Source organism: Sus scrofa, chromosome 7, assembly GCF_054392235.1.
Source record: "Sus scrofa isolate SSC_HxYL_T2T_F1_AM1 chromosome 7, Sscrofa_HxYL_maternal_Yorkshire_Landrace_v2.0, whole genome shotgun sequence".
Classification (NCBI taxonomy): Eukaryota; Metazoa; Chordata; class Mammalia; order Artiodactyla; family Suidae; genus Sus; species Sus scrofa.
Window position 1 is genome coordinate 131,722,200 of NC_139389.1, and position 1,075,022 is coordinate 132,797,221.

The window sequence follows — 1,075,022 nt, forward strand, 5'->3', positions numbered from 1 at the left end:
CTGGTTTGGGTGCAAATGAGGAAACCAAGGTTCAGGAAGGGATTTCTCCAAGGTCAAGTTAGAAACCAAATGCAGATTTGAGCCCAGGACTGTAAGCAACTTTCCTCTCGGCATTGCACCCCTCGGCCTTCAGGTCGGTCCTTGAGCGCTTTAGACTAGAGAGAGGGTTGTTTATTCCTTGACCCGGGGGGTCCACTATCCAAGGGCTCAGCCCAACTGGTCCTGTCTACACAGTTGCCCACCCCGCTGGCACCAGCTCCCTGGATCACCTCTGCCTCAGGGCTCCAAGCTCAGCCCTGCATTAACATTCCACCAGGGCCACCAGCCCCTGCAGGTCCTGCACCCAGGCCACAGGCTAGAGGTGCTGCCCGGTGATGGCAGTGGGGGGGTGGGCAGGGCCTGAGAATCAGCCGACAGAACCCATTCCTAGGAGAGGGCTGGAGGCTGGCTGGACCCACGGCCAGCTCTGTGCTCTCCATTAAACAGCCTGCTTGGTCAAAGCCACAGGGGTGATGAGCAAGCCATGGCTGCCTCTCAGTCTGATTTATCAGCGGGAAGAGGAGAGAGTCCTGGAGTACCAAGGCTACACAGCTGGTGACAATTCAGAGGGAGGAGGCAGGCCCAGTATCGGCATCGGAGTCCGTGGCCCTCACGCTCAGGGCCTCAGGGAAGTGTCCTGACACAGAGCCCTGGCTTCGAGTCCTGACTCCTCTCCTCCCTGACCCCACTGAGATCCTTGTCCTCAGCATCCAGTGCCTCAATTTCTCCATCTGCATGTGGTGGGGACAGCAGGCAACCCAGGCTGGTGCAGGCAGGCAAGGAGGAGGTTACGGGGGTTGTGAGACACCAGCAAGCTTGCCTCTGAGTTCATGCCAGACCCCCAGAGACTCAAAATGATTGGGGAGCCCCAGGGGTCCTGTAGGCACAGGGGTGGCAGCAGGGGCAGCATCCTGGTCCGTGTGGCCCCCCAGGACCTGAGAACTGGTGGCAGACAGCTCAGGTGTGTAATCATGCTGGTATGAGGTCCGCACAAGGTGGCAGAGACAAATACCCATTGCCTGGTGGGTTTTCAATTCAATAAAGGTTTTTTTTGTTGCTTTTTTTGTTTTTTGTTTTTGTTTTTTATGGCTGCACCTGCAGCATGTGGAAGTTCCAGGGCCAGGGCTTGAATCCGAGCCCAAGCTGCAACCTACACCACAGCTGCGGCAACACCAGATCCTTTAACCCACTGCACCAAGCTGGGGATCAAACCCTTGCCTCTGCAACAACCCGAGTCAGACTGCAGTCAGGTTCTCAACCCACTGCGCCACAGCAGGAAGTCCAATAATGCTTTCTGTCTTCGGGTTGTTTTCATTTTTCCTGGTTTAAAAATAGAGCTTTTGAGGAGTTCCTGTTGTGGCTCAGCAGTAATGAACCCAACGAGTATCCATGAGGATGCAGGTTTGATCCCTGGCCTTGCTCAGTGGGTTAAGGATGTGGTGTTGCTGTGAGCTGTGGTGCAGGCCGGCAGCTATTGCTCTGATTTGACCCCTAGCTGGGAACTTCCATATGCCGAGGGTGTGGCCTTAAGAAAAACCAAAAAACAAATAAAAATAGAGGTTTTGAAAAGGGACCAGCAGATTGGCAGGAAAGCAGGTCCTTGGGGACGGTCTGAGCTGCCTTTTGGTGATAACTGAGGTGGCACCTCGCAGTCCCCAGAAAGCGGCTGGATGAGGGAGCTCCCTTACCCGCAGGACAAATCTCCAGCCCTGGGCGGAGGGAAAAGAGGCGACACCGGAGGAAAATACACAGCACGGGAGCGGCTGTACTGCATTTAAGAGGATGCAGGATGACGTTCTATATTCTTGTGGTGCCTGCTCTTCGGGAGCAGAGGAAAAGGCCACGAGGCTGATGTGAGGTGCAGGGCGTGGGAGCTGCCTGGGTCTGCGTTGAGCCAGGCACGCTTCTAACGGCCTCACCTACCAGCCCCATTTAACAGATGTGTAGACTGAGGCCCAGAGGGGTTAAGCGGCCTGTCCAAGATCACTCGGTTAGTAAGTGGCACAGCCAGGACTCAGACGCATGTTCCTGATTCCTGACCGGCCTCGCCTCTCACGCTGTGGCTCACAGCTCCTCGTGTTTTGAAAAAAGACTTCAGACATCTGAAGCAGGTGTGGTCAAATATTAACAGGGGTAGAGTCTTGCGGGGTGTCCTTGGGTGTTCTCTCTTCTGAGCTGGATAATTTCCTGTAGGTGGGACATGTTTACAAAAGCCTCCACTGGCCCCAGGCCCTTTGCCCAGCCGTGATCCACATCACACATGTGGTCTGGCTGCCAGGGTAGCTGAGCAATGACCAGCTCGCTCCCCAGCGCACAGGAAATGACCCCTAGCACATTCTCCTGCTGCGGCTGAATGGCCAGAGGAGGACTGGGCCCTGGGGAGGGAGGATTAGGCAACCCTTGGGCCGGCCCCTAGAGACACTGGGCAGACGTTCTGGCCCGGGGCCCTTTCCGTCACTCTGGAGAAGAAATTATGACTGTAATTAGCGGGAGTCTGGTGGGCAGGAGCTGCCCGCACTGACCTAGTCCAGCCAGAAGAGGCTTTGGTGTTTCTCTGCTCTGTGCATCCTGGTTCTGGCAGCGGACAGTGCCCACTGGGCTCCTGGAAATGTGGATGATGCTCCTGGATCCTCAGGCAATCCCCAGGACAGATGGGCTGGACCCGGAGAGGCCAGCCGTGGCCTGGTCTCACCCCCTCCCATCCCTGACACGAGCGGTAGAGAAATTGGGGCTGAGGATGGGGGAGGCTCCTGCATGGTGTCACCCATGTCCCTTTCATGCCAAGAGGGGCCTGGAGGGGCAAGAAGGCAGCTTCGGGGCCCCGACCCATCTGCAGACAGCACGCACACAGCCAGTGTTTGGGGAAGAAAGTTCCAAGGTTCTCTTAGCCACAGGCCTGGCTTCCACCGCTGTTTCCATCATCCGGTACCTGAGGGCCCATAGGCTCAAAGGACCCGCTTTGTTCCTGCTGTGCAGACAGTGTCCCCCCCCCCACCCCCCCCCAGGCAAATGTCCCTGGCCCCAGATGGCATTGGGTGGAACTGTCCAGGCCATGGTGCCCATGGCCACAGGCTCTGGCGGGAGCTCAGGCTTCACAGGCTGTGACATTCACAAGTGTTTCTCAGCTTGTCCCCCATTAGGTCAGACACACAGGTGAGAGGGCTGGAGTTGGGGGGGTGAGGCTCTGGGAACGCATTTAGTCCTGGAGAGTAGGGACGGAGCCCCCTGTGCGTTCACAGGGGCAACATCCCCTCCCCCTACATGAGCTGTGAGGGGGCTTGGGGGGGTGGGGGTTCCTAGAGGTCAAATCACAAACCTGGGCCCTCCTCCCTCTTCCTTTAGACTGTGACACCCCCCCTCCCACCACGCCCCGCGATTCCACACTGAGTCCCTGGGAATTTGTCACCATGACCTTCGAGGCTTTCTGACAGCAGCTTCTGCTCCAAGCGGGTAGATCAGCACTGGATTCAATTCATTTGTCTCCAGTCTTTGGGGTGGGGCTTGACCCTCGGACCTCAGTTCTTGAATGGGTCCAGGAAATGCCACTGATTTTCCGTTTGTCCAGCCCTCTTCTTTTTCTTTCTTTTTTTTTCGTTTTTGCTTTTTAGGGCCACACTTGTGGCCTATAGAGGTTCCCAGGCCAGGGGTCGAATCAGAGCTGCAGCTGTCAGCCTATGCCACAGCCACAGCCATGCAGGATCTGAGCCACATCTGCGACCTACACCATAGCTCATGGCAATGTCCGGTCCTTAACCCCTGAGCGAAACCAGGGAGTGAACCCACGTCCTCATGGATACTAGTCGGATTCGATTCCACTGAGCCACAACGGGAACTCCCCAGCCTTTTTCTTTCTTTCTTTTTTTTTGTCTTTTTGCCTTTTCTAGGGCCGCTCCCGTGGCATATGGAGGTTTCCAGGCTAGGGGTCGAATCGGAGCTGTTGCTTCCGGCCTACACCACAGCCACAGCAACAAGGGATCCAAGCCGCGTCTGCGGCTGACACCACAGCTCACGGCAATGCCAGATCCTTAACCCACTGAGCAAGGCCAGGGATCAAACCCACAACATCACGGTTCCTAGTCAGATTTGTTAAGCACTGAGCCATGACGGGAACTCTGAGAACTCCCCAGCCTTTTTTTTTATTAGTGAGACGGGAGTAACAACTCGCAGGCTCCTACGAGTCAGAGAGGAACTGACGCCAGGGGCTGTCAGGCGCCAGCTTGCTGTGCAATGCAGCCTGCGTTTCCTTGTCTGAGGAGTGGGCCTCTGCACGAAGACCCCACTGCCAAGACTTGTGAAGACCGGAGCCTTGGGGACCCTGGCAAATGTGACCCCGGGGCAGAGACACAGTCAGATGTGTCCAGGCCCCTGAGCCTCCATCCCCGTGACTTTAGGCAGCAGAACTTCTCCAAGGTCAGACAGCCCAGCATCCCAGACGTCAGCCCAGTGGAGACAGACACCCTGAGCCTAGTGCCCCATAGATGCTTGAGAAACATTTGTTGAATGGACAAATGAGCAAATCTCTAGGTTTTCCACCAGAGTGGGGATGGGGCCCTAGTGTGACCCTACAGAGCTGGTCTCAGATTGTGCCTGGGTACCTGGCCGTGTCCAGGTGTGTATGCTGATGGGGAAGGTGTCTACCTGGCCATCTCCAGAGACCCCTGTGGGAATGACACAGGTGAGGCTGTCCCCAAAGCTCAGGGCTATGGCCCAGGCTCAGTGAGTTAAATATTCAGCATTGCCAACAAGCTGCAGTGTAGGTTGTGGATGCAACTCATATTCAGTGTTGCTGTGACCGTGGTGTAGACCAGCAGCTGCAGCTCTGATTCGACCTCTAGCCTGGGAACTTCCATATGCTGCAGGTGCAGATCTAAAAAGAAAAAGAAAAAGACGAAAGGAAAACAGCCATTGGCAATGTGAAAGAGAGCCTTCAGCAGAATGCAACCATGCTGCCACCCTGATCTTGGACTTCCAGCTTCTAGAATTGTGAGGAATAAATTTCTGTTGCTTATTGCTCATAAGCCGCTTAGTCTGCGGTGTTTCGTTCTAGCAGCCCAAACAGACTGAGACAGGTATTACCAGCCTGGCTAATTCCAGGCCGGGAGGACAGGCCTCTACTGTGGCCATGCCCTGCCCAGACTGTGTGCAGGAGGGGCTCTTTGGGCTGCATTTCCCAGGCTGCAGCCCCAGCCACTCCCAGCTCAGGAGCCCAGTGAACGGAGCTGGAGGGCAGGAGGAAGGGGGAAGGCCTCATATTTCTCTCCCTCTATCTCAGGCAGAATCTCCGACAGCTCCACCAGACAGGTCCCCTGGGTGTCCAGCCTTGGCCCAGGGATATCTAGCTCCTGGACTTTAGTGACACTTCCTGCCGTCGTTCCTAGAGTCAGGCACTTGTGGAATCTTCCTGCTGTTGCTGGTCTCTAGGCTGCCTCACCGTCCCCCGTATGGTCATCAAGTCTCTGCATTAAACTTCCCGTTTTGGAGTTCCCACTGTGGCTCAGTGGGTTAAGAACCTGACTAGTATCCATGAGGATGTGGGCTTGATCCCTGGCCTTGATGGGTGGGTTAAGGATCTGGCATGGCCTAAAGCTGCAACGGAGGTCGCAGATGCAGCTCCGATTCGACTCCTAGCCTGGAAACTTCCATACGCTGCAGATGCGCCCTAAAAAAGAAAAAAAACAATTCCCCACTTTGTATTTATTCAGTTATTTATTTATTTAGGCTGCACTCACAGCCTATGGAAGTTCCTGGGCCAGGGATCAAATCAGAGCCACAGCTGTGACCTATACCACAGCCACAGCGATGCTGGATCCTTAACCCGATGTGCCAGAGTGGGAGCTCCAAATTCCCTCTGTTTTAAGTACTTGGAGATGTTTGATCTTCCGTGGACACCGTGACTCACACTGGCACCTGTTCAGGCCTAAATCACAGAACGCGGAGAGCTCACCGTCCGCAGGATCGAATTCACCCCAAGTCCTGCCATAAGGGCTGGCATAAAGACAGATCCAGTCCCCCAGGGCAGCCCAAAGAGACCTTCCCAGGGTGAGTGGGTGTGAGTTGGGGGCCATGAAGGTCAAGTAGGGGTTTGCCAGACAAAGCAGGTGGAGAAAGACAATCTCCATGGGAGAAGCAAGGGTCAAGGCCCACTTGGGAACGTGCCTAGGGGATTCTGGGGCTATGTGATTCTGGGGAGGGTGAGACTGTGTGTGTGTGTGTGTGTGTGTGTGTGCGCGCGCACGCGCGCACATGTAGGGGGTCATTATGACGCCTGGACAGTGGGGAGTTCCCGTTGTGGCTCATCAGGTTCAGAACCTGACTACTATTCATGAGGACTCGGGTTCGATCCTTGGGCTCACTCAGTGGATTAAGGACGGGGCACTGCTGTGAGCTGTGGTGTAGTTCAAAGAGGCAGCTCAGATCCCGAGGTGCTGTGGCTGTGGTGTAGGCCGGCAGCTGCAACTCCAATTTGACACCTAGCCTGGGAACTTCCATATGCCGAGGGTGTGGCCCTAAAAAAAGGAAAAGTCATATCTGGGCAGCGGAGCTGAGGCTGAGCCCCAGCCTGCTTTATGTGTTGCTCAGAGTGATCCCAGAATTTCTTTCTTTTTTGTTGTTGTTGTCTTTTTTTTAGGACCGCACCTGCGGCATATGGAGGTTCCCAGGCTAGGGGTCGAATCGGAGTTGCAGCTGCCGGCCTACGACACAGGCACAGCAATGCGGGATCCGAGCCGCGTCTGCGATCTACACCACAGCTCATGGCAATGCCGGATCCTTAACCCGCTGAGCGAGGCCAGGGATCAAACCCATATCCTCACAGATGCTAGTTGGGTTCATTAACCACTGAGCCACGATGAGAACTCCCCAGAATTTCTTGAATTAGAGTTTTTTTGGGGGGGGCTCAAAATCTCGCGACCTCAGAAGCTCCATTTTAGGGGGCTGGCTTGCTCAAGGGAGTTCCCAAACCACTGCCCTGAATTTGAGGCCTGGTCAGCAGGGAAAGGCCCCCGTTTTATTTGCCTTTCAGGAAAACCTCTCTGGCTCTGGGGAATGATAGTGATGCGGGCGGGTAGGAGAGCCTGGGGCTGCTGAGGAACCTGGTCCCCTCACCCAAGTGTGACCCAGGGCAGGGGGTAGGGCAGGGGGTGGGGCAGGAGCAGCAGGATGGAGCTGGCTGCCCACTCAGGGGGTATGCCTGGGTGGGAGGGGGCGGCCCAGCAATCCCAGGCTGAGTGGGAATCTGGAAGAAGCCTGAGCTGGGGGCCAAGAGTGCACTCTGGGGGCTGCCCTATCCCCACCGACCACACCCCATCCCCCACCCCATCCCCCCCGACCCCCGGACCTTGGTTTCCCTGCTCCTTGTGAGTCTCAGGGCAACACCACCAGCTCTTTACACAGCTGCACTCCCCCATCTGCCACACACAAACACACACACACACACACACACACTCTCTCTCTCTCTCCCCCCTCCCCCGCCTTTTTTTTGTCTTTTTAGGGCCGCATCTGTGGCATATGGAGGTTCCCAGGCTTGGGGTCAAATCAGAGCTGTAGCTGCCAGCCTACACCACAGCCACAGGATCGCGGGGTCTGCGCCTCCTCTGCGACCCACCGCACAACTCACAGCAACGCTGGATCCTTAACCCACTGAGCAAGGCCAGGGATCGAACCCGCGTCCTCATGGATACTATTTGGGTTCGTTAACCACTGTGCCACGACGGGAACTCCTGCACTCCCCCCCCCTTTTTTTGTTTTTTCTCTGCACTCCCATTTTTAAATGATTCTGTGAAAATCCCCAGCTTCTTGCTCCATCACATCCCTCCTCCCACCCCATCAGAGGTGACATTGGAACCAGGGGTCCAGGCCTCTGGCAGGGGGCTCCTGCACCTCCTGCGCTAAACGGGCAGCTGGTCGCGGGTGGACATGGAAAACACAGTCCGCACGCAGGTCCCGGGAGGCCAGGTCCCGGGAGGCCCGGTCACGGCCTCTGTATTTGGAAAGACTCCCGGTCCAGGAGGAAGAGGCTGCGGGAACAGAGGTTGCCCCGAGTTCCGAGTGCTGCGCCGCGTCCCGCTTCCTTCAGTCCCGCCGCCGCCGGGGCGTCCCTGACCAGAGGTGACCTCCTTGCAGAGGAGGTGCCCCAAACGCGAGGCCCTGCGGGGCGGGCGCCCCGGGAGCGTGCCGGCGGGGCGGGAGGCGGTGCTCAGGGCGCGGCCCGCGGCTCCTCGGGGGCTGCGCCGGGCCGGGGTGCCCTCCCTCCGCCTCTTCCTCCGCCGGCCGGGCCGGGCCGGGGCGGAGCGGGGCGGAGCGGGGCGGCGGCATGGCGGGCCGGCGGGCCGGGGCCGGGGCCGGGGCCGGGGCGCTGCTGGCGCTGCTGGCACTGCGGGCGCTCGGGGCATCGGCGCACCCGCAGTGCCTGGACTTCAGGCCGCCCTTCCGGCCGCCGCAGCCGCTGCACTTCTGCGCGCAGTACTCGGCCTTCGGCTGCTGTGCTCCCGAGCACGACGCGGCGCTGGCCCGGCGCTTCGGGGCCCTGGCGGCGCGCGTGGACCCCGCCCTGTGGGCCGAGTGCGCCGGCTACGCGCTGGACCTGTTGTGCCAGGTGAGCGGGCTCGCGGGCGGACGGGGCGCGCGGCGGGCGGGCGGGCGCGCGCCCGGGACCCTGGTCCCACATCCGAGAGCCGCGGGTGCAACCCTCCTCCGCGAGGATCGAGAGTGGGCAGGGGGCTTTGGAACCCGAGGCCCCCAGCGGGAGTGATTTGGCACAGGTCTGGGAGACGGGCATCCTGGGACGGCTCTGGGCTTTGCCATCTTTATATTTGTGACGTGGGCGTTCGCTGGGCCTCAGTTTCCCCTCCTAATGAGCTCATCACTCCCTCAGAGTTTGGGGGCTCCTCTGCCTGGGCACTGCCTAAAGACAACCCCCTAGTGCCCGGACCCCAGAGAGCCCGGCGCTTGTCTGAGTACCAGTGGGGGAGGGCTTTGTCCCGTTCAGGGCTCCCCTGCGCTGCCCCTGGGCAGGTGGAAGCCAAAGAGCCCTGTAGAGGGCGTGGTCAACACGCTTGGGTTTATGGTGGGGTTTGGGGGACCCCTGCTCCCAGTGAGGGCCCTTTCCCCTCCTGAAGGAGCAGTCTGAGAGCTCCTCCTTACTCTGGGAATCTGACATGCACTGGTGCTCGGATCCTGGGGGAGCCCGGGTCCTGAGATGCCCTAGGCGCTTCTGGACCCTACCTGGGTTGGTGCTGTGCCCTCTCCCTGGGGTGGCACCTCCACTCCGTGGAGACGCTGTCATCTTCCAAGACCACCTGAGTGACATCCCTTTGGTGAAACCTCTTTGCCCCATCTCCCCTCTGAGGGCTGAGCCCCTGCTTCTGTCCACACCAGCTTGGGCTTTAGCTGTTTCTTTTCCCCATTCGGGAGTGCCTGACCGGAACCCCTGGCCGGCAATGAGTCAAGGCTGAGATGTCCTAGGACCGGCCCTGGCCCAGCACGAGGCAGTGAAAGGATGGGTTGGTGGATGGGTCCTGTGTGGGCAGCGCAGAGGCGTAGCCTTCGGTCAGCAGGGGCAGGCGCTGATGGAGGGGTGGCTTGGAGTCAGATATACTGGGGTGGGCAAGTCATGACTGTACTTCGATCGTGTTATCTTTGCATTGGGGGCACCTTGGCCACCCCCGGTTGCCATGCAGGCTAAATGTCCATCCTCAGCGGTCAGTGGACGATCCCGGCTGGGTTTCTCTGCTGCATCCTTGGTCCCCACTGGCTGCCCAGCCCTGGACGGGGTCTGAGTCGGGGGCCTAGAGGCTGATTCAGGGAAGGCCCAGAGAAGCAAGGACTTGCTTAGCAGTCACGCAATCCAGTGCTGGTCATGGTGGCACGTGGGCCACGGTCATTGCCAAAGTGAGTGGGCCATCATTTGGCTGAGAAACAAGGGGCTGGGAGCAGACACCGGGGAGCTCCAGAACGCAAAGGTGGATGCCTCTGGTGGACGCTGCTGAACCCTCGAGCTGTGCCTCTCCAAGGAGCCAGTCTGGTCAAGCATCTACCTCGCTAAGGTGACTCCTGGGGACCAGGTCCTGTGATCGTCCCACCCCTGTCACATGGCAAGGTTCATGCATCCTCTCCAGTTTTTTTTTTTTTTTCTTATTTTTAGGGCCGCACCCACAGCATATGGAGGTTCCCAGGCTAGGGGTCGAATTGGAGCTACAGCCGCTGGCCTGCACCACAGCCACAGCAACATCAGATCCAAGCCACGTCTGCGACCCACACCATAGCTCATGGCAATGCTGGATCCTTAACCCACGGGGCAAGGCCAGGGATCGAACCCACAACCTCATGGTACCTAGTTGAATTTGTTTCTGCTGTACCACAATGGGAACTCCACCTCCCCCACAGTTTTTATTGAGCATTTACTATGTGCCAGGCTGAGCCGGGCAGAGAAGGTGGGCAGGTCCAAGGAGGAAGAAGGAAGGGTCAGTCTTGCTACCCCCTCATCTGGCAGGAGGCTCCCCCACTCTCCTTGGGAAGCTTCCCAGCGTGGCCTGGCCTTGAGCAGCCAGTGGTGGAATGGCCGCTAGCACCTCACCCCAGGCGTCTCTTGGAGTGACCTCATGTCTGGAATGAGCTCGGAGAGTCCAGCCGAGGCTGGACCGTGGCTTCTTTGGCGGGGCCTCGTGGGAGGGCGGGTGAGCGCTGGACGGAGGACCGTGTGCGTTGCAAGCCAAGGCTGTGTCTGGATCGAGCCCCTCCTGATTTCCACCCGGGGAGGTGGCTGAGGTGCCTTATTTACAAGTTTCAGTCAATGACGACATTCAGGCATTTACATCTGCCTGGACTCCAGACAGGGGAGAAAGACCATGCCTGCGCCCACAGTTTCCCCAGAACCTGCCCCCATCTGGCACCCATGACTCCTCCGGATGCCTGGGATGGCTCCTTAGCCAGAGGGCAATAATCTCTCCTGACCCCTTCAGACCCTTTCCTGGAGTTTTGTTCATCTGCTGCCTGTGTCATCCGGAGGAGAAAAAACAGCTAGTGACACATAGCAGCTCAGGTCCCAGGTTGATGGGAGCCGGTCCACCCAGCCACCTTCTCGTGTAGCTGAGATGGCCTCTTTAAGTAACTGAAGTCATCAAGGCCTGGTTTCTGATAGAAGTCTGATAGCCAAACATGCTCGGAAGGCTCAGGACCTGTGCAGACATTCCCCGGAGCCTGTTGGGAGTTGGCCCTGTGCTGGGTGCTGGGCGCTGGGTTCAGAGGCAGTTGCCCAGGCACAAGCCCAGTGTCAGATGTCCTCTTGTTCATTTCAGGAGAGAGACACACAGACCCTCACCAGACAGACAAAAGGCTTCTCGGGGGACTGAACGCTATGGGGGCATAGGGAGAAGGGCCACACTTTCCCTGGAAAAGTCAGGGAAGGCTTCCTGGAGGAAGGAATGTTGATGTGCCTCTTTCTTTTTTTTTTTACTGCCACCCCAGCGGCATATGGAAGTTCCCAGGCTAGGGGTCGAATCAGAGCTGCAGCTGCAGGGCTACACCACAGCCACAGCAACACTGGATGCGAGCCACATCTGTGACCTACACTGCAGCTTGCGGCGACATCCGGATCCTTAACCCACAGAGTGAAGGCAGGGATTGAACCTAAATCCTTACGACACTATGTTGGGTTCTTAACCTGCTGAGCCACAGCGGGAACTCCCTGTTTGCCTCTTGATAATCTGTATTGTTGGAGCATTTACTCAGCAAACACATGTCTCTCTTCAGTTTATCCCTCCCAATAACTCCATGAGGTTGGAATTTTTTTCCCTTTTATAGATGGGGCCATAGGCACGGAGAGGTTAAGGGATTTGCCCAAAGTCACTCAGGGAATGGCAGACTCAGTCTCCAGTGTGCGCTGACCCCAAAGCCCCTCTCTTAATCACTTTGCCATATTACCTGCCTTCCTGAGGCCCCATCCTGTGCTGGGCCCTGGGGTCCCTGCCCTGGAGGGCCCCGTAGTCTGTGGGGTGGACAGACATGCAAAGAGAGACTAAGTCCTAGTCAAGCAGACCAGCTGAACAGTGGGGAGGTGACAGCAGAAGTGGAGTGCTCCCCCTGCAAATGACAGAGTCACAATTTGGTGAAGGTTGTGGCTGAGATATGAACAGAGAGCTACAGGAGCAGCCACAGGGGCCAGGAGTGGGGTGGGGTCCAGGGCCCCAACAGAATAGAGGTAGAAGAGAAGATTGCTGAGTTGGGTTTTGAGTCACGAATAGGAGTTTGCCAGATGTGGAAGTGGGTGTTCCATCCTGGAAGAGAATATTGGTCTCTTCAGCAAGGGTGGTGGGATGAGAAGCCTTCGGGACTCAGGGCCTTGGGTCAGGGGTGTCAGGGACTGCACAGTGGCAGCCTCAGGGCAGTGACGTGGGCAGGCTGTTTGCCTCTGTGCTGAAGGCCCAGACAGCTGAGTCGTGTCACAGTGAGTGGGTTTTCCATGGGTTTTCCACTACCTCCTACCGCCAAGCCTGTGGGCTTGATGCATATGGATGCCAAAATACCAGCCTGGCTCCCTGAAGGCCCCCCTTGCCTCTCCCTAGTTCTGGGTTGGGCTTTGGTGAGTGAAGGCACTCAGCCTGGCTTCCAGAAGTCTGTTTTCCTCCCCGCTGTGTCTCTGGCGCCAAAGCCAGTGCCTGGCACAGAGTCAGCACTCAGTCAACACTCGTTGAATGAAACTGCTGAATAATCTGAAAAGAGCCCTGGTCTGGGCACCATGAGGCCTGGGTCTGAGCCCTGGCTTGGCCACTTCTTGGCACATGGCCTTTTTAAGCCTCAGTTTCTCATCGACACAGCAGGAATCACAATGACTCTACCTCACAAGGATTAAATGTGGAAGTTCCCGGGTGGCACAGCAGGTTAAGAATCCAGGTGTTCCCGTTGTAGCAAAGTGGGTGAAGAACCCCAATAATATCCGCATCCATGAGGTTGCAGTTTCGCTCCTTGGCCTTGCTCTGTGGGTTAAGGATCCGGTGTTGCTGTGAGCTGCCAGCTAGGGCGCAGACACGGCTCAGATCTGGTGTGGCTGTGGCTGTGGTGTAGGCCGGCAGCTGCAGCTCCAATTTGACTCCTAGCCTGGGAATGTCCATAGGCCACAGGTGCAGCCCTAAAAAGAAAAAAAAAAGAAAAAAAAAGAATCTGGTGTTGCCACAGCTGTGGTGCGGGTTGCAACTGTGGCACAGGTTCCATCCCTGGCCCAGGAACTTCCACAGGCCACAGGTGTGGCCAAAAAAAAAAAAAAAGAGAGAGATTAAAGGCATTGTGTATGCACGCCGACCCTCCCTGGTCCACCCAGGGTGGCTGGCCTGGACTCACATGAGGTTCCAGGGGGACCAGGGAGAGGTGGCACGTGTGGAGGCCAGGCCCTGGCCGGCTGGCCCACTGGCCTGGCTGAGAGGAGAAACACACATTCCTGTCTGGGCCTGGGGCAGTGTTGACCAGACCCACAAGCACGTCCCCAAGTGGCCCTCAGCCCCGCAGTAGTAGCTGAGGGGGCAGGATGACAGGCCGTGGTGTGACCAAAAGCCACAATCGTTTAACGAGAGGGTGAGGCCCCTGGCCCGGAGCCTGAGAACACAACCAAGAGGGCAGCCTGCCACCCGAGGCCCCTGGGGGCCTGTTCTTGGAACCTGGCCTCGCCCTGCCTGTGAGGGGGGAGCGTGTGTCTGGGTCCCCCCCACGTCCGGAAGAGCATCTCCTGAGGCCTCCAGGGGCCTGGGGCTGAGTCAGAGCAGGCCTTGGCCTGACGAGCTCATGGCCAAGGGGTTGTGTGTCCGACAACACAAATGATTCCGTGTGCTCAGGGCACGGGCTCTAACGGAGGGAGGTCCTCAGAGAGCCTGGGGTGCCTGGGCCTCCGTTCTGGGTGCGGTGAGGCTCTCAGCTCGCAGGCGGTGGGTGCGAGCACTTGGAGCAAGGAGAGGCCTGGTCATGCGTGTTGCCTCTGCCTGGATTCTCAGGAAGCAGAACCCGGGGCTGAGCTCTGGGTCTTTTTCCTTGTTAGGGTGAGTGGACCCTGTCAGCAGGAGGGATAAGGGACAGAGGAAGCATCTAGTCAAAGGTGCAGTTTCAGGAGTTCCTGTTGTGGCGCAGTGGACATGAATCCGACTAGGAACCATGAGGTTGCGTGTTCGATCTCTGGCCTCATTCAGTGGCTTAAGGATCAGGCGTTGCCGTGAGCTGTGGTGTTGGTCGCAGACTCAGCTCAGATCCCGCGTGGCTGTGGCTCTGGCGTAGGCCGGTGGCTGCAGCTCCATTTAGACTCCTAGCCTGGGAACCTCCATATGCCGCGGGTATGGACCTAAGAAGCGAAAAATGAAGTTAAATTAAAGATGCCATTTCAAGCGGGCTGCCACCACATGGGACTGCTGCTTGAACTGGTGAAACCATGGGTCCAAGAAACCCCGGAAACTGCCAACCAGGACTGTCCCAGGCGGGGAGGAAGGCAGAACAATTATCTATCAGCTTCCTGCTCCAGGGGTCAAAGTTTTGCCACATCAGGCATCAACTCCCCCCCTCCCCGCATTCTGGGATGTACCCACATGGGTACTGAGTGGGGTGCCGAGTCCTATCAATGGGGAAGCCCTCGGCGCGAGGCAAGGGGGGAGCCACAGCTGTTGGGTTCTGCCCCGTGAAGGTAGAGCCCAGCAGACCTAGAAAAGGGACCAGTGAGGTCAAGAGGAGCTGGAGAGGTGCCCAAGGGGGTCCAAATCCTGTGTCTCATAGCTGCAGGATCAGAGGACCGCCCAGGGCCCTGCCTGCCAGGGGCTGAGCCCATGGTGACTGAGGGATGGAGGAAGGGGGCCACGTGGTCAGGCAGACGTGTGGGCGTGAGTGTAATCCATGCACATGCACACACGTGTGCACGTGCCAGGCACCCTGGGGCTGGGGATGGGGTGGACCCGAGACCAGACCGGATCCTCCGTGCTGAGTGACAGTGGGGGGCCTGCACCTCACTCTCCCCACCTGTACCACTGCCCCCCTCCCTGCCCCCGTGGGCTCTTGTGGGGATTAAATAATAATGGGGGGAGGAGCACTTATTCTCTGTTAAGGGCTGGTCAGGGCGGGTTAGTATCAGCCTGGCCCCTAGGTATCCACTGCGGGCCTCCCTAGGCTAGACTTGGTCTCAGGCTCTGGGATGTGGCAGTGACCAGGGCAGACAAAGTTCCTGCCCTCGTGGGATTTATGTTTCGAGGAAGACAGACAATCAACATATAAACACATTGATTTTTATCATATTATCACAGAAGATTAAGGTTTTTTTTTTGTTTTGTTCTGTTTTGCTTTGCTTTTTAGGGCCACGCCCATGGCATACAGAAGTTTCCAGGCTAGGGGTTGAATCGGAGCTATCGCTATGAACTACACCACAGCTCACAGCCATGCCAGATCCTTAACCCATGAGCAAGGCCAGGGATTGAACCTGCATCCTCATGGATACTAGTCAGATTCGTTTCTGCTGAGCCACAATGGGAATGCCAAGATTTTTGTTTTTTTAAGCCGAGTCAGAGCCCAGGGGAAAAATAGGGGTGTTGGATGGGTGAGCAGGGAAGATCTCCCCGGAGGGGCCCCTTGAGTAGGAATATAAATACGACGAAGGAGTGGCTCTTGCAGCTCTAGGGCTGAGGAGCATATTAGAAAAGAATGTGTATTATGGATAAGCAATGAGCTCCTGCTGTCCAGCACAGAGAACGATAGCTAATCACTTGGGATGGAACATGATGGAGGATAATGTGAAAAAAAGAAGGTATATAAATGCATAACTGGGTCACTTTGCTGTACAGCAGAAACTGACAGAACACTGTGAATCAGTTAGAATAAACATTTTTTAAAAAGATCGTGTATTGGAGTTCCCATGGTGGCTCAGCAGGTTAAGGACCTGACTAGCATCCATGAATATTCAGGTTAGATCCCTGGCCTTGTTCAGTGGGTTAAGGACCCAGCATCTCTGAAAGCTGCAGCGTAGGTTGCAGATGCAGCTCAGATCTGACATTGCTGTGGCTGTGGCTTAGGCTGGCCAATTAGACTCCGCACTTGGAGACATCCGTGTGCTGGAGGTGTGGCCTTAAAAAGAAAAAAAGAAAAGAAAAAACGTGTACAAAGATGCCTCAGACCGTCTTTGGCACACAGTAAGTGCTCAATGCTGATGCCACTGTTTTTTTGTTGTTGTTTGTCTTTTGTCCTCTTAGGGCCGCACTTGCAGCATATGGAGGTTCCCAGGCGAGGGGTCGAGTCGGAGCTGTAGCGGCCGGCCTACACCACAGCCACTGCAGATCTGAGCCGCGTCTGCGACCTACACCACAGCTCACCGCAGTTCGGATCCTTAGCCCACTGAGCGAGGCCAGGGATCGAACCCACAACCTCATGGTTCCTAATTGGATTCATTTCTGCTGTGCCACGAGGGGAGCTCCCGATGCCACTGTCGGCAGAAGTGGCAGAAGTAGTAAGAGTGTGGTCATTCAGACAGATGCATCAAGGCAAGAACGAATGAAGGTTTGGCTGCTGCTCTAGTTGAGACAGTTGGTAGTTAATGGCCAGAAGGTGCCGTCCCCAATTTACAGATCAGCAGACTGAGGTTCTAGGAGGTGGGGAGACCTGCCCGAGGTCCCACAGCTGGTAAGCCCGCCCCGCACCGCCCCCCCAAAGCATCCGCGAGCCGGCCCTGTCTCTGCAGGAATGCTCGCCCTACGCTGCCCACCTCTACGACGCGGAGGACCCGGCCACGCCGCTGCGGACGGTGCCCGGCCTCTGCGAGGACTACTGCCTGGACATGTGGCAGACGTGCCGGGGCCTCATCCGCCACCTGTCGCCGGACCGCGAGCTCTGGGCTCTGGAGGGCAACCGTGCCAAGTTCTGCCGCTACCTGTCCCTGGACGACGTGGACTACTGCTTCCCGCGCCTGCTGGTCAACGAGAACCTCAACTCCAACCTGGGCCGCGTGGTCGCCGACGCCAAGGGCTGCCTGCAGCTGTGCCTGGAGGAGGTGGCCAATGGGCTGCGCAACCCCGTGGCCATGGTCCACGCCCGGGATGGCACCCACCGCTTCTTCGTGGCCGAGCAGCTGGGGCTGGTGTGGGCCTACCTGCCCGACCGCTCGCGGCTGGAGAAGCCCTTCCTGAACATCAGCCGGGCCGTGCTCACCTCGCCCTGGGAGGGCGACGAGCGGGGCTTCCTGGGCCTCGCCTTCCACCCCCGCTTCCGGCACAACGGCAAGCTCTACGTCTACTACTCAGTGGGCGTCGACTTCCACGAGTGGATCCGCATCAGCGAGTTCAGGGTCTCGGAGGATGACGTCAACACTGTGGACCACAACTCGGAGAGGTGCTTTCGCTGGGAGCGCAGGTGGGGCAGGGGCAGGGCTGCAATCTGGCGGCCAGCTGGGATCCGCCCCAAGGTGACCATGGAGGGCCAGTGGGAGTTGTGCCGCACGGGTTGTGACATAGGTTGAAGGGCAGGCCTCGGGAGGGGGCTGGACCCCATCTTCAGGGGTCAGCGGAGGGATGGTTGTCACAGGACATCGCAAGATCATGTCCAACTCCTGGATCAGGTGCTCTGGAGGCTTCTTTTCATTTGGTTCCCGTACAGCCCCATTTTGCAGATGAGAAAGTGGAGGCTCAGAGAGGTGAAGGCACTGCCAGGTCGCCCAGCTAGACAGCATCAGAGCTGGAGCCCTGGTCTGTCTGGCTCCCTCCGAGGCCCAAGCCACCGCCCCCGCCAGCCTGGCTTGGCCCCAAGGTGCCGTTCTCACCAGACCTGACCCCATCTCCCACTCCTCCCCTGAGCCTCACCCGTCAAGCAAACTGCTCTCCTCCCTGGCCCCCAACAGCTTTGTCCATTCCTCTCCTCCAGGCCTCTGCTCCTCTCAACACCCAGCCTGCTCTGGGTATTAGTTATGCCCCAACTATTTTCCAAATGGGTTTGACCTGGCTTGGGGTGAAGGGCCTACATCATCTGCCTCCAGCAGAAAAATCAATCCTGTACCAGGTCATTCGAACAGGCAGGTGTTAGAAATGATGAGTGGGGCAACAGCCAGGAAGAAGGGAAGCAGCGCTGAGTTTAGCACCTGAAGGGCACTGCCTCCCTCATTTGGGCTGCAAGGACAAAGTGAGAGGTGTGGTTAACGGAGCCCCTGAGCTGGGGCCACTTGGTGGAAGCTGGAAGCACAGTGGGCAAGGGCAGAGAGGCGCTGGAGCCAGGTAGGAGCTGCAGCTACTGCCAAGATGCTGCGGGAGGTGGGGGGCAAGGTCGGGGGGGGAGAGGGAGAAATACCCCTGTCTCTCCCTTACATGCTCCCGTGCCCTCCAGTTTCCTGCCAGTGCTTGCCATTGGCTGCACCTAGCTGGAGGCCAGCTAGCTGAGGAGCATGGGAAATGTAGTTTGCAGGGAATGGGAGGGTCAGGCCTGGATCTGAGGACAAATAAGCAAGCAACAGCCCATCGTGAATTTGGTAAAATTGTAAAATCTTGACATGGAAAGTATAAAAAGAAGGACTCATATATGCTGGCTCATGCGAGGTCCAATGTAGATCTTGTCTAGTAGCAAGAAAGGAGTTGTCTGAGGAGTGAGTGTGGAGTTGAGCACGACCCACCCCATCCAGCCCACCTCCTTAGAAGTTACAGCACAGAAGTTCCTGTCGTGGCTCAGCGGTAACGAACCCCACTAGTATCCATGAGGACATGGGTTCGATCCCTGGCCTTGCTCAGTGGGTTAAGGATCCAGCGTTGCCGTGAGCTGTGCTGTAGGTTGCAGTCTCAGCTTGGATCCCACATTGCTGTGGCTGTGGTGTCAGCCAGTAGCTGCAGCTCCAATTCGACCCCCAGCCTGGGAATTACCATATGCTGTGGGTGCGGCCCTAACAAGGCAAAAAAAAAAAAAAAAAGAAGTTGCAGCACGAAACAAATGAGAGTTAAGTGTAAGACGTGCTCAGCTTAAGTGGCTGGTATGTGGGCAGCTATGAGGATGAAGAAACCAGTTGTGCCCATCAACCGTTTCTCTTGACCGTAACAGGGCAGGTACTAGCAGTGGAGAGCAATGGAAAAAGCACTAGACACACACACACACACACACACACACACACACACACACGGGAGCTCCCACTGTGGCTCACTGGATTAAGAACCTGACAGAGGGTCTGTGAGGATACAGATTGAGCCCTGGCCTCCCGCAGTGGGTGAAGGATCCGGAGTTGCCGCAAGCTTCAGCATAGGTCAAGGATGTGGCTCAGATCTGGTGTCGCTGTGGCTGTGGTGTAAGCCAGCACCTGCAGCTCTGATTAGACCCCTACCCAGGGAACTTCTATATGCCACGGGTATGGCCCTAAAAAAGAAAAAGAAAAAGAAAAAGCACTAGACCAGAACTAGAGGACCTGAGTTCTAGTCCAGGCTCTGCCACCCATGGGCTTTGTGACTGTGAGCATGTTGCTCACCCTCTCTGAGCATCTCGGTTCCCACTGGCACAATGGCGTGAATGATACCTGCCCCGCCTGCCGAGCCTCCAAAAACCACCTGCTATAAAGGCTATGCAAAGCCTTTCCAACTGTGAAATGGCAATCAAGAGAAAGGAGACGTGATTGCTGTGATCTTGTTTTGTGGTTTTGGCTGAGGTTTTTTTTTGGGGGGGGGTATCTTCTTTTAGGATCATTCTGGAGATTGAAGAACCAGCCTCGAACCACAATGGGGGCCAGCTGCTCTTTGGGGACGATGGGTATCTCTACATCTTTACCGGAGATGGCGGGATGGCTGGAGACCCCTTTGGAAAATTTGGAAATGCCCAGAACAAGTACGTTCTGCTTCGGTGGGCTGCTGGGTTGGTTTCCATACTCTCCTGGAGGTGGGGTCACTTCCTCAGCCACGCCATGCAGAGCAATGGAAGTGGCTTTGGGCCCAGCTCCGTCCACGGCTCGCCAGCTGGGGAGGCCTGTCTCTTCCTCTTACAAAGAGGAATGAGAGTAATCTCCCCAGGGAGGCTTGCCATGGGGAAGAGAGGTGAGCCTGTTGTCATGGGCCCCTGAGAAGGGACATCACCCACCCTCTGGGAAGATGAAATTTTTCTCTGAAGTCCACCCAGCCCTGCTGGAGCTGGAGGAAGAAAGGGGGTCTGCTTCCCAGACCAAATGGGGGGGTGTGAGCTGGTTGGATGAGGCCTGGGTGCGTGGGCACGTGGGGTCTTTAGTGGCCTAGGATGGTCCAGAAATGGAAGTAGAGTCTTGCTCTCAGTGTCTCACTTTGGGGCTTGAGCAGATGGCCTGCCACCATTCCCGTTGTCACCCCCCCCCCACACACACACACGCGCACACACGAGTCTTGTGTGTGTACGTGAAGATATCCATGGGTCTCAGGGCAGCCTCCTCCGTTCTCTGAGCCAAAGTTACGAAACCTTCCTTAGCCCAGAAAGTAAAAATAGCGTGTATGATGTTGATTACAGTAATTAAAATGTTCACCATTTGTGATTTGTGCTTTCATATGTGACAGTGTAAGAATCATTGCAGCTTTCTCATGTTTGGGATCTATTTAGAGAGGAAGTGGAGAAAACAGGAATTAAGGATTTGTGGATAATTGGACAGAACTTAAAACACTATTTTGCTGCGATGAGTTTTGCCCACTTACATACCAAGCCTGGTGCGTGGTGTGTGGGCTCCAGGAAGCAATCGGCCCCTTGGTACTGAGCAGGCTGGAGCATATGAGAGGACCTCCCTGGGCCAAAACCTGAAAGTCCGCGGTAGGAGATTAACTGTGCAGCCTCTATTAGGAGAGAGCTTTTTATCATCAGGAAAGACGGTACTTGTGAGATGTCCTTAAGGATGAGGGGAAAGCTTGGGTGCTGATGCTGTGTGAGGATGATGGGCAGACCAACCAGTCCAGCCCTGAAAAGAAGCCCAGAGGGAGGGCACCAGCATGGTAGCAGCTAGTGGAAAGCCATGCAGGTAATAGGTGCATCGGAAATCACAGATGAGGAGTTCCCATGTGGCTCAGCAGGTTAAGAACCCAAGTGATATCCATGAGGATGCAGGTTTTCTTCCCAGCCTCGCTCAGTGGGTTAAGGATCTGGCATTGCCACAAGCCACAGTGTAGGTCGCACATGCGGCTCAGACCTCGCTTTGCTGTGGCTGTGGTGTAGGCTGGCAGCTGTAGCTCTGATTTAATCTCTAGTCCGGGAACTTCCATATGCCACATGTGCAGCCCTTAAAAAAAAAAAAAAAATCAAAGCGCAGATGAAAAGGGGTGTGTTCCTCACTGGACATCTGTGAGCACATTCCCCCGTCATGGGTCACGTGTCATACAAAGAATGAGCCCCCAAAGCTACTCACCCCCAGTAGCTGCGTGGAGGTGAAGGCTGCACCCTCTTCTCCATGGCTCTAGGGAGCACATTCTGAGGTCTCCTGGCTCCAAGGGCCCCAGAAACCGATGTTGCCTGGTGCCAGGGAGTGACCTCACTTCCGGCCCGGAGCTGCCAAATCGTCCCTCTCTCAGAACCTGGGCTGCCTCATTTTGAGATCAGGGTAGAGTGTGGGGTGAACTGAACCGATTCTGGGGCCTGTTTTGCTCTCACTTGTGCTGCCAGAGCCCTGGGCGAGGTGGGGGGCGGGGAGAGGCAAGAACCTCAGCCTCCCATCTCCTGCTAAGATCTGCAGTGGTCACCCTCCCTCTTCCTCACCCTGACCTGTACTCTTGAATGGTGCACTTGACTTTGGTGGCTGTCATTCGTTCATTCACTCAACAAACACTTAATGAGCACCTACTCCACGCTGGTCACTGTGCTGGGTGCCGGAAGGAAAGTGGAAATAGAGGTCATTTTACTAGTACCATTTTCATCCTGCAGCACAATGCGGTAAGTAGGCAGGAAATTGAGGGGCCACCCTGACATTCAAGTGGGGGCCACCAGGGCTTGGCTTGGTTAGCAAGTGTGGTAAAGAGCTTGAGTTTCTGAAGCCAGGCTGCCTAGGCTGGATGCCAGCCTTACCATGTACGGGTTTTGGCAATTGGAGACATTATAGGACCTTTCTGAGCTCAGCTGCCCCGTCTGTAAAATGCGGATCGCAATAGTACCCACTGCCTAAAAGATTTGTTGTGCGGATGCAAGAAAGCAATAGATGTTTGTATGTCCAATGCTTAGGACAGAGCCTGGCACAGGAAGATGCCCGATAAATGATAAATAAGGAATGAATGAATGAATGGGGTGACCAGTTGGTAGGCAGCTGAGAAAGACTTGAACCCCGGGGTCTCTGGGCCCACGCCGAAGCTCACCTGGTACCTGGGTTGGCCTTGATCCTGGGGCCCCAACACCCTCTTCCCCACACCCGGCCCTGGGTGCCCGAGCCCCCTGGCGCAGGGCGACCCCGAGCCGGCGCCTTCTCCCACCCGGCCCGCAGGTCGGCGCTGCTGGGCAAGGTGCTGCGCATCGACGTGGACCGCAACGAGCGCGGCCCGCTCTACCACATCCCGCCCGACAACCCGTTCGTGGGCGACCCCGCCGCTCGGCCCGAGGTCTACGCCTTCGGGGTGCGCAATATGTGGCGCTGCTCCTTCGACCGCGGCGACCCGGCGTCGGGCGCCGGCCGCGGGCGCCTCTTCTGCGGCGACGTGGGCCAGAACAAGTTCGAGGAGGTGGACCTGGTGGAGCGCGGCCGCAACTACGGCTGGCGCGCCCGCGAGGGCTTCGAGTGCTACGACCGCAAGCTGTGCGCCAACACCTCGCTCGGTGACCGCCACCCGCCCCGCCTCCGCGCGCCCGGGGTCTCCCCCCATCGGCCCCTACCCCCTTCCGTCGGTGCCCCTCTCCCAAGCCGAGCCTCACCCCTTGTCCTGCGCCCTTGGCGACCCCCCAATCCTAGACCTGACCTCCCCACCCTCAGTGGCCTGTGCGGATGTGCGCAAGCGCCTCCCTTGGTGGCCAACCATGCCCTCACTGGGGACTTCCCAGGCCGGGTGTCCCCGCTAGAACGCTCCTTGGCTCCTTCACGTCTGCCCCTGCCGCCCCCCCCATCACTCCATGCCGACGCAAATCCTCCCCCCACCTTATAAACTTTAAGCGTCACTTTTTCTGGGGCTCCATGTCGGGCCCTCTTGGGGACCTCACACCCCCTTGCCTGCGAGACTCAGGACCACCCACGAAGCTCTATTGTGAACCCGTAGGCTCACCCCAGCTTCTCCCCCCACCCTGCAGATGACGTGCTTCCGATTTTCGCCTACCCGCACAAACTGGGCAAATCTGTCACTGGGGGCTATGTGTACCGGGGCTGCGAGTACCCCAACCTCAACGGCCTCTACATCTTCGGAGATTTCATGAGCGGGTAAGTGGCCCGACTCAGTTCTAAGAGGAGCAGCGGGGAGGGGTCGGGGGTGGGGGGGATGAACCATACTCTTGACAGGCTCTGGGCGGTCTCACTCAGGGAAAAGCGGGGACCTGCCATAGCATCAACTGACCAGAGGAGTCGCCCTGCTGGAGAGAGGGGAACTGAGGCTCGAGCCCCATCTGACCTTGGGGCCCCGTGGCGCATTGCTGCAGGACCCTCACACTCTATAGTGACCGCCACTGACTCACTAGAGGGTGTGTGTTTTGGGGCAGGGGGCGGGTGTTGGGGTGAGTCGCACCCCAAACAGGTTTCTGAGGGGTGATGAGAGGGTATATCCCAAGCCTGCTCTGTCCCTGTGGCAGCTCATGGAGCCTCATGACCACCTTGTTCTCCCATTGTCCAGAGGGGAAAACTGAAGACCAGAGAGGCCCAGGGCAGATAGACACCTGGCATGATACTCAAAAGTGCAGCCGAGATGGCCTGTGTCTGAAGCCTGGTGCACTTATCAGCTATGTGACCCCGAGCTGCTATGTGCTTGAGTTTTTCCTCATCAGCAAATGGATAATAGCACCTGCTTCCTAGGGTTGTTTGAAGCCTGTTAATGCGTGTACAGCACTTAGAATCTAGAACGTGCTCCATATCTAGTGGCTCTTAATTATTGCCACCCTAGCCTCTCCGGGAGAGGACAGCTGAACGGGCTTCCTCAGGAGGGGGGCCAGGAAGCGGGAGGCTGGCAGAATTCTTTTTTTTTTTTTTTTCCTTTTCTAGGGCCGCTTCCACGGCATATGGAGGTTCCCAGGCTAGGGATCGAATCAGAGCTGTAGCTGCCGGCCTATGCCACAGCCTCAGCAATGCAGGATCCGAGCTGTGTCTGCGACCTGCACCACAGCTCACGGCAATGCCGGATCCTTAACCCACTGAGCAAGGTCAGGGATCGAACCCGCAACCTCATGGTTCCTAGTCGGATTCCTTAACCCTTGCGCCACGACGGGAACTCTGAATGCTGGCAGAATTCTTACTTCTCGTAGGCTGTTGACCTGGCCAGGCTTGTGACCAGTGTGTCTGCAGCTGGAGCTGACAGAGAACCCTGACCTGGGCCTCTGGTTGCCCGATCCTTCTCCCATCTGGGGGCTCTGCCTCTGGGATTCAGTTATCCCATCTGGAAAATGGGTCTAGATGGAGCCTCTGTTTTTACCCCAATTCTCCTTTTTCCCCTTCTGCTGTCCCCCAGGAGTGCCCGAGCCACCTGAACACACACAGTGTTGCAGACATTTCCCAGGCCCCTTTGCTGAATTAGAGGGACCAGAGCAAGAGAGTAGAAGAGAACCTCATACCCAAGTCAGGGAGTCAGATCCACGCACTCGGTGCCCCCCACTTTAGCTTCAGAGAACCTGTGAGCCATGCCAGGGAAGCCCAGCACAGGGGCAGTCAGGAGGGCTTCCCAGAGGAGGGGTCGACAGAGCAGGGCCTGAAAGTATTAGAAGGGAGTAAGGGACAAGATGAGCATGTTCTGAGGATGCAAATTCTCCATTTCATGCCCTAAAGTGGAGGCAGCTCCAAGGTAGGGGCACCATATTTGGCTGGGCACCAGCCTTGGAGGGGTATGAAACCACAGTCCACTCCTGATTGCCTCCTGCTGGTCGGTGGGTGGGGCCGAGCTGAGGGGTGGGAACCAAGCTGGTCTTGTTCACCCCTGTGCTTCTCCTGGTATGTAGCAAGGGCTTGGAAAGACTGCTTGCAGGAGTTCCCTGGTGGCTCAGCAGGTTAAGGACCTGGCATTGTCACTTCAGCGGCTCAGGTCACTGCTGTGGCACAGGTTTGATCCCTGCCCCAGGAACTTCCACATGCCATGGGTGCAGCCAAAATAAATAAATAAATATTAAGGGACTGCATGCAGGGCTGGCTTTGTGGGGTGTTCGGCCTGTGTCCCTTGCATGGGGTCCATGCTCAGAAGGGCCCACACTTCTGAGTTGAATACTCTGCTGTCACTGGTTGAATACTCTGCTGTCACTGTCTGGAAATTTTTAGGGCTTTTTGAACAAGGGGCTCCTGCATGCTCATTTTGCACTTGACCCACAAACTATGTATGAGCCTGGTTGCACGGATAAGAGACGAGTGGGCGGATGAATTGGTGGGTGGGTGGGGTTCCCCTGGGCACCCTGCCAGGCATGACCCCACAGTCCATCCTCCTTTGCAGGCGTCTCATGTCCCTCCGAGAGAACCTGGGGACAGGCCAGTGGCGGTACAGCGAGATCTGCATGGGCCGCGGCCAGACCTGCGCGTTCCCAGGCCTCATCAACAACTACTATCCACACGTCATCTCCTTCGCAGAGGACGAGGCCGGTGAGTGCTTCCGAGGCCTCTCCATGGGGGCTGCCCAGGCCTGGGACTGTCCCCCGCCCCGTGGGTCCTTCTGGCCTGGGATTCGAGGGGTGGCGTCTTGGGCCTGAAATCACCTTCAGGCTGGAGGGAGATGTGTTTAGGGGGCTCGAAACTAGCTTGGGCACCAGCCCTCACTCGTCTGAGCTTCCGCTTTGTCATCTGGAAGATGGGACTCGTGGTCCCCCTCCTCCCTGCCCCCTCCCCAACCCTGGGCAGGGTTGCTGGAAGGAAAAGCATGATACCATAGGGACGAGTCCAGGGCGGTTGTGGGACCAGGAGAGGACCTGGGATGATGCCGCTGCCGGCAGGTGGGGGAGAGCGCCTCCCTGGGCATCTCCAGCACCCAGGCTCCTGGCCGCACATGGATCAGGGCCTAAAACGAAACCGCCTTGTCTTCAGAAAGTGGTGGGCACCGCTTTCTTGCTGGTCGGCGGGTCCCTCATGCAGACACTTGTGTTTTCAATGCAAAGAACGGAGGGGGAGGGGAGAGGAAGAAGGGCCAGAGAGGCTGGATCCCGCCTTTGTCCTTGGCCCCAGGATTGTCCCTGGACAAAAGCCGAGGGGCCCCTGGTGGGGCCCGGTGGATGCTTGGCCAGGTTACTAGGCAACGCCCACCCGGGGGCCTTTCGAGAGGTGTCCCCTGCAGGGCCCAGTGCCCAGGGCCCCCAAGCCTGGGTCTGGGAAACCTTTGTTAAACCGACACCCGTCAGAATCTAAATTTTCCAAAGGGCAGCCCCAGCCCCTACTGCCCTCCCCAAGCCCAAGAGGCCCTTGAAAGCCCTTTCTCTTGGTCAGTAGGGGGTTAACATGTTTCGGAGGGAGAGGTGCCCTCCCTCCCGCCTCCGCCCCCTCCAGAGCCCAGGCTCAGAGGCAGGGCCTGGAAGGTACAGTAACCAAGGGGGCCCTTCCTCAGCCCTCTGAGTGACACTGAGGGATGGACAGCCAGGAGGAGGCCCCTGGAAGACAGACAGACAGACCAGGGACAGCATGTCAGTGAGCTTGGGCAGGCGGTCCCAGAAGGCACAGAGACCTGGGGGCCAATGCCAGCGAACCTCTCCCAGCTCCCAGCCTCTGCCCCTCTGCTCCATCTCTGCCACTTGCAAATTGCAACACCAGGGCCTTTGCTGTCCTGGTGTCCTCAAGACACAGTCCACACTGCAGGGACCAGGAGGGCTGCATGGCTCTGGCCAGGACTTGGCAGTACCCACAGGGGCTCCCTGCCTATGCCCGGCGTTGGAGCCATGGCTCCTCATAGATTAAGGCTGGATGGACAAAAGAAAAAAGAGTTCCCGTTGTGGCTCAGAGGTAACGAACCCAACGAGTATCCATAAAGATGTGGGTTCAATCCCTGGCCTCGCTCAGTGGGTTAAGGATCTGGTGTTGCCGTGAGCTGTGGTGTAGGACACAGATGCCACTCAGATCTGGTGTTGCTGTGGCTGTGGCATAGCTGGCAGCTGTAGCTCCAATCTGACCCCTTGCCTGGGAACTTCCCTATGCCTTGGGTGCTGCCCTGAAAAGTAGAAAAGAAGAAGAAAAAAAAAAGGCTGGATGGGGCCTTGGTGTGCGCCTGGTCCAACCCTGTCACTTTACAGGTGGGGAGACTGGAGCTGGTTTTCCTGCCCAGCCACAGCACAGGGGGCAGTGGACCCAGCCTGGCTCCTGGAGACCTCCCAGAGTAGGGCCTCAAGCTGGAGCTTGGTCAGCCAAAGGAAGACAATGGGGAAGGGCATTTGGGCCAAGGGAACAGCATGTGCAGGAAGCTTCGAGGTGTTCCAGGGGCTGGAGTGTGGGTTCAAGGAGGGCTGCACAGCCAGGGAGGGGACAGTGGCTGCACCAAAGGTCTTCTCTCCAGATAGAAGCCCAGAGAGGGAAGCGATGGCCCAGAGGTACAGGCAAATTCATGGCTGAGCCCATGGACTCTCCAGCAGGGACCTGCTTGCCAGGGTGCCCTCTCCTCCCACAGGCTGCACCATCATCTCGTTGGCCTATTGCCCACCCACCCACCTCCTCCTGCCAAGGCAGTGCTGGTCCTTTTGGAAGGAGGTCACGGGCCACTGGCCCCTCAGCACCTGCCCTCCCCAGCCCCCGGCAGCTGGCCACAGCTGGGTCTACCCCAGTTCCACAGGTTACCTCTTAAGTGTCTGCCCCTTCAAGAATTCCTGAGGTCTCCTGGGCCTTGATGCTTAGACACCGCCGTAGGCAGCCCTCCCTAACTGCACCAGTCACCAGGGACGTGCCTTCCTCCGAGTTCCCATCCTGGCTCAGAGCCTGAGGTGGGGGGCGTGGGGCTGGCTGGGATGGTCTTCCGGGCAGCGTTCTCACGCCTTGCCTTGTTCTTGTCCCAGGGGAGCTGTACTTCATGTCAACAGGTGTGCCGAGTGCCACAGTGGCACGTGGGGTTGTCTACAAAATGATCGACCCCTCCAGGTGAGTCCCAGCCCATGGCAGGGCCTGAACCATCCCTGGGGGTGCATGTTCTTTTTTTGTTGTTGTCCTTTTTTTTTTTTTTAGAGCTGCACCTGCAGCATATAGAGGTTCCCAGGCTAGGGGTCGAATCAGAGCTGTAACTGCTGGCCTACACCACAGCCAGAGCAACACCAGAACCTTAATCCACTGAGCGAGGCCAGGGATCGAACCTGTGTCCTCATGGATCCTAGTCAGATTCATCTCCACTGAGCCATGACAGGACCTCCCCTAGGGTGGGTGTTCTTAACATCCCCATTCTTCAGGTGGGAAAGCTGAGGCCCAGAGAGGGGCCATGACTAGCTCCAGCTCCTGCTCCTGCGGAGGGGCAGAGTTGGGATTCAAAACCAATCTGCCAGCCTCAGAGTCTAGCTCTATTCATGATAGGAGAAAGCCAAAGATATTGCTGGGGACCTAGAAGCATAGGCTCCATCATTACATTTTTTGAAAAAAAAAAAAAATCTCTTTTTTTTCTTTTTTGGCCACTCCATGGGCCATGGAGTTCCCAGGCCAGGGATCAGATCTGAGCCACAATTGTGATCTATGCTGCAGCGCGGGCTGGGGATGGAACCTGCATCCAGGCGCTACAGAGATGCTGCCGCTGATCCCATTGTACACAATAGAAACTCCGAAAATTCTTTTTAAAATTTTAGGACTGTGTTAGATTTACAGACTAGTTGCAAAGACAGTACAGCGTTTCCTATATACCCCTCATGCAGTGTCTGCTGTAATTAACGTCTTACATTATCATGGTATGTTTGTCACAACTAATAAATCAACATTGGTACATTACTATTAATTAATCATCACACTTTTTTTTTTTTTTGTCATTTTAGAGCCGTACTCATGGCATATGGAGGTTTCTAGGCTAGGGGTTGAACTGGAGCTGCAGCTGCCAGCCTACCCCACAGCCACAGCATTGCCAGATCCAAGCCACGTCTGCAACCTACACCCCAGCTCATGGCAGTGCTGGATCCTTAACCCACTGAGTGAGGCCAGGGATCGAACCCACAACCTCATGGATCCTAGCCAGGTTCGTTACCTCTGAGCTGCAATGAGAACTACAAACATAGCACTTTTTTTAAAAAGTTGAGATAACTCCATACTTTGAAAGAAAAGAACGTCTCTAGTTTTTCCCTTGTGCCCTCTTCTCCTGCATCGCGTCCAGAATCCCACACCACATTTAGTCATCACGTCTCGTTAGCTTCCTCTGGTCTGTGATGGCTTCTCGGATATTCCTTGTTTGCCACATTTTTTGTTGTTGAAAGCACAAAGCTATATTAATTATTGACAGGACTGTTTATCCAGGGAAACATAAGCGCTTGCTCCTTGCCTTTCCCTGAGGGCTCTGCCCTCTTCAGATTTATGTCATCGTGGAGGAATATGCTCCAACTGCATTTTTCTTCGATGGTCTACCCATATTTTGTTATAAACATTTCCACGTTGCAACATCCCCCTGAAGGCGCGGGTTTGATGCCTGCATAATCTGCTGTTGAGTCACCGGGCTGTAATTGCCTTATCCATCCCTTGGACATTAAGGTCATTTCCAATTTTTGAAAAAAGAGTGCTTCTCAAAGGACATGTCACCAAATTCATGCCAGCGGCTGCCTGAGACCCACCATCTCCTTTAGTTTGCCCAGCATCCTCCTGGCTCATATGCCACAGAGGGAACCAGAGACTTAGGGAATTCTGCGCTAGGTCTCATGGGTGGGAGGAGCCAGGAGTGGCTAGACTCCCCTCCCCTCCCTCCCGCCCCCCAGGCCCATTTTGTCCCTTTCATTTTTCTATTTTGGAATCCATGCAATTTTTGGCACCCACAGCCTACCGCATAGGAGCCCCATTCCAGAACCTTTTGAAAATGAAGAAATGGGGAGCAGAGGGGTGAGCAGGCTCATCCATTACCCCAAACATAACCACTGTGGCTTTTTTTTAAGGCTGAACCCATGGTATATGGAAGTTCCCAGGCTAGGGGTCAAATCGGAGCTGCAGCTGCCAGCCCACAGCACAGCCACAGCCATGTCAGATCCAAGCCACATCTGTGACCTACGCAGCAGCTCGCATCAATGCTGGATCCTTAACCCACTGAGGGAGGCCAGGGCTCAAACCCGCATCCTCATGGATACTAGTTGAGTTCTTAACCCGCTGAGCCACACAGGAACTCCCACTGTGGCTTTTTTTTTTTTTTTTTTTTTTTGGATGAATCTCTTACCCTTTGGAAAACAAAAATGTTTACATAATTTCCTTAAGGAACAAAACTCAGTCTGAAGCGGGTGGATAGTATCTGGAGTTAAGAGTAGCCAGAAAAGCCATCCTTTCTGCAGCTTGGAGAAGGGTGTGAGCTGGGGGATTTTGTTTCAACCTCTGCGGGGAAAGGCCCACGTCCCTCCTCCGTTTCCCTCTTTGGCCAAGGCTGCCTGAAAGCCATCGGGGGTCACGTGGCTGCTTCTGCCCTTGGGCGTGCCCCTTGTGCTGCTGGAACCCATTGAAGTCTCGGACCCACGTGGGCTGGTCCCAGAATAGGATCGGTCCCATTCAAAGACTCACAGATCATCGGCCAAAAGCTCATTAAAATGGGATTCCATTCCTTCCTTGTGCTCCTCAAAGATGTCCAAGGAAACCCAATTCATAACCCTGGCAACCCCACTCGGGCTCCTTTCTATCCCAGCCCTCTGCAGCCTCGCACGCCCAGGCTCCCAGGTCCCTCGGTCCGCTGCCAGCCCCGAGGCTTTCTCTCTCTCCCGCTTTATTCTTTTTTAGCTTGACTTAACCTTTCCTTCTGATTCTGTGAAATCCCGAACCAGAGGGCCAGAGAGAAACCCTCCTCCAAGGCTGTGGGGGTGGGGACCAGGCGGGTGCATGCATCAGGCTGCAGTTACCAGACCAGCGGGCTGGGGACGAGGGTGACATTTGAGCACATCCCAAGGACACTTCATGCTCTGCATTGCAAGTGGCTCGGGAAAGAGTGAGCCACTGGCCCTGGTGCTGTTCAGGCAGAGGCCAAGCGGGCACTGCGCAGGCCGCTATGGGGGGTTCCTGCCCTGGGGCTGGGCCCTCGGGGTCTGGGAGGCAGGGAGCAGCAGGGACGCCCAAAGCCCCTCAGTAGCTGCTCCATCAGCAGGCACTGTGGTTACTCTCTGCACTGGCCCATCCTTTCCTGCCTTGGCTGCAGGGGGAGGGTTGCACTCAGGACGGGCCCCCGGGTGGGACTCATGACCTTCTGTGTGTCGGCAGGCGGGCCCCGCCCGGCAAGTGTCAGATCCAGCCTGCCCACGTGAGGCTCAGGAGCCGCCTCGTCCCCTTCGTGCCCAAAGAAAGTAAGTGCCCGCCAACAGGGGACACAGTGGGAGTGCCTACAGCCGCTGGGCACAGCCGACACCCAAGGGAAGTGGGGGGAACTCCGTAAACACCTTTCCATTCATGCTGGGCATGCCAGTCCCAGGCCAACGGGGGTGGAGGGGTGGGGTGGGGGGCTCCCAGGGGCCACAGGCCTCACAGGAAGTAGGGCTCAGGGAGAAATAGCTGGTCCCAGAGAAGGTTCGCTAAGAGTTCTTGGGAGAGACAGAGGAAGAGGGAAGGCAGATTTATTTGTGAGCGAGATGGGAGTGATTCTAGCCTCAGGGGCTCCTGGGGAGGGGCCTCTTGGGCTGGGTCTGCTATGATGGCTCTGTTTTGACAAGTTTGGTGTGTGGGGGGGTACAAATCCTTATGACCCAAGGGCCTGGCAAGGCCACAATGACTGTCTGGGATCGAGGGCCACCTGAAGAGGGTATGCCCTCAGGAGGGGGCTGTGCCCCTTGGCCCAAACTAGGTGGGAACAGAGAGAAACCTGATGTTGTCAGAATTTCCAATTCTTTTTTTTTTTTCTTAATTAAATTTTTTTTTTTCTTTTTTTTGGCCACACCCACAGCATCAGGAAGTTCCCAGGTTAGGGGTTGAATCGGAGCTGCAGCTGCCGGCCTGCACCACGGCCTCGGCAATGCTAGATCCGACCTACACCACAGCTCGTGGCAGTGCCAGATCCTTAATCTACGGAGGGAGGCCAGGGTTTGAATCCTCATCCTCAAGGATACTAGTCAGATTCTTAACATGCTGAGCCACACGGGAACTCCCTCCACTCAAAAAAAATATTGTTTATGGCCATACCCTAGACAGATGGGTGTTCCCAGGCCAGGGATTGAATCCAAGCCACAGCTGTGACCTACGCTGCAGCAGCAACAATGCTGGATCCTGTAACCCACTGCCCAGGGCCAGGGTCTAAACCTGCACCTCTGCAATGACCCAAGCCTCTGCAGATGCATTCTTTTTTTTTTTTTTTTTCCTAGGGCTTCATCGTGCCATATGGAAGTTCCCAGGCTAGGGATTGAATCGGAGCTGCAACTGCCAGCCTACACCACAGCCACAACAATGTGGGGTCCAAGCCGAGTCTGCGACCTACACCAAAGCTCATGGCAATGCTGGATACTTAACCCATTGAGCAAGGCCAGGGTTGAACCTGCATCCTCATGGATACTAGTACGATTTGTTACTGCTGAGCCATGAGGGGAACTCCCTGTAGTCACATTCTCAGCCCTCTGTGCCACGGTGGGAACTCCCCAGCTCTTCCTTCTACCACCTATGCATGCTTCATCCTGGGGCTATAATGCTAAGCAAGCTCATGAGGTTCCTGCCTTCTTGGGTTGTTATGCACAGCCTCTCAAGTTGAAAATATTGGCAACTAATTCAAAATTTTAAAAACCACCCTGTGGGCCAAAGGAAATACTTCAATGGCCAAGTGGGCCCAGAAGGGCTCCAGTTGGCAGACTCTGGTGGGGGGAGGAGGCAGGAAGAGGAGGGGCTGGGCACCTGGGCGGGTGGGGGTGCCCAGCCCCAAGGAAGGGGTGCCCTGGTGGGGAGAGAGGAAGGTTGGGGGAAGGGTGAGCCGCGTGTTTGGGGAAGTTAATTCTGGCTGCGGTTGGTTTCGGGCCTTGGCAGAGTTTTCCATTCACTCATTCAGCAGTTTCTGCACTTTTGTTAGTTACCCGCATGCTCTGTGCAGAGTGCTGGGGCCACAGGAGAAGGCAGACCAGGCCCTGTCCTGGCTGGGGCAGACAGGGAAGTCATTTAGGGTCCCAGGCCTCCTGACGGAAGTTGTGTCGGGCGCCATGGGGACCCAGAGCAGGGCTGAGCTGGAGGTGGAGGGGCAGGGTGGGAAGGTGCTGGAGGGTTGAGCCTGTGTGGGAGGGGAGGGTTCATTCCAGATGGAGAGGAAGAGGCATCGCAGAGGTCGGGGAGGGGCAGTCTGGGCAGAGAAGACAGCAGGAGAAGCTAGCGCCCTGGGGAGCTGGAAGTCCTTACCTGCAGGCAGAGTGGGGCCAGGGGCCAGCGTGGGGGAGCGTCTGGCCCAGGTTCTGACCCCAGCCTCTGCTTGGTCTTGTATCCAGGCCCTTTCTCAGCCCCATTTTCATGGTTTTCAAAGTGAGACTGGGAGTTCCCAAATCTGACTTGTATCCATGAGGACGCAGGTTCCATCCCTAGCCTTGCTCAGTGGTTTAAGGATCTGGTATTGCCATGAGCTATGGTGTAGATTGCAGACGCGGCTCGGATCTGGCATCGCTGTGGCCCTGGCATAGCCGTGGCTCTGGCATAGCCGGCAGCTGTACCTCCGATTAGACCCCTAGCCTGGGAACCTCTATATGCCTCGGGTGCGGCCCTAAAAAGCAAAACAAAAACAAACAAACAAAAATCACACCAAAGTGAGACTGGCTGGAGCAGGGGGATTAAGGGACTGGTGGCCCAGGAATCCCTCCCCATAATATCCGAGTTGTCTAGGGGTTCCACCTCCCCCGAGGGGGGCAGTGCCTAGCAGAGTGAAGTTTATCCCTCTGGCTGACCTGCAGCAAGTGTGGGGGCCATGTCCTGCAAGGACAAAGAGGATCAGCCACCTCGGCTCCCTGTCACCTAATGTGTCCAGGCCCTGGGGTGGCTGGAAGTGTATGTGTGGGGGTCAGCAGGGGCCCAGCCAGGCATCTTGATAGCTCCAATTCACAGCCCCCCCATCCCGTCCCCATCCCCGTGTTGGGCAGGGGCCAGCAGCCTTGGGAGCCTAGAGGGGAGGCCTTCTCCCCACCTGAGGGGCCCTGGACAGGCTGGGTCCCATCCTGCTGGCCTGCCCTCCACCCGTAGCAGTTTCTCCCCATCAGTGGGCCTCAGCTTCCTTGCCCTTAAGCCAAAGAAGGAACCAGAAAGGCCAGCTTGCTCCAAGAAGCCCTCCCAGACGCCCGCTTCCTGCCACTGTGCTGGTGACCTTACAGCAGGAGGGCACTTCCCCCTGCCAGACCTGGGAGTGCCCGGAGGGGATGCGGGCTGGGGGTGGGAGAGAGACCCATCAGCAGAGGCACAGAGCAGCTGCCAGCAAGGGTTCAGAATGACTGAAGAAGCACCCGGTGCCCAGCTCCAGGTTGGCATCCTGTGGGGCCAGGGTGACCGGAGAAGCACCCTTGGTGCCCCCAAGAGGCAGCTCATTCTTAGGGTCTGAGTGGAGGGTAGACCAACGACATCTTTCCAGGGGTCTGCCCACCGGGGTGGAGGGCTGGGGTGGCCCGGGGCCCCCTCTGACCACAGGCTCTTCCTCTATGCAGAGTTCATTCGGAGGACAGAGAGCACCCCGCGGCCCACAGCGCGCGCGCCCACCACCAAGGCTCCCCGCCGCAGTCGCCCCACGGCCGCTCCGCTTGCGCCCACCCCGCGGCCTGCACGGCCCACGGGGCGGCCTGGACGGCGGCGGGGCGGCGGGCGGCGGCGGGGACGGCCGGGCACCGCCGACCCCGCGCCCTCCAACGGCGCCGTGCGTCTGGTGCGGCCGGCGGGCCTGAGCCCCGGCCGCGGGCGCGTGGAGGTGTTCGCGGGCGGACGCTGGGGCACCGTGTGCGACGACGCCTGGGACACCAAGGCCGCCACCGTCGTGTGCCGCCAGCTGGGCTTCGCGTACGCGGTGCGGGCCGCCAAGCGCGCCGAGTTCGGCGAGGGCCGCGCGCTGCCCATCCTGCTGGACGACGTGCGCTGCGAGGGCAGCGAGCGCAACCTGCTGGAGTGCGCCCACGCCGGCCTAGGCTCGCACAACTGCGGCCACCAGGAGGACGCCGGCGTCGTGTGTAGCCGCGAGGACCCCGATCTGTAGGCGAGCATCGTCTGCCCAGCCTGACCGTCCGTTGTTCATCCGGGGCTTGGGAGGCCCCTCCCTCCAGCCAGGGTGCGCCTGGCGCGCGCACTGGCGTCGCGGGTGGAGGGGGCTGAGGGGGGCGGCGTAGGCGCGGCCCATCTGTCATGCTCTCCTGTGGATGCGTGCGAGGTGTGTGCACTGCCCGTGCGATCTTTGTGTGTTCCTGCCCGTGTGTCTTCTGCAACCCGGAAGTTGTTGCGTGGTCCCTCGGGGTGTGGTCTGCAGCCCAAGTGTTGCTTTCTTACCTCCCAGCATCTCAGGGAGCAGCAGGAACACAGTCTGATGGGACTCTGAGCCCTGAGGGCAGCCACCCTTCACCAGCAGACCTGGCCCCTGGCTGCATTAACAGAGGCACAGCTGGTGCGCAGAGGGAGGGGACCAGGCCTGCCCTGCCCGTGGTGGGAGAGGAGTGTGGCCTGAGGCAAGTGGTCCAGAGGGCATGGACCAGCGACCTGGCAGTCAGAGTTGCTGAAGAGAATGCAAAGGCATCCAGTGGGGACAAGGGAAGCCATCAGACTGAGGATCCGGGGTGACCAGGAGGCCATGGCTGCCCCAGTGAGGGTCAGGCTGACAAGGAGGAAGGGAATGCCTGGGGGGAGGGGCTGCCAGGGGGCACTGGATGACTTCAGGGAGAAGCCTCCTGGCCATCATCATGCCGAGCCTGCATGGGCTGCTCTGGGGATTGTGCTGGGCTCCCCCCACCCTGCGGCCCGACTCCTCTGCTCCCTGGGACAGAAGCCACCACACTGGCTGGGCATAGCATCCACCAAGCACTCCTGGCACCATGGTCACTGGTGAGACTTCAAGTTTCTCCATTTTCAAGCCTGTGCCAGGGCCCCCTCTGTCATCTCTGTCCCCACGCCTGCTCAGTGAAAGCCTTGGGAAGCCTCTGATTCCTCCAGCCCAACGCCAGGGGCCAACCTGGCTATGGGCCCGCGAGACTACTGATGTTCTGTCACCCAGGGCTGTGCCAACAACGTGACTGTTTACAACCCCTTCCTGCCTCTTCTCTCTGACTCACACCTGCCTGGAAGCTGACAGTGGGGGCAGGGGAAGGGGGCTGGGCCTGCGGCCTCCCTCCTGCTCACAGTGGACAGTCCTCCGTCCATTAAAGGGCTCAGCCTTGCCAGATGCCAGGCCTGTCGAGGGGCCTCAGTATGGCTGGGCTCAGCCTCTGATAGGGAGCCAGGGAGGGTGAGTGGTGTCACCCGGCAGCAAGGACAGGACGTGGCGCATGTGGGGGTTGGGGGGCTGAGAGGGCTCTGGGTGGGACATCCCAACCTAACCTGGGTGCTGTCCTGGGAACTGAGCTGGTACCGGGGGCAGTGTACTTGGCAGAGGAAATGGAGCGGGCAGGGTCTCCCAGTATGGGGCTGCAGAAAAAAAGCTTTAGGGTCATTTTCTCTCTCTCTCTCTCTCTTTTTTTCCCCCCAGCCACACCTGCAGCATATGAAGTTCCCAAGCTAGGGGTTGAATCAGAGCTACATGCCAGCCTATACCACAGCCATGGCAATGCTAGATCCTTAAGCCACTGAGCCAGGCCAGGGATCAAACTCACATCCTCAAAAAAAAAAAAAGCAAAAAACCATTAGGTTGCAGGTCCGATCCCTGGCCTCTCTCAGTGGGTTAGGTATCCGGTGTTGCCATGAGCTGTGGTGTAGGTCGCAGACGCGGCTTGGATCTGTCATGGCTGTGGCTCTGGCGTAGGCCGGCAGCTGTAGCTCCAATTAGACCCCTAGCCTGGGAACCTCCATATGCCAGGAGTGAGGCCTTAAAAAAAAAAAGCAAAAAAAACCCCCAAAAAACCAAAAAACACATCCTCTTGGATCCTAGTCAGGTTCTTAACCCCCTTAACCACAACGGGAACTCCTAGGTTCATCCTCTCAAACTTTCCCTATCTCTGCCCTAAGTGGGATCGGTCAGGGGCCCAGATCCTGTGGCTCCTCCAGCCCTGCGGAGCCTCACATGTAAACCATAGTTAACCCTGCCCAGGAGTGTGGCCTGTGTGGTGGGCACCCTCGTAGGAACAGTACAGCCTGCCCAGATGCATTCTATCCTCAGAGAGCCCTCTTCTTCCCCTTTTACAGATGGGGAAACTGAGGCTCACATAGCTGCAATATCTTTGTTGAGATCACCCAGCCAGAGGGGGAGAAGCCAGGGAAATCTGAACACAAGCTGCCTAGGACCCTAACCACTGAGCTCCCTGAGAATCTAGGTGTGGCCCAGACCCCCTGCCCGCTGTGGGCTGCCAGCCTCACTGGGAAAGAGCTGATGGAGACCCCTGTCTCCTGTGGGTCCCTTCTGCCCAGTGGGTGGCTGTGCTGCCTCCCACTGCCCCAGAGGGGGTTGATGGGGCATCTTTCCAGGGTGCAGGGAAATTCTGAAATGTTAGGAGCTGGGAGGGCCCGTGGTGACCATCTAGGCAAACTCAACTGTGCCGGCGTGGCAGCGAAGCTGGGAGCCTGGGTGTCCCTGGCCTTTAGTCATATGCGGCTGAGCTGAGACTGGAGCCCAGGGAAGGTGGCCTCGGGGCGCTCAGAGCAGGGCAGCACCATGGCCCTACCCGGAGCTGGGGGTCCTTCTGGCCTGCAGGCCGGGGATGGGTCACAGCAGCCTCTGCTTCCCCTTCCTGGGGCTCCTCTGTGCTCTGCAGTGCTCCTACCCATTCAAGAGTTCCCCTCCCCTTTTCAAGGCCTGGAGGCCATGACTCCACAAGGTGGGGCCTGGGAGCTGGGTGGAAGTAACGAGGGCACCTCCCACTGCACCGCAGCACCCACAGCCCAGGGCCACCATCTGGGACCCTTGGTTCCTTCCCCACGTGGTCAGGTGGAGTGGTCCAGCCCCAGCTGGGCCCTGAGCATCACTGGTGTTGGCTGGGGCTACTGGGGGGAGATCCCGGGGCCATCAGTCCTCTGGGCCATGCTGGCCTTGGCTCGCCCATCCTGCCTCCCCTCCTCGCTCGACCCCTGACCCCGTCACCCTTCAGACTCCCAGTGAGGCTGAGGCTGCAGCCTGACCCCTGGGAATGAGAACCTGGCCCAGAGAGGGGCTGCTTCGGCCCAGTGTCACACAGCTTAGTTCTGGAGCCCTGGGAGCCAGTGCTGCACGGATGTCCCAGATGTGGCCCAGCGCCCAGGGCTGCATCCAGGGTATAGCCTGAGGTAATAACACTTCAGGTCCCTGGCTAGGCCTCATTTGTTCCCTATTCACCTGCACCCCTCTGGCAGCTGGGCTGGGCCCTGGATGGCCACCTTGTCCTCTGATGATAGGAAAGGCCCGCCGTCCTGGCAGCTCTGACAGCTGCAGTCAGTGGTTGAAGGGGAGCAAGCAAGGGGACAACCTCCAGCTACCCAAGGCATCCCGTGTGTACACCTTGCCAAGACTAGCCTGGGAGACAAAGCCTGGGGTGCTAGAGACTAGGTGTCTAGCCTTGGCTGTGTGACCTTGGGAAGGTCACTTAACCTCTCTGAGCTAGAAGTATACAGCAGGATTATTGGAAGAAAAATGAGGGAACACTAACAAATATGCCCAGCCTGTTACATGTTGCTTCCTGGCCAGAAAGCTCAATAGCTGGCGAGTGGAGTCCACACTGGCAGCTGCCAGCTGCTCAAGACAGGGTGGGGAGGGGACATGCCTCCTGGAGGGACCAGCCTGAGAATGACTTGATAGCAAATCCTCCAAATGGGAGGAAGATAAGCCCCTTCGGCTAACATGTAGAACCCACATCTTCCTGTGGGAGCATCTGTCCTTTCACCCCAATACCCACCCCTGCTAAGAATGAGCATTTATTGATCACTTACTGTATGCTCAAGTGTGCAGACTCATTTAATCCTCACAAGTACCCCACAAATGTCACCTGCCACCAAGCCATCAGCCACTGCACCCCCCTCATGGTGCACCCTGGGGGGAATTTAAGATGGAGAAAACATGGATACTGGCCCTAGGTAGTCACAATGCGTATTTAAGGAATAATTTCAATAAGCCCAGACTCTTACATCTTCCTATACATAGAAAAGCACTAAAATCATTAACTTGAGCTGTCTATTTTTTGTGATTAGCATAATCTTCTGATGTCTGACTACATGATTTTTTATTTTCAGCAAAAACTCCTGGAGTTCTCATTGTGGCTCGGCAGGTTAAGAACACAACTAGTATCCATGGGGATGCGGGTTTGATCCCTGGCCTCGCTCAGTGGGGTAAGGATCCGGTGTTGCCACAAGCTGTAGTGTAGGTCACAGATGCGGCTCAGATCAGGATCCGGTGGGGCTGTGGCTATGGTTCAGGCCAGCAGCCCTAGCTCTGACTCGACCCCTAGTCTGGGAACTTCCATATGCTGCAGGTGTGGTCCTAAAAGGAAAAAACAAACACACAAACAAAACCCCTCCTATACCCTGGCCCCTTCTTTACTTCTTTGGAGCAGTTTTTTGAAGCTGTCTGAGAGGCTGTCACCCAGGCTGTAGTCCTCAGTAAGCTCCCCGAATAAAACTTGTAGGTCATACAGTTTTCTTCAGCCAGCAACTCCCTGGGCTGATATCCAGGGTGACTATGTAACTGGTCTGGGGTCCCACATTCAGAGGGGGAGTTAGCTTTGAACCCAGAGGCCTGATCTTTCTCTCTCCCTGGGCTACTGGACCTGTGCCCTGCCAGGCCATTCAAGTGAGGACAGCGAATGCAGAGCCACCTCTTCTGCCTGCATCTCCCTCAGTGATGCCTGCTGGGAAACCACCTCCTGCATGGTGTGGGCTCCGCCAGTGTTCTCAGTCTGGACTAGCCGCATTGCAAGGGCTGATAGGCACTGGTGGGGAGCCAGCAGCAACCCTAGTGGAGAGCCTCTGTCCAGACCTTGCCCCAAGGGTCAGGTGGTTGGCCACGTGCTTCCAGGCAGCGCCCTCTGCTGGGGGCTGGCAGTTGCTGCCTGTCCAGGCAAAGGGCCTTCCACTGCCCCCCCTCCACCTGGGTGTGGGTTCTCCTTAGTCCCCACTGCTCACAGGAGAGCTGGGAGGCTCCGCTGAGGGACCCAGAGGTCTCGGGGCTGGAGCCAGAGGTCACTGGTGTTGACCAATGCACCAGAGAGTATTAACGTCCACTTCTTTGCCTGGCTTAGTTGGACAGGCTCACACTCACACATGTACCTGAGGCTGTCCCATGCCTGCTACAGACTGCGGCCAGAGCAGTTTAAGGTCTGGCTCTGCCCTCAAGGCACAATTGCTTGGCATTCTCCCTTCGAATTGTCCCCAACGCCTGGAGGTTTCACAGTCGAGGAGGAGCTGTCTGACCTGCCCCGCAGGGCCAGCCAGAGGTCCCCTGTGCGCGCCTGCGGCTGCTTCTCACCACCACAAGGGGGCACAGTAGCAAGTCACTGTCTCCTAGCCCTGTGGGGAGGCTGGGGTGGTCCCTGAGCCGGGATGGACGTGGTGGACAATCAGGTTGCCTGGTGGGGAGGGGGCGGGTCAGGGGGAGGGAGAAATCCTGTTAAAGCTTGGCCTTCTCCATCAGCCCGCAGCCCACACACCCCGAACTCCTACGCCCCTGGTGGGGACTGTCCCTAGTTGTAACCTGGTAAGGGGTACACAGGCCACCTCTGTTTTTCAGTCCCAACCCTCTCTGGATTCCAGGACTCTAGCCCACAAGTGGGGTGGGGCATATCCTTTTCTCAGAAACCCAGCAGCATTTAAACTTTCTGGGTATCCCTCCCTGGCCGCGAGGACCTTTATCTGAACTAGGAGGGGGCATACCTGGCCCTTCTCATCTGCTTTCATTCCGGGTCGCCCCTGAGTATAAGAATTGGGCAATAAAAAGCCCGGAGCTGGCCTCCACTGCCATACCTGGATTGGAAAGAAGCAGGTTATAAAAGAGAGGGAAGTCTTGGCTTATCAGTTCAAAAACACCCTTTGGGCGGCCACCCCAGGCATATTTCTCGCCTTCCCGCATGAGGGCGACTTTCTGTACCCAGATTTTCGCCCACTCCAACTCTAGCTCCTTTGAACTAGAGTCAACGCCTCGGACGTTGAGCCCACGGACCCCACTGGTGCTTCTCCTTGGTCTGGGTGACACCCTCGGGTCCAGCTATGTCCTCTTCATACGCAGACATAGGCCTGCTTGTGTTCCCAGGATCCTCTTTACCTGCTTGGGTAGACGGGTTGGGGAGGGGAAACCAGCATTGGAGGTTGGGGTTTTGGGGAGAGGTCTGGAAACAGTAGGCGTGATGCAGAAATGTGGAGTATAGGATGGGTTTAGGGAGACGGGAAGGGGTCTAGGACTGCGCGCAGAGGAATGCCCTTATTTGGAGGCGCCAAAGGGGGCGGACCAGCCATCAGGATTTTGCACCGCCGCCAGCGCAGCCAGGGCGGAGGAATTAGGGTTGCCAGGGACAACGCGTTCCGGGCGGAGCCGCTATTGGGGTGGAGCTTGAGGGTTGTGGGCGGAGCCCGGGGAGGCCGGAGTGGGCGGGGCTTAGCCTTAAGCGGAGTTGTGATTGGAGGAGACCACATGCTCTGGGCGGGGCCTTAGAACTGGGCGGGGCTGTGCTGATATTGGGGCGGAGCTTAAAGATGGGTGGGACCAAGCGGGGGCAGGCTCGGAGAGCTGGAGCTGGAGGCGGAGACGTGGTTGGCGGGGACAGAGCGCCCTGGGAGGGGTCGGAGCCGGCGGGGGCGGAGCCGAGCGGGCGGGGGCGGTGCTGGGTCGCGCCGGGCCTGGGGCCGAGGCGGCGCGCGGCGCTGACAGCTGAGTCGGCTCGCGGCCTCCCGCCCCCTCTGTGCCCGGCCGCGACCCTGGCCTGGCCTGTCCCGGAGCCATGAGCCCCGGGCTGCTGATGCTGCTCGGCAGCGCCGTCCTGGTCGTCTTCGGCCTCTGCTGCACCTTCGTGCACCGCGCTCGCAGCCGCTATGAGCACATCCCCGGGCCGCCGCGGCCCAGGTGAGCGGGGGGTGGGGGCGGGGGCCTGGATGGGGCGCTCGAATGGGGGGGGGCCAGGGGACTGCATCCAAGCCGGCATCGGGGCTGGGGGTCCAGCCTTGTCATTGCGCGCGGCCGATTGGAGACGGCGGCCGGGAGAGGGGCGCTAACTATTCTTAGTAACAAATTACTCACAGCCGCAGCAGCTGCTCGGCGCCCACCGCGCTCTGCTGGGCCCCGAAAACGCGATGGCAGCGACAACCCTGTTAGGTAGGCGCTATTGTTACCCCATCGTTCAGAGGAGGAGACTGAGGCGCGCAGAGGCAAAGTCACCTGCCCAAGGTCACACAGTTGGTAAGCCTAGATTTAAACTCAGGTCAGCCTGGCTCTAAAGTGGGTGCTCTTAACTTCGGGACTTGGACGGGGTCACTCAACCTGGGTTGGAATATACTGGCCTTTGGTCACATCCCCCTTTGTTTCTCTTTCTGTCCTGGTATCTTCTTTTTGTCTTCTCCTTAGTACTTCCATTCCATCCTTGGCCCTCACCCCCACTCACCTTACCCCCCCCCGCCCCCCCAAAGAAGCTTACCTTTCTGAAGCTTAAATCAGATGTGTCACTTCTCTGCTCTAAAGGCTTCCCATTGCTTTACAACAAAATCTAATCTAATTAAGTCCACTCCGTGGCCAGCAGGCCCCTGCTGAGCTCTCGGAACCCTCTCTGCACAGTTCTATGCCTCGCTCTCTGCTGCCCGCAGTCTTTCTGCACCCCCCACCCCCCTCCAGCTGAATCCCTCCTCCAGGTCTTGCTGTTGGCATCCACCCTGTATAAAGCCCACCTCCTAGCCCCAGACTCCTTCTGGGGCCCTCACTCCTGAAATTACCTTCTTTTCACCTGTTGACTGTCTGTTCACCTGTTGACTGTCTGTCTCCCCCCTTTAGAATGTGAGCCCCGGGAGGGCAGGGCTACTGTGTGTTCACTCATGTTCCCCCAGCACCTGGCACACTGCAGATGCTCAATAAATATTGGTTGAATGAATGAATAAACAATGGTATTAGACACGCTTTTTAAAACCTCAGGACACCAACATCCTGGAAGGCACCTACCTCCAACACAAGCCAGATGCCCTGGCATTAGAAGCCTGAGTCCCTGTTTGGTGGGTTCAGGAAAGATCTCTATGGCTGGGAACATTGGGAGGCAACTGTTTTCCCTGCTGGTTCTCTGTCCTCCCGGGTCCCTCCCCCACCCTGCGGTTTTTCTGACCCCTTGTCCCTTGTTTAGCTACTGTGTCTTCCACTCTACCCAGATAGTTCGTCCAGGCTTGACTTAAATGCCAGTTCCTCAGGGAGGGCCTATGGGCTCCCATATGCTATGTTCATTTTATAAACTCTAAGTCCCTAGGAATGGTAATTGGGTAACTATCTGTACAATCTCTTGTTGCGTGTCTGTCTCTCCCATAGGCCTGTGTCTGTCTCGCTCACTGCTGTGTCCCTGACACCTCTGGGGGCAGCACCTGGTCCATGCACAGGAGTCCCTGGATAGTCTCTGACCCAAGGTGGCTGGTCGGAGTCTCCTGCCAGTTCTGTTAGGCACACTGTCACCCTTCCCAGTTTTCAAATCAGCCATCAACAGCTTGGAACAGAATGCATTTTGTTCTTATCCTGGTAGGCCTCCTCATGACTTGGCCTTTTCGTGTAAACCCACGTGCTTTAGACCCTGCAGACCTGGGCCAGTCTCTGTGCCTTGAGAAAACAGAACTTAAATCCAGACCCTCTCTGCTCCTCTCCCCAACATCAGTTTTTAAAAATTGCATGTTTAAAATCAAATTATGTATGCCATAGCTCTTACCCCTTTAAAGTATACATGTCAGTGCTTTTTAGTGTAGTGACAGAGTTGTGTAACCATTGCCAGTAGTTCCAGAACATTACCGCAGAAAGAAATCCCATACCCGTAGCTGTCACTCCTCATTCCCCGCAAACCACTCTCCCCCCCTGCAGCCCCTGACAACCGCTGATCTGCCTTCTGTCTCTATAGATTTGCCTGTTCTGGACATTTTGTATAAATGGGCTCATATAACATGTGGCCTTTTGTGTCTGGCTTCTTTTACTTTACATAATGTTTTCAAAAGTCATCCATGTAGTAGCCTGTGTCTGTATCTCATTCCTTTTTACACCTGAATTCTCCCTCCAATCTCATATCACAGAATCCACATGTGACCTACAGGTGTGTGTGTGTGGGGAGGGGTGGGGGGGAACCCAAAGGTAATTTCGGTTGGGCTCTTTATGCTTTTTTTCTTTTTTTTTTTGTCTTTTTGCCATTTCTTGGACTGCTCCTGCGGCATGTGGAGGTTCCCAGGCTAGGGGTCGAATCAGAGCTGTAGCCTCCGGCCTACACCACAGCCACAGCCATGCAGGATCCGAGCTGCATCTGCAACCTGCACCACAGCTCACGGCCACACCGGATCCTTAACCCACTGAGCAAGGCCAGAGATTGAACCTGCAACCTCATGGTTCCTAGTCGGATTCGTTAACCACTGAGCCACGACAGGAACTCCGGGGCTCTTTCTTCTAAGAAGGCCAACACAACAATGCCCACACAAAAAGATTTTGGATGAAACATTGGTTAGCAATCAAATACAAAACTGCACTAAATGAAAGTTCTGGAACTTCTTCTATAGCACGAATCAGATGCTTTGGCATTTCAAGTTTGGATCCCCATACCATGACTGGCAACACCAGGGCTGACAAAAATGGATGTATTTGAGTCTCCAATAGTGCCATTCGCCCCTTGGTGCTTCAGGGCTTTGTCAGCTGTAGGCAGGGAACCCTCTGCCCTGCAAGAGGCAGCGGCTGTGCTCTCTCACCTGCAGTCTTCATCGTCTTTATCCTGCAGGAGCCACTAGGAGACGCCCTCCCTGAGTGTCCCACTTCCGGGGGCTTGTTACAGATCCTACTGCAACGACCCATACAACAGCTGGAAACTCAGACCCCACATTCAGATCCTACACAAACACTTGTAGCTTCCAGATTTCTCTGTCACCGCTCTGAACTTCCTCATCACCCCCCACTCCCATGGTAGCGTGGGATGGATGCCAACTTGACAACGGAAAGCCTCTCTCTCTCTCAGTTTTTATTTATTTTGTAATACATTTTTTCAGCACTCCTGCGCAGTGCTGGTTCTCTCTGCCCTCTCCTACTTGCCAAGCTGCCAGGCCTGGGGGCTGTTCAACAGTTGCCAATAATTCCCGGACCTGGGCTGGCTCTGTTGGGCCAGGCATGCCCAGGGGGCTTGGGGTGCCCAGCTGAGTGCTCACCACCCCCTCCTTCTGGCATGAGGCACATTCGGGATCCCTCACCCTCACTCCTAGTGGGTGGCCCACTCCTCAGCCATTTCGTGGGCTCCCTTCATCCCTCTGGGTGGCCCCACAGTGGGCTCTCTACATGACTTCTGCTCCAGGGTCTGTCCCAAACTTTCTCTGTCAAAACAGGAAACTTTGGATTCCCACGGTGCCCGTCACAAGGTTATAGAAAACTGTGATGCTGGGGACCAGGCAGGGAGGGGGGGTTTGTCCTCTCCTCTCTCCCAGGGCTGCTCTGCCATCTCCAGTCTACCACCAGGAAAACCTGGTGGGCTTCTCTCTGCCCAGCCCTGGCCCAGCAGTCTACCAGCCCCTCCATCCATCGTTGCTTACCTGCCTGTTTTTCACACCTGGTCTTCCAGCTCTGCCTTCACCTCCCCTGCGCCCCCTGCAGGAACCAGAAGGAACACGTTTAGGCTCCTTTCTCACCTGGCCATGGGGACCGCATGCCACTCACCTTCTTCCCCAGGTGGCTCTGGACTCCAGGGTTTAGAGTGGAGACTCTTAGGCAGGCCTGGACAGGGGGGGAGGGTCCAAACTCTGTTCCCACTCAGGTGACTCAAAACCGAGAATGTTCTCCACGAACGTGCAGCTTTGGGGAGGAACCATGAATACTGGATTATGCTGGAAACACAGCCAGTTGTGTGCAATGTCCACGGTCCATCTTTCTGCAGGGGGAGTGGTATAAGTTCAAAGCCACTCACCTCAAGTGGACCTCAGCTGCCCGGCACCCCACTGAGCTTCCTTCCGCTGGAAGCGCTCGCCCACTCTCGCAGCATCCTTGTCTGGCCCTCAGTCCCTCACCTCGCTCCTCCATCGCACGCTCAGCATTTATTCTTGCCTCCCACGCCCCTGAGCAAGTGGAACAGCCTGCAAGACACCCTTCCAGGGCTCTGCCCCCCAGCTTCCCCCCTCCCCTGCCCTGGGCCCCACGTGCACACTCTCCTGGGACTTCTGTGCTCCTGGCCAAGGACAACCGTCCCCCTCCTTGCTCAGCGACCCCAGTGCTGCCCCCTCCCTCCTCTGTCATCACTCCTCTGTCTCTTCTGCATCATTCCTATTTTTATATAATAGGCTGTGAAACAAAACTCTGCCTCCTCATTCCCCCCAGCTCCCCGCCCCATGGCTTTGCACCCCCACGGCCACACCCCTCGTTCTGCCTGCCTGACTGCCTGTGGCCCTTCTTTCTTGAATCCACTGCCTGTCCAGCTCTGGCCCCCCACCTCTCCACCCAATCTGCCTTGGTCAAGGCTCCAGTGACCTCCATGGAGCTAGAGGTGACTGGGTCAGCGCATGGTCCCCATCTGGCCCCCTCCCTCAGCTGCCTGGGCAGAGCCGATCCCTCCCCTTCCTTGAAGCCTTTCTTTGCAGGTCCCTCCAACCCCCCGCCAGCCCTCCTCCCGTCCCCTGGGCATCTGCTTCTCAGTTTCCCTAGCTGCTTGTCCCTTTACTCCCTTCCCCCACCAACAGCGACTCAGTCTTGGGGCCTCTTCTCTGTCCCACCTCCTTGTGGTCTAACCCACTGTGTCAACCCCACTTCCCTGCTGAGCCTCTCACATCTACGCTCTGGCTGGGAGCTCTCCCCTGAGCTGCCCGCTCCCCTTCCAGGTTAGATGAGCAGCCCACATCTAACAGGTCCAAAGTCTGGCTCCTCACTTCATCCGCTTGTCTTGGGTTGGTTCCCAGAAGCCAATCCTGAGACAAGAAGTGAAATGTAAGAGTTCCCATCATGGTGCAGCGGAAACGAATCCAATTAGGAAACATGGGGTTGTGGGTTCGATCCCTGGCCTCGCTTATTGGGTTAAGGATCTGACATTGCCGTGAGCTGTGGTGTAGATCACAGATGCGACTCGGATCCAGTGTTGCTGTGGCTGTGGCATAGGCCGGCAGCTACAGCTCTGATTCAGGAACCTCTGTTTCTGGGAACCTCCATATGCCGTGGGTGCGACTCTAGAAAAGGCAAAAAAAAAGAAAAAGGCAAAAAAAAAAAAAAAAAGAATTGAAGTGTAAGTAGTTTTTGGGGGGGTGGCCCCAGTAGGCGTGGACATTGGCTAGAGAGAGACAGAGGCCAATGACGCAAGTTACCTCTGGGGACAACAGAGATGAAACCCCCCTGGGGAGCTCTGGGACCTGATGGAGCACACGGTCCCCCCCCAACCTCAAGGTGGAGGGGGCAGGGGTCACTGTTGGAGAGCTGCTCTGGTGTATGGGGGGGCGCTGGTGAGCTGGAATTCCCAGCCTGCCTCTCCTGCCAGCAGGGCCAAGATACCGCAGGGCAAGGGCAGGGGGTGAGCACAGTGGGGTCTGCTGCCCCCACCAGGCCCCTTCTCAGTCCTCCTCGCCTTAGTGAATGGCAGCTCCATCCATCCTCCCGGTGCTCCAGGCCAGAAGCACCAGGACCATCACTGGCCCCTCGGTCAAGCCCCACGTCCAATCCATAGGCAGGTCCCTTTGGCACCGCCCACCTTCGAGTACATTCAGAGTCTGACTTCCCACCGCCATGGGTCAGAGTCCCCATCACCCTTCACAGTCCCCTCAGGGGTGCCCCCACTCCTACCCCTGCCCCCCACCTGCCCTGTTTACTCACAGCACTGCAGCAGCAAGGACGACGAGTCTTTAAAAATCCAAACCAGATCCTTTCTCTGTTCTGCTCAAAACCCTCCAGTGGCCCCCACTTCACCAAGGTCAAAGCAAAAGTTGGCTCACAGCCCTCAAGGCTGTACATGTGCTGCCCCCACCTTGGTGACCTCACCCTGTACCACATTCCCCTCCACTGCTCTGCTCCAGCCACACCGCCTCCTGGCTGTTCCTTGAACTAACCTAACATGCTCCTACCCCAGGCCCTTTGCACCTGCTATTCCCTTTGGCTGGAATGTTCTCCTCCCAGGTACCTGTGTGGCCGAGTTCCTCACTTCTTACAGCTCACATGTAAGCGGACCCGCTTATTTAAAATAATCCTCCTACGCCCATCCCTAGCTCTCCTTTTTCTGATTTTTCTCCCATCACTTTCTGACTTCCTATTTATTTCCCTATTTGTTTATTCACTCTGTCTCCCCCAAAGAGAGTCTGAGTTCCATGATCCAGCAAACCCCAACTGCAGTTTTGTGGTCCCCATTCTGGATGCCGTAGTGAGCTTGATGGGAATAAATTTAAATGGGAGAGAGTCCCAAGCACCCTGGGACATGCCTGAGGCAGCACCCAGCAGGCTTGCTTACAATCTGGTAATCATGTAGCCTGCATAACATGACCTGGGGCCAGGTGACTTCATCTTCCCAGCCTTGGTGGCCCTACCTTTTTTTTTTTTTTTTTTTTTTTTTGGTGTGTGTGTCTTTTTGCCTTTTCTAGGGCCGCTCCCTCAGCATATGGAAGTTCCCAGGCTAGGGGTCTAATCGGAGCTGCAGCCACCAGCCTACACCAGAGCCACAGCAATGCAAGATCCCAGCCGCATCTGCAACCTACATCACAGCTCATGGCAACTCGGGATCCTTAACCCACTGAGCAAGGCCAGGGATCAAACCAGCAACCTCATGGTTCCTAGTCGGATTCATTAACCACTGAGACACCACGGGAACTCCTCGGTGGCCCTACCTCTTAACCGGGTTAATAATAGACCTACCTCCAGGAGACTTCACAAGGCGTCAGCATGATGTCTGGCTTTTAGCACGTGCTCAGTGAATGTCTCAGGTCGCTCCATGCATCACTGAGCCCTTGCCTCCTGCTGGCCCCCAACCTCAGCCCCGGGGAGGTGGTTTCGTTCCTCTCCATCTCTCCAAGGAAACTTCTGGAGCCAGTCAGACCCGGATTCGCCTCCTGCCTGGTGACCCTGAGCCAGTGCCATGCCTCCTGCTCTGGGCGTCAGTCCTCCCATCCGGGAAGTGGGCATTAGCCGACCTCTCAGGGTCCCGTGGGGGAGGGAGTGCTCTCTGATGGTCGCTTCCGGGGATCTTACCATGTCCCGTCTCTTCTAGTTTCCTTCTAGGACACCTCCCCTACTTTTGGAAAAAGGACGAGGTTTGTGGCCGCGTGCTCCAAGATGTGTTTTTGGATTGGTGGGTCCTAACTTGTCATTTGTTGTCCCTGCTTCAGTCCCCATCCCTCGTGGGCCAGCTCCCCACAACCTCCAGCCCCGCACCCACACCCCCTCCTCAGTCCAGGTGGCTGCCACCCTCAGCAGCTCCTCCCCTGAGTGGAGAGGCACATGAGGTGGGTTCAGAAGGCAAGCTCTGCCTTTTGCCTACTGTGTGGCCTTAAACCAGCCATCGGAAGCTCTCTGAGCCTCAGTTTCTTCATCTGTAAGTTGGATGGGGTGTGACTCAGTTACAGGCATTGTTTGGGGGTAGTGCTTACACTTTTCAGAGATGTGACATCGCTTGATTCCTAGCAGAAGCTTTGGGGGCAAACGAGGAGCGTAGCAACCCTATTTCATGGATGTGGAAACGGAGGCCAGTGGGGGATGCGACTCAGCAATGGGTCGGCATCCAGGCAGAGCCTTGGCCTCAGGCTGTGCTGAGCCCCCACCCCCACCCCCACCCCCACCCAGGATGGGCTGCTGGGTTTCTCCCTCTGGGCCCGGGCTGAGCTGAGGATACTCGCCGCCCTGGTAGTCGACAGCCTCCTTTGCATCACTTTGTTTTCTAGGGCCAAGAAGTATGGACCCGTCGTGCGGGTCAACGTCTTCCACAAAACCTCGGTCATCGTCACGAGCCCCGAGTCGGTCAAGGTAGGAAGCAGAGTGGTTTCCAGAGTGAGAGCCCTCCCCTTCCCTGGGCTGGGTGCATGACATTCCTCTCCAGTAACTGTGGGAGAAACATTCCAGAGTCACACACATTTGTTCCCAGGATCCCAAAGGGAACAGCCTCTCTAACCACCCACCTTTGTGGGGGACCCTCTAGGCAAGGCCTTTGAATGTGGCAGTGAGTTATTGTGAGACCCTTTGGGTTGGGAGTTTTGCCCAACTGGTGTGCACGCATCTAGTTGGTTCGTCTTTCTTAGCCTCAGTTCCTCCATCTTTGTTGGAGCTGTAACTCTTCTCTTCTCAGGCTAGGATGAGAACGAAATATTGATCCATGCAGTTAACAAATAAAGGTCAAGAGATGCTTCAACATGCATTTTTGATGTATTTCACAATTATTAACCCATTTAATCCTCGTGGGTAGGAACTTTTTTTTTTGTCTTTTGTGTGTGTGTGTGCCTTTTCTAGGGCCGCTCCCGCGGCATATGGAGGTTCCCAGGCTAGGGGTCCAATTGGAGCTGTAGGCATTGGCCTACGCCAGAGCCACAGCAGCGTGGCATCCGAGCCACGTCTGCAACCTACACCACAGCTCACAAAAACACCAGATCTTTAACCCACTGAGCAAGGCCACAACCTCATGGTTCCTAGTAGGATTCGTTAACCACTGCGCCACGATGGGAACTCCCTAGGAACTCTTATTAGTTTCATTTTAGAGATGAAGAAATGGTGACAGGCAGCGTAGTGGACCCACAGTGTATGCAGAGTGGTGCCTACCACATGGGGTCTAAGAACGGCCATCAGCATGTCTACTGATGACAGCTGGCAGAACTGGGCTCAAATCTGGCTCTGCCACTAGCTGGCTGTAGGATCTTGGACAAGTTACTTTATTGCCCTGGGCTGTAGTTTCCTCCTCTATAAAATACGGATGATGCCTGTCTTACAGGTGGTTATAAGAATGGAACTGGGAGTTCCCGTCGTGGCTCAGTGGTTAACGAATCCGACTAGGAACCATGAGGTTGCGGGTTCGGTCCCTGCCCTTGCTCAGTGGGTTAAGGATCCGGTGTTGTTGTGAGCTGTGGTGTAGGTTGCAGACGCGGCTTGGATCCCGCGTTGCTGTGGCTCTGGCGTAGGCCGGTGGCTGCAGCTCCGATTCAACCCCTAGCCTGGGAACCTCCATATGCCTCAGGAGCGGCCCTAGAAAAGGCAAACACACACACACACACGCACACACACACACACACACACACACACACACACAAAGAATGGAACTGAAAGAATATACGTGAGCCATCTAGCCCATGCCTGGTACATAGCAAGTGTTCGATGAATGATGGTGCTCTTATTCTAAGAGTGGGTACCCAGCTGGTGTGTGGGGGTGATGCTGTGCTTGGAGAGTGGCTGTGGTGACATTGAGAGGGGCAAACTACAACTTAGAGTCTAGATCATGAGACAAGTTGAACGACTATGGTGTCTCTAACAGGATGTTAAAAGTCATCTTGTTAAAAAAATAGTTTCATTGAAAATACAGATATAGTTTAAGACTTTTTAAAGCATGCTCCCAAAAGTTATACACAAAGACCTTCATGATGCTCAGTGAGAAAAGAAGTCGAAAAAATAGATTAATATGATGAATTACATTGATTAGCATTCAAGTGTTAAACCAATTTGCATTCCTGGTCATGATACAATTTGTTCCTGGAAGCATGGACACATGGATGCAATTTGTTCATCTTTTGTTAAGAATTTTTGTTGCTATATTTATTCTTATGATGCCTTTGTCTGGCTTTGATATCAGATTAATAGGTCTCATAGGATGAGGAGGGAAATGGTTCCTCTGCTCCGTTTGTTGAGTTTGCTCAGGAGTAGTGTTATTTCTTCTTTAATGTTTGCTAGAATTTACCAGTGAAGGCTTCTGGACCTGGTGTTTTTTTTTTTTGGAGAGAAGTGTTTTTCTTTTGTTTAAATGACACATTCAATTTTTAAAATTGGTATATGGCTGTTCAGATTTTCTATTTTTTTCTTGAGTTTGGTATCTCAAGGAATTTGCCCATTTCGTATAAATTGTTGAAATTATTGGTATAAAGTTGTCCACAATATTTATTTTTTATCTTTACCATTTCTACTGGATCTATAGTGATGTCCTTTCTTTCATTCTAGGGAATAGTAATTTGGGTTTGTTTGTTTTTTTAATCTTCTTGAACAGGCAAGCAAAAGTGTTGTCAATCATTCATCTTTTCAAAGAATCAGCTTTTTGTTTCATTGGTTTTCTCCATTGTTTTTCTTCTATTTTACTGATTTCCACTCTTTATTATTTCCTTCCTCTACTCACTTTCAGTTTAATTCATTCTTGTTCTAATTTTTTAAGGTGGTTAACTTAGATAATTGAATTTAGACCTTGTTTCTTTTCTAATACAGGCCTTTAAAGCTATGCCTTTCCTTGTAAGCACTACTTTAGCATAAATATACCACACATTTCAATATGTTGTGCTTTGATTTTCATTCAGTTTAAAGTAGTTTCTTATTTCCCTTGTGATTTCTTCTGTGATCCATGGATCATGTAAATGTGTTATTCAATTTCTAAGAATTATAGGATTTTCCAGATATTTTTCTGTTATTGATGTATAATTTAATTCTGTAAGATCAGATAAATACTCTTCATGATTTCAGTCCTTTACGATTAATTGAAGCTTGTCATATGACCTAGCATATAGTCTATCTTTGTGAATGTTCATGAATACTTAAAAAAGAATATATGTTCTGTAATTGTTGGAGTATTTTAGAAATGTCAATTAGGTCAAGTTCATTGATAGTGTTGTTTGAATCTTATAAATCCTTACTAATTTTCTTTCTACCTGTTCTAGCAATTACTAAGAGAGGATTGTTAGACTCCTATCTCATCATGGATTTGTCTATTTCTACTTTAAGTTCTATTAATTTTGATTCATATATTTTGAAGTTCAGTTACTTGGTGGGTACACATTTAGCAAAGGAATTGATCTTTTTATCTTTAGGAATTTCACTTTATCCTTGGCAATATTCCACTCCCTGAAGTATATTTTATCTGGTATTAATTTAGCTACTCCAGCTGTCTTGTGTTCAGTGTTCCATGGTGTATCTTTTTCTGTCCTTTTATTTTTAATCTATCTGGAGTTTTGTATTTAAAGTGGGTTTTTTAGAGATAGGCATATAGTTGGGTCTTGCCAGTTTATTAAATCCTACAATCTCTGCCTTTTAATTAGAATGCTTAGGTAATTTACATTTAATGTAATTATTGATATGGTTAAATTTATATCTACCATTCTATTTGACCCACTTGCTGTTTGTTCCCTTTTTCTCCTTTCTTGCTTTCTCTTGGATTGAGTATGTTTTAGCATTCCATTTTATCTCCCCTATTGTCTTATTAGCACTCTCTCTCTCTCTTTCTCTCTATCTCGCTGTGGTTGTCCTGGGATTTACAGTATAATCTCTCTTTCTTTTTTTGTCTTTTTAGGGTTGCATGCACAGCATATGGATCTTCTCAGGTTAGGGGTCAAATCAGAGCTGTAGCCACTGGCCTATACCACCAGCCACAGCAATGCCAGATCTGAGCCACCTCTGTGATCTACACCAAAGCTCATGGCAACTCCAGATCCTTGACCCACTGAGAAAGACCAGGGATCAGACCTGTGTCCTCATGGATACTAGTCAGATTTGTTTCCACTGAGCCATGAAGGAAACTCCTATAGTATAATCTTTAACTTATATCAATCTGTCTTCAAATAATTATAGTACTTCATATCTTTACTTTTAAGATTTTCTCTTTATCACTGGTTTCAGAAATTTGATTATGTTCTACCTTGGTATACTTTTACTTGTATTAATTCTACGTAGGATTCTTTGAACTTCTTGGATGTGTGGGTTCCTTAAGCATATTTGTAAAATTGTAATAAATGTGTTAATGTTTTTGTATGTGAATTCCATCATTCTCTGTTATTTCTAGGCTTGGTTATAGATCAGATTTTCCTGCTCTTTGCCATGTCTAGTGATTTTATGTTGCATACCAGATATTGTGAATACTACATTGCTGAGTGCTTGATTTTGTTTAAAGAATACTAAACTTCATTCTGGGAGGTCAGTTTGATTCTCTCTGGGTTGCTTTAAGTCTTTTGAAGGTTGATCTAGAGTAGGTGTTTACGGAGTTCCCGTCGTGGCGCAGTGGTTAACAAATCCGACTAGGAACCATGAGGTTGCGGGTTCGATCCCTGCCCTTGCTCAGTGGGTTAACGATCCGGCGTTGCCATGAGCTGTGGTGTAGTTTGCAGACGCGGCTCGGATCCCGCATTGCTGTGGCTCTAGTGTAGGCCGGTGGCTGCAGCTCCGATTCAACCCCTAGCCTGGGAACCTCCATGTGCCGTGGGAGCGGCCCAAGAAATGGCAAAAATACAAAAAAAAAAAAAAAAATAGAGTAGGTGTTTACTCTAGAGCTAGTTTAGCCCACTACTGAGGAGTGACCCTTCTGAAGATTCTATTAAAGGCCTTGTGTCTAAGTTTTAACTCTGGCTGGTGGGAACTTGAGCAATCCTTGGCTTGTTTGAACCCTGAGAATTGTTTATCCTATAGTTACCCAGTAATTCTCCTTTTCCCAGAAGTTTTATACTTGGTCTTGTGGAGTTTCACTCTATACATGTCCAGATTGGTATCCATGCAAAGATACAGAAGGTCCCTATGCAGATTTCTGCACAGGACCCCTTTTGTTTTGTTTTGTTTTGTTTGCTTTTTAGGGCTTTGTTTGTGGCCTATGGAGCTTCCCAGGCTAGGGGTCAAATTGGAAAAACAGCTGCCAGTGTATGCCACAGCTGTAGCAATGTAGGATCCAAGCCACACCTGCAACCTACACCACAGCTCCAGGCAATGCCAGACCCTTAACCCACTGAGCAAGGCCAGGGATCGAACCTGCATCCTCATGGATACTGGTCGGATTCATTTCTGCTGCACCACAGTGGGAACTCCTACACAGAACCTCCTTCTATGCATAGCTCTCTCCTCTTGGGTCCTCTGCCTTACAAATTCTAGCTTTTTCTGGCTTACCTGGACTCTGACCTCTATCTCATCAATTTGGAAAGCCTGCTCAAAAAATGTTTGAGTTTATTTGTAAAATACCTTTGTCCTACAATTCCCTCTGGGCAGAAAGCTGGAATGATCCTGTTGTAGAGATCTCATCTTTTTTTTTCTTCTTTTTTTATCTTTTCCCTCTGTCAGGGTTCACAATCCTTTACCCATTGTCTAGACATTTCATATATTTTGCCTATTTTTCTGGTTGTTTATGGCAGAGGGCAAGTCCCTAGCAGTTACTCCACCCTGGGCAGAAATGGGCGGTCAGAGTGGGCAACAGAAGGCAGCAGGTGCTGGGGGTCCCCTGTGCACCCCTCAGGTCCCAGAGCCTGATTTACTGGGCCATCAAAAGAAGTCAGGGTCCAGGGACAGCAGGCATGGGGACCCTGGTCAGAGCCTGTTTTGAGGCTGTTCTGCCTCAGGAGGGGCTCCTCAGCTCAGGTTGGGAAGGGCTGGCATAGGCCTTGGACTACTCAGGGGTATTTGAGTGGGGTCTGGGTGGTAGGCCTTTACGTCCAAGGTCTTTTTGCTGGCAAGGAAGCCAGCAGGAGGGCCAGTGAGAGAAGTTGGCTTACGAATGTGTTTGGGTGGAGGTGGGGGTCTTGGGATGTGGCTCATGACCCAAAGTCAACCATTTCTGGGTTTCCTTTGAGCTGGAAATTTGATATTAGGTCCCCAGGAACTAAGCTCACAGACACCAGCAGCCTCTGGGTTAATGTCACCTTACTGCTCCCCTGTGCCCACAGGATAAAACTGAGGCTCCACAGGGCAGGATTCTGGGATCTGGCCCTGCAGCCTCTCCAGCTCCTCTGCTGCCGCCCCCTCCCCCCCCACACCTCCATTTCTCTGTCTGAATCATGTGACCTTGGCTTTTCCTGCCTGGATCCCATTCTTCGCTCCTGCACCCTTCCCCCCCAACAGCAAACTGCCTAGATTCAAATCCTGTGTCCACCGTTTACCATGTGTGTGACCTTGAGCCAACCTTAAATCTCAATTTCTTCATTTATATGTAGGATGAGCATAAAAATACCACCCACATCTTAGAGTTGTTCAGGCATTCAAGGAGCTACAGGATGCTGGTGTGCATCTGGCATTTATGGAGCACCTGCTGTGTGCCAGGTGCCATTCTCAGCACCTTTCCTGTAGAACTAATTTACTTTTCACAGCAACCCCACCAGGTAGACACTCTTTTTATTCCCATCCTGTAAGATAAAGAAACCGGGGCAGAAGAGGTAACTTGCCCAGGATCGTAGAGTTTGCAAGTGGCAGAGTGAAGATGTTTGAGCCCAGATTCAAATTTAAGCCAGGGAACTCCACAGCCTGAGCTACCAGCCCCTGGGCTCTGCTGTCTCAAAAGCTGTTATGTACTGTTACTGTTGATGCCATCCTGCTCTTGGGGGGGGAGTGGACTCTTCCTCCAGGAAGCCTTCCTTGACTTCCAGGCCTGGGTTGGCACTGACCCTGAATCTGTGCTGAGCGTCTCAGCACAGATTCAGGGTCAGTGCCAACCTCTCCTCTCCTCCACTCTGGTTGCACAGCAGTCCATGCCTTCTCTTGTTCTTGCCACTTTGTTTTTTTGGGGTTTGTTTTGTTTTGTTTTGTTTTTAGGGCTGCACCTGCAGCATTTGGAAGTTTGCAGGCTAGGGCTACCAAATCAGAGCTATCGCTACTGGCCAACACCACAGCCATGGCAACACTGGATCCGAGGTGTGTCTGCAACCCATACCACAGCTCACAGCAACATTGGATCCTTAACCCACTGAGTGAGGCCAGGGATCGAACCCGCATCCTCACGGATGCTCGTTGAGTTTGTTACCACTGAGCCACAATGGGAACTCCTCGCTGCTTTAGGAGGTGGCGCAGTGCAGGGTCCCATGTGGGCTTTAGAGTGAGGAAGCCCCCTGCACCCCTCCCCAGCTGGGTGACTGCAGGAAACTCACTTCACCCCTCTGTGCCCCGAATTCCTCATCCCTGAAGACAGGACTTCTAGAGGGATTAGGTGAGATCGCGTGTAGGGGTGTTCATACCACAGCAGACGCTCTGCTCAGGGCGATTTGGGGGTGCGGGGGGAGCGTGTTTCACAAGAGTCAAGAACACCACTGAGTCCTTTGCGGCCTCTCGTGGGTGCACACGCTCATGCTGTTTTTTGGGGATGTTTAGAGGTTCCTGATGTCCACCAAATACAACAAGGACTCCAAGATGTACCACGCGATCCAGACTGTGTTTGGTGAGAGGTAGGTGAGAGGAGGGTCCTGGGGGGAGGTGGGAAAGCCTCAGGCTGTGCGCGGAGGGCCGTGGGGTCCAGAGCGTTGGGTGTAGCGTTGGGGCCCGAGGCCCTGGCTGTGGGGCACGCAGCAGGCCTGACTGCAGGTGGCCCCTGCTCTTGTCACCGGTACCTTCGTTCTCCCCCTTCCCCCTCCAGATAGCAGGTGGGAATGCAGGAGTCCCTGAGGTCAGGGAACACAGTCACCCCGTTTCTTTTGTACCTGATTATACTTTATCTTAGTAAAATTCACATAGCGTAACAATTTACCGTTTTAACCGCACGGGAGTTACAATTCAGTGGCATTTGGCATATTTGCCCTATGGTGCCCCCATCCCCGTTGCCTGGTTCTAGAACATTCTCATCACCCCAAAGGGTGACCTGTCCCCCCTCGTTCCCTCCCTCACCCCGTTTCTCACGCCACGCATTTGTCTCCCGCAGGCTGTTTGGCCAAGGCTTGGTGTCCGAGTGTGACTATGAGCGCTGGCACAAACAGCGGAGAGTCATGGACCTGGCCTTCAGCCGGAGGTGAGTGTGGCTGCAGTCGGGCCCTGGGGGCTGGGCCGCCAGCATGGGTGGGCTTGAAAGGACCTGTCTTCATCAGAAGGGGCCTCCCTGGGCTCCAGGGAGAGAGAAAGGCCCCGGGATTACCAGCCAAAGAGCGAGCTGGGCAGGTGGGGGGGAAAGGGCTATCTCCGAGACGCCCCCACGTGGTTTGTGAATGTCAGGCGTGTGGGGGTCCTTGCCCCCAAGCCCCAGACCTCCTCTGGCTCAGACCTCATCACTCCCCAGCTGGGCTTTTTCATTTATTATAGTTTTCCTTTTTTGGGTAGCATTTCATTTTTTTTTAAATAATGCTTTTAATGAGACAGAATTCAAATAGTGTACAATTCACCTATTTACAGGTGGGAGCCAGGGGTTTTTTGTATATTCACAAACGTACAACCATCCTGACGGCTGACTTTAGAACATTCTCTTCCGCCCAAAGTCAGTCACCCCTCATTTCCTCGAAAAGCTCCCAGCTCCTGACAATCACTGTTTTACTTGCTCGCGAAGGAGTTTGGGATTTTCATGTTCTGCACATTTCTCATAGATAGAATCATACAACGCTTCTTTCCTGCCTGGCTTCTTCCATTTACCGTAATGTTTTCAAAGTTCATCCATGTTATAGCACGTATTAGAACTCCGTTCCCTCTTTTTTTTTTTTTTTTTGTTTTTTTTGATTTTTGCTGCACCTGTGGCATGCAGAAGTGCCTAGGCCAGAATTCACACCCTCGCCACAGCAGTGACAACACCAGATCCTTAACCCGCTGCATCACTAGAGAACTCTTTCTTTGCTTTGCTTTGGTTTTTTTTTTTTTTTAAGGGCTAGTTCTGCAGCATATGGAAGTTCCCAGATCAGGGGTTGAATTGGAGCTACAGGTGCCAGCCTATGCCACAGCCACAGCCACATGGGACCCCAGCTGCATCTGCAACTTACACCACAGCTCAAGGCAATGCGGGATCCATTACTCCACTGAGTGAGGCCAGGGTTCAAACCCACATCCCCAAGGATACCAGTTGGATTTGTTTCATCTGTGCCACAATGGAAACTCCTGAGAACTATTTTTTATTCCCAAATAAAATGCCATTGTATGAACATACCACAATTTGTTTATCCATTCATCAGTTGGTGGACAGTTACGTTGTTCCCACTTTTGGACTATTGTGAATAGGGCTGCTGTGAACATTGGTGAATGAGTTTTTTTATGGGGATGTATGTTTTCATTTCTCTTGGGTGTTTACCTAGGAATGGGAATCTATGTTCCCCAATAACCTGAAAACTTCCCAGGGCAGGGCCACGTCACCTTGACTGGCCTTCATAACCCTGGCACTTGGCACAACAGGTATTTATTAAATAAATGCCTCTTTCTTATCTAGTCCTTATTCTCACTCCTGGCAGATGTCTCAGACTAAGACCACATTATGCATTCATTCCCTCTATGGACATTCCTAGGGACTTGGGAAGTGCCTGGTGCTCTGCTGGGCACAGGTGTCCAGGGACAGGACGAGTCTTCTGCCTTTGAAGACATGAGGTCTACTGAGGCGGGCAGATTGAATGAGAATCATTGCAGTGGGTATGACAGGAGCTGCGATGGAGGCACGAGCCCAGTCTTGGAAGGTCAGGAAACGCTTCCCTAGGGAAGTGACATCTTAGCTGGGTATCAAAGAAGGCCCAGAAGTTCCCTGCAGTGGTACAGAAGGCGGAGGGAGTGGCAGGAACACAGGTAGAGATTCTAGAAAGAGCCCAGTGGTTCCTGGAAGGTGGAGGAGAGAGGGTTAAAAGGCTGGAGGAGTCCAGGAAGGGCAGATGGAGCAGGGGTGAGGTCTGACCTCCACCTTTCAGAGGATAGGGAGTCAGCAAAAGCCCAGGACCAGGAACAGATGTGGTCAGATCTGAGTTTCAGCAAGACCTCTCCAGGGCAGTGAGGTGGATGCACTGGAGGAGGGAGACTGCAGGCAGGCAGGGCAGGGAGGAGGCTGTGATCAAAGACTAGCTGAAAATGTTTAGATGGTCATCCACAGATTACACGTGAAATAGTAACTTCACAGGGGAGAAGCCTGGGGGCACCCCCTTAACCACATGAGCAAAGTGGCTCTAAAAAGCAAAAATAAAGAAATAAATAAAAGACAACTACAAAGAATTTTACAAATAAATCTACACTTGATAACCTTATGTTAAGAAGAGAAAGTCAAGCCTACTGTGGGAACATATACTGAGCCTACCTTTGTTTAAGGGGCATTTCCTTGAGGAAGTGGCTTTTGGCTGTTCATCTGGGGAGTGGGTAGGCATGAAGGGGTTTGGGGCATAGGGATGGAGGGTGGGAGGGCAGGGAGCCCAGGCCGAGGGGACAGCATGTGCAAAGGCCCTGAGGTGGGAAGGAGCACTGAGATGGGAGGAGAGAAAAGGCTGTTGGAGTTCCCACTGTGGCACAGTGGGTTAAGAATCCAACTGCAGCAGCTCAGGTCTCAGTGGGTTAAAGGCTCTGCTGTTGCCACAGCTGCAGTGCAGTTTGCAGTTGTGGCTCAGATTTAGTCTCTGGCCTGGGAACTTCCATATGCCATGGTGCAGCCAAAAAAAAGGGGGGGGGATTGAAACAGGAAGGTGATGCTGTGGAAGGAAAGTGAACAAGGGCAGCCAGGTGAGGATGGTCCCCTCCCTCCAGAGAGCGACAGGGACCAGAGTGATGCTTTCAGTAGAGGCCTGTGCTGCAGAGAATAAGATAAGCAGTCAGCATGGGGCGGCCACTGTAATCATGAGGATGTCAGGCCTGTGCCAAAGCTGGGAACCAGAGCAGGGCTGGCAGATTGGCCACGAAGAACTGATATTCTTTTCCAATTAAAAAGGGTACTCTTGGAGTTCCTGTTGTGGCTCAGCAGGTTAAGAACCTGACATAGTGTCCATGAAGATGAAGGTATGATCCCTGGCCTTGCTCAGTGGGTTAAGGATCTGGAGCTGCCACAAGCTGCAGCACAGGTCGCAGATGTGACTTGGATCCGGCGTTGCTGTGGCTGTGGTGCAGGCTGGCAGCTGCAGCTCTGTTTCGACCCCTAGCCTGGGAATTTCCATACGCTGTGGGTGTGGCCCTAAAAAGAAGAAGAAAAAAAAAAAAAAAAAAAAGGAAAGAAAGAAAAAAGTTGCTCTTGTAGTTTCCACTGTGGTGTAATGGGATTGGCAGTGTCTCTGCAACACCAAGATGCAGGTCCCATCCCCGGCCCCTCAGTGTAAAGGATCCATCATTGCCATAGCTACAGAGTAGTTCACCACTGCTCCTATCCGAGCCCTGACCCAGGGAACTCCCTATGCCATGGGGTGGCCAAAAAAGAAAACTGAGAAGTTCTTCTATTTTTCTCTTACACAATTTTCTGTTTACTATGTTTTTTTTTTTTTTTTTTTTTTGTCTTTCTGCCTTTTCTTGGGCCACTCCCACGGCATATGGAAGTTCCCAGACTAGGGGTCTGAGATAAGATAAGAACATCAAGGCTGGGGCCATACAGTCACCTGCCCAAGTCACAGGGCTTTTCCGGATAAGAGAGTGGTTATGAACACAGGGTTTTTTTTGTTTTTTTTGTTTTTGTCTTTTTGCCTTTTCTGGGGCTGCTCCCGCAGCATATGGAGATTCCCAGGCCAGGGGTCTAATTGGAGCTGTAGCCACTGGCCTACGCCAGAGCCACAGCAACGCGGGATCCAAGTTGCGTCTGCAACCTACACCACAGCTCACGGCAACGCTGGATCCTTAACCCACTGGTCAAGGTCAGGGATTGAACCTGCAACCTCATGGTTCCTAGGCAGATTCGTTAACCACTGTGCCACAACGGGAACTCCTGTTTACTATCTTTTAAAACCTCTTTTTTGGAAATAATTTCAAATTTCTAGATAAGGTTCAAGAATAAGGGTAGGAGAAAAAAACCCTCTTATACCCTTTACCCAGATTGCTAACATTCAAAATCACTTTGATTTCAAAAGCAGGACTTTTCTGTAAAAATTCAGAAATACGTAAGGCACAAAGGGGCAGTCTGCCCCCTTCCCGCTGCCTCAGGAATACTATTTTCGTGAGTTTGGAGCCCACCCCTCCATACCTCTTTCTAAACTATTTGACAGGCAGACAAACCAGGCAGGTAGCTGTCCCGGGTCAGGGCTGCTGCAGGTTTAGACCTCTGGGTCTCAAGACTCACGTCCACGTAGAGCTGGGCACTGTGATTGCTGAAGGGCAGGGAGCAACGTGGGATCACAAAAGGCTGCGGGGGGGGTGCAGCAGGGCAAGTAAGGAGAGTGGGCAGCGCGAACGGAGAGGTTGGAGGGGGACTCTATGGACTCTAGGTGGCCCCAGAGGCCTTTTGTCCCTCCCTCCCCGCTGTCCGCTGTTGTTCCTGCATTGCCACATCTCCTCGAGGTCGGAGTTGAAGGGCCCAGTGGCAGACGAAAGATCCGTGGAGCATTAAAATAAGGGTAACGGGACGGCAGCCATCCTGAGAGGAGGGGCGCGGTGAAAGTCAAATTTGATTCCTGTGTCCCCGACTCGTGAGCCGGGCCTTGAGGGGCGTCCAGAAAGGCTGGGAGGGGCCCGCAGCTCCTTGCTGCACCCTCCGGAGGGGGGCGGTGAGGGATGTCCCCAGGTCTGGGCTCGTCCCAGGGGCCACTGATGCGTGTGCTGTTTCCCAGCTCCTTGGTCAGCCTGATGGGGATCTTCAATGAGAAAGCGGAGCAGCTGGTGGAGATTCTGGAAGCCCAGGCGGATGGGCAGACCCCCGTGTCCATGCAGGACATGCTCACCTGCACCACCATGGACATTCTGGCCAAGGTGATGGGGGGTGGCAGCGGCGGGGGGGCGGGGGCACAAGGGCAGAGGGCTCTTCCCCCCCACCCCCGCTCTCCTTGCTTCGCTCCCCTCCCTCCTCCTGCGCCACCTATCAGCCTCGGGGCTCATCTGTTTTAGCTCCTTGAACGTACAGCGAAACCCAGCATGACTGGAGCTATCAAGTCAGTCTCTAGAAGTGGCCAGCGGGAGATGCGGGGACGGGCCCGCGGCTGGTCAGGGGCAGGACCAGGTCTGATCTCAGGTCTGCTTGACTCCCGGCCCAAGCCTTCCTCCCCTCTGCACGCCTGCCCCCAGTGGGTATGGCCTGGCTTTGCACACTGGCCAGAGCCCCCAAGCCCCAGGGAAGGGTGGAGCGAGTGAAGCATTGTCTTCATCCCACAGTCGCTGGGAAGCTGGGTGCCTGCATTTCAGGCGCAGGCATCTTGGCAAGGAAGGAAGTTAAGGTTTGTCGAGTGGCTACTATGTGCCACTTAGTCCTCGCACCGCCCACAGGGTCGGGGTTATCTTGGTTTGTTGTAAGGAGCTGATGACGCGCTGCACATAAACCCTCAGCCCAGGGCCTGGTCTCCACTGAACAGTGCCAGGCTCTGCCCGGGGTCTTCAATCCTCCCAGCCCCCGCCATGACCTTGCCCTTCTCCACCACCCCCGCCCCCCAGGCAGCTTTTGGAATCGAGACCAGCATGCTCCTGGGGGCCCAGAAGCCTCTGTCCCGGAAAGTGAAACTGATCCTGGAGGGTATCAGCTCATCTCGAAACACTCTGGCGAAGGTACGCCCACCCTCCCAGGGCAGCCCCATCACATGCGTTGTCCTCATTTGCTGGAGCAGGTCCTCTGGTGATTTTTTTTGGTCTTTTTGGGGCTGCAACCAAGGCATATGGGAGTTCCCAGGCTAGGGGTCGAATCAGCCACGCCAGATCCGAGCCGTGTTTGCAACCTACCCTACAGCTCACAGCCACGCCGCATCCTTAACCCACTAAGCGAGGCCAGGGATTGAACCCACATCCTCATGGTTCTTAGTTGAGTTTGTTACTGTGAGCCACGGCGGGAACTCCACCACCGTGGATTTCTGAGGTCATTTTGGAGCTGGGGGGAGGGGAGAGCGTGCGATCAGGCCCAGACTGAGCTGGGGCTCTGGGTCAGTTTATGCCAGGCAAGTGGAAGCAGCTTCGCGAGATCCGGGAGAGCGTCCGCTTCCTGCGCCAGGTCGGCAAGGACTGGGTCCAGCGGCGCCGGGAGGCCCTGCAGAGGGGGGAGGACGTCCCCGCCGACATCCTCACTCAGATTCTCAAAGGTGCTCCCTCGAGGGCCCTGGAGGGGGTGTCCGGGGGGGCCGGGGGGATCCCCCCCCATCGGGGTGGCCCAGCCCAGTGGCCTCCAGCTATCTCTGGCTGGCTTACCGGGAGCTGTGGGGAAAGCGGCAGGGATTCTGGGGGCGGCAGGTGGCTGCAGCCCAGGCCCTGAGACCTTCCCTGTCTTTCAGCTGAAGAAGGGGCCCAGGACGACGAGATCCTGCTGGACAACTTCGTCACCTTCTTCATCGCGGGTGTGTGGCACCAGCGGCCACAGAGGGCTCGGAGCTTGGCAGAAATGATGGGGCCTGTGGGTCGCTTCGCCCTGACTCAGAGATTTTGGGGGGCAGTCTGAGCCGAGTCCTGCTGTGGCACGAGGGGGCTGGGGTGAGGGAAGCAGACGCCCTCTCTCTTTGCTGGGGGGGGGTGGGCAGGAGGCACCCTCGGTGGCCCCCATCCTGGCCGTGGAACTGACCAGTGTGAGGATTCACGAAGCTGAGTTTTGGGGGCCCAGGAGAGCTTGGCCACGTGAATTCAAGGCTCTGCCTCACTCGGAATTGGTGCGGAGGCCTTCGTTAGACCGGCACCGAGAGCAGCGCTAAGCAGCTTCTTTCACTTGCTCATCACATACGTCTTGAGTGTTGTCCTTCCCCTGGAAAACTCCTCCTCGCCCTTCAGCGATCCTGCGGCTGTCTCTTCCTCAGGGAAGCCCTCAGGGATTGCCTGGACTCATCAGGCCCCCGTTAGAAGCTGTCCGTGGTGCCCAGAGCTCCTGTCTGCCCACACGCCCCACAGCATTAGGTCGTATAGTTACTTGTGTGATTTGATGAGGTCCGTCTCCCCAGCGTGCTCAGTAAGCCAGGGCTTGTGTTGTTTCGCTTGCCGGTGTGTTCCCAGGGCCCAGTGGGGGGACTCACAAAGATCGGATGGGATGAACCAAGACGAGGTACAGGGAGGACAGAGATGCGCGTGGTGGGGGACCCTTCGTGGTCTGATGGCGGTGGTGGACCATCAGATGGAGTTGGGTGGGAACCTTGCTGGGCGGTGGATTTCCAGAGGAGGAAGCTTGCATCCCCTGCAAGAGGGTCGTGGAGGGGGAAGGGATCTGCCGTGTGGGTGGGGTGGACGAGGGCCCTGCAGGTGGGGAGATGCACCCCCAGGAGCCCGGGGGAACCTGGGGCAGTGGGGCTGGAGCGGGACTTCGGGATACCCTTCCCCACCCGTGACAAAACGCTTGCTGGGTGGAGGCTGGCTGGTCTTCATCCCGTGAGCTGGGAGCCGGGCCCTGGATGTGGTTCCTCTGTCACTGGGGCCTCAGTTTTCTCATCTGTACAATGGGGCCTGGAGGTGCTCCCCACGCCTCCGTCCGGCCTTCCAGTGGGGTGTTAGTAACTCCCCTGCTGACCTCACAGCCCTCCCCTGAGTTCTGTGCCGACCCTGCAGGGGGCTGGGGAAGCGGACAGCTGTGTCTCCCTCCTGCTGTCCTGGGAGGAAACAGTCACAGCTGGCAGTGCAGAGCCAGGCCTAGGCTGGGACTCTGGCCCCTTCTGACCCCCCTCCCCAGCCCCTACCCAGTGGGGTCCCCTGGCTGTGACCCGCCCACCTTCCAGCCCTGGGGGCAGCCGGGCCTCCTGCCCACTCCCACCTACTTGCTGAGAGGTGTAGGCCCTCCTCTCACAATCAAGCAGCCCCTGGGCCCCAGGTTGGCTGTGGTTGCCGCCTGGTCCACGATCAGCCCCCTGCCCCTTTGGAGGAAATCTGGGCAGCTTGGTTTGCTCCCAGGCGTCTTGCATCATTGCGCTGGTGATGGCTAATGCGCTCAACTTGACCAGATCTAACCAGCATCCAGAACCCGGCCCTCTCCTGGGGAAGTCCATCCCTGTGACAGCAGGGGCACCCTCTCCAGACCTCGGGCTGGTACCTGCATCTGGGGGAGATCCCCGGCCTTGGGCTGGAAAGCCTTTCATTCCTCCTGCTGGGTGACCTAAGGGAGACACATTGCTCTTAGCCTCAGCTTGTTCTTCTGCAGACGGGGATGCTATCTCTCCAGGCCAGGCACAGCACAAGGAGGGGTGGAGGAAGGGGCTTTTAGCCTCTGAGACCCTGATGGGAGCAAAGGCCCTTGATGCGACGACACTGAGCGGCAGAGGGGTGCAGAGATGGACAGGTGTCTCCTTCGTACCTGTGCATCCAGCTTAGCTATGGCTCAGGGGCAGAAGTGAGGGCCCGAACTGCCACCAGGGGCTTGGGGTCCCAGAGGCCGGACGGGCTGGGCCAGCAGCAGCCCCGCAGGCCATGTGGAGCTGCCGCTCTCCCCCTTTCCCACAGGTCACGAGACCTCTGCCAATCACCTGGCCTTCACGGTGATGGAGCTGTCACGCCAGCCGGAGATCTTGGCGAGGTACCGAGGGGGAGATGGGGGTGCTTCCTTGAGGTGGTGAAGGGGTTTATGGGCTGTCTTGTTTCTAGAGGGCCCCCTGCTCCCACCTCCCATGGCTGAGCCCTCTCCAGTGGGGCCGGCTTCCCATCACCCCAGGGCCTTTGCACATGCTGTTCCCTCTTCTAGGAGCTCCTCTCCCTGCTTTTTCCCTAAAGAATTCCCCCTCCTCCTCCTCCACCTCTCTCTCCTCTTTCTTCCCTCCCTCCTCCCCCTTCCTCCCCCTCCCTCTTCTTCCCTTCCCCCTTCTTCCCCTCCTCCTCCTTCCCCTTCCTCCTCCTTCTCCTCCTCCCTCCCCGCTCCTTCCCTTCCCCTCCTCCTCCCTCTCCTCCTTCCCCTCTTCCCCCTCCTCCCCCCTTCCTCCCCTCCCCCTCGGAATCCTTCTCAGACCCTAAAGCAGCCCCCCTGATCCCCCTCCTGGCTCCTCCCAGCTCACCAATGCGTTTCCTCCTGGGACTCTTTGCTTTAAGCCTATTTCAGTCACAAAACCAGAAGCTCCAAGAGGGCAGAGTGGTGGCCCTCTCCTCCCAGAGCCTGGCCAGGGGCTGGCCCTGCGGAGGGGACAGAATTCCAGGCAAAGCGCTGAGGGGGCGCCTGTCTTCAGCTGGCAAGGCGGCCGGCCCCCCACCTCCCCGGCTCCGGGGAGGGTCTTGGAGCCCAGCCTCTGGTCTCTGTTCAGACAAACAGGCTCCCTCAAGGGCTGGGTGCAGACAGGCTGAGCCGAGGCCGAGAGCACCAGGCTGGGGCTGGGACTCTGGGGACACGGGCAGGGGCTGTCAGCACCAGCTTGGAAGGACAGGCACGGGCGGCTGCTCGGGAGTATGCAGTGCAGCGGCCCCTTGAACAACAAGAGTTTGAGCTGTGCGGGGTCCCTTCTACCTGGATGTTTTCACTGAATCCCCGCCTCGGCTCTACCCGCTCCGCAGTTGGATGTGCAACCACGGACCCAGCGGGCCAACTGTAAAGTTACACTTTCATGTTTTATTTCTTTTTAGGGTGTACCTGCGGTATAGGGAAGTTCCCAGGCTAGGGGTTAAGTCAGAGCTGCAGCCTTCGCCACAGCCACAGCAACGCCAGATCCAAACCGCATCTGAGACTTGCCGCAGTTTGTGGCAATGCAGGATCTTTAACCCACTGAGTGAGTCCAGGGATCCAACCGGCATCCTCATGGACGCCAGTCAGGTTCTTTACCTACTGAGCCATAACAGGAACTCCTATACTTGGATTTTTGACTTTGAGGAGGGTCCGTGCTCCCAACTCCTGTGTGGCTCAAGGGCCAGCTGTAGTTTATTGGGTTTTAAAAATATGTAGTAGTATTTATTAAAAATTTGGAAAAAAGCAGACAAGTTAAAATAATAGTAATAAAAATAAATCCACCTGTGGTGCCCCCATCCAGCCAGAGGCTGTTCATGATTAATAACTGAATTTCACCATGTGTCTTATCACAACATTGCCCCGCAGTCTTGCAACTTCCACTCTTCTGTTTAAAATATTGCAGCTAGGAGTTCCCTGGTGGCTCATTGGGTTAAGGACCTGGGGTTGCCACTGCTGTGGTGCGGGTTTGATCCCTGGACCAGAATTTCCACCTGCTGTGGGGGGCCAAAAACCGAAAAATAAAGTAAAATCTCATGTCTCTCTGTGTGTGTATATGTGTGTGTATCATATATATGTCATATACCTGCATATGACATATGTCACGTGTATAATAAAACTTACCATTTCAACTACTTTTGAGTGTGCTGTCAGTGCCATGAAGCACATCCACATTGTCGTGCGGCCATCACCACCACCCACCCCCAGAACATCTCCGCATCCCAACCGGAAACTGTCCCCATCAGACACAAACTCCCCCTCCCTGCCTCTCTTTCTCATCCCCGCCTTCTACTTCCTGTTTCTATAAAGCTGCCTCCCTAGGCACCTCATCGAAGTGAAGTCATATAGTAGCTGTCTATTTTTTTTATTTGTTCCCCTCAGCATCATGTCCTCCCGTCCGTGTGGCAGCAGGCCCTTCCCTTTCAAGTCTGGGTGGTTTTATTCCATTGCGTGGATAAATCACATTTATTTATCCACACATCGGTCCATGGACACTTGGGTGGCCTCCATCTTTTGTGAGTGGGGCTGCTATGGGCATGGGTGTGCAAATGTCTGAGATACCCTACAGGCCTTTTGGGCGTACACCCAGAAGTGGGATGGCTGTGTCACATGGTAAGTCTCTGTTGTGTTTTTGGAGGTGCCTCCACACTATTTTCCAGGGAGGCTGCGCCTTTGACCTCCCCACACCTTCACCAACACTTGCTAGTTTCTGCCTGTTGACATGAGCTCCCCTTATGTGTGGGAAGTGGTCCAAGTCTTTTACAGCCACCCATTTTTTTTTCTTTGCTTTTTAGGGCTGCACCTGAGGCCTATGGAAGTTCCCAGGCTAGGGGTTGAATCGGAGCTGCATCCGCCTGCCTACACCACAGCTCATGGCCACGTTGGATCCTTAACCCACTGAGTGAGGCCAGGGATTGAACCTGCGTCCTCATGGATGCTAGTCAGGTTCATGACCCGCTGAGCCACAACAGGAAATCCTGCTACTGCCTATTATATTATTCTGGCTGCACCTCCTAAGGCTCATGCAAGCAGCTTTCCTGCACAGCTTATTTTGCTGTTTTCAACTGCTGGGCACCAGACTGAACTAGGCATCTTTGTGCAAAGATCTTGCTCTGTGGTGGTTTATTTCCTACAGGTGATTCCAAGGAGCTCACACCAGGAGTGAAGGTTTTAGGGCCTGGAAACTAGTCCCCAGGTGCTTGGGTATCTGGTTTGGATGTGGCAGTTCTTTCAACACTGCAGTGAGCAGTGGGGGAGCCCCAGTCCTCTCTCGCTTCTGTTTTTTTGGTTTTTTTTTTCCTTGCTTTTTAGGGCTGTACCCATGGCATAGAGAAGTTCCCAGGTTAGGGGTCGAATCAGAGCCGCAGCTGCCAGCCTACACCACAGCCACAGCAATGCCAGATCCGAGCCGCATCTGTGACCTACGCCACAGCCACAGCCACAACCACGCGGGATCCTTAACCCACTGAGCGAGGCCAGGGATCAAACCTGAATCCTCATGGACACTAGTTGGATTCGTTTCCGCTGAGCCACAACAGGAGCTCCCTCTCGTCACGCTTCCTGCCACCCGCTCTTCTTAAAACTAACATGGGGACCGTCTCCTTGGAGATGAACTTGTCTTTGTCTGACCGACAGGCTGCAGGCCGAAGTGGACGAGGTCATCGGCTCCAAGAGGCACCTTGACTGCGAGGACCTGGGGAGACTGCAGTACCTGTCCCAGGTGTGGGGGTGGGAGAGAAGCTTCCGGGCAGAGGTGGGCTGGCTCCCTGAGCCATAGTACAGGGGTTCTCGCTGCCCATGGGGAATCCCCCCTGGGAAATTAAAAACTGCTCTGTCCAGGCTGCCCCGGATCAGCGACCTGGCGTCACTGGGGGACAGGACGCAGCAGCACCTTTGCTAACGCTTCCCAGGTGATTCCGGTGCAACGCCAGCCCCTTGGTGAAGGGGCTCCCCAGTCAGGCCTGGGTTCCACAAGCCTTGGGCTTCCCACCTGGGGCCCCAGGCCCAAGCAGGGCCCCCTCCAACCCTGACGCAGCACAGAAGAGGGTCTTCCCTGAGCTGCCCAGGGGCCCCTGGATGGTAGGAGCCCCGGTGTAGAAGGAGGCCCAGCTCCCGGCCTGGTCTCTGGCGCCCCCGGCTTTGCACAACCCCCTTCTCCTCTGGGCCTCAGTTTCTCTCTCTGTCACGTGAGGGATTGGGGACCAAGTCCTGGCTGTGGGTGCACACTAGATACCGGGAGCGGGAGCCAGGTTGGGTCCAGGACATGCTTCTGGCACATTCCACGGGGTCCCCTAACATCTCTCATTATCTCCCCATGTGGTGTCTGCAGGTCCTCAAAGAGTCGCTGAGGCTGTACCCGCCAGCGTGGGGCACCTTCCGTCTGCTGGAGGAGGAGACTTTGATCGACGGGGTCCGCGTCCCTGGCAACACCCCGCTCCTGGTGCGTGGGGGCCCTGCCTGCCCGCCCCTGGGTGGCCAGTTCGGGGCTGTCCTCTGAGGTCAGGGGCCCTATGAGGTCTGCAGCCCTGTTGTCCTCCTTGGCCACGCTGTGCAGTCTCAGCGGAGTCCCACCATAAGCCTGGGGTGGTCTTCCTTCCCCTACCCCCCAGTGTCCAGGGTAAGATTACAGCGGGTGACTCTAGAAGGGAGGTGCCTCATTTACAGCTGAAGAGGCTGAGGCTCAGAGAGGTTAGGTCACTTTCCTGAGGTCACACAGCAGCCAAGGGGCAGATATGGGATGGGCCCAGGTTCAGGTCCTTCTCTCTTAACATTTCCTCCTCCCACTGAGGTTGACGTGCAGGAGAGAAAGCTTTTGTTTCTCTGGCTGTCTCCCCATCACTCATTCATTCATTCATTCATTCAGGCTCCATACTCACACAATGACCTCCCCTAAGTCCACCCCCACCCCCTAAACTAGGTGACACCTAGGTGTGCATCACTCTCCTCCTTCTCCCCAGAAACAGTCACTCTCCCGAATTTGGTGCTTGCCATTCCCTTGCACGTGCGTGTGTGTGTGTGCACGTGTCCTAGAGCTAATATGTTCTAGAACTCACTTTGCAACCCAGTACAATGTCTATCAAGATTGAGAAGGAATCTGCAGAGTTCCCATCATGGTGAGGCAGAAACAAATCCAACTAGTATCCATGAAGATGTGGGTTCGATCCCTGGCCTCGCTTAGTGGCTAAGGATCCGGCGTTGCCGTGAGCTGTGGTGTAGGTCGCAGACACGGCTTGGATCCCGCTTTGCTGTGGCTGTGGTGTAGGCCAGAAGCTGTAGCTGCGATTCGACCCCGAGCCTGGGAACTTCCACATGTTGCAGGCGTGGCCCTAAAAATAAAATAAAATTGATGTTGTGTATAGTGAGGTAGGGGTCTGTTTGCCGAGGCTCCCCTTACAAAGCATGACAGAAATTTTTTTTTTTTTTTTTTTTTTTGCTTTTTGGGGTCGTACCTGCGGCATATGGAAGTGCACGGGCTAGGGGTCAAATCGAAGCTACAGTTTCTGGCCTACACCACAGCCACAGCAACAAGAGGTCCCCGACCCACTGAGCGAGGCCAGGGATCAAACCCGCATCTTCCTGGATACTAGTCGGGTTTGTTTCCACTGTGCTACAACGGGAACTCTAAGCATCACAGATTTGTTTTCCCATGGCCCTAAAGGCCAGACGTCCAAGGTCAAGGCGTCCAAGGTCAAGGCGTCAGCGGGTTGGGCTCTTCTGAGGCCCCTCTCCTTGGCTTACACTGAATGTCTGCATCCTTATCGCCTCTTCTCATAAGAACACGAATCATATTGGCTTAGGGGCACCAGTGAGCTCATTTTAACGTCATTGTCTGTTCCAAGCTCCTATTTCCAAATGCAGTCACATTCTGAAGTCAGGACGTCAACATATGAATTTTAAGGGGGACACAATTCAGCCCCAAACAGAACCCAATTTTTATTTTATGAAGGAGGGCGACATGCCGTGGTCCCACCTGGGGAGAGGCTTTCCCTTGCCCGGGGCTCCACCAGCCCCTCGCCAGCACGTATCAAAGCATCATCCACCTGCAGTTCTTAACTCTGTTTACCTGCTTTAAAAACACACATCAGCCTCATCAATACCACCTGCCCTCACCACCGGCTCTTCAGAATATACTCTCCCACCCGGCAGGGCGAGGTGCTGGGTTGACTCTTAGCCCATGTGTGCACCCGTGGACGTTGGGTGGGCCAACCCAGGCTCCAGGTCAGCCCTGCTCAGGTCATCTCAGGCAAGACCCCCAACCTCCAGGCCTCAGTGCCATCCTTGTACGATGAGGGTCATAGCCTGAGTCCCAGCCTGTCGGGAACCATCAACAGGATAGCGCACAGCACATGGTCTGGCAAGAATCCCAGGCACATAGTAGGTGCCCTTTGCTGACCTCAGACCCCGTCCCATCTTAGGCTCCTGCTCAGCTCCAGGCACTCCCACCAGCCCTGGCTGCCCCGAACCCTCGCACAGAGAACTAGGGGAAGCGCAGGCTTGGGGGGACCCTTTGCGTGGAGGCCAGCCCCCAAGGCCAAGCTAGGGGACAGGTATCACTCCTGGGGCAGGGCTTGAGAATCAACCCCCACTGCCCATGGGGAGGCACCTGTTGTGCAGGCGAAAGGCTAGTGGGGGGGGTCTGTGGCTTCCCGACCCCCACCCCACTGAAGCAGCCTTGTGTTGCAAACACACTTTGCATATAATAACAGCTCTCAGGGGCCTAGAGACCGTTGGACTTGAGCACACCCGAGTTTGCATCCAATTTGGCTGCTTACTTGCCAGGTGACTTCAGGCAGGTCATGAACCTCTGAGCCTCAGTTTCCTCGTTTGTACAATAGGGGTACTTGTGCGCTCCCTGTCGTCCCCTCGCCCCGCCGCCAGGGTTAGGCCAAGCGTGGGGTGGTGTCGCAAACCCAGCTGGTCACAGCACGGGGAGGGCGGGGGCTGTTCCCTTTCTTCCTCCAAGAGACTTTCTAGGGGCCCGTGGAAATGCACACTGGCCCAGAGGGGTGGGTGGGTGGGGAGATGGGCAGGGGCGGGGAATGCGGGAGGGGGAGGGGCTACCCCACTGGGGGACTGCGCGGGTGGGGGAGCTGCGAAGGGGCCCATCCTCGGAACCAGAGACAAGCGGATTCTCTGCCCCGCAGTTCAGCACCTACGTCATGGGGCGGATGGACACGTACTTTGAGGACCCGCTGACTTTCAACCCGGATCGCTTCAGTCCCAAAGCACCCAAGTAAGCCTCTGTTTAAGCCGTCACAGGCGCAGGCCTGGCGGGGGGGAGGGGTGGGCCTGGGAGTAGGGCGGGCCCCGTGGTCTCCGGTCTAAGCTGCCTGTGCCCACGGAGCCCACATAGCCTCCCGGATCACTGCGAGGGGGTCGTGATCCCCACTCTGCTCAAATTTACAGGGGGCAACTCACAGCTCAGAGGGGTGAGGTAACTTGCCTCAAGGACCCACAGCCAGGAAGGGGCAGAACGGGGCTTTGAGGCACACTCAGACTGTTTTTTTTGGGGGGGTGTTGTTTTTGTTTTTCTGTCTTTTTAGGGCCACACCCAGGACGTTCCCAGGCTATGGGCTGAATCGGAGCTGTAGCCGCTGGCCTACACCACAGCCACAGCAACACCAGATCCAAGCTGCATCTGCAACCTACACCACAGCTCATGACAACACCAGATCCTTTACCTTATGATCGAGGCCAGGTATCAAACCTGCATCCTCATGGATACTAGTCAGATTCGTTTCCGCTGAGCCATGATGGGAACTCCAAGCTCAGACTAGTTTTAAAGCCTGTGTTCATGAAGTTCCTGTCGTGGCGCAGTGGTTAACGAATCCGAATAGGAACCATGAGGTTGTAGGTTCAATCCCTGGCCTCGCTCAGTGGGTGAAGGATCCGGCGTTGCCGTGAGCTGTGGTGTAGGTTGCAGACGCAGCTCGGATCCCGCGTTGCTGTGGCTCTGGCGTCGTCGGGTGGCTACGGCTCTGATTAGACCCCTAGCCTGGGAATCTCCATATGCTGCGGGAATGGCCCAAGAAATGGCAAAAATACAAAAACAACAACAAAACCCTGTGTTCATAACCACTCCCTTATCCTGAAAAGCCCTGTGACTTGGGCAGGTGACTGTATGGCCCCAGCCTTGATGTTCTTATCTGAGAAATGGGAACCCCGATCGCTCCCTCTAGAGGTGGCTGTGGGAATGACTGCTCTCAAGTACCCAAGCCTCTTGGTGGGGAGGAGAGCCAGGCTCAGGGACAGACGCCCCTCTCCCCAAGTCCAGAGCTGGACATGCGACCAGCTGAATAAGTGGAGTTAGTGGCCTAGGACCTTGGGGGAGTCTCTTTGCCTCTCTGAGCCTCAGTTCTTTCATCTGTGAAATGGGAATAATAGCAGCTCAAAGGAGATGAAATGAGAAAATGCTGGCTCAGAAATGAGCAGAGTCAGCTATCAATAACCTCAGTGTGTATGGAAACCAGCCCTGGCCCACCGCTGGTCCTCATGGGGGCAGCTTTGTCACGACTGTCGAGGGTGCGTGGCCCCGGCCTTCTGACGCCTCTCTCCCACCCGCAGGCCCAAGTTTACCTACTTCCCCTTCTCCCTGGGGCCCCGCTCCTGCATCGGGCAGCAGTTTGCTCAGGTAGGAGGCAGCGCTGGGGTTTCTTCCCAGAAGGGATGGGGGTGGCATCTTGTCCAGGATGCATTTCAGAGCCCTGCCCCCGGGGGCCGGGGGGGGGGCGTTGCTGGAGACCCAGGAGGCTGTGGCATCTGTGCCCATTCCCTCACTCACACCACTGACTCTCCCCCCCACCGCCGGGCACAGATGGAGGTGAAGGTGGTCATGGCCAAGCTGCTGCAGAGGCTCGAGTTCCGGCTGGTGCCCGGGCAGAGTTTCGGGCTGCAGGAGCAGGTCACGCTCAAGCCGCTGGACCCCGTGCTGTGTACCCTGCAGCCCCGGGGCTGGCAGCCCGCCCCCCCGCCCCCACCCTGCTGAGGGGCTGAGGGCAGGACCAGACTCCTCAGCCAGGGCTGCGCCCACCCTGCTCCCTGCCCTCTTCCCCTGGAGCACCCTCCACGCCAGCTCCTAGGGGGCCCTCTGCCCACCACCGCCTGCTCCACACCCCTCGGACCTCCTCGTCCCCTCTGCTAACTCTGCCGCCCTTCCTGGAGCAGCCCCTGCCTAACTCCCAGCTGCCATCTAGATGTGCCATTGTCTCCCCCAACCTCTTTGCGTAGGCCACTCCCTCTGCCAGACACCCTAACTCTTGCTCACTCCCTAAAGCCCTCTTCAGGTGTCGCCTCCTCCAGGAAGCCCTCCCTGCCACCCCCGGCCGGGCCAGGGGCCCCTCCTCTGTGCTCCCTTGGTCACCTGTGCTACCTCTAACACCACACTGACCACACTGTATCGTGAGTGTCCTTTGACGTGACCTACTGCCCTGCCAGGCTATGAGTGCCTCGAGGGTGGGGTCTGCGTGTGATTCATCTCTGAGCCCCCCGTGCCCACCCAGGGCCCGGCACAGAGTCGATGCTCAATAAATAAATAAGTGTTGACTGCGTGAATGTACAGGCAGACCAAGCCTGCGCGCTCTGACCTCAGTTTGCTCATCTGTAAAATGGGGGGGGCATGTTGAGACCATCCTCCGTAAGGGCTGATGTAACTCTGGAAGCTGTCCCTGAGATGCCCAGACAATGCCCCATCTGGAGGTGGCCCAGATTCCCAGGAGGGCCCCGTTTTAGTAGACGTCTATTCCTTTGTCACATGCAGCACCAACTGGGTGTGCTGTGAGCTTGGGACGACAAGCCGTTTTATCCGTTTTTTAAAAAAATGTTTTATAGCCGCACCTGTGGTACATGGAAGTTCCCATGCTCGGGGTCGAATCAGAGCTGTAGCTGCCAGCCTACACCACAGCCACAGCAACGTGGGATCCGAACCATGTCTGCAACCTACCCCACAGCTCCTGGAAACACAGGATGCTTAACCCACTGAGTGAGGACAGAGATAAACCCGCATCCTCATGGATACTAGCTGGGTTCTTAACCCACTGAGCCACAATGGGAACTCCCAGAAACTTCTTTTTAACCCTCCAGGAGACCCCAAGGTGCACAGCGCTGGTACCAATCCCTGGGCCCAAGTAATATGGGAGAGATTAAGACCAAGGCCCTGCAGCCTCCTGGGGTCCAGTCCTAAACCCATCTGTCACTGCTTATGGGGCTTGGCCCCCAGTGTCCCCATCTGTAAGGGAGGACAAATAATAGGACTTACAGCCTGAAGTTTGTGATAGAATTAAGAATGTTCTACTAGGACTTTCAGCCTCAGTGCAGCACACCTACCAGCTCTGTCACTGGCAGTGGCATCAATAAAGATGTCACCTCCGGGGAAGGGAGGGCTTTCCTGGAGGCCCGGGCGTGCAGTTCCGAGAAGAGCCACACGGTGGCGTCCCGAACGGCGGTTTGCGCGTCCGCCTCCAGAAGGGTGGGCGGTGCCTCCCCTCCCATCCGAGGGCCCATAGGTCCGGAGAGGGAGGGACCCAAAGGGATGCGAGCCCAGCCTCCAGGAGGAGGGGTCAGGGCGAGAGGGTGCCGACCCCGGCCTCAGCTCTGGCGCCAGGCGTCTGGGGCATCCACGGACCACTGGGGTGGGGGTGGGGGTGGGGAGGCGATCACCGCCGTCCCTATTTCACCGATGGGACCACCGAGGCGCGGTGAGTGTCAGCGAGAGCGTCGGGCACCGCCAGGCAAGCAGGGGTGCGCGATCCCTCTGAGGTTCCCCCTACCCTCTCCGGGCGCTGGGCCCGGGTCTGGCGGTGAGACGCCCGCAGTTCCTGCCGTGGGACGAGCCGGGCGGCCCGCACTCACCAGGAAGGAGCGGCTTTAGCAAGAAAAGCCCCGCGGTGCAGAAACGCACAAAGATGAATCCGGAGTCGGGCTGTTTCCCGCTGCCTCACTAGGTGGCTCTGGTCGCTGTGCTGCCATTCCCTTCCGCGTGACTTTGGGCCGTGATGGCCCTTTCCCAAACGGTGCCCGCATCGGTAAATCTGGACCAGGTGAGGTGGGAAGGCCCTCGGGTCTACACCCTCCCACGGTTCCAGCCCGCACACTCCCCGGAGCCCCGCCCCGATTCCTCTGGGCCGGTCTGCTGCAACACTTCAAGTGCATTTCACGCTCCCCGCCCTTGCCCAGGGGCCTGCGGGCTGGTGATGGGGACCCCAGGGATGCCTCCTTCCCAGGCCCGGTTGGGGAGCGGCCTCAGGAGCCTTGTCTGCTGGCCCAGGGGTGAGCAGCTTGGCCCAGCTGTGGTCAGGTGGCACGTTTCCTTCCACCGAGCTCTGGGCGCTGGGTGGGGAGGCTGGCTCTGGAGATGCCTGTGGCCCTGCTGGGCCTCAGCAGCAGCCAACCTGGGTGGGCAGAGGACCACAACTAACTGCCCAGCTGGGAAGGTTCTGGAAGGGGCTCGGTCTTTTCTGGTTGTCTTGGTAAGCGGGCAGGGTATCCTGTACCCTGGCCCACAGTCAGGTCAGTCCAGCCAGGTGGACCCCACGGATACAGCTTGAGAAGGGTTTCCAGGGTGATTACCGGAGAGAGGACCGCCACCTGGTGGTGACCTCAGGGCAGAGGTGGGAGGGCACTGGTCCTGGATTCCACCCCCACCCCCACCCTCCTGGCGTGGAAGCTGCTTCTCCTCTGAGGTGAGAATCCTGAGTCCAAGGGCAGTTTCCCCAGGAGGATGGGACCCAGGGGAGGGGTCTCCACCCCTAAAGGCACATATCTGTCCAGACCTCACCCCGGGCTCCAGAAGCCTCGGCCTCTCTGCCCAGACACCCAAGAGTAACGGGCAGCGGGGCGGGGGGGGCGGGGACCCTCTGGGGCATTTCTGGCAGGCAGCAGGCCACCTCCTGCAGGCGGTCATCTCTGAGTCAGGGCTGGGGTAGGAACAGAGGGAGTCCAGGCCCTCCCCCAGTCTGGGCTTTAAAGACACTCACTTCTCCCAGAACACGTCCCCTGCTTCCTTCTCGCTGCTGGACGTCTCCTGGTGTGGCCCGCCTCAGGCACCCTCTGCAGTGGGCTGGACTGGCCAGCCAGGCAGGGTGGTCACCCCAGGGGAGCCCTAAGGGGCACTCCAGAGGGTGGGGGGTCAGAGGGGAACCCATGCCTCTCTCTCTGGGCTGGCCTGCGGGCAGCTCCCACCCTGCTGGCACCCCCCCACACACACCCACACACACACCTGCCAGGCCCAGCCTCTAGGCCTGTCCTGGGGGAAGCTCCACCGGCTTCCTCCCGGATGCTGACGCCAGGCAGGGGGTGAGGGGCCCGGGGCTTTTCCTTTGGGAGCCTGGCCTCTCAGGTGGGGTGTGCCAGGGTCAAGGCCAGGGTCAGTGCCAGGTGTGCAGGGTCAAAAGGCTCCGTCTCCCCTCCCCACTCCCTGTCTTCAGGCCCAGCTCTGCTGGTTGAGTTTTTAGCGTTCCAGGGGGGCCACGCAGCTGTGGCAGAGATCCTGCACCCCCAGCCCAGGACCCTGGCCAAGGAGGAGCCATGATGGGGGTCTCAGCTCCCCGCCGAGCACCTGCTGTCTGGCAGGCCCGGGACCCAGCTGTACTGTAGCCCTAGGTCCCTTTCTATAGACTAGGCCCCAAGAGGTTGGGCCTCACCCCTGCCGGGATCCCAAGAGCCTGAGGAGGGAGCCGGAGTCTCCCCACTAGCTGCCTGGCCCCCTGGGCCCCATCCCCACCCCTCATACACACCAAATGGCAGTGGCTCTTTGGCCCCCATCCAGAGGTGAAGGGCTTGCCCCAAGGAACCCAGGAGCCGCTTCCACCCTCACACCCCAGGGGCACCCAGTGTGGCTGGACCGGCCTCTTGGGCTTCTCTCCTGTCCAGGAGCCTGGAAGCCAGGAGGCTCTCCCAAGGCCATCCAGCAGCCATCAACTTAAGGTGCCTGGGTGGACAGGGGCCTGGGTGTGAAAGCAGCTCCCAGAGCTGCACTGGAGAGTGTGTGTGTGTATGTGTGTGTGAGTGTATCACATGTATGTGTCCCCTTGTGTCTCTCCATATATCTCTGTGGTTCTGTGATCTGCCCGTCTCTTGAGCGTAAGGCTGCGTGGGTGGGTCTCAGTGCCCACGTCTGCGTGTCTCAGGCTGCATGTATCTGGCAGTGCATCTGTGCCTTTGCTGTGCCTCACACGCCCCATCCTAACCCCACCAGGTTAGGTGACCTGTCTAAGGCCACACACCCAGGAGGTGTGCGTCCATCCAACCTGAATGTCCACTGTCCCTTTTCAAGTCCTGGCCACCAAGGCCCCAGGTGAGGCTCCTCATTCGAAACTTTCCTGCCGCCATTTATGGGGGGCCCAAGGCCCAGAAAGATGGGGGCTCTAGCAGGGAGGAAGTGCAGGGACCCCTGAGACCCAGCTGAGTCAGGGGAGGGGGGCAGGTGCCAGCAGGAAGCAGGGCCTCTGCCCTGACCCTCCCCTTCTCCTGGGACACTTCCCTCTGGCATCAGCACTGGCTGAGCTGTGGGAACTCAGATCTCGCCTTTCTCGGGATGGGTAGGGGAGCAGGGGGGGTACAGCAGGTGGGCCACGGCTTCCCCTGAGGCTGCACCACATCGGGGAGGGCCTGGGGGGGCCCAGGCTCAGGGCTGCCCCACTGACATCCAGCAAGTGTGTGCCCATATACTGCGTTCCCCTCCAAGCACCCAACTCCAGCCGACTGCCGAGGCCACTGCTCATCATGGGCACCTGCTGGGCGGTTGAAATGGCATCAGAGGATTTCCTGCTGGAGCTCAGTGGTAACAACCCAACTATCCATGAGGTATCCATGAGGACACAGGTTTGATCCCTGGCCTCACTCAGTGGGTTAAGGATCCAGCATTGCCGTGAGCTGTGGTGTGGGTCGCAGACATGGCTTGGATCTGGCATTGCTGTGGCTGTGGTGTAGGCCGGCAGCTGCAGCCCCGATTGGACCCCTAGCCTGGGAACTTCCATATGTTGCAGGTCCATCTCTTGAAAAAAAAAGAAAAAAAAAAAAAAAAGAAAAAAATGGCATCAGACCCTCGCTGTGAGCCAAAACCTCACCAGGCTTTGTGTCCACGACAGGGACACCAACGTCTGGCTGGAGAGTCAGAACTATAGAACGAGCTTGTAGGAACACAGGTATGCACGTACACAACGCACACGCACAGACGTGCACACGCACGTGCACGTGCCCGCCCCCACACAGGTGTGCACATGCCCACACAGGCACTGCACACATACACGTGCACACGTTTACATGCCCCACACACAGGTGCACACCCGCACACACTGCCATGCATGCTCAGGGATGCGCACGCAGTGGGCGCATGGCTGCTGTCGTGACCTCAGGAGCAGAGGAATCGTGTTGCTTTTTTTCCCAACACATGCTCCCACAGTAAAGAAAACAGGAAGAGTCTGGGGCGAAGGACAGGAAGAGGAAGCCGCCTGCACACAGGAGCCGGCTCCAGCCGGGTGGACACTGGGCGGCCGGTTTGGGTGGGACTCAGGGGCAGACAGACAGACAGACAGACAGACAGATGGCTGCAGGGTAGGGAGGTGGAAGGCCCACCACCCATGACATCTTGACTCTAGTGCTGACCGAAGCCCCCGCAGGCGTCACCCCTGTGTTTCCAGGTGAGAAACAGCTGGGGTTGGGCCGGTCCCAGTCACCAAGGAGGCTGCGGGGCTGGCGCTGGACCAGGCCCATCCGACGGCACTCTCGCCCAGCCCGGGACCTGCGGGGCCAAGGTGAGGCCTCTGCAGGACTCTTCCTGCAGCCCTGCTGTTTGTCCAGCCCTGGGCACACCTGTGGCACCTGACCTAGACTCTGGCAGGCTCAGAGGCGTGGATCCAGCCAGGAGCCTGGAGCACACCCTCCAGGAGACGACACTCGAGATGGATGGGGTTGCCCCGCGGGACCATGCGAGCCTGATGGCCGGGGCTGTGGGCGTCGCCCTGCCCCAAGCCTGGCTTGGCCTAGGTGCACCGGGGGCTCACAAATGCCCCACTGATGTGGAAATGGAGACACAGAGAGGGGCCAGGACCTGCCCAAGGCCACACAGCGCAGCAGGTCTGAACACACCCATGCCTTCCAGCTTCAATGATAGTGACCCCTCCTGGTCCCGCCCCCCTCCTGGGCTATAGCTGCCCCTACTGCCTTGTCCCCATTAGTCCTCCAGACCCAGCAGGTGAGACCCCTCCCCACTCTGCAGGTGGGGAGGCCCAGGGGAGCTGCTTGTCTCCTTGCTGACAGGCAGCCCTTCTTCCCTGCTGCCCTCCCAAGGCACAGGGCAGCGAGTTTCCACTCCCTCCCAGAATCCACGTCCTGGAATCATGTCCTGTGATGCGGAGGGAGGAGGGGGATTTCTGGGGTGGGGGTGGGGGATGGTTCCAGGGACGATTCCAGTCTTGCTTTGTCTTTTTTTTTTCTTACTTAAAATAAAAATCTCAGTTGAGGAGTTCCTGTCGTGGATAATGAATCCGACTAGGAACCATGAGATTATGGGTTCGATCCCTGCCCTTGCTCAGTGGGTTAACGATCTGGTGTTGCCGTGAGCTGTGGTGTAGGTTGCAGATGCGGCTCGGATCCCGCGTTGCTGTGGCTCTGGCGTAGGCCGGTGGCTACAGCTCCAATTTGACCCCTAGCCTGGAACCTCCATATGCCACGGGAGTGGCCCAAGAAATGGCAAAAAGACAAAAAAAAAAAAAAAAAAAAAAATCTCAGTTGGAGTTGCCATTGTGGTGCAGTGGTTAACGAATCCGACTAGGAACCATGAGGTTCCAGGTTCGATCCCTGGCCTTGCTCAGTGGGTTAAGGATCCGGTGTTGCTGTGACCTGTGGTGTAGGTCACAGATGCAGCTCAGGTCCCACATTGCCATGGCTGTGGTGTAGGCTGGCAGCAACAGCTCTGATGAGACCCCCAGCCTGGGAACCTCCATATGCCTCAGGTGCAGCTCTAGAAAAGGACAAAAAAAAAAAAAAAAAAACTTAGTTAAGAGGGGCCCAGGATGAACAACAGTCCTGTTTGGACTGGGACAGAGGGTCCCCAAGACACACGAGGACTTTCAGGGCCCAAACAGGGAAAGGCCCAGGAAAACGGTGAACAGGTGGTCACTCTAGAGGGACCCCAAACCATTTAATCTAATTGCCATCTGCTGCTTGAACTCTCCACTGTGTCCTCTGTCCGTGGCTGGCCAGCCCTGCTTACATACCTCCAGGGACAGTAAGCTCATTACCATTCAGAACAGCAAGAGCCAATCAAGGGGTAGACACGGCCAGGACCAGACACTGCCCACAGTAAGGTCAGAGTTTGCAAAGTGGCATGCAGGGGTCTGACCTCCTTCGGGGGCATCAGACATGCTTCCCCGAGGAGGAGATCCGGGAGGAGGTCAGGGAATTCCTGACCAAGGGAAGAACACGGGCAGAGGCCAAGAGGCTGGAGCCATCTCCCAGGGATTGAATTCCTTCGCTGTTCTCTCTGAACAGCTGGTGGACTCTATAGCCCTTCCCCAACCCCGTCTCTGGAAGGGGCCCCTCTTGCCTTCCGCCCCAGGTCTCCGAGGTGGGAAACGCCCCACTGCCATGGAAGAGCGGCTGGATGCATTGCAGGGCCATTCCCCTTCTTGTTTTATTGAGGCTCATGGGTGCTTCAGCATGAGCATCTGCCTCCTCCCTCAGGAAGCCTCTCCTGGCTTCCCCAGCCTGGGATGCCTCCTCTTCCACAGGCACCAGCTGTCTTCTTTCCTTGGGGTCACTCCACGTCCAGCCCCTGCCAGGGACCCTGGTCACTGTCCAGTCGAGCTTTCCCACCTCTTAACTTGGCACCTGCTGGCCTCTTCCTGGAGTGACTCCACTTCCCCAGAAAAGACATTCTTATCTGTCAAAGATGTAACTCAAACACCAGCTCCTCCAGGAAGCCCTCCAGTATCTCTCTAAGGTTGATACCAGCCTTCTCTTCTCTGCACACAGAGCCAGGTAGACCTGGAGGAGCCCCTGGCTCCCAGCCCTGGGACCTCAGCTCGGAGCCTCTACTTCAAATTGTCCAGGTCTCTGGTCCAGGCCTTTGTGGGGACCCAGGAAAGGGACCAAGTTAGCTCTTAGGCAAGCAGGCAGGGAGTGCTTACTAAGGGCTTACAGAGGTGTGTTCTCTCGATCCATGTTTCCTGAGCACCCACTCTGTGTCAGAGTCACATGGCCCCCCCATGGCTCCATCTCCATCCCCGCCCCTCAACCCAAAGCCACCACGGTACAGGCAGAGTGCTTGGAACCCAAGAGGCACTCCTAAATATGGACTCTCATCTGCCCATCAATCAAAGGCAAGGGGCGCAGCTTCCGGTCGCCTTGGAGACAGATAGCCTGGCTCCGGATCCCAGCTCCCGTCATGCGTCTAACTGGTCAAGTGGCCTTGGGTGGGTCACTTAACCCCCTCTGTGACATGGAGATGATAGGGGTGGCTGCCCTGGAGAGCTGAGCATGATGACAAGTGTGGCAGCTCTGGGCACAGCTCTGGCACCCAGCACATGCCCCTTGGGTGACATCCCTGTCACTCTCCTCTGACGCCCATAACTGCCCCTCACTGGGTAGAAGAGCTTGCAGGCATTCGGGGCCCTCCGCTGGGGCGGGGGTCTCGCATACTGACCAGGGCTGCAGCCGTTTCTCAGGCTGCATTCTCAGGCTGCCGGGAGAGGCCGGGGCAGGGGAGGGCAGTGCCCAGATTTATCCACCAATCCCGCCGGCTCCCAGCCCTGGAGCGCCTTCTTATCTGCCCGGCCCAGCGTCGGGGAAGGGGCGGGGGGGGGGGTGTTGGCTGGGGCTGCCGGGGCGGGACGCCGCCTGGGGACTGGACGCAGAGCAGGGCCAGCCGCTGCAAGCCCCACCAGGTGGGTGACAGCCGCTGAGGGCTCTGAGCGTCCCTGCAGGCTGTGGCCAGCTGCCCGCCCATCTCCTGCACCATGTCGGACGGCGAGGGCCCCTCGGCCGGTGAGTGGCAGCGCTATATTTACCCACCGTAGCTCTGGTTGCAGAGCCAAGGCCTCTGGTCATCGAGGGCACAGGGCCCCCACAGGCTGCAGGCAGCTGTGGGGCTGGTGCCCCTTCCTACGGGCCTGATGTTTGGGGGAGGGGGGCTGGGCTCCTGGAGAGTGGGGCGCGTGACTTTCAAAGCTCACTTGCATCTCCCCCCCCTCCCCCCCGCCCAGCTTCCCCATGGGGCTAGATCCGGAAGCTGAGCTGGTCACAAACCCCTCCTGGCTGTCAGCGGGGCGTCCAGAGCTGACCCGAAGTGCAGCAGGGGCCTGGGCTGCAGCTGGACCCCGGGGGGTGGGGGGTGGGGCGGCTCAGGGTGCCAGCCCCCGGAACTGCTTGGAGAAGAGTGTGCATGAACATTTACCTGGCAGTTGGGGAGCGGGAGCTCCCATCGGGCCCCCCAGAGGCCTAAGATTCCCCCCAGGGAAGTTCTGAGTTTCGGGTCTGAGAGCACAAGGCAGGCTGTCCATGGGCCCCCAAATGCTCTAGGTTGGAAATGGCCCAGGACGCAGGCAGGAGGGGGAGTGCTCAGAGGTTGGGCTCTGCCGGCACACCCTCTACCGGCACACCCTCTGCCCTGCCTGGGCAAGGGGCTGCGACAGGGACTGGTTGCCCGTGTCCCTGGCTGGTGGTCTCCAGCTCAGTCCAGTTGAAAACAAGCTCCGATGTGGAATCACCCCGAAACTGCCTGGGGGGCGGGGCTGGAAACAGCCTGATCCAGGGGCTCCACGGGGGACTCTGGAGTCAAGAACCCAGGTTCAAATCCCAATTCTTTCACTTCCAAGTTGGGTGACCTTGGAAGCAAGTGGCTTAACGGCGCTGAGCCTCGGCGTCCCCAGGTGAAAAGGAGATATTGATAACAGCACCTAATGCGCAGGTGGCCAAGATGGACTGTGATGACGCCTGACAGTGTCTGCAGGTGTGGGGTGAGGGCGCAGTGGTATTTCCATGGACACCACAAGGGAGGGGCCCCGGGCAGGAGCACAGAAGCACTGGGGGCCTGTGCATCCCGGTACAGCCCCCTCCGACCGGGCCTCGTCGCCAAAGCTGCCGCATGTCTGTGGCCCGCGGACGCCTTCTCTGTTACACAGCGCCGTGGAGAATCTTGGGCATGCCTGGCTGTCCTGGCGCCTCGGGGTGGGTTCTGGGCGACAGCGGTGTGGCCCCACCCTGCGTGGTGTCTGATGGACAGTTCCAGCGCCTGGGCCTGGCCGAGTCAGATATGGAACAGTGTGTGTGTGAGTGTGTGCGTTGGGGAGGGGGCCACTGACAAACTGGCCTGACCTCACCCTCTTCTGCTGGGTGCCAGTGGCGCTGGCTGCCAGAATTGTCCACTGTGGCTGCGAAGGAGCCAGCTTGGGGGGGCGGCGCAGACAGGCCCTTTCTGGCTGGCTCTGCCCACACCTGACACGGACCCGGAATAGCTCTCTCCCTCCACCGGGGACATGGCCCTGCTTTTAGCAGCTTGTAAAACCACCCGTGTGGGGAAGGGTATTTCAGGAAGGCCAGGGCAATATTTAGCCTGTCGGGGTGATGGAATGGGCACAGTGTGTGCGTGGCGGGGGGGCTTGGAGCCTGGGTGCAGACGGAGCCTTCCCTGTCGGGTTTAGGAGAAGGTCAGCTGGGTTGGAGGCTGGCGGGCAGTCGCCTGGTCCTGCCCACTCTGGCTGGGTGGGCACCTCCAGGGGAGCTTGGCCTTGGCTTCCCGCCTACCAAATACCAGGTGACGCTCTTTGGTCGCTGATGGGCTGGGCTTGCGCTCACACCTGGTTGGCAGCGGTAAAGACAGCACCTGGTCCAGGGGCGTGCGTTGTGTTTATGGGAGGGGGTCTCCTAACAGTGTGTGGCCTGAAATGCATGTCTTTCTTGGCCTCCTACTGGGTGGCAGGGATTGGGCCCAGGAGGCTGCTGGGAAAGAGTTACCTGCTCTCAGGAACCAATCTCTGGGCCCCGTGTCGACAGCGGAGAAAGTTCTCAGTTCTCTACCCACGACCTGTGTGACCTCGGGCAGATAATTTAAGGATGCTGTGCCTCAGTTTCCTCATCCATTAAATAGGGACAATGATAGGACATTCGCTCTTCAAGCCCCAGTGGGGATAAAGTGACGGAAAGCATGTAATACCCTGAAAATAAGGCTCTGTCTATTGTTAGCAGTTATAGCTGCTGTGTTTATTATTCAACCAGTAAATGAGCTGCAAAAACCAAAAAGGAAAAGGAAGGGACCAGATCATCTGCTGGGCCCTGTGTCCTGGCCACTGTGGACACACTATTTAATCCTGGAGGCACGGCAGCGTGAACTCGGCTGTATAACAAGGAAACTGATGCTCAGAGAGGCAAACTCGTCCAGAGTCACCCAGTGGGTCACTGGTGGAACTGGGTTTTGAACCCAACCTCCCAGACCCTGTTTGCGCAGAACTCAGCTCAGGGGCCCCTCCAGGAAGTCCCACCTGCTCACCCAGGGGACAGGGAGGCTGGCCGTCTTGTAGGCCTTTCTGGCTTTCCACTGAGCCATGGCCCTTCTCATTTCAGGGACGGCTGGTTCCACAGAGTCTCCAGACATTTGGAGCCTGTAAAAAAAAAAAAAAAAATATGTGGTACCTTGTTAGGGCATCAGGAAAGTTCCACAGTGCAGGAGGGCAGTGGCAGGTGGTCTGCTCTGGGATCTCTGGCCCTGTGCCTGGGCAGGGGAGCCTGGAGGCTAGGGTTACCGGGAGTCAGCATCATATTTATAGCAGGAAATTGCCTGCGCCGAGAACTGCCAGCCTGTGCACCACGTCCAGCGAAGGTGCTTCCCTTTGCGTCGCCTGGCTTCCAGGCCCAGCCCTACCCCTTAGGGAGCTGGAGGCTCAGATGGTTACTTCCTTCCTAAGACTCCGCTTCCACGTCTGTGAAGCGGGACTTTGCCGCACCCGCTCTGGGCCTGCAGACGGTGCCTGTAAGTACTGGCTCATGCCTGGATGGAGGGCTCCTTCTGTCCTGGGTCTGTGGATTACTATTTCTGCCTTTGACCTTGTGGTGCCTTTGACCTCTAGGCAAAACCCCGAAGGAGATCTGTGCTGTAAGGTCCCCCATGTTTGGGGAAGGTTCCAGCAAAGCGATTTCACAGTTCCAAGCACTAGAATGTAGGCCGTTGTATTCTCAGTGGAGCACCTGACGCAGGTCCATTAGGGCCCAGTGTTTGAATCTCTGCTCTGCCCTCCCTGGCTCTGTGGCCTTGGGCAAGTCACTTAACCTCTCTGAGCCTCAGTGACAGGTGGACATTTGCCTTGCCCTGGAGGGTGTGGTACGGATGGACACTCCTGACCTGGATAAGGACTCAGCCGGCAGAGTGACCTCCTTTGTCCTGTAAAACTTTCTACCCGACCCCTCTCCACCCCGGGGCTGCAGGGACATTGTTTTTATAGTGGGAAGTGGTTTTTCCAGGGAGAGTGGTTGACATTGGGGTGAGCCACCCCCTTTCTCTTAGTTCCTGGCATCCCAGAGCCCAGGGAGGGCCCTAGGGTCCTGCCCCTGGACCTCAAGCCAGACCCCGGCTACTCTGTGGAGCAGGGCAGCCTCCACTCTTATCTGCTTGGTGGGCTGGGTTCTGCCCTGCTTCACGGCGACAGCCCCCAGGGCCTGGGTCTGTAGGGAGCATCTCTGGGAGGAGATAGAAGCAAACACTCTATTAAGTCCAGCTCTTGGAGAGGCAGCATCTTCTCCCAGGAGAGCTGGGCATGGCCTCTAGGCCTTAGCATCTCCCTACGTGGCTCCCCACCTGTCGGTGAAGGCTGATCCCCCCCCATCCCAAGACACAGGTAACTGGGTTCTGTTTTTATCTCTTGAACAATAGGGAGACAGCGAAGCCTCCAGCCAGGGCAGTGCCTGGATAGCTTCAGCGGAGTGGGTGTAGGGACAGGAGAGGCCAGAAGGCCCGGGGCAGGCTGGGGAGATGGTTCTGAGCAGAGAGGGTGAGGCCCCCCCCCCCCGGGAGGCGGGGGTGGGAGGATTCGGTGACGGCAGGTGGTGGGGAGGGGGAGGGGCTGAGGCCGGGCGCAGCCTCCACCTTCAGGAAGGTCCAGATCACAGACGGCTCAGCCTCAGGGACGTGCAGGGGCTGCCCCAGCAAAGCCCCAGGAGTCGGTCTGCCCACCACGTAGGTGTAGACGGAGGTCAATTTCCAGGGTCCGGCAGACCCGTCTCCACCTGGACTTGGGCAGAGCCGCCTCTCTGACCCTCAGTCGGCTCATCTATAAGCCGAGGTGACACCACGACCTTGGGGGAGGTATGGGTGGCAGCCAGTGGTCCTCAGGAGTGACCCTAGGGGCCCCAGGTACCTGTGCTAGTGACGGCAGGAAGGGCGTAACCTGAGGAGCATCGAGCCTGGAACAGGAGGCTGGGGTCAGGGGCGGACATAGGACGCTCCAGGCTGGTCCCGACGCTGCCCCTCGTGGTTCCCAAGCCATGTCCACATGCCCCCCGTGGATGCTCATGTTATGGAGGGAAAACTGAAGCCCAAGAGAAAGAGAGACTGGCTCAGGGTCACAGCAAGAGGGATGAGCTGGGACTTGCCCTGATTCCCAAACCCAGGCCCCTGGGCACCTGCACTCAGGCTTCCTCCCTTGTCTCCTCCTGCGCAAAGCCAGCCTCCTCCACCGACACATCCCTGGATTCCATAGCCCCCAGGGACCTGCACCCCTGAAGTGCCCTCCTCCACCCCTCTTGCTCAGAAACAGCCTGACCGGTGCCGACCTGGACACCCCTGTCCCGCTCAGAGGAGGCTGGATGTCAGGACGTGTGTTGAGGGCTCATTGCTGTGTGACCCAGGACAAGCCTTCTTCCCTCTCTGGTCACAGAGAGGTTTTTTTGTTGGCATCCACCCCTGTAGTATCCTGCTGGCAAACACATAGCTCTGCACACGTGCCCTGTGTTCTGACAGCCCACAGGGTTCCAGGACCCCAGCTCTGCGTGGGCCCTCGTCATGGCCTGAGGACCTCGAAGCAGCAAATGAGCCAACCTGTGGGGCTCCTGTCCTCCTGCTCCAGTGTCTGCAGTGCCCTCGGGGGCTTTCACACCCCTGACTCAAAATATAGCTTAGAGGCTGTGGGGAATTCAGCCTGGAAATAAGTTACTGACTTCTGGGAGTTCTCTTATGGAGAAGCAGGTTAAGAATCTGGCGTTGTTACTGCAGCAGCTCAGGTTGCTGCTGTGGCCTATGTTTGGGAATTTCCATATGCCTTGGGCGCAGCCAAAAAAATTACCAAGTTCTCTTTTTTTTTGGTCTTTTCCGGGGGTGCCCCTGTGGCATATGGAGGTTCCCAGGCTAGGGGTCGAATCGGAGCTGCAGCCACCGGCCTAAGCCACAGCTACAGCAACACAGGATCCGAGCTGCATCTGCGACCTGCACCACAGCTCATGGCAACGCTGGGTTGTTAACCCACTGAGCAAGGCCAGGGATCGAACCCGAAACCCCGTGGTTCCCAGTCGGATTCGTTAACCACTGCGCCATGACAGGAACTCCACCAAGTTCTTCTTTTAATGTATTGGGTTCCTTCTAACTGAGCATTCTTGAGAGAGCATGATCACAAGCTGTGACCCATGCTTCTGCAGTCGTGAGGCAGATGAAAGAAGAGGCAGAGATGTCACAGTGGCAATTAAATGTTCCCACCCAGAAGTGACCAGTATTATCACTCCCAGCATTTCACTGACAGAGTAAATCATGTGTGCACACCTAAGGGCCAGGGGGCGTGAGCAGATCAGTGATACCTGCCCCCCCACCCCGCTAACTTCTTTCCCAAAATGATTTAAAAAAAAGTAATCCATTTTCATTATGACATGTTCAGGGTTCCCTGGTGGCCTAGTGGTTAAGGATTCAGGGTCGTCACTGCTGTGGCTCATTGTCACTGCTGTGGCTCGAGTTTGAGCCCTGGCCAGGGAACTTCCACCTGCCGGGGCCAAAGAAAAAAATGATGAAATGGTCAGAGCGTGTTTTGTGTACTGTGGTCAGCAAGCATCTGAAATGTGGATCACGAGTCTTTCCAACATGCTAATCCCAAAATCAGGGGCAAGATTTTTTTTTTTCAAAACGGGTTCTCTCCCATGGGTTTGCACGTGCGTTGAAGAGCCTGAAAACAAATCTCTGAAAGATGTGGTCATGACACCAGCAAGGAAAAGCATAATGAAGAGAAACGTGAGCTGCTTGTTGCCAAAGAGCTCTCCTGATTTATTCCCTTTTGCTAAGGCACCAAAGAGGAAGTTGAGATGGATAGTTCGTGAGTCTGTTTAATCAGCGAGATCAACAGACTAAAAAAAAGTGAGACATGAGATTAGAAGGAAATGGTCAGGGAAACATGCTGGAAAATAAAGACGGTGAGTCTAACCTGAGCCGTCTCATACCGACACCGTTTCCTGGATGCCACGATGTTAGGTAAAACGCATCATCGGTTTAGTAAGAGGCTTTTCCACCTGCCTTTACAGATCATGTAACTAAATGACTCTAAATGGAGATGCACAGCCTAACAGTGCATCGTGGCATTGAACACATGTTGCTCTGTTTAATGAGATCAGACCTGGTTTAAAAGAAATGTTTGCAAGAGACGATGGTGTTGCCCAAATCGCTAGAGGCGAAACTGCGGTTCAGGGTTGTTGGGCTCCGTGTTGGAGCCTAGACACTTGCGCAGTTCTGGGCCCCCTATTTCAACTTCTAAGCCGACATGTTTAGATAACTCCCTCTGAAGTTTAAATACATTTCTAGGAATCCCGCCTCATTTATTTCCGATGGAAAAACATGTCAAAGCCTCGGGGCAGCTGCAGAAAAAACACCTTTTGGGCCGCTTCTCGCTGGGGGAGTGAGCACGCGATCCGAGCAGACACAGCCCAGGGCTGCACTGCGCCCCTGCCCTGCTGCTGGCAGGTCCTCCTGGCACCTTCATGCCCAAGGAGTGTGGCTGGGGCTGGAACAGCATCCTGGCTGCAGCCCCCTCCCCCCTGCTCTGGGTGGACCCCCCCACCTAGAGTATTCACTACCCCATGCTTGTCACAGCTCTGTGAGTGACACTGTCCCCATGTCATAGGCCTGGGCACCGCTGGGTGAGGAATGACCATTGAGTTCCAACCGGCATCTTGGGTGCCTGCCCCAGCCCGTGCTCCTTCCTGACATCTGGGAGTCTGTCCTGTGACCCAGCACACTGTCACAGCACCCAGCGCTGCGGAAGCAGGCACAGGAAAACCCTGAAAAAACCCCATCCCTCTGCCCGCATGGAATTTCTTCGCTTTCTTTCCTTTTTAAGATGTGTTGGGGTCCTCAGTGTGGACCCCATCCTAGGAGGCAAGAGGCTATAAATAGGTGCCACCAGGACAAGCAGCTGTGCCATCATGAGACCGTGGGTCCTGGGTGCCTGGGAGGGGCCCACTCACCTCCAATCAGCATCCACAGGGCACATCTGGTGGGAGGAGTGGCCACAGCCGGGGTTTCTCTGGACCTGCAGGGTCCTGTGGGGCGGTCTTAGCTTAGAGTAGCAGGAGAGCGTGTCACTCAGAGCATGTGGGGCGCGGGGGGGGGTGTGCCTGGTTCCCAAGCCTGTGGCATCAGCTGGGGGCTAGCTGGCCAGGGCAGTGGTGCTTGGGTTCCTCTGAGCCCCACTGGGAGGCAAGGGAGTGTAGCCAGTGACCTTCAGGCTGTAGACTCCGTGGAGAGTCCTGGGTCATCACTTTTTTTGTTTTTTTTGGTAACAGCCCTCATCGAGATGTAATTTACATATCATATAACTCACCCATTTAAAGTAAATTATGCAGGAGTTCCCTTTGTGGGACAAGGGAAATGAATCCAACTAGAGTCCATAAAGATGCAGGTTTGATCCCTGGCCTCTCTCAGGCCGGGGATCCGCCGTTGATGTGAGCTGTGATGTAGGTCGCAGACACGGCTCGGATCCTGTTGTTGCTGTGGCTGTGTCTGTGGCAGTGGCGAAGGCCAGCAGCGGTGGCTCTGATTCACCTCGCAGCCTGGGAATGTCCATGTGCTGCAGGTGCAGCCCTATAATAGAAAAAAAAATTACAAAAGCCAAAAAATAAAGTGATGCAACCATCACTGCTGTCAGTTTTAGAACAATTCTGTCAACCCCCAACCCATTGGCTGTCAACCCCCAGCCCTTGGCAATGACCGCTCGCCCTCCGGCTTCTATGGATGTGCCTGTTCTGGACATTCCGCGGGAATGGAAGGGAACAATACTTGGCCTTTTGTGACCGGCTGCTTTCACTCGGGATAAGCTTTTCGGCTGCATTCATGCTGTGGTCCATACCCTGCTTCAGCCCTTTGTGTGGACAAGTGGTCCTCACGGGCATGGAAATAGACCAGCTCGTACTGATCCGCTCGTCAGCTGACGGACATCTAGCTTGTTTTGACTTTTTGGCTGTTAGGAAAGACGCCACTGTGATCGCCAGTTTCCATGTGAACATAGGTTTTCACCTCTCTTGGGTAGTTAGGTACCTGAAAGTGGAATGGCTGGATCCTATGGCAACCCCATGTTTCACTTTTTGAAAAACGGCCGGACTGTATTCCAAAGAGGCAGCACCATGTACGGTCTCACCAGCAGCACGTCAGGGCTCCGAGCACCCACATCCTCCCCGGCGCTCGTTGTGACTTTTCGGTTCCCGCCATCCTAGTGGGTGTGAAGCGGTGTCTCACTGTGGCTTAGATTCAGTTCCCCTCAATGGACTAACGGCATTGAGTCCCTTATTATTATTATTATTATTAAAGTAGAGTTGATTTACAGCATTTCTTCAAGTTCTGTTGTGGAGCAAAGCGACCCCTCACACAGCTCCCTGCGCTGTGCAGTAGCATTGGACATCATTACCCATCCTTTCCAAACCTAACCGTCTGCATCCCCCCAAAACCCCCAAAGGCCCATCCATCCCACTCCCTCCGCTCCCCCCACCCCACCCCGCCGGCCCAGAATCCCAAGTCTGCTCTCCTTGGCCATGACTCTGCTTTTTCAGATGGATCATCTGTTTCAAATTTTAGATTCGACAAGTAAGTAATATCATATGGTATTTGTCTTTCTCTTTCTGGCTTACTTCACTTAGTATGAGAATCTCTAGTTCCATTCATGCTGCAGCAAATGGCACTTCTTTGTCTTTATTATGGCTGAGTAATATTCCGTTGTGTATATGCACCACATCTTCTTAATTCACTCTTCTGTTGGTGGACATTTAGGTTGTTTCCAGGTCTTGGCTATTGTGAATAGTGCTGCAGTGACCATAGGGATGCATGTATCTCTTTCTTTCCTTCCTTCCTTTCTTTCTTTCTTTCTTTCTTTCTTTCTTTCTTTCGTCTTTTTAGGGCCACACCCAAGGCATATGGAGGTTCCCAGGCTAGGGGTCGAATTGGAGCTGTAGCTGCTGGCCTCCGCCACAGCCACAGCAACATGGGATCTGAGCCGTGTCTGCAATCTACACCATAGCTCATGGCAACTCTGGATCCTTAACCCACTGAGCGAGGCCAAGGATCGAACCTGCGTCCTCATGGATGCTAGTCAGATTCATTTCTGCTGAGCCATGATAGGAACTCCCACATATCTTTTTCAATGAAAGTTTTGTCCATATAAATGCCCAGCAGTGGGATTGCTGGTCATATGGTAGTTGTATATTTAGTTTTCTGCGGTGTCTCCATACTCTTTTCTACAGTGATTGTACCAATTTATATTCCCACCAACAGTGCAGGAGGGGGGCTTTTTCTCCCCCCCTCTAGCGTTTGTTGTTTGTTCCCTTTTCGGGGGCTCATTGGCCAACACCTCTTGGCCCTGAGACCTTATGCCTCAGTTTCCTCATCTGTAAGATGGGATAAAGACAGCACCCACCTCCCAGGCTGTGGTGAGGACTCGGTGGGATAAAATTCAAGCATCCGGGTCCAGAGTGGCTGCCAGCAAACACTTGCTGCTTGAAGCTCCAGGTCAAGCCCGGAGCCTCTTGTTGCGGGGCTGGAGGGAAGGAGGGACAGACACGGACAAAGCTGGAAATCTGGAGGTGTCTGCAAGTTCCAAACAAAGGCACAAACACCATGAGAGAGGATGTGACTGGCAGGGGCCCAGCCCTGGGTAATTTCTTCTTCAGCTTTGAAGCCCTGCTCAGCTGGCAGCCCAAGTGACCTGGCCGTGTCTACACAGCCCGGTGAAATGCAGGCAAGGCAGGTGTCGGGACCACATGTGCAGGGCAGACAAGGCCAGCCTGTCATCTGGGTTTCTGGGGAGAGGCACCTGCGGGTTTTCTTATCGTGAGTTATGTGGCCTCCTCCCCTTGACCGCTCCCAAGGGGGGTGACGTTGTCCTTCCTGGATCTGCAAGCTTGCATCTGTCAATAGAGGGTTCTGGAAATAGGCCAGAAACATCCTCCCATGAGGTTGGGCGCGAGCCTGGGGCCTGGCGGAGGTGCCGATGGTCAGGCTGATTGTGTAGCCGAAACCTGAACCAGGAGCCGGGCGGGAGGTGAGGGCAGCAGGCAGCTCATCACGGCTGGAAAACAAATCCACTTCAGGACAGCAGGCTCATTAGCCCTCCCAGAGGGGACAATCACGTTCTATTCCAGAGACGCCCCCTCCTGCCCGGCCCCAGCACCGGATGTTCATTGGATTCCATGATCTGGGGAAGGCAGGTTTCCTCTGAGAGCACTTCCAGCCTGTGGGTGGGGTGTGGATGCTGCAGCGGGCGGGAGCCTGGGCTTCTGTCCTCATCCTGCGCCTGTGTCCACAGTCACTAGGGGCAACAGGTGGGAAGCAGGGACAGGGGTGTGGCTGGGGAATCAGCTCTGCCACTTGGTGCTGTGTGGTCTCTGCTGGACACATAATCTCTCTGGGCCTTTGTCTCCTCGTTACCTTATAGGTGATAAGCATGAATGAACTAGCACCTGCGGTCAAGGGCAGGGTCGGGGGTGGGGGGGTCTATTTGATAGAAGCAGAGCTTTGAGCGTCTGTATGTGGCTTATTGGGAGAGGCTCTCAGGAGAAGGCGTGAGGAGGGAAGGAAGCAGGGTAGGGTTTCTGCTGAAGTCTAGCTTTCTTTTGTTCATTATCTGTACACCCTGTGCTGGCAGGGACCATGCCTTCCTTGTCTGCAGCTGATCAGTAAATGTTTGTTGAATGACTGACTGAATGTTGCTGTTACTCCTATGCCAGGTCACCCAGGACCTTCCCTGTGAAGCTCTGGGCTGTGACTCAAGTTATGAGGAAGAGACAGGGGAGGCTTTCTGGAGGAGGTGACCCTGAGCTGGGTCTTAAGGGATGAGTGGGAGGTGCCAAGGGAGGAAGGGTCCTGCGTATCAGATGCAGCATGAATGGCTCAGGGGCTCAGGAAAACAGGGCCATCCAGGGCCTGGGAGGAGCTGAGCCTCCAGGGTCCTGGAGACAACCTTGAAATGGGGTCTTCCTATTAGAAAGCAAGATTTGAAGTGAGGTCTGATGCATGGACGGTCCTGCATGACCTGGCACAGAAGCAGAGGCAGCAGCAGCAACATTTGGGTCAATGAGTCATTCAACAAACATTTATTGATCAGCTGTAAAAAAAAAAAGTGTGGTCCCTATTCACACAGGGCTGACCCTGGAATATACAGACAATGAGCAGTATAAATCACCAAAGGATGTCCAGTGGGGATGAGGTGACCGGGAGGGAGGGTGGTGAATCGGAGAAGAGAGAGCAGTGCTTTGGAGAGAGGCCGAAGAGGGTCCTTTGAAGAACGTGATAGTTGAGAAGAACCCGAGGGCCTTGAAGGGGCATATCTGAGTTGAGGGAGTTCCTGGCAGAAGCAGCAGCAGGGGCACAGGCCCTGAGGTGGGGCGGCGGTGCCTGCTCTTTTCAAAGAAGACCAGCAAGCTCAGTTTGTGCAGAGTGATGGGGGAGTGGGGCGAGATGAGCCCAGCGAGAAGGGCGGGGGAAGCTCGAGAAGGGCCTTTTGCTGTCCAGGGGGGACCCTTGGCTTTGAGCCTCAGGGAGATGGGAGCCATGGAAGGACGTGGAGCAAAGGAGGGACCAGACCTCCCTTGGGTTTTCCAAGCAAGCAGGGATGTTAATTTCCAGGGATGCTCAGCGTCCGGAAGATAAGAGGTGTCAAACCCAAGGCCTCTTGCCAGCCCGTGCTCACAGCGTCCCAGATGGAGCTGCTCCAGGGCACTCTGAAGTTTCAAATGCCACCAGCCACTCAGTTCAAACAAGCTGGGAGCTCCCGACCCTCTGCCTGGAGACAATGCAGACAGCACGACCCCCAGGAGAGGCACTTCTTATGTGCCCAGAAAGACCCTCCAAGTTCCAAGTCCTTGTCACTGGCCTCCCCCAGGACACATGTGGGGTCACACGTTATTATTCCTCAGAACTCCTGGGAGCAACACTGGGGCAGCCAAGTCGATCACGGGCGTCAGGCCCAATTTGAATTTCAGATCGACAGGTAATTTTTTTAGTACAAGTAAAACCTCAGTAGGGCTCCTTATTGGTCACTAAAGCACCCCCCCCCCCCCCGCCGATGACATTTCTGCCTCTTCCAGGCTCACAGGACTGAGGGCTGAGCTGGTCGGGACGCTCACTCCCAGCACGTCCCTGAGCCCTGCGGCTGGAGCTGGAGAGGATCAGGACTCAGAGGTCAGGCCTGCAGCAGCCGCAAAGCATCCCGGTCCCCCGGGTGCTGGGCGCAGACACGAGGGGCAGGGGCATTTTCCCAGGGAAGCGCTGCCTGCCTCAGGGCCCAGCGCCTCCTGGCTGCCCCTCTGGGCCTCCAGAGCGGAACCTTTTTGGCTGGTGAAAGGCAGCATGTCAAAGGGCAGTTATCTCCCTGTGGTCTCCCGGCCCCTTTAAGAAAGTGATTTAAGGCCCTGAGAAAAGGGGGCTTGGGGGAGGGGAGGGGGAGAAGGAAGGGGGGGCTGACTCCAGGAAGAATCGGCTGCTGTTTTTTAAAAATAGGCCTTATGGAGTTTTCTGATGGTCTAGTAGTTAAAGGACCTGGCCTTGTTACTGCTGTGGTCCTGGTCACTGCTGTGGCGTGGGTTCCACCCCTGGTCTGGGAAATTCCACATGCAGCCAAAAAATTAAAAAAAAAAAAAAATTAAATGCATTTAAAAAATGCACATTTTGAAAGAGCAATTTCTCATTAGTGAGTTAGGGAATAAACCCCCAAATGTCCGGATAATGGAGGAAACACTCCAGCAAGAGGAGAGCGAGCCCAGGCAGTGGAAGGAGCTCGGTCCTTGGGGGGAGGTGGCCCCTGACCCCCCCAATGCCTCCCCCAGTCCCACCCCCAGCGAGCCTCAGTTTCCCCACCTAGACCTCAAGGCCCCTCTCAGTACAGCCGTGATGGGGACAGGGTGGCTGCAGTGGCCCCCCCACTGGGCGGTCCTGCCGGTTGACTGCCTTGTCCCCCATGGAGGCACCCTGACCCCACCTGCCCTTTTCCAGAGGCCCCCTCTTGTCTCAGCCCAGTGGCTCGGGGGTCCCTGACACGTCGGCTAGGGAGCCCCTACAGGGCGAATTCCCTGATAGAGTTAAGTCCAAGCCCTTAGGGCCTGGCGCACGCTGACCTTCCCCAGGTGGCCTGACACCACAGGCCACCTGGCTCCCTGCCCAGCACTGCCAGAGCCCCACCCCCTCACACCCTAAGCAGCCAAGCAGAGGGAACTCTCCGTATGTTCCATGCTGTTTCCCACCCTCGGATCTGACCAGCGCTGGTCCCTCTCCCTGGAGGGCTTGTTATTCCTCGGGTTGCCTTCTTTCCCTCCCACCTTCCCTTCTCCAGCAGGGAGGGGGCTCTGAGCGCATCCATCACTCCACGTTTCTTGTTAGATGCTGATGGTCTCTTTGGGGGTTTGCCTTGTCTTTTTAGGACCACACCCGCGGCATATGGAAGTTCCCAGGCTAGGGGTCGAATCCAGGCTGCAGCTGCCAGCCTGTGCCACAGCCACAGCCACAGCAACGCGGGATCCAAGCCGCATCTGCGACCTGCACGACACCAGATCCTTAACCCGCTGAGCGAGGCCAAGGGTAGAACCTGCGTCCTCATGGATGCTCGTCAGATTCGTTTCTGCTGAGCCATAACGGGAACTCTGATGCTGATGGTCTCAAAGGCCGTGTCTGAGTCATCTTTGTGCCTGGTACCAGGCACAGACTAGATGCTCCACAAACCGTCTCCTTATTTCTCTGACCCCACGAGTCATTGTTCCTCCAACAGCCTTCACGAAGCACTTAGGGTTGAGAGGTCTCTGCAAGGCCTTTAACTGGCACTTTCTGTTATCTTTTCCCTGCAGCCCTATTAGTTCGGTGCTATTTTACAGACAGGGAAACTGAGGTTCGGAGGGTGTGGATCATCCCACGGCCAGCCCATGGAGGCATGCGGGTTCAAGTGCAGGGCTGCTGGGATGCAAAGCCAGAGAGCTGCAACAAGGGCCCCAACCCCTGTCCCCGACTCTATTTGAGACCGTTCTTGGCCCTGGGGGTTCAGGGGCACACCCCTTCCCCTCTCTGGTCCTCAGTTTCCCCATATGCAAAATGAGTGGTGCTGCAGTTGTGATGTGTGAGTGTCTTCCCAGGGGCGGGGGGACAGAAGACATTGCCGTGTTTTGCTCATGTCCAGGCGTCCCTGGAGGCCTGGCAGCCTCCTCGAGGACATCAACTTCTCCTGGCACCAAGCTGCTTCTTGTGACGTCGCCTTAATCCTTTTGTTGGCAGTGGTGTCATTGGCTTGGCGGGGTCCGCCAGGGTGGGGAGCCACCTTCCGGCCCCGGGTCCCCCCACAGTGGCACTTGTGACCTGCAGAGACAGAGGTCATCCCCTGGACCCAGGGACTCTGGGCTGGACTCTCCCCCAGGCCCACTGCCCAGCTCCCTGTGCCAGAGGAGGAGGAGGACAGGGCGGGCCGGGGCTGCAGGCTGACCTCTGGGGGGGCCCTTTCATGGTCTCTTGTTTTTGTTCTCTCCTTTCGATTTCTGATTGACGCAACTACCAAGTGAGACGTTGAGGTGTGGGCAGGCAGGGCTCGCGTCCACGAATTCACTTCTTCCGAGTCTTGTTTTAAGGACAGATGAGTCAGCTTGGCACCCAGCACAGGGCAGGGAGCCCTGGCAAAGCCAGCCCCCGACCGCGTGGTCTGGACGAGCCTCAGTTTCCTCCCCTCTAACTTGGGACCCGCAGCACCAACCTTGAGAAGCTCTGCGTGGGCTCCACCATACACAGGAGGCTGGGCACATGGGAGCCGCCACTGCCCCCAACTGAGACCCCGCCACAGGTGGGCACCGGCTCTCTGGCCCACACGGCGCTGCAGAGGGAACAGGTGGATGCAGGGAAACCCGTAACTCTAGCCCTGTAATCCTGCCTTTCACGAGAGGAAGGTCCGGCCCCCGCACTGGGCTGGGAACAAGAAGCCTTCGTGTTCTTTCGGGAAATTGAGATGGAGCGCAGCGCAGAAGAGGGCACGCCAGCTGTTGGCACCTTATCTTTCCTGGCAAAGCCGGGGCCTCTGGTCTGGGTCCCGGCTGGCAAACAAAGAGAGGCGTGAATAATAGAAGGGTTGGCACCGGGCTCCCAGCCACCTGGGCTGTGTTGGGGAGCTGAGGGGGGTGCTCACACAGCCTCGGGTGGCAGAGGGACCCAGAGGCCCAGAGGAGCTCGGGGCTGCGCGGATGCTCTCCGGAGAGGTGAGGTGAAGGCTTCAGGCCTCAGGTCTGGTCTCACAGGCTGTGTGTCCTTAGACAAGACTCCTAACCCCTCTGAGCCCTCATCGCCTATCTCTGACCTCCCTTCCCGACTCTCACCATCCTTGCAGGGGCTCCGGAAGAGAGCTATGGAAGAAAGCACCCAGTGTGTGGCGGGCACAGCTGCAGGCTGGCCGTGTGGCTCTGGGCTGGCCTCTTCCCCCTCCTGCGGGCCCCTTGGTTCCCCCCGCCCCCGAGCTCACAGAACTCTAAGTTGAATTCACACTGATGCTGGCAAGTGGTTCCATTCCCGAGCCCCCATGGGGCAGGGATGGGGAAACTGAGCTGTGTGTCCGGTGGCCAAGCAGGGGCCTGAGGGCGGCCGGAGGCTGAAGCCAGGCCCGGGGCCAAAGGCCAGCACAGGGAAGGGCTGATTCACAGATGAGGAAACCGAGCTTCAGGAGCTCAAGTAACTGCCCAGTGGTGATGTGCTGAGCGAGGGGACAGCATCTTGACTCTGGTACCTGGAGCCTGGGGATGGAGGTGTTCTGGGTGAGGTCAGCAGGTGCCAGCAATCTGAGGTTCAGTGCCTGCTAGGCTCCAGGAGGGCACAACGGGGACCTCCCCCTGTGCTTCTGGAGGTGGCACCCTCTGATGGCATCGGGGGTGGGGCTGCTGGCTGACCAAGAGACGAGTCCCTTGTGATTTAGGGTAAGTCTCGGTGTGGGGAGGTCAAGCCAGGCACACAGGCAAGGGCGGGCACTGGGCAGCAGGCCCCACTGTGCCACCCGCAGTGATAAATCAGAGAAGTCACAGCAGTGGCAGCCCTGGCCCTGCCCTGCTGATGCAGAGAAGTGGGCGGGGAGGGCTGGCTGTCAAGGCCACTCTGTCCTGTTCTGCTGTGAGTCACCGCCTGGCGTGGGGCCCGGGAAGCTGAGGGAGGCCGCTGGCCCCCGAGGTTAGCAGCCTCAGATCCTGGGGGGCAGCGGGTCCTCTGAGAACCTGAAGTCAGATGATGGAGTGGGTGGTGAGATGGCTTTGAGCTGCAGGAGGTTCTAAGCGCATCCTTAAAGAAAGGTCACGGCCTTGACTTTCAGTGCCTTAAACCTACGGCCAGTGGTGCTCAAACTCTTGAGAGAGGGGCTCGCTAAAATTGTGCGTCCCCGAGCCACACCCCAGCCTGTGGAATCTGCATTTGGGGGCTTCCTGAGAGGTCGGGGGTGGGGGGCCGCTGTCTCAGGCACCCTCTGGCACTCACATCCACTTTCTCCAGCCCCCCTCCCAACACGTCCTCACACACGCCTGCATCCCCATCTGGAGGGACTCACACCCACACTCCCGGGGACGTATGGGTGCCACTGCCCACGCCGACGTTCAGACACGCACACACCCCCCCCGACTACACAATTCGCAGGGCAAAATGAACACGCAGGCCCCCGTTCCAGAATTATGAAGAATTTCAAACAGAACATTAAACAGAGGCCAGGGCTTCCCTGTGTGACAGCACAGGTCACACATCCACGAAGCCAGCCCTGCAGAACCTCATGTCACACATCCTGGGACCCTCCTGGATGACCTGGATGAGCACACACATGCGCGCGCGCACACACACACACACACACACACACACACACACACACACACAGTATACACTTGTGGGCATATCGGCTCCCGTGCAGCATGGCTTTCATTGGGGTGAAGAAGTGTGTGGGTTCATGTTTAATAACTAAAATCAAGGTTGAGTCACATGTGAGCTGCTTGTAAGCAAGAAATGCCAGACGGAATCTTAAATGAATCATTGTCCTGGGGTTCATGAGTAACCTTCTAATGCAGCTGTGACTAGTTTGGGAAAACTTTTAAGCTCCCCTAACCCCACCCAAATCCAAATTAAACCGGTGCATAATTAATGCTTCCAATGCCACGTAGCTCCCTGAATAAAATGTGGACTTGAGGGGTTTCCTGAATCTGCATTTTGGGGCTACCAGACAAACGGTGATGAGCAGGCTGGCCCTTGCTTTCTAGGATGGAGAAGCGGGGGAGACTCACGTGGACTGAGCCCCTACTATGTGCTGGCCCCCGCATGCATGCAGTGATGGGCACAGCGCCTGGATATAGGAGGTGCTTCGTCAGTGGTAGCTCACTGCTGTATCTCATCAGAGCCCAGGATGTACCCATTGGAACACACACTTCTGGACCCCTACGAAAGAGGGGACCCTGCCCTTCCAACCCTGAACCAGCCAAGACATTGATGGGGGGAGGTGTTGGGAACGACACTCACGTCTCAAAGGGGCTTGAGTGTGAAAAGCATGTTTTAGCGTTGGTGGGAGGAGGGATCGGCCTCCCAGTCAACAGATGGGCAAGACTGAGGCCCAGAAAGGATGATAACCAGCCTGAGGGCCTTCGAGGTTCTCGCTAGTCTGCGATCAGAGGCTTAGGAGGGCTTAGTCCTGAGTTCCACCCTCTGGCCGTTCAGGGTTGCTCTGCAGCTGGGGACCCGCCTCAGTTTCCCCGAAATGCTGCTAGTGCTCCCTGATGTGTGCAGCCCGGAGGCTCGGGGCTTCCCCGGGGTGGAGGCTTCATTTTCTGCATCGTCTCCACCCTTGACCAAAGGCAGGCACACATGGGAGCGCTTTCTTCAAAGCACATTCCAGAGGCTGTGGTGATTTTAAGGACTGGAGACCTGCCCTCGGCTTCCACGGCTCCTTCATGCAATAATTCATTACGGAGGATTTTTCACAGACAGCAACTGGCCTTGGAAGGCAATGCGCTCATGAATATGCATAGGCTCATCCTCATAAATTATGCATTTGATACCGAGGCTTCCTGGGGAGGCCTCGGAGGGCTGGGAACGACAGAAGGCCTGCTCCCAAGGACGGCTTGTAAAGCACGTACTCCTGCCTCCCCCACCCCCGCCCCCCATCACAATGAACTTGCGGGCGCCTCTCTGGCTCTGTTAAGACACAGTGCCCTGGTTTGCACAGAATCCAGTTTCCTTGGCTGTTTCTTCTCTGACAGCAACACAGGCCAGTCTGCCGGGGCCGTCGGGGTCAGCGCAGGCCTGTGCTGGCCTGGAACACTTGCTTCAGGCTGATACATCTTGAAAGATGCTTGGCCTTACAGAGGCCCCAGCCGCTCAGAAGCTGACACCCGGATGTGTGACTGACCTGTCATTTAAAGAGCTGGCGACCCTCCAGATTGCAGCATGCAGGTGGCCCCAGCATCACACACAGCCCTGGGCCAGGAGTCAGGGTGGAGCCCAGGTTCTAGAAGGAAGGGAAGGAGGGGGCTTTGCTTCCCCCAGCGCACAGTGCCCTTCCCTCCCCAGAGCCAGCCTCTGCCTCCCAAGGGCAGAGTGGGAGCCCCGGAAGTCAGGGCTGCTCTTCCAGGCAAGCTCTTCAGGCCTGCTTGGCGGAAGTCACTGCTCCCTGGTCCCCCCGGCCCCCTGCCTCCTCCCCACCTTCCTGATCTCACCAACCCCATGGTTCTCGGATGGTTTGCCCACTCCTTGCCAGGCACGCCTCAGCCGGCCTTGCATGCACCCCTGAGCTGGGACGTTTCTCTTCCCGGCGGTGTCCTGTGCCGGCCAGCACCTTCCCTGCATCCACAGCCACCACGTGTGGCCACCTCACCCTTCCTTGCATTTAGCCTCCCAGAGCCTGGGCAGGAACCCGCTACACACCTTACAGTCCAGGTCTTGGCCAGAGAGGAAAGGGCCTGTCCTGGGCAGCAGCTGGGAGGTGGCACCGTGGGTTTGGAGGATGCGCGTCTAGGAAGATGCCCACCTAAACCCAGTCACTGCCTCCAGCTCAGCTGAGCCTCAACTGCCTTCCCCTGCAGCCCAGCCAGGTCTCTCCCCTCAAAAACACCACGGATGTTCAGGGGTCAGGAGCGAAGGGATTAGGCTTAAAACATCCCTTTTTTATAAGTTAGCTTCCAAATGTGTAAGACACAAAACCTTTACAGAGACAACTGGTTAAATGGAGAAAAAGAAAACGAATGCCCTATGGTCCCTTCATTTGGCAACCCAGCCCTGCCAGCCCCGTGGGCCCCCTTTCTCGCCCGGCCTGAGCAGAACTGCTGCATCAAGCCACCCATCAAATGGCATCTCCTGCACGCTTCCCGCATCGCTGTGCTATGTTCACCATGACGGCTTGTGACGACTACAGAACCTGATGTGTGGACGCAGTGCCTTACGCTGGGCATCACTGGGCAGGAATTTAAAAGTCGCTATTCGGAGGCAATGCCTTTCAGCCTCCCATTAATTTAATTTTATGTCACATTGCTACTGGAAGGTAGCCTGTCCCTCCTTCGTGCTGCTCACCTCCCGCCGCACGAAACACGTTTCTGTCCCCAGTCCCACTGTATGGGCTTTGAGGACAGGATCAGTGCCCGCTCAGCTCCCAAACCCACACTGACAGCTGCCAGTATCAATCTTGGTCTCACCAAGTAAGCACCTATCCTGGACCAGCGGTCCCTGCTTCCACCGTAGGCTATGCAAACGGGGTCTTGCTCAGCCAGGCCAAGGCTGACATGAACACGGCTTGACCCTGGGGGAACCAGGGAAAAAGAGAAACGAAGAACCCAAGATGGTCCAGAGGTAATGCCAGCCAAAGCTCAAAATCTCATTCGCTGTTGGAAGAGTTTACTATCAACTCCCTTAATCCTCACCACACCCCTAGGGGGCACTGTTATTAACAGATGAGGAAACAGAGGCTCAGAGAGACTGAGTAACTTGGGCAGAGTCACACAGCTTTTGAGTGGCAGAGCCAGGCAGGGTTTGAACTCGGGGGAGTCTGTCTGGCTCCATAGTTCATCTATAATCCAAACCACGTGCTCCTGTCAGCTCTATAGGAGCCAAGTTCAAGCCAGCTCCGTACCCCGCCAGGGCCTTCCTTTAGAAGGTGTGGAATCAATATTTGTCCAGTGGGGCACTGTTTGCCAGGCAGCATGCTTGTGGATAATTGGGGCGGAGGCAGGCTGGCAGGGCCCTGAAGAGGGGGTGTTGAACACAGACCAGCACAGATCGCTGAGCCCACGGCTCTCCTTGGGTGTAGCGGGGCCTGGCTGCCCCTTCCTAGATAGAGCCAACTTGTCCGGGGCTGTTTGTATCAGAGTCTGTGTGGGCGTGTACAGGTATGTTTATCCAACCTGTGAGCCCAGGTCAGGAGGGAGCCTGGGAGAGCGCAGAATGAGGGATCAAAATGATCCCACCTGGGCTGGAATTCAGGGCCAAGTTCACATGTAATTTGAAGGTGACACAATCCAGCCTGAGGAGTAACACAAACAGAAACTGGTGATCAATTCGAGAAATACCGTGGAAGCAGAGCTCAGTGACTGAACAGGTGTGGGAAAGGGACTTCACATACATTGACCCTGACCGTGAGCCCCACGCCAGGTCATGACCTTGACCTTCAGCATCTTCCTCTGTACCAGAGGGACAGTAACGGCACCTGTGCCCCTGGATTGTTTTACTTTTTTTCACAAGCTTTTAAATTGAAGTTCGCCATAGGGCACAGAGAAGGGCACAGGCTGTGAGTCTACTACCCGTGGACCCCAATCACGAGACAGAACACCCCAGCCCCGGAGCATCCCAAGCGCCCCCTCCCGTCACTGCCCCCAAAGGCAATCACTACGGGACTTCCCACCCTAGATTAGCTTTGCTTATTTTAGACCTTATCTAAGTGGAAATGCAAATGCTGGCCAAGGCCTGGCGCCCCTGGAACTCACGCATGGTGCTGGCGGAGTGTGAGTTGTTAGAAGCATTTCGGTTAGACTGAGATTATGGGCTAAAGCGGAATTGCATTCCTGGGTATGCATGTGCAAGTGTGTGCACACATGTAAATTGTGTGTGCATGCGTGTGAAGACAGACATAAATACATGAGTTTGGAGGTCCCGCTGTGGCTCAGTGGGGTAAGAACCAACTAGTATCCGTGAGTGTGTGGGTTTGATTCCTGGCCTCTCTCAGTGGGTTAAGGATCTGGTGTTGCCGTGAGCTGTGGTGTAGGTCGCAGATGTGGCTTGGATCTGGTCTTGCTGTGGCTGTGGTGTAGGGCGGCAGCAATAGCTCCGATTAGACCGCTAGCCTGGGAACTTCCATCTGCTGTTGGTGCAGCCCTAAAAAGAAAACAAAAAACAAAAAACAAAAAAACACACAACGCAACAAAAAAGAAACATGTATTCACTACAAGACTGTTCACGGCAGCACCTTCATGATGGCTTGAAACTGGGTACGGCCCAGATGTCCGTCCACGACAAAACTGAGAAATGGCCAGTCCACCCGAGCAGTAGAACGCCGTCCAGCAACAGGCAGGGAAGAAGGACAGACAGCAGGATGGGTCTCGAAGGTAAAGGAGGCAGAGCCCAGGAGCACCCCCAGAGGAAGCCCCGAGGCCACCCATGGGAAGTGCTCGGGAAGTGCCTAGTGGCCCCGTGGGGCCCCGGGAGCGGAGCTGGCGTCCTTGTCACTCTTGAGCCTGGAGTTTCTCTCTCGATCCTCCACTAAGCTGTGCGGAGATTTTGACTGATTTTAGTATTTACCATTCGCATTCCTTAACCTATCGGAGCCTCGGCACCGCTGCACAACACACGGGGGTGTGGATAGGGACGTGGGGGCCACTTGGGGCAGTGGGGGACCCCAGAGGACCCCAGATGTCACTGCTTGCCCTTCACACAAATCTGCCAGGTGAAGAGGCCTTGGCTCCAGAGGGCACTGACCAAGCAGGCCCCCCGGGAGAGGCAGGATCTGGTGTCAGGGCTGCGCTTCGAGCCCAGCTAACAGTACGGGCCTCCAGGAGGAGGCGAGGTGAGTCAGGGCTCTCGGGAGAAAAGGAACCAGGAGACATAGAGAGAGAGCAGTGAGAGGAGATTTGTTATAGGGCAGGCTCAAAAGTCCTGGTGGTGATCTGCCACCTGCAAGCTTCAAGCCAGGAGAGCCAAGTGTCACTTATCCCAGCCCAAAGGCCAGAGAACCAGAGGCTGATAAGCCCCGGGAGGAGTCAGTCCCAGTCTGAGTCAGGAGCACCCATGGCCAAGGGCAAAGAGCGATGTCCCAGCTCAAGAAGAGAGAATGAACTGGCCCTTCCCCCACTTCTGTTTCTATCAGGCCCTCCGCGGCTAGGGCGGTGCCCACCTGCACTGCAAAGACCAACTTCTTTTTTCTTTTTCGTCTTTTGTCTTTTTTTAGGGCTGCACCCACGGCATATGGAGGTTCCCAGGCTAGGTGTCAAATCGAAGCTGTAGCTGCCAGCCTACACCCCAGCCACAGCAACAGGGGATCTGAGCCGCATCTTTGACCTACACCACAGCTCGCGGCAACTCCAGATCCTTAACCCACTAAGTAAGGCCAGGGATTGAACCTGCGTCCTCATGGATACTAGGCAGATTCCTTTCCATTGAGCCACGATGGGAACTCTTTTTTTTCTTTTCTTTTTTTTAATATGGTAGATTGACAAGGTCATGTTAGTTTCAGGTATACAACAAAGCCATTCAGTTACACATACATACGGATCTGTTCGTCTTCAGATTCTCTTCCATGACAGGCTGTTATAAGATACTGACGATGATTCCCTGTCCTATGCAGTGGACCTTGTTGTCTATGTGTTATGTGCCGGAGTGTGTATCTGTTATTCCCAAGCTCCTCATTTATCCCTTCCAAGGTCAATTTCTTTACCCAGTCCACTGATTCAAATGCTCTTCCGGAAACCTGCTCACAGACACACCCAGAAATCACATTTTACCAGGGGTCTGGGCAGCTGAGTTGACACACCTATTGACCCATCACACCCACTAAAGTGTGCAGGGATGAGGGCAGCAGGTGACATTGCAAATGGTCCCACTAGTGTGTCACTCCCTTGGTTGAAAGAATCGAGGTGTTTGGGAAAGATAAAAAACCCATGTATGAGGAGTTCCAGCTGTAGTGCCATTGGATTGGTGGCGTCTCTGGAGCCCTGGGACGCAGGTTCAATCCCCGGCCCAGAGGGTGGGTTAAAGGATCCAGTGTTGCCGCAGCTGCATCCTAGGTCACTGCAGCAGCTTGGATCCCATCCCTGGCCTGGGAGTTCCACATGCCGAAGGGGCTGCCAAAAAAGAAAGAAAAAAATAACGCCTATAAAAGTGCACTGGCAGATACTAGGCAATAGTGTTTAACGCACACAATGAGAGACCCTACAGCCCCATGGTGCAAATATCAAAGAGCTGGTTGCTATGTATGTCAGGTGGGCTCCCCCAGAGCCATGCTCCCAGGAAAAACCAGTATAGCAGAGGGAGGAACAGGGCAGGGAAGGGAAAGAGGCCCAACTAGGTGGGACTGCATCCCCTCGGGGTGGTGGCGGCAGGAGGACGGGGGTGGGGTGGGGTGGGGGAGCTCTGCAGGGTGCATGGTACCTCAGAGTCTGCCCCCACCTGAGGCCAGGGGCCGGGCTCTCCCGCTCATCGCAGCTGTTGGTTAAGGGCCGCGGGGTGGGGGGCGGGGAGGGCTGGCGTGGGAGATGGAGGAGGAGCCCCTCCTCACCTGGCTTCCAGAGCCCACCCCCAAAGATTCCGACTCTCTGGGCAGATAATTAGCATTTCGAACCAGCTCGCAGGTGTGCCGATGCTGTGAGTCTAAGGTTGGATCCAAACCAGTGTTTAGGGATGCCAACCACTGCCTTGCTCATTCCTCAATTGTTTTGTTGTTGTTGTTCCTATCGTGATAAAATACCGGCAACAGAAAGTTTACCAGCTTCGCCATTTTTAAGTGTACATTCCAGGGGCATCGAGTACGTTCCCGTTGTTTCTGACCGTCAGCCCCATCCACCCTCAGAACCCGTCCTTGTGGAAAACAGAAACTCTACATCCTCGAAACATTAACTCTGAATCCCAGCCCCTGGAAACCTCCATTCTGCTTTCAGTCTCTAGGAATCTGATTCCTTAGGTATCTCATACAGGTGGAATCATGCAGTGTTTGTCTTTTTGTGACTGTCACTTAGCGTAATGTTCTCAAGATCCATTCACATTGTAGCGTGTCAGAACCTCCTTTCTGAGGCTGAATAATATTTCATTTTATGGGAGGGCCATTCATCCGTCAATGGACACTTGGGTGGTTCCCCCTTTCGGCTCTTGTGAATAATGCTGCTACGAGCACGGGTGTACAAGTATCTATTTGAGCCCCTGCTTTCAATGGTTTCGAGTGTCTAGCCGGCGGTGGAATTGCTGGATCTTATGGTAAGTCTATGTTTAATTTTGTAAAGAACTCAACCAGTATTTTGTAATCACATGGAGGTTTACTACAAATTTTCAGGAGGCTGACCAAGAATAGGATAAGTCCGTCACTACGTTCAAGCGATACTTGATGTTTGATGAATAGATCCATATCCTTCTAGACTTACAGACCAGGTTTGAACTCTGCACCCCCGAAAATCTATGGACAGTGTTAACTACCCACCCAAATCTACATCAATAATTTGTTCCACTTGGCAAGGAAAAATGTTTAAAATTTAATGAAGCCAGCAGATATCCAGAACCCCACGTTGCCAAGCAGCAATCATGCTAATAAATGGCCAGTGCTTTTCTTATAAAAAGGCGAGGAGCCCAGTGTTTGCAGGGAGACAGCGGGGCCGTCGCTAATGGAGTGAGGCTGGCCTTTGAGTTTCTATAGGAAGCACAGGGCAATTCGTCATCCTGGAGTGTTTACTTTGAAAATACGGCCTGTCCACTGGGAGTCACAGTTTTCCAAAGGTCCTTTTGCTGGATCTGCTGATTCATATTCCCATAATTCCTTCCCCACATAATATTTTCCCATCACCATAGCGACTGTGTGAGAAGAAGGCGAAGGGAGAGACTTCAGGATTTACCTCTTATTTCACAGAACTGAGCTTAGAAGCCCACTGAAGAGTGGGCCGCATGTTTGCATTTTAAAGAGAAGAGTCAGGTTCTACGAAGCAGTGTTTACTCTTGCCCAGAGAGGGGGGGCAGTCAGGAAATGGGACCGGCTGGGCGACTGGGCCTGGTTCTGGCCCTTTCTAGCTGTTGACTTTGGACGCTGTTTCTCTGAACCATCAAGGTTCCTCTCTCTGCAAAATGAAATGGAAAATGGGGATTAGGATTCTTTGTAGAACTGATTGAAAAATGCAAGACATTTACAGATTATGAAACCTTATCCCCACCCCGGCCTCCCGCAAAAAAAAAAAACCAAAAAAAACCCAAATACCCGCAAACAAAAACAAGACAAACCTCTGGTTAGTCCAGGTCAAGGTGGCATTGCAGGTGGTTTTATTCTGCATCAATGTCAATGGCATTCCTTAAGGCCTCCCCATCCCCCATCCCCCCCCCCCCCACACACACATCTGTGACTTCCTAGAGGGAGGAACTTTATTTTGTTTTGACCCTGAACCCTCCGCTTGGCAGAGCCCAGGACTTGACTTAGCGCAGGCCTCGAGAAATGCTTGAATTGAATTCAGATTTGGATCCAGCAAATGCTCGCCAAGTTCAATCTGCACAGGCTGTGGGGGCACAGAGATAATTTGGAGGGAGGGGCTGAGACCGGCCTTTGACTTCACAGCAGCTTCTCTGGGGTCGGGGAGAGCAGGGGAGCAGCACTGCTATGTGAAAGGGGTGCTTTGAAAGTAATCAGTCTTATTTTGGAAATCGCCAAGAGCCAAAGGGTGTGTCTTAGAGTTGAGAAAAGGCAATTACAAGGCCACGTGTTGAGTGGTACGTGGAACCACATCCTTCTCGGAAGGATGTGCCCTCGCAGGGGTACTAAGACAAGGGACGGATTTGTTCTGTGCGGCAAGCTGGGGTCTCAGAGTTTCAAGGAGCAGCCGTCTGGGCCCGAGGGGGACGTTTGGGCTGTGAGGGGGAAGGGCTGTGGAACTGACTGAGCTGCCACGGAGGATGAGACTTCCAGAGAGAGCAGGGTGAATGCGGGCAAAGGCACAGAGGCACAATGGCCCCATGCAATTCAAAGAACTCTCAGTAATTCCACATGGCTGGAGCGCAGAAAAGGGAGGAGGCGAGAGAAGGCGGACGGGCCCCACGCCAGCAATGACCGCATACACTGTAGCACTTGACTCGTGGGCACAGATCGTGTGTCAAATACACCAGAACAGCTGGTCAGAGGGGGAAGACCTGGACATGCACTTGGCCCAACCCTCAGAGTGGTTGTGTCTTCTTAGGCATCAGTTGAGGGCTCCAGGGTGGCTAGGTTGGTGGTTTTCGTGTGAACTCCAGTAGCCAAAAACCACAGACCCCTCTGGCATGGAGGGGATCCTGCCGGGGGATCCCTTTCAGGTCCTCTTTTATCAGCCAGGCTCCAGAGCCTCCATTTGCCAGCTACTGGCCTGAGAAGCAGAAAAGGGAGCAGCGGTAATCAGCTCCTTTGGCAAGTCAGCCCCGCAGGGGTGCCAGGCACTTGAGGAGTGGGAGGGTGTCAGCAGGCGGAGAGTACCCTGGTCACCTATGGGGACCCTTGGCCCAGGTTGAGGTCTTTCTGTGGGAAGAACTCATCCCTGAGACCTCAAGAAAAGCACTAGTCCTGGCCCGAGGGTCCCCCTACGAGCAGGAGAAGGCTCTGGGGAGCAGGGGCAGGTGGGGCCCCTTTGGCAGTCAGGGCACACAAGTCCCACAGCGCTCACCCGCCAGGCTGGCCCAGAACCTCAGTAGCCTTGGCCTCCCTGGCAGGGGAAGGGAAATAAGTGCCTTCTTATTTGTGGGCATCCCTCTCTCCCCGAACCATGCACTTAATGCTGATAGTCCAAGCTTCTTTAGTTTATGTGGTTCACCTGACAGCATCCCTTTGGGGGCCTCCTGGATAGGGATGGGGACTCTAAGAGTTGACATGTCCCATCCCCACCCTTTAAGACCTCAGTCTGGACTGAGGCCTGGAAATGTATGTGTCAGCCTCTGGACAATGTCCTGAGGCCTCTAGGTGTATCTGCCATTAAGGCTCAGGTTTTCTCGAGACATTACTTTGGGGACACTCAATTGAAGCATAGGGAAAATTCCTCTAAGGCTGCATCTTCCAGACACAGCCAGCCAAAGAGGGGCGATGTGTCCTCTTTATTTCATTATTGCCTCCCTTTCTCCCCTTGTCTGGGGATGGAAGTGGAGGCTCAGCCTGACCTCGACCTTGGAGACCCCTCCAGGCACATTTCCCACTGGTCCTTCCCAGCTCCTCCAAGGTCCAGCTCCCTGATCCAGGACCGTCACACAAACAGATTTACCCTCCTCCTCACCTTTGCTCACGCTCCTCCATTTCTCTCTTGCCCACCCCGTTCCGGGGGTACCCAGCCTTCACTGTACCCATTCTTCCCCACTTCCCCCAAAAGTAGAGCAATTACCTTCTCTGTCCTCCTATGGTTGTTTTGCAGGAGTCAGAGCCAGTTCAAATCAGTTCGGACACTCGCTTAGTAATTTCCCCTCCCCAGCCCTCAGTCTCCCCATCTGTAAACTGGGGGTCCTAACACACCTGGCCAAGTAGCAAGCATTCACTGTGTTGAGCACAGGGCCTGGCACATGGCGAATACTCAGTAAATATTAAACCCTTCCTTTTCCTGGTCTTTCTTATAGCAATTTCCACTGATCTGTGTCTGCCTTGCCCACTAGATGTTGAATTTTAAGGGTCTATAGTTCAGTCCTCTCTGTTGGCCCTGGCAGAGTGATTTTCAAATTTTTTGAAAGAAATTACTCATAGAAGAAATATATTTTTGGGAGTTCCTGTTGTGGCACAGCGGAAACGAATCTGACTAGGAACCTTGAGGTTGCAGGTTCAATCCCTAGTCTCGCTCGGTGGGTTAAGGATCTGGCATTGCTGTGAGCTGTGGTGTAGATGCGGCTTGAATCTGGTGTTGCTGTGGCTGTGGCGTAGGCCAGTGGCTATAGTTCCAATTAGACCCCTAGCCTGGGAACTTCCATATGCCATGGGTGTGGCCCTAAAAAGACAAAAGACAAATAAAAAAAAGAAATGTGTTTTATGTCATAAGCTATATGTATAATATCAATTAGCTCAGGCTGCTCTCTGTCATTACTGATTTTTTTTCCATCTATCTCGTCTATAAGTTGCTGAGAGATTAATGCAGTCTCATAGCATGATTGTGGAATTGTCTATTTCTCTGCTTTAAAGCTGTCAATATTTGCTTCGTGTATTTTGAAGCTCTGTTGTTTGACACTTACGTATTTATTATTGTTATATCTTCCTGAAGAGACATACTAACCTTTAAATCACTATAAAGCATTTCTCTTAAGCTCTAGTAATATTCTTTGTGCTGAAGCCTGTTCTCTATGATATTAATAGAACCACTCCAACCTTGTCACACTTACTGTTTACATGTTAGGTTAGTTTCTACCCCTTCGCTTTCAGTCTACACGTCTTAATATTGAAAGTGGGTTTTCTGCAGACAGCATAGAGTTGTGTCTGACCTGTTTTTCTGTTCTAGTAATTTCTGCCTTCTAATAGAGTGTTTAGCCTGGTGAGATTAAATATAACTATTGGCTTAGGTGGATGTGGGTCTGCCACTTTATTGCTTATTTTCTGTCTGTCACCTGTCTTTAATTTCTCTATTTTTCCTTCTTTTTGGGGGGACTAATTTGAAAATGGTTAAGAATTTCATTTTGGGAGTTCCCATTGTGGCACAGCAGAAACAAATCCAACTAATTTCCATGAGGATGTAGGTTTGATCCCTGGCCTCACTTAGTGGGCTGGGGACCCAGCATTGCTGTGAGCCGTGGTGTAGGCCAGCAGATGTAGCTCTGATTTGACCCCTAGCCTGGGAACTTCCATATGCCATGGGTGCAGCCCTAAACCGACAAAAAAAAAAAAAAAAAAAAAAAAAAAAAAGAATTCCATTTTAATTTACCTATGGCTTTTTCAGCTGTACCTCTGGGCACTGCCTTTTCAGTGGTTGCTACAATAGACCTCTCATTTTGTCCTATGTTACATAAAATGCAGAAACTGTGCAACCAAATAAGTCTATTTCTCCTCATTCCACCTTCCTTTACACGACAGTTGCCCTATGTACTATATCTTTATCTATTATGAATCCCACAAGAGAGTGTCATCATTTTTCCTCAAAACTTACAGGTAATTTTTTTAATTAAAAGGATTTTTTATTTTTACCCAAATATTTACTATTTCTGATGTCATTCATCCAGAAAGATCTGCATTTCCCTCCTGCATCGTTTTGCTCTCCCTCTCTCTCCTTTTTTTTTTTTTTTTTTTTTGGTCTTTTTAGGGCTGCACCTGTAGCATATGAAATTTCCCAGGCTAAGGGTCAAATCTGAGCTGTAGCCGCCAGCCTACACCATAGCCACAGCCATAGCCACACCAGATCTGGGCTGTGTCTGCAACCTGCAGTTCACAGCAATATAAGATCCTTAACCCACTGAGCAAGGCCAGGGATTGAACCCTCGTCCTCATGGATACTAGTTGGGTTCATTACCACTGAGCCACAGTGGAACGCCTGCATCATTTCTCTTTGATGGAAGAACTTCCTTTAGCATTTCTGACCAGCAGTGCAGGTCTGGTGGTGATGAAGTACCAAAGGTTCCTTAATTTTAAAATGTCTTGGCATTCCCTGGTGGCACAGCTGGTTAAGGATATGGCGTTGTCACTGCTTTGGCATGGGATCTGCATGCTGTGGGTGCAACCAAAAATGTCTTTATCTCACCTTCACTCTTGAAAGATACTTTACTGGAGATAGAATTCTGGGTTGACAGTATTTTTTTCTTTCAGCATTTTAAATATAAAGTTCTACTGTATTCTGGCCTCCATGGTTTCTGATGTGATGTCTGCAGTCATTCAAATCATCCATCCCCTTTAGGAAATGCATGGTTTTTCTCTCTTTTGATTTCAAAGTTTTGACTTTATATTTGGTTTTCAGCCATTTTTTTATTATGTGCCTAAGGCAGAAATTTCTTCATTTATTCTCTTCATATTTTGCTAGGCTTCTTAAAATTCTAATGTATGTTTTTCTCCAACTGTAGGAAGTTTTCAGCTATTATTTCTTCAAATCGTTTTCCTGCTACATTCTCTCTTCTCTGTCCTCTGGAGCTTTTAGACTTTTGATGTTGTTTTACATGTCCTTCAGGGTCATGTAATTTTATTCTATTTTCTCTCTCTCTCTTTCAGACTGGGAAATTTTTATTTATCTCTCCTTGAGTTTACCGATTTTTCCACTCTGTCATTCCATTCTCATTCTGAGTCCATCAAATGACTTTTTTATTTCAGATATTGTAGTTTTCAGTTCTGAAACATTCACTTAATTTGTTTTTAAGTATATAATTCAGTTATCTTTTTGCACATTCACAAAGTTGTACAATCATCACCACTTTGTAATTCCCAAATATTTCATTACTCTCAAAATTAATCCAATACCCATTAGCAATCAATCCCTAATCCCACCTTCTTCCAAGCTCCTGGCAATATCTAATCTATGTACCATCTTAACAGATTTTCCTATTCTGAAAATTTCCTATTAATGGAATCATACAGTATATGGTCTATATGATTGGCTTCTTTTACTTATCATGATGTTTTCAAGATTCATCCATATTGCAGTACACAACAGTATCTTATTCCTTGACATGGCTGTATAATATTCCATTGCATGTATACTGCATTTTGCTTCTTCATTCATCAGTTGATGGACATTTGGAATTTTTCTACTTTTTGGCTATTATGAATAATGCTACCAATTGGTTCATTTTTATATCTTAGATTTCCTGACTGAGATGTCATGTATTTTTCCTGACAGATAGGACATATTTGTCTTTATTTTCCTGAGTATAATAGCTGCCTAAAATTCTTACCTAATAATCCCAATTTCTTGGTCATCTTAACCTTGGTATCTATTAATTGACTTTGTTTTTAAAAATGGCTCTTCATATGTAGAGTAATTTTGGATTTTATCCTGGACATGCTGAATGTTCTGTGGTGGAAACTAGATTCTGTGATATTGTTTTGAAGAAAGCGGATATTTTTGTTTCAGTAGACAATGAACTTTGGCTAGACTCAAACATTACACCCTCTGTGGCATTTGTGATGGGTGGGTGTTCAGATCTCAGTTCAGACAGCTTTTTCTTTTTACAGCCATACCTACAGCATATGGAAGTTCCCAGGCTAGGGTGGAATTGGAGCTGCAGCTGCTGGCCTATATCACAGCCACAGCAACACTGTATCTGGGCCATAACTGTGATCTAAGCCACGGCTTGTGGCATCACCAAATCCTTAACCCACTGAGTGAGGCCAGGGACCTAACCCGCATCCTCCTGGATGCTACATTGGGTTCTTAACCCACTGAGCCACAACAGGAACTCCCAGACTGCTTTTGGTCTGCCATACAGGTGTGTGGTTTGGAAGTCAGCAGAGACTGGGACAGCATTTACACACAAAATCTGGGATTCTTATTCTCCATCAATCTCCATCAGGGGGTTCCACCCCACTTTCCTCTGACCCTTGATTTCCAAGGTTCTTTCTCCTGGCTCCTCTGTCCACAGAGACAACAAGTCTCCTACCGGAATTTAGCCATGTTGTGTCCTCACCGCAAGTGTAGCTGCCCTCAGGGCAAAGCCACAAAAATAGGAAACTTGCCCCTTGTGAGTTGATTCCTCTGGGTTTGACGCTGCTCCAAAATGTTTGCTCTCTAGGGCGCTATTGTTTTTGTTATAATGTCCATAGCTTGTAGATTTGTATGTTGCCTGCAGGAGGATTGGTTTGTGACCAATTTACTGCTTCATACAGAAGCAACATTTACATGTATATATTTGAATATATATTTATATTCAAAACAAAAGGTTTATAAATCAATACTCACCTACTATATGCCCACATAGGACATATTCTGATCATTTCTGTTCTATTCCAAAATCTTTCATTTAAAAAAGACTGGTCTCAGGAGTTCCCATTGTGGCTCAGTAAGTTAAGGACCTGCCATCATCTCTACGAAGATGCAAGTTTGATCCCTGGCCTCGTTCAGTGGGTTAAGGATCTGGTGTTGCCCCAAGCTGCAGCATAGGTCACAGATGCGGCTCCAATCTGGTGTTGCTGTGGCTGTGGCATAGGCTGGCAGCTGCAGCTCCCATTCGACCCCCTAGCCTGGGAACTTCCATATGCCGCAGGTGCAGCCCTTAAAAAGGAAAAAAAAAAAAAAAGAAAAGAAAAGCTGGTCTCAGTCTTCTGCTAAATTGATTTCATGACCCACAAGTGGGTCACGACCCCACTTGACTCACTGTGCTCTGAGGCCTGGCAGACAAGGAGCAGGTGTTCTCACTGTAAGAGCTTGTTGGACGAAGAAAAACCCAAGAGCTTCCCAGTCTGGTGCCCAAGGTTTAGAGGCTTTGCATCCTGAACATACTGGGAGCAGGGTGGTCTCAATGCTGCCCCCACAGACGGGGTGCACATCTGTGTCCCCACCCCCGCCCCCCCGGGGCTACAGTGACCAAGGCCCACAGTGAGAATCCTTCAGGACCCAGGCCTCCCCGCTCAGCGTGACCCACAGGCTTCCTACATCTCTGACCCTCCAGGGCAGAAACAGAAGCCTGCCAACTTTCTACTTTGCTAAATAAGGACAATTAAAAATCATGACTGTTGACTCTGGCCATCATTTCATAAACTAAAGTCTAGAAAAATGTGGAGTTCCGGAGGTGGCTCATCGGTTAATGAACCCAACTAGTATCCACGAGGATGCAAGTTCAACCCCTGGCCTCGCTCAGTGGGTTAAGGATCTGGTGTTGCTGTGAATTGCGGTGTAAGTCACAGACATGGCTCAGATCACAGCGGTGGCTATGGTGTGGGCCGGCAGCTACAGTTCCAATTCGACCCCTAGCCTGGGAACCTCCATATGCCGGGGTCGGGGGGGGGGGGGGCCTAAAAATTAAAAAAAAAAAAAAAGTTACAAAAAGCCAGATGGACAGCTGCAGAATAAGGCAAAGTCCTGAAATTCAATTCAGTTTGTGCCATGAAACACTGGCTCCATATTCTCCTCGCCAGTCCACAAACAGGTGTCTGGGTGCCTTCTGACCACAGGAGGCCTGGGCTGGGAGGCCACCAAGAGGTCCTGGAACCCACCTCCTTCCTGTGTCGGCCAGAGAGGGGTGGGCATCGCCAGGGCCCCATACCTGGAGAACAAACGTTCCTCGGTGTTTGCATGGGTATTTCTCCACTGAAATTCCAAGTTGCTCTGAGTGCAAAGACGCGGGCGCTTGTCCCCAGATTCCCTCTGCTCCATCGACTCCCCAGGCCACAGAGCTCATTTCACTGACGGCAGCCGTTCCCCTGGGGTGGCCTCCTCCGCCCTACTTGCCATCACCCAGATCCGCGAGAACAGAGCGTGGATGGGAAGCGGAGGCGGCCGGCCGCCGAGGTGGGCGCCACTCTCCCGCCCGCCCCTCTGCTCCGCGGAGCAGCGCAGGAGACCCGGAGATCCATTAGTGCCGCCTAATGGACACCTCCTCTCTTCTTGGAAACCGCTGGCCCGTCCTGCTTAATGACCACAAGAGAAATCAGGTGCAGGCCCCCTGCTCCTAAGGCCGTGACTCCCGTCTCCCTCGGAGGAGGGGCGGCCGGGCTGCGCGCACCGGGCGGGGCTGGCCCGGTGTGTCTTCCTTCTGCCCGCCGGAGGCTGGGTGAGCATCTCCCCAACTCCCACCCATTCCCACTCTCCGGGGGTCCTACCGAGGGCTGGGGAGCGGGGCCTGGGAACCAGACTCGCGAGTGGGCGGTGGAAGAGACCCTGGCAGGGTTCAAGGGGAGGCTGGATGGGTGGGCCGGAAGCAGAGTTCCAGGCAAAGAGCAGAGGGCTTGGAGGTGTGGGGTGGGGTTCTAGAGATGGGTGGTATTTTCTGGATCTCAGGGCCAGCGTGCAGGGGTGGCCTCGCGTCCTCTGCATGACCATGGTCACTGCGTGAACTTCTCGGGCAGCGTTGGGGCCCGGCAGGGCCCAGAGTCAGCAGCACACCCTGGATAGGCCATGGCACCTCTTTCTGTAGCACTCAGTCCTGCAATGCTGCCCCACCCCTTATCCTCCAAAGGGGGCGCCCTTTGCTCCTGCCACCCAGCCTCCTCTTCTGGGACCCCGGAGACCTCCCACGTCCAGCATTGAAAGAGCCCCTGCCTCATACGTGGGGGAGGGGGGAGGGCCTCCAGGCTCCTCCTGGCCATGGAGGGTGTGGCCTCTTGTCACCAACTCCTTTGGGGCCTGGTGCAGGACAGACATTCAGCTGTGTGACCAAGGCTGATCTGCAGCCATGAGCATGTGCCTTGTGAGGGTGACGACGCAGGGGTGTCAGCCATGCTCGCGGGTGACCAGCCAGCTGAGGGGTAAGGCGCCGTCTGGTTGGGTCCGTGGGAAGCTCTGGCTTGGGGAGAAGCTGAAAGGAGGAAGCACGGGAAGAGGGGGTCTATCACGAACCTCCCCCCTGAATGGGAATTGGGAGTGAACATTTTAATTGCAGATTCCCACTGACAGCTTGACGTTAAGGGAGAGGATGAGCTAAATTTAACCTAGGCAGTTAAGAGCCAAAAATGCAATTTACTAAAGAGTTTAAAATGGAAAGTAGTCCAATGATCAGAAAGAGCTTTTCTGGTTACAAAATGCCGAAAAAATTACAATATAAAGGTGGTTCTTCTTTCCACCCCGAGATGCTCTTCACGTTGCATGCAGTTATATAATTAGGAACGCGGCTTGCTGGCGCACTGCCCGAGACACAGAGGCAGGGTACCGTGGTCTTCTTGAAAAGTTACAGGACCCCAGTTTCCACGTCAGATCCATGTTCTAAATACGGGGCAGCAGGAGGGAGCGAGTCTGTCCTCGGGGAGGGCAGAGCCCACCAGGTGGTCTTGAGGGGTTAAAATGCCCTGGACTGTACTAGGTGCTGGGGCTTCAGAGGTGGGAGGAAGGGGCCCAGGACAGGTGCCATTTGAGCTGATGGCATTTGCTGAGCCTTGAGAGATGGAGAATTTTAGTCCCCTCCCGCTGCCCTAACAACCTGCCACAGACCAAGTGGCTTAAATATCAGACATGTCTTTTCTCACCGTTCTGGAGGCTGGAAGTTCAAGATCAGGGTGATGGCCAATGAGCTTTCTGGGGAGGAGTCCCTTCTGTCTCACAGATGCACCCCCTTTTCACTGTACCCTCATGTGGAGGGCGGGAGAGATCTGGAGGGTCTTCTTTTTTTCTAGAAGAACACGGATGCTCTCAGAGTAGGGCCTTGCGATATCCCATTTAACCCTCATTACCGCTTCGGCGCACGTGTCTCTGTATTTGGTCACTCAGGGCAGAGGGTGGGGAGGCTTCTACATACACATGGTGAAGGGGACACCATTCAGTCCCAAATGGGGAGCAATGGGAAGGGACAGCACAAAGTCTGTGACAGGGCAGAGTGCAGGTGTGCCCAGAGAAGAGCAAATGGTCCATTTCGCAGGCTGGTAAGCTGAGGCCTGAACAGATGTGACAGATCCCATGCTGGGAAGGCTGGCCTGGTCCCTGGCTCTTCACTCAGCAGGCCGCGGGGAATCATGGGGGAACCTCTGAGCTAGGCGGTGATAGGCTTAGAGCTGCAGGAGTTCCCTGGTGGCTCAGGGGGTTAAGGAATCCGGCATTTTCATTGCTGTGGTGCAGGATCAATTCCTGGCCCAGGAACTTCCACATGCCCAGGGTACAGGGCCCGCCCCCTTCTCCCGAAAAGAAAAAAAAAAAAAACAAAAACCAACCAACTGAAGGAAAGATTAGAGCCGCGCTTTAGCAGACCAATCTGGCCACCAGGTGGAAGAGACATTTTCACTACTGTGGGATGTATTTTCCTTAATATGATTTTTGTACCAATTTGAAAGGCATGCTTAATACACGAGGACAACTCGTTAGCCTCTTCTGTTTCCCACATAATGGCAGTCTTGGGATAGCAACAAGGACTTTGAATAAAACATGTTATAGCTTCAGCCAGGACATTATAAATAGAGCACAAAAGTAACATTTGGGAGAAAGAGCATTTTCACAGCAAATTTTCATGATACGGCTTATGAGAAGACTCCTCCAACTAAAACAGATGGTTTTTCCAAACGATGGTTATCTTTTAAGAATATTTTCCTGCTTCTCCAATTGGGTGCCACAGGATGTCCTACAGGCAAAAACAAGATCTTAGGAGGTAACACACCCATTCTGTATATTAAATATATGGAAGAAGCTCCCCTCCGTGACCCCATCAAGGAAACGGACAAGAGCAAGGACATCCGTCATAAAGGAGAGGACTGTACAAACCCGTGAAATTAATTCATGCCGAATTCCCAGCGATAGATCAGCGAACATGTTACTATTCCACTTATTGGCTACAGTTCATTTTTAATCACTAAATGACATCGTTAAGAATGCATATAATAATACCATTAAGTACTGCAGCTCGGTATACAGTATATAGAGGGATTCTCATTTGTTGTCATTAGTAATGGGTCTTAAGTGAATTCCCCTCTTCCCAAATGGCACTAACATTGCCCATAAATTTGTTCTCAAATTACCTTTCCTGCTGCCACATCTATTTCCCAGCAGAGTGGCCAACATATGAAAATATGAGTTTACACACATTTTATGCAGGAATCCTCCCAAGACTTCAACCGGTGTACAAATGCAGTGTTTAGAGTTCTTCAGAAACCCATCTTCCACGCAAAAAGAAGTGAAAAGGCACACAAATCTTTAACCTCCTTGAAGTTTTCCTTGTACAACAGGAAGGTCTTGGGGGGCCGGAATTGACTTCATCCTTTTCTGGCTCTGCACCTGACCTTCAGAAGAAGGCTCACGGCAAATGTCTGTAGAATAAATGAATGAATGTACGAACAAACGAACGAACTAAAGAGCAAATGAACAAATCGAAGCTCGAGAAGTTTGATTAAAATGTGCATATGATTTTAAACTTCATTTAAATTTATTCAAGTCTTACTGCACATGTTTTTAAAAAGCAAGTCGTTCTACAAGGTTTAACAGAAAAAAAATAGCAGTTATGATCCCTCATTCCCTATGTCATCCCCACACTCCCACTTGCCAGAGCAACTGCCTCTTCCAAATATTTCATTCTTTCCTTTAGGTATGCATTTATCTTTCTTTTGTTCTCCCCCCCCCCCTTTTTGACCTCCCCATGGCATGCAGACTTCCTGGGCCAGGGATCAGATCTGAGCCGAAGTTCCAACCTACGCCGCAGCTGCTGCAAAGCCAGGTCCTTTGACCCACTGCCCCCAGGCCAGGGGATCACACTTGCATCCAGCATTTATCTTTCTTGAAACAGCACGAGTGCACAGATGCTTCCAGATTTTTCCAGGCTCAGGACTTGTGTATCTTTTCGTGCCTCACCACAAAAGAGGAAGACTCTGTTTTCTTTCTCACTGCTCACCCTGCACCCACACCTGCACACACATTTCCCCCCATCTTTCCAAGGGAGTTATGTCAGAATTTTTATTTGATCATTATGCACTTCTATGGGGAGCACTATGGAATGCTATTCACAGTTAAGCTATATAGTGTATGAATTTTCTTTCTTCTGTAAGTTCTTGTTTTCCCGGAGTAAGTCCCTGTGTTCTGTTTTCCTGGTGCCTATCACCGAGTCATCCCCCATTCTCTGGCTTCTGTGTAAATTTCCAATATTCCAATTGGAAAATATAGTTTCCAATTTCATATTGGAAATATAGTTTCATATTGGAAATATAGTTTCCAATTTCATCTGCTTGGTGGCGTTTCTCTGGAGCCTTTGTCCTCTGGCTGCCACCTGACGTCTCCCCAGTTGCACCCGTGTTCACCGCCCAGGGCACAGTTGATGTCTTGGGACCTCCCAACCCACTGTCATGGGGCTGGCTTCTTTCCTCTCTCCCCTGGTTTCCCTGTTTCCTAGATCTTGTGTCTTCTGTTTTTGGCGACCCCCTCATTTTGGTGGAGCACATCCTGTAGTAGCTTCCTGAGAAAGGGGGCACTGGGGGCTACTTTTTTGAGAACTTAACCCACATGATCTTTCCACTCGCACACTTGATTTGATGGTTTCTCTGTGCCAGTGACTATAGATTGAAATTAACTTCCCCTCCCAAATTGACTTTCTGCATTTCCTTACTGTTTTCTAGGTCTTCTCATTCCTGCTAAGAAATCCAAGACCATTTTAATCATTTTTTAAAAAAAATTTCAGAGTTCCCATCGTAGCTCAGTGGTTAATGACTCCGACTAGGAACCATGAGGTTGCGGGTTTGATCCCTGGCCTTGCTCAGTGGGTTAAGGATCTGGCGTCGCTGTGAGCTGTGGTGTAGGTGGAAGACGCGGCTCGGATCTGGTGTGGCTGTGGCTGTGGCTGTGGACGGTGGCTACAGCTCCAATGGGACCCCTGGGCTGGGAACCTCCCTATGCCGTGGGAGCAGCCCAAGAAAAAAGAAAACTGCATGAAACTCTGAGCCCAAACGTGAGGTTTTTCCGCAGGAGGACTTGTCACCAACTGTGGTCCCTGACCTTCCGTGCCTCCGGGTCTTTTCCCACGTGCTCATCATGGTCCCTAGAGAAGGGCCTTCCACCCTCTGCCCGAAGGGGTGGGGGTCAGACCCTGGGCTGCCGAGATCTGGGAGCTGAGGGTGGGAAGGGGCTGGAGTGCGGTCTCACCATCCGGCACTTGGTCCTCAGAGCTTTCTCATCTTCAGACTGTCCCCCGCCTCCACCGTCCATTTGTGCAGAGAAACCCTTGGTTCACCTGTTTCAGAGATTAGGGGCGATTGGGAAGGGGTCCAACGGCTTCTCTATTAGTCACCCTGGGCAGCCGTCATCACAAAATACCACAAACCAGGTGGGGGGCTTAAACATTAGAAACGTATTTCTTGTAGTTCTGGAGGCTGGATGTCTGAGATCAGGGCAAGGGAGGAAGAGGGATCTCTTCTTCTTCTTCCCCCCTTTTGCTTTTTAGGGCCACACCCATGGCATATGGACGTTCCCAGGCTAGGGGTCAAATTGGAGCCACAGCTGCCAGCCTACACCACAGCCGTAGCAACTCAGGATCCAAGACGTGTCTGCGACCTACACCACAGCTCACAGCAACGCCGGATCCTTAACCCACTGAGGAGGCCAGGGATCACACCCTCGTCCTCATGGATACTAGCAAGGCTCGCTACTGCTGAGCCATGATGGGTACTCCCTCTTGCTCTTCTTAAGAGGCCACCAATCCTATCAGGTTAGGGCCCCACCCTTATGACCTCATTTAATCTTAATTAATGAAGTCCTACCTCCAAATACAGGTCCTACCTCCAAATGCAACTGCACTGCAAGTTAACACAGGGATTGGGGGAGGGGGTCGCACAGTTTGGTCCATGGCGGCTTCCTAAGCAGACTTTTGGTCCATCCTCCTGTTCTCTGCCTCCCCCTTCATAGCATTGCTGCCTGTTGCTGAACATTTGAGGTTCCATGGTGGGAAGTGGGGTGCTCCTTGGCTGCCCCCAGCTTGCTGGCTTCAGCGTCAGCGTCTTTGGGGGCAGATGAGACTGTCTCTCTCCTTTACCTGTTCCCCAGGCTGCAAAGCTGTACAGAGGTTGCCTCCTCTTCCATCCTCTTTTCCCGTGGGTGCGAGGCATGTCAGCAGGATGTGGAGTTAAGCTCTATCTGCTGCCTTTCCCTAAAAAGCCACTGTTAGGCTTTCCATACTAGGATGAAACTGTTGCCAACAAATTGAACAGGTGATTGAAACCTCACACTTTCTGTGACATCTCACCCATCTTATCCTTCTTACCCTCTTCCCAGAAGAGGTACCATCTCTCCCTCCTTCCCACTTGACACCTCCTGCCCCCCACAGTGTCCTCTGGCATCTGTTCCAGCAGCCAGGGCCCTTCTCCTTGAGTTGTCACCAACCCTTCTCTGCCCCTTTCCTCCAGTCACGTGCCTGTCCCTCCCACCCGGATGAAGCCACTCCTGCCAGGCTGCCCCACAAGTTGGGTTTTCCAGCTCTTTCCTCCCTTCCAGCCTGACTGCCTGTTTCCTGGCCACCCCGGACCCCAGGCCTTGCCACTGCTCATCTTTCTGTCCTCTGTGGCCCCAGACGTATCCTCATTGCCAAGGCCATGGCCTTCTCCCCCCACTCATCTCTCTTCTCAACGTCCCGCCGTGCCTGGACTCCTCTCCCTCTCAGAATGAGATCCTTCCTTGGTTTCTTCTGTATCAATTACCTGGTCTGACCTGCCAATTCCCCGCCCACCTGGGAGGATGGCTGCTGGCCACACCAGGTTCTCGCACCTCACCTGGAACTATGCCTGTGGCCCACTAGCATCCCCTGGTCCCACCTGTATACATGTCCCCATCAACCTTCCTGAAGCACAACCTAATGGTGAGGCTTCCAAGGGACTCTCCAAGGTCCATGGGCCAAGCCCAAGCCCTGAGTATGGGGTCCCAGGCCCTCTGCGATGGAGCCCACCTCCTTGATCCACCCTTGACTTGAACAGAGCTGGATGGCTCGTCATTTCCCAGACACACTTCCCATGCTTTTCTGGCCTCTTCCCTTGATGACTTTCCCTCGTCTCCTCCACTTATTTCATCTCTGAGGTCCCTCAAAGCTAGAGCTCTGGTCCCATCCACCACCCCTAACCCTGAATCCCTTCCCTCATCTGCCAGCCCCTGGGGGTTCAGTGATCCCCTGGCCCTCCTTTGTCCCAAGCCCAAGCAGCAAATATTTCTAAACAGGCACTGTTGATAAGATGAAGTTGGACCCGGGTCTGCCCCCCACAAGAAGAGGTCCGTGGCCCCACCCCATCCTGGGTATTCTTCCTTCCCGCAACTTGTCTTTATTTCTTGCAATTCCGATGCTGTGTGGCAGCTTAAGTTGGCATTGTAAATACAATTGTATGAACCTCAATAATTTTTTTCAATGCATGATATGGGTAGAGTCTACATCTCTCCATATTACAAGGTTACTATATAATTTGTCCTCCAAACTGGAGTATTTCAGGGTCAAAGGGGGACTCTTGGATGATCACCCAGGACTCAGGCACAACCCGGCTGCCCCAGAGCACTGAGGTGTGTAGTGACCTACTATTAGAATATTTACTCTATGGTTAGTCAGCGGTGTGCCAAGAACTGCCATAAAACCTCACAGGCGACACAAGGGAGCCGATGAACAAAAACTCCTGAAAATGACGTTGTTCAGTGGAGATGCTACGATGGAAATTTTGGGTTGTTTTTTGTTTTTGCCACCCTGCGTCACTGTATGGATAAGAGGCCATTGTAACACCTCGTTTCCTAAATGCGATGCCATTTTTAAAAAAGAAAACCAACCCACATTGCTTTTATTGTATTTGTTTACCTGCAGCATATGGAAGTTCCCAGGCTAGGGGTCAAATCAGCTGGTGGCCTACACCACAGCTCACGGCAACGCTGGATCCTTGATCCACTGAGCAAGGCCAGGGATCGAACCGGCATCCTCATGGATACTAGACAGATGCGTCTCCACTGCGCCGCCACAACAGGAACGCCCCCAACAATGCTGTTAATTTTCCACTTCAGACTCTTCAAAATGTGGAAATCCTTTTGACTGATGCCAATCGTTAAGAATGCTTTTGAGGAGTTCCTGTTATGGCTCAGTGAGTTAAGAACCTGACATAGTGTCCATGAGGAGGCCATCCCTGGCCTCAATCAGTGGGTTAAGGGTCCTGCATTGCTGCAAGTTGTGGCATAGGTTGCAGGTATGGTTTGGATCTGGCGTTGCTGTGGCTGTGGTGTAGGCCAGCAGCTACGACTCTGATTAGACCCCTAGCCTGGAAACTTCCATGTGTGGCAGATGCAGCCGTTAGAAAAATTAAATACATACATAAATAAATTGCTTTTTGGTGAATAACCCATGAGTTTCTTAGATAACAAGGAGGTTTCACATCTTTTGGAGTATTAGCAAATTAGGGTGGAAGGCTCAGAAGTTCATGGTTCTGCAGTGTCAACCTTTTTGTGATAGGATAATGCAAGGATAATGAATCAATAAAGCTGTATTTATTAAGTAGAGCTGTTTATCACCCACTCCAGCCCACCCAGGGCAGACAGAGCCCAGAGAATCAGGGAACTGGGTTCACCAGGCTGTGGATGTCTGGCCTTTATGAGATGAGCCCTAAGTTCTGTCCCCACCCGTGAGGATGAGGCTCCCAGCCCAGGGCAAGGCCAGGGACAGCACTGTGAAGGCTCCTACTGGGGGACGGTGAATAAATACAGAGCAGAGAGCAGCAGCCCTGCCCCCAGGGTGCCCCCACAGTATCAACAGCCCAGCGTCTGCAGAGCTTCAAAGAGCAGGCTGGTTTAGCCCAGATGAAAGGTACTGACAGCCGTTAGCCGCAGAGGAGGCAGGGACCCTGGCTTGACAGAGAGGAGGTAGCATGGGAACTGAGCTCCCGGTTGGTGGAAGGACATTGCCAAGAACAAGGTTCGTGCATGGGGAGCCCCGGGGCGGAGAGCGAAGGGTGTTTGGGGAAGGAACAGCAGAGTGGACTGAGTGGGGCGAAGGTGCCCAAACTGCAGGAAAGGGGCCCGTGACGGCCTCTGAGAGCCACTCTGCATATTTAGGACTTGGTTGCTCTCTTTGCCTCCAATAAGGAGAATCATCTTAAAACCAGAGGGAGCTGAAGACACCTCTCTTAGGAGAAATCATCAAGAGCCCAAGATTGGTAAGCGAGGGAGGGGGAACCGCTTCGTTATTGCGAATCCGTTCTCCAGAGGCTCCACAAACGGTCTTGGATTTGGCCAGATGGGAGTTGCAGAAAACTGGGAAGGGGAAAATGTCAGAATTTTCCAAAAAGTAGAAATCAGTTGGGTTCTGGAAAACAGAGATGAGAAATTGGATATCACTATTGGTTCTGAGCAAAAATTTTAACAGATTTTCGAAGAGCTGGTGTGAACACACTTGGAAATGTTAGGAAGAGGCAAACCAAATCCTCTCTCTCTTTTCACGGGGTTACCAGACTGCGTTCCCAAAGCCCTGGTGAACAGCCTTCCCCAAGCCCTGCGGAAGGTGTGAAAAACAGGCTGGTGAACCAGCGTTTGGGGTGACTTGAATTTGGTTGGACAAACACATCTAGAGTATTTATAAATAGATCGGTGGAGATGCAGCTGGTGAGGCGTGGCTGATCCTGAGAGCTCCCCCCACCCCCCATGCTGCTAATGTGTTTATCAATTATAAGGATGAAGAAGAAGACATTAATGGGTTTATTATGGCACACTCGCTGCTGTCACAGTGCTGATGTGTTAGATGCCAGATTTAAGAGTTTAAAAGATTTTGGTCGGTTCAAAGGCTGGATTGAAACCAATAAAACGACATTTAACAGGGGTAAAGATAAATCCTGTCTTTAGATTAAAAAAAAAAATCAATTAGCCCAGCACAAGTTGGAGAAGACCCAACAGTCATTCATTTGAAAAAGACTGATAGATTTATAATTGACCGGAAGTTCAATACGAGCCAACAGTATATGTCCTGGCTGCTCAAAAAAAAAAAAAAAAAAAAAAAAAAAATCAATACAAACTTCGATTAGATCAATAGGATCATAATATCCTAGTTATTTAAGGGAAAGGCCACTCAGATCCATCCTCTGAGCTTATTGGACCCAGTTCTGGGTACCAGGATTCAGAAGAGAGCCCAGTTAGGTAGGGGGGATATCTATGCACATGAGGGGTGCAGAAATTATGTCACGTGATGGACCAGGGGGAAGCAGAGAACTTCACCCTGGAGAAGATGAGAGCTCCTTTTGAAGCATGCGAAAGTCTATTGTGTGTAATGGGCAACTGATTTTGTCCAGAGGGGCCATTGATTCCTTCACTCGCTCAGCATTTACGCACTGCCAACTGCGTTCAATGTTTGTCAAGAATGATGGGGCATTAGAAGCATCTAATCTCCTGAGAGCAATGGACACGTGCGCGCACACACACACACACACACACTCACACACATACACATGCACGCACGTTCCTACAAGACGAGGCAAATTGACATAAGGAATGCCATCGAGTACCAGCAGATGTGGTGGGGGTTTAGCAGGCCTACCAAGGCCTCGCAGATGGGCCAGCTTCTGTGCCGGCAGGCAGGGAAGGTGGGCACTCAGCACTGGACTGGGGACCAGCCGGGTGGAGGACCAGAGCACCCAAGGGCATGGCATGGATAACAGTCATGATAGGGGTTGCCAACTGCATGGTGTGGCAGGAGTGCCTCAGATGCCAATGGCAGCATTTGTGGCAGGAACACAGAGAGAGGAGAAATCCACAGCAAGTTGTGTGCATTTAACATGGTAGGTGTCAGGGGATGAAATGACATCACTGACCCTCTTTGGGGAAGTTAAGCTTGCGGTAACCCAGCAGAGCTGAGACACGGGCTCCTAGTGCACCGTTTTGGAACCAACAGAAGCCTACATCCGGACAGAGGGAGATTAAATCAACCAGACAAAAGAAGGATCAGTGAAGGATGCTTTGGGAAGGGCGATTTGGGATAAAAATAACCAGCAGTCTTTTTTAATAATTCCAGCACTTCAACTTTGAAATGGGCGGAGTGACCATTTGTCAGGGTTGTTGTCAAAAATCACTGCTGCATCAGCAGGCAGGTTGGAGACCATGGGCTTTAATATTCTTTATTGATGTTAAGAAGCTGTAATAACACTCATTGTATGGAGTAAGTAACTGCATTTTTTTTTTTTCCAATGGCCAAACCCGAGGCATATGGAAATTCCAGGGCCAGGGATTGTATTCGAGCCGCAGCTGCGACCTTCACCACTGCACGAGGCTGGGGATCCAACCCATGCCTCCACAGCGCCCCGGGCCTCTGCATGTGGATTCTTAACCCACTGTGCCACAGCGGGAACTCTTGGAGTACCTGTCTTGACATGAGACAGTGTATTTTATATTTTATGACTTTATGTCAGTGATCAAAGGTGTCCTGAGTCTGGAGACCACCCAATCCTTGACTTTGAGATTCTATACGCTTAGTTCATCAGGGCTGTTGTCTCAAACCACCGCAAGCCAAGAGGCTTAAACAAGAGTAATGGCCTCCGTTCTGGAGGCCAGAAACCCCAATCAAGGTGTTGGCAAGGACGACTCCAGACCTTTCTCCTAAACTTGCAGACAGCTATCTTCTCCCTGTGTCTTCACAAGGGCTTCCCTCTGTAGGTGTCTGTGTCCGAATTCCCTGTTCTTATCAGGACACCCGTCTGGAGTTCCCTTCATGGCTCAGTGGAAACAAATCTGACTAGTAACCATGAGGACGCAGGCTCGATCCCTGGCCTCACTCAGTGGGTTAAGGATCTGGTGTTGCCGTGAGCTGTGGTGTAGGCCAGCAGCTACAGCTTCAATTCGACCCCTAGCCTGGGACCCTCCATAGGCTGCAGGGGCGGCCCTGAAAAGACCAAAATAAATAAATAAATAAAACAAAATAATAAAGACACAGGTCAGATTGGAGGCGGGCCACTGTAATGACCTCATTTTAACTTGATTCCCTCTATAAAGACTCTCTCTCCAAATAAGGTCACATCCTGAAATACCAGGAGTTGGAGCTTCAACATACGAATGGTGGAGCAGGCAGAATTTAACCCCAAACCCTGATGGGCAGCTTCTTCTTTGCTCGTAGAATGAAACCAGAGCCCTGTGAAGAGGTCACTGGGTCTCCCACCTCGATAAATCTGTTCCTCACAGGAGACTTATTTACCCAAAGCAGTTCCCATGGGCTCTTTGCTCCAGTTCAGACCTTCCAGAATAATCCAGAATAATCTGAAACCCTCCCAGCCCTTCTCACAATTCGTCACGTCATTCTTATGCGTATGATTGTTTCATCCGTCAACAGGGAGAAATACATGGTCCATCTCAAATCAGAACCCAGGAAGACATTTCAAGCCGTGCTTCAAGGACCAGTGTTTCTTCTTACTGTAGTCAGTGCACCCTGATATGTCCTATTTTGTTTTTTCTTTTCCTTGTAGTAAAATATACACAACCTAAAATTTGCCGTTTTAACTGTTTTTAAGTGTCCAGGCCAGTGGCATGAAGTGCATTCATCTGGTGCGACCATCCCCTTTCTCCATCTCCCCAACTTTTTCATCATCCTCAATGGAAACTCTGCCTCCATTAAACACCAACTCCCCTCCCCCACCCCCAGCCCTGGCTGTTCTTTCTGTCTCTGTGCATTCGACCCCCCGAGGTACCTCATAGAAGCAGAATCATGCAGCCTTTGTCTTTCTGAGTCTGGCTTATTTCACTGCGAGGACTATCCTCAGGTTTCATTCAAGTGGTAGCATGGTTCAGAATTTCCTTTCTTTTAAGACTGACTAGTATTCCATTGTATGGAGCTACCACATTTGTCTCTGCATTCATCCATCAGGGAACAATGGTTATTTCCACATTTTGGTTCTTGGGAATAATGCTTCTCACCCAAATTTACTTGGGTGTACAAATATCTCTTCGAGACCCTGCTTTCAGTTTCTTTGGGTGTATACCCACAGTGGAATTTTCTGTTTTTCTTTTCTCTTTATTTTTGTCTTTTTTGGGGGAGATACACCCATGACATATGGAAGTTCCCAGGCTAGGGGTGGAATCGGAGCTGCAGCTGCCGACCTACGCCACAGCCACAGCAACGCTGCATCCTTAACCCACTGAGCGAGGCCAGGGCTTGAACCTGCGTCCTCATGGTTACTAGTCAGGTTGGTTACCACTGAGCCAAGACAGGAACTCCTTCTTTAAATTGAAGTGCAGTCGACTCTGTTCCATTTGGTAAAGTGCTGATGCGACTCTAGGTTGATTTCATGACCCTACAGTTTGGAAGGCACTGTCTTTTGGGTGCTGTATCCCCCAGCCCCAAGCATGGTGCCTGGTACCGTAGAATTGTTTCTGAAGGAATGTTGAATGAAACTATAGATGCACAAGGCTTTAGATTCCGGGGGTAATTTTTTATTATTACTTCCTCATGAATAGACTACAGAGCCGTATTTTCCTTTCTCTTTTTCACATGTGCTAGCAATGCTGCTATTAATGCCACCGAACGCTATGGTTACGTTGTCCTAGAGAGCACACATCATTTATCACAACAACAACATGCTTTGCATGCAGGCCATAAATTATCTCAAAATGATGTGGAATAACAGTCTGCTAAAATGTTTGGGCACAGAATCTCACATTATTAATTAGGTTTTCAGAGATTTTTCTTGAACTCTCTCCATAGATCTTTTTAAAATGCTGTGCAGATTATGCCTAATTCACTTAACACGCATATCGTTGTAATTACACTAAAATTTTCTTTTTTTAGAAAGAAAGCTTTTACCATTGTGAGAAAAAAAAACAGCTGTTTAATACTCTAGGTTAACAGTATAATAACCATCTTTATCATCTCAAAGGCAGTGGACTGAGTTCTTAATTGTTATTTGTAATTTTGCTCTAGGGGAAGTAGACTCTTCTAAGAAAATCTCCAGCTCAATTTTCTTCCTGTTCCATCTCTGAATTTTCCTTTTTTTTTTTTTTTTTGTCTTTTGTCTTTTTTGTTGTTGTTGTTATTGTTGCTATTTCTTGGGCCGCTCCCGCGGCATATGGAGGTTGAATCGGCTAGGGGTTCAATCGGAGCTGTAGCCACCGGCCTACGCCAGAGCCACAGCAACGCAGGATCCGAGCCGCGTCTGCAACCTACACCACAGCTCACGGCAACGCCGGATCGTTAACCCACTGAGCAAGGGCAGGGATCGAACCCGCAACCTCATGGTTCCTAGTCGGATTCGTTAACCACTGTGCCACGACGGGAACTCCCTGAATTTTCTTTATTCCCTAACCTTTCTTTGTTGGGGCCACCAAGTATAATACCTTTAACCTTATAAATCAGGAATACTAACTTTCTTTCTTTCTTTTTACAGCCACATCTGTGGCATATGGAAGTTCCCAGGCTAGGGGTCGAATCGAAGCTGCAGCTGAGGACTACGCCACAGTCCCAGCAACGCCAGACCCAAGTCGCATCTGTGACCTATGCTACAGCTCATGGCAACACAGGATCCTTAACCCACTGAGGGGGGCCAGGGATCAAACCTGCATCCTCACAGACACTGTGTCAGGTTCTTAACCTGCTGAGCCACAATGGGAACTCCTGAATGCTAACGTTTTTAAAAGAGAAGCATCTTTTAATCATTTATTCATGAGGATCACTTCCTTTCAAAGTTCGAGGATGCCACTTATCCCAAATATCCTGACATATAAAAACTGCAAAGTGGAGCAGAGATGGTATAAAGATTGGACTAGAAGGGGAAACTCGAAAAGAGAAGGGCCACGTTCAAATACACGCCTGTGTTAAGTCTTGCCCTTCGAAAGCCCCTCCTTTTGCCTTTGGGATCCAGGGGGTCCCCCTGTACTGGGCGGAGGTGGGGGCTTCACGTGACCCTTCTGCCACCTCTGCCCTCTACATTTGGCCCCCATTCCCTTTTCCTGCCAGAGTTCTGAAAGAGGCATCTATGAGTGCTCTCCTTTTGATGTTCAGCTGCCTGGCTCTGGTCCCCACTGCCTCACCAAGATGCTCCACGTCACTTGGGAGTCCTCTGCCACCACACTGAAGCCCTTTTCCCAGCCTCACCCTCCTTGACCCATCCTGCGGAGAGCCCTGTGAAAAGGCCCACCTCTTTGCAGCTTTCTGTGCTTTTAGCCTAAGGAGACAACCTGCTAGGCCTGCTGTCCCGCCTCTCTGACAATTCCTTCGGCATCTCCTCCTCTCCTTCCTCTCCAAGACTCTGCCCAGCTGCCTTCTGTGCTTCTACTCTCTCCTTTACAGCCCCTTTGCCGACACCCCACACCCCCTTCTTTCACTGCCCAGGGGTCTGCATCCCCAGCGGCTACGGGGCATCTCTAACAGGAGGAATGCCATCCTCTCTCGGCCTCTCCATCCCTCCAGCTGGATCGTCCTATAGCAGCTGCCCTCTGGCCAGTCTCCCAACCTCTACCCTGGGACTGTCTGGACCTAGACTGCCTGTTTGTGGGGCATTGCAGGCATCCTGGGCCGCTCCAGCTCCAGGGGCTGGCTCCTGTGGTCTGCTTCACTGACTCACCTCTAACCCCACTCTGGGCAGCCACCAGCCTGCAGTCGGCCGCCCAGGCCTCCTTCCGCGTCTGGCCCAGCTCCTCTGCCCGCTCTCCGAACCTCTCTTACCTGGCTTCTCTCAGCCCGCTCTTACTTCCCACTCTCTGCAGTGCAGGCTGTCTGCTCGTGTCAGGCCAGGCCTTCGGCCAGACCCTGCTCCTTCTGCTCCTTCTTTCCTCCACAATCAGCTACATGGTCCTTCAAACGCCAGGTCACAGTCAAAGCCACAGCACCTGTAGCCCCTGGGCAACACCCCCTCTACCACCTGCTTTCCCATTAACAGTCCCTCTGGTCTTCCATCCTTGGTCACCCCGACCGACCGGGACATGGACGAGGGCTTCAACCTCTCCCTTCTGCCCCGAGCATCCATGGCTGCTGTGCTAGGCCATACACCAAAGATGCTACTTGGGCAGCGGCAGAGCCCCTCCCCTGACCCAGCCTTCTGCTACAACTTGAACCCCTTCAGAACTGTGCACGGTAAGTGAATTGAAACCATTGCGCAACCAGGAGCGTACATATGCAGTCTGTTCTGGGCCAGGCCAGCGGGTCGGCAAACCTCTTCTTTTTCTTGCTTCCTCACTTATCTGCCAGCATCTTTATTTTCTGGCCCTGGGCAGTGAGACTCTAACTAGCAACACGGCCTGTGTAGGTAGGGACTGGAAGAGTTACAAACCCGTGGATTTGTGTGTTTCTCCCACTACGGCGGTTTGTTCCAACTGCGTCTTTCGGAGATAGAGTAAATACAGATTTCCTTGGGTCCTGAAACAAGTTAACAAGTGTGTAATGTGACAAATCTGCACCCCGGGGGCTGATCCGGGAGAGAACAGAGCAGATGTTTTAGCTCCTTTAAACGCGGCAGCCTGTCCAGCCTGACATCACGAGGGCCTCTTTTTGAAGTGGGAAGCCCCATTTTTTCCCGCTCGCCAGCAAAGGGTCAAGCGGAGTTACAAGCCCTGCGCTAATTCTCATTCGAGGCAGGGCCTGGCTGTGGCGGAAGAACGTGCAGCAAGAGGGGCGCGCCTCGCAGGACGTGGCCAAAAGTGGAGTTGCTCCGAGGTGGAAGCGCAACCGAAATGGGCTCGCAAGTTGTCCATGTTTGGTCCTGGCGCTGCCCGCGGGCGCGGGGACAGCGCCTCAGGGGAGCGCGGGCTCCAGCGCCCCCTCCCGCGTCGCCGCCTCTCCTTTGTCCCCGCGCCCCCCGCGTCCCGCCCTCCTAGGGGGGCGCCGGCGGCCGCGCGGAGAGGCGGGCCCGGGGCCGCGATGCGCCCGCGCCGCATCCCGGCCCCGGCCGCGCGCCCGCCCTCGGCTCCCGGGCCCCGGCAGCCCGCCCGCGGCCCCGCCCCGTCCCCGCCCGGCCACGTCCCCCGCCGAGGCCGCCCCCTGGCGGGCAGAGCGGGCGCCGGGCTCGCGCGGCGGCGGCGGTGGCGGCGGCGGGCCCGGGGTTGCCATGGTAACCGGCAGCGGCCGCCGCCACAGCAGGGCCGGCCCCAGAGCCAGCGCCGGCCGCCGCTCGGCGCGGCTCAGTGTGGGGGTGAGCGGCGGCGGCGGCGGCGGCGGCGCAGCCGGGCCGGGGAAGCGGGCGCTGCCCGGCGGCCTCAGCATGGAGGACGGCTTCTCGAGCTACAGCAGCCTGTACGACACGTCCTCGCTGCTCCAGTTCTGCAACGGTGAGGGGCGGCGGCCGGGCGGGCGGCGGCCGCGGCGGGGAGCGGGCCGAGGGGCGAGGCCGGGCGGCCGGGGAGGCCGCGCAAAGTTGCTGCGGAGGGGCGCGCGGTTCCCGCCGCCGCGGGCGCATTGTGCTGGGCCGCGGGCCCGGGGCCGCGCCTCGTGCGCCCCCGCCCCGCCCGGCTCCCGCTCCCGCTCCCGCTCCCGCTCGGCGCCGGCCAGTGCGCGCGGGGCGGCGGGTCCCGGGGAGACCCGCGCGAGCGCACCGGCCGGGCTGCGCGTGGGGAGGCCCGGCCGCCCCCCGGGCTCCGGGGACGTGTTGCTTTCTGCTTCCAAACTCGCATCTGTTTGGAAAGGTCTGGATGAAGAACTCGGAAAACAAATCTCTTAATAACAAAACACTCCTTCGAGGATGTGCGCAGCGTTTGTTGCGGACGGACCCTCAGGATCCATTCAGTTCTACTTTGATGAAATCATCAGTTTCAGGCAGTCTAGAGCTTTTTAAATGGACAGGCAGAGTGAACCTGGCTTCCAAGTGTTTTGACTGTTTTGTTTACGGGGGTCATAGGTTTTTTTTTCCTTTTGCTGTTTTTCACAGGAAGGAAACCTAATAGCTACCAATGTGGCATCTTAAAAGATATGTATACAGAATTTTTATGCTTGAAAGATTTTAGTCCCTGGCAGGGTTGAAAAAGATTTTTCACAGCAGATTGCATATTTTATCAGAACACGATGTGCGATAATTCATGCACAAAAGTTAACCATACATTTTTTTATATGTTGGATTTATTGCCGTATTAGAGAATCCCAAAAGTTTGGCCAATTAAAAAATGTATATTTTATAGAATTTGCGTACAGTGCAGTCAGAATAGTTTAGAATTCTAGATGCCTCGACAACTGGAGCGATTTATTTTGCAGCTGTAATTGTGATTTTAGGGGAACTTTTCTAGTTATTCAACACCTGTTTGCAAATAGGAGGTCTTAACTGTGCAATAAAGTTAACTGGGTTGATTCATCCTCTGTAATGATTATTTTAATCTCAGGGGTGAGATGTGTCATCTTTTTCATGGGAGAGTATGTATTCTGATAGTTTGGGCAGCTTATAATTTTCATATTAATCACATGCGAGCCTTCATTAACTTGCTAATGTCCTCTTCAGTGGAAGGGAAGAAAGTTTTTGCTCTCTCTCCAAATTTAACAGCAGTTTCGGGGTTGAAGGCAGGTAGCCCGTGTTTGGTACTCTGCTGGCCACCAGCATCCCTTATGTGTAGTTTCGAGTCATGGGAATGGTGTTACATCTCCAGAACATCGAGTAGGCATGTGAGCAGTTGTTCGAGGCCAGCCATACTGCTGCTAAATAGCAGTTCAGTCCTGAAGTTGACCGCCACGTCTCTTCAAGAATGTTTTGGTTTTCTGCCTTTTCTTGTTAATCGTTAATTTAGAGATGTCGGCGAGGAATTTTGAGGGTAATGGTGTCTAAAAGAAAGTAAAAACCAGCCCCTATGTTGTATGGCTAACAATTGAAAGAAAAATGACTTTAAAATAGCTAGAATCAAGCAATAAGATCACTTCAAAATACAGTTGAATCTTAACTGATGAACTCCCTTCCCTAAAAAGCTCTTAGCTCTGTTCTTTTTTCTTGGTTACCTTATAAATAAAGGTTAAAGCAAGAGTAGCCAAGAGGCAGAAATGAGTGTTAACTGATGATGTCTTAGGCAACAGATGTTTTGATGGGAAATTCTTCATTTTTAAGAGGCTTTCATTAAGTGCAAATATAAACGAATGCAATCCAGTTAATTACTATGATGATTCAATTAAAGCAGTGGATGGAGGAGACACTGTTTAACAAAGAACTAAATTAAACATTTGGATATTTTATTCGCTACATTGAAAAAAATTTTTTTTCTTTTGAAATTAGAGATTTACATTACAATGGCAGGACTACAGCAGCGTAGGCTAGGAACTCATACATTTTCATTTGTTGAGTACACGCGGTGCTTTTGATGGTGACAGGAACTAAAAAGTGGTAATTGTGTATTAGCTTCTGAAAATACAACCCATACCTCTGATTTGGGTGGCTGTCACAGTTAGTGTCCTCCTGGTGAGATAAAGAGAGAAGTCAGTGATATGAACGAGAAGGAAGGAAGAGAAAATGTTGTTCTCATGAGTGAAATCTTTATCTGCCTTTATATTTTCTCTTACCGTCTCTCCTACCTCATTTGCAATGGCTGTTCCATATCCATGTAGGAGGATCTAGCCTCCTGCAAAGACTCCATTGTCATCTTAGATACTGGCTCTCTCACGTAAGTCGAAAACGTGTGTGGTGTTTTTTGGTTTTTGTTTTTCTTCAAACTCTTGAGAACTCTATAAAGTGAGCTGGAAATCACAAACTTCTTTTATTGCCTGAAGACAAACTGCAGGCATTGGAGAGTGGGCTGCAGCTCGCCTTTCTAAGCGCTTGCTCACTTGGGAAATGCTGCACCATCCTTCTGCAAAGCCTTCCTTCGTCGTGGGTAGTGTTACCATCCTCTTTTATGTAGGAGGAAACTGAGGCTCCAGGAGATTGTCTGACTTTATAAGGCTGTGTAGCTAGTAAGCCTTGGATACCAGCATGAATGTTTTTGTTTAATAACAGCTCTATGGAGATATAATTCACCTTCTATAAAAATTCACCCTTTGGAAGCATACAATTAAGTGGCTTTTCGTATATTCGCAGAATCGTGCAAGCATCAGCATTGTCTAATTTTAGAACATTTTCATCACCTCCCAAAAGAAACTCCAGGACCTCCTAGATCTCATTCCCTATTCCAGGCTCCCCCTCGCATTGCCCTGGCCCCTTGGCAACCACTCATCTACTTTCTGTCTCTGTAGATGCTGGATGTTTAATATAAATGAATCACATAATATCTGGCCTTTTGTGTCCAGCTTCTTTGACCTAGCGTAATGGTTTAAGGTTCATTCATGTTGTAGCCTGTGTCAGTGCTTCATGCCTTTTTATGACCCAATAATATTCCATCGTATGGATAGAGCTCATTTTCTTTATTCATTTACCAGTCGGTAGGCATTTGGCTTGTCTCTTCTTTTGGACTGTCACGAATTATACTACTGTGAACATTCATGTCCAAGTTTTTGTGTGACCACATGTTTTCATTTCTCTGTGGTGGATACCCAGGAATGGAATTGCTGGAGCCCAGGGTAACTCCTGGTTTAACATTTCTGTGGAGCCCGTTTCAAGTTTTTGAAACCTGACTGTCAAGGTCTTGCTGATATAAAAATCGGGAGTCAAGAAGCTAGATGAAAGAGGGAAGGAAGTGGGTGGGAAGCACATAATGTTACTGTTTCATTTCTCTGAGTCACTTGTGATTCTTCCCTCAACCATGGCTCATCCAAACAAGTCAATGCACACTCTTGCTTCGTTGCCATAGGTTATAAGAATCCCAGCGTTCGAGGAGGACCAAAAAGGTGATCTCATCTCATGGTTTATGTCCTTAAGCCTGTCACTCTTTGTTCCAAGTCCAGCTCCCCAGGACCCAAGTGCAAAGCAGATAAAGTGGAAGGGCTCCTGCTGAAGTGGGGAGAGGACCCGCTGTCTGGCCCTCCTCACCTGCCCCATCTTCCACTGATTCAGTCCACCCATCCCTCCCGGGCTTGAAATCTCTGTCCCACAGGAGGATGCTCCAAAGGTTCACCCCATGTTTGAGCAGCTCCAAGCAACTAGGAAACTCACTATCTCCCCCTGAAATCCAGTCCTTCTTTATATAATTCAGCCTGTCCGTTCCTAAATGCAGTCAAAATCTGACCCAAGTTCTGCCCCTCGGGCCCATGGAAAATAGGTTTAATCTCTTTTCCGTGTACTAGGTCATCACATGTTTGAAGACAATCCTGATAGCTCTTTCTCGGTTCTTCATCCAACTAAATTATTACCTTAAAAGAAGTTTCACAAGACATAATTTTAGATCCTTAATCATCCTGGTTTGCCCGATCACTTACTTTCTTTTGTCTATGTGCCTTTTAAACTGTGGCGCAACTGAATGTGGTATTCCAAGCATGGTTTTTAAACAGAGCAGAGATGAGCGGGATATGTCACCTCCCTTATTCTAAAGTCTGTACTTCTGATAATGCAGCCCAAGATCATATTAGCTCTTTTGCTGGTCACTTCACGTTGTTACCTCTTACCTTTCACCTAAAATTCGTGTCTGTGTTACATGTACTGTGGCTAAGCCCTTTCTCCCTTACTTTTTACCTTTTCTTTTTGGAGAGAAAATTTCCTCCAGTACAACATAATTGTAAACTGTATCATAATGCTGTAAATAATCCCGATACTCATATAAAATATTTTAGTGCTATAGCAACATGGAAGTTGGTCATTGCCTTAAAGGTTATGATCCTGGCTAATAGCCTCTTTTTTCCTTCTTGCCTGGAAAGGTGTAATGAGAGACCTTATCAGGTTCCTTCTAACGCCTGTACATGGTGTACCTGCCAGGTACCTGATGCAGCTGGGCTTCTTCCCCTGCAGGTGCTGCTTGTTAATAACCATGGCAGGTCAAGTCCACACTACCTGCTGTCCCGATGACAGTCTGATGTCACCAAAGGAATCTTTTGAGCTACTACCATTTATTTTTTTCTAGTTTTGAAATGAAAACTTGTTTTCATTCCTAAGCATTTATATTTGGGGAATTAAGAATACTTTAAAATCTTAGAAATATTTTATCATCTACAATTCTGATCACTTTCTCTTGACTATGATTCTGGTAGGATTTTCCAGTTGCCAGACAGTTGGGTTTGAAACAGGATCCAGGAACTCAGGTGAGAAAATCATCGGCATGCAACAATATGACGTCTTTTCAGACCGCTTATGGATCCTTGTGTGGTGGCAGAGGAGTGATTCGGGCTTTCTCTGAGAGCAAAATCCAAAGAAAACGCTTCTATGAGAAAGTACAGAGCAAGCACCCGAGCTAAGTGAGAATTTCTAATTGGTGCACTTGGTACTCCACCCGGCAAGGAATTTATTTTATAGCCAAACCACAAGCATTTATGACATTATAAACAAACCCATGCATTTTAGTGGAAAATTCACTAAACTGTACTTTAAAAGTATCCATTAGTTGGTTATTGTTAATTTCTGAGATAGTGTTAAGTCTTTCATTTGGTCTCTTAAAAAATAAACATTGTAGTTGAGTGGAGGGTGGATAAAACAGAAGTAATGTCTTTGTTTCTACTGTTGCAGTCTGTTCTGGCTGTAAAACTAGAAGCCTGAAAAACAATCCTGGAGAGCATTGAAAATTGTACATAAAAGCATCACTTTTATTAGCAAAACAGTTTCCCCAAGGACTTAAAATCAGTGTTTTTTTTTTTTTTTAGTACTTACAAAAATCTTTTTCAGGAAAAATATGATTATTCATTTTTAAAATCCTAGCTTATTAATAGAGGATTCTAGGATTAGCACAATGTTTTAAATGCCACCAGAAGCATTGATAATAAAAAGGTATGCTGTAAACTCCAGAGGCTATGTAGTTATTATCAATATGCCCCCCCAAAGCTTCATGTTTTTCTCACTAGCTATTTGACACACAAATTTCATATTCTGCTGAAAGCACATTTGTTTTAACATCACATAGGACTGGGGCTGTCCCATAAGCACAAACACATTCTCTTCAGTTTACTGTAAAGAAATCTCTCTTTAGAAGTTTATCTTTCTTTATTTATTTATTAATTGAGATGTAGGTAGGGCGTTCCCATTGTGGCACAGCGGAAGCGAATCCGACTAGTATCCGTGAGGATTTGGGATTCAGTCTCTGACTTCCATCAGTGAGTCCGGGATCTGGTGTTGCCGTGAGCTGTGGTATAGAGGTCGCAGATGCACCTTGGGTCCCAAGTTGTGGCTGTGGTGTAGGCCTGCAGCTGTAGCTCTGGTTTGACCCTTAGCCTGGGAACTTTCATATGCCGCAGGTATGGCTGTAAAAAGAAAAGGAGAAAGAAAAAAAAAAGCTGTATCTTTCCTGGATAGTAACTATTTGTGTGGAAAACCACATTTTTACAGAGCACTTAGTTGTGTCTTACATTGTAATCACCTGTTTATGTTGCCAGCCTTCTGGAAAAGTTTTAAACTCTGTCTTTAATAAACTACGCACTCGGTGAAGGGGCATATCTGACCTTTAGCCTCGGGTGATACAGGAGGAAGAGAACGCCAAGCCCAGAGCCTGCCCGAGGTGTGCAGTTCCCCAGGAGACTGGGCTACCTGCAGAGGGAGAGAGAAGGGAGGGGCCGGCCCTCCAAGGGGCGGCGGCCAGACAGTTGTGCATCACGGCCATGTGGTCCAGGACTGGCTGGATCCTGATTCTGTGCCCTCTGCAGGGGCAGGCATCATTGTCCTGGCCTTCAAATCATTCCCACAAATAGCCTTTCAAGGACCATGCGCAGCTCACAGTTAAAGATAGTGAGGATAGAGATGGTTAGGCAAGTATTCACGGAGACAGAGGCCTTTAAGTTCACTCGGCAGATGGAGCCAATTTCGAGTGAATACCTACAGTGGGCACAGGACAATGAAAAATGTTTAAAACATGGTCTGGGAGTTCCTTTTGTGGCTCAATGGGTTAAGAACTGACTAGTGGAGTTCCTATCGTGGCTCAGTGGTTAATGAATCCAACTAGGAACCAGGAGGTTGTGGGTTCGATTCCTGGTCTCACTCAGTGGGTTAAGGATCCGGTGTGGCCGTGAGCTGGGGTGTAGGTTGCAGACGTGGCTCAGATCTGGTGTTGCTGTGACTGTGGTGTAGGCTGGCAGCTGTAGCTCGGGTTGGACCCCTAGCCTGGGGACCTCCATATGCTGCGGGTGCGGCCCTAAAAAGACAAAAAAAAAAAAAAAAAAGTTAAAACACGGCCTTCCCAAGAAACATCCCAGTTTCCTAGTCATTGTCCTACACTCACCCCTCTTTTGCCTGCTTCCCACCACCGAGGGCCTGGGAGGCTCTGGTCCCCAAGTGCCTCCCTCTGCTGTAGTTCAGACCCTCGCCAGTTCCCAGCTGGGGTTTGGTGTGAGAACTGCAGCCCCAAACCAGGCTTTCTGCCTCCACCCTCACTTCCTTTTGCTAAGCAAGTGGCGGAGTACCCGCCGTGCTCCTTGTGACACGGATCTGAGGGTCCACGGGGTGCTGGCTTTCAGGAAGCCCACATCGGGAACTGGACACTCAGTGTCGCGGCTCCCATCAGTTAACGACCCCGGGGATAGATGGTGCAAAGAAGTAGAAGGAGTATTTCCAGCATCAAACTAAGGAAGGCCTATGTGAGCACTTCCTGGGAGAGGTGGAAGCCGCTCCCTGAAAGGGGACCAGGGAGTTCCCACTGTGGCTCCACAGGCTAAGGACTCAGCCTTGTCTCGGTGAGGATGCCGGTTTGATCCTGGCCTCGCTCAGTGGGTTAAGGATCCAGCATTGCCATGAGCTGTGGCGTGGGTCATAGATGCGGATCGCACCTGGTGTGGCCGTGGCTGTGGTGTAGGCCGGCAGCTGCAGCTCTGATTTGACCCCTAGAACTTCCTTATGCTGCAGGTACAGCCATAAAAAGGAAAAAAAGAAAAAGAGAGGGGGTGGGGATAGAGCGGGAGGAGAGCCCTGCAGACAGGGGAGGAGGCCCCGGGGTCGGGGGTGGGGGTGGTGGAGCCTTTTGGAAACTGAGTCTCTTGCGGTGAATGGCAAAGGAGCAGAGCTTGATGAGGCTGGGGGTGTCCCATGGGGCCTTTCAGCCCCACTGAGTAGTTTGCTCTCATTTCCAAGGAGCAGAGAGAACGCAGTAGGGAGTTTGAAGCTGGAGAGTGATACGGTCAGACTTCTGAAGGGCTTTTGAAGGATGGCTCGCCCATCAGCGTGGAGGGTAGGCTGCTGTGTGGACCCAGGGGGAGAAGGTGGTGATTTCCACGGGGAGGGGGGACCTCCGGGCTAACACCCACCCCCGCCCCCCGCATGCTTAAGTCCTCTGAGCAGGGGGAGGAGGAGGACGCGGGGATGCACCTAGCTCCTGACTCGTCCACCCCAGGGAGCGCTGTGGGCGGAGATCGAGCGGAGCCAGCAGGCCGGGCAGGTGGACGATGGTTCACTTGGGGGCTCGTGGGACATACTCGCCGAGAGGCCGCATAAGCTCTAGGCTGCCGGGCCGGAGCCTGGGAGACGTCTGGCTGGAGATAAAAAGCATGAGGGCTATCACTGAAGAGTTGGTAATAGAATCCACGGGCAGGTGAGCTCACTAGAGGCGTAATTAGATGCTTGGACCGCTCCTCCTTCATCTGGGAAACAGCCTCCTGTTTGAGGGTCTTCAGGGCCCACCGGGGGGCATCTGCCTGGCTCCCCTGAACCGCTCCCTGACCCCAACTCCTTCACCTCCCATCACCCCAGCTCCCGAGGGTTCTGAGGAGTCTTTTCTTGGTGGCCACATAAACCTCTGTCACTACAGTTAGCCCAGAGGCCTGTCACAGGGGGTTATTTTCAGGTCTCCCGGTAGATGGTCACCACTTTCCTGGCAGAGGCTCCCGGTGTTGCCTCCGTGAGGTTATTGTCTCGGTGAGGACGCAGGTTCGTTCCCTGGCCTCGCTCAGTGGGTTAAGGATCTGGCGTTGCCACAAGCTGCAGTGTAGGTCACAGGTGCAGCTCGGATCTGGCACGGCTGTGGCTGTGGCATAAGTCGGCAGCTGTGGCTCCAATTCAACCCCTGGCCTGGGAACTTCCATATGCTGCAGGTGTGGACATAAAAAGAAAAAAAAAGAAGGGAACGCACACACCACACGGAAGACCTCACCTGTAACAGGTGCATGCTACCTTGAGGTTAGATACAAAAAGCTCTACACCACTTTTGTGCACATGCTCTAAGTGTGTACATCCTTTATATCGCACGTGTATATGAACACACGCATACATACTTGTACATGCATCACAGGTATGCCCATCCACACGCACGGATGTGTGACTTTTAACTCTCTCCTTCATCAAAGAACCAGTAGACCAGGCATCCAGAAGACCAGGTATCGCAGGTGAGGGAACACAATGGGTCAACAGTGAGGAGACAGGCCAGATGGAGTCAGAACTTACCTGCAGGAATGTAACAGAACACCTGCAGCCGGGCCCTGGTCCCCTTGAATCAAGAGGTAGAAACCTTTGCAAAAAGTGCTGGGTGGTTAACAGGCTTAAAACAAATTTTTTTCAGCCAAAGGAATTGACACAGTGAAGTAGTTCTTGGCAACACCAGCACTTTCAGCAGTTTAAAAAAAAAAAAAAAAAAAAAAAAAGCTTTGACTGTTAAATCAGCACCCAAGTTATTTTGTGTAACAAGAATTTTACCCGTCTTAGAAAAATATGCTCCAGTCGAGAAGCATTTGGGCAGCGTTAGGACTGTCTTATGCTGTAGCATCTTTTGAGCCCCAATTATAGCCTCATAAACAGTTGAAAATCCTTCGGAGTAGCACTTGGTGGTGATACTTCATGTAACATCAAGTCACTTGGAATGTGTAAAACCATCCTGCCTGTAAAGCATGGAGACTGCTCCCCGGGGGACATATGGGCGATATAATAAAAGATAATGATGGGTTAGCGAGGCTCCCCCAAATTAGTCCTTTCGAAAGTAATTAAGCAGGATGGCCCACACTCCACTGCTCTCAAAGACTAAAATCTGGCTCTGTGTGTTCTCTCTTTGCCTTCCTTGAAAACGGCCTTGTGTGGAGTTGATATAATTTAATTATATAAAAATATCTGTTCAGACGGCATCTTGGATGTAATTACAGCTCTGACAGCACAGAGCAGTTATTTCCCAACCAGAGTGGGCGCTCCTGCAAGGTGGGGGCCGCATCCCATTCATCTTTCTCTCCCCCGTGTGGGCACTGGGGTTGGGGTGGGGGCGGCAGGGGCGTGAGGGAGTTCGGACAGCGCTGGTGGTGCTGTCCGCTGCCGCTTACACCTGTGACCATGGAGGTGTCTTCATCTCGTGGTCACAGGTGAGGAAAGGGAGCGGGAGCTCTGGAAGTTTAAGTCACGTGCTCAAGGTTGCCTGGTGAGTCCCTTTCTGAGCTGGGACTGGAACCCAGGCATTTGACTCTGTGGTCCACGGACTACTAAGCGCTCAGTTTTGTTTGATAATTTGATAATGGAGCGATGGATCAAACGATGGGACTGGCCATAGTCTGAAAGGATGGAGGAGATGGTGTGTGGGCCCCTGGCTTTTCAGCGGGGGGTGGGGGGGGCACACTCTCATGGCCCAGATCCACACTCTCTGAAGCAGGCATCTCATTTGTCTCTGAGGCACCCGAAGTCCCAGGAAAGTTGCCCGCTCCGAGGATGCGGGGCCGAGTCTGTGAACCGCCTCCTGCCCACTTTCCTGACCGGGGTGGCCTCTCCCCACCAGGGGCCCTTGGTTGCCACCACCTGGACGCCGGGCAGTGCCTGGACATGCCAGGCTGATTTACATGCCACTCCCCTGCCTCCCTGCAGTGACCCCTCCCCAGTCCTCCTGCACCATTGGAGCAGCTCCATGCCCCCCTGGAGCAGATTTAACTGGGGGGGCGGGTTTCTTGGTGCCCCAAGCCTAGGCTGTTGTCTCAGTGCTGCAACCTTGACCTTCTTCCAGACCAGCCGGTCCCAGAGAAAGGCACCGTGGGCCCTCAGTCCCAGTGTCTTGACCCAAAGATGGAGTCACTTCAGAGTGGAGACGCTAAGCGGTCATTTCGGTCTTGTAGTTGCCCACTTGGAAAGTTTTCACGTGCTTTGTGCGTGGCCCACGCCAGCGGCCGTGACTGGGTATTAATGAAACCGTTCACGCTCCCTGTCCACAGTTCTAGTTCTTTCTGTTTCATTCCATTCATTACTCCCCTGTTCTTCTCAGAACCCTTTTTGAGTTTTTAATCGTGGTAAAACACACACACCATGAAGCTGACCACCGCAGCCACTCTCAAGTGTTCGGTTCAGCAGTGTTGAGTTCGTTCTCGTGGTTGTGACACCATTGTCACCATCCGTCCGCAGAGCTCTTCGTCTGGCAGAGCTGAAACTCTGTCCCCATTAAACAATAAGCTCCATTCTCCCCCGCCCCCACGCCCCAGCCTTGGCACCCACCAGTCACTTGCTGTCTCTATGAATTTGATGACTCTGGGGACCTCCTGTGAGTGCGATCCTGCAGTATCTGCCCTTCTGTAACAGGCTTATTTCCCTCGCACAACCTTTTTAAAAAACCCAACAAGTTCGTGAGTTACAGAATCCCAAACTGAACAAGGTCTCAGGGTTCAAAGCCAGGGGCAGAGAGAGGGGTAATTGCCCCAGAGTTTGAGGCTGTCAGAGCCCCTGCTGGGGTGTCACCAGAGCACACCCACGTGTGTCACCAGCAGCTCCGCTCAGCCTGGGTAAAGTCTATGCATCTTATCTCTGGAATCCCTGGAATAAAAAGCGTCTTCTTTTCCCAGAGCCAGTGTCAGCGCAAGGTCAGGCTCAGGAAGGGTGAACAGGGCTTAGACCCCCACCTGCTCCGTATGGCATGGAGCAGCCCCAAAGGCCACTCTGACAAGCAGAGAATGGTGCCAAGCATCTCTGCTGTCTTAGGGCTGGGGGGTGGAAAAAATTGTAGAGCAGTTTAGGAAGATGATGAGGGGCATGTGCTTGCTGAAGAAATTCCATGACATATGCCTTCTGATCACCAATAGCCTGCATTCTCTCGCCACTAGCTAAGGCTCTAAGAAAGGAAACAGCAGATGTGAAACCCATGATCTAGGAAGGATCTGGGCTGGAGTCTTGGAATATCTCTGTGTTCTTGTTGGTTTTTTTTGTTTTTTTTTTTTTTAAGATCGCTGTTGCACATTTGGCACAATCCACTGACATGACTGTCTGATTGGAGCCTCGCATTCACAGGACCGTTTAAAACGATGGACAGGCATGGGCTGCCTGTGTCCAAAATGAGTCATTAACTCTTGAGAATCAGCACCCCAAACTGGGCGCCTTTCTTTGCAGACCCCCATAGTCTGTCACCACATTACCTTCCTGAGGCTCAGAGCATGGGCTTTGGAGACAGATGTGGGTTCGAATCTTGCTTCTGCCCGTTTTACAAAGAATAAACACCCTGACCGCACTCTTCTTCTCCCTCCCTCCTATCTGCGGCTCTGTGTCCCACTGGGCAAACCCAAAGAGGAGCCAGGGAGCCAGGGGCCGTGTTGCACCCCCACACCCCTGCAGGGCACCCCCCAGCTCAGAGGACGGGGGAGGGTCTGGAGGTCTCGCCTAGAATACAGATGGGAAGATTTATTCGTGTGTCACCTTTGTGTCATCCTGAGGGTTGCAGCTGCATTGATCTAGCCCAGGTCCTCATGCCATGTAGGCAGTTGGTAAATGTTGGATTTATCCCTCTGTCTGCTGGGTGCGTTGCTTTTCCAGTAGGCTGGGAGTTCCCGGGCCTCTGTAACTTTGCTTTATCGATACCTGTTGCCATCCTGCAATACAGTTCATCCTGGGAACCCAGCCCACCCACTGTCTCCTGGGTGAAGCCTTCTCTGATCTACCCAGGGTCACCTGCTCTTTCTTCTGCTTTTCCAAATTTTGCTCCGTACCCTCTGACTGGCTCTTGGTTCATTCCACTCTGCTTAGGGCGAGCTGTGTAGCCTTAGTTTCCACCACCAGCCAGCACGTGCCTCGAGGGTGGGGACCCTGCCTTGTCTTTTTGTTTTGCTTCCTTCCGTTGCTCTGCACACGGCCCTCATTATAGTGTGGGTCTAATAGCTGCTTGTTCCGTGAAAAAGCAAATCCTAAAATTAGACAAAGGGCCGTGCTATCTTTAAATGATCATGGAAGGCCGAGGGAGCACTTCCTGCTCCTGAAAAGTTGTTTGGGACAACCAGAAATACTTCTTCGTTGTTTACAGCGGTGAAATAACTCCGTCGCATGGAGCAGAGCCTCTTAGTCATTGGAGAATGGAGTCAGTGTAGCAGCTTTCAATAGTCATGGACTCTACGTATTTGTGTACGTAGCTTGGTGAAAAAAAACACAACTATATGTATATGTATGTATGTCTCTATATGTCTGTATGTATTGTGTATATAGAAATACACACACACAGGCATACACATACATACCATTTTATTTTGTTGATTTACCTTCTTTTTTTGTTTGGTGTGGCCTCGAAACACAGGCCACCTGCTGTAATTTGTTCTAACGTGGGAGGGACTTATGGAGAGGAGGTTCGGTGTACACAACACCATGTGTGTGAAACACTGTGGACGAAGGGATTTTTCAAGAGTAATTTTGACACGATGTCCCTCTCATGTACTGACCTTAAAACACAACCCCAGTGTAACCCCGTCTCCAGTCTAGTACCTTAGAGCTTGAAAAGCACCTTCAGATCTGTTCCTCCCTGAATTCTCACGACCGCGCTCTAGCCTAAGTGACATCCCTGCTCTTCTGTCACGTTCCTGTTACGGATGATGCGCACGGTCAGATGGCTGGTGGATGTTAGCTACCCCAGCGCCACTCGGTTCAGGAAGTGACTGATCCCAAGCCCAGGTCTCCAGCAAAACCCAGGGTTCTTTGAACAGTGCCATGTCGCCTTCTGTGTGTTAGTGTCTATATCGCTCTGGCAATCTACCTATATAAGAACACTTTATTTAGAAAGAAAATATGGGAGCTCCCACTGTGGCTCGGTGGGTTCAGAACCCTATAAAGTGTCCATGAGGATGTGGGTTCGATCCCTGGCCTCATTCAGTGGGTTAAGAATCTGGCGTTGCCGCAAGCTGTGGAGTAGGTCCCAGGTGTGGCTCGGATCTGGTGTTGCCGTGGCTGTGGTGTAGGCTGGCAGCTACAGCTCTGATTTGACTCCTAGCCTGGGAGCCTCCATATGCCGCAGGTGTGGCCCTGAAAAGCAAAACAAACAAACAAATAAATTGGAAGGGAGAGAGGAAGGAAAGGAAGGAAGGAAAGGAGGGAGGGAGAAAATACGACACAGCTAATTGCATTTTCAATTCTGCAAATTTTATTGCTGCGGTGGTTGTTTTCTTAAACCTTGAAACAATTATTGATAGGGATGCCTTTTAAGAAAACTGACATTCAGAAATCTGGAAGGTTAAAGCATAAGCCATTACAAGATTATTTATACAATTCTATAGCATGTTCTTAAAACCATAAATTTCCTTACGTCACTGTAAATTTCCTCATCTACTCAAATATGTTTGCCGAATATTGACCTTGTTCTTCAGGGCCACATCCTGGGTAAAAAGTGCCTTGCCTTTTTTTTTTTTTTAATTCCTACTCTCCCTGAAATCATCTTGGAGCGATTTTGCTGTAATACCTCTTACTTGTGGGGTTTTCCATTCTGGCTGAAGCATCAGCTGAAACCTGCCCAGAAGTCATGTCCAGGCCTCGGGCAGGTGCCCTGGAACCCAGGTTGCACTCTGCCCGTCTGCTCGTTGTCTCCTGCATGTTTATCTTGGATGCCTGAAGATCCAGTGGCCTGAGGGAGAACTAGCTTCTAAATCTGCCCCTAATCCCTTATCTGTGGTTTCAAAATCCAGAAGGCTCTGAAAACCAAATGTCTGTTGGGAGCTCAGCTGTTATTTAGACTGGGCCCTGTGGGACATCATTTGCTGGGGTGGGGGTGGGGGGACCTCCCCGAATCGAAACCTGTGGCTTTTAATGGTTTCTCCCTTTCCCATGAAAGTTCTTCTGCTCTGTGTAGAGCTATTTTTGAGTGTCATTAAGGGCTGCTGCCCAACACCCTTCGGGGGGTATTGGGTCATAGGGGGTCTGCGCCCCCGCTTTTGTTCTGAGGTCAAAAGCCTGTCAGGCCCTGGGGGTTTGAACCGGGGAAGGGCTTGTGGACCAGTGGGACCCGGTGGCCAGGCTGGCCCGTGCCCAGCAGTTCCTGCTGAGACCATATCTGTGGACACTGGCCTCATGCTTGACTGGCGTTCAGGGGAAAGCTTGGCTTGTAGGCGGAAGGGGCCCCTGGGGGAGCCACGAGGCCCCTGTACCACAGTCATCTGTCACAGCGCCGCTAGGGCCGGCCAGCGGCCTACAGAGCAGGCAGCCAGATGTGCCGAGGATCGTCCGGCCAAGCAGAGTTCGGGGTGAGTCTTCTGACCACTGAGGTCACCCCGCCCTTCCCTCTGCAGGAATCTGCGTCTGCTCTTACGGGGCCTGGCTCTTGGCTTGTGAAGAGGAACAGGACGCTTCCCATCTGCTTCATATCTGCAGCTTAGAATCGTTGTAGTTTCTCATTCTGGCCCCTTTCACAGCCGAGGAACTCAGGGTTCGGTAGCCCCCCCAGGACACACAGCTCGCCATCTGCAGGGCCCGGCTCCTGCTCTCCCTTCTCGGCTGCCTTCAGAGGCCCCCAAGTCGGATGTCTGCCCTCCAGGACTCGCCTCTGCAAAACTCAGTCCAAGTGCAAAGGTGGCTCTTTTTCACATTCCTGGGACAGATCATTTAACCGCAGCGTGCCTTGGTTTTCCCTGCTCTAAAGCAGGCTTCCCAATCCTTGCCCGTGACACAGTCTGTGGGACTGTGCCTTGGGACCGCAGGACTCCCTGACCACATGGGGAAGTATTTCTGATTCCTCTGCACGCCACACCCAGACAGGTCTGTCTGGGGGTCCCCCGTATTTGGGGGGTTCACCTCCTGTCCTTCTCTCCACACCCTCCTTCTTGATCCTCAAGGGCAAAGCCTCTCTCGTCTTTGAGGATGTGTTGGCCCAGCTCACTCCTGAACATTAAGTGGTCGTTGGCGTTGACACAGCAGAGAGATGTATGCTTGTGGTTGGGGTGATGTGGGCTTGCTGACACTGACAACATGGCCTTGGCACGTATGCCAGCTCAGTCACGTGTGCCTGGGGGCACTGGCCAAGCTCTGTCTTTATGACACCAGAACAGCTGGGTATAGACTGAAAAAGAAGGCCACCAATGAGCCTCTTCTAACCTAAATCTAACAGGGTAGATGTCATTCTGTATCCAGATGAACATTCTTCTTTGAGACTCGGTAACTAGCGACAGTAACTGCGAGGCTGGCCGATTGTCTACAAACCAAGCGGCCTTTTGTTGCAACCATCCAGCACCGTGGTGGGGGGAGGTGGGTGGGAACGTGTCGCCTGCCGGGAACCTCTCCGTGACCCTTTGTCCTCGCATTCTGCCCTCCCAGTGTGCCTGGTCCCTTTCCCCTCCTTAGCGGTGGGCACTACCATTTGTCTGGCTCAGAGGTTTCCTCCACGCCAAAGAGACTCAGAGAGTCAAGATTTAGGGCCGGTTTGAAGAGGGAGGGGATGCGAGGGGGATGCAGGCATCTCTGCAGGGTTGCTGCGTGTCTCAAGGATCAAGGAAATAACATAAAGCTCTGAACAGAGGCTCCCGAATAGTTTGTTTGGGGATCTTAGCGACCAGCGTCTCGGTTACCAACTGCTTTGTTACAATTTGCTTTTCTTTAGCTAAACCTTCTCCCGTGGTTTTTAAAGCAAGTGAACGGGATGAAGTGTTTCTAAGGGTAATAATTCCACCTCCTGGTCCATGGCTAACAAGCAGAGGGTAGGCAGAGGGGCCGTGAGCCAAAGCATCTCTGACCGACTCTGCCAAAGAATCCGCTCGACACTCTGTCAGCTCCGCGTCTTGCCCTTCAGGCGGAATAAATGCGTTGCCGCCCTTGGAAGCGAAGTGCCCCATTTGGCCCAGGAATCGTCGTTAACCCTCTTTCTGGAGGAACGATGATGAATCTCATTGTGTTGAGCAAAGCCGTTTTGTGTGCTTTGAAACACCAACCTTGTCACTTTTGTGTTTCTGCACGAGGGACAACAAATCACTGTCTCATGCAAGAGAAAGACTGACTTTTGATTTGAGGGGAAACAAATAGAACAGTTGCTTATCTTTACAATTATTTTTCAAATCTTCAAGGCCAGACTTCCATACATAGATGTGATTCTGTTTGTTTGTTTGTTTGTAGAAAAGATAATCTTGGGAGTTCCCATTGTCGCTCAGTGGGTTAAGAAGCCGACTAGTGGAGTTCCCACTGTGGCTCGATGGTAATGAATCCAGCCATCATTCATGAGGACATGGGTTCAGTCCCTGCCCTCGCTCAGTGGGTGAAAGATCCAGTGTTGCCATGAGCTGTGGTGTGAGTCGCAGACACGACTCAGATCTTCAGTGGCTGTGGGATAGGCTGGCAGCTACAGCTCCGATTCGACCCCTTGCCTGGGAACGTCCATATGCTGTGGATTCGGCCCTAAAAAGACAAAAAAAAAAAAAAAAAGGAACTGGACTAGTATCCATGAGGATGCGGGTTCAACTCCTGGCCTCGCTCAGTGGGTTGGGGATCCAGCGTTGCTGCAAGCTACGGCATTGGTCACAGGTGTATCTTGGATCTGGCGTTGCCGTGGCTGTGGTGCAGGCCGGCAGCTGCAGCTCCAATTGGACTCCTAGCCTGGGAACCTCCAAATGCCACAGGTGCAGCTCGAAAAACAAACACAAAAACAAAAAGAAGAGCTAATCTTGGAGGTTATCAGGAGGTGTAAAAATAACTATCTTTACCTGTTGAAAAATACAGAGATGTGAGAAGCCTGCAAACTTTGCATATAATGATATTCATCCAAATGAATAATTAGCAACTAAAATGGATGAAAATTTAGGTGACTTGAATACGTCTGTTTATGTGCTGGAAAATCTGATTGCAGACTCTCTTCCATACCTGCTGGAAAGTTTGCTTATGCCCGAATCAGCTACCTGGGCACTGAGCCTGCCACCGAGACCACAAACGCCTCTGGACCCTGTGGACTGCCAGCCCCAGGTGCACAGGGGATGGCGAAGGTCCTTGTGTTTGACCCCTGGCCTTCCACAACTAAGCCTTGTGTTTTGTGTTATTGCCGCTTCCAAGAGTTGACACCGTTCTTTGCCCCAAACACTGAGGCAGAGCTGTTATTGTTTTCATGGAAACCTGGAGATGGAAAGACCCTAAAAGGATTCAGGGTGAAAGTTCATCTCTTAAAAAAAGACTCCAAGGCGTTCTCTGGTGGCCTAGTGGTTAAGGATCAGGCGTTGTCGCTGCTGCAGCTCAGGTCACTGCAGGTAGCTTGAGTTTTAGCCCTGGCCCAGGAAATTCTGCAGGTTGTGGGCATGGCCCAGATAAATAAATAATCCAGAAAGAAGGTCAGATGAATCAATTTTATTGTAAAGTTTTTTTGTTTTGTCTTTTTAGGGCCGCACCTGTGACATCTGGAGGTTCCCAGGCTAAGGGTCCAATCGGAGCTATAGCCGCCGGTCTACACCACAACCACAGTAACGTGGGATCCAAGCCAGGTCTGAGACCTACACCACAGCTCACAACAACACCGGATCCTTAACCCACTGAGCGAGGCCAGGGATCAAACCTGCGTCCTCACGGATATTAGTCAGGTTCGCTAACCACTGAGCCACTATGGGAACTCCTGTATTTTTTCATTAATAGGTGATAAACCTTGAAAAGAAAGACTGGATTATGTAATGGACTGTGTTAACAGAGTCGAATCTGTTCTACAGGATGCACAGTCTCCCATGCCACCAAACCAGTTAGCTCAGAGCCAAGAAGATACCCTGCCCTCTCCCGGGCCACGATGGCATCTCTAGTTCAGGGCAGCTGTCATGCAGGTGTGTCTTGGTGGTCGTTATCCTAGCAAAGACAGTTTCTGAGCGAGTGACTCTGGGCCAAACACTGTGCCAAGTCTCTGTGCTCTTGCCTTTTCACAGCTGTCTGATGGTGGGCAGGTTGGCTTGCCCCAGGTTTAGAGGTGGCATAGCTGAGGCTCAGAGAGGCAGAGTAACTTGCTCAAGGTCACACAGCTCAGGAGGGGCAGAATCAGAATTCGAACTCTGGTTCATTTGATTCCTGTAGGACCCACATTTCATGGGTTGAGGGTTGCCTGTCATTTTAATATCTTGCCTTTTCCCTGGTATTTAAACTGAGATCTGTGACACTTAGTTTGAAAGCAAACTGTGCACCTTCTGATAAGGTACCGATGCAGCTCCTTGCTGTGTCAGGGTGGACGTTGTTTAGCTCAAATCTAAAATGATCTGTTTTTTTTCTATAAGCAGTGGTTTCTTGTTTGTCTTTGTTAAACTGGGGATGAATAGATATTTAGTTCAGCTAGCCACACGGCAGCCGTTCTTTGCAGGACTCTGCAGCTGGGACAAGGGTTTGACTGGGTGGCAGATCTGGAGCTGGAGGAGGAACTTGGACGTGATCAGCGGAGGAATGGTTGCTTTCTGTTGGGTTTTCATACCTGAGAGGATTTGCAGGGTGGTTGTGATATTTCTTCTTTATCTTCTTTGCGGTTTGAAAGATACACCGTGTGGCTTCTGGGGTGGAGCACTTTGTGTTTGCCGAGAGGGAAAAGGTGGCTCCTCCGAGATAGTGATCTGGCAGGACCAGGAATGTGGGGATTCCTGTGAATCAGGTACTTCCACTGATGCCTGCTGGTTCCTCCGAGCACAGATGTCTGAACACTGCTTTGCTTTCTGCTCCTTCTAGCCTTTTCCACTTTCTCTCTCCATACCATGTTCACCCCCGGGGACTTAAAAAAGTTCTTTTTCAGGAGTGCCTGTTGTGGCTCAGTGGGTTACAAACCCAACTAGGAGGACGCAGGAGGACACAGGTTCTATTCCTGGCACCTCGCGCAGTGGGTTAAGGATCGGGCGTTGCTGTGAGCTGCGGTGTAGGTTGCAGATGCAGCTCAGATCCCACGTTGCTGTGGCTGTGGCGTAGGCTGGCCGCTGCATCTCCAATTCAATTTTTTCTTTTTTTTTTTTTTTGATGTTTTGATGGCGATTTGTGTGTCTGTCTTTCTGCTCTGAGTCCTTCAGTTTCACTCTTCTGGGTAGCGGCACTCAAACCCCTCAGTCCGGCTTGAATCTGAACAGCTCTGAACCACACGTGATGTTCTTTCTTTTTCTCTTTCTTTCCTTCTCTCTCTCTTTCTTTCTTTTGTTTTTTAGGGCTGCACCTGTGGCATATGGAAGTTCCCAGGCAAGGGGGTCAAATCAAAGCTACAGCTGCTGGTCTGCATCACAGCCACAGCCGTGTGGGATCCAAGCCTTGTTTTAGACCCACACCATAGCTCACGGCAACACTGGATCCTGAGCTCACTGAGCGAGGCCAGGGGTGGAACCTGCAACCTCATGGATCCTTGTCAGGTTCCTTGCTGCTGAGCCACAACGGGAACTCCCCACATGTGACTTTTTGACATCACACTCTGGTCCCTTGAACAGCACTGATTCTCTGACTACGCAGATCTTCCAAACGTGACCCATTTCATGATCGAGTAGAGAAGAATCGCATGGTTAATGTCACCACCAAGGTCATCGGAAAAGTCTCCACATGCTGGGCCACTGTCAGGCTCTCAGAGGCTGATAACAGTTTTCCAGCGTCCTCTTTTTTTCTCGAAAACTCAGATTTTATCATTGGCAGAAAACACGGTCAATTGTTCTTCTTGACGGGACAGACTCACTTTATCCCCTTTTGAGAAAGTGATTACACACCCCTCCTGCCTGAGAAACTGCAGTTTGCGGCCCAGTCATTCTTGAGGTGAAAGTCAGAGCTCGAGGCAGCTGCAAGGTGCTTGGCCCTGAGACTCATTGTGCCTGGGCCGGCGTTGGGGCGGGGGGGGGGGGGGGGGGGGCGGGCGGGCATGTGCCTTCCGCTCCTCAGGCAGGGAAAGAGGCGTGGTCTCCAGGGTTTGTTTTATTTTTGTTTTTGTTTTGTTTTGTTTCTTTATTGAAGTATAGTTGATTGTACACTCCTGTGCCAATTTCTGATACACACACACACACACACACAGATACTATTTCCCATCATGGCCTCTCCCAGGAGCCTGGATATGGTTCCGTGTGCTGTGCAGTAGGAGGTCATTGCTTATCAATTCTAAGTGTCATAGTTTGCATCTCCTAACCCCAAACTCCCTGTCCTGGAGGGTTTCTTTTAATAACATGAAGGTACATGCAGCTCCTTTCAGGACATTCTTAGGTAAACTTAGCCCTTTGCACACAGTGGCAGCAAGGAGCAGGTGCCACCGCCTTGATTTGGGCCGAGGCACCAGCAGCGTCATGCGCTTCTCCCCTCTACAAGGTCAGTGCACGTGTCAGCGCAGTGACAAAGGCAGGTGATAATCTGTGCATTGTTGTGACAATAGTTCTGACCTGGTGGACGTCTGGAGGGCGTCTCAGGGACCCTCGGGGGTCTTTGCCCTGTACTTTTAGAACTGCCTGTGTCAGCGTTAGGAACGGCTCTTCAGTCCTAACGGGGCCTGGCTTTCTGCCCAGTGATGAGCTAGGTGCTGAGGCTCCCATGTAGGAATGGCCCATCCCTGTCTTCAGGGAGCGCACAGTTAGTGGGGAAGGGGCCACACAAACCAAGAACTTCAAAGCATCCTAGTGAGTGCTGCGATAACAGGTGGCCAAGGGGAGGCCAAGGAGAGGCCCCAGAAGTGTGGGGGGTCAACCCAGCCCAGCTTGCTCTTCTGCTGGTGATGGCGAGGAAGCAGCCCTGAGCCGATGCACTTGGAGGGCGGAGGCAGAGGTGAGCAGCTGAAAAAAACGAGAAGGGACCACGGCGACCGAGTGGCTTGGGAAAGGCTTGGAAGCGGGAGAGAGCTGGGACTATTCGAGGAGCTCCAAGCAGCCCAGCTCGAGCTGGAGCACAGGGACTGGGGGAGAGGGGGTGTCACGTGGGCTGCAGGGGGATACAGAGGGCAGATCCCAAGTGCCCAATGTTTTATCCGAAAGCTGGTGGAGACCCCACCGCAGGATTTCAGCAGAGATGTGATCAGCTTTGGATTTTAGAGAGATCCCTCTGCCTCGTGAAGAAGAATGGGAAGAGGCCCATAAGACCGTTAATAGGTGAACCCGTGGGGTCTGGAGGCCGCAGAGCACGTGACCAGGGCCAAACCAGGGTGTGACCATGGAGATGGGATCTGTAGGTATTGAGATGGTAGTTAATATTCTGAATATTTAGGTAGCGTCAGCAGGATTTGATTGATTTGACGTTGTGGGCAAGAGATAGGGGAGCAGTTAAGGGTACCCCAAGATCTGTACATCACTGACAGGCTGGACGGCAGTGCTTTCCTGGAGGTGAGGGGCTCGGGAGGCTGGTTACCAGCAAGACGACCAGGTTCACTTCGTGTATCATGTTCCTACACACACACACACACACACACACACACACACACGAGTATATACACGTCCATGTCTCCAGGTGAAGATGTCCGTGGGCTGATGGAGTCAGATCCGGACTTGAGGTGGCCCTGGTCAGAGATGGCCGTCGAGGAGAGGTCAGCAGAGGTCATGGTGACAGCCCTGCGGGTTGGGAACATCACCCGGGAGGAGGGGGGCTCACGTCTGGAGAGAGGTCACCAAGGTCAGCAGGTTTGGGAGGAAGAAAACCCAGATCTGGGTCTTCCTGGTCCAGGTCACGTGCAGAAAAGAGGAGAGGAAAAGGTTACTTACTTATTTATTTATCTATTTACTTAAAGTATAGTTGATTTACAGTGTTGTGCCAATTTCCGCTGTACAGCAAAGTGGCCCAGTCACATATTCACATATATACACACATATATACACACACACACACCCAGCCCCCCCCCCATATTCCCTTTCTTATGTGAGAAAAAGCTTTGAATCATAACCCTCCAACTAAACGCTTGGTCACAGTCTGCGCACGCTTTCACGTGTGACGTACTAAACACGATGCTTTGTGAGTATAGCACATATTTTTGTTCCCAAACTAACAGACGTTAAGGCTGCAAAGAATGGTGAAAATACCAATTCTGGTTCATCGTTCTTTATCCGCCCCTTCACGTATTTTTTTCTTTTAAAAATAGGGTGGCTTTCGTCCCCATCTGTGGTTTTACAGTTGGCAGACATTTTACCCTGCTTTCCTTATGCTAATGAAGTATTGTGATCATTTGGAAAGTTTTGATTTTATCCCATTGGCTGACCAGCGATGGGGTAATGGCATCAGAAGTGCCATCTGCCGTGTGAGGTGTGGTGGGCTTTGGCTTTGCAGTGGCAGGAACAGGGAAGCTCGGAGGTTTGTTCTCATCTTAGGACTACAGGAGCCTGTAGTGTCAGGAGCATTTGCCAGTGGTTTCCCCCAATGGTGGCAGGTGTCAAGCAGACGTGGGAAGGAAGAAGGGAGCATCTGGAATGGCAGCTCAGCCTTTCCCCTCTCAGCATCCCTGATAACACCCAGGTCAGCCCCGAGCCGCGGCTTGGTGCCTGGTGGCCAGCCAGCCTCACTGAGGAGGTAGGAGAGCCTGATGGTAACTTTCTCTTTCTCTTTATAAACCCTTTTCTCATCTGCGTCTATACTTTAAAAATAAAGATGAAAAAAGAATAACCAGTCAAAATGTCTTCTGATCCTAAACTTAGGACACACGGCCAGTTTGCTTTGTCACCCAGACCCTCTATTAACGGGACTGCCCATAGCTCGGGATCCAGGAGGGGTTTTGATGGACGGGTACTGAGCACACGTATGGAGGATGCTACCAGCTCAGAACCAGGCAGCTTGGCAGCAAGGGCTTTAGAGGTTTTGTCAACCTGCTGCGTGGTTGTGAAAGTTGATCTATCTTTAAATATTTGTATTTAAGTCTTTTTAGGTCTACCTATATACTGTGTCTTTTTCGGAATGGGCGGAAGGCTATATATATATATATATATTTTTTTTTTTTTTTCCCATGATATGCAGAGGCTTGATGTGGATCTCAGCTGCCATATTGAACCTGGGCTGCAGCAGTGACAGCACAAAGTCCTAACCGTTAGGCCACCAGGGAACTGCAGAATATTCTTAGTCTTGTGTTTACTGCTGTGGATCGTATGGTGTGTTGCTCTCGCTCGCTCATAATCAGTGTTGATGTATCCTGAGAAGCCCGGACTCGACCACATTGCCTGGAGAAGGGCACCTTGAGGGGGAGACTTCACACCTTGGTCCTTGCTGTCCGCTGTCAAGGCTCAGCCCCTGGCAGAGTGCAGGGAGAGGGTTCCCGAGGGGGAGAATCTTGACATCTTAGCGCTCCCGGTCTGGCTTCTGCATCAGAGGTTTACTGTTTATTTGTTGGGAAGCAAATTCATAGGAAAGCCCTACGTATGATTCAGATATTATAGGCAAAATATCAGACCAAAGAGACAGGATCATTCTTTTTCCATTAACTCATTGTACTTTCTACAAGCAAGAGAAACCCCACCACGACGTCCTGACATCACGTAAGGATTCGGGAGTCGGTTCAGAACCAAAGCTGCCCAGGCTATAGTTCAGCTCCATTCGCTCCTATGTTAAAGTGTAACATCTAAGTAGTTGCTGCAAAGTGGCCTGAAGAGTGCTGGCTACAGGGAGATGGGGAAGCATCCGCGGAGGTGGCCAAGCAGGTGGAAGGTGCCCAGAGACCCTGCAGCAGCAGACCCTGGCTGAGATTTTTAAAAAGCCTCCATCCTTGCTAACCGAGGAATGCCCTTCCTTAGAAAGTGTCCGGCTCTGACATGATTGGCAGGTGGAAGCAGAGGCTGGAAACTAACCTGATGATTGCAGAAAGGAGTCTTGCACTAACTTTGCATTTTTTCCTGGCTGAGCTCACACCTTCTGAGATGGCGCACCCCCTCTCGCTCTCAATAAACCTACCTCTTAACCTATCAAAACCACTTCTCTTTCCTGCATTTGTATAGAGCTCTTTAAATGTGAGCATCTCAACAACGTGACCTTGTGAAATTGGGTCCCCGTCATGCAGCTGAGGAAAGTGAGTCTAGGGTTAAAGACTTGTTTGGGGTAACACACCCCAAACCCCGGTCTTGCAGGGGCACCATCTGCCTTCTGCACCCGGGAGGAAGGGGACACTCATCCCATCCAGCCTGAGGGGTTCTACACCAGGTGACAAATGATGACACCCAATCAGAGCAGATCTACAAAGCATTTAGATCAGGAGCTACAGTTGCATTTCTATTTGCTAATGTCTGTTTTATAATGTACTTCCGTGGCTCACCACAGACCATTAACAGTAAGTGTATCTGTGGTTAGAGACCTAGAATACGCACTCCCTATCGGGAGGGCGGTAAATCAGGAAGCAGGTGGCAGCGCAGCATCAGTGATGGCACTCGCGGTGGAACACTGAGTAATAGGAGCAGACAGACAGCCTGGTGTGCAGAAACGAGAGGCTGAGTTGCTCTTTTTTGAACAAAGGCATTTTGCAGCCTGTGAGGTGGTTGCAAATGATTGCAAATAGAAGCGCTGGCATCTACCCAGAGGGCAGAATGATGTATATTTTCAGTATGGTCAGGACTACTTGTCATTCTAAAGGGTTTGTTTTGTTTGTTTTTTTTATTTATTTACCTTATAGACCATAGCACTGTCATTAATGGTGTTTTTGACTGTTAAATGCGGGAGCTAGATATGAGTGTGTGTGTGTGTGTGTGTGTGTGTGTGTGTGTGTGTGTGTGTGTGTGTGTGTAGGGGCCTCTGGCAGCTGATGAATCATCATTTAACAACATTCAATTGTTTGCATAACCCTAGTAATAAGCCCTTATAGTTATAAGGTACATTAGCTTTTCCGAAGTGTGTGTGCGCAGATACCGTTTGAATGATAATCAGTTAGGTGACACATCATTACTGTCCCCACCAATGCTTCTGAGGTTGAGCCCCCAGCCGAGGGGTGAGGGTGGGAGGCAGAGACCTACCCCCCCATCCCTTTCCTCTCCTGCTTCGAGTTCTTTTATTCACATTTGCAGCATCTCCCCCCCCCCACTTCACCTCCCCCCCCCCACCTCCCGGTTCCTCTCGCAGCCTCTCTTGTAAAACACCTCTTGGACCGGGTCTCCCAGAACCAGTGACTGTGGCATCTTTGTCTGTCTTGTTTTCAAAGGCTGTTACTCTTCCTTTGGTCCTCACGTGGGTCCCACGTGACAGGCCCTTGGATGGGAATTTGCTTGCACAGTTAGGGGTCCAGGACGCCCCCTTGAAGTGGATCTGCTGGCCAGCACCTGGCTCCTTGCCTTTCTCCAACTGTGTCTTTCTTTCCACTCCTTTGGTCCCCCTTTCAGGCTGCTGGAACCTTGCTCGAGCCTTGTCATATTTTAGCACTCCTTCTTTTTGGCCTCCTTTGCCCCACCAGACATGCTGGTTGTCACCAGTCCAATCCATCTGTGTTTTCTGGATTCACACACGTGCCAGAGCCTTGACAAGCTGGGTCCCGGCATGCCCAAGGCCCAGGCCCTCCGGCAGCCACTCCTCCGGGAAGAGGACCAAGCCCGCCACCCTCACCCCCGTCTCTAAGACTCACCATCTTCCCTGCCTGTCAGTTCCAGGGAGTGATGGGGTGGCTGCCTTAGGGTGGGTGAGCAGCATCTTTTCATACTGACTCCATCTCTTTTCATAAAATTGCCACTTAGGAGACCCTGCTGCCAGAAGAATAGCATCTTTTCTTAGGCTGGGGCTGACACCCGGTCCAGCAGCATCTGCCCTGTGTGGAGGGCGGGCCCTGGCCTCACAGAGCCGGGTCCCAGCTCAGGCATCAGAGCCAGGGCCCTTCCTGGTGGAGTATGTGGCCGAGGGTCCCAGAGCCGGGCATCGCCGCAGGAAACCTTGGGTCCACACGGGGTACAGCCTCCCTGTGGCCGAATTTCTGTCATCTATAAAATTGGATTAAGTGACCAGATCATATCTCCTCTGATGCCTTGCTTGTGTTAGAGCCTGGGGGCTGATCAAGCACTGGAAGAGTTTTCGTTGGCTTCATCTTCTAGCGTGGGTTTAGTGAGCGCCCCCAGCATGCCACACCCACTTCTAGGCTCTGGGGAAAGAGCCTTGAAGACAATGAAGCCCCCCAAGGGGCCTTACCTCCCAGTGGGAGAAGGACTGTAAACAAAGGAAGCGGATAAGCGGGAACAAGGAGATTTCCTGGAGCGTTAAGGCCTCTGAAGAAAATGAGCTGGTGACTGAAATGCCGGGGATTGAGTTATCTGGGCATCGCTTCTTATGACTCGAGGTTAAGTACCATTTCCTCCAGGAAGCTCTCCCTGATTGTCCAACTACACCAAGAATAGCTAGGGAGGGTTATTTTTGGTTTGCTTTGGTTTGTTTCGTTTCGAGTAACTGTTAGGAGCCAAGGACTTGACTCCGAGTTGTTTCCGATCTTGTCTCCCCTGTGACACTGATGGTGTGTGTAACACTTTGTAATAAGGAGACCCAGGCAGGGAGCTGAGCAGTTGTCTGATATCTCAGGTGCCTAGAATTCTAGAAAGCAACAGATCTCTGACTCCAGTCTCTGCCCTTCCTGCCACCCTCCCGTCCGCCTGTTCCCTGGGGACCGTATGTTCACCTCTCTTCCAGCTCACCTGAGCCTGGGGACATTTATGTTTTCCTGCATTTTTCCCTGAGAGCCTCCAGGCTCCCAAAGGGTGGCACCTGTTACTGTTAGCAAGGGCCTGGTGCTTCTTGGGAGCTCATCCCAGCTCCCTGAGTCCAGAGCCACCACTCCAGCCACCACCACCGCCACCCCCTGCCATGTACAGATGCCACGGATTCCCTGGGATGGGCTTCCAGAATCCTGCTCTATAGACTTCAGCCAATGGTCAAGCTGGATATGTCTGGAGAGAAAATAGGGGAAAATGAAGGCTCTTTTCATATTAAAAAAATTTTTTTAGACATTAAGCGTCTCTGTTGAAAGTCTTGCCTCTCACCTTTCTTGTAAGCAGGTAGAGAGCCGTACTTACAATCGCTGTGGACAAATCTTGGCACACAGGTGTACATAGCAGACACTTGTGTTGGCTTACTGTGAAGGTTCGTTCTTGGGACAAGTGATCGTTTGGCATCTGGGAAGTCTGTAGCATGTAAAGTCGGCTTCCCCGTGTCGATTTTGAGCAGGAAAGGGGTACAGGTAAGCTATGTGGATGCCCCGGCAAGGAGCGCTAGAGCTCCCATCTGGACCACTCCTCACCCCACCCCGGGACTGCGGTCCAGCTGCCCAGAGCATCCTTGCTTCAAGGGACAAACCCCAGCCCTCCGCAGCCTCACGGGTCTTGGCAGACGAACCACTGCTCCTGTCCCATCGTGAAGGGACGGTCAGCTTTGCTCATGGACAGCACACCCTGTAAGGCAGTGGCAGGTGTCCGGTTTGAGTATTGCCCTGCTTTTTGAAAAACGTCTGAGCGCAAAACATGACTGTTTGGAGAATTGTGAGTGTTACACACGCGATTCCGTTTGCGAGGGAAGAGTCAACATCACGTCCATACCCGAGGGAGGAGATGAGTCAGGAACGGGATGCGCTTTGAACTTTGTGGTGACCTGGAGTGTTCCGCAAGACAAAGCCTTTTGTGCTGGCTGGGGACAGAGCACAATGGGGCTCGGACACTGGAGAAGACCACTCAGGGTGGTTCCAGATACTGATTTCGGCAAGTCGAGAGGGCCCATAAATTCATCTTTGTTTTTTTCATTCATTCAAAGCCAGGCATTGTGCACACACACTAGGTGCAAAGCAGATACCACGGCGACAAAGGCAGTCACGACCCTGCTCCCCAGAGAGCCGCTTGGCAGCCGGCAAACACCCAGGCAGAGCCGCTGCTGGTCGGTCCCAGGACTGTGTAAATATCCTGGTCGCGTGTGTGGACCTAGAAGCCAGGGGCGTCGCAAATGCCCTCTGAATCGTGTCCGTTCTCACTTTCCCATGTTGAAGCCCTGACCCTCAAGCACCTCAGAATGTGACCTTAATGGAGGCATAGGATCTTGACAGAGGCGAACAGGTTACAATGAAGTCATTGGGGTGGCTCTAATCCAGCCTGACTGGTGTCTTTAGAAGAGGAGATGAGGGAGTTCCCGCTGTGGCTCGGGGACTTAAGAACCTGACCTAGTCTCCGGGAGGACGCAGGTTGGATCCCTGGCCTCACTCAGTGGGCTAAGAATCTGGCATTGCAGCAAGCTGCAGCTTAGGTCACAGACACGGCTCTAGTGTTGCTGAGGCTGTGGTATAAACCAGCAGCTGCAGCTCTGATGTGACCCCTAGCCCGGGAACCTCCAGATGCTGCAGGTGTGGCTGTAAAAAGAAAAAGAAAAGAGGCGGTGAGGACACAGACATGTGCACAGGGGAGGCCACGTGAGGACGCAGGGAGGAGATGGGAGAGCCCAGGAGAAATCAGCCCTGCCCACACCTTGATCTCAGGCTTCCAGCCTCCCGCCTATGAGGACGAGAATGTTGTTGGCCTGCGGTACTTGCTTCTGGCAGCCCCAGCATCCCCCACAGAGTGTCTGGACCTACTCAACATGAGTGCTGGACACAGCCCAGCACAGCATCTGGACCCAGGAGGCTTGCTGCGCACGTGCAGCGGAGGAAGACGAATATACTCCCGCGGTGGCATCTTCCCCCATCAAGGGAGGGAAGGAAGGAAGGGAAGTCGCTGGGGTGCTTGCAGCCTGGGTCTTGATCTCTAGGTTCATGTTATAGATGTCTGACAGTTCTAGTTCTTTTTCCTTGTGGTTCCAAATAATTTCTGTTCATTTTCTGCTGGTATTTCAAGTTTTTTAAGACCATTTTTAAAATTGGAGTATAATTGCTGTACAATATTGTATAATTTACAGGTGTGCAGTGTAGTGATTCATGATTCTTAAATGTTAAACTCCATTTATAGGGATTATAAAATATTGGCTATATTCCCCATGTTGTACGGTACATCCTTATGGCTTATTTTATAGCTAATAATTTGTACCTCTTAATCCCCTACCCCACTCCCTTCCCTCTCCCCATTGGTAACCACTGGTTTGTTCTCTATATTTGTGAGTCTGCTTCTTTTTTGTTATATTTGTTAGTTTATTGTATGTTTTAGATTCTGCATACAGGTGATATCATACAGTATTTGTCATTCTCTGACTTATTTCACTTAGCATAATGCCCTCCAAATCCATCCGTGTTGCTACAAATGGCAAAATTGCATTCTTTTTTATGGCTGAGTAGTATTCCGTTGTTATCTTTATCCATCTGTTGATGGACACTTTGGTTGCTTCCATGTCTTGGCCGTTAGAAATCATGCTGCTGTGAACACTGGGGTGCATGCATCTTTTGGAATTAGTGTTTTTGTTTTTTTTTCATATATATGCCTGGGCGTGGAATTGCTGGGTCATATGGTAATTCTAGTTTTAGTTTTTTGAGAAACGTCCATGCTTTTTTCCACACTGATGGCCACCAGTGTACGTTCCCACTAACAGCATGCAGGATGGTTCCCTTTTCTTCAGGTCTTTCATTCTCTTCATCTTAAAAATACAGGTGCATGTTCATCAGCTCTTGTTTGGAGCACTCTGTTAGCTGCTCTTATGCAGACCAGCGCTTTTGGCGATGTCTTTTCTGTGTGGCTTGCTCCTTTGGTCCTTTAAAACTTAGCCACCACTGTCACCCGGACCAGGAAGCCTTCCAGACCCTCCAGTCTGGTCTGAGGCTCCTGTCCGTGCCTGTGTCTCTGCCACAGCACTGTTATTGTACCCGCCACTTTGTGCCTACTGCCTCTGCTCAGGGAGAGCAGATGAATGAAAGAATATGCACATATTATTCTCTTGAGAGCCAGTCTTTCAAAACGGTTGAAGTTTTGGGGGGGGGGGGGGGACTTGTTATTGTGGGGAAATACATATAATGAAATTGGAGATGTTATCTGTTTTTAAGTGGGCAAATTCAATGACATTAATTGCAAGTCATAGGGTTGTACAACCATCACCAGCATCTATTTCCATGATTTTTTGATCACCTCAAATAGAAACTGTACCCATTGGGCAGTAACTCCCCATTCTTCCTCCTCTACCTCCCTCCACCCCTCGTAACCACTAATCTGCTTTCTGCTTCTGAATCCGGCTGTTCTAGACATGTCATCTAAGTAGAATCGTGCAGTATGTTTCTTTTCATCACGGGCTTGTTTCACTTGGCGTAATGTTTTCAAGTTCCATCCTTGCCGTAGCATGTATCAGAATGTCATTGCTTTTTATGTCTGCGTAATAGTCCATTTTGCGGAAAGACCACAATTTTGTTTATTCACGTGTCAGCTAGTGGACCCCGGCGTTGTTTCTAACTCTTGGCGGTTGTGACTAATGTTGCTGGGAACATGCATGCCCAGATCCCCTTTGGAGCCATTGGTTTCAGATCTTCTTGGGGTGTACACCCCAGAAGTGGAGTGGGCATTCTAGGATAAGTCTCCGTTTAACTTTTTGAGGAACCGTCTTCTGTCTTCCACCGTGGCTGGACCGTTTTACCTCCCCACCAGCAATGGATGAGCTTCTCATCCATGAGCTTCTCCACATCCTTGCCAGCATTTGTCATTTTCGATTTTGTGGGTACCCATCCTAGGGTGTGGGAAGGGCTGTCTCACCGTGACTTTGACTTACAATTCCCTCACGACTAACGAGGATGAACAGTGGTTTCACGCACTTAGTGGACACATACAGATTTTCTTTGGAGAAGTGTCTGTTCAAGTCCTTGGACCACTTTTTAATTGAGTGGTTCATTTTTCTGATATTGAGCAAAATGGTTGAAGCTTTAGAAAATGTTCTCCTTGAAAGGGTGACCCCCTTCTAATACCTGGCTTTCTAGGAAGCTCATTCTCTGAGGTTCTAGATTGACAAGGTTATTTTAATCCTCTTCTGTTCCTCCCCCTCCCACTCTCCCTCCCCCCATTTCGTTCTAGCATCCATCTTTCAGATTAAACTTTCAATGGTTCTCGCATAAAGAATCACGCTGCATGTCACTTACTTGGGAAAATGCTGCAGCTCCAGTGCACAAACATCCTTTCCAAGTGCGTTACAGGCACTAGAGAACTAGCCCGTCAATTTGTATTGTTTGCATGTTCTTTATAAGTGATGAGGTTATAGAAAAGTACTTGTACTCTGAGCCATGTTTCCCAGTGCGTTTTGGTGTGGGGGTTGGAAGCAGGGTTTTGAATGCAGAGAGGCAAATGTCTTTGTAGGTAGTTCTGAAAGTTCAGCCGAGGGGTTCCGTCGGTGGTTTTATCTCCCTCTCCCACTCTGAGTGGAAAGAGAACCGGGGTGGGGGAGGACAGGAGACCCCAGGGGACCGATGCTGTGCAAGTGCTTCTGAGGGCTCTTGGACCTGAGCCCTGGCACCTTGCTCCCGTTAGACCATCAGCAGCTGTGAGCCAGTATCTTTTATGGAATTTGGAATGATGAATTTCCAGTGGGATCTGAAAAGCTCTTCTAAGAGATTAAAATTGGGAGGGGGTGGGAGAGGGGGAAAACACAGTTTTGCCATGACTGCTGGAATATATATCACTGGCCTTGATCAAAAATATTTTTCATTTTTTTAAAAGTCCATTGCAGGAGTTCCCGTCTTGGTGCAGTGGTTAACGAATCCGACTAGGAGCTATGAGGTTGCGGGTTCAATCCCTGGCCTTGCTCAGTGGGTTAAGGATCTCGCGTTGCTGTGGCTGTGGTGTAGGCTGGTGGCTACAGCTCCAATTTGACCCCTGGCCTGGGAAATTCCATATGCCACGGGAGCGGCCCAAGAAATGGCAAAAAGACAAAATAAAATAAAAATAAAATAAATAAAAGTCCATTACAAAAAAAAATCTGCAGTAACCCTTAGGACCAGAAACAGTTCAATTTATCTTTTTCATTTTTTAATTCAAGCCAAATATTTTTTTCTTTTGTCTGTCTTTCTTTCTTTCCTTCCTTCTTTCTTTCTTTCTTTTTTTTTCTTGCTTTCATCTTTCTTTCCTTCCTTCCTCTTTCTTTCTTTTTTGTGTCCTGTCTCATTCTACAAAGGATTTTTGATATCTCATAACACTGAATTTTCTGAAATCTTAAAACATATAAACTTTTTTCTTTTCTTTTTTTTTGCTGCTTCTTTCCTTCACTTAAAAAAAATCTTTTTTAAAGTATCATTGATATGCAGTAATCTGAACATATTTAAACGAATAATTTGATGAGTTTTGACATCTGCATGTGTCCATGAAACCATCACCACAATCAAGATAATGAAACTATTCATTGTCCCCTAAAGTTTCTTTGTGCCCCTTGATCAGCCCTCTGCCCCCCCCACCCCACCGCCCCACTGATCCTCTGTCACTGTAGATTAGCTTGCATCTAGTGTGTGAATGGAATCGTACAGCAGGTACTCTATTTTCTGGCTTCTTTCACTCAGCATAATTATTTTGAGATTCCTCCATGCTGTTGCTTGTTCAGTGTTAGTATATTTTTATTACTGAGTCGTGTATCCGTCGTGTGGACGTACCCCAGTTTGCCTTCGCAGGCACTTGTTGACAGTCGCGTGGGTTGTCTCCCATCTTTGTATGGGAATGTGCTTTCCTTTCTCTTGGGTAAACACCTAGGCTGGAGTGATTGGATTAGACAGTGGGTGTGGGTTTAACTCTTTCCCAACGTGGCTGTGCCATTTTACACACCCACAGCAGCCCATCAAGGGATCCAGTTGCCCCACATGCTCACAACACTTGTTTTTAAAAATTATATCTCTGATTTTGACATTGGAGTAGTGCCAGCCTAATAGATTCATTGAGACCTAGTCCCTCCTGTTCAATTATCTGGAAGAATTTGTATAGAATTGGTGTTATTTCTTCCTGAAGTGTTTGATAGAACTTACTAGTGAAGTGATCTGAGCCTGGTTTGTGGTTTGGGGTTTTTTTGAAAGTTTTTTTTTTTTAAAAAATACAAATTCAGTTTTCTTAGTAGTACCGTTTAAATGACCTATTTATTCTTGCATGAGCGTTGGTAGATTTGTTTCTCCAAGAATTTGTGTATTTCATCTATCATTGAATTTATTGGTATAAAATTGTTCTTAATATTTCCTGTTATCTTTCTAATCTGTAGCTCTGTAGGGCTACAGATTAGAAAGTGTCTAATTACAGGTGTCACCTCTTGTCTCTCATATTGATATTTTGTGTCCTTTCTCTTTTTAATTTGATTAATTTGGTTGTAGGTTTGTCAATTTTATTTTCTCAGAGAACTAGCTTTCTGTTTCATTGATTTTCCTTATTTCAGTTTCTGCTCCCCAAGTATTCCTTACTTTCCTCTGCTTGCTTTGTTTCTTAAGGCAGAAACAGAGGTCATTTTTCTTCACCACCGCCTCGTCCTCCTTTTCTCATGTGGGTGTTTAGAGCTATAAAATTCTCTTTAAGAACTATTTTGGCAGCCTCCTACAATTTTGTTTTGTTTTTTTTTTTTTTGCCGTGCCTGCAGCAGGCAGAGGTTCCCAGGCCAGGGATCAAACACTCGCCACAGCCGTAGCCAGAGCCACAGCCGTGGAAATGCCAGATCTTTAAGCTGCTGAGTCACCTGGGAACTCTCACACACCACACATTTTGATATCCCATGTTTTCACGTTCATTCCATTCAAAATATTTTCTAATTCTTCCTTCTCTCCAATCCGAGTGAATATTTTCTGCAAGTTGTAAAGTCTGGGTTTAAATTATTTTTTTTCCACTCTGGACACCCAATTGTTCTAGCGACATTGGTGAAACTACTGTCCTTTCTCCACTGAACTGTCTTTGGTCCTTTGTCAAAGATGAGCTGACTGTATTTGAGCGGGTGTGTGTCTGGATTCCCGGTTCTGCTCCACTGATCTCTGTATCCGTTGTCTCACCGGTACCATGACGTCTGATGTAGCTTTATCGTGAAGTCTCAACGTCAGCTAGTACCAGTTCTCCAACTTGGTTTCCCTTCTCCAGCTTTGTGTTGGCTATTCCGGGTCTTTTGCCTTTCCATATAAATCAGTTTGTCAATATTCACAAAATAACTTGTTGGGCCCAGAATCATGTGGAATGTACAGATCGAGTTGGGAAGAGTTGATATCATAACAGTATCAGGATTTCTAATACATGAATACAGAATATCTCTCTATTTCTTTAGTTTTCTAAAATTCTTTCTTCCTTTTTCTTTGCGTTTTTAATTCTTATTTATTTATTTTTTGGCCCACACCTGTGGCATGTGGACATTCCCAGGCCAGGGATTGAACCCACACCACAGCTGTAACCAGAGCTACAGCAGTCACACCACCAGATCTATAACCTGCTGAGCCATCGGGTAACTCCCTTTTTATTCTTTTTTTTTTTGGCTGCACCAGCAGCATGTGGAATTTTCCACACCAGAGATTGAATCCAAGCTGCAGCTGTGACCTGTGCCGCATCTGTGTGACACTAGACCCTTAGCCTGCTGTACCACAGTGGGAACTCCCTTTATTTCTTTGATCACAATTTTATAGTTTTCTGCATCTGACCTTGTACATATTTTCTTAGATCTCTACCTAGGCATTTCTCTCTCTTTTTTGGAGGCTGTTGTAAATGGTATTTTTTTAAATTTTAAATTCCAGTTGCTCCTCAGTGGTACACAGGGAAGAAGTTGACTTTCGTATATTAATGTTGTATCATGCCACCGTGTTCTAATCACTTGTTAGGTCCAGGAGGTTTTTTTGGTCCCTTCTTTGGGGTTTTCTGCATAAACAGGAATGTCGTCTGCAAGCAGTTTTATTTCTTCTTCCCAATTTGTATACCATTTCCTTCCTTTCATTATCTTCTTACCCTGGCTAGGGCTGGCGGTGTGACTGGGAGTGGTGAAAGGGGATATCCTGGCTTTGTTCCCAGTCTTAGGGGAAAAGCATCCCATTTCTCATCATCAAGGGTGGTGTTAGCTGTAGGCTTTTTGTAGATGTTCTTTAGCAAGCTGAGGAAGTTCACCTGGATTCCTAGTTTGCCAGATTTTCTCTTTATCCCTGGTGTTAAGCAATTCGATATTGGTCTGCCTTAGTGTCATTTTCTTCATATTTCCTATGCTTGGGATTCACTGAGCTTCTTGATCTATGGATTTCTTTTTCCTCTCTCACAGCATGTGAAAGTTCCTGGGCCAGGGATTGAACCCGTGCCACAGTAGCATCCCAAGCCTACTGCAGTGACAATGCCGGATCCTTAACCTGCTGTACCACAGGGGCACTCCTGATGTGTGGATTTATAATTTTCATCAGATTTGGAATTTTTCAGCCCTTATTGCTCTAATTATTTTCTGCTTTCCCCTCTCCTCTTCTTCAGGGACTTAAGCTACATAAGTAAGAGTTTGTCTTACAAACGCCCCAGGGCTTCATTCTCATTCCTTTTCTCTCTCTTTCTCCCCCTCTCCCCTCCCCTCCCCTCCCTCTCTGGAGTCTTCTTTCCTGTGAATTTCATTTTGGGTAGTTTCTGTTGCTGTTTCTTTGTGTTCATTGATCTTTCCAGTTACTCTCATCCAGCGTGTTACAGTTTTCATTTCTAGGAGTTTGTCTTATATTTGGAATATATATCTTCCATCCCCCTACCTAACGCATTGTCGTTCTTTTAGCTTTTTTTTTTTTTTTTTTTTTTTTTGGGAGGAGGGCGTCCTTTGGCATATGGAGGATCCCAGGCTAGGGGTTGAGTCAGAGCTGCAGCTGCTGGCCTACACCACAGCCACAGCAACACAGGATCCGATCCATGTCTGCACCTACACCACAGCTCACGGCAACGCCGGATCCTTAACCTGCTGATCGAGGCCAGGGATCGAACCCTCAAACTCATGGTTCCTAGTCAGATTCATTTCCGCTGCGCCACAACAGGAACTCCTCTGTTAGCTTTTTGAATGTAGGCAATGCAGTTATAATAACTTTAATTTTCCTTGTCTGCTAATTCTTTCATTTCTGGGTTAGTTTTGCTCAGTTGATTCTTTCCCTTATTATGGGTCATATTTTACTGCTTCTTGGAATGCCTGGTGGTTTTTCACTGGATGCCAGGCATGAATTTTACCTTGCTGTAAGATGGTTATTTTTATATTCCCATAAAAATGTTTAGCTTTGTTCTGGGATGTGGTTAAGTTACTTGGAAACAGTTTGATCCTTTCAGGTCTTGCTCTTAGGCTTTGCAGAGGGAATCAGAGCAGCATTTAGTCTAGGCTAAAATCCTGAGTTCACTACCGAATGCCCTGGGGATTATGTGGTTTCCTCTCTAGCTAAGGGTGACAGGTGCTATTCCCAGTCCCGAGTGAGCTCTGGTGATTGTGCTCTCTATTCTCATTGAACAGTTCCTTCCCCAGACCTGGGTAATTTCCTCACTCATAAATGCTGATCAGCACTCAGCTGAAGGCTTGGGGGGTGTTCTCTGCAGATTTGCAGAGTTTCCTCTCTTTGCAGCTCTGCCCTCTTCTCCTCCGTCCTTGGACTTCCAGCTCTGCCTCCTCAGCTTAGTGAGACCTCCAGGCTCCACCTGGCTCCCCTCCTGGCATCACTTCCTGGATCCTAGGGTTCCCCTCTTTTGCTTGTCATCTCCGCATAATCACTGTCCCTCGCTGTCTGATGTCCAGTCTTGCAAACTATTGTGCAATGTATCATATCTGTTCTTTTTAGCTGGTTTTTTTTTTGGGGGGGGGTATGGCAGATCCACTCCCTGTTGCTCCATCTTGGCTGGAAGCAGAAGTTGATGGCACTTGGAAAAAAAAGTAGTTAGGCCATGTCAATAAGACAGGGCAAAGGAAAAGTCGTACAGTAACAGCAATAATCACGAAAGAGAAAGGTGGGTGGAGGAGGTGAGAAACCATCCTTCCCTTTGGCTTCTAAGCTCAGAATGTTGCCGGTCCACATTTTTGATAGGTTCCTAAAAGATAAGATCTACAATGAAAACCGAGGTCTTTTCGGTTCTAATGTCTTCCATGACCCACTCGTAACAACACATTATCCTAAAAATGGACCACTGGTTTTAGTATGTTTTAGAAAGTTTTATCTTGGAAATCAAGTGATCTGCCTTAAGCCCCTTCTTTTTCATAATCTTTTCCGTTATGGTCTATCCCAGAATATTACACATAGTTCCCTATGCTGTACAGTGGGGCCTTGTTGTTTATCTACTTATCTGTAATAGTTTGCCTCTGATAATCCCAAACTCCCAATCCTTCCCTCTCCTAGCTTCCTCCCCTTTGGCAGCCACAAGTCTGTTCTCTATGTCTGTGAATCTGTTTCTGTTTCTTCATTATAGTCATTCGTGTCATATTTTATTTATTTAGTTAGTTATTCATTTATTTATTTATTTACGGGCTGTACCCACAGCATATGGCGGTTCCCAGGCTAGGGGTTGAATCAGAGCTGCAGCTGCCAGCCTTCGCCACAGCCACAGCCATGCAGGATCCGAGCCACATCTTCTACACAGCCGAGACCTACACCACAGCTCGTGGCAACACCGCATCCCTGAATCCACTGAACAAGGCCAGGTACGGAACCCACATCCTCACGGGGCAACGCTAAATTGAGGTTTTTGAGGAACCTCCAGGCTGTTTTGCAAGTGGCTGCACCAACTTACACTCCCACGAACAGTGTCGGAGGATTTCCTTTTCTCCACACCCTGTCCAGCATTTGTTCCTTGTAGACTTTTAATTAATTAATTTTTATTTATTTTAAGGCCATAGCAGCGGCATATGGAAGTTCTCAGACCAGGGGTCGAATCTGAGCTACAGCTGCTGGCCTACACCACAGCCACAGCAATGCCAGATCCGAGCCACGTCTGTGACCTGCACCCCAACTCACGGCAACGCCGGATCCTTAACCCACTGGGCAAGGCCAGGGATCAAACCTCCTGCTCATGGATACCAGTCGGGTTCTTAACCAGCTGAGCCACAGCGAGAACTCCTTGTAGACTTTTTAATGATGGCCATTCTGACTGGTGCAAGGTGATACCTGATTATAGTTTTGATTTGTATTTTTCTAATAATTAGCAATGATGAACATATTTTCATGTGCCTCTTGGCCATCTGTATGTCTTCTTTGGAGAAATGTCTATTTAGGTCTTGCCCATTTTTCTTTTCTTTTTTTACTGTAAGTATTTCCTCTTTTTTTTAACTATAGTGATTTTTTTTTCATTATATGGTTTACAGTGTTTTGCCCACTTTTCGATTGAGTTTTTTCGTCGTTGTCGTTGTTGAGTTGAGTGAGCTGTTTGCATATTTTGGCAATATTTATTAAAGCTGCCTTTTCAGATCCTTTCTGCTAAGTCAGCTTATGAACTGAGGTCGTCTTATGGAGAAAGCACGCAGCAGATGTGAGGAGCGACTGTCGTGGTCGCCTCCACGTAGAATAAACATTTAGACTCCGGTTTGAGGTCTTTGTCAAGTTCTGCCACTATGCTCATGATTCTGTCTGCTCTCCTCTTTCCCACCTTCATAATTTTAATCTCTCCTTTTATGGTAAGGATTTAGCGATCCTGCATGACTTGCTAGGAGTGTTATTACAAAGCTTTAGTCTTTTTTCTTCTCCCTCCCCTTCCCTCTCTTCCTCCCTCCCTCTCCCCTGCCCCTCCCTCTCATCCCAGCCGTCCCAGACTGGATGTGCCATTCCTGCCTCAGTGTTCCCGGGGTCTCCACATCAGAGCAAAGGCCAAGCCTTAGGGCAAATCCCTTCACACATTGTTGGGTGTTTCTCTTCTGCTAAATTGCAGCTTCTCTTGTTTGCTTTAAAACTATTAAATGGGGGGGGGGTATTAACAACTTTACAGAGCCCAGGTCTTTTCGTTTCTGACAGCAGCAGGAAACAAAACCACATCTGCAAAAGCAGGAGTGTGTGTGCATGCACCTGAGTGTGCTGTGTGTATGTGTGTATGCATGCATATATGTCTGTGTGTACATGGGGGGTTGCATGGGTAATATTAAAAATAAATGCTCAGGTATTATATTAAAGGGTTAAGTTTTAAATAAATATTGTAAGGATCTCAAGGAATCTCAGGGCTCCGTGGGAATCTTTGCCGGCTCGGTAACTATGGTTAGACACAATGAAATTAGAGCATATTTCAAGATAAGGTAATTAACGTATTTCCTAAATAGAATTTCAAGGCTGCTCTCTCTGGAAGCGATTGTTCTTATTCTCCCTCTTTCACTTCATTCATTATTCATTCATCAAAACCCACTAGCTCACCCAAAATCCTCCTCTTCCTCCTTCACCTGTGTTTTGTTTTAGGTTCGTCCGGTCCTCATGTTACATCTTCCGCCAGCTTTGTGTTCAGCTTGTGATGGGGGTGGGGTGGGGACAGTTTAATTGCTCTCTCTCTCTCCTTTTTTTTTTGTCTTGTCTTTTTGTCTTTTCAGGGCCGCACCCGCAGCATGTGGAGGTTCCCAGGCTAGGGGTCTAATGGGAGCTGTAGCCACCAGCCTACGCCAGAGCCACAGCAACACGGGATCTGAGCCACGTCTGCAACCTACACCACAACTCACGGCAATGCCGGATCCTCAACCCATGGATCAAGGCCAGGGATCAAACCCGCAACCTCATGGTTCCTAGTCAGTTTTGTTAACCACTGCGCCACGACGGGAACTCCCTAATTGCTCTCATGTGTGTTCCTGTATTTCTTGGCTAGATGGAGCGCCCTAAGATTAGGAAGGTCGTAGTATTCATTGCAGATCTAGCCTAGAGGATGCTCGGTACCATTTTATTGAAGTGAACGGAAAATTTGTTGGCTTTGACATTGTGTCATCTAATTCAACTGAGTCACACATCTCTCCTTAGGGTGATCTTATGTGTTTTTTTCTGGCCTCCAGCACCCCTGTTTCACAACCTAAGAGTCATGAAAGGTCCTGGTTCCATTTCCTTCCAGCTTCAGGAGGCTCTGCTCAAGTTCCTTTACTCAGTAGGCCATGGCAGCATTTCTAGATCAGTCAAGGGCAGTTGTAGAATTCTTTCACAGTCAAGTGTACAAACATTAGCTCGGCGTCCGTTGGGACAGGTTTACTGATGGATGGGTCAGTTCTTGTCATTGTCTATGAAGTGATGAATTTCAGAGCTGAGCTCAAGCGACAGATCCAGCCCTGGGATGAGCAAGGCTCAGAATAGAATTCCTGGCTGATCCAGATGATCAAAGGAGAGGCAGGTGTGCTGTAGCCCTCCGGCCAGCAGTAGTGTTGAGGGCTGCAAACCTGACCGTAGGCTGAGATCCAGACCTTAAAATGACGGAGGATGTGTCGCTTCCCTGCGTTACCTGTTTCCATATTTCTTCTGCTGATGGAAGCCATAGGGGTTCAGACTGTGACAACACAATACAGCCTCTCTGCAAACAGGGCAAAGCATGGAAAGCCGGCTTTCATGTGAGATGTCTGTCTACAGTTATGAGGGGAGAGGTTGTTAGTCCTTATTGCTGATATGACTGGTTCCTAAAATACCGGAACCTTGTAATAAGATTTCTAGGAGTGTCCACTGTGGCTCAGTGGGTGAAGAACCCAGTGTAGTCTCCCTGAGGATGTGGGTTCGATCCCTGGCCTCACTCAGTGAATTAAGCATCTGGTGTTGCCACAAGCTGTGGCATAGGCCGCAGATGCCGCTCGGATCCATTGCTGCTGTGGCTGTGGTGTGGGCCTCAGCCGCAGCTCCAGTTCAACCCCTAGCTTAGGAGCTTGCATATGCCAAAGGTGGTGCCATAAAAAGAAAAAAAAAAGATTTCTAAATATAATTTGCCTAATGTTTTGGAAAAAATAAAATGATGGAAAACATTTCATGCATATTTTACTTCGAACCACCCAAGTCCCACCAGAATTAATACTTGTCGTTTGGAGGGACCACAGGATACAGTGTGAAGCTACCCTTTCCACGAGGGCTGCTTCCTACTGCACGGCTTCAGATGAGGTGGGTGAGAAGCGCAACTTCTTCAGCCTCATCTCTGAAATGGGATGACACCCATCAGAGGAAGCCGTGTGAACTGGAGATAAGGCACCGTAAGACACAGGGTCTGGCACACAGTGGGGAGTAAAGGGTAACTATTATTATTTGAGTGCCACCCTTGTTGTTTTGTTTTTGTTTTTTTGTTTGTTTTTTTGTCTTTTTGCCATTTCTTGGGCCATTCCCGTGGCATATGGAGGTTCCCAGGCTAGGGGTCGAATCGGAGCCGCAGCCACCGGCCTACGCCAGAGCCACAGCAACGCAGGATCCGAGCTGCGTCTGTGACCTACACCACAGCTCACGGCAACACCGGATCCTTAACCCACTGAGCAAGGGCAGGGATCGAACCCACATCATCACAGACACTGTGTCAGGTTGTTGATCTACTGAGCCACAGTAGGAGCTCCACATCACTGGAAGATTTAGAGTCAAGAGCCTGTGTTTGTCTCTAGGTAATGAGATAATCAGATGAATGGAGGGAAAGTGTGCTTTCCTTGCCTTTATTTTTTATTTTATTTATTTTATTTTTTTTGTCTTTTTGCTATTTCTTGGGCTGCTCCCGCGGCATATGGAGGTTCCCAGGCTAGGGGTTGAATCGGAGCTGCAGCCACCGGCCTACGCCAGAGCCACAGCAACGCAGGATCCGAGCCGCGTCTGCAACCTACACCACAGCTCACGGCAACGCCGGATCCTTAACCCACTGAGCAAGGGCAGGGACCGAACCCGCAACCTCATGGTTCCTAGTCGGATTCGTTAACCACTGCGCCACAACGGGAACTCCCCTTGCCTTTTAAATAGAAGAAAACAGATGAGTTACCTAAAGATTTTTTGTGTCATTTTTTACTCAGAAGGGTAATTAAGGAGTTCCCTGGTGGCACATCAGTTTAAGGATCTGGCGTTGTCACTACTGTGGCTTGGGTTCAGTCCCTGGCCTAGGAACTTCCACATGCCAAGGGCATGGCCAAAAAAAAATTTTTTTTTGTTGATGGTCGCACTCACAGCATATGGAAGTTCCTGGGCCAGGGACTGAGTCTGAGCTACAGCTGTGACCTACACTGTAGCTGCAGCAATGCTGGATCTTTTAACCCACTGCTCCAGGCTGGGATTGAACCTGCACCTCCGTAGAGACCCAAGCTGCTGGAGTTGGATTCTTAACCCCCTGTGCCACGGTGGGAACTCTAAAAAAAATTTTTTTAAGGGTAATTAAACTCTTTTTTTTTGGTCTTTTTTGGACTGCGTTCTCAGCATATGGAAGTTCTGAGACTAGGGGTTGAATCAGAACTGCAGCTGCTGGCCTTTGCCACAAGCACAGCAACACCTGATCTGAGCCACAGCTGCAGCTTACAGTGCAGCTCATGCTGGGTCCTTAACCCACTGAGTGAGGCCAGGGGTCGAACTCGCATCCTCGTGGAAACTAGTCAGGTTCATTACCACTGAGCTGCAACGGGAACTCCAGGGTAGTTAAACTTAATAAGCCTTAGTCACAAATAGTTACATGAAGATCGAGAGAAAGGGCAGAGCTGCCAGATTGTTTTTTAACCTGTGGGACAAGGAGTGATGCAGCACCTTCTTGGACCCAGGACATCGCTTGAAACTCAGAAAGAAGCCGGCACTGGGCTCCGTTCTCACAAGAGGCGAGCCAGGATAGAGCCGTGGACTAATGCCTGGTCCATCCTTTGGCCACAGATCACGTGTGTCATGTGAGAGGGCTTTAAGGAATTCTTCATCTTTTTTTTTAAAATAATGATTCTTTTTTTTTCCATTATAGCTGGTTTATGGTGTTCTGTCAATTTTCTCCTGGACAGCACGGTGACCCAGTCACACATACATGTAGACGCTCTTTTTTCTCGCATTATCCTGCTCCATCATAAGGGACTAGACGTAGTTCCCGGTGCGACACAGCAGCTCTTCTTCATCTTAAGCTTAATGATGTCCCATGTCCTCACCTTGACTGGAGGCGCTCCGGAGGCAGAAATGGTACCTTTCACTCTAGTCTGGGCCCCGTCGTGGAGCGAGGCCTGCACATCCCCGCAGACTTGGCCCCGTAACTATTGTTACTGTCGATGTCACCGACGGCCAGTGTTTGCGCTCTGCTGTCGCAAGCAGTGCTGACAGCCGTCAACTGTGGAAGTGCCCCACTCCCTGTTACGTGGAGCGCCCACTCTCCGTCGTCATATTTCATGTTTTGTTTTCATGACCGTGGCCCCACAAGCACCTCAGAAGACAGCCTGCGGTGTCATTCTTGGAGAGGGTAAGCCGTTCGCCAAGCTTACACAGCCCACAAGGAGCAGACCCAGGGGCTGAGCCCTGCCCGTTTGAATCCCAGGTCAGTGTACCCTCTAAAGCCCCAGGACCCGGACAGTCCAGGGCAGGTCACACGGATCGTTAGCCTTTCTGAGCTGGTTTTGTTTGGGACCTTGACAAAATGCCACGAGGCGGGACATTGTAGCCGCAGGCAGGTCTGCTGCTGGCCGAGGATGCAGGGTGGTTGGCCAGCTGAGACGTCTGTATGACGGTCCACGGCTGTGGGTCTGGATCTGCTTCTGATTAAATCCCCTCTGCCCCCTTTGCCGTGGTGGGATCACCATCCGAGAGATGGTCACCTGACCCTGAGGTAAAGGGACACCTCCTCGCCGTGTGTACATCGCTCGCCATGCCCCAGCCCTCGCCAAGAGGTCTCGTTCCCACAGAGGTTTCAACATCGCAGGAGATAAAAATGTAGAGAATAGCATCTTTTTCAAACCTCCCCTGACACCGCAAAGTACAGGGTTGCTTGCAAGAATATGAAGATTTTGGAAAATAGGATAAAGTGGCTTTCTTGTTAACACTGTTTTAATGACCTCCATAGATAAATTTCAGCGGCACTGGAACGAACATTACTTGAAATACATAACTTGTGAAGGTTTTGTTTGGGCTGGATTCCCAACCTAACGAGGTTTTCTTTGATGGAGTTCAGATGAATCCCATCCTGGGCTGTGGACTCCCGGGCACTGTTCAGAGGCTTGATACCGTCTGGGTTGCTTCGACCAAGCTTGGGGTTTTGTTTTTCATTATGCTAATGAGTTGTGCCCCAGCCGAATTGGCATGTGAAGTCATTTGAACAACCCCAGCCGTTTCTGTGCACAAGAAGGTTAAGAACTTCAGACGGGCTCCCACAGCTGCCAGGAAGCCTCCGGTCTGCTCTCGAGAGTAATTACCTGCAGGAGCCGAAGTAAAGCAGTCCATCCACCGCAGGTTAAAGCTGGGGTTCTGGCAGCGTTTGATAAGCACGAAGATTGTGCCCTGGGGAAAACTTTAGCGAATCTCACACATGGACATTCTTTGAAACAGATCAGACATTTCAGTGTTTACTCACTTGTATTTGAAGGCAGATGTTGAGGTGGTTGGGCTTTTGGCTTTGGGGTTTGGAGGGATTTGGGGTTCCCTGGTGGCTCAGTAGGTTGAGGGTCCGGTGTTGTCCCTGCTATGGCTTGGGTGCTTCTGTGGTGCAGGTTGGATCCGTGGCCTGGGAGTTTTCGTAGGCTGTGGGCACAGCCCTCCCCAGTTTTTAAAAAGAAAATTTGACTTTTTCCTATGTGAACATGGCCATATAATTAAAATAGAGTCTGATTTATGCCGTTTTATGAAAACCATCTGTGGTGCCAACGGAGGCCACAGAGAGGCTATTTTGCATCATCAATTTGTGTAACGTGGAGCAGGCCTGCCTGGTCTGGCTGGGTAGCTTATATGATATGGACGTGAAAATGCAGGGTTGACGATAGAAGCTGACTCTTCCCCTCCAGGACGTCGCCGGCCGCCAGTCAGTGGCTCGGGTCCCTTTGATGCGTGTGTTCGCCCTCCTCGAAGCCACCGTCTGCTCAGATGGCCCCAGAGATCAAAGGAGTGAATGACTCGATGTGCCAGATCACTTCATGACTTAGAAACTCTGTTACTAATAAAATGCTAATTTCTAGTGAATTTCCCAGCGCTGTTTTGCATAATAGTGTTCAGACAGCACGTCGAAATTTGGAAGGGAAAGTTAAAGTTGAATTTACTGGCGTTCCCCTTGTGGCTCGGTGGATTAAAACCTGACATAATGTGAGGATGCAGGCTCCATCCCTGGCCTTGCTCAGCGGGTTAAGGATCTGGTGTTGCCGTGAGCTGCCACGTAGATCACAGATGTGGCTCGGATCTGGCGTTGCTGTGGCTGTGGTGTAGGCCTGCAGCTGCAGCTTTGATTTGACCAGCTTTCATTAGTCTGGGAACTGCCATATGCTGCAGGTAAGGCCCTACAAAGAAAAAAAGTTGAATTTACTTTGGTAATTTTTATCAATAATAATAATAATAATAGCTTACTTATGTCTTATATTTATGGAACATTTACTGAATGTGAAAATACATCCCAAGGGCTCTCTCTGTATTAGCTCATTTAATATTACAACAACCCCATGAGGTGTTGATGACTACGGGGGGGTCTCTGTTTTACAAGTGGGGAAACCAAGGCACATAGTGATTACATAATTTTTTTTTAATCTTTTTGTCTTTTTAGTGCTGCACCCACAGCATATGGAGGTTCCCAGGCTAGGGGTCAAATCAGAGTTACAGCTGCTGGCCTACACCACGGCCACAGCAACTTGGGATCCCACCCACATCTGTAACCTACACCACAGCTCTTAGCAATGCCAGAGCTTTAATCCACTGAGCAAGGCCAGGGATCAAACCCGCATCCTGATGGATACTAGTCGGAGTAGTTTCCGATGTGCCACAACAGGAAATCCAAGGAGTATTCAGCTTTCATTGAAATATTTCTCTATTTTTTTTCTTTTTTCAAAATTTTATGGAATATAGCTGATTCACCATGTTGCGTTAATTTCGGATGTCAAGAGATTTCCCTGAAGTATTTCTTTGCTGAGATCTCACAGTATAAAAGCAACCAACTTCAACAAGCAAAAGCAATAGCTTTGGCGTTCCCACTGTGGCACAGTGGGGTGGGCAGCATCTCAGGAGTGCTGGGATGCAGGTTCAATCCCCAGCCCAGCACAGTGGGGTTAAGGATCCTGCGTTGCCGCAGCTGCTGTGCAGGTCACCACTGAGACAGATCTGCTCCCTGGCCTGGGAATTCTGTATGCCTTGGGGCGGTCAAAAAAGAAACAAACCAAAAAACCAATAGCTTTTAATTGACAAAGCCAACAGGAAGACTTTCTCTCACTTGAACTCTCAACAAGTTATTAGGTTAACATTCAGCAAAACTGCCTTTTCGAGATAACTGTGTATTTTAACGCAGTATAGAGTCATGTAACTGCTGCCACAGCCCGACAGAGTGTTTCATCACCCCCCCAGGACTCCCGTACTACGCCCCTACCCAGCCTCCGCACCCTCTGATCGGTTCTTCTCTGCGGTTTTGCCTTTGCCCATATAAGTGGAATCATGCAGCGTGTGGCCGCCTGAGACTGGCCGTCTTCACTCAGCACAGTGCCCTTGACGTCTGTCCGAATCGCTGCATCGATCAGCAGGCTGTCCTCTCTTATTACCGGGTTGTAACCCACTGTACGGCGGCACCACCGTTCATTCACCGGTTTATCCACATTTGAGTTGCTTCCATATCTTACCAAGTAGGAATCCAGCCACTTTCAAGGGTGTACAGCTTTTGTACGGCTGTGAGTGTGCATTTCTTGGAGTCGGTGCTTAGGGATTGCTACATCACCTGGTAACCATATGGCTGTCTTTACAAGAAACTGCTTCACTGTTTTCCGGAGTGACTGTACCATTTTCTGTGTCCACCAGCAGCGTAGGAGTTTCATTTGCTCCAGATTCTCCCTGCATTTGGTTTTGTCAGTATTTTGTATCATACACTTCTCATAGGTAGAGAGCAGTATCTCACTGTGGGGTTTTTTTTAATTTTTTTATTGGAGTTGATTTGCACTGTTCTGTCGGTGTCTGCTGTCCAGCAAAGCGACCCAGCACATTCTCACACATGATCCTCCATCCTGCTCCATCACAAGTGACTGTGCTGTACCGCAGGAGCTCACTGCTCATCCGCTCCAGATGCAAGAGTTTACGTCTACTAACCCCAAACTCCCAGTCCCTCCCCCTCCCCTGGGCAACCACGAGTCCGTTCTCCAAAGTCCATGAGGTTTTTTTTCTGTGGGTAGGTTCATTCGCGCCAGGTATTGGATTCCAGATATAAGTATATCATGTGGTATTTGTCTTTCTCTTTCTGACAAACTTCACATAGTGTGAGAGTCTCCGGTTCCGCCCGTGTTGCGGGATTCCGTCATGGCCTTTTCACGTGCCTGGTTGGTCGTCTGTATATCCTCTTTGGTGACATGTCGCTTCTAGTCTTTTGCCTAATTTTTTCTTTTCGTATTTTTAAAATCGGGTTATTTCTTTTCTCGCTGTTGGGTTTTTTAAGTTCTTTCAATGTCTTAACAGGGAGAGACAGAACAAAAGAACACACCCTCTAGGGTTCCTAAAGGAAGCAGTCTGACTCCGACATTAGGGGTGAAGAATGGGGTGTCCAGTTCTAGGAAGGGGAGGAGGGTAAGGAAAGGATATTTGCAAGTTCTTACCTCACAGTTTGAATTTTTTCTTTTTTCTTTTTTTGTCTTTTTAGGGCCACATCTGCAGCATATGGAGGTTCCCAGGCTAGGGGTCCAATTGGACCTATGACACAGCCACAGCAACGCCAGATCCGAGCCCCTTCTGCGACCTACACTGCAGCTCATGGCAGCACTGGATCCGTAACCCACTGAGTGAGGCCTGGGATCGAACCTGTGTCCTCATAGATTCTACCCAGTCAGATTCGATTCTGCTGAGCCATGACAAGAATGCCTTCCTTTTTTCTTTTTTTTTTTTTTTTAAAGAGATGGGACTCTGATGTATTTTTTAAAGAGTTAATGTCTCTTCATTTTATATATGTGATATCTCTTCATAAGAATGTAACAGTTTTAGGAGTTCCCTGGTGAGTCAGTGGGTTAAGGACTCGACATTGTCACTGTTGTGGAGCAGGTTTGATCCGTGGCTCAGGAACTTCCAAATGCCGAAGATGTAGCCAAAGGGGAAAAAAAAGAACAATTTTACTTCTTTTTACAGCTGCACATGCAGCGTATGGAAGTTCCCAGGCCAGAGGTCAAATTGGAACTGCAGCTGCCAGCCTGTGCCACAGCCACAGTAATGCCAGATCCGAGCCCCATCTGTGACCCATGCTGCAGCTTGTGGCAATGCCAGATCCGTAACACAATGAGTGAGCCCAGGGATTGAACCGCATCCTCACAGGGACATCATTGGGTCCTTAACCCACTGAGCCACAACGGGAACTCCAAACTTAACAATTTTAGATGCGTATGGGTGCTTAGTAAGCGCTCTGGGTTATCGGATGTTCGAAACCTATTATTCTCTTTCAGAAGTGCCACTGACACCCTTGAAAACCATTTTTCTATATGAAACAACTGTGTTCCTTAGAAAGTTGGCAGAGCTTGAATTTAAGGGCAAGACAGAATGATAGCCAGCAGGTAGAAGTTATAAGGTGGGAGATTTCAATTTCAAAGGCCACCACTCTCTGAATACTCCTCATGCTTCCGAGTTCCCATGTTTCGCTAAATTGTTTCCTTTGCCTGGAATGCCGTTCTTCTTGCTTTTCCACCTTGTAAATGTTTTTATCCTTCAAGGTCCACCCCTACTTTCTCCTGCTTTTCCAAATCCAATTACTTGTTCTTCTCTATGTTCATTTAACACTTTGTATATTCCTCTGTTCTATAACTCATCACACTGTTTCAGGAATTCATGGACGTGTGTCTGCTCCATCACACAGAGAGCTTCCCAAGGATAACTATGTGAATCCATCCTCTTTATATCCTGCAGCTAATTTCATGCATGCTTCACCAGAGAAACCCATGAAACCATTTATTCACCCGGGACTGGGGGTTTTCCATGTCTCCTCAGCCCCATTGCATGCACCACTCCGCCCTGGCCTCAAAGCCGCGAAGAAGGGAATTGAGCCGTGGAGTTGCCCATCCGCCTCCACCAAGGGAGTATAAACTCCCACCAGAGGTCATACACCCATGTCCTCTCTCCAGTACCTTCTGCTGTTGTTTGTAGAATTTCCAGGCTTAATGGTTACTTTCTGGCAGGGGCAGGGGTGCTGCCCCGGAGGGTCTGTAAACCCGGAAGCAGAGGAGACTCTGTGATGCTCATATGTGCGTTGGGAGGCAAAGACAGTACGCAAACAGGCCAGATGAGTAGAGCGCGTAGCGATGCTGCGACAGAAAGACTTAAGGTGGATGTGATTCAAAGAAATAACAATTTAAAAAAATTAAAAATAAAAAAAACTTAAAAAAAACTTTAAAAAACAAAACAAACAACCTTAGGGAAGGTTCTCTGCAAAGCTCCCGTTCTGGCTGAGACCAGAAGAACTTGATCAGGCCAAAGGCTGGTGGAGAGATGCTTCCAGCCGAGGCAACAGCAGACACCAGATCCCCAAGGTGGGAAAGAAAAGAGAGTGTGTGCTGAGCAGGGGACGTGGAGGGAGGGAGGCTGTGAAACGAGCTTGGAGAGGCAGAGGGAAGATCGCGGAGGGTCTTTGCCAAGGAATCGGGCGTTAGTGCTTCGGTGTAAGAAACGGAGGTGACTGTAGCTGTGAGGCCGTGCTGACCAATCCGATTTGCCCTCACCTGTGGCTTCGTCGGAGCAGGCGGTCCTTAAAAGTCTTGACTAGTGGCTAGTAGGACCTTGTGGTTATCCGACTGACCCGTAAGCATCGTCAGACGGAAGCTAGAAGCCCAGGCGATGGATTTCTGCAGCGTGCAGGACGTCGCAGTAGATACAGTCTAACACCCACTCTGTTTCCGAGGTTCCCTGATGTCACAGAAAAGAAAATAAGGCGGGGAGTTCCCGTGTGACTCAGCAGGTTAAGGATCCACCGTTGTCGCTGGCGTGGCTCAGGTTGCTGCTGTGGTGTGAGTTCAGTCCCTGGCCTGGGAACTTCTGCCTGTAGCGGGTATAGCCAAAAAAAAAAAAAAAAAAAAAAATTTGGCCTGCATCTAGAAAATGTATCACAGCGATTAAAACCGCAGTTTGTGACAAACAGAGAAAGACATGAGTGTCACAGAAGGAAGCACTGCAGTCCTGGGCGATAAAAGACTTCAGTTTCCACCCACGAGCCGTTGTCTTCGGGTTTTAAGCGTTCTTTTGTTACAGCAACGTGCTGGTGTGTGTTTCTGAGTCTGACTTGTCCGCGGAGCGCTGAGACTCACTTGTTCCCTGTTCCCTTGGTCTAGATGACAGCGCTTCCGCGGCCAGTAGCATGGAGGTGACAGACCGCATCGCCTCCCTGGAGCAGCGGGTCCAGATGCAGGAAGACGACATCCAGCTGCTCAAGTCGGCTTTGGCCGACGTGGTTCGGCGGCTGAACATTACCGAGGAGCAGCAGGCCGTGCTCAACAGGAAAGGCCCTACCAAAGGTAGGCTCGAGAAGAACGGGGGCAGCGATGGAACGGGGCTCCTTGCAGATTCGGGCTCCAGCAGATATGTTGCAAGCTTTTTTTTTTTTATAAGTTTTATTTTATATTGGGAGTTCCTGTCGTGGCTCAGCGGAAATCAATCAGACCAGCATCCATAAAGATGCAGGTTCCGTCCCTGGCCTTGCCCAGTGGGTTAAGGATCCAGTGTTGCTGTGAGCTGTGGTGTAGGTCACAGATGCAGCCCGGATCTGGCGTGGCTGTGGCTGTGGCTGTGGCCAGCAGTTACAGCTCCCATTGGACGCCTAGCCTGGGAACCTCCATATGCCACAGGTGCAGCCCTAAAAAGACCAAGACAGAGTTTTATTTGATATTGGAGTATGGTGTACAGCAGAATGATTCGGTTATACGTATACACACACCCATTCTTTTCCAGATTCTTTTCCCATATAGGTTATTACAGAACTTTGAGTAGAGTCCCCTGTGCTGCGCAGTAGGTCCTTGTCGCTTTTCTCCTTTATATACAGTAGTATGTATGAGTTAATCCCAAACTCCTAATTTATCCCTCCCCCACCTTTCCCTTTTGATAACCATAAGTTTGTCTTCGAGGTCTGCGTGTCTGTTTCTGTTTTGTAAATAAATCATTGGTTTCATTTTTTCAGAGTCTACATATAAGTGCCATCATATGATATATGTCTTTATCTGACTTCACTTAGTATCATCATCTCAAGGTCCATCCATGTTGCTGCAAATGGCATTATTTTATTCTTTTTTATGGCTGCATAATAGTCCATTGTATATCTGTACCATATCTTCTTTATCCGCTCATCCATTGATGAACATGTAGGTTGTTTGCATGTCTTGGCTACTGTAAATAGTGCTGCAGTGAACATTGAGGCGCGTGCATATTTTTGCATTAGAGTTTTTGCTGGATAGATGCCCAGGAGTGGAATTACTGGATCATATGGTAACTCTATGTTTAGGTTTTTAAGGAACCTCCATACTGTTCTCCATGGTGGTTGTACCTATGTACATTCCCACCAACAGTGTAGGAGGGTTCCCTTTTCTCCACACCCTCTCTAGCATTTGTTGTTTGTAGACATTTGCACTCCTAAATTTTTTTTTTTTTTTTTTTTTTTTGCTTTTTTGCTTTTTAGGGCCGCAGCCACAGCATATGGAAGTTCCTAGGCTAGGGGTCGAATCAGAGCAACAGCTGCTGGCCTGCACCACAGGCACAGCAACATGGGATCCAAGCTACATCTGTGACCTTCACCACAGCTCACGGCAATACCAGATCCCTGGCCTACTGAGCAAGGCCAGGGATCGAACCCACATCCTCAGGGATACTAGTCAGATTCATTTCCACTGCACCACAATGGGAACTCCCATGCACCCTTAATATGGACAGAGAACCCAAACTTAGAAGAACAGGGGAGCAGTCCTAGGAGTGTCGAGATCATGACCAGAAGGGTGTTGGTGTGTTTTGGCTGGATGTTGGTGAATTGCGTAGCCGGGGTGCAGGGTCGTAGGTGATCCGTAAGTGCGTGTTGCGTCAGGGAAGGAGCATCCACAGTGAACTGGAGAAGTTGTTTATCAGGACTCTCTGGGACGGGAGAGCTTGGAAACAAAAGCAAAATCCAGGAATTCCCACCGTGGTGCAGTAAGTTAAGGATCCGACTACAGCGGCTCAATTCTGCAGAGGTGTGGGTTTGATCCTCTGCCTGGAACAATGGGTTAAAGGCTTGGATTCAAGCCCTGGCCCGGGAACTTCGATATACCATGGGTACAGCCATCAGAACAAAACAAAACAAAACAAAACCAACATGAATCTTTGGGCCCCTCTCGGAGGCTGTTCCACCTAGAATCTTTTGGTTCTAATCTCTCATCTTTCTCCATCCCCAGTTTAAACCATCATCCAGTTCAGCAGAGCAGACCCTTACTGGGTCATACATGAAGTTCTGAGCCAAGTCTGGGACACAGAATGGGCAGGCCCTTCTCTGATCTGCTCAGAACCCTGAAGCTTATCACTAAACCGCCCCTGTCCCCTTCTAACGAGTAAACCCATCAGAGGCAAAGCCTCCTTTAAAAAAAAAATCCCTTTCTCTTCTGCCCGGGAGAACATAACCTATGGCAGAATTCTATACCTATAAATAGTAGATTTCTGGCACATTTAAATCACCGTCTTATTTCCCCATGGTGCCTGGAAACAAAACAAAAAGCAGCATTTGTGCTTTAAGTAACTTGGCAGTGACCCTCTTCTTATGCTTTTGGAGCTCAAACATCTCGTAAAAACTCCCCTCCTGCTGATTAACCTCCTGCCGTCTGCTTTCCACTAATACACCTCGCCCAGTTGTGCCAGAATTGCTTTTCCTTACGGATTAGCCTAGAAAACGGAATTCATCTTGGCTGTAAAATTCCTTGGGTTAAAACATTTTGAGTCTGCCGCATGCAAATGTCCCTTTAAAATTAACTTTCTTATTTTGTTTGGATTTAACCAACTCTTTTGCCGTTACCATCTTTTTCTGGGAGTCAGCAGAGGGTACCCTCTGATGGTGTGTGTGTTGGTTTTTTTCCTTTAGTACTTAGATCCATTCTCATGCATCTGTGAAAAGAAATCTATTTCTTTGACCTTCAGGGTAAAATCATCATCATACATGTCCCAGCTCCAGGGACATGTATGTGCCAGGTGGATGTCTTCGTTTTTGAATAACCTTTTTTTTTTTTTTTATTTTTCTTAATGTTTCAGCCACACCCACAGCACGTGGAAGTTCCTAGTTAGGGATCAAGCCACAGCAGTTACCCAAGCCGCAGCAGTGACACCACCAGATCCTTAACCTGCTGTGCTACGAGGGAACTCCAGATGAGTCTGTTTTAAATAGAAGCTAGGTTGGTCTAGGTATTCTTGACCTACTCAGCTTTCCAAAAATAAATCTGATGACGACTGTATCCTAATGGGTCCATTTGAAGTCGTTGCTTTATATAAAACTTGAGACTCCTAAAACTTCTATTTTTAGACAATGAGGGGAACATGATACAAGGGCCTGCCCAGGAGTTTTATTTTCTTGATTAAGAATAAAGTGTGCTTTTTTTCTGAAACTTATTCTAGTGTTTTTCATAGTTAGAGTTGCTGTTTCTTTGTAACATTCTTTTCAAAAGAGAAAATAAATCAAAGCATGATAGCCAGCGTCACACCAAGATAGAGGAAAAAATTCAGGGAGTTCCCGCTGTGGCTCCGTGGTTAGCGAATCCCACTAGGATCCATGAGGATTCAGGTTCGATCCCTGGCCTCGCTCAGTGGTTGTTAAGGATCTGGTGATACCGTGAGCTGTGGTGTAGGTCACAGACGTGGCTCCAATCCCACGTTGCTGTGGCTGTGATGTAGGCCAGCCGCTGTAGCTCTGATTGGACCCCTAGCCTGGGAACCTCTGTATGTTTCGAGGGTGACTGTAAAAAGAAAACAAACAAATAAACAAAGAACTTGTTGCTGTGTAATGCATCTCCACGCAGAAAGCCGCAGCCTGCAAAGTTTGCTGTGTTTCTGGGGAATTTACTTTCAGATAGGGAGATTTGGAATGTTTTAATTATGCTGTGTGTGGGCTACGATATAGTGGAAGAAAGAGAATCAAATAATTTATGGAAGCTTATATTCTTGAAATTCTTGCTAACATTAAAGTTTTTTTCAGCGTCGTGGTTAGCGTGGGGCACAGAATGCGGTGAACAGACCCCCTTATGAAGTGCTGTTGTGAGTGTAAATACAGAAAAATGCTTGATGCAGAAAGGGGTTGATTGTAGAATTATGCATATTGGAGAAAAGTTGCATAGGAAACATTAAAAAGAGCAAGCAATGGAGTTCCCATCATGGCTCAGTGGTTGACGAATCCGACTAGGAATCATGGGGTTGTGGGTTCGATCCCTGGCCTCACTTAGTGGGTTAAGGATCTGGCATTGCCGTGAGCTGTGGGGTAGGTTGCAGAAGCGGCTCAGATCCCGCATTGCTGTGGCTCTGGCATAGGCCAGTGGCTACAGCTCTGATTCAGTCCCTAGCCTGGGAACCTCCGTGTGCCGTGAGAATGGCCCAAGAAATGGCAAAAAAGACAAAAAATAAAAATAAAAATAAAATAAAATAAAAACAGCAAGCAATAGGGACATGGCTGGAAAATGCAGCACCTTGAATGCCTGAGTGCTGTGTGATCTTTAAAAATGTCTGGGCTCTTGGTGACAACAGGGAAGATGCTTCTGCATTACATCACAGAAGCAGGATGTAACACTGGAAATGCTGCATAATTTCAACTAAATAGACGCCATCGGAGTTCCCGTCGTGGCGCAGTGGTTAACGAATCCGACTAGGAACCATGAGGTTGCGGGTTCGGTCCCTGCCCTTGCTCAGTGGGTTAACGATCTGGCGTTGCCATGAGCTGAGGTGTGGGTTGCGGATGCGGCTCGGATCCCGCGTTGCTGTGGCTCTGGCGTAGGCCGGTGGCTACAGCTCCGATTAGACCCCTAGCCTGGGAATCTCCATATGCTATGGGAGCGGTCCAAGAAATAGCAAAATAAAAATAAAAATAAAGGTAAAGATAGACGCCATGTACGCAAGGACGAATGGAGAGACCTATACCAAGAGTTATCTCTCTTTTTTTTTTTTTCTAAGTGATAGGAGGATGCCTTTTTTGCTTTTTGATACTTTTGCTTGGTTTCATGTCCTTTGATGTACATTCCTTAATAAGCAAAGATCTTTATGTTTTAAAAATGGCTCCTTTCCTACCACCTAAGCTGGTCTCCACCATCCGTACGGCACTGAGATCCACTGCAGGGCTCCGAGCAAAGGTCCAGAGGCTGGAAGGTGCCCTCGTGTGTTCTCAGGAAGACAGGGAAGCATGGTTTGGAGTTAAATTCATAATAGATTCATTGTAGATGTGCACGGCTAATTTCCATCTGAGTGCTAGGGCAGCGCTGTAGGATTTTAATGTAAAATGTAGGTTAAAATAGAGTCATTGTCCCCCGTACGTGGGGATTGTCTGGTTTGTTATACTTTAACCAGCAAGAGTCCCTGTTTCTCATTTAAAGTTTTGCATGGGAGGGAGACCGTAATTTTTTTAATTTCTTAATGGCTCATTAGAGTCAATTTACAACACTGTGCCAATTTCTGCTCTACAGCAAAGTGACCCAGTCATACATATGTATACATTCTATCTTCTGTCATGTTCTATTACAGCATCTTTTATCATGTTCTTCTGCCGCGTTCCATCACAAGTGATTGGCCATAGTGCTCTGTGGTTTGCATCTACTCACCCGACTCCCATCCCTCCCACTCCCTCCCCCCCTCCCTCTTGGCAACCGCCAGTCTGTTCTCTGTGGTTCAGAGTGTAATCCAGAAGCTTTCCTTCCGAAAAACTTCGGGACACCTCTTGCAGACTTTTCTGTTATTTCTACTCAGAGCCCCACCCATTAACAGATCAGAGAATGGATACATATAAACCAAAACCTTCTGCTGGAGATGCTCACAAACCAGGCAGTCCTGATGCCCCAAGATATGAAAACTCCATCTTGGCAGCTGGTGCCTGCGGCTGCGGTTGAAAGCGGCTGCAGGTCATCTTTGAGGGCCTCGGTCACATTCCCAGTTACCCCGATATTCTGAATAATATTTGTAACTATCACTTTTGAATTGGGTAGGTGCGGGCCTTTGCAAAGATATTTTGGATATATTAGCTTATTTCATTTCTCCACAACCCTTTGAGGTGAGTATTCTCGTGTCCATTTCACACATGCAAAAGCAGCCTGGGAAACTGAACCGTTTGCCCCGGGTTATACAGCGAGTTAGGGGAAAGCCGGGATTGGATCCCAAGGCCCTGGCTGAGCATAGATTATTTCTGCCATCGTGTTGCTTTGCTGCGCAAGCCTCTTAGCAACATTATTTAAATTAGCATTATTCAAATCAAGCCAGATATTTAAGAAATGAGTAACTGTATGACCTGAAATGAGAGTTCCTTTTTCAAAGTATAATTTGATTTGCAAAGTGCCCCAAATACAATAAATCATATTCAGCATGTAATTGTGTGAAATATTGTATTATAGTCCCATCACAAATTTTAATTAGGTAGGTGAAGCTAACAAATGAAAATTTTCAGAAAGCTCTTTGCAGTGAATGAAATTAATGAATATTTAACTTAGTTCTTTATCCTGGTTAACCAAAATGAGCAATTGTTTCCTCTTCCTTGCTTGCTGTGCTTTTCCTTATCTTTTTCCTTATGTATTGGTTAATTACAGAAAATAAGTTCTCCTTTCTTTTAGACAGAACATGCTGCAGTTCTTCCATTTTCCTCTCTGATTGCCTTCCCCAGTTTAGATAGGTGTTCATTAGTGATTTATAGAAAAGGTTTAGAAGGTATATTCAGTTTTTCAGAGACTAAGAAAGATCATTTTTAAACTTTGTATTATGGAAATGTTCAAATGTATATAAAAAGAGAAAGAAAACTATCTCTTTTTAGCCTAGCTTTATTATTTCTCAACATCTAGTCAATTTTGTTTTCTTTATCTTCATACCCCCTTGCCCCCTGAGACTTCCCCTCACCCCATTAGGATAATTTTAAGCTAATCCCAGACAACGTATCATTTTATCTATAAATATGTAAATATGTATTTCTGAGATGTAAGGATTCTTTTTTAAAAAACCTGTGATACCATCCTCGGACTTAAAAATGAACAGGAGGAGTTCTCACCGTGGCGCAGTGGAAACGAATCCAACTAGAATCATGAGGTTGCAAGTTCCATCCCTGACCTCGTTCCGTGGGTTAAGGATCCAGCGTTGCCGTGAGCTGTGGTATAGGTCGAAGATTTGGTTCAGATCTGATGTTGCGGTGGCTGTAGCATAGGCTGGCAGCTACAACTCTGACTTGACCCCTATCCTGGGAACCTTCACATGCCGCAGCTGCAGCCCTAAAAAACAAAAACAGAACAAAGAGTTGTCTCATGAACTTTTGGAGTCCCCGTCGTGGCATAGCAGAAACAAATCCAACTAGGAACCATGAGGTTGCAGGTTCGATCTCTGTCCTCGCTCAGTGGGTTAAGGTTCTGGCGTTGCTCTGGCTGTGGTGTATGCCAGCTGCTGTAGCTACGATTCAATCCCTAGCCTGGGAACCTCCATATGCCATGGGTGTGACCCTAAAAAGGAAAAAAAAAAAAAAAAAAAAAAAAAAAAGAACAGGACCTTTGTATCAGGTCAGAATTCAGATTTTCCCAGTTGTCAGATAAGTGACTTCTTTAGTAGCAGCCTTATTGAGATATAATTTGTATAACATAAAATTTGCCCTTCTGGAATTCCCTGGTGGCTCTGTGGGTTAAGGATCTGGCATTGCCACTGCTGTGGCTCTGGTTGCTGCTGTGTCAAGGGTTCAATCTCTGGCTTGGGTACTTCTGCATGGACTTCATGTAGTCAAAAAAAAAAAAAAAAATCACCCTTCTAAAGTGTACAATTCATTGGTTTGTAGTAAGTTCACAAAGTTGTACAGCCATTCCCACTGTCTGGTTTTAGAACATTTTTATCACCCCAAAAAGGTGCTGCACGCTCCCAGTAGCCCTCATCTCCCTCGCCCCTCCCCCTCCTCCTAGCAGCAGTCATTCTGCTCTCTGGGTTTGACTTGTGAGGACAGCTCCTATCAATGGAATCAGCAATGTGTGATCATTCGCCACTGTTTTCTCTCACTCGGCATGGCATCTTCAAGGTTCATGCATGTCCTAGCTTTGTGGCTGGATAATGTTCGGTCATATGGAAAGGTAACATCTCGTTTATCTTTTCATCAGTTAATGGACATTTGGGTTGTTAATAAATAACTTTTTGCAGTCAGTTCCTTAGTGTCTTTTTTGACCATATGATTTTCCATTATATTGAATTTTCAATGTTATAGGATTCTTGCACTGCTAGACCCATGCCTGAGAATTCAAATGCCTAAATGTGGTACCATGGACAGCCTCATCTGCCTGACAAACAGTATATTAAAGCTTGAGCATGTGGGAGTTCCTCTGTGGGGCAGCAGGGTTAAGGATCTGGCATTGTCACTGCTGTGGCCCGGGCCCTGGAGCGACCACTTGCAGTGGGCATGGCCCCCAAAATTACATGATGAGTTGGGGTTTGAAGTCTGCCCTAAGTCTTCAGACTTTCGGCCTAGTAGAGAAAAGATTGCATATCCACACGGCGTTCCACCCCTTGCTCTTTTTACTGCAGTGTTGAGAGATCCTTCTCCTTCCCTTTACAGCTGCGTGGTACCCAGTGTGGGCATGTGCCACTCCCCATCGTGGTCTCTTGTTTCACAAATAATTGGTCTTGTGTGTATGGCATTTTTTATTTTTGCCCGTATATCTTCAGGATAGGTTCCTGGAAATGGGATTGCTGGATCCACAGATAAATGCATCTGCAATATTGCTGGTATTAGCAACAGGAATCTTGCCCAGCACTTAAGCAATTATCTACTTTGTCTTGGTTTAGCAAAAGCAGCTTGCCTTCTCCAATTCTGCATAAAGACATATTTTAAACTTTGAAGCATAAGAATATGACACAGGTGGGTACCTGTTCAGATTGAACATCAGGAAATATTTTTCTTCCAGAACTTTCCTTTATGGCAGCGACGTGTTCTCCTTGAGTGGCTAGTCATACTTAGGTATGGAAACGTGATGAAAATAATCTGATATGATGGCTCGTGCTAAGCAGGTATTTAGCCAGCACATGGGTGTGGTTGTGGTGCCGTTTAAGAAGTCACGGGGGACCGGAAGTTCCCATTGTGGCTCAGTGGGTTAAGAATCTGACTGGTATCCATGAGGATGTGGGTTCAATCCCTGGCCTCGCTCAGTGGGTTAAGGATCCAGAGTTGCCATGAGCTGTAGTGTAGGTTGCAGACACAGCTCGGATCTGGCGTTGCTGTGGCTGAGGTGTAGGCCGGCAGCTGTAGCTCTGATTCGATCCCTAGCCTAGGAAATTCCATATGCTGTGGGTGCGGCCTTAAAAAAGGCAAAAAAAAAAAAAAGAAAGAAAGAAAGAAAGAAAAAGGTCATTGGGGACAAAAAACCAAGGATATTTTCAGGCTGAGGACGTAGCAGTGATTGGATGTTGTCAAGGTAGGGAAGCTTTCCAGCTTACCTGTTACTCCAGGCGTGGCTTCCGTGCCCCCTCCGCTATTTTTCTTTCCTGATTTCTCATCACAACTGCAATAATTCTGTTTGCTTTGGATGCTACTCCGTTATAGCTTAATGTGTAGGGTGTATGAGGCCCGCTGGGAAGGCCTGCCGCCTGCACTTGCTGCTCTCGTGGGTTTAAAAAAGATCCCATTTCCTTTTGGGGAGAAGGACCATACTTCTCAGCAGATCCATTCTGAGATTGAATTTTGAAATTATGACTCCAGGAAAGATTTAAAAATGGTGACTCAGAGATGGCAACACAATGCCCTTTCTTGGAATCGGGGTTTCTGTTCTCAGGATGTAGTGCAGCCTGGTCGGCACGTGCCTGTCGCACACCTCCTGCGTTGGCATCACGGCAGGTGTGGCTTTTATGTGGCCTCCAGGCGTTGGAGTGGATGGGACTAAACAGTGTGAGAGCAGCGGCAAAGCAGGGACCCTGAGAGCACAGGAGGCTACCCTCCAACCTGGTTTGGTGGGTGCGTAAGTGTGTGGGAGGCAGGGCCCGGCCCAGGTGCCGGAGAGGAGCTGGGGGCTCTTCCATCAGTCCCCCCGGCCCTCTCTTTACCCTCCTCCAGCCAGCCCTCAGCCCCCGTGACCTGCGCAATGACGCTAACCAGCCCCTCAGCCTCTGCTCCAGCAAGATTCAGCACCTCCCCTCCCTCCCCATCCCAGGGACCAAAAGGAGGGGGAGTGAGGTCAGCATATCTCCTCCCATGTGCCCCACCCCCACCCCACCCCAGGTTGGCAGTATCCCGCCCTGGATGAAGCTGCGGTTCCCCAAGCAGCTTTTCTCTTCTGAGGTTCCAGGAACTCCTGCCACCTCCCCTCTGCGCCCCCTCAGGCACTCAGGTGCAGAGGTGGCAATCACTGTGCTGCCATCAACCCAAGAGATGGAGCAGGAAGCTGGGGCTCCAGGTGGAGACACCTTGGTGATGCTCCTCCCGGCACCACGTCTGCCACCCACCCCAGAAGTGAGACCCCCGCCTGGAGCGGCAGTGCCTAATCAAGCCACCTCGTGAGCTACACACTGATGTATTTGTACAGGGTCGAAGACAAGCAGCAGCGAGGGTTCGACGAACCAGGAGAGGCCCTTCCAAGCTGGAGGGTGGCACAGAGCAGGAGCCTGCAAAGGGTGGTCCCCGGAGCAGCCGCAGCGCCATCCTGGGCACTGGTTAGAACCACAGAGTCGGGTGTTCCCGACGTGGCTCAAGGGTTAACAAACCTGACTAGTATCCAAGAGGACATGGGTTCCATCCCTGGCCTCGCTCAGGGGGTTCAGGATCCAGAGTTGCCGTGAGCTGTGGTGAGGGTCACAGACGTGGCTTGGATCTGGCGTGGTTGTGGCTGTCGCATAGGCTGGCAGCTGCAGCTTTGATTCGACTCCTAGCCTGGGAACGTCCACCTGCCATGGATGCGGCCCTAAAAAACACCAAAAAAAGAAAGAAAAGGGGAAAAATGCAGTCTCAGGCTCTGCCCTGGACCTCCTGAATCTGGGGGTGGGGCCTGATGATCTGTATCTTACCCACCAGGGGATTTGGCTACAAGCTAAGGAGATGAGAACAAGGCGAGATTTGTTTTTTGTGCGTGTCGTGGGGGCAGAGGGCCTCGGTACTGAAGAGCCCAGGTGCGAGGGGAGAGAAAGAAAACTGGGTGGAGAGAGTGAGGGCCCATCACTGAGGTTATAGAAGAGCAAGGGGACGGCGCAGTGGCCCGGGAGTCGGGGACGTTGTCCTCTTCTCTCCCTCCTGGAGGCCAGGCTGTGAAATGGGAGCTGGACCAGACGTCCTGTCCCAACTGGACGAGACAGTGCATGTCAAGTCATTACCACCTGACACGGGCACTCGGAGCTGTTACCGTTGTTTTGCTTTTGCCTCTGGGTTGGTTCTGATGACCTGTCAGGTGGTACAGGGGCCTGTTCATTGTCATTGGAGACCATCCATAAGGGATGTTAGGACCAGAGGGGTTTTTTTTTTTTCGGGGGGAGGGGGTTGATGTTTGTTTTCTCTTTGGCCATGACGATAGCATGTGGAAGTTCCCAGGCCAGGGATTGAACCCACCCTGCAGCAGTGACAAGGCTGGATCCTTAACCTGCTGAACCACCAGGGATCTCCCAGGAGGAGATTCGCCTGGACAGAGCTGGCAAAATGCACCAGGAGAGCAGCCCTCGGTCCTAGGGGTTGCTGGGGGAGCAACTGCAGAGACGATGACAGCCGAATGAAAGACAGACACCCAGCGAGCTCCCACGAGCAGCGTATTCATTGCCCAGGGCCGCTGTACTCAATTACCATGAACTGCGTGGCGAAAAACAACAGAAGTTGGTTCCCTCACAGTTCTGAAGACCAGAAGTCTGGAGCCAGAGTCGCTGGGCTGGAATCAGGGTGCTGGTAGGGTGGGTCCCTCCAAGAGGCTCTGAGAGGGGCTTCCATGTCCGTCTCCCGGCTTCTGTGGCTGCTGGCTGGCTTGGCTAGTGAATGCGTCCCATCGTCACGTGACGGCTCCTCCGATGGCATCTTCACATGGGCTTCTTAGCAGGACGCCCATCACTAGGGCCTGGCTGAATCCGAATGACCTCATCTTAACCCCGTCCATCTTCAAAGCCCCTATTTCCTAATAAGGTCATTTTCCGAGCTTCTGGGCAGACATGAATTGTAACACATATATTAAAAATAAGAACAGAATGGAGGAGTTCCCATTGTGGCACAGTGGTTAACGAATCCGACTAGGAACCATGAGGTTGCGGGTTCGATCCTGGGCCTTGCTCAGTGGGTTAAGGATCCGGCATTGCCGTGAGCTGTGGTGTAGGTCACAGATGCGGCTCGGATCCTGCATTGCTGTGGCTGTAGTGTTGGCCGGTGGCTACAGCTCCGATTCGACCCCTAGCCTGGGAACCTCCATATGCCGTGGGAAGCGGCCCTAGAAAAGGCAAAAAGGCAAAAAGCCAAAAAAAAAAAAAAAAAAAAGAATGGAGACTGAAATATTTGATGAAGTAGAAAGAGGAGGAGGGAAGTTCCCGTCATGGCTCAGGGATAAGAACCCAACTAGTGTCCGTGAGGATGTGGGTTCAACCCCTGGCCTCACTCAGTGGGTTAAGGATCCCGTGTTGCAGTGAGCTGTGGGGTAGGTCACAGAGGAGGCTCAGATCCCCAGTTCCTGTGGCTGTGGCTGTGGCCAGGAGCTGCAGCTCCGATTCAACCCCTAGCCTGGGAACCTCCATATGCCGTGGGCGTGGACCTAAAAAAAAGACAAAAAGAAAGAAGAGGTGGAGGTGGGTGAGAATGGCATTTCTTGCCACCTGGAGACGGGTTCCATCCTGGCAGGATGTGGACATCAACGGGGTGTAGACTGCTTGTAGGAGGAAGGTTCAGGGTCTCAGCGTCAGAGCTGCGGTGTTTGCTTTGAACCACATTAGCTCCGAGTACTGGGTCCCCGGGCGGAGCAGGTGGTCAGGAGATGAGGAAAGAGAACTTGGAGAGAATGGACCAGGGTTGCCTGGAGGGGCCTGACCCTGGCTCTTTACTTACTCATTTATTTATGGTTGCCTCTGCCTTGCGCTTCCTTTAGCATTGCTGATGGTGGAATCTGGATCTTAACCCTCCACCTGGGGTTCAAGGTCCTTGTCTGCTGGCCCCTCACCCTCTTCTTGTGCCCCGATACACACACCTTCCAGCCCTGGCTCCCTTTCCCCCAGCAGGACTTTTTTTCCTTTTCAAAGCAACTTATTTATTACATAAGTAGTACGTGTTTGGGAATCTTCACATGTACAAAAAAGAAGGAAAATCCCCTATAATCTCAGCATCCAGAGAACACGCAGCTGACGTTTTATTATATTTCCATCCAGACTTTATTTCTAGGGTGTTGTGTGTGTGGTGTGTCATTTTTACATGAATTATATTCTTCTACGCACATTTTATAACCCTGTTTTTCATTTGCTACATAAGCTTGGTTTTGTGTCAGGAAATATACTCTTACAGAGTTATTTGTGGCTCATCATTTGCCAGGGCAAAGTTACTGTAGTTGGACATTTAGATACCAGCAAGATCCTTCTAGTGCAGTCATTCCACCCCAACATCTAGAATAATGCCTGGCGCGCAATAGATGCCCAATAACCGTTTGTTGAATGAATTTTTTTTTCTTTTCTTTTTTTTTTGGCCCAGCCGGTGCCATGTGGATGTTCCCAGGCCAGAGATGGAATCCACACTTGCAGCCGTGACAACACTGGATCCTTAACCTGCTGAGCCACCAGGGAACTCCCCTGACTCTGCTTTTTAAACTTTCTTTTGCAGTTACGGAAAAAAGAAAGTGGCCTGGCCCTCGGTTTTCAGAACTGACAAGTTTCAGGGTTTAAAATTTTTGGCATCCTAGGTAGTGTTGTCATTGGTAATGTTTTTAAGAGCCTACACGCAAGCAGATCTAATTCTGGGGTGAACAGAATAAATTAAGTTCTGCTAACATTTTAAAATGTTAACACTTTGGGGAGAGATCAGACAGTTCCCACACTCCCTGTACCCATTTCCCCCTGTTATTAGCATCTTCTGTGTGCATGCCACTTTTGTCACAACTAATGGAACAATATTGATATGCTGTTATCAATTCAGGGGTGTATGTTATTCAGATTTCCTTAGTTGACCCATGTGTCTTTTCTTTGTCCCAGGATCCCATCAGGATTATATGCAGCCGTAATGTCTCCTTAAGCACCCCAAGACCTAGAGTTCCCTGTTTCTTTTTTGGTTGGTTGATTGGTTGGGTTTTGTCTTTTTAGGGCCACACCCGAGGCATATGGAGGTTCCCAGGCTCGGGGTCGAATCGGAGCTGTACCTGCCAGCCTACACCACAGCCACAGCAATACCAGATCCAAGCCCCATCTGCAACCTACACCACAGCTCATGGCAAGGCTGGATCCTTAACCCACTGAGCGAAGCCAGGGATCGAACCTGTGTCCTCATGGATGCTAGTCGGATTCATTTCCGCTGAGCCACAACCGGGATGCCAGAGTTTCCTTGTTTTTGATGACCTTGACAGATCTGAGGGGGCACGGGTTAGACCGTTCCTTGACTGTGCTTCAGTTTGGGGATTGTCTGATGTTGTTTTCATCATTAGGCTCAGGTCGGGTTTAGGGAGAAAGACCGTAGAAGTAAATCACCCTTCTTGTCACATCTACCAAGGGTAAGTGCTGTCAGCGTGACCTGCCACCATCCTTGCTGACCTTGAGCTCCTGGCGGGGAGGAGCTGGTCAGGCTCCTGCTCCCACCACCTCCACATGGCGCTATGCAGGAGCGAAGGGCGCTGCCGAGCCTGCATTTAACGAGTGGAGAATTACGCTCCACCGTCTCCAGGACAGAGTAGCTACATCAATTATTTGGAACTCTTCTGCCTGGGGATTCGTCCTCCTGGTTTATTTATTCAATCCTGTGTTCATACACGTAGGAACCTCTGGCTATTTACTTTATGCTTTTGGTTGTAATCTGGTGCCACACTCTTTATTCTGATGCTCAGATTGTTCCCGTTTTCGATTTTTCAGTTGGCTCCTGTGCCCCTTTGCTGTACCCCCATCCATGTGGGTTTGGTGAACACTTCCTTACTTTCCGGTCCTGTAAGATGCTCCAGACTCCAGCTGAATAGTCCCTGTCCCAGCCCTAGGTTGTCCCAGCCCTTTTGTGCAGGGTTGTATTAGAAGCCAAGGCTTGAGGAGTTTGCATTGTGGGGCAGTGGTTAACAAATCTGACTAGTATCCATGAAGATGCGGGTTCAATCCCTGGCCTCGCTCACTGGGTTAAGAATCTGGCCCTGCCGTGAGCTGTGGTGTAGGTTGCACACAGGGTTCGGATCCCGTGTTGCTGTGGCTGTGGTATAGGCCATCAGCTGTAGCTCTGATTGGACCCCTAGCCTGGGAACCTCTATTTGCCATGGGTGTGGCCCTAAAAAGACCAAAAAGAAAAAAGAAAAAAAAAAAAAAAAGAAACCAAGGTTTGGGGAGTTCCCGTTGTGGCTCAGCAGTATTGAACCCAGCCAGCATCCATGAGGACACAGGTTCAGTCCCTGGCCTTGCTCAGTGGGTTAAGGATCTTGCATTGCTGTGAGCTGTGGTGTAGGTCGCAGACAGGGCTTGGATCTGGTGTTGCTGTGGCTGTGGTGTAGGCTGGCAGCTGCAGCTCTGATTCGACCCTTGGCCTGGGAACCCCCACATGCCACTGGTGCGGCCCTCAGAAACCAAGGCTTGTGAGTTCCCATTGTGACTCAGCCGGTTAAGAACTTGACATAGTGTCCATGAGGATGCAAATTCAATCCCTGGCCTCGCTCAGTGGGTTAAGGATCCAGCGTTGCTGTGGCTGTGGTGTAGGCCAGCAGCTACAGCTCCGATTTGACCCCTAGCCCTGGAAATTCCATATGCCGTGAGTGCAGGCATAAAAAAAGAAAAAATAAAAGAAGGGTACCAAGGTTTGGGCCTCCTGGTGTCATGGCTTTAGGGTTTTCAGCAGACAGAGCTGGGAAATGGATGTGTTCTTACAACCTGTGCGTTCGGTCTTGTCTCTGGTTACCCCTCTGTGTGTCTGGGTCTCTTCTGCTACCCGAGCGTTCACACCCCTGTACTCGCTCCCACCTGCTGCCCGCTAGCCTTCCCCGCTGGCTGCTCCGTAGCGGACCTCCTCTCCAACAGTGAGAAGCCTTCCGTGCTTCCTCATTGCTCAGCTCCAGTGTTCCTGGGGCGGTTCAAAGGTTCAACGTTGCTACTGGATGACAGCGGTCACCTGCCGGTCCCTTGGTGCTTTCCGTCTCTGCTCACGTCCACAGTGGCTTTAAGGCAGCATCTTTCCGCGCCTCCCGCTCCACGGGATCCGAGCCACGTCTGCCACCTACACCATCTTATGTTTGTCATACAGTTAGAGTCGTTTGTCACAATCTGCCTTCCCTCGTGGGGGTCCCCTCTTTCCCGATTATTATTCGTTTGTGTGACGGTTCGCTCTTTGTGCTGTGAGGGTCTGTAGGTTTTGACAAATGTATTGTGCGTACTGTCAGATATCATACAGTATCGGCCAGAATAGTTGGACCATCCTAAAAAAAATCTCTGTGCTTCGCCTGGTCACCTTGCCCCCAGCTGCTGATCTACTTTCTGTCTCTGAAGTTTAAGCTGTTATAGGATGTCATTTTATTTTATTTTATTTTATTTATGAAATGTTCATTTATTTTTTTAAGATTTTTATTTTTTCCATTATAGCTGGTTTACAGGGTTCTGTCAATTTTCTACTGTACAGCAAAGTGACCCAGTCACACACACATGTACACATTCTTTTTCTCACATTAAGGGTGTCATCCTAAACAGAATCGTGTGGTATATATATCCTCTCAGACTGGCCCCTTTCACTTGGCAATATGGATTTTTTTTTTCCATCTGTGCCACATATATATATATATATATATTTGTCTTTTTTTTTTCTTTTGAGGGCTGCACCCACAGTATATGGAGGTTCCCAGGCTAGGGGTCTAATCGGAGCTGTAGCCGCCAGCCTATACCACAGCCACAGCAACGCCAGGTCCGAGCCATGTCTGTGACCTACACCACAGCTCACGGCAATGCCGGATCCTTAACCCACTGAGCGAGGTCAGGGATCAAACCCACAACCTCATGGTTCCTAGTTGGATTCGTTTCCACTGAGCCACAACAGGAACTCCCAGCAATATGGATTTAAGACTCTTCCATGGCTGTATAAATTGGTTCATTGCTCTTGTCACCGAATCCTATTCTGTCATGTGGAGGAACCAGTTTGTTCATCCATCGCCAGTTGAAGGACGTCTTGGTTGCTTCCAGTTTTGACAACTATAAATACGGCTGCTATAAATATTAAATGCAGATTTTGTGTAGACAGAAGTTTTCAAATCAGTTGAGTAAATTCTTAGTGTCAGCCCACTTACTGGAGCCCGTGGTAAAACTTAGAAGCTCTAGCTCTGTAAGAAACTGCCAAACTGTATTCCAAGGTGGCTGTGCCATTTTTGCATTCCCACCAGCAACGATCGAGCCTCCCTACTGCTCTTCATCCTGACCAGCAATTGGTATGTAGTCTGGTTTTGGATTTTAGCCATCCTAATGGGTGTATAGAGAAATCTCATTATTGTTTTAATTTGCATTTCCCTAATGATAAAAGATGTTGAATATCTTTTCATGTGCTTATTGGCCATCTGTATATATTCTTTGGTGAGTGTCTGTTCCGATCTTTTGCCCATTTTTTTAATTGGGCTATTCATTTTCTTACTGTCGAGTTTTAAGAGTTCTTTTTTATATTCTGTATACAAATCTTTTATCAGCTATGTGACTTGCAAATAGTTCCCCCCAGAATTGTCTTTTCATCCTCTTAACAATGTCTTTCACAGAAGTTTTGTTTTGTTTTGTTTTTTTCTTTTAATGAGATCCGAACTCTCAATTGTTTCTTTTGGTGTTGTATCTAAAAGCTCATCAGCAAACCTATGTTCACCCAGATTTTTCTCCCATGTCTTCATCTAGAATATCTATAGTTTTGCCTTTTACCCGCGGGTCTGTGGTCCCTTCTGAGTTTTTTGTGTAAAGTCTGAAGTTGTTGTCTGGGTCTGTTATCCCAGCACCGTTGTTGCAAATCTCCACTGAGCTGTCTTTGCACCTCTGTCGATTCTGCCAGCATTTTGAAACAGAGGGCCTAGTCTTTCTACGTAGCCTACGTCCTGTAAAGCTTCCCCTTGCAAAGGGGCGAGTTCTGATCTCCTTTTCTGCTTGTCTTACAGCAAGACCACTGGTGCAGACCTTGCCTTTACGAACCACGGTCAACAACGGCACTGTGCTACCAAAGAAACCCAGCGGCTCCCTGCCATCCCCCTCAGGGGCCAGGAAGGAAACCTCTGTACCTGCCACAACCAAAAGGTAGGCGGGAGCTACCTGACAGCTGTAGCTACCTGAAAGTGCTGAACCCTGACAGCAGTTTCGGCTTAGATGGTAAAATAAGTATTACTCTTTTATGTGACACTTTAACATTTCTCATTTGAATCAAAGCTTATAAATGCACAGTATTTGGCGTGTTGCCAAAACAGGGGCCAGCGCAATGCATTATTCCGCCTTTTTTTTTTTCTCAGATTTAATCATATTGTCTTTGAAATTTGTGAAAGCCACCATATAACATTTTGTGTTTGTATTTTATTTTATTTTACTTGGCCACACCTGCGGCATGTGGAAGTTCCTGGGCCAAGGGTCCAACCTGCACCGCAGCCATGACCCAAACTGCTGCAGTGACAACACCGGAGCCTTAGCCTGCTGCACCGCAAGGGAACTCCTACCATTTTGTATTTTCACTTAAACTTCTCTTTTGAAAAGAGCAAGTGGAAGTATAACTGATACAAAAAACGAATATGCTCTTTCCCAGTCCCAAGGGCTTGGAATATTGAAAAATTCAGATTGTTTTACCGAGCTTAAATTTTTATGAATTTTAAATAAATAAAATTTGCATAAGCTCATGCTTTTAAGTGGCTCCTAACAGTGGATCCAGCTTCAGCTATTGACATTTGTCAGATAGAGCATAGGTTGCTCTTAATTTTTCTATCATTTCATAATTGGCATCTTAAAATTGTATATTTTGGAGTTCTCATTAAGGCGCAGCAGAAATGAATCAGGCTAGTAACCATGAGGACACAGGTTCAATCCCTGGCCTCGCTCAGCGGGTTAAGGATACAATGTTGCCATGAGCTGTGGTGTAGGTTGCAAACGGGGCTCATATCCTAGGTTGCTATGGCTCTGGTGTAGACTGGCAGCTGCAGCTCTGATTTGACCCCTAGCCTGGAAAGTTCCATATGCCGCAGGTGCGGCCCTAAAAAGAAAAAAAAAAAACAACTATATTTTATATGTTGGGCCACTCTTTCTAAACTTTAACGCTCTAAAACTTAACTGATGGTAAGATAGCATAAATAAAGCCTTAAAGAAGTTCTTCTGCAATGCTACTTATGGGCTTGTTGTAAGAACTTGTAAAGTTCACTAAAATGCTGACTGCTTTACGTGCCCTGAGGATTCGGAGTGACGGTGTGCTGGGCATGGCGCTGGACACCCAGCGGGCTGGTGAGAGTCGATTCGATGCTGCACTATGGCTCGGGATGAAAATGCAGCGGTCCCATCTTGTCTTTTAATTATATAGTGTTTATACATAAAGGCCTATCCTTCACCAAGCACATTTTCATTGTGTTTCATCAGATAACGTTTCATGTACTTATTATTTGTGAATTTTAAGAAAACTGGTTTTGCAGAGCTGTTTTAGAACTTTAAAACGAAATTCTTGGCCTCATTTAATACCTTTTTAATACTCGTTTGAATCATTTATTTATAATCAATGCGAAATGACCTTCTGGATTCTAGTTGGCAGCAGTAACTAAGGGCTGCCTTTTATTCATCTAGATGTTGTAGGATTGACAAGAATGACTTTTTTTTAAGTTTCAGGTTGCCATCTGTTACCATTTCTTTCTTTCTTTCTTTTTTTTTTTTAATTTTGGCCAAAAACACATCGCATTAAATTTGCATCTTAGCGTTTCTGTTGTGGCTCAGCAGTTAACAAGCCGGACTAGTATCTACGAGGACGTGGGTTCGATCCCTGGTCTCGGTCAGTGGGTTAAGGATCCAGCATTGTCATGAGCTGTGGTGTAGGTCACAGATGCAGCTCAGATCCCACATTGCTGTGGCTGTGGTGTAGGCTAGCAGCTACAGCGCTGATTCAACCCCTAGCCTGGGAACGTCCATATGCTGCAGGTGCAGCCCTAAAAAAAGCAAAAGAAAAGGAAAAAAGAAAAAAAAATTGCCATCTTAAACCATTTGTAAGTGTACAGCTCAGTCAATGTAAGTTTATTCTCATCATTATGCAGCAGAACCTGCAGAACTTTGTCTTCTTGCAAAACTGAAACTATCCCTACTCGACCGTAATTCCTCCCCAAAGCCCTTGGTCACCACTTTTTTCCTTTCTGTTTCTGTGATTTTTGGCTCCATTACATACTTGATATGAGTGGAGTCACACGGTATTTGTCCTTTGGTGGCTGACTTATTTCACTTAATGTCGTATCCCCAAGGGTCATTCAGACTGTAACATGTGACGGGATTGCCTTCTTTTTTAAGGCTGCTGAGCATCCCATGGGACCCGTATACCCCATTTTCTTTACCCGTTCATCTCTCCATGGACATTTCTCTTGCTTCCGCCTCTTGGGTATTGTGAATAATATGCTTCCAAGAACACAGGTATGCAAATACCTCTCTAAGATCCTGCTTTGAATTCTTTTGGGTGTACATCCAGGAGTGGGATTGCCAAGTCATATGGTAATTCTGTCTTTAATTTTTTGAGGAACTTCCTGATGTTCTCCATAAAGACGGCATGATTTTGCATTCTCACTAACAATGCACAAGGGTTCCAGTTTCTCTTCCTGCTCTGCCAGCATTTCTCACTGTCTGTTCTCCATAGTGGCCATTCTGATGGGTGTGAGGCGACCTCTCATGGTGGTTTTCATTTGCATTTCTCTTATTATTAGGGATGCTGAGCATCTTGTCATATGTGTGTTGGCCATGTGTACATATTTTTTGGAAAACTTGCTATTCAGGTCCTTTGCTTGTTTGTAATTGGGTTATTCATTTTTTGCTGTTGAGTTGTAACCATTCCTTATATATTCCAGATATTAATCTCCTATCAGATGCATGATTTACAGGTATTTTCTCCTATCCCCCTGACTCCTTTTTCACTTATTTGTGGATAGTTGCCTTTGCACAGTTTGGTGCAGTCCCATTTGTCTGTATTTGCTCTTGGTGTCATACCTAAGACATCATTGCTGCATCCAATGTCTGACGCCTTCCCCTGTGCTTCCTTCTAGGAGTTTCATAGCTCTAGGTTGTTAATCCATTTTGAGTTAATTTTTCTATATAACGGAAGGTAAGAGTCCAACTTCATTCTTTTGCATGTGGATGTCCACTTTTCCTTACACCATTTGTTGTTGAGAGTGACTTTTCCCATTGTCTAGTTTTGGCACCTTGATGCAAATCATTTGCCTGTGTACATAAGGGATTATTTCTGGGCTCTCTAGTCTGTCATATTGGTCCATGTTATCTACCTTTGTTCTGGTACCCCATTGTCTTGATTACTGCTGCTTTGTAGTACATTTTGAGATCAGGAAGCGTGTGTGTCTTCCAGTTTTGGTTGGGTTTTTTCTTTTTATGGCCACACCTGCGGCATATGGAAGTTCCAGGTCGAATCAGAGCTGCAGCTGCAGGCCTACACCACAGGCACAGCAACACCAGATCTGAGCTGCATCTTTGAACACTGCTGTAGCTTGCAGCGCCACTGGATCCTTAACCCTCTGAGCAGGGCCAGGGATTGAACCCACATCCTCATGGAGACAATGTCGGGTTCTTAACCCACTGAGCCACAATCAGAACTCCAGTTTTATTCATCTTTTTCAAGGTTGTTTTGCTGATTTTGGACAAATTCCAAAATTCCATATGAATTTTAGGATTTTTTTCCTGTCTCTACAAAAAATGCCTTTTATAGGGATTGCATTGAATCTGTAAATCACTTTGGATAGTATGGGCATTTTAACATGTTTAACATATTAAATCTTCCAATCCCACAAACATAGGATGTCTTTCCACTTGTTTGTATCTTCTTCAATTTCTTTCAGCAGTATTTTGTAGTTTTCTGTCTGCAAGCTTCTCACCTCCTTGGTTAAGTTTGTTCCTAAGTATCTTCTCCTTTTTTTTTTTTTTTTTTTCAATGACTTCGCCCAGGGCATATGGAAGTTCCTGAGCCAGGGATTGAATCCAAGCTGCAGCTGTGACCTCCGCTGCAGCTTTTGCAACACCGGATTCTTTAACCCACCGTGCCGCAGCAGGAACTCCTGTTTTCTCCTTTTTGCTGCTATCAAAAATGAGGTTGTTTTCTTAATTTCCCTTTCAGATTTGTCATTGTTAGTGGTTAGAAATGCAACTGATTTTTGTGTTTTGTTTTTTTGTATCCTGCAACCTTAGTGAAATTGTTTATTAGTTTTAGCAGGGTTTTTTGTGGAATCTTCAGGGTTTTCTATATATAAGATCATGTCCTCTGCAAACAGGTAATTTTACTTCATCCTTTTCAACCTGGATACCTTTCATTTCTTTTTCATGTCCAATTGCTTTGGCTAGGACTTCCAGTGCTGTGCTCAGTGGTAGTGGTGAGAGTGAGTATCCTTGCCTTGTTCTTGACCTTAGAGAAAAAAAAAAATTTCAGTCTTTCACCATCGAGTATTATAATCACTGTGGGCTTTTTGAATATAGTTTTTACTATGTTGAGGTAGGTTTCTTCTCTTCCTAGTTTGTTGAGTGTTTTTATCATGAAGAGTATTGAATTTTGTCATGTGCTTTTTCTGTATCAGTTGACTTGATAATGTTTTTTGTCTTTCATTCTGTTAATGTGATGTATCAATTTTCTTTTGTTGAACCATCCTTGCATTCCAGGTATAAATCCCACTGGTCATGGTATATAACCCTTTTAACATGCTGTTAAATTCTGGTTGTTAGTATTTTGTTGATTTGCATCAGTAGGTATCAGGGATATTGGCCTATATTTTTTTCTTGTTGTGTATTTATCCATTTTATTTGGTATCAGAGTAATGCTGGGCTTAGAGACTGAGATTTGATGTGCCCGCTTCCCCCACCTTTAATTCCTTACAACAGTTTAAGGGGGATTGGTCTTAGTTCTTTAAATGTTTGGTGGAATTCTGGAGTCATGCAACCTGGTCCTGGGCTTTTCTTGTTGGGAATTTTTCTTTTTTTTTTTTTTTTTTTTTTTTTTTTTGGCTGCACCCTTGGCATGAGGAAGTTCCTGGGCCAGGGATTGAACCTATGCCACAGCAGCAACTCCAGACAATGACAATGCCAGATCCTTAACCCACTGCACCACAAGGGAACTCTTTTGGGGAGGTTTTTGATTACCAATTCCATCTTCTTACTAGTTGTAGGTCTATTCAGAGTTTTCAATACTTCATGATTCAGTCTTGGTAGGTTATATGTTTCTAGGAATTTATTTATTTCTTCTAGGTTCTCTAACTTGGCATCTATTTATTCATAGTAGTCTCTTATAATCCTTTTTAATTTCTGTGACATCAGTTGTAATATCCCCACTTTCATTTCTAATTTTAGTCATTTGCATTTGGCAATTTTATTGATGTTTTCAAAAGTCACTTTTTGGTTTCTTGGTTTTTTTTCTATTTTTCTTATCTTTATTTTATTTATCTCTGCTATAATCTGTATTATTACCTTCCTTCTGCTAACTTTTGGTTTCATTTGTTCATGCTTTTCTACTTTCATGATGTATGAAGTTAAGTTGTCGACTTGAGATCTTTCTTTTTTAATGTGTTTTTTACAGCTGTAACCTCTCCTCTTAGTACTCCTCTCTCTGCATCCCACAAGTTTTAGTGTGTTTTGGTTTTGTTTTCACTTGTCTCCTGGTATTTTCGAAATGCTTTTGTGATTTCTTCTTTAATCCATTTGGCTATTTAAGAGTGAGTTGTTTAATTTTAAGACTGACTTTCCAAACTAGCCAATAGTTAATAAAAAAAAAATGATACTCGTTTTCTTTATTCTTAAGGGAAATAGAATTTTATAATCCATATCTCTTTATGTAGTTGAAATTTAGATAAAGGAAATTTCTTTCAGAGCCAAAATAATAACAATGAATTTTGAAATGTAGATACAATTTCTAGCTTTCAGTTTATTTCATGAGAGCTGATGTCAAGCGTACTTGCACTTGGGTTTTGTAGATGCCTCTGTGTTTGAGGCAGAGTAACTTTGATGTAGCACCATGGTGTCCTTCACTTAATAGACTGTTTATGGTTGTCTTAGACTTTGCAGGATTAACTGGCACAGTTGTTAGGAGCCCTGAAATATTTTGTTTTGAGTTCTAGCATTTGAAACATTTATTCGGGTCAGATCAGGCTGACGGGGTGCGATTTATGAAGACGACTGCAGGAGTAAGGCTGGGCTGCAGAAGCCAGTCGTTATTTTCTCATCAGGATGAGAAAAAGACAGAAAGGCATAGTGGTGTCTTAGCTCCTCTTTGAATCAAGTGATGATGGTAGAAATCATTTTTTTTCATGACAATAAAAACCTACAAAGGAGTTCCCATCATGGCACAGTGGAAACTGTCTGACTAGTATCCATGAGGACACAGGTTCAATCCCTGGCCTCACTCAGTGGGTCAGGGATCTGGCGTTGCTGTGAGCTGTGGTGTAGGCCTGCAGCTGCTTCTCCATTTCGACCCCTAGCCTGGGAACTTCTATATGTTGCGGGCGTGGCCCTAAAAACCAAAGGGGGAAAAAGCCTACTAAGCGCTACGTTTTTAGTACTGTTATCACTAACCCTCGAAACAACTTTCCAAGGTCAGTCTTATTATCCTTGTTTTGCCAGTGGGAAAACTGAGGCTCGGAGAAGGGAAGCCACTTGCTCAGGGTCCAGTGAGTGGAGAACATGGGCTCAAACCCAGCTCTGTCTAGGTCTGGAGCTCACACTCCTTCCACTGTGATAGGCTGCTTCTTGCAGAGATTTCCAGGTCAGCGCTTCCATCTTCTCATAAAAATGCTCGGAGTAATTGCTAACGGGGAGCCTCTTGTGTGTTGCATCCTGTCTGCATACTGCTCATTCACCACAGTGATGTTCTGAGATGCCACTGAGCGTGCTGACGGGAGCAGCCGGCAGAGGTGAGGGTGACTCTGAGCAGAGACGGCAGGCAGGTTGCAACCCTGAGGGGCAGGTCTGCTCATTAACAAGGGGCTGTGGGGCCTGGACTCCCCGCCCCGGTGCAGCATCAGGCCCTGTGCTCGGAGCAGCTCATGGTCCACGATGGCTCTCAGCAATATGATGCTGGAAGGAAAGGAAGGCGGGAGGGAGGGAGGGCGTGGGAAGGGTAATTAGTAGCCATCCCATTTTCGGCATGTATGTGCGTATATACATATTAGCATGTAAACAATAATCTTCCTTCCAGAAATAGTCTTAGGCCTCTGTTGGTGTCTGTTTTTCCTTTATAACATAATTGGTTTTACTCGTTTGATAAGCTACTAACAGCAGCCAGCTAGAGATACGTGATTTTCCAGATCGAGTCTCCAAGACTTGGTTTTTGATGTAGAGCATAGCGATCCCTTTATTTGGTTTCCCTGCTGTTCATGGGCTTCCATGGATGGGAATTCCCATCCAGTTGGAAGGTGGAAAGCCAAACAGTTGCACCTTATAGTTACTCTGGGATAAAGTTCCTAAAGATCTCTCACCAGGAGAGAATTTTGAAAACAGGAGTGAGCTGGGCATGGGAACAGAAGGATGAGCATGAGCTCCAAGCCATTTCTCATGCGTTTATGATCATGTGGAGGTTGTCCTGTAATCAGAGTTCCGCATTAACTGGGGCGTCCGTGGGGTGTGGATGGACATATGTTTGTTTTCTTTTCTCCGGGGGTTTATTCAGCCTAGTGCTTAAGAACGAAATCCCCTTTGGAAATTGTTCAGCCCCTGGGGGTGGTGCTTTGTGTGCCAATTAAGACTTTGACTGGGGGCTCGATTTGGAATCCTTGGGAGAAGCTTTGTTTCCATGCGTCAAAGGAGAAAAGGCAGAAAATCCGGGGAAGACAAGGCAGGTCATACCTTGCTCGGTGAGGGTGCGAAAGCTGACAATAGAATAATATTTCCACTGGCTCAAAACGGAGACAATCACTCATTCTTTCCTACATAGGGCTTTACAATAGGGCCGAGCTGTGAGAAGGGAGATCAAAAGAGCAAAACTGGTACAAAAAGAGAGCGTTATTTTTAAAAGGCTCTGCTCCAATGGTAAGACAGGATAGTAAATATCTACGGCTTCCAAACAAACAGCTGGCAGTCCTTCGGAAAAATAGTTTGCGTTCGTTAGAAATACAGCCTTTGTAAACACACCGAAGTCAGTGCCAGGTCCTTATGTGATTTAAATCTTATTTTGGTTGCTTATTATTATTATCATTATTATTATTTCTCATGTATTTCTTTATCATTTTGGTCCATTGAGATGTCTGTGTTAAATTCACGTTTGGAGCCTGTTCTCTGCAGCAAGATAGAGGGTGTAGTCTGCTGTTGAACGGAGGAAGATGAATTTATCTGAAATGATGAGATTCCCCCCTCTAGGCTCACGGAGGTGCCTTCTTAGGATGGGGAGAAACTGATTTTGATCTGTCAAATCCTCTAAGACCCTAGCCTTCTTAGGAAATGCCTTGGTTTTTGCTACAAAGATGTCCTTAGGCGGCGAGAGAGAAGAGCGTTTCTTAATTATCCAAGTGCCTGATCTCAGTCTGTCACAATTGCTTCACTCTTTGCAGGACAAAAGCCAGGTTAGTCCTGGTCCTCGGTGGATTTGCCAGTGCCCAGCATGGCACCCAGGATAAGTTGATTCCAAATAAGTATTTATCGAGTAGATGATTGTGTTGATTTAGCGTTACTCACTCCGACTCTCATGACAGATGACATCATCAGAGAATCTCTGATCACATGTACAAAGCTACCGGTCAGATTAGTATTTTTTCGGTGGTAGAAGTTGGGAATGTTTTTGGCACAATTTTGGAAGACCAGTTCTTGTTTCCAAGTCCCATCATGAAGGAAAGATGTCATGGTAGCTTATCACACTCAGAGCTGAAATTTAACCATAAGAAAGATGGCCCCTTTCCCTCTCTTGTCCGTGGCAGAAATTTTATTGTGTCTGAAATTTAAATCGGCAAAAGCCGTTGGATGCCGCTGTAGCGTCATGTACGGAGCCACTGTATTTTCAGAACATGAAAGGTTTGGGGTGTGGGAGCAGGGGTCGAGAACAGAAGGGAAGAGAAGCTATGGTGGGTATCAGTGCATCTCCGCACAGATGCCCGAAGCCCTGAAAAATGTGCTGTCTTGTTAGGCACTCTCTCACAAGGTAGGACTTCCACCACTTTCAAAACAAAGACCATGCTTTTTCACTTGCTGTCCAGAGGAGACAGCTTCTTCGATATTCCCCACTGGTTATGTAAGGATGCTTCTCATAGTGAATATACAGTGTTACTCCTGGCTGCCCTTGTTCCTGCAAATGTCTTGTCTTCAAGCTCTGTTTTCTGTCCTTCACCCCGAGTCCTAGTAAATCCTCTTTAGCTCACGAGAGCGCTTGGCTCTCAAAAGGAAATGTCTCGTTTGTTTTCTGTCGACAACAATAACATTTTTTTTTCAAGCTTAACATGGTAATGCCAATGTATGAATGACAAATATCTTGAAAGAGCTGTGATGGGTGATACCCAAGTCTGTACATGAAAAACCAAAATGATTTCCAATTTTAATGTGTGGTGAGTTCTGAAATGTATTGAAGCTTATTACCAAAGTGTTTTTCCGCGCTTTCCTTCCTGCACTCATGTTTATTCTGCTTTGTTTCTGTGCCTCTCGTGCGTAGATTAAACAGGTCTGTGAGTCTTCTCAGTGCGTGCAAACTGAACAGATCAACACCCAGGTGAGGGGTCCTTAGATTGCCTTTGTAACCCTCGCTGCTGCTTCTGTCTTTCCCCCTCCCTTGTAGCGCGGTAGCTTAGAGGGTTTTATCCGATGCCTGCCGCGGATCAAGTCTTGTACCATATAACTCTGTATTAATAATGATTGACCTCTGTTGGATTTTTAGATGTTCTCCATCTCTGTTCTGTGGGTCCTCAAAACCCGTGTATTTGGGGGCTTCATAAACCACAGGTTGTCTTCATTAGGCAGCTCAGAGAGAACACGCAGTCAAGTAGCCTCAAACACGTGTTCCTTTAGACCCCTGAAGTTGTTCCCTCATCTGTAGAATGGGGATAATGATACTTTGGCAGGGGATTTGAGGTTTAAATTAAATGACCCGTGTAAGAGGCAAAGCTCTTGATGTATGTGCCCTGTTGCCGCCCACGTGTCTGTCATTGACACCCCTCAACCCTTCCAACCACCCTGTCAAATGTGACTTGTTAGCACGCTGGTCAGCCTTTGCTGTCATTGATGAACAGTCATGGGTTTTCAGCTCTTTAAGGGAGTTTTATACAAGTCTCTAAATTGCCGTGAACTCGCCCTGAACTCCCACAGGGACGCCGTGGAGGTGACGCTCGGGGCTGCCAGCTGCCGGGGCACTGTGCCCAAGAGCTTTGTGCCGGCCGCGTGGCAGAGAGAGAGAGATCCCACGACGTGAAATTAGCTTGGTGTTTTTCGTCACTGGAAGATCTTGGGCTTTAAGCCCCAAAGGCTTCTGTCATTTTCAGACTTCAGTCCCAGGGCTCAGAAGTATGTTGCTCTCCTACGATCTGTAATTTCCTTGTCCTCAAATTGAGAGTTCTAAAAATGCACACTGTGACCTGAAGGCACGCCCGTGCAGATCCCAGCTGTCGGCTCAGGGCCTCCTCAGTTACCAGAGAGACGACACTGCAAGTGTCTTCAGAGCATCTTGAGTGTGGGTCACGTAGTTATGATCACCCGCTCACAAAGCCGGGTGGCTTTTCAAAAGCCGATACGCCGAGCCGTTTTTAAAAACACGCTACGTGATTGTTTACTGACCAATTGGAAGTTGCAGATTTAAAAGGACTGAAAGTTGGCCGAAGGAAGGGACAGCCGTGGAGGAAAAGAGAAGGAAGGGAAGGCAGCGGAGCCTCTGGGCTCTCACAGACTCTAAATCCATTTTTAAAATTTTTTTCCTTTTTTTATTTTAAAACTTTTATCGAAGTATATTTGATGTACAGTGTGGTGGTAGTGTCTGCTGTATAGCAAAGTGATTCAGTTGTTTATGGACACACATCCTTTCGCAGGTAGGTTATCCCAGAACCTTGGGTAGAGTTCCCTGTGCTGGACAGCAGGTCCCTGTGTACCACTGAGCATCCATTCCATGTCTCATAGTGTGCATATGCCAGTCCCCGGCTCCCAGTCCATCCCTCCCTACCTCCGCCCGTCCCCTTTGGTGACCGTAAGTTTGCTTTCGAAGTCTGTGAGTCTGTTTGTCTGTTATTTACTTGTGAGGACGGAGAGCTTTGGGGTCCAGCCCAGGGCCAGCCTCAGTCTTGCTGTCTCACGTTCCGGTTGAAATCCCTTTCTTTTACCACCCTCCCCCCGCGCTGGGCTCACTGGAGCCCCTGAGCTGCATCAGCTGGGTCCCTCCCCTGCAGCCCCAGCAGCCTTCACTAACCATCCCCTCTGGGTTCTGCCTCCCCCAGGCTCCCCCGCCTCCGTTTCTCTGCCACCTCAGATTCGCATGGCAGTTCCTCAGCTCGTGTCTAACAAAATTCCTCTTTCCCTGGGCCTCTCTCCCTTCTCATCGTCTCTTCTTCCTGGCGGGGAAATTTGCTGCCCGTCTGGGGCTCAGTGATACCCAGCTGACCGTGCAGGTCCCGAGCCGCCTCCCGGATTACAGCCGTGCGCTATCGCCCATCCCCACCTTGGCTCTGTGCACCCGGACCAGACCTCCCCCCACAGCCCGGCCCTGGAGCAGCACTGCCTCCATCCCTGTCCTTCTTTCTCTCAGAACAGGTGCTAAATTACAGCATCTCGTGCCTCTTCCTGCAACGGGGTCCATGGGACTCTCCCATTTATTATTGTTTCATTTAGTCCATCCTCTCATTGAATAAACATTTATCCTGCTCCTATCCTGGGCTCTGCAAAGACATGTATCCCTCTAATAAGAAGGATAACTGAGACAGGATCGCAAGAAACATACGGCCTAATGAGGATGCTAAAGAACGCTTTATACTGTAATACACTCCCAGGCTTCAAGAGCAAACCGTCAACCTGCAAACCCTGGCCTGGCCGATGGACCCCTCCTGTCTGTGAATTACCTGTGCGTGGGGTATCTGTTTTCCTAGGACAGCCTCTTCCCTACCGTGTCATTGTGACACATTCAAGCCGTTCATTTGAGCTCTCCCGGAAAGTCACGATCTGCAGGAAGCCTTTCCCAGATGTCCACAGTAGTCCCTCTGGTCACACAGAAGGAAGGAAGAGCTGGCATGGGTACCACCTCTCAGCTGGCCTCCTGCAGGGCGTGGAATGTGTCCAGTGTTACATGTGGCACCCTATGTTTGTCCCACGTGGGCCTTTAAACCAGAGTTCTTCAGTAGCAGCAGCACTAGTGCCGTGGCGGGCTGGATCGTTCATGGTCTCAGTGCTGTCATGGGCACTGTAGGGTGTTTAGCAGCATCTGTGGCCTCTACCCATTAGATGCCAGGAGCAACCCTCTCCCCCTAGTGTGATAAGCAAAAGGTCTCCAGAAATTGCCAGATGTCCTTGGAAGGGCAGGGTGACCCCCTAGTGCAGCTCCACCAGTCTAACTGAAGCCTGCGCAGGGGCGGGGGTCACCTCCCACTAAGCCCCTGGAGAGTTCTCGCAGAGGGGTCGGGGAGCTTATGTTTCCGCTTCCTCGATGACCTTGAACTGCACGAATTGCCCCGGCTCCAAAGGCAGTGCGTAGAGGCATCGATCTCAAGGTGACATCCTGAAAGGTCTTTTGATCTCTGTAGTGGGGAATTTAGAACCAGTGTATCTTTCAAATGTCCACATGGAAATAGGACGTTCTGTGAAAACAGACGCTCAGCAATAAAATACAATCACTCCACGAAGGGTTTCACTGTCACTTATGTTGTGCTTTTAGCACCATCAAGAGGACCAGCTCTTCTGAACGGGTGTCTCCTGGCGGGCGACGGGAGAGCTATGGCGATTCCAAAGGGAACCGGAATCGCACGGGATCCACTAGCAGTTCTTCTAGTGGCAAGAAGAACAGTGAAAGGTAAGAGGTGTCTTATCCACTGGTTCCTGCTCTTCAGGTGTGGGGTGACTCCTTTGCCCCAGAGATGAATCGGAAGACCCTCTGATATGCTGGGAACCCTCTGTGATACGTAGGTCTTCTCCCCAGGTCATTGTGGGCACCCATCAGTCAGCTGTTGGTCACAGCTCATCCCAGCTTGTGCAAAACCATAGTGCAAACCTATGGCTTGAACCAGGGAGAAACCTATGGCTTGAATCCCCAGCACTCTCAGCAGACAGAAGTAGCTCCTGAGAATTCACTTAGTACCAACACCAGGGGATTTGGGAAGCCGTTCTGAGTTTCCATAGAAGCACTTTAAATTTCTAATACTCTCAGGAGTTCCCTGGTAGCCTAGCAGGTAGGATTCAGCGCTTTCTCCGCTGCAGCCTGGGTTCAATCCCTGGTCTGGGAATTGAGATCCCACATCAGGCGGTTGCATGCTGTGGCCAAATAGATAAATAAATTTCAAATACTTTCAGCTGCCATTTTATAATAAATTTTAGTGGCTTAAGCTTGTCAACAGTATTTTCTATGACAGACTGGGTGAAAAGTTAATTTTAGGATTTGTCAGAAACTATTGGGGGGGGGTCACACTTATGGCATATGGAAGTTCCCAAGCCAGGGGTTGAATCCGAGCTGCAGCTGCAACCTATACCACAGCTGCAGCAATGCCAGATTCCTAACCCACTGAGCTGGGCTGGGGATCGAACCCTTGCCACCCAGACACAAGGCTGTATACTTAACCCGCTGGGTCACAATGAGAAGTTGCTGTCAAAACTGTTTTTAATATTGAACTAGCACCAGAAATAGAAACTATTTTCTTTTCTTTCTCTTCTTTTCTTTCTTCTTCTTCTTTGTGTGTGTGTGTGTGTGTGTGTGTGTGTGTCTTTTAGGGCCACACCTGCAGCGTATGGAGGTTCCCAGGCTAGAGGTCGAATGGGAGCTGCAGCCACTAGCCTACGCCACAGCCACAGCAACACTAGATCCAAGCTGCATCTGCAACCTACACCACAGCTCACGGCAAGGCTTGATCCCTAACCCCCTGAGGGAGGCCAGGGATCGAACCTGCGTCCTCATGGATGCTAGTCAGATTCATTTCCACTGAGCCACGATGGGAACTCTGGAACCATTTTCTTTCTGGTTTCATGAAACATGCTTTGAATTTTTCTTTGAGGTTAGCTTATAATGGATTATGATAAGTCCCTATTAAATTAATAGTAACATTTTATTAGTGAAAGCTAATTTTTGGCATTTTATTAGCTTGTTTTATGTTTAAGAATGTATTGTGTATATGAGATCACTTTCTCTGTATATATCTACTCAACATACTTTTTCTCTCTTTTTAAACATTGTGCTTTAATTTTATGCTCTCTATTGAGCAAGGGTTAGGAAGGAATTTCAGCTTGTTTTGTTTTTTATTTTTTTTTCCAAATGTTCATGTAAGGAGAAGGCTTAGTCATAAAGTCGTGGACTCCAACCCACAGGCTGTAAAAATTCCAAGTTTGTAAGTCCATTCTAATTCAGTCCTGTAAAGGCAGCTTAAACACTTTTTTGATTTTATTCTTGAAAGATATGTTTTGTTAAAAAAAAAAAAAAAAAGATGCAGGCGCCTCTCACATGTCTAGCAGGTCAAGTCCACAGTCAATTAACAATCTCAAAACCACTGCCATGGGGTTCTGTCTTCTAATTTAGACCATTAGTGCTTCTTATCAGACGATTACGCTAATTGGGTGATAATACCTTGGAAATAAGGCCAAGTGGTTACAATGGCAACAGAGTGTCAGTAAGTAGGAGATGCGGCTGGCCTTTAGGCTTCTCTGAATTCAGGGTAAGCTTGGAGGTTGACCTGAAATGTCTAGATCTTGGCAGTTCTTAAAAACTTGGCTCCTTCTCTGCACATCTGATTTGTATTAAGAATTTCCAAACAGAATCTGCATTATGCAAACTCCAGATCTTTTTTATCTTTTAAATCCTATGGCTTTGCTAAATGTGCTGAGTAAATATTTCCGTGAAAGATATTTACAAAGGCTGTTTTATTTTGTTTTCAATGCCACCGAAGGAAATTTCAATTTGGAAATGACGGACTGGGAAAATTTACAAACCATTTTCTGAAAGTAATTCAGGCAACTCAACATGTCCATTTCAACATAACTTCTTTGTCTCATTAGAAGCTAGGAAGGGAGTTCCAGTTGTGGCTCAGCGGGTTAGGAACCCAGCTAGTATCCATGAGGATGGGGGTTTGATCCCTGGCCTTGCTCGGTAGGTTAAGGTCCAGCGTTGCCATGAGCTGCGGTGTAGGTCGTGTAGGTCGCAGACAAGGCTCAGATCCCACATGGCTATGGCTGTGGCATAGGCTGGCAGCTGAAGCTCCAGTTCCACCCCTAGCCCAGGAACTTCCATATGCTACACGTGTGCTCCCCTCACCCCAAAAAAAGCAGGAATAGTTGAGGCCCACATAGTGCTGAATTGATTGAATTGCCCCTAAGGGATTTTAGAAAGTTCCTGCCTTCTCTTAGGTCATTGCTGGTACCGACAGAGGCTTTTAGGAGCTTATAGGAGAGATGGCAGCAGTAACTCAGACAGAGGAAGAAGCAGCTAAAAAGCAATAAAGGTGAAGATCAAGGTCAAGCTGGTGCTTCCGTTGCTGCCTGGCCCCTTGCCTTCATCCTTCCTTTCTGTTCCCATGTGAGGAGCCTACTCCTGGGCTGCTTTGACCTTGCACCAGATCAGAGCTAGAGTCTCATGGGCCATTGCCCAGTCTTGAGGGCTTAAAAGCACACAAAGAAGGGCATAGAGGCAGCTTCGATGCAGTTCCTCTTTTAAACATCATGGTTCTCAGGGGTCTAAGGCATCCCACGCTAACACTTGTCCATGCTCCCAGGATGCTGTCTTAGGTTTTAGCAGTTTGTCCCTCTTGGTTACTTTAAACAGCAAGACTTCATGGGAAGGGCACAGGCTCCAGGTTTAAAAAAAAGGTCTGGGCTTGAGGACCAGTTCCACCCCTTAACCTTCCTGAGCCTCGGGGTTTCTCCCCTGTGAATTAGGGGTTTTATGCCTAATTCCCTTGAATCCTATCAAAGAGCTAACTGGTGGGAAAACACGCAGCTTAGTGCTTGGCACTCAGTAAGGGGCATGATAGCAGCTGTTTTTCAAGCGAGGCCTGTGTAGGGTAGAAGAAAATAGTTGATGAGGCTTTCCAAAATGCTCGGCTGTATTTTCCTCATTCATAAGATGAAGATGTTGGGAATTCCCTTGTGGTTCAGCAGGTTAAGGAGCAGGTCTGCAGGCCCTGAGGTTCCCAGGAGAGCTCGTCAGAGTGTGAGTCAGTGAGGGTGATGTTAGAGGGGTACCCTTGGCTCTGTCCTGATTTGCAGAAGATGCAAGTCGTTAAACACGTGGCTGCGCTTTAACTTGTATCGATCTCGGATTAGTTGCCATAAAGCTCGGTGACCACACGCCATCTGCCCCTGGCACTTGTGTGAAAATGAGAAAGACGCTCCTCCTACTCAGAGAAAATAATTCCATACCAGCATTTATATTTCTCGATAATAATAAGTTCAACAAATACAAAGCCTCCCTACAAATTGCACACATCTCGCTGTTGAACATAATACAGTAGTGGTTTTGAGGTCCTCAGCAGTCACATTTTCCAAGATGCATTCGTTTCTTTAATAATAATGACGTGGGTTTTGTTCGTAGAAATTTGCTTCCCAGTGGTCTCAGTCTTCTTGCTCCTGCATCTCATTTTCTTTGGAAATGGTCACTAGATTCAGTAGCCTTTCTTGTAACATTGCAGACTTTTAGACTGTTTAACATTTTAAAATATTTTGCTTGTGATGAAATTTTAACAGCACTTATTAATCTTTGCATTGACAAAACTTTCATAAGAACAAAAGCAATACATGGCAAAGTAATATTTCCTTTATGTATTATTGATGGTAAGTGAATGTTCACAATTATGTAGTGATTTGTGTCACAATGAAGTACTCACTAAATTTAAAATAGGGAGTCAACAGCAACATTCTGATAAATGACCTGTCCTATCTAATGTGGCCAGTACACCAGCCCAATAGGGAATTAAAAAAAAAAATTTAAGTGTTTTATGTCAGGCAGAAAAAGAGTTACTATTTAGAATGTGTATTTATGTTGGATATTGCTAGACTGATAAAATGTTTCCATTATCAAACTGGCTCCCCCTTTGTAACTCTGGTTGGGGGCTGGGGGTGATATGTATCACCTTTGCAGTCAAGACACTTTGTTGCCTTCAAAACATTGTTGCAATAGGAACTGGTGGTGGTGTTAGGACAAGGAATGTTCCAGCCATCTGCTGCAAACCTTGCTGTCACCCACAAAGTGCCTATCTTTGGAGTCAACAAAGAATGAAAAAGTGCTTCAAAATAATGAAGATGTCTACCACGTGCAAGTGTTTCCTTAGATGCCCTTGTGTGTTGTGCAACTGGCTGTTTTATCCAGGCTAGAAGGTCTAAAACCCGGACCCAACACTCAGCTCTATCCCTCTTGAAGCTCGAGTGTCGGAGTTCCTGTCATGATGGGATCGAACCCTCAGCCTCATGGTTCCTAGTCAGATTCGTTTCCACTGCACCACGATGGGAACTCCCATTAAGGTGGCAGTTAATGGTGGCATTAATCCCATGACCATAATCCCAGCTCTGGCACTTTTTGTTGTGTGACTGTGAACAAGTTACTTAATCTCTCTGGGGTTTTCCTCCGCCCCAGAACCAAACATCCCTACCTCCCAGGGTTGTCATGGGACTTGCACGGCAAGTCCTTACCACGGAGCTTGTCTGTGTCCATCTGTAAATGGTCGCGACTCTGCTTCTTGCCTTCTCTGTCGCAGGCTGGAGCTGATGTCTGCACACCTCTGCTCACCCCGCTCCCCAGTCTTAAGTGCGGGACGTTTCACCCCCTGTTTCTGCCCTCATCCCAACCTGAAAAGGAAGGAACCCAACACTCTGAACATTTCTATCCCCTCAGCCACTCACTTTCCCAGCACTGCTTGATTCCCGGAGCACCTCGTACACGCAGGACACGGCATGAGGCGGGGTGGGACGTGGGACAGGGAAGCCCCTGAAGACTTGTCCTCTTAACACACATGAAGGACCCCACAACTGAAAAGGGGTCAGTTCTAAAGGATGCCACACGCCCAGTGAGGGGAAGGACAGTCAGCTCCATCAGAAAGTGGGCAAAAGTGTGAACAGGGGCAGTTCCCTGAGAAAGGAAATACAGAGAGCCAATTAACTGAGCAGAGACGGTCCAGCTCCATCTTCATCAAGGAAATGCAAATTTAAGTAAGCAGGTAGCATTTGCAGGAAAAAAATCTTATTATTTTGTTATAAAATCAGATGCCAAAAACTAATACATAGCTTGATGAATTACTCCTTCTGGAGGGTTTTCCCTTGTCCTAAGTACATCTGCCCTGTGTCTGGAAACCTGGAGGAGAACTCCAGCGAATCCTTCAAAACCCAGCTTGGGATGCCCATTCCTCTGGGAAGCTGCCCTAGCCCCCTGGTCTGACTTAGTCCCTTTCAGATGGCTTTGTACCTGCCCATTAACTTTATCTGTACCTATAACTCCCTTCTTATGGAGACCCCCCCACACACACACACACCCGCTTCCCTTTAAGCACTAGGAGGGCAACACTGTGTCACTTTTTCTTGTCTCCTTAGCCCTTTGCACAGGCCTGGCACAAGTAACTTCTCAGTAAATAATCATTGACTGAAATGATATTACCTATATACTTAATATTTTTAAAATGCCGTCATTTAAGAACTATGCAGACAGCGCCACCTATTGGTAGACGATTTTAACACTACATTTCTGAAACATTTGCACCAGAAGTTAGGGAACTTAAAATGACCATTTTTTTTCCCCCTAAATGAAAAGATTGTTTCACTCGTTAATCCATGGGGCCGTTTCGTTTTTAACAAATGTTAAGATGATCAGTGCCGATGTTCTTTGTTTTGTTTTAGTTTTGAGTCTATTAGGTGAAGCGCCCCAAAATACATGTAGGTTCTTGTCAGTGAAATTAGGAGGAAGAGTGAAATAATATTAATGAAATGTGGATCCCAGCTGGCTTCAAAATCCGTCCCCTCTACCCCGTTAAGCTGGATGTATTGGTTGGAGATGTCTGTGAGGCAGGAGTTTTTGGATCCAGTAGTAAACTCTACACATTCTAAATAGCTGGTTCCTGAATGATCCTGCTTATAGTTAAAAGATGCTTTACTTAAGGGCAATTTATAAGAAGGATCATTTTTTACACAGCAGGATATTTTGACTTCTGGCTGGGATTAGATTCTATCGAAGGAAATCATTTTCAGAAGGAACCCTGGTAGGCAGGCCGAGAGGTCATGTTTTCATGGATGAATAAACTTCAGGGAAAACACATGTTTGACTCTGGAGTGGGCTCCTCCTCCATCAAGCCTTGCACATCATTTTCCAAACAAGCATCTCTGCTCAGGAGCCATTGCCCCCGCCATCAGTCTTGCTCCAATCCTGAGCCCCCAGAGGGAACAGACTGACAGGGGGCAACAGCTTCTGAGCGAAGATGCTTGCTTTGGAAAAGCAAACTGTTACTCGGGGCAGCCATGTGTCTGAGACCTGCTTTCAGGACCTGGGGTAAATTCCTGACAGATACAAACGTGCTGGGCGTGGATCCCCCCACAGAGCATGGTGGATACTCGCTGCAGCCGAGTCTGAGTTCTTGGCTGGATGCTCCTTTCAAACACCCAGCCCACAGTGTGGCAGCCCTGGGTTGTATCAGCTGAAGCACAAACAGGCATTTAGGACAGCCCCTGGGCCCCCTGTCCACAGTGAACATTTGCAGGGATCTGCTGATTCGTGACTTAGGCTGAGGTGGTGATGGCTGGGTGGGGGTTTTTCCTCGGGCCAAGCATCCGGTTTTCTCCTACTGCCTCCAGATTCAGCTATTGGGCTGGTGAGGGCTCCAGGCACCCTCGCCTCCTCTGAGAGTCCCAGTGCTGCTCAGTTACAAGAGCCCTCGGGATAGTGGCCTCCTGCACCGTCCAGCTCCAGGAAAGGCACAGCTTTGCTTGCTCAGCAAAGCTCCTTCCTGCCACAACAGCAGGAAAAACCCACACTGGCTTGCAACACTGTTCTTTTGGAGATACTGGCCACAGCAGCCCAGTGCCGGAATAGCCAGGAGACAAGGGTTTGCTTGCCGAAGGGAAATCCTTTCTCTCCTCTGGGCTTACTTCCGTCCTGGGCTTCAGGGGCGGGTGGGGGACATCTGCCCTGACCCCATACTGAAATGGGGACGAATGACATCTCATTCGGGTCCCAGTGTTTCACCACCATCACCATACCCATACCCCCGCCCCCGGGAACCACAGCCTGGCTGTGGAGGCAGCGTGGCATCACCCATGTAAGTTTCCCACTTAGCTCACGTTAAGGAACAGGCGACCAGAGGCAAATTACACAGGCCCTGGGAGGTGGTCATCTCCTGTTTCAAGTGACTTCACAGCCCAAGCATGTGTCAGTGTGCTGGGTCTGAAGTGCCCCTTCTCAGCTCCAGATTTAACAGTGAGTTGGAGTTCCCATTGTGGCTCCGTGAACCTGACTAGTATATGTGAGGTTTCGGGTTCAATTCCTGACCCTGCTCAGTGGGTTAAGGATCAGTGCTGATGTGAGCTGTGGTGTAGGTCACAGAGGCAGCTCGGATCTGGCATTGCTGTGGCTGTGGTGTAGACTGGCAGCTGCAGCTCTGATTTGACCCACAGCCTGGGAACTTCCATATGCGATGGGTGTGGCCCTAAAAAAAAAAAGAAAACAGGCAAAATTGACAGTGAGTTCAAGAATGGACAGGTGGTTGGTGTGCTGTGTCCCTTAACTGATTTTGACCTGGGGTCACAGGTCTTTCACTGAGTCACTGTCATCCCCTGTGCTGTGGGTCTGCCCTTCCCTCAGCAGCTGAGGAGAGTCTTTGTCGCTTTATAGGTTGTGTTTATAAGGTGTGCCCAGAGGCGTACAATAGTACCTGTTGCCAGCACGCCTCTCACCTTTCAGGACAGTGGCACATTGGCAGGGATCAAGGGTTCTAAAGTAAATATAGTATTTTTTTTTTTTTTTGTCCTTTTTGCCATGTCTTGGGCCACTCCCACGGCATATGGAGGTTCCTAAGCTAGGGGTCAAATTGGAGCCATAGCCACCGGCCTACGCCAGAGCCACAGCAGCACGGGATCCGAGCCGCATCTGCAACCTACACCACAGCTCACGGCAACGCCGGATCATTAACCCACAGAGCAAGGGCAGGGACCGAACCCGCAACCTCATGGTTCCTAGTCGGATCCGTTAACCACTGCACCACGATGGGAACTCCAGTAAATATAGCATATTTTTCTATAAAAACTGAACTTTCTAAAATAATGAAACATCGTGATAGTATGTTTTCTAAATTCAGTATACCCCAAAAGTAATGCATAGTTGAGAGCAAGTTTGAAAGAACTGTGAGCACTTCAGGACCTGGTGCTCACCAGTGACCTTCAGTGTTAACACCCAGGTGGCCTTTTTCTGACTTGGAAGTTCCTGGGCCGAGGATCGAACCTGCACCACAGCAGTGACAATGCTGGGTCCTTAACCCGCTGAGGCACCAGGGAACTCCCTGAGCTTGGAACAGATATCTTTTATCCACCCTCTTACAGGGCTTCGGCATCACAGTTCCACTGGCCTCCCGGTACCTGGAGCTCAGATTCCCCTGTGGATGTTCTCGTTCTAAGAGGAACATAATCCGTAATTGCTCAGCATCCCTGTGTGGCTCAGTGGGTTAAGGATCTGGCCATCGTTACTGCTGTGGCTCAGGTCACTGCTGTGGCACGGGTTCAATCTCTGGCCAAGGTTGCAGCCAAAAAGGAAAAAAAAGAAAGAAAAAGAGGAACATGGAGCTCCCGTCGTGGCGCAGCACAAACAAATCTGACCAGGAACCATGAGGTTGCAGGTTCGAACCCTGGCCTCGCTCAGTGGGTTCAGGATCTGTGTTGGTCATGGTCAGGGCTCAGATCCTGCATTGCTGTGGCTGTGGCGTAGGCACACAGCTGTAGCGCTAATTCAACCCCTATCCTGGGAACCTCCATATGCCAAGAGTATGGCCCTAAAAAGCAAAAAAGGAAAAAAAAAAAAAAAAAAAGAGAACATAATCCATAATTGCTCTTTTCTATCCCTAGGGAAGGTTCTGGATTGCTTTTTTCTGTGCTCATGGATTTGGCATCTTTCTCCTTTTTTTGATCAAAGCTGTGATGGAAAAAATAGCTTTTCTGTCATCTAATTCCCTGCCTGGCTTCCCTAACTAGTGGGTTTGCTATGAAATCTTCTGTTTCAGCTTTTCTTCTTGTGCCCTTGCCCTGCCTGTGAATCTAGTAAATAAAATCTGGAGTTAAGACTTGTGCTTCCTAGAGTTCCCCTCGTGGCTCAGTGGTTAACAAACCCAACTAGCACCCATGAGGACGCAGATTCAGTCCAGCGGGTTAGGGATCCGGTGTTGGCATGAGCTGTGGTGTAGGTCCCAGATGCAGCTTGGATCCTGAGTTGCTGTTGCTGAGTTGACCCCTAGCCCGGGAACCTCCACCTGCCATGGGTGCGGCCCTAAAAAGCAAAAGCAAAAAAAAAAAAAAGACATGTACTTCTGCTTTAAAAATCACAAGCGTGTCACTCCTCCCAATGAGAACAAGCCAGGTAAGGTCATCAGGGAGCCAAGGCCACCAAGTGATATGACAGACTCAAACCCCCAGCGTGACAAGCCCCTCTTAGGAGAGACTTGTCATGGCTGCTGTTATCTGGCAGAGCTGCAGGAGGAAAGGGAGGAAGACAATGGCTGAAAGGTTACAGAATTCTGAGCCGCCCAGTATGGACTGGCAGGTGGTGTAGACCTCGTGGGAGCCCAGGCCCAGGGACGCTTCCCCCACACACCCTTTTCCCACAAAGCCTGGGAGCAGGACAGGAGTCCTGAAATCACCCTCTCTGAGCCCAGGCAGGGCACCTGCTGAGGGCCCAGCAGGAGGATGGGGAGGGCTTGCCCACACTGGGGCTCCCATGGGTACCAGGAGGTGGTCAGTCACCCTGAAGGAACTGACAGGTGGTTGGTGTGCTGTGCCCCTGGAGAGGGACCTGGGGCTGGGGGGTACAGTGAAGGATGCGGATGGGCCAGGAGCACAGCTGGAAACAGCAGGCACCGGCCACTGTGGCGAGGGGGCAGGACCACCGAGACAGCCCCTAGCCCACCCGCCCCGATGCAGATCCACGCGGTCTGCGGTCGTCAGAGGCCGGGAGGGCTCCAGACCTTATCAGCTTCTGGGCCGTGAACCCTGCCCTCCAGATGGGGAGAGACAGAACAACAGAGAAGATAAAGCCGGCAGGGCATCAGGAGCAGGGCCGCAGCTTGGAGACTCAGAGGACAGACCCAGCCAGGCACTGGCCTTGGGGCTGGTGTCCAGGAAGATGGGAGGCTGGGGCCCCTTTGAGGGATGGCAGGGACAGAGTGGCTGGAACTCGGTGACTGAAGGGAGAGAGGGGGAGATGAGGCCAGAAAAATACCAGTATTTTTTAGGGCCCACGTAAGGCAGGCTTTGCTGTTAAAAGATGAGCCAGGCTCTTGGAGTACTGTTTTCAAGGACCAAAGGTTGGAGTTCAGAAATCTAAGCTGATGGAATTCCCGCTGTGGCTCAGCAGGTTAAGAACCCAGCTGGTATCCATGAGAATATGGGTTCGATCCCTGGCCTCTCTCAGAGGGTTAAAGATCCAGAGTTGCCAAACGCTGCAGTGTAGGTCGCAGACGTGGGGCCAGATCCGGTGCTGCTGTGGCTCTAGCATGGGCTGGCAGCCCCTAGCCTGGAAACTTCCATGTGCTGTGGGTATGGCCCTAAAAAGACAAAAAAAAAAGAAAAAGAAATCTAAGCTGATAGCAGATCCACCTTTGAACAGAGTGCAAACTGCTTGTAAAGTGTCTGGAAAGAGTTTCGTGCCGTATACTACATAAAATCATTTGAAAAATCAAGGCCTTTAGTAAAGAGTATCATATATCACCTCGTGGCATTAAGGGTAGTTTTTACCGGTGTTTGATCCCAGTGCAGTTCAAGTTCCAGAATGAGGGAGAAAAGTAACATCAGGCCTGCATGTGCCCAGGTGTGTGTTTTTAAATATGCACGGGGCCCCTTGTCCTCCCAGCCCCCTTTGGGGCCAGTTTCGTTTATTTCCTGGGTCTTATTCCCGACCTTGAAGCAGGAGGTACTCTGGGAAGTCGGGGTGCAGTGGATGGTGGTATGGACGTCGGGTCTCGAAGATTTGGATTCAAGCACGGGCTCCACATTTGAACAGGACACGCCTCCTGCCATGCTTGGCAGGAGGTGACAGACTCCCCACCGGCGGCTGTCAGGTTGTCACCCGGAGGGCTGTGCGCCCCGCCAGCCGGGGACTCCCCAGGCCGGCTTGTAGGATGCTTGCTTCTACAGATGACCTTCGTCCCTTGTGGGTGACCTTGAACGCCATGGGGGTCCAGTTTCCCAGGTGCAGCCATGCGGGGTCCCCACGAGACAGTGGGGTCCCCACCAGCGCGCCTTGTTCTGTCCTCCTTTCTCCTGCCCCCTCGTCTTCCTCCTGGGAGCCACCCCTGCCAGGTTCTAAAGCTTCTCCCCCAAAGCCCCTGGGACAGGAATTTGCTAGTTTTAAGTACATTCTCCAGCTAAATCTGCCAGCAGGACGTGGGGAAGAAAAACAGACCTTTTCACACATTGAGGCCGTTCTGGGCTTGACTCACCCCTGATTTCCTTCTGCTAAGCCCCGCTTTGTGGTGAAGTCGGGATTGACTGCTGTCACTGGCACTGGGTTTGGGGTAGTTTTGTTTCCACGGTCCCTCTTTGCGGTCACATGCTTTTGTTTTTCTTTCATATCGTGCATGCAGAATCCGTATGACACACTATTTCGGGTAGTGGGTGTGGGGTCTTCTGTGAATGAGATTAACCGCCCCTCGCTGCAGCCCCTCTTTAAAAACTGTTTCTGTTTTCTCTCCACAGCAAACCCAAGGAGCCCGTCTTCAGCGCAGGTAAGGCTGGGCAGTCTTCGTGCGCCCCTCACTGACCACAAGACTTGAGGGACAATAAGCTTAGCCCGGCGGGACTTTGGGGTCTGAGTGGCAGGGCTGGCGGGCCGAATGCTCCCTGTCAGCCTGTACCGGCGTCTGGCGGCTCACATCCTACAGAGACCATCCATAAAATGGTCAGAAAGGCTAAAGCCTTTACTTGCCCACTTTAAAACCAATTTGAGAAACATCAGTGGTGAGTTCCCTGGTGGCTCAGTGGGTTTAGGATCTAGCATTGTCACAGCTGTGGCTCAGGCTCAGGTTCAGTCCCTGGCCTGGGAACCTCCCATGCCCCAGGCCCAGCCAAATAATAATAATAATAATAATAACAACATCTATTATGGTGAAATGGGGTTTCTAGGTTAAAAGGCTCCTGTCTCCTTTGTTATTCCTTTCTCACTAATGAGGCCCCTCACCATCAATATTTGCATTTTTGACCACGCCCACAGCATGCTGACGTTCCCCGGGGCAGTGATCAAACCTGAGCCACAGCAGTAACAACACTGATCCTCAACCCACCGAGCTACCAGGGAACTCCAGCATTTGCTTTTTCTTGAAAAGGGAAAGTTTCTGATGTATCAAGTTATGAAGTGGCTTTTTTTCCCCCCCTTTTTCTGCCTTGGATTTCCTAACCTGCAAACTAATAATTCATATGTATCTTTCTATATATCTTTTCTAACACATTTTATAATGAGAGAGACACTATTCTTAGAATAGGAACCTTATTTGAAAGCGTATTTAAAATGCAGGATAATTGGCAAGAGTGCTTCGGGTTCAGTCAATTCATTTCGCTTTCTGGGCTTTTCCCCTTAGCGTCAGAAATGAGACAGAAAAGTCAGACATTCGTATTTATCAGCGGGTGCTTCAGTATTCATTTCATTTTCAGGAAGCATGAAATCACGCCCTGAAAATGTAATCGCCCTGAGCTGGCAGAGTAGGTCTGGAGTGCAGTTGTCAGAATCCCTGAGCCATGTCCAGGTTTTTCTAGCAGGGGGCAAGGGAGCGGTGCCGCCCGAGGGCTCAGGCATCGTGCCCCCCCTCCACCCCCGGCCCCCAGCAGGCAGGCCAGTCACTCTTGCAGTGCTCCCTATCTCTCTACCTAGCGCTTCTGTCTCTGTCTCCGAAGTCGCAAGGGAAACGGCGGGTGACACACTGCAAAGGTACGTGGCATCTCAAGACCCCAAAGCTCTCTGAGCGAGGCTGTGGCCCCGGCTGCAGACCCTCTTTCCATACAGGCCAATAGATACCCTCCTTGTATGAAAATATTTTTGCAATGCAGACCGCTTTATTTGACGTGAAAAGCATTCCCAGGCTTTTGCTTGGATGGGTTTTAATATCAGCTATAAATTGGATCTTGATGGACGATTGGCTGATGGCAGGAACTCTGCTGAAAATCTGTGTAAACCCTGAGAGAGCTCTAGGGACCCCTGATGCCCGCTGTTTGAAACGGTGCCCTGCACTGCTAGCGCCTTTGGGTTTGGTGGTTGTGTGCCGTTATCCTAACATGCCTGGAAGAAAAACCCCAAAACCCCCCAAACACTGCTTTCCCTTGCTGCGTTTTGGTGGTAGAGGCAGACCGTCTGACTTACCCGTGCAGACAGGGCCCCGCTACTCCAGCCCGTCTTTAGGGCCCAGTCTGGGGATTGAGGACCGCGCAGTCGGTAACCCTCCATCTCAGGAACTTGGACTTGCCGTTGCCTTTTTCTTTCCTGGGTTTTAGTAAGTAGCTCTAACCTGGGTCTTGACGCATGATCGCCTGAGGACAGGAGCTCGGTTAAAGCTCGGTGTAACCTTAAGAGAAGAGTAGACCTCCGTCACAGGAGCGCTCCGGGCCCCGAACCATGATACCGTCCAGGGGGTGGTCTGATACGTTGACTATACACACCTGCGCAGGCTTCGTGCGTGTGGCACCAGATGGCCTTATTTCCCTGTCGTCTGCGATGCCCTCTTATAAAGACAGTTAATGGACGTGCCTGCCGTTTAACCTGACGCTGTCACACCCACCCCTCCCTGCCCCCCTCCTGGTGGCCACCCCGTCTGACAGGCTGAGACCGGGTGTGGGATTAAGGAGGGGAAGGGGGCAGTTCCCTGGTGGCCTAGTGGTTAAGGATCTGGTGTTGCCACTGCTGTGGCGTGGGTTCAATCCCTGGCCCTGGGGACTTCCAAGTGCCCCACATGCCCCAGATGCAGCCAAAAAGGGGGTTGGGGAGAGAAGAGGTCAGGTGAGGAGTGCTTGGTGGAGGCACAGGGCAGGGTAGGTGTGTAGGTGGCAGAGAGAGAGGAGGATCTGGGGAGGGGGCGGCGGGGGTGGGGGGAGGTCATCTTGAGGAGAGCGGGGCCAGGCAGTCAGAGCTTAGACGGACTCTGAACCCAATGTGGGCCTTGGGCTCAGCAGCAGTAGATAAGATGACCTTGGCCTGGGGTGGGGGCGGGGGGCAGGGGGGCTCAATAAGAAAGCCGAAAGTGCTGGGGGACCCAGAGGGGCTCTTTCCCTTGGACCTGGGAAGGACGGCGCCCAGCAAAAAGCATTCTAACAGGAGGGTCAGAACCCAGCGGCCGGCACGCTGTGTGCAGGCGTGAGTGCATGTTGGTTTCACTTAAAAGTCAAACGTAATATGCAGCGTGAAGGGTGTCCCGCATGCATGCGTTGACGACTGAGTTGCATGCGCACAGTAACAGAAAACTGGCCGGGCCTCTCCTTATTTGGGCAATATTGCATGTGGCATTGTTTGAAAATCCTTCGGAATAAGGCTTACAAAACTAATTTGTAAATACGCAATTATTTTATGACTTCCTCACCCGTCTCCTCTCCGAGGAGGATTTATCTGTTGAATTATGTACAGATGTCCCAGCTGCCCAATTGAAATGCTGTTAAGGCCCAGCCCTTGGATCGGCAGTGAAACATCAGGGTTCAGTGAGTTCTGAATCAGAACAGAATTCATCAAGAGCTCATGAGACGTTTTCTTTGGTCTTCTTATATCCTGAAAACTGTAGCCAAAAAACCCTAAGTGGCTTTCTTTCCAAAAGTCCAGGAGTTGCCCCTGGTCCATATATTATTGGGTTTTACTTTTGTCCCTATATTGTATTAAGACATCAGAAGTGATTTTGTTATCAAAATGTTTGTGCTAGAAAAGTTTATGTCCCAGTTTCTCTCTCTAATGGGCCTTTTGTTCTTTTGTTTTCTGTTTCTAGCATTTTCCTTTTTGCCTGCATCCTAGCATGTACTTCTGCTGATTTTTTTTGTTCTTTGTGCTTGAAAGAATTGTCCGATGTAAAAGATATTTAAGGCACGTTTTTACATTGCGCCATAACAAACCAATTTCAGTATCAAAAGATATTTCATGAATCTTGATACTGAAATTGTATAGACATTGAACTCAATAAAAAGTTTGGATTTCTTGTGTTAGTTGTAATTTGGGGGAGGGGGTGGCATTCTTCCCCCTCCTGATGATAAAGAAAATGTAAGCATTAAATTCTCTCCTGGAAACGAATTATTGAAATCTAGTTCATTCCTGCCTTTCATAATGTCTTACATTTTTCTTGTACTTAAGGAAGCGTGTCAAAAGTACACGAGGTGAAAACTTTTGTTTCAAGCCGTGTAACTTTGTTTTAGCTAGTTTTCCCTAGGACTTTAACCAGAAATGACATAAAGAGCCAAGTTTTCACTTTTGTATCAGAAGGGTAGAGAAAACAGTAACATTTTTTTTCAGGTACCCTGGGCACCGAGGTGTGGTACTGACATCTTTGTTCTTTTCGTAGAAGAAGGATATGTAAAAATGTTTCTCCGCGGACGCCCTGTTACCATGTACATGCCCAAAGATCAAGTGGACTCATACAATTTGGAAGCGAAAGTAGAACTGCCAACCAAGAGACTTAAGCTGGAATGGGTGTATCCTTTACTCGTTGGGTCTTACACGAAGTAATCAGCTGACGTAAGCGTCTATTGAAATTCAGCTGTAGAAATTTATAAAACTAAACTGTGCTGGGGAGTTCCTATTGAGGCTCAGCAGGTTACAAACCTGACTGCTATCCATGAGGACTCGGTTTCAACCCCTGGCCTTGCTCAGTGGGCTAAGGATCCAGCATTGCCCTGAGCTGTGGCGTAGGTCGCAGACAAGGCTCTGATCTGGCATTGCTGTGGCTGTGGCGTAGGCCAACAGGTGCAGCTCCGATCCGACCCCTGGCTTGAGAACTGCCATAGGCTGCGGCCCTAAAACATAAAATACGTTTTTAGACCCAAAGAAAGAAAGAGGATACCTTGAAAGACTAGCATTCCCCTTCAACCAAATAGGGACTTAGCCTTGGCAGCCTAACTTCAGGTTAGGGTTGATTAAATGAAAGAGGAATATGAGTATGAACCCAGGACTAAGGAAGGGAATGAAATGTATGGCTTAAATTAATAGACATGAAGGTAGACATCATACCACTTTAAAAAGAAAAAGAAGACGCTCTCCCAAAATCTAGGCCACGAAAATCTGAGTCAGCCACATGACCAGCACTCTTGAGATAAAGCTGCTGGAGGCTTCGTAGTGTGAGATTCGGGGAAATGAATGAGCTTCCAAGGACAGAAAAACTGAAAGGCAAGAAAATAGAGCCTGTGAAAGAGGGTGAATTGTTGGTTTATTATTTTGTTTTGCTTAACTGGATTTTACTTTACTTTCTTTTTTTTTAATTTTTATTTTTTCTTTTTACAGCCGCACCTGTGGCATATGGAAGTTCCCAGGCTAGGGGTCAAATCGGAGCTGCAGCTGCCGGCCTGCACCACAGCCACAACAACACGGGTTCCTTAACCCACTCGGTGCGGCCAGGGATGGAACCCACATCCTCATGAATACTATGTCAGGTTCTTAACCCTCTGAGCCACAGCAGGAACTCTATTTTTACTTTTAGAAGCTATGCAGACTTTCAGACAAAGAACAAAAATCCTTTCTTCACCCTTGAAGAAATATATGTAGAGTACCAGTTTAATGCCAAGTCCTGAACGCAAATTATAAGAAATTGGTTTAAACTGAAGCTGTTGTAACTTCAGTTAGAAGAATTACTATTTGAAATTATGAATTCATATTCTTTTCTCTTTTTTTTAGGGCTGCATTTGCAGCATATGTAGGTTCCCAGGCTAGGGGTTGAATCGGAGCCACAGCCATAGGAACACAAGTTCTGAGCCGAATCTGCAACCTACACCACGGCTCATGGCAACGCCAGATCCTTAACCTACTGAGCGAGGCCGGGGATCAAACCCGCAACCTCATGATTCCTAGTCGGATTCATTTCCACTGCGCCATGACGGGAACTCCTAAAATCATATTCTTTAGGAATATTTTAGAATTATTTCTGTACCTAAATTTCTCTCCAAAAATATATTTTTTAATTTTTCAGATTCAGACATCATAATGGTTTACCTGCACCTATTTTGGACTCTCTTCTGGCATCTGTAATTGAAGTGATTCCATCCTTCTTTAGGTCAATAATTGGCTAAATGGGTTGAGTCAAATCTGGAACACATTATTGAAAACACATTTGTTCAGCCTCTCCCCACTCATACTTTAGAGGATGCAAACAGGAGAATTTGCTCGAACGGTTATTTTTCACATCCAAGTTCATGTGATGTTTTGCTCTGAAATAGTTTTCAAAGTTTGGAAGTATTCATGCTAAAGTCTTGGGTAATTATCCCTAAGGAGCGGGGGAATGACTAGGGCAGAAGGGGATCAAAATTTATTACCTTGCATTGATTATATATAGTTTACATCATTTACAAGTGTTTTTATAATGTGCAAAAAAAGAAAAGGTGTTTTAAATGAACGATTTGGCTCCAAGATTACTATAAACTTATAATTGATTTAGCTATATAAAGCCAATTATCAATATTTTAAAAACTGCTCTCTAAATACTTTAAAATATAAGGAATGTCAAAGCTCAAAGTTTTTTTCTTAGAATGGGATTCATAACCTCCAACTAAGTGGAAACAGTGGAGCCACTTAGCCTCGTCAGATGTATTTTGTTTTCCAAAGCAGCTGCAAAACCACCAGCTATATTAGGGATTCAGCTAATAGCCAAGTCACAGTTCGAGAACCACGCTGGGTCTCTCTCATGAAGCCGCAGAGTAATGGCAATTTTAGGCCTCAGACTGTAGACATGTCTCAGGATGACAGTGACATGGAGAGTTGGCAGGTGACACACTCCGAAGGCCCTGTTGCCTCTTCTCATTTCCGTTCCCAGAGGTAAGCCCTCACCTTGAAAAGATCAGAGATTCAAGAGGACACGTCATCACACTGGCTGTTCGGCAGAGCTCTGAAAGTAGTGTGTTAATTAGGCTAAAGGTACAGGAGAGGTGGCAGAAAGGGCAGAGGAAAACCTTGAAAAGCAAAGCAGTCCCGCATGCTTGTGACCTTAGCGTCAAAACACGACTTCCGGTGATGGGGTGGGGGAGAGCCATGGCGTGCACGCAGCAGTTGAATTTGGGATCTCAGGTCCCAGGCCAGGGGTCGAACCCGGGCCGCAACCGTGAGCGTGCTGAATCCTAACCAGGAGACCGCCAGGGAACTGCCCCCAGGTGAGTTGATGTCTAGAGTCAGGTGGTCCCTTTAGCAGAAGGTGATGGTAGTCAGCCTTTCAGCAGACCAGCTTGGGAAAAATTTAAACCGCCACTAGGCGGGAGAAAAACAGGTGTCCTTGAACGATTTCAATAGTGCAGCAAAGAAAGGGGAGCCCTGGCCTTTGATTGATTCCCAGATCCAAGATTGATGGGCTAAATTGAAAAGCGTTCACCTCCTAATCACTTCACAAATGCCTGATCCAGCTCCCGTTAGCAGAGACAATGACACGTCACCATCTTTGATGGGGCTGAAAAGTTCAGCTTTCATAATATAATGCATACATTCTAAAATAAAAACACATGTTTGTGCCATTAAAAATACATATTTGTTTTAAATCAGTTACCATTTCCAGCTCAACTGCCTGCCTCTTGAGGGGGTCAGATGTGTTTGGCACGGATTATCTACAATTTAATCTAATTTAAAATAGGATGTTCCCTGGTGGCCCAGCAGGTTAAGGACGCAGGTCACACGTGTGGCTCAAGTTCGATCCCTGGCCTGGCAGTTTCCACGTGCTGTGGGCATGGCCAATAAATAAAACAGTGACATCGATGGTGTTTTGTTAGCTCTCAAAGACAAAAAAGATTTTTCTCTTGACCTTCATGAAGCTATGGGTACAGGGGCCGAGACTGTCGCAATAACCTGTACTTGCTTCCGACGGGCGAGACCGTCTATTTCATCGCGTCCGTGGTCGTGCTGTACAACGTGGAGGAGCAGCTGCAGAGGCATTACGCTGGCCACAATGACGACGTGAAGTGGTGAGTCCTCAAGCCTGATTCCCGTGGCACCTGTAGAAAGAACACTGGCCGAAAGCGCTCAGTAGTGAGACAGAATCAGAGAGGGAAGGGGATCTGAGAAAATCGGATCTTTGCGCAAAGCTCTGCTGTGTGTTCCGGCTTGGCTGCTCGCTACCTGGCTCTCTGAGACACCGTTTTAGTTTCCTATCCTTAAAACACATCATCTTAACCAACCATGTATGCTACACAGGTAGCGCTAAAAGACCTCCGTCTGGAGGTCTTCTCAGCATAGCTCGTGCTGATGGCTTCTAATTTGGATCTTCTTTTTTTTTTTTTGTCTTTTTAGGGCCACACTCGCAGCATATGGAAGTTTCCAGGTTAGGGGTCAAATCAGAGCTACAGCTGCCAGCCTGCGCCACAGCCACAGCAATGCAGGATCCAAGCCCCATCTGTGACCTGCACCACAGCTCACAGCAATGTCCGATTCTTAACCGAGGGAGGCGAGGGATTGAACTCGAATCCTCATGGATACTAGTTGGGTTCGTTACTGCTGCACCACCATAGGAACTCCGGATCTTTATTTTTTAATAAAAATGTGTTGCCTTATGTTTATGGCTGGGCCTGCTAGTCCCATAATTCATCTTTGAGAGCAATTTTATGTATCTTGGAAAGATGGATGGATGAATGGATGGATTTTTATCCTACGTCTCCAGCCGGTTATAAACAGCCTGTAAGAAAAAGATGGTGCCTTTACTATTTTTAAAATATTTTTTCAATTGAATTTTTATTTGATATTGGAGTATAGTTGATTTACAGTGTTGTATTCATTTCAAGTATACAGCAAAGTGATTCAGTTTACCTACACATATATTCATTTTTCCAGAATCTTTTCCCATATAGGTTATTACAGGATATTGAGCAGAGTTCCCTGTGCTCTACAGCAGGCCCTCATTGAGTATTTAGTTTCTATATAGTTGCATGTGGATGTTAATCCGAAACCCCTAACTTATCCCCACCTCCCTCTCTCCCGTTTGGTAACTATACGTTTGTTTTCTACGTCTGTGAGTCTGTCCCTGTTTTGCAAATAAGTTCATTTATATCATTTTTTAGGTTCCACATGTAAGTGATATTTGTCTTTCTCTGTGACTTACTTGTATGATAATCTCTAGGTCCGTCCATGTGCTGCAAATGGCATTATTCCGTTCTTTTTTATGGCTGAGTAGTGCTCCAGTGCATAGATACACCACATCATCTTAATCCATTCCTCGGTTGATGAACATTTAGGTTGTTTCATGTCTTAGCTACAGTGAACGCTGGGTGCATGCATCTTTTCAAATTATGGTTTTCTCTGGATATATGCCCAGGAGTGGGATTGCTGGATCAAATGGTAGTTGTGTTTTTAGTTTTTGAGGAGCCTTCCTACTGTTCTCTGTAGCCGTTGCACCAATTTACATTCCCACCAACACTGTAGGAAGGTTCCCTTTTCTCCACACCCTCCCCAGCACTTACTATTTGTAGACTTTTGATGATGGCCATCCTGACTGGTGTGAGGTGATACCTCAGTGTGGTTTTGATTTGCATTTTCCAATAATTAGTGATGTTGAGCATCTTTCCGTGTCATTCTGAGCCATCTGCATGTCTTCCTTGGAGAAGTGTCTGTTTAGATCGTCTGCCCATTTTTTTTTTTTTGGATTGGGTTGTTTGTTTTTATATTGAGCTCTGTGAGCTGTTTGTCTATTTTGGAGATGAATCCCTTGTTGGTTACTTCATTTGCAAAGACCATCTCCCATTCTGTGGGTTGTCTTTTCTTTTCTTCTTTTTTTTTTTTAATGGTTTCCTTTGCTATGCAAAAGCTTTTTTAGAAAAGTTTAATTAGGTTCCATTTGTTTATTTTTGTGTTTATTTTCATGACTCTAACATGTGAATCCAAAAAGATACTGCTGTGATTGATGTCAGCATGTCCTGCCTCTGTTTTCCTCTAAGAGTTTTATCGTATCTGGCCTGACATTTAGGTCTTTAGTCCCTTTTGAGTTTGTTTTTGTGTGTGGTATTAGAGAATGTTCTAATTTCATTCTTTTACCTGTAGCTGTCCAGTTTTCCTAGCAACACTTATTGACGAGACTGTCTTTACTCCATTGTATATTCTTGCCTCCTTTGTTGTAGATTAATTGACCATGAGTCCATGGGTTTATTTCTGGGCTTTCTATGTTGTTCCATTGATCCATATTTCTGTTTTTGTACCAGTACCGTACTGTTTTGATGACTGTAGCTTTGTAGTATAGTCTGAAGTCAGGGAGCCTGATTCCTCCAGCTCTATTTTTCTTTCTCAGGATGGCTTTGACTGATAGCTTTGCTACTTCATATACTCAAAATGACTTCTTGATAAAGATTGTATGCTAATTAAGGGGATCGGAGATTGAATGGGATGTTCCAAGCAGAGGATCCTTTTTCCTTGAGTTTGACAATTTTCTGTCCATAAAGGAATTACGATAAAATGAAATAGGCACTAATTGCCAAGGTCAGAGGATTTATCATGAGTCTGTAAGAAGTTAGGCAATGTGTATTTCTTGCATTTAAATTCTGACCATATTATATCTGACCAAGGGAAAGTGGAAGCTTATCTTTAAAGAGTAGTTATTTTACATATGTCTTTTTTTTTTTTTTTTAGCCTTGCGGTTCATCCTGATAGGATCACAATAGCCACAGGACAAGTTGCAGGCACATCTAAGGATGGAAAAGTGAGTTGTTTTCATATTTTTGTACCGAACTAGTAACAAAATAATTTTTTGAAATATTTTGCTGACGATGGAGTTCCCATCGTGGTGCAGTGGTTAATGAAGCCAACTAGGAACCATGAGGTTGCGGGTTCGATCCCTGGCCTTGCTCAGTGGGTTAAGGATCTGGCATTGCCGTGAGCTGTGGTGTAGTTTGCAGACGTGGCTCGGATCCTGCATTGCTGTGGCTTTGGCGTGGGCTGGTGGCTACAGCTCCGATTTGACCCCTAGCCTGGGAACCTCCATAATGCCACAGGAGCAGCCCTAGAAAAGGCAAAAAGAAAAAAAAAAGAAAATATTTTGCTGACGAGTAAGCCTGCTTAGATATAAAGTGTCTGAGTACTTCTTGATCCTTCCTTTGAATTTATAATTGCAAATTAAAATTCTTACACTGAACTTGAAAGCCTCTTGAGCTCACCTTAATCTCAGCTAAGTTTTCCTTTTTTTTTTTTTTTCTTTTTTCCTTTTTTTTTTTTTTAGGACCACACCCAAAGCATATGGAAGTTCCCAGGCTAGGGGTCAAATTGGAGCTACAGCTGCCAGTCTATGCCACATCACAGCAATGCAAGATCCAAGCCAAGTCTGCAACCTACACTGCAGCTCATGGCAATGCCAGATCCTTAACCCACTGAGCAAGGCCAGAGATCGAACCTGCATCTTCATGAATACTAGTCGGGTTCTGAACCCAATGAGCCACAAACAGGAACTCCAGAATTCATTAATTCTTAAGATACTGATTTACGCACATAATAAGCATCAAATATTAAGTACACATTTATTAAGCAAAGTTAAGGCGTTCCCACTGTGGCCCAACAGGATCAGCAGCATCCCTGCAGCACCAGGACACAGATTTGATCCCTGGCCCAGCACAGTGGGTTAAAAGATCTAGAATTGCCGCACCTGCAGCATAGATCTCAGCTTCAGCTTGGGTGTGATCCCTGGCTTCGGGACCTCCATATGCCACGGGGTAGCCAAAAAAGAGAAAAAAAAAAGTTAAAATCATAATAAATAAACATTGGACGATGGGGCGTTTTGCCTCTTCCGAGAATCTCAGACACCCTCTGCCGTGAGTCCCATGACCATGACCTCGCCCCACGGGGTTTGTGTCTGTCTGTAATCTACGAGGGCGACGGAGGGTTGTAACACACATTTTGTAAGCACTTCAGCAAGACTCTAGTTAGTATTTTAAGGAACCAGAGAAGGAATCGGTAGAATTTGACAAATTCAAAACCGGCTTCCACACTCCCTGAGCTACCACAATCTGTGGACATTGCCGTGTCTTCTCCAAAACGTCTTGCAGCTTTTCTGACACCTCCTTTTGTACAGTTTATCATGGTAGCATGTATGATCTGAAACTAATTACAGGAAGTCATTCTTCCTTTTTTTTTTTTTAGCTTTTCAGGACCAAACTCACAACATATGGAAGTTCCCAGGCTAAGAGTTGAATCGGAGCTACAGCTGCTGGCCTACACCACAGCCACAGCAAGGCCAGATCTGAGCTGCGTCTGCAACCTACACCCCAGCTCACAGCAATACCAGATCCTTAACCCACTGAGCGAGGCCAGGGATCAAACCCAAGTCCTCATGGATACTAGTCGGGTTCATTACCACTGAGCCACAACAGGAACTCTAAGAGAGTTTTTAACTAATCACAAAAATTCTAAATTTTTCTTTGCATAAAATCACTTTTCTTTGGGGACCAAGAATGTTAAGCTCGGGGGAAAAAACTGTAACTGCAATGTATACATCTAAGGATGACCTGACCCCCTTGCTGTACAGTGGGAAAATAATAAAAAAAAAAAAAAAAAAAAAGAATGTTAAGCTCTTAATGCCATTTGGTGGTGATCACTGAGATGAATTTAAATACGTTTGCAGCCTCGTAGCAAACAAACTCTAAAAGAAGAACCCTTAAACGGGACTCCATTTTCCTTGTCACCTTTCATTTTTAAAATTCAGATGCGTTAGATGTATAAATGAGAATATCAATTCCTGTGGTCCAGTTATCAAGCATTGGTTATTCAAAATTTAAAACGTGACAGACCTTAGTGTTCCCTGGTGGGGCAGTAGGTCAAAGATAGGCGTTGTCACTGCAGCAGCTCGGGTCACTGCTGTGGGGCAGGTTCAGTCCCTGGCCCGGGAATTTCTTCATGCCGTGGCTGCAGCCAAAAATGAATAAGTAGATAAAATTATCCTGGATAGACCTCTCCTAAGGTTACTTTGGTCGCAGGGGCCATGACCTTCTGGAAGACATTGGGAATGTTTTATTTATATTAAAAGGCAGCGTACTCCAATGCAGAAGAAAAAAACTTCTGTTTTGACCAAATTGAAGCAATCTTGTAGCTTCAGGGTGTAAAGGCGACTGCGCAGACCCGGCCCGACTGGCGACTCTGTTGTTTTCTTTCTAAGCAGCAGTTGCCCCCACACGTGCGCATCTGGGACTCTGTGACTCTGAACACGCTGCACGTCATTGGCATCGGGTTTTTTGACCGGGCCGTCACCTGTATCGCATTCTCCAAATCTGTGAGTAGGAAGGAGCCCGGGGTCCTGTTGATTTGAACTCTGCATCCTTCCTGCTTCCCAGGTGCCCTCGTCCAGAAGTCACAGGCTTCCCCGGGGTGTCACACTCTTGTGATCAGAGGTTTGCCGCCACGCGCCCGTGGCGATGAGACGGGGCCCTGCGGCCACCTGCGGGCCCTGCGGTCTTTTGCTCCTGGAGGCCGTCTTGCCGGCTCTGGCCTTGAATGTCCCCTGCCTACCCCCCAGGTGGCCCCCGCCTGTCTGTGCCATCCCCGGCCGGCTGGCCCGCCGCATGGTCATAACCAGGGCCCGGAGGAGCCTCCTGGCCTCCCAGGCTTAATCAGGATGTGCCCGTTGGGCAGATCCCCCCTTCAAACCACCCCCGCAGCCAGTTTAGGGACGGGCACACGTTCACATCAGCGCCCCCCTACATTGCACTCTGATGCCTTCTCTCCCGCGATAACCTGACGGTGGCCTGTCCACGTCAGGGCCCAAGGGCCTGGGCCTAGCGGCGGCGGCGGAAACTGGCTCTGCAGCCCCGGAGGCGGTTCTAACAGCATCAGTGGCGAAGAGCCCCTTCCTTGATCCTTCCTTCCTGCTCCTGTCCCGTTGTCACCCTGAGGTCGCCTGCTCCCCCGTCTGTCTGCCCCAGTAATCAGCAGGTGTCAGAAGCAGTGGGTAAATATTTTGTAATGAAAACGCTAGTGGACTCGTTATGAGAAGAAAATGAGTGTCTTTTTTTGAGGGGTGGGGGTCTTTTTAGGGCCGCACCCACAGCACATGGAGGTTCCCAGGCTAGGGGGTTGAATGGGAGCTGCACAGCCACAGCCACGCCAGACCCGAGCCTCATCTGCTCAGGGCAAGGCCAGATCCATAACCCACTGCGTGAGGCCAGGGATTGAACCTGTATCCTCGTGGATACTAATCAGGTTCGTTCCCAATGAGCCGCAGCGGGAACTTGTGTGTGTTCCCTGGTCATCGCATGCATCGCCCTGTTTTGTTCTCAGCTGTCGCCTTCCTGTGACCTTTCTCTTCCAGAACGGAGGAAGCAGCCTCTGTGCCGTGGATGACTCCAACGACCACGTGCTGTCTGTGTGGGACTGGCAGAAGGAGGAGAGGCTGGCAGATGTCAAGGTCTCTCTCCACGAATGGCATTGGGTGGCATCGTCCTTTCCCACGGGGGTTCTTCTCCTACGGGCTCCCGGCCGGCTTCTCACATCCTGCCGGGCTGTGGGCTCCTGCCCCCTGCGGCCCTCAGGCAGGACCCCTTCACGGAGAAGGCCCTTGGAGCCAGCCCTGTCCCCTCATCCCCGAGTCCTGGCAGCCCAGTGTCAAGAAGGGTTCTGCACCCTCGTTTTACAGCCACGGCCCCGTCATTGTCCCATTGTTCCTGTGCTCACTTTCTTCATGTCACACGCACCACCAGCGATCGTCCCCTGGGCACGTGTGTGCCAAGGAGGCCCTGGAGTGGGGGGTGACAAGTGAGACGTGCCCGCTGCTGGGGGGAGGCGGAAGGAGAGTCAGCGCAGCCTGGGGCTTGTCCAGAGCTGTGTGGACCCCGGAAGGGCGAGCGAGGGTCACAGCCAGATCCCAGGCCTCGCAGGGGGACTCCTCCCACAGCAGCGGTGCCCGTCAGACTTCCCAGTATGGCCACGTGCTTTCCTTCAGCTTTTTCATGCTCTCCTCCTGTGCAAACCATGATGGGATCTATTTTTACAAAGTGACTTCAGCGTGGGCTCCTGCTGGCATTCCTTAACCTCAGCTCACCTTCCTGTCTTAATCGTGGGCTCCTGAGTCACCTGACTTACTTAAGGGTCGCCGTTAGATTACCTGACTCACCTCCCTTTCGTGTGTGGGGGGCGGGGGGGGGTGCAGACCCTGTGTTCTAATAAGGCAGGAATGTGCCTCTTTTTCTGCTGCAACTGTGCCTTCCCGTATCCTGCTCAGGAATTTAAGCTCTTGCTCTGTCGCAAGGTGGGAAGGAATTAGAGCATGTTACTGTCCAGGTTTTAGCAGGTGTAACTGAACTGTCAAGCAGTGGGAGCGAGCGGGGTCAGATCCATCGGCCCGGGTGGCAAGTCGTAGAAATCAGGACAACACGGGGGAGGGGGGAGTGGAACCCAAGAGCCAGATCCCCCGCTGGACTCCAGGCTGTCGCCAAATCACCGGCAGAGTCCTGGGGATTAGAACTCAGGGGGGGAGTCCTGGAGCGGACAGGGCAGCCAGAGTGGGCCAGGAGTGATGGCGCTGCATAAAATCCAGATTCGGGGGCCCTTCCCCTCACTAGGTGCGGACGAGGCCAGTGACTCCTAAGTCCCCAGCTGTTCCTTCAGCCAGAGCACACGGCGCGGATGCTCTTTGCCAAATCCTGGAAGAGGCCCCCAGGCCCCACCCCCAGGGCTCAGTGCCGCGGGGGAGTCAGACAAGGAGGCAGCGAGTAGGCAGCCCACAGCCCCAAGCTTAGTGTTCACAGTGGATGCATTCGCTGGATGAGGAGAGGCCTAGTGCTCACCCGGACAGGTTGTGTACTTGTGGCTCTGATCTTCGGTTTTTTTAAGTGTCTTTATAAATTTGAGACAGCTGAGTCTCCTGTTTTGCTCAAAGTGTTCTAACGAAGCTGTGTTTGCCGCGGATTTCCACCCCACGGACACCAATATAATCGTTACGTGCGGAAAATCACACCTCTACTTTTGGACACTAGAAGGAAGCTCCCTGATTAAGAAGCAAGGGTTATTTGAGGTAAGGTTAATTGGCATTTGTCGTTTTTTTGGGTTTTTTTTTTTGTCTTTTTGCTATTTCTTTGGGCCGCTCCCGCAGCATATGGAGGTTCCCAGGATAGGGGTCGAATCGGAGCTGTAGCCACCGGCCTACGCCAGAGCCACAGCAACGCGGGATCCAAGCCGCGTCTGCAACCTACACCACAGCTCACGGCAACGTCGGATCCTTAACCCACTGAGCAGGGGCAGGGACCGAACCCGCAATCTCATGGTTCCTAGTCGGATTCGTTAACCACTGCGCCACAACGGGAACTCCTGGCATTTGTCGTTTTATGTTTCGGCAATGGCACTTGTGACCACCAAGCTTTTAAGGCAGCTTTGAGGCATCCTAGTCTTAGAATTTACTTGGCAGATGCGGGGGTGATCAAGACTGTCCCCGGAGAGCCCTGACAGAGCTGGGGAGCCCCTGTGTTTTATGGATAACCCTGGTGATGCTGAGAAGGAAGGGCCAACACAGGGAGAAGCTCCAGAAAAGAATGCCCAGGGGGAGGGGTGGCCCTACCACTGAGTGTTCATTGCAAAGAGCAAGGACGAAGGTGCTGGAGAGACCGCAGAGCAACGCTGCTGAGGGTGATGGGCCCTGTGTGCCACTTAGTAGGGCCATCTGTGGGCTCTTGAGAACGTTGGGGGGACACTGCTGTTCCGGAGGGCCTTTGGCCACCACTGCCCGGAAGCTGAGTTAGAGGACCTTTATTCTGGTACCAGGGTCTGTCCTTCAGGCCATCATCCTGGCAACATGCCCCCTTAGCCCCTCCAACCCCTCTTCCACTCGCCACTGCCTGCAACCTTGTAAGCACCAGAAATCTCTTGGTAAGTACCAGAGAGGCTCAGGACATAGGAGTGAAAGGCCCACAGTCTGGCAGCAAAAGCTGACCTTCTCCTGCCGGGGGTGACTGTGATTCCAGTCGTGATTAATATAAACAGAAGGATGTCTTGATTAAAAACATATGTGAGGAGTTCCCATCGTGGCTCAGTGGTTAACGAATCCGACTAGGAACCATGAGGTTGCGGGTTCGATCCCTGCCCTTGCTCAGTGGGTTAAGGATCCAGCATTGCTGTGAGCTGTGGTGTGGGTTGCAGATGCAGCTCGGATCCCGAATTGCTGTGGCTGTGGCGTAAGCCGGGAACCTCCATATGCCATGGGAGCGGCCCAAGAAATGGCAAAAAAAATAGAAAAAAGAAAAAAGAAAGAAAATATAAAAAAATAAAATTAAATTAAAATACATGTGAATGTTTTTTAAACATTCTGCAGAAGCAGGAAAAGCCGAAGTTTGTCCTCTGTGTGACTTTTTCTGAAAATGGTGACGCCATCACCGGAGATTCAAGTGGCAACATCCTGGTCTGGGGAAAAGGTAAGCAGTGCCTGCTCCCGGAGCAGACGGTTTTGGGTGACGTTTTAAGTAAGAAGCCAAGCGTGGCCTCCATAGAAATTGTCGGTTAACTTGCAGAGTTACTATCTGATTCCAAGCTAACACTGGTGCATACGAGCAGGAGACTGGAAGAGAGGCGAGCAAGACTAGAAAGCTGCTGACTTCCGTCACTCTGAAAGGCTCTTCATAAGTCAGAAAGAGAAGGACAAATACCCTCTGATATCACTTATATGTGGACTCTAAAATATGACACAAATCTGTGAAACCAAAAGACTCACATAGACAACAGATGTGTGGTTCCCACAGGTGGGGAGGGGAGGATGGGGCTTGGGGTCAGCAGATATAAGCTATTATATATAGAATGGAAGGCCAGTGAGGTCCTACTGTATAGCACGGGGAATTATATTCAGTATCCTGTGACAAACCATAATAGAAAAGAATTTGTTCTGTCCATGACTGCAGCATGCAGAAGTTCCCCAGCCAGGGATCCACCCTGCACCACAGCAGTAACCAGGGCCACAACAGTGACAATGCCAGGTCCTTAACCCATTGAGCCACCAGGAAGCTCTGAAAAGAATATATTTTTTAAAATATGTACATTGGAGTTCCTCTCATGGCTCAGCAGTTAACGAAACCAACTAGCATCTTGAGGATGCAGGTTCGATTTCTGACCTCACTCAGTGGGTTAAGGATCTGGCATTGCTGTGAGCTGGGGTGTAGGTCACAGACGCAGCTTGGATCTGGCATTGCTGTGGCTCTGGTGTAGGCCGGCAGCTGCAGCTCCGATTTGACCCCTAGCCTGGGAACCTGCATATTGCTGTGGGTATGGCCCTAAAAAACAAAAATAAAAATAAAAAATTAAAATTAAAATATGTATATTGGAGTGCCTGTTGTGGCTCATCAGGCTAAGAACCTGTTGTAGTCTCTGTGAGGATGCGGGTTGGATCCCTGACTTCCATCAGTGGGTTAAGGGTCCAGCATTGCCACAAGCTGCAGCGTAGGTCGCAGATGTGGCTCAGATCCAGCGTGGCCGTGGCCGTGGCATAGGCCTGCAACTGCAGCTCCAATTCCACCCCTAGCCCAGGAACTTCCATATGCTACAGGTGTGGACATAAAAAGAAAAAAAAATTTTTAATTTTACATAAAAAAGAATACATATATGTATGTATAACTGAGTCACTTTGCTGTACAGCAGAAATTAACACAATATTGTAAATCAACTCAACCTCAGTAGAAAGTGAAATAAAGGTTCAAGTCCAAGGCAGTCTAATGGGATTAACAGCTTTGTTAGGAGATCTGACAACAGTGGTGACAAAGTCATCCATGACCGTTTAGCTCTACAGTAAACTTTTCGGGTTCACAAAGCGCTTGGCCAAGGTCGACTGAGTACCGCTGCGTGGGGGCCGCGTGCCAGACGCCGGGCGTGCGGGTGCTCAGGTGGGAGTCCCCGCTGTCAGGGGGTGGACCGTGTCGTGAGGCCCATGACTCGGAAACATTCCCTCTGCCAAGTTCAGTGAGCACGCGTGCGCGCTCACCACGTGCCAGGAAGCCAAGGGGAGATGCCCCATCCCGGGCCTCAGGGGTCTCAGAGCTTGGGGTGGTTGGGGGCGAAGGTGGGAAGAGAACCCGTCAAGGTCACTTCGGACGAATTCAGTGGCTTCGGCATGTCCCCTGCTCCTCTGGGTGCCAGGGGCTCGACACACCGCTTCATTTCACCCCGAGAACAACCCAGTGGGATAAGCAGCAGCCCCGTGGCCAGAAACCGAGACAGAGCAGTTGCGTCACCTGTGCAGAGACACACAGCTCCCCTCTCAGCCGCACGTGGTCTGACTCTGCGCTATGCTTCGAGTCAGTGTGTTTCCTAATTAATGTTTAAAAGGCATGCTATTGCAGTGCAGTGGCTTCACAGTGTTGGGTTCATTTCTGCCCAGCAGCGGAGTGACTCGGCTACACACACATCTGTCCCTTTCTCGTATTCTTCTCCCTGATGGTCTGTCACAGGGTGTTGACTGGAGTCGCCCGTGCCCTGCAGAAGGACCTTGTGGTTAATCCGTGCCCACATAGAATAGCCTGCCCCCGCTACTCCCAACCTCCCGGTCCATCCCGTCCCCTGCTTCCCTTAATTATAAAGTCACCCACGTCATGCTTGTCTGGTGCTCTGGCAACGTCTAGAAAGCGGATCCTTAGGCGATTCGCACCAGAATGGTGTTCCGACAATATCACGTTTTCAAACAGAAAGGACCCCTTGCTGTACAGTGGGAAAATTAAAAAATAAAATAAAACAGAAAGGAAGCGAGTCGGGCAGAGGTGAGCCTTTTGACAAAGTGCTAAGCGTGTTTTCTTGCTGTGTTTAGGTACGAACCGAATAAGCTATGCAGTTCAAGGGGCCCACGAGGGTGGTATTTTTGCACTTTGTATGTTAAGGGACGGCACGCTGGTGTCGGGAGGCGGGAAGGACCGCAAACTCATTTCTTGGAATGGAAACTACCAGAAACTCCATAAAACCGAGGTAAGACAGCCAGTCATGTTACGGACGTTCGTTTTGAACCTTCAGTGGTTAGGCTGAGCCGTTTCCTTGTAGGCTCAAAATCTCTAGCTTACTGTTTTGAAAATTGCTTCGATAAACTGTTACTAAGGGGGGTAATATTTTGTAAAAACCATGGAAGCAGGTTAACGACCAAAATAGAATTAGGCTTATAAAATTTGAGGTTGTAACATTTCACATCTAGGATGTTATTATTATTACTATTATCATTATTTGGCTTTTTTAGGGCCACATCCACGGCACATGGAGGTTCCCAGGCTAGGGGTCGAATCGGAGCTGTAGCTGCCAGCCTACACCACAGCCACAGCCACAGCCACGCCAGATCCCAGCCACGTCTGTGACCTACACCCCAGCTCACAGCAGCACCCGATCCTTAACCCACTAAGCGAGGCCAGAGGTCGAACCTGCAACCTCATGGTTCCTAGTCGGATTCGTTTGTACTGCGCCACAATAGGAACTCCATTGTGTAGCAGTTTTTACAAGATTTGACCAGCATTTGATTGAACCCTTGTTAAATTATAACCGTCACAGATACTCCGAAGCCTCTGGTTTTATGGAAGATATTCACCCCTTTGAAGTATCTACAGTTCCTCTTCATCAGCCTGGATTGTTATCAGCTTTTCTCAAATCTGTGCTAAGAAACCACGCTGGCAGTATAGACAGTTTGTACGTGAACAGGCTGCTTCCTGCCACCCCAGAACCTCGGTGCCTGGAGTCACCCCCAGAGTCTCGCTGCAATGTTTCTTCTTTATATAAAGTGCGAAGACCTCTGTTTATTTTATGATAGCAAATTGTTCTTGGCTGGTGTATTGTACAGTTATTTTTATTAACATTTAGATAATCCCATATGTTTACCAACATGAGCAGCGGGTTTCAAAACTAAAGTTACAGTTACAATACATTTTTAGGAAATCTTACTATGGCATATTTTATATATATGCATATATAAATATATATTGTATATATGTACACACACACATACATAATACATATATATTTGCCACAGCTTGCAGCAACTTGATGTGGGATCTCAGTTCCCAGACCAGGGATTGAACCTGGGCCGCAGTGGTTAAAGCACCTGAGTTCTAACCACTAGACCACCAGGGAACTCCCCTATAAATTCGTCACTTTCCAGATTTTACCTGGTCCTGTTTTCAGAAGTCATAAGTAATATTTCTTTTTTTGTTTAGTTTGTTACGAAAAAAAATGCTTTATTCTTGGTTTTTTACTTTAACAGCCTTATGTTTGCTGATTCTTTTAAGGTATATAAAATGTTTAGAGTTTAGGGAGTTCCCTGGTGGCTCCGTGAGTTAAGGGTCCAGTGTTGTTATTGCTGTGGGGTTGATGCTATGGCACAGGTTTGATCGCTGGCCCCAGAACTTCCACATGCCGTGGGTGTGACCAAAAAAAAAAAAATGTTTGGAGTTTGAACGTAAGATGTGGGGTTTCAGTCCACTCAAGTATTTCTCTCCATAGCTCATGTGTGCATGTGATTATAATAAGACCTATCATCACAGTCAATAAACAAGTATATTGAATGACGGAGCTCATAATTCAGAGGCATTTTAAATCTTTGCTTTTCCATGCAGATTCCAGAACAGTTTGGCCCCATCCGGACAGTGGCCGAGGGCAAAGGTGATGTGATCTTGATAGGCACGACCAGAAACTTTGTTCTACAGGGCACGCTGTCAGGCGACTTCACACCCATCACGCAGGTACCTGCCAGCCCAGCTGAGTGAGCCCACAAACATGTGCATTTTGTGTAGTATTACAACATAAGGAGTTCCCTGGTGGTGCAGTGGGTTAAGGAGCCAACACTGTCACTGCAGTGGCTTAGGTTACTGCTGTGGCATGGGTTCGACCCCTGGCCTGGGAACTTCCACATGCTATGGGCATGCCCCCCCAAAAAAAAAGAATATAAGAAAGCATTACAAAGAAGAAATTCTTTCTGTATTAGATCCTAACATAACCCTCCTTAGCTTCGGAGCTGGAGGCACTGTCGTAAGTTGGGCAGGAAGAGGCACAGGTGTGAGCAGTTACAGAGCCTGCAGAAAGCCGTGGCTCACGGTCCTGCAGGGCCCCGGAGTGTCGGCCGTAACATTTCAGAGCACTTCCATGTGTCTTGGTTCTTTGTAGGGTCACACTGATGAGCTCTGGGGACTGGCCATCCATGCCTCAAAACCTCAGTTCCTGACCTGTGGACACGACAGGCATGCCACCCTCTGGGACGCTGTTGGTCACCGGCCCGTCTGGGACAAAATAATAGAGGTAGACATGCATGTTATAGTCCATCTTCCTTTTAAAAATTCCTCTGGAACATGTTGGGTTTTTTTTTCTTTGCATGAGAGTAATAGCGATATAAAATTGTCCCAAAGCCAATGTCACTTAATTTATCACCTTCCAACTGCATTGATTTAAACGTTGCCTTGAGCGGTCTCATCCACGTAATTCTGAAGTTTGCTGTTGCATTTTGGAGGCAGCAGGTTAGCCTTCCCAAGCTGGTGGCTGGGTTTCCTGAAGAGTCTCTTCACTGCCTTAAATGCTGAGAAAACCTTGTTATGAGCCTACATTCTGTGTACAGGTCAGAGCTGTAGCCACTGGCCTACGCCAGAGCCACAGCAATGCAGGATCCAAGCTGCGTCTGCGACCTACACCACAGCTCATGGCAACTCCGGATCCTTAACCCACTGAGCGAGGCCGGGGATCGAACCCGCATCCTCATGGATACTAGTTGGATTCGTTAACTGCTGAGCTACAATAGGAACTCCCAGGGCACCTTTTGAGTGAGAGTTTATAAGCTGTTGTAACAGCAGACAGGCTGATTTGTCTCTGCAAAGTTGAGTTTGATGGCGAAGGTGATGGTTAATTGAGTCGGCACGTCTGTGACCTTTGCAGAAGGAACTCGGATTGTACATCAGTGCTGGAGCATTCTTGCCCCACAAGCCACGCTGCAACGTCTGCGTTTATTGAGCCCTGCACGTGTATTATCCTTCATCCTTGCAGCAGCCCTGCAGGTGGAAATTTTTGACCCTGATTAGGAAATTGAACTCAAATAGCTCCCCAAGGTCGCTGACTCAGTGCTCAGGTCTGACTCCCAAACCTGGGTCTTCCCTGCATCCTACTGAGTCCGTGTTTCTGCCCTCGTGCCCTTCGCTTTTGGAGAAGGTTCTGCCAGAGACTGGGGCTGGCTGGTCACTGGTGGAGCTGAGCGCTGAGATGATGGGGACTGGGGGTGACAGCGCCACCGTCACCAGACTCTTAGCCCACTCAGCCGGACACAAGGGCAAGGGCACAGAATCTGGTGCCCAAAAGATGAGCAGTTAAGTCCTAGCTCCCTTACTCACTGGCCACTGGCGAAAACACTCACGTGTCTTCCTCTCAAAATGTCATGAGCCTCTGGTGGGCTACCCAGTAAACCTTCAAGGGCACGTGATTTCTCGCGCGCATCCGTGGTGGCCCTGAACTTAACCACAGCTTCTGCTTTGGAAAAGCGTTGCAGAAATGTAATCAATACCTGAAGGGCTTCTTTCTTTCTTTTTCTTTTTTTTCCCCCCGGTTTATCCAGTGTATCTGAATACCTCCTTCTGCTTCTATTTCCAGTGCTTTCTTGGTCTGTGATTAATCTCTTCTCACTTTATTCGTCCAAAGCACTCCTACCAAATGATGTTTTAAAACACAGATTCAGACAGACTTGTGGTTGCCAGGGGAGAGTGGGGAGGCAGTGGGATGGGCAGGGAGTTTGGGGTTAGTAGATGCATGCTATTACATTTAGAATGGATAAGCAGGGAGTTCCTGTCCTGGCTCAGTGGAAACGAATCTGACGAGTATCCATAAGAACGCAGGTTCGATCTCTGACCTCACCCAGTGGTTAAGGATCTGGTGTGGCCATGAGCTGTGGTGTAGGTTACAGATGAGGCTCAGATGTGTCATTGCTGTGGCTGTGGTGTAGGCTGGCGGCTACAGCTCCGATTCAAGCCTGGGAATGTCCATATGCCGCAGGTACAGCCCTAAAAAGACAAAAAACAAAAACGAAAACAAAAGAATGGATAAGCAATAAGGTCCTGCTGTACAGCACAGGGAACTAGATCCAGTCTCCTGGGTAGAGCAGGTTGGAAAAGAACATAAAAAAGAATGTGTGTACGTGTTATCACGGAGTCACTTTGCCTTACAGCAGAAATTGGCACAACATTGTAAATCAACTATACTTTAATTTAAAAATTAATTCTTTTAGAAAAGGGGGTGGGGAAATACATATTCAGGAGTTCTCTGGTGGCCTCACAGTTAAAGGATTTGGCAATGTCACTTCTATGGCTCTGGTTAAAGCTGTGGTGCGGGTTCAATCCCTGGCCCAGGAACTTATGCATGCCACAGGCACAGCAAAAATAATAATAATAATAATAATAATAATAAAACACAGATTCAATCATGGTGCTCTTGTTATCCCCTTCTTTTTACAGCCGCATCTGTGGCACACGGGAAGTTCCCGGGCTAGGGGTTGAATCAGAGCTGCAGCTGAGGCCCACACCACAGCCACTCCGGACCCTTATCCCACTGAGCGAGACCAGGGATCAAACCCGCATCCTCATGGATCCTCGTCGGGTTCTTAACCCGCTGAGCCACAGTGGGAACTCCCCGTGTCGCTCTTTTTAGTGGAAGAAAAAAGTCACTACCACCGTGTCTTTGCTGGCGATCACCGTCCTTACCGTGGCAGCGCAGCCCACGTCGCTAGCATCGTTGTACGTCCTGCATCGGGAACCCACGGACTCTACCTGCCCTCCCTCAAACATGCCCCAAACCGCGTTGCCTCTCCCTCCGTGACTGCACTGCTGTCCCCTTGACACCTGAATCCGAAACACTGTTGATGTGCCCTGTCATTTGCCAGTGGTGATTCTTCCTACATGGGGAGACCCGAGACACAGGCCACCAGCACCAGGAAGCCTCGACCCCACTTCCCCGTCTGACTGTACCTAATGCTCCCTCTCCAGCTCGTTTGACCGCTTTCATCCATCATGTTCCACCTGGTATCTGAGGTGGTGACAAACACGAACATGTACCCCTGGAGCCCAAAGCCTTGCTCATCTCGAGATCCATCTAGGGCGGCCATGCTGCCATGCACCCAGTTGGAGGCGCTCACCCACTATCGACCTGATGGCGGTGGGTGCAGTGGTCCTGTTTCCCGGGATCCAGCACCAGCTTAGCATTCAGCATGGGGGTCAACTGATGGGGCCTCCAAGACTTGAAGAAGAACGTGTCTGTGTTGATCTGTCATCTGCTTGCCGAATACATGAAAGAACATAAGACAGAGAGTGGAAGTTCCCATCGTTGCTCAGTGGTTAACGAATCCAACTAGGAACCATGAGGTTGCGGGTTCGATCCCTGGCCTTGCTCGGTGGGTCAAGGATCCGGCGTTGCCGTGAGCTGTGGTGTAGGTCGCAGACGTGGCTCCGATCCCGCGTTGCTGTAGCTCTGGCATAGGCTGGCGGCTACGGCTCCAATTAGACCCCTAGCCTGGGAACCTCCATGTGCTGTGGGTGCAATCCTAGAAAAGACCAAAAAAAAAAAGACAGAGAGTGACCACTTATAAGAGGATAAAAATTTAGAATTGTTGTGACATGATCTTCATCAGAATAGAAAAACATTTTCATCTCGGGAGAGGACAGATTTTTTTTAAATGGGGCCACGTAGCCCTGAGGGGTTGGAGCTGTGCTTGTGTGTGTTATATGCGATAGGCTGTGTCTGGCCATCAATTTACACTTCCTTTACAATATTTTAGGATCCTGCTCAGTCTTCTGGTTTTCATCCTTCAGGGTCTGTGGTTGCAGTTGGAACACTGACTGGGAGGTAAGTGCATGGCTCGTGCCTCCAAAGTTCACTGGTAAGAGGCCGTTGTGCGTGTTTCTGCAGTGATGGGTGCGGTGCAGCTCCCGCCGGCCTGTCTCTTGGCTTCGAATGCTTTACCAAGAATTAAGTCAGAACTGGACAGTAAAACCTGAGCCAGTGGTCCTTCCCATTTTGGACCTTGGGAAAGCCCGAGGGAGGCTCTGGACCCCTGGAGCCCCCCCCCCCCCCATTTGCTTATGATTTCAGAGGGTTGTGGGGCTCCTCAGCTTTGGAACTGGGGCAACAAAGCATTTCAAAGCACTGAGGATTTTGCTCTTTTTTTTTTTTTTTTTTTGGCTACGCCCTCAGCAGCTGGAAGTTCCCAGGCCAGGGATCAAACCGCATTGACCCTAGCCACGGCAGTGACAACACTAGATGCTTAACCCACTGCCCCACTCAAAGCACTGGGGATTTTAAAATGCTTTTTCTTTCTACCCTTTCAAAATTTTAGAAACTGCCCCAGTCTTGAGCTTCACGTTCGACTCAGCTAACGCTTCCACGCGAAGTGCCTCCAGTGTGCCAGGGGGGAGAGCATCATTGAATGTCAGCTTCACCACGTAGCCGCAGTGTGTCTTTGAGCCAGTTACATAACCTCTCTGAGCTTGTTTCTTCCTCTGCAAATTGTGACAGTACATCTGCCTCGCCGTACACTGACGGCTCAGGGAGACACTGTGGGAAGCAGCTCCTGGGGTGCCTGACAGGCGACTTCTGTGGTTATTATCACTGTCATTAAGATGCCATTTTATGTTATTTGCGTAGTACATACATTTATTCTAGTTTAACGCATATACTGTTGGTAATTTCCTCCTCTCTAAAAAGCATACCACTGGAGTTCCCACATGGCTCAGCGGGTAACCCAGCTGGCGTCAGTGCGGTGGCATGGGTTCGAGCTCTGGCCTGGGAACTTCTGCATGCCATGGGTGCAGCCAAAAAATTAAAAAATTTTAAGAATAAAAAATAACTTTCAGAGTTCCCATCATGGTGCAGCAGAAATGAATCTGACTGGGAACCACGAGGTTGCAGATTCGATCCTTGGCCTCGCCCAGTGGGTTAAGGATCTGGCGTTGCCGTGAGCTGTGGTGTAGGTCGCAGATGCAGCTGGGATCCCACGTGGCTGTAGCTGTGGCTGTGGCGTAGGCCGGCGGCTATAGTTCCGATTGGATCCCTAGCCTGGGAACCTCCATATGCCACGGGTGTGGCCCTAAAAAGCAAGGTAAATAGGAGTTCCCATCATGACTCAGTGGTTAACAAATCAGACTAGAAACCCTGAGATTGCGGGTTTGATCCCTGGCCTGGCTCAGTGGGTTAAGGATCCGGTGTTGCCGTGAGCTGTGGTGTAGGTTGCAGATGCGGCTCGGATCTAGCATTGCTGTGGCTCTGGTATAGACTGGCGGCTACAGCTCCAATTCGACCCCTAGCCTGGGAACCTCCATATGCCTTGGGTGTGGCCCTGGAAAAAGACAGAAAGACCAAAAAAAAAAAAAAAAATAAGGCAAGATAAATAAATGAACAATAACTTGTGCTTCCCGGGGGGGCGGGGGTAGGGAGTGGGATGGATGGGCAGTTTGGGGTTTGGATGCAAACTGTTGTATTTGGAATGGGTAGTGGGGCCTCTGGTGCAGCACAGGGAACTGGGTGTGACGGAAGGAAACTACAAGGGTTTATTGTACAATGTGAAGACTATAGCCAATATTTTATCATAACTATAAATGGAGTATAAGCTTTAAAAAAGTGTGAATCACTCTATTGTACGCCTGTGATTTACATAATATTGTACAGAAACTACACTTCAAAAAAAAAGCATCCTTCTCAGATTCTGTCGAGAGGACCGTAGAGCATGTATGAAGAGTAAGCACAGAATCTCAAGTGTGACACAGGAGTTCCCGTCTCGGCACAGTGGTTAACGAATCCAACTAGGAACCATGAGGTTGTGGGTTCAATCCCTGGCCCTGCTCAGGGGGTTAAGGATTGGACGTTGCCATGAGCTGTAGTGTAGGTCACAGACACAGCTCGGATCCCACGTTGCTGTGGCTCTGGCATAGGCCGATGGCTGCAGCTCCGATTCGACCCCTAGCCTGGGAACCTCCATATGCTACAGGCGCAGCCCTAGAAGAGACAAAAAAAAAAAAAAAATTTTAAAGTGTAACACAAATGAACATTCCTACTAAACAAACAGACCTACAGACAGAGGGAACAGACTTGTGGTCGCCAAGGAAGAGGAGGGTGGGGGAGGGATGGACTGGGAGTTTGGGATTAGCAGGTGCAAACTGTTCTATATAGGATGGGTGAACAACCAGGTCCTACTATACAGCACAGGGAACTAGATTCACTATCCTGTGATAAACTGTAATGGAAAAGAATATAAGAAGGAATATGTATGTGCATAATTAAATCACTTTTCTATACTGCAGAAATGAACTCAACATTGTAAATCAGCTATGCATGCATAAAATTTAAATAGATCAAGAAAAACTAAAAAGTAAGGACTTGAGGGAAAAAGAGCGAGCATTCATAAGTCAAAGGTGGCATTATCTTAAGAGTTGTGGCCACCAGAATTTTTCTTGAAAATGTTTGCATAGACACACACACACACACACACACACACACACACACACACACACACTTCTGACGTCTCGTAAAAACAGCTGAAGCTTCCAGGCTTTGTATACACCTTAGAAGAATCAGCAGGCTCTGATGAGTGGCTGCCAGCCAGTTCTCACCATCAGCTCCGTGCTGACCGTGGCGGGACAGGATATGGGGCAGTGCTGGATACTCAGGATCGCATTCGGTGTCCTTGGGCGGGAGAGAGCTGGAACGTGGGGCCTAACCCTTCCTCTCCATTTATGCCTCCCCCATCTCAGTCCTAGTACCTTGATGGGGCCGCTTAATGGGAGGTTTCAAAGGCGTGGCCCAATCCGCCCACTGTCTCTGCTGCTTATATTCTGACCTCAGTTAAAATTAAACGCACAGTAAAGTCAGGTGCTTGTTCAAGTGCAGGGAAGCAAAAGCCTGTCCCACGGAGGGCTGGTGATGAGGGCCCCAGGCCGACAGTGATGCTGGCTCAGGGACAGGCCAATGGATGGATGTCACCAGGGTTTGAAATGGCAGCGGCAGAAAGCCCACGTTCCTCCTCGTCCTGGAAACCCCGTTGTCCCGCTCTCTGCCACCACTCGAGAACATGTGGGCAGGAGAGCTGAGTGTTTCCACCATTGAACAGGGCCTTTATCCCCACTTGACAGTTGAAGAAACTGAGCCCAGAGAGGTTAAGGTCAAAGACCAGCCCTTCCGCCATTCTCTGGGTCATTGCTTTCACCAGGCTGGTTGGACACCAGCGTCTGCAGGAGGTCAGGTGCTGGCCCAGCTCTGCTTGCAAGGACAGGAGAGAGCATCAGCCCCCGAGCTGGTCCCAGCCCCGTCCTCCTGGACCCATCCTGCCTCGCCCAGGCCGGGACCGTGCAGGTGGCTCCTTTCCCACTTCCTCTGGCCACAGGCCCAGCGTTGAGCGTGGTCCATCTTCCCTGCCCAGCACTTTCTCTCCTTTTATATGTATAAGTGACAAAAGTCAGACCAGGGAACCCTGCCATCACGTCAGTATCTGAATCCTTTCCCGTGGTAGCCAGCATCCTGCTCCTTCCCTTAGGAAATGTGCAAACGCAGGAAATTTTCTCAACAACAACAACAAAAAGCTGAGAATAACCATTCTTGTTAAGCAAATACAGAGTATGTATTAAGCACTTAGCTGAGTGGTTTTTATAGCCTTGCTGTGTGTGTGATGGGGGCATTTCATTTGCTCACTAAGCTGATGTGTACTTTTCCGCGTGTTTACGACAGGTGGTTTGTGTTCGACACGGAGACGAAAGACTTGGTCACCGTCCACACGGATGGAAACGAACAGCTGTCTGTGATGCGTTACTCACCAGGTTAGAACGCGGACCGTTCGCTCTAAAACTCCCACAGATCCATGACATTCTGTGTAGACTCTTTAAAGAAAAACATTCACAAGCCCCCTCAGAGCAAAATTTAAACTCTCTCTGCACATACTTGTGGCGTTTAGTGTGGGGGCGGGGAGTCTCAACCTCCCTCCTTTGGGTCACTGTGCTTGTATTTTGTTGCCTTTTTATTACAGAAAATTTCAGACATGTACAAAATGAGACACGAGCATCATGAGGCACCATGGCGCCATCACTCAGCTTCAGCAAAATGATCAACTCTTAGTCATTTTCTTTATCTGGAGCCCCACCCCTGTCCCCTCCCATGTGGCTTCTAAATCAGTTCCCAGACGTCTTATCCTTTCATCTGTTAATGTTCCTATATACACAGATAGCGATCTAAAAAAGATGCGGACTCTTTTTTAATGATTTTATTGAGGTCGAATTTACATGCGATAACTTACCCTTTGTGAACGGATGAGTCGGTGATTCTCAGCAGATTTGCAGAGCTGTGCCACCATCACCACAATCCAGTTTTCCAACCTTTCTAGTCACCCCCAAAGGTTCCCTCCCTGCTCATTCATAATCCCCACTCTCGCCCCTAGCCCTCGGCAACCACTGAGCCGCTCTTCTGGGTCTATAAATGGCCTTTTCTGGACATTTCCCTTCCGTGGAGTCAAGCAACTGAGAGCCCGTCGCACCTGGCTCCTTTGACGTAGGATCCCGTTTTGCGATTATTCATGTTACTATTCGGGGATCACTAGGTTAGTCCCTAGTAATTGCTAGATAGTGTCCCAGGGTGTGACTAGACCACATTTGGTTGAGCCATTCCTCGCTTGGGCGACATTAGATTGCATCTGGGTTTTGGCTGCTATGAATAACGCTGCTTAGAACATTCCGGCTCATTGATCATAGGTCCATTTTGTACTCATAACTCTCTTTTAATCCACAGGCGCTCCCTCCCTCTCTCTCTCTCTCTCTCTCTCTCACACACACACACACACACACACACCCCTCGCTTGCCGTTTATTTGTTGGAGAAACTGGCTCCTTCTCCCCAGAGCTTTTTCCACACTCTGGATTTCTCCAAGTGCATCTCCGTGGTCTTCCTTTCCCATGTGCCTCTGTCCCCTGTATTCCTCCTAAAGTCCTTTTGATCCTGATCCTATCCCAGCTCTAAGTATCCTGGTCTCTCCTTCCTGCAAGAGACACACGATGCCCGCTTATCTCGCTTTCCACACCGTTAGCAGCCGTCCATGTCCAACACTGAGATCTGTGAGGGGATGCATGGCTTGATTTTCCTGTGTTAGCCTTCTTCATGCATTAGATACGAGACTTCTAGAAACTTCCCTTGGTCAGCTTTTTGGTTACCCAAAGCGTGCACTCTTTTGTTACCCAGCGGCATGGTAGTTCATCAGGGAAAGTCAAAGTAGACACTTGGTTCCCTTCACTTTATGTACCTGCTTCCAAGGTCATGAGTCCTGCTCCCTGTCACAACGATGAGTTGGTGGGGATGGTGGTTTTCCTGCCGTTAGGGATTGAAGTGTATTTGGTATGTTTCAATCTGTGATTGTTAGAGTAGGTGGGACAACTCATCCATCCTTGGTCCCCACGTCCTTTTGAGCATGTGGGTGCCAGGAAGGCTCCTTGCCACCAGCTGCATCATTGTTTCTGAGCCTCGTCATCCTATGCTCGTCGCTTAGGAGGTGCTCTTTTTCTGGGACTGCAGGACATTCTGCTCTGTGAACACACTTGGAAAGAATAGCTTTGGTCCTTGGAAATACTTGCCAAGACTGAATTGCCACCAGTCTGTAGGAGCTTTCTGCCTTAGAAGCTGATTGACCGTCGGCCTGCCTCCTGGTGGGGCTGCATACTTGATCTCTAAAGGTGATCTTATGGAAAGAACACCCTTTTAAGATACTTGCACCCCAAAATGGATAACTCCTCACCCCATACAGACAACTGCACAACCACCTCGGGGGCTTTTCTCCATGTTGAGAAGGATTTTACTCTGCTTTTGATGTTTTAAGGGCCGTATTTCATTGTTAACCCTGGGAAGTCTTCTGCATCCTCTTCTGTGCTTTTCATCATTTTCTTGGTTATTTTGAATCTCTACGAAGTGCAGGAAGGCCTCATCCACAGCTGCTTTTCTAGAAAGCCCTCGGCTTTCTGTCACCTCCTGCCAACACAGCAGGGCCCTCTAGGGACTCTATTTCTGCTTCTTGTCAGTTACACTAATGACTGTTCCCTGGAGACCAGAGCATACACTCGCCTGAGCGCTCGCCCTCCCTCTCTCTCTCTCTCTCGCTCTCTCTCCACCAGTCACCCTGCCTCTCAGGTTTTAGAGTCATTGGCTGGAAGCTGTGTGGGGCAAAGGTGATGCTCCCAGGCCAAATCAGGGCCACCTCTTCATTAGCCAGGTGGCCCTTGTCAGATCAGACAGCAAGTTGTTGTGGGGCTCAACTGAGAGAGGAGGAGCAGGTGTGCTCCTGAAGCACGAGGCATGTCATGAGTAACGTAACGTCATCAGCAGATGTCATGGGGGACGTGATGTCCTCATCAGTGATGACAGTGGTGGGGGCCCCAGATCCTGGGGCTGTGGCCTGGAGTCCCATAATGGTAGGGACCCTGTTTTGGTCGGCACCTAGCTTGGAGTAGACACAAGAGAGTAAAAAGAGTAGACAGTACAGAATAGATGCTCAGTGTCGGTGGATACCAGAGCGCAGAGCAACTGCCGCACATCTGACTAGAGGCAGAGCAGAGGGTGATGGGCTGTGGGTTTGATGGGCGCCCATGATCGTTTTCAGGCTCATGGGTTACAGCACTGTGGATCCCTGGCTCATTTTGGGTTTTGTTTTTTGGTTTTGTCTTTTTAGGGCCGCACCTCTGGCATATGGAAATTCCCAGCCTAGGTGTCGAATCAGAGCTGTAGCCGCCAGCCTACACCACAGCCACAGCAATGCAGGATCCGAGCCGCGTCTGTGACCTACACCACGGCCCACGGCAACGCCAGATCCTTAACCCACTGAGCAAGGCCAGGGATCAAACCTGCATCCTCATGGTCCTTGTTGGATTCATTAACCTCTGAGCCACAAAGGGAATTCCGGGAAGCTTTTTTTTTTTTTTAAATGGCATATGGAAGTTTCTGAGCCAGGGATTGAATCCAAGCTGCAGCTGTGACTTGCACAGCAGCAGCAGCAACGCCAGGCCTTTTGACCCACTGGGCCAGGCCAGGGATCGAACCTGCACCTCCACCGCAACCTAAGCCACTGCATGCCACCCACTGCACCGTGGCGGGAACTCCTGTATCATAGTATGTTGCTATCATTGACCTCTTAACTCTGTAAGGAAGAGAGAAAGGAGGTTTATCTCTTTCCCAATATGTACACAATGGGGCAACGTAATGTTCTAATAAACAGAAACCTGTTTGTCAGCTCTTAAGACGGGTGCCTGTCCTTGGGAAAGTGAGTCAATGCCAATACCACACATGAGGACAGAACCTGGGGTGAAAGGGACCCTCCCAGAGTCCCTCCCTATCAGTCCCTCCCTGATAGCCTCATTGATTGGAAGTTTTGTCAACATAGTATTAAACTGTGGGTCACAGAGCTCCCATTGTGGCTCAGTGGGTTAAGAACCCAACTAGTGTTGGTGAGAATGCAGGTTTGACTGACCCCGCTCAGTAGGTTAAAGGATCCAGCATTGCCATGAGCGGTGGTGTAGGGCGGCAGCTGCAGCTCCAATTCGACCCTAGCCTGGGAACCTCCATATGCTGTGAGTGCGGCCCTAAAAAAGACCAAAAAAAGGGGGGGAAGACAGACTGAGGGGGTCCCGGAGTAAGTTGAGCTCTGGCTCTGAGGACTGAGGACAGTATATCGGACAAGGGATGGATGTATTACTGTGTGGAAGACCTTGAACCTGAAAGGTTAGGCCAGAGGGAGGTCGGTCAGGTGAGGGGGAAGGTTAGGAAAACCCGAAAAGTCAGTGAAAAGTACTGACCAAGGGATTTGATCACAGATCTCACACGTTATTGGATCCCCCCAGTAGCCACGCGCTGTTACAACTTCCCAAAAGAATTTCTTCTCATCTGGAGCTCCCGCGGTGGTGCAGTGGGTGAAGCATCCGGCTGCGGCAGCTCGGGTCACTGATTTTTATTTGGGACCAAATCCCCACTTGTTTTAATCGAGCACCTTTAGGAATCCCGTGGTCTTGGGGAGAGCAGGGGTGAGGCGTGGAGGGTTTGGGAGTCTTGGGGGGGTTATTCACAGGGAGGAAGAAGCTCCCTGGTTCCAGAAAGAGGCGGCCCCGGGGTCCCCTGGCCTCTGCTTCGCACAGCGACTCAAACTGCTTGGTTTTGACATATTAGGCAGACAGTCTGTTTCACGTATTTGTGAATGAGCTTCAACTGCTATGTGAGGACTTTGGATTTGGAATTTTAAAGCAGAATTACAGTCTCTAATTACAATCAGTTAAGGCCGTGAGACGTGAATTGCAAGGCAGATTATGAGATCCTGCTGTTCATTCATCTTTAAAAACAGATACGGGGCTGGCAGCTACACAGGTATGTTTGTCAGAACTCTTAGGATACGCACATGTAACTGACACCTCAAAGCGGAGTTTTAAGGGGGTGGCGAGCGGAGGAGATTCTGGGAAGATGGTGCCTAGGAAGCAGCAGACATATCTCCCCACCTAGACAACAACTGGCAGAATCTGTCTCATAGAACTGTTTTGAAAGCTGGAGCCCGTCGAAGGCTTGCAATTTGAGGAGAAAGACTTGGATGCTAAATGGCAAGTCAGTTTCCGCTCTTAGCAGAGCAGCACCCAGTTCCCTGGCAGACACAGCGGCCGCAAAAACACCAGCAACCCAATCAGAGAAATGGGCAAAGGACATGAATAGACCTTTCTCCAGAGAAGACATACACGCGGCCAGTAAGCACACGAAACGATGCTCAATATCACTAATCACATGAGGGAAACACAAATCAACACGACAGGGAGCTCCCACCTCACACGCATTAGGGTGGCTACTTTCAAAACCAAGCCAAAACGAAACAGCAACTGCTGGTGAGGATGTGGAGAAATGAGAACTCCGTGCACGGTTGGTGGGAATGCAAAATGGTACCGCCGGTGTGGAAAACAGTACAGCCATTCCCAAAAAAGTTAGAAGTAGAATCAGCATATGGTCCAGCAATTCCACTTCGGGACACATTACCCAAAAGAATTGAAAGTAGAGTCTCAAAGAGGTATGTGTACACCTGTGTTCAAAGTATCCTTATTCACCACAGCTAAACCATGGGAGCAATCCAAGCGTCCCTCCGCAGATGAACGGATAAGTAAAATATGATATAACACAGCCTTAAAAAGGAAGGGAATTCTAGCATAAGCCAGCACACAGGAACCTCGACATCAGGTGAAGTAAAATCAGCCAGTCACCAAAAGACAAACATTGTATGATTCCACTTAGGAGGCACTTAGAGTGGTCAAATCGTACAGGGGGAGCGGCAAATGCTAACAAATGGCTCCCCGATGCCAGAGCTCATTCTTTTATTCCTTCTTTTAGGGTCCCTGGAGCACATGGAAGTTCCCAGGCCAGGGGTCACATCAGAGCTGCAGCTGCCAGCCTCCGCCGCAGCCACAGCCACACCAGATCCGAGCCGCCTCGGCGACCTACACCACAGTTCACAGCAACACCAGATCCTTCACCCACTGAGCGAGGCCAGGGATCGAACCTGCATCCTCATGGATCCTAGTCGCCTTCCTAACCCACTGAGCCACAACAGGAACTCCAAGAGCTCGTTCTTTTGAGTTGACAGATGGTAAGGTGGAGCTGATCGAGAGATCATTTGCCTTTGAGCATACAACCTAGCGTGCTTACATCATTTTTCAGATTCTCAGCTGTTCTTTACCCTTAAGCTTTGTCACAGGGGCAGTGGAATTTAGCAGCCTTACGCTCAGGCTCTGGCCAGGCAGCCTGGGTTTCGAATCCCGGCGTCCATAAACCTGTGTGACCTTGAACAAGACAATGTATCATCGGTGCCTCCGTTTCCTCTCCTGAAAACAAGCAGTTTTTTCGCTTTGACACAATTTTCATGGCTCGTTTTCCTAACCCTTTGATGGCAGCCAGCCTTGTTCCTTATAACTGACGAAATGTTTACTCTCAACAGCTGAAATGTAACCTCCTGTGTTCGCAGATGGGAATTTCTTAGCGATAGGCTCCCACGACAACTGCATCTACATATACGGAGTCAGTGACAGCGGGCGGAAGTACACGCGGGTGGGCAAGTGCTCGGTGAGCGTGTCCCCGTTTCTCGTGGACCTGTGCCCGGTCATCTGTGGTGGGACCGTGTGGGCGGGAGCCTGGCAGGTGCCTGAGACACCCCGTGTTTCTCTCCCAGGGTCATTCCAGCTTCATCACTCACCTGGACTGGTCTGTAAACTCACAGTTCCTTGTGTCGAATTCCGGAGACTATGAAATCCTTTACTGTGAGTGGCTCTGCAGGGCTGGGCTGGGGGCAGGTCACTCTGGAACCTTCACTCTGAGACCAGATGGGGCCTCCTGCGAAAGCCCACTTCCCGCATGACTTGGGCACCTGACCGCGGCCCTGGGCCTCGGTTCTTCCTCTGCACGATGGGGGTGTTGGCCTGGACAACCTCTCAAGTCCTTCCGGGGCTGAGACACCTGGGGTTCAGGCCCCCCTGGGCCCCGAGGAGGAAAAGGCCAGGCCCTGCAGGGTGAGACGAGAGTGGGGTCAGAGGTGTCCCGGTGAGAGGGACCCTTGTGAAGGTGTCACCCGCATCGGGCGGAGACCAGCAACTCTCTCCCACCTGGACAGAAGCCCCCTGGGCCCCTCCTCCTGTCCCAGCCCGGCCAGGTCTGAGCCCAGCAGGGCCAGGCGGTGGCGAGGGTGAGGGGTGCTGAAGGCCGGCACTTACTTGCTGAGCACGGGCTGTCGAGTGTCTGCATGGGCCGGGCGTGGGGGTTCCAGGGCAGAAGGAAGCCCTGGTCTCCGCCCCACCAGAAGGTTCTAGAAAGTATGGCGTGCTTCACCCACCTGCTCTCAAGTGACCCACAACCCGTTTTGGCTTGTGCCGTGTTATAGAACAGGAAGTCTCGACTCAGTACGAGGCCACAGGCATCACGAGCCGGTGGGTAGGGAGGCGGGCACCCCCTTGAAAGGGCTCTGGAGCGGCAGGGTTGCTGGCAGTGGGGGGAGCTGGCCTCCTCCAGTGGGGCGCCTGGCCCAGGGTCCCTCCCCACTCTCTCCAAGGCCCTGCCTGACATAAGGGAGACACAGGGGACGGTTTTCAGGGACAGGCCATGGGTCTAGAACCTTCTCAGCCATGGTCTCACATCCACTAGTGAGAGCCCAGATGAGGAACAAAGAAATGCCCTGTGAGGCCATAGGTCCTTGGATGACTGGTTTCCATGAGCTTGCATTCCTACCTAGGAGCCGAGGGGTTGGGGAGTGTGCATGTATGTGTGTGTGTGTGTGTGTGTGTGTGTGTGTGTGTGTGTGTGTGTACGTGTACATCCAGCTGTGCCCAAGCACATGTTGGGAGAGGGCTGGGAGCCTGACAGCAGGAGGCACTCGTGTCCAGGGGCTCCAGGGAGGACAGTGAGCCGGCAGAGGCCTAGGAACCACAGGTGGCCAAAGAAAGGAAGCCCGACTGAGGGAAACGACCCAGAGGAGAAAAGAGAGGAGGAGGTTCCCCACGGAGCCCTGGGGTTTGGGCACGGTCCCCATGGAGGTGAGAGGGGGACAGGCCCCTCTCCCAAAGCGCTCTGTGGTCGATGGAGCCGCCTCTGATGGCCCAGCCTCACTCAGGGAGGCGGCAGGCGGTGGGGGCGGTGGGGGGAGCTTTGGCTGGGATGTCACCAGACCTGCCTTTGCCCCTCCAGGGGTTCCCTCTGCTTGTAAGCAAGTCGTAAGCGTGGAAACGACGCGAGACATCGAGTGGGCCACGTGTACGTGCACCTTGGGCTTCCACGTCTTCGGTAAGTTTTCTGCACCTGTCACTCAGTTCACACATAAGCCACGTCAACTTTCAGAAGAGCTTTCTCCTCGTGGCGAAGTCTCTTGGTCGGCTTCAAACTGCTCCCCCTGGGGAAGGGCCAGGGCCTGCCCCGCTATGGCCAGGCGAGGTGAACCAGAGGGATGGGTTTGAACCCTCTTCTCTTGTACGAAATGCGTCCTGACATAATCCCCTAGGATCTTCTCATGAGGTCGTGCCAAACTTCCTAGATAGAGGGACTCAATAGATGGCACGCAGTTGATCTATGTAGCATTTGTTACAGTTACTGTATCTTTTTGGCCATGAAACTAGATTAACCTCTTTCAAAGTTTACACTAGGAATATATTCATAAATGCTCTAAAATAGGAATTCCCACTGTGGTGCAACTGGATTGGCAGCGTCTCTGCAGCGCCAGGCTGCGGATTTGATCCCTGGCTGGGAATTCCAAATGCTGCAGGGTGGTGGCCAAAAAAGAGAGAGAGAGAGGAGAAAAGGCAGTATTTGTAACCTCTTTGTGTATGACCATAAGTCAGTAAGTTAGTCGGAATTTCTCAGATCTCCTTAAAGCTGGCATTTTATCATCTTCTGGTGTTGAATGCTAGGACAGCTGGGTTTACGGCAGAACTGTCTGTTGAGAAACTGATGTACATGCAGCTCTCTCATATCCAGAATTGCTGGGAAGCAAAAGGATTTCCTGGAGCAATGGTCAGGAGACCCCATCCCCCAGACCACACTCCAGGCCCACAGTGAGTGCCACCACATCTGTGGCACATCTGCCACATCTGCCCAGTGCCAGCAGGCATGCAGCAGCCACAAAGGGCTGACACCAAGGAATTCCTGAAAGTCACATACAGTCTCAGAGTTACAAAGTCCTTTGGAGAGACTCTCATATGTAAAAAGTAACCTCCAAAAAAGAAAAGTTAGGAAACTGCAGGCTTAGGACTAGTGAGCTTCCCATCAGATGCTTTGGGAGTAAAGGAAAGGCCTTGTGTCCAGAACCAGGGTTTCTGGCCCACTTTCAGCTATAGCATCAAGCAGGGGCTGGAAAGAGGTGGGAGCCTAGAAGGCCTGTCGCTGTGACTCTCCTTCAGCAGAACAAGCTCCACAGTGGGGAACTCCTGGAACCGCCTGCAGGAAGAGATGACCACGGAAACAGGGAGGCCAGGAGCTGAGACACAGTGTTCCTTGGGCCTGGTTTCTAAAGCCCAGACCATTTTCCTTTCGAGGGAGTTTGATGGCCAGTCCCCCGCTGCAGTGCCTCTGTGTCCTGGTATGTCCAGTGCTCTGACTGGGGTCTTTGTTTTAGGCGTGTGGCCTGAAGGCTCCGACGGAACTGACATCAATGCTGCCTGTCGGGCCCACGAGAAAAAACTCCTGTCCACCGGGGACGACTTCGGCAAAGTGCATCTCTTCTCCTACCCCTGCTCGCAGTTCAGGGTAAGGGCCCGTCTTCTGCTCTAGCCTTGACCCTCCGGGCGCGCCGACGCCTGGCCGGGCCGGTTAGTAATTGGATAGGAAGGCGCTGATGCTGCCAATCACAAAGCAGGCATGACCGTCATCCTGCTGCCCCCAGAGCGCTTCCCCGGAGGCCCCCTTCCCCGATGCCCGTGGCGGGACCCCCCGCCCCCTACATGGTTCTGGCTTGTCTGCCTCTGCACTTTGAGGGCCTCGCTCCTCTGCCCCCCACTACCGCTCCCTTTGCTCCAGCCTGGACCACTCCTCCTCCTCCAGGGGACCCCCCCCCTCCACGCCCGCATCCTGTCCTGCCCTCCTCCCGCCGGCTGGCATTGAACCCCTCCCCGCTCACATCCGTCCCCCTCCAGACCAGATGCTCCGCGGGCAGAGGCGCCGGGTGGTGTGGTCCCTTCCGCGTCTACGCAGGAGCGAGGGCCGCGGAGGGCGGAGAAGGAGGGCGAGCAGCCCTGCCCATCCCAGCGGGTTGGCTTTGCCTTCAGCCCCTCCGTGTCCCTCTTCCCAGGCTCCCAGCCACGTGTACAGCGGCCACAGCAGTCACGTCACCAACGTCGACTTCCTCTGTGACGACAGCCACCTCATCTCCACCGGCGGCAAAGACACAAGCATCATGCAGTGGCGGGTCATTTAGCCCCAGCGAGAAGCGGGGGCGCCGACGGGCCGGGAGGCACAGGCTCGCGTCACGCTCGGTCACTGTGACTTCTGCTTTGTTCGAAACGTCCTCACAAACCTCAGGAAAACCACGCCCTTTACCGGTCACCTTAGCGCAGGGATCTGTGCGCGCCCCAGCGGGTCCGCCGTTCCGATCGCTCTTCTGTTGTACAATATAGAACACGCTTAATATAAAGGAAGATGCCCGGGTTTACATTGTGGTGACACTGAGAGGTGGCTGGTGCAGCCCCGTTAGCTTCTCTAGGGACTCTTCAAAAACGGTCACAGAATGCCTTTTACCAGCTTGTATATAGGCTTGACTGTTTCACCACGGAGCTTGCGCAGTCGGTTATTTATGCTCACGGGGTGCTGAGGCGTGATCGCTGTTGGTTGATTGGTCCTGAAAGGATACGTGGATGCAGACGAGAGCGGATAACTGATGTGCACAGATGAATCAGGACATGCAAAGGAGACTTTGGTTGGTGACATTCTCTAGGGTTTCGTTCGCTTCTCCCTCTGGGAGGCTGGCGGGGGGGGGGGGAGGTTGGGGGGGGGATCAGTTTCTTCTCCAGAGTGACTGAATGATCGCAGCAGGGTACACAGGCCTTTCAGAGTTCCAGCTCCACCGGCTGCCTAACCAAATGCATTTAGCTTAAGGCCCGCACGAATCTCGTCCCCCCACCCCCACCCACCCCCGCCCCTGTTCCCCACCCCTGGGCCCTGATGAATGGTGGTGGAGACGTCGAGCCACTTAGCTGTGTATATTAACTGGCATGATTTAAGGTATTGTACTTGTATAGGATCTTAGCAGTTCATCCGAAATACGTAAGGCTAGGCTTTACTGCCGTATGCTTACGGACATTGTATATTTGTATTTTAAGACCAAGTAGACCAAGTCAAAAGCTCTCTCTGCGACCGGGAGACGTCCGAGAGGTTCCAGGAGTGCTAAGGGCGGCCTCCGTTCCTGTCCTGTGTGCAGACAGCTGGGTTACACGGTGAAGGAAGACTGCCTAAAACCTGAGCAAAACATAGGTGACATACATTGTCAAGAAGGCCTTATCCCTTTCAATTGCGTGACAGATTGAAATGTATTGTTTACATTGGGGAATGTATCTCAGATTTTTAAACAGAAGAGTAATAAACAGACTGAAAGAGGAATATTGAGATTTTTTTTTTTTTTTTTTTTACTTGTTCTAGGCAAGTAAATGAATTGAACTGTCTGAACTCTACAGCACTGGTTGTTTAGAGTGGCTAATGAAATCGAAACTTTGGAAGCATTTTTTTATTACATCTCCAGCCTGTTGCAGACGTGCCAGGCACCAGTAAACAATGTGTATGAAAGATAATTCTGTTTGTATGTATCCTTATCAAATATATTCTATAATGAAATAAAATCCGAAAAGTGGATTCAGACCTATCTATATATTCTTATTGACCTATAATCATGAAAGTATATCAATTAAAAGATTTAAAATTAGATGTGATTCACACTATATTCTGTTTCATATCCAGATTGTTTTTTCTCACCTGGGTCGTTTGCAGATAAAACTAGTTTGCATATGGTGTGGAAGCATCAGATTCGATAACTACGACGAACTCAGCTTAATTACCATACCCACTTCTTAGTTTACTTGGTTATGTAAATATTGGCAAAAAGCATCCTTTTCAAAGTAATAGAATTCCCATCGTGGCTCAGTGGAAACAAATCTGACCAGCATCCATGAGGATGCAGGTTTGATGCCTGGCCTCCCTCAGTGGGTTAAGGATCTGGCATTGCCCTGAGCTCTGGTGTAGGTTGCGGACAGGGCTCGGATCCTGCATTGCCAGGGTTGTGGTGTAGGCCGGCAGTTGCAGCTCCAGTTCGACCCCTAGCCTGGGAACCTCCATATGCCACAGGTGCGGCCCTAAAAAGAAAAAAAAAAAAAGTAGTAATTGAAGGAATATCCTGATTGGGGAAGGGAGAGGAACCCGTCATTGAATGAAAATTACAAGATCTGCTCTTATTTCTATATATTTCCACTATTTCCCAAGCTCAATCATGGAAAAAGGTATGTAGATAAATCGTCATTGCCTGCGTTTGTGTTTCTTCTTAGGGCTGCCCCTGTGACATATGCAAGTTCCCGGGCTAGGGGTTGAATTGGAGCTGCAGCTGCCAGGCTACACCACAGCCACAGCAATGCTGGATTGGAGCCACATCGGCAAGCTACATCACAGTCTGTGGCAACACCAGATCCTTAACCCACTGAGCGAGGCCAGGAATTGAACCTGCATCCTCATGGATACTAGTCAGGTTTTTAACCTGCTGAGCCACAAGAGTAACTCCTACTTGCCTACATTTTAAATGAAATTTCCCAGCGTTAGCCTTGCAGGTGCTTGTGGACATAGTGAGCCATGACCATGAACCACTGCTCACCACCTCTCAGGCAAACAGGCCTGGAACCCCTGGATTCTGCCGGATCAAGAGACCCCAGAAGCAGGACCAGTCCTGTTCTTCCCCATGGCCTGTGGCCACATCAGCTCATACCCTGGCTCTGCAGCGTGACAGGTGAGGGTGGCGTGGACCAGGGGTCAGGGGAGAGAGATGGATGGATTGTCCGAGAGGGGTTTCTGGGGTGACATCAGCAGGGCCTGGTGACATATGGGACGTGGTCCAGGTCCCTGCGTGTTCTGTGGGCAGTTGTCGGTGCTGTTGGCCAAGATGGGCTGCACTGCAAGTTTGAGCAAAGGATCAGGAGCTGGGCCCGGGGCAGGCTGCAGCGAGGCGAGGAGCCTCTGAGACCTCCAAGTGCGAGTGCAAGTAGGTGACTGGTGAGCAGGCACAGAACAGATAGAGGGGCACGGGTGCCACTGTGGGTGAGGCCCCCCCGGGAAGCTGATGGCTGAAGCCAGGGTGCGGCTGAGTCTGCAGGAAGCTGGTCAAGCCAGGCGAGGAGACAGCCTCTGACCCAGCCGTGGGGACGCCAGCAGATGGACCTCAAGAGCAGGTAGACATGTGCTGTCATGGCAGCAAGGAGGGGGGAAAGCCAGCAGAGGGCTGGGTTGGAGCAGAAGACAGAGCCACGCCACGCTGACTTGGTGCTCGCTGGCGGGGGGAGTCAGCGGTGAGCTCTGCACAGCATAGCAAGCGGCTTTCCAGCCCCTGTGTGCAAAGACTTCCTGGCAGGAGGAGCTCCAGGCGTGCTGGGGTGGAGGAAGATCCCAAGGTCACGGTGCAGGTGTGGGAGGGCTGCCAGGGTTGGCTGGAGCTGGCTGGGGGCGGGGTGGGGGAGGCAGTTCAGTGGATCCTGGTTGTACATTTGTGGTTTCCACTGGGGGTGGCCACCCTGGCGGCGGGGTGAGAGGTGCTGTCCGAGGTTCACTGGAAAACCCACTCGGGCATCTTCCCCACCCCCCCACCCCCCAGCTTTTTCAAGTGATTACTTCCGCTGCCTAAAGATTACACGTGGCGCTCACGGGTCATTTTTCTGTGATGTGAGAACAAGCCAACCTCATCTATTCTTTGAAGCAGAAGAGCACATAGAAAAAGTAACCTCTGAGACCCTCTGGCTTCCTCAGAAGGGGGTCAACAAGGAGGCGGCGGCTTCTTTGTGAAAACGAGGCGATAAGTGTGTACTTCTTGCGAAGTAGAAACTCATTCTAGGCTACTTTTCTTGCTGGTTCCCAGGTTGTTTTTTTTTTCTTTTTCAGCCACTGCTGTGGCCCATGGACGTTCCCAGTTCAGGGATGGAATCCAGGTCAGAGCTGCGACCTACGCCACAGCGGCAGCAACATCCTTAAGCCGGGCCGGGGATTGAACCTGCTCCTCCACAGAGACAAGCCAGATCACTAACCCCCTGCACCACACCGGGGACTCCCCCCAATTTTTTTAATACAAAATTTCAAACATACACAGAAGTAAAAAGAGCCTCTCACCCAGCTTCGAAAATTATTGACATTCTGAATATCTTGTTCCCACTGTCCCCCTAGTTTGGGGGGGCCGGGGGGATGGGGGCACTTTAAAAGGACGTCTGAGCCATCGTGCCATTTCACCTAGAAATACTTCAGTCTGCTGCTCTGATGAGGACACTTTGTTTCATGGGACCACTGTGACATCATCACAGCTGGCAGGCCTAACGGTGATTCCTCACTGCTGCCCAATACCCGGTCCAGATGCAGATTCCTGCAGGTGTCAGACCAGCCCCATATCTCATTGCCTGGGGATGCAGTACAGCCACACAAAGCCCGAGACATACAGCCACCACCCGTGCCCCCTTCCCTGAGAGTGCAGGTAGGGGCTCAAGCCAGCCTGTGCCCCGAGTTCAGGACCCTCCTCAGACTCTGCCACTGACTGCCCCCTTGCGCCCCCACCCCCACTGGGGATGCTCGGCCGCATCCCTGCACACGGCCTCAGGCTTCCCCAGGACACTCCCCTCCTGGGCCACCCAGCTTGGATCCTTCCCACCTTGGCATGCAAGCAGGACCAGACCCAAGGAGGGGTTGAGAAACCTCTGTTCTTTCTGGAAGGAGAAGCCGTGTTAAAGGCGAAACTTCCTGGCAGTTTAGTCCCTCCCAGAGGGCCCCAGTGGCTCCATCTTGCCTCCTCCACGCTCTTCCACATGGTTCAGTAAAAATGGGATGCAAGGAGTTCCCATGTGCCCCAGCGGGTCAAGAACCCAACTAGTATCCATGAGGATGCAGATCCGATCCCTGGCCCCGCTCAGTGGGTTAAGGATACAGGGTTGCTGCAAGCTGGGTGTAGGTCTCAGATGCAGCTCAGATCTGGTGTTGCTGTGGCTGTGGTGTAGGCTGGCAGCTGCAGCTCCCTTTCAACCCCTAGCCTTGGAACCCCCATATGCCACAGGTGTGGCCCTAGAAAGAAAAAAAACTGAGACACAAGCTCAGGCCTCCCTGGGGCTGGGACGTGGGATGCAGGTGCGAGCACCCTGCACTCCGGAAGCCTAAGGGAGAGCTGAGCTCTTGAACGCAGATTTTGTCTGAGCTCAAAATGTGGATGAGTTAAAAACACATTTGGTTATTTTGGCTTAGAATCAAAGGTCCTTGCACCCCTAAGATGAGGAGTGAAAAGGTATTCAATCGTCAGAACTTCAAAGGAGATTTAAGCAAACCTTCCCTCCCCTGCCCTCCTGGCTACGGGTGCGCCACCTGGTGGCCAAAACTAGAGCGCGCCTTCGCTCTTCCTCCACTTGTCAAATCCTGTCTGACCTTGGGCTGGGGGCGTGGGGAGGGAGAAAGGAAATTCTTGGCAGGTGTTTCAGCTGCCCCTTCTCAGGGCGCTTCCAGAGGTTCTTGGGGGAGTCGCAGCATTGCTGATAGTCTCACCGTCAATCCCACTGACCTGGAAACGGCATTCTGTCAGGTCGCTGCTCCCCCCCCACCCCCCCCCCCTCCGCCCCTGCGGACCTTCCACAGTCCTCTTTCTATGGAAGTCCCGCTGGCCTGCAGGTGGCCCTGTGAATGGGATCAGAGATGACACCACCTGCGGCTCACATCTGGTCCCACCCTCGACACCCACTGTTTTGTTTTTTGGGTTTCGTTTTGGTGGGGTGTTTTTTGGGGGGGGTCTTTTTAGGGCTGCACCCACGACACATGGAAGTTCCCAGGCTAAGGGGCGAATCTGAGCTGCAGCTGCCAGCCTACACCACTGCCACAGCAATGCGGGATCCAAACCACATCTGCAGCCTACACCACAGCTCACGGCAACGCGGGATCCTTAACCCACTGAGCGAGGCCAGGAATCCATCCCGCATCCTCATGGTTACTACTGGAGTCCCTTACCGCTGAGCCACAATGGGAACTCCACGCTACAGATTTGGCAGCTACTAAGTCCACACATTCCAGGGGCCACACGCCAAGCCTTCATACCCACTGGGATGAGAGGGTAGCAAAGGCCACCCCGCCCTCTTGGGAGAACGGGGGTTGGAATCAACAGCTCGACTTTTCCCAAAAGTCATTTTCCTTACAAATATTTTTTTAAGAACTCCAATTCCTGACCCTTCTACACCCTTAACGTGGCTGTGGGAGGCTGAGAGGTCTCTCAGGGAAACCTCCTTTGCAAACTCTACCAGCCGTCTGGCGGCACCTGGCAACGCGGCTCGACTGGGATTCGGCTCCTCCTCCGAGACGTTGCTCGCAGGCACGTACGCACACACCCATGCACGCACCCACGTATGCATGTACACACGCACGCACGCAGGTCCGCACGTGCTCAGCTTTCGTGGATCTCGCGGCTTTTCTCCCTTGCGCCGTAGCAGCAGCGCTGCGGCGTTCCCACCGTCCCCACCGGCTCTCTGCACGGCCGGCCTGAGCGGTAGGGTGGCCCGTCCTCTAAGACCGAGAGACGGAGGTCGGAAACACAGAGGTGCTTGCCCACGCGGCTCGGCGGCCAGTTGGCCGCAGCGCCAAGGGAGAACTCCCAGTTCTTTCGACCTGGGGGCTACCGGGAGGGCGTTCTCGGACCCGTGCTCTGCAGAGTGTCATCCGAGGGGCAGCAGGAGAGGGTTTCCAATGGCTGGAGAAAGCACCACGTGCTCGTACAGCACGTGAAGGATGCGGACTGGAGTGCAGGCTGCCAGGTCCCGGCGTGGGCAGGCTCCGTCGTAAAGAAACCTGTGGACACCGGCTTTTCCCGAACGTGAGGTTTGGGCCCTTTTGCTCTCAAGACGCTGATGGTTGAACAAGAAGGGTCCATGGTGGGAGACGCTGAGGGAGAAGGTCCATCATCCAGGAGCTTCATTTAACAAAGAAGCAAGGAGTTCCCTCGCTGGCTCAGCGGTAAACGAACCCGACCAGGATCCATGAGGATGAGGGTTCGATCCCTGGCCTTGCTCAGTGGGTGAAGGATCTGGCGTTGCTGTGAGCTGGGGTGTAGATCACAGATGCGGCTCGGATCCCACATGCTGGGGCTGTGGCGTAGGCCTGCAGCTGTAGCTCCTGTCGGACCCCTAGCAGCTCTAAAAAAAAAAAGCAAAAGAGTTCAAATGATTTGTCCCTCCCCTCCCCCAGCCCCAGTGTCTGCGGGGCAGGGCGTCAAGGCCACGTTCTCACCATCCTAAGGAGGTGCATCTGCTCGTCTCTGCCACTCCACCAGTCCCCTGTGCCCGGCCGGTTCCTTTAGACCATGTCCCGTTTTTCCTCTAGAGCTACCAGCCTCACTGATGCACAATGGGTAACTGGAGACCCTAGGGTGCAGTGGAACAAACCCCTAGACAGGGGAGGACCCCGGCCCCCAGGGAAGGGCAGAACGGGGGCACTGGGGAAGAATTTGCTTAGAACATTTCAGTGTATAATTGTTGAGGGCAATCTCTCCCTCCTTCTGAGTTGGAAAAGTGCCTGACTCCCTGCCATGGGGCAGGGTTGGTGGCATTTCCAAGATTTCCTTGAACCAAATGGGCTTCTCCAGCCTTGAGGTTACCCCGAGGACCCTTAGAGCCAGGACTGCCACACGTGGGGTCCGACGGCCACAATCCAGCACACTGCCCACCCCACGTCGTCACCGCCGGGCCGCGTGGTGTTCTGTTCTCACGGGGTTTATTTTGGTTTTACTCTGAGTCACACAGAAGTGGCAGGTGGCAGAGCTAGCAGGTTTAGAAACCACAGCGTCAGCTCATCGTCTGGGTTTGACATTAGCCGTGGGAGAAGCCAGACGGCACCTCTGTTTCTTGCCTCGGGGGCACCTGAGGTGGCTCCACCCTCACCTCCAGTCACTGCGGGTCTTTGGCATCTGGCTCAGGTGAGAGCACTTGCAGAAACTCAGGTGCTCAGCAAGGCCCTTGCCCTCGTTCTGGTGCGCTCACTCCTGCGCGGCTCCTTCCCCGGCTGCGGCAGCTCCCAAGCTCCAACATTACCCAGAGCAGAGGAGGGAGAGGCCCCAGCAGGCTCAGGACAGCCAGACAGAAAGATCTGGAGCAGCCACACCCTTACCCCACCCCCCCGACCCCCGGGTACTCTGGCCGACCCCCCGGTAGGAACATTAATTTGAACATCTTGTAAAATGATGGGACTGCAGGGGGGCCCAGGGGTCATCTCTGGGGAGTATTTCCCCAAGGGTGTTCCATGGAACCTCACTTCAACGGGGTATTGATAGACTCTGGGCTTGGGAGTCAGGGAGTTAAATGCGAGCAAGCTTTTAGTGTGGATGTCCTGAGAATTTTGATGCATTGATGTGCATTGTCCAGCGGGGACCATTATGTTCATCCATCATCCATCCATCCATCCGAGAAGTACCATCTGCTCTCTGAGCCAGGCGCTGTGCGAGGACCAGGGATATCAAAGGCTACCACAGTCCTTGCTCTCGGAGAAAGATAGCAGGCGACAGGGAGAGGTCAGCAGTGACAGAGACTGCTTACGCCTGGGCACTCAGGATGGTGGCCTTTGAGCAGGGAGTGGAGCGGCAGAGAAAGCACCCAAGGCTTGCAGCCATCTGGGGGGCCTCCTAGCTGCACAGCACCAGGGTCCCCAGGGCGGTCTGACCACACTCACAGCCTTTCCTTCCTGGGATGTGTCTGCAAGGGTGGGGAGATGCTCTTTTGTTACTTTTTTTCATAGTCTTTTCCATGATGGTTTATCACCTGCTGTTGAATATAGTTCCCTGTGCTGTGCAGAAGGACCTTGTTTATGCATCCTGTGTCATAGTGAATCTGATTCTGTTTCATAGATAAGTTCATTTGTGGTTTTTCTTTCTGGTTTTGGTCTTTTTAGGGCCATACCTGCAGCCTATGGAAGTTCCCAGGCTAGGGGTCGAATCAGAGCTGCAGCTGCTGGCCTTTGCCACAGCCACACCAGATATGAGCCTTGTCTGCAACCTACACTGAAGCTCATGGCAACACAAGATCCTTAAGCCACTGCTCGCAGCCAGGGATGGAACCTGCATCCTCGTGGATACTAGTTGGGTTCATTACCACTGAGCCACAACAGGAACTCCTGTGTTGTATTTTGGATTCCACATATAAGTGACATCATATGGTATTTGTCTTTCTCTGACTCACTTCACTGAGTATGATAATTCTTCAGTCCATTCATGTTGCCGCAAATGGCATTATTTTGTTCTTTTTTATGACTGAGTAATATTCCGTTGAATAGATGTACCACATCTTTATTCATTCATCTGTTGGTGGTTACTGGTTTCTTCCCTGTCCTGGCTTTTGTAAATAGTGCTGCAGTGAATGTTGGGGTGCATGTCTCTTTTCGAATTATGGGTTTTTTCTGGATATATGCCTAGGAGTGGGATTGCCAGATTATATGGTAATTCCATTTTTAGTTTTTTGAAGAACCTCTGTTCTGTTTTCCATAGCCAGCCCTGTCTTTCTATAGATGTAGAAACGTGAGCCTTGGAGAACGGGATTGCTCAAGGTCTCTGTGACCTTGGCAGGGACAGGCCCCAGCCACCCTTGTTTCTTTTTATAAAGTTTACTGTACTTTTTAATGCTAAAACTAATACATACTCATCATAGCAAATGCAGAAATAAGCCCTGCCATATCACTACTACCCAGAAATAGCACTGCTATTTCTCCATGCATTTCCTTCCTGGATTTTTTCCTATGGTACATTTTTAGATGTATTTCTGTAGTTACCACATTGCTTTGTGCAGATACAATGCTTTATATCGCTTTTTTCATGCAACTTTGTAAGCATTTGCCCCGTCATCATACCTTCATTATAAATAACTCCTATCAGCAGCACAGCAGGCTGCTGCGGTTAACAGTATCACTCTTTGTTCTGGCCTCTGACACTGACGATGACAGGTGATGACAATGATAAGAGAATACAGGCCAGGCTCACAGAGGCCCTTGCGCGTGCAGTGCGCTTTCCGAGGACTTCTTCCATGGGCATTTAAACAGGCTCACCTGGCTCCCAGTGGGAAGAAAGCCTCCCTGGTCTGTCCCTTAACCCTCGGGGCTCTGCCCTCTCCTCTTCCTGCTCCGCCCCTCCCGGGCTGTCTCCTGGGCTCTCTGGGTCTCAGTCACCTCTTCAGCCCTGAGTCTGTATCTTTTTTTAATTATTATTATTTTTTTTAAGGGCCACAGGTGCGGTATATGGAGGTTCCCAGGCTAGGGGTTGAATCAGAGCTGTAGCTGCCCGCCTACACTACAGCTCACGGCAGCACAGGATCTGAGCCTCATCTGCGACCTACACCCCAGGTCACAGAAACACCAGATCCTTGACCCACTGAGCAGGGCCAGGGATCGAACCCACATCCTCGTGGATACAAGCCAGGTTCGTTTTCAATGAACCACAATGGGAGCTCCCTGAGTGAGTGTCTGACTCAGTTTCCTCAGCCCGTCCCCGGATGTCCATCTGCTCACCCGCTGTGCCTCAGTTTCATGTCCCAAATCAAATGCATTCACGCTTCTCCCCAAACCCTGTACGGCCCCACCCACCCAAGCTGGCAACGGGCATCTCCCTCCACCCCTGGTTTTGACTCACTGCCCATATCAACAGGCTGCGGGTAAGAGTGACAACGCCAGCTGTGCCACCTTGAGGGCACTTACCCAGGCCTCACACCTGCTGGCTCCTTTAATACCCTCACCACCTGAGGAGGTGGCTTCTTTTTAGGACGATCCTCCTTTTTTTGGAAGAAACTAAACCTCAGAGAGGTTAGTTAACTTTCCAGGGCTGCGCAGCGAGTATGTTGGGACTTGAACCCCTGTGGTCGGTTTTCAGAGTTTACACTCCACTGCCTCACTGGGCTGCGTCTCCAAGACTCCGGGAGCCACGGCCCGTGTCCGCAGCGTCTCCCCTTCTGAGCTGCCTCTGCTCTGGCCCGGCTGCAGCCACGCTGGCCTTGCCCCACGGGGCAGTCAGACTGAGCTTTCCAAATACCTCACTCTCAGAGGAGTTCCCCTTGTGGCCCAGCAGGTTAAGAACCAGACATAGTGTCCTAGAGGTTGCAGGTTCGATCCCTGGCCTCCATCAGTGGGTTAAGGACCTGGTGTTGCCATGAGCTGTGGTGTAGGTCGCAGATGCAGCTTGGATCCCGTGTGGCTGTGGCTACAGTGTAGGCAGGCAGCTACAGCTCTAATTCCACCCCTAGCCTGGGACCTTCCACATGCCGCAGGTGCATTCCTCAAAAGAATTAATTAATTAATAGCTTACCCTCCCACTTAAACCCCTTTAGTGGCTCTTGGAGAAAAGCTGCTTCCCGTTGTGCACAGGCCCTGGTCAGGGGCTCTGGGCTCTTCTCTCCATCACCACCCCCGCCCCGCCACTCGCAACTTTGGTCCCCACACCACAGCATGCTCCTGTCACCGCCCAGCCTTCCCCAGTCCTTACCTGTTCTCTCGGCCCCCTAACTCTGCTCAAAAGCCACTTTGTCCAGGAAGCCTTCCCTGAGTGCCTCGTCTGATTTCCAGCCCCTCTCATGTGTCCTCCACTGCTCTTCCTTCATCGCAATGAACCGTAAGCCTGGGTGCACTCGGCCTCCTTGCCTGTAGCCCCTCTGTCCCTCAGCTGCCTGAGGCATAAACTCTGCCTGTGGTTCCTTCTTCTTCCTCCAGCGCTTGGCACCAGGCCTGGTGTAGACAGGTTATTAGTGAGGGGTAGGGGATGCACTAACCCGTGAAGGCTTAGCAACGGGGCTGCGGTCAAGGTGAGCCTTTGGGCTTGTATGCAGCTCCTAACCCTCTGCCCTCAGGCGTGAGCATCCTCTCCTGCTTCCCGCGTCTCACTCTTGTTCGTCCCGAGCCTCCCTTTTAGTTAGATTGACTTCCAGGCGAGCACCCAGAAATCGAAATACTGAATTAGAGGGCAAGGACGTCTTTATGCCCCCTGCTAGCTTTTGCACAAATGAATTCCAAAAGCATGCTAACAATCTGGGAGGCGTTTGCTTTTTTAGTAAATGAATCCTCTTTCCTTTTCTAAGCGTCTCGCTGGTGGAAGCCGCACGAAGCTATTTTTACCCAAAGGCTCTAACGCTCTCCTCGCCTTCAGAGGAGAAAGTCGGGCGGGCGGGCGTGTTGGGTGGAGGCTGTGTGCCCGCCTTGCCCGCCCATCAGCGGCTGCAAGCTAGCCTAGTTCTGGGTCATTTGGGGAAACCAAATTTAAATTCTGTTCCACATTCAGCAGCGGTTCTGTACAAGAAGGAAAACACACACACACACACTGGGGGACTTAGAAACAACTTTCTCGACCCTCAGAATTTTAAAGTTGTTTCTAAGTCCCCCAAGCCCGTGACCTTTGGCAGAGAACACTGGGAAAAGATCAGAGCTGAGAGCACATCGGGGGTGGAAGGATCATCTGGCTTGTCCGTGGCTGGTTTTAGCAACAGCTCCTGCAGATAAAATCTTGCAGGAAGATCCACTTTATATAATATGGTTGACGAGGCGGCTGCTGTGGCTGAAACAGTCGGTGGGGGGGGTGACCAGAAACGCTCTCATCCCGGGTTCATCCCTCCCCGGTCCCCTAAGCAGCCCCCACCTCCCCCCCCCTCATCCCTCCAGCCACCCCCCCCCCCGCCCCCTCCAAGTAAGGCCCCAGCTCTGCAGGCCAGAATCAGCTTTGTAGGAAACCCAGGCCCAGCGAGGGCAGGGACCTGCCCGAGGCCACGCGGTGTCTGGGGCTGTCTCTCCCCTTGCCAGGACCACCCGGGCCTCGCACAGTCCCAGGGTGTCACCATTCTCAGAGGAGGTCCTGGAGGTGACTGGCTTCCCCCAGCGCTTGCCACCAGCTGCCCCCCCTGTCGATTTGGGTCCAGCTCCTCCTAAGTTCTTCCGTTACCAGCTCTTCTATCTGTTTTTTAAGAAAATCATCCATGTCGTGTAGATTCTTCAATTTATCGAAATCACACTGCGACGGTGGCCTCTTGTAATGATTTTATTCTCAGGTACCCAGTGCGACTATAAGGCCTTTCTCATCCCTAGTGTACTTTTTGTTTTCTCGCCTTTTATTTCTTGCGCTTTGTGAGTTTTCCATTTTATTTCTTGTGGAAGAAGCAGATTTTAATTTCATCTGTCAGTAAGTTTTGTTTTATAATTTATTCTTTGGTTGTGTTTAAAAATGATTGCCTCTTTATTTATATATAGTCTTTGCTATACAATAAAGACATTGAAGATTTGCTATTGCTATTTCCCGTAGACATAGCTATGCCATCGACTCATTTTCATTAATTTCTTATTAATTTGCGATCGAGTTGTTTGTTTGTTTGTTGTTTTTGGTCTACCCCATGGCGGATGGAGTCTCCGGGCCAGGGATCACATCCGAGCCACAGTTGCAACCTGCACCATAGCTCTGGCAACACTGGATCCTTTAAGCCGGTCCACCCGGCCGGGGAGCGGAGCTGTGTCCTGGGGCTACAGAGACGCCACCAAGCCCGTTGTGCCTCAGCAGGAACTCCTAATTTGTGGTTCAAATATTGATTTCTTTGCTCCATTTTAAAACTTGTCTTTTAATATCTAGTTAATTTTAATTTAATGAGTTAATTTTAATATTTAGTTGTCTTTGACAACTCAAAGTTGAGTCTTTTTATGTTTCCAAGCTACCTTTCTTTGTCATATTTTGTCTGATTATTTAGCGTTTCATTGCACTCTGGTGAAATTTCTGAACTCCAGAGAACAGGGATGATTCCAGGAAACTTTCAGCTTCCTGGGCGAAAAAAGCAGGCTTCTGCGGTGCCCTCCCACCCCACCCTAAAACGCCCCGTTCTAATCCCAGCGCCCCAGCGCCCCGTGAGGATGTCGGTTGCATGGCAGAGGGGATTGAAGGTTGCAGGTAGAATTACAAAATAGGGAGATAAACATGGATTATCCAGGTGGGCCCCAAATAACTGCAGGGGTCCCTCATTATGGGAAAGGAGGGGAAAGAGAGGCAGACAAAGACCTGACCTTAATCGCTGGCTTTGAAGGTGGCCCCTTCCTAAGGTGACATGAGCCAAGGAATGTGGGTGACTTCTAGAAGCTGGAAAAGGCAAGGAGACAGCTTCTGTCCTGGAGCCTCAAGAAAGAGTGCCGTGATCTTAGCCCAGTGAGACCACGTCAGACGTCTGGCCTCCAGAGCTCTAAGAGGATACAAGTGTGTTGTTTTGAGCCATCAAGTTTCGTTACTTTGCGGGGCAGTAATAGGAAACTGATACTCCAGTGCAAAAGAGAGAAGCAGACTGGCCCTTCGGCTTCCTACTCGCATTTGAAACGAGAGGGTTAAAGACCTCTGAGAAAAGAGAGGCACGGGCCTAAAATCCTGTCCTCGGCAAGGATGTCACCCAAGGTGGCGGACGCTGGGGTTGTTTCCACTTTTTGGCCCTTACGAATAATTCTGCCGTGAACATTTGTATGCAAGCTTTTATGTGGATCTGGGTTTTCGTTTTACTTGGGCGCATTCCTAGGAGTTATATTGCTGGGTTATATTATAACTCTTTGGAGCAGTTTGAAGAACGGCCAGTCTGTTTTCCAAAGCGTTTGCACCATTTTACGATTCCACCAGAATTATGAGGATTCCAATTTCTCTGTATTTTCGACGTCACTTGTTTCCCGTTTTAAAAATTAAAGCATGAAGCTCTCTTGGGGGACAGTGGGTTAAGGATCCGGCTTGGGTCTCTGCTCTGGGGCCAGGGACCTTCCACATGTTGTGGGCATGGCCCAACAAACAAACAAAAAGTTGAACAAGGTTTAAGTTGAGAGCCATCCCAGTGGGTGTGACGTGGTATTTCACTGCAGATTTGATGTGCATTTTCCTGATCGCTTACGAGGCTGAGCATCTTTTCATAGGCTTATTGGCCATTTGAATCTCTTCTTGGGAGAAATATGTGTTCTAAGCGTTGGCCCACTTTTTAAGTGGCTTATTTGTATTTTTATTATTGAGTTGCAATTCATTATATATTTGGGATAAAAGGCTACTTTCAGATATGCTTGCAAATGTTGTCTCCCATCTTGTGGGTTGTCTTTTCACCCTGATGGTATTACTTGCAACAGAAATTTTTAATGTTGGTGAAGCCCAGTTTATGTTTTTCTCTGGTTGCTTGTGCTTTCGAAGGTTATGAAGGTTTGAAGGCGATGAAGATTAGGAAGATTTACGTATGTTTTCTTTTCTTCTACGAGTTGTAGAGGTTTGGCTCTTACGTTTAGGACTCTGATGCATGTTAGTCATTTCTTTGTCTGGTGTAAAGGGTTTGACTTCATTCCTTTATATGTGAATGTCTAGTTGTGCCAGCTCTATTTACTGAAGACTATTCTTTCTTCCACTGAGTTACCTTGGCACCCTTCTTAAAAGTCGGTCAAGGAGTTCCCATGGTGGCTCAGTGGAAACGAATCTGACTAGCATCCCTGAGGACGCAGGTTCAATCCCTGGCCTTGATCAGTGGGTTAAGGCCTTGCTCACTGTGAGCTGCCGTGTAGGTCACAGACCCTGCGCGTATTGGATCTGGCGTGGCTGTGGCTGTGGCTGTGGCATGGGCTGGCGGCTACCGCTCCGATTCCTTCCACCCCTAACCTGGGAACCTCCATGGGCCGCTAGTGCGGCCCTTAAAAAAATAAAAATAAATACAAGTTTAAATTTAAAAAAAAGTCAATCGAACTAAATGCAAGAGTTTGTTTCTGAACTCTCAGTTCAGTTCCGCTGCTCTATCCGTCTGTGCCAGTACCACACCAGCTCGATCACTACATTTCAATAAATTTGAAATCAGGAAACACAAGTCCTCCAACTTTATTCTTTTTTAAGATTGTTTTGGCTGTTCTGAGTCCTTTGCATTTCCAAAGGAGTTTTAGGGTTAACTTGCTAATTTCTGGAAAAAGAGATTCTCCCGGGGATTGCACCGACTCTGTAAATCAAGCCGGGGCCTAGCGCTGGGTATCACTGAGTCTTCCAGCCCAGGAATGGATGTCTCTCCATTCATTTAGGGCTTCTTTCATTTCTTTCAATGACATTTTGTAGTTTTCAACGTATGTCTTTCACCTTTTTTTTTTTCTTTCTTTCTACAGCCACACCTGAGGCATATGGGAGTTCCCAGGCGAGGGGTCAAATCGGAGCTGAAGCTGAGGTCCACACCACAGCCTCAGCAATGCCGGATCTGAGGCGACTCTGCGACCTACCCCACAGCTTACAGTAATGCCAGAGCCTTAACCCACTGAGTGAGGCCAGGGATCGAACCCTCATCCTCACAGACACTGTGTTTGGTGCTGTCTGAGCCACAACGGAACTCCTTTACACTTTTGTTAAAGTTATCTCTAAGTATTTTATTCTTTTTTGATGTTATTGTAAATAGAACTGTTTTCTTAATTTCATTTTCAGATTGTTCATAGCAAGTGTATAGAAATGCAATTGATTTTTTGAACATGGATCTTGTATCCTGCAACTTTAGTCCACTCATTTATTAGTTTCAATAGTTTTTCAGTGGATTACTTAGGATTTTATAAACACAAGATCATGTCATCTGCAAATTGAGATCATTTTACCTCTTCCTTTCCAATCAAATGTCTTTCTCTTTGCCTAATTACCTCCAGTACGATCTTAAAAAACAATAGTGAGAGTCAATAACCTTGTCTTGTTTGATCTTAGGGAAAAGCCTCCAGTCTTCTGACAAGCTCTTTTGGCTTAAAAACTATTTTGTCCTCAATTATGGCTTCTCCTTCTTCCATACCTCTTTCTCTCTCTCTTTTTTCTTTTTATTCTTTTTTTTTTTTTCTTTTTGCTTTTTAGGGCTACACCCACAGCATATGGACATTCCCAGGCTAGGGGTCGAATCAGAGCTACAGATACCAGCCACAGCCACAGTAACGCCAGATCCGAGCCACATCTGCGACCTACACTGCAGCTCATGGCATCCCTGGATCCTTAACCCACTGAGTGAGGCCAGGGGTCGAACCCACAACCTCATAGTTCCTAGTCGGATTCGTTTCCACCGCACCACGACGAGAACTCCATCCTTTTTCCATGTCTTTTGGAATTCCTATTAGTCAGAAGTTAGATCTCTTGAATCCATCATTTATGTGTTTTAGTTTATTACTTTTTTGGCCACACTCTCAGCATGTGGAAGTTCCCAGGCCAGGGATGGAACCTGAGCCACAGCAGTGACCCGCGCTGCTGCAATGACAACGCCGGTTCCTTAACCCACCGAACCACAGGGAACTCCCATTTCTTTCTATTTCTACTCTGCTTCATGAAGTAATTTTTTCATCTCATCTTCTAGGACCCTGTATTGTGGGGCCCATCCAGCCTACCTCCTGTTTTTGTAAATCGAGTTTTGTTGGAACGCAGTCACATCCGTTCAGCTAGGGATGTCACACCGGTGTGACTAGGGATGCCTTCAGGCTGCACTGGGCCAAGAGGAGCAGTTATGACAGCGACTGAATGGCCTGCAAAGAGCCAAAGATATCTAGTCTCTGGCCCTTTGCAGAAAAGTGTGCCAAAACCCGAGTTCTAGATCGGTGTCTTTTCTGTTTTTCACTGCCTCTAATAATTTTTAAAATTTGGGAATAATCTTTCTTATTCCCAAGAATAATTTTGTTGTGGTGGTGGTGGTTGTTCTCAGACTGCTCTTGTGTAAGCGCCCCCTAACTCTCCTGCTGATTTCTCCAGCCTTCCCTCCGTTAGACACGTCACCCTCTGGCTGTTCACCATGTGAGGACATCAGGGGGAGCACAGACTTCAAACTTCCCAAGCTTCCCCCCCCCCAAAATGCCTGCTCATAGATTCAGAGGCCCAAGCCCCCCCCCATCCCTGTTGCAGAAATGGGTTCCCTCAGCCCCAAAGAGGCCTGGCTCTCAGGGTCTCCAAGGCAGGAATGAGACAGCCTCCAGGGAGAAGTAACGGGGAAGTTTCTTCTCCAGGCTGATGGCCAGCAGCTGCCCCACCCTGGGACCTGGTGGCTGGGGCTGGGAACGGCGAGGGAGGTTGGCTTTCTAGGTAGGAGCTGAGTGGGGCATCCTTTCCCAAAGGTCTGGAGTCTCCTGGGAAAGGGCAGAGGCTCCCAAAGGAGCAGGCAAGACATGCCTTCTGCTCTCACGCGTTCACAGTCCAGGGGGGAAGCCGGCGAGTGAAAAGACCCTCCCAGTGTGGGATGCAAGGATGTGATGAGGTGGACTGGAGAATGGCCTGCAGCCCTGGGGGGGGTGCAGGGGACACGTGGGTGGGGCTGAAGATAACTCGCCAGGTAGACAGAGACGGTGGGCTGGGCAGAGAAGAGACAGACACATGTAGGTGCTCGATAAACCAGGAACGAACAAATGAATGAAAACAAAGGGAAAGCAGCTGAATTCGTCAAAGGAGGCTCACGGTGTGAATGAGGATTTCCCACAAAGGGCCGCAGGGTCCCAGGTGGTCGCAAGCCCTCCGAGACCTTGCTGTTGTCTTCACTTCGGAGCCGGACGTGAATTCGTGCTTTACTGACACTCACTGTTATGAACCAGACACGGTCTCATTGGCGACTCATCAGAAACGACTGTGCTTCTTTTGACTGTTGGTGCTGCGTGAGGTCGGTTTTGGCGACCCCGAGTCAGGGAGAAGATGATCCGTGGGGCTGCTTCCTAACCAGGGACTCCAGGCTAGAGAAACTTCTAGAAACAGGGAGGCAGTATGAGATAGCGTGGCTAGTCCTGGGGCTTGGGATCTGCAGAAGTTTGTGTTCATCAGCCTCTTCATCCGCTCACCTGTGCCACCTCTCAGGGCCCGAGAGTCACCCTCTGGGACAGGAAGTTGGGGAGAAATACTCTTGAAGGGCTTTCTAGCTCGATTACGTGTCTGTGGTTCTGAGACTAGCCTGGGCTCAACAGAGAGCAGGAGCCCCATCTTTCCTGCCTCCCCCAGGAGTGAGAGGTCCAAGAGCGCCTTGCAGCTGATCCCCGGCTAGGCAGCCTGGCCCCGTGTCCCAGACTCAAATAAATCAGGTGGTATAAAGTCACTGACTTTGGTGAACAATCTCTTTAATCCAAGAACTGGTGACTTCCAGATACACATCTTTCAGGGGCCACGTGTCCCCCCAAAATGTTAAATTTGCTTTTTCTCAGAAGAATGGAAAATAAGAATTCAAAGCGTTCGGAGTTCCCGTGGTGGCTCAGTGGTTAATGAACCCGACTAGCATCCATGAGGATTTATTTGGGTTCGATCCCTGGCCCCTCTCAGTGGGTTAAGGATCCGACGTTGCTGTGGCTGTGATGTAGGCCAGCAGCTGTAGGTCTGATTCGACCCCCCTCCTGGGAACCTCCATATGCTGCAGGTGTGGCCGTAAAAAAACAAAAGACGAAAAAAATTGTTTATTCAGTAAATGGGAAACATGCTAAAGAGATGAAGGTTTCAAATGCCTCCCAGGCTGTGGAACAGGGAAGAAGCTGTGAAAGTGAGGCGCTGGAGAGGCAGAAAGGCTTTTCTTTGGGAGTCGACTCTGTGCTGACGCTCAGCAGTGCCTGCGAGACAGGAGTCCCCTCTGTTGGGTGAGAAAAGGAGGCTCAGCGAGGTCCGTGCTGCTAGTCAGAAGGTGGGGCTCTGCCTTCCCAGGCATCCTTGGGCTGATTGGACAAAGAGCAACTCATGGGGAAGCGGGGCTCGGCTCAGGGCACAGGTGGCCCCTACGTAGCCTCCCAGCCTCTCCTGCAGCTCAGGAAGCCCTCAAAGGAACAGACATTGCACGCAAGAAACCTCCCCAGAGGGAGTTTCCAGTGTGGCGAATCTGATTAGCATCCAGGAGGAAGTGGGTTTGACCCCTGGCCCCCACTCAGTGGGTCGGGGATCCGGCGTTGCTGTGAGCGGTGGTGTAGGTCGAAGACAAGGCTCAGATCCTGCGTTGCCGTAGCGTGGCGTAGGCTGGCAACTGTAGCTCGGATTCCACCCCTGGCCTGGGAACTTCCATATGCCTAGGGTGCGGCCCTAAAAAGCAAAAAAAGAAAGAAGGAAGGAAGGAAGGAAGAAAGAAAGAAAGAAACCTCCCTAGGGGCCTGACACAGCTGATTTCATGAGTGATAATGGGCCACTTTTCCTTTCTGTGTTTTGCGCCCCCAGCCCTTTGCTGAGAAGCACCTGCAGGTCCTCTCTGACTTCAATCTTCTCTAACTTCCTTAAAGGAACTTGAAGGGCTTTATTGTTCCAGAAGATCGGAAGTTAGCAGGAAAAGTTGGTGGAGATATGTGCCCCTCACCTTTGTGGCTAGTGTTCTGTAGCAAACCTGCCGACAGCATCTCCCAGCAAATCTTCCACTTGCAGGGAATCTGCTCGATCCATAGGTCAGAGTGGGCCACATGCTTTAATAAACCAGGCTGGGAACAAACGGGCCAGGATCCTGGGGGAGTCTCACAGAACTTTGATAGGCACTAACCAGGAGTCACGCTGCCTCTGCAGAACACCTGGGGCCATCTCCGAGGGGGCTGGTCCGTTTTAGTAAATTGCTAAGGTCTAACCGGTCTCTTCGGCAGTGAAGAGACCAAGCTTGACCCTGGGAAGAGAGGGACAAGGAAGGTTGGGGTGGGGGCGGAAATCCTCTGGGGCTGCTAATAGGACTCTAGAGGACCAAGATGCCTTTTTGTGTTGGAAGACTCTGGCTCAGACAAATCCGGGAAGGAAAGTGGAGATGTGACAGCCAATCTCTCAGGAACCCTGACAAGTGGATGGTAAGAGGGGCGTCAGTTAGCAACGTGTGAGAATGATGGTCACCTGCAGCAAATAAGAAAGGATGGGCACTGGGATTTTTTGTCTTTTTTTTCTTTTTAGGGCCGAATCTGCAGCATGGGGAAGTTCCCAGGCTAGGGGTTGAATCAGAGCCGCAGCTGCTGGCCTATACCACAGCCACAGCCACACGGGATCTGAGCCACATCTATGACCTACACCACAGCTCTGGGCAACGCCGGATCCCCAATCCACTGAGTGAGGCCAAGGATCGAACCCATATCCTCACGGATACAAGTTGGATTTGTAACCCACTGAGCCACAACAGGAACTCCGGATTTTTTTTTTTTTTTTTTTTTTTTTTTTGGTCTTTTTGCCTTTTCTAGGGCTGCTTCTGCGGCATATGGAGGTTCCAGGCTAGGGGTCAAATCGGAGCTGTAGCCAGTGGCCTACACCAGAGCCGCAACAACGCGGGATCGGAGCCGCATCTGCAACCTACACCACAGCTCACGGCAACGCCGGATCGTTAACCCACTGAGCAAGGCCAGGGATCCAACACGCAACCTCATGGTTCCTAGTCGGATTCGTTAACCACTGAGCCACATCGGGAACTCCAGGAACTCCGGATTTAAAGTCAAAATCTTGGTTTGAGATCTAGCTCCATCACTTCCTGTATCTTGTGCAAAACCGCTTAAATCACAGAGCCTCTTCTCAGTCTGCCGATCCTTTGCTGCCCTCCTGTACGCCAGACACAGCTAAACGCTCCCTGTGTTCTTGCTCAGACCTTTTAAAAGATGGATACGATTCCATGGTTGCTGTCATAGAAGAGAACCGAAGCATTAGCGGCAACGCTGGGCAGGCGTAACCACCTGTATCTACTTAGCTATAGGAAGTAAGACTGAGGGTTTAGGGTTTCCAGCCAGCAATGAGGAGGGCTTATCTTTAGGAAGGATGGGGGTTTAACAACCAGAGGAAACCTGACTGACCTAGTGCACCCGTTGTGATTTTTTCACAGGCTGTGGTTTTGGGGGCGCCCGGTGTCGTTATCGCTCCGAAGCTGTGACCCTCTTTCCCAGCCTCGGCTCTTTGTTAGGAGAGGGGGGTCCGTCGTTGGTGACCTCGATGCCCCTGGTATCCGGCTTGCCCACAGCGTCTGAGCACGCCAAGGAACGGCAATTCCTCCCGACTCTTTTGTGGACGGGCGCCTGGCGCTGGGGGCGGGGTGGGGGGGGGTGGAGCACTCCACGTGCCAGGCTGTCGCCCCGCCCACTTTGGGTCCAGGTCTCCTCAGCCACGCCCCCAACGGCTGCGGTTTTTCCTAAGCCCCGCCCCTCTCATCCTCGCAGGTCCAGGCCAGCACCCCCGGAGCTCCGCCCCCACCTCACTGATCGCCCGCCCTCCGAGGCCCAGGCCCTCTAGACCCGCCCCCAAGGCTTCGCCCCGCCCCCCGCAACTCCCGGCTCCGCCCTCCCGGAGGCGCGGGCTGTGGGGCCCCGCGCCTTTTGTGTCGGGCTTGGGCCGCCGCGCGCGCTCGCCCCTCCGCCGGCGGGGGACGCGTCCTCAGTCTCGGCTCGCGGGCTGACTTCGCTCGCGCGCGCCCTGCCGCCTCCCCGTCGGTGGCCTTGGAGCCGCCCGCGCCGCCGGGGCCCGAGCCCCGAGTCTCGGGCGGGCGCGCGCCCCGCCCGGCCGGCGGAACCCCGGTGGCGCTCGCCCCCTCCCCGGCTCTGCCTTCCCCCGGCGGCGCGCGCACACGGCGGCCGGGCACGCGCCCGCCAAGATGGCAGGGGCAGGGGCCCAGCTGTCAGGCGCCGCCGCCGCCGCCCTTCCCCGCAGCTAGCGGCCCGGACGCCCGCCGCGAGAAGATGAGCCCCCGCTGCCCCCCGCAGCCCAGCGAGACGCGGAGCCGCCGCGCCCGGGGCCGGCTGCCCCGCTAACGCCCCGCGCCCCGCGCCGCGCCCCCGGCCCCGCGCGCCCGCCGCGGCAGCGACAATGAGGTGAGTGGGGCGGGCGTGCGGGCGAGGCGAGGCCGGGCGGGCGGCGTCGCGAGCGCCGGCAGGGCTGCGGGAGAGGCGTGGGGGCGTCGGGGGCCGTGCGAGGGTCCGGGGGTGCCGGGGGGCGGCCTGCTGGAAGCCGCGGGCGGTGCCGGCCTCTGCAGCTCGCGGGAGGCGCTGGGAGGGGGCTGCGAGCTGGGGCGGGGGACGCCGACCCCGCGGGCAGGTGTGGCCGCGCCCGACCCGGAGCACCCCCTGCCTCCCTCCCGGGGCCGCTGGCTCTCGCCCCTTGGGCCAAGCCTCCCGGGGCCGGCGCTCGGAGCTCATTTGTCAAGTGGTAGTTTCCTACCATCTGGAGCTGCTTAGCCTCTTCTGCTCCCTTTTCCTCGTCCCCGTTTCCTTTCTTCTTGCGCACCGGTAAAGGGCAAGCCCCGCAGTGTGCCACTGACTGGTTTATCACCCAGCCAGGGGGTCTGGTGGTTACACCTCGTGGGGCGGGGGGCGGACATTGCCAGCACCCAGGCGCTCGGAATTCTCTCGGCAGAGGGAACCCAGTCCTGACTTTCTGGGGATTATCCCTTCCTTGCCTTTTGTCTGTGATTTTTACCTTCAAAACATATGTCCCACAAAAACTCTAGCGTCTGTAGTTTCATTTTGCCTGTTTTGTAATCTTTATATGAATACAAATGCAGTATATTATAGTCCTCCATTGTATAAAATCCCACAATTTAGTGTTCCCTTATTGGTAGGCATTTGAATTGTTTCACGCTTTTGGCTATGAATAATAACACTGCTGTGAATACTCTTCTGGGTCTCTTCGAGCATTCATTTCTGTTGGGTGTATACCCAGCAGTGGGACTTCTAGATCCAAAGATAGCCATATCTTCAACCTTAAGAGAATAATAGCAAGTTTCTAAAGTGTTTGTACCAATTGACACTCCTACCAGCAAGTGCGTAAGCGTTCTTATGCTCCACATCCTTGCCAACACTTGGCATTGTCAGTCTTACATTTTAGCCAACTTGGTGATTGTTGCAGAGGTATCCCGTTGTTTTGACTTGCAATTCATGACTGATGAGGTTGAGTTACTTTTCATGTTTATTTAGTGTCCTCTCGTATGAAGTGCCTGTTGAGAAGTGTTTTCTTTTGGGGTTGACATGCCTTCCTAATTTGTAGGAGTTCTGTTTCAAAGTCAAGAAGATACTTTCCTGTAACATCTTCTAGAAATCTTACTGTTTCGCCTTGCAAATTCATATCTACAGTCCACTTGGAGTGACTTTTGTGCAACTTGTAAAAAGGGGTCAAATTTCATGTTTACCAGAATCATTTATTCAGCTCTGTTGATCAAAACAGTCGTGCTTTTGGGAATTCCCATTGTGGCACAGTGGTTGACTAATCCGACTAGGAACCGTGAGGTTGCGGGTTCGATCCCTGGCCTTGCTCAGTGGGTTAAGGATCCGGCATTGCCGTGAGCTGTGGTGTAGGTTGCAGATGCGGCTTGGATCCTCCGTTGCTGTGGCTCTGGTATAGGCTGGCAGCTACAGCTCCGATTAGACCCCTAGCCTGGGAACCTCCATATGCCACGGGAGCGGCCCAAGAAATGGCAAAAAGACCAAAAAAAAAGTCGTGCTTTCCCTATAGCTCTGCATTGCCACGTTTGTCATCTCCCAGTCTTCCATTCGGGGTGAGTTATTTCCCTCTGAGGAGTACTCTTTAGAATTCCTGGGGCATGTCTGCTGGCAACAAATTCTTAAGAGTGTTTGTCTGCAAATGTCATTATTTATCCTTCATTGAAAAAAAAAAATAGATTTGGAGTTCCCTGGTGGCTCAGGTTGATGCTGTGGCAAGGGTTTGATCCCTGGCCTGGGAACTTCCACATGCCATGGGTGTGGCCAAAAAAAAAGAAAAAGAAAAGAAACAGATTTATTGAAATATAATTCACATGCTATAAAATTTACCCAAGGTATACAGTATGACAGTTTTTAGTATTTTCAGTTATGAAACCATTCCACTGTCTACTTTTATTTATTTATTTATTTTTAATTTTTTTGTCTTTTTGCCTTCTCTAGGGCCGCTCCTGCAGCATATGTAGATTCCCAGGCCAGGGGGTCTATTGGAGCAAGGCCAGGGATCGAACCCGCAATCTCATGGTTCCTAGTCAGATTCGTTAACCACTGTGCCACAGTGGGATCTCCTAGTATGATTTATTTTTTTTTGGCTGCGTTGACGCATGTGGAAGTTCCTAGGCCAGGGATCAAATCTGAGCTGCACCTGTGACCTACACCATGGCCGGGGCAATGCTGGACCCTTAACCCACTGCACCACAGCAGTAACTCCATTTTTTTAACCTTATAATTGAGGTGCTTAGGACTTGTTGAATCTTTGGCTTCATGTCTTTCATTAGCTTGGGAAGTCATCAGCTGTTGGTACTTCAAATATTGCTTCTGTTCCATTCTCCTTCACCTTTCCTTCTGGGACTGCCTTATAAATGTTGGGAGATTTCACTGTATCTTTTGTGTCTCTTAACCTTCCTTCTGTGTTTTCTATGTCTCTTTGTCCTTCATTCTGGATACCTCCTTACCTACCTTTCCTATCAATCAAGTTGTTGTTGTTGTTGTATTTGTTTTTTGACTTTTGCCTTTTTAGGGCCGCACCCACAGCATATGGAGGTTCCCAGGCTAGGGGTCTAATGGGAGCTGTTGCTGCCGGCCTACACCACAGCCACAGCAACACCAGATCCGAGCCACGTCTGTGACTTACACCACAGCTCATGGCAACACCGGATTCTTAACCCACTGAGCGGGGCCAGGGACTGAACCCGCAACCTCATGGTTCCTAGTCAGATTCATTTCCACTGAGCCACGATGGGAACTCCCCTCAACTGAGTTTTTAACTTCAGTTATTATATATTTTTTGATTCTTTAATCTCCATTTGGTTTTCTTTTTGTAGTTTCCAGCTGTCTGCCAAAATTATCAATCTTGTCTTTCATCTTCTTGAATATAGTAAGTATAATTATCTTAAAGTTTGTCCCACACATGGCCATGTTTTGGGTCATGGCCAATGTCTGATTCTCTCAGTTTTCATTCATACCGTCTTGTCAGTTTATGCGCCTGGTTGTTTTTTTTTTTTTTTTTTTTTTGGTTGTGTGCTTGACATCGTATTTGCAGAATGGTTTATAGAAATAATTCGAGGCTAGGATGGTGTTTTCAGAGACAATTCACACTGGCTCCTGTCAGACGGGTGGGGCACTTGCGTCTGGAGCCACTCCATGCGGCCTCAAGGACTGAGATGTTTCTAAGCCGAGCTGCAGTCCTTGTGAGAGCCAGCCCGTCCCGTTTACCTTTCGCGCTGGTGTTCGGCTCTTCACCAGCACTTTGGCTCCCCAACCCAAAGCCCAGCTTCTGATGTTCCCTTCAGATGCGGCCAACATCCCCAGGGGGAGGGAGCCCAGGTACTGAGCCCCCTCCTCCTCCAAGCAGATGGTTACTGTGTTTTTCCTGCTTTTCTTACGCTGCAGAGGCGGAATTCTGCGTCCTTGCGGGCTCTGATAGGACCATTCAGTGGAAGGTGCAGTGAGCTTTTGTGACATACGGCTGCTTCCACATTGAAAGACATCTTTTTACCTAAGCACAGAAGCAAAAAACAAAAATCCCAGAACAGTCCTTTTCAGCTGGAGGATTGTTCTGATTTACTTAGTTTGTGTTTGCTGGAAGTAAAAGTCCCTGATTTATGCCTGGTAGGGGCAGTTTGAATCACTATTCAGTTCTAGAGGAGGCTTAAGCTACTAGCTTATGGAAACTGTGGAGGATAATAATACTTTTTTTCTTGAGTTATGTCATAACTAGAAATGCTCCTAGAAATAAGGTAATTTTAAGAGTAAATCTTTATTTCCTCTTAATATGTAATTATTGGAAAAAATGGCAGATCTTTACTGTAAAGCAAAGGATTTTGGAAACAGCTTTCCTCTCTTCTTTTCATATTCATTTACCTCCTGTCTTGATTTTCTTTTCTTTTCTTTTCTTCTTTTTTTTTTTTGGTCTTTTTGTCTTTTCTAGGGCCGCTCCCACGGCATATGGAGGTTCCCAGGCTAGGGGTCCAATAGGAGCTGTAGCCGCCGGCCTAGGCCAGAGCCACAGCAACGCCAGATCTGAGTCGCATCTGCAACCCACACCACAACTCACGGCAGCGCCAGATCCTTCACCCACTGAGCAAGGCCAGGGATTGAACCTGCAACCTCATGGTTCCTAGTCGGATTCGTTAACCACTATGATGGGAACTCTGATTTTCTTAATTGCTTATTTGGTAAAAACTACCCTTTACCTGGTCTACTTGAATAGAACATTTCAATTTTTGATCAATAATTACATAATAGCATTCTCAGATCCCATTTTTTTCAGGTTACATGAAAACGTGTGGATGTAGCAATGACAGTTTTAAATACTTTCTCCAAAATGAGTCATTCAGTTATTTTTTTTTCTTTACATAGATTTTTTTAAAAACATCGCTGACAGTTTAACATGGTTCCCTGTCGCAGGCTGTTTATAGTAAAACATCTGTATATGTATGTTTGCATGTTCCTCAAGCACTTGGCTTTTGCAAATGGACCTAAATGAGAAGGATGGTGGATTTCTATTCATAACCTCTGTTGTCAACTCACTTGATTTTGTTTTTGTTCGTTTTTGTTTTTGTTTGTTTTTGTTTTCTTAGGGCCACACCTGCGGCATTTGGAAGTTCCCAGGCTACGGGTGAAATTGGAACTGCAGCTGCCAGCCTACACCCACAGTCACAGCAACACAGGATCCGAGCCAAGCCGTGTCTGTGACCTACACCACAGCTCGGGGCAACACCAGATCCTTAATCCACTGAGCCAGGCCAGGGATTGAACCTGCATCCTCATGAAAGCTAGTCAGATTTGTTTCCACTGAACCTCGACGGGAATTCCCATCAACTCATTTGATTTTGAAATTTATAAGCAGCATGATTCACCTGTGAAAAATACTTTCCTTTTTATTTAATCCTGAATTTTTTTTTTAAGTTCCTTTTTTCTGTTTGGCCATGGCATGCAGCAGCTTGATGTGGGATCTCCATTCCCAGACCAGGGATTGAACCCAGGCCACAGCGGTGAGAGCACCAAGTCCTAACCACTAGACCACCAGGGAACCTGCTGAATTTAAATGAGACTAGCACATCGTTTATCTTACTAAATCATTTCAGGAGAGTGCGTGGATATGACCTATTGGGAAAGGTCTGAGAAGTTCCCACTGTGGCACGGTGGGTTAAGAAGCTGACTGCGGAGGTTTGGGTCACTGCAGAGGCACGGTTTGATCCCTAGCCCAGTGCAGTGGGCTAAAGGATCTACACTGCTCATATTCAATCCCTGGCCTGGGAATTTCCGTATGCTGTCGGTGTGGCCATTAAAAAAAGGAAGAAAGAGGAGTGCAGTGGAAGCAAATCTGATGAGGAACCATGAGGTTGCAGGTTCCATCCCTGACCTCATTCAGTGGGTTAAGGATCCGGCATTGCCATGAGTTGTGGTGTGGGTTGCAGATGAGGCTGGGATCCTGCATTGCTGTGGCTGTGCTGTAGGCTGGGAGCCACAGCTCCAATTCCACCCCTAGCCTGGGAACCTCCATATTCCACGGGTGTGGACCTAAAAAGCAAAAAAAAAAAAAAAGGAAGAAAGAAAAGAAAAAGGTCTGAAATGTAGCCTCTCAACTGACCCTTCTAAGGAGTGTTTCAGAAAAAAAGGCCTAAGACTGAAGATGCAGCCTAATAAAAACTGAACATTTGAGGCATGTGTCCGCACATTTTAGCAAAGAAGTTCTGTTGAGTCAAACAACTTGGGTAGTTGAGGCTGTATCTGAATTTCTTTGGTTTTCCAGACGACGGCCCGAAGTCTTATTTCCCTTTTTCCTAACCAACCTTGTGTATTCTCCTGTCTCCATCCAGACATCATTTTTTGAGGACTTAACTGTTGCCTTTGCTATTTCGGTGGTAAGGAGGTGGGAGGAACTGGACCTCCCCTCCCCTAAAGAGGCCCCATCCCTAAAAGATGTACGGAAACTGACTAGATCCCTTTCTGCATCCTTTTCCTCCCCCGGAACAGAAGACACCCTCGTGCCTGATATACAGTGTATTTCCATGTATATACTCTAGTCTCTATCTGCTGGGAACGCTGTCTTCCGTGAACCTGTGCCCTGCCTGCCTTGGTCGTTTCAAGATGTGATATGTACAAGTTTAACACTGCGCGTTATTAACTCACTGTCTTGGTGATTTTACCCCCTCATTTCTTACGTTTAAGAGAGCATTTTTCTAGAAGGTCGGGAAGTGTTAAGTTTTCGGTTTTATCTGTGAAATTTCACACAAGTTCATCCTTCCAATTGTCCGGAATGTGAGGTGAGGGTCAGTCTTACAGGTTTTCCTTCAACGTTGCTGATCGGATACTTGATCCTCTCAGTAGATAGTGGCAGAGACGCTCCAGCAAGTTTTCCAAGCTGGACGGCAGGGCAGACGTGTGAGTCCCCAAATCCTCTCCAGGGGTGCGTGGTGGCAGATGACAGCAAGCGAAGGAGGATCACCCCCAGTCCTCAGAAGCTGGCCTGCCCCCGCTCCCCCCACCCGCCCTGCAGGTGTGAAGCGTGGCCCGTCTCCCGTCGTGCAGGTCTGGTTGTGTGTCAGGGGGCCGCCTCCTCCGGGCCAAGGGCACTTTGTCGGCCTCGTGGTGTACGGGTGCGGCGTGAGCACAGGTGCCGTCGAGATGCCCGGGCACGGGCCCTTCTGGCTGCGGCCGCCTGCACCAGCTTCCATCTTGGAGTCCAGGACATCTCTGAACGGGGCAGGGGACCCTTCTCCAGGCGTCTTTGAAAGTCCTCTTAGGGAGACCAGGATGGGGCCGCGGGGCTTCTGTGTGTGTATCTTCCTTCCGCTCTCTCCTCTTGTTCTGCCTGCCTGTTTTTAGTCCTGTGCCATTACTGTTTTTACCTTGTGGGTAATGACTTTTCATATAAGCACAGCATCTTTTTATTAAAGTCATGTCACGTTGAATTTTGCTGGTTGGGTAGTTTTGTTGGTATCTCGTACGAACATGAGAAATTTAAACTTCTTGTGATTGTACCTAAGTAAGCTGTGTGAAAATAAATTAAATCAGCGTTGTTTCACCTAAAGGCTTTTTTCCCTTTAAGAGGAATCGGGGTGTTACCCAAGTTTGACCCTTGCGGTAGACTTGGAAGCTTGATGACGCCGGTGGTTACGTGAATGTCCTAAGTGCTGTGGCCATGTGAAAAGTTAGAGGAGAGACCTCCCGCTGGCGTCAGGGACAGCTGGGAAGCACAGTGGCCCCTAGAAGCTCCTCGCTCCAGCCTGGAAGGAGAGGACCGCGCCGAAGTAACTTTCGGGGGCAGTTTCCTCTTATTTTTTGGAAAGATCATTCTTTTCTGAATTAAATGTATGTGTTGAAAGTGGAGAATTTGAAAACATAGAAAGGTATAGAGACAGTAAAAAGCAGCATTGATCCTACTGTTTGGGGATACCCCGTCGAACATGGGGCACAGACACTCCTTTTGTCTTTTGCGTGTGTAAGTGTACTTTTTCACGGAACTGTTATTGTACTGTGTGTTTGTATTGGACATACATAAACAGCTGAGTAATAGCCCATCGGATGATATACCATCATTTATTTACCAGTTCCTTAAGTTTGGGACGGTTAGCTCGTTTTTAGGATTTCATCATTGTAAACAATACGATGATAATATCTGTGCCCCTAGAGTGCATCTCTGATTATTTCCTTAAGATAAGTTACCAAAGCGGTATCATTAATGGTACCATCTTATCAGAATGTTGATTTTAAGCAAAGGAGAGAGAGAGATAAAGTCAGTGAAAGGAACTTTATTCCTGCTCCTAACTTGGAGGTTCCCCTGGCAGAAGAGCCAAGGACCACGGCCAGAATCAGAAGTGAATGGTGCAGTTGCATCTGCTCACCAGTCGGGGGAGCCCTGTCCCCGAGTCCTCTCTCATTACCAAGGGAGGACTGAAGACTGCCTGTCCTTGTGTTTAAGGCTGTGTGAAAGACAGCTTCTCCTCCTTGGTCTCTGTGAATGAAATTTTTTTATTTTAACATTGAGTTAGGCCACATTTTGTCCCTTGTATTCTAAGCAGCCTGGGTTTTATAGGCTAACAGACCTGAGTTCTGCCCCAGAGTCACTCCTTACCAGCTAACTTTGAGCAATTTACTTTTTAAATTTAAAAAAAATTTTTTTTATTTTTATGGCTGCATCTGCAGCGTATGGAGGTTCCCAGGCTAGGGGTCGAATCAGAGCTGTAGCCGCTGACCTACGCCAGAGCCACAGCAACGCCAGACCTGAGCCGTGTCTACAACCTACACCACAGCTCACGGCAATGCTGGATCCCTAACCCACTGAGCAAGGCCAGGGATCGAACCCCAATCCTCATGGATCCTAGTCGAGTTTGTTAACTGCTGAGCCACAAAGGGAACTCCCTTGAGCAAATTGCTTAACCTTTATGAACTCCCCATTTTTCTCACGTTTTTAAGTGAGGGTAACACTACTTCTGTCACAGGGTTTTGCGAGGATCGGATGAGAATACATAAAAAATTCTTAGCTTATGATGTTCAGTAAAGGTTAGCAGTTTGTCTCTCTCACCTCATTTGTTGTGACTCTGAGGAAGATAAACCCCGGGAAATCTGGAACAATTTTGATTCCAGATGCTCTGCCCGTTTGTCAGATCACTGTGTGACTTCCCTACCGTATGTGATGATTTTTCGTCTTTGAAACCATCCTCGCTCTTGACTCTTCACCCTCTGAAAACGGCCAGGGACAGTCTCTATGAGAGATGCCAAGTAGAGCTACTGAAATAAAGACAAAGCTGGAGGCATGTCAGTTTGGGGTAGAGGAGATAACTGTACCAGCAGGTGCAGACTGAGAAATAGTTCCTGCAGCTGGGCACGGTTAGCTGGGGGCTTCTCAGAAGCCGAGGCAGCAGCGAGGGCAGTGGGTGCCGCGTGGCAGGCTTTCGCCGTGTCCTACGAAGAATGCACGTCGTGCCTCACAAGAGCTTGGTCTGGGAGCCTCTTCCCTCCTCCAGTCCTTCCCCTGGCGATACACTTGCCCCGCGCCCCTCTGTGGCGCTTCCCGCACCGCAGACCCTCTGGGAGCTGCCCTGCACGCTGGGCTCTCCCCGTGGAGCTGTGTGTCCTGCTCCGACCTGGGCTTCGCCGTTCCCTCGCCCTGGATGCTCGCATGAGAAAAGCTCGGACGGACTGGTCCTTGGGTTGCCCAGCGTTCACCCGCTTCCTTTTCCTCTTGACCTTGCTCAGGTCTCAGCCTTCACATCTTGCCTGGATGGCACTTCCTAGGGGGCCCGTCCTTGACCCCTTCCCCGGCTGAGGGCCCGTCCTGATCATTGGCCTCCCTCGTAGCAGCCCGCGTCTCCCCTTCCGCAGCTCCGTGTCTCCGGACCGACTTCCCTCTTCCCCCGCTGCCTCCGAGAGGATTGCGCCTGCTTCCCTCGCTGTTCGAAATTAGACTCCTAGAGCCTGGCGCGGCGCCGGGCACTTGTACCTAAAATGGGTAGTAAATCATGACATGCCTTCCACCTTCCAGTAGGACATTCCATTTCCCGCACGGCTGACGCCGGCATCCGAGACGAAGGCTCTTCCATGACGCGCCCCGTGAGTTAATGAAGCACCGGAGTGGCAGTGCTTTAATCTGGTATCGACACGCCTCTGCCAGGAGACGGGATTTGTGTATTAATGTGTGGATGGGTTTTTTTTTTTTTAATTAAAGAATAGTTGATTCGCAAGGGTGAATTTTTAGCTGTATCCAAATTAGCAAGAATAAGCTATGCAGGAATTAGTGCTCCATATATATCGTATAAGTTTGTTGAGATCTTTTGGATGGGAATGCTATTTTAAGTAGCTTATTTTAAGACTTTCTCAGACTCCCATGAGTGTTAAAGCAAACCCAAATGTGTACTTTCTGTTCCAGAGCTCCGCTTTATAATTTTGTAATAAAGTTTCAATATAGGGGGAAAAAGCAAGGATGACTTTTTTTTCCTGTTATTTCTTTGTAGGGACGTTGTGCCCTGTAACTCTCAATGTCCCTGATGTTTCTCAAACTAATGTGCCTAAGAGTCACTGTGGGTATGTCCTTCCAGAATGCAGATCCCAGGCCCCATTGTCGGGGATGGAGCAATGCTTTGCATAAATCTCTCTTTTCTTAGTAACAGAACTTATTTTTTTTTTTTTTTTTTTTTTTTTGTCTTTTGTCTTTTGTCGTTGTTGTTGCTATTTCTTGGGCCGCTCCCGCGGCATATGGAGGTTCCCAGGCTAGGGGTCCAATCGGAGCTGTAGCCACCGGCCTACGCCAGAGCCACAGCAACGCGGGATCCGAGCCGCGTCTGCAACCTACACCACAGCTCACGGCAACGCCGGATCGTTAACCCACTGAGCAAGGGCAGGGACCGAACCCGCAACCTCACGGTTCCTAGTCGGATTCGTTAACCACTGCGCCACGACGGGAACTCCAGAACTTATGTTTTAACACACCTTTAGATGTGCAGGAAAATTGAGCAGCTCGTGTGGCGCGTTTCCCTGCGCTCTGGCGTATGCACGTTCCCCTGTCAGCACCACCTCACGTGGGTCATCTGTTAGACTTGGTGCACTAACGTGGACACAGTGATTGTAGCTCAAGTCCCTAGATTATCCCCGTCGCCTCGTTTTTATCCGGTGTCCTCTTCCTGTTCCAGAGTCCCATGCAGATGACCGCATCACGCTTAGTTGTCACATCTCCGTAGGCGCCTCTGCTGTGAGAGTTTTTCAGACTTTACTGTTTGATGATCTTGACGGTTTTGAGGAGCGCTTGTGGAGGCCTGCGGTAGGATGCCCCTGGACTGCAATTTGTCTCGTGTTTTTCTCTTGGTTAGACTGGGCTTAAAATTCCGAGCAGGAGGATCACAGAGGGAAAGGGACCTTCCGCCCCGTGTTGCAGAGGGTCCAGTGCAGCCGCTTTAGCAGCGTCGGCACGGACCACGGTCACCTGGCTGGAAGAGTGTTTGTCAGGTTTCATGACTGTAAAGTCGTTTTCTTTCTCCTTTCTTTCTTTTTTCTTTCTTGTCTTTTTAGGGCCGCACCCACAGCATATGGAAGTTCCCAGACTGGGGAGGAATCGGAGCTAGAGCTGCCGGCCTACACCACAGCCGCAGCAACGCCAGATCCAAGCTGCATCTGCGACCTACCCCGCAGCTCACGGCAACGCCGGATCCGCCACCCTCGGAGCGAGGCCGGGGATCCAACCCACATCCTCCTAGACACCAGCCACATTTGTTTCCGCTGCACCACAGCGGGCGCTCTGTAAAGTTCTTCTTTTATTCCCCTTTTCATACTGTTTTCTTTTCAAGAAAGTCACTATTTGTAGTTTACCCTTAAGGAGCAGGGAGTTATATTCTTTCTGATGAAAACTTTTTAAATTTTAATAATTACTTGTTTTTATGTGTATTAGAAAAAAATTAGTGCATCGGATTAGTGGTATCTTAACTGGCTGGGTTCCCGAAGGCTCGCGTGCGTTTGGAGGGGCGTGGGAATGAGGGGAGGGCGGGCTGGGGACAGAGGGAGGGTGGGTACACACGCTCATCGTTGAGCCGGCTAATCTCTTACTCATACTGGGGGCGGAAGGGAGAAGCATGTATCCATTAGCTCCTGCCTTCATTCGGCAGAGGGTTGCCCGCAGGGCGCGAACCCCTCTGTACCTGGTGGCATTCACGTGTGGATACTGAGAGCTCCCGCCATGGCAGACCCCTGGGGCCATCCCAGGGGCAGGATGCAGGTCAGAGCCCGGCAGTTTGGTGGCCTCAGCAGTGGCTGGAATGAGAAATGGGTAAGGCAGGAGCAGCAGAAATGATGCTCAAGGCGGGGGGGGGGGGGGGGGGGGCTAACAAGTGATTTTGAGCTTATCATTTTTTTTCTTTTTACTCCTTGTTTTTCAGTAACAGCTGGAAAGTCTTCTACATTCCAAGGTTGAATTCCCTTTTTTTTTTTTTTTTTTTTTTTTTTTTTTAGTAGGTGTACAGTTTCTTTTTTCTTTTTCAAACATTGAAATCTTTGATCCATTTGGATTTAAATCTGTAGTTGGAGAGCTGGATCCAGTTGTTGCCTTCTCCATCTGGCGCTCCAGTTAGCCCTGTACCATTCGGTAAAAATTCCATTTTCTCTCAGTGTATTGAGATTCTGTCTTATGTCATATTTAATTAATTTGACCTATTTCTGGATTTCCTATGATGTTCCATTGGTCTGTGTTTATTCATGTGCCAATACCTTACTGTTGGTTAAAGAGACTCTATCATATGCTCTAATATTTAGTAGGGCCAATGCTCTCTTACTGCTCTAGTAAATTGATTTTAAAGGAAAAAATTAATAACACTCATGTTTAACAGATATGGCAAAAATCATGAATGACCAAATAGTGCTTTGACCCAAGGGAACAAATCCAGAATGGCTTGATTCAGGTACCTATATACTCCTTGGGGAGAATTCTCACTTGTGACATATGTGGCTTTTTTTTTTTTTTGTCTTTTTAGGTCTGTACTTGTGGCATATGGAGGTTCCCAGGCTAGGGGTCGAATTGGAGCTTTAGCTGCCAGCACACACCACAGCCACAGCAACTCCAGATCTGAGCCACGCCTGCAACCCACACCACCACTCACAACAATGCTGGATCCTTCACCCACGGAGCGAGGCCAGGGATCATACCTGTGTCCTCACGGATGCTTGTCAGATTCCTTTCCACTGCGCCACGACAGGAATTTCATGTCTGTGGCTTTTGAACGTGAGTCAGGGAGGCTTGAGAGAGGCTGGCGCTCACTCACAGGCAGCGCGCCTTTGCAGAACAGAGGAGTTAGTGCAGCCGAGGCACCCCTGCCCTCCGTCACCCTCCCTCCAAATCATTAATGAAACGGGTTTATTTTGGGGATGGGTTGGTTTGGTTTTTTTGGCAGCCTGTGGCATATAGAGCTCCTGGGCCAGGCATTGGATCCAAGCTGCAGTTGCGACATACACTGCAGTTGCAGCAACACTGTATCCCTTAACCCACTCTGCTGGGCTGGGGATTGAACCCGCGTCCTGACATCCTGACGCTGTAGAGACACCACCAAACCCGTTACACCACAGCAGGAACTCCTATTTTGGCAGTTTTTGACCTGTAAAAAGTACTCATTTGTCAAACTTAGAAAGTTGAATTCAGAAACTTAGAAATTCTCCAAGTCCAGTCATTTTTAATCCTCCCTGGGCCTCAGAAACAGTTGAAAAGGCCCCCTTCGCCTCCCTCTTCCCAATACCAGGGCCCTACCCTAAGGTAGATTCCATTCATCTAGAATAAGGTGTTTTGTCGTTGTTGCTTTATATGAAACCTCCAGGTTATTGAAGTGCGCAGCCTGAGTTGAAAACTGCTGACCTAGTCCTGCTGTCAGGGCCAGGTCTGATGTATTTGAAATGCAGTACACGCTCAGTGAGCGCCGAGTGATGCCGAGCCCCCCGTTTCGGACGCAGACTCCAGAGGCTGCTTGCTCACACATACTCACAGGTGCAGAGGCATTAGGGACAGAAGCTCAGATTTCTTGTCTCCATTTCTGGCCTGGTCTTCTCTCTTCTTCGCCCCTGGTTTCCTCTTTAGCTGTAGGCAGAAGCCGCAGGGCATGTGTCGTCTTGATTCATGTTCATTTTTATGACCTCGACACTAGTTCCTTCTCCGCGGTCCAGCAAAAACTTGGGAATGATCCTTAGACTTTGTAGTCAGATAATTGGCCTGTGCTGAAATTTCAGCTCTCCGTTCAGTGTCAGCCCCCGGGGGCGGGGGTGGGGGCAGGTGGGGAGAAGGTGCCGAAGGCAGAGGGAACTCCCGTTCCTCGCGCACCTGTTGTGTGTCAGCCTCTGTGCCTGCGCGTTTGCTGCCGTCTCGTTTTTTGCAGGGAGCGCTGCACCTCCAATTCCAGCCATAAAGCACTAGGGTTTCAGGTTACAGTGCATGATGACATCACTTTTGATTAATGCTTGGTGTCATTTAGGGCTTTGTGGTTTCCTGTTAGTCAACAGTAATTCCTCCTCCTTGTTTTCCCACGCTTCGCATCGCCTCCATCCCTGATTTGATGAGTCCCATGGGAAAAACTCGACGTTCAAACTGCCCACGTGGAGACCGACTAGCAAAGACTTGAATGAAATTATGAGCGATTTATGTTGTTAAGTTGCTGTCTGGTTCCGTTCTAAACAAGGGTCACGTTAAGTTGTGTGAGACTGGGGGGGGTTCTTCTTCCGGCAGCGCTTTTATAAGGTAGTGTGGACCTCGGTCCCGCTAAGAAAAAAAGAAAAGGTGCAAAGTTGGAACATCGGTTTGGAGGTGTAGGAGAGCCACGTGGCAGAAGGGGTTTGGGGAGCCCAGATTTGGGGGAGGGCGGTCAGGGAAGCCTGCCACTGGGCACCCTTTCTTCCTTGAAGCAGTTGGCTTTGCCAGATCCGTCAACCGAGAAGATGATGGGAGCTTTAGGCAGATTCATGGGACAGAGGAGGTAAAGAAAACAGTTGGTGTGGCATCCTAGTGAACACCGCAGCTTTGCTCGAGGTCTCTGCTTAGGGACGGGCGAGCTGGAAACCGACGGGCCCTCTCAGGAGCGGGAGTGGTGCCCTGAACCATCTCGGGGCCTGAGTGGATTAAGGTGACCTGGGGTGGTGTGTACCCCTCACCTGCCTGCGTGTCAGAAACAAACGTAATTCCTCCCAGAGGCGCCTCAAATTATCTATACGGTGTCATGTGTGATGACTGGCGCTCAATCTGCAATTATCAGGCGTATGCGAAGACAAGACCTAACCGAAAACCGGGGAGACGCAGACAATAGGGATAAACGGAACGAGATCATCAGACTGGGATTTAAAAGAACCGTGGGGTACATTAAGGAAACAAATAGTGTTTTACCTTTTCTTATTTACCCTCTCCGCTTAGAGCCTGACTCAGGCTGCAGGCGGGAGTGTTTCAGTGTCTGGGTGGGGGCCGGTGTGACTGCCGTGTCCCCGCCTGTATTTGCATGGTGACGGACACCGTTGCTTAATCCCCTACCGTGTGGCTTTGAGGTTGGACAGGAGAGAGGTTGGAATGATGATGGTCAGAGGCTTTCTGGTCTTAGAGCTAGAAGAGGCCCTCACAGTCAATATTTTTTTAATTTTACGGCCACACCTGCGGCTTATGGAAGTTCCCAGGCTAGGGGTTGAATTGGAGCTGCAGCTTCAGGCCTGCACCTTAGTTTATGGCAATGCCGGATCTTTAACCCACTGGGCTAGGTCAGGAATAGAACCCACATCCTCACGGAGACCATGTTGGGTTCTTAACCTTCTGAGCCACAATGGGAACTCCTGGAGGTCAATATTTTGACTTTTTTTTTTTTTTAATCTTTGAGAGAAATGAACAGTAAAGGTGGTATTAATTTAATGTAAACATAATTTCAATAAATGCGAATACTCTAAAAATACTTTAGAATTTTAAATTTACTGTAGTAAGTGTACATTTTTTTGGTAAAGTATAGGGAGTTCCGTTGGTGGCTCAGCAGGTTAAGGATCCGGCATCGTCACTGCTGTGGCTCAGGTTGCAGCTGTGACGTGGGGTTTTTTTGCTTGTTTGTTTTGTTTTGTTTGCTTTTTAAGCCCTCACCTGCAGCATGTGGAAGTTCATCTGAGCCTCATCTTCGATCTACACACAGCTCATGGCGACACCGGATCCTTAACCCACTGAGCAAGGCCAGGAATAGAACCCACACCCTCATGGATACTAGTCGGATTCGTTACCACTGAGCCACAGCGGGAACTCCTGTGGCATGGGTTTGATCCCTGGCCCTCGAATTTCCTCATGCCGAGGGTATGGCCAAAAAATAAAGTTGTAAAAATATAGACTTCTTCGTATCATAAATAACATGCCTACTCCATATTTATCTGTTTTCATGTGTCACATCCGCTTCATTTTTTACGTGGAAGATACATACCGAGTACTTCCGTTAGGACAGTGGTGCCAGGGGTCAGGTTATGGACACAGGCGAGAGTGGGCCCGTGGGTGGAAGTGGGTAGCCAGGAAGGCGTCATGGGGCGCCTGCGATGAAAGGGCCAGAAAAGAGAGATAGACAGCTCTGGACAACATAGAATTTTTCTTTCCCTAGCTGACCCACCAGGGAACTCCTGGACAGCACAGTTTTTATTTAATTCTGTTTCTTTGCCTTTGCAACGAGCTTGGTCGGGGCTTTTATCTTGTGTTTTGGTCCTTTTGCACTTCTTGGTGCTGGTTTCTTTCATCCAGTTGGCTTTTCAGTTGCTTGAAGACGACAGTCTTGAGAAAGTCACTCATCGTCTTAGTTGAAAGTTCTCAGTTCTGCATGATTCTCTCTAATTAGTGGCCCTTTCGACGGTCTTCCTTTCTCTGAGCTCAGACCCACTGAAGTCCGTTAACAATTTAAAATTTAAGGGAGTTCCCATCGTGGCACAGCGGAAACAGATCTGTCTAGGAACCATGAGGTTGTGGGTTTGATCCCTGGCCTCGCTCAGTGGGCTAAGGATCTGGCATTGCTATGAGCTGTGGTGTGGGTCGCAGACGCAGCTCGGATCTGGCGTTGCTATGATTGGCGTAGGCTGGCGGCTACAGCTCCGATTAGACGCCTTGCCTGGGAACCTCCATATGCCAGGGGTGTGGCCCTAAAAAGACCCCCCCCCCCAAATTTAAATTCTCTAACATTGGCCTAAACACAGAAAAATGTTAGGCCTGGCACACAGGGGAAACCCTGTGTGCTCATAGAGAGGTCGAAATCAGACATACCCATGGTCTCTGCATCCTTGTGCCAGCCGAGATGTCTAACTGGGTAGCTTTAGGGACTGTTTACAAACACATCTTCCCAGGAAGAAGGCAAATGCTCTCCTCGATTTGGGTTATTATGCAGAGTAGAAGTGTAGGCAATAGACTGAATCAGATAAAGAAGGCGGCCCCGATGGGAGAACCACACCGGAAGGAGAACCAGCTGGTCCCTTCAGGAGAGCAGAGAGAATCCGCTCAGAGGAGGTGATGAGGAGGCAGACTCGTCAGTCACACGGATGGGTGATGGCTCCCTGGGTACTGGTGCACAGTGCTGATCCTGGGCTGTGCGTGGAAGACACGGTTAGCCACTCATGTAGCTTATTCCCAAGAAGACAGAGCACAGGTTCTTCAAGTTGATCATCTCTCAAACCAGACTCACACCACTGTGTTCACCAGAAATTTGTTTTTGGCAACGATTCCAAGACCTTCAATAAGGGGGAAATAGCCTTTTCAACAAACGCTGGGACACCCGAATATCCGCATAGAAAAACTGAAGTTGAACCCTTACCTCCATGTGCAAAAGTTAACTCCGAATAGACTGTGAGCTTAAGTGTAAAAGCGAAAACTCTGAATCTCTTCTGGGAGAAAGTATGAGCGTCAATCTTCACGGCCTTGGGTTAGGCCGTGAGAACTCAGAGCCAGCAGCAGACACAGACGATCCCAGGGAAAAATGCGTGATTGGATTTCATCTAAAGTAAAAACATGTGTGCGGCAAACCACACTACCAAGACAGTGACAAGACAACTCACAGAATGGGAGAGAGAATTTGCGCATTGTGTATCTGATAAGGCACATATCTAAAACACACAAAGAACTGTTACAACGCAATAAAAAAAAGCCAACCCATTTTAAAAATGAGCCGATGATTTAAACGGACACGTCGCCAAAGAAAATATACACACAGCCAGTAAGCACATGGCAAGCACATGGCAAGATGTCCAGCGTCTTAAGACGTGAGGAAGTGCAAACCCAAACCGCAGTGAGGCCGCCTCACACTCCCTCGAATCAAAAGAGCAGATAACTGGTGGTGGTGAGGAAGGAAGCGGGTAATCTCCACTCGCTGGGTAAGTGGTTATGTGGACAAACCTCATACACCTCTCGTCGGAACTCTCCTGCATTGGGAGAAGCGAAGGGTACAACCGCCTTGCAAAGCCACCTGGTGGTTCTTCAAAAGGTGAACATGGGGTCACCCTGTGTCTCAGCATTTCCACTTCAAGGCATATACCCAAGAGCATTAAACCTACATTCATGCGGAACTCACCCACGAATGTTCCTGGGAGCATGAGTTGTGGTAGCCAAACAGTGAAAACAACCCAAAAGTCTATGCAGTGGTAAATGGATAAATAAAACGTGGTCCCTTCATGCAGTGAAATATTATTCAGGAATAAAAAGCAGCGAGGTGCCCACACTGATGCACCAGGGGTGAACCTGGAAAACACTGTGCTGAGAGAAGCCAGTCCCAAAAGACCACACATTGTATGAAATGTCCATTTGTTTGAAATGTCCAGAAAAGGCAGATCCATGGAGGCAGGAAGTAGGTCAGTAGGTGCAGGGCGTGGGTAGGGGGTGAAACAGGGAGTGGCTGCTAGTAGGTGGGGGGTGGGGGGGATGATGAGAACTTTCTAAAGTGGGTTGTACTGATGGTCATACCACCTTGTGAATATACTAAAAAAAATCACGGAACTGTATACTTTAAATGGGTGAATCTCATGGAATAGCATCTGTTTAAAAAACAAAACAAAACATGAAATGCAGTGCTGTCCTTTCCAGACTTTTCCTCCAGAATCCTCATTCTCCGCGAGCTGCGCAGCGCGGTCCAGACTGGAGACCTGGAGGCACTTGCTTCCTCCCGCCAGATCCTGGTGGACAAGCCGAGAGCGTTGCTCCTGCCTCAGTGTCTCTGAAGGAGCAGGTCCCCTTCTCTCCAGAGTCATGTTCCTGATGGAAACCAGGTCTTTACCCGCATTCAGATGCGCGAAGTATATTCCCCTGGGTTCTCTGCCTCTTGAACCATCTCCTCTGTACTTTGTTACATTGTTAATATTCAAGTCTGAGGCAATATTCTCTTCCTAAGTTTCTTCAGGACATTTCCATGCCTTTCCGGAGGGACTTATGACTCCTTAGCATCGCTGTAAAGTCCTGCATAACCTGGCCTCTCTCTGCCTCTTCCGATTCAGTTCCTTTGTTCTCTGCGTCCTGAGGGACCTACCCCCACACGTTCTTTGGGTACGATGATCCTCGTGCTGCCAGCTCCAAGGGACTGGCAGCCACACGGGGCTGGAGGCTGTCACTCTGGACAGCACAGGAACTTCCATCATTGCATCAGAAGCACTCGGTGGATACTTTCTGAACGAGTGAATGTCGTCATAGCCATTATTGATGGCAGGCGTTCATCCACCCAGCCTCTGCTTTTAGGCTTTCAGTGGTTAGGTGTTCCCTGGGTTATTAGGCAGCGTGTGTGGGTACTAACCCAGCCCCTGGGATCCCTGCCTTCTTCCTGTTATCCTCGGCTGGTATTCGCTTTCCTGAAATCTCTACGCGTTGATCCCGAGGTCTTCATCATCCGAAACAGCAGAGCACATTGTTAGGGTGTGGCCGGCGTTTCCCTGACTTCGCCCCAGATTAAACACATCGCTCCCCTGAGCCTTGTCCAGCAGGCTGGAGTTGTGAGTGGTTCTCACACATTGTTCACTCCAGATATGCCGTGGCTGTGGTGCGACGGGCGCAGATTTCAGGGCTTTATCCGCCCTTCTGGTGTGTGCATTTCAGGCTGTGCAGCCGTAAGTGTTGGAAGTTTCAGCATCCCGTGCAAAGTTCAGCAGACAGTGCAGCGGCTGGCTGAAAGGCGATTCTTTGAATGTGTGTCGAATAAGCTTAAGACTTGGGGAGGGGGAGCTGTGTCCATGACACGCAGAAGTCTCTGGGCTGGTCACTGAACCCACACCACAGCAGTAACAGTGCCAGATGCTCAACTTGCTAGGCTACCAGAAACTCCAAGCTTAAGACTCTTAAAGCTTTTTTGAAGGGAACTGTTTTCTGTCACCAAGTTGTGATCAAATAAATTGTTACTCTCATCTGAAATTGTTTCTTGCTTCACAGCTATTACGGCTTTTTTTTTTTTTTTTTTTTTGGCGACACCCGCAGCATGAGGAAGCTCCCAAACCAGGGACCCAACCTGAGCCACAGCAGTGACAATGTTGGATCCTTATTCAGCTGAGCTGCGAGGGAACTCTGCGCCTCTTTTTTTTTTTTTAATCTTAAAAATAGTTGATCATTGTAGAAAACTTAAAGATTATGGATCAGCAGAAATAAGAGGAAAAATAGTTGTCATCACGTCATCTAGTGAGAGTCACTTAACTTTCCACTGTGTGTCCTTTTCCTGTAGCCACATGTCAGAAAAAGTATATATTGTGTGTTTGTGCTCCACACACAACTTTGTAATCTTTTTTTAACCAACACATCATGTTTAATGACATATTTCTATTAAGAAATATTCTAGAGCTTAACTTTTTTCAAAATTTTATTATTTTTTATTTTATTTTATTTATTTGTCTTTCCCTGTTTTTAGGGCCGAACCTGTGATATATGGAGGTTCCCAGGCTAAGGGTCTAATCGGAGCTGTAGCCGCTGGCCTGCACCACAGCCACAGCAATGCAGGGTCCGAGCCACATCTGCAACCTACACCACAGCTCACGGCAACGCCAGATCCTTAATCCACTGAGCGAGTCCAGGGATGGAACCTGCATCCTCACAGATACCAGTCAGATTCCTTAGCAGCTGAGCCACGACGAGAACTCCAACTTTTTTCAAAATTTAAAATTTTCACACTTAGGAGTTCCCGTCGTGGCGCAGTGGTTAACGAATCCGACTAGGAACCATGAGGTTGCGGGTTCGGTCCCTGCCCTTGCTCAGTGGGTTAACGATCTGGCGTTGCTGTGAGCTGTGGTGTAGGTTGCAGATGCGGCTCGGATCCCATGTTGCTGTGGCTCTGGCATAGACCGGGGGTGACAGCTCCGATTCGACCCCTAGCCTGGGAACCTCCATATGCCGTGGGAGCGGCCCAAGAAATAGCAGAAAGACAAAAAAAAAAAAAAAAAAAAAAAAAAAAAATTTCACACTTAGAAAAGCCGGTGGCCTCTTCCCCTCAAACAGCAGAAAGTGCAAGAGTTCCCATCTTTATCATCAGGAGAACAAAACCCAGATCCCAAGCAGGCAGCACTCATGCGAGCTCCCTGGCTCCGCGCCATGCAGTCCGAACAACGGGCTGAACTGGGCCCGGGTGTCCTGGGAGGCAGTGATTCCTGTCGGACCAAGGGAGACTTTATTTTCAGGTAGACAGGGATTAGGCAATTCTGGGGAAGCTCAGGAAGGCCAATAAATTATTACTAATTAGTAAAATCTGTATGTTTCTCAGATGTTAAAGGCTACCCAAATTTAGTTTATTGGAGCCAAGAGGCTGTAAAATAGAAGCTCCCATAATAATCGTAGTAAGTCTTACTGTCTGTGTCGTGCCTTCTATGCTGCAGAAAACTTTGGCATAATCATCCCAGCTTCCCAGTGGGTGGGTGAACATGATACTCATTTTAAAGGTGAAAAAGCAGACGCAGAGAAACAGCTTGTCCAGTGTCACACAATTCATCCTGAGGAAACTTGGGACTAGGGGGAAGAACTCATTTTTTTATTGAACTTTTGCTAAATGCAGACTGCTTTCACGTTTACTCTCTCATTTAATCCATGTGATAGTCTCACGAATTGGTACAGTCCCATTTTATAGATGAGGAAACTGAGGGTCAGAGGGGTTAAAAGAAGTCGTTCAAGCTTAACAGCTAGAAGGCGACAGAACGGATGTTTAATCCAGCTGTTTGGCTCCAAAACCCAGTACGACTGCTCTCCGTCGCCTCTCAGTTCTTGTGCTCCTTCCTTCATTCAGCAAGTGTTTATTGTGGGCGTGGCGGTGTCCCAGTGTCCCTGGCCTGCTCTGTTTCCTGCGCATCTCTCATCTGAGACGGTGCCTGTCACAGGAATTCTGTCGGAGGCGAGCACGTGTTCGTGTTGTGCACGTATCTGTCTGCGGGGAGGTGTCCGTAACTGCGCGTTGTTGTTTTTATAAAACCGCACCTGTTCACTGTGAAAATTCAGCAATACAGGAAGGTACAGAAATAAGCACCAGTGACCAGGGCGTGTCAGTCACCTAGAGAGAAATAGTCGTTGGCATTTTTGGCGAACACGCTTCCAGAGAACTCCTTGCACACATCGATTCGCAGATGCAAGCACCAGAATAATGAAGCAGCTCTGTTTCCCCCGCTCTTTCACGGCGGCTCCGCCTGCACCGTGTCCCTGACTCTCACCCAACCCCCACGGGGTCTCAGTGTCACCCCGTTGTCCTCGGAAGGAAAGTGCCGTTGACAGCAGTGCCCTGACTTGCCCCGAGGGGTGGGCTCTGTGCGTGTGGGACTGAGCTCTGACTGCTGGGCTGTGTTGTGTGCAGTGTAGGGCCGAGCTCGTGTTATTTCGCTTCGCAGATGCTGTTTCTTACAGATTGAAGGTTCGTGGCAACCCTGCACCGGACAAGCCTGTTTGCACTGTTTTTCCAACAGTATTTGCTCACTTCATGTCTCTGCCACGTTTTGGTAATTCTTGGCAATATTTCTCACTTTTTCATTATTATTATTGTATTTGCTATGGTGATCTGTGATCATTGATCTTGGACATTCCTACGACTCGAAGAAGGTCAGATAATGGTTAGCATTTTTTAGTCATAACGGTTTTTTGTTTTGGGTTTTTTTTGTGTTTTTTTTTTTTGCTGCACTTGAGGCATATGGAAGTTCCCAGGCCAGGGATCAAATCTGAGCCACAACTGCAACCCACGCCAAAGCCACAGCAACACTGGATCCCCAGCCTGCTGCAGCGGGGATCGAACCTGAGCCACTGCAGAGACCACACCGGATCCCCAACCTGCTATGCCACAGCAGAAACTCCATTAATAATGTATTTTTTTAATTAAGCTAAGTACATTGTTTTTTGAGACGCAATGCTATTGTACACATAATAGACTGTCATATAAATACAACATTTCTATACAGTAGAAGCCAAAACATTTGGGCGCTTCACTTTATTGCAACGTTAGCTCTATTGAGGAGGTCTGGAGCGAACCGCAGTTTCTCCGTGGTGTGCCCGAGTCCAATGAGGCGTGAGTGAGAATACACCTTGTGCTTTTCTGTAACTTGCTTTATTGTTTGATTTGTGGAGGTGCTGATTATGCAACAGTAAAGCGCAGTTTGTAATAATCCTCTATAATGCTCTTAATCCACACTAGCCAAGTCTAGGCAGCTAGTGTGGGTCTGTGTTTAAAGATTCTTCGTATCCACTGTGCTTTATTTGACCAGTCTCCCTTATTGAGGATCCTTAGCTTCATTTATAGTGTTTTTTTGCTGTTTTAGTCATGCAGGGGAGTTCTGTCGCGGCTCAGTGGTAATGATCCCAACTAGTAGCCATGAGAATGGGGGTTCGATCCCTGGCCTTGCTCAGCGGGTTGGGGATCCCGCATTGCTGTGAGCTGTGGTGTAGGTCGCAGACACAGCTCAGATCCTGCATTGCTGTGACTGTGGTATAGGCTGGCAGCTGCAGCTCTAATTTGACCCCTATCCTGGGAACTTCTCTATGCTGTGGTGTGGCCCTAAAAAGCAAAAAGAAAAAAGAAAAAAAAAGAAAAGGTCATGTAGGAAGACAGAATCCCCCCCCCCACACACACACACACGTTGAGAATCACTGGCGTTGCAGTGCTCAGTGGCTCTCCCACCCGCGCATCCATCAGACTCCCGGGAGAGCGTGTGAGCACACAGCTGCTGGGTTCCTTTCTCGCACAGTCTCTCATTCAGTGAGTCTGGGGAGAGGGCTGAGGATTTTCATCTTTGACAAGCTCCCTGGTGACGCTGACTCTGCTGGGGAAGGACCCCACTTTTGAGAGCCACCGACAGAAAGGAAAGGCACTTAAATTGGACATTTCGGGAGTCTTCCATTCTGATTCCAGCTCTGACAGTAGTTGTGTGACCCTAAGCGGGATGCTAGGTTTTTCTCTTTCTTCGGTCAAAGTGAGATCGGACTGACATTTTTCTCAGGTCACTTACCCACATCAATGAAATCCATGAACTCCTTCAAAATCCACGTTCTTCTCATGTCCTCCGTGGTTCAGTCAGTGCCTGTGTCCTTTCACCTTCTCTTCTTTCTTTTCTTCAGATCTTACTGTGGGGTCCAGGGAAGGTGGTATCGTAGGAGCGTTGAATGATGTAAGAATGAGGCTTAGAAAATAATCAAGTGCTCTTTTTGTACATGTTAGCAAGAATACATCTTTTAAAAAAGAACTGTAGGAGTTCCTGTCGTGGCTCAGCAGAAACGAACCTGGCTAGGAACCGTGAGGTTGCAGGTTCGATCCCTGGCCTTGCTCAGTGGGTGGAGGATCTGGCGTTGCTGTGACCTGGGGAATAGGTTGCAGATGCGGCTTGGATCTGGCGTGGCTGTGGCCCACGGCATATGGAGGTTCCCAGGCTAGGGGCTGAATCTGAGCTATAGTCACTGGCCTACACCACAGCCACAGCAACATGGGATCCAAGCTGCATCTGTGACCTACACCACGGCTCACAGCAATGCTGCATCCTTAACCCACTGAGCGAGGCCAGGGATTGAATCTGCGTCCTCATGGATGCTAGTCAGATGTGTTAACCACTGAGTCCCAATGGGAACTCCTCAAACGACAACTTTCTTAGGCATAAATTCATGCAATTTCTTTGTCATCTTCTCTGCTGTCAGAACACATGTTTATAAATAGAAGTTTTTGCTCTTCCTGCTTGTAGGTTGGGAAGGGCTCGTGTGGTCGGGATTGGTGCCTCAACTCCAGACCTTAGGGGTTCAGAACGCGGGGACAGCTGCTGGCTCTGGGGGCAGCATGGGTTCCTTGAGACCCGTGTGGTTTGCTGTTACGTGTGCGTGTCTGTAACCCACCGTCGCTCCCGCCTTGCCAGGAGACACTTGAGGTTCCCCCGGTGTTCATCCATTCGGGCTCTGCTGGGGTCCCCACCCATCCCCGCGCTGTAATCCCAGCTTGCTGCCGAGGGAGGAGGTGGGGCCTCTGGGTGGCTGGGTCCTTAGGCGGCGCCCTCATAAGTGGGGTGGGTGCTCTCTTGAGAGACCTCACAGAACTCCTAGTTCTTTCCGCCACATGAGGTCCCAGTGAGAAGGCTGTGACCCGGAAGGGGGCTTGACCACACTGCCGCGCTGATTTCCAGCCTCCAGGACTGCGAGAAAGGAGTGGTTTATACGCCACCCCTTCTGTCACATCACAGCCCAAATGGAGCAAGACCGTCTCCATCTCCAAAGGCTCCCCCTGGACCAGTCCCCAGAAATTCCCTTGGCCCAGGAAAGACTCTAAAAAGCCAGAGCCTTTGGAACCCATTCATCCTTCCCGTTATTTAGAACATGGACTGACTCAATCTGTGCGTTTCTCCCTTCTCATTCCCTTGCCTCGCTGGGAAATGCAGATGTGGACAGGGCCCTCTCTGATTCATTAAGCTCCTTCTTTGACTTCATATTATTGTGCTGGCTGGTGTGGGTTGGTTGTTGTGCTGGTTATGTGCTGCTCTGTCGTGGGTTTGGTTTGTGACTTCTGAGCACTGTTATGTGGAAAGAAAGAGGTGACGGGGTGGGGGTGTGGAGTTGGGAAATTATAGTGAATTATGGTAACTGCCTCAGAATAGCCGGGGCCTGGGGGAGCAGCCCCGTGAATCAGCGCCGATGAATCAGATGCTCCCTTTTTGTCTTTAAGAGACCCGCACGTGTGAGAGTTGGAGAGGATTCAGCAGGGCACAGAGGCTGGCGAGTCTGGAAAACAGGGCCCCCGCACTTCAGGACGACGTGACCTTGGAAAACTAAGCAGTAATTTACAAGTGACTTCAACTGTTCAAAGGATTTTTTACCAATTAGGAGGGTGTAGATGAGGCAGAAGCAAAAAATGAACCAGAGAGGAAAGAACTTATCAGCCAGCTCGCTGGAAATGTATAATAAGCTACGTTGAGCCGTTTTAAAAGTATTTTAGGAAAATTTCCTAAAACTCAGAGAAAAGGCAAAATGATTATTGTGCACCTTCCAATGCATCTTTCAGCAAGCCACCAAGGGCAGGCGACAGCCTTAGAGACTTACGTTCATAAAGTTAGATTTCAACTTTCAAAAAATTGATGTCACAAATGGTTTTTGTTGGAGTTCCCATCGTGGCGCAGTGGAAACGAATCTGACTAGGAACCGTGAGGTTGCAGGTTCAGTCCCTGGCGTCACTCAGTGGGTTAAAGATCTGGCATTGCCGTGAGCTGTGGTGTAGGTCGCAGACACGGCTTGTATCTGGCGTTGCTGTGGCTGTGGTGTAGGGCGGCAGCAACAGCTCCGATTAGACCGCTAGCCTGGGAGCCTCCATATGCCTCAGGTGCGGCCCTAAAAGGACAAAAAGACAAAAAAAAAAAAGTTTTTGTCTAGTAGGGATCTAAATGATTTCTGTTTAGAAGAAAAGATAAGCTCAAAGATTATAGTTTAATTGCTCTGTAGGATATTAACCAGTTTTGTATCTAATTTTGCAAGATTATTAAGCCTTTTTTTTCCATCGCTGACTTAATATATGTTTCTTTCATTACCTTTGAACCAGCTTTGCCATCCTGCTGATTCTCTCATTAGGGACTTAATCCTTAATATAGGTTTACTATATGTTTGTGTAAGAGTTATGTTTTTAGCTTTTTGAAAATTATGCTTTGACAGAAACAAGTAGTACACGTGGAAGAGGTAAGCATCTTAGGAGGCTTACCTAGGAGTGAGGTTTGACTGAGTTGACCTCCAGGTCCTTTCAGCCCTGAGGTCCCACAATTTGGGGTGTTTATCTAAATTCTCTTAGTCACTTGGGTAGTAAATTACGTTTATGGATGATCTAATTACATGACCTGGATGAATACTATAAATTCCTGCTTTATCAAGATCTCTGGGAGATCCTGCCGTGGCTCAGCGGCTAACAAACCCAACTAGTATCCATGAGGACGCAGGTTCAATCCCTGGCCTTGCTCAGTGGGTTAAGGATCCGGCGTTGCCGTGAGCTGTGGTGTAGGTCGCAGATGCAGCTCAGATCTGGTGTTGCTGTGGCTGTGGTGTAGCCTGGCAGCTACAGCTCCGATTTGACCCCTAGCCTGGGAGCCCCCATACACCGAGGGTCTGGCCCCAAAAAGAAAAAAGAAAAAAAAAAAAAAAAGATCTCAGATGGCACAAGGTACAGAAGGCTCCTTTCTTTTGTTGTTAATAATAATTCTGTTATCTATTTATATAGCACTTTACAAAGCTCTGGCACACCTCCTGTTATCCGAGCCTCTCCTTCTTTGTGAGGGAGCAGGACAGGAGCTGTCGCCATCTTGCAGGTGATGGAGATAATAAGCTGAGACTCTGGAAAAGCCAAGGGCCCCCGGCTGCTGAGGGATGGAGCCAGGCCATGGCCCAGCCCTTGGAACTCCAAGCACATCCGCAGCTGCCAAGGGAGCCAGCCTTCAGGAGGGTCTCGTTTAGAGCAGCGAGCTGAAGTGGGGGGAAGACTCAAGGCTAACAGGGTCCCTCTAGACCCGGGGCCACAGCCTCTCACACCTTGTGTCTGATTTCCCACTGCTGACTCTCACATGGCAGCTTTGCGAGTCTGGTGCCCTGTTCCTGGCCGCTGGGAAGGCCTGAAATGTGTCTGAATCTTCCTTCCGCCGCCCTCCCAGGGACAGAGCGGGGCTGCACACACAGTGGGGGCCCAGGAAATAGTTCTTGATCCAATATAGGAATTGTTTTATGTGCTTTTATATCTGGATGCTCAGTCTATTCCTGGTAAGACTTTCTTGGCAAATTTCTATCCATCTGGGTGACATTGGAGCAGCTGTACTTACTCCTTCAAAAAGATAATCTGTCCTTTTATCTGGTGTTTGCACCAGAAAGAGGACTGCTGATTAACCCAATTGCATGTTTTTGTGAAATCTTCTCTAGGTCTACAAACCGCTGGTTCGGTAATTCAGCAGATATGTATTGACCGACTCTGTGCACCAAGCCCTGGGACAGACAATGGGCAGGACGAGGCAGGGCCTCCTCATGGGGCTTCACTTGCTGTGGCCTGTGGTCCTGATGGTGTCCTTAGCATTTCTGTTGAAATATGTCGACTCTTGGCTTCATTAGTCATTCATGAAGCGGGAGTTCTCGTCGTGGCTCGTCGGGTTATAACCTGGCTAGTATCCATGCGGGTTTGATCCCTGGCCTGGCTCAGTGGGTTAAGGATCCGGCGTTGCCGTGAGCTGTGGCGTAGGTCACAGATGCGGCTCATATCTGTGTGGCTGTGGCTGTGGCTGGCAGCTGCAACTCCAGTTTGACCCCTAGCCCAGGAATTTCCATAAGCTGCAGGTGCAGCCCAAGAAGAAAAAGAAAAAGAAAACCAGCGAAAACCAGATAAATGTCTGTATTGCCTAATCCCCCCAATAAAGCCCTGCTTTCCCCTCTCTCCCTCTCCCCCTCCTCTTCCTTGTGACCTGGTTCCAGCCACACTGTACAAAAGGGACCCGTGTCTGCTCCCACCTTAGGCCTCTGGGCCAGAGTGTCCTCTGGCCATGCTCATCTTCCCCTGGTTTTTGCACAACTGTCCCTACTTCAGATCTGTCATTCAGATGTCCGCTTAAACATCACTCCCTGAGAGGGGCCTTTCCTATCATCTCAGTTCCGCAGGGCCCCTCACTCTGCTGCTTTGCCTTTTTATTAGCCTCTCTCTGATTCGTGTATCCTCTGACGTCCTTCATTAGAACGGGAAACTGGGGCCGGGTGCACTCACTCCGAAATGTGTCGCGTGAACGTGAGGTGGTTTCCAGTAACCTGGTACGGCTACTTAGAGGGCACTCCCTGGATGGCAGAGCTTGGTGTAGACAGGAATGCAGATGGAATTGCCGGTAAACTCCTGCTTTTGAGCAGTGGTAGACTGAAAAATGGGTGGTGATTGTGTTTGCTTAATGGTAGCATGCTTTTTTGGGATAGCTTTTACTTTAAATAGAATTCTCAAAATAGAGATAAGGGATGGCTTTAAGATTTTTGTTTTAAAGCCAAATGCGCTGTAGAAGTTCAGGTGAGTTACGTAAGTCGGGGAAGGAACTAGGTCAGAGTGTAGGGCTCACACATTTCCTATTGATTCTAGAAGGTGGGGGGGTGTTTGATTGTAAATTTTTGAGAGGTTGATTCAGCTGGTATTAACACTCATTCAGTGCACTCAGAACAGTTCTGACCAAAGACCTGCCCTGTGCCTAGGAATGTGCCCTGCCTCGTGAAGGCCTAGAAAGGACTGGGAAAAAAAGGGTCCCTGCCGGTGTGCTCTCCCCAAAGTCGAAACAGGAGAGCTCAGAGCTGGTGGCCCCAGATCGTGATGGGCTTCTCCTGAGCTCTGCAAACACAGCAAGCATCTTGTCCTACCTGGATTGAGTGCGTTTCTGATGGAGGTTAGGAGACACCGCCCTCCCAGCCCCTTAGGTCCTGTCCCAGCGACTCTCCTCTGGTGGGAGGCCAAAGGCAGGTGATGGACGGAGGGTTCTCCTTAGCGCAAGGCGGTATGTGAGATTTTTAAAAATAGCTGTGGATTATCGTTGGCATTCAGAGCTTTAGAGATTACGGTAGGCTGGTTTGGGTCAGGAGGGGCTCGATGGGATTTTGAAACATGAGGGAACTGGCACCCAGGGGGCGCGGCTAACGCGTGCCAGCCCTTCCTCTCCACCGGGTCCCGTTTCCAGATCAGGAGACCGAGGTTTAGGTGGCACGAGTTTCCCAGGGCTCCTCGGAGGACAGTCGGTCGCAGAGCCAAGCCGGCACCTCTGAGAAGGCGGGAGCCGCTCTGCGGGGGGAGGGCGGAGGCGCGGGAGCCCTGCCCGCGGTGAGGAAGGGCTGTGGCTTGTACCTGGAAGGGGCTGGAAAGGGTGCCGGTGAGGCCTCCGAGCATGCTCCCTCCTGTCCCCGCTCGGCCCTGGCGCGGCGGAACCACCTGCAGCCAGGCCGAGGGGACGGTCGCCGTCCTTCGTCACGCGTCTCGCCTGGAGCTGATTTCCGTTTCTGCTCCCGCCTGTTTGGTCTGGACACGAGTGCGTGTGTAGGTCCGGGCGCGGGTGATGGGAGCTCCTAGCCCCTGGGCACATGCCGCCTCTTCGTTCTGCTGCACCTGCTTCGTGCCTGTGAGGCTAACCCCACCCCCTAAACGAGGGGGAGACAGAACACTGGCCTTGAGGCCGCAAGCCCATCAGGGCCTTAGACCCAGGTGGCCGGGCTCTGGGGGAGCTGTGACAAGGACCCCGTTCCCAGGGATAGATCCTAAGTTCACTTTCTCGGGAGCTGGACCGCTTCACGTGGAAAGACAGGTCGTTGCGGACTAAGCAGGTGCGTGTTACGCTGAGGACGCTGGTTTCGAACATCCTCTCGCGAAGCCGCGAGCTGGGTGGGGGCCCAGGGCTCCCGTGTTACCAGCACGGGGTGCCCTCTCGGGCCTCCTCTGCCAGACCCCAGCCAGGCAGGAGGCCTTTGTCCCAGGCTGAGTGTGATGGTGTCACTCCGTGTGGACGGGGCCGTCCCGTGTCCCCCGGCTGAGCCCTGCGCGGGGGAGGGGACGCCCGGCGGGGAGTCCGGGGCTCTTCCCTGTGGATCCGTTTTATGTTCGTATCCGTTTCATGTGCCGTGTAAGTGATATTTAAAACAAAGGCTAAAAAATCACCGTCTGGCTGTTTCTTCACGTTGCAAAGGGAACATAGGTCCCAGGGCAGGGCCGTTTTCCGTCTGAGCCTTCTTGCGTCGTTGCTGGATGGCCTGGCAGGACTCTCGGAAGCACTGTGTGGTCGCAGAAGTGTCATTTGCAGAGTGGTGGAGCGGTCAGCACTGCCCGACCCTGCTGTTAGCAGTTGTCAGGTGGTCCCGTGGGAGCCCATCCTTCCTGGGGCAGCCGAGGCACTCGCTCAGCCCCTGCGGCCTCTTGCCTGGCCGTGCAATCCGAGGATTGGCCAGGGCCAACTGGATGAAAGAACCCGAGGGTCACCATGTCCCAGCCCCGTGTCAGGGCCACAGGCTGCCTGACCATCTGGATTAAGTCCTCTTCCGGAGGTGCCTTGAGGCAGTTGCATCTTTGGTGTTGGTTCCCGAAGAGGGCATAGTGGTTAAAGATGTTGGCATTGGAGTTCCTGTTGCGGCTCAGCAGTAATGAACCCAGCTAGTGTCCATGAGGACACGGGTTCAATCCCCAGCCTCGTTCAGTGGGTTAAGGATCTGGCATGGCTGTGGCTGTGGCTTCAGCCCGCAGCTGCAGCTCTGATTCGACCCCTAGCCTGGAAACTTCCGTATATTGCAGGTGTGGCACTGAAAAAGAAAAAAGAAAAAAAAAAAGGTCGGCCTTACACCTACCTGGTTCCAAGTCATCATTCTGCCAACTTAAGAGCAATGTGATCTTGGGCAAGTTCCTTAATCTCTGTTCTCTTGTTAATAAATTGGGGAACCACATAAAGTTGTGTCTAAGATATACTTGGTGCAGGGCTTTTCAAGTTCTCACCGTTTCTCGTCACTCCACTCTCTACTAGACCTTATGAACTGCGTTGAAAGGACAGCTCTCTAAGAGGAGATTCTTGGGTGACCAGTGGGAACCAGGCACACGCCGCGGAGGTTTGCCAGCCCGTGGGGCCTCACCGCGTTGGACCTGCCTGGCGGCCGGCGTAGAGCACATCTGGCCGGTTTCCCCCGAAACTAACGTCTAGGAGTGAAAGCCCCGCTGCCGTTCCCCTAGCTTGCAGAGAGTACCAGGAGGGTAGGTTCTGACCTTGAGACCAACCAGCAACACCCATCAAGTGGTCACTGGGTGCCTGATGTTTACCAGCCATGTCCGTGAGGGTGGGAAGGACTGGCTGGGTGCTCGTCCTGGCACGTCCTTTCCCTCGAGAGGCTCGTGCCTGGCTGACTACCAGCTGCCCCTCCTCCATCCGTCCATGACTCTAACCAGGGAGCTCAACCACTTAAGACATCGCATGATTGTATATGGTGTGGGTAAACTGTTCTTCCTAAGACCTGGGTAATCGCCACTGCGTTTTATTTTAAGGCTTTAGGACAGTCATTTTATCCATATAGCCGCATATATTATGTCCTTTGTCCTGAGAATCACAGGACAGTACCTTGCCCCTTTTCCCCCGGGGGCCAGAATTAAATGAGTAAATGAGCTACCAGCGAATGGAAAGGACTTCCGTGACAGGGCGGCCTCACCATAAAAAAGAGCCACGCAGCTCAGCACTGCCTGCGAGACGCCACCGTGCAGGGGATGAAGGTGACGGACGGGGAGCGTTTCTCTAACTTTGTATCCTGGATGAGGAACTGTCCCAAGCCCGGCCTCGTTGGGTACCCCCTTCCCGTGAAAGAGTCGATGCGTGGGCTCTATCTGTGTTCTTCGGGCTTGCACGTGGGGAGTCCAAGGCTCTGCCGTGATCAGAGTTGGAGGGTGGCAGCTCTGGACGTAAGCGTGCGTTATTTAGCGACTCTGATCGCCTATGTTTGCTGATGTGTCGTGATGCTGCCAAGAAGCTGCCATCCCCTGAGGTCTCAGGCAGAGACTGTCAGGAGGGTTGGGAAGGCATTCTGGACCAGCCTGGTTGACGATTGTTGTGTGGCTTCAGGGAGCATGGGACCCCCAGAATACCCTCCTCACCAGTCACTCTGCCCGGGCTGACTGTCGTCACCTCGTGCCTGGAGGGGGAGTGGCATTGTGTGCAAACACGCCCTGCATCACTTGCTCCCTCGAGAGCCGAGCGGTGGTTCACCAAATCTCTGCTGACTCACTCCTCCTTGTCAAGCTCTGTGCCAGGCACCGGGGTACAGAATAACTCACACAGACCCCCGGGGACCTCGTAGCTGCGGGGGCAGGCAGATGCTGTCATGCCACGCGGGTGACAGCGGAGGGAACAGTGTGGGCCACGTGGAAGGGTGCAAGGCGCTTTGGGAGCAAGGAACTCACCTGGGCCAGTTGGCCGGGGGACCAAAGGAAGGAGGCCCGGCTTACACGGGGGGCAGCTGAACTGGGGGGCTGGCGAAGCGTTTTAGCAGGAGAGAGCTGGAGGAGTAAGACTTGGTGTCTGTGCCGAGGCGTTTTCACTTAAGCCGTGGACACCGAGGAGCCAGTGCAGGGCTGAAGTAGGGGGATGTCATCATCTCCAAAGGGACGGAACGGGGAAGCCGCCAGTTGGGGAGACGCGGAGGGGAGCGCGAGGCGTGGCTGGGGCAGTGGCCGGATCACAAGGACCTTACTGAGGCAGGGTCCGGATTAGTGACTGCTGGTACTTGTGGGGTGAGGGAGGGAAAAAAGTCAAGAGTGACGCTCAGGTTTTTATTGAGCTCTGTCTCCCTGATTTTATAAAGACTTGCCACCCAAATGCTGACTCCTTCCCGGCAGGTTTCAGAACACGGCCTCAGCTCACTTGCCCCATCTTGCCAGCTCAGGCTTCCAAACTGGTACACATTTCTCCTTTTTTTGTTTTTCGGCTGGCATCTCAGTTCTTTTTTCTTAACTCCCATTCTGAAATTATTGTAGCAATTTGGGCACTTCAAGGAATGGAAGCCCAGTGTCTATCAGACGCCCCATACACAAATAATCAAGTAAATGAGGTTACTCACCCCGGCTGCCCTACAGGGTGGTGTTCGTGGCAGAGTGGCGGGCATGAAATGTGACTCGTGCAATTCCAGAGCGGCTTATGCCTTCCGTGTTTGGTAGCGGGAGGATAAAGTACAGGATTCTGAAGAATTTTCGGTGAAAGGTAGCCCGGTATCCGTCTCCCACATGCGGTGACCGCGGTGGCCACTGCGCCTGGCCACGCGGCGCCTGGGCGGACGGCAGTGGAACTGGTCGCGTGCTCATTCCCTTTAGCCCTTGCCCCCCACCCCGACCCGTGAGATGGGTGGGGCGTGGGGTGTCCCCAGGATCCCGCGTGCCCGGGCTCCCCTCCGGCTCAGGCTAATCCCGTGCCCAAGCCCGAGCCGCCTCGCAGGGCAGGCGCTGCATTCATCACCGTGTGGCACGGTCACGTGGTCTCCTGGCTGCCTCCCTGTAGCTGCCGCTCGTCAGCAGCTGGCGGAGCTGGAGGCTGCAGGCCCCTGTCTGCAGAAAGCCTTTGACTTCAGAATATTGGGGGGGGGGGTGCAAACCCCGCCTCTTTTTTCTGCACTTTGCACCATCTCACTGACTAAATGGTTGTCCTCCGAACCAAAAAGGCTAGCCGACAGTCCAAGGCAATTGTCTCCGACTAGGTCATGTTTGCATTTGAAGAATTCAGGTATGTTCTGGGTTCTCTACATCCGTCTGCCAGTGGGTTTTTGTTCTCGCTGGGTTTTTGCTGTGTAATGACAGCTTAGGCTCTCGCTGGTTCTCACACAAAAAGGCTGCTTTTCTGTGGTGGGCTTTGGCAGGGTCCTGGGGGCCGGAGGTGCAGAGGCGGTGCGGGTCGGTGTTGACTGCAAGCTCGGATGCAGCGTGGATAATTGGTTTGATCGCGTGTAAAGGTGCCGAGGACCCCACCTTGTGCCTCCCTGGCGCTGTGCTGTTGCTGGTGTGGAGTTCGGAATGCGGAATGGGAACTGTGCATCCAGAAGAGTCTCTTGCTATCTTTTGTGTTTCCTCCTTTGTCGAACTCATGGAGCCTACTGCTCTTTTTAAAGAGGCTGCTTGTGGCGGTGCAGGTGAAAAATCCTGCAAGCCTGTCTGCTGAGCGGAGATGCGGTCTTGGCTGTGATTTCCTCATTGTTGCTGGTGATCTCGTGGCTGGGCAGTTTTCTGGGAAGTGCCCTCGTTGTGTTTTGTTCACAGGCTCCTTCTTTGCTCTGGCAAGCTTTTCAGCTGCTGTAATTATCAGTGCTCAAACCAGTCTTTTGTGACTCTTATTCCTTCTCTTTCCTCCATCTCTTCTCCGGGAATCTGCCTCTGGGCGTGAATGTGAGAAGGGATGCTCCTACAGAGACGGTTTCTAAGAAATGGAAATCGAGGAGGTGGGAAGGTTCCCGCTGCTGGTTCTCTCTCCGCACGTCTCCATCTCTCTGGAGCGCGAGGAGGAGAGTGTGTGTGTTCTAACCGCTGACAGCTTCTTCTTTCTCGGATGGAACCCCGTGTGTTTTAGGACAGGGCATGACCCCCATGCTGATAGGCAAGGAAGCGGTTGTGGGCGACCCGGCACAGGCCCTTTTCGTTGCCTCTAAATGTTGCCGCAAATACACATTAAACCGATCATAGAATTACCACCGCTCGTTATTTCCGAGAGGAAACTAGAGACCTTTTAGTCAGAATCAAGGGAGTTGATGAGAACCTCACCAGTTTCCACAAGGAAAAGCAGGGCTACACAGAGGTGGTCGCACCCTTTCTATAAACTTGGGGTTTGGGATCCAGGAAGTTATCCTTTGTTTAAGAGCCTGCCTCTGCGTTATTTCTAACGGACGGGGTTTGTGAAAAGGACATTCTTCCCATGTGGCAACATGCTCTGGTGACCTGGGGTGACACAGTGACCAGAACTTTACTCTTATGATGGCTCCATTTGATAACTAACAAGAATGTATTTAACACCTGGCGTGTAACAGTAGGTAGATGGGTCCTTAGGGAGTGAGTCGGGAGTCCTGGGTTCTAATCTCAGTTTCAAAATGAGCTTTTCTGATCCTTGGGAGAGTTAGGAAGCGCTTTGTAAAGCCAAGGCCAGGGTATAAGTAGGCGAGGAATCAGGAGCCAGAAGCAGCTTTGCAGGTACGGGCAGGTGGACCAGAGCGGGGCCCGTTCTGGGGCCAGAGGTCAACCGTGGCAGTCAGTGCAGCGGCCCTCCTCCTGGGAGGGCTGGGAGCAGGGGACCGGCCCCGGTCTCGGGCGAGAGTCCGGGAGCTCAGCTTGTAATCCTGGTTCTGCCCTGAACCACCTTTGTGGACGGGGCCAGTCTCTTGATCTTTCTGGGGTTTTTTGTGGGGTTTTTTTTTTTTTTTGGCTTTTTAGGGCCTCACCTGCTGCATACGGTGGTTCCCAGGCTAGGGGTCTAATGGGAGCTACAGCTGCCGGCCTATACCACAGCCATGGCAATGCCAGATCCGAGCTGCGTCTGCGACCTACACCACAGCTCACAGCAACGCCAGATCCTCAACCCACTGAGCAAGGTCAGGGATCAAAGCCACAACCTCTTGGCTCCTACTCAGATTCGTTTCCACTGTGCCACAACGGGACCTCCTCTTGATCTTTCTTAGCCTCGATTTTTCTCAGCTGGAAAAAGGGGATAGTTCTTGCCAAGGAAATCTGCAGTGCTGTCGGAATTAAATGAAATAACATCAACTTACTTTATAAATCATAGCTCTCTTCCTATAGGAACATGAAGGGGTGAGAGGACCCTGGGGGCCCTCGGGTTCTCTGCGGACACACCCCTCCACACCCACGCCCAAGCCCTGAGTGCAGAGGGAGCCAGCAGACACCCCTGCCTGACCCTGCTGGTCCCCGAGTCCCCTGAGAGCTTTGGTCTGTCCCGTCTGGTTTCTTTCCTGAGTGTCTGAAGCTGCCTGCCACACTGTAAGGCCCTCGTTGGCAGTTTACTTTCGTGAGGATTTAACAAGCAGGAAGAAGCACGCAGGCTCCCTGGCTGGCTGGGTGCAGGCCTGGTGTGGGGCCGCGGAGCCCGCCGAGTGCCGGGTCCGAGGAGCGTGTCGAAAAGCTGCAGCTGACCTCCTGAGAAATTTGCCAAGTGTCCCTGGGACACCCCAGCTGCTGGGTGCCGGGCAGCCCCGTGGCCTTTCACAAGGAATCTCTGCAGATGACCTCACTCGAGGGTGGGCTGGCGGTTGTAACAAGGTGCTGGGGCCTGGGCCCAGCCAGAGTCGCAGGGGTGCAGGAGCTTGAGGCGCTGGGCCAGCCTTTCCCAGCTGGCGGGGGCGCTGGTGCCTGCCTGGACTGCACGACCGGGCTGTCCCGACACCAGCAGGCTGTTGGAGCTCTGGCTCCGGGGCCAGACACACTTACTGGTGTTTCTGCTTTAAAACAAAACCCAAAACCCTTCCTCAGCAAGAGGTGTGCTGCGCTGAGAGCTGAAGTCAGCATTCACCTGTTTTGCAGAGACCGTCTCCGAGGGAGGCAGCTCGGGGAGCAGCGCCTGGATTATCTTCCGCCTCTAGACCCAGAGCGGTAACTGCCTTCCCTCACCAGCCCCGGAATAAAGACCCTTTATTATACACCTTGTTAAAACGGCTATTTATTTTTTTAATTACTCAGTGAATTTTATTACATTTGTAGGTATACAACGATCATCACAACCCAATTTTATAGCATTTCCATCCCAAACCCCAGCCCATCCCCCCACCCCCCAACCTGTCTCCTTTGGAAACCATACGTTTTTCAAAGTCTGTGAGTCAGTATCTGTTCTGCAAAGAGGTTCATTGTATCCCTTTATTAGATTCCACAGGTAAGTGACAGCATTTGATGCTGGTGTCTCATTGCCTGACTTCACTCAGCAGGATCATTTCTAGGTCCATCCATGTGGCTGCAAATGTCGTGTGTCTTTCTTTTGAATGGCTGCGTAATATTCCACTGTGTGTGTGGACCACGTCTTCTGGATCCCCTCCTCTGTCGATGGGCATTTAGGTTGTTTCCATGTCTTGGCTGTTGTATATAGTGCTGCAGTGAACATCAGAGTCCGTGTGTCTTTGTGAGTCGTGGTTTTCTCTGGATAGATGCCCAGGAGTGGGATTGCTGGATCAAATGGTGGTTCTGTTTTTAGTTTTCTGAGGCATCTCCATACTGTTTTCCACAGTGGTTGCACCAGTTTACATTCCCACCAACAGGGTACTAGGGTTCCTTTTTCTCCACACCCTCCCTAACACTTACTGTTTGTAGGCTTTTTGATGACAGCCGTTCTGGCTGGTGTAATATGATACCTCATAGTGGTTTTGGTTTGCATTTCTCTAATAATGAGTGATGTTGAACATCTTTTCATGTGTTTTTTGACCATCTGTATGTCTTTGGAGAACTGTCTGTTTAGATCTTCTGCTCATTTTTTGATGGGGTGGTTTGTTTGGTATTGAGCTGCAGAAGGTGTTTATAAATTTTGGAGATTAATCCCTTGGCAGTCAATTCATTTGCAAAGATTTTTCTCCCATTCTGTGGGTTGTCTTTTCGTTTTGTTTAGGATTTCCTTTACTTTGCAGAAACTTTTTAAGTTTAATTAAGTCCCATTTGTTAATTTTTGTTTTTATTGTCATTACTCTAGGAGGTGGATCTGAGAAGGATATTGCCATGGTTTATGTCAGAGGGTGTTTGGCCTATATTTTCCTCTAAGAGTTTTATAGTATCTGGTCTTATATCTAGGTCTTTAATCCATTTGGAGTTTATTTTTGTGTATGGTGTTAGGGAGTGTTCTAATTTCATTCTTTTCCATGTGGCTGTCCAGTTTTCCCAGCACCACTTATTGAAGGGGCTGTCTTTTCTCCATTGGATATTCTTGCCTCCTTTGTCAGATTAGTTAACTGTAGCTGCGTGGGTTTAATTCTGGGCTTTCTATCCGGCTCCACTGAGCTGTATTTCTGTCTTTGTGCCAGTACCATACGGTTTTGATGACTGTAGCTTTGTAGTATGGTCTGAACTCAGGGAGCCTGATTCCTCCAGCTCCATTTTTCTTTCTCGAGATGGACTTTGGCTATTCTGGGTCTTTTGTGCCTCCAAACAAACTTTAAAATATTTTGTTGTAGTTCTGTGGAAAATGTTTTTGGTAATTTGATAGGGATTGCATTGAATTGGTAGATTGCCTTGGGTAATATAGTCATTTTGATAATATTGATTCTTCCAGTCCAAGAGCATGGTATGTCTTTCCTTCTGTGTCATCTTTGATTTCTTTCATCAGCATCTTATAATTTTCAGAGAACAGGTCTTTTGTCTCTTTAAGTAGGTATTTTTCCTAAGTATCTCATTCTTTTTGATGTGATGGTAAATGGGATTGTTTCCCTAATTTCTCTTTCTGATCTTTCATTGTTAGTATATAGAAATGCAGTCAATTTCTGTGTATTAATTTTGTATCCTGTGACTTTGCCAGATCCATTGATGAGGACTCTTAAGTGTGATGTTTGGCTTCCTGATGCCTCAGGTGGGAATAGAACCCAGTCAGAATCTGTCATCCCTCAGAATTCCTGGTACTTATTCTGGTTTCTTTCCAGAAGGAAGGTGGTAAACCCACTCCAAGATTTTAAATCTGCAGTTGGAATGTATCTGTCACATGAAAATGGGAAGTTGCTGCTTTGGGTCTGTTTTGTTTTGTCTTTAAATAAACCCTTATTGTGGAAGGATTGGATTCAGACTCAGGCTGGCTCTTTATTAATTTGAATTTATGGAATGTTGAAATGAGTTAAAACGAATGGCATCGGGGAAGACCTGAAGTTTGCAAACTGGGAGAGCCCACTTGTGTGTCCAGAGCCCCTGCCAGCTTAGCCCCCTCTCACTTCCCAGGCTGCTGCAACCCCTTGAAGAAACAAAATATTTAGGCACAGTGACTTTCACAACGTGGGGGGAAATAAATCTCAGATGAATAGGAGATGGAAACTGGGCTGGGCAGGGAAGAGGGTACAGAAACTAGACCATCGAATACCTACTAGGTACAGACACTGCTAGTTGCTTTGCCCCTGGGAACTTTAACCCCCGTGTAGTTTTATAAATGAAAACAGGTTTAGAGACAGGGGCAACCCCAAAACCTATACCTCTGACTCTCACCCTAATGTTTGTTAAGCGAATGAAGGAAATGAGAACAGAGGCTCAGAGAGGTTAGGTGATTTGCCTGAAGTCACCCAGCAGTTAAGGGGATCAGGTCAGTTTCACGTCAGTCCTTCGTTCTCAGGTACTCTGTGCCTAGAGTTCCATCCTGGGAATTGACCTTGTGTCTTCCACCCAGCATGGCCTTTTTGAGTCTCTCCTCTGGGCCCAGAGCAGGTTGTAGCTCCAGCACTTGGCTTACCTCCCTGACTGCGAGAGAAACAGGGAAGAGAAAAGAAGCAGAGGCACACCCCCAAGGGCAGAGTAGACTGTGCCCCCACCCCAGCTCTCACATCCTGTCTCCCTGCAGTACATACCGGCATGTAATTGTGCAACTGCTGGAGTGGGAGCTCTTTGAGGTCAGGAAGCCTGTCTTTGTAACCTCTGTCACCACCAATTAACATGGTGTTGGCACTAGGAGGGGTCAGTACACGTCTAGCGGTTAAATGTCCACAGTACTTACGTTGAAGGCATTAGAACGTCTTTAATTGAATGTCGCACTCCCTAATGGTGGGGGCTCAGGTCATGCTGTCTTGGTTCCCCAGGGCCTATTAGAATGCACAGCCATGTGGGACTTTGATGGGCAGTGGGAGAACCTGGTTGGAGAAGGTGGCCAGAGGGTGGAGAGTTGAGGGCCAGGAAGATGGAGCAGGAGAGGGAAGGACAGACGCATTTCACTGACTTGACAGTTTCGCCTGATGTTTGTCTGACTAGCCACAAGCAGAAAGTTATTTTGGGAAACAAATAATTTAGCTGTAGGATAGCCACAGAGATATACTTCAAAATACCAGTCTAGGGAGGTCTCCTGTGGCCGCAGCAGGTTAAGGATCCCATGTTGTTGCTGCTGTGGCGCAGGTTTGATCCCTGGCGTGGGAATGTCCGTGTGCCTCAGGCACGACTGAAAAAAACAAACAAACAAAAAATACCAGTCTATCCTGCATTATTAAATAGGTGTTACGATTGTTAATTTTCGTTCAAAGAGAAGCGGTGTCATGGATCTGGAATCCAGACTCAACTCCAGTTCATACCATGCCAGTTTAAAAAGCTGCTTCCTGGAGTTCCCACTGTGATGCAGTGGCATTGGCAGCATCTCTGGGCGCCAGGACGCAGGCTCGACTCCAGCATTGCCGCAGCTGCAGTGTAAATCGAAAGTGTGGCCTGGATCTGGTTCCTGACCCATGAACTCCATAAGCTGCGGGGCAGCCAAAAAAAAAAAAAAAACCAGCTGGGTCCTTAAAGAAGTCACTTTCTCTCTCTAGGCCTTCGTTACCTCACTTACGGGAAAAGAGCTACTTGGAGGATAACATCATAGGAAGGAAGTGTATAAATTGTAAAACTTGGCTGTAAATGTTTTATTTTGTATTTTGGAGTCAATAGCTAACCAGGGAGTTCCTGCCGCGGCACAGCGGGATTGGTAGTGTCTCTGTAGCGCCAGGACAGTGGGTTAAAGGATCCCCCTTGCTGCAGCTATGGCATGGTCACCACTGCGGCGCGGGTCTGGTCCCTGGCCTGGGAACTCCATATGTCTCGGGGCAGCCAAAAATGTAAAAAAAAAAAAAAGTTAGCTGGTTCAGGTGCTGCTTCATCAAACAGTTTGCTTCCATCTCCCACTTCTCTTTGCTGAGCATTTGTGGTCTCTTATGTGGAAAACAACACAACTGAGCCAAGAGGGAAGACTTGACTTGAACGCGAGGCGTCACCCAGAGGAAGGAGCCCCCGGGTAGGAAACCAGCTTGGGTCTGGGTAACTCTGGCTCGTTTTTTTAGGAGAGTTGCAGAAGAGTCTCCCTCCAAGTTTGTAGGTTCTGCTCCAAAACGGTGCATGTCTTTTTTGGAGGTGGAAGGGCCTCTTTGCTGTTAGGATAACCATTCATCCGACAGACGCTTCCTGAACGTCTGAATATGAGTGGCCGTAGAAAATGCAAACACGTGTCATCCTTGGTCCTGCCCTCAGGGGATTACTGTCCTGAAAGGTGGCACCAGCACCCAGAGCATGGGGGGGGCGGGGGGGAAGCAGAGACAAAACCAGCCCAGCGGAACCAGGAGAAGGCGCTGTGGGCTGGAAGGAGGCCGTGGTTTTGCTGTCCTGAAAGTTAGGGAGACTTTGAGGAGGAGGTGTCTCTTGGAGCAGCAGCGTAGGGTTTGGACAGGTGAAGGTGAGGGAAGGCCTGTGGGCAGCAGAGCAGGAGCTGGGGGGTGGGGGCAGGGTGCGCTCAGCCGTATTTTGCCTGATAAAACCTGAAGAAAAAGGATTCCTCTCACTGTTTCCAGGTTGTCTTTTCTCGTGGTGGTGACGTCTCTCTGCCCTGAGGCTCACCGCCCCGCAGAGGTACAGTTTCCACCTGTAGGGAATACGTGGTATTCAGCGGGAGCTAGGTTTTGGAGGCTGGGTTGTTGGATGCAGTCTTGCAGTGCAGGCTTGTTCCTTCGCACAAGTTACTGAAGTCCCTTGTGCTGTGGTTTGCCCGTCCGTAAGATGGGGGTGTTGCCTACCTCCCCGCGTTGCTGTGGTGGTTAAATGAGATGACCTGTATAAAGCATCTGGCAGGGTTCCTGGCTCTTAGTGGATACCGGATAAGTGAATTCCTTTAATCTTCCCAAAGCAGCAAAGCATTTAATTCAGACCCTCACCCTGGATTAGACGTTGCGCAGGAGCCAGGAAGGAGACCTGACACACTCTGAGGCTGGGGAGCAACTCTCACCTCGCCGTCTCCTTGAGCTTTCGGGCTCAGAATGCCAGCAGTCAGTGCTTGGAAGATAATCCTGTTTGCTGCTGAAGTGTTGATGACACAGTGAACCAACCGTGATATGACTAGTCAGCTGAGAGCCTGGATCTTGGCTTGGCTGATGCACAGATTCGCGGGTCTGAGAGATTAATTACGTTCCTTGCCGTTGACACACTGGGACTCTGGTGCTTTCTGACTAATTACGATGGCACAGCCGGAGCCCCCTGCCCCAGTGTCAGCGTTTGCCACAGAGCCCTCGTGCGTCATCCACAGCCCACGTTGCCCTGCTCCGGGTCGTGTCTCTCCATCTCCAGAGTGTGACATAAGCAGGAGATGGCTCTGAGCTAAAGGGGGCTGTGCTGGGCAGGTGGGCCGAGGGCGCACTCTTCCCGGGGGTGGGGGCCAGGCTGAATTACGGCTGAGAACTCTGTGGGGGGCCCCGTTCCTTCAAGGAGGAACAGTGGGAGATGGGACGGGGGCGTCGGGGTGGTTCTCTTGGGCCTCAGAAGCTGCTGCCGGCCTCCACCTGGGGCTCCCCCGCAGCGGTGCTCTCCCGGGAGGGCCCTTTGAAACCCGGGCATGGGGGCCCAGGTCGCTGCTAAAACCTACTGGGTCCAGGTAGTCGGGGGTGGAGCCCGGGCAGGTGCGTTTTTTCGGGGCTCCACTGATGACCCGCACCCCAGTTGGAGTCTGTGGGGAGCCCAGAGCCTGGGAATGTGCGGCCCTGGTTCTGATGATACTTTGTTACCTTAGATGTGTCCTTTAACTTCACGGAGGAGTCTGTCCACCTGGAAAATAGAAATATAGTAATCTGTGGACAGAGATGAGATGCAGAGAACGAGGTCAGGGCCAGGCGGGGGCTTGGGAGGGTCGGGAGCCCCGGGTAAGGGAAGGCGCCGAGTTCCGCGGGCGCTGCCGTCGCGGGTGGCATCCGGGCGTGTTGAGTGTGTGGGGCTCGTGCAGATGCAGCACTCGGCCTAGAACTGAGCTCAGGCTGGTCTGTGGTCTGCGCTGGTTTGGTGACTGCACGGCCGCTGGTCTCGTGGCTGCCGGGAGCTTATCCTGCGCCCGGTTCCCTCCGGGGAGGGCCCCTGTGAGAAGAATTGTTTTCACTCCAGTCAGCCCGTTGGGGAATGATCTCGCTGTGCGTCTTGGGGACCAGCCTGGCCTCCATCTTCATCAGGATGGGGCCGGGGGAGAGAGAAGCCAGCCTGCCTTTATCTCTGGAGGCCTGGAGACGGCCTGGAACCCGGGAGCCCTTCCGCCTCTGAAGACACCCCTAGGCCACGGGGGCCCAGGCTGCTGCCAGAAACACCAGGAAAGAGAACCGGGAGCTCCTGGGTGTTGAGAAGCTGTGTACTAAGTTGGGACAGAGCCTCTTAAGAGAGACGGGAGAGGGTAGAGCTGTGTGATGGAGTGCACGCTTGTCGTATCAGGACGTCACAGGACTCCAGTTTCGAGGAGGGTTCCTTCTCAGTGAGGAAGTTCTTTTTCCCGGAGAGAGGATGCTTTCACAGTCAGACCAGCCTTGGCGCACTTCCAAAGCCAGCGAGTGGAGACCGGGTTTCCACGGCTCTCCTGCGGGCCGGCGGGCAGCGAGGGAGGGAGCCGAGATTTCTGCGGGAAGGAGGAGGCCTCGTGTTTTGCTACCGTAGCTAACATTGTTTGTTTTCCTGGTCTTGGTGGGGGCACTGGTGACCCTCTGATCTCTGTTTTGAACCCAGGGCAGATCAGCCCACCGTGTCTGGCTGAAGACAGGTACAGCCTCAAGGAAAGGTGGGAGGGGCCGCCGGATGCTGGCCTTTGGGGGACAGTCCTTTGCCAGTTGTAATGTAACTCTGTCCACTGCCAGTCCAGCTCCTCTTTGTCTCCTGCCGTCGAAGCCCTCTGCGGCCTGACTGTGCGCTCTCTCGCAGCTTGACCCCCAGGATCTTCCCTCTGCCTCAGAAAAGCATCTGGGCACAGACCTGCACGCGCCACTTTGCTTCATCTCCGTCAAGTCCTTCCAGACGCGGCGCTGCGCACTCTTCCTTCGGGAGCCTGTTCTGCTCTCTGCAGCCCAAATAAAAATTTCTCTTTTTCACTGAACATTCCCATGCAGCATTCAAGCTGTATAACACATAATCTGGTATTTAATGCTTCTCCGTTTTATTTTCTCGACTAGATGGAGGGTTACCTGAAGGCAGAAGCAGTATTTGCTGCGTCTTCATTCCATCTGTCACACTTGAGCAGAGCTGGATGTAGCCTGGCTTCTCAGCGCTTTTTTAAAATTTATTTTTATTACTTTTTAAAGACTTCCTGCCATATGCCAGTCACTGTTATAGGCCCTGGAAGGGAAATGGCAGGAAAAAGCCCAGTTGCTGCCTCTTTGGTGTCTGTTCGTTTCTGAGCACGAAGGCATGGTTGGGGCTTGGAGAGGCGCTGACCTGGGGAGCGGGAGCTGCTTGCGCTTGGGCAGGGTTTGCAGGCAGGAGGTCAGCAGGGAGGCCTCAGAGGGCCAGGCGGGAGCTTCTCCAAGCCGCAGGGGCTTTCCGAAGGGTGGGCGCTAGTACAGATGCAACGAAGTTTAAAGAATCTATTAATTTATTTATCTATCTATGTATTGCCGCACCCAGGGCAGGCAGAAGTTCCCGAGCCAGGGACCGAACCTGTGCCACAGCTATAACCAGAGCCACAGCAGTGACAACACCAAATCCTTAACCTGCTGAGCCATGAGGGAACTTCCTTTATATTTATTTTATGTTATGTGACTTGCTTTTTAGGGCCACACCTGTGGCATATGGAGGTACCCAGGCTAGGGGTCAAATTGGAGCTACAGCTGCCGGCCTTTGCCACAGCAATGCAGGATCTGAGCCACGGCCACGACCTACACCACAGCTCACGGCAACACCAGATCCTTAACCTACTGAGTGAGGCCAGGGATCGAACCCACAACCTCGTGGTTACTAGTTGGATTCATTTCCACTGCACCACAACAGGAACTCCCTCTAATATTAATTTTAATGAAAAGTTTCTGATTCTTCAAGATTCAAATACAGGGCGTTCCTGCTGTGGAGCAGTGGGTTAAGGATCTGTCTTGTCTCTATGAAGGCGCCAGTTCGCTCCCCAGCCCGGCACAGTGGGTTAAGGATCCAGCGTTGCTGCAGCCGTGGAGTAGGTCCCAGCTCCAGCTCCAATTCGATCCCTGGCTCAGGAACTTCCCTCTGCCAGGGCCAGGGGCGGGGCAGGCAGCCAAAAAGGAAAAAAAAAAAGACTCAAATACAAACAGGATAACTGTGTGCAAGTGTCCCAGCTGCATTCCAGGCTCGTTTGTTCTCATCTCTGATTTTCACAACAATCCCGTGAGCTAGGCATTGTTACTCCCATTTTATCTAAGGGGCTCCTGAGATTCAGAGAGGGGGGATCACTTTCTCAGAGTCACGCCTCTGCTTGATTGCTGAAGCTGGAAGTTGGAGCTGGGTTTTCCAGCGACAAAGTCAGTGCTTGCTTTGTAAAACGAAGTCTGTCGGGTAGCCTGTTGGTTTGTACAATGTGCTTCACTGGATAAATGAGGAGGTCACATTTACGGAGCTTTGGCTTGTGATGACTGTAGCCTGCTAAGCGCTTTATATGCGTGACCTCGTGGACTGCTGTCCTCGTAAGAATTCTGGGAAATAACTGCCCTTATTGTCCTGTTTCACAGATGAGCAAACCGAGGTTTCACAGCTCGTCTGGCCTCACAGAGCCGGCACTTGAACCCAGGGCCACCTGACTCTGGGACCTGTGCTTTTGACTGCTGTCTTAGTCGTACGAGGGGCCTCATGGGGGAAGAAACTTCCTCGGCCGGTTGTTTGAAAACATTGCACACCCCAGGCCTCAGCAGAAGGACAGCGCATAGGGGCATGAAGGCTCTGAGAAGTCTCGCAGGAGCCGCTGTGTGTATGTGTGAATTTTGCCCCAGAGTTTCCCATATATGTTTGGTGAAGAAGTTTTTTTTTTTTTCTTTTCTGTTTTCTTGACCGCACCCATGGCACATAGAAGTTGCAGGGCCAGGGATCGAATCCGGGCCACAGCTGTGACCTATGCCTAATCCTGAGCTGCAGCTGCAGCAATGCCAGGTCCTTAACCTACTGAACCACAGTGGAAACTCCACAAAGGAACTTTTATTGCCTAGTACTTTTTAGCTTAAACTCTGGAACACGCTGCTGTCGTGGGAGGAGACAAGGGGGGGAAGAAGAGAAAATTCAGGGCAAGACACATAAAGAGAAGAAGATAACAGAGCCAAAGGTTTGAAGTCTCATTTGGGTGTGAGTTCAGGCTCTTCCTCTTACTGGCTGTTTAATTTGGGATAAATCATTTATTCTTTTTGTGTTTGTTGTGTTTTCGTTTTGTTTTGTTTGTCTTTTTAGGACTGCACCTGTGGCCTATGGAAGTTCCCAGGCTAAGGGTCTAATCAGAGCTGCAGCTGCCAACCTACACCACAGCAACGCAGGATCCAAGCTGCATCTGCAACCTACACCACAGCTCATGGCAACGCCAGAACCTTAACCCACTGAGAGAGGCCAGGGGTCGAACCCACATCCTCATGGATCCTAGTAGAGTTTGTTACCGCTGAGCCACGGCAGGAACTCCTCCTTTATTCTTTCTGGATATCAGTTGCCTTGTCAATAAAATGGGTTGTTGTGAGGATGAAAGATGTAATTATATGTGCAAAAATGCTTCGTAAGCATTAAAAAAAATCAATGTGTTTTTTTTGGTTTGTTTTTTTTTTCCAGTTGTTCACCAAGTTTATTTCTACCCTGGTACCTACCCTGGTACAGCTCTTTGAGGGACCAGTAATTGGGTGAATGAAGGAGTGTTGTCGTTTGTGTCTCTTTGTTCAGTAGCTGGCATGTTACATCTGAAACAGTTTATTTATTTATTTATTTTTTTTTTTATTTTCCCACTGTACAGCAAGGGGGTCAGGTTATCCTTACATGTATACATTACAATTACACTTTTTCCCCCACCCTTTCTTCTGTTGCAACATGAGTATCTAGACAAAGTTCTCAATGCTATTCAGCAGGATCTCCTTGTAAATCTATTCTAGGTTGTGTCTGATAAGCCCAAGCTCCCGATCCCTCCCACTCCCTCCCCCTCCCATCAGGCAGCCACAAGTCTCTTCTCCAAGTCCATGATTTTCTTTTCTGAGGAGATGTTCATTTGTGCTGGATATTAGATTCCAGTTAGAAGTGATATCATATGGTATTTGTCTTTGTCTTTCTGGCTCATTTCACTCAGGATGAGATTCTCTAGTTCCATCCATGTTGCTGCAAATGGCATTATGTCATTCTTTTTTATGGCTGAGTAGTATTCCATTGTGTATATATACCACATCTTCCAAATCCAATCATCTGTCGATGGACATTTGGGTTGTTTCCATGTCCTGGCTATTGTGAATAGTGCTGCAATGAACATGCGGGTGCATGTGTCTCTTTTAAGTAGAGCTTTGTCCGGATAGATGCCCAAGAGTGGGATTGCAGGGTCATATGGAAGTTCTATGTATAGATTTCTAAGGTATCTCCAAACTGTTCTCCATAGTGGCTGTACCAGTTTACATTCCCACCAGCAGTGCAGGAGGGTTCCCTTTTCTCCACAGCCCCTCCAGCACTTGTTATTTGTGGATTTATTCATGAAGGCCATTCTGACTGGTGTGAGGTGGTATCTCATGGTAGTTTTGATTTGCATTTCTCTTATAATCAGCGATGTTGAGCATTTTTTCATGTGTTTGTTGGCCATCTGTATATCTTCTTTGGAAAAAAGTCTTTTCAGGTCTTTTGCCCATTTTTCCATTGATTGATTGGCTTTTTTGCTGTTGAGTTGTATAAGTTGCTTATATATTCTAGAGATTAAGCCCTTGTCAGTTGCATCATTTGAAACTAGTTCTCCCATTCTGTAAGTTGTCTTTTTGTTTTCTTTTTGGTTTCCTTTGCTGTGCAAAAGCTTTTCAGTTTGATGAGGTCCCATGGGTTTATTTTTGCTCTCATTTCTATTGCTTTGGGAGACTGACCTGAGAAAATATTCATGATGTTGATATCAGAGAGTGTTTTGCCTATGTTTTCTTCTAGGAGTTTGATGGTGTCCTGTCGTATATTTAAGTCTTTCAGCCATTTGGAGTTTATTTTTGTGCATGGTGTGAGGGTGTGTTCTAGTTTCATTGCTTTGCATGCAGCTGTCCAGGTTTCCCAGCAATGCTTGCTGAATAGACTTTCTTTTTCCCATTTTATGTTCTTGCCTCCCTTGTCAAAGATTAATTGACCATAGGTGTCAGGGTTTATTTCCGGATTCTCTATTCTGTTCCATTGGTCTGTCTGTCTGTTTTGATATCAGTACCACACTGTTTTGATGACTGTGGCTTTGTAGTATTTCTTGAAGTCTGGGAGAGTTATGCCTCCTGCTTGGTTTTTGTTTCTCAGGATTGCTTTGGCGGTTCTGGGTCTTTTGTGGTTCCATATAAATGTTTGGATTGTTTGTTCTAGTTCTGTGAAAAATGTCATGGGTAATGTGATAGGGATTGCATTGAATCTGTAGATTGCTTTGGGTAGTATGGCCATTTTCACAATATTGATTTTCCCAATCCAGGAACATGGAATATCTTTCCATTTCTTTACATCTTCTTTGATTTCTTTGATTAAAGTTTTATAGTTCTCGGCATATAGGTCCTTTACCTCCTTGGTCAGGTGTATTCCAAGGTATTTGATTTTGTGAGGTACAATTTTAAAAGGTATCGTGTTTTTGTATTCCTTTTCTAGTGTTTCATTGCTGGTATACAGAAATGCAACTGACTTCTGAATGTTAATCTTATATCCTGCTACTTTGCTGAATTTATTAATCAGTTCAAGTAGTTTTGGGGTTGAGTCCTTAGGGTTTTCTAGGTATAGAATCATGTCATCTGCATACAGTGACAGTTTGATCTCTTCTCTTCCTATATGGATGCCTTTGATTTCTTTTGTTTGTCTAATTGCTGTGGCTAAGACTTCCAAAACGATGTTGAAGAGCAGTGGTGAGAGTGGGCATCCCTGTCTTGTTCCAGATTTGAGTGAGAAGGCTTTCAGTTTTTCCCCATTGAGGATTATATCTGCTGTGGGTTTATCATAAATGGCTTTGATGATATTCAGGAATGTTCCCTCTATACCCACTTTGGCGAGGGTCTTGATCATGAATGGATGTTGAACTTTGTCAAATGCTTTTTCTGCGTCTATTGAGATGATCATATGATTTTTGACTTTTTTTTTGTTAATGTGGTGTATGATGCTGATTGATTTGCGTATGTTGAACCATCCTTGTGAACCTGGGATGAACCCAACCTGGTCATAGTGTGTAATTTTTTTGGTATGTTGTTGGATTCGGTTGGCTAAGATTTTGTTGAGAATTTTTGCATCTATATTCATCAATGATATTGGGCGATAGTTTTCTTTTTTGGTGGTATCTCTGTCTGGTTTTGGAATGAGGGTGATGGTGGCATCATAGAATGTCTTTGGGAGTATTCCTTCTTCTTCAACCTTTTGAAAGAGTTTAAGGAGGATGGGCACCAATTCCTCTTTATATGTTTGATAGAATTCACCTGTGAAGCCATCTGGTCCTGGACTTTTATTTGTAGGGAGTGATTTTATGACCTCTTCAATTTCATTTCTAGTGATCAGTCTGTTCAGTTGGTCTGTTTCTGCTTGATTCAGTTTTGGCAGGCTGTAAGATTCTAGAAAATTGTCCATTTCTTCCAGATTGTCAAACTTGTTGCCATATAGTTGTTCATAGTATTCTCTTATGGTTTTTTGTATTTCTGCTGTATCCGTTGTGATTTCTCCTTTTTCATTTATAATTTTGGTGATTTGGGTTCTTTCTCTCCTCTTTTTAGTGAGTCTGGCCAGGGGTTTGTCAATTTTGTTCACCTTTTCAAAGAACCAGCTCTTGGTTTTATTAATTTTCTCTATTGTTTTTTGAGTCTCTATTTTATTGATTTCTTCTTTGATCTTTATAATTTCCTTCCTTCTGCTGACTTTAGGACTTTTTTGTTCTTCTTTTTCTAATTCATTTAGGTGGAGGGTTAAGTTGTCAATTTGGGATCTTTCTTCTTTTTTGAGAAAGGCCTGGATTGCTATAAATTTCCCTCTGAGCACTGCTTTCACAGCATCCCATAGATTTTGAGAGGTTGTGTCTTCATTATCATTTGTTTCAAGGTAGTTTTTAATTTCCTTCTTGATTTCCTCATTGACCCATTGCTTTTTTAGTAGCATGTTGTTTAGTCTCCATGTAGTAGGTTTTTTCTCTTTGCTTTTCCCATGGTTGATTTCTAATTTCATGGCATTGTGGTCAGAGAAGATACTTGAGATAATTTCTACGCTCCTAAATTTATTGAGATTCGCTTTGTGTCCCAATATGTGGTCGATTCTCGAGAATGTTCCATGAGCATTTGAGAAGAATGTGTATTCTGATTTTTTTGGATGTAGTGTCCTGAAGATATCAATTAAGTCTAACTTTTCTATTGTTTCCTTTAGGATCTCTGTTGCTTTATTGGTTTTCTGTCTAGAGGATCTGTCCATTGATGTGAGGGGGGTATTTAGGTCTCCTACTATGATTGTATTCTCATCAATATCTCCCTTTATGTCTGTTAATATTTGTTGTATGTATCTGGGTGCTCCTATATTTGGGGTGTATATGTTGATGATAGTAACATCCTCTCCTTGGATGGATCCCTTAATCATTAAATAGTGTCCTTCTTTGTCTTTCTTTATGTCTTTTGTTTTAAAGTCTATTTTGTCTGATATGAGCGTTGTGACTCCTTTTCTGTCATGTCTATTGGCGTGAAATATTTTTCCCCACCCTTTCACTTTCAATCTATATGTATCTTTTGTCTTAAGGTGAGTTTCTTGTAGGCAGCATATTGAAGGTTTTTGCCTTTTTATCCACTCAGCCACTCTTTGTCTTTTGATTGGGGCATTCAGTCCATTGACATTTAAGGTGACAATTGATAGATGATTATTTATTGCCATTTGAACCTCGTGTTCTAGTTGATTCTATGGTTCTCCATTCTTCCTTTCTTTTTTTTTTTTTTTTTTTTTTTGGTTGGATGGTCTCCTGTTATTATCTGCTTGAGTGTATTTTTTTTTCATTTTTTGCAAATGCAATATTTGCTTTTGGCTTGTGGTTGCCCTGTCTTTTAAGTATGCTAACCCCTTCCCATAATTGTGTGTTTTAGCCTGATGGTCCTGTAAGTTCAAACACTTCATTACTATATTAAAATTAAGAAGAGAGACATACAAACAAACAAAAAGGATTATTTACTTCCTAACATCCCTTGCCCACATTTTATGGTTTTGATGACTCTTTTTTATTTTTTTCTTTTTAATTTTATTTTGTTTGAAGCATGTTCATGATTAAATCTGTATGCTGGCTTATTTGAGTGACTGCTCTCTGATTGCCGTTTCCTCAGTCCTAGTTCTTCCTCCTCTTCTTCTTTTTTTTTTTCTTTTCTTTTTTCTTCCCTTTCCTTCCTTTCTTTTTGGTTTAGAGAAGCCCTTTCAATATTTCCTTTAACCTGGGTTTTGTGTTGCTGTATTCTTTAAGTTTTTGTTTGTTGGGAAAAATTTTTATTTCCCCTTCTATTTTAAATGATATTCTTGCTGGATAGAGTATTCTAGGTTGCATATTTTTTCCTTTGAGCACTTTAAATATCTCTTGCCATTCCCTCCTGGCCTGTAGTGTTTCTGTAGAGAAATCAGCTGATATTCTTATGGGGGTTCCCTTGTAGGTAACATTCTGTTTTTCTCTTGCTGCCTTTAGGATCCTCTCTTTATCACTAACTTTTGCCATTTTTATTATGATGTGTCTTGGTGTGGGTCTCTTTGGGTTCAGTTTGTTTGGGGCCCTCTGTGCTTCTTGTATCTTGAATCCAGTATCCTTTAGATTTGGGAAGTTTCCAGCGATAATTTCTTCAAATATATTTTCCATTCCCTTATCTTTTTCTACTCCTTCTGGAATTCCTATTATGCGTAGATTGGCCCGCTTTATATTATCCCATAGGTCTCTTACATTGCTTTCCAGTTTTTTGATTCGGTTTTCTGTCTGTTGACCGGATTGAGTGATTTCCATTATTCTATCTTCCATATCACTGATTCGTTCTTCTGCATTATTCATTCTGGTTTTTACTGCCCCTAGTTCAGTTTGCATCTCTGCAAATGAATGTTCTAGTTTTTCTTGGCTCCTCCTTATATTTTCTAGTTCCTTTCTGAAGGTATCTGCATTACTGTTCATATCTTCTCTTAATTCCTTCAGTATTTTCACTATTTCTCTTTTGAACTCCAGGTGTGTCAGACTGCAGAGATCTGTTTCATTGTTGACTGTTTTAGGTGAGTTCTCCTGTTGGTTTGACTGGGGGTGGTTTCTCAGCTTCTTCATCTTGCTTGTTGTTTTCTTTCTCCTGAAGGAGTTTTACTCTCCGTTATTGGGCAGTGTTTGCCTTGTCACTGCCGTGGAATATTTCCTGAGGGCTGGCGTTGTTGGTCAATCTTTTTTGAGGCAGTGTGGCTTTTCTGGAGTGTTGATGGGGCTTGAAACAGTTTTTTAAATGAGACTTTTGTTTCCTTGAATTTTCTTTCTAAATTGTGTTTTTGCTAGCTTTTATGCTTTTTGGAATTTAATAAAGTCACTCAATCGGGAAATCAAGAGGCCTGTTTCATTCACTGCTGTACCCCAGCTTGGACTGCTATGGCAGTTTATTTTGTGTTTTTTCTGACACCTCTCTGGCAGCAAGAAATTTTTGGACAGTTCCAAAATGATAAATTTCAGTCAACAGTGTGTGTGTGTTGGCTTTTTTTTTTTCTTTTTTCTTTTTTTTCTTTTTACACTGCTCATAACCTCAGACGTGCCCCATCTGCGGATTTGGTTTGGTTTGTTTTTTAAGGAATTTCTAATGTGTTGCCTTCTTGACGCAATTAGCCTTGATGTTTCTGTGCTAAAGGACGGTGAGGAGGAGAAGGCTGCTGCAGTTCTGCATCCAGTGCCAGTCTTACGGATGGGCACTGCTCCGGTGTCACAGGACTTCCTTTACCTGCTTTAAATTAGTCATTAGTTTTTTTAGCACGTGGCCACAGAGTCAGAGACAAGCTTGGGATTATTTCAGTAGGTAAGACATTAGGCAGAGTTCAAGGCATTTTTAAAAAGAGAGAGGCAATTAAATTATTTTTAGCACATCTGTTTGCTGGAATAGCCTTGTTGTACCTGGAAAGAGACTGGGTTTTGCGCAGCAGCCGTTTGGGAGAGAAGGGGTGAGGTCGAGGGGAACCACAGCCCACTCCCCTGTAGCCTGGCCAGGTCATGCGGTTTGTGGGGCCCTGTGCCCTCGCCCCCTAACTGCGGTGATTGGCTCGGGTGCAAAGTCCTCCGTGGAGCCTCGCTGGGCGAGAGCTGTCAGGAGAGACGCTGGGGCTCTCTGTCAGGATCATGAAATTCTCAAGTGGTAGCCTGCCTTCCCACCGTGGGGGAAAGATCATCTGGTATCAGAGAGGGAAGCAGGGTCCGAGAAGCCCAGAGAAGCGGAATTCTCGTGGCATCGTTGAGCTTGCGCGTCCTGCGTCCCGCCTCCTTCACCCAGGCTTATCCATGAGCCTTCTTTTGCTTTTCTTATTGACGTGTTGATTTGCAGGGGTTCACAGTGTATTTCTATGCTTCAGCAGAGCGGTTCAGTTTTCTATATATATATATATATATATATGTATTCTTTTTCATATTCTTTATAAATATATGTAAATATATAATATATACATGTGCAATAAATGTATATATTCTTGTTCCTATTCTTTTCAGTTATGGTTTGTCACAGATACTGAATGTGGTTCCCTGTGCTCTACAGTAGGGTCTTGTGGTTTATCCGTCCTATGGATACTAGTTTGCATCTGCTCACCCCAAACTCCCAGTGGTCCCCTCCCCCACCCCCTTGGCACCCACAAGTTTCTCGTCTGTGTCTGTGAGTCTGTTACTGTTTTGAAGATAAGTTCAGTTGTGTCACATGTGAGATTCCACATAGAAGTGATACCGTATGGTACTTGTCTTTCTCTGTCTGACTTACTTCACCTAGGATGGTATTCTCTCGGTCCAGCTGTGTTGCTACAAATGGCGTTATTTCATTCATGGCTGAGTAGTATTCCATTGTGTATCTGTCTTCTTTATCCATTCGTCTGTTGATGGACAATTTCGATTGTTTCCATGTCTCGGCTATTGTAAATAGTGCTGCAGTGAACATTGGGGTGCGTGTATCTTTTCAATGAAGAGTTTTCTCTGGATATACATACCCCCGGGAGTGGGATTACAGGATCACGTTGTAGCTTAATTTTAGTTTTTTGAGGAACCTCCGTACGGGTTTTCCATAGTGAATGCACCAGTTTATACGCTCACTGACGGTGTGGGAGGGTTCCCTTTTCCCACACCCTCTCTGGATTTGTCCTTATCTTTTTAATGATGGCCGTTCTGACCGGGGGAGGTGATACCTCACTGTGGTTTTGATTTGCATTCCTCCAGTAGTTAGCAATGTTGAGCATCTTTTCACGTGCTTCTTGGGCATCTGTATGTCTTCTTCGGAGAAATGTCTGCTTGGGTTTTCTACCTGTTTTTCGCTTGGGTTGTTTGGTTTTTGAGTTGCACTAGATGTTTGTATGTTTTGGAAAGTAAACCGTTGTCAGTCACACCCCGCAGATGTTTTCTCCCAAGGCGTAGGTTGTCTTTTCTTTGTTATTTATGGTTTCCTTTCCTGCAGGAAAGCCTGTGAGTTTGATCAGGTCCCGTTTGTTTATTTTTGCTTTTATTTCTAGTGCCCCGGGAGACCGACCTAAGAAAACATTGGTACAATTTATGTCAGAGAATGTCTTACCTGTATTCTCTTCTGAGAGTTTGATGGTGTCGTGTCTCATATTTAAGTCTTTAAGCCGTTTTGAGTTTATTCTAGTGTGTGGTGTGAGGGTGTGTTCTGACGTCCCCGAGTGCACGTGGCTGTTCAGCTTTCCAGCTCCGCTTGCTGCAGGCTGTCTTTTCTCCACGGTGTTGTCTTGACCACAGGCAGGCAGGTTTCTCTGCGCCTCTTTTTGCACAATATAAACTAATAGATGCCATTTTTCCCCATTAGTATCTTCACTTGCAACCTGAAAAATCCCAACTAGTACAAAACTGTGCAAGATGAGTGCAAAGCAGACTGACAGCCCGGATCGTTTTCACTTCCAGAGGCGGGGACTGTGGAGCACGTGGACCGCGCTGTGGTCCCTCTGGGCACTTAGCAGGGGACCGCGCTCTGGGACGCCGTCGTGGACTGACTTATGTGTCCCCAGTTCATATGGTGACGCTCTGACCTCCAGCATGGCTGTCTTTGGAGACGGGGCCTTTACGGGGATACTTAGGGTTACCTGGGCTCCTAAGGGTGGAGCCCTAACCCGGTAGGACTTGTGTCTTTATTGTATTTATTTATTTATGTATTTTTTTGTCTTTTGTCTTTTTGTGGCGTATGGAGGTTCCCAGGCTAAGGGTCGAATCGGAATTGTAGTCGCCAGCCTGCACCACAGCTCACAGCAACACCAGATCCTTAAGCCACCGAGCGAGGCCAGGGATCGGACCCGCATCCTCCTGGTTCCTAGTCGGGTTTGTTAACCACTGAGCCACAACGGGAACTCCACGACTGTGTCCTTATAAGCAGAGGAGACACCAGAAGAGTCACGCCCGGAGGAAGGCCGTGTGGGGACACAGGGAAAGGTGACATCCACCAGCCAAGCTGAGAGGCCGCCTGAGAGACCAGTGCTGCCAGCGCCTGGATGTGGCCCGGCCTGCAGAACTGTGAGAGGGGGTGCTGTCGCCGAGCCTCCCAGCATGTGGCATTTACGGCGGCCACCCGAGCTGACCGAGACAGGCCCGCTTCCAGGAGAGAGGAGGAGCCCGGGGCCCTGGAGGTGGCGTCTGAGGACCGTCTGTGAGGGCTTGACGCTGGCTTTCAGAAGAAAGGGCAGCCTTAGAACCAGAAGGCTCTTCCAGGGCCCCGGCTCAGACACAGCATTTGCTTCTCACTGTCCCCAAGCAGACGTGTCAGGGCCCCTGGAGGCATTTCCAGCAGGAATGGGAAGTGGTGTTTACTGGGCGTCCTCTGTGACCCTTCGCTCATCCCCCAGGGAGGCAGCTGGGACAGCTTCTGCTTATGCAGCTTCCCAGCGCCCAGAGCGCTACTTGCGCCATTTTATTTAATGAGCACCACGCTCAGCGAGCTGGACATGAACCCCCTTTTACAGACGAGGAAGCAGACCCGGACCAGGTCCGAACTCAGGTCGTGCTCACCGGGGCGGTTGCCGCAGAGCCGGGGCTGGGCCTCAGGTCTGAGGATTCCTGTCGTGTGGCCTTGCTCCCTCGTCCTGCGCCGAGGGGAGAGTGTGCACCAGGGCAAGCTGGGCAGTCCTGGGAAGGGTGCCAGCGGATGGAGGCCGTCTTCCCGCAGGACACGGGTCTTCTCAAGGGGTTCGGGTGAGGACGTGGCATTGTCAGGTCTGCAGTTGATCTGAGTGTCCCTGGAACTGTGAGGAGGACGGCTTTGAAGGGGCGAGAGCTCCAGGCTGTTAGGGAGCTGCCGATGAGTCGAGGAGAGAACTGCTGAGGTTTCATCAGGGTTATCAGTTCCTGGCAAATAATTGGATGAGAAAGGAATTCCAGTAAAGAAAATTCCAGAGCGCCTGCCAAATGAATTGTGGTAGCATTAATTAAAGTAGGAACTATTAGAGGAAAAGCTAGGACTAGAGATTGTGAAAGAGTAATTCCTCCCGGCCAGCGTGTGGATACCTCCTAGGGCGGCGGTACCTGCACAGGGCTGATGGAGGCAGAGCGGCCTGTGAACTCCGAGCGGGAAAGGGCTCTGAGAAGCAGGGGAAGCTTTGAGGGGATCTGAGTGTCTCTCTTGGGAGTTGGGACACTGAGACCCAGAGAGGGGACGCGCTTGTCCAAGGCTTACGGGGCCTGACGGGAGACACGGGACCAGCTGCCCAAGTTGAGTAGCTCCCGGGCCAGGGCCCAGGGCTCTGAGCATCTCCTGAGCTTAAGGTTTACGGAACACGCTCGTGTGTGGGATTAGCCTGCATTCTTCGTGTTCACAGGGTAAGGAGCCCCCAGCCAGAGTGCCCAGTGACAGTCACTATCCCAAATGCCAGGCTAGGAGCGGTTTGTTAAAGTAAAAGCAGTGCCTCACTTTTGTGCTTGCCTTTTAGTATAGCCCTGGCTTCCAGGTCTGCTTCTCCACGTCAGTCCCGTGCAGACTGTGGACTGGTCCACTCGTCTTACAGGTGCTGAAAGAGGCCAGGGCGGAGAGGTGAGGAGGTCTGCCTGGAGTCCTGCTGCTACCAAAGGACAGAGCTCAGGCTTGTCCAGGCCGCCTGGTGCCAAGGTCCGGCCCCTTCCTGTAACATACTGTACTTCCCCAGCCAGCCTTTCTCCATCCAGTAATCCTCCATTCAGACTGCAGCCGCATCCAGCCCATGTCAGGGCCTGGGGCTGCAGACAAGATCCCTGCCCAGTGGCCCAGTTTGGTGGTGGTTTCCCAGAGGACGCAAGAGCTGCAGGATGTACAGATGGAGGGGGCAGGTGTGTCTGCCCTCCACACCCCCTTGCTGGGTTCACAGGTATGTCTCTTCGGAAGCAGTTTGGGCAGGACCTTGATTAACCATTTCTTGGCTTGCGTCCTCAGGGTTGAAAAAGGTTGTGTCGGTGGCAGGCAGTATGGGCTGGGTGGGACTAGCAGGAGCCAGAATGCTTTGTGAAGAGCTGGGGTGTATGATCTCCCTGACGGCCCGACAGATGGAGCGGCTGGATCTGGTCACTGCCTATGAGATGATTTCAAGGCAGCGACTCTGAGGAGCGTCTGCTCACGTGCTGGGCGAGCGGACACGCGGAGGCAGCAGGGCTCCGTGCCCGGGATGCCTGTCGTGAGCCAAGAGTTCAGTGGCAAGTGTTGGGGAAAAGGACCTGAGCTCGGATCGTCCGTGTGGGAAAGTGAGACACACGAACACGGGGAGATCTCGACAAGGCTCTTTCCTTCTGCAGAAGGGCGCGGGGGCTCCAAAAGCGCGCGCCCAACGAAGGACCCTCCGTTTATCCCTAACGCAGGTGGTGGACCTGCCCCCTTGCCGTGGGTCAGGTCAGGGCGCACATTCTCCCCGGTTGGCTCATTTGAAACAAATTGTTCCCGGGAGAAGAGGGAACGGCGGGTGGAGGAGGGGGTCTCAGACGAAGCAGGAGCAACATGGAGTAACCAAGGCTTCCTTTGATAGAGAAGATATAGGGTGATTCTCACACAAGTGTCGAAAAAACCCCTCAGTTCACAGATTTCAGGCCAGGATGATGGGATTTCTTTTTTAATCGAAAATCATGAACTCTGTCATTAGGTAGATCTAGACTGACGAAATCGAGGGGGAATTCGGAGTTCCTATCACGGCTCACTGGTTAATGAATCTGACTGGCATCTATGAGGACTCAGGTTCGATCCCTGGCCTCACTCAGTGGGGTTAAGATCCGGTATTGCCGTGAGTTATGGTGTAGGTCACTCACCCGGCTCGGATCCCTGCGTTGCTGTGGCTGTGGTGTGGGCCGGCGGCTACAGCTCCAGTTCCCTAGCCTGGGAACCTCCATATGCTGTGGGTGCAGCCCTAAGATGCAAAAAAAAAGGGGGGGAATTCAGTGGAAGTTGAAGAGTCCCCCACACCAGAAAACCTGCAGGGGTGGCAGTCGATTAGAGGATGCGATTAGAGGATGCGCACCAAGGGACCCAGGGAATGTAATCCCACCTCTCCTGAAAAGGTCGCCTTGTCGTGCAAATGAGCGAGACCGCTCTTCTGGAGGTAACTTTGGGTCGGCTCTGATGGGAAGGTAATTCTTGCAAATGCTGATACTGCATGGTAATTACTTGTGATGCAAATTTCGGTAGAGCTTTTCCTGACAGACCAAGTGAGCTGCAGTGCCTTGGCTGAGAACTTATGCTAAACCCACGTGCTTGCGCTTGCGTAAGCTGGCATCCAGATAAGGAGCCTTTAGTGTCATAAAGTGCAGGAGTTCCCTGGCAGCTCAGTAGGTTAAGGATCCAGCGTTGTCACTTTTGTGGCGCAGGTTCAGTCCCTGGCCTGGGAACTTCCACAGGCAGCGGGTGAGGCCAGAATAACCAACAAAAAAGAAAAATGCTAAGCTCCACCCTCCTCTGACAAGCTTCCCTGACAAGTGACATGTTCTGCTTTTCAGGGCTCTTTCCCATTCATTGTTTTATTGAATCTTTACAAGTAAAGTAGAAATGAAGAAACAGACCAGTTAAAATCTAAAATAATTTGAGAGTCCTTGCTGGCCATGCTTAGGTGACCTGCTAACCCTGTCCCTCATTTTCAAGATGAAAGGTAACTAGTTTGCCTGAGACCTGGGCGGGTGTGGCTTGTCTCCCAGCTCTCGTTCCGTGCTGGTCCCACCGCCTGCCCAGTGCACCTGCCAGGCTGCGAGGCCCGTGTCTGTGTGAAAGTCACAGCAGAAGTGTCAGCACAGGCGGGAACTGAATCACTCATCAGCAAAACTGCTTGAAACAGCAGTCCGGAAGTTTGGACAAGGATTTTTTCTTTTTAAGGGTTCAGTTTCTTTGAAAATTAATTCATTAACAAAGGTAATTATATTTCCTGTCAACACAGACTAAGAAACCAAGCTATGCCAGCTGCCTTCCTAGTAACAGTTTTCCTTGGCCACAGTTAAAAGCAGTAGCACTGGCTTCAGGAAAAGAGAATTTAAAAATAGAATAGAGGAGTTCCCAGTGGCTCAGCGGGTTAAGGATCCGGTGTTGTCACTGCTGTGGCGTGGGTTTGATCCCTGGCCCAGGAATTTCCACATACCATGGGCGCAGCTAAAAAGAAAAAGAAAACAAAAAGAAAAACAGAATAGACTTGGTTTTCAGAGCAGGGGGGGCTCTTAAAGGTGACCTTGCGCTTCTCTCGCCGTGAGGACAGGCGGGGATGCCCAGAGAAGCCAGTGGCTCACCTGACATGAGACACCTGATCGCAGAGCAGGGAGTGCAGCCCAGGCCCGCAGGCCCCCGAGCGCCGAGCTTCAGTTCACCTGGAGGCCTGGGGGCTGCTGGGCCTACCGCGCCTCCTCTGGGTCACGGGAGAGCCCTGTCCCGACTGCACGGGCTGCAGGGCCAGTGGGACACTGGCCGCCGGGCCCTGCCTCTCTGCCGAGCTCTGGGACCTGGGGCGAGGGGACACTCTGCCCTTCTGGGCCTCAGAGAACAGGTGCGCGCGTCCTCGCCTCTCCCGCCTCACTGGGGAGGCTGGTGTGAGGATGTGGTGTGAAACACGCCCCGTTACGTGCAGCTGCTCTGGGGGTGTTGAAGAGGAGCGATCAAGCCGGGAGCCGGCCTCTGCCTCCGCCTTTCCTGCCTCCCCTCTGCCCTTCCTCTCGCTCGGCTGAGTCTGCTGGTGCTGCCCTTCCGTCGGGACTCGGGTTTGTCCCCCAGCCCCAGTCAGGCTCCTGGCTGGCCCATCGCCCTTCTCGCTGGTCTCCTCGGCTGCCCACGTGGAGACCGTGACCCGGACACCTGCTGGAGGGCCGGGTCCCCGGAGACCAGCCCTTCCACGAACTTGCTGTGGCCTTTCGGACGAGCTGCCTCTCCTCCCTCCGCAGGCCTCAGCCTCCCTTCGGCAGCCTGCTCGTTAGGCCCCTGGGCGCTTGGGGCCCTCGGGCGGGGGTGGCCCGCGCTCGGCAGGGCGTTCACAGTGTCCTCCGTCTCCCCACGAGGAGCCGGAGGCCTCCCGGCCTTAAGTGCAGTGAGGGTAGGGCCCGCTTGGCGGATTGTCTCCAGCATCATATAATTAAAAAATTAATTAAAAAGAGAGAGGTTTTTTCTAAAACCCGGTGCAGTCTTTTGCTGCCTGAATACCCTGTTCATGCTGCGTCCTGGCCTCTGACTGCACAGCTGGGAAGGGCCCCTGCTGTGCTCACATGTCACCCTGGACAGTCCGGCCTTGTACCTGTACCGCTGTGTTGGTTCTGACTGTCCCGAGTGCAGAGACACAGTGCAGTTAATTTCACACAGGGTGCGTGTCATTTAACAGGTGCCCAGCACGTGCTCGTGCTGGTTGAATACGTCTCTCCCTAAGGCTCAGGCTGTTCACTTTGCAAAGCTCTTTTCCGGTCCACCCGCTCTTTGATCCTCCCCGGAACTGCCAGCTGGAAAGGACCCGGTTATTTCCTGGCTTTTGTAGGTGAGCGCACATCGGGAAGGAAGAGGTGGGGCTGTGCCCCGGGCCCTGGTCCTGAGAGACGACCTCCCCCTGGCCGCACCCCTGCTGGGGAGCTCAGGGCGGGCCTGACGGTTAAGTGACACAGTCCTCTGCCCGGGCTGCCTCGTGTCCGGGTGTATCAGGCCAAGTCCTTCACTGGCCTGTGTTCTCTCCCTGTGTCTGTGTGGATGGTCAATGGGTGGAATGAGTTACGGGATGAATCAGTGAATTCCTGGAATGCTCCGAGGCCGGGTGGACACCGATGACGTTAAGTCGTCTGGACAGCTTTTTCCTCCAGCTATATCCTGCATCTCTGGGAAAGCCAGCTTTCCGTGCAGCCTAATTAGAGCAGTAGGTCACCCAGAAGCAGCTCAGAAGAGACCTGTCTGATTTGATACGATTTTTTTCCCCATCTTGTCATTGAAAAAAAAGTGTCGAAAGTTCAAATGCAGATTCCTCTCCCTGTAAAGGCCGCTGAGACCGTGGGCCAAGACTGAAAACGCAAAGGGTCAGAAAAACCCAGGAGACGCTGTGGACACGAAGGAGGCCCTGGGTTATTTAGGCTTCAGCGAACACAGTGTTAGGAATTTCGACAATCAGTGAAAACGGGTCCCGGATGAAGCGTCAGGAGGCTGGGTGTCCAGATTCAGTTTTGCAGCCACCATTTTGAGACCTTGGGCAGATTTTTTTCACATGACCCGAGCCTTCTTGTGAGGCCATTAAAATTAAACCCAAAGACAGAAACACGTCATTTGTCCAAAACAGAGTCCTTGGGCCATGTTTGGCCCGCCAGTCGGAGGCGAACACGTCACTCATTCGTCTCCCACCTAAAGCAGGCAGGTGCCCATTGCACGTAGGAGTGACTGGAGGACCTGTGTCAAACCAAACTCGTTTTCCCCTCGGCCTCCCCCTCTGCAAGCAGGAAGCAGCTCTTGTACATCTCCGGGCCCCCGGAACAGCTCCTGGTTGTAGCCCTGGGTCCTGACCAACTCCCAAGGGCCCCGTGAGGAAAGTACACTCCTTCTCTCCGGGGAGCTCAGAGCCAGCGTGCACACTCGCCTCTCCTCTCCGCAGACCAGGCAGGCGGCTTTCCTCCGCCGGTCCCTGTGGTTCCTGGTCGCCTCCCCCTCTTAGTCCCCTTCCCAGAAGGGGTCTCCAGGTGGCCGGCGCCTCTCCGACTGTGATGTCAAGGGCCGAACTCAGGAGGCCGTTTGTGGTGCGGCCTGGCTTACCCTCGCCACAGCCTGTGTCACAGGTACCCAGTCCCTCTTCCTGACTCAAGTTCCGAGTCCTGATGACGGCACAGGTGTGCCATACCAGCGAGTTTGCCTCATGGGTTTTCAACTTTGGGAGATGTTGGACACGTGGGTGGAAAATCTAGAAATATGCCCAGACAGATCTGTCCACTGATGTTTGACAAAGGTACAAAGGCAGTTTCAATGAAGAAAGCATTGTGGGTTTTTTTTTTTTTTTCAACAAATGGAGTTGGAATAATTAGATATTAATATGCTGAAAAATGAACCTTGACCTTATCCCTGCACATTATACAAAAGTTAACCTCAAAAATGAATGTTCACTCTAGAGCTCCCTGGTGGCTCAGTGGGTTAAGGATCCAGCTTTGCCACTGTTGTGGTTCAAGGTCACTGCTGTGGCACAGGTTTGATCCTTGGCCCAGGAACTCCTGCATGCCCTGGGTGTAGCCAAGAAAAAAATTCTTCTGGAATAAAACTTGAGACAGTCTTCATGCCTTAGGGTTAGGCGCAGGGTTTGAGACACGACAGCAAGGCACCATCCATGAGAGAAAAAAGAGGCTCGGTCCAATTAAAATAATGTGCCTTCATCAAAATTAAAAACTGTTACTCCTAATTTACCCCTCCACACTGCTACATACTAAATAGATAACTAGCTGGGGCCTGCCGTATAACCGAGGGACATCTACTCAATATTCTGTAATAACCTATACAGGAAAAAAGAGTGGATGTGTATTATGTGTATAACTGATTCACTTTGCTGTACACCTGAAACTAATTCAACACTGTAAGTCGGCTCTACGCCAGTAAAATTTAAGAACAGAAACAAAAAACAGTTACTGTGTGAAAGACACTGTTGGGAGAATGAGAAGGCAAGAGACAGGCTTCTTATCACAGAAGACTTCAGTCTGTACACAGAACTCTCAAAACTTAGCAATAGTAAAACCCAATTTTTAAAAACGGAAGCCTGGAGTGCCTGTCGTGGTGCAGTGGAAACAAATCCAACTAGGAACCATCAGGTTGCGGGTTCTATTCCTGGCCTCACCCTGTGAGTTAAAGATCTGACGTGGCTGTGGCTGTGGCGTAGGCTGGCAGTTGCAGCTCCGATTGGACCCCTAGCCTGGGAACCTCCACATGCCGCAGGTGCAGCCCTAAAAAGCAAAAAATAAAAAAATAATTTAAAACATTTAAAAAATAAAAAATGGGCAAAAGACTTGAATAGACATTTCACCAAAGAGGATATGGCAAGAAAGCACATGAAAAGATACATAGCATCATTAGTCATTAGAGAAATTAAAATTAGAATTATAGTGAGGGGAGTTCCCGTTGTGGGCACTACTAGTATCCCTGAGGACAAGGGTTCGATCCCTGGCCTCACTCAGTGGGTTAGGATCTGGCATTGCCATGAGCTGTGGTGTAGGTTGCAGATGCAGCTTGGATCCTGTGGCTGTGGTGTAGGCTGGCAGCTATAGCTCCCGTTCAGCCCCTAGCATTGAACTTCCATATGCCCAGGGTACGGCTCTAAAAAGACACACACACACACACACATACACAATTACAGCATACTTAGTAGAATGACTGCAATAAAGAAAATATTGACAATGCCAAATGCTATTGGGGGTGTAGCTCTCCTAGGTTGCTGGTAGGAACAGAAGTGGTACAGCTACTCTGGAAAACAGTTGGCAGTTTCTTATAAACTTAAACATATAGCCCAGTAATCTCAATGCTAAATGTTTACCTTGCAGAAATGAAAACTTACGGTCACATAAAAACCTGTGTGTGTGTGTGTGTGACTGTTTATAGTGGCTCTGTTTATAACAGCCAACTATAAACAACTCAGATGTGCTTCAACTTAATAGATACACAATTTGTGTATAGCCATGTAATGGGATACCAGTCTGCAAAACGAGAAAAAAGAACCAAAATTATTTCATAAACACAGTAACGTGGATGAACCTCGAAGGCATGATGCTAAGTGAAGGAAACGAGCTTAAAAGGTTTTGCGCCGCAGAAGCCTGTCGGTCTGACATGCTCCAGGAGCAAACCACTGAGACGGAGAACAGGCCAGTGGATGCTGGGAGCAAGTGGTGGAGGAAGGAGTGACCACTAAGGGAGGACAGAGGGAGTTTTAGGGGGACGGAGCTTTATCTTCCGAGTGTAGTGGTTTTTACTCAGATTCCTGCAGGTGTCACACTCATAGAAATGAGACAAACTCACAACCAAGCCAAACCAAAAGTTCTCTAAGAAACGAAAAGTCCCACTAGTTTGATGAAAAATAGTTTCTTGTTATTATGTTTCTTTGGATTTATTCGATTTGTAGTTAACCAAACCTAGGTAACGTGTCCTTTTATGTTCAAATGCTCCTTAAAACCATTGGATGCCACTGAAAGGAGGCAGAAGGCTCCGAAGCATCAAAATATTTAACATATAGCTTGAGAAAGGAATTGTTCTGGTGTCAAGTTCATGGGCTTGTCCTGAAGCCTGAGTATAACTCAAGTTCATAAGAATTGCCTTGAAGCCAAAAGAGCACATATGCTGCAACTGCTATATTCTGGGAAGGCCTTTTTCATCAGAAGCACCCTTCATTCATTCTGTTTCTCTTCACTTTCTAGACAGATAAAATGGGTCCTTTCCCCTGGGTAGTATTTCTTTCTTTTCTTTATTTGTCATTTGGGGGTGGGGGGTGCACCTGCAGCATTTGGAAGTTCCCAGGCTAGGGGTCGAATCTGAGCCGCAGCTGCCAGCCTACACCACAGCCACAGCAACAGCAATGCCAGATCTGAGCTGCGTTGCAACGCCAGATCTGCAGCTTACAACACAGCTAGCAGTAATGCTCGATCCTTAACCCACCGAGCAAGGCCAGGGATTGAACCTGCATCATCATGGATACTAGTCGGGTTCGTTACCACTGAGCCACAATGGAAACTCCCAACTGGGTATTATTTCTGTTGTGAGCCAGGATGGTGGAATGACTTTCTTCAACAGTCTCAAAGTCCCCTAATATATAACCTATTTGAGAGCATTATATTTGCTGCATTTGGGATATTTTTTAATTGAAGTATAATTGATTAACAGTATTGTGTTAGTTCAGACATGCAGCACAGCAGTTCAGTTATACATACGTACATACATGCGTGTGTGTATATTTTTTCAGAATCTTTTTCCTTATAGGTTGTTACAAAATATTGAGTATAGTTCCCTGTGCTATAGTAGGTCCTTGTTGGTTTTCCATTTTACATATGGTATTGTGTGTATGTTAATCCCGACCTCCTAATTTATCCAGTGTATAAGTGTGTGCATATATATTTAGATTCCACATGCACGTGATATCACATGTTATTTCTTTCTCTGTCTGGCTTTTACTTAGTATGATCATCTCTAGGTGTCCATCCATGTTGCTGCGAATGGCATTGTTTCATTCTTTTTTATGGCTGAGTAATATTCCATTGTATATGTGTACCACATCTTTTTTATCCATTCCTCCGCTGATGGACATTTAGGTTGTTTCCATGTCTTGGCTAATGTAAATAATGCTACATTGGGTGCATATATCTTTTCAAATTAGAGTTTTGACCAGACATGTCCAGTAGGATTGTTGGATCATATGGTAGCTCTGTTTTTAGTTTCTTAAGGGACCTCCATACTGTTCTCCATAGTGGCTGCTCCAATTTACATTCCTACCAGCAGTGTAGGAGGGTTCCTTTTTCTTCATACCCTCTCTGGGGTGTTCACAGAAACCGGGCCTTTTCTCCTGTCCTCCTCGTTTTCCCTTCCCGGTGAGTCTAGGTCAGTTCTTCCACCTGATTTTGTGTTTTTCATCTCTCATCTTTCCTGCTGAGGCTATACATTGAGTTCTTTATTGTATCAGTTATATACAAGTATACATATTTGGTCACACCTGCAGCAGGTGGAAATCCCCAGGCCAGGGACTGAAACTGCACCACAGCAGTGACCCAAGCTGCTGCAGTGACAATGCCAGGTTCTTAACCTGCTGTGCCACAAGGGAACTCCTTAGCAATATATTTTTATACAAAAAAAAATTGCTTGGTTCTTCTTCCTCATTGCTTATTCTCACCTCATAATTATATCTTCCCTCTCTCTCCAATGACTTTTATTATGCTTGTGAAATTTTCAAGTGCTGTTTCCCCTGGTATAGGCTGTCTAAAGAAGATACTCACCTCTGGGTGTTTCACTTACCCTCACACCGCACCAACACCGCTTCACTTCTTTTTCTTTTTACTGGGTTTCTATTGAAGTATAGTTGATTTACAGTGTATTAGTGTCTGGTGTACAGCAAAGTGATCTAATTATACATATATATGTTCTCTTTTAGATTCTTTTCCAGTATAACCTATTGCAAGATACTGACTGTTGTTCCCTGTGCTGTCCAGTAGAACCTGGCTGGGTCTCTGTTTCATGCGTGGTAGTGTTTATCTGCTAACCCCAAACTCCTCGTTTATCCCTCCCCCACTTTCCCTTTGGTAACCATAAGTTTGTTTTCTGTGTCTACGAATCTGCTTTTGTTATGTAAATAGTTTTATTTGTATCATTTTTTAGAGTCCACACATAAGTGATATCACATGGTATTTGTCTTCCTCTGTCTGACTTCACTTAGTATGATCATCTCTAGGTCCATCCATGTTGCTGCAAGTAGCAGTATTTTATTCTTTATCATGGCTGAGTAGTATTCTGTTGTGTATATATATACCACATCTTCTTTATCCATTCATCTGTGGATGGATATTTAGGTTGCTTCCATGTCTTGGCTGTTGTAAATAGTGCTGCAGTGAACATTGAGGTGCATGTATCTTTTTAAGTTATAGTTTTGTTTTGGAGTTCCTGCCGTGGCTCAGTGGAAATGAATCTGACTAGTATCCATGAGGACGCAGGTTCAATCCCTGGCCTCATTCAGTGAGTTCAGGATCCGGTGTTGCTGTGAGCTGTGGTGTAGGTCGCAGGTGTGGCTCAGATCTGACATTGCTGTGGCTGTGGTCTAGGCCAATGACTACAGCTCCAATTCGACCCCTAGCCTGGGAACCTCCATATGCTGTGGTGTGTAGCCCTAAAAAGAAAAAATAAACAAATTATAGCTTTGTTCAGATATATGCCTACAAGCGGGCTTCCTGGATCATATAGTCGCTCTATATGTAGTTTTTAAGGAACCTCCGTACTGTTCTCCATAGTGGCTACACCAGCTCACATTCCCAGCAACAGTGGAGGCAGGAGGGTTCCCTTTCCCCCACACCCTCCCCAGCATTTATTATTTGTAGACCAGCACTGCTTGACCTCTGACACCAGATTGTGGGGTTTTCACACATCAAGCAATTCTGCAGTCCCAGGTGGGCGTCCCACAGTTTAACTCCGTTCTGACGCTGTTGACCTAGAGATGGCATCAGCTCCCACGGGTTGAGAGCTCCGTCCCACAGGCCGTCCCTCCCTCTCCTTCAGATGCCCGGCGCAGCTCCAGGTGTTAGCTGGGCTCTGACCAAGTGCCTGTAAACTGGAGGTTCCCACGCCCCCTTCCTGGGGTTCAGTTAATTTGCTAGAACAGCTTACAGATCTCAGGAAACCAGTTTCTCACAAAGGATATTCAAGGATACAAGTGAACAGCCAGATGAAAAGATACAAAAGGTGGGAGGGAGGCCCTGGGTGCAGGACTTCTCTCCTCACGAGTAGGTTGTGCTCCCACCCCCACCCCCACCCCCGGCTCGGGGCTGCGTTCTCTTCACCAACCGAGGAGCTCTCCGGACCCTGCCCTTTGGCGATTTTATGGAGGAAGGGGGTCCCCTCCAGGGCCCAAGACTGGGCTCTTTTCTCACACTTGGACATGAATTGTCTGAGGAGACACACAGTCTGACAAAGCAAAAGACGTAACTGGGAGAGCAGCAGAGTGGGGGAGCCCAGGAGAGCTGCTCCACCAGGGGGCTCGCCGTCTCCGGGTTTAGGGGAGCGGGTTAGTTTCCAGGTTGCCTCTGGCCAGTCCGCTTGCTCGGCCCGCGCCTGATCTGGCTCAGGGTCCTTCCCCCTGTGGCCCTCACACCTCTCAGCCAAGACGGAGCCCAGCGCCAAGGATCCTGGGAGGTTGCTCACCTCCTGCCCACTTCTCCCAGTTCGTCTTCAGGGCAGCACCTCGTCCTTATCGGGGCCTCCTGTTGTGAGACCGTTCCTGCTGGCGGCTGTCGTGGTGCCTGGCCAAGGTGGGCGGTTCCAGTGGTCCCCTAAGAGCTTCATTAAATACGCGAGATTGAGTAAATCATTAGCCCTGGGTGCCTGAGCGCAATCTCAGCCCCTCCTTGGAAATTTGAGGTCAGGCTGGGGTGAAAGTTACAGCCCTCTAACCTCGCAGCTGGTTTCCCTGGCAACAAGTCCTGCTTCCAAACGGCTTTCCCAGAGGCATTTCATTCACAGAAACTCAGGGGTGGTTGAAAGAGGCATCTTATCAATAATGGAAGACACCCATTTCACTTTCTTTTTTCTTTTTTTAGGGCCGCACCCACAGCGTATCGAGGTTCCCAGGCTAGGGGTCCAGTCGGAGCTACAGCCGCCGGCCTACGCCACAGCCACAGCCACGCCAGATCCGAGCTGCAGCTGCAACCTACACCACAGCTCACGGCAACGCCAGATCCTTCACCCACTGAGCCAGGCCAGGGATCGAACCCACAACCTCATGGATGCTAGGAGGATTCATTTCTGCTGCGCCACGATGGGAACTCCAAAAGACACCCATTTCACTCTTGTCACAGAAAGCTACTTCAGGAAATGAAGACCAAAGATTCCAAATGTCATAACAAAGGATGCTTCCATTCCTCTTACACTTTGGAAATTCCACGTGTTTGGAGAGCCCGGAGCCAAAAACAGGGACAAAGACTAAACATGTATTTCTTGCTATAGATACATATATCTCTCTCACAGGTGTTGGGGACATGGCTCGGATCGAACACGGGGAGATATCGACAAGGCTCTTTCCTTCTGCAGAAGGGCGTGGGGGCTCCAGAAAAGGCGCGCCCAACAAAGGACCCTCCCTGTTTATCCCTAACGCAGGTGATGGACCTGCCCCCTTGCCGTGGGTCAGGTCAGGGTGCACATTCTTCCCGGTTGGCTCATTTGAAACAAATTGTTCCCGGGAGAAGAGGGAAAGCGGAGGGGGGGTCGTGGGAAGGCGTTTCAGCCGAAATCATAGCAAAATGGAGTCCCCAAGATGTCCTTTGATGGAAAGACATGTTGCTTTCCACACAGGTGGCTTCCTTCGTCGCCTTTCTCTTCGTTCTTTTGATTTATGATGCTTACACTTCTCAGAGACTGATACTTCTCCCCTGTGCGTTGGTCACTGTTTCCTTGGCACCTTCGATTGCTCTTGCCTCGCTGGTACCGGCTGCTTAGGCTGCAGATCGGAGCTTGGTTGGGATGGAAGTTCAAGTTCCTGGGAGCAGAGCGCCACGGTGTTATTGACAAGGCTCAACCACTCCCTTTCCAGAGGCTGAGATTTGAAAAACAAGGCCATATCCATACTCTCTCTGTACCACCAATAATTTATGTCCTTTCAAAGTTCCAGTCGCTGCAGCAGGGTGGCTTAACAAACATCCTGGGCACTCACTGTGTACCAAGAACTGTGCTGGGCACAAGTGGCGATAAGAGAAGGAAAAAACGTGGCAGCTCTCACCTCCAGGGCAGTGATTATGACGGCTACATTGATCTTGTCTAAACTGCTGAAGAAACAGCAGCAGGACTCGTTTTCCCTGGGGACCTGGCCAGGGGGCGGGGGGGCATTAAACTTCTCCTTGAAGAGGTGATGTTTAAGGTGGGTCCTGACAAACACATTTCTGCTCTCGGCAGAGCATAGGTCCCCTGTCTCGGCACAGAAAGAATCCGAGAGAAGAAGCCGTGACAGACAGGAGAGTATGTCAGTATCAGATGCTCTGAGGCCAGGGAGTGCCGCCCTGGGGACTGAGCAGCCACCACCCTTTTAATATCAAAGGGGGAGGGGGAGAGGACCACCCACCTTCTTCCTCATTCTTGAAGAGAGTCAGACTTCATCATCGGCTCCAGCTTCGTTGGGCGGGGAGTTTTCTAGACCCTACGTAGTCAAACCGGGACTGTCCTGGTGTGGAGATGGACACGAGGTGGTGACAGACTAAAAATGGTAAATCCTCTTAGGCTGCAGTCTCATGTCCCCTTTCCTGTGTTTTTGTTTTCAGTGCCCCCAGAGGGGCATGTCCTAGAAATCATTAACTTACTGACCTCCCTGGGCGGGATGAGGGTCTCTTTGTACCACTGCTCTATTGTTTGGGGCACGCCTCATGCTTCAGTTGCATGGCTTGGTTGCTGAGCAAGCCTGCTCGGTTTAGTTGTTCAGCAAGCTTGCTTTCTTGAGTGATCATTAACTTCTAGGGTCTCCCATACTTTTATCTCTACTTACAATCCCCTGGTGGGACTCACTATTTCATCACCTGCCTTGTCCCTTTACTCTGTCCCTGTCATGCCTGCAGTTGGTCACGCACCTTGGCTAATAGGTTTTCATAATGTGTCAGTGATGCTGCGTAGCCATTTCTCTGTCCTCTTTTTCTCTGTTCCTAAGACACAGGAAGTGCCCTGCCTTCTTTTTAACGCAAATTCTCATGAAAAGCCGGTATTGTACAAGCATAATATATATAGTTTGTATTTCTTAGTCAAAGATTCTTTTATGCCCAAATGTCCTTCCAAGAGAGAGGAGGAGAGAGGTTAATCTATTTACTGAAAAGGAAACTGAGATCTACAGAAGGAAGGTGACTTCCTCAGGCCACACGGCAACTGGGTCTTCACCAGGTTGCCGAACAAGGGTCTTTAGTATAGACTTGCATCCATCCTGCCTCCTTTCGGGATCTGGTTACATGGGAAACACATCCTTCAGTTCAAGTCAATATAATCGTTGTCACTTGCGCGTGACTCAGAGCCAGATGCCTTAGGATTTAACATCCGTGGGGGTCAGAGCCCTTCCCACTCCTTCGTTCGTTCGTGCAGGCAGCATCTGCTCTGTACCTGCTGTAGCCTGAGCAGCGAACTAGGTGCTGAGCTCAGTTCACAGCTCACATTGTAAGCCGCAAACAGGACCTTTCTTTCTTTCTTTCTTTTCTTTTCTTTTTTTTTTTTTTTTTTTTTGTCTTTTTTTAGGGTTGCATCCTCAGCATATGGAAGTTTCTTATTCCCTCAAAACAAGAAATGGGGGACACAGGAAGGCCTGTGTGCCCAGGAGCCCCACAGGGCACTGGCTCAGTTACAGAACCCAGGCTAGAAGTTGATCTTAAGGAACTCAGGAGTCAGCTGTTGGCATTTCCAACTATTAAAGTAGCCGGATGTTGCAGGGCAAGGAGATGGGAAGGGGAGCCGTGGGGTTGGGGCAGGGACAGCAGAGTTTTGTGTAGGGGTTCACTTTAGGGCCTCGACTGAAGGCCCGCTGTGCACGAGTAGGATGAGATGCTCCACGGAGCCTATGGCACAGACGGCCTTCTGTAGGGCTAAGAGCCGAATGACGACGCCAGAGGCCAAGCAGCGCTGGGCGGTGTTGGAGATCCGTCCACCCAAGCGCAGAGACCTCACAGAGCACCCAGGCATCCTGAGGCCCCAGCACAGCCACCCCTTAGGAGGAAGGACTGCGCCCTTGAGTCGGGGCCACACCCGAGGGCTACATTCACAATGGAAATGGACTTAAAGAATGAATCCAAGACTGATAACCTAAAAGGATCTGCCAATAATTTACCGACCTGCCAGGACAAACTCAATACCTTTAAAGGAAGGAAACCATAACCCAGACTCTGCAGTGGGTCATACCAGTGTCAGACATATAAATTAGCGGGCATGGAGTTCCCGTTGTGGCTCAGTGGGAACCTGTCATAGTGTCCATGAGGACGCGGGTTCAATCCCTGGCCTCACCCAGTGGATTAAGGGTACAGTGTTGCTGCAGGCTGTGGTGTAGGTCACAGATATGGTTCAGATCCAGTGTTGCTGTGGCTGTGGTGCAGACCAGTGACTGCAGCTCCAATTCAGCCCCTTCCCTGGGAACTTCCATATGCTGTGGGTAGGGCCCTAAGAAGAAAATAAGTAAATAAATACATAAATAAGTGGACATATAAAGAGTCAGAAGATGTGAACTAAAGGGGGAAAAACTCATCAATAGGCAGAGGCTACTCTGAAGCTGGAATTAGTAGACAAGTACTTCAAAATTGCTATTTTATATATATACTCAAAGACTTAAAGGAAACAGATAAAACGAGCAAACAGATGGAGAATCTCGACAGAGAAATGGAAATTATTCAGATTTTGCCAAATGGAAATTGTAGTCCTAGAAATAAAAATTTTAAAATCACTGGATGAGATTATAAAAGTGGATCAGAAACAGTATTAGAAAGTGTTAGTGGGGTGTTCCCTTCGTGGCTCAGCGATTAACACACCCGACTAGGATCCATGAGGTTGTGGGTTTGATCCCTGGCTTCGCTCAGTGGGTTAAGGATCCGGTGTTGCCGTGAGCTGTGGTGTAGGCCCGCGGCTGTAGCTTCAGTTCGACCCCTGGCCTGGGAACCTCCACATGCTGCAGATGTGGCCTTAAAAAGAAAAAAAAAAGAAAGTGTTAGTGGACTTGGAGGCTGATCAATAGAAATCATCTAATCTGAAAATGATATTGAAAATAATTAACAGCGCCGTGGTGACTTGTGAGATGATACCAAGAGTTCTACGTGTGTATAACGAGCGTCCTGGAGGGAGAGGAAAAAGAGGAAGGAACAGGAGAAAGTGGTTTGAAGAAATAATTTCCAAATTTGATGAAAAACCTTAACTTAGGTGTCCTAGATTTCCAGTAAAGCCCCAGCAGGGTAAATGCAAAGAAAAATCACACCTAATCCCGTCATAGCCAAACTGCTGGCCGCCAAAGAAAAAGAGAAAATGTGTTCAGATGATCAGGGAGTCACCGGCCGGCTCCACAGGTGAAGGATCTGGCGTTGTCTCTGCTGCGGCACGACTTTGATCCCTGGCGCAGAACCTCTCCCGTGCTGTGGGTATGGCCAAAATACGTAAGTAAAATACAAGTGAGCCGAAGAAAAGTGACTCAGAAAGGATGAGGACCGAGCGATGGCTGAGTCTCATCCGACGCGGTGGACGCCAGAAGAGGGTAGAACAACGTCGCCAAGGTGCTGAAAGGGGACGAAAAATCTCAGAAGTCTCTCCTCAGGCAAAAGTGCCTCTGAGGATGTAAGCAAAATAGGTTTCAGGTAAAAGAAGAGTGAGAGGGGAGTTCCCGTTGTAGCTCAGGTTAAGGAGCCAGTGTTGTCTCCGTGAGGATGTGGGCTCGATCCCTGGCCCAGTGCATATGCAACCTACACCACAGCTTGCGGCAACCCACTACGCAAGGCCAGGGATTGAACCCACATCCTCACAGGCACCATGTCGGGCTCTGAATCCGCTGAGCTGCAACAGAAACCCCTACCCCCATTTTTAATGGGATAGTAGTCATATGAACTAAAGGGGGAAAAACTCATCAATGGGCAGAGGCTACTCTGAAGCTGGAATTAGTAGACAAGTACTTCAAAATTGCTATTTTATATATATACTCAAAGACTTAAAGGAAACAGATAAAACGAGCAAACAGATGGAGAATCTCGACAGAGAAATGGAAATTAGTGGGTTGAGGATCTGGGGGTGCCCTGGCTGTGGCATAGAAGGCAGCTGCAGCTCCAGTTCACCCTCGGGCCTAGGAACTTCCAGATGCTGCAGGTGTGACCATAAAAAGAGAAGACGAAGAAGAAGAAGAGCAAGAGAATTTACCTTCGGCATACCTGATGCATAAGAAATGCTCATGGCAGTTCCTCGGTCGGAAGAAAAATGATACCAAACAACTTAGATGTTTAAGAAGGGATGAAGAAAACTCGAAAGGGTAAATAATATGGATGATATAAAGGACTTTTTTCGTAATTAAAAGGTACCCACATATACACACAACATTGCGTCGTGTATATATAATTCATATGACTACTATCCCATTAAAAATGGGGGTAGGGGTTTCTGTTGCAGCTCAGCGGATTCAGAGCCCGACATGGTGCCTGTGAGGATGTGGGTTCAATCCCTGCCCTTGCATAGTGGGTTGCTGCAAGCTGTGGTGTAGGTTGCATACGCAGCTGCAGCTCAGGCCCAGTGTTGCGGTGGATGTGGTGTAGGCTTGCAACTGCAGCTCCCTTTCAACCCCTAGGTCAAGAACTTCCATATGCCACAGGTGCAGCCCTAAAAAGAAGAAAATATAGGAGTTCCCGTCGTGGCGCAGTGGTTAACGAATCCTACTAGGAACCATGAGGTTGCGGGTTCGATCCCTGCCCTTGCTCAGTGGGTTAACGATCCGGCGTTGCCGTGGGCTGTGGTGTAGGTTGCAGACGCGGCTCGGATCCTGCGTTGCTGTGGCTCTGGTATAGACTGGTGGCTACAGCTCCGATTCAACCCCTAGCCTGGGAACCTCCATATGCCGCGGGAGCGGCCCAAGAAATAGCAACAACAACAACAACAACAACAAAAAGACAAAAAAAAAGACAAAAAAAAAAGAAGAATATATATATATATATATATATATGTAAGAGCTTCAAAATACGTGAAATAAAAATTGACAGAAATGGACAGATCCACTGTTGTGGTTTGAGATTTTAATACCTTAGTCTCAACTGTTGATAGAACAATGAGATAAAAATAAACCAACAGCAAACCAGTAAAGACGTAAGAAGATCTCAAACACACTATTAACCACCTTGACCTAATTGACGTTTTGGACCCTGCACCCAGTTTCAGAACACGCCTTCTTTTCACCAAGATAGACCTCCTGCTGGGCCATCCGGCAGGTCTCCCTACATTTAACAGGACTGCAGCCATACCAGGAAAACAAAAGACTTAGACTAAGTATGTTTCAGAAATAAACAGCAGAGGAAGGATAACAATGACTCTTTCGCAATTAAAGCACTTCTAAGTAATCCGTGGGTAAAAGAAGAAACCAGGAGTTCCTGCTGTGGCACACAGGGTTAAAGATCCAGCATTGCCTCAGCTGTGGCCCAGGTGGCATTGCAGCCCAGATGCATTCCCAAGCCTGGGAACTTCCATATGTCTTGGGTGCGGCCAAAAAAAAAGAAGAAAACGCAGAGGGAAATAGAAAATATCTTGAATTAAGAGAAAATGAAAACCACAGTGTGTCAAAGTTTGACTGGCACCTAAAGCGGTGCCAAAGGAGGTGTGTCTCTGAAACCCTTTGAAAAGGGATGTTCGGCATTCAGTGCTTCCAGCCCTCTGGTTAGGACCGATCTTTCTCTTGCCCTGTGCTCGGTATATTTGCCTCGATAGCAGTAGCAACTGTTGGACGCACCCCTCTGCTCACCTATCGGTCCCTTCCTTTCTAAACCTTAAGAGCCCTTTAAGGACAAGTGCTGCTGTTGCTGGCACTGTTTTGTCTCTCATTTCTAGTACAATGCATGACACTTTGTGGGGTCTCTGTGAGCTCTGCACGGAAGCTCGCGAGTGGAGCGGATGCGCCCGAGCGCCGGGTGAGGGTTCACAGACTGAGCATCCGCAGCCCCACCTTAGAGCTGAGAAAGCAGCCGCCCGGCCGGGGTCGGTGGAGCCAGCGACCAACCCACGTTCCCGTTGGTCCTCAGACATTTTCCTTCCAGCCCTGAGGTGCTGACAGAAACCTCACCGGGGGTGGTGAGACCCGTCTTCCAGCCGGAGGGCAGGATTTATTCCCGAGTCAAACGGGAAGCCTCAACCGGCTGTCAAAAGCATCGAGTCGTCTGTGGGCTCTGCAGGTTGGACCAGGGGGCCCTTCCACAAAGGCCCTGGGAGGACAGGGCCGACGGCTCTCCTGCCGGGGGGCCCCCCGCCTTTCCCAGAGCCCACTCAGTCTGCAGAAAGTGCTGGAACTTGAGGCCTCAGGCGCGGCCCCACGGGGAGGGGGCGGGGGCCCTGCACCACGAGAGCCTCTCGTTTCTCTATTTTCTACCTCGGTTTCAGTTCTTAACTGGCGTTTGTTTCCCCTTTGTCTCTGGTTCATCTTCCTTTTCCTGTTTGGCTCTAAGCAGAGCCTCAGCGTCACGTCGCTGCCTCCCCGGGGTCCGTGGCCCTCTGGTCAGCGGGCCCAGTGGGATCCACGACCCACCGCCTCGCTGCTCCGTGCCGCAGCCACGCAGCCATGGCCACCGTGTGAGTATGGGGACCGGGGGACAGGGGCGTCCGGAGGAGACCTGGAGCCGTGATAGCAGAGAGCCGAAGGCCCTGGAAACCCTCCCAGACCCGCAGGTTGCACGCATGGGGAGACCAGCTGTCACACCGCAGGTCGTGCGGAGCCCGCGCGCGCTCATCTGCGGGTCTGGCCGCCACACCGGCCCGGGTCCCTCGATGGCTGTTGTCTTTAGGCACTTTGTGTGCGTTTGGAAAGCGCCGCCTCAGAAGTCCAGGTGGCGGAGGGGGCTCTGAACCATGTGAGGGGGTTGGCATTCGGCTCAGAGGTGCTCCGATGGGTCCTGGGTTCTCCTCTGGGAATGGCCTGAAGACACTCGAGCGGTTTTCTCTCAATACTGGGCAGGAGGGAAGAAGTGGGGTACGCTTTGTAGTGGAAACTTCATGGGCCGTAACAGCAGGACCCCAAACGTCTGCTTTAGACACCTGTGGCTGACTTTGGGCCACCGGTCACTTAGACTGTTGTGGTTTCACGTGCATGTGGGCACCAGCCTGTTTGCGTCCTGCACATGTAACTTCTAAAAGTGAGATTGCGTTTTAGACATGCCTCTCCCTGCCCTGCAGCTCCATGAAAGACAATGGGCCACAGAGCAGGCTTTCATCCCCTGGAATCGGGGGCATTTGCCTGGTCCACTCCTTGCAGCTTTGCGTCTTAGCACAGAATTGTCATCCTGCTCCTTAAAGTTACTTCCCAGTTCCCACACTGCAGTTTGACCCATTCCCTTATCTGATGCTTCCAGCCTTGTTGGGTGGGTCAGCTCAGGGAGGGGATACTGGTGTCCTGTGGAGGAGGAGGCCTGGCCTCTGACGGGCCATGGCGCTTGCTCAGGGTTGCTTAGGAGGAGAAGCTTCCAGGACATGGGCCAGGCTCTCTGGGAGTGCCTTGCAATGCCTTGTGAAAGTGGATGGTGCGGGGAGTAGGGCTGGTGCCATGCTCCTGGTCAGCGGGGGAGCTCTGGGGAGGGCAGTGCTCCCGCCTCAGAGCGCAGCCTTGGCCAGGTGCTGGAGTCACTGCCTCCAGGCCCAGCGCTCATAGAGCCAGGGCAGGTGCTGTGTTTACAGTTGGCTCTGTTCCTGCTCCCTTGCGGCCATGTTTCCCATCATTTTAGTCATTTTCCTTGAGCCTTAGAAGGTTTGTGGGTGGAGCTGTGGAAAACAAGACTTTCCATTTCAAAGGCCTGTTACCTTCCAAAGTGGGCAGGAACCAGTCATCTTCAGCTGAAAGTTACACCATGAAAAGCACAGTGTATCCTGTCAGCTGCCATTGCAGAAAATACCGTCAGAAGTAAGTGAGGAGGAAGCAAAGCAGGTGTCAAAAATCCTTGAATTAAAAGTGTGGAAATCTTGGAGAGCCCATTGTGGCTCAGTGGTTGGCGACCCCGACTCGCATCCATGAGGACACGGGTTCGATCCCTGGCCTCGCTCAGTGGGTTAAGGATCTGGTGTTGCCGTGATCTGTGGTATAGGTTGCATACGCAGCTTGGATCCCACGTTGCTGTGGCTCTGGAGTAGGCGGTCGGCTACAGCTCCGATTCGACCCCTGGCCTGGGAACCTCCGTATGCCACGGGTACGGCCCTAAAAAGACAAGAAAGACAAAAAAGAAAAAAGAAAAGGTATAGAAATCCTAGGCGTTTCCATATTGAAAGCAGCTGAGAGCCCATCCAGCGTGGACTGTGTAGGTTAGTGGTGCCTTAGGCATCGCACCCGCCACTTCAACCAAATTTACTCTCTTTTATCTTTTTTAAGCAGTCCTCAATATTTCTTTGAGGAAAAAAATTGTATTTTGCTGGTGATAATTTTGAAATCTGAAAATGATTTTTTTTAGTCCAGCTCTGGGGCACCCAGGTCGGGCCGTCGAGGCAGCGTTTGTCTTGAGCGAGTTGGCCCCGTCCAGCCACTGCGAAGCCGCCCTGCACAGCCGCTGTAAGGCCCGCAGCGTTTGCTTGGGCACATGCTTGCCCGGCTGAGCTGGAACAGCTGGATTCCTCAGTCGCCGTGGCGCCTGAGCCAGCGGGGTCCCCAAAGGCCTCAGGGTCCCCAAAGGCCTCGGCGCCCTGAGAGCACGTCAGCCCATCCTGGCCAGCCATCCGCCAGGAACTGCGTTCTGAGTGCCAGCGCGTACGGTGCACCCTCTCCGTGTGCTTGAAGGAGCGAGTGTTGCGTTTACTGTTCCCATTTCCCAGAGGAAGAAGCCCAGGCAGAGGCGGGAGGGAGACCCAGGAGGGAGCGCAGGTCCCCCAACGCAGACGCCCTTACACGGCGCTGGATAGGCCTCTGCTCGGAGCCGCAGCGAGCGGGAAGACGGCACTCCTGGAAACAGAGGGCCGCGGGTCCTGAGTCCCACGCAGTATAGACCATGGCGAGTGTAGACATGAAGAGCACCCCGAGTCGAGAAGGGGGGCTGTCAGGAAAGACTTCGGGGGATGTGGGACCTCAGGTGCACTCCGAAGGACAGGGGTGAATTTAAGAGGAACCAAGAGGGACGAGACAGGCGTCCTGAAATTGTCCTGGGGCAGGGCGCGCCTTCTGCGAGTTGGAACAGAGACGCGAAAAGACAAAAAGACAACTAGACGAGCCGAGATGGGACCCGGCCGGTGAGTTCAGAGGTCAGGAGGCAGAAGAGACAAGAGTAAGGAGAGGGAGGGAGCTGGGCAGAGAAGCAGCCCGGCCTCCTCACAGCCCGCCCGGAGCCCAGGCGGACAGTGGGTCCTCTTTGCTGTGTGGCAGGAAGCCTTAGGAGGCCGTCGCACGAGGGAAAAGGGGTCTGGTAGGGGTTTAAGAAAATCACTCTGGCCACTGAATGGATGCCCATCTATAGGGCGACTGGAATGGAGGCAAGGAGACTCCAGGGAGGCTCCTGGGGTCACGCAGGGTGAGAGGCAGCCGTGCAGGGGAGAGGAGCCGTCGGTGCAGGCGGCGCGCAGCCGCACTCGGGAGGTGCAGTGCAGGCGCAGCCTCCAGGACTGCCTGATGGATCCAGGGCAGGTGTGAAGGAGGGAAGCGAATCCAGCCTGACCCAGGCCGACGCGGGCAAAGCTGGCTACTCTTAAGCTGGTGTGCTGGCTGGGGTCACCGGGGCTTTGACTCCGTGCAGAATAGGTTCCCAGGGAGTGCTGGCTGAACGCGACTGAACTGAGCAGGAACAAGCGGATCCCAGCGCAGCAGGAAAAGCCGTGTGCGCGGGCGGTGTGTCAGGCCCTCCTGTCACAGCCAGGCCATGGCAGTCCCCCGTCCCCTCTTGTCCATGCTGCGTGTGCTTCGTTGGTTGTTTTTCTCAAGCACTTGTCACCTTCTAACGTATTATATGACGTGTTATCTGGCGTCTGTCTCCACCAGGATGTAAACTCAAAAGCAGGAATTTTTGTCTGTTTTGCTCAATATGTGTCTTCAGTGTCGAAAGTCGTGCCTGGCAATACATATTTTTGTTTGTTTGTTTTTTGTCGGTCTTTTTTTTCTAGGGCTGCATCTGTGGCACATGGAGGTTCTCAGGCTAGGGGTCGAATCAGAGCTGTAGTCACTGGCCTACGGCCTATGCCAGAGCCACAGCAACTCGGGATCCAAGCCGCATCTGCGACCTACACCACAGCTCACAGCAACGCCGGATCCCTAACCCACTGAGCGAGGCCAGGGATCCAGCCCGCAACCTTATGGTTCCTAGTGGATTCATTAACCACTGAGCCACGACGGGAACTCCCAACACACATTTACTAAATTGCTGGATTTAGTCACCTGCTCCTGGTTGTGCTGGTGGAGCTGGCTGGCTACCGAAGCTGCTACCAGGGAGCTTCCTCCTGAGGCGTGTTGGAGGAGAGGCCGGGCGGGGGACCTTCAGCTCGCTCTCAGGTAGTGCTGGAGCCCATACAGTCTAGCTGGCCGCCTGGGCACCGGGCTTAGCACTTGCTCCACACGTGGAGCACAAAGACGTAGGGTCTGCCCGGCCCGGCCCGGCCCCGAGGCCACACCTTTGCCCCTGGGCCGGGTTTGGAAGGCCACCTCTCAGGGCAGCTGTGACCTCGGTTTCCTGTGACGTCCCCCCCACCCCGAGAGTCGGAGTTCAGGGAGCTCACGACCGAAGCAGCCCTCAGAGCCCCAGTTGGCCGTTTCGCCCCCAGGACGTGTGGCCAGGTCACTCGGAGAGCATCTTGGGACTTCCCTGTCTTCTGTTCGAAGAATTGAGGGCGTCTGCTGTTGAGAGACGGTCCCGTAACGATTTGAGGTTACCCCCGGAGAGTGTGTCGTGTCCCCTGGTGTTACTGAGAGCCGGTCTAGACCAGTGACTTCACTTAATACCTGAACCCGTAAGAGATAAATACCATTCCTTTGTGAGCAGCCCGTGCCACGCGTTGTGCTCCTTCCCGGCTCTGCCGTGCGGTGTGCTCCGCCCTGGTCCTCCGCGGCGGGGGCTCTCTTTCCCGTCTCTCTGACATCACGGGGGCGGCCAGGTCACTTGTGTTTTCGGAAGCTAAGCTTCCTCTAGCCTCTCGAGGGAACTTGCCCCAAATTGCAGTCAGAATCAAGGCCTCCTCTCTGCTGTTCTCTGCAGCCTCCGATTCCCACCGTTAAGCCCTAACAGCCCTCCTGTGTCACCCAGGCTGCCCTCGTCAGTCAGCTGTTCACGTTCCCCTTCCAGGCTGCAGCGCTCCAAGGGCAGGATCTGCGTCCGCCCCCGTGCCCGGAATGGCACACACTTGCTCGCGTGCAAAGCGGGGCCGGACTGCCCAGCTCATGATCAGGGGGTCAGCCAGGCCTCAGCTGGCTCTCCCTCCCAGGCTGTAAGGTGATGTGCCTACCGCCCCAGCCCCTGGGCCAGCCAGCTCGCTACTGCTGTCCCAAGGCTGTGTGGAGACCCCATCCACTTCCACGAGTGATGAGCGTCACAGGCCCTGGGGACACAGGCGTGTGTCGGAACTGGTAAATGTGTCCGCGTGGCCTGTCGATGGCTTCCCGAGCCAAGGCTGCGTCGTTGGCCTCCAAGGAAAGCGTGGGAAGGGCTTGAGACAGGTTCGGTCTAAGAATGTCAGACGCTCTCAACAGCTGGCTGGAGCGTTTGTTCAGATTCCACTCGACTTGACGGAAGTGGAGCCAGCCGTCCAGGCATCGGGGACGGTGGCATCGTAGTGGAGAAAAGGCAGGCGTGTGGCCGTCTGACCCTCCCAGACAACTCGGAGGGAAGAAAAGAGGTTTGGGCTTCACACTGAGTTTATTCTTCATTTACCCAAAGCCTTTCTGTAACTCTAACACTCACAGAAAGAGGGCTTAACCGTCGCCGTCTGAGATTGTGCGTGTTAAGGGTGCAGATCTAAGTCATTGTTTTCGTTGCTCTAACACAGCAGTTCTCAGAATGGGATCTTAGGGCTCTGTGAGTCAAAACCGTATTTGTATTAATATTGAGACATTGTTTGCCTTTTTCACTCTCATCTCATGAGTGCACAGTAGAATTTTCCAGAGGCTACCTGGCCTGTGTTGACATTGTCACCGTGACAGCTAAGGAAATGTGTGCTCATTTTTAAAAATTCTGAGTTTTAATTTCAAAGAAGATAAACATAAATAGACTTCACCTACATGAACAGAAGCTTTTGGCATCCTCCCTAACTTACATGGGTATCAAGGGGTCCTGAGTCCAAAACTGAGAACCACCTCTGTGAAACACTCAGTTACGTGACTGTTCTACACAGCAGGTGGGGCTAGACTGGGTCAGCACCCAGATCAGGGCGGCCTCCCTGGGAGAGGGGACGGCGCTGGGCTGCAGGGGCTTCTGGAGCTAAACAGCTCCTGAGGCCACCTCCCATTTCCTGGACGGAGGGGTGGCGTCGTGGGGACCTGCTTCTCACAGGCGTGAGGTGTTTCAGAATAAACACATGAAGCTCGGAACATAACACTAAGCCTGCTCCGGGCCTGTTGCCATTAAGAGGAAGGTCACCCTGCAGGCGGGTCACTCACTACCCGGGGGGATGGGCCCAGGAGGTCTGGCCGTGGCTCCCTGGTCAAGTTCGTGCGCAGAGAAGGCGGTGAACGTCCTTCCCGGTGTGAAGTGTGTGAGGCATGGGCGCCCGCGGCCCCCCAGACGGGCGCTTCCTGTTTACTCTCTTCACTCGGAATCGAGTCACCAGGAAGCATCCAGGACGGGGCGGCCCACGAGACCGCCGGCCTGAACTCCTCACACACACAAAAAGTCAGCATCAATGAAAAACAGGAGAAAAAAAAAAAAAAAAGGCCTAACACTCTAGCTTAAAAGAGTAAGTAAGCAGCCAGCCAGAACAAACGTAATGCATGGGTGGTCCCTGGATCCATAAAAAAATCAAAGCATTTGGGGGAGATGTGGGTAACTTTACTGTGGGCTCCGTATTAGGTTTATTAGTAAACTACTACCTTTCTGAAATGGAATACCGGTATTTAAGGTATATAATGGAATGTCTTTATTTTAAAGACATGTAAACTAAAAACCTTAGGATTGGTGTATCACGACATCTCCAGCTTTCAGATGGTTCAGGAAAAAAAGGCATAAGGAAGAGAAGTCACACGTGGTAACCATGCTTTACCCGGAAGCAGAAAAGCCCTTGTATCGTGTAGCAGAAGGTGGGGTCTGCAGGCCGGCCCCGCGTGAGCCACAGGATGCTGGGAGACGTGTCCCCTTTACTCAGCCTGACCTCACAGGTGAAGGTACTTCCAGGTAGTTCTCAGCTCTGACAGGCCGTGACTCCGTCTCTGTTGCTCAGTCACTGCCCAGGCCGTGGTGCCCTCATGCACAGCGTGGTGCCCTGGCTCCCCTGGACTGTGGGCCTTGAGGAGCAACGGATGGTCCAGACTGAGGGCTGGGGACACTGTGCGCCGGCCTGAGCTGCTCCCTCTGTGCTGTGTGCTCTGCACCCGGCCCGGGGCGCAGCAGGCTGTTGCCCCCGAGGCCCGAGACCACCCCCTCTCTTCAGCAGGCCGTCCAGTTTCTGAGGATATACCTGTACACAGTGTGTTCTCAGCAAAGGGGGGCCTCCTTGGTGTGTTCGTTAAGTCAGTGCTGGAAAAGCAGGTCCCCTCCCTCACTCCCACCCCGAAGAGTTCTTGAAGGCCGAGGAACACGGTACCTGGCAGATCAGGCACACCCAGAAGCACCGTTCATGCAAAGACATTCAGACATTCGTTGAGGAGTTCCCGCTGTGGCACTCTGGGTAAAGAATCCAGCTGCGGCAGGTGAGGAAGAGTGCACTCCAGGGGACCCTCCAGGGCTGACCCTCCCGCAGAGCGGGGCAGGCCCTTTCCTGGGGCCCTGGGCCCAGGCCAGTCGGGGAACGAAATGCACCTTCAGAGGCAGCAGCTGGCCGCGTGGGCCCTCGCTGCGCAGCAGGCCCACCGTCCAGCGGGCCGGGAAGCCCAGAAGCGGCTGGTAACCGCTGCCGCCGCCCCCGCCACCATGGGCAGCCGCGCCCTCGGGGAAGAGGGAATGAGGCTGTAAATGGAGCGCCCCCGCGGGCAGCTGACCCCGTGCACTTCTGCAGAGTCGGGTATTCAGCACAAAATGGGGTAGTGTCAACCGCCTGCCAGGGGGAAAGCAGGAGTCCCTGTCCCCAAGGAGCCCGCCGTCGCGCAGACGGTGAGAAGCAGGACTGAGCGCTGCGGGCAGAGGCAGAGGCGCCGCACCGTGGGAGCTGCTCCCTCTTCCCACGGGTCGACGGGCTGCGCGGTTCGCGGGGTTTCCAGGCGGCCTCTCGCGGTTGGTCCTGCCGCGCTCTGGTCCCTTTTGGGCTTCACGTCCTTTCACCATCACGTTATGAAATTATACTCTGTCCTTCAAATGTTTGTCGTAAATGCCTGGAAAAGCTCCAAAAGGTATTTGTAGATAAGACAAGGCTTCGGCGGGAGTTCTCTGGTGGTCTAAGGATTAGGATGCGGTGTTTTCACCACGACGGCCCAGGTTCAATCCCCGGTCTGGGAACTGAGCTCTCACATCAAGCCGCTGGGCACCACAGCCAAAAAGGAAAAAAGAAAGGGCTCCCTGTTGTGCACAGGAAGGGATGTGCTGTCCCTGCAAGCCAGTGACAGGCTCAGAAACCTCATTTCCGGTCACACAGGGAGCAGTGTGGGTGAGAGGCCAGTAGCTGGTAGGACACGGAACCTACTGTCAGGAATAGACGGGGAGAGGCCAAGTGACCACAGGCTGCCCTCACTGAGGGCGTGTGAAGGTTTTCTGTGAATTGGTTTTTTTGTTTGTTTGTTTTTGTCATTTATTTTAATTTTTAAATTTTTTTCAGAAGTGTGTTCACTGAATTCTTTCTCCTCTTTTTAAATTCTTTTTATTGTTATTTCCCCCAACACATTTTTTTTTTCCCACTGTACAGCATGGGGACCCAGTTGCACATACATGTGTACATAATTTTTTCTCCCACTGTCGTGCTGTGTTGTAAGTATGTAGACATAGTTCTCAGTGCCACACAGCAGGATCTCATTTAAATCCATCCCGTGAGAGAGAGTTTGCATCCGTTAACCCCAAGCTCCCCGTCCCTCCCACTCCCGCCCCCTCCCCCCCGGGCAACCACAAGTCTATTCTCCAAGTCCATGATTCTCTTTTCTGCGGAAAGGTTCATTTGTGCTGTGTATTAGATACCAGATATGAGTGATAGCATATGGTATTTGTCTTTCTCTTTCTGACTTATTTCACTCAGTATGAGAGTCTCTAGTTCCAGCCATGTTGCTGCAGATGGCATTATGTCGTTCTTTTTTATGGCCGAGTAGTTTTTCATTGTGCATATACACCACATCTTCCGAATCCAGTCGTCTTTTGATGGACATTTGGGTTGTTTCCATGTCTTGGCTGTTGTGAATAGTGCTGCAGTGAACATGCGGGTGCATGTGTCTTTTTCAAGGAAAGTTTTGTCTGGATATATGCCCAAGAGTGGGATTGCTGGGTCATACGGTAGTTACATGTATAGATTTCTAAGGTACCTCCATACTGTTCTCCATAGTGGCTGTACCCTATGAATTGGTTTCATCCTCAGATGCATCTGTGCTTTCTCATGGCAAGTCTGCAAAGATCTGTGAGCAGGTTTCACAGCTGTGTGCACAATGTTTGCTTATTTTTATTTTTGTCTTTTGTCTTTTTAAGGCCGCACCCACAGCAAATGGATGTTCCCAGGCTAGGAGTCAAATTGGAGCTGCAGCTGCCGGCCTACAGCACAGCCACAGCAAGGCCAGATCCTTAACCCACTGAGCAAGGCCAGGGATCGAACCTGCAGCTTCACGGTTCTTAGTCGGATTAGTTTCCACTGTGCCACAACAGGAACTACAATAATAAATTTTAAAATGGAAGTATTTGTTTACCAAATTAACTTCCTCAAATAACTGATTGAGATAAATGAAGTGTATGAGGCCTGTGAAAATGCCTGTGGTATAGAGTTTGCCAGTTCATCCACTTAGAGATGCTGAGAAGACAGTCGAATATATGGAGCTCAGAGGCAATGTCTAGATTACATAACAATCAAAATTTTATTAAAACAACGTAGCCTAAGAAAATACCTTCATGACTGTATGTGGTGATGCATACTAACTAGACTTACAGTGGTGGTCTTTTTGCAATATATGCAAATATTCAATCATTTCTGTACACCTGCAACTGATGTAATATGTCAGTTATATCTCAAAGTAAGAAATAATAAAGTAAATAAAATGCTGACTCCTGCAAGAGAAGACAAAAATCCCAAAGGGATCATCAGACAGATCTTAACTAAACAAGTATCTTCTTGCATTTAGGTTTGGTTAGTGGTATTAGCAGAAACAGACGAGCACTATTCAAATGGGGGGGTGGGAATAGGGATTTTTGATTAACTACAAGTTCAGTTTGAACCTAACATGCTAAAAAAAAAACAACAGAAAGGGAACCTGCAGCTCTGATTACAATTTAAAACCTCATGATTGATATTTGAGCACATACCAGCGGCAGGCACAGGGGTGGGCACCTTATTGTGTCATCTCCCTAGAACGGCCCCGAAAGGTGTTGGGAGGGTGGTCCCCGGGTCAGCCCCAGCCCCCAGTGCTGTGGCTCTGCACGTGCCTGCTCTTCTTGCCTCCCCACCTCTGCTGGCTGCCGGCCTCCCCCGCCTAGGCGCCCACATCCCCTTCCTGAGGCTGCCTGGGGTTGGGAGCGCTTCAGCTTTAAGCCCACACAGCGTTTTCTCCAGAAAGCTCCCCCCGCCCCCCCGCCCCGGCTGAGCAAGGTGTGTAAGGCTTGTCTTATTTCCTGAGTAGCTGTGAGCTCGCTGAGAGCAAGGCTCTGCAACACTGCGTGTTTTTGACTCACTGGCGCCTGTGCTTCTCAGACGGGGAGCACCGCCCCATAGTAGGACCCAGACACTGGGAGAACATGTGGCAGATGGGGACATGCCAAAGCAGAGTGACCAGGGGCGGGCATGGGGGCATGTCAAGTGATTGAAGGATGGAAGAGCTGAGATGCTTCTTGGCTTGTCCATGGGACCGTCACAGGTGCCCAGGACACCTCTGCAGCTCCAGAGGGCAGGGAGCGAGTGCCCTGCAGAGCGGGCAGGGCTGGCTTACGGCCTTGGATGGCACCGCAACAAAACGGGCTGCTTCCGAGAGCGATCCGTGTCTCCCCCCCACCCCTGCTGCCGGCAGCCCCATCCAGAGGTTGCTGTGCACATGGGACTGCCCTAGGAGGCGCGTTGCATTGAACGGGACGGGGTGCAGGTCAGCTCCAGAGCACTCCTCACAGAGAGCCTTGGTCAGGCACCTGCTCTGGGCCAGGTTCTGGAGACAGGCTCATCCCTGCCCTCAGGGAGCCTGTGCTGGCGCAGGATGTGTCACTTTGGGTCTCCCAAGAAGCGGACACCGAGCCCCTGCAGACAGTTAGACCCCAGAGATGTAGCAGATGGTCCATGAAGGTCGAGGGGCGGGAGGGCCTGAGACCACAGCCCACTGCTGACAGAATCGGCGCCCTCCTGGAGCCAGGGTCTCCCCCAGGGAGGAGCCCCATGTGGCCCTGGCTCTGCCACCTTTAGTCCTGGGCGGGGAGCAGCCCAGAGGATGCAGCCTCGGGGCAGATGGGGTGGGCATCCGGAGAGGCTCTGCTCCCGGGATCGGCTCCTGCAGGAGTTGAAGGCACCTCCCCACAGGGATGGTCAGCCAGTTCCTCTCTGGGTCTATTCCTCCACAGTCATCTCAAGGCTTCCGTGTTCATGGCAGCAAGTGGTAGAGCTGCGACCTCAGCTCAGATGCCTCTGACTTCAGTCTGGGTTCTGTCAACACACTGCACGGTGTCTCAGGGTCTCTCCGGGTCCTGAGAGGGTCTGGGGCCACAGCTACGTGCCCAGTGTCACTGCTGCCAACAGGCATCTCAGCAGAACTGACCCAGCTTAGCCAGTACCCTGCTGTCTGGTCTGTCTACATTGCGATGGAAGCGCAGCTTGTTTGGAACCACAGTCTGCCTGGTTCTACGTACAGTTTACCTCCTTCCTACCAGGCTTTGTGAAGGTGGGGCCCCAAAGACTGGGGAGGGGGCGCTGTCCTGCTCATACTCCCTTAGAAGACAGTGGTTTCAGGCTCCACCCCGCAGAGAAGGCCAAGCATGGTACCATGTGTGTTTTTCTTTTCCCTCCCTCCCCGTGTAACATGGTTCTTTGGGGGAAAACCTTCCTCTTTTGCTCATCACCGATTCCTCCTTAATTATTTGCTCTCATGAATCATGAGAAAAAATGTGTAGCTCAGTGGCCCAACAAAAGCCATGTGATTCACTCCCAGTACATCTGTCCCCAGACAGAGCCCTCAGCGCAGGCTTGGACAGCTGATGTCACGTGTCCCCCAGACTCCTGTCCCCCCGGGGCCAGCAGCAAGACGGAGAGGGAGCAGGGTGGGCTTCCAGGGTGCTTGGAGGGCTCTGGCGCGTTAGCTCATTGTCTGGACGGCGTGGATTGGGGTAAGTGAAGGGAGGGGCGTGAGGCCAGGTTTGTCTGTGCACCGGACCCAGAGTTGTTGTCAAGGTCATGATCACCTGTCCAGGGATCGCCACGTCTCGAAGTCGTGAGGAGCCGGGTCCGGGGAAGCCCAGCCCTCGGGGCCTGCAGGCTCTGACCGCGTGCGCCCCATCGAGGTTCCCTATCACCGAGGGCCAATGATAAAAACCACGAATCTGTCACCCTGTAACCACGGGGACTGGGGAGAGGAAACTTCTTTGAATATTTTGTCCCCTGCCCTCTCCACTGCGGTGCAGTGAACGCAGTGTGACTTTCCCTGGCTGCCTGCTCTCGTCGTCGTGCTTGCCATCAACGCACACCCACTCACTTCTGTATAAAGTGACCCGGACTTGCAGGGCGTAAGCTTTTTGTTTCTGCTTCTTCAGTCGTGTTTACCTGGCACCCCTGTCGATGCCAGCCCCTGGGGGCCGAGGAAGTTCGCGTTTAAGGCTACTAGGCCGCTGTGTACATAAGGAGGCCAGTGGGCTTCGAGAGACTTCTCTGAATGCCATGGCAGGGGTCATGCACTGATTGGGGTGATGGCTGTTTTCTCTCGCCAGGTGTTTCTTTTGCTTCTTCCCTGGTTTTAAACATCATATTCTGAACAGGGAAGGTGCTTGGAAATGTCTTCAGTGAAGTAGGTGCAGCCACCTCTTTCCGCGGATCCGGTCACTCTGTTCTTCGGAAGATCATCTGTCGTGTTATTGTCTACACAGCCTGTGTGATGCTGCACTTCCGTAAAAGCATAAATTGGGCATCTTTTGGATGTCGTGAAGAATATCACCTGTGTCTTGGATTCTAGAGTCAGACAGAACTGGTTGGAAATCCCAGACTTAATCACTGAATACCTGTGTGGATTTGTATACATCTTTCCGAGTCTCTGAGCCACTCTTTCCTCATCCGCTAATGGTGGTAATAAGCAGCCACTTCTAAGTCATGGGGCTTAGGTGCTTAGGGCGCCGTCTATTGAACGCCGTGCCTGGAGTGTTGCAGGCAGTTGGCAAGTTATACTTGTAATTCCTTTCTCATTCAAGCACCTCTTCCCCTGAAAGCAAAGCTGTGGTTTCTCCCGTGCTGTCGGAACCTTCGGCACAGAACCATAGTTAGAAGCTCTGGCAACTAGGTTTCTTTGTGTAACAGTTGGCCTGTGTTCCAGAAAAGGCCAAAGGCAGCATCCGTTGCAGCCCAGGCTGATGCTTACGTCTTCTCTTGCCCTGCAGTGAACAGAGTATCTGCCAAGCCCGGGCTTCCGTGATGGTCTACGATGACACCAGTAAGAAATGGGTTCCCATCAAACCTGGCCAGCAGGGATTCAGCCGGATCAACATCTACCACAACACTGCCAGCAACACCTTCAGAGTTGTCGGGGTCAAGCTGCAGGATCAGCAGGTGGGCACATCCACGGGCCTGTGACACGCACACGCACACACCCTCGCGAAAAGAGGTCAGAGAGGAGTAAGGTCACGATTTAGGGTCCGAAGGTCCAGGTTCAAGGTCCAACTCCATTTCCTCCCACCCCAAGGTACAAGCCCTTGAGGAAACGGTCCTTTCTGAACTTCAGTTTTCACATCTGTCTTCTAGAGACATTCATCCACATCCCGCATACCTCACTGTGTTCCCGTCTTATTAGCACGTAAATAAAATAGGAGTTCCCATCGCAGCGCAGTGGTTAACGAATCCGACTAAAAACCATGAGGTTTCGGGTTCGATCCCTGGCCTTGCTCAGTGGGTTAAGGAGCAGGCGTTGCCGTGAGCTGGCGTGCAGGTCACAGACACGGCTCAGATCCCGTGTTGCTATGGCTGTGGTGTAGGCCGGCAGCAACAGCTCCCATTCAACCCCTAGCCTAGGAACCTCCATATGCTGCAGGTGCGGCCCTAGAAAAGACAAAAAAAAAAAAAAAAAAAAAAAAAGAATATAAATAAAATAATAGATGTGAAATAGCTTTAAAGAATATACTCTACAGGAGTCCCCCTGGTGGCTCGTCAGGTTAAGGATCAGACATTGTCACTGCTATGACACAGGTTCAATTCTTGCCCTTGGGAACTGCCGCATGCCGCGGACACAGCCCCAAAAAATATACTCTACAAATGTGTCAGTATTATTCTGTGCCTACGTAGAATAAGTAATTCTACATAATAAGTAGAATAAGTAAGAATACGTAGAATAGGGAGTTCCTATCGTGGCACAGTGGTTAATGAATCAGACTAGGAACCATGAGGTTGCGGGTTCGATCCCTGCCCTTGCTCAGTGGGTTAAGGATCCTGCATTGCCATGAGCTGTGGTGTAGGTCGCAGACACAGCTCGGATCCCGCGTTGCTATGGCTCTGGCGTAGGCTGGCAGCTACAGCTCCGATTCGACCCCTAGCCTGGGAACCTCCCATATGCCGTGGGAACGGCCCAAGAAATGGCAAAAAGACAAAAAAAAAAAAAAAAAAGAATACATAGAATAAGTAAGTAATTCTACGTAAGTAATAGAGCTGTGAAGATCTCTGGCCCACCAGCCCCTTAAGTCTTACTTTGGAAGGAACATCAAGATGCTTTGAGGGAGTTCCCAGTGTGGCACAATGGGATCAGCAGCATCTCCGGAGCCCTGGGATGCAGGTGGGTTAGGGATCTGGTGTTGCCACAGCTGCGGCTCAGATCGGATCCCTGGCCCAGAAACACCATATGTCTCAGGGAAACCAAAAACAAAGAAAAAAGAAAGGGGGAAAAAAAGTGAAAAACAAAACTTTAAAAAAAAAAAGGGGGAGTTCCCCTCGTGGCTCAGTGGTTAACCAACCCTACCAGCATCCCTGAGGACACGGGTTCTATCCCTGGCCTCACTCAGTAGGTTAAGGATCCAGCGTTGCTGTGAGCTGTGGTGTAGGTTGCAGACGTGGCTCGGATCCCACGTTGTTGGGGCTGTGGTGTAGGCCGGCAGCTACAGCTCCATTTAGACCCCTAGCCTGGGGACCTCCATATGCCGCGGGTGTGGCCCTAAAAAGACCAAAAAAAAAAAAAAAGATTTGGGATTCTGGGGTCATTTCTCTCCTTAATAGCACATCACGCAAATCAGATGCATTTGCGGGTGTGCCTGGGAGTACCAGGTGCAGATCAGTGCCCGGAGGTCCGCCTGTGTCGGGGTGGTCAGAATGCTGCACGGTGCTGTGGGCTGCAGCAGACACCAGGCAGGGGCTTGTGTGGCTTAACCCCGGGACTTCTCTCCCTCCAGCCCCCTTCTTAGGATGTTTTTAGCCATGAAATGAACAGATCTGTAGTTGAGCATCTGTGAAAACCTCTACCTTAAATAGAGTCTCCTGGCCTTTGTCAGTCAGGCCTCGGTGGAGCTGAGCAGCAGGTTCGCTGCTATCTCTGCGAGAATCGTCCTGTCAGCAACTAGGAAAGAGAACAGAAACCTCAGACCCTATTTTTAGCATGTTGCCTATTGAATGGGCTTCTGCTTTGGCCAAGATAGTCCAATTCCATTTCACATTCTTGTGGCTAAAAGGGACCCTCTCACTTCAGAGCCCCTGATAAAGGTAGTCTGTCCAACCCAGACGGTACCTCCAGGGACACCCCCGGCCCTCGTTGATGAGCCTTTCTGCTACGGAGATGACTCTCAGAACCTTCTAGAAGCTGCTTCCCTGTTCTTCCAGTTCACTGATTCTGGCTCTGCCTTTCAGAGGCACCCAACACCACAGACTGCAGGAGATGTAACACCTTTAGCCCCAAGTACGGTGACAACCAGAAGCCTCTTGTACGTTTCCCCAGCGCCCGTGGATGGGGGCTGGCGGGGCAGGTCCACCCTGGTACTCGCCCCTCACCTCCGCCCCATCGCCTAGGGCAGTTCCTGCCTCCTTGCAGATGTTCCTGGAGTGGCTGCTTGCATTGCGACCAGGCTTCCATTCCTGCCATGCCTCTCATTGCCCTGCAGCACACCCTGGCAGGGTGCTGTGGGGTTCTGGCAGGGACTTAGGACGAGAACTGGATTTCCCGAAACCAGCACGCACCTGCTCGCGGCACTGCGGCCCCTCACGGCCTTCTCCGGAGGACAGCGCGGGGTGGGCGCATTCGGGAGCCCTCCCCGTCCAAGGGCGGGCAGCCGTCCTCAGCCGTCCTCCGCGCTCCTCCGGGTTGCCTCTAACCTAGAGCGCTTGTGGGGCCTGACAGAGAGGTTCCCACACCCCCTTCCGCTTGGAGTTGCACGTTCCACTGCCAGGCCCCCAGGACGTGCTTGAGTCTCCCCGCTCGGGGGCCTGTAGGCGGAAGCCATTCTCAGCCAGTGGGGTGTTGCAGGCCGGGCGGGAAGCCTGCCCAGAGTCGCTCGGACGGCCTCAGGGAAAGGTTGGGTTTCACGGGTCTCTTTCCAGTCATTGTGGATTAAAGGTCAGACCCCTTGTGAGAGACAGGGGTTCTCAGTCTACACCCGGAGAGGGCCGACTCACACGCTCGCTGCTCTTTACGGCTCACCGAGCGCCCTCCGTGTCTGATGGTCCAGTCTCCCTGGTGACCCACGAGGATAATGGCGCTCACGTCCTCACCCCCACCTTGCTGAGCAGGTGGACATAAAGCCTGGGGACCCTTGTGGGGAAAGGGCTGGTAAGTGACAGTGTCACCAGCCAAGGTCTAGCGGAACCTCACGTCGAAGGTGCGAGCCCTGCTGTGCTCTCAGCCCGCCGCACCTCCCCCTCGTGTCGGGACCCGCTCGGAGGACCACAAACTGGAGTCTTTAAGCGGGAGGGCATCCAGACCCGGGAGAGGTCCGGAAGCAGCATGGGGACACCTGAAGAAGGAGCAAGAGACACTTACTTGGAGGAGGGAAAAACCGAGAGGGGCCTGGCCACAGTTAGCAAATCTCCCAAGGGCTGCCGTGCGCAGGGAGCTCTCACTTCTTCTGCGAAACGCCTAGAACAGGACTCGGATGACAAGGTGGGCCCCCTGATGAAGCTGCCGGGCACTACGGTGAAGGTGATTTGACCTCCGTGAAAGGAAGCACTTTGTCCCAAGCGCTCGGGGGAAGGCAGAGCGCTTGCTGTGCGCGCAGGCCGGCCGTGGGCTCACCTGGGAGGACAGGGCAGCTCGGAGAGGTTAGGATGAGGTGACTGCAGGGGCCTCTGCCAGCCTGCGGCTCCTGTGGGGTTTAGATCCAGGTGAGTCTGGGAGACTCTTCTCCACTATCAACTTCTCTTTTTCTGGTCTTTTTTGTCTTTTTAGGGCCATACCCATGGCATATGCAGGTTCCCAGGCTAGGGGTCGAGTCGGAGCTGTAGCTGCTGGCCTACGCCACAGCCACAGCCACGCCAGATCCAAGCCACGTCTGTGACCTACACCACAGCTCATGGCAACGCCGGATCCTTAACCCACCAAGCGAGGCCAGGGATCGAACCCGCATCCTTGCGGATCCTTGTCGGGTTCGTTAACCACTGAGCTACAATGGGAACTCCTCAGCTTCTTTCTTCGTAAAGAGCTCTTGACTATTCTTGTGCAGAAGCCTCAGAAACAGGCTCGACAGTCTTTGGAGTCGCAGCGCCTCCCTTGAACAGGAAGGAAGCTCCCACTTCTTCCCACACTCCCCAAAATAAAACACGTGCAAGCATTATAATTGTGGGCTCTTATGCAAAAAGGGTCTATTCTGGAGTTCTCTCCGTGGCACAGTGGGTTAAGAATCTCATTGCAGTGGCTTAGGTCACTGTCAAGGTGTGGGTTTGATCCCTGGTCTGGCACAATTGGTTATAGATCCGGTGTTGCTACAGCTGTGGCTCAGATTCGATCCCTGACCCGGGAACTTCCATGTACCATGGATGTGACCATTAAAAAATAGGTTTATCCTTCAGCACCTGTCTAGATTAGTCCGACCAAAGCTTGGAGAGTTATGTTTAAAATAAAGCTGTAAGGACACAAGTTGAGAGTAACAGAGTGAAAAAGTTACATCTTACAGACATTAACCGAAAGAAAATGGTATGACTGTGTTAATATCATACCAAATAGACTTTACGGCAAGAAGTGTTACCAGAGATAAAGGACCTTTGTAATGATAAAAAGGCTTAATTAAATAGGAAGACATAACCATCGTAAGTGTGTAGGCCTCTCATATATCTTCAAAATATATAAAGCAGGGGGGAGTTCCCTGGTGGTCCGGTGGAAAGGACTCAGTGCTTTCACCACTGCAGCCCAGGTTGAATCCCTGGTCTGGGAACTGAGATCCCACAGTAAGCCACTGCCCTCAGTGGCCAGAAAAAAAAGTGTTTTAACTAGAAGTTCCCTGGTGGCTCAGTGGGTTAAGGATCTGGCGTCACTGCTGTGGCACAGGTTTGATCCCCGGCCTGGGAATTTCCACATGCTGAAGGTATGGCCGAAAAATATATATATATAAAAAAAAAAATATATATATATATATATATAAAGCAAAAATAGACAGACCTAAAGGGAAAAATAGAGAAATCTAGAAGTGTAGTTGGAGATGCTAGTCATGCCTGCAAGAAACTGACTGAACAAGCAGAGGGAAATAAGCAGGCATCGGAAGTCTGAAGAGCATCACTGGCCAACTCAACCTAGTTTATGTTCACGGGAACTAGAGCCGGCCTCAGGACTGCCAGGTGAACACTGAGCATTTACCAACGCAGACTGTCTGCCAGGTCATAAAGTCAGTCCCAACCAATCAAAAGGGATTAGAATCGTACAATTTTTCTTTGACTACAGAGGAATTAAGCCAGAAATCAGTAGCGGAAGGATAACTAGAAAATCACCACATGTTTGAAATTAAGCGTTATACTACTAAATAAGTCATGCCCCCCCCCCCAAAATCACAGTGTAAATCAGAAAATACTTTGAATAGAACAATAATGAAAATGCAGTTCCCATGGTGACTAGTATCCAGGAGGACATGGGTTCAATCCCTGGCCTCACTCAGTGGGTTAAGGATCCGGTGTTGCTGTGGTCTAGGTCGCAGATGAGGCTCGGATCCCGCGTTGCTGTGGCTCTGGCGTAGGCCAGCAGTTGGGGCTCTGATTGGACCCCTAGCCAGGGAACCTCCATGTGCCCCTGGTTCGGCCCTAAAAAGAAAAAAAAAATATATATATATAGTCTAGATAGATCCACACATATCTGATCAGTTCATTTACGACAAAGGCACCACTACACTTAGTGGGCAAAAGATGGTCTTTTCAATAAATGATACCAGAACAGTCAGATAATAATATAAAGAATTAGCTCAGACTATAGCCCTAGATTAACTCAAAATCTATCTAAATATGAAAAGTAAATCAGGGAGTTCTTCTTGTGGCTCAGCAGAAACAAACCCAACTAGTGTCCATGATGATGCGGGTTCGATCTCTGGCCTTGCTCAGTGGGTTAAGGATCTGGCGTTGCTGTGACTGTGGTGTAGGTCACAGACTCAACTCGGATCTGTGTTGCCGTGGCTGTGGTGCAGGCCGGCAGCTGTAGCTCCGATTTAACCCCTAGCCTGGGAACCTCCATATGCTGTAGATGCAGCCCTAAAAAGCAAAAAAAATTTTTTTTAATTTTTGAAAAAAGATGAGAGACCAGCAAAGAACCCAGAGAACTTCTAGAACAGCTTAATCACACTCTCTCAGTCTAATGGCCAAAAGTAGAGAATTTCTGAGGATTTTCAGGTTAGAACTAGGACCAAGAAGAGAATGATGGGAAGAAAGATTTCAGTTCATTATATGGGCAGTCAGAAGCAGCTCAGAGTCCCAGGCTATAGACTTGACCTGTTGTTTTTTTGTTTTTTTGGGTTTTTTTTTTTTGGGTTTTTTTGGCCCCACCTGTGGCATACCGAAGCTCTCTGGCCAGCAATTAAATCTGAGCCAGGAGTTCCCGTCGTGGCGCAGTGGTTGACAAATCCGACTAGGAACCATGAGGTTGAGGGTTCGGTCCCTGCCCTTGCTCAGTGGGTTAACGATCGGTGGCTACAGCTCCGATTCAACCCCTAGCCTGGGAACCTCCATATGCCGCGGCGGGAGCGGCCCAAGAAATAGCAACAACAACAACAACAACAACGACAAAAGACAAAAAGACAAAAAAAAAAAAAAAAAAAATCTGAGCCACAGCTACAGCAACACCAGATTCTTTGAGCCGTGGTGCCAGGCCGGGTATCCAGCCCGGACCTCTGCAGGGACCCAAGCCACTGTGGTTGGATCTTTCATCCACAGTGGGAACTCCAGACTTGGCTTCTAAATTCCCTTCTCCCCTTCCTTACTGTGTAACCCTGCACACGTCACTTGTTCTCCCTGGGCCTCAGTTTCCCCCGCTGTGGAAAGGGAGGGTCGAGGTCTGTCCTCGGTCTGGTCTCTGAGTTCCTTGCCCGGGTCTTCTGACCGCACTGCTGCCATACTCTGGATAGGCATCAGCCCCCCGCAGTTCCCACCCTCCTAAGTCCCTGCAAGGACGCAGCCAGCCAGAGAGCTCCGATCATAGGATTCCACATCTCATTTCCCAAGAACATCCCCTCCGATACCCGGAGACAGGAGTCGAGATGCACTGAACGGTGTCCCTTTAACCCGCCTCTCTATCCCTCCCCCATGCTCAAGACACCGTGGCTTCTAGACCTTCAGTTTAAAACATGTCCCTCTCACTTGCTCTGGTTTGTTAATGTCCACTGAACGTGCAGCACCAAAGCCAAAAACCACTTGAACACGGAACTTCTGGTGCAGAAAGGAAGAGGCTGCTACCTCCCTGGTCCTGGTCCCCACACCGCTGCTAACGAGTCCCCTCATCTTGAGAGTCGGGTTAACCACACGTCACTGTGCATCTCTTCGTGGGTGTGTGCGACAAAACCGCCAGCCCTTTTTCTCGTGATCTGGAGCTAAACTCAGAGAGAGAACCACCCCAGGACCCTGGGTCTAGATGTTGCCAGGATGGGATGTGATGAGGAAGTTAGGAAACGGTTACGCTTCTTGAGTTAGTTTAGCATGTAGTGTGGACAAGCTCCCTCTCTCACTCGATCACCCTCTGTTCTCGCCCTAGGACAACCCAACTCCCCCCGCCCCACGTGAAGACTTGGAAAAAGCTCTGGATGTTGCCCATATTTGCTCTCCTCCAGCCTTCCTTTATCCAGCAGCTGCAGGCAGTGGGGGCCAGTGGGGGCAATAAGTCAGCCCTGGCCAACAAGTGGCATGGCATGGCCATGTCCTTGTGTAGCTCTGAGCCCTTTCCCGAGCCCACCTTCCTTACTGGGGGACAATAGAATGACCGTCTTCAGGTTCAGATCACAAAACCCCGGAGCCTCAAAGCCAGAGGAGGTCTGAGAAAGCGGCTTGAGCTCTCCCCCAGCAGGATCCTTGCCTGGCGTCCCTGGCAGCAGCCCATGCAGCCTTATCCAGACCGCCTGCATGTCTCCATCTCTGAGGACCTTAACATTCCTCAGTGAGCCCTTGTCAGCATCCTGCTGTGTGCGTGTTAAGTGATTTCATGTGCATAATTTCTCTCATTCCACCCCCCGTCCCCACCTCTGGCAACCATCTGTCTGTTCTCTGTAGCCACAAGCTTTAAGAGTCCACGTACAAGAGAGATGACACGGTATTTGTCTTTCTCTGTCTTACTTATTTGACTTAACATAATACCCTCGAGACCCATCCATGTTGTCACAAGTGGCTAGATTTAGTTCTTCTTCATGGCTGAATAGTATTCCATTGTGTATATATACCACAGTTTCTTTATCTATTCATACATCAGTTGGACATTTAGGTTATTTCCATATCTTGGCGATTGTAAATAATGCTGCACGGGAATGCGAATATGTTTTTGACTTCGTGTTTTCATTTGCTTCAAGTAAATACCGAAAAGTAGAATTGCAGGTTCATGTGGTAGTTATGATTTTAATTTTTTGAGGAACTTCTGTCCTGTTCCCGATAGTGGCTGCACCAGTTTACTTTCCTTTCCCCCCAGCAGCGTGGGTGGGTCCCCTGTTCTCCACATCCTCACCAACGCTTTATTTCTTGCCTTTTTGGTCACGGCCATTCTGACCTGCGTGAGGTGGTGTCTCCTTGTGGGTTTGATTTGCAGCTCCGTGGTGATTCGTAATGTGGAGCATCTCTTCTCGTATCTGTTGTCCATCTGTATGTCTTCTTTGGATAAATACCTATTCAGATCTGCTGCCTATTTTTAAATGGATCGATTGGTGTTTTTGCTATTGAGTAATACGAGTTTTTAAATAGATGTTTAGATATTAGTCCTTTATCAGATAAGTGATTTGCAAATCTTTTCTCCCATTTGATAGGTTGCCTTTTCATTTTGTTGATGGTCCCTCCTTTGCTGTGCAGAAGCTTCATGTTTGATATAGACCCGCTTGTTTATTGTGGCTTTTGTTACTTTTGTTTGTGGTGTCAGATTCAGACCTGTGTCAGGGAGCGTGTTTACCCCTTTTATATTTCCTTCCAGGAGCTTTATGGCTTCAGATCACATGTGTGGAGATTAAACAACATCCTACTAAACAACCAGGGAGTTGAAGGAGAAATCAAAAGCGAAATTTTATATGCTAGAGGCAAACAAAAGTGGAAGTATAACTTAACCAAATATGTGGGGCGCAGCAAAAGCAGTTCTAAGAGAAGTTCCTAACAAAAATGCCTACCTCAGGGAACAAAAAAAATGTCTCAAATAACCTAACTTTACACCCCAAGGAACTGGAAGATGAACTAAAGAAGCCCAACGTCAGTGGAAAGAAGGAAATAACAAAGATGCGAGCAGAAGCAAATGAAACAGACTAACAGGACAATAGAGAAGGCTGGTGAAACGAAGAGCCAATTCTTTGAAATTATAAACAAAGCCGACAGGCCTTTAGTTGGAGGAAAAAGAGACAGGACTCTCTGTGCTCACGGTGAAATGTCCGTACCACCCAACGCAGTCAACAGATTCAATTCCAAGGGCATTTTCACAGAAATGGAACAGTAATCCTGATATGTGTATGGAACCACGAAAGACCCTAAATGGCAAAAGCAGTCTTGAGAAAGAACAAAGCTGGAGGTATCACATGCCCTCATTTCAAACTGCGTTACAAAGATATGGAAATTAAAACAGCATGGTATTGGCATAAAAACAGACACGTAAATCAGCAGGACAGAATGGGAACCTGGTAATAAGCCACACAGATGGGGTTTATTAATTTACGTCAAAGTTGCCAAGAACATGGGGGAGAATGGGCTCTTCAATAAATGGTGTTGGAGTTCCCGTCATAGCGCAGCAGAAACAAATCCGACCAGGAACCATGAGGTTGCAGGTTTGATCCCTGGCCTCGCTCGGTGGATTAAGGATCCAGCATTGCTGTGAGCTGTGGTGTAGGTCCCAGATACGGCTCAGATCTGGCGTGGCTGAGGCTGTGGTGTAGGCTGGCAGCTGCAGCTCTGATTTGAGCCCTAGCCTGGGAACCTCCATATGTTGTGAGTGCGGCCCTAAAAAGACCGAAAAAAAAAAGAGCCAGTAAAAGATGTTGAGAAAACTGAATAGCCACATGCAGAAGAATGAAAATGAGTCCTTTTAACTAATACCCCATTTATCAGCGCACTCTAAGTACTAGACACTATGCAGAGGCATGAACATGAATGAGAACAGACTCCTGCCCTGAGGATCTCGCATCCGGACGTTTCCAGAAGATGCGTGTCACAGGGCGACCTCTGTGGAACCCCCTGGGGCCCGTAGAGCCAGGGCTATGCACCCCACTTTATAATCAGAGAAACTGAGCTCCCGGGGGGTGCAGCACCACCCAGGATAATGTGGCTGGGAGGGGGGCCCGGGAGGGACCCAGGGAACCCGCCTCCTGGCTCAGGCCTCGCGGGTGGAGGCCGTGCCCACACAGCGCCATTACAGTGAAGTAACCGGTTTTCAAGCCCTCGCCGTTCTGTCCATCCTCCCGACAGCTGCCGGGTCCGCTTTGCGCCTTCTGACCGCAACCCCGTCTCGCCGACCTCGCGGGGCCCCAGGGGACACCGTATCCCTGCCCCGCAGCAGCTCCCTCCGGCTCACTTACCTTTTATTTATTTACGCGTGGTCCTCGCTCTCTTCCCCTTCAGGTCGTGATCAATTATTCAATCGTGAAAGGGCTGAAGTACAATCAGGCGACGCCAACCTTCCACCAGTGGCGAGACGCCCGCCAGGTCTACGGTCTGAACTTCGCGAGCAAGGAGGAGGCGACCACCTTCTCCAACGCGATGCTCTTCGCGCTCAACGTCATCAACTCCCAGGAAGGAGGTGAGCGGGCTCTGCCGGGGCCCCACGGCCGCGCCCGCATGCCCGTGCCCATGCCCGCCGGGAGGTGGGCGAGCGCCGAGGTCTCCTGGACGCCCTGGGCCCGGGTGTTGGGTGGTCGGCGTCCCGCTTCCATAGTCCAGACCCGCACTTGGCAGAGGACACGCTCTTAGCAAACGTCCCCTGGGTGTTGGGACTGGGTAGGCAGAGTGGACAGGGCGTGAGGAAATGGAGTCCTTCCCCTCGAGGCCCCGGTCTAGGGACCACAGAGAGGGAAAGAGGGACCTGCCACTCGGGGACGCCCAAGGAGCCTTCGGCGGGTGGGGGCGTCTGGGCTGGGGTGTTGGAGGTGGGGGCGGGCGTCCCAGGCCCCAGCAAATGCAGAGGCCCCTGGAGTGAGGCCCAGCAGAGAAGGGGTCCCAGCAGGGAGGGGGCCGGACGGGGCTGGAAAGGGGCGGGTTGCACGTCCAAGGGCTCCTGCCTGGAGGAGTCCGGTGGGCATGCTACTGGGCGTAGACGGTTAGGGTGGGGTGGCGAGTGGTGCCAGCAGAAGCGTCACTGCAGGGCGGGAAAAGCAGAGGAGCCAAAGCACACATGGCTTTTCTCGGAAATTGGTAACGTCGGCGTCCTTACGGGAGGATGGGGGCCTCCCGGGTGGCAGGCGGCGTGATGGCCGGGAGGGTGCTGCACGTTGCTAGAGGGCGCCCCTTGGCAGAGCACGGAGGCAAGACCAGGCTGCAGGGCGAGCCGCCAGCTTGCGTCCTGCTTCTGAACGCCCTCGCCGAGGAGCCCGCAGACCAGGCCCTCGTTTCTCTGTGCTTCGTGTTCCTCGTCTCTCACGTGGGGGAGAAAGGTCGTCTCTGTGTTTAAATGAGCCGGAAGGTAGGATGTGAGCACGGTGCCTGACACGGACAGATCACCCGGTCCTAGGGTTTGGGACTGCTGCTCCTCTCGTTGCTGCTCCCACCAGACGTGGGGTGGGAGGAGGGGTGCTTAGGACCTGGAAGGAGGTGGCTGTTCAGAGTCTGCTGTGCCTGATACGTTGGAGCTGCGGGACCCAGGTTAAACCCGAGGAGAGTTTTTAAGTAAACAAAGAACACGCTTTGAGGATGCTTCCGTAGGTCGTACTCCAGTGCCTGTAGACGCCTTTCCCTCCAGGAAAGGGCCCCCGGGTTTGTGGATTTTCTGCCGAGAACTCGGGGTGTGTGGCTAGGGGCCATGGCAGTGTTGACTGACGGTAGTTCCTGAAACATGGCAGCAGCAAATAAGTGTGTGTTAAGCTGTCTTTCTCCACCCGAGCCTTGCGCCTGATGGCGAAGGGAGCTGAGTGAAGGTCTCCCATCTGAGCTGCCCCATTTGGTCCGGGGGTGAGAGTTCGGCTTTGTTTAATCTGCGCACAGACACGTGAGGGGCACGTACACCGAGAGGGTTTAATTTAACCAAGAGACTGGCTCAGAGCAGCTGCAGCTACTGGTTATTGTATGAATTTCACCGTAGAATCGTGAGATCCGTTCATCCAGCCCTCGTTCTCAGGCAGGAAGGCTGTGACCTGTTATGAGGAGATACCTTCTCAGTGCCAGGCAGAGACTCGGATTCAGAACCCGGACCTCCTCCGACCCCCTCGGGTCTGCATGATGTCTTGGCTGGGGTCGGGGAGGGCGGGTGGCCGCAGGACAGGAGGGTCCGATTGGAGACTTTGATCGTCGGTAGCACTTGCCCATCCCAGGGCGAGGGCCTTCAGTGAAGGGGAGGCCTGGCTCCACGAGACTGATGCTCTTTCTGGGGTGTACCTCCTGCGCCACTGAGAAATCTGGAGTGTGAGCTCGGTGAGCTTCCACAGATGTTCATGCAGGGCCCCTGCCAGGTCCTGCCGGAGACCACATCCTTCTGCCCCTCGCCTAGGATGGCAGAGTCACTTCTGTGACAGCAGAGCGCGTGTCCCTGTGTTGGGGCTCCGTGTAAATGGGTCACAGAGCGTGCACTTGGCGCCCGATGCCGTCCCCGACATCACGTCTGAGGGACTCGTCCTGGCACCATGACCGTGGCTGCCGAGCGCCAGTCCTTGGAGTGGCCGCGCCCCCGACCCTGAGTCGCGCCCTCAAAGCCCCGCCTCCAGCCGCCACAGCCACCTTCGATGTTTTCTACTGAATCCTGTCCGGGTTGGGAGGTTCTGCTCGCCTCCCCGTGGGGGGCAGTTGCTGTGCAGTGGGCCCCTGACCAACGCAGCCTGGACCTGCACGGCCCACTTACCCTCAGGTTTTTCCAGCGAACACGTCCGCAGTGCAACCTCGTGTGCAGTCGGTTGAATCTGTGGTCGCAGACCCGGGGCTCTGGAGGGCTGGCTCTGAGGCTCCACCCAGGTTTTCACCTGCGCAGAGCGTCAGCGACCCCCGCGTAGGCGTTCAGGGGTCAGCTGTGGTGAAAAAGCATTTGGAGGCAGTGAGGTGTTTTGTTTTGTTTTTTCTTTTTTAGGGCCACACCTGTAGCATAGGGAAGTTTCCAGGCTAGGGGTTGAATCTGAGCTGCAGCTGCCAGCCTACACTGCAGCTCATGGCAACACCAGATCCTTAACCCACTGAGCAAGGCCAGGGATTGAACCTGCATCCCCGTGGATCCTAGTTGCGTTCGTTACCACTGAGCCATGACGGGAACTCTTTCTTTCTGTTTCTGCTTCTTTGGCTGCCCCACTGCATATGGAGTTCCCCGGCCAGGAATCAGGTCAGAACCGTAGTTGTAACCTAAGCTACAGCTATGGCAACACCAGATCCTTAACCCTCTGTGCCAGGCTGGGGATCAGACCTGTGTCCCAGTGCTCCCAGGATGGCACCAATGCCCTTGCACCACAGCGGGAACGCCCAGCGAGATCTTATCGCTCTGCTCCCCGTGGCCTTGGGATACTAAACCCTACTCCCTAGGGTGGTTACGAAGATGGAAGCTCCTAGCATGTCGTGCCTGGTATGCGGAAAGAGCTCAGACGTGGTCTCATTGAATTTGCTGATCTCCCGAGAGCTTCAGCATCCGTGCTTGCAAAATGGGTCGTAAGTCCCACCTGTGAAGTTGTGGAGAGGGTTCGGTTGCCCCCGCAGGGCCTGGCACCTTGTCAATGCCCCCCCTCCCCGGCGTGTCCTGTTCTCTGCTGGGCATCGGGGGCTCCTTGGCTCGGGCCTTCCTCAGCCTTTCCCTCCTCCTCCCTCCTCCCGTGTCAGTGACTCCAGGCAGCCTCAGGGTTCTTCCAAACCTGGCAGACATGGGACCCACTCACAGACAAACCTGGAAGCAAATCCAAGCAAACCATAGTGCCCAGGACTTCGTACCCAACAGCTTTCATGCCCGCTTCTCATACCTGCTTCTCCCCACAGCCCTGGAGGCAAGTCCCGGGCCGAGAGGGAGCGCTCCCCGCAGCGCAGGCCTAGGACTGTCCTGCCCGCGCGGCCGCCCGCTCTCCAGCTCAGGGCGGCGCCTGGGCGCCCTTCTTCCTTCGTCCCCTTCCCACCACCCTGGAGCTCCTGCCCAGCCAGGCCGCCTGCCTTATTCTGGGAAAGAATGGGCGCGATGGAGCGGTTTTGTCGCCTGACCTCTGCGGGGAAGAGATCTGTTTTGCTGACCCCGTTCCGTGGTCCCCATAGGAAGACCTGTCTTCCGACGCCAGGCCTTTGGGTTCTCCGTCCTCACTTCAGGCTGGACCCGGGGCACCTAAAGCCAGTCGGATAAGGAGGTTAAGTGACGGTCCTGGTGCCCGGAGGCCTCAGTGCCCCCTTCTGCCCCAGGAAGGTGAGCGGAGCTGGCCTGGGCTTCCTGGGGCGCACAGGGCTCTGGTCCCGGGGTTGTCTCAGCGGACAGACAGTCAAGTCCTGGGTGCCCGGGGCTGTTCCTGTCAGGCTGACATCAGGAGGTAGTTTGGGGGGCGGAGAGGAGTGGAGGCAGCTCCCAGTGCTGGCAGCGCCTCCCGGGGCTCTGGTCCCTGCGGGGGTGCGGGGCTGGCGCCAGCGCCCCATGACAAGGTGTGACGGCCATGCGTCATGCGTGTGCTCCAAGTGGGCTTCGTGGCCGAGTTGGATGACACGTAGAGTGGTGGTAGTGACAACCACAGCATCCAGACTTTCTCTTCAAAGCCTCGGCTTTTGTTCTCACCAGGAGCTTCGCACACATGGTCTCCCCGCCCCGCCCCCCGACAGAGCAGCCCGGGCCCAGCGGCCGCACCGGGAGACCTTAGCTGGCTAAGGAAGTACTTCTCTGCACTCAGAGTGCTTACAAGTCAGCTTCTGTTTCCTGTCGCTCGGCAGGCAGCTCCCTCTGTGCACATTTACTCCGACGGGGCTTGGGATTAAAAGAAGTGCTGTGTCTGCCAGATCTTCGTGGGAACTGAGACTTAAACTTAAGGCTTCTGGCTTGAAACCCAGCGTTTCTCCTGCAGCTCTGCGCTGCCTCAGGAGGAGTGAGGGAGGGACAGCAGGCCGGAGCCCAGCCTGCCCCGCAAGCCCAGGTGGTCTTCCGCTTTGCAGATCCAGGGCAGCGGGGTGAGGGTAGCTCACGGCACGCTGCAGCCACTCGCAGAAGCAGGACAGAGGACACAGGCCTCGGGTCAGTGGGTCTGCGTGATCCGGGCGCCCGGCCCAAGGCCAGCTGCGGAGAGCGCTGCCTGGGCTCACTCTGGCTGCCGCCGTCGGCGGGCACCACCGCCCTCTGGTTGAAGCTGCCAGTCAGGCGGAGGAGGAGAGTCACGGGCTTTGCCACCCGGCCCAGCCCGGCCTCCCTCCCCCGTCCTCCATTGTCTTGGCAGACAGCAGCTCACACTTCATTAAGTGCTTCCTCCCAAGCCTGCTTCTGACTGGCCAAGTGACTTTAAACAGGTCACTTCTCTGTGCCCCTTGGCGTCTCCGTCTCTGTGTTTACTACCTAGAGTCGCGTCCGTAGGTCGGAGAGATCCGCTGGCCGTTCCTTCATCTGGCTCCTCAAGGGAGGGAAGGGGCCTAGGAGTTGGGAGACGTCACTGCTTCAGGCTCTCGGGTGTCTGGGTGCCTGTTTGTGAAAGTGTTTCCCTGAATGATCCACTCCGGCAACAAGAAGAAATCAGAGGTGTAGACAGGCAGGCCTTCACTCGGGCACATTTACAATAAGTTTAAAGATGGGAGGGATCGGGAGCGCCCGTCGTGGCGCAGCGGTGAACGAACCTGACTGGTATCCATGAGGACGCGGGTTCAATCCCTGGCCTTGCTCAGTGGATTAAGGATCTGGCATTGCTGTGAGCTGTGGTGTGGGTCGCAGACGTGGCTCGGATCCCTAGTTGCTGTGGCTGTGGTGTAGGCTGGCGGCTACAGCTCTGATTGGCCCCCTAGCGTGGGAACCTCCATATGCCACGGGTGCAGCCCTGAGAAAGAGAGACCTGGGAACCTCCATATGCCGTGAGAGCGGCCCAAAAATGGCAAAAAGATAAATAAATAAATAAATGAGAGAGAGAGAAAAAAGACAGGAAGGATCTTAGAGATACTTTAGTCAAGGCTTTTTTCCCCCAAATTTTCTTTGACGTTTGGGGCTGCTTCCCTGGTTCAGGGGGACTGATGGGGGGCTCTGCGGGGGGCACAGGCTCTGGCGAGCACAACCTTGGCTGGTCGTGCCAGCCCCCCGCCCGAGCAGCTGCAGGCAGCCCTCAGCCTGCATATCCCTCCGCCCCAGGCCTCGTCTTTATCCACAGCAGCCCTGGGGCAGCTGCCTTCCCACCGGGCTGTCCTGCTGGGGGAGGACTGATGTAACCTCGTCCCAGGTTCCCCAGAACTAGCGCCCAGGAGGCACACGCGGGAGCTCGGGAAACGGCCTTTTGACCTGAATCTCAGCAGCCCTCAGAGGACCCCGAGCTCTGGCTCCTGGTCCCAGCGCCACACCACACGTGTGGCCTCGATCAGGCACAGGGGCCCTTGGGGGCCTCAGCTTCCTTCCTCATCTAAGACATGCAGCGCCCATGGTCCTTGAGTGGTGCCAGGTGACCTGCTCAGGTGAGGAAGGGGCGTGGGGGCCGGGAGACCTGGTGCTGGGCCGGCCGCGCTGCGCACCTGCACGCAGCCTGGGCAGGTCACCGCCCTCTTCTGGGCCTTGGTTTCGTCATCTGTAAGGCGGGTGGCACACCTGCATCACGGACCGAGGCTGCAAGGGGGTGGTGGGTATGGATAAGGACGGGGCCACTCGGCCGCAGCGTCTGGAATCCCCTCGCCGCCGCCACTTCACACATGGCTTCAGGCGCGTCGCTTCTCCTCACAGGGCAGCGTGGCAGGGAGGTGGCGCTTGGCGCTGGAGGACGAGGCAGGAGCGCTGGCCACAGGGCTGTGTGCGGGCAGCTGTGCGGTCAGGTTCTGTCCCACACATCCCACCAAACACACGGGCTGAGGAACTTAATTCTCTCAGCCAGAGCCTAACTGTGTTCTAGAAAAAAGCACTCCTTTTCCTCTCTTAACAGTTTTAACATGTGCTGATCTTTCCTTTTTTTGTCTTTTTTGGGCTGCACTTTGTGCACATGGAGGTTCCCAGGCTAGGGGCTGAATTGGAGCTGCAGCTGCAGGCCTACACCACAGCCACAGCAACGCAGGATCCTTAACCTGCTGAGTGAGGCCAGGGATTGAACCCTCATCCTCATGGATACTAGTCAGGTTCATAACCCACGGAGTCAACAGGAACTCCTACGTGCTGAATTTTCTAGAAATGCAGCGACCAGTACTTCAAAAGAAAACTGTGCTTTCGTTTGTAAGTGTTCCTAGAGTTGCTTTCTGTTTTGGCAAATCTTACCTCCAGCGGCATCACTCAGGACACTTTGTGAGCCCCGTTGGCTCGGTGTCTGTCGGTGGCGTTGGCTGCGAGTCTCCCGCAGGTGTTGACAGCGCCCGTCGTGGTCGGCAGAGCCTCGCACGGCGCCGCGTGAAGTGCACAGTACACATCGCTTCTCTCGCTTCCCTCCTTTGTTATTTTTTTCTGATATAAGTACATAGGTTGTGTAATCTGTGATTTCGCTTCAGGATAGCACGGGACACTGCAAAATGTGTGTAGTAGAGAAAGGGGCCCTTGGGTTTGGAGGCTGGACTGGAAGTTCTTTATTTTTTAATTTTCTTTCATGTCTCTTGTCTTTTTAGGCCCGCATCTGCGGCACATGGAGGTTCCCAGGCTAGGGGTTGAATTGGAGCTACAGCTGCTGACCTGCACCACAGCTCATGGCAATGCTGGGTCCTTAACCCACTGAGCGAGGTCAGGGATCAAACCCACAACCTCAGAGTTCCGCTGTGCCATGATGGGAACTCCTGGGCTAGAAGTTCTTTAACAGGTGGGGGTTTCCGACTGGTGTCACGTCTGTTGTCTCCTTCGATCACATCACTAAGAGCGCCGGTGGACGGCCACGTCCGCGCCCGGGTTAGGGTTAGGGTTTCGGGGCTGGGAAGACCAAGCTCCAGAGGGAGGGAGGGAGGGAGGGCGCGCTGGCCCGGCTGGGGTTAGAACCACTTCTCTTCTGCAGAGTGGAAGCCACTCGCGGTCTGCGTCAGGCAGGGAGGATGTGCACTTGGGAGGCCAGATTCGCAGGAAGAGCCCCATTCCTCCCGCGTCTCCTCTGCGCCCTTTGCTCCAGCCCTTCGACCCTCTAACACCGGCCACCTGCAGGGGGCATCTGGTCCCCCAGGATAAGGGCTTAGCCTCCCCCACCCCTCCCCGCAGATGCCGGTCCCTGTGCTTCTGACCATCGGACTCTAAATCAGAGGGTCCTGTGACCTCTTCAGGTCCCACTCTGTTGCCAGAGTGGCTCACGGAACTCAGGGAACGTTCTGCTTAACCGAATCACCAGCAAGTTTATTCAGAAAGGGCAGAGCTCAGAACAGCCAGGCAGAAGGGGGCGCAGGGCACGGCCTGTGGGACCAGGCACCGAGCGTCTGTGCCCTCTCTGGGTCCCACTCTCCCCACCTCTCTCCTCTTCATAAACCTCTTTTCTTTTGCAAATCACCTTTTCTCACCTAAAGAAAAAGAAGCACTGAGCTGCCTTGGTGTCCGTCCTGTGGAGGCCGCTGGCACTTTCCACCCCACCTGCCACTCACACATGGCCCCCTAAAAGGGTAACCCAGGGCACCCCTTGCCAGTCTTCCTCTACGCTGGGCCCCTGGCTGCCCCTCCCTGGCATCACAGAGCCCGGGGCCTGGGGTGGGCGGGCAGGCCCTCGTACATGGCCACCCAGCAGCACCGAGCAGACCCCTTCACGGGACCCCTGCCCGTCATGCCTGCTGGTCCCCGCACTTTCCAGCCTCACTCCTCCTTTCTGGCCGCCACCACAGGGCAGTCCCTCCCTTCCCACACTCCTGTGACCCTTTATTTATGCCCCATCCTGACAGGAAGGCCGCTGCTTGGGGTTCCATCCCTAGCCTCTGAGCCCAGTCAGGCTGGGAGGTCAGAGTGTCCAGTTTGTCTCTGGACCCTCAAAAGCCAGCACACCATCTGACCTATGAGCTCCTGCTGCATCCCCACAGCTGAGGAGCAGAGCAGACCTGGGGGATTGCGCTGGGCGGTTTCTCCGGATAAAGCTGTGCACAGGGCCCCAGCCCAGCCCCGACCCACCTCCCTGGCGCCCCCCAGTCCAGTCCTCACTGTCTCTCCCCGGCAGTGTCCCGGCACTTCTGACACGACCTTTCTACAGGGTCAGGGTCTGCGCCGCAAGCCCCTCGGCGGCTTGGCTCCTGCCTCCCTGTGATCTCCTGCTTCCCGCTGGAGCTGCTGGAGCTGCGAGCCCCGCAGCCCCCTCCCCGCCCCCACCCCCGGGACCTGCCTGCCGCTGCCCCCGCTGACCTGCTCGGGGCTCCTCCACCTTGTCGTCCGCCTGGCCTGAGCCGGAGACGTGCTCGTGCAGACTGTGAGCCCCTCGAGGGCAGGTGCCTGGGGAAGGCCCCTTGTGTCCAAGGTGCTGGGTGGGCGGCCGAGCGCGCCTGTCCCCCCGCGTGTCTGTGCCTCGAGCCTCTTGCTTCCTGCCATGACACCGTCTCTGCAGACGACACGACGACACGAAGACGACGTCCTGAGCTGGCATCGCCTGTGAGACGGGGCGCAAGGTGAGGGTGCTATCTGTGACTGAGGGACATGGCGCATAGAACTGTCTCACACAGAAATCGCACCCGTCACCTTGGCCCTCCTAGCGCCGCCCTCCGCGGAGGAGGGGTTGTGCCCCCCCGCCAGCAGCCTGTTCCTGACTTCCCGCCGTCTGTGGCCCTGGGGTCTGGGTCCAGGCACTGCTTGTGCCAAGGGGGTGCCATCAGGCAGGTGCCCTCCTGAGACTCCCTCTCTCATCTCTGCAGCGGGTCTGCCATCCCTCCCTCCCGGGGTTGTTGTGAGGGTGGCGTGAGGTGATGTTTGTGCAAGGTTTTGTCATCTACAAATGACTGTAACAATTTGAAGTTACTGCTGTTTTTAATATTAGCAAAGTTAATAAGCATATCAGGAGTTCCCGTCGTGGCACAGTGGTTAACGAATCCGACTAGGAACCATGAGGTTGCGGGTTCGGTCCCTGCCCTTGCTCAGTGGGTTAGGGATCTGGCGTTGCCGTGAGCTGTGGTGTAGGTTGCAGACGCGGCTCGGATCCCGCGTTGCTGTGGCTCTGGCGTAGGCCGGCGGCTACAGCTCTGATTCGACCCCTAGCCTGGGAACCTCCATATGCCGCGGGAGCGGCCCAAGAAATAGCAAAAAGACAAAAAAAATAAAATAAAATAAGCATATCAACTCCTGTGAAGAATCCTTGGGAGACTTAGGGAGGCCAGGCTGCTGGCTGGGATGGTGAGTTCAAGTTCAGGGGCCGAGGAGAGGCTCTGCCTGACCCTGGGGTCTCCTTTGCACCTTGGCTCTGCCTCCTTGGGGGCCCCTAACTTCGAAACATCCCAAGAGCAGCCGGCCACCCTCATTGTCATCCTTTAAAGAACTACTAGCTTGTGGGAGTTCCTGTCATGGCGCAGCAGAAACAAATCCAACTAGGAACCATGAGGTTGCGGGTTCGATCCCTGGCCTTGCTCAGTGGGTTAAGGATCTGGCATTGCCGTGAGCTGTGGTGTAGGTCACAAACACGGCTCGGATCTGGCGTTGCTGTGGCTGTGGTGTAGGCCGGCGGCTACAGCTCCGATTAGACCCATAGCTTGGGAACCTCCATATGCCACGGGTGCAACCCTAAAAAGACAAACAACAACAAAAAAAACCTACTAGTTTAGGAGTTCCCTGGTGGCTCAGCGGGTTAAGGATCCAGCGTTGTCACTGCTGTGGCTTGGATTCAGTCCCTGGCCTGGGAACTTCCATAAGAACTGCTGGTTTTGGCATCCCCATTGTGCAGCGAAAATGAATCCCTGGCCTCGATCAGTGGGTTAAGGATCCGGTGTTGCTGTGAGCTGTGGTGTAGGTCACAGACGTGGCTCAGATCCCACGTTGCTGTGGCTGTGGTGTAGGCCGGTAGCCGCAGCTCCAGTTCGACCCCTAGCCTGGGAACTTCATATGCCAAGAGTTCGTCCCTAAAAACCAGAACCAAAAACAAAAAGAACCGCTGGTTTGTTTGAGGTTCCCAGTGCAGAATGTCCAAATGGTCCAGACGCTGCCTCGGCAGTGCCCACTGAGTCCTCCTCAGGTTGGGGCGTGGTGGGCAGCCTGTGGTCCGCACAGGTGATTGATAGAAATGACACAGTGTCTGGGGGCAGAGGACGGAGAGCCAGGCCCTGTCGCCCGGAGCAGCTGCGAAACCTTGAGCAAGCCGTTTCCTCACCCAGAGGCTTCGTCCTCACCTTGGAAGTGCAGGTATTAACCGCCTACGGAGTCGGCTGTGAGACTCGGCAATCGCGCGGACAGACATGGGTTTCATGAGCTGTGAGCGCTGGAGGGATACAGACTGAACACCCAGTCCCTAGACCCTCCTGGGTCGCCCCCCTGCCGAAACGGCCAGAGCCATGAGGGGGCTGCCCCTCGTGCTCCCTGAGGACAGGAACGTGTCTTGAACCTGCCCCACCTGTCTCCTAGGGTCTCCCCAGCAGCCTCCTGAGACTCAGGGACACGTTAGGAATTGTTGTCCCCACTTTAAGGCGAAGAAATGAAGGCTCATGGCAGTAAGTGACTTGCCCAAGGCCAGGCTAGTGAGTGACAGAGCCCAAGCCTCCGATTCGAAGTCCACGTCTCTGCCCAGTGGACCAGACAGCCTGCCGACGAGACCCCGGTCAGCTGGTACCCCCTGCGCTTTCTGAATCTTAACCCAGCTCGGTCATGGGTCAGTTTTTACGGGCGTGAACCTGGCTCATCTTTGTAGCTGCAAACCTCCATCTTCCGAAATAAGTCACAAATTAATTAACATCCATTTCCTTCACACCTGCATCCTTAGTCTCTTTCCTGAAGAGTGGCGATTGCGCAGGTCAGCCTTTTGCCAAGTTCAGCTCGTATAGGGTAGGAGCCAGCTCAAGTGTTTTGGTGAGTGACCATCGCACGGACTCAGACCCAAGGGCTAGACTTGGAGACGGCGTGCAGTTTCTGCAGTGGACAGTGTGAGCATTCGAGGCCCTCCCCCTCCTGCTTATCTGCCGCCTGCCTTCATTCATCATTTATTCATTCAACAAACGACTGGGTTTTCACAGCAGACAGCCACTTGCTTTGCCTGCTTCTACGCGTAGCCTGAGCTAGTCTGTTCTCCACAGAGATTGACCTGGTCACGTCTGTGTCGGGTGAGGTCGACCCTCACTCGGGGCTCTGCAGGCACGTACGGTCTTACCCAGAGTCAAGTCCCAACCCTGACCAAGGCCTGCTGGGCCACCCCGGCTGCTTTCCGCCCTCGCTTCCACCCCACGCTTGACCTCGCCCGCTTCCTGTCACACTGGTCTCCTCATCGCCCACCTGCTCCTGACTCAGAGCCTTTGCACCTGCTGTCCCTTCTGCCAGGGGTGTCCTTCCCTGCAGGGGACTCGTGGCTCCTCCCCTCCTTCCTGTGCTCACACAGCAGCCAGTCAGAGGGGTCGGACCCACACCCGCCTTCCACTCTCCTTGCTGTGTCTCTCCTGTTACATGTTGCCTGTCTCCCCTCTGAGGCCCAGGAGAGTCGGCTGCGTCCATGGCTGTAGCCCCAGGGCCCCGCACAGTGATGTTTGTGTGGCCGATGAAGGCACGGGCGTTTTCTGGGCCTTTCCTGTTCCCAGCTGGGTACCAGCACACGGAGGTGGCTAAGATGTGGTTCCCGTGTCAGCAGAGCTCCGTCAGGCAGAGAAGAGAGGCTTGGCCGGACAGTGTGGCACGTGCTGTGTCAGAGGGAAGTCCAGGGCCTCAGGGGCCTAGAGAAGAGGCCTGGTGCGTAGGGACAGGGCTCCAGGGAAGCTTCTGGGTGGGCGTGCCTGATCTGGGTCTTGAAGGATGGGTAGGAGTTTACCGGTTTGAGAGGAGAGGGCAGTCGAGAGGAAGCTGCACACGTGCACAGGCACAGAGTGTGCTGGAGCTGCGGGCAGGAACACGTCCCATCCTGATGGCTGTGGGACCAGGGAGACCTCAGGAATACCAGGGCCAGGTCTTGAAGGCAGCCTTGGGGTGTAACATTTTATGGCCTAGACTTTCCCCTGGAGCTTTGAGGGGGGTGCCCTCCAGCCTCCCCCAGCCAAACAGACCTACAAAGGTGAAGAACAGCCTGGGAGTTCCCATAGTGGCTCAGCAGTAATGAACCCGACTAGTATCCATGAGGACACAGGTTCGATCCCTGGCCTTGCTCAATGGGTTACAGATCCGGTGTGGCTGTGGTGTAGGCCAGCAGCTACAGCTCCAGTTCAACCCCTAGCCTGGGAACTTCCATATGCTGTGGGTTCAGCCCTAAAAAGCAAAAACAAGATAAAAAACAGCCTGATATTTGGAGCCAGGGCTCTTGCTGGGGATTAAAAGGGGTTCCCTGCCAATTCCCAGCTGCCTGGAGCTGCCCGAGTGCTGAGAGCTCAGGGCTCCCTGGCCTTGCGCCATACCCCATGACTTCTGACGGAATAGCGGCAATTTGCCAGGGCCACTGGCCTCAGGTCCCCACTGTCCGTGGATGGCCCCCTGCCCGTCTCCCAGCCTCAGAGGCACGCAGGGCTGTACAGGGTGGCAGAAGGCTGGCACCCAAAGAGTCCTGGCTTGACCCCGTGTGACCACCGATGTTGGCCCACTCGTGCCTCTGCGACTCCGTTTCCCCATCTGTTGCCTGGGCTGATAACAGCAGCTTGCCCCCTTGTCTGGAGAAGTAGACACGGTGACACGGAAGCAGAAGCGTAGGGCACTTCTCTTATACCCGTGCCCACGGTCCAGCTCTGATAAAAAGGCAGCCTGGGCCCTGCTGGCAGGGCTCAGGAGAGGGGCGTCGCCCAGCCCCTGAGCAGCCCCCTGGTGGTGGGCTTGCGGGGCCGAGGTGGGAACCCGCCACGTCACAGGCAGAAGGAGCCCCCCCAAGAGAGGTGGGAAAAAGAAGCCTTTCAGGAAGACGCAGGTGACCTACCCAGCAGATGCAGGGCTCGGGCAAGAGGGCCCCGGAGGCCCGGCTCGGAGGGCAAGTCGAAGGGCCGTGTCACCGTATGCCTGTCCTGTGGTGTGCGGCGTCACAGGAGACCCCGTGTCCCGGGTCCTCGTGAGTCCTGGTTGTGCTGCACAGCTCATGCGGGCCTTCTCCTCCATGCGCCCCTTTCTCTGACCGGAACCACCTCCTATCCAGTTAAACCGATGCCCCAGGAGGGCGGTCTGTGCCATCCTGTTTCCGCAGACGCTGCGGGCCCTGCGTGCACCACCAGGGGCTGTGGCGTGGGGGCCTCTTCAGTTTAGGCCTGGAGGGCGGAGAGCGGCCCCCCCACTGGGACCTCAGGGGCCCGGCATGGTCGGAAATGAGCCAAGTGGAGCCTAACTGGCAGGATCTCGTCTGGAAATACCTTCCCTCCGTTGGAGTAGAGAGTTGAGAGTAAATCCTCGTTGAAGAAACAAACACATTTAATTAAGTAGTTTGTAGGCTCCTACTGTGAAAAAGGACCTGACCGGCCAGGGCAGTAAGGTGGAGGTGCTCGGTCAGAAGGTCTGGCTCCAGCAGAACCAGGGCTCAGACCTGACCCCTGATGGGGTTTTAGTGGCACATGTGCCCCCAATTCCCTTGGCAAACAGTGCCTTTGAAATGTCCTCAGGTGGCCCTTGGAGCGCCCAGCAGCTAGAGGTGGGGCAGGCTGAGCCCTGCTGGTGAGGGGTGGGGTGGGGGCGCAGATTCTGAGGGTCCCGGCCACCACCACGCCTTCCACAGTCGGAAGTGATGGAGCGGCTGGAGCCCAAACAGAACAGACACCGGCTCTGCTGCGGCCCGTCCTGGGTCCCGTTACGATGTCACCCTCAGCTTCTCCAGCTGCTTGGGCTTCGTATGTACTGCTTTTCAAGGTTGAAGGGGTCCATGGCCAGTGGACAGGCCTGGAGGTGGGTTTCTGACCCCTGGATACCAAGGAGGGAGACTGGTCCCGAAGGCTGCCCCTTTGGGCAGGTTTGCGGCGGGAGCTGCTGTGAGCTGCCCTGAGGAGGAAGCGGATTGGGACAGAGGTGGACCCAAGCTGCAGGGCTGGTTCTGGCTCTGATTCCATCGCTCATTGGACCCCTCTAGGGGTCCCTGGGTTCTGGGTGTGTTGTGAGCACAACTAGGTGCAGGGAAACCCTAAGAGGGGCAGCCAGGGCTTTGCCAAGCTGCGCTGCGGGGCTCTGCGCCGACACGAACGCCTTGCCACTCCACAGCCTGGACAGCTGAAGAGCTGCGGTAGCCTGCCCAGGGGCAAAGAGCAGCAGAGCCAGGGCTCAGATTTAGCCCCAAGTGGCTTCAGGTCCATGCTGTCTTCTAGAACAGTGCCGGCAGGAGCCATGGCTCCGAAAATGGGGGGCCTGTCCTAGCTCAGCCCCCAGCTGGGAAGATGAAGCCCTGAAGAGGGCAGGTGACTGGCCACCCGAAGCCAGTAGAGCTGATGCGTTAACTGTCCAGGGAAAGACCCGGACAGGCACGACCAGGTGAGGAAATGCGGGAGGCGAGGCGCCCGCCCTGAGATGCCCCTCCTGGACAGCACGTCTGCGGGACCCGCACCCCTTCAAGTCCAGCATTGTACCTGCAGGCTCTCACATACGTGCATTGTAGTCCGGGGGAGAGGAGCATCCACTGGGGAAGATGGTAGGGGAGGCGGTGCCCCAGGAGGTCGGTGGGAGGGAGAGGGGCGGCTGGAGGGGCGCTGGAGGCTGGGCCAAGCAGGTTGGCAGGCGGGAGGCTGCACGTCCCAAAGGAGGAGTTTCCCGTGGGACCAGTGGGAGCCACTAGTTTCCTGGCCAGGGAACAGCACGGATGCTTCATGTGAAAGCTGGGTTGAAGGGGACAAGCCTGAGAGCGATTGGGAGTTGCTGGAAAGCCCCCGGTTAAGAGGCCAAGAGCCTGGGGCCCGGGCGGAACAGATAGGGTTTTCGGGAGAAAGGCATTTCCCAGAGAACAGCGAAGGGCAGGGAGCAGGAGAGACCGAAGTCCAGCCCGGGAGAGGCCGTTGCCCTTGTGAGAAGATGCTTATTACATGGCGTGGTTTCCGACACAGAGGGTTTGAGGGGCGCCGAGTTTGGGCAGGTCCCACAGGCGTCCTCCTGTGCTTTGCAGGATGCTGGGCTGCAGAGAAGGGCTGCCCTCAGGGAGCTCACACTCCAGCGGAGTAGACAGAATCCAGCTGCTGGCAGTGGGTGCGTTCCTTAGGACACTGAGACAGAGGCCCCAGGGGAGGCTCCACAGGGACAGAGACCCACTAAACGTGGGCTTTGTGGGTCCAGTGAGGTGGGAGAGGGAGGAGCTGCCAGCTGGGGAAGTGCCAACGAGCCTTCCCGGCAGATGAGCAGCCGCTGGGCCCACAGATGCCAAAAGGGGTCCAGGGCGGTGGAGGAGAGGCCCGCCTGCTGGCAGGTGAGGGAGGACCTTGGAGCCGGTTGGACTCGGAGTGGGAGCGGGAGAGGCAGGGATGGGCTGAGGACAGGAGTCCATGAAGCCGCTGGCAGGGAGCCTGGGAGAGCGCGCGGCCGAGGCGAACGGTGCCGCGAGCTCTGCTTTCGGCCCGTCACCTGTTTCCTCTGGCTGTGCACCCACCTTGTCCCCTCCCGTGGCCTACAGGGGACAAGAGGAGAACCAGCCGTCGTGGAGGGTCTCTCCTGGCAGATGCCTGGTGTCCCCAGGGCCCATGGGCTGACCCCACAATGGGTCTGGACCCTCCTCCAGGAGCCCCCGAGCTTTCTGGAATCGGGTGGACAGGAGGGTTCTTCTGATAGGTTAGCTGGGAAGCCTCATTAAAGATTGAAGCGGCGAAGCCCATTTGACGGCAGGCCGACATATCGGTTTCCCACTGCCCAAGCCAGGCGGCCGAGGAGCAGAGGTAAGTGGGCAGGAAGCGAGCAGTGCGCCCCGGCCTGCGCCCCGGAGGTCACTGCCCGCCCGTAATGGTCAGCAGGGAGTGGACCTTCCACTGCTTCTGCTTCTGCCGCTGCGACTGCACCGTGCTCTGCAGAGTGAGCTGTAGGTGACGGGAGCCCCTCCCCCTCCGGCCTCCCCTCTTGCTCCCCGGGGCTGGGGTGGGGGCAGGAGGCTCGGGATCTCAGGCAGAGTCCCTGTCATTGACGCCGTGGGGAAGGGATGCCGCTGTGCGCCGAGGCCTCGCGGCAGTGACGGGCAGGGGCAGCAGCCTGAGGGCTGGGCAGCGGAGGGGGCTCCGGGCCCAGCAGCCCCATGCACCTGGGGCGCACTGGGCCTCGGCAGGTCGCTCACCCTCTCCCAGCCTCAGTCTCCCCGTCTGTAAAATAGATCTGACAGGCCCCGGCCTGGATCGTTGAGCAGATTAGTCATGGAAATGACACGAAGATGCCCTGTCGCACAGAGATGAACATGTGACAGGTTTTATTGAACTTTTTCTATTTGAGAGTCTTTTCAGACTTTGTTCTATGCCCTCAAAGGAACGCCACAGGAAAGGGAGAAAAAATATTTCGCCAGGACGGTAATTGGCCTGAGGACCACAGCCTGTGCTGGTTGGTGGTCTCCTGGCCGGAAAGCCGAGAGACCTGGGTTCTAGCCCCATTTGCCAAGTCCCTCCCTTTCCCCTGGCCTCAGGACCCCTCTGCGCCAGGAGAAGGGACACTGCTTGCTAACCTAGGGTGACACACAGGCCTCCTGCTGTCATCGTCAGAGTGAAAGGACCCTTCCTTTCTGGAGTCGGTGCTGAATTGCGGGGGGTGAGCAGGTGATTTTCACCGTGTGGCCTCGGGCAGTTAGCCTGTCTCTGAACTGCAGCCTCTGTGTTTACACGTGCTGACCTTCCAGGTCTCCTGGTCCTTTAGACAAGGGCCTCTTAGACACAGCGTGAACCACTGGTCACCCTGGGGCTGAGCCTGGGGCGGAGAGTCCGTTACAGGATGGCAGCGATGACGAGTAGCTGGCCCTGGTGATCGGAGTGAAACAAAGCAAGATGCCTCATGGGTCAGCCACTGTGGCCTGAATTCATTTGTGAGGGCTGGGGCAGGAGAGGCCCTGGGACGCTTACACGGGATGGGGCACCTTTCAGCAGACAGCTGAACTGCCTAGGGGGTGGCAGGCAGGATTTGTCTGCTGCCAGCAGAGCTCAGAGATGCGTTAAGCAGCCCTGCTGGGCTTCCTAAGCACAGCTGCCTGTTGAAGCGGAGCTGAGCATCGCATGCTGGCATGGGCAGTGCCCTGGGCTGGGAGACACTTGTCCTGGGCACTGGTCCCAGCGCTGCCGCCAATTCCTGTGTGGCCTTGGCAAGGTGGCGCCAAAGACCGTGGCCCAGCCCAGCTCACAGGCTCTGCTCCCACGTGGATGCTTGTGTGGCACAGGAACTGTGACACAGGAGAGGAAGCCTGCGCCATCTCCAAGTGTCTCTCTGAGCCAATCCAAGATGGAGGCGCCTCTGGAGGAAGGAGAAGGAGCTGGCCAGAGAGGTGGGGTGGGGTGGGGGGCTCCCAAAGGGCTTGGGGCTCTGCCCAGCCCGGCACAGGTGGCTGTGGCCTGCTGGCCAGAAATTCCATCAGGCCTCACAGAGCAGGTGCTGGATCCTTTGTTTCTGGCACTGCTGGGATCTCAGGTTCCATCTTTTCAGGAGGCCCAGGGGCTGCTTTTCCTGTGGAGACTGCCTGGAAACCGAACCTGTCCCTTCTGTCCCAGCGGAACGGGGGCTGGCATCCCAGGGCCTCATCAATGTTAATGGTAGCAGGAGGACAGTCTTGCTCAGGAGGGGGTCTCCGCAGTGCCTTGGCTTATCTGCCCACCTCAGCGGTGTAATTTCAAGTGCTGGACAGAGGATCCTCGGCCTGCCGTGCACCAGCCAGGCCCAGAGCGGAACCACAGCTGAGCACTTATCCCCTCTCCTCCGGGGGACTCTTAGTCTTTGGTGTCTTTGTTATAAAGCAGTGCATCCTACTTGTGCATAATTTGAAAGTTCAAAAAGCGGGAAATAATCCCACAATCCAGAGATAGCCACTGTTAACATTTTGTCCTTTTAAATTGCAGAGATTCAGAGTGAGGGATCCTTATTTTATTGTATTAATTTATTTATTGTCTTTTTGCTTTTTAGGGCCGCACCCGCGGCGTATGGAGGTTCCCAGGCCGCTGGCCTACACCACAGCCACAGCAATGCCAGATCTGAGCCGTGTCTGTGACCCACACCACAGCTCACGGCAACGCAGGATCCTTAACCCACCGAGCGATGCCAGGGATGGAACCCGCGTCCTCATGAAGGCTAGTCGGGTTCGCTGACCACTGAGCCCCGACGGGAACTCCAAAACAAGGGATCCTTGATCCCATCCTTCTCACTCTAGAAAACTGAGGCCCAGAGAGGGCTGAACTAAGGCCAACAAGCCCCAGGGTCTCCTGGCTGCAGGTCCACCCCGAGGGGCATTTGTGCAAACTGGGACAGCCAGGAACGGGGAGGGACTGGAAAATGGGAATGGGCCGTGGGAGGACTGGGGCTGTCTTCCCCGAGTGAGGATTGGGGGGGGCAGGACACAAGCACCGCTCTTCACCGTCCAGACCCCTGTCTGGTCCCGACTGGCCCTTGGCCGTGGGCCTTGTGCCACTGAGAACCACCTCACGCTGGCACCTCCGGGCTTCCTCCTACGGAGCCTGGGCGCTGAGCCGCATCCCCCAGGCCCTTGGGACCTGCACTGCTCTGAGATCTGTGACCCTGATCTTTCTGCTGGTCAGGAGCGTTTGTTTGCACACACTTCCCCCGGCCCCGCGTGGACGGGGCTCCTGGCAGAGACAGGCCTGAAGGCGGCAGGCTGGGTCCTCCCGAGAAGCGAAGGGCGGAGGGCAGTCAGCGTCCTCGACCTCCACCTCTTTGTGGCTAAGACATATCACACCAGGCTCCTGGGATGAGTGTGTCCCTGTCACAGGACCCAGCACACAGTAACTCAAGTTCCCTCTTCCCATGGCCCATCTCTGTGTTTGCCGAGGGCCACCCCTGAGGATCCCAGGGCTCAAGAACACGCCACCTGCTCGGTCTTAGCAGTAGGTTGGAGATCCTCTGGTTTGCCTGGGGTTCGGTCTTTCGTTTATTCAGCACGTATTTGTCACATGTAGACCCTAAGCCAGGACCTGAGTTAAGCTGGGCGTGTGCAGAGCAGAGCGGTTAGGGGCCTGGAGGTGGTCAGGCAGCAGGGGGCCGGCTCCGTTCCTGGCGTGCGAGGACGTACACAGAGTGGACGGGGGACGGGCTCAGGCTGGCGGGGTCCCCATGAGGAGGCGCCCCTTGCTCAACCCAGCAGGACCTGGGCCCAGCCTGTTCCCTGCACCCCTTTCAGCACAGGGGGCAGGGGGGGCACTCCCAGATCCTTCTCCCAAAAGCCTGACCCTGTGCCCCGGGCTCCCCCTCTCTTCCGCTCCCCCCACCCCCTCTGTGAAACAAGGACACTCTTCCCCGAAGACGATGGCGTCTCATGATGGAACCTGTGTTGGGGGCAGGGCTGGGCAAGCCTTTAGCAGTACCAGGGACCTCACCTCCTGGGGCCAGCCTGCCCCCTCACTGGTGAGACGCTGAGGGCGTGGCCTGGCCCAGGACCTCAGGAAGCCCCAGGGGTGGTGCCCCCACTCAGTGGTGACCTCAGACCTCTCGGGGCCACGTCAGGGCCTCAGGTCACTCAGACTGACTCCCCCTGGGATGCTCAGCCCCAGCTCCTGCCACCCCGCCTCCCGGTGGGCTCGCGGCTGGAGTCTGGCCAGCCTCACCTTCCCCTCTCGTCTGGCTTCTCCCCTGTGTTCCCCACCTCACGACCCCCGCGGATAAGAGGATCTCCTCCGAGCCACCGCCGTGTTTTTTAGGAGTGGGCGTGTGACGGGACTTAGACCTGAAGCTGGAACGTGGGCTTCAGGCCCTTCCCCAAGAGGCGTGGGGTCCGTGGGACTCAGAGCGGACCACCTGTGTGCCTGTCCCCTGCCTTCTCCGTGTCCACGCAGGAGCTCCCCCAGGCGCGGGTCGCCCTCTGCCTGGCCTGCCACCAGGGTGTGCGGCTGCTGCTGTGGCCTGGACCCATGGCACCCTGCTTCTCCTGGTGATTGCTGGGTGTTCCAGGTTAAATTTTCCTGCCTTCGTCGTGTGTCTGTAGTGCGAATATGGCCCTTTCCTGTGGCTTGGGCAGACCTTGCTTGAAGTGAGTAGAGCAGGGCGGGAGCTCTTAGATGGACCCCCAGTGGGGGGACCAGACGCCACTTTTGCAGCGTCAGCTCCCAGACGTGGCATGCTTGCGATGCCCAGCCCAGCATCACTGAGCCCCATGGCCTTGGGCAAGTCCCCGCACCCCTCAGAGCTACGAGCACCCGTTCTGTGTCGCTCCTGGGGCTGGTGGGAGCAGCTGAGCAGTGAGGGCAGGTGGCAGGGGCCGCAGAGGGGAAAGGTGTGCAGAGAAGAGGCCAACGCGCCTTCTAACAGCCCCCGTGCGCCTGCCCGGGCGGGGGCTCGGGGTCAAGACTTCTCCGGGCCTCAGGGTTCACCACCTGCTTTTGTCATGCGTGTTTTCTCACAGCAGCTTGGCGAGGTGCACTGTGGTGTTCGTATTGGCCTTCCTGGGGTGGTTGTGCCCAGGAGAGCACTGCTGCGGGGTCGGGGGCGTCTCCTCCCTCCCAGCCACCAGCCACCAGCCGGGTCCACCTGCCCGAGTGAGTGCCTCATGGGAACAGGCGGCCCCGCACGGCTACAAGGTGACCCGGGAGTGAGCGCGGTGGCGTGCAGAACCGAGGCTTGTCCCCTACCAGCCGCTTCTGGAACAGATGCCCCACGACAGAGGCTGGGTGGACAGCGCCAGGGGCTCCGGCGGCAGTGGGCTCCCGTGTGGTGGGGAGTAGTTTAGTTAGCTGGGGACTCTGCCTGCTGGCCCCCTCTTGGCGCAGGCCTGGATCTGGGGGAGCCCTGTGCCTCTTCCCTGGGTTGGTGATCATGAGTTCCCCCAGACCTTCCCACCCCAGTTCAATAAAATATGCCCTGGGCCCTTCTGGCAGCGAGCCATTCTGCCACCTGCACTCCTGGTGGCACTGAACTGAAGGAAGGAAGTGGCCGTTTGCTGGCAGCTTGCGTCAGGTTCTGCTGCTTGCAAGTGCCCCACTTAACTCTTTCTGGGCCTTTTCCACACCTGTTACAAGGCTTCTTGGGAGCCGTCTGGTAGGGTTGTGAGAATTAAAAGTAAATTAAAGGAGTTCCCCTGAGGCTCAGATAGCTGAGGATCCAGCATCGTCACTGCTGCAGCTTGGGTTGCTGCTGTGGCACAGGTGCAGTCCCTGGCTTCAAAACTTCCTCATGCCACGGGCACGGCCAGAAAGAAAGAAATGAAATTTAGACAATTCCTGGACACCGCTGTAAAGCAGGGTTCTCATGGTCTTGCTCTGGTTTCCTGAGAACAAGGAAGGGGGGCCCTAAGGTCTGGGCCTTGCAAAGGAGGAGCGAGAAGAGGGCCCCTCGCTGTGGGTTTTTTTAATTGGGAGTGTTTGTTTATTCAGCTTTAGGAAGTGTCCATGTCTATACTGAACGTGTTTATATGTTATTTATAATCAGAAAAACCAATTTTTAAAAAGAGCAAAGTTGGGAGTTCCCATTGCAGCTCAGCAGAAACGAATCCTACTAGTATCCTTGAGGATACAGGTTCGATCTCTGGCCTCGCTCAGTGGGTCAAAGATCTTATGTTGCCGTGAGCTGTGGTATAGGTCGCAGATGCGGCTTGGATCTGGCATTGCTATAGCTGTGGTGTAGTTCAGTGGCTGTGGCTCTGATTCGACCCCTAGCCTGGGAACTTCCATATGCCATGGGTACGGCCTTTAAAAAAAAGAAAAAAAGTTCTCATCGTGACTCAGCAGTTAACAAACCCGACTTGTGTCCATGTGGACGCAAGTTCGATCCTTGGCCTCGCTCAGTGGGTTAAGGATCTGGTGTGGCTGTGGCTGCGGTGTAGGCCAGTGGCTACAACTCTAGTTCAACCCCTAGCCTAGGAACTTCCATGTGCCACGGGTGCAGCCTTAAAAAAAAAAAAAGACCAAAAAAAGTGCAAAATTATTGTGTGTTAAATAGAGCCCGAAAAGCATGTTTAGATACAGGGAAAGAAATCTAATATTTCTTTCACACTTACTGTGTGGCAGGCAGGCCTCCCGATATAGACGTGGTCACCTCTCAAAAGGATGCAGGCATCTCCCCGGCGCCCGGCGCCCGGCCCCGAAAACAGCAGCGGGCGTTGAGCACGCAGGGTCCAGCAGGCCGGAGGGGAGTTTTTCCTCGGTGTGGGGCCCTGCTCCCATCAAGCAGCTGGGCCCCTGCCCGCCCTCTGAACCCCCTTCTTCCCCCACTGAAGCCTCCACCCGGCGCCAGGAAGTGGCAGAGTGAGGCTCCCTGAAAACTTGACCAAAGCCCCTCCTGGGGCCCTGGGCCGGGTGCTGCCAGACGCAGAAGCTCACTTGTGTGGCGGCGGGGCTGTCAGGCGTAGAGGATGAGAGCCAGGTTGTCATACCCAGCGGGGGGCGGTGGGTTCGGGACTCCGTGTAGGAAAGACCTCTCTGCCGTGGCTGGGGGGGTGCTCGAACGCCCGCCCAGGAGGCACCGAGGCTCCCTGTGCGGGGAGGGAGGAGGCTGCCCTAGAATCAGCTGTCCCGGGCGGCTTGGAGCTTCTGTTGCTCGCTGGCTTATCCTGCCCCTGCTCAGGGAACAGCTGCAAGTCCTTCAGCTGCTTGAGCACCTGGTGGGAGAGGTCCTCTGCCCAGTGTGGCTCTTGTCATGGGCTGAGCCCTGTGGGCACCTCGTCCCGAGAGGGGCCCACGCCCCTTCCCCACCTGGGCAGGCAGACAGGGGACCAGCTTGCCCCAGTCCCTGCCTGTGGCGGTGACTCTCCACAGTTCCCCAGGGACACCTGAGCTGGCAAAGAGAAGGAGCCATCTGCCCTTTCTCAGATTGGAGAAAAGCCTGGTTTTCTGGTGCGTGTAACCCAGCACCAGCCCCCGTCTGAACACAAGGTACACACAGCAGACCTCACCTGCTCTGGGCCCTGCCTTCAGGGTCAACGGCAAGAACGTGGCCCGGAAGGCTCCCCAGCTGCTTTGTCAGTGACGGTCTCGGCCACCTCAGCCCCCACCGCCCCCCTCCCAGTCTGCACCTCCCGACTCCTAGATGCAGGTTGGGGGCGGGGCCCATCGCAGTGAGGCGCACGGGCTGTGGCAGGACAGGCCGGGGGCCAAAACCCTGGCTCCGACCCTGACCCGCTGTAAGGGCCATTCCTTTGCTCAAAAGGCAGAGTGACGTGGATCTACTGGTTTCCATAATCCCACGCCTTAGTTGGAAGAGCTGTGTGGGATGTGGGGGCCAGACGTCAGAGGACGGAGGGGACAGTGACAAGAGGCAAGTGGCAGCAGCGAATGGAGTTTGAGGGGAGGAGGGAGGGTCGATACCAGAAGGGAAGACCTTGAGCTTGTGAAAAATGGGATCCTGGAGTTCCCTGGTGGCATAGCAGGTGAAGGATCCAGCACTGTCATGCTCTGGCTCAGGTTGCTGCTAAGGCACAGGTTCGATCCCTAGCCCCGAACTTCCACATGCCATGGACGCAGCCAAAAAGAGAGCCTTTATTGGCTCCGAGGGACGAACCAGAAGAAAGGGAGACGGGACGAGTGAGAGAATGCGATGGGGACCGGGGGTTGCAAGGGGGGTGGACCTGCTGCTGAAATCATCCCGCGGCACCAGGAGGGGCAGACAGGCAGCCCCCAGGTTTGTCTCTCCGAGCCTTTCTTCTCTGTTAACTGCAGTGCTTTTCTGCTTCTCTGCCCCACAGGCCCCTCCAGCCAGCGTCAGGTGCAGAATGGCCCCTCTCCCGATGAGATGGACATCCAGAGAAGGTAACTCCCGCCCAGCAGGGGCCAGCCTGGGAGACGCACCTGCAGCTGGGGCCAGGACTCCCGGAGACACTGGGGGGGGGACAGGCCTGACCAGAAGGGAGAGGGAGCACGTTCATCGCCACTTGGCCAGAGTGACAGTGACAGTGTGTGGCCTCACAGAGAGAGCCACACAGCCTCTGCAACCCTCGCCCTTAGCCTGGCAGTGTCCTGATGTCCGCTTACTGAGCACGAGCCTCCCAGGTGCATTAGGCGGTAGTCATCGTAGGGTTCATTAACAAGGCCAAGGCTACACTGCTGGGGATGGGCAGACTCGACCCGCCACACCTGTCTGACGAGGCCCGTGGCCTTGGCTCCATCCTGTGCCCTGTCCAAAGGCCTTGTGAGCCCTGGTTCTGCCACCTTCTCATGGGACGCTTTGGGCAGGTGCCACAGCCTCTTGGGAGGATGCTGGTCCTCTGCCCAGTCACCTCGCAGCTGAGGTTAAAGCAGCCAAGGCCGTGGGGGCACTCTGAGCTGCAGCTGCTCATGGACAGCTGGGCCAGGGCTGTGCTGTGGTCCTCGTCGGGCGGGCCTGAGGAGGAGGCAGCTCCCGTGGGATTTGAGCCCTAGGGTAACCCCCCACACACACCCCACCCGGCCTCCTCCAAGGAATATCTTAAGTGTTCGACCTGGGAGGAAGGGCCAGTACTGTTCTCCTGAAGTTATAGCAGAGGCAGTGGTGGCCCGGGAGGGCACAGCCTCCCCAGGTCACATTGGCAGGGAAGGCAAGGCCAGGGCTTGAACCTGGTCTGAGTCGCCTGGGGGCTTGGAGCCCCAGCTCTGGGGAGCTGTGCCGGGGCGGGGGGGCAGGCCTGGTGCCGGCCCTCCTGACCCGGTTTTCAGAGGAAGATGTGACCCGGGCGGGGCCCTGGGCCGGGACCCGGGGGGGCAGGTTCCACCCCTCCCCTGGCTGTGAGGCTCTCAGGGCGTTCCTCTCTCCAGCCTCCCCTGCTCTGAGGAGCAAAAGCATGGCGAAAGGTCTCTGAGGGCCTTGTGGCCCCAGCAGTGTCCTTTGTCAGCTTGGGCAAGTCACTGCCCTCAGCCTCCGTTTGCTGTTTGAAGGTCCCCGTGTGGGTCCTGGCTCTGCCCGGCTCAGGCGAAGCTGGCCGTGTGGCTCCTGGACCTCGCCCGCTCCCAGGGAGCCTCCTCCGAGTCCGCTGGTCTGCCGTCCGTGTACGGGGCTCTCTCCCACTTCATTTACCCTCACGTAGCCCTCGGGTCATCCCTACAGGTGACAGTGTGTTTCTCACATGAGCCAGCTCGAGCTCAGAGAGTGGAAATGACTTGCCAGAAGTAGGGCCGGCAGCCTCGTCTGGCCCCAGCTCAGCCGCTGCCGGTCCTGGGCTGCCTCCACCCAGAGAGAGGCGCGTGGGTCCTAACAGACCCTGCAGCTACTCTCAGAACTGGTGGGACGCCAACCACGGAAACGATCCGAGCCCCCCGCCCGAGTCCAAGGGTAGAGGTCGCTGCCTGCAAGAGGGCAGCAGTTCCGTGTGGTCTGCGGTCAGCTATCCACGGGCCAAGTGACCCCTGGAGGTCAGTCTGTGAACCGCAGGGGTCAAACCACGGAGCAGGCATCCTGCTCCCCCGCCAGTCACCACGGAGGGAGGCCCAGAGGAGAGGGGGCATGGCATCAGACAGTGGGTAGTGACTCCAACCCAGGACCCTTCCTGTTTTCTCACACACAGCATCACACGTTTGTAGCTGATTTTTAGGTATCTTCAGAGGGTGTCTTCTTGCTGAGGGTTTCTAAGCATGTGGATGCTGGACAGGTCGGAGCTGGGGTAATGTCTCACCAATTTGGATGGAGAAGCCAGTGCACGTGCTGCTGGGAGCTTTTCAGACATCTATAGGATCAAAGGGTCTTTGGGGTTATCGTTTTAGGTATCAGGCATAAGCCTTTCAAGAACCTCATGAAACAGGTGTTGTTATGCTTGTTTCACGGAGAAGAGGCTCAGGCTCAGGAACAGGAAATGAACAGCTGTGATCACAAAGCCCTGAGTCCCAGCACAGGAACCAGGAAGCTCTCTACCTCTGAAGGGCCCTGGTCCTGCAGGAATCCCCGACCCCGACATTTCTCCAAGGTGGAAGCAGCTTGTTCCACGCAAGAATGGGCTGAGCGGCTGCTGCGTGCCCACGCGGCGCCAGCACCAGCGCCGCCCCACCTCGCTGTGCACAGCCCCACACTCACCCCTTCCCGCCTCCCTACAGGGGCAGGGCCCGCAGCCGGGCCCCGCGCCCCCTTAGCAGGTCCAAGGCTGGCTGTCAGCAGCTGGGGCCTTGTCCCGTCCCCGTCTCTAGACTCCTCGAGCCCCTCCTGCCCCCGCATCTCAGCCCCAGAGGCTGTGGTGCCAGGTCCCCACTGGCCCAGCCTTTAGAGCAACCCAGAGGTTAGCTCGGGGCTCTGCGGAGCTGCCTTCCAAGCAGCCACTTGCACGGAGGCGGGCCTGCCGCTGGCCCAGCAGCGACAGGATGCAGCGGGGTAGCCTTGGCGTCTGCTTCTCTGGTAGCCAACGACGCCTGAAGGTTGTGCCAGGAACCTCGCCGGGTGCCGTAAGAACCAGCCATCCTGAGGTCAAGTCTGCCGAAGCCTTGGGTCCCAACAGCCAGGTGGGCTTGTCCAGCCTCGGGGAGAGCTTGGTCACTCGGCCACACGGTCACCTGAGCCTTCCTGAGGGCTCCCTGCCCGGGCGTCTGCACAGCAGGCCTGGAACCTGGCACGCTCCACCTCTGTCAAGTGGGGCCGCGACTCCTGCAGCCAGAACCCGGGTGGGACAAGGCGAGCTCCCTGCCGGGCCCGGGCCAGGCGCCAGCGACACCCGGCTGCGGCCGCGTTGTTCTCGCTCCGAGCAGTCAGGCCCACTCTGCTCCGATTGCTTTTCAGACAAGTGATGGAGCAGCAGCAGCAGCGCCAGGAGTCTCTGGAGAGAAGGGCCTCAGGCACAGGTGAGAGCCCCTCGGGCCTGCTCCCCATACCGTGCCCAGCTGGCAGCCCTGTCACTTAGGTGGTGCCCAGGGACACACTGGGAACTTGGTGACACGCTGCAGGTTGTACAGGCCTCGAAGTTTGACAGCCACATCCAGTGGACATGGGGAACAGAGAAACAGAGCAGAGGGTGTGGGGATCCCTCACCCTGGTCCAGCCACCACCACCCCACCCGCCCCACCCGCCATTCCCCGAGTGACCATGTCTCAGGCGGTGGCCTAGGCAGATGCAGACCCTGCCCAGTGAGGTCACTGTGCAGTCACGGGGACCGACATCGTGGGGCACGTGCGGTGACCAAGTCAGTGTGGGGGGTAGAGGCTCAGGGGTCGGGGGAGACTGCGGGGGAGGCGTGGCTTCAGTCCTGCCCGGGAACTGCTCGGCACAGCAGAGCAGAAGGGAGTTTGGAAAACGGTCACGTTGATTTAAGTCCGGGGCTTTCTGAGTCACACAGGCCTTTCGTATCCTCTGTCTCCCCCGCCCCCCCGGCCTCTCAGCCCCCGTGAGTGAGCGGGGAATGCTCTCCTTGCTCTGCCCGCCAGGATGCTGGCTGGCGCCACCTCCTCTCAGCTCTGCTATTGCAGGCACACCGGCACTCCTGCTCCCGCTCTGCCCCCGCTACGCTTTCCTAAAGCAGGCCTGACCCTGTCCTCAAGTCGGCCCTTCCCTGTCCCTCGAGAAAACCCAGTGTGCAGGCCTGGTCCCCGCAGACCTGCTGCCCTGCCCCCGGCGCTCCTGCTGCTCCTCCCTCACGCCCACCAGACTGAACTCTGTGCTCAGGCCCGGCCACCCGTTGTTCCCTCCCTCAGGAAGCCTTCCATGGACCTCCAGCCAGGCTGGAGCCCCTCTCCATAGGCCAGGGTGGCGTTTGTCACCCTGCCGGTTACAGGTGTGCAGTCAACCTGTGTGATCAGCTCATGCTTCCTCCAGGCCACGAGCAGAGGCACAGGCAGCGTGGATGGTGGGCAGGGGACAGGAGGCTGCCCACATGCAGCGTGGCTCCTGGACACACGCCCCAGTTTGCCCTGCGGCCCACGGCTACCTGCCAGCTGCCTGACCCAGAGGCCAAGGGTCAGTCCCCATTGCCTCTCAGGGACTCACGTCTGCCAGTACCTAGGAGGGTGCTGGGTGCCGAGAGGGAAGAAAATGCCCTTGTGCTCCGGGGAGCTTCCTCTCCCGCCGGAAGGCCGCACTTGAGCAAGAGAGTTCGCTGAGCTCAAGGGACGCTAAGCGAGGGTGCGACACTGGGGGTCCAGCCCTGCCCCAGAATGTATGGAGGGACTGGACAGGGGCTTCTTGGAAGAGGCAGCCTTGAGCTGCTCCTCGTCCCTGGGAGGAGCAGGCCACCCTCTGTCCCTGCGCCCAGGCAGGCACCAGCCGGGGCTGGGGACTGACCGAGCCCACCGTTATCTTCCAGGACCCCTCCTGCCACCGGGACACCCCTCCTCCGCAGCCAGCGCCCCCCTCTCCTGTAGCGGGCCTCCACCGCCACCCCCACCCCCCGTCCCACCTCCGCCCACGGGGGCCACACCGCCTCCCCCACCCCCACTGCCGGCTGGAGGCGCGCAGGGCACCAGCCACGACGAGAGCTCCGTGTCGGGCCTGGCCGCCGCCCTGGCTGGGGCCAAGCTGAGAAGAGTCCCGCGGGTAAGCAGCCCCGGCAGGTGGCGGGGGCGGGCGGGGGGGCAAAGTGCCACCCTCCCCATCCAGACGGCACGTCCCAATCCTCGGTCACAGTCGCTCGAGGACGCTGGGCCGCCCTGCATCTGGAGCAGTAAGCACACGAGGTGCTGCTCCCCCCTCGCAAGTGGGGGCAGGTGACAGCACCTCGCAGTTGAGGAAACTGAGGCACAGTCTAAACGACCCGTCCAAGGCTCGCAGGGCCTCCCTCGCGGGGTCTGGACACAGGCGCTGGGTCTCCTGAGTTCACATCCACAGCCTTCAGCTCCCTCGGGCAGGCCCATCTGTCCTGGAAGGCGGTGCTTCTGGGAGAAGGCTGTGCGTGTGGCCACGGGTCTCAGATCACCCCTGGGGCAGAACTGGCCCTCCTCCCCCTCATGTCACGGTCACCTTGGCGAGAGCGCTGACCACGCACCTGGGGGTGTCTGTGAACTCTGGGCCTCGGTCCCAGCCGCTCCCTGGACTCTGGTTTTGTCGCCAGCAGGGGAGTGGGAGGAGGTGGGACTAGGCCCTCCAGCCTCTCCCAGCACTGCCGTCATAGGGCTCCCACGTCCCCACTCCCACGCGGCCCTGGCCCCCCCTCGAGCAGTGTCCTGCCGGGGACCTCAGACTGAAATGCCGCACCCTCTGCCCTCAGCCAGAAGATGCGCCCGGAGGCTCCAGTCCCAGCGGGACCTCAAAGTCTGACGCCAACCGGGCGAGCAGTGGGGGTGGAGGAGGAGGCCTCATGGAAGAAATGAACAAACTGCTGGCCAAGAGGTGAGGGTTCAGGCCGCCCCAAACTCAGCACCTGTTGCTCACGACAGCCAGAACACGCTGGCCGGTTCCCAGGGCCGTGGCTTGCTGGGCACCAGAGGGCCTCGCTCGTCAGAATGCGCCTTGTCCAGAAAAAGCAGCCAGAGGGGCCTTGCTCCACCAGTGACCCCTCCTGCCTTCTCTCAGGCTCCAGGCTCTTCCCGCTGCCACCCACCCGGGCAGAAGCCCTCTGTGCCTGGTGGTCATAAAACCCACACGGCCCTGCAAGGACACGTGGGAAACAGGCCCCTGGAGCCGGTCACGGCCAGGGCTGACCCAGGGCCTCCCTGCACACAGCGGGGACGGCACAGAGGGGAGCCTGCCTGGAGGAGATGGAGCGGGAAGGCGGGCCCACAGTGCAGGCCGACATTTGCGAGCCTCAGCAGGGCCTGAGCTTCGAGGCGCCCAGGCAGGGCAGACTCGTGGGCGGTTGGCAGACAGTGACTGAAGGCGTGCAGGGTGACAGTGGCTGCACAGGGATCCCAGGGGAGCCAGGAGGGCTTCACAGAGGAGGTGCTGCGGGCTGAGGCAGGAGGAGAGAGTGCTGCTCCCAGGAGGTGCCCCCAGGGCACAGGACGGAGCTGGAAGAAAGAGCCTCGGGCTCCCATGGGGATTCCATCCAGAGGGGCCTCGGGCAAAAATAGAAGGTGTTTCTGAAGAGAAAATATTCACACTCCCCCAAGTCCAGTGGCACTGTGTTCACATCAACAGCTTGGCCTCCACGGTCTAGAACAAAAGCAGAGGAGGTTTCCGAGAGCAGGAGACGGCTGGTGTGTCAGGAGCCAGTGAGGCGCCAGGTGCAGGTGGCAGAGCAAGACCCACCAGGAACAAATGCCCTGCACGCCTGGCAAGCTCGGTCCTGCTGCTCTTAGAATCCACCTCTGTGCGGGACGCTGGGTGGGGCCGGCAGGGAGCTGCCCTCACAGGCCCTTTCTTGGAACGAAGGTCCTACTGGCGTTCCAGCCCCCTCTGTCCGAGGACCAGAGCTGAGTGCTCCCGGGGACTGGAATGGCCTGCTCTGCTGTATGTTTTTATTTTTATGTTTCATTCCAGTCGATTTACAATGTTCTGTCAATTTCTGCGGTACCGCAACGTGGCCCTTCCTCAGATCTCCTCTTCCCTGTCGTGTTCTGTTCTGTCACAAGGGCTTGCGTAGAGGTCCCTGTGCTGGACAGCAGGACCTCACTGCTCATCCATCCTAAATGAAGTAGTTTGCATCCACCAACCCCAAACTCCCCGTCCCTCCCACTCCCTCCCCCTCCCCCTTGGCAACCACAAGTCTGTTCTGTCCGTGAGTCTGTCTGTTTCTGTTCTGTAGGTAGGTTCATTTGTGCCTCTTTTCTTTTTTTTTTTTTTAAGGGCCGCACCTGTGGCATATGGACGTTTCAGACTAGGGGTTGAATCGGAGCTACAGCTGCCAGCCTACCCCACAGCCACAACAATGGGGGATCCGAGCCATTTCTGCAACCTACACCACAGCTCATGGCAACACTGGATCCTTAACACACTGAGCAAGGCCAGGGATCGAACCCGCTTTCTCATGGATGCTAGTCGAGTTGTTTCCACTGCACCAACATGGGAACTCCATTTGTGCCTTGTTTTAGATTCCACATATAAGTGATATCATGTGGTGTTTAGCTTTCTCTTCCTGACTCCCCTTACTTAGCATGAGAGTCTCTAATGGAAACGGCATTATCTTGTTCCTTTTTGTGGCCGAGTATGCCATTGTATGTAGGTACCACATCTTAATCCATTTATCTCCGGATGGATGGACATTTAGGTTGTTTCCATGTCGCGGCTCTTGTGAATAATGCTGCAGTGAACATAAGGGTGCATGTGTCTTTTTGAATGAAAGCTTTGTCTGGGTGGTTGCCCAGGAGTGGAACTGCTGGATCACGTGGTGGTTCTATATCTCGTTGTCTGAGGAACCTCCGTACGGTTGTCCACAGTGGTTGTACCAATTCTGTGGTCTGTTTTTAAAAGATCGAACACTGGCTCTGGGTGGGAGCCGAATGTCCCGGGCAGTGGCAGGCCATGGCGACAGATGGTGCTTGTGCTGAAGGCAGGGCACTGCCAATTGGAAGCAAAGTGCAGAGATAGACCAAGGGGCGAGCTGCTGCGAGAAAAGGGTTGGGCCCAAGTCTGGGCTTCGAGGAGGAGCCGCAGGTGGCTAGACCTGTCCTGGGGTAAGCAGACTGAAGGAGGAGGCCCACGGTCCTTGGCCACAGGCCAGCTTCCCCCTTGATGGGCCACTCACCTCCTGAGGCCAAGACTTGCATGTCCTGGTGGCTTCACAGAGCTGCAGACCCCCAGGGCCATGTCATTGGAGAATAAGAAGGGCCTGACCTGTGTAGACGTGGGCCTTAGCCAGAGGGAGGCAACCCTGAGGCCTCAAAAGGGGAGCGAGTTTTCACCCTGTGAGAAGAGAGCCCATCCCTGCAGGCAGGTGTGCAACAGGACCGGGGGCGTCCCTTGGAATCTCTCCTTTCTGGGCACGTCCAGGCCCTCCGTGGTGCCCAGGTCAGGGAGGGCATGGCTGCCGCTCCAGGTAGGGGGATCTTTCAGGTAATAGAAAAAGGCCTCGTGCTCCCTCCCCCAAGCCGGCGGGTCACTTCCCCGAGCCCAGGCCTCTGGGGACATGGACAGGGGACAGAGCAACTCTCGGCCCCACAGGTGCTGCAGACAGAGACAGGAATGCCCCCAAACCCCCACCTCTCTGCCCAGACCAGTTCTGTGTCCGAGGTCCGAGGACGAGACAGAAGGCTGGACACTCACCCGGGTATCACCATGGGCCAGCTGGATGCTTGGACAAGTTGCCTCCTTCACCCAAAACGGGTCGGGCCGCCCCAGGGATCCTCTGAGCACCGAGCCATGTCCGCACAGAGGGAGCGGCCAAGCCCGCGAGCAGAGTTTCGGGAGCTGACTGTGTCTTCCCCCCTCGTGCTAGGAGGAGAGCAGCCTCCCAGACAGACAAGCCGGCGGATAAGAAGGAAGACGAAAGCCAAACGGTAAGCACGCCCCGCCGCCAGCACCCAGCTTCCCCACCGGCGTGGGCAGCCAGGAAGCCCGACGCGTGCACCCGGTCTGTGCATGTGACGGGACGTCGCCGTTTGGGGGGGACTGGCCTGTGGGCACTCGTGTCCGTCCCCCTGCAGGGCGGCAGGCCCCCCCTCACCGAGCACCTAGCGACGCTGCTCTGCCTTGGTGCTCGCAGCCCCGCAGGGCGTGAGGCTGGAGGCAGAGAAGCAGGATCGGCCCAGGGGTGCCTTTGGGGAAGGGCGTGGGGGCCCGGGGATGGTCTGCTCCAGGACCAGGCGCCGTCCATCCCCAGCTCCCTCTGTTCTTGGAAACTCCGCCTGAGTCCGAGGATTCCAGCAGGGGCTGCGGGTGTGCTGGGCGGGGGAGGCCCGGACCCCAGCCCTCGTCCGTCCTCGGCCAGAAGGCAGAGCGCAGACTCCAAGACTCCACCCCCACTTAGGGCAGCTTTTTCTTTTCCTCTGTGTGAAGTTTCCCTCTAAACACAGGCTCCCCCTGAAACAGCTAAGTTTAGACCGCAGGTATAAATGGCAGGTCGCATCTCAGTGGCAGAAGGAGACAAGAAATACGGCCACCAGACAGCAGGGTACACGCGCTGCCTTACCTCACGTCAGCAGGCTGCTGCTCCCCCAGTGTGACCCCGGGCCCCACTGTAGCAGCTTTGCCTTCCTCTGCTCCCTGGGCCCCGGAAGAGGGGGTTTCAAATCCCAGGGACCCAGGAGAAACCCTTCAACCCCAAAGGCAGGGTTCTCTCTCCAGCCCCCACTCTTTCCTTTGGTGAGAGGCCTCGGGTCACTGCCTTGGTCGCACACAGTCAGGAGGCCCCTGCCCACCAGGCAGCAGCACAGCCCAGCGCAGGCCGAGGAGTGTTCCAGCGCCACGTGGGTGGCGACGCTGGAGGGTGGCTTTTCTGGTTTATGCTCTTCAGTATTTTCCAGATCCTCTTCATCGAACATGTACTAGGTTTATAATTAATGGAAAACAAGCATTATTTAAAGAAGAAAAGCACCCCAAGTGTGGAGTCAGATGGCCTGGGTGGGGATGGCGTCTCCACTTGCTGGCCACGGGCCACTGATGTCGCACTCAGAGGCCAGTTACTTGGCATGGAGAACACGACCCCCAGGCACCGGCCCAGCAGCTGCAGGACAGGCAGAGGCCGGAGGGCACGCGGTGCCAGTGTGCCAGGAAGGGTGGGCTCTTCCCGCTTGCGGCTGAGAGGTAACTTCCTTTATGCAGGGAGGGTTCTTGGTAATTATTTTTCAAATAATAGGATGACACTGAGAGCAGTTTTCTGATTTTTCAGTTACTCTAATTTTGCCCATAATGACTTCCATCCTTGCCTGTTTTTTGGGGGGCTGGTCCCCATGCACAGTGCTGATTGACGTTATTTCATTTATTCAGCTCTGTCTTTAAACACGAGGCCTCGGGAGACTCACTCCGAGTCCCGCGGTCTAGCGCCTTCCTTTGCCCCAGGACTAGCGACTTCCCCCCGCCCCTCACTCATTCACAGATGCCTGGGGGAGGCGTCCTGATAGGTGCCAGTCTGCTCGTAGTATGGGGGCCCATAGTGAGCAGTCGTGCTGGCTGTCACAGGCTCCATGGGACAGGGTGGCTGCTGGGCAGCCTCCCACTCTGAGCACTGAGCCCCGAGTCCTGGCCCTGGAGGTGGCCGACCCCAAGCCTCAGATGGACCAAATGGGAAGCGAGTTGACAAAGAGTGTGACGTGGGCAGTGACAGAAGGCAGTTCTTGGTTTTGGTTGGAATTATGCTAGTTCAGTCTCATCAGGTTGGCTGGTTCTCCCTGGTCAGAAGCTCCGTGTAGCAGTTGTATGGGTTTGCCTAATAAAAATGAAGGAGTTATCACTTAATAAATGCTGTTTTCTTAATAGCATAAAGTCATTCCAAAATACGAGTGATAGGGAGTTCCCGTCGTGGCGCAGTAGTTAACGAATCCGACTAGGAACCATGAGGTTGCGGGTTCGGTCCCTGCCCTTGCTCAGTGGGTTAACGATCCGGCGTTGCCGTGAGCTGTGGTGTAGGTGGCAGACACGGCTCGGATCCCGCGTTGCTGTGGCTCTGGCGTAGGCCGGTGGCTACAGCTCCGATTGGACCCCTAGCCTGGGAACCTCCATATGCCGAGGGTGCGGCCCAAGAAATAGCAAAAAAAAAAAAAAAAATACGCGTGATAAACGTCAGCTTGTGTGACTCCCCAGTTCCTCACCTCCGTTACGAATGGCACTGCAGACACGTGTGCACCAGTGTCACGGAGCCCGACCGTGACCCAGGCGCCGGGGATCCGGGTGGGTAGGACACGCCTCTGTCCTGGAGGGAGGACACAACAAGCCGCCTGTGGACGAGGACAGAACCGAGGGCAGAGTCGGAGGGGCTGCAGGGCCCAGGAGTGGAAGGAGGGCTCCCGGGAGAGGCGGTGTCTGCCCCCAGCTTGGAGAGAGGAGCGGACCGTGCAGGGCAGAGGCACCGACAGCGGCCGTGCCCCGAGGACAGTGGGGCACACGGAGCAGCCAGAGGCTCGGGGTTCCGCCTGGCCCACCAGTCAGGCCTGCCCCTGCCAGGCACCTCGGTGACTCTGGGGCCTTAGCAGAGGGCTAGTGAGGACAGACCTCAGTGTTGGACCTCATCTTTCAGGGGCTGGCAGGTTAAAGATAACCTTTAGGGAGCTCCCTGGTGGCCAGCAGGTTAAAGATCCGGCATTCTCACTGCTTCAGCTCAAGTCACTGCTGTGGCTCAGGTTCGCTCCCTAGCCCAGGAACTTCCACGTGCCACAGATGCAACAGAAAGATAACCTTTAGCACATCCTAAATTCTTAGCGCTTCCTCCCCTCCTGCGAAGGGGAAGTGAAGTATGCCTGGGTCTTCCGCAGCCAGGCCTCGAGGGCTCTGTGCCCATGGCCAGCCTTGTCCCCTCTGTGTGAGCAGAACCTGGCTGCCGGAGCCCTAGCCATGCAGCCAGTCCCCCCCCTGCGCAGTTAGCCCCTCTCTGGTCCTCGCAGCCACCAGAGGCGGCGTGAGGGGGCGGAGGGTCCATCAGGTGGACCCCACCTGGCTCCTCCCAGGGCTGCGGAAGGCCCCTGGTATACACGGAGTGGAAGCCCCTCGCGAAGGGCAGTGAGCGTTGGCACAGCCCGGAGCTCCGGCCACACCCGCTGTGCCAGGGAGAAGCTGGCCAGGCAGGGCCTTCAGCACACTCAGTAATGGCAGGGCTGGGTCCCCACAAGAAAGCCTGCCTGCAGACGTGTCCCCTGCCTTCCGGGGCTAGCCCAGCTCCTCGCCACCACCTCCAGTCTTCATTATTAGTCATAGTTGTTGTTCCGCTGATTATAAAATAAGAGACGTTTGTTAGAGGATTTGGAAAACAGGTTTTCTAGCTGACCTGGCCCGAAGGTCCCCTGCCCGGCTAAGCCGGCTGACTGTAGAGTCTCTGTCTTCTGTTTCAGGAAGAGCCGAGCCCCTCCCCATCTCCGGGGGCCCGAGCAGCCAGCCAGCCCCCCAACTCCTCAGGTAAGCGGCGCCACCCTGCCTGCAGCAGGCACAGGGCTTAAAGCAGGAGGGGCTCTTACAGGAAGGCCGCTGATCCCGCTGCCTCAGTTTATGGAGGAGCAGAGAGGACCAGAGAGGCAGTGCTGAGGACGGGGCGGGGAGGGGGGGCTCCTGCCATCTTCCTGGGAAGCCCCTGCCCCCTCAAGTTGGGTGGGCGTCCGCCTCGGCCTCTGCACCGAGCCAGAGCTGGAGCAGGGATGCCCTGCCCGGGAGATGGGAAATGTCGCATCCCTGCCCCCAGCAGAAGGCCAGCTGGGGTTGATATTAGGGTGACCACCAGTGAGTCGCACTCTTGGGATTCAGCCGCACAGCCACACAGCCTGCTTGCAGACCCCTGGTCTGAGCTCTGGGAGGTGGGCTGTGATCAGTAGAGTGCCTGAGGCGCTGTCGGGGGAGGATGCCACTGAGGTTGGTCTCTCAGTCATTCAGCAAACATTTGTTCAGTGTCTGCTCTGAGCCAGGCCTGGGCTCCTGAGCCCATGGTGGGTGGGGGGCAGACAGGAAAAGGCTGCCGCACCCCAGCCAGTGGAGGGGAGGCCCTTGCCAGGCACTGGCTGTCTCCCTGGGGCACAGCTCCACCCCTGCTCGGGCCGTGCGGCCTGATGCTCTGTTGGCACGTCTGCCTCCCTTGCAAGGCCGTGGTTCTCGGCCTCTCCCTGTCAGGCGGCTCCACCACAATTCTTGGTGAATGACCGCAGGGACGCCCCCCACATCCCAGTGGACGGGTTACCTTCCCAGAGTGGGAGGACGAGGTTCCGTGCGGCTGAGTGGTTTGCCCAAGGCCGCATGCCAGGAGCTCAGATGTGGTCCCAGCTCTCGGACCTGCCCTGCAGCCTGCGTCTGAGACCTGCCCCGGACCCGTGGTCGGCCTGCAGAGTCTCAGGCTCAGCTCAGGGTGGCTGGTCCCCGCTGCCCGGGACTTTCCTTTCTGCCTCTGCCCATCCTGCAGAGCCAGTGAATTCAGCTCAGTTCAGCACGTCTCTTGACGTAAGATGAAGTGTGTTAATTTCACTTGAAAAGGGGAGACAGAGCAGCTTCCAAGGCTAGGACGGAAAAGAGCCAGCTGCAGTGCGGGGGGCACAAAGGAGTCGGGACGGGGGTGCCTGTGGGGTCTTGGGGGCTTGGCCCCCGAAAGCAGAAGTGGACCTGACTGCCCTGAGCGCGTCACGGCGAGGGGCTTCCTGTGCCCTGCCCCGCCACCTCTGGAGTTGCAGGTCACCAAAGTCATAGTCAAGAGGTCCCCTGACCAGTTGGCTCCCATTCCAAGGGACGACCCACCCGTGGTGAGAGGACTTGCAACCAGGGCACAAGTCTAGGTCAAGCAGGTCAAGGGAACGGGAGCTCGCGTCTTGAGTAGGGCAGCCTCGGGGTGACAGCAGGGCCATGCACACCCCGTGAAGGCCGCCAGCCAGGGGACTGGGGCGAGGGGCCAGGCTCTGCGCGCCCCCCCCAGCTCTGAGGCTTCGCCCGTGCCCCGACCCGACAGAGGCTGGCCGGAAGCCCTGGGAGCGGAGCAGCTCGGCCGAGAAGCCCGTGTCCTCCTTGCTGTCCAGGTGAGCTGCCCCGGGGAGGCCGCGCCACGCGTCGCTGGGCCCGGGCGGGCGACGGCGCCGACTCACGTGTCTGTTCCATTCCGTTGCGTAGAACCCCGTCCGTGGCAAAGAGCCCCGAAGCTAAGAGCCCCCTTCAGTTGCAGCCTCACTCTAGGTACCGAACCGCCCGTCTCCGGGGCCTCCTTTGTCCCCCGCCCATGACTAACACCCGCGGGCCCGCCCACGTCCTGGCGTCTAACAGTTTGCTCTGGGAAGGGGCGGTCTGTGCCTCCTTCAGACCCGGGAGAGGGGCCGGAGCCGGAGCCCCGGGGGGGGCGGCGGAGCGGGGCTCGATCCCAGCCCGGGCCTGGCGGGTCGTGCCTCCAGGTAAGGGGGTCCTAAGGATGCTGTACGGACAACAGCTGGACGCAGGATGCCCCGGCCCGCTGGGGCCGCTTCCTGCAGTCCGGGTTCGGGGCCGGCCCGGTGCCCACCTCCTCTGCTCCCTCTGCATCTTCCCCAGAGACGCGCTGACCGTATTTCCCAAACCAAAAGCTGGCGGCTGACAGGCTGGGATGCGGGAAACGGAGGTCCCTCACGAAAGAGAGTCACGTAGCAACCACGGGCCACGTGTGGCTTAAGCCGCAGGCCTGAGAACCCGGCCTGGGAAGCGTCTCCGGCGCCTGTCACAGGTGCAAGGGAAGAGCAGGCGGCGCTGGGGCCTCGTCCTGCGCAGTGAAACCGGCCGACCAAGGGGCCTCCGCCGGCCCAGCAGGAAGGGCGATGCCCGATGTGGGGGAACAGGGAGGTGGGGTGTCCACAGTCAGCCAGGGTGTGCGGAGGGCCGTGTCGGCTGGCTTCGGAGCCAGGCCTGCAGGTCCCTGCCTGCCAGGAGCTCACTTCCCCGCTGACAGGGCCCGTAAATAAACAGAACTGTGAGCTCTGAGAGGTGCCCCGGGGGGAGGCGTAGAGGGTGGCATGGTGGGTGGTGCCGAGGACAGAGGTGCTTTAGTGAGGGCTGGCACAGGCCCCTTAGAGGTGCCGTTTGACTTGACCTCAGTGGGGGCACTGCCCTGCGTAGACAGGAGTGGGTGGTACTAAAGCCCTGAGCCTGTCACCGGCCTGGCAAGTTAAAAAATGGGAAGCAGGCCCGCATGGCAAGCAGGTATAGGACATGGGTGTCGGGGGCCAGGGCAGGGCCTGCTCAGAGCGGGGGAAGGGGTCACATGGCTAGAAGTTTGGGGGTTTTGGTTTTTAGGTTTTTTTTGGTTTTTAGGGCTGTTCATGGCATACGGAGGTTCCCAGGCTAGGGGTCAAATTGGAGCTGTAGCCACTGGCCTACACCACAGCTACAGCAACACAGGATCCGAGCCACATCTATGACCCACACAAACCACGGCTCACGGCAACGCTGGGTCCTTAACCCACTGAGCGAGGCTGGGGACCAAACCCACATCCTCAGGAATCCTTGTCAGGTTCGTTAACTGCTGAGCCACAAAGGGAACTCCAGAAGTTTGGGTTTTATTCTGTGCGCAGGCCCCGTCGGGACCTGAAATGACTTACAGACACCTCGGGACCATGCTGGCCCCTCTCTGGAGTTCATCCAGGAGGAGGCAGGGCGCTCCGTCTTTCCCATGTTTCATCCGGGGCTGTGCACAGGACCACTAAGTTTGTGTGGCATCCAATGGGCTTTTTTCCAGATTGAGATAATTGACATCCCCCGTCGTGTAAGTTCAAGGTGTACAAACTGGTGATTGGATGTACGTACACGTTTTAAGATGACGCCCCCAGTGTGCACCTCATGTGTGTGTGTGTGTGTGGCGAGAGCTCACACGATGTACTGTCTTAGCTGCTGTGAAGGATACCACACGGAACTGTCAACTGCAGTCAATGCGTTAGGTCCCCAGAAGGTCACCTTATCCCTGGAAGAGTGTGCCCTTTGACCTCCACCAATTTCCCCCACCCCCAGCCCCTGGCGGCCACCTGTCTACTCTTTGTTTCTGTGAGCTTGGCTTTTTAGATTTTACGCGTGTGTGAGATCACACAGCATCTGTCTTCCCCTGTCCGGCTTACTTCACTTAGCGTAATGTCCACGTAGTCACACACGGCAGGGCTTCCTTCTCTCGCGGCGGAAGACTCCGTTGTGTGAAGGAGTGCGACATGTACGTACGTAGGTACCAATGTGACATCTTCCTCATCCACTCCCCTGTCCGGGGACACTTAGGTGGCCTCCGTGCCGTGGCTGCGGTGAACGGGGCGGCAGACATCTCGGGACAGTGACTTCGTCTTCCCCGGATGTGCACCCAGGGGTGGGATTGCTGGCTCAGGAGCCCTTCTGTCTTCGGCTCTTAGAGGCCCCTCTGCTCGGGTCTCCAGAGCAGCTGCACCAGCCCCTTCGTCTCACGCTTGTTCTTCTTGGCTGTGGGCGGCGCCCGTCCTTGCCTCCTCCAGATTGCCCTGATCTGCACCGTGGCCCTGTGGGTGCTCGCTGGTTCTGTCAGGCTGGTGTGTCCACCAGCTGTCACGGCCCCAGTCCCTGTCGCCGGCTCTGGCCCCCTCACTTCTAGGAACCTGCCTTTCCCTCCGCGTGGGGGAGAGACGGGGAGCAGAAGGCGTGCGCTCAGCACCGCAGCCCTGCTCGGAAAGGCCAGGTGGTTGGATGTGCATCTGACAAGACTTTCCGAGGAGGATCCGTGGGCCAGAGACATTACAGTTCAATCCAGCCAACGTTAGTTCAGAGACAGTGCAGCCACAAAACCGAAACCTTTGCCTCCAAAGAGCAAAACCTTGGAGTTCCCTAGTGGTGTAACAGGTTAAGGATCTGGCGTTGTCGCTGGATCAGGTCGCTGCCCTGGCACGGGTTCGATCCCTGGCCTGGGAACTTTTGCATGCCATGGGCATGGCCAAAAAGCCAGCCAAACCACATCCTCAGATGTCTCCTGAAGTAGTTGTACACCAGAGCCAGATACTGACCTCAGGGACACTGGCTTGTGTCAGAGTGGGGGTCTTTAGGACGAATGTCTCTGTACAGTTTTAGCAATTTTGTGTTTAATGCCGCTGTTGTTGGTTTTCCCCAAGTCTCCGTCTAGCCAGGAACATAGACCTCAAACCGAGGACCAGCTGATCAGCATCCTCTTTTTGGGGGGCAGGGGTGGGGAGCAGCCTGTGACACCTAGCACTCTCTGCTTGCACTGCGAGCCGTCAAGTCCGAAGCCCCCAAGGCCTGACTCTTGGGTTGGGCAGTACGGTCAGTCTCCGTGAGACCCTGTTGAGGTGGAGACAGGCGTGAGAGGCCTTTCCAGGTAGCTGAAGAGCGGCCAGAGGTGAAAGGAAGCCTTTGAAGGGCGGTGGGAAGAGGTGGCGGGTACCCGCAAGGCCCCGCCGCCCGCCTTACCGCACCCTGCCATCCCCCGCCCCCCAGGATGAAGCCGGCGGGAAGTGTAAACGACGTGGCCCTGGATGCCTTAGATTTGGACCGGATGAAACAGGTGAGGGTGCCCTTTCTGCGAGGCTGGGAAGGAGCCAGAGGCCAGAGACGTGCCTGAGTCTGCGGGCCGGGCAGGTCCCATGGGGCCCACACGTCCAGGAGCCAGCAGGTGTGGGGGAGGGGGACGGCACCAGCTTTGGCCCCCAACCCTGTCGTCGCCAGAACAAAGATTCTGGGGTGTAGGCGGCAGCAGGACCGGCCAGGGTGGCCTGTCTCCTGCTTGAGGAGGGAACAGAACGCTCGTGGGGGTGAGGGCAAGGGTAGGGCCGTGGCTGGGAGCCAGGGTCAAGGGCACTTTGCACCTCTGCTGCCTGTCCCTTCCCTCTGAGGCTCTGCTCCCCACAGGAGATCCTGGAGGAGGTGGTCCGAGAGCTCCACAAAGTGAAGGAGGAGATCATTGACGGTGAGCGGAGCCCCAGGCCAGGGCCACAGCAGGGAGCCCTGAGAAGGGCAGGGCCGCCCGTGCCCTGGGCCGCCAAGCAGAGGGCCAGGTGGCCCAGCCAGAGGGGCCGTCCCGGGCCAGGAGGCCTGTGGGTTTGTCCCTGGGGCGATTCATCCTCCCAGTTCTGTGGTCCTGCAAACCCAGGCTCAGATGGCCCCGTTTGTCCAGTGTTAGCGCCCCCTGGTGGTGGGATGCCTCAGCCGGCGCTCTCGCACGCCCCCCCCCCCCCCCCCCCCCCCCCCCGGCTTCTGGGGGCCGCTGGCCTGTCGGGGGAGAAGCACTCCCAAGCCTAGAGCCGCAGCTTGAATTCTCTCTCTTCAGTATCTGTGGACTTAGATTTTATTTTGTTTTCTGCCACTTAACAGTCACTGGGTTTGGGGTTCCAAGGGCAACTGCTGCCTTCCCAGAGGTTTAGGGGCCCAAGAAGCCGACAGAACGACCAGGCCTGCCCTGGTCCGCCGCCTGCTGGGCCCTGGCCTGGGGAGCAGGTGTGTGGCTCCAGAGGGCAGGGCCTCGTCACAGTGAGTCACCTCCCTCCTTCCGGTTCCCACCAGAGCCTTTGGTCAGCTGGCTCAGATCTGGAGCCAGAGCACAGGAGAGCTTCGGGCAGGGCCAGCTCCACCCACGGCCGAGCAGAGGGTGAAGCCTGAGCCCCTCTCCCCTCACCCATCACACCTGGTGGCCGGGCTGGGCCCAGGGCATCAGGGGTGACCTGGCAAGAGGATTCCATGAACTAAAAGGTTGGGTGGTGGCCCCAAGGGCTGCCAGGCCCTGGAGAGAGAGGAGGTGGCTGCTGCCTGCCTGGGCAGACCCCGACCCCTGCCACACCCTGTCCTTGTCCCAGCAGAAAGCACTCCTCCCCCCACAGGCCTGGGATGGGCAGATAAGGACTTGATGAATGAAGAGAAAGAGACAGAGTTGGAGCCAGAAGGGAACTGTTAGCTCAGCTTTATTGCTGGGCGCTCCGTCTCAGGAGGGCTGCCTGCGTGCAGAGGGCACGGGCTGGCATGGAGCCCGGGGGTGTGGTGGGCCTTGGTCTGTCCGTCGGTCACGGTGGGCACGGCCTCCTGGGAAGCGCGGGAAACCTCCCCTCGTTACTTGGGAAGGGCCCAGCTCTCCGCGCTCTCCTGGCTCTGGCTCAGGCCCAGTGGGGTCTGTCTGGGCCAAGGTTCACATTTGGGGGTGACCCCTAAGGGGTGGGGATAGGAGGAAGCTGGGGAGAAGAGCCCGAGGAGCCCCTGCCCCTCATTAGTGCCAAGGCCGTGCGCAGGTGCGCGTCCTCTAGCGGGAGGGGGCAGTGCCTCCCTTGACGGAGAAATGGTAGGAGAGGCCCACAGCGGGCTCTGCCATCACCCCGGCGGCCGGCCGGAGCCTCGGGACCTCCGGGAACCTGGGTGGGGCTCCGAGGAGAAGCGTGGAGCAGAGGCCAGGAAGGACCTGCCTGGAGCCGGGGGACAGCCCTGAGCCTCCCTCTCCTGCCCCCTCCCTCAGCCATCAGGCAGGAGCTGAGCGGGATCAGCACCTCCTAGGGCCCGAGGCCCCACCGCCGCCCGAGACGCCGGCCCCCCGGACGCAGAGACAGCGAGGAGCCGGCGCCCCAGGCCTCCGGCCCGCACACACGCACCGAAGCTGGATGTGCCGCGTTTAAGAGTCTTAACCTGTGGTAAAATATTAAAATGAGGAAAAAAGTTCAAATCTTGGATTTTTTTAGATTTAACCTGACACAGAACACCAGGTCTCCTCGCCTTTTTTGTATTTTATATTTGCCTATTTAAGTGTACATTTCTTTTGGGTTAGAGAAGACCCCGCGTCCCGCGCTTCAGTAGATGGTCCGAGTGCTCCCGCAGGTGCCGCGGGCCGCGCCTCCCAGCGTCGTGGTGGTCGGGCTGTCCGGGCACCGCGCGTCCGTGTCCACGTGCTAATAAAGGCTTACTGTCCACACCCGAGGGGCTCGCTCGCTCTCTCCCGCCGGCCTCTTCGGGGGGCGGGGGAGGCCCACAGCGGGGGTGCCAGGCGCCGGGGTTGGGGGGGGAGCCTTGGAGCGTGGCTGGGCTGATTCACACCCAGGAAGGATGGGAGGGCAACTCCCCCGGGGAGATGGGCCCTGAGTGGCACCCGTGCCCATGTCAGAGGGGCCAGGAGAAGGTACTGCTCAGCCCCCCAACCGCATGGCAGGGCGCCCTGGGCCCTGGACTCAGCAGGGCCGCAGGGCGACGGAAAGCAGGCTGTGCTTCAGCGCTGCCCTGGTGGCACAGCTCAGACCACATGCCTTCCCCATCTGAGCCAGAGAGGAGCCCCAGCCCGTGCAGAAGCTTGGGACTCCTGTGACTGTCCCGCAGCCACCACCCAGCAGCGTGCCAGGCCCTGGCCCAGCCATCCTCCAGGGGCCGCGGAAGGAGGGATGAGGCAGGGCCCCCAGCCTGGCTCGTGACAGTGGGACTGTTTTCTGGCCAGGCTCTGGCCCAAGTCCAACAACCCCAAAGCCACGAATAGAACCCCACAGAGCCCACAGCTCCGAGAGCTGCTCGCCCACCTCCCGTGGCCCAGGGCTCCCCCCTCCGGCCCTCCGCCTGGGGAGCACAGGGGCCCAGCTGGGCTCCCCGGACCCAGGTCAGCCTGTGTACACAAGGCGGGGCCGCCCGCCCAGGCTCAAAGTACGCCCGCACCTCCCACCCACAACAAGCCCCAGGGCCTCGTCCCTGGGCCGTCTCAGTGGTCAGATCGGTGGGGACAGAGGTGCCTAGCACCACCTGCGGCCACTCCCAGCCCTGGGCAGGGCATCCAGGGCTTTGCTGTGTCCTCCCTCCAGCCCTCCCTCTTCTGGGGCAGCTGAGGCAGTGGTACCTCCCCCCCCCCCCCGGGGAGGGGTCCTGAGGGGAGGCCCCCGCCCACACCCCTTCCTCAGACAGGGGGGCCTTGCCCAGGCAGCCCGCCTGCTGCTGCTGCCTGCCTCAGGGCGACCCCACCCCAACACAGCCCCCTAGGGCCAAGGGGCTGGCGCAAAGCCTGCCTCCCTAGAGTCAGCTGTGCCATCTGCCCCCACCACAGGACAAGCCACCAAGGATGCCAGCCTGCTGCCGTCAGAGAGCTGTCGTTCACCTGGGCAGTCGCTGGTCTGTCCAGCTACCTGTCTACTCACCATGGCCTGTGGTACCTGCTCTCTTCAAGCCCCACCTCTGAGCAGTGGGGCGAGGGCTCCGGGTTGGGCTGGGTGAGTGGGGGAGGGGAGCTGTGGCAGGTGCAGGAAGAGGGTGGAGGGAACAGGGCAAGAGGCAGGAAGGCTAGTAATGAGGGGCCGGGACCCCCAGGGCAGGCGAGGCCTCCTGCCCACACCCCGCAGCAGGCGTTCACAATGGCAGCACCCTGGAGAAAGCCGCCCGAGCACTGCTGTGTGCAGCAGCAGCAGCGGCCCCAGGAGTGGGGACTGATCCCCCAGCGGGAGGCCCAGGCCCTGCGTGCCTGGACCCAAGAACACTCCTTGGAAGCACATCTGTGAGCCTGAAAACAAAGGCTGGGTTTAATTTAGGGCACGGGAACACCAGAGAAATCAGCTCCCTGGAGACCCTGGGACAGAGCGCCAGGGTGGGGCCAGGCCTCGCCCCTGAGGCCTGGAAAGGGCGGCCCGAGCTGAGGTCATTCGTCCATGTGCAGACCAAGCTTCTCCAAGCTGTGGTCTGTGCCCACCGTCGCCAGGCGTGGTCTCGGGGCTCCGGAGGCCAAGAGGACAGGCCAGGGTGCGGGAACCAAATGCAGCCAAACCAGTTCTGGGCACTAGACCGCGAGGGGACAGGGAGAGCCAGCTCTGCGGCAGGTGGGTGTGGCCGGGCGAGGCCGGGCAGCAGCCTGACAGCAGAGGCCCAGCTCCCACCTCTGCTCGGAAGGGTCCGTCCACTCTGGGCGCCGGGCTCACAGGCCGTCCTCTGCCACCTTGCACACCCGCTTCACCCTGGCGTAGGGCCCCAGGGAGTCCTCAAACACAAAGTCCCAGAGCACCTTCACCCACGAGAGGTGCTGGGGCAGGTGGTCGTAGTACTCGGGCGCGATCTTCCGTACCTGCGGGGAGGACGAGCAGGTCAGAGGCACATGCCCTGTCCTTTGCCGGGGGACCCATGTCCAGCTCAGCCAGGCAGGAGGCCACCCGCGCGTCCCAAAGCCAGAAGGGCCCCTGGCAGGGTCACCAAGAGGCGCTGAACCCTCTGCCCCAACTGGGGATGAGGAGTTAAAAATGCACCCTCTCCCCTGCCCCCTGCCCCCAGCCCCCAGTCTCTGATACAGGAGCCCCAGAGTGGGCCGGGATTCCCGCCCCTCAAGTGCCCACGGAGGGCCGAGGCACAGCCTGGCTTGAGTCTTAGACGCCGTCAGATTCATGCATCCTAGCTCCGGGTCCAATGCCCGCTGGGACCTGCCAAGCCTTCTGGCCTCGGTTGCCATCGCTCGCCACCCAACCTCGGTGCTTGTCGTTTCTAGCCCCCTCCCCAGCCTGCACCTCAGGAAGTGCTCCCTGCATCCACAGCAGCATGTCCCCACCACCGCCGCCTCTGCCCTCCGCTCCTTCCGTAGAGAACGACCAGGGGCTCAGCCTCCTTTATAGCTGAAGACGGGGCAGGGGCTGGGGGCGGGGGCTGGCCCGCACAGCAGGAGCAAGGAGCCTGGGACTTTGGGAGAAGTCAAGGCTCACAGCTAACAGCATGTGCTCCTGTGAGTGTCCTGGGTCCGGATTCTGAATCTGCTACTTTCCGAGGCAGGGACACCCCACCGCACCCCTTCTAAGCCTCTGCCTCCTCGCGTGAAATGGAATGATGGATAAAGAGGGCGCCTGCCCCAGGGACCTGGGGGGGGGCCTCAAGTGAGAGGTTGCCCCGCCCAGGCAGGGCCTCAGCACAGCCAGGATGGACACCCAGACTGTCGGACTCCAGAGTCACGTGGGCCACAGCATGAAAACCTGCACACCAATCAGTGCACACTCAGGCACAGGTGAGCGGGTGCCCCTGGGGACAAGCACGCCTAATCGCTGCAAGAACACGGCTGGTCACCTCCACTCAAACCAACCAGAGCCAGACAGGACTCCGCCTCCTCCTCCTCCTCCTCCCCTTCTCCTTTAGAGTCTCCAGAGTTTCCGCTGTGGCTCACCAGGATCAGCAGTGTCTCTGGAGCGCTGGGACACGGGTTCAATCCCCAGCCTGGCAGAGTAGATTAAGGATCTGGCATTGCCGCCACTGTATCTGGGATCTGACCCCTGGCCCAGAAACTCCATATGCCTCAGGGCAACCAAAGAAAAGAAAGAATTTCTCCAACCCCAGGTTTCCCAAGACAGGGGCCAGCCAGAGGCTTCTGCTCTGAGGCAGCTCAGGCCTACCCCTGGGGGTCACTAAGGGCAAGGCCCACCCTGTTCTCTCTGTCCCATGAGGGGGCCCCTGGAGGGTCACAGGGCAGTGACAAGAAATGAGGAGGCTCGGGGTGAGGAAGGGAAGGTGCTTCAAGTACAGCATCGCTGCTGCCCCTTTTACAGAGGAGGAAGTTGAGGCACAGAGAAGGCAAGCGGCTTGCTCAAGGGCACACAGCCAGTCAGTAAATATCATTGCTGGGCTCCAACCGAGAAGCCAGAGCTGTAAGATGCTTCTCAGAGCGCCTGCCCACCCCCGCCCCCCCACCACATTCACCTCCCTCCCCCCCAGCCGCTCACCCCCATGCCAGGTGGCCTTTGCCTTCTGCCCCAAGGGAGAAGGTGGCCGTCCCACGAGCCACACAAGGAAAAGAGGCCGGAGGGCGGCCCAGCGCTCTCCGCCCGCCCCCTCCCCTGCGCCTCCCCCGAAGGCCCACGCAGCGCTGCGGCAGTGGCCACGTACCAGGGGCAGGTTGCAGCCGGGGATGCTGGGGAAGTCGTGGTGCTCCACGTGGTAGCCCACGTTGAAGGTGATCCAGTTGAGGGGCCCGTAGTAGGAGTAGGTCTCGTGGCCCTTGAGGAACATGTAGTGCTCGGCCACAAAGTGGCCCGAGATGGGGTGCAGGCCCAGGCCCAGCAGGGAGCTGGCCAGCAGGTAGACCACGGGCTTGAGCCCCCAGAGGGCGAAGATGGTGGCATCGGCCGCCAGCTGCACCAGGGCGTTGAACACCTCCATGCGGGTCACGGCCTTGGGGTGCACGACGAGCGGCCGCAGCGAGTAGAAGAAAGGCTGCAGCGCCAGCCAGAGCAGCTTGCGGGCCGGCGTGCAGAAGAGCCAGCCCTCGAGGCGCGTGGGCACGTCCACGTCCAGCCCGTCGCCGCCCAGGTAGCGGTGGTGGTCCACGTGGTACTTCTTGAAGGAGGCGGCGTAGGGCACGCCCATGGGCAGGTTGGCGAAGACGGCGAACCAGCGGTTGTGGGCGGCGCGGCCGGTGCCGAAGGCGGCGTTGTGCGAGATGTCGTGGATGGCCAGCGTCAGCGAGTGGTTCACGCAGCCCCCGAAGGCGTAGGCCCAGAAGAGCAGCCAGCGCCACGCCAGGCCCCGCACCAGCCAGCAGGCCAGCAGCTGCGCCAGCACCAGCCCCGTCACCGCCCACTTGAGACGGGGGTCCGGCCGCATCAGGGCCTTGATGGCCGGGTACTTGGCTGCAGGGGGGACCAGAGAGAAGAAGGTGAGGTGGGCCCTGGCTGCGTGGCGCCCGGACGCCTGCGTGCCCTCCCCGCCCCTCCTTCCTCTCCTCCCAGTTTCCTGCCTTCTTCCCTCCCTCTCGCCGCCGTCCATCCAGCCCCCTGGTAGTGACACCCAGGAATCACCCTGAGACCTGGCGCTGCGCTTCGGGGCCCAGGAACAGCCTGGCAGGTGCCTGTGCGGAAGCAGGCAGACCCACCTCCCCGCTGCCTGGGGACGCTGGGGAGAGGTCCCAGAGCCAGGGTCTTTGCCATCACCCTAAATAAAGAGCTGGCTTCGGAGTTCCCGTCGTGGCTCCGTGGAAACAAATCTGACTCGTATCCGTGAGGACGTAGGTTCGATCTCTGGCCCCACTCAGTGGGTTAAGGATGCAGTGTTGCTGTGAGCTGTGGTGCAGGTCACAGGCGCGGCTCAGATCTAGTGTTGCTGGGGCTGTGGTGTAGGCCAGCAGCTGCAGCTCCAGTTCAACCCCCAGCCTGGGAACCTCCATATGCCGCAGGTGTGGCCCTAAAAAGACAAAAAAAAAAAAAAGCTGGTGCCAGCTCGGGCCACAGAGACATAATGCCCTAACCCCAGTGGCTGCCGGGAGATGCAGGGTAAACACAGACGGCGATCAGGCCGGGGGCGGGGAGGCTCTGGCTCTGTCTGGAGCGTTTGGGATCTTAGGATCTGAAGGAAATACGATAAAAGGTTGAATGCCTTTCTTTGGGACTTGGTGTTTGTTATAGTAGCTTTTGTTTTACAGAAAAGGAAAAAACAGTGGGAGTTGCCCAAGCAGGAGAGGCCCTTCCCAGCAAGGAGTGGCCTGACCCTGCAGAACAAGGGGAGAGCTGGGTGGGGTGGGTGCCCTCAGGGTGAGACAGCAATGCCTTCCAGAAACCTTTGCTGTGGGTGTGGGCAGGGCCAGGTATAAAGCAGGTGAGGCTGGTGCTGCGTCCCAGTCAGGGAGGGGCAGGGAGGGGGGACACCACAGGCTCAAGGGGTCGCCCTCCCACCTAAGGTCTTCTCTGTCCCTTGGTTCCCAGGGCAGGGGAGTCAGGCAGAGCCGGCCCTGACACTAGTGGGGGATGGAGGTGGGGAGGGCGGGGCTTGTCTCAGGGCAGCCTCAGGCCGGCCTGGGAAGAAGGTCAAGGCTGGGCCCTGACTGTGATGGGCTGGGCCAAGGTCTGACCCTGGTCTGCCCTGTCCTCCAAGTGACATAGAACGTCGTCGCTTCCCTTTTGGGGGCAGGATAGAAAGCATGTGACAGCCCCTCCCGCTTCCCAGTGCAAAGAACTTGCTGTCAGAGCCACCCTGCAATGGAACAGGCTGCTTCAGAGGTGTGGTGAGTTGCCTGTCCCTGGGGGTGTGCAAAGAGAAACACGAGGGCAAAGGAATTCTGCCCCAGGCAGAGGGGAGATTTGGGCTCAAAATCCTCTTGCCAGAGCCCCAGTGGTGCCAACAAGCCCAAGTCGCTGTGTGGCCGTGGTGCATGTCCCACCCTCTCTGGGCCTACGTGCCCCAGAGCGAGACAGCGTGGGCATGATGGTCCTCACAGGGTGACTGTCCCCACAGAACAGTCCTGGCCCCTGAGGGGGGACAGGCCACCTCTGCTGAAGATGCTGGGGGAGCCAGGGTTCCCGGGTCCTAGAACCGCAGGCCACCTCTGCCCAGAAGCCCAGAGTCCCCCAGGTAGCATTTATGCCCCGACCATCTACGCCCCCCGCCCTCCCACCCAGCCTTCGCCTCATTTGACAGCTATGATGGTTTGGGCTCCAACCAAGTGAGCAGTGGCCCCGCACAGCCCTCCGGACAACCTGCCAGCACCGGGGGGCGGCCTGAACCCCACACCCCTGCACCCTGCTCCCATTCCAGCCGCCCTCCCCAACCGCAGGGGCCACTTCAGGCCTCCGAGCTCAGCAGAACTGCCAGGCCCTTGGATCCCAGGAGCTCTGTCCCTGAAACCGCCAAGGACACAAGCCAATCAAGCCTACGAGGAAGTGCTCACAGCAGGAGCGTCGAAGCAGAACCTGGGGGGCGGGGGGGACAGGAAGCTCAGGGCTGGTAATCAACCTGGGGCCCACGCTGCCCCGACGGACGGAGTGGGCAGGGAGGGAACAGCGTTCAGAGCAGGTTCAGAAGTCCAGCTCTGGACAAGGGCTTGATAACCACAATATATAAAGACGGCCTACAACCCAACAACAAAGAGAACAACCCAAGAGAAAAATCAGCAGAGGACTTGAATGGACGTTTCTCCAAAGACGTGCGCCTGTCCAGGAAGCTCCTGAAAAGGTGCTCAGCTCCATCCGTCACCAAGGATGCAGTCGGCGACGCGGTGCGACGCCCCCTCACGCCACTAGGGCGGCGCTCCTCGGAGCAGAAAATAACAAGGGCCACCGAGGCTGCGGGAAACCAGAACCCGTCCTCATCTGTTGCCTGTCGGAAGGCAGAACGGTGCAGTGGCTCAGGAAGACAGTTGGGCCGTTCCTCAAAAACGTTAACCACGAAACCACCGTGTGACCCAGCCATTCCACTTCTATTCACACACCCCGAAGAACTCAATCAGGGAGCAAACAGATACCTGCACAGCCAAGGTCACAGAACTATTCACAGCAGCCAGAGGGGGACACAACCCAGGCATCCATCACCTGACAGCTGGATAAACAAAATGTGCCCTCTCCATGCAAGGGAGCGCCACTCAGTCCTGGGGAGGAACGAGACCTGCAGTTATAAACAAGCAGCTCGTGCGGATGCGACGTACAGAACGGCGACTACGGTTCCTAAGTTGTTAGCAATACTTCCTATGTTGCATATTTCAAGGGAGTTCCCGTCATGGTGCAGCAGAAACGAATCCGACTAGGAACCATGAGGTTGTGGGTTCGATCCCTGGCCTCGCTCAGTGGGCTAAGGATCTGGCGTTGCCATGAGCTGTGGTGTAGGTCGCAGACACAGCTGGGATCCTGCGTCGCTGTGCCTATGCTGTAGGCCAGGGGCTGAAGCTCCAATTCGACCCCTAGCCTGGGAACCTCCATGTGCCACAGGTGTGGCCTTAAAATAGCAAAAAAAAAAAAAAAACCTTACCCAATGACTCACCGAGAAAAACAATTGTCCCTATGTGTGGTGAAGATGTCAACTAGATTTATTGCGATCATTTTGCAGTGTACAAATATCAGATCATTACATTGTATACCTGAAGGTAATAAATGCTATAGCTCAATTATACCTCAGTTTTAAAAGTCCTTAGAATGATTGGCCAGTGGGGTCTGCTATAGAGCACAGAGAACTCTATCCAGTATTCTGGGGTAATCTATGTGGGAAAAGAATCGGAAATGCAGGTGTCCCCATTGTGGCTCAGCAGGTTAAGAACCTGACTAGTATCCATGAGGACGTGGGTTCGATCCCTGGCCTCGCGCAGTGTGGGTTAAGGATCTGGCATTGCCGTGAGCTGTGGTGTAGGTCACAGATGTGCCTTGGATCTGGCGTGGCTGTGGTTGCGGTGTAGGCCAGCGGCTGCAGCTCTGATTTGACCCCTAGCCTGGGAACTTCCATGTGTCTCAGGTGCAGCCCTAAAAACAGGGAAAAAAAAAAAAGAAGAAGAATCTGAAATGGGAGAAGAATCTAAAAGAGAAAGGATGCACGTGCGTGTGTCACGGAGTCATTTGGTTTACAGCAGAAATGATCCCAACGCTGCAATTCAGCTCGACTTTAACAAAACTTAAAAAAGTGAATAAAAACCCCGAGATTGAAGTCCCACTCCTCTGTATCACAATGCCAGCTTAATCCCGCCCCTTGGAATTGACCCCCAAATCAACCACAGCACCCACCCCCCCAAAAAAAAGGGAAAGGAGAGAAGTGCTGACGTAACACTGATGGACCATGAAGACCTGATCCCACGTGAAAGCCGCCAGTCACAAGAGGCCACACCTTGTATGATTCCACGGATGTGAAATACCCAGAAGAGCCAAGTTCACAGAGCCAGAAAGCAGAGGTCACCAGGGGCTGGGGGCGGGGAGGGCGGAGGGGGTGGGGACTGGCTGGGAATGGGCGTTTGGGGTCCTGAAAACGTTTTGGGAACAGCAGTGACAGGTGCACAACACTGGCATCATTAATACCCCGAATCTCCCATTTTAAATATGGCTAAAATGCCAAACTCTATGTTATATATATTTTACCACAATTTTTGTTTGTTTTTTGGGGTCTTTTTTTTTTTTTTGCTTTTGCTTTTTGGGGCCATACCTGCTGCATATGCACATTCCCAGGCTAGAGGTCGAATCAGAGCTGTAGCCACCAGCCTACACCACAGCCACAGCAACACCAGATCCGAGCCCCGTCTGCGACCTACACCACAGCTCACGGCAACGCCGGGTCCTTAAGGATCCTTAACCCACTGAGCGAGGCCAGGGATTGAACCCACAACCTCATGGTTCCTAGTCGGATTCATTAACAGCTGAGCCACAATGGGAACTCCTTTTCCCTTTTTTTTGGCCACCCCTACGGCATATGGAAGTTGCCAGGCCAGGGATCAGATCCGAGCCAGAGCATCAACCTACGAAACAGCTGCAACAACGCTGATCCTTAACCCACTGTGCAGGGCTGGGAATCAAACTGGCGCCTCCACAGAGGCAAGCCGGATCGTTAACCCACTGCACCACAGCGGGAACTCCCACAATTTTTTTTTTTTTGAAGTAAAAAAAAACAAAACACTCAACTCTTGGCAGGTTACCTCCTCCCCAAGGCTCATTTCTGAACCATAAACAGATCACCGGGCAGATGAATAGATAAGCACGGAAAACCTCAGGCTGACCCGAGGCTGGGAGGAAGCACCTCGTGATGACGAGGCCACAAAAGTGCGCGGCAGAGGCAAGTCTGAGAGGCAGGCACCCGGGATCGGCTCCCGGCCCGCCCACGCTGCCTGACAGAGGCTGCGTGACATGTGCCTGTGTCGTGGGAGGTGACTGGGCCCCAGACAAGTGACAGAGACCCCGGCACCTTAACCAGTACACAAGGTGGAGGGAGGCAGGTGGACGAGCAGTCCCCAGATGTCCTGGTCCCGCCACCTGTGAGCTGGTCAGGGTCACCACACATGGTGGCCCCAGGTCAGGCTGCGCGGGGCACCCAGGGCACTGGTCTGCTGACCTCACAACAGCAAGGAGAGTCTGGAGCATCCCAGGGGCCCCGTGTCACCCCGGGCTCTGGACGGGGGAAAGCAGGTTAGAGAGGAAGTCCAGGGCGATGTACTGGGTGTCCACCTGCCTCACTGGTTGTGAAGATGGAGGGGACAGGGCACGAGCCAAGGGGCGAGGGTGGCCCCAGAAGCTGGAAAGGCCGGGAAACAGGTCCCCCCCGGAGCCTCCAGAAGGAGCTCCAGCCCCATGAGCCCTGGGTCAGACCTCTGACATCCAGGTAGTAAGTGTGTCATTTTACTTTTTATATTCTTTTTAGGGCTGCACCTGCAGCATATGGAGGTTCCCAGGCTAGGGGTTGAATCGGAGCTACAGCTGCCGGCCTACACCACAGCCACGGAAACACTAGATCTGAGCCACGCCTGTGACCTACACCACAGCTCACAGCAACACTGCATCCTTAACCCACTGAGCAAGGCCAGGAATTGAACCTGCGTCTTCATGGATACTAGTCGGGTTTGTTATCGCTGAGCCACAATAGCAACTCCGTGAGTGTGTTGGTTTAAACCCCCAGGCTCGCATACTTGCCACCGCAGCCCTAGGAAGCTCACCCGGCACCGGGCCCGGGGAGGCGGAGACACCGGAGCTCCGGCAGCCCTTCCAGCCACACTGACCCAATCCGCCCGCCACCCCAGGGGCCCAGGGCCTGAGGAGCCCAGGGGGAGGCCCGCAGCCACGGTGAGGTGGAGCAGGGCAGGAAGAAACGTCTTCACAACCTCAGCCATCAGACCGCTCTCACCCGCCAGGGAAATCGCACGCCGAGTCCCAAAGCTTTGTGCACCTGCAGGTCAGGTTGGGCCCACAGGCCGCAGGGCTCTACCAGGCTCCTAGGGCAGGCCTCCTCTGCTTCCCCTGGGAAGGAAGCCGAGCCCGGGGCAAGAGGGCAAGACAGGCCACACCTGCACCAGGTGAGCATAAACTGGCAAGCTCTGGGGCAGGGGGGACCAGGACCCTGGCTCGGGGACCCAGGCCAGGCAATAGGCAAGGGCAGTGACAGCCCAGCAGCTGTGATTTTGAGAGTGGGGCCTCGGACGAGTGCCCCGTCTATCAAACAGGAAGGGTAAGTTGTGGGGGGCCCCTGCCCTGCCCGGCCTGGTGCCCCCTCCTACTTTCTTGACAGGTTCCCAAGGACCCAGCTGCCCCAAGCTTAGGCGCAGCCCCACTAGGCCCCGGGGTGCCTGACCGAGCAGGCCAGGGCCAGTCCTGGCCACACCACCGCCCCAGCCTGGGTCTCCACACCTGGGAAACGAGGATGATGGCCCAACCCCCCATCTGTGGGGAGGCCGAGATGACGGGAGCGGCTATCATTATTGTCATTAAATAACAGTTTTCGGATCCGAGAGTCAAAATGTCCCATTTCTGACCTGAGGCCGTGGCTGGTCTTGGAGGCTGATGGGGACCCGGGCTTGCTCTGACCTATGAGAACTGTCCCAATGCTCCCAGGCCAGGACGGTCACTGGGCCCGGCCACCCTGCTGGGAGCCGCAGAAAACGGGCCCCTGTACCAGCTCGCATGCCAGGCAGTTAAGGAGCCGAGTGCACAAGCTCTGCCTGGAGGCCCTTCCCAGACCTCCGCACAGGGCAGAGGAGCCCCAACTAGCCCGCAGGTCCAACAGCCAGGAGCCAGGGCAGAGCGGGACCAAAGGCACCGTCCACTGGGACCCAGGCTGAACATGCCCAAGGGGCACGACTCTGTGGAGGCTTGGAGACAGCAGCCGGGCGGGGGCGCGCACAGGCTGGGAGACCTGCTCAACACTGGCCTTCAGCAGAGACCCCTGGAAAGCCCGGTCCGAGTGGGGCCACCCTGGACGCGCCTGAACAGCACCGGGGAGCAGGCCGAGGCTGACGCTGAGGCTGCTGGATAAAAACACAGTCTTGGCTCAAGAGAAACAGCAAACATCTAATGTGAAGGCCCGAGCTTCTCGTCCCTGGGGAGGTGGGACTGGGGCCTCCCCCAGGAGCACGGGGACCTCCAGCCATGCAGGCCTACAGAGCCCTGGGCGCAGGCAGGTTTGGGAAAACTGGAGCCTCGGGCTTGGGGGTGTCCAGCTTCTGGGGGCCAAGGAAGGTCACGGAAGGGAACACTGGATGAGCACCTGCGGGACCCGGCAAGGCCGAGGGGCCTCAGCAGGAGCCAGAGCGGCAGGAGGTGAGAAGCGGAGGGGCGCGTGCGGCTGGGGAGGGAGGAGCGGCTGCGGCCTGAGAGGTGGGGGGCGGGAGTTACAGGGAAGGCAAGGGGGGCGCTGGCCTGACGAAGGGGGGCCTCTTCCAGGGGCTCGGGGATGAGGTCAGGGACAGGCGAGCCTCTGGGAATGCTCGAGAAAGACAAGGGCCCCATGATGTGGCCCGGGCCTGACCGGGCTCTGTGCCCCTGTGGGATCTCAGGTGACACTGGCCAGCTCAGGCCTCCAGCACAGACAACAGGAGAGGCTGGGTTAGGACATGCCTCAAGGGCTGTCTGCTCCAGTGGGACAGCCGCCTCTGACCAAAGAGACTCATGCAAATGACTGTCCAGCAGGGGCCTGGGTGGAGCCCCGGGCAGCTGGCCATGAACAACAGCCGTTGCTAGAAGTCACACTGTCCAGGTAGGACACAGAAAGCAGGGGCTGAGGACCAGCGAGGCCAGGGCTGACCCGGCAGGGCAAGGCCCACAGAGCCCAGACTTGACCTTAGCACACGTGGGACTTCTGGCCTGTAGGGCGCGAGCTGGGCACAGGTGGCTGCGGGCCTCCGTGGGCCAGGCCTGGCATCTGACACACACCTAACAGTTAGCCTTGTCCACCTTGCCCAGGAGGGGCCCACCCCCCATCTCAGAGATGGGCAAACAGAGGTCACACCACATGGTGGTTTGCCTCCAGGGTCCACAGAGGTGCCTCGGCTGCTTCCCGGAGGTGGGCTGCGTCATCGGGGCCAAGCGCCCCGAGAAAATCCTGCGTCCCAGTTCCGGAGGAGAGCCGCCGCCTCAGCCCGGCTCTGTCCCAGGGCTGTGTGCCCTGCGGCAAGCCCCTGTCCCTCTCTGGGCCAGCTTCCTCGCTCTCCATCCCTAAGCTGCTGCTCTGCCAGCCCTGGGCCATGAAGGGGTACCTTCCCCGGGGCACGTGGGGAAGCGGGAGGAGGCGGCAGGCCCTGAGGCCTCAGGAGCTTGGCTGCAGAAGGTACAAGAGTCCCATGCGTTCCATGTATTTACCTCCGGGGGGGGCTTGCTCATAAAGACGGCGGGGGCAGGGGAGGGGGGCGCTGCTGGGAGACCGGGCGGCAGCCCGACCCAATGCCCCCCATCGATCGCACAGAACGGTCTCCCCGCGGATACCTGGTTATTCCCAGAACCTGTCCTGACAAATTCTGGCCACCAGGCCCTCGCCCTCCAAGGGCAGCAAAGAAGGCACAGAGCCCTGGCACCGGGTGCCCCCTCAGCCTCACCAACAGGCCAGCAGCGAGGTCCCTCTCCCTGGCTTCCAGCAGCAAGGAGCCCGTGGAGCTTCTCCCCGCTTCCCCTCTGGATGCTGCGTGTGCCCGGGCCTGGCCCTAGGACTGGATATGCCAACTAGCACCCCAGGGAGGCTCCAGGGGAAGTCCCCGTCACAGCCCTTCCCCACCCAAGTGCTCTCTCATCTCGAACATTCCACGGCATCCATCAGCTCCCTGCTGCTCACCTGTTTCCAGCTCCCGCCTGACCCTGTTCCCACCACAGCGTGCAGCGCCTTCCTCAGCACACCCCCCCCCCCCCCAGCTGGGTAACTCTACCTCTGCTGCTCTAACAAAGGCGCCCAAAGCCTTCTTAATCCCCTCCTTCCTAGCCGGCTTCCCTGCAGCCTGGCCCTGCCACTGCTAAGCCGCCCTCCGCCAGCCCCCTTCGCCCACCTCCTAACCCCAGCTGGTCAGTGTGGGAGGCGCTCTGGGGAGCCGGTTGGACCTGGGAGATGGGGGATATGGCCCCAAGTGCCTTCAGAGCCACCGCACTCTGCCCCTCACCCGCCTCCCGCTCAACCTGCTCTGTTCATTGACAAATATTTGCTGAAGGTCTGGGACGAGCCAGGCCCCAGATCACAGAGGCGGGAGGGGACCCAGGCTGAGCCGGGGTGGGCGGCCCAGTGTGTCCCAACCAGGACGTGCCAAGAGAGGCCACACACGCAGTCCTGGGACACTCAGCCGAAACCTAAAGGATGAGGATGCAGACAGAAGGACGCGGGCGGGGCTGCAGAGGGCCTGCAGGTGTTCAGAGGGATCTTCAGGGTGAGGGGACAATGACGCTAAAACTGGATCGTTGCCTTTACTAAAAACCACTGCACGGTGCCTTTACAGTGAGCGAATTTTATGGCGTGTAAACCACACCTCATAAAAGCGGGTACAAATTAAAGAATGTGGAGTGTGGATTAAGAGCAGGCAGGGGGAAGGCACGGCAGGGAAGAGGAGAGGAAGGTATGTGGGAACTGGCCGCTGCGCGAGTCACATCCCAGGGACCAGGACAGGCTCGCTTCGGGTCACGGGTAGAGGACAGGGTGGAGCAGAGGCACAGGCCAGCATCACCAGCTTAGAGCCCTGTCCTGACTCTAACCCTAACTGGCTGGCAACCTTGGGCAAGTGGCCCAAGCTCCCAGGGTCCTGCCAAGCATTAAAATGCAAATGTCCATAAAGCCAAAGAAAGGGGAAGAGGAGACAGAGAAGAAAAAGAAAAGGAATGAAAAATATGTTCCGGAGTTCCCGTCGTGGCACAGGGGAAAAAGATCCGCCTAGGAACCATGAGGTTGTGGGTTTGATCCTTGGCCCCGCTCAGTGGGTTAAGGATCTGGTGTTGCTGTGAGCTGTGGTGTAGGTGGCAGATGCAACTTGGACCTGGCATGGCTGTGGCTGTGGTGTAGGCCGGCAGCTGCAGCTCCGATTCGACCCCTAGCCTGGGAACTTCCATTAAAAAAAGCAAAAAAATATATATATATATATGTTCCAAGCACATACAAAGGACAGAGGCAGAAAGATTCTTGGGGTGTGTGGCACACGCAGGGTCACTACACATCGTGTGCAGGAGACTCTTCCAGATCCAGGAAAAGGAGCCAGAGATGGGAGTTGAAAATTTGCAGAAGACGACAGACAGTGACATCGAGAAGAAACACTCAGCCTGACTAATCAGCTCAAAAGCGCCAACAAGACGGGCTGTCTCCCTGCCCTCCAGTTGTCAAGGATTAAACCGCAAGCTCCATGAGGCAGCTGACAGGTCCCCAGCACCACTGCGGGGGACCCCTTGCTGTGGTGGCAGCCCTGGACTGGGGATGCTCAAGCTTTGCCAAGTGCCCGCTGCTTCCCTCAGCCTCGCCGGGAAGCTGTGTGTGCCAGGCGCTGGTGCAGAGGGGCCTGGCCCTGCTCCAGGAGCTCAGAGTTGAGTAACAAGAGTCGGGCGTTTAAAACTGTCACCCCACAAGTCAACGTGGAAGTACAGAGGGAGCAGAGGCCATAGAGCCCAGGTGCACGGTGCCCCACAGGAGAACAGGGACGGAGTAGCGGGGGTTGGGGGAGGTTAGGCTGTGGTGTGGCAGCCAGCCCATGCCTGCCACCGGCAAGAACCCACATATGCTCCTTTCTCCCCAACCCCATGGTCACCAGGGCACGTTGGGAGTTTGAAGTTGACCATGATGAAATAGTTACAAAAACTGGCAAGTGCCAATTTGTAAATCAGGACCTTCTGTTGCGCCCAGGGAGTTACTTGGCTGTTTAACGTTTCCCAGCACAGTGTTTCTAAAAAAAGGGACATTTAGGCTGGGACCTGAAGGCTGCATAAGAGTTCGGTAGAGGAAGAGTAGGGGAAAGAAATCAAGCAGAGACAACAACATTTGCAAGCGCCATAAATTAGGGAATGACCAGATGCGGGTGTAGACCACCAAGTGGCTTGAGAACAGGAAGCGAGGACAGGGGGCAGAGCAAGGGGGAGCTAACAGGGCAGAGATGAGATTCTAGGAAGAGAAGCCCTTGGAGGACGCCAGCAGGGGAGGACAAAAGCAGGTCAGGTGGGGTCCTAGGGACCACCTCTGTCTGCGCTGCTCTGCACCCAGGCACCCAGCACCCCTCCCTGCCCACCCAGCTTAGGACCAGAGCACCCCTTTCCAGAAGAGTTGCTTCGCCCTGCCCTTGCCATGCCCCTGCAGTACTGTGGGGCTAGCCCATCACTGCCCACACCGGCCAATCAGAGGACTCACAGCTCTGCGGGAGACTGGCTGGCTCGAGGTGGGGTCGCGCTGCTCTGCTCGGGGGCAGGAGTTGGGGGAGGCACCTCTTTTCTCTCTGGAATCTCAGAGCTGGGTGGACACAGGCTCCAGCCCCCCACTCCCCCGGCGGCCAATGAGGATAAGGCCGAGCACAGCAGGGTGGTGGAGGGTTGAGGAGAGATTGGACCTGCCCTCCACCCCTGGCGCCGGCATCTCTGATTGGGTGAGAACACGCCACAAATCCCCCCCCCCACCCCAAGCTCCGGCCAGTTCTGTTCTGGATTTCACCACTTGCCACCCCAAGATCCCCAGCGGCGACCGTTCCTAAGCAAATATCGAGTCATACTTCCTTGTTTTCCTTTGATTCTTTTTTTTTTTTTTTTTTCGGGCCACACCTGCGGCATACGGAGGTCCCCAGGCTAGGTGTTGAATCGGGGTTCAGCTGCCAGCCTACGCCACAGTCACAGCAACATCTGTGACCTACACCAGAGCTCACCACAGCAACGTCGGATCCTTAAGCCACTTCCACTCCTGTGGCCACGCCCGGCTCTGAGCTCCGACAGGACCACAGTCTGGCTGGCTCTGTTCCCCGCCTCGTGGCACAGGGCGCCTCAGCCCTGGCCTGGGAGACCCATCCCCATCCCCCAGGATCTGGAGAGGGACTTTGGTCCTGCCTGAGAAGCGCTGCAGCCAGCTCTATGCCAGGACTTCCTGGGTTCTGATTCCAAGGTCAGTGTCCCTACTGAGCATCCAGTAGCCACCTAGGAGCTTGGCAGGGTCATGGCAGCCCCCTGGCTGGCATGGAGCACATCTGCACCCAAACACCAACTTGGCCTCTGTGGCCTCTGAGCTGGGAGGCCCTAGGCAAGTCACGTCCCCTCTTGGAGCCCCACTCTGGGGGCTCCTCTGCAAAGAGACGTTGATGGTTACAACCAGGATTTCCCGGGCTGGGAACATGGCATCAGCTGGAGGATAACGGAGCCGGAGAGGCGTCCCTGCCTTGGGGAAGACTGGGCCTGACCACAGGAAGGAACCACTGTCATCCCAGCAAACACTTGCAGAGGCCCGGCGACACAGCGCCCACCTCATTTCGTCTGCACACGAGGCCATAGGAAAGCACTACGAGGGATGCTTTAACTCAATCGCACCTGCATTTCCTCCGCTTCCCACTCACCTGCCCCGGATCACGTGGCTCACGAGCGGGTGTTGGCCTTGCTAGAGATCAGCTGCTCAGCCAAGGTCTAGACCCACGCAACCTGCCCCGCTGCTCAGCCAAGGTCTAGACCCACGCAACCTGCCCCAGAGAGCTAAGAACCCAAGGAGCTGAAACCGGGGAGGGGGTCCCCACGGGAGGGAGACCTGACAAGAGCGAGCCAGGGGGGCAGAGCACCGAGGAAGGACATCCAGGGTGGGGAACAGTGTGTCAGGACCTGGGGCTGGGAACGGCACATTCCAAGTTCATTACTCAAAACTGGCCGCGTGGGGAGGAACCCACAGCACCCAGTGGACAGTGGGAAACTGCAAAGCTCCCTGGAGAGTCGGTCCTTGAGGAGCCCTGCTGTCCCACCCGGCCCCAAGTCACCTCTCTCTTCTCCAAGTCTTCCGGGCTGCCCAGCCACCCTGTCGGGGAGGCTTCCTGGGTGGGTTCCAGGGCCGTGGCTTCTCTCTTTAGCCATCCTTCTCCATGTCCTGGAGCGCCGCGTCCTACACTGAGCCCCTTCTCACCCAAGACTGCTTTTTTTTTTTTCTTTTTCGGGCTGCACCTGCAGTTTATGGACATTTCCAGGCTAGGAGTGGAATTGGAGCTTCAGCTGCTGCCCATACCACAACCATCGCAACAGAATGCCCAATCCAGGCAGCTCCTGTGACCTACACCGCAGCTTGCGGCAACACTGAGTCCTTAACCCACTGCGCAAGGCCAGGGATCGAACCCGCATCCTCATGGGTACTAGTCAGATTCTTAACCCACTGAGCCACAACAGGGACTCCCCCAAGATCTCCTTTTATCTTCACGCCCACTCGCCGGAAAGGACAACTGTGCCCCTTACGCAGGATGGGCAGGTAAGGCTGCAGCCCAGAGTGTTTGAATGCCTCCAGGCAGCTCTGTGGGCCAGGATGTATCTCCCAGCCTTTTCCACTGGGACCAAGTGCCCCCTGAGTCCTGCAAAGGGACAGCCAGGGGGAGGGAGGGGAGCACAGCCCTGCCTCCGACCTGCTGTGCTCTGTGGGGGAGAGAGGGCTGGACTGTCGCCATCACCCCTCTGAGCTGCCAGCAGGAAGTTCACAGATGTAAGGGACAATGGCTGCCTCTGGTGAGGCCACAGACAGTGCCGGGTTATTGCTCACCTCACAGGACAGACGTCACAGACCCACCCAGAGGTCTCCAGACCCTGGACCCCCAGCAACTGTGGGGTGCACTAACCACTCAATGCACCCAGTGTTGAGAGGCTTAAAAGTCATAGGAGAGACAGTTCCATAGCCTTGGGGTGGAGCAGCAACACACCAAAGGGAAAATTCTCCAGACACGCCAGATCTATTCAAATGCATTAAAAACAAACAAGCTTCCGTGATTGCAAAGTATGAGACAAAGGGTTTAAAGCCTTTATCACAAAAGAACTCTAACAACCTGCAAGCAAAAGACCAACCCGGGAGAGGAAAAAAAAAGAACACATTAAAATGGCCGATTACACATGAAAGCTAATCATCAAATTTAAAAATTGAACTCGCGATGCAAGAGTACTGTTTGGTGGATCCGCCCGGCAAAAGATGAAAAACCCAGGTGTAGGCGAGGCTGGGGGGGACACTGCGATGGCATCTGGAGTGGAGGAGCGTGTCCACCCTGCTGGAAGCCAGGAAGCACTGGGAAGAGGATTTGGTGGCATCTACTAAAAGCTGCTCTGAGGGGTGAGCCCTTTAACCCCAACCGCTGATAAAGGACTATACGCCCTGCGTTTCTGTTCCCCAGAGACTCGCTGGCGGGTTAGAGGGAGCCTGCTGGATGAGGGAATCCTCAGGATGGGTGACCGTGTAGGTAAAAATGACCTCTGGGGACACTAAACGACAGAGAGGAAGGCCGTCGGGTATTAGGCGCTCAAATAAAGAACAGGCTCCTCGGTACAATCTTTGTTTTTAAAAAAGTAGCCTCGCTCGTGGCGCCTTTGCTTCCTTCGAGGCGCTCATTCTGCCCTAAGCTCCGGTAACGAGGGTGGCCCGGGACCCAGGAGCTCTGCGCACACAGGCGCCCGAGGTGCCGGCAGAGGGCAGGTGGCCGCAGAGCCGCCTTTGCGCGCAAGGTTCGCCCCTAGTTCGAGCCCTGGTCCCGGCCCTGGTCGTGGCCGGGATGGCGCAGCTGAGACGCGCTCCCCTGACGGGCGATTTCGGCTCCAGTCCTCAGTCCCAGGAGAGAGGCAGAGACGCGAGGGGAGTTTCAGACCAGAGTTGGGGACCCTTCAGGGCAGCTGGGGGCCGGGGTAGTGACGACCCTACCCTCCCTGGAGCAGAGGTAGGGGAGCGCCTGCTGGGCATCCGGGCCGCTCAGGAGCGACCCCTGGGCTCAAGCTGGCCCACGACGCCAGACGGTCCCGGGGCTGTCCCCACCTGGGGCCCGCGCTCACCAAGCATCTCCTTGCGCCGCTGCGTGTGCGGCTGGTCCGTGTAGACCCACTCGAAGTCGCTGCGGCCCGCGCTGTTGCCCATGGTGGGGCCGGGAGCGCGGCTGGGAGCGGTGCACGGCGGCGCCCCACCTGTCGCTGGCCCGCGCAGCGCCAGGACCAGTTCAGGAGCGCGGGGCGGGGCCTCGGGGAGGGGGCGGGGCCCGGGGCGGGGCCCCGGCCGGTCCCCCGCGCTCCTGAGCCAGTTACCGTGGTTGAAAAATGGGAGTTAGCGCTTGACCCGCAGAGAGTCCCGAACCCCAAGTTGTATGGGGACGCCCCAGGGCCCTCGCCACCGCTGAGCGCCAGTTTTCTCTGTGGCCCAGAGCCACTCTGACTCCTGCCGCCCCGCCCCTCACGGACCAGCCAGTGATGGTGCACGCGGGGTGGGGATGGGGATGGGGGGGGGTGTTGGAGGGTAGAGAGAAAAGGATGCGAAAGTGCCAGGAGACAGATGGGGGCTCAGGAAAGTTTCGCCACAGCGGTTATTTTACCCAGGGGGCAGCTGAGATATTTGCAACTTCGTGGGGGTGAGTCAGCCTCACCTCTGCCTTCAGGGAACTGAAGGGACAGGGACTTCAGGCACGGAAGAGGCCTATTATGACTCACGATGATACGTGCCATGACACAGGTAGGCTCTGGGGCAGCTAGGGTCCGCAAGAGGGTTCTTTTGCATTGGACCTTTAAGTATGAATAGGAGTTCAACAGTTAAAGAAGGGGGAGGGCATTGGTGGTAGAGGGAACAGAAGATGCAAAGGCTCAGACTTGGAAGAATCCAGACAAATTTCAGAATGGAGAGTCCAGTGGGGGGGACACAGGGCTCCTCATTTTCACCTCCGCAGGGATCCCTCTCATCCTCTTCTGGCTCCTTTGGAGCTTTGGATGCTGGGTGCCTGGAGCTGCCTGGATAGCAGACTGACCTGGCAGCCAAAGGTACCACGAGGCAGGCAGGTGATAATGAAGAACTTCCCTCCAGCCTCCTGCAGGGCTGTGGGCCAGGGCTGTGGTACATCTGGCAGATCTCCCTCAGCCCAGGGCCAGAGGCAGTCCTGGCATGAGCTGGAAAGGAAGGGAACTGTGAATGGGTATCTGCTGGCAGCCAGCTGCCTCCCCTCAACTCAGGTGGGAGGAACTGGCCCACACAGAGGCTGGACTCCCCATCCGACGAGAAGACGTTCAGGGCCTGGGGGTGCCACCTCCCCTTGCACCACCCAGCAGTGTCTCCCAGGAATGGAGAACTTGGTGCTCCCCGGGGTAAAGTGTCCCGTCCCCAGTAGAGGGGCCCTCAGAGGTCATCCCACCAGTGGCCACTTTACTGATGGGTAAACCGAGGCTCAGAGGTGAAGGGGGCTCAGAATAAGCAGCCAAGCTGGGACAGGCCCCTGATCTTTCACTTTAGAAACCCAAAGTCACAGAGTGTCACTCCCGTGTTGCAACGGGTGAGATCTGGATCCCGGCTCTGCCCTCGGGGCCACCACCATACCTGCCAGCTCCCTCCACCCAGGACGGGGATCAGAAAACCACTCAGATTGACCCCAGGGCTCAGCCTGGCCAGTTGAAACCAATGGCTTCATTTTACAGACAAGAAACTTGAGGCCAAAGAGGTGACAAGTCAAAAGACAGAACGGAGAGGTGCTCCTGTTGTGGCGCAGTGGAAACGAATCTGACTAGAACTATGAGGTTGCAGGTTCGATCCCTGGCTTTGCCCAGTGGGGTAAGGATCTGGCATTGCTGTGAGCTGTGGTGTAGGTCGGCAGCTGTAGCTCCGATTCAACCCCTAGCCTGGGAACCTCCATATGCCACGGGTGCAGCCCTAAAAAAGACAAAAGACCAAAAAGAAAAAAAAAAAAAAAAAAAAAAAGACAGAATGGAGAGAGACCTGGTCGTGGAACAAAAATTCAAGATGCATGACTCCTCATCAGCTGCCAGGTCATCTCCAGCTCCCTGAGGTCAGCTCAGACCACAGCTACTCAGCTTCAAAACGATGAACCTGCTCAGAGCACGTGCGCCAGCCATGCCTCCCTGTCCCTGGTCCTAGAAATGAAAGACACTGCCTGTCTGTTTGTAGTGGGGTGTCCTGAGTGGGTTCTGGGCCAGAAAGGGGGCATTAGGTAAAAACTAAGAGAAGCTGCATCAAGTGTGGGCTTCAGTTGATGATAATGTCTTGCTATTGGCTCATCCTTGTAGATTAGATTATAATATTATCACTGTAAGATATTAAAACAAAGGGAATTTGAGTTCCTGCTGTGACCCAACAGGATCAGTGGTGCCTTCAGAGCACTGGGACGCAGGCTCGATCCCTGGCCTGGCACAGTGGGTTAAGGATCCGGCATTGCCCCGGCTGTGGCATAGGCTGAAATTGCAGCTCAGATCTGATCCCTGGCCTGGGAACTCCACAGGCCATGGGGCGGCCAAAAAAGCAAAAAGAAAAAGAAAACAAAGAGGATTGGGTTGGAGACGACATGAACCAGCAATACTATCTTCACCATTTTTCTACAAATCTAAAAATTGATGTTATAAATAAAGTTTGGTTTTTTTGGTGTTCCTGTGGTGGCACAGCAGGTTAAGAATCGGACTGCAGTGGCTTGGGTCTCCTGCGGAAGTTTGGGTTCAATCCCCAGGCCAGTGCAGTGGATTGAAGGATCCAGCGCTGCCATAGCTGCAGCTCAGATTCAGTTCCTGGCCTGAGAATGTTCAAGTACTGCAGATGTGGCCATAAAAGAAAAGGCTATTTTTTTATTTTTTATTTTTTTGTCTTTTGTCTTTTTTGTTGTTGTTGTTGTTGCTATTTCTTGTGCCGGTCCCATGGCATATGGAGGTTCCCAGGCTAGGGGTTGAATCGGAGCTGTAGCCACCGGCCTACGCCAGAGCCACAGCAACGCAGGATCCGAGCCGCGTCTGCAACCTACACCACAGCTCACGGCAATGCCGGATCGTTAACCCACTGAGCAAGGGCAGGGATCGAACCCGCAACCTCATGGTTCCTGGTCGGATTCGTTAACCACTGCGCCACGACGGGAACTCCGAAAAAGTTATTTTTTAAACGAAGTATAAAAATATACAAACAGGAGTTCCCCCTGTGGCACAGTATTAAGAATCTACTGCCGGGAATTCCCATTGTGGCACAGTGGAAATGAATCTGACTAGTGTCCGTGAGGATGCAGGTTCAATCCCTGGCCTTGCTTAGTGCATTAAGGATCTGGCGTTGCTGTGGCTCTGGTGTAAGCCGGCAGCTGTAGCTCTGATTAGACCCCTAGCCTGGGAACCTCCATATGCCGTGGGTTTGGCCCTAAGAGGCAAAAAAAAAAAAAAAAAAGAAAGAAAGAAAGAAAGAAAGAAAGAAAGAATCCAACTGCAATAGCTCAGGTCACCGAGGCGGCACAGGTTCGATCCCTGGCTTGGGGGTTAAATGATCCAGTGTTGCCACAGCTGCAAGATAGGTCATAGCTACACCTCAGATTCAATCCCTGGATCAGGTACTTCCAGATGCTATGGGTACAGCCATGTAAAAACCATATATATACACACCTATGTGTGTATATCACGTATATCATTTTTGTTAAACTACTAACAGTATTAGAAATTTCGTGGATGGAAAACCAGAGGAATTGGACAAGGCCAGCCACTCTTCTGTGCCTCCTGCAAATCCTTCCACAGCCCCTTCCCCTGGGCTGGGCACCAGCCCCAAGAGGAGGCCTCACTGACTTCCAGGGGAGAGGCTTGGTCAGGGTGCTCTCGTGTCTTCAGCTGCCCGTAAGGAGCAGGAAGCACCTGTACCCAGAAACCTGAGCTATAGTATTTGCTGCCCCAGCAGAAAGTCCTCTTCTGCCCCACATTTGCAGAAAACAGGCCAGAATGCATTCCACGCTGCCCCTCCCAGGCCTCCCAAGGCCGGCAGAGTCCAACAGCCCATGACCCAGAGCCAGGCAACATCGGAGGGAAATCACTCCAGAAAGAAAGGCAAACACCCCAAGAATGGGAGGAACTTCACACCTGGGGAAACAGAGCCACCAGAGAAAGCAGAAAACAGAACAGAACTGAAGAATGAAAAGAACATCTCCCAGGAGCCACAAAAGGCTGTTCCAGTCTCTTAAGATAAATAAAGACACACACCGGCGATGGGCAGGTATCAAGTGCTTGTTAAAACAACAGCAACCCTCTGCCGACATGAAAGCACATAAAAGAAGAGAAACCAGGAGGTCAGGGCTAGAATCCCAGCATCCTGCTGATGAGATTTCCAGGGGGAGAGCCAGGATGGAGGGCCATGTGGCTTCCTCCCCTGCCTTGTTCCCCTCGAAGACGTCATCTCCCACTGAAACCAGGACTTCACTGCCTATAAGCCTGAGTCTCCCCACATGAAACCCACTGTCATATCAAGTACTTCTTTATTGCCCGCTCCCTCCTTTAGAGTCGCTCCTCCCTCTAGGCTCACTCCCCACCCACCCCACCCCCAAATCCCTTAATGCCTAGAAGAGTTTCCCGTGCAGCGGATGCCCTTAATGACGAGCTGCTAAATGAAAGAAGGGGATGAATCACATCAAACAAGTAATAAACGAGGAGTCCCCAGAACAGAGGAAAGACAGGTGTCTTCAGACTCCAAAGGCTCAAGGGAGTCAACAGAATAAAAACTTGGCTCAACCACTTTGGCAAGTCCTGCAGCAAAGCCTACTGAAGCTCCACCTCCCTCTGCCTTGTGACGCAGGACTTTTCACACACAATCCAAAGACTTGAAAACAGACGGGTACCCAAGACACAGGCAGGGATGTTCATGGCACCTTTACAGGTAGGAGCCCAATCGCAGAGCCTACCCCCACTCCAACCCCGGGAGGATGGACAGACGTCTCATGGCACATCCACCTGCTGGAACCAGGCATCGCAGTCAAACAGAAGCACTGCAACCTCCACCAGTGCCGTGTGTTACCTGAGCCTTTTTATTTTCTGTCTTTGGGTCGCTTTGACATCTTGGGACATTGCTGACCATAGAGACTGCCCTCCCGGGCTGGCCAGTTAACTGCTAGAGATGGTAAGAGCCTAGCCCGGGAGCGTGCCCTTCGCAGGCAAACTAACCATCCTCGAGCCCCTGGGCCCCACCACCTCCTCTATCTGCTGTGTTCTCAGGGCCGTGTTTCCCTCCGTGATCACTCAGGCCGCGTACCTGACAACCCGAAAGAAATCACTCCCCCGGCCAGTCCTAAGCCCGCTGGCCCTGCCTCATCCTTCCTTCCTGGAAACCACGGTGAAGGCTCCTGTCCCTCGTTCCCCCCACTCCCTCTGCTCCTCACTGACCCGGGCGCTGCCCCGAGGCTGGGAACTCCGCTGGCCGGGGCATTCCTGAGTGACAAGGAAACCTACACCAGAAAACAACAGGTGCGGTGCACGGGTGGTGGTGGGGAGGAATCCGGCCTCAGATGCAGGATGAAAAAGACAAGGACACGCGCCTGGCTTATTTTTCTTTCTTTTCTTTTTTGTCTTTTAGCCATTTCTTGGGCCGCTCCCACGGCATATGGAGATTCCCAGGCTAGGGGTCGAATCGGAGCTGTAGCCGCCAGCCTACACCAGAGCCACAGCAACGCGGGATCCGAGCCGTGTCTGCAACCCACACCACAGCTCACGGCAACACTGGATCCTTAACCCACTGAGCAAGGGCAGGGATTGAACCCGCAACCTCATGGTTCCTAGTCGGATTCGTTAACCACTGAGCCACGACTGAACTCCGAGATCCTTCACTTTAACTTAGCTTCCCTAAGTTTCCCATATTCACGGGACTTGTTGCCCTAAAATATTCCATAGTCGACAAATCTAATACACTGAATAATACATTAAAATTAAGTGTTTGGCATCTACAAATTAGCTTGATAAAAATGGGACCCTACAAACCTCCAGTTAAAACTGTTACTATGACCCAATGTGTTAAAACCATGCCCTTCAGGGAGCAAAGGTTTATATGATATAAAACCTAATTAATGAAGGGTGATTATTCCATTGCTCTGATAAGCAGCCCAACTCTGCCTATTCTGAAACCGGGGAAAAGAAAGGGTGCCCCCTGGTGGGGGCACAACATGCACCCTGTGGTCCAACCATTAAGGCCTCAGACCCAATATCCAGTATTTCTAAAGTCACCAGCTCTACCCAGTTAACAGTGTATATTTGGCGCTTATAGATTTGGGGATATGTGCTATTCAGTGTCTCTTCAGACTGGAGCCTTTCAGCCAGTTTGCCTCCACCTCTAAAAAGGGACACATACACCTTTTCCAGGGCACCTGTGGGGCATTTGTAGCAACACTGTCATCACCTGTTACCTCTGCAGACAAGCCCCTCCCTCCAGCTTCCCAGCAAGACCACAAGATCTGCCCCGCCCCCTTGGTTACACACAACCCCTGTCATCCTCGCATGGACTTGACCCAGCTGTGTCCCCCGGCAGCATGGCTGCCCCTCAAAACGCACCAATACTGATAAAAAGCAGACAAGAACAATGAACTGTATGGATTTTTTTTTTTTTTTTTTTTTTTTTTTTTTTTTTTTTGGCCATGCCTGCAGCATGTGAAAGTTCCCAGGCCAAGGATCGAACCTGTGCCACAGCAGTGATAATGCTAGATACTAAACCCACTACACCGCCAAGGAAATCCTGGATTTTTTTTTTTTTTTTTTTAGGTCTGCACCTGCAGCATATGGAAGTCCCCAGGCTAGGAGTCAAATTGGAGGTGCAGCTGCAGGCCTACACCACAGCAATGCCAGATCCAAGCTGCATCTGTGACCTATGAGGCAAGGCCAGGGAATGAACCTGCATCCTCATGGACACCATGTTGGGTTCTTTTTTTTTTTTTTTTTTTTTTTTGTCTTTTTGCTATTTCTTTGGGCCGCTCCTGAGGCATATGGAGGTTCCCAGGCTAGGGGTCCAATCGGAGCTGTAGCCACCGGCCTACGCCAGAGCCACAGCAACGCGGGATCCGAGCAACGTCTGCGACCTACACCACAGCTCACGGCAACGCCGGATCGTTAACCCACTGAGCAAGGGCAGGGACCGAACCCGCAACCTCATGGTTCCTAGTCGGATTTGTTAACCTCTGCGCCACTACGGGAACTCCCATGTTGCGTTCTTAACCCAGAGCCACAACAGGAACTCCAAGATCTCTCTCTCTCTTTATATTATTTATTTATTTTTGCTTCTTAGGGCCACACCCACAGCATATAGAGGTTCCCAGGCTAGGGTTCCAATCGGAGCTACAGCTGCCAGCCTATGCCACAGCCATAGCAACACCAGATCCGAGCCGCGTCTGTGACCCACACCACAGTTCATGGCAACACCAGATCCTTAACTCATTGGGCGAGGCCAGGGATCAAACCCGCAACCTCATGGTTCCTAGTCAGATTCATTTCTGCTGTGCCACAACGGGAACTCCTCTATTTACTTTTTATATTTCTGATGCTCTGACATCTTGAGGCCTTGCCAACACTGAAGAGACTGCTCTTCCCAGGGCCAGCCAGTTCCTAGAGTATTAAACAGAGTGGGATCTTCACCTGCAAACCAACCAACCCAAGCTCACGCACCACAATAACAAAGGTGCGACAATCGTATCACTAGAGTTCAAGACTTAGTACCATACAATGTATCTCTGGAGAAAGAAGAGACACACAGATTGATGAAACAGAACAGAAAGCCCAGAAGCAGACTTACCCCTATGGCGTCACAGGATTAGTGACACCACTGCAGCACCAGGATGCAAGTTCAATCCCTGGCCCAGCACAGTAGGTCAAAGCATCAGTGTTGCCACAGCTACTTGGATCTGATCCCTGGCCTCGGAACTCCATCTGCTGCAGGACAGGGGAAAAAAAAAAAAAAAGAAGAAGAAGAAGAGAGAAAGAAAAAAAAGGCCAGAAATAGACCCTACACAAATAGAGTCAGCCAATCTTTGACCACAGAGCAAAGGCATCCTATGGAGAAAAGATTGTCTCTTTCAGCAAAAGTTCTGGAACCACTGGGTATCCATATGCAAGAGAACAAATGAACCTAGACACAAATGTTACACAAAAATTAACCTAAATTGACCACTGACCAAAATGCAAAATGATAAACCTTTTTGAAGAACACACAGGAAAAAAATCTCTATCTCTTTGGGTTTGGTGACGAGTTTTTAAATACACTACCAATGGTACAATCCATGAAAGAGAGAAAAACTATAGTTTCAACATGATTGAAATTTTAGGAGTTCCTGTCGTGGCTCAGCTGTTAACGACCACAGCTGGTATCCACGGAGACACAGGTTCAATCCCTGGCCTCGCTCAGTGGGTTAAGGATCCGGCGTTGCCATGAGCTGTGGTGTAGGTCACAGATGCAACTTGGACTAGCATTGCTGTGGCTGTGGTGTAGGCCAGCAGCTATAGCTTCAATTGGACCCCTAGCCTAGGAAACTTCATATGCCACAGGTGCAGCCCTAAAAAGAAGAAAGATAAAAGAAGAAAGAGAAAGGAAGGAAGGAAAAAATTTTAAACCCTTGTCTGGGAAAGACACTGTTAAAGGAATGAAAAGGCAAACCACAGACTGGGAAAAATACTTGCAAAACACACACTGATAATAGACTTGATTCTAAGACATACAACTATTAAAAAGGTTAACAATGAACACCTGAAATTAACATTGTACGTCAACTACACTCCAATAAAATTAAATTCAAAAGTCAACAAGAAACTCATTTAACAAATATACAGATATACAGAGAGCAAATAAATCATGAAAAGTTGTTCAACATCTTATGTCATTAGGGGAGTTCCTGTTGTGGCTCAGCAGGTTAAGAACCTGACTGGTATCCACGAGGATGCAGGTCCCATTCCTGGCCCCGCTCAGCGGGTTCAGGATCCAACGTTGCCACAAGCTGTGGCATAAGTCACAGAAGCAACTCAGGCTCCAATTCAACTCCTAGCCTGGGAACTTCCCAATGCCTCAGGTGTGGCCTTAAAAAAAAAAAAAAAAGTTATTAGGAGAATGCGATTTAACCAATAATGACATACCACTGCCTACCCTTTAGAATGGCTAAAATCCAGAACGTTGATCACGTCAAATGCCTCAAAGGACGCGGAGCAACAGGAACTCTGCTACATCCGTATATGGAATGTTATTCCGAGATAAAAAGAAATAAGCTAGTAAGTCACAAAAAGACATGGATGAATCTTAAATGCATACTGGTAAGTGAAAGAAGCCAGTCTGAAAACACTGTAGGATTCTAATTAAAGAACATTCTAAAAAGACAAAACTATTGAGAATACAAACAGAACAGTAGCAGTGCTGGGGCAGGAGGCAATGCACAAGGGAATTTTTTTTTTTTTTCTTTCTTTCTAGGGCTGCGACCGCAGCATATGGAGATTCCCAGGCTACGGGTAGAATTGGAGCTATAGCTGCCGGCAGCAACACCAGATCCAGGCCTCATCTGCAACCTATACTACAGCTCGTGGCAACGCCCCCTGAGCGAGGCCAGGGATCGAACCCGTGTCCTCACGGATACTAGTCGGGTTCGTTAACCACTGAGCCACGACAGGAACTCCAGAATCTAACTGTCTTAGAAACATATGAAACAGCCTCACTGAAGGGCCTGCTTGGACGCAAGACACACTGGAAATGTGTGCAGACGGCAAGACTAAGAGAAAAGCGCTGTACTCTAGTGGATAAAACTGTTTCCCGGGGGAACATGTGTTAATAAATTCTAGAACCACTCTGCACGCATCCTGGAATTGAACCATTAAGTAAATAAGTGGCAGGTGCTGAGAGCCAGGTTGCTCGCTGTCGGGAGTGGGAGGTTACAGATAAACAAGGGCAAGAGACAGAGATGCTTGGTAATGGACTGGGGCTGGGACATCAATATAAATTTGCATGTAGCTTAACACAGACGCGAATGGTTCATGTGGAGCTAGTAACAGATCACCTTGCTTTGTGAGCTGAAAGCCCCTAGAAGTGAGGGCATCGCAGTGGCTACGATCACATGTGATCTTGATTTTCTAACACCCTTTCCCAGGAAAAGAACCAGCACTCCTTGGAGAAATGGCAGATGGTAGAACTGGGGCAAGACATACACAAGATGAGCCTGGAGCAGCCTGCAGAGCCGGAAAGTAAGAAGTATATGACATGCACACACGGTGGCAGGTGTATGACCAAAGGACACAGGAGCCAACTGAAAGAGTTCCCAATGGCCAAAGCGCGAACAATTTGAACTACACAATAAAGGAGCATTGAGTTATTAGAGAAAGGCAAGTCAAAACTAGAGTGAGATATCACTTCACACTGGTCAGAATGGCCACCATTAAAAAGTCTACAAATAACAGACGCTGGAGAGGGTGTGGAGAAAAGGGAACCTTCCTACACTGCTGGTGGGAATGTGAATTGGTGCAGCCCCTATGGAAAACAGTAGGAGGGTTATCAACAAAAAGAGCTATCACCTGATCCAGCAATCCCACTCCTGGGCATATATCGGGAGAAGACCGTTTTTTTTTTTGTTTTTTGTTTTTTTTTTGTCTTTTTGCCTTTTCTAGGCCTGCTCCCACGGCATATGGAGGCTCCCAGGCTAGGGGTCTAATCGGAGGTGTAGCCACCAGCCTACGCCAGAGCCACAGCAACGCAGGATCTGAGTTGCATCTGCAACCTACACCACAGTTCAGGACAACGCCGGATCCTTATCCCACTGAGCAAGGCCAGGGATCGAACCCACAACCTCATGGTTCCTAGTCGGATTCGTTAATCACTGAGCCACGACGGGAACTCGGAGAAGATCATAATTTGAAAAGGTACACACGCTTCTATGTTCAGCGCAGCACTATTTACAGATCCAAGACAAGGAAGCAACCTAAATGCCCATCAACAGAGGAATGGATAAAGAAGACGTGATATATATATATATATATATATGATGGACTATTACTCAGCCATAAAAAGAATGAAATAATGCTTTTGGGAGCAACATAAATGGACCTAGAGATTATCATACTCGCTAAGGCAGGTGGAGAAAGAAAAATACCATACGACGATACTTACACGTGGAATCCAAACTACAGTACAAATGAACTTAGTTGCAAAACAGAAACAGGCCTGCGGACGTAGAAAATGTATTTATGTCACCCTATGGGGAAAGAGGGGAGGGAGGGCAAGTTGGGAGTTTGGGATGAGCAGATACCAACTACACTACCTAAGCTAGATGAACACTAAGATCCTGTCGTATAGCACAGGGAGCAACATTCAACACCCCTGTAATAAACCATTATGGAAAAGGATATTAACATACTTATCGAATGGCTTTGCTGTATACCTGAAATGAACACACTATAAATCAAGTCTACGTCAATAAGAATAAAGCGGCATTGGATTACAGCCCAACATCTTAAAGAAATGTCCATGAGTCCATTCTGACATAAATAAATGAGTAAATAAACAAAGACGAGGCAAACCTCCCAAGCAGAAGACGTGTGTGTATGTGTGTGTGTGTCTTTTTAGGGCCACACCCGTGGCATAGGGAGGTTCCCAGGGTAGAGGGAGAATCAGAGCTGTAGCTGCTGGCCTACACCACAGCCGCCTGGGATCTGAGCCATATCTGTGATCTACACCGCAGCTCATGGCAACGCCAGGGCCTTAACCCACTGAGCGAGACCAGGGATCCAACCCACGTCCTCAGAGAAACTAGTTGGGTTCGTAACTGCTGAGCCACGCCGGGAACTCCCAGAAGATTTAAGTAATATAGGTGGACACCCCGCCCTCAGGGACAACTCCCCATCCCCCAAGTGTGGGTGGCGCAGTGACCTCCTTCCAAAGATGAGAGCATGGAAGGGGCGGGGTGGGGGGAAGAGGGACCCCGGGAAGGAGAATCCAGACAAACACTTCCCAGCAGCATAATCAAAGTCAACACCAGCAGGGAGGCGGCTCGGGGAGAGGGCCGAGAAGAAATGGCACCTCACCCTGTGCTCTCCGTTGTCAGCCCACACCCCGAGTCGAATCGTGAGAAAGACATCGGGCAAATCCCAGCTGAGCCATGTTACACAGAACACCTGGCAGTGCTCTTCAAACTGCCAACATCGTCAAGGAGCAAGCCTGTCCCAGCCAAGAGGAGCCAGAGGAGACGTGACCGCTGAGTCCGACATGGTGGTCTTGATGCGCTCTTGCAACAGAAAAAAGGCATCAGGGGAAAACCGAGCAAGTCTAAATAACAACAAAGCTTATTTGATTTATTTTTGCTTTTTTGGTTGCACCTGAAGCACATAGAAGGGTCCCAGGCCAGGGATTGAATCCGAGTGGCACCTGTGACTTACAGCACAGCTGCAGCAATGCCAGATCCTTAACTGACAGGGATCAAACCTCCACAGAGACAAGCCGGTTCATTAACCCACTGCACTACAGCGGGAACTCCCTAAACTTTATTTTTTTAATTTTTTTAGGGCCACACCTGCGGCATACGGGGGTTCCCAAGCTAGGGGTGGAATCGGAGCTGCAGCTGCCGGCCTGCACCACAGCTCATGGCAACGCCGGATCCTTAACCCACTGAGCAAGGCCAGGGATCAAACCCGCAACCTCATGGTTCCTAGTCAGATTCCTTAACCGCTGAGCTATAATGGGAACTCCCCTTAAAATTTATTTTTTAAAAATACACAACAGCATATAAACTGTATGGGTCCACTTACATGTAGTTCAAGAATAGGCAAGACGAATCAATGGTGTTAGTGGTTGGAATATGGTTACTTGGGGGGGGAACAGGGAAGCCTGCTGGGGGGGCCACAAGTGGGGGTTCTACACCTGGACTGGAACAGTGGTTGTGAGGCAGAATATTAACTCAGGTAGATCAGCACAGGAGCTGGGCTCCCAACAGGCTTTGATGTGGATATTGATTAACATTTGCAGCTTAAGGGCTCCAGGGAGCAACACCTTCCCAGGCCTTGTTCTATTATAGGAAATGCGCGCGTTCCCCAGACTTTGTTCACTGCAGGAAATGCGGCTCTCGAGCCCACTCCTCAACTGATAAAAAGAAATAAGAGAAGAAAATGACCGAGAAACCATAAAACTTACAGGACATTTCCAACCCTAAGACCCCTATTGGACAAGGACGGATATAGGTGATGGAGCAAGGCCAACAGGAGAAGACCGCATCTTTCCGGACCCCACGTTGGTACCCGCCCATCTTTAAGGAATAAAAGCCCCTAAAGGACAATAGGGAAGGGGGCTCTTCTCCCCCCTCCCAGCAGCCCCGGGAGCTATTTGCTTTCCTTTAATAAAGACTTTGCCTGCTTGCTGCCCGTGTGTTTGCGGAGTTCATTCTTCGACTGCGTGAACAAGAACCCGGATTCCGGGATCGTCTTTCCGGTACCAGTTTACACAGGTGTCTACAGCGTGAAAATTCTTGGAGCTGTTTTCCTCAAGTGTGTGCAGTCACCATGTTACATTTTACTTAAAAAGCGACCCCCAAAGTCAACAGCAACAGCAGCAAAACAGCTGCACCTCACCATTTAGAAAAGCCTGGAGAAATTTCTGAAAACCCCCAATGAAGAGAAACATCTCAAAAGCTTCCAGGAAGAGACAGAAAAGAAACCACTGGTGAAGGAGCAGGAGTCAGCCTGAGCGCAGGCTTCTCGACCGCACCGGGCAAGGAAGACGGGAGCGGGCTGCCAGGCCCACCGCACTCTGCCACCTCGGTGTACCCCCAGCCCACCCTGTGCCCCCAGAGCAGGTCTGCCCACTCGGCTCCAGCTGATCCCGCTGTCGCCCCACCCTCTCCCCACATCCCCAAATCTCTTACCTGACGCCTCCTTCATCTCTCCCCAACCCCTCCCAGGCCAAGCCCAAGTGCAGGCTCCTCCCAGAGGCTTCGGGACCTGAGAGCCTGGGCAAGAGGCTCTGTCCTCCACCGTCTCTGCCAGGCACTGGTCACGCCCTGAGAGAGAAGAAGCCTTGCGCTCTTTTTCATTAATCACTAAAGGGATGTTGCCTATAAGTGAGCGTAAATTACACATAATGGACCATGTCTGCGAACCCTGCTTCCCGGAAATGAATGTTAAGCTAAAGCACCTTTGTTCTGCTCACAGGGAACACCCTGACCCGGCCCACCTGTGAACTGCTGCAGCAGGAAGAACCAAACACATCCTCCGAGCTCCCTTGTGGCACAGCGGAAACGAATCCAACTAGGAGCCATGAGGTTGTGGGTTTGATTCCTGGCCTCCATCAGTGGGTTAAGGATCCAGCATTGCTGTGAGCTGTGGTGTGGGTCACAGATGTGGCTCGGATCCTGCATGGCTGTGGCTGGGGGTTAGGGTGGCAGCTGTAGCTCCAATCAGACTCCTAGCCTGGGAACCTCCATATGCCGTGGGTGTGGCCCTAAAAAGCAAAAAAAAAAAAAAGAAACAAACAAACACATCCTGGCCTGAACCCAGACTCCTCCTCTCCCGCCTCAGTGTAGACACAGCCTGAATTCCAGCTCAGAGAAGACGCTTCTCAGGACACCTGTCGACCATTTTCTCGGTCAGCTGGCTTTCTGAGTAAACTCCCTCTTTCTTCCCCAACAACACGTCTCTCGATTTACCGGCCTGTCACGCCGTAACAACTGCCTCCACGATCAGATCACTGTCTTTCCCGTTCTGCCCCAGCGGCAGCACAGCCTCGAGACACAGACCCAGCTGGGATGGCAGCTCTGCTGCTCACTGCTGGTGGGTGACCTTGGATGAGCCATCTCGCCCCCCGGGCCTGGGTTCCCACCCAGGCCAACTGTAAAGTGGAGACAGTTACTCTAATTCCCAGGGTGGTTGTAAGCAGGAGCCTGTGTGAGCGGCACCCAAGAGCTCGCCTGGCACATAGTAGGCCCTCAGTCAAGGACACTTGTCAGCTGGGAGAACTGGGCTGCTGACAGGATTGGTGGAAGCCTCGGGGGCCCTTGGCCAGCCCCAGAGCATGTGTTATTTAATTCCTGACTCCTTTGATTAAGTCATTTTCAAATATATGGCTTAAGGAGAAAATTAAAGTCAACCGGAGAGAGAGTCCCATTGTGGCTCTGCGGTAACAAAACTGACTAGTGTCCATGAGGACGCGGGTTCAATCCCTGGCCTCGCTCAGTGGGTTAAGGATCTGGCGTTGCCATGAGCTGTGGTGTAAGTTGCAGATGCAGCTCAGATCTGGCGTGGCTGTGGCTGTGGCTCTGGTGTAGGCCGGCAGCTGCAGCTCTGATTTGACCCCAGCCTGGAAACCTCCATATGCTGCAAGTATGGCCCTAAAAAACAAACAAACAAAAAAACCAACTGGAGAAACCCGCCCTGACTCGGCAGTGGGGAGCGTCTTAACCACACACGGACGCAATCGGGTGTGAGTGGTGGATGTTCAGAGCATGGGAGGTGGGGTCATGGGCAGGAGCCAACTCCGAGCCAGAAGTCAGACCCTTCTCCAGACGACACCAGCACCTCTCTTGGGCCAACAGTCAGCAGGGCGCCCCCTCTCCCATTTGGCGGTGGAGGCGTCAGAGGCTCAGCAGGAAGGGAGGCCAGAGTTCCAGCCCCTGGCCTATCTGGCTTGCTCCATGGGACTGGGGCTTCCAATTCAAAGTTCTGGAAGGTTCTAGGTCTCCAGGGCCCAATCCCCAGCCCAGGCCCGGTGTGAGAGTGTGGTAGCCACGCACAGGGGCTGGCACATGGCAAGCTCCGTCCTCTCCCGTGTCCGTCCACACCTGTCTAGGGGGCCTGTCAAGGTTCACCTGCTCAGGGCCTGCTCTGGACCTGACGGCCTACAGAGCCATGTTCGGAAGCTTGGATCTTGTTCAGGGTGTGAGGCCTCTACCTGCCTCCTCTGCCAGCTCTGCTCACTGGAAACACCTGAGCTGGGGACCTGGAGCCGGTCCGTGGATGGAGGAGACAGGTGGGGGAGATGCTGGCAGGATGGCAGGAAGCTCAGCTTCCCCGCACAACACACACACACACACACACACAGACACACCATGGAAATCAGTGTCAACCAGTCAGGGCTCCTGGGAACTCTGTTGGGGCTAGGGTCCCCCTGCATGGGGGTACAGTGACTTTGAAGAGGAGACCTCCCCAGAATTCAACAGAATGGGGGGCAATGGTAATGGTGCACCTGCAGGTCCACAGGCCCCACGTGTTCAGAGACACCCAAACGCCCGGGTGTGGGAGAGCCCTGCCCTTAGGGGGTCTCTCTGGGGTTTATTTTCCGCTTAACATGGTTGATTTTCCTGGGCTAATATTCGTGGCCCATGCAAATCGCAAGAGTCCCAAAGTCCTCAGACAAGAAGGTCAAGGGTGGGCCCCCGTCCAGCCACTGGCTTCTGACTTCTCTGCTCCTTGGCTTTGCCCTCACCCCCTGGGCAACTTACGGAATCCCAAGCGGCAGGGGACACCACACCCCATCACCACCAGCACAACAGCCCTGGCAGTGTGTCATCAGCCCTGGAGAGCACAGACGCGGCCACTTTGCACGTATCAGCTGGCCTCACCCACAGCGCGGAAGATGGGATGGAAACGTGAAATACCTGTTGAAATGCAGGAGGCGGGCCAGAAAAGGCGGCAGGGTTTCTTCCGCAAAACCTGTAAAAATAAAATGTACGCAGATTCACCACCAGAGCTGTGTCTGCCTAAAGACACCTACACCAGAGTATGGTGACGAAGCTCTTTACGTGTCACAAGGGTTCCCATGTGCGGGAATTCCCACTGTGGCACAAGGGGATGGCAGTATCTCTGTGCTGCTGGGATGCAGGTTGGATCCCCAGTCCGGCATAGAGGGTGAAGGATCCGGCGTTTCCCCCGCTGCAGCCCATGTAGCAACTTTGGTTCGGATCTGATCCCTGGCCCAGGAGCTCCATATGCTGTGGGGCGACCAAAAAGGGAGAAAAAAAAAAATGTTCCCATGTATCTGCGCGCCCCCCTGTGTCTGTGTGTCCGTGTGACTGTGAGTGCATCTGTGTGTGTGGCATCTTGCTCTGTGTGTGTGAGCGTGTGTCCCTGCCTAAGCAAATGCTCTGGAGAAGTCCTTGGAAGGGTGCTCCCAAAGAAGAGGGGGCAGAGATTACTTCTGGGGGGAGAGGCTGTGGGACCAAGCAGCAACACCTGCTCCTTTAGCCCATTGTGCTGGGCCAGGCTCGAACCTGCGTCCGGTGTAAAGACAACCCTTCTGCCACATCAGGAATCCCAGAATCCCCTTCCGCCACAGCAGGAATTCCCAGGGCTGTTATTTTAATGCTTCTGCCCAGTTCGAGTTTTACAAGCCTAGATCCTTTAAAAGAATGCCATCGAGCCATCAGCCCCTGCAGCCCCCCACTACTGTGTGCCCTGAGGGGAATTTGGGATGAGGGAGGGGGGCGTGGATGCTGACACTAGGCAGTTAAGATGCAGATCAAAGAAACGATTTTAAGGAGCCCAGACTCTCCCATCTTCCTTTAGTACCACAGAAAAGCACTAAAATCATTAACTTGAGACGCCTGGTTTTTGTAATTAGCAGTCATCTTTTGATGTTCAACTATAGGGGGATTTTTTTTTTTTTTTTTTCAGCAAAAACTCCTGCGTATCCTGCCCCTTTCTTCCCTCTTTGGAACAGCTCCCCAGACCTGTCTGAGAAGCGCTGAGCTACCTCCCAGGCTACAGTGCTCGGTAGTCACCAAATAAAACATAAGCCTCAACTTTCAGGTTTTGCATTTTTCTTTCAGTTGCCATCTAACTGAATGATTTAAAATTAGCCGCCACTTCTGGGCCAGCATCGCTGGGGCTCGCCCTCCTCTGCCCCCAAGACCTGGCCCACACGCCCCCTGCTGGCTGAGAGGGCCATCAGCATCCCCAGTCCTTGCTGGGTCCCGATGGCCCCTCGCTTTGGCTGGTTTCCTCTCCCCGCCCTGGATGCCCCCGTGAGCCCCAACCAATGGTCCGGAATCCCAGACCATACGGGCAGCCTAGCCCCCGAGGCAGGTGCAACCGCCTGCCCAGCCGAGCACCTGTGCTTGAACCAGCCGTCCCAAACACCCCCCAGCGCCCCCCCCCACCCCCGCACTCCCTCCCCTCCTTGCAGCGGGTGAGAACCGGAGCGCAGGCAGCTGGAGGGGCCCCATCCCACCCCTCCAGCGAGATAAGAGGGCCCTAGAGGGCAGAATCACAGGGCCTAAGCAATGCGGGGATTGGGGTGGGGGGGTGTTTCCTTTGGGGCAGTGGCCGCGGGAAGGAGCGAGCCGGCTGGGGCTACAGACGTCTAGGAGGGACCCCTGCAGCTGTGGGGGGAAAGGAGGCAATGACACGCACTCCAAGAGGGGCCATTAGAAGTCTTGGAAAACAAATCCATTCAAGAGTGAATCCTGGAGTTCCCATCGTGGCTCAGCGGAATTGAATCTGACTAGCATCCATGAAGACACAGGTTCAATCCCTGGCCTCCTCACTCAGTGGGTTAAGGATCCTGCATTGCCGTGAGCTGTAGTGTAGGTCAAAGACTCAGCTCAGATCCCACGTTCCTGTGGGCTGGTGGCTACAGCTCTGATTTGACCCCTGGGAACCTCCATGTGCCTCGGGTGCGGCCCTCGAAAGACCAAAATAAAAAGCAAATCCTCCTGGAGTTCCCGTCGTGGTGCAGTGGTTAATGAATCTGACTAGGAACCATGAGGTTGCAGGTTCGATCCCCACCCTTGCTCAGGGGGTTAACAATCCGGCGTTGCCGTGAGCTGTGGTGTAGGTCGCAGATGCGGCTCGGATCCCACGTTGCTGTGGCTCTGGTGTAGACTGGCAGCTACAGCTCCGATTCGACCCCTAGCCTGGGAACCTCCATATGCCGCGGAGCGGCCCAAAAAATGGCAAAAAGCCAAAAAGCCAAAAAGCCAAAAAAAAAAGCAAATCCTCCTTCAACATTTCCTCTTGGGTCCCTGCTCCTGGGGCCAGCTCCTGAGGGGCTGGATCAGGGACAACCCCCACTTCTACAGTGAGCAGAGGGGACTTAAACTGAGACAGTGAAGCAAACAAATGTATCCAGCAGGAAACAAATGTATCCAGCAAGTCGATGATTGAACCAGGAGAGGTAGCCTCTTGTTGGCCCTGCCAGAAAAAGCCAAGTTCGCCCCCTCCAAGGGTGGGGTGCAGTTACAGCCTGATCCAGGAGGTGAGAGCAGAAAGCATGACTGGGAGTTCCCGTTGTGGCACAGCGGAAACAAATCTGTAGTAACCAAGAGGTTGCAGGTTTGATCCCTGGCCTCGCTCAGCAGATTAAGGATCCGACGTTGCCAGGAACTGTGGTGTATGTAGGTCGCAGATGCGGCTTGGATCTGGCATTGCTGCGGCTGTGGCCTAGGCCGGCAGACCCCTAGCCTGGGACCCTCCATATGCCGAAGGTGCAGCCCTCAAAAGACAAAATAAATAAATAAATAGCATGACTAATAACTAAGCCACTAATAACTAAGCCACAGGTGTGGCAACGCTGGATCCATAACCCACTGTGCCAGGCTGGGGATTGAACCCACATACCAGCATTCCCAAGACACTGCCAATCCTGTTGTGCCACAGCAGGAGCTCCCAAAAGCCAATCCTTTGGTGAAGCTTTCCCAGACCCCTCCCTGGACTGTGGTTCTCCTTGGTCTGGACAGGTCAGCTTAGCTCTAGGTCCTCAGAGCCTACACAGTAGTTGCCTAATAGGTGCTGGCCGAGTGCATTCCTCAGCCACTCACTAAACGAAGACTCAGCCTGCACGTCCAGCCTCAGTTTCTCCTTTGTGGGCAGGATGCTGAGAAGAACTGGCACGGCCTGTCCTTCTGGGAATGAGTTTGGGACCAGTGCGAAGCCGCCCCCAGGAGCTCTGGGCTAAGACACCAGCCCAGGGATTTTCTCCTGGGGGCTCTGGAGCAGGATGAGGAAATGTGTCTTCCTTCAAGACCAAGCCCGGGGGCGCCGTGCATGTCCCACATCCTGGGTTTTTACCCCAGGACACAGGGACAAGAGCAGAATCCTAGGCCCAAGGCCAGATAAGAAGCAGGTGCACCCACTTGGTGAACCTAGGAGCCACGGAGAGGCAAGGCCGATGACCCGCAAGGGATGACAGAAGCCACCAGGCTGAAGGGACTTCAGTACCCCGCCAGGGGCATGTATAAACCGTCAAACCTCGGATCAAACGACCGGTAAAATGACCTCCTTAGCAATCTCTGCTGTCCTATTTCCACCTTCAGCAGTTTTCAACAGTAAGTCGACTCAGGTCACATTCTTGTATTAAAAACAAGCTGAATGCGAGCTCCTATCCTGGCTCATCGGTGACAAACCCAACTAGCACCCATGAGGTTGCAGGTTCAATCCCTGGCCTCGCTCAGTGTCTGGAGGATCCAGCGTTGCTGTGAGCTGTGGTGTAGGGCACAGACCCGGCTTGGATCTGGCGTGGCTGTGGCTATGGCAAAGGCCAGCAGCTGCAGCTCCAATGTGACCCCTAGCCTGGGAACTTCCATAGGCTGCAGAGTGCAGCCCTAAAAAGCAAAAAAAAAAAAAAAAAAAAAAGAATTCAACTGCATCAATTTGGGTTGCTGTGGAGGTGCTGGTTCCACCCCTGGCCTAATGCAGTGGGCTAAGGGATCCGGTGTTGCCATAGCTGCAGCGTAGGTCACAGCTGTAGCTCAGATTCAATTCCTGGCTTGGGAACTTCCATAAGCTGTGGGTGCGACCATAAAATTAAAAACAAAAAACCGATGAAGGATGGCAGCCCAGGTGTTAGAAACAGCAGCAGCAAAATCTCAGAGGGAAGCAAGTACGAGATGCGGGCAGGATGGGCTGCCCTGGGACGGCTGGTGCACAGGCGCTACAGGAGGCTCAGCAGGTTGGTACCAGGCCATGCTAGGGTCCTGAGAAACTTCTAGAAGACTTTAATACGGTGCTATCTGTCAGGATTTGCTTTCCAGCTAGGGTCAGCCATGCCCAGATTCACAAAGGAGGTTGGAGAAAGAAGAGCATCCAGGCGGGGCAGATCTGACATCTGCCCCCACCCGCCACCCACCCCAACCGCCCCAGCATGGACACTTGGGTGCCAGCATCCAGGGTGACACAACCGGAGCCTCTCCACCCTGGTGGCTCCTGCTGAGACACTCACAGTTGCAGTCACGGGCAATGACACCAGACGCCTCCTCCCATCAGCCCAAAGGAGGACAGGGACTCTGTCAGCCCCAGGCGGGGATGCAGGGCTCAGAGGGAAGAAAACCAAGCTGCCTTCGAATTCCATCTCAGGCGTGGCCACTGCCACCCTCTATGGGCATCGTGGCATGGGGCAGGGTTTTGCTTTTGTTCAAAAAGCTGTTACTGGACTTCCCGTTGTGGCTCAGCAGTAATGAACCCAATGAGGATCCATGAGGATGTGGGTTCAATCCCTGGCCTCTCTCAGTAGGTTAAGGATCCAGTGTTGCCATGAGCTGTGGTGAAGATTGAAGACACGGCCTGGATCTAGCATGGCTGTGGCTGTGGTGTAGGCTGGCAGCTGTAGTTCCGATTGGACCCCTAGCCTGGGAACCTCCCTACAACATGGTTGTGGCCCTAAAAAAAAAAAAAACAAAAAAAGCTGTTACCACATCAGTGGAGGATCTTAAAACCAATGATATCTTAGCATGATATATTATCTATCTATATATCTATTTATCCACACATGCATATGATAAAAACTGGTGTATCTATCCTGATGTTTGTTTTTATTTAAAATGGTATCGTTAGAGTTCCCATTGTGGCTCAGCAGTTAACAAATCTGACTAGCATCCATGACGCTGCAGGTTCGATCTTTGGCCTTGCTCAGTGGGTTAAGGATCTGGCATTGCCATGAGTTAGGGTGTAGGTCACAGACGCAGCTTGGATCCCGAGTTGCTGTGGCTCTGGCGTAGCCTGGCGGCTACAGCTCCAGTTTGACCCCTAGCCAGGGAACCTATGTATGCCACGGGTGTGGCCCTAAAAGACAAAAAAAAAAAAAAAAAAAATCTGCATCACATAAAACAGTATCCACATTCGCACAATGGAAGAAACACAAGGCGAGAGAATAAAAAGCCCATCAGTAGTAGGAATTTTTAATTCATCTCTCACAGTTATGTGGACAAAAATTATGTATAATTTGAGAAGAAAATAATATAATTATTGAGATAGATTTAATTTATATCCAACTCTACCCTAAAAACAGACTACTCCTGGAGTTCCCGCTGTGGCGCAGCAGGAATGAATTCAACTAGGAACCATGAGGTTGTGGGTTCGATCCCTGGCCTCGCTTAGTGGGTTAAGGATCTGGCGTTGCTGTGAGCTGTGGTGTAGGTTAAAGACGCAGCTCGTATCTGGCACTGCTGTGGCTGTGGTGTAGGCGGGCAGCTACAGCTCTGATTCGACCCCTAGCCTGGGAACTTCCATATGCTGCAGGTGCAGCCCTAAAAAGAAAAAAAGAATAGACAGCATTCTCTAATCACAATGTAAATCAAACTAGAAATTAATAACCAAACTACAAAACCAAAAGATGTTATTCCCAATAAATTTTAAAACCCCATAAATTGCTTTGGGGTTAGAAAATAAAAAGAAATCAAGTTGAAATATGAGAATGTGTAGGGAGTTCCTGCTGTGGTGCAGTGGAAACAAATCTGACTAGTATCCATGAGGATGCGAGTTTGATCTCAGTGGGTCGGGGATCTGGCTCTGCCATGAGTGGTCTCGTAGGTTGCAGATGTGGCTTGGATCCTGAATTTCTGTGGCTGTGGTGTAGGCCAGAAGCTGTAGCTCTGATTCAACCCCTAGCCTGGGAACTTCCATATGCCGCTGGTGTGGCCCTAAAAAGCAAAAGAATAAACAAATAAATTAATTAATTAATTAATAAGAAATTTCAGAATATGTAGAAAACAATCCTAACTGAAACATTGCATATCAGAACCTAAGGTAAACAGCTAAAGCAGTCCTCAGATGGAAGTATATAGCTTTAAATACTTATATTAATAAGGGCAAATGGAAATTAATGAAATAAGTATCAACCCAAGCCAGCAGTAAAAAACACCATCAACAAAACCCCAATAGAAACAGAAGGATAGAAATTAAAGATAAAAGTGTAAAATGAAGAAGAAAAAAACAGTAGAACTAATTCAAATAAAAGTAGAGATGCCTTTTTTTTGTTTGTTTGTTTTTTCTAGGGTCGCCCATGTGGCATACGGAGGTTCCCAGGCTAGGGGTCTAATCCGAGCGCTAGCCTCCGGCCTACGCCAGAGCCACAGCAGCGCCAGGTCTGAGCTGCGTCTGCGACTTACACCACAGCTCACGGCAATGCCAGATCCTTAACCCACTGAGCCAGGCCAGATTTTGAACCCGCAACCTCATGGTTCCTAGTTGGATTTGTTAACCATTGAGCCACGACGGGAACTCTGGGAACTCCTCTGTTTTAAAAATGGAAAAGGAGCTCTAGTTGTGGCTCAGCAGGTTAAGAACCCAACCAGTATCCATGAGAATGCAGGTTTAACCCCTGATCTTGCTCAGTGGGTTAAGGATCTGGCACTGCTTCAAGCTGGGGCATAAGTCGCAAATATGGCTGTCTCGTAGGCTGGCAGCTGCAACTCTGATTTGTCCCCTAGCCCAGGAACTTCTACATGCTGTAGGTGTGGCCCTAAAAAGTTAAAAAAAGGAGTTCCCGTCGTGGCACAGTGGTTAACGAATCCGACTAGGAACCATGAGGTTGCGGGTTCAATCCCTGCCCTTGCTCAGTGGGTTAACGATCCGGCATTGCCGTGAGCTGTGGTGTAGGTTGCAGACGCGGCTCGGATCCTGCGTTGCTGTGGCTCTGGTGTAGGCCGGTGGCTACAGCTCTGATTCAACCCCTAGCCTGGGAACCTCCATATGCCATGGGAGCGGCCCAAGAAGTAGCAACAATAACAACAACAACAACAACAAAAAAGACAAAAGACAAAAAAAAAAAAAGTTAAAAAAAAAAAATCGAGGAGTTCCTGTTGTGGCTCAGTGGTTAATGAATCCAACTAGCTACCATGAGGTTGCAAGTTCAATCCCTGGCCTCACTCAGTGGGTTAAGGCATTGCTGTGAGCTGTGGTATAGGTTTCAGATGCGGCTCGGATCCTTCATTGCTGTGGCTCTGGCATAAGCTGGCGGCTACAGCTCCAGTTGGACCCCTAACCTGGGAACCTCCATATGTGGCAGGTGCAGCCCTAGAAAAGACAAAAAGACAATAAGACAATAAAATAAAACAAAATAAAATAAAATAAAATACATTGAAAGTAGATACCAGTACTTGATCTAGTCAAGAAAAGGAATAAAATACACTAAAGAAAATGATAATGGGGAGTTCCCGCTGTGGCTGCAGTGGGATCCACAGCGTGTTGGGAGCAATGGGGTGCAGGTTCCATCCCCACCCTGCATAGTGGGTTAAAGGATCCTCCTTTGCTGCAGATGTTGCTTAGGTCGAAGCTATGATTTGGATCTGATCCCTGGCCAGAGAACTCCATCTACTTTCGGTCAGCCAAAAAAAAAAACAAAAACAAAACAAAACAAAAAAGAAATTGCCCACTGGACACCTTTAGCTTACCTTTCAGGGGAGTGGAGAGAGGACAAAACAAGACAAATCAGTTAGGTTCAATTTCATGTCCCTTGGAGTTTTGGCAATGCCGTTGCTCGCATGGAGGGTGAGTGGAGGGTGAGTGCCCTCTGTAGCAGGACCTGACGCTCTCTCGGAGAGTCTGATTACCCTACACTTTGCATTTTGCTTTCCATACCTTTGATGCTAAATTGCGAGCCATTTTCCTGGGTTTAATACTGGATGCAAAGATGCTCCTTTGGGTGCTTTCCAAGAAACGATTCCTTCCACCCCTCCCCCACCCCCACCCCCGGAGGCCAGTCCCCATCTGGACTTGTACAGGTTGGGGGCTGGAAGAGGCCAGAGGTCACTTCCTGGCAGAGGCCTCCCCATGTGCATCTCCTCCCAGGCAGCTGAGGGTGAGCCAACTTCACTCCTTTACTTCGCCCTGATGGGCCCCCAATGAGCCAGGCGCCCTGGCTGGGGAGGGGGCCTCTGCCCTCCAGTTGAAACATTCGCAAATAACGATTCTCCCAGGCCCAGAGCAAAGCGCAGAGCCCTATGGAGCGCCAGGGAGTCCCCCTGCCCGGTCTCCAAGGAAGGCTGGGACTGAGAAGGCCGAACTTCACAAAGGGGTAGGGGGAGTGCTGGGGGGAGGAGACGGGTTCCCGCAGACCCCCCTCCCACGCTCAGAGGCTTGGAACTCTGGCTCAGCAGAGCCAGGTGGGACTACTGGAGAAACAGTCACTGCCCAGACGACGCAGGACGCTGGACGACCTCGGCGAACGCACACGACATAGGCAGTCCGTAGAAATTGATCGTTTGTGGAAAAAAAAAACCCTTGGCCATTTGGCCCAATGGACGTCCGGGAAACGGCTAATTGTCAACCTGCCACCCGCCCCTATACGTGCGTCTCCGCGGGGCGAGCCGCGCTTTGCAGCCGCCTCTATCCGCGCCTCGCTGCGCAGCAGGGCGGGGAGGATCACCCTGGCGGAGCTTCCTGCCAGCACGGGGATTGGCCCTCCCGGGTCAGGTGCTCCCGCCCTGGGCCAACCAGCGGGGGAGGAAGGCGGGGCTATAAGGCTGTCAGCCCCGCCCCGAAGCACAGGCCAGGGGCAGGGCCTCGCCCCTCGCCGGCCCCCTACCCCGCCGGACTTTGGGCCCAGGCGCCCGAGAGCTGCTGCTTCCGGCTCCCTTCCCCACTCAGTGGCCGGAGCGAGGTTTTGAAACTCCGAACTGGCTGTTTTGGGATAAAAACGTAAATCCTTTCTAGGCCCGGAGGCCCTGCGGCTCCGAGCCCTGCAGCTTCCCAGCCTCTCCCCTGGCCTCGTCCTTCGCGCAGGCACCTCCGCTCCAGCCACTCTGGCCTTCTGCCACCTGCTCTCTGCTGCCCTAGGCTTTTACCCAGCATGTGCCTGGTACCTAGTCTGCCCTTCCCTCCACTTCCCCTCACCCCATTCTCCAGCTACGCAGACCCGTTCCAACTCCCAGATCAAGGCTCCTGGGACTTTGCCTACGCTGCTGCCCTCTTCTCCCAAGTAACCCAGCCCCGCCTCCATCACGTGGTCAAGAAGTCTCTACTTTGCGGACTCCGGTCGGTCGTGCTCAGCCTTGGCCCCAGCACTGCAGATGCTGAGTTCAAACCCAGCCTTCTGCCTGACACATTTGTGCCCTGGGAGAATAGCTCAGCATTGTGCTTGCAAAACAATGCAGTCTACTTAGCACTCTGCTGACTTGCGGGTACTGAGCTGGGGCTTGAATTTCCGCAACCCAGTCCGCAAGGTCAGATAAGTGAAAAGGGCCATTCAGGTTCATAAACAGCTCGTTGATATTAACCTTATAGGCCCGAACAACAGTAACATCTGATAGTGAAAATAATCCGTCTTCGACATCAGAGTCTGGGCTCTCTGGCCAGATGGCCTTCTGCCCACGCCTAGCATCAGGCCCGGTTGGGCTGCAGGGCCCACCTTGGTCTCAGGTCTGAACTCGCTTCGCTCTGAATCCTGTGTGACCTTGGCCAAGTTCACCTTACTGATCATCTGCTTTCTTCTTTTTTTACTTTAACTTTTCTTTTTCTGACTTTGTTTTTTGAGGGCCGCACCCGTGGCATATGGAGGTTCCCAGGCTAGGGGTGGAATCAGAGCTCTTGCTGCCGGCCTACACCATAGCCACAGCAACGCCAGATTGGAGCCGCATCTGCGACCTACACCACAGCTCACGACAACACTGGATCCTTAACCCACTGAGCAAGGCCAGGGATGGAACCCACAACCTCATAGTTCCTGGTCGGATTTGTTAACCACTGAGCCACGATGGGAACTCCACCTTTTATTTTCAATAAAATTAATAACAGATACACATTTTTAAAGGACAAATAGAACTACAAGGCTTATAATGAAAAAAATTGGCAATATCTGACACCTGGGTCCCCCCTCAGCCATTTGTGTTCTCTGCCTGTTTCTTCCAGCTCTCACCTTTATATGTGTCAGTGACAGCGACTGACTTTTCACTTCCAGGTACAATCTAATGAAAGAGGGATTTAGCTGTTACCTTGACACCCCTACACCCTTTGCCCTGCCCCGTCCTCTCAGTGTGACCACACACCTCTAGTTTCTTTTTTGTCTTTTCAGGACCGCACCAAGGCATGTGGAAGTTCCCAGGCTAGGGGTGGAATCGGAGCTGTTGCCACCGGCCTACACCACAGCCACAGCAACACCAGATCCAAGCCGCGTCTGTGACCTACACCACAGCTCACGGCAACACCGGATCCTTAACCCACTGGGAGAGGCCAGGGATCGAACCTGCAACCTCATGGCTCCTAGTTGGATTCATTTCCACTGCGCCATGACAGGAACTCCTCACCTCTAGTTCTCTGAGACCTGTAACAGGCCCTGTCTCCTCAGGCCTGGTGTGAAGATAAAATGACCTCCTGAGCCTGGCGCACAGCAGGTGTTCAATAAATGCAGCTATTCAGTGATAAATACCTGCTGAATGGTTCAAGTAAGTTTAATTTTTTTTATTGTGAGTACTTTCAGACATACACAAAAGTAGAGAGAATTTGGAGTTCCTATCTTAGCTCAGAAGTAAGGAACCCGACTAGTATCCATGAGCATGGGGGTTCAATCCCTGGCCTCGCTCAGTGGGTTAAGGGTCATGGCCTTGCCATAAGCTGTGGTGTAAGCCAGCAGCTGCAACTTTGATTGGATCCCTAGCCTGGGAACGGCCATGTGCCACAGGTGTGGCCCTGTTATTTAATGTGCTAATAAAGACACTACTACATTGGGAGTTCCCTGGCAGCTCAGTGGGTTAAGGATCCTGTATAATTACTGCTCTGGCACAGGTGTGATCCCTGGCCCCAGGAATTTCCACATGCTGTGGGAACGGCAAAAAAAAAAAAAAAAAAGACACTACTGCTTTGTACATGTGCTTAAAATTTTTATTGTTTTTCTATATAATTGGTTTCCTCCAGCTATTCATTTAAAAATACTGCCCTGCCTCAGGGAGTTCCCACTATGGCACAACAAGATCAATAGCATCTCTGCAGCAACAGGATGCAGGTTCAACCCCTGGCCTGGCGCAGAGGGTTAGAGGATCCAGCACTGCCACAGCTACAGCATTGGTTAAAGTTGCGGCTGGGGAGTTCCTGTCGTGGCGCAGTGGTTAACGAATCCGACTAGGAACGATGAGGTTGCAGGTTCGATCCCTAGCCTTGCTCAGTGGGTGAAGGACCAGGCATTGCCGTGGCTGTGGTGTAGGTCGCAGACGTGGCTCGGATCCCACGTTGCCGTGGCTGTGTCGTAGGCTGGTGGCTGTAGCTCCGATTAGACCCCTAGCCTGGGAACATCCATATGCTGTGTGTGTGGCCCTGGAAATAAAAGATGAAAAAAAAAAGTTGTGGCTGGGATCTGATCCCAGGCCTGGGAATTCCAATACGCCTTGGGGCAGCCAAAAATCCCCACAAAACTTGGAGTTCCTGTTGTGATTCCGTGGGTTAAGAAACTAGAGGAGTTCCCATCGTAGCGCAGTGGTTAACGAATCCGACTAGGAACCATGAGGTTGTGGGTTCGATCCCTGGCCTTGCTCAGTGGGTTAACAATCTGGTGTTGCCATGATCTGTGGTGTAGGTTGCAGACTCGGCTCAGATCCCACGTTGCTGTGGCTCTGGCGTAGGCCAATGGCTACAGCTCTGATTCCACCCCTAGCCTGGGAACCTCCATATGCCGCGGGAGCGGCACAAGAAATAGCAAAAAGACAAGAAAAAAAAAAAAGAAAGAAACTCTCTAGAATCCATGAGGATGTGGGTTCAATCCCTGGCTTCACTCTGTGGGTTAAGGATCTGGCATTGCCCGAGCTGTGCCTTGGATCCCACATTACTGTGGCTGTGGTGTAGGCCATCAGCTGCAGCTCCGATTCGACCCCTAGCCCAGGAACTTCCATATGCCGGGGGTGTGGCCCTAAAAAAACCAAACAACAAACTGCCTCAGGGATGCGTGGCAAAAAAAAGGTCAAAGGTCTCGGGGGTGGGGGTGGGGGTGGTCGGGGTTTGGCCCCTGAGGGTGGGGCAGGGGTCGTCAGGAGAGCCCATAAAGGGCCAGCCACCCTAGGGAGGGCGGAGATGGAAGCAGCCACACCCGCCCCCTAACCTGGTTAATCTAACTAGACCTCGGGAGCCCGACGCACTTGAGACAATGATCGAAGCTGGCAGTTGACAGCCTGCAGCTGTGTTGCTCTTGCACCTCCTGATGATACAGGTGGGGAAGCCAGGGCAGGAAGGTAGGGCTGAGGTCCCCAGGGCAGCCGGTGGTCCCCTGATGCAGCAGGTCACCCCTACACTCCCAGAGCACAGCCCCAGACCCTGTGCATCAGGTACCTCGGGGTCTGGGGCCAAAGCATCCCAGACATGTTTTTCTTTTGGGGTCACCGCCTTTGCATGACACTTGCTGGTGTGGGTTTCCCCTGGCCTGTGACTTTCCCAGCCGCTGCCAAGGACCACAGTGGCGCACCTGGATGCACCAGGGAGGCAGGGGAACACAGGAGGGAGGCAGGCACTGCCAGGACAAAGGTGGGGTGGTGGCATAGCCTCAGGCAGCCCAGCACCAGGCAGAGGTCCCAGGGGTGACACCTCCAAGTTTTTGGGGGTTTTGTTTTTGCTTTCTTTCGCTTTTTAAGGGCTGTACCCATGGAATATGGAGGTTCCTAGGCTAGGGGTCAAATCAGAGCTACAGCCACTGGCCTACGCCACAGCCATAGCAACGCAGGATCCAAGTCGCATCTGCAACCTACTCCACAGCTCACGGCAATGCCAGATCCTTAACCCACTGAGCGAGGCCAAGGATCGAACCCACAACCTCATGGTTCCTAGTCGGACTCCTTTCTGCTTTGCCACGATGGGAGCTCCTGTTTTGGTTTTCTTTTTAGGACCATATGTGGAATTTCCCAGGCTAGGGGTGGAATCGGAGCTGCAGCTGCTGGCCTACACCACAGCCACAGCCACAACATTGAGGGATCCGAGCCGCATCTTTGACCCACACCATAGTTCATGGCATTGCCAGATCCTTAACCTACTGAGCAAGGCCAGGCATCAGACCTGCATCCTATGGAAACTACATCTAGGTTTTTTTTTTTTTTTGGCTTTTTAGGGCCACGCCTGTGGTATATGGATGTTCCCAGGCTAGGAGTGGAATCGGAGCTACAGCTATCAGCCTACACTACAGCTCAAGGCAGTGTCGGATCCCTGACCCACTGAGTGAGGTCAGAGACAGAACCCACATCCTCATGGATTCTAGTCAGATTCGAATCCACTGTGCCACAACCGGAACTCCGTTAATTTTTCTTTTTCACTTTTTAGGGTTGCACTTGCACCATATGGAAGTTCCCAGGTTAGGGGTCGAATTAGAGCTATAGCTGCTGGCCTACACCACAGCCGCAGCAATGTGGGATCTGAGCCACACTGCGACCTACACCACAGCTCACGCAGCACTGGATCTCCCACCCACTGAGTGAAGTCAGGGATCAAACCTGCATCCTCATGGATTCTAGTCAGGTTTGTAACCTGCTGAGCCACAATGGGAACTCCCCATTAATACATTTTTAAAGTTGGGAAGAAATGCTCCAATAGCTAACAGTGAGATTTGGGGTGTTTTAATTTTGCTTACTTATGCTCATACCTGGAACATGCAAGCTGTTTTATTTCCTGCTCCCTGGAAAGCTTCAGAATGGTTGGAACCTGTCTGTCTTAGTTACTGATGTATCCTGCACTGAGCACGATGCCTGGAGCACTGGATGTGTTTGCTGATTGAATAAGTAAACTATCATAAACAATGTCCAACCCCTTGGAACACTTACTGCGTAGAGAATAACTCTCCCCAAGCAATTTTGATAATATGCAGAAATAGAGAGCTACAGGAGGGAGGGCACCCATGCTAGAGGGAAGGGGCAGGCCTCCTGGGAGAGGTGACATCAGTGGCACAAGGAGTCAGGACAGGACAGCCTTTTGTAGTGATGGGTGCCATGATGGTCCAGCTGTGAGGTGGCCTGGCCTGGCAGGATGGGAAGGAAGAGATGACATTTCTGAAAGAGAAAGGTGATCAGAAGTCAACCATCTCAGAGTTCCCTGATGGCTCAGTGAGTTAAGGATCTGGTGCTGTCACGGATGTGGCGTGAGTTCAATTCCTCGTCTGGGAACTTCTGCATGCCAGGGGGGCAGGGGAAAAAAAAAAGTCAAATTTCCCAAAGAGAGCAAAGTGCCAGCCCAGATGGCATCACCTGTGACTCTCAGATGCATTTAAGGAACAAAGAGTTCCATTCTTACACAAACTCAGAACTTAGAAAAGGAGGGAACAGTCCCACTCGTTCTCTGAGGCAATCATAACCTTGACACCAAATCTGGAAAGGGAAGTGTGCAAAAGAAGAAGCGCAAGGCCATCTCATTTACGAAGCAGGTGCAACATCCCACAGGAGTAACAACAATCCAGCAGTACCTAAAAAGGACAGGCGTTCCCGTGGTGCAGGGGAGACAAATCCAACTCATATCCACAAGGATGGGGTTCAAGCCCTGGCCTTGTTCAGTAGGCTGGGGATCCACTGTTGCTGGGAGCTGTGCTGTAGGTCGAAGAGATGGCTCAGATCCCACGTTGCTGTGGCTGTGGTGTAGGCCAGCAGCTGTAGCTCCAATTTGACCCCTAGTCTGCGAACTTCCATGTGCCGAGGGTGTAGCCCTAAAAAAAAAAAGCAAAAAAAAAAAAAAAAAGATAATACAACACAGCCCAGCTGGGTTAATCCCAAGAGTGCAAGGAGATTCATTCAGTATTGAAAAACTCAGCATCACTCTATTATTATTATATTAATATTATGTTAACCTTTAAAAAAAGAGAGAGAAGTCGTACCACCCTCCCTGTGGTTTCAGATAAAATTCAAGATGCGTTCATGAGAAAACTGTTAGCAAGCCAGGGATGGAAGGGACTTCCGTGCCCTGATGAAGGACAGCTCCAAAACTCTGCCCAACAAGCATCACACAGAGCGGAGAAAGCTTTCCCTGTGAGAGTGGAAACGCGACAAAGGTGCCTGTTGCCACCCCTTCCGGTGTGGTTCAGTCTGTGCTGGAGGTCCTGGCTAGAGCAGTGAGGCAAGGGGAAAAGGGTCTAAGTCTTGAAACGAAATTGTCATTATTTAGAGCTGATAGAGGAGTTCCCGTCACGGCTCAGTAATTAACGAATCCAACTAGGAACCATGAGGTTGCGGGTTCGATTCCTGGCCTTGCTCAGTGGGTTAAGGATCCGGTGTTGCCAAGAGCTGTGGTGTAGATCATAGATGCAGCTCGGATCCTGTGTTGCTGTGGCTGTGGTGCAGGCCGGCAGTTGTAGCTCCAATTCAACCCTAGCCTGGGAACCTCCATATGCCATGGGTGTGACCCTGAAAAGACAAAGACAAAAAAAGATTAAAGAAAAGAAAAAATATGAAAAAATATCTACCTTAAAAAAATTCTAAGAATTAGAAAATGAAACAAGAACAGCTATTTACACTAACGTCAGTCATAAGCCTCTTAATACACGTACAAGATCTCTTTGGAGAAAATCATAAAACTCCATTGTGAGATACAGAGGCCTCAGTGAGGGGTGAGATATACCATGTCCATGGATCAGAAGACTTCACTGCATAAGGAGGTCCACTCTCCCCACACGGTACATCCCAGTCAAAACCCCAATAGGCTGTAAAACCTGCAACGGGCTTGCCTTCAGGAGGAGGGAGGGTTGTGTTTGGAACAGCGCACAGTCTCTGGAGTGCAGCAGAGTTTTTAGGGAGGGGGATCATTTTCAGGAGAAACCGGTCCATTGCTGCTGGCGTTGTAAGTTGTCACATCCCTTTGGGGGCAAAATTTGATAATCATATATCAAGTTCAATGAAAATGCTCCAGTGATTTGATTCTGTAATTGCTCTTCTGAGAATAATCCAAAGGAAAAAAAATTTTAATTTATTCCTTGCCAATGTCATTTTTTATTTTTTGGCCAGGCCTGAGACATGAGAAAGATCTGAGGATAGCGACGGAACCCGAGCCACAGCAGTGATAACGCTGCATCCATGAGCTGCTGTGCCACAGGGGAGCTCCCAGCCAATGTTGTTTTTACTTACTTATTGCTTGTTTTTTTTTTCTAGGGCCACAGTGCAGCACATGGAAGTTCCTGGGCTAGGGATCGAATCAGACCTGCAGCTGCTGGCCGACACCACAGCCGCGCCAGATCTGAGCCACGTCTGAGACCTACACCACACCCCATGGCAACACCTGATAATTAACTCACTGAACGAGGCCAGGGATCAAACCCTCGTCCTCATGGATACTAGTTGGGTTCGTTGCTGCTGAGCCACAACAGCAACTCCCCAGTGTTATTTTTAATACGGAAAAAGTGGAAGGAGAAATCCCCTCAATACCCAGCAATGGGTGTGAATTCTGGCTCTGCCACTTACCAGCTGCTTGACATCAGCTAAGCCCCTCCCCTCTGGGTCTGAGTTTCCTCCTGAGTGGAATGGAGGGAATGGAGCCCAGCCCTGGGGATGACTGCAAGGTGCCTGGCACCCACCCAACAGCCCCCTGAAGCCTTTCTGGAATAAGTATGAAGGTCATATCCCCTTCCCGTGACTGTGCTTCCGGGGGACGACCTCCCAAGCGTGTTGCAGCCAGATGGGCTCAGCTACTGGCCAAGGAGCACTGGAGACGAGGTCCCCATGGCTGCAAGCCGCCACCATTCTGCTCTGCTCAGCAGGCCCCCTACCGGCTTCCCGCACCCCAGTGATGCTCTACCAGCCACTTCAGCCTTCAAACCCCCACCTGCAAGCCCCAATCCCAGGGGCCCCAGCCAGGCCCAGTTGCCACAGCTCCGCAGAGCAGACAGCACAGCACCTGCTCACACACCTGCTGGGCCTGGGCTGGACCTGGCTTCAGCACATCTGCCCACCCGCCCCCCATCACTCACCGTCAGCTACCATTTCCTGCATTTCCTGTGCTTTGGCTGACTTGGCAGGGCACAGGGCAGGAGAGGCCCCCAGCCCCTGGGCTTGTCAGTGCTGGCTGGCTTCCACAAGGACAGTCCCCATGGCCAGCCGAACCCACCAGAGGCCCCACCTAGAAATCCCCGGCCTGGTCCTGATGACTGCCCCTTGGTCCAGTTTCCCCACCCTGGATGCTACGGCAAGTTACATATAAAAGCCAGGGTAGAAACTAGCAGAAATGGGCCATGGTGTGACTTTGGGGGGATATTTTTCATAGATATGATAAAATAAGTCCGTTTCAACCCAGAGGCATGTACCCCAAGGTCACATGGGGATGCAGCAGAAATGGAATCCAGGTCTCTGATCTCCGGCTGTATCTCCCTCCCTCCACCCTTGGTGCCAAGCTAAAGTGCTTTACATACAGAACCTCACTTCATTCTTGTTATCACTGAAAGCCAGGCTTGTTTCCCCATGGGGGCACAGAGCGGTTAGGCCACTTGTCCAAGGTCACACAGCTAGTAAGGAGCAAAGACTGAAGCAGAGGCAGCTCTGTTCTTCCTATTGTTTCCAGTTCAGATCACATTCATTCAAGCGTTCTTTGGCTACACCCGCGGCATACGGAAGTTCCCAAGCTAGGGATAGAACCCTCACCACAGCAGTGACCTGGAACCTGTCTGGAGGCACAGACAAGTTTCTCGCTGCTACATGGGGACCACAATAGATACCCACGACGTTCAGCCCCCAAAGCAGCAGCCAATGATGCATGTCGGTGGAGAATATCACACGGAAAATGAAGTAAAATCCAGGGGTCCAACTTGATGCAGAGAATGTGGATTCAGAAGGTACAGGAAAAGGACTAAAAGACTGGGGAGTTCGTGTTTGTTTTTTAAATGGCTACGCCCATGCCATACGGAATTTCCCCAGGCTAGAGGTCAACAGAGCTGCAGCTGCCAGCCTACACCACAGCCACTGCAACGCTAGATCTGAGCCGCGTTTGTGACCTACACCACAGCTCATGGCAATGCCAGATCCTTAACCCACTGAGCAAGGCCAGGGATGGAACCTGCATCCTCATGGATACTGGTCACAGGAGCTCTGAGACTGGTGGGTTTTGATGCTCGATGATACATGGAATTCACAGGAACATCCTCATTTGTGTTTGGATTTGCTATTAATGTTGTATAGCTTTGAGGCAGAATAATTTAACTCAGGTAGTCGATGCAGGAGCCTGGGCTTTGATGCCTTCTTTGATATGGCTATTGATTAACACTTGCGGCTTAAGGGCTCCAGGGAGTAACATCCCCACAGGCCTTGTTTATTACAGGGAGTGGACCTACGCCCAAGTGGACAGTAATCCCTAACCCCCTGTGATTCAGTTTACGGGAAGAAGAGGGCAAAATACCAAGGAGACTTACAGGACAATTCCACCCCTAAGACCCCCATTGGACAAGCACTAATATAGGTAATTGAGCAAGGCCAGCGGGAGAAAAACCACATCTTTCTGGACCCCACGTTGGTACCCGCCCATCTTTAAGGGATAAAAATCCCTATAAGGCAATAGAGAGTGGGGGCTCTTCTCCCCCCTCCCAGCAGCCCCGGGAGCTACTTGCTTTCCTTTAATAAAGACTTTGCTTGCTTGCTGCCCGTGTGTTCACGGAGGTCACTCTTTGACTGCGTGAATAAAAACCCGGATTCCGGTAACATCTTTCCAGCATCATCTTTCGATAAGTGTACTTTATGAATACAGTGCTATAGAGGATTTCATTTTAAATAGCTTATATAAAGATACTTTTTGTTCAACTGGAAAAGGAACAGAGTTCCTGTCGTGGCTCAGCAAAAACGAATCTGACGAACATCCATGAAGACGCAGGTTCAATCCCTGGCCTCGCTCAGTGAGTTGAGGATCCAGCCTTGCCGTGAGCTGTGGTGTAGTAGGTTGCAGACGTGGTGCGGATCCTGAATTGCTGTGGCTGTGGTGGAGGCCGGCAGCGGTAGCTCCGATGTGACCCCTAGCCTGGGAACCTCCATGTGCTGAGGATGCGGCCCTAAAAAGATAAAACAAGAAAAGATTCGGGGTTTCCCACCTGCTCACCAGGGCGGGTTTCCTTCCATAGCCGGAAGCTGATGCCGAGTGAGGCGCCAAAGGCGGCTCTAGGGCCCAGGAGCCGGCCAAGCTGGGGCCGCTCAGCCTTCTCTCTCCTCTTCACACCCTTTGCCCCCGTCAACCCCTGGGCCTTTATCGCCAGCTTTCAGGTCCTTTTGAAGCCCAATAGAGGCGATTTCCCCTGGAAGGGACTGTCCAGTAGCAGCTCTAGGAAGTCCCCTCTGTCTCATCCCCACTTACCTCTCCTGAAAATCCCGGCAGCTTCCTCACCTCCCCTGGATCTTAAGACAGTTGTTTCACTCCAGAAATAGCACCAGCATGTTTTTACAGCTTTTCAGCGGATATAGATTCCAGCCTCAATTAAGGGCTCTGTCCTGAGGGAGGCCTAGAACCTGCCCTCAGGACAAAGAGTCACACTCACGACAAGGTCCTGGGTGGTGCCTGATGGGGTGGGGTTGTGTGTGGGTCCACAACCTTGTAAAACCAACCAGCAGCTAGGTTTAAGGGAGGGGCCTGGCCAGCTTGAACCAGCCCTGGATGTGCCAGTGTAAGTGACAGGCTGAACGGAAGGCAGGAAGTGACATCCTAGCTGCATAGTTAGTTCCACCCTGGCCCTGACACGAGGGTGGGGGGCGGCTTTGCACTGGGAACGGGAAGGACAGAGGCTCCTGCAGTCCAGTTCTCATATTGAGCTCCTCGCCATGCAAAGCCTGCGATGCTAGCTGTTTGCTAACAACTATGGCCAGAAGTGCTGCTGTGAGGCGGGTGCGGCCCAGGCTTTTACTCGGCAAGCCGGGATGAGCTCTTCGTAGGAGGTGCGACCAACACACAGCACCTGCGTTCGAGGACCTGCCAAAGGAACGAGGAGAGAGAAGTAGGGGCCCCAAGTGGTGCAGGACCACGCACTGCGATACTGGGGGGAAGGGGGGAGGGGAGGCGCAAGCGGCGATGGGGAGAGAGGGCTCAGTCGGTCCTGGCGACTGTAACCAATACAGAGCCTAGGTGGCTTACAAACAACAGATATTTCTGGAGTTCCCGTTGTGGCTCAGAGGTTAGCAAACCCGACTGGCATCCATGAGGATGCGGCTCAGATCCCGCGTTACTGTGGCTCTGGTGTAGGCCAGAGGCTACAGCTCCAATTAGACCCCTAGCCTGGGAACCTCCAGGTGCTGCAGGTGAGGCCCTAAAAAGACAAAACACCAACAGATACTTCTTTGCCATGTTCTAGAGGCAGGAATCTGAGGTCAAGGTGCCAGCGTGGTCAGCTGTTTGGTGAAAGCTCTCTTCCAGGATGTCAACGGCCAAGACTGCACACTGTGTCCTCACGGGGCAGAAGGGGCAGAGCTCTCCAGGGCCTCAGTGATTAGGGCACTAAGCCCATTCACGTGGGCTCCCCGCTCAGATCCTAATCACCTCCCGACGCCCCACCTCCTCATCACCTTGAGATTGGTTTTCTTTTTTGTTTTTCTTATGGCTGCACCCAAGACATACGGAAATTCTCAGGCCAGGGGTTGAATCCGAGTCCCAGCTGTGGCAAAACCAGATCCTTGTTTTTCTTTTTTTTTTTTTCGGTCTTTTTGCCTTTTCTAGAGCTGCTCCCGCGGCACATGGAGGTTCCCAGGCTAGGGGTCTAATCGGAGCTGTAGCTGCCAGCCTACGCCAGAGCCACAGCAATGTGGGATCCGAGCAGAGTCTGCGGCCTACACCGCAGCTCACGGCAACGCCGGGTCCTTAACCCACTGAGCAAGGCCAGGGATTGAACCTGCAATCTCATGGTTCCTGGTCGGATTCCTTAACCACTGAGCTACAACGGGAACTCCAAAACCGGATCCTTTAACCCACTGCACCAGGCCAGGGATCGAACCTGCACCTCCACAGCGACCCCATCCACTGCACCATGGCGGGAACTCTGAGGTTGGTTTTCGACCCAAGAGTTTTGGTCGGGAAAACAAACGTTTAGTCCTTAGCAGACTCTCAGCGGCGGTTGTGATGATTTTAAAGGGACAGGGGATAACACAGAGAATGACTTTACAGACTGACTCGACGGGCCGCACACAATGGGCCAGAGAGCCAGGGATGGCCAACCCATCAACAAGGACCCAGGGCAGGAAGGTGGGGAATCAGGAGGCCCCCACCTCAGGACTGTCCTGGATGTGTGTGCAGCACCGCGGTGACCAGGGACCAGAAAACAGAGGCAGGGACACGGAAGGCCCTGAGGCCCCTGAGATCCTGCTCTCCTGAAAACCAAGTCCTGGGACCCCTTGCAGGGACAGGGGCTCACTATGCGAGCTCCAGGAGCCCCTCTTTCCAATTCCCCATGGAAAATAGCCCGCGGCCCCCGTGTCAGGTCGGGGAGAACTAGCCAGCTAGCTAGCGCGTCATGTCCTGCTTTAAATTCAGCCTGTCGCTTACACACTGCAGATACCTGCATGCGCCAAAGTTGACACTTTACTTCAGCCTTCAAAAATCAGGCATTTGGGGCTTTTCTTGTGGCTCAGTGGCTTAAAGGATCCAGCGTTGCCTTTGCTGTGGCTCTGGCTATAGCTGTGGTGCAGGTTTGGTTCCTGGCCCAGGAACTTTCACATGCTGCAGGTAAGCCCCCTCCCGCCAAGAAAAAAAAAGGGGGGGGGGATTGGGCATCTGATCAAAAGAACCCAGTTTTCACCCAGAACCCCAGCTACCAGGGAGTCTGGGCACGTGTTGGCCTCCCTGGTCCCTGCAAGTCCTGGAAGCAGTGCAGCAAAGAAGGCACCCAGTCCGCTTCCTTGCCAGTGCTGAGGCTGAGGAGAAAAACTCCCCACAGACCCGACCCCGCTGGTCCAGGGCCTGGAAAGGGAGGGACAAGGCCGGTTCTGGGGGTGTGGGGGTGCAGCGGGTGGGCAGTGGGGGATGCATGAGGGTGGGTGAGAGGGCCAGAGTGCAGCAGCCGAAGAGCTCAGAGGCTCTGGAACCCTCTCACAGGCCCGTATTTCACAGGATAGCAGGGAGCTTTTCTGCAGAAAATCATTGATCTGGGGGGGAGAAAAATCAATGAAAGCCCATTGCCTGAAAAAATAACTTGGGCTGGAATTTTTCTAGGGGAAAAAAAAAAAAAGCTCCGCACCATAACTCATCTGCAGCCCTATTAATAACACAGAGAGGCCGCAGCCGAGAAACAGGACAGGCCTGAGGTGTGTGGGTTAATGCAGGTTAATGCGACGCTGAACAGGGAGGGGCCAGGGGCGTCAGGCCTGGGCGGGAAGAGGGAAAAGGACTGACGGGGGAAGCCGGGGGAGAAGCCAGGAAGATGCAGAACGGAGACTCAAGAGGAAGGAGCTGGACACCAGGCGACCCAGCGGCTGCCCAACGTGGGCGGGAGGCCCACGGGTGATGAGAGGGGTGACCGAGAGAGCGCTGAGTAGTTCACTGTACACAGAAAAGCTGTGCCAAGCTTCCCACGCCTCTGCTGTGACCCCCCCACCCCCGACTTCCCCGTGACCCAGATGTGGGGTTCGAGCCTTAGGGCCGTTTATTCATGCCCTGGCTCAGATTTCGGGAGATAAGTTTAATATTTTACTCTCCACCTTTGCCTTGCCTAAGGGAACCATTACTAACGCAGGAGTGTGGAACCTCCCATTCCTTCAAGCTCCCTTTACATAAAGATGATCTGTTTCTCTCTTTTTTTTCTTTTCAGGGCCACAGCCCGGCATATGGAGGTCCCCAGGCTAGGGGTTGAATGGGAGCTACAGCTGCTGGCCTACACCACAGCTCATGGCAACGCCCGATCCTTAACCCACTGAGCAAGGCCAGGGATCAAATCTGCATCCTCATGGATGCTAGTCAGGCTCATTACTGCTGAGCCACAACAGGAACTCCCAAGAACTTACTTTAACTATAAGGGAAGGAAGGAAATTAGGCAGAATGCTTGAAAATGGTTAACCTGGAGTTGCTGTGAGTTGTGGCCTAGGTCACAGATTCGAAAAAAAAAAAGAAAAAGAAAATGGTTAACCACTTCACTATCATGAGGTTTTGAAATGGGGAGAAAGCTCCCAGCCATAACTTTTCCTTCCGATTAGGAGAATATCACAGTTGGCTGAAGTATCCAAAAGATCTGGTATAAAATGAGAAATGGGAATTCCCGTTGTGGCTCAGTGGAAACGAATCCGATTAGGAACCATGAGGTTGCAGTTTTGACCTCTGGCTCATTCAGTGGGTTAAGGATCCAGCGCTGCCATGAGCTGTGGTGTAGTTCGCAGATGTGGCTTGAATCTGGCGTGGCTCTGGTGTAGACCGGCAGCTGTAGCTCCAATTAGACCCCTAGCCTGGGAACCTCCATATGCCTTGGTTGCGGCCCTAGAAAGCAAATTAAAAAAAAAAAAAAAGAGAGAGAAAGCACAAAATCAAAATAGATGACTAGGCTTCCACAGGCTTTTCTGCATTTGCTCTTTTGAAAAACTTGATTATAAAATACCTGTTCCTTCGTACACCTGTGCTCACAGCAGCGTTACTCATTCATGTACAGTGTGGAGGAAACTTGGGCGTCCACCGGGGGTGGTCAGAGCAGCAGATGTGCTGCATCCATACAATGGGCCTCATTCAGCCGTAAAAAGGAAAGAAATTCTCACAAACACTATGAATATTGAGGACATTTTTTTTACGTGGAATAAGTCCGAGATAAAAGGACAAATAATGCATGACTGACTTCTACAACTGAGGGACCTAGAAGAGGCAAAATCAGAGAGGCAGGAGTTCCTGCTATGGCACAATGGGATCAGTGGCGTCTCTGGAGCTGGAATGCAGGTTTGACTCCTGGCCTGGCACAGTGGGTTAAGGATCCAGCATTGCCACAGCCGCAGTGCTCATCACCACTGTGGCTCGTATCTGAGCCCTGGCCCAGGAACCACAAATGTCTCGGGGTGGCCAAAAAAGAAAAAAAAAAAATTTTCAGAGAGGCAGAAAGTGGATGAAGGATGCCCAGGGATGCAGGGAGTGGAAAGTGGGGAGTTACTCTCTAACAGGAAGAGACTGCAGTTTGACAAGATGCAGAGCTCTGGGGGTGGACAGTGGTGGCAGCTGTACCATGTGAATGTACCTAAAACCAATGAGCGGCACGCTTAAGGATGTTAAATTTTTAACTTAACTATTTATTCATGTCTTTTTAGGGCCATACCCGTGGCATATGGAGGTTCCCAGGCTAGGGGTCTAATCAGAGCTGTAGCTGCTGGCCTACACCACAGCCACAGCAATTCGGGATCCGAGCCACATCTGCGACCTACACCGCAGCTCAGGGCAACGCCGGATCCTTAACTCACTGAGCAAGGCCAGGGATCGAACCCACAACCTCATGGTTCCTAGTCGGATTCCTTAACCATTGCACTAAGACAGGAACTCCAGTGTTTTTCCTTTTTAAGGCGGTATCTGCAGCATATGGATATTCCTGGGCCAGGGGTCTCAATGAAGCTGCAGCTGCTGGCCTGCATCACAGCCATGGCAATGCCAGATCCAAGCTGCACCTGTGACCTATGCCGCCACTGGCAATGCTGGATCCTTAACCCACTGAGTGAGGCCAGGGATCAAACCTGAATCCTCACAGATACTATATCGGGTTCTTAACCTGTTGAGCCTCAATAGGAACTCCTACTTTTCATTTCTTTCTATGCCTTTCCTCCAAAAAAGTTGAGATTATAATATGCACAAATTGCTACCGTTTGGAGTTCCCGCTAGGGTGCAGTGGGTCAATGATCTGGCTTGTCTCTGTGTAGGTTCTGGTTTGATCCCCAGCCCATTGCACTGGGTTAAGAATCCAGTGTTGCTGCAGCTGTGGCACAGGTCGCAACTCTGGCTCAAATTTGATCCCAGGCCTGGGAACTTCCATATGCCACAGGTGGGGCCGAAAAAAGGAAAAAAAAAAAAAAAAAAAAGTGCTACATTTTTGCTTATCATTTTATCATAGCCTTTTTTCCTATTAAAAACACTTACAAAATAAAAAATCACTACATACAGAATCTGTGGTTTTATAATACCCCATGGGTTCCACATGGCTGGACTATAAAATTACCAGAACACTTCAGATACACAGAAGAATAACACCCCTCTGGCCTCTTGGCTGTGCCAACCCCTGCACCCCACTCCCGGTCCCCTCTTGCTCCTGGAGGGAACCACTGAGTCTCACGTGGGACAGGGTGTCAAGAATGGGCCCCTGCAAACCCCTCGAACCCCGGGGTGGCAGGGGGTGTGTGCTCCACAGAGCCTGTCCTGACCGCGATTCTCTTAGCCCTCTCCTCTGTCGTAAGGTAAGGTCACAGTCCTGGCCCCGCCAGCTCCTGGGCAGGAAGGAAGAAGGGGCCGTCTTCCCGAGGCTTTATCTCCTTAAGGAAGGGACTCCTCTCTAATAACACACATTTTCCTTAAAATTTTTTTGGCCAGAACTGGGTCACATTCTCCCCCAACCCCTTCTCAGATCCACCACTGGCTCAAGGAAGTGAGATTTTTTTTTTTTTTTTCTATGTACAGCCATACCTGTGGCACATGGAAGTTCCAGGGGTCAAACCAGAGCTGCAGCTGCAGTCTACACCACAGCTTGCATCAATACCACATCCTCAGAGGGGTTCCCGTTGTAGTGCAGCGGGAACAAATCTGACTAGGAACCATGAGACTGTGGGTTCGATCCCTGGTCTTGCTCAGTGGGTTAAGGATCTGGCAGTGCTCCTGGTGTAGGTTGAGCTGTGGTGTAGGTTGCAGATGTGGCTGGGATCCTGTGTGGCTGTGGTGTAGGCCAGCGGCTACAGCTCTGATTCAACCCCTAGACTGGGAACCTCCATATGCCACAAGTGCAGCCCTAAAAAAAAAAAAAAAAGAAAAAGAAAAAAGAAAAACACACTGGATCCTTAACCCACTGAGAGAGGCCAGGGAGTTCAGGCCAGTGAGGTCAGTGGGTTAAGGATCTGGCGTTGCCGTCGAGCTGTGGTATAGCGTGCAGACGTGGCCCGGATCTGGTGTGGCTGTGACTGTGGCTGGCGGCTACAGCTCAGATTCGACCCCTAGCCCGGGAACTTCCATATGTCTGGGTGTGGCCCTAAATAGATTAAAAAAAAAAAAAACAAAGCAATTTTAGGATGTGGTGCTTTCACCACTGCCACCCAGGTTCAATCCCTGGTCTGGGAACTGAGATCCCACATCAAGCTGCTGCGTGCCGCTGCCAAAACCAAAACCCAAAGCTACTTACATGTGCAAGCAAGCACTGAGTGGCTGGTTTACACCTCCAATGATGAGTTCTAATGAGGCCTGACATGAAGTCGCTGTTGAAGGGACTGGATCCAGTTTTTTATGAAGTAGGCTTTGCATCTAGAATTCAATGGTTTGGGGGGAGGAGGAGCAATGTCCCAGGGAAATTGTCCCTTAATGGCTGGAAGAGACGCGCGTGAGCACCTCTAAGAAACACTTCTTCTGCCTGTGGCACAGACAGCAGTGTGATCTGCTGACCACTGGGTTAATACACGAATCAATAAGGCATTTACTTCGACAGGAAATGGGCTTTCCACATGGACTCCCTCTTTGTTGTGGGAGCTGCACTGGGAGTTTGCCTGCAGAATCGCTGGCTAAGAGAGGGCTGGAGGAAAGACGGCCTGGGCTTCAGCGGAGCAGGTCAAAGCAAGCCTGTCTTGCCAGGGCACAGTCTGCCGAAAGGGTTTCCTTTTTTTTTTTTTTTTTTTCTTTTTTAATTTTGTTGTTGTTGTTGTTGTTGTTGTGGCTATTTCTTGGGCCGCTCCCGCGGCATATGGAGGTTCCCAGGCTAGGGGTCGAATCGGAGCTGTAGCCGCCAGCCTGCGCCACAGCCACAGCCACGCGGGATCCGAGCCGCGTCTGCAACCTACACCACAGCTCACGGCAACGCCGGATCCTTAACCCACTGAGCAAGAGCAGGGACCAAACCCGCAACCTCATGGTTCCTAGTCGGATTCGTTAACCACTGCGCCACGACGGGAACTCCGGGTTTCCTTTTTGAACACGCTTTTAGAGAGAAATAGACACTTTCATGTAGTTTGGGCAAGTGGTAACCTGTACTTTTTTTCACATTATAAACTAATGATTTTTCACTCTTTGCATTTCCTAGAATTATGTCTAATTTCCAGACATTTGTTTATTTGCTTGCAACGTGGAAATTCATACCACACAAAAGATCTTACGGGCAAGCAAGCTAAATTCAGAGTTCCCAGAGAGTTTGATTACTTAAGACTCTGCCATGCTGCTTAGCCTGGGAAGCAGCATTTTCCTGTCCTCTCCAACCCCCATCAAAGTAAACAACCATTTCTTTTTCTTTTTTTTCTTTTTACCATCCCACCTATGGAAATTCCTGGGCTAGGGGTTGAACCAGAGCTGCAGCTGCCGGCCTACACCACAGCCACAGTGACATCAGATCGGAGCCACATCTGCGACCTACACCACAGCTCACGGTAATGCCGGGTCTTTAACCCACTGAGCGAGGCCAGGGATCAAACCCACATCCTTGGAGACAACACTGGGTTCTTAATCCCCTGCGCCACAACAGGAGCTCCAACAACCGTTTATTTAGCACCTGGTTTGTTCCAGGCCTGGAGGACTCCAGAAGCATGAATAGCTACAAAAAAGCTGAAGGAACACCCCTGCCTGCCAGAAGCTTCCAACTCAGGAACTCTCTCTGAGTAATTAAAGTGAGAGACAGCTAACCCAGTAGCAGGTTGGGAACAGTACGTGCTGCGCAGAGACAGGAAACCAGGGAGGGGGTTATTTGGAACTGGAGGGTCTGGGATGCCTTGCGGCAGGATCTGAACCGAACAGAGAGGCTGGGAGACACCACAAAGGCATTCCTTAAAGACAGGAGTGGGAGCAAAGGCAGGGAAAATGAAGGGGCACGGTCCCCAGTGGGGTCTGTGTGGGAGGCTGGTGTGGGAGGGGGTCCGGCCGGAGCAGGGGAGAGAGAAAAACAGTAATGGACGAGGAAGTTTATTCAGCACCCATTACATGCCATGGGCACTGTACACATAATTTCTTTCTTTTTTTTTTTTTGTTATTTTCCCACTGTACAGCAAGGGGGTCAGGCTATCCTTACATGTATACATTACAATTACATTTTCCCCCCAAATAATTTCTTTTTCCTTTCTTTTTTTTTTCTCTTTTGCTTTTAAGGGCCACACCCTCAGCATATGGAGGTTCCCAGGCCAGGGGCTGTATCAGAGCTGCAGCTGGCAGCCTACACCACAACCACAGCAATGCAGGATCTGAGCCGCGTCTGCAGCCTATACCACAGCGCACAGCAACAGCAGATCCTTAACTCACCAGGTGAGGCCAAGGATTGAACCCGCGTCTTCATGGATACTAGTTGGGCTTGTTACCACTGAGCCACGATGGGACCTTCCTGTACGTGTTATTTCAATCAAACTTCACAACAATCTTGAACAGTAATGTTCCTGTCTCACAGATCAAGAACCTGGCCCAGAGAGGCCAAAAAACTCATCTGAGGCCACTTAGCCCATAAACAGCAGAACAAATATTCAGATCCGGGTCTGTGGGATCAAAGCGCCAGGTTTTCCGGCTATGCCATGTTCCCTTAAAGCCCTGCCAAGGGCCCGGGACTTTGCTCCACAGGCAGCAGCGGTGGAGGACACGGGGAGGTATTTCTGCTCCGGCAGGGCCCAGCGGCAGCGGGCTGGCCCTGGCTCACTCGAAGCAGGAGCCAAACTGTCCCCGCCCTCAGAGAAGGTGCAGAACCGCTTTCGTTATGAGGACAATGACAGCAGTTTGGGTGGAATGCTATGGAAACCCCCTTCCAAAAAGGGCTTGGGAGAGGTGTCCTCTGAGCCGTCTGGGAAGAGAAGTGGAAGCAGGTGGGAAAGGATATTGAAGGCAGAGAGAAACGGTCTGAAAGCTAAGGTGTGAACCAGCATGGCTCATGGACCCGGGGGCGGCAGGTGTAGGAATGCCCTGCCGAGAAGAAGCTGCTCTATCCCGAAGCACCCGGAAGTTTGAACTGGGGGAACAAGGTCCTGTTTACATGGTAGAAAAATTCAGGAGAGCCTTGGGAACAGAGAGCTGGAGGCAGGTAGGGCAGCTGGCTGGTAAAGGCTTAGGCCTACGAAAAGGCAGAAAGAGCAGGGCTGGAGAAACGTTGGTTTGAAAAATATTTTAAGAGGACATGGTGGCTACACATGGGGGATTATGGGGCCAGAGGAGTCAAAGACGATCCCAGATTTCCATCTGTGGCAGAAGAAGTGGGCTAGAGGAGTCAGGGGAGCATGTTAGGTCAACCCCGTGGGACACTGAGAAGGGACAGTGGCCGTGGGGTTAGAGATCAGGGGAGAATCCAGACCAGAGATGGAAGCTAACAAGGGTCGGCAGGCAGGAGGTTGTTAAGGCCGCAAGGGTGGATCAGGCGATGCCATGGTACCTGGGGCTCAGAGATGAAGCAAAGACTAGCACCACAGACCTGGTCTCAGGGTGCTGAGCTGAGAATGGAAGGAGATGGGCAGGTGGCGACAGGGAGAGCCTGGTTTCTAAAGACCAGGAGAGACTTATTCCAAAGAAGAGCCAGGACAGAGAGGAGACAGGGAAGGCGCAGGGACCGAGGGGAGGGAGCACGAGCACAGACAGAGGACCCGGCTCAGCTGAGAACGGCAGGGGGGAGAGGGGCACGCAGGGCAGCTGGCGTCTGAGGAAGTGAGTTTGGATCCCCCCAACCTTCCTGAAGTAGGAGGCATCAGAATGGGACTACTGGAGGGGGTGGGGAGATGGACGCAAGCAGATTTCTTCTGGACTTTGAGCAAAGTGGTGGTGGGCGCTGAGTCAGGACCGTCAAAAGAACGGTCAGGTGCCTCGCTCAGGTGACGCTGGGGACCCTGAACATGTTGCGGCTGAAATCTACATCCACACGTGGGGGTCCCTCCAGATGCCAGAACCAGAGGTGCAGAGGCAAAAGCGAGTAGATCCAAGGGTGAGGTTTCAGCAGGGATACGCCGCACGCCGCGCAGGAAGCTGAGGATGCCGGGGATCAGTCAGAGAGGTCTGGTCGGGGAAGGAAGGAGGGGCTAGAGAGCTGCAAGTCTGAGGCTGAAATAAAGGGGTAGCAGGGACGAGGTGTGAGAGGAGGGGAGGAGAGGACCTTGGGAGCTGAAGAATCCAAATGGGGCCCTGCTCCCAGGATGACAGGACCACGATGTGGCAGCCAGAGGTGGGAATGCAGGTACGTGGCGCTGCAGAGGCCAAAGCAGAGAGGCTGCAGGGATGAAGTGCCAGAGAAAGGTTGTGATCTAAACACCACGTCCTCAATGAGCACGAGAGGGGGTTCAATGAGGCCAGGAGATGGGAGAGGGAGACACCCAGGGGTGAAGGCTTGAACCTCAAATCTCTGGGTAAGACTTGGTCAGTCACCAGGGAAAGATTCAGGCAAACCCATAACCACATTCTTGCCACAATGACACTGCCTGTTTAAGCAAAACAGCGCAAGACACCCCCAATCCGCTCCTGGGGCAGGAACAGGGGGCACGGTTTAGAATATAACAGTCGGAGTTCCTGTTGTGGCGCAGTGGTTAACGAATCCGACTAGGAACCATGAGGTTGAGGGTTCGGTCCCCGCCCTTGCTCAGTGGGTTAAGGATCCGGCGTTGCCATGAGCTGCGGTGTAGGTTGCAGACGCGGCTCGGATCCCGCGTTGCTGTGGCTCTGGCGTAGGCCGGTGGCTACAGCTCCGATTCGACCCCTAGCCTGGGAACCTCCATATGCCGCGGGAGCGGCCCAAGAAATAGCAACAACAACAACAACAAAGACAAAAAGACCAAAAAATAAATAAATAAATAAAAATAAAAAATAAAAAAATAGAATATAACAATCCCTCCTCCACACCCCATCCTTTTTTTTTTTTTTTTTAATTTTATTTTTTTGGCCACACTCACAGCAGGCAGAAGTTCCTGAGCCAGGGCTGGAACCCCCTCTCCACAGCAGGGATAACACCAGATCCCTAACCTGCTGAGCCACCAGGGAACTCCCACACCACATGCTTTAAATCTCCAAATTAAAACCGTATGAACACCAAGGAAAGGTCAGGACGTGGAGAGAGGACGCTGATGCTCCTTCTCTTCCCTCTACCACCTCTGGGGTGCTGTTGCCCCAAGTGGCTGCTGTTGACACCCCCCCACCCCCCACCCCCAGTGATGACACCATCATCAGGTCTTCCTGGGTTTTACCCCTTCCAGCTGAATCCCAATAGACATACTTCCAAAAAGAGTTTCAGTATTGAGAAACTGAATTCTGATTGACATGCAAAACACGAAAGCAATTGTTTATTCTTTTTTTTTTTTTTTTTCTTTTTTCCTTTTCTAAGGCCGCTTCCCATGGCATATGGAGGTTCCCAGGCTAGGGGTTGAAATGGAGCTGTAGCTGCCGGCCTACACCACAGCCACAGCAACGTCAGATCCAAGCCGCATCTGTGACCTACACCACAGCTCACGGCAACACCAGAATCCTTAACCCACTGAGCGAGGCCAGGGATCGAACCCCCAACCTCATGGTTCCTAGTCGGATTCGTCAACCACTGCGCCACAATGGGAACTCCAGTTGTTTATTCTACTTTTAATAGACAGTGATCCACTGAGGTCAGAGACTCAAAATTTATCACTGGGAGTTCCCATGGTGGCTCGTCGGTAATGAATCTGACTGGCATCCATGAAGACGCAGGTTCGCCCTCTGGCCTTGTTCAGTGGGTTAAGGATCCGGCATTGCAGTGAGCTGTGGTGTAAGTTGCAGATGTGGTTCAGATCCCACGTTGCTGTGGCTCAGGTGTAGGCCAGCAGCTACAGTTCTGATTCAACCCCTGGCCTGGGAACTTCCACATGCCAGGTACGGCCCTAAAAAGACAAAAAAAAAAAAAAGGACAAAAACGTATCACTGATATGGCACATCTCTTTTAACAAGTTTGGCTAGCAAATGAATTCTCATCTGCTCTAAGAAACTGCGTGAGCGCTGGGTCCAGCCTATGAGGACGAGCCCTGAAACCCTCAGAGAAGCTGAGATGTGAGCAGCAGAGGCTGGTTCACCTGGAATGAGGGGGCAGAAGGAAATACGACCAATCCCAAGAAGCGTCAACACATCCCACATCTTACTGATCTTTACAGCGGAACCCTACGAGCCTGGCCTGGTTAAGCCTGTTTTAGAGCCGAGGAAATGAAGAGTCAGAGGTTACAAGAGTTAGCAGATGGGGGAAGGGAAGGGAGTAGCCTGGATGCGGAGTGTGGGGTCCATGGATGCAAATTATTACCTTGGGAATGGATAAGACAATAAGGGCCTACTGTATGGCACAGGGAACTACATCCAATCTCCTGGGACAGACCATGGTGGAGAAGAATATATACATTAAAAAAAAAGACCATACATAAGTATGTATAACTGAGTCACTTCGCTGCGCAGCAGAAATTGGCACAACATTGTAAACCAACTATACTTTAATTGATAAGGATAGAATAACAGCCGTAGTAGATGTCACCTGATGACGAAGGCACGTGCAGGACCTGACCTGTGTGGCTGACTCTAGTTTGCTTTTTTTTGGCTGCACCCACAGCATGTGGAAATTCCTGCGCCAAGGACTGAACCCGCGTCTCCCCAGCAACTCGAGCCGCTGCAGTTGGATCCTTAACCCACTGCACCATAGTGGGAACGCCACGATTTCCCCTATTAATCCCCAAGTTCGAGAACTTTGAACAAGCAATGGCTCATAAAAACAAAAAAGTAGGCTGATGATGTCAGTAGCCACGTACGGAGAAAACCTCAGCCATCTCAGGAGCAGTTCCAGTGGATTAAGTGGTTTCTCTGATGAATTTCCAAGGGGAAATAGCCCTTTTATACTGAGTGCTGGGGGCTTATCCCAAATATCAGCAAATTCATCACCTACTTTATTTTACCTACTTCCTTTTCACATAGATTAAAAAAAAAGGCAGGTCTGCAGCCAAGCACTGGCTTGGGCACTCTGGGGTTTGCTCGACTCTCACGTCCCAGGTGGATGTCTCTTCCTCAGCAGGGCCTTTACCCCACAGCATGGGCTAGGTCGTCCTGCACCCAAGTCTCCGCTTCTTCCTAGGACTTCCAAGTGGAATTTGTTTGATTTTGCGTTTTCCAGGGCCACACCCACAGCACATGGAAGCTCCCGGGCTAGGGACCCAATTGGAGCTTCAGCTGTTGGCCTACGCCACAGCCACAGCCACGCCAGATCCGAGCTGCCTCGGTGACCGTCACGGATGCTAGTCAGGTTCGTAACCCACTGAGCCACAGTGGGACCTCCCCAAGTGGAATTTAGACCAGCACCTGTGAGCTCACTGGTCATGGCCTGTCTCCTTTGGCCTCATGGGGCAGGTGCTTGGCCAACGGGGGAATGAACAGCTGGGCTCACCCACCTCATTCCTCTTTGATACACAGAGAAAATCGGTATCAGAGGCCGCGTGTCTAGCCCACTCAGAGCTCCTTCCATTCCAGCACTAACCTCTCACACACGGAGGCACGAGTCGGTCAGCTTCCTGTATCTCTGCACGCTGTGAAATAAGTGTGCCCATTGAACTTAGCATGGATTGAAGCAGAACTTTCTAATCATTCTGTTCAAGTGTGCAAGCTGCCTTCCCTTGCATGGGCGGGAGGCAGGAGCAACTGCGGTACGGACGAGTTCATTTAGCTGCTACGTTGGCAGGGCACACAACTAGCCACATAGAGGAAAATGAGGTGAATTTATTACTAGAGATTTCAACTTACTTTTTTTTTTTTTTTTTTTTTGTCTCTTTGTTTTTTCTGGGGCTGCTCCCGCTGCATATGGAGGTTCCCAGGTTAAGGGTCTAATCGGAGCTGTAGCTGCCGGCCTATGCCAGAGCCACAGCAACGTGGGATCCGAGCAGCATCTGCACAGCTCAAGGCAACGCCAGATCCTTCACCCACTGAGCGAGGCCAGGGATCGAACCCGCAACCTCATGGTTCCTGTCGGACTCGTTAACCACTGCGCCACGACGGGAACTCCCAGATTTCAACTTTCTTTAGATTTATGAGCAATAACCAGATTCATTTACTGCACTAAACCACTTTGCCTCAGGAAAAGAGTTTGACTAAGGCCTTATAAACGTGAAGGACAAAAAATGTTGCATAAATGGTGATAGCTTTATGTGCAGTGAGGGCTTTTCACCATAATTTAAGCTCCAAATCTAACATATGCATTGGTTTTGGGGGTAAATTGCCCAGGTTTCAAAGATTTCACAATCAAAAAGAACTACAGCTTAGGTTATTAGGAAAACGTGTTTTTCATTTAACTTGTATTGACCCAAACCAGGGGTTACTAATTTAGATGCATAAACACAAACTGTCATCCTTTTATTGGGAACTCGGCATGGATCTGAAGTCAAACAAGCTCCCCACTCCCAAACTTACAGAGGTTGTGCCACCTAACAAAAAGCAAAAAACGCCACCTCTTGCACGGTGACCGTGAACAACTCCTGTCTCAGCTCAGCTGCAAAAATGAGACTGGGTTGCTTCTGCTCAGGCCTAACATTCTCCACGTTGTAACTGATACATAGACCAAATGCCTGCTAGACATAAACGTTAAAAAAGAACTGGACATTAGAACTAACCAAAAAGCAATTTCACAAAAGGCAGCCAAACTAATTCGTGGTAAGGGAAATTATTTAGCATGAGTTCATGGCCTGATTCAATGCCAATCTGTTAGCAATGGAAAAATGGTAGAGTCAGATTTATCAGGTAGCCTCCCTATAATCAATAAATTGAAAAGATACTCGGAAAAAGATACAAGGTGTCTTTTAATTCACATCCGCTACCCTCTCTCCACAGGTGTGCCTTCCTAAACAGCAGCATCTTGACGCTGCTGGAAATTTAATGGAGGTTTCAGGAAGGGAACCATCAGGAACGAAGGAGCTGAGACATTTAAAGAGCTGTGGGTAACAGTCCACCCCTTTGTCCTGTGAGGTCCTGCCCAGGCCACATCCCCTGCAGGATATTCAGCACACCTCCCCAGCCACCATTAGTGAGCTCACTTCTCAGAGAGACTAGAAACTTCACCCAACTCTAATGATTCTTCCAATCTTCTACTTTCTTCTATAGCTGTTGACATTCCTTTTCTGGTGGATTGGAAAGTTTGTACAAAGTTGGAGCTTTTGAGACACTTGAAATGGTCAAGCGCTATTACACAGAACCTCTCTGTCAGAGCCTCCATTTTTTGATGAACCAAAAAGCAACCATCCCATGCACCGAGCTGCAGACAGAACCAGCCGCAGTCTCTGCCCTCAGAGTTGGAAGCGTAAAAGCTCGCAGACCTAGGTGTAAAATACCAAGTTTAATCACGTGGCATTAGTCATTTGTCTTGTTGCCAAATCAAAGGGACTCTAGAAGTTCAGAGGGAAGGCTCGCTGGTTCAATTTGCTACAACCAAACAGAACAGAATAAAATGCTCTGGAACTACTCTTTAACCTGCTTTTTTTTTTTTTTTTTTGTCTTTTTGCCATTTCTTGGGCTGCTCCCGCAGCATACAGAGGTTCACCGGCCTACGCCAGAGCCACAGCAACGCGGGATCCAAGCCGAGTCTGCAACCTACACCACAGCTCACGGCAACGCCGGATCCTTCACCCACTGAGCGAGACCAGGGAATGAACCTGCAACCTCATGGTTCCTATTCAGATTCGTTAACCACTGCGCCACGACAGGAACTCCTAACCTGTCCTTTTGTTTTATTTTCATCTCTAGCCGCCCTGAGGCACATGGAGTTCCAGGGCCAGGGATCAGATCCGAGCTGCAGCAACGCTGTGGGATCCTTTAACCCACTGTGCTGGGCAGGGATGGAACCTAAGTCCTGGTGCTACAGAGACATCCCCAATCCCCGGTTGCGCCACCATGAGAACTCCATTTGTTTACTTATTTATTTATTGGCTGTGCCCAGGGCATATGTAAGTTCCCAAACTGGAGAGCGAACCCACACCTCAGCAACGACCTGGGCTGCTGCAGTGACAACGCCGGATCCTTAACCCACTGCCCCACAAGATAAAACTCTCAATGTGTCCTTTTAAATGGGGTTGCAGCAAATGCGAGCAGGCCAGAGCCAAGACAGCACAGTGTCTTTGCATGTTGGTCCATAAGCTACTCCCGAGCAAAAGAGGGAGTTGAGACTAACTGCCACCACAGAAAACTCAGGCCTACCTAACAGATCACCTGCTCTGGGGCAATTTTTAAAAGCTCTTCTTGTAGTAGGTGCTTGGGCTAACCCTGAGGAGCAGCTTGGCACCTTCTCCCAGGACCTTTCCTGACAGGTGAACCTTTTTAGCGATCTCCAAATGACTGTCAAGTCCACAGATCACGATTCAGAAGCCAGTTCACCCAACTGGGTACCTCCCCCCTTTCTCTTGTACCTATGGGGAAGTACCAACCACATACAGAGACATCCTCCCATCAATTACTAGAGAGTGGGGAAAGTGAAATTAATTAAGCCCCCTAAAAATTCTCCCACAACTGGTTTTCATTTGCGAAATATTTACGCAGAATTTATAAGCTATGAAGTCAGAAACGATTTAGTTCAACAGGCTTGATTTCAGCAAACTGTGTGGGTGCAGCAATCTAAGATTACTCAGGATTTAAAACTCAGATTCAAAGAGACAATGATCCGGTTTTTCACTTCATATACTAAGATTCTCAAATATCAAGTTCAATGCCATTTAAAAATGAAACTAAATGAAATTGACAAAACCACTCTTTAATCAAAACATATAAACCGTGCTCTAAGTTCTCAAAAAGACACCCGCTTGTTACAAGTGGAATCTAACACTGACATAGGACAGTTCAGAATAATCATGGTATTCACTTGCAAGAACACTACTGCAAAAAACAAGTATAAACGTTGAAAATACACACGTTCAAAAAATTCACACAGCCGTTCAATTGGCCCAACGAGTAACAAAGACACACCTTCGCAGCTTTTCGTGATTTTCTTCCCTAAAAACCAGTTATTTCTAATGCTTCAAACACAAAGTCAGGACGACCAAATAAAGACAAAACCACCTTCATCAAGGTTTAATTTGCCGCTAATTAGTGCCAAGAAAAACATACGCTCTGCTGCAGGTATAAAGGAGAACAGGGAGGGAAAACTGGGATTTTGAACAAGAGGACAAATGCAAAGCCTGGTGGGCAAAGGAGGAGCATCTACGCAAGTGAGAAACAGGTGAAGACGGTGGTCGAGAGAAACAATGGTTGGCTGGAGAGCGAAGGGGAGGCTCAGAGGGAAATTTTAGAAAGCCGCAGAGAGCCAAGCTCCAGGACCAGCGGCCGGGATCCGGCAGTTCTAAGAGCTACGGGGAAGCAGGCACCCAACGGCTCGGTCTCAGGTTTCCGCGGGTCACAAAAGGATAACGGACATCCTCCCAACGGTGGACCTGGGGGCTCCGCGCGCCGCTTCCGCTCGACCGCCCCGCCCCGCCCCGCGTGCAGCCCACCTGCGCTCGGCCCCGGACCCAGCGGGGCCCGGGGACCGGTGCTCGCAGCGCGATGCTGGCCTGTGGCCACCGGCGAACACCTTCCTCTGCTGCTCGCTCGCCCGCCTTTGTTCGCCTGGCCCTCCTCCCTCACTCGGTCGCCATCGCCTGCCCGAAGCCAGGCAGGAACCAAGAGCAAAAGCTGCCCGACGCGAAAAAGGAGGCACAGGCGTTTCTCTTCAAAGCAGACTTTATTGGGGCGCCGGGGCAGCCCCGCGCGCCCACCCGCTCCCCTCCGCGACCCCCGGGCCGCCCACCCCCCAGGACCCCGGGCTCGGCCGACCCCGCCCAGCCCCGCCCCTCAGGCCCCTTCCCACGCGGCGTCGGGTGCCGCGCGGACCGCTCACCGGCTCCCGAAGCGGCGGCTGCAGCGTCGACACCCCGCTCTAGAGTGCGGCCCGGGTCCGGGGCGGCGGGTTTTGCTGCTGTTGCACCGCGAAGGGCGGGAGCCGCACGACTCGCGGCGGCGGTGGCGGCGGCGGCGGCGCGCTGACGTCACGCGCAGCGGCCAGCCAGCGCGCGCGGGGGCCGTCCCGTCGGCCCCAATCCGGGAGGAGCCCGGGTTGAGTGGGCGGGGCGGCAGCGGCGAACGGGCAGACCGATTGGCAGAGGAGGAGGAGCGAGAGGGCGAGCAAGCGAGTTAGGAGCGAGGTGGGGCGGGCCGAGGCCGCACGGAAGTCTCGCGAGGCCAAGCCTGAGCGGAGTGTGGCGGCGGCGGCGGCGGCGAGATCTGGGCTCAGGGTGAGGAGTTGGTATTTGTGTGGAAGGAGGCGGAGGCGCAGGAGGAAGGGGGAAGCGGAGCGCCGGCCCGGAGGGCGGGAGGAGGCGCGGCCAGAGCGGGCGGCCGAGGCGCGGCGCGGCGGGGCGCCGGGGCGAGCAGCGGCCGAGCGAGCGCGGGGCGCACCGAGGCGAGGAGGCGGGGAAGCCCGCCGCCACCGCCGCCGCGCCCGCCCCTTCCCCCCGCCGCCCGCCCCCTCTCCCCCCGCCCGCCCGCCCGCCGCCTTCCTCCCTCTGCCTTCCTTCCCCACGGCCGGCCGCCTCCTCGCCCGCCTGCCCGCAGCCCCGGAGCTGAGGCCGCCGCGGCCGTGGCGGCCGAGCCCTCAGTCATGGCCTCGGGCGACACCCTCTACATCGCCACGGACGGCTCGGAGATGCCGGCCGAGATCGTGGAGCTGCACGAGATCGAGGTGGAGACCATCCCGGTGGAGACCATCGAGACCACGGTGGTGGGCGAGGAGGAGGACGACGACGACGACGACGAGGACGGCGGCGGCGGAGACCACGGCGGCGGGGGCGGCCACGGGCACGCGGGCCATCACCACCACCACCACCACCACCACCACCCGCCCATGATCGCGCTGCAGCCGCTGGTCACCGACGACCCGACCCAGGTGCACCACCACCAGGAGGTGATCTTGGTGCAGACGCGCGAGGAGGTGGTGGGCGGCGACGACTCGGACGGGCTGCGCGCCGAGGACGGCTTCGAAGACCAGATCCTCATCCCGGTGCCCGCGCCGGCCGGCGGCGACGACGACTACATCGAGCAGACGCTGGTCACCGTGGCTGCGGCCGGCAAGAGCGGCGGCGGCGGCTCGTCGTCGTCGGGCGGCGGCCGCGTCAAGAAGGGCGGCGGCAAGAAGAGCGGCAAGAAGGGCTACCTCGGCGGCGGGGCCGGGGCGGCGGGCGGCGCGGACGCGGGCAACAAGAAGTGGGAGCAGAAGCAGGTGCAGATCAAGACCCTGGAGGGCGAGTTCTCGGTCACCATGTGGTCCTCAGGTGAGCGCCGGCGCGCGCCGGCCCCCGGGATGTTTTTGTTTTGAAGGGAAGCCATGTTTTATGTGTGTGATGGGCGCCGCCATCTTCTTCGCAGGGCAAGTATGGCGGCCCCAAAAGATGGCGGGCCGCGGCGGGGGCGGCGGGCGGCGGGCGGCGGGCCGAAGATGGCGGCGGAGGCGCGGCGCCGCCCGCTAGGCCGCAATGGCGTAGTTTCCCCGGGCGGGGCGGCCGCGCGGCGCGGGGCGGGGCGCGCGGGGCGGGGCGCGCTCGGGCCAACGGACGCCCCGCCGGCCCGTTGTCCGCGGCCCCCGCCCGCGTGTGCGTCCGCGGGGCGGCCGCCCTCGAGGCCCCGGGGCGCGGGCAGGGCGTTGGCGGGGCTGCGCGGCGTGGACCTCGCGCCGGGCGGGCCGCGCCTTTCCGTGGCCTGCCGCTGGGGGGCGTCCCTGGGGCCGCGCCGCCCCCCGCCCCTTCCCGGGAGCCTCGACTGCTCCCGGGAGGCGCCTTCCGAAGGGGGCGGAGGCGCCGGCCGCGCTCGCCTCGGCGGGGCGGGACCAGGGCGGCGCGCGGCGCTCGGCGCTCGCGTCGGGCTCGGCGCCCGCAGGGCCTGTCACCGCGCGGCGGCCGAGGTCCCCGCTCCTGCTGCCGCCGCGGCGCCGGGCCGGGAGGGCCCGCGGGGATCGTAGCCGACGGCGAGCCCTGGGCTCGCGGAAGTTTGGTTTTCTTCGGCCCGGGGCGCTTTGCGCACGGGCCGGTTGGCTGCACAGCGAGGCGCGCTTGCCACTGCGTCGGTAGACTCGAGCGCTTCGTGGACGTTTCCTCTTGTGTTTGACCTGGTGGAAAGCGCCTTGTTCTCCCCGTGAAAAGAGGGTCCGCCAGGCGTCTTTCTGCAATTTCAGTACTGCTTTGAATGAAAGCCAGAAAAAATAGAGCAAAAGAGATTTATCTGCACATGTAAATCTCTTTGTTTTTCCTTTGTAACTGCGGAAGGGCTTTTTGTTTGTTTTTGCTGTGATTTTGTTACTTGATGCAAAGATTATCTGGTTAAACTGCTGGAATAGTAAATAAGACTGAGAATAATCCTGTCGTAAGTAGTTAACCTAGGACCTGTGGTGATTGGATTTAAGCTGTAGAATGGCCTACCCCATGGTTACTCCACCGCTGTTCAGTGAATTCTCAGAATTGGATGGAGCTTGGAAATGTGCACTTTGAGTATTAAAGGGTTTCTGGAATTCACAGGAACGAATAAAATAAGCCAAAAGGCTGGACTGAGAAGCTGGTCTGGTGGTATCTCCTGAAAGCCCCAAGTTGAGATAACTAAGGCAGAAGGGATCTGTGACTCACGACTGAGCAAAGGAATGGAGTTTCTGTCAAAATGGAATAGCAGTTGCTGACAGGCTCTATTCTGGGTTTCCGAAGACCTTGCAGAGCTCAGTAACTTCAGCAGGAGCTGTATGTTTAAATGAAATGTATGTTTCAGCACTTAAAAGGTTCTGTATACATTCTGGTGTGCAGAATGATTGCACACTATTCATGTTGGAGCTAAAAGTCGTATTTTTCTGTTATTAATAGGAATGGAATAATGGAGGGGGTGTTAGTTATTGATGAGTTTGCTGAATTCAAAGATATCATTTGAAATTGGATGTTTAGGTAAAGATACATTTATTACATAAAGCTTAGGTTTACTCTTTTTCATGATATGGTTGTGTTACCTCCACTGTAGTTCAGAACAGTGGGATGTTTTATATATTCTGCACTTGATTTTACCAGATTGCTACCCCACTTTTCCATACCAAGAAAACTTTGTGATGAAGGCTTTACTTGAATGTATCAAAATTAGGTTAAAAGTCATTATTTCCTCTGTGCAAGTGGTTGCTCATAGGCTTGTGCAGTTTGGGGGTATTTTAAGGTCCATTTCTTTTTTCTTTTTTGGCTGCCCCTTGGCATATCGAGTTCCCAAGCCAGGGATCAGCTCTGAGCCGCAGTTGCGGCAGTATCAGATCCTTAACCCACTGCGCTGACCTGGGGATCAAACTTGCGTCCCAGCACTGCAGAGACACCGTCGATGCCATTGCACCACAGTGGGAACTCACTGTCCCTTTCTTTAAAGAGTTAGTTGTCTGGCATGTTGCAGTACTCTGCACAAAGGTGGTTGTAAATATTTGATGGTAATAACGCAGTAAGGAAGTTTTCTCAGACATGTTTTGTGGTAAACTATTCCCTTTCCTTATTCTTGTGGTTTGGACTGTTACCAAAGAGAAGCTAAATGGTTCGTGATTAACTGTCCATGTCCCAAGTTCAAATTCTACATATAGTTTTATCTTCAGAACCGAAGTAAGGAGATAATTGATAACAGGCAAAAAAAAAAAAAAAAAAAACCAAAGCAAGTTATTTGTTAAGCTAAGTTTCTATTTGTAGGAGTTCCCCCTACGGTGCAGTGGGTTCAGAACCTGTCTGCAGCAGCTAGGGTCGCTGCTGGTGCAGGTTTGATCCCTGGCTGGGCATAGTGAGTTAAAACCATCAGCCGTTGCCACAGCTGTGGCTCAGATTCCACCCTTGGCCCTGGAACTTGCCATATGCTGTGGGTGGCGCCATTAAGTGAATAAATAAGTAGAATTATAAAAGGTGAAGGAATGTCTCTGTGTGTGTGTTGACTGGTAGGCCATGTGCACAGGGCTTTCACACACTTGATCACATTTGATCCTAGACTTAAGAGTTTAAAACCATCTCAGCCTAAGCTCGAACTTAGTTAATCAGAAGTCTTTATAAAAATAGTGGTTGGGGAGTTGCCGTGGTGGAGCATCTCAAACGAATCCAACTAAGAACCATGAGATTGAGGGTTTGATCCCTGACCTTGCTCAGTGGTTAAGGATCCAGTGTTGCCGTGAGCTGTGTTGTAGGTCGCAGACTTGGCTTGGATCTGGCATTGCTGTGGCTCTGGCGTAGGCCGATAGCTGTAGCTCCGGTTAGATCCCTAGCCTGAAACTTCCATATGCCCCAGGTGCCGTCCTAAAAAGACTGAAAAGACTGAACAGAGTTGTCTTGTGGAAGAGTGGGTTTAGGATCTAGTGATTTGCTGCAGCAGCTTGGGTCGCTGCTGTGGCCCAGGTTCAATCCCTCTCCCCGGGGAATTCCACATGGCCGCAGGTGGCACCGATAAATAAATAAATAATAAATAAATAAATAAATAAATAAATAAAGGTAACTGTACTCTTGTTACCTCTAGTTACTTGTTATTAACTTTTGGCTAAAAAAATATATAGTGGGAAAGCACACCCGAGGGCTTTTTGGGTTTCTTTTGCTTGCATGCCATCATCGTTTAATTTCCCACAGTGACAGCGGTCTGTATAATCGGCATCATTTGAATGGAATAGCAGAAAGAGGAATCTAGTAGTTCTGTAGCGGAGTAGTTTTAGATCTAAAGGGGTCTCTAGCGATCTCCTTTTTTCAAATTGATATAATTCATGTGCACATGGTTCAGTGGTTTCTGTTACTCTCACCGGATTGTGCAACAGATACCGCTGTCTGGTTCCAGGACACCTATCACCCTAGAAAGAAACCCCATAACCAGCAGCAGTCACTTCCTAGCCCCCAGCCCCCAAAGCCCGGCAGCCACTGATCCACTTTCTTTTTGGCTGGATTTGCATATTCTGGACATTTTGTTGGGGTGGAATCATACATACCTTTTGCATCTGGCTTCTTCTGTTTTCAAGATTCTTCAGAGTTTAAGAATGTACTTCGTTCATTTTTACAGCCTGGTAGTCTTCCCTTGTATAGATAAAGCAGCAGGAGCTGCTTATTGCTGATGAGAGAATTCAGGCCTAGTTAAGGTTGAACATTTTTTAATATTTAATCACAGTTCAACTGCGTTTTGAATAGTCTTCATCCATTGCTTCAAGGCCCCTGTGTTTTTTGGTTTATTCCTAGCATATAATTAAGGAACACTGCATTGTTGCCGGATTTAGGGCATCGTGTCATGTATTTTTTTCCCTAGATGTTCGTCACTGTAGTTTAGGACTGACATCCCCGATTCATAGAACTTGTTATAAGCTAAACCACTTAACTAAATCACTGGGTCTGGTAGGAAAGCAAATAATAAAAATTGAGTATTTAAAACATTTAGTTTTGGGGCTCCTGTCGTGGCTCAGTGGTTAACAAATCCGACTAGGAACCAAGAGGTTGCGGGTTCGATCCCTGGCCTGGTTCAGTGGGTTAAGGATCCAGTGTTGCCGTGAGCTGTGGTGTAGGTCACAGATGCGGCTCCGATCCCAAGTTGCTGTGGCTCTGGCGTAGGCTGGAGGCTATAGCTCTGATTAGACCCCTAGCCCGGGACCCTCCATATGCCGCGGGGTGCAGCCCTAGAGAAGACAAAAAACATTTAGTTTTGAGAGAAAGCCAAGAAGGCTTTAAAATCTTGAAGTTTCAGGTGGTGAGAATTTGTGACCTTCCCTCAAGGCTGTGTTGGTATTTTAATTATCTTCTGTTAGACTGAATATAGAAGTGCTTTGTGTGCATTGAATGAAACATCTACCAGACCAGAAAACCACTGATATTAGAATCAGCAAGTTGAAAGAAAATTGAGAAGTATTAAATTTTTTTGTTTATATATTCAGAAAGCTCAGGTTTGCCAAAACTGACTAGTCCTGACCATTCACTTTTTTTTTTTTATCACGCCATTTATCACAAGGAGAGAGGCCATAAATGTAAACTCCCATGGAGCCAAGCCAAAGAAACCCTCCAAAGTAATCATGTCAACCCCATGACCTACATAGAGCAGCCTCCGTCATAGACCCGAGTCCTGACCTGGTAGCTCTGGAAGCCTGGCTTACTGATAAGCCTCTGTGCTCTCAGAGACGCCTCTCCAGGTTATTAACCACCCCCGCCCCCAGCCCCAGTCAGCAGCTGTTGCCCCCTGGTAGGAAAAGGAAAAATCCTCATCAGAGAAGGCCAGGGCTCCTGATCTCCCTACTGCAACTAGCATTTTAGTCTTTTGTAAGAGAATAAATAATAGTTTTAAAAAGTATGCCAGACTTCTGGGTGGATATTTACAAAAAGGCTGTTTATTTTGAAGTCTGCTTTAGTTGGGCCTGTTTGTGTTTTCGTTGGTGGTTTTTGTTGTTGTTTTTTTAAGGTTTGTTTTAAGGCTGGGAAATTTAGGGCCCATAACAGGTTATTAGCAAAAACAATTATTTATGAAGGACGTTGCTTTTCCTTTATCATCTTTTTTTTTTTTTTTTTTGGCTTTTCAGGGCTGCACTTGCAGCAAATGAAAGTTCCCAGGCTAGGGGTTGAATCAGAGCTACAGCTGCTGGCCTAAACCACAGCCACAGCAGCAACGCCAGACCCTTGACCCACTGAGCGAGGCCAGGGATCGAACCTGCATCCTCATGGATGCCAGTCGGATTCTTTTCCGCTGAGCCATCATAAGAACTCCCCAAAACATGTTAAAGATTACATTTCACTGCTTTTGGCCAACTATTAGGAAATTGTGGCGAGGTCTAGCGAGTTAGCTGACTCGGTTGTAAAAGTGTGGACTTTAATTTCTGTTTGGAAGAGGAGCCATTTCCTAGTCCTTGAGGCGTCTTGTGTTAGTAGGTCCCATTCTGTTTAGCTGTGTGATTAATTATCCATAACAGCAAGCCCAGTGGTTTCTGGGAATCTCACTGTAGCAGCATCACATTTCCTCTTTAGAGGGCACCGACCAAAGATCTGACCTTGGCATATCTTCACTTCTGACCTTGGGATCTTTGGAAAGTGACTTGTTAGAGTAGGGGAATCCCTAAAAGCATTTTTTCATTTCCTTTAGAACAGAAAATTCTATTCCCTTCTGAATTCCTGTGTAACAAGAGGAAGCAATGTATGCCATCATTTCTTAAAGCGAAACTACCCAGTTTTAACATGACCTGGCAAATGAGATAATGAATGGGTAGTTCTCTTGTTAACTATTCAGTTACTTCAGCCTTACAGTGTGATTTCAGGTGCCATTAAACATTGAACCATTGCAGATGGTTGTGATAGGCTCATTTTGTGTGTGTACATTATACCCCGCACATATAAGGACTGAGGGCCAGGGACTGAGGCACTGATGTGCTGGAAGCTGTTCTTGGGGTTTCTGGGCCCTGTCTCCTCTCCTCTAGGAGAGCCACCAACTTTAGCTGGTATTTCTAGTATCTCACAGTATCACCCAAAAATATCTTTTTTTTTTTTCAGTTCTCAACTCAGCCTTCTTCTTTCCCCTTTTTGTCTTTTAGCTTCTACGCACCCCCCAGAAAATCGAGGGAGAGAAGCTACTGCCACGACTCCCAATTGACATTTGGGTGGGGTTTGGAGGGTTTGGGGGGGAGGTTGGCCCTGCCTGTGGCATGTGGAAGTTCCCTGGGCCAGGGATGGAACCTGTGCCACAGCTGTGACCAGAGTCACAACAGTGACAATGCTGAGTCCTTAACCCACTGAACCATCAGGGAACGCTTGCAGTTGGTTTTTATTTTTTTTATTTTTTTTTTGTCTTTTTGCCATTTTCTTGGGCCGCTCCCACGGCATATGGAGGTTCCCAGGCTAGGGGTCTAATCAGAGCTGTAGCCTCCGGCCTATGCCAGAGCCACAGCAACGCTGGATCCAAGCCGTGTCTGCAACCTACACCACAGCTCACAGCAACGCCGGATAGTTAACCCACTGAGCAAGGGCAGGGACCGAACCCGCAACCTCATGGTTCCTAGTCGGGTTCGTTAACCACTGCGCCACGACGGGAACTCCGGTTTTTAATTTTTTTATTTTGTTGATACACTAACTTGTACCTTGTAGTAGTACATATGGTCCTTATACTGAATACATTTTAATAGAATCTTAACAAGGACTAAACATGGACCTCTGGATTTCACTTCTGGGGCTCTAGTCACACACAGACTATTCCTTCTTGAATTGTCTAAGACTGAAATCATATGACTTCACTCCTTTGCCCCCAAACCCCTCAAACACAACAGTGTGAATATACCTAATGCCACTGAACTGTAGACTTGAAAATGGTTTGAGTGGTAAATTTTATGTTTTATTAAAATTTTTACCCACTCACATCCCCAGGACATGCTGTTGCATTCAGTTAAATCCGGACTCCTTACCGTAACCTGCCAGGCCACCCGTGACTTGGCCCCTGCTTTCTTCTCTGACTCCCACCTTCCTCCCTCTGCTCCCATTAGGCTCCAGCCTTCCTGGTCTTCTTTTAGTTCCTTGAACTTGTTCCTTTGCACTTGTTCTTAGCCTCCAGTGTCCTGACCCCAGATGTGCACATTCAATTTCAGCTCTAAGAGGGCCTGTTCATCCTTTCAACCTAGCGTGCACGCTCAGGCACATACACACTGTTGCTTTATCTCATGACCCTTTATTTTCTTCATAGCACTGTCCAAAATTATCTTAACTTGCTACTTATCACCTTCCTCTAGAATGTAAGTCCTGGGCTGTAACGCTGCAGCCTTAGGATGGTTCAAGGCACACAGAGGATGTTCAGTAAGTAACTGAGTGACTGAGTCCATGGAAGTTGTGCTGAAAGGCAGAATCACGGCCTGGAGACCAAAATACCATTCTCATCTATTGCTCCTTCTGCAGGACTAGTAAGGGTGGGGCGATGGTAGAGAAACAATCCTTTCTAGAGAAGGCATGGACTTTAGTCAATTCTAGATTCAAATCCTGGGTCTGTGCTTCTTGAGAAGCTTTCTTAGGACTGAATTCTAAAGTAAGCTTTTCTGGGTTCCCTTGTGGCACAATGGGTTAAGGATCCAGCATTGTCACTGCAGCAGCTTGGGTCACTGCTGTGGCCCAGATTCAGTCCCTGGCCCAGGAACTTTTGCGTGCCGTGGGTGTGGCCAAAAAATAAAACAAACTTTTCTATGTGAAGGTGGCCGGTGAGTGACAGCAGTGCACAAATAGTGTCAGATTTCCTGGGGTGTCTTGGAGCAGCCAGAGACAACGAAACCTAATTGAAGATGATTCTTTACTATAGTTTTTAAAAGTTCAACATTCTTTTTTTTTTAGTCGATTGCTTTTTATTTTTGTTTTATTTTACTTTATTTTGGTTTTTTTTAGAGTCGAATGAGCTACATATGGAGGTTCCCAGGCTAGGGGTCTAATGCGAGCTACAGCTGCCAGCCTATGCCACAGCCACAGCAATGCGGGATCTGAGCTGCTTCAGGGCAGTGTTGGATCCTTAACCCACTGAGTGAGGCCAGGGACCGAACCCACATCCTCATGGATACTACTTGGATTTGTTTCCGCTGTGCCACAATGAGAACTTCCAAAGCTCAGCATTGTTTTTTAACTTTTTTTTTTTTTTTTTTTTTTTTTTGCCTTGCCTTGCCCTGCCCATGGCATGCAGCAGTTCTCAGTTCAAGGATCAAACTCACAGCTATAACCAGAGCCAGAGCAGTGTCAGTGCTGGATCCTTGACCTGCTGAGCCACCGGGGAACGCCAGATATCCTTTAAAAACCCTTAAGCATAGGACCTACTCTTCTCCTTAAGCACAGGAGGGAGGGCAAGGTGAAATGTGTTTTTGCATGCCTGTTTGCTAGACACAGTGGTTGCCATGTATTACCTTGTTTCAGCCTTGGAAGATAAGTGATCTGCCTTTTTTTTGTTTGTTTTGTTTTGTTTTTTTTGTCTTTTCGCCTTTTCTAGGGCTGCTCTCACAGCATATGGAGGTTCTCAGGCTAGGGGTCTAATAGGAGCTGTAGCCACCGGCCTACACCAGAGCCACAGCAACTCGGGATCCGAGCCTCGTCTGCAACCTACACCACAGCTCACAGCAACGCCGGGTCCTTAACCCACTGAGCAAGGGCAGGGATCGAACCCGCAACCTCATGGTTCCTAGTCGGATTTGTTAACCACTGTGCCACGACGGGAACTCCAAGTGGTCTGCCTTTTAATAAATGAGGAAACCAAACAAGATATGGGTGTAGGAATGAGAGGCCAACTCAACTTTTTAAGGGCCACATCTGTGGCACATGGAGGTTCCCAGGCTAGGCATTGAAATCAGGGCTGCAGCTGCCGGCCTACACCACAGTCAGAGTAATGCCAGATCCGAACCTCGTCTGCGACCTACACCACAGCTCACAGTCAGATCCTCAATCCATTGAGCATGGCCGGTGATCGAACCTGCATCCTCATGGGTACTAGTTGGATTCATTTCCGCTGAGCCGTAACGGGAACTCTGAGAGGCCTCTTGAAGGAAAGGGATGGTGGTGTGGCCTTTGGCAAGCCCAGATGGGGGGTGAGAGAGAGGTGGGCAAGAAGGGAAGGAAAGCTGTGGTTATCGCATACCTTTTATCAGACATGGAGTAACTCTGCAGGAACACCGGTTTGGCTGGAGCATGGAGGGCGTGAGAAACTCCACTTTTTAACCCTGCCTCTGGACCTGTAGTATGCGCTCAACCTTTCCATTGAGTTCCTTATTAGCTTTGTTTTGCCTCTCACACTGGAATGAGCGTTGCTGTAGCTTTGGTAACAGAAACAAAAGAGCGAAGAGACAGGGTAAGATAGGGATTTATCTCTGTGCCTTCCCCTCCAGCTTTTTTTTTTTTTTTTTGGTTGTGCCTGAAGTATGCAGCAGTTCCATAGCCAGGGTTCAGGGTTCGAACTTGAGCCACAGCAGTGACAATGCTGGATCCTTCACTCTCTGTGTCACTAGGGAACTCCCTTTTAACCTTTTGAATAGTCACATGTGTAGAAAAAACAACGCTTTAAAAACGTGAATGAGTAGGAGTTCCTCTCGTGGTTCAGTGGTTAACGAACCTGACTAGTATCCATGAGGGTGCGGGTTCGATCCCTGTCCTTGCTCAGTGGGTTAAGGATCTGGCCTTGCCGTGAGCTGTAGGATCCCATGTTGCTGTGTCTGTTGTAGGCTGGCAGCTGCAGCTCCGATTTGACTTCTAGCCTGGGAACCTCCCTATGTTGTGGGTGTGGCCCTAAAAAGACATAATGACCAAAAAAAAAAAAAAATGAATAGATTGTTCTGCCGAAATAACTCAAAGTGTGCTGGCCCATTTGTGGATGATATTGGCTAGATTTAGTCTTTCCATGTCTTCCATCTAAGGCCATTTAATTTGCTCTGGTTGTTGTAGGTCATTTGTCTTTAGCCAGAGAGTTAGTACTGGAATCATCTAATCCCCAGTTCTGACTAGAGGTTCTCATTAGGACATTTTGCCCTACCCTACTTTGATTCAGTGACTTGTTGTGTCAGCTTTTTCCAATCAGGAATTCTGATTTGGTTTTAATTTGCTTTGCCCCGTTAGTCACATCTATAAATTTGAGTTGCATTGGTTATAGAAAGTGATTTTGATGAAACTTCTAATGAGGACTAACCCTATCCCCTTGAAACAATGAGCTAAGTCCTGCCCTCAAGGAAAACTCCAGAGAAGACTGAAATATACACAACAATTTTTAAAGCAGCTTTAGATACTTTGCTTCATGAACATGCTTTACTAAAGTTCCCACTCCCAACGAGTGTCCATGAGGTTGTGGGATTTTTGTTTGTTTGTTTTTTGGGGGTTTTTTTTTGTCTTTTTGCTATTTCTTGAACTGCTTCCGCGGCATATGGAGGTTCCCAGGCTAGGGGTTGAATCGGAGCTGTAGCCACCGGCCTACGCCAGAGCCACAGCAACGCGGGATCCGAGCCGCGTCTGCAACCTACACCACAGCTCACGGCAACGCCGGATCCTTAACCCACTGAGCAAGGGCAGGGACCGAACCCGCAACCTCATGGTTCCTAGGCGGATTCGTTAACCACTGCGCCACGACGGGAACTCCAAGGTTGTGGGTTTGACCCCTGGCCTTGCTCAGTGGGTTGAGCTCCGGTGTTGGCACGAGCTGTGGTGTAGTTTGCAGACACAGCTCTGATCTGAGGTTGCTGTGGCTGTGGTGTAGGCCGGCAGTTGCAGCTCCTGTTCGACCCCCGGCCTGGGAACTTTCATATGCCACACGTGCGCCCCTAAAAAAGATTTTTTAAAAAATGCTTTCCTTGGATGTGTATGTGATCATCAGAGCTGATCAGTTAACACCGTCCCCCTACAGCGAATCTATTTCGGTAGTAACCATGAAACGGAAGTGATAAAATAATGGCCACTGAAGACAGGGAAAAAAGCTTCTATATTTGAATGCATATTAGAACAGTAAACATTTTTATTTTTATTTTATTATTATTATTTTTTTTTTTTTGTCTTTTGTCTTTTTTGTTGTTGTTGTTGTTATTGTTGCTATTTCTTGGGCCGCTCCCGCGGCATATGGAGGTTCCCAGGCTAGGGGTCTAATGGGAGCTGTAGCCACCGGCCTACACCAGAGCCACAGCAATGAGGGATCCGAGCCGTGTCTGCAACCTACACCACAGCTCACGGCAACGCCGGATCGTTAACCCACTGAGCAAGGGCAGGGATCGAACCCGCAACCTCATGGTTCCTAGTTGGATTCGTTAACCACTGCGCCAGAACAGTAAACATTTTTAAATAAAATGTAGGAAAAGAAAAATTAGTGAATACTTCTCACTTTTTTTTTTTTTGGTCTTTATAGGGCCACACCCATGGCACATGGAAGTTCCCAGGCTAGGGGTCTAATCGGAGCTATAGCTGCCGACCTACACCACAGCTCACAGCAACGCTGGATCCTTAACCCACTCAGCAATGCCAGGGATCGAACCTGCAACCCTCATGATTCCTAGTGGGATTCATTTCCATTGCGCCATTGGGACTCCCACAAGTATTTTTTGAATAAAGGGAGAAGCTTAAGTACCTATGGTCTGTAAGTGTCATAGTAGCTTCTCTTTTAGAGCGTCGTAAATTCTGGTTATATTTGGCAAAAACTTCTGAAGATTTTCTTTGCAAAAATCAGATAAAATGGCCAAATTATAGCAAACATGGACATTATTTGGTCTATAGCTTTAATAAGTGTCCAGTTCTTGGTGAAAATGATACATTGTGTTTGATTTCTTCTGGCATCAGATCCTAGCATGTTTTGTCATTTCTCTAGCTATCTTCTTTGAAGTGGGTTTTTTTTCCTATATAGTTGATTTTCTTAAATTTTGTTGTTGAACGGTTAACAACATGAGTTATACTTTCTGTACATTGGTCCTCAAGGAGTTGTCCACATTAACTGCCATGAAACAAAATATTTATTAAGGAATAACTAAGAAACATGTAAAATAACAAAGATTTAAGTATACATTATGAAAGTGAACATTAACCACAGCAATTATTTCACTTAAGACCAGCAAAAAGTTGTTGCTGTTTTGGCAAGAATATTGTATCAGTGACATTGCTTCAAAGTGCAGGTGTATAGTGATAAAAGCAGACTCAATTTTTGGTCAGTTGATTATGGTTTTAAAATTATTTACAGCTCTCATGCACTTGTTGTCTCTGCTCAGGATAGACTCTTTCACTGTGTGCCACTTCTGCTTTAAGGTCACTGAGTGTAATTCTCCTCAGACAGGGCAAGTTTTCTCTCTGTCTGAACATAACTCTCTAGTTTCCTTTGCAAAGTCTTCATTCTCTCTATTAAAGTTACCCAGGTTTTGGTTCTGAGTCTTCTCTCTGTATTTATTTTATTTTTTTATTATTTATTTTGCCTTTTCTAGGGCCATTCCCGAGGCATATGGAGGTTCCCAGGCTAGGGGTCTAATCGGAGCTGTAGCCACCAGCCTACGCCAGAGCCACAGCAACGCAGGATCCGGGCTGCGTCTGCGACTTACACCACAGCTCAGGGCAACGCTGGATCCTTAACCCACTGAGCAAGGCCAGGGATCGAACCCACAACCTCATGGTTCCTAGTCGGATTCGTTAACTACTGAGCCGTGACGGGAACTCCTCTGTATTTTTTTTTAAGTAGATAATATATATTTCTGTGGCATTAAATGCAATCTGTATGCCACTGATTCCCATATATTTCTCTCCAACCTGATTTCTTTTCATCCCTGGGGCGTGGCCATCCAGGGACCTCCTTGAGGTCTGGCCACGAGGTGTTGCACGGATAACTAGGGGAACCAGCTAAGGCGGGGTTCCAGACACTCTGGCACATTGTCTCTTCCCTCATCTTCCACCCCAGCTAATGATACTGCCATCCTCCAAGAAACAGATAACTATACCCGCCACCGTCTGGCTCGTTACCCTGCCATGTTTATTCCTTCGGTAAAATAAAACATGGCTCTAACCTGTGTTCGTGGCCTGCTGGTGGTGTTGTCCTTCTTGGTAGTAAGTCCCATCGTTGAGTGACCTCCCTGTCAGAAATCAGTCCTTGTTTCAAAGGAAGGTGGCGCTGGGGTTTACTCCCGTTTTCTCTGAATGAAGTCCCACCATACAGAGCAAGGTCAGCAAGCCTTTTGGGTAAAAGGATGGGAAATGATAGTTTAGGTTTTGTAGGTCCTAATGTAACTAAGCAACTCTATGTGTCATTGTGGCAGGAAAGCAGCCAGAGTCAGTATATAAACAAACAAACATGACTGTGTTCAGTAAAACTGCACTTATAAAAGAGATGGCATCGTTGATAGCGGCATTGTTCACAGTAGCCAAAAGGTGGAAACATCAGTAGGTGAATGGATGAGGCAAATGTGGTATATCCATGAAGGAATATTATTCAGCTGTGAAAAGGAACGAACTTTTGATATGTGTTACAACATGGGCCTTGAAAACATGCTTATTAAGTAAGCCAAGGACAGATGGACAAAATACTATATGGTTCCACTTAAAAAAGATACCTAGAATAAGCACATTCATTGAAACAGAAGGTGGAATAGAGGTTACCAGGGAGTGTGTGAAGAGAGGGGTCATTGCTTAATGAGGATCAGGTTTCTGTTGGGGGTGGCGTTTTTGGGTACAAGTAGCGGTGACAGTTACACAACATTGGACTGTACTTAATCTACTGAATTGCACAATTACAGATGGTTAAAGTGAAAAATATTGTGTTAATGGCTTTTTTACCAACATTTTACAGAATAAAAAGGAAATATAAAAATGGTGGGGTCAGCAAAGGCTGAGTTTGGCCCACTGACTTGGGGATTTAAAACTCTTGTCAGCATCTACTTAGCCTTTTGGTTTGCATGTTTCATATTCTAATCCTTAATTATCTGACTGTTCTCGGAGTAGTGCTTTATGTTCTTAAATGTTTAAGACCTGATCCTCAAGACGTATTTCCTTCTTTGACCTCAGCTTGTCACCCCAAAATTCATAGGTTGAAGCCCTAATCCTTCATCCGATGGTGTTTGAAGATGGGGCCTTTGGAGAGTAATTAGGCTATGAGGGTGAAGCGCTCGTGGATGGGATTGGTGCTCTTATAAGAAGAGAGAGGAGTTCCTGTTGTGGCTCAGTGGAAAACAAACCTGACTAGTATCCATGAGGTCGCAGGTTTGATCCCCGGCCTCACTCGATGGGTTAAGGCTCCAGCCTTGCCGTGAGCTGTGGTATAAATCACAGAGGCGACTCGGCCTGTGCGGCTGTGGTGTAGACTGGCGGCTACAGCTCTGATTCAGCCCCTAGCCTGGGAACCTCCTCCGTATGCCGTGGGTATGGCCCTAAAAAGACAAAAAAGGGGGAGGAGCCAGAAATTGTGTAATGTACTGAGAAATGGTGCAAAAGTGAGGATACGGGAAGGAGGGACTGAATGGGCTGGCACTTTGATCTCCAGAACCGTGAGAAATAAATTTCTGTTTAAGGTGCCCTGTCTATAGTATTTTTGTTACAGCAGCCTGAACTGACAGAGATAACTTCCCTCGACAAGATGTAAGTCCCATGGCAGGGAGAGACCTTGTTTTGTTTCTGCTGCCTACAGCAGCACCTGGGCTCTGATTCTTTTTGTCTTTTTAGGGCCACACCTGCGGCATATGGAAGTTCCCAGGCTAGGGATTGGATCAAAGTTGCAGTTCCCGGCCTACACCACAGCCACAGCAACGTGGGATCCTAATCCACTGAGCAAGGCCAGGGATCAAACCCAAATCCTCGTGAATACTAGTCGGGTCTTAACCTGCTGAGCCACAATGGGAACTCCTGGCCTGTGATCCCTTTATACCAAGAATTCAGCCTTCTTCCTGCCACAGCACACTGGAGACTTATCAGTAGCCTGTTCAGAGCAGCAGTGATTCTCAACCTTGCTATCATTCTCTCTCTCTTTTTTTTTTTTGGCTGCGCCTATGGCATGTTGAAGTTCCTGGGCCAGGGATCAAACCCATGCCACAACAGTGACCTGAGCCACTGCAGTGACAACGCCGGATCCTTAACCAGCTATGCCACAAGAGAACCCCAACCTTGCTATATCATTCTTGTGCATTCTTCATTGTGAGAAGAAAAAGTTCCTTTTGCTTTTTTTTTTTTTTTTTTTTTTTTTTTATGGCCACACCTGCAGCATATGCAAGTTCCTAGGCTAGGGGGTCAAATCAGAGCCATAGCTGCCAGCCACAGCAATGCCAGCTCCAAGCTGCATCTGCAGCCTACACTCTAGCTTGGGGCAATCCTGGACCTTTAACTCACCAAGCAAGGCCAGGGTTCGAACCCGCATCCTCATGGATACTAGTTGGGCTCTTAACTTGATGAGCCACAATGGATACTCCAGAAAAAATAGTTTCGGTGAAGAAAAATAGCCTCCGTACCCACCCGTTTGTTTCGGTACCGGTGGAAGGTTGGTGTAGTAGTAGTTGTGCCGAGATTGGAGAGAGTGGAGGGGGAAGGGGTTATCACAGCCCTGAGAAAAGTAATGACAGGATCTGGTTAACAGTACCGAGCAGCTCGGGAGCTGGTGATCAGTAACCACATTTCCTGTCCTTTTTTGTTTAGTACATTCAGCTACTTTTTCTTAGGCTTATTCGAAAGTAAATAGATAACCTGGGATATATTATCGAGATCTTTTTAGTTCCAAACAAGAGGTAGCTGAGCTTCACAGTTAAGCGTTAGGTTTCACGAGTCCCCAGCTGTCACTAACTGGTTAACCGTGAGCAAGTTAGTTCACCTCAGCTTTCTCTTCCTCGGCATTTTCTGTAAAATGCACTTGCCAGTTTACCCACTTCATAGGGTAAATGCCTGCAGTGGCTAAAATAGTGCCTCCATAGAAACGTTCAATAAAATGTCAGTTGTTGTTAGTATATTCTGGTTCCTTGTAGTGACCTGTGACGTCTCCTGGAGGGAAAAGTGGAAGGGAGAGGCGTTGAGAGTGTGAGACCAGTATTCTGTGCTTGTCCCTGCGGAGAGCGATGGAACTTGAGGGTGACCACTTGCCTCAAACGTACCTGCACTCTGTTTATCTTGTCCGCACTCTCCGGTTATCCGAGAGCACGTGCGGAACAGCACTGCTTAGTGTTCTTCTGATGGGGACATCACGTGTGCGGTTTGGTTTTGTTTTTTGGTCTTTTTTTTTTTTTTTTTAACACTGGTGGAAAGGTAATGCAAGGGAAAAGTTGAACAAGCCAGTTTTCACCTTGAAAGTTGTTGTTCTTATCTTACTGCTGTTTGTGAAACAATTTGCTGAAGCAGCAGAAAATTTCAGTTAGGAGTTCCCACGGTGGGTCAAGAATCCTGCATTGCTGCAGCTGTGGTGTAGGTTGCAGCTGAGATTTACTCCCCGCCGGGGGACTTCCATATGCCTCATGTGCGGCCATTTAAAAAAAAAAAAAAAGAAAGGAAAAAGAAACTTTCAGTTAGCATGAGAATTTGGGAGCATTCTATTTCCTGCTTTGGTCATCAGAGTAATAGGACACTGGTTTTGGCCTCTGGGCGCTTCCCTCTAGTGTGAGAGACAGGCCATCAGAGCAGTGATTTAGAGTCTGTGGGTGTTACTGTCCAGCAGTAATCTAGGAGTTGGGAGTTCCCCATGGTGCAGCGGGGTTAAGGACCTGGCTTTGTCATTGCAGCAGCTTGGGTTTTTGTTGTGTGGGTTTGATCCTTGGCCCAGGAACTTCCATGTGCCGCAGTGTGGCAGAAACAACAGAGATAATCTAAGAATGCAAGGAAAGGGTGAGAATCTGGGACCGAAGGATAGATTTACCCAACCCTTAGAGAATTTGAGCTAGACCCCAGCAGGGTAGGCTGGGTTTGGAGAGCGAGAAAAGGAGAAACTCCCTATTCTTACGGATTATTTCCTGCCAAGCTGTTGTGAATGCCCTCATGAAGAACAGCCTGGTTGGACTATGGAGTGCATCTGGAAAGGAGAAATAGAAGATGAGAGATACTGAAATGAGACTGAGCAGCATAGGACCCAAAATGCCAGGTTGAAGAAATTCATACCTCTGTCAGTGGGTTTGTGCCACAAGTGAGAATATATCAGCTATGTTTTCTGTATCCATTTTTCCTGTAGCATCACTAGAGCGGAGAACAGAATTGTGAAGATCAATTAAGAAATTATGGGAGTTCCTGTTGTGGCGCAGTGGTTAACGAGTCCAACTAGGAACCATGAGGTTACGGGTTTGGTCCCTGGCCTTGCTCAGTGGGTTAACGATCCGGCGTTGCCGTGAGCTGTGGTGTAGGTCGCAGACGCGGCTCGGACCCCACGTTGCTGTGGCTCTGGCATAGGCCGGTGGCTACAGCTCCCATTAGACCCCTAGCCTGGTAACCTCCATATGCCGCAGAAGTGGCCCAAGAAATGGCAAAAAGACAAAAATAAAAATAAAATAAAAATAAAAAAAATAAAAAAAAAAGAAAGAAATTATGGGAGTTCCTGTTGTGGCTCAGTGGTTAATGAATCCCACTAGGAACCATGAGGTTGCGGGTTCGATCCCTGGCCTTGCTCAGTAGGTTAAGGATCTGGCGTTGCCACGAGCTATGGTGTGTATGTCGCAGATGCAGCTCAGATCTGGCGTGGTTGTGGTTCTGGTGTAGGCCGGCGGCTGCAGCTCCAATTGGACCCCTACCCTGGGAACCTCCATATGCCATGGGAGCACCCAAGAAATGGCCAAAAAAAAAAAAAAAGTGGGCGTTCCTGTTTTGGCTCAGCCCGTTAAGAACCTAACGCTGTTTCTCTGAGGATGTGAGTTCCATCCCTGGCCTCGCTTAGTGGATTAAGGATCTGGTGTTGCTGTGCCTGTGGCATAGGCCTCAGCTGTAGCTCAAATTTGACCCCTAGCCGGGGAATTTCCATAAGCTGCTAGTGCAGCTGTTAAAAAATAAAAAGTAGTCATTTAGGTCTGTGATAATAAGAACTAAGTTAATGCAGTGGAACAAAGGGAGAAGGCCTTTTAAAAATGACCTATAGGATTTGGTGTCTGGGATATAGGCAATTAGTTGCAGGGATCAATATCGCCCCCCCCCCCTTTTTTTTACCTTGTTGGATTTGTGATGATAGTAAGTCATCCAACTTGGAGCCGTCCTACATTCTTTGAACAAATACTTACTGAGGACCAACCTCACCAGGGCTCTGGGATACATGGGGGTTGACACTGACAGATGTCCCTGTGCTGATGGAGCTTGCAATCTCGTGGGCGTGGATGACAGACATCACAGAGCTGTCATCGCACCTCCAGGAACCTCGCAGGAGTAGAGGCTGGGAGGTTAGGGTTGGTGGGCTGTGGTCCGTGTGAGGCACTACAAGGCAGTACAGCTGGATCCAAGAGTGAGGCCCGAGCAGGCTGGAGAGGTGGTCAGGAGACCCGCCGGCAGGTGAAGGCTGCGGTAGCAGATCTGAGTGTGCGTTGCAGAGTGGGTGGTTGACAGGAAGTGTGTGTGGTGGACAGAAAGCAGAACTCTGGGGCGTGGTAGGAGGAGAAGCAGGGGAGCTGAAAGCAAGCTGGTCGGAGAAGTGGGAGAAGGAAAAGCGAAGGCCCAGGACAGGAGTGGCAGCCTCCTCCTACCAGGCTAGAAGGGAACACTCCTGGAGAGGGTATTGACTTTGGCACTGAGGATTTTGGTGACCTTCAAGCACTAACAGGGTTTTAAGAGATTGAGGAGCAAGACTGGGTGGTTAAGAGGTAAGGGCTATACATCACCCACTTCAGAAGCTGCTCGTGAAAGCACGTCACGTAGCTTTAACATTTAAAAAAAAATTTTTATATTCCTTTTCCTGCTACACCCACAGCATATGCGAGTTCTCGGGCCAAGGAGCGAAGCCGAGCCGCACGTGCGGCCTGTGCCACAGCAGCAACAGTGCTGGATCCTTGACCCACTGCACCAGGCTGGGGTCGAACCAGAGCCCCCACAGAGACAAGCCAGATCATTAATCCGCTGTATGCAGCGGGAGCTCTGCTTTGTGTAGTTTTTATTTTTTATGGTTTTTTGTTTTTTCCATTATAGCTGATTTACCCTGTTTTGTCAGTTTCTCCTGTACAGCAGCATGACTCGGTCAAACATCTGTATGTGTGTGTATGCGTGTATATTCGTTTCCTCACTTTGCCCTCCACGTTCCATCACAACGGACTAGATGGAGTTCTCTGTGCAGTACATGCAGCTGGATCTCACCGCTAATCCACACTCGATAGAGTTTGTAAACTGTATTTGCCCATTTATACTTTTCTACTCAGCTAAGAGGATCAATCTTATGGTGTGTTTCAGATGAAAAAAAAGATATTGACCATGAAACGGTGGTTGAAGAACAGATCATTGGCGAGAACTCGCCTCCTGATTATTCCGAGTACATGACAGGAAAGAAACTTCCTCCCGGAGGAATACCCGGCATCGACCTCTCAGATCCCAAACAACTCGCAGAATTTGCTAGGTAAGTTATAAGAACCTTTCCTTTCTTTTAATTAAAGAAACTGCTTGAGTGTTGCCTGCTGTGGTTTTTGTGCCTAAGTTATGATAATGGTTTATACTCTTGCTCTGGGGAAGCTTCTGAAGACAAAAGCAATTGGTTTTTATTTTTAGTGTTCACTGTGCTACTAATGTGAGTGGCACCGTTTTAGATCCCTTGCAGAGAGTAAGATGAAGCAGATCTATACTCTTTAATTCCATAATTGACGTTGCTTGTGAATAAAAACAGTGGCACATAACTTGTTTGGAAATGGATGTCTTCACGCTACCTCCTGGCCTATCTACATTTTGCATGTGTGTGTGTTGTCCTGGTCTCAAGCTGCTGGAGGCCCGGGTCTGGACTAGGTTCGTACACCTGACCACTGGAGTTCCCATCTCAGCGTGTCATCACTTAGGCTCCCAGTGTTTTGTTCATTTAAACTGGCACCACACAGGAAAAGATGAGATGTTTACGGCTGGGCCTGCTGTACTGACTGTCCAAGGTGAGGAACAGAAGGGAAGCTCTGAACCCATCTGCTGTTTGTTTTGCCTGAAACTGATGGGATTCCTACAGAAACCTTAGCCCCTTTTACATTATTTTTCGAGTACTCTTTGGCAGTTTTTACAGGGACATGGGAGAAGGCACACAGGTGTCAAATTTTAAATAAAAGGAAATGAGCTAGTTAAATCTAGAGCAGAAGGCCTGCTCCTGCCCTGCCTGAAGTTGAATGGAGCCTGGAACAGCCTGGGACGGCCGGGGGCAAGGACAGGCCCTAAGGAGGAAGTGCCTGTGCTCCTGTCCTTCCAGCAGAAGAGGGCGCCTTCCTTTTCTTTCCCTTGAGAGCAGAGCAGAGTAGGAAAGAGCTGGAGACACGGGGCATCCTGGTTTCTCTCAGCCCGCCCGGACAGGGGGGCAGCCTCCCATCGTTTGGAGCCTCAGTTACCCCATGTGTCATGTGGGTGTACGGATCCCATTGTGCTTGATAAAGGGGCTTCTCCTTCTCCTTTCCAGTGTATAAACGTTAATTTATTTCCAATTTATCATGACTGTTTAAGAAGTTCGGTCTCCCTCTTTTTTTTTTTTTTTTTTTTTTTTTTGTCTTTTGTCTTTTTAGGGCCACACCTGCGGCACATGGAGTTTCCCAGGCTAGGGGTCTAATCGGAGCTACAGCTGCCGGCCTACACCACAGCCACAGCAACACCAGATCCGAGCCATGTCTGTGACCTATCATGGCAACGCCGGATCCTTAACCCACTGAGCGAAGCCAGGGTTTGAACCTGCAACCTCATGGGTCCTAGTCGGATTCGTTTCCACTGTGCCACGACAGGAACCCCTCTGAATGATACTGTGTTCCAACCTTTAATGCTATTCATATTTTAAATGCAGGTATGTGAATTGAATGTTAACTGCCCTGCTCTCCTCTCAAAACATACAAGGAAAAAGTGGAATTTGTAGGATAACATAGTGAGCAGTGAGGTTAAGAGTTTGGGGACAGATAGAGCCAAACGTCATTGCTGTGTTGAACGGTGTCATGTGTTGGTCACATCTCCCTGTGGTGCTCAGATTCAGTGGGGGTGGGGGCTGCTGTCCCGGGGCGGAGATGGGGAGCCCAGGAGTCAGGGGAAGCTTTGTGGAAGGACTGGCATTTGACCTGGGCCTCGAAGAACTGGGAGTTGTGACGGGTGGCGGGGCCTGCGTCCTGGAACCACACAAGCCCAGAGTACACGTGCACTGTCCAGTATATCTCAGAAAACAAAAGGAGTCAAATCTGGCTGTGAATTAAGGTGCTTACAGGGAAATGATTGAGTTTAGGTAAATGTAAACCAAACCATTAAAGCCTGTAAACACTGGACCAAGATAAAATAGGGTCTTTTTAGTATGTAGGGCACAGCTGGTGAAGCGGGGGGCGGTGTATGATCAGTGATTTAATTTGAGAGAATTACTTTTCCCTGTATCCAGGCTGGATGAGTACATGTACCACAGGAAGTGGGAGAGGCCAGTTAAACAAGAGCCCGTGAGGGCCGGGGCGGGGGTGGGGGGTGGGGGTTTCAGACGGTAAATGGGACAGAGATGACAGGAAAGGGCGGAAAAGACTGAGAAGCTGGTGGGCTGTGCATCTAGAGAGGAGGAGTCAGTGCACATTAAAAGCCTGACTCCTAAGTGACAGGAAGCTGGGAGAGGGTGCTGGTTTGGGGCTCAGGGTCGGCAGCGTTTGGTTTTCCATGGTAAGGAAACATTGAAACATCGACTTGAGGTAGATTCAGGAAGCAAGTCGGGGCTCGCAGCATCGGGGGGGGGGGGGGGGACAGAGACTTGGGAGGGTCCTTCTGTTCAGAACCAGTGATGGAACCCAAAGTTTACTCAGACAGGTGTAAGTACAGCATTTGCAAAAGTCTGTGGAGGGAGTTCCCATCGTGGCGCAGGGGAAAAGAATCCGACTAGGACCCATGAGGTTGCAGGTTTGATCCCTAGCCTCACTCAGTGGGTTAAGGATCCAGTGTTGCTGTGAGCTGTGGTGTAGGTCACAGATCCTGCGTTGTTGTGACTGTGGTGTAGCCTGGCAGCTGCAGCTCCAGTTTGATCCCTACCCTAGTAACTTCCATATGCTGCAGTATAGCCCTAAAAAGCGCCCCCCTCCCAAAAAAAAGGCCAGTGGAGTTTCCAGAAGGGCCAAGAAAAGGTGGAATAAAGTTTCTCTAAGTTATATATCATCAAATAATTTCAGGGCGTTCCTGTGGTGGCTCAGCAGAAATGAACCTAACTAGTACCCATGAGGAGGTAGGTTCCATCCCTGGCCTCGCTCAGTGGGTTAACAGGATCCAGCGTTGTCATGAGCTGTGGTGTTGGTTACAGACGTGGCCTGGATCCCGAGTGGCTGTGGCATGGGCCTGTGGCTACAGCTCTGTTTCGACTTCTAGTGTGGGAATTTCCTCATGCTGTTGGGGTGGCCCTAAAAAATGATTATAATTGTAATAATAATTTCACTGTAGGAGCAGAGGGCTGAGGCAAGGTTTTGCGGAGAGATGGAACCTGCGGGTATCGAGCAGTAGACGTAATTCGCGTCGTCCAGCCTTGCTGGAGAATTGGGGCAGCTGATCTTAGAGCTTGTCCCTAGTCCTCTGAATAGCCAGTCCTGGATGTTTGAGCGCTGAACTCGGGAGGCACGCGTCGCTGTTTGGAAATAGAAGCCTCTGCAGTGAAGTGCCCTACCTCTGCGTTAGGCTGCCTTGAACCTTCCTCCTCGGGAAGGGGACCACCCACAGGGGCAGGGACCCGACCGCCGGCTATTCGTGACATTTCAAAACACCACGGAAAAAGAACCTAAAAGCTTCTAGGGAGAGAAGATAGGTCACCTACAAAAGAATGATAATTAGGCCTGAATGGTAATTTTCTTCAACAGCAGTAGATAATTAGAAGACAGCAGAGCAGGGTTTCGAGATTTCTGAGGGGGGATTACTGTAAACAGGGAGTTCCTGACCCAGAAGGTATTCGTCCGGTACAAGGGCAGAGCGTGGCCGTTCGGGAGGCCCAGGCTTGAGTGTTGTGTGCATGCACCCTTCTGAAGAGCTTACTTGAGGGTGCCCTCCATAAAACGAGGGCGCATCACAAGGAAAACAGCCTAAAGAATATACTGGAAAGAAGGCCGAGAGGACTGGAGAACTTGTGCGGTTTAGAATAGGAAGTCCGTGGCGTGTAGGAATTTCTTCAAGAAAGTGAGTAAGCGAGTTCCCGTCGTGGTGCAGTGGTTGACGGATCTGACTAGGAACCATGAGGTTGCGGGTTCGATCCCTGACCTTGCTCAGTGGGTTAAGGATCTGCCGTTGCCATGAGCTGTGGTGTAGGTTGCAGATGTGGCTCGGATCCTGCGTTGCTGTGGCTCTGATGTAGACCGGTGGCTGCAGCTCCGATTCGACCCCTAGCCTGGGAACCTCCATATGCCGTGGGAGCAGCCCAAGAAATGGCAAAAAGACCAAAAAAAAAAAAGAAAGAAAGAAAGAAAGAAAATGAGTAAGAGGCTGGAAGATCTTAGTATTGTGAGAAAGAGTCTTCTGAAAAAGAGAAGATAATCAGAAACTCCCTGAGAAGGGTGGCAGGGCTAAGAAAACCATGGCCTAAGAGGGGGCATGATTTTGGTGATGGTTAAAGAGAAAGAAAACTCCCTTGCCCTCGGTCTAGAAAAATTCTATCCTTGGTACTGAAGCTGCTGTATTGGACTTGTATGTAAATCAGGAAGTATGATCCTAGCACATGGTAAACTCCATACAGGAAGCAATGTTTATTTTCTTTTACACCTGCCAAAGGCTTCCTCTTGGACACAGTAGAATAAAGTCTTGCTCATCTTAACAGTATGTACAAAGGGAAGGTACAGGGTTTGGGCCTTGTGAGTTGGGCCCATTTTCCACAGTATCTCTTGAGAAGATGATTTAAGGTAAAACTTAATAACTCTGTTTACGCATTGGGCAGTGGTGATGGTCAGAAATATTTGAGCCTAGCACGTTTTGAGACTGTAACACCTGTGCATAGGATTTTTCAGAGGCCGCAGAATTAGTGACAGGGACTCTGAAAGCTGGAAGCAGAAACACCCAAGTTCCACGCTCTCAGGACAGACAGTCCCCGTCTTCCTTGCTTATAAAAACCCACAGAGCAGAGTTCCTGTCGCGGCTCAGTGGTAACAAACCCGACTAGTATCTATGAGGACGCAGGTTTGATCCCTGGCCTCTCTCAGTGGGTTAAGAATCCGGTGTTGCTGTGAGCTGTGGTGTAGGTTGCAGACACGGCTCAGATCCCACATTGCTGTGGCTGTGGCTGTGGCGTAGGCTGGCACCTGAGGCTCCGATTCAACCCCCAGCCTAGGAATTGCCACATCCCGAAAGCGTGGGCCTCAAAAGAAGAAAAAGGTCAGTGGATGGGACCTGGAGAATTCTGTTTCCTGATAACTTCTGTGCATTTTTCATTAACTAAACTTAGCCCTTTGGAAACCTGTGGTTCAGAGAGATCAGAATAACGAGCGGTCAGTGGTCTGCTCGGGTCTCTCCTAAGTTGGTAGTTGTTGTTGACAATCCGCCTTGAGCCTCTGTCAGTGGGTGAATGGAAGGAAGAAGTAGGATGGTGGAACTGAACGCACCTTCAGACTCTTAAATCATCACGTGAATGTACACTGGCCGGGGGGCCTCCGTTTAACAGATGTGGTCCCGTCTGTCTTAAGCATCACTGCTCTGCAAAAGGAGGGAGGGGACTTGTCATTGCAGACGGTAGCTGTGTTACACAGGGGCTTCTGTCTGTCACACAGGTGTCCCCAGTCTGACGTCGTGTCTGTCACACAGGTGTCCCCAGTCTGACGTCGTCTGTGCCGGTTTTACAGGAAAGAGGCTTAATTTCTTCTTTCTTTCTTTTCTTTTTTTTTTTTTTTTTAAGAGCCGCATCAGCGTCACATGGAGGTTATCCGGCTAGGGGTCGAATCGGAGCTGCAGCTGCTGGCCTACACCACAGCTGACAGCAACATCGGATCGATCCTTAACCCACTGGGCGAGGCCAGGGGTCGAACCTGCATCCTCATGAGTACTAGCCAGATTCATTTCCACTGAGCCACAACGGGAACTCCAAGAGGCTTATTTTCATTCAGGAATCACTTCTTCAGAAATGTTTCATCTTGGCTTCTGGGACATTTGCAGGTTTAACTTAGTTGAAACTTAAGGTTTACATAAGTTTGTCCAAGAAAATTGGACAAGAAATTCCTGCTGTTTCGGGTCCTGGTGTCCAACCAGGACACCAGGACTGTTGTTGCTTCCATGTGTGCCCAAGGACATGGCACAGTACAGTCAGTGCTCATGTTCCAGGGCACATGTTCTCTGTTTTTGGGAAACTCCTTGTTGGGTACCTGGCTCCGCCATAGAATTCCTAATGCATCGAAGGGGCCTTTCCCCTCTACCTGTGTTAGTCTTTCTCCAGTCTCAGTCCTGTAGTCGAAAAGGGCGGTTGGGAGCCACGAGCCCCTTCTGGGTTGTTAATACGCCTGGCGTGGTTTTAAGGCGTGAGCTCATCCTTGGTTCGGCCCATGTAGCACATGGCTCGTGATGATAGTTGTCGTCTCTGCAGAGGTTAATGTCCATCGTCCCTTTTAATCCTCACAGCTCTAAATAGGTAGCGTTGTACCTCTATACGGAGTAAGAAACTGAGGCCGAGACGTTAAGTGATTTGCTCAAGGTCTTGCAGCTGGTAGAAGGCGGCATCAAGCCACGCGCCCCGTTCCGTCTCATCCATGGTGCCTGTGCTGTTGTCATCGTCTTCAGTGCCAAAGAGCTTTGTAAAGTTTCAGTCCCTGAGAAACTGAAGGTTTACTTCTGACTCGTCTGGGTGGGTCAGTAATTTTGGTCTTTTTTTTTTTTTTTTTTTTTTTTTAAAGGTTACTTTTGTTATTTTTTTAAGGATTTCATTAAAAAAAATTTTTTTTTTTGGCTGCACCAGTGCATATGGAAGTTCCCAGGCTAGAGATCAAACCCACTCCCAGGTTGCAGCCTGTGTCACAGCTACAGCAATGCCAGATCCTTAACCTGCTGCACCATAGGGTTCCTTCCTATTAGAATATGTATACTTTTAAAACATTAAGTTAAATATCAGTTATTGCCATTAAAATGTTAATTTCAGGAATTCCCTGGTGGCTCAGTGGATCCCACATTGTCGCTGCTATGGCTCAAGCCTGTGCAGTGGAACGGGTTCAGTTCTTGGCCCAGGAGCTCCCATGTGCCAAAAAAAATTGTCTTACAAAACAGGACACTTTGAATCTACATGAAAATGACCTGTCAGTGCTTCCATTCAAATACAGTGTAGAAGAGAGCCACATACGCTGCCTCCCTCACCTGCGGGGGAGGAGAGTGACCGGCCAGGGAACCAAGTGCAGCTGTGGTCAGCACCTCCGCTTCCTCCTCGAGTCCAAGGATGTTTGCCCAGCTGCATTTTAGTTTTTTTGTTTTTTGTTTTTTGTTTTGTTTTTTTTTTTTTTTTTGGCTTTTTTTTTGCTATTTCTTTTTGCTATTTCTTTGGGCCGCTCCTGCGGCATATGGAGGTTCCCAGGCTAGGGGTCTAATCGGAGCTGTAGCCGCCAGCCTGCGCCAGAGCCACAGCCACGCGGGATCCGAGCCGCGTCTGCAACCTACACCACAGCTCACGGCAACACTGGATCCTTAACCCACTGAGCAAGGGCAGGGACCGAACCCGAAACCTCATGGTTCCCAGTCGGATTTGTTAACCACTGCGCCACGACGGGAACTCCTGCATTTTAGTATTTTAGACTCTAATTCTAAAAATAAATTATGTCGCTTTATTGTTAAATACTAACACATGTTTTGAAAATGACTTTTTAAGGGGAAAAAAAATGCCACTTCAATAGCATTTAAAAAAATCAAGTGTTGGATAAATGGCATGTGGCACTTTTTTACTTTTGTGTACATTTGAAAATATCCATGGTAAAATTTTAAGTTCCTACGAATGGATTTAAGAAAATGTGTGAGGTCAGGGGACCCTTCTAAGTAACTGGGCCACCCCTGTCCAGTCCTACTGGCACAGGCGCTTCACTGCCATTGACCACATGTTCAAACCCTAACATGGGTAGAACAGGGAAGAGGTGTCTGTCTGACGTTTGTCAGCCCAGTGAATGTGTTCTTTGAGTGAGTTTTTTGGTTTTGTTTTTGAGATAACTTGCATGTGGTGAAATTCACCCTCTTTTATGAGCTGAGTGCCTTTCTGTGAATTTGGATAGACGCTCATGTAGTCATCGTCACAGCCAAGCCGAGAGCATTGGCGTGGACTCGTCAAAGAGTACCCAGCCGGGGGTCCTCTCGCGGCTCAGCAGGTTACCAAGCTGGCTGCTGTCCGTTAGGATGTGCATTCCATCCCTGGCCTCACTCAGTGGCTGAAGGATCCAGCGTTGCCTGGAGCTGCTGTGTTGGTCGCAGCTGTGGCTCAGATCCCACGTTACCATGGCTGTGGTGTCGGCTGGCAGCTGCAGTGCCATTTCGACCCCTAGCCTGGGGACCTCCGTATGCCGCAAGTGCGGCCCTAAAAAAGCAAAAACCAAAGAGTAAACATCTTAATTGGGAAGATTGAAGCTCGGTTCTTAACATACCCACCTACCCACCCTTTTTTTTGGCCACGCCCACAGCACGTAGAAGTTCTTGGCCAGAGTTGGAACCCGAGACACAGCAGTGACCCAGGCCGCTGCTGTAATAGCACCAGGTCCTTAACCACTGAGCCACACAGGAACTCCTTAGAATTTTCGTTGTTAACATTTGATTGGAGTAGAACCCTTTCATATGAATCACTGTTTTCTTTTAAAAATTATTTAATTTGTCTATTTGTCTTTTTAGGGCCACACTGGCGGCATATGGAGGTTCCCAGGCTAGGGGTCTAAATGGAGCTGTAGCCGCCGGCCTACTCCAGAGCCACAGCAGCGTCAGATCCGAGCCACATCTGCAACCTACACCACAGCTCACAGCAACACCGGATCCTTAACCCACTGAGTGAGGCCAGGGATCGAACCCGCAACCTCCTGCTTCCTAGTCGGATTCGTTCCCGTGCACCACGACGGGGAGTCTGAGAATCACTGTTTTCTAACTTGGATATTATAATCTCCAGGTGGCACCAAATTTTGGTCCTGCCTTGTTTCGTGAACTCAGACCCAACTCCAGGATTTAATGGCATTTAAGATCACAAAGGCTAGTTCAGAGCTCTGTACACAACAGGCACTTTGAAAGTGCCTGCTAATTGGTATCCTCTTCCAAGTCCAGGAGAGAAGCAGTGTCTGCAGGGTAGGAATGGGGGAGAATGAGGTTTGTGCTCTTGAACAAGCACCTGAGAGACGCGTTGCAGGTACCAGGTAAACTGCTTCAGCTCTGCTCTTCCAGGGCAAGGACGCAGAAGACTTCTGACACAGTCGGAAGCATCAGGGCCTCCTTTTCTCAGATCAGGGATGAAGGGGGATGTTGGTAGGGCCTTTGCCAAAGAGGACGGCAGTGGCCGTGCACAGTGGAAGGTGGTGCTGCGTTCGCCTGCCGCCGAGGAGGCGTCGCCGTCGCTGTTGCTTAAGCGCAGGTCCTCACGTAGGAGCGTGAGATGGCAGCGCTGGGCCGTCAGGAACACGGGTCTCAAGAGGTTTAAACCTTTTTTCTAGTTTTTCTAGGACCTCTTAATTTCTCGCCACTCTGCCCCACACAGATCTGTAGGGAGTTTTGGCGAGAAAGTTTTGACAAAAGACTTAAAGGCTGGTTCCGTGGCAATAGCACATAGGTAAGTTGCCGAGTCGGCAGGCTCTCTGGGTAGTGATGCCCGGCGCTCTCCCCGAGTGACCAGGAGGCCAGAACTTAATCTCCCTCTCACCACTGCCCCCAGAGCTAATCGTATGCTAAAAATCAGAGCGTGTGCAAGGGCTCGGGGGTGTTCCGCCAGTCCCTCGGGGCTCCTTCCCAGGGGAACCACCCTTCAGGGGGTGTGTTTCTTTCTGGAGCTGTTCTGCTTGTACGCGTGTCGGTCGTTCTCTTTTTAAAAGAACTGTTCTGTACCCTTCGGCACAAATGATCTGCTGTAAAGAGCATTTCTGTCCGTTTAAGATGCTCCTCTCCCCTTTCAAGCAGTTGTGCAGGACGTGAATAGGTAAGACCCTCCCGTATCTTAACTTCCATGTTTACAGCAGCTGTTTCGGGATACCTTGCTTTGTTCCCTCTAGGAGTTTCGTCTGTGGTTTGGGGGCTGTTGACCCTGTTTTTTTAAAAAAAGCTTGGAGGAAAGAGCGGCTGTTTCAGTCACAGAGATGGAAGTGCCGTCCCAGGACACACACACACACACACACCCACCCCCGCATCAGCCTGGAGACCACTCTGGTGCTGAGCACACCACACACACACCCCGACACACACACACACACACACACACACACACACACACACACACACACACACACACACACACACACACACACACACACACACACACACACCCCGCATCAGCCTGGAGACCACTCTGGTGCTCTGGTCTCACACACACACACACCCCACACTCCCACATCTCTCACACACACACACACCCGCATCAGCCTGGAGACCACTCTGGTGCTCTGGTCTCACACACACACACACACACACACACACCCGCCCGCATCAGCCTGGAGACCGCTCTGGTCTCTCTCTCACACACACACACACACACACACACACACACACCCGCCCGCATCAGCCTGGAGACCACTCTGGTGCTCTGGTCTGAGCCCTGGTCCCTGTGGGGGGAGAGGGCGCCGCAGTCACAGGTCCTCGGCACATCCCTCCCCTTCTTGGAAGCCAGTGCTCCCTTCAGGTTTGGTACCTGTAGGGGAAGCACCTCAGGGGCTGCGATGGATGCCAGACGCGTCTACCCACTCCTACAAATCTCTCTCTCTTTTTTTCCTTTGGTAAGAATGAAGCCAAGAAAAATTAAAGAAGATGATGCTCCAAGAACAATAGCTTGCCCTCACAAAGTAAGTAATGCCGGGGGAAGGGTCCGTTGCTGTGGATGCGGTTTCAGGGCGCTTACAAGACGTGGCACTGCTGTGTCCATCGTCCAACCGTGCTGTTGTTGCTGTGCCGTAAAGGCCGCTGAGTTGAAACTCAACGCGGTGGGTTACTGTGGGGCGCCAGGGTTTGTATCATCCCTGGGTACTGAAGGTACTGCACTGGGATTTTACTTCTTGGATCGTTGACACGTCAGTCGTTAGTGACACTGGGTCGTGTCTCACCCCTGGGCCTTTGTGGGACCATGGGCTCCTTATGGAAATTTGGAAATGATTTGGGGTGTTGCTAAATTAAGCTTAATAAAACTTCGTCATTTCCTTTGCAATTTTTTTTAATTCACCCTGTTAATTTTGTCTTGCTGGGGGGTAATTAATTGTTTTCAAATGTGGTTATTATTCATCTTTAACTGAAGCCTAAAAAGGACTTTGAGGTATTGGTTGGGTCTGTTTCGAACTTAATGGAGGTAAAGCTTTAACAGGAGAATAAAGTATCACATAGATGATACAGAAAAACGGGGAGAAATTTTGAATGGAATAAAAAAATGAAAAAAAACCCCACAACAACTGGAGAAGGATAAATTTAGTTTCATGGTGCCACCTCTGATGACTGTACACCCACAGATTCTTTTTGTTTTTTATGTTCTTAATGTACAAGGTTTTAGAATGAAAGATTTCTCTTGATGCCCAAATACTAAAGAAACATTTGAAAACAGCTACGCCTTAAGTGCAAGCTTCTCTGGGTGCTGCTTTTCCAGTTCGATTTTTTTTTTTTTTTTAAACGTTTCGTTTCCTGAATGGAAATTCAGCCCTAGGGGTCAAGGTTGAAAAACCGTGGGCTTCCGCCCGCCCCCTGCCTATGCTGTCCTCTTGCTGCCCGGTCCTTGCCCCGCTCGCACGCCATCGTTGGGCTGCAGAAGAGGTGGGGGAAGGAGGCGCTTCTCCCCCACCCTGCGCTGCTGTCACTTTGCTGCTTTTCCTGGTGTCGCAAAACCCATGTCTTCTGTAGTTGCCATTCCTTGGAGACCCTCTTGCGTCTTTCTCTGTCCAGAAGGAGAAAGAGGGGACAGTAGGCCATGGCGAGTGACAGCTCCTTGTCGAAGCACAGAACACTCGGCCCGCCACAGGGAGCGGTGGGCTGCCGGCGGTGTCACGCCCTCATGTGGGGGCACAGTTGGGTGAGGCGGCTGGGGAGCAGCTGGAAGCCGGCGTGTTGGGTCTACTCCTGGCGCGACCTTGGGCAAGTCTACTTAAAGACATCGCCAAGCCTCAGTGTCCTCATCTGTAAAACAAGAGTTGGCCTCAAATAATAAGGCCTGTTTTCACTGTCTGGGTTTCTGTCTTAGGTGAATTAATACTTCTGCTGTACTATGAAATCAACTTTGAATGGAGGGGTTTGGGGGGCGTTTGAATGTGCCGGTGAAGGCTCGAAAGTGATGGACTGTTGGTAGCCGCTTGCAGTGCGGACCGCTAAGCCTCTCTCTCTGTCCCAAGGGCTGCACAAAGATGTTCAGGGATAACTCTGCCATGAGGAAGCACCTGCACACCCACGGCCCCCGAGTCCACGTCTGTGCAGAATGCGGCAAAGCTTTTGTTGAGAGCTCAAAACTAAAACGACACCAACTGGTTCATACTGGAGAGAAACCCTTTCAGGTAGAGCCAGTCCCTTCTCCCCCCGCCCCGTACCTGCAGGCGGGACGGCAGCAACCCCAGAGGGTCAGGGTCTTAGCGTCCTTAGGGCCACTCCGATGGGCTGCCCGGGCTCCCGACCCCCCGAGTGGAATCTGCACGTGCTGGAGACCTGGTGAGCGAGGTGTCTCGAGGTGCTCGTGGGGACCAGTAGGAGTTCCAGGGCCTCCACCACGGGATTGGAGCAGTTTATCTGCTGTAGTTCATTTGTTTTTTGAAGTATTTTAAACTGCTGGTTGATGGGAGGACCATCACAAAGTTTTATTGTATGGAAGTAATGTCTAAAATAGCACTGGGAGTTCCTGCTGTGGCTCAGCGGGTTACAAACCCGACCGGCATCCATGAGGACATGGGTTCAATCCCTGGCCTCCCTCAGTGGGTTGAGGGGCCGGTGTTGCTGTGAGCTGCGGTGTAGTCGGTAGATGCGGCTTAGATCGGCTGTGGCTGTGGCGAAGGCCGGTAGCTGTTGCTTCCATTCGACCCCTAGCCTGGGAACCTCCACAGGCCGAGGGTGCGGCCCTAAAAATGAAAGAAAACAGCTAGTACTTTGTCTTGAAGCCCACGAACAGGTGAATGGAGTAGCAGTGTAGTAGGTCAACCCAGCATGGTTCTTTGTGACACTTGAAACCAGAAACCTTCCTCACCGGTGGTCTTATTATTTGAAAGATCTACGCACATCTTAGGACCCTAACGTAATACCCAGGGAGAGTCATGCCATTTTGCCGAATGTTTCTGTTAGGCTGTCTTTAAGTGGTTCATGAGGGCGGTCCATGCGGAGTTAGGGCTCCCTGCCCCCCGATTCTGGAATGTGGCTAGAAGGCCTCCCCGGTGGAGAGGTGGGCTGGCCTCTCCAGCGCTCGGAGTCTGAGCGGCTTCTCTGGTCTCTCCTCGACAGTGCACGTTTGAAGGCTGCGGGAAGCGCTTTTCACTGGACTTCAATTTGCGCACACACGTGCGCATCCACACCGGAGACAGGCCCTATGTGTGCCCCTTCGACGGTTGTAATAAGAAGTTTGCTCAGTCGACTAACCTGAAATCTCACATCTTAACACATGCTAAGGCCAAAAACAACCAGTGAAAAGAAGAGAGAAGGCCCTTCGCAGCCTCAGGAAGCATCTTCCAGGAGCGTGATTGGGAATAAACATGCCTCTCCTTTGTATATTGTTTCTAGAAAAGAATTTTAAAAATGAATCCTACATACCCAAGGGACATGTTTTGATAAAGTAGTAAAAATTTAAAAAAAAAAACTTTAATAAGATGACATTGCTAAGATGCTCTATCTTGCTCTGTAATCTCGTTTCAAAAACACGGTGTTTTTGTAAAGTGTGGTCCCAACAGGAGGACAATTCATGAACTTCGCATCAAAAGACAATTCTTTATACAACAGTGCTAAAAATGGGACTTCTTTTCACATTCTTATAAATATGAAGCTCACCTGTTGCTTACAATTTTTTTAATTTTGTATTTTCCAAGTGTGCATATTGTACACTTTTTGGGGATATGCTTAGTAATGCTATGTGTGATTTTTCTGGAGGTTGATAACTTTGCTTGCAGTAGATTTTCTTTAAAAGAATGGGCAGTTACATGCATACTTCAAAAGTATTTTCCTGTAAAAAAAAAAAAGTTATATAGGTTTTGTTTGCTATCTTAATTTTGGTTGTATTCTTTGATGTTAACACATTTGTATAATTGTATCGTATAGCTGTATTGAATCATGTAGTATCAAATATTAGATGTGATTTAATAGTGTTAATCAATTTAAACCCATTTTAGTCACTTTTTTTTTTTTTCCAAAAAATACTGCCAGGTGGTGATGTTCAGTGTAATTTCTTTGCCTGTTCAGTTACAGAAAGTGGTGCTCAGTCGTAGAATGTATTGTACCTTTTAACACCTGACGTGTACATCCCATGTAACAGAAAGGGCGACAATAAAATAGCAATCCTACAGAAAGAATATGGCAGAAAAGAGATCTGTAAGCACAGTCTTCTTTCCTTTTGTTGTCCAGAATAATTATAATTCTTGAGCCTCCCAGAAATTGGAAGCTAAATAAAGCAACTCAAGTTTCCTTTACTTTGCACTCAAGTGCAGTGACTTGTGACTAAAGCGATGCATGGACATCCTGCTACTTCCACATGTGCCGACTCGGTTCGGAGAGAGAGAGAGAGAGTAGGCCCCAGGCACCCCGAGTTAAGGAACTACCTCAGAGTCCCCCAGATCGGGCCCGGTGACGATAGGATCGTGGAGTTAGCGCCCCCAGCACACGTGTGACCGAAGCGCCTGTGCCCCGGCCTGCGTGTGTCCTCCAGGTAAGGTGCTCCCTGGCGATGGCGCTGCTCAGGCCGCCTTCGGAGCAGCTCCGGCAGGCCCCGGCTTGTCTGACGGGGAGCACTTAGGGTTAGCGGCTGCTTCGTTTGAGAGCCTTGGTCCCTGCCTCCGGTGGGATCTAAATGCCAGCGCGGTGTGGCAGCTGAGGGCCCGGAGCCGACTTCAGTGCCGAAGCGGAGAGTGAGTACAGACTGGCGAGGTGGTTAGGTCGTTGCGAAAACTGTGCTCAGTGAGTACTTTACCTCTGACATTGTGACCTCCCAAATGTACGATGGTGATTTTTGGATTTAAGAGTCAAATAGCGGACTCGCGAGGCTATTTTATGAACTGCCATGATACAGCAAAATCCCATGTATTCAAAATGCAAACCTACTCCGTGTCTTTGTGCTGCATGCTTGACTCTTCAAGGTAATAGACAGACTAGCTAACGTCAGATTCCTTTGCAAGACGTCCAGGACACCATCCGGTCGAAAACGTAGCTCTGTCTCTACGGCTTCTCCATCGGTCCTCTGCAGGAGGAGTGGTGACCTTATGACAGTGACCCTGTGGCTCTCCGGAATTTTGAAGTGCCTTCTGAATCATAAATGAAAAATGTAACTTGAGACACTTTTTTTTATTTGTTCAGAATCTGTTATCCATTGAGTGAGTAGTTTGATGGAACTGAGTTAATCAGAAGACCCCAGCTGTTCTCTGGATAAGCCAGGCTTTGCTGTATCTGGCAGGCAGGAGAGAGGTAAGCCCGCGGCAGACGGAGGTCCCCTTCCAAGCCGAGCGCCCTAGTGCGAACAGGTGCTTCTCTGACCAGACCTGGGGCAGAGGCGTCCACCGCTGCCTACTTCCCTCCCCGCCGGCAGGCGAGCGTCCCCAGGTGGCTGTGTTAGGAGGCTGCAGCTGCCTTGCCCTCGCCCAGTCGTGTGCCACCCTGGAGCCTGGTCCTGGCACTGTCCTCAGGACCCCCGCCCGAGGGCCTGAGGCCGGCCGGACTCGTGCCGTGGCGGACCCTGGAGGGCCGGGCGGGGACCTACCGGAGCCAGGCTCCCGAGTGGAGGGCGGCCCCTCTTCCTCTGTGCCTTGACCCCTTGGGGGTGCCTCCGGCCATCTCTGTCCCTTTCTGCGCTGAGTCAGCCGCCACCACTCCCCTCGACTCTCCGTTCACATGTCTTCTCTCAGTCTGCAGAGTTCATTTCTGAGAGGAATCTCTGGGCGCTGAAGACAAATTAGCGTCCAGGTTCCTGGGTGACACAGCACGCGCAGTTGACAAGAGCAGTGTGGGAAACGGATAAAGGACACCTTGCAGCGTAGAGGTCGTTCTCGTGGCTGTGACTCCAACCCGTTTCGCTTGTGGTTAGAATTTATAATTTTGCTAAAGATGTAGTTTACTAAAACTTAAAGTGGTGTTCTAACAGTGAGTCAGTCGTCTTGAGAATTAATCGGGTTTATAAGTAATACTGATAGACATATTTTCTTACATCTGAGCTGAAATAAATGCATGTTTCTCGCGTATGTAACATACAAGCGCCAGAGGATGAGTACCTCTAACAAGATGGTGTTTTCTATTTTTGGATTTCTTCTTATTTTCCCCCTTTTTGGTAGTGGGGGTTTAGGGGAAGCATAATGTTTGTATAAAGAACTGTCACCCCAGAGTGACATTTATTTTCCAAGGTGACAGTGAACTCACTGTTGGTTTCCTATGGTGTCTGTGTGCTGTGCCTAGACAAGGTCTGAGGCTCTGAGGAAAATCAAGATTTTCTTTAATTTGGTTTCCATGTGCATCCTTTAATGTCAGTTACTTTGCTCACCTGGAGTAAAATTAAAGGGAGACCCTTTGAAGTGTGCTCGACGCCTGCCAGGGGTTCCCAGCCAAGTTCTAGTTCACTTGTTCAGACAGACGAGAGGCTTCCGTGGAGTAGGCTGCCTGCGGCCCATCTGCTTGGCGGCACCTCCCCACTGGCCCTTAACCTCTCAGTCTGGTCTGCGGCTGGGCAAGACGGGGTCCCCTCAGCGATCATCCGCCCCCACCACACACAGGCAGAGGGAGCGGCTCGCTTCTCGCGCCCGACTCCTCTGACCTGGGATCGGCGCAGCTCAGGGCGGCCGTGTTATTGGTCCTTAACTCCTCCTGTCCTCTTGACATCTGACCACCAGCAAAAGCAAGGATCCCAGAGGTCAGAACGGGGGGTGGGGGCAGCCGAGGCCTTTCACAGGCGTCCACCTGATGCCGTGACCGCCCCGCGAGGCTTCCTCCTGGCTGCTGAAGCCAGCCCTGTGCCTGTCACTGACGGCTTGACCCTGCCCTCGGGTGCCCCTGTCGGAACCCAGGCCCGGCAGGTCCTGGCAGGTGCCTTCCGCCCAAACTCAACCCAGGAGGTGGAGGGAGGGGCCCAGGCCCCCGCTGGCCCGCTCTCCACGGCCCGCTCTTCTGCTTGACAGTCGTCCCCGGGGCCCTCGTGCCCGCGCAGAAGCCTTCGGCTGAGTGGCTGGCTGGGGACCTGGAGAGCTCGGGTTGTCACTGCCCCTGTCGTGGCTTTCCTGGTGGCCCGAAGGTGGTTTGAGAGCAGCAGCGGCAGGCCGGAGAGGGTGTTAGTCCAGCTGGGGCGGCCTGGGCCCTGATGGCAGGGGCGGGCGGCGTGCCCGCTGCCGCGCTTCGCCCGCTCCCTGTAGGAAACCCGGGAGGGCACGTGGAGACGGAACCGCAGCCTTAGATCGGCAGGCAAACCAGACTTCCCACAGACCGGTCGTGCCGGCTTCCACGTCTCCCGCCAGCATCTCTGGGAGTCGACGGGGGGTGGTGTGTGGTGGCACCGCGGTCGCCTAGAGCGTGATGACCGTTTATCCAAGAGTGGCAGTTTGGTCACACTGCTCTTGATGAAAGATGCTCAGACGCCCTAAGAGGCGGCACTGGGGTGTCGCGGGGAGGGGCCGGCGGCTGTGCGGGGTTGTGTTGGCTGCTCTGTGTCGGGGCCGCACGGGGTCTGCTTATACACGTTGGAGGGAAAGCGGGTCAGTACCAAACAGCAACCTGTCTGCGACAACATCCTTCGCGGCTGCAGGGCTCTGCTATCTACAGGTGGTGATTGGTCCAACTTTTCGTAGAACAATTCTGTTTTTACTCACTTTCTGGTAACTTCTGTAGGCCCCGATTCAAGGACTTCACTGTGCGTCTCATGTACATCTCTCTCTCAAATGTCTGCCGTTTCTGGAACTGTCCTTGGTTTTCCCTTAGCTCATAGGTCATAGATGCAGAAATATTAGAGTATTTAAGGCATCCGCATCCAGCATCAGATGGCTTTGCATCCAGAAAAAAACATTTAACGATAATTCAGTTTGAAGCACCAAGCATGTGTAACATGGCTCTATAAAATATAATAAACGCATAATGTTGTTAAGCTTTTGAATGCCTGTGGTTCTTGTTTGTTCCTCAATCTCTAAGCCACCTCTTTTCCTAAGTTTCTTTACACAGCATACCTGGCTCTAAGCTCCTGCTCGGTCTGACAGCTGCCTGAACAGCCCCGGACACATCCTTGCAAGTGTCCTGGCACGGGATGAAAACTCAGGGTTCAACCTCAGCAGCAAGAAACGCATCCCCGGGGGAGTTCCCGTCGTGGCCCGGTGTAAACAATCCAACTAGGAAGCATGAGGTTGCGGGTTCGATCCCTGGCCTCGATCAGTGGGTTAAGGATCTGGCGTTGCCATGAGCTGTGCTGTAGGTTGCAGACGTGGTTGAGATCCTTCGTTGCTGTGGCTCTGGAGTAGGCCAGCAGCTGCAGCTCCAATTCGACCCCTAGCCTGGGAACCTCCATACACCACGGGTGTGGCCCTAAAAAGCAAAAAAAGGAAGCATCCCTCTTCCCAAGTTGTCACTGTAGTGGCGCAGGTTGCTGCTGTGGTGCGGGTTTGATCCCTGACCCAGGAACTTCCATATGCTGCAGGCATGGCCAGAAGAAGCCCAGAGACATGCATCCTTACCATAAATTCAGCCCCAAGATGGACAAATGGACTCGAAGGGGTTTTAAGGAGAACCCCACGCACTTTGCAGAAAGCACGGCCAAATGAAATTCTCAGGCGATGGGACCCATGACCTTCAGTGCTGGTTCTAAAAGCTCTGTGCCAAAAAGAAAAGCTGACTAACGGACTGAAACTTGACCAAAAAACTGAGAGCAAGATCGAATTCCGCAGAAAGCAAAGTGCGCCCCCGCCCCCACCCTCCCCCCGCAGCGTGGGCCCTGGTGACAGACGTGCTGCAGGGGAGGTTTATTGTTCCTTCCTTAATTCACGTGACCTCCTCCTCCTCCTCCTGATGGAGAGCGAGCTGCTGAGGTGGCAAGTCCAGACCCGCATGAAGCCCAGAACTGCTGAGTGGAGGTCCAGGGTCCAGCTGAGCTGAGGGAGGAGCAGCTGTGCTGAAAGGCTGCCTCTTCAGACTTGAGCTGGAAATGAACTGGCGTCTTGAGGGCTTTGGGTTACCCGGGCACCCCAGGCAGCAGCGAAAGCAGTGTCCCTCCTTGGCGTCTGCCGTGTCTCCACTCAGCTCTGACAACGTCCGAGAACTGGGCCCAGAACCATGCTGAGCATGGTTTTTTTTTTTTTTTTTTTTTGCTTTTCAGGGCCGCACCCGCGCCATATGAAGGTTCCCAGGCTAAGGGTCTAATCAGAGCTGCGGCTGCCCGCCTACACCCCAGCCATGGCCACGCAGGATTCTGGCCGCATCTGTGACCTACACCACTGCTCATGGCAACACTGGATCCTTAACCCACTGAGTGAGGCCAGGGATCGAACCCGCAACCTCATGGTTCCTAGTGGGATTTGTTTCCTCTGCGCCACGACGGGAACTCTGAGCACTGAATTTATTCCTCCAGGCTGCCCTGGGAGGAATTCCGTAGTCACCCCATGTCGTGGACAGTGGTGAAGGTGGAGGCAGCTGCAATTCCAGACTCAGGGCTGCCGGCTTCCACGGCACTCTGCTTGCCACTTGTCCCTGTTGGTGGCCGGCCACCCTGGCCTCCGTGTCTCCCAGCATGGCAGCCTCTGGGTCATAGGATCTGCATCTCCTGTCTTGGTCTGGCTCCAGCTGCTCTTCTCAGCCTCCAGTGTAGCACTAACCCCTTCACCCCAACCTATAGTGGCTCCCTACCCAATAAGATCCTAAGCCCAGCCCGGACCTCCTTCTGCAGCCTCTCCTCACCTCCCTCTTGGAGCTTTCATTTCTAAAGCTTCCCTGTCCTTGACTTCTCAGATTTACTCCTTCAGTCAAAAGTACTGGAGTTCCCATTGTGGCGTGGTGGAAATGAATCCAACTAGAATCCATGAGGATGCGGGTTCGATCCCTGGCCTCGATCCATGGGTTAAGGATCCGTCATTGCTGTGACCTGTGGTGTAGGTTGCAGCTGTAGCTCGGATCTGGCGTGGCTGTGGCTGTGGTGTAGGCTGGCAGCTGTAGCTCCGATTCGACTCCTAGCCTGGGAACCTCCATATGTTGTGAGTGTCCCCGAAAAAGAAAAAGAAAAAACGCCACCAAGTACTTACTGAGCACCAATTATGTGTCAGGCCCTGTCTTAGGTGCTGATGGAAATGCACTAAGGAGCTTGGATTACATCCAGGGGAGGAGACCCGAGACCCGGAGAGAAGATGAAAGATGAGCAAAGTGCTTGGAGACAAAAGAGGGGAGGGGCTGGGGGCGGGGCCCGGCTGGGAGAGGCCTGGTCCTTGTCTCCTCCCCCATCACCTGCAGCCTGTTGCCTAAGCACGGATCCCCTGAGAGTGCCAGGGGCTGGTGGCCAGAGACCCTCTCCAGCTCTGCCCACCGAGCTCCCTGGCGGGGCTGCCCACCCATCCCTGCCCGCGGGGCCCAGGCTCTGCCCTAGCCCTCCCCTTCCAGGCCGGACGGGCGTCTTCCTCCGGGCCACCAGGCTGCAGGTCCCACGCTGGCTGGTCCGTTCAGCTGCCTCCAGCAACCCGCCACCGGAGGGCGCTGTGCCCGGGCTGCTCCCACGGGCGGGGCAGGGGCGGGGCGGGGCGTCCGGTGCCAGCACCGGGACAGCCAGACCCTCTGGGGGTGCGGGTGCCCCGCCTGGCAGCCCGCGGGGCGGGGCTGGGGTTCGCCCAGCTTCCAGCGGTCCCCGCCTGCGGCCGAGCTCCCGGGCGGCTCGGCCGGCAAACGGGGCGGGGCGGGGGGGACACGGAGGGCGGCCTGGTTGGAAAGGCCATGGCGTTTGGCCAAACAAGGCGGGAGGTGGAGTCCCCGGCGGGTGGCAGGGGAGCCCCAGGAGGAACCTGGGGCCAAAGGGACAGGGTGGGCGTTGGGCTGGAGAACTGTGGGACTCCCTGCAGGGACTCGGATTTGAGCGAGGGGAGACATTCCAGGAGGGGCCGCCTGGGCAAGGTGGGGCAGGGAACGCAGTGGCCTGGGGGCAGACTGGAGGGGACAGGTTCCCGTGAGGACAAGGCAGTTTGGGGACAGCCATGACAGTGGCAGGCTGAGGAACGGACTTAGCCCCCCCCACCTCACATCCACGCAGGCATCAGTCCTGCCCACTCTGCTTCCCAAACCTGCCCAGATGCCCCAGGATAGCGTCCAGCATCTGCCCAACAGATAAGGGGCCTGCGAAGCCTTGAGTCACATAGCGGTGACACAGGGAGGGAGCCCCGGGTGGACCCATCTTGAGCCCTGGATGCGCCCTTCCACCCTTCCAGGCTCCCCATTTCGCAGCACTCATCCTTTCACCCCAACGCCGTGGAGAAGCATCACCCTGCCCACCAGGGTCTTCCTCGAGGTGGGAGGGGTGGACCAGAAAATGAGCCTCTCTGCCCTTAAGTGACATCAGCTGGTCTGGGGGAGGGTGGCTGGGTATGGTGGGAGCCACTAGGGAGGGCTTCCGGTGGGTGGGGCGGTGTCCCCTGGGCTGAGCAGGCCCTGCACAGGCTCGGCTTCTAGCAGCCTTCTCTGGTGTGCCCTGGTGACACAGGGAACACTGCCTCTACCTGGGAGCATTGGGGTGGGGGTGCCCTGAGGTCAGGGAGGGTCTGGGGACAGCCAATGGCAAGGACCACACACCGTGAGTTCCGGCTCCTCTGCCACGTGACTGCCACCGCAGCCCCGGAAGTCTGGGGGCCACCCGAGGCTGACCCTGGCTCTTGTGACGGTCCTGTCTGTGGGTGAGGATGGCCCTGTGACCCTGGACAGCTCCCCCCGCCACCACCACCACGGCTGTCCTCTCTTGCCAAATGGGGGCGCCAGGGCCGATTTTGTAGGGCTGTTGGTAGCCTTAAAGGGGGCATGTGTGCAAAGGGCTGACCTGCTGTCCCCATGGTCACAAGAACCAGCCACACACAGGGGACTGCGAAGGCGCCAGCTCTGTGTGGGACGAGGGGCTTTGGAGCACGAGAAGTGACTAAATAAGGTCCAGGGAGGAGGGTGTCGTGCAGAGGGTGGGGCCCAAAGGGTAGACGAAGGAGAGGCGCCCGTGTGAGCCCCCGAGCGCTGGGAGGCTGGACGTGCTTCTCTCGCGCTCCAGGAATCACGCTGCAGGACCCAGTTTCACTCAAACTGCCATGGGGGGCCACCTGTCCATTCCCGGGAGGGGCCATGCCCCCTGCCGCCTCTGGCCTGGTGGAGCCACTCGCCTCACCACCTCCTGTGGGGGTCTTTAAGGTGTGCACCTGATCCTGTTACTCCCCTGGCAAGACCTTGCCACAGCTGGGATGCAGAAAACAGAGAAACCAAGAGGCAATATGCGACCCATGCTCCCCAGACCAGGATGAAGCCACAGGGCCAGCTTTGTCTCCACTGCACACCTGCAGGCGTCCTGTCCCCATTTCGTTGGTAAAAGCGGGGAGAGGTCAAGGGATGCATCACAGGTGCATCTGTGCCCTTTACAAAGCTTTCCAGGAAGCTCCTTTCATCCCACTGGCTGGATCTGGGACACATGGCCACCTCTAGCTGCAAGGGAGTCTGGACAGATTTTTTTAAAAATAAATATTAGGGGAGTTCCCATCGTGGCACAGCAGAAACAAATCCGACCAGGAACCATGAGGTTGCGGGTTTGATCCCTGGCCTCACTCAGCAGGTCAAGGATCCGGCATTGCTGTGGCTATGGCGTAGGCTGGTGGCTACAGCTCTGATTAGACCCCTAGCCCGGGAACCTCCATGTGCCGCAGGTACAGCCCTAAAAAGTAAAAATAAATAAATAAATAAATAAAATTAGGTACTTTATTTTTAAATTTTTATTCCTCATGGATATTAGTTGGGCTCTTAACCTGCTGAGCCACAATGGGAGCTGCTGGAAAGGTGTTTTTTTATCTGGACACGCTGCAGCCCAGGACAAACCTGGATTCTATTAGGAAACTGGCAGGAGGGCTGTTAGGGAGGCACCCAGGACCGCCTGCCACCCTGCCCCTGCTCCCATCACCCTTCTCAGGCCCTGGCTACATCTGTCCTCAGCTGCAGCCTCCCTCTCCCCTCCGTGGCCCAGCAAGCTGCTGCTTTTCCTCGAAGACTTTTCAGCTCTCTCCCCCAAGCCTAGCTGGAAAAAAAAAAAAAAAAAAAAAAAAAAAGCAAGGGACAGTCGCCCAGTGAAATGCCCTGCGACCATGAACAAAAAAATAGCCAGTTCAGGAGTCCCTGCAGTGGCCTAGCGGGCTAAGAATCCCATTAGTATCCAGGAGGATGTAGGTTTGATCCCTGGCCTTGCTCAGTGGGTTAAGGATCCGGCGTTGCTGTGGTTGTGATGCAGGCCCGTAGCTGTAGCTCCGATTGGACCCCTAGCCTGGGCACTGCCATATGCTGCAGATGCGACCCTGAAAACCAAACAAACAAAGGCAACTCAGCCACTTTTGTGCACAGTGATGAGGACAGATCTCTGTTGGGGGTTGAACTGAGCCCCCGCTCCTCGCCCCTTATCTGGAAGTGGTCTCTGCAGATGTTGTTAGTTAAGCAGAGGGCGTCCTGGGGGAGGCCGGGCCTTCAAGCCACTGACTGGTGTCCTTGTAAACCGGGGAAATAGACACACCGGGGAGAAGGCCGGAGGAGGTGGAAGCAGAGTCTGGAGCCGCAGGTCTGCGGGGCAAGGACCGCCGGCCCCCAGACCCTGGAAGAGGCCAGGAAGGAGGCTCCCTCGGCCCCTCCAGAAGGATCCAGCTCTGCCAGCACCTGAATTTCACACTTCAGGCCTCCAGAACTCAGAACAAACGTCTGTTGTCTTAGCCCCCCGGCTTGTGGCTTGTGGGGCGTTGTTATGGCAGCGCTGGGAAACCGCTGCAGCCTCCACGGAAACCGTCCGCTGAGAGAAGCACAGAACAGAATGGCCAGTACCTGGCTTCCACGTGCGTGGTTACTTTTTGCCACGCTAACCTATTACGCATTCCAAATAAGGTAAATAAACAGGAGTTCCTGTTGGGGTGCTCCCGACTAGCATCCACGAGGATGCAGATTCAATCCCCGGCCTCGCTCAGTGGGTTAAGGATCCGGCGTTGCCGTGAGCTGTGGTGCAGGCCAGCAGCTGTAGCTCTGATTTGACCCCTAGCCTGGGAACTTCCATATGCTGCAGGTGTGGCCCTAAAAAAAAAAAAAAAGCCAAAAAAAAAAAAAGATACATAAAAATTCAAATCAGGGAGAAAATGAAATGTTGAAGAAAAATTCATGAAACCCCCACAACTCTTTCAAGCCCTCCTCCCGCCTGATTTGTTGGTAATGCTTAACCACCAGCAGCTTGGGCAGGAGCCCCTGGCTTGTAGCACTTGCCTGGTTTCCTTCAGAGCCAAGAGGGGTGAGAGAGAAGCCAGGGCAACCCCACTGGGACGGGAGCTGCTGCCTGGGACCCCAAGGGGTAGGGGGACACTGCTGGGTTATGGAGCCTGGGAAGATGCCCTGCCTGAGGTCGCCAGCCAGCCCCTTCCTGTCCGTGGAAACTGCGGACCAGCCTGACATCGCCAGCTGGTGCTGGGGATTAAATAAAGGTACAGAGAGAGGGTGAGTCCCTGGAGGGAAAGCTGGGCCCTCTCCTGCCCCCTCTGCAGGTGGGCAGAGGTTTGGGGCTCAGCAGTTGGAGAAGGAGCCTCAGGCTGGTAGCTCTGGAGACTTGGCGTGCCCAGGACAGCCTCCAGGAGGCTGGGTGGGTAGTAAGACTTCCCTTTGCCAGGAGTTCCTGTTGTGGCTCAGCAGAAATGAACCTGACTAGTATCCATGAGGACGCAGGTTCGATCCTTGGCCTTGCTCAGTGGGTTAAGGATCTGGCGTTGCTGTGAGCTGTGTGTAGGTCACTGATGCAGCTCGGATCTGGCATTGCTGTGGCTGTGGTGTAGGCTGGCAGCTGTAGCTGATTCAACCCCTGGCCTGGGAACCTCCATATGCCACATTTGCACATGTGCCCTTAAAAAAAAAAAAAAGACATCCCTTTGCCAATCGAAGCCTCCTCCAGGAAGCCCTCGCAGACCACTCAGGCTGGGCTAGGTCTCCCCTGAGATGGACAGGTCTGCTCCCCCTTCAGAGTTCCACTCAGCCTCCCCTCCTCAGCTACTGCCCTCAGAGCCCTCCTGCCCGAGTACCCCAGAGAGCGCTCAGCACACGTGGCTTGCGCTGCCCAGCTGGGGGACAGGAGGGACCAGGCCTGGTCACTGAGTAACAAGGCACATCAAGAAGCAGCTGCTGACCGGCTGAGACCACGTCCCTCATTTGTGAGCTGGACTCAGTCCTCACGCCTCCACTGTGCAGAGGAGGAAACCGCGGGGCTGCAGGCGGGCCGTAGCTGGTCCAGGTCACACAGAGGGGGCTGCATCAGGGCCCAAGGGCACAGAGACCTCCAAGCCTCTGGGGCCTCTGACTCCAGGGAGGGGGGTGGGGAATGAACCCTCTTCTTCTAGGACTTGCAAGCGCGCTCACACACACACACACACACACAGACCCACCTTCTTAAAAAAACAAAGACTTTATTCCCTCGCCAGTTTCTGTACAAGGACGCCACGTGCACAAGGCGGGAGTCCCGTCTTCCTTGAGGACGGCCTGTCTCCTGGGAGAACTTGTCACACTGCCCCTGAGGCTGAGCGCCCCCCACCCCCAGGGTGGAGGAGGCCACAGTCACCCCCAACTTGTGCAAAAGCACTCCCCGCCCCCCTGTCCAGTCTCACAGCCACAAGGCAACAGATGTGCAAAGCCCTCCTTCTAGTGACCGCCCTGGAGTGGGTCTCAGACGCCCTTTGGTCTGGAGGGGTCCAAACTGGCCCTACTGGCCCACTGACAGCCCCACATGGCCTCATGCCCAGGACACCAGACCCAGAGTGCCCAGGACACCATTCACTGGGGGTGGGATCCTACACCGCTCTCCCTGCACAACTCAGAAACCTCGGGCAGCAGGGGGCGGCAGAGCCAGCTATCGGCTGACCTTCGTCCCCACTTTACAGATGGGTGGCCTGAGGCCCAGAGGGCGACAATGTTCCCTCGCAGTGGCTGCATTTAACCAGAGCCTCCTGCAGCCCTCATGGCTTCTTACAGGTCCCTCAGCTGCCCTGCAGGGGGAGCACAGGCAGTAGGGGTGTTCCCGGCTTACCCCATGCAGAAGCTGGAGTGTACTGGCAGAAGATTCGGTTCTGTGTCACCAGCAGGCCCCTTGAGCTGCCCCTCTGTCCCTAACAGACTGGACGGTTGGCCAAAAGTGGCCCTGGAGCTCTGCCAGACAGAGGATTTGCAGTTGGCGTGTCACTGGCAAGCCCATGGTGGGTCATCAGAGACCCCACGGTGGTGGGGCTAGGACTGCAGGGCAGGGCTGGAGTGTTGGCTGGGCTTCTGGAGGACTCCAGGTAACAGTGCCAGGCTGGGCACAGCATGGGTGTCACCTCTGAGCTTCCCGACTGTACACTGTGGGCATGAGGACCCCCATTTCACAGCAGAGAAAACTGAGGATGTCAAACCTGTCGCCAAGGCCACCCAGCTGATGAGGGAATTCACCCGGAGTCTGATGGAGTCCCCAGCCCACGGGCTCCGGGCGTCTGGGGCAGGGGGACTGGGGGGCGCCAACTTATGCCTACTTCGCGCTTCGGGAAAGCGGCCCCTGGGGAGGTCGGGCGGGGCCTCACCAGCTGGAGGGCTGGGTCAGGGCGGGCCCCGCGGGGGCGGCGGGCACGGCCTCGCCCTCGGGTCGGGGCTCCTCGCCACGCGCGTAGGTGAGCACCACGGTGACCGTGGCGAAGGTGGCGGCGTTGACGGGGAAGGCGCGCAGCAGCGTGGAGGCCAGTCCGCGCGTGAAGACGCGCCAGCCCTCGGCGCGGTAGCTCTGGCGCACGCAGTCGAGGATGCCCTGGTAGCGTGGGGCGCCCCGCAGCCCGTCCGCCTGCAGCCGCGACTTGACCACGTCCACGGGGTAGGTGGAGAGCCAGGACATGATGCCCGACGTGCCGCCCGCCAGCAGCAGCTTGGGCACCAGCAGGCGGTCCCCGGGCTCGCAGCCCAGCGCGCGGGTCAGCACGTCGTAGGTGAGGAAGTAGACGCCGAAGCTGGGGGTCTCGCGCAGCAGCGTGGAGATCATGCCCCGGTTGACGCCGCGCAGGCCCTCGCGCCGGTAGATCTGCGCCAGGCAGTCCAGGGAGCCGCGGTAGGTGCGGGCCGGCCCCGCGTCCTGCAGCTGCAGCCGCGTCTTGGCCAGCTCCATGGGGCAGCAGACGACGCACTGGATGGCGCCCGCCGCCGCGCCCGCCAGGAACTGGTTCCGCGGCGAGTCTTGGCCCAGGGCTCGGAGGGTGTTGCCCTGCACGCCGAACACCAGCGCGTTGATGAAGGTGAGTCCCATGAGCGGCGAGCCCAGGCCCTTGTACAGGCCCAGCACCTGCGGGCGCACAGAGACGCATCAGGGGCGCTCCCACACGGAGTCCTGGGGTGCCCAGGCCCGCCTCCCCAGGGGACCTCCCCGCCGGTGGCAGGGCCCACGTGGTCAGAGGATCCAGCGGCATTGTATTAAAACCCAACTCCTAGATGGTAGAGGCCTGGACACTCACGCCCTCCCATTTCCGAAGTCTGGAGGTGCCCCATCGTGGCCCTGAAGCCTGCTTTCCCCCATCGGGGGTCTGGGGTCTGCGGCATCTTAGAGGCCGGTGCCCTGCCCCACTCCGGCCCGCGGCCCCAGGGCACTCACGCTCTCCTGCTTGATGATGGCCTGGAAGCAGTGCAAGGTCCCGCGATACTGGGGCTTCTCCATGCTCTGGACCTGGAGCCGCACCTGGAAGGAGGGCCCAGTGAGAGGTGGGCAGGTGGGGCCATAGCACCCAGCTCCCCGGGGTGGCACTGAGGACCCTCTCCTGGAGGCCCGAGGCCAGACCCATGGGGCTGGGAGCCAAGGAGCTTTCTGTGGCTTTCGGAATTCTGGGGTGGGGTGGGGCTGGATGTCTGTGCCTCTCCAGGGAGGGGTGTCAGTGGGCAGACAGCTGGCTGCAAAGGGGCAGAGGTCCCCGAGACCTCAGACGAGTAGAGGGCAAAGCCCCAGCTTCACTATGCACAGCATCCCGCCAGCAGCACAGGAGGCATCTCCCGAGAGTCACCCACCCCCTCACCCGCCGCCAGCAAATCACAGCCGATGCCAAAGCAGGTCCGGATCTAGCATCCCACCCCACAACTGGGGTCTGGCAGCGAGCAATGGGCACTAGAATCGAGGACTTGTGCCTCTTGGGGCTTCTGCTTGGTGGCCCCTTGTGAGAGCAGTGGTCATGAGTTAGTAAAGCAGTGACAGGAGAGCAGCTGCCGGCCTCCTTGGGGACCGTATCAGCACCTCTGGGACCTGGGGGATCAGGCCTCTCTGCCCTTGGAGCCGAGCGGTCCAGAAGCTCGCTATGAAAGCGCTCTTTGTTAACCAAGAGCTTATCTCTGCGTTTGATACCAGGCCCCGCAGTGCAGAGGGAGAGCACACTTCCTGAGCTGGAATCCGTGTCACGGGGGTGGGCATGAGCTGGGATAAATCCCCTCCCCAGGAGCTGGTCTCCAGCTCGGACTACAGATCATTGTCCCAGCCAGGGCTCAGCCCGGGCGCCCCTCCGTGCCTGGCTTCGGAGTGGGGCTGTGACGTCATCACCAGCCGAGGTGGGCTTGGTCCCTCCCACTTCAAAGACGGGAAGACGGAGGCTCTGTCCACTCCAGGGACAGAAGGGGCTGTGCTGGGCGGGGGGGGCCAGGGTGGAGGGGGGCGTGCTGGCGGGTGAGACGAAGCGGCTCATGAGTTGGACGAAGGCACTTCCAGAAAATGTTTCGGAAGGAAACAGAGTGCATTTCCACACCCTGGGACCTCGACAGCTGGCAGCCCCTGCTCTGAGAGGCAGCCAACAGCAGAGGGCACCCAGCACTGTTCACCCCAGCACCCCTCCCCACCTGGCTGCCAGCTCAGAGGAGAAACGCACGATGACCTTTGAGCATCCATTAATGCCACAGGCTCTGTCAGGTTGTTCCTGTGATACGAGGCTTTTCAGGTACCTGTCAGTGCTCAGGGGTCTCTGGGGGACTGTCCCTTCCTCCCGTGGCCCCCAGCACTGGCACTGAGAGGGCTGTCTCAGCAGATGTGAGGTGACGTGGGGCTGTCCCCTCCGAGGGTCGGACTTCCTGACATCCCCATGGCGTCTCTGCAGGTTGGATGTGGTTTCACCCCCAGGCTCAGGCCAGCTCAGTTCCCACGGGAGGTCACAGGGGCCCATTCCCCCTGTGTCTAAGCTCCAGGCTGGGATGAGTGTCCCTGTCAAGGGTCTGGGGGACCCGGTTGGGGGCTAAAGTGTGGCCCAATCTTGTAATATCTAGAGTGGAGTTACTTAACATTTGGGGTGACAGGATCCCGTTTGGGGATGGACAGACCCACCCCTGGAAAAGGGGTCACTGACACACAGGACCGGGCGGCTCCCAGCTCCCCACAGGCCTGGGGAGACCCCGTGGGAAGGCCCCCCGGTCCCCCATCCTGGGACCTGTGCTGTCCGCTGCTGGTCCGGGAGGGGCCTCTGGGGCGGGGGGGCGTGGGCGTGGCGGGGTCCAGGCCCCAAGTCTGGTTCAGGGAGGACAGAGAAGAGGCGTGGGGTTCGCCTGGTCTGTACTTACTAGCGCTCTCCGGGGTGAGGCTTAGGCTCATCTACAACAAAGTTACCTTTTGCTATGGACGGAGCCGGCCCCTAGCTCAGAAAGTAAAGGCAGTTAAAGCAACACAAAATTTCAACATCACATCCAGGCGTGGGGACCCCAAGGCCAGCCCGCAGCCTCCCACCCCTCCCCTGCCCGGACGCCTGGTCCCTGGTGAAAGCAGGCTCAGGCGCCCTGCCCCTGGTTCCTGTTGTGTCCGGTGACAAGGACAAAGAACGGCCTTCCCACAGACACACATGTGAAGGCGGTGTGTCCGAGGACCGTGGCCAGGGTTCGGGGCGCAACGGAGCAAAACCAAATACTGGACTCAGATTTCAGCTCCAACGACCTGGAGTAACAAAGAGCGATGGTCTCGGCCCAGGGACAGTGTGGACACGCAGGGGATGTGCGTGTCCCCTGTGCAGCCCAGAGCCCAGGGCCAAGCTCGGGAGGCTCAAGTGAGGTCAAAACAGACTGTGGATGAGGAATCAGGCCGGTGGCTGCCGGAGGATGGGGAGGGGGCTCTGGGGGGCTGGCCTTGATTCTCTTCCGAGGTGTGTGCTTCAAAATGACTCATAGGTTCGCACATGCAGAACTGGCACCCTTTGCTCCATGTGTGAAATTTCAATTCAAACAACCACCTCAGGGAGTTCCCATCATGGCCTAGTGGTTAAGGAACCCAACTAGGATCCATGAGGTTGTGGGTTCAATCCCTGGCTTTGCTCGGTGGGTTAAGGATCTGGCATTGCCGTGACCTGTGGTGTAGGTTGCAGACGTAGCTTCGGATCTGGGTTGCTGTGGTTGTGGGGTAGGCTAGCGGCTATAGCTCCGATTCGACCCCTAGCCTGGGAACTTCCATATGCCATGGGTGTGGCCCTAAAAAGCAAAAAAAATAAAACGACCACCGCAGAGCTATGAAGTAAATCCCACTTTTACCAAAAGCAAGGACTATGTATGGGTCTGTGTGCGCATGTGTTTTTCGGTGGCAATCATCAATGAGGGCTGGGGAAAAAGGTTGCATAAAGGACTGGGGTGTGGTTTGTTTTAGTTTGTATGTCCATGGGTAACATTTTCTGATGACCTATCTTACTTCTGTAATAGACATCCAACCGAAAAAAATGTGATGATTCAAACACATTTAAAAAATAGTACATTTCTCAATTTTCGGTTTTTCTTTTTTTTTTAGGGCTTCGCCCACGGTATATGGAAATTCCCAGGCTAGAGGTCGAATTGGAGCTGCAGCTGCTGGCCTACCGGTGGGCTAGGGATCCAGCATTGCCATGAGCTGTGGTGTAGGTCACAGACGTGGCTCGAATCTGGCGTGGCTGTGGCTGTGCCGTAGGCTGGCAGGTGCAGCTCTGATTCGACCCCTAGCCTGGGAACCTCCCTATGCCTTGGGTGTAGCCCTAAAGGGGGAAAAAAAAAAAAAGACAAATTCAGAAGCAGCGTAATATAACAGTGTCTTGAGCCTGTGGGTGCGACAAGTGGGGTCACGAGGTTGAGTGGCAGTGGAGATCACCAGGGGTGGGTTTTTTCCCCCCTTCACAATAAAAAGCTTGGCTTTTTGAACATAGGTCTGCCCAGATGTGATGCTGGTGGCCATAGGGGCCAAAGGAAAAAAAAACAAACCCCCCAAACCAATTACCAACAGATTTCCTCAAAGAGCACCTTCCAGTGCCAGGCAGGGCTCCTGGGGGCAGGAACCCCGTGGGACAGAGGTCCTAACTCAAATGACCAGGAGGGTGCCAGTCATGGCCCAGGAGCTCGGAGGGAGTTGGAAGCAGCAGAGCCCGGTGCTCCCCAGCCTGGCCGGACTGAGTGAGGGGCAGGCGGGCGCCTGCAGAAGGCCCGGCCGGGCCTGGCCACATCACAGCGCAGGGGGGCCTCCGCAGAGCTGGGCCGAGGAGGTCAATCAGACACTTCTTGCTGGATGCAGCTTAGCGAGGCATTCAGAACACCTGCCCGCGGGACAGAAACACAGCGTATCTGGGCCTTGCGGCGGCTGCTCTGGCCGGTGGGCAGGCTCCCCCAGCACCTCACTCTCAGCAGGCCTGTGGAGGGACTCAGGGCCACTGCAGGGCAAGAAAGCCTGGCCTCTCCACCTCCTCCCCGGGTTGTGAACGGTGGGATGGAATTCCCTTCGGAACTGGCCTCTGTTTTAGGGCCGAACCTGCAGCATATGGAAGTTCCCAGGCTAGGGGATGACTCAGAGCTGCAGCTGCCAGCCTTGCCACAGCCGCAGCAATGCAGGATCTGATCCGCGCCTGCAACCTGAACCAAGCTCACGGCAACACCAGATTCTCAACCCACTGAGCGAGGCTAGGGATTGAACCCGAGTCCTCATGAATACTAGTTGGGTTCGTGACCGCTGAGCCACAGCGGGAACTCCAAGGCCTCGGTAATCTTGGCAGCCCCTCACCGTGCAGGTCAGAGGTGAAGTGCCTGGCCCGGGGCCTGGAGCTGCACAGGGACCAGGGACAGCACTTTTTCAGGTCAGAGCCAGTGTACATGGCAGGGCCCTCCCGCCTGTGCAGGAGGAAATCTCAGCCCCGGTTCCCAAGACCTGTTCTCACCCAAGGAACAGCCGGGCTCCTGAAAAGAGAGAGGGGAGTCCCCTCGATGCACCGAGGGCTGACATCCTTGCCTTGAGTCCACCCTCGTCCCGGTGCGAAGAGGTGCCAGGTTCAGCGCTTGCGGCAGGACACCAGGTCTAACCCGGTGCCAGCTGCTTGCAGTCCCCAGCTCCCAGGTGAAGCCCACGAGGAAGGCTCCCAACTTGGCTAGTTCTGTGCTGTTTTTTTTTTTTTTGTCTTATTCAACCTCGCCCGTGGTATATGGAAGTTCCCAGGCCAGGGATCGAATCCAACCCACATCTGCAAACTATGCCAGAGTTGCGGTAACGCTGGATCCTTAACCCAATGTGCCAGGTTGGGGACTGAACTGGCAACGCCACAGAGACGAGCTGGATCACTAGCCCACTGTGCCACAGTGGGAACTCCCCGACTTGGCTTTTTAAGGACAATAAACCCCAGCGGGGGTTGGGGGGGGTGAGATCTTATTTGGGAATTTCCAACTGGGAATGCAGACTTCTGGGGTGCCCGCTGAGACTTCTGAGAACCTGGGACCCAACAGCGTACCCAGGCGTGGCCCCGGGAGGAGCTGGGTGCCGGTCTGTGGGCCACACTCCAGAGTCACCGCACCTGCAGGTGCACAGAGCCCCGGGAAACGACCCCCATTTCTCAACACTGACAACCACCGCTCCGGGAAGCCCACAGTCGTGGGGAGGGCTGCCACGGTTTGATTTGTCTGTATTTCTGTATTTTCTCTCTCAACTCTTCTTTCTTTCAGGAAGCGGTCTGGAGTTCTGCACAAGGACAGTGTGGCTGGCTGTCCCCGGCTCTAGGCGGGGGGAAATGTGCCCTTTGACCCCTCGGTCGCAGCTGGCCAAGCCTCAGGATGGACCGCAAAGTTCCCCTCCAGCTGGGAGATGCGGTGACAGACCCAGGAGGAAAGGCAACGGCTTGGAGCACAGGCCGCCGCTCACCTGGACATCAGGGGGCACGGATTCTACCTTCATCCTAGACCTTGTGGGGTGACCTTGGAGGTGTCCCTGAGGGGGCCACCAGGAGGGGGTGTCCAGCTGCCCCTCCCCAAGAGCCTGGGCATGAAACCGCGACAAGAAACTCACCTTAACCGTGTCGAACGGATGTCCCACCAGCACGCCGGCCACACCTGGAGGAAGAAAGGACATGTGACCCCCCCGCCTCAGAAACTGCAGGCTGGGGGATGGCTCTGGCAAACAGGGCTGTGTGGGAGCTGCCGTGTGCCTGGCACATGCTGGGAGCCCCTCGGTCCCTGGGGAGTGCGGGGGTGTGAGGGTGACAGGCCCAAGGTCAAGCTGGGATCTGTCCAACTCAAAGCTGGTGATGCTGCCTCTGCCCTGCTGCTCACTGCGGGTGACAACAGAAGCCGCCTGGGGGCTCCAGGGGTTCTGGACCTGGGGTCAGACCCTCAACTGGACTTGAATTTTGCCTGTCACTTACCAGCCACCAAGCTCACAAAGGACTCAGTGTCTGAGCCTCACATTCCTCACCTGCACAGGTGGGAGAATCAGCCTCCCCCAGGGGAGCCCCCCACCCTGGAAGGACCCAGGACCCAAGGCATCAAAGGTGCTGGCTGGTGGCTCCCCTTCCCTGCACGGGAGCCGCCTGGTGCCCAGGGAGGCAGCTTGTGACTCTGCGTTCACACGTGGTTATGTATCTGTGCAGGACCTGCCAAAATCCCTCTGCCGCCCTCCCCCCAAACAACACAGGCTCACCCTCCAGAGTCAGAATCCCGTGTGCTGTGTGGGTTATAAACATCCCCACCAATCAGGCAGTCTTGTTATTTTTCTTCCCGGCAAGAGAAACTGAGGCTCAGCGACGTTAGGTAACCACTGCACCACCTCCCATGCCTTCCTCCCTGAAATGCCACGTGTGCACCTCTCTGACTGCTAGGAGGGTTCATGTAGAATCCGAACAGCTAACATTTGGGAGTTCCCAGTGTGGCTCAGCAGAAACGAATCTGACTCAGTATCCCCGAGGACACAGGTTCGATCTCTGGCCTCGATCAGTGGTTTAGGATCCGGTGTTGCCACGAGCTGTGGTGTAGGTTGCAGACGTAGCTCGGATCCTGCACTGCTGTGGCTGTGGTGGAGGCCGGCGGCTGCAGCTCTGATTCGACCGCTTGACTGGGAACCTCCATATGCCGCAGGTGCGGCCCTAAAAAGACACACAAAAAGGATCCGTGATATTAGCTTTGCCAATCCTGCTTTGATTCTGGTCGTCTTGTCTAGGTGTTAATTTTCAATCTTGCCTTTACTGCTACTTTATTTTATTTGCTTTTTAGGGCTATACTAGTGTATAGGGTTTTGGTTTGCAGCTCAGTCTGAAGCAGTCTCAGATGTGGCCAAGACAGGACGTGATTTGGTCTCACTTTACGGGCAGGGTTTGTCGTCCTGCTCCTTACTTTCCACGGTTCTGCTGGTTCAGGCAAACTGCTGTTTATCCCTTCTGCTCGTTAATTTAAGTTCAGCTAAGAGTGGCTTCTGCTTTCCATCACTCACAATCCTGATGTAGAAACAGCATAAAACCGTTAGCCCTCCCTCCGTGGGGGGCGCAGGAGGCCCTCTCTGTCCCCTACCGTCCCATCCCACCCCCGAGAGCCTACCCCCCACGAGAAAGCTCCCACCCGCCAGCTTCTGTTGAGACTTGCGGCTGTTCCTTCTTCCCTTCACTGCTCCCATCTTGGGGTCTCAGCTGTGATCGCCCCTCAGCTGTAACACACGGGGCATGCCCTCTGGGCTGTGGCTCAGCTGCAAAACCTGTTTCTTTCTTTCCTTTGTTTTTTCTTTTGACCGCCATACCTGCGGCATATGGAAGTTCCTGGGCTAGGGGTCCAGTCGGAGCTGCAGCTGCCAGCCTACGCTGCAGTTCACAGCAACGCCGGATCCTCAACCCACTGGGGGAAGCCAGGAATCAAACCCGCATCTTCATGGATACCAGTCAGGTTCTTAACCTGCTGAGCCACAACGGAAACTACAAAATCTGTTTCTTGAACGCCGTCGTCGTCAGTCCTGCGCTCTGGGGAGGATTTGGGGCCCAGGCCATTAAGGGTGGCAGTGTTCCAGAATCTTCTAGTTTCCAGGGCTGCAGATGAGACATCTGCAGCCAGTGTTTTCTTCCCCTGTGTCAATAATTTATTTATTCTATCAGGAAGCCTCGGAGATTTTATCCGTAGATTTCAGGAATGTGAGCAGGAGATATCAAGGGTGTGTCTCTTTTCTTTCAAGTAACCCTGCCAGGAACTCCCCCAGCCCTTTCACTCTGTAGATGAGCCTTTTTCTTTTTTTTTTCCCCCTTTTTTTGCTTTTTAAGCCCGCACCCGCAGCATATGGAGGTTCCCAGGCTAGGGGTTGAATCAGAGCTGTAGCTGTCAGCCTACACCACAGCCACAGCCACGTGGGATCCGAGTCACACCTGTGACCTACACCACAGCTCACAGCAACGCCGGATCCTTAACCCACTGAGCGAGGCCAGGGATCGAACCCGCAACCTCATGGTTCCTGGTCGGATTCGTTTCCGCTGCGCCACAATGGGAACTCCAGACTTGCCTTTTTCTGATCAGAGATTTCACTATTTCCACTGTTATTTATTCATCATACACATCATGTCCAGAACTCTTTCTCCCTCCAGAACCCCTCCCATTCCCCGGTGGGTGAAAAGACACCCCCAAGCCTGTCTTCTCCCTCGAGGTCCCGCCTCCGTGTTTCTGGCTTCTCGACACACTGTTTCTACCATTTGTGATTTACCCTCCTTCTGCATCTCGTGGCTTGAATTTTCTGAATTTGAAATTCCTAGCTCCAGAACTTCCTTTGTTGGGCTGTAACGGCATCTGCTTGGGTTCTAGAACCTAACACTGCCCGGAGGGCGCGGCTGGCCTTGCTTCTCTCTCCAGCCGTGCCCGTGCCCGGCAGCCAGGCCCGGTGGGGGGGGCACCCCGAGGCTCCTGCTAGAAGCCCTGGAGCTTCCCGCCCTGGGGGTGGACTGCCCTGCCTCTGGCCCCAGACCTGCCCCTGTGTCAGCCACAGCCTTCACCAGCCCCTGGGGTGGGGGGGACACCCCACAGCCCACCCAGGCTCAGAGCACAGGCAGCTGCATTGGTTTTTCTCCCTTGGTTTTAGCACTCTCAGGCGAAGGACTCGGCCCCCTTCACCCAAAACAGCTCCATCCACAGGCCCAGAGTGGGCTGTAGGGGGCTCCCTCCAGCAGGGCGCCAGTTCCCCAAAGCCCTATTCTTTTTTTGCTGTTTAGGGCTACATGTGCAGCATGTGGAAGTTCCCAGGCTAGGGGTCCAATTGGAGCTGCAGCCGCTGGCCTACACCACAGCCACAGCAACGCCAGATCCGAGCCACATCTGTGACCTACCCCACAGCTCATGGCAATGCTGGATCCTTAACCCACTGAGCGAAGCCAGGGGTGGAACCCACATCCTCATGGATACTAGCCAGGTTCGTTACCGTAACGGGAACTCCTAAAGCCTTATCCTTTTAACTGCCCAGGCACCTTGAGAGCAGGAAGCCCGCAGGGCCACCTCCCTGAGAGGACTCTGAGTCAACAGTTGCAGCAGCCGCAGGGGACCCTGCCTCCCCACTCCAAAGCCAGTCAGTGCCCGCTGCCTATATAAGCTGGACTTTCAGGGGCCACCCCCATCCCAGGACCCTCCAGGGCAGGAGGCACGGACCACTGTCCTGGAGGTACGTGGCAGCAGATGTGGTGGGAGGGGACACCAGATGACTGACCTGTCCCCCACACGCAGGGTCCCATGGTCCACAGGTCAGCTTCCCTCTGCATCTCCTCCCATCCAGGCCTGCGGCAGGGAGACCCCCGTCCAGAGCCTAGGGTCTGGTGGGCTCAGACGTGAGGCCGAACCCCTGATGGGGGAGTGCGGGCAGGCGTTTGGACTCTTCCTCCCCCCACTCCCAGAGAGGCCCCAGGGATGCTGGCAGTCAACGCCCCACCCTGCCTCCCCAAGGGTGAGGTTGAACACATGGCCCACACCCAGCCAGTCGGAGGAATTGATTCTGGGAAGGAACTGACTCCTCCCCAGCAGCCCCGACCCCAAGCCTCGAGGAGTTCAAACCTGAAGGAACCAGGCAGGCCCCACATAAGGCTGCCCCCCTGCGCAAGGTCCCTGGACGGCACCTCTGCCAGGGACACAATCAGGTCGCTGTCCTGAGCCCATGAGGCGAGGGGAAGGCAGCCCCCGCCCCGTCGGAGGAGTGCAGTGCGATTTCTCCATTCATCTCTCTCCTTCTCAGGGTCTAGGTTTCTCCTGGGTCGAGTAATAGGAGAAGAGGATCCCTGGGGTGGGGGGCCAAAGACCCTCCAGCCCCTCGCACCTCCGCTCACACAATACGGGAGTAGATGGGCTTCCACCTGGACCCAGGCAGGGCAGTGGGGGTGGGGTGGGGGCTGTGGAGCACTTAGAGCTCCCTGGGTGCCGGACCCCGGCCTTGCCCAACCCAGTCTCCCAGGAGGGCTTGGTGAGGATGGCAGAAGGCATTCCAGGCAGGGCCTGTCAGCCTGTATGTGGGGAGGGGGGGGCTACGCCTCGCCTTTGGGTGAGTCCCAAACTCCGTGGCTCCCGGGACACCTGCGTGAATACAGAAGGAGCCCTGCACCTCGAGGGAAAGAACCCACACTCCCCAAGAAGCTGGAAAGGGGGGCTGGCCCTGGGAGTGAGGGGTGGGGCCAGGAGGGGCCAGGGGCTGGGTGGCAGGACACCAGGGGAGGCCCCTCAAGGAGGATGGGAAAAGTAGAGAGCCCAGCGGAGGTGGGGGAATTGAGAGCTGGACCCTCAGAGGCGGAGCCCTCCTGGCCTTGGGAGAAACACTCCCCCAATTCCTGAAAGCTCTGGGCTTTCTCCCCTCCCTCAGGCTCCTCCCGCGGGATTGGGTAACTGCCCCCACACCTCCCTGGCACACTCCCTCCTCCACCAGCCTCTTCTTGCCCAGAGCAGGAAGCTAGCACCTCACCCGCAGCGTAAATGCTTATGGCCTCTGCTGGTGGCACCCTTTCTCCTCCAGGGTGCCGGAGGCTGGCAGGTAGCTGAGAGCTTTATTAGAGCCAAGCTAAGCAGAGGAAGAGCCAGAACAGGGCCAAGTGCTGGGGAAGAGAAGCGTGGGACATCTGGGACGTGGACTGGGGCCTGGGACACCCTGCCACCTCTGTCAGCTCACTGCCCAATCCCTGAGAGCCAGCCGGGCTCCCAGGGAAGACCTGTTGAATCAATTCACTCTACCAGTAAAGACAGAACCCGAAGACCAGACAGGGAAGCACCGGCCCCCGCCCCAGTCAGGCTTGGCCGCTGCAGCAGACTCAGGCCTTCCTGGGGACACAGGGTGAGAGAGGACCCCAGTGCCTCGGACCTGCCTACGCCATTGTCACGCACGCGTGAGCCCAAGGCCTGGCTCAGGCGGCGAGTCAGGCCCACTTACAGAAGCGCCAAGGAAGGGGGCGGGGTGCTAAAGCGGGACTCCTTTTAGGCCATCTCACTAGGGGGTCGTCCGGTGGGCCCAGCCCCCAGCCCCACCCAGGCGGCTGCGGGAGAGGGGGGTGGAGCCAAATTCAAACTTCTAGGAACCGGGGAGGGGATCCTGCAGTGGGCGGGCACGGGCTGGGGGAGGTGGGGAGGCAGATGTGCTGGGGCCTCGCCGTCCGCGGGCCTCGGGCGAGGACGGTGGTAGGGCATTCTTCCCGCAGTCCCCTGGCAGCCACAGCGCTGCCTCGGAATCTCAGACCTCTCGTCCGAACGTGCTCCGCGGAGACGCCCTCGCGGAGAGCACGCTAGTCGGCCTCCGGGCCTGGTGTCAATTCATGCCCACGAGAGCCCCGTGGGACGAGGGCACTGTTATCTCATTCTACAGACCAGGGAACCCCAGCCACAGGGTAAGCTATTGGGCCATGCGCTCGCAGATGAGCTGGCCTCCCAGCTCCGACATCCCACGCCCGAGTCCCCGGCCCGGCGCGCACCCGGGCGGGACCCGCCCGCCTCCTTACCCCCAGCGCATCCAGCCAGAAAGTCCAGCGCCATTGCTGGATCCCCGGCGAGCCCGCCCTTCCTTCTTGTTCTCTTTCGCAGGCCCCTCGCCGGGCTGGGGGCCGTCGAGGGCCCCTCGCTTTGCTGGGCTGGGACTCGGCCCGGCCGCCGCCTCCTGACGCGGAGCCCCGCACAGGCTGGGGTCTGGCGGCGGCGGCGGCGGCTCAGTGCGCCACTCCTCGCCGGACACACGTCCCTCCCTGGCCGTGTCGCTTCTGCCCTCGCGGAGGTCCGCGCGCCGCCAGTGGTCCCTCACCTCGGGCCGCACGCCCCGCCCCTCGGACCGTGCCGGCCCGGCTCCGGCGGGGCGCACAGCTCAGCCAATGGGCAGGCGAGGCGCGGACAACACCCCGGCTGCAGCACGCCGCCGCCGCGCCTCATTGGCTGGGAGGACCTGGGGCGGGCGGGGCGGGGGGCACGCAGCGGGAGGGCGGGCGGGGGAGGTGCAGAGTCGCTGCAGACAAAGAATGTGCTTCGTGCGCCCGCCCGCGCCGCTACCGGCGGGAGAGGAAGCCGGGTGTGCGCTGCGGCCGGACGGTGGGTCCAGCCCGGCCGGGGAGCCCATAGCCTGCACGGCCCGGGAACTTCCCGGCGTGTGTGATGCGGGTCAGCGGGGCGGGAGGTGGCGTGCGCTCGCTTTGGACTCGGCCTGGGATCCTGACCCCTGGGTTCAGATCCCAACTCGGCCGACCAACCTTAGGGTCTTTGCCTGTAGAATGGGGACACGCCGCGGGAATGGACTTGGAGCGCCAGGACCCTCCAAGGCCTGTGGGCTCGGACACTACTTGTGATACTTAATCCTCGGGCGGCGAGGCGCCCCTTTGGGGAGTCATCGTCCCTCCCGTCTGTGCGCCCACTTGGCGATGGGCTTAGGCCCTCTGGCCGCCTGGCCGCTAAGCGAGGGGCGAGGGGCGAAGGGCGTGGCTTGGACGCCGGGCCCCGCACTTGAGAGCAAACTGCGGGAGCCGCGGAAGATTGTAGAACGGGGAAGGTACCTGGACTGGTCCCAGAGCTGCGAGGAGATGGACAGATCGCGGCGCGGCCATGGGCGGTGGCTTAGCGTGTGTGGCCGGAGGGGACAGTCATTGGGCCGCGGCTCTGGGAGGCCTTGGGCTGGAGAGTCGGGGTGGGAGTGAGGTAGAGTGTGCGCTGAAGTGGGAAGGCCCTGGGCTGTGCGGTCGACGCGGGTAGCTGTGTGGGGGGAGGTTGGGGGGGTGGCTAAGCAGGAGCCAAATCCGACGCCGCTCCCGCCTCCTCTCCCACTGTCCTGGAGATTGGCAGTGGCAAGGGACCCTCCCTGCTCCCTGGGGAGGGTCCTGGCTGGTGACTTCCCCCTGCTGTCCTTCCCCAGCACCACTTGAAGTCCAGGCTGTCGCAGTTGGGACTGGTCTTGGCTGGGCACTTTCTCCCTCACGGAGTCAGATGACACCTTCAGGCGTGGACCCAACTTCCTCCTTCAGGCTCCTGCGGTATTTCCGGGTGGCAGATCTTCACAGTTCTTGTACTGGCATTTCACCGTGTCTGAAGTCCGCAGGGGGGTTACAGTGGACATGTAGCTCCCAGACAGGTTTTGAAGATCACGTATGCTCGGTACTAGGGAAATAGGGCAGGGGTATGTAGGAAGTGACCACGGTGATACACAGGCCACTGGGAATCCGACCACCCCGTGGGGTTTCCTTTTATGCTTCCTCCAATCGAAATAGAACATTCATTACGAAGAGACCCCCAAACCCAGGTCTGCTGACTCCTAGTCCAGTGCTTGTGATGGCTGGTGGGCCCTGAACTAGGGGTCTGGAGGCCTGGGTTTGCATTTCGCCAGCCTCAGGCCCAGCTCATGCTCCACAAGGCAGGAGTTGACTGTGGAAATACGTGGGTAGCTGGAGGCCTCCAAGGCCACGGCCATGGCCACTGAACCGGACCACCGTCATCCAGGCAACTCACTCCTGGGAAGGGGGTTCCTGGGTTGCTGAGGCCTTAGGAAGTAAAGCATAAATGCTTGCAGCATCCACCCCTGTTTGTGGAGATTTGAGAGGGAAATCAAGTACCTTGACCAGGCGGTAAGAATATTAATATGGAACGACTGATAGAAGACGGAGGACCTGCGTTGTGTTGTTTTTAAGAGATTGCAAGTGCCTTTAAGTTAATGTCACGCTTGGTGCAGGTTGCATGAGCCTTGACTCCTTGGGGGTCCTTGGGAAGGGTCCCAGCGGCCTGGTACACAGTAGACATGCAATTCTTGAGCTTCCGAAAAGCTCCTGGGAGGGGAGCCCTGTTTCTGCAGATCCCGCCGGGATCCAGGTGGGGGAGCTGGTGCAGGGGCCCAGGCTGACCCTCCTCCCTGACCTCCAGGGCCTCCCGCTGCAATTAGAGGGGAGAAGTTAGGGGGGAGATGAGACAAAAAGTGAAGGAGTCACGGCCAAGTGAATGAGCTGGCTCCATGGGCCTCGCTATTACATCAGCCGCTGGGGTTTGTGTCTGTTGTTCTGCTTCGCTTCCCGAGGATAAAATTACAGCACACAATGTGCTTTTACAGACATGTCCTGTTCCACGGAGCCCCAAGACCCTCCCCCATCCCAGCTCAGACCCCAGCCTCTAAGGGGCTGGAGGGGCCCGACACAGGAGGACAGCAAGGGGTGGGGAATAGGGCCACAGAGGACTAGGGGTCAAGCCAGGCCACTGAAAGTGTGCAGCCAAGTTTTTATTTTGCACAGCTTTTATGCTTTCTTACCCACGACAGGTTGGTGTGGAAAACTTAGAAACACCAGCAGGTGGGAAAAAAAAAAAAGGGTTCTTCATGTTCTCACTCTGGAATCTGTTGGAGTCAGTGACCGGAGGCTGTGCGGAGAAAGGCTGGGTGGAGCTCAAGGTTTCACAGGGCGGGTGAGGTGGGGTGGGGTGGGCGCAGGCGCAGGCCGTGTAGACCTCCTGGGGAGTTAGGCTGTGCTGGAGGGTACAGAGGGTGGGGCTGGGAGCAAGGGTAGGTGTAATTCCAGGGTGGAAGCCGCTGGAACAGGTTCCCGAGCTCCTGGGCAAAGACTGGCGGGAAGAGCTGGGCTGTTCCCTGACCCCCCCCCCCCCCTTAGAATAAAACCCAAGCTCAGGGTCTCAGAGCCCAGCGTGCCCTGGCCCCACCCTCACAACTCCAAGCTCACTCCCACCTCAGAGCCTTTGCACCAGCTGCTTCTACTGGGCAAGGGCATCTGCTCCCAGCCTTCCGAAGGTCATCTCTGGAACTCAGGTTCCCGCCCAATGCTCAGCTCCTTGAAAGGGGCTTGACTGGTCCCCCTGTCTAGAGTGGAGAGCCCCCCAGCCCACCCCCTCCCTACTCCCGCCCAGCTGCTCGAGCCAGTGTGTGTTCCTGTGTTTATCCTCTAGCGCTAGGATGTTGGCTCTACCAGGATGGGACCTTGCCTGTTTTTTTTTTGTTTTTTATTCTTCCTTTTTAGGGCCACACCTGTGGCATATGGACGTTCTCAGGCCAGGGGTCAAATTGGAGCTGTAGCCACTGGCCAGTGCCACATCTATAGCAACACCGGATCTGAGCCTCATCTGCGACCTGTGCCTCAGCTTGTGGCAACGCTGGATGCTTAACCCACTAAGCAGGGCCAGGGATTGAATCCGCATCCTCGTGATTATGAGTCGGGTTCGTTTCTGCGGAGCCACAACGGGGACTCCCCACTGAACAGAGCCTGGCACACGGCAAGGGGTGAAGGCCGGCAAGGAGCCCGTCCTGGGTGGGCGGATCTGGGCTCTGGTCCTGCCGTGTGGCCACAGGTCCCCGCTGCTTGACCTCAGGGATTGGAGTCACACAGGGAGGCAGCTAACCTGTGGATCCCAAGCCCCGCCTTGGCCCTCCGGGAGGCGGTGTGGCAAGGTCTGCATTGAAACCGGCCATCTCCGAGGACAGGTTCAGGAGGCTCTGGCTCAGTTTTGCTCTTTGCTCTCGACTTGGACAGACCCCTCCTGGCTGTGTGAGCCTATGAGCCGTCTTTGCCTCAGGTTTGCCGTCTGTAAAATGGGTTCAGGAGGATTCGAGGGCCCAGAGCAAGTGAAGGAGCTCGCAGAGCCGGCAGGGAGCAGGGGCTGACCCAGCCCTGCTGTTGTTCTTCCAGAACAAAACCTGGCTCTCTGCCTTTGGCTGTCAGGGCACAGAGGATGGAAACAAATTAATCAGCCGAGGTACTGAAGTTTTTCCTAAAGGCTTCTTAAGTTCTGACCCCACAGCTGGGCTCCAGGTCCTGGCCCAGCAAAGTCCTCTCATGGCTGCTGCCCTGAACAGGTGGGGTGGCTTTGTGCTGGAGGCCTCGGGACCCAGCCATGGGTGCTGCCCAGTGGGTCTCTCTCCAGGTGGATAAACACCTGCCTTCTGGAAGTCCCTCCAGCCTCTGGGAGCGACTCCAGCTCCCCAGGGAGCGGGTCTGCTTTGGGCCTCAGAGGGTAGAGGGCCTGGGACCCCTTGAGGACAGACAGCCAGCCAGCCTCTGGCGTCCACGGCGCCCAGAGTCCTCCTGCCGGGCAGACTCAGAGGAACGGCTTCTCTCCGCTGAACTGATTCAGCCCCAAGGCGGTCACTGCGCTGCGTGGGTTCCTTGCATCTTGGTTAAGTTGGAAACATTCCCTTTTCCCTGGTGCTACCTCCCCAGGTGAGCTGTGTTCTCCCCCCAGGTGAGCCGTGGTCTCCCCCATGCTCGGCTTGCCCTTGGCCTTGCAGTGGACCCGCAGGCAGGAGTGAGGGAGGCTCCGGCTGGCAACCGAGGTGGCCAGAAACTCAAGATGGGCATATGATATAAATAGCCTCGGCAAGTGCGCCCGGGGTAAAAATAGAGCTAAGGGGATCTGCCGGGGCTGTCCCCAAAGGCCAAAGGGCTGGACCCCGGCTTGGGTGGGGCCAGCTGGTCAGGACAGAGGGCCTGGGCTCGGGGAGCTCAGCCGAGCGTGGACACGGTGGGTGTTTGCTGCCCCTGGGCCAGGCCTGAGCTGTGCCCTCTAGGGGCTCCTGCTGTGACTGTCCCAGGCTGACAGGCAGTGTGAGCAGGCACCCAGGGCTGTGGCCAGAGGAGGGCACTGTGCCCCCACCCAGGCTGGGATGGGGGGGCAGGGGAGCGGGCAGGGAACGACCTGTACTGAGCCCAGAGGCGGGTCCAGAAGGTCCCGTCCCTGGCCCCAGAGGAAGCAGGCAGGCCCCTGGGGAGGCTGATTGAAAGGCCTTGGCATCCTAGAACCAAGAGCCCTGCCGTCCTTATTGGAACCAGAGTCGGAGCTCCCCTACCCCAGAACCTCTCCAGGTGGGAGGGGCCTCTGCTAGCTCTGTGGCCCCCCTCCCTCCTGTGGTTCCCTCTGTCCTACCTGTCTGGCCTCAGACAGCCACCCTGCCGGGCACATGAGCCAGTGCCCAACAGGGCAGCGTTTCCCCGGGGCAGCTGAGCTGGGAGGACCGTGCCCCCTCTGCCACCCACCCTGCTGCTTCAGGCCCCTCTGAGTTGCCACCACAGGCCCTTCCTCGGCCCCCCCGGGTGCCTGATTCTCGGCTTCTGTGCCACTCAGCCGGGGCTGGCGGGGATCTGGGTGGGCCAGCCCTCAGGGCTGGTTCAGGCAGCACCTCGTCCCTGGCACTTTGTCCCAGCTCCTGCCCCACCAGGCCCACTGCTTCCCCTGGACCAATGAGATGTGTACACGGGCTCTAGCCGGCGTGTTCCAAGCCCCTCCCCATCCTGACCCTCCTTCAGCCTAACCCCTTGCCGGTCCTGTCCACATGCGGACGCCCATGCAGGCAGGTGCTCCTGTGCTGCCTGTGAGTGGGTCCCCACCCCCTTCCGGAGCAGACACGACTGCATAAAGGCATTGAGGCTGCCCTCTGTTGCTCTTGGACCCCCGGGTCTGGGGGAAGTCGGGTACCATGTTGTGGGGACACTCAGGCAGTCCCGGGGAGGGGTCCAGGAGACCAGGATCTGACACCTCCGGCTGACAGCCTCGTGAGCGCCTCACCCTGGACGGGTCCTCCAGCCCCACCAAGCTTCAGGTGGAGCAGCCCTGGCTGACAGCTTGACTACAGCCTCATGGGAGACCCCGAGCCAGAGCCACGAAACATAGCTCTTCCTGGATTTCTGGCCCAGAAAATGTGAGATAATAAATGATATTGTAAGCTTCTAAATTTGGGCATAATTTCTCCTGCAGTAATAGATAATTGATTCACTTCCTTGCCACGCTTGGGCTGCAGAGGCAAGGGTAGTATCAAGTTATTTTTGGGTCCCAGCACCTAACGTGAGGCCGTACAAGGAGGTGTGCCCTGGAGTGAGTGAACAATTGACAGCTTCCTTTCCCCCGTCACAGACATGCTGGGCCTCAGCCCCCCGCTTTGGAGAGAACTTCACTCCTCAATCCAGTCCCCTGGGGTTTGGATCTGGGTGGTGTCAGAGGTCACCCAGTCCAGGCAAGTCACCAGGTGGAGGGACCCTCTCAGCCCTTCCAGCCAGGGGACCCCCGGGCTGAAGATGCTGTGTCCTGGGCAGGCTGTGAAGGTGGCCAGCGGGAAGTGCTGCAAGTAGTGACGGGAAGGGCTTGGCTACGGCTTTGGTGCCAGGAACTGAAGAGACAAGGCCATGACGTGCCTGGGGGCAGGCCTGAGGCTGCTGGCTGGCACTCTGAGGTTCACTTCTGCTCTGTCTGACAGCTCCTGCCGGGAGCCTTCAAAGTCCCTACCAGCGCTAACCCTGCCACAGGCAGCTGTTGACCCTGTGTGCAGATAGGGAAACTGAGTCACGGGGTTGTGTTCACTGGTGTCCCCCACGGCAGAGCTGGGCTCAAATTTCAGGTCTTTCGCCAGTGTCACCGGCTGTTCCTCTCTGGCCCATGGTATCCTCACCTGTAACACAACGGTGGCTCCAGGGGGCCTGGAGTTTGGGTCTGATGCCTGGGCTGAGCTCAAGCTAAAGGCAGTGGTGTCTGGTGCCCCTGGCGGCAGGAGTGGGAGCTGCAGCTCTTCCTGTTGGCCTGTTGCCAGCGTGGAGGCGCAGGCAGGGGAGACTGCAGAAAACGCTTTGTCATATGCTTTGCAAACCCGAGGTCCTGGCAGCCAGGGCCCTAACCCCTCAGGATGTCAGTGGGAGGCCCGAGTGTCTGGGAGCACCGAGGTGGGGGCTTCTCTCATCTAGAGCCAGTCACACCTAGAGATACACCAGCCACCGCCTGCCTGTGGCCGTGTGGTCTGCAGCAACCAGCTGGGCATTATTTGATCCAGGTAGAGCACGGCAGGTGCCAAGCCCAGAGGAGGCAGACTTGTCTCCTGTCCCATTTTACAGAGGAAGAAACTGAGCCTGGGGGGGCTCCGTGGTTTGCTCCCAGTCAGAGAGTGAGACGGGAGTGCACTTGGGCTCTTTTGACCCTGTCCAGTCCTGCCAAGGAGCTTTCTGGAAATATCGGGGCTACTGATGTCCGGAGTCCGCCCGGCCCTACAGGGCCCACTCTGGATTCCTGAGTCCTTTGCCTGGATGTTGCACCGCCTCTCTGTCCCTGCAAATCTTGCCCAGATGGCAAAGTATGTGATAGTTCAAAATAGCTCAGGTATCTTTTTTTGTTTGTTTGTTTAGGGCCACGCCTGCAGTATTTGGAAATTCCCAGTCTGCACGAATCGGAGCTGCAGCTGCTGGTCTACACCACAGCCATAGCAACACCCGATCCCAGCCACGTCTGCAACCTACACCACGGCAATGCTGGATCCTTAACCCACTGAATAAGGTCAGGGATCGAACCTGCATCCTCATGGATGCCAGTTGGGTTCATTACTGCTGAGCCACAACGGGAACTCCCAGCTCAGGTATCTGCGACCCAGCAAATTCCTCTCTGAAAACATGCCCGTTGAAACACAGAAGACCCCAAAGTGTGATTATTGGCCCACTCTCTGTAACACAGGGGAGTAACACGTGTGTATAAATACAATCACTAGCCCAAAGTACATCGCAGGCAAATTAAGTCCTAACGGTGACATTTAGAGAATTTACTGCCTGTAGGCTTGGCTCCAGGAGCCCTGAGGCAGCTGACCCTTTTGTCCTCCCGAAGCTGTCGGATGAAAGACAACAGAACCGCCATTCTTCAGACAAGGACACTGAGGCCGTGGCGGGTGACCCAGTGAGAAATGCAAGGTAAGGGCCATGCCCTGGCCGCGTGGCTCAGCCTCCTGTCCACCCCTGGCCCGGGCAGGGTTCATCTGTTTGTGGACTTGCAGGAGAAGGAAGTGAGTCTGCAGGAGGCAAGTCACAAAACAATAGAAAGGAAAATGGGTTTTGCCTGCCTCCTGCTGGGAAGCAGACCTGGGCCTGGGCAGCCCCAGGCCGCTTTCACTTTCTAGGCTGGCTGCCTCTCTTTGGTCTGGAGTCTTTTTTTGTTTGTTTGTTTGTTTGTCTTTTTAGGGTCACACCCACAGCATATAGAGGTTCCCAGGCTAGGGGTCCAGTTGGAGATACAGCTGCCAGCCTACACCACAGTCACAGCAACGTGGGATCTGAGCCGTGTCTGAGAACTACACCACAGCTCATGGCAATGCCAGATCCTTAACCCACTGAGCAAGTTCAGGGATCAAACCTGCAACCTCATGGTTCTGAGTTGGATTCGTTTCCCCTGAGCCATGGAAAAAACTCCAGTCTGGAGTTTTTGTTAATAACTGTGGTTATTCCTTTTGTTATAAAATGTAAGGATGCATTTTAGGATGTGTCAAGATCCACCTCGGCCGGCCAGCAAGACCCACCGCCCAAAATTAATGGGGCCCATGCCTCCCTTTTCCCGGAGTCCTTTGCGCTGGCTGCCGTTGGGGCCCAGGTGTTTGTGCCACGTCTGTCTCCCCCTAGAGGCCGGCCCAGAATTCCTTGCTCGGGCCTTGTGGGGCCGCACGCGGTGGGGCTCTGCTCTTGGTGGCTGAGGCCTAAAGCCAACCTTGCTACTAATAACTCTAACCCTTCCCATGGGAGGGGCGCCCCTGGCTCTGTCTCCTGCCATCTGTGTGAGACTCAGAGAGGTCACTGCACTGGTCCAAAGTCACACAGCTGGGAGAGGTGGAGTCGGCAGCCAAATCCAGGCTGACTGTGCCTGGCCTGTGGTCTCCCCCAAACCATGTGGGGTTCTTCTGAGCCCAGCCTCCTGTCCACCGGCCTGCAGATGGCCTCCTTGCCAACTCTTATGTCGGGTGTGAGCAGATGCTGCTACCTTGGGTTCATCTGTCTGTCAGTCCATCCATCATCCACCCTCCTCCCGTCTTTCCGCCCACCTGTCTGTCCTTCCATCTGTCAGTCCTGCTCTTGATCTGACCCTGCCCGCCAGAAGCTGACAGCTGGGTGGGAAGATGTTTATACCTGCACAAAGCAGCCCGAACTGCGACGTGGCGTGTTTTGCAGTCCTGCTGTGGGCCAGGGTGAAGCTTGGGCATGTTTGTTCAGAGACAAAGGGCAGGGGAAGCTCGGCTGCTGTGATCAACAAAACACGCTGGTCTCAGAGGTCGCTTCTTGGGCCGCCCTCTCTAGCCCCGCCCTCCCCCAGGACTCCCTGTCCCCTCCCTGCTCTGACTCTCATTGGCACTTGCTGCCCTCTGGGGGACTCTTTATTTTGGTTGTTTATTGGGTTGGTTGTCTCCTCCCCTGGAACATAAAGGGAAGGGACCTTGGCCTGTGTTTATCGCTGTGGCCCAGTGCCTGGAATGTGGCATGTTGTTTGTTACACGAGTTGGGGGCATGGGTAGGGTGGGCTGTTGTCCAGGGAGAGACAGCTGGGGGCTATGCAGATGGGTAGCAGGAGTGGATCTGAATGTGAACTTCAGAGGGTTTATTTGTTTATTTTTTTTTAGGGCTGCACCTGTAGCATATGAAGGTTCCCAGGCTAGGGGTCAAATCAGAGCTGTAGCCGCTGGCCTACAGCAGCGCGGGATCCAAGCGGTGTCTGTGACCTACACCAGAGCTCATGGCAATGCCAGATCCTTAACCCACTGAGCGAGGCCAGGGATCGAACCTGCGTCCTCATGGATGCTAGTCAGAGTCGTTTCCGCCGAGCCACGACGGGAACTCCCCCTCCCTCCTTTTAGAACCTATGCTCCTGCTGATGCAGCCTTAGCCTTTGGCTGGCCACCCCGCAGGAGCACACCTGGAGCGTGCCCTGGGTGGTCGCAGATGTGATGGAGGTAGAGAGAGGCCCAAGTGTTTGCCCCAGGTCTCAGAACCGGGATTTGAAGGCAGGCAGCCTGGCTTCTCACCAGATGCTGAGCTGCATCTCTCCAAAAGCCAGGAAGGGCATCAGGACTGGCCTTGGAAAGGCCGCATCTGCCCTCTGCCCTCTTGACGTGGCGGGGGCCACTGCCAACCTGTGTGCCGCACGTTACTCTCAAAGAGCTGCAGGTGGAGGTGGGGCTCCCCTTCCGTCAGCACCAGCCTGTTCCAGGCCGGCCTGCAGGTCTGCCCGTCAGAGGACCGGAAACAGGTGGACACTTGGCCCCTGCCCCAAGGGGCACTGAGATGACACTGCCCGGACCCTGCCATGTCAACACCATCCCCCGTCCTGCCAGCTTCCTGGCCACTCACCGCGCATGGCCTTGGGCAAGTGCACAGCCTTCCCCGAGCTTCAGCGTCCTCGAAGGGCTGCTGTGGGTCACACAGGGTCGTGCTGAGCTTACTGCTGGGGTGACAGCCATGAGGGTACTGCTCATAGGCGTCGAGGCCTGGCCCTTGGCCTCAGAGGGGCTGGTTGTGGGAATGTGTCTGGTGATCAGATGCGGCCCTGTTGCCTGTATGGCCTCGGACGAGTCCCCTTTTCTGGGCCTCAGTGGTTTCCCCTGTAAAATGGAGCCGGAGCTGTGATAAGAGCCCCCTGAGCCGGTAGGGGAGGAGCACTTGGGTAACTGAAGCAGGCGCCCTGCTGGGGTTGGGGTGGGGGTTGCCATTCTTGCCAGTGGTTTCCAGGGACCGGCAGAGGGAAGCGGCTTCCCTTCAGGACTACCCGGGTTTGGTTAGAGGCCACACGGGTGGCCCTGATCCCTGATCCCCTCACTCCGTGAGCCCTGCTCAGGGCTGGGTGGTGCTGGGCGCTGGGGACTGAGTGGAGGCAGACGTGGCGGGGCCCTGGGTGCAGGGAGACAGACGTGGAAGCTCAGGGACGGTGTGGCCCAGGGCACTGTGACGGGCATGGAGCTGCCTGGGACCTGGGTTGTTGGGGCTGCCTCCCTGACGCTCAGTCAGTGGTGGCTGTCGCCGTCACCCCCACCCCCACCCCCCAACTAGAGCTCCTTGGCCACGAGACCTGGGTTTTTTTTTGTTTTCTTCTTACTGCCGCACCTGCGGTATATGGAAGTTTCTGGGGTCGAATCAGAGCCACATCTGTGAAGTATGCTGCAGCTTGCAGCAATGCTGGATCCTTAACCCACTGAGTGAGGCCAGGGATCAAACCTGCATCCTCACAGACACTATGTCAGGTTCTTAACCTGCCGAGCCACAGCGGGAAACTCCAGAGCCTGGGTCTTATATGCCTGCGTGCAGCCTCAGCTCAGACGGTGTTTGTTGAATGACTAAGCGAGGGAGCTTTGAGGTTCCCTGGGGAATTCCAGGGCAGCTGGGAAGGCCCAAGGACACGGAGAATGCCTGAGCTTGGGCTTGGAGGGATGGGACCTCACAGCCTCCCCAGGAGCTGTCTGGACGTGGCCTGGGACCCAGACCTGCAGGCAGTGGGGACAGTGACCAGTTCTCCGAGAGCCTGACCCATATCGTGGCCTCTCACATATATCCTGACCCCTGGGTCCTGAGGGCACGGGGACAAGAGTCCTGCGGAGGTAGGGTGGGAGGGCGTCCAGATGGGCATTGACCCGCTGGCTGCCCAGCATGGCCTCTGCCTTCGGGGTCACGGTCGCCAGGCTCCTGCTTCCTGCCTCTGCCGCAGGTATTTAAGGTCTGAGAGGAGCGTGGGGAGCTGTTGAGACCACCCTGGCGGTGGCATCAGGCAGGCTGACCCAGGGCCTTCCCCACCACCCACATTGTCCATGGATTTTGTTGCTGGAGCCATCGGAGGTACAGGGACAGCGGGGCCTCGCAGGGGACTGCTACTCCTGGGGTAACGGGGGGGGCTGTGGGGGGCTCTGCCCTGGCAGCAGTGGGATTCGAGACCCCCCCGGGGAAGGTGCTGCAGACTTGGGGCTGACGATGCAGGGCCCAGGAGGAGGAGGAGGTGGGGAGAGTCTACGTGGGCCTGAGGGGCTCAGCCCGGTGCCGGGGAGCCGAGAGGCAGGCAGGAGTGAGGGCTGCTGGCCTGGGCCGGGGCAGAGGCTGGGCGGTGTCTGCCTGGCCAGGGGGAGGCTGAGAGGCACCAGCGTGGAGCGGGATGGCCGAGCCGCTGGAGGGGACCAGAGGCTCCAGGAGAGGGTGGACCGTGAGGGCGGCCGGCCCTGGGTCCTGCCCCAAGGACTGGAAGGAAGGGGTAGATGATGGGGAGGGTCCCGGCTGAGCCCGGTAGCCCCCGCCCCCAGCTGGCTGTGGGCATCCCTGGGCCAATCCTGCCTCGCTGGGTCCCCAGACGGGTTTCTCTTCCTGGGAAGGGGCTACTGGGAAAGCCTGATGCAGAGATGACGGCCGCAGGGATCGAGCTCCTCCCACATCGATCACGCAGGCTGCCTGCCAGGCTATTTTGGGCAAGGCACCCTTGGCCTTGCTCGTCTTGTGAAATAGCAGTGGCTGCTTGTCAATATTTCTGGGAATAGCGTTATCTTCAGAAGGGGGTGCAGAGCCAAGCCCGGAAAGACCAAGGCGTTGGCCTCACCAGCGGGCATTCTGAGGTCCACCGTGGGCTGGGTCTGAGACACTGGCCCCCTGAGGATGAGGCTCCGAGAGGAGGGCTTGACTTGCCCAAGATCACACGGCAATGAAGGCTCCTGCATCTTGCCCCCAGAGCCCAGCGAGGGCCTGGCTGGAAGGGGCTCCTGCTCTGTGCCTGGCTCTGGCTAACCAGGGTCGCACCTGGGCTTTCTCCTTGAACTCTAGTTTTGGAGTCAGAGACGGCAGGTGGTGGGAGACAGCAGCAAAGCCATGTGACGGTGGCTGGGACCAACCTATTTTCTGGCACGGAGGCAGCCCAGAATGCAGGGATCAGGGAGGGCTCCAGAGAGGAGGTGATATTGTGATAGGGCTTTGATGGGTGAGTAGGAGTTCGATGAGGTATATGTAAGGGTGGAGGAGGGTAATTCTCCCCAGTTGGTCAGTCAGTCGTACTTGCTTCAATCTCTTTGTTCATTCACTTACTTTGTTCTTTCATTGATGCATATTTATTGAGTCCTGAGATACTAATAAGTAGGTACAGTCCCCACATGTTTTCAGGTGGCCCTTATCCCCCACCCCAGGGATACTCCGTGACTTCCTCATGGCGGTGCTGGGGGCTTAGTTGAGACCCTGGGGTCAGGAAAGGAGGAAGGAAGGTGGCACCTGGTCGTCTTTGTAGGAGGCAGAAGCTGGGGGTCCTCAAGTCCTACGGTGTCCCCCACAAACCTGTGCTTCCGGCAGTCCCTCGGGGAGGCCTGGGGCGACCTGGGCTACCCCTCCACCCAGTCTCTGCTTGGGCGGTACCCCGCCCCCCATCACCCCTCCCAGCTGCAAGGCACTATGGCCTCCTGGCTTTGCACACAAACCCTTCACAGACTGAGGCTGGAGGGCAGCTCGGCCTGGCTTGGAGACAGGACCGGTTCTCCCAAAACCTGACCCCAGAAAGTTCTCTTGGTGGCATAGAGGAAATGAATCTGACTAGAGTTCATGAGGATGTGGGTTCAATCCCTGGCCTTGCTCAGTGGGTCGGGGATCCAGCGTTGCTGTGAGCTGTGGTGTAGGTTGCAGACGTGGCTTGGCTCTGGTGTTGCTGTGGCTGTGGTGTAGGTTGGCAGCTGTAGCTCCAGTTTGAACCCCTAGCCTGGGAACCTCCATATGCCGCAGGTGAGGCCCTAAAAATAAAAAAAAATTAAGAAAAAAGAAACGAGGAGTTCCTGTTGTGGCGCAGTGGTTAACGAATCCGACTAGGAACCATGAGGTTGCGGGTTCGGTCCCTGCCCTTGCTCAGTGGGTTAACGATCCGGCGTTGCCGTGAGCTGTGGTGTAGGTTGCAGACGCGGCTCGGATCCCGTGTTGCTGTGGCTCTGGCGTAGGCCAGTGGCTACAGCTCCGATTCAACCCCTAGCCTGGGAACCTCCATATGCTGTGGGAGCGGCCCAAGAAATAGCAACAACAACAACAACAAAAAAAGACAAAAAGACACACACACACAAAAAAAAAAAAAAAAAAAAAGAAAAAAGAAAAAAGAAACGAAACCAAAACCTGACACCAAACAGGGGGAGGCCAAGGGGCATCCTTGGCTTTCAGAACAAGGCTCCAGTGACCAGGACTTGGGAAGGAGAACCCACTTGGCAGAAGCCACTTTCCCTCTCTGCACCTCAGTTTCCCCATCTGTAAAGTGGGGGTTGCTCTGCCCCATGGACGAGACAGGTGCAGACGAGCAGAGCAGGGTGTGGGCTCAGTGGGAGCGCAGCCCGGTTCACCCTCCCCTCTTCCGGCTGCTCTGTCCTCACTGGTTCCTCTGGTTTCCTTCCAGGTGTCTGCGGTGTTGCTGTGGGCTACCCCCTGGACACGGTGAAGGTGCGGTCATCACCGGGCCCTGACCCTCAGCCCGAGGCCTCTGCCTGGGGCCTTGGCCACAAGACCCTTCTAGCCCGCTCCTCACCCCGGTCCCCACCATGGTCCTCAGGACTGTCTGTCCCCCACTGCTCACGCCTGGGACTCAGGTTTCTCCTCTTAAATGAGGCTCACTGTCCCTGCCCTTCCCTTCCTAGTCTGCACGGCTGTGACAATCAAGGGGTTGGCTCTGTCCCTCCCCCAGGGCCTGGTGATCTCGCCTTGGGCCTGGAGCCACCCTTTCCTGAAGCCCACTTCTCCCACAGGTCAGGATCCAGACAGAGCCCAAGTACACAGGCATCTGGCACTGCATCCGGGACACTTATCGCCAAGAGCGGGTAGGCCTGGGGCCAGGGGCATGGGCAGGGGGATGTCGGACCCCAGGGCTGCCACTTAACAACCAGTCTGGCGATGTAGAGCCTCTGAGCCTCCTGGATTCCTCTGAGGACAGGAGCTGTGGCATCAGGCACATGGGGTCTGCTCAGAATGAGGTCCTTCCTCCAGCAGAGTCTAAAGGGGGCGTCTGGGGCCTTTGAAGGTCCTGAGAGGGGCCTGTTTGCATTTCTGTCGCCTCCAGGCTGAGCACCCCTTGGAAGCATGCTGGGGTGTCAGGGGTCCCCCAGGGTCCAGCTCAGAGCCCTGTCCAGTGGAGGGTCTCAGGGACACTTACCCAAGGGAACTTGGGGCTCAGTACTGGCCAGGGGTGAGCAAAGGGAAACAGCAACGACAGAGCAGCTGGTTCCACGTCGCAGTCCCACCATCCACAGCTGCCTGTGGCCCCCACCCTGTGTTCCCTCGGCACAAGCTCACGATCACAGCCCCCAGGGTACAGCAGAGGAACCCGGGGCCCGGGGCAGTGAGTGCGAGGCCAGGGTGCGACCCGGCTCCCCAGCGCAGGGCTCCTCCTGGCGGGGCCTCTGGCCTGACTTGGGCCCTCGGGTCCCTCCACCTGCCGCCAGGTGCGGGGCTTCTACAGGGGCCTCTCGCTGCCCGTGTGCACCGTGTCCCTGGTCTCGTCCGTGTCTTTCGGCACCTACCGCCACTGCCTCGCGCACATCTGCCGCTTCCGGTACGGCAGCGCCGACGCCAAGGCCGCCAAGACCGACATCACACTCTCGGGGTTCGCTTCCGGCCTTGTCCGCGTGAGTTGGGGGGGGTGAGGGGGTCCCGGGACCCCAGGGCTGGGCAGAGGCTGGATGGAGGCTGGGGAACGGGGGGTGGCGACGCAGCTGACTCTTGGTAATTGAGGGCACCTGGGCATGCCAGGGAGCCTCTCCGAGCATCTGTGCCTGCATCTCTAAGAGCTGTGCTGAGGTCCTGGTGCAAAGGCCCCAGTACGGAGTCTCACAGCCACGAGCACCCTCGAGATGGCAGCCAACGTTTTTACTAAAATTGTCTTTGGAGTTCCCGCTGTGGCACAGTGGGTTAAGAATCTGACTGCAGCGGCTCGGGTTGCTGCAGAGGGCTGGGTTTGATCCCGGACATGCACAGGGGGTTCAAGGATCCGGCGTAGGTCACCTCTGTGGCTTGGAGTCAATCCCTGGCCCTGGAACTTGGATATGCCACCGTGTGGCCATAGAAAAATTTTCTGAAGGTGTTCCCTTGTGGCACAGTGGAAACGAATCTGATTAGGAACCATGAGGTTGCAGGTTTGATCCCTGGCCTTGTTCAGTGGGTTAAGGGTCTGGCATGGCTGTGAGCTGTGGTGTAGGTCACAGATGCGGCTCGGATCTGATGTTGCTGTGACTGTGGTGTAGGCCAGTGGCTGCAGCTCTGATTCAACCCCTAGCCTGGGAACTCCATATGCCTCGGGTGCAGCCCTAAAAAGTTTTTTTAAAAAAAAAAATTAAATTATCATATGTTAGATATTCATATTATCAATGCTTACATTGGGTGTTATATTCTCACGTCAAACACATTTATTAAATGACACATTAATATGACATTAATATACTGATTACGGGATTAAGTCCTTTTGTGAACTGGAGTCATGTCTACTCAACACTGTGTGTCAAGCCTCCACCAGCCGAGAGCGAGCTGCTGAAGTAAGCACCGCCCCAGCTTGGGTGGGCAGAGCTGGCTTTGAACTTCACTCCACTGTGGCCCCTGGGCCAGCCCAGAGCCTCCCGGGCCCAGGCTCCCTGGCTGTCACTGTGGGCAACGTGAGGTCAGCGAGTGTGTTGGGTGGGGTGCGTGCCGAGCTGTCCCCACATCCCTGCCTCTGCTCCACTCCAGGTGTTCCTGACGTCGCCCACCGAGGTGGCCAAGGTCCGCCTGCAGACGCAGACGCAGACGCAGACAACGCAGCAGCGGCGCCCCTCGGCCTCGGGGCCCTCGGCTGTGCCCCCTCCGTGTCCCGCACCCCCTGCCCGTTCGGCGCCTGGGCCCAAGTACCGCGGGCCGCTGCACTGCCTGGCCACAGTGGCCCGAGAGGAGGGCCTGCGAGGCCTCTACAAGGGCAGCTCAGCCCTGCTCCTCCGGGACGGTCACTCCTTCGCCACCTACTTCCTCTCCTATGCCATCCTCTGTGAGTGGCTCACTCCCGCTGGCCGCAGCCAACCAGGTGATTGGGCGCTGGGGCCTGGGAAGGTGGCGGGGGATGGGGATGAGGCCACACTGCCACCCAGTGCCTCCCAGGTAGGGGCCTGGGTGTCCCCAGCAGGAGGGCCAGGACAGACCTGCTCTGGACAGGTCATGAAGGTGGACCTGGGCCCCGGATGGCTGGGCCTGCCCTGGGTGCCCCCTGCTCTCCTCGGGCACCCCTTCCAACCGTAGCACTCGCGGGCTTCTCCCTGCAGATGTCCTGGGTGTGCTGGTGGCTGGTGGCTGCGCAGGGGTGCTGGCCTGGGCCGTGGCCACCCCCATGGACGTGATCAAGTCACGCCTGCAGGCGGACGGGCAGGGCCAGCGGCGCTACCGGGGCCTCCTGCACTGTGTGGTGACCAGCGTTCGGGAGGAGGGGCCGCAGGTGCTCTTCAAGGGACTGTCGCTGAACTGCTGCCGCGCCTTCCCCGTCAACATGGCGGTCTTTGTCGCCTATGAAGCGGTGCTGAGGCTCACGCGTGGCCTGCTCACATAGCTGGTCCCCGCGGCCCAGGGGCCAACCCGCTGGCAGCTTCCAGAGGCCATAGGGGCCAGAGGAGGCGGAGGGGAGTGTCGGAGTCTGGGCCCCCCGGGCCCCCACCCCCAGACAGCCAGAGCCTCCCCGCCCAGCGACAGACCATGAGAAGGTCAAGGGGCCCATCTGACATCGGCTGGGGTTGGCCCGAGGGTCACAGAGGCCAGGGAGGGCGGGCCTCTGGGATGAGGACACTGTCACAGGGCGCTATCTGTGCACGTGGCCGCTTGGTCCCTCCGGCCTCCCCGTCAGCTTTCCCTGCTGCCCCGCGGCTTCAGAGCCCCTCCCCCGCCCCCCCATGCTCTTCCCGCCTGGTCCCTTAGGCCCTGCCAAGCGGTGTCCTCATGAGACGGCACCCAGATGCAGTGTCTGCAACCCTCCCGTCCCATCCCACACCAGGCTGCTCAGCCAGGCGCTGTCGGGGCCACCCTGGGCGCTGGGTGCCAGGTATGGCCACCCACCTGCTCTGCCTATAGTCCCTGGGGACTCAGTGAGGAGCTGTTGCCAATAAAATGTTTCTCAGGATGTGCTGTTATTGCTTTGTGGTCTGTGGGGCTGATGGCCCGTCTCCCCATCTCCAGCCCTCCAAACCTTGTGGCAGGGCTCCCACCATGCAGAAGGGCACACTGAGGCTGGCCTGGCACTCCGGCTGGGGGGCTCGGCCTGTGCGCTGAGCCCTGCCACGGGGTGGTTCAGCATTCAGCATGACACCTACTCCGCTCACCATCCCCCCCCCAAACCCCTTTTTGAGTGAGACTGAGCTGCAGCCAGCCTGAGCAGCTGGCGCCTCCAGTGCCCGGACACTGAGAGGGGAGCTGCCTTTGCACGGGGCCTGCATCCTTACACACGTTTTGCGACAGCTCAGAGAGGGAGCCAGGCCTGCCCAAGGCACCCAGCAGGGACCGTGGGGGGTTCACACCTGCACTTTTTTCTCTTTTCTTTTTTTGGCCGCCCTGCAGCATGTGGACCTCTGGGGCCAGGGATCAGATCAGTTGCAGCCCACGTGGTGGCTGTGGCACTGCCAGATCCTTAACCTACTGTGCTGGGCTGGGGACTGAACCCGTGTCCCACTGCTCCAGAGATGCTACTGATCCTGCTGTGCCATAGCAGGAACTCCACACACCTGGGCACCATGCAGCCTCCATGTGATGGCCCAGCTCGAATCTGCTGGGCCCAGGCTGCAGCCGCCCTGTGGCAAAGCCAGGCAGCACCTGCCTTGACACTCACATGTTCACGGACACTGGCCTTGACCCTGTTTTTGGACTGAAGGACCTCCAGTGTCCTGGCTGAAAACTGCCCAGAACGTGCGGGCGGACCCTTCCCTCTGGTGCTCTCGTCACACAGACTCACACATTTGCTTATACCCTGTGCTCTCTGCCAGGAATGCCCTCCTCTGCCCGGCTAACGCCACATCCCAGAAATCACCTCCTCCAGGAAGCTCTCCCTGCCTGAACGCTGGCTGCTTTTAGGTGTCTGGGGCTCCGCTCCCATGGGGCCCTGCTCCATTGTCTGACCACTTAGGCGCCTCCTGCCCCAACCCTCCCCCGCCTGAGACTGTGGACTACCCACTGGCAGCACGTGCATGATCCAGACTAGACCTGGCCAGCGCCTGGCAGAGGAGGAGGAACAAAGCCCGCAGCGGATCCCAGGAAGCTCACCGGGCCTGCAGCAGAGGTGTGAGGATGCTCTCGCCAGGTGTGGGGAGAAAGGCATCAGACAACAAAAGGCTCCAATGTCGTCCTGTTCTGTCTCTGTGTCACTTTTGGGCAAGAAGACTACTAGTGTGCCCACTTATTTTGGCTCCTCCTGTGGGGGGGGAACCACTGGTCCCTGAGTGGTGGTGCCCCCACCCCTCCACGGGTTCGGGGGTTTGGAAGCAGCTCAGCAGGAAGGCCTGGCTATGGTCTCTGGGTGGCAAGGCCCTTTGGAGGGCAGACCCAGCCCCCTCTTTGGAAAAGGGGACATGAGGGGACAGGGAAAGGACGGGCTGGGACCAGAAGCAACGGGCCAGAGCTGGGTGTTCCCACTAAATGGGGCCACCTTTGCCAAGCCAGGCTGCACCTGACCTTTCAAATGGGAGACAAAGGGAGGTGACCCAAGGCCCCCAGAGGAGGCTGAGCGGGGTCATGGGGCCTCTGGGCTGCATTAGCTGGGCCTCACTGCCCCCGCTCAGCTCTCCACTCTGCCTAGTGGGCTCCTCGCTGTCCCTCAGACCCAGCTCTTCTGTGCCCCCCAGACCAAGTGACCGAGGTGCAGTGAGGTCTGAGGGGGATGCTACCAGTCAGGGGGGCTGTCACTGACGCCCCGCCTCACCCCCAAACACCCTGGGCTGTGCGCCTGCCCATCCTAATCCAGGGCGTCTCTCGGGGAACTTTTTAAGAATCCACTATTTCTTAGCAAAATGCAGGGGGTGGGAGGGTCTGTGGCCCTTAGCAGCAGTGACCTTGGACAGGTCACCTGACCTGTGACCCAAGGCCTGGCTCCCAAGACCCAAATATGAGGTGTCCTGTTTTTGTTTTATGGGCGGGGGGCTGGGGGGGGGGACGCTCCACCCAAAGTCACTGGCCTGCACATGAACACAAGCCCCTCTGCGGCCCCAGGGCGCCGGGCACGCATGCCTCATGGGCGCTTATGCTGGGTGAAGGGGCGGCTCTGCCACCTGGGGACTTCACGTGGTCCCTCCTGTGACACGGGGCCAATGGAGCGAGGAGAGGTCGCCTTGGCCACCCAGGGTGGGAGCCTCAGTGGCCCCTGTTCTGTCACAGTCCCCTCTCCCGAGCCTGTTTCCCCTCGAGCCCAGGGCTCCATCCCGGCCAGCCCCCCGTCACTGCATGGCACTGCTCTGACCACCCCATGGCTGCCATCCTCGTCCCTAAACGACACCTGCTTGCATCTCCACCAGCCACTGGAAACCCCAAGTGATGCGCGAGAGCTGGCAGCAGGGAGACCGCTGGGGGTGAGCCAGGCAGGCGGGGCCCTTCCCAGTGGATGCCTTCGAGCCTGCCTTCCCGCCTGTCTCCATCCCACGTTTCCGCCGGGCACCCCCGGAGGCGCAGGCACAGCAGGGCCCTGGGCTGGCACGAGGCCTCCGCTCGCCCTCAACCTGCCGACAGAGCACAGTGACACGGGCAGGAATGAAGGAAGTTTACTTGTCACGAGTGAGACCAGAGTTGGGCACTCGGGAGTGGGCCCTGCGCCTGCAGAGGGGACAGATACTTGGACCCAGGAGGGGTCTTCTGCTTTTCCGAAACTACCCAGGATGCACGATTAAATGGGCCTCCTGCGGATGCCCCGCCGAGGGCCCAGAGGGCGGCTGCACGCGGTCTAGCTACGTCCGCCCGTCTGGGGACACAGGCAGGGCACTGCTCTGTGCAGACTTCCACGCCAGTCAAGTGTCAAAACAAAAGCATCTGCAAAGGTAACAGACCCCCTCAGGATCAGGCCCATCAGAGTAAAGCAGCCACTGGTTTTCGGGATGGAGTGTCTAGGATTATTTGGTGGAAACAAACATTAGTAGTTGATTCCTGGAGTCGAGCACATGCACGGTCTGGAGTTTAGCCAGGGGATCAGCAAGTTTCACCCACAAAAGACTCAATAACAACTGGCCAATTCTGAGAAAGGGCCAATAGGCAGCTTTCAGGCTGAGAGATCTCGTCACCTGCAGAGCAAAGCTTTTAGCCAGTAATTCTTTTAAAATTTTTTGGGGGGGGGACATGGGCTAAAATGCATCTTACACCCATTCAACTTTCCCATCAACTTTTCAAAGCACTTTTTAGTTTTAGGATCATATTTGATGCCAGATAGACATACCCAGACTACACATTCTTTCACAGAGCAGGTGGAGGAGCGCGTCTGCGTGTGGGAGGAGTCCGGTGGCCCAGCACGGGCTGCCCAGCCGACACCCTGCCCCACGCCCTGGGGGCCGCTTTTGTGGGAGAGACTCCAGCTGGACTGATCGGTGTGACCACGGGGTGTTAGCCGGCACCCAGGTGCCCCACGGGGTCGCACTCACAGGAGACAGAAGGACAGCCCCGATCCACTCACAGGGCTTGCAGACGCCCAGCCAGTAATTACCGTGTGGCAGAGTCTGGGGGTAGCGGTGATTCGACTAGGCTGGGATTATTGGTAAATTACGTCTCTTAGACCGTGTGCATAAAAGAGGGTTACTCGAAGTCGTAGGACAGCTTCCGGGGAGTCATGAACTCTTTCACCACCTCGTCCGTGACCTCCTTGCGCCGGGCCTGGTGCTCGGCGATCAGGGGCTGTAGCACCTCTATGAGCACCTTCTTGAGCTCGCCCGTGAGCATGGCCCCGCTGCTGTAATCCTGCCGGGAGCAGACGGGCCGCCGTGAGACGGCTGCGCGGCCCGGCACCCCCTCCGGCCCCGCGCAGCGCCCCCGCAGAGCCTGGCCCGCGGGCTGAGACCTTCTAGACCCTGTACCCTCAACCATGCTTTTCTTAAGACGACTGGCAGCGGGCTCTGGCGGGCAGCTGGGACTCGCCCCGTCACAGTGAGGGGACAACAGGGTGGCCCCCAATCCCACCCCTGCCGTGGCTCCAAGTGCTGAACCGGTGACGGCTCCCTTCAGCCTTACTGCTTCTCTAAACTCTCTCCTGGATCTTTTTAAGTTTTCTGACTGTGGAAGTGACACGGACTCCGAATAAACTTGATCAAGTACCCTCACCACGAAGCAGCAGCAGAGTAAAGGAAGAAAAATACCGGCAAAGCTGGTGCCCAGAGGTTGTGGGCCTGGTATGTTTTCTTTTAGATCTGGTTCCTGCCGCATTTGTCTAAACACGGCTGATCCCACTGCGCGGGCCAGCCCGGGGTCTTTTTCTCCCTCTCCCTGCCTGCTGTCCTGCCTGCTGCCCTGTGTGATCGGAACCTCCCTCCTGGTGTCCCCCCTTGACCCTTAGCTGGGCTGGCCCTGCTGCTCCGTCTGTTCCTGACTTCTGCTATTATCCATCGTCACATCCCCGCTCAGAGAGCGCTTTCTTATTCAGGGTTAGCTCCTTGGAAGGGAGTCTAAGAACTTAAAACTGGAGGCAAAGGCTACGGCTGGTCTCCAGGCTCTCGGCGCTCACTCCCCGCCATGCTGCTGGCCGCGAGGCCGTGCTGGGAGCACTCGACGGCCTGGGTGAGCCCGGGAGAGTCAGGGCCACCGGCTCCGCACACAGGACACAAACCCTCGAAATCTGATACGGGAACTGTTTCTGAGTTGCTGCTCTTGTTTTAACTTCTATTTCTCGGACGACTAGTGGGTTAAACCTTCTCGTGGGGCTACTGACCAGCAGTCTGTATTTTCTCGTTTGTGAACTGTCTGTCCATGAGGTTTCTGGGCATGTGGTCAAGGGCACGACCGACCTAGCCAAGCTCCATCCCGCCTCAGCTGGGCGCCTGCCCCTCAGGCCCAGGCACTGGGGAAGCGCCCGCCGCCGCGCGGCCGCCCCGGGCCCGCCTCACCTTCCTGATCTGCTCGAGCCTGTCGTCATCCTCCAGGAAGAAGGTCAGGTACATGAAGGACACGTCCACGTCGCAGTTGCCCCCAAACTGCCGGTGCTCCTCGATGGTGTCCCTGCCTCCCGAAAACGCGTGCTTGTTGACCTGCGCCAGCGAGAGGACACTCAGGTGCTGGTCGGCCAGGCCACCCGTGGGTGGCAGCTGGCGGGGCTGAGTGCTGGGGGACGCCCCCCCAGCAGGGGGCCCCGACCCCTCCCCAGAGACAGCATTCGGGGTCGGGAAAGCCCAAGGGCACCTGTGCTCAAGTGCAGGGACACGTCCTACAGTGTCCTCAGGTTCAGAAAGAGGACGGACACAGGCCGCCCTCGCAGCAAGAGGGCCGAGGGGGCGGGGCTGCGGCCCGGGGCAGGCGAGTGGCCCTCGGAGGACACGGGCAGCCGCACTGGCCGCCTCCCCACCGCGGAGGAGGGACGGGAGGCCCGAGGACGGAGCCTGCGGGCGGCGCAGAGGTGGAGGCGGCGGGGCCTGCAGGCGCACTCCACCTGGAAATACGCGGTTTGAGGAGCCGAGGGAAGAGACTCAGACACGGACACGAGGGGTCTCAGGACTGAAGATAATCTCAGGGAAAGCAGGGTCCAGCGGTGAGAGGACCGGTGTCAAAAGGAGGAGACAGAGCTCCCCCAAAGTTCTTCCAATGCCTATGTGTGGAAACCCGCTACCCAAATGCCCCCCTCATTTTTGTGTGTGCGTCTCGGGGGGACAGGGTGCGGGGGGGGTCACTGTCTCAGTGGAGGCGTCTGGAAGCCTCCCAGAGGGGCTCGGGAGCAGGCTGCTAGGTGGGTCACCTGGAAGCAGCAGAGGAAGCCGCAGGCTGGCAGGACAGAAGCCCGTCCTCTTTGGTGGGAGCGACGAGTGGCTCTGGGGACAGGGAAGCTGGACTTGGGTGGGCTCTGACAGCCCAGGGAGGTGGGAGGCTCGTTTCAGCCCCACTACAAAGGAGCTGTGCCACTGACTACTTCTGACCTGCACGTTACTCTGGGCAGCACTCTCTGGTTCTGCCCGCTTTTGCCTATGACCTCACGCAGGCCTCGTCTCCAGTCTGGGAGGTTCCCAGTGGCACATGGACAGCCACGGGTGCTCACTCAAGGCAGGTAAGCGGTGGGGGCCAGTCCCCAGCCATGAACACAGGGAGGCGGCCTGACCCCTACGAAACGCACACAGGCTCCAGGCGGCTGTTAGGACTCCGTGGGATCACACGGGTGAGCGCACAGCAGGTGGTCACGTAGCCAAGCTGCCACGTCTGTCCCCAGCATGGCTCTCGTTGTTAACCTCGGGCGTGGGCTGGCCCAACGCCCCCTCTCTTGGCTGGCCTGGAGATCCTGATTGTGGAGTTGAAGGTGGGCTTGGGGGCTGAGAACAAGGCCTGGCCTGACACTGTCCTCCCTACAGGGTGCTGGGGACGCTGGTGGCCCCTGCAGCCTGAGTGGTTCCTGACCTCACACACTCACCGCTCGCCCAACTCTTCCGCCTTTGCCGGTCCCGGGGCGAATGAGAAGTGTCCCAGAGCCACACACAACCGCTTTAAAACCACTTCTCGAACCCCAAATAAAACGACTTCTCTGCTGGAGGAACAAGAACAGCCCTCCCTCTTCTGCATTCCACGCTCTGGAATTTCCAGCCAGAAGTGAAAGAGAAAGAAAAGGCCTTGTTTACACCAGCCTCAACCGAGGGTGGGAAAGCTGGCCTGGCGGCTGCTACTTCCTGAAAGGCAGTTCTGCTATTTAGGGCTCCCCATTGTCAGCCAGAATTTGGGACTTTCCAGAAGGGGCAGGGGCCCTGCCGCGGTGCAGACGCCTGCAGAGTACCACTCCTGCATAACTGTCCCGCCCGCAGACACACACGCTTCCAAATAAAATGTCAACAGCTGTGCGGAACAGTGAGGGTTCTACAGATACGGCAGTTCAGAGCTGAGCCCCAGAAGCGCGGCCTGGAAAATAAGGAAGCTCAGACTAATTTTGATCTCTAGTCTCTCTGGTGACTCAGAAAACGTTTGCTGAGCTCCTGCTGCATGTTGTGCCGGGCGCAGCACTCCTGGGCCGGCCCCGACTGTCGCGTGGAAAGACGTTTGTCAGTTCTGTGTCTCGGTGAGAAGGCGCTGAAAAAAAAACAGCCGCTGTGCCCCAGCTTGGTAATGGCTGCTCAGGGGCCAGGAGGGCACCTGCTGGTTTCCAGTGGAAACTTGGTCAAGCTGGGCACCTTCTCTGGGCCTCATCCTTCTCATCTGTAAAGGGAGCTCACTGTCTCCCGGTGCGATTTAAAATCGAAAAACGTACAGAAAGCACCTGCCGGTTCCTGGAACATAGCTGGTGCTCGGAAGTGTGTAATTTTCCTATTGTTTAACTCTAACTGAAGAAAACTGCCGTGATTCTGCTTCCTGAACAGTGTTGGTGAGAAAAGCAGAGACGACGACAAAAGAACACACCTGGTATCTGGGGACGGGGGCGGAGCAGCCGCGGCGGGTCCCCAGGGCACCAGCTCTGCGGGCACGGGCTGCCCACGCTGGGCAGTGCTCACCTTGGTCTTGATCTGCTTGGCCGTGTCCGTGAGGAAGATGGAGGAGTTGGGGTCGCTGGCGCTCATTTTGGTCTGGGCCCCCTGCAGGGCAGGGAAGAAGGTCGAGTGCAGCAGGGCGGGCTTGGGGTAGCCGATCCTGGGGGCCACGTCTCTGGTCATCCTGAAGTACGGGTCCTGCGGGGGGGTGGGCGGGCGGGAGGGGCCGGGTGAAGAAAAGCAGCCCCCGGCCGGGCCTGCGCGGCCGCGCGCCAGCCTGCGCTGAGCTGAGAGCACCCACTCGGCCCCGCACCCCCGCTGGCGAGGCCTCCGCCTCCTGACCTGGTCGATGGCACACGGGATGAGGCACTGGATGTCTGTCCGGTCTCGGAAGATCTGCGGGAAGGAACTGCTGAAGGAGGGAGCAGCCTGGATGGCGGGGAAGCTGATCTTCCCTGGAAAGGAGGACAGAAGCGCTTACACACGAGCCCGGCTCCCGTCGGCCGAGCTGCCCCAGGGACGGGGATGAACAGAGACGGGCTTCCTCCCGCTGGAAAAGTAACGACACTGGCGGAAAGCGGAAAACTACAGACAAGGGGAAAGAAGAAGAAACCTGCGGTCCCAATTTGTGCTTCTTTTCATTTGTTTTCTCTCCACTTTAAAAAGTTTACCTATTTACTTGTTTATTTACTTCTATTTTTGGCCGCGCCTACGGCATGGGCCACTGCCCAGGCCAGGGACTGAACCTGCATGGCAGCAGTGACAACGCTGGGCCCTTACCCGGCTGAGCCACCAGGGAGGTCCCCCCGCTCCGTTTTAGTTGTACTTCTCCAGTCTGTTCCTTACAGGTTCCACTTTGCAACACCCGTGACACTGTGACCGCACGTGCCCCTGCAGGTGGGGCCTACGGCGTCAGCCGCTCTCTACCTGCTGGGCCGGCTTAGGTCCTTCCTCATCTTTAGTCACTAGGAATTATGGTACCCTGGTGCCTAAAACTGTTCTCAGCATTTTGGATGCTGCTGTTATTAACACTGCTAGTGCCACTTGCTTAGACCCGCGGCAGTGGAATTTGGGGGTCAAAGGGCACGGATCTTCGTGAGCCCCTTGACACATGGAGCCAGGCCAGGCCACCCCACTGCACTGCGCAGGTGCTTCCGACAGGCCGGGGTGGCTCCAGCCCTGGACTCCACCTCAATGATGTTCTCTCCTGGCAGCCATTCCCTCCCCTCTTCAGAAAGAGACACCTCACTTCTGCCATTGCCCCCGCGCCCCCATTAGAGCACAGAGCAGCAGCGGCCCAAAGCTCCATGGAGAAGGTGTCCCCATCGTCCCCAGGTGGACACTAGGCTCGGAACACCTCTTGGTTTCCCAGAGCCAGTGCACAGCCAGCAAGTGGCGGAGCCAGGATTCAAACCCGGGTCTCCGGGCAGCAAAGCACGTGCAGCTGGCTGTGACCCATGCCCCCGCCTCCTTCCTCACTCAGGGCAGCCCTCACAGAGACCTCTTCCCACGGATGCCCAGGTTCCCAGGATTTAAAAACTCTTCCGGAAGCACAGGGCTTCTGCCCCAGTTGTCAGGACTGACTCGGAACATCTGAGGGATCTGCTCGTGTGAAAAGCCTCCCATCAGCCTCTGCGGCCTGGCCCTCTGCACTCCCCCTCGCGAGCCCCTCGAGACGGGCCCTGGAAAGAGTCCCCCACCCCAGCAGCCGCTCTGGGGTCTCCTCCTGAGCTTGGCTCTGTTCTGGAGGCCGGGCGGGCGCTTCTTACCAATGCAGTCACTGTCGGTGAAGCCGAAGATGCCTTTCACTTGGTTGAAGGTAACGTGCTTCTGAATCTTCACCACATTCTTGTAGAAGCCCGGGCTCATCCTGCAGAGACAGCCAGCGTCAAAGCCCAGCCCCAGAGGGTGGCACCCTTGAGGGCAAAGCCCTGCCGGTGGACCCAGGCCGGGACTCCCGTGCCAGGAGGGTGCTGGGACGCCCCCTACAGGCGCCTGCAGCAGGCAAAGGTGACACACTGCACCTGCGGAGGGACTGGGCTCTCAGCGCGGCGAAGCTGATGAGCCAGTGAGGCAAGAATGCACCGGATTAGTATCGGGGGCTAAGAGGAGGTACGGCTCCCTGGCTGAGCATGTGGGGCCCCAAGTCTGGGGCAGCTTTTCTGTTGAGGCAGACTGTGCTGTGCTGGGGGAGACCACACTGACCCTGACCCTGGAACAACACAGGTCCGCTCCTCCACGACCCGGTCTGGCTGGCTGATCCTCGGATGTGGAGGAATCTAGGAATGGAGGGCGGACTGGATTAAGCTCCTGGTTGTTCAAGGGTCAAGCGGATTTGCTGGATGGAGTGTCTGGGTAGAAACTGCTGGGCCCAGAAAGGAGGGCCTCTCTCAGTGCAGCCGGGCCTCCCTCTACTGTGGACATCATGACCCCAGCCCCAGCACTGCGGCTGGGCCATCGTGGCGCTTTCCTGGAGGGTGGGGGGTGGGAATACGAGGCCTGGATCTGTGGCAGCCACTCTGCTATCAGAGGGAACTAGGCTGAGGGTGAAGCCCGTGTGGGGGGAGGGGGAAGACGCCAGCGGTCTTCTCACACTGCATCTTTTTTTTTTCAGGGCCGCACCTGAGGCACACGGATGTTCCCAGGCTAGGGGCTGAACTGGAGCTGCAGCTGCCGGCCTGCACCACAGCCGCAGCAACGCAGGATCCGAGCCTCGTCTGTGCCCAACGCCAGAGCTTGCGGCGACACCAGATCCCCAACCTGCTGAGCGAGGCCAGGGGTCGAATCCGCATCCTCAAGGATACTAGTCTTTACTACTCCTTACCACCGGGCCACGATGGGAACGCCTACACTGCATCTTTTGACAAACGTATTCAGAAGCTTTTCCTCTAGGCCCTATTACCTGTCAGGCACCATGAGGATAAAAAAGGAAAAAGCGGCCCCCACCCGAGTGTAACGAACACATCAGAGAGCAGAGCGCGATAACCATCCGGAAAGGCCTGCTTTGTCATCCTGCTAGAATAGGAACCAGCTCAGTACTCGGTTCTCCTGGGGGACAGCCGCAGAACTCACGCTGCTGACACTTGCGAGGACGCACTGTCTGCCCCCTGGGGAAGATGGGCCAGCACGGAGGTCGGGGTCGAGGTCACCGTCAAGGGTAATCCCCAGGGCAGGGGAGCTGGGGAGCACCCCCCCTACCTGGGGTCACTGCACACAACCGCCCCCAGCCCCACAAGGAGGGGGTGTCTAGTCTCCCTGGCAACAAGGCAGCCTCTCAAGACCACAAGGACAGGTGGCTTCCTGGCTGCACTGTGAGCACGGCAGCCCCACCTGGGAGGAACACGTGTCCCCAGGGCTTATCCCCGTGAGGACTCTGAGGCTTTGCCCTGGGACAAGAAACAGACCTGGTTGCATCTCGCCCCTCCCACTCCTGTCCTGGGGCTCCTCCCCCAGGCAGGCGGCCAGTGGAGGTGCTTTAAGTTGGAAGAGGCTTTAGAGAGGAGCACCGAGCACTCGGCAGGTGCCACGCACGCTCGAAGCACTTCAGGGCCAGGACTTCGTCCTCAGACGTGGCAGTGCGGGCCCTGGCCGGCCCAGCCCCAGGTAAATGTCCCTTGGTCCTCGCAGGTCTCACCATCACCCAGTTCACAACCTGTTATAACTGCCTGACCTCTAGCAGAGAGAGCCTGACCTCTAGTGGGAGAGCCTGACCTCTAGCGGGAGAGCCTGACCTCTAGTGGAGAGAACCGGACCAAGGGGCGGCCCCCAGCGTCCGGCGGACACGAGCCATGCTTGGTCAACGCCTGTCCAGGACTCACTGCCGAGCTTCATGGGAGGTGGCGGTGGGGACGCCAGCCCGGGCAGAGCGCTCTGAGCCCGTCTGCTGGACCACCTCTCTCTGGCGCTCCGTCCCCCGCCGCAGGGAAACGGGGGCTCGGAGAAGTGAAGGACCTGCCGGGAAGAACCGAGCCCACCCAGGACAGAGCTGGGCCTGGGGCGCGGGCTCTCAGATTCCCGCAGCCGTGGGGGCGCCACGTCTCGGGGCTCAGGCCGTTATCTGCTGAGAGAACAGCATCTTCCTGAGACCGAGACCACGTCTTACTTCTCTAACACACTTCCCTGAGGACATGTGGGATGGAGTCAAGCCGCAGAGGTTACGACGGGAGGACTTTCACGAGGAGGTGTTCTGACCCCCTGGGTGGCTGATTTAAAGACCTAGACTGGGAGGGAACTGTGTCGCCAGCGAGTCTTTTCTCCGCGGGGAGAGAGGTACACTGAGAAAGACGCCCTGATGGCCCAACTGACCAGCCCTGGGGAGACCCTGCCCTGTGGACGCACATCCAGCACAGCTGAGGGTGGACGTCCCAACAGCCAGCGAGACCAGCGCGCACCGACGAAAGGAAGAGAGACGCTTCCCAGGCCTCGCGGTACTTGGGACGCAGCTGTGGCCACGACGGCCAGAGGCCCCAGTCCACACGGACGTCCTCGGGAGGCGGCTGCGCGCGCCTTCTCCTTACCCCATGTAGTCAAGGTCGGAGAAGATGAAGGTCTTGTTGACGTCGAAGCCGCAGGCGATGATGTCCTTGGCGTTCTCCACGGCGTAGCCGTGGGCCTGCTCCAGGGTCAGCTCCTTCCAGAGGTACTTCTCGTCGTCCGTCATCTGGATGACTAAAGGCACGTTGAACACATCCTGCAGCCACCTGAGAGGCACAGGGCACGGGGGCTGGCATCTGGCGCCCACTGAGCGCCCCCAAGTTGCTTCTGAAAATGCGGTTCCTGCTAAGGATGTCAAAACTTCCCCGTCCACGAAACCCCTGGCTCTGGCTGTGCTGTGAATTTGGCTCTCGTTATAAGGCCACCACCACTGATTAACTTGGAGGGCCCTGCACCTCAGCTCTGTGCCAGCTGCTTTGCAGGCCTTTTTGCGGCAGTGCCTGCAGCACGCAGAAACTCTGGGCCAGGGACCGAACCCATGCCACAGCAGTGACAGCGCCGGATCCTTGACCTGCGGAGCCAGCGGGGATCTCTGCAGGCCTTTCACTAACCGTATGAGGTTGGTACTGTTACTTTCTCTGGCAGATGTGGAATCTAAGGGCCAGAGGCGTAACTCCTTGGCGGTCACACAGACAGGGAACAGGAGGACACAGGTCCAGCTGACCCTGAGTGCTGCTCTCTCCATCACCCACATTCCTCTAAAGTGACACCAGGAACAAGGGGAACCGAAGCCGCCAAGGCACCGAGTCCCCAAACCTTGGCAGCTCAGGCCGTGACCGCGTACCGTCTTGTCTGTCCTAGACGAGGACTGGGACGAATATTTCTTTTTTCTTTTCTTTTTTTGGGCAAAATCATCCATTTGTTACCTGCGACTGGCAGACCTATTGCTGATTTACTCTTCCCGTGTTTCAAAGGAATTTCAAAATAACAAAATCATCAGTAACAGGACTGACGGGCTCTCTGAGTCACGAATACCAGTGAGAACCGTCGCACGAGCGGACACTTACTTGGTGAAGATGAACGGGATGAGGTGACCCACGTGCATTGCTTCGGAGGACGGGCCCCTGCCCGTGTACAGATAAAACGGCTTCTTGTTTTCATAGGCATCGAGCACCTGATTCATATCTCTGACGGGAAAAGGAGAGAGCAGAGGGATGGTCTGAGAAGAGGACCACAGCGTGAACGGTCGTCTGGAGACCATCCAGAGAACAGCCAACCCAAGCATCCCTGTGGCTCGCTATCGTCGGTGCTTATGTATCAGAACGACGGGAAACTTCTCAACTGGTTTCCCCTGTGATTTAAAGAGTGAGATACACACGCTGGGAATCGCATGCTTCAAAGCTGGATATGGCTGGGCGGCCGCTGGATCTCTCGGAATCCTTCCGAATGTCAGTGCTGACATACGGTCCGCTGCAGAGCCTGGGAGTGACACGGGGCCATCAATGCAAGGCACTGCTGAGAGCCACGCAGCCCCGGGACTCTGCTGACCCCGACTGGGGAAATGCAGCCCTGACCTGGGGCGGGGGGTGGCTAAGGAACATCCCCAGCTGGAGATGAGATTTGGGCCCCTCCAGTCACACTGGGACCAGCGGTCTTCATCTGGGAGTTCTTCTAGAATCATCCGCCTCTTTGAGGCCTGGGTCCTCAGATGCGGCACGCGCAGGGGCCTCCTTCCCGGCTGCGCTGTCTCCACACTACTGCTGCTGGGGCCCTACCTTCCAGACTCGTGGGTCTGGGATCTGTATTTTTATTTTATTTTATTTTATTTTATTTATTTATTTATCTCTTTTTAGGACTGCACCTGCAGTATATGGAGGTGCCCAGGCTAGGGGTCTAATTGAAGCTACAGCTGCCAGCCTACACCACAGCCACAACCACACGGGATCCGAGCCACGTCTGTGACCTACACCACAGCTCACGGCAACGCTGGAGGCCGGGGACTGAACCCGCAACCTCATGGTTCCTAGTTGGATTCATTATCCACTGAGCCACGACGGGAACTCCAGGATCTGTTTTTAAAAGTCCCCGCCAGGGACTGCACTGTTTGGCGGGGTGTGAAACCAGCCTCTGGGGAAAGTGGGCCCAAGGAGAAGAGCAACAGCCACCTTTCCAGAGGAGGAGAATCCAGCAGCAGTACCTGCACTGAGTCCTCCTCACCCGGCCTCACAGACGGGCCAGGTCTAAGGTGACGTGTGGGGCGGGAGGCAGGACCACTTTTGGAACGTCCGGGTCTCTGGGGGACCTGCGTGGGACTCGGGGTCTAAGGCAGGGATGTCCTGCTCCAGTTCGCTCCACTAGCTTCTCGTCTGAGGTCACTGCCGAGCGGGCCAGAGCAGTGGCAGGAAGCGCTGGGTAGCTTCGGGAAGCCTCCTGCTTGTCTCGCGGGAACTGCTAACTGGGTCACGTTTGTCTCTTTGGTTTTACGGCACTTTTATGATTTATAGCACATCATCTGGCATGACTCTCGTCTGCCGTGGACCTGCTCTCCCCCTTGTGACTACACGAATAAACTAATAAGGGCCAGAGGTGAAGGGTCGGGTGCGACCCCACAGCCGGTTACCGACCGAGAGGACGGGGGTGGAACCGGCCTCCTGCCAACTGGCGCCCCCTCTCCCCAAGGACCAGGCTGCTGGCGGGAACAGCGTCCTGGTCGCTTTGTTCTCGAAAAGCAGAGGCGGGGGAGCCCCTGACCTGTGTGAGAAGAAGATGCCCCTGCGCAGGAAGCGGTGTGGCCTCTGGCCAGTGGCTCTCTCTATCCGGTCTATCAGCTCCTTGTCAATTTTACTGCTTCCGAACCGAACTGGAAAAAAAAGAGATGGCAACCTTAGATGGTGGGCGGTTTGGGGGTCTGAAAGGAGAGACAGACGGGGGACCCACGTGCGTCCTAACAGCCCCGATGGGCTTGAGGCCCGTGGCTGGTCCCTTCCACCAGCCCAGAGCTGAGGCCACAGCAGCAGGACAGGAGGAAGGCCGCAGGACAAAATGCTCTCTGTCTGGGATTAGATTCTGCTGGCAAATAGCCGCAGAATGCAGCCTGGCTGGTAACTTCAGACACCCTCCGCCCGCTCATGGCTGCTTATTGCTTATTAAGGTATAATTTAAACCAAACCATAATTCTAAACAGTCTTTAACCGAATTAACATCTGTCCTCACTGATAGTCTATCCGTAAATCACGGAAAATGGCTTTGATCTGGATGAGAATGTTTTCGCTCTGTTTCTTCTTTGACAGCCAACAGTGACCTCAGAGTAAGGATTTTCCTGAGCAGGACCTCTCCCGCCCCCGCAACCATGAAGGGCGTGGGCCTGGGAGCGAAGACCTGCCAGCTGTGAGAAGTCACCCTCCTTCGCTCCGCACTCAGTGCCACCAGAGGAGAAACACAGCGCTCTACGGCTGACTCGTCGCCACTAAGATAGTGACAGCTTCAGCGACTGCAAAGATGCCCGGGTCAGGAGCTCCTGCTGTGGTGCGACTGAGGGATTGGTGGGGTGTCTGCAGCGCTAGGATGCAGGTTCCATCTCCGGCCTGGCACAGAGGGTTAAAGGATCTGGCGTTGCCACAGCTGCAGCGCAGATCTGATCTCAGGCCCTCAAACTCCATATTGCCACAGGGCGCCCCCCAAAAAGGAAAAAGAAAAAAAGATGCCCAGGTCTCAGTTCATCGGACCTTCTCCAAATTCTGAATTGCTTAAAAAAAGAAAAAGCCTCTTTTAAGCTGTCTGCCATACATCATTATTTTGAAAGACATTTTATATTGCTGTGGAAATTAAAAACAATCCTTTGGGAATATAATGCACCACCAAAAGATCCGAGGATCTACTTTCCCCTTGGCATTGAAGCTTGGTGGGATTTGTGATTAATTCAAATTAGAAAACATCAGCGGAATCACGTCTAAAAGCTGGGGCTCTTCGCACGACGTACCAATGAGCTTGTCATAGTCGATGCCTTTTGCACTGCTTGTCTGTACTGTCCACGGGTCCACAAAATCGTCTCCTGCTTCTGTGGCATCCAGGCCACTGTCAATCCCTGGCGCCCGGTTCCCTGGAGGACAGTCAGCCTTGTAATCCTCCCCCATCGCAGCTTTGTAGCTCATTTTCAAGGATAACAACATTTTTACTGCGGAATCAATTTCATCCTGGACAAAGGAAATAAGGGAGAAGGTCAAAGATACGAACAACAGCCGGAGTTCTTGGAGTGCCGCAGCCAGTATCCACGAGGACGAGGGTTCGATCCCCGGCCTCCCTCAGTGGGTTAAGGATCCCGCCTTGCTGTGGCTGCGGTGTGGGCCGGCAGCTGTAGCGCCGATTTGACTCCTTGCCTGGGAACCTCCATATGTTGTGGGTGTGGCCCTAAAAAGCAAGCAAACAAACAAAAAAACACAACAGGTACCATCTGCTGAATGTTACCGCTGCCATGTGGCAGGCCTTGCGCTAAAGCCTTCACACACATTCCTTCGCTTGGCCTTACAATGCTGTGAGGCAGGCCTCACTGTCACTGTCCTTTCCCCGTGGAAGAACTGAGGCCCAGAGAGGTGAAGCTGCTGGCCCACGGACACACAGCCAGCTGGGGCTGAATGTATTCTTGTCTGTTGTTCCAGTGCTCTGAAAGACTGCCACCACCACTACAGCCTAAGTGTGGCGACACCATTTACTGCGCTGTTTCTGACAGAGGTAATGTGCTAAATATTTCTTAAACACTGCCGGTGCCAGAGCACTTACGTGACAAGCTCTACGAATCAGGTACACTAGAACTTGTTTTTGTAATACACACAGGTTGAGATGAATATTTATGGAAACGTAAACAAAGATGTCACCACAGACAGTAACAGCAACTCAAACAGACGTCGTGAAAATGGATAAAGGCAAGGGGAAAAATACAGACTTTCAGGTCATAAATTAAGGAGGGATTCACTGGAACAGTTACACTACTGCGTTTTGGAATCTCATCAAGCTTGTCCAAAGTGTTTGCATGTTCAGTGTTTTAAAACAAGTGTAAAATGAAACCTAAGGACCTCTTCTTGCAGAAGCCCACAGGAGCCCACCCCTGGAAGCCTGGCATTTAAAAGAGCAAACCTAATTAAGCAGATTAGTCATGCCATGCCCTAAAGCTCTACTTCTAAATCTAACAGGCCTTGCCAGATTAGACTGCAAACAAAGAAGATATACAGTCCCATTTGCTGGCCATGGGAAATACAAACATGCCCATTTAGAGTTTACACGCAAGGTGCTATAAGCTGGGCGTCCCGGGGGAGAAACAGCACAGCACCAAACGCCTTTCAGGGAGACCTCGGGTGCGGCCCTGGACCACAGAGCCCCCCTGCAGGGGGCTTTCGAGACCCGGACTGGAGTTTCAACCTCTGGAACTATCTGGAAGGGCCATTTAAATGAGTTGGAGCTGTGGGATCAATACCCTCACGGATATAGCGCACACAACAGACAGGCAAGCGCGTCTTACGTCCCTTCTGCAGCGCCACCCGCCACAGAGGAAGCGGTGAGCAAGCCCGAGCCATCAGACGACCCATGGGGGTCAGCAAGCTGTGAAGCCCCGGCGGTCAGTCCCCTTTGCATCACTGGCTCTGCTGACACTTCATACTCCATCTGGCCTAACTCGGCTGCAACGAGGTGGCCTCTGCAAGTCAAACATTTAACCAGGGCCCTCGCTCAACGACCGGCTGTAATCAAGGGGGCTGAAACAGAGAAGCAGGCTCATCTCATCTATTTTCCTGGTCTCAATCTAACAGGGACCAGGACATTAAAACAGATTTGAAAAGCTTGTTCGGGGAAAAAAGCCAGACCCAAAAGACCACACCCACACACACACCCTGATTATATCAAGTTCCAACACAGGCAGAACTATCCACGGTGGGAGTCAGGGGGAGGCCTCTCTTGGGCGGGTAGCGGCGGTGACTGAAGGGGCCTGGCTTCACTGCCACTCCTCCATCTGCACGTGCGTCACACACAGGTTTGGTCATTTTGTGAAAATCCAGGGAGCTGCCTGTTAATGACCTCCATACCTTTCTGAAAGAATGGCGTATTTCAATTTTCAAAGTTTACCTAAACTAAAAGGAGAAGAAAAAAGGCTCCGTTCTCTATCTGAACCCCTACGATCCAGTGTCACCTCAGGTCCTGCTCAAGCTGTCTGCCGGGTTCTGACGCATCCTCCGGGAGACAGGGAGGGTGTCATTCTCTCAGGACACGGGGCAGAAAGATTGCCGAGGACCCTGACCGAGACTGAGGGCAGAGACGGGGGAGGAAGAGCCCGCGGCAGTCACACTGGACAGGCGGCTCGGCTACATTGTTCACAGGGGATTTCTAAAACATCAGGTGCTTCCTGGATAACACATTTCAGGGTCAGACACCAACTCCCTTCATTAACGCGTCTGTCTCATCATGCAGCCTGGCCTCTCCTGTGAGCTGCTGGCCAAGCATCAGTCAAAGCCCCTCCTCGGAAGAGTTGTTCTGAGCTGTGGTGAGTGCTGTTTGTTTGCTACACTGATGAACACACCCGGGGTCACTAAGAATTACTAACTAGGAGTTCCCGTCGTGGCTCAGTGGTTAACGAATCCAACTAAGAACCATGAGGTTGCGGGTTCGATCCCTGGCCTAGCTCAGTGGGTTAACGATCCGGCATTGCTGTGAGCTGTGGTGTAGGTTGCAGACACAGCTCGGACCCTGGGTTGCTGTGGCTCTGGTGTAGACCGGCGGCTACAGCTCCGATTGGACTCCTAGCCTGGGAACCTCCATATGCTGCGGAAGTGGCCCAAGAAATGGCAAAAAGACCAAAAAAAAAAAAAAAAAAAAAAAGAATTACTAACTAAAACCAGGTTATTCAAGTCTAATGTGAAATGACAAAAATACCCCTCTCAGGTCTCTAAAATGGGTTTAGAGAGTAAATGATCATCAGCATTTGGGTCCTTTACTTAAGTTCTTAGATTTTTTTTTTTTTTTTTTAAAAAACAACTTAATCTCAGCCATTGAGCTCTACCTGGCGTGTAAACTTCTTTCTGTGAATAATCAAATCCCCCCCCTTTGATATCTCTATTTACTTCTTTTAAAATGTAACGGATTATTTGGGCTTCGCAGGGTCACAATAAACCACCGGGATGAGTGTGAGAGGGTTGACACCATCTGGTGAGACCCCGGGAGGAGATGTTTGAAAAGATGACGACGGGGCCAGGAAGTGCTGGCTGAGGACGTGGTGGTGATGAAGAAGCCGGGTGACCCCCGAGTGAAGGGAGGTGCCTGTGTGTCAGATGCAGGCTGCCTGGGTTACACTTCCGACAGCCCCCGCTGCAGCAGCGAGAGGTCTTACCGGAAACAGGAAGAGGATGACAGCAGCAAGACCTGAGACGCTGGAGAGCAGACGCGTGACTGTACCTGACAGAACACCGGGAGGAGCCAGTGCTGAGACCACATGGGAAAACTGGGCAGCGACTGGACTTCCTGCTGGGGATTCTCCAGGAGGTTCGGGTACTGGCAGCCCTGGATACTTACAGAAGTGAGGGTTTGAAAGTGTGTTATAAAAACAGGTGCAGGAGTTCCTGTTGTGGCTCGGCGGTAATGAACCCAACTAGCAGGCACGAGGACTCAGGTTCGATCCTTGGCCTCAGTCAGCTGCAAAGGCCAGTAGCCAGACCCATGCCCGCTGGAGAGCAAACTGGAGGCGCCCTCTTGGGGACTCTACTAGCCTCAGAGAGATGTGAAGACCGTGACACTGCAGGCCACCCCACAGAAGGGAGCAGCGGGATGCTGTCCAGGGAAGGCAGAGCCACAAGGTCAGCTTCCGACCAGCTCTCAGCAGCCCCTTCAACACAGAGTGCACAGCCGAGCATCGCTGAGCACGTGCCAACGGTGTCCAATGCAAGAGGCAGAAGGAAAAGAAAGTTAACTTGGAGGAATTTGAGTTTATTTTTTTGGTTTTTATTATTTTTTAAATATGTAATGGAAATTGAGTTTATAAAGGGGGCAGAGAACAACAGAAACACCATCATCAAGATCTCAGAGGTAACTGGTGCTCCTGTCGTGGCTCAGAGGTAACGAACCTGACTAAGATCCATGAGGACACAGGTTCGATCCCTGTCTCGCTCAGTGGGTTAAGGATCTGGCGTTGCCTTGAGCTGTGGTGTAGATTGCAGATCTGGCTCAGAGCTGGTATTGCTGTGGCTGTGACATAGGTTAGCCGCTAGCTATAGCTCCAATTCAACCCCTAACCTAGGAACTTCCATATGCCTTGGGTTCGGCCCTCAAAAGACAAAAATAAATAAATAAATAAATAAATAAATAGGGAAAATACATCAAAAATAAGAAATTCAGAGGACTAAGCTTAGTCCTCTGAATTTAAAAAATCTGCAAAGAAACAAACAAAAAAAGAAGAAATCAAAGAAATAATTCCTGAGAATTAAAGGTCAGGGATTTCTAGGTTGCAGGGAGCACTGTGCGCCGTCCCAGGGAATTCCAGAACACGGGAACAGACAGGAGATCCTGCACCCTTCGCGAGAGAAGGACAAAGGAGCGGCATCTGGCCTCTCCCCAGCAACGCTGGCGCTGCAAAGCAGTGGCTGCAGAATCCTGAGGGAAAGTCATGTCACCTGAAAATTCCACACCCAGCCTGGTCATCAACTACGGACCCAGTAAGATGAAGACACTGCAGGACCAGGCCAGATCTCAAAAAATTATTCCCTTAGCACTGCAGAACCCACTGGAGAATGTACTGCACCAAAATAAACCACGGAGGGTAAGACGCAGGGTCAGGAAACAGGCCCGGCGGGGGCGGGAGAGACGGTGCTGAGCTGGGCAGGGTGGGAGAGCCGCCGGCCCAGGGTCCCGGGAGAGACCATTTCCGGAGGACGAAGCTGACACGGCACCTGCTGTGCCTCGAGACGGGGCTCACCCAGCTCGGGGAGAGCCTGGCAGTGCGTCACCACCAGTGGCTAAGAGAGCCAAGCAGAAAGCGACGGAGACAAATGCGACTCCAGAGCAAACCAAGGTGGGCAGAAGAGAGGAGCGCTCACAGCGCACCCAGCGGCCAGCTGTCAGCAGCGCTGTGTGGACAGAGCAACGGCAACGGCACCAAGCACAGGGCTGGAGGCTGGGGGCATGGGGGGGCGCCTATGAAAACGCTGGTTCCCTGCCTTCCACGGTGAAAGCACCAACCTTGAAAATGAGTAAGGAGCCATAGAATGAGTGTGCTTTTGAGAGCTGTCGGGGTTTCATATCAAAACAATCAGCAAAAAGAACTGGGAAGAGTTGTTTCTCGGAGCAGGTGGCGGCGAGGGGCAGGGGGGACAGCTGCTGTACTTCCCAGCGGCCTCCGAGCACACACGCGTCCACGCCGACAAGGAAGGATCTCAGGCGAGAGCAAAGTGTCCCAGGAGAGGAGCAAACAGACCCTGCAGACGAGGCTCAGACGCACGTGCGGAGGAGCCAGCAAAGCGACCTACCTTCGCCGCGTGTCTGGCTTTGAGGGACCTCACGAGCTCCCCCTGAGCAGCTATGCTGTTGAACAGCTCCAGCGGGGAGCTGCACCCCTGCTCGCCGTTGGGCACATCTGCCATTTTCCAGGACCTAAGGCCACAGCCGGCTAGGGTGCTGGGAGATTTGCTCAGCCGTCCAGACAAAACTGCGGGGACAGAAGAGAGAGCGTGAGATTAACAAACCATTGCGGCTGTTTTTCTTTTCCTGCCTCTTAGTCCTTCTTTCCAAAAAAGCCTGGGGGTGATTATAATAAAGGTCACAGATGAAATAACAATAAAAATACAGGCAGAAACTTGGGGCCAGGAAAAAGGGGAAAAGAGGAAGAACGGTTCTCCTGTGGCGCAGCTGGTTAAAGATCTGGCGTTGCCACCGCTGCTGTGCTGTGGGTTTGATCCCTGGCTCAGGAGCTTCCACATGCTGTGGGCGTGGCCAAAAAAGAAAAAATGAGGAAGAACCGATGCTAATGATGAGGCCGAAAAGAATCGGTGTGATTGACAGACTTAGGGGTGGCAAAAAAGACCCTCCCAACCAAGAGCAAGTGAGCATCTGCTGACGGGCCCTGGGCCTCACCCAGTGCCTGGGACCCGGGCAGGACTCAAGTCTGCTCAAGTAAACCCCGGGCCACCACAGCTAGAAACATTTGGCTAACTGCTTTTGCCTCTTCACCTCAACTCCTTTGGGGATGAATTCCCAGGCCTTTGTGGCCATAAACCTACATAACCAACATACTGCCGACCAAAGGCTCCCTGTGCAGGCCGGCTGTTCTGTTCTCGGGATGAAGGGGGTGGGGGTGGAGGCAGGGCCCAATCCAAATGGGGTCAGAATTACAGAAAGCCTGTCCACTCCACCTGCTGCCTTATTTAATTGCAAACCTTTGAAGAAGGTGGATGCCTACCTTCTCTCGGTCATTATTTACTATTAACCCTGAAGGCAGGCGGGCCAGCTCACACCACCCTGGGGCGGGGTTGGCCACAGTCTGCCCTCTTGGGTCATCACCTCCCTTTGCTTTGTGTCAGCTTCCTCAGCTGTAAAGCAGCACCATCAGGAACTTCGTCTACCTCAAGTGGTGTTACGAGAAGAAATGAGCAGAAACTACATGGTCCCATTTAACAAACTGTAAAGCCAGACAGAAACCCCTTACAGCGGTGTTCCCGTCGTGGCGCAGTGGTTGACGACTCTGACGAGGAACCATGAGGTTGCGGGTTTGATCCCTGGCCTTGCTCAGTGGGTTCAGGATCTGGCATTGCTGTGAGCTGTGGTGTAGGTTGCAGATGCGGCTTGGATCCCGTGTTGCTGTGGCTCTGGGGTAGGCTGGTGGCTACAGCTCTGATCAGACCCCTAGCCTGGGAACCTCCATATGCTGCAGGAAGCAGCCCTAGAAAAGGCAAAACGACAAAAAAAAGAAAGAAAAAAGAAAAAGAAACCCATTACAAGTATACTTTGTTCAGGTTCCAGAGCTTGGCTGAACTCCAGCTTCCTGTGTAACTCGTTGCTACACCTTGAATGAGGATGAGGACAATGACAGTGAGGCTACGCCAGGGCAGCTAACTTCCGGCACTTAAGTAGCTGGTATTTCTCTAAGCACCTATCAATTCACTAAAGCCTTACAGCAGTCCTGAGACACAACTGCTAACTCTATGTCATAGATGAGGCTAAACAAACTCGGAGGTAGAGGGGATAAAATAAGCAGTCTGGCCCTGGAGCCTACTCTCTCCAACCCTGTCCTTCCTACAGGGTACTTATCTGCAATGAGCCTCAGCCTCTTGGCTGTCAGGTGGGAATAGCAGTAATGACACAAAATTGCAGGTCTGGTCGTGGATGAAGTGTGACAACACAGGCAGGCTGATGTCCAGCAGGACATCAGAGGCACGGCTGAGGACTTAATGAATAACTTTTTATTTTTTAGTTTTTTTTGTCTTTTAGGGCCATAGCCGTGGCATATGGAGGTTCCCAGGCTAGGGGTCGAATCGGAGCAATAGCTGCCAGCCTACACCACAGCCACAGCAACGCCAAATCTGAGCTGCATCTGTGACATACACCACAGCTCATGGCAACGCCGGATCCTCAACCCACTGAGCGAGGCCAGGGATCGAACCCATATCCTCATGGTTCCTAGTTGGATTTGTTTCCACTGAGCCACGACGGGAACTCTGCCTTTTCATTCCTTTAATCATTAAAAAAAATTTTTTCTTCCAATTCTATGCCGAGAACAGACATTTGTGGGGATCATTTATTTTTATTCACCCATTTGTTAAAAAGCATGTAAATTTTAACTAAACCAACCTTTATGTAGGTCAGTGCAACAATAAGACTGAGCGGGGGTGGGACAGCAGCCAGTTTCTTTCTCCTCCTTGCTGAGAATTGCCTCAATTCCCAGAAAGGGAGGTTGGGTGAGAAAACTGACTTAGAACAAAGCTCACAACTTAGGAAGGCTGCAAGAAAGGGAAGGGGTGTGGAAGAACCTTCTGATTAGCGCTCAGAGGAGAAACACTCAGGCCCACATCAAATAACAAAGTGGTGCAGTTATCTCTAGCCACAAATGATCACATCCAGATGCTGCACATGTGACCCCGAATCCTCCCAACTTTCAAAGCTGAGGGTCTCGGTGTCTGCTCTGCATCACCACACAAGAGAGCAGGTGGCTCGGGGAAGCCGAGCCAGGAGCTCGGGCTGGGGCTGAGGCCCCCCCCCCTTAATTATGACTGCAAGCTCTCAAGCTCCAGCGGGCTCCACCCACCCCACCCCACTCTGGCCTGGAATGTCTTCTGCTCTCCTCTGCTGCGCGGCCCCCCACCTCCTTCCACCTCAGCTCCTCTGGGCAGCCTCTCCTGGCCCTTTCCCTACAGGCCGAGCTGGGTGCTCTGGCAGCAAGGATCCCAGTGTTAGTAACTGCAGTGCACTCACTGCATTTGGTGACGTGTGCCTTCCCCAGAGAAAGGGAAGCAAACACAAGGTTTTATCCATTCACCTGCTTCTAGTCCCTGCTACAGAGCAGCTTCTGAACCCGTGGATCTCATGAATCATCTAGCTCAACTTCCTCCCCCTCTGGTTCACATCCTCGCATAAAATCTTTGCAAGTGCGCATTCCAGTTTAAGGTAGATTTCCCCCACGTGGACTGCAGAGTGCTCTTAAAGCGTCCTGGGGCGGCACTGAGCCCTCTGAGATGCGGGGAGAGCCAGGCTGGCCCCGCATGCGCATGCGCGCATACGTGTGCGCGCGCCCAGTCTGGTTTCCTCACCCTCTGCTAAAAGCTGTCCAGCATTCTGGCCGCTCCGGGGGACTCCCCTTGATTCACCCTTGCTCTTCCAAAAGTGGGATCCCGCACAGACGGCAGCAGATGACGTCTGCGGGCAGGACCAAAATCAAGTACAGATTAAAATTACCTTTAAACAGGAGTTCCCATCGTGGCTCAGCAGTTACTGAACCCGACGAGCATCCATGAGGATGCAGATTTGGTCCCTGGCCTCGTTCAGTGGGTTAAGGATCCAGCTTTGACGTGAGCTGTGGTGTAGGTTGCAGACGCGGCTGGGATCCTGCGTTGCTGTGGCTCTGGTGCAGGCTGGTGGCTACAGCTCCAATTGGACCCCTAGCCTGGGAACCACCATACGCCATGGGTGTGGCTTCAAAAAGACCCCCCCCCAAAAAAAATTTACCCTAAACACTCCTAGGGAAAGTACTGGGTAGAATGACTGGGTGAGCTCTGGACCCCTCACCTGCCTTGCGACAGAGGGTGAGCCTGATGAGTTGAGCCTGCATGGAGGGTCCATGGTGTAGCGAGAAACGGGTACCTTTAAATATCAGAATCCCACTAAGGTAAGAGGTACATGGGAAAGAAATCTGACCGAGGAAACAGCAGCCCCAGACTCTCTGCTCGCATGACCACGAAACATACGCCCACTGCCTGGGAATCACCCACACTGAGAGGGGTGTGTGCGGGTGTGTCTGATGCAACTTCCCAGTGAGTGCACTGCCTCGGGGGGAAAACAGAGCTCTCAGTTCTGGCGCCACCCTGCTCGTGTGCACACATTCTTTCTCCTCCCAGCCAGTCAACATCCTCCTTTCTTTCTCTGCCAACTGACTTTCAGAATTTAACTTCAGAGGTTTTCTACTCAGAGCTCAGAACCTGTGAAATTATATCAATAGTGTGCACGCACACTGGCGCGTCTGCCGCTCTGAGTACCCAGGCTCGCTACTTTCTCAAAGGGTCTGCGATGCCAAAAGACTGAGGGGCACTGCCTAAAGTGTTTACTGTGTAAACTGCAAATAGGGCTTTGAACCCCTGTCAAGGAAAACTTCTTTATCTATTTAACAAACACTACAATCCAAAACAAAGACATGAAGCTGTAAATCCTGAAGTAATTATTATTTTCTCTAAAAAAAAGGACTGGGAGTATAAAACACAAAACTGCACACTCCACAGCAAATCAGCCCGCCTTTAAAGAGAAAGCTGAGAGGCTCTTAAAAACGAACTTTCAATTTCTCTTTCTAAGGGACTTGAATCTTGGGCTCACTTGGAGAGGTTCCACTACTCAGGAGGATGTAACAGGCACTTGAAGAGACTGGGTACAGCTTTGGGGTGAGGAATAGAAAGAAGAATTACAGAACTGTTTAAACAGAACAGAACACAACAATTACCGGGGCCAGAGTGAAATCATCTCACAGATAAGATCGGAATATGCAGATTCTGCAAACTGCAGGGAGGGCGGCCTCACACATGAATATGCTAATTGCGGAGCAGCAGAGAAGAGAAAGTGACACAAGAGTTTCCCGACGCCCAGAAAAGCATCAGGAGGTGGAAGACCATCCTTCGCATCCTGGCCAGAGTGTGGATGACAATGGCCTTGGACTGCCGCGTTTGCAGAAGACTAGAAAACGAGCAGGGAGTTCTTTACCACGTTAAACCTTGGAACAGATTAAGTTCTCTTTTCCTTTTTTTTTTGGTCTTTTTGCCATTTCTGGGGCCGCTCCCGCGGCATATGGAGGTTCCCAGGCTAGGGGTCCAACCGGAGCTGTAGCCACCGGCCTACGCCAGAGCCACAGCAACAAGGGATCCGAGCTGCGTTTGCAACCTACACCACAGCTCACGGCAACGCCGGATCCTTAACCCACCAAGCAAGGCCAGGGATCGAACCCGCAACCTCATGGTTCCTAGTCGGATTCGTTAACCACTGCGCCACGACGGGAACTCCCTCTTTTCCTTTTTTAAACACTGGGAGGAAAGCTTCCTTTCTTCTCCAAATAATGAAATGAAAATTATCTTAAAAGGCAAATAAGCCATTATTTTAAATGAAGCCAGACCCAAGATACTCATGAGTATTACAATGACATATTGGGAATGGAGATCAACTATTTAAGGAGGCCTCACGGGTGAAAAATATGACAGCCAACATGAAGCTGCTGAAAGGCAAGCTATGAATCCCAGCAGGCAACTACTCTTCCAGGATCTCTGTTCCCTATGGAAGCCGAGAATCACTTGAACTTGGGACCAATGAGATGAAGTAAAATGCACAACAGTGTAATCCTGACCCCTCATCTCCCTAAGCCAAGGTTTCCAGCCTTTTGGGAAAAGGCTGGTAAAAATACTAGTAAGCTCTAAGCCTTGGGAAGGTGGCAATACATACCGAGGTTGCAGGAGACACTGCAGAGGTGGCCACTGGTCCCACCGGGCACTTGAGTAGCTGAGACTGCCCCGAGCAGCTCAAGCTCTTCTTTAATAGTCGTCCTTTCCTCCTTTCAGTTTCCTTTTAGAAAAAGACTTCTCTCTTCCTTCCTTGTTTATCCCACCCTTCACTACTCACACATAGGAGTTTCTTATAAATCCCCCAGTTTCTCAGAAACGCTTAAGCCTCTTGACCCAACCTTTTTGATGGGACTGTCCAATCAGAGGTGGGTACAGGAAAGAGTGCGGGTGGAGACCAGTGAAACCCTCTTGGGAATCAAGATATTAGCTGGTCATTGCATCAGCCACCCTCTATTCCAAGCTGGCCTCCTAAGAATCTCCCTGCCCCCTTTCTGTTCCTCCTTCTTAGCATCAGTATGAACAACTGTAATGAAAACTGTGTTTTATGTGTAGTCCTGGGGGGCAGAAAGGTGGGCTGTAAATTCCTTGCTGCTGTCGTTCACGGGGGCGGCGCAATGCAGTGGAAAGATCATGAGTTCTGGGGTCAGATCTGAGTTTCGATCCCAGTTTGGGCACCTTCTTGTTTCAAGACTTTGAGCAAGTCACATTACCTCTCCGCTTCATCCTCCGCTTCCTCATTTGTGAAATGGGCATAAAGAAGCCTCCTAACTTTACCGTGGAGGGGACTAAGTGCGATACTGCAGGCAAAGCCCCTGTCACATGGCAGACACTTGGTAAAAGTCGGGGCCTCCCTCCTTAGGGAAAGGGCAGAGGTGGGAGACGAGGAAGGGTCGGCGCCCGCGGGAGTGGGCGACAGGCCGGGTCGGCGGCGCTGGGAGGAAGGGGTCGAGGGGCGCCCGGGCAGCCTCCGCGCCCCCCGTGCTGCCAGAACCCGGCGGGCAGCGAGGCGGGCTCTGAGGAGGATACTCCCGGCCCCGGCGTGCCGGCGGCTCCGGAAGGCCCAGGTCATCGGGCGCCACCCTGGCTTCCCTCCCTCTTTCATCCCTTCACTTACCGGCCCCGCCGGGCCCGTCAGCACTGCCGGCTCAGCCACGGGTTGCTGCTTGGGCGTCCGTGGAAACGCCGTCCGGCCGGAACAACTTCCGGATCGACTGCGTCATCATTGGCTGTGGCGGCCAGAGGCCGCCGCTGATTGGTTGGGGCCCCGGCGTCCGCGGAACGCGACTGGGCGGCGGAGTGCAGGCCGGACAGCCTCCGGGAGGACCGAGCGCTTCCGGTGTGTGTGGTGAGCGGCGGGCCGGGCCGGGGGACGGGAGGGGACGGGACCTGGCTGGGGCCCGAGTGCTCCACACCCTTCCGCGCGAGCCTTCGCCGCTGTTCGCCTGTTCTACATCTCCGGTTCTGCGTCGCGCAGTGCTCTGGACGATGCTCACCTCCTACTCTTGGCAACCTGGCTAACTCCTATTCATTCTTCAAAACCCACCTCTGGTCGTATCTTGTTTGTTGCCCTCATCAGTCTGTGGCCTCCGGCGCAGGAGGTGTGTTTTGTGTTTAATCTCTGTCCATAAAACCTAATATAAAGCTTGGCACAGTGTAGGTAATCAGGAAATGTTGAATGAGAATATCTTATCCCTGTTGCTTTCTCTGTGCCCTCCTCCCACCAGGTTGCATTTCACAAATATCTGTAGATGCTGGGGATCAAACAGTGAACAACACACAAAAAAGTCCTGCCTGGGTGGAGCTGACATGCAGGTGACTGTCATTGCCGCTCCCCTCTCCTGTAGCCTCATTTCTGCTAAGACCTGACTTTTTCTTCCAGCTGTTCTTAGCTATTTTTATTTTTAATTTTTTTGTTCTTCTTAGTTTAATCACTCCCTCTTTCTATGAAAAAATGTCCTTTCCCCACTTTTGCCTGTTTAGGCAGCAGTTTCCCTCTAAAGTTTGTTGTTGTTGTTCCCAGTGGCTCCCGATCACCTCCGTTTTTGCCTGTTTTCCTTGACTCATTCTTGCCTCCATCACTCTCACCCAATTTGATTAGTTTTGTTGTTTCGGTCTTCTCATCACCTCTACTTCCTCACCTCCTCCAGAGCGTTGCCTTCTGCCCTAGGCCTGCCTTGACCTCATCATAGGAAACGACAGCCCAAGCCCACCATCATGCCGACTTTTCTGTTTTACTTTCCTCCTTGGGATTTCTCATCACTGGACATCCTTTGTTTCACCTGGTCATGGTCTGTCTTCCCCCGCCGTGCGTGAGCATGATGAGCTCAGGGCATTGTTCACTTTCTTGTTGGCTGAGGTGTTCCTGGCGCCTGGTATGGGGCTCAGGAAGTAGCCCATGCTCCTTCAATGTTTACTGAATGACTGAATGAAATGTACATGAAGCAGATGCTGCTATGGTTCATCTACCTGCATTCATTCAGTTCTTGCTGCCTTGCCTTGTGGGGATCTTCTCACTCCGCTGCTCTCTGATCTTTTGCTGTAGGTCTCATTTCTAATTCTGGCCATCGACCTCTCCTGTGAGTCGACATCTGTGGACAACTGGGTAGGTAGGAATCCATTCTAATGGCTGAGGACAGGTGCCTTGGTGCTGGTAACCTAGTGGGTTCTCTTTGGAGGGATGGAACGGGATGCTGTGGTGGGTGATGCTGTGCCCAGGAGTTGAGACAGGTGAGATGTTTGATCAGGATGGGCTTCAGGAACAGAGCAAGTATTTAGAGAAAAGAAATGCCAAATCCTTTGCAGTGCAGTGTTCTATTAATTTATAATTTGTCCATTATATTTGTTCCATTTGAGATGGGCTGGCTTGTGATGGAAGTTTTTTGCTTTTGTTTTTTTGTGTTTTTTTGCTTGTTAGGGCCACACCCATGGCATATGGAAGTTCTCAGGCTAGGGGTCCAGTTGGAGCTGCAGCTGCCGGCTTGTGCCACAGCCACAGCAACGTGAGATCTGAGCCATGTCTGCAACCTACACCACAGCTTACGGCAATGCCGGATCCTTAACCCACTGAGTGAGGCCAGGGATTGACCCTGCGTCCTCATGGATACCAGTCGGGTTTGTTATCGCTGGGCCATAACGGGAACTCCTGTGATGGACGTTTTATTTAGACAATGGCTCTGTGTGTAGAAGGTGTTACCTGCCTGGATTGGACTGTAGGTGGGGGTGGGATTTTTGGAGGAGGCAGACCACTGGCATTTTTTGGATGTTGGTGTAACTTATTTGGCAATGGAGCCCTTCAGGCAAATGCTACTACCCTTTTTGGGAAAGGCAGGGGAGGGGTGAGATGGTCGCTTCCAGGGAAAACCACTGTCCGGGGGAGATGGGGGTGATAGATAGGCTGTCGGAATGGCGTAATTGAGGACCCACAGGGAGTCTTCAGGGATGGAAGAGGAGCTCAGGGTGGCGTATTAAGGTAGGGCACGTAGGCTTCCTCTGAAGTGATATGCTGCCTGGGCTCTCAGTGCTGCTCCACCGCGCCCTCTGCTGTCCAGGACATGTCCCGTATCCTTGTTTTCCTTGAGTGTCCTTGCTTCGTGCTAACCACATAGAATTGAATTCCAGAAGGGGGTACGTCTTTGGGGAAACTAGCTGGCTACAATTTATCATGTATAATGATTCAGAATTCCGGGCATGGTTTTTAATGTTTACTTAACATTTTAAAAAAATATAATTTAATTATTATTATTATTATTATTTTTTGCTTTTTAGGGCTGCACCTGTGGCGTGTGGAAGTTCTCAGGCTAGGGGTTGAATCAGAGCTGTAGCTTCCAGCCTTTACCACAGCCACAGCAATGAGGGATCCGAGCCGCGTCTGTGACCTACACCACAGCTCATGGCAACGCCGGATCCTTAGCCCACTGGGTGAGGCCAGGGATCGGACTTGAAACCTCATGGATGCTAGTTGGGTTCTTAACCTGCTGAGCCACGACGGGAACTCCAGGAAGAGTCTTTTAGGAAGGGGAAATTCACTGTCGTGTGAATCTGTGTGTTTGTCGCACAACTGCTGGATTTGGGCCACACCCTCGAAATTGGGTGGACTGATGCCTCAGGCACCTGGGCCTTGTGTCCTGGGTCTGTCTCTCCCACTGGCTTGTAGTCAGGATGGGCTGTCTGGGGAAGAGCATTCTAGGCAGATTGAACAGAAGGAAGGACTAGAGCAGAAGGGAGAGGGTGAAGGCGAGGGTGGCATGCTTTTGCCATGTGGTGAGGCCTGGTCATCTTTTCATTTCAGTATTTTCAGACCTGACCTCATTCATGCTGGTGAATGTATGCTCTTCTCATGTGTTGCTCAAAAACTGCTGCAGGCTCTCTGTACCCCCAGCTTTGCCCAAAATGTGCTAGTATTTGTGTTGGACAGAGTTCTAAAGTGGGATTGTTGCAGTAAAAACTGTGTGTGTTCAGGAGTTCCTATTGTGGCTCAGTGGGTTAAGGACTTGACATTGTCTCTGTGAGGATGCAGGTTCCTTCCCTGGCTTCCCTTAGTGGGTTAAGGATCCGGCGTTGCTGCAAGCTGGGGTGTAGGCCTCAGTGCAGCTCCAATTCAACCCCATCCTGGAAACTTCCATATGCTGCAGGTATGGCCATAAAAAGAAACAAAAGCAACCCCCAAACTATATGTGTTTGAATTTGGTGTAGATGTTGTCCAAATTAGCATTCCAAAAGGCCTCCCATTTTTTTTTTTTTTTTTTTTTTTTTTGCTTTTTAGGGCTGCGCCTGCAGCACATGGAGGTTCCCAGGCTAGGGGTCGAATTGGAGCTACAACTGCCGGCCACGGCCACAGCCATAGCAACACCAGATCTGAGCCATGTCTGTGACCTACGCCACAGCTCATGGCAACGCCAGATCTTTAACCCTCTGAGCGAGGTCAGGGATCGAACCCATAACCTCATGGTTCCCCGTCGGATTCGTTAACCACTGCGCCACGATGGGAAGGAACTTCAGGGCCTCTTTAAAACCAGAGTCATTCTGTCCAGGCATCATGTCTCCATTTGGTCAGGTCCTCTTTTATGTCTTTCAGTAAATTTTTAGTTTTCTTTGTGTAGGTCTTGCTGGTTTTGTTTTTGTTTTTGTTGTTTACTTTATTCCCAGATATTCCATAGTTTTTGTTTTTAAAAACTGCCTCTTCTAACTAATTACACCTGGTGCATAGACAAGGCCTTATTAAAAAAAGTTTATTTTATCGAAGTATAGTTGATTTATAATGTGTTAATTTTTGCTGCACAGCAAAGTGATTCAGTTACACACACACGCATATATACACATTCTTTTAAAAAATATTCTTTTCCATTATCGTTTATCACAGGATACTAAATATAGTTTTCCCTGTGCCATGTAGTAGGACCTTGTCTATCCATCCTATATGCAATAGCTTGCTTCTGCTAATCCCAAATTCCCAGTCCTTCCCCTGCCTCCCCTTCGGCAACCACAAGTCTGTTCTCTATGTCTTTGTGTTTGATTCTCTTTTGTAGATAAGTTCATGTGTGTCATATTTTATATTCCACATGTAAGTGACATCATATGGTATTTGTTTTTCTCTTTCTGACTTACTTCACTTAGCATGATCACCTCTAGGTTGCTGCAAGTGGTATTGTTTCATTCTTTTTTATGGCTGAGTAGTATTCCATCGTGTGGAATGGAATGCACCACATCTTTATCCATTCATCTGTCTACGGCTGCTTGGGTGGCTTCCATGTCTTGGCTGTTGTAAATAGTGCTGCTGTGAAAGAGAGGTGCATGTGTCTTTTCGAATTATATATGTATATTTCTGGACATATGCCCAGGAGTGAAATTGCTGCATTATATGGAAACTCTATTTTTAGTTCTTTTGAGGAACTTCCATATTGTTTGCCATAGTGGCTGTGCCAGTTTACATTCCCACAACAGTAGGAGGGCTCCCTTTTCTCCACATTTTGTCCAGCATTTGTTATTTGTAGACTTCTTTATTTTTTTTTTTTTTCTTTTTAGGGCCTCACCTGTGGCATATGGAAGTTCCCAGGCTAGGGGTTGAATCCGAGCTATAGCTGCTGGTCTACCCAACAGCCACAGCAACACCAGCACCTTAACCCACTGAGCGAGGCCAGGGGTCGAACCTGCATCCTCATGGATACTAGTTGGGTTCATACTGCTGGGCCACGATGAGAACTCCTGATACGTGTAGACTTTTTAATGACGGCCATTCCCGTGGTGTGAGGTGGCACCTCATTTCGGTTTTGATTTGCAAGTCTCTAAGAACGAGCAACACCGAGCATCTTCTCCTTTGTCTAGTGACCATCTCTATGGCTTCTTTGGAGGAATGTCTGTTTAGATCTTCTGCCCCATTTTTTTTTTTTTTTCAGGGCCACATCTGTGGCATATGGAAGTTCCTGGGCTAGGGGTTGAATTGGAGCTGCTGCTGCTGCTGGCCTGTGCAACCTCACGGATACTTGTTGGGCTCTTAACCCACTGAGCCACAATAGGAATTTCCCTTCTGTCCATTTTTTAATTTTTGTTGTTGTTGTTATTTAGTTATATGAGCTATTTGTAGATTTTGGAAATTAAGCCCTTGTCAGTCACATCATTTGCAAATATTTTATCTTTGTCTGTGGTTTCCTTTTCTGTGCACAAGCTCGGATCTGGCATGGCTGTGGCTGTGGTGGAGGCCGGCAGCAACGGCTCTGATTAGACCCCTAGCCTGGGAACCTCCATATGCCGTGGGTGCGGCCCTAAAAAGACAAAAGACAAACCCCCCTCCCAAAACCCAAAACATTGGTACCATTTATGTGAGAGCATATTTTGCCTGTGTTCTCTTCTAGGAGTTTTGTGGTCTCTTATATTCAAGTCTTTAAGCCATGTTGAGTTTATTTTTGTGTGTGGCGTGAGGGTGTGTTCTCACTTCACTGATTACACGTGGCCGTCCAACATTCCCAGCACCACTTGCTGAAGAGACTGTCTCTTTCCCACTGTGTATTCTTGGACAAGGCCTCATTTTTTTTTTTTTTTTATTTTAAATGAAAAGAAGTTGAAGTGTAGTTTACAGTTGCATTGCTCTCTGCTGTAGAGCAGAGTGATTTAGTTATACATAGAGATGCGTGCTTTCTACAAAACATGCCTTTTCATTGTGGTTTATCATGGGACACTGAGTATGGTTGTCTGTGACACATGGTAGGAGCCTGTCGGTTGTCCTCTTCATGCATAATAGGAAAAGTCCTTATTTGTTGTTGTTGTTGTTGTTGTTGCTATTTTTTGGGCCGCTCCCGCAGCATATGGAGGTTCCCAGGCTAGGGGTTGAATCGGAGCTGTAGCCACCGGCCTACGCCAGAGCCACAGCAACGCGGGATCCGAGCCGCGTCTGCAACCTACACCACAGCTCACGGCAATGCCGGATCCTTAACCCACTGAGCAAGGGCAGGGACCGAACCCGCAACCTCATGGTTCCTAGTCGGATTCGTTAACCACTGCGCCACGAACGGGAACTCCAAAAAAAAGTCCTTATTTTTAATGTGTTTATTCCCTTTTTTTGGCATGCGGAAGTTCCTGGGCCAGGGATCAAACCTGCACCACAGCAGTGACACCGCTGGATCCTTAACCTGCTAGGCCCCCAGGGAGCTCCTCTTGCGGGTTTTTCAGGCTCAGGTTTGCTCAGCGGCATGTTTGCTTTTAACTACAGGTTTGCTTTTAACTCAGGTTTGCTCAGCGGCATGTTTGCTTTTAACTACAGGTGATGATGATGCTTTTAACTACACTTTCTTCCTTCTTCAACGCATGTCTTCTGACACTTGACTTTGGCCTTAGGGAGTTCGCCCTTGAAGGACAGCCAGAAACTGTCTTCAATGGCTTCGCTGGTGGCTTATGAAGACTCAGACTCTGAGGCCGAGGCTGAGCCCGCAGGAAGTTTTAACCCCGCCGGCCAGATGGAAGATGCTTCTGCTGCGGCCCCGTCTCACAGGTGGGCTCTCGCCTCGGACTCCCTGGACGTGGCGGATGCAGGCGCACAGCCTGCAAAACGTGAAGACCCCGCGGGCCGGCGTCTCCCACTGGTTCGGCTCTGGAGAAATGACCCAGGATCTCGCCCCAGCCAGAGGTTACTTTGGCCCCGGCCGGAGCCTGAGGTCACCGCCCCCCCCAGCCAGCCTCCTCGTCCCTCCCTGTGGACCAGCCAAACTCCCGCTGGCCACGTGCCCCTGGCAGCTGCCCGCCTGCAGCAGGCGAAACCCCCCTGGGGCGCCTACGACTCCCCCGAGGCATCTTTCCGTGCCCGGACCGAATCTGAACGCCCCGGTAGCAACGGCAGCTCTCTTCAGAGGAAGCGGTGTGAGGACTCTGTTGTGCCCTATACCCCGAAAAGACTGAGACACTTGCAGGCGCTAAGCGCGGAGGCAGGCAAGGGGGAAGATGCGGAGGCCCAGGGTCCCTCGGGGAGGCGGCCCCCCGCCCCTCTCTGCGTGGGCCCCCAAGTGTCCGAGTTTATTCAGCCGTATTTGGATGGTCAGCATAAAGAAACCACGATTCCCAAGAAGGTGCTCTTCCACCTGAGAGGCCACCGGGGCCCCGTCAACAGCGTGCAGTGGTGTCCGGTCTTTGCCAAGAGCCACATGCTTCTTTCAACGTCTATGGACAAAACCTTCAAGGTAAAAGCCTTGCGTGCAAGTGTGCTTTTCAGCTGCTCTTGGGAATGCACTCCTGGGATGTTTTATTTGAAACAGCATGGTAGGGCCTGGTCACAGGCTGAGGGATTCTTTTTGGAAGGGTCTGTGGTTCTCTTTGCTGCATTCGGGAGTGGCTTCCACAGTCCGTTCGGTCCCCTGCCCGCCAGTGCTGTCTCGCCCAGGCCAGCAGAGGATGCCAGTCCAGACACACCAGAGCGCTGGGAGGGTGAGGCCGTCGAGTGAGGGGCAGCGGAGGGCAGAGAGGCAGGCTCTAGGAGCTTGGGACATCCTCTCTGTCCCCCATTGAGAGTCGCGTGATGGTAGATCCGTGCCAGGCATGGGGCTGGATGCGGGCGTGTAAAGCCCATAGACCCTGTCCTGGCATCCAGCTGGGCCCAGGGTGGTAGGGGCTGTGGACAAGTGGCGAGGCACACGTGAGCCTGGGCTGGGGCTGTGAGAATGGGACCCTGGAGGGTTACACAAGGGCTCTGAGAACCCGGGGAGGGCTTGGTGGAGGCTCCACAAGGGACGTTTTACCTGGTGAAGGTGGGCTGGCGTCACGGGGGGTGGCCTGGCTGAAAGCATGGGAGCCCATGAGGGCCCCAGGGCAGGAGAGGGGCCTGGACTTGGGAAGAAGGCTAGGTTGGATGGGAGGGCTTTGGCTGCCCTGCTGGGACTTCCAGTTTATGTAGAAACACTTTTTTTGGTTGCTATTTATTTATTTTCCAAGCTCCTGACACAAGGCAGGTTTGTTGTCAGCCACGCCCATAGACGCAGGTAGGTGGTGTAACAGGTGTGTCACACCTGCCTGGAACCTGTCTTCAGCCGCCCCGACCATCCTCTGTCCCCCTCCTCACTTTCCTTGGCCCCTAGCAAGGCACAGACCGTCGTAGGGGTCAAACACATGGGAGCAGAATAAAAGCTTCCGGGAAAGAAAGTGGCTTTGGGGTTGGAGGGACATGACTCGGAATGCAGCGTCGCCGTGGAGGCCCGCCCCGTCCGCCGCCCGAGCTGCCCTCCTCTGAGTCTGGTGTCTCACCTGTGAAGGGCGGCCTTGTTCCTGGGTCCTGTGATCAAGGGAGGGAAACGCTTACCCAGCCCCTGGCCCGAGCCAGGAACCCCACGGCCCACCCCATTTTCCTCACCGTTCTGGAGCCTGCCTGCCTAGGACATTGCATTCGCAAGTTTTGCTTTTAGCTCTTTGCCCAGGAGGCCTTTTCTGAAGCTTGGAGAGGAAGCCCGAGTGCAAGTGAAGCCTCGGAAATGAGCTCCATCAATGCTGTCGCTTTAGGTGGCGTGTTTGAGTCCTGAGACCTGTCCATGTTCTTCCTCTTCCTTCTTTCTGGGGCTGCGCCCACGGCACATGGAGGTTCCCAGGCTAGGGGTTGAATCAGGGCTACAGCTGCCGGCCCAACACCACAGATCCGAGCCGCATCTGCGACCTGCACCATAGCTCACGGCGTCGCCAGATCCTTAACCCGCCGAGTGAGGCCAGGAATGGAACCCGCGACCTGATGATTGCTAGTCAGATTTGTTTCCGCTGCGCCACACGGGAACTCCCTTGTCTGTGTCCTCGTCTGTGAGGCTGCTGGTGTGCGGGTTCACTGCCGCTTTCTGTCTGCTGTCTGGAGCCCTGGGGTTTACACGCATGTCTTTGGTGCTTTTCCTGCGAGACCGGGGTCTATGGTCGGGTCAGGAGGCTTCTGCCGTCCCTGGTGCGTTGTGATGTGCTTGGATCCACAGTCCTGGGGCTCCTAACCCTCCCTCCTGAGAGTCTGCACCTCTGGAGCCCCTGTGGGTCCTGTCCTTTTGGTCAGGAACCCGTCTCAACGGTTTCTGGTGGGCAGTGTCTGGCTGGCTGTGGATGTGGCTGGAGTTAGAATGATCTGGACTCAGGGGCCTGCTCCATCCCCAGCAGCTTCGTGATCTTGGGCGGAGGTACTGGACCTCCCTGAGTCTCCGGTGGATAAGACGAGCTTACGCAGCCTACGGCTGGGCCTCCTCAGGCGGGCAAGCGCCCAGGTGTGTGTCTGAAGCACCCGGTCTCAGGCCAGGCATGTGGCATGGTGGAGCTTTGGAGGGCAGCGTGGGTACAGGGGGCCATCTGAAGGGAGCGGGCAGTGCCTTTCTAGGACCCCGAGGGAGGGGCTGGTCTGGCAGACATCGGCCGCGCAGGCTCGAGGAGGAGGTAGGCTCACTGGGTCTGCAGGGACACGCTGGGTTGCTATGGGCCGGCGGGGTGGGGGATGGGGTGGTGGCAGGTGGCCTGGCCGGTGCCCACCGCCCTCGGGGTCCTGGAGCCCTGTGGAAGTGGCCTCAGTGAGGTGCTCTGTGGGGCCGGCTCTGGCCGCTTTTGCCTGGGACGTTGAGGTTTCCTCAGCAGAGGCACCCCGTGGGTTTTTGCACAGAGAGCATCTGAGTGAAGCCATTGACTTGGGGCGCTGTGTTTGGTCCACGAGTGGCAGGTGTGAGTGGAGAAGAAGAGTGTTGAGAACTGGGGATACAGGGAGGGGAGCTGGGAGCAGCCAGCTAGCTGTGACAGCTCACGACCAGAAGAGGGCGGAGTTGGTCCAGCCTGCGGAGGCTGGAGGCTGCTCAGGGCCCAGGCAGAGGGACAGTTTCAGGAAAGCCCCACTTGGGGCCACTCACCGAGACCTGAGTCTGGAGCCCTTTGCTGGGGGGCTGCCCTGGGCGGGTCTGTCCGGTCCCGAGGAGGGTGGCGTGGGCAGTGACATGGATGCTGGCCCCTTGCTTGGCCTGGCAGCCTCCAGGGAGCCCTGCCCACTGCACTGTCCATCTCTCACGGCAGGGCTGCAGGTCTGGCCTTGAAGTGGCCCCAGGGGCAGGGTACAGCTTCCGTCGTGGCTGCTGTGATCAGCGTCTCCTGCCCCTCTGCTTACCGTGGTGTCTTGAAAATCAGGGTTGGGCCAGTGTCCTCTCTGCTTTGAGATACGTGATAGTTCTCAGTGACAGTTATTTGGTAACTTGACGTTAAGTGACTTTTCAGTGTGAAGATGGTGTGGCAGGACTGGAGCAGCCAGGATGGAAGGAGGGCTGGGGACTGGCCGGGGGCCGGGCAAGGAAGTCCAGGCTGAGGCCTCGGGCTGGGCCCTCAGGGGTGTGTGTAGCCCAGTGGGCAGCTGGCAGCCCTGGGCAGGATGGTGTTCTTTCCCCTCCTGGGGCAGAGGGTGGGCAGTGTGGGAGTCCCTGTGATCTAGTATGAGGTGGAGGGAGCATGGGAAGCGGTTTGTGGAGGCTTGAGTCTGGGGTGGGGACAGGGCCGTGGGCGCAGGCGGGAGCCCTGGCTCGCTGCAGCCCAGGCCTGGGGGAGGGCAGATGGCAGGTGCAGGAGAATGAGCCAGGAGAAGTGGATGCAAAAGGGCACCCGCAGTCCATGCTCCCTTTTGAGGGTGTCTTCCCTTGTATCTTTTGGTTAAATTCTGCCAGAGTGCTGTCTTGCCCCTACCCAGTCTGGAAGGAGGAGAGAGCTTGGGGCTTGGGCCACAGGACTTCAGTTTGAATCTTCCCTCTGCCTTTGTTGACTGGCTGTGTGATCTCAGGCAAGTTACTTCACTTCTCTGAGCTTCAATCTCTGTCTGGCAAGTGGAGAGTTGTGCATGGTTTGCCAGGTTTTCATGAAAAATAAGTGATATAGGTTATGAGTTACCTGATGTGTGCCTGGCACATAGTAGGCCTTTACTGTGCTCACATATTTGCTCTCCCTGGGAAGTTTCTCCTGTCCTCGCCACGTGCTAGCATCTCATTCTCCCTACATTGCTGCAGAAGCATATCAGCTACACTGTAGATTTTTAGCTGCTCGAGCAGGGGAACGGTGCCAAATCCGCTTTTATATCCTCTATAGCACCTGGCACAATGTTTTGTACAGGTTAAGTGATCAATAAAGATTAGAAAATTTTTTTTGGATTTTACTTACAGCCTTTGGGAAAGGATTACGTTTAAGGTGCATAAACCCTACTTGCCAGTAGGGGGCACACTAAGACAGTATAAGCAGCTCACCCGAGCTTCTAGAATGTGGAAGAATCCTTGATTCAAGGTAACATTTACTGAAATACGATTTCTCTTCTGATGAGGAGAAAAACAAGACAATCCATCTGATTAATCTAAAGAACGTGGAGTGCCAGTTCCTTCATCTCCTTAAAATGTAGCTTTGGAATTCATAAATTTCAATTGGGCACATTACGGCGGAAAGATACTTATTTTTAATATGTTCTAAATGTTCTGTGAGCTGTAAAATATGCTTATATTAGTTTTGAAAAATTTACAGCTAGAGAAATTAAGTCAAACAAAACAATGACTCACAGTTCCACCCCGATGCTCTGCCCTCTTCCCACCCATCCCCCCTCCCCTGTTGCTGCCGCGCCTCTGTTCTCCGTGGCTGTAATCCCAGCACGAGTACCCTTCTGTGTCCTCTCTTCGTTTCCCCGTGTCCTCGTTTGGCTCAGCGTGTTTGAGGGCCCACGGCACGTAAGGGTGGAGTTCAGACTGGAGGCCCTTTTTTGGAGGAAAAAGCACAGACATCGCCTCCTTTGACCAGACACCCCCGGCCCTGGTTGTTGGCCCCGTGTGCAAAGCCCTCTCTGCCAGGCACCGAGAAGAGTCCCCAAGGCACATGGCATGTTTCTGGTTGCCAGAGCCCTGCTTTGAGGATGCAGAGCATGGGGGGGTGTGAGGGAGAAAACAGCTCACCTACGGTCTGAACCCGGAGCCAGCACCTCCTTCACGCAGGGGCCTCCCTGGTCTGGACCGAGCACCTCCCTGTGTTTACAGAATCGGCTCCCAGAGCCTGTACCATTTTGATTCTGCCCCCCCCGCACCCCCCCCCCCGCCAAATCTTTTGTACTGTTCGTAAGAGGCATTTTCCTACCTCATTAAAACCTTTAACCAAACATTTTCCTGACTGTCTCAGATTCCAAACTTTGCTTTGTCTTTTCCATGTTGTTTCCTATCATTTCTTGCTTTTGTTTTTAAAATAGGACTGCAGTGAACATGGCTATACATAAATGTTGTCTTTTTGCTGCCTTAATGGGCTTCGTGGGCGGTTCAGGTGGGCTTTGATTTGTCCCCAGGCTTTAGCTAAAGCCTGTGTGTGTGTGTGGTGAGTAGAACCCAACCGGCTTGGCCAGCCTCCATCGGTGCCATTGTTACATGAGACCTCTGGGTTCCCGTTTCATATCTGCTGCTGTGTGACTTTGGGAAAATCACCTAGCCTCTCGGATCCCCCATTTTTTTCCACTGGTAAAATGGGGATGATGGCTACCTGTTAGATGGCAAAGGGATGAGAAGTGGCAGCCCAGCGCCCAGCAGCAGGAGGCGCTGAAGAAACATGTTCCCAGCCCCCCTGCACCCGAGTCTATTAGATAAAAAGCTATCGGAGGGAAGAAAGTCACCTCAAATCCTCCACCCAACCTGACGTAGCTTGTGTTTGTCAATCTTTTCGTAGTCTGTCTATAGATACAGATTTTTCAAGCGTTTCAGTGAGATAGATACTTTTAAAATTTAAAGAGTTTGGGAGATTGTCCCAAGCCACTTACTTACCCTGCATAAACTGCCCTTGGACGTCGGTATCGGAGGGCTGGGTCCCTGTCTGCAAACCGATCTTGTTCGAGTGTGATGGGAGGGAAGGCACGGAGCAGCCCTTGGCCAGTTCACAGGGCAGCGCTGGGGGCAGCGGTTTCTCACCCGAAGAGACGAGGGAGCGTGAGTGCCGGGCAGGACGGGTGGGCCCCAGGTCCCCTTCTCGTGTGCATTGTTTTTCGCCCTCTGCCTGTGGTGGAGGAGTGAGGATGGAGAGAGCCAGCCGGCCCGGGAGCACCCTGCCTGCTCGGAGCGGTCCGCAACGCCCCATCGCATCCTCACAGCAGGCTTACGAGGCGAGGGCTGATCTTGTTCCCATTTTATAGATGAGAACATCGAGGCTCCGAGAGTCATGGGATTCATCCACGGTCACACAGCTGGTACACGGTAGAGGCGGCCAGCCGTTTAGCCCACAGAGCCTGAGCGGGGAGAAAACTGGAAACCCCGCTCCCCTGTTTCGGAGGATAGAGGTTGGAAAAGCATGTCCTCTCCCCCAGGTGGTGCCTAAGCACTGCCCAGCTTCAAAGCCTGGTGGTCCTTGTAAGGGGCATCGGGAGAAGAGGTGATTTCCGTGGTGGTTTGGATTTGCATTTTTATGTATTACAGGATCCCGTTGATTTATCATTGTTAGCGTATCTGATTATATTATGGGATCTTAGATGTGCTTTGTAGAAAGTAATATATCTCAGATTCATAGACAAGGAATTTATGGATTCAAGTGCCAGAGTGAGGGTTTATTTCAGTTTTGAAAGAATTATTCTTGATGGATTTTACAAAATGAGATTGAGAAATGATTTGATGTGGAGAGCGAGGAGTCGCTGCGCATTATGCAGATGATGGGCAATTTATTCCAAGCACGAGGCAGATCTATTGGAAATGAGAGGCGCACAGCTGGGGAGGAGGCTGGGCGGTGGTGGTGGGCGTTTGGTATTTGGGAGGGAATGATTAACAGTGCATCGAGGGTAATTAGGTGACGGTGAGGAGAGAATGGCTGGCGTGTGGGTGCGCGTGCGCCCGTGCACGCGGAGAACATCTGCTCCCATCTGCACTTGACAGAGGCCCAGAGAGGGGCAGACGCTGGCCCGCCAGCACACAGCGAGGTCAGGTGGGGGGTGCCCTCGGCGTCTTCCCTCTCGGCCCGCATCTGCTCCTCTCCCTTCTCGTCCTGTGGAAGTCCTCCTTCCAGGGAAAGTTCCTGGTCCCCTGAGTTGTCACGGAGTGGGGAGCGGGGGCTTCAGGCTGGTCCACAGCAGGGCTGCCGAGCCTTGGGGAAGAGCCGGGAGAGCCGGAGCTGGAACCTTCTCGTGGGCAGTGAAGTTTTGACACTCCTCTCCCCCACACGAAAGCTGCGACGCTCCCGAGGCCAACAAACGAGACATTTCCCACTTCTGGTGTGCTTCCCAGAAGGGCCGCGTAAGCTTGTGCTTTATAGGAAAAAACCTCGGGCTGGAAGAGGAATCAGAAGGGAAAAGTGTGGCAGAACCCAGGCTGTGTTTTCTCCTTTTTGAAAACTTCATTCAGTTCAACTTCCACAGTTCAGTGTCCCCAGTGCCAGATGCTGATGGGGAGAAAGCAGGGCCGGGTGAAGGCGCGGACTCTGTCCTCGGGGAACCAGTCTCGTCCAGGCCCATCCTGCATCATTAAGGGAAGAATAGAGCAATTTGGGAAAATGCTTTTAATGTAATTGAAAAACGCAGATTGCAAAATTGGCACACTTAGGGGTTGAGACAGTCTAGTAAATTATTTCTTGCTGCTTTTAAAACTTGGATGCAGAAGACTCTTAAAGGCCCCTGTCTAGTGCCCATGATGGCTTTGTCCTTCTCCTTTTTGGGAAAAAAATGGCAGAAATGAAAGATGTCACCGTAGACCTTCCGCTCGGATCTGTCGACTGCGAGTGTTCCGCAAGCCGCGCTTCCTTCTCGTCTCTTTTCCCACGGGCGCCCGCTGCTTTTATGCTCCATCGAGGCCTTTATTTTGATAGTCAGCGTTAAAAAACTTTGAGGTGGCCATGTCCCCTCCCCACCGCTAGTCTTTTTACCCCTTAAAAGAAGGAGTGGGCTAAGTCACTCCACCCTCTTCGCCTCTGCTCCTGGCTTCTGCTGGGTGGAGTCTGGTGCAGACCCCAGGGCCTGGGGGGTGGAGCAGGACGCGCGGGGGGCGGGGCGGGGGGGGGGCAGAGCACTTGAGTGAGGTCCGTGGGGTCAGCCCAGCCTCCCTGAAAGCCTTTGGCAAGCTTCCTGAAGTTTCTTTCCACGGCGAGATAAAAGAGCGAGCCTCAGGCCCCCTCACAAGATAGCGTGGCCCAGAGTGAAAGGGAGGAGGAGCAGCCGGGCCTCAGACCCCGGCCCGGCTCGGGCGGCTCTGCTCTGCCGGGGGCCCTGGAGCCAGTGCAGGCCTGTCTTCGCTCACTGTCCTCCTCCCAGGAGGCCCAGGGCTTGGACGTGGGGACTCTGATGAGCTGGCTGATCTGGATGTCCCTGGATGGAGCTTCTAATTTCCTTATCTTTTCTCTCGAGTTTTCTATCTCTTTGCCTTTCTGTTTTATTCTTCTGGGGAATTTCCTCCACTGTATCTTTCAGTCCCTTTTTTTCCTCCTGGGATTTTGTTATTTCTGCTGTCACATGCTTCAAGTTTTCTACCGAAGTATAACATGTATGCAGAAAACTGTTCTGTTCTCTCATATTTTTACATTCTGAGAGCTGTTTTTTTTTTTTTTTTCCTGAACATTCCTTTTAAAAATATTTATAGTATTTTATTTTTTATTGCAGATGTACAAGGTCTTTTCTTAGCTCGCGAGTTCTTTGGAAGTTTTCCTATGTTTTCTGAAATGTTTCTCTTTTCTGCTCCTTTTGTCTTTTTGTTTTGGTGTCTGTGCTTCATGTTAGAGATTTTCTCCTGCTCATTCTGATTCAGAAGGGAGACTTGACAAAGCTGATCTGACCAGAGGCTGAGAGAGAGAGAGAGAGAGAGAGAGAGAGAGAGAGAGAGAGAGTGTGTGTGTGTGTGTGTGTGTGTGTGTGTGGCTTGTCCACAGCGAGGTCGTCATGGAGTGATGAGATGAGCTGGCGTTCATTGCAGGACCCCCAAATGTGAGCATCTCTAATTATCTTCTCTTAGCCCGGTCAGTTTCCCAGCAGGGCCTCCCACCCCCTGGGGTGGGCTCGCCGGCTGGCTGCCCGCATCCTGGCTCTGAGCTGGGCGGCGGGCTGGGTCTCTGTTTAGTATGCAGACTTCAGCCCACGCTGTCCTCCAGCGGGTCTCACTCGTGTGTCACGCACGTCTCTTCCTTTCGGTGCCCAGATCGACTTCATTCTTCTTAGCGGCTCCAGAGCCGTCCGTCCGTGGCTCACACCATCATTCATGTGCAAATGGGATCGTGTCTTCTTTCCCTCGACAGCGCCAGAATTATTACGTTTTTAAACGTTTGCTAATCTAGTGGCATCTTGTTTGAGAACCAAATGAGTTCATTTATGTGCAGTTCTTTGAGCACTGAGCCTGGCACCTCATTAATGCTGAATAAGTGTTTGGGGTCTCGGTTCTTGTCCATTAATCTCCAGTAGTCTTGGTGTTTTTTGTTTTTTTGTTTTTTTTTCTTATCCCAGCAATTTACATACTAACAGTATTGACCTGTCAAACTCCCCCACCCTGGGTGTTGTTCGCTTCTGAGTTTTGCTATTTCATTCTTTTACTTTTCGCAGAGGAAACCTAACATTTTGTGTGTGTGTGTGTGTGTGTGTGTGTGTGTGTGTGTGTGTGTGTGGTCAAGTCTATGGGCCTTGTCCTCCCCACCCTGGGATCTGATAGTCACTTATACATGACCTTCCTCTAGCAGTGATTAGCTGGAGCCAGTTTCAATTCTCGTCACCTCTCCCCGGCGTTGGGTGTTGCGTGGGTCCGGGCAGGCCGCGCGGGCCGTGATGGATGGGCGCCGGGTGCCAGGGATCAACGGGCAGATGAAGGAGCAGCCACGCTGTGTAGCACTGGCCTGCGCTGACGCTGGCCACTAATGACTTCAGACGGCCTTCTTCTCATCCGGCTTATTCCGCGGGGCATGGATATACCAGGGCCACCCAAACCATTCCTCAAAAAAGAAATGCTTGTGGCTGAAAAGGAAATACGCACACACCATGGAAAAACCAGAAAGGCATAAAGAAAAAAATTGTCTGTCATTTCTCCATCCAGAGGCAAGGACGGTAGACTTTTTGGTATATTTCCATCCACTCTTAAAAAAAAAAAAAAAAAAAAAAGCGACATAGTTGAGTTCCAACTGTCCATGTCATTCCAAATCCTTCTCCCTGCCTGCTCCAGCAGCCGTTTCTAACGCCGTAATCCACTGCAGTGGTTTTCTGCTGCGGTAATTTACTGCGGTGGTTTTCAGTGTGTCTGCAAACCCCTAGGGGTCCTTGAGAGCCTCTCAGGGGGCCTGTGGGGGTGAAAATTATTTTCATAATAGCACCTAGGAGTTACTTGCCTTTTCACTCTCGTTCTCTCATGAGTGTACGTGGAGTTTTCCAGAGGCTATGAGACATGTGCTGTTAGAATTGATTAAATACAGAAGCAGCTCTGAGAATGCAGCTGTCTTGTATTAAGCTGGCCGTTAAAGAGATGGCAAAAAAGTCAACAGTGCTTTCTCTTTTTTTTCCGCCTTGGAAAATATATTTTTCACAGGAAATATGTTCTTTGTGTTACCCTGTAACGGGTTTCTTATTGTTACTTCTACATAATGAGTAATTATTGTAAGTGTCCTCGGCTTTAATTTTTAATATGCTGGATGTGGATAGATAGGACCCGCACAGGCGGCAGCTCTTCGAGCCCTTGCTCACCTTAGAGAGGGGAAGGGGGGCCGGAGGGTTTGAGAACCACGGTTTCATTCACGCTCGTGAGTCCATTTGGGGCACGTATGTGTTGTTGAAAACAGTGTCACGTCCCAGCACTGGTGCGTGAGCACAGGTCGGCCCCAGCTGTGACTCCCTCTCCTGGGCCGGATTTCCAACCTGCGCCACCGAAACACAATCCTAGAGGGTCCAAGCCTCCCTCAGTCCCGCTGCCCCTTCTCCCCGCACCCCCTCCCCATCGCGCCCTTTGCGAAGATGATTTAACAGCATTACAAAATGATGGGAAGAAATCTCCCAATTCTAACATACACTAAAATCATGATTATCCTTTTAACACCCTCTCAATCAGTTTCTGGCCCACACGGGCTTGTGTTTTTCACAGGGTGCGAGTATAATTTTGCAGCCTGCTTTTCCCACTTAGCATTCTCTCCCAGCCGCTCCGGCTGCAGCGCCACCGGCCGCCTCTGTGTCTTTGGAGGGCCGTCCATTTCCACTGGTTCTGTGATGCTCTATCGAGTTGATTAACTGTAATTTACTTAGCTGTCCTTGGACACTTAGGTGGTTGCTAATTTTTGCTATTACAGATAATGCTGAAGTGGTTATCTTCATGCATGGAACCTTTTCTGTTGGATTATTTCTTTCGGATTGATTCCCAGAAGTGGGACTGCTGGGTCAAAGGGTTGTACATTTTCATGGGTCCAGATACCTCTGCTGTCAGATTGCTTTCCAAAAGGATTATACCAATTTGCACCGCCACTGCAAAGCCTGCGTAATAACCGACTATTTTGCTTCACTATCATGCCTAGAATTTTCTCTTGGAGCCCTAAGGGGCAAAGGCCCTTATCTAAGTGAATGTGATCTATAATTATTTAGACTAACACCAAAATTGCTTTCAGAACATTTTTAACCTGCTGAGTTTAGAATTCTAATTCACATACACGCTAGCATTAAAAGTTTCACAAGTAGCAATTTCTCTCTCCCTGGCTCACAGTGTGTTTACACAGCCCCGGCAACTGGAAGGAGGGAAAACTCGAGAGCTTTTATAAACAGAAGTGGTCTCTTTCTGAACTAGTTGAAGTGTTATTTTGAAAGGTACAAAAACACAAATTAAAACTCATTTTCGTTGTAATCTTTGGTTAGAAAAGTTGTTTGTTTTTGTCCTGGTCTCTTTCCATGTTCTTTTGCTCTGATCCAAGCCCGTTCAGCAATGTCTGGCGGCGATGCTCTTAGCCCAGGGGCGGGGACAGGCGGGGAGCGTGTGGCTGTCCCCAGGTGCCGGCAGGGCGGGGATGGGAAGAGGACCGCGTGGCACTCTGGTCTGCGCCTGAGGCACAAGCAGGGCTCAAGGTGGCAACCTCAGAGGGCGGCCGGCACACCGTGGGGAAGAACCTTCCAGCACCCGGGACTGGGCAGCATGGGGGAGTGGGCGCCCCCGAAAGCGGCTGAGGACGGAAGGGTCGGGGTCGGATGGAGATGCATGGCCAGGGCTCGGTCCTGAGGCGGCGCCCCCGATGCCGGCGGTGTTCAGAACGAGGCCTCGCGTGTGCTCCGCTGGTTTGTCTGGGCTTCCGTGTTCTCATCTGTGAAATAATTACCTCGCGGGGCTGGAAGGATCCGATGAGGTTGGATGTGTGAAACCACTTTGTAAACCGTAAACCCTTACCGATGGAAGGTCTTATCAAGAACGTCAAGCCAGGGTTTATTCCGTAGTTGCCTCCTAAGCCGCATTCCTAAGCACGGGAGGCGCAGTCCAATGGGCCTCGGCTGCCTTGACTCACTGCGCCAATAAGCCCTGCGCGGTCGAGGGCGGCGGGCCTCTCCAGGAGCCGGGGCTGCTCGGGACGTGCCTTCCTATTTTCCGGCTCAGCAGCGTGACGTGACGTTCGTTGGCCGCGCTGGTTGGGGTGTAGACTGGACCCACTGCTGCTCGGCCAGCAAATTGCTGGGGCCTTGTCTCAGGCTCTGTCTGTGGTGTGAGCAGCGAGGGCCCCAGAGGGTGACAGGTGCCCCAGAGTCGGTATCAGAGATCTGACGCCCCCTTGCGGCTTTGGGCCTAGGCGGTCAGTGGCACAGGGCTGGCTGCTGCTTCCTGCGATTGCGCTGGGTGGGGCTCCACATCGGGCTTTCAATCTCATTTACCTCCAGCTGGGGCACCGGGCAGTCCCCTGAGCTCAGGAAGCCCACTGGGGGCTCAAGCGCAGCCCCCTGCACTTCCTAGCTGTGTGGTTTTGGGTAAGTTGTATCACTCTTGGGGCCACAGCTTCTCCATCAGTAAAGCAGGAGTAATAGCATCCATCTCATTCTGCTGAGGATTAAAGAAGAAAACTCACAGAAGACTCTTCAGAGAGCACCGGGCACACAGCCGACACCGCCAATAGCAGCAGCATCCTGTGCCCGTTTTACAGACGGGAAAACTGAGGACCAGAGAGGGGTGTTGGAGGATCTGTAGCTCCCAAGCACAGAGCTGGTATTTGAATGTCCCTCTTTCTGCTTCTGCCCTCTGAGGTTGTTCCCTGCCACCCTCCTGCCTGGGGACTCCAGAAAGTAATCCTGGGTCGCGGCAAGGCCCTTCACCTTTGTGAGTCTCAACTAGTTCATCTGTAAAGTGAGCGCAACTCTAGTAGAAATTCCATGATGAGAAGGAATTTAGTTTCTCCCCTTCTGCGAGGAGAGCTGAGCACATAGTAGGGGCTTAAAAACCACCTGTGAATGAATGAATTCCATAACTCAGCCTAGTACTCTTGGGGGCCTCGCCGGGCCTCAGGGGCATGGAGGCTCCGGGGGCCGACTGGTGCACACACCCGGGCGCCGCCCCCCTCCTCTAATCTGTGCAGCGGCGGCCCCACTCTGGAAAGGGCTTTGAAGACGGTGGCTGGAAACTAAATCAAAGCGGCGATCGTTCCCCATTTGTTGAGTTGTTTGCATTCACACTCGCAGGTAATGGGCTTGAGTTGACGCTTAAAGCTTGTGCGTTTGTTTATTATTTATAAGTCATAAATCCAGAAGAGATTTGAGGAAGCTTGCACTAGAAGACACGAATACAGCAGAGCTGTTAAAACAGCCCCTGAGAAGCCTCCCTGAAGTGGGGGTAGGCCCGTAAATCAGGTTCAGAGCCCACCTCCCGCAGGGCCGCACCCCTATGTTCCTGAGGCCCCGCGCAGCAGTGAGGGGTGCCCCGTCTCGTGCCTGAGCTGCCACCACAGGTGGTCTCAGTGGGGACAGGAGCTCGCGAGACCTTGTTGGGGGGTGCGTTTTCTTTCAGGGCCCTGTCTTGGCTGCTCTGTGTTGAGATCTGGGGTCAGGGTGGAGCGGGGAGGGGGGCAGTTGTGTCGAGGTTGCCTTGATGGGACGTACCCTCCCCGGAGCCCCTGGGCCCGACTCTCAGGGCCGTCACATGCTTTGCTGCACCCGAGTTTCTCTCCTGCCAAAAGGTGCCAAGAATACTTACCCAGCTCAAGGAACTGTTGTGCGGGTTAACTGTGGCCTGAGCCCTGGCACTTGGCAAGTGCTGTCGCTGTGACTCTGACCCACGTGTGTGTGATTCTTGTGATGAATGTGGTCCGGGGCCCCTGGCTTAGGTCCTCGCTCAGGGTTCAGGGCTGGCAGGATGGCGTGCCCTTGCTTGCCCTTGGCCCTGTCCACGCTGACGCTGTGCGCACTGAGCGTGGCCTGTTCATTATTGCTCATAAACACTTACGGAGTTTGAAGCGAAGAGAACATACTTTTTAATTATTTCCCTGCTTGTCTCCAGCAATGCTGTTGTCAAGGAAACCAAAACCTTTGAAAAGCTTTTCAGCTTCCCGTTCGGAAGAGGATACTTGTGCAGTGCTTATGTTGTCTGTGGAAATGGACCCGTCATTCTGGAACAAAATCTGTTTCTTTTTAAAGGGTTCACTTCCTTCATTCTTACAAATAGAATCTTTTTGACCCTTTAACAGAAGATAGAAGATTGTATGCTGGTATTTTCTCAAAAGAATTGCCTGTATTCTTATCTCATAGTGTTTCATTCATTGAGCATCTGTTGCAGGACTTGGGTGCTAGGGATGGGAGTGGGGTACAGAGGTGGGTACGACATCTCACTCTTCCTCGAAAGATTCCCGGCCTCTTTGGGAAAAAGCAGCACAGGTGTAGAGTGCTGTGTCATCCCTGCTCCGGAGGGTGGGGGGGTCTCGGATCAGGTGCTACAGGGCACAAAGGTTAGCTGGTGGGGGTAGGGGTGGCGGGGCAGATTCAGTGAGAGTCACATGGGCTCCTAGAGGTTGCTAGAAATTGTTCAGCAGCAGAGATAGAAGAGCATTCGGGCAGAGGGAATAGACAGTGCAAAGGCCGGAAGCATGGAGGCACATGTAGACTGCAAGGCTCTTAGACGAGGCGGGTGGGCTGGGCCCATAAAGCAAAGGCGGCGAGACTCTCTGGAGAAGACTTGCGAGGCAGGAAGTCAGGAGTGTGGAGTGTGAAGAGGTTGTCAAGGCCGGCTCTTGAAAGCTGTTCTATTTCTGTCGGACAGAACCCTTGCTCCTGGGTGTTCGGCGACACGTCACTCCTCACAGCCCAGCTTCAGAGCGAAGGGACTCTGCTAACACGTTTTGAGTTTAATAATTCACTTTTGCTCCGGGAGTACAGCTTTCACTGTAATGTTTCGGCCAGGCTTCCAGTAAAACTTTATGATTGTTAAACCCAATCAAGGGCATTGGCTTTATATGAAAAAGATAAATCAGTGTTCGAAAAACAAGTCTTATTTTTAAGCAGCCTTTGTTTTTCTCTTAAAACTTAAAAAAAAAATTTAGGTTTATGGAAGAGTTGTAAATATAATCCAATGAGTTCCTCTATACCCACCCCCGGCTTCCCTGGCATCTTACGTGACCCTGGTGCATTTGTCAAAGCCGAGATACCACCATCCCTGAAACTGTGTTAACTAAACAGGGGGCTTTACTTGGATCCCACCAGTTTTTCCACGAGCGTCCTTTTCTGTTTGCAGCATCCAGTCCGGGATCCCATGTTGCATTTGAGCTCTTGTTGTTTTTATTTGTTAACTATCTTTTGGGGGGGGGATGGACAGGAAGCGGGCTGCGTCTGGTCTGGCCCCACTTATTCTGAGGTCCCTGCGCTGACACCCCCGCCCCTCCCTTCCAGGTCCCTGGTTGGTGTCCCAGGTCAGGGCCCTGCAGCCAGGCTCAGGCCCAACACTGTTTGCTTTTCAGACCCCGGTTCCTTGTGGATCTCGAGCAGGACCCGTGGGGGGTCTGCACGCTAGGGAGGCTTGGCGCGTGCCCTTGCCAGCCGCCAGGGGCTCCCCTTCCCAGTGGAGGCGGGTTAGTGATAACAGGTCTCCTGGGCCTTTCCTTTTTTCTCTCTTTTTTCCTTCGGATTTAACCCGGCCAGACCTTTGGGCTGATGTTGACATTAGTGAGAGTTTGGATCTAGAACATTCTCTGCCTTCAGAGAGAAGCGTGTCCGTAGGTCATTTGCCTGCCCAGGTGGGGGGGGGGGTTCCTGCGTCTGGCGTGTGCTCGCTTCCACCCTCCGTCACCCCACGCTTCTCCCACCACCTTTTCCGCGCTTCTCCCTTCCTGCTCCCCCCCCCCCCCCGGTGCCACGGCGACCGTCCTTGCCTGCCCTCTTCCTCCTCCCATCCCCCCCAGTTTCCTTCTTCCATTCCTCTTCCTCCATTCCTGTCTTCCATTCCTCCTTCCTCCATTCCTGTCTGTGACAGGCCAGTGAAGCTGTTGCCACGGAAACAGAAGCCCAGCAGAAGCTCCGCTCCGCTTTCCGGATGCTTCTAACGATGATGACGCAGATAATGTTGAGTTCTAGAATCAGCTGCGTCCCGGCCTGTGGCCTCCAGAGACCCTTCATTTTCCGAAGGCCACGTTGGTGCCCCGGCTCATAAATCTGTCCAGTGGGTGGTCAGTGTTGATTTGGTACCTTAATACACTTTCCTGTTGCTCCAGAAGACTGGCTGCAACCTGTGTAGAAAATGCTCAGCTGAGTTTACTTCTATTACTGAGGGAAAGCACCAGAGCAGAGTCAGTGGGCTGCCAGGTTCAGAGGGTAACTTTTGTTCCCCGTGGAGGCGGGGTCTACCCATTTGTTGAATTCCTGGGTGGATGACGGATGGCTTTTTTTTTTTCTTCCTTTTTTCATTTTTAAAAGTTTGAAATATAGTTGATTTACGGTGTTTGATCATTTCTGCTGTACAACAAAGCGATTCAGTTATGCACTGCATGTACAGCCCATCTCCGTTCTTTTCCAGATTCTTCTCCCACACAGATAATCACAGGCCATTGAGTAGAGCTCCCTGGGCTATACAGCAGGTCTCCACTGACCACCCACTCCATGTGCAATAGTGTCCCCAAGCCAGTCCCAGACCCCATGATGACCAGTTGCTTTTGAAGGAGGCTGGGAGAAAGAGAGATTTAGTTGGGGCTTTAAAAAAATCTTCCAGGGAGCTCCTGTCGTGGCGCAGTGGTTAACAAATCTGACTGGGAACCATGAGGTTGCAGGTTCGATCCCTGGCCTGGCTCAGTGGGTTGAGGATCTGGCGTCGCCGTGAGCTGTGGTGGAGGTCGCAGATGCGGCTCCGATCCCGCGTGGCTGGGGCTCTGATGTAGGCTGGAGGCTACAGCTCCGATTAGACCCCTAGCCTGCGAACCTCCATAGGCCGTGGGACAGGCCCTAGAAAAGGGAAAAAGACAAAAAAACAAAACAAAACAAACTTCTGATATTTAGTTTCACTCAGTGACTGTTCAGTGAGGACTTGCCGGTTCCAGGACATGTGCTCCTGCCCTGGGTAACAGGGCTGGAGGCGGGGTGTGTGTGTGTGTGTGTGTGTGTGTGTGTGTGTGTGTTTGCACGCACGTGTGTGTGGGAGCTTCCCTGGAGAGTCCCGTTCCTTGGTAGTTGTTATCGTAGTCGGTGAGTCCGGCTGCTCGTTAAGTAGGCTTGCGGTCCCCTCGGAGGGAGGGCTGTTGGCTGCTGGGCCTTGGTGGAGCTGGTTTATAGTGGAGGCAGCCCTGCTCCTTTCTGTTTGTTCAGGGTCTGACTTAGGCGCAGCTTGTTGGCATTCGTTTGGGTTTGGAGCTTTGCCATTCAGCCAACGCCAGCTAATAGCCCAGCAGGGGAGAGTGAGTTCATGGATTATATTTAAGTTAGTACTTATTCCCAAAGGTAACTTTGCTTAATAAAAACCTTAAGCCTTTATTGCTGTGCTTATGGGTATCTTGGCTCCAGGGTGTGAAAATAAGACTTACAAAATCCAAACATTATTTGTGGAAATGCAAAAACATTTTCATTAATAGAGGGTGTGAGAATAGCGAACGGTGCTTCCCATCTGTGTCTAAATGGACTTTCTGCACTCGGGCCTTTTTATTTTCATACTCATTTCGGGCTTATTTAAATATCGTCCTTTCAGTAGCGAATTCTAAAGGAAGGAAGCTTTGGTGTGTGAATAACTTTACAACTACGCACAGTATTTCTAGGCGGTTGCTGTGACTTAAGTTGATAATGGACCCCACACAGCAGTCACTAATGGGTGATAATCTGGAGTGTTTTTGTTATTGTTGTTTTTATTTTAGAAGAAAGGTTTGAAATTAGCATAGTAAATCTCTGTGGGATCTTTGCAAATAAAAGAATATTCCCGTTAAAAACAACTTTCAGGAAAGATGTATGGTAATGAATAAAACATCAGTGAGTGAAAATAAGCGTGTTTAATTATTCAAGTAGAAGTAGTAATTTAAACTAATTATTGCTTGCGGATTTCATAATTCAGTTTTTGTCTCGCAATAATATTTCCTCTGGGCCTCCGGGGCGCGTCGGCGGCTGCTCCCGTTCCTGGGGCGGCCCCCCCACGCCCACCCCGCTGCAGCCCCTGGTCCCCCAGCATCCGCACGGCCTCCTTGGTGGCCCAGGCCCCGTGGATCCCCCCTCGCACCGCCTAATTAAGCATTTCCTTGCTTATCGCTTTCTCGGCTTGCTTCCGGGGGTCTCGGCCCCTCCTGCACGAGTCCCGAGTGTCACACGGGGGCCAGACCCCCCCGCCCCAGTGTCTTGGGCTGCTCTGTCCCTTCGTCGCCCTGGCAGAGGTGATGCCGAGCCTATGTCCTGCATCCTGAGTTCCTCGTGAGGCAGGTCCTTGCGCCCCTCCCCCCGCCCCCGCCCCGGGCTGCCTGAGATGCCCTCTGGATGGCCTCCCCTGATGCCCTGCTGGAGTCACCATTTCGTCGTCCTCATAGCTTTGCATCAGTAGGTTCTTGGGGTCCACTAAATTTTTTTTTTTTTTTTTTGGTCTATTTAACCTTTTCCTTGCTTTGGCTGTTCACTTTGTCTCTGATTCTAAAAGAAAAGCATGTTCCCACAGAGGAGCTGGAAAGAACTGGAGACTCCAAGGCAGAGGCTTGATGGGGCGCCCGCACTCGCTGCCTGGCCTCTCTCCTTCCCCAGCCGCGCTCTGCCCTCTGAGCGCCAACCTGGAGTTGTGGGCTCCAGCTCCAACTCCCTGGTGCCCCACCCTGGGCTCGGAGTGGCACAAGGAGGGCTGGTGACGGAGTAGTACGTGCGGGGAGGGACTGTGCTCCCGGGCGCGAGGCTGCGGCCCCGCAATCGCCGCCGTCGCTTCCACGCGGCCTGGGACAGCCCGGGGCGCGGGACCTGCCTTTACGGCACATCCGCCGCCTGGAACAGATCTTGCAGTTCAGGTGAATTATTATCCCACCCTCAGAAAGTAACCGGAAAGCTTTCTATTTCTAACTTCTTCTTCCCAAGTGCCCTCTGTCAAAAGGTAGTGACATCTGCGCTTCTGACATGTGACAGCCGTTATTACCTCGCTATAATCACACACCATCCATCTCAAGCCCAGAAGCTTTCCATCCATCACGTCGGGAAGGACAGCCTTTATGTAAGACACTCCCCCCCTTTCCTTTGTTATTACTTTCCCCTAAAAAAACAACCCTCTGCTTCTACAAGCACGGTCCACGCAGGCGGGTGACTCATTTCTTTGCGCAGTTATTACTGCGGACAGGGACACGCCAGGTGAGCCGTGGGGGTGGAGAGAGCCGCGAGCCGGCTGGCAGGGGCCAGGAGTCCACGTGTGGCTCTGCGATCACCAGCTGAGACCCTGAGCAAGTTGGGGAGAAGACAGGAAGATTCGACTGATCCCCAGGCCCTTTTAAGCCAAGTGGTCTTGTGATCTCCAGACGGACTGGAGCGAACTGAGATAATGGGAGGATGACAGGCGTCACCCCAACTCTTCCCGCAGAGCCCCTGAAATGCGCCTCCCTGATTCTGAATCAGTTTTCTCCCCATGTGACCTCCAGGGCACGTCGTTAAGCAAGCAGGAGAGTTGCTGGCACCTTATGTCCCCCTGAGATAAAATGCCAAGGGGAGGAGACTGAGGCCGCTGGCCCGGAGAGGGCGCTGCCCTCCCTGAGGGGCCGACAGCGGGACTTCGAGTCCTCTGTGACCTGTCTTGCTAGCTCAGGGCCTCCACCCCCTCGTGCCCATTAAACGGTCATTGGGGTGAATTAAAATTTCTCTTATAGGTCTGAGGTCAACTCCCCTGTTGGAGTGTAAGCCTCTTCGGGAGGAAGTAACGATTTGTACTTATTTCATTGAACTTACTGTTATTTTTTTTTTGACTGGGCCCGCAGCATGCAGAGGTTTCCAAATCTGCGCCACAGTGGTGACAACACCGGACCCTTGACCCACTGAGCCACCAGGTAACTCCTCATTAAACTTGTTTCTTAAGAGTAGAAATCTATGGGAGTTCCCTGGTGGCCTGGTGGTTAGAATTTGGCGCTTTTACCACTGCAGCCCGGGTTCAATCCCTGGCCTGGGGAACTGAGATCCCACATCAAGCCATTGCATGCTGTGGCCAAAAAAAAAAAAAAAAAGTAGAAATCCATGACTTTGGTCAAAATTCAAAAGAAGTGGGTGAACTGTTAAATTTTTTTAGTTTAAATAAATTAGAAAAAAAGTTAAAAAAAAAAATCAAGAGACAAAGGATATACTGAGAAAAATGGGTCTTCCTCCTTCCCGTCCTGGGTCTGGAGGAGCCATTCCTCCCTTGTCTCTGAATCCTAGGGAGCACCCAGCCCAGCTGCAGGGAGCCAGCGGACATGGCTCAGCTGAGTTGGAATGACCTGGCTGCCTTTCCCACCAAAGCACTTCTGGGCCAATATTGAGGGAGTGAATTGGAGGCAAAGCCTCGGGAATTACAGGGATCAGTGAGACTCTTGGAAGAAGCTGGCGGACTTGTCCTTGAGCGGCGGTTCTCTCTACTTGGGGCCTAGGGGAGGCCTTTGGCCTCCTTCCCCTGTTTCTCATGACGTGAGGCTAGTGCCATGCCCCCTGCAGGGCTGTTTTGGACAGTCAGCGAACTGGCAGCCCTGAGGGCTGCCTGCAGCTTGGCACAGCCATGGCGACACCCGGTTCCTTCCCCGAGCTTAAAATGCAAGATGGAGAGTGACGATGCATCATTTTGAAATGATGATATAAAATCAATGTGGAGGTGTGATTCCATTAATAGATTGCTGATTAACGCAACTTTTTAGGAGCCCATTTGTTGCCCAGAGTGAAGCTGGCTGGAATGAGGTGGAATTAGAATGGCAAAAGCCTAATTGAAACGCACATAAATGCTTGGCCCTCAGACTTCCATCGAGATGATTGCAGCGATCAATATTCCAGTTTGCCCGGCTGGCAGCTTCCAGGGAATAAGGACGGATGACGGACCTGGGGCGGCACTGCCAAACGGAGCATTAAGTTAATGCCTGTTGGCCTGGTTTCTGGCTTGCGTGGCAAAGTGTCTTGAGGAGAAGGGGCCCTGCTGGCGCGGACTTCATCAGGGGCCACATCTGGCCCAGCAAAGCTCAAGGCGCCGGCTCCCTGCGACTGAGTTTGGTAGGATGACAGCTCCACTTGCTGAGATCCCACCACGTTCCCAGTGCAGTGCTTGGCATCACACACACACCATCGGTCCTCCCCAGCCCTCTGGGATGTCGATGCGAGGCCCGTCTGAAGTTGAGGACCCGGGGCTCTGAGGGACCAGGGCCACGCTGCTGGCAGGTGGCAGGGCTGTGGCTGGGGTCCTCGACGCTTTACTTGCAAAGCCTGTGTTCTTTCTACCCTCCCAGGCTGAGTAAATCACCAGTTTGGATTCTCCCAAGGCTTTGAGGCTCCAGCTCGATCAAGCTCCAGCCCCAGGTGGGGCCCACGTTCAAAACAGAGGACGGAGAAGGGAAGTTGGAAGTGCTTATTCTCACCCTGGTAGATGCGTCCCAGTGTGGGGACTTGGAGTGACTGGCTTTGGAGGCCAGGGGGGCAGGTCAGTGCTGGAGGCCTGATGGAGGAGCGCAGGGCAGGTGTGTTTCCTGGTCTTGGACCACCCAGCCGGGGCACGCGGGGGCCAATTCTGTGAGGTGGTAAGAGCCCTGAAAGCAGCTGCTGTTTACCGAGCATTCGCTGTGCTCTGGATCTTCACGCGGGTAACCCCCATATTCTCAAGAGCCCTTTTAGGCGTCTTATTTTCATCTCGCAGTTGAAGAAATTGAGACCTAAGCTGGTAGTGTCTGTAGTTAGTGTGAGGAGCTGGCTTGAGTGGGGAATGCATAGTGGGGAATGTGGCAGCCGAGGTGGTACCAGGTCCCTCCCGGGTGGCTTGCCCGAGGTCATGCTGCCGCGAGTGGCAGAGCTGGACTCTGTGCCACCCAGCTTCGTAAATCCTCACCCCACCCCAAACGTTGCCAGAACTAGAGCCTGTCATGCATGTGCAGCCGTGGGACCTCTCACCATCTCCCTGACCTTCTGGGCTGTGCTCTTCAGGGTCAAGGCTGCATCTTGCACGTCCTGTGCTCTCTGCCTACACAGAGGGAGGGCAGGGCAGGTATTTGTGTTGCCAGTGAGTGAGTGACACATTGTGGGGATGGAGAAAGAAGGGCAGCCCCAGGGCGGTTAGGAACCGTGATTAAAGACGTGCGTGGCTCTATCAATGGGCCCTCTCCTTTCCTCATTTCCTTCTTTCTTCCTCCTGGCGTCTGGGTAGAGGGCTGCTGAGCAGGATGGATGTGGGATGACGGGGGACCAGCCCGACGCGGTAGGGGAGCCCTGGGGGTGGTTGCGTGGACTCAGCAAGATGGTGGCAGCAGTTTCGGAGTGGAGGGAGTTAAACCCAGAAGACAAAGTCTGCCCAAGTCCTGCCAGGGGGAGAGGATCGATGCTGGCCTGAGCCTACAGTTAACATCTTAATCGGAACCAGAGAGTTTCTGCGGGATTGGGTAACGACGTATACGCAGGGCTCAGACATTTAATTTGCATTGGGTCCCGTGTTCCTGAAAAGTTGCTTTCAGATTCTCATTGATGCGCTCACACTTTGGGGGTAGTTGTTCTCTTTGACATGAATAACCCCCTGTTGACTCTGAGACCCACACCCCTCTCATAGTCTAGAAGGCAGTGAGGAAAAGCTTTTCATTCAAAGCCCTGTTCATCTTCCCAAGTCAAGTGAGATGGGGTTGGATAGGTAGCTTGGCTTAGACAGCGAGGCTGGCCTCCTGGCTAATGGTCATGGGTGTGTGTGTGTGTGTGTGTGTGTGGTGGTGTTGTGTGTGCAGAATAGGTGCCTTAATGCCCCCCTCCCATCCCCCACCAGCCCAATTCCTTCTTCAGGGTGCCCTTGTTGGAAGCTGGTGCATTCCCAGGGCAGCTGCTGCTGGTGGCTGCTTATTACATGCAAATCAGAGAAGCCATTCAGACCACGTGTACCCTGGGCGCTCTGGCTATGTTCTTTCTAGATGCTGGGGAGGCAGCTGTCCCCTGAAGCATAGAATTATTAAGAGTGGGGACCACAGTTTCACACTTTGGTGCCCAAACAGGCCCCAATGCTCTGCTTCACTAGATTGAGTCTGGGTGCTAGAGGTTGGAGTGGGGACAGAGGTGTGGCCAACCCCTCCCCCGTGACCTCGTGGTACCTGGTGAATGTCCAGACGTTTTACTAGGCGGGCAGTGGAAAGGACCCTTGGCTGGTGTCAGCCAGGTATTGGGGAGCAAGATGGAAGAGAGCCAGTCCTGATGGGGGCGGGAGGGGACACTTGAGCTGGCCCTGGGGGTGGGAGGGAGGCAGTGTAAGCTGAGGGCCCTTGGGGGCAGAGCACAGGTGCCTGCGTTCCGACAGCGGGGAGGGGCTCAGGGTAGAGAGCCATGGACAGCCTGTAGTGGGGGCTTGGGGCTTTGTGAGGCACGTAGGTAGGTCTCCGGTTTCTCTTACAGGATGTGGGAGCGTGGAGAGTTCGTGAACTGGAGCCTGTGGAATTGAGGGAAACCCCCTTGGGGAGACCCTTAAAACAGAGCAGAGGGGCTGGGGTGGTAGGCACCCCCCCCCCAGATAGCTCTGCACATCTTTTATTGAAGGGCTCCCCTCCTTTACTGTAGACTCCCAGGATTTAAACGAAAATGTAATTAAAATGTAGGGGCTTGAAAATGCCTGCCTTTGCTGCAAACTCACTTGTGCATCTACTGAATTTCAGTGTTGCTCGGACCTGTGCGGTGGGCATTAGGGGTGAAGAAACCTGAGGGGTGGGAAGGTCAGCATCTCTGGGATCTCCGGGAAGGTCCCACAGAGCCCCCCAAGTGCCAGCTCTTTCCCTTCCGGTGCCCCCCCCCGCCTCCCCCCGCCCCCAGTCTCTAAAGCCGAAGGCACATGGGGTTATGAGTGTTTGCGCAGGCCGGCATAGGACTCGGTGACGCAGCAAAGAGCCGCAGAGTGCTGGGTGACTCATCCGACCTTTCCAGACACCGTGGTATGTCGCTGCTCTGAAGGGACGAAAGCAATTAGCCGTTAACGCTGGCAGATGACGCTAGAAGAGTACAAAAGCCTTCCTGGCTTGTCTTTTCTGTGCCTTGGATGTTTTGTTTTGTTTTTAAAGCTATGTGAATTATTTTCTTTTTAATAATGTTTGTTTTCTTCTGATTATTAAAATAATGTATGCTTATCGTAGAGAATACATAAATGCATTAAATAGAAAATAAAATGCATGAATTATTTTTCCATTACAGTCTGATTAAGAATGTTTTGCTTGTGCAGAGGAAACTTGGAGCACTCGACTTATTATATTGGAGGAGCCTGTTGAGATAACGCAGATCGTTGGGTTGCAACCTGTGCTCTGGGGGCTCCGGGGGCTTCATGCAAATTTTCAGGGGCTTCTGCCAGGGAGGGTGAGCCGGGGGGGCTCAAGAACCGGCCCTCCCATTTCCCCCGGCAGCTATGCGTTATCTGTCTCGCAACTGGGCTTCCTCACATGGCTGCCTTTGAGCAAATGCCTTGGTGGCTTATCAGGCTGGGGACTCGGTGATCTGGACCCAGCGTGTCATTTCGCAAGTGAGGTGTCTGAGGCCGTGGGGAGATGTGTCTGGCCTAAGGTGACATGGTGGCTTGGGGCTGGTCTTCGTGCTTTCTGACTCTGCCTGGCCTTTCAGAATATGAATCAGTTTGAAATATTGGCAGTTAGGCTTGAATGTCGCTGTCACCAGCTATGTCACCATGCAGAGACCTCCCACCAGGCTGACCAGGGGTCTCTCAAAGGCGTGCTTTGGAGGGAAGGGGAGCCCTCACAGCAGCTGGCCCTGGCCCATCATTGCCGTTAGATGCACAAAGGAGGAGAAATTGCTCTGGGTGACCCCCGGTCGTGTGAATAATGAGAAGAAATTAAGCAAGGGCCGTGTTTCCTGACACTGATGTATTAGAACACGGAGGAACTTTCTACAGGAAATTGGAGCAGGGATCCCTTTAAATTGAATCTGAAGCTGTGACCAGCAAGCCTGCATTGGCCCTGCATGTCCTAGCGCGAGTTAAGGAAGCCTCGTCCTGGGTGAGAACGAAGTCCTCTGGGGACACAGGTTAACGGGGAGGCCAACGTGGCGCAAGTTCATAAACCGCCTCTCCTGTGCCTTGTCTGTGAAGGCTCACAAGAGTAATTTGCTTCCCGCAGAGCTGCGCCAGAATTCTCCTCCTTATTTTATTAGATTTTTGGCCCAATACATCTGTTCCCTCTCATTGGTTCTGTTGATAATAATTACCCACCCCCTTCCATCTCCCCACGGATCTCTTTTCGATTTTAATTGTTTGCAGTAGCTGGAAAAGTTTTCCATTGTAGAAAATAAGTGTTTGCAAATCAGAGCACTCTGGGCCAGAGCCCTTCTGAGCTTGCGGAGGGAGAGGGTTCAAGCTCCGTTTTCAGAGTGACTGTTAGGATGGCGGCCACGGAGCTCAGGGGTGAGAGCCGCCTCCATCGGACCCTCGGGGTCCATCCTTGGCCTCGGGAGCTCTCTGGGAACTGCGCCTGGAGTTCAGGCCAAAGCTCACCGCCCTCGGGGAGCCTGGAGGACATAGAATATGCCCCAACCCTGGAGCCCCAGGGGAGGGGGACACGGATAATGGCAGCCACTGCTCATTGAGGTCTGCGGGGTGCCAGACGCCACGCAGGCCATTCCACCTAGCTCACAGTCTAATAAATTTCTTCATTAATAAGGTAATTATAAATAGCAGAGTGCTATGTACTGGGAAACAGAGAAAAGTGGCGGGTGGCTGGGGAGAATCCACAGAAAGAGAAATGGCAGGCTGAGACTGGGGATGTGAGTGCAAGGACTCAGAAGAGGCAGAGGGCCGGGCACGCTGGGGCTGGGGCTAGGTGGCTCTGGCAAGGAGGGGGGCGTGAGACTGGGCTCGTCCCCAGGTTGTCCTTAGAAAGGGAGGTATTTCCTTTATCGTTGAGTCTTAGATGTTTCTCAAATTATAGGACTCTCTCTCGCTCTTTTTTTTCTTTTTAGGGCGGCACCTGTGGCACATGGAGGTTCCCAGGCCAGGGGTTGTATGGGAGCTACAGCTGCCGGCCTACACCACAGCCGCGGCCTACACCACAGCCACAGCAATGCCAGATCCAAGCCATATCTGTGACCTACACTGCAGCTCATGGCCATGCCAGATCCTTAACCCACTGAGCGAGGCCAGGGATCCAACCCACATCCTCATGGATACTAGTTGGGTTCTTAACCTGTTGGGCCACAAGGGGAGCTCCTATAATTCCCTCTCTTCATATTGGGCCACAAAGTTTAGGCAGATCTTTTGATATTTTTGTCCATCATGTAATTTGTTTCAGTCATTTGCCCATCTCTCTCTCTCTTTCTCTCTCTCTCTCTCTCACACACACACACACACACACACACACGAATCTTCAGTAAACTAGTGAGCGGTCAATGCACTTGGGAAGACCATGCGGCTTTGTGTTGGGCTTGGACCCCAGCTTCTTCGCTCTGTGATGTTGGGTTTCCCATCTGTAAAATACAGAAAGTGGAATGGAGGGTCCGACTTGCCAGCACCCTCAGCGTCGCAGTAGGGACTCCCATATTTCTCTGGGCCAAAGCAAGCAGCTCAGTGGTCCTGTTCACTCAGGAGCTCGAGCCAGACACCTAATAAGTGTGTGTGCACCTGCTGGACACACACATGTTCTCCAGTGTCAGAGGCAGTCTGGGCACTGCTGTCCTCTTTTCCTGTTCCGTTGTGATTTTCATGTGATACTTGCTTTTTTTTTTTAAGCTTTTGAGCATCAGCAGATGGCCCATGTAGATCCTTGCTTTTCATCACAGAACCTCTGAAAACCCAGCTTTGCCTAAATATGACATCATGGAATATAGAAAAGCAGAGCGATCTAATGTTGAAACAGTTAGCTACCTCAGTCAGCAGTTTGCATGATGCCAACAAATACTACTGTGTTTCCTTTAAAAAGTTACAATAGCTCTTGGCACCCCTGTGAGTTTGCTGGGGTGCCCTGGGGGCACGGTTGGGGGCCTGCGGTGATATTTACCTCTTGTGGTTTTGTGAGGGTTAGGTGAAATGTTAGGTGCAGATGCTCAGGGCCGTGCCCGTACTAGGGGCTTAGTCACCATTGGGTTCCCTTTTGGGACACACGTAAAAGTGTCCCCTTGGCGTAGTGAAGATGCCAACCTTGACGGTCCCTGGGGAGAGGGGGTGGCAGTGGATGAAGAGAGTATTTCTGTATTTGTTGTAATAGGTGATTTAAAATATGTGTATATGTTAAGAGATATAGATTTATTTCCTCAGTATCCCTACAAGTACGTATATTCAAAAGGACCTCTAACCTTTTTGTTTTGCTTTTAATCTTCTCATTGTGAAGATGGCGGGGCGGGGGTGTACCTGTGCTTTGCCTTAGATTTGCGGTATTTGCGGTGGGGAGAGTGGTTAGAATTGAGTCGGTGATTTGGGCAGGGATGGGATAGTGCAAGGCCATGAAAGACGTGACGGGCCTTAGGATTTTATTCATGATGAAGTGGAAAGGTTTTACTTTTGCTGTTGTTGTTTTTTGTTTGTTTGTTTTAGGGCCCACCCATGGCATATGGAGGTTTCCAGGCTAGGGGTCCAATCGGAACTGCAGCTGACCGCCTACACCACAGCCACAGCAACATGGGATCCAAGCTGCGTCTGCGACCTACACCACAGCTCGTGGCAGCCCCGTATCCTTAACCCGCTGAGCGAGGTCAGGGGTCAAACCGGCGCCCTCATGGATACTAGTCAGGTTCGCTAAGGGTTCTACATTTTCAAAAAAGTCAATAAACTTTACTAAGGTGCAACTTACGTATAATAACCGGCATCCATTCGAAGTGTATTGTTGGAGCATTTTGACAATCTGACCCTGTGCCACCCCACCCCTCCCCCACCATCAGGATACAGAACACGGCTGCCACCCAGAAAGCTTCTGTTTCCTTTATCAGTCACCCTCTTCTTCCGCCCCAGTCCCAGGCAACCACTGATCTGGTTTCTGTCATTACAGATTGACTTTGCCTGTTCTAGAATTTCACATAAACAGAATCAAGCAGCATGTGATCCCGTGTGTCTGGCTTCTCTCACTTGATGGAATGTTTCTGAGGGCCACCCCGCCCTTGTGTGCCTCAGCCGCAGTCCCTTTTCATGGCTGAATAGTAGTCCATAGGACGAAAATGCTACCATGTGTTTATTGGTTCTTCTGTTGGCGGGCATGTAGTTTATTTCCGGTTTGGGGCTGTGAGGGATGGGACTTTTATGGACATGTGTGTGTGGACATTTGTTTTCATTTCTCTCGAGTACGTGTCTGGGAGTGGAGCTCCTGGGTTGTATGGTCACCGTATGTCCAGCTTTGTAGGAAAGCACCTGTTTCGAGCAGGGCTGTGATGCCTCTTTGTTGGCATCTCTCTGAAGGTCCTTTTCCTTCCGGGTGGCGCGCCTCGGCTGTGCCGTCCATACCTGACTCGTGACTTCTCCGCCGACCTCGTCCAGAATTCTCCTTGGTTTCTTCCTGTGTGGGGTGTGTCTTGTCATGGCTGTTGGGGAGCAGGGTCAGCACTGGGGTGCCTGGGTGGGTCCTGGTAAACATGCTGACTGCTCTCGTTATTTCTGTCACTGGCTGCTGTAACTTCTGGTCGCTTCTCTGTGTGAAACCAGCCAGCCATGTAGGATGTGACCTAAGCCCTGTACCACGTGGCCCGTGTCCCCAGCCCCTATGTCCGGTCCTGTCGCCAGCCACCCTGCTGTGTGCCTTGGACTCTTCCAAGTTGGTCTGCCTGCTGCTCCCCAAACATGCCGCACCCTTCGTGTCTTGGCTCCCCGCCTCCCCGGCTGTCCTGCCCACCCGCCCCCTGGACTCAGCTCCAGGGTCCCCGCCTTGTGCCCTCCTCACAGTTGCCTTCCTCCCTCACCCCGGGCTGGCGAGGACCCGTTGGTCCCCGGAAGTGGCGCACTGCTGGTCACTGACGGGGGACTCCACGCAGGATTATGTGCAGGACCGCATTCCTTGACGGTCACGAGCTGCTTGTCTGGAAGCAAAGCCACCCCAGGGAGAGGCACGCTCGCCAGCCCGGTCTGAAAGGCCCGGCCGGCCCCAGGGTCCCACCTGGGCTGGTGGGACGGTGGGGGCGAGCTTGGTGAGCGAAGCCTGGACCCTGCCCCCCCCTTCCCCGTGGGCCTGGGGGGAACTGGCCCTCTCTCCCCAGGGCCACTCAGCGGCAGGTGGCTGCCCTGATGAGTCTTCGCTCGGTCCCTGCCCACCTCTTCACCGCGGGCGTCTCCAGCTGAGGGAGGAGCATCCGAGTCGGACGCAGAGCCCGTGCTGGGGGCTCACCCAGCGAGTTGGTGACACAGGGCACCTTGGCCCGCAGACCTAGAGATGGGGCCAGCTGCTTTCCCACAGCTTGGAAGGGCCCGAGCTGCCGGGTCCCCTGGCCAGTCCGTGAAGCTGCTGTGAGCATCCGTCTGTGCAGGAGGGAGAGCTCTGAGCATTACCTCACTTTGCAGGTAGGGGTGCTAGAGACCGAGCCTCGTGCCGGCTGACTGCCCAGACGCTGCAAGGTCTGTCCGTGTGACAGACACAGGGCCACCGTCACATTTTCCACCTGACTTCTCCGGGGCTGCAGTGACCCTGAGCTGTTCCTGGCCACTGCCGTCCACCTGCCACTGCCTGTGCCGTGGTGACCTTCTCCCCACGCTGCGCCCGGACACTTCAACTCCGTGCGTGCGCTCTTGGGTTGGCGTGAAGGTTGTCACCTGCCTTCTCACGGCCCGTGATCTTGTGCATTCATCACGCAGTGACACTGAGCATCCATTACAGAGGAGACATCTGAGCCGTGGCACAGTCTCTCAGCCACGAGCATCGAGCATCGAGGGGGGGTTGTGCCCAGGTGGGTGTAGGGGACAGCCCTGGGCGTCACCTCCAGGCTTGCTGAGCGGGAGTCTCCTCCCGGCCAGCGTCCCCCTCGGGGGCAGGGTCCCGAGCCCCTCCTCTGTTTTCTGACTCAAGACACTGCCCTGCAAGGCGGTGCTCCAGGAAGGTTGGTTCTTCTCCACGGGGCCTCTCTCTGGCTTCCCGGCCCCGCTTCACACGTCCTCCTCCTGCTGTCCGCCCTCTAATGCGATAGCCTTCTCGGGAGGCTCCGAAGGAACAGTTTGTAGAATTGTCGAAAGCGCTGTTGGAACACAGAAAAGGCTATTTCGTGGGAAGATGATGACCTTATTGACTGTAATTAGCCAGTTCGCCGAGGTTTGCAATGTAGTCCAGCATCCTGCCTTGCCGACGTGGTGGGGGGTGGGGGGCTCCTATGCTAATGTCTTCCGGGATGCAATAGTCTTTAACACATTAACAGTTTAATTTCTTCTAGAAGGCTTGGCAGCCTGGTGTTTTCATTTCCAAAGCCGAGGTATAGCTTTACAAGCATCCACGTTAATATAATAATTATAATTGTGAGCAGGTAATTTCAAACACTGACATCAGGAGTTGTGTTTGTAGCTGGAGGAAGCGCTCAGGTAAGGAGTGGAGCCTCGCCTCTAACCGCCCGCGAGGGGCGGGCCGCTGAGAACCCTGGCGGCTCCGGCTCTGGACGGACGAGGCTTTGTACTGGGGGCCGGGGACATCAGCGGTCAGAGATTCCTGCGGTACTCAGCCCTCTGAGAACATGCATGTTTCAGGTTAATGGAAATTTTCTTTTCTGAAGAGTTTTGCGTGCAGGAGCGAAGGCCCTGACCTGTTTCCGGGGTTCCTCGTGTCAGGCTGCCCTGGGCTGGGCCCGGGCCTGGGCTTGTGTGAGGAAGTACCCAGGAGAGGACGGTGTCCACTGTGTCCCGTGGGGCCTTCCTCACCAGCCCGTGATGCGGGGACATCTGAGGGGGGCACTGGTGGCCTGCAGGCTGCTGCCCCCGCTGCCCCGCACCTGCAGACGCACGCGGCGCAGGCCCCGGCTGCCCCCTTCGCTCTCACCTCCTCGGGCTGCCTCGGCCACCCAGCCCGCAGCAAATGACTTGGGTTTTGGGTTCTACCTTTTGGTGAGCAGATTTTTTTCAGTTCTGTGGGCATTATGCACATAGCGTTTTGGATCCTGTTTCTAAAGCTTCGTGTCTGTCCCTGTTTTTACAGCCTTCGAAACGGCCCTCTTCTTTCATGCGGTCGCATCACAATTTCTGAAGTTGTGTCCCTGTTGCTGAACACTGAGGTTTGTCCCAGCAGGGTTTTGTTGTTGATTTATAGGCAAGGCTGCAGTGACCTCTTCCTGTGCGTCCTGTTCAGCGTCTGTGTAGTTGCTTCCTCGGGCTTGACTCCTAGGGCTGGAATGACTAGTCAGGACTGAGATCAGCTTAAAAACGTTGAAAGTTGTCTTACAGCGGTGACAGTGTTTGGGAAATAGGAAAAGGTAGAAAAGGGAAGATCAAGACGGCCGTCTGTCCCCTCGCGTTGCCACCGTGTCAACTAGGCGTGCACGAGGCTGCAGAAGGCAGAACGCCCAGCTCAGGTGGCTCAACCAGGCAAAGGCACGTGTCCCAGCGACCAGACATTCGAGGAGAGCCCACGGCTGGTCCCCACGTGTGGCTGTGCCATGAGCAACGCTGGCTGTTCCCTTCTGCCCTGCTGTTCTTGGTGGCACTGGCCTTCATGCTGCCACCCTTCTCCTGCTGGGCTGGGTCTGCCCTGCCTGGCAGCTTCTTCCCCACCTCCCTTCGACCTAACCCCCCGCCCCCGGCTCCCGCCCGATGAGTCTTTTGTCTTTTGGTTTCTGCCCGCTTCTGCTCTTCAGACAGAGTGTCTCCTGCATTTGGGCTGCTGCGCTAATGAGATATTTGCTTCTTTTTCCTGCCTAGCCCGCATTTGCACCTGCCTGTGTTCGTGACACAGCATTTGGCCCAAGCTGAAATCTTAGCAGCATCGGGCGGAGAAGGGAGAGCGGTGCGACTGAGGCCCGGGAGGGGGCTCGCCTTTCTTTTACGGGGACTGCCTTGCATCCTGTGTTTCAAGGCCCGCCAGGTCGCTTGGGTTAGCCCAGCCTGGCCCTCTCTGCCTAGCTCCGTGCACCGGGATGGCAACGCCATCTTCCTGGGGCCTGTCGGTTCCTCTGGTCCGTCCAGCCGAGGGAGGTCACCCACAGAGCCACAGTGGGTGCTCTGCAGATTGTGAGCACGGTCCGTGCCTCAGGGAGTTCCCAGAAGAGTGAGGAGACAGGCAGCGATGCCCTCACATGGTCACCAGCCCCCAGAGCAAGCCGAGCAGCCTGGAAACGAGTGAGTTGTGACCTGCTCTGACCCTACAGAAAATACAAGATAATAAGACTCCTATGGACCTCCCAGCAGACTTAACATTTTGCCGAGTGTTTGCGTTGGGTCCTCTGTTTGTTCAGCAAGGAGTGAAATATCGCTGATGTCGCTGAAGCCGCGCTGCCCTCCCTGGCAGTGGCCGCACTCCTGAGGCTGGTGATTTGTTTTCCACCGTACTTCGTGCCCTTATCCGTGAACGGTACGTAGTAGCGGCTTTAAAGATTTATAGAAATAGCACCACGCCCTATATCCTTGTGTAATTCATGAAACATTAACCATTGCGTTTTTGCCGTTTTTCCATGCACGCAGACACACACGTACACATACACGCCTATCTGTATGTCTGGATTATTTATTTTTAATTGCTGTATGGCATTCTCCTGGATGGAATAAACCGCAGTTTCTCTAGTTCATTGTCCTACTCATGCAAGTTTAAGTTGTTTTTTTACTTCTTATTTCTTGCAAATAATGTTGCAGCGGACATGTATTCCAGTCAGCCATTGCTATCAATAAAGTGCCTCCAAACTTTGTAGCTTAAATGTTGGCTTTGCTTACGAATCTGCAGACTGGGCTGGGCTTGGTAGGAAGGCTCATTTCTGCCCTACTTGGCCTCACGCGGGGTGGAGTCCTCTGACGGCGGGTGACTCTGGCTGCCCGCTGGGGCCGTGACTGTGCTGGTGCCTGGAGCCCTACACGTGGCCTCTCCACATGGCCTGGGCTTCCTCACAACATGGCAGCTGGTTCTCTGTGCAAAAGAGCCAGGCCGGAACGTACAGCCTTAGATACTCTTCCCTGTAAGCCTGGGGGAGGCTCACAGACCCCTCCGAGTGGACGGTGGGCCTTGCCGTGCGCCCTCCTTGACCCAGCTCAGTGCCGCCAGGTTGCTTTACTGGGTGTTTGGTCTCCTGATGCCACTACAGGACTGGACAGTTCCATTTCTCTTTTTTTTTTTCTTCATTCTTGGGCCACACCCGTGGCACATGGAGGTTCCCAGGCTAGGGGTCGAATTGGAGCTGTAGCCGCTGGCCTACGCCAGAGCCACAGCAACGCCAGATCCGAGCCACTTCTGTGACCTACGCCACAGCCACAGCAACGCCGGATCCTTAACCCACTGAGCGAGGCCAGGGATCAAACCCTCAGTCTCAGGGAAACCAGTTGGGCTCATGACTGCTGAGCCACCGCAGGAGGTCCGAAAATACCATTTCTTCACACCCTCTCTGACACTTGCCATTGGGGATTTTGATTTCTTTGCCCTTCTGGTGGGTGTGAAATAGGATCTTGTTTTAACTTGCCTGCCCACGGGTGAGGCCAAGCCCCGCACTGCCTCCTGGGGTGGCGCTGGGTTGGATTCCCTTTCCCAACTGATTGCCGTAAAGAAGACAGAAACGTCAGCGTGCTATTTTTTGGCTTATGATGTCAATTTTTCAAAAGAGAAGTGGCGCGTTTCCCACAGAGTTTATTGCAAACTATTATGAAGACCTTGGAGTTATTATTGGTATGACTCACTTATGAAAAAAAAAATGATTTCAGTAACTGCAGGCTGTATTTGTAATGTGATGGATTTTCATTTAATCTCTCACCTCTCTATAATTTGCCCAATTTAAAAATGCCCTGAAGCTTGCTTTCTCCTTGTCTGGGAGTCCTGTTCTTGCTATGTGTTATCACAATAATAGTAATAAGAAATGATGCCGATATGTGTCTGCGAGCTCGTGCTGCCTTCTCGGTCATTTAATTACTTGCGGTACTGATGTCCCCCGCCCCCGCCCCCAGGTCTCCTGCTGGAACAGCAGGCGTGCCGTGCCTCTGGGGAGAAGCCACCTGTGACTGGTTGCTGTCGGGGTTGGCAGGCCCCAGGTTGGGAGGCTCCCTGGGACCCCCGGGGCTGGGTTTGGGTCCTCCTGGGGCACCTGGCACCCCACGGCTTAATGACGCCAGGAGGTCGCAGAGGGCCGTCCATCCCCTTCAGAAAGCCTGGCCCCTGGGCGCGTGCAGGAAGTACTCACCGGAGCAAATAATTCAAAACGCTCGATTATGGTAATGATCAGGCTGACCTCCTGGCTTTGCTCAAAATCATCTGGAAAATAGCCGTGTCTGACCAAGAGTTTTAAGACGAATTCCTAAGCCTTCCTTGAAAAGTGAACTTTTGGCTACTTTTTAATTTAATCAGGCTCTGTCTGAACCTTCCGTCTGCGGCTCTGCTGGGGGAACATTATCTTCTCTGCCTCCCTCCCCGGGGCGCTCAGCTTCTTATCTGTGCTGAGAACCAGAGCCTCCGCGCCGGAAATGAGGCCCCATCTGTGTGCTGAGAGCCGGCTCAGATCCTCTGCAGACGCTCTGGAAGCAGCCTCTGCATCCAAACCAGGGCCCCTGGCGAGCTGTGCATGCCGCCGCCGCCGCCCGAACCTTCTCGATTGGGTGCGTGCCACAGGCCCTCACGCTGTTGCTGCTGCCGTGCCGTCCAGATGTCGCAGGTCATTCCAGGAGGCACCAGGAGCGCGTCTGTCCTGACCAGGCTCCGTGCTGGTCCTGAGGAGGCTGGGCAGGGGTGCTGCTCTGGAACAGGGGCGCCAGCCAGGACTGTCTGCGCTGGTCCCGGGGCTCGCTTGGTACCAGCCAGAGCAGGCGTGAAGGAAGAATCCTTGTCTGTTGTCCTCAGGGGAGGAAGGCTTTTGGGGGGCTCATCACTCCTCTGGGGAGCACGGGTCATCCTGGGCGACTCGGCCAAGGCCTCCTAGGCTGGTGGGGTGGGTGCCGAGGCCAGGCATTGCCGTGGCCGCACCACTTCTGGGAGCCTGTGGCCTTTTCACACCACTTTCTAGGTCCCAGCAAAAGTCTAATGCGGGTGGGGCCTTAGCTCCATTTCCATGACAGGTTTGTTCATGGCCTGGGAGTTCCCGTCGCGGCGCAGTGGTTAACGAATCCGACTAGGAACCATGAGGTTGTAGGTTTGATCCCTGGCCTTGCTCAGTGGGTTAAGGGTCTGGCGTCACCGTGAACTGTGGTGTAGGTCGAAGACGCAGCTCAGATCCCGCGTAGCTGTGGCTCTGGCGTAGGCCGGTGGCTATAGCTCCGATTAGACTCCTAGCCTGGGAACCTCCATATGCCGCGGAAGTGGTCTTAGAAAAGGGAAAAAAACAAAACAAAACAAAACAAATAAATAAAAAATAAAAAAAATAAAAGAAAAGTTTGCTCATGGCCTAACAGTTTGGATCCCACATAAGCAAATACCAGAGCCTGCTGTCCTCGTTCACCGCAGCCTTCATTTGCATAATGAGGGTTAGGACATAGCTTTTGGGGACCTACCCACTGTCCCCAGGGCTTTCTTATCTGATGACCCAGGTGTGCCCTGCCTGTGCTGAGCCAAGAGCCCCAGCCTCCCGTGGGTCCTGAAAGGGAGGCCCCCGCTCGGCCTTTGGGCCCTGACGTCTAAAGCCCTTCTCAGTGGGGGGCTTGGTTTCCGGGCCCCTTTTCCCAGCGCCAGCCGCCGCTGTCCCCGCCTGGGTAGCCCCCGCGATGGGCCACACTCTGCCGGGTGCCTCGCGGCCGGGCAGAGCCCGACTTCGGTCGTTGCGCTGCACGGATGGGAGACGGAGGCCCAGCAAGGTGACACCTTCCCTGTGCACGCGCTCCCCCTGCCTGTCCCTTACAGCACATGTCCACCGCCTGCTGGGCTGGCCCCTCCGCTGCCCCCACAGCTGCCGGGTGAATGTATACAGCCGTCGGGTGCCCAGCTGAGAACAAGGGGGACCAGGAAGTGGACCCGCGTTTGTTAGACTCTAAAACCTCTGTTCTCTCCGCCCCTGGCATCGATCATTAAACCTTTGAGGAGGAATGAAGCCCGGGCCAAAGCCCGACGTGTCGGTTTTGCAGTAAACGTCCCTGGCAGCCTGGCTCGCCTCCGAGAAAGCCATTAGGCAGCGCTGTCACACGCCGGTGACGGTGGGTCGGTCCTGCGTTGACGCGCACTCGGCAGGCTGTCACGAAGGCCTTGTCAAGTCTGTGTTTTGAAAGGGTTCTCGAAAATGACAGGCTTCATTTCGGGGGTCTTTGTTAATCTAACGGTGTTCGCCACTGAAACATGTGGACTCTTCACCAAGGCTCTTGCATGTAATGAGCTCGGGGCAGAATTAAAACCGTTTGCGCTCGGTCGTGGGCCCGGGTGCGCAGCCGGGGCAGTCATCTGGGGGCCCGAGCCCTCAACATGAGCCAAGGGACCCTCGGGTGGGGTCAGGGTTAGACCTCCAGCCTTCAGAGGGCCCTGTGCTGCCGTTCCCACCCGAAGCGGATTTGCATAAGCGCAAAATGAGCCCGCTTATTCTCCGCACGGAGTCCTCGTGGATCCGCGTGCCGCGGCTTCGCATGGGGTGGTTTAAAAAATTAATAGACAGGCCTTTATTTCTCTCTCTCTGAGCCAATGCTTGGAATTAATTTTTTCTGGCCCACTAACTCTTGTGGTTAAAAGTACAAATTAAGCTTTCTGGGAGAATCCATCACAAAATTATTGAAAAGTCAGTGTGGAGAAGATAATGGGCTCAGTATTGGGTTATGTCTATAGGGTTATTGTTTTCTGCAATTACACTTTCTGTTGTTTTTCTTCCTTCGTGCTTTGGGAAATCAACCCGAGAATGGTCTCCCACCTCGGAAGAGTTATTGGCTATTTTTCCCAAATGGGATTGCCCTTCCTGAGAACACTGGGCATCTGTTTGACAGCAGGTTATAAATTTGGGCTTGGAGTTCTCTGAAGAAAGCATGAATCTTAGACAATGGCGCTGTGATGCTGTATTTCAGGCGGGTGTGTAGAGCTGTCAAAAAGTCAATGAAGTCCTCCGGCGCCGGCTTGTACCCAGCCAGCATTTGTCAAGCCTTCTGCATGTACTCTGGGTGGGATTAGGCGGCAGATTATGGCGTGTTCTCCAGCGTGTCTGGTGCTGCAGCTTCCCCGTGCCCCCCAGACCTTCCTCGAGCGGGATCTACTTGAGCCCCAGGCCTCTGGAGGCCGTGTCCACTCTACACCATCCTTCGTCCTGCTGGCCACCAGGCGTGGCGCCGGGCAGTAGAGCATCCAGAGGGCAGGTGCACCTGCCCCAGAGAGCAGCCCTGGGCAGCTGCTGCCCTGCCCTCCCTGCTGTCAGCCCCACACCCGAGGAGACCTCGCCAGCCGGGCCCTGTGCCCGCTTCCTGCTCGTTTCTCCAGTGGTGGCTACTGAGGTTGTAGGCAGAGGGGCTCAGACGCCGGTGATCACTCAGAGTCTTGTTTTTTTCTTTTTTGTTTTTTTAGGGCCGAACCCGCGGCATATGGAGGGTCCCAGGCTAGGGGTCGAATCGGAGCTGTAGCCGCTGGCCGACGCCACAGCCACAACAACGCGGGATCCGAGCCGCGTCTGCAACCTACACCACAGCTCACGGCAACGCCGGATCATTAACCCACTGAGCAAGGGCAGGGACCGAACCCGCAACCTCATGGCTATTAGTTGGGTTCATTAACCACTGAGCCATGACGGGAGCTCCCCTCAGAGTCTTGCTTAAAACCCTCCAGACGCTCCACTCCGTGTTCAGGAGCCAGTCCAGTTCCTCTGTGTCCCCAAGGCCTTCTGGGACCTTCCTGTCCCTCTGCTGCTTCCGTGTAGTTTCTGCTCAGGACCTTTCCCAGGAGCACCCCTCCGCCCCCGGGCTGCGTGCCCCCTCCCAATGTGTTCCCACTGCCCCTCACTGCACCTACCTGTCACCGTCTGTTACCTGCGAGGCAGGGGCACGTGGCCTCAACTCACTGTTGTGTCCCCGGCATGATCCCAGTGAGTGACGCACAGAAGGGGCTTTGTCAGTGTTTGTAGGGTGACACACGGGGCAGAGCGTCAGTGGCAGCCTGGCTGCCATCGCGTGTTAAAGGGGGTGGCGGGGTGACGGCTGCCTGCCGGGGCCCCGGTCATCTCTCCGTTAGGCCCTCCTATCGCTTGTCCTCCCTCACCGCGGACGGAAAACAGCCTGCTTCACGGTACACGTTCAGGGGGTCCGGGCTGCTGCCACCGCGAGCAAAATGGCCTCTGGAGAGAGGGCCGGGCTGGCGGGGCTGCCGTGAGGCCACGTGGATGGACTTCCTCTCCTCCGCCCAGCACCCAGCCTGTGGTCCTGATGGGGTCGCTGCTGCCAGAGGGCAGGGGAGGGGCTGGGGTCTGGCCTCCTGACTCCGGGTCCAGGGCTCCCCTCCTGCTCTTCCTCCAGGAGGGAGAGGTGGGCTGAGCAGGCAAGGGGACAGGCCTGTGGGCTGCCGTGGGCGTCCTCGCCCTGACCGCCAGCTGGTACTTGCTGCGACTCAGCTGACCCCTCACTGTGGTGCCCCTTGACCTGCGGTGGGAGGCATCTCCCTTTCCTTCCCCAGCCTGGAGCCCCAGGGGGCGCCCACCAAGGCTCCTTCTCCCTCTTGAGCAAACACCGCGAGACTTGAGACTTGAGGGTCCCCCGAGGCCACGGGGAAGGTGGCCTGGCAGGTGGGGCTCCGGCTTGGGCGGGGTGGTTGGCGGGGAGTGCTCACTGGCGAGTGTGCGGGGACCACTGGCCCGGCCCCCTCATCTGAGGTGGGGGTGGCACCTCTGTGAAGGGTGCTCAGGCCAGAGGGTGCCAGCCACGGGGCCCTTCCCGGGCCCACCCCCCTGTGGGGCCTGCCTGGAGCCACCCCTGGGAGGAGCCCTCTTGCTTCCTCTTTCCTCAGGTGGACGTTGGTCTGTTTTGATCTGACATGTCTTTCCTGGGCACTGCACCTTAGTTTATTCTGCTTTGAATGTAACTTTAATTTAGTTGCACATTCATATTTAAAATCTCATATGTATTAATTTCACGATATTGGTTTGTTTTTCTGCCCCCCCCTTCACGAAGCAATATTCTTGCGCTTTCTCTTGCGTCTCTGGCACCCGAGTCGTCACCATCCCTCGGGCCGCTCTGAGTCATCTAATAGAGTTTTCCAGAGCGTGTCAGCTTCACTTCCGTCTAAGTCATTTCAGATCCCGCACTTATTGAATCAGTGAATGATGCTGTCACTGGAAACTTTTTACGGAGCCGCAGGTACTCATTTGTAAAACTCTTGGACACTTTGTTTTTCTAGGTGGCACTTTGTATTTTTCCCCCAGGCTTTGACCTGGGGCTGCAGAGCAGGGCTGTCCCCCCTCTCTGCTGGCAGCCAGCCCTCTGCTCTGTTGGAGGGGTCCCCACCTTCTAGAGCTCTGACCTCCAGCTTGTCAGGAGCTCCTCCTCTTGTTGGGGACAAGGCAGGTGTGGGGGCAGAGGGAAGGGGGCCCTCGTGTCCTTCCCTGGCCTGGGGCTCACAGGAGCCCTACCTGCTGGCAGGTGAGCAGGACCCAGAGTGAGAGGCCAGGGAAGGACCCGTCCCCTCCGGTGTCAGGGCTCGATGGTTCAGGATGCAGGCCTGGCCCCTCACGGCAGCATCCCCTCCCTGCGTAGCTGTCAACATGCTTCATTAAACAAAGTCTCAGCGGCGCGGGGGTGGCCTGGGCGACCCACACGTGCAGCTTCAAGAGCCTCAGAAGACCAAGGCTTCCACCCACTGACCTATGTGAAGTGCCGGTCTTGGTCTGCTCGGGCGGCCGTAACGAAACACCGCGGGCTGGGTGCCTCGCCCAGCGGACTTTGATTTTCTCACAGCTCCGGAGACGAGGAGGCCACGATCAAGGCGCCGGTAGGGTTGGTGCCGGGGAGGGCTCTCCCCTCGGGAGGCGGACAGCTGCCTTCTCGCTGTCCCCCACGTGGCCACGTCTCCCGCGTGGAGCCAGAGCGCTCTGCTCTCTTGTGAGGACACTAAGGCCGTCAGGTCAGAGCCGCACTCTTCGGACCTCCCCTCCCTCCTCTCAGTACTGCCTTCGAGGCCCTGTCTCCAGATGCGGCCTCACTGGGTTGAGGCTTCACCATAGGGGTTGCAGGGCGGGCAGTTGAGTCTGTGACCTGTGAGCACACAGCTTCACACAGGTGGGTACCGCTGCGTGGATATTTGTTGCTTTGAATGGGAAAGATATCAGATGAAGACAGAATTGGCCCCAAAGGCTGTGGCCAAATCCTGAAGACCAAGGGGCCCCGGGGAGCGGTGTGCTTTCGGGAAGGCTTGTCCTAAAGGTCAGCCCGTGTCGGGTGTCAGGTGGTGACGACATCCCTCCACCCTTGAATCGGAGCCTCTCCAGACCCCCTGGTCTCTGGCCGCCTGACCTCCTGACCTTCTTGGGGAAATGGAAGAGTTGCCACGTTTGGCCGAGGTGAGGGAACAGGACTAACGGGGCACCCGCTGTGGCTCTCAGGCTCTCGGTTCATGATGACGCCTTGACTCTGACTAATTAACTCCCGGGAGGCTCGGGGTTTGTTTCCCGACCAGCATGTTGAAGAGCGCCCGGCACAGAGGAGGTGCTTCCTGAATGGGTGTTGACTGGGTGCGGCCCTAATTCAGAGAGCCACAGGGTGCCACGCTTCACACACTCGCAAGGTGGCCTTAGGCCGGCAGGGCTGCTGTCCCTGCTGGTAGGTGAGGACACCGAGGTGCAGAGGGGACCGGTGACTTGAGTAGATGACCCAGTGAGGAACCCTGGGCCCTGCTGGTCTCGGTCGGGGGGCGGGGGGAACATGGGGGCAAGTCCCAGGGGACCAGGCTGGTGGACCTGCAGATACCAGGCTTATGCCCCCACCTGGCGGTTGCGCCTTTCTGGCCGGCGGGGAGAGGCCCACTGCCAGGTGCCCCTGGCTTCAGGCTGCAGGGACGGACAACGGGAGAAGGTCTCCTCTGGGTCTCCATGGCTGGCCCAGGACAGGAGTTTCCTGAGTGAGTAGATGGGGGGGCATATGTTACCCACCCTCACGGGTTTAAATCAATGCCATTTCTACGCAGCTAGTTGCCCTGTCACTCCTGTGGCCCCTGACATTCCTTCTGAGGTGCCTTCTTCTTTTATTAGTGTGGCTAATTAATGCGTGACATTAAAATATTGACATGAATTGATTTGGGTATCTGGATCCTTGGAGCTTCGGTTCATAAAACAACATTTGATAAGACTAGTGGTTTTAGAACATTTGGACTTCATTATATTTTCTGAAGGATTTTTCTAGAATCACATAACTGCCTGGCAAGGTACTTCAATTCCCTAGTTAACTGAGAGAAATTGGTTTTTCGTTTGGTTTTGCGTAATACAAATGAAAAGTAATATACATTTGATAAAAGCAGTTAAAGGATTATTTATTAAAGTCTCTCTCTTTATGTATTGGGGGAAAAAAAAATCCACGAGAGCAGAATTAATTTTGCGGCTGATGCGAGGAGCGCCTGGCGGTGGGAGCGCAGTCTGGCCTGGAGGCAGGGCCTCTCCGCTTAGAGCTTCCTTTGTGATCGCTCCTCGGGAGCGCCCGCGCGCTTCTCCTTTGAGTTTCTGCTGTGCGCTGGAGGGGCTGCTCCTTGTGCATCTCAATTTCAGCCTCAGCAAGTCGTAAGTGATGACAGTATTGGAAGTGGGAGCGCGGAGGAGAATTCAGGTGTTTCATCCTCGTCTCACTCAGGTTAGGAAGCCTGCCAGAGGTAGCAGTTTGGAAAGAAAGAGAGAAAGACATGAAATGAAAAGGAAAGTATCTTTTGGAGACACTGGGAAGAAGATGCGATAAGTCAGTGGATATTATTACCTTGCTCCACGAGTCAACTCCTCTCATTAGTGGTGTTGTGGAAAGCTGACTGTCACCAGGCCAAAACCACTCCAAAGCACAACCTGCCAAGAGACCCTGCAAATAACTCCACCAAATTTACTAGCCTACAAAAAAAAAAAAAAAAAAAAAAAAAACCTCTCCTCCTCTCCTTCTTTTTGAAGTTTTGACATAATTTCAGCCTTACAGAAAAGTTGGGGAGAGTCGTACAAAGAATTTTCAGACGCCTTCTACCTAGATCCCCAAGCGTTACTACCATTTTATCACCTCTCTTTTATCACCCCCTTTCTCTTGATAGACATGTATATGTGTTCATACCTTTGTACATTTTTTTTTCCTGAACCACTTCGGAGTCAGTTGCAGACTGGAGGTTCTGTCCCCCCAATGGGTCAGTGTATGTTCCGTAGAAACAAATTCTCTTCCATAACCGCCGTGCATTGATCAAAATCAGGAAAATAACAGCGGAACAGCAGCATCATCTAATCTCTCGTCTATGCCTTATTAAGATGTTTTCCAACGGTGTCCTGCTAACGTCCTTTGTCGCACAAGAAAATTCAAGTTCATGTGTTACCTTCATCGTACTGTCTGTTTGGTCTCCTTTAATTTAGCGCATCTCCTATATTTCATGGCATTCACATTTTTTTTTTTTTGTCTTTTTGCTATTTCTTGGGCCGCTCCCGCGGCATATGGAGGTTCCCAGGCTAGGGGTCGAATCGGAGCTGTAGCCCCCGGCCTACGCCAGAGCCACAGCAACACAGGATCCGAGCCGCGTCTGCAACCTACACCACAGCTCACGGCAACGCCGGATCGTTAACCCACTGAGCAAGGGCAGGGACGAACCCGCAACCTCATGGTTCCTAGTCGGATTCGTTAACCACTGCGCCACAACGGGAACTCCGGCATTCACATATTTGAAGAGTGCGTGCCGGTTGTTTTGTAGGCGGTCCTTCGTCAGGGTTCTTCTGGTGCTTCCTCATGGTGAGGCTCGGATGTCGATGTGTGGGCAGGGTGGTGCTACGTCCTTCTCAGAGCATCCCGTCAGGAGACACGTGCTGTCAGTGAGTCCTGTTGTTGGAGACATTAACGTTGTCCATTTGGATAGGGCGATAACCCCCCAGATTTTTCCGGAAGAGTCACCCCTCTGTCTTTTGTAATTCACAGGTATCATGTGGCGAGACACTTTGAGACACCGTGAGTAGTCTGTGGCTCCTCAAACTTTTCACCGTTAGTCTCAGCATCCATTGGTGACTGCTGCCTGGGTCAGCTCTTTTGACTCTGCTGGAAAACAGTGACTTCTGACCCTGTCGCTTCTCCCAGTGTGTCGTTTTCCTCCCCCCGTTAAGGCCGTTTATCTTATGCCAGTGTGGGTTCATGGACTCTTATGGATTAAATTCTGACCTGGCTTTTATCACTTACCGTGGAAGCTCCTGGAGGCGGGCTCCCATGTCCTTTTGTGCTGTCGCCTTCATTTTTTGATCACTCACTTACTTTTTGGCACAGCAGCATATTCCAGGCTCATCATGTTCGATCTCTGCCCCCTCTCCAGGGAGCTGTCTCCAAGGAGCTCCACGGAGCTCTGCTTCCTTGTAGTGAAGCAAGGCATTTAGGAACCAAGATTTGGGTTTTAAGTGTGCTCGCTCCTGGGGTGTCAGTGCTTTTCCGAAGATAGACCTGTGCAGCTCGTAGGCCTGTGTTCCTACCCATACCCACCTCTGTCTCCTTCTTTCTGGTAAACTCACAGGTGCGCGTGGATTTCTCTTAGCTCCCACCCAGTACTGTGGGTTCATTCTGCCTCTTCTGTATCTGTGCCTTCCATCTCCAGGAGTGTGAAACTTGGCTCCCATTCTCACAACGTATTTCTGTACTTGCTCAATTCTAGAATGTCAGACTTTCCTTTCAGAATTGTTAACCTCTGCAAATAAGCCTACTGATTAGAATTCATTATTAGAGCCGTTTTTTTTTTTTTTTTTTTTGCCTTTAGCCTGAGGGCCTAGAGTGGAAATATGTTCCGATGTTCCTTGGGCGAAGTTCTTTTTCTCTTTCCTTTTCAGTGTGGTTTGGTATGTATTCAAAATACAACTCGGTACATTTATTTTTCCTGTGTTCTGTTTTTCCCTCCTTCCCTTCCTTCCATGGGAACCACTCACAAAAGTCAAATCTGTGTGAAAAGTTATATTCAGAGACGTAACCCCTCCCCCAACACACACTCCGTCCCTCTACCCTGTTCCCAGCCTTGCCTTGGAGGTGACCAGCCTCCCTCGCCTTTGGCTTTTCCTTCCATGTGGCTTTTTGTGCCAATGGGTAGTTTGTTTTCCCTCCTTTCTTTGTGAAAGGCAGTGTACTGTAGATCCTCCTTTGCTTTTTCTTTTTTCTCACTTTAACGCGTGTCCAGTCAGGCCACACTGGTCCCCAGATCTCCCGTGGTGGCTTTGTCACAGCTACAGAGTCTCCTTTTCTTGGGGCGGGGGGCGGCTATTACTTGGGTACATGAAAATGAACTCTGCCGCATGTCGTCAGGGTGCTGGTAGTGGGGCAGACCTTGGGGATGGCATCGCGTTTCCATGTGACAGTGGAAGAGCGGGGCTCTGCTTGGAGGACGAAGCCGGGGCTCCGAGGAGCAGCAAGACCGCGTGTCACGCACACGTGAGCTGGGTCCTGGAGTTTGGGGTCAGCCCGGGGTGCCGGAGCTCGGGCTCGTGGGTGCCGTCTTCCCTACCCGCCTGTCCTCGGTCGGGAGAGGACAGAGGGTGCTCCCAAGAGCAGGGCTCCCATTCCTGGGTGCTGTGTACAAAGACCCGGGGGAGGGGTGGGTAATCCCGGAGAAACGGTTGAGCATTCAACCTATCACTACTTTACCTATCATCCTTCTAAAATTTTCCTTTTCTTTTTCTTTTCCTTTTTTTTTTTTAAGGGCCATGCCCTCGGCATGTGGAGCTTCCCAGGCTAGGGATCGAATCGGAGCTGCAGCGGCTGGCCTGCACCACAGCCACACCAGTTCTGAGCTGCATCTGCGACCTACACCACAGCTCATGGCAATGCTGGACCCTTAACCCACTGAGTGAGGCCAGGGATTGAACCTGAACCTGCGTCCTCGTGTACTAGTCAGATTTGTGATACCGCTGAGCCATGATGGGAACTCCTAAAATTTCTGTTTGTGTTGCTGCTGTGGCGTGGGTTTGATCCCTGGCCCGGGAACTTCTACATGCCTTGAGTGTGGCCAAAAAGATAAATAACATTTTTTTGTGTGAGGACATGTCTTACCATGTATCTCATGTGTCAGTTGGATAGGATTTATGTACTCAAAGTTGGTTTCAAAGTTTTTAGACAGTAGTGACACGTGGGCGAGAAAGTTTGGAGGCTCCTAAAGGATGTGGACCCCCCCCCGCCGAGGGCAGTTAGGCCCCTCGGGAAGTGCGCAGGGCCCTGGGTCACCTAGGAGAGGCGCCTGCTGGGGAGCTGGTGGTCGGACAGGTCTTCCGGGGAGCAAAGGGACAGGGCAGGAGACACTTTCGAACCTTCAGATGGAGAGGGGCAGTTGAGTGCAGGTACCTGGAGCGTGGCTGCAGGTGGCACTCACCAGGCACAGATGAAGGAGCTGCCTGGACCTCCCGTGTCTTCTGGGCCACCAGCCCCAAGGGTGAGCCTGTCGAGGCTTCTCAGGTGAGTGGACACGCTCGGAGCCGAGACCTGGGCGTCACAGTTTCTGACTCTTCTGTGGACCAGCCACGTGTCCTTGGGATGCGTGGGGTCTGAGCGTAACCCTCCCCTCCTCTCCTCTCACTGCCCTCCCGTCAGCAGGGTCTGGAGGCTCGGGGAGCTGAAGGGCTGGTGGAGGCCCCTCGGCTCGTGCGTGGCTAGCGGGAGACGAGGCCAGGCGGGAACACAGGGCTGACGGCCAAGCCTGGGCTCTCCTCTCAGGCAGACTGACTGCAGACTGACTGCGGACTGACTGCGCTTTTCTTACTTAGAGAAAGGGGTTCTGTTTGCCTTAATGCTACTTTAATGCTTTTTGAATCCATTTCCTTTGTTTATTTTACAGCAGTATAATTTGCAGTGAAATAGTTTTACATTGAGCTTACATGTTTTAATGGTGTTTTAATGGCACCTTAATGGTGTCTCCATGGATTTGCAGTCAGATACTTTTGTTATCCTAACTTCCCCTCTTGCCGGCACTGTGTGGCAGCCGGCCGGCCCTGAACCATGGCCCAGACCCATGGCCCGAGCTCCCTTCCAGGACTGATGGGCAGCCTCTGGGGCAGGTGTTGGCTCTCAGGGTGAGGAGGAGAAGGGAGTGTGGGCCCCTGGGCACCTTGGTTTCCCTCTGCCACGTTGTTGGGTGGCTCCTGGGGTTGTTTTCCACCTCACTGTGCCTGCCCAGGCGTCCCCTGTGTGGAAGAGAAAGGCCGAGTCTCTGCCTCCAAGCCTCGCACATCCCCCCCACCTCACCCCCTGCTGCCAGGAAGCCAGGGCGCTGGCCCCAGAGGCCTCAGTGTGCTAGGGTGGCCTGCTCTCACCGTTGTCCCTGTGCCACACCATAGGCTGAACCATTTGTTCCACCTTTCTGTTCTGGAAAACGTGGCATAACAGTGAGAGTCTTGCCTGGTGGCTCACAGAAGCCCTTTAGGGCTGGGACTGGGCCCTGGCCCTTTGGGTGCCTCCAGGGCTGGGCAGAGGGCAGGAGCCAGAGCTGGGTCTCAGCGCTTGCCCATGGATCGAGCAAATGAATGGAAGCTTGATTTGCGTGACGGAAAGCTGAAGGTGATGGCAGGAACGGATGTGGCGAAAGCCCATCCTGGCGACATCTGCTCAGGACTCCCCTGCTTGTTGGCCTGGCTTCCGAGAGAGCATCCGCTACATAGAGTGGGTCCCTTCCACCCCCCTGCCATCCAGCCCCAGTCCTGCTTTCTCCTTGGCTTCAGCAAGACCCACTTTCAGGGGCCAGCCGACCCTTGGTGGGGTTGCGGTGTCAGTACCCAGCACGTGCTGCTCGTACCCTGGCTCTGGGGCTCCCTGGCGGTGTGGCCTTTGACAGGGTTGCTGAACCCTGGCACCCTCAGTTCCCTTGAAGTCGTTGTGAGATGTGGGAAGTCTGCTCAGCCCCCAGGCCTCGAGACCTTGGCCGCTGGCTCCGTTAGTGTCATTACAGCTACTCCTCCAACCCAGTGTGATTATCTGCTGTCCCCACCCCCCTGCTCTCTCTAGCCCCCCCACCCCGGTTCACCCCAGGCCCCGGTGTGTTAACCCCCTCCCTCGGTGGAGGAAGAGAGACCCTGGCGTACATGTGTGTGTGTGTGTGTGTGTGTGTGTCTGCCACCTGCTCAGAGGCCTGAGCTGGCCGCCGAGGATGGAAGGGGCTGCTCGGAGGGGCCGCCCCCTCCCTTCTTCTCCGCCTTCTCTTTCTCTTCTCTCCTGATGCACCACTGTTTTCTCAAAAGAAAAAAGAAACGGTTTGATGCAGGGAGAGACATCCCCAGGGCCCTATCTCACACGATTGTCCCATTTCTAAACTTGAGTTAATCAGAATAAACAAAGCAGTAGGTGGATTTGCACAGGAGAAGAATATTATTCTGACGATGATGTAAATATTTATGTGTTCTGGCTTTCTCATTTTGTTACTGGTGTCTAATTTCTGAGTCTCATAATGAAGTGTAATTTGGAGAAGCTTTGCAAAGACAGGCACAGCGGTGAAATAATTTGATTTGTTCAGTAAACTTGGTTTCAGTGCTTCCTTTTCATCAGTTGTTTTAGAACCCCTTCAAGTTCTTTGTGACTTGACAACGGCTTTTAGCCCGATGAAGATATGACTCTTAAACATCGCCAGGAATTCAGAAGAGGTTTATAATATTGTCGCTTAATAAGAAAATGCCTCCATCAGCACGATATAAAATTTATGGCCTTCAAATGGGTTCGAGTTTGTAGTTTTAGCCCTCTGTGCTCCTGCCATTCTTGAGGCCATGAGTAAGGTTTTTTAATTAAGTCAAATTGAATTGAATGAGCTTTTATGGAGCGCCCACTCCCTGCCAGGCACAGTCTGCTTAGCCCGGGCATTGCCTATAGGATGGTGGTGGAGGGGTGCGGGCCAGCGGAGCCCCAGCGGGTTCTACCCACGCTCACGCGCGTCTGCCGCGGGCAGATCGGGGAGGTGGGCTTGGAAGTTAGGTCTAAGTCTTCTGTTCTCTCATCCCTAGCTGATTACAGGCAGAGCTGATTAGGGAGAAGAGGCAGGTTGAGTGGCTTTGCATATGTTATCTTGTTTAATCTCATTTAATCTTCTCCGCCCCCCTGGGAAGTTCAGTTAGAGCCCTTCCCTCCTTTTATATCTGAGGGAAGACGCTCGGGCTCAGGATGGTGGGGTGATTGCCAGGGTGAGCGGCTGCTGAGACAGAGCTCCGAGGCCAGCATTCCTTTGAGGACGCCTCTGGGGGTGGGGAGGGTTTCGGCCTTTCCTCCAGCGCCAGACTGAGCCCGCCTGTGAAAGCCGAGGCAAGGGCTGCTGGGAGGAGGGCCTCGTCGTCAGTCTCCTGGGCCCTTTCCAGCTCTGCGCCCTGGCCAGGCGCCTCTCCCCTCTCTGACCCTCGCTTTTCCCATGTGTGACCCAGTGGGCACCACCCTCCATCGTGGGTGGTTGGTAAGATGACAGATACTGTGTGTGAGGTGCCTGGCCCCGCTCCTTGCCGGCACCGGCCACAGTGGAGGAGCTGCGTGGCTTCAGCCCCCGGACTCCTGTGCGTCATGGAGCTGATTGCCAGTGGAGACGGGTGACTCATTTGGTGGCATTTTGTGTGTGGCATTGTGCAGTTCAGCCTGGCACAGCACGCCACACCCACGGCAGGTATTCAAGAGCCATTAGTGTTTATGAAGGTGATAAAATTGCCGAAATGGAAGGAAGCCATCAAAATAAGAGCCTTTTTGCCTGTCTCGTGAAAGTTAACTTGCAAACCTGATGACTGTTGGGCTGTCGAGAACATGTCATCTGGATTTCTCGCTGGAGACGGACCTCTTCTGGAGGGGCCGTCGGGCGGCCCCTGATTGCTGCATGGGACAGACGCCTGTCCCGTGACAGCGAGTTGGAGAAGTTAGCAGTGGCCTCTGAGGGGCCGTGCTCAGCTTAACCCTTTGGATCGCAAGAGCTTTAAAAGGCATGCTGGCAATCGTTGTATAGTCTTCACATTCCGCATGTTTTCTCTGACAGTAAATGTGATTGTGAACGTTTGAGGTGTGGGAGATGGAAATCCCTCTCTGGGTAATGCAGGTTGCGGTGGGTGGGGGCAGAACTCGCACCGTGAGTTGCTACGTGCTGTGGGGGGAGACAAGGAGCCCCAGCTCTGGGTCCACGTCCAGATCCCTGTCAGGGGAGGATTCATTGTTTAAAAACGAATGTGAGCAACTGTCACGTGAGAGTCCCTGAGTCGTCATTTTCGGGTCCCTCTCTGATGGGGAGGGGTGCCTAACGTAGGCACGTGTAGTGGTTTCAGGCCATTTCGAGTCACCCTGGGGTGGAAGGCGACGTCGTCCTTTTTCAGTTTCAACCTGGCCTCGCGCCTGTCTTTGTGTGTTAAGTGTCCGTTGTACCGGGGGAGCGTTTTCCTCTCGGATGCCTGTGCACCTGGCAATTTGTGCAGGGATTCCTTGATTGCAAAATAGCTACTCTCAGAATGCAGACAGGCAGCCGCACTCGGGAGCCCCCGGCCTCGGGCAGCGGGATGGTGCCAGACACCTGGGTTGGAGTCCCGCGGTGGCCTGCTGCTTAGTCTGTCCTCACCTGCCACTTGCTGGTTGTCAAGTGGGGCTGGAATGGGATACCTCCTAGGTTATGGGGGCACAGGGCTGGCTAGCGTGGCGCAGTGTGTTCGTACTGCGGGGCCGCGCTGGGCTTGAGGGACAGTGGGCACAGGGGGAAGACAGGCCCCCTCTCGTCCAGGTGGGAGGAGCTCCCGTGTCCGGGGCCAAGCCACACCCCCCTCTGCAGATGCCCTGCGCCTTCTGGGGTATTTAGAGGCCCAGTCCTCGTTTTTGTTCCCTTTTCTTCCTTAGGGAAGGTCGGAGCAGCGATTCTCAGGTCAGAGTATTTGGGAGATCCATAGCAGCACTGATTATTCACGAAGGGACAGGCCAGGGGGAGGTAACCAACTCGATTAATTGGTCAGTGAGGCAGCTGGAGGGATGTGTGACAAACAGACCAGGCTGTCATTTGGCCTGGGACTGTCTGCGCTGGGATTGTTCCCCCAGGATGGCCATGATGACAGATGTAATTGACATTTTTTATTAACCCTGAAATGATTAAAGATGCTGCTTCTGAATTTGTGTCAAAGTGCCCGGTCCCTGGCATTTTGAGCGTGGGCTCTGTGGTGGAGCCAATAAACAGCCTCGTGTTTACTTCCTGCTCATCGCTTTAATCAGACAAGGCACAGAGCTCCCTGCCTGATTTGGTCTTGAAACCGAGCCAGGGAGCCCAGGCTCTGCTTCCTGGCTGAGGTTTTCAGAACATTCTGGTACCAGTACCATGACGGACACTTAGAAGGCACCCTGTTTACTGACCCACGGAGGCCTCCAGCCTTGGCTGAGCTCTTGCTGTGGCCTGGGTCCCCAGGGGTACAGAGGTGTGGGTTGGGGGCCCTCCTCTGGAGGGAGCTGTCCCTGCTGGGGGATGGACAGTTGTCCATGGGGATAATTGTGTGACCCTAGTCATTGGGAGCAGGCCCAGGGCTGCCCTCACTGCTAGGAAGGTGGGGGAGGTGGCGCAGGGATGGTTTAGGTCTCAAAGGGAGGGGGTCTCCTCACCAGCCAGAGGTGGAAGCAGCTGTGCCTGGGGCGTGGGGGCGCTTTGGGGGTGTGAGGGCGTGAGGGTGAGAGCGTGCAGGGCCACTGGCACGAGGGCCCCCCCTCCTGCCCGGAGCTTGGGGTAGAGCCCCCCCCCCAGCTTGGTGTGGCCCCGCGTGCACGCGCGCTGCCGTGAAGTTACCGAAGCGCTCTGGCTCCGTTTCCTCTTTGGTAAGACATCAGGCTGCTGGGAGGATGGAAGGGCAGTGGGAGTAAAAGCTGGTGAGCAGCCGGGGCCAGGCCGAGGCCCGGGCGGTGGGCGTCCTGCGGGGACGCTGGGCGAGGAGGAGGGAGGTCTGTAGGGCGCAGAGTCACGCGCCAAGCATGCCGCGTGCCGGGCTGCACCTCACAGCAGCTCTCTGCTGGGTATTTGTATCTCCATTGTACAGCAGGGAAACCTCCTCTTAAGAGGGTCCACCAGGTCGTCCAGGGGCGGTGTAGGAGCTGGGTGGGTGCAGAGGCTCCTGTAGGAGGGGCGGGCTCATGTAGCAAAGCCGGTGAGGGCGCCCTGCGTTTTGGCCAGAGAGGGCTTGTCACACGCCCCTGGACGGAGCGATGAATGGGCTGTCTCCCCAGCACCTGTTTTGTGGCCAGCCCCCGTCTGGACCTGCCGTCCGTCACTCGGTCACTAGGCAGTGTTTAGTGGGCGCTCCTGCATCCCAGATCTCCTACCAGCTCCAGGGGGTGTGTGGGGGATGCGTGGGGGTGGGTGGAGGGGCGTGGGGGTGCGCGGAGGCCCCTGGTGCATACCTGATGGGGACAGGAGAGCAAAGAAAGTTATCATGTGTCTAGCGGTGTGGATAATTGACATTTCAGTGTTGAAATAGTAGGTACATGTCATTAAAATTTTATATACTAGTCCCCCCTCCCCCGCCAAGCCCCAACTAAGACCCCCTCTGTGGCCCCCCAGGACAGACCTACAAGGAGATTTACCACTTGTGCCTTGACCTGCTGCTTGGGAGCCTCTTCCGTCAGTTTAATCTCTCTCCCTTTTAACCCTGCAGCTGGCAGGACGGTGCAGGGGCAGTAAGTTAATGAAAGTATGCAGTTTGTAAAGCAGCTGCTCTTCTGTGTCCTAAGCACGTCTGCCAACCTTTTCAGGGAAACCTCCAAGCTGTTCTTGGAACTTGGCGGTATCACAGGGGAAAAAAAAAAGTTATATTTAATAACATTTCATCCTTTGGGTTCTGCAGCTAATAGAGGCAGAAATGGGAGCCATGTCTGAAAGCCATTTCTTTATGTGATTCAGAGAATCAGGACGCTGCAATTACCCCGTGGATGAGATTTATGAAAACATTAATGCCTAACGAGAAGAAAACATCTCAATAAGTTATTTAATTTGAAGTTGCAGGCCTGGCTGCTGGTTCCCAATCCAGATCTCATGTGCTGTTGCCAGCCCACAGGCGCTTGTTCAGCCTCTGCTCGCTGCCCTGTCTCGCCCGCAGGAGGGGGCCTGGGTCGGGCTGCGGGGGTGCCCAGAGCTGGGTTGGAATCCTGTCCGTCTGAGTCCAGACCCACCCCTCTCCCCACCCCTGCATGGGACAGCCACCGCCTCAGGTTCGTAACATGTGGCAGCTGCATGATCTGCTGGTTAAGAGGCACACATTTAAAAAAAATTTACGTGCCACATGCCTTTCCTTTCTTTATTTCTCTTCCCCCTGAACTGACATAAAAAGGAGAGTCACACACAAGCAGATGTCAGAATGACTGCCGAGCTTTGCCTCATCAACTGGAAAAGCCACCGATTGAATTACTCCCGACACCATTTCTGTTTATGGCAGATGTGGAGCGGGAGCTCGGGGTGGGGGCCGTATATTTTCCTGTTTTCGGTGATAGCTGAAGCCTTAATTCAAAAACAAATTAAGTCCTTCAGCTGTCACTTGATTGTCCCCTCCGATCTTTGGGGATAAATATCATCGCTCCCGCCTCATATCTCTTCTCTCTCCTTTTCCCCGAAGCATTTCCCCCCTTATTTTTTTTCCTCTTTGCCCAGAATGCAACATTTTTTTTTTTTGACAAAAGCATGCATTATTTAGAGCCAGTCGCTTCTTGAAGTTCTTTAATTACAGAATTAAGCCAAAGTAATGACAGTTTAATTTGTTCTTTCATTAATTGGGAGTGCTCCGGGCTGATGTGAAATGCCTGCGCTCGGAAGGCGGGAGAGCGTGTGTTGAGTGATTGGAGCATGAGTAATAGTAATCGCTGCCCGTTAGCGCCCGGCACGGGCGAGGCCCTCCTGACGCATGTTCCCACTGTCTCCTCCCAGCAGCCCTGGGGAGGCGTAAGCCTTCTCTGTCCCGTGGCCAGGCAGCTGGAGGGAGAGCCGGACCCCTGTCCTGCCCACGGCCCCTCTTGGTCCTCCGGCCGCAGCAGTGGTCTCAGTTCTGCACGGGGCTGCCTGTGTCCTCTTGGGACGTATCTGGCCGAATGCTGTGGCTGGAAGAGACCTCTGGACCCATGAAAGTGAAAGGAAAGCTGGGGTGGAGGGGGCTGGTGCTTCACCAAAGCCGCTGGTAATTTTTCTTCTTTGGACGTAGCAGTTTGGAAAGCCCGTCGTGGCTCAGCAGTTAATGAACCTTCTAGCATCCGTGAAGACGTGGGTTCGATCCCTGGGCTCGCGCAGTGGGTTCAGGATCCGGCGTTGCCGTGAGCTGTGGTGTAGGTCACAGACGCGGCTCGGATCCTGAGTTGCTGGGGCTGTGGTGTAGACCGGCAGCTACAGCGCCAATGCGACCCCTCATCTGGGAACCTCCGTATGCCGCAGGTGTGGCCCTAAAAAGACAAAAACCACAAAAACAAAAACAAAAAACAAGAAAAAAAAAAAAAAGAGCGTAGTGGTTTGTCCTCAGAAAGGCGAGGATGGAGAGAGGCGTGTGCTGGCAAGCAGGACCCCTTCCATTTAGCCGTGGGTCAGGAAAGCTGCCCCGGGCAAGTCCAGGATGGACGTCTTTCCTAAGCCCGGGATGCGAGGTGGAACCCAGGGGTCTGGGGCTCTGTCCAGGGCCTGGCCCAGCTCTGCTCCAGCTTAGGCTGGGTCTCAGGTCCAGTTGAAGCTGAAGCCGAGACGGCTGTTGTCAGGGCAGCTGCCTTTCCATGGACACACGTGGCAGAGGCGTCACCTCCTCACACTTCAGGAGGACCTTCGGGACCCCCAGGTGCGGGCTTCCGCTGTCCCTGTCACGCCTTCATTGGCCCTGGGCTGGCTCTTTGCTACTGGGCCTCTGGGACTGACCTCGGGTGGATGGTTGGGACCATCGCACATGGGGTGGCCTCACCTGCCCGGCCAGCGTGCAGGGAGGCGCTCAAGCAGTGCCTTGCTTTTTAGGGAGCCCTGTTTGCTCCAGCACCGAGCCGTTTGGGCGGCAGGTGGCAGAAAGTAGGAAAGAGAGCAGACTCTTCTCTTGTGCCTTCTATTGCGTTACGGTAATTGCTGTTGCGCCTCCCTGCAGCTCCGGGCAGCGGCGGGCCGGCCCCCTTTCCTAGCTGTGGAAGTGGCGGTGCAGAGACGCGGTCATCTGCTCAAGCCATGTCGATGGAAGGGGCACCGTGGGGCGACAGGTCAGGCCTTGATGGCCTCGCTGCTGTCCCCCGGGGTCCCCCAAGGCCTCCCGCTTGCTCTCTCGTCCTGGGAACCTCAGAACTCTGCACGCCAATCTCCTGTGAACTTCGGAATGTATTACAGCTGTGTGCTCTGCAGCAAAGTCTAGATGAATTTAGGATTAGAGGATTCAGTTACACTTTAGTATTGTTTCCCATTAAAAATCATGCAAATAAGCCACAGAATAAAGCACCTTGCATTGTTTTGGACACCAGATTTACATGTTCACTGGAAGAAAAATGACACCAAGCTCCTTCAAGGTGGTAATAAGATTGTGCCTCAGAGCTTTTGCTTTGTTGGTGTTTATTTATAATTTATGCCGCTACAACTTCCAAAAGAGGTTTTAAACTAGTTTATCATCAAAACTTATACCAACAAGAGGGTTTTAAAGCTGACGGTTGTAGAGAAGAAAAGACGGCTTAGGAGCCAGGGAGCTTGGGGGCGGGGGTGGAGGAGGCCGACCCGGGCCCACGAAATCGGCCGGAAGCTTCCCAGTTGCCAGAGTCAAAAGGGAGACCTGCTGGGTGGCAGGCCTCTCATTTTCGGATTAACGAGAAGCTTCCCTCCACCTTTTTCCTTGAGCTCCTGGGTCGCCCTGAGCTTCCGACTTCTTCCTCGGGAGATGTGGGCGTGGAGCCTGTCTGGGGGCATCTGGGTGGAGAAGGGCCTGGTGTTGGAGGCGCTGGGGAGCCCGTTCTCACAGATGCGGGGTTCAAAGCCCTGCGCTTCCACCTTGGGGCTCCTCCTCTAAGAGGAGGAAGGGCTCAGGGGAAGGGCTTTAGGCGGCCATCCTGGAAAGAAAAAAGGAGGGTTAGTCCCCAAGGATTCTTCTTCTTTTTATTTTATTTTATTTTTTTGCTTTTTAGGGCCTCACCTGAGGAATATGGAGGTTCCCAGGCTAGGGGTCAAATCAGAGCTATCGCGGCTGGCCTACGGCACAACCACAGCAATGCCGGATCCAAGCCGCGTCTGTGACCTACACCACAGCTCACGGCAATGCCAGATCCTTAACTCACTGAGCGAGGCCAGGGATGGAACCTGAATCTTCATGGATGCTAGTCAGATTCGCTAACCACTGAGACAAGACGGGAGCTCCTCCACAAGGATTCTGCGCCTTGAGTTAACTGCTCCGTGTGGCGTTTCCCCAGCGTTGTGACCCCTGGACTTTCGCCCCTGGGCCTGCCTTCCTGCTGGCAGGGTGGGAGAGTGCAGCTAGGGGCCCAATCAGAGTCCAGAGAGGTGGGCTGGCATTGTGCGCACTTGCTCCTGGGGTCCCCAGGGTCTTCGCAACAACGCAGAGTCACAGCAGACACACTGCTGATGTTGATGATCTGCATCAGTGAAAATGTATCAAGGACGACGCACCGTCCATAACGCGATACCGATAATAATTAACTTAAGAAACATACCCTAGGAGTTCCCGCTGTGGCTCAGCAGGCTAAGAACCTGACCTAGTATCTGTGAGGATGCAGGTTCAATCCCTGGCCTCGCTCAGTGGGTTCAGGATCTGGCGTTGCCGTGAGCAGCCGTGTAGGTCGCAGATGTGGCATGGATCGGGTGTGGCCGTGGCTGTGGCCTCGGCTGGCAGCTGCAGCTCCAATCCGACCCCTAGCCTGGGAACCTCTATATGCTGCAAGTGCAGCCCTGAAGAGAAAATGGAAAGAAAGGAAAAAAGAACAACCTAAAAGCTGAACAGCAGTTGTGCCACTTTCCTCTTTTAAAAAAATTGGAAGCCACGTGCTGTGTCTAAAATCTTGGGAGCCATGTTGCAGGGGAGACGGACAGATTGACTAATGGACAGATGGGCTTTCTGTAATCAGCACAAGTATTGCTGATCACATCACACCTGGCTCTTGGGGGAGCTGCTGTTCTTTGACGTATGCATCCCTGTTGTTGTCAGCACAGGTACAGATAAAGGGATTTCTGGCTGTTAAACCCGCAGCCAAGCAGCTTCGGTAAATTACAGGCTGTGTGACCACAAAATCATTGACTTAAGTGCTATAGACTTATCATTATTATCCCATTATATAACTCCTCTTAATCCTTTAGAATCACTTGTTAAACTTTTATAGGTAAGATAATTTTGTGCTCACCAAAGTAATGTGATTATACAACTAATTCAAGACTATTAGAAAATTTGGGGGCCCCATTAATAATACCACCGCCTAATGCATTCATGGTACGGTTTGTTAGGGAATGATGAATGCTCAGTCCTTAAGAACCCCAGGCCTGGGTACGAGCTTGGGTGCAGGGGAGTTTCGAGCTCACCGCAAGCCACTGGAAACTGGTTGCTTAGTTCTTAGCTGGCTCTTTTAGGAGTAATTAGACTTAGGCATTGTTTCTGAGAAATGGACTTGACGTAAATCTACTGTAGTGAATAGACATCAGTCTACTACGTACATCAACTACAACCTTATTTTTGGACCCCAACCTGGAGACCACAGAGATAATTTCTGGGGAGTTCACGGCAATGCGGGGACTTGGGCTTCGGGTGGGCGTGAGGGGCCTCTGGGTAGAGGTGGGAGCTGATTCCCATCAGCCGTTCTTTTACTGTCTCTGATTTGAGCAGATCAGGGCAGCCGAGAGAACATTCTGTGTGTTTTGCAGGAGGGCCGGGGGCTCAGCCTGCTACCACCCCAGGTCTGAGTGCTCCCAGTGACATGGGGCGCAGCTGGGCCAGTGGGGGAGGCGGCAGAAGCCAGGCCTGCAGAATGACATTTCTGTGGCCTAATGATTTTCAGAAACCATTTGTGAGATTGAGGTAATGTATTTCCCAGACTCAAGCAATTTACTCCTTCCACCGTGCTGAATCAGGCTGTTAAATCCTCTTGCTGTGTGCATATAGCTATTGGCACCAGGGGAAAATGGTCAGGTTCAAGGCCCCTGCCATATCCACGCTCTGCTCCTCTGGAATTGATGGGTAACTGCACTTTTGAAAATGAAGTTTTTAAGAATACTGCAAAATGTTAAGCGAGGAACGCAGGACGCCAAATTGTATATTCAGTAGGATCTCAGTAAAAACAAGGAATGCGAGAAAAATGCTGTACAGATGTTGCCGGCGGGTTCCGGGTGGCTCCTTTGTCCGAGTGCAAGGGTGAGGTCCGGGGTCACCTTCTCTTTCTTTTTAGGATCTTACCCACCGCCCACTTCCCAGGACAGTAACACCTGGCACCCAGGTGAGGAGCACCCTGAGCAAGGCACGTGGACTTGGACTCGGGCTGTGAATCCTGGGCCCCTTACTTGCTCCGTATGTAGCCTTGGGTGACTTTCTTTGTACCTAGAGCCTCTGTCGCATCATCTGTAAAATGGCCCAGTTACGCCTACCTCAGGGGGTGCTCTGGAGATTCCATCACCTGTGGGGCAGGTGGGGGCCTAAAGGGATGATAGCCCTTATGGGGCTTATTATCAAAGTACACGTGTCTCTTGCATAATCCAAAGATCATTCTACGTAACGTCCTGGGGGAAAGGAGTACTGACTGAAAGTGGAGAGCGAATAAGTCCGTCCAGCTGCCTGGTCCCACTGACTGACACTCTGTCCCACCACACCAACCACTCTTTGCCTGGCCTCAGGAAAGAGGACGGCAGATGGCAGCCGATGCCACGTGGTGCATCCACCCCTCCCAGAGAGGAGGCGTGGAGCGTGACATCCGCTGGGGCCGTATCCCAGGGAGTCAGGAGGGCTTCCTGGAGGAAGGAGCATCTCTGCGGAGACTGGAAGGAAGAATGGGGGCCAACTGGTAGAGAGGGAGCAGTTTGCTTCAAGCAGCGGGGAGGCCGTGTGTAAGACCCCAGGTTGCAAAGAGCAGGGTGAGGTGGGGAGTCCCGGCTGCAGGGTGAAGTCCAGCTGAGGAGTGACAGGGGAGGCCAGGCAGGTGTGCGGAGGCCTCCGGTCAACTGACAGCTTTCCTGCTAGACTGACTCCAAGCACAGCCCCCACCGAGCCCCCGAGCGTGTCTGGGAGAAGTCCACGGCCAGGTAAGGCGTTGTGGCTGGAAGGCTCTGAGTGCACCCCCTTACTGGGTTTCTGGATGAAATTTCAGGGGTGAAGGGCTGGTGTTCTTTTTTATTTGTATTGAGAAATGTTCATGAAAATGACTCCCCGGAATTCTTCAGTGGATTTGTGTTTGAACTCCTGGTTGCAAGAGACAGAACACTCAATTCTTAGTCTCTGGAGCAAAAAAGTGAATCTCTCGGTTCGAGAGGTGACAAGCCTGAGGGCTGCAGCTTTAGGCATGGCTGCACTCAGGGGCTCAGATATCCTTAGGTCTTAGTCTTACTTCTCTCTCAGTGTGTCCTGGTCCCAGGGACATGCCATCCCCGTGGTGACCCCCTTTCCACTTCAGGGCTGCTCCTTTCCGATCCCAGTGGAGAGGAAATGTTTCTTCCCCTTTCCTGCCTGTTGAAACCTGGACTTGTACCTCACTGCCTCTGATTGGCCAGGCCTGTGTCACGTGTCCTTTGTAGAAGTTAGAGCCAGTGTCTAACGTGCCACACTGACTGTGTGAGGCATGGGTGGTTCTCCAAGGAAAGGTGGGGCACTCATACCAGAGAAAGTGCAAATGGGGAGTTCCCTGGCAGCTCAGTGGGCTGAGGATCTGGGGTTGTCATTGCTGTGGGGTGGGTTCCACTCCTGGCCCAGGAGCTTTTGCATGCTGCGAGTGCAGCCACAGAAAGGAAAAAGCACGAGTGAACATTGAGCAGGCAGTCGAGCGCATGGCATTGCAGGATTAAAAGACAGATGTGCTTGCTGGAAGCCAGCATTCATTCACCACAACCATCAGTTCTTTTTTGTTCGTAGACTCCTGGGATCTGTGTATCCTGAGGCCAGAGACCAAGTGATTCTTGATTTGGAAGGGCACCTGACACAAAATCCAGGACCTTGGTGATTCCATCTCATCCTTATTTTATTAATGGACCTTGGTGATTCCATCTCATCCTTATTTTACTAATGAGCTGGCACCTCAGGTCCTCGTGGTGCCTGAGAGTCCCAGGATGTTCTCGTGAACATGGGGGGTGGAGTGTCTACCAGGCGATATAGTCCACGTAGATGGCCGTGGCTTGAGGAGAAATAGCACTCAACTCGGAGAATTAATGCTTGGCTCCAGAATGGGGGCGGTTCCTCATGACCAAGAGCATGACCCTGAGCCTCCTTCTGTTGCACAACTTAATCAACACGTCGAGTACCCTTAGAGAAGAGGAGGTCCGCTCATCCAAGCTGTAGATGACCCCAACCGGGAGCGCCATCCTTTCATCCACCTGACATTTATCCATTTGTCTATGCATCCATCCCTAGAGGGCTGTCCTTGGCAAGAGGCGTCAGTCTGGTTTGTGCTGGGTTACTCCACAGAGCAGGGTGGTGGGTGAGCCTTGGTGGTTGAGCCTGGAGGCTCTCCAGCTAGCCTGCCTGGGTCTGATTCCCTGCTCACCTTTCACAATGTGACCTGGGCCAGATAACCTCCCTGGCCTTCAGTTTCCTCACCTGTCAAGTGATGTTTATAATCCTGCCCTCCTCCGATGTTGTGGTAAGGATTGAGTTAATTCTCATAAAGTGCTGAAAAGCATGCTTCGCATGCAGTAACTGCTGACTCCATGATTACTGTGACCTGGGGGTGGGAGGCGAGGGGGTATTTGGTCTCAGAAGAGTGTCTAAGATTGTGGTGCTTTCAGAAGGGGCTCTGGCTCCTCCTGGAGTCCTGTACTCCCCACCGCTGGACAGGCTGCACCCCCTGCTGAGAACCTTGCAGGCTGCCGAGGAGTCACCCCCACTCCACAAGCAGGGTGGACCCGATGACCTCTGAACCCCCACCTCCAGCTCCCCACGCATTCTTCAGCGACCTCTGTGAAATGTCTTGCTCTTAATCCTCTTTACTCGAAGAAAACTCTTTTTTGCCCTTTTACATCTTCTGTTGACATTTAAAACTCCTTCCCTTTGTTCTGACCTTATTGAATAGAGAGAATAATTTCTTGGAATTTTCTGTATAATGAATGTTCATGTACTTACAGATTCTGATCAAGTTTCTCCTCAACCTTTACTTTGAGGGAGCTGCATCATTTGGTATAGGAAACATTCTAGGAAGCACTTTGGAGGGTGGTGTAAGATGCCACTTTAGCTCTTGCTGTTTCTGCAGATGTGAGCCCCCTGTAACACAGACAGCAGCTGAGGCGCTCTGCTCTTAGAGATTCAGGTGAGACTGGTTCAAGTGCCTATACCTGCGGGCTTCCCAGGCTCTCCACTAGTTTTCCTGAGACTGGCAGTGGTGGGGAGAGTAGTGGGGGTGGGATTATCACCTTAAATTACTCCTGGCTCTTCATTCATGCCTGCAGTAAATGGCATCAACTTGTAGATCACTCCTGGTCTTCTTGTCATCTCTGTGACACGTGGCTGACCCACCAAAGAAGTATTCCATTCCCTCACTCTTTTAATAGTCCTACCAGAAGGCAAGGTGTGGGGAGATTTTTGTTGAAATACTGGGGTAACAGAGTATGGGTGTGTGTCAGGCGTGGGGATAGAGGTGAGGAGATGGGGTGATGTCTTACTCTCCATTACTGCAAACCAGATGCTTAAAATTGGATATTAGATTTGGCTTTCAGTGATGAAGGAGCAGTTCCCACCAGACTAGCTTCCTATAGATGACAATTATAAACTCTGAACAACAGCAACAAACTGCCCAAAGGTATTGGAGAACAACAGAAAGCAGGCAGACATGGAAGGGAACATGCCCTCAGAGGAGGAAATGGCACCAGCTGCCTTGCCTGCTTTTGTTTTTCTGCCTGAGGGTGGGCGCCAGTCTGTGCCAGGTAGCGCAGCTAGAAGTCAGGTAGAAAACGTACAGTGTTACTGGCTCGAAGAACCGGAGGACATAATTTGAGGCAGTCCTAGCACCTGGAAAGTGAGGAGGGAAGTCTCAGAAAGAGTGAGAGAGGAGGAGCCACAAATTCTGTGACTAGACTCGGCCCAGGTCTCTGGGTGACTCCTGAACCTACGTATGGGGAAGAGTTTCGGCAGCTCAGCTAAGACTGAGGGGCTGCACAGAAAATTCTGCTGCTGCTGCACAACAGAGGAGACAGAGTTTGACATGTGAGTGGAGCCAGGTTAGCTCCCTCCTTAAAGGAGACTCTCATCCTGAGTGAAGTCAGAAAGAGAAAGACAAATACCATATGATATCACTTAAATCTGGAGTCTGGTATACGGCACAAATGAACCTTTCCACAGAAAAGAAAATCATGGACTTGGAGAATAGACTTGTGGTTGTCGGGGGGTGGGGGTGGGAGTGGGATGGATTGGAGCTTGGGGTTGATAGATGCAGACTATTGCTTTTGGAATGGATTAGCAATGAGATCCTGCTGTGTAGCACAGGGAACTATGTCTGGTCACTTAGGATGGAGCATGATAATGTGAGAAAAAAGCATGTATACATGTAAGTGTAACTGGGTCATCATTCTGTACAGTAGAGAGTTGACAGAACACTGTAAACCAGCTATAATGGAAGAAAATGAAAATCATTATATATAAAAATAAAATAATTTCTCTTCTTTAAAAAATAAATTGATGTTCTTCAGAGAAACATAAGAATATACACAATGTAAATATTGTAATCCCTAGTATTTCACCCCAAACTACTCAATAAAGGAAGAAACAGGAAAAAGGGATCCATATTCAAGAGGAAGGCTTTCAGTAGAGTTTGTTTCTAAGGTGATCAGATGCTGAAATTAGCAGACAAGGATTTTAAGACAGTTATAATGATGCTTGGGGACACAAAGGAAAATATACTCACATTGAATAAAAAAAATAGGGAAATCTCTGTAGCAATAGAAACTATAAAGAAAAACAAGTGGGAAGTATAGACCTTAAAAATATAATATCTGATATAAAGAGTTTGTGTTTTGGACACCATTGCAGAATGGAGATGAGAGAAGAAAGAGCCACTGAACTTAGAGATAGATCAATAGAAATTATTCAGCCTGAAAACTGAAGAAAGAATCGGAGGAAAAAGAACAGATACTCAAGGGCCTTTGGACAACCTCCAGAGGTACATGTGTAATATATATTGTAATAGTGTATGTGTAATTGGAGTCTTAGAAAGAGATGAGAGAGAATGGGGAAGAAAAAGCTATTTGAAATAATGCCTAAATGCTCCCAAATTTGGTGACATATGACCATTTACAGATTCAAAAGAAAAACAAAACAAAACAAAACACCACAACTGTGCAGACCCCAAATAGTACAAATATAAAGGAAACCACACTGAGGCATATCATAGCCAGATTTCTGGAAACCAAAGATAAAGAGGAAACCTCGAAAGTAGTGAGAGAAAAATGAATTTCACGTGGAAGAGAATAATGTTGAGAAAATCACTGACCTCTCATCAGAAGCAATGGAGTCTAGAGACAGTGGAATGGAATCTTTAAAGTGCTGTAGAAAAATAAAAACCTGTCAACTCCTGACTCTGTATCTTTTAAGAATGAAGGTGAAATAAAGGCAGATTCAGGTAAATGAAAAGTGGTGAGCAGATGTGCACTACAGAAATGTTAAGGGAAGTTCTTTAGGTTGGAGGAATATGCCAGACAGGAACTCAGATCTTTTGGAAGGATTAGAGAGACTATCATTGGTAAATGTGTAGGAAAATATAGAAGACTATTTTTCCTCTTAAATAAAAAAATGACTATTTAAAGCAAACATTATCATATTGTGAGGTTTATAACATACGTGGGTGTAATACATATGACAACTGTAGAGTAAAGGATGGCAGTTGAAGAAAAGACATTTATGGTTGCAAGCTTCTTATATTTTATGTAAACTTGTACAATTTAACTCTAAGAAGACTTGAAAATATTAAGCATGTATATTGTAATCCTTAGAGCAACCACTAAAAAAAAAAACCCAAAACCAAACAAACAAAAACTTAAGAGGCATAGCCAAAAAGCCAGTGGATAAAATGAAATTCTAAAAATAATAATTTCAAAAGAATACAGGAAAGGAGGAAGAGAAGAATAGAACAGAGGTTAAAAACGGAAAACAGCAAAATGGTAGGTTTAAATCTGCTCATATCTCTATATTCTATCACTTGTGATAGAACATGAGAGAAGATAATATGAGAAAAAGAATGTATATATGCATATGTATAACTGGTTCACTTTTCTGTACAGCAGACATTGACATAACATGGTAAATAAACTATAATAAAAATTAAAAAATAAATCTCATATCAACAATTACATTACGTGTACATGGACTAAATACTATAATTAAAAGAGATTGTAAGTATGGATACAGAAGCAAGACTAAATTATATGCTGTTAATAAGGTACACTTTAAGTAAAAAAACAAATAAGCAAAAAGTAAATAGGCGGAATGAAGAGATATCATCCAAACCATAAGCATGAGAAGACTGAAAGTCTGCTAATAATACTAACCAATAAAGTAGACTTCAAGGGAGTTCCCATCTGGCTCAGTGGTAACGAACCCATAAGGACGTAGGTTTGATCCCTGGCCTCGCTGAGTGGGTTAAGGATCCAGTGTTGCTGTGAGCTGTAGTGTAGGTCACAGATGGGGCTCAGATTCTGCATTGCTGTGGCTTTGGTGTAGGTTGGCAGCTTTAGCTAGCTCTGATTCGACTCCTAGCCTGGGAACTTCCATATGCCGCAGGTGTAGCCCTAAAAAGACAAACAAACAAACAAACAACAAACAAACTTCAAGACAAAGGGTATTACCAGAGATAGAGGGACTTTTCATAATGACAAAAGGATCAATTCATCAGGAAGACATAACAGTCAAATATGACCCTAATAACAGAGCTTCAAAATGCGTGAAAAATTTTTCATAGAAGTAAAGGAGAATAAACACATCCACAGTCCCAGTTGGAGATTTTATCACTCTTCTCTAAGTAATTGATAGAACAACTAGATCAATAAAGACAGAAGATCTGTATAACACTATCTGCTACCTTAACTGACATTTATGGAACACTGTGTAGAACAAGTGCAGGGTAGAGATGCTTTTCAAATTCAAATAGTACTTCACTAATGTAGGCCATATGCTAGGACATAAAGCAAATCTCAATACATTTAAAAGGGTTTGAACAATGGAATGCCCAGTCTCGGATCACAATGGTATTAAATTGGTAATAAATAATATTAAGATACTAAACAATAAAAACTCCATAAACATTTGACAGTTAAACCACACACTTCTAAATACCTTAGGGAACTTATGCTTTTGGCTAAGATGGAGTAATAGGGACCATAGTTATGCTCCAATTTTAAATTTAAAAAACAGACAAAATATTAGAAACTGGTTTTCAGACACTGAACACTGGGCAGCATAGGCAGTCATCCCCGAGAAAGGGAAAACAAAGTGAGACAAGCCCTGGGATTGTTCTAGTTTATTGCCTGATGAGCGTTTCTAGACTATAGCACAGGGAGGAGAAATCCTGCTAGGTCTCAGCGACCTTCCTGGGTTGAGGAGACAGAGCTGGGAGCCCAGGAAGGTCACGGCAGCTAGAGTTCTCAGAAGAGAGAACCAGAGATTATAGAGCTGCACAGAAAGAAAGCTCCAGAGATCTGTAGGGTGTTCCCTCAAAGCCTTCAGTGGAATACTGATCAGCAGTTCCTTGAGGTGAGGAAAGATCCACTCAAAAGAAATAGGATGAGGAGTTCCCATTGTGGCTCAGCAGTTAAGAACCCTACTAGTATCCATGAGGATGCAGGTTTGATCCCTTGTCTTTCACAAGTGTATTGCTTCAGGAGTGGAGTGAAACAACCCTGAACTGTGCTGCTCTGGTTCCTCCCAAAGCTTAGAAACTATCCTGGCAAGGAGTGAACTGTTTCCAAGTAACTGTGTCCCAGAATAAACCTCAAGACTATTATAGAAATACAAGAATAAAACACATCCAATCTAGTAAAATTCACCATGTCTTGCTTCCAAACAAAGATTTTTTTTTTTGTCTTTTTGCTATTTCTTGGGCCGCTCCCGCGGCATATGGAGGTTCCCAGGCTAGGGGTTGAATTGGAGCTGTAGCCACCAGCCTACGCCAGAGCCACAGCAACGCGGGATCCGAGCCGCGTCTGCAACCTACACCACAGCTCACGGCAACGTGGATCGTTAACCCACTGAGCAAGGGCAGGGACCGAACCCGCAACCTCATGGTTCCTCGTTGGATTCGTTAACCACTGCGCCACGACGGGAACTCCCCAAAGATTTTTTTCTTTTAGTCTTTTCTAGGTCCGCACCCACAGCATATGGAGGTTCCCAGGCTAGGGGTCGAATCGGAGTTGTAGCCACCAGCCTCCGCCAGAGCCACAGCAACATGGGATCTGAGCCGCGTCTGCAACCTACACCACAGCTCATGGCAAGGCCGGATCCTTAACCCACTGAGTGAGGCCAGGGATTGAACTCGAAACCTCATGGTTCCTAGTCGGGTTCGTTAACCATTTCACCACGATGGGAACTCCCCAAACAAAGATTAAAAGGCATGTGAAAGAAGAAAAATCTGAACCATGATAAGAGGAAAAATCAGTGAATAGAAACAGACCCCAAAATGGTACAGATGATATAATTGGTAAATAAGAATGTTAAACCAATGTTGTAAATATACCCCATATATGCAAAGAGGTAGAGAAAATTTTAAGCATATTAAGGAGAGACATGAAAGATAGAAGAAGGATCCAAATTGAACTCTATAGAGACGGAAAAAAAAAAAAGTTTTGGATGAAAAGTACACCAGATAGGATTAATTGCAGATCAGAAACTAAAAGGAAAAGCTTAGCAAATTTGAAGACATAGTTATAGAAACTAATTAAAATGCAATACAGAGAGTAAAGAGCTTGTGAAAAAGATAAACAGAGAAATCAGTAAGCTGTGGGACCATTTCAAGTTCACTGAATATGCATGACATTGGAGTCTTCAAAGGAAGAGAGAGCAGAAAAAAAATTTAAGGAAATAATGGCTGAAAATTTTCCAAATTTGACGAAACTCATATATCCAAGAATATCAGTGAATCCCAAGCACAAAAAACATGAAGAGAAAAAGTTCATCAGTGGAATTTCTCATAATCAGCGATAAAGAGAACAATCTTAAATGCAGTCAGAGGGGGAGAAAAAGACAAGTTACATGCAGAGAAACCCAGATGAGAATGGCAGCAGACTTCTTATTGTAAATAATACTGGAAGACAGTTGAACAACGTACTTAGGGTACCAAAAGAAAACCAACACTGTCAACTGAAAATTTAAAACCAGAAAAATATCTTTTTAAAAGAAAGGTAAAATACTGTTTCAAGGCACTTAAAAGCTGAAGTAATTCATCACCAACAGACCTGCACTACGGAAACGTTAAATAAAGCTCTTGAGGAGTTCCCGTAGTGGCTCAGCGGTAATGAACCCAACTAGTATCCATGAGGATGTGGGTTCAATCCCTGGCCTTGCTAAGTGCCTTAAGCATCTGGCTTTGCTATGAGCTGCAGTGTAGGTCGCAGACGTGGCTTGGATCCTGCGTTGCTGTGGTTGTGGCATAGACCACCAGCTGTAGCTCCAGTTCAATCCTAGCCTGGGAACTCATATGCTGCAGGTGCAGCACTAAAAAGACCAAAAAAAAAAAAAAAAAAAAAAAAAAAGTTATTGAGGCAGAAGGAAAATGATACCAGATAGAAATCTACATCTGCACAGAGGGAAGGTGAACACTAGAAATGGTAAATATGTGCATAACTGTAAATGCTTTTTCTTAGTATTAAAAAAATCACTTTATCGCATTTTATTTTTTGTTCACACCTGTAGCATGAGGAAGTTCTGGTCGGGGGGGTTGAACCTGCACCACAGCAGCAACCTGAGTTGCGGCAGTGATAACACTGGATCCTTAATCAGCTGTGCCACAGGGGACTTCTCTTATTTTTATTTATTATTATTATTTTTATGGCCGTACCTGTGGCATATGGAAGTTCCCAGCCAAGGACTGAGTCCAAGCCCCAGCTGCAACCTATGCCACAGCGGTGGCAACACCAGATCCTTTATTTAACCCACTGCACCAGGCTGGGGATTGAATCCATGCCTCTGCAGTGGCCCAAGCTGCTGCAGTTGGATTCTTAACCCACTGCACCACAGCTGGAACTCCTCTTATTTCATTTTTAATTGAAATATAGTTAATTTGCAATGTTGTTTGTTTCTGGTATACAGCTAAGTGCTTCAGATACACACACACACACACACTCTCACACACTCACACCCATATATTCTTCTTTGTATTAAAAAAACTTTATTTACTTTTAAAGTAAAAACAATAACGTTTTGTGTTTATAAAATATGTCAGTGTAAAATATGTGATAACATGCATGAAAGCTGAGGTGGGGGAGGTGGTGTATATTGTTGTTATGGTTCTTATAAGGCAAGTGGTGACATTATTGGAATTTAGACTGTGATAAGTTGCAGAGGTATGCTTAAAGTTACAGAAGTATGTAAGCCTTAAAGCAACTAGCAATAAAACAAAACAAAGATCTATGGTTAGTAATCTAACAATGGGAAATAAAATGAAATAGCAAAAGATACTCAATCCAAAAGAATGTAAAAAAAAAAAATAGCAAAGAGAACAAGCAACAGATGGGATAAATAGAAAACAAACAGAAAATTAAACCCAAACCATGTCAGTAATAGATGAAGTGGTCTCAATGCCCATTTAAGACATTGTTAGGTTCAATAAAAAGTCAAGACCCAATTATACAATGCCTACAAGGACCTTTAAATAAAATGACACCAAAAGTTAAATGTAAAAGAATGGAAAATGATATATCAATGTAATAGTAATAAAAAATGCAAAAATGGCCACATTGATATCAGATAAAGTAGATTTCAGAGCAAAGAATATTAGCGAGGATAAAAAGACTCATAATGAGAAAGGGGTGGATTCATCAAAGGACATAACATTAGGTACTTAATATTAGGTCTATAAACATTGGGGCATAAATATGTATACATCCAATAAGAATGCTTTAAAATTCCGTGCAGCAAAACTGAGAGAACTGAATGGAGAAATAATCATATTCGCAATTATAGTTGGAGCTTTTAATATTCTTTTCTCAATAGTCAATAGATCAAGTAAACAGAAAATCAATACGTGTATAGAAGACTTCAACAACACTGTCACCTAATTTGGCCTAATTGACACTTACAGAACATTCAGTGTAACAGCAACAGAATGCATATTCTTTTCAGGTGTACATGGAATGTTTACCGAGATAGACTGTAATCTAGGCTATAAAACAAGGCTCAATACATTTGAAAGGACTGAAATTATTCAAAGTGTATCTCTAATGATGATGAGATGGAATTAAAAATCAGTAACAGATATTTGAAAAATTCCCAAATATTTGGAAGCTAAACAGCACCCTTGTTAATAACCTATAGGTCCAGGAAGAAACCGATAGGGATTTTAGAAAACATTTTGAACCAAATGCAAATGAAAACACAGCATTTTCCATTATGGCGACCCGCAGCCCCAGTGTTGTGATTAGTGATGATGAACCAGCTTATGACTTAGATTTGTTTTGTACACCTCATTACTATGCTGAGGATTTGGAAGAGGTTTTTATTCCTCATGGACTCATTATGGACAGGACCAAACAGCTTGCTCGAGATGTGATGGAAGAGGTGGGGGCCATCATATCGTGGTCCTCTGTGTGCTCAAGGGGGGCTGTACATCCTTTGCTGACCTGCTGGATTACATCAAAGCCCTGAGCAGAAACAGCGATAGATCCATTCCTATGGCTGTAGGTTTTATCAGACTGAAGAGCTACTGTCAACAGGCGACTTAAAAGTAATTGGTGGAGAGGCCCTCTCAACTTTAACTGGAAAAGCTGTCTTGATTGTTGAAGATGTAATTGACACTGGCCAAACAATGCAAACCTTGCTTTCCTTGGTCAAGCAGCATAATCCAAAGATGGTCGAGGTGGCGACCTTGCTGGTGAGAAGGACCCCTCGAAGTGCTGGATATAGACCAGACTTTGTTGGATTTGAAATTCCAGATGAGTTTGTTGTAGGATATGCCTTTGACTCTAATGAATACTTCAGGGACTTTGTGTCATTAGTGAAAATGGAAAAGCAAAATACAAAGTCTAAGAGGAGAGTTCAAGTTGAGTTTGGAGACATCTGGAGTGCCATTGAAATCACCAGTAAAGTTAGCACATGTTCTCCTTCTGTGGCCAGCTGCTTAGTAGAGCTAATTGCATGTATCGTCTAAGAATTTTCTGTTTTGTATTTTAGAAATGTCAGTCGCTGCATTCCAGAACTCTTTATTTGTCTTGTGAGCCTGTAGACTCTCCATTCCCTTTGGGTGGATTGTTGTTTGACTTGTGAATGAAAAATCTCTTAAACCACAGCACTGTTGAATGAAAATATTGAAATTGTATCTGTAAGAAACATTTAAAGAGAAGAATATATTAGTTTTTTAATTGGTAGTTTAATTTTTATATATTCAGGAAAGAACAGAAATGATTGAGTATTGTTAATTATACCACTGTGTGTTTAGAAAAGTAAGAAGCAGTCGGTTTCATATCAGTGACAGTACTTAGCGGTATCGTTATGTTGAATAAATCATACGTCCTGGGATTATTTTAGTAGGTTTCAGTACTATCGACTGTATTTTCCTGCTTGTTCAGATTATTTCCGGTGAGTCATTGTCAACAAGTACAGATCCATAAATTCCAGAAACCTACCACTTTTTGAATTCCTCAGGGTAAAAAAAATCTTTAAAGGCTCTTTAAAAGAAAAAAAATAAATAAAAATTTGTGAACATAGAGTGGTTCTCAAGTAGTAATTTATAGCACTAATGCTTATATTAATAAAGAAGGAGTTCCCGTCATGGCTCAGCGGAAACAAATCTGACTAGCATCCATGAGGACGCAGTTTCAATCCCTGGTCTCACTCGGTGGGTTAAGGATCTGGCATTGCCGTGAGCTGTGTTGTAGGTTGCAGATGAGGCTTGGATCCGATGTTGCTGTGACTGTGGCATAGGCTGGCAGCTACAGCTCCGATTTGACCCCTAGCCTGGGAACCTCCATGTGCCGCGGGTGTGGCCATAAAAAGCAAAAAAAAGAAAGAAAGAAAATTGCCAAGTAATTATCTTAGCTTCCACTTTAAGACACACACACACACACACACACACACACACACACACACACACACAAAATCAGCCCAAAATAAGCAAAAGAAAAGAGATAACGATAAGAGCAGAAGTGATCGAAATAGAAAACCAATAGTAGAGAGAAAAATCAGTGAAACCAAAAGCTGGTTCTTTGAGATCAATGAGAGTGATAAACCTTTAGCCACTTTTCAGAAATAAAAAAGATCCAAATTACCAATATTAGGAATGAGAGAAGTGACAATTATAAATTCTAACGACACTGAGAGAGTACTAAGGTAATGTTATGATCAACTTTCTGCCAATGAAGACTACAGCTTAGATGATATGATAAATCTCTTGAGAGACTCAAACAATGAAAGCACACTCACAAATTTAGATAACCTCCAAAGCCTTGCATCTATTACTGAAATTGAATTCATAGTTAAAAACCTTTCCCATAAAGAAAAGTTTAAAGACTTCACTGGTGAGTTTTACCAAACATTCGAGGAAGAAGTAGTATCAGTTCATTCTGGGTTGAATTCTGTCTCTCTCAAAATGTATCTTTTGGCCTCCTCACCCCTAGTGCCTCAGGACGTGTCTGTATTTGTACATAGGATCTTTGCAGAGAAAATCAAATTAAAGTGAGGTCTTTAGGATGAGCCCTGATCCAGTAAGACTGGTATGTTTTTCCAAAGGGGAGGTTTAGAGACAGACAGACATAGGAGAACACCACATGAACATGAAGATAGCTGTCTACAGGTCAAGAAGAGAAGAGCCAATCCTTCCCTCAGAGCCCTCAGAAGAAACCAAGCCTCCAGAACCACGAGACCATACATTTCTATTGTTTAAGCCACTCAGTCTGTGGTACTTTGTTACAGCAGTCCTAGGAAGGTAATAGAAAATTCTGTTCAAACTCTTCCAGAAAATCAAAGAGGAAGGAACACTTCCCAACTTGTTCTATGAGGCTAGCATCACCCTGAGACCAAACCAAGAACAAGGCAGCATATGAGAAGAAAGCGATAGATCAATATCTCACGAACATAGATGCAAAAATTTTAAATGACATCTAGCACATCAACCCAATATTTAATTAGTCATTCATTAACTAATTAATAATATCATGACCAAGTAGGATCTGTCCCAGGAATGGAAGTTTAGCTTAGTATTTGAAAATCAATATAATTCAGCATATTAATGAACTATAAGAGAAGAAGTGTATGATCATCTCAAGAGATACAGAAAGCGCTTTTCACAATATCCAGTATTCATTCCTGATAAAAACTTTCGGCAGCAACCTAGAAATAGAAGATAATTTTCTCAGACTGTTACATTTGGTCAGGAACGAGGCAAGGGTGTTCTCTCGCACTGTGTCTATTCAGCATTGCTTTGGGCAGTCTAGCCAATGCATTAAGACAAGAAAAAGAAAATAAAAGACACCTGGATTGGAAAGGAGGGGGTGAAATTTTTTTTTATTCACAGACAACATGATTGTCTATGTAGAAAATTCTACTGAATCTGTAAAAAGACTTCTAGAGCTAATTGTTTAGGAAGTCTGCAGAATTCAAGATCAGCATGCAAAAATTAATTGTGTTTCTATGTATTAGAAATGAAGAACCCGAAATTAAAAATTTTAAAATACCATTTACAGTACCATCAAACCATGAAATAATTATGCATGAATTTGACAAAAGGTGTGTAAGATTTTTTCATAAAATACTATAAACCTGGGAGTCCCTGTCATGGCTCAGCAGTTAATGAAGCCAACTAGTTATCCAAAAGGATGTGGGTTCGATCCCTGGCCTCCCTCAGTGGGTTAAGGATCTGGTGTTGCTGTGAGCTGTTGCAGATGAGGCTCAGATCCCATGTCGCTATGGCTGTGGTGTATGTTGGCAGCTGCAGCTACAGTTTGACCCCTAGCTTGGGGGCTTCATATGCTGCGGGTGCAGCCCTAAAAAGACCTAACCAAACCAAACCATAGACCATTGCCTAGAGACATTAAAGAAGACCTAAATAAAAGGAGCCATATATCCTGTTCACGCATTGGAAGATTCAATATTGTTGAGACATCTCCCCAAATTGGTCTGTGGATTCAATGCGCTTCCAACCCCTGAACCCCCCCCCAACCCGGTGAGGGATTCCCGAAGCTTTTGCAGGCAGATGGTGGTGTAGCCTTGGGCGCTGGCTGCCCAGGCTTGTGCTGCGCACCGGGCACCTGGCAGTGGTCTCTAGAATGATCTCTTGGGGCAGCAGGAGCTGTCGAGGGTGGAGAGGAGGCCAGGAGCCAGGGCTGAACTGGGAGGGTCCTCGAAGCAAGAGCTGGCAAGATGGGGCCAAATGGGAGGCAAAGATTCACCCAGAAGTCTGACAGCCACTATCTCCAGGTGGCGGGATGATGGCCAACTCTTATTTTCTCATCTTTCTCTGGTTTTTGTGGTTGTTGTTTGTTTTCTGGTAATTTTTTTGCAGAGCAAACTTATTTCTGTTGTTATTAGAGAAACAGCAATCCTGTTGATTCCTGTGGGATTTCGCTTTTCGCACTTCTGTATAACTTGAATATTTTATAAGGAGATTGTATTTGTTTTATAAACAAAAACAAAAGGCAGGCAGAAAGGCAGAAAGGACATGACCTGTGGCTAAAGCAATAAGTCAGGAGACACTGCGAGGAGCGCCTGGTGGGGCCACGGCTCCGTAACCGGGACACGGAAACTGCGGTAAACGTGGGCTGAGCCAGCGACAGCACATTTTGCCTGTCATGTTCTTTCTAAATCTGACTTTTGTTGGACACATAGAATGTCTCCAGTTAATACCTCAAGTCATCTTGGCACATTTGACAGAAGACTTAACTCCTTAATTCCATGAAGGCAGATTGGGAGCTCTAATTACTTAATTGAAAAAAGGTACACACTTCAGGCTGCCACGGTGTTTGGGAATTAATCTTTAAAACCTGACAGTGAACATTAAATTCAATTAGGGAGAGCGATTAGCAAAGATTCTCCTTCCCTCACCCTGGGTACTTGAAGAAGTGGCTGACTGGTCTACACTGATTCTGACGCTATCGTTGTGTGTATATCAGGCAGGGGAGCCAGGTACGCATTTTTCACTGCAGAGGGGGGATATCGGACAGTTTACAGATTGATGGATTTCCTTAAACACGTTTCCGTGGCCGATTCAGGAGGCCTGGCCAGGAGAATCCAGACCTTTCCAGCTGCTGCTTTTGGCACTGGTGTGACAGAGTTCAAGGTCTCCTCTTTCTTTGATTAGAATTACAGTCCACCCTTCCTCCCCCGCCCTCCTCCCCCTCCTCCCCTCCCCCTCCTCTCCCCCCCCTCCCCCCCCATTCCAGTCCACCTGTCAGCGGCTGCTGATCACCGTCCGCTCTTCTTTCCAGGACACCCTTCTTCTGTTGTCTCCCCACATCGTTGGCCTCTTCTCAGACTCCTTTCCTGGTTTCTCTTGAGCCTCCCCCTGGTCCCCCACCTCCTCTTTGCTCTGTCTTCTACATTTATTCCCTTGGAGAGCCCATCCAGCTCCTGACTAAAAGGCCGTCTGTGGCAGGGACTTCCAAAGCCCAGCCGCCACCCTGGACCTCCCTCCTGGACGTCACACTCAGACATCTCACTGCCTGCTCTGTCTTCAGATCCGAGCTCCTGGAGTTCCCACGGTGGCTCAGCAGGTTAGAACCCACAAGATTTCCTCGGGTTGGAAGCAAGATAGGAGGGCGAGAGAGTCCAGGACAGCCCCCTAGGTTTGGGGCCCAAGCCTCGGGGGAAAAGGAGTTTCTGGGGTGCATCGGATGACGGGAGAAGCAAGTCTGAGGGCAAGAAGCCCAGGAGCTCAGCTTTGGCTTTTTGCTTTTTACCACACCTGCGGCACATGGAAGTTCCCAGGCTAGGGGTCAAATCGGAGCTGCAGCTGCCACCCTACACCACAGCCACAGCCATGCCGGATCTGAACCGCATCTGTGACCTTCACCACAGCCCACAGCAGTGCCCGACCCTTAACCCCACTGATCAAGGCCAGGGATCGAACCTGCATCCTTACAGATACTAGTCAGATTTGTTTCCACTGGGCCACGACGGGAACTCCCTTCCATGTGTATTTTTATACTCTTATTACAAGTACGTAAATAAACATGATAGAGTTTTGCTTCATGTGTTTTTAAAATTGTGATGAAATACACGTAAGAGTTATCATTTTAGCCATTTTTAAGTGTACGGTTCTGTTAAGTACATTCCCACTGCGGTGCCGCCGTCCCCAGCACCCATCTCAGCGCTCTTCATCTTGCAGAACTGAAACTCTGTCCCCTGTCATCAAGCCCAGTTCCCCCACCACAGTCCACACTTCTACTTTCTACTCACATGATTTTGACTACTCTAGGAACTTCATATCCGGGGAGTTAAACTTTTGTCTTTCTGTGACTGGCTTATTTCTTTTTTTTTCTATATGTGTAATGATTTTTTTTTCCATTATAGCTGGTTTACAGTGTTCTGTCAATTTTCTGCTGTACAGCGAGGTGACCCAGTTACACATACATGTATACATGCTTTTTTCTCACATTATCATGCTCCATCCTAAGTGATCAGACAGAGTTGCCAGCGCTACACAGCAGAATCTCAGTGCTTGTCCATTCCACAAGCAATAGTCTGCATCTATGAACCCCAAGCTCCCCATCCCTCCCCCTCCTTCCCCCTCCCTTCGGGCAACCCCAAGTCTATTCTCCAAGTCCATGATTTTCTTTTCTGTGGAAAGGTTCATTTGTGCCGTATACCAGACTCCAGATGTAAGTGATATCATATGGTATTTGTCTCTCTCTTTCTGACTTACTTCACTCAGGATGAGAGTCTCTAGTTCCATCCATGTTGCTGTAAATGGCATTCTTTTGTGCTTTTTTATGGCTGAGTAGTATTCCATTGTGTATATATACCACATCCTCCTAATCCAATCATCTGGTGATGGACATTTGGGCTGTTTCCATGTCTTGGCTATTGTGAATAGTGCTGCAGTGAACATGCGGGTGCCTATGTCTTTCTCGAGGAAAGTTTTGTCTGGATATATGCCCAAGAGGGGGATGGCTGGGTCATATGGTAGTCCTGTGTATAGTTTTCTAAGGTTCCTCCAAACTGTTGGCCATAGTGGTCGTGCCAGTTTATCTCACTTGGCGAGATGTCTCTGAGGTTTATCCGTGTGGTGGGATGTGTCAGGATTTCCTTTCTCTTCAAGACAGTGATATCCAGAGTATACATCCACACGCACGTGTGACGTAGCTGTAGCACATTTGTTTATCCGTCTATCCATTCGTGGACACTTGGGTTGCTTCCACCTTTTGGCTGCTGTGAATTATGCAGCTGTGAGCCTTGATGTGCAAATATCTCTTTGAGACGCTGGTTTTTGATTTTTTTCAGTATACACACACACACGTGGGGTTTCTGGATCGTATTGTAATTCTGCGTTTAATTTTTCGAGGTACAGCTATGCTGTTTTCCATAGTGGCTGGACCACTTTGCGTCCCCGCCAGTGCCGTGCAAGCGCTCCGACTTCTCCGCGTCCTCACCACACTTGTCATCTTCGTCTTCTCCCTCCTTCCCCTCCCCTCCCCCTCCCCCTTCTTCTGATGGAAGCCATTCTAATGGGTGTGAGGGGGTGTTTCTTGTGTTTTAAAAACTTGGTGTCATACTGCACAGGTACGGCTTGTCTCGTGTTCATTATCATCTTTTTACTGTGTAGCCATGTTAACCCTGTGTATCTCGTCCATTTGTTTTACTTTCTTTTTTCTGTGAGAGTCACGCTTATACACAGTTCTGAAAAAGCAGCGGTTCCCTGCGCTCTGCCTTTCTGCCATGAATTCCCGCTCCACTTTGAAGTCTTCTGGCTGTTTCTTCCGTTAATTCGGTCCATATTTCAGTATGTAAAGGGTGCTCCTTCTTGCGTTTCAGTCTGAAACCCCAGCTGTTGGCCTCTAATAAGGGAGAAAAGAACTGAACTCTCTTAACATCCTTTGAAGGGGCCTCTTGACCTCATGTTTTCTTAATCATAGGATGCTTCCAGAACTCTGGTCCTTTGCACTGTGAGACTGTTAGGATGTGGCAGGATGAATTTCCTCGTCTTGACAGAGAAAGCTGTCTTTAGGATCTAGTTTGTGGAGGTGCATGGGTGCACTTGGGGTTTACTCTTATTGAGGGAAGGAGAGAAGGTTCGAGAATCCTGCTGGGAAGAACCATGTGCACGGCAAGCCCCAAGCAGCCCCTCCGGCACCGAGGCTCCTGCCGAGTGAACGCTGCTCTTTCACACACAAGGGGCCTCGCTTCTTGCAGTGTACAGTTCTGTACTTGAGGGCTTAAAAACATTTCAGAGGCCACTAAAGGTACCGAGGGCTTCCTGCCATGTGCCTTGCTCCCCGCGGAAAGCCAGCGCAGGAGTGAGAGACAGGTCCTCCTCTCCCAGGAAAGGACAGCTGCCCCTGCAGGCAGACATCGGCTCTCTGCCTGGTTGCAGACAGGTATGGCAGGCTCTTTTTTGGATTTTAGTCTTAAAGCAGGACCTGGGCAGATAGCCTGGCTTGATGCACTTGTCCACAGCAGGGCTCAGAAAGCCCCGTCGCAGGGGACGGACGTGAGAAGTGCAGGCGAGACTGGGCTCAGACTGAGGACAGAGCGGGACTTTTTTTTTTTTATTCATTTACTTGCTTATATCAGTATAACCTCATAGTTTCTTACTTTATTCAATGAATTATAATCCATTGCTATCATTATTTATTTTGATGCTCAAATTGTCCCAAATTTGGCCAGTGGGAGCCCCCTCAAGCTGGCTCTGGGGTCCTTTTTGACTATTCTCAGCATTATTTGAACATTTCTTTCCTTTTTAAAACGTTTTATTGCTATATGGTTGCCTCACAATGTGGTGTTAGCTTCAGGTGTACAGTAGTGTGAATCAGTTACACATATACACGTATCCATTCTTCTTCAGATTCCGTTCCCATCTTTGCCACGGCACAGTATTGAGCAGGACTTCGTGGATGTGAGCAGGTGTGAAGGGCTGGGTAGGTGAGCAGCAGAGCACAGGCCATGCTGCTGTCCTGTGGGCTCCCTTAATTCCAGACAGAAATTTGCGAAGGGCTCTCTGGTGGCTGGCCAGCCCCAAGCCCTTGTTAGGTTTCTGCAAAGAGACATTTACCATCTGGATGTTGTTCGGATGGTCAAATGTTGGGAATCGAATTCCACTGGAGGACCGTTTTCCCTGTGCAAGGGAGCCGAGATGGTCCCCCAAGATCAGCCTCCCCCCCGACCCCCCGTTTTTGTTTTGTTTTTGGCCACTCTTGTGGCAGGCAAGAAGTTCACGGGCCAGGAATCCAACCTGCGCCACAGCAGTAACCCAAAGCCACAGCAGTGATGGTGATGGATCCTTAACCCACCAAGCCACCCAGGAACGCCCAGGCCCCCCGCTGCATATGACACCTGGTGCTGTTTTTGCCTTGTAGGTGTGGAACGCCGTGGACTCCGGGAGCTGCTTGCAGACCTACTTCCTGCATAGCGAGGCGGTGCGTGCCGCCCGGTGGTCCCCCTGCGGCCGGCGCATCCTCAGCGGCGGCTTCGACTTCGCCCTGCACCTAACCGACCTTGAAACAGGTGTGTTTCTCGGTATTGTCACCCCAGGCAGCCCCCCCTCAGAGCTGGCCGTGGCGACGGTTTGCTCCCTGGGGACGCTTCTTCGCGCTCCGCAGCCACCAGCCGTAGGTGGTTTCAGAGCAGGGGGAGCAGGAGCAGGATCCGCTCGTGCTCGGTGAGTGTGTTTCCAGGCTGTTCGCCTGAAACCCAGACTCTCAGCGGAGGGTTCACATGGGCCTCTGCCAGCCGCCCAGGGACAGAGCCCCAAGGTTGTCTCAGCCCCAAGCGGTGGCGCTGGATAAAGAGGTGGCTTTTTAATCAACTTCTGACATGCAATTTGTACTGAAATAGATTTAGCTTTATCACAGTGTCTTTTGGTTGGAATCAGTTTAGAATTCCTGTCAATTCGCTACCGTTGGAAGGCGGTAGGGCATGACCCCAGCTCATGAGGAAGGCCTGCGGTCGAGCTCTGCCTTCCTGCTGCCCTGAAAAGCCTTTGGGTGAGATGGACTCGTGCTGCCCAGATCCTAAGGGGGCTCTTGACAAGCAGGACGAGAAGGAGAGGGAAGTCCGGGGGAGGAACTGTCTTCGTGGAGCGCGGCGATGCCCTGCCTGAGCACAGATCCAGCCCCAGCCCGGGGCCGGGGTCCTGTCTGTGGCAGGGGCGAGGACGGAGCTGGGGGGCCGTCTGAGCACACAGCTCAGAGGAGACACAGGAGGGATTGCAGCCGGGTTGGTTCTCACCTCCAGCTTCCTCCTCTCCTTCCAGCCGCCTGGGGGTGCCCTTGTCGGCGGCCTCGCACTCCTCTGACTGCACCCCGAGTGCTGTCAGTAGGGGTGGTGACCAGGTTGATTGATGGTCATGTCAGCAGCTGGTCCTGTGCCACGGGCCTGGTGCACGACATGTCCCTTCTGTCAGCCACTGTGTCCCCTCTCACAGGTGAGGAGACCGAGGCTCAGAAGCGGGTACTCGCTTGGGGTCTCGCAGCGGTGCAAGGCGCACGGGCATGTGGGCCACGTCTGCGCAGCCCCGCGTCCTGCTCCCTCCAGTGCTGAGTGTACAGCATCTTTCTTTGCAACAAAGCGTTTCCCTGACTGTGATCTTACTGTGAGGAGCTCACATCTGCTGGGGACACAGAAGTGTAGGCAGGGGCTCCCATTGTGGCTCAGCAGTAACAAACCCAACTAGTATCCATGAGGACGTGGGTTCGATCCCTGGCCTTGCTCAGGGGGCTAAGGATCAGGCGCTGCCGTGAGCTGTGGTGTACGTCGCAGATGCGGCTCAGATCCTGCATTGCTGTGGCTGTGGTGTAGGCCAGCCGCTGTAGCTTCTATTCGACCCCTAGCCTGGGAACTTCCATGTGCCACAGGTGCAGCCCTAAAAAGACCAAACCAAACCAAACCAAACCGAACAAAAAAGACGAAGAAGAAGTGCAGAGAGTCCAGGTTACCGTGCACAGTGACAGCATGAGATAGGAGCTGCGAGGACATCAAGCCTGGGAGGTCAGGATTCCAGGAGGAGGCGAAATCCAAGCTGAGGCAGGAATGAGGGGATGCAGAATCAGGATGGGGGGAGGGGTGTGGAAGGTGGAGGAGAGTAGGTTCTCAGCGGACAGGACGGAGTTGTTGTGAGAACGTGACCCGCGTGGTGTGTGTGGAAATGGGGGAGCAGGGAGCCGGGGGAGGTGGGTCTAGGCGTGCGGGAATGGGAGCTGGGGCTTCATGCAGTTGCTAGCCTGTGGGCTGTGCACTGCCCAGGCGCTCCTCCCTGCTGCGGCGTCCCTGAGTACCCGCGGGTGCCTGCGCCCCCGCCCAGGAGTGCGGACGGGTGCTTTTTGCACGCTGGTGAGGCTGTCGGGTTAATCAAATAGGAGTTCATTTGATAACATTAGTGGATTCCTAGCAGCCCTCTGTCATGATCTATCTTCTCAATCAACAGATGTTAACCAGACTCTGCCATTGTGTGTGGGAGCGTTTATGGAGGGGGGAGCATTGGGGGTCGGGGGGCTTCTGACATTTTCAGACATCCAGAGAGAGTCCTCTGGCCCGACAAGTTAGGGACTGCCACAGCAGGTGGCAGTAGGGGGCCGTGGCTGGGTTTGGAGCAGGAGGCTGGTGGTTCGATTTGCACTCCGGGCAGGTCTCCCTGGTAGCCACGGCGCCTTGGGTGTGGCCTGGGGTGGGGGTGGGGGGCTGCAGGAGGGGCGGGGGCAGCTTTGCCCCGTCGGTCAGTGGCAGGACTTGGCTGGAGGGAACATGGCCTGGCTGGGCTCCCCAGTTCTGGTGTGCTGGGCGGGACAGGAGGGTGTGGCCCTGCCCTCAGGGCTTCGCCCCACCCCCAACACATACCTTCTGGGAGTGGGATCCCCACCTGGTTCACCTATTGAAGGCCCACTTTCATTCATGCAGCAGTTACTTATTGAGCACCAACTGCATATAGGACTGGTGCTGGGGCTACAGTGGTGAGCGTGCTGGATGTCCTTTGTCCATGGGGATTAGGGTCCAGGAGTTTGGCCTTGCCCTTGGGGAAGCCCTCCAGCCTCTGCACGGGGCCTCTCCTGCCGAGGGGGTTGTTGGTGTCTGTGTCCGGCCCCCTGGCTCATGTGGGAGCTCCCTGAGGGGGGGGTGCATCTCCTGGAGGTCTTTGTGTCACCTGCCCGGGGCTGGGCCGGAGCAGCTGCTTAGCACATGTATGGATGAGACAGCTAAGGCCCTTGCTGGCTGGGCTGGGCTCCTCAGGGGCTGCTGGGGAGGGGTGGGGGCTCTACGCCCTCCCCACGCCTCCTCTGCACACCCCACCTGGCCTGGCTGTGCTGGGAGCTCTCTGCAGCCCCTGAGGCTCTCGGCCTGGTCTGACTTGTCTTGTCCTTTCTCGTCACTGAGTCTGGTTCTCTTTTTCACTTGATCTGCCTCTTTCCGCCCTTGGTGATTTGGCTTTTTCATTTCAATCTAATTAGAACTCCCTGCCAGGAGAAGGCAACGCAGGGTGTTCTCGCCGCAGCGCCGTGGGAATTAGTCACTCGGTGCCCATTGTCGTTAATGGGAATTTGGCGCCAAGGCCGTTTATCCTGATGTCCTCAATCAATACAGTTAAAAATCTGTGGATTCTAAACCGTCAATACCCGGCCTGAAACATGGAGGGCCAGCAACCTTTTATCTCGTTAATTTATAGTTCTGACGGGCTGTTGGCTTATAGACCAACCATGAATCAACACTTAAATAAAATCTGCTCACAGATTAATTGTTTTTGGTGCTCTCGTTTCAGTCTGTAATCTTCCTAACAAAATGTCTCTGGCGCATTGGGCTGAGGCGGCCCCAGGGAGCGCTGGTTGCCTCCACCAGGGCCTGAGTGTCGCCTGCTCTGTGAGTCAGCTGTCCTGCCTTCTCAAAAGCCCCCAAAGAGCATGCCCTTGTTCCCTTCTAAGCACATTCCAGCCCCCCAGGTGTCACCCCAGCCGGGCTGGTGAGGCCTCAGAGGAAGGCGGGGCCTTGTTCTCAGCATTTGTTGGCCGAAAAGGGCGTGGTCCCTTCCCTGGAGCCCCCAGGGCCCTGGACGAGCAGGGAACCCTGACCTCCTTCCTGCACCCGGTCGACTCTCCTGACGGGGGTCCAGCCCCTCTGGGACCTCCGGGTGGTGCCACCTGGTCCCAGCTCCCGGATGCCGGAGCAGCACAGCATGACCGAAGGAGCATGGATGGGGTGCAGACGCAGCTCTAACACCTGCCCGAGCCGGGTGTCCTTGGGCAAGGTTTCTTCACCTCCGTTTCCACATCTGTGCAGTGGGCGGCCGTGCCCAGCGGGTGGGGTGGTGGAGGGAACTGCTGCGATCACGTACTCCCAGCGCCTGGTGACGGCAGCCCCTCGGCAGAGGCTGCCCTTCCCCTGCTCCCTCGCTGCCCTCCGGGGCCCTCCAGGAGGTTGGAAGTGACGGCCTGACTCCTGCTGAGCATCCAGAGGGCCTGTTGCTGGGCCCTTTCCCCAGACAGGGCAGCCTTGGGGCTCAGTTCCAAAGGCCCCACAATATCCCTTGAGGCTCTCCAGGTGGCGCATGGTCCCCAGTGGGTCTGGGGGCAGACCGGCAGGAAGACCGCCTTTCAGGGCCTCCCAGCTTTTCCTCCATCCTTTGCTTCTCTGTGAGCAAACAGCCTGGGTGCGAGCCGCTTCCTCCCAGTGGCCTTTGTTTGGAGTGGGCGTCCTCTTCACTCGGACCCCACTGCCCATGGCCTTGCTGTCCCCAGCCCCGCCGGTTCCTCCCGCTCTGGGGTGCCCGCATGGTGGGGGTCTTTGGGTGGAGGTCATGCCACATGGCCAGGAGTAGCCAACGGGACCTGGATCTGTCAATGGTCATTTCTCTTATTTTCCAAGAAGGATTTTCTGGTGCCTCCCTTGTTTTTGCATCAGGATCGGGGACCCACATCACAGAAGTGCCACGAGCGAAAAGGGGGTGACGGATTGGCCAGGTGCTCCCGGTGGGCCAGGCCCTGGGCCCCGCTGCCCTGGTCTCCGGTGCCCTGGCTGGCCTGTATGGAGCTGAAGTGGAGAAGGGATGTGAGCTGCTTTGCGCATGACGTATGTAGTCTCTACGGGCACCTGCGAGGCAGTGATTTTATCCCCATTTTATTGACCCAGAAACCGAGGCTTGGCGTGTTGGGTGATCTGAGAGAGGCCACACAGCCGGCAGGGACGGAGCTGGGCTGCAGCTCCAGCAGAGGCTTTGACTGTTGAAATTCAGAGTGGGTGCCTTCGCCATGTCTGTTTCTGAGCTGTGGGCCAACAGTTTGCTTAAGCCGACCCCAGGGAGCCTGCGTGGCTCTCCCCCGGGCGGCCCCTGGGAGGTGAGTGCCCAGACTGACCTCAGTTCAGCCCTCTGATTAAGTAACCGGCCGAAGGACGCTTCTCCAGCTCTCGACAGCCACCGCCCCAGCGGGAGAGACATTTGCCTGACGATTTTTGCAACACTTGGTGTAGGAAGAGGGGACGCCTCCAGATGAAAAGCCGGGAGAAGAGCGTCAGGGGCTCCCTGGGCCTTGAAGAAGCAGCTGCACGGGGCCCCTCTCTGGCCTAAGCCTTCAGAGTCGTGGGCCTCTGGGCCTCGGCCTGGCCTTCGCCATCCTCAGGCTTTCGGGTACCGTGACTGTTTCCCAGAACATGTTAGAGGCACCCTGTTAGGTGTCCCTCATGCACCCGTGTTGACCAGGAAGGTGAGCCCACAGGGGGCGCTGGCTGTGACTGGGCCTCTTGCTGGCAGGCATTGTCCTGGAGCTCCTGACGGTGCCGGCACGTAGTGTGTAATGGCTCCTTTGGGCCTAGGGTTTTGCCACTAGATCCAGGCAAGGAGGCTGCAGGGGGCTCCACCCCGCTGTGAGGTCTGAGCTGACGGGCGTCCCTGGCAGCTGCTGGCTCTCTCATGGACTCCTCTGCCTTGCTCCTGTCACCTGCAGAAAGGGGTCCTGCTTTCTCTTAGGCTCGCTCCTTCCACGGTGCCCCTTTCCCGGCTCTCTTGTGGACATGTCTGCTCTCCAGGCCGTGTCCTGTCATCCTGGGCACCTGTCCTGTTCCCACCCTTGCTCTTCCCTGCCGCTCTGAGGAGTGTTTGTCTTCATCCCAACCTCACTGTCTCCCCCTCTTTCTATATGGCCTTGGGGTGAGAAGCTGACCCTGGTTGTGGATATTAAATCAGACGTTGCGAAACTGGAGTCAAGCCCTCTGCCAGCCCCGTATCTCACACCTTGGAAAGTGCCTTAGCTATCCTTCCACGCCTCCGCAAACATCTGTCTTGTCATCCGCTTCTAGTTAAGCTTGTGCCAACTCTCTGGATAAATCAAAGGTGGTTTTTAATCAACGGCACTATTTCATTCATTACCATTATTGCACAGCGGTGATGGTTTGTCTCTGTGTGTGTTTAATTGCAGCTGCTCTGCGGTTTGGCTCCCTTTGTAGGTAACACGAGCTCTGTTGACCGACCCCAGAGCCTAAACACGCTTACGGCTTGTTCGTTGCCCACATGGTGACTTCCAAGCCCCAGAAAACCAACCTAAGTTATGCCTTTGGGACACACTCTGTTTGCAAATTAAAAACTTTTTTTTTTTTAATTTTGGAAAACTCAGCCTTGACTAGTTAATTAAATGCCGTGGCCAAACTTGATGTAAAAGAAACGACAGCAACTACTCTATTTCTTCTGTTACAAGAATTGCTGTTGTAGCTGCTATGTGTTGGGCCTGTCATTCGTCTGGGGCTTGCTGTCTTACATGCATTATTTCTAATTCTCACAGCGGCCCCTGAAGGTAAGTTTTATTGTCCAGATTTCACATCTTAGGAGCTCATGGATCTGAGAGGATTGCCAGCTGATCCAGGGACCGCCGGCTGATCCACAGGGAACGTGCCGACGGCAGGCCTGTCTGACTCGGGCCAGGCCCTCCCCAGGACTCTGCCTGGCATGCCAAGATGGCCCTTGTTTCTGATTCACAGAGTCGGATTTGAAAGTTAGTATGCTCCTTTTCTCGTTAACTTTGAGTCAGGATGGTTAAATTTACAGCTGGCTGAATACTTCCCAGAGGATGCGTGTAATGATATTGATTTTAGCGAAATGAGTCATATACTGCCTGCCTGGGAGCACAGGCTCAATCACCACCAGCCGACAACAGCAGCCCCCTGCCAGCGTCTCCCCTCCATGCCTGTGGGTCTGTGATGCACACAGCAAGCTGAGGAGAAGGAAAGGTCACGAACTGCTTGAGGGCGGGCAGGGCGCTGGGCTCCGGGTCACCCAGGCCCAGCCTCTCCCGGTGTGGCTGAGCTCGGGGGCCCTGGACGGGTCCTCACCTCTTCCGTTTGCCCCGCCGACCCTCTCATTACTGCCACCCACCACACGGGGCTGTGGCGTGACACGTGCAAGTCCCCCCCCCTCCGCCTCCCCACGCCCCCCGGGCAGGCCTGGAGGTGACAGGTGCCATCTCCCTGGAGAGGTGGGCATGAGCTTCCCTTCTCTCTCCCGGGAACCTGGACTTGGGTTCCCCTGACCTGTACGGGAACGGGGCTGGACCCTCAGGGACCTGGAGCCCAGCATGGGGACAGGGGTCCCACAGGGTAGGCGTTCGGATGGACAGGCAGTGGTCACCCCGGGGAGCTCGGTGTCTTCACTGGAGAAGGAGGGTTCGACCCTGGAGGAGCCTGGCCGGCGCTGCCAGCTGCCCTGTGCTAGCAGTGTTGCTGATGGTAGGCAGCAGTAATAAGAGTGTCAGGAGAACAGATTGAGTTTCTGCATTCTGTTTTAAACATGGTTTTGCTTTAATGGCAATTTATAGTTTATTTGTATCTGTATTGATTCAAGGAGAAAAAGAAGCAATTTTTCCTAACTCCAAGAGGGTCTGAACAGTTCTTCAACTGGTTGAGTTCATTATAACAAGATCAATAGAGCCAGTGTTAGTGGATTAAATATTTTAAGATTCAATTTCTTATAAGCGGCCTACAGTGAACAAGTGGAATTTTCTATAAACAAACATGTAAACAAGCCAGATGGTCTCGAGGTTAAAGGTGAGGTACCGCCAACCATTGTGCTCAAGGCAGTGTCACCCAGGAGGGGGCGTGATAAACAATGCACTCCACTGATGGAAAGTTACAGAGCAGAAGCAAATCTGACACGAAAGGACCTTCGCCTCCCGTGTGGCTCATGCGCACTGTCCAGATACTTCCTGATAACTCTTTGCAGCCTTTATCCATGTCTCTTTAGCAGAACGTGAGGGCCAGCCTGGGGCGTTGTGTTCTCAGAGCCAAACTCCACATCGTTCATCTCTCAAGTCCCTGCTGTTATAAACTCATAACCCTCGGTTTTAGCTCTCAGTTTAACTAAGGATGGAGTCAATGACTCGAGGTTTAACTTTTTCAAACGGTGAGACTCCCTTTTTGCTGCCAAGCCCTCTAGAATGCTTTCTGGACCACGCTGCTTATAACCTCCCGACAGCCCGAGGCTCATGCGAGCAAGGGACACAGCAGTGAAAGGGGCCTGCCCAGGGTCCCTCCACCGACAGTGACAGAGCTGGGGTGGAGCCCGGGCCTGTCTGCCTCTCAAGCCCCCTGCTGGGTCACCTCTGCCTGGACCGTGGTGCTGGGGGTGGGGGTGGGGGGGCGGCCACGGCTGGGGCCCTGGCTTCTGATCCACAGTGGTACCTAGTATTTTCCGTTAGGGGTCTGTGAGCTTATTAAAAAATTGGAGGCCTCCTTCCGTTTTGGACCCTTTTAACAAAGAAAGACAGTAAAGGCCTAGTTATTATAAGTAAAAGTAGGCAAAAGACATAAATTATAGCTTGTCTTCTGACTGCAAAATTTTCGTGCTTAAAAGACAGGTTCTTTCTCAGCCTCTTCAGGGGATTGAAGATACGCACCCAAGTCAGAAGGACATTTTTCCCAGCAGGAAAGTTCAGTCGTTATCTTTGAGCAGCTCAACGTGCACTTCTCCTCTCATCTTTTCTTTCTCCCCTTTGTTGGCAAGACTGTATCACTGCACTTTTGGAGAAAAACATCGCTAATTCACTGCCTTTTCTGAAACAAGCATATGGTTCTATGCTATGGTCCAAGAAACAGGGAGAGTTTTTTTTCTCCAGGCAGATAGAGTTTGTTTTTCCTTTTGGACTTAAGGGTTGGCAGTGAATTGCAAATGAGCAAGAAGTCGGCATCAGGCGCCCTTGTTTCTGTCGGGAAGAGACTCCGGGCCTTCTTGCGGTGCGGGGGCCGGAGCAGCATCTGTGCATCCTTGGCTGCACAGGGGGCGTGCGGATAGCCCCTCCCCCGCAGCCCTATGGCTGGAGCCAGTACCGCGGGCGCCAAGCCTGCGCCTGGCTGCGCACCGGTACCGCGCCGAGCCCTGGCATGGGTAGCCATGTGGGGACCGGGCAAGCAGCCCTCTGCTCCACGCTCGCGCGGGGTGGGGGGTGGGGCTGCTAAATGGGCACGTCACGCCTGGTTTCTGACCACCAGCTGTAGCAGAAGAGGCTAGGAGGCATTTGGGTTCTAGACAAGTTTGGGGAAAGGAAAAGAAGAGGAAGAACAAGGAATACCAAGTTCCCGATTGGATTTCTTCTTGGGAAGCAGTTGTCTTGGTTTACCTGAGAGTGTTCCTTGCCTGTTGATCCAATGAGAAGGACATAGCACCCAGAGCACTCCTCATGCCTTTATTTGTTTATTTAACAAGTGGAAGTTCCCAGGCCAACAATCAAACCCGAGCCACAACAGGGACCCGAGGCACAGCAGTGAGAATGTCAGGTCCTTAACCCCCTGAGCCACCAGGGAACTCCCCTGATACCTTTTCAGAAGAGTTCTTTACTAGTTAGAGAAGAGCATTAGGACAGCAATACTAGTAAGTGTAGGAGGTTGGAACAGCTCATTTCGTGGTGGTGAATCAACTCTTCCCCATCTTTGCCCATCTCAGTCTTTCTTTAGTACCTTTGTGACTCAAGAACAGGTGTCAAGCACTGCCTCTGTGGCCACAGCGTGCTATTGGTAATTCCAGCTGTGAATGGCTTTTCGACGTCCCACCCGGCAGGGAGCCACGTTGGTCTTAACTGCTCTCCTCAGGCTGGACAGCCGGGCTGCTGTTCACCACAGTCAGTGCTGGGACCCAAATTGGCCAGCTCTTGAGAGCGTGGTGACAGCATCGGATGACCGTGGAAATCTCAGTGTGTCGCATCTTGTCACAGAATAGTTAAGGGGCTTGTTGAGCTTAAAGAGGAGTAGAATCGTCACTTAGGAAAAGTCAAGTGTTTCCAAAATTTTCTCTGATGACAAGAGACTGCCAGTCGTAGCCCCCTAGAAGATATTAGGGGGAAAAAATCAACGCACTTAATCATCATCCATCAAGGTAAAGGTGATGCTTCCGCAGAGAAGAAATCTGTACTGTGAAGAAAACATTTTGAAAAACGGATGTTTTTGTTTTTATCATCCTCTAGCTTTGGTTGCCAAAAATTATGTGACTGTGTCACCCATTAAGAGCTTTAATCCCAGCACTTAGCCTGGGAACAGTGTTTTTCTAATCTGCTTTAAAATCCTGCAAATGAAAATTTCAGTACATCTGGAACTGGGTTGTTAAAAATATGAGAATGCAGTAATGCCTTCTGATTAGTTGGAGGAGCCATTATTTGACATTAGGGAAAATGGAGCTTTATTAGCAAAACGTTCACAAAATCCTTGGCATCCGCAGGGGATGAACGTGGAAAATGTCCCCAGCGGTAACCATCTTTCACAGGGGTCCTGGCGGCGCTGGAAGGAGGCTCTGGGGCTCTGACACTTCAGTGCATGAACTGAAGCTATAACCGGGCTCCCTTTTTTTTTGCCCGAGGCGTGCAGAGGTCGGATGTAGGATCTCAGTTCCCAGACCAGGGATTGAACCCCAGCCACAGCCGTGAAAACACCGAGTCCTAACCACCAGACCACCAGGGAACCTCCTGGGCTCCTTTCGAATCACGGAGTGACACAGCCTACCTTAAAAAAAGAAAGAAAAGAAAAGAAAAAGAAAAAGGAAGTATATTCAGTACTGTTGCTCTCACTAAAAATATTGTAACTCATCTGGTTTAATGATTTCAAAGAGGTTTGTTGACACTCTTAATAAATGGCATATTAAAAAACATATATATATATTTTGTCTTTTTGCCTCATCTAGGGCCACTTCCTCGGCACATGGAGGTTCCCAGGCTAGGGGTCTAATTGGAGCTGTAGCCACCGGCCTATGCCAGGGCCACCAGCCTACGCCAGAGCCACAGCAACACGGGATCCGAGCTGCGTCTGCAACCTACACCACAGCTCACGGCAATGGGGAATCCTTAACCCACTGAGCAAGGCCAGGCATTGAACCCACAACCTCATGATTCCTAGTTGGATTCATTGACCGCTGTGCCACAACGGGAACTCCTAAAATATATTTTAAAATGTTGGTTATTTTATCCTGTCTCCTTTCAAGTATTCTCTCTTTTTTTTTTTTTTTTGGTAATTGTTTTCATGTTCTTAATATATTGATACAGTCACACACTGTGCAGCTTTAAACAAACATACACGTGTTGGTGGTATGTGCCTGAGGGTTTCTCACGGCTGGGATGTGCTGTCAGACAGGTTTGGAGACCGAGAATCTAAGCAGATTGAATTTATCGAGGCTTCCGCTGTACCTCTCGAGAGCACCAGCTGATGACTTTGCTTTCCCCCCCTGGCGAGCTGGTGGAGCACTTAACTAAGCGTGATCCTGAGCCTGAAGCGCGGCAGCCTTCCAGGAGCACCTCCTGCATCGAGGAGCTGAGTGCACTTCCTGGTTCCCATAAGAGGAAGTGACGCTTGAGATCCGAGTGTCGTATTGGTCTCCGGCTTCTCATGTCCCTAACTGCCCACTGCATCAGTCCAGGGCATGAGTTCCCAAGGGTCAAAGGCAGTCCAGTTTGTCCCTCCTGGGCTGTGGCACCATCTTGAGGAAGGCAGGCTGGCTTTGGAAGCCAAGAGACCTGGGCTTAGCCCAAAACATCTGTTCTCCACGCACCCCGAGTCTGACCTGTTCTGATTGATGGACATTTCTAAACGATGGATATTTTTATGGCTCGCCGCTAAGAGAGCTCAGTGATAAAGAAGACATGTTCCACGGCAGAGGCAGGCGTGTGCGTGCAGACGTGTGTACGGTGTCCAGGAGCGCTTGATAGCAGTTTCATGGGGGTGTATAAAAGACCGTCCACGCCAGCCCCTCCAGCCTGCGGCCTGAACCATGGTGATGTCACACACATTTATCACTGAGGCCGCTGCTACCCCGTCTGTCACGCTCTGTAGCAACCCCCCCACCGGGCTCTGTAGCAAACCCTTGGTGGCTCATCACAGGGTGAGATGGTACGGTGCTGATCCTAAAAAGAATCCCTTTGGAGACTTCTGCGTTCGGTTTGCAGACACCCAGGGAAGTAACCTACTTAGGAATCATGTGGTTTGGGGTACATTATTTAATTTCTCCCAGCATTTCTTTTTTTCAACCGCGAAGCTGTGGGGTGATCATGTGCTTTAAGTGAGTTGATGTGGACAGTGTTTGCAGAGTGCCTGGAAGGTGATGTCCGTGGATCCAGCTGTCTTGTCTATCCCAGCAGATGGGTGAGTTCAGCTAATCCAGGGTCAGGTGGCCAGAGACAGTGAGGGCAGATGCTGCTGCTGTCGAGTTTCCAAAAGGTCTCCGTGGGCCACCTTGGGCCCAACGGGGCTATGCTCTCCCTTGGCTCCATGCCACATGGCATCTGAGTTTTAGGATATTTATTTTCAGAGTTCTCATTGTGGCTCAATGGCTTAAGAACTTGACGTAGTGTCCGTGAGGATGTGGGTTCAATCCCTGGCCTTGCTCAGGGTTAAGGATCCAGTGTTGCTGTGGCTGTGGTGTAGGCTGGCAGGTGTACCTCCAACTTGACCCCTAGCCTGGGAACTTCCATGTGCCGCAGGTGTGGCTGCAGGAAAAAAAAAAAAAAAAAAAAAAAAAAAAAAAAAAAAGATACTTATTTTGCCATCTTGAGTATTTTCTAGCCCTCTCTTCTCCTTTTGTGTTGTAGGAACCCAGCTATTCAGCGGTCAGAGTGGCTTCAGAATCACAACCTTGAAATTTCACCCAAGAGACCACAGCCTCTTTGTATGTGGAGGTTTCAGCTCTGAGATGAAAGCTTGGGACCTGAGGACCAGCAAGGTAACACCCGTCTTCTGCCCTTGGCTTTCCCACGAGAGCTTCCTCGGCAGTTTGAATGATTGGGGGCGGGTCGGCATCTGTCTCTAAGACCCTTGAGATGGAATAATTACCTCTTAGTACTTAATCAGTGCGAAGCATAATTTTTAGATGTTTTGAAAGAACATTCTTGAGTTGTTAGACGATTAAAGCATCATAGGTGCAATTCTGTACAGGATTTTACTGAGAATAGTTATCGAGCACCTACTGTGTGCAGATGCCCCCAGACGTTGTAAAATGATTTGGCCATGGATTACTCCAGGGAATAACACATGGACACAAATAAGACTGTGGAGAAGTGCTTTGCGAGTGGACAGGGCGGGGGCAGCATTCAGTCCCAGGAAGGCTTCTGAGAAGGGTGGAGGTGTCTCCGCCGCCTTCCCCAGCCTCAGGAATGGCGACTCCATTGTCTGGTTGTCCAGGCCACAACCATCAGACTCATCTCTCTTTCTGCTCTTCCTCTCGCCCCCCGACGCCCAAACCATCAGCAAATCCAGTTGTCGCTGGTTGATGCCGCCACTGTCGCTTGCTGGGATAAGTGCAGTAGTTTCCCCCGCCCCTACGGTTTGTTCTGGACGCAGTCCCCGGAGGGGTCTGTTAGAGCGGGGGCCGCGTGTGTCGTGCTTTGGGTCGGAGCTCACCCGCAGTGGAAGCTGTGGCCCTGCAGTGGCCCACAAAGCCTCAGCGAGCTCCCTTCAGCCGGGCCCATGAGCCCCCTCGAGTCTCCTAGAACCACCAGCATGCATGTGCCTGAGGGCCTTTGCACCTACACTCCTTTGACCTGGAATGCACTTGTCCCTTGTCCCTCCTGCAGGGCTCGTCCCTCCAACAGGGTTCTGCTCACATGCCACCTCTCCAGGGAGGCCCTCCCCGGTCACGGTGCCAGCCACCCCTGGCTGTGCCCTTGCCACCTCATGCCTCTCCGTGGCACTGTCATCACTTAGCGCACAGTGGACTTGACATTTTTACTTGCCTGTCTCCTGCCCCTCGTGTAAGCTCTTCTGGGCCAGGGGTCCTTGTTTTGTTTGTGGCTGACTTCCAGCTCCTAGAACAGTGCCTGGCACACCGTAGGCACCCCACCAAGCGTGGCTGACTGAGTGGAGGGCAGAGGAGGGCCGTCTCGCGGTGCATGCAGGTACAGGAGGTGGGGTACAAGACGGTACAGGGCCAGTGATGGGCTCAAATGGCGAGCGTGGGCCCTGGGCCGTGGAGCAGGCTGGGCAGAAGGCTTTCACTGCCATGAGTCTTGGTTTGGACCAGTCGTGGCAAATCAGGGAGGTTGTGAGTGGGGTGCCAGGATCAGGGCAGGGAACGGGCTCTGGGAGGGGTTGTAAGGAAGACCTACGGCCCTACCGCCTCCGGGGGTGGGGGGGGGCTCAGTGACGTCAGGACGGCTGTTGTCAGGATCTGAGAAGCACTGCCCTGGTCTGAGGGAGGCACGCAGCCACTCGAATCCCACAGGGTGGTTCATGATAATACCTGCACTGATCTTGCCTTTGGAAGAGGAGGGTACAGAAGGTCGGAGAGCGTCCTCCTCCACTTGGGATTCAGGGGAGTCAGTGGTCCCACACTGAGGGGCTCTCGCCTGCTGCACCTACAGTGCCAAAGCCTCTTCCTAGAAGCACCCCCTCCAGGGCCGCCTCCTGCCCCGTCCTGGGCAGGTGCGGCTCCCTGGCAGGTCTGCCCTGAGCAGAGGCCTTTCCGCATGGCCAGGATGGGAGGAGGCGAGATGGGGCTTCCTGTGCCAGAATCTTGGAGTTCCCTTGTGGCACAGTGGTTAAGGATCTGGCACTGTCAGTGCTGTGGCTCGGCTTTGATCCCTGGCCCAGGAACTTCTGCATGCTGTGAATGTGGCCAAAAAAATTAAACTGGAGTTGGTGCTGCAGACTGGCCGATGCATAAAGGCACTTTTCTTATTAAGCTGCTGGTATTTGGAGGCGAACCTGAAAACAGAGTCTGTTTCTTTAAAGAGAACCGGGTGTTTTATCCATAGCTATCTTGCTTAAAGAACTTCACAAGTGGGAGAGTTAGAGCACAGAGAGATGTACTCCTTTCTTTTTTCTTTTTTTAAAAAAAAACCACACATTTTTCTTTAACAAAGAGAGTCTTTTTTTTTTTTTAATTTAAAGAAAAATGTTTGGAAAAGAAAGGAAAGTTACCCATGAAGAAGTGAACCCGTGGACCTTTAAAAACACTCATGTTTGGGACAGAAACACATAATACACGAAGACACTGGAAAGTGCCATTGGACCTGGAAACTCTTAGTCATGCTGTTTGAAGCGGGGCCCCTGCTGACGGCCGTATCCCTTAGAGGTGCACTTACTGTTTTTAGCCTCAAAGACCAAACACGTAAGAAATTACTCATCAAGGACGCCATCTGATTTAAGACTTTGTTAAAAATACCGGATTTTCTCCTAGGGCAGACGCCAGCTGACGCGCTCGGAGAAGGCTGGGGAGAAGCAATTAGGAGCAGATGTTGCTGTGACTGGTATTGGCATGTTTGCCAGTCTCTCCCAAGCTAATAATGTGGGTAAAGGGATCTGTGCGGTATTTGTTTTCACTTCCGTTTCACCAATAATCCAACTGCCTGTCCTCCCTCGCTGGGTCACAGGACTCGTTCCATTTGCATCAGCCAGACGTGGGGGACCCCTCTCTTGCCTGCTGCAATTATGTCCGCTCTGACAGGTGTTGCCCAGGAGCCTCATCTGGACCCAGCAGGAGGACCAGGGAGGAAAAGCACGGGCGCCCACCCGGGGTGGCTCTCTGTGCTCCCGCGGGCTCCGCCAGGCTCCCGCGGGGCTCTGTCCCAGGTGCTGAACCCCCCCCCCCCCCCGCCCGCGTGCGGACGTCTAGGGCTGAGCAGCTTGGCTCTTTCTGTCTGCCTTCAGGGCAGCCGTGGAAACCGCAGGTGGAAGCAGGAGGGACAGACTTCAAATCTTAAAATCAAGACAAGTTTCCGCTTTCATGTTTTTATTTTTATTTTTTCTTTTTACAGCCGCACACGTGGCATGTGGAAGTTCCCGGACTAGGGGTCAAATTGGAGCTGCAGCTGTCGGCTACGCTATAGCCACAGCAACGCGGGATCCCAGCCGCATCTGTGGTCTATGCTGCAGCTTGTGGCAATGCTGGATCTTTAACCCACTGAGTGAGGCCAGGGATCGAACCCGCATCCTCATGGATTCTGCCCGGGTTCTTAACCCACTGAGCCACAATGGAAACTCCAGGTTTCTTCTTTTAAAACAATGGGAAGGACTTATTATTATAAAAGTAATATGGGATTATATGAAAAATTAGAAAAATGGAGAGAAATAGAAGGGATACTCAAGCCAGCTGAAGGTAAATAAACATTAGTAACATTCCAATATCTTTATTTCATTGTTCTTGTCCCCTGGGCATTTTTAAACTTTTTTTCCTTTTTCTTTTTTTCCGCCACCCCACCGCATATGGAGCTCCTGGGATCAGATCCAAGCTGTAGTTGCACTCTAAGCCCCAGTTGCAGCAACACCAGATCCTTAACCCACTGTGCTGGGCTGGGGATCAAACCTGCATCCCAGCGCTCCCAAGACCACACCCAACCCATTGCTCCCCCCCCCTGTGCATTTTTTAAAACACTGTCTGGTTGTGTTTTCACACAGTTTTGTGATTTACTTTTCACACAGCACTGTGAGGGTTTTCCTTGTAATCACAAGTTTTCGTAGAGTTTTCAGCACATCTCTTTGATACAGCAGGCTTGGCCGATTTGCTCCTTGCCCTATCCTCAGGACTCGAGCCGTGTCTGGCACAGCAGCGCTCGATAGATATGGATCGAATGAGTCGATTTCAAGTGACTTAGCTTTTTAAACCCTTTCCCTAGGTTGGACGCTTAGGACTTTTCCTCAAGCTTTATTTGCCTTTTAACGTTAATAGGTGGGAGGGAAGAGGCCAGGATCGGCACACTGCAGCTCGGGGCTGTTTTTGTAAATAAAGATTTGTCGGACGCAGTTCTGCTCAGTCACGTGACGTCGTCTGCAGCCGCTTTCACACCGCAGTGGTCGGCTTGAGGAGTGGCACCAGGGCTCACAACGTGACCAGCAAAGCCAAACATATTTAGAGTCTGGGTGGCCCCTGCTGGGAGGGATCTGGCTGTGACATCTGTCCCGCTATGGCTTGTGGGGACCGAGCCTCCAGATCTGGCTGACAAGGCGTGGGGGGGGGGTGTCCCAGGGCCTCACGCTGCCATGGGTGCCCTGTGGAAACCATGGGTGCTCAGAGACTGTCTTCTCAGTTGTCTGTGCTTCGGTCAGGGGTCCTTTCTCTCTGTTGGCATCTCCCGCCGAGCCAGCCAAGTCTGCTTTAGTATACATTCCACCTTCAGACACGTTGGTACGGCTGGTGTTTCCCACCTTTGGGGTCCTCTTTCCTGCAGCTTGGCTCCCAGAACTGAAACTGCTGTGTTGAAATGCGTCGGCATTCTGAAGGTGAGGGGTGGGTTTCGGCTGCTGAAGCCAAGCCCACCTCTGGAGCGGGACGCCTGGCCGACAGGCTCTCGCAGGGGCTGAGGAGGAGCTGGAGCCGATAACTTCGAAGCTGCTTTCCGGTCCCACACGTTTGTGGTTCCGCAGGCTTAGCCACATGATGAATGTTGGGAGTCTGGACTCCGCCGGTCCAGCCCAATTCATTACAGCAAATGGGCTGCTTGGCCTGTTCTTCCTTTCTCCGCCATCTCGCTCTGCTCGGGTTTGATGATTGGAGCCCGTTCCTCATGGCTGCACAGCGTCCGCCTTCGTCTGCAGCGGGTCGGCAGGATGTGTCCTCGTGCGTGAGCCGGCCGCACCTGCCGACTCCAGGCGGCTCAGTGCTGCCGGAACAGGGTTTCCTGACTCTTCCTCCTCCCGCGTCTGCTCGTACGTGGGTGTAGTCTGGAACCCAGGATGCCTGTGGGCTGACCTGCGTATTCCTCTGGGGGTCCAAGCCCCCGCCCCGGCCGCCGGCGCCCATGGGCCTGAGCCGCAGGAAGCCTGGCCTCACGTCCTCCCTCTCCCACTCGCTCGGCCGGGCGGTTTCCCGCGGCTCTCTAGGCTGAAGCCTCTTTCAGTCCGGGTTTCCCCACTGGTTTAGTGAAGAGGCGGGACGAGGGCACCTCTAAAGCAGGGCCTCTGGACTCACCTGTACGTGGGAGCGCTCCTGGGCGCTTGTTAGGATGCAGACTGTCTCAGCAGGATGGTGTCTCAGCCCGGGCTGCTCTGGCACAGTACCGCAGGCCGGGCCTCAACAGCAGGAATGTATTTCTCGCGGTTCTGGAGGTGCCATTGTGGCTGGGTTCTGGTGAAGGCTGGCTTGTAGACAGCTGCCTCCTTGCTGTGTCCTCACATGATGGAGAGAGCACCAGCTCTGGTCTCTTCATCCCTCTCTAAGGCCACCACTCCCTTCGTGGTACCTCCACCCTCATGACCGAGTCTAAACCTAATTCCCTCGCAAAGGCCCCTCTCCAGATGCCATCACATTGGGGATCAGGGCTTCAGTAGATAGATTTTGGGGACGCAAACATCCAATCCATCGCAGATGAGGGCGTGCATTTCAGCAAGTTCCCGGGAGATGCAGAGGCAGGCGGCCCGTGGACCACACTTTGAGGAGCCAGGGCTCTGAACATAGAGGGCCGCTGCTCCCTCACCTGGCATCTTTGGTCCGTGTCTTTGATGACTTGCACAGCCTGTGACCTATCTCCGTGACAACCAGGCTTTTAGACTGTGAACCAGAGCTCCTTCGCTGACGGGTGTCATTTACAGCTGCCCGTGACGGGGACTGAGACGAGTCAGGTCTGTGCCCCCAGCAGCTTTGGTAGAGCCTGGACCAGAGCTGCTGCTCGGGGCAGGGCGGGGGGTAACCTGCAGTGAACTTCTGGAGTCAGCTGCCTCTCCTATCATGGTGGAGCCATGCAGGAGCGCCCACTGGCCCACAGCTTGGGGCCGTGGCCCCCCTGGGACCTCTGTAGAGGGAGAGGGTGCTCTGGCAAATGGGAAATAAAGGCTTGCTGCCATTCAGCTGTGACCCATGTCCCAGGAGTGTGGACAGAGGCCGAGGACTTGGGACACCCTGGAGCGGCGGCCCCAACATTGTGTTTCTCAGCCAGGTCTGAGCACTCATGCTCCCCTGTGTCTGTAGGTGGTGGAGTTACCAGCCTTACCCGTTTCCAGCCTCACAGGGCCGTGGCTCTGTGCCCAGTGGGGAATGGAGCGGTGGAGTGCCAGGCCTGCAGGGCCCACCAACCCTGTGGGAAATGCGCTAAGGTAGTTATTTTCAACTTTGCTCTAAGATGACTGTGTGGTTTGAGCCAAAGTTAGGGTAGGTAATACATTTTCTCCTTTATATCATGAACCAAAGCCTCCTCTGGAGGCTTAAAAATCCTAGCACAGACTTAATGAATCACTCTTTTTCAAAGACTAAAGCCTGGGACCCCAGCCTCGGCAAATGACCTCTCAGCTGAGCAGGACGGAGCGCTGGACATCAGAGCCGAACCCTCTAGGACATGTGGCTCCTGCCACTGGGAGCCTCTCCGCCGGGGAGCAGGCTGGGCCCGAGCCCGTGCGCTCAGGCCCCCACTGGTCCTTGAAAACAGCCCCCCACACACACCTGGGGTAGGCTCAGGATGAGATGTGCCCTGCCGGGCCAGCTCACTTGTGCCCAGTGGGGGTTTGACGCGAGGCATCAGCGTCCGGGCTCGTTCCATATCTTCTCTTCCTTTCAGGTTGCGAAGGGCCTTGGGGACCTTCCAGATCTTGCCTTGGTTTCTTGACTCCTTTTGGAACTTTGGCCCAGACCCTCTGCGGGTGCGGGTCCTAAGGTGCAGGTGACAGTGGGGGCGGCCTCTGGCTTGTCCTTCCCACCCGCTGGGTTTCTCCTCTCCGCCTCTGTCACAGCCCCCACTCCGCTGCAGTTTCCCTGCAGGGTAGAAACTCCCCGAGGGCAGGAATTTGCTCCTTTCCTGCTGTGTTCCCAGCACCTAGCAATGGGATGGACCGTGGCAGGAATGCCTGACAACCTTCATCCAGACCAACCAGAAGAATCCAAGCGGTGAGTCCACCCAGCTGGAGCATCCGCCGAGCCCCCAGGCCTTGACCTGCTCTTCTCGCGCCCCTGCCGTGGGTGCTCTGCCCCGAGTGGGGTGAGACGAGCTGGTAACGCAGCCAGTGACAGCTGACCTTCTTGCGGGTCAGGGCACCCAGAGCCTTAGAGTACCCTGCCCATTCCGGACCCCGCCTGCAGGTGGTCTAGGCCACGCGAGGTTTGAAAGCTCTTCAGGTGACTTCATGACCAGTCCAGTTATGCAGCACAGCCCTGGGCCGGTTTGGGTGCCTGGGTGAGACTCCTGAATGCTGGCGCTGTGCCGGCTCCTGCCGGTGTGGGTGAGGGCGCCCCTGCTATTTTCATTCCTGAGGCGGCGGTGGCGGTGGCGGCGGCTGTCTGGAAGACTTGGCGCCTGCGTCTCTTGGTTCGGGGGCCATCCGTTTTGGTGGCGTTGTAGGCAGGTTGCTTATTTGCCCTAATGAGGTTTTGATTACTCTCCATTTGTCTCTTTCATCGGCTTTCTATTGCAAAGCCTTTTTATTTGGACTTTGTACTTCTGCAGTTCTAAGTTTTGCCTCAAACCAAACTTTTCATGCAGATGGAGCATAGGAGACCCGTGGAAGCGGGGACAGGGAAAGGGTGCCGGCGGTCCCCGCCCCGTAGGACTGAGGGTGGGGGCTGGTCTTCTCTGGGCTCCCCATCTGACAAGTGGGGGCGGGGCTGGGGTGCTCTAGTCCCCTGCAGACCGTTGGCACTGACACCGGGTGGTGGGTGCAGGATGCTCCTTGTTAGCACAGCTCACCTGCGGCAGCCCAGCCATCCGGGGAGGTGGACCCGGCACTGCTGTCACCCACTGCCTGGCAGGGTGTCTGGGGTTCGGACAGGTACTAGCCGCTGGCGCAGGGCCGGTTGGTAGGGGGCTAAGACCGCTAGCCAGACACCTGCAGGTCCTCCTGTTTGCAGTGTGAATGAAGCTGCGTTTGGGGTGCGAGTAAAGCTTTGGCTGTGAGAGTCGTGTGCTTTGTTCTTGGGGGCAGCCTGCCCGGGGTGGCCTTTGAGTTCAGATGCCCTCTCAGCCCTGCTGCTTGCAGCTCGGTGCCCAGTGTCAGGACCTGGCGGTGAACAGGACCGTGGTGGGCCCTGCAGCCTCAGGCCTGACGTCATAACCCCAGGTCCTCGGTGAGGGCGGCCCTATTCCCTGCACAGTGTAGACGAGACCAATCCAGCTTTCAGTGCAGGAGTGGCCAGCCACTGTTGGGCTTGGATCTGAACCTGGGTCTTATTCTAAACTCTGCCTCTGCCTTTGGCAGGAAGAGGACACATTTCATTTATCCAGCCCCCACCAGACACCAGGCACTGTCCCAGGGCCCCGGGTGAGAGCCCAGCTAGTGGAGCTCACGGTCTGTAAGAAGGGACGGGGGCATACACTTCTGTGACATTTGGTGGATCTGCTGGCCTCACCGGCTGCCTTCCCAAGTGGCCGAGGCATCCCCGTGTCTCCTGGGTTGTCCAAAATCTTGGGCAGAGCTAGGGAAGGGGTTCCTGAAATCCTCACCCTCGGAGAGCTGCCACCCAGCCCGCCCCTTCTCTTCCCCTTCACTTGGCAGCACTTGTCATGGGATGGTCAGCAGGCTTCTATTAAAAACCTGGAATATGGAGTTCCTGCTACAGCACTGCAGGTTAAGGATCCGGTGCTGTCTCTGCAGCAGCGCACTTTCGATCTCTGGCCTAGGAACTTCCATATGCTGTAAGTGTGGCCGAAAAAGAAAAAAAACAAAGTACCCTGAAATGTGAGTTGCCACCTGGAGCTCAGTGTGTGACAGCGGGAGAGTGGCAGCACTCAGGAAGGCCATGTCCCCGTCAGATCCCTTGGGCTCTTAAAGATGCAGTAGGGCATAGCAGGAAATGCAAAGCAGACTCTGGGCCCGTAATGATTATATAAATACAATATTTATGTCATGCTAATTTATGTGCCCTTTGTAATTCATTTTGCCCTAAAATCAGCCGTGTTCTGTACGCTGAACACCTCTCCTTAAGGTTTTTAAAAATTTAATGTTTTTATGAAATAGATTCATAGTTTGTTTTTCTACTTGCAAACTTACTTTAGTTTGCCATACTAATAGTATCCAAAAAATCATGGATTTGATGCCTAGTTATTTTTTGTTTCAATATATTTTAAATACTTATTGCATTTCTTTGGTCGCGGCTCTGTTGAGATGCAATTCAGATACTGTGCAATGCATTTAAGGTATACAAGTCATTCATTTAAGTATACTTGCAGTTGTGCACCCATCGTCGCAGTCGATTTAGAACATTTTCATCTCCCCTGAAAGAGGCCCTGTGTGCTTTGGCAGTTTACCCTTAACTCCCTGCCCCCGCCCCCACCCCAGCCCCTGACAACCGCTGAACTACCTTCTATCGCTATAGATTTGCCTATTCTGGAGATTTTATTTGAGCAGAATCGTGCAGTGTGTCACTTAGCATCGTGTCTTCAACATTCATCCATGTTGTAGCCTGTGTCTGTACCTCCTTCCTTTTTGTGGCTGAATAATATTCCATTGCCTGGATGGAGGACATTTTGTATGTCTCTTCATCCATTGGTAGGCATTGGTGTGGCTTCCATTTTGGGGGCTCTTATAGATAATGCTATTAGAAACACTCGGGTTTTGGGTGGACATGTTTCCATTTCTCTTGGGCTCCACTTTGAAGTGAAATTGCAATTGCATGGTAGCTGTGCGGTAACCTTTTGAGCAACTGCAGAACTGTTTTCCAAAGTGGTTGCCCCATGTTGCATTTCTGTCAGCAGCGTGCGAAGGTTCTGACTTTTCCATATCCACACTTTGCTTGTCTTTTTGCTTATCCGTATCCGAGTGGGGCTGAAGAGGTGGCTCCCTGTGGTCTCCTTAAGGTTGGATAGAGGACTGTTTAGATGGTATATTTCTTCGTAAAGGAGCTTTGGCAGTTTGTGTCCCAAAGAACTGGTTCATTTCATCTAAGTGATCAAATTTGTGTATGTGAACTTGTTCATAATACTACTTTATTATTTTTCTCTTTCATTCCTGATATTGATACTTATAAATATATATATTTTTTCCCTGAGTCAGTGTGGCCAGAGATCTGTCAGTCTTATTTATTGATCATTCCAATGAAACATTGATTTTTCTGCCATATTTGTCTGTTTTCAACGTCATTAATTTATGCTCTATTTTTGTTTTCTTCTACTTGCTTTGGGTTGAATTCCTCTTCTTTTTCTAATTTCTTAAGGCAGCACATTAGATCACTGATTTGAAATCTTCTTTAATAGAGCATTTTAATGCTTCGCATTTCTCGCTAAGCATGCATCCCACAGACCTTGATATACAGTAATTAAATTCTCATTCAATAAAAAATGTTTATAATTTTATTTTTACTTCCTCTTTGACCTGTGGGGTATTTAGAAATGTATTATACAGCCTCTAAATATGTAGGGATTTTCCTCATGTATTTCTGTTATTAATTTCTTGGTTATTAGTTTTCTTATGCTCAGAAAACATACTTTGTCTGATTTCAGTCCTTTTATGACCCAGAATATGGTCTGTTTTGTTGAATGTTCCATGTGCTCTTGGCAAGAATGTGTTCTTTGCTGCTGTTGTGTGGCGGGTTCTGTAAATGGCAGTTTGGTTAAGTTAGCTGGTGGTCGTGTTCAGTTAGTCCTTCTAGAGCCTTGCTGGGTTTTTGTCTACTTGTTCTTTCAGTTATTGAGGAAGGAGTGTTGAAGCCGCCCACTGTAATTGCGGATTTGTGTATTTCTCTGCTCCGTTCTGTCCTTATGCACATTATGTATTTCGAAGCTGCTACCACAGCTCCACCAGGGGCCTGCTTGCAGGTCAAAGCTGTTGGAGAAAATAAGAAGAAGAAAAAAAAAAAGAGGAAAAGAATGTAGCCGCTGACCTTTGTGTGGTCATTTCTCCGGTGGCGCCCTCTCCCAGTCTCTGCTTGTGTCGACCTTGAGAGTCCATGGGGAGCTTCTTGTTGCATCTGGTCCAGAGTCTCCGTCGTTGTCAGTGGGCAGAAAGGCTCTGGTGTGCTCCCTATACCCCACGTGGCCCAGGGGGACTTCGGCATATCTTTCTCCTGGTCTTGAATTTCCTCTCTTCTGTTGGCTGGACGTCCCCTGTCCTGTGGGTCTCCACTGCTGTCTCCTCCCCAGGGGTCTCATCCTCCCCAGCCTCGTGTCCCCACACTGTGTGTTGCTGGCACGGGATCAGTGGCTCAAGCAGTGTCTCTCGAATAAATGATCATACCAGCCTCCGTGATTCCGCAGCCTAACTCTGCAAAGATTTTTATGATGCGCGGAAAGTTTGTGCAATGCAAATTCATGCCGCAGCAAATGGACCCCCAGTTATGGGGCGGGGTCGACAGCTGTGCTGTCTTAGGCGCAGGGATGTTCTATGTTCCCTGCCAGGGAGCAGACTCCCCTGGCGGCCACCGCCTTTCCTAGGTGCCCTGAAGGAACGCTGCCTGGTGCTTGCTGGCAGGCCTAGCCCGCCAGCGGAGGAAGGGGATGGCCTGCGCGGGGAGGCGATCGCGTGGAGCATCCTGTAATGAGGCGGTGCCGAGCGGTCCACTCATCATGCTGTTTTCAGAGAGGAGATGAAAGGTGGACATCTCTCTTTGCCCTCCACGTGTCCTTTCTACATCAAGCACATTTCTCAGTTTTTAATTACAGGCTTTCATTTAATTTTTTTTTTAAAAAGCTCTGGTTATCTGGCTCACCTCATTCATCTATTCATTGAACATTTGCCGAGCGCCTGCCATGTGAAGGACGTCTTCCTAGCCCATAGGATTCACTGAAGCTACGGGACGTGCCCTACACCTGCTGTGGGCACCGTTCTCCCCACAGGTGTTGGACCAAACAGGAAACCTCGGTGGCGGCTTTAGGACTGTCCTGCCCTCACTGTCCCCATACCTTGTGCTTGCCTCTTCTCGGGCTGACACTTGCGGTCGTGCAGGTTGTCCACTGCACACAGACACCTGGCCGAGGGATGGCTGGGGGCTAGAACCCAGCCCATGCTCTGCTAGCCATTCCATACCCCATTCCAACCACCTGAAGGAGAGTTTTTCCTGATATGAACCGGGGACCGGGTGGACCAGCTGTGGCCCTGCCGCTTCCCCTTCTGTCTGCTCTGCAGCCTGATGAAATGCACCCCGCTCCATCCCCACAGCCTCACCAGGTCTGCTGCTCACCCTCTCTCCCAGGGACGCAACAGCGCTGCCCACCTGCCACCCCCTCTGTCATTATTGGCAGCGAGTGTCATCTTTTGGAAGTGCAAATCTGAGCATGTCCCCCTTGGGCTCAGAGCTCTTCCTGCCCCTGCCCCGCCCACGAGGGCAGGTCCAGGCTTTCCTTCCAGGCAAGGAGGACATCTCCCCACGCCCAGCCCTGCCTCCCTCACCTGCCTTGGCTCTGAGCGCCTAGCCTGCCCCAAGCCCTCCCCACAGCCGCCGCCTCCCAGGACGGGGGGACGGCACACCTCTGTAGGCTGCTGGGCTTGTCTGCCGCAAGTGGGCTTTACTCTTAAGAATAAAAGAGTCGGTAAAGTATTTTCCAAAGAAAATGGAGGAAGAGGAGCTTGCAGAGGAGCAGCCGGAGACCTGGGAGGAGAGCTGGGCCCAGGGCTGCGAGCTGATGGCGGGGGGCCGTGGACCAGGCGCCAGCGGCCGTAGCGGCGTGAGAGGATGTCGGAGCCCTGCAGCCACCGCGTGCCCGTGACGTGAGAGCAGAAAGGGAGGCCGTTCTCTAGACATTCATTCTGATCGCAGAAGTAATCTGCGCTCTTTGTAGGCTACCTGGAAAATTGAAAACCGTAATGACGGAGATAAGCCATTCAATTCCAACACAGCCAGACCACCACCGACAGTTGGAATCCTTCTTTCCAGGTTTTAATGCATATATTTACATTTTAAAACGCTTTCCTGCCAACTTAATGTGTCATTAGTGTTTCTATATTGTTAAAAAGCTTCTGGATGATGTAATTTTTAATAATTACCCAATATACTGTAATGCGTTTAACTGGTCCTCCGTTATTAGGTATTTCTCACGTTCCCAGTGTTGCCTTTATTGCAGCACTGAGGCGAACGCCTCTGTGTGTGATTCCCAGGCGCAGACATCATCACCAGAGGGTCGGCATGGTCTCAGGTGCTGGAGTCCACTGCCCACTTCCTTCCAGAACAGATGACCAGTTCACCCTGAGTGTGGGGTTGTGTGTTAGCATGCTTGCTTTTAGCGTAGTTAAGGCGTATCCATGCTCACGCCATCCTGGGGACCTTCAGAGAGATGGGCTGCAAAGTGGGCAGGGGGTGGGGTGAGAGAACCAGGTCTCTGGCCGCTCCTTTACAAGCTCCCCTTCCTCCATCTTCTTTGGAAAATAATTTACCTACTCCTTTATTCCTTTTCTTTTTTTGTCTTTTTTTTTTTAGGACTGCACCCGCGGCATCTGGATGTTCCCAGGCTAGGGGTCCAATCGGAGCTACAGCCACCAGTCTACACCACAGCCACAGCGATGTGGGATCTGAGCCACGCCTGCAACCTACACCACAGCTCACGGCAACGCCGGATCGTTAACCCACTGAGCAAGGGCAGGGATCGAACCCACAACCTCATGGTTCCTAGGCGGATTCGTTAACCACTGCGCCACGACGGGAACTCCCCTGCTCCTTTATTCTTAAGAGCTAAGCCCACTCGTGGCAGACAAGTCAAACAGCTGGGGGGCCTACCAGCTGGGAGCCAGAGCAGCCAGGCTGGGGGCCTGCCTGGCCATGGACCTGGGCTCGGGGCGCACAGGTGTATCTTTTCTCAGGACCCGGCACGGGAGCCCCATGCTGCCTATCTCTCTTGTCCATGGTGGGCCTGAGCCTCTGTGCACCCCCCCCTTACTTCTTGGGGGTCCGAGATGCCCCACGCTGCCCATCTCTCTTGTCCACGGTGGGCCTGAGCCTCTGTGCACCGCCCCCCTTACTTCTTGGGGGTCCGAGATGCCTGGAAGAGGTGCTTGTGCACCGTGTACAGCACAGGGAGCCCAGACTCTGCTGAGCTGGGCTGCCCTCGGGGAGGGGGGGCTGCATTGTTAGAACCCGATTTTAAATTCAGGCCTCCATTGTCAAGTGAGGAAAACTGATTTTTCACTTAAGAGGATCAGCAACATGGATACATGTGTGATTGTCTATTTCTGCTTTTCTTCCTTTCCCTCGTGTTCTGTATCCGTAAGTTAAAATTTCACAGTCTCCTACGTGCCGGCTTCTCTGGGAGTCTGTTCAGATTTGTCTCAGATTCAGCAGGCACTAATTGAGCAGCTACTCTCTGCTTCTGGCCTGGCAGTCGGTGGCTACAGTGGGCGGGGGAGGAGCGGGCTGCCGTGTCAGCCGCAGGCGGAGCGCCACGCAGGCTCCCCTCCAACCAGCTGTGGGATCCTGGGCAGACCCTTCGCCTCTCTGGGCCCGCGTGTCCTCGTCTGCACGTGGGGCTGTAATCCCGACCCCTGACGAGGTCCTGAGGATTCAGTGAGGTCACTTGGAAGCACCTAGCAGTGGTTCACGGTACCTGCCGTCCTGGTGTTCTCAGGTGATCGCCGCAGGGCCGTCCTTTCCACGAGCCGGGGGTAGTTGGCAGTCACGAGCTGCCTTCCGTTCTGCTAAAAGCTGAGTGGAGAGCGTACCCCTGCCCCAGCCAGGCAGCGCGCCTGACCAAAATGTCACGTGCCGGCTTTCGGCTGAGGATATTCTAGCCCGGCGTGATAACACGGGTCCTCCCAGGCCGATCAGAGGCTCAGATATACATTCCCCCGTGTCTTTGATTAATTTTTAAAAGGGAGAAATGAATTAATTATTGCCTGGTGAGTATGGATGCTCAGAATGTGGGGAAGAGTTGAGCAGGACCTTCGGAGATGCCTCGGCGGGGATCTCGCCCCGGGAGCCCCAGGAGCTGTCTGACGTCCCGTGATTCCCAGAAAACTGGCCAGTCCACACCCTCCGAGACAGAGGGAGGTGGCAGCTCTGGCCCCTTCCGGGGTGGCTGTTGGGGTGGGCTTTCCCCGGTCCCCCGGGCTCCTGGAGAGAGAGATGCAGTTGGCTGCTTCTCTACATGTGTCTCTCCCATGGCCCTCCCACAGGCCCGAGGCCCACAACCCCCCCACCCCCCGCTCTTGGCTACCTCTTGGGGATCGCCCCCAGGAGGGCTGTTCTGGGGTGGGGTAGGGGGAGGTCCCACTTCTGCTTGGACCTCTACAGGTGCCTCGAGCAGGAGTCCCAGGCAGTTCCGGGAGGTGCAGGGAGGGCCCCCACCCACCACGCTGACCTGTGCCCTCCCCCACAGCCCCCATGGGTGGCGCTGTCCTCTCCAAGTTGTTCGAGGGACAGTCCTTCCTTCTGCTCCCCCCACTCCTTTGGGGAAAAGGCCCGAGGGGCCCTGATGAGCCCTCACATTGGGTGCCTTGTCCTCTAGGCCTCTGATTCCCACCTTTCGGAAGCGCTGGACTCTGTGAAGAGGTCTGTACCCAGGAGACCCCCTCCCCCTCCCGCAGTGTAGCTGGGGCAGCTTGGCTGAGGCCTCCTGCCTGTGAGTGCCCAGCTTCCTCTCCTGTGGTGGGGGCTGGGGGGCTGGAGGCCCCAGATGATGGCTGTTCCCACCTGCTGACTCCCCTTTGTCCAAGAGCTGCTCACTGTAGATCGTTTCATCAGGGGTCCTTCAGACACTCTTCCAATACCTGCTGGGTGGCAGGTGGCCACGGGATGGAGGGGAATGAGGCTCATCCCTGAACTGAGCCCTGAGCTCACAGTCAAGGAGAGGGGACAGAACTGGACAGTTAGAGTGCAGTGTGATTATAGCTGAGGATTCTGCTTGGCACTTTTGGGAGGCTTGGTTGGCAGAAGGTTTTGATGGATGCACAGGAGTTTTCTAGGCAGCAAGTCAGGATAAGGAATTCTAGGCGTAAGGAATGCACAGAGGCACAGAGACCTGAAAGGGCTTGACAGGTGAGGGAATGGTGAGGAGTCTGTGTGGCTAGAGCCCACACAGGGTGTATGAGTGTGTAATTCGCTCTGTGTGTGTGTGTGTGTGTGTGTGTGTGTGTAAATAAGGGTTAGGAATCCAAGTCAGCCTGGCTCTCAGTGCCGGCCTTCTACCCTGACTATGTTTAGGTAGTGACCCAGGGCTGGACAGCTCAAGGGCGGCTTTAGAGATAGCTCTCCCCAGGCACGCAGATACCCCAGTGCTCACGACGTTGCCTTTAAGGAAGGCTCAGGGCCGAGGCTGGTCCTCTGGGAGCCTGAGCCAGCCCATCAGTCATACCTAAACGTAAAAGGGAGAGGTGTCCTCCTTTAGCATATGGTTATTAAAGCACGCCATCTTTAAGCCTCATTAAGGAGTGTTAAATGCTAATGAATTTAGAGAAGGGCGTCTTGGGGCCTCTGTTTCCTTGGAAACGTTTGAGAGCAGGTGCTTTATAATGAGCTGTACCTATTTTAAAAGTGAGCCACGAGGCCCACTTTGATAGGCTGGATCTCAGATGCTGATGGGTAAGTGTGAACAAAGCCGGTGGAGGCCAGTGGAGATGCTTTGTGCTTTCTGAAATATCATTCTCTGGTGGTTTCTATAGAAACCACTGGCACCTGGGTAGGAGAATTGCCGCGCTCGGGAGTCTCATTTACGCAACACAGCGATGCCTCCAGCCTCGGCAGCTCGGCCCCAGGCTCTGAAGACCACTGGAGTCCTGTTGGCAGAGTGGGACTGGACAAAACGGGACAGATGTATGCTGCTGTAGCTGTAATTTTGCTTTAATTATGTCTGTTTTATACCTGCTGCCTGATTTCGGCTGGTTCCCACTCTGCTGATTATTTCGGGCCCCACAGATGATAAGAAGAATTAACATTTGTGGAGCTCATTTCTCCCCACAGAGCACTTTAAAGAAACTTTTTATTATTGAAGCATTTAAGTATATATCAAAGTAGAGAAACTGTTTGACAAACGTCTAGCACCCTGTTTAAACAATTACAAACATATGGCCAGGCTTCTCTTTTCTATAACTTCACCCATTTTCCCAACAGCCTCCCCCTCCCTGCCTCCCCTGCTGGATTATTTTGAAGCAAATCTCAGAAACATGCGAGTAGTTCATTTGCAACACACTTTCCTTTCTTTAAAAGATAAGGCCTGAAAAAGATTATTATAACACCATGTCCCTTCCAACAGTTTAGTAGTAATTCCTTAATCTTGTCAAATATTCACTCCATCTTCAAGTTTCCCTGATTGCCTCCTACTTTTAAATAATGTTTAAACAGTTGCCTTGTTCAAATTAGGATCTAAACATTTGGTTGAGAAATCTCTTAAGTCTTGTTTAATCTCTGGGTTTCTCCCCTTTGTTTTCCTTGCAACTTACTTATTGGGGAATAAATTGGTTGTCGGGCCTTCATTTTCCTCGCTGCATCCCCTGTGGTGTCATTTAACATATTCCTCTGTTCCCCGTACGTCTTATAAGGGATCATTAAGGCCAGACAGTGCTTCTCAGGCTGTGATGCGAACGCAGGTCACCTGGGGAGCTTGTTACTCTGATTCTGACTCAGTAGGTCTGGAGTGGGGCCAGAGAAGATGCATTTCTAACAAGTCCCCAGGTAATACCTATGGTAGGGGCTTGATAAGATTCAGGGATTTTTTTTTTTCCCTTTTCTTTTTCAAGACTATTTTGATTAGATTTAGGCTCAGTTTTTTGTTTTTTTGTTTTTTTTCAGAAGACCAGGTCACAGGTAGTGATGCCTGCTCTCATCAGGAGGCAGCTCCTGTCTGGTAGAACCACTTTTGATGATGACGTGAGTGGCAGGAAGTGCAGGTGTCATCTGCCTGGTGCCTCATTTATGAAGTCCTCATCAGCTTTTCGTTCAATGGTCTCAGTAGTTACTCAGGATCATTGTCTAGATCTGTGAATCCATGCATTCAAGATCCTGGCTACGTCCATAAAGAAAGCTTTGCTTTCAGACTTTGCTACCCTGCGGACAGGAAAGGCAGGAGGAAAGCTTGAGGCTTTTCCTTTGTTTACAAGTTTTTAGAATAATGGGTTGCTTCCCTAGCATCTCTGAAGGTACCCAATTAGGGTTTTGTGAGTGTGGGGCATGTTTTTTTGTTTGTTTGTTTTTTGTTTGGTGTAATTATGAACTTTTGGACTTATGACATATTTGATATGTCTCAGTTAGTTGGGTTTGTTACTAGTCCAGCACCCAAACTGTCCTGTAGTTGGTGGGCGAGCTTCTTTAAGTAGGCTCCAGAGTCTTTTTTTTTTTTAATTGACTTAACCAAGGTATAACGTAGTACAATTAACTGCCCCCGTTAGCGTTCACGAATCAGTTAGTCTTGATGGATATACACGTGGTGAAGCCACCACTACAGTCAAGATACAGAACATTTTTCCATCACCCAAGAGTTCCCTCCTGCCCCTTTGCAGTAAGTCCTTTCCTCTACTCCAGCCCTAGGCAACTACTGGCCTACATCTTTTTTTTTTTTTTTTTTTTTGTCTTTTTGCCTTTTCTAGAGTCTCACCCGTGGCATATGGAGGTTCCCAGGCTAGGAGTCTAATCGGAGCTGCAGCCGCCGGCCTACACCAGAGTCCACAGCAACACCAGATCCGAGCCGTGTCTGCGACCTACACCACAGCTCACGGCAATGCCGGATCCTTAACCCACTGAGCGAGGCCAGGGATCGAACCCGCAACCTCATGGTTGCTAGTCGGATTCGTTCTCCACCAAGCCATGGCAGAAACTCCTGGCCTACGTTGTGTCAGTACAGAGCAGTTTGCATTTGTCTGGACTTTTCTATAAATGGAATCATTCAGTAGATACTCTTTTGTATCTGGCTTCGTTCCGCATAATTGTTTAGGGTTCAGCCACGTCGTTAGATGTATCTCCTTCCTTCTTATTGCCGAGCAGTAGTCCATTGAATGAATATATCTGTTTGTTTCTCCATTTGCCTGTGGATGGCCTTTTTAGGTGGTCTCCAGTTTTTGGCTTTTATAAATGTAGCTGCTGTGAACGAGTCTTTGTGTGGATATATATTTTCATTTCTCTTGGGTAAATAACTGAGAGTGTAATTGTTGAGTGGTATCGAATATGTGTATTTAAATTTATAAGAAATTGTGAAACTGTTTCCTAAGTGGTTGTACCGTTTTGCATTCCCATTAGCAGTGTAGGAGAGTTTCCATTGCCCCCCGACCCCCAACACTTGGTATTGTCCGTCTTTGCCATTTTAGCCACTGTAGGCTTGTGTTGCGATATCTGATTGTGGCTTTGATTTCATTTCCCAGATGATTAATGAGGCTGCTCATCTTTTCACGGGTTTATCAACTATTTGAGTATCGTATTTTGTCAAGGCTCGTTCAGATTCTTTGTCTGTTTAAGATGAGGCGAATGATGTGGAAGTTCTAGGAGGTCTCTGTGTGTATTGTCTCCCATCCATGGCTTTTTGTGTTCTAGCTAAGAAATCTTTGCCCACCCAAGTTGCAAACATTTTCTTCTGTGTTTTCTTATGGAAATTCTGTGATTTTTGGCTTGTGTTTTAGGTCTGTGATCCATTTTGAGTTCATTGTTGTGTATGCTATGAGGTAAGGTTTGTTTATTTCTTGTCGTCTCAGTTGTCTTAGCACTCTCTGTTGAAAATACAGTTCTTTCTCCATTAGATCGTACTTGGCTCTCTGTTTGAAAATCAGTTGGCCATGTAAGCACGGATCGCTTTCTGGGCTCTCAGTTCTGCTCCATTGACTGACATATCTATCCTTCCCTCCACACCAGACTCTCTGGGTTTCCGTAGCTGTACAGAAATTCTTGAAATCGGACTGCACGAGCCTCCAGCTTTGTTTTTCTTTTCCAACATTTTCTGTCTGTTTTAAGTTCTTCATTGTTCCATTTCAATTTTATGATTTTTTTTCTCTCTTTTTTTTCTTTTTAGGTTGCACCTGCAGTATATGGAAGTTTCCAGGCCAGGGGTTGAATCGGAACTGCAGCTGTTGGCCTATACCACAGCCACGGCAACACAGGATCCGAGCCACGTCTGCGACCTACACCACAGCCCACGGCAACAACAGATCTTTAACCCACTGAGTGAGAGCAGGGATTGAACCCGCGTCCTCATGGATGCTAGTTGGGTTCGTTACTGCTGAGGCACCACGGAAACTTCCTCAATTTTATAATTTTATAATCACTTTGTCAATTTCTACAAAAAAGTGACTGCTAATATTTTTTAACATTTTATTTTATTGAAGTATAGTTGGCTTACAATGTTGTGTTAATTTCTGCTGTACAGCAAAGTGATCCAGTTACACACACAAACACACATTCTTTTTCAGATTCTTTCCCACTGTGGTCTATCCCAGGACATCGAACATAGATAGTTCCCTATGCTCTACAGTAGGGCCTCATTGTTTATTCATATGATAGTTTGTATCTGCTAATCCCAAACTCCCAATTCATCTCTCAGTGTAATTCACCCTATTAATTTAATCTAGGAGATTTATTCGTTTATAAATTTGGCAACCACAAGTCTGTTCTCTATGTCTATGAGTCTGTTTCTGTTTCATAGATAGTTTCATTTGTGTCATAATTTATATTCCATATGTAAGTGATAGTATATGGTATTTGTCTTTCTTTTTCTGACTTACTTCACTTAGCATGATAATCTCCAGGTCTATGCACATTGCTGCAAATGGCATTATTTTGTTCTTTTTTATGGCTAATATTCCATTACACACACACACACCCCCCACATCTTCATTATCCATTCATCTGTTGATGGACATTTAGGTTGTTTCCATGTCTTGCCTACTGTAAACAGTCCTGCTGGTATTTTGATGGGGATTATGTTTAATTTATGGATCGATTTCGGGAGAATTGACATCTTAACAATATTGAGACTTGTGACCTATGAGCATTATATCTCTCCATTTTAGTTTCTCTCAGCAGTGTTTTGTAGTTTCCAGTGTTCAGATATTTCTCATATTATATTAAATTTATTCCTCAGTATTTCATGGTTTTGGATACTACTGTGAATGCATTTTTTTAAAATTTCATTTTCCAATTATTTGTTGCTAGTGTATAGAAATAATGCTGATTTTCTCATTTGACCGTGTATTCTGTGTGACCTTAATAAGTTAACTTCTTAGTCCTAGCAGTTTTTTTCAGAGATTGCTTAGGAATTTTCAGGTACATGATCATGTCTGCAAATAATACAATTTCATAGATTTCTTTCCACAGTGTACGCATTTCTATCTTTTTCTTATCATGTTGCAATGGCTCACACCTTCAGTACAATGTTGAATAAAAATAGTGAGAACAAACATCCTTGTTTTGTTTCTGATCTTATGGAAAGCACTCATTCTTTTACCACTAAGAATAATGTTAAATGTGGGCTTTTTGAGATATCTTAAATTGATTTCAGGGAGTTACCTTCTAGTCTTAGCTTTCTGAAAGTTTTTTTTTTTTTATCATATATTTGTGTGGAGTTTTGTCAAATGATTTTACCACATCCATATTTTTTTTCTAGATTAAATTAATAGGGTGAATTACATTATGTTTTAAAAAACCCATAGTATTTCTTGGATAAACCCTACTTGGTCATGATATATTGTCCTTTTTCTATATGGTTTGATTCTACTTGCTAATAATTTGTTAAGGAGTTTATATCTATGAGAATTAGGCTTATACTTTTTTCTTATGTTGTCTTTGATTTTGATGTACGGTTAATATTGGCCTCAAAAAAATGAATCGAGAAGTATTCTCATCTCATATTCCTTCCGAATGTCGATGTTGGACTGATGTTATTTCTCTCTTAATATCTGACAGAATTCACCAGTGGAGATATCGGAACCCAGGGTTTTCTTTGTTGCAAGGCTTTTACTTACAGAATTTTTTAAAAAGTATATACAGGGCTAGGAGTTCCTGTCATGGTGCAGTGGTTAACGAATCCGACGAGGAACCATGAGGTTGCAGGTTCGATCCCTGCCCTTTCTCAGTGGGTTAAGGATCTGGCGTTGCTGTGAGCTATGGTGTAGGTTGCAGACGCGGCTTGGAACCTGCGTTGCTGTGGCTCTGGCGTAGGCTGGTGGCTACAGCTCCGATTGGACCCCTAGCCTGGGAACCTCCATGTGCCCCGGGAGTGGCCCAAGAAATGGCAAAAAGACAAAAAAAAAAAAAAAAAAAGCATATATAGGGCTATTCACGTATTCTATCTTTTCTTCACTCTTTTGACTTTTTCCCCCAAGCCATTTGTCTATTTCATCTAAGTTATCAAATTTGTTGACCTAAAAGTACTCTTACCATTATATCTATCAATTTTTTTTAATTGGCTGTAGGATCTTCGTTTCCTCCTGTCAACCTGAGTATCAAAATCCTGTTGTTACCCTTCAGCCTGAAAACTTTCTGTATGACATTTCCTGTGGTACAGGTTTGCTGACTGTGAATTCTCTGTTTTTATCAAAAAAAGTCTTTATTTTGCCTTCATGTTTTTCCTCCATGTCAGCCCTTTAAAAATACCTTTATAGAAGTACAGTTGACCTATCGTGGTAAACTGCACACACTTGAAGTTTTGAGAAGTTTTGATATGTGCGTACGTGTAAGAAACCATTGTGATAATCAAGGTGATTGATTAATGATAATATGTCCGTAACCTTCAGAGGCCTTGGGGCCTCTTCAGAATGCCTTCCTCCTACCCTGTACGCTGATTTGTTGCCTGTCATTATAGGTTAGTTTCCACTTTCCAGAATGTTTGTGTAAATATGGTCATACGATAGGGACTCTTTTTTGCATGACTTTTTTCCCATGCAGCATAATTATTTGGGGATGGATCCATGTTGTGGCGTGTATCAACGGTAGTCCATTCCTTCGTATTGCTACGTAGTAGTCCATGGTAGGGATATGCCACACTTTATCCTTTCACCGGTTGGTGGACACGGGGTTGTTTCTAGTTTTTAGTTATTATAAATCAAGTGAACGTTCACGTACAAGCCTTTGCATAGACATGCTTTCGTTTCTTTAGGTGTTTGGGACTGAACTTGTTTCCCCCACAGAATTCATATGTTGAAGCCCTAAGCCCTGATGTGACTGTATTTGGACATGGGGCCTTTAAAGAGATAATTAAGGTTAAATGAGGTCTGAAGAGTGAGGCCCGAATCCAGTAGGGCTGGTAAGAGAGGAAGGGTCACCAGCACTTAGAGAAAAGGTGACATGGGAACACAGCAAGAAGGTACCATCATTAAGCCAAGAAAGAGGCCTCACCAGAAAACAACCCTGCTGGCACCTTGACCTTAGACGTCCAGCCTCCAGCACTGTGAGAAAACAAATATCTGTTGTATAAGCCCCCCAGTTTGTGGCACTTGTTATGGCAGCCTGAGCTGACCCAGACTTGGATAAATACCTAGGATTGGAATGTCTGGGTCATGTGCTGGTGTGTGTTTAACTTTTAAAGAGACTGCAGGTTTTCCAGGTCATTGCACGGTTTCACATTCCCCCCAGCATTGTGTGAGAGTTCCCTGGTTCTGTCTTAGCCGACATTTGGTGTGGTCAATCTTTCCAATTTCAGACATTCTAAAATGTGTATAGTATGGTACCTCACTGTGGTTTTAATTTGCACTTCCCTAATAACTAACAACGTTGAAAATGTTTTCATAAGCTTATTTGCCATCTGTTTATTTTTCGATGAAGCGTCTATTCAGATTTTTTGCTCATTTAAAAAATCAGATTGTTTGTTTTTGTACTACTGAGTTTTGAGAGTTCTTTATATTTGGAATATAAAACGTTTATCACATATGTGATTTGCAAATACCTCCTCACAGCCTACGCATTGCATTTTCAGTCTCACAACAGTTTTCTTTTTTCAAGAGCAGATTTTAAAATTTCTGCTAAAGGCCAGTTTATCACCATTTCTTACTGGTGTCCAATCTAAGTAAACTTTGCCGAATCCTAAGGCCACATATATTTGCTCCTCTTTCCTTCCAGAAGTCACATAGTTTTGGGCTTTCTATTAGTCTGTGGTCCATTTCGTATTAATTTTTTTTTATATGCTGCAGGGTTTATATGGATGGAAGTTAATGTTTTGCATAAGGATATTCAGTATTCCTGCAACGTTTGTTGAAAATGCTCTCTCTCTCTGCCTTTATACGTCAGTGGGGAATCAGTTGACTCAGTGTGGGTGCGTCTTTTTGTCCTCTCTCTTCTCCTCCATTGTTTTCTTTGTCTCTTTCTACATCAATACCCCATTGTTTTCACTATTGTAGTCTTACAATGGGTCTTAAAATCAGGTAGTGTAAGTCTTCCAATTTTTTTCTTTCCCAAAATTGTTTTGACTATTCTAGGTTCTTTGCATTTACATTTCAATTTTACAGTCACTTTTGTCAATTTTTACAAAAAAGCCTGCTTGAACTTTGAATGATACTGCATTCAGTCTTCAGATGAGTTTGGGGGAGTGTTGAATTCTTAACAATTTTAGGTCTTCCAATACATAAGCATAGTATATTTCTCCATACATTTAAACCTTTATTTCCTCTCACCAACATTTTGTAATTTCATTGTACAACTCCTGCGCGTTGTTTTGGTTAGATTTATCTGCCAGTATTAATGTTTTTATGCTATTGTAAGTAGCGGTTTAAAATGTCCACGTCTGGTTATACATTCCTAGATTATAGAAATATAGTGGATATTTTTATATTTGCCTGGACTTCTGCAGCTTTGCAAAGCTCATTTATTAGTTCTTGTCGCCTCTTTGTAGATTCTATTGGATTTTCTGCAAAGACGGTTGTGTCAAATGTGGGTACAGGCAGTTCTAATTTGTCTTTTCTAATGGGAGGGAACTTCCTCTTTCCTCTTTTACCACCTGGCAGTGTCTCGAACCTCTAGAACAGCGTTTACTTAGAAGGGGCAGGAATGGACATCCTTGCCTCGTTTTAAGTCTTAGAGGAGCAGTATTCATTCTTTTTCTGGTGATATATGATGTTAACTGTAGTTTGTTTTGGTAGATGCCCCTATCAGCTTGAGGACAGTTCCTTTTACTCCTAGTTTGTTGAGACTTTCTATCCTGAGTGAAGGTTGGATTTTGTCAAATGACTTTCTCATGTTCATTGAAGGGATAGTGTGGTTTTTTTCATTTTGTTAATATGGTGAATTTTTGTGATAGATTTTTAATTATTAAAACAACCTTGCATTACTGGGATAAATCTCACTTGATTATGATGTGTTATCCTCTTTATATAACTTGGGATTCTATTAGCTAAAATGTGTTAAGAATTTTTATATTCCTGAGGGGTTGATCTGTACTTTACTTCTCTTATAATGTCTTGTTTTGGCATCAGAGTAATTCTGGCCTCATAAAATAACTTGGGAAGTATTCCTTTCTCTTCAGTCTTCTGGAAGAGTTTGCGTATAGTTGATATTATATTTTCCATACATGTTTGCTAGAATTGTCTAGTGATGAAGCTGTCTTGGCTTGAAATTTTCTTTGTGGGAAGATTTGAAACTTTAAATAAAATTTATTTAGTAAATAGAGGGTTATTCCAATTTTATGCTTCTCTTTGAGTGACTTTTGGTAGTTTGTATCTATTTCATCAAAGTTATCTATCTTTTTGGCATAAAGTTTTACTAATATTTTAATTATTTTAAGATAGCTATATAATCTGTAGAGATGTTACCTCATTCTTTCATTCCTAATATTGGTAATTTGTGTCTTTTCTCTCTCCTCTGATCATTCTGGATATTTATTAATTTTTTGATCTTTTTTTTTTTGTTGTTGTTGTTGTTGTTGTTGCTATTTCTTGGGCCGCTCCCGTGGCATATGGAGGTTCCCAGGCTAGGGGTCCAGTCGGAGCTGTAGCCACCGGCCTATGCCAGAGCCACAGCAACGCGGGATCCGAGCCGCGTCTGCAACCTACACCACAGCTCACGGCAACGCCGGATCCTTAACCCACTGAGCAAGGGCAGGGACCGAACCCGCAACCTCATGGTTCCTCGTCGGATTCGTTAACCACTGCGCCACGACGGGAACTCCTGATCTTTTTTAAGTACAGATTTTTGTATCTACTTCTTTCCTTTTAAAAAGTTATCAATTTCCTTTTTAAACTTGTTTTTTCTGCTTAAAACTTGAGTTAATCTTCTTTTTTTCGAATTTTTTCCAAGTGGAAGTTGAGGTCATTGTTTTGGGACTTTTATTCTTTCTTCTTGTTCTCTATTCAATGCTATTAATTCTCCTTTAGGTTTTGTAGCTGCATTATACAACAGTTGATACATGGTTTTTCATTTTTCATTTTCATTTAGTTAAAAATACTCTCTAATTGCATTTTTTATTTCTTCTTCATCTATGGATAGGAGTGTTTAGATTACAACTACTTGAGGATTTTCCATATATTTGTTTGTGATTTCTAATTTAACTCTCTTGTGTTCACAAAACATGCATTGTATGTATTGAAACTTGTTTGTTGTCCTATAACATAGTCTAGTTTGGTAAACATTGTGTGTGCACTTTGAAGTAATGTATATTCTGCTTTGTTGGGTGCAGCATTCTAAGAATGTCAATTATCCTAAGTTGGTTGATAGTGTTATTCAAGTACCCTATACCCTTTCTGATCATTCTTTGTATTTTATTAGTTATGAGCAGCTAGTTGAAATTTGTGACTATAAGAGTGAATTTGTCTTAACTACTTTTTAAGTTCTATTAGTTTTCCTTCATTTATTTTGAAGTTCTGTTAGCAGGTGCATAAACATTTGAGATTGTTATGTTCTCCTGAGGAATTGCCTCTTTTATTATTGTGAAAAGACCCTTTTATCCCTGATAATATCCTTTACTCTGAATCTACTCTGTCTGTTATTAATAGGCATTCCTGATTTATTTTGGTTACTGTTAGCCTGGTATATCTTTTTCCCATCTTTTTGCTTTAACCTATTTGTGTTTTTATTTTTAAAACATGTTTCTTATGCATACCATTTGGTTGGGTATTGCTCTTTCATTTTAATTCTAGGTAGCAATCTTTTCCATTGACTGCTGTATTTATCCTGTTTTAATTTAGTGTAATTATTGATATGGCTAGGTTTAAGTATACCATCTTGCTGTTGTTTTATGTTTGTTCTATTTATTATTTTTCTCCTCCCCCCCTTCTCTTGGATTCATTGACTCTTTTTTTCAGTGTGTGATTTTTGTCTTATCTCCTTTGTTGCTTTATTGTCTGTAAATTTGTATTGTGGTTTATTTTTAGTGGTTGCTTTAGAGTTTGTAGTATACATTTTTATCTTATCGGTCTACCTCCAAATCATATTATAACTCTTCTTTTTTATTGTATGAGGATCTTAGAACAACATACAGATTTTCAATTTTACCTCTCAGGGTCTTTGTGTTATTGTTGGCATAAATTTTACTTATACATTTATTACAATCCCCATAATATATTGTTACTATTTTTGCTGAAAACTAAATTATTTTTAAAATATTTTAATAATAGGAAAGTATTTTATATTTCCCTTTATATTTGCTATTTCCATTGCTTTTCCTTTTTCTTTTTTCTTTTTCTGTCTTTTTAGGGCCACACACACAGCATATGGAAGTTACCAGGCTAGGGGTGGAATCAGAGCTGCAGCTGCTGACCTACACCATAGCCACAGCAATGCGGGATCCACATATAAGTGTATCATCTGAAGGATATTTTTGCTGTCTATAATATTCTAGATTGATAATCCTTTCCTTTACCATTTGCAATATATTCCACTACCGTTAACCTCCATAGTTTCTCACGAGAAATCCACAATATTTTAAATTGTTGTTCATATAATCCTTCATTATTTCCCCCAAGTGCTTTCAAGACTTTTTCTTTTTTTTTTATTACTCAATGAATTTTTTACATTTATAGATGTACAATGATCATCACAACCCAATTTTATAGCATTTCCGTCCCAAACCCCTAGTGTATCCCACTCCCCCCCACCCCCCGCAACCTGTCGTCTTTGGAAACCATAAGTTTTTCAAAGTCTGTGTGTGAGTCAGTATCTGTTCTGCAAAGAAGTTCAGTCTGTCTTTTTTTCAGATTCCACATGTCAGTGATAGCACTTGATGGTGTCTCACTGTCTGACTGACTTCACTTAGCATGATAATTTCTAGGTCCATCCATGTTGTTGTAAATGCCGAATTTCTTTCCTTTGAATGGCTGAGTCATATTCCATTGTGTATATGTACCACATCTTCTTGATCCACTCCTCTGTCGATGGACATTTGTTTCCATGTCTTGGCTATTGCAAATAGTGCTGCAGTGAACATTGGAGTACATGTGTCTTTACGAGTCATGATTTTTTCTGGATAGATGCCCAGGAGTGGGATTGCTGGATCAAATGGTAGTTCTATTTTTAGTTTTCTGAGGAATCTCCATACTGTTTTCCACAGTGGTTGCACCAATTTACAATCCCACCAACAGTGTAATAGGGTTCCTTTTTCTCCACACCCTCTCCAGCATTTGTTGTTTGTAGACTTTTTGATGATAGCCATTCTGGCTGGTGTAGGGTGATACCTTGTAGTGGTTTTGATTTGCATTTCTCTAATAATGAGTGATATTGAACATCTTTTCATGTGTTTTTTGGCCATCTGTATGTCTTCTTTGGAGAATTGTCTGTTTAGATCTTCTGCCCATTTTTTGAGAGGGTTGTTTGTTTTTTTCATATTGAGCAGTAGGAGGTATTGATAAATTTTGGAGATTAATCCCTTGTCAGTCAATTCATTTGCAGATATTTTTCTACTATTCTGTGGGCTGTCTTTTTGTTTTGTTCAGGGTTTCCTTTGCTGTGCAGAAACTTTTAAGTTCAATCAAGTCCCATTTGTTTATTTTTGTTTTTACTGTTGTTATTCTAAGAGGTGGATCTGAGAAGATGTTGCTGTCATTTACGTCAGAGAGTGTTTGGCCTATGTTTTCCTCTAACAGTTTTATAGCATCTGGTCTTATATCTAGGTCTCTAATCCATTTCGAGTTTATTTTTGTGTATAATGTTAGGGAGTGTTCTACTTTCATTCTTTCCCATGTGGCTGTCCAGTTTTCCCAGAGCCACTTATTGAATAGGCTGTCTTTTCTCCATTGTATATTCTTGCCTCCTTTGTCATAGATTAGTTGACTGTAGGTGCGTGGGTTTAATTCTGGGCTTTCTATCCTGTTCCACTGATCTATATTTCTGTCTTTGTGCCAGTACCACACGGTTTTGATGACTGTTGCTTTATAGTATAGTCTGAAGTCCGGGAGCCTGATTCCTCCAGCTCCATTTTTCTTTTTCAGGATGTTTTTGGCTATTCTGGGTCTTTTGTGCTTCCAAACAAACTTTAAAATATTTTGTTCGAGTTCCGTGAAAAATGTCCTTGGTAATTTGATAGGGATTGCATTGAATCTGTATATTGCCTTAGGTAGTATAGTCATTTCGACAATATTAATTCTTCCAATCCAAGAGCATGGTATGTCTTTCCATCTATTTGTGTCATCTTTGATTTCTTTCATCAGTGTCTTAGAGTTTTCAGAGTACAGGTCTTTTGTCTCTTTAGGTAGGTTTACTCCTAGGTATTTTATTCTTTTGGATGCGATGGTAAATGGGATTGCTTCCCTAATTTCTCTTTCTGATCTTTCATTGTTAATGTATAGAAATGCCGTCAATTTCTGTGTATTAATTTTGTATTCTACAACTTTGCCAAATTTGTGGATGAGCTCTAACAGTTTTCTGGTAGAGTCTTTAGGATTCTGTAGGTATATTATCATGTCATCTGCAAATAGCGATAGTTTTATTTCTTCCTTTCCCATTTGGATTCCTTTTATCTCTTTTTCTTCTCTGATTGCTGTGGCTAGGACTTCCAAAACTATGTTGAAGAGTAGTGGTGAGAGCAGACATCCTTGTCTTATTCCTGATCTCAGCAGGAATTCTTTCAGCTTTTCACCATTGAGAATGATGTTCGCTGTGGGTTTGTCATATATGGCCTTTATGATGTTGAGGTAGGTTCCCTCTATGCCCACTTTCTGAAGGGTTTTCATCAGAAATGGGTGTTGGATTTTGTCAAAGGCTTTTTCTGCGTCCATTGAGAGGATCCTATGGTTTTTATTCTTCAGTTTGTTAATGTGGTGTATCACACTGATGGATTTGTGGATATTGAAGAACCCTTGGGGTAAATCCCACTTGATCATGATGTACAATCCTTTTAATGTATTGTTGGATGGAGTTTGCTAGTATTTTGTTGAGGATTTTTGCATTGATGTTCATTAGTGGAATTGGCCTATAGTTTTCTTTTTTTTGTGGTATCTTTGTCTGGTTTTGGTATCAGGGTAATGGTGGCCTCATAGAATGAGTTTGAGAGTGTCCCTTCCTTTGCGATTTTTTGGAATAGTTTCATAAGGATAGGTGTTAGCTCTTCTCCAAATATTTGATAGAATTCACCTGTGAAGCCATCTGGTCCTGGACTTTTGTTTGTTGGAAGTTTATTGATCACAGTTTCAATTTCAGTTCTTGTGATTGGTCCATTCATCTTTTCTATTTCATCTTGGTTTAGTCTTGGAAGATTGTACTTTTCTAAGAATTTGTCCATTTCTTCTAGGTTTTCCATTTTATTGGTGTATAGTTGCATATAGTAGTCTCTTGTGATCCTCTGTATTTCTGTGATGTCCATTCTTACTTTTCCTTTTTCATTTCTAATTTTATTGATTTGAATCCTCTCTCTTTTTTTTCTTGATGAGTCTGGCTAGGGGTTTATCAATTTTGTTGATCTTTTCAAAGAACCAGCTTTTTGTTTCATTGATCTTTTCTATGGTTTTCTTCATTTCTATTTCATTGATTTCTGCTCTGATCTTTATGATTTCTTTCCTTCTGCTAACTTTAGGTCTTGTCTGTTCTTCTCTCTCAAGCTGCTTTAGATGTAAAGTTAGCTTGTTTATTTGAGCTTTTTCTTGTTTCCTGAAGTGGGCTTGTATTGCTATAAACTTTCCTCTTAGAACGGCTTTTGATGCATCTCATAGGTTTTGGAGTGTCGTATCTTTGTTGTCATTTGCTTCTAGGTATTTTTACATTTCCTCTTTGATTTCTTCAGTGATTCATTGATTGTTTAGTAGCATGCTCTCCACGTGTTTGTGTTTTTTGCAGATTTTTTCTTGTTGTTGATTTCCAGTCGTATAGCATTGTGGTTGGAAAAGATGCTTGATATGATTTCAGTTTTCTTAAAGTTACCGAGGTTTGATTTGTAGACCAGGATATGATCAATCTTAGAGAATGTTCCATGTGCACTTGAGAAGAATGTGTATTGTCTTGCTTTTGGATGGAATGTCCTATAAATATCTATTAACTCCATCTGGTCTAATGCTTCATTCAGGGCCTGTGTTTCCTTATTGATTTTCTGTCTGGATGATCTGTCCATTGCTGCAAGTGGGGTGTTAGAGTCTCCTACTATGCTTGTGTTATTGTCGACTTGTCCTTTTAAGGTTGTTAGCAATTGCCTTATATATTGTGGTGAACCTATGTTGGGTGTGTAGATATTTAAAATTGTTATATCTTCTTCTTGGATTGATCCTTTGATCATTATGTAGTGACCTTCCTTGTCTCTTAAAATATTCTTCATTTGAAAGTCTCTTTTGCCTGATATGAGTATTGCTTCTCCAGTTTTCTTTTGATTCCCATTTGCATGGGATATTTTCTTCCATCCTCTCACTTTCAATTTGTATGCATCCCTAGAAGTGAAGTGGGTCTCTTGAAGACAGCATAAATATGGGTCTTGTTTTTGTATACATTCAGCCAGTCTATGCCTTTTGGTTGGGGTGTTTATTCCATTAACATTTAAGGTAATTATTGATATGTATATTCTTATTGCCATCTTATTAATTGCTTTGGATTTGTTTTTGTTGCTCTTTTTTTCCTACCTTCTTCTCTTGTTCTCTCCTCTTCTGGTTTGATGACTATCTTTAGTGTTTGTATTTGAGTTGATTTTTTTTATTTGTTTGTGTATCAATTGTAGATTTTTGGTTTGCTTTTACTCTGAAGTTTTGATATAAGAGTCTATATATATATATGAGATTGTTTTATGTTGTTGGTCTCTTAATTGCAAGTGCATCTCCAGTGTCCTGCATTTGTACTCTCCTCTTCTCACGATTTCTGATTTTGGTGGTGTAATTGTTTGTGGATGATTTTGTATGTTTACTGTATATATACCTTTACTGGTGAGCCTTGTCATTTGTGGTATTTTTGTTTCTGGTTGTGGCCTTTTCTTTTCTGCCTAGAGAAGTTCCTTTAGTATTTGTTGTAAAGCTGGTTTAGTATTGCTGAGTTCTCTTAGCTTTTGCTTATCTGCGAAGCTTTTGATTTCTCCTTCAAATCTGAATGAGAGCCTTTCTGGGTAAAGCAATCTTGATTGGAGGTTTTTTCCTTTTATCACTTTAAATATATCATGCCACCCCCTTCTGGCCTGCAGAGTTTCTGCTGAAAAATCTGCTGATAACCTTATCGGGGTTCCCTTGTATGTCATTTGTTTCTTTTCCCTAGCTACTTTTAATATTTTCTCATTGTCTTTGATTTTGGTCAGCTTGATTAATATGTGTCTTGGGGTATTCCTCCTTGGGTTTATTTTATATGGTACTCGTTGCACTTCCTGGATTTGAGTGAGTAGTTCCTTTTCCATGTTGGGGAAGTTTTTGGCTATTATCTCTTGGAATATTTTTTCTGTCCCTTTCTCTCTCTCTTGTCCTTCTGGCATCCCTATAATATGGATGTTGGTGTGTTTAATGTCCCAGAGTTCTCTGAGACTCTTTTCATTTGTTTTCAATCTTTTTTCTCTTTTCTGTTCTGCATCAGTGATTTCCACTAATCTGTCCTCCACCTCACTTATTTGTTCTTCTGCCCCCTGTATTCTGCTGTTGGCTGCTTCTACTGCATTTTTTATTTCAGTTATTGTATTTTGCATCTCTTCTTGTTTAGGTTTTATATCTTGTATTTCTTTGCTCAGTGTTTCCTGTAAATTATCCATCTTTGCCTCCAGTTTGTTTCCAATGTCTTGCATCATCTTCAGCATCAACAGTCTAAGGTCTTTTTCCTGGATGCTGAGAATCTCCTGATCACTTAGCTATTTTTCTGGGTTTTTTTCTTTCTCCCTTATCTGAGTTATAGTTCTCTGCCTTTTCATTTTTATAGGTTTTTGGTGTGATGACATTTTTATAGATAATAGTGTTGTAGCCTCTCTTACTTCTGGTGTCTGCCCCCGTTATGGCTGAAGTTGGTACAGGGGCTTGCTGTAGGCTTCCTGATGGGAGGTGCCCCCTGGTAGGTGGAGCTGATTCCTATCCCTCTGGCAGGTGGGGCTTTGTCTCTGGGTGAGATTAGAGGCAGCTGTGTGCCTGGGGAGTCTCTAGGCAGCCTGTTTACTGATGGGCAGGGCTGTGATCCCACCTGGATTGTTGTTTGGTCTAGGGCTTCTCAGCAGTGATTGGTGGGGCCAAATTTTCCAAAAATGGCCACCTCCAGAGACATGCATGCTGGTGAATATTCCCAAGAGCTTTGCTTCTGATGCCCTTCCCCCACAACAAGCCACATTCACCCCTGTTTTCCCAGGAGGTCCTCCAAGAACTGCAGTCAGGTTTGACCCAGATTCCTATGGAGACTTTGCTTTGTCCTGGGATCCAGTGCACATGAAAGTCTGTGTGCACCTTTTAAGAATGGGGTCTCTGTTTTCCCCAGTCCCATGGAGCTCCTCCATGCATGCCCACTGGCCTTCAATGTCAGATGCTCTGGGGGCTCTTTCTCCCAATGCCAGATCCCCAAGCATGGGGATTTGACGTGGGGCTTAGAACTCTCACTCCTGTAAATGAGTCTCTGTGATACAGTTACGTTCCAGTCCATGGGGCTTCCCACCCAGGAGGTATGGGATTGCTTATATCATGTAATTGCCCCTCCTACCTCTTGATGTGGCCTCCTCTTTGTTTTCTGGAGTAGGATATCTTTTTGAAAGTTTCCGGTCCATTTGGTTGAAGATTGCTCAGCATTTGGTTGTAATTTTGTCGTTTGTAGGAGAGAAGTTGAACTCCAGTCCTTCTATTCTGCCATGTTAATCCTGTCTCTTCCATAACTCTTGACTTGTTAACATCTTAATACATTTGCTTTCTCTCTCTCTTTATTTCATTGTGTGTGTGTGTGTGTGTGTGTGTGTGTGTGTGTGTGTGTGTGGTGTATGAGAATAATGGCCACCAGTGATGTCTACATTCTCATTCCTGGAGCCTAGGAATATATTTTGCTACATGGCAAGGAGGAATTAAAAATCTTCAAGACTTTTTCTTTGAGGTTTTCAGCAGTTTGATTGTGGTGTGTCAGACATTAGTTTTCATTGATTTTTACCCTTTTTGTGGCTTGCAGAATCTCTTGACTCTTGTATTCCTTTTGCCGAATTTGGGCACTTTCACAGTCTGTATATAGTTATATAGTGTATACACACACACTGCCCTCATTCCCCTCCCCTTAAGGAATTCTGTGAACAAAAAATATAAGTTTCTGATACTATCTCACAGGTTCCTAATGTTTTGTTTATTTTTTTCTTTAGAAATTATCTCTATTGATTGAATTATCTCTATTGATCCTTTTTTTCCCACTGAGTCTTTCTTTTGTCAGTTCCATTTTGTTATTAAAAACTTTTTTCTCAGTTCTTAAATTTCTACTTAAAAGTGCATGTATAGTTTCTATTTCTTTGTTGAGATCATCTAGCTCTTCATTTTAAGGGTGTTTATCTCATTGAGGGTTATTCTTTAACAGCTTTTTAAATATGTCTGATAATTCAAACATTGGGGTTATTTCAGGGTTGGCATCTATGGTTTCTCTTTTCTCATGGGTACTGTGTTTACATTTTCCTGGTTCTTTGTGTATCAAGTAATTGCAGAATGTGCCCTGCATGTTTTGAATATTATGTCGTCAAGACAAACAAATCACTGTTCTCCATAGGATTTTAACAGGAAACCAAGCCTGTTAGATTCAGATTCAAGTTTCTTCTCTCCTATGGGCAATGGTTCCATTTTCAGTTCTGTATTCAAAACCTTTGTTCTGCTGAGCCACTAAAGGGTTAGTTTCAGACAGGAGCAGTGGTTATATGCTACGCCGCTTCTCAAAGCTTTAGTTGTGCTTTTTTGGTTGTGTTCCACGCATTCGTAGCTTAGAGATTGTCCTGGGATGTGTGTCAGTTCGTTTACAGACTTAGAGGATTCCCCCGTTCCCCGCGCTGCCTGGCTCCCCAGGCCTCCTTTCCCAGTTCTCATGCCCTGAGGGATGGAATTCTTTCTCAGTGTTAGCCTTCTGCCTTGTCACACAGTGGCTATAACTGGGATCCCTTTGAAGGCAAATTGGCCAGAGAAAATGGAGGAACCATAGCATGAATTTCCCCTTTTTTCCGAGTTCTTTTATTCAGCTTTTCCCCTTTAGTTTTTAGGTATTTGTGTAGCAGTCCCAGAACTGTTGAGGTTGGCATCAGGGCAGGGCTGGGAGAGCAAGGGGATATTTTTAAAATTTCCCCCAATACTCTCCGGCTTACAAGGACCTATTTTCCTGTTCCTCTGTCCAAAATGATGGATTTGTTTCAGAATATTTGCTATGTCTACTATGTAATTCCTTCATCCAGTCTATCTGTGAGTCAACATCAGGAGTTAGACAAAAGACAAAAAAAAAAAAAAAAGCCCCCAAAACACCAACCCAAACCCAAAAAACTAAAAGTTTTCCAAAAAACCCCCCAAAACAAAACAAAACAAAACAAAAAAACCCCAAAAAACCCCAACCAAACCAACAAGCCTAGAACCTTACCCTGCACATTGGGCTCTCTTCAAATTTTGACTTCCCTCTTCAACCCACCAGCTGTTGTTTACTTTTCAAAGGCTCAGGTAGTTACTTCCTGAACTTTGAGTTTTTAGTTAAAATTTATGGAAGAGAGTGAGAGGGCTTCATGGATTTACTCTGTTTCAGGTTAAAACTAGATTGTGTTTATTTAAAAAAAAATCAGTCTTTTTTCCTCTCCATTTTGTTTTGAAATTTTCAATTGCTATTTCTTCTAGTTCAGTAATGATTTCTTTTGCAGGGTCTCGTCTGATGTTAACCCCATCTAGTGTCTCTTTTTCTCGAACATAATGTATTTCTTCTCTAGAAATCCAGGGAGGGGCTCATCCCTCCTCCACGCCCCCTCCTATCTTGGTCAGTCTTCCCTCTCCCTTCTTAGACATACACTGTGTATAGTTATAGCGACTGTCGTAATGCCTTGGTCTGTCATCTGGGTCTCTTCGGGGTTGAGCTGGCTTTAGCGACCGGAACCCGAGTGCCGTGGTTGGTCATTGTTTGTACGCTCCCTCTGTCGGCAGAGCCAGGAACTGTTTGGTTGTTAAGAAAACGTATATCATTGTTTGTACTGATTTGTTCAGTGCAAATTTAGCATTACAGAATTTTCCTTTAGCTTCTTTGTTTTTATATGTTTCTATCTCTTCATTTTGAGGAATTTTATTTCTCTCTGCCTTAACACATTTTCTTGTACGTATTGACACTAACAGCATAACGACTGAAAACAGTTTAAGATTTCTCACAGTCCGTTTTGTCCATCAAGGCTATCAGTTAGGATTTACCATCAAATGACTGGGTTTTTGTTCACAGTATATATTCAACCTTGAACTACTGTGCTTTAATGTCTCTGAAAATAAATCCTATTTGTGTGGTTAAGCTACCAGCTCAACACACAGTTAGTCTTATTTGCTTGATTTTGCTTTCACACGTTAGAGTCTGCTTTTTAAGTTAACTTTGTTGTATAATTTTATAAAATGTGAACGTGGTTCTGGAGAACAAATTGGAAAACTAGGGCCCTTGGATTCAGTCTGGCCTATGTGTTGTTATTGTGTGGTCCTTAGTTAAAAATGGTTTTCACATTTTAAAATAGTTGTAACAGGAGTTCTTGTCATGGCTCAGTGGTAACAAACCCAACGAGTATCCGTGAGGACACAGGTTCAATCCCTGGCCTCTCTCAGTGGCAGTACTGTGAGCTGTGGTGTAGTTTACAGACGTGGCTTGAATCCTGCGTGGCTGTGGCTGTGGTATAGGCCAGCAGCTACAGCTCTGATTTGATCCCTAGCCTGGGAACTTCCATATGCCACAGGTGTGGCCCTAAAAAGACCAAAAAAAAAGAAAGAAAGACATAAAATAGCTGTAACACACACACACACACACACACGCACACGCACACGCACACGCACACTCACACACAGGAGCGTGTGCAACAGAGGGTAAATGGGGCCTCAAAACCCTAAAACACTTACTCTCTAGTCTTCTATAGAAATACTCTAGGTTTGGAGTTCCCGTCGTGGTGCAGTGGTTAACGAACCCGAATAGGAGCCATGAGGTTGCGGGTTCGATCCCTGGCCTTGCTCAGTGGGTTAAGGATCCAGTGTTGCCATGAGCTGTGGTGTAGTTCGCAGACGTGGCTCGGATCCTGTGCTGCTGTGGCTGTGGTGTAGGGTGGTAGCTACAGCTCCGATTCGACCCCTAGCCTGGGAACCTCCATATGCCATGGGAAGTGGCCCTAGAAAAGGGAAAAAGACAAAAAAAAAAAAAAGAAAGAAAGAAATACTCTAGGTTCCACTTCAAGCCCCACACCCACCCCTTCTGTCCTCTCCCCTCTAGGGGCCGGCTTACTGATTTCTTTTACTGACTTAGTTTCTGGTTTATCCTTCTACTGTTTGGGGGAAGCAAACACAAACACGTCGTCGGCCTGCCTCTTCCTCTCCCACCTTCGCGCTTTCACCGAGCACCGCCTCCTGGAAGCCGGCTCGCAGCAGGCGGGGAGACGGACCCCGCTGTCTTACCGCCGGGCACATAGCATCCAGAGCGCGCGTGGACTGACATTTATTTAACTGGTCCCTGCGGAGTTATTTCTGCTTTTTAAATTTTATAAGGAGAGCTGCTTTCAGCGGCTCTGTGCTTTGTGTGGGGTTTGCCGCCGTAACCTTGGGATCAGTCCTACAAGTCGGGTTGCTGGGTTATGCGTGTTGCTGAGTAACAAGGCATATGCTGTTTTGCTTGATGTTGCCCAAATTCTCTCCACAGGGACTGTGCCTTTTGCATCTCTGTCAGCAGCGTGTAGAGTAAAGGATGCCTCCCAGCCACCTAACGGCGCGGGTTGTCAGACTTTTGGATTTTCTAACTTGATAGGGAGAGATGATATCGCCGTGTAATTTAAAACTTCATTTTTTATGAGCGAGATTGAAGGACCGATTACATTTCCTTTCATATGAACTCCCTGTTCACTTCTCCTGCCCATTTTTCTGTAGAGTCATTGGTCTTTTTCACCGATTTTTAGAAACGGCCTGTGGATTAGAGAGAGTGACCTTTGCCTCTATGGTAAGTTGCAGATATCTCTCATTTGTCTTTTTTTTACTTTCCTATTTACTGGGTTTGTTTTGTTTTTTTGCTTTTTAGGGTTGCACCTGTGGCTTATGGAGGTTCCCAGGCTAGGGGTCAAATAGGAGCCACAGCCACAGCAGCTCGGAATCTGAGCCATGTCTGTGACCTGCACCACAGCTCACGGCAACGCTGGATCCTTAACCCCCTCAGCGAGGCCAGGGATCGAACCCGAGACCTCTTGGTTACCAGTCGGATTCGTTTCCGCTGTGCCACAACAGGAACTCCTGCTGACTTTTTTTTTTTTTTTTAAATGCTCTGCAATCATGTTTACTGTTATTATTTTCATATAGTCAGATTTACCCATCTTTCCTCTTCTTGTGCTGGCCTTGGAGTGACAGCCAGGCAAGTTTCCCCCAGTCTTCTGGACGCAGAAAAATTCAACCATACTCTCCTCATATTTGTATGGTTTCTTTTTTAAAAATATAAATTTCTGGTTCAAAAACAATTACCCACAGAGCCCTTTTGGTGTACACCGTCCTATGTGATTGGTTCCTTGTGTTGGGGTGATTTTAGCCATCGGAAAGGGCCCTTCACTCGCCTCTCCAGGTGGCCTTTGCGCATGGACTCCTCGCATCTGCACGTTTGAAGGCATCAATGTGTTTATTTTCAAGGAGGAGGTGACATTTGGGGAGAAGAGACTTGCCTGAAGACTAGCTCTGAGTGGCCCGGGGGAGGTTTATAAGCACCTGCTGTGTGTCAGCCACTTGGCCAGGCCTTGTCACCGCTCCTCACTCCCAAGCCAGAGGTCCCGCTGCCCCCCTGCCTTGCAGGTGTGGAGACTGAAGCACAGAGAGGCGAGTTGCCCAGGCCACGCAGCCGGCAACAGGCCATCAGTCGAGATGCCTGTGTCCTCCTGAGAGCTTGGCCCTCCCCCGGGGAGCGTGAGGCCTGCCAGCCCTGGACGGCTGGTGATGGCACTCGAGCCCTGAGCCCTTCCCACCTCCCCCGCAGCCGCGGAGGCCCCTGGAGGTGAGGTGCCGTCGGCCACAGAGGCCGTCGCCTGCGAAGGAACACTGTCTCCCAGGCACCTGCTGGAGTCAGCAGCGCGGTACCAGTGGCCAGAGGCTGCAGGCCCCTACTTTTCAAGTGGTCCTTTTGCTCATTCATCCATTTGCTCATCTTCTCACCCACTCACTCAGCCCTTCATTCAGCATCTTACTGATGCCTGCACAGTGCAAGCGCTCGGCTTGCTTGTTGTCCCTTCCAGGCCCCTGGGGGTGATGAGTTAAGGCCAGGCCCCGAGAGGGCAGGGGTTCCCCAGGCACAGAGCGAGTCAGCAAGGCCCGGGCCATCGCCTCGCCCGCACCCAACCCCACCACGTCGGGAGTGCCTGGGACCCAAGAAAGGGAAGGCTGAGCCCTGGCGTGAAGCCAGAGCAGCCCAGTTACCCAGCTTTGTCTGGTGGGCCAGGCAGGCAAGAGTTTAGGGCTCTCAGGCACTTTGCATCACGACCGAGTGTGTCTGGATCCCGTCTCCCACCTTTCCCGAAGCCACAGACTCTTGGCCAGGAGGCTGCGACTGTCTGCCGACAGAAGCCCTGGTTGCCAAAAGAGTCTGAGCGGGGCTCCCTTCTGGATCCAGCTAGTTAGGCCCGCGGAGCGCCGTCCCACGCCCCTGGGATGGGACGCGCCAGCTGTCGGTGTAATTAAGGTTGCCGTAAAACCCACCAGCTAGACACACAAATGGCTCCTCTGCTCTTTCCCGGGGCAGCGGCAGTCGTGGAGGCACGTAAATCATGCTCGGCAGTGATCCTTCAAAGGTCAGCCTTCCACTTACAGCCGCGTTATTGGCAGGGATCACCCGGAACACGGCTTGTTTCCCGGCCATTCGATTTTATGACGCCCTAATGAATTGAGCCATTTCCATCCATTCTCAGGAAGGGCTCAGAACAAGGCTTTTCGTTCTGGAAAAGTTTGTCGCGGGGACGCAGGTGGTGTGTTGGTGGGCGCGCAGGTCGTCTTGCTGCGGACGGGCCGAGGAGGCCTGGCACTTGTCTGAGCCTTCGTGCTGCCCTGCGGGGGACCTGCCCCCCGCCCTTGTCACCAGGGAATTCATGGCCTGAGGCTGGAACTCAGTGGGCACTCCTCTTCCTCCATCCTCCTCTGATCGGTGCGTTTCTGGAGCCCCTGCGGGATCGAGATGCTGCCGCTGGAGAGGGGCTGTGGTGCCCACCGGGGCTGCGGCTGTTCTCTGTCGGCTGGTGGGGCTCTGGGGCTGTGACCCCACCGCCAAGGGGGAGACGCTCCGAGGTGCACAGGCCACGCTGAGAGCAAGAGTCAGGCCCAGTGTATCCTGTCTTGGCACCTGCTGCCTGGCCATCCTTGAGTCCCTGCTCCTCCCCTGAACCGTGGTGAGGGCCCCGGGAAGGGAGGGCCTCCAGGCCTCTCTTGTTCTGGGCAGATGGGAGCTGGAGGGTGGCTGGTGGGGAGGGTGGTATCAGCAGGGGGAGACGAATGGCCCCAGGCTTGGGAGGAGCCGGTGGATCTGGATCAAAACGATGGGCCTTTCTCCTCCCCGTCTCCCGCACAAGGTAGAGTCCAAAGCCCACCATAGCACGGCGGCGGCGCTGGTCTTGGGGGTGCACTGTGCACTCCTGAGAGCAGGTGCTAGGGATGCGGCAGTGTGCCACCACCCCTCCCCAGCCTAGGCCGCTGCCCCTGCTCCGGGCCGAGCAGGTCAGAGCATCTGTTGGCAGCACCTCCTGGCCGGGGTATGGAGCTTTCCTCCTGGTCCGCACTCAGGGAGACTCAGAGCCAGGCTGGAGGGCAGAGGCTATGTGGGGCCCTGGCGCACAGGGGTCGGGGCAGGGGGGTGGGGGCGGCCAGCCCCATGCTCTCTGGGGGGCAGCGCCACGGCCGGACGGGGTTCAGAGGCCCGCAGAGCTGTCCTCTCTTTTCTGCCCCTGACTGTGCCTCAGGCTGCAGGGGGACCATCCTGAGGTCGCCCTTGCTGGAGGCTGCTGCCAAAGAGGCTCAGAGCAGGCCATCACTTGCCGCCCACCCACCCCTAGAAATTTGTGCCCCGATTTCATGAGGCACAGCTCGACCTGCAGGAGAGCAGGATGTGGGCCCTGAGGAAGCACCGCATCCTGGCCCTGCGACCTTGGGCAAGTCCCTGAGGCTCTCTGGGCCTCAGTGGTCCTCATCTGGAGAATGGGTCTCAAACCCCCCCCCCGTCTGAATAGGATTTATGGAATGCTGCATTTAATGTGCATTTGACTTATGTACTTTTGAAACAGGGTGTTAGAAACTCTTAAGTCTGCGACGTTTGAAAGGTTGTAAACTCTAGTTTTTAAAAAATGTGTCAAGACGGCTCATTTCACAGCCGGCGGCCAAGGTGCCCGGGAGTTGTGTTTGTGCTGTGGCCACATGGTGGCGCCCTGGGAGCTGGTAAACAGGCCGCCAGGCCTGGCAGGCGGGCCGAGGCACTGTGCCCAGTGGCCTGTTGCTCACTCCTGCAATTAAACTCGTCGTGCATGAGTCTGTCACGTGGAGGTGGCTCGCCCGTCCTGGTGCGAGGACCCCTCCCCGGCCCCTGCCACAGGGGCTGTCGTGGAATGGAAGGTTAATGTGATCAAGTGCTCGGGAAACGCCGAACTTAACTGTGTTAGTGTAGAGACGGGAGGCTGTGGAATGTTGGTGATGACGCCAAGAAATAAAGTGTCTTAAAGTGAACTTACACAGTGCGGTCTGGCTCCGTAGTTTCCAGAACTCTCGTTCCTTGTGGTACAGTTACGACTCCAGGGACAATGGGCTGAGGCTTTGGAAGCTGGGAGCTCCTCAGAAGCAGGAGCATGGCCCTGGTACTGATGGGCATCACCGGTACCCTTAGCTTGCCTGCCCCTAAGCTCACCTCCATCAGGCACCTGCTGCTCTCTAGGGTACCAGCCTGTCTGCAAGATCTTCGTGTCTCCGGAGCCCACGCGCCAGTGGACACAGGGAGGCCAGGGGACACACAGGACTCACCACAGGGAGAGGGGAGGCTGGGGGGGGGGTCACGGAGCAGGTCCCGAGGGAGACAGACATTTGCCTGGTGGGATGGGGGCCCCCGAGGTCTCCCTGCAGCAGGTCCCACCCCCACGCAGCCCTGCCCTCACTAACCTCTGCCCTCGGGGCGGCGGCGGCCCTCCGGGGCCCACCAGCGAGACGGTGCCCGCTCTTACAGGTGGTGAGGAGCTACAAGGCGACCGTCCAGCAGACCCTCGACGTGCTGTTCCTCCGGGAGGGCACTGAGTTTCTGAGCAGCACAGACGCATCAAGCCGAGACTCTGCCGACCGCACCATTATTGCCTGGGACTTCCGGAGCGCTGCCAAAATCTCCAACCAGATTTTCCACGTGAGAAACCCTGTGTGGCATGGCTTTTGGTTTCGGTCCAGGATGTATCTGTGTAGCCCTAGGCTGTGTGGAGTCCCAGGTCACTTCCTGTGAAGACGGTTCAGCAGGCAGGGATCTTGGGGACAGACAGGCTGCCTGAGATCTGTAGGACAGGGGAAGGCCAAACAGGTCCAGGCCTGCCCAGAGAACCTTCCACAGGCCCCCAGATCGGAGTGACGCTCTAAGTGCCTGCCCAGCTCAGCCACACCACGAGGTAGGGGTGAGAGGGGCAGCCTGGTCCAGATCCACAGGAACGCACACCCCGGACACCTCTCCCCTCCCCGCCAGCCAGCCTGCGGCATTCCACCTTGCCCTTGCTCGGGGGCTGGGGCGAGGGCTCTGACTCAGGAGTCTAAGCAGGGCCCTGAAGTTAGACCACCTGCATTAAAGTCCTGGATTTACCACTAACATGCAGGGGCCCTGGGCCAATTACTTAACTGATGCTTGTTTTCCTCTTAGAAACTCAAGGGTGAGAATATTTCTTGCCTCATAGTGGTTTTGAGAATTAAAAAAAGATAAAGCTTATAAAGGGTCCAGCACAGTGCCAGGCACAGGGAGTTCTCCGTAAATGCATTACCTGTTATCACCATCACCGCCAACATCCCAACCACAGGCGTCACCATCACTGTCACGACCACCACTGTCATCGTCACATCACCACTGTCATCAACACCACTGTCACCAGCACCACCACCGTCATCACCGTCATCACCGTCATTACCATTATCATCACCCCCACCATCACCACCATCACCACCATCACCACTATCATCAGCACCACTGCCATCATCACCACCATCATCACCACCATCATTACCATTATCATCACCCCCACCATCACCACCATCATCAGCACCACCATCACCACCAGCATCCCAGCCACAGGCGTCACCATCACTGTCACGACCACCACTGTCATGGTCACATCACCACTGTCATCATCACCACTGTCACCATCACTATCATCACCAGCATCACCACCATCACCATCATCATCCTTACCATTATCATCATCACTACCGTCATTACTACACTATCATCACCATCACCACCAGCATCACTACCACTGTCATCACCATCACCATCATCACCACCATCATTACCATTATCATCACCCCCACCATCACCACCATCACCACCATCACCACTATCATCAGCACCACTGCCATCATCACCATTGTCATCACCGCCATCATTACCATTATCACCATCACTGTCATCACCACCATCACCACCGCCACCACCATCACTATCATCACCATCATCTTTACCATTATCACCACCACCATCACATCCATCACTATCATCACCGCCATCATTACCATTATCACCACCATCACCATCACTGTCATCACCACCATCACCACCGCCATCCCCGTCACTATAATCATCACCATCATCTTTACTATTATCATCACCACCATCACCACCACCATCACATCCATCACTATCATCACCGCCATCATTACCATTATCACCACCATCACCATCACTGTCATCACCACCATCACCACCGCCATCCCCGTCACTATAATCATCACCATCATCTTTACTATTATCATCACCACCACCACCACCACCATCACCACCATCACTATCATCACCACCATCATTACCATTATCACCACCACCATCACATCCATCACTATCACTGTCATCACCACCACCACCACCACCATCACCACCATCACTATCATCACCACCATCATTACCATTATCACCACCACCATCACATCCATCACTATCATCACCACCATCATTACCATTATCACCACCACCATCACATCCATCACTATCACTGTCATCACCACCACCACCACCACCATCACTATCATCACCACCATCATTACCATTATCACCACCATCACCATCACTGTCATCACCACCGTCATCTTTACCATTGTCATCATCACCACCATCACCACCACCATCACCATCACTACCATCACCACCATCACCACCACCATTACTACACCATCACCACCACCACCATCACCATCATCACCACCATCATTACCATTATCACCACCATCACCATCACTGTCATCATCACCATCATCACCACCGCCATCCCCATCACTGCCATCACCACCATCATTACCATTATCACCACCACCACCACCATCACTGCCATCACCACCATCATTACCATTATCACCACCATCACCATCATCACCACCATCACCACCGCCATCCCCGTCACTATCATCATCACCATCGTCTTTACTATTATCATCACCACCATCACCACCGCCACCACCATCACTATCATCATTACCATTATCACCACCATCGTCACTGCCACCACCATCATCACCACCATCACCACCACCACCATCATAAGAAGTATCATGGGCTGAAGTCAAGGTGTTGGCAGGGCCTGCTCCTCTCCGAGGCTCTGGGGGAGCAGCTGTCCCTCGCTTCTTCCAGTGTCAGGTGGCTGCCTCTTCAGATCTCTTTGGGCTCCGTCTTCATGTCCCCTTCTTTGGTCTGATCTCTCTCCGCCTCCCTTTTGTAAGGGCACATGCGATTGCATTTAGGGCAGTGATACAGGACAATCGCCCATCGCAAGAGCTGTAACTGGATTACATCTGCAAAGACCCACCGCCTTTTTTTTTTGCATATAAGGTGGCATTCCCAGGTCCCAGGAATTAAGACACGGATGTATGGGGCGGGGCATTTTTCAGTCCACCCTAAGGAGTGCTGGGAGGCCTAGAAACTGAAACAGATAAAGGAACGGCTTTTCCTCTAGAGACTCTAGAAGGAACGCAGCCCTGCTGGTGTCTCGACTTTAGCCCAGGGAATCCATTTCAGTCGTCTCACCTCCAGAACCCTGAGATACTAAATGTATGTTGTTTTGAGCCACGGAATGTGTGGCATTTTGTTAGAGTAGGCAACAGGAAACTCCTTCAGACCTCTAGGCCAAAGTGTGGTTGGGGGGCACGGGGCCCCAGGAACAGAGTGCTCTGGTGGGTCTGTCACAGGCAGGAGCCCCACGGGAGCTTTCTGCCCCCTCTCTGTGGCCCCGCTGTTTCTCAGGAGAGGTACACCTGTCCCAGCCTCACCCTGCACCCGCGGGAGCCTGTGTTCCTGGCACAGACCAACGGCAACTACCTGGCCCTCTTCTCCGCCGTGTGGCCCTACCGGATGAGCAGAAGGCGGCGCTACGAAGGGCACAAGGTACCCCTCCCAGTCCCCAGGTGGGGAGCTGAGCGATGGTCTCAGAGCCTCCCACGGACAATGCCAGCAAGGGGACTTGGGCCCTGGAGGGCACAGACCCTCTGTCCGGGCAGACTGTGGTTTCTGTTTCCCAGGTGACCCCGTGCCGTGTGGCCTGGTGTCCACTCAAGGCCCTGGGCCCCATGTGCCCTTCCGCAGGCCCTAGCTGCCAGGCAGGGAGGGTTTCCTTGATCTGTCAGCTCACATGGACAGGTCACAGGTCGTGGGTGTAGGGGAGGGGTCGCAGGACAGAGCGGGAGGGGGCTGTTTCTACATCCGCCCCCTTTCCCTGCCGAGGGCTGCCTCGTGGGGCAGAGTGGGGCGAGGGTGGGGGGACTTGGGGACCATCAGTGAGGCCAGACACCATCAGCTGTGCTGCAGCTGTCCTCTCGGGAGTCCACTACACTGGCCTCATGAAACAGGGTCCACGCCGGGCCCCCAGCCTCAGAGAAGGAGCTTGGCACCGAGTGTGAGGCCCAGCTCTGCTCCCCGGGGGTGGGGGTGATGGCCCCCCGCTCACAGGGGGCCTCGAAGGATGGGGGGCACTGCATGCACTGTGCGTGTGGCCTGCTCACCCTGTGTCCCCCTCTGCAGGTGGAAGGCTACTCGGTGGGCTGCGAGTGTTCCCCAGATGGTGACCTGCTGGTGACAGGCAGCGCCGATGGCCGGATCCTGATGTACAGCTTCCGCACCGCCAGCCGAGCTCGCACGCTGCACGGGCACACGCAGGCCTGTGTTGGCACCACCTTCCACCCCGTGCTGCCCTCCATGCTCGCCACCTGCTCCTGGGAGGGCGACATTAAGATCTGGCACTGAGCCCCCTGGCGTGGAACCTTCCAGATGCTGTTCGGGGCGGGTGGGTGTGGGTGGTGAGGAAGCACCAAGGTTGGCTCAGCATCAGACTCAGGTGGAAGCTGCTTCCCCGCCCCCGTGCACCTCAGTCTCCTCATCTGTAAAGTGGGGACAAAGATCTGTTCGTCTCAGGATTGTGAGGCCTGTGCTGATGAAAGCACCTGGCAGGCTGCTGCTGCTGCTCAATAAATGCGAATGTTCTGCTGTGTCTCTGGTCGTTTCATGAGCCATGCGTTTTGGCGGCTTCCTCTCGCCTCCCCTCTCACAGGCCCTCTGGAGCTCTGAGACCAGGAGGGTGGCGGGGGCTTGAGATGGGGCAGCCCCGGGGCTCCAGGTCTTAGGTCTGCCCTTGGGACCCCGCGCTGGAGCACAGCTGCCCTGCCAGCCACATGGGGCCTGCTCAGGCCCATGAAGCATGGCCAGCGGGACCCCTTGCACCCCTGCTCCCCCACTGCCTGTTGGGTGTGTGTGCTGCCCATGTGAGGTGTCCGCCCAGGGTGCAGGAGTGCTGGAGAAGCAAAGGGCCCTCGAGGAGCTCCAGGATCTGGGTGGGCTTCTGAGCCCTAAACCCCATCAGGACTGCCACTGAGACGCCACCCCAAGAGCCCAAGCTCCCACTGATGGCGAGGGTGGGACCACAGGTGCCAGGGCTCAGGACAGGTGTCCCTGCAGCCTTGGAAGTCTCCCCGGAGGAGGTGGACCGTGAGCCTCTGAGGCGTGTGTCCCCAGTAGGGGTCAGTGAGGAAACGCAGGGGACCCGAGGAGGAGGCCACAGGAGTGGGCAGGGGCCCAGCTCTGCCTCTCTAGAACCTGGGTGCCAGGCCTAGCTCTGCTGTCAGTGGGCTTGAGATTGAGGCGTATTTCTTCTCGGAGCCTCAGTCCCCCCCGCCCCGCCCTGTAAAGTGGTGTCAGAACCCCCAGCCCGCAGGCTGCGAGGGTCCAAAAGGGTCAAGTGTGTGGTGGGTGCCGGAATCTGGGAGCCCCAGTTGGGAGGGGGACTGGGCAGATTGGGAGGGGATGTGAGGCTTGCTGGGGGCGGGAGGGTGAACATTTATTTCAGGTCCACAAGCAGGGCGGCCCAGGCACAGGGAGGGGCAGTGCGAAGGCCCTAAGGCAGGACTCATCCCCCTCTTCGGTCCTTGGGCGCATCCCCCGCCGTAGGTTGGAGCTTGACACACAGCAGGTATTGGGTGGATGCAGCGCCTGCTGTGTGCCGGGCTGGGGTGGGGGGGCCGGAGCTCAGTGCATGGGTGAGGGCGAGCACATGAGCCTGGGTGTCGCCTACACCCGTGCCCCTCAGAGGGGAAGGAAGCGAACGCCCCAGGCAGACCCAGGACACAGGGTCCCAGGGGCCCTGCACGCTGCTGGGCTGGGTGTGCTAAGAGCTCAGGATAGGCTCACCTTGTCGTTTTAGGCTCAAGAATGGCAGATTTGGTGAAAAGAAAGGGGCCCAGTGGGCCTGGCCCCCGGCAGGAGTGGAGGCCCCACAAGGGGCCCGAGCCTGAACAGAGGGGAGGCTGAGCGTGTGTCTGCTGAGCCTGGCACAGGCCGTGGGTATGCTTGCGACGCCCCTGCTCTGTGGGGGGCGGGGGAGGTGACCTGCAGAGCTGCCCTGGATCACTTCCTCTGTGAAACCTTCCCTGGCTCCTGCCATTGTCCCCGCCGCCCCCTGCCAGGCCCCCTGCCCCCCAAGAAGGGCTCTGTGCAGACTCAGGCCTCGGGGAAGCTGCCCCCCTCCCCCGCACGCGTGCGCAGTGTCAGCTTCGCAGGTGGCCTGAGGCATCCCTGAGTAGCTAGAGCTGTGACCTGTCCACGAGACGTGGGCTCTGGGATCAGGCAGACGTGGACTTAAACCCTGCACCACCTTCCCTGATTGTGCGGCCACGGCCGGTGCTGAGCCTTCCGCCTCGTGTCCCCTTCTGTAACTGAGAACCGTGGTTCCCAGCTTGCGGGGAGTCCTGAGATCAGGGGTGAATAGCTCTTGGCTGGACGCAGCCCGGAGCATCAGCACCCGTGATACAGCGTCAGCGTCAGTCCAGCACTGAGGCGGTGGCAGTTGAGACGGTTTAGGCCAGACCAGCCGGGACCCTCTCGGGGCCGGGTCTCCTGGTTCACTCTCACGGCAGAAGCCCCCAGTGAGGGGCTGCTTCCCCGGACCCCGGTTCCGGCTGACAAGTCTCAGGGGTGGCTCCCAGACCAGAGGCCCTTGGCCCGTGTAGCTGGAGGTAGAGGGACGGGACCCCCACGAGCACGTTCAGGAGGGCGGGTCTCCCCAGGTCGGGCCTGACCCTGAGCCTCGGTGGGCGTTTGTCGGACGGACTGGGGGGTGTGACTGAACCCAGCCCAGGCGGGAGGGAAGGCCGCACTTGGGGGGGTGGGGGCGTGGCTTCCCAGGTGCCTCCCCGGTCCCCACCCCGCATCCAGCCACAGACCCTGGAGACCAGATGTCCTGCTTCTCAGCCCCGCCTGACGGGGCACTTCCCTGCCTTCCGTGATGTGGAGTCTCTTCTGAGCCAGCGTCCTGTGCCTGCTTCCCCCCGCCCCGGGGACCACTGGTTACCGCGCATCGGGTACCGCCTGGACTCAGCCGGTTTTGGTGGGCGCTGGGGTGTGGGGGGACCACCCTCTCCATCAAGCTGCCTGTCCTCCCCGCCCCTGTCCCCGTGCCGAGCCCACATCCTGGCTGCCTGCCACCCTGCGGGATTTGGAGCTGGAGACGGTGGGTCTTAGGCCCCCACCTGCTTGTTTTGGGCCTTTGAGGCACTTTGCTTCTCCGAGCCTCAGTTTCCTCATCTGTAAAGTGAGCCCGTTGGAGCGAGCAGGGGAGACAGTGCGGGGGAAGGGGTTTGCAGGTTGTTAGGCTCTTATCATCCGTGGGGCAAACACCTGCCAAATCTCGTCCTCGAAGTCCGTTTCTCTTCCACACCGGTCACCTTGAACCAAGCGAAGCTCAGACCTCCCTGGATGGGGGACATCTCTAGCAGCCACGGGGCTGTTTGCGGGCACCACTCGCCTGTGGGTTTGACTTCTCAGCTGCGCTCCCTGCACAGCCCGCCCCTTCTTCGGTTGTTGTTGGGAAGGACAGCTGCTTTCCGGACCTTATGTCTCCTTTTCCAAATGCTTTCTTCCAAAGAGCACCCAAGACCCGTGTGGATTTTCGGCAAGGTGTCTGGGAGTTCACCATTTGCAACTTTAAAATAAGTGAGCTAAATTTAGAAAGTGTGAAGCAGGAATGAAAAAGAAGTGTGGGCTGTCCCTCCACCCACCTTCCTGGGGCTGAGTGCCTACCTTTGCCTCACCCACAAATCCAAGAACAGCTCTGGAGCCATCGTGGGAGAGGAACGGTTTCACCTTGAGATGCCAGCGTGGCTGTGTGTGCTGCTGCCATGGCTGTGAGGGGGCTGGGATCCCCACCACCCAGCTGAAACTGCTGCCCGGAGGGCAGAGGGACAGGCCCAGGAAGCCCGTGCTCGCCCCCTCCCTGGGGACCCACCTCTGGCCCAGCCGGGGGCTGTCCATGCGGAAGGACAGCCGTCTGTCTCCAGGGCCCCTGGGAATCTCGTGAGTCAGTGTCCTCAGGCTCCAGAAGGCCCCGGACTTCCCCAAGGTCACACAGCCAGCCGGTGGCAGAGCCCAGCCCTGCACTGCTCGCTGGGGGTTGAGAGGCAAGCCAGGTGGGTAGGCGGATGTGGGTGCACAGATGGGGTCCCCCTGGGAGTGAAGCAGGATTCTGAGGGGAGCGAGAGGGGTGTTCGGTGCGGGAGGAGATCCCACGCTGGCTGTGGCTGGCTCTGGAGGCCACGGCTGCAGAGCTCTGTGAGGTCTGTTGGCCATTTTGGGGTTGGACGCTCAGGCCCTGAGGTGACAGCGTTGGGGCCTGGATCCTGGTCTTTGGGCCAGGCTGCAAAGCCCTTGGGGTTCCCAGCCCTGCTGTCCAGTTGCACAGCCCATGTGGGACTGACGAGGCCCAGGGCCCCTCTGAGCGCGTCTGTAAGTGAGGGCCAGCAAGGTGCCAAGGCTGTGTGTTTCCCTCTCCACCCTCCCAATTGCCCCACCCCCACCCCGTTTGGTGAGGGTTGCTTCCCCACCTGCCCACAGGGAAACTGGGCCCCAGACAAGGGAGCTGAACCCCGAGCCTCTCCACAGCCCCCCTCCCCTTGGAGGCTGCTTCCTGGGGGGGCACCTGGGGCTCTGACCTCTCCTGCAGTGGCAGGTCAAGAGCAAGCACCCTGGAGCTACATGACGCTGGGTGGGCTGGGGAACTTCAGGTGTGCACCTGGGCCTCGGTGGTCCCCTCCCAGCAGGAAGTGTCTGGGAGAAGCAGAGATAAAGCCCCTTTGGAGAAGGGGCCTCCGTGCTAGATCCTGCAGCACTTTCACAGGTGCATCTTCGAGGGCATCTGTGAGCACACTCAAGATAGCCAGGCACATAAACACGGCGGCGTGGGCTGGAACCAAGAGAAACAGGCCTGAAAGACCCCACGTGATGGAAGCGCCAGATCCGGGCAGTGACACGGCCGTGTCCACTACGTTTAAGGAAACAAAAGACGAGCTTGGAAGTATCTCCGGGAATAGGAAGCTAGTAGAAAGCGGCACAGTGGGTTTGTAAAATAATCAGATAGAATGTCTAGAAATGGAAAACATCAATCACTAAAACCAAAACCTCAGTGTCTGTGTTTGGCAGCTGAACGGAGGCAGCAGGAGAGAATGAGAGAATTGGGGAGACACATGCAGACTGAGCATGGTGACCCCAAGGTCATAGGTCATACAGAGGGAGGGCAACAGGTGTTTGGGACACGGTCAGGGGTTCTGATGGCAGTCCCAGGAGAGGATAGAGACATATTTTTAAAAATAGTTGCGGGTTTTCAAAAACTGATGAAAACACAGATTACCAAGCAGGACAAATCCACAATCAGACACACCTCCGGGAAATGGCAGAAAACCAAAGTCAGAGGGAGAAAATCTTAAGCAGCTGGAGAGAAAAAGACAGGTTGGCACCACAAAGAGCTCTGGGAGGGACTGAGGGCAAGCCCCACCCCAACAGGAAGCCAGCGGACATCTCTGTGTGTGGGGGTGGGGTGGGGGAAGGGGAAGAGCCCCCTGCTGACATTCTCCCTGGTGAGAGTAGCCTTCAGGCAAAATAAAGACATCTTCAGAGGGGGGAAAACCCAGGAGCGTTTGTCAGCAGCGAAGCTGAACGAGAGGCCATCCCGAGGAATCTTAGGACGGAAGACAGCCTGAGGACGCGAGGAGGAGAGAAAGGGGGTCTGGGGGAGCGTCAGGAACGGAGGGCAGCGGTGACGATGAGCAGGGGAGACTGGGTGTCTGGGAGTTGGGGGAGGAGTGTGGCGGTCAGAAGCCCGCCCCGCCGGCCACAGAGAGGGCGGGACGCCGGAGACCCCCAGGGCCACACTTCCCGAGATCGAACGGCGGTAGGGAGAAGGAACCACCAAAACCCGATTTCTTTCCACTGATGACTTTAATTACTGAGTGCAAAATACAGTACTGAGACAGGGCATGCATCACAGACAACAGGAAAGCAAGCCACGGAAACCGGGGGTCGGGGGGCCTCATTGCATCTGAGGTAGAGCGAGGTGGTGCCAGGGAGCGGGACACTGGGGGACGAGCACCGGCCCCACTCGGGACTACAGACCACGGGAGAGCTGGGGGGGACGAGGGCGGGCCACACGCAAGAATAGCTGGAAACGTCTCTCATCCCTTCACCCATTTCGGTTCCCCTCTTCGCGGGCAGAGCTTTGGGGTTCCCTTGTCACTGGCTTGCTGGGGTGTCTCGGCCGGACACCGTCCTTCCCTCCAAGGGGCAGGCCCATCTCGCCCTCGCCGGAAAGTCAAGGAGCTTTGCGCTGGCAACGCCTAGGCCGCCGTCCAGAGAGCTGGAGGCCCAGTGCGTGAAGAAAGACGCTTCTGCACTATAGAAAGAGGTGCACGTTACAAAAGCAGGAAAAGCTCATCGCAGCCGGGGAAGGATGGCAGTAGGTCAAAGAACGTTCTACCACGGTGCCACGGGGGCGGACGAGACACGTGGGCTGGGGGTCCCCCTCTCAGGCTCGACTGGGCTAGGTGGAGAGGGGTCCTTGTTTGCAGGGCCGGGGAGCTGGGTGTTGGGGAGGCGAGGCTGCACCCCTGGGGACCCGGGACGTGTGTGCGCGGGGGTGGCCGTGGCTGAGGCCTGCACGCGGGCGCTTAGTTGAGCAGGGTCCCATAGAGCTGGGCTTTAGTGAGACTGTCCTTGCGGCTGAGCCCCGAGCCGCCAGCCCGAGGGAAGGCCGGCTGGGGGCTGAGGCGGGCGGAGGGGTGCATCTCCGGGGAAGCCTCCATGGAGCTGGGCTCCAGGGAATCCCTGGAGCTACGGGGGCTGTGCTCAGGCTCGGGGCTGCCACTCGCCCCGCACAGCTGCACCCCGAGCCTCTCCCGATCCCCCTCGCTGGCCGCATAGCTGGGCAGGGGGTCGGCCGCGCGCCCAGGGCTGAGGCTCAGCTCGCCGGCCACCCGGAGGAAGCGGGGCTCGGCCAGGTGGCCCTGGGCGAGGTCATCGCCCTCCGAGAAGCTGTCAGCCTTGTAGCTGGCATAGAGGGGGCTGGCGCGGCCCTCGGCCTTATCCCCGGAGCCTCCCGCCCCACCCCCGAAATAACGATCATTGAAGTTGCAGGGTGAGGCCCGGCCAGCGGCGCCAGCGGCGCCAGCGGCAGCGGCCGCTGCAGCAGCGGCTGCAGCGGCGGCGGCGGCGGCCTGAAAGGGGTAGGCGCCGATATCCTCCACGCTCAGGGGCCGCCACTGGCCGCGCGCATCCTCCCCGACCAGCCGGGCTGACCCCGGCTTGGCCCGCAGGTTCCACAGATTAGGGGGCATCAGGGCCTGCTGGGGCCCTGGGGAGACCGAGGGCGCCGGGAAGCGGTAGGGCTCGGCCGGGTACGGGGACACAGTCCGAGGGTACCCCGGGGCTACCGCGGCCTCGAGCGGGGCGGCCACCGCGGCCGCGGCGGCGGCGGCGGCAGCCGCATAGCGCGGGCTGCTCTCGTAGGCCGCGGGCGGCTTGCGGCCGAACAGCTCATCGCGGCTATTCAGGTAGATGGCCTGCTGGGAGGCCGTGAGCGTGCTGGCCTGGGCGTGCTCCTTCTCCTCCGAGGTGGCGCTGAAGCTCGAGTAGGAGCTGGACGTGGGCAGCGAGGCCGCGTAGCCCGGGAAGGCCTCGTGCCGGTAGCTCGCAGGGTAGGCAGCCGCCTCGGCCTCCTCCTCCTCATCGGCCGTGCTGTCGGTGGAATTCTGGGCCTGCAGGAAGCCCACGTCGGCCACGGGCCCATCCACGCTGGGCCGCCGGTCATGCCGCCGCTCCTCCGGGCAGTAGAGCGCCGTGTCGCTGCAGTAGAGGTCCCCCTTGTAGGGGGGCCGGGAGCCCGGCTTCTCCAGCCCGTCGCGGAAGCCCAGGTCGCTGGCCGAGGCATCCGACAGACGGGAGGACAGGCTGGCCTGGTCGGGCTTCTCCAACACCTTGGCCATGACGCAGGCCGGGACGCTGTCGGCGTAGGCCGGGCGGCAGAGCGGGGAGGGCAGGCTGCAGCTGGGCTTGTCCATGCTCAGGCTCATGCGCTCCTGGAACTCAGAGGGCAGCTGCGGGGGGGTCAGGGCGCAAGGAGGCGGGGGACAGGGGTCACGGTCAGCCCGGGACTGGCAGCAGAGACGGACCGCCAGACAGACAGACGGACGGACGGACAGACGGACGGACGGGGACCTGCCCAGGGCCTCTCACACCCCACCAGCTGCAGCCCACGCCCAGGATGCTCCCGGAAGGGGCCGGGCCACCGCCACCCACCCCAGGCCGCTCGGAAAGGGCCCCACAGAGCACGGAGGCTGAAGCCAGGCTCTGACTCGGGCCCCTCCCGGGCCACCCCCAAGGGTGCTTTTCCAGCCCTAGGGTCTCTGGGGGGGGGGCGCTTTCGGCTTGGGTGCTCCCAAACCAGACAGACCCCGAAACAGATGCAACCGAGATCAAGGCCAGGCGCCTGGCGGTTTCCGCACAAGCACCTCCCTGGCACCTCGTGGGGGCCGTCCTGCTGCTGCTGGATCTATTTTGTGAGTGTCTCAGGTGCGACCCAGGCTCAGGGAGAGGGGGCGTGGACAAGGCCCCGGTGAGGGAGTCCATGGAGGGGAGGGGCCGCCTGGCTGGGGTGGGAGCCCTGGGTCCCAGTCCCGAGGGCCTGTGGCCCGGTGAGGCCAGTGTTCTTTTCTCTGGCATGGGCATTGTCAGTAACGGTGCCCGAACCAAACCACAGGGTTGCTGTGAGGCTCACACAGGGGCACTCTGCCCCATCGGGGCTCACGGAGGAGGGCCTGGGAAAACAGGGAAGTGGGGGCACTGGGCGGTCTGTCCAGGCTGGTGGGAAGGTGTGGGCGGGGCGGCGGGAGCAAGGAGAGCCGGAGGGGCTCGGGCCCCCCAGTGCCTTCCCTCTCAAGGGTGGGGCCTGCAAGGAAGGCCGCCGGGGGGTCCAGGGGCAGTGGTGGGCCTGGCCGGCGGGGCTCAGCGTACCTCGGACACCTTGTGGACTCTGCCGTAGGTCTGGCTGCACTGCAGCAGCTGGGCCGCCAGATCACAGTCCTTTCGATACAGCTCCTAGAAGACAAGAGAAGCCGCGTGGCACAGGCTCGCCCATCGCCAAGGTCCCTGCCACCCCGACCAGCGCCCGGCCGGCTGAACCGTGGGCAGGACGAGGACCCCCTCTGGGCCTGGGCCTCAGGCTCTGGCCTGCAGAAAGAGGGCCCAGGCTCTGCCCTGGAGCTCTAGTGCACAGGGGAGCACCCTGCCAGGCAGTCCTGCCGCTGACCCGCGTGGGAACCGCCCACGGGATGGGGGCCCGTGGTAGAAGAAGAGCCCCACAGGGGTCCCTAAAGTCCAAGAGGCCCCAGGTGTGGACGCAGGGCCTCCTTGCCCTTGGCCTCCTGAGTCCCCCCAAAGGGAACTTGGCAGAGAGAGCTGGCCTCAGCGAGGGGGGATGAGCCGGCCACCCCGCCCCACCCCGCGTCTCAGAGGGGGGCCTGGCAATGGGGGTGCCTAAGGGTCAGGACTGGCTCAGCCCCCTGAGCTGAAAACAGACGCAAACAGTAAGAATCAACGGCATTTGGGGTTTTTTTTCTTTCTTTTTCTTTTTTCTTTTGTCTTTTTGTCTGTTTAGGGCTGCACCCGTGGCATATGGAGGTTCCCAGGCGAGGAGTTGAATTGGAGCTGCAGCTGCTGGCCTAAGCCACAGCCAAGCAACACAGGATCTGAGCCACGTCTGCAACCTACACCACAGCTCACAGCAATGCCAGATCCTTAACCCACTGAGCGAGGCCAGGGATCGAACCTGTGTCCTCATGGTTCCTAGTCGGATTTGTTTCCACTGGACCATGACGGGAACCCAGGGGCCTTTGGTTTCATCTTTGGAAAATCTCTGTTGCTTGTGCCTGTGGCTGGGCCTGTGTCCCCACCCCCACCCAGGGACCCTCCGCAGTCAGGGCTCTGATGGGGGAGTCTAACGTCCACCAACGGGCCCCAAGATCTGCCTGCTGCCACAGTCTCAATCCAACCAGGGCCAGGTGTCCTGCAGCTCAGGGCTGCCATCATGGCCAAGCCGCCATCACGCTTGGCCCAGGCTGCCTTGCTGCCTCCTCCACCTTCCCGCTCACAGCCTTGTCCTCCAGGGTCTGTCCTCAGCAGAGCAGCCATGAAAGCCCAGGAAAGGTGTAAGTCCAGTCAGGCTATCCCTCTGCTTGAGAACCTTCCATGGCTCCCCACTTCACCCAGAATAAAACCCAGATTCTTATAGGAGCCCCCACAGCATGGCCCCCTGTTGTTCTGACCTCAGACTCTCGGCCTCTCTTCCCCTCAAGAGCCCACTCTGGTCTCTGCTGGTCTTCACATTCTCCAGACCCACCTTTGGTGACTCTTTCTACCTGGAAGAAGCACCCTTCCGCCAGTGTCCCGTGGCTGCCCCCTCAGGCTGGCCTTCGGCAGCCTCTTCCAGAAGCCCCCGGCAGAGACTGGCCAACCCTGCAGCTGGCAGCTCCTAGCACTGCCGCCCGCTTTGTTTTGCTCTGCAGCATTTAGCGCTTCTAACTCACTACGCTGTTTGCAGGTTTGTCCTGCAGACTCTCCTTCCTCCCCACTCAGAGGTGCGCTCCGCCTGCGCAGGGAACCTGCTCGCCTGTGTTGTTCAAGCCATGTGTGCGGAGCCTCGTGGGGTCTGGCAAGGAGCAGAGGTTCATGCGCGAGTGGGCGCTTGGCTGTCAGGGGTCCGAGGAGGGCAGCAGGGCCCATCTCACGCAGCCTGGAAGTCAGGAGCCACGGGCAGCCACAGGGCTCTGATGCCCCCAGGGAAGGAGTCCTGAGTGGCCACGCCCAGCCCTGGGCTCAGGAAACCCTGCCTCAATGGGGACAACGTGGCCCTGTCCCAACCCTGAGACCGTCTCCTGCCGGGAGCAGGTCTTCCCAGAGGCCCTCGGCAGCCAGTCTCTGGTGAGGCAGCCCCTGTCCCTCCCCAGCTGCCCAGGTGCCCCCTGAGGTCCTGGCTGCCCCGTCCAACCACCTGGCCCTGTGCCTGCCCCTCAGGGTCAGAAGGGCCCGACACTCACATTGTCCTCCGAAAGCTTGTCAATGGTCACCTTAGCCTCCAGCAGGTGGCTGTTGAGGGCAACGATCTCGTGACTAAGAGCGCGCTTCTCTTCCTCGTAGTGCTGGCCCTGCGGGTGGGGGACAGGCAGAAGAAAAAGGCGATCGGGGGTCAGCCAAGGCCTGGGGCTCAGATCCAGCTGTTCCTCCTGGCCTTCTGTGCACTTTCTTCTAGCCGATAAGGAGTGTGGCGGCCAGGGAAGGCAGGGGGAAGCGCACAGACCCACCCAGGTTCAAATCCCCCTTCGCCAGCCAGGAGCCAAGAGGCCCGCGACAAGCTACGGCCTCCTGGAGCCTGCTTCTCATCTGCACCATGGGGACAGTGGCATCCTGCCTCCTGGGAGTCCGGGTGAAGACAGTGATTGGGAAACTGAGGCTCAGAGAGGAAAGGGCCCTTGTCCAGGGTCCCAAGGGGAGGTGGCCCAGCCCTGGGCCGGGCTGCTTTCCAACAGCACCTTCAAGGCAGGCAGGTGGAGAACTCGCATTCCTGGTTTGCAAACACAAAACCAGCTCATGAGCAAACTAGAAAGAGAGGGAACCCCTAACTCAGGGAAAGGGAGGCTCCAGAAGCCCATGGGCCCCCTCCTTGGGGGCCAGCTCTAGAAGTTTTCTCTTTAAAGTCAGAGGAACCCAGGAGGTTCCGGTCACAAGTCCTGCTCCTCTAAACAGAGGCCCCCCACCAGCATGGAGGCTGGGCTGCTGATGGCTGGAGGGTCTCCGAAGGGTGTCTGCCTGCCCTGGGCCAGGCACTGGTGCCTATCTCGTTGATTTCTCACAGGAAGCGGGGAGGCCCTGTGAGAGGCCCCGTCAGGGCTGGGACCCAGCTCTGGCTCACCTGGGGCCTGAACTCTGGCCTCTGGCCTCCCAGGGCTGGCTGCTGGGCCGGGTCACAGCCCCAGAGCGGGTTCTCTCCCTCGGGGCCCCGCTAACCTGCCTCCAGGCCGGTGCTTGCATCCTGATAGGGGGCGGCTCTGACCTACACCTTCCGGGTCTTGAGAGCATCCTTGGGGGTGGAAATGGTGGGACCGGCCCAGCCCCTGGTGGGGTGGGTGGTGGGAGCGTGGGAACAAGGCCTGTGGCTCAGTTCCACGAGGGCAACAGGATGCCAGCCAGGCTGGCACCCCCCCCTCCACGTTCCAGAGCTGGGGGCCCAGGGCTGGGGGTGCTGGGTGGCGGCGGGGTGAGGCCCTTACCATGCGGTACAGCTTGTCCTCCAGCTCCTGGTTGATCCTTTGCAGCGCCATGTAGTTGCTCTGAATCCTGGAATGGCGGTAAAGAGGTCACTGCTGGGCCCGGCCTGACCCTCCAGGACCTCCGCGGCCACACAGCCCGCTGAGGGCTGAACCCAGGTCCTGCTCCCGTCCAACTGCTCCGCTGCACACAGCAGGAACCATCGGACTGAAGCTAACTTGCCACAGCCTTTCCTGGGCCAGGGCTGAGGACCCTTGCAGACGAGAAGGGAAGTGACCCCACAGGGTCCTCACTCAGAGCCAGTTCATTCGCATTTTAGCCAGGGTCCTTACAAGCCTGGCTAAGGGCTTTATAGTTCATAGCAAGGAGCAGACTTAAGGCTACACGACGGGTCCTGGGGTAAGTGCTGGAGACACACGGTGACTAGGCACTGTCGTCCCCCCGCCCCCCAGGAGACTGAGGTGGGGGCAAGTGTTCGGTGGGACCCCACTGCCGCCACGGAGTGTGACAGCGGAAGGAGTGTGGTCACCCTCTTGCCACCCTGAGTGTCGTGTTATCGTCTTGCCAGTGGGGAAACTGAGGCTCGAGGCATTAAAGGGGTAAGGGACAAACTGGCTTGCTGTCAATCCAATGCCCTGCAAACATGGAAAACCAGCCAAGCCAAGAGCAAACTTTGCATTTCTTTAACTCTTCCTAAAAAGAAGCTAAGTCATGTGCAATACTTTTAGAAAAACATTCATCTTAAATGTGCAGAACGGTGTTTTTCATTTTTGTCTTTTTAGGGCCACATGCGTGACATATGGAGGTTCCCAGACTAGGGGTCAAATCGGAGCTATAGCCGCCGGCCCACACCACAGCCACAGCAACGCCAGATCCGAGCCACGTCTATTACCTACACCACAGCTCACGGCAACGCCGGATCCTTAACCCACTGAGCAAGGCCAGGGATCGAACCTGTGACCTCATGGATACTAGTCAGATTCATTTCCACTGAGCCAGGACGGGAACTCCCAGAATGGTGTTTTTTAGAAGTTTTGTTTTTAAAGGAGTAATTGTTCCGGGTCCCACACACCTCGCCTGACACTTCCCTGGCCTCTGTGCTGCTCAAGGGAATGGGCTGGCTCATCTCTAGGGCTAGTCATCACTTTTCAATCAGAGACCCAGGTGACAGTGGCTGGGGCCCTGGTGAACCAGTCTGGGTCTGGTGACCGCTGCTTCTGTGTCCCCGGCCCGGCGCCCCGACCCTTCCAGGCCCCGCCCCGTCCAGGCCCCGCCCCAGCGAGCCCGCCCCCTTACCTGCGCAGCTTCTCAGTGACCTTCTCCAGCTCCTCCTGCGCGCGGCGCAGCTCGATCTCCAGGTAGTGGCGGGTGGAGTCGAACTCGGTCTCCAGTTTCTCGAGCTTGTGGGTGGTGTAGGACAGCCGCTTGCGCAGCTCGCCCTTCTGCTCCTGCAGCGCGCTGCAACGACACGCGGCGGCGGCCCGGGCCGCGGCGCTGAGCTCGAGGCGTGACGTCGGTGCGCACCGGGGCGCCCGGCCGCACCGACGCACGCGAGTGCACACGCACACGCACCACACACACACACACACACGCACCACCCCCAATCCCGGGCGGCACTGGAGGCCTACGGCCCCTGGGGGTCGGGGTCTCTGGCCCTGGGGGGCAGGTGCTGCGGGCGGCTTCTAGGCTCTGTTTTAAAGAGCGCCCCTCACACCGGGTCTCTAGGTCTGGGTCTGAGGGCCCATCATCAGGTGGTAGAGCTTACAAGGACCCCCACTTTTTCGCCTCCATGGCCCTGGCTGGGGACACTGAGGCCCAGAGGTGGCAGTGCCACACCCTAGACCAGGCCTCTCTTCCCCAATTGTGACCTCTGGGCCAGGGAGAGGCTAGGCTCTGATGCCCCAGGCCCAGGCAGTGTCCACGGCAGAGGCCGGCTACCTGCACAGAGCACGAAAAACTCAGAAAGCCTCTGGCCTGTGCATGTCTCTCCTCCTCCAGGAAGCCTTCCGGAGCCAGGCCTGGCTCTTGAGGCTCTATTTTCCCCAAAGACTGAGGGCACCTCTGGGACCCCCCGGGATGCTGCATCCCCAAGCTCAGAAAGCACACTGGATGGTTTACCCTCTGAGCCATATGCCATAAAGTTCCTTGAGCTACAGTTGGGCACAAGGCAGCAGGGGCAGGTGTGGTGGCCACACCCAGGGGACTGGCTGTGAACTCCACCAGGGCAGGGGCCACACCCTCCTGTCGGCAGCCACCCAGCTCCCAGGAAGCACCTAAGTGGGGCTGACCTGAGGCGCCTTTCTGTTGCCTGGCTGGGCACGCAGAGGCCGAGGGGGCGAGGACTCACCTTTAAGAGCCGAGAGGGCTGATTTCTGCAGGGAAGGGACTGCAGCGCGGTGCGTGAGGGGCACCAGGGGAGCTCTGCTGGGTGTCAGCCTCGAATGAAGCTAAGCTTCAACTGCTGTTCCATGCTCTGGGCGTGCACTTCACCCGTCACCCCCTGCACTGTGTCCCCGTCACCCCCTGCACTGTGCCCCCGTCACCCCCTGTACTACAGTCACACACACCTGGCTGCTGGTCCCCGCCATCTACCCATGACCGTCCCCATCTTGCCCTGCGACACAAAGCCCTGACTCCAGAGAGGTGCCCAGGTTGGCATGCGGGCCCAAGTGGGCCAACCGTTTGTAGGAACAAGCACAGCCCTGCAAGGGACTATCTGAAGCCAAGACCCTTTGGGCTGGTCACTTCTGGTGGGTTTGCTGTGGGCGGGCAGGAGGCTTCCTCCAGTGCCCGGGGCAGTGTGAGCTTCTGTCTCGGGCCCTGCGTGTAAACCACACATGTTACCACCAGTGCACACCCAGCAAACTTCACTTAAGCATTCCTGGATTCCTACATTTTTAACAATAAATAAAATAGAGTTGCCTACATTCTGAGAACCTCAGACAAGGGCGGGGCGGGTCCTCGCAAGAGTTGGTCCCCATGAAAGATGCAGAGTGATAAGCAAGGAGGGAGCCCAGAGGCAGAGCGCCTGCAGCTGCCCACATGGATCCAGCCGCCTCCTCCAGGAAGCACCTCTGACTGACTCACCCTGAGCCCCCTGCAGCTACAGAGCCCAGCCTGCCCGGGCCCAGGCCTTTCTCCCCAGGGTGCTGGTGAGCTCCCTGGGGGCTCTTCCATGTTACCAGGGCCCCCTCTAGGCATGGGGTCAGGTGTGGGGCTGGGGCAGCAGCCCCTGAAGTCAGTCCCCCCACAGTCTCTGGTCACAGGGTTTGGGGGGGGGTCTGCATCCTTGGGAAGAGGGGATGTGGCCACTTGAGCCCCCGCCCCCCACCTCTCCAAGCCACCCACTTGCAGCCTCAGCTTGGACCCTGCCATCACTGTCCACTCCTGACGGGACCCAGCCGTATCATCCTATGTCGCATCCACGTGGCACCCTCTTCCCCGCCTCTCCTGGCCTGCCCCGCCCTGTTCCCTGGGCCTCAGCCGGGAACAAGACAAACACGGCCCCCGTCCCACGGAGCTTACAGTCTCAAGGAGAGACAGACAATGAACAAGGGAACAGGTTCATCAACAAGGCAAGTGTAGGAGGCAAATATGACGGGGCTGCGGGGTGGGCTCTGTGCAGAGCCGGGACCCACCGGGCGGCATCGGAGACGCCCACTCCCCAGGCAGCCAGCTGCACTGAGCCGGCCCGCCCCAGCCTCCGTGTAGCCTTGGCCTCTAGATGGCCTTCCAGAGACACTGGGGGCTCTGTCCCACCGCTCCCCAAATGCTGCTCCCGCTTCCCCTGGGCTGCTCACAACCACCTGTCCCTGAGCTGCGCCCACCCAGTCCCGGGCTGACGGCGCCCCCAGCGCCTGACTCCTGCTCCCTCCTCCTTTGCTGAAGGTACCTGGGCCTCAGCCCTGGACATGCCTGCCCGGCCCCTCGGTCACAGCAGCGCCCCCCCAGTGCCCCACCATGTCTCTCCCCATCTTTGCAGCTCCAGTCAGTAACCCGGGCTGGTCCTCGGGGCCCTGGCTTGCCCCTGGCTCCACCCAGCACATCTCAGGCCAAATCTCCTCCATGCTGACCCACACGCAAACCCTCCTAGGCCTCTGTCTGCAGCCCTGGCCTCTCTCTAGGGCACCCCCCGCCCCACGTCCAGCCGCCCCCCAGCCTCTCCTCCCCCATGGCCCACAGACACCTCACATCCAGCGCTCCCAGGCTGACCCCTCTCTGCCGTCTGTGCTCCCCACCCCTGGGAAGGACATGGCCACCCCTGTCACCAGTCAGACCCTGAGAGGCCACAGTCACCCTGCTTGCCCCCGCCCTTCACAGCCCATCACCACGTCCTGGCAGTCAGCCACTTGAGAGCTTTGGATGTGCCCCCTCCTCAGTCTGATCTGGGGAGGGCCCTGGCCCAGGCACCCCCAGGTCTTCAGTCACTTGCTTGGGGCCGCCATCCTTCCTGCCTTTCCCTCCCAGGGCATTAGTCTGAACCCTGCCCGACCTTGGCCTCAGTCTCTCCATCTGTAAAATGGGGATGTGTGCCCCCTCGGGGAGCAGGGCTGTCACTGAGGTCCTGCACGCCCCTGGGTCACCAGCTCCCGCAGGAGATGCCAGAGGCAGGCGGGCACCGTGGGGAGTTGCTCAGTGCCCTCCGCCTCCCCCTGGGTATGGAGTTGGGCTCCTGAAAACAGCCCCTTCACAGCCGCACAGGGAGGCTTGGCATCCTTCGAGCCCTGCCCTCCCAGTCTGGGTCACCCTCCTGGCTGGGGGGCTCGGGAAGCCCTGCTTGGACTGCGGCCCCGGGAGGTCACCTTGTTTCTTTCTTTCTTTTTTATTTGCCAGAGATTAAACTGCGCCCACAGCAGTGGCCCGAGCCACAGCAGTGACAACGCCGGATCCCTAACTGCTAGGCCACCAGGGAACACGAAGGACAGCTGTATCCTGGCGAACTGATCACGCTCTGACTGAACCCAGCTGGGTGTGGGGTGTGTGACTGCTTCACGGGTCCCTCCCGGCCCGCGGGAAGCCCCCAGAAGGCTTTCCCACTTCACCGGGAAGAAAGATGGGCTCCCTTGGCACAGAGCGGGGCCTGGAGGAGCCCCGCCCGCCTTCTACCAGGAGCCCCTCTGGCCACTCAGAGGCCGGAGCCCTCGGCTGGGCTGGGGGGGCCCCAGGGCCTCGCCTCCGAGACAGGATGACCGGGAAGCAGCGGTGAGGATACGCTGGCAGCCAACACCCTTTCCCACTCTTGGCCTCTTCTCGGGGAGCTGATGCAGATGCGGGACGGACGTCTGGGACCAGACGCAGAGACACCGCGGAGCCGGGGAGACAACAGGTGTGTTACCTGTCCCAGAGCGAGGGCGAGGACCTGGCCAGTCGGCCCTGCAGGACGCGGGGCTGCCCGAGGCATGAGGGCACCCAGGGGCTGCGCAGCCTGTGGGCGAAGAGGACACAGCTGCTCAGAACGGGGGACAGGGCCTAGGCCGGGCCCGCCATGGGCACGCAGTCACAGAGACATGACTTCTCACCCGGCAAGAGAAGTCCTTGTCACCAGCATGGTGGCGGGATGGTGGTGTAGGAACTGGGGTGGGGGCTCCCCAGCCTATGCACCTGCCAGCCCTGGATGCCTGAGCTCATGGGTGGCACTGAGTTCCACCAGTGGTAGGGTCCCCACCCACAGGCCTGCATCCTCCATCTCGGCCTCAGAGGGGAGTCGTGGAGGGGGGGCAAGGTCTCCCCAGCTCCAGGTAACTTCCTTGCAGAACTCATGGGTCAGAGAGCCTGGGGAGCAAGGAGGATGGAGGGCCAGAGTGACTCTAGCCCGCAAGCTCCCTGGGAGGCTTTGACGGGCTGCTGTGTGTGGACAATATGGGGGGGGGGAATCTGGGGGCGGTGGGACGTGGTGGATGTTAGAGATCCACAACAGAACCCACTTCACCCTTCCTGGGACCCCTCTGCAGCAACCCTGCCTGTGGCCTGTCTGGGTGCTGGGTGGACAGATGGCGCCGCCCTGCTGGTGGGTCACAGGATTTACACAAGCGCCTCAGGCTCCGTCACCCCTTCCTGTGTTCCCTCAGGGGAGGCTCCCTGTGGCCTTGCTGGGAATCTGATGGGAGGAAGATGCTGCCCCGGATGTCAGGCTTTGGAAGGATGCTTAGAGACGTGGGCAAGCGTCTGCGTTAAGAGAAAGCAGCAGTATCCCGTTGACAAAATAACTGGGTGTAGACGGCCGCACAAAATAAGGGGAGGGAAGAAATGTTTTTGCTGTTATCGGCCCGTGGTGGGATTCTGGGCAATTGCAAGTGTTTCTCTTATCCTCTTCTGGACTTGTTATATTTCTTAGAGTGAGGATGAAAAATCAGAAAAAAATTTTTACTAAGGAATAACATTTGCACCCCCCCCCCAAAAAAAAGGTTTGAAGGACAAATCCGACTAGGAACCATGAGGTTGCGGGTTCGATCCCTGCCCTTGCTCAGTGGGTTAAGGACCCGGCGTTGCCGTGAGCTGTGGTGTAGGTCACAGATGCGGCTCGGATCCTGTATTGCTGTGGCTCTGGCGTAGGCCGGTGGCTACAGCTCCGATTAGACCCCTAGCCTGGGAACCTCCATATGTCGCGGGAGGGGCCCTAGAAAAGGCAAAAAGACCAAAAAAAAAAAAAAAAAAAAGGTTTGAAGGATTGATTTGACAGGCTGGGGGGTGGGCAGGGAAGCCCTCAGCCCTGGGCCGTGAACTGTACTGAGATCACCACTTCCGTGAGCCCCCGTTGCCCCATCTGTGACCTGGGCTGCCCTTGACCCTGGTCTCCTGGGCTGATGGGCAGGCCGGGCCTGGTAGGTGGTGGGGACGGGGAGGGGAGGGACAGCAGCTTGGTCTCCAGTTGAACTGGACTTTGGAATTCCAGTCCCAGGATCCACCAGTGCTGCCGAGTGAAGGGGGACCAGGGGCAGGACGGGACGGTTCCTGTGGGAGCAGCCAGAGACCCAACCTGCCCTCGGGGACTCCTCTGAGGCCGGTGATTCGGGGAGGGTCCCCCTCCCAGCCCTCGCCAGCCAGTCCCCACGCCAGCAAGCCCTTCCACTGGGGGACTCACGAAAGGCGAGTTCTGAGAAGAGAAGGAGGGAGGCTGGGGCCTTGGGGAAACCGGCATCCAGGCAAGGGGCAGGGTTGCCTGGAGGCCCAGGGACTGGAGCTCAGCGCTGTGACCTGACCCGGATTTGGCCTCTGGCCACACACAGGCATTTGTCACAGACAACCAATTCTCATTTCCAGTCTATGGCATGGGGAGGGCCTCTTCCTTGAGATAAGAAAACTGGGGCCCAGAGAGGTTAAGCAACTCTCCCAAGATCACACAGCTAGCCTGGGGTGAGGCTGAGACTGCCCTGCTCCTGTGATGCTGTGCGGGGCACAGGGGAGGAAGGCCACATGAGAGGGCCACGGGGACATCCTTCCCTGCTCCCAGGTGACACGGTCTCTGGGGGCAGAGGTGCTCCCTGGCATGCCGGCGGCTCCCAGCCCTCCTGGGGTGTGGTGATGGGGCAGGGCTGGGCTGAAGGAGCGTCCATCCACCAGCCCCCAGGTGCCAGCAGCCATCGGGTCGTGCAGCTCTCCCCCCGCCCCCCTCCCCCCGCCACCTCCATGGCACAGCCATGTTTTCGAGCCTGCTCTCGGCGCTCAGGCTGTGGCCTGACAGTCATGCTCCAGCAACACCAAACTGCTTGTCATTCTTCACACACTACAGGCAGCTTCTCAACCTGGTGACTTTGTTCCCGTGGCCCCTCAGCCAGGATGGCACCTAGTCCCTCCCACTCAGGGTACCTCCTCCCCACCCAGGGGCTTGTGGGGAGCCTTGACACCCTAGCCCGCCCAGCCTGCCCCACCCCAGGCGCCCGCACACCCCTACCCACCCAGTCTCAGGCCACCCGGTAAGGGAGGGTGCACCACACCCCTACTGCAGATGAGGAAACTGAGGTTCATGGCGACGAGGGCACACAGCCTCCTGGGGTTCAACACTGGGCCAGCTGGTCTTCCCGTGACCTCAAGATGCCCGATTTTAGAGCAAACTGCAGCCCTTTATACTTTTCATTGAACCAGCCCCCCACGTCCTGATCCCAAGGCACCACGGCCAGGCAGATGGAGGCGGGGGCGGGGCCTCGGCATGGAGGGCGGGGCCTCGGCAGGGAGGGCGGGGCCTGGGTCCCACAGGACAGCTCAGCCTGCTTCTTGTTGGGCCTCTGAGCCTCTCCCTCGAGAAAACAGTTCCGGGCATCTGGCTGGCACCGCACTGTGGCTCAGACACGCCTGCCCAGCCCCTGCTCAGCCCCTGGGCTGACTCTGCAATACCATGTGCACGAGACAGGGATGCTGGCCACTGCCACCATGGCACCAGGCCATGCGCAGCAGCCCTTGGGGAAGGGTGTGTGTGTGTGTGTGTGTGTGTGTGTGTGTGTACTGGGGGAGGGGACTGTCACAGTGCTGGCCTGGGGGCCTACAGCCTGGAGGCCTACAGCCTGGAGGACTGGACAGGAGGCAGGGACTCCACAAATTCTGTGCGTGCCTTGTCCTGCCCTCTCCCCGTCCTCTGTCCAAGGTCGTCCAGTGGAAGCATCCCTGCCCCTCCCCACGGTCTGGTGACATGGCCGCTCCACTGATCCTTCCGCCCAGAGACAGGAGATGGGAGATGCCGCAGGAAGCGTTTCATGTCGCCTCCGCCTCATCTTATCAGGCGGCTGCAGCTCTGCTCCTGCTGCCCCCTCTCTGCCCAGGCAGAGCCACGTGCTGCCAGGAGCTGGCGACCCTGCGGCCTGTGAGTTCTCAGTGGGTGGGCAGACCCAGGGGTGCTCGGGGCCAGGGCAAAGCAGGGCAACCCGGGCAGGTGGACAGAGCAGCTGCAGAGCTGCCCCTGGTCCTTTGCACATGCTGCCCTCCTGCTCGGCACAGCCCCTTCCCTGCTCTCTGGTTCAGTCTACTCCCCTCCTCCAAGAAGCCCTCCCTGATCTCCCAATGCGTCAGGAACCCTCTCTGCTTCTCTGTCCTACCCCCGCAGTGCTGGGGGCGCTCTTTGGGTGCAGGAGTTGTGACTGCTCCTTTCCCTTGTCCCTAGCTCCTGATGAGGGCCAGGCGTGATGGCCATGTGCTGGAGGTGCCTGCCCTTGGCTTCTGGGCCACTCTGGTCTCAGAAGAGAAGAGCGGCCCTGAACTCCTAACAGGTCTTTTAGGAAAGGCTGGTGGGGAGAGGGCCGAGGGTCTCCGGCCCCCAGAAAGAGGACCAGAGATAAACAGCAGGGCTCTCGGGGTCTGCGGAGGAGTGGAGCCCCCCAGGACAGCAGAGCCCCCTAGGACAGTGAGCCATAGACCCTGGACACCCCCCACACTCACCACCGTCTACATGGGTCCTCACCAGACCTGCGGTGTAGACAAAGAACTTGGGCTCTGAGTAGCCATATGACTTGAAGGGTCACATGTGAGTGAGGGCAGGCCAAACCCAGGGCTCCGACCCCCGGCTTAGGGCCCTGTCACCTCCTTCCAGTCAAAAGGGCCTCCAGAGCTCAGGGCTGGGAGGGGAGACTGGCAGAGGCAGGAGCGTGGGGCCCCAGCGCTGTGTGGCGTGGAAGCGTGCACAGTGAGTACTTGGCTGGAACTCCGATGGGGACAGTGACGCCGCAGAGGCCCAGCAGTGCTTGGGGGTGGGGGAGGGGAACAAGGCCCCAGCCGAGCCCCCAGGCCCATGGTGATGCCCCACTGTTCCTTCAGGGATGCTGGGCCCCCTCAGCCATCCCACTTCTGACACCTGCTCCCTTCCCAGCTCACTCCCTCACCCCATCAAAGCCCCCAGCTCCCCGTGGCCCTCACCCCCCTCCTCCTCACTGTGTCACCTCCCCCCCTCCCCCGCCCCTTGCCTTCTTTATACTAACACGGGGGCCGTGCCCACTCCGGTTAGGGCCACCTCTCCACAGACAGGAAATCACACGGCTGGTGACAGGGCTCACGTTCTGCTCATCGGACTGAGCTGGGGCCCAGTCCCTGTTTCCTCCCTCACCTGCCTAGCAAATGACATCATCCTTTCTTCCCCCCCCCCCCCCCATTCACAGCGGATGACCTCGCTTCCTTGTCTGCTGGGGGTGGGGGGGGGGAGAAGAAGCCACCCAAAGGGAACTTCCACAGATGCCACCACCAGGTCTCCCCACCTACCAGCATCTGCCCGCCTGTTACTACAGACAACCCGCCAGGCAGCCCCTCCGCCCACTCCAGGCGCGGCTCCAGCGAGTCTCCCCTTCTCCCAAACCACCCATCTCTCCCTCCCTCCCCATCCTGTTCACTCCAACATGCAGGTGCGCCTCCCGTATTGAGAAAACCCTCTGCTGACCCTGCAGGTGCCACCCCGGTTCTCTGCTCCCGTCCTGCTGGGACCAGCACCCACCTGGCTCTGGTCCCCCCCATGCTAGTGAACCAGCTCTTGCCGGTCCCGTCTCAGGTCTCGCGTGACCTGAGCCCTTAGCGGCCAAGGACATGGCCGTGCCCCGCCTCCTCCTGCCAACACCACCTGCACCTGGCTGCCCTCGCGGGCTGCCTCCGTGGCAGGTCCTCGTCTCCCTGACCTCCTGACACTGCGGGGCCTCCGGCCTCTCTCCTTTTCTGGGTGCGCTCCCCCCATAGTAACCCCGGTCACAAAGCCCATCGCTCTGCTGAGGACTTCCCAATCTATGTCCCCCCGGCCAGGCATTCACACCCCTGCTGCTTCTGCTTGGGTACCTTGCAGGCAGCCTGGACCTGCAGGGCCACCTGTCCTCCACTCCGCTGGCCCTAAATCCACAGCCTTCCCCCCCTCTGGAAAGGCGATGCCCTCCTGAGCCTGGAGGCACCCTTGGCTCCTTTCTTTGCTCCTTGGCTCTGCCTCCAGAATATACCCTCCAGTTTTTCCAGCACTGCCTACCACCCTGAGTCTGACTTCTGTTGCTGCACAGCCTCCTCACTGGCTTCTGGCTCCTGCGCTCACCTGATTTCAGGCAGAGGGTCACTGTCAAAGGCTAAGTCAGATCCAGCCCCCTCCTCTGCTCAAAACCCACCCCACAGCCCCTACCTCACTCGAGTCCAACCCCACTGTTCAGGCTGATCATCTCAAGGCAGGTGCCTTCCCCATCGCCACCAGGACCTCACCTTCCAGCCACATTCAGCACCGTCTTGCCTCAGGGCCTTTGCACTTGCTGTTCTGCTGCCCAGTCCATCTCCCATTTAATACCACGGCTGCTCCTCTCCTCCCTCACTCAACTTTCAAATGCACCTTTCTTGGCGAGGCTTTCCCTGAGCTCCGCAGGCATCCCCTGCCCACTTTCCCTGCCAGGCCTGTATGTACCCTCAGCCTCTCCCTGTACCCCACCCCCGCACCACCGATTGAGTGGCAGCTTCACAGGACAGGGCTTTCTGTCTGCTTTGTTCCCTGCTATGTCCTCAGCCCCTGCAGCCACAGCCTGGCAACCAGGAGGACCCGGTAAACATTTGCTGAATGAATGAAAAACACCCAGTGAATGCACTTTATAGGTGAGCAAACTGAGGCTCAGAGGGGAAGGCGCCCACCCCAGGTCGACAGGCTGCAGGCTTCCCGATGACCCCACCCCAATTCCCCTCTACAGTGTCCTGTGCTGCGGGCTTTTCCCCGCCTCTGAGGTCTGGGGCTTTGTGGTTTGGTTTTGTTTGACTGGCTCTCTGCCAAAAGAAGTCGCCCTCTGATTTCCGTAAGGACTGAACTCCCTGAAATGAACTCGAGAGGGGGAAATGTGAATTTCAGATCAACAAGAAGGGTTTAGCGTTATGTCCCAAACATGGCAGAGGGATGCTCTTACACTAACTAAGCATCTAGCTGTGTGTTGAATTCAGGCAGCCTGATAAAGTATCGGCTGCTCTGTGAAATTGATTTCCATGTGTTTCAGTTCCACGGGGCAGGCTGTACTTTATCTGGTACGGACCCTCTGGGGCGGAGCATCTCCAGCACCTGCAGGAGGGGTCATGTGCTCCCACGAAGGTCGACCATCTGTGCAGGAGCCACAGCCTCAGCCACGGCCAGGAGGTGAGGACTTCATGGCCACGGCCAGGGCGTATCTCCGAGATGAGCGTGGCTGAAGCCCCAGCCTCTGTCAGCCAGCAGAAGGGCCTGAGTGCAGGTCAAGTGTCCGGTCTCCCGCTCCAGGCACCAGGAGCCCCAGGGGAGCTCCACAGCCGGGGGGACTCGGTGGTGGCAGGCTTGGGCTGGGGGCTGCCTGGCTGGTGGGCTGCCTCAGGAGAGGCAAGGCGAGCCCTGGCTGTGTTGGGGCACCCTGGCCTGGCCCCCACTTTCCCAGCACTGCTGGTCATCCATGCTCTCATCTCCCCCTCTAGACTGGGGGGCTTGGAGGGCAGGACTAAACACACTTTGGCCCTGGACCCCTCCCCTGCCCTGTGGCCATACCTGCTCTCCGCACGAGTCAATGCTGGGGAGTAAGGGGGGTGTGGTGGGGAGGAGAGGGGGGAATAACCACTGGGTTACCCCTACCCCTAGCAAGGAGCTCCCCCCAGGCTCCTAAATTACCCTCTAGCACCTGTCCTCCTGCCCTGGAGCCCAGGTGAGAAGGGGCTGCCATTCAATACTTTGATGATGCGCTTCATTGCCACCTGCCATGGAACCCATGCTGGCTTCGCTAATTTGACCACCCCAGTGCTGGCTCACCGCTGCAAACAGACCCAGGCACACTTTAATTGGATCGGTGGCAGGGTCTGTTTTCTGGAATTCTAGGGATCAAAGAGATAATCAGGACTGCAGGAGGCTCATTGATGACCCTGGACTGTGGGATGCAGCGTGACCTGCCCTAACCCAGGACCTCTCCAGGATGCCCTTGGTCCCTGGTCCCTGCCCTGCCCTCCCCACCTACCCTTCCACCCCCTATAGCATTAGCCATGTGCCAAGCTCCACATCCACGAGTTCATTCTCAAGACAACCTAAATCAGGTACTACGATTATGACCTGCATTTATTTTTGGCTGCACCCAAGACATGTGGAAGTTCCCAGGCCAGGGGTCGAACCCACACCACAGCAGCAACCTGAGCCGCTGCAGTGACAATGCCAGATCCTTAACCTGCTGTGCCACAAGGGAATGCCTATGATCTATATAGATGCAGAAAGAGAATCAGAGTGATTCAGAAACTTGCCCAGGGCCACACAGCCAGTACATGGCAGACCTGGGATTCAAATCTACCTTGTTACCCACACACTTCATCAGAGAGCCTTGGCAGAGGTGTGGGGACTCAAGTGGGCCAGAGGGACAGAAGACCTTGAAGGGCAGGGCAGAAGAAGGTAAAAGAGAACAGTCCACATGGAGGGTCCATTTATAAGCCCTGTCTCCCAAAGAGAGACATCAAAGCGAGGTAGTCATTCATGGCTTAGTGAGAATTAGCCCAGAAGGCTTCCTCCACAAGAATCAGGTTTAGAAGTGAGGGGTAGGGGCTGGGCCTGCTGGGGTGGTGGGTGGGGAGGAGGAGATAAGAGGAGGGAGCAGGAAGTCTGGAGGAAAAGGGACAACTGGCAGCTGTGCTGGAGGCGCCAGGTGGGTCCAAGCAGGTAACCAGCCCCGCCCCCGAGGTACCTCTTCTTGAGCTGGTAGGTCCTGGCCTGTGGTGCCAGTCAGTCAACAATGACAACCCAGAGGCCAGGGTAGGGAGACTCCTGGGTCAGGGGAGGCCCCGAGGGGAAAGAGTGGAGGGGGTGGCACAGGAGCAGCTGGGCCCAGGGCTCAGGTGGCCATGCAAGGGGCCCTGGGTGCCACACAAGGGCTTTGGGTCTCCTGCGGTGGGGGGGGGCAGTGGGGGCTGGAGGGCTCGGAAGTGCATCCTAGTCTAGGCTTCAGGAAGGGCACTGGCGTGGCCCTCAGGGGGGCAGGAGGCCTGCCTATCTGGGCATCCTTGGGCTAGTGGGCTGCAAATTTTGGCCCCACACAGAGAGGCTTCCTCCCACTGGGCGGTGTCCAGCTGCCCCGGGAGGCCATGGCTGTCCTGACCCCAGAGACCGGACAGGCCTGTTTCTCCAGACCCCTGTTTCTGTGATCCGTCCCGGCTGGGAGGCCGTGAGCCCCAGGAGGGCAGGGCTCAGCCACTGTGTGAGGCAGAGTGTCCACGTCGGAGCCCCTGCCAGAAGCAACGCTCCTCCTGCCTCCTCATCTCACCAGACACCTCCCTCTCCCGAGGGCTCCCCTCCACTGGGCCTCTCAGCGAGTAATTAAAATAAATAAGTAAATAAAAACACTCGCCCCCAAGGGGCCAAGAGAGCAAGGTGGGGGGCACGAGTGTTCCCCAACACCCCCTCTAGAGAGGCAGAGTGGGGTGCCCCCTCTGGGCACCGTGAAATGTGGGGATAGCGGCTCCCCGTCCCCCTTGCTCCCTGTGCCCCGCAGGTCAGTCTCATTCAAAAGCATTTCCTGAGCAGCTCCCACGGGACGGGACGGTTCTCTAAGTGCTGAGGACCAGCAATGCGCCGCTGTTGTCGGGGGAGACGAGAATAAACAAGATACACAAACAAAGTGAGAGTCAGGTGGGGATCAGGCAGCTGGAAAACCAAGGCGGTGGGGGGAAGGGCTGTGGCTGTGAACTCCGTGTGTGGTCAGGACACCCTTCCCCCCGCCAGGGATGCTGTTTGAGAAAGACGGGAGAGGAGGGGAGGCAGGGAGTCCCGTGGTCCTGGGGAAGAACATTCCAGACAGAAGAAAGGCATGTGCAAAGGCCCTGAGGCAGGAGCCTGCGCTGTCCTTGGGAAACAGCAGGGGCCTGGTGGCTGGAGGGGAGTGGGTGAGGGAGAGTCTTTGGAGGTGCGGTCAGTGTGATCTGCCATCTATGCGATGACACCTGACAACCGTCTGTCTCTACCTCTGGGACGTCAGCCTGGCACTCCCCATAGTATCCCCAGCATGGAGACCAGCATCAGGCATGGGCAGCACTGCAACAGATATTGGTGACACAGATGAATCAAAGAGCACGGCCTGAACATTTGGGTGTCAATATGAAAAAACACAAACATACAACCCCCCACCCAAGCCCCCCACACAAACCAAAAGCCCCAATGCCAAAAAAAACCAAAAAAGCAAAAAACAAAAACAAAACCACAAAAAGCAAAAAACCCACAAACTCCCAACATAAAAAAACTCCAAAAAACAAGAAAAACAAGAAATTACAAACTCAAAAAAACCCAAATCTCCAAAATACAAAAAGCCCCCCAAATTTAAAAAACCCAGAACCCCAAACAAGAAAAACAAAAATTAAAAAACCCCAAAACCCAAAACAAGAAAAGCAAAAAACCCCCAAAACGAGAAAAATTAAAAATTAAAAACCCAAAACAAAAAAAAACTGAAACAAGAAAAAATTTAAAAACTCAACCCCCAAAGCTCCAAAATACAAACCCCCCCAATTTAAACCTCAAAACCCCTATAACAAGAAAACCAAAAAATTTAAAAAAGCCCAAAGCTCCAGAAAACAGAAAAAAATTTAAAGAACCCCCCAAAAACCCATACCAGAAAAACAAAAAATTAAAAAAACCCCAAAACCAGCCCCCCAACAAGAAAAACAAAAAAAAATTAAAACCCACCCCCCACAAATCTCCAAAATACCAAAAACAAAAATTTAAAAACCCAAACCAAAAAAAAAAAAAAATCCCAAAATAAGGAAAACAAAAAATTAACCCCCTCAAAAAATAACCCCCAAACAAGAAAAACAAAAAAATTCAGGATTCAAAACCCCTCAAAAATCTTGAAAATACAAGAAAAACAAAAATTAAAAATCCCCAAACTAAAAAACCCCAAGACAAGAAAAACAAAAATTTTAAACCCCCTAAACCAAACCCCCAAAAACCAAACGCCCAAAACAATAGAAAAAATTAAAACCCCCAAACCAAAAAAACCCCAAAACAAGAAAAGAAAAAGTTAACCCCTCAAAAAACCTCCCCAAATAAGAAAAGCAAAAAAAAAAAAAAAAAAAAGAGAAAAAAAAATTTTAAGAAAAACAAAAAATTTTAAACCCTCCAAACCAAACCCCCAAAGGAAAAAAATTACAAACCCTAAAACAAGAAAATAAAAAATTACCCCAAACCAAAAAACCAAACAAGAAAAACAAAATAATTTTAAAAACCCCAAACCAAAAAACCCAAAACAAGAAACACAAAACAATTTTGAAAGCCCCAAACAGGAAAAACAAACAAAAATAAATAAATAAAAAATAGGAAAAAAGCCAAAAAAAAAAATAAAAAAACCAACCCCATACCAAAACCCCCAAGCCAGAACTAAACCAAAAGCAAAAAAAAAAAAAAAAAAAAAAAAAGGCAAAAAAAAAAAGAAAAAGAAAAAAAGAAAGAACAATGACAAAAAGGACCCCAACCTCAAAACCGCACCCCAAAATCGCTTCCCATAGCTTCATGACATCAGAAGGGTTTCTTAAACAAGACCCCAAAAGCTTTCATCCAAAGTAAAAGCCTAAAACATTCAAGGGAAATCAACAGAATTAAAATTAGGAACTTGTGTTCATCAGAGGACCGGCTGAAAGAGGGAGAAACGAGCAACCAGCGGGAGGTGCATTTGCCACACATGCGACTGCCAAGGGCTCTCTGAAGAGCTCCACATCAATGCGACAACTTGATGGAAAAACACACAGAAGTCACACACGAGGAAGCCCAAAGGGGCGGTAATGCAGGGCCGCGCGATGCTCGCTGCCCCGAGGAGCAGCTCCCAGCCTGCGGCCTGACAGCCCAGCCGGGGCGGCGGCGGAGCTGCAGCAAGTCCGGCTCCCGCGGGGAGGGTGTGGCCTCAGCTCGCAGCGCCCGCCCGGGCGCGGGGCCTGCGCTCCAGCCCTGCCGCCCCGGGGTCCCCCCGGGAGCGCTGCAGGTGCCCCAGCACCTGCTCGGGGATGGCCGGGCCGCTTCATTCACAGGGGTCCAGGCTGGAAGGCGCCCGGACGTCCATCCGCGAACAAACAGATGGCAGCGACTTCCCTCGCAAACGCCGTCCCCGAGACACCAGCCATGGACAGCTCCACACACGCTACGGACAGACGCTCTCGAAAACATGATGTTTTGACGGAAAAAAAAAAAAAAAAAAAAAAAAGCCAACCTGAAAAGCACAGGCTAAAAGACACCGTGCATGTGAAGTTCCAGACCAGGCAGAACCAGACGAAGTCGGTGAGGGATACTCTTGGGCGGCCAAGCCGGGAAGAAAGCAGACAACCGCTTATTACAAAAGCCGGGGTCCTGGACACCTCCCGGGAGGGGCCGGGGGCTGTGATCGGGAAGGGTCCTGGTGGGGGGGCCCTGGGGGGCCGGCAGCATTCTTGGGGGGGCTTCTTGACCTGAGTGATGGTCACCCGAAAGTTAATCTCTAAACTGCCCAGAGGTTTCTGACTTTTTCTCTATGTGTCTTTTCTCTCGCAATTCGCAACTTTGAAAAATTATCCCGCAGGCAGGGGGGCGGGGGAGGGTGGACTGGGAATAGGAATAGCTCTGGGTTTGCTGGGGACCTTCGGTGTCCCAGGTGCCACGCAAGGTGACTGATCCACTTTGCTATGTGATCCAGGAGGGGACTGAGGCTCACTCAGAGGACGTGGTTTGCTAAAAGGCACGCGGCAAAGCGGCCACGGTGGCGCGAAGGCAGGGGGACCCCGTGCAGAGGGGGGGATTAACTTGGGGATTAGCTGCGGCGCCGCCGCCGCCGCCGCCGCCGCCGCCGCCGCCGCCGGCTCCGCGTGCAGAGCCAGCCCGGACACGCTAATATCTGCGAATATTTGAGGGTGACAAGAAGAGTGTTTCAAGCGTCAGAGGCAGGACAGCTGAGGGAGCGAGAGGCAGGGGGCACACATCAGGCCAGAGGCGAGGGTGCCAGACCCCGGGGGGTAGGGGGGAGCCTTCCTGTGGGCCAGCCCCCGCCAGGTGCTGTGGGCTGGAGAACTCGACCCCAGGCTCTGATCACCGGGCTGCCATCTGGGCGGGAGGACAGGGGACACCCCACCGACCTCAGCTCCCCACCCCTCACCGGTCTCCCTGAATGTACCCTTGCTGCCTTAGGCTATCCCAGGACTCTGCACCTCTTGGAAGGCTCCTCCTGTCTGTCCTCCTTGCAAACTCCTAGTCATCCATTAAGCCCTGGCTCAAGGCTCTCTGCTTCCAGGAAGCCCTCCCTGATTCCCTGGGCCAGTGTCTCCAACATGGGATCCCCTGGGAGGATGTGCTGAGGAGCCTGGGTCCCTGTTCTGGAGAACTGACCTGCCTCAGTGCCAGGGTGGGACCGGGTACACAGAGGGAGAATGAGCCCACTTGGGGGTGAGGGACAAGAGGGTCACAAAAGCCACAGAGAAAAGATGACAGGAAGGACAACTCGTTTGTCATGTGGATAAGAAGGTGGGTGGAAGGGCATTCTGAGTAGAGGGAACAGAATGGGCAAAGGCGGAGGAGCACGAAAATGACAGCTAGTTCCGGACTCAGATGTGGGGCTGTAGTGGGGGGGGGGTGGCAAGGAGAGGGACTCAGGCAGAGGGGCTAGGGCAGGGGGAGCCTCAGCTCTGTGCCTGCCCACAGAGGGAGCCACTGAGGGTCACAATGACACAGTCTTTCACTCATTCAACAAATATTTATTGGATCCTCCCATGGGCCAGACCAGGCACTGGAGGGATATCTGTGTGTGTGTGGGGGGGGCAAATATTGGATGGCAAAGGGCCTGCCCTCTTGGAGCTCAATTCAGATTCCTAGGCCCAGCCTGCAATGTGGGCAAGAGGCAGCACCCTGGCTCAGGGGACCACCTTCGCTGTGACCACAAATGAATCTTTACCTGCCTAGGAACCCACGGTCATGTAGTTCGGAGGGCCCTGCTGTGGGCCAGGTCCCCGGTGAGGCCCTGCAGGGTGGGGGTGGTGAGGGTACCCACTTCACAGATGAGGAAACTGAGCCCCAGAGAAGGTCAGGACTTTACCAGAGGACCCCATACCCTGTGATCTACTCTGTGGGAGGCCAGGCTGACCAACGTTCCCTACATCCCTCGGGGCTCTTGGTCCTGGACCCCTGGCCCTAAATGCAGGCCAGACCCCTACAGGGGCAGCCCCAGCACTGGCTGGGAAGGAATAGCTCAGAAAGGCCCTCGAGGCAGCTCTGAGACCACTAACCAGGTGAGAGGGAGAGGAGAGAGGAGGGCAGGCTGCTCCCCAGTTCTGGGGGGCTACGCTGGGTCCTGGCCACACGGGACCCCCAATCTCATGGACTCCGGAGCTCTGCCTCCACTGAGGGGCCATGTGGCTCAGTGTAGCCCCAAAGTCTGGGTCCTAGCCACTGCCACTAGCCTTCAGGATTCAGCTCAGGGAAGCCCTCTGCCCCCCGCCCCCCCGGAAGGAGACTGCCCACTGCCCACCTGGCTCACCTGTGCTCCTAGCCAGGTGGGGCCATATCTCTGTCTCTACTGTCCAGAGCACAGGGGCAGGTGCTCAAGAGCCTTGGCTGGGCATAGAGAGAGAGGGAAAGAGAAAGAGGATCCTGGAGGGGACCCCCCCCCTCCCCAGAGGCTGGTCTCACGGTGCCCCATGATGCTACCTTTATTTTCAAGTCCCAGCTAAGTAGTGACCCCTCCCCCACAGAGACCCCAATCGGGTGGGGGTTCTGGCAAGAAAATAGCCAATAGGGGTAGCAGGGAGCGTTCTAGCCTGGGGTTAGAGCTCTGGGTTCAGGACTGGGCTCATCTATGTGGCCAGAGACAGGGCTGCCTCTCTGGCCCTTATCATGCCATCTAGACCTTGACCATGACAAGGTGGACCTGCCTATGGACATCTGGCTTTGGGTCTGAGGTCCTACGACCTAAGAGACTGGACCTCTCCTCCGGCCCCAAGACAAATGGGTTTCGGCCCCGGGGGACCCACAGGGGAGGGCTGCACTCCAGCTCGGTGGCCAGAAGATGGCCCTGCTCTCATGTCCAGTCTGGGGCCTCTGTATGAGCCCACCTGTCCCCGGGCTCCCACCTGGGCACTCATCCACAGCAATGAGGGTCACCCAGGAGGGTTCTAGCCCCCCTCCCCCCATTGCGGGGACCTGCCCCCCCCCCACAAGCGGGGCTCTGTCGGTGCCCCGCCCTTGGGCAATGGATGCACCTGCTACCTAGCTGCCTCCCCAGGGATGCGGATCCTGGTCTTGGGGGGGCAGGGAGGAGGTGGAGGGAGGGGCCGGAGAGACCCCCCCCCCAACCAAGGCACCAGGGTTGATAGTCCTGAGACCCAGCACCCAAAGCTGGGCCTCCTGCCCACGCTACGTCGTCTCAGACTCAGGAAGGAAAACAGGAGGGTTGTTCCCAAAGTGGGGGGGGGGCTCAGGGTGGCCAAGGGAAATCGTGAATAGTCAGATCAATTGATCCCCCGGGGGGGCTGCCCCTAAGGGAGCCGGGTGGAATCCGCAAAGGCTCAAAGTTTAGCTCCGGGAGGGAGGCCGAGGGGGGCACACCCCGGATGCCCGATGCCGTCGCGGGGTTCCCCCAAAATGGCTCCAAGACGCGACCGCCTCGGCCAGCAGCTTGGACTCCATCCCCCACCCCCATCCCCACGAAGCAATAACTTAAAAGCTCAGAACCCCGCAAGTGTCAGCTGGGGGGTGGGGAGGGGCGGCGGGCCCCGGTGATCGGGTGCGTAATTGCAGCAACAGAAGCCCTGAGGGTCCCGGGGGACAATCGAGAGCCCAGGACGGGGCACGGGGGATCGCGGGGACCCACTCGCGGGCCGCCCGGCCCTGGCTGGCGCACCCCCACCCCCAGCCGCATTGGCCCCGGCCCGGCCGCGGACCCCTCGCGCGGGGCTCCCACTGTCTAGCCACGCGCGCACTCACACACGCATCACACACAGGCACCCCGGCCCCGGCCAGCCCCGCCGGGCAGCCGCGGGCCGTGGATGCGCTCGGGCACAGCCCTCTCCCCTCGCCCGCCCCGGCGCCCCTGTCCCCGACCCCGGCCCGGGAGCCGAGGCACTGAAGACGCTCCACTCACCTGAGTTTCTCCATGTCTGCGGCAGAGGCCTGCGAGAAACCAAACGAGAGGGTCAGCAGGCAGGAGGCGTGCGCTCCGCGGCCGCGCCGGGCGGAGCTGGGCACCGCGGGCACAGGCGGGCGCAGCGACCGGGCACCCCCGGGCGGCTCGGTTGTTGGAAAGTCCGGCCCGCGCGCCCCCAGCCCATACTCCCCGGCTGCGGTCCCTGGGACTCAGCGGTGCGTGGGGCCTCGGCCGAGTAACAGGTGAGCCTGCTCGGGCCGCCACGCACCCGAGTTACGCCCCCCGGGGAGAGGAAGGGGCTGGCTCGGGGACGCGGGACTGCACTGCCTGGGGCGATCCCAGACGCGCAAGCCCGAAAGAGAGGGGACTTGGCCCCGCCGCGTCAACTCTCCCGCGGCCGCGGCCCCCGCTGCTCTCCCCCCTCCTCGCCCCACCCCGCCCGTTAACCCTTCCAGCCCCGCGCTCCCTCCCAGAGGAAGCCTAGCCCGGAATTGCAGAATTTTCGAGTCGGAGAATGTTCAAATCGGGCAACTGGGGGCCGTAAGGGAGTGCAGAACCTGATACGCACACGATCCGAGGGTGCTAGCAGTCGAAAGCTCAGACTCCTCTATCAGGGACCCTGCTGCCCTCAGCTTCTGGGGTCCGGGCCTGGCTCGCCCCTCCCGGGCCCAAGGGATTAACCCTTGCGCACCCGACTCGCCGGCGGGGCTCCCTGCCGGGCTTGCGCAGACCCACACGCGCGCGGCTTGGAGACCCTCCCCGCCCAGCCCAGCGCAGTCCAGCAGCCCCTCTGCGGGCCGGGCGGGGGGCCCACCCGCTGCAGTTAACCCTGCGGGCGCCGGCGAAGTACAGGGACTGCGAGCGGCCCGGGCGGGATCGCACTTCCTGCGCGGAGCTGGGGGCGCAGGGAGGGAGAGGCCACTCCCGGGGGCTTTTTCCCGTCTTTCCGTACCTTGCCCACCTTTAAAGGGGGACGGGGGACTGAGCCCAGGGACCAAGCGACACACCTGGGAAGACTGATGACCGCCCATCCCGGCCCCTCGCGCCGGGCGCCGCCGCCGCGTCCGCCGGGAGCGCGCTCCGCTCCGGTCCGGGCCCCACGCCGCCTCCCCCACCGCCCCGCCGGCCGAGGGCGCAGCCCGGCCGCCAGCGCCGAGCTGGAAGGCCCGGCCCGGGGGCCTCCTCCAGGCTCGGCCACCAACTCCCCGGGTTCTCGATCAGGCCCCTCCCGAGACTCCCCGGGCCTCAGTTTCCTCACCTGCACGCTGGGGGTGGGGGCAGAGGGAGCACGGCGAGGCGCTCTATTGCCCTTCTGCATCACGGACTGCGGAGGGTCTGGGGTGCGTGCGGGAAGGAATTTCAGAGGAGCGGCTCCCCAAGGCGTCTGGATTGGCAGCCAGACACAGTCTCTGACGCTCTAAAAGTTGTCGGAGACCACGAGCCCAGACCCCTCTATATACCCTCCTCCCCCAAGACAAAGAGCTGGCCGATTGGCCAACACCTCCCCGACGCCCCCTATGTACCCAGGCCCACCTTTCCCAGGTTCCCATCACCGCGCTCAGCATACTAGATCCCAGCATACAGCAGGCGCTCAATAAACACGGACAATGCATGCTTGAATCCTACACCTCTGTGGCGTGTCTTTTCCTGCCTCTTCTCTTCTGGCTGTGAGTTCCAGCTGGAGCCCTGGTCCTTCCAGGGCACCCCCGGGCACCCAGCAGGCCTGGCCTCCAGCCGGCCAACGCAGGGGGGGAGGAGCCCCGGGATGCGAGGGTCAGCCTCAACCCCAAAAGTCCAAGTGTTCCATCATCCACCCACGGTGCCTCCGCGTTCATTAGCTCTGGGCTCAGTTCTTGGGATGGGGAGGCGGCAGCAAATGAGGTGAGAGCCCTGCCCTCCAGGGGCTAATGGTTGAGCAACGCAACGGCGACTCAGGTCCTGGGAGGCCACCCGGCAGCAGAACAGCAGAGATGACGATGACACCACCACCCAGCAGCCCTGCGCACTCCGCGCCTGGTCCAGCTCTTCCTCAGGAAGCAGTCACTCCCATTTCCCAGATCAGGAGAGCAGAGCTCGGAGAGCCAGCCCGGCTGGGCCTAGACCCCACACCCTAGGGACCCTGCCCACCCAAAGGCGGGGGATGCCCTGCCTGGGGCTCTGGTAGCCTCCATCACTCACAGTGAATGACCTGCCAGGGAGTTTGTCTAAAATTAATAAGAATGTATTAAAATTTAATTATAAAAATCTAGCATTAATTATTGATATTGAATGGTTCAGCTCTTCTAAAAGGCCTGTCTGGGAATTTCCTCCCCCGGGAAGGGGCTCTGGGAGAGGCTGCTGACTTGGCTGTGGCAGGGGTGGGGGGCAGGTGGGGTGGGGCACAAAGTTGACAGGGAATGCCGGGGGGGCCCAGCCTCAGCACCTCAGCAGCCCCTTCATTCCCTCCACCAATCCAGACCCTGAAGTCTGGCTCTGATTGTACCACCAAGTCTCAAATTCTCCCCCGGCCCAGGGCCTGTGTGGTAACCACTGCCCTCAACACTTAAGGCTGCCTCCTCCAGGCAGCCCTCCATGGAGACCCAGCGGAGTTGGTGGCTTTGGGCCACCCCACAGATGTGTGCTCCCTGGGCAGGGCCTGTGTCTTTCCCAGCTGTGTCCCGGGGCTGACGCGGCACCTGGCCCAGGGGTTGGGAGGGGCACTAGAAGCTCTGGGCGCCTGTGCCAAGTGCAGTCCCAGCTGTGTGGGGCCGGCCCTGTGGGGAGGTGCTGTGCCTTTGGTGATGGTCTCGGTGTGGGGCCAGAGCCCCGCGTTCTACTTTTCGACTCTAGTTCAAAACCACGGGATCTGGGACTGTTCCTGGGAGATGCTCTCTTGTGGAGGGGGACCCCAGGCCGGAGCACGAAGTGGTTGCTCAGAGTCACCCGAGGCTGGCAGAGGCCTGCCTGGTGGGCTGGGCGGAGGAGAAGGGGGACACTGCCTGGGTCTCAGGTGAGAGGTGGGGTCTCTATTAAAAGAAGGGGGGCGGGGGAGCAGGGGGTGCTGGGGCCATGACTATGAGGGGCCTGTGAGAAGTCCAAGGTCCCCATTGTGAAATGATGGGGCAGAAAATAGCCTCAGGGCCCCATTTGGCCCCTATAGCAGGGGACCCCCCCCTGCCAGAACTCTCCTGCTGTAGGTGGGAACACAGGTGGGCACTTTGGGGGCTCTCAGAGGGATGGTCTATACCTCGGTTCACCCCCTACTCACTGCCCCACAGCTCTTCCTGCAGTGCACCTGTGACCTTGTCACCGTCTGCGCTGACCTCTGCTCTTGTCCCCTCTGGCTAGTCCAGCCCAGTGGCCATCTTTACGTCCCGCATCGCACAAGCCAAACGGGGCTCACCATGCGTTCCCGCCTCAGCCCGCCAGCTGTCTCTCCCTCCCATGTCTCTGCCGGCGCTGGTCCCCGCTGCTCTGAATGCCCACCCCCCACCCCCTGAGCCCTGTTCTGAGCCCCCCTGCAGACCACCGCAGCCCCGCTACCTCCCTCCTGCTTCCTTTCCCTGTGGCCTGGGAGACCCGGAGGGTCCGATACAGGCCCGTCCACCCTGTTGTTGCCTGCTCCGTTGCCAGCACAGCCTCTGACCCTGTTCAGGAAGCCAACCCCCTCTACTGCTCACAGTGACTTTGCGAGGTTGGGCCTTACAGCCCCATTCTACAGATGCAAAAACAGAGGCTCCAAGAGGCAAACCCCTCCAGCTTCAGTGCAGAAGCATGGAGGTTGGGAGCTGCCTCCTAAGCTGCTGTCCTCCCGGTGGTACCTGGGCATGGTGACCAAAGCAGCTGGGCGGTGCTCCCAAGGGGCCATGCAGGGAGGCCACTGTGCCACATGCTGAGCCTCCATGAGGAGCCTATAAGTACCGCCTTGGCCCTTCCTCACCCTCTGACCACGTCCCCTGGCACACAGTGGCCACCCCGGCCACCTTGCTGGTCCCAAGTCACCTGGCTCACTCCTGCCTCAGGGCCTTTGCACTGCTCCCCTCTGCCTGGATCTTTGCAGGGCTGGTGCCTCCCTTGACTGACCACTCAGCGAAAGTGGCCCCTCTCCCCACCACACCATTTCCAACTGTGCCGTGTCCCTTTGGATTCAAGCTTCTTGGTCACTCGCCTCCCCCCGCCCTGCCCCTGTCTCTGTGGACAGCAGAGCCTCCTGCTCCAGCCACTGCATCTTTCCCTAGAGCCTGGCACAGAGGCTTCCGATGAGCAAATGCCTGAATGAATGCAGTTGCTCTTAATCCCCAGCCAGTGGCATCTGCTCTCCACCTCGAGCAGCCTCTGGTCTGCTCTCAAGGTCCCTATCACTTATACACATCGACCCATGCCCCTCCCCCAAGCCCATCCCACGCCGGGGGGTGGGGAAGGGAGGGATGGTGGCATGTGAGCCCACTGGGTACCCGGCAGCGCACATCCGCACAGAGCTCTGCCGGGGTCAGTCCTGCTCCGTGACTCCTCCACTGGCCCCTCTTTCCCCTCAAATCCTGTGATCCCGAAACTGACAAGAGAAGTAGGAGCAGCTCAGGAAGGGGGCTGCTGGGTGCTGACGGCCCCCTCTGCCTCCAACTGACCCTGTGACCCTGGGCCAGTCCCTGCCCTCCCTCAGGAACGCCCTGGGCTCCTTGGATCTACTCCGAGCTCCAGCTCTATTGGTTTCCTCCTTATCCTGTTCCCTCGTGCTCCAAGGGGTGGGAGGAAGAAGCCAAGAGAACAGAGAGCAGACATGAGGCCAGGGGACAACCCCAGTGTGGCCAAGACAGGGGCCGCTCACCTCCCCCTGACAGAGACTTGGGCATCCTATGCAACTCTGTGACCTTGGGCTAAACTCTCAACCTCTCTGAGCTCAATCCTTCATTTAGGAAAGATGAAAAATCTTCCAAAGATGTTCTGAGTGACAAGGCAGAGGTGTGTGTGAGGGGACTGTCTTGGGGACAGGGTTGGTGGTGATGATCCTCAGAGCCAGCCTTTCAACGTCATCACTCAGGGCGGACCCCCTTCTAAGACGTCTTACACCACTCCTTGCCTTCTTGCATTCATTCAACAAACATTCACTCTGTGCCTTGTACTAGGAGACTCAGCAGTAAACAAACTAGACTGGAGCATCTTCTCTGCTCTCAGGATGCTGATATTCTTGCAGGAGTTGGGGGAGGCGGATGACCTGGGATGTCAGGGCAGTGGCCCTCCTGCCCTGAGTTTGGGGAGCAGAGACCCAGGTGGGGGCCTTGTGAGCCACTGTCAGGACTTTGGCTTCTATCTTGAGTAAGTCAGAGTCTCCACCGGGCCGGGCAGAAGAGTAGTCCCCAGGCTGCTGTGCTGAGGTCACACGGGGTGGGGAGGGTGAGTGCAGGGTTCGAGGAGCCCAGCCGGAGGTACCCACACAAATCCAGGTGAGTGGGGGCCAGGGTGGAGGTGGGAGAGGTGCTCCGACGCCTGGACAGACGGTGGGGGATATGGGAAGAAGCATCACCACATGGGTTTGGGCCCGAGTGGCCGGAAGGGGGTGTGGTGGGGAGACGATCCTGGTTCAGGTCCAGACCTCCCAGTGGGGACATGGACAAGGGGGTGGGGACATGGGTTCGGAGTTCAGAGGAGGGTCCAGGCGATGAGACACTGCGAGTGGCCCTCACGGACGGAGACGCTGGAAGAGACGACCCAAGGGGGGAGCTCAGAGGAGGGGAAGGAGGGGCTCTGCCAGGTGGGGGTTCAGGGAGGGGGCGGGGCCAGCACAGGAGACCACGAGCTCAGTGAAGGGCAGGCGGGAGGAGAGCGGCGGTGTCACAGACTGTGTCCTGGGTGGGCAGCCGGCCTCGTGAACCTCAGCATCCCCCACAGGGCTCACCTGTGCTGGGCACAAGTGGGTCTGGCCCCAGGACCTTACTGGGAACACCAAGGGGAGCCAGCAGGCTCTCCCCGCCTTGCCTGATGGATGGGGGAGGAGCAAGTACTGATCCCAGGTCACTGGGCAAGTTGGGGACTTGAACCCCAACCTTGGCTTGCGGCTGTCTCCAGATGGGGCCAAGAATGTCCTTCGCCTTGGGATCCTAGAGGACCTCGCTGCAGGCGGAGAGGTGCCCCGTGCCCTGCCCCCACCCCTCCACCTCCTGGGGCCCTGCGGGGCCTCGGCAGGGCCAGGGTGCCCGTGCAGATGGACTAGGCCCGTGGCTGCAAACTGGCCTCCTGAGCTAAATCTGGCCCACCAGCATGTTGTATTTGGCCTGCAAGAGGGTTTTAATTTTTTTTTTAAACATTTGAGCCAACGTTTAAAAATTGGGAGAGTTTACATTTTAAAATCCATATTTTTGGCTTCTACTGAAATTTTGGAAGATCTGGCAATCCGGCCCACATTCCCACGTGGCAACGGTTGGGGAGCAGGGAAGCAGCTGCCCCCCCAGAGGCGCCTCGGGGTCCTCCCCTGGGGGAGGCGCCTGCACACCTTACGCCTGCCCCACAGAGGGGGGGCCTGGGGCTAGAGGGCCGAGGGGCCTGCTGGAGGTCCCTCGGGAGAGCCCCTCGGACAGACAGTGTCCCAGTGATTCTCTGGGGACTTCCAGACCTGGGACCCAGGGTCTTGTCACGACGCCACCGAGGCCGCTTCGGAGTCCCCGGCCCGCCTCTCCTCCTGTGACCCTGCCCTGCTCTCTTCTGCCTCTTTTGCTGGCTTGAGCCTTTGCTACCAGGTCTGTGACAGGGACAGCTGGAGGTCCCGGAGGCCATCTGCAGTGGCTTCTTGTTGACTGGGCAATGCAGAGGGGATCAGAGTCCCCCATGACCACTCAGCCAGAAGGGACAGAAGCAGAACTAAAGCTCAAGCCCCCTGGCTCTGTGGCTTCCTCCCTGTGGTGGTTCAAGGCGGGCTCCAGGCATCGTCCTTGAGGAAGGGCTTTCGGACTGGTGACAGGAAGCGGGGGTCTGCCCTGCCTGCCCAAAGCTCAACTTTCGCCCCGGGAACTGTCAGTGCCAGGAGGACAGGCGGGACGTGGTGAAGGGACAATTCTCATCCCTTCACGGCTGTCCCCGTCCTAGGGACTGGATTCCTGCTGTGCCCAGGCACTTTCAACCCATTAGCTCTAACTGCTCACCGCACACACCAGACCCTGGGGGAATGTGGTCCACTGAGCCGGGGCACAGCCCTGCCGAGACCTGCTGGGCCCCGGCTCTCTGAGCCTCAGTTCCTGGTCTGGGAAATGGGTCTGATCCTAGGATGTCTCACCGGCTTATTTTGAGTGTTTGACGCAAGGCTGGAGCCGCGGGGCCCAGGGTAGACGCTCACCATGTGACATGAGGCTGCGGTGGGGTGGGGGCTGGTTCCCAGCTCCCGCTTCAAGAAGCCAACACCAGGTCCTTGGGAAGGACATTCTGGCTAGGGCCCAGGACAGAGCCCCACCCCCCAGCACCTGCTCAGGAGCCCCACAGGTCCCCGAGGCCCTGTGCTGCTTGGCAGCCCCAGGAGGTATGTGCGAGGAAACCCGAGATAGAATCCTCCAGAGGCCTGGGCGTCCTGGGGCTCCCCTGGGACCCAGTGGTCCCCAGAGTGAGGTCTGCTTTGTGTGCAGAGCCTAGAGCAGAGAAGAGGGGGGCCCAGGATGCCAGGCCCTGGTGGAGGAGGCTGGGGAAACGATGCTTATTGGGTGCCTGCTGATGCTTTTCCTGTGACCAGGAGAAGAAAGGTCATGGCCATCACTGCCTTTCCAGGGAAACGGGGGTGTAGAGCCAGTGGCTGACCTGGGTGGATCACACAGCAGGTAGCAGATCCTTGAGCCGAGTCTACCCAGAGCTGAGAGCTCCCTGGCTGAGCGAGGCCCAGCTAGCACAGCAGACCCCAGGGGAAAGGCTGGTGGGCTTCGAATACCCAGAGCTCCCCTCCCCCCAGCCAGGCTGCATCCGGGCTCTTCCTGGACCAAAAGGCAGGTCGAGGAGTTCCTGTTGTGGCTCAGTGGTTAATGAACCCGACTAGGAACCATGAGGTTGCGGGTTCGAGCCTGGCCTTGCTCAGTGGGTTAAGAATCTGGTGTTGCCATGAGCTGTGGTGTAGGTTACAGACGCGGCTCGGATCCCACATTGCTGTGGCTCTGGCAAAGGCTGGTGGCTACAGCTCTGATTCGACTCCTAGCCTGGGAACCTCCATGTGACGCGGGATCGGCCCTAGAAAAGGCAGAAAGACAAAAAACAAAAAGAAAAAGAAAACAAGGCAGGTCGAATCACCGGAGAAAAGCGCCTAGGAGCAGAGGGGGGAGGGGGAGGCCAAGGCGGCCTGTGTCCAACCCCGCTTCCTCTAGTGACCTCCCCTGTCCCGTGGGGGCCAAAGGGTGGCCCTGACAGCTGGGGCTGCACTGAAGCCACAATGCTGGGAAGCGCTCAGCCAGCACCCGTTCTCGATACCACATGGAATTTGGTTTTTAAAACGACCTCTCCCTGCAGGGAGGCCATGGTGGGAGGGGCCTGGGTGAGCAGCTAATGTCCCCCAGAGCCCCTCAGGACCCACCCTGGCCCCAGGGGGCACAGATGGTTCGGGAGCTGGAAGGTCAGCGCCGAGGTGGGTGCTGCCAAGCTGACGCTCTGCACAACCCGATCCCCCCGGCCAGCTGAGCAGCTCTCCTGGGATTTTTCTGCTCATCTGTCTGAGGCCAGAGCGTGTGCGAGTGGCGGGGGTGCCGAGGGGCTACTCAGCTATGAAGATCTTAGTCCGAGTCCAGACTCCCCAGGGACAAGCGGTCACTTCTCAGAGTCCTAGTTTCCAACTCCATGCAATGGGCAGCTAGGAAGGACGTGGACCCACCTGTCTGCCTGGCCAGACTGCGATATCCTATGTCACGTGGATGGGTCTGGGCATCAAAAGTTCAAAGGAATAATCATCTGAAACCTCGTGTTAAAGCACCAAGCGCTCTGCCAGTGGGGGAGGTATTATTATGGCTATCGTTGTTGTTTCCCCCTGCACACTCAGTCCAGAAAGAGCCTGCCTGTCCCAGAGCCAGAAAGCTCATCTTAGAGATTCATTCTTTCGTGCCCAAGGTCTTTCCCAAGACTGTGATCCTGAGAGCGGTGTGATGTGGGGACTGGGATGGGGTCAGCCAGAACTGGCGGGGACCGGCAGGGGAGGAGGGAAGGGCCACCGCAGACTCTGTCCAGCTGCCTGCTGGGGGATGGGCTGCGGCTGAGACTCACCCTGCTCGGAGGCCTCTGCGGGGAGGCAGCTGGGCCTCCAGGCTTGCCGTTGCTCCCGTGAGGCTCATTGGTCTCTGTGGCCTGGCTTGGAGCCTCTGAGGGCAGCTGGGGGTTCAGGGCCAGGGTCTTCTCTGGGCCTGCAGCTCCTGAGAGGGGCTCCTGGACCAGGCCTGGGGCTGGCTCATCTGGGGAGGGCTCCGGGCTGCGGCCTCTGGGCCCTCGGAAGGCTTCCAGGGTCTCGGGGTCCAGCACCCGCACCGTGACCTCATCCAGGAACCGGGAGAAGGGCAGCCTGGCCTCCCGTCGGCGGCCCAGGCGGGCGAGGGGGCCGGGAACCGTGCTGCTGTCCGTGCCCAGGGGCTCTGAGGTGGGTGGCGGGCCAGGTGGCATCTTTGTTTCCTGCTGGCCAGGCTGTGCGGCCCAGCTGGGGTGAGACGGTGGGCCCTGGGGGTTCCGGCCTGAGGCGGGGCTCGGCTTGTGGCTCCGAGGGGCCTCTCTGCAGGCCTCCTTTCTGGGGGCTTCAGCCCTGGGCTCCATGAGGGAGCCATGGCTGTGCTCCCTCGGGCTGCCGGGGTCAGGCCCCCGTGCCTGGGAGCCGGCCCCCAAGAGCATCCTTCTTGGTCAGCCACAGGTCAGGCCTCTCCACGTTCCTCACTGGGCCCCACTTCTCTCCTCCCGCGGGGCTGGGATCCCTACGCCCTCTGCGGGGAAGGGTCAGGGCCACTGGTCCCTCACTGGCCAGAGCGATCGGCTGAACGCCCGCCCCCATTGATCCAGAGAGCACGTGGCAGGGGGCCTCCGCCCTCTAAATTGATTCTCACTACACAGGAGCTGGGCTTCAGGGCTTGGAAAGTGCTGGAGAAGGAAAGGTCATGTCCTGGGCGCTGCGACTGCCCGGGGAGGCAGCCCGCGCTGGACGAGCACCTGCTGTGTGCCAGGGGCTGGGGGAGCCTCACACACCTCACCATGACTCCTCATCTCTGCCAGCTGTGGTGCTGGGTGCAGGGACGCAGGAGGCAGGCAGTACACAGACAGCCATGACAACTGTCCTGCCAGGGTGAAAGGGGGGCCAGAAGGAGGGGACATTAGCACTACAGCCATTTGGCAGACGGGAGAGTGGGGTGGAGACTGCTGGTTGCCCATTGTCCTCCCACCCTGCCACAGTGAAGATGCCTCCTTTTATGCTGGGAGGCAAGTTAAAGGCTGCATTTCCCAGGCTTCTTTGCAGGTGGGGTAGCCCAAAAGATATAAACAGAAATTATTGCATTCATATTTAAGCTGCTGGGAGAGCCCCTTAAAAGGGATCAGAAAGCTTGCCTGTGCCCTTTTTGCTACCACTCCCAACTCTCTGGTTTCTTATCTGGAACATGCAGGTGATGGTTGGAGCTATGGCAGCCATATTGCACCGTGAGGCAAGCTTGCAGCAGAAGCCATATATAAAGGCTGGAAGAGCAGAAAGACACAAGAACCTGGGTTCTTGATGACCACTGAGTCATCACACCAGCCCTGGACCTGCCCCTGGCACTTCTTTAATTTGAGAGAAATAACTGTCTGTTTTATTTAAGCCTTGGTTATTTCCAGTCTCTGTTACTTGCAGCTGTGTGCAATTCCGTACTGACACACAGGGCATAAGCTGAGGAATCATGGTTGCCAACACTATGAGACAAGAGCCTTTGGCACGTGGGGGCCCAGGCTGTCCTTAGGTGGGGAGTGGGGTCGGGAGGTGACCCCAGAGAAAGGCTAAAGCCAGGCCTGGGCACTTGCCCCTTTGTGTGAAGGGAGACACGCCCATCCTGGCATCCCAGGAAGCCAGGGGCCAGGCAGGGCTCCTTCCTGGGATACGGTTGCGTGCGTCAAAGGAAGGCTCTCTAGGGGGTGGCAGCCCCAGGCCGTTGGCCATGACCTCCAGTCCCACTTCTGGTGCTGCTTGGAGTATGGCCTAGGCTCTCTGGGGCACTGCCTGCTCGTGGCTGTGCACCCGGGGTCCTCTGCCCTTCTGGCAGCGCCTGGATGCCTCACATCAAGTGCTAGGGACTCTTTCTTTTCTGGGGCCCTTGGATGCCCCATAGCACTGAATATCTGAACCTCTGAAAAGCTTCATGAGCTCAGCTGCCCAAGACAGAGACGGACGGCCCCCACCCCAGCCCCACATCCCTAACCACCAGGCCCTGACTATTCAGTCTCTCTTCTCCATCCTCACCGTCGCATTGCTTGCCCCGGGTGCCACCATGTCTCACCGGGATACCTGTAAACACCCTTCTCGGGGGCCCCTGACTCCATCATAGTCCAGCCTGGCCTACCCCACGAACATGCCAGTGTGAATTTTTAAAATCACAAGCCAGATAACCAGCCAATGTCACACACTCACATGCCCTGCGAGGCCCTGAGTGCCCGGTGCCTTCTGCACCTGCCCCACCCCCACCCCAGGAACTTCCATCCAGTTCCTGGACGTGCCACGCGCTCAGGGGTCTCAGGGCCTTTGCGCTTGCTGCTCCCTCCGCCAGGAGCACTCTCACTCCCTCTCCCTTCCCCTGCTTCGGGTCGTCTAACTCTCATCTAACTTTCAGGGCCTCAGCTCAACAGCCGGCCCCTTCCCATGGCCCAGATCGGATCAGCACCTCTGCAACAGCCTCTTAGAATGCTGCTCTCCTCCTAAGGTGAGCCCCGATTGTGATTTTATGATGTGTTTCCCCCAGACGTTCACACCACTCTACCTAGCTCTCTGCACAGGGCCAGGCACATAGTAGGTGCTCAGCAGGTAGTTCTTCGATGAATAAGTGAACGCAGCCCAGGTTCAGAGCGTCCGTTCCCAAGCATCCCCAGCCTGGGGTGGGCCTCCTCTGGGCAAGGCTCTGGGAGGACATGGGGCTTCAGGGGTCTCAGGCTCCTGGGAAGGCCACCGTGTCCCCTAGCACCCTGACACTCCCCTGAAGGCCACCCCTTTACACTGAGACAAGCCCCTCGCTAGCAGCAGTCATCCAGCCCTGCTCCACAAGCAGTGGGAAGAAAACTTGGAGGCCGGCAGACCCAAGGTCAAATCCACCTCCAGCACCCCGACTGACCTTGGGCAAGTCATGTCCCCTCCACATCACCATATGGGGACAGCGTAGTACCCAGGCCTGGGGCAGTGGTATAGTGAGAGGATGTGCTGGGCGCCTTCAGCACAGAGCCTGGGGTCTGGTAGGACCTCAGGACCCACTAGCAGAGGGCTCTCATTTGCCATCCCCCTGGTATGTGTGGTCGCCGGAATGTTTCGCGGGCCCTGGCCAGCCGGTCCTCTGAGCCTCTCCCAGAGTTGCTGGCTGCATCAGACAAGTTCCTGTTGTCATAACAACCCACTGGCTCTCAGCCGCCTGGGCCCGAGGCCCCGGAGGATGCTGTCAGCTGCCGTGGCTCGCAGGCTGGGCCTGCTCACCTTTCAGCAGCCCGGACTGAAGGGCTCCTGGCTCCTGCGGCAGCAGCCCCTGCCTCTCACTCATCTGGTTCAGCCCCCTTTCTGAGCCCCTATTGTGTGCCAGGCTCCCCGACATCACCCACATCCTCACCCAGGCCTGTGAGGTGGGACAGCTGTGAACTCGTTTTGTGCTTAAAGAAGCAGAGTCTTACGAGGACTTTGCGGTCACGTGCCTCAGATGTGGCAGACTCAGGATGGGGACCCCAGAGGTCAGGCACTCAGGCCCCTTTTCAGTCCTGGACCCCGCAGCCCCTCCTCCACCACCTGGCCCCACCCTGCTCGCAAGGATAGCCAGCGGGGGTCTGTGGGCTCTGAGAGAGGAGGGTGCAGCTCCGGTGGCCTTGTGGGGCTGGAACAAGAAGACCCGGCCACAGGGCACTAGTGGGACCCTGTGGGGTCAGAGGGCAGGGCAGGCTGAGCATCACCAGCGCCAACATCACTTGGCCCATCCGCGCGGTAACCCCCGAGCTAGGACTTGCTACCCGAGTTCATGGCGGAGGCCGCGGGCTCTGAGGGGGGACTGGTAAACAGCCTCGGCCTGCCATGTGCCAGGCACTACAGCAAACACCGGCAGGCGTGCAGTCACCTTCCAAGCCCCCCTCTTTCCAGGGGAGAAGTTTCGTTACCATTCCCCTCACTTACTGATGAGGACATTCTGAGTCTGGGGAGTCTCACACCGGTGCTTTTAACCACCCTGCCTCTGCTTCCGGATATTTCTGTACTGGCCTGAGAACCCTCGAGGGTGGCCACAGATGCCAGCATCCACGTCCGTGCCACGTGGCACCAGCCTCTGTGCTCTGAACTCTGCCCTAGCCTTTCTTCCTCAGAAGGGGTGCACACTTCCTGGAAGTCCCCCGGGACAAGGCGCTCCCTGCAGGAGTCCCCGCTGGCCACCTGTCTTTACAAGAGGCTGTACTGCTGCTTCATCATTCCCAGAGCATGTCCTCCAGCATAACTGGAGAGGCCTGAAGGCCCCTGCTCATCCCCAGCCCCGCAGTCTCCCTGCTGTGGGGTCATGGAACGGGAGGGGCCAAGGGTTATGTGAGCGAGATGCCCCACCCCCTCATCCTTCCGCACATCCATCCCTGGAACCACTCACCTGCTAGCGTGTGCCCATTCATGCATCCTTCTCATTTGTCTCTTGTATCCACACATCCATCTGTCCATCCATGGATGCAGCCATCCATTGACATGTGCCCGTTCGTGCACTGGTCCACCCTTCCACGCCTGAATCCGTGCATTCACTAACACATCCTCAAGCACCTACCCATCCACTCTTCCCGCATCCATCCACCCACCCATCCGTTTGTAGAGCCATCATTTCATTGGTCGTCGTCTCCACCCATCTAACCCAGCATCCGTGCATTGACTGTATCCATGGAGCATCCATCCATTTTCCCATGCCTGCATCCATCCATCCTCTGACCTGTACTCCTGCATCCATGCAGCCCTTTATTCTTCCACTGACATCTATCCATCCGTTTTCCATCCTTCCATCCACTCGTTTATCCACCTTGTCATAGGCACCAGAAATCCATTTCTCCCATCCATCAACCCAGCCACAGACCTATCCACCGAGAGCTTGTCTATCCATCCAGCCATGTCTCCTGATCAGGTCTTCCATGCACCCACTCATCCATCCCTCTCTTGCCACCTCTCCATCAATCTCGCCCACTAGGCATCTGTCCTTCTAGCTTGCCATCTATCCATCCACTGTCCAGCTACGTGCCTCCCATCAGCATCTATCTACCTATGACCCACCGGCCGATGGCCCCTGCCATCCATCCCATGTTGCTTCTCCATCTGGACGCGCTGGGATCCCACCCCACCACCTGCAGCGGTCTGGAGCTTTCCGTGTCTGTCTCCCCCAGGCAGGCCCAGGCCTGGCCCATCTCCACCCATGAGTTGGTTCAAGGCCAGTTAACTGAGCAAATGACTGCTAGAGCTGGGCACTAGCTGATGCCCATCCCGAGAACCTCAGCAGATTGCGGTGGGAGCCTCCAGGTGCATGGCCTGTGTGGCTGGGCCACTGCTGGGGCCCCTTCCTGGAGGGGGTGGTGCAGGGAAGGCCCCCATCAGTCACCCTCCTCACCCCTGCTGGGCCAATCAAAGTCCGTATCTTCCTGCGGACTGTGAGATTCCGAAGGGCGAGGTCAGTGTCAGAGTCATTTACATGGTCCTGATGAGCAGGGCAGGGTGGGGGTGCACGCGGTGGGCGGGGGGGGGGGACACCAGGGGCTGCAGAAGTCACCCACTCGTTCACTCACTCGCTCATTTATTCCTGTAACAGTGAACCAACAGACACAGTGAACCAACAGACACAGCTCTGGTCAACTTTTCCCGCCACAGGCTACCTACCATCCAGGGTCTGTTCTCAGGCCAAAGAAGCCACGCCTCTGACTAAGAGGGGCTGTGTCTCCGACCCGGAGCCCCAGAGAGGGTGCGGCGTTGCTCAAGGTCACACAGCAGATCAGCGGCAGAGGACGCACTGGAACCTAAGGCTCCAGTCTCCCAACCGGGCCTCTCTCCAAGACTCCCCACCAGGAGGGGGCCCAGAGGGCAATGCTAGACCAATACAGTGAGCCTGGGTCACCCTTGGATTTGTCCCCAGGGCTCTTTACACCCGACCCCCTGGCCATGCCCTTGACCTCTGTACTCCAGCAGCACTGCTTCTGCTCTGTTCCTCAGTCTGCCCTCTCACTCCTGGCCTTGACCCAGGCTGCATCTCTCCTGCTCCTCCCCCCTCCCCCCTTCAACTCCTACTCAGCCCCTGGGCTTCAAGAGCCTCCTGGAATTTGGGAAGCCAACCAAGCCCTGGGGTTCTTGCCTCCCCCTCATTCATTCATTTCTAACCTTGACTGAGCGCCTCTAGGAGTAGGGACGCTACTTCAAAGTGTCGCCGTGGAGATGACGCAGGAAAATGCTGCTACAGGCCTGACACATAGTAGGTGCTCCGAACACGGCAGCTGTTGTGGGCCAGACCCCGTGCCCAACCGTCTTTGAGACTGGGTGCAGGGTCATCCGCCTGACTGCTCCGACTCCCTCCTCCATGACCTGGACACGTGCCACTCCCCTGCCCAGCCCGGGGAAAGCCAGACCCGTACCACTGACGCCCGAGGCGGCCCCGGCCCTGCCCACTCAGCGTCCCAGGTGCGAACAGCTCCAGGTTCAGAGGATCCGAGGGACGCAGAGTGCGGGAATCTATAAATAGGAGACAATGGCTCTGGAGGGCCCTCGGCAGCGGCGCGGCCGCCCCTCCTCACCCGGCGCGCCGGCACAGCCGGGAAGAAGCCGCATCTGCCACCGTGCCTGCTTTTCTGTGCCGCCCTGATTATAGTGAGAGTCGGGAAAATTAAGGGTTTTCGGGGCCGCTGCCAGGGCCCAGGCTGCTGCCTCCCCGCCCTGTGCGTCACAGATGCCAGGCAGAGCCGCCTCCATGGGCCACTTGCCCCGGCCGGCAGTGCCACACCGGGCCTGGCGGGGTCGGCACACCGCAGTGTTCAACGGCCTTTCTTCCACAGTCCTCGCCGGCGCTGCGAGTGGGAAGGACTCTGCTGCAGGTGTTGGGGGTGGGAGGGTCGCTCTAGGGCCCAGGGAAGGGCTAGGACCTGTGCACGCACCTCAGAGATCTAGGGCACTGGGGCCATCACAGCAGCCAGGCCCCTGGAGACCCTGTGCCACCTGCCGGGGGGCCCCCTGGCCTGGTCAGCTGTGGTCGGCCCAGACCTGGTCTGTGGCTGACCTTGGCCAGCCAGGGCTCCACCTCTGCAGGCACAGCTCATTCAGCCACCCCCCGTCACTCCTGGGTGCCTGCTCTGCTCCCATCCTGCTGGTCCAGGAGACTCCAGGATGTCACCCACGCTGTTCCTGCCCCCAAAGAAACCACACTGGGGATGGGGTGGGGCCCAGAGGAGGAAGGAAACACCTCTAAACCAGGCAGGAAGCGGAAACGCTAAGGCAGCAATTCTCGTCCAACAGTGCTGGGGTTCAGGGAGGGTGGAAGCTTCAGCTGAGCGGCCCGGGCTCGCCCTCCCCTCCCTGAGCCTCAGTTTCCTCGCTTCTAACTCAGAGAGTACTTGGCCTGCAGGTACTGAATGTGACCCAGGGGGTCCGCGCTGCAAACGCGCTGCAAACGCTCCGCAAATGCTCTGCACACGCTCAATGAGCCAGCCCCTGCTTCAGCCTCCTTCCAGCTCCGTGACCAGTCCCGGGCGGGCGGCCTCACCAAGCCCTGACCCCGGGCAGCAGGGGGTCTGTCTGCACCCTGGCCGCCCGCCCCGCCCGTCCGCCCGGGACAGCGGCGGATCCCAGATCCCCAGGCCTCGTCCTGGACCCCCCAGCACCCTGCCCGGTCCGAACCGCCTTTCATCCCTCGCGCCGCAGGGAAGCACGTGGCAGGGGGCGAGGACCCCGCACTCGCACCCAGATGTTCGCGCCGGCCGGCCGCGCGGGGTCGTGCTGGGGGGGGGCAGGGCAGCGCGCCGAGGCCGAGCGCCCGCCCCGCCAGTGCCCCCCGCGGCCGGTCAAGCGTTCCTGGCGGGGCCCGGGCGCACCCGCACCGGAGGGGGCGCCGCGGGCAGGGACAGGAGGCTGGACAGTCGCCCCCCTGGCGGGAGGGGGCCCGCGGGCCGCCTCCGGCGCCCGCCGTGCAGAGACCGCCCTGCCGCGTGGGTGGCGCCCGCCCCGCCTCCGCGCGGGTGTCCGGGCCCTGCCCTCCCGGCTCGCAGGTACTTACCGCCCGGCGGAGCCGGCCCGGCCGGCGGCCGCCCGTCCACATGGCCCCGGGGCAGCCGCGCCGCTCGCCGCTGCCGCCGCCGCCGCCGCCGCCGCGCTCCGGTCCTGCCGCCGCCGCCGCCGCCGCCCCCGGCCCGGGGCCCTCCCCGCCGAGGCCGAGCGCGCCCGGAGCCGGCGCGGCCGGGGCTCCCCCACCCCGCCCGGCTTCCCGCAGGGAGCGCCCGCCCCCCGCCCCCAGCCCGGCTCCCCGCCAGCCCCGGCCCCGCGCAGCCGCGGCTGATTCAGCGGCTCCCCCCGCAGCGCCCAGCCCGGGCGCACTTGGGGGGCGCGGGACCGGACCGGGGCACGCGGGGCGCCACGTGGCCCCCGGAGCCCGGGAGGGAGTGAATGAACCCGCGTGAGCGTGAATGGCGGAGCGCGTGAATGAATGAGTGCGGCGTGTGCGGGAGGAACGAATGAGTGAGGAATGAATGCACGAGGGGAGCGCTGAGGGAAAGAGTGAATGGGCCTTTGGAACCAGGAGCCGCAGGACTGGACCCGTCGCACCCATGCGTCCATGCATTCGTTCCGTCCTTCAACACGTATTGACCGCCTACTGTATACCGGCACTGCTCCAGGCACAGGGGATCCCCGTCCTCCCGGGGCTCACACTTCACAAATGTAGAAAATGAGGGGAGGGCAAGACCTGCCAGGTCACCCCTCCGCCTTGCTCTGTCACATCTCCCAGTCGCAGCCCCCTCCATCAGGGCGGGTGCCTGCCCCACTTTTGCTCTCTGCCTGACCTGACCCACCGGCGGGAAGGCAGTCAAGTGATGAGAAGGGGCACCCCCTCCCGGCACCCCAGCTCTCGGAAAAAGGAGGTGTCCTCTCGATGGGTCAGTGCAGCTCCCAGATCTGCCAGCTGGAGCACCCCCACTCCAGCAGAGCTCCAGGCTGGCCCAGTCGTGGCCCTGAGGAAGGGTGCCGGGGTGGGGGGACCACAGCCTTTCCTCCCTGAGGCACTGGGTAGGGGGCTCCTGATGGTCCGGGCCAGGCCGGGGCCTCCTCAAGAACCAGCCTCAGTTCGGAGCGCATCAGAGCTCTCGGGGCCGGTGGAAAAGCCTGCCAGCCCAGCCAGCCCAGCAGCAACCAGCATCCGAACCCTGGAAAAACCCCAAGGCGGCCGCAAAGGATCCTGGCTGGTGGAAAGAGAGGTCGCAAGGGTCACTTGACCTTTGTCCTCCCTCAGGACCTGTGCCCTCTTTATTCACACCTGTGTATGTAACTCTCAAGCACATGGCCGATGACAGGATGCTGCCGAGGGAAACTTGATGTGTTTTTGACCTGATGGTGGTAAAATGTATATAACAGAAAATGGACCACTTTAACCATTTGCCATTGGACAGTTCCGTGCCATTAGGTAATTCGTCTTGTTGTGCAGCCACCCTCATCATCCATCTTACACTTGATATTTGTACACTTCGCAGTTTCCATCCACTTTTGCTTAATTAGGGGAGGGAGTAGGTTGCTACCTGCCGGCGCAGGACAGCGCTGTGAAAAGGCATCGACAGCAGGGAAAGTGAGAAAAACAATAAAAGGGGGAGAGAAAAAAGAGCCAGCAGCTGACCGGAGTCACTTAGCGTTGAGGCAGATTCCCTCCCTCCTCCCGCCCAGGCCCTGGGGACATTACTGAGTACCAAACAGAGAAGGAGAAGTGCAGGGAGCTTTCCAAGTCCCAGGAGTGGGGTGAGCATCAGAGGACCACGGGTAGGTGCCCAGGGCCTGCCATCAGGACAAAATGCCAGGTGGCTGCTGAGAGTGCAGGCTCTTTAAATCCCTCCTCTGGGGCTGTTTTAGGCGCACCTGCGCTTGCAGGCTCTGCGACTGCCACTCCTGCCCTTTCTGACACTGTTCAGGCCATGCGTCGGGTGAAGGCAGCCACGAGAGGCAGTGGGGGCCCCAACCCCCGCCCCCCCGCCAGCCCCAATGTCCCTGCCGTCCCCAGGCCCCAAGGGACAACAGTAATGCTGGCATGTGGTTGAAGTGTACATGCAGGGTTCTGTCCACATTGCCTGCCCAGACACTGGTCCTGCTCAGATGGTGCCAGAACATTCGCCATCAGCCCTGGCTCTGCTGCTGCCAACGCTGCAGATGTCTGGGGGGAGGGGGGCAGGGGAGAGGTGGGGGTGCCCGAGTCTGGCTTAGGCAGCTTGTATGTTTGAGCTTGGGTCTGCTTAGGAAGGCCCGGGGAGAGCCCTCCCCCACACCGCACACCTAATCCCCGCCCAGCAATTCTCTCTTCTCCCCTCCCCCAGCTCACTAGCTGGGGGTCTCAGTTGACCTCCGTGATGACCTTGTGAGGCAGGTGGCGCTAGCCCTCTTTGGCAGATGGGAAAACTGAGGCTCAGAGGGGCCAAGTCCCTTGCCTGAGGCCCCTTGGCAAACAGAGGCTAAGCTAGGATTTAGTACCTGGGTCATTCTGGGCAAGCGTGCACCCCTTTCAAGTCTCACCTCAGGACCCACCTCTAGGCATCTCTGAGGAGAAGATCCAGATCCTTGTGATGGGAGCCTGGAGCATCAGTGGCATCCAGGCAGCCTTCCTGGAGGAGGTGGACTTTCAGCTGAGGATGAGAAGAGACAAAAGCGGCAAGGCTTGGAGACCATGCCCTGGGTCTGTGTAGGTCCCCTGTCCCCTGGCCTCCTGCCCTTTTCGGGCATCCTTTGACCATCCTGGCCACAGCCGCCACCCTCCATCTCTCAGTCCCATTCCCCAGTTTGACTTTCTTGGTGACTCCTGCGACTCTCAGAGGTCGCCTGGTTTACTTGATCTCCTCAGCTGCAGCGTGAGCCTCGACATGGGGGGTGGGAGAGGAGCATGAACAAGTGAATGGAGGAACGATGGGGGTGGAGTTGGAGGGGGCCCGTGCGATGCCTGGCTCCTGGTTGTGGTGGCCCAGTGGATGAGGGGGGACAGCAGGTCAGGGGTCATTGAGAGTAAGGTTTGCCAGACACCCCATTAAGAGTCCAGCCCCGCCTCCCCCTCGGGCTCCAGCGTCCCCCGGCCTGATTTCAGCCTTTCGTGTTCCCTGCCCCCTCCCTCAGCCTGGGACGGAGAAGATTCTTGGAATGTGAGCTCTGACTGGGGCAGCTGGGAGGTTTATTCACTCTAGTCCTCTGCAGAGCCCTCTGGGCTCCCCAGCAGGACCAGGCAGAGCTGCCTCTGCCGCCTACCCCGCTCCCAAATCCCCGGCCCCATCCTGTTGCCCCCCCCCATTTTCTCCTGGGAACACTTTCTTAAAGTCAAGGATTCGGTGTCTGCTTCTGGGGGTAACCAAAGACCTTTGGGCAACTAAAGAACAAAATGGTCCCCAATTCAGGACAGACTAGGACAGAAATAGGGGCGTCCCCACCAGGCAGTAAAGGCTCCAAAAAGAACCCTGACCCCCGCGTCCCGCGGCCCTGGCATGGCCTCGCAGGGCTCCCCCTCTGTCCACAGGTCCCTGTCCTGCTTCTGACCCAGCACTCCCTCTGGGAGGCTCAGTGCTTCAGCCTCAGCCCCCTGCTGGGGCCCTGCCCTGGGCTGGCTCCCCGGGAAGGGGCACCGGCCTCTCTAGAACTCTGCCCTGTGCTGGCCTGTTCCCCAGGTGGAGACGGACTGGGTGCTGTGACTTGGGCTCAAAACCTGTAGGGAGGGGAGACAATTGCTACCAAATATTTATCAGAACAAGACATGTGAATATACTTAAGATCATGCACGAGTAGATGAGCCAGTTCAGGCGGAGGAAAGAAATGAGGGCAGGAGTTCCTGCTGTGGCTCAGTGGGTTAAGAACCTGACATAGGGATTTCCCGTTGTGGGGCAGCGGAAAAGAATCTGACTAGTATCCATGAGGATGCAGGTTTGATCCCTGGCCTCGCTCATGGGTTAAGGATCTGGCATTGCCGTGAGCTGTGGTGTAGGCCGGCAGCTATAGCTCTGATTAGACCCTTAGCCTGGGAACGTCCATGTGCTGAGGGTGTGGCCCTAAAAAGCAAAAAAAAAAAAAAAAAAAAAGAAGCTGACACAGGAGTTCCCGTTGTGCTGCAGTGGAAACAAATCCCACTAGTATCCATGAGGATGCAGGTTCAATCCCTGGCCTCACTCAGTGGGTTAGGGGCTCAGCGTTGCCGTGAGCTGTGGTATAGGTTGCAGACATGGTTTGGATCCTGTGTTGCTGTGGCTGTGGTGTAGGCTGGTGGCTACAGCTCCAATTTGACCCCCTAACCTGGTAATTTCCATATGCTGCGGGTGCGGCCCTGAAAAGAAAAAAGAAAACAATGAGGGCAGCCCGGCTGGAGGGAGGGGTCCTACCTGGGACAGCTCGGGCCTGTTCCTCTGTCCCCTGAGCCACTCGTTGCCCCTGGGGAGAGGCTGCGTCCAGATATCAGTGGGCAGGGAACCCCTCCTGGGCTCTCCACCCTTGGGCCTGGGCGTGGTGATCACAGGGGAGCAAAGGGCACCGAGGTGGCGAAATTGCCACTAAATGTGAAGCTCTGGTGTTGACAGACTCCCCTGCCCACGTGGGCAGGTGTTAAATAAGGTCACGCCTGGGGGACCTGGCTTCTTCAGCTGCCCACCTGCTTGGTCCTGGTCTAGGCCTTGGCTCCTACGGGCCCCGGGCCCTTCCCCAGCCTGCCTTGGCTCCAGCCCCCTCCCCTGGACTGGGCTCCAGCCCCATGGTCAATGGCGACGCCCTCCTGTGTCTGGGCCTTTGCACGAGGTGTCCCCGGGCGTGTTCCAGGGAGTGTCCACCTGGAAAACACCCGACCTCAGCTCCCGGTGTTGCCTCTGCTCCGAAGGAGAAGTGGCCCCAATAGATGTAGGTATTACTCAAAGCGCCACTGCAGAGTAGTGGAGGTCAGCCCGGGCAGCACGCCAGGCCTGCACAAAGCTCAAGGAGATGGAGCCCAGCCCTCTAGGAGGCTTGGGAGGAGGGAACAGACCAAGAGCCAGAGCCTGAGGTCGGGGACGGCCACAAGCCAGGCTGCCTGGAGGCCGAGCGCCAATGCCTGCTGTGCTTGTCTGGCCCTGTGCTAAATGGCAAAGGCTGATGGGGGAGGCAAGGCGGCGTTGGTGGGTATACTGGCCCCAAAGGGTGGAAGCTGAGGCTGCCTGGAGCCAAGTGGGTCCCCACACCCACCATTCCCAGCCCAGAAGCTCCCGTCTCCCCTCCAGGGAGCCCCACAGCTGCCCAGGTGCCCCTCATCTCTGAGACCTGCCTTTTGTCTCTTCTGGGCCCCGGACCCCAGGACCTTTCTCACCCTGTGCCTCTATTGTTCAAGAACCTGCCGTGTCTTCCTCTTGCCCGAGACCCCCCATCTGGTGTTCGATGCCTTCCACAGGCTTCCCTGAGTCCTTGGATGTGCCTGCAACCCTGACAGATGCAGCGGCTCTCTGCTTCCTCGCGTCCGTTCCAGACCGCCCTCTGCCCTTCCTCCCCAGGCATGTCCACCCAGCTGCTCTCCTCCTGTCCCAGTGCCGAGCAGGAGACCACGTTCCAATAAAATCAAGGCTCGTGGGATTTCTAGCCCCTGGAATGGTGAGGGTGGGGCCAGGGTGTGGGGCAGGGTCCCCCTGGTGCCATCTCTGTCCAGGCCCCCACTTCCTGGCCCCCAGGACACACCATATCCCCACTTCATTCTTCAGTGATTCTAAACCCCTTTTCCGCGCAGAAGGGGGCTCCTCGTGGGTGAGCCCAGGGCCCTTCTCGGTGGCTCCCATCTGGGAGAGTGCCAGTCGAGGTGTGGGTGACTTGAACGTCTTCTGGATGTCCAAGCGGCCACTGTTAGACCTCTGGCCTGGGCACCAGGAGACCTCGGCCCTGGTCCTATGTGCCTGGGAGTCCCCACAAGTCAGTCCCCTTTCTCGGCTGAAGAACGGGAGCCTGTCCCCACCTGCCCACTCCCGTGACTGCCAGCCCAGGGAGAGAGGACTTTGCGGCCTCGGTCCTGGGGTCAAAGACCTCGATGCCCTGATGCTGGGGCACACCCCTCTGCCCAGCGCCGAGCTCCGCAGCCGCCAGGTGGGTGCGGGAGGCCGGGAAACGTGAGCAGCTGCCCTTGTTGAAACTGGGCGGCAGAGGCGGACACCAATTTTCCCCACTCCACTGGGCAGGAAAATTATTTCTTCTGATTCCTCTGTGTTCCAGCAGGTTCCATGCCTGCGAGAGATCTAGAGGCCAGTTGGAACAGGGGCTGCGGCGAGCCTCAAAGTCAGGTGGTGGCAGGACGCCGGCTCCAGCCGGGATGGGAGGCGGAGGTAGGAGCAGCCCTGCCCAGCATCCTCCGGAGCCTGCCCCGGGCGGCTGGAGCTCTTCCGGTCCCTTGGGCCTCTCCAGCGCGTCTTCCTCTGGGCTCTGCCCGGGCAGCCCTGATTCACTCTGGGCTTCCGACATCAAAAGCAAGGAGCCGAAAAGCGCATGGGCCACCGCCACCCGTGTCCTTGGCACGTGATCACGGGTCCTGTAGCAGCCCTTCGGGTGTCAGCCCACCCTAGAGGGGAAATGAGTCGTGGAGGATCAGGTGACCATACTCGGAGGTAAAGGGGCTGCGATGTGTTGCCACAACACCCGAGCCCGTCCCTGTAGCCAGTGGCCTCACTCGCCCACCTGCAGGGCCAGCCAAGCTGAGGGAGGGTGTGGGACGTAAGGCAACGGAGCTGTCCCTGTGCCAAAGGGACCAGGACGGAGAGTTGAACTTCCAGGTCGTCAGACCCAGGGAGGTCACAACCAGATCCTGCCATCGAAGGGCAGGGACACAAGCTGAGATCCAGGGGCCCCATGTACCCCTTTGGGTCAAAGGGCCAGGGAATGGGGCAGGCTGGGACACAGGTAGGGTGACTGACCCAACTGGCCCAGGACAGAGGGGGTTCTTGGGCATGGCTCTAAAATGGGACGATCCTGGGCAAATCAGGAGAAGTTGGTCACCCTAAGCAGGATAAAAAATTTGTATTTTATTTTTTAATTTTTTTAGGGCCGCACCCACGGTGTAAGGAAGTTCCTAGGCTAGGGGTGGAATTGGCCGGCCTACGCCACAGCCACTGCAACACAGCATCTGAACCTCATCTGCGACCCATGCAGCAGCTTTCAGCAACGCTGGATCCTTAACCCACTGAGCAAGGGCAGGGATGGAACCCGCATTCTCATGGATCCTGTGTCAGTTTCTTAACATGCTGAGCCACAGTGGAAACTACATGACAAAGAACTTTTGATAGTTCAAGGCCAAAAGTTAGACTGGGAGGTAGCCAGGGCGAGGGGGTGGGGGGTTGGGAGGGGAGGCTTCAGTGCTAGAAGGTACTAAGTGGAGGGGGAGGGGTTCCCCTGGGGAAGCATTGCTGGCTGGGAGGGGGGTCAGGCTGGCTGGTTCCAAGGTTCTGCCAGGAGCTGAGGGCACTCCTGAGGGATCTGGGGGCTTTTACTGGTGCAACTGTCCTCCAGGACCCAGTCTCAGATCCCGCTTCTCCTCCGGGCCAGGTGGGTATCCGCCTCCTCACTGCCAACCCCTTCCACCCGGGGGCCAGAGGGAGCGCTGCCTCTGGAGTCAGCCAGGGCTTTGTTGAGATCTCAGCTTGGTCACCTCCTTACCCTGGGAGAGGCCACTTGTGACTTAAGCCTTGCTTTCTGCATCTGTAGGTTGACATACTGACCCTTCTCTGCAAAGATGTTGTGAGGATTGGAGATTTTTGTTTTTGTCTTTTTAGGGCTGTGCCTGTAGCATATGGAAGTTTCCAGGCTAGAGGTCTGAATCAGAGCTGCAGCTTCTGGCCTACGACACAGCCACAGCAACTTGGGATCCTTAACCCACTGAGCAAGGCCAGGGATCGAACCCACATCCTCGTGGACACTATGTCGGGTTCTTAAGCCACTAAGCCACAACAGGAACTCCACGATTGAAGATTGGAAACGAAGTCTGGAGCCCCTTGCCTGCTGAGGAGGCTCATGGTAGTATAGCAATTCCTGGGCACTGGGTCCAGGAGCAAGGAGCTTGGAAACCAGTGGAACAAGTTCAAGTCCCGGTTGTCACCCAGCAGGAGGACAGGGGCCAGATAGGGGCTCCCAGACCCTGGGCAGCCCTGGGAGTCCAGTCCTCTGTTCCCAGGGGCTGTTAACGCTGAGACTGCACCTGTGGCCAGTGTCTCCCACCCATGTTGCTCCCTCCCTTGTGGGGGATGGAGGCCCAGGCCCAGCAAAGGACTGCATTTTCCAGCCGTCCTTGCAGCTCAAACAGCTGGGGAGTTGTGTGCAGAAGTTGTTAACACGGATGGATTTCTTTATTTCTTTATTTCTTTTGGTGGTGGTGGTTTTCTTGCAGCTTCCTCGAGGCACAATTGACTTAAGATAATCTGCTCACATTCAAACTGCCCCACGTGATGTTTCGACACATGTGTCAGGAACCCATCACCACAGTCAAGAGAGCGAACTTTCCATCAACGGCAAACCTTCCTGGGTGCCTCTTTGCAAGCCATCCATCCCCGCACCCCTGTCCCCAGGCAACCCCTGATCTGCTAGCTACCATTATAGATCAGCTTGCACTTCCTGAAGTTTTATATAAGCGGGATCGTAAGGTATATATTCTCTCTCTCTTTTTTTTTTTTTGGCTGGGGGATTTCTGGCTTTCTCAGCATAATGATTTTGAGATGTCCCCATGCTTTTGGGTATATCAATAGTTCACTCCTTTTTATGGTTAATCATATTCCACTGTATGAATATGCTATCATTTGCTTATCTATTTCCCTATTAATGGACATTTTTTTCCCTCATGTTCTTGGCTATGATAAGCAAAGTTGCTATGAACATTTGTGTCCAAGTTTGTGTGTAGACATATTGCTTTAATTTCTCTTGGCCAAATACCTCAGTGGAATGGGCTCCATCACACGGTACGTGTATCTTTAATTTGTTAAGAAACTGCCAAACTGTTTTCAAAGTGGCTGCACCATTTTACATTCCCACCAGCCAAGGATGAAAGATCCAGCTGCTGTGCATCGCTCCCAATATTTGGTAGGGTCAGTCTTTTAAATGTGAGCCATTCATAATGGATGCGTGGTGATATCTCATTGCGGTTTTAATTCTCATCTTTCGAATGACTACATGATGTTAAGAATCAGCTTCAGTTTGATGAGTCTGCAACAGAGGAGGCAAGACTATATATACAATAGAGAAAAGAGAGTCGCTTCAATCAGTGGTGCTAGGAAACCTGGACAGCTCTGTGCAAAAGAATGAAATTAGAACATTCTTTAACGCCATACACAAAAATAAACTCAAAATGGATTAAAGACCTAAATGTAAGACTGGATACTGTAAAACTCTTAGAGAAAACCTAGACCAACACCCTCTGACACAAACGGCAGCCGTTATCTTCTCAGACCCGCCTCCTAGAGTAACGGCAATAAAAGCAAAAACAAACAAATGGGACCTAATTAAACTGAAACGCTTTTGCACAGCAAAGGAAACCCTAAACAAAATGAAAAGACAACCCACAGAATGGGAGAAAATAGTTGCCAATGAAGCGACTGACAAGGGATTAATCTCCAAAATATGTAAATATCTCCTGCAGCTCAATATAAAAAAAAAACCCAATAAAAAAAATGGGCAGAAGATCTAAATAAACGTTTCTCAAAGAAGAATATGGATGGCCAAAAAACCCATGAGAAGATGCTCAACCTCACTCATTATTACAGAAATGCAAATCAAAACTATTATGAAGTACCACCTTATACCAGCCAGAATGGCCATCATCGAAAAGTCTACAAGTGACAAATGCGGGAGGGGGTGTGGAGAAAAGGGAACCCTCTCACACTGTTGGTGGGAATGTATTTTGGTGCAACCCCTACGGGAAACAGTATGGAGGGTCCCCCAAAAACTAAAAACCACACAATCCAGCAAGACAAACATCATGTGATATCACCTATATGTGGAATCTTAAAAAATGGATACAAATGAACTTGTTCGTAGAGCAGAAACGGACTCACAGGCTTCGAAAAACATATGGTCGCCATAGGAGACAGGTGGGGAGCGGGGAGCGGGGAGGGATGGACTTGGGGCTTGGGATTGGCATATGCACACTGGCATAGTTTCATAGAATGGGTACTATCTCTTCCTTAAGTGTTTGGTAGAATTTACCAGAAAGCAATCTGGGTCTGGAATTTTCTCTGTGGAAGGTTTTAAACTACAAGTATAATTTATTTAATAGATGTGGGGTCATTCAGATATCAATCTCTTTTTTTTTTTGTCTTTTTAGGGCTGCACCCACTGCCTATGGAGGTTCCCAGGGTCGAACCAGAGCCGTAGCCGCTGGCTTATGCCACAGCCATAGCAATGCCAGATCTGAGCCGTGTCTGTGATCTATATACCACAGCTCCTGGCAATGCTGGATCCTTAACCCAGTGAACAAGGCCAGGGATCGAACCTGCATCCTCATGGATACTAGTCAGATTTGCTTCTGCTGAGCCAAGATGAGAACTCCAGATATCTATTTATTTATGAGAGAGCTTTGGTAGTTCAGATACTTGAAAGAAGTTGTCTAGTTCCCCTAAGTTGTCAGAGTTGTTGGCATAAAGTTGTTCAAAATATTCTCTTGTTATCCTTTTATTATTATTTTTTTTTAAATATTTTTCTCTTTTCAGGGCTGCAGCTGAGGCATGTGGAAGTTCCTGGGCTAGGGGTCAAATTGGAGATGCAGCTGCTGGCCTACACCACAGCCATGGCAATGCCAGATCCTTAACCCTCTGAGTGAGGCCAGGGATTGAACCTGCATCTTCCAGTCCATAACACCTTGAGCCACAACAAGAACTCCTTTTATCTTTTTAATGTTCTTAAGTTTCAGAGTGATGTCCCTTCTCTCATCCCCGATATTGGTTAATACATGTTTTCTCTCTTTTTCCTTCTGACCAGTCTGGTCAGAGATGTGTCAAGTTTATTGACTTCTTAAAGAACTAGCTTTTGGTTTCATTGAATTTTTTCTATCATGTTACTGTTTTCTGTTTCATTGCGTTCTTGCTCTTATCGTCATAATTTCCTTTCGTCTGCTTCCTTTGGGATTTTGTCTACTTTCTTAAGGTGAAAACTGAGTCACTAAGTTGAGACTTTCCTTCTTTTATATTTAAGCATTTAGGGCTATAACTTTTCCTTCAGCCACTGCTTTAGCTTCATCTCACACATATGTATATACTGTGTTTTCACTGTACTCAACTTAAAATAATTTCTAACTTCCATTTGTTTTTTTTTTGTTGTTGTTGTTGGTTTTTTTTTTGTCTTTTTGCTATTTCTTGGGCCGCTCCCACGGCATATGGAGGTTCCCAGGCTAGGGGTCGAATCGGAGCTGTAGCTGCTGGCCTGCACCAGAGCCACAGCAACGCGGGATCCGAGCCGTGTCTGCAACCTACACCACAGCTCACGGCAACGCCGGATGGTTAACCCACTGAGCAAGGGCAGTGACCAAACCCGCAACCTCAGGGTTCCTAGTCGGATTCGTTAACCACTGCGCCACGACGGGAACTCCTCTAACCTCCATTTGTGTCTTCCTCTTTGACCCATGGCTTGTTCAGGAGTGTTGTTTAGTGTCCGAATGTTTGGTTATTTCTAGGCAATACTTTGGTATTGATTTCCAATATAATTTCCTTGTGATAGGAGAACATACTTTGCAGGATACTTTGTAGGGTTTTAATTCTTTAAAATTTATTAAGGCTTGTTGATTTTGTCCAAAATGTGTTTTTTCTTGGTAGATGTTTTGTATGCAGTTTTGGAGAATGTGTATTCTGCTTTTGATGAGTAAAATTCTATAAATGTCAAGTTCATTGATATTGTTGTTCAGATCGTCTATAAACTTATTCATTTTCTGTCTCTTCTATCAATTATTGAGAAAGTCATGTGGAAATCTCCAGTTGCAGCCATGGATTCGCTGGTTTCTCTTTGCAGTGCTGTCAGCTTTTGCATTGTGCATTTTGTTTTTTATTTATTTTTAATTTATTTATCTATCTATATATCTATTTATTTTTTGCTTTTTTAGGGCCTCCCCTGTGGCACATAGAAGTTCCTAGGCTAGGGGTCAAATTGGATTTACCGCTGCCAGCCTACCCACAGCCACAGCAATGCGGGATCCGAGCCACATTTGTGACCTACACCACGGCTCTTGGCGGCGCTGGATCACCGACACACTGAGTGAGGCCAGGGATCGAACCCACATCCTCATGGATTCTAGTCGGATTCATTTCTGCTGTGCCATGAGGGGAACTCCACATTGTGCGTTTTGAAGTGTTATTATTAGGTACATAAGGATTAAGACGGTTAAGACTGTCCTTGAGATGAACTCTTGAGGAATTAAGTCTTTATCATTATGAAACTATCGTCTTTATTCCTGGTAATATTCTTTGTTCTTAAACCTACTTTGTATGCTCTTAGTATAGCCATTTTTGCTTTCTTTGGAACCTGCTAATACACCGGGAATCTATCTGTGCCTTTGTACTTAGAGTACGTTTCTTGCAGACACTGTCTAATTTGGCTTTTGCTTGTTCATCCTATCTGACCATCTCTGCTTTTTAATTGGTGTGTTTAGACAATCTGTATTTAGTGTGATAATTGTCATGGTTAGGTTTAAATTAATTATCTTAATACTTATTTTCTATTTGGCCCACCTGTTTAGTTCTCTTTCTCTATTTTCCTACCTTCTTTTTTCATTGAGTTATATAATATGTATATATATTATTTATAGTTATATAATATATAATAAATATTCCATTTTACCTTTTTGACACCTTACAGCTGTGCTTATTTGGTCATATATGTTGTTTGGTGGTTTAGAGCTTACATCTGTAACTTATCACATTCTACCTTCAAATGGTATTATGCGACTTTATGGATCTTATGAGAACCTTCCCACAACATACTTCCCTTTCCCCACATTCGAGACTTCAGGTTATCAGGATGTGCATTTTCCTTCTGCATGTGCTCCAAGATCCACACTTCATTATTCTTTTTCCTTTAAATAGTAAAGGAGCTTGTAAAGGGATTTTTAAAAAATTAGAAAAAAAAAGCCATTTATATTTACCTACATAATAGCCATTTCTGGTGCTCTTCTTTCCTTTGTGTACATCCGGATTCTTCTGTCTTCATTTTCCTTCTGCTGGAAGGACTCCATTTAACACTTTGGGCGGTTCTGCTGGTGATGCATTCCCTCCAACTTTGGTGGTGTAAGAAAGTCTTTATTTCACGTCCATGTTGGAAAGCAGTTTTCCCTGGGCATTGCATTTAAGGTGGTCTGCCTTTTAAAATTAAATTAAATTTTATTTTATTTCATTTTTAAAACAGTAAAGCCGTGGACCCATTTCCTTTGGACTTAGATTGTTTCCAACCAGAAGTCTGCTCTTACTCTTATCTTTGTTTCTCTGTACATAATTTGTCTTTTTATATAAACTTTTATGGGTTTTTAGCCACTTGATCATGATATGGCCTGGTATAGTTTTCTTAACCTGCTTGGGATTCAATGAGATTGTTTTGTTCCCTGCTCAGGGTTTATGGAGATTTTTGCACCTGTAGATTTAAATTTTTCATCAAACTTAGAAAAATTTTGGATATTATTTCACTTTTTTTTTTTTCTTTTTAGGGCTGCATCTATGGCATATGGAAGTTCCCAGGCTAAGGGTTGAATTGGAGCTGCCGCTGCCAGCCTATGCCGCAGCCATAGTGATGCAGAATCCGAGCCGTGTCTGCAACCTATAGCACAGCTCACAGCAGCACTGGATCCTTAATCCATGAGCGAGGCCAGGGATCAAACGCACATCTTCATGGATACCGATTGGGTTCATAACCTGCTGAGCCACAGCAGGAACTCTCTTCAATTACTTTTTCTGTCTCCTTCCTGCCCCCCTGCCCCCGGGACTCCAATTACACGTGTTGGGCCACTTGCTGTTGCCCCACAGGTCAATGATCCTGTGTTTAGTTTCCCCCCCCAGTCATTTTCTTCTCTGTGTTTAATTTTGGATGGTTTCTAGTGTTGTGCCTTCCTGTTCACTAATCTTTCCTTTTGAAATGTTTAATCTGCGTTAAATCCCTCTATTTTTTCCATCTTTCACAGTTTTTTTTTTTTAACTTGAAAAGCTCAATTTGGCTTTTTAATAATATGTTCTATTTCTTTCATTTTCATGGTCATGATTCCTCTACTTTCTCGAACATATACAAATTTTATCACCCATCTTTCTCATCCTATCATCTGGTCATTTCTGGATTCATTTCTATTGATTTATTTGTCTTCTTACGGATCCTATTCTTTCTTTGCATGCTTGGTAATTCTTGATTAGCTGCCAGGCATTGTAATTTTACTTTGTTAGGGGCTAGAGTTTTTCATATTTCTTTAAATATTTCGAGATGCAGTTACTTGGAGATTATTTATTCTTTCAAGTTTTACTTTTTTTTTTTTTTTTTGGCTGCAACTGCAGCTTGTGAAAATTCCCAGGCCAGGGACAAAACCCACACTACTGCAGTGACCCAAGCCTCTGCAATGACACCACCAGATCCTTAACATGCTGTTCCACCAGGGAGCTCCCTCAAGGCTTCCTTTTAAGTTTTGTAGGTCGATCCAGGTCAGCCTTCAGTGTAGGGCTAATTTGACCCCGACGTGAAGGCAGTTGTCTTCTGAGGACTCACGCCCTATCATTAGGAAGTCTTACCTTGTACAAGTCCAGGGGAGTCTTCTGCCTCTTTCTTCTGGTTGCTCCTTCCTCGGCCTTGGTAGTTTCCTCACACTCAGGGCTAAAGATCGGAGGGAACCCTGTTCAGATCTCTGAAGCTCTTTTCTCTGTGTAGCTCTCGCTTCTCTGGGGTTTTGTCTACACCATGAATTATAGGTGTCTTGGCTGCTCTAATCTCTACGTCCCAACTCAAAGACACTGCTGGGCTCTGGTCAGGTCTTCCTTCTCTGGATGTGACCTAGAAATTCCCTCTGGGGGCATTCATAGTGCTTAACACGTTTGTTCACCTTCTCTCAGAACTCCCTGTCCTGGGCTGCCTTTTATCCAGTGTCTGGAAAACTATAGTTTCGTGGGTGTGTGTGTCTAGTTGAAGACTAGAAGGTAAATCTGCTCTCTGTCACTCCATTTTGGCTGGAAGTAGACGTGCTTAGCATGGCTTCTCAGAAGAGAGACAGGTAGCTGGGCAAAGTCTCCCTCTGTATTCCCCCATCCTCTTTCCTCTTACCTAGGATTAAGACGTGATGGCTGGAGCTCCAGGAGCTTTCTTAGACCAGGAGGTGACTTACAGGATGGAAGCTACCTGCTAAGGATGAAGGAAAAGAGGGATGGATGGAAGGAGCCCAGGGCCCTGATGACACAGCAGAGCAGCCACACCAACTTTGCATGGCCAACTTCTCAATGTCTTTTACTTGGGATAATAAACCCGTGTGTGTTTAATCCTGTATTATTTTGTGCTTTCTGCTTTGCAGCCAAACCTAATTCTAACAGGTACAGCCCCTTATCCCAGAACACCTAAATTTTCCTCTCAAAGGTCCAGTGATGAGGCTGGCGTTGCCCTCATCCACTGGTCATTCCATCTGGCTTGGATCTGGGCTTCCCTCCAACCCTCTATAGCTGGCTCATGGGTGGCCTTGGCTCCAGGTTCTGCTTCCCGACCCTGCTTCTGCTCCTTGGATCCCACCCCCAGCCACGGTCCCACATCCCTGGGGCCCGCTCACCTTACCAGGTACAGTGGTGCCAGTAGGGAGTGCAGTGGTGAGGGTGGTCTGGCGGGGTGAGGGGGGCCGTGGCAGAGTCCTGCAGGGGGTGTAGCAGAGGTGGGGAGTGAGTTGGGTGGTGCGGTGGCCCAGGCAGGTGGTAGAGGTGGTGCAGGCGGTATGGCTTTGGTGATGGTCTGACTATCCACTGACTATCCACTGACACGGGTTGGGAGTTGTCCACCACACTTTCCCCCCCCAACCCTTCATCTTCGCTAACAGAACCCCGACTTGCTCTGGTCACCTGGCTTCCTGCACGTGGCTTCCAAGCCAATCAAGGCAGTGCCGTGGCCCTCACCAGGTGTCCAGGACAGCCACTGGGGCCAGCCAAGGAGACCAGAGGGCAGCGTGCAGGGATCTGTGGGGACACATCGGAGCGAGAGCAAGGACAGCACCTCTTTCCCCTGAGGATGTGCTGTGTACACAGGAGATGTCAGGAGCTAGGTATCACCTTGGGGCACTTGGGAGCTGCAATGACACACCAAGGCTGGGGGAACAGACAGGTGGGAGGGTCTGAGTCCCAGCGATGATGTCCCCTTCCCATGGCTCAAGGAGGTCCCAACCTGCAGGTCAGTGCAGCTGGGACAAAAGTCACCACCGGCCATGTCGTCATGAAGAACAAAGTTCTCCCGTAACTGGGGACCCCCAGGCCTGCTTGGGCACACACTGCACCCCAGAAATGCTTGCTTTCCTCCCTAGAAGGGGAGGCAGTGTCGATGAGAAGAAACACCTGGGTCCCGGACCATCCCGGGACCACAGAGGGCTTCAAGATTATCCGCAGTGTGCTATATTTTCCGTTGAAAGAAGTGGAACGAAGCGCCCGTGACTGTCATTTCTGTGCTGTGGGTGCACAGCTGTGAGCTCTTTGTTTGGTTCACTTTTCTAAAATGAGATGAGGCGGTGCTGGGCTGCCCTTCTCCCTCCCCCGTGCAGGTCTGCAGGGCCACCGGCCGGTGAGGACCAGCCCCGGCTCCACTCACGTAGGGGGGCACTGCCTGCCCAGCAGCCCTCCCGGCCTCCGTGCTGCCAGCGCACGCTCCTCTCTGCAGCCCGCTGGGCTCAGAGCAGAGAAGCAGATGGTGGCTCTGTGGGCCGCCCGACGCCCTCCAGCACGTCTCGGTCCTGGCCACTGTGCCCGGGACCATGCTGCCTCCCAGCAGTTCCCAGGCCAGGCTGTGGAAGGCCTGCTGTGGGCCGGGGGCCGGGGAGGGCTGGGGAACCTGGGGTCCAGGGCAGGGGAGGCTGGCTCTCTGCAGCTCCCCCAGGAGCAGCATTCAGACCACAGGTGTGTGTGTGTGTGTGTGTGTGTGTGTGTCTGTGTGTGCGTCTGTGTGTGTTGGGGGCTAGAGACACAAGCAAGAAACCCAGTGTAACTGGGGGTCCCGCTCTACCCCTTGGGGCTCAAAGGATGCCCTAAGTGGAGGCCCCCACACCAACTCTCAGAGACCAACACATGCCTGGTGGGAGGAAGCCCCAGGAGGTCCCTGGGCTGTAATCTGTATCCCTTTGGTCCCTCCTGCAGGTGGCGCTGTCCCTGCCAGATGCTCAGGGTCCCCACCACTCCTGGGTGCTGGGTCCATGTGGTGCAGCAGAGGGTGGCTTTGAGGAGGGGCTGGGCTGATGGCAGTGGGGCGGGGGATGGGGCAAACTGAGCATGGGCAGGAATGGGTGTGGGGAGGGTGGTGACTATCCGAGGGAAAAAAGTGGGGCTGCTGGGCTCTGGGGGGCTCAGAACAGGATTCAGATCCCGATTTGGTTCAGCGTGTCTGAGGGACGTTGAGCTGCTTCTCAGTCTCAGGTTTACCGCTTTGGAAAATGGGTCTAGGAATTCCCATCGTGGCTCAGTGGTAACAAACCTGACTAGTATCCACGAGAGTGTGGGTTCAGTCCCTGGCCTCGCTCAGTGGGTTAAGGATCTGGCATCGCTCTGAGCTGCAGTGTAGGTCGCAGACCTGGCTTGGATCTCTCATTGCTGTGGCTGTGGCGGAGGCTGGTAGCTCCGATTCTACCCCTAGCCTGGGAACCTCCCTATGCTGCACCTGTGGCCCTAAAAAGTCAAAAGAAAAAGAAAAGAAAAACCCCACAATTCTCACATGCACCCTCCTTACCAATATTTCTGGAGGCACATGTTCACTGACTGAGGAAAGTTTGAGATTTCCAGACTTCCTGTCGTGGCACAGTGGAAACGAATCCAACTAGGAACTGTGAGGTTGGGGGTTCAGTCCCTGGCCTCGCTCAGTGGGTTAAGGATCTGGTGTTGCCATGAGCTGTGGTGTAGGTCGAAGACGCGGCTTGGTTCTGGCGTTGCTGTGGCTTAGGCCAGCTGTAGCTCCGATTGGACCCTTAGCCTGTGAACCTCCATGTGCCATGGTTGCGGCACTAAAAAGCCAAAAAAAAAAAAAAACGGAAAAAAAAAGAAAGTTGGAGATTTCCAAGTGCCCGAGAGAGAACCGCAGGGCCAGTCTTCCTCCCCCACCGCTCTTTCCTCCTCCCACCCTCTGCTTCCAGGCTGGGAGCTGCTCCTGAGGTCTGCGAGGCTTTGCAAAGTGACTAAAGTGATCCTCGTGCCCCGCGGCGCTGTTTTTCGACACCTCTGACATTAACGAGAGGGGAGGAGAGAACTCCTGTGTGGCCTTTTTTGGCTGGGTGTGCCAAGTGGCACTCCAGGGGCATCGGACTGTGACTGTGGGTGGCACCCACCTTCCTCGCTGTCCTGGCCTTGCCTCTGGGTCTGTAGTTCCCCCCAGAGCCTCCTGGCCGGCCACCAGTCCTGTCATTCACGGTGCCTCTGTGACATCCTCAAAGCTCCATAGTAGCCGCTTTGAGTGATTTTGAAGCAGTGATAAGCAGAAGGCCAGCTGAGTTTTCCAGCCTCCTCTCCCACTCCGTGGCCTGGCCTGGCAAGGCCTTGAGTTTTGTGTCCCTTCAGTGAACCCGTATTTTATGGCCCTGCCCTTGGGCCTTGGGCAACCAGGAGAGACGCTCTATTTGTTACAGGACTCTTTACAATGCAAAGGACAACAAACAAACAAACCAAAACCCCCAATTCCTAGTGGCTTTATTATAAAGGGAAATTATTGGCTCCTGTAACTGAGCCTACAAGCTTCAGGTAAGCCTCGATCCAGCAGCTCAAAAGAGTGTCGCCTTAACCCAGCTGTGTTGTTCCTCTACTTGTTTTCATCCTTGGGCTACAAATGGTACCCTAACAGCCCCAGCAGTTCTCCCTTTGGTAGCAAATGTCTGCACCCCATGATTAAATGTGTCCACAACCCTATCCTGGGGCAAAGAGAGAGAGTCCTTTTTAGTAGCACCAAACACATGCCGAATTTTCTTTTCTTATTGGCTAGAATTAGGTCACATGCCCATTGCTGACCAATCATGATAGCCAGGGGGAGAGGGCATGAGCTGATTGGCTCAAGCCAATCATGGGGTCGACTGCAGAGAATGGGAGGCTCACTTGACCCGAGACATGGGCAGCCAGCAACCCTGCACGGTCATTCACGGAGCATCTGCGTTGTACAGCATCTGTCTTCCGTGCTCATTCTCAGCATCTCGTTTAGGCCTCACAACAGCCCCAGGTGGGGTGGGGTGGCGGGGGTTGCATGTTTCAACAAGGAAGCTAAGGCTCAGATGGGCCCCAGCCACATACCCCAAAGGCACAGAATTAGGTGCAGGGGAGCCTGGGTCTGGCTCTCCGTTGACAGCAGGGCCCTGTGCAGGTCTGGAGCTGGGGCCGGCATGGGTTACAGCCTCAAGTGTAGCCCTGGCTGTGCCCTCTGCCCTCTGCCCCCTGCCAGGGGAGGGGGGATTAGCAGTGTCTGGATGGGCCATCACCGTCTTTCTTCCACCGCAAGCATCCTCATTATCCCACAGAGGGGTCTCTGGCCTCAGGGCACCGAGCAGGTGTGAGATGCTGGATATAAAGCCCCAGATCTGGGGACAAGAGTGGTGGATGAGCCCTCAGCTTCCTCCTCTGGCTGTGGCCGAGCCAAGGGTGTTCCCCGCAGTCCCCCTCGGAGGCTCCCTGCAAGCTGAGCCTGGTGGCCACAGCGGTAACGGCTCATTAAGAGCCTCTATAACCATGCTGCCTCCCCACTCCCCCCCCACCCCGTGCTGCTTCCTGGAATCTGCTCCCCAATAAACCGCTTGCACCCAAATCCTTGACTCGGGGTTAGCTTTGGGGACCCAAACTGAGGTAGCAGCACCTGGGGGCTGACCCCCTCCCAGAGCTCCAGCACCGCAGGCTGCCAGGCACACTGGGCATCGACTTTTTACTCAGTCCCTGTATTGAGCTTGAGGCCTGAGGATGGGGCCTGGGCCAGAGAAGATGGGCCTAGCTACAGGCCGACGCATCACCCATGTCTGGTGACAAGGGGCTCAGTGGACACTCCCTTGCGTTCTTTACCTGATGCCTAAATTCTCTGTACAGCTTCCCCACCTTGGCCATCCACTATATTTGCATACCCCAAGGGATGGGGAACTCACTACCTTCCCAGGAACCATCTCCATCTATCAGTGGCCCTGACTGTTAGGAATTTATTAGCATGAATACTGCGTGTTGGATAACTGACTAGCAAAACAGTTCTTTTAATATGAAATCTCTAAGTGCCTCCTTTGGGAGGCAAAGAGCCAGAAACACAGTAACGCTGGGCACAGAGACATTAGGAAGTGCTTCTGTAATCTAGTTCAGAGACCGCCAACTACAGCCGGTGGACCGAATCCGGCCTGCTGCCTGTTTCTCCACATTCTGCAAGCTAAGAATGGCGTTCACGTTTTTAAACGGTTGGGGGAAAAAAAATAAAAAGAAGATTTCCTGACATGTGAAATTATATGAAATTCAAAATCCAGTGTCCGTAAATAGAGTTCTCCTGGAGCATAGCCAAACGAATGCATTTACATCCTGTCTGTGGCTGCTTCTGTGCTGGGCCACAGCGGCACGAGCATTTGCGACAGAGACGGTTTGGCCCACAAAGCCTAAAATATTTACTATCTGGCACTTTGCAGAAACACTGAGCCGGCCCCTCGCCTAGTTCATGCCTATGAGCTATGTTGCCCCATTTTCACTCAAGGAAACTGAGGCTTGACATGGTCTGGGAACTGCAGGTCCGCATGCAGCCGGATGCAAGGGGTCTGGCAGCCAGGAGGGGAACAGTGACCCCAAAGCCCCAGGACCTCTGAGAGCTGGGTCCTCCCTCCTGCCCTCGCGGTCCCCATGGCCTGGGAGGCTCCTGCCTGGTCCAGAGATCCCGTGTGGGGGCTGCAGCCGAGGGCCATCAGAGGCTCACTCCTGCGCCAGCACAGAAGAATCGATGCTGCTTCCCTGGGCAGCTGGTGAAGCCTCGGAAAGTGGGTCAGGCCCCGGGAGGGAAAGTCCATTTTTAGCTTTTCATCAGGGCCTCATTCATTAATTCCTTCATTTAATATTTACTGAGCAGCTACTCAGTGCCAGCCTCTGTGGTCCGTGGGGTGGGGCGGGGGCCATATCTGTGCCCTAAAGTCACCTGCTGTCTGCCGAGGTTGAGGGGACGGTCGTAGACACAAACGTGAAGTGGGGGCAGGGGTTGTCATCCAGGCAGAGAGCAGCCCCCTGCGCTGCCTTTCAGATAAAGGCAGAGAGAGGTCAAAGAGGACAACGGCCTCCGGACTTTGAAAGGGGGGCGGGAGGAGGGCCTGCTGGGCCGAAGGAGCACCACGTGACCAAGTGGCAGGAGGGGACAGTGGCAGAGCGAGGTGGAGCAGCCACATGGGGAGAAGGCCCTGAGAGACGCAGATTGTGCTGCGTGCTGTAGGGGAAGGGGCCAGTGACAGCTTTGGATGGGGCTGGGGGATGGAGGGCCCTGTCAGGCCACAGCCGAGAAGGCTCCCCACAGAGCCACAATGCGGAGGGGGCACTGGAGCTGAGAGTGACCAGTGCCCTGAAGCCAGGAGCCGGGACCAGAGGAGTAGGGCGAGAGGAGCCCCTGAGTCAGCCCCTGGCCCTCAGCCGCCACACGTGGGCCCCTGGCTGCCGGCCCTCCTTCTAGAGGCCCAGGGCCACTTGGCTGCCAGCACTGCCAGCCCTTCCAGCCTTGGAGAGGCCCCTCCTTCCTCCCTTTTCTGACCACCCCCCCGCCCCCACATACATGCCTCCCAAGCTCTCCCCCCCCGCCTGCTACTGGCCTGGTTCCAGACAAAGCACACACATGTCCCCCCTGCCCCCACGTGCCCTCGGCTACATGCCACCGTCACCACCATCAGTGCCTTCCTCTCGGAGGGCTGATGGAGAAACCCGGGGCCAGGCCCGCCCTGGGAACAGATGCCTTTGGGTGATGCGGAGAGCAGCCGCAGCCCTCCGCCTGGCAGGCCACGCCCACAGGCTCTCTGATCCTTCCGAGCACCCCGGTGCGTGGTGTGCCCTCCCTGCTCGCTGCCACTCTCACGCTTTGGTCCCCTAATCACAACTCCTGCTTGGCTTATGTGTCGCCAGGAGGTTGGACCCTTGGGTCATGATTCCCACACTGGCCCTGTCACCCAGGGCCCAGAGGCCAGGATTGGGGTCACCAGACAGCCAGGGCCACGTGGCCTGGGAGACGAGCCTCTCAGGGGTAACCAGTGGGGCAGAAGATGGGCCTCCTGGAGCTTGGCCAGAGCCTGCCTCTGCCCCACTGGTTCCAGCCTGGGGCAGGGTCCAGGGAACACGTGCCTGGATGGGTAAGGGGTAGAGAAAAGGGGGGGATGTCAGTGGCTCAGGGGGTGGGATGCCACAGCCAAAGCCCCAGAGGCCTCTCCTCAGTCCCAGGTGGACTTCCTGAGCCCCCCCAGCTGCACGTGGGCCCTTTGGTGGCTGAGCCCTGGCTCCTGATGCTGTTGGGTGAGGGCTCCCCTGGGGCCGGGCCATGAGCCCCTTGCTGACCCATGCATCTCCTCCCGGAGCCCAGCTCCCCATTCTGCCTTCCGGGCGTGGCCCAGGTACTTTCTGCTGGGGAATCGCCTCGGCTCCAGCTACAAAAAAGTTGGGCTGTGCTTGAGTCACGGCCAGGGTCTGGTGGGGATGAAGGGAGGGGCACGCCGTGGCATTTCTGAGTCTGCGGGCGGAGAGCGCCCCAAGGAGGAGGCGACCAGCGCTCCAGGGAGGGACCCTCTCCTCTGTGCCAACAGGCCGCCTGGTGTGGGAGGGGGCAGCGCAGGGCTGAGGACCATTCCCTGGGCCCAGTCCACCCTGTTCTCCGCTGTGACAGCATCACAGCGGACGACTGTGCCAGGGAGAGCGGTCAGGTCCCCACCCCAGGAGGACCCCGAGAAGGCCGCTGGGCCGTCTGGGCATGTGGCTGGGAAGCCCTGCCTGGGTTTCTTTCAGGTCACAGCGGGGCTTATCTCGAGGAGAACTATCTCTGTCTCTCTTTTTTTTTGTCTTTTTAGGGCCACCCCCATGGCATATGGAAGTTCTCAGGCCAGGGGTAGAATCAGAGCTGCAGCTGCCGGCCTGCACCACAGCTCACAGCAACGCTGGATCCTAAACCTGCTGAGTGAGGCCAGGGATCAAATCTGCATCCTCATGGATGCTAGTCAGGTTCTTAACCTGGTAAACCACAACGGGAACTCCTCGAGGAGAACTATCTAAAAGGGTCTCTTGGGGAATGGCCTCAGTGAGCCCGGAAGTGGGGTCTCAGCACCCCACTTCTGTCATGAGCAGGTGCACCGAGGTCACCGGCTCAGCACCCTGGTACTTGCCTTCTGCGCACTGGGGTGCTCGTTCCTACCAGGCTGGAAAGTCAGGGGAAACCAAGGCAGACGGTGTCCCCCCACCCCCAAGCCCTTCGCCCTATCCGGGGAAGGGAGGCCCCTTCCCAGGCTCAGCTCTGCTCCCCCCACACCCCGCCAAGCCCCAGGTGCTCCCTGCCCCCACCCCCAGGTCCTGGTCCCCTTTCTTCGCCGTGGTTCCATGCATTCATTCAGGAATGGCTTTCTGCACACCTCCTGTGCACCAGCCTTGATTGCGGGCACCGTGAAGAAACAGCTCCGCACTCACCTGCTGGCGATGCAGACATAGGTCCACAGGCCAATCAAGCATGTGGCAAGGAGGTCACCCCTGCATTTGGACAGAGACTGCAGGCAGTGGCGGTGTCTCCGTGGCACAAAATTAACCCTCTTAACCATCGTCAGGTGTTTACTTCAGTGGCATTAAGTACATTCATGTGGTTGTGCCACCCTGGCACCACCCATCCCCAGAAGTGGGGGAGCAGGTGGGGAGGATGCCCTGGGGGGAGGAAGCTGGTGCGGCTGGTTTTAGAAAGTAGAATCGCTGCTCTGGATAAGTCGGTAAGTCGGTCGTGGGTCCTAGGGGTGCAGCTGGGAAGAGAGCCCAGCCTGCAGAAGCCTTGGTCCTGATGCAGGCTGCGGGGGTAGGTTTGGGGCAGGCAGGACCTCTCTTAGTGTATGTGGCGGGGGGGTGTGGGGGTAAGAACCTGCTGCCAGGATCCAAGCAGGGAAACCGTCAGGACGGGACAAAAGACCACGGAGTCCGCAGGAGGGGCTGTGCCAGGATGTTCTCGCCTGGGGAGAGAAGAGGAAGCCAGTGACTAACTTCCTTGTGTGCGCTCAAGGCTCCCTTCGCTGTTGGCTCTGTTTATAAGCACGTCGGGGTCCCGCCCACACTCGGAGGGTGGGGATTACACAGAGGCGTGAACACTAGGAGGTGTGATCTCAGGATCATCCCAGAGTCTGTCAGCTGCCGCATGACGCGTGACGTGTGAAAATCAAGTTCCCTGCACAGTGGGTCGCTCAGCCCGCCCCCTTCATGGGACAGCAGGGCCCGCGCGGATGCGCGTTTCCTTCTCAGGTCAACGGATCCCTCATCGGGATGGGCGGCTCGCTTCTGGGACAGCGGTTTACCGGTCGAGACCCCCTTTCAGACTCTCCCCCGGCTGTGTCCACCCACCCCGAGCTGTTAGAGCACAACCTTCGCCAAATCTCCTCCAAAAATGAAACACAGGATTAGCAAATCCAGCAATGTCGCTTCTGGGTATATACCCAGAAGAACTGACATCGGGACTTGAATGGATGTGTGTGCAGCCCTGGTCACCGAGCGTTTTTCATGAGAGCCGAGAGCTGGAAGCGACTCAAGTGCCGACCGATGGATGAACAGATACACAAGATGTGGTACAGAGAGTTCCCGTTGTGGCCCAGCGGGTGAAGAATCCAACTGGTATCCACGAGGATGCGGGTTCGATCCCTGGCCTTGCTCAGTGGGTTAAAGGATTTGGCATGGCCATGAGCAATGGGTGGTGTTGGTTGTAGACGCAGCTCAGATCTGGCATGGCTGTGGCCGTGGTGTAGGCCAGCGGCTGGAGCTCTGATTTGACCCCCATATGGGGAACTTCCACATGCTGCAGGTGCAGCCCTAAAAAAAACAAAAGAAGGATAAACCACAACAAGAAAACGTGAAACACATAGAAGATGGAATATGATTCAGCCTTTAAAAAGGAAGGAACACTTGACAGAGGTTACATACAACATAGGTGGGCCTTGAAGACACCATTCTAAGTGAAGGAGTTCCCTTGCGGCACAGCTGGTGGTGTCTCTGCGGCAGTGCAGGGTCAGTCCCTGGCCTGGGAATGTCCACATGCCTGGGCATAGCCCCTCCAAAAAATTCTAGGTGAAATAAGGCAGACACAAAAGGACACATACTGTATGATTTCACCCAGATGAGGTCCTCAAAGGAGTAAAATTCATAAAGACACAAAGTGGAAGGGGGGTGGCCAGGGGCTGGGGAGGGGCATTGGGGGTTAGGGTTTTTTGAGGACAGGTTTCAGTTGGGGAAGATAAAAAGGGCTCTGGGGATGGCTGGTGGGGATGGTGGCACCACCCGGTGTGTGTACATAACCCCCCTGAACTATACCCTTGAAAAGAGTTCAGATGGTCAAATTCATGGTATGTCTTGTTTTACCAGGTTTAAAAAAAAATATTCTGAGCGGGAGTTCCTATTGTGGCTCAGCGGGTTAAGAACCTGGCCTACTGTCCCTGAGGAGGCAGGTTTCACCCCTGTCCTTGCTCAGTGGCTTAAGGATCTGGCATTGCTGCGGCGTAGGTTGCAGATGTGGCTCAGATCTGGCATTGCTGTGGCTGTGGTGTAGACCCCTAGCCCGGGAACTACAGCTCCAATTCGACCCCGAGCCTGAGAACATCCATATGCCACAGATGCGGCCTTAAAAAAATTTAAAAAGAACCCCAAAACCTGAGGGAAGACAAAACAGACCCACCTTTGCTAACCTCTGCATTGAAAGACCTGCCTTAAACCACCCAGACCCCTGACCCCGATAGGTATAAATCCTTCCAGTCCCCCATCAGAGACCGGCAGACTGTCCAGGGAATTTATTACCAAGAGGTAATCCACTTGGCTGTGCTTCAGAACGAGCTCTTCCGGTGGCCTTTTGGGGACGCGGCAGCAGCGATACTCTGTTATACACAGGATTATATATAGGTAACGTTGCGAATTCATTCCCAGAATGTCAGCGTGAGAGCATAGAGGTGCATTGCGGGGCTGGTACTGCGGGGAAGAAGCACAGCCTTTGTTCTGTCTCCCGGGATGACTTCAGAGGGGCCGCCTGAAAACACTTGTCTTGAACATATGTCTGGGGGATGGAAGAGAGAAGAAACCATGCCCAGGTTCCCATCGGCCATTGGTCAGAGCAACTGGGAAGATCTCTAAGCTCTAGGGAAACTGAGAAAGGGGAGGCCGATGGTCCTAGGTGTGTGTGGGAGGGGCTGGGAGGCTGGGAGGCCCTGGAAGGCGTTGCAGGAGAATGGGCAGGCTGGTCTGTGCGGGGCTTGCTGGGAGGTGGAAGTGATGCTGGGAGCATCTGGGACTGGCAGCACCTTGGGGTCCCCAGGCCTTTAAATTCCCTAAAGGGACACCCCTTCCTAAATGAAAGTGGAGACTTGAAGACGGTGGTCCCCGGGGTGGAACCAGAATTAGCAGCGTTTGAGCTCAAAACAAAGGCCCCTTAGGGAGGGTGGGCTTTTTAGAAAGCCTGATTTGTTTGGGAAGCCTTCCTAAAATAACACTGTTCCGAAAGAAGACAGAGTCCAGTTGTGCAAACAGAACATGTGTGCCTGCTTGCACCCCGCCAGCTCGGCACGTGCCCGGACTCAGAGGCCAGGCTCTGGGGGAGGAGAGGCGGGCGGTGACATGAATGAGGCCTTCATTCAGAAGCCGGAGCCCGATTCCCCCCGCCCCGGCTTTTTCTGAAGGATGTGCAGACACAGAAACGGGCTCTGGGGCCCTGAATGGGGCCCTGATCAGCCATGTAGATCCTGCCTATAACCCTCTTTAATGGACTGCTTCTTTGTCACCGGCTCTCGGGCTTCCCTTGCTGTTTCTGTGCTTCTGAAGCAGGAGACCGCCTCCTGCCCCTCACGCATCCTGGGGTCTGGGAGGAGGGGGAAGCTGCCACGGGGAGAGGTCTCAATTACTCAGAGCCAGGCTGCCCGCCTGGAACACTGGGGACACGGCAGGCTCCAAGCTGTGGGTCCACTAGGCTGGCTCCGCCCTGGGGAGAGGGTGAAAATAAAACGAGGACATGGGATCTCCTCTGCCCTTCCTGGAGGGAGCCTGACGCTGATGCTTGGCTCGTGTCACCTGCGTCCAAAGGACTCTGAGTCCCGAAAGGGCAGGGTGACTTCCAGGGGTGGCTGGACCCCGGGTGCTGATAAATCCTGCCCAGATTCTACTACCCTGTGCCCTCCCTCCCCCCGCTTAAGCCTCCTCTCTCAGGGATGGCAGCAGCATCAGTTCACCTGCAGCTGCAAATGCCACTGTGTTCGTCATTGCTTCCAGAGGACCAGTGGCAATTGCAGGAGTGGCTCTGGAGCCAGGCCTGCTGCCAAGCGCTCTGCCATCAGCTTAAAGTCCCGCCCCCCAGCAGGGCTCCTCATCCCCCCCTCCCCTTCCCGCCCAAGTCCCAAACCCACCAAGCTCAAAAACTGAAGCAGTGTCTCTGAGTTAGGCAGCAAAGCCTGGCCCCAACTGACCCGAAGCCCTGCGGTCATTCCTGAGGACATGGGGTGACTAGGCACACAGCTCAGTGGGGAGCTAGAGACATTTGATGACGAGGTGCTACCCCAGGCCCTGCTGGGGTGCCGCGTGATTCTAGGTATGTGAACTTGATGCCTTTTCTGAATCTAGGAAGTTCTAAATTCTAAAAGGCCTCTGGCCTCAAGGGTCTGGATGGGGGGGGGGGGGACCCCCTCTTGTTACCCAGAGGGAAATACCAGAGTCAGAAGGGGAAGCTGGGATTCGCTCCCAGGCCCCTGAGACCCAAAGCCCAGGCACTTGGCAAGCCTCCTGTGACTCTGAATCTGTCTGGCCCCTGGGTCTGGGCTCAGTGTGCTCCAAGGGTTTCTCCAGCTTTCTCTGGATCCCCGTGGCCTTTGGGAGGTCACAGAGGGTTGTCTTCAGTTCATTCCATGCCACCAAACATGAGGAAGTGACCACAGGCACTCTGGTCACAGCACGGCCCAGGGGACAGTGGCGTCATTTTACAAGGAGGCCTGGGACTCTTGTCACCATGCTCGCAGGAGGCCCACCAGGAGGAGAAGATGGTTTCTGGGCTTTGTCCAAGGTTTGCGGAAGTTTCTGCTACATCCAGGAAGCAGGAGGCTTCCCCCACGACCAGGAATGGATCTGACCTGGCCCCCACCCCCAGAGAGCCCTTCCTCTACTTCAGGGGGAGCTGTGGCGGCAGAAGGGCAGAGCCAGCACAGGGCAGGGCATCTCAGGGCCCGACCATGAACCCAGAGGGAGGCTGGAGGGGCCCGCGGCCTCATGCCTCGGAGCAGAGGGAAAGGCCAGCCAGGGAGGGGCGAAAGGGGAGGCAATCCCTGGAGGTGCACCCATGCCAGGAGCCGTCAGCGCCTCTGGGATCCCAGGCCCCCCTGCAGTTCAGAGGAATGGCTTTCTGCAAGTGCTAATTTTCAGCTCTTGCGTTCATGTGGAACCTGGAAATTAATTAGCTCAGACATGAGCTCCGCCGTGAAAAAAGGATCCTCGTTAGCAAAACTTTGCCCTTTGGCTGGCGGGCGGTTGGCTGCTGGAAACAGCTTTTGGAGCTGCAGCTGGGCGAGCAGCGATGGCGCAAAGGCCTGGCTACAGCAGGTCCCAAACCCTCCAGCTCACGCCTACCTCCCTGCCAGAAAGGGCGTTCCAAAGCCAAGGGGTGTCCCTGAGTCTGGACCTAGTGGGGATAAGGGGATGTCCCAGCAGGCCTCCAGGGGCCCCAGGCCGGGCAGTTAAAAAACCCTACAGTAGGGACCTTATTTGGATCTGGGATCAGGAAAGGCCTATATAAGGTGAGTTAGTGACAATTAAGCAGGAACCCCAAGTAAGAGTCAGAATTAGCCAGGCAAAGGGAAGAGGGAACAGCATTCCAGGCAGGGGAATAGCCTTTGCAAATGCCCTGAGTCAGAAAAGAACGTGGCAGAAAGCCAGGGTAGCTAGAGCCTGGGAATGTGGGGGATGTCACAGAGCCTCAGAGGGGGCAAGGACCAGTCTAGGTGGGACCTTGGGGGCCTGCCTGGGTGTTTGGTCTTTTCTCTAAGTTCACTCTAAGAACACAGGGCTCCTGCAGGGATGGGGCGAGGGAATGAAGGCCAGGGCATCTTCCAAAAAGGCCCCCTCCTCCAGCACCTTCTCCAAAGAAGGAGAATTAGCTCATCCCTCCCCTCTCAGCCCCTCCCCCACAGTGGCGCATCTGGCTCCACCGCCATCATCATTGTGGGTAATTGCTAGGTGGGCTGGGTGTTCGCTTTCTTTTCTGCTGAGCCAGCGAGCAAGCGATAATCACAGCTTTTCACGATCCTCCCCCCACCCAGCACCCCGGCCCCACCTCCTCTCCAATCCTTTCTTTGGCAGAGCCCAGAAGAGACTGAACAAAATGGCTCGGGGATTAAGAGCTAGAAGGGTCCTGGGAGGCCAGTGAAGATGGGTCAGATGCCAGGCCAGTCTTCCTGAGAATGATGGTGGTGATGAAGATGATGATAAGACGAGGCAGCCAGTATTTGCTGAGCCTTCCCTAGCCTCAGGTCCAGGGATGCGAATTTCCTCATTCACTCGGTACCTCGAACCTGATGAGATGGAGCCATCATTATCCCGCTTTGCAGAGGAGCAAAGGGGGGTGCAGAGAGGAGGAGTAACTTTCCCGGGCCACACTGCCTGGGCACACTTCCCACTTCCTCAGCCACTGGCGCCTAATGCTGGCCTGCATTAGCACTGACCACCATGCCCCGCCCTCAACAAGAGGTTCCTAAACACCCCACCAGCGTGGGTCTGCGGAGCCCCATTCTGTTGGCCGCGCCCCAGCCTCCACCGGGGGCCCGCCCCCGGATAGGCCACCGTGCCCCGCCCATGGCCCCTGCTGATTGGTCCAGGGCAGACACTCCCCTGGAGAGTAGTCAATCCACATGGCAGGGCGTGGCATGCAAAGATGAGGGGGACCAATCAGATTCTACCTCTCAGGCCTGGCGTGGGGGCAGGGACGTGAAGCGAAGAGAGTGTCTGGCCCCAGAAGGTGCCCAGAGAGTCAAAGCGCAGAAGTGGGACGCTCTCCCACTCTCTCCCTGGACAGCTGTTCAGCCGTCTTGGGTTCTCCAGCAATGAGGAGGTGACCTCAGGGACAGAGGTCACACCCGTACATCTAGCAAGGATCCTGGGGCCCCCAGAGAGCCTGCCGCTGCCCCAGCAGTCCCCCACGTCCCAGCCTGCAGCCAGCCAGGTAGGGGGTCCTTGGTGGCAGCCAGGGAGGGGGTTCTTGGTGGCAGCTGGATGCAGATCCTCTCTGAAGGCGGTGCCGGATGTCCTCCGCCCGCCTCTCCTCAACAGCTACAGCCTCTGCTCTCATACTCCAAAGAGCAGCACCAGGACCCTTGTAACAGGAGGTGAGGAAGGGGCTGTGTCCTCTCTCGTGGCCCACGTGCGCCATGGGCATGAAGCCGACTGCCTCAGCAGGCAGGAGTGAGGCTGAACCGAGGGACCCCGCCGAGCCCCCGCACAGGGGCCAGGGAACAACCCATGCCTAAGAACCCACACTAAGGCTGCCCCACCTGCCTCTGGGCTGCAGGGCTTCGGAGGGGCGGGGGCGGGGGGAGAGTTTCTGTTTGGAGGATTCTCATGCATTTTAAACTTTGCCTTCACGCTGATCAAGAAAAACCAAAGCAGAAAGGCTGATGTGCAGCTGACGGAATAAATGATGGCCTGCCTTCCAGAACTGGGCGAGGAGGGACTGGGGGACTGATTAGCTGCTGCCGGGGGTCCTTGGAGCCGCTGCACTGTGTCTGTATTGACAGCAGTTTGGCAGGAGTGCAGAGAGGCTGTGAGGCCGCCGCCCAGGCAGGGAAATGTTCGATTTCGGGTCGGTTTGTATTGCTTTTGGCCAAAGGCCTTTTGAAGAACACAGGAGTAGAGCTCTTCCGGGGGAGGGAGGCTGAGATGGGGCAGTTTCCTTAATGAGAAGAATCTTCAGTCGATGCATCTCAGGGTTGATTTAACTGGCGGATAGGGGTGGCCAGTCTGATTAGCAGGAAGACTGACCGGGAGACAGGGCCTGGCCCCGCTCATGGGGCCTCTCAGCAGCCCCTGCCTTCCCCAATCTGGCCCCCTCCCTGCTCTCGCTGAGGCTGTATCTGGGGGTCACCTCTTTCCCTGACCCCCCACATCAGGCGCCAACAGACAACACGGGGGACCCGGAGGCCCTGGGGGTATGTGAGCTCCTGGGCAAAGGGAGACCTTAGATGGGAACCCGAGCCTCCTCTGAATTATGAAAACTGCAGGCACTCCGGTGGTGCCCCAGGCTGCCCTCTGTCCCAGCGCTGGTTTCCTGGGCACTTGGTGCCCTGGGTTTCTGGTGCAGCCTCCCTTACTAGACTTTGAGGGGTGGAGTCGGAGCCACAGCTACCAGCCTACACCACAGCCACAGCAACGCCAGATCCAAGCTGCCTCTGCGAGCTACACCCCAGCTCATGGTAACGCCAAATCCTCAGCCCACTGAGTGAGGCCAGGGATCAAACCCGCATTCTCATGGATACTAGGCGGGTTCTTAACCCACTGAGCCACAACGGGAGCTCCCTACTAGACTTTGAAACTCCGTAGCCTGATGCGGCTCCGTATCCCAGTGCCTTCTTACTGGATTCGGCCGTCCCCAAACTGTGGGTGTTCAGCTCTGAGGAAGCAGCCAAATTTGACCACCCATGCTCCCCAGGAAACCCTCACATATTCCAGCCTTCATGTTTGCTTCAGCCATCACCGCGCCCGCCCCCCCAAGTCGCTGTTCCTGAGCTTTGGCCCCTCGGGTCTAACACATCTTTCCAGCCATCTCCTCCTAAATCTGGCCTCCAGCCAGTTGGGGGGAATGTGACTCCAGCCTGTGCTCCGGCAATTCTGTCCAACTCCCCAGAGGCCGCACAGGCAGGGCCTCATGGCAGCTGATCTAAGCCCTGGCGGGAGCCCCAGTGGTCCTCCCAGGACAGGAGGGACCCCTGCCCCTCCCCCTGCCCCTCCCCCACCTATCAGGGCACCTCCCGCCCTGTGTCCTGCCCCTGGGGGGTACAGCTGCCCCCGAAAAGGTGCCTGTGCGCTGGGTGTCCACCCTCTGAGTTGTGGGCACCAGCCCCTTTGCTTTTGGTTGGCGCCTGCATGATGGTCCTGGGGAGCCCGCAGCATTGGCCACTCTTGCTTTCACTTCCATGAACATGAGGACCCGCTAACTTGCTTCTTTGCCGGCTGAATGGCTTGGCTTCACCTCGGAAGCGTTCAGAGGCATCAGGATCTGGGCTCCTGGAACACAGAGCTTGTGACTGCCCGAGTTTATGATGATGGGCCCAATGCCCCAGTCACGGTGATCCGCAGAAGCTGCAAGGCTGGAAGGGCAGTGGTGGCCGTGACAGTCATTGGTGGCCGCTTATGAGACAACCTGCAAAGTGCCTGCTAACGTGCAGCCCAGGGAGGTGGGTACCGTTACTATTTCCAGCTTTCTAATAGAGTAACGGAAGCACAGAAGCCTTGCTAAGTTGCCCAGAGTCACGCGGCAGAGTGGCCGAATGATGGAGAAGGGAGTGAAATCCAGGAGTCTGGCTTCCGAGCTCATGTCACCTTTGACTTAGGTATGAGTCCATTGTCTGCCCCCACCTTGGCTGATTTTGAATTTCTTTTCCTTGGACCCTGAATGCTTGGCTCCTATGTTAGCCTTCTCGTGCCGTTATCACAGTGACCAAACAACAGCTTTGCCAGGAGCAGGTGGCACCCCCTTAGCTCCTGGGGGCCCTGAACCCATGGCCTTAGTTGGAGGCTGCCTGGCCTATTGAAACCGAGGTGGTGGCCTTAGGATCTCTGAATCGCCATGGGGTCATTCTCTTCTTTTCTCCCCCCGCCCCCGTTTTCGTGAGAAATAACCAACATACCTCAGTATAAATTCGAGGTACACAATGACCACAATAGCTAATTCACATCCGTCATCCCACACGGATACAAGAAAAAGAAAAAACATTTTCTCCTGGTGTCGAGAGTTTACAGGAGCTACCTACCCCCTTAACATTTTCCCTGCGTGTCATACAACAGTGCTGACTGCAGCCGTCATGCTGTACATTCATCACGCTGGACTTCTTTATCTGGTCACTGGAAGTCTGTACCTTTCGATTGCCTTTCTCCCATTCCCTCTCCTCTCTTCCTGAAGAATATTGCACGTCTGTAGCTGAATACACTGTCCTCTTACTGTCCTGTAGAGTCTAAGCGGTCCCCGGTTTTCCTCCATCCCGTCCCATCTCCATCCCCTTCCCAGGTTCCTGCTGGGGGACTGGCTAGGCGCCCGATTCACACCGGCACCAGTCTTACCTAAGGGAGCTCCTGCTGCGGTGCAGTGGGATTGGCAGTGTCTTCGGAATGCTGGGATGCAGGTTCGATCCCCAGCCTGGCACAGGGGGTCAAAGGATCTGGCGTGGCTGCTGCTGTGGCGTAGGTTACAACTGTGACTCAAATCTGATCCCTGGCCCAGGAACTCCATATGCCTTGGGGCAGCGGAGAAAGAAAAAAAAATTCTCACAAAGGGCAGATGAGCCTCGCCCGCCCTTCGTACGCTCTTCTGAATATACTTTCTCATGTCTCAGAGAGGAGAATAGGCTGGGAATTTTTCCCAGTCTTTAAATCCTGGCTCCTTTTTGCTTAATAATTCCTTCTTTCATTCACGTCTCGTTCCTTGCCTTTTACTGTAAGCAGTCAGGGGGAACCAAGCCGCAATGTCTCCCCTCCGCTTCGAAATCTTGCCAGCTCTACATCCACTTCACTGCCTGCCAGTGCTGGGCCTTCCACGAAACCCCGGACCACAGGCCGAATTCAGCTGAGGTCTTTGCCAGCGTGTAACGGGTCACCTCTGCTCTGCGTCTATTCCCGGGCTCCCGTGTCCACTGAGACCTCTTCAGAACCTCCCTTAGCACTCTCATTTCTGCCAGCGCTCCGTTCTCGAGGATGCTGTGTTTTCCGGGAAGTGGGAGGCTTACCTTTGCGGCTCTCCCCTATTCTTTCTGAGGCCTGGACAGAACCACCTTATGCGGTCTGCGTGCCAGCTCAGTGTTTCCTAGCATCTCGAGACTCTCCCAGCCTCTTTCCACCACCTGGTTCCAAAGCGGCGCCTGCATGTTAGGTGTATGTTACAGCAGCAGCTGACTTAGTGCCAGTTTCCGTCTTAGCTTGGGCTGCTGTCACAGAACACCGCGGACCGGGCGGCTTACGCAATGGGTATTTAATTCTTACAGTTATGGAGGCTGAGGAGTCCAAGGTCCAGGCGCTTGTTGATTTGGTCCCTGGCGAAGTCCCCTTGCCGATGCCTGCTTTCTTTCTGTACTCACAGGGTGGTGGGGTGGTGGGAACGGGAAAGAGGGGGGCTGGGGGCAAGGAGAAGGGGTGGATTCTCTGGTCTCTTCTCTTATTCTATGGTCTCTTCCATCCTGGTGCCTTTATCCTCATGATGGCACACAAACCCGATCACCTCCCGAAGACCACTCAGCTCCAGATACCATCGCAAGGGGCATTAGGGCTTCAACACACGAATTTGGGGGAAACACAGTCAGTCCGTAGCAGCCCCACAGCCCATGCTTAGCCCCATCTCACTTTGGATTATGGATGAATCGGCCTCCAGGTCACTGTGCAAGAGTCTGGTCTTCCCACGGCAGGAAGGAAGAGCGGCAGCTCAGAGAGGCTGGCCAGCCTGCCCAGAGTCACACAGCAGGTGAGCAGAGTGTAAAGAAGCAAAGTCCAGATGCACCGACTCACACTGCTCCTCATTTGGGGGAGGAGTTGTGGAGAGAGGGGCGTGGCCAGCTGTCAGTACCTGCCAGCAGCAGAGGATGTTCTTAACATACCCCCAGATCCTTAGGAATCAGGATCAGGGAGTTCCCACCACGGTGCAGCGGAAATGAATCCGACTAGGAACCATGAGGTTACAGGTTCAATCCCTGGCCTTGCTCAGTGGGTTCAGGATCTGGCATTGCCATGAGCTGTGGTGTAGGTCACAGACACGGCTCGGATCCTGCGTTGCTGGGCCTGTAGTGCAGGCCAATGGCTACAGCTCCGATTTGACCCCTAGCCTGGGAACCTCCATGTGCCGCAGGTATGGCACTAAAAAGACAAAAAAAAAAAAAAAAAAAAAAAAAAGAATCAAGGATCAATCAATCAACGCCCACACCCTCCTACCTGGATGAAAGGGAAAGATAGAGGTTGTCACCAAACAGGTGAGGAAGCGACAGTCAGCCAAGGAGGAGCCAGCCCCTGGGCAGAGGCTGGGCTCTGGACCACACCATGGAGCAAAGTCCCTGCACTCTTTCCCCTACTCCGTCTCACCTCAGCCCTGCTGAGCTGAAGGGCCACCTCCTTTGGGGACCCCAGCCATCAGAGCCCCAAGTACCTGGCTCCCCCTCTCTCTGGTCCCTTCCTCCATTCTGGGTCCCCCCAGAATGTTTAGACCCAGAATCTGGTGGTGAGCGCATGGGTCTGCTTTGCTTTAAACAACACAGAATGCTATTACATAGGGTTGTGCTGTCTTTTTGGAGTGTGCATTTGACACGAGGGTCTTTTCTTGTGTGACCGAACCCTCCCAATGACCCTGGTGGGTGTCGTGATCTTTGCTTCATGGATGAAGCCCAGAGAGGGTAACCAGCCTACTCAAGGCTCCCCAGCTAGGAAGTGGAGTCCAGCTCGGAACCCGGGACTTGCCGACTCTGAAGCCTGTGCTCCTGGCCTCTGTGTCCACTCGCCTCCATCCATGAGGTCCAGCAGGCGGCAGAGAGCTTATGTCTCAGAGAGCAAGGGCATAAGATGTGTGGAGGGGGTTTAGACTAGAAAGCTCAGCGGGTGGGCAATACTTTGGAGCCAGTTTCCCCTGGGGACAGGGCTCTGATCCCTCCCCGCCTGCCCAGGACAGCTCATTAGCCAGTCCCTGTAGCTAGGCTTAGCAGCGTCAAAGCCTGGTTGGAAGAGTCCACCCGGGCCGGCCGACTCTTGCCCAGGGCTGGTGTCTCAGCGGCCAGGCTGCTGCTCTGAACCTGGCAAAGGCACTGGGAAGCCAGGGCTGGAGGCTGAGGATCACAGCAGAGGAATGAGCCGGCCGCAGGCCACAAACAACCCTGGGAGCTGGCCATGAACTACTGACACCCTTCATTCCATTCCACTGCCGACTCCAGCCTGCAGAGAGAGGTCAGATCTCCTGCCAGAGCACCCAGCGGCTGAGAATAAAGCAGCCGAGAGCCAGCGCTCTGCAGGGCCTCCTGGGCATCCTTAAGAAGCGGGACCGGCTGGCCTTGGCTTCCTGGGAGCCTTCCATGGCCTGCCCGGCTGGAGCTGCAGGTGTTGGAAGCCAGAGAATAATTGATAGGAAGGGGGAGGTAATATTGAGAAAATTCGAACTTCACATTTTCCCTGGGACTCAAGAAATAAACCACCTTCTTCCATTCCCCCAATCAAGGTTGAACCCCAGTGTTCGGCAGGAACAAGGTTTATAAACTTGGAGTGTGTCCTTGCCTCCTGGCTGACTGCGGGTCAACCAGGGGCAGAGATGTCCCCAAAACCAGGTGCTTTTTTGGTGTACAAAGGGGCGCACTTCCATCTTGATGCGTCAGAGAACATGCCTCTCTCCTGCTTTCCACGCGGCCTCTTTGGATCCCTGCTTAGAATTTTTGGTGTGAGGACTTTACCGGCGGCCAGGGTCGGGTCAACAGACTTCCCCGGAAAGAAGCAGGAAAGGGCAAAGTGGGGGAGGGGGGCCTTGACCTCTCAAAGTCTGTCTGGATCTCTGCAGGGGTTGGAGGGCACCAGGGCTGCCGGCTCTCTGGCCCTTTCCGCTCCTCCGCTTCCAAATGCTCAGACACAGGCGCTGGGTGGGGCGGGTGATCTGCTGGAGACACAGACAGGTGTCTCTGGGGAGAGAGCAGCCGTAAGGCAGCAAAGGCTCTGGCACAGGACAGGTGTGGGCCCGCGCCTTCCCCGGCTGCTTTTGCCAGTAGCTCCTCAGGAAGCAGGGCGAGCGGGTTATTTGGGGAAGAGTCAGGAGGCCTCGGAGAGTCATCTGCTCGGAAGGGTGGGCTCCGTTGTTCAGCCGGCGCCTGAGTGACGGAGCCTGTGCTTTGCAGCTCACGGGGATGAAGCGCCGCACTTGGCCTCTCGGCTTCGGAAGGTGCCGATGATTCAGCTGATGCTGGGAACACTCTCCCGGTGGCAAAGCATCCCCTTGTCATCTCGGCCCTGCCTCTGTGCCCAGAGACCCCCCTCCACCCCGCCCGTGCAGCCCTGCGCTGGGCTCTGGTTGATGATGATAACGATAACAGGAAACCGTGCTGGGGTGACCCTGCGGCCGCTCTGGACTCCTCCGCCCTCGCACCCCGCATCCAGGCCACAGGGCACGCTCTCACCCTCTGTCTTCCGGGGCAGCACCGTCCAGGAGAACTTTCCACAAGGAAAGACACGCCGTGCTCCCCAGTGTGGCTACTGACCACTTGAGGTGTGGCTGGTGTGACTGAGGAACGGACTTGGTTTTCATTTAATGTCAATTAACTTAAATAGCCACCCAGGGCTAGGGGCTCCCACATCTAGATTATACCCAGAATCGGAATGCCTCTCTTGCCTCCTGGGTGCCCGCTGTGTCCCAGCCACCATCATGTCCCCTGGAGGCTCCTTGCTCCTGTCTCTGTCTGTGCAGTCTCTTCTCTGCTACGTCTGCTCACAGCCCCGCAGTGGGGTCACCTCTGGAGGCCCTTGCCGTCCCTCTGACCTGCTCACTTTGCTGCTTCCCCTGCTCTGTCCCTGCCGCCTGCACCTCCTTGCTGCTCATATGCACAGACTGGTGCTCCTGTCTCAGGACCTTTGCACTGACTGTTGCCTCTGTCTTAAGGCTCTTCCTGTAGATACCACGTGGCTCACTGCCTCTCTCCCTTCTAGCTTCTCCTCAAACTCCACTTTCTCAGAGAGGCCTTTCTGATGACGGGTAAGGGACAGAGACTGGCAAGGGTCCCCCTTCTCCTTTCAGCCGTTGTGTTTTTCTTCAAAGCATTTACCACCACGTGAGTGCATAACACCTTTGGATTTGTTGTTTATTTTCTGCCTCCCCCAATTAGAATGTCAATTCCTCGAGGGCCAGTTTTTCCCATGTTTTGTTTGCCCATGTATTCCAGGCTTCTGGGACAGCACTTGGTACACAATCGGTGCTCCATAAATGCCAGATGAATGGAGGAAAGATGATCTCGGCCCACTTTCACGGTTGCCCAAGAGGAAGACGTCCTTACCCCAAGGTTACAGGTGAGAAAACTGAGGCTGGGGGGGGTGGTCAGCTTTAACCTTGGGTGATTCTGGTCTGTTCATTGCAGACCTATTCACAACAGCCAAGCCACAGAAACAACCTAAATGTCCACCAACAGATGAACGAATGAAGGAGAGGTGGTATGGCAATGGACTACTACTCAGCCCTAAAAAAGAATAATGCCATTTGCAGCAACATGGATGGAACTAGAGACTCTCATACTAAGTGAAGTAAGTCAGAAAGAGAAAGACAAATACCATATGATAGCACCTATATCCGGAATCTAATATATGGCACAGATGAACCTATCTATAAAACAGAAACAGACTCACAGACCTAGAGAACAGAACTGTGGTTGTCAAGGGGGAGGGGGAGGGAGTGGGATGGACTGGGACTTTGGGGTTAATAGATGCCAACGATTGCATTTCGAATGGATAAGCAGGAGTTCCTGTTGTGGCGCAGGGGACATGAATCCGACTAGGAACCATGAGCTTGCGGGTTCCATCCCTGGCCTCTCTCAGTGGGTTAAGGATCTGGCATTGCTGCGGCTATGGCATAGGCTGGTGGCTACAGCTCCGATTCAACCCCTAGCCTGGGAACCTCCATATGCTGCAGGTGTGGCCCTAAAAGGACAAAAGACCAAAAAAAAAAAAAAAAAAAAAGAAGAAGAAGAATAAATAAGCAATGAGGTCCTACTGTACAGCACAGGGAACTCTATCCCATCTCATGATAGCACAGAGTGGAAGATAATAAAAGAACAAGAAAGTAGAAAAATGTATGACTGGGTTGCTTTGCTATACTGCAGAAATTAACACAACATTGTGAATCAATGACACTTTCATTTAAAAAAACCAAACACCCAGGCTGCCTGCAACTGGACTCACTGTGCCCCGCCACCACGACCAACAGTGAGACGGGCCAGTCCTTCCTCTTCGGAGCCTCGCTTTCCTGTCTGAGGGTCTGTGTGTCACCTGCGGGGTCTCCGTGGACTCTGGGCCCAAAGGGAACTGACCGGAGCCCTGTATTAGGGGGACGTCTTGCCAGAAGGTGCAGGACAAACATCTCCTCTGCCTGGCAAACTGCCCCCTGGCAAAGGAGGAGAGCGTGGGGTGTGGGCAGTGGCAGGATCTGGGGTCTGGTCCAGGCAGTTGGGGGCTTCCAGGGGTTCTTATAAAGCACCTTAAGCTTCCTGTCCTTGGCTATTTCCAATTCCTCATGTGGCCATTGCGTGTGGAGAGCAGCAGCCACGAGCCGAGGTCAGGGAAAATTCCCTGGTGTGTTCGGCGGCTGGACCCTTCGGGGTGGCTAGACAGGGAGTGGCCTGGGGGACCCGTGGGCCGAGGCCAGGAGGGCCAGTCCTTCAATGCCAAGCTCAGAGTTCTGGGACATAGGTGGGGGGGACAAGGAGGAGCCGACATCAATTATACACCTGCTGTGTACGATGTTGGACATGGGGTGGCGGCGGGTGGAGGGGTACTGTCGTGGGCTCTCTTACTCGGTTCTCACGACTTCCCCAAATCAGTCTTCCCATTGCCATTCATCCACTCACGAAGTGCTAAGCCTGCCGCCAGCAAACCTGTGCTTCTAGCTGAGGGTGAGACCGGAGGCAGGGAGTGGTGGGGACATGTGGCCATGGGGTGGCCTCGTCCAGAGGGTCTATCAAGAGAGGACACTGAGTCTGCCCAGTTTCGGGGCTCACAGCCTGTGCCCTCTTAGGCCTTGGGCTGGGCAGACGTGGCCTGGGAGGGGGTGCCCAGAGCACCTTGAGCCCAATATCCCTGGGTACCAACGACCAAGGCGGTAACTCCTGTAACAAGTCGCCGTCTCTGCAGAGGCGGATGGGCCTCTCGTGTCCCTTTCTGGGTTTCACTGAAGCGTGCATGCTCTTCCCCTGAAGGATGGCTTTTGTCTGCTTCAGGAGCCCACCGCCTGGCCTCAAGAATTCCCAGGACCTTGGCCCAGGCTTGCTGCGGGTCAAGGAGGAGGAGTCCAGCAGGGTGTGTGTTTGGGGTTGTGGTGCCTCATTTCAAGCCCTGCTGTGTGCACCAGGTCTGACTTCCCAGGCTAGACCCTACCTGCCACCACTCAGACCCCCAGGGAGGAGAAGACAGGTCCCGGCTCAAGCGGAGAGCAAATTGGCCGGTCCTCCATCTTCCTGTTCTGCTCAGGCCCCTGGGGCTTGGGTGTTGCCCCACCACGTGGGGAAGGGCCGTCCTCTTTACTCTCTCTCCTGGCGCAAACGCTCGTCCCTGCCCGAAATCCTCAGCCAAATATTTCACTAGCTCTCCGGGCATCCCTTAGCCCAGCCAAGCTGACACACGACCTGAAACATCACATGCATCATTTTCATCCAAAGTCCATAGCTGTCGTCCAGGTTTGATGTTGAACAGTCTATAAGTCTGGGCATTTGTCATTCACGAGGACATGGATCCATCGTTATGCTAGTTTCCAGAGTATTTGCACGCGCCCCGCCCAGAGCCACTGCACTCTGCCTGTCCATCCCTCCTTCCCTAAGCACCCCTGGCCAACAGTCACGTTTTACCGTCTCCACACCTGTGCCTTTTCCAGAATGTCGCAGTGCGGGAATCACATAGCATGTAGCCTTTTCAGATTAGCTTCTCTTCACTTAGGCGTATCCATTTAAAGTTCATCCGTGTCTTTCCATAGCTTGATAGGTCACTTCTTTTTTGTGCAGAATGATATTCCATTGTCTGGAGGGACCACACTTTACTCTCTCACCTACTGAAGGATGTCTTGGTAGCTTCCACGTTTTGGCACCTGGGAATAACGCTTCCATGGACATTCAAGTGCAGGTGGTCGTGTGGACGTGCGTTCTCCGCTCCTCTGGGTGAATGCGAAGGAGGTGGATCTCGGGAGCAGAGGGTAAGAGCACATTTGGTTGGGTAAGACACTGACCACTGTCTTTCAAAGTGCCTGTGCCGTGTTGCACTCCCAGCAACACTGAAGGAGCGTTCCTGCTGCTCCACATCCGCACCAGCGTTCCACGTGGTCAGTGTTCCTGATTTCGGCCATTCTACTAGGTGTGTCTTGGTGTCTGACCATAGCTTTCATTAGAATTTCCCACAGTTCCCGTTGGCTCAGTGGAAACGAACCTGACTGGTATCCATGAGGATGTGGGTTCAATCCTTGGCCTTGCTCAGTGGGTTAAGGATCCAGTGTTGCTGTGCGCTGCGGTGTAGGTCACAGGTGAGGCTCAGATCTGGCATTGCTGTGGCTGTGGTGTAGGCTGGCAGCTGCAGCTCCCAGTTGACCCCTAGCCTGGGAACCTCCATATGCCCTGGGAGCGGCCCTAAAAAAAAAAGAAAAGAAAAGAAAACAAAGAGAATTTCCTTGATGGCCTTTGATGGGGAGCATCTTCTTCTTCTTTTTTTTTTTTTTTGTCTTTTTTTTTTTTGCCATTTCTTGGGCTGCTCCCACGGCATATGGAGGTTCCCAGGCTAGGGGTCCAATCAGAGCTGTTGCCACCGGCCTATGCCAGAGCCACAGCAACGCAAGATCCGAGCCGCGTCTGCAACCTACGCCAGAGCCACAGCAACGCTGGGTCCTTAACCCACTGAGCAAGGGCAGGGGTCGAACCCGCAACCTCATGGTTCCTAGTCGGATTCGTTAACCACTGCGCCACGACGGGAACTCCGAGAGCATCTTCTCATACGCTTACTTGCCATGTACGTATCTTCTTTGGTGAAGTGTCTGTTAAAGTCTTAGGCCCATTTGTCAATGGGATTTTTTTGCTTTCTTATCTTTGAAGTTTAAGCATCCTTTTATGTTTTGGAGAGCCGTCCTTTATCAGATATATCTTGTTCAAATATTTTCTCCAGGTCTGCGGCTGGTCTTTTCGTTCTCTTGACAGTGTCTTCCCGAAAGCAGAACTTTTGCATTTTAAGGAAGCCCCGTTTATCCATTTTTTTCTTTTATGGGTCATGCCTTTGGGGCTTAACATTTCAAACCAAGTCCAAGGTCATCTAGATGCCATTCTGTGTTATCTTCTCGGAGGCTTAGAGTTTCTCATTGTACATTTAGGTCTGTGATCCATTTGGAATTAATGTTTGTGAAGGGTCTGGATCCAGATTCATTTTTCTCTGTGTGTGCGTGTGTGTGCGCGCGTGCGTGTGCGTGTGTGTGTATGTGTGTGTGTGCGTGCGTGTGTGCGTGTGTGTGCGTGTGTGTGTATGTGTGTGTGCATGTGCGTGTGTGTGTGTATGTGTGTGTGTGCGTGCGTGTGTGTGTGTGTGTGTGCGTGCGTGTGTGTGTGTGTGTGTGTGTGTGTGTGTGTCTGTGGTTGTCCAGTTGTTCCAGCACTGATTGTTGAAGAGACTATTTTCGCCCATTGTGTGCATTTGGCTCCTTTGTCAAAGATCAGTTGACTCTATTTATATCATGGGCCTATTTCTGGGCTCTCTATTCTATTCCATTGGTCTGTATGCCTCTTCTTTTACCAGCAGCTCTGGCTGGGTTACTATAGATTTTGAGTATGTCTTGACTCTGGGCCATGTCAGTCCCCTAACTTTGTTCTTTGTCTGTGTTGCCTTGGCTATTCCGAGTCTTTTGCTTCTTCATACACACTTTAGAGTCTCCACAAAATGACTTGCTGGGATTTTGACTGGGATCCCTTTGAATCTACGGGTCAAGTTGGGAAGAACTGACATCATTGACAGTGTCAAGTTTTTCTACTCGTGAACATGAAACATCTTTCCTTTTACTTAGTGTTTTGAAAAAATTATCTTTCATCAGCGTTTCCTTATATAGGTCTTGTGCATACGTGGCTAGGTTTATACCTAAATATTTCATTTGCGGAAGTGCTGATATAGATGGTATTGTGTTTTTTGTTTCAAATTCCTTTTTTTTTTTTTTTCTTTCCTGGGATATAGGAAACCAATTGCAGAGTTCCTGTTGTGGCTCAGTGGGTGAAGAACCGACAGAATGTCTGTGAGGATGCGGGTTTGATCCCTGGCCTCATTCAGTGGGTTAAGGATCCAGTGTTGTCACAAGCTGTGTGTAGGTCACAGATGTGGTTCACTGCAGATGTGGCTCGGATCCCAAGTTGCTCTGGCTGTGGGGTAGGCTGGCAGCTGCCGCTCAGTTTCAACCGCTAACCCGGGAACTTCCACATGCCATAAAAAGCAAAACAATTGCTTTTTGTACACAGGTACACCTTGCTTTATTGCTCTTCTTTTTATAGTGCTTCACAGATAATTGCATTTTTTTTTTCAAATTGAGAGTCTGTGGCAACTCTCAGTGGGTCCAGTCCATTAGCACCATTTTTCCAACAGCATTTGCTCACTTCACGTCTCTGTGTCACATTTTGATAGTTCTCACAATATTTCAAACTTTTTCATTATTATTATGTTTGTAATAATAATGTTTGTAATAATAATGTTTGTGATCTGTAATCGGTAATCTTTATTCCCCGCACCCCACCCCCATCTATGGTATGTGGAAGTTCCCGGGCCAGGGATCCAACCTAAGCTTCTGCAGCGCCCCTAGCTGCTGCAGAGACAACACTGGATCCTTAACCTGCTGCGCCACAGTGGGAACTCCTGATCAGTGATCCCGATGTTACTGCTGCTACTCACTGAAGGCTCAAATGTTAATTAGAATTTTTTTAGCAATAAAGTATTTTTAAATTAAGGTACGTACATTTTTTTTGACCTAATGCTATTGCACACTTACTGCCATCTGTACTGTATAGAATACAGTACAGTGTAAACAGAACTTTTTTTTTTAAGGGCCATACCTGCGCCATGTGGAAATTCCCAGGCTAGGGGTTGAATCGGAGCTCGAGCTGCTGGCCTACACCACAGCCACAGCAATGCGGGATGCCACCACATCTGCAACCTACATCACAGCTCACGGCAGTGCTGGACCCTTAACCCACTGAGCGAGGCCAGGGATTGAACCTCATGGTTCCTAGTCAGATTTGTTTCCGCTGCACCACAATGGGAGCTCCCTAAACATAACTTTTCTATGCACTGAGAAACCAAAAAATGATGTGACTTGCTTTATGACGCTATTGGCTTGATTTTGGTGGTCTGCAACCAAACCCACACGATCTCTGAGGCACGCCTGTATTAATCTTGTCTTTTGCAGTCTTGGCATATAAATGACCACTTCGATATAAAAGGGGGTTTTTTAGGTCAGCTCTTCTGGATGTTTCACATGGACAATCATGTTGAAAAAGGCAGTTTTATTTCTTCCTTCCCAGTCCATATTCCACCTTTCATTTCATTTTCTTGTCTTCTTACATTAGCTAGAACTTCCAGCACAATGTTGAACAGGAGTGATGAGAAGGAAGATCCTTATTTGGCTCCTAATCTAGTGGAAAACTTCTAGTTTCTTACCATCCGACGAGGAACCATGAGGTTGCAGGTTCGATCCCTGGCCTTGCTCAGTGGGTTAAGGATCTGGCATTGCCGTGAGCTGTGGTGTAGGTCGCAGACGCAGCTTGGATCCCGCGTTGCTGTGGTTCTGGCGTAGGCTGGTGGCTACAGCTCCGATTGGACCCCTAGTCTGGGAACCTCCATATGCCACGGGAGTGGCCCTAGAAAAGACCACTAGGTCTTTTAAAAAATAATAATAAATAGGAGTTCCCATCGTGGAGCAGTAGTTAACGAATCTGACTGGGAACCATGAGGTTGCAGGTTCGATCCTTGCCCTTGCTCAGAGGGTTAAGGATCTGGTGTTGCCGTGAGCTGTAGTGTGGCTTGCAGACGTGGCTTGGATCCCGAGTTGCTGTGGCTCTGGCATAGGCTGGAGGCTGCAGCTCTGATTCAACCCCTAGCTTGGGAACCTCCATATGCCGCGGGAGCGGCCCAAGAAATGGCAAAAAGACAAAAAAAATAAATAAATAACAAATAAAATAAAATAAAATTTAAAAAATTAGAGTTCCCATCATGGCTCTGTGGATTAAGAAACTGTGTCCGTGAGGATGCAGGTTCCATCCCTGACCTTGCTCAGTGGGATCTGGTGTTGCTGCAAGCGGGTGTTGCCACAAGCTCTGCTGTAGGTCACAGAGGTAGCTTGGATCCAGCATTGCTGTGTCTGTGGCGTAGGTCAGCAGCTGCAGCTCTGATTTGACCCACAGCCCAGGAATTTCCATCTGTCATAGGATCATTTTTTTTTTAAATCATAATTGGGTTTTGGATTGTGTCAAGTGATTTTTCTGCCTCTGTTAATATCCTCATGTGATTTTTTTTTTAGCCTGTTTTTGTGATTGATTATATTGGTTGATTTTCAAATATTGAACCAGGGATAACTCTCTTGGTTGTGGTCCATAATTCTTTCTTTTTTTAGGGCCACACCCACGACACATGGAAGTTCCCAGGCTAAGGGTCAAATCAGAGCTACAGCTGCTGGCCTAAGTCACAGCCACAGCAACTCAGGATCTGAGCCGTGTCTGTGACCTGCACCACAGCTTATGGCAATGCCAGATTCTTAACCCACTCATTGAGGCCAGGGATCGAACCTGCGTTCCCATGGATAATAGTTGGGCTCATTACTGCTAAGCCACTGAGCCACGACCAAACTCCTATTATTCTTTTTATGTACCGTTGGGTTTGTTTTGCTAGTATCTTGTTAGGGAATTTTGCATCTTTTTTTTTTTTTTTTTTTTTTTTTTGTCTTTTTAGGTCCAAAGCTGTGGGATATAGAGGATCCCAGGCTAGGAGTCCAATCAGCTGCTGGCCTATACCACAGCCACAGCAACGCCGGGTCCTTAACCCACTGAGCGAAGCCAGGGATCAAACCCGCAACCTCATGGTTGGATTTGTTTCCGCTGTGCCATGACGGGAACTCCTGCATCTTCTTTTTTTTTTTTTTGGTGGGGGGGGGTTGTTGTTTGTCTGTTTTATGTCTGCACCCATGGCATATGGAAGTTCCTGGGTTAGGGACCAAATCTGAGCCACAGCTGTGACCTATGCCTCAGCTGCAGCAACACTGGATCCTTAACCCACTGTGTCACAGTGGGAACTCCTGATCTATGTTTATGAGAGCTACTGGTCTGTGGTTTTCTTTTCTTGTCATCTCTCTGTCTGCCTTTGGTATTAGGATAATGTTAGCCTCACAGAATGGGTTGGGACGTATTTCCTCTGCTTCTATCCTCTGAAAGAGAGTGTGGAGAATTGATATAATTTCTTCCTTAAATGATAGTATTCACCCATGAAGCTGCCTATATCTGGTGTTTCTGTTTTGAAAGATTATTGATTATTGACTTGATAATCTTTATGTTTTGTTAGAAATATTGTCTATTTTTTTATTAAAAATATCATCTATTTTTTCTTGTGTGAGTTTTGGCAGATTGCGTCTTTCAAGGGATTAGTCCATTTCATGTAGGATATCAAATTTGTGGGCATAGAGTCTTTCATAGTATTCCGTGACTCCTAGTTGGTAGCATTCATTTAATAGTGTCCATGGGATCTGTAGTGATGTTCCCTCTTTCATTCCTAATCTTAGTAATTTGAATCTTCTTTCTTAGCCTGGCTAGAGGCTCATTGACTTCATTGATCTTTGCAAAGAACCAGGTTTTGTTTTGTGATTTTTCTCTATTGAGCTCTTATTTTCAGTGTCATCGATTTCTGCTCTGATGCCTAGTATTTCTTTTCTTCTGCTTACTTTGGATTTAATCGGCTCTCTTTCTAGTTTCCAAAGGTAGCAGATGAGGTGATTGATTTTTAGATCATCTTTCTTTTCTAACACATGCACTCAAAGCTATAAATTTCCCTTTAAGTCTTGCTTTTATTGCATCTTACACATGTTGCTAAGTTCTATTTTCAATTCTCATGTAGTTCAAAATAGGGTTGACCCTGGAACAATGTAGGGGTTAGGGGCACTGATTGCCTTACCACTGAAGATCTGCATATAACTTTACAGTTGGCCCTCTACCTCTGCTCTTCTGTATCCACAGATTCACCCACCTCTATGGATTGTGTGGTACTGAAGCACGTGTTTATTTAAAAAATAATCCACGTTGAAGCGGACGTGTGCAGTTCAACCTGTATTGGTCAATGGTCAGCTGTATCTTTTCATTTCTCTTTTGACCCATGTGTGATTTAGAAGTGTGTTTTTCCATCGCCAAGTGTTTCGGGATTCTCCACTGTTCTTTCTGCTGTTGATTTCTCCTTCAATTCCATTGTGGTCTGAGAGTAGACATGGCATGATTTCTGCTCCCTAAAATCTGTTAAGGTGTGTTTTCTGGTCCAGAAGTGGTCTCTCCTGGCGGATGTTCTGTGTGAGCTTCAGAAGAGTGTATCATCTGCTCATGGTGGACGAAGTTGTCTGAAGATGTCAGTTTTATCCAGTTGATTGATGGTGCTGCTGAGTTCAGCGTTGTCCTTACTGATTTCCTGCTGGTTGGATCTGTCCATTTCCAGGAGAAGGGTGTGGATGTCTCCAACCCTGAGAGCGGATTCATCCATTTCCCTTTGAAATCCTATTAGTTTTTGCCTCATATACGGTGATGCTCTGTCGTTAGGTGCCCACACATTAAGGATTATGCCCTTTTAGAAAATTGACTCCTTTATCGCTGGGTAGCACCCTTCTTTATCCCTGATAACACGCCTTGCTTTGAAGTCAGCTCTGTCTGAAATTAATTAGTTACTCCTGCTTTCTTTTGAATAGTGTTAGCACAGTATATTTTTTCATTCCATTTACTTTGAATCTGTTGGTTCCTTTATATTTACAGTAGGTTTCTTTTAGGCAACACAGAGTCGATGCTTGTTTTTTGATCCACTCCCCCGATCTCTGTCTTTTGATGGGTGCGCTCAGACTACTGACATTCGAGAGTGGTCAGTGCTAGAGCCGGATTGATATTTACCACATTTGTTACTGTTTTACATGCGTTAGCATTGTTCTTTGTTACTATTTTTAGGTTCCACTTTTCTGCCCTTTGTGGGTTTTTTTTTTTTTTTGAGTAAGAAATAAATATTTATCGAGTCCTTAATAGTTGGAGATTTTTATATTAGAGTAACTCTTCTTTTTCCCCTCCAGCTTTGTTAAGATAAAATGAGCCGAAAAATTATATGCATTTAAGATGTAAAACATGATGATTTTATAAATATATAGTGAAATGATGACCACAATAGAGTTAGTTAACGTGACCCTCTCCTCACATAGTAACCTTTTTTTTTTTTTTGTCCTTTGGTTGTGAGAACTTTCAATATATACTACAGTATTTTTTTTTTTTTTTGTCTGTTTGCCTTTTCTAGGGCCGCTCCCGTAGCATATGGAGGTTCCCAGGCTAGGGGTTGAATTGGAGTTGTAGCTACAGGCCTACACCACAGCCACAGCAATGCGGGATCCGAGCCGCCTCTGCAATCTACACCACAGCTCATGGCAACACCAGATCCTTAACCCACTGAGTGAGGCCAGGGATCGAACCCGCAACCTCATGGTTCCTAGTCGGATTCGTTAACCACTGAGCCACGACGGGAACGCCAATATAGACTACAGTATTGTTAAGGACAGTCACCAAGCTGCTCCTTAGATCCCTGGAACTTATTCCTCTTATATTTGAAAGCTTGTGTCCTTTAACCAGGGCGGCCCGTTTCTTCCACACCCCAACCCCTGGCAAATACCATGTGACTCTCCGTGTCTAGGATTTCAACTATTTTAGGTTCCACATTCAAACAGTATTTGTCTTTCTCTGACTTATTTCACTTGGCATGATGTTCTCAAGGTTCACCTACACCACAGCCCCAGCAATGCCGGATCCCAGCTACGTCTGCAACCTACACCACAGCTCATGGCAGCGCTGGATCCTTCTGACTTCAGGATGTGGTGGGAGGCCCAAGGGCTCACCCAACCCTGGGGGGAGGGGAATCAAGTGTGACGAGCTTGGGACCTAGTGTCTGATGATTTGGTTGGGGTGCCAGCCCTGCCACACTGCCTGGTGGGCATCTAGGCTGCCCTGCGCCTTTGCTTCTAGATGGTTGCGTGGAGATTGAAATCTCCATCTTTCACGGAAGCTGCTGCGGCCCTTGCCCTGGGACCCCAGGCCGCTCACGTTCCTCTGCTCATCAGTTTTCTCATCCGTCAAGTGGGGCTAATGATGCTTATTCTCTGCAGGTTACCGGGAGGTACAGTTTGTAACAGAAGTAGCAGAGGAAGTTGATTGTGCTTGTCAAGGACCGAGCAGGGGTTACTCCAACCACGCCGGTACCCATTTTACAGGTGAGGAAGCCAAGGCCTCAGGGACCTGCCCAGGGTCCCCCCGTTGGAGATTTGGGCAGCCGAGCTCACGGCCAGCTCCCGGCATCCCCCTCCCCACCCCCAGGCCCCCCGTGATGATGGGAGACAAACCGCAGCCTCTGGGAGCCCTGTGAGCTGGGGGGTGGGGGGTGGCTGATGTCCTGCCTCCCTCTGGACCCCGACCCTCAGGTCTGGCTTAGCACCCCTCAAGGTCACTACCACGTGCGGGGCCTCAGCTCTCTTTCCCCTGCTCTCCCAGGGCCCCTCCATGTCCAGGCCTCCGGCCAGCGCTGCGCCACATAGGGGTCGGATCCCGCTGGGCCCGGTGCCTCCACTCAGGGCAGCGGGATCAGGGCCTGGAGGCTCCATGGACCCGCAAAAAATGTTTTAATTTTAACTTTTAGAATCAAAAGGAAAAAGGTAAATAAAATGATATGAATCCAGCCTGGATTATGTTTGTCTTTATACCATTGCAGTTGTAAAATATAATTAAATTTTTTTTTTTTTTTTTTTTTTAATATTGGAAGGGGCCCACAAGGGCAAAGTTCCTCAAGGTTGGAAGTCACCACGGGGCCCAGGCTGCAGCGTCTCCCATAGCCTCCAGGCACAGGCAGGCCCCTTGGCGGCCCTGCGCCCTCCCCAGCCTCCCTCCTCGGCCCTAATGCTCCAGACGCAGTTGGCCATTGGCAGGGGTTCTGTCTCCAGCCATTGCTCCCTGGTCCCCTGACAGTCACCTCATGCCTGGCTCTGTCCAGCCTTCCAGTGTCCCCCCCTGGAGACTTCTCTGACTGCCTCACACCGGCCCTGGGGCCCTGGCCCCCGACCCTTCTGCCCAGTCCCTCAAAGCCGAGCTGGCTCTCGGTGCACCAGCTGCTCCTGCTGGCCTCTGAGCACTTCAGACACAGGCTGCGTTCTGGTCACTTTGTCACCTTGCCCAGCCAAGCCCAGAGGAGGGTTGAGGTGGCCTGGGAGGAGGTGAGCATGTGGCAGCTGTTGTTTAGAAGCCGGGCAGTGCTGAGGCAGAAGTGGGCCTGGGCCCGGGGCAAGTGGGGCCCGGGGTGTAAAGACTGAGGGGGGATGGGCAGGTTTGAGGTGGGGGACATGGGGACAGCATTAGGAGGATCCAGGAGGAAGAGGGAGGGCTGGGAGGCCATGACTGATCTCATGGCTGAAGCCCCACCCCAAGGAGGAGACAGGCAAATAAGCGGGTAATTCCAATCCAGAGGCCGGAGGACAGTGACGGGGTGGCGAGGCCCAGGGGCGGGGGGCGGGGGATTCCCAGGGAGGAGTCCCCATCCTTGGGCAAGGGTCTGGTGGGACCTGATTGAGAAGTAGGAGTTCCAGGCGCAGGGGTCAGCATGTGCCAAGGCTCAGAGGTCCAGGCGGCAGCCAGCATACCTGGGAGGATGGCCTCGGGTGTCTGCCGGCAGCCCGGGGGCTGAAAGCGCACGAGAGCAAAGGTCTGAGGGAGAACTTGACTGTGGTCGGACCGCGCGCCCATTCCTTCTCTCACTGAGAACAGAGCGTTGGCGGTCCTTGTCGTCAAAGACCCACTGCCGCCTCCTGCAGGTTTGGCCTTGTGAGGGTGCTGGGGACACAGAGGTGGCTCAGCCCCTGGTCTCCCGTCGGTGGGGAAGACACAGAGTGGGTGAAGCCCTACAAAGAGCTCTGGGGGTGGAAGGGAAGCTGCATCTCCTTGGCGGCAGCGGGAGGTGGGGACCGAGAGGTGGGCAGAGGAGCCCCTGGCGGTACCTGCAAAGTGGAGGCGCTCCTGAGCAAAAGGGCAGGGGAGACTGGGCCAGACTGACTTGGAGACGGTGTGACATCATTCTGGGAACACCCCGGGGGGACGCAGGGCAGGTGGCAGAGGGGAGGAGGAAGCAGGGCAGGTGGCCTCGTTGGGGCCGGCTGGTGCCCTTCATCTCGACTGAATTTCTAAACACATGAAGCTACTTCCTGGTGCGGGAGGAGATATGATGGGAGCAGGAGGGTAAGAGCTGGGAGGTGGAGGGTCTCCCAGACCAGGGCTGGGCCAGGCTAATAAGGGGGGATGTCGGACCCCCAGGGTTTATGCAGTTTCCCCCCCAGCAAGGCTGTGAATGTGAGCCTGTCTGGGAGGTGATGAGGGAGACCCTGTGATGAGAAGACGAGGAGGCTGCAAAGGGAGCTTTTGCAAGGAAGTGACTCCAGGAAGCAGGTGTCTGAAACCTATACCCATGGGGGTCTCCGGGGTTCCACCTGGAACCCGCAGCAGAGCTGACCACTTGAGGCATGAGGGAGCTGGTGTTGCTGGCTGAGAGCTGATCCGGCGGGAGGCATGTGGACTCGCAGCCAGGCTGCCACTGGGTGGACGCCGATGGCTGGAGAAGCTGCAGAAGGGTCCAGGTGTGTGAATTTGGCATCCGTTGGGTCAGCGGGCTGGAAACGGTGAGGGCCGAGGGGATACAGGAAAGGTGTCGACTGCATTGACTGCCCCCTGACTTGAGACCTCAGGGCTCTACCCACTGCCAGAGCCTGCACGATGGGACCCTGGCCCTCTGAGCCGTGGTGGGCGGGGGGGAGGGGGGAGAAACATCAGCACAGAAGGGCCTTGGGCAACTGCTCTGAGCATCCCTGTCCCCAGCAGGGCTACAGAAACAGCAGGAGAGGTGTGGATGCAGATGAGAAAGGGAGAAACCTGGAGAAAGTCTGGGGGCAGGACACCCGCGTGAGCTGGATGGCCCTAAAAATCCCGCTCCAGGTAGCACGGGGCCCCCCCCGGGGAGTGCCAGCCGGCTCAGATCCTCTGATGGGCTGAAGACTGTCCCCCCATATTATGTCCATCTGGAACCTCAGGGTGTGCCCCGATCTGCAAGCAGGGCGTTGTTGCAGATGGAGTCAGTTAAGAGGATGCCAGCCTGGAGCAGAGGGGGCCCCAGATTCAACATCTGGCATCCTTGGGAGACGACCAGGAGAAACATGGGGAAGACGCCCACGTGGACACGGAAGCAGAGACGGGGACAGTGTGTCTGCAGGCTGGGAACTGCTGGCGACCTCTGGAAGCACAAGTGGCCGGAAGGGTCTTTTCCCAGAGCCTTGGAAGGCGCAGGGGTCCTGCCAAAAGCTTGATCTCAGACTTCTGGCCTTCAGAGCGTGGAACGAATACACGTCTGTAGTTTGAAAACTCCCAGTCTGTGGTCATCTGCTATGGTGGCCAGAGGACACGAACACAGAGCCCATGGTGGGCATCTCCTAATCCTCAGGCCTCGGCGGGCCATGGAGCAGAGACACCCCCACCCCGGTGGGAGGGGCAGACCCGCTGAGATTATGGAATTATGAAGGAATTATGTTTGTTTGTTTGGTTTGGTTTATTTATTTATTTATTTATTTATTTATTTATTTTGTCTTTTTTGCTATTTCTTGGGCCACTCCCGCGGCATATGGAGGTTCCCAGGCTAGGGGTCGAATCGGAGCTGTAGCTACCGGCCTACGCCAGAGCCACAGCAACGTGGGATCCGAGCTGCGTCTGCAACCTACACCACAGCTCATGGCAATGCCAGATCTTTAACCCACTGAGCAAGGGCAGGGACCGAACCCGCAACCTCATGGTTCCTAGTCGGATTCGTTAACCACTGCGCCACGACGGGAACTCCTGTTTGGTTTTTTTTTAGAGCCACACCGGCAGCATATGGAAGTTCCCAGGCTAGGGGTCCAATCAGAGCTGCATCTGCATGTCTATGCCACAGCCACACTAGATCTTAGCTGCAACAGCAACCTACACTACAGCTCACAGCCATGCCGGATGCCAGCCGCATCTGCGATCTACACAGCAGCTTGCAGCAACGCTGGATCCTTAACCCACTGAGCAAGGCCAGGGATCGAGCCCGCGACATCATGGAGAGTAATTGGGTTCTTTACTCACTGAGCCACAACGAAACCCAAAGGAACATGGCATTCCGGGGGCCCTTGCGATCACAGAGGCGGTGGAGGCTGCGGTGGAGGCTGCCGTGAGCCAGGGCCCTTCTCCGGTTCTGCGGGGAGGCACGGCCACCAGGGCCCTCCCCGGCCCTGTCTCTGGATCCCAGGTTTCGTCATCCCTGACCTCTGGGGCAGCACTGGAGGGCCGGTGTGCGAGCGGCCACTGTGTCAGCCGCCCTGCATGAATATTTGATGGTGTTGAATCGCTTTCTTCTGAGACAGAGAAAAAGAGGCCATTACATGTGGGTAATAGGAAGCACTGGGCTGTCCAGGGAGCTCCCGGCTGTCCGGGACCCAAGGAGGTCGACAGTGCTGTGAATAATTCATCCACCTGTAATGATTTTTCTAGTTCTATGTCCCTCTTGGCCCATGAGAGCTTGGCTGCCCCCTCCCTGGCAGCCCGGCCCGGTCAGGCCAACCCGGGCATGAGGGGCCCACGATTCCCTTGCTGGGTGGTCTCAGTCTAGGGCCTCAGCGTCGCCAGCCATAGGCGCAGGGGCACTGAGTGCGCTGCCCCGTCCCTCTGTCCCCCAGGAAGGTGGCACAGAGAGGCCAGGAAGCATGGCCCCGAACCTGGAGTCTGTGCCACCCGTGAGCGGTGGGACCCTGAGCACGGGGCGCCCCCTCTCTGCCCCCGGGTTTTGTGGCGGCGGCTCTGATTCAACATCTCCCAGTCCCTTCCCAGGGCAAAGGCGCGGGACCAGCGATACTCATTTCATCTTTTCAGCCAGCTGGTCTAACATCCCTCCTACCCCCTGACGCCTGCACTCCTGCCCCCACTTCATCCGGGAAAGCCTAGCTTCTTAACCTCATTTGCGGGGCGGTCACCGCAGAGGCCAAGTTCCAGTCAACCCACCAAACGAGCTGTCAGTGTCACTTCCGGCCAGGGGTGGCCAGACTCGAAGATGGCTCCCAAGGGCCCCAGCCGCTTGGTATTCATGCTTTTGTGGGATTCCCACCCCCTCCCCCTGCTTGAGTGTGGGTGGGGCCTGTGAAAAACTAACCAGTAACATATGACAAAGCCGAGATGTCACTTCTGTGATGAGGTTACACGCACTTTCGTGATTAGCTTGCACAAGCCGGGGACTTCTAGGGAGTTGCCGCTGTGGCGCAGCAGAAACGAATCTGACTAGCATCCCCGAGGACGTGGGTTCGATTCCTGGCCTCGCCCAGCGGGTTAAGGACCCTGTGTGGCTGTGGCCGTGGTGTAGGCCGGTGGCTGTAGCTCTGATTCGACCCCTAGCCTGGGAACTTCCCTGTGCTGTGGGTGTGGCCCTGAAAAGACTGAGATGTGTCTCTCTCTCGCGCCTCCTACCTTGAGGGCTTCCGCAAAGTTAGGTTCCATGACAAAGAGGTGCATGAGGACAAAAGCCAGCGAAGCACTGAGGCCTGGGGCCCAGTGCCCTGCAGGGAACTGAATTCTGCCTCCAACCACGAGAGCCTAGAAGCCAGTCCTTCCCAAGTCGAGATTTTGGGGGACACCCTAGGCCTGGTCGACTTCTGGATTGGAGCCCGTTGGAAGACTTGAAGCAGAGGGCCCTGCTAAGCCCTGTCTGGATTCCTGACCCACCGAAACTGTGCGATAGTAAAAAGTATTGTTTTGCATCTCCAAGTTGGCAGTAATTGGTTATATAATTAATACAGAGTTACATAAGCCAGTACATCAAACTCCCAATCTCCAGTAAGTGCAGCCCTGCCCATCACACTCGGCCCCAGCTAATCTTATGTTCCTCCTTCCTCAGCCTGATCCCCTTAGAATCCACTCCCACACAGGTTCCCAGCTTCTGCCAGTACGTACTAGCAACGCCTGGCTGTTCTGCTGGTGAGGCTTTTGTTGGCCAAAGCGTGTATCTGTGCACTCACACTACATTGCAAATGGACCCTAGTCGGGCACCTAGAGGTGACAGGAAGTGGCCACGATGGGTCTGGAGGGGAGGGCCCTCCCTTCTGGGGGTCCAGATGAGCTTTCACATGCTTTTTTGGCAAAGGAAGGCTGGTCTCTTCAGACACGAAAAGAAAAGCTATTTCCCCGGGCAAGGGAGGCTCAGCACGCCATGGGGGTCAAGACTGACTCTGTCGTTTCGATCCAATCAGCTGTCCCCATTCCAGGGTTCAGGGTCCAAGCCTTTGCTAATCAGTGTCCTTTGTTTCTCATGAGAAATTTGTTGAGACTGTGAATTTGATTGTTGTATTTCAGCAACCTGCATGATTAAATTGTGTATTGGATTCCCGGGAATATCAGGCTTGCGGCTAAAAGAAATGAGAGCTTCCTTTAGAAATGTCACGGAAGCTGGCTGGTTCCCAGACTGTGACTTGAGCTGAGAGCTGGCGGGTCTGAGCCTGTCATTTTTCTCTTTGTAAATCCTCAAGTGCACTCGAGAGAATCCGGAGCCTCCCCGAACCCTGACAGCCCCCGCGCCTGCTGTAAGGGTCAAGTTCAGCATCTCCGCAGGCTCCTCAGGCAGGAGCCACTTCATCGCAATCAACAACAGGTGACGCTTTGATTAATTGTGATGCCGCTGTGTATGTGGATTATTAACACACCACTTCCCGGCGGCGGGGAGCTCAGCGCTCTGTGCAGCCTTGGGACGGGGCCACGCCAAGCCCCAGGAACTGTGCTACTCTAACAGAGGAACTGTGTTACTCCAACAGAGGTGCTATGTTGCTTTAGCAAAGGTGGATGTTACTTTAACAGAGGTACAGTGTTTCCCGGACAGAGGTACCATGTTACTCTAACAGAGGTACTGTGTTACTTTAGCAAAGGTGGATGTTACTTTAACAGAGGTACTATGTTTCCCGGACAGAGGTACCATGTTACTCTAACAGAGGTACTGTGTTCCTCTTACAGAGGTACTGTGTTACTCTAGCAAAGGTGGATGTTACTTTAACAGAGATACTGTGTTTCCCGGACAGAGGTACCATGTTACTCTAACAGAGGTACTGTGTTCCTCTAACAGAGGTACTGTGTTGCTTTAGCAAAGGTGGATGTTACTTTAACAGAGGTACAGTGTTTCCCAGACAGAGGTACTGTGTTACTCTAGCAAAGGTGGATGTTACTTTAACAGAGGTACAGTGTTTCCTGGACGAGGTACTGTGTTCCTCTAACAGAGGTACTGTGTTACTTTAGCAAAGGTGGATTTTACTTTAACAGAGGTGCCGTGTTTCCCGGACAGAGGTACCATGTTACTCTAACAGAGGTACTGTGTTCCTCTAACAGAGGTACTGTGCTGCTTTAGCAAAGGTGGATGTTACTTTAACAGAGGTACCGTGTTTCCTGGACAGAGGTACTGTGTTATTCTACCAGAGATACCGTGTTACTCTAACAGAGGTACTGTGTCAAAAAGAGGTCACCGGGGGAGTTCCCATCGTGGCGCAGTGGTTGACGAATCCAACTAGGAACCATGAGGCTGCGGGTTCGGTCCCTGCTCTTGCTCAGTGGGTTAATGATCCGGCGTTGCCGTGAGCTGTGGTGTAGGTTGCAGATGCGGCTCGGATCCCACGTTGCTGTGGCTCTGGCGTAGGCCGGTGGCTACAGCTCCGATTCAACCCCTAGCCTGGGAACCTCCATATGCCGTGGGAGCGGCCCAAGAAATGGCAAAAAGACAAAAAAAAAAAAAAAAGAGGTCACCGGGTTATTCCTAATCTAACATGACTGGTGTCCTATAAGTGGACTTTTGAGTACAGAAACACAGGAAGAGGGAGAGCGCCATGTGAGTGCACAGACAGCCATCCGCACACCCAGGGGAGAGGCCCGGAGCAGCTCTCCCTCGGCCCTCAGAAGGAAGCAACCCTGCCGACACCTTAATCTTGGACTTCCAGCCACCAGAACTGTGAGACAACAAATGTCTGTGGTTTCGGCCACTCCGACTGTCGTATATTTAACTCGGACAGCACTGGGAAGCAGATGCAACTCTCAAATGCAAATAAGTGTGTGCCTGGAGTTGGCTTAGCTGCTTCTCATCCCATCCCCCAATCCCTGGCTGTGTGACCTTGAGCAAGTTGCTCAGCCTCTCTGTGCGTCATCTGTAAAGTGGGAGAATAAGCGCATGGGCTTACCGACTCACACAGGGATCTACCTGCCCCATACGAAACAGCATTTAGCACGTGCCGTAGAGGCCCCAGGCCGGCCTTGTCAGGAGAGGGGAGAGGCCAGCAGAGGAAAAGGAGCAGAGGGTCCTCGGAGTCCCCAGGGCCAGAGAGTTCTGGGTCACGGCCATGAAGGAATGGCTCACACCCAGGAGGGACAGTCACGTGGGCCTCCAGACCGCCCCGTCCCCCAGCCTCATCCTGCCCCGACAGACTTCAGGTATCTGGTCTCCGCACAGAGCCTGGGGCAGCCGGAGGAGGACGGGGCTCCTGGTGGCTGGGGAAGCCAAGGCCTGGAGGTCTCCAGGCCACGCAGGGAATAATCTCTGTGTCAGAACTTGGACCCAGGTCTCTGGGCTCCAATATCCGGCTCCGTGAGATGCTGCTTCCTGGTGGCCGCCTTGGCCAGGAGCAGTGGGGGGGGACTCGTCCCTGGGGTGCCCACAACCCCTGCAGTACCCCCCCACCCCCGAGGTCTGGGCTCATCCTGGCTGCCCTGACCAAGGAGCAGCGTGGGCTTCTGAAGGATGGAGTCCCCACTGTGCGCTAAGTACTGAAGATTCTTCCTTCATTTTGCGCTCACCAGCACCCTGCAAGGTGGGTGCTGTCACCCCCCATTCTAAGCTGGGGAGGGAGCGAGGCTCAGAGAGGCAAAGGCACTTGCCCAAGGCCACACTGGCCCTGGGGCTTGAATGGACACCGGAGGAAAGATTCGCCCGACACCCCCATCCCTGGCTTCTGGGGTCCCCGAGCACCTCCCCCACTGGAGGCAGAGTTAGGTGCAGGAGGGGTTCAGAGGGCTTTTTCCTCTGGAAAAGGAAATGCCAGTCCAGGCCGGGCAAACAACAGGTGTGCCAAGCAGGTGGAAGTGGGAGATGACCAGAAAAGGGGAGCTGCCTTCCAGGGTGGGCTTCCCATGGAGGGTTTGGAGCAAACTTTGCCAACCTCTGTGCAAATGGCCGGGAGAGGCTCTGAGCCCGGCTACCCCTCCAGGGGGGTGGGAAGAGGCCCGAGCGCCCCCAAGTCAGCACAGTGGGGGTGGGTGGTCAGAGGCCACCTCGCGCCCACCCTGCCCGGGACTAAACTTTCAGCCGCCGCTTTTCAAGGTTCCAAAATGAAAAGGGGGGGGCAGCGAGGGAAGGCGTTGTTTTCATGCCTCTTACTTCATTTGCATAAGGTGAAAAATGTTTCCATAGAAACAACCAGAGTCTGTAATTTTTGAATAACGATTTCTGCACAAAGCACAACCTGTCTTTTTGCGGAAGAGAGTCAAGGAATTCTCAGCAGCGTTTCCCACCACGACCACAGGCAAAGCTGCCCGATTCTGGGAGCGCTGCTTGGGAGGGGAGGGTCCTGGCTCAAGCCCCTGCCCTCTCTTGACCTCAGTTTCCCCTTGTGAAGTAGGGCGACCGAGGATCGCATTGCAGTTGGGGGTGATTAAACTTCGGGTGCCTCAGAAGTGGGGGCGGCGGCTGGTGGGAAGTCTCCAGCCCTGGACCCTCAGCCAGGATTCGGAGGCAGGGGATCTGGCTGAGTTTTAACAAGCTTTCAGGCGAGGCTGGGCCAGAGGCCTGAGAACCGTCCAGGCTGCAGGGAGGAGGTGGGCCCCTGCCCAGCGCCTGGGCCCCTCTGCAGACAGATGCACCCGGGCTGGGCTCCCTGGAGCAGAGGCAGGAGCTGCGCCTCGGTGCCTCTGCCCCCTGGTGGCTCGAGGCCACTGCAGCACCCGCTGGCCCCGTCACTGTCCCCTGGCCTGGGGGTCAGGTCAGGCAGGGAAAGATCCCAGGGTCCTCCTGAAACTGGCCCGCCTCCTCAGGTCTTGGGGAAGCAGGCCCCCTTCCTGTGGCCTCGTGGAGGAAGTCCCTGGGCCCCTGGGGAATGCAGATTCCTGGGCCTGCCTCTGAGTCTGACTCAGGAGTCAGGATGTGGAGGCTAACCCAGCAGGGTGGAGCCCAGGGGGACCCATCTGTTCCCCCATATCATGGGTGGAAGAACCGAGACCCTGGGAGGGGTCTGGCACTTCCATGGCCACCCCACTGAAGGGGCCCTGCAGACTCCGTCCACCCGAGGCCACGGCTGCCAGGTCCAAGGCGTGGGCCTTCTGGGGTCCGCGGGGCACGGTGATGGGGGGCTGTCATGCTCACGGGAGTCCAGGGCATCTTTATTTATCCACCTCATTTAACTGTGGGTTGAAATATTGTGTTGGGACTGGAGCTGACCAGGCAGAAACGCTCCGTATTGCGAGCTTAATTATAGCCGGAGGAGTCGGGAGAAATGAGCCGTGAGCTGCCAGTGGCTCCACGCAGGAAACAAGCCTGCGGACAGTCTGCCTTTTCGCTTTTAAGAAACACATATAGGATGCCTCCCTGGCTGAAAAATATTGACTCCGCTGGAGGGTGACCTTTTGGGGGACAGAAGAGTCTGTCTCCGCCCAGGCTTTCTGGAGGCTTCCAAACATCCCACAGCTTGCCTGGGTGCTGGAGGGCTGGGCATGGGTTGAGATCTCCTTTTGGAGAGGTGACCCCATGGTGGGGGGTGGGGTGCAGCTTCAGAAGAGCTGGTGGGGTACCTGGCCCCCCGCTGGTGGTCTTGGGTGCAGGTAAGCAAGGAGCGATGACTGGACCATATGCCAGTGGGTCATGCCCTCTGGGACTTCAGAGAGTGACCCCTCACCCCGCCTGGGTACAGCTTCCTGCCTCGCAGGTGCAGAACGGTCTACTGCATGTCCTCCACCCGCTGAAGTTGTCCAGGAATATGAGGCTGATTCGAGATGGAGAATCGAGGTCATCCAGCCCAGCCTCCGTGTCCAGCAGCAAGGCAGCCTTCAGTCGGATCCAGCCCAGGCACAAGGGGTGGGGGGTGACCACGGGCACGCAGACGGTGGCCTGTGTCACATTGCTGAGAAAGAGCTTCGCCGCTAGACACATCTTATCTGCTCTGTGACCTTGGGAAAGTGACTTCACCTCTCTGAGCCTCCGTTACCTCATCTGTGAAATGGGGCTTCCATGCGGGCTGCTGGGAGGATGAAAGGGGAGCGTATCTCCGAGTGGCCAGCGCAGGGAGGAGTTCCCCCCAGCTTGAAGGCAGTGAACAAAGACAGGGCCTTTTTCCTTCCCCACCTGGAGTCTTGCAGGAGAGCGGCCGCCCAGTGGGAAGAGGGACTTGGATCCTCCGGCCCCTCTGCAACGGCAGGGGGCTGGGGGTCCTGAGCAGCGGACCTGGCTGCAGGCTGCCCAGGAAAGCAGCGCTTGTCCTGGTTGGGCTGTTGATGCCTCTGCTGGTTTGCTGGTGAAAGGGGAGCCAGCCAACCTCAGGTATCCCAATAAATGGTGATGAACTCGCCGAGAAACCATGACGCTCCACGGGAACACGAGGGATGGTTTTCGCCGGGTGACGGGGCCCTGGGGAGGAGGCGCAGGTGAGACACTGAGACAGGTGACCTGAGACCCCACATCGGGGACGCACCGTAGCTCAGATCTGGGTGGGCCAGGTCTGGTGGCATCTCAGCTGATACAATTTGGGGGTCCCCCAAAGTCGAGGGTGAACATTCAGAAGGAGAAGAGAAATGGCAACAGATGGTCCACTCGAAAAAGTCCAACAAATGTCACAATGTCAGCCTGGTCAGGCCCCTCCCCACCGGGACAGAACTGCCCAGGCGGTGACTCAGCCCAGATCTCGGACATCGGCTCTGGGGCTCTTTTAGCCAAGCATCTCCCTCCAAGGCACCTGGTTTTTAGTGAATGAGTTTCTCTGCCTCCGGAATGAACCAAGCTTTGGATAAGGCTCTCGAAACGGTTTGGTTCTGCCCGTCTCCACAGCGCCCCTTCTCAGCACAGGGAGCCGGAGCGAGGTGGCTGTTCTAAGAGACGGGGCGGGCGGCTTTGGGGGAACGAGACAGCCTCTGAGTTCTGTGCCCATTTCCATATTTCTTCTGTTCCCTGTCAAGAAGCCCCCTCCCCGCCCGGGTTCCTGAAGGCACGGCTCCCCCAGGCAGATAAAAGCTTAGTGGAGTTTTCCGACATGAAAGTCAGTCGGAGGGAATAGCCTTGAACAGCCTGCGACAAGGAGAAAGGCAAATGGGACGCGGGAAAGATGAAAGCGCCCGAAATTATTTTACGACAAAGGCAGCGCGCGCGCGGCCACAAAGGCGAGCAGAGAGGACCCCAGGCAGGAGGGGTGATGTGTTTCGTGGAAAAACTGAAGATGATGCTGAAGCCTCTGGGAGGGTGTCCTGTGCAGTGATGAAACCAGGTGATGGGGACACGGGCTCCTTACCAGGAGGTGAGGAAGAGCAGATCACTTTTGAGGGTCAGGGGCGGTGACCGCAGGGAGGCTGGGCTCTGCAGCCCTGACGGGTGACACAGAGCCTGTTGCTGGAGAGGCTATGCGCTCGGAACACAGGTAGGTCCAGCTCAGATGGGCCCCAGGCCAGCCGAGGGCAGGGAGCTGGGGCCCCTGGCCCTGGGGAGGAGCTGTGGGCTGGTGAGGGGTCAGGGTCCCATGACTCCCTTGTTGGCCTGGGGGTTCCCTTTGTGTGGAGCGAGGTGGCCCTTGAGGTGGACGGCGGGGGGAAGGGAGGCGTGCGGGAGGACAGTGATGGTGGCATTGGAGGCAAAAGGGCCCTTGAGGCGGTAAATGTTTCTGCTCTGGGTGTGAACGGACAAGCTTTCTAGGTCACTTATTCACTCAACAAACACACACCGTATCCTATGCCAGGCCCAGAGAAACTGCAAAAAAGGAAGTGGGGCTGTCAGTGCCCCCCCAGCAAGCCCCCATATGGGGCATAGGCCGACTTGTGACAAACTGCAGTCCAAGGTAGGGTGGGGTCTCGACAAGGCGAGGGGGGTGGGCTGCTGTGGACAAGCCGGGGGATGGAGAGGGGTAGAGACAGGCCACTGAGACAGGTCCTGGGGGAAGGGCGGTGGGGAAGCCTTCCAACAGGGGAAAACAGCCTGGCAAGTTTTGGGGGTGAGTGGGGAGCCCCCCCAGCACCTGGGGCTCTGCTGGGTCTGATGGTGCCAAGCCAGGTGCCCAGTGTGGCCAGGACGCGGGTCAGGAAGGGCAGGAGGGCTGGCAGGGTGGTGCCATGCTGGGCCTGGTCCCTGGCAGGAGGAGTTGTGATGGATCCTGTGGACAAGGGGGAGCTGCCCGGGGTCTGGCCGGGGCAGGGTGGGGGTGACAGAGGTTCCACTTGTGGTGTCGTTCAGGTAGGGGGAGGGGGGAGCAAAGGCTGGAGTCTGAGGCCAAAGAGGAGGTTGCTGGGTCACGGCGAGTGAAGAGGACAGAGGCACCACACTGCTTCGGAACTTTCAGCCTGGGCACCAGGGCAGCTTCCAGGGCTTTCCTCCCTTCCCCTGTCTCCCCCCCCTTCCCTCCCCCCTCCCTCCCCGTCTCTCCCTCCCCGACTTCCTCCCCTCCCTCCTCCCCTTTCCCTCTCCCCTCCCCCTCCCCCCTTCCTTCCCTCCCCCTCAGTCCGCCTCCCTCTCTCTCAGCAGCAGCAGAAGGCCTTCGTCCCTGGGTCCCTGGACGAAGGAGCAGGGTTCTGCCTCGACCCCCCTCCCCTCAGCCCAGGTGACTTCCTCTGGAGCCCCTGCACCTGGGCCAGCCTACGTGTCCCTCCCCCGGCCTGGGCACCAGACAGCTCTCTGAAGGGACCAGAGGAGGCAGGGCAGGGCCCTGGAGCCGAGCCCAGACATCATGGATTTCCCTCCCTGGTTTTTCCGTCTCGGCTGCAGACCGATCACAGCACAGGCCAGCCGGGAGGCCTGTGGGCCCACAGACACGAGCGTAGCGGAGCCCACCCACCTCCGTCCAAGCTTGGAGGCCAGAGACGGGTGGGGGCGGTGCCCCTGAGGCCGGGGAGGGGGAGGGCCTCTCCCTTGGGGACGTGCCCTCAGATTCGCCCAGGCCCGCACCCAGGGGACCCTGCTCAAAGCAAACCCCAGACTCCTAGGGGACGGAGCTTGATGGCTGGGGCTGGTTCTAAAGGAAGTTCCCAGCTGGGGCCAAGTCACTCCATCTTACCCTCAGCTCCTCCACCTGTCGGAGGGGCTGCTCTGCCTGCCACAGAGCCTCTGGCGTGTGTGCGTGGGCCGGATGGCGGGGGGACTCAGTGAGGCCAAGGTGGGGGAGGTCCTTTGGAGCCACCAAGGGCCCCTGGAGAGCACGGGGCTGCTGTGGCGTGGACTCCACACAGCAAGACAGACCTGTTCACAGAGCCTCTGGCCCATGGCCGGAGGTCCAAGGTCTGCGGCAGGAAGGGCCTCAGAGGAGCACGGAAGGAGGGCGGGCGCGTGGCCAAGACAGGGGTTCCAGGGCCTTGGGCTCCATGTACAGAGACAGCCTGGCCTTCTGCTCCCTTCCCTCAGGGGGCGGAATTGAGCTCTCCCTGGGCTGGGGATTTGAGGGAAGTCTCCGATCCTCTTCCCGCGGGGTGGAGCTGGGCACGGCGTCCACCACAGAGCAGGCCCGGGCTGCAGCTGGAGGCAGCTGCCACTCTGCCCACTTCCCCACGGGCCCTGCCAAGCCTTGTCCGACCGGGCCTCCCTCCACCGGGCTCTGCTGTACTGGAGAGGGGGCTGCCGAGGCCAAGAGGCACCCGGTCAGCCCGCACCAACGCTGGCCAAACGGCACGGTGGATTTTCCATGGGGGGAGCCAAACCAAAGCTCTGGGCTCCATTTTCCTGCACAAGTAAAACAGAAAATCTGGAACCCATCAGCTGTCATGGGGATGGAGGGTTAAGACCGCCTCGGCCGAGGTGTGGGGCTGGGAGTAGGGGCAGGTTCGCACCCTGCCCGGGCACTCCCATCCTGGGAATCCAGGCTGGGGGAGCTGGGGGAGCCGAGGGGACCTCAGGATGACGCCAGAGAGCCTTAGCCCCATGGGACATGCAGCAGGCGCTCAGTACACATTGGTCCTGTGGGTGACCCGCTCAGGGACTCGGCAAAGGATGAAGTGGCCCAGAGCTGTGGTTTTCACAGGCTCAGAGTTCCCTGGGGCCATTCCAGGGGTCTCTATGCCCCCCCGTCTTTAAAAGCTATTCTACACCTGGAGCTTCTGCAGAAGAATTTGCTTGGAGTTCCCGTTGTGGCTCAGCAGGCTAAGATCCCGACTAGCATCCACGAGGATGCGGGTTCCATCCCTGGCCTCACTCAGTGGATTAAGAATACAGCATTGCCCTGAGCTGTGGTGTAGGTTGCAGATGTGGCTCAGATCCCACGTTGCTGTGGCTGTGGTGTAGGCCAGCAGCTGCAGCTTCCATTCGACCCCTAGGTTGGGAACTTCCATGTGTTGCAGGTGCAGCCCTAAAAAGAAAAAAAAAATTCGCTGGAACCCTGGGCCAGAAGCCCACAAAGGGCAGCCAGCCGCAGCCGCCCCGCACCTGAGTCCTCTGTTTGAGCAGAAGCCAGGCAGCTTGTGTAGGGAGGGACAGCTTGGCTTTGTTGGGAATGGCTGCTTTCAGGATGTCCCTTAGCCCCGTGTCACACAGACCTCCTTGCTGACGTTCAGGCCCTGGGATCCAGCTGGGATCCCACAGACGGTCACAGGAGTCAGAGTGGAGTGGCTCTCTCCAGGCAGGGTACCTCCTGAGAGACGGAGAGGGACAGGACAGGGCAGAGGGCCCCGCCAACGACTCCCCTCCCCCGTACCTCAGGGTCTTCCTCTGTGAAATGGGTTTAAGAAGAGTTCCTCCTTACAGACTTGTTGGATTACGCGAGATAATACATCTGAAGCTTAGAGTGGTGGCTGGTCACATGGTAAATGCTCAATTAATGGTCGTGGTGGTGGTGATTTTTCGTATCATGATTCATGTTCCCGGAGCTCCACGGGCTGTCCTTCAGCCTCCACGAGAACACACGCTCAGTCGGGCTGGCTTCGGAGTTCCTCGGGCTTGTCTTTTTGAGGAAATTGGGCAACAGGAGCCCCAAAGAGGGGAGGTGCCCCGGCCCAGGGCGCTGGTGGTGGCGTCGGAGGTGGTTCTCGAGCTGCCAGCCTCCTGGTCTGGCTATTTCCCTTGCCTGGGGCCACCTCAGCATGTCTTTCAAAAGGAGCAAGGTCGTACCCCCTTGCGGGCCAGGGAGGGAGCCAAAGTCAGCTTTGATATGTGGACTTGGGGAGCAAACGGGTCACAGTGGATGGCGGGTGCCACATTCTGCCTGTGCGGATGCCTCTAAATGATGCTCTTTCGCTCTCCTCCTAATGTGCTGGGTGTTTATGATTTTTTTTTAAGGACCTCATCAAAGAAAATGCAATAATGATGCTTCTAACTTAACAGCAGTGCTTTAGAAAGGATGAATTATTCACATCAAAGATGAAACGGGGACTCGGCAAACTGGGCCAGCTGAAGCAGTCCCTTTCCTTGGCACTATTTTTATCTTCTTTCAGAGTCTTTCATCCTGGGAGACTTGCGGTTCACGAAGTGCGGGGAGCCCGAGTTGGCAGGATGTCAAGCCTGGAGTGCTCGGAGCTTCTCCCTAGAGTGCAAAACCGAGGAAACGTCAGCAAGTGTGGGCATCGGGACGGCGGCGGCGCTAACGAGGATGATGGAGGCATTCTGAGGACGTCCCCCTTTTTTTTTTAATCTTGGAGGGCCCCATCATGGGCCTGAAGGACCGTGGAGCCGTCTTGCCCTATCTTTCACTGGCACCTGCTGTGTCTGGGGTGAGGTGCGGGGTTCTTGAGGAGCGCTACGTGGATTCTGTGACAGGTGCCTAGAGCAGCCTGCCCCCAGGGAGGCAGGGGCTTTGTGACTGCAAGGCTGCTCAGGGTCAAGTGCAGCCCAGCAGGTTCCCAAAGGCTACCGGCTGTGATAGTGCAACGTTGTCAAACTCGTCCACGCCTGTTTGCTTTTTAAAAACAACCCTCTAGACCCTCACTGGGCAATAGAGTCACCATAAGCCTCCTGAGGCTCTTGAGCACTTGAAATGTGCTTGATCCCAATGCAGATGGGCTGTGTCAACAACACACTGGGTTTCAGAGACAGTGCCTTTGAAAAATGGAAACTCTCTCATTCACACTTTTTTTTTATCCGGACAAAACTTTCATTGAAAATGGTACAGGCACCCCTATGTTCATTGCAGCACTGTTCACAATAGCCAAGACATAATCCATGGATTAAGAAGCTGTGATCCGTATACACAATGGAATACTACTCAGCCATAAAAAAGAACAAAATAATGCCATTTGCAGCAACATGGATGGAATTAGAGACTCTCATACTAAGAGAAGCAAATTAGAAGAACAAAGACAGGTACCACATGATATCACTTATATCTGGCATCTAATATACGGCACCAATGAACCTGTCTATGGAAACGAAACAAACTCATGGACATGGAGAACAGACCTGTCATTGCCAGGGGGGAGGGGGAGGGACTGGGAGTTTGGGGTTAGCAGATGCAACCTATTGCATTTGGAGTGGATAAGCAATTAGATCCTCCTGTCTAGCACAGGGAACCATATCTAGTCACTTGTGATGGAGCAGGATGGAGGATCATGTGAGAAAAAGAATGTCTGTATATATATATATACACATATGAATGGGTCAATTTTCTGTATAGCAAAAATTGGCAGAACATTGTAAATCAATTGTAACAAAAATTTTTTTTCTAAATGCTTTTTTAGGAGTTCCTGTCGTGGCACAGTGGAAACGAGGTTACAGGTTTGATCCCTGTCCCTGCTCAGTGGGTTAAGGATCCGGCTTTGCCGTGAGCTGTGGTGTTGGTTGCAGACAAGGCTTGGATCTGGTGTTGCTGTGGCTCTGGCGTAGGCTGGCAGCCACAGATCCAATTGGACCCCTAGCCTGGGGACCTCCATACGCCACAGGTGCAGCCCTAAAAAGACAAAAAACAAAACAAAACAAAACTTTTTTACGTGAATTACGGGTTGAGACAATCACCTTTTGGATACATTGAGTTAGCTACAATAGATTGCTAAAATGAATTTCACCTGGTTTTCCTTCTTGACATGGGACCACTAGAAAATGTTAAATTACTCACGTGGCTTACATTTGAGGCTTCACTTCTGTCTCTATGGAGAGCTGCCACAGAAGGGAGCTGAGGAAGATATAAGCAGCGACTGTCTTTATTGTCTTCTTGTCTTACAAAGGACTTTTTTTTATACTTTTTCTGTGTTTTCTAAGTTTTGCAGAACCTTCAAAACCAGCCTCTTTTGCTTTATATCTGAAAAGCTGCTCTTGGTTTTTTTTAAAAAAATTATAGTTGATTTACAATTTTGGGTTAGTTTCAGGTGTACAGCAAAGTGATTCAGTTATATACATAAGATATAAAATATGTATATTATATATTATATGTATGCAATATGTTTATTATATACTATATATATTATATGTGTTTATCATATATGTATATATTATATATAATATGTCCGTTATATTATATGCATGTATAACATACATGCATATTATCTTATATATATATAAGATATATTCTTTTCTGATTCTTTTCCACTATAGGTTATTACAAGATTTTGACTACAGTTCCCTGTACTATATAGTAAATCATTTATGTGTTTATGTACAGCAGCGTGTATCTGCTAATCCAAACTCCTAATGTATCCCTCTCCCACCTCTTTCCCCTTTGGCAGCCATACGTCTGTATTCTACATCTGTGAATCTGTTTCTGTTTTGGAAATAAGTTCATGTGTATTATTTATTAGATTCCGTATGTAAATGACATCATATGATATTTGTATTTCTCTGCCTGGATTTACTTCTCTCAGTATGATAATCTCTGTGTTTATCCGTATTGCTGCAAATGGCATTATTTCATTCGTTTTTTACAGCTGAGTAGTATTCCACTGAATATATGTACCACATCTTCTTTACCCATTCTTCTGTCAACGGACACAGGTTGCTTCCATGTCTTGGCTGTTGTGAATAGGGCTGCTATGAATGTTGGGGTACGTACATCTTTCGAATTAGAGTTTGCATCTTTTCCGGATTGATGCCTAGGGGTGGGATTGCTGGGTCGTATGGTAACTCTATTTTTTGTTTTTAAGGAAACTCCACACTGTTTTCTACAGCGGCTGTAGCAATTTACATTCCCCCTGAAAGTGTTCCCTTTTCTCTACACCCTCCCAGCATTTATTACTTGTAGACTTTTTGATGATGGTCATTCGGGACACTTTGAGGTGATACCTCATTGTAGTTTTTAAAAATTTATTTTATTGAAGTGTAGTTGATTACTACATTGTGGATCTCTGTTGGAGAATTGCTATAGAAGGGAACCTGAGAGATACAACCCGCAACTGTCCTTATTGTCTTCTTGTTTTACAGAGCACTCATTTAAAAATACTTTTCCGGAGTTCCCGTCATGGCACAGTGGTTAATGAATCTGACTAGGAACCATGAGGTTGCGGGTTCGGTCCCTGCCCTTGCTCAGTGGGTTAACGATCCGGCGTTGCCGTGAGCTGTGGTGTAGGTTGCAGACGCGGCTCGGATCCCGCGTTGCTGTGGCTCTGGCGTAGGCCGGTGGCTGCAGCTCTGATTCGACCCCTAGCCTGGGAACCTCCATATGCCGCGGGAGCGGCCCAAGAAATAGCAACAAAGACAAAAAAAAAAAAAAACAAAAAAAACAAACTTTTCCTGTATTTTCTAAGTTTTGCAGAACCTTCAATACTGGCCAATTTTGGAGTTCCCGTCGTGGCGCAGTGGTTAACACATCCGACTAGGAACCATGAGGTTGCGGGTTCGGTCCCTGGCCTCGCTCAGTGGGTTAAGGATCCAGCGTTGCCGCGAGATGTGGTGTAGGTTGCAGACGCGGCTCAGATCCAGCGTTGCTGTGGCTCTGGCATAGGCCAGTGGCTGCAGCTCCGATTCACTCCCTAGCCTGGGAACCTCCATATGCCGCGGGAGCGGCCCAAGATATAGCAAAAAAAAAAAAAAAAAAAAAAAAAAACTGGCCAATTTTGCTTTACATCTGAAAAGCTACTGTTGGCTTTTTTTTTTTTTAAATATAATTGAAGTGTAGTTGATTTACAACTTTGTGTTGGTTTCAGATATACAGCAAAGTGATTTGTTATATATACATTAATTTCTGATTTGCATTTCTGTAATAATTCAGCTACTGTAGTTTTTCATGAACTGCAGGCCTCTTCAAGAATTGGAATTGATGGATTTCCTGTTGTGGCTCAGTGATAACAAACCCAACTAGTATTCATGAGGATGTGGGTTCAATCCCTGGCCTCGCTCAGCGGGTTAAAGATCCAGCGTTGCTGTGGGCTGTGGTGTAGGTCACAGATGCAGCTTGGATCTGGTATTGCTGCCACTGTGGTAAAGCTGGCAGCCGCAGCTCCGGTTTGACCCCTAGCCTCGGAACTTCCATATGCCACAGGTGCAGCCCTAAAAAAAGCAAAAAAAAAAAAAAAAAAAAAGAAAGAAAGAATTGGAACCAAGCTAAGAGCTGCCCTGAAAGCTTGTAGTGAGAATGCAATTGGAACAGGCAAAGAATGGGGAGCTTTGAGGTTGTCAAAGATCAGACGTGGGGCTCCGAGTTTGTAAGCTCAGGGCCCTGGCAGGCAGGAACCCAAATGAGGGGTCACAGGGAGATTTGTTGGTGTGGCACAGGAAGTGGCTCCATCAGTGCCTTTGCCCTGATGGGGGGCACCTTTGGGGGGTACACTACAGGAAGTTTTCTCTCCCTACTTGGGGCCAGCTGGGCCCATCTATGCCTTCCATCACTCCTGCAAAGCATGGAGGCCACTCTGAAGTGGGGCCAAAGTCAGGAGACCCAGGAGAGAAAAGGGCTTAGGTTCTACCTCCCGGGTCAATAAGATGTTTAAAAATAGAGCTCATCCTTGCTCAACACTTACTAAGTATCAGGCGCTCTTCTACATAATTTACATGACTAATTCATCTCTTCCTCAACCACAATTTTATGAGGTAATAACCGTTATCATCCCCATTTCCCAGAGGAGGAAACTGAGGTGCAGAGCCATTAAGTAACTTGCCCCCGGTCCCAGCTAGTGAGACAGGTCCTCAACGGGGTGAACTTACACGTCCCCACCACCAGGGGCGCTCTTCACAGCAGCCTAAACCCTGGGCCAGCGCAGTCCAACAGAAAGAATGAGTGAGCCACGTTTTTAGACAAGGGAAAAAGAAAGGTGAAATTACTTTTACTAATACATTTTATTTAATTCAGCATATCCAAAACATTATCAACCTGACACGTAGTCAACGTGAAAATTATTAATGAGATATTTTACTTTTTTTTTTTGGCTGTGCTGCATCTTTGACATCCAGCATCTCGTTTATACTCAGAATGCATTTATGTACTCTACTCATTCTAGGCACTCAGGAGCTCATGCGGCTAGTGGCTACCGTACTGGATAGTGTGGCCGCAGAATTTGGGAACATAAAACCCGAGAGCCAGCCCAGGATGGCAAATTAATCCCTACCATCAGCCTGCTTGCTGGTGCTGGCTCCCTGGAAGCCTGGATTGATACTGAAGTGGTGTCGGGATCCGGTGAGGAAGAAGCTGTGGTTGATGAGCGATGCCTGCCGTGGACATGGAAGGGAACTACGCCAGGGCCTGTGCCTCTTGTCTGCAGATGGGTAGGGAGCCCAGCCTGCCTCTGCCGTCCTGTGGGCAGGCTTGTGGAATACACACAGAAGATCACCCGCGAAGCACTCGGTTCTCTGCTTTCCTGCAGTTTTGCTGTCCACGTCGGGCCAGGCTCCATGGACACTGCCTGGGTTCAGGACCCAGATCCCTGCACTTCCATTTTCTGGTGGTGTGACTCCAGAAAAGCCGCTTTACTTCTTGGAGCCTCAGTGTCCACATCTGAAAAATGGGTTTAATAACCCCTACTTCGCAGAACTGTAGTGGGAATGAAAGGACATGCGGTGCGTGTGAAGGGCTGGCGCACAGTAGGTGTGGAGTAAGAAGCAGCTCCCTGTTTCTCTTCTTCGAACTCCCCCCCGCCGTCCCCGACCCTCCGTCCCACTCAGGACACAGGCAAAATCTGTCCCCACTTGAAACACTCTCAGGAGGCGCAGAGCTCCCCATTGTGCCTACCCGGAGATTTCTCGGCCCGGTCCAAGACTGAGTGAGCCCACCTGCTTGCCTGCTCCTAGCCACGCCCCTCTGATGGCCCCTCCTTCAAGGCCAAGGATGGCCTCAGCCTCAGTAGTCTAGTCCGCTAGCCCTAGCATCTTGGGCCCGCCTGACCACCGGGCTGTTGCTGACTCCAAGGGGGCCCCCCACACCTATCAGACGGTTGATGCGGCTGAGACCCTCTGCCAGCCCCCTGTTTTAATCACTCCCTCCCTGCCACCATAGACAGGACGTCCTCTCCCCAGCCTCTCAGGAGGACGCCAGCTCTCCTCCAGCTGAGCAGTGCAGCCGTCTCCCGTGGCCTACGCGAGTTAACACCTCTCCCAAGACACCCCGGGTTCTCTTCGGGGGAGGAATTTACATCCAGCAACATCTGGCAGAGAACGAACGGTAAATGGCGAACGCGCCAGCAAGGCAGCGACTCCAATTAGGAAAGAACCCGCTTTCTCTGAGGATGATGCGGAAAGTAATTCTCTGGCCAACAGAGTTTAATCAAAATGTTTTATGCAAGACGTATCCCTGACCCTGACCAATCTTCCCCCTCTTGCTGGAAATTAAACAAATATATTGTCAGCTCGGATTCCAATGAGCCCATGAACAGATGCAGGGCCGGTGGAGGCAGGAGGTTATGGGTTTCAACAAAGCGAGATGGGCAAAGATCAGGCCTGAGGCTTTGGTATTGTTCTCTGGGCTTTTAGCAGCCCCTGCTTCCCGGCCTGCGGAAGCCTTTCTGTCTTTCCTGTGGCCTCTCCTGTCCCCTCTCCCCGCCCCGGAGCAGGGCCCTCTCCCTCCTCTCGGCCCTGTTGTCTCCACCGTATCCTGAATTCACTTCTGTTCTGACTCGTGCCACCCTGTCCTGCGAGCATTTGCTTCAGCATCTGTCTTCCCTGGCAGGCTGTGTCCGATTTGTCATTGCACCCCTGGCACGGAGGACAATGCCTGGCACACAGAGGACCTTGAACAACTGTTCGTGGGAGGAAGGAGGGGGCAGGGAGGGCTGGTGGGTGAGGGACAGGGACCTTCCTTCAAGGGGGTAACACGGTCTACCTATGCCCAGTGTCCGTCTGGGGAGCAGAGTGGCAACTCTGCCAGGTTTCACCTCTGCAAGGCTCAGTTTACTGATCAGGAAAGTGGGCATAATGTCATGTGGTAGCTGCTGTGGTTCAGTGGGCATGAAATGAGCTGTGGGAATTACTGCATCCTGAGAGCGCCGCCCCAAACAAATAAGTCCAGTCCCCTGCTGCAGCTCTGGACCTTCTGGTTCAGGAGAGGCAGGAGGGGTCCTGCCTTCATCTTTGGGACAAAGACCCCAGGTGATTCTGATGCTCAGGAGGACTGGGGGCCATAGGTGTGGCCCATCAATTTTGCAAGTGACTAGTATCAGCGCTTTAGTGACACGAGTGCTCAGTTGTGTCAAGACGGGCAAAACCAGTGGGGGGAAGAATGAGTGTGTTAAAACCAGTCTGGCCGAGGCCCCCACTTTCTTCTCTCCCAGCCCGTCTTCCCACCTTCTCCCGAGGACCAGGGATTCCCACTGCGCAAGGAGGACCTGAGGCTTGGGAGCGATAGGCGGTGTCCAAGGAGACGTGGACCCCTGCCCAGGGACCAGAATGCTGCCCACCCTGTTTGGCCATCGACACACCTGGGTCTTCCTCCTTCAGGCTGGTCCTATTATCTCAACAGCCCCGGTGTGGGGGCGGGGTCAAGGGCAGCAGCCATCTGGGCGGGCCTTGCCGAGTGATGGATGCTGGGGTCAGACAGGCTGGTGTCCTTCTTACGATATTGATGGAGAAGAAGAGCTCAAGGTCAGAACGGCCCCCATCAACGTTCTGGCCGTGGGTATAGGAGCCTGAACTCCTCCTTGGGCTGAACCTTTTCAGGAGACTCAGTGGAACCGGGGGAGTGAGCCGATGTGCTGACCGCTAAGAGTCTACCCTGGGTCCGGGTCTCCGGGGGAATGATGGGGAGTGGGGCTGGTGGGAGGTGCCGAGGTTACGCTCCCCGCTCCCAAGCCCACTCCCCAGCCTGCAAGGAGGGGGCCGCCATCAGAGATCCGAATAGCTGGTCAGGGACGAGGCTGGGGTCTGAGGCGCTCCATTTCACAGAGGAGCAACACGTGCTTGGGAGCCAAGGACATGGTCAAGCCTGAGAGACATCGGAGAAGGGCATGTGCCTGCGACAGAGGATGTCTTCTCTGGCAGGGGGCAGATGTCACCCTGTTTCTCCAGCAAGGGGACTGAGGCTCAGAGAGACGTGTGTCACTCACCCAGGGACAGCGACAGGAGCCTCAGTGTCCCGCACCCACCCAGGCTCTGTACTGCCCTGGCCACCTGCCTGGCCCCAGCCCATGTGGGCCCTTGGATCTGTTTCGTGCATTTGGGGCGCGAGCATGAGGGCGGGTTCGAAGAATTATGTTGGGAAGCGGGAAGGTTTGCAGTTGCCAGACTTAGCCTTTGGCTGTAGGGAACCTCCCTGGGTCGTGGAGAGGGTGGGGTTGGCCCCCTCGGGCGGGGCCGGACACGGCTGTCTGCACAGTTGTGAAGAAGGGATGGCTGGGCGCCCTGCCTGAAATGTCCCCCGTCACCCACTCACGTTCCAGGAGGCGCCCGGGCCCAGGACCGGATTCTGCAGGCCTTCCCCGAGGCACATCCATTAGCCACGGGCACAGATGGAGCGTCTCGGGGGGCAGGAAGCACACCCACACTCCTCGCCAGCAGATCAAATGTTCCCTGGCTGGGTGGATGTAGGGATTAGAGATCCCTTGTCCCCTGAACCCCGAGCCTGGTCTCATCTCGAAAAAACTCTCCCTGTGGCAGTGCCAGGCAGCTGGGCTCTCACGGAGGGGGCCTCTTGGCCCACAAGACCAGAGCAGCTATGGCCGGATCTTCCCATGGCCCATGTGGCATTCCCTGACCACCCAGCCAGCTGTGTCCCCACCTGGGCCTCATCCTCGAGGGCTCGCCCAGGGCCTGGGTTGGGGGGTGGGTGGGGGTGGCAGTCCCTGGCCCCCTAGAAGAAGGTGCTGGGGCAAGGGGTGCATAGAGCACAGCTCAGCACAGGGGGGTGGTCGGGAAAGGGTGGGGGCCATGGACCAAGACGGATTGGGAGCTGGGGCGAGGGGTGGGCGTGAAGGAAACTGCTGGAGTCTGGCTGCAGAGGGGGAGGCCTGCCCCTGTCCGTTTCTCCCTGACACTCCCAGCCCAGGCTGTGCAAGGAGGGGGCCTGGTCCTGCATCTAGAGCCACGGGGAGGGTCTCCCCTCACGCATCAGGGACTGCAGTGGTCCGACGAGGAGGGGGCCTTGCTGGGGTCTGGCTGTGCCCCAGCCCTTTCCTCGGACCTGAGATGAGGTGGCAGGGGGTGGGGGGGGTGGGGGGGGGTGACCTGGATATTGAACATGGGACCACTGGCCTCAGCCTGCTTGTCATTCCACACAGGCGTCCTGTCTGCGCCTGGTTCCTGGAATCTCAGTCTGTCTCATAAACTGGCCATACGTCATGGGCTGCACTGGCCTGGCAGAGCTTCCATGGCTGCGTCTGTTTTAATGGCTTTTTTTTTTTTTTTTTTCTTTTAAGGAGGTCCAGGCCTGTTGCAAAGTCCCACGTGAAAAAGCATCTTTCTAGCAGAAGGTGCTCGCTGCAAAGCAAAGTGGGTTTTTTTGGGGGGTGGGGTTGGGGGGTGGGTGGGATGTGTCCTTCTGGGGTCCTTGCTCATGTGTACTCCCCATCCCTAGCAACAATTATTAAAGACCTACCAGCTGCCAGGTGCAGTGCGATGCTGGAGCCATCACACTGATGAGTAAGATGGGGGCCTCTGACAGAGGCATCCTGGCCTCAGCACAAGCTGCATCCCTGCCATAGTCGCCACAGCCCCAGGGGAGCAGGCAGAGGAGGGGCAAGTTCTTGAGTAATGGAAGGAAGGCTTCTCGGAGGAGGTGGTGTTGGCGTTGGTTCCCGACAGGTGAAGAGAACTTAGGTGGTCAGACAAGGTGGGACAGAGCTTTCCAGATACAGGAAACGGCTCGTTAGGGTCAGGGGGAAGCCAGCCCGACAGCCGCAGAGCTTTGAAAAGGCAGCCTTTTTCTGGGAAATCTATCGAGGACTTTTAAGCCTTGATAAGAGCTAAGATTCAGGAGGGCTGGCTGGCCATGTGTTTACTGCTGCATCTTCCTACGTGGCACAGTGCCGGGCACAGAGCAGGGCTTAATAAATATCCGTTGGATACATGATGTGCAAACACCCCCCGGCCCCCCGACACATGCATACCCTGCATACTCCTGCAAAAGCAGGATGTTGAATGCTGGCTGATACACAGTGAAAGAGGAACAACCGGCAGAAAATCCTTCTTCCAGGCTTGGGATCTTGGCCTCTGCTGTTCCCTATGACACTTTTCCACACCTCACTTCCACCACCATTTTTCATAGGGTCCTAAGTCCATCTTGCTCCCCTGGTGTCCCCCTTGCCAAGCATCGGGCTGTCCATGGATAACATTTATTGCTTTAATTCATGTACCCACAACACAGAAGTAGATGTTTGATACCGTTGACTAAGTAAAGATTTGGAAACGTGCAGGGGTGCGAATACCCACACAGAGATCCTGGGTTGATGCCAGGAGACGGATCTCCAGCAAGGAAAGGGGAAAGCCAGAGAGAAAATGCAGTGTTTCTGTTTAGCAACCTGTTTCCAAGGCTGAGAAATCTGGAGAAACGGTTCCTGGCTGCCTGTGTAAGCTGCCGCCTCTACCTGCAGAGCCCAGAGCATTCTCTGCTTCTCGTCACCTACTGTGCTACCGTCCAGGCTCAGTTTCCCCATTTGCAGCCTGGGCACAGTGATGGCCCTATAGAGTCAAGTGAGGGTCACTCACGGCAACTCGGGCAAAACCCTCACGGAGCCCGAGGCCTGGCACAGGTCAGGGGTCCTAGAAGTGAGGGTGGTGGTTATGGGGGTGGGTGGGAGGGCTGCCCATCTGGAGTCGGGAAGGCCATTCTCTTCCAGGGACAATGACAAATTTCTACCAGGCCGCCTGGGCGGTCCTACAACACCAGCATCTGGTCCTGAGCCCCAACCTGCCCCCCGGGGGCTCCCCTGGCACCTGGCATCCTGAGCTTGTTCTTGGGCTACTTGGTCCCCACCTGACTGCGCTCATCCACCCCCGACTCAGATTTCTCACCCGGCAAATTGGGGCCGATTGAACAGGCTGACATTTGCCAACAAACAGGCTGCGATTCTATTGCCATCTGTTCCCAGTGCATCTTTCATTTTCTGCAAAGAAGAAATCAGTCTCCAGCTTCCTGGCTGGCTCATCGGGGGGCGGAGGTGGGCGGGACCCAGAGGTGGGTCTCTCCTGGGGGGGTGCCGCCCTCGACCTCCCCGGGGCCGTCTCCGCGAGGGCGGCTGGAATGGAGAGAAGCAGACCGGCTCTCCATTGCCCGCTGCGCCCGCCGCTTCCAGCCCAGAAGCAATTTGCTTTCATTATGAAGGCCACGCGAGTGTGTTTGCAGAAAGGCTCAGCTTCCCAGCCGCCTGGACTGCGGGGAAAATTTTCCTTAATTATTTTTTTATAGCCTAACTTTTGTGTGAGACGGTTTGTTATTATCCCTGCCTCGCTTGAGAGTCATAAGCCGGCAAGAAGAACCATAAATAAAACTTTACTTAATATTCAAAGTCCCTGTGATGGGATGATGGATGGATGGGGGGGTGGGGAGGCAGCCCCCACCCCCCGCGGTGGCGGAGCTGCCCCGGCTTTCTGCTGGGAAGGCAATTACTTTGAGCTCCCTGTAATCAGAATCGCTTCCTACCTCTGCATTTTGTTTTTCTAACTTTCTCATTTAAAACCTGGATGGGCGACACTGTATCCCATTTGTATTGTGCCGAGCGAGATTACTCGGGGCACTGCTATGTGCGGGGGCCGCCGGGACGGCCATAATTTACCTGGGAATCCGCCTTTGAAACATTGAAGTGCAACAGCTACAAAGACAGAGCCATGATTTGATCCCCAGATTCCGAAGCTTTGGGGACAAATGCCTGGCAGTGGAATTAATTTTTCTTGAGGAATAGGAGAGTTGTAACTTTCCCTCTATTATTTCAAACCTGCCAGGCTGACTCTCCCAGGACCAGAGCTGCAGCCCACACAGTAGAAACAGAGGGGGCCGTGGTGAAAGAGACCCGGGGTTTCTTGGCCAGGGTGTGGATGCGAGCTTCTGGAAGGTCCTGTCCCTCTGAGGCCCTGGTGCACACTACGTGAGAAAGCCACAACGGCCTGAGAGGCAGGCTAGCCACAGTGCACACCTCAATATTATTGAGGCCCTACTGTGTGCCCGGCGTAGCTCCGGGCACTGAGCACACAGTGATGAACAAGAGGGGGAAGGCCCTGGCTCTCCTAGAAGTTCAGTTCTGGAAGGAGAACGAGCATACATGCAAACAAATGAGACCACTGCAGGGAGCCGAGGGGTGGGGGGTGGTGCTCTGGAGAAAATGACACAGGATGTAGGGCAGATGGTGACCGGAGAGAGGTAAAACGGGAAAGTGACCATCCCCGTCACCGAGCAGAGCCCTGAAGACCAAAAAGCCACCCGGACACAGGAGGACTGGGAAAAGCATTTGGCTGGAGGGAACAGCATGTGCAAAGGCCCTGAGGTGGGTGCAGCAGCCACCACAGGTCTCTTCACCCAGCACTGTTCCCCCCACCACTGCCCCCCTTGTCTGCTTGTGTTGCAGAGCCTGGGAAGCTTGTCCTGTGGTCAACGTCCTACCTGGGTGACACACCCTAGGGATGCCACTGCACAGGACCTGGAAGGGAAAAGCAGGCAACATTGGAAAATGACTTTCCCGTGTGCCTGGAGGCAGGCGTCACAGGTGCTGAGTGGAGAGAGGTGGTGGCAGAGGGGCTCCTGCCACAGGAGGGCAGGGCTGCCATAGCCCCTCCCATGCAGGCTTTCCCCATCCCTCTGGCCTGACTCCCCAGGGGCATAGCCCTGTGGCAGAGCTTCCCCTGAGCCTCCTGGTGCACAGGGCAGGTCCAAGTGCCTGAGACTTTCCCCGCCCCTGGGAGCAGCCCTCAAACAGCCACTGGCCTGGGGTCCCCTTGGTCAGAGGGTGCCCCTTGCCGGCTCCTGGCTTCCTGGTCTCCTTCCCCACCCCCAATCTGATAAATCTGCAGTCGCCTCCCAGAGAAACTGCTGGCCCTCGAGTCCTGCTCCCGGGGTCTGCTGCTGGAACCCCCAAAGCACTGCTCTTTCATTTATCTTTGCTGTTTTGTTCCCAGGCGGGTAGAATCGGGCTTCATTACCCTGAGATTCCACCAGACATCTAATCTCCCCTAAAAAAACCTTCTGATTAAAGTAATGAGAGTGGATTCTGACGCTGGCTATTGAGAATCCTGACAGATCTTTTAGCTGTCATCATCCGCCCCGCCGCCTCGTCGCTCAGGGCGCGCCCACCGGCCCGCGCTGCGGTGGCCTCTGTAATTGCTGGGCCAGGCACAGCTCTGTCTCTACCAGAGATGACTCTCGAGCCTTGGTTCTGGACTGGCTCATCGGGAGCGGAGCTCCCTCAGCCTTTGGTAAATGTGCTCTCTGAAAGAGCTGAAAAGGTTAATGGTTCTTCTGCAGGCGCCCAGCCAACTGCCAGGTAGTGGCTTGAGCAGCCGACGCTGTAGGTCATTAGGAAGCAGATAGATGAGGATGCAACGGCGTTATCTTGCCTCTCAGGCTGCCCTGCCGGCCCTCTGTTGGCTTTGCAGATACCTCTGGGCTGTTTGGCTGTTTGCTCAGCTCATGGGAACACATGGTGCACCTGCTCTGAGCTGCTCTGCGCCTGCTCTGGGGCTGGGCTGGGGGCTCAGGAGCAGTGTGGCTTCTCTCCAGGGGCTCCCAGCAGACAGAGAAGACCCCAAGTAAGACTCCTCATGTCAAGCGACAGGCTCGCCTGCCCCTCCCCCCGCCACATTCCCTCCTGTGGGCTCAGGGGGAGAACCCAAATAGTCATCTCATGGCAAAAGACCGTAAGCTGAGAGTGACAGGGAGGGGGGCAGAAAGAGCCTGTGATCCCCAGGGCCCCTGTGAGCTGTGGAACCAACACCAGCAATACCTGTCTCCGGGCTTCTTGCTCAGTGAGGACGAAAAGCCTCGTTTGTTGCTGTCAGTGGTAGCTGGGCTGGCTGGAACGCCCCTCCAAGACCGGCCCTAATTTATAAGCCCAGGGACTGGCTGCAGAGGAAATCTGAACACATTGTAGAAATTTCCATCACTGAGTCATGTTATAAACATTGCAGGTCTCCTCCAGGGAGCCCTCAGGACTGCCCACTCCCTCCTCCATGCCCCTACCCCTGACCTTGGCCAGTCCTTTGTCAGAGCATCTTATCCCGTTGCCATATCCCCGGGTGGCAGCACCCCCACTAGACCGTGAGCTCCTGAACTCTGAGGCACAGCATGAAGTCGACTCGGGGAGGTGGTGAGGTGCTGTTTGTTGACTGACTTGGTGAGGCACCTGAATGCATGGGCCCATCCTTCCCCTATCCTGCGCGTCCCGAAGTCACACTTGAAGTTGGGGATACTGTGGGCAAATTGGGAATTCAGCTGATGGTGAGCCAGGAGGCTGGTTCTCTGGGGCATGAAAGGTCCTGATGCGCAGCCCTTGCCAATTTCCCTGGTATAAATACTCCCACCACAGCCAGCTTCAAACTGCCAGATGTTCAACCACCAACTCATACAATCTCTTGCAAATTTAACAGTTGGTTCTTGTGAGCCAGTACAAGCCATCATCAGCACATGGCTCTCATCTCTACTCATCTTGCCTCCCTCCTTCTTTCTTCCCTTCCTCTCTCCCCCCTCCCTCCCATCCCCCCCTCTCTCCCCTCCCTTCCCCTCCCTTCCATCCCCCCCTCTCTCCCCTCCCTCCCCCTCCCTCCCTCTCTTCCTCTGTCCTCGTGTCCTCCTCAAACGTTTCTGAGGACCTTCCAGGCGCCTCCTAGGACCCACCTGGGCCCCTGGTGGAGGTAACTTGCTCTGCTGCTCTGATGGGACAGATGGTCCTGTCGACAGACTATGGCAGCATCTCTCAGTCCAAGTGAATGATTGTGCCCTGCTGAGGAAGACACAGCAGGCAGAGAAGGGGTCCCTGCTCTGGCCTTGGGGGAGGCGGTTAGGATGGGCTTCCTGGGGAAAGGAAGGGAGGTCTCCACGGAGGCTCAGAAGAAGTGGGCTTTGCCCAGCAGAGGCTTGGGGGTGGGGTCACTCTTGGCAGGAGGAACTGGGGGGGTCTCAACGTCTGCGATGGAGACTGGGAAGGGAGAGGGGGCAGAGGAGATGCAGATGAGGTGAGGGGCTTGGCCTTCATCCCCAGGGCCACGTTCAGTTGTTTCCTCTAAGTGGGGCACGAGCTGATGCTTCTCCTGAGCACAGAGAGGAAAGGGGCAGGCCGGCGGGGGGCGGCAGGGGGGATGCAGAGGATGCCGGGAGCCTGAGGACATGGTGGTCCTGCAGGCTCATGACAGCAGCAGGTGGGGAGCGGGGTGAGGGGTGCCGCCAGAGGGTCGACCGGCTTGGCCACCGGCTGGATGTTGGTGCCTTTTCCCAAGATGGGGAAAAAATGGGAGGAAGAGTAAGATCTGGGGGGGAGAAGGAGAACTTCTTCCTGCCCGCCCCCATCTCCTCCTGGCTTCTCCCTCGGGAGGTAGAGGGCTCTGTTCTGGGGCCAAGGGTGTAGCCGGGAAATGAATAAGAGGCTGATCAGATATCTATGTGTACAAGGGTCTGCAGGGTCCTGACATGATGGGGGCAGGACACCCCGAAACACCAGCTGGGGAGACAGGAAACCCAGCTGGAGACACGGCTGTGGGGCCTCGGAGCACCAGAGAGAAAAATGGGCCTGAAGGAGAGCCACCTGAGGCCTTTGGCTAGGACCCCCCCCCCTCACCGGCCGGGCTCTGAAATGTACCCCCCTGCCTGGTTTTGGGGGGCTGCAGGGTGGCAGGAAGGCCAGCTCTGGGCTGTTTTCCTGGGCACAAGGGTACAGCCGATCCCCAGGCCAGACAGGTACACAGGATTAATAAGGCCGACACGCTCTCCCGGGGGTGTGCAGCCGAGCCAGCCGCGCCGAGCCAACCATCCATCACTGCCCCCTAATAGCTCTGCGGGCCACCGCTCCCCCCGCCGAATTTAAAGCGAGAATCCAGGCCGCCGGCAGGAAGATGCCGAAGCCCTTAACCATCATAATTATGAAGCTTCGTGGAAAGAGATGTTTATCGTTAATGTTAAGTGAACAGAGCAGGAGACCAGATGCCCTGCCTGCGTGCTTGCACGTGCGCAGAAAACGCCTGCCTGGAAACGGGGTGGCCGTGGCACCTGCCCCTCCCACGGGGGGGAGCAGGAGGGGACCAGCGGGGGCTTTTCTGCACATAAACCGTAATTAGTAACATGGGCTCATCATCTTTTTATTAAAAAAAATGTATTCCCCCCCCCATGACAAAAGGAATCAGCTCACTGCGGAATCTGTGGGAAGCGGGTGACTGTGAAGAAGAAAATGAAAACCCCGTGAGCCCCCCTCCGCCCCACCCCGGAGGCAGTTCACCACCGCGTATTCTGCTGCGGTTTGGCTCCCACAGCTCCGTGCATTAGCTGTTTGCTTTGCGTCGCTTTTATACTGTGGAGATGATTCATCGTATTTTTAATACGCAGTTTTAAGTAAGCAACTAATCTCAGGTGCGGGGCTGAACTGATAATGTAAATGTTGTCAATTTGACCAGTAAATCCAATTTGCGAGGCGAGAAAGGAGAAGAGTTTACGAAAATCATTATAGATCTGTTCCAACTGCCCCCAGCCCCAAACCCAGCAAGACGGACCGTCTGTTCCGTGCACACTTGAGAGCCGCTCACCGTACAGGGTGGATGCCAGGCTCCATGGAAGGGACTGGGTCCCGCAATGCAGAGATGCCCCTGGCGGCTCTCGGAAAACCGGAGGGTCCCAGGGGCTTCTGAGGGGCCCCCGGAGGAGGAAGCTCCCCTCCAGCTGTGGCTCTCTGTGGCTTAGAAAGGCAGGGAAAGACCTAGTGTTGATGAAGACTCTGTGCTAGAAGGGCATTCTGTGGGCATGGGGTGGGGGGATAGAACAGCTTAAGGAAAAGATGTGTTGTGGTGGTCGCCCTGGTTGGGAATGCCGTTTGCCTTTTTCTTCTAGTGCTTTCCATCTTGTATGCCTGACTCAGTCTTTGGAGGGAAAAAGTCTTCTTGCTCGCCGTGATTCCTGCCCACGCTTCCTCCAAGCTCTGGTGCCGCTTCCTTCAGGAAGCCCTCCTTGGTTTCTCGGACTGAGCCAGCTCTCCTACTCTGGGCCTGCAGCTCTTGCCACCACTGAGATGCCAGATGCATGTGATTTCTCGGTTCATGCGTATTGCCCTCCCCCAGCCCCACTCCCGCCACCAGACTGTAAGCCCCACAGAGCTGGGGCTGTTGGGCTCGCTTGTCCCCAGGGCCAAGCTGAGCAGCCACCTGCAGTGGTGCCTAGTAGTGGAAGAAAAGAGATCACAGTCTCTACAACCTGTCAACCCGCATTAGGAGTGGAGGGTTGGCGGCCGGGGCCCCTGGGTCCCCTGGGTCCCCTGCCCCACGGCACCCTGGCCTCTGCCCTCCCTTTACCTCTGAGCTACTTTGTTGCAAAGTTCTGGGCACAGAGGAAGTTTCCAGTGACTCTGGCTTTTCGTTTCTTTTTCTTTCTTTTTTTTTTTCTGGTGACCTTTCCATGTAATTAAAAGGCAGCTATTCCAGGAGACGAGGCAGCCGGAAGCAGAGACGCCGCTTCTCTGTGAACGTGTGTGGAAATTTATTGTCTGGAGCATAGAGTTCTGCTTGGGGCTCCTGTGCTCAAAACATCTGCAGCTTCCCATGGGGGTAAAGACCCCCCTGGCCCAGAAACCTTCCCTGGCTGCAGGCCTACTGTGCGCCCAGCCTGGTCCACGCACTTGCTCCTGGACACTCAAAGCTGCCCCACTACGTGGGACAGCAGCCTCTGCTTTTTTAGGGAGACCCCGTCAGCCCGACGTCCATAGGGTCTGGCTCACGCTGGGGGCCACCGGGTTGATGAGCCGTGGCCTCCCCCCTCCCCCACCCCGGGAGGCAGGTTTGTGGCACTCACTCAAGATCAGAACCCGCCCGGGACGGGGTCCAGTCTGCTCCCCACAAAGTGTGTGCGCACAGAACCCTCTCACCCCACTCTGGTCCAAGAATCCTGGGATGGTTTATTTTCTGGATGGAAACCCTTGCTTGGCTGTGCCTTCCCTGGGCTGGGGCTGAGGCCCCACTCTTCCTTAGGGCTCTCGGGTCAGCAACTTCCGAATTGCTGGGCCCCCGGGGTGGAGGGGCTGGAGGTTCAGCGGCCCCGAGTCCCCTGCCCAGCCAGGCCCTCGGCTCTGCGCAGCTGCAGCTGCTGAGAATAATGCACGCCTGGCCCGGGCCCAGCTCCCCTGTGCCACGGAGAATTGCGATTTAGCCAGTTCGCCCAACCCCGAGGCAGGAGCCCAGAGCCGCACTTGTGATGTCAAGGTGTCCCAGCGGCCTCCGCTCCCCGGTCCACTTCCCACAGGCCTGGATTAGGCCCCAGCAGCTGGGCGGGGGCGGGGGCCAGGGAGCGGGGGGCCCTGGGCCTCTCTGGCCCAGCCTTGCCACATGGTCCCTGGTCGGGAGCTGCGTCTCTGGGCCCCCCATCTGTAAAGGGGAGATGGGGTCTGTCCACGGGGTCCAGGAGGTGGCAGCCACAGCCCCGCAAACCCCCGAGCTGGCAACGAGGGGCTGGGGGAGGGCTCTGAGGGTTGTGGAAGAGCAAGGGTCACTCAGGAAGACGGTGAGTGGATGCAGATGGGGCCTCACGGAGCAGGCGGGGCTGCAACAGGAATGCTGAAGAGTCTGCGAGTCAGGATCTTGAGTCCGGCTCTGGGCCTCAGGGGCTAGCAGAGCTGAGGCAGGAAAGACAGAATTGGGGGCCTCTGCAGACTGTGCAGCCCCCCTACCCTGCATGGTCTGCTTGAAGACTAGAAAGGCTTGGAGCAACAGGTATGGTCCGTTAAAGCCTCTCTGAGGCGTACCAGGCACTTCCATGGCCAGGAACAGAAATGACCCCTTCTCCGAAAGGAACAGCACAGGCTTCGTGAACCATAGGTCCGAAGGGCCGAATCACTCCCTCCAGCGCCCCTGGGGACCACAGCCTCTGCAGACCAGGCTGCCAGGGCACATGTAGAATCCCAGAATCCCACATAGACAGTTGCTTGCCTCCATGGACGGAGAGCTCACTATCTTCCTGGTATGGAAGCTCATGCATTCCTTTGTGGAGGAGATCTCATAGTTAGGAAAGAGCTTTCTAGAACTGCTTATGGGCCCCAGGACATCTGGAAGTGGCCATCTGACCTTCCTGACCTCTCTCCTCCAAACCAAACCAGGTCTCAAGTCTCCCTCTGTTGGCTCTTTGCACGACGCACATCAGTGCCTTCCTCTGAACAGGAGTCATTGGTCCACTCCTCCCAGAATTGAGCACTAGTGCCCCAGCTGCAGTGCATGGCAGACACTCACCTCCTTAGCTATGAAAACCATGCTCCTATTAATCAGACCCTCGGCACCCTTTGCGGATGGACCCATCACACTGTTGAGTCTTGCTCAGAGTGGGGTTGTCTTTCTGACAGGGAGAGGGGATGACGCAAGAGGGTAACACGTGCCACTTGGAGAAACTGAGGCCTGGAGGAGAAAGGCCCTGCTCTGAGTTACCCAAAGCATCGTGTGTGGGGCTGGGATGGTCCTCCTTCCTAGGACATGCTTCCTTCATCTAGACAGAAAGAAGGGCCTCCCTCCATCCTTGGCTCCCTCCCTTCTCCCTCCCTTCCCCCAGCCTCCCTTCCTGAGAACCTCTCAGCTGAGCCAGAGAAGGTGAGGCCCGTGGCCTTCAGATGGTCATGATTACGGGTGGCGGGGTCAGCACAGGGCGGGAGGGGACCTGGGCCCCACGTCCTGATGACTCTTCCAGGGACTCAGCTGCGCCCAGGGGCTTGGGGGCCAAGGTCCTACACAGCTGACCTCGTCCAGCTCGTTCTACAAAGCCTGGGTGTTTCCAAGAACGCTGGGCCTGCACATTCCTTTCTGCTGAGGGAACTCCCGGCGAGCGAGGAGAGGCAGCTCCAGCTCCAGGAGGGTTTGTGGTGGGAGAGGACAGACAGCTCGGGTTTGCCGGGTGGCTCACGTGCACCAGGCGCTGGGCGGGCGTCTCTCCTGTGCCAGGGGTGTGGGGGCTGCACCCTTCTTTCCTGGCCCAGGAGGCTGTGCCCTGAGTGGGGGCAATGATGGTGGCACCTCTTTCCAGTCCCCTTGACCAGGGACTTAATTCATGGAAGGGCCCAGCTCAGAGCCCAGAGCCCGTGGGAGTCCACTGGGTCTCACTGTTACTGTCCTCAGCCCTGAGGCTCTGTACTCTCAAGCCTGGGATTCGAACCTGTGCCCAAAAGCCACAGCAGCGACTCCACTGGAGGCAGGAAGCACCACGCTGTTCCTAAGTGGGAGACTTTACTCTGCTGCCACCAGCCTGGTCCCCAATCCGGAGACTCCCGGCGGTGCCAGGGACATGGGGTGGGGGGGCATGGCCCCCCGTCTCTGTCTCAGCAGAGGACATTCCATGGTGGGGACTCTGCAGCCAGGGGCTCCCTTCCCCCGCCCTGTCCCTGCCACTGCCAGAGGCCGAGCACGCGGGTGTCCTACGGGCAGGCTGCCGCCGCCGCCACAGAGGGCTGGCCGGCAGCCCTTGAGTTTCCACCAACTAATAATTTTTACAAACCTCCAGCCTCGTAAAAAAGTGCACAGTGGCCTGAACAACCTTGGCCGGGAGCCTTGTGGGAAAGCGGAAGGCACCGAGGCCGGGAACGGGCCATCTCGGCCAGAGGCCACTTCCTGCCTGTACTCAGGATCTTTCCCTCGGGCCTCGGACCCAGGCCTGTCCGCTGCGGCAGTCCGGAGAAAGGCTGCCCCGCTAAGTGGCTCAAGGACGTTCCCAGGGCGGGCCACCCTGCCTCACCCCCCCACACACCCTCTTGGCTTGCTGCCCCGCCGCCTGGAAGCCGCCCCCACCCCGAGCTCTCCTGCCGCGTGAAGTCCTCGGCATGTGCTGTTCCTTCTGCCCAGAATGCCTTTCCCATCCTTCCATCAGGAATGCAGAGATAGTGACAGGCCCTTCAGCTGGAGGGGCTCCTGGACTCCAGGACCTGTGCCCGGGGACCTCACAAGAAGGGACGAGTGATCTGTGTCTGCCTTTATGTCCCCAAACCAGGGAAAGGCAAGAAGGAAGGCAGGGGAGAAGCTGGGCCTGTAGGCTGAGCGTGATGCGGGGAACCACGGGGAGCTCCTCGAGGAAGGGGTTGGCGGTGGGGTGCGGGGATCAGACGGGCGGGGGGCGTGGTAGCTGGGCCGGTAGTGGGGTGGGGAAGGGGGGGTTGGAGGGAGGTGGCTGAGACCGGATTTTCAGGACTGGAGGTTAGCTGGAGAAAGGGCCGAGGGAGGAGGGTACGCAGAGGCTGGCGAGGGCTTTTTGGCTTCATCTCTGATCCCAGAGACGGGGTCCTGAGTCGCAAGTGTTGGATACACGATTCTGGGGTGCTTGGTGGCCGGAGGGTCCACGAGGCAGGCGGACCCCTAGGGGAGCGCATGCCTGGGCAGCAGAGGGGGTCTGAGAGTCACAGCACACAGCGGGGGTGTAAGTGCTGGGGGAGGATGGTCTCGGGGGAGCCTGTCTCAAAGACAGGGCTGGGCCTCCAGGCTGACCCTCCCCTGGGAGGCAAGGCCAAGGGCCCGAGCTGGGTCTTCAAAGAAAGGCTGGGAGGCTGTCCAAAGAGGCAGGAGGAGACCTGGGTGGGTCCGGAAGAGTGTTTTAACAGGAGGCAACGAGCAGCTACAGGGGGTGAGCGGGATGGGGGGAGGGACTTGGCAATGACAGGGAGCCAGGGCATCCATCAGACTTCACACCCCGAGGCCAGGGGCATCCTTGTTGGGGGAGGCAACAGGGGGTGTGAGCGCAGGTGGGGGGCAGATGAATGCCCCGCCCCATAATCCTGGCACTCCTGAGTGTGGAAGCTTCGATTCGGCCCCTCCCTGCCCCTCCCTCCACTGCCAGGGACTACCTGTGAGGGGTTCGAGTCTCCACTGGACCCGGATGGGGTCCTGGCAGGCAGCTGGGGTCTTGGAGGGGGACGTGGGGGAGCACCCTACCTCCGGGCAGCTTTCCCGCACCTGCAGGGTTGGTCAGGGCCCCTGGGTGGCCTCCCCGCGGCTCCAAATGAGGACTTAGCGCTCCTGGCGTGGGAGGCTTCTCCCGGAGTCTGATTTATGGCCCGCCCCTCAGTGCGCGGGGATGGGGCCCTTCTCTAAGTGCCTGTTCAATCAAATTAAAAGCGCCAGAGGTCAGAGGCATCATCAGTTACCTGAGTGTCTTGGCAGCTGTCCCCACACTCAATACCCCCGAGAGGCTGGGGGCTGTGCTCCTCCTCTCCCTCCTACAGTGCGGCCAACAGGGAGGCTGACCCGGCCTCTGGAGGGCCCCCAGGCTCGGTGTCCCCAAGTGTAAACGGGGCTCTGGGTGTGTGAGCGCAGAACCGGGGGCGGGGGCCCTGAATCTTGGTGAGAGGGTCTCTAGCATGTTACCTTGTGCCAGGGGAGTCTTGTCCCAAGCAAGGGACTTGTCCCCAGCAGCAGATCTCAGAGACAGGCCCTGGGACCCTGCGCAGCAGCCCAGATGGATGGAGCTATGAGAGCCGGAGCGCACCCCCCAACCCCGCCCCGCCTCAGGGTCTCCTCTGGAGACCTTCCTGGGGGCCAAGAGAGAAGTTCAAGAGTCTGGACTCCACTCCCAACTGCAGGCATATTTTTGTATTTTCCCGCCTCTTCCCGCCACCGTGTTCACAGCGGCACGATTCACATCAGCCGCAAAGTGGAAGCAGCTCCACGTCCCTCGATGGGTGAACAGATACAGGAGTTCCTGTTGTGGCTCAGTGGTTAATGAACCCGACTGGCATCCATGAGGACGTGGGTTCGATCCCTGGCCTTGCTCAGTGGGTTAAGGATCCGGTATTGCCGTGAGCTGTGGGGTAGGTCACAGATGCGGCTCGGATCCCACGTGGTTGTGGCTGTGGCTGTGGTGTAGGCCAGCGGCTACAGCTCCGATTGGACCCTTAGCGTGGGAACCTCCATATGCCGTGGGTGCGGCCCTAAAAAGACAAAAAATAAAAAATACATTAACAGATACATACAATGAGGTCCATCCAGACCATGGAATATTTCTCAGCCTTAAAGAGGAAGGAAATGCTGACACAGGCTCCAACGCGCATGAACCCTGAGGACATAGGGTCAGTGAAATAAGCCAGGCACAGAAGGACAAATGCTATGTGATCCCACGTACAGGAGCAGGCGAATTCCTCGAGACAGGAAGTAGAAAGGCTGTGTCCAGGGGCTGGGGGCGGGGGAGGCGGGAGATCTGTGGACCAGGGACAGAGGTCCAGGCCGGGAAGATGAAACTGTCCTGGAATGCCTGGTGGGGATGTCGCACAGCCGTATGAATGGCTCGAGAGCCGCTGAACCACACACCGGAGAATGGTTAAGATGGCCAAACTTGTGACATGTTTATTTTACTACCACGTAGGAGAAAACCAAGGTGGGCATTTCATTATGAGTTTGTTAGGGAGTTCCTGTTTGGGGCTCAGCCGTCATGAACCCGACTAGTACCCATGAGGATCCAGGTTCCATCCCTGGCCCCGCTCAGTGGGTTAAGGATCCGGTGTGGCTGTGGCTATGGCTGTGGTGTGGTGTAGGCTGGCAGCTGCAGCACCCATTTAATCCCTAGCCTGGGAACTTCTCTATGCCATGGGTGTGGCCCTCAAAAGACCAAAAAGAAACAAAAACAAAAAACCAAACGCAGAGTTTGTTAAACCAGTGTGGCTCAGGTCCAGAGAGGGGGGTGCTTGTGTCAACAGCCTGTCTTTTTCTTTCCTTCTCCTCCCCCCCCACCCCGCCCCTGCCTTCATGCTTGCTGGTAAAAGCCACCCCCCCCCCCCCCAGGGAATGGTCTGAGCATTCAGCCCAGAGCTCCTGGGAAGGGGCCGTCGGCTTGGGCAGAGACCGCAAAAGGTAGGGATCTTGGTGACACCTGTTCCCGCTGGAAAGCCGCACGCAGCTCCCTGATGGCCGCCCACCTGACCTGGGCCAGAGCAAAACAGACAATGATCAGATGTACTGGAGTCGTGTGGCCCCATCGACCGCTGCAATATCAGGGGCTTCGGAGACCTCCGCTGTCTTCCTGCTCCGCTGACAGCAGCCCTGCGAGAACAAGCAAGTCAGAGGATGGAATTAATTTCCCAAAATTGAATGTTATGTCAAAAAGTCACCTCAGGATCTCTTGCCGGGGAGGAAGGAAAAATGGCCATTTGGTCCTCGCTGTCTTGATAGCCTGTTGCAGGGCTGCACTCAAATCTTTAGTTTTGGGTTGAAATGTATGAAATTGCCTTCTCTGTGGGGCAGAAATGATAGAATCGAGGCAATTTTACATGGTTCTATCTAATGGAAATAACTGTGAAAATACGGTACCAGCGGAAAAAAGAGGAAAATAACTCTGCTATCTATCTTCCGGGGAAGTGATAATACGAGAGTCACGTCAGATCATTTTGCATCTAACGAATTAGCAAAACACAGTGGGTCCCTGAACAAAACAGGCATTAGGGGCGCTAACCCTCCGTGCAGTTGAAAATCTGTATGCGCTGTGTTTACTACGGGAAAAAAACCTGCATATGCGTGGACCCGCGCAGTTCAAACCTCTATGGTTTAAGGATCAACTATGGATCATTTTAATGACAACCCCAGTGCTTGGCAAGCTGGAAGCTGTGATGAACTGGTTGCAAGGGCACCGAGGGACGTGAAAATGACATGGCCCCTTTAGAAACAAATATGAAAATACACACCAAGATTGGTAAAAGCATGGATGCTCTTTAGTCCCACGCGGATGCTCTTTCTTTCTGGAAATGTGCTCCTAAGAAACCGCCCCCCAAACCCTCCTATGCTGTTGGTGGGAATGTAAATTGGTACAACCACTCTGGAAAACAGTATGGAGTTTCCTTAAAAAACTGAAAACAGATCTACCATAAGATCCAGCAATCTCACTCCTGGGCATGTATCTCCAAAAAGCAAAAACCCTCATTGGAACAGATACATGCCCCCCAGTGTTCACAGCCGCACTATTTACAACAGCCAAGACAGGGAAGAAGTGTCTACCCACAAATGAATGGATTAAGAAGATGTGGTTCAGGTATATCCAATGGAATACGAGTTAGCTATAAAAAAAGAATGAAATACTGCCATTTGCAGCAACGTTGGTGAACCTAGAGGATATTAGGCTTAGTGAAATAAGTCAGACAAGGACAAATACTATAGGATATCACCTATGTGTGGAATCCAAAAAAATAATACGGGAGTTCCCGTCGTGGCTCAGTGGTTAACGAATCCGACTAGGAACCTTGAGGTTTTCGGGTTCAATCTGGCCTCGCTCAGTGGGTTAAGGATCCGGCGTTGCCGTGAGCTGTGGTGTAGGTTGCAGACGTGGCTTGGATCCCGTGTTGCTGTGGCTCTGGTTCAGGCCAGCAGCTACAGCTCCGATTCGACCCCTAGCCTGAGAACCTCCACATGCTGTGGGTGCGGCCCTAGAAAAGGCAAAAAGACCAAAAAAAAAAAAAAAAAAAAAAAAAGAAAGAAAGAAAAAAATCGAAAAAAATAGTACGTAGGAATGTATATGCAAAACAGAAACTGACTCACAGGTATAGAAAAACTAGTTACCAAAACGGGGAGGGGCGGAGGGAGGGACAAACTAGCGGTATGGAATTAACATACAAACGATGACACATGAGATAGATGAGGGACAAAGATTTACTGTATAGTGCAGGGAATTATATAGCCATTATCTTGTAATAACCTATAATGGAATATAATCTGCAGAAATACTGCAGTGCCCCTGAAATTAACACAATATCGTAAATCATCTATACTTCCATTAAAGAAAAAAGAAAAACCACCCCAAGAATCGCAGAAAGGACCTTGCTTGGAGATGTTCAGTGCCATGTGAGTCAGACTCTAAAAACCAGCATCGACCTTTGCATCCGATGACAAATCGATAATGAGCCACAGGAAGCAAACGTTAGAGACTGTTGCAAAGCAGACCAGAGCAGCGCCCAAGCCCCCCGGGGTCAAGACGCCACCCACGGCAACCCTGCCCCGGGAAGATTTTTCTCGGAGGCTGTCACTTGGGTTGGTTGCACTGCAGTTCCTATGTGTCAGTTTCACCACTCCTGAGTGGAAACTTCAGGGATTAGACCCGCATGCATGTGTGCGCGCACACTTTTTTTCCCCAGCGAGAAAACGGAGATGGCTAATGAAACATGACAAGATGAAAAAGCAGAGAGCAAACGTGGTCGTGCCTTTGACTGTGGTGGGCAGAGAGCAGACGAGGCGGGCGGAGCGCAGCGGAGTGGGTGGCGGGGTCACGCCGGTGCTTCTCCCTCTTGTCAAAATTGGCTTTTATGCTTAATGCTCTTAGCAGGTTTTTTTTTTTTTTTTTTTTTTTTTTTTTTTTTTTTTTTTTTTTTTTTAAGGTGAAAAAACGAGAAAGCTGCACCCAGTCTGTGCTCAGACTTGTGGGGTTTCTCATCCTTCCCACTCCTGCCAGATCTCCTCTGATCCCTCCTGGGTCCTCCCAGAGCCTCGAGGGGGCCAAACCCTGCTGCCCGCCTTCCCCCTCCACCCCACCCCCACTGCCACAGCCCCATCAGGGGTGTGGGGAGGAGAAGGTGGCAGCAGGGGGTGACCCGATGGAGGGCTTGGGGCTCATCCACCACCAACGACACACAGTTTCCCCTTCCCCAGGAGGGGTGGGTTGACTGTCCCCAGCTGGCAGCCACCTCCTCCTGATCCTGGGGTCCCAGGTTCCCTCCTTTCTCTCTGGATGCCTCAGACCTGTCTCAAAGCATGGGCGAAATGGTGGGGGGCGGGGGGGTGGATGGGTGGGTGCTCTGTTGGGGTGAGGGGGGCTGCCTCCTGGATCTGATATTCAAGACCTTTTGACTTCCAAGAGAGATGGGTTAGCCCCAAGGGAGAAATAGAATGACCTCTGTGTGGGCTGGTCCCCAAGAGGCTGCCCCCCAGAGGCTGCCAAGGATGGGGACGGAGACTCAGGAAGCTCTCTCTGCTGCTCTGGGTGCTCCCGTGTCTTCGGGGGGCCCAGGGAGGGACCCCACAGAGACCCCTCCCCCCAGCCCCCCGGACTTGCTGCTGAGCCCTGTCTCCAGGGAGGTGGCAGATGCAGCTGTGCCTTGTAGGATTGCAAAGCCAGGAGGTGAGGCTGGGACGTGGATCGTTCAGGACTTGTCAGCTGCAGACATGCCTGAGCTCATTGTCAACCGTGAGGAATGAAGGGTCTCTCCTGGGCAGGCGCCAGTCAGGTGGAGAGATTTTCCAGTGGCTCTCCTGTGACCTCGACGTGGCCGTCTCCCAGGGCTGCCTCCGTGACTCGTTCCAGGAGCTCCCCAGGAACATTTCTGGCTCTGTTGGCCCCTCTCCAGTCCCGGAACCCTGAGGACACCTGGAGATGTCCTGGCCTCCTGCTCTGCATGGCACAGCACCACCAGCTGGGGCCCCAGGTGCCCTCCACCACTAGCCTCTGCCCCTGCAGCCATGGCCCCAGTAAGAGGCCACACCTCTCCTTGTTGGATGGTACCGCCTCCCAGCGGCCACTCTGAGCTGGGGCAAGCTGCCCAGACCTCCACTCTAATGGTGCCCTGCCCTGCCCACAGCACCCCAGGACTCAGCAGCCTTGGGGTACCGCCTTCCGGCCTGAGCCCAGGGCCCTCTTGGCCTGGGCCTGCCCCTGCAGCTGCACCAGCAGCTCCCTCTGTGATCCAAACATTCGGGGCTTCGCATCCCCCACCCCCCCACCCTACCCTCCACTGCCTGGCTCTCTCTCCCCCCGGAAGCTCAGTTCACCTGTCCTCTCCTCCAGGAAGCCTTCCCTGACTACCACCTTCCTAGACCGTCTCATCCACATTGGCGCTAGCTCTCGCCATGGCCCCCACCTCCATCCCAGGCTAAATGGGTTTAGTTCAGAGCCACAGTCAGTGAGCAGCTGGCCGTGAATGAGTGACAGAGCTCAGGATTACGTGGACCCGTGAGCTTAGAGGTGCCTCCGTGGGCTTGGGGGTGGGCGAGGGGTCAGCCCACCTGGCCATCCTCCCCACGGCCCCTTGTGACAGCGCCGGCCTCCGTCTGACTCATCATTCCCTGATGCCCCCCCCTGCCCGGCAGGGAGCAGAACCGAGGTCTCTGGAGCTTGCGGCAAGGCCGAGGCTCTGGCCCTCTCCCGCTCCTCCTGTCAGCGTGGGCGTGACTTATGTGCCGCCGCAGCCCCTGCCTCCGGGCTTGGGGGATTAATGACTCTGTTGCTGGAGGAAAGCTGAGGCCGTGGCTGGTGAGGAGCCTGGAGGAGAGGGACCCGGCCTTGCTTCCCCAGGCCTGGAGGGCACGTGGGGTGGGGGCTGCGTCCCTGGGGGGGTGGGGGTGCTCATGGCTGCAGGCACCCCCTCCCCTGCTTCTGCCAGGTCCCCGTGAGCCCTGGGCCAGGACCCTCCCGCAGGGCTGCCCGCATTAGTATTCCTCGCACAGGCGCTTGCAAAGAAATGACTCATACTCTGATGGACTAATTTGAAAGTAAGCTGTTTTTGCTGCAAGTGGGAAGGTTCAGTGAATCTTAAAAACTAAGCAATGGAGATTTTATTCCTCCTTCTAGACCTTTCCTTCTGCTGGGAAGGCGCCTGTTTATGACGATAGACATGTCCCGTGGTGGCTTACCTGCGGTGGGCGTGGGTGGGACTCAAGAATCTCGGCTTTGCTCCCACCTGCTTCGTGACCTCAGCATGTTCCCTAACCTCCCCAGGACGCCAGGAACAGGGTATAATGAGCATAAATCCCCAGAGGAAGCAGCACCACACAAAGTGCACAATCGGTTGCCGGGGGTGGGGGGGGGGGGCTAGGGGGACGGAGGCTCAGGCCCGCAGAACCAGGATGAGGGTCTGGCACGTTCACCTGTTCATCTAGACTCCTCCTGGGGGGTGGGGGGGGCTGCAAAGAGGGGGTGGATTTTCCCACCTGAGCGGGGTCAGGGTATGAGTGAGGGCTGCTATCCCTCCATTTTACAGATGGTGGCCAAGAGGCCCAGAGAGGTTAGGTCCTTCAGCTGAGGTCACACAGCTTCCGTGTGAAGACGGTGGGATCACAACCCAGGCTGCTGGCTGCCCTCTGCCTTCCCAAGGCAGGTCAGCCCCTCGAGTTAGAGAGAAGGACAAGGCCTGGGCTTTTGGGGCTGAGGGAGGACTTTCATCTTTGCCCTCTGGTGGGTGGGGCCTGAGAGATCAGATGTGAACACACGGCAGGAAGGCAGGAGGCAGGAAGGCCTTGGAGGAGGAGGCTGAGGAGGGAGATTGAGAGCAGAAGGTGGCCCGGCCTGAGTGGCGGCAGAGGAGGGAGCGAGACGGTCAATCCAGGACCTCCCTCCGAGATGGACCCACCAGAGCCCTGCCTTCCTCAGGGAGGAGATGGGAGGGCAGCAAAGGGCCTCCTGAGAGTCCGGGGGGGAACAGCTCATCTCCAGGACCGCACCCCTCCCTCTGAGCTGTCCCTACCGCCTGGGCCACCTGCCTCCCTCCCGGGCCTCCTTCGCCACCAGGCACACCCTCGAGCGTGCTGCTCACCTGTAACACAGACGCCTGTAACTGCCATCTCTTCCCCCGCCTTTCTAGCCCAACCTCAAGAAATTGGAGGCGTGGAGATGGCGAAGGCCAGGGTCCATGGACTTCCCCAACTCTGGTCTCTGCTGGCTCCGTGACTTTGGAAAAGCCAGTCAAACATCCTGTGCCTCCATGTCCTCACCTGCACATGGAGTGTCACCTGTCACGGAATCCTGGCGACAGCTGATTATTTTGCGGCTCTTACTCTTGGCCCATCTTAGCCCTTCCGGGGGTCCTAGTTACCCACTTCCTCCCCGGTCGAGTGAAGGGAGGGCTGTGCCCAGCGCTTGGGACAGGCACAGAGGAGGCGCTCGATAAAAGCCCACCGTGATGCTTCCTTTTCTCTTACTCGCGGTGTGGCATCAGGCGAGCAGCTCTCCCTCTCTGAGAGGCAGCTGCTTTGTCTGCAGAGTGGTGATAACAGGGTCCCTGTTCCCTAGGGACTGCGGGAGGTCCTGACTGGGTGGCTCATGGAAGACTCTTGGCTCAGGGCCTGGTCCCTTTGAAGTGCTCCAGTGGGGCTCGCTGCGATGACTCTGAAGTGGCTGTGCTGGGACTGGCACCCGGCCCGGGGAAGGCTCACCCGCTTTGCAGCACCAGCCTCCTCTGCAGTCGCCTCACCTTTTCTGGGCAGCTGTTTCGCTCTGGCAGCACAATGATGAGCAGAAAATTGAAAAACTTAGTCAAACTAGCCTATTACTTTCCTCGAGCCGCCCCCTCCTCCCCTCCCCGAAACACAAGCCAGCGATAACACCCTCTCAAATAGGTTTACTGAAGTCAACCCATTATAAGTGCGGACACGCTTGGAGATAACAGAAGCCTATGAGTTCTTAATATCCTGCCCGGCATGCAGGAGGAATAAATGAGGGACGGAGGCGAGACAGCTCCGCCTGCGAATATTCTGTCGCGTCCTTCGGCCATCCATCAGCCCATGTGTCAGGCCGTGTCTCTGGCCCCGGGTTTGGGAAATATGGTCGCCATAGGGATGGAGTCAAATGCATCCTTTCAAAAATAGATCTGCTTAAAATTCATTCACTTAGACAACTCCACCAGAAGAAGCAATCAATTCCTTGAACTCTATAATCATGCTTCTCACAGGGATCTCTTTGCCTCGGTGTTGGTTAAGCTAATAAAAGCTCTTTGGGTCCAGTGGGAGGGGTGGGCACAAGGGGGCATGAGGCAAGGAGGCTGTAGCCGGCTCGGACCCGCTCACTTCCTGGCGCAAGTGTCTCTTGGGTGAGTCAGTCCAAGCCACAGCCGGGGCCGGGGTTCCTCAGCCCCTACTGGGTGCTGGGCCAGGGCCCAGGGTGCGCCGTAACCCAGAAATGATCTCACTCTCAGGAGCTGTGCTTACCTGAGGAGCAGGTTCGGGGACCAGCTCTTGGGGACTTCAGGCTGCACGTGGTCACGCATCCCCCTCACCGGCTGATGAGTCCTGAATGTACATGTGCGGCCGAGACCACACCACCAGGCCCCAGATCCTGCTATTCAAATGCCCGGTCCGCGCTTCCACCGGCATGTCTCCCGGGCATCGTAGAGCAGACCCATCTCGGCTGTTCTGGCAGCACAGACGGAGACCAGGGTCCCTCTGGGACGCTCCTCTGGGCCTTACACGCCACTTCCAGCTGACAGAGAGTCTTCGGGGACCAGCCAGACTCCAGCCATGTGTCCGGGTCCCCAGCTGCCCGCCCATGGCACCAGCATGGTGGGGGATGCGCCTACCTGGTCTCCCTGCTTCTGCCCGTGCCCCACCCCCACTCTCAACCCAACAGTTGCAGGAATTCTTTATACATGTCCACCACAGGGGCCTTTCTTCTGCCCAAAGGCCACCAAAGGTTCCTGGGTTACCCAAGACCCTCGGAAACCTTCCAGAGAGTGCCTCCCTGGCCTGGCCTGGCCTGTTGCTCTCCGCCCTCCAGCCTTACTGCCCTGCAGCCACCGCCCGCTCCTGGCCACACCCTGCCCCAGGGCCTTTGCACCTCTGGCCTCTCACCTAGATACTTTTCCCGGGGGTCTGTGCCTCCTCGCCTTCTCTGAAACTGTACCTCCCCCTTCGCACTTAGCTGACACCAGTCCCGGCCCCCAGCCTCCATGGGGGGTTGTGAGAGCCACAGCGTAGGAAGGAGCAGAGTCTGTGTGGTCACTGCTGCATGTCCTGGACCTCACCCGGAGTGCAGTGGATGCTCAGGAAGCCCTCGGTGAATGAATGAATGAGTGAAGGAATGAAACTGGCCCCTCTCCAGGGGGCCGCCCCCACCCTCGTCGTGGAATCAGGCCCTCAACTGCATTTGGAGATGTCTGCCTGTGGCTCTTCCCCTGGGGCAACATCCTTTCCCACCTGACGGCTGGAGGCCGGCCCCCTTCTGACCTGACCGTCTGTGGCCTCTGCCCCTCGGCCCGTGTGGGGCGGACCCTGGCTCAGTCAGCCTCCCGCTCTCCATGCCGCAGCCACATCAGGCTTCCCTTCTGGAACTTTCCATCCGACCATTCCCCTTCCAATCGCCAGTCCCTCTGGACCAATCCCTTGGGTCCCCGGGAAACCTCAACTGCACTTCCTCCGCCCTGTCTCTCAAGCTGCTCCAAGACATCAGCCCCCGCCTCGTGGTGCAGATGGAAAGCTGGGGACCCTCGGAGCCACCCCACCCACCGCCCTGCTCCCCTCCCCCTGCCCACTCCCCTGGAATCCCAGGCCATCCAGCCGGTGCACCCACCCCTCCCCAGGTGCCAGGAAGAGAGGGGGCGGCAGCCTGTCGACTGAGCGGGCATCCAGGAGAGGCCAGTGCTGGTGCTGCTGGGTAATGAGGTACCACTTATGCATTCGACAAACCCCATTAAGAAGCGCAGAAGTGCCACGTGGCCTGGGGGCCTGTGCAGCCAGCCTGGAAACTTCCAGGCTGCGAGCCTCGCTCTCTGTTGATACAATTCAGTTCGATCCACTTAACAAACATTTACTCAGCGCCTGCAGCCGCATGCTGAGCACCGGGCCAGGCCCCGAGGGAGGCTCCCCTCCGCGGTACCTCTCCCGCCTCTCCTGTCCCTTTGTTCCCGCCCCCCCCTTCTCCCATCCCCTCCCCCCTCCTGTCTCCTCCAAGGCCCCTTCTGGAGGCTTCTCCAAACACCCCCTCATCCTTGCCTCTCAGTTCCCCCTCTGTCTTGTCTACCCTACCCCACAGCCCCAGAGGGGGGGGCCTCTGATGGGGGGGGCAGGAGGATCAGGCTTCCTCCGTGGCCACTTGGTTCCAGAAAAGGGGCATCCAGGCCCGAAACAGCCTGGTGCAGGCACAAGAGGCGGAGCTGGGGGGCATCTGGGAGACCCGAACATGCAGGACCTAGGGGGCTGCAGTAACCCCCGTGATTGTGTCCCCAGCCTCACGCAGACCCAGTGCTTTGGGTCCCCGTGAAACATACGGGAACCGCGGGAACACACGTGACTGATGGGCCTGGGGGAGGGGGAGGGGGGAGTTCTGCTGAACGGGGACAGAGCTCCAGGCTGGGAAGATGAACACATTCTGGGATGCAAGGACTGGGGGCTCCTAGAGGGAACTTTCACTCCTCTCTGCCCACCTCAGCAGGCCTGGCTCCGAGTCATACTGATAAAAAAAGGCCATCAACCCAGACCTCAAGCTGACCGCATGTCAGGCACCCTTCCAGGCACCTTTGCGTGGATACAAACCTCTGGAATCCCTGGAGGTTTCTCCTGTTATCCCCAGGTTACAGATGGGGAAATGGAGGCACAGAGACGTCTAGTAACCTGGCCAAGGCCACACAGCTAAGTGAATGGCAGAGCAAGGGTTCAAATGCTGGGAGAAGATGACACAAAGATGTTTGTGTTGTGAGTGAACAGGCTGAAATTGTCCCCACATGCCTCTGACAAGGGGGAGGGTGCCAGGGGCACTGGGGTGGGACAGGCGCTCTTCTTCCTAGCGTGCCCTTCGGCCTGATGACAGGAAGAAGTGAATTCCCTCAGCCATCTGTGTTGCTTTGGTTGCTCATCCACCCATACATTCATTCATTCACCCATCAAACACAGAATGAGCACCAAGCCCTGGGTGCTCGGAGATCACCAAGAGGCCACTTGGCCCTCACTCAGACACAGGGCTCCAGAAAGCAGGCGGCCTGGTGAGAGACGGGCCCTGGAGGTCCGTGGGTGACAAGGAGGGGGGGCCTGCTGAGATGCAGGCAGGAAAATGCAGCATCTCTTTTTGTTCTGTCTCGGGGGAGGCACAGGGGGCAGGGGGCAGTTACAGACACCCTGTGGCCCAGACTCAGCCGCCTCCAACTTTGTTTTCCCTGCCTCATCTTTCTCGCTCACTTCTAATTTATCTGGCTGCTCTGGTGTCACTTCCTAAGCCCTCCTAAAGCCTCTGCAGAATGAACTGGGGATAAATAACATAACTGCTGTCCGCCTCGGCCTGGTGGGACAGCCCGGTCCACCCTCCATCCCAGGGACATGTGTCCAGAAGGTGACCAGCAAGACTTGGGAACGTAATTGTCCTGAGACTTGGTTTTTCGATTATGGCCAGGAGGCCGAAATTGTGTCCTTGTCCACATGTTGCCTCTTTTGTCCCCCAAAGTTCTCCAAACTGAAGACAAAAAAAAAAAAAAAAAAGTATCTGGCGGAGGAAGTTAAATTGTTGACCGAGAGTATTCAGCCTTGAAAAACTGGCCACCAGGTCAACTGGCTTTGTGAGTCACTCTTTTATCATTAAGATGAAAAGTGCATTCTTTCATCTTATCCATATGCTTGTCCTTTGTTTTAAAGCGTTTTCCCCCTCATTCTGTCCGAATAAAAACACCCACTTGACTCTAAGTGAGAAGGTGAGGGGCCCTTCTGGCCCCCCCCAACCCCCAGCTCTCATCTGGACTGCAGAGCAACTTGTGTCCCATTTCTCTCCAGAAAGGTTCTAAAAGTCCGGGGTTCTAGACTGACAGTTGGCCAAACCCATCACCCACCCACCCTTCCCAACAGAGGCTGCAACGTGGCTGTTGATGGAAGTGGAGGAGCAAGGGTGAAGATTTGTTCCCTGGCATTCACACGCCCTCAAAAAACCCACACCAGAGTTCCCACTGTGGCTCAGTGGTAATGAACCCAACTGGGAACCACGAGGATGCGAGTTCGATCCCTGGCCCCGTTCAGTGAGTTAAGGATCCAGCGTCTCCGTGAGCTGTGGTGTAGGTTGCAGACGTGGCTTGGATCCCACGTTGCTGTGGCTGTGGTGTAGGGCGGTAGCTGCAGCTCCGATTTGGCCCCTAGCCTGGGAACCTCCATATGCGTGAGGGCAGCCCTAAAAAAGCCAAAAACAAAAACAAAAACAAAAAACCAAAACCCTCACACACATTGAAAATTCCATCACTAGTTATTTTACTATCAGGCGTCTCTCAAGTCAACAGGTCTTTGTAAACACAGCCATCAACCTAACATCCAGAGACCAGACAGAAGGGCTCAAATCGCCAGCACCCCTTTCACCCACATGAAGCCCCTGGGGGACGTCATGCCTGGACTGGTTCCAGGAGTTAGGTGGCTTTTACCGGGGGGCGCTTTTCTTAGCTCCGGCCACCGCTTGTGGACACATTCAGCGGCGTTCAGAGCGTCTGGGCAGCTCCCCTGCTGCACCATCTTCCCCGGGGCCTTTGGAAATGACCTTGAGGCCGCGGTCTTTGATCTGCGGCTGCGCAGGGACAGAGCCTTCCGCGGGACTGAGCGCAGTCAGGCCCCCTCCGTTTAGTAGCAAAACCCTCTGGTGCTACTCTCTTCCAACGTGCATGACCAGCTTGTAAATGTCACCGCCAGGGGCTGGTTTCTTGCAGTTTCTTGCTCGAGAAACCACCCAGGTTTTACCAAGTCCTGGCTTCATTTCACAGGAATGAAATCTCCCTTTGAAACCGCATCCAAGAACACCCTCTGCTCTCGGGCGGCTGCGGCTGACTGTGGACTTGGTTGTGCCTGGAAGGAAGCTTCTGGAAGGAGCTAGCGCTTAGCTGGTGCGGACTGCATGCAGGCCCCTTCCGTTGCTGTGTGGGAAAGAACTCATTTATTCTCCCAAGCATCCCAGGAGCTGGGGACCTTTTGGTAAAATTGAGGTGAAATTCACATAGCATAAAATGAACTCTTTGAAAATGAGTAATTCCGTGGCAGTGGGTACATTTGCAATGATGTGCAACTCACCTCCACCTAGCCCCCACACACTTCCATCACCCCAAAGGAGACCCCAAACCCTGTAAGCTGTCACTCCTTGTCCCCCTTCTCCCAGCCCCTGACAACCAGCCGTCTACTCTCTGTCTATGGATTTGCCTCTTCTGGATATTTCATGCAATTGAAATCAGGCAACACGGGGTCTGGCTTCTTTCATTTAATATGCTTTCAAGTTCCATCTATGTAGCATGCATCAGAATTTCGTTCCTTTTTAAAAAAAATATTTCTTTAGTTTGATTTTACTTTATTTTTTGGCTACACCCTAGCTGGGAACTGCGTGTGGAAATGTCTGGGCCAGGGGATCACATTCTCGCCACAGCCCTGAAAACTCGGGATCCTTAACCCTCTGAGCTGCCGAGGCACTCCCGGACCTCATTCCTTTTTATGGCTGAATAATATTCCAGTGTGTGGATAGACCACATTTTGTTAATCTACTTATCTGCTGCCGGACATTTGGGCTATTCCCACCTCTTTGGCTGCCATGAAGTGGGCTTCCATCGCACACTTGCACACGTATTGGTTTGGGATAAACACCTTCTCATCCCCATTCCGCAGATGCGGATACTGAGGTTCCCAGGGGTTCAGTGACTCACCTTACCACCGTGGGACCGGAGAGTCATGGCGCTTGGGTTGCCGTGGAGAGGGGGTCTCGGCCACGGCGGTCTGGACACCCTTGTCCTGTGCATTGTCTGCTCCCTGCGTTCCACATTTTACCCCACATGTCGCCTTCCGCCTGTGATCTTTGTTCCCCGTTGAAATGCCACTTATGACTTAGTGCGCTTTGAACGGTGAACCAGCGATGCGGGGAGACTCTCCAGATGCCCTCTTAGGGCTCCTGTCTCATTGGCAGGGCAAAGGCTCGACCCTCAGACAAGAATGTGTGTGTGAGTCTGGGAGGCCGAGACAGCACAGGGGAGGGCAGGAGCCAGGCTGCCCGGGGCTCCCATGTGTAGCTGTGCCCCAGCGTCTGTCCCCATGGGAGGCTAGGTGTCCACAGTCAGGGCCTGGGGGCAGGGGCACTTCACATTCCTTCCCAGGTGGGCAAAGCACCCCCGCCAACAGGTAGGGGGCCGCCCTCTGAGCACAAGCACTGGGTGCTGCCTGCTTAGAAGGGCCCCGCGAGGGCGATGGGGAGGATAAAGGGCTCCTCGGACTTGACACATGGCTCCGAACCCTTCTCCCATTTCCTACTGGGAACATGAGGCACAGATCAGTCAACTTGCCCAAGGCCACACAGCAGCTCAGTGGCAGATCTGGGATGGGGGCAGCTGGGGTGAGAATTGAGGGGGTGTGTGGGAGCCAGGGGTTTGGGGGGAACCCCAAGTGCAAAAGACGGGGTCAGGAGTTCCCATTGTGGCACAGTGGTTAACAAATCTGACTAGGAACCATGAGGTTGCAGGTTCAATCCCTGGCTTTGCTCAGTGGGTTAAGAATCCGGCGTTGCCGTGAGCTGTGGTATAGGTTACAGACGCAGCTTGGATCCCGCGTGGCTGTGGCTCTGGCGTAGGCTGGTGGCTACAGTTCCAATTCCCTAGCCTGGGAGCCTCCATATGCCACGGGAAGCGGCCCTAGAAAAGGCAAAAAGACCAAAAAAAAAAAAAAAAATGGGGTCTTCAAATGACCAACTTGTCTTTCAGAAGCCACGTGAGCTGCATCAACAGGATGTGACGAGGTGGCTGGTTCCCACTTGAGCTGGCTGTCTGGCACAGCTATGGCACTGGACACCCCCTAACACCCAAAGCCCTGTCCCCCGTCCCAAAAGAGCATTGAGTTGTCCTGTACCTCTGGCCTTCACCAGAGCCCATGGCTGGGTGACATGGAAAAGCAGGATGGCATCAGTTTAGCTGTGGTTGGGACTAAACCTCTTAGAACAACAAAGTGTTGGAGTTCCCTTCGTGGCTCACTGGTAATGAACCTGACTAGGATCTATGCGGAGGTGGGTTCGAGTCCTGGCCTCGATCCCTGGGTTAAGGATCTGGCACTGCCATGACCTGCAGTGTAGGTCACAGATGCGGCTCAGATCCTGTGTGGCTGTGGCTGTGGTGTAGGCCAGCGGCTGTAGCCTAGACCCCTAGCCTGGGAGCTTCCACAGGCCACAGGTGTGGCCCTCAAAAGACAAAAAGACGAAAAAGAACAGAGGGTCACAACCCTCCTCCCATGACCTGGCGTGAGGGACACGCTCAGCCTCATCCTTCCTGGGACCCGGGCTGAGCTCCGCTCTCCCTCCGGGCGGTGGAAGTGCAGAGATTCTAGGATCGTGCAGAGAGCCTTTCCAGCCTCTGGAGGCCCACTTTGTTCCTTTAATGGCTTTATTGAGACAGAATTTATGTATCATAACAATTACCATTTTAAGTGTATAATTCAATAGTGTTTAGAAAATTTGCAGAGTAGTACAACCATCGCCAGAATCTAATTTTAGAATATTTCCATCACCGAAAAGAAACCCCGAGCCCTCCTAATTTGTTTTTGTATCCTCGCTGCTGGGAGCTCCCCTCTCCACTCTGAATAATGATGGACCCTCGGGGAGCACTTCGTCCCCTGCCAGGTCCCTTTCCAAGGGCTTTCCAAGGATACATTCGGTAACTGTCCCAGCCGCCAAGTGGGGCAGGTCCCGTCATTACCTCCCACTTACACCCACAGAAGCAGAGGCAGGAGTGGCTGCATTCCCTACTGTCGTGGCTTGAAAGGGTCCCCCCGCAAGCTGGGTCTCTGTCCTCACTCTCCAGAATCTGTGACTGTGGCCTCATTTGGGAAAAGGGTCTTTGCGGATGTGCTGAAGTTCAGGATCCCCTGATGAGCTTATCTGTGTGGGCCCTACATCCAAGAGCAAGCATGCAAATAAGGAGGCCAACCAATCGGGAAGAAGCATGCAAATAAGGAGACCAACCAATCGGGAAAAGCAAAGGCTATTTCTTGGGAGCCCCAATGGAGCAGGGGGTCAGCACCTCTGCTTGCAACTGGCGAGCCTCATGGGCAGGTGGAGTGGGAGAGCCTCATGCAGAAAAGGAGGGCTTGGAGACCCCGATGGGACTGCTGGTGTGGGAAAGTGGAGGTGGCTCACTGGCGCTGGGGCTCCTACGTGACCCATTAGGGAGTATGTCTTGCTCTCTCGGTTCTCTTCCAAGTTTGAAGTGAGGACAAAAATCAGCACAGCTCTGAGTTCTGGACGAAGTCCTGGCCACCTGGGGCCACTTGTTACAGTATCATGGCCTTCTGGCTTCCTGCTTCTCTGATCTACAGCAGGCTGGCTTTCCGGGCTGTTTTCTGTAGGGAGGGGGACGGCTTCCTGGGCGGGTTGCTGCAGGCTGCGGGTCAGAGGTCTGTTATTTGCATAATCTGGCCAGTGTCTCTCACAATGTCCCTGTAAGAGACCCACAGAGGAGAGACACAGCGGAGGAGACCATGTGAAGACGGAGGCGGAGACTGGAGGGAGGCAGCCACAGGCCAAGGATGCTAAGGAGCCTCCAGAAGCTGGAAGAGGCCAGGGAGCATCTTCCTCTGGAGCCTCTGGATGGAGTGTGGTCCTGCAGACCCCTGGATTTGGGGCTTCTGACTTCCAGAACTGGGAAATAATACATTTCTGTTGTTTTTAGCCATCATGTGTGTGGTAATTTGTCACCGTACCCCCAGGAAATGGATATCCTTACTGAAGGTTACATGGTTGGTCATGGGCAGGTGAAGATGGATGTGGGACAGGAGAGAAGGGGGGGCCCGGATTCCCTACGAGAACAAGGCAACAGGGCTTCATGTTGGTTTGAGTGGGAAACACAGGGCCACGTGATTCAATGATTCACTATTCACGAGATCCCAAGAAGGCCCATGGGCTCCTGGGTCACAGAGCTGAGCACTGCCCTGGGCTAAACTTGTCCTTCCGGCCATCCTCGGCCCTGTCGGAGGTCCCTTAGGCTGTTGCCTTCAGCCCACGGCCCTTCAAGAGCCTCTTACAGACTGGCGGCCCCGAACTCCAGGGCCATTCAGGCTTTCTTCTGTGCTAATACCCTAAGAATTGAGGGAAAATCCAGCTGTCACACCAGTGTCAGCCTTGTTTTATGCTTCGCCCTCGCCCTGTTCCAGAATGGCTTTAAAGTGGCTTAGGAAGCAATGACACTGACATAGCAAAAGGCTCACTTAGGGGGAGGCTGGGAGGCAGGGAAACTGCGCAGAGGGGAGGGAGCAGGCACTCAGAAGCCAGCATGAGCTGTGCAGACGCCGATGGGCAGGCCATGGGCGGGCACAGAGCTTCCCAGGAGCCTGGAGGAAGAGGGGCCCAGAGAGAGCACGGGCTGGGACTGTGTCCCGCAGCTGGACAGTGGTGTGGGACCACAGCACTGCTTGGGACAAAAAGCCTCAGGATCAACCCCCTATCTCTGCTGGGCTGGCCTAATTAAGCCTGGGGGGTGGGGGTGGGGTTGCCCTTATTTTTTGCCATTGTCTTTTCCCTTAGGAAACTCTCCCTGCCCACCATGGAGCCCACCTCACCCACAGGGGTGAGATTGTGACTTGAGAAGCCCATCAGAGTCCTGGCTGAGGGGAGAGATGAGCAGTCCTGCATGGATGGATAGTGAGCTATGGTGACAACATAAGTGGGAGGAGGCTGTCCCATCTAACGCTCAAGTCTTCTGGGGTGGCCATCTGTTCCAAGAAGGAAAGAGGCCAGGGCCCAAGAAACGCAAGATTGAACAGAAAGGAAATGTGATCCGGTAAATTAAGAGTCCCCATGACTTTCCTCTTGCTCCTGGATCCAGCCATGCCTGACACCCATAGTCATCTTTCCCTAGACCTCCCAGTTATGTAGGTCAATGAGGTCTTCATAAATATCTTTTACACTGATTGCTCTTGCAAGGAACAACTTGGGCTGACATAAGTGTCTAATATGAGAAGGATGGGGGTGAGAGAAATACACTTCAAGGGATGGCTAATTCCTGTTTCTCTCACTCATGCCTTTGATTGGTCATGGGGCTGTGATGGGGGCCACGCTGATATGGTGCCCCTCTTTGGTCTCACTCCATGGATCATGGGCTGACACTGATGATCCTTTTAGGCATCGGTACTGCTGAGGGGTCACCGTGAACCAGGCACCACGCAGGTGTGTTTTGGGGAGGGGCCTGTAGGAAGGATGACGTTAGACAGGAACTGGCCCACGGGGCTCACAGACTTCTGGGCAAGGGTCACAGAGACCTGCGCAAGAACACAGCCCGCCCCCCGCCCCCTGTCAGACAAGGGAGGCTAGCTAGAACAGAAAGAGGAGGGTGACTGTTTTTCCCCCCACAGAAAATATTTTTTTCAGCAGGATGTAGGGAAGAGAGATGTTTTTGAAATTTTAATGCCTTGTTTTTAGCTCTCGTTAGTCCTCCCCACAAAGGAGAATTTCTCAATCTTTTTTTTTTTTTTTTTTTTTTGTCTTTTTGGCATTTCTTGGGCCGCTCCCACAGTATATGGAGGTTCTCAGGCTAGGGGTCTAATCAGAGTTACAGTGGCCGGCCTACACCACAGCCACAGCAACGCGGGATCTGAGCCGTGTCTGCAGCCTACACCCACTGAGCAAGGCTAGGGATCAAACCCGCAACCTCATGGTTCCTTGTCAGATTCATTAACCACTGAGCCACAACAGGAACTCCGGATTTCTCAGTCTTGATTTTCTTTTTTTTTTTTTTTTTTTATGACTATCTTTTTTTTTTTTAATTAATTAATTTATTTTTTTGGTCTTTTTTTTGGTCTTTTTGTTGTTGTTGTTGTTGTTGTTGTTATTGTTGCTATTTCTTGGGCCGCTCCCGCGGCATATGGAGGTTCCCAGGCTAGGGGTTGTGTCGGAGCTGTAGCCACCGGCCTATGCCAGAGCCACAGCAACGTGGGATCCGAGCCGCGTCTGCAACCTACACCACAGCTCACGGCAACGCCGGATCGTTAACCCACTGAGCAAGGGCAGGGATCGAACCTGCAACCTCATGGTTCCTAGTCGGATTCGTTAACCACTGCGCCACGACGGGAACTCCTTTTTTTTTTTTTTTATAATTTTTTTTATTTTCCCACTGTACAGCAAGGGGGTCAGGTTATCCTTACATGTATACATTACAATTACATTTTTTCCCCCACCCTTTCTTCTGTTGCAACATGAGTATCTAGACAAAGTTCTCAATGCTATTCAGCAGGATCTCCTTGTAAATCTATTCTAAATTGTGTCTGATAAGCCCAAGCTCCCGATCCCTCCCACTCCTTCCCTCTCCCATCAGGCAGCCACAAGTCTCTTCTCCAAGTCCATGATTTTCTTTTCTGAGGAGATGTTCATTTGTGCTGGATATTCGATTCCAGTTATAAGTGATATCATATGGTATTTGTCTTTGTCTTTCTGGCTCATTTCACTCAGTATGAGAGTCTCTAGTTCCATCCATGTTGCTGCAAATGGCATTATGTCATTCTTTTTTATGGCTGAGTAGTATTCCATTGTGTATATATACCACATCTTCCGAATCCAATCATCTGTCGATGGTCAGTCTTGATTTTCTTGACATCTGGGGTCGGGTCATTCTGAGCCCGGCAGGGGGTGCTGCCTGGTGGGTCGCGAGGTGTTCAGCAGCATCCCAGGCCCCTGTCCACTCGATGCCAGTAGCATCCTTCCCCACGCCTGCTCATGACAGCCCAAAAGGCCTCCGGGCACTGCCAAATGTCCCCAGGAGGGGGACAAAATCTCCCAGGTGAGCACCACTGTCCCAGTAGTGAACTTCTACATTCACGGCTCGGACCTTGTGAGAAGAAGTAGAAAAAGAAGAAAGAGAGTAGTTAATTTTTTTGTGAGTGTGTGGGTTTTTTTTTTTTTTTTATTGCAGTGAAATACACGTAATATAAAATTTACCATCTTCACCCTTTGCAAAGTGCATTATTCTTGGGCATGAAGTACTTCCATGTGTTTCGTGACCAGCACCATCACCCATTTCCAGCACTTTGTCGTCACCCCCCAACGGCAGCTCTGTCCCCATAAAACAACTGCTTCCCTTTCCTGCTCCCACCAGCCCTTGGCAACCGCCAGTCTGTCTCTCTGAAATTGACTATCCGAGGTACTCACCCAAGTGGATTCATAGAATATTTGTCTTTTTGTGACGGGCTTCTTTCAGTGAGTCTAACAGTGTCCTCGAGTTGTAACATGTGTCCGAATTGCCTTCCTTTTGAAAGCTGAACATGGTTCCATCGCATGCACTACGGCCCCTTGTCTGTCCCTTCCACCGTCAAAGGCCATTGCGTGTGTCTCTGTTTGGCCATTGTAAAGAATGCTGCTATGAACGGCTGGAAAAAGATCTATTCATGTCCCTGCTTTCAATTCCTTTGGGTATAGACTCAGAAGAGCAATTACTAGACCGTATGCTAATTTCCTGTTTGAATGTTTGACCCATTGTGCTGTGTAGAAGTTCTTGACTTTTGAATTTCAAAACAGACTTCCGAGGGGGCACCTGCAGAGGTGGAAAGTGAGCTGGGGGCGGGTATGCGGCTCATCTTTAAGGTCTTACTCCTCCACAGCTGCTCGCTTAGGGCAGCTTCCCCTAACCCCGCAAATTTTCCAACCTTGGAAGGGGGTGTGGGGCAGGCAGGGGGGACACTGGACAGAGGGCTGGATTTGTTTGCCACCCACAGGACGGGTCCTCAGCAGAGCTGATTTGTAGAAAAACAAAGCCATACTTCTTGCACGCCTGCGTCTGTGGCTGGTGATCTGTGCCGTGACACTGGGCCCCAAAGTTCTTCACCGTGGAGCGTGACCACGGTATTTTTAGCCTGGAAATATTTGCAGGATGGGAGTTGCCCAAGACCTACAAGGACTATAAAATAATTTCCATAAAGCAGCCGTGGAACACCTCGTTTGGAACCCCGTGAGCGCCTGTGAGCGCTCCAAGATCAACACCGCCCCCGAGGCCCACCGAGGCCCCAAACAAGGAGGCTGCTGTCAGGGGCCAGATGGGGGCCATCGGGAGCTGCACACCCTCTGCCTGGCACCAGGCCACAGTCTTGGGCCCGGCCTCCGCAGTCCTCTTCCCCAGGGTTGGGCGGTGGCCGGACCAGGTGTCCTGGAGGGGCTGCTAAAAGCTGCCTGCCTGTCCCCTACGGACCTGAGTGGCCCTGACATAAGGGAGCCAGTCTCTGACAACCATGAGTCCCCGTGAGCGTGAGCCTTCTCAGACACGGGTGACTAAAGAGCGGGCTGCCCGGTTTACAGACCAGGGATCCAGACTGGGAGGGCACAAGGCTGAGTCAGCGGGAACCTCGGAACCGCTCCAGCCCAGCCCTGCCTCACCAGCTCTGTGCCGCTGCCCGCCGGGGCTTGGCATCCTGTTTGCTTACATCGGGGTCCATCTCTCTTGGTGTCACAACTGCGCAGCGAGCCCAGGGGAGGCCGGGTGGAGGCTGGGCAGGGGTGGTCTGCAGCTCCTGGAGACCCCAGGGGATCTGGTCCCTCAGGCAGGTGTTCGGAGGCGTGACTGTCCACCCCCCTCTAATGCGGGGCGACTTTAAAAGGGAGGGGCTGTGGGTTTCGGTCCCGGCTCCCCCGTGCCTGGCCTGTGTGTCCCAGAGGGAGGATCCTAACCCCTCTGAGCCTTTGCGGCACTGGACACATGGGGCCTGTCGTGAGGTGGGGCGGTTGTCCCCTGAAAGTTGACAGTGCAGGTGAGCCTAGCACTGGGTGAGTTTGCAGGGCGAGCTGGGTGGAGGCGGCGCTGGGGAGGCGCCACCATCAAGCTGTGAGTCTGGTGTGAGGTTGGCAGCAGGGAAAGGAGTCAGAGTGGGTCTTTTTAAGAGAAGGAGGTTCCTGGCAGCTTTCCGAAGCCCAGTTCCTTGTCCCTCCACCCTGGTGGGGGGGTGGCGACCCGGGCCAGGAGGTGGGCAGGAATCCTAGCCCAGAGCCGATGCCCCTCCAGTGGCCCCTTCTGACGTTGACGTGCGGTTCTAAGGGACAAAGGGAAGCCGGGCTGCCAGGCACATGTCCTGCCGGATGCCAGGGATGTGAGAGCTGGAAGACAGGCGGTGCCACCTGGGGGCGGGGTCAGTCCTGGTCCAGTGGTGCAGATTCAACCCACGTGCGCACTGATCCTGCGACTAAAAAGCTTGATCCTGGACTAAAAGCTTGAAGATTTGAGATGCAGAGGCCGGCTGGTATGCGAGGCCGGCTGGTATGCGAGGCAAGGGGTTGGTCTGGATGGATTTCAGGGGCCAGGGTCCACGGCAGGGCTTCCCCTGACACCCTGTGAACCCATGTGGTGGGTCGAGTCTGTCTAAAGGGGCTGAAGGAGAGGCCAGCTTTTTGCAGTCCTGACACTCAGGCGGCCCCACAGTCCCTGGCAGCCCCCCACCCAGGGTGCCGAGCTGCTGGAGGCGTGGCTACACCCCCCACCGCCGCCGCCCTCTACCACCTCCGTCCGATATTCCTCTGGGAACTGGGAGACCGGACACAGGGAGGGCGGGAGGTGGGTCTCTTTCCTCTGATGTAAAATGGGGACCAAGAGAGGAGGGACTTGGCACTTGGTGGGCCCCTTGCCCCCACCCTGCCCGCTGATGGGATGGTGTGGGGATCCGATGAGCTTGAAGCTTTGCTGGCTGTAAGGCGCTAACTAAAGGAGCAAATCACTTGAGAAACTAGGAGAAAAACAAAGCAAGGACGCGGACAGATCACTGAGAAGGTGAATCTGACCAAGACCTGAAGGAGCGGGAGCTCCTGTCGTGGTGCAGCGGAAACGAATCTGACTAGGAACCATGAGGTTTCAGGTTCAATCCCTGGCCTCGCTCAGGGGGTTAAGGATCTGGCGTTGCCATGACCTGGGGTATAGGTTGCAGATGCGGCTCGGATCTGGCATTGCTGTGGCTGGGGTGTAGGCCAACAGCTACAGCTCTGATTAGACCCCTAGCCTGGGAACCTCCGTATGCCTCGGGAGTGGCCCTAGAAAAAGGCAAAAAGATGAAACAAAAAACAAAAAACAAAAACAAACAAAAAGAACTGAAGGTGTAGAGTCCTGTGGTGATGAGGGCAAAGGACCCTGGGCAGAGGGACAAGGCCATGCAAAGGCCCAGGGTAGGGGCTTATGCAGGTGTCTGAGCAACAGCAGTGGGGCCAGTGCAGCTGGAGGCGAGAGATGGAGGAGAGGAGGCCAGTCAGGTGACAGGTGGACGTTTGAGGGCAGGTGGGGAAAGAGCCCTGGTTTATGGCTGAGGCGCCCTGGCTTCCTGGGCTTGCCCTGCAGTGGAGAAGCTAAGAGGCTGTTCCCATGATGCAGGTGACAGATGCTGGAGGCTCAGGTGGGTGGTGGCATGGAGAGGACAAGGAGTGATAGGATTCTGGACATATTTTGAGAATAAAGTGGCTGCGATGCGGGTGTGAGAGGAAGGTGTTCCAGGTGCCCCCGGGGTCTCCGGTCAGAGCATCGGGAGCTGGAGGTGGGTGCTTCCCTTGCGGGCCCATGAAGGTGATAAGGTGGGGGCGTGGAGACACGGTGACCGCCACGCCGGGCGAGGCTCACCTGCAGCTTCCCGGGTGATGCTGTCATTTCCTACGGGCACACAGGGGGCAGCTGCAGCCAGGGCGCCCTGAAGGCTCAGCCTTCCAGATTCAGTAAGGCCATGGACACATCGCGGGTGACAGGGTGGCTGACGAGGCTTGAGAAGGTCTCTTCTGTCCATAAGCGTGTGTGTGCCTTCGCACACGCACTCACCCTCACACACATTGGGGTCCTAAACCATAAATATTCACCAGATTATTTGTGCCTCGTGCTTTGTCACTTTATACTTGTCTCTATTTTCTAAGATTTCTAAAATGAATACATATTGTATCAACCCCGAAAAAGCCCTATTATTTTCCTTTAAAAGAGTTCTATCATCTTCGATACAGAGATTCTCCTTCTGAAAGCAGCTCATCTATGGGAATACTATTAGACATAATGACACCGTGACAGAACTGCTTCTACTAATCAACAGGAAAATTTTCAATCCTAAACGTCTCCAATAAAAAATTACCAGCCAACTGTGCTGCAAACCACACAATGGACGATTATGTAGCCATGGATACTTTGTTTCTGTTGAATTTATATAAACAGAGGGGAATATTTCTGTATGGGAACCGACAAGAAAGGCGATTACAGATGCAGCTGGACTCCTGGCAGATGCCAAACAAAACTCGGGAAGAACGAGCAGAAAAAAGACTGGAAGGAAAAGCTTTGATGTCCATCTCTCTATGTAGAGACATCAGGCCTGGTTTTCCTGCGTGATTTTCAGTCTTTTCTGAAATTTTCTTGAAGCAGCATATATTACTTGCAGAACAAAGTAGAAAGAAAAAGAGCTCCAGGTTACTGTCCTTTTAAAACTCCTACCCCATCTTCAAAGCCCGCTGAAAGATGTCTTGACCCCCACATCCCCAGCTGCCTTGTCCTGTCTGTGTTGTGGGTACATGAGGAGTCAGGAGGTGTCTGGATCCATCCTTCCTGTCCTCAGAGAGCTTGGGTCGGCAGGGGCAGCCGGTGGAACCAGAGGTGACCGCTGCTCCTGGGGCTGCCTCCCGAGTGCCACGGATACCCTGGGCACAGCCCGAGGACACAGTGGAGGTGGCGGGAGCAGGGAGTGCCCCCGGCAGGGCTCAGGCCTCTCTGCCCTCACCTGGTCACCTGGCCTGGAGTCTCCCCCGGGGCAGAGCGGACGTCAGTTACTGGCCGAGGCCTCTGGGTGGCTCCACCTGCCCTAGGCTGGGAGACTGGCCCTGCGGTCTCGTGCCCCTCCCAGCGGGCTCCGCGGAACGCGTGTCCTCTGCAGGCAGCCGTGAGGACCCGGGAGCCATGGGGCTGGGAGGGCCTGGAAACATCGCTCTCTTCATTCTATGCACGTGGCCCTGAGGGGGCAAGAAACGGCCCCTCCGCACAGTAAATCCCTGCTCGCTGGGGGTAGAATTACGCTGAAACATGCTCCCTTTTGCGCCAAGAAGTCCAAGGTCTGGGACACGTGTCACCGAGGCTGGACAAGTGTGGGGAACCCTGCTCCCTCCAGGGTGGGGGGCAGGGTAGCTCCCAGGGCGGGCAGTGGGTTCCCCTCTCCCTCCTCCTCCACCTCCACCCCTGTCCCACACATCAGGGTGCATCTGGGACCGGCTGGGGAGCCCCCCCATGCACCCTCCAGCCAGGGTGGCCAGACCTTGGGCCATCAGGACGCCAAGGGAACTGTTTGGCGGGGCTTTGCGCGGCCTGATGGGAAGTTTTATTGACCAGGCCCCGCAGTCTGGATTTTGTCTAACGCAGCTGTCTGTGTGCGCTCCCTGGAGGGGTGAGAACATCCAGCCACCTGGCTGAGCTTGCTGGGAACGGACGTCAGGAGCAGTGACTGCAGGCCTGGGCCTCCACGGGGGCCCGGCAGGGGCAGAACAGCTCCACGGGGCCCCCGGGCGACTTCCCGCTGCACACAGTCACCACACTCCAGCACTGATGAGACAAAGACCTCTGGCCTCATCGTCACTGTTCCTGTCCTGGGGCTCGGGGTCACCCCGGGCCAGCTCCATTCCCTCCAATCCCACCCCTGGCGTCCACAGGGGCCCAGAGGAGCCTCCCCCTTCCACCTCCGCAGGCCCCTGCCCCCCACCCCTCCGCCTCCGGCCTCCACTGCTTCCACCCCCACCTTGGCAGCCAGGGATGGGCAACGGAAGAATCCAAAGCATTGTCCTCTTAATGCTCACGCAATGAGGTGTGAAATTCGGTGTTTCCAAAATTTGTTATCAGCGGCCTGCGCTCAGCCTCCCGAGCGGGCTGCATTGAGGAAATCCGAGAGAAGCTGTGTGACGCCCGTGACATGAGTTATGACACGCCTGTGGCTCCGTGGCTGGGAGAGCTCCGGCCTGGGAGGATTCATCACTCGGGAGAGAGCCTTCAACAGGCTTCATTAGGCGGCAAACGATAATGAATACCTTCCCCTCACCTGTTCTCATTAATAACGGCTTCCCCTTATCTTTTTGCCACAGGTACCATCCTTTTAAGAAACAGGCACACACCAGCGAGGGAAGCCTGGCGACCATCAGAGAGAAGGCAGTGTCCCCCTGGCCCCAGGCCCCTCCTCCTCCAGCTGGCGCCGGCAGGGGGCGCCGCGGGCTCGCCGAGCGCGGGGTGGTGGCCGGGGCAGGGCCACCTGTCCCGACCTTTAAGGGGACGTCCGGGGCCAGGGAAGTAGCCACCTAGACATGCACGGGGCGGCAGGGGAGAGCCAGGCCTTCTGGAAACTTCCAGGCCCTCATCACCTCCTGGATCCCAGTGAGGTGTGGCCTTTATTGGGTGGAAAGCAGGGTGGTGGGAGCCAAGGCCTCTGGGGTGGGGGCCCTGCCCTGCGAGGGAGCGGGAGTCGGGGGCGAGGTGCACGAAAGAATTCCAACTGCTAATTCTGGGGGCCTGCCTCCCGGTCCCCAGGCCCCGTCCCACGCCCGGCTTCCTCGCTTCCCAGACAGGCCTAGCAGAGGCCTCGCTGCTGTCCCCGCTGTCCCCGCTCTTTCTCGCCTCATGGTGGCCTAGTGACTGCTGGAGCTTTAAAGCTGTGACCTTGTCCTTCCACCTCTCAGAGCCTGTCCGAGGCTCCCCCTCGACACTGCCCAGTGGCCTGGCATTCGGGACCCCAGCCGAGCAGCCCCTCTGACCTTCAGTCTCAGGCACAGCTGCTCCCCTCCCTCAGCCGGGTCTCTGATGGACAAGGCTCCCAAAATAGCCAGGCACGTCGGCACCCTGGCCTTCCCTGGCTCAAGCTTGTCCCGCTGCTGGGGAGGCCTCCCTGTCCCCTGCATCTGGCAATTCCTTTGTACCCTTCAAGGCCCATCCCCAAGGTCACATCCACTGGGAAGCTGCCAAGGGCTCTCTGGCCTGCCCGGGCCACCTCGGCACTCTCGCAGCTCTGCGGGTGGGAGGGGGTCCCCATCCAGCTCAGGGCTGGGCCCTGCTGGGGACCCCGGTCAGCTGTGCCCTCCGGTCCTCCTTTTCTGGGCACCACTGGCTGCCAGCTACCCCTGGGTGCTGACTTGGGGCACAGAACACCTAGGACATGGCTGTGAGTAATGCCTCCACCTTGCTGGTCAGGACTCTGTGGCTCAGGGGGTGTACGCGGCTCGCCTGGGTCGCAGGCTGTCAGGCTGTCTGTCCATCTGTGTTCTTCGCCACAGCCCCACCCCCCCGTACAAAACCCCAGCTTCCCTAGCTCGATGCCCGGGGCTGCCAGGCCACACCTAGCTGAGATCTGTATTGGCGCTGCTTGGTCAGCCACTCTGGGGACCCCAGAAGAAGGCACAGATTTGACAGGTGTGTTTTTGGGGGGCCCAGAGTCGCTGCTTTGTGGGTGAACCTGCTGGGCTCCCCTTCCTCAGGGACCCACGGAGAGATGGTCAGCCTGGCATTTGTGCTGTGTTTCATCTCCCCCAGACTGGCCCCCTGCAAGAGGGGCTTGGGTTTTGATAGTGAGGACGGGTCCTCAGGTGGAGGGAACAGCTCGAACGGGGGCCCAGAGGTGGGATCTCGTGGGCGTGTTGGCAGAAGGAAGCCAGGGATGGTCAGTGTGGCAGAGCCGTCGGGACAGGAAGGCTGGCCCCCGGGAGGGGAGCGGGAGGGAAGGACCCCACTACTGCGCCTGGTTTGCCTTAAGCGAACAATGACAGGGGGGGCTACACTGTGGGACAGGCACGGGGACCAGGATTGGGACGGTCGTAACCCCCCCCGCCCCCCTACCCCCACTACAGAGGGTGAAACTGAGGCCTGGGCGGAGGTGCAGCCATGGCCACAACACCCACGTGTCTGCCCACACCTGCTCCCCACCGGCCCCTGGGCTCCTGTGGCCTGTCCCAGCTCGTGGCCCCTGCCCCCTTGTCCTTGGGACCCTGTGAAGGAACACAGCGGCATCTGGGCCCCCTTGCGGGGCCCCACGGTCACGGTCTTGAGACTGGCTAATTGGTTAGTAACCACACACCCCGAGAAATGCGGCCCTCTTGATTACACGGTCCGCTCTCCAGCCCTGTTTTTGCCTCTTTCCCGGCAACGCTCGGAGAAAAAAACCCAGCAGTCTCCCTTCTCTCGAGGAAGAGTCACCGCAGATGTTTTCACGAAGTCGGGGCCGGGGAACATGTGAATAAGTGCCACGATTAGTGTTTGCACCCCCCCCCGCCCCGCCCCAGCAGCTTCTGTCCTGACAGGCTAGGGGGGCTGGGGAGGAGGCAGGCAGATGTGGCCCCTGGGAATGTCGCCAAGGGCTTTGTTCCAGGCAGTGTCCCCAGCACCGGCAAAACTAAGCAGCGTGCCGAACTGGGGAAGCTCCGTGGCAATCGGGGGCTCCGGGGTGCCCGCGGGCCGGCCCACTGGCCACTCATCACCCGGCCGCCCCCGAGCAGGTGGCCTGGCTCCGCCCGTTAGGAGGACTCTCCCGCCCTTGAGAGATGCTCAATTACCCCAAAGGTCAGCGAGCGCATTCCTAATTATTGTAATAACGACAATTAGTCCGAGTGCTGATAACCAGTCCTGGCGCTCTGCTCTCCCTCCGAGCCCGAGGAGGGCCCGCAGGGCAGGGGTCCTCAGTCCCATTTCACAGAGGCGGCCACTGAGGTCCCTGGGGTTCGAGCCCCCGTTCCAAGGCACCGGCTGGGCAGTGGCGGATGGGAGCACGTGCTGGGGTTCTGACTGCTGTCTTCGGGAGCACTGGTGGTGTGCAGTGAGCAGGGGAGACGTTCAAGGTCAGGAGTGGGGCGGGTGCCTGGGGCCACATTTACAGCGTGGTCACCTGCTCTGGTTTTCTGCAACACCAACGCTGCCCAAGGGGGCCTGGCCACCCCAGCTCGCATCTGGGGGTCTCTCTGACATTGATTGACTTAGCACCTCCTCTTTGCCTCATTGGGACACTCTGCAGCTTTACGGGGTCTTCCTCCCCTCAGACCCCCACAGGCGGGAAGAGAACTCTCGTCCTTTTAAGAGGACCCCCACCCAGCCCCGGCAGCCGGGGAACCTCCTGTCCCCAAGCGTCCATCTCCCAGGCAGAACGAGGGCCGGGGGCTGGGACCTGGAGGTCCAGGGGACTTGGAGGGGGGAGCAGGAGAGGGAGGGACTCCTCCTCATGTCCCCCGGGAAGCAGAGAGTGGACAGGTCCAGCAGGGTCAGGGAAAGATGGTAGACACCCTACCGCTGGGAGGGTCGGGGACCAGACCATCTCCTGGGAGAGGGGTGGCCTCTGTGAGGGGGCTGCCTGGAGGAGGTGGCGGAGTCTGAGATGGGACCAGGCTGCAGCCCCCGTCCCCACCAGGGGTCGTTGACTCCTTGGCCGAATTTCTGGGGCCTGGATTCATCACGTCCTGTTGGCAGAGCGGAGCCCACCTGGGGCGGCCCCAGGAGGGCGGTGTTCTCCTGGGTGGGAACCAACCGCAGAGGCTTCCCTCCGCAGCCTCGGAGCCCTGTTTTAATTAGTCAAGTTTTTAAGTCATTTACTGCTCCCCACACATGGAGGGTTTATTAAAAGCCTCGCCAAGTTAAAAATACTGGTGACAGGGATGTGCGGGCCGAGGGAGCCGCCGAGACAGGCGCCTCAATCGCCAGGAAGCAGGAGCAGCCCCTCCCCAGGGAATCCCTGCCCACGTCCTGTCCGTCACCCAGCTGGAGGGACACCGGGCGGCCACCGCAGCTGTGCCAGCCCCGCTGGTCCGCTCGTCCGTGCCCAGCGCAAGTGCGAGACCAGCCCCTCGCCCCTGGGTGCTGAGGGGGCATGGCGGGCAGGGGCACATGCAGCCCCCACCCCGCTGCACCCCCTCCCCTCCAGAAGGTGCTGGCTGTGAGGTGTGGGCGCAGTCAATATTGGGCATTTGCAGCCTCAGCGCAAGCCCTCGGCACAGGGGCAAGGAGCCTGGCCAGGTGATCATGGAGACACTCCTGGAGCAGGTGACACAGAGGATGCACAGGATGGCCTGAGGGGTGGGCCTGGGGCGGACCCTTCGAGTGAAGCCCAGAATGAGCCAGCGCTCAGGGTCAAAGAGGCGGGTGTTCCGAGTGTCCTGCTCACGGACAGGCCTTGGAGGCCAGGATGACAGGGGAGTAGTGACAGCACCGGGGAGGCGCCCTGTGGGGAGGCCCTCAGGATCCTTGCCAGGAATGGGCCCTGTCTTGTCTGGACCTCCCTGAGGGTCCCAGAGTCAGCAGGTCCATAGATAGGGGAACACGGAACCTCAACCCACCAGCACCACTGCCTCGCAGAGAGTGAAGAGGAAGAGAGTGTCCATGACTCTCTTGGGGGCAATAGATGACTGAGTCTTGGTCTAAATGAAATTGCCGTCATTGTCACACATGAATGCCTCCAAAGACTGGCACTGTGCCACATGCCCTCGCCATGCCAGGCCTCAGTTTACCCATGTGACAAAGGAGATAGTCTTCCAATTGAGCATTCCAAGGCGATATATACCAGTCCAGCCACCAACCCATCCAACTAGCCAGCCAGCCACCAACCCATCCACCTATCCATCCACAAATCCAGTCATCCATCCACCAACCCATTGATCCATCCAGCCATCCATCGATCCAGCCAGCCAGCCAGCCATCCACCAACCCATCCAGCCATCTAGCCAGCCATCCAGCCATCCAGCCATCATGGATTCTCTCAACAAACACGTCTTGAGCCCTTACTGCATGGCTGAGGCACGAAGGAGAATCAGCCTTCCCTGCACCTCCCACTCCATGACGTGGCTCCCTGGCATCTAAAGCTGAGTGCTGGGTTCTGGGGAGTAAACAAAATCAATGTGAAACCTCTTTGAAAGTTAAAACACAATTGGCACAGGCGCTCCACCCGTAAGGACCACTGTCCGGTGCTTTCGCTTCTGCAGTTTCCCTTCGCCCATGGTGTACCGGCCAGAAGGGAAAGCACAGAGCCCCTCCTATGCCCCAGACAGTGGCTGGACGCAGTCATTGAATTACGGCACGTCTCCCATTAGTGGAGGCGTCGGTTCAAATCCTCCTCTCCCCACCAGACCAGGAACTTGCAGAGGGGGAGACTGTGTTCTAGTCAATTAATCAATGATGCCCTCGCTCCACACCTGCAGCCTCTCTGCCTGTAAACACCCTGTAATTTCTCGCATCTTTAAATGCAGACACACACACACACACACACACACACACACACCCTTTTGCAAAATGAAGCCCTTTCCTAGCTCATGCTCTCTTTCTTCTCATTCACAGCTAGGGTTTATTGGTATATCGCCTCGAATGCCTCACCTGACTCACCGCTCCCCCCTCCCCCCAGGCCTTCCCCCATCCTGCCCCGAAGGCGTCCATCTAACCTGACCCACTGGTTATTCTCAATTTTCCTCTTAATCCATGTCCCGGCTCCCTGGAAACCAATGGCCACTCCTTTCCTCACTCTCCTCTCTTGGCATTTGGGATTCCAGCTTTTTTTTTTTTTTTTCCCATTTTTGGTCTTTTTAGGGCTGCACTTTTAGCATATGGAGGTTCCCAGGCTAGGGATCAAATCAGAGCTGCAGCTGCAGGCCTACACCCCAGCCACAGCAATACCAGATCCGAGCCCCTCTGCGACCTACACCTCAGCTCATCGCAATGCCAGATCCTCAACCCCTTGGGTGAGGCCAGGGATCAACCCCAAATCCTCATGGACCCTCGTCAGGTTCTTAACCCGCTGAGCCCCCATGGGAAGTCTAGGATTCCATCATTTATAAAGAAGAGAGATTTGAGAGTGTTTACAGGTGCCAAGGAAGCAGCCAGTGGGGTGAGAGGATCTGGACAGTCAGAGCCAGGAGGGGTGATGGAGAAGCGGATGAGGAGAAGCCCATCTCTGGTCCCCGCCAGCCTTCTGGCAGCTTGTTCTGATTCCTTTGTGAACTCCTCTCCTTCTCCGTGGCTGCTGTGCCTCAGGGCTCTGCTCCCCAAACGGCCTCTTGATCCGCATGTTCCATGTCCCCCGACTCCACCACCCCTCCTTGCAGCTCAGATTCGCTCAGTCCACAGGGACGGTCCCCTTCCCCTCTCACCTCCCCCATCCTGGTCCACGGCTCCTCCATCCAACTGCCAGCAGGCTGCGTGCACAGGTGAGACGTCAACGTGAAAGTCAAGTGGGGAAACGGTGGACTGAGGGGGGGAAGACTTTGACCCAGGTCACCTAGGGCCCCACCCAAACCCTGTCCACTACAGGACTCTACCTGATGGGCATTGCTCCGAGCTGGTACACGCTCCAGGGTAGTGAGAGCCAGGGTTCCACCAGGAGACCTGGGTTCAGAGCCCAGCTCTGAGAATTCCCTGGTGGCTCAGTGGGTTGAGGATCCAGCATTGTCACCGTTGTGACACAGGTTCGATTCCTGCCCCCGGAACTTCTGCAGGCCAGGCATGCAGCCAAAAAAAAAAAAAAATCCCAGCTCTGCCCCCGAAGGTGCTTCTCCAGCCTCAGCTTCCCTGATCGAGGAGGCCAGCTGGGTTCATGATGCCCTTGGTTATGTGAGCTCCTTTCCTTCAGTCCTTCTGCCCCTGCTCTGGGCCCCTGATCACCTGCAGCAGCTGCTCCAGGCCTCTGTTCCCAGGTGGGTGAGGCCCCAGGGCCTTAGCGCGGCAGAGGATGGGAGGGGTCACCCTGGCCCGGTCGCCTCAACCAGCTCCCTGTCCACCAAGCTCTCTGGGCTTCCAGCTGGGGTGATGGTGCGGCCCCTCGCCCCTTCGGCTGCAGGGTGACTGGGCCTGCTGTTACCCCTCCGGTTCCCCCGCGCCCTGCCCACGTCTCTGTAAATAGCCCTGGATTAAACTCTCCCCAAGTCTGCCATCTTGTGTGTGCCATCTGTTTCCTGCTGGGACCCTGCCTGAATCCTGAGGGCCTCTCCAGCCCTCTGGTTTGCGTCTCCTTGTTAACTCAAGCTGCCACCTGGGCGAGGAGGGGGAAGGGCCCAGATCCCCAGGAGTGGATCGCAGGTGATGCAGGTGGCGGTGGGGAAGCCAGACCTCAGGGCACGCGGGCTTGAAGGGCAGCGCTTGGAGGACCTGGCTGGTGACTGCCCTTTGTGGTCTGCCCAGCGCCCAGCACACCTGCGTCCTGCTGGCATCCTCCCTCCAGGTTGGAGGCAGGGCTGGATGGGCACTCACTGAGGCCCAGCACTGGTGGGGGCTTCCATCCAGAGGCTCCCTTCCCTCACGGCCCTTCCGCAGAAGGGGAATAGCCTCCCAGGGAGTCAGCAGCGTCCCAGGGGCCCAAACACGGTTCCCAGGCTCTGGAGATCCTGTTGTAGTTTAGCAGAAATGACCCCGACTCGTGTCCACAAGTACGCAGGTTTGATCCCTGGCCTCACTCAGTGGGTTAAGGATCCGGCGTGGCTGTGGCTGTGGCTGTGGCCAGCAGATGCAACTCCGATTTGACCCCTAGCCCGGGAACATCCATATGTCTTGGGTGCGGCCCTAAAAAGCAGAAAAAAAGTTCCCCAGGTCCCCAGGCTTATTCAGCACTCACACTCCTTTGCCCCTTCCCTTCTCTGCCACCCCCTTTTGTGCAGAGAAAATAGTCAGAAAACAACAAATGCAAGATTGTTTCCTGTATCTTCTCTAGTTAGCAGGGAGGGGGTGCAGGGAACACGATAAGGGTGCGAATGAGCCAGTGGGGTCCCCTCCACAGCGTGCACAGATCAATCGGGGCACTGTTGCTGGCATGGCCAGCAAAGGCTGTTGCCGCCGCTCATGGAGGGAAGGCAGAATTAAATAACACAATCGGAAATGATTGGCCCAATGGAGAGAGGCAGGAAAAAAGGTGCTGAAAAGAAACCCATCTACAGGATAGAGGCAAATCTTCGCAAGGAAGAGGGGCTCCCCAGGTTTAAGAGAACATTTCCAATCCCAAGATGCTCCCCATCCGTGCAAATGCTTCCTCATCTATTCCTCCGTGAAATGGTGCCATTCAATTCCACGAATGCTTAATGAGAACCTACTGTGTGCCTAATTCTGAGTGTACAACCTTGGGGAAGCTAAAATAGATTCAAAAAGACAGGAGTTTCTTCCTTTCTTCCCTCCTTCCTTCCTTCCTTCCTCCCTTCCCCCTTCCTCCTTCCCCTCCTCTCCCTCCCTCTGTGAAGAGTTCCAGCAGAACCAGGCTCTAGAAAGATGTGCCTCCAGAAAACCTCTCCCTGACTCCCACCCCGAGAGGTGGACTTTGGAGGCCTGGAGACAGATGAAGCCTTTGGTAGGAGAGGCTGGAGGCTTGGACCAGGGTGCTGCCGGCCAGGATTGGGGTGTGGGAGTGGATGGGAGAGCCTTTGGGGAGGTACAGGCCCCAGAACCTGGAGCCCCCACCAGGCTGACTCTGAAAGTTGATTGTAAAAGCGCTTCGAGGAACCTCCAGGTTCCCTTGTTTAAAGGGATGCATCTGAAGTCTGGCCAGAAAATCCACAGACTCAAAACAGAGAAGAGATGGTGTCATGGAAATAGGCTTCTAGTTGGGATGAATTTGGGAAAACAAGACTGCTTCTGCGGGTGGCTATATTCTCTTTCCTTCCTTCTCCCCACCCTGCCTCTGGCCCTGCCCAGCCACCTGCAGGACAGGGGCCAGCTCCCTCTGGCTTATTTACTCCAAAGCTGGTGCCTGGGTGGGAGTCCTGCTGCCTCAGAGCATCCATCTTGGAGGGCTCTGAAAGGCCTCTTTGTCATCCCCAGGCCACCCCGAATGTCACCACCATTCTCGAGGTACCACCTCCCTCAGCCCTACCCGTCCATCAGCACACAGGACCCACCATTCTGGTCCTGCTCCATCAACACCTTGCTGTGTGACCTTGGGAGAATTGCTCAGCCTCTCTGGGCCCCAGCATCAAGCTCCATGGCTCATAGGGGAACCCCTACAGGTGCAGAGGGAGGAGGAACAGACATTTCTGTGCAGAGATCAAATGAAGGCTCCTTTTAAAAGACCGTACGTGAGTTTGCGGTTCCAAGAATCCTCATGTGTGTTGGGTGGGGGGAGCTGGGATCAGCTCTGGCTGGGTGTCCCCTGCCCACCTTCCCTCGCTGGAGCCTGGCTGCACGCAGCGAGGTAGGGCCTGTGCGGCGCAGAGCGTCACCATAGGAACGGGCTTGTGGAGAGCAGCGCACAGGAGCCAGGCGCTGGGGGAGGTGGGCAGGGGGGTGGGTGACAGTGGGGGGGTGCCGGCTGTGGTCTCATCGCAGCTGCTCCCCACAGTCAAAGAACTAGGAGGTCTTGGTGGGGAGGGAACCAAGTGGTGTCACCACTGCAGCCTTGGGGGCCGCCCTTCAGGAAGCCCAGTCTGTGGCGTCAGCAACCCCAGGAACCCAGCAGGCCAAGGTGGCAAGGAGGTGCTGGCTGGAGAGAGCCACGCGCAAGGCCAGTTGCTAGGACGCAGGATCTTTGTGAGGGGCCTGCGGTAACCCTCTGAGAACACTTCGTGCCTCATTCATTTATTCATTAATTCACTTAATCCCCAAACACCCCGTGGGTAGCCCTGCAGGCCGCCGGCTGCGGGGGCGCAAGGCTGAGGCAGGCGCTTCTGGTCCTGCCGAGGTCAGGACACGTGCAAAATCCATTAACACCAGGCGGGGAGAAGCCTTCGGGGTGGATGGTGACACCCAGGGTGGCTCAGGGGAGGCCACAGCCTCATTGGAGGCCACAGCCTCATTGGTTTCAGGGTCTGGGCCAGGACCCCCCTGTGGGCTGGGGTGGGAGATGAGGGGGGGCAACAGCGGGTGGCGGGCAGGGGTGGGGGTGGGGGACCCGGCAGGTGGCGGGGAAGGCCTCAGACGAGGAGGGGAGAGAGGACAATAGGTGACGCCCTGCCTTCCTGCCTGGCTGTCCTGGGGCCCTGCTCAGGTACAGGGTAGCAACTTCTTTTGCAGGAGATCCCTGCCGCCTAGGGCGCAGTAGTGCACCGCAAACACTCCCTGACTGTAATTGAATGAGCATGCTAATGCTTTCTTACAAATAAGAGAATAAATATAGTTCGGGACCATCTTAAATTCCTCGAGAGCCGTGCGTTTTCACTTCCCTCAGTGTGACAGGTGTGGCGGGCCGAGCCAGGATGCACTGCCTCTTTTTCTTAGACCCAGACTCTTGGAGAGGGAGCGGGGTTGGGAACCTACTACAGACGCCTTCCAGCTCCAAAACCGGGGCTGGGGTGGGGGGCCCTCCTTCCAGGAGTTCAGGGCTTGAGAAGAGGTCAAAAGGAGGCTAAAGGAGGAGTTCCTGTTTACACCCCATCACGGATGCTTCACCGGGGCCCGTGTGGGGCACTCTTAGCCAGGCCCTCCTGGGAAGGTGGGCAGGTGGGCCCTGCAGTGATGGGTGGGGGCGGCTTTGCCCCATTCCCAAGACCTGGCACAAGGTCTGGTGTTTGTGGGTCCACCCCTGGTGTGAGAAAAGGGACATCTGGAGTTCCCATTGTGGCTCAGCTGGTTGAGAACCCACCTAGGGAGTTCCCGTCGTGGCGCAGTGGTTAACGAATCCGACTAGGAACCATGAGCTTGCGGGTTCGGTCCCTGCCCTTGCTCAGTGGGTTAAGGATCCAGCGTTGCCGTGAGCTGTGGTGTAGGTCGCAGACACGGCTCGGATCCTGCATTGCTGTGGCTCTGGCGTAGGCTGGTGGCTACAGCTCCGATTCGACCCCTAGCCTGGGAACCTCCATATGCCGCGGGAGCGGCCCAAAGAAATAGCAAAAAAAAAAAAAAAAAAAAAGAACCCACCTAGTATCCATGAGGATGCGGGTTGTATTCATGAGGATGTGGGTTCCATCCCTGGCCCTGCTCAGTGGGTAAGGATCCCACGTGGCTGTGGCTGTGGCTGTGGCTGTGGCTGGCAGCTACAGCTCCGATTCGACCCCTAGCCCAGGAACTTTCCTAAAAAAGAAGAAGAAAGAAAGAAAGAAAGAAAAGAAACGGGAGATCTGTGTTGTCCAGACTGTTTGCGAGTAGGCGAGGCCGTACGAGATTCCAGAATGGTTCTGAGGGGTTTCTATCACAAAGGTGGAAAGTTCTGCAATGTTCTTTCTCCAGTCTAACCCTGTCCCAGTCCCAGTGAACAGCGCACACTCTAACCATCTCCCTCGGGGGCACCCAAAGTCCTCCCGCCACAGCACCCCCTGGAGACCGGGCGTCCTCGCACCCGGCAGGCACATCCCGAGAGGTCCGGGGTCTCCAAGCACGAGGTCTCCGCTGCCCCTTGAACTCTTGGAGGTGAGGGACCAGCCTGGGATCCAGCATTCCACACGCCCCATCCCGGCGAAGCCCCAGGCACACAGTAGGAGCTCGGTCGACGCTGAATGGACAAATGACTACATTTAAAGAGGTACGCCTCCGTGTTATGGAAAATTAACTTCTGGGAATTTCTGATGAATGAAGAAGTAGTGTACGTTTTGCCAAAACCTGCATCGACAGGCTAAGTGATGAAAAGTCTCCTTTTTCCTCGGGTCCTGATTTCCTCTCTCCTGGGCCGTGGGCGGGGGGCGGGGGGGGGACCTATAGGGTGTGGGGGTGGGGCAGGGAACTGTCATTAACCCTTCTGGAGACCCCAGGAGCTCCACACGCGCGCAGCATGACTCAGTGGCGCCCTTCAAGAGGATAATTTGATGGCTGACGTGGACAATTAGACTTGTGAACTTCACATCCACGTCGATTCCAATGGCGAGAAAGGAAGTGAGAAAAAAAAAATCTATTTTTGAATCTTACCATCCACGATGAGGAATCGGTTCTGTTCCAGGGAGCGGCGTGACCCCGCAGAAGCCAGCCCTAAACACGGTGCCCCGAGTGTTTCTCCCTCCTGGGAGTTTGTGACGGGGCCTGGCAGGGCCGCGTTACACCCCGTGCCGTCGTTGTCGGAGGTGGGGGGCACGTGCAGGCTCCCAGCTCCCTTGGGCCCCGCAGCCCGCAGGGCGCGGCAGTGGGCCTGGCGCTGTCACGCGCTCCTCCGGGCCCCGCGCACGAGGCCAGGAGCTGTGGGTGCCTCCGTGGCCACGTTCGCCTTCCCAGCTGGGCTGAGCTCAATGCCACTTCAGACTGAAGAGGCTTCTCTCTGATTGAACTTGAAATCGAACCGTCATGTTCTCAAGCCTAAATGTACCCGGGTGTGTCTCTCATTTCCCTCCATCCTCCGCCCCCGAGCCCCCTCCCCTTGGCAGAGAAAGATAATGCCTCTCTCCAAAGATGAACTTTAGCTTTGGAAGAGAACTGTCGTCACGGCGGCTCTGCAGCTCCTTGGTGTTTGCAAGAAACCCTCAAAGTCCCCGGATGGCTGGGCTGCACCCCCACCCACGGAGGGGAGGGCCGGGCCCTGGGGGCTGTCCTTGGGGCTCCCCACAGGTCCTCTCTGCCCTGCTCTCTTACTGGTGGCTGAGCAGAGAGCCTGAGCTTGCACCCCCCGGTAGACTCGGGTTTGAATCCTGGCTCTGCTGCTTGTTAGCGGCTTGCCGGCTTCAGTTGAGCCTCGGTGTGCTCATCTGTGAAGTGAGCCTTGCCATCCTGCGCCAGCCCAGCTGTGAGAAGGCCCCGAATCTAAACCCAAATCTAAATCCGGGAAGGGGGGCGGGGATGTCAGAGAGGAGCAGACAGGCAGCTCCCCCCTTGCCTGTAACCCCCTAACCCAGAGCCTCCAGCCTTGCGGTGAGGGGACCCCCCGCCCACTGTCTCTAGGATAGCTCAGCTCTAGGGATCTAACCAGGTGCCCTGGATTTGGGCACCCGGCTTGCTAGTTCCAGGAGAGGTGCCTTTGGGACGAGCTCCATCTCAGGCAGGGTGTCCCCTCCTGGAGGGAGGATGGAGAACGCCCGGGACGGGGATGGAGAGGGGAGAAGAGGGAACAAAGGACCCCCAACTGGTCCAGTCCTCCTGGGCTTCAGTTTCCCCGACTGTACAATCTCCCAAGAGGACTGGACCAGTGGGGGTGCAGCGTGGGATGGCAAGGTGGGGCCGAACTGCCGCCCCCTGCTGCCTTGCCCCCCCCCCGCCCCCACCACCGGCTGTGCGTGCCCAGGATTAGCTGGTCTCCAAGGCCCCTCCGGCTGGGCCCTGCTGAGCTTCCCTGATCAGTGAGTCTGACTTAACCAAAGGGCAAAGTCATCTGGTGCAGGCTGGGGGCCATGTCAGTGCTGGGAGGGGGACGGGAGGGGAGGAGTGGGTGGGGATGGGCTGGAGGTAACATTTCCTTGGTCCCTCTGAGACCTTTCACCTCTCACCAGCTCCCTTGCTGCCCCTGGCAGCTGAAGCCCAGCTTTCCTTCCTTCTGCCCAGAGGGCCGACCACTGGCTTTCGGGCTCCTGCTCCTGCTGGGCTGGGGGTAGGGATGGGGGCAGCAGGCAGAGCCAACTCGGCTTAGCAGAGGGCAGGAGCCCTGCTCGGTTGGCAGGTCTAGTCACTGCTACCTGTGGAGACCACCTGCCATGCCAGGCGGTGAGGACTGTTGGGCCAAGCATTGCCTGAGGGCGGGGGTGGAGGGGGGGAGTCGGGTGTGTGTGTGGGGGGAGTGCTGGCTGCCTCGTCTGTGATCCAGAGGCCAGAGAGGAGCGGGTGGAGGAAGAGGAGGGGAGTGGGAGAGGGAGGGGGTGGAGGGAAGGGAGGGTGGGCTGCCCGGAGAGAGGAGGACCGCCCTGGCTCCTCCAGACCTGTGCTCCCCAGCACCCCTGCCACCCCCTGGGTCTGCTTGCAAACAGCAGCCAGCGTGGACTTCTCTCTCCCCAAGGGACCAGACTGGCATTTTCGTGCTTTTTGTGCAGCCTCGAAGCCTGTGACAGTCACCAACCTCCCCTCCCCATGGCTCCTCAGCTACCCTTTCTCAGTGTCTGCTTGCTGAAAAGGAATCTCCATTCCCCTGAATTTACAAACGCTTTATTGAGACTAGAGCAAACCAACAGAAAGCTCGAGGCTTACAGGTCCGGGCAGGCAGGGACCCCCTCCCGGCAGCAGCCCTACAGGGGGCTCTGGTGGAGGGCTCTGCGCAAAGGCCTCCGGCTCCAGTCCACTGGGGTGGAGGTGGGGGGGGCAGCTGTTGGAGGAAGGGCAGGGAGGGGCCAGGCCTGGTAAGCGCAGTGATTTTCCACTTAGGAGAACCCGAGTTCCTTTGGGGGACAGGTGCGGCAGCCCTGTTTATGGACAGAGAAACTGGGCTCTGGGTGAAAGTGACCAGCCCTCAGCAGCCAAGAGATGGAGCTGGGAGTAGCCGGCAGGTGCCAGCCGGCCAGGGCAGGGCCCTTTCAGCCGAAGCTCCTGGCATTTGGGCTGGAAAGTCCTTGACACCACCCTCCCTCCCTTTCCAAAACTCGGGGGCGGGGGGGTGCCGGGTGGGAAGGGACCCAGGAAGGGAGGGGAGGGGTCCAGATGGGGCATACTCCACGGCCGCCTGGGGCAGTCCACGGGGCACCTCGTGATGCAGTCTGGAGGTGGGAGGGGGCCTCACCTCAGACCACTCTGTCCTGAGGTCCCCTGCCCCCCCTCAGCATCTGGCTGAGAACCCAGCCCTTCCCTATCTGTCTGCCCCCTAGGATAATTTTGGAGGCTGAGGTCAGGGTCCCTGGGGGGAGGTGGGGAGTCAGCGAAGCCATTCGACCTCCGTGTGGTCCACAGAGGTCCTCCAGCCACTCCCACTGTCGCCCAGCAGGCCTTGGGCCAAAGACTGTCTGTCTGGGGGCTCCGTTTCTTCACTTGAGGAAAGAGCTGGTGGAAGAGAAGGGGCTAACTGAAAGGCGGAGGCGGGGGCTGGGAGGGGAGCTGGGCACGGACAGACTGCTCCCTCCAGCCTGGAGCCAAAGTCAAACCCAACGCACCCCCCTCCCCCGCCCCAGATCTTTGCAGAGCACAATAGGGAAGAGGCCCTTTCCACAACCGGGGGTGGGGGGGGGAGGGTGGGCTTCCCTCCAGCCTCCAGTTGCCCACCCAGACAGCTTCTGCTTCTGGGGCACAGATGTAAGGCCTGAAGGCCAGCAGAGAGGGAGGCGGGGGGTGGGGGATGGCCTGACTTCCCAAACCCGCCCCAAGGACAGCAGGTGTGTCCGCAAACCAGCCAGGGGCCTGGGAGACGGCCCAAAGGCCAAGGGTCCCCACCCTGGGTTCAGAGCAGCAGAGCTCACCCCCTCCCCCAGCACTGTGGGCCGAGGAGACCAAGAACTGGGTGGGCACCCCCTCCCAGTCCCTGGCCTCCGTTTGCAAACTAACTGATGCAAATGAAGCGTACACAAAAGATCCACCTACGGTTCAGGACGGCCTGGTACCCTCCCCAGAGGTTAAACACCTTTCGGTCCCTTCCTACCATCCCCCACGGCCTACCGGTCCTACCTGAGGTTCTTAAACCTCCCTCACAGGGGCAGGGCTGGGGGGCAGCTGGCCCAGCAGAGTGCGGGGGCTCTAAGTCTCTGCATGAGCTCTTTGGAGGGGGAAGGTCTCTGGCCAGAGTCGGCACTCCCCCCCCACCCCCACTTGCCTGCAGACTCGGCTGGAGGCCTCCTGCTGGGTCTGGAACCAGTGCCGTGTGTGCCCGGTGTGCAACTGTGCTTGTCAGTGTGAGCACACTTGTGAGCTTGCCCACACACGTCCCCCTGGGGAAAGATGGATGTGATGGGGCCACCAGTGTGTGTGTGGATGCGTGTGCTAGGGGGCTGTCTGAGTGTGTGTTTTGGTAAGTGCGTAAGCAGAAGCCTGAGATGCGTGATGTCGGGGACTGGGTGTGTGTGTGTGTGTGTGTGTGTGTGTGTGTGTGACCATCAGATGTGTGAGAGCCTTCCGGCAGGTCTAAGGCCCGACTGCGTGTGTGTGGGTGTACGTGATGGAGCACGGGCCGGGTGTGAGTCTGCGTGTTTACCAGGGCACTCGCATGTTCAGGTGTGCACGTGGCTGAGCACGTGCCTCTGTGTGGCCCGCCGGGCACATGTGGACGGAGGGGGTTTCATAACCGCAGGTCCTCTGCCTCCCTGGTGCCCATGACTGAGCATGTGGCGCACTTGACTATTTCCATGACGTGCGCGTGTGCTGCAGTGTGCGCTTGGGTCCCAGGGTGTGTCCGGGCGGCCGGGTGTGCGGCTCCCAGTGTGTCCGCCTTGCCCCGCGTCTTCCTGGCCAGGGCCGTGGGTGCCCAAGGCTTCTCTTAAGTGCTCTCCTGGGCGCCTGTGCGCTAACGCGCGTTTTCCCCGTCTTTAAAGGGCGCGTGTGTGTCTGCCTGCGGGCGTGAGCCATGGCATGTGTGCTGGGGACCTTGGCGATAAGTGTTCTGGTGCTTCTGTGCGTGTTTCTGTATTCCGAGCGTGTCCTTGCGTCTTCCCGGGGTCTGCGGCCCAGCCCCGGTTCGGTTCATGCGACGTGTCCGAAGCGGGCCCGTGTGTGCGCGCCCGTGGGCCGTCCTGTGGGGGGAACGTGTGCCAGACGCGCGCGGGGTACCTGTGCCCGTCTAGCCAAGAGTGCCCCGTGTGCGCGAGCGGGCTTCCGGGACGCCGCGGTGCTGGGGGGCGGCCCTGCGAGGGGCGGGGGTCACCGGGACTGGCCGGCGCCGGCCCCGTGCGCGCGAAGGCGGGGGCGGGGGGCGGGGGCCGCGGGGGGGCGGCGGTACGAAAAGGGCGGCGCGCGCGGCGGCGGCGGCAGCTCGGCGGCGGCAGCGGAGAGCGCAGCGCGCAGCCCGGTGCAGCCCTGGCTTTCCCCTCGCCGCGCGCCCGCGCCCCCTTCCGCGTCCGCAACCAGAAGCCCAGCGCGGCGCCCGGAGCCGGACCCGCGCCCGCGCCGCTCCCGGGACCGCGACCCCGGCCGCCCCGCGATGACCGCGACCGCAGCCCTCCTGCCCGTCCTCTTGCTCCTGCTGGCCTTCGGCCGCAGTGCCCATGGTGAGCCCCCCGGCGGCCCGGCTCGCGCCCCCTCTGGGGAAGCCTGCGACGCCCCCCCCTCCGGCCGCCCGGTGCCCCGCGCGCCCCGTCCCGTGCGCCCCGACTCCCGCCCGTCCCGCCTAACCCTAACCCCGTGCTGCGCCTGCCTCGCCCGCCCTCCCCGCCACCGCCACCCTCGCATGCCAAGCGCGGCCCTGGGGTCCCCGGGGGCGGGGGAGGTGTGGGACCCCGGCCCCTTCCCGCCCCGCAGAAGTGGCGCACGCTGGGTGTCGATGCGCAGAGAGGAGGTATGCAGAAACGAGGTGACGCCGGGGAGCCCTCCGTGAACATGTTCTGGGGTGCAACTTTGGGGGGTCTCTGCGTGCGCGCTTGGGAGCAGGTCTGTGGAGACAGGGGGGGCGACCGTGCCGTGGTAGCCCCCCAGTTCCCAGCCAGGAGCCCAGCCCCAACCCCTGCTGCGTGGCGTTTGTCTAGGTGAGGGGCTGCGACACGTCTGTCTGTGGCGGCCATCTGTCTCTGACAGCGAAGAGAGTTGCCCCCTTCCCGCAGCCCCCCCCCCATCTGCACTGCACCCACCCGTGGTTTTAGGGGGGGGGCTGTCTGAAAAGCTGGAGAGTTCAGGTAAAGGCACACAGTAGGTGCCTATTACAGCGTCAGAATCTCTACGTAGTGGCCGAGTTGCAGTCAGCCCTGCAAAATCCGTGTTGGCCTTTTTCCCATGGAGGGTCGGGGTGGGGGGAATTGGGAGTTGGGTCTGGGTGCCTGGCTTCACTGGGATTAACCTTTAAAAAAATCCGGAGGCCCTACCTGCGCGCCCTCCAGGTGAACCTGTCTGGGCTCACCCAGAGGTGACGACGTCAGAATCTGCTCCCCCTTTGAGCTCACTTGGCAAAAAAAAGGGGAAAAACAGTCAGGGTTGGGCCCCCTGCCCAGGGGTCAGCTTCTTTCCCTGTCACTGTGTCCGCGTTCCTGCGTTTAGGATGTGACGTCTGTCATTTCTCTGAGGGAACTGAGGTGTCTGACCTGGTCCTAGGCAGTGTGTGGGGTCACTCCATGACCAGGAACGTGGCAGAGATTTTTCCCTGAGTGGGTTGAGCTGAAGTGCCTACTGTGTGCGAGGCCGGCAGGGCCACCGAGGGTCGTAGGCCGCCCCCTGGGAGGAGGTGGGCTGTCTGGGCTTTGTCGCGGCCTCTAGGGCCTTGTGGGGTGAATGGTGTAACCTTTCTTGTGCCTCAGGAGCTGAATGCCTCCCGGCCTGCCACCCCCAAAATGGATTCTGCGAGGATGACAATGTTTGCAGGTAATGGAGTGGCTCCCCAGAGGCAGCTAGTTGGGGGGCCAGGGGCAGGATTCTGGGGAGTCATGACGTCAGGCAGGAAAAATGGGGGTGGGGGTCTTGGCCCCCGGGCTGGGCTGCAGCAAACAGCTCCCTCGCCCGCCCCCGCAGGAAACCAGTGGGGGGAGTGAGGGGGAGAAGGGGGGGGAGGAGAGCGGGGGCAGGATGGCTGCCTCAGAGATGGGGTGACGCAGGAGCCTGTTGCAGGGTGAGACCACTGCAGGCCACTGCGGCAAAACGCAGCAGCGCTTCCTCGGCCTCTCAGGGACCCCTCTGCCTGCTCCCAGCTGATCTGTTGAAGCTTTTCCATTCAGGTGACTGGTGTTGGTTTCCTGAGAGCCACTGGCCTGGCACCGTGCAGAGACCCCCAAGGGCTTTTGGTTCCAGAGAAAGCCACCTGAGACCCTTGCCCCCCCCCGCCCCCACCCCTCACATGTCCCCATCTTTCTCCCTCAACCCCCGCAGGTGCCAGCCTGGCTGGCAGGGCCCCCTGTGTGACCAATGTGTGACCTTTCCTGGCTGCGTTAACGGACTCTGTGTGGAACCCTGGCAGTGCATTTGCAAGGACGGCTGGGATGGACACCTCTGTGACCTAGGTTGGCACCTGCCCTTGCCACCCCCCCACCCCCACCTCCGGGCCCCTGGTCCTCTGCCCCCAGCCGCTTCCTCCCAGTCCAGTGGCTGCCTCCCTTCCCCCTCTAGCCTCATCCTAACACTCAGAGCTCTGTCTAATGATCTGTTTATGCACATCCGTGGGTGCTGGGAGCCTCCTCACAGGTGGGGACTTCATTTTACTGCCCTCTGCACCAGAGAAGGCCCGTGGGGGCGGGAGGGGGGGCTACCAGTCGAATAAAGAGTCACCACGTAAGCACGTCCCGTGAAGCCGAGAGGGTGAGACCACAGACACTGTCCGGGGCCCTGCACCCAGAGGGGTAAGGACTTGGGGTCACAGAGCCAAGACCCCAAGAGATTCACAAGCAAGCACACAGACGTGGGGCGGGGTGCCCGGTGCCGAGCAGTGGGGGTGCAGAAGCTGCGTCAGGGCTGCTAGGACAGGATTGGGGGCTGAGCTGGAAGAGGCTGGGGGTGGGGGTTGGGAAAGGCCGAGCAGGGGCTCAAGTGCAGATGGGTGTTATCTGTTGATTTCATTAATTTGTGCAAGCTTTGTGCTCCATGACCCTGAGCAATTGAGAGCTGGCTGTCGCTGCATTTTCAGGCTGCAAAATGTTCATCCGAGCCCATTCTCATTTGGCAAAACCTGCCCTGGAGCCCAGGCAAACTCAGGTCCTCGAGAAAACTCGGGGCAGCGCAGGCAGCTGCCGCAGGGCCTTGGTCCCTCGGTCCCCAGGGGCAGCAAAGGCAGTGGTAGCAGTAGGGAAACTGAGGCTCGGGGCAGCGAAGGGGTCTGCTCGGGACATCCAGGAAGTCAGGAGAACAGCCTGCTACCAAAGCCCCCCTTTGGCCCCGGAAATGGGTTAATTCTCATCCGAGGCTGTTCCTAACACCCTCCTTTAAGAAAAAAACGTAAAAGCGTGTTGTGTCCCCCCGCCCCAGTGCTTTCAGAATCCTCCCACCACATGGTCTCAGAGCTTTAAAGTCCCCCCCCTCCCGCCCCGAGTATGGCGCATGATTTTCTCCACCGCTGACTCATGCTCTGCGCAACAGAGCACCCGCTCGGCACCCCCAAAGTACCTCTGAGCTGTTTTGGTGACCCCAAGGGTCCCAGAGAAGCCACTGTTCCGGATCAAGGCTTTTAGCCTGGAGCCCACCCTTTTTGGTATCAAAGCCCAGGACGCCCCCATGTCCTGTGGGGGAGTCCCTGCCCCACTGGGTCCAGAGGAAGCAGCCCCCCTGGGGAACTGCCGGCCCTCATCCCTTTTCACCCGCCTAGGAGGCTGTCACCGCTACAGCTGCTGCCCCCGGCAGGCAGGCAGGCAGAGACCCCCAGCGGCTTTCTCCTGGTGGCGGCTGAATCCACCTGACTTTGGGGCTGGGGGCTGGGGCGCGGGGTGGGGGGAGGAGGTGGGCTGTTCCTCGGCCCTCGAGGCTTTGATGCTGCGGGAGAGGCTAGGGTGGTCGCCAGCTCTTTGGCTTCAATTTAAGATTCCCAGTGACAGCAGAGCCCCGAGCAGGGACTTAGGAGCTGGCGGCGGCGGCGGCTGTGTGCTCACGCCCGGCGCCTTCCGCACTCCGTCCGATAAATCCTCTTTATGTTTCCTTGCACCAAGCCGGGCTCCCGGGCTCCCGAGGAGCACCTCGTGCGCTCGGGCCAGGCCGTCAGCAGGGCGTTCAGCCTCTTTCCCCGAGAGATGGAGAGATCGATTGCCCTGCGCGAGGAAGAGAGGGGGCGACGTCGGCACGTGTGTGGCCTCAGCACAGGGACCCCCGCCCAGGCTGCCTTCACGTGCCGCGTCCGGGGCTGGCCCTGACCCTCTGTTTGGCCGACGATGCGGCAGGCAGCTTGAGGGTTAGACAACCAAAGCTGGTGGAAGGGCTCTCAGAGATGCAGCAGGAAGAGTCGCTCCTTTTCTAAGTGGGGAAAGTGAGGCATGGAGCGAGGAGGAGCTGGCCAGGGGCACGGGAGGGGCCTCTCCTCGGCCGGGCCTGGGGGCCGGGCTCTCCACCGGCCGAGAGCCCCTGACCCAAGCCCCTTTGTTCAGCTCGTCCCTGCCTTCGCTGAGCCCCGAATAATGAAGTGTGCGTGATGGGAGGTGTAAAAAGGCAGTGGAAATATACCAGTGTTCATGGAAACCCTTGCTGACAGGCGAGCACTCAATAGTTCTCATTTCGCTGCCTTCAAAAGATGCAGCCTTTTTATCCCGGACCCCCTTCGTTCAGAACCTGAGAGCAGCGAGACCCCCGGGAGGTGGAGGCAATGCTAGGGCTAAATCAGATTTCTTGATTCCTGATGGGGGGCTTTGCATCTCGTTCCCCCTCCTGCCCCTCTTTGATGGAAAATTATGAAGGGCGGCTGATGCTTCTAGCAGTTGGGCTGTACTGGTCCCCGCAGCGGCAGGGACCCCCCACTCCAAACAGGAGAAACTTGTCTGGAGGCGGCGGCGGTGAGGGAATCTCAGCTCTGCGCAGTTTTTGGCGGGGGAGGGAAGGGGTGTGATACTGCTGGACCGAAGGGCTGACCTGGTGCCAGGGAAAGGGTACAGCCGTCCTGAGTTAAATATTTGTGAGGGGCCGTGACTTTCTGTGACCCTGATTCAGCCCCCAGGGCTGGTTCCTCCTGTCAGGGTTCCCGGGGAGGGTGCCGCGCCCTCTCACGCAGACCCCGTGGGTGACCCTTGGCAGTGGCTACAAGCAGAAAGGTCTGGGCAGCTCACATGGGAGCCCCCAGCTCCGCTGGATGGAGGGGGTCTCTCCTCCTCCCCCACCCCACACACCCCCCCCCCCGCACCCCGGAAGCTCTCCTTCCAGCCTCTGTGCCCCTCTCATCTCCCTGGTCTTCTCCCTCCACCCCAGACATCCGGGCTTGCACCTCGAACCCCTGCGCCAACAATGGAACCTGCGCGAACCTCGATAATGGCCAGTATGAGTGCTCCTGCCCCCCAGGCTTCTCGGGGAAGGACTGTCAGAAGAAGGACGGGCCCTGCGTGATGAATGGGTAAGTGTTCTCTCCAGGGCTGTGTGTGATCTGAGAGCTGCTGCTTCTGATTCCTGTTTCACACCCCGTAAAGACCCTTTCAGCCCAACCCAGTCGGACCTGTCGCCTGACAAAAGACCAAGGCAATGCTCACCCTGCTCCCCGTGGGGGGCCGCCCCACCAGGGTATTTATAAGGGAGCGTGTCATTTCCATAATTTTTTTCCAACAATCCTGAAGGCGATTTCATATTCCCCTGACGTTCCCAAGTCCCGAAGTGTGTGAATGACAGTAGATTGGGACTGTGAACCGGAGCTGGGAGCTGCCTCATTTTCTAAAGGCGACATAACAAGAGATCAGAGTTAGGCAGCGCCCGAGGCGGTGTGTGAAACCCACTTACCATATTTCAGGGGCGGGTTTGGGGGACCCTGCGGGCTCTGCGAGATCGGCTTTTCTGGGTTGTCTTAGGAGGTGGGGAGAGGGGGCTGCGGCCAGCGGCGGGGCGGGGCCCAGCCCTCAACTCCCCTTGCTGGGGGCCAGGGGCTCTGGGACTCTGGCGAGTGGGCTCAGTGGATGGAATAGCACTGGCCTTTCTGGTGCCTCTGAGCTGGCTTCCCAGCAGCTCAGCCATTTCCGGCCCTTATCTACGCAGCTGCACTGACCGGTCCTTCCCCCCCCCCCCACCTCCGCCCCCCACCATGGGGCTCAAGTGGGGGCTGGGAGAACTCTCCAGAGAGGCAAGGATTCAAAGTGGAGCTCCAGTCCTGGGCCAGGACCTGGGGGTGGGGGCGCCCCCTGTCCCACAAGGAGACAGAAGCTTGAACGCATGCCAGGAGGGGTGGAGGAGAGCCCCAGCGCCGCACAGGCCGGGAACCGGCTTTCTTGCAGCATCTCAAGATCGGTGCTGGGGAGGGGTGGGCGTCGAATTCCATTTCTGCTTCCTAGCGGGAAGGGGCGATGCAGAGCCAGAGCTTTAAGATATTTGGCTCTTCTCTCTAACAGACTTGAACCAGTCTGTCAAAATAGAGCCCTAGGTTCTTGAAATTCCTTCAGAGCCAGGTTCCTGGGCCGCCCTCATCCCGAAGCAGCAATGCTGATTTCTTGCGCTTGGAGCCCCTTCCTTCCCTGGAGTTTCGGCATTTATCAGATGACAAAGGGTCTGCTCGTTTAAAAGCACTTATATTAAATGCTCCGTGTGCTCCGCTTTGAGCAAACGGCTCGGGTCTGCAAAAAAAAAGCTGCACTTGGGTGAATGGGCCACTATTAAACAGCCGGGCACTGACGCCGCTCCACACAGACAGAGCGCGTATTTCTCTCACTCTGAGAGTCCCCAAGGGTTTCCCGTACAATAGCCGGCAGGCTCACTCCTCTGAAAATAAAAATAATAAGCAGGGGTTGGGGGGTTGGCAGTGGGAGAGAGTGAGCGATGCCCGGTGGGGCTCCTGCCTCAGCAGCCCTGGGGGTGGAGCTCAGCGGAGGGGCTGCTGCAGCCCCCCCCCCCAGCCCCTGCGGGTCACTAACTGTGCCTGTCTCAGCCTCATTCTCCCTACCTGTCACCTGTCCAGTGTCTAAACGTCAGACCTCTGGTTGGAGAGATGACCTAAGAGGTGGGAGAGGAGGTGGGCGACCCCAGCCGGGGAGGGCAGGTGTGGTCCAGCTTGGTGGCGTGACGGGGGCCTCACCCCATGCGGCGGGGGGGCCTCCTGCCTCTGACAGCCCAGGAGCCTCTGGCGGGCAGGGGTCATGGTGCCCCGGGCCCCCCCGGCTGGCCCTCACTCACTTGCCTCGCGTGTTCTGAGCAGAGCTGCCGTTTGGCCAGGCCCCCACCACCACCAACCCACCCAGCACTGCTGTCCTCGCCCAGCCCCCGAGGGCCCTTTACCGTGTCCCTGTTGTGTTGCAGCTCCCCCTGCCAGCACGGAGGCAGCTGCGTGGATGATGAGGGTCGGGCCTCCCATGCCTCCTGCCTGTGCCCCCCTGGCTTTTCGGGCAATTTCTGCGAGCTCATGACCAACAGCTGCATCCCCAACCCGTGCGAGAACCAGGGCATCTGCACCGACATCGGGGGCGACTTCCGCTGCCGCTGCCCTGCCGGCTTCATGGACAAGACCTGCAGCCGCCCGGTGTCCACCTGCGCCAACGAGCCGTGCCTGAATGGGGGCACCTGCCTGCAGCACTCCCAGGTGAGGTTCGAGTGTCTGTGCAAGCCCAAGTTCACGGGCCCCCTGTGCGGCCGGAAGCGCGCGGCGGGCCCCCAGCAGGTCACCCGTCTGCCCAGCAGTTACGGGCTGACCTACCGCCTGACCCCGGGGGTGCATGAGCTGCCGGTGCCGCAGCCCGAGCACCGTATCCTGAAGGTATCCATGAAGGAGCTCACCAAGAGCACTCCGCTCCTCTCCGAGGGTCAGGCCATCTGCTTTACCATCCTGGGCGTGCTCACCTCCCTGGTGGTGCTGGGCACCCTGGGCATCGTCTTCCTCAACAAGTGCGAGGCCTGGGTGTCCAACCTCCGCTACAACCACATGCTGCGCAAGAAGAAGAACCTGCTGCTGCAGTACAACAGCGGGGAGGACCTGGCTGTGAACATCATCTTCCCCGAGAAGATCGACATGGCCACCCTCCCCCGCGAGGCTGGGGACGAGGAGATCTAAGCAGCGCCCCCTCCCCACCCCCCCACCCCCCTCCCCCGCCCCCGCCCCTCGGGGTCTCGCAGAGCTCACGCCTTGCGGTCCGTTCTGATCTTTGTGGTGGCTGTTGTGCGCCTTTGTGTCCAACCTGGTGCCCGCTCTGCTTTGCCTGTCTTGCCCTCGTGTTGCCGTGTGACAAATGCCAGGCCAGAGCCCACCCCCCTCTTCCCTCCTCCTCATGCATGATAAAGAATAATAATAAGAAGTTCCTCTTGAAACACCTAAAAGAGATAAGTATGTTCTTCTAAACTCCAAGCAACTTAAATCTAAAAAAAAAATCAAAAAGACCAAAAAAAAACATGGCAACGAACCAGGGCTCTGTGCCGACGTCCCTCCCCGTCGAGGGGTCTCGGCCACAGGGTCCTTGTGAAACCGTGATGCGTGCCGTGCATGACCGACCACTGTGCAAAGGGCTGAAATCTCTTTCGTTCGTTAATTCTCTCACGCGCCACCTCCGACTCGCACGCACATCAACACCGCAAACCTGTAGTCTTTGCAACTGAGCTGAGGTTTTGCAGAGTGCAGCGGCCGTGGGTCAGGCAGAGAGCGCCCCGGGTTGGCTTCTGCGGGGCGGGGACCTTGTCCCTGCCCTGCCACTCGCTGTGTGAACCTTGGCGAGTTCCCTTTCCCACCCCGGGCCACCTTTCAGCCCCTCTCCAAAGGCGGGGCCTGAACCTGCGATCACCAGGGTTCTCTCTTGCTTGGCAAGAATTAGGAACGAGGGGGTAGGGAACCGAAACGTGTTCCGACCCTAAAAATTAGGATCTGATGAAGACTCGGTCTCATCCTGGGATCCAAAGGTTTTGGCCTATCCTGGATGCACACTTGATGTACAGAAATCGATTCGAACTGCATTTCTCCACGTGGGGGGCCTCCCGGCCCACTTCCCGTCTGGAAACAACTGCCCCCTGTGAGGCATGATGTGCAGTCCGGGGCTGCCAACTTAAGCAGCCCCCCCTCCCCCCGCCCCACTGCCTACCCCCCCTTCAGCCCCCAAACCCCAGCCATGTGCCTGCCTCCCCCTAGAGCTTAGAAAAGCCGTCCCCCGGCTTTTCAATGCACCTTGAACCGCAAGTGCCCCTGGCGAATCTGAGCAGCAACACAGCCCTCACCAAGGTTTTCACAGGGTTAAGTGGAAATGGTGGCTCGTGGGGCATTTTCTAGTTCTGTGGCCATTGTGGTACCAGATCTGGCCTACACAGCTTGGGTTTCATTTGTGTTGCTGAGTTAATAACCCTCAGATCCCCAAACAGCTAGCCGGCTTCTGAATGATCATTTTTGACTTTTGTAAGAAAAAAAGAGCATCTATCTTTTTTGCAGAGAAAAAAATATATATGTAAATATAGAAGGAATTGGGACAGAGCTCTGTTTGGCATTCCGGCTCTTTGCGTCGGGCAGCTAAACAGCCCTTGGGTACCAGTTAGAAATATTTTGCCTCTTAAACGATTTAGATAGGAATCTATATTCTTAGCTTTATTGAGTATTACCTGCCGTGTTTACCTTGCTCCAAGTGCTTTCTAAGCCATCATATCATCTCCGCCACTCAGATCACCCCCCACACACCACCATGCGTCACCGTCATCACAGGGCCATCGACCTCATCACCGTCAGCCACCGGTTTACCGCCCCAGGTCCCTTGTCATCCTGAGTCACAGCCCGACCCTCATCTCCCCGAGGTGCCCCCTGGTCTCACCCAAGCCATGGTCCCCGTCACTCCAGGCCCATTTTCATCCCCAGTCCAAGCTCTCCCTCCACCCTTAGCACCTGCACCCCACAGACCCGTCCCCCTCCCTGCCCCAGCCCCCCAATCTTTACCCTTTTAGCTCCCCCTCTCCACCCTCCCCCCGCCCCAGCTCACCCTCAATTCCCACCCCCGGGTCCAATCGCTGCCCCCTCACCCTGCCTCTCCCCAGCCCCCACTCTGACTCCCCCAGCCCCCGTCTCTGATAACCCTCACCCCAGGTCCCTGTCCCTCCCCCTCGAGTCATCGACGTCACCATCTCATCTCATTTTGAGTTCGTTTTACGAAACAAAAAATTTTAAAAAGACAAAAAAAATGAACTGTTGGCATGGTCGGGCGGGCGTCTGGCACCCCGCTCGACCCCTCTCGCGTGAGGCCTTGATCGAGTTCTGCTAACGGTTCTGATCCTCAGTTTCCCCCTGATGCAAAAATCCTAAGATTGGACGCAATGATCAAATTCGCTACCCGGCTTTCTTGAGCTCCGCGCTGTGGAGATCAGCCGTGTCCCCGATGACAAAGAATAAATCCCACCGTCTACTGATCCTTGACCAACTCCTCATCGGCTCATCCGCTCATCCTCCATTCATTCAATCAGGAAGCATCTCCATGCACCTGCTGCGTGCAAGGCGGTGCGCAGGGAGCTGAGAACACGCAGGATGGGGGGCGTCTGGGAGGGGCACAGCGACACCAGTGCCCCCAGGGAGCCTAGCCAGTGCAGGTAAAATAACGTGGGAGCGGTGTCCTGAACAGACGCCGCCCTTCCAGCCTGGCCATCTCACTTGCCCACGTGACAAATTCTCTCTTACCAGCACTCGATGAGGCCCCCGCACCCAAATTCCACAGCGCCTACCCGCACACATCCTGCACGATCAGAACAGGGTCAGCAGCCTCGCCACGGTCTTCACGTCATGCAGAAATGGTCCATTCCATCCTCGATGGGGTCACCAGATTCTGCTGGGAGTGTTAGGATCCCTGACTGCCCATCCACACCCAGGTGTGTTTGGAGTAGTGTGTAGTTTACGATCAAAACGGAGAAGCTCAAAGACAGCCATCAGAGGCATGCCCACCAATTCGGTCCCCAAACTGAGAGAGGAGCAGGCGTGATGATCTTGTAACCCCCAAATTTCAAACATGTCAATGATGAGCTCTTCTTGGCTTTTCCGTCTTTGCAACCAGTCATGCAAAAAAAATTTTGTTTATTGAACAAATAAACAAAAACTAAGGGCTACCTGATACGCGCGTTTCTTTGCTTTCTTGTGCGCCGGGCTACACGTGTGTCCCTTGCCCCAGGGGGGGTCTTTGACCCGGGCAAGAGGGGTCCGGGGCCCAGGCTTTGGAGGGCCCTGCCCTGGCCCCATCCAGCCCTTCCCCAGTGGCAGTGGCAGAGGCCCCAGCCCACCCAGGCCCCACTCTGGCACTTGGAGCTCGGGGATTCCCTGCCCCTGGGTCCCACCTCCAGGGCCTGTGTGGGCCTCTTCCCTCCGTGGGAGGTGTGGAGGGAGCTGGGGGGAAGGGGGTGGCAGGGGAGGGGCTCAACACGAATGGCCCCCAGGCCGCTTCAAGCAGAGCCCAGGGCCAGCGCTCCCCACGCCCCAGATTCCAGCCCAGCACCCCAGGGGTTCTGGGAATTCTCCGCTGACAATGGGTCTTCCCGGACTTTGGGAAAGTGGCATCGCCCAGGTGAGGAGCACAGCAGAGTTTGTTCGATACTCACTCAGGGGGACTTGGAGCCTTTCAAACGCGGGTACATCTGTGCGCCTGACTTGAGCCCTGCCCTTGACCGGAGGGACCTCCTCTCTTCTCGTCCCCGACCCCAGGCCACGAGCACATACACTCAGCTCAGTAAAACCACCCACGGAGTGTCCACCCTAGAGGGGTCCGCCCGAGCCCCCATTGAGTGCAAAGGAGCCTTGGTCAAGTCCTCACCCCGGCAGCCCAGTGGGCAGCTCTGGGCTCTGGTCTCTTTCCACGTTCTCTCTTGGGCTCTCCTCCGCCACATCACTGCCGCCGCCCACCCAGCTGCCCCTGAGAGTCCTGCCCCCTCCGCCCCACCTCTTCCCTCCCTGCTGCTCTCGTGTCCCGCCTGGCCCACCACCCCCACTCAGCCGGGAAGGGGGCGGTGGGCATCTTATCAACACTGGAACACACCAGAAGGACAGCCAGGGTGATACAACCTCAGAGACAAGAGCTATTAAAAAGAAAACTGGAGTTCCCGTCGTGGCTCAGTGGTTAACGAATCCGACTAGGAACCATGAGCTTGCGGGTTCGGTCCCTGGCCTCGCTCAGTGGGTTAAGGATCCGGTGTTGCTGTGGGCTGTGGTATAGGTTGCAGACACGGCTCGGATCCCACGTTGCTGTGGCTCTGGCGTAGGCCGGTGGCTGCAGCTCCGATTGGACCCCTAGCCTGGGAACCTCCATATGCCGCGGAAGCAGCTCAAGAAAAGGCAAAAAAGGACCAAAAAAAGGAAAAGAAAAAGGAAACGAAGATGACAGTGTTGAGGTTATCAATGTAGAAACTTCTGTGAAGGGATTTTTCTAAGACAATAGTAATTATCACAGTTCCTCCACGCGGCCGATAGGAATAGCGCTGGGAAAAGAGCCCAAAGTGGGCCAGCTGTGTTACCTGACTTGGGGCCTAGGACATTTGACCCTCTGATGGACCAGGGGAGGCCCTGGCGAGTGACAGTCCCAAAGCCAAAGCGAGGGGCCACATCGGAGCTGTAGCCTCGGGCCTACACCACAGCCACAGCAACAGGATCTGAGCCTCGTCTTTGACCTACGCCACAGCTCAGGGCAACGCCGGATCCTTAACCCCCTCAGCGAGGCCAGGGATCGAACCTGTGTCCTCGTGCATACTAGTCAGATTTGTTTTTGCTGAGCCACAAGGGGAATGCCCCGATTCTTTATTCAAAGCCAGGAGGCCCCAGTGCTAAAACCTGACAATGGAAGGAGAGGAAAGTCACGTCCTTACTCCCGAAACAGTGGAACAAAATCCTCAATACAACACGCAGTTGAAACAGGCAAAGGTTTTTTTACAAAGTCATGATCAAATTGAGCATTTTCTGGGAAAGCAGGTGGAATTTAGTTTTAATCAAAGTCTTCCCACGGCGGAGGGCAGCCACCGTGGCGGAACCTGGAGTGGCTGTTGGCCCGCCCTGGGGTCAGGCAGGTGACCTGAGAGAAGAAACCGGGCCGCCTTCCGGATCCATGCCCCTCCCACGGGGCACAGGGGCAGATGGGCTGGGCCAGCAGGGGTGCAGGGAGGCTGCAAAGGGGTCCCTGGTCTCAAAAACTGGGGCGACGGGGTGGTAGGAAGGCACCAGGCTGCTGTGGTGTGTGCGGTGTGGGCTCAGCACTGAGGTGCCCCGGCCCTGAGGGCCCAGGGATGGGGTGTGTCCGGAGGTGGGGTGCGCTGGGGTGAGGGCAGGGGCCGTGCTCGGCGGGGACTGTTGCCACGAGGGGCCTTTGCTCGGGGAGGAAGAATGAAAATACCTCGTGAATTCCACGTCGGGGAAGAGACAGGACCCACAGGTGGAGGGAGCCGATGGGGGAGGCTTCCCGAAGGTGAGGGGACGAGGGGACGAGGGGACGGTGGGCCCCGAGGGCCTGGGCCAGGCTCCCGGTGCTGAGCGAGCAGCCTGGGCAGCTTCAGGGTGTCACTAAGCCAACTGCAGATGATAACACACGAAAACATCTCTGGCCCTGCAGCTTTCTTCTCATTAGGGACTCTCTCCCCCGCTGAAGAAGAAGGCATTCGCTCTGCTTATCACCCACCCAAGAACCTCCGTATCCCCCGGAGGAAGAGGGAGGGGACACCCAGCCCGGGCCCCCAGCTTGGGGTGGAAACTCCAGCCGACCCTGAACTGCTCAGGGTTCTATCCGGCTGATAATCGGCTTTGGCTGCAGAGACCCTGCTGCCCGTGACCACGGCAAAGATGTAAGCATGGGGGCGGACCAAACTTCCACCCCCAAAAGAAGCCAAAAGAAAAAAAAAAGATACAGTTCAGTAGATGCCAGAGGGAGAAATACATCTGTGATTTTTTAAAAAAACCTTCTAAGCAAACTGGGAAAAAGCACATCTCTCCTTAATATCATCAAGGAGTTCACTCTCAAACAATGCTCAGTAACCTTCGGATCAATAAAACCCCAGGGTGTATAAGACCATGTTTTATGCAGCAGGAAAGCGCGCTGGCTTTAGAGTCTGAGGGGCCTGGCTTTGCACTTGGCTCTGTCCCTCAGGCCACCTACTATCTCCGGGTCTACTTCCTCATCTGCAGAAGGAGCAGTGTCTTAGCTCCAGCAACCAGAACAAAATACCACAAATACCATAGACCCCGTGCTTTAAACAACAGATATTCATCGTTTATTTCTCACGGTTCTGGGCTGGGAAGTGGCGACTAGGGTGTCAGCAGGACAGGGTCTGGTGAAGGCTTGCAGATGTGGCCATGTCCTCGCTGGAGCTTCCCAGGGTGGAGAGAGACAAGGCAAGACAGTGCGAGAGCCGACTCTGGTGTCTTCTTCTAAGGCCACTAATCCCTTCATGAGAACCCTCATGACTTAATTCCTTACCTCCCAAAGGTCCCAATTCCACATACCCTTATCCTGGGGACGGGGGGGGCGTGGGCAGAGCATCAGTCTAAGAATTTATGGGGGAAGGGGACACAGTTCAGTCCATGGCAAGTGGGGAGGAAGAAGTGCCACTATTATTCTAGAACATGTAGCCAATGTAATAAAACAAGAAAAACTAAAACACAGGCGTTCCCGTCATGGCTCAGCAGAAACGAATCTGACTAGCATCCATGAGGACGCAGGTTCAATCCCTGGCCTCGCTCCTTGGGTTAAAGATCTGGCATTGCTCTGGCTGTGGTGGAGGCTGGCGGCTACAGCTCTGATGTAACCCCTAGCCTGGGAACCTCCATCTGCCACGGATGCCTAAAAAAAGACAAAAAAGAAAAAAGAAAAAGTGAAACCCAGAAAGATGGTGAAAAGCTTACTAAAGATAACATCACTGTTGGAGTTCTCTTATGTGAAAGTGGGTTAAGGATCCAGGGTTGTCCCTGCAGCGGCTTGGGTCACTGCTGTGGCTCGGGTTTGATCCATGGCCAGGGAATTTCCACGTGCCAAAGGCTCATCAAAAAAAAAAAAAAAAAGGGTGATATCGTAGCCTAGCACAAAAACCCAGGAGCATGACCTGAAGATAACATGAGAAGTTAACAAGAGAGCACACACGCTCCATACCTATAAAAGCATACACTCCGATAACATCCTGTTAAAAATGTGCAGCGGTCAGAGGAGTTAAGTCCAATGTTATAAACATATCAGTTCTCCCCACAATTAATTTATAACTTTAATGCTTCAGGAGGCCCCTGGTGGTCTAGTGGTTCTGATTCGTCCCCTCCACCACTGAGGCCCAGGTTCAGTCCTTGATCAGGGAACTGAGACCCCACATCAAGTCACTGCACTCCATGGCCCCCCAAAATACCCCCAAACTACTAACTTAAATGCCAGTAAATATGGCATTTGATCAACAGACAATACGATCTACACTGTATGTTTTAAAAAAATGAAGTGGTGGAGTTCCTGTTGTTGTCCAGCAGGTTAAGAACCCAACATAGTGTCTGTGATGATGCAGGTTCGATCCCTGGCCTTGCTCACTGGGTTAGGGATCTGGCATTGCCGCAGGTTGTGCAGTGTAGGTCGCAGATAAGGCTTGGATCTGATGTTGCCCTGGCTGTGCCCTAGGCCTATAGCTGTAGCGCCAATTCAACCCCTAGCCTGGGAACTTCCATATGCTGCAGGTGCGGCTGGCAAAAAAAAAAAAAAAAAAAGTGGTAAGAGTGATTTAAAAAAGAGCGAAGGGACAAGTTTGCACCATCAGATATTAAAACCGAAGGCAATAAAAATAAGTACAGTATGTCTTGCATGAAGCAGACACATATTGGTTTTCTCAATAGGGAATAAACAAAAGTGTGCCTGAATGATGGCTTCGAAGGAATCTTATCTCCAGCCTCATCGCCTTATTTACAAACAGGGAAACGCACCGAAAGACTAACTGGCCTGATGTTTTCAACTTTGCCCTTCCGGAGACACTCGCCAGTGTCGGGAGACAATTTTTGTTGTCAGACCCTGACAGGCACTGTTGGCACCTAATGGGTAGAGACCGGGGCGGGGGCGCTCCTGAAGAGTCTCCAAAGCCCTGGGCAGCCCCTACGATAAGAATTATTTGGGAGTTCCCGTCGTGGCGCAGTGGTTAACGAATCCGACTAGGAACCATGAGGTGGCGGGTTCGATCCCTGCCCTTGCTCAGTGGATTAACGATCTGGCGGTACCGTGAGCTGTGGTGTAGGTCGCAGACGTGGCTCGGATCCTGCGTTGCTGTGGCTCTGGCATAGGCTGGCAGCTATAGCTCTGATTCGACCCCTAGCCTGGGAACCTCCATATGCCGCGAGAGCGGCCCATGAAATAGCAAAAAGACAAAAAAAAAAAAAAAAAAAAAAAAAAAAAAAAAAAAGAATTATTTGGCCCCAAAGGTCAATGATGCCCAGGTTCAGAAACCCTAGCCTAAGAGCGTAAGGCAGGAAAGGAACCCTTATGCGAACAATTAGCACACAACCACGTCTACGCAGCAAGTACTGTGCGAAGGACTTTTTTCCACTCGCCCCTGCTTTACTGAGATGTGTTTGACCTATGACTTGTAAGTGTAATTTCAAGGTATGCAAGGTGGCAATTTGATGCACGTCTATATTTATTTTATTTTTATTTTTGGTCTTTTTGTCTTTTTAGGACTGTACCCGCTACACATGGAAGTTCCCAGGCTAGGGGTCTAATTGGAGCTATAGCTGCCGGCCTACACCACAGCCACAGCAAAGCCAGATCCGAGCCGCGTCTTCAACTTGCACCACAGCTCACGGCCACACAGAGCCTCAACCCACTGAGCAAACCAGGGATCGAACCCACATCCTCATGGATGCCAGTCGGGTTCACTAACCGCTGAACCACGACGGGAACTCCAATACACATCTGTCTTGCAAAAAGATAACCACGATAGGGCTGGTTGACACACTCTTCACCTCACATCATTGCTATTTGTTGTGGTGGTTGGAGGGAGAACATTTAAGACCTAAATCTCGAGCATAGACTACAGCATCCTTAGCTGTGGTCACTGAGCTGTGCATCAGATCCCCAGAACTGACTCCTCCTGTAGCTGAAGGTGGTACCCTTTGACCAGCACCTCTGCACCTTCCCCGCTCCAGCCCCCGGCCACCATCAGCCTGTTCTCTGTTTCTCCGAGTTGGGCTTTTTTGAATTCCACATACACACGTCATACAGTGTTCGTCTTTGTCTTATTTCACTTAGCCTGAAGCTCTCAAGGGGCATCTATGTCTTCACAAATAGTAGGATTTCCTTCTTTTTATGGCTGAATAATATTCCATCCTCTGTGTGTGTGTGTGTATTTTCTTTACTCATTCATCCTTTGATGGACACATGTTTTTCTATGCTTCGCTTATTGTAAATAATCCTGCAATGAACAATAGGGCTGTGGATGGCTTTTTCAGAGAGGGATTTCATTTCCTTTGAATATATACCCAGGCATGGGGTGGCTGGATCACGTAGTTCTATTTATAATTTTTTTGAGAGACCTCCTTGCTGTTTTTGCCGCAGCAACTGCCCCAATTTATGGTCCCACCGGTGGGCACCAGGGTTCCCTTTTCTCCACATCCTCGCCAGCACTTGCCACCTCTTGTCTTTTGGATAATGTGTGCTAAGTACCTTAACAACGTCATCTTGTGTAATTCACACAACAACCCAAGAGGCAGAGACTATTATCTGCTAGCACTACAGATCATGAAATTCAGCCTCGCAGAAGTGAAAACATGTGCCCAGGATCATCTGGCTTGAAAGTGGTCGAGCTTAAACCCAGCCTCCACAACGCCAAATGTTTATGCCAATTTTCTTTCAGCGATGAGAACCTTCCTTCAATTTTTTTTTTTTTTTTTTTGTCTTAAAAGGGCCACTCCTGCGGCATATGGAGGTTCCCAGTCTAGGGGTTGAATTGGAGCTGCAGCTATCAGCCTCCACCACAGCCACAGCAATGCTGGATCCAAGCCGCATCTTCGACCTATGCCTCAACGCTGGATCCTTAACCCGCTGAGCAAGGCCAGGGATCCAACTGGCATCAGAATGGATACTAGTCAGGTTCATTACTGCTGAACCATAATGGGAACACCTTTTTTTTTTTTTTTTTTCCAGATTTTAATACAAAGGTACTGCACTAGGCCCTTCCCTTTTTATCTTATCTGACTTTTCCAGGATTCTTGCACACTGGCTCTGCATTAATACCAATCCCTGTGGACCCAAAGCATCACTGTGCTCCACCCGTGAGAGCAGAGGCTTTTGGAAGTCAAGGGGTTGGTGAGGCTCAATTCAGGTCTGTATCAGAGTGGGTGCAGTGGGTCCCGGACCCCCTGACTTGTCTCCCCATCTGGAATTCATAATTGGAATAAACTTGCTCCACGACCACCAGAAGCCCTGTGTTGATTCTCTGACCCATGGGGAGGGGGCTATTGTGGTGGGAGAGGCCAAGTGGGAGCTACCAGAATTGCCTCTTTCTTTTTTTAAAAATTTATTTTTTATTTTTTTGTTGAAAGACCGTTGATTTATAATGTTAGTTTCAGTTATACATATGCCTATATCCATTCTTTTCCAGATTCTTTCCCCAAATAGATTATTACAGAGTATTGTTTTATTTTTTTGCTTTTTAGGGCTGCCCCTGAGGCATATGGAGGTCCCCAGGCTAGGGGTCGAATTGGAGATGTAACCGCTGGCCTACGCCACAGAAGCGTCAGTCTGAGCCATGTCGGTGACCTACCCCACAGCTCATGGCAACGCCGGATCCTTAACCCACTGAGCAAGGCCAGGGATCGAACCTGTGTCCTCATGGATGTTAGATTTGTTTCCACTGAGCCATGACAGGAACTCCCTGTTTTTACAGAATATTTTTTTTTGATTGGTTATTTTTGATATTGAATTGAATAAGCAGTTTGTATATTTTGGATATTAACTCCTAGTCGGTCGCATCATTTGCAAATATTTCTCCCAGTCCACAGCTTGTCTTTTCATTTCACTGGTGGTTTCAAATCTACTGTGTTGCTTTTTGTAGTTTACAATTCCATGCCTACATTTGCAAGCTTGCGTTTGTTTGTTTGTTTGTTTGTACTTTTTAGGTCTGCACTTGCAACACATGGAAGTTCCCAGGCCAGGGGTTGAATCGGAGCTGCAACTGCCGGCCTACACCACAGCCACATCAATGCCAGATCTGAGCCACCTCTGCAACCTACACCACAGCTCATGGCAACACCGGATCCTTAACCCACTGAGTGAGGTCAGGGATTGGACCCGCGACCTCATGGTTCCTAATCGGATTTGTTTCCACTGTGCCCCGATGGGAACTCCTGTTTTTACAGAATATTGAGTAGAGACCCCGGTGCTCTGTAGCAGGTCCTTGTGGGTTATCTATTTTGTATATAGTCATGTGTACATGTTAATCCCAAACCCTCTTTCCATGAAACTAGTACACCCAAAGCGATCCCGTATTCTTGGAGGGAATGCAGAGAGCAGTGCCACCATAAAGGAAAGATGCAAGGGTGGGTGGTGATCCTTACAACATCTGCCTTCAATTCCTCTGCTGGTCGGATAAGAAACAGGAGGACCCTGGAGAAGGACAATAAATTATTAGAAACTTGATCGGGGGGTGATTCCAACTGGCCGGTGCTTTCCTAGCTGCGGTTTCATTGCTGGAGCAAATCAACACAACACCTGACAACTGGTATGTAGCTTGTGCAAGGGTGCTTGCTTTTTCCTTTACACCTGTTAGGAAAACCACCAACCCGTCAGGCCAGGCCAGCCACCCATGACCACTGTCCTTCCTGAGGGCATGTCAATCCTCCAGCCCTTTCATAATCTACACCCCAGGGGGATGGTTTGTCCTTCCCTTCCCGGGGCGCCCTGCTGCCCCATCACGTTGGGGAGGAGGATGCCCTGATAAAACACCTGCATGCCAGCTGCAGGCAATGACTCCCACAGAAATTCAGAGCTCCTCACCCTCAATGAATATTCTGGATGGTCAATCATCTGGGGCCTGTGGTTATCTTCTTTCCAAGGTGAAGGCAGGTGGCTTCATCTGCTACCTCCTGTCAAGGTGAAAGAAGCACAGGTAGCCAGGACTCAAACCCAGCCTAAACCCAAATTGAGACTTGAACCCACAGTTTTTAAGTGAGAATCATTCCCCTGGTGTCTGGACTCACCGAAATATTTTTTTTTTTTGTTTTCTTCCCTTCACTCATCTCATCTTCTAGCCTAAGCTATGGCGAAAGTGGTTAACTTTCTTTTTTTTTTCTTTAGGGCCATACCCGCGGCATATGGAGGTTCCCAGGCTAGGGGTCAAATCGGAGCTGTAGCTGCCAGCCCACACCACAGCCACAGCAACATGGGATCCGAGCTGTGTCTGTGACCCACACCACAGCTCACGGCAACGCCAGATCCTTCATCCACTGAGCAAGGCCAGAGATCGAACCCCAAACCTCATGCATACTAGACTCCTTCATTTCTGCTGCGCCACAACAGGAACTCCCAAGAGCCGTTAACTTTCTGTCTCAATATTTAAGTTACAGGATTGAAAAGGAGGAGCGTCCCCAAGTCCTGGCTGGGCGGGTGTATTAAGCCCCTTGAGGAAGGCTCTGGGGTCCTGCAGGACCCTGGTATCACCAGCTTCTCAGGCAGCAACAAGTATAGGCCTAGGGCTCCTCGTCCTTGCGGGGTTCCAGCCATGCTCATGAATCCAGCTTGCTCTTTTTTTGGTCTTTTTAGGGCCGCACCAGCGGCTTACGGAAGTTCCCAGGCTAGGGGTTGAATCAGAGCTACAGCTGCTGGCCTACACCAGAGCCACAGCAATGAAGGGTCCGAGCTGCATCTGCAACCTACACCACAGCTCACGGCAATGCCAGATCCTTAACCCACTGAGCGAGGCCAGGGATGGAACCCGCAACCTCAGGGTTCCTAGTCAGATTCGTTGCCACTGCACCACAGAAGGAACTCCAAATCCAGCTTGTTCTCAATCCCCTTATCTTCCCAATGGCCCTCATGGCGTTCTTCAAGCTCCAGCATCAGAGGGAGAAGCAACAGACCTCGGCGCTGGCTCTCCAGCCCCATGGCCCTGCAAGGTCGGTCTCTCCCCTGCCCCCTTTCTCTGAGTCGTTCAACTCTTAGAATTGAACCCTGGTTCATACAGCTTCCAAGCCACAGCTCTTGCCTTTTTTTTTTTTTCCTGTGCTCATGGTGTTTAGAAGTTCCCCGGGGCCAGGGATCGAACCCGAGCCATAGCACTGACAATGCCAGATCCCTTAACCCACTGAGCCACTGGAACTCTGTGGACTTCTCTGTGACCCAAATCTGCTCTCGGAGTGGGCAGCACAACAAAACACGTGTGAACAACAAAACAACATGTGAACAACAAAATACTAGTGCAACATAACATGTGTGAAAGAATTTTACCTTCATTCAGTCGGCCGGTGGGTCCCAGACAGTGCACAGTGCGGGTGTGCATGCGTGTGTGTGTGTGTGTGTGTGTGCGCGTGCGCGTGTGTGGGCTGTATCACACTCCACGGTCTGATGTTGTTTGCAGCCCAGGCCTTCTAGAGGTTACTGTCAAAGTCCCGGGGCGGGGGGGGGGGGGGGCCCCCGTCTTGGGCAATCTCGATTTTTCATCATTTTAGGCCTCGGTGTCCAAAAGCGGTTTAATTATCCATTCATAGAACAGTTGCCCTCGTTTTTAACATCTGTCATTTGGGCCTTTTGTTTTGTTTTGTTTTGTCTTGTTTTTTGCCACCGCTCTCCCCTACCAGCTGTGAGGAAGATGGAGAAGGGAGCATTGATTTGTGCTAAATGCAGGGCTTAATTGTGTATGATTAAATCAAGAGTGAAATGCCAATTGTTGCAGGTTGGGTTCCCCTGGAAATATACTCTAAGTGGATATTTATGTCCAGGAGATTTGTCGAGACACAGTCTCAAGATCAGCACCCAGGACGGGCGAGGGGGAGGGCTGTCGGGTGGGGGGGGGGGAGTCCAGAAGCCGGGAGTGGACGGTAGGTTGGGCTGTCGGGCAGCTGTGAAGGCCTCAGATCACCACGTGGCGGGTGGGGGTTAGCGTTGTCGCATTCTCTGCTGACCTGTCATTGGATGGGGGTTACCCGGGAGAGAGGGTTTTGACCTTGGGCAAGGAGGTCCTCTTTTTTTTTTCTAATTCCTCAATTTTATTACATTTGTAGGTATACAACAATCATCACAACCCAATTTTATAGCATTTCCATCCCAAACTTTCAGTGCATCTCCCCACCCCCCAACCTGTCTCCTTTGGAAACCGTACGTTTTTCAGTCTGTGAGTCAGTATCTGTTCTGCAAAGAGGTTCATTGTATCCCTTTATAGATTCCACATGTAAGTGACAGCATTTGATGCTGGTGTCTCATTGCCTGACTTCACTCAGCAGGATCATTTCTAGGTCCATCCATGTGGCTGCAAATGCCGTGTGTCTTTCTTTTGAGTGGCTGCGTAATATTCCACTGTGTGTGTGGACCACGTCTTCTGGATCCCCTCCTCTGTCGATGGGCATTTAGGTTGTTTCCATGTCTTGGCTGTTGTATATAGTGCTGCAGTGAACATCAGAGTCCATGTGTCTTTGTGAGTCGTGGTTTTCCCTGGATAGATGCCCAGGAGTGGGATTGCTGGATCAAATGGTAGTTCTATTTTTAGTTTTCTGAGGCATCTCCATATTGTTTTCCACAGTGGTTGCACCAGTTTGCATTCCCACCAACAGTGTAAGAGGGTTCCCTTTTCTCCACACCCTCTCTGGCACTTACTGTTTGTAGACTTTTGGATGACGGCTGTTCCGGCAGGTGCGAGGTGGTACAAGGAGGTCCTCTTGAGTTGAGGGCAATTAGGAGTGAGGGGTGGGACGTGGCTGAGAATGCTCAGCTACCCACACTCCGGGCAACTGGGAAATGGACACTCCGGCCCCAAAGAGTAGCCAAAACAGTCCAGCCCTGGTGCCCCTGGGCTCCTCTTGCTTCATGTAACAATGTCTGAAAGCAACTCCCCCAGGACTCTAGAAGCCTCTTTTCCTGGGGAAACCTTGCAGGAAGTACCTACTCTTACAACTGCGGCTGATCTTTTTTTTTTTCTGTTTGCCATTTCTTGGGCCGCTCCTGTGTCATATGGAGGTTCCCAGGCTAGGGGTCAAATCAGAGCTGTAGCCACCGGCCTACACCAGAGCCACAGCCACGCAGGATCTGAGCTGCGTCTGCAACCTCCACCACAGCTCACAGCAACGCCGGATCCTTCACCCACTAAGCAAGGGCAGGGATCGAACCCGCAAGCTCATGGTTCCTAGTCGGATTCGTTAACCACTGAGCCGCGACGGGAACTCCAATGGCGGCTGATCTTGAGGCCACACCTGATGTCTCTCACCCTGGCATCTCCCCCTCCTGCTGCCCACTCCAGATTCTTCTCATCACTGCAGGTGTATAGTACCTGTCATGGTCTAGGTGGCCCACAGGTAGAGCCACCCGGACACTCACCCCCCACGGGATCTGAAACTTTGGCCACCGTGTGCTGCTCAGGCCGTGGGGGCTGGGCTTCTCCATTTACCCCCAAGTGGGACGGATATGTACTAAGATCAGCCCGGAAAACAGCCTGAGTCCCAAGTCTGTTCCTTCCCGTTCCCATCATCTAATGGCACCCCCATCTCCTCCTGATAGCCGGGGGTCACTCTCCTGCTAAATGGTGATGCCTTTCCTCATCCACTGGTCTCTTCACACAAAGAGCTTGATAGGACTGTGCAGCAACGGAGCTTGAAGTTTAGTCAGGGCAGTGGTGGACCACAGATGCTGTCTCTAGAAAAGCAATGACATGATTGGACAATATCGTCAAAAACAACCATTTCAGAAATCCTGGAAATTAACCAGCGGTCTATAACACATTGCACGACATTGATGGGCGAGAAGCTGCTTCACCTGGGTGGACAACGGTGGGATCCGTGCTGTTTTAGCTTTGGGGATGCTCCCACCTCCCTCTCGGCCAAAGTGACATGGCAGTCACAAAGAGCAGCAGCTCACTGCCGTGGGAGAGCACGATTTAATTTGGTCCTCCAGAGAAAAGCCCCCTGTCCAGGGGCACTGTCAGAAGCAATTGCCGTCTTTCCAGAAAACAATCAAGCAAGGCCAATATTGCAGCTGCCTAGGGCTATAATACCGGGAAAGCAGCAGACCAGCCAAAGTTTAAAAGAGAGATCTTGGGGGTGGGGTAGGGGGGAGCCGTGGGGGGCTCAGATAAGGCCCTGCAAATTCCTGGCAGTCCGGAAGCCTATGCGCATGTGTGTATGCAGGGAAGATGAGAGAGCCCCCGGTTATCTCCTTGGCTTGGGGCTGACCTCGGGCCATGGAGATCTGCACAAGCAGGCAGGAAAAGCCAGGACAGGCTTGTAAACTGCCTGGGCTTTGAATGTGTGCCTGACCACACCAAGGGCTGGAACCCTCACTGGCTCAGGGTGTTGAAGCAAAACCTCCAACCAGCTGTTGGCTGACTACGAAGCTCGGCTGACCCCGATCAATTTATAGGAAGCCAGGCTAACAAGGAAGCCAAGACTTTTCTTTTTTTTCAGCATAGATATTAGCAAATTACACACGGGTGGGGAGAGCCTCTAAATAATTCATCCAGGCTATTCGCTAAACAAACAGATACATGCAGCCCTCCGGGGAGGCAAATCAGGATCCAGATTTGTTGTCAGAAATTATCCAAACGTCCAGTTTCTAACAAGAAATGTGAAACATACAAAGAGGGATACGCAGTCACACACGGGAAAGAAGCAGTTGGTGGAAACTGTCTCCGACGGACCCTGGGTGTTGGACTTGGTGGGCAAAGCCTTCAAACCAGCTATTAGGAATGTGTTCAAAGACCCAGAGGAAATTGTTTTTTTAAAGAATTACACAGCACCTGCTGTACGGCACAGGGAACTCTATCCAGTCTCTTGGGACAGACCATGACGGAAGATAACATAAGAAAGGGAATGTGTATATAAAACATATATATATATATAAAACATATATATAAAAACATATATATATGTATGTGTATATATATTTATATATATATATATGACTGGGTCACTTTGCTGTACAGCAGAAATTGGAACAAAACTGTAAATCAACAATGCTTTTTTTAAAAAGCGAATTAAGCCAGCATAGCCCCACAAAGTCAAACAAAAATAAATGAGAACATAAAGGGAAAAAAAAAAGAATTACACAGCAAAGGAAGTCATCTACAAAACAAAAAGGCTGCCTACTGAATGAGTGGAGATATTTGTAAACAATACATCTGATAAGAGGTTAATAGCCAAAACACGCAAAGTACTCAGACAACTCAACATAAAACAAACAAACAACCTGATTAAAAATGGAGTGGAGGACCTGAATAGACTTTTTTTTCCAAAGAAGACGTACAGATGGCCAACAGGCGCATGAAAAGAGGCTCCGCATCTCTAATCATCAGGGAAATGCAAATTAAAACCCCAATGAGCTATCACCTCATACCTGTCAGAATGGCTATTATTAAAACGACAACAAATTAACAAGTTTGGCAAGGATGTGGGGAGAGAGGAACCCTGTACGCAGCTGGCAGGGATGTAAATTGGTGCGGCCATTGTGGAAAACAGTATGGAGGGGCCTCAAAAAATCAAAAAGGGAGTTCCTGTCGAGGCTCAGCGGTAAGAGACCCAGCCAATACCCAGGAGGATGCGGGTTCTATCCCTGGCCTCGCTCAGTGGGTTAAGGATCCCGTGTTGCTGTGGCTGGGAGGTAGGCTGGCAGCTGTAGCTCTGATTCGACCCCTAGCCTGGGAACCTCCATGTGCCGTGGGTGCAGCCCTAAAAAGACAAAGAAAAAATAAAAATAATAAAGAACTGCCATGCGAACCAGCAATTCAACTTCTGGGTATTTTTCCAAAGAAAACGAAAACACTAATTAGCAAAGATAAATGCCTCCCAATGTTGATTGTAGTATTAGTCATAGCAGCCAAGATACGGCTTTGCTTTGAAGACACTGCTTTTTTTACAGGTGGAAGTTGGTGGCAATCCTGTGATATCAGATCACAGTTAGCAGTTTTTAGCATAAAGGAATTTTTAAAATAAGGCATGTACACTGTTTTTTAAATACAATGCTATTCCACACTTATAGACTACAGTATCGTGTGAACATAATTTTATGTGCAGCAGGAAACCCCAAAATGTGTGTGACATACTTTATCACAATACTCGCTTTATTGCGGGGTGGTCTGGAGCTGAACCCAGGGTATCTCTGAGCTCTGCCGGTATAAAGAGAACCAACTAGAAATTCTGGAGTTGAAAAGTCTAACTGAAATGAAAAATTCATTTCAGGGGCTCAAGGGCAGATTTGAGCTGGAAAAGGAAAGCCTCGGGAAACTTGAAGAGAAAGGAGCAGAAAATAAAAACAGACGGAGAAAAGAATGCGCAGCAAGAACGGAACTTTGAGATCTTGTGACACCATGAGTGAAAGGCACAGGAGTTTTTTGGAAGACATAAGAGCTGAAATTTTCCCGAATTTGGTTTTTAAAAAGCCATCAACATGTGCCTGCGATAAACTCCACAAATCTCAGAGGATAAACTCAAAAAGATTCACACCTACACATATCATCGTCAGAGGTTATGACTGTCATATATGTCATCAAAGACAAAGTCTTGAAAGCACCAGCAGCAAAATGACTCACCATGTACAAGAAAACCACAATCGGATTATCTTTAGAAATAATGGAAACCAGAAGGCAGTGGGATGACATCGTCAAAGTGCTAGGAGAAAAAAACAGCTGCGTTTTCCATATCTAGCCAAATTATTCTTCAGATATGAAGGTGAGAGAAAGACACACCCAGAGAAGCCAAGACTGAAGGAAGTCATTGCTGGCAGACCTGCCTTACAAAAAAGACTGAAGGGTGTCCTTTAGGCTCGGAAGAAATGACATCAGAAGGTAACGTGAACCTATAGGAAGAAATAAAAGCACCCCTAAGGGAGACTGTATAGGTAAATATAAAAGATCTGATAAATATATTTTGAACAGTTTCCTCTCTCTCTCTTTCTTTCTTTTTTTTCTTTTAGGGCCACACCCATGGTATATGGAGGTTCCCAGGCTAGGGGTCTATTCAGAGCTGTAGCTGCCGGCCTATGCCACGGTCACAGCCATGCCAGATCCAAGCCATGTCTGTGTCCTACACCACAGCTCAAGGCAATGCCGGATCCTTAACCCACTGAGCGAGGCCAGGGATCAAACCCGCAAGCTCATGGTTCCCAGTCGGATTCGTTTCCACTGCGACACGATGGGAACTCCCATTTTCCTCTTTTAATTGACGTAGAACAGCACTGCACAACATGAAAATTATAAAACCATACTGTTGGACGTAATAACGTGCTAAATCGTAATCTATGTGGCAATATCAGCACAAAGGACAGGGAAAGGGAGGGAGATAAGTTCCAAATTTCTATGTATTATTGGAATTCAGTTAGTATTAATCCTAAATAAATGAAGTTGCAAATTGTAATCCCCAGAACAATCACTAGGAAAATCATTGTTAAATATAGGCTTAAAAAAAGGAATGCCAGGAGTTCCCGTCGTGGATCAGTGATCATGAACCCCATTGGTTTCCATGAGGATGCAGGTTCGATCCCTGGCCTTGCTCAATGGGTTAAGGATCTGCTGTTGCTGTGAGCTGTGGTGTAGGTCACAGACGTGGCTTAGATCTCATGTTGCTGTGGCTGTGGCTGTGGTAGAGGCTGGCAGCTGCAGTGCCAATTTGACCCCTAGCCTGGAAACCTCCATATGCCACAGGTGTGGCCCTAAAATGCAAAAACAAAAACAAAAACAGAAATAGAAACATAAAAAAGGAAAGCCAATAGTACACTAGAAAATATCCATGTAACACAAACAAATGAAATATTAGAAAAAGAGATGAATAAAAAAGGCATGAGACATACGGAAAACAAATAGCAAAATAGCAGACACACTTGGAACAGCACCAAGAATTACATTAAATATAAATAAACACTCAAAAATGCAGAGATTGTCAGACTGTTAACAAACAACAACCAGGAGCCAACTTTGTGCTGTTTATAATAAGTACATTTCAGATTCAAAGACAGAAATAGAGTGAAAGTAAAAATATAGAAAAGATACATGGGAGCTTCTCACTTTATTGGGTTTCCTTTGCACTTTGCAGATACCGAGTTTTTTTACAAACTGAAACTTTGTGGCAACTCTGATTCAAGAAAGTCTATCAGCACCATTTTTTTTTAACAGCATTGGCTCACTTCATGACTTTATGTTATATTTTGGTAATTCTCTCAATATTTCAAACTGTTTCATTATTATCGTTATATCTGTTATGATGATCTGTGATAGTGATCCTTGATGTACCTACTATGACTTGCTGAAGGCTCAAATGATGGTTAGCATTTTTTTTTTTAGCAATAACTGATTTTCAGGAGATCCCTGGTGGCCTAGTGGTTAAGGAATTGGCATTGTCACTGATGTGGCACGAGTTCAATTCCTGGCCCTGGAACTTCCACATGCTCTGGGCATGGCAGAAAAAAAAAAAAGAATTTTAAAAAAAGGTATGTACATTTCAAAAGACAGGATGCTATTATGCACACTCATAGACTAGAGGGAAGCATAAACATAATTTTTGGTAGTGCTCTTTTTTTTTTTTTTTTTTTCTTTTTGGCTGCACTCATGGCATGTGGAAGTTCTTGGGAAGGGATTGAATCTACACCACAGCAGCAACCTGAGTCACTACAGTGACAACACCAGGTCCTTAACCCAATGAGCCACAAGAGAACACCCACATAATTTTTATATGAACTGGGAAACCAAAAAAATTCATGTGACTCACTTTATTATAGTATTTGCTTTATTGTGGTGGTCTGGAACCAAACCCACAATATCTCTGAGGTCTGCCTCTACCAAGAAAACTAACCATAACAGAATGGGAGTAGTTGTATTAGAAAAATAGACCTTTAAGACAACAATAAAAAAGTTGCATTAGAAAAATACAACTTTAAGACAACAATAAAAAAGTTACTAGAGACAAAGAAGGGATATTTTATAATGATAAAAGGATCGGTTAATCAAGAAGATGCAATGATCCTAAACTTTCATGTGCCTCATAACAGAATTTCAAAATACATGAAACAAAGGCTGATATAAATGCAAAGAGAAATAGAGAAATTATAGTCGATGATTTCAATACTTCTTTTAAAATTATTAGTAGGACAGGAGTTCCCATCATTGCACAGCAGAAATGATTATGACTAGGAACCATGAGGTTGTGGGTCAATCCCTGCCCTCACTCAGTGGGTTAAGGATCCAGCATTGCTGTGAGCTGTGGTGTAGGTTGCACATATGGCTTGGATCTGGCATTGATGTAGGCCAGCAGCTGTAACTCTGATTAGACCCCTAGCCTGGGAGCCTCCATATGCCATGGGCACAGCCCTAAAAAGACAAAAGGCCAAAAAATAAAAATAAAAAAATATTAGTAGGACAAATAGACAGAAAATCAGCAAGGATATAGAAGTCTTGAACTACACTATCAATTGGCTTAAGTGACATCTATAGAGTCTCTACTTAGAAAGAGTTGAATGCACATTCTTTGTTTATACATGGGATATTCTCTAAGAAAGGCCATCTTCTCTGCTATAACATGTCTTAGTAAATTTTTAGAAACTGAACTCATACAAAGTATGTTCTCCTATCACAATAAAGTTAAATTAGAAAACAACAGAAGGGGAGTTCCCGTCGTGGCACAGTGGTTAACGAATCCGACTAGGAACCATGAGGTTTCGGGTTCGGTCCCTGCCCTTGCTCAGTGGGTTAACGATCCGGCATTGCCGTGAGCTGTGGTGTAGGTTGCAGACGCGGCTCGGATCCCGTGTTGCTGTGGCTCTGGCGTAGGCCGGTGGCTACAGCTCCGATTCGACCCCTAGCCTGGGAACCTCCATATGCCGTGGGAGCGGCCCAAGAAATAGCAACAACAACAACAACAACAACAAAAAAGACAAAAAGACAAAAAAGACAAAAAAAAAAAAAAAGAAAAGAAAACAACAGAAGGAAATTTGGGAAATCCAAAGCATTTTGAAGTGAATGAAAACAAAATCACAACATATCAAAGTTTATCAGATGCAGCCAAAGGGGTGCTTAAAGGAGAATTAATAGCCTCAATGCCTGTGTTAGAGAAAATAAAAGATCTTAGATCATTGATCGGATGTTTTGCCTTAAGAATCTAGAACAAGGAGAGCGAAGCAAACAGAAAGAAGTAAAGAATAAAGGTTAGAATGGAAGTAAAAAAATGTAGAAAAGAAATAAACAAGAGAGAAAATAAATGAAAGTAAAAGTTGGTTCTTTGAAAAAAGCATCAGAATACACAAATCTTTAGCTAATTTGATCAAGAACAAATAAGAGAATACCTAGATCACCACAATCATTAATGCAAGACTGACACATCCTCGGACAGTACAGAGTTTAGGAGGGTTATAAGGGAAAACTCTCAACAACTCTATGCCAACAAGTTAGGCAGCTGAAGAAATGGATAGATTCTTAAAATGGCACAAATCACCACAATTCTCTCCAGAAAAAATGAAAATTAAGTATTCTTACATGAAGAAAAAAATTGATTAGTAATTAGAAGTCTTCCTACAAAGGAAATTCCAGGACCAGGTAGCTTTCACTGGTGAAGTCTATCAAATATTTAAAGAAGAAATAACATTAATATTCCATGAACTCTTCTGGAAAACAGAGAAGGAAGGAACATTTCTCAACTCATTCTTAGAGATCAATATTACCCTGGTACCAAAGCCAGCCAAAGACATCACAAGAAAATAAAATCACAGACCAGTTCCCCTCATGAATACTGATGCAATAACCTTCAACAACATGGTAGGAAAGTGAATTCAGCAATATATAAAAAGGATTACACACCATGGCCAGTGAGGTTTATCCCAGGAATGCAAGGCTGGATTAACATCCCCAAAACAAGTAACATAGTGGACCGTATTACTAGAATAAGGGAAAAAACTCACATGACCATTTCAATAGATACAGAAAAAATATTTAACAAAATTCGCTGGTGGCCCAGCGAGTTAAGAATCAGGCATTGTCACTGCTGTGGCTCAGGTCACTGCTGTGGCGTACGTAGGTTCAAGCCATGGCCCAGGAACTTCCGCATGCTGCAGGTGCAGCCAAAACAAAACAAAACAAAACAAAAAAACAAACCCTAAAAAAACAAAAACAAAATTCAAAATTCAGTCATGATTAAAACAACTACAACTCCCAACAAACTTAGAATAGACAAACTTCATCAACCTGATATTATTTCTCTACCCAAATCCTATCCCCAAGGTCACATGTAATGGTGGAAGAATGGACGTTTTCTCCCTAAGGTCAGGAACAAGGCAAAGATTCTCACTCTTGCCACTTCTCTTCAACGTTGAACTGAAAGTTTGGGGCCGTGCAATCAGGTGTAATAAATAAATAAACGATATCCAGATTGGAAAGGGGGAAGTAAAACTGTCTTTATTCCAGATGACAGTCTGAAGGACTTCACCAAATTCTCCTGTACTAAACAAATTCTGGAGTTCCCATTGTGGCTCAGTAGTTAATGAATCCGACAAGGAACCATGAGCTTGCGGGTTCGATCCCTGGCCTCGCTCAGTGGGTTAAGGATCTGGCGTTGCCATGAGCTGTGGTGTAGGTCGCAGACGCAGCTCGGATCTTGTGTACTGTGGCTGTGGTGTAGGCTAGCAGCTATAGCTCCGATTCGATCCCTAGCCTGGGAACCTCCATGTGCCGCGGGAGCAGTCCTTTAGACAAAAAGACCAAAAAAAAAAAAAAAAAAAATTCCCACAAATTCCAGGGATGTAGGACACAAGATCAACACACCAAACTCATCTGCATTTTTATAATGGTAATGAGCAATCTGAAAATGAAATTAAGAAAAGGATTCTATTTAGTAGTGTCAGAAAATGTAGTACTTAAGAATACATTTAATCAGAAAAGTATGAGACTTGTACGCTGAAAACTGCAGAACATTGCTGAGGGAAAATTTAGAATATCTAAATAAATGGAGACGTTTCATGTTCACAGATTAGAAGAATCAATACTGTTAAGATGGCAACTCTCCTCGAATTGATCTATTGAGTCAACACCACCCCTTTCAAAGTCCCAGTGGGCTTTTTCACAGAAATTGACAAGCGGGTCTCAAAGTTTACATGGAAATGAAAAAACCAGAATAGCAAAAACAATTTTGAAAGAGAACAAAGTGGGAGGAGTTTCACCTCCCAGTTCCAAAACTTGCTCCGAAGCATTAGTAACGAGATGGTGTTAAACCAGCATTAAGAGTGGACATAGAGATCAATGGAACAGAGCTGAGAGCCTAGTGATAAATTCTTACATTTACGGTCAATTGATTTTTGATAAAGGTGCCAAGACAATTCAATGGAGAAAGGATCAGCTTTTCAGCAAATGCTGCTGGGACAATTGACGATCCAGAAAGATGCTTCTGGGTCGTCACACTCCACACAAGAATTAAATCCAAATGGGCTATAGACAGTTGGACAAATGTAAGCGCTGAAGCTATAAAACTTTCGGAGGAGCACGGAATAGAAAATCTTCCTTAACTTGGGGTAGGCAAAGTTCTCCTAGACTCAACTTCCAAAGCATGATCTAAAAAAGAACAAAAATTGATCAATTGGACTTCATCAAAATTTAAAACTTTTGCACCTCAAAAGTCATTTTTAGGCAAATGAAAAGCTAAGCTCTAGACTGAGAGAAACTATTTGCAAATCATATATCTGATCAAGGACTTGCATCCAGACTATAGAGAGGACCTAATGAAAAGACAAACATCCAATTAAAACATGGGCAAAAGAGTTGAATAGACATTTCACCAAAGAAGATAAACAAATGGCTAATAAGCACTTGAAAAGATGCTCAACATCATTAGTCATTAGGGAAATGCAAATTAAAACCACAATGAGATACCACTTCACACACCCCGGAATGGCTATAATTATAGACAATAACAAATGTTAGCGGGAGAAATGGGAGGGTAGAAATATAAAATGGTACACTTTGGAAAACGGTTTGGCCTTTTTTTTCCTTAAAACATTAAACATAAATTTACTAAATGACCAGACAATTCCACACCTAGGTATCTATCCAAGGGAAATAAAAACACAAGTCTACACAAAAGTTGCATGCAAACAGTCACAGCAGTGTAATTGCTAATAGCCAAAAAGCAGAAACAACCAAAATGTCTACTAACTGATGAGTGGATTAACAAAATGCAGGGGATCCATACACTCCTTCTTCGTCTTCTTTTTTTTTTTTTTTTTTTTTTTTTTGGTCTTTTTTCCATTTCTTGGGACGTTCCCACGGCATATGGAGGTTCCCAGGCTAGAGGTCAAATCGGAGCTGCAGCCACCAGCCTACACCACAGCCACAGCAACGCGGAATCCGAGCCGCGTCTGTGACCACGGCTCACGGCAACGCCAGACCCTTAACCCACTGAGCAAGGCCTGGGATCGAACCCGCAACCTCCTGGTCCCTAGTCGGATCCATTAACCACTGAGCCACGATGGGAACTCCCACACACTCTTAATAAAAAGGAAGGATGTCATGGTACACGTTGCAATGTGCATGAACCTCAAAAGCGTTGTTAGGCAAAAGAAGCCAGACACAAAAGACGACATGTAGGATTTTGCTTGTATGAATTGTCCAGAAAAAGGTACATCTACAGAGATGGAAGGTAGGTCTGTGGCTGGGGCTCTGGGCTACAATCGAAATGAACCGTAAATGAGGCCGAAGGATCTTCCTGAGATGATGGAAATATTCTAAAATGGGTTTATGGTGATGGTGGCACAACTGAGCAAATTTTTGGAAAATCATTGATTTGCACACTTAGAATGGTGAATTTTCATGAAGCGCTGATGCTGGTAAGGAAAATTTCCTGGGACTCTTTCTGTGTCCCTGGCAGGAGTCTCCCCCTTTGAGAAGCAGGACCTCCATAATGACGGCACTGAGCTGCAGGGTGGATCCTGAACTCTCAAGTGGGGCACAGTGCGTGAGGATAAGCGGCACCATTCCTCCTTCCGTCTTCCGTTCCTGGACTCACAGTTTTCCTCCTGGGGACTGAGCACCATACAATGGTCATTCATTCATTCATTCATTCATCCTGGCTGAACCCATAGCATGTGCATCAAACCTGCGCCACAGCAGTGACCTGAGACACTACAGAGACAATGCTGGATCCTTAAGCCACTGAGCCACCAGGGATCTCCATGTAAGAGTCTATGCCCTGGATGACAGCCAACTTCGAGCCAGCATCTCAGCTGTGCCTTTGGCAAATCAACCCCCACCTATGTCCAGCAGCTTTGGGTCTGTGACAGGATCAGTGGACCCCGTGGTCGCATCCACTCTGCCATACCTCCTTTGCTGGGGTCTCAAGGGGGCTCTGCGTTGATGCATCTAACACTCTGTATACCTTCAGGTGGGTTGAGGGGCTGAGGTCTGGGGGCCAGGAAAGGCAACTAGCTTCCTGAATGTGATGTTTAATTCTACGTGTCGCCTTGAAGGGTGTTTCAGATGAGGTCAGTCTTTGACGAACTCCAGGCGAGGGAGCTTGTTTGCCGCAACGTGGGTGGGCCACATCCAATCAGTTGAAGGCCTGAACTGAGTGAGATTGATGGGCTCCTTAAGCAAGGGGAAATTCCCAGCAGACTGCCTTCTGACTTCCTCAGCTTCATCAGCTCTCTGAGCTCTCCAGGCTGCCAGCCTTGGGACTGGCACGGCACCATTTCCGGTCCCCGAGGAGCCAGTCAAACCATTGGCCACTGCTCAAGAATCCATATGTATCCCAACCCTTCCACGCTTCTTTCCATGAAAAGTGGATGACTGGGTGCACCGCCGGACACTCTGTGGAAGGATTCCCCCTCATCGGTGCATTAACTAATAGGCTTAGCCTCCCCTGGGCTCTCTTTCCTGGGACACTTGCTCTGGAGCCCTAGGCCATCACGTAAGCAATCCAGCAACTCTTTTTATTGTTTTGGCTGCCCCCATGGCATATGGAAATTCCAGGGCCAGGGATCGAACCCGCGCCACTGTTGTGCCTGGCCCCACAGCTGCAGCAATGCTGGATCATTGACCCAGGGCGCCACACAGGAACTTCCAAGAAAACCCAGAGACTGTGGCTTCTTTAGGGACAGATCACACGGAGAGACACATCGGGGGCTGGGGTGAGGGGCAAGGAGCACAAGCTGTTCCGGTCCCCAACTCTTTGCCTTCCAGCCCCGGGGGCAGGTGCGTCAGTGAGGGTTTGCAGGTGACTCCAGCCCTGGCCCTGGCCCTGACTTACCGCGTCTCCTAGGTGGAGAATTCAGCCTCTTCAGAGCTCAGCAATCCTAGTAATTAAGTCCTGGGCCAGATCCCCAGTTCTTTCTGCCCTCCAGCTGCAAGAGATGAGAGTCTCTAATTTGTATGGTGCTAAGGAGACCCTCTGGTTATCTTAATTAGCCTTTAATTGGTGATTAACCACCCTCAGACTTCACTTCTCTTCCTCCCGAGCTTCAGCTGCCCCCAGCAACAGCCGTCCAATTCCGCAGCCGGTAGGAGGACAATCTCCCTGGTTCCTCCTGGATACCTGATGTGTTGTACTCTCCTGGGCATTCCTTTCTTCTGGTCTTAATTGCACCTCTACTGCCTGCCAGGGGCTAGCAGTGCTTTCCTATCACCCGTGATAGAGTCCTCATTGCCAGCCATCTGGTGGCTGAGCCAGCTCCAAACTCCCATCTCAGAGATACTTGGACCACTCCTGGCACCATCTGTTGCAGGTCAGGTTCCCTAGCATTTCATCTCTGAGATGAAGATTTCCAGGCTGCATGTCGACTGGGGAGAGTCTGTGGGACCAGCCAGTGGGGAGGGGGCTGGAAAAAGTGGGATACGGCCGGAGAGGATGAGCAGTGAGGCAGCCACAGCAAAGACCTCAGTCCGTCCCCAGGGGTGACCCTCAGATGGCTCGTCAGATTTGTCCCATGTTAGGGAGAGGGTGCTAAGCCTTTCTAGCCCCACACCAACCGGTCGTAGTAAATGGGCTGACCCTGCCTGGTATGGGGGAGTGATCTTGGGTGAGGCAGGTCTTTTTGGGTGGATGAGCCGTGTGCTGAAAATAGCCTAAGCAGCGGGGAGTAAGGGCCCCAGGCTGGGGTTGGTGGAGAGTGAATCTGGGCAGGCAGTGCACCACAGCACCTGCAGCAAGGGAGAGCTTCCTCTATGCCTCTGATATTGGGTGAAAACCAAACTTGGACTCTAGGCTAGAAACCTAAGGTACCTTTGGGTAACTTCCCGGAAATCCTAGAAGAAACCATCCTAAGAGCATCTTAGTGATCCACCTTCACCGGCTCTATGCGCTAGGCTTGGAAAGACCGGCATTTGCAATGGGGAAGGTTTTGCGAGACTTGGGAGTTCCCATCGTGGCTCAGTGGTAACAAACCCGACTAGTGTGCCTGAGGACATGGGTTCGATCCCTGGCTTCGATCAGTGGGTTAAGCATCCAGCGTTGCCGTGAGCTGTGGTGTAGGTCAAAGACATGGCTCGGATCTGGCATTGCTGTGGCTCTGGCATAGGCTGGTGGCTGCAACTCCAATTTGACCTCTAGCCTGGGAGCTCCCTTATGCCGCAGGTGCAGCCCTAAAAAGAAAAAAAAAAAAAAAAAGAGAGAGAGAGAGAGAGAGAAAGAAAGGAAAGTTTGTGACTTATCTTCAATGCTGGGAAAAATTAAACTGTCAGATCCCCCCCCCCACGTTCAGAGGGCACCCCAGGCAAAAAGTAATAAAGGCAGGTGGAAGTTTCGGGGCCAGGAATCAAACCCACACCATGGCAGAAACTCAAGCCACAGCAATGAATAATACTGGATCCTTAACCCGCTGTGCCATCAGGGACGTCCGAGTGCTGTTCATTTGAAAATACGGTACAGGAGTTCCCTTGTGGTGCCGTAGATTAAGATGCTGGTGTTGGCTGCAGCCGTGGTGCGGGTTTGATTCCTGGCCTGGGACACGTCCACATGCGGTGGGTGCAGCAAAAAACAAAAACAAAAACACTGTACCCATTACATGGATCAAATTCTACATTCATTCACTCATTTCTTAGTCAACACGTGTAGGCACACACCCAGACACTGTATTCTGAGTTGAAAAATATACTTCCCGGGAAGACGTGTGACAACCAAAGCTCCTTGCTTGGGGAACCTCTGGCAAGAGGAGGTCTTAGTGGGGCCGTCAGCCCCAAATCGCTGCTCCCGCCCCACCTGAACAATCAAAAATTGGGACAACCCATGCCCTTCCCTTGTGTTCACACACGGAAGCAGGGAGAAAACAGCCCCTTTCCACTGGAGGCGTGAACCTGGTGTAATAGGAGCGTCGGATTCTTAGCGGGAGCATCTGCAGTAGGAGAAGGGAATGAGGGAGACCAGGAGAGAGAAAGAAGAAAGAGGGGGGAGAGAAGGGGGTGGGGAGAGAAGAAATCTGTTTGAGCTTCCAGATTTCACAGCTCTGTAAATTCCAAAATGCTCTTTCTGTAGTGAGCTAGTTTGAGCTGTGTTGCCAGCAACTCAGGTGGTCCTGACTGATCTCACAGTAGGTCTGCAGCTGCCCCCAGCTCTTGGCTCCATGCATGGCACACGCTCCCCTGTTCACCAGGAGCTCGGGCCCGGGAACCCGTGGCTCTCTGGGTGGGGACCCTGTGCACGGGTCTCCTTTCAGCTGTGCCGTGGGGCATGGCGGATACAGGCTCTATGTCCTCATCTGTAAAAGGGGATCGAAAGTCCTTTTCGGAAATGTGAGGGATGGGAGTTCCCGTTGTGGTTCAGCGGGTTAAGAACCTGACTAGCATCCATGAGGTTGCGAGTTCAATCCCTGGCCTTGCTCAGTGGTTGAGGATCCGGGGCTGCCGTGAGCCGGGGTGTAGGTGGCAGATACAGCCTGGATCTGCCTTGGCTGTGGCTGTGTCGTAGGCCAGCAGCTGTAGCTCTTTATCGACCTCTAGCCTGAGAACTTCCATTTGCCGCAGGTGCGGCCCTAAAAACCAAACAAAAAAAATTTTTAATGTGATGGTGGGGAAGTGTGTTTTTAATGGAACAATGCTGTCTACAAGGCACATTTTATTGCTGCTGAGAGCGAATCGCTAATGTCACTTGCAAAACTGGACCCTCGCTCATGACACCTGCCGGGCTCTTGGCTTCTCAGCACTGGGGTGGCTACCTCCAGAGCCCGGGGGCTTGGCATGGGGCAGGTACTCCTGAAGCATTCCCGCTGACCCGAGCAGCTAGGACACAGTCCCTGGCCTGGCAGCCTGCAGTCCAGCGGCGTCCCCAGTGGGCAAGGGAGCCACAGTCGCTGTCTCCAAGAGAGTCGCCTACAGGGGATCCGGCTCACCCCACCTCTGTAGGAGTGCCTTCTCTTCTCTCAGGCCATGACAGGACCCCCTCTTGGAGTCTTTTCCTCCCCCCTTGTTTTGTGTTTGAAAAGAACAGAAGCAGAGTGCAAGTGAGATTTCCAAATGAGTTGCCGCTGCGTGAGGGGGATGCGGGGGTCCCCGTGGTGGCGCCCCCTCTTCTGGGACCGGTGGATGCTTTCTGCCTGATGCACCTGTCACGTCTCAGGGTCTGTCCATCATGCTAGGTGTGTGCCTCGTCCCCGTCCTTGTCGAGGCAGCAGGCAGCCAGTGCTTAGGAAGCCCCCGACGCGAGCCTCAGCATGCCCCCCCCCTCCGAGTGCCCCCAGCCCCACTTGCCGGGGGCTCCTCTCCCAGCTGCAAATAACAAGCACCCAGGTGCTGTGCTCACGTCAGAAGAGAATGAGACAGTCTTTACACCCAGGCTTTTAAAATCGTGCGACTACTTCTGCTCAGACACCCTTGAGTAACGCGGGGGGCAAAATTAGTGAAATGTGGAATAATTTGATGAAATTAGACCTGGTTTGCCCAAGATTAAGGATAGCTCTTAATTAAGTGGCCCAAGCTTTCTTACTGGGGGAGAAAGAAAATCGCTTCAGCGCTTAATTTTCTTAAGCATCCCTGTAAGGATGCATGTGCAAAGGCCTCTGGGGGTGTTTATTAGGTCGTTTTATTTGAATCCCCCACGGTTAGGCTTGCCAGGAGACACTGCAGACATTTCTCTGAATTCTCAATCAGCCACTTTAAGAGCTCATCCAGAACCTTCTCCAGAAGTCCCCCAGATTCTCCAGCGGGAGGAAATCTCCACTCCCCCTCCCGTGGCTCTGGGCAGGCAAGACCCAGAGTGAGGGTCCAGGACCCTCGCTGATGGACTTCCAGGTGGGGGTCCAGGACCCTCACAGACCCCGTGGCCCCCACAGGGTGGATTTGCTCTCCAGCTCCATGAGAGAAGATGGAAGGGGCCAGGCGAGGGGCTCAGGAGGGGCCTGAAGGCCAGAGCAGAGGAAGAACCTCCCAGAAGGAGAGGAACAGGCTCTAGGAGTAGCAGCTCTGAGGAGGAGGATGGGAGGAAGTAGCCGGGCCAGGGCTTGAGTGGGAGTGGCCCGGGAGGGGAGGGCAGGGCAGGGCAGGAGGAAGGGAGAGGAGACGGACCAGCTTGGACCTGGTTGAGGAGGTTCAGCGGGCCAGACTGGGCAGCATCTTGCCAGCCGGTGGGACTTCGGTTTATTGCCTAACTCTATAAACCCAGCACTTTACTTCTGAGGTTATGCAGGGGAGTGACAGGCTCTGGGCAGTTTTCAGGGCCGTGATGACAGCTAGGCAGGACTGGGATGGAGGAGGTGGGAGCCAGCAGCAGGTTGCAAGTACAGGACGGGCGGGCAGGGGACCCGTGACAAGTGGGCAGATGGGAGAGCTGGTGTGAAGGCGGCTCCAGCATGAGCTTGAGCCCCGCACTGGGGACATGGAACAAGACTCTCTGGTGGGCAGGAGTGTGTGTGTTCGAGCTCATCGGGGTCCTGACGGAAGCCATCGTGCTCAGGGGCTTCCGGTGGGGAGATCTGACAAGGTGTTGGGATAACCAACCAGGGATATTGCAGCCCCTGGAGGTGGGCAACGGCAGGAGGAGCTCACACATGCCCCACAGGCTGAAGTCCTGGGGCAGCGATCCTCGGGGTTGGGGACCAGAAGCAGGCAAGGGATGTCCCAGGCTCCCTGCCTTCCCATCTCCAGCTTGTGCCTCCACCACCCAACCAGAATGGAGAGCAGGAGCCCAGACAACCCGGGGCCCGGGGGTCCACCCCAGGGCCTGGAGTGGGCAGGTGGGGGGGGGGCGGAGGCGCAGCTGGGGGAAGACAGCCCCTTCTCCCCATGGCCTGTCACCGTGCTGCCATCTCCCATCCTGAGTGCCCACCCACCGCAGCGAGAAAAAGGGCTGCCCTTCCTGCCGGCAGAGGCCGATTCGCATTCACCGTGGGGGCCTGCTCCCTCCACCCGCCCCCCCTGCTTGGAGGTGGACACCTTTATTCCGCCCTGTGGGGTCCAGCCCATGCAGTTCAGCCCTGGAAACTTTCCCTCCTGGAGTTCCCGTTAAGAAACCTCACTAGCATACTCTAGGACGCAGCTTTGATCCCTGGCCTCGCTCAGTGGGTTAAGGATCTGGCGTTGCCATGAGTTATGGTGTAGGTCGCAGATGCAGCTTGGATCCCGTGTCGCTCTGGCTGTGGTGTAGGTCAGCAGCTGAAGCTCCGATTCAACCCCTGGCCTGGCAAGCTCCATAGGCCCTGGGCGCAGCCCTAAAAAGCAAAAAAAGGAAGTTTCCCTCTTGGTCCTGGGCAGAGCCCCCTGAAGGCACCCCAGGGTGGGGGGGGGGGCTGCTCCTTCCCTGTCCCCTCCCTCACCTTCCTAAAGGGTTCCTTTCCTCTGTTCCCTGCAAAGCGTGCTGCACTTTTAAATGAGGTGATGGGTGGGGAGGGGCGGGGCAGCCCGGGCAGGGGACCAGGACACGGAAGCCATCTGAGGAGTGGCTGTGCAGACAGTGTGCTGGATCTGGGGCCAACACGCGGGTTCGAGGATTCTCCACTCTAAAACTGCTCTCGTTATGCTGCAGGCTGTGCTCCCGGGGCGGGGGAGGGAAGAGAGAAAGGTGAGAACCCACCATGGGGAGGGCGTCCCAGTGTCCACTGGGGACAGCATCCTTTGGGCTGAGCCAGGAAGCAGGGCAGGGAGCGCCCCCGGCTGCCCAGCCAGGCCAGGTCTGTGTCTGGTCCCCAGGCCCGGCCACCCCCTCACCCCTGCTCCACTGCCAATCAGCACTGAAAGGGCCTGGGGTAGGTGTGCCCGTTTGCACCACCCGCCTGCCCTCCCGGCGCCTGGCAGGATGCTGGGGCCCGGGGATGCTGCAGACCAGCTGGCCCCTCTGCCAAGGCCATCTGGGCCCAGTTAGGCCTGTAGTCTGGGGCCAGAGACGTCCTGGCCAGGAGAGGGTCCCAGTGGGGGCCTGGGGGTGTCCCTCAGCTCCCGGCTGTCCGGGCCGGGCCTCCACACGATGGCAGCATGCACGCACTGAAGCCCGCTGGGCTGCCTGGTCTGGGCCGGGACCCAGCACCGCCCTCGGCTCCCTGGCCCTGCTCCCCGCTTTCTACAGCAGCTACAGTGGAGGCAAAAATGCCAGTGCTGTCTGGAACTTCGTATCATGTCCCTTCCCCCGTCACCTGGTTCCCCGGGGGCCCACCAGCATCTCTTGGACCCTGGGCTCCTCACCTGTGGCCCATCTGTAGGGAAGGCACCCCCACAGGTGGGAAGGGGGAGGTGCGGGCATTGGAGCCTCCTGGTGCCTCACACAGCCTGGTCCAGGGCCCCTCACACTGCCCAGAGCCTCCCAGTCTCTGGCTGGCCTGACTGCCCCCTCCCAAGGCCGGTCTTGGGCCCAAGGGACCTAGTGGACAGGTGTTTCCAGGGGGGTACACTGGGGGGTGGGCTGGGGAACCCCATCCAGGAAAACAGATGGATCTACCTGCAGGTCAGAGAGCCCTACTGGAAGGTGCGAGCCAACCAGGGCTGGCTCCCGGGGTCTCCGAGCAGTCCAGACCCCGGACAGCACACAGAGGCTCTTGTCCCATTTGCTTCCGGGACTGACCTCCTCAGCCCCGGCAGGAACCACTCCTGGGTCCCTGGACAGTGACTCGGCCTCACTGTTTTGGTCTTCTGCCTTCCCATACATGCTTTCTGTACCCCGTTCCCTCTGCCTGCCCTCTCCTCTTCTGCAAGCAAGTCCACGCCCCATGGGACCCAGTGCCAAGGCCAGAACCCTCCGTCGCCTTCGTTGTCCTGGCTCCATGACTTGACCCCGCAGCCTACAGGTGCAATGAAAGGAGCAAGAAGGTGGAGGCAGCCACAGGCACCTCCCAGACCAGGCAGGGGGCTGTGGGGGCACCAGGCACAATTCTCTCAGCCCACGGCGACATGGGACGATATCTAGAGGCATTTTTGATTGTCACCGCCAGAGGCTACTGGCACGTGGTGGGTCGAGGCCATGGGTGGGTAAAACATCCCACATGGCACAGGGCAGCCCTAGGGCACAGAAGGATCCAGCCTCCAGTGGCAGCAATGACAAGGTTCAGAAACCCGTGTGTACAGACCTAGAAAGTGGGGCTCTGGAGGGGCCTTCAGGGCTTCCCAGGACAATCTGAGGGTCTTTCCTGTGCTCTGGGCCTCTTCTCCTCTTTGGGCCCATTCTCACGAACCCAAGGCACGACCCGTCTGGCCAAACTGAGCACAAAGCTTCTGCCCCACGCCGTGGCCTTCGAGGCGCCCTGACTCCACCCCCTCTTCTTTTGTGGCGGCTAAAATGGGCCAGTGGATGTGGCGTGTGGCTGCCTGGGTCCCCAACTCCCGATGCAGCTCCCAGGCCCTCTCTGGGCTCAGTTTCCCCTCCTGCAAAAGGAGGCGGTGGGGGTCAAGGCCTGGAGCTGGGCCCCTGCCAGGCCTGATGCCCAAGTTATGGATGTCAGCAGGAGCCGAGGCATTCAGCAAGCCCAGGCCCACATGGGCACTGACCTCAGCCCGCGGCCGCGGCAGCCGTGGGCTTGGTTGATCCAGGGCCCCTGCAGGAATGAGTCCCACCTGCCTTATTGGTATAACTACCACACATACGCGAGACGCCAGAAATGTTTACAGGGCCGGGCCAGTTCTGTTCTAGAAGATGCCGTGCATACATCAAGGCTATTTTAGGGTGCCGGCCGGGCCGGGCAGGAGGAGGGCAGGGGGCTCTTGGCCGATCTGGTTACGGCCATGTGCGGGGACAGCAAATGCCACCATTTCTGTCCAGTGATGTCACAGCAAGGATGGCAGATGGCACGAGCTACGTGCAGGCCCAGGACAGGCATGGAGAGAGGGAGCAGGGTGGCAACTGGCAGTGGAAAACCTGACTCCCTTGGGACAGTCTTTCCCGGAACCCGCCGCCCCAACTCACAGCAGCAAGGGAAGGACACCCAGACAGGCGGGGGAACTTGGGCGTGGGGGCACAGGGCAGGGGAAAGAGTGGGGACGTCTGCGTGGGTGTTCCGAGGGACAGGCTTCTGGGTCCCTCCCTCCCTGCTGCTTTGTGGTGAAAGCAGGGAGCCCTGAACTCTCAGGCGGGCTGTGGGAAGACGCGCTGAGAACGTTGGCCTTGTGGGGTGGAGGTGTCTCAGGGCCTCTTTGGGGATCCCCGCCATGGTGTGCGCTCTCTGGAGCCGCCCTTGGGGTGCCTCTCGCTGCACCTGCCCTCCCGTGCTGTGAACACGGCACCCTGTTCCCTCAGCCCAGGCTGGAGAGTGAGGCAGCAGGGGAAACTCATGGCCGCTTAAGCACGGGCTCTGATGTGTTCAAACAGTGGCCGGGGGCTAACCCTTCAGAGGCCCCCTGTGCGGTGCCGCGGCTGCCGGGGCCCCTGGAACAGCCCCAATCCGCCCTCCTCCTCCCTCCTGGATCGGGGCCTGGCTGTGTCTTCCCCCAGCTCCGTGGTTCCAGCTTCCCTCCATTTCCTCGAGCCCTTCCCACTCTGCCATCTGACTGTCAAATGGTCCTTTTCCTCTGACCATGTGGGGGCCGGCGGGGGGTGGGAGCTGGGTGAGGTGGTGCGGTCTGTCCCCTCCCGTGCTGTGGACACGGCACCCTGTTCACCTGGCCCAGCCTACAGAGGTGCCCGGCCTGCTCGGACCCTCACTAAACTCACCGCCCCTGAAAATACCAGGACTTTTTATATCTTCACCTTTGTCTTGTGGACTCTCTCCCACCTCAATCTAAACTTTGCCTGCCGTTGTGGCTCAGTAGTTTAAGAACCCAACTAGTATCCAAGAAGATGTGGGTTCCATCCCTGGCCTCGCTCAGTGGGTTCAGGATCTGGCGTTGTTGTGCGCTGTGGTGTAGGTCACAGATGCGGCTTGGATCCCTCTCGGCTGTGGCTGTGGCTGTGGCTGTGGGCGGCAGCTGCAGCTCTGATTGGGCCCTTGGACCAGGAACTTCTATATGCCTCAGGTGCGGCCCTAAAAAGAAAAAAATAAGAAAATAAAATGTAAAGAATAAATGAAAAAAATAAACTTGGCCCCCAAAGGAATTTCAGTCACCCCAGCGTTTCCCTCTGGCGTTCCTGCGGTGCCCCCTTCTTGGGCAGGGGCGTGGGAGGGATGGACACGGAATCAATTTTCCAGCCTGGAGAGGCAAATCAATTAGAGAAGCAGCCCAGAACGAGGTCACTCATCCCCGTCACGAAGGCTGTGTCTCCTCTCCCCATCCCGAGACACGCTGGAGGCTGGCTTTCATCTATTTTAATTTGGTTGACAGACATCAGACCTAAAACAGATCTGCAGTTGGAAGGGGAAAATTCCTCAATGTTTTAATTTGCTCCATCCGACTCGAGCCAAAGAGTCCACGGGCTGACTTTTTCCACCGCCTGCGTCGCCCCCACCCGCCGCATCCCGGAGAGCGTGTGTTCAACTCGCCTCCGACACAGAGCGCTGCCTGTTCCCGGCGGCTCCAGGAGTGACTTGGCTTAGAGCGTCAAAAACATCCTGACGCCCTCTGTGGCCTTGACTCTTCCCAAAGCAGCGTCTCCTGGAGGGCAGTGCCACCTGGTCAGGCAGCTAAGAGGCCTGGGCCCGCGAGTGTGCGGTCAGACCACGGAGGGCAGGGACAGGGACAGGGATGGGGACAGTCACAAGCCACCGGGAGGATGATCTCCGGCTCCCGGAGCATCTGGGAGTCGGAAGGAATGAGGCGAGGGCGCCCGGGGGCGGCAGGGAGAGGTGTTGGTGTGTTTTTTGAATGCCAGGACTATAATTAAGGGGTGAGAAGATTCATGCTAACCCGTAACCAAGGCTGCAAGAGAAACCATGAAACCCAATCGCCCCAGGAGTCCGGCTTTGGAACCGCACGGGGCCCTCACTTTGAAGCCTATTTCGGAGCAAGCACATTTGTCACGGGTGCTGAGGCTCCGACAGCGTCAGGTGGCGTGTGGCTGTCCCGTGATGCCCAAAGTAGGTCTTGCTCGCTCTTGGGCCACCTGCTCTGGGGCCACTTCAGGAGGCTTGGAGGGACTTTTCAGGGAGTCCTGTGCGCCTGTGTGCAGGGGGGATTCTTGTCTGAGCAGAGGACTTCCCAAGAGCATAGGCCTAGGGTGCAGAGAAATCTTCTAGAAGAGAGCCAACCGGAGTGGAGAAAGCATGGGTTCAGTGGGTCAGCGTGAGACAAGAGGGGATGCTCCTGGCCCCGCCTCGGGTTGAGACACGGCCTCTGGGTGCGGGCTCTCAGCCTGTCGAATCTGGGCGAAGGGTCCATGGATGCTTATTCTTATTCTCTCAACCCTTGTGGCCGCTGGACACTTTTCATCGTGAAAAAGTGAAAACACAAAACCAGAAAACAGAAAGCTGTGGCCCCGGCTCCCACCACCCGCGTGACTGCCTACGCTGCCCTCGGGCTCATCCACCGCAGCCCAGCCCTCGGAAGGCTGGAGTCGGGGCTTCCACCTCTCCCCTCCATCTCTGACCACATCCTGCGAGACGAATGGTGCCTGGGGAATCCCACACAGACAGACTGGTTGTGGCCAAGCCATGTGGTCATGCTGTTGCCACAGTGTTGGCTGAAATCCTTTCTTAGAAAGCCTCGGGCTTGGTGTTCCCCGGACGTGCGGCAGCCGGGTTACCCCGCCCCGATGGCTCCCGGGGACATGAGGTCCCAGGGTCCTCGCCGGCCGGCACAGCTGGAGCAGGACCCGACCCGGGGGTGGGGAGGGCTGCTTGCCTTTGAATGACCCCAGTTTAGTCAGCAGATGACAGCCTTTGAGCCAAGTTTGATTCTGCCCACGGGTATCCATGTTGCCCGCCGGGGCAGGCAGAGGCATGAACTTGCAAAGTCTCGGCTTAATTCCTGGCGCTCGGAAGGCCATCTTCTTCCTGAGGCTGCTGGTTACTGTGCTAATCAGTCAGGCCGCAACGGCAATTAGACATGACCGCATGGGGCGCCGTGCCAGCCCAGCATCACTGTGGGCCGCCCCGAGCAGGTCCGCCTGGCACCAGGCTCTCCCAAAGGTGCTTGGACCGGGCCGAGCGGTGGAGGCGGGGCTCACACCTGCTCCCCTGCTTCCGCTCTGGGGGTCCCAGGCAAGGAGCCCCACCCCACTGTGCCGCAGATGGAGAGAACCAGGCTTGACCATGCCCCCCCCTTCCTCTCGCAGGAGCGCGGAAGCTCTGGCGTCGGTGCCGAGAAGATGCTTCAGCTGGGAACCCTGGCTTTCTTTCTCCCTGACCTTTGCCTCCGCTCATCATCCAAGGCCACACCCAAGGCCAGCTCCAGGGCTGGAGGCCTGCTCTGAATCACGGCCTTGGCCGCCACAGCCGTACTTTTGCGAATCCTGCCTCCAAAGGGAGCAGACGGTCAGCCCGGCAGTCACCCCACACACTCCCTTCTCGGCCTCCCTCTGCGGGGGGCGGGGGCGGGGAGACCCTGGGCTCAGCAAGCCCACCTTTATCAGATGCACTTGCGGCAAGAAGACCGCACTCTGTAGAAGGCCATGCCAACCCCTTCGGCCACCTTCCGGAGAGCTGTGCCTCCCTGGTGCCTCACCGCCTTCTCCCTGCCCTCCCCAAGACTCAGGCAAAGTTTCAGTGTCCCGTCCCGGGAAAGGCCAAGTCCTTCCGAGGGGCCACCTCTTCCCTCTCCTCCCTGCCCCCGCCCTCCCTTTTTCTTCTTTTCTTCCTGTTTTTTATTAAAGTACTATATACCCACAAAAAAGCGCACCAATGATAAATGTGCCAACAGATGCGTTTCCGCCAGATGAACACAGCATGGCATGCAGCCCAGACCTGGCCCCTTTCTGCGCCCTGGAAGCGTCCTCACGCTCTTCCCAATGACAAACGCCTCTGCCGCGTGACCCTGGAGTGGTTCTCACTCGGAACAAACCAAGCCACCGGTCAGAAACGTGAGGCAGGACCAAGCCGGGCGAGAGTCCTGTCCTGGGTGCCGTGAAACAGCCTCCTGTTTCCCCAGAGGGACCCTGGGGATGAGGGACCAGCCAGTCGGGGTGTGGCTGGCTCCTCCAAACCTCAGGGCCACTGTCCCACTGCCTGGAGTGCATGGCCAGGGTGGGGTGGGGGTGGGGCTGCTCTGAGGAGCCAGGCGGGAGGCGGGGGGGGGGGGGGCATCTTCAGTCTCTGATTCATCTGGCCTCCTCCCCCCGGGAGCCCTGGCAGGATAGGGGCTGTGAGTTCTGGGGAGCAGGAAGCAGTCAAAGCAAAGAAGACCACGAATCTTGGGGGGCCCAGCAGAGACCCAAGCACGGATTCCTCCCATTGCTAATTTGCCTGATATTCACCAAAAGCTGTGCTGTGACTCGGCGCGGCCAGGCCTCTGGGGGACGCAGGAAGAGACCGAGCAATTTCCAGCCCGGGAAGGGGCAGACCAGGCAGATCGGGTGGGGTGGGTGTGTGGGGGGGGAGCAATATGGGCAGAGTCTGGTGCCCAGGGGGAAGGGCAGACAGGCCAGAATGGAGGGGCTTGGTGCGAAGGTAGGGCCCTGGCAGGGATAGCTATACAGGGCTGGTGGGGGGAGCTCCGAGGAAAGTTGACGCACCTTGAGCATTTAAAAAAAATTAGGGGAAGGCAGATTTTTAAAAATCGCAGTAAAATATACACAATATAATGTGCTGTTTTAATCACTTTTGAGTGTACAGTTCAGTGGTATTCAGTGCATTCTCTCGGTCGTGCATCTATTTGCAGACTTTTTTTTTTTTTTTTTTTTTTTTTTGCTTTTTAGGGCGGTACTGGTGGCATATGGAGGTTCCCAGGCTAGGGGTCGAGTTGCAGTTATAGCGGCCGGCCCATACCACAGCCACAGCAACGGCCAGATCCGAGCCACCTCTGCGACCTACACCACAGCTCACCGCAACGCTGGATCCTTAACCCACGGAGCGAGGCCAGGGTTCGAACCCTCAACCTCACGGTTCCTAGTCAGATTCCTTTCTGCTGCACCAGGATGGGAACTCCTGCAGAACTTTTTCATCTTCCCAAACTCGAGCACTATACCCATTCAGCTCTGATTCTCCATTTCCCGAGCCCCTGGCGCCCCGACCCCTCAGGGAAGCTCGAATCAATGGAATCCTGCCGAACCTGACCTTTCTCTGACAGCCTGTTTCACTTAACACACCGTCTTCACAGCTCGTTACAGCCTGTGGCAGAATTTCCTTTCTTCTTAAGACACTACCCTTCCACGGTGTGTGTGTGTCACCCTCTACGCGTCCCTTCTTTCATCGAGGGACCCTAGGTTTCTTTCTACATTTTGGCTATTGTGAAATACACGAGTTTACAAATATCTAAGTCCTTGCCTTCAATTCCTTGGAAATGCTGAGTTGTCTGAGCATTTTCAAGCAGGGACGTTCCTGCCCAGTTTCTGAAAGCCGAACTGGGGGTCATTTTGGGGGTGGAGGCTGGGCAGAGACAATGGGGCCTGAGCGAGGCTGGGGGAAGGGGCGGGAAACGCAGGATGGGGGGGTGGTCTTCCTTGGGGCCGCCTGGGTAAATGCACTGGCTGTGGGCAGGGAGGGGACGGGGAGCGCGTGAAAATGGCCCGGATTGCAGCTGGGCGGGCTGAGTGGCTGCTAATGACACCATTATCCCAGTCGCAGGGTGCAAGGCCTCCCTTGCTGGCAGGGAGGAAGGGGGGAGATAATGAGTCCAATTTGGCCGATTTAATAATTTCTTCCTTCATGAATTCAACAAACATTTCTGGAGGGTCCATTATGGGCTAAGCGCTGCGCTAGATGCCTGGAACGTGCAGCCGAGGGAGAGAGGTCGCTGCCCCCTCCCCACCCCAGCTGGGGCCACCGTGTCAACGCCACCCGAGAAGGAGAAGGCTGCCTTGAGATAGAGGAGGCGCCTCCGGGAGGGCCTGCTGCCTGCCTGGGGAGACAGAGGGAAGCACGAGGGCTTTGCTGGGCGGCAGGGGTGGGGGCCCTGGGGCCTGGGAAGGTCATCCTACGCCCCAGCGTCAAGGGACCGGCATGGTGGCCTCAGTGCCTGTGTAAGAGGAAAAACGGGGGTGTTCCCTGGTGGTCCAGTGGTTACGACTCGGTGCTTGCACCCCTGCGGCCCGGGTTCGATCCCTGGCCTGGGACCTGACATCTAGGTGCTGCTGTGGCCAAAAAGAAAAAGAAAAAGAGGGGCGAGAGAGGGGAAGCGGGGAGCAGGGTGGCGGTACGGAGGCCTTGTAGCCAGGCTGAGGCTTTGCCCTTCGCCAGGGTTCGGGAGCCATACATTGTCGCTTTGCGGGGATGGATGCCAGCCCTAGGATCACGGGATGGGAACTGGCTAGGGTCGGGGGGGGGGGGGCAGTGGCACTGTGCCACGGCAGAGGAGGACAGGTCCCTGGAAGTTCTCTGGCCTCAGCGGTACAGGTCAGGGTGGCTCAAGGTACCCCCTGCCTCGCCTTGAGAGACACAACCAGGGGGGTGTCCTGCAGGCGGCTCCCCTCCCCTGACTGTATCTCCGAGGCAGGCGGGGGCCCGTTCAGGAAAGAAAACTCTGACAGGAAGCAGGCTGCGTCCCCCTCCCCCCAGGGCCTGTCCATCGCCCGAGGGGCCGAGGGGCCCCTTCCTCCCTCTGCTCCTGGGATGGAGCAGAGGCCACAGCTGAAAGGCCAGACCGTCCAAGAGCAAGGCCCCTGGGGGTTGGGGAGCTGGGATGGTGACAGAACACAGAGTTAGCTGGGGGTCCTTGACCTGGGGGTCAAGGCTCCCGGAGCGGGCCGTGTCAGCAGCCCCCTCACGTGGGGCTGCACACCTGCTCAGAGCGGCTGTGCAGGCAGCGGCCTGGAGGTGAGCGGGCACGCTGGGCGGCGGAGGATTAGCGCCGATTCAGAGCTGGTCAGGTGCACGGGGGGCTTTGTTCAGACCTGTTTGCCTTTTGTCCCCGCCTGCAGAACGCCCAGGATGCATGATGTCATTTCAGACGCATTAAGCTGGAACAGCTCAAAATTGAATAATTAATTACACTCAGCTTCAATCACAGTGACTAATTGATCAGGGGCTGCCAGCAGACACCTGGACGGGATTAGCTGTGCACAATGAAGGCTGCGGGCAGGTGGCGCGGCCCCTCCGGACCCCCGGTCCCTGTGTGCGACTTAATTAAGACGGACTTGATTTCTCTATTCTTGCTGGAGATCTCCGACAGGCCCCATACCAGGACCAGGGGGCTGCATGCAGGATGGGCACTGGACTTGGACATGTGGGCTGCCTGAGGTCTAAGAAGATGCTGGCCATGGACCCCGCTTGGGTCCAAACCCTGGCTCCATCCTTGGGCAAGCATTTCATCTCGTGGCACCTCTTCATCTGTCCAGCTGAGGCTGGCACCGATGGGCCCAGCACTCTGAAGGGGCCTGACTCTCGCTGTTGCTGTCACTGGGATTGTTGGGTCCCCTGGGGAGGTTGCCTTTGCTCTCACCTCCCTTGTTTGGCTGTAGCTGGAGCAGCTGGAATCTCTGCCTTGTCCCCCAGCCCGGCAGCTTCTTGTTCACTCCCTGGAGGAGCTTGCGGATGTGACTGCCTCCTCAGCTATCTTATGCCACTTTCTTGTGTACATAGTGGCCTCTGGGTGTTTGGGGGCCTGGCTCAGAGTCCTGTTCTTGAAAATTCACAGCTGTGTGTGTGGCTCATTCTGTTCCTGCAGTGGGCTGGCATGTACAGTTGGGCAGGTTGTGCACTGCACAATTCAGGCTTTGCTCTGTGTGGTGTGGCTCATCATTGCACAATGGGGCGTACCAGCTTGTGTTGGTGCTACAGAGCTTATTTCTCTCTGTCCATCTCCTCACTGTTTCCTGGTCTTCTCAAGTTCATGCCACCTCAGCCCTATACCCTGGAGCAGAACTGCCACACAGAAATCCCAAACCTCACACCTCACCTTCTGCTCTTCCAGCCCCAAGCACACTAGCTGGTCTGGGGGAGGCGCCCCTATCTCCTGGAGCCTCCATCTCTTCGTGCCCCCAGACCTTGCTGCGGCCCCTCACGCAGCCCCCTGCCCTTGACCTGCAAATACACTGGACCCCGTCCCCTCCTTTGGGACTCAGTCTCCTCCAGCCCCTGGCTTCTCCCGGGTGGGGTCTGCACGGCCTCCATTCTACCTCCCCTGATCGGCTGCTGCTCCTCCAGGTCCCCTGACAGTGTCCTCAGGTCCTGTAGTTGCTCCTGGGAACATTCTCAGTTCTTACAGCATCTGAGGCGTCTGCAGCCTTGGACTCGGCCACTTGAAGCCCCCTCCTCCCTGACCTGCCAGACTGTCTCTGCTCCTCCTGCCTTGCCTCTCCAGCCTCCAGCCTCAGCCCGCTCGGCCCTTCACTGTGCATTTCCCTGTGTTGCCGTCCTTGGCCTTCCACACCTGCCAGGTGGCTGGTTGGCCCAACCCACCACAGCCAGCTTATTTTGTCCCTCGCCTGTCCTGCGCATGATCAGGTTCTTTTCCCTCTGAAAACTGGGAACATCTGGGACACGCGCACTCCCTTGGGGTACAGTGAGCCCCCCTTGGCACCCCCAGCAGCCCGGCTCGTTCCCGCTCTCCTCCTCCTTGCCCTTGCATCTGGCACAGTCCCAGTCCCAGGGTGCCAGGCACTGGGGTGCCCAGTATGCTGTGGCAGGGGCTTCGCCAAGCCCCAGGACCAGAGCCTCCTGGCATCCATAACCTTTTTAGCCTCGGGGGATGGGACACCTTCTGTCCTGGTGTCACTCTGGTGTCACATTGGTACCCAAAGTACCAGGCGCCCATCTAGTCCCAGTGATCTGGGCAGTCCCCTCCTCTGCCCTTGGCACTGCCCAGGGGACGTGTCGGTACAATTTCCCCTTGCTTTTTTGGCAAAAGTCGGAGGTGGTTAGATGGGAATTTCTTAAGATGGAGGGGCAACCGGACGGTGAGTGTCCCTTGAACTCTGCGTCTTGGCCGGGACGGGAGCCCCTTTGGATCCCTGAAGGATGATTAGGGGGTAGGGACAGGGATTCTCTTACCCAGGACAGTGGGGTCCATTATCTCCGTCTGGAGGGCGCTTTCGGAGGCCTCTGCCCCACCGTCCACCCATGTCCAGAAAGCGGGCAAGGCTCAGCCAACCTAAACGGAAGCCGTCCCTGGACACTGGTGTCCCTGGTGCCCAGCTTGGCTGGCAGATAAAGGCTGGAGTCCGCGTCCACTTGCCCAGGACCTCCAAGCCATCCAGGGGCTGGACCACACCACACTCGGGATCAACTTCCCAACCTGGACACGTGGCGGGTGGCGATGGGGCCTGTGGCCAGAACCCCCCGGGGTAGGTAGGGGGCACTTTCCTGGATCTGAGATTTTATCCAAGGGTAAGTAATGTGTTTCTCATCTCTCTTTTTATGTGACAGTAGCAGGGGCCTTTGCACTTGTGGTAACAGATGCAAATACAGAAGAATTTCCAAATCACTGTTCAACTGGTCGCCGTGGCTTCCAAATGTTTTTAGGGATATACAGTCATTTAACTAGATATGTACATAGGCAGCCTTTTTTTTTTTTTTTAAACAGACAAGATCAACGATACAATTCTTCCTCGTGTCTTAGCTCTTGACAGCTCTCCCCAGGCCTGTACACGTCACTTGGCTTCATCCTGTCCATCAACAGAATAGTAAATAGCATTCCTTAAGTGAGTGTCACCACGGTTCATCCAGCCATTTCTCTAATGATGGACAAAGAGGTCACTGCAATTTTTTATAATTACAAATAGTGCCGTGATGGGGGTAGGGAGAAGCCCTTAACGCTCAGCGGTGTCAGCAGAACGCAACGGTAGCACATTTGAAACGTTGCTTCTGAAAGGGTTGTCCTGATCTACACCCGGTAATAACATGTGATTTGAAAAAATATGTAAACCCGCGGGGCTAGAGAATGGCACCAAAGCAAAATTCACATACATTTTTTTTTAGACCTGATTTCAGAATCGGAGGGAAGCGCTTTGCGTCTCCCTCCCCCGAGCCCTGGAAGCTTCTGCGGGGAAGCCAGCTCCGCTCCCTGCTGCCCCACGTCCAGCGGCGGCCCTGACTACCCATCTGCCCATGTCAGCGGGTCCTGCCCGGCTCCCTGACTCCTCATTTATCAACACTGCCCAGCGCCGAGCCCACAGAGTGATTGATGGAATTTCTGAAAAGACCCTTCTCAAGTGATGTCACACGCCCGAGGTTTGGGGAGATGGAGTCTCTTCAGCCCAAGTCCATTTCCAAGGGCGATGCTGCTCCCCGACCGAGAAAAGAGCCCCAAATGTCCCCTACATTTCCCCCGCGCTGCCCCCCGACGCCTGAGGCCTGTCCTGCTGGCTCCACGTGGCAGGATGGGGTCCCCCCGCTCTTTCCAATCCCCTCTCTTCAGTGGAGTCAAACACACCATGGGGCAGGAAGAAGGTTCTGCGTGTCTCTGGCCGGCAGACCCCATCACCAAGCGCGTCCCAGCCCAGGAACTCCCCAGACACACGGGGATGTGGCTGCCCGCCCACCTGCCTGCCTGCCAGGCCCCGTGGGGCAGGCGGTTCTGCTCTTTGGCCAGCCTCACAGGGCTTTACAACGAGGCATTTGGCTTCAAGCAAAGGGTCCCAGGGCCCCCAGCCCTGGAAGCTCTACTCAGAAATCAAAGGTCATGGTGTTCCTGTTGTGGCTCAGCAGCCTAAGAATCTGACTAATATCCATGAGGATGCAGGTTCAATCCCTGGCCCCGCTCAGTGGGTTAAGGATCCAGTGTTGCTATGGCTGTGGTGTAGGCTGGCAGCTGCAGCTCTGATAAAACCCCCAGCCTGGGAATATCCATATGCTGCAGGTGCGGCCCTGAAAAGCAAAAAAAAAAAAAAAAGACGTCAAAAGTCATTCAAAGCCCTGTCCTGCTAGTTCCGGGCTGGCTAGGACGGGGTGTCTGGAGGCAGCAGGTGTATCCTGATGGCAGGTTCAGCATCCCCTAAATGCACACCCCCCCCAGGAATATTCTTGCTCTGGGAGAAGGATTTTGCTTCCACTTCCCAGGACAAGGCCCTCACGTTCTCTGACTCAGTCTCCGTGCCCGGAAGGCGGGTTACTGATGCCCATGGCTGTGCCCAGAGCAAGACAGGGGCTCTCAGACAGAGCTGTGGGCCGGGCTCTGGAACAGATGACACAGCATCTCCTTCCCATCAGTCAGCACCCTGACCTGAGTGAGAGGATCTTGCGTGTCTTGGGGCCTCCTCACCTCTGCACCCCAACACCGTCTTGAGCCCCGGTGATTGCCCCTTGAGAGGGTGAGAAAAAGGACCCCCAGGACCTACCTACCTCAGGGCTTACGGGAAGATGAAATTCCTTGTATGCCGTCTGGACAGTGACTGCCTTGGTTCCTAGAGCTGTCAGCAAACACGAGTCCCCCTGGAAAGTCTGTGAATGGGGTACACGGGAGTCCCCCGCTCATTGACACAGGAGTATTTTGACTAATTCTGCATGAAGGTGTGTGTGTTGGGGGAGGGCGTCTTCTCTTTTTCAGCATTTACGGCAACCCCCCCACCCTGGGCAAGCCCAGTCCAGCCCTAGCATCCAACTTTCTTATGTATTTATTTAAACCCTGCCTCATTCCGGAGAGAATTTAGGGCCCCACCGTGAATGCCATCTTTGTGTGGCCTCCCAGCGCCAAAGGCTGGGAAACCCAAGCCGGGCACGTCTGGAGGTGGGGCCTCCATGTGGCCCGAAGGCCGCGGCCAATCACGCTGGGCCACCCCTCGGCCTGCCCTCCGAGGGGAGAGGGCCTCCCTCCGGCACCACCCCCTCCCGCTGTCCTCGGGGGCTCCCCGTCCTGTGTCCCCAAACCCTCTCTGGGGCTCCCTGACCCTGGAGGAAGCACTTGCCAAGGTCTCTTTATCGGCAGATAAAACACACCTAGATTCTCTTGAAAACCCGTGGATGAAGTGTGGCGCCTCAGTGGCTGTGTGTGTCTGTGTGTGTGTGTATGCGTATGTGTACGTGTGTATGCATTTTATGTGTATACGTGTGTATTTGTGTATGTGTGTATGTATATGTGTGTGCATGTATATGTGTATGTGTGTATATGTGTGTGTAGGTGTATATGTGTGTATGTCTCTGTGTGTGTGCATGCATGTGTTTTATGTGTATGTGTGTATATGTGTATATGTGTGTATTTGTGTGTATGTGTGTGTATGTATGTGTGTGTGCATATGTCTGTGTATATGTGTGTGTGTACTGTGTATATGTGTGTGCATATGTCTGTGTGTATATGTGTATGTGTCTGTGTCTGTGTATGTGTGTGTATATATGTGTGTATGTGTATATGCGTGTGTGTGTATGTGTGTGTGTACGTGTATGTCTGTGTCTGTGTGTATGTGTTTTATGTATATGTGTGTATATGTGTATATATGTGTGTTTGTGTGGATGTGTGTGTATGTATATGTGTGTGTGCATATGTGTGTGTATACGTGTGTGTATATGTGTGTGTACGTGTATATGTCTGTGTGTGTGTATGTGTTTTATGTCTATATATGTGTGTTTGTGTGGATGTGTGTGGATGTATATGTGTATATGTCTGTGTGTGTGCGTGTGTATGTTTTTTGTGTGTGTGTATATGTGTATGTGTATGTGCGTGTGTGTGTGTGCGTGCGCGCACGTGTATGTACACAGAGGTCGCCCTCGGGCCTGGGCTCTGAAAGCTGTGGCCAACAAGGGACGGGGCTCGGGGGAGGCCTCCTGCCCAGGCTCCAGGCAAGTGGAGGGGGGCCCAGCGGCGGCCCCAGCCCACAAGGGGACGTGGCGGACGGGCAGTGTCTGCACGCGTGGGCCTCCCCCCCAGAAGCCCGGCCTGGTTCTCAGGCTGCTGCTACCTGCCCTGGAGCTGGTTGCCCCCTCCCAACGGGGCAAGACGTCCGGTAGGCCTCTCGTCAGCGGTCCCCCGGACCCAGAGTGTGGCGGCTTGAAGTCTGAGGGGAACCCAGAGCGGACCACCTCAGAGCCCTTTAATTCGGGGTGGGGTGTGCAGGCAGGACCTGGCAGGTTCGAAGGTAGACGGTTCTGCAGCGAAGGTGGGCTGGGGTCCAGGACGCGGTGGCCCCTGGGGATGCCCTCTTTCTACACTGCCAAGGGGCCCAGCGGCCTGCCCTTCAAGCCTTGACCTCAAGTCTCTGAAACGCTTTGATTCCAAAACCTGCCGCCCTCCAGGCGAGTCATGCCCCTTTCGAAGAGCTTCCACAGGAAAAGCAGCTTTCCAGAAACCATGGGGCCTGGAAACCTCCCCTCGAAGGCCCCATCCGTCCCTGTGCCCCCTCCGCACCAACTAGAGATTTTTTTTGGGCTCATTGCCAGCCAGTTATTAATAAAAGAATGATGTGCGTTCAACCGGGGAAGGCAGCGCTGAAACCAGACCCCAGGCGCTCACGCATTCCTATCTGGCTCCGTCCACTCCCCGGGGTGCCTGCCCCTCTTGAGCTGGGGGACGTTTGGGTGGTCCCGCCACCTGTTGAAAGTGCTCGGAAGCCTGTAACCCAAGCAGGGCCCGAAAATAGCTTGAGACATGGCATGCCACGATGGTGCTGCCCTTGACCGCGGGCTCAGAGGCGGCTTTGGTGTAGGATTTGAAAGGTGGACATGTCTCAAACCACCCCCCCAAAGAAAGAAGCTAGGGATTTTAGACAGATGCAGGTCTGAATTCGAAGACCGTGGCTGTGGCCTGTCCCCCCAGGGGTCCCGGCACCCTCCCTCTGGGAGGAGACCCTCCTTGCGGGGTTGTTTAAAGCATGAGGGGGGCCCAGGCCGAGACAGCACAGAGTCACCAGCAGCCCCGCCCTGCAGCCCCCACTGTCCCAGCCTGAAATTGAGCCCAATGAGGTCCTGCTTAGAAACGGCAAGTTGATCGTGAGCCCAAAGAGTCACACCAGGGCAGAGTCCACGCCATCAGGCTTCCGAGACGAAGGATCATCTACTTGGCTGGCTCCTGTGGCCTAAAGGAGGCCACCACTTTAGACAACCCTTCCGGAGCCGTCCAGGAGTCACGGGCCCTGGACAGAAGGTCAGAGAGTGTCCATAAGTCTCAGGCTTTGCGCCACCTGACTTTCTCCGGGCACAGGGGTTTTCAGGCCAAGACCCTCACCCTGCCACCTCCACCAGCCGGGGCATGAAAGAGGGTCTTGGGGTGGGCTCAGGAGCGCTGGCAGGACAAGAGACGCTCCCCAGTGGTCCTGGCCACAGGCTAAATGTGCACGGATTCCTGACACCCAAAATAGCCTGGGACACGGGACACGGCGCCAGGAAGCTCTTGTTCAGCATCTCGGCAGCTGGTGGCTTCAAGCTGGGAATAAGGGACGATTACTAGCAGCTTCTGTGGCCCTGGAGGGGAAGAGCGGGCACTCTGGATGGAGACAGAACTGGGTACAAAGGTCAGGTCGAATCCTCACCGACTGTGTGGACTTGGGAAGGCTATTTCCTAGCTCCACGCCTCAGTTTCCTCCGCTGTAAAACAGCAAGCTGTCTTGGACGCTTCTGGCAAGAATCAGGCATGACACGCGTGTGCCACCTGTGATCGCTAAAGGCTGAGCCCTGCCTCCCCCCCAGATGAGGGCCCAGCCAGGCCCCCTGAGCCTCTCGTCTGCGATGACAATTCATGAGCTCCGCCGGGAGAAGCGAGCGGCCTTGGCGCTGCCCGCGTCTGTCTGCTGGGCACTCTTAAAATCCAACGGAGGACAGGGGCTTTCGGCAGAAGCAGATTTGCAGGCTTCGGAGACAGGGTGAATTTGTACACAGCAGGATTCTGGGTCTTCTGGGGGGAAGGGAAGAAACTGAGAGATGTCTGTGGACCTGGGGAGTGAGACAGATGGCAAATTAAGGCGCTTAGGAGACGGCGAGTACCAAGGCCCCACGATTGAAGGGCAGAGAAAATAGGAGCGAACAAAAAGCCTGCGTCTCAGGGGGCCCAGGTGATGGTCTCCAAAGCCACAGGTAGCGAGTAGTGGAGCTGAGATATGGGGCCAGGCCTGCCCTCCTCCGCCACAGGTTTGGGGAGACGGAGGGGGGCACCTTGAGAGTCCACGAGGGGACCCCCGCGGCTGCTCAGAGAGGCGGGACACTGTGGACGTGGGGTAACATGTCCTGGTCTATTTTAGGGCCTCTGCTGAGAGCACAGGAATCCAGGCACATGGGCCCAAGGGCCGGGACCACCTGTCAGATCCTTCCCAGCTGAAGGCGGGGTGTGGATGATCCAGGGCCGGAAAAAGGCAAGGCCACCTCCAAGCCTTCCAATTTTAGAGCCACACGTCTCCAGCTCCAGGATACAGAGTGTCCTGCTGGGGCTCAACAGGCCCTATTTAGGAGAGAACAGACCCTTGCCCCAGATCCAGGCCAGCGTCCCCTCAATCTTTCATTAACCATCACAGGTGCCAGGAGGGCACGGCGGCCCTGTGTCACTTCCAAGGCCTGGAGAGAGATGGACAGTTCTCAATGCCCCACCATGTACAGGCACAAGGCCGCCGGCCAGAAATGAGCGTCTGGGGCCCCGGACACCCCTGGATGCCACTCAGCCAGAAAAGGTGGGGAGCAGAGGTTTTGAGCCCTCAAGGGCAGGGAAGGGCAAAGTGATGGCTGAAACATGGAAGGCTTCAGGCTGGCCCATCCATCTGTTCCGTCTGTCAGCGGAGAAATTTGGGAACTCTGGCGCCTAATCTGTAAAATGGGGCCCAGGACCCACCCTTACGGGCCTCTTGAGGGGATTAACTGATACCCTGGCTGCTCCCAGCTCGGCAGTGTGCTGCAGGCTGCGAGAGGCCCTGGGGCTGCCCTGCCACAGCCCAGGGCCGGCCCTTCTGTCTGGAGCAGCTCCTGTGGGGCGCAGTGGGGGGGGGGCGCTCTAGGCCCTGGGGCTGCTGGGCATCAAGGGAGACCTTCAGAAAGGAATGTGCACAGGAGCCTGACAGGAGCCTTCCCCCCCACCCCCCCGCCCCCCTCCCAGAAGGGCCACCTCCCATAAAGCCTCTCTGGGGGCTGCCCCTCCCTGCCCTGCAGGCAGTGTTGATAAAAGCATCTGCTTCCCAACCCTGTTAGAATTTCTTCACCGCCTCCACTTGTCCACTGGCTGATCCTATTTGCTGATTCTTGCTGATCCTATTTGCTGATTCTTGGCCGTGCTGCTGGGCTGGGGTTGGTGGGTTTGTCCATGCTTGGGCACTTCCTCGGTTTTCTGGGGAAAGTAGGGTGTGTTTTCACAGCTACATGATGGGCGATCCCACCGGCAGTTTTCATCCCTCCTGCCCAGCTGAATGGAAGCTGTGGGGACACTGGGCAGGGTGTCCTGGGGAGGTGGGGGGACACCTCAAAAAAATGGCCCCATGGAGTTCCCATTGCGATGCAGCAGAAACAAATCCCACTAGGAACCATGAGGTTGGGGGTTCAATCCTGGGTCTCGCTCAGTGGGTTAAGGATCAGGCTTTGCCGTGAGCTGTGGTGTAGGTTGAAGACAAGGCTCGGATCCAGCGTTGCTGTGGCTGTGGTGAAGGCCAGTAGCTCCAGCTCTGATTAGACCCCTAGCCTGGGAACCTCCATATGCTGCGGGTGTGGCCCTAGAAGACAAAAGGACAAAAAAAAAAAAAAAAAGTCCTGCTGAGAAGTTTCTGTTGTGGCACAGCAGGTTAAGTACCAGACTAGTATCCACGAGGATGCGGGTTCAATCCCTGGACTCGCTCAGTAGGTTAAGGATCCATTGTCTCCACCAGCTGTGGTGTGTAGGTTGCAGATGCGGCTCAGATCCCGTGTGGCAGTGGCCATGGCCGTGGCCGGCAGCTGCAGCTCTGATTCAACCTCTAGCCTGGGAACATCCATGTGCCGCAGGTGGGGCCCTAAAAAGAGAAAAATATGTCCTGCTCGCACCTCTGCTTTCGGTCAAGACAGAGTCACGGGGAACAGATCTACCCTCCCCCATGAAAGCACCAAGAAGTTCAGACAAAACAGGGCTTTTCAAGACACCGGGCAACACGGCAGGTTGGGCAACAAGTGAGGTGAGGTCTGTGACTGGCCGGCTCCCTTCCTTGGGAGCCCTCCGGGCTGTGGGGCAGGGATGGGGGCGGGGACGGCCCCTGAAGGGCCCCGAGTCCAGGAGAAGGAGCTGAGAGGCTGGGGACACCAAGGCCACTGGAGTGCCTAGAGAGGAGTTCCGCCAGGGGAAAGAAGGCCCTGGAGGGCGGCACAGGGTCCCCCGTGTCCCCAGCAGAGGACTGACAGTGCCCTTCTGGGGAAAACCAGCTGAGGTTGGTAGTTGCTTAAACCCAAGAATAAAACAACAACAACAAAACCCTCACGCCATTCAAAACGAGGAGAGCGAAGAGTGAGTCCCAACACACACACGGGCCTGGGACCCATGTCTATTTCCACCCAACGGCTTGGAAATACTCAGATGCAGAGGGTGTTGGGTAGAATTCTCAAGAAGGTATGGCCTTAGCCATGGGAAATAATTAGCCCTGGACTGAGCTGCTTCAGACCTGCCCAGTAAATTATTAAAAAAACAAACAAACCAAGATCCAGAAGGATCAGACTGTTTCTAAGTAACTTGACTGAATGCTTGGACTATTTATAGGAATATAAAGGCACATGGCACACAAGAAAGTAAAATCCATGGTGCCTGGCATCCAATCAAAGTTTACCAGGCATTCAAGGAGGCAAGGATACAGAGGCCCATGATGAGCAGACGCATTAATTAACTGAAACTGACCCAGAACATACACAGATGTTAGAATTAGCAAAAAAGAACATTGAAACATACCCCATCTGTTAAAAAGGTTAAGCAGAGGTATGGAAAATACAAAAAAAATAAATAAATAAATAACCAAATTGAACTCTGGAGATGAAAACGACAAAGCGTGAGATGAAAATTACACTGGGTGAGATTAGCACCAGATTAAATGTTGCAGAAGAAAAGATAAACTCGAAGATGTAGTATTAGAACCGATCCAAAAAGAAACACCCGGAGAAAAGAATCCAAAAAATTAGAAGAGGGCGTTCCCGTGGTGGCGCAGTGGTTAACGAATCTGACTAGGAACCATGAGGTTGCGGGTTCGATCCCTGGCCCTGCTCAGTGGGTTAAGGATCCGGTGTTGCCGTGAGCTGTGGGGTAGGTCGCAGATGTGGCTCAGATCCCACGTTGCTGTGGCTCTGGAGGAGGCCAGTGGCTACAGCGCCGATTTGAATGTATATATGTGTGTGACTGGGTCCTTTTGCTCTACAGCAGAAATTAACAGAACATTGTAAATCAATTGCAACGAAAACATTTAAAACATTTAATAAATACTTTTAAAAAAAATCTTAAACATGGTCAGAAGACAAAAGACACGCTCGTCCAGAGGAACAAAAACAGGATGAATGCAGAATTCTCATTAGAAACAATGCCAACAAGAGGCCCATAGAGCATCAATCTTTAAAGTCCTGAGAGAAAGAATAAACTGCCAACCTAGAAAACCTTCAGTGATATACCTGGTGAAAATACCTTGCAAGGACAAAGGTGAAATAAAGCCTTTTTCAGATACATGAAAGCTGAAAGAATTCATCACTAGCAGGGCTGCACCTCAAGAACTGTCAGAGGCGTCGCACAGGCATAAGGAAAATGGGATTATATATATAGATCTATACAAACGAAAGAACACCCCCGAAGGTCACCATGTGGGTCAATAGGCAAGATGAGTTTTCAACTCTTTAAACTCTTTAAAAGACAGCTGACAGTTGGAGTTCTCGTCGTGGCTCAGTGGTTAGCGAACCTACCCAGCATCCATGAGGACGCGGGTTCGATCCCTGTCCTTGCTCAGTGGGTTAGGGATCCGGCGTTGCCCTGAGCTGTGGTGTGGGTTGCAGACGTGGCTCGGATCCGGTGTTGCTGTGGCTGTGCTGTGGGCCGGCAGCTACAGCTTCGATTCGACCCCTAGCCTGGGAACTTCCATGTGCTGCGGGCGTGGCCTTAAAAAGAAAGGGGAAAAAAAAAAAAAAAAAAAAAGACCTCAAAAAACAAAGGTTTCATTAAAAGTGCAACGAGCTGGCAAAAAAAAAAAAAAAGGTTACTCTAAACCCTAACTAATGGCCAAAATAACAAAACCAAGAGTTATAGCTAAGAAATCCACAAAGAAGATAAACTGGAATAATACAAATAAGGACGAGTCCCAAGAATGCGGAAAAAGAGGCAACAGAGAACAAAGAACTGGTGGATCAAACAGAAAGCAAATAGTCCCAGGACAGGCACAAATTTAAGGAAAATACATGTTTCATAGTCAATATGAGCCTCCCAAGGACCCTCATCACCAGATCAGCAAGACCCAGCGTCGCTTCCAACACAAATGCACCTCAAGTAGAAAGACACAGACAGGTTATTAAAAGGAAAAGGATGGGAAAGATATGCCAGGTCATCACTCATCAAAAGAAAGTTCAAGTGGCTTTATTAATATCCAACGAGTAGATGCCGGGCTAAAAAAGAGGTTCATTTCAGAACGTTAATGGAGTCGGGAGTCAAGAGGCCGGAACAACCCCTGTCGTGGACGCCTCTAATGACAGCGGTTCAAAACCCGCCAGACAAAGACGGAAAGCTACAAGCCAACCCTGCGATGTGAGTTGGCTATTTCGGTATCCCTGTCTCCGTAATTGATAGAGCAATTAATAGGCAGGAAGGCAGCGGGCAGAAAATCCGTGCGGCTCTCGCGGACTCGAACTGCGCTATCAGCCAGCTTGACATAACTGACACTTACAGAACATTCCGCCCACAACCACAGATACACATTCCATTCGAGAGGACATGGAACATTTATAAAGAGAGATCATTCTGGGCCACAAAATAAAATCAGCATCCGGATGCTTAAAAAGAGACGCGTCCTCCGTGGTGTGTTCTCTGACCACAGTGGATTTAAATTAGAAATCAATAACAGAGAAATCGCTGGGAAATTTCCAAGCACTTGGAGATGAAATAACACATTTCGAAATAACTCATGAGTCAAAGGAGAAGTAAAAAGGGGGACGGATTTTGAACGGAATCAAAATTAAAATACAACTTATCAGAATTTGTGGGCTGTCTCTCAAGCAGAAATTTATAGCATCGAATGCCTATATTGAAAAGAAGGAAGGTCTCAGATCAGTGCCTCCATTTATAAATTAATAAACTACCCAAAAAACCCCCTCCAGCAAATTAAACTTGCAGTAAGCAGAAAAGAGGAAATAATTAACATCAAAACAGAAATCAGTGAACCATACAGCAGAAAATTGATAGAGAAAATCAATGAAACCAAGAGCTGATTCTTTGAAAGATTAATAAAATTGATAAACCTCTTACCAGGCTGACCAGGACAAAAAGAGAGAAAATAACAAATTGCCAATATCCGAAACGAAAGCGGTGACATCACCACACAGCTTCTGGTGTTAAAGGATAATAGGGAGTTTGATGAAAAACTCTGTGCCCATAAATTCTGCAATTTATGCGATAGGGAAAAATTCTTTGTAAGAAACAAACTGTGAGTTCACTCAAGATGAAATAACCAAAAGAGCCGTCTATACATATGTATTAAAGGCACTGAATTTTGTAGTTAAAAACTTTCCCACAGAGAAAACCAGGCCAGGCGCAGACGTCTTCCCCAGAGAATGCTCCCAAACATTAAAGGAAGAAATAATACCAATTCTACACAAACTCCAGAGAATTCAAAAGGAAGGAACGCATTCTAATTTATTCGATGAGGCCAGCATTAACCTGACAGGAAAACCAGATGAAGATATTACAAGGAGAGAAAACTATAGCCCGATGCCCCTTATTTTTTTAATTTTTTTATTTTTTGTCTTTTTGCCATTTCTTGGGCCGCTCCCGCAGCATATGGAGGTTCCCAGGCTAGGGGTCAAATTGGAGCCGTAGCTGCCGGCCTACACCACAGCCACAGCAACAGGGGATCCGAGCCGCGTCTTCGACCTACATACACCACAGCTCACGGCAACGCCGGATCCTTAACCCACTGAGCAAGGCCAGGGATCGAACCTGCAACCTCATGGTTCCTAGTTGGATTCGTTAACCACTGAGCCACGACGGGAACTCCCCGATGCCCCTTATTAACACAGAGGCAAAATCCCTTAACAAAATGTCAGCAAACTGAACCCAACACTAAGTATGTGAAAAGATTCACGACCAAATGGAGTTTATTCCAGGAAGGCAGGATTTGCTTAACATGTGAAAATCAATCGCTGTGATTTCCTGCATTAACATGCTAAAAACAGAAAAACCATAAGAACATTTTAATAGATGCAGAAAAAGCGTTTAATCAAATTGAACATCCATTTGTGATAAAACAAAACAAAACAAAACCCAACTCCCAGCCAATTAGGAATGGGAGAGAATTTCCTCAGCTTGACAAAGAGCATCTACGAAAAGCCTACAGCTAATGTTGTACTTGCTGGCGAAAAGCTGCTTCCCTCCAGGGGACAGAAACAGGGCAGGGATGTCTCTTCTCACCGTTGATACTCAACACTGTCCTGGGGATGTTAACCTCTCTACTCAAAGACAGGGAAGGGAGTTCCCGTCGTGGCTCAGTGGTTAACAAATCCGACTAGGAACCATGAAGTTGCAGGTTCGATCCCTGGCATGGCTGTGGCTCTGGCATGGACCAGCAGCTGTAGCTCCGATTGGACCCCTAGCCTGGGAACCTCCATATGCCATGGGTGTGGCCCTAAAAAAAAAAAAAAGCAAAATTTAAAAAAATAAGAAAGAAGAGGAAAGAAAGAAGTGAAATTCCTTCTTTGTAGATGGCCTATTACCTATGCTGGAAATCTCATGGAATGAAGTGCCAGAAAGCTGCTGAAATTAATAAGTGAGTTTAGCAAGATTGCAGATTATGAGATTAATATAAAAAATCAGTTGTTTTTCCATGCGCTAGCAACAGATAATCAGAAATTGAAATGAAAATGCCATTTATAATAACATCAAACTATATCACAGACTAATGGATAAATGTGACAGAAGACGTGAAAGGCCTGTACCGTGAAAACTACAAATCTGTTGAGGGAAATTAAAGATGACAATCAGTGGAGGGAGGAGTTCCCGCTGTGGCGCAGTGGGTTAAGAATCAGACTGCAGAGGCTAAGGTCACTGCAGAGGCGCAGGTTTGATCCCAGGCCTGGTGCAGGGGGTTAAAAGGATCCAGCATTCCTGCAGGAGTAGTGTAGGTCACAGCTGTGGCTTGGATTCAATCCCTGGCCCAGGAACATCCATATGTTTTAGGTGCGGCCAATAAATAAATAAATAAAGAGACACGCCTCGTTCACGGGCTGGAAGACTCAGTGTTGTTGAGATGTTATCTCTCCCCAAGTTAATCAATAGATTGACACAATCTCAATCAAAATCACAGCAGGATTTTTTTTAAAAGGTAGTTGATCAATTCATTCTAAGTGGATTCTGAAATTCATATGGTTGGAGTTCCCTGGTGGCCTAGTGGTTAGGATCCAATGCTTTCACCCTTGTGGCCCAGGTTCAATCCCTGGTCTGGGAACGAAGACCCCATAGCAAGCACTGCACTGCCCTGCGGCCAAAAAGAAAAAAAGAATTTTTTTTTCCATTTTTGGCTCTCTGCGGCATATGGAGGTCCCAGGCCAGGGATCAGATGGGAGCCACACTTGTGCCCTAAGCCACAGCTGCGGCAACGCAGGATCCCTAACCCATTGTGCCCGGCCAGGGATCAAACCCACATCCCAGTGCTCCCATGAAGCCACCCATTCCAATCCCTTTGCGCCACAGTGGGGAGCTCCCCCAATTTTTTAAATCATAAAATAAAATTCCTATGGTAATGGAAAAACCTGGAACCACCAAAGCAGCTCGAAATCATGAACAAAGTTGGGAGGTTAACACTCTCTGATTCCAAGACTCATTATAAAGCCATAGTAATTAAAACGTGGTCTTGGTAAAAAGAGAGACAGAGAGATCAATGGAACCGAATAGAGAATCCAGAAAACAGAGCACATGTACGCGGAGACCTTGACTTTTGGCAAAAGCACAAGGGCAGTGAGTGAAGGATAGCTTTTGCAACATATGGTGCTGAAACAACTCGATATTCACAAAAGATGAACTAATCCATCCTGCACAACAAGCGCAAAATGCATCATAAAAACGGAAGACTATAAAACCTCTAAAACAACATACAGGAAAAAAAAATCTTTGTGAGCTTTGTTTCAAGATGTTTCAATTAAGACACCATAAAAGAATGAATTGGTAAATGGAACACTTCTCTTCCCAAAACACGTTTAAGGAGTTCCCTGGTGGCTCCGTGGGTTAAGGATCCGGCTTGAGTGGCCACCAGACTGGGAGAGAATATTTGTAAAGTGCATATTTGAAAAAGAACACGCATGCGGCATATTTTTTAATAAAACTCTCGACAGAACACTGTAAACCAGCCATAATGGAAAAAAATAAAAATCATTTAAAAAGTAAATACAAGTCTCAAAGCATAATACTAAGAAAACAAATAACTCCGTTTAAACATGAGCCGAATATTGGAGCCTACGCTTCGCCAAAGATATACGGATGGCAAAGAAGCACACAAAAATCATTCATCATCTTTGTTATTTGTTAGGACAAGGCCACGGAAGCCATGATGAGATATTGAGACAGCTTTAAAAAGACAAAAAGGGCAGATGGAAGGTGACAATATGGGTGAGAAACTGGAACCGTAGCACACTCCAGTGAAGGGAAAAAGTGCAGATACTTTGGAAAACAGTTTGGCTGGTTTTTAAAAAGCGAAGGTTGCACCATAACCCAACCACCCCATGTTCGCAAGGCCCACCGGAAATGAAACCTCTGTTCACTCAAAAATTTGCCCATGACTGTCCACAGTGGCTCTGTTTATAACAGCCCCCAACTGGAAACAACTCATATATCTATCAACAGGTAGATAAATAAACACATTATGAGAAGGAAATTGTGTTCTAGTGCCACAGTGGGATACTATTCAGCGATAGAAAAGGAATGAATTGTCCACAGAGGCAACAGTTCAGTCTCAAAATAATTTCTGGTGAACGAGAGAAGCCGGGCTCAAAAGAGGACGTGCTGTAGGATTCCGTCTTTTTAAAGCTCTGCACAATTCAAAGGAATCTGTAGGGACAGAAAGCAGATGAGCACCTGCCGGGGCGGGGGGCGGAAGGGGGGAATCACAGAAGAGGATGAGAAAATCTGGGGGGGGATACATTCACAAACTTGCTGGTTCTGATGGTTGCATTGTTGCATACAGGTTAAAACCCCGCTTCGCACTCTTTCATTTTATCCTCTTTATTTAATTTTCTTTTTTTTTTTTTTTTTCTGTCTTTTTAGGGCCACACCTGCGGCATAAGGAGGTTCCCAGGCTAGGGGTTGAACTGGAGCTACAGCAGCCAGCCTACACCACAGCCACAGCAAGGCCAGATCCGAGCCGCATCTGCAATCTACACCACAGCTCACGGCAACGTCAGATCCCCGTCCCACTGAGTGATATGAGGCCAGGGATCCAACCCGTATCCTCAAGAACATGCGTCGGGTTCTTAACCCACTGAGCCACCATGGGAACTCCTGCACAATTTTATTTTTTTTTTTTTTTTTTTTTTTTTTTTTTTTTTTTTTTTTTTTTTTTTTGTCTTTTTGCTATTTCTTTGGGCCGCTCCTGCGGCATATGGAGGTTCCCAGGCTAGGGGTCCAATCGGAGCTGCAGCCACCGGCCTACGCCAGAGCCACAGCAACGCGGGATCCGAGCCGCGTCTGCAACCTACACCACAGCTCACGGCAACGCCGGATCGTCAACCCACTGAGCAAGGGCAGGGACCGAACCCGCAACCTCATGGTTCCTAGTCGGATTCGTTAACCACTGCGCCACGACGGGAACTCCCCTCCTGCACAATTTTAGATATATTCTGCTGATCGCCTGTCAGTACGCCTTACCGAGGGTGAAATATATTTGCTACAAAATCTTGTCCTCTTGGATGAGAGTAACTTGGGGAGGGGGGGGGAATTAAAGGGTCTCTGAGGGTTTCAGCGGGAAGGAACCTTCCCGACTCACTTGGAAGAGCTGTTTGCCTTGGGGCGTGGCATGGCAGGACCTGGAGCTCTGGAAAAGTCCGTGTGTCCTGGCTGGCCTAGGTGCACACAGCTAAGTGTGGCTTCGCCAGGGAATGGGCCCCGTGGCTCTCAGGGGAGTGACGGGGGTGGGGATGAGGCTAGCTCCTTGGTGGATAAGGCGCAGATGGTCCCAGAAATACCACCAGATGGTCCCAAACTCACCTCTTCCGCCCACATCACTTTTAGGCTCCCTTTTGCCTGAAAATGCTCTGAGGGACTCAAAGGGCATCTGCCCCAGAGGCCCTCCTCAGAGGGAGTCTCAGTGGAAAGGGAGGCGTCCGCCTGGCCCTTTGCCTGGTGGTCCGGTGGTCCCGCAAGAGCCTCTGACCAACGAGACCCCAAAGGAGTTTGCTGGTCCCCGGACCCCTCCGCCTCTCCCGCCCCCCCAGCGTGGTCCATAGACACCCATCACCTTCAGCTGCCGAGCCTGGAACATTCGGCCTTGCAGCTCCTTTCCCTGTTTCCTCTCAAAACTCCTTCCCTGTCCAACTTCCTTCTGGACCCAGGATAAATTACGTTTGTCAACTGTAAATTAAAACTGCGCCGCGCCTGAGAGCCTGTTACGATATGACTCCCTTTGTGGAATGATTTCTCCTTCTCTGGTGTGCGCCTCGCAGGGTTTGAGCGACGTGAGGGAGTTGAAAATGGAGTCACCGAGGCCAAGGCGCGCGGCCGTGGTCGCTGTTTTGAAACGTCCGGCGGAGGACTGCGAGTGTCCCAGGGTGATAAGAGTGTTACTTTAGATAAGGAATTCATTTGGCAGCAGCCGTGGAAAGACTTCCCCGGAACAGAAGTAACTGATAGCGCCCCGCAGCCCAGCGCTCTCCGGATGGGGATGGACTCTCCGGAGGCGCTGTGGCAGCAGAAGGCGGCTTCCCACTCAAGCTCGCCAGGAGCCCGGTAGCTGCACCAGAGACCACGGCTCCCGCTGCGGCGCCTTCTTGCCCGATTTCTCTTTGCAGGGATGCAGGCGTCCTCGCTGCTTTCCCTGCTTGGACGAAGCTGTGCCGCGTGCGCACCGGGAGTGGGGGCGGGGGCGGGGGCGGGGGTGGCACAAGCCTCGCGACCCACCAGCTGAGTCTCAGCCACGTGGCCCCGATCCTGCGACGCCGGCCTCACCGCAGGACCCTGCCAGGGATGGAGGGGCTGGGTGGGAGCAGATTGCATCCGGGCACGTGACACTGCGCGTGTCAGCCGGGTGGGGCCCCCATCCCGCTGGCTGTGCTGCCGGAGGCCTGGGAAGCCCCTGACTCGGGCTGGCCATGAATGGGGAAGGAAGAGGAGGTGACCCCTGGGCGCCCCAGGCAGTGCCCACCTGCCAGACCCCAACCTGTCTCCTCCACGGGCACCACCGTTCTGCAGGAGGGCTCTTCCTTCTGACACCTGCCCCAGGGCCTCTCCTCCTACCCCGCCCCTAAACAGCGCCCCCTAGAGTTCCCTCTACTGCCTCCTTTTATTTTCAGAGGGTGTTGGGCCAGTGGTGTGGGTTGGTTGTGTTCTAGGGTCCAGTTCCCGCTGCCCAGGCCATGGCCCCTGACCTTCACGTCCCATTTGAGAAGCAGACGTGTCCAGCTCTCTGTGCTTGAAGAAGGTGGGAAGAGGTTCCAGGTGTGAAAGTCCTGGTGTCCTGTGGCGGGTGTGTCCTGGGTGTGGGGGTTCACAGGGCAGAGCCTGCACCCACCTGAGGGCCCCCCCCCCCCACCGCGCGAAGTCTGGCCTCCCTTTGCCTCCAGCCCTTTTTGGGGTGTTGACAGGTCCCCTGGGCCACCAGGGTTGGCTGTCCAGGGGAGGAGCCTGAGAGCCCAGCATTTGGTGCAGCCCCACCTCCCACCCCACCCGATACCCAGCCCCTGAAGCCCTGGGTGTGGACACCAGCATCTTGGCTCCAGCAGGAAGGCCACGGAGGCCGTGACCTCCTTGTGAGTTTTATGGTGAAGGAGCTCTTCCGCTCACGTCCCCCCCCCCATCACACCTGGAATACGAGCCTGGACCAGTGGGCCCCCAACCCTGACTGGCTAGGGAGGGAGGGAGGTTTGAATGGGGGTGGGAACGTGTGCTTTTCAGAGTCACACACCCCTGCGTTCTTTGGTTTTTGTTTTGCGTTGTTTGTTCTTATCTTTTTTTTTTTAAACAATAATTATTCCTGTAATTGTCTTAAAGGTTAAAATATTATGACAGTTCCCTGATTGGGCTGTTGGGAGAATTAAATGAGACGAGGCTCCAGGGAACGTCAGAGCCGTTTTCTGGAGCGTTCTGACTGCACAGGAAGAAGGACGGCTCTTCTGCCACCGGCTCCTTTGCCTCAGTGGTCTGTGGGGAGATGTTTGGTCCTCTAAGCTTGTCACTCATCAAATCCTGGCTCCTGGCATCCTCAACGTGACAGATTCCCCGTGAGGTCCTCCAGGGAGGCCTCGCATCCTAATGGTGCACTTAAGTCCTTCAGTGGATGTTCTGTCTTAAAGCACTTTAGGGGTGCGATTCTTCGTAGCACATTCAAGCTCTCCAGACCTGCCGTGCTCCCACCTGGGCTCCCTTTTCCAGCCCGGGCTTTGGATCCCAAAGCCCCCCTGCCTCCGCACTGCTCCTTGCCCCTGCCGGCCCTAATCTTTGCTCTAGGGACCTGTCCTGGGGTGTGGGGAGGGGATGTCTTTTGCCCCCACCTTTGCCTTCCGGGCCGCACACAGGCTTTGGGACAGTCTCGAAACTGGGATGCAACCGTTTCAGCACAGTTGATGCAGGAAATCAAGAGACTTCGCCGTGGTGGGTTTTAGGCATCAGTAGGAAAACAGAAAACCCACGTCCGCGGCCAGTCATGAGGATTCGCTAAAATAAATGTCAGGTAGACTCCGGAGATCACAGTAAATTGAAGAGGAGGCAGCAACCAGACGCCTGGGGTCCCAACAGAGCCCTCCTCCTGGCGGCGTGGATGGAGCTGTAGCAGCGGGGGACTTGCCTGGGGGACTTGCCTGGCTCAGAGCCCGGGAGCGTGGCAGGCCCCTCCCCCAGCGCAGGGCAAAGGGAGAGAAAGGGAGCCTTTGGAGGGGGTGAGGGGTGGTCTTTCGGTCCCAGGGGCTGCTCCGGCTGCTCTTTTAATCAGAACAACTCAGGAGCACTCCCTGGAGCTTTCAACAAAGAAAATCCCTAATTTCTGGCCCCCTGCCTCGTCAGCTGCCACTTTGAAAGTGCAAGATGCAGGATTGAGAAGGTGGGGGTGGGACCGGAGACCAGCGGAGCCCCAGAATGGAGGATGGGGAATCGGGCCCTCAGGTACCCGCAGGGGGCACCCTGAGCTCGCCAGAAGCCACTTGGGGCTGCTTGCCCACATGCTTACCTTCATGAGCAAGTAGAGGGGGTCTTGATGCCCAAATGTGTGTGTGTGTGCTGGGGGGGCTTCCTGGTGGCCCCAGGGATAAAAGGAATTGAAAGGCCCAGGCCTCAAATCTGTGCCTCCGCCAGTAGAGACACGGTGAGGCGACCCTCCTTGGGGGTGCTGAGGCTTGCCTTTGTCCCCATGCTGCAGCTCGCAGTCTGTCCCACCTCCATTTGTGGTCATGTGGCCTAGCTCTTCCGGTACCGTGTGTTCTCGTGGTCCCCTGGGAGTCCTGTGACCTTGAACTCCTGGCGGGAGCTCCATCTGTGCCTCACAAAGGCTGGGGCAGAGTGCGGGGGCGGGGGCGGGGGCACTGAAATGGCTGCAGGCCTTTGCGCTGAATCCATTCTCCGTGGAGAGCCTGGCTGTGACCACAGCTAGTTTTTTCCAGGTTTGCACTGCCCAGCCCTCCCCATGACCAAGACAGACCGTTTGAGATTATACAAAAATGGAGACTAGGAGTTCCCCTGTGGTTCAGTGGGGTAAGTCTCCAGCGTTGTCAGTCCAGCAGCTCAGGCCGCTGCTGTGGTATGGGTTTGACCCCTGGCCTGGGAACTACTGCATGCCACAGGGGCCAACATAAAAAGAATTAAAAAACAAAAGGAGACGAAAAGACGCATTTCCTAGGTCTGTTGTGTTAAATACATTCTCTGGGTCCTATGAAGCATATACATCATGTGCGTGTTTCGGAACCAACCAGACCCCTGAGGTCCCCCCCAGATCTGATACACAGAGTGGGGTGGGGAAGGAAACCACACCAGCCTCTCCCCAGAGAAGAGGGAAGAATGATTTTAAGCAGAACTGGGGACGATAAGTCCTGTGCGCCGATGCGCAGTGAGGCCAACCAAACCGAAACTGCAGAACGACTCAGAGAGAAGCCCTCGAGGGTCCTGTCTCTGCCCTTTAGGGCTGCGTGATTGCTTCTGGACCGCTTTGTCCCCGCATTCTCTCTTTTCCCCAAGTAGGAGCTGCTTGCATCTGCACTTCGGATCCCAGGGAAAGTCTAGGAGAGTAAAGTCTTTGCCTACAAACAAGAAATGGGAGACGGGAAAGGGTTTTGTACCTGGAGGGCCCCGCAGGGTGCTGCTCGGTGTTGGAATGACATAATGTCACTTCTCAAAGTCTGTGGATCCCACTCTGGGGGGTCCCCAAGCGGGAGAGAATAGAATGAATACATGCACACAACACACAATCCACTGCGGGCCCCCCGCCGCCCTCCCAGGTTTCTTTCCTTCTTTTTTTTTTTTTTTTGCTTTTTTAGGGCCACACCAGCGGCCTATGGAGGTTCCCAGGCTAGGGGTTGAATCGGAGCCACAGCTGCGGACAGACACCACAGCCACAGCAACGCGGGATCCGAGCCTTGTCTGTGACCTATACCACAGCTCACGGCAGGGCCAGATCCTTAACCCCCTGAGCGAAGCCAGAAATCGAACCCACAACCTCATGGTACTTAGTCGGATTCGTTTCCGTTGTGCCACGAAGGGAACTCCTGGAGCTCAGTAAGCTTCAAACTTCACCTGCCCCTGTAAGCCTGCCTGGCGATCCTCTGTCCCTTTAAGAGAAGACCCACTGCGTAGAAAAAGACCAAAGGGCCAAAAGGATTACAGATTCCCCTTTTACTGTACTGCCCTCCTGCTGCTTCCTAATGGCCCTACCGGAGGCTTGAGCCCGGGGACAAAGACGCCCAAAGAATGCGCATGGACCCACCCCTTGGTCAAAGAGAGCACAACGCCCTTTTTTCAGCTCCGGCGATTATCGTTTTGAGCTTGGAGATTCCTGAGAAGGTTTGAAGTCTGCAGGGTCCCCCAAGGGCTGCAAGAGCACTGAGCCCAGGTAGAAGATTGGGCTGCAGGTGGCTAAGAAGTGAGGAGAGGTTTCCTGCCGCAGGTCCTAAGTCGGGGTTGAGAACTTGGCTGGACGGTGAGAGGTGACTTCCTTTGGGCCGCGGTTCGCCAGCGGCCGCGGTCAGGCAGCACCCAGCCCGGGAATCCTGAGCCTACGCTGAGGTTCACCGCGGTTCCTCTGGCCAACCTGCCCCACCCCTGCCCGACCACGATTTGTGCCCACGGTTCACTAGGACTTGCCAGGTTTTGTAGCATTTGCCCGGATTGTGCATGCGACTCCACCCGAGGCCTGGGGGACAGGTTTCCAGCGGTTCCAAAAGGTCGGGTTAAGCTCCGCCTTCCCTGCCTGGGGTAAATATGCAGCAAGTGCAAAGTCTCTCCAGGATGACCTTGGTAAATTTCACCCTTGGGGAAACTCCTTAAAGCCTGTTTAGGATGCCCTGTGTCTTTAAGAGGAAACTCAAAAGCCAACGGAAATCTGAATTCGGGAGGAAGCTCCGCATGCCCCTTGCAGTTTTGCAAATAACTCTCCGAGCCCGAGGCGGGTCCACCTCCAACCCTGGCTGCACCCTTCCCTTTGAATCCAGGCATCTAAGGAACTGAGTTGGGGGTCTCTAGGGAGGTTTGGCACCTGTAGCCTCACCCCTAAATCTTTGGCTACCCCTTCGGGCAAAAAGAGCACAACCTGCGGTTGAATCAGGGTTCGCCAGTTGCCCGTGGCCTGCCAATTTCCCACGGGTTGCCTGATGCCCATGGTCCACCAACTGCCCAGGGCTTGCTAATTCTGTCATTGCCCCGCTCCCAGTTGCCTGCGGTCTGCCAGTTGCCCGAGGTCCACCAGATGCCCCAGGCCTGCCTATGGTCCACTGCTGCCTGAGGGCTTGCTGGTTTCCCACAGTTTGCCCACTGCCTGAGGCCCGCCAGTTGCCTACACTCTGCCAGATGCCCCAGACTTGCCCATGGTCCACCCACGGCCCAAGGCCTGCCAGTTGCCCGCGGTCCGCCAGGTGTTCCAGGCTTGCCTGCGGTCCGTCTGCTACCCGAGGCCCGCCAGTTGCCCGAGGTCTGCCAATTGCCCATGGTCTGCCAGTTTCCCGAGGCACACCCTTGGTCCGCCTGCTGCCCAAACCCCACCTGCTCCCCAAGGCCTGCCAATTGCCTGTGGCCTGCCAGTTGCCCGAGGACTGCCAGTTACCCACAGTCTGCTAGATACCCCAGGTCTGCCTATGGTCTGCCCGCTTCCCGAGGCCCGCCCATTGCCTGAGGTCTGCCAGTGCCACGGTCCACCCACTGTCCAAGGCGTGTCAGTTGCCCGAGGTCTGCGAATTGCCCGTGGTCTGCCCGCTGCCTGAGGTCCTTCAGATGCCCCGGCTCACCCGTGGTCTGCCAGCTGCCCGAGGCCAGCCAGTTGCCTGAGGCCTTCCAGTTGCCCATGGTCTGCCAGATGCCCCAGGCTCACCTACGGTCTGCCTGTTGCCCAAGGCCTGCCAGTTGCCCGCGGTCCGCCCGCTGCCCGAGGCGCGCCAGTTGCCCGCGGTCCGCCCGCTGCCCGAGGCGCGCCAGTTGCCCGCGGTCCGCCCGCTGCCCGAGGCGCCCCAGTTGCCCGCGGTCCGCCCGCTGCCCGAGGCACCCCAGTTGCCCGCGGTCCGCCCGCTGCCCGAGGTGCGCCAGTTGCTCACGATTCGTCCGCTGCCCGAGGCCCACCAATTGCCCATGGTCTGACAGATATCTCAGACTTGCCTGCGGTCTGCCTGCTGCCTGAGGTCTGCCAGTTGCCTGCGGTCTGCCTGCTGCCTGAGGTCTGCCAGTTGCCCGCGGTCCACCCGCTGCCCGAGGCCCATCAGTTGCATAGTTACCTGTGGCCCACTGCACTGTCATCCTGCAGTGTGAAAACTGCCACACTGAGTCTGCCCCATCCCCCGGGCTGCCCAGCCCTTCTTTGCTTCTCTGCAGCACAGCTCACTGTGATTCAACACCCTTCACCCAGGTTTGCGGCTTCTCGGGTCTCCGTGATTCTCAGATCCGTGAGAATCTAGATCTCTGCATTCTCATTTCAAGGTGCCTGCGTGTGATCACACCAAGCCCAGTGGTTCTCGGGCAATTCTGTGCACCCTCTCCAGAAGTGCGGAAATTCTGCAGCGGAAACTGCCCCAGACATCCTCCTACTTAGGGAAATGGTTTAGCCCCTCCCCCTGCCCCAATCCAGAAGTGCCAAGATCCCAACGGTAACCCCTGTCCTTTGACGGTTTGTGTGGTTCTGGCCCCCGCCCTGTGAGCGAAGCCAGTGTGCGAGGCTTCAAAACTGGAGGACAAAAGACTCAATTCCTCACATTGTTGTGTTAAATAAATGAAATCCGCGTTGTAGTGTGGTTCCTGAAAGTGCTTTGACTGTGAGCGCGCCAGAGCCAATGCCTGCAAGAACCGCAAAGTGTGGGTGACCGCAATGGATTCGCTCCACATCTGGAGAGAACGGTGTAGCCAGAATGGCTTTGCCTGGGCTGCTCCTGGAAGCCTTGTGCCTGCTCTTCATCCCTCCCGCGTGGGGTGAGGGAGAGGACAAGAAGGGCAGCAGTGACCCCCGCTCCCCATCGCCCCGAGACGAACGGCTTAAACTTCATCCTTAGAGCCTGCCTGGGGGTACCCCGCTCCTTTAAGAAGAAATAGTCGGGCTGGACCAGAAAAGACTAACTCTCTTTCTGAACTCCAGGGATGGGGTGCCCCCCACCCCATCTGGCCTGCTGTTTTGCGAATGGCTCTCCCCCGCCGAGGCTGAACTCCCGGGGGCTGCTCCGCTCTATCCCTAGAATGAGCTCGGCAGCATCCTCTTTCGGGCCCGTAGTCTGAGCTGCTGAGTTTTGGAGAAGGTCTGGCTCCTTTGAGCAAAGAGAGCACAGCTCTGCACTGCCACGGGGATAAGCTGCTGGGTGGCTTGGGGGCAAGGGCAATATTCACGCCCCAGACTCAAGTTGGGGATTGCTTAAGAGTTCGGAGGTCTGAGAGGAAGGCAGCAGCACTTGCCCTGGAGGGGTTCGCCGGTTGCCCGCGGTCCGAACGGTAATCCTGCGGGGCTGTAATTGGCCGCACTTCCTGGGCCCCTGCTTTCCTGGCTCTTCTTTACCCAGATGTGTTTCTCTGTAGCACAGCTCCCTGTGATTCACCACACAATTCGCCATGGTTGGTGATTTCACGGGTCTCCGGGATTCTCAGTTCCTTGGTGTATCTTTGGACTTCGGGCAACTCTGTGCCGTCTCAAGTCTGGGGGCAGGGGAGGCTGCAGCAAAATTGCTCCAGGCCCTTGTCCTACACCTCCCCCATCTGAAACTCTGCTTTGGGAGAGGAATTGATACTTGACTCTTCGTCGACCCTCCCTCCCCCAAGGCTCTTGTTTCCTGGGGAATTACCCGTCCGTGGTTGGGGGGATGGTGGGATCGGATGGTGGTGCAGCCTCGTCCCCATTCCCAGGCAGACTTCAGCCCTCTAGTCTGTTTGAGCAGAGGTGGTCGAGTCCTAGGGGTCCCATCCGGGCTTGCCAAGCTGGGTATCATACTCCGGCTCACTGCGTCATAGGCTGCAGCCCACCCCCTCTCACCTCACGCGCGTGCATGCATGCACACACACGCATGTCTGGGCCAGCTCCGTTGCCACGAAGTGGACCTAGACTTCTTCCCAGCACTGAAGGTACAGGGTCTCGAGTTCCGTTACTCTGAGGAGGAGCGGTTCCTGCTCCCTAGCACTGAGAGGAGCCCTGGGCCCTGCTTTTCCAGGAGACTCTCCCAGGGCAGTGAGGAGGAAGCCCTGGCAGTCCGCCCACTGGTTCTCAACTTAGCACTGCCAAATCAGAGCTGGGGAACTTGGGTGAATCTCTGGGCTTCTGGGAAGCTCAGCTGAGGCATTTATATCAAAATGAAGAATGGGCAGGATTAGGAGGTAAAAACAAGAACACCACAGCACGATCCCCAAATGTGGGGATCCCCCAAATCCCCAAGTTTTAAGAAGAATTGAACGGGTGTCCCAGGGATCCGGAGCAAGCCCTCCTGCAGTGGTATTGGACGCGGTGCCAGCCCCTTCCAAGGCTCCAGCGTGGAACCTGCACAGCCAGTGGGATCTGTGGGTTCCCTTCCCCAGCCAGGAGTGGGGGTGCTGCCACTCAGCCTGGGAAGCGAATGGAAACGAATTCCCCCACAGGGGGTTGGTTTTGGTCTTGGGGCTGCTCCCAACTGGGGTTGCTCTGTCCCTTTAAGAAGGGGAAGAACTCTCCAGTGCTGGGGTTTTCAGGGCCCCAGCCTCCTCCGGCTGGTTTGCAAATGACTGTATCTGTGGTGGGGGGAGGAGGGAGGCTGAAGGCTGCCCATCCCCCTCCTCTGGTGCCGCGGGAGGACAGAGGAAAGGGCATTCAGGTGGGGGAGTCTCAGAGGAGGCGTGGCACCTGCAGGGATCGCCAGGACACCTCTGAAGCTCCTTGGGCGCTTCTTGCTAGTGACACTTATTCTTTGAGCAAATGCAAAGGGGGCTTCAGGAAACACCCGTGTGTGCCCGGGGTGTTTGATGGCTTTGAGAACAGCTTGAATGTTGTAGTTTCCAATCTGTGATTTTGAACCATTTGTGGTCCTGCTAGAGCCAGATCCCTTGGCTGGTGTACACGGCCTGCCGGTTGCCCTTGTGCTGCTCTGCCGCCGCCGTGATCAGCAGGACGCGCCAGGACTCACCACGGTGGGCGGTGCACCTGCTGCTGTTACCGACAATGTCAAGGCTTGCTCAGATTACAGTGTTGGAACCCCGCAATCTCTGTGGCTTAGTCCGTGATGCTGGGCAGGGCCATGTCAGACCCCTCCTGGTGTTTGCCTAGGAGTTGGAATAAGGGAGTTTCCTGGTGGTCTAGCAGGTTAAGAATCCAGTACTGTCAGTCTGGTGGTGCAGGTTCAATCCCTGGCTGGGGAACTTCCGTATGCCCCGGGTGTGGTGTGAAGAAAAAAAAAGAAAAAAAGAAAAAACAAAAAAGGGTTGGAGTGGGAACCATCTCAGGCCTTTCTCCCACGCCCGTTGGGCGAAGACAAAATGAGCTATTAAAGGTACTGAAATCCCTGAGAACTCCGCCAGGCGCACAGCACGCACCGGGAGCCTTGTTTTCGCGCCACACCAGACACCTCCCCCATTGCTCTGCATCTTCGTGCACTTGTGCAGCCCTTTCTGCGGGGATCGGGGATCGGGGATCGGGGATCGTTTCTAGAGGAAATGGCTGGGCGGAGTCTCCTGCGCATTTAAACGTTAGGTCTGTTCTGCCAGGAGGCTTTCCGGAGAAGTCCGGCCGGTTTAGACCGCAGGCGCGGCGTTAAGTTGCCGAGGGAAACTGTGTGTGCGTGCGGCATTTTCTGGTGAATCTTCCAATAGTTTAGTCAAAGAATGTAGATCTTTAAACAAACAGAAGTCCTGCGGGGACAGTTTGACATGGTCCAAATCTAGTGTGTTTCCCTTTTCGCTTCCCGACACCCCGCCCTCTCCCCCCCCCCCGCCCCCGTGGGATGATGCTGGCCTGGGACCCGGAGCCCCACTGACTATCTCGCCACGAGGCAGGCCGGGGCGACAGATGCTGGATGGTCACAAATCTGAACGTGGCCTTGGCACCCGCCCTGGCTGGGAGCAAGTGAATCTTGGCAGATTGGAAGGACAGAGATGGGGCTTTTCACTGCATTCGGAGAGAATGTGGGCTCAAGTGTAAACCCTGACCTGGGGGCACACGGCTCTGCCCGCTGCTCTGCTCAGCACCACTGCCATGGGGCGGGGGGGGGGGGGGGCGCCTCTGGGCGGCCGGATCCCACGTCTCTGGTTCAGAGAGCCTTGCCTCAGCCTTTGGGGCCAGGCCATCCTGACCTGGCTCTGGGGCTCCTTCACGTCTGGCTTCTGCCTCACGCTGCCTTCCTTTGAGCCCAGAATGCAGGCACCGCTTTAAACAGCATAGGGGAATGTGGCAATGACCTCTGCCCTGGGCCCAGCCCCCCTCCCAGAGACCTGCCACGAGGCTGGACCCCCAGCAGCATCCCTGGTCCCTGAAAGGCTGCAGTGTGATGGGTTTGCCCTCATCTACCTCAGGGCACTTTTGAGTGGGAGGGGTGCAACGACCCCACCTTGGGGACTGCCCTCCTGGACCCCAAGTCCTGCTCTTAATTCTTACTTCCCGTCATGGCTCAGTGGTTAATGAATCCGACTGGGAACCATGAGGTTACAGGTTCGATCCCTGGCCTCACTCAGTGAGTTAAGGACCCCGCGTTGCTGTGAGCTATGGTGTAGGTCGCAGACGTGGCTTGGCGCCCGTGTTGCTGTGACTGTGGTGTAGGCCAGCAGCTGCAGCTCCGATTAGACCCCTAGCCTGGGAACCTCCATATGGGCAGGTGGGGCCCTAAAAAGACAAAAAGACCAAAGGGAAAAAAAAAAAATCCCAGAATCTGCAAGCAGCTTGGGGAGCCCAGAGTGACCAGGGGCTGCTTCTGCCTTTGCCAGCTGCCTCCAGCTGTGGGTCGGGGGCTCCCTTCCTCGGTGCCGGGACAGCCTCCTGGTGGCGGGGTACGAACCCAGGTCTGGGACCCCCATTTCTCCCAGCCCACACTGCCCACTGCCTGGGATGTGGCCCCCACACAGGGGCAGCATCTCCCCCAGGTTCCTGGGCACCTGTTCCACCATCTGCCTCCCTCACTGGAGATGTTCGTTTTGAGAACTTTCTCTCCAGCGTTCACCACTTCGTGGGCCACGGGGACCCAACAAGGACCCGTCTCATCATGAGACTGTGGGGTGAGGATGCCGGACACAGAGAGGCTTCTCGTGGGAGTCCGAGCTTTCCTTCCGCCTCCCCTTGTTGGTCCACATTTCTTGAGCCGTGGTCACTCCTGGGTGGGGTGGACTGGTCAGCAGGTCCTTTAGACCAGGTCCTGACACGTGTGGAAACCTCGCCCAGAGAGGAGACGTCCTCCCCAGCCTGGCGGGAGATGGCCACTTCCTGACACCCCCCTCCCCGGCCCAGTCCCCTCGGCTGCCTCCCAAATTACAGCCTTGATGTGGGCGGGGGAAATCAGCCTTAAATCCCGGCCTGGGTCTGCACGGGCGGTTCAGGACCCGTGTGAGCGCCCGGTGTGAACCGCAAACAAGGGCCCGGGGTGGACACTGAAGCCTTTCAGGGACGGCGCAGGCCAGGCAGCCAGACAGTTTTGCTTGGATCTCAGGGGTGGCCACGTGGCCATACGTCCAGGGCTCTGAGATGTCTGTGCCCCAAGCCGGCCAGAAAGTGACTTATGGCCGCAGGCAGGATTTGTACGGCTCCTGCTGTGGGGAGGCCCCTTAGGGTAAACAGTGAGATTTTCTGGGAAATGTACATAAGGCCAGGCTGTCGGGAAAGGACGTGGGCCCAGAATTCCTGATACTCAGGGCCGGGAGAGAGGTGCCAGCTTCTCAGGGGCGCCCAGCCCCCACGTGGCTCTTTCTTCTAGTTAAGTGACAGTCTGCCACTGGCTGATTCCTCGCAGGGGGTGGCGTCCCCACTGACTTCCAGGGCCTGGGCTGAGTGCACTGTCCACCTGAGAGGGGAGCAGAGCAGCCAGAGCCGAGCCTGGCGCACAGTAGGTCTGCAACTCCCTAGACCCCAAGAGGCAGGGAACTTGTCCCATCGCTTGTCACTTTATTCCTAGCACCCAAAACATCTGGCAGGTGTTTTTTGAACTGAATGAATGCATGCATCAGCACATTATCCGGAATACATCTGTTTCTTTCTTTTTCTTTCTTTTTTGGCTGCCCTGCAGCCTGTGGAATTCCCGGGCCAGGGATCAGATCCAAGCTGCACTCGAGACTGAAGTTGCAGCTGCGGCAACCCCAGATCCTTAACCCACTGTGCCAGGCCGAGGATTGAACCTGTGTCCCTGGGCTCCCGAGACGCTGCCGATCCCGTGGCACCACTGTGGGAACTCCTAGAATTCATCTTCGAAAGTTGGCAAGGCTCAGGCTAAAGAACCTCAGTGGTGTATCTTGGATGTTGAGTCAGCCTGGCCTGGCTCCCAGGAGCCAGTGCCCCCTACCAGGTGACTGGCTCAGATGGAGGCTCCCCGTCCCCAGCCCTGGCTGTTAACCCTCAGGGTCCCTCCACGCCAAGCAGGAGGCTTTTTGTGTTGAATCGTCTGTCCGTCTGTCTCATTCTGTGTTCAGGGCAAACCTGTGATCTGAGTCCCAATGTTCATATATTTTTAGAGGGGACATTGGCTCTGGGGGGTGAATGAGCAGGACCCTCGTCCAAGGGCCAGGGCCTTCCAGAGCCTTCCCGAAGCCCTTCACCCCCCACGGTTCACAAAGGCGACGGTGTCTCGGCTGCTTTGAAAGGTGGCCTCTGTTTGCTTTTCTCCATCATCAAGTGTGCGAAGGCAGCTCCGTTTACCTAAAGGCGGATGCGTTAAGCTCATCCTTTCGGCAAACACCTAAAGGGTAGGTTGAACATTTGAGCCCAGGTCTCAGAGGGCAAAGCGTTTGCAGAGCATACGCCTGAGCAAGGGGGTAGGCGCGGGCGAGGCGCCGAGACCCGCGGTGACCTGTGGTTCAGAGATGCCTGCGGTGACCTGCAGTTACCCCCAGCGACCCTGGCCGTGCAGGTGCCCTTCATGACGTGGTGGGGGGGGGCGTTTTTCAGTGGGCTGAGCCTGCAAGAGACGTCTGCATTCTGGCTCTAGAGGGTACATGCAGGGGCTGGCCTGGGGGCACCTGGCCAGCCTCAGAATCTTGGCCACTGTCCTTATCCTGGGGTTCCCATGACTGAGAAGCCCACAGCTCTCATCAGCCAGGCCCGGTCCTCCTGAACCCGGGGGCTGTGACAAAGCTTTCATGCTCTGCGTCCCTGCGGAGAGGGTGGCATCCTTGGACTGACTTTCTCAGGGAGCAGCGAGGCTGTCTGCATGGGTGGGAGGGTGCCACCTCAGTGACGGGCCTCTCCCAGGACGCTGTGCTGGGGACTTCCCACATGTGGCCTCATGTAACCTTCTCAACAACCCCGAGGGCCGGGGTGCTTATTCTCCCCATTTTATAGATGAGCAAACCGAGACCCAGAGAGGCCAAAGGGGCTCCATGCAAGACAGCATGCAGGGAAGTGGTGGTGCCAGAACTTGAACCAGAACGTCCGACGTCAGAGCCTGTGTCCTCACCCACCTCTCCTCCCTGCCTCCTTGCTAAATGTTTGATGCCAGGCCCCAGAGGGCCTGTGCCCTACCGGGTACAGGAGAACAGCAGGGACGAGGGGAAGGAGGGAGGAGGCAGGCCAAGTGTTCCGGGAAAACACTTTTTTTGTTGTTTTTCAGTCTGTTTAGGGCCACGCCCATGGCATATGGAGGTTCCCAGGCTAGGGGTCAAATCAGACCTGCAGCTGGGGGTCTACACCACAGCCACAGCAATGTGGGCCCTGAGCTGCATCTGCGACCTACACCACAGCTCTCGGCAACGCGGGATCCTTAATCCACTGAGCGAGGCCAGGGATCGAACCTGCGTCCTCGTGGATACTAGCTGCCATCTTTACCACTGAGCCATGACGGGAACGCCTTCTGGGAGTGTTTTTATCTGGAAGGTCTAGTCCCACCCTGAGCTGGCAGACCGCATCTCACACCCCAGTCTTTGAGGCAGGAAGCGTTGCCTGGGACGCGCTGGCTCTTGCTGGTACAGGGGATGGAGGCTATGGGGCCAGGTGGCTGCACTAAGATGGACCCACAGGACTCAGCAAAGAGGCTGAGAGCGGGGGCATATTTTTCTTTTTTTTCTGGCTGACTGTGGGGACCAGCAGCGCCCATCCCTCAAACTTGGGGGTGCAGCAGCCAAGCTCACGGGCACTTTGGAGGCAGCGGCATTCGAGGCTGTCCCGCTCGCATTCGAAGGGCACCGACGCATCAGGGCACACGTGGCACAGACCTTGGCTCACTTCTAGCACTTTTGTTGGATTTAATTTTTTTGTAAGTTACAGAATAAATGTATGCCTCTCATAAAATAAACGCCAACAGCATAGAGAACAAGAAGCTCTCACCTCCCCCCGTCCCTGGAGACACATGGTGACCAGGGCACTTAATCTTCCTTCTTGCAGGAGGCATGTGTCCCCATTCTACAGACCAGGAAAATGAGGTGCAGGGAGATGAACCAATGAACCCAAGGCCCACGGCGAACGAATTCCAAGCTGGTTACAGCCAAAGAAAATGAACTTCAAGAATTTCACTCCTACAGGAGGGGCCTAAGGAAATCCATTTACTGGGGGACGAGGCAGGCCAAGTGTGGGGTCTTGGCAAAACAGGCCACTGCTGTGGGTTGGCTTTTATTTTTTTTTTATTTTTATTTTTTGCACAAGGGAGGGCTTTTTAAATTTTTTTATGTTACAATGATTTTTTTTTTTTTCTTCCATGAGTTGGCTTTTAGAAGCCAGGTCTCGATACCAGGAAAAGGCAGCCAGGTCAGGGAGCAAGCGGACTTGCACCTGAAATCTGAGCTTGGGGCCCAAACCCTTACCCACTTGGCAAGACTGCTGGTCCACCCTAGAGCTGGGCAAGAACGCCAGCAAACAGCCCCATGATCACGGGTGTCAGCCCTCCGACTGGGATGCCAGATAGTACCAGCTCGAGGCGCCCACCTGCACCCCATGCCCTGCCCTCGGGTGGTTTCTCATCTCCTTTCGTCCCCAGGAGGGCAGGATGGCAGGAAACATCCCCCGTTTCATGGCAAAGGTGCCCCATGTCTCCCCACCCCCCCTCATTTGCAGAAGTGCTTCTTTCTGAGCTGTGCTCTCAGGCAGGAGTCACATGACTCTGTTTTCACCTGGCTTCCTGGTGACAGGGCGGGAGCGGGGGGTTCCTATGTTTGTGGGTGGCCTCTCCTGGGCACAGACTGTGACAGGGACTTCAGCAAACAGAGGGTCAGCCAGGGAGAACGGTGTGTGCCCTGGATCTCAACCTCTGAGTGCACAGGGCCCCCAGCTACAGAGCCCCCCAAGCGCCCTTGACTCTGCTAGTGAGCTGGTGGCTTCTTGTGAGCCCTGAGACTCAGATACTGCCAGGCTCGGCCCTGGGAAGCCAACCCTGGTCCCTGGAAGGATCCAGACCTTGAATGTTGAAGTGGAAAGCGTGCCTGGAATTGGCCCCCTTCTCTCTGCTGTTAAGGTGACAGGTCATTGCGACAGTCCTCGCTGAAACCTCGTACAAATGTCTCCTCTTGGAGCCTCTTGGGTGGGGTGGCAGTTTTTCAACTGTCAGCAATCTTTTAGCTAAAAAAAAAAAAAAAAAAAAAAAAAAGCAAACTTTCCAGTCCTGTTCTACCTGGAATATGTTTTCTCCTGGGGGCCCCTCCCCAGGCCTCTGCCAGTTCTGTCAACACAGCAAAGCCAGCCCCCTCCCTGGCCCCAGGCGGTTGAATGAAGCAGTTCTTTGCTCCACCGAAGGAAATATTTCCGTGGAGTGGGGCCAAGAAAATCCCCTGCTTGAACCCGGGCTGGCCCATGCCCAAAGCCAGGGGAGTTGGGTGGGGGCGGGGCTGGGCGACGTGGGGACCTTCTCCCGGTGTCAGGATTCTTGGTCTGTCTCATCCCCGGGCAAATGGATTTCCTTAGGTCCCTCCTGTAGGAGTGAAACCCTTGAAGTTCATTTCCTTGTGCTGTAACCTGCTTGGAATTTGTTCACCTCTATGGCAGGTTCAGGAGAGCCCTTCCAGGAGTCAGGTGGGGCCGCAGGGCTGCCCTTGGGCCTCCCATGCCCACCCAGTGCTTGCTCAGCCGCCTCCAAGAACTCTGCTTGGAACTACTTAGGAGGGGAGTCCTGGGTCTTTTGCTTTTTATTTCCTTACTAGAAAAATATTTCATCCTTGAGGTAAGAAAGAGGCGCAAATGGCCAGTCTTCTTGGACTGTTGCATTTTTAAAAAAAGGATATTTATGGAGTTCCCGTAGTGGCTCAGTGGTTAACGAATCCGACTAGGATTGTGGGTTTGATCGCTGGCCTTGCTCAGTGGGTTAAGGATCCGGCATTGCTGTGAGTTGTGGTGTAGGTTGCAGACGCAGCTCGGATCCCACATTGCTGTGGCTGTGGTGTAGGCCGGCGGCTATAGCTCTGATTAGACCCCTTGCCTGGGAACCTCCATATGCCACGGATACGGCGCTAGAAAGAGACAAAAAAAAAAAAAAAGTAAAATAAATAAAATAAAAAAAGGACATTATAAAAGAAATACATGGGAGTTCCCGTTGTGCAACAGGAACGAATCTGACTAATATCCATAAAGATGTGGGTTTGATCCCTGGCCTTGTTCAGTGGGTTAAGGATCTGGCGTTGCCGTGAGCTGTGGTGTAGGCCACAGACGCGGCTCAGATCTGGTGCTGCTGCTGTGGCTGTGGTGTAGGCTGGCAGCTATAGCTCTGACTGGACCCCTAGCCTGGGACTTACATATGCAGTGAGTGTGGCCCTAAAAAGTAGAAAAAAAAAAAAAAAGAAATAAAAAGAAAAGAAATGTGCATCAGTAGAGAAAGGCATAAAAGTAGAAAGAAGACAGATGAGTCAGAATTTATTTACACGGGACAACTAATGGTTTTGCAGAGTACTGGGATAATTTGGGGGGATTATCTTCTAGCTCTTTTCTCTGGCTCTGGTTATGAAAAGTATTCCTAAAGCGCAATCCCCACTCCCTCCACCACATACCACATACCCCAGAGTCCAACACGTACTGTGCTGCCTTGAAGCCCAGCGGTCTACCGGGAAGCCGGCTTTATCCCTGGCCTTTTGCGAGAGGCGCTGAATTTTATTTGTCTTTTAATATCTACAGTTTGGCAAACTCTTCTATGCAAAGGTCGGGGCTGCACCTGGAACTCAGGTTTCCGGGGAACAGAGTGCTGCTGACACTGGGGTCTCGGGGGGATGTGCACAGTGCAGAGGCAGCCGTGGTGCTTCTTCCTGTCCAACCTCAGGATCGGGACACCCTGCAGGGACCCCCAAGCATCCAACTGGTGGGAAACGGAGCTAGGAATTGTGTTGGGATGAGTGACCAGAAATGTAAAAAGCGAGCCCTTCCCACAAGGCCCTGAAGGCCAAACTAAAGAGGTTCAACTTTATTTTGGAGGCAAAATCAAGTTCCTGAAAGGCTGTTAGCATGGGAGCAACAGATCAGTATGCATTTTAGAAGCGTTCTTGTGAATTCCAGGATTCCGGAAGACGGGACTGCTGTGGATCTGATTATTTCCCCTAAAAAAACCTCGAGGGCTCAATGCTCAGTCTTGCACCTTACAGTAGGCCTAGGGGTGGTACCTGACCAGTCCAGTGCTCCCTCACCCCAAAACAGCTTCCCAGGAAGTCCCTCTGTATGTCCTTCTGCTTCTCTGACGTAGGATGAGGTCTGGGGGTGGGGGTGGGGTTCAGGAACATGTGCTTTGGGGGAACTGCCAGAAACTGGCCTTGGGGCTAGAGATCAGGCAGGCAGAGGCACTGGCCAGCAGTGCTGAAGAGGACCTGGAGAGGAGATGGCTGGGGAACAGCAGCACTTCACCAGGAAGGTGCAGAGGGGCAGGGACTCGGGGTCTGGGTCCCTGTTGAGCAAACAGGGTACAGTGTCTGAGAACAGCAAACAGGGTACAGTGTCTGAGAAGAGAGCCCATTTGCCCCGCCCGGAAGATGCTTGGAGGAGCTGTCTTCATTTCCTGGCCGAATTGTAGGACGTTTGCACACTTGCCCACAAGTATGTACATGTGGAGAGAGAGACCGCTCACCCGGCTTTTGAGGGTTCCCAAGCATGAATTTAAAAAAGAAGAAAACTATGTGCTTTGAATTAGATCTATGCGGGAAAAAAAAAAAAAAAATGACAGCAGGCAAAGCCCTGCGTCTGGGACACTGGCTCACCTCCAGGGCTCTTCAGGAGAGCTGGGTTTCAGCATGTGCAGAAAGAAAGCGAGCCATTTCTCAAAGCTCGATTTCCTCGTCTGTTTTGCCCTACAGATACGAATCTGAGCCCTCAAATGTTCTTCTTGAGCAAGGAGAGCGTGCATGACGTTGTGTGGACGGAGAAACAGCTCAGGTCCAAATATTACCGTAGATTTTAGGACTCTTTCGAGTTTTTTTTTTTTTTTTTCCTAGTTATATCTATTGCTTTGGACAAATAAATATTTAAAAAGTCAGTTTCTGAGCTCCAGAAAAGCCAACAAAAACATTTAAACATATGGAGATATGTATATATATCTATATAGTGGTTAAACCACGCTCGGTCAAGACTCGTTTACAGCCGTCTGTCTTTCTTTCTTTGCTTTTTGCTCCTATCTTTCTCTTTCTTCTTTCTTTCTTTTAAGAAGCCAGAAGGATAAACATGTTGCCATGGAGTTCTGTTTAAAATAAAATACAATGGAAAGAAAAGCAGCATGATGAAGTAACCACATGGACGGCAGGATACACCTGATACTAATTACTGTCATGCAGAATGTTCTGGAAGACATTTGACTCGCCTGATGTATACATTCAAATCAAGCAAAGCAGGACTGGAAGGCTCCTTGGGGACCATCTTGTCCAACGCTTTCCTTTTTCCAGATGAGGAAATAGGGGCCCAGAGTGAAGGGCCTGGACAGCAGCCTTCCAGCTCGGAGGGAGCAAAGTTGGGATTCCAACCCGCGGTGCTTTTGTCGGCAACATAAACTTTCCAGGGTCCTTTACCTTGGCCTGTCAGAAAGACCTTGAAACAGAGGAGTGGGATTTACTGTAAAACTCTGAGCAGAAGGCTGAAGAGCCCAGAAAAAAAGCAGAGAGGCCGGCTTTGCGCTGGGAGGCCCGACTTTTCCACCGCGCCAGGCCTTGAGGACAGAGATGCGCGTTGCACGTCTGGAGTTTCTCCTTGCAGGGGCCTCTCAGAGGCACCCCAACCAACGCCTGGGGCTCCTCCCGGAGCATCGCTCTTGTTCTTTAGGGGGCCGCAGGGAAGATGCCAGGAGGCACTGCTTCGAGGACAGCCTCCAGGGACCCCCAAGGGTCTGACGACTGAGGCTCTCCGCTGGCTGCCTGGGCTCCCACGAAGGCCTCCCACGCACGGAGGGCGAGCTGGCGCCCCCGTGACAGCGCGCACCCCTCGCCTCTGCCCCGAGAGGCTAGCAACCGGGCCTGCCTGCATCTGATTGGCCGTGCCGGCTTGACGACAGGGGCTCCTGGCCGCTGATTGGTCCCTGCTGGCTCCGACTGTTTCCTAGCTATTAATACCGTGGCTAATAAACGCTCTCCTGTTGACAAGGATGCTCGGAGCCATGATTTTTTGAAGCTTTCTTGACATCCGCGGTTGGTGCGGGCCATTCTGTCTCTCAAGTCCTGTTGCCGGGGCTCCAGTCTCTGGGGCGCCTTGCCTACTCTCCAGACTGTGAAGGGGGGTGTTCTCTTTCAGCTTCACATTATCTGACACTTTAAGGTAGCTCCCTGCTATGGCCCCCAAAAATCACTTTATCTTCATCTTCCCCAGAGCGCCCCTGCTTGTCTGTAAACGAACGCCCCCAGTCCAAGGCTCGGTGTCTCCAGCGACCTGGTAGTTCATTTTCACCTCCTTGCCACTAGCCGTGGAGTTACAAACAGCCCTGTCCCCTCTTTTCTGCCTTGGCATCTCCCGACTGTGCTATAGCACCTACAGGGTCGCTGGGCACTGGGGGGCTCTCTCTGAAACTCACTCTGAAGCCCCAAAGAAGCGCGAAGGCCCTGTTCTAACTTGATCCCCCCCCCCCCCGCCGCCGCCGCCGCCGCCGGGGGGCCCCTTTGCCTCTCCCCTTTGGGACACATCACTCATTCTCACCCTTCTTCTGTCACCAGGCGTTTCATCCTTGCCCTCCCGGCTGCCACCCACCTGTCGCCCTAAGATAGATCCTTAGTCCCTTTCAACAGCATTTTGACCTTTGCGAGAGGACATTTGATTGACGGTTCTGCCCGCTTTGCCACTCAGTGCCCGGCAGAGCTGCCGAAGGCACCACCTGTTAAGGATTAAATCTCATGTGCCAAGTCCCGGAGCACGAGGCCGTGCAGCTATGCTCTGCCGCAACATGTGTCGCTGCCTGTTTCCCCGGGGCAGTGTGTGTATGTGTGTGTGTGTGTGGGGGGGGGGGGGTTCAAAGTGTACGTGTGGGGAAATGGTCTCAAATTTGTGGGTACCCTATGCATCTTCTTGTGGGACCTAGTCCTCCTTGAAAGAATACTTTCCCTATAGGGAGATGGCTTGTGTCTACATTATTACAAGCCCGGTAAGGGGGGGGGGTAACCCCTCGTTAACGTGGAGGAAACGGACACCCCCCCCCCCCCGCCGCCGCCCCAGCGGCGGAGGAGGGAGCATTGCAGGATTCTGGGTACGCAGGTTGCAAGCGGCAGAGCCTGCGACTCGAAACACCATTTTTCTGACTCGGAGCTGCTGTACCGCCGAGTCTCCCAATCGCAAATGGACTGGGGGACTAAAAGAGGGTGACAGCCGCTGGCTTACATTGGGGTACCAGTTATCTTGCCTGGGGCATTTTATTTGCCAGGACAATAAGCAGAAAGCATCATCGTCTTTGCCTAAGCCGCATCCTCTGATAGAGGTTCCGAAACAGCCAGGTGTGCGATCTGCTGCGCCAGCACCCCAGCTCTACCCTCGGCCCGCCGCCTGAGGAAAACCAGCCCTTGTCCAGTTCCCCCGGCAAATCGTGCACCGAAATCTCCCCGCCCGGCACACCAGGCTCACGCAGGGAGAAAGCACCAGCGCGCTCAGGGTGTTGGTCATGGCGGCGAGGGGCACTGCGGCAGAATTTTTTCCTCCCTTCTTTGCTGCAATCTGGGTGCGGCTAGAGCAATTTGTCATAGAATCTGGGGGGCTCATTTTTCCGGCCAATCGCTTTTGGAGAAATGAGCGCATTGCAGCAGAATGCGCTGACGTCAGAGACCACCCCTTCTGCGCCTCCATATAAACCCCACCCAGCCAGCCCCTAGCGCAGACGGCGGAGAGCTGGGATGGAGCGCGCCTTGGCCCGCTGGCCTTGGCTGCAGCTCCTCGGGAGAGCCGGGGCGCCCACGCGAGAACCTCCCTACCTGGTGAGTGGTTGGCCATCCTTCGCCGGAAAGGATGTGCAAAAGGAAGACGACATCCCCTGCTGGGTTGGACGATGTCCTTCGGGACATGCGGCGAGATGGATGCCCGGGACCTTCTCCCGAAGGCGGACTCTTCGCCTGGTCCCCGAGCATCGGCGACGAAATTCTGTCAGGAGGAAAATCTCGAGGCGCATTTTCCTGGGGGAAACCAGAGCTCCTTTCTGGCCCAGTCCTTGAGGGCAGGCTGGCCGGTAGGGGCTTAAGGCATCATCAAGACGAGTGGGAGGAATCCGATCAAGCCCCTGTCAGAGGCCAGCGTGCCGCAGTCACTGGGGTCCAAACCCCAGATTTTCTGTGCCCGAAGCTACCTTTGGAATCACGGGTGGTGGGAGATATGGCGGCGGATGCATTTTGCGTGCCCTTCGGGTTAGGGGTGGAAAGCACCCGAAAACAAGAGTCTCCGGGGCACATTTTCCCGCTAGTTTCTGGCCAGGTTCTTGGTGGCCGTGGGCGTGAGGAGTAGAGGTTCCTATCCGCTAGGGATTGCGAATCCAAGCACACAGGTTAGTGCAAAGCCGACTCCAGTCAAAATGTGGACAGTACAATTGCGAACTGATACCAGGTGGTTTATTAAAATCGTGGAGAGAGATGGCGCCCAAGTGCAAACCTGCCCGAAGCCCCCTAGGACGAGGTGTGTGGAGAAGGGCTGCTAGGGGGAGGGTCAAATAATTGGGGGCGCAGGCAGAGCAGAAGCAGGGGATGGGTTGGGATGGAGAGAAGGCCATGTCCTTGGGCCATGTCAAGAAGGAAGAGAGAAATGCAGAAAAGGGGGCGTGTTGGGGGGTGGTCTGGCCACTGGGAGCTGGGAATTGGGGGTCGGGGGTCTTTTCGGTGTTGCGTGATGGTCGTTGGAAGATTCTGACATGTTGTGGGCTTTCACTTTTGATGAAGTCGCCTTTTGCCGTTTCCTTTGTCCCTGTCAAGCCCACCCCCACGCTGCCCCCTCCCCACCGTGGGCCGGCGGGCTTGGGGAGGGGGAGAGTGAGCGGGTTGCTACGTGGCAGGTTTCTGGAAGGTTTTCTTGCTGGCCGCCAGAGGGCGCTGGAGGCACTGCGGAATTTTGGGGGGCGGGGTGGGGAGGGGAGGTGGCCTTTGTTCTCCTGCTGGAGGGGGTCGGGCACGGGATTTACTGGAGAATTCTGGATTGATTTACCTAAGGGAGAAATGTTTTAAGATCCCCGGGTTCACCCGGGAGCTGTTGCAGGGTTCGCCCTGGGCAGAGATGCCGTGATTGGCACTGGTTGCGTGACTTGGGGTGCCATGGAAGAGTGTGGACGCAGATTAGTTTATTTCGGTGGGTTTTGGTTTTGAGGGTCTAAGGAAGGTGTGGGTGATTGGAATAGGATGAAGAGGCTGTAAAATGGCTTATTAGGCGCCATCATGCAGGGGTCTTGAAATTCTTACTGAAGGGAAGCAAGATGGGGGCGGGTGGTCAATGGCAGTCTGGATAATTTTAGGCAGTTTTGGCCGCTTTTATACTATTTTCTAGTGATACCATGTTTTGTATCATGTGTCCAGAGAACATATATGAGTGAAAATGGTGTATTGAGAACTGGGCCTTTATAGTTTTAATTAATTCATGTTTAATTGCATTTTCTGGAGGTTGGAGCCAAGGTTTCTGTGTTTTTACCTATTAAAAGTGGAATCGTGTTCTGGAAAGACCCTTATGGCAACTTTCTCCTTGAAATCTTCCTGTGTCTCTGGTGCAAGATGACTTCCACAGTTGTGGGGCGCAGAAGGCCCCCAGGATGCATGTGCGTGTGTTGGGGGGGGTGCTGCTGCCTGATGTCCACAGGTGGATTCTAGCTGGTGATGGCAGGCGTGGAGTTTAGGGGACATTGCGGCTCTGCGCGGTGGCCTGGGATGGGCTGTGCCCACCTTCCTAGCCTGAGACCTGTGGGGCGCCCTCTCCCCGTCACATCTTACGCCAGCTGTGCCCCTGGCAGCTGCGGGCCAGGCGCGGAGGGGGGGCTCAGGAGGCTCCTCCTGCGCGCGCGCAGCAGGTGGCTGTGCTCTTGGGTTCTGGGTGCTGGGCGCGCGCCCCCTAGCGGTCGATGCCCGCAAATGGCTCTCGGCCTGCTGGCGTAGGCTTCAGGTTGCGCATGCGCACACAGAGAACACTTGTGCCCTGTCAATCAAGTCTTCCTTACCCCCTCCCACTTCTCTCCCTCCTCCCCTTTTCAGTTCTCTCCTCCTCCCCCTCCCACTGCTCCTCTCCCTCCTCCTCCCCTCCCTCTTCTCCCCTTTCCCTCACTTCCCGCTTCCTTCATCCCTCCCATTCCCTCCTCCCTCCTCTCCCCTCCCACGTCTCCCTCTTCGCTCCTCCTTCCTCCTCTGGCTCGCTGGCTGCCCCCTCCCTCTCCCTCGGCCGCCCCTCTCCTTCTTCCTTTGCCTGCCCCCTCCCTCCCGCCGCCCTCTCTGAGGTTCCTGAGCGTCAGAGGTCATCAAGATGGTGTCAGCCTGGCCCCCTCCCATGCCTTAGGGTCTGTCTTGAAGGATGACCTCATCCGTTTGCCTCTCTGGCTTCAAGGACCGCCTGTGGATGCCAAGCTGATGCCAAGGTGCTTGCCGCCCACCTCCACCTCATGGTACCTCAGCCCTTCCTTGTGGCAATTTATACCTAACGTGGCAGGCAGACTCCCCCACCCCAGCCACCCTCTTGGTAACCCCCCCAGACCCATTAGGCCTTTAAAGGCCATTTAAAATTTTACCTCATGACTTTTCGTTGTAATTAACTCACTTAAATTTTAATGAATACCTAGACTTGGACTTGTAAGTGTGCCCTCTAACTTTTGATCAATTGCAGAGGACGCTGGGAACACGGATTCCTGGATCCCACCAGCCTACGAAGAAAGCCACGGGCGGCGACCCCTGGGACCAGGACGACCAAGGAGGAGGACGACCAGAACTGACCAGCCAGCCCCCTTGGCTAAAGGCTTAGACCTGTGCCCTAGTGAGGGGGCATTGGTCGCCAACCCCTGACCTTTGCTATGCTTCTGCCTTGTTGCTCTGATACTTGCCTCTATGTCTCTGCCTGTGTTAACCTGCCAGCGCCCTGGAGGGTTGCCATCCCCAGGGAGGTGTCAGTCTTTCTCGCTCCACTTGTTGTCGCCCGAATGACGTCCTGAACGGAAGGGTCCCTTTGGGAACGTCTCGGGAGGCCGACCTGGGCCAAGGGCACAACCAGCATCTCACTGGCAATTCCAAGGCCCTGGGTGGGCTTCTGGAATGAGCATGAGCCCCGACGTCATGCCATGGAACTGCCAGGGGCACCCCCCCTCCTTTGAGCTCTCCCTGTCCCTCCTGGGGGGACAGGGACGAGAAGAGCAGTCTCCCAGGGGGTTGTGAGTATTGAATGAGATGAAGTCGCCTCGGGCAGGGCCAGGCATAGAGGAGGCAGTCGGCAAATGTTTGTTGATAAAGTTTGGCCGATCAGTCCAGCCCCGGCCCGCTCCCGTGTCTCACCGTCTCATTTATTCTCCCACAGCACTCCGGATGGCCCCTGGCCACGGGGCTCTGCCCGCACCAGGTAGGGCTCCACCCAGACGGGCGTCGGGCTGACATGAGTCAGGGCACGCACTGTGCCTGTGGTCATTTCTAGAACTTTCTGTGTTCTCGGCCTGCGTTGTTACTGCGTCAGGCATACGTGGGAGTGAGGCGGCCCCACTGACAGGAGTATGAATTTGGCTTCGATTTGAGTAATTTTAAAAGGTGACCTCCAGCCCCCACCCCAGGGGCACAGGACTGATTTACGTGTCCTGAGGTCCTGAGGCTGGAGGAGCGTTAGCATCTTGTCGCATTGCTGGCAAGAGAAGGGGTCCAAGTTGGCCCCTGGGTGCCATTTGTGGCTGCCCCTTACCCCCCCTGCCCCAGAGTTCTCCTGAGCGCTCTTTGATTTCCAATCAAACATTTGACAGTGGGACAGCCTGTTTGAAATCCCAGCTGCCCAGGGTGGTCTCGGGGGGTCTTGGGTGGCCCCAGTGCTGGTACCATGTGCTGGGACCACCTCTCAATAACGGTGTGACCTTAAATACGTCGCTTAACTTCTCCGGGTCTCAGTTCTTTTCATGGCCTAAATGGGGATTAGGAAAAAAAAAAAAAACACACACAAAAAAACACCCGCGTTTATCTACCCCACAGGGTGCTTTGGAAGGCCAAAGGATGTAACTGCTATGAAAGCGCTTTGTCAATTGCTGGGGAAATTGCGAGATGCCTCACATTGGGGGGCTGTCCCTCATTGTCCCACGCTCAGCCCTGTCCCCCCTCCTCACCCCAGGAATACCAGCCAGCACCCCATAAATAAATTCCGGAATAAGTAAAAACAGTTAATTCAACAAACATTTTCTGCACCTCCTACCCTATGCCCAGCCGACCAGGCCTGATGAACACAGTCTCGAGAGAGCTAATTGGGGTCCTCGTTTGACCGCCACTTTCTTCTCGTCCCCTTTTAAGCCAACCAGTTTTGTCCGGACGAGACAAAAACAACGGGGCCCGCTTTAGAGAACCGGGGCTTGGGGTCCACAATGGCTCCCAGACTTCTGAAAGGGGCTGATTGGATTATGTGGCAAATGAAGGTGGAAGGATGACTTGGAGGGTGACAAATGAAGGGGGCGGAGATCCGCTGCGAGTTAATCCAGGCCATTAGGAGGGACCTTTTGTCTCCTGAGGCTGGCAGGAGCTTTTACCACTGGGTCTTACGTCCTTAATGTAAGGACGCATAATTTATGGTCCGTGAAAGCCCAGGCCCTGGTGAGATCTGAGCGGGCTGTAAAATTGAGCGTCCGGCTACCGGGGCGTGAGGACAGTGGAGGGGGACGGTGGTGTCTCCCTTTGCAGTTGGCAAGGGCCTTTTCGCAACCATCCATTCACGTGAACCTCACAACTCCCTGTCCCGACCCGGGGCTGGCCTGCGCCTCCGCGGGGAACAGAGGCCGTCAAGGGCATCCCAAGGGAGCGTGTCCCCCCCCACCCCCAGCCCCTCCCATCTCGACGAGGCCTTCCCTCCCTCTTCCTAACCTGGCCTTCTCTGAGCCTCCAGGCGACCCCTGCCTCCTTTCTCGTCACTCTCTCTTTCCTTTCACAGCCAAGCTTCTCGAAAGGTCTGTCTTCACTCGCTGGCTTCCTTGCTCACCTCCAATGTCCTCTCCAACCCACTGCTTCTTGACCTCTGCGCCGTCGAGCGGCTCTCGCGAAGGTAATGACTTTTCTGGAGCTTCACCCCCGACACGTCTCTGGCGCACGGACACATGGACACACAGACACACGCTCCGCAGACACATCTGGTCTTCCTCGTACATGCCTTGTGGCTCTGACTCCCTTCTGTTGACAGACGCCCCCTCTCCCCTCTCTGGAGACGTCTTAGAGTCACCTGCTCCTGGCCTCTGTCCTTCTTAGCCTCTCCCAGGAATAGCCAGACCTCCCACCTTCTGGAACCTGCCTGGGTTGGAGTCTGAACCACTGAGCGCTGAGGCCTTGGGGTAGGTCACTGTTTTCCAGCCACCTCTTTCTCAGTTGTGGAAGTGAGGTCTTTCCCTAGCAGGCCCGGTGGGCTCTCTTGCAGGGAGGGACCAGGGACTTGAGGTCAAGAAAGGGCTCGTGGGAACATGCAGTTGGGGTCGCCATCAGCTTTTTCTCACAGGTTAAGTGCCCTCAGGGAGGACCAGTGAGAGAAGACGGTGGCGGGGGGGGGGGGGGGGGGAAGCAAAAAAGAGAAAGGGAAAAGGAACCAAGGACCAAAAAAATAAAAGTGGGGAAGGGAGCCTTGGAAAAGATTAAAATCCACCCCAAACACATCCAGGGAAAATTTTCTTCTTGGGTTAGGGGCGAAGAAAGTACATGGGAAAAAAGGTTTTAAATTGATGATCCCAGCGACAAATCCCAGGAGGCTTTCAAGTCAACTCGCCCCATTTTTGTGTTTTTAACTCCTTCTGTCAGGTCTCACCTCTTTACCTTCTGCATCCCAGTTAAACCCTCCTCGGCCCCCTTGGCTGGTGATTAAACCCCGAAGGTACACGGGGCCGACAGAAAGGGCCCCGCCCCACCCCCCAGCTGTGTTTTTCAATTTTCCTCCACTGCGTGCCCTTCATGAACACAGGGCTAATCTTGGGCCCTTGTCGAGGAAGAGGCTGATGAAGTAGCTGCTGGGTTCCAATATTCAACTCCCAAGGCGCCTTCTTTGTCTGAGAAGGAAAAACACACTGGTCACCACAATAAGGTGAACTGGTGGCCGTGGGGCGGGGGCCACGGGCCTGAGGCCACCCTTGCAATATGGGGGCCGGAGCCCAGTGTCCACCTGCTCCCCATTTGTCCCTGCCTCTGTCCCTGCTCATGGTCCCATCCTGCGGGGTTGAAAGCTGAAGGCAGCTCTGGGCCACGGATAGGGCTGCTTGGTAGAAAGTTCCTTTGTTTGACCCCCCAGTGGGCCGGGGCGAGCCAAGCCCTGGGGGTGCTGTTTCCAGTCCTTGCTCGTCCCCGACGTGTTTCAGGACTGCCTAGCATGAAACATTTGAGATTCTCAGACGAGAGAAAAGTCAGGTCAAGGGTATAGACCCTGCGGCATTATCACGGAGTCAGTGGCCAAAGGCCCCGTCCAGGTCAAGAAGTGAGCGGGCAGTGGTACCCACAGCCCCCCTCCCCCCCATGGAAGGGCACGATTCAGGCTGGCATTTGGCCCCCACACACTGATGAGACTGAGGTTCAGAGGGCCAGACGTTTGTCAGGATCATTCAGATCCGACACGAGAACCTGTCGCCACTCCTACCCCCCAAACGTCGCCCGCCCCCCCCCCCGTATGTCCTGGGCCCCACCTGAATCCCCATTCCCCCCCTTTCTGTCCTGATCCTTGACCGCCAGCGTCCATGAATAGAAACCTGCCTGTGTTTTTTTTAAATTGTTTTTATTACAGTTAATGGACAATGTCCTGTCAATTTCTGCGATGCCGCAGAGTGACCCAGTCATACGTAGACAAATACGTCTGTGCATATTCTTTCTCTCACATTCGCCTCCATCGTGTTCCATCACAAGCGAGTAGACAGAGTTCCCTGTGCTGCCCAGCAGGGAAACCTGCCCTCAGGAATCCTGAGTTCTGGGCATTTCACCCCCTAAGGTCGCTGAATCAAGGTTAGATCATGCCAGTTAATTTCCAGGCTCCAGCGAGATCTTCAGCCGAACAGAAAAAAACTAAGGGAGATGTGAGATGTTTGGAGCAAGAAACTTTTATTAGGTGAAAAGCCCTCCCTTCTTGAACTTAGCTGTTGGCATGCGTGGATCAGAATTAGATGCTCTTTGCAAGTTAGCAAAAGCAACCCTAGTCCCCTCCGCTAAATGCCATCAAAGGATGTCCAGGGGGCCGGTTGGGGTGACCGCCTCTTTTGGCGGCGGTGACCCACGTGTTGCCCAGACCTGGGAACTGGATGAGGGCGAGCACCTTTGAGAGTAGGGATCCCACGAAAACCTACCCTCCGTGCAGCTTTTGCAGAGTAAAATAATAGAGCAGTTGCTGGTGTTTCTAAAAAGATTTCACTTTATTAATTTGTTTTTATTACTGTTGATTCACAATGTTCTGTCAAGTAAGAGGATTTATTTTAAATAGGAAAAAAAAATCCATAGGACCGTCAACTACATACCAATAAGGAAAACCAAGTCCTGAATATTCTGGCATTTGAGAAGCTGGGGAGGGGTGCAGGCAGTTGTGTGCTGAGCCCCCCAGCAGAGGGGTCTGTGTGAATTGCTCAGCCTCGGGTGTGGAGGGGCCGGTTTTAACCTGTGTCCTTGTTTCTGTGGCACACGGGACCCCTGGGCCCCACTCTCCAAGCCCAGAGGTCCTGCCAGGCTTCCTGCCTTGGTCTTCCGACTCCCAGGGCCCACGGGTTCCAGAATCCATCATGAAATCAGTCCTGGAGGCTCAGGAGTGAGGCCAGGAGACACCCCCCCTTTCTTCTGATTTTCCGTTTTGTTTTTTGTTTTTTTCTGCTGTTACTGCTCTCCCTCTGTTCTCCACCCTGGCTTCTCTCCCTTACTCTATCACCATGTCCTAGTCTGGTCCCCTGGGGGTGCCCGAGTCCAGCCCACTCCTCCTTGGGGTGTCCCAGCACCAGCCTGGCACCAAGTGGGGTTCAGTAAGAGTATGTGGGATGTCTGCTTGGACAGGTGAGTCAATGAAGGAACTCGACTGCCCGACTCAGCTGCTAGACGGGAGTTGTGGGGACGGCAGGGAGTTGCAGGTCCGGGGGGAGGGTGGATGTACTTTCCCTGAGAGGAGTGGGCGCCGCCCACCCCCAGCCCCGTTTGAGTGGGGCCTCACCAGTGTCACCCCTTCATTCACTCACGCGTCCACCCCGTCATTCAACAGTTGATCCTTACTGAGCAAGCCCACCGCCTGGCCCCGGGCTGGGCACCTGCCACGCTAGGGCGTCCCTTGATGGCCTCTACCTCCCCAGGAGGGCGGGCCGGGGGGCTGCTTCTGCTGAGGGTGGCCTTGCGACTCCAGGGCGCTGGAGCAGCAGCTCCTGCTCCGGAGAGAAGGCAGCGGGAGGAGGGTGCGAGGGGTGGGCTGGTTTGCCTCCGGCCAGTGGGCCTCCTTTTCAGTCAACTCCCCCCTGCTCCAGGGGGAGCCTTGAACCTGCCCTTCTCTAGGGCTCTGCTGCCGGCCCGAGCCAGCCCCTCCTGCCCGCTTGGCCTCCCCCTGCCCCCCAAGACCCACCCCATGGCTGAGTGCTGATGACTCTTCTGGACCCTCAGCCCTGAAGTTCAGGACTGAGGTGGGGGCACAGGGACAGCTGTGGTTCATGCGTGTCCCCTCGGGCTCTGGTCCCACAGGTCTCCTTCTGGAGTTGGGGTCTGTGAGCTGGACCCCTCCCTCCGTGACGCCTTCCTCCCTCCTCTGCGCCCCCAGTCGTTGGCTGGGGCCTGTCCAGGGCAAAGGGCAGATGACTGGGGGACCTCCAGGGAGCGTTGCAGGCTCTGCCAAGGCCTGGCTGCCCACCTGTTCTCTACCTGGCGGCTCCTTCCCTGCCTCCCTCCCCCCAGCCAGGGTGCCTGCCCACTTGGAGCTCTGCTTGCCCGGCCCGCCCCTCTGTGCCCCCGTCACTGGGCTCAGGATCTTCTGGGTCCTGGCTGTGCCGCCCTCTGCCTAACAGGTTGTTTTTCCCGCTGCCTCGCCCACCTCCCACCTGCGTGCCTTTTGCCCTCCCCGTCCCCCGGTGCAAGGAAGCCCTCCCCGCTCAGGGCCGCCCAAGTTTCCAGCGGGTCTCCGGTGCCCCGGGATAAGCCCGAGCTGGCCCGCCACCTCCCCCGGTCATCCTCAGATGCCTCTTCTCCCGGCCGTGGCCCCTCAGGGTCTTAGTGACGGTGGGCTACAACCAGATTTTTGTCCTGCTCCCCTCCCCACACCCCCTAGACCCCTCGTCATCGGGTCCTGCTGGGCCTGCCCAGATGGCTGCCCTGTCCCCCTGAGTCCCAGGCCCTGCCCCACCCCAGGCCCCGTGGCCAGTCTGGGGGCTGCCACCCGGCCTGTCGCCTCTCTTCTTGCACCTCTTCCCATCACGGCATCCCCACGAGCCACCTCCCTCCACAGAAATCCAAGCCGCAGGTGAGACTGGGCTCTGTGCCCTTTCTTGGTGGGTGTGGCTTTTCTGGGGGGGCTTGCCTTGCTGTCGCCCAACTCTCTGCCTCCCCCCGAGGTCGGCCTGTCCTCGACGCACTGGCAGCGAGCGTCGGCTGAAGAACCGGATGGAAGAGGCGGGAGAGTCACCACGGACCGGCGTTCCTTCAGGTCGGTCGCCTGGCGTCTTCGGGCTGCGACTCCTTCCCGGATCGGGGTGAGTGCCACCTTCCCCGGACGCCACCATCTCCCCAGGTTCAGCTCACATCCCTCAGTTCAAGGCTGTACCCACTTGCGCTGGGAGGGGTCCCTGCCAGGATGGAGGCCTCTCCACGCCAGCCGTGGGGGCCTGGGGTTCTGGAAGCTGCCTGGAGCCGAGACCCTGGCCCCACGGAGCCCAGCGGGCGGCCAGCACGGTAAGTGGAGAGGGTCCACCTTGGGTTGGGGCCCCTGGGCATCAGCGCAGGCCGGGCACATGGTAGGTCCTCGGCAGGCTTTGCGTTCGCCCTCCTGAAGCCCGGCGAGTGGGCCGGTTTGGGGGCGTGGAGAGCTTGCCTGCCCTGTAGCGCCGAAAACAGTTCTCCCCACGAGCCGTGGATGCGTCGGTGGCCGTGGGAAGGGTGGTTTCTCCCCCATGGGGCTTTGATGACGTCCCATAGTCGCATGGTGGTTTTTGAGTGAGTTCTTCTCTTGGCCTCTTCTCCTCGCCCCTGAAACTGCCATGCGATGGGAATGTTTTTGTTTGTTTAAATAAAATCAGGGATGGCAGAGAAGAGGAAAGCGGGGACCACAGCCCGCCGTTCCCTCCAGGATGCGTCACTTGTTTATCTGGGCTTGGCTTCTTCAAGATGCGCTCACGGAGCCAGGGGGGCCCAGGGTTGGGGGTCTCCTGGGGGTGCCTCAAACCAGCTCGGCCGTAACGACCGAAGGGTCTGGTTGGGGTGTCCTGGGAGGTTCCGTGAGGTGACGTGGCTCGTGTGGACAGGGAGCGAGGAGGCTCAGCTGAGGGCACCTCCCTTTAGGGGTCCCAGGGGTTGGGCCCTTGGCGGGGCCTGGCCGGAGGCTCATGCAGGGGCCAGGGGTGTTTTCAGAGCCCGAAGCCCAGTGGGGTGTGGCTGGCTCCGTGCGCACGTCTGAGGCTTTCCGGGTAGCTGCTGGAGTGAATGAAAGTGCAGGTAGATGCCAGGGTGGTCCAGGTGGGGGATGGGAAAGGCCCAGAGCGGGGGGTAAGTGGACTCAAGTGCCCAGATGTCTAAGGAGGCTTGAGGGGCCCAGCGCGGTTTGCTGGTCCCCATGCCAGCACCCCTTGTCGCTCACGGGCGGGGTCTCTGTGAGAGGAAGGCGATGATGCCCAGGGCTCCGTGCCAGGCTGGGGTTCCTGCCTCTGTGAGCATTCTCTTTAGGGGTGCTGCTGCCCAGGGGGCAGAGTGCTGCCCAGTGCTGCCCAGGGAGTCTCGGTTTCCAGGGAAGGTCCCATCAAACAGGTCTCTAGCCCTTCCACCACCCCGCCCTTCTCCCCTGAATTAGAAATGGGGTGAGGATACTATTTTTCCACCAAACCCATCAGAGCAGGCAGCCAGGGGGCGGGGGGCGGGGGCTGACGCCTGGGGCGGCTTGTCTTTGCTCCTCTGAGGACCCAGTGGGCTGCAGGGGCGGGGGCAGGGGGATGTGCCCCCAGGGCTAACTCCAGTGAGGGGGCATGGAGAAGGCTCTGCCCTGTGGCATTGACTCCACAGCTGGCATTTGCTGAGCACCTGCAAACACAGGCACGTGAAAAAGAGACCTGGGAGGGGGTGGGCTCTGTGGCTCCATCACATCTGGAGCTTCCCAGAAAGATCCTGGGAGCTCGCGGGAACCAAGTGCCCAAGGCTCCCGGACCCCCCCCCCCCAGGGACGTCCCAGGACTCAGGTGGGCTGTGCCAGCGGGTGGAGTCAAGGTGGAGGCAAGGCCCTGGCCAGTTCCAGACTTTGCCAGCTCCCTGCGCCGCCTCCAGGCTGTGTTCTGTTTCAGGGACACTTGGGAATGCTCAGTCTCAGGCAGATGCATATTTTGGGTTCTGTGTGTCGGTCGGGAGGCAGCAAACAGATACCAAGAGGTCAAGTTCTCGATCGAGAAGTTGAAACATCACATCATCCATCAGCTCGCAGCCCATCATCCTAAGAATCGCAGAAAGCCCGTCATTAAATGTTGCAAGAAACCATCAGTTTCAGGAAAATTCTGTTTTGATGGACTGGGCCGTCCTGAGTGGCAAGAGGATGGAAACGAGGCCCTGGCGGGCCACGTGGGCTGAGGACCACGGCCTTTGGGTGGGAGGGGCTCTCTGGCTGTTGGTCCTGGCGCAGAGCGGGTCCCCGGGGCTGAGCGCCAACAGGTGGGTGAGGTAGCAGAGATGGTGGGGTCTTGCCTGAAAGCAGGTCCTCGGGTCTCACTGGCTCTGCCCCCTGCCCCTGCCCGGGGTGGATGGCAAAGGGGCCCGGGAGTGTCGTTCAGCCTCCGTGCCCCTGGAAAGGAGGAAAACGCCCCCCTCGCGCCCCCGCATTTCCCACCTGCATTTGCTCCTGGGGCCGAGCGCAGCTTTCAGGGCCCCTGACCTAGTGCCTCCTGACTTGTGACTCAGACACCAAATGTATTTCCAAGCACGTCTCCAAATAATGTCAAAAACTGGCCAGACTGAAGGGCAACAGGACGCACGTGTTTCTTATTCATTCATTTACATGAAGTAAATGACACGTGTGGGTTTTTTTCTTTTTTATGACCACTTTGACTTCCAGAAAGAAAAGAAACAGTTCCTTGTCTTTAATGGGCTTGCTAATGAGTTTTTCCCTGAGAAGAGGAAGGTCGCTTTACGCAGAAGGGTGCGTGGAGGAAGACACAGCTCGGTCCCGAGGGTTAGAGGGCCGCGGGCGGGCTCGAACCCTGCATGGTCAGCCGGATCAGGAGGGCCTGGGGCGCTGGGTGCGTTTTCTCTGGGGAGGACTGGACTTAGCCAGAGGGGAGCACGCCCCACACACCGGTCCCCCTTTCCCTTTGCGCCTCTGGGCCCCGTCCTCTGTCCGAAAGGAGGAATAGGGGAGTCTAGCCTGGTCTCCCATTCCTGGTTTGAGCAGATGGAAAATTCTGGAAACGAGTCCTATCTTTCCAAATGAGGCCATCTCAAGCCTGGGGTCCCCATGTTTTTTGTCTGGTTTGTTTTTGGCCGTGGCGTGCAGCGGCTTCGTGTGGGATGCCGGTTCCCAGACCAGGGATTGAACCTGGGCCGCAGTGGTGAGAGAGCCAAGTCCTGACCACCAGGGGTTCCCAGGGCGCCCGTTTTGCTCTGCTTAGGGAAGGAGGGACGGCTTGCGTTCCGGGGTCGGGTGCCAGGGGGCAGCCCCAAGTCCCGGCTGCTTCCGTGTGGCTTTGAGAAGCAGGGTGCTGCAGAGGTAGGCTCTCCTCCTCGGTGTGGAGGGGGGCAGTGTTTTGGAGCCAGGAGAGGAGGAAAAGGGGGAGCCACTGGGAATCCACCGGGAGGAGGGCCCCCACTCCGCAGTGTCCTTCCCCCCCCAGGCACACCTTCGTGGCCGGAGGACACAACAGCGGGAGGGGTCTGACGTTCACTTGGATCCAGCAGTGGGGGCGGGTCCCCTCATCTGTGCCCAGGAGAGCTGCCTGGTGCCTGGGAGGCCCATCTTGGCGATGCCCACACATCTGGGAATTTCTGGTGCTTCCAAATTTTAGACATTTGGCCCCCAGCCCATTCTTCACTGTGGAAAACCCAGGGCCGTAGCTACGCTTTGGGGAGCCAAGCGCGAGGGCCTTGGCCTCGTGAGGGACCAGTGGGCAGAGCAGGTGTCGGGGGTGGGGGGAGCTCAGGCCGGTGTAGGCCCCGATTTTGGGGGTGGGGGTGAGAGAGGAATTAATTAAGGGAGAGGAGGGTGGTGGAGGGTGTAGTCGTGACTCTCTTAATTGCTCTCCAATTTCTTTGGGCTTAAAAAAAATCCAGATGGAGAATTCTTAAGTCCTCCTTCCTGGGAGTCGGGGAGGGGCGAGGAAGGCTGCCCACCACCTTTGCGTGGTGAATAGGGTCTTTGGCAGGGGCTTAAGGAGGAGACTCTTAGCCTGGGATCTCCCAGGGCGTTCAGATGGGAACAAAGGCCCAGGCAGAAAGGAATGTGGGGCCCCCGTGGAGACCAGCCACCTGGGGTTAATTGGGAGGCTGAGTGCAGATGAGTTTTCCCAGGTTCTCTGAATACATTCTCTCAATAGAAGGTGGCTTTTCTTCACATGAAAAGAAGGAAACCTCAATTACCTTCCCCTGAAACAGAGGGGGTGTGTGTGTGTTCCCTTCGGGGGCTGACGCGGCCCCTCGCCCTTGTGTGTGTGTGTCGTGAGCTCCAAGGCACAGACAAGAGGCGGCACAATGCATGTCTCACCAGCCACCCTGTCAGTGTGACCCTGGGCATGCCCGGCCTTCCCCGCTCCAGGGCTTGCTTTCTGCAAGTTTCTCAGAGTCGCCGTGCCTGTAAACAAGAGTTGCATCAAACGGGGCCTGGTGCCCGAGAGACAGCCGGAGACAGAGGTGGCCAGAACCCTGGGCTGGAAAGTTGGGGGAGGACCCTCAGGGGCCAAGGACGGACCGCACGCCTGTGCTGGCTCCCCAGGTCGCAGCTGCGCGGGGCCTTCCGCCTTTCCAGCCCCTTCTCCGGGCTGTCCTGTGGGTGGGGATAGAGCCATTCCTACCAGGCTGAGCAGCTGGCGGTCCAGAGGGCTGGCATCTGAGTCCGAAAGGGCCAGGGAGCAGGGGGACAGCAGGGCCCACAGGGTGGGGGCAGCCCTGAGCAAGGGGGGGTCCTTAGAGTTAGAGGGAAAACTGTTTGTGCCACCACTGCCCCAAACTGTCCTGAGGGCTCACGCCCCTCTGGGGGAGTCAGGGGCAAAGGCCCTGCCATGAGTTGGGGGGACGAGTCCAGGGACCAGGTCTTGGCCACTGTCATTGTCACTGTGGTGTCTGGGCCTCGGTTTCCCCTCCTGTAAAATGAGACAGTAGCCTGTCAGGTGCAGAAGCAGCAGGGGAGGTCAGAGCTGGAAAGCGAGTGCCCTTTTGACATAGGAGGGGTCTGAGGTTCCCTGGCATCCAGACTGGGCCTCCACCGGCCTTCCGGCTGGGAACAGGGCACAACCCTGCTGCTCAGGCCTTGCCAGTCAGGGAAGAGAGTTCAAAAGATTTTTTTTTTTTTTTTTTTTGGCTATGCCCACGGCATTTGGAAGTTCCTGGACCAGGGACCAAACCAGTGCCAGAGCAGTGACACGAGCCACAGAGGGGACAGTGCTGGATCCTTAACCCACTAGGCCACCAGGGAACTCTAGGGGAGAGAGTTCAAATCGGGTGTTCAGGTGGCAGCTCTAGAGACCCGGCCCCAGCCTCTGCTCAGCTCCCACCATGGGGATGACCTTGGCCCGTGTCTCCAGCCCCCCGGGCCTCAGTCTTCCCATCTGTGAAATGGGGCAGTGTAGGTGTTCAGTCGCCCGAGGGCCCCTGGGACTCTGGGTAGCGTCTCGCTGCCTCAGTGGGTGCCGTGTGTTTAGAGCCCAAGGGCTGGATGTCACTGGGCCTCTGCCTTCCAAGCCTTTCTGCTTTGGAGATGAGGAAACCAGACACAGGAGGGGCCAGAGTTGGCTGGCCCTGTACGTGAAGCCCACGGCCCATGGCTGAGCAACTGGGTGACCGTCCCTGGCCAGTCCTCACGGTCAGCGTTTTGTGAACACGCAGGACTCAGGCACAGAATCAGCTGCCAGGGGCTGCCCACGTGCTGTGGGACAGGGATTGCACTTTGCGGAACTGTCTTCCAAACAGGTGGGCCGCCGGCCAGGCCTGGAGCACCTTGCTGGGCCTCGTTGTGGGCCTGGCCCTGTGGCCACAGCCCCGGGAGGTTGTGGCCGGCTGCACGGCCTTTTCGTCACGAGACCCTCGGCAACACCTCTGTTGGCGCCCCGGCTCGCTCAGCTGAGAACTTTCTGAAAAAGCCATCAGTGGCCGGGCCTCCCCTGGCTGCCCATCTCGGGCTCCGATTTGCAAGCAGCCCTCGGCCTGTCTTTGTGCTTCAGTGTGTGGTGATAAACAGCGCCCAGAAGTGGGCCTGCGCTTGGCGATCGCCGTGCTGGGCTGCGGCCTTTGTTTGGTGACCTTGGTTGCTACAGTACCTGTGAGCTGAAAGGAGGAATCGAAAAATTGCCAGCTTCTCTTAGACCCGCCGACTGCCTTTCCCAAGGCTGCCTCCGTGGCTCTGTCCATTAATGGTACGCATACGCCAAATAGGCCTTAATTCTCTCTAATTGCCCACTCCTGAAGCAAAGAGTGAAATTCCAGGAAGAGGCATATATGTAAGCAGCCGCCACAGCCCAGCCCCCTGAAATGAGAGGGCCGGTGGGGGCCGGCGAGGCGGGGGGGAGCGTGATTTCCAAAGATGTCCTAATTAGCTCCCCCATTTTCATAAATGAGCCCAGAACGTCCAGGGCCCTGGCCTCCACAAAGGCACAGGAAATGAGTTGTGCAAAGAGCTTGCTTTTGTGGGGTGGTCGGGGGCGGGGGGGGGGGAGCTGGAGGAGGGTGGTCTGAACTCAACACAGGTAGGAAGCCTGAGATCTGAGGCCAGGCCGATGGCGATCTGTGGAAACTCGTGGCTCTCGTTCCCAGAATCCCCGCTTTTATGAAAAATCACCCTGTGACCTCTTTCCTCGCGCGAAACATTCCCACGCTCTTTGTACCCGAAGACGTGCCAGAGCGATTGGGTTCTGGTTGCCTCCAGAAGAGAGGAACGCTTAACGTCTTGAGAGGCAGAGCTAGAATTTTCCAATCCTGTTAAGCCCCGGAGCGTGTTTGCGACGTGCCCACCCCTGCTTCCTGCGTGGCTCACGGGCTCAGCACGTGCCTCAGTGAGGCTGTCGCTCAATGGCCTGTGGATGCTGGAAGGGGGCCTGGTGTTTTCCTTTGGTTCCAGACAGTGGCTCCACCTGCGGCACCTCCATCCGTTCCCATCACAGCCCGCGCTGCCGTGCTCCTCCATCACAGCAAACCCCGGGCTGGTCCTGAAGCTTGGGAACCGAGGCGTGGCTTTGGCGGGGCTGCAGCTTTGCAGAGCAGCCTGGGGTTAATTATGGACGGTCAGGAGCTTGGAGGGTTCCTGGGGTCCCTGGGGCAGAAGCAGGAAAAAACCCAGATGCCCTGAGCTGCTTCTGATTTCCCCCAAGAGAACCCAACCAGAGCCACCCAGCAAAGCGCTTTCCCGGCTCTTAATCCCACGGGAGGTGCCGGGGCCTGTGGTCTTGCTGCGTGTTTGGGTCTGGAGTTGTTTTGGGCATTGTAGGACCGTAGTGATGATGAGAGGGCCGCTTGGGCACTCCCGGGCTCCTGGGGAGGGCTGGGGACCCTCTTGGGTGGCATCGAGCACAACATGGGCACCCAGAGGGCCCTTACAAAACCAGAGTCGGCCCTTGGTCACCCATGAGCTGCTGGCTGCTTAAAGAGCACGTCTTTCTTTATTTTAAAGACTTCGTGTTTCTTGGTTGTAAACTCAAGCAATTGAGGGAGAGCAGCGTTTGGGAAGCTCAAGGCCAGGGAGGGAATTCTTAGGAGCACAGGAAGTGAGAGGCGGGTGTCCCGTGCCCTGGCCGCGTCTTGGGTGCCCCAGTGAGTGAGTCACCGGGTTGGAGGGACAGAGGCAACCGGGGTGGGGGCAGGGCTGCCCCAGTCAGGGCAGGGGGTGTGAGGGCCTCTTCCTTCCTTGGGGTTCTCACTGGCCCACGGAGCACTGTGCCCCTCTCAGGCTTGCCCCAGACTCTGGTGTTGCCCTCACCACCTTCCAGTGCTGTTCACACCTCAGCCGTCAGCCACCTCCTGTCAGCCATGCCTACCCCCCTGCACTAGCCAAAATGCACTCCCTTAAAATATTAAAAAAAAAAAAAATGACGCTTTATTTTCCTGAGCAGTTGCATTATTTATCTATGTCTGCCACGCCCGCAGCATGCAGAAGTGCCTGGGCCAGGGATCAAACCCGAGCCACAGCGGTGACGGCGTGGAGCCCTCAACCCCTGAGGGCATCAGGGCCGTCCTGAGTCATTTTAGATTTGCAGAGAGAGGGGCGCGTGCAGGGAATTCTCATCATCCCCCCGCCCCCCTTCTCCCCCATTCACATTAATGTGGCGCAGGCGTTCGAGTTGATGAGCCAACCTTGATAACCGCTATTAACTCGAGTCTGTTGTTTACATCGTTAGGGGGTCACTCTTTGTGTCCTACCATCTATGGGTTTTGACAGATATAAAAACCTGGGTCTATCATTATTCAACTCATTTTTTAAAAACAATTTTAAGGCAGATGCTCGAGGTCAGAGACTGGTTGTGCCTGGTCGTGGCTTGTCCGTGGTGCTACTGGAAATGCATACACCTTTGTCTGGGCAGCATCGTCTCTCCTCTTCCATCCTGCAGTTTCAGGACCCACGGCCCACGAAAGACCCCACGACCCACTTCCCTAGTCTCATCCAAGGCCAGCTGCCCAGTTGCTGCTGCCCCCTGAGCACTAACACTGGCTTGGCCGTGCCCCCGCGGCACCCTCCCTTCCAGGAAGCCTTCCAGCTTGGCTTTCGGTGTATCCAGCTCAGCTCTCACGCAGGCGGTGGCCCTAAACCTTTGGGTTCCACAGAACAGTGCTTGGCATCACAGGAAGCACCAGCCAACCCTACCCGGGAGGCATGTTCTATGCCATCACCCCTGCCCCAGATGTGGGGGATGCCGGGCTGGGGCGCTGGGCAGGTGAGAGCAAGTGAGCGCTAGCCGTGGAGCTCCTCGCCTGCTGTGAGTTGGGGCGGCCCTGCCTCCGCTGGGCCAGATTCTGTTTCAGTAACCTGGTGCTTTCTCGTTCCAGCTGAAGCCATCATCTGTGTCCTCCGTCGGAAGGGACCTCAGACATGTGGCTCCTGCACCCTCCAGCTCTGAAATCGTAAGTTGCTGGGGTGTGGGGAGCACATTGGTAGCTGGTCACCAAGGGTGGCAGGTTGCCACCCAGAACAGCCTGGTGAGAGGGAGTGGTGAGCGCTGGGTGGCGGTCCGCTCACGGGAGGTGGGTGCCCAGAGAGCCAAGCCAGGGGCGGCCCTGGGGGCTTGTGTTCTGAGGCCGGACCTCAGGCTCCTGTGTCTCCTCCACGGCCAAAGAGTTCCCGAGGCGGCCTCCAGTGCCCACTGCGCCACGTGAATGGCCCTTTCATGACCGAGTCTCCCTTTGGCTCTTGTGCCGCAGGGCAGGCTAGGATGCAAGTGGCCTTGCTGGGGGGCCCTTCCAAGGGCCGAGGGACCAGCCTCTCGAACGGGCTCGGCGCTCCAGTGACCTTCGCGTCCCCCTCCTCCTTGAATTGTCTGGAAAACAGAATGGACAGATTTTCTGTCTTCAAAGTTTCCGGCTAAACCTCTTCAAAGTTCTTTATTGTTTGGGACTGAGACACTCAGCAGTGCTAATGGGTAGTTCCTTTTGTATTTGCCCTGAAAGGCCAAAATATTTTTATATCGCTCCAGACAAAGCCGTCTATTTTAAGATGAACTCTGTCCGTCGTTGGCCACCGGGGAGACGGTGTCCGCCGTGTGTGTGTCTGTGTGCTCTCGGGTCTTGAAACGGGTTTCTCCTGGGGATGGCCATTCACAGGGGTCCAGGGGGAAGCGCCTGCCCCCCCGAAGGGGGCCTGGGGAAGCGGGGACTGGGGCATCCCGCCCTAATTGCAGATCTGCCACCCCCACCCACCCCCACCCCCTCTGTGTAGGATATGAGCCCCTGGGGCGGTGGGGGCGGGTTCTGGCTGCACTAACATTTCCTGTGCCTGCGCCTGCACCTGCCATGCGTATGTGTTGGGGACCGTGGGTTGTGTGCACCTGGGTGGTTAATTCAGTGGGAGGAGCTGGGAGGTCAGAGATACTGTGAAGGTTCTATTCTGGTTGGGAGGTCACGGCTGGGAGGTGTGACCTGGTCCAAACAAGCGAATGGATGCATCCGTGGATGAAAGCATGCAGGAATGAGCAAACAGAGAAACAGGGAGAGAAGGAATCAAGCCCGGGTGAGAGTGTGCCCTGAGTGAGAGCCCACCGATGCCCAGGACGTCAGTGGTTGTGTCAGGAAGTCGGGACTCGGGATAGACATAGGGCCACGTCGGAAGCAAGGTCAGGTCATCGTGGGCGGAGCGACCCGTGAACTTTGGGTATCGGGCACCTGAAGTTTGTCATTAAAGGATAAAACCTAGATGGAAGAAAGAATGAGTTAGAGGTGGACACGCGTAAACCAGGGGTGACAATGAGATGATGAGGCCCAGCGGGGGAGACGGTGCAGGAGAGGGAAGGAGTGACTGAAAGGGGGAGGCACACGGAGAGAGCCCCCAAAATGAGTATTTTTAAAATTAGGGGGCGAGGACATCTCTATGGAGGACAGGGTCACGTGATTATGAGCCAAGCATTAGGATGACTCCAAATGCATACTCCCGGCACAAAAAAGGAAAGAACCTGCAGACGGAGAGTTCTGGAAAAAGATGAGCTGGAAAAGGACCCAGGGAACCAACGATGAGGGTTAACTTTAGCCTAAAGTTTTCCGACTCTGGGCCCGTGTAGATAAGTAAATGCCCAAATGAAAGAAAGCAGAGGGACCACCAAAGGGATGAGTGAGCAGCGGACATCCCTGGGCCCAGATGGGAGCATTGGCAGGAGGGGCTTCGAGTCATCTGCTCCCGGGCACTGAGGTTCCACGAAAGGATTAAAAAGAGAGAGAATGGAGTTCCCGTCGTGGCGCAGTGGTTAACGAATCCGACTAGGAACCATGAGGTTGCAGGTTCGGTCCCTGCCCTTGCTCAGTGGGTTAAGGATCCGGTGTTGCCGTGAGCTGTGGTGTAGGTTGCAGATGCGGCTCGGATCCCGTGTTGCTGTGGCTCTGGCATAGGGTGGTGGCTATAGCTCCCATTAGACCCCTAGCCTGGGAACCTCCATATACCGCGGGAGTGGCCCAAAGAAATGGCAAAAAGACAAAAAGAGAGAGAGAGAGAGAGAGAGAGAGAGAGAGAGAGAGAGAGAGAGAGAGAGAGAGAGAGAGAAATAAGATGTCTAACTCCAAATCATGACATTGGGAGGAAAAAGGAACAGGTGTTAAGTAGAGGAATGCATTCGTGGGTGAGTACATACACATATTAAAAAAGGCAGGGCTCTGGGAGTAGGGGTCAGAGGCTGTCATGAATCCAGGATGCGGCTGGTCCAATTCTAAAGCCATAATAGCGTCACAAAATAATAGGCATCAAAATACACAAGTGGAAAAAAAAAAATGGAAAAGGGGAGTTCCCTTCGTGGCTCAGGGGTTAATAAACCTGACTAGCATCTGTGAGGATGCAGGTTCGGTCCCTGGCCTCCCTCAGTGGGTTAGGGATCTGGCGTTGGCCTGAGCTGTGGTGTAGGTTGCAGACGTGGCTCTCGGATCTGGCGTGGCTGTGGCTGTGGCTGTGGCGTAGGCTGGTGGCTACAGCTCTGATTCGATCCCTAGCCTGGGAACCTCCATATGCTGCGGGTGTGGCCCTAAAGTAGCAACCCCCCCAAACTCCCCTCCAACCCCAGCCCCCACAAATGCATGAGTATCTAAAGAAAGAGATGGGGTGGAGTGAGCGGGGAGGAGTCTTCGGCCGTAGGCACCCCCGATGCTGTTGGGGGGTTGTAATTACCCGTCCCCCCAGTCCCCATCCCGGTCTGGGCACCAAAGCTGCAGGGGAATGAAGGAAGCCAAGTGAGAGAAAGTGAGGAAAGAGGTTTGGAAGCTGTGACAAAAGCAAGGGTGAAGAGGTGATGAATGGCAGCTCTTTGGAAGCGGCAGGCTCAGGCGTGTTAATGAAGGACTGACTGGTCCAAACCGTGGATCCTCACGGGTTAGAGCCCTGACCTGGATTCATGGAGGAGTCGGCGGCACCTGATCAAAAGAGAGATGAGGAAGGGAGGGCGGGAGCGAGGGGGTGCGGAGACGCAGCCCCTGGGGTGGCTGTTGCAGGTGGCGGTAGGTTTATCACTTCATGGCGCCTGAGCTCCAAACAATGAAAGAATGCAAGAAAGAGTGAGAAAACCGGGAACAGGGGAAACGAATTAAAAATCAGAAATTAAAGGCGGACTTAAACATGGAAAAAGGAGAAGGGTGACCTATTAACCAACAGAGGACTATGTAGTTGAGAGAGAGCTGTTTTAGGAGCGGGAATGAGAGGGGGGCGCACCCAACTCCCCTGATGTATTCACGTCTGGGCTGCGATGGGCCACGCCCCCCGCCCAGGGCGCCGTTCAGAGCTGCCATCTGTGAGGATGGACCCACTGACTGGGTGATCATGTGTCCAGTTAGGGGCCCTTGCCATCTAGACGCGTGAAAAATAAGTGTTAAGGGGAAAGAAAGCCTGCACGGATGCGTGCCTGGACGAGGGAATGGATGAGAAAAAAGATGTGCAGGGGCCAGCGAGGCGAGTGTTACAGAGGGGCTTAGGCTTCATCCAGTCCCTGGTGCCTGATCTCCTAGAGGAAGAAAGGCAGCAAGAAGAAAGGTTGAATGACTGGTAGGAAGAAAAAAAAAATTAAGATGGAGGAAAAGTCGAAAATGTTGAGAAAGGAGTAAAAAGATAATAAAAGTAGGTTGAATGATGACGTCTATGAGAGGGGACGGCTCGGATCATGCGCTTAATTCAGATCTGTGGTCCCAAAGTGGATACATCATAAAAACAACCCCATAAATAAAAGCCTGCAGGAACAACCTGCAGGCTTTCCGTGAGAAGATGAGCAAGGAGGCTGAAACATGGGAGGAAGAGCTGGGAGAGAGGAAGGTGTAGGAAAAGCGGTTAAAAGAGGCATATGGAAAATGCTTACATGTAATAAACAGATGTTATGATGATTAAAGAGAACAAATGAGGAAGGCTGACATTCCCCAGGAAGAAGACACAGGCCTAAAAGAAAGAAGAGAGAGGGGATTGCGTGAACGAATGAATGAGAAAAATGATTTTAATTAATTCGGGGCTGCACCTGCGGCTCCCAAGCATCAAAGAATGCAAAAAGGGAGAGGGTGAGGATGGCGGGGACAGGGACAATTATGACAAGATGGATATTAGCAATAAAAGCATATCGAAGGATAAATAGATGGATACATTAACCTGTGAGCGAGGGGCCATGTTAGAACAAAGCCCTGAGAAGCCAGGGTGAGCCGAGAATTAGGACTGATGCAAAACCGGGCTCTTGAGAGAGTTAAATAAATCCTGACCCGAATCACGGGTACAAGGAATTAAGGAGCAGAAGGGGACCCCCCTGGATGGGGGCGGAGAAGGCGCCAGGACCGCAGATTATGGTTAATCCAATTCGGTGCACCTGAGGTCCATAAATAAAAGAATAAATATTGACATAAAAGAGTGACAGAAAGAGTGAGTGGACCCACGAACGACTGATTAGAAATGGAAATGCCTGGAGTGGCCGGGGGGCCTGCTCCGTGGCTTGTCACCCATCTCACGCCAGGCACCTGAGGCTCCAGAGAGGGAAAAGATGCGAGGAAAAAGGCTTCAGAGTCAAGGAGAGAGAGGAGGGGAAGGCAGAGTGGAACTAAGCGGAAGAGCAGGGCTGGTGGCGAGGGAACCACTAGACAGCCCGGGGAGGGGGGGCGCGTCCCAGAGGGGCTCTGAGAGGAACGGGTCAGGGTCGCCCTCAGTCTTCATGACGGATGCAAACCATCCAGGCCCCTTTTCTAGGGCCCAGGAAAACGGAGAGACGAAAAACGAGGCGAGAACGGACAAAGGGAAGATGCTAATCCAGCAGCCAGGGTGGTACGTGGTTAGTGAAGCAGGTGGTCTGAGCAGCGATTGTCATTTGTTTACACCCGCGCTTCTTAAGGAGGTGAATTCCCGACCCCTTTCCCAGAATAGATGAAAACGAGCGGACATACCCGGCCCAACGACAAGACTGCGATCTCCAGCCTTTTCTTATTATCTTTGGGTCGTAAAATATACGCAATTGAGGCCCGCGAGTGAGAGCGTAAATACCAGCATGTGACCGGTGATGAAAGGCGGGAGAAGGATTTGCAGACGCAAATAAATACATGGTGTGATGATCACTAATCAGATTATTGGCCTTTTGACTCATGAGAGTACTTCCCAGGAGATGACCGCATAAACGAGTGCCCAGCATAAGGGAGGAAGGAGGGGCAAAGTGAGTGAATGATGGAGTGAGTCCGTGAGTGAGCGAGTGAGGGGTGTGCTGTGTGGACCAGGGACGGGAGGCTGTTGAACACGGGACCCTGGTTCGTCCCTCTGTGCCCCTGAGTTTGGAAGAACGAGGGCGTGTCAGGAAGCGAGAGGGCAAGGGAGAAATAGAAAGAGGAAAATGGAATTAAAACGATAGAAAAAGGAGTGCGTAGAACCTGTGAAGGAAGAGCTTCCTGAACGAAGGGCTGGGAGCGATTTAACGTCACGCTTCCGGAGTGCCCGTCGTGGCGCAGTGGTAACAAACCTGACTGGTATCCATGAGGACACGGGTTCGATCCCTGGCCTCGCTCAGTGGGTGAAGGATCCGGCGTGGCCATGAGCTGCGGTGTAGGTCGCAGACGTGGCCCGGATCGGGCGTGGCTGTGGCTCTAGTGTAGGTCGGCAGCTGTAGCTCCGATTCGACCTCTAGCCTGGGAACTTCCATGTGCTGCGGGTGCGGCCCTAAAAAGACATAAAAAAATAAAAAATAAAAATAAAGTCATGCTTCTGAAGTGGGTGAATAAGGGCATCACGTCTAAATGAATGAATGCGGGAATGGAAGAAATGGGTGGATGGAAGGAAGGGGGAGGGGAAAGAGGGAAGGAGGTGGGGGAGGAAGGAGGGAGGGGGAGGAAGGAGGAGGGGGTGAGAGGAAGGGAGGGAGGAAGGAGGGGAGGAGGGGGGCGTGGGAGGGACTTCCTGTTTGGGGTCCCTGGGTTCGGCTGAATGAAGTGGGCACAGGCTGGGATGGCTCTTGGCATGTTGTGTGCTTGTGACATGCACCTTCCTGGTGGGGAGGGGCTGGCCCAGGAGGACCCTTGCCTTGGAGTGCCACTGTCACATCCTGGCTGGGGGGGTCATTTCACTTCATTGCTCTCATTCTCCGATTCTCCATCTGGAAACCTGGAATGGCATCAGCTCCCCGCTTGGATGGATCATGGGGGCAAATGCTCTCCTGCCGGTTGGCAGTGCCCTGTCTGTGGCCCCGGGTAGGTGGACGGGCTCAGGCCCCGGGCCCTGCAGAAGGTTGCGTGGACAAGGGATGTTGGGCCAGGTGGGTGTCCTGGCCCCTCCCTGGGCGTGGGTCCCCTGTGAGGGAGGCTTTTCCCGCCAGGGGGCAGCAGAGGGTAAGGGAGCAGGAGGCCCTGGGTGGCACGTGGGCCCCTCTTGCTGTGCCCTCCTGTCCCGGGCGTGGTGTCTGCACCTCCAGGGGAGAGGAGGGCAGGCCAGAGGGTGGCCAGCAGGGCCGGATCTCCGGAAACCTTGTTCCCGCAACTTTCTGAGAGGAGCCCGGGGGGCCCGCCAGCCCCATCTCCTGAGCGGGGGGGGGTGGGGGGGTGGGGGTGTTGACTTCCTTTCTCAGCCCGGGGTTGTGTCGGAAGGGTCCCAGGATCCTGGCCCCCTTGCCTTGGCATCCCCAGAGCCCGTTTCAAGGCCTTGCTGTCTTGCCTGGTTTCCGATGTCCTCTGTATTTCGGCGGAAAGCTTGTTTACACTGTGTGTCCTTGAACTGTCCTCTCCCCGCGCCCCCCCCCCCCCGGGGCTGTGTGTACTGCGTTTCCAACCCCAGGGAGCCCCTGGTTCTGTGCAGTCTCCCTTCTCTGTCCTGGACAGGATTTGTGCACCTGTGTGTTGTGTGCCCGTGTTTGTCTAGAAAAACGAGGACCAAAGTCCCTTTCGACTTCCCAATTCCTATTGGGGACATTAAAAAAAAAAAAAAAATTGGATTCCTAACAAGTGCCGTGAGCAGGAGGAGCCAGCTTGGCTGGACCCAGGATTCGTGGCCGGGAGCAGAGGGACCCCGGGGGAGTCGGGCTCAGGTGGGGCTAGTGTTTTGCCTGATGGGGGTGGGGTGGGGGCGGGGGCGGGGACCATCCCAGGCAGGCGGGTTACACTGGGAGCCTCTTTGGACCCCGGTGGGAACAGGGGGTGGTAGGCCACAGGGGCAAGGTGGGGCTGCCGCTCTGGTCCAGGCCCAGGCTGCTGGGGACGTGCTCTGAGGGCAGTACCGTGGGGGCGCGGGACTCGAGGCCGTAGGGTTTGCAGACGGGGTGCGAGGACGGAGCGAAGGGGACCGGGGCCACCTCCGTGCTTTTAGCGCAGGCCCCGACTAGATGGAAACGGCATTTAGGAGACGGAGGATGTGGGATCTGCGTGCCAGGAGCCACCCTTCCCTGCCTCCAGCGCCACGTGTCTGGGCCACGCGAGCAGGGCCTTGTGGGCCTGATGTGACGCTGGGGCTTCAGGGCTCTGCTGTCTTCTCTTTCGGAATCTGGGGGTTCCGGGCCCTGCCTGGGCCGGCCTGAAGCCTGGGGGGACCCTTGAGGACCCCTGCTCAGTTAGGACCACCAGAGAGCCCCCCAGCCAGCCCAGGTGTCGGCATGTGGACCAGCGTGGGCATGGGGCAAGGCTGGGAGGGCCTTTGGCAAGAGCCCTCGCGTGGTTGTCTTCTAGGTCAGCTGAAGGACAGGAAGCCTTAGGAAGGACTGGGGCCGTGGAGGGGTCACGGCCACGGGTGCAGAGAAGTAGGGAGGAGAGGGCCGACCTCTAGAGGCACTGTCTCCCCAAGTCCGGGGGCTGTCGAGGGGCCGCCGTGGGAGGGGAGTAGGTCAGCAGGGAGGAAGCCCCGGGGGGGAGGGTGGGTTGGGGTTAGAGTCATTCTTCTTAGGGATGCCGAGGGCCTGAGGTCCTCAGGTCAGGTCGCTTAAGGGTCGGGGGTCTGGCGTTGTGAGGGTCTGCAGTTCTGGGGTGCCCAGTGTCAGGACAGGGCCCCCCACGGCTGCAGAAGCTGGGGGTGGAACGTCCACTCCCCCCTCCCCTGCCCACACCCCCTGGTTCTGTCGGTGCCCGACCCCCGAGGTCCCAGATGGGGTCTCAGCGCTCCTCTCTGATCAGGGCCTGGTTCAGGCTATGAGTTTCTGTCTTGAACTTTTTAAGAAAAAGATACATTTTGTCGATGGACCCTGACCTTTGCATGCACCCCTTGCACAAATCCTTTCCCAGGTGGCATGGGGGGGCTAGAAGACTCCTTGGCTTCCTGTTAGGACACGCCTGACTCCCTCCTCGGGGGGCTTGGCCTCAGGGCTGGCCTTCTGGAGGAGGGAGCATGGAGGCTGGGCCTCTGGGGCAGATGGGCCAAGCGCCCCTTTGCGACTGTCATGCAGATGGTGTGGATGGCACATGACCCAGGGCAGGAGGTCACCCATCATCCTGACAGGTCACCCATCTTTCTCTCTCCCCTTCCAGTTCCCGTGTGTGGGCGCTTTTGTTAATGGACATCCACGTTTTTTACAAATGAGCATCCATTTTTTTTTTTTTTTGAACCTCATTGCCATTCTTCCGCTCATACCCTTTTTTTTTCCATTTAATATTCCATCGTCAATGTGTTTCTTTCTTTCATAGACTTCGTCCCCTCCCTGGCTGCCTCGTGTCTCATTGAGCGGCTGTGTCCGTCATTCACAGCACCAACCTGCCACTGTCACCATCGCTAATGCATAATTCATCTTTTTTAAGGTGACAAATTACGCCACAGCTAATGGCTTCGCACACCCACTTTTTTTTTCATTTTTACGAGTTATTTTCCCACACCTAGAAATAATCATTGCTTCAGGATGTGTCAGTTTCTCCTGCTAGGCTGTGAGCCCCTGAAGGGCAAGAAGAAGCTTGTTGAATTGAATCTCTGTATCTCTAATGCCTGAAATGTTACAGATGCTAAATGTCAGTGGAGAGGATGGAAGGGTGGGTGAAGATGCGAGCGTGTGGTTGGTTGGTTGGCCGTTGGAGGAGAGGACGGAAGGATGGATGAATAAATGGGCTGGTGAATGCGGGAATGACTCTCCTAGGTTGACTGTCTGGAATGAAAGGCTAGGGATTTTTTTTTTTTTTTTTGTATAAATATTGACTAATTTCAGAAGGCTTACAGCCTTTTACTATGTCCAGTGATGTATTAGCATTTTGTTAAGATATTGTGAGTTTCGCTCTGTTAAAAACTGGTTTTCTGTCATTTTAACTTGCATTGCATTGATTACTAATGAAGGTTGAGCATTGTGACGTGTTTGTTAAAAAACTGCATTGTATCTTCTGTGAACTGTTTGTCCAGGGCCACTGGGTCATGGCTTTGTGATGAGGCTGCTCAGAGGTGGAATGAGTGTCCTCGGGACATAGCGGGAGGCACTCCAGGCAGATGCTCCATGAGGGTGGTTTTAAGGAGACTCAAGCAGTGGGAGGGGGTTGGCCCAGATGGCCCCTCAGGGCTGTTTGACTTGAGGGTTGTCCTCTTCCAGGGACGTGGGTCAGGGTGGCGTCTTCCATTTGGCAGCCCAGTGGCATTTCAGGCCGTGTGTCCTGGGCGGGCTTGTGCGTTGTAATCTATAAACTAACCTCACCCTGGGAAACTCTCATGGGGGCAGGAATATCTCTTTGACCCTCTGGGGTTCAGACAGCCGTGCCAGCACCTTGGAGAGTCTGCTGGGGGACAGACACCCCAGCGACCCCGCCCCCTCCTCTAGTCCCCCGGGGTCCAAGACAGCCCCCCCCGGGTGAGCATGTGGCTCCACTCAGGGGTGATCCGCGGAGGCCATCTGCTGCCCTTTACGTCCTCAGTGTCCTGTGGTGGGTGCGCAGATGTCCCCTAGGCCTCCACGGTGGTCTTTGGGGTTTAATGGATTAAGGGGGACGTGCTGGGCCAGGACTAATCCTCCTTGAGAACGGAGGCAGTTCGGTTCTGAGATCCAGGGAGCAGAGGGGACCCGTGTTCTCCTTGGGCTTGGTCTCACGGCCCATCCCCGGGCTCCCCAGGGCTCCCAGGTCATCATGGCCGTCGGGGGAGGCCTCGCCCTTGCTTTCTCGGCCAGCGCTCCCCACTGACCCTCTACTATAGCACTGAGCACTGTTCGCCTGCATCCGAACCCGTCACCCCATGTTTATCCCAGCATCGACGCCACGCTCGGGAGGCCCGCAGTGATCCCTGATGTTAACGTCCTCCACCCATCCACCCGTCCATGCCTTTGGCCTATGTTTCTTGACCTTGGCTTTGGCCTTTCCCTCTCCTGAAAGCGAACCTTTTCCTTTGGGGCAGGCTGTGTGGCGCCATGGGCTGTGGTGATGAAAGGAACGCCCTGACTTGTGGCTTCTTCCTCCGGGGTCACTGCTCTGAGCACGTCCCAGCTGGATGTCATCTGCCACCGTCACCCACACGGCTTCCTTCCCCATGGCGCTGCTCCATGCATCACACACTGCGATGGAGCCGGGGCCAGGGCCCGAGAGCGGCCCCCTTCCTCGCCCCTCCGCCCGGGAGCGGAGGTGTCCCCCCAGGCCCCACCCTGCCTGGTGCATGGTCCCTGCCATGAGCTTTGCCCTCAGCCATTCTGCTTCCTCCACCAGATGGCAGTGGTTGTGACCCATCCATTCATTCCTTCATCCCTTCATTCATTCACTCACGGTCCTCCAACGTGAAGGAAAGCCCGCCGGTGCTCTACTAGAGGGGGCTCGCCAGGACGGCCTGTGGCCTCTCCTTCTGAAAGAGGAGATGAGTGCTTCGCAAGGGGCTGTGTTTGCGTGTCAGGAACGAGGCGGGACCCTTGCTTCGGCTCCAGGTCTTCGACCCGAGTCGTGTTGCACCTTCTCCGTCCTGGTCCTTTTTCCCAAACGAGGCTGATGAGCCATCAGCAAACTGGGTTCCCTGGCTGCTTGGAAGTCATAGCCCAGAGCCTCAAGAGGCCACTGGGTGGCGGGGCGGGCGGGGGGGGGGTCTGAAACAAATGGCTGATTCTGGCCGTGAGCAGGTTTTCAAGTCATTAAAACACTCTGCTCCAGCCAATGGGGATCTCAGAGTCATTCCTGTCCCTTTGAGATTCTTTAATTATGGGCTCTTTTGAGAGAAAATTGGGGTGATGATCGCTCGTTTGGATGGCACAGCTCACTCCCCATGTGGGGTCTGCACAGGACAATCCATTGGCACAACAGGGCATCCGAGGTACACGGCCCTCGCAGGCCGGTCCCAGGCCAGATGGGCCCCTCCCCTTGCTCACGGCCGCCTGCCCGGGACGGGTCATAGGTCTTGGGGTGTTACTTAGAATTCTGTATTTGATTTATTGCCTTGGACAGTGGGCGGAGTGGACAAAGCCAGGACCCTGGGGCTGGACAAACGTGTGGGGTTGAAATTTATGGTGACAGCATCCGTCTGTCTTCTGGGGGGGACCTGGGTGCCCACCTCGCAGGGCTGTTGTGAGGAGTGATGTAAGCAGGAGTTTGAACGCTGAGAGGGTGTGCGCGTGCCCCCGGGGGTGTGCAGGGATAGGGGGGTGCAGGATGTGCTGCCAGGCGGGGCAGCCCGACCTGGGCGGATGAGTGAGATGTGATTTTGCCAAACAGGCAGGGGGTATGGTGGGATCGAATGCCAGATTTGTCTGGCATTTCTGCAGTTAGATAGATTTTGGCAGGAACCTTCATGCTGGGGAACGGGGACCCCTTTGGGCAACGCCCCGACCCCCCTGGGGTACGCGTTCACACTTGTCTCCGTCACAGGTTGGAAGGCTCCCCCTGGCCGTGTCTTCCCCACCGCTGCGCCTGGCCTGTGGGCGGCACTTAACCTCCACGAGAGACCCCTCCCCCAGCAGTGTGCTCCCCGCAAAAACACTAGGCACCAGCCATCAAAGACACTACTCCCCCCCCCAATGTCCCCTCCCCCAGGTCACAACATTTGGGCTCAGATGCGAGGAGCCTGGGTGCCTAACACAGTGTCAGGCCAGGGGTAGGGGTCGTCTTCCGTTTCTGTTGGAGGGGTAGATGGTCACAGAACGGAATTGTAACCAAATGCTCCTAAGAGATTGTATTTTGCTCCCAATTAACCTGTTAACAGCCGTTGTGTTGTATGGACTTTTGAATGATGCGTGTTGTTTGAAAACCTGGGCTTTGCTGTGGGTGTCACTGGATGGAACGTGAGCCGTCTGATGAACAAGGCGGGGCTGTGTGTTAGGAGTTAGAATCCGGGGGGCGCTTAACCAACCGGGCGGCCTTGGGCAAGTCACTTCTCCTCTCTGCCGTGGGTCACCAGCAAGCTCACCTCTCAGGGTTGCTGTGAGGGCCCAGGGATGGGGGGACCGTGCTAATGACATGCTGGCTCTCACCAAGGACCGTTGTGTGTGTTGGAGGCCTCTGAAAAGGAGCAGGGAAGTCTTTGCTGGTTCAAAGGGAATCAGAAGTCAGCCTTGACCTTATGCTAAGATTGTGCTTCCAGCAGTCAGTGGGCCGTGTAAGCCAGAGGCCGGGCAGTCTGCAGGCTCTTGGCCAGGTGGGCCCAGGGTACACGTTGGTTTGATGCATGAGCGATGGCCTTTTTCCTCCCTCGGAGCCCCCCCCCCCCTTCCATCCTGGGCTGTCGAAGCTGGCTGGGGTGACTGCTCCGGGCTGGCCCTATCTGTTGCTGCCAGGTCTGTGGAGGTGCTTTGCAGACATGCGGGTGCCCTGGGGGTATGGGTTGGGGGGGACAGTGCAGAGAGAGCACAGGGGATGTTACAACTCCTTCTCCTGCCCTTCAGGGGAACGGCCTGTGCTTCTGATGTCCTCACACTGTCCCCCTTCTTGCCCTGGCTGTAAAGTAGAGGAATTAGTCTTCCGCCCCGTGCATGGGCCTGGAGCCGGACACGGGGCTGTTAAAGGCTCTGCCCCAGGGGCTCCCCGCTGGAATGGAGTGTGGACCCATTTTACAGATGAGCAAGTGGAGAATCAGGGAGAGCTGAGACTTAGAGCCAGGGCAACAGTCCTGCATGAGAAGCGGGAGGGGGCTCTTTCCACTTGGCCACATGAGTCCTCCCAGGGGGCGGGGCTGGCCTCTGCCGGCCCCCAAGTGCCTGGGCATATGTCCCCGTCCCTGCCTGGCCCTGGACAGTGCCCCCGGGGAGTTCAGTGGGGGCCCAGATGGACCTGGAAACTTGGCCGAGTTAGACTGTGCCCCTGCCCCAAGTCCCAGGAGGCGTCTCTGCAGGGCTCAGGGGTCTCCTTGAGACCCTCCCCGGCCCTTATCTCATGTGTGGGGTGCTGCAGCAGGAGTCCGTGCCAGGAAAGCTGGGGATCTCTCCCCCTCTCGCCCTGTCTGCCCCCTGGTGGGCGCTTTCCGGCCTCCTTGGTGGGCCTCTGCCCTCCCAGCCTCCCTGGGCAGGCCACTGCTCACCGTGATGGCCCTTGCTCCTGTCCAGAGGTGGAGCCTTCAGTGTGACATCTGGCCGCTGCACCTTTGGCCTTGCGGTGCCGGCCGCCAGGAGCACCAGCTCAGGGTGCCCGAGGCCCCTCTGCCTTGGCTTTGCTGAGGGAGCCCTCGCGGTGGCACCCTTGGTGCCTGCACTGTGGCCACCCTGTCCTTGAGACTTTGTTGGAAGCAGGGGGCCTTGCCTTGGTGCTCCCAAGGGGCCCCACGGCAGGGACAGGTGGGCAGGGCCGTACCTGTGTGTAGGTGTCACTCCGTCATGGACCTCAGGCTCCTCAAAGGCCAGGCCTGTGTGTGACCCAGGGACGGGGCTTTTTTAGGCACCAGTGTTTTCATGGCCTCCTCCTCTGTAGGTGGGCAGGGCTGGGTGCCCGGCTCTGGAGGGCTTAGTGAGGTCACGGCCAAGCTGCCCTTCACGCTCCCTTACTCAGACCTGTGCTTCTCTGACCCTTAACGGCCCTGCTGCTTGCACTAGTGGGTGCCTAATAGATGCTCAGGGAGTGACAAGGCAGGGCTTTTAATGGCTGTGTTGAGCTAAATTGTTAGCTGATCGATGTACACGTTGAATCTGCATGTGCATTTTTGTTTGTTTGTTTCGTTTTTTAAGAGGAAAGTGAGTGTTTTCTTGGCAAAGACTCTTCGGGGCAAATCCTGAGGGTCTCTGCCTGTGACGGGGGGCTCACCCTGGGGGACACAGCCCAGGGGGCAGCCACCAGACAGACCCTCCCTATGGAAACTGCTGTCTTCTTCCGAACATTTTGGGAAATACTTATATCTAGAATAAAACTTTATTTGGGCTCGAATGACCCCATATGTATTGTGGCCCATGTGATTTTGAAAATGTGGCCCTTGGCGGTTCCCAAGGGGGAGAGGTGTCTTGGCCACGCCCACGCCCTCGCTGAGGCGGGGCGGGGGTGGGGTGGGTGGGTGGAGGTCTTCGTCCTCAAAACGTTTTTGTCCTCGGCGTTGGTGACAGTCAGCATTAACCGGGTCGCCCAGCCCACGAGGGGGGACTGGACCCCTGACCTTGACTCCTTTCTTCCATTCTTGGGCGCAAGCTGAGGGGTGGGCTCGGGGGGGTGTGGGGCTCCCCCCCGTTGGAGTTCTGGTCCCAGCATCGCTGTTGGCCAGCGTAGTGGCCCGGGGCGCTTACTTGAACCACCCCGAGCCTTGGTCTTCCCACCTGTGGAATGGGTACCTAGTGACAGTGTCCACTCAGGGGACGGTGGCTGCCTTGCTGCACCCCAGATGCTGACTGAGAATCAAGGTCTGGGATCCACGACTGTCCAAGCACCTCTTTGTGTGTGGCTGGGTGAGTTGGCTCACTTGTCACCCGAAGTGGTCCCGTCACCTGCCATGGTTATCGTCGGATTAAATTAGATTTTATGTGAAAGTACCTGCTTTGTTACCTGCCCCCACTGGGCGGGGCTGTACTTTCTGAAATGACTGTGGGGCCCAGTGGAGGGTGTCAGGGAAGCACCCGGCCATCTCGGGAGACAGTGAGGGCCGGAAGGGCTTGCTTTTAAATATAGAGACGTAGCAGGTGTGGAGGAGAGCGGATAGAGGCCAGAGTGGGAGGGTCAGGGAGGACTCTAAGAAATCCCCAAGGAGGAGGACGCTGATATTTTATTTTTTTTGTCTTTTTGTCTTTTTAAACATTTATTTTTTATTTTTTATTTTTTTTAGGGCCCCACCCGTGGCATATGGAGGTTCCCAGGCTAGGGGTTGAATTGGAGCTGTAGCTGCCAGCCTGCACCACAGACACAGCAATGCCAGATCTGAGTTGCATCTGCGACCTACACCACAGCTCACGGCAATGCCGGATCCTTAACCCACGGAGCAAGGCCAGGGATCGAACCTGTGTCCTCATGGATGCTAGTCAGATTTGTTTCCACTGAGCCACGACAGGAACTCTGGAAGCTGATGTTTTAGAAAACACCCAAATTTAATTGATAGCGGGATTGGGTATGAGAGCTGGGTTGGGTTGGATTTTAGAAAGGACAAGAGTTCTGGTTTTTTTTTTTAATTTCAGAAATAAATGTAGTCTTTTCTCTATTATTATATTTTTTGTGTTTTTTTTTTCCTTCATTTTTTTATGTGTTATTGCAGTAGAGTTCTGAATTTTGGTTAGTGAGGCGATAGCCATCACTGGTGTGGGAGGGGTCATGCTTCAGGAAATCTCTGCCGGGGAGCGGGGGTGACTCATGGGACGCCAGAGTTGAGGCATCAGGTAGAGGGCAGGAGTGGTGGCTGGGTGCTCCCCTTGCCCCTGCGCAGCTGCGCCCCCGCCCTGTGTTGTCCAGGCTCCTAAGCAGAGCAGGCTTGCTCTCCTCCCCTCGCCTCCTGGGTGGCCCGTCCGCCTGAGAACCCTCGTCAGCCAGGGAGCCGGGGCGCGGGCGGCCTTCATCTGCACCTGTGTCTCTCTCAGCCTCTGCAGCCACGGGGACACCTGCACACGTTCCCAAAGACTCTGGACCTGGGCGGCCCCCTGCGAGGAGGGGCGTGTCCTCCCCGCCACCCCTGGGTGGCCGCCCGCCCTCTGACTGGTGGACTTCGCTGATCTGAGTGTCAGACCCACGGGCTTGACCCCTACCCAACCCCTCCTGAACCCTGAGACGTGGGAGCGCCGCGCCTCGCCGTCCGCATCTGTGAAATGGGCGCAGACCCCTACCTCACAGGGCTGTTGTGAGGCGCGTGTGACGCGGTTTGGAAGTGCCCCACCTGGGGGCTTGGCACAGCCATTGTGCTCTCAATAAATGTGTTTCTTGCCTTAACAAAAACAGTGATGGATGTGCTGCTAATCGGAGGAGGGGTGACTGTCGGGGCGCTGTCTGGTCGGGGGCTTCCCCTCGCCTCAGGCCCGTGTGATGGGAGGGGCAGGGGAGCCAGCTCCAGTCCCAGGCAGCTGCCTGCCCCTACCCCTCGGGCGCTCCAGGGTGATGGGACGCCTGGAAGCAAAGCTGGCCCGGCGGGTCCTGAGATGGATGCACGTGTTGATGGACTAACCTGGGCTGGTCCCCTTCTAACAGTTTTAGGACCGGGTTTCTTTCTAGAAAGGAATGTAGACAGGAGGCGGAGGAAGCCTGAGCTGGTCTCCGGAGCCCTGGAGGGCCCTCCCCCAGGTTCCTGGCACGGGAGTCAGGCTTAAAGTAACGGCGAGTGGATGGCCAAGTGGTCCAGCCTGGCTGCGGCCCGGGGCCGACACTCATTCCTCGAGATGGCTACTGAGCAGGCCCTGAGGGGGCCCAGAGGTAGAGCCTGAGATGCAGCCCCTGCTCCACTGGCAGGGGCACCCAGCCTGGCAGCCCCCAGACGCAGCTCAGGAAGGTCAGGCTGTTGGCCAGCATCATGTGGCTGGGGCCCAGTGGGGACAGGAGGGAGCCAGGGCCAGGGAGCTTTGGACCTGAATCCACCTGGAGTCCTGGGGTCGGCACACCTGGCTTTCCTGGAGCAAATGAGCTGGACGCGCAACCAGTGGGAAAGGAGAGGCTGACCGTTGCCACCGCCACCATCAGTGCCAAAGCCACCATCACCTCCTCCACCCCCTGCCATCTCCTCCTCCTTCCCCCTTTCTCGCTCCTCGTCTTCCTCCCTCTCTCTCCTTCCCCCACCTCCCTGCTTCTCCTCCTCTCCGCTCTCTGCAAGGGATCGCCTCAAGAGAACCACAGGAAGCCCGGCCGTGATCGCATGGGGCTCAGGCCGGCCCCTCGGAGAGACAGGACCACGGCGGGGACCCTGGCCACGTCTCAGCCAAGGGGACGTGATCCCAGACCCCGATGGAGATGGAGACGTGGACGGTGCTGAGTGATGGTCACAGCGGCAGGGAGATGAGACGAAGACGGCCTCCAGGGTGTGTCTGCCCCGGGGGTCTCCACAGCCAGCTGAGTGGGACTGAGACTCCAGGGGAGTCCTGCGTGCGACGGGCAGCGCCCCGGCCTCTGACAAAGCTCATGCATCCTGGATGAAGGTCGCATGACCTTCCAGAACTGAGACCCCATCTTTGGCCTCCAGTGAACCTTGGGCATTGAGAGCAAGGGCCCCGTGATGTCCAGAGCTGAGACCCCAGCTCCAGCCCCTGACGAAGCTCAGATGTCCATGACGAGGGAACCCCTCAATGTTCCAGAACCGAGACCTCATCTTTGGCCTCTGCTGAAGCTCAGATGCCCAGATGTATTATGTTCCGCAACTGAGACCCCATCTTTGGCCTCCAGTGAACCTTGGGCACTGAGCCCAAGGGCCCCGTGATGTCCAAAGCTGAGACCCCAGCTCCAGCCTCTGATGAAGCTCAAACTTGCAGAACTGGTGAGAAAGGCTCAAGGCCACGGGCAGGACTGTGTGTTGTGTGGCCAAGGTTTGACTTGAGACTGGGCAGCCGCGGAGAGCGCTGTCCCCCCATGGCCTGCCGCCCTCCCCTTTGGCCACATTGGAGGTGGCGTTTCAACCCTGCAGGAAGCTGGCTTCCAGCTGCATAAGGAGAGCAGTGCAGCAGGACCTCCCGGCTGGAGGAAGCATGTCGGGAAGAGCCCGGTCCTGGAAACGGTGGATCGTGGGTGGAGCCCTGCAGCCGAATCGTGCCCGTGAGCGCGTATCTCGCCAGCAGAGCGCCGTTTTATGCCTTTTAGTTGTGCCGGACTCACGCTGGCTGCACACCAGATTTGACCCACGGGGCTGCCAAGTTGGCCGGACCCTGGAATGTAACCCAAGCTCATCTCTGCGGCTTAGCTCCTCTCCCAGGGGAAGGTGCTAAAAGCCCACTCGCCAGCGCGGCGTGAGGCCGTGACCTTGGGGCTGGTCGGATCTGGTTGCCTCTTTCCAGCAACGGAAGTTCATGGAGGTTGGGACTGAGATGGGGCCAGGCCATCTCGATGGGCACGAAGGTGGTATGGACGGCCAAGGGGGGGCCCCCTCCCCCCTCCCCTGTACAGGGGCCATATGATGACGACTGTCCAGATGCAGCTGCATTTGGGGTTGGCCCCCCGGTTGTGATGGTCCTTCAGATGTTGGGTTGACACCAGACTGTCCCCCAAACCAGAGAGAGACGACCACGAATGAAAAAAGGCCCCCAGTGTTGACTTGCTCAGAAGCCACCAGAACGGCGTAGGTAGACGCAGTGGAAATTGCGGCAAGTGTTGACTTTGGGCGCAGAGAACGCTGAGAGATGTTCTGGATGTGCTGACGGGGAGGCTCTGAGAATCTGATATGATCATTTATGCCATTCAGACACAACTGCAATAATGGATCTCAGCAACGGACTTATTTTCTGCAGTTGGAGGCTGCAGGAGAAGGGAGCAACGAGCAAGCGTGCTCGTTCCTGAAAAACACGCCCCAACGATGCCAGCATCATTTCGGGGCTGTTTCCTAGAAATGCATTCGATTTTGGAACTATGCACACAAACCCCTCTTTTCTGAGTAACCGGGACTCGAGACGTGGGGGGGGGGGAATGGAGGCAACGTGTGGCCTCAGAGGACACCGCCCCCCCCATTGGGCCAAGTTATTTTAGGAGATTTCCCAGAACAAGCAATTATTAGAATCACTCATTGCCGACTTCCTAGAAGTCTCCACGACAACTTCTGTAGCCACATGCCGAACGGGTGAGCCAGCGGGCTTGTAATGTTTGTGAAGAAAACGTGAATTCTGCTCCGTAAAGTCATCGGCCTCGGCCAGCGAGGCTCCACGGTTTTGGAAATCAGGACAGATGGAACTCCTGGACCGTCAGGCAGAGCCTCCTGACTTCATGTGGGTCAGAGATTATTACACAGCCTCTCCCGGGAGGGTCGTGGAACTCTTAAGATTTTCGGGCGTGTGTGAGGCATTGCGCTGAGGTTCTGGGGGAAGAGGTGAATTCGCCTCCGTCTTTGCCCTCCCACGTGCAGAAAGCCGCATTCCAGGCGCTGCGGCTGTGGTCTCGGCTTCCCTTTGGTCAGGCCTGGATGGGCCCGTGGTGGTCTCCCACTTTGCAGATGGGAACCCTGAGGCCGAGAGAAAGATTGGCTGCTTGACGTCTGTGAAGACCAGACCTCTCTCTGGAAGTCGGTATTTCCTACCCGGGCCGCCTCTGATTTTTCTGAGATTTGGGAAGAGCCCAGAAGGATTGTCCACAGACACCCAGCGAGAGAGAAGCAGCAGGAAGGCTTGATGCCAGGGCTCCTGTCTCCTTGGACAGACCGACTGTGATGGTACCTGCTCTCCAGGAGCCCAGCCCCAGCGCCGCGCTGGAAGACCAGACGAGAGGGAGCAAGGCTGCTTGGGGGTATGGGGGTGACGGGACAGCAGAACCTCCCCCCTACCCGCCCCCAGGAGGCTAGGGAGCCAGGCCCAGCCACTGTGTGTTTCCGATTCTCTGTCAGAGCCTTAGTCTCCCCATCACTCGCTCTGTCCTGCTTTTTCAGAGAGAGGGTCTCTGGGGGGAGTTCCCGCCTGTGCTCTGTGAGTAGTGGCCCCTTGGTGAAATAGATTGGTGGCAAGGAGGCAGGCGGTGACCGAGGGAGAGGAGAATCCTGGCCTCCTTTCTTCCCAGGAGAGGCTGAGCTATGCCCCCAATTCCCCAGACCCCCCCAGCCCGGCTCTTAGAGGAAGCAGGGAACGAAGATGCCTTGGGCTGCACCTTGCTCCAGGATGGCTGTAATTTCCCTCTTATCCACACTGGTGGCCGGCAGTTTGGAGCTGGGGACTGGATGGAGGCGGGGGCAGGTGGCCCAGGAAAGCTTTCTCTCGGGCTGTCCTCATATGCAGGCTGGCGGGAGGCAGCGTCCTCCCTGGACTTGTCAGGAGACAGTTTGGGCTCTACCGCACCTGTGCACCCAGCCGTCACGCCGGGCCTCCAGGAAGCCAGACCCAGTAGCAGCAGAAGCCTGGGAGGCTGGGAGGACGTGGGTGGGCGGAGGCGGGCCAGGAGGACGGACGGGCAGGCCGGGAGGGCAGGATCGCAGCCAGCTGGTCCAGGGAGCCAGGCCAAATTCAAGCCAAACGTGACTCGATTAATCAGCAAAGGAGGGGGGTCCCTGTCCTAGAGGACGTTTCGGAGGCAAATTT

The 1,075,022-nt window shown here is 53.5% G+C and overlaps 12 protein-coding genes, 10 long non-coding RNA genes, 3 other non-coding genes and 1 pseudogene across 113 annotated transcripts; 17 read left to right on the forward strand and 9 right to left on the reverse strand.

The window, feature by feature from the left end:
• Window positions 1–8,321: 8,321 nt before the first annotated feature.
• HHIPL1 (HHIP like 1) lies at window positions 8,322–36,379 on the forward strand. Of its 4 annotated transcripts, XM_084967061.1 has the most exons (10): window positions 8,322–8,632; window positions 16,727–17,373; window positions 19,687–19,830; window positions 22,421–22,749; window positions 23,215–23,341; window positions 24,890–24,905; window positions 25,542–25,687; window positions 28,072–28,153; window positions 31,421–31,503; window positions 34,807–36,379. In XM_084967061.1, exons 1-10 carry the CDS (start codon window positions 8,351–8,353, stop codon window positions 35,321–35,323), a joined length of 2,373 nt encoding a protein of 790 aa, XP_084823187.1. In that variant the 5' UTR covers window positions 8,322–8,350; the 3' UTR covers window positions 35,324–36,379. The 4 variants fall into 4 exon arrangements, with proteins under 4 accessions (XP_084823187.1, XP_020955348.2, XP_084823188.1 ...); XM_021099689.2 differs by lacking the exon at window positions 24,890–24,905; XM_084967062.1 differs by lacking the exons at window positions 31,421–31,503; window positions 34,807–36,379 and adding an exon at window positions 29,026–29,163.
• A 5,673-nt stretch (window positions 36,380–42,052) lies between these two features.
• On the forward strand, window positions 42,053–75,957 carry CYP46A1 (cytochrome P450 family 46 subfamily A member 1). The gene is made up of 15 exons (XM_021099690.2): window positions 42,053–42,305; window positions 49,609–49,689; window positions 50,279–50,360; window positions 57,624–57,697; window positions 58,168–58,254; window positions 62,930–63,068; window positions 63,744–63,854; window positions 64,228–64,378; window positions 64,568–64,630; window positions 66,705–66,777; window positions 70,042–70,126; window positions 70,736–70,846; window positions 73,551–73,639; window positions 74,971–75,037; window positions 75,221–75,957. Exons 1-15 carry the CDS (start codon window positions 42,184–42,186, stop codon window positions 75,389–75,391), a joined length of 1,506 nt encoding a protein of 501 aa, XP_020955349.1. The 5' UTR covers window positions 42,053–42,183; the 3' UTR covers window positions 75,392–75,957.
• An 8,288-nt stretch (window positions 75,958–84,245) lies between these two features.
• On the forward strand, window positions 84,246–270,490 carry EML1 (EMAP like 1). 9 transcript variants are annotated; one of them, XM_021099696.2, is made up of 24 exons: window positions 84,246–84,387; window positions 186,609–186,791; window positions 204,702–204,837; window positions 214,379–214,435; window positions 217,571–217,705; window positions 229,762–229,790; window positions 230,930–230,986; window positions 233,586–233,715; window positions 237,025–237,174; window positions 239,822–239,891; window positions 242,337–242,447; window positions 243,483–243,578; window positions 245,049–245,183; window positions 246,474–246,573; window positions 248,946–249,100; window positions 250,726–250,851; window positions 251,273–251,404; window positions 254,910–254,977; window positions 258,848–258,936; window positions 265,133–265,230; window positions 265,337–265,424; window positions 266,842–266,937; window positions 268,262–268,392; window positions 268,934–270,490. In XM_021099696.2, the coding sequence occupies exons 1-24, from the start codon at window positions 84,360–84,362 to the stop codon at window positions 269,057–269,059; spliced, it is 2,526 nt and encodes an 841-aa protein (XP_020955355.1). In that variant the 5' UTR covers window positions 84,246–84,359; the 3' UTR covers window positions 269,060–270,490. The 9 variants fall into 9 exon arrangements, with proteins under 9 accessions (XP_020955355.1, XP_084826281.1, XP_020955356.1 ...); XM_021099692.2 differs by lacking the exon at window positions 84,246–84,387 and adding an exon at window positions 135,491–135,747; XM_084970155.1 differs by lacking the exon at window positions 230,930–230,986.
• On the forward strand, window positions 188,570–193,735 carry LOC146401918 (uncharacterized). Its single transcript, XR_014811369.1, has 2 exons — window positions 188,570–190,124; window positions 190,755–193,735. It is a non-coding gene; the product is annotated as an uncharacterized LOC146401918 (long non-coding RNA).
• On the reverse strand, window positions 267,508–268,951 carry LOC146401919 (uncharacterized). Its single transcript, XR_014811365.1, has 2 exons — window positions 268,763–268,951; window positions 267,508–268,483 (listed from the first exon to the last, which is right to left on the reverse strand). It is a non-coding gene; the product is annotated as an uncharacterized LOC146401919 (long non-coding RNA).
• A 2,426-nt stretch (window positions 270,491–272,916) lies between the features above and the next one.
• LOC146401920 (uncharacterized) lies at window positions 272,917–281,020 on the reverse strand. The gene is made up of 2 exons (XR_014811366.1): window positions 280,349–281,020; window positions 272,917–276,029 (listed from the first exon to the last, which is right to left on the reverse strand). It is a non-coding gene; the product is annotated as an uncharacterized LOC146401920 (long non-coding RNA).
• Window positions 281,021–291,098: 10,078 nt separating this feature from the next.
• On the forward strand, window positions 291,099–436,782 carry EVL (Enah/Vasp-like). 6 transcript variants are annotated; one of them, XM_084966556.1, is made up of 14 exons: window positions 291,099–291,588; window positions 381,958–382,126; window positions 392,741–392,918; window positions 417,226–417,289; window positions 420,213–420,274; window positions 421,729–421,958; window positions 422,629–422,750; window positions 425,734–425,794; window positions 429,278–429,341; window positions 430,867–430,933; window positions 431,025–431,087; window positions 434,334–434,400; window positions 434,745–434,802; window positions 436,333–436,782. In XM_084966556.1, exons 1-14 carry the CDS (start codon window positions 291,584–291,586, stop codon window positions 436,368–436,370), a joined length of 1,248 nt encoding a protein of 415 aa, XP_084822682.1. In that variant the 5' UTR covers window positions 291,099–291,583; the 3' UTR covers window positions 436,371–436,782.
• Window positions 307,169–315,182, reverse strand: LOC146401921 (uncharacterized). Its single transcript, XR_014811364.1, has 3 exons — window positions 312,509–315,182; window positions 308,106–312,046; window positions 307,169–307,441 (listed from the first exon to the last, which is right to left on the reverse strand). It is a non-coding gene; the product is annotated as an uncharacterized LOC146401921 (long non-coding RNA).
• On the reverse strand, window positions 350,543–357,285 carry LOC146401922 (uncharacterized). The gene is made up of 2 exons (XR_014811371.1): window positions 355,935–357,285; window positions 350,543–355,602 (listed from the first exon to the last, which is right to left on the reverse strand). It is a non-coding gene; the product is annotated as an uncharacterized LOC146401922 (long non-coding RNA).
• Window positions 401,978–402,057, forward strand: MIR342 (microRNA mir-342). The gene has a single exon (NR_038565.1). It is a non-coding gene; the product is annotated as a microRNA mir-342 (primary transcript).
• DEGS2 (delta 4-desaturase, sphingolipid 2) lies at window positions 436,580–511,513 on the reverse strand. 7 transcript variants are annotated; one of them, XM_084970190.1, is made up of 6 exons: window positions 456,443–456,576; window positions 440,688–441,430; window positions 440,618–440,633; window positions 439,838–439,852; window positions 439,330–439,389; window positions 438,341–438,900 (listed from the first exon to the last, which is right to left on the reverse strand). In XM_084970190.1, exons 1-6 carry the CDS (start codon window positions 456,522–456,524, stop codon window positions 438,812–438,814), a joined length of 1,005 nt encoding a protein of 334 aa, XP_084826316.1. In that variant the 5' UTR covers window positions 456,525–456,576; the 3' UTR covers window positions 438,341–438,811. The 7 variants fall into 7 exon arrangements, with proteins under 7 accessions (XP_084826313.1, XP_084826314.1, XP_084826315.1 ...); XM_084970189.1 differs by lacking the exons at window positions 439,330–439,389; window positions 439,838–439,852; window positions 440,618–440,633; window positions 456,443–456,576 and adding exons at window positions 444,034–444,156; window positions 472,966–473,020; window positions 511,401–511,513 and having other exon boundaries at window positions 438,333–438,894; XM_084970187.1 differs by lacking the exons at window positions 439,330–439,389; window positions 439,838–439,852; window positions 440,618–440,633; window positions 456,443–456,576 and adding exons at window positions 470,813–473,020; window positions 511,401–511,513 and having other exon boundaries at window positions 436,580–438,894; window positions 440,688–441,980.
• On the forward strand, window positions 501,551–509,090 carry LOC146401923 (uncharacterized). Its single transcript, XR_014811372.1, has 2 exons — window positions 501,551–504,083; window positions 507,697–509,090. It is a non-coding gene; the product is annotated as an uncharacterized LOC146401923 (long non-coding RNA).
• A 240-nt stretch (window positions 511,514–511,753) lies between the features above and the next one.
• YY1 (YY1 transcription factor) lies at window positions 511,754–550,431 on the forward strand. Of its 2 annotated transcripts, XM_021099699.2 has the most exons (5): window positions 511,754–512,829; window positions 532,318–532,480; window positions 542,936–542,996; window positions 544,521–544,679; window positions 545,611–550,431. In XM_021099699.2, the coding sequence occupies exons 1-5, from the start codon at window positions 512,160–512,162 to the stop codon at window positions 545,791–545,793; spliced, it is 1,236 nt and encodes a 411-aa protein (XP_020955358.2). In that variant the 5' UTR covers window positions 511,754–512,159; the 3' UTR covers window positions 545,794–550,431. The 2 variants fall into 2 exon arrangements, 1 of the variants encoding a protein (XP_020955358.2); XR_014811363.1 differs by lacking the exons at window positions 544,521–544,679; window positions 545,611–550,431 and adding an exon at window positions 537,250–537,941 and having other exon boundaries at window positions 512,067–512,829; window positions 532,318–533,714; window positions 540,890–542,973.
• Window positions 550,432–557,943: 7,512 nt separating this feature from the next.
• SLC25A29 (solute carrier family 25 member 29) lies at window positions 557,944–572,005 on the reverse strand. Of its 12 annotated transcripts, none has more exons than XM_084970183.1 (6): window positions 571,707–572,005; window positions 565,796–565,839; window positions 562,090–562,160; window positions 561,481–561,626; window positions 560,156–560,239; window positions 557,944–559,849 (listed from the first exon to the last, which is right to left on the reverse strand). In XM_084970183.1, the coding sequence occupies exons 5-6, from the start codon at window positions 560,216–560,218 to the stop codon at window positions 559,100–559,102; spliced, it is 813 nt and encodes a 270-aa protein (XP_084826309.1). In that variant the 5' UTR covers window positions 560,219–560,239; window positions 561,481–561,626; window positions 562,090–562,160; window positions 565,796–565,839; window positions 571,707–572,005; the 3' UTR covers window positions 557,944–559,099. The 12 variants fall into 12 exon arrangements, with proteins under 12 accessions (XP_084826309.1, XP_084826307.1, XP_084826302.1 ...); XM_084970181.1 differs by having other exon boundaries at window positions 561,379–561,626; XM_084970176.1 differs by adding an exon at window positions 561,054–561,201 and having other exon boundaries at window positions 561,379–563,513.
• A 177-nt stretch (window positions 572,006–572,182) lies between these two features.
• Window positions 572,183–590,058, forward strand: SLC25A47 (solute carrier family 25 member 47). 6 transcript variants are annotated; one of them, XM_084970191.1, is made up of 7 exons: window positions 572,183–572,283; window positions 579,333–579,884; window positions 586,336–586,379; window positions 586,682–586,753; window positions 587,375–587,557; window positions 588,651–588,978; window positions 589,214–590,058. In XM_084970191.1, the coding sequence occupies exons 2-7, from the start codon at window positions 579,878–579,880 to the stop codon at window positions 589,492–589,494; spliced, it is 915 nt and encodes a 304-aa protein (XP_084826317.1). In that variant the 5' UTR covers window positions 572,183–572,283; window positions 579,333–579,877; the 3' UTR covers window positions 589,495–590,058. The 6 variants fall into 6 exon arrangements, with proteins under 6 accessions (XP_084826317.1, XP_084826318.1, XP_084826319.1 ...); XM_084970192.1 differs by having other exon boundaries at window positions 579,753–579,884; XM_084970193.1 differs by having other exon boundaries at window positions 579,802–579,884.
• On the forward strand, window positions 573,475–573,554 carry MIR345-1 (microRNA mir-345-1). Its single transcript, NR_038542.1, has one exon. It is a non-coding gene; the product is annotated as a microRNA mir-345-1 (primary transcript).
• Window positions 590,059–592,663: 2,605 nt separating the features above from the next.
• On the reverse strand, window positions 592,664–618,204 carry WARS1 (tryptophanyl-tRNA synthetase 1). 2 transcript variants are annotated; one of them, XM_013989239.3, is made up of 12 exons: window positions 618,146–618,204; window positions 617,132–617,251; window positions 611,476–611,654; window positions 605,958–606,171; window positions 604,730–604,838; window positions 603,046–603,165; window positions 602,062–602,244; window positions 599,314–599,414; window positions 597,887–597,999; window positions 597,569–597,742; window positions 594,998–595,138; window positions 592,664–593,858 (listed from the first exon to the last, which is right to left on the reverse strand). In XM_013989239.3, exons 3-12 carry the CDS (start codon window positions 611,587–611,589, stop codon window positions 593,697–593,699), a joined length of 1,431 nt encoding a protein of 476 aa, XP_013844693.1. In that variant the 5' UTR covers window positions 611,590–611,654; window positions 617,132–617,251; window positions 618,146–618,204; the 3' UTR covers window positions 592,664–593,696. The 2 variants fall into 2 exon arrangements, with proteins under 2 accessions (XP_013844693.1, XP_003128776.3); XM_003128728.7 differs by lacking the exon at window positions 617,132–617,251.
• On the forward strand, window positions 605,937–610,411 carry LOC146401924 (uncharacterized). Its single transcript, XR_014811370.1, has 2 exons — window positions 605,937–608,504; window positions 609,119–610,411. It is a non-coding gene; the product is annotated as an uncharacterized LOC146401924 (long non-coding RNA).
• A 123-nt stretch (window positions 618,205–618,327) lies between the features above and the next one.
• WDR25 (WD repeat domain 25) lies at window positions 618,328–763,898 on the forward strand. Of its 33 annotated transcripts, XR_014811349.1 has the most exons (10): window positions 618,350–618,629; window positions 618,756–618,843; window positions 619,574–619,633; window positions 624,785–625,694; window positions 703,915–704,062; window positions 716,587–716,717; window positions 759,408–760,230; window positions 760,503–760,976; window positions 761,626–762,797; window positions 763,431–763,898. XR_014811349.1 is itself a non-coding variant. In XM_084970166.1 (9 exons), exons 4-9 carry the CDS (start codon window positions 624,897–624,899, stop codon window positions 763,650–763,652), a joined length of 1,611 nt encoding a protein of 536 aa, XP_084826292.1. In that variant the 5' UTR covers window positions 618,350–618,629; window positions 618,756–618,843; window positions 619,574–620,500; window positions 624,859–624,896; the 3' UTR covers window positions 763,653–763,898. The 33 variants fall into 33 exon arrangements, 23 of the variants coding, with proteins under 23 accessions (XP_084826295.1, XP_020955386.1, XP_084826292.1 ...); XR_014811350.1 differs by lacking the exon at window positions 619,574–619,633 and having other exon boundaries at window positions 624,859–625,694; XM_084970166.1 differs by lacking the exon at window positions 760,503–760,976 and having other exon boundaries at window positions 619,574–620,500; window positions 624,859–625,694; window positions 759,408–759,578; window positions 762,657–762,797.
• On the forward strand, window positions 644,902–650,181 carry LOC146401925 (uncharacterized). Of its 2 annotated transcripts, none has more exons than XR_014811367.1 (3): window positions 644,902–645,035; window positions 645,787–645,855; window positions 646,690–650,181. It is a non-coding gene; the product is annotated as an uncharacterized LOC146401925 (long non-coding RNA). The 2 variants fall into 2 exon arrangements; XR_014811368.1 differs by having other exon boundaries at window positions 646,786–650,181.
• MIR9830 (microRNA mir-9830) lies at window positions 649,859–649,930 on the reverse strand. The gene has a single exon (NR_128517.1). It is a non-coding gene; the product is annotated as a microRNA mir-9830 (primary transcript).
• Window positions 694,678–695,537, forward strand: LOC110261646 (hypoxanthine-guanine phosphoribosyltransferase pseudogene; annotated as a pseudogene).
• Window positions 763,899–769,147: 5,249 nt separating the features above from the next.
• BEGAIN (brain enriched guanylate kinase associated) lies at window positions 769,148–814,020 on the reverse strand. Of its 13 annotated transcripts, none has more exons than XM_021099731.2 (8): window positions 813,922–814,020; window positions 796,535–796,563; window positions 780,877–780,966; window positions 776,838–776,999; window positions 775,544–775,610; window positions 774,314–774,421; window positions 772,233–772,316; window positions 769,148–771,316 (listed from the first exon to the last, which is right to left on the reverse strand). In XM_021099731.2, exons 1-8 carry the CDS (start codon window positions 813,961–813,963, stop codon window positions 769,892–769,894), a joined length of 2,007 nt encoding a protein of 668 aa, XP_020955390.2. In that variant the 5' UTR covers window positions 813,964–814,020; the 3' UTR covers window positions 769,148–769,891. The 13 variants fall into 13 exon arrangements, with proteins under 13 accessions (XP_020955390.2, XP_084823190.1, XP_084823195.1 ...); XM_084967064.1 differs by lacking the exon at window positions 813,922–814,020 and adding an exon at window positions 805,733–806,432; XM_084967069.1 differs by lacking the exon at window positions 813,922–814,020 and adding an exon at window positions 798,166–798,722.
• A 131,312-nt stretch (window positions 814,021–945,332) lies between these two features.
• DLK1 (delta like non-canonical Notch ligand 1) lies at window positions 945,333–956,159 on the forward strand. 4 transcript variants are annotated; one of them, NM_001048187.2, is given in 6 exon segments: window positions 945,333–945,572; window positions 946,809–946,872; window positions 947,374–947,504; window positions 950,380–950,521; window positions 952,402–952,681; window positions 952,835–956,159. In NM_001048187.2, coding segments are annotated over 6 exon segments (999 nt in total). In that variant the 5' UTR covers window positions 945,333–945,505; the 3' UTR covers window positions 953,150–956,159.
• Window positions 956,160–1,032,266: 76,107 nt separating this feature from the next.
• Window positions 1,032,267–1,034,079, forward strand: LOC146401926 (uncharacterized). The gene is made up of 2 exons (XR_014811427.1): window positions 1,032,267–1,032,550; window positions 1,033,155–1,034,079. It is a non-coding gene; the product is annotated as an uncharacterized LOC146401926 (long non-coding RNA).
• Window positions 1,034,080–1,035,803: 1,724 nt separating this feature from the next.
• Window positions 1,035,804–1,040,046, forward strand: MEG3 (maternally expressed 3). Its single transcript, NR_021488.1, is given in 2 exon segments — window positions 1,035,804–1,035,888; window positions 1,038,752–1,040,046. It is a non-coding gene; the product is annotated as a maternally expressed 3 (long non-coding RNA).
• The last annotated feature ends 34,976 nt before the right edge of the window (window positions 1,040,047–1,075,022 follow it).

Coding starts and splice junctions, on each gene's coding strand:
- EML1 (XM_021099692.2), top strand. CDS start 135,528: ATGGTAACCGGCAGCGGCCGCCGCCACAGCAGGGCCGGCCCCAGAGCC. Junction 229,791..230,929: donor GGAGCCCGTCTTCAGCGCAG/GTAAGGCTGGGC, acceptor CTCTCTACCTAG/CGCTTCTGTCTCTGTCTCCG. Junction 265,231..265,336: donor CGCGGGTGGGCAAGTGCTCG/GTGAGCGTGTCC, acceptor TTTCTCTCCCAG/GGTCATTCCAGCTTCATCAC.
- BEGAIN (XM_084967064.1), bottom strand. CDS start 806,344: ATGCTCTTGGGGGCCGGCTCCCAGGCACGGGGGCCTGACCCCGGCAGC. Junction 780,967..796,534: donor GCAGACATGGAGAAACTCAG/GTGAGTGGAGCG, acceptor CTTCGCCCACAG/GCTGCGCAGCCCCTGGGTGC. Junction 777,000..780,876: donor TCGCCCTCGCTCTGGGACAG/GTAACACACCTG, acceptor GTGTCGTTGCAG/CGCGCTGCAGGAGCAGAAGG.
- EVL (XM_021098187.2), top strand. CDS start 325,811: ATGTTTGCATTTGAAGAATTCAG. Junction 421,959..422,628: donor AGCTGAGAAGAGTCCCGCGG/GTAAGCAGCCCC, acceptor CTCTGCCCTCAG/CCAGAAGATGCGCCCGGAGG. Junction 422,751..425,733: donor AACAAACTGCTGGCCAAGAG/GTGAGGGTTCAG, acceptor CCCTCGTGCTAG/GAGGAGAGCAGCCTCCCAGA.
- DLK1 (XM_021098344.2), top strand. CDS start 945,506: ATGACCGCGACCGCAGCCCTCCTGCCCGTCCTCTTGCTCCTGCTGGCC. Junction 947,505..950,379: donor TGGACACCTCTGTGACCTAG/GTTGGCACCTGC, acceptor CCTCCACCCCAG/ACATCCGGGCTTGCACCTCG. Junction 952,682..952,906: donor CCTGCCTGCAGCACTCCCAG/GTGAGGTTCGAG, acceptor TCCGAGGGTCAG/GCCATCTGCTTTACCATCCT.
- DEGS2 (XM_084970187.1), bottom strand. CDS start 441,566: ATGGACGGCGGCGAGAGGGAGGGAAGAAGGCAGGAAACTGGGAGGAGA. Junction 438,895..440,687: donor CCGGCTGCAACCTGCCCCTG/GTACGTGGCCAC, acceptor TCCTCCCCGCAG/GTACGGAAGATCGCGCCCGA.
- HHIPL1 (XM_021099689.2), top strand. CDS start 8,351: ATGGCGGGCCGGCGGGCCGGGGCCGGGGCCGGGGCCGGGGCGCTGCTG. Junction 8,633..16,726: donor CGCTGGACCTGTTGTGCCAG/GTGAGCGGGCTC, acceptor CTGTCTCTGCAG/GAATGCTCGCCCTACGCTGC. Junction 23,342..25,541: donor TTCGGAGATTTCATGAGCGG/GTAAGTGGCCCG, acceptor CCTCCTTTGCAG/GCGTCTCATGTCCCTCCGAG.
- WARS1 (XM_003128728.7), bottom strand. CDS start 611,589: ATGGCAGATGTGCCCAACGGCGAGCAGGGGTGCAGCTCCCCGCTGGAG. Junction 599,415..602,061: donor TCCGACCTTGACTACATGGG/GTAAGGAGAAGG, acceptor CTGTCTCTGCAG/GATGAGCCCGGGCTTCTACA. Junction 598,000..599,313: donor CACCGACAGTGACTGCATTG/GTAAGAAGCGCC, acceptor CCTCCTTTCCAG/GGAAGATCAGCTTCCCCGCC.
- SLC25A47 (XM_003128729.5), top strand. CDS start 583,751: ATGGATTTTGTTGCTGGAGCCATCGGAG. Junction 583,779..586,335: donor TGTTGCTGGAGCCATCGGAG/GTACAGGGACAG, acceptor GTTTCCTTCCAG/GTGTCTGCGGTGTTGCTGTG. Junction 586,380..586,681: donor ACCCCCTGGACACGGTGAAG/GTGCGGTCATCA, acceptor CTTCTCCCACAG/GTCAGGATCCAGACAGAGCC.
- SLC25A29 (XM_084970176.1), bottom strand. CDS start 561,698: ATGGGCCCCTGTGACCTCCCGTGGGAACTGAGCTGGCCTGAGCCTGGG. Junction 561,202..561,378: donor TCCTCTGAGCTGGCAGCCAG/GTGGGGAGGGGT, acceptor CTCACCCGCCAG/CACGCCCCCCTCCACCCTGG. Junction 560,240..561,053: donor CAGCCCCACTCCGAAGCCAG/GCACGGAGGGGC, acceptor CCCTCCTTCCAG/GTGCGGCTCCAGGTCCAGAG.
- CYP46A1 (XM_021099690.2), top strand. CDS start 42,184: ATGAGCCCCGGGCTGCTGATGCTGCTCGGCAGCGCCGTCCTGGTCGTC. Junction 42,306..49,608: donor CCCGGGCCGCCGCGGCCCAG/GTGAGCGGGGGG, acceptor CGTCTCTTCTAG/TTTCCTTCTAGGACACCTCC. Junction 70,847..73,550: donor CTGGCAACACCCCGCTCCTG/GTGCGTGGGGGC, acceptor TCTGCCCCGCAG/TTCAGCACCTACGTCATGGG.
- WDR25 (XM_084970169.1), top strand. CDS start 624,897: ATGGCTTCGCTGGTGGCTTATGAAGACTCAGACTCTGAGGCCGAGGCT. Junction 704,063..716,586: donor CCTAACCGACCTTGAAACAG/GTGTGTTTCTCG, acceptor TTTGTGTTGTAG/GAACCCAGCTATTCAGCGGT. Junction 762,798..763,430: donor GGCGCTACGAAGGGCACAAG/GTACCCCTCCCA, acceptor CCCCCTCTGCAG/GTGGAAGGCTACTCGGTGGG.
- YY1 (XM_021099699.2), top strand. CDS start 512,160: ATGGCCTCGGGCGACACCCTCTACATCGCCACGGACGGCTCGGAGATG. Junction 532,481..542,935: donor CAACTCGCAGAATTTGCTAG/GTAAGTTATAAG, acceptor TCCTTTGGTAAG/AATGAAGCCAAGAAAAATTA. Junction 544,680..545,610: donor CTGGAGAGAAACCCTTTCAG/GTAGAGCCAGTC, acceptor TCTCCTCGACAG/TGCACGTTTGAAGGCTGCGG.